This window comes from Pleurodeles waltl, chromosome 12 (assembly GCF_031143425.1).
Source record: "Pleurodeles waltl isolate 20211129_DDA chromosome 12, aPleWal1.hap1.20221129, whole genome shotgun sequence".
In the NCBI taxonomy this organism is placed as follows: Eukaryota; Metazoa; Chordata; class Amphibia; order Caudata; family Salamandridae; genus Pleurodeles; species Pleurodeles waltl.
The window spans coordinates 497503678-498657110 of record NC_090451.1 but is presented as its reverse complement, the minus strand read 5'-3'; the positions used below and the strand labels follow the sequence as shown (position 1 = coordinate 498657110).

Below are 1153433 nucleotides of genomic sequence, written 5' to 3'. Positions count from 1 at the left end.
GGCACACACCCACCCAACAGCCATCCACCTCACGACAGCCTCCAGCGCATGCACCTGCACCCAAACTCACCAAATGTACACCTCCTACAACCACAACCTCTTCCTCCACTCCCAAACCCCCTCCAGCTACCCATCCCAGTGTGTCACAAAAACTTCTCCTGTCCAGCCTTGACCTTTTTCCCACCCTGTCCATCTCATAGGTCCCGAAGTAGCACCTCAGCCACAACATCTCCGGGACCAGTGGTGCCTGTTGTCACAGGTATGTGGAGTGCACCGGCCACCAGGACAGCCAGTGTGGCACGGAGCCACAGCACAGCCAGTCCCCCCCCTGTGAAGCATCAGAAGTTGGCCAGTGCCCGGCGGGAGAGGGGGAAGACTCCAGCCACCCAAGCCGCTCCCAGGGGTCCCGGTGTGAGTGTGGACTCAGCTGTGACACCTCCCAAGGTGGGGAAGGGCCACAAGAAACCCGGCAAGTCTGGGAAGAGCAGCACGGCGGAGAAGACAGCCATCATCCCCGCTGCCCAGGAGGGCCCCGCCATCCCCATCCCAGCTGCCCAGGAGGGCCCCGCCAGCCCCAGCCCAGCTGCCCAGGAGGGCCGCACCAGCCCCAGCCCAGCTGCCCAGGAGGGCACCGCCAGCACAAGATCTGCTGGGCCATGAAGGACCGCCAGCACAAGACCCGCTGGGCCATGAAGGACCGCCAACTCAAGCACCGCTGAACAGGGCAACACCAACTCAAGCACTGCTGAACAGGGCACCGCCAAATCAAGCACCGCTAGCCCATGAGTGGCAAGGGCACTGACACAACTTAGACCGTCACGGGGTGAGTGATGCACTCTGGGCACCAGTCCCCTCCAGAACCAGTGGAGACATGCATCCACTACCTCAGTCCTTCACAGGATGAAGCACTCTGGGCACCAACCCCCTCCAGAACCAGTGGAGACATGCATCCACTACCTCTGTCCTTCACAGGATGAAGCACTCTGGGCACCAGTCCCCCTCCAGACCCAGTGGGGACTGTTATCTACTTGAGAGACTGTGGCTTTGCACTCCCCAGGATATGGCAGTGGGTAAGCCACCCACTGTAGAGACTTCAGAAACTGTGGCTTTGCACTCCCCAGGACATGGCAGTGGGCAAGCCACCCACTGTAGAGACTTGAGAGACTGTGGCTTTGCACTCCCCAGGATATGGCAGTGGACAACCCACCCACTGTAGAGACTTGAGAGACTGTGGCTTTGCACTCCCCAGGATTGAACAGTGGGCATTGAGCCCCCTCGTGGATCTGGCGTCGTGCACTCATCCGGCAGAGGTGCCCCCCTTTCCCTTCCCCCTGAGGTGCCTGTTGTTTTACTATCTGATGCCCCTGCAGTGTTCTCTCTGTTTTGATCTTGTATCGAGTGTGGGCCTCACCCATGCAGTTTGGGCCCAGTGGTCCACGGACTATAAATGGTGCAATACCTGGTCTACTATTCTTGGTGTATATTTTGTTAATAGTGTAAATATGTATATTTTTGCGTGCTGGATTTTAATATATTACAATGGTTACACTCATTTCCTTTTGTCTTCGCATTCTTCCGGGGGTGTTGGGGGGTGTAACTATAATGTATAGATATGTATGAGTGAGTGTGTTGTAGTGGGTGAGGGTGGGGGTGTTGCGTGTTGCGTGTCCCTGTTTTTTGCCTCCCCTGTGTCGTAGGTGCAGTACTCACTGTGCTCTTCGCCACCGGCGTTCGTGCTCCTGGTACAGGAGCAGGAAGACTATCGCAGGTAGGATTTGGAGTTCCGGATCCATGGTGTCCTCGTTTCTCGTGGAGTGTGTAGAGGTGAGTGTTTTCCCTTCGAAATTCCTGTTTCCGCCGTGTTTTTATCCGCAGTGAATCCGCCCCGGAAAAGGTGGTGGATTGGCCTGTCATAATAGTGTGGGCGGTACATTGTCTCCCGCCTGTCTGTTGGTGGTGACCGCCGCAGTGTTTGTTTGTACCGCCGTGGTGGTCTGAGTGTTAAAGTGGGGGTCTTTGTTGGCGGTTTCCGCCACAGTCGTAATTGCAAAATATTTTCCACCGGCCTGATGGCAGTCTTACCGCCGCTTTAACACTGTCCGCCAGGGTTGTAATGACCACCTAAGTGCCAATGACAGTCAATAGTCGCAGTAGACTGGGACCTAGGTGCAATTTGAGGCTGATTTCGATGGAGCACAAGTCAGATACACCAACCAGGTTCATCCGGGTCAAAAATGTTACCTTCTGACTAAGGCCTGTAAACACCCAATCCTCCACAAGAATACACTTCTAAAGCCCCCAAAACCATAGGAGAGCCACTAAGAGACTCAGATGGTGTCAGACAGAGGCCAACAGCATAGTCCAGTACAGATCCAATTGCCACTGTTCAGCTGGGTACTTCCAGGAAATGTCCTCTTACAGCTTGTTGTCTCCCTATAGCCACACGGGTAGTCAGTCATCTGACCCTTGGAATCCACTTCTTTGTCCTGGGTAAAAGTGGGAGCACTTCCTCTCAGACCACAAACAGCATGTCCAGTACCCTTCTGATCTTGGGAAGGTCCAGGGAGAGTTACGAAGTGGATGCCTGGAGGTGCCACAAATATGTCTGGCAATGGCTTGTGGATGAGACTAACTCCTGGGCACATCCTAACCAATGAGGTAAAAGTTGCAGGAATCAACGCTACCCACTTTGGGCTGGGATGTGTTGGGAGTTTACTATGGTAATCCTAATGTCCTCCCACATTTAACATCAAAATTAAATTTTGTATTGCCCACAATAAACCTGGAGACCTAGGACAAAAGTAGTCATTCATCAACCAGACTGTGGATCCACAATAATTGGCGAGGCACCCTGTTCTCTTCCCTTTCAGGTATGCCCCAAGGGATATATGTAAACCCAGAGACAGAATTCTAGAAGGACAAAAGCAGACACCTTCAGCAATCAGACAGTGGATCCATAAGAATTGTCTTGGAACCTTGATCTCTACCCTTTCAAATATTCCACAAGTATTACATGTGAACCCAGGAGACCTATAATGCAGTATTAGACACTCGAGCAGGATTTGACACAGTAGTGTCAAAAAAGATGCCTACAGCCTAATCAGAGGAGTCATCTCTGTCCGTTCAGGTCAGCTTATTGTTTTCTCCTGGGAGGCATTTCACACCTATTCACACTTATTCGTGGCTGAATATTAGCTGGGAGAAACTAGAGATGAAATGCAAATTAGCCTCTAGGAACTTCAGACAGGGAAAAGCTAACTTTCAAAAAGCATTTTTTTCTTAATATAAATATTAATATCAGCCTTCTCAATTGAATCGGAATGTAATTGCTATTACAAATAGTTGTTTATTTTTCTGTCTGGACTCATTCGCAAGATACAGTATTAGCATTTTAATCTGAACCCTGGTTTTCTACATATACTACTTTTAAATACCATGCACCCTGCCTTGTAGTCTACAAGGCCTGCACAGGGATGGCTTATTAGTATTTAAAAAGGGAGATTTTTACCTGTCAAACCTGTTTATTTTGACAGGTTGAATTGCTGTTTTACACTGCTACCATCAGGGTACAGGGGTTGGCCTGAAGCCATGGTTTCACTGCCAATGTAGCAATTGGCACAATAAGTGCTGGAGTACACTAGTGTCATTTAACTTCCAGGCCCTGGATACACTTTGTACAGTATACTAGAGACTTATAGGCAAGTTAAATAGGAATAAGCCTGTTCAAACATTTCAAAAGGGGGAGAACAAGCACTTTAGTACAGGTAAGCAGCGATAAATTTCACGGCGTTATAAAGCAAGCAAAAATATAGAGTCCAGCACAAAGTGAAAAATCTAGGGTGAACACCCAGAAAAGGGGGATTCCCTACATTCCATAATGCATTATTACTTTAGACATTATTGTTAGAGGATTCACATCATTTTAAATGTTTCTACATTATTCATTAGGGTGTTTCTCTGTGCATCATGTGTTTGGATGGCAGTACTTCATCCAGGTACAGCATAACTCTGAGAGGCATAAAAAGTCATCTGAACTGCAAAAGATTGCTACACCTTGGCACAGGTTTGGGGGGAACCAGTGTAGTGTGTTGTTGGAGGTACCTGTAGTGCTCCATGCCCATCATGTTGACTGAGGCACCCGTGTCTATGAGTGCTCTTACCTGGGACCCCACCACTTCGATTACACAGGTTGGCTGAGGTCTCCGGTGTCGCTTTAGGTCATTTGTAAATGAGAAAGACTTCTTCCTCATCAGACAATGAGTCTTTGGGGGTGTACTTTAATGCATAATGGGCTATCTCTGGTGATTGTGGTCCTTCCAACCACAGTTGTTTCATTGCTCTTGTGAGGGCACGTCTCCCTCTCGCCCCTCTCTCTCAGGTGCCTCCTCTACAGACAGTGGCGAAGTGGTTCATCTTCCCGCAGTTGGAGCATATCCGTCCTTGTGCTGGGCAGTCTTTCAGGACATATACTTCTCACCCACATTACTTGCAGTGCACCCCTTGCTTCCCAGAGATGTATGCACTGGGTCTTCCTTTTGTATTTTGTGCCTGTAACGCGTTGGTGTGTTCCATCTTTACAGTGCGGGCCTTCTCAGGTGCTTGTGCTATCGCCATATCCATCTCAATGGCCCTGGCAGGTGAGAGGTCATGTAACCATGCCATTATCAGGATGTCATCCAAGCTAATGTTCAGCTTCCTCAAGATGAGGCCCCTAGGTGTTTTGTTACAACACCCTTGGATAATCTGCTCTCTTATTTCTTTGGGCTTCTCATTTGCTGTGCTCCTGATGGCAAGTTCTCTGAGTCATGCATAAAACTGATCAATTGATTCACTCGCTCTCTGGCACACTTGGTGGAGTTTGAATAGCTTAAAGTTTGGAATCAGTTGTGGGTCGAAATGAGCATCAAGTGCCCTCAAAGCAGTACTGTAGCCATCTATTGCACTGGTGTTATGGAGGTGTCTGAAGAGTTTGTATCTTGTTTTCCCCAATGTGTAAGAGAAGCAACCTTTTCACGTCTCTGTCTTGTACACCAGTGGCAATGAAATAGTCCTCTAGCCTCCCAACCCATTTGTTCGAACAAGGGGATGCTGGGCGGGGTCCATAAGTTTGCTGAATGGTAAAAGTGCCCCTACAATAGTATGCTGTTGTAGGAGGTGCTTTGGGGTTGCTGTTGGTGCTGGGTCATCCACCATGTCTGACGGGGCTTGAGATGCTCCTGAGGTGTACTAGTGGCATGATTTGTTATTCTCTGTTGGTCACACAGCTGTCTTGGTGGTCTATGCCCATCATTTTCAGGGCCTCCCTTGTCACCTACCTAACTTCACCGGGTGAACACCAGTAAGTCTCCAAGGCTGTGCTGTTGCTTGGATTGAGAGTTATAGAAAACATGTGGAGCACCACGCAGGATAGCGCCAGACTGTTCACTGGGGGACACCATGCTGTACCGGGCCTCGATGGTGTGCAGGGGCAACCAGGCAGTGAGCTGTGTGGGGATGTGTACCGGGCGTAGCAGGCAGGACAGCCCAGAGGCGGTGTGAACACTGAAGGGGTGCATGCTGCAGCTGAGGCACCAGTCAGGGTGGCAGGATGGATGTGGATTTGCTGGGGCTGGCACACGGCTGCTCCAATATATAGGCTGTGGGGGCAGGGCCCCAGGGCCAGCTGCAGAGTCAGTCACTAGGCCGCAGGGAAGGCAGACACGATAACCCACTTTGATGCAGCAGCACACCGGCTGTGTTGCAGGGCGCAGCTTGTCAGATCGGGTCCGATGGGAGGTAGGCACTGCTGATGTGGTAGTGCCTGAGGGGGCGAATGCAGGGCAGTGTGTGCGGAACTCCAGGCTCACAGCTTTTGCTCAAGCTGGAGCGGACAGCACTCAGGGTCGCTGATTTCCTCCGAGGTGAGATGCATGCCAGAAGACCCTTGTGGCCAATGTGGTGACCTGGCTTAGAGAGGTCATTCTTAAGCCAATACAATTGTATGGCACTGGCAGTGCAGCATAACTTACGAGACACACAGTCCAGAATATAGTGCAGGTGGAAGAACCCATGCAGTCCTTCCCTCATTTACTTATAGCCTCTGGCCACGCCTGGCAGGAGGATGTACTAGGCGCGTATCCGGGGACGAGGACTAGACAAGAGGTCACGCCGCCAAGAGCTGCGTGGTTCATTACAGAGATCACACCTGAATATGGCTTGTGATTTTTGTGGGTATCCAAGATAAATAAAAACGCTTTGGAGTGTTTTTATTGTTTTATTGTGCAAAAGTTACTCTTAAGAATACATTAGAGTGACTCCCCAGGCTCTTCACCCTTCTTAATGCATATGAGGCATCAAGTTCCTTGGGCTGGACGGCATGAAGAAACTCAATAGTGTACTCATGCAGTATGAACACATGGTAGTAGGTATTAGGCCATTAAAGCACGAGTGTACACGAGTAGCCTCTTTCTTCATGCTGCAAAGCATACACAGGAGCACGAGGTTATAGATGTATTGGATTCCGTGTTTAAAGTTTATACCTGAAACAAGGGGTGTGGGACACTTTAGCTCTTCCGATAGAGATTTAGAAAGCAAGGAGTTGCAAAGTCTATAGTGTTGCCACGTGTGTAACAGATACAAACCCCTTAAATGCGGTACAGGAGAGAGCAGATTTTAAATCCCTGCTCAAGTTTTGAGGCGTCAAGAACTGGGCTTCTTGCAAACCTCTCAGGTAATAAACGATTGCAAGAACCACCAGGCCTGCTAGCCGAGGTCTTCCTCCTGCCGCCATTCCAAACTCACCAAACTGAAAGCAGGTAAAAAAAAAAAAGAGTAAAGTGAAGAGACAGCTTCCTGGAGGCGGGGAGGAAACAGCAGCAGCTGCTCCCCCACCTGGCTGTGAGCAGCCCTCCGCCTATCAGGTGGGAGGCCCCGGGCGTGGCCCGCCCCGCCTCCCGCCTCCACCTCCGCACAGGGCCCGGCTCAGGCCGTATTGATTGACAGGCGGGGTGGGGCCGGGCCCAGGTGAGTGTAATCTGAGGCGGCGCAGGGAGGAGAGGGGGGACAGACACCCAGAAAGGCGCCGAGGCCCGGCCGCTGTGATGTCAGCTCGCTGAATTCAGCACACTACAGCACAGGTAGAGCCGGGCACCTCCTCACCTGAGCTGGGACTGCACCCCTCGCGTTGCAGAGAAAGCTTCTTTCTCTCTTTTTATTACCCCCTTCCCTCTGATATTGTTGTGTTCCTGGCTCTCATTTGTTTCTTCTCTGTTTTTGGATCACTTGGAGCGAAGGTGTTTTATTTTTTTATTGTTCTTTTTTTTTTTTTCTTTTTTTCACCTGTGCTTCTGATTTGTAGTTGTTTTCCCCCCTCTTCTGTGGTCATGACGGCTTCGCACAGTGACTCTCTGGTGGTGTTGTTTGGGGCAACCGCTGGTGCAAGTGGGGCTAAACTGGGTGCGGATGAGAGGGAATTAATTCTCTTGGTGTGGCAAGTTGTGGATCTTCACAGCAAGCAGGTATGGCTCTTTACAAATTAAAACATACAACAATGACCCCCTCCCCCTTTAGCTTGTGTTGTTACTCTTCCACATACGTATCAGCAATCACAATGCATTATTTACTAGCATCTGTGGCCGGAAAGATTTGCACAGGTTCATTTACTCCAAAGAATGTTTCTTTCACAAGGGGGTCGGCGCCTGAGAATTGATTACGAAATGTAAGCCCGTTCTCGGAGTGTTTGGGGACCACTAACCTACCCGTGAACCTAAATGTAGCCAGTTATCTTGCTGTATTGTGTTGCCCACATGTTCATAAGTTAAACCCTTTCTAAAGGGGGTCTTATTGTGGACAACACTGTTTATTCGTTTGTAATGCATTATTTGCCTTAATGTTTGAAGATCGCTTTTGACAAGAAAGTATTTTACCTTTTTTAACGCTGTGCATGGATTCATGAATTTAATGCTGGTTTCTTAATTTTTCTGAGTCGTCGTAATACTTCGAACAATATGTCACTTTACATCTTTGTTTCGGCCTTGCTGACAGCTTTTTTTTCTTTCACTGTTTTATATTTTAATTTGCATCTTACTTTGTGGTGTGTTGGTGGCTTTGGTCCCTTAAGTACATGTAGGGTAACGCAGTAGCAACGTTTTGTTTGCTTAACCATCAGTATAGCTGGTTAACTTGTAAAAACACATCCACGGAAACTTCCATAGTACGGAGCATGCAGTCCTTGATGTAACAATCTGCTGCGCACCTTTTCTACGGGTTAAGAGGTAATATGATGGTGTGTGAAGGCGTAAATAATATCCCTGGATATTAAAAGCACTGTTGCACTATCCTATTTAATACAAACGTGTTTACTACCACCTCAGCAAAGACCAATCTGAAATAAGATATTGTGTCCTTTTGTGAAACATGACAAATCCTTTGGAGAAATGAAACTGTTGCCTTTCCATGCATGTTTTGTTTTTAAATGGAGAAAATAAATACCTGTTCTGAGCGTTAACTATTTCTCAATTCGTCACTTTCATTCAATCTGCGTATTTTAGACGGGCATATTGCACAAGGCTCTGGTGAAGGCTGACAATTTGGAGCTGACTGAACAGTGCAGGGAGGAGACTGGCCTAACCCCCGAGGGACTGAGCAATGCTGAGCCCCTGGACAGAGTACTGCAGCAGGTGAGCATCTACCATCCCCCATGGAGGGGCGGAGGGGACTATCTGTTTTTCTCTGTTTGTAATTTAAAGGCAGTACTGAAGAGTCATCCCAGACAGCGCTAGGTGACTTTATTTTGATTAATTCATTTTATAGTCACCCAGTGACCAGTTTTTGCTTTGTTGGTAGGTTTTGCTTGTAGGGCGCGAGAGGGTGTTGTGTAGTGATGTACAAGGGTGTTGAGAAATATACCTGCAATAGTTAAATGTTATCATTGCCATACTTGTGGAGCAGTGATTTGTTCCTTTCTTTTAATTGGCTTATTCATCGCGGTTGCCTCTGCAACGATTGCCAAATCTTGCAGTTTTTTTTTGCACGCAAACTGTGCCATTTTTTTTTCTTCTTAATTTCCTTGTATTTTCTGGTTACTCTTTTACGTTTAAACTGTCACTCAGTTACATACTCCGAGATTCTGCTCGGTAAACCTACTTTTGGAAGTTGTGCTGTCCTTTATCAGTGTTTACTAGGGCTGTAAATCTTTGTTATGGGGTTAGGTGATTTTTGTTGTTGGATTTGTGGATAATTATGTTGATGAATAACTGAAGCACGGACAGGCCCATAAGCTGTGTCTTTAGCACTCACTAGCTTTTGCCATATATTCGAGCCATGTTTACATCTACAAAATTGATTTATATGTAGTTTAATACCATTTGGTGCATATCAAAGCCATGCACAGTGTTTTAAGACGGCAAGTACTGTCTGGTGCTCAGTACATGCACTTCTTTAAATTGGAATGGATTGTATAGCACTTCTTAGCTCTGCTCTAATGCTTTTAATTGTAGAATACAGGCACTTCTCAGCAGCAAACAGGCACTGTGGGCAAATGGCTTTGAACTTTTATTTATGCCCATTCCAAGCACTCCATATGCGGAGGGCCACTGAAATTATACGATTGTACAGCCATGGTGCTTTCACATAATTATGGGGTTGCCACATAATCCATCATCAACTGTATAATCTTAAAAGTTTAACAAATTTACTAGCTCAAAAGTTACTAAAACACAGTGCCTCTTGTTGCGGTGCAGTGATATCAAGGTCCTTTGTAAAGGTCTACTGGCCATTTTCTGTTGCTTATTGCTATAGATGGGTGCTAAACTGGAACCAATAAGGTGCAAACTATACCGGAACCGTGTTAACGTGTATAGATGATGAAATAGTTTACCTTTTCTTGCCACGTAATTGTCAACCCTTTCCTGCTGACTAATTCTAGCTGGCCTACCTTTGCGTGATGTCTAAATTTGATCTTTGTGTGTTTTTTAAAGATCTGCCCTCTTAATTCTTGGAAAGGTTACTCCAAGGGTGTTTCTGAACTTACTTTGGTGGGGTGGACTGATATTTTGACTCCCATTTCGCCCACATTGAGGCAATCATAAGCCCAATGATAACTATGTCTCTATTTTTTAAAAGTACTTAAGTTTGGATTTTGGTGAAAAATTCCTCTTAATTTACTGCTTGCAACTAGTCTGAAGTTGTTTAATTCAGTTGATTACATGGTAAACCTCTGTAGAATACCGTGCCTCTTGTCAGTACGCATGGACACAAGTTTATTAATGGAAAAAATGATCTTTCTTTGTTTTATCAAGGAAAGGAAGCATTGTATGGTCTAAGATGTAGTGTATTTGAGTATATGCATCCTCCCAGCTAAGTCTTTCAATATTTTCCTAATGCATATACTTCGTCTCTTCCTGTTTCTTATGCTGATTTTGCAAGCTAAGGTATTGTCCCAAAAAACACTAATTATGAGCCTTTCTTGAAACTGCCACCTCTTTCCGGTTCATGAGAGCAAATGGTGTACTTTACTTTTTGTGGTAAAATAATACATATTTGGTTTCAAGACTACATCTTAAAGTGTGTATAGTGCTGTGAGTCCCTATTAATGGCATGCGGTGTGTTTATATAAATCTTCTAAATGGTAAGCCATTGAACACTATCCAGGTGCTATCATATTAGAGAAGCATTTGATTGTGGAGTTTTGGGGCTTAGTGCTTTAACGCTATTCCCTTCCACCACTCTGGCTGCCAACTCCATATCTCCCTTCCCATAATCCTACTCGGCATGTAGATTGCCAGTCTGGAAGCAGTCCCTGGGCTTGTTAATATTCTGTATACCACTCTGTAGGTATTATTGTAATTGGTAGTCCACTTATCCTCTCAATATGTTGGTCCTAAATTGCAATTGTTGTGCCTCCTCTCTCTCCGGGTTTAATATGGCCCTTGTTAACTTCTTGCTTTTATTGGGGACTAGTGTGAAAGATAGTGGCACCAATCGAGGGCTGTACAGCACTTGAGCAATAGTTATGTACATCTTTTCCGTAGCACATTACTCACAATTAAGCATCCTTTTACAGAGCCCTAGTTCAGGAGGGCTGTTTGGAGATTTATAGCCCCTCAAAAAATGCCTTTTCTGATAAATAGTTGGGTACAGGTGCTTTCGGTCTGGCATGGAGATGTCTGTTGGATTTCACCAGGAGTTTTTACATACACCGACAAAAAAACACATACAGACTCTCTCCCTCTCGGTTTTGAAAGTCTTCAAACATTTTGGTTAGTTTACAAAATATTGTGTTTTCTCTCACTTGGTACCTCACCAATCTGCATTTGCCCCCACCAACATTATATGCTAGCACCCCCCCCGCCCCAATTACTGACCAAGCTACAGCTCTGTCCTGTTAATATTTGTTTTTATGGTTTTGTGTTCTGGTCTGTGTAAACTAAATCTCAATACACAGAGAGTGCCTCCCCTCTGAGGCCATGTTTTGGTTCCAGACATATTCCACACCTGTGCTGGTTGCATAGCAGTAGATAATGTGTGACTCGGACTTGGTTATTCCATTGGGGAAAATCCAGTGTAAACTGCAAAGGTGGCAGTGGTAATGGTGTATGAAACAGTAGCTCAAGAGACATTGTGACACTGTCGAGGGAGACACGTTAGACCTGCAGTAGTGTCACATCCACTGGCCAACTCACTACTGCATTGTCAAGGTATGCATATATTTTCCCACTTCAACATCTGCCTACCTAGTCTTAACTTCCAATATAGTGCATTGTTCGATGCAATATGATTATGCTATACACCACGTGATCTGATGGGCATAGGCTCTCTCTGGTGCCACCTGCAACAACTTGTCCAGCTGGTTATGTTGTTCAAGTCATCTTTAGCTATTATGTACGTGGCAAGCGCGGATCAGGAACACAACTTCTGCTCTGTTTCCACACCTGTTTAGTCTGCTTCAGTCGCCGAGTTGAGACCATCCGCCACACTTCTGTGGCATCCATTTGGCATAAATTGTAGTATAGTGGCAGTGTCAGCCTGTTTAGGTGAGAGGTCCTTGAACAGAACACGTCTTGAATTGAAATGCTTTACTGTGCCAGATTAGAAAAGCGTCATACCACCAAACGAGGACAGGGCTGTCTCACCCACACCTCTTACTTTGAATCACTGTAGGTGTGTCTGAGCATTTTGGACTCTGGGGCTAGCAGGGCCTGTAGAACTGGTTTCTGTTTTCCTTACTTGTGACACGCACACACCACATGTCCTACTCTTGGCAGAGGCGGCCTGACGTTTACACGGTTGTTAGGTGGAAAGCGGACTTAGTGGGATTTGTGGTTCTGGACTGAAGTAAGGGCTTCGTGTAGCTGGTGTGTGAAGTGTGAGCACCATAGGTTGTGATCATTAGCATTGGTGTGGCCCCTGGAGCTCGCTGAACGGCTTCCTGCAGTTTCACAATACTGGCTGGCTACGGTTTGTAGCTGCATCAGGGCTGTGGGACAAAGAGCACCTGCAGGTTTGGTCTTGTCCCAGATTCTCCAGCCACGGCATCTGACTTTAACGCAATAGATAATGTTTACTTGGGAGCAGGCATGCTTTAACTGCAGTACCTTGTTATGTAGAGGCTGCATCCTATCGGCGATGTGCACCGCCGATGTTTATAACCTAGCATAAAGGGGGCAATCTTTTCTGTAGTATAGCGAGCTATGAGGTGGATCCTAGATTCCAGGTAGAAAAAAAACCTCAAACGCTGTGGCCTGGAATGTGTACTAAAGTCCTATCGCAAAAGTCAACAAGAGCTGAATGTGTGCTTATTTCTTGCTGCAAAGTAATGTATTTGATTTTGTAACACCTGGGTTTCTTCTGCGACACAGCGCAAAATATTTTTTGCACATAATGTTATAGGTGTGGTTGCAGATTGCATTTATCTTGGAATTCATTTTTTTTTTTTTAATACCTGGAACTGGCTGACTAGAAAGTGGTTAGAAGGATAGGGTCACCAGATTTTGAGAAGCAATAACCGGGGACAGGTGAGCTAAAAAAGTAGGACTAAAGCCTTTAGTCTCACTTTTGTATCTAGCTTGTCCTCCTCTGTTTTTTTTACAGAGACTTGTATATGTGTGTGTAAAGGCTATAATTACATTCTAGTTAGGTTCTGAATTTACACCTTCAAAAACATAGAGAGTCATCTGTTCTAGTTAAAGTAACTATAACTTGTGCCCCTGCATTCAGTTTTCACATCAGTAATTTTATTGCAAATGTTGCAGTGGTAATATCAGTGATGCCATGGAAGATCAAACAGATATGTACCAGGGCACCCCATGAGAGTCCAAAAACTATGATAAGTCGTAGTCTAAGGTGTCCATAGTGCGTTGTGCAGGCAGGCATATGCTCGATTGACACTACTCGCTTTGTGCAGGATATTGGAAACTGCCAGAATTCGTATAATTGGCTCAGTACTTATACGTTGGCCTCGAAAGTCATTCTGACGAAACACGTGTCGGTTGTTATGTTATTGGACTGGCTGTTGCTTTGATTGGATTCACATGATATTGGATGAACAAAATCCTTCTGACGTACTACACACTCTTGTCATGCTTTGAGTGATTCAGTACATCAAGGATTGGACTTTTTGGACTCTCATGGTGTGCCCTAGTACATATCTGTTTGACTGATGCTGTTGTTCTCAACCAACACGATTGCACCTGAAGTGGTTGGGTGCGGTACCGGTTTGGCACCCCTGGCAGAACTACTCCTAAAGATTTAACATTCTTCTCACATGCATACATAGGAGGTGCGAACTATTAGCATAGCTACTATTCTATTAGTATTATATGCCATGGAAGATGTTGTGAATGATTTATCGTTAAGTAACATTAAATTACCTTGCATTAATCCGCCCCCCCCCCCCCCCCCTTTAAATATGCATCCAACCTTGGGTCCTGCACTGCCTCTTGTCGTGCACAGAAGGAGTTTGCCAAAGCAAATTTTTATTTGTTATTTTTTTTCCCTTCAATGTGGAATTTCAGACAAAGCACCCTTGCTTTGCCTTGGATAAGCCCAATAAATTGGGATGTATCTTCCTTTTTAGAGAAGAGGAGCTTCAACTGGGGCACCTGCTTTGTTTATATTTCTAAGTGCTTGTCATTGAGGTTTAATTTCTGTGGCATGAACATTGGTGGCAGAATGTATACTCTTCTGCTTATTTATCCAATGATAGTCCATAGCTTTGCCCAAAATTATCAACCCAACTGGATGACTTTCTACAGGCTAATTTGTAAGTACTATCTTATTGGGTGAATGTATAGTGAACATTCTGCACCACCAGTGGGCAAAGGGCCATGAGGTAATGCCGGTGTGAGTGTGTGGGGTTATTTTTTATTTTGTTTAATATTTGAAGTGCGCAGGGAGATCCTGAATTTGCTCGCCGTCTCATTACTTCTGCATACTGCAAGTAGGAGCAATTGTTTCATCTGTTTTACTGCCCGCTTGACAGTAGGCAGGAAACAGATTAAAAAGTCTACTCCCAGCAGCAGTTTTTCTGCTCCTGTCTGCTGGGAGTGGACTTAGTTTGCTTGGCAGGAGCTGTTAAAGCTCCCGCCAAGTGAAAGCCAACCACTATGTCCTGAGGGGGCACCTTGGGACATAGGGTGGCGGGCCCCAGGGCCATTCATGGCTCCAGGAGGGGGAGCCGCATGGCCAACTGGCTGCTGTCATCTGAGCTCTGAAAGACAGTCACTTTATTTTCAAATGATCTGGAGCAATGGTTTTTAACCTTTTGACTGCAGTGGACACCCAGTGAATCAGTACTGAAGCCCCCGCCTATGCAATTTCTATGATTTACACACAAATACAGAAACAAGATTTGTTTACACAAACTATGGAGTATTTTGTTTAATTTACAAACACAATTCTTCTAATGTGAAACATTATTAGGAAACTTGGAGAATTTCAAAATGCACTATTTTTGTTTTCCCCGTAAAAGGTGATGCAAAATACTAGACTCTAGCATCTTTCAATTTTTTAATCCATTTTTGTAGGCATATACAAGTGTTCTTTCAGTTGAGGTAGTCGAATAGTTATGGCCATTCCTTTTGAAAACTTTAGCTTTTTGCTTTTTATGTGCATTTATACATAAATTAATCTGCTGCTATTAAATTTTATTAGTGGGGTTTATGGCCCTCACCAAGTTAAGACCACTGATCTGGAGCAAATTATATTATCTTGTCGTAAGTCCGTGTTGCTTAACCATGCACATAACAGTGGACACCATAGTTTAAAAAAAAAAAAAAGAAACATTTAAAAGGGAAGATTGTCAGCCCTCCGTTGAGAGCCCCTTACCCCCAAAAGTATCACCCTGTTCTTAGGTTATGGTGAATTCTGTGTCACAAACATATGTGTGAAACTATTTACAATTGGAAAGGAGGGTGTAATGGAAGATTTAGACACCAGCTGTGTTACTACTTTACTCCTTGTCTGGCCTATTTGCCATGTGGTGTGAACATCAGTTTGCCGAAGTAAAACAGTTGTGAACTTTCCTTGGGTCCTGTGTCGGCTTGATGCACACTAAAATGAATGCTCCTCAGCAGGATTCTCCAGACACATAGTATATTGCCATGGTATCTTCTTTCCGTATCTATGAAGTGAGTGTTTGCATGTTTTTATTGTACAACTAATAGATGTCCCCCAGTAACATGACTTGTCACCTTTTGGTAGTAGTAGAAACATTTGCACACTTCACTGTGGAGGCTGATATTTGCTAAGGAGGAGCAGTAAGGAATATTAATTTAAGGTATTTTTAAACTAGCTGCCAATCAAAGTGAAACTTGTAACACTTTGCAAACAAATACACATTTGTTTGCTGTGCAATAAAATGAGAAATTGCGAATTAGTAACCTATGGGGAAGAACAGTTCCTTGCTCAAAGAATAGTAAAACTGAACATTCACGTTTTCCATGACCAAGGATTCTAATTCCTGGGTGAAGCGTTACACGACCAAGGCAACAGACTCGAAGACCAGCCCATTCAGCACAAAGTCAGCTAGGAAAATTGGGATTTAATTGGGTGTGCTTGGCTTTCCTTCTGTTTTGGACATTCTGTTGTCACAGCTGCATAAGCGTGGCAAACACTACATGGGGGGTGGGGGGGTGGGAATATGAATTTCTACAACAACTGGCAAATCAATGGTTGTGCGTGGCTGAGAAGCTGCCTCCTTTTGTGGGTGTGGATGAGCTCCTCTTGGCAGCCCTGCATTGCTGAGAAGCTGCCTCAGTTTGTGGGTATGGATGAGCTCCTCTTGGCAGCCCTGCAGGGACTAAACACCACATCTGCTAACTTACCGAAACACTGCACATTGACACACCAACTCCCAGGTTTAAGCATCCCCTTAAAACAAAAGGTAGCCTTTGCTATCACGTGGTCCTTTGCCACTTAACACTGAATTACATTGAAGGAACCCTTCTTTTCATTCTCTCCAGCATCCATGGGTTTGCTTCTGGTACTGCTAAGCTCACTGCAGCTTCCTCTCATCTCTAATTTGCAATGCCACCATACATTAGGACTCCTTATTGGGGTGTGTCTGTCTGAGCAGGGCGCCCTCCATGGTGCACTGATATTCACGAGGGCCTTTAAGCAGGTGCTATTATCTTTGAAGCTTGGGACTAAAGGATGGGTGTACACAAACTTTCCAATGAGGAACGAACACTCCCTTTTTAGTTTTTCAAACAAGTGATCTTTTGAACTGAGGGACCCACCTAGGTGTGCGGTGCACTACCTTTTTCTTTAGTGCTAAATATGCTAAAACATTCTTTAGCTGACCTGAATGGGATATGGCTCCTCTGTAGCGTAAAGGTTTACCGCCCCATGCTCTCATTTAAAAGGGCTCACTGTCCATTTGGGTGTTTGTTGTCATTAAAATGTAGTAAGGTTATAATGTAGTGTACGGATGACAACCACTTGTTTTAACAGTATTTTTCAGCCACCTAGTCAGTGGAACCTACTTTTGGTATGTTTTGAAGCACTAGTCTGGTTGGCAGTCCAATTCATTCCTGTTAGAAGATGGATTATTCACAATCCGTTGACTGTGACATTGGTATCAAAAACATCTGTTCTTAAAACCCTGCGTAGAAACCCAAGAATGTGTGTCACAAGTATACGAATATCTTGTATTTAAAGAAATTGTTTCCTTACAACTGTTTAAATGTCTTAGGCAAACATGCCAACATGCTCGGCTTTGCCTTGTAAGGGTTTAATATAGACGGTGTGGTGCTACGCTCTGTGCTGCTGGCTAGGTGAAGAGGCTGGTAGGAGACTTTTGCAATGAGCCGCCAGGATCCAGTCTAGTTGACCAGTTGTTCTGTTGGTCCCTGGAAGGAATTTCACCAGATCCTCTGGCCAGTGGCTATAAAATAAAGGTGAGGAGATCACACTTGGTTTTTCGTTCCAATTATACTTCTGTGTGTGTGTTTGTGTGTGCATGTGTTAGCTGTTTGCACCACTAGCATGCTTCAGCCCTAACATTGCTTTGGCTGCCACAATGGCGATCAGGGTCTTTGCCCATGTGCCTCACTGCTATAGTGTGCGCTCACTGAGCGCAGTAGTAAAGAACCCTATGTGCCTCGCCTGTGCCACCTTCTTGCAAGATGCCAGGAGGGTCCTGATCCTGCCAGGACTGCCCCAGACTCACCACTTGCCCCAGCCTCTTCACCTGCCTGTGCATCTGTACTGCGGCTGGTGAGATGCCTTATGCACTCCTGGTGCTTCCTGCCAGGCCTCCCAGCTGAAGTGGAGCCTTAAGACCCACCGCAGAGCACAGGCCTTGCCCCAAGGGCTTACAGAGAACACTGCGTGCAATGCGCACGCACCAGCCCGGCCCCGCCTGCCTCACCTGATCTGATGGCAGGGAAACGCTGACTGCCCAGCATTCAGCACTGGCAAGAAACACTCACCTGAAAGGGGGTGACAAAAACAAAGGGGGTAAAATACTTAATGCAGAAGAAAACAGCTGCTATAAACATTGTAGTGCCACAGAAGTATTCCTGACCTCACCCCAAAGCAATTGAGTGAACTGAATGCTACCGTCTCTTACAGGCCTTGCTGACTCTGCCATGCCGAGCGCGTTTGTGTGCCTGCTCACCCACCGACTACACAATATTAAAGTGCTCACCCTTGGAGCCTGTGTACAGCAAAGCACCCTCAAATTGGTCCCTGCAGTCCCAGGTAGGGTGAAGGAGACAACAGCAAGGAGGTGGACAGGAACACTGTGGTGTACTGAAACCCACGTGCTAACCGGCCATGTGCATGTCCCATGCCACATCCACCACGGCGGATGACCAACCAACTGCAGCAGCCTCTGCACAATTTCCACAATAGCACACCATGGTAGGGGCATTGCCACCGTTCAACGAGCTAGCTGACCCAGCAACAGCCCTCCGCAATGGAAAATCTGGATTGGAAGACTAGAAAACTACATTGTCACCTGAGAATGAGATGGGGCTGTTGCGGTCTCTTGGCAGAGATGAAATCTACAAACTTTTCAGGCACCTTCCCAACACCGGTGCAGAAGACTACTATAGTGCAAAAGTAAGACAGCTCAGTGCTCACTTCGACCTGCAACTAAACTCTGACTTGCTGAGATTTAAACTCTGCCATGTGCGCCAACGAGTGGGAGAATCAATAGACCAATTCTATGCACAGCTGAGAGAGCTAGTCCGGATGTGTACGGCGGAGGTCTAGCCCAAAGAAATAGGAGTACAAATCATCCAGGGCTGTCGCAACAAGACTCTTGGAGGCCTCATCCTGAGGGTCCCCCAAACATCAGCCTAGATGACATCCTTATATTGACCAGATCACACAACTTCTCGATAGCCAGAGCGACTGAGATGGATTATGCCATAACTCAAGTCCCAGAAAAAGGCCCTGCCATAAAGATGGAACTGACTGATGCAGTGCAAACACAATATACCAAAAGCAGACTGACGACAATCCCCATTGAAACAAGGGCTGCGCTGCATGTACTGTGGGCTAGAAGAACAAGCCCCAAAGACTGCTCCGTACAAGTGTGGCAGTGGTCAAAATGTGAAAAAAATGAACCATTTTGTGATTGTCTGCCGGGAAGATGCCAGAGGAAGAGGCACGAGGGAAGCACACAATCACCAGAATTGTAAAGGTACATATCGCTGGAAGACCCTGAACAAGATCAGAAGGTGTCTAGGTGAAAGTGCACACCCGAGGACTAATCACCTGATGAGGAGGAGGGATCCCTCATTTCGTTCACAAATTACCTGGAAAGGCACCAAAGACCTCAGCTGACCTGTGTTGTCAATTGCAGGGTCCCGGGTGAAAGCGCTATTGACACCAGCACCTAGTCTGTGATTGGTGTCCAATGAAATCGCTGCCTCCAACTTGGCCCTCCAATAGTGCAATCCAGCTTCAAGATATTTACATTTGGGAGCCACACACCTCTGCTGCTGAAAGGGCAAATGTTGGTAGACATTAGATTATACGAGGCCACTTTCCACATTGTGAATAAGAAGCAGATGCACTGCTCAGCAGCCACCTGGCCGAGGATTTTGGACTGGTGTCATTTGCGTAAAGTGTGAGAGCTTTCTGAATTGATGATTTGCTACAACAATTCCAGGTATCCCAGGCTACTGAAGAATTCCAGAAGGCTTCACCTATCAAGTGAAATATTAACATCTGTGAAGCCCACCGCTTTGCAATACAGGTGCATCCTTCTTCAACTCCGTCGACTGGTAGAACAAGACAAGCTGAAAGACCAAGGCATGATGGAGAAAGCAACATGACCCACACCAGGGTTGTCTCCCAAGGTAATTGTGGAAAAGCCAAAACAGCCAGGGAAAATATGCCTATATATAGACATGCATCTCCCCAACCAGGTGATCAAGCGGGAAAGATATATAACGTGATCAGAGATGACACAATTGCTGACCTGAACAGCTCCCAAAGGTTTTCCAAATTTGACTTAAATGCTGGATACCATCAGTTATGCCTAGCTGAGGAGAGTAGATACATTCCCACCTTCTCAATGCATATAAGGTTCAAAATGTACAAGCGACTGATTTTTGGCATCTCATCTGCAGCCGATGTATTCTAGGGTGCCAATCTGGAAAACTCTCTGGATTACCAGGCGTCATGAATGTGAATGACTACATCCTCATTCATTCCACAGCTGCTGAGGAGCACCTTTTGGCATCAACAAGCCAAGCTCTGACACCTTGCGGAGCACAGCTGAACCCTCACAAAGAGTAATGCTTTTTTTCCAAATATGCATCGAGATTTGGACTATTTCTTTCAGCCAGGAAGGAGTGCAGGTTGGCTCTCAAAAGTCCCAGGCGATCAAGCGAGCTTCAGCACCAAAGACTGTGAGTGAGGTGCACAGCTTCCTGGGAATGGCCACCTATTGTTGATTCATACCGAACCCAGCCACCCTTGAAGAACCCCTCTGATATCTCACAACGGTATATGCTCCCTGGCTGTAGGGCCACAGAGAAAAGTAGTTCCAAGCCCTCAAAGAAGCGCTATTGAGTAAAACACGAAGTGTGTACTGTGACCCCAAGAAGAGAACAGAGCTCACAGTGAACAGCAGCCCTATAGGCCTTGGAGTCATCCTCAGGAGATTGAGCTTGGCAAAAGGGCCCCACTTGCATTCGCAAGCAAGGTGCTAATACGGACTGAAAAGCGTTATGCGCAGATTGAGTGGGAATCCCTGGCGATCAGATGGGCTGTGGACACTCCACCCTTACCTCTGTGGGAAGCCATTTAGAGTAGTCACCAAACATGAGCCCTTGGTCCCTCCGTTTAGGAGCACAGCACTTCACCCCCGCCATGCATACAACAATGGGCTATTCATCTACAACACTTCGCTTGGAGGTGATATACTGACCTGGTACCAAAAACCCAGCGGACTTCATGTTGCAGTACATGCCACACCAAACAGGGGATCACTCATCCACTGATACATGCAAACTCTGGTACAAGGTGCCTGCCCAAAGATGCTCTAGCTGAAAGAAATCTCCTACTGAACAGTCGCTGATACAGTACTAGCAAAAGTGAAGATGGTCCTGTCTGGTGAGTCCTGGGAAGGATTCCTTCAAGATGCCAATAACGGGACAGGCCCAGACAGAGGTGCTTGCTAAACTCTGGAGATTCTGCCACGAACTTGGCATTACCCAAGATCCTCTAATACTGAGAGGTCACTGATTGGTAATCACGGCCTGTCTTCCAATGACGGGGGACCATGCTAGCCCACGGGGGACTCTAGGGCTTGGCGAAGATTAGGTCATGCCTGCACGACAAAGTAGGGTTTCCCCCACCTTGAGGACGTGGTGGATGACTACATGAGACAATGCCCAGCCTGCAAAATGACCAGTACACTCAAAGCTTCTGCACCCATCATAACCAAAGAACTGTGTGATACACCCTGGTCCAAGGTGAGCCTAGACTTTAGGAGCTTCCCAGATGGAAGATTCACCATGGTGATGGTAGACAGATACTCTACCCATTTGTGGAGATAATAGAATCCACCACTTTAACAAATGTGGCACCGGTATTGGAAAAGATATTTGGAAAGTTTTGGATTCCTTGAAGAAATCAAGACTGACAATGGACCACCGTTTAAAGGGATGGCATTCAAAGAGTTATTGGAATGACTTGGAATAAAGCATTGATGTATCACCTCACAAGGGCCACAAGCAAATGGTGAAGTTGAGCGCTTCATGCACACTCTAAGTAGGACCCTCTGGATTGCCACACTGGAAGCTATTGACCCTGAACTGAGTTTGCTACAGTTTTTGAGAGAACTCGGAGAAACACCACACTGCAGCACCCATCAGGCCCTGTGGTCGCTCATGTTGAACTGAGTGAGACGTTACACCATACCCACTTGCCTCAGAGGGGTGCCTCCGCCTTAGAATCCTGAGGAGACAAAACAATGCATAGGCTAGCAGGAGTTGACTTGCGACAACACAGCAACTAAACCCTGGGGACCAGGTTATCATCAGAGACAGAAGACCGGGATAGAAATTCCAGACACCTTTCAGGGCCTGGAGTGTTGATGGTTCTTTCTGTGGCCAGTACGATGAGCACTGCAAAGAAAGAAATCAAGCAGGTGACCCGGAACATATTGTGTTTACGTAAAGTCCCAGTCGCAGATGTTCCAGAAGACCACTCTAGGCCGGAGGGCAACAACTGGGATCTGCCTCCTAAGGAACAAGGACCAAATGTCCATGAATCTAGAAGACCAGCACTCGAGCAAAGCAGTGGAGCCTAGAGAGCTGACCATGACCAAGAAGTACAGGACGCTCACTGCCCTCCTCCTCTGCAGCAGGGACTCTAGCCAAATCCACAGCCAAAAGGAGACTCTGGACTTGGTGTGCCTTTTGGCTGGATGAAGGTTTAAAACCAATTTGGGGAGGGATGTAATGAGCCACCAGGCTCCCGTCTGGTTGACTACTTGTTTTGTTGGTCCCCAGAAGGAGTTTCATAACCTACTCTGGCTAGAGGCTATAAAATAAAGGTGAGAAGATCACACGTGGTCTTTCGTCGAGACAGACAGACTGTTTTCTACATTAGATAGAGCATGTGGTTTCTTAGCCTTCCGCTCGCCTCATGCCTCCGAGATGTCAAGCTCGTCGCTTGATACCGCCCAGAGCAAGTGACAGTGGAGCTGCCTCTAGTCTGACGTGTTATTCAGAGTATGTCTCTTTTGGTGTTGTGAACAGTGACTGATCCTTCCCAGGCCCTAGGAAGGCTCCATTTTGTTTGTCGCATCAATACCTATAGTTCTTTTAGTAAATATACATCCTGTGTGTGTTTTTTTTTTTTTTTTTTTTTTTTTTTTTTTTTTTAAGCTTTGTTTGGATTGAGATTCATTTTAGCTTGAACATTAAGCGCTTCGGTGTTTTTAGTGAGTAAGGTTTTGTTATGAAAAGTTGTATGAAGCTTTATGTCCCAACTTTCGGTAACTTAGCTCATATGTACCAGTTGCCTTTTGGCATAGCATGTCCCCTTTGGCTTTACTTATTTGTTGCATTTCACAAAATATTTGCAATATTGTGTGTGACCACCAAGGGTTTTTATTAACTAAGTGGCTCTTTTATTTATGGGATCTATGATTGGTTATTGAAGTTCGCCGGAGAATTTTAGTACCTCATTTTCTGGCTGCGGGTTAGCTTTTGACCCTCCTGAACATGAATTTTATGTTTGTATATTTTAAACAATCTACCAAAGGGCGCCTGTGTCTGCCGTGTGGCAGAAACTCTAAGAATTCGAGGTACACGGTTCACGTCTTTGACTGTGCTCTAAAGTGTGCCACAGTTTCTCATGCAGCCCGTTTGTTATTCCGCGCGAGGCCGCTGTTTATCGCGGGTTCTTTTAACCCCTGTTTATGTCCAAACAGTTGAACCAGCCGGGTGAAGCCAGTATGTTATTATATGGTCAAATTACCCGCCTCACCTGCTTCGCAATGTCAGATAAGCGAGCAGGGAAACAATGTAGATCGCTGAGGGGGCAGAAACGTGGCATAACCAGCGGAGTCCCCCATGCAGATGGAGCGGCCCGGAGGGGGAGGGGCGCATTCCTTTCTTCCACCTGTGCGGCTGCTTTCCAGCGCGTGCGTTGCCTCTGTTTTCAGTCCGAACCATCACTACAGAAACAGAAAACTGAAAACAACACTTCTTTGAATGCACGATGCGCAACCTTCATGTTAATACTCCGGTCAATCCATGAGAGTTGGCTAAGGCAGCTTTTCACCTTTGAGGTACAAAGTGAATCCTTGCTGCAGGGCCTTGCGAGTGTCCTTGTTTCACTGATGGGCTACCCCCCCCCCTCCTCCCCCCCCCCCCCCCAACAAAGCAATGCCTGCCTTATTATTTGACCCAGTCTTTGTTTCAGCCCTAAGTCGCAGAATTATTTTCTCGCACTACAAACAGCAGGAGACTGTGCGGTAGTCCCTCTACCCCCTTTTAGGGCATGGCTCTTGTCTTCATCCCCCCCCCCCCCCCCCCCCCCCATTTATCTCCAGCACCCATTTATGTGGACTGTAGCTTATTTTTCATAATCGGACATTTATTTAGAGCATCAGAGAGAGAGAGAAAGAAAACTGGGGAAACACTGAAGGAAATGAGAAAAAAAGTGAGGCGAAGTGTAAGGTGGTGTGGGGTAAAAAGAGGAAAACAAAGCAGGCCATGGTTAAGATCTTTTGGTTACGCTGGATTATTCAAGTGTAAATTTTTTCATTTCACGTTCAGTGCTTGTTTAGCTAAATTGTCATTATGCCACGTTGCAGAATTTGCAGTCCGTTTCAGGTAAAAGATCTGCCGTGTGAGTGTGGGTGCAACATGCTCGAACAAAGCCACCGTGGATGTTTGGTGGCTTTTTTTTTTTTTTTTTTATGAATTGCGTACTAATGGACAAGAGGCTGTATTCTCGCTAAAATAAAGTGCTAAATGCCAGATTTGTATTTTGCATAACTTCACGATTGTTTTTAAATTTCATTTATTAAAAGGAAAGCACGCAGTTTTCACCCCCACACCCCCTAGAACCTAGGCAGCTTTTGTATTTGGCGCTCGGGAGCGTAGCTAACCATTGGCGCAGCAGTGCACCGTGGCCCAGGGCCCCTTAGATGACCCTTGACCCTCCAATAGTAGCTATACTTAACTACTCTAACATCAGTCAGTGGGTTTGGTCCTTGCCCCAGGGCCCATGGCATTCTTGCTATTCTATTGCTGGCAACCCAGGCAGTTGGCAGAGCCGGTGGCAGGCACCGCTTCACTTTGTTTTTTAATCTTTATTTAAAAGTCAGTAGAACACTACCACAACTGTAGCACCGAATAAGGTGAGGGTACTTGCAGATCTTTTCTTGGAAAACTTATACATCAAAAAATCACTTTTACGATTCGGGGAAGAGTAGCATGAGGTTGCAGTGGCATGTTCTGCGTTTCCGTGTTATAAGTAGTGTGCTCTTATGCAGATGTTTCTTTATGTTCTTATTGTTAAGCACCTTTTCAATAATGTGTCTCCAACACAGTTCTGAAGTGGGTGAAATCAACATTTTTAAAACTTTTGAAAAAATAGCAAAATGTGAGGGGGAAAAAGTTGAATAAGTAAACAAGATGTATTAGTTATAGAGTCAAAAACTCGTCTGTTTTGAAAGCAGGAGCATTGTTTCTCACTAAGGAGTAGGGCCAGCACACCTTTAAAAAAAAAAAAAAAAAAAAAAAAAAGTGAAATTAAAGCAATCTTGAGTACGTTTGAGGAAATTATCACTTGTATTTGTAACAGTGCTTTTTAAACTCCCAGTTAGCTGATATTTGATGAATTTGGGGTGGCAATTTTAATATTTTGTTTCTGTAGGATTAGTGGGTGAAGTGATCGAGGTGCCAATTTTGAATAGCCAGCCCACTGAAGTTTTAAGTAAATGAGCTGTCATTTATTTAAGAAGATAATGGGCGAAGACAAACTGATGTGATATTACAAGATGTCACCTGCTTTTTAGCATAGAATTTCTCAACCTAGTGCTGCTTACTGATTTGTTTGAGTACTCTGAATATAGTATTTCCTTTCATTCTAGGGCATAGGCACTTAAGCACGAAGGGCATGAATGATGTAAGCAGAGGTGTAGGTTCCAGATGTTTACTACAGTAAAAAAAATATTTAAGTATGGGAGTGAATGGGGAAGGGCTGAAAACCCAAGGTCAAATGCGAGAATGGGAGGTTCCCCAAATAGTCAATCGCCATTATATGACTGTTCATGCACTCTCTGGCCAATGGTGATAAGCAAGCCATTGAGGAAAAGACCTCCAAAAACCTCATAAACTGAAGGTAAATAGTTTAAAGATTTAAAATAGTGTAACATGGCTGGGGCATGGGGTATAAAGAGTGTAACCAAAAATGCTGCACTGATTTTCACCAAAGGGTCTAATAATACCGTCGAAGAAGGAGTTCCATCATGCGTGCTAACACTTGTCTCATTACAGACCTCCGTGTCTTAGCCGCAATGCAATGCAGTCTCGGCAGAGAGGATTTTAAAAATGTTTTTTTCCTTTTTTATTCAGCTTTAGAGATCCATAATACGGACCATGAACCCAGAATGTACTTTCTAGGGAGAGTAGAACATCAGTTTTTGTTTTTTTTGTTTTTTTTGTTTTTGTTTTTTAAACAAATATATGCCTATATACCTTTTTATGGTTACGTATTTTCATAAATCTATTTTATAGATTGTGTTTTGCACTCAATACAGTGTTTTGTTTTTTTCTGAGATGTAGGGCCGTAATCTCTGTTGCTGTCGGAAATATTTTTTAGTAGCTGCACAGACTGCTGAAAAAAGCTAGGAATACTATGACTGCTAATGTCTGGATCGGATTGAAATGCTATACCCAATATAGAGATTATCTGTCCTTTATGGTGATATCAGAACCTGTTTTATTCAGGAATTTTGAGCAAAGGAGTTGCTGCGTGTTCTGGATTGTTCCCAGTTCCAGGAACAGGATTTCAAGAGAACTGGTAATTCCTGTCTATCCTTTGCTTTAGATCATTCAGTTTGCTTCGGGAGCTATACCACAGTTCTAAAAAACAAATTGTGCTTAACAGGGCACACCTTTTTTAGAGGGAGAGGTTGCTGCACCCTGCATGCCAATTCTCAGCAGATCACTGCAGTACCCTTTCAATTACTTGGCAAGCAATACTTTTTTTTTTTTTTTTTTTTTCAGTGTCCTGTGGTACATGTCTTAGGGTGGTGTTGCTTGTTTCATCATAATGTTCCTTATGATTTTAGGAACTGCCTACAAGTTAATGAGGCCCCACCCATTTGTACATGTTGTGGCTTATTTAGTAAGAAAGCTTTGATTATAGCATTACTCAGCAAACCTGCAGTGACTACATAAGCACAGATCTGAAGGGCGAGAGCCTCTGTAAATAGTTTTATTATTTTGGGACACGATTTGAAGTGGTTGTGTAGTCTTAATATGCGTTTACATCCTGGCGTTGCTTGTTGGAAGTCAAGGATCTTCACCGTTGCTGAAGTGCAGGGAAGTGTAACCACTTACTAACTGGAGATGACCATTCCCTTGAAATGCCTTTAGAAAGGATTAGACCTCAACAAATGTGTCAATGCTTTGAATTCTCTATTTTGGGACGCAAGGTGCCATCTAGGGGGCTCCAAAATAGTGAGGTTCAAGGACATTTTCTTTCTCTTTTCTATTATGACTCCATTATAAACGGCTCTCCAAAAGTTAATACAAGCAATTTTTGAATCACTTGAATGAGATGGCTGCATAGATATATATTTTTTTTGGGGGGTGATGTGTATGGATATTTATTACACTCACAATGACCACATCGAATTCTTCATTGGTTAATATTGATATATCATTTTTTGCAAGCCATAAAATGGGACAGCTGCTGCAGAAAACGCAAGCCCTTTTTCAAGTCTAACAGGCCAGATAATTATGCATTAGGCTATACTGTTCTTCATATTCAGAATTCAGTAGTACAACTCCTTGTCCTCTAGTGTCTTGAATATTTGATTGATGCCACAGTGCACCAAAAACTGAGGCATGTTTAGAATTTAATTATTTTGCCCTTGATTGCTCAAGTTCTATTGCTCTAGACTGCATCTCCATGGAATTTAAACCTGATTATGAAAAGACTAACGTAGCACTGTTTATGAAGCAGCAAAGAGTGCTTAATTAGTGAGAATATAAAGATGGGAATTTAAATCCTGAGTGTATAAGCATGAAATAATTTAAACCTGATCAATGATCCTCTTAATATAACAAAGACCCAACTATCAGATGATACTGCTGCACAGATACTTGATATAGTTCTTCATGTTTACAGAGCTTTACTTAAACATCACAAGTGGCCAGGCCGTGGCCATGCTCTTTTCTTAAAAGAAGCCTTCACAGTTACCCTTTTCCTGCTTCCTCAAGATCTTGTCTGTGGGATGATGCAGATTCATTTGAATATAACTTGCTCACGCTTTCTTTTTACTAAAGCTTTCCTCTTAGTACTTATCTCTGCCACTGAGTCACTAGTTAATCTAATTGTCAAGCTAACCATTCTCATCCTCCTCCTTGAGTTTTTAACATTAGGGATGACACATAAACAAACATTGCAGTTACTAGACTGCTGTATGTCCTGTCCCATTTAAATCACTATTGGGCTGTTATATGATCCACTTCTAAGAATGGTTAGGGGTGCAGGTACTCTTCATCCTTAAATATAGACTTTCAGGTTGCTCTCTCTCGTTCCTCCTCAAAGCTCCAGGATTGTAATAAAGCGCCTTAAGCTCATGATAATCATTTTGGCTTTGTAGGGGAAGAGCTTGTCCTAGACAACCAGTTAGTTTGTAAATGCAAACTGCTCTGAAGCCTCAGGGGTGTATTGCCTTGTCAGAGCTCAGCCAGCTGATTTGTACTATATTACATATGTTAGTTCCTGGGCAACTAACTCATATTCATCCCTAAAGAACATGTCCAATCACGTTCACCATTGCTAGCTAGCCTAAAATTCATGCTTTGAAAAAGAAATGGAATGTACATATAATCTAGTAGCCTTTAACCCTCCATCTTAAAACATTTGTCATGTGGCTAGCCCGGTCGAGCGGGATAGACTGGCTGTGGCTGTAACCTTCACTGTAATTTTTGCTGAAGTGACATGCTGTCAGGGTGATGTTTGTTCTCTGGAATTCCAGCAGTTAACACTTTTGTAGATAGATGAAAGGTCTGTTAAAAGCGGATCCCAGACTACTGGGTGATCCACTTCTCAACACATTTTAACTCTTTTAAACCATAAAGTGACCCTATCATTTGCAGCTTTGTAATTTCTCCTTAATTACGGCATTACAGCTCTTGTCAACTCAATCTGAGGGAGGTAAGCTCTGCAGATTTCAAAGAGCCTGTGGCGACATTTACTGCCATTTATTTAATTCATCCTATCTAGCACAAAGAGGAAGAAATTGCCTAGCTGCAGGAATACATAGTCACCTCACCATCTTCATTCCCATCAGGCATTTTAAGCCTAGGTGAGGTGCAGAATCTGTCCTTATCGTCCTGAGGTGGCTTGCAGACATAGGTGATATGATGGCAGTGGTCATTTTAAATTCAACCATAGCCTTTGATGCAATTAATCATATGATCTTTTAAAATGTCTATTCAGGCTTTGGAATCTGAACACAGCCTTCATGGAAGCACAATACCTTAAGGACTGCTATCATAGTTGCTCTGAAAGAAATTCCCCTCCAAATTGAATTCTCTCTTGGGTTAAACAAAGTCTCTACCTTAACTGTAATTCTTCTTTACCAGTTGAAAAACCGTATCAGATCTTGTGATGTTCCACTGGGCATTTTGGTAGATTAGACTGAGTAATTCTTTGAATACAAAAGCTTAGAATTTACACTGTGGTGTTCTAGCTTTTCAAAAGTTGATGGGCAGGAATCTCTTGAAACAAAATCGAACTATAACTGTGTTTCTGCTTTTTGATATATTGTAAGATCATTCCATCAAGCTGAAGTTAGCTTGGGTGTCTGCATAGAACCTTCTAGAGAGGTTGTGAACCCAGTTATTATGAGATCAAACTTGTTAGTGGGGGGTCTGATCTTTTAAATGATTAGTAAATATTTCCCCATTGCATGCTTTTCCTTTGAGAGTTGAAGCTGTCCTAGCTTTTGCGCCATCTGGGCAATACTATTGAAGTGATCTTTAAGTAGGTTTATCCGAATATGTGCAACCATGCTTTGTATAAGGATGATTATGGTATTCCTCATTAAGCACATTTCACTGGTGCATTTATTGTTGCTTTTGTTTGCTGTCCACAAAATATTCAAGTTCTGCAGTTAGTACATGGAACATATGTTGGGTTTGGCCCACCTACATGTAAATTAATTTATTTGACCTGATCAGCCTACCAGACCCCTTTCCTCAACTGGCCACTTGCTCCTGGAATTAGCTGCTTATGTTTAGAATGGCCAGTAGCATTTTTGATTTCTGTGCAAGCATCTATACCAAAGTGATTAGATGTTAATGTTCAAACTTTTTAAAATGCATTTTAATATAGCACTTCTGCTGTTCAGCAAATCGATGAGTAACACTTGTCCCATTTCCTATTTTAATTATGCTTGCTGGATGTTTATCAAAATCCATGTATGGAGTCATCAATTTGTTACACCAGTCCTTTCCTATAAAACGTAAACTTGTCAAGTTGTTTTAAAAGATATGTCAAAAATCTTAGATTTCCTCTGGAAATTGAAAATGTAGATCTTGAAGAAAGCAGTCTCTTAGAGTGTTCTGGCTTTCATGACCATGTAAACGTTTAGCACCATGCTACCAAGGTCCAGTTAATTTCATTTGCACCTGAACAAGAAATGGAGACTTTCACTGCCTAGAGTGACGACTCTTGTAAGGAACAGCGTGAATATATTTTGGTTTCAGAAAGTATAGCTAACTTAATAAGCATCACTGATTACTTTGAGGCTGGTAGTCTGGTTAATAGAGTTTCACTTTGTGGCTTGAACTTGATGCGGGTATGTTTGCTGTGGTTGGCTTTTTGTTATCTTTTTTCATTCTTTAAATAACACCTATGGTGACATTCAAAAGCATAGGTTGAAAAAGATAGTCACATCTCTTCAAAAATCCCCCATAATGATTGAAATGCGTTTAGGACACAAGCAAATATATACAGTCTGGATTTGACAAATTAAGGAGTTTTAAAGGAAATTGAAGTACATGACTACAAGGTAGACAAGAGACAGAATAAAGAATGCTACAATTAAAATCTATCAATATGAATAAATATTGTAGATTCAAATGTTTGGATATAAATTGAGCACCTTTTAAATTGAATTAAATATGGATTAGTATTGCATAATTTAATTAAAGCAGAACACTGAGTGCATGTTCAGTGATTTGAAAAGTGCCCCGCAGCTGAATAGACTATGCCATGCCTCTCTTAAAAAAAAAAAAAGAGAATCCTGCACGGCACATGATTTGAAACATGGAGTCCTGTTGCAGAAGCAGATTTGTTTTTGATCTTCGCTAATGCTGGTAGAAAAAAATAACAGGCAACAGTGCTGACAAACTCCAACTTGCTTGAAACGTCGGGGTGTATTGAGAAATACTTACTTTACCATATCACTTGGTTGTGGATTCTTGCCCTTGTATAAAGTATTGCCACAACAAAATATAAACATTCCTAAATTATTATTTTTTGGAGTCCTGTCTGCCATCCCAAAAATGTCAAGTGGGTGGACACTCTTCCTTAGTCTTTGTAAAATACAGGGAATATTTTCCAGTTCTGTCCAGTTAGCATTTCGGATGAATGCTTCTTCAGTCGCTGCTGTCTCCATCAGAAAGATTGAGATCACTATACAAAATACCCCAGGTGAACTTTTTGGATAGTGAAAATAAAGGTGTAGTATCATAACTACCCTGCTCCTGTTTTCCCCATGAATTGATCTGGATGTCTCTTGTGATTAGGGAACCTCTTCTCGTACCTTCAGGTTATGCAACAATCAAGTGGCATGTGAACATAGTCTTCAGGACCAGTATTTTCACTGAGTTGGGTAATAAAACTTACATTGAGGCATTTTATTGAAGAGACGTTGTACAGGGCTTCTGCCATCCTAGGCATCTCCTGTTTATGTGGTTTGGGGATAATGCTTATAGTCTCAATTTCCTGAAATGAGATCCAAAATCTAAAGTATTTATCTGGCAAATTAATATTTATTAAAGACTTACCAAACAGTCACAAACATTGATTTAAGCATAGGCAAGGTCTAACCCTGTGTGTTTTGGTTTTTTTTTTCCCATTGGTATCTGTGGCACTGGTATTTCTACCTCCAGTTTTGTGGTCACAACATTAGGAACAAAGTAAGCCAGGCACCAGGAACCCAGTTTACTATTTTTTTTTGGTGTTCATATTGATTTCCGCTGACTATATTATAGCAAATATTAGGATGTTGATGGATTACTTGTGGGAGGGGATATGGAGTGGAATTACCTTGTAATATTATTGGCAGATAAGTGTCGCGTGGGCTCTCATTATCCTAAATGAGACTACTGGATTTCTAGGCAGCAGGATCGGTAACTGTGTGGGAGACTGAGTCTGACCCACGTGTAAAGAACTGTCACCCTAAATCCGGTTCTTGCTCCGGCTAACTAGCATTGCCTCATTTCTCCCAAAGGGAAGAGATGATTGGGCAGCCGAGCGCATGACATCTTTGGAACTTCTCAGGGAAGTCGTGGTCACTCAGATCCAAACCAACTCTAACATTTTCAATATGATCTCATATACAAATGACAAAGGCAGTATAAGTTTTATATAATGTTTTAATAAAATGACTGTATTTTAGATATTAAGGCGTGAGCCGCAATAACCAGAACAATACAACACAGTAGGATTGAAATAGTCACCAGGAGAGTAAAACATAAGAACAAGGCTATCATAATGCCTAATAGTTTCTACTCTTCCTCTGCTTGCTCTATTTAGAGCACAGCATGTTAAGCTTCTAGCTTGCCTATCTGTATCACTGGGGTGACATCAGCCCTCATACCTGAGCAAAGGCCTGTGATCTTGGTTCAGAATCTGCAATGAGGCAGTCAGCATCTAGTTGTGGTTCCCTGGTCGGAATCTCCCCCTCTCGTGTATTGGGACAAGGAAGTTATTTTATAACTAACATGTCAGCGTGATCACAAAATGTCCCTACGCAGGAATGCCCAGTCTAAACTCCTACCACGTCTATCGGCAATGTACCAGACTGTATCCTTGACTGAAGCACAGAGTGAGCAAGAATGTGTTATTGAGAACTCCAGTGCTGAAGTTAGGCTAAACAGTGTGATATGAATAAAAAACAAAAACGTAGAACTGGCTATTTGAAAAATAACAGTACGAAACCCAATAAAAAAAGCATTTAGAGCAAAGTGCACAGAGGCTCTAACCTGCAAGCAAATGAATAAAAATACATCCAGGGCAAAGTGCACGAAGGCCTAATGCCTGAAGCTACCGCGCAAAGTATACGGAAAACCAACCACACTACAAAAGTATGAGCGATGTCACTTCCATTTCCACTCGCCCTGGCATTTTAGTGAATCTCCGTCAATTTAAGCAACACGTGGGGTAAGAATTTCCCTCTGGACTGATCTTTGTTTCCCTGATGACTTGATCCCCTTTTCCAAACCCATGCTCCTAAAGACCATCTGTTTGTAAGTGTTCCACCAACATGTTAAACTGGTCAGCTGAAATGCTGTGGAAGAAAATCTGTTCCAACGCTCATTTACTTCTGAATAAATTGGATGAGTATTAGACCACCTCAAAGATGTATTCAAACCTTCAGTTTCTTTCCTTAGAATAGTTTTGGTCAGTGGCAACAGAGGGCACTAATTGGTTGACATAGGTGTGGCCTGGAAGGCTGTATTTTTCAATTCTGTCATAGGCTGTTGGATTACTGAGATGTTTACTACTTCATAGATGCTGATGGTAGTGAGTTCATAGCCACTAGTGCCAATCAGCTGTTAATTGAGTCTTCTGGTGCAAATAGATGTGTGATCCATTTTGGATGGATTTGTTTACCCTGACTTGGATTTGTAATGGGACCAGTGCACTGCAGTCACTTTCCCAACACCTGACTCTACAGGTCGGTGTAAACATTCTCGAGGGAAAAGTCTGAGCCTGTCCATAAACTCTTAGGCAGGGTCTGAGATCACAGTAACATTGACTCAGAAGACCATTAACTCGTCCACTGGGATCAAGAAATATTGATATGCACACTAAACTAAATACAAGAGCCACTAATTGCACTCAGACTTATTGAAATATCTCATACCTATGCAAAAAGTATGTAACTTAATTTATTAATAGAATAGTTATGTCACAGTGGAGACAAGGTAATTCTCGCACCCCATCCCTTTAACTCTTTGACTAAAGGAAATATCACAAGAAACCAATGTGTTTAGACTGCCCTAACCAAACATCTTCTGATGTTAAGATTAATGTATTTCATTTAGATACTTTTCATGTATTTTTTTTTTTTTTTCATCAAGCATATGAGTTGTAGCTTTTTGGTTTTGCTACTAGAAGTCCGATTGGACTGACTTGGTTAGGTGACATTACCATATTTATGGAGCACTAAGCAGGCCTTCACGATCAAGAGACCTGGGTTATGCATACTATGTGATTTTTGGATGCTATAAACGTTTTCATAACACAATTGCGGGAAATATTTTATCTGCTAAAACTGCATTGAGAAAATAACCTATTTTAATTGCATCCTAGTACTTTGTTTATTTAATGTTTTTGTTTTAAAAACAACTTTTGTGATGGGGTACATTTGAGCAGTGGCAAGATCTTTATTAAAGAGGTTTACTACCACAATTCTATTGAGATCTAGATCTCCCAATGGTTACCTAGGCAATTAAAATTGAATAGTTTTTTTTAACAAAGGCTGTGTAGAACCCTGTGCTGCCCTGTATCTCCTAAAGGTTCCTTTTCTGCAGCCTCGGTCCGTGGAGCGCTTAATTTGATTTCTTGTAAGTAGTTTGGATTGTTTTTATTTTTAATATATATGTCCTAGAACTTGTAGCATTGTCTGGGGTATAGCTGTGGGGGGTGGCGCGGGTGTTTGAGGTGTTACACTACCCTAATAAATACACTACTAGTATATGGTAAGGTCCCACTATTAGAATACGTTTTTAGGGCATCCAATTGTATTGAGTTCAGTAAAGTTCATGAAGAAGGGCTGCGAGAAAGAATGTTTTCTTCCCAATTCAAGTTTTATTGTTGGAAGGTACCCTAATAAATGTATTTTCTACTAAATAGTTGGGTGCATGTGCTTGCAGTCAGGTATACTGAGGTGTCTGTCGGATTTCACCAGGATTTTGTTTTACACACACAGACAAAAAAGCACTATGTTTTGACAGTCTTCAAAAACGTTACTTATTTTGCAAATTACTGTTTTCTCTCAGTACTCCTACCAATCCGCATTTCTCTCACTTTCCACTGCCTCCTAAGCCCCTCGCATCCGCCCTGCTTGTTGTATAATGCATGTTAACATTCTATGCCAGCGTGATTGTTGGGAAATCTGAAGCTCAAAGCCCCAATCCTACTGACCAAGCAATGACCCTGAGCGTTGTTTGTCCTATTTTAAATTCGGAGCACACATACCTTGACTGGGTGAGCAATTCGCTTATTGAGTTGGAGACACTTCAGAGCTTCGTTTCATTTAAAAATGTCCCTTCGCTCTGCGAGATGTTTTGGGCGTGATGCACGGTGGAGAGCTGGGATTGGCACATTGTCTGCGGGAAAGGGAGATGCTAAACGTGAATTATCTTAAGCACTTTGCAGTACACGTGCACCTCCGAAGACCCCATTGTAGCCACCCCTGTTCTTGAAGTCAAGCAGTTTGTAGTGAACTGCAATGCGGACTGCTTCTGCGAGTGATTAACTGCCCCGGTGCTCGCTAGCAAGACAGACCAGTAGATCCAGGCGGCTGTGGACTGGCGTCGGGATGGTTGTGCAGGTAATTGAGGGTGGGGAGGGGATTATGCCTGTCAGAGTTCGTGGCCCTAGGGTTACTTACTGAGTGCAGATAAACTGTACTATGCTGTGCTTATTGGATTGGAAAGTCAGATTCTGCTTTTGTTCATCTAGTGGAACCGCGTGGTTGTAGTGGTACAGTGTGGCTTGTTATACAAATACATTTCCGATTAGATATTTTGTACGTTCCTTTTTCATTAAAATTGGCGTTTTTTATACTTTTTTTGTGTAAGCATTTTATCATTTTTGCTTTGGTGCTCTAAAAGTGACTGATTAAAACCCCTGCCTAAATTATTCACGCTGGGGTCGTTTGCCTCCTTTCCCAGCATTCCAAGGGAGAGAGCGGTGGGTGCATGTTTCCCCTCTTTGATGACCTTGCAACCATGGAGATAGGAAAAAAACACGCCAGACCAAACGTTGAATGCGGGAAAGAGTAAACGATTGATCAAAAATGCACTTTTTTGACAAAGCTGCTCCATTTTGTGAGCTCTCTGTCGTGTGAGTTAAGATTAGTGTGTTGTGCACGTGTCCCTGCCGCCCCCGTTGCACTTGCCGCTTCCAAACGTAGTTTTGGTTTTGTCGAGGAACACTTGAACCAGCGCCGCCTCCCTTCCCTCCCCCTGTGATTGCTTCTGCCAGGCTGTCTCCACTCGCACGGCAAACAATGAAACTGTTGAGTAAACACGGCCCTGCCGTGCGTTCGAATCAATAGAGGCAATGCTAAAGATCACAGTTCTGATGACCGCTTGTCCTTGGAGAAGGAGGGGGACATTTTAGCAATTTCAACTAGCCATCGCGGTAGAGTGTAATGCGAAAGAGAATACACGTGCCTCTTTCTGTGGCAGGCTTTGCTTTGCTTTTAAAGGTCTGTAGCTCATAGTTGGGCCTTGACGCGTTTAAGTGGTGTCCACCAGTTTGTGATTCTACAGGGGCCAGATTTGAGATAGTTAAATTGCACTAGCTGTGCACCAAAAATTACCTAGGGGAACCATATTTTATTTTTATTTAGTGCCATCGATGTTGGTTTGACAAACATTTAATGTAGCCCCTTTCCTGGGCGTTCGTGTCTGTTTGACATTTCATCTTGATTCAGCCAGAAGGCTGCATTTATTTCTCTTGCTTGGGCTGTTAAGACATTTATGTGAACAGGTGAAGTTGACCTTACAGAGAATATACACGTCTTCGCTAAATGGATGTATGGCAACCTTTCCAATCCCCGTTCCACATTGACCCACATCTAAAGCATCCATCCCATAGCATAACAGTTTAGTTAATTAACTCCGTGTTTTGAACTACATGCTCTACAGCCTCACGTGGTCCTGATTCGCTCTGATTCTTCTTGGGTGTCCTAAGCGGTGCAGAAGAGACAACTCCTTGAAGTTTTATGTGCATAGCCTTATTGCATCGCTAAGTCTGTGTGTGCCTCACCGATCATTTTTGGAAATCTCTTAACAGGGCTTGTTCCTACCATGACTGAAGTATTAGGTGGAACTTTGTGTCAGAATTACCTGGCAGGCGGCTGTAGGCACACAGTGGTTAAGACCAGGTCAGTGGAGACTATATGAAGAATTCTGTGGTGTACCCGAAGAACTCTGCTTGATCACCCAGTGGCCTTTTTAAGAAGAATTTTTAGAATTAGAATAAAAAAAATAAAATAAAAAAAAAATATATATATATCTCTATCTCTATCTCTATCTCTATCTCTATCTCTATCTCTATCTCTATCTCTATCTCTATCTCTATCTCTATCTCTATCTCTATCTCTATCTCTATCTCTATCTCTATCTCTATCTCTATCTCTATCTCTATCTCTATCTCTATCTCTATCTCTATCTCTATCTCTATCTCTATCTCTATCTCTATCTCTATCTCTATCTCTATCTCTATCTCTATCTCTATCTCTATCTCTATCTCTATCTCTATCTCGAGTAGAAAGAAGGTTTTGGATAGTTAACGGATCGGAAAGAATAAACCAAGAGTACAGCACATAGCGGAAGATGTTGGGTTGTTGAACTACTAGTCTGTATTTTCTAGATAATGCTGAGGAAGTGAGACCGGCTGAAGAAAGCTTTGTACTTCATTTTGTACAGCTACCAGGCTTAAAATGAACCTAGCGAGAGTCACTGAATTTTTGTTTCAAAGGTGCCAAGCAATAGCAAGAAAAAAAAATCTGCTTGAAAATGCTGTATGTTAAAGTCAAAGCTATGCTTCCCGTTCAGTTTGTAAAACCATTAAGCAGAGAGAGGTGTTGTATGTGGTCACTAAGCATTCAAGTAACTTTGCAGGTATTGTCTGATCTTTTGCCCCTTGTAGAGTGTCCGTTTTGTTCCTGTAATTAAGTTATGTGTTTATCAGTATCTTTATCTATAAACATCACACAGTGGCATTCCTCTTACAGCTAAATGAATGTCTTCTTGTGTATGGACTACCAATACATGCCCCCTACAATATTCACCACACAATAATTCCATACGTATGGCTGTATTACATAATTGTGGCACTGACTGGTGTTAATCTGGAGAGCTGCAATATGCCAGTAATGGTATGTTTAAATGTAATTACTGCCCACGGGTATGAGAAAGCCTTTTAATGTGTTTTACAGTTTCCTTTTCATAATGCTCAGCTAAATACTGGCAGGAGCTCCCGCCAATCTATGGACCTAAACTACCCATATAAAGTCTAGGTTTCTTTTCATTTATTTCAGTGTTCTGCGCTCAGGTTTATTCTGCTCATCTCTGGGATCATGAATTTCTTTTTGTAACTGCTTGGCTTCGGTTGGACTTCAACAGAAGCATGTGGGTGATTGCTTAATAACTTTAGAGACGAGACTTCTAAAGATTGAGCTTGGCTTCTTACTTTAGGTCCAGATTAATTTCAAACTGGCCCCTGAGCCTGTATTGTGAAGTATGGCCTGTGTGAAATCTACCAGGGGAGTGGCTGGCATTAACAGGCAGTTGCAGTTCTTGGCAGAACGGCAGTACGTTCACGGTGTGTGATGAAACCTGTGTTCAGAGGGACTTTCCGCTTGGCTAGCAGATTTGAAATGGCAAATAAGCAGATGCATCTGGCACTTGCTAAGAGACTATAATGTGCCTTTTCTGATTTTTTTGATGCCACTTCTTGTTCACTTGACAATGAATTGCAAAAAGGTGATCAGTGCAACTTATTAGCCAGGTGAGCCCTATTCTACAATCTTGTCTCTTTGTGGAGGGGGATTTCAAGTTGGAATTTGTTTTTATTGCACCCAGTCACCACTGACCTTTCCTGCAACCCTTATAATTGACCAAGCTTTGTGCTTGCAGCTGACTAAAGAATTTGAATCTATTATTTGCTTATACTTTTAGCTGCCAAGTCCCACCTATGGCTCAGGGAGTTTACCTCTGCCACAGCCCAATGTCGCAGTACAGAACTAAGGTGCGGCTTAAACACATAGTTGAATACTTGTCCACTTATCTCTTTAGCGACTTACTCGCATGTTTCTAAGCAAAGACCAAAACTACAGCCTACATTAGGCGACTACCATACCTTCGCTGAACATGCAGGCTGCCCAAGGCTGCAATTACTGTCCAAGACCAGGTGTGCCCCATCAAAATGTCCTTGAAGCTCATGTGAACCTGTCAAAGTTTATGCACATCTTTAAATTCACTGGCGTTTATGAATTTTATCCTTCTCCAAAAAAAAATCTGAACCTTTTATCTGCTACTAAAACAGCTTATTTATTGTTCACATACGCTGCAGCGGAAATGTTTGAGTTACTTATTAAATATTGGTTGTGGAGAAGACTTGCATTACTTAAAACCAAAAAAATGCAGGGATGGACCTAGGATTTAGAGCTTCTTATTCTTCATTGACTGTACCCTTGCCTTGTACAGATCCACTTAAAAACTTTGTTTTCTTCAAGTTTAATGTGTCCTGTGTGGCACGCCATTTTATTTATTATCTGCAGGCCAAAATGGGTAAAGGTTTTAGTGAGGCTCAGTTTGTTATGTAATGGAGTAGGTATGTGCATTAAAACCTATAACAGTGCATGGAGGTCCATCAATACAGAAGCATTCTGAGGGAAATTTCTTCCCTCTCTCATCTTGATATAGACTTAAGATGGTATTCAGAAGTCCTTACATTGTTCACTGTTTTTACAGTTGCCCTGATCCCCTGTTTTCTTTAACCAATTTCACAGTTTAGATTTTATTTTTTGTTACTATTACTTCTGCTTTCATTCCTTCACTAAGAAAAAATGTTTATCGCTTTGTGGAGTGTCATTTCAGGGCCTGCTGATAGGACTCCACAAAGCAAGCTTTTTAGTTTATATTTGGAGTAATGTTTTTTTTTATTTTTTATATAATGTTTAATGTCAGTTATTGCCGTTTTCCATGCACGGGAAAAGGTCTCTGCTGCATCATTTAGTGGATTTCACATGTTCACCAATTAGTAACTGCATATGTCAACCACTATACGGTTCAGTGTTTTTACCATTTTTGACGACAAAGTCTTGCTGAATGTTTCCTTGCACTTAGTCATTTAAACTATCACATGACTGGCTGTGCTAATATGTTTAGGATTATTCAAATGCAGTTTTTTAAAGAGTTGTAAGTAACTTGCGAACCACAGCTCGTTTTCAGATTAACGCCCACTGTGCATCACAGTATCTTATTGCTCTGATTTATTATAGCCTTTACAGGCCCTGAAACCAGTCTCACAACGTTATGTGTCCAATACACGATTGTTCAAATTTGAAGTCTTCCTCTGTGGAACCTGTATGATGCAAGATGCTCCTTCAATGAAGTAGACGTCACTGCACACTTGCTATTGACAAGTGCCTAGCTTGTTCACACACAGCACACCACATTGATTTTTCCATAGTGATTTCAGAGCATTTTCTCAATGGCCCCCAATCAAAGTTGTGCTCTTGTGAGTCTTTCCTTTGACCTTCATAGCTCATCATTTCAATTCTAATTTTTCTACTATGTTTCTATTCCCTGGGGACTATACTGAATAGTTTTTGAACACTGCTGCCGACTAGGGGAAGCCGCCTTAGGTGAACAGTAGTGAATTAGTGAAGTGTCCAAAAATCTGTTGAAGGCAGTTGTACTCCTTACAGTACAATATATTGACATGGGCTTGTGGGGTACACCGACTTACTTGAACCAATTTGGAGGAGAGTTGAATGTGATGAATTATAAAGTGAAATTGGAATTTAGAGGGTGCTAGTTTTTCATCTAGAAAAGTGAATCCATTCAAAAGTCTGTTTTAGTTTCTAAGGGGGATTCCAGGATGTAGAGCAGCGTTTTAAAGAAAGTTTGAGATGGGTGCAATCTGATCCATCTTGGTCTGGGTGTTTTGTGGACAAGAAAGAGCAGATTGAATGGATAAAACAAGTGAAGCTCACAATCTCTTAGAGACCAGGGTTGCTTCTAATTTGTCTAACCATAGGAAATGGCAAATTAAAATACCCTGGGCTCCTTTGCACAAACCTAATATTACTGCTGTAGCCTGAATTAACAATTTTACTATTAAAAAATAAACTATGATTTCATACATGCATCATATGAAAAATTCATGATGTCCTGGGGACTTGATGCTGCAATTCTAAAGGCAAGATAACTAGGAAAAAAACAAAACACACACACACATGGGAATTCTTGAAGGACTGTATTCTGTTCAGCAAGGGACAACTGTTCTCCATAAAATTTTGATCTTATTTGGCTTTTATTATGGGTTAAATTGGGCTTTCAGCAGGGATACCATAGTACAAAGACATATTGTATACAGTGTATATTGATATCTGTAATAACAAATATGTTAGAACACGTCTCTTGTTTCACACAAATGAAAGCCATACTGCAGTAAGGTACCCTGGTTTGCTAGATGGAATGGTCGATCGCCACAGTGTAAGGGAGTTACTTAGTATGCCAATTGTTATGTGGCAGCTCCGGGTGATATTTTTGTTACAGTTTATGTTGCAAGAAAACAGAGGCAGTGACAGCCTAAGTATGAGCCTTAGTGAATAGTGTTAATGCAGTAGCAATCGACCAAATCTTAACAATGGAGATTTGGCAACATCTTTGCCATGTGTGTAATTGATAAATTTGAAACTTGTGTTCTAGCCTAAAAAGAAATCCCTTATATCTGTTTGGTAAATAGGATCTCAACACTATTATGATTAACTGCAAATTAGTGTAGGGGGGGTAATACTGGAGTAAATGGTACTTACAGCATTATGGTGACCTGAGTAAGGATTGCAGTGACAACATGGGAGAGGCTGATATGTAAGCAGCGTAGTTATGTTGAAACATTCAGTTCATGTTTTAACCGTCGGTGAAAAACCTTGGCCTCTGTCAGTCTTGGATAGAAATAGTTTGACAGAGTAAACCTGAGGTTCAAGAATAAAATATACAGAACGATGCAAGAGAAATAACAAAGTAACCAGCCTCAAAAATAGTGGAACCTGGCGAGGATGGGGACAAACCAGTTAACTTCCCTGCTCACTTTCAAGATGAATGTTAATATCGGGCAGCAGTAAACCCAAACCTTTCCATATGCAACGCAACCTCGAAGTATTCCTGAATCTGTCGCACCCGCGATTAAGTGACACTCCGTGCACTAGTTGTAAAAACATTTCACTCACTGTTAAAACTAAAAAAATAATAATAAAAATCCACAACTTAATATGAGACCGCTTTGAATTTCTCTAGCTGTATTGGTTATTCAACTGATACCGGATGTAGGATTGTTCAGTTTCAGAATTTATATTTCATTAGCATGACCATACACTACCTGGACATAAGAGTAAATTATCATTGGTCCAGATATACTCCATGCTGACAAATCTAAGCCCCTTGGTGAAAAAAAAAAAAAATATATATATATATATATATATATATATATATATATATATATATATATATATATATAATGTGCATTTCTAAGAGCAAAATCGTATGTTTCATTTTGGCACAGTGAGAAATGGTTTGAATCGAATCGAAGTGTTGAGATGGATTTGAATAACTTGAGCCTACGTTCTGAAACTTAATGTGTTGCAAGGAGACTGAGAATGCCGTTCAAGATGTATGATTTTCTTAATACACGTACTCGTTTGAGATCAGCGTCTTTCAGTTATAGCTCTGATATATCAATACAACCCAACTTCACCCGATTTCCTGGAGAATAATATTTGAGGTCCTGGGAACTCTGGGCCTGACAGTTTCCTGGAGTGGGTGCATACTGATTTTTCTTACACCTCTTGGTTACGTGATGCTGTATGCACTTTCTCTTTTGCAGAATTTCTTTAAGTGGTGTTTTTAATCCTCCTGATAAGATGTTGCCATGAACAAATTCATTAACCCTGTCTATTGAGCAGTTTCTGAATGACACTTCTGTTTCAGTGTCTCTCCCTTCTTAGCACAGTCTACTTTGTACATATTTTTTGTGTGCACTGTTCTAAAAATAAATTTTTCAATGTGCTTCTTTGATCGGGAACAAAGTAGTTGGCGTTTTAGGAAGAATTCACTCTGTTCTGATGTGTTTGCGCCAACTGCTTCAAATTTCACAACACTGCCCCTGCAATATCCTATTTTTGTGCTAGGGTGTATGAAATTAGGATTAAGTGCGCATATAGAATTTTAGAGACTGATACTCGTGCATCTTAATTTTCTCGTTTCCCCTTCCGTATATCAAAACTAGATCAGTTCATGTTGACTTGGTAATGCCTTCTCTCTGAGAAGCAACTATAATTTTATTTATTGGTGTACTCTAGCGGCATACGGGGGAGTCTGCTGATTTGACACACTTCACACTTGTTTGAACTCAAACACTATGATTCTCACAAAGAAAATCCTGATTAGACGGGTGTGCATAATGTCATGCCCTCTGTGGGTCTCTGTAATGCAGGTTTTTTTTTTCAGTACACAAGAACCAGGAAGTAGTATCGTGGATATATTTTGGCAGTGTCTTAATGACAGCAGGTGCTGCAATATTCTCCACAGTCTGATTACAGGGTTTAAGACAATTATGTTGTCTTAATTGCATTAGAATCAAACTGAGCAACTGGAACCACAAGTCTACTTCATTTGTGTAATGCACTGCAACACAGCAGGCACTGGGAATGCCAGGGTTATTTTTGTTTCTGTAGTTGAACTTTTTAATCTGTGCTTCATTTGTGACTCCACTTGTTCAGGAAGGTCCGCATTTTGAATCCCTAACACACTGTGCTCCTTCAGCAAATACTCATTTTACCCAAGACATCGCCTGGTTTAAATATTCAGAGTAAAATAAGCGATGTGCTGTATCTTGCTCTATTTTGACACTTGGTACCTTACCCATCTAAACCAAGTAGATGTTTATGCATTATATTTCAGTCTAGTGCCTCATGATCCTTGAATTTTAAACCAAATTTTGCAATATGAAACTCGCGATGCGAAGCAAATATGTAGTTTTTCATATCAGGAAACCTTTCTTGCCCCCCAACTACTGGTGGTAATTCTAAGGGGAGCATTATTTGACTGGATCAAATGCTTCTGTGTGTGGCATCCTTGGTTGAGTGCCCTTGCGCCTGATTGGGCACCCACCTAAGAGCCTCTGAACTTACCATGTTTTCCTTTCATAGGGCTGTTCATCCTCCCTCCAGCATGCAACTCTTGGCATGATGTTTTGACTGAACATGCCCTGTCCTCTGAATGAAAACGTCCCACTCTTTTGGCTACAGTCTGTCTTCTTCCAGCTAATCAAGCTAATGTTGAATTCCAACTCGAGCTACCTAATCCTTTCACTTGGTTTACGGGCCTCGCAACCCAGTCAACATCGACATTGCATTTAGACTTAGAGATTAGACCAGACCCATTAAGTGAATCACTTAAAGCCTACATGCAGGTTACGATGGGGGTTCCATCTAAGTTATGATCCTTCTCTAAGCAAACCAATCGGGCATGAACTTGATTTGGGGGTGGCTGTCTATCTTTTTGTGGGAGAAAGCATGCCTCCCGCCCTCTGTCGCCTCCACCCAGCTCTGCTTCAGCATTCGGTCTGGGCTGCAAGGAGCTGAATTCCCCCTTCCAGAATGAGGATGTCACTGGACATGTAAGTCCTCTTGCAAAGGAACTTGATTAGCTGCTTCTCAGACTGAGTTTCCATAAAGTACTTTTGGGTTGAGCCAGTCCTGGTTTGTGCATTTTAATCAAACAATTCAGTATCATTTAGTTTGTGTAATGCAAAAGTCTGTCACTTGGATGAAATCATTTAAGGTGACCTGCTTATCAAATGGTACCGGGAATGTTCTGAGAAATAATTTTACAATTGATTTTTTCAAGTTGGTGTGTCCGCAAGATCTAGCAAATCATCAGCCCAGCGCTTGGATGGCATTCACTCTGTAACCAGCTCACTGGTCATGGAAATAACTTAATTTGAAGTATTTAACATAATTATGAATGTTTTACTTTATGAAGCGCCACTGTAAGGCACGCTTAGCTCTAAAATTAAAGACATGAAAGTGTTTGTTTTTGGGTCTGACCCATCACGCAGCCCATGAAACTGATTAAAGGACTATTACACTATTGTACCTTTAGCACGAAATGTGGTAAAAGCTGTTTAATGCACCATAATTCTGCATGCCTGTTTGCTAGAGAAAAATTGCCTGACAACAGCTGGCCTTTCTTAAAATAGGAGGTTGAGAAAAAGGTATTGATACGATTATTTTGTGCAATGTTCTAGATTCAGTTGGTGAAATTCTATAAAAAATAGTTATTAAAATCCACAATGCCTGAAGTGCCCCTTCTGCTGGTTAGCTGATGAGTAGGTCCCTGCTGGCTCCCAACCAAGCCTGCTGTTTTCAACATGCTCTGCTCCTCCTGCTTGAGAAACCATAACCCTGCTCAGCCAGTTTTTCCAGCTGCTTATTACTCAATATAGTTTCCCAGAATTAGCGAAACATTTAGGTTACTTTGGATGGCAATTTTTTTACAGATTAATTTACTGATGGTGAAAGGTGTCGCTTTCTCCTTTCAGTTTACATCTTTATATATGTGCAAGGCAGACCATTATTTTTATTACAGATATAAGCGGTTTGTTTTATGGTAATTATTTGTATAATAATAATGCCCAGTATTTGGGAGTCAGCCAGAGAAGCGTTTTCACAATCTTTGTAGGCACAATGACCGTAAATCTCTATGCAAGCTTCTGTTTTCCACTAACCAGAACACCGAGATTCCTGTGATGGAATGTTGCCTTTCTAAACCTCCTTGACCCTGAGCAGACATGGGCAGACTGTCTAGACTTAGCTCAAAGGTGGTGATTTGGGTTTGAGTGGAGGTAGTGGACAAAATAACTGACAGCTGCAATAGAAATGTGGCCAACTAACTAAGTTTGGGTAAAAAAAAAAAAAAGCAATGCTGTAATAGCTCCAAATATATGCACAGTAAATAGATAAATCAACGAGTGAAAAGTAATCATGTTAGAGAATAATTCACTGACCAGATTAATAGCAAGGACAGCCCCTGATATTAACGTTGTACTGCTTGTGTTCACTGAATGATAGCAGCGAAACTTTGCGCAATCACCTGACAAAATAGTGGTATTCAAGCTATCTGTTTGCAAACATGTTACTCCAAAGTGGAGAATAATACTCCACCTGCCACAAACAGTTAATTTGCTGTTTTGCAAACTCTGATTCACCATTCCAATGATTGCAAAGGCCTTCGAGCAACTGAAAGAGAAACCCTGTGACAGTGACAGCAATAAAACTTTAACAATAATGTTTGAAATAAGACGTTGTAGTGAAGTATTCTGGAAGATCATCCTAACGTCTGGTTTAGGGGCAGGTGGCATCGGCCGCTGGTGGGGATCAGGTGATCTGGGGCCTGGTTCCCAATGTGTGGTCTGGGGACCCCTGGAGTGTGGGGGGGGCTCCACAATGTGCAAATAAAGTGTATCCAAATAAAGTGGCTAAATGTACAATTGAAAATGTTAAAACATACTGTGAATGTCAAGAAATTGGAGGCTAAAAATGTGCATCCTCAGATTGATTTGTGGGAGCAGTGCAGGTGCATTAAACAGAATCTAGCATGGACTGTGTGTGGCTTAAACTGAATTTAGAAAAACTCCAACCTTCCGATTACATTTTTAAAAACATTTTTTATTTATATTTGAAAATTAATGTGTTTGTATGTGTTTGAAATGCTTGTTTCTGGTATTTTGTGTGTATTGTTTTGTGGTTCAAATCATAGACCATGTTTAAATCGGGTTACTCGGCTTAGAGTATTGGTTTTTTAAATTTATTTTAATATGCGGTTCGGTAAATTGACCCAAAGGTAACAGAGCACTTACTTCCTATGCTTCTGTCCTTCCATGTACAAAGTAAACAATGGGAGCAGGTGCTTTCATGATTTGGGTTAATAATGTCTTTGCTATACTTTATGTGGCATCCAGAATATAGTTATGAGATTGTATAGAAGATCTATCCTACTCTCCATTTTCTGTATTTGCCAGGCTCTTGCTTCCTTTATTCCTCCAGTAGTAGGAGCTTCACAGGAAGTTTCTGATCGTAGTCCGACAAGTTTGTGTAATGCGTTGTGCTCCATATTTTCCCTCTGCCTGATTACTTACTATGTGCCTACCTTTCCAGTCACCCATGAGCAACTGGATAAATATGCAGTGCGTTTCAGTGTACAGCCCTGGTCCTCAAGATCAAAATAAATCACTTGTTTAATAAGGAATATTAAATTGAGCTTGGCTTATCCGTAAACAACTTGTCTAAGAGTTTCTATAGGCAAGCTATTTGCGCATGAATGAATCATGCATTTAATTATAATGTTAAATAGGCTGTGTATATTATCAGCTATGTGTGCACTCTTATCGGTACAGGACAAAATAATGAAATTGAAAATGAAGTTACCTTGAGCAGGTAAATGCTTCTGAAATTGTCACCTAGCAGTACGCAACTGTAGATAATTTTAGGTAACATAATTAGTCCTCAAGATCTCACTTTATGGGATAGCTAGGGCCCTAAACGTGTCACCGTAGGGGCACACTTGAGCAGTTGCTTTAGTAAATGCATTATATTCTTGTGAACTGCAATTTAATGCTTCTGTTCTTTGAGGATTTTAGTTTGCATGATGTAAAAATAATCCGAAATAGGTGATATTGTTACACTTGGAATTGTCTACCACTCACCTTTACAACCCTACTGACTAACATCACAGTGTATATCATTACGTTTTCTTTTCACGAAAGTGAATGTTAATGATGACATTAAGTGTGCATTTCACTTCTTTTAAAGTGCAAAGCTCACCAACTTAGACACTTTTTGCTATCTATTCTATCTAGGCGTATAATAGTATATGGTGGAGCAGTTAATACTGTCTTATCAAAGTGTCTGTGTCCTTAAATTTTGATTTTTTTCATTTATTTTATACCATGCATGGTGTAAATTGTCCTCCGAAAAGCGTTTGGATGGCTCTTACCTATAATATAAAAAAAAAAGGATGCATGTTGGAATAGCAAGCTACCATGCAAGTCTTTTTTTTTTAATTTTTATTAGAGCGTAGCCTATTCACCGTAAGTGAAGAGTAACTGAGTTCTACCAGGTGATAAATGTTAATGCCATGCCCTACAAGTTCAGACCCAAAATTGCAGAGGTGAAAGAGGAGATTGATTGATTTTTTTTGTTTTGTGTCCTCTTGAAACCCAGGTCTATAGAGATGATGGAAGACTTGAAATATGTTTCTCATTTTCTTTTGTGAAGTATGAATTTTGTATTCAGGATCTTGTGATCATAAAAGGTTTGCATGACGTTCCTGAATGTAAAGCGCTTTATTTAATTTTATTCCCTGTTGATACAATGAGAATTTGTCCAATATAGACCATTTTCATAAAAATTCTAAATACAGAATGACTCCGATTTTGCCACACAAACATTAGGGGATGGCATGGACTCCATCTGATCTCTAGCCCGTGATTCACAGTACATTTCTAACATGTACGCTAGATGCTTTAAAACTTGTCATGTGCCCCACATGTTTTAAAACCATGCTTTTCAGTATCATGTACCTTTCTTGGGAATCCTATTTTTAATTTGTTTTAAAGCTTCCAGTTTGTGTGGCATTTTTGTCCGTTTATTTTTTATTTTTTTATATATTTTTTCCTTTCTTTATAGAGGAGTGTTTGCACCGGTTTGGCATTGATGTGCTTTAGAGAGAACAGAGTTGCATAGACCAAAGTAATAGTGCAAAAGGACATGTGTCTATGTTGCTTTACCTGACGCTATACAGAGAAAATAAAAACATAATAGCATATTGATGCAACTGGGGTCGTGGGGAAGAGTAGAAATTGGAGTGGAGTTAGCAGGAGGAAGAGAGTTTAGGAATGTGGTGAAACATACTGTTAAATACCGTACACATAAGAGGCATGTACTTATAGTCCTAGATATGTCAATCACCTTTAGAACCGTCCATAACAGTACTTTCTAAACTAATGTCTTTAGCATAGAGGTTGAGATGAGAAACTGATATGACAAGAGAAAATGGTTAGGAAATTTAGAGTTATACAGTTTATCTACGAAACGCACTATACAGATTTTATTTTATGTTGACAGTGATTTGAGACCAGATCAAAATGCGTGTTTTGGAGGGGCAGACGTAGGGAGCTCAGGGAAACTTATATTGTCTAGTAGCAAAATTTTGTGGCAAAGGCAAATTGCACTTGAATTGGACTAGTAAATGAAGTCTACATATTCGCTAAATCAGTTTGTTCCATTTCCAGTTTACAGGTGCTTTGTAATGGTTGTAATATTAGTAAAAGTTGTGGTTTCTAGGAGTACTACTGGATTTGGGAACAGTTTTCGTTGCCTTGCACATCTGTATTAATTGTGGTATACAAAATAACAAGTGAAAGCTGAGATTTCATTAAGGCGATATACCCAGTGAATACATGCACATATGTTCGCTGGCACTGGCTATCGTTTTAATACACATCTGTGTATTTCAGGGGCAGCTCCTTCATGAGGGCGGAGGAGTACCCCTCCCCTCCCCCCACCCCACCAGCAGCAACAGCTGCAAAACCTTTCCAAGTTAGGGCTGTGTCAAAAGGGATGCCAAGGTAGTTAAAGTTTGTGACTTTATTTATTGTAACCTTGTCCCACTACACGGGACCTAGATTTTGTCCTCTTTGGGCCCATAATCATCGTAAGGGACTTCGCAAAATTAACCTTAGGATCTAGATCCCTTCCCCATAAAGGTGATAAACAATTCCAAAAATCTCTTCACACCACTTGCCGTTTGAGCTACGAGTACAGCCTCATCCGCATAAAGATGACGTGGTATCCAACGCCCCCCACCTTCGGAAGATCTATACCGTTAGTAGAAAGATATGAACCCAGCTCGTTGCTATACAATAAAAATAGAAAGAGGGCCAATCTGTACCTTGGTCGTTACTCCTCTTTCCCCCCCCCCCCCCCCCCCTCAAAAAAAAAAAAAGTAATAATTGGGTCAGTACTCTCTACCTTCTAACCATAACAGATTGTAATGCTGGTACTTTAATAAATCCTCCTCATATCAATGAAGGCTGCCTCCACCCCCATAAAGGCCAACATTGTTCACAGTTTAACCTGGTTTATGCTATCAAATGGAGGGGGAGAGGTCCATAAACCCTAAATGCAAAGTGTCCTCCCGGCACTGACCTATATTCCCACCAGGAGTGTTAAATTCAAGCATTGGTCCACACTACCTACTCCACTAGGGTAAGGATATTTTGATAATCTGCCCATGCTTATAAACGTGTTAGCAAGACTTGCCCCAAAATGTTAACTGTGGCGTCCAAACGGGAAATCCTGTTTAGAAGAGGCTGGATCCACTTTTTTCCCCTTTTTAAAAATGGGCAGTACCACAGCCCCCTGCCAAGAGCCGGGCAAAGAGCCAGACATTGCCGCACGGAGCATATTCATGATCCATATTGGTCTTTAAAAGATCCTTGGAGACCACATCTGGGCCGGACACTTTATTGGAAGTTGATTTTTGGATGGCAGACGTTACCTCCCTATGTTCTACAGAAGTAGTTAGCACCACTCTGAACTATGATCAATACTGGTAGACTCTGGAGTATCCATGTCAGTCACACTCAGGATTTCCTTGCCGAAAAGGTTTTGTATAATGTGCCTCCCATAATTCTGCTGGAATGAAGCATTAAACTCCTGTCGACTTCTGATCACTAAAGAACTGGTGGTTAATGATTTTCCAAAAAACGGGCCTGGTCCCTTGTTTTCATAGTCCTCTCCAGATCTTCCCAGGCAGATTTCTGCATCTGCTTTCTGTACTGCCAAGGTGTCTTTATGCACATTCCTGTCCTGCCTAACCGACCCCTTAGCCCTTGAGACTGCCCTGAGGGCTCTGGGTAACTCTTGGTTTGCCATCCTACAAGCCTTTTCAAACCAGGCACAGTAATCCGTATCTACCTTCTGCTTCTTCACCCTCAGTAACTTTGACGACTTGCAACGAATAAAAGAGAACCCCCTGATAATTAAATGCGGGTCAGCCTCCGGATTAAGGCAGATAGCCATAGCCAATTATTCGCCCGTACCAGATCCTTTAAGAAATCCCCAACTGTTACTTTTCCCATTTCATTTTTTTATACCCCCATTACCTGGAACGGTCAGTATGCTCTCTGATCTTTCTTGGCCTCTGTCATGAACTACTTCCAATAACAATTCAAGAGCTCCATGGTCACTCATACAATATGTCATGATAGCAAACCTTTTCACTCGTGGGGTTAATTCCACCGAAAAAATGTGGTCAATGGTACTGGGTCTGCCATGGCTATGAAAGGTTGGAGGTATCGAACAAGAGTTGAAGTAAAGATCCAAAACACATGCTAAGTGATATTTAATGAGCAGCTTATTTATGGTCTCCCCATACAAGATTTGCAGAAAATGTGTAATCGAGTTGCCCTCTGGGTTAGTCAGCCCGTATGCAGCTAAGTTACAAAATGTGCATAACTTTAGATTAAAACCCCCTGCCCATAATAACATGCATCAATGGTTTAATTTGGCCAAGACCTTTTCCAGCACACCATCCACATCTTATACCACCTCCTATAGTGTATGGTCAAAAATGTTATAATAGTTATTTAAAAAAAACAAATTCTCAACCTTTAGTTGACAACTGCAGCATATAAAACCCACTAGAGGCAAAAAGGTGTGATACTAAAACGCAAGACAGACTGACAGATCAAGATACCTAGCCCACCTTTTGGGCATTCCATAACCAATGGAACAGCAGGGGAACAATAGGAATGGACTGGAGCAACTGCCCAGGTTTCCCGTAATAAAATTACTTCCTATGTATTTAAAAATGCAGTCCACTCTGGATTATCACATTTCGACCTTGCACCTGCAGTGTTTCATGATACAACACTCCTATCAGTCCCTGACACCCTCATCTTCCCCAAACAGGGCTTACCCTCTGCAGTGAGAAGGACCGAACTCTGCCTCACGCCCTCGACCACTAACCTCCCCTTTATCATTTCTGGGCTGTCTCCCAGACCTATGCTGACAATCAACACTATCCAGGTCTGTGACTGGTGCAAATCAATTATAAGTAGTAAAACAAGGCACCCGAAACTGCTCTTCCCCCTGACATTGTTCTTATTTGGAAATGACTGTGGTAAAGCCAGTGATTATAGAAAGACACTAATGGATGCACCTAGATGTCACTGACAGATTCTTGTGTATGCAAGAGGCAGTTTAATAATACTACTGCTACATTTGGGGAGTTTAAATTTACCACCACACAGTCTTAATCCAGACTATGCTGGGCATGTCCTAATTTTATTTTTTTCCTGTACCCTTATCACAAGGATAATGTCCCCTTATAGGCCTGCCCCAAATATTTCCTTATGCACTGGACACATTTTTGATTTTTAAATCTGTTCCTCTTTTCCGAAGACAAGGTAGGCAGTTCTCAAAACTATATCATATGGGGTGCAGGCCAGGGGCAAATGTAGATGGTTCTTTAAGAAGCCATCTGCATCCTCAAACCTCTAACTTTCTATGTGGGAACCCCCAGCACTTGTGTTTTTTTTTTTTTTTTTTTAAAGCCTATATCGCTGTTTCCTAGAGGCATACCATTAATCGAGGGCTCATTTCCAACCTTCTGATTAACTCAGTTTTCTCTGTCAGTTGGGGGTGGGGATGGGAATAACACTAGTACAGGTTGATGATAAGAATACACAATTTGTTTTGAAGGAGCAGTCCTAGTGCCTGATTTTCCCACAAGCCGCTCCAAACCACCACCGAAGTTTCAAGTTCAGTTTTCAATCCAAACTATTTAAAGACATCCATGCACCACTTTTCAAAAGAAGTGCTGTGTATGTTTCCCCCCACCCCCCCGGGGCTGTACACCACCAACCAAGTCCACATGCTGACTCAGAATATGATACCAGTTTCCCATGGAGGACTGCTGGGGAGGTAAAGGCTTCCTCTTCTTTCCTATGGAACTCTCATGGATCTCCTTCTTCCTTTTGGTGGGGTGTGCGTTTGTAGCAACCATCTTGATAACCTCAGTCTGTGCATCAACAACAAAAGGGTTTCCAGCTCTTCTGCCACAATTATGGGGCTTCTTTGGGGGCTTCTCTGATCTCAAGAGCCTGCTGTGAGGGGCTTACAGCTGGATTACTTGAATTTACAGCTCCAGATGACCACCCCATGACTTTCATTGAACTTTGTCAATTTGATCTTCCACTAAGTCAGCTCTGTATTTATAGCCCTCCACTACAGAAGTAAGTTAAGTGGTAATGGTTGAAGTTACCTGGGTGTCTTTAGCAGTGTCCTCTTTTCCCAGTCCTGTCTTGCACTTTCCCATGGCTGTTTACCAAAAAGCAAAAACAAGACCTAAACAGGACCAAACCAGGGGGCCACAAAAAATAAAAACTTAACCAAGAAGGGTGGCACAGCCTTCTGAGGGGCACAGACCGTCCCGCTCTTGGCCCGGGCACGCACCCAGGTGCATCCCACGCAGCGGGTTAGATGTGCTGGCTTTAAGCGACTCTAGGCGCAAGTTCTACAGCAAGGGGTCCCTCCTGCCACAATGCTGACTAGCGGTTGTAGTTGAGGTTCTCCTGGGTCCACTATCAAGGCATCCTGCACAGCTGTGTAGATGTGCTGGCTTTGAGAACCTGTGTGTGAGTTCTACAGCAAGGCGCCCCTCCTGCTGCAGTGCCAACTGGGGGTTGTAGTTGAGCCCCCCACACCCAGTCTGCTATCCAGATCATAGAATATCTTCCTGTAGATATTGTTTTTTTTTTTCTTCAAGTTCAACTCTGGTTGTCTGGTCCTGTGTTATGAAGGACAAATTTGCTATTTAAAATTCAAATTTCATGTAACTTATTGTCTTGGTTTATAATCGAATGATGTTTCGAAAATTAGGTCAGTCTGTGTTGCCATAAAGAAGATATTTGGAGTTTTTCTCTGGCAGTAAGCTTCATAACACCAGATATTTCCAAAACTATCTGAATTCATTTGATTGGCCGCATTTTTTTTTTTTTCATTGTTTTAACGCTAGCTTTTTAGTGGACAGCACACCAAATGAGACATGCAACTGCAACATTCTAAAATCTACGCATTGCAGGGAGTGATGAGTTGGCAGAGTATGCCACAGACTGCAAAGTGGCTAGTATGGCTTCCTGGACTGCAAAGCTATAGAGCTATTGGAGAAACACTGTACCGGTAGAGTGAAAAGTCGGGATCGTTTTGGACCTCCCTCTCTTGGGCACTAATGTACAATTCTTCATTATTCGTACAAGAAGTACAAGTTCAGAGGGGTTCTCAAATTGTCCTGTTGAAAAGTGGTTTTGTTAACCACTCGTTCTGGTAAAATCACAATAAGTGTACTGCTGAAAATATAGGATTCTTCCCTTAGAATGGGATATATGTTCATTGCTGACCTGTGCAAATTGTGGTCCAAAAGAATCTGCATCTCTCAAACAAATGTTTCAACTTAAGTAGACTTTGTGCAACTGTGACAAGATGTGCATGTGGGAAGGTAGCCATTTTTCAAAGCTGCAGCCAACATTTCCTACTAAAGCTACTATGAATTTATGTAGTTGTTTTACACTGCGTTACACGGTTACCTTGCCATTATCTTTGTGGCTAAATCGGCAAAGTGAATTTGAGAAGCTTGATAAAGTTCCCTAACTGGAGGAGGCTCCTCATCTAGCGTTCTTTCCTCACTACTTAATTTAGGTACCTTCTAGTCTTCAGAGGCTTTGTACTCTAAGGGTTCTGCCTCTATGCTTCTGTTTTAAAAAAAAAAAAAAAAAATTTTTAAGTCTGGTTGTTTAATCCAGTTCGATTGTTGAACAGAGGGCTCTGATCAGGATGTACTATTGCGATTTTCTGTGGTCAGCGAACATCTTTGCTGGTTTATTAAACCTTGAATTTAATCCATGTTTCTGTCCATAGCCACAAGATTTCCTTCAAGGCATGATTCACCTAGGTTTGTTTCTGGAAGGTGAAACAAAGGCTAGATAACTGATTCTGCAGTCTGTGTAGTTTGCCCAATAGTTTCTTGGGAACACCAGTGCAGTTCTACCTTATGTCTTAACTAAAGCATTTGAAGAATTTTGCAATGCCTAGAAAGCTGATGATTGGCTCATTTAACCAATGAGTAGATTAAATGTTGTTTTTTAGGGGGGGGAAAGGTACAAGACCTACATCAAAAATGGGGCTGTCATTCTTTTTGTGAAATGTTTGGAACGTTGAAATCGACTACCAAGCAATTATAAGAGGTTTAAGAAAGGGTCATATGTTATAATGGGCAGCCTTTGGCCTAGCTTTTTTTTTCTCTCTCTCTCTGGCATTTGAGTAAACTCATACAATTCTTCTTTGACCCAGTTTGCCTGGGTTAAAATGAATCCTCCAATATCTGGCTTTCTGGAGAAGTACATTCATAAACTAAAGTTTGCATTTGGGGGAAGAGTCCCCATCATTGGGGCTGCTTCATAAACCCTTATTGCTTTTTTTTTTTAATGTAATACACACACCCACCCCTGTCAATTAAGGCTGTGTGTGTGTGTGTGTGTGTGTGTGTGTGTATAGATATATATATATATATTTTTATATATATAGATATATATATATATAGTGAATGATCTTGATTTATGTCTTATTGCCTGGATAAAAGTTTCCAGACTTTGATGTACTTATTTTGTATCTGTTTCTGGCATTGGTAGTTAATACTTTTATAAGCCCAGGTGGCATTTAGTAATCAAGGCATTGCCAAACTGACATTTTGCTTACTTGGATTCAGTCCTATCTCTTCCGCAATCTTGGGGCACAAATATTCAAGGTTAAATTGAATGGGATCCATCTAAACACAAATATCCAACCCACTTGGTGACAGAGTAGTGGCTGTATACTGCATACACTGTTGAAGATAATCTTGAAGGCAGTTATTTTCAGTGCACCCTGCATGCAAAACCAAAAGGTTCACATTGTTATGCAGCTCTAGACCCTCATGTACGTTCATTACATCATAAAACAGCAGTCTCCTAATACCAAGAAAATGCAGGTAACCACCTTCCTTATAAATTTGCTGATGAACAGTTGTAGATGTTACAAGTCTTCTAAGCATTGCATTGTGAAATACATGGCTCAGCATTTCTCGCTCACTTAACTTCATCTTTCTTTGCTTTTTAGTTTCATCAGTTGGTACTGAATGACCTAGAAGCACTCGGTGGAAGTTCTTTCACACTTTGCACCGATGGGCAGTTACTCATTCGACAGGTTTTCCACCCTGAAGCCTCAAAAAAGGTATGAGAACAGCAGCAATCATAAAAAGGAAGTTTGTCCTGGATGTATATGAAAACATTGACCAAGCCAATTGCTCTTGTAGACAAAACCTATTGGGTTTGTTTTTGTTTTGTTTTGTTTTACATTGTGTAGAGAAGGCCAATAGCTCTTATCTTGTGGGCAAAACCTATTGGCATTGCCAATGCAAGTTTATCATTATCTGGGCCATGCCCCCTGAAATCTATGCCCTTGCTCTTACCCTAAGCGAATACGGGAAATGCATGTACACTCTTTATTGAAATATAAACATAACAAAATATTATGCGTGTTAATGGGAAGATAATCCAGTATAGGTGAAAGTCATGTATACAGGCAAACTTGAATATGCACAAAATATTAAAGTGGCACTCTTTTTGTAGTTCACACCACACTGTATTTCCCCCTGCTGTTGGCAAGGGCATTGAGAGCTTTCTTGTTTAATTCACGTGAATTGAAATCTTTGAATATGGACATTGACTCACATGTTATGTTGATAGCTACTCGCCACACAGTTTAACCTGCCTTCAAATGTTAATCTGAAAAATCTGTCCAGGGGGGCGGGGAGGGTCTAGTCTGTTGATACGTCTTTTCTATTTAGAAAACATCTGTAGTAAAAATCCTTGCTTGCAGAGAAGCAGTAAGCACAGTTAACTCTGACTAAAGAATGTGCAGCCAGCTCTAGGAGGTAAGTATGTAACACTTTGCCTCTCCAGAGTTTGCAGCTGTGTACAGCTCGGACGTGTGGAAACAATGGGGTGCTGCAGCGTGGCCAGTTTAGTTTCACTTAGAATGTTTTTAGCACCTGTGAATTGAAGTTCTCTGCAATAGGACAGCTCCACAAAGCATGGCCAAATATCCCATTATGTATATTTCTAATCTGCTGATTGATAGACTACAGACATTTACCCATTTACCATTAGTAGAATTCGGATTAATTAAAAAAATAATATATATATATATAAAGAGAAAGGTATGATGTTATCAAGTGTCTCACTTGAAAAATGTATACACATCTGCAGCAAGATAACACCCATTGCTATGTAAGCGCATATGAAACTGTCCGCTTTTGAAACTGAAAAATATAACTCCTGTAACACAGCTGGGAGGAGTGTACTGAACTGAGAGAGCAACAAGGGGCAAAGGAGCACATGGGCAAAAGCAAGCAGTATCGATGTGGATGGGATAGAAAAGCAGCGTGGAGCTCGATGGTGAGAGTGTAAAGGGGCCCAGAAGTGCAGTGTTTGAAACAGACTGAGCCCTGGGGTAGTGGGAGAGAAGCATACAAGTACTCTCATGGAATGCCTCAAAAAAAGGAAAAAAAGTATCTAGAAAGGAAGCATTAACGGAAGAGTACAAGGATGCAGTCAGAGAGCTGGTAATATGCTGTGCTCCACCGGAGGAACAAAAACATGCAGCATGGTCTAAAAAATAAAGCCAGCCAATAGAAACCAAGCAAATGTGAGCAACCAAACACCAAGACAATAAAAAGCAATTATCAGAATGCATTCCTAGGTCAACTTTCAGGATGTCCCCAATATGTCTATGCAACAAGACATCTGTGCTATCTTATAGCCTTAGACCTAAAAAAAGACATGGCTGAACACTGACGCCCTGGAATGAGCACCTAAAGAACAGTCTTGGATGCTCCCTCAAAGAACAAACCACCTGTTTGAGACAAAAAATGAACATTCTACTCTGCAGAAAACCAGGACTCATGATCATATAACCCCAAAGCTACATGGGATCTCACTAGCTAGTTATGCCAAATGAGTGCCAATTGGTCTATTCAGAATTGATCCTTAGATTTTCTTGCGTCAGTCAGCCACTGCTATGTAACCTCCTCCGGATTCATATCCACTGATATTTTGCTACTGAAAATTAGTTTGAGCAGAAAATGGAAATAAACTAAGCTCAGCTGAGGTTGGAGTTTGGACTCATTAAACAAACTTAGGCAAGGGGCATTTATCAAGCTCTGTTATAAATTAAAATTTGCTGCCTCCGAAACACTGAGTTATCACCTGTGGGATGAAATTGCCAATAGCAATACCATACCCTTTTGCCCGTTCTAGTAATATTGTGTGTGTGTGTGTGTGTGTGTCCATGTCGATAGAGTAGGGAAAAAGTCTCTGCGTGGCTCTCTGCTTCTCAGACATTCCAGGTAATTGACCTGCTCATTATATGAAGCAGAGTTCTGTCATAATATTTCTGGTGTAAAATTTTACATTGGAGAAGCCTCAGCCTCGATTTTTACCACCACTTCCTGTGGGAACATTAGTGGAGTGTCCCAGTCCAGATCATTTAATTCACCCACTTCAGTCACCCACCTGTTTCTAAGTTTCAGGAGTGTGTCAGGAATATTGTCATTAATGGTTTTGTAAACTGCGCTAATTATTTTTTTCCTCCATTATTTCCTCCATCAGAAGTCTACTCTCTAGTGGTGAGTGTTCTGTAAGAGCTGTGGGAATATTTTCAGCTCTCTAGACATGAGTGATTTGCAAGTATTTATAGCGTGTTTCACTAAGTTGGAAATCTCTCCGGAGGGATAAAAAAGGCATCTGGGTTCCCACTTCAAGTAGGTCCCCCACCTTTTGATATGCCAATACGGTCCCAGGCCTCAAGTCTTCCGTTTCCCAATTTCCTTAAGGAGCCCTCCGATCCACAGTGGGGTTTCCTGAGTGACCCTGCATGCCCATCAGACATTTAGTGGTCTTATCCCGTGCCTCTATAGCTCCTAGAGAGACTGGAAGCAGGTTTCTTGTTCCCTTCCCTCCATCGAGGTAATGATGTATGGGCGTACCTGAAATTGTGTGCGATACAATCCATAAGTGGGATGGTCTCCATCTAGGTGGCTCCATTCACTTATTGCAATGATGTAGGAGGCTAAATAGTAGGCCCAGAGATTTGGGAGGGCTATCCCACAATTGTAGGAATGGGGCTGTAATGTATGCAAGGCTATCCTAGGGTGGGCACTACTCCACAAGTAGTTCTGAAGTATATCATCAATTTAGACATATGTTGTCCGGAATTTTATAGTAGGTGTTTTGTAGAGCATATAGGAGTTTCAAAAGGGTGATCATTTTGAATAGCTCTGCCCTAAGTAGATGGTAAGTGGGAGCATTGTCCAACGGTCGGCATCTGTATGGAAGTCTGCCAGTACTTGCCTAACATTGTCAATGGATTTTCCTTGCAAGTGTGGCATATATCCCCAAATACTGAAATCCCTCTTACACCACCTGTAGTTCCCCAGGGGCGCCTGCCTGGTTATGAAAAGCACTGGCGGGGTATAGGACTGATTTATTCCAGTTTATCGTATAGCCAGAGTAAGCCCCATATCGCACAAAGACTTGCAAGACATAAGAAGTGATAACTCTGGGTTGGTCAAATACCGGAGGATGTCATCTGTGTTAAAGGATATTTTTTCTTCTGAAATTGTGGACCCATGTACCTGAAATCCTTTGTCTGGGTGTGATCACACCAAACATGCAAGTGGTTACAGTTCAAGGTGCACAGGAGAGAAGGCTGGACAGCCCTGCCAGGTTCTCTTCCTGATAGGAAACTCTGCAGATGGTATACCGTTGACTTAGCCCCCACTATGGGCTCATTATAAAGCAAATTAAACCAGGATAGGAACTGCGGACCAGTGCGGCAGTGCAAACAAAACATTTCCTCCCCGTCTTACCTCCCCCACCCCCCCTACACATATACATGCACTTGTCAAATGTAGGCAGATACGTCACAGGACCAGGCCCGAGAGGTCGGTAGCCCAACCCTCCCTTACCCCACTAAGAAAAATATCAACAAGGTATAGTAAGTTGCAAAATCGCTCTCACACACTCCACACTCTAGCCGCTAAGCCAATCCAGGAGATGGTTGAGGTCCTACGTTATGTCTCTATACTCGCAGTTCATTCTCAGCACTCAATTCCCGCTTTCTCTTTTGGCAAGTGGTTCAAACACAAGATGCACTTACACAATCAATAATATGCAAGAAGGTGGTGGGGGGGAGGAGAGAAGGTGCACATGGGTGAGCCCATTTGCACTGTCCTTGACATGCCAAACAGTGGGCCTCCTCCGCTCTGCCTGACGCCCAGCCATCATAATCATCGTACCCCATCAGACCCTCCAAGCATAAGGCAACTCTAAGAGGGTCAGATTATTTGATATATTTCAGTTCCAATATTCTGTATGTTTGCTTGGAGTGCCATCCCATTCTCCATCTGACGATATGAGGCAAGTTTTCAAGATCTTCATGCCCATGTTGTAACTTCTCCTGTCTCACCACTACATCGTCTGAGTCGGAGGAGTGCTCAGCCAGTAAGTCTCTCACGTCCATCCTTTCTCTCGACCTGGTTCTACTATGTTGTGATTTATTCAATTACTTACATTTTGAAGTCCAAAGCTTGGGCTTGGCTCCAGGGTCTGCTCCTCCCAATGGCCTTCGCAGGAGCTCGCCCAAGAGACGGAGGGTCAGTCTCTCCTCTATCCATTTCCAGGCCTCCACTGGAGGTTCAAAGAAGTGTCCTCCTGTAAAAGAAAATTACTTTGAGTTTGGCAGGGAAAAGTTGCATATACTGAATGTGCATTGACCGAAGCTTGGCCTTGACTGCGTCGAAGAAGTGTCTCTTTTTGCACTTCTGTAGAGTAGTCCGGAAACAACATAATGGTGGAGTCTTATTTGAGAGTTCCAAGCTGTCTCGCTTGCCTCAAAATCACATTGCGGTCATGAAAGTTTAAAAAAAAAAAAAAGGCAACTAGTAGGCACCCAGTATTATTGGCTTAGATGCCAATGCTCTGAGCACACTCAATGACAAAGCAAGTAGAGCAGTTGTTTGGGCTGAATGTGTCTCGGATCCAACGTTCTAAGAAGGCAAATACGTTGTTGCCCTCCACTCCCTGCAGAAATCCCATTAAGATTATTGCGCCTTGCGTGGTTTTCTGCATCAACTCTCCATAGCAAGTCTTTTTCTCCTGTGAATTCTTATCCTTGTCTAAGGATATTGAAGATCATTTACATGGAAGATTTTTATGGTTCTTGCAATGAATGAGCCTTGAAAAATTGCGAAAACTAAACGAATTGGGCACATAGTGGTCATATTTGGTCTTTAGGTCAATCAGTTTTAACTATGTTTATATGGCTGCGCGAGCATCTTGGAAATAAAATGAAGTAGATGTAAGAGGAATGCAGGGAACTTCAGTGCAGCAGGAGCCTGTAAACCAGCATGTGCGTGGGGAGCGGCCCGCATGTCAAGTATGTGGCAAATGGTTGCTATCATTGATGTGTAGGTAACATCACAATGTCCTCCAGATTTGTAGTTGTATTTTAACAATATATTTCCAGATGTTTGTGGACCCCACTTGGAGAGGGCTGGATGGCAAGGACGGCTGGGAAGTCACGGACTACCTTGGATAAATGTGGTGCTTACTAAAGGGCCGTGCCCACTGACCCGTAAAGCTAGGTGACCTCTTCCAAGTTGTACAGTTCCTCTTGGATACGTTGACAAGCCTTGGGTGTGGACTACAGCTAGCATTTCTTCATACTTTGCAACATTCCAGGTAATCAGAGCATTATCCGGTTTAGGCTTGCCCGCCCTTACTGTCCTTCTTTCACCTTCGTTAAACGAAGGGATTTGTGACAGTTACCTTTAGAAAATGAAAATCTATCTTATTTCCTTCTTTCTCATAATTCATTGACTCTGATTGTTTGCAGGCCTAGTAGGACGCAGTAACCTCTTTTAAATGTGATGCCACTGTGCTGGTGGCGTGTGTTTCGGATGTAACATTGTATCCTTGCAATAAGTGAAGTCCAAGATGCTAACATAACGCCCATTGCACATCTGGCTCAAGGGCATTACTGCAGTGTTCATTTAATACTGCACTGCAATTCTGAGGGCCCATGCTGCGTGCTGCTTGTGCGGTGCTGCTGTGACGGGGTGGCGTAACACCATGTTTAATTCAGCCATTCCTGCGTCTGCATCGCATGTTTGTGCAGTCTGGTAAAGGGCGGAGCCCTTGTCTTCAGGACACCTTGCATTTGTTCTTTGCCGAAACTCTTCCCTGCATTCCCGGCTCTTGGCAGCGCAATCGGGAGGGGTGGTGTCGGGTGCGGCTGCCTTAATGTATTCTCGATTACATTCCAATATATAGTTTTCCAAATTACGGATATTTAGGCAACTGCCAGTGTGTCGTAATTAGGTAAAATAGCATTTGAAAGCAAACATTGCATTAAAGCACATTCCGCTGCTGAAAGTACTATGAAAATCCCGTACATATGCTCAATTTCAACACCATATTTCCTGGAGCAGTTCAGGATTGAAATGAAACATGGAACTTGATACGGTCTGAAGGACCACACAGCACAACCCTGTTACGTATCCTAATGTAGCACAGGACACGTAACAAAATGTAGCAGTGTCTGTCCTGTGAGCGCTTTACAGCTGACAAATACTGTTGAGCAACAGTCGCACTGCTTTCTGGATACTATACAGCACCCCAGGCCTCTAAACCTCGGCCTAGGCCCTGTCCTTTTTTTGTTTATTTTGTTTAGTAAATCTAATTAGAAAGCGGCAGTGGCCGTGCGCTCTCTCCCTGCTTGTTTGCTTGTACTATATTTTTTATATTCTGTTTACTGTTTATTAAAACACGAACTGAAAGCAAAACAGCCAAGAATGTTGTACATTAATGTTTTGTTATGCTTTTAAAACAAAGTTTTGTCAACAAGACTCCTATGTTAATGTCATTATAAGATGCCAGAGTTAAGATTTTTGGTTGAGGAACATGGATTGAGACAATATTGTTTTCTGGAGTAGGTGGTTCAAACCTTAAGACAAAAATTCAAATTCTCCTATTGTTCGCTCTGGTGAAATGGTGTGGGTTTTCTTTTTTTTCTTTTTTCTTTTTTTTTTTCTTCTTTTTTTGTTTTGTTGTTTTTTTAAAATATGTTTTGTTAGCCTTTGTGCAGCCTGAGCATCATAGAGCCACACAGGGCAACCACTTGCCGAGCGCTTCCTTCAGCAGTTTACAGAATGGTCAGGAATTGGATGTAGAGCTTCAGCAATACAGCAGAAAGAAATCAGCAAGCAGAAAACAATTGGTGCTGCACAATGTGTGGGGTTCTCCCATGTGTTCCTCCATGACACAATAGGGGAGAAACGGTGACTTATAGAAATTGAACAGTCCTTGGGGTTTGGGGGTGGTGGGGAGTGCAACAGGGTATGTACACTATCTTCCACCCATCAAAACCCACTTCATGTGGGAGCTCATCTAGCCTCAGTGTCCAATTCAGTATTCGAACCAGCCATGCGAGGTGTGTCTCCCGTACCTGCTATCCTGGACTGGGGTGGGGGGAGTAAAGAAAGAAAGCTAGCCATCAGATTAACCTCTGACAGGCTATTCAGCATATCCCCCCACATTTCCAGATTCCGATTAGCATTCTCATCTACGCGCACCCCTCTTAACCATCTTTTCTTCCACGACCCACCACTGCACATCAGCTAGCCATCTGCCACCAGTCGGGGGCATTGGCTGTGTCCAGTGTATGGCCACCCTCCTCTTCGGCATCACAAGACCCAATAGAACAAATCTGTGGCTTATTCTGGCCCCTCATTTAGTTGTTTGGGTCAAACCTTGCTGTATAGGCCAAGCCCCCCGCCTCTCCGGGTGAAACTATTGTTGTATTTACACAGGACTGAGAATGTTTCCAATCCGGGCAGCCTAATCGATGCTTTCACATGATACTCCTCTGCTCAAGTGCTAAAGCTGCAAGGTTCGATTTTAATACCTGGGATCGCTTGTAACGCTTCAGCTTCCGGTTACCCGAAGGCACCCAGTGTCTGAGTGCCAGGACACTGTCCACACACTGCTGCCCGCTGGCAGAGGGAAGTGGGAAGATGCTGCGACTAGTCATTTTGCATAGTACCTTTCGCACCAGAGACGACACGGTGTGCCGGGCTATGATTTTGAATTTACCGTTTTCATTTTTAAAGAGCTTTGAGGATCACACCATGAAATCGATATTTTCTTGCAGAAATGATTAGTACTCCTACTGTGATCATTCTGTTCTCCAGTTTTGATAATAAACTTTAACAAATCTTTTTGGTAAAGTATGTCTTAGTATTTATGTATGCTTTCTTTATTTGTAGCCTTCAACCGATTTCAAAATCCCTTTCTACAACACAAAATATTGATTGTCATTTAGAATAAGGAGTGTTTCTATATGTACCCATTTTCGTATATGTAAGGTTCAAAGGCACTTTTTCAGAAAACCAGTCGTCTCCAGAGCCAAACTTGGCACTAGCTCTCACGTCATACAATTGGACGGGGAACTCTGAATTCTTAATTACATGGCAAATGTGTTGCCTTCTCTAATTCTGGCGTTTTTCCTTCCAGAATGTCCAGTTGCCAGAATGCTTTTTTTCATTTTTCGACCTTCGGAAGGAGTTTAAGGAATGCTGTCCAACTGCAGCCGCCGTAAAGGATCAAACCATCAAATCGATGGCAGAATGTATCCTTGTATACCTTGCATCATCCAGCATGGGGTTAGCACTGGGGAGCAACAGTGTTCTTTAAGAAGTGTTTGTTGTTGCAACAGAAAATTAATATCATATTTAGATTTAGTACCTAAAGATTTGACCAACCAAATCATTTTGGCTTGGTTGTTTGTGTGGATGTTTTTACCACTACCATTTTGCAATTTTCTGCCTCTGGTTTGTTGCCGTGGCCCACCTTCTCGACAGTATTGCATTTCCTTCAGGATTCCCTTCTGTTTTATTTAGAACTGTGTGGTAACCAGAAAATAGCAGTTTCGAGATCGCTTGCAGGGCATAATGCACCTAATGAACAGCATAATAGGCCTGTCCACTGAGTGACTCTGGCTCCTTGGCATGTTCCAAGTTTAGCTACTAGGTAGTGGAGAGTGTCATTCCCGAGTCCAGCTGCATCGTTTTGGTGTTTTGGGAGTGTTGTGATGGGTAGGTGTGTAGTGTCTGGCCTTGGTGGACTGTTTTTCACTTGAAAACGTTATTGATGCCCAGCTTATTTTGCACCAGAGAGACTAGGCTCTTGCTCAGCGGTATCCTTTGCACTGGTGCAGTGCTGATGTTAATTAGTTTACTCTCCTTTGTGGCGGATCCAGTCTTAACTGTGCGTGGGCTATGCATTTATTCTTGGTTCTACATCCTGAACACCCATGTTGATTCATGATACCTTTTTTTTTTTTTTTTTTTTTTTTTTCATTTTCTTGAGACGTGCTTATGACTTATCAAAGTGAGCCATGGTGGAGTTACCGTCTGTGGTAGAAGCAGCCCCCTCCTGTTAGCACCCAGATTTGTTTGCTTATGTCATAACTAGTATCAAGAATGGCAAGGAAAATTACCACCTTTTTGCATTATAGCAATACATTCTGCAGGGTCTGTGAAAACTGCATGGTCCTAAAGATTGTTGATGATGATTACCCCGAAAGTAGTAGTTTGTGGCATCATGCCTGTGTGTTGTTGATGTGGCAGGGGCTGACACTGGTGTGTGGCTGGTATCTTGTCACGAGAAGCGAAATGCAATTTGTTGGTGAAAAACCATGTGCAGCGTGTACTGACCCCAGCTAATTAGTTTTGCAGACTGCTAGGGTGATCCTCTTTATGCAAAGTGAAATGTACAGACGTGCAGTTTGAAATGCTGTACCAAGTAAATGTAAATATCTGTTCTCATCCACAGTATAAGGCCACCGCCTCCTGGCATAGCATTCATTACAGGGGACAGAACTTGATGTATAAACTAGTAAGCACCAGGGCCCAAGGAATTCCCTAAGTAGCTCACGGCCAAAGCTATGAGAATTGTGGATGCAGAATTCAAAAACTGCCTGGTCTCACCTCGTGCCTTCTTAATCCACCGCCGCACACTTCCCTGCCCCTTGAACTCACTCCTGCAGAATTTTTTTTCCATCCCTACCTCCTCCTTTTGTCACGGTTTCTCCCTGTGTTTTCTCTCTCCTGCTTTAGGTGACCCACCCCAACCCCTCAAATTAATGCAACTACCTTCTCACTTTAAGCACTGACCGGGAACATTTGGATGAAGTTATTCTGGCGTAGCTGCAGCTGCCCCTGCTTCTGGTATATGATGTGTACTTGCCTCCCCGTGCCACCCTCTCCCCGTACAACTCCTAATACAATGCAATTATGCAAAACCTTTGTATCTGGTTCAAGAATTCTTTAAGTGTTTTTGGCAAGTTTCCTTTACCAACTTCTAAGTTCTCGAAATTTCCAGTGACGACACAGACAATGACTTTGGTGTGTGGGAGGTCACGACGATGGTGAATACAGTTTTAGCTCTGATTTCGTGGCCTTATGGTAAGTGAAATAGTTTTTTAGATCTGTCCTCTTTTCAACAGCTTTGATAGTATAATAGTATGAAAATGTTATCTACGGAACAGTATGGATGTGGGAACTTGTTAAACTCTTGATTGCAGTTGGTAGTGGACTATAAAACATCCTTTAAATCTTCGCTTATTTAATGTATAATGTAATGTGCTAGAAATGGTGTTCCGTATCGTGATTGTTCTTGAAAACATTTGCATTGCACTGAAAAAGCTTTGAATTGAATAAAGACCTAAGCAGAATGTCATTGCAATGCTGGTTGCTCCCCGCCAGCCCCCCACACACACTTTTTAGAAAGTCCCATCAAAAACGACCATTGATAGTGCGTTCAAGGTTCTTGGTTCAGTTAGTCCTTCCTCAGTTTTCTTTGGATGCTTAAGTGTCTTTATAGTATTCTCTTCACACATGAATACACAAATGGTCTCTACCTTGGTATTTTTTTCAATTAATCTTTCTTGGTGACTTCAGTGCTCACAGGAAGTTGCAGTGCAAATGTTGCTCATTAGCTTTTCTGAGCTTATACCTCCTGTTTGCTTATAACCCTACACTGGTCCTTTCAAGATTGTTCTAGCTTAAGTTGTAGCATAGACCGGGCTACACATAGCTAGACAGGGCTCCATTTTCCAAGCATCTTATTCCAAGCATATTGACCACTACCAACTTTGCCATTAAGAGCCGTGCAGCTCTCCTCTACTCAGAATAAAACAGACCACAACATTTGATTCTCTTTAACAACGAGGGCACCTCACATTGCATCTCATCCTCCAGTTGTTCATGGTTATTACTTCCTGAAACGTTTCCTGGCCGGCATGCCTTCTAACCTACTTTGAAAGACCTGACCGTCAGGTAGTGGATGCCTGAAATGGAGCTTCATGAATGGCCACTTTCTTCGAGCTTGGCAGAGTTACTCTCCCCGCCCCCCCCCCCCCCACCCTTTTTTGAAGATCTTTTGAATTGTGCTTGCCTCCAAAACAGTACATTAGGTCAAAGATTCCTCTAAAATGCCATAGTCTGGCCAGCGTGGTCAGTGAGAGCTCTATGCCAGGCCTCTTGTGGGTTGTCCTTTATAGTGCTTCCGTTCTGATTTGAATTAAATTTTCTTTTGCAGATCATGAATTTGTTGGCCCTGAAACTGTGAAATACAAATATGAAACTGGGCCGTGGTAAGTTACCATGACATTGAGACTTGCCCCAGTGTTGGTTTTAGTTATGGAGGTACGCTCTTGACTTTAATCGCGGGAGGTGCATGATCTCAAGATAACTCTGCATATTCCAGTGGTGTGAAGTACAGTTTTCCCAGGCCTAGCGGTGATGGGTGTGGATACAGTGTCTTACATCCCTCTCCAGTATTGTAACCTTAAATTACTCCTGTTTCCCAAGAATCAACAACTGCTCATGCATGGATTTTTTTTTATGTTGCCTTAAGTGTATTTAGTGGGTTGCTTCGTACTGAGTGAAGTAAAAACTAAATAATATGACTCACTTGGTACAGGGGAAGCTCAAGTAAGTCATTAGTTGGCCGTTCTGAAGCGCTTATTTAAGACTGGCTTCTAGATATATATATTTTAATTTGTTTTCCTTCCAGTTGCCAACTCTTTCATCTTAGTAAAATTTCGGCCTTATGGTTTGACAGAGGTTTCTTTGCATAGTGACCCCTGCAATGGAGCACGTTTTTACATTGTTTTGGTAAAATAGGATGAATGTTTCAATTGCAATTCATGGAATTAATTATCTGGAGCAAGGCATTCTCTTTCAAGCGCTAGTAAATGAAATTGGTAATATGCGATGGGTCTAGGGTTTTCTTCACTATGTTTATTGTGCACTCTTACACAACATGATCCTATATTGCTTTTGTCAATCAGTTTTAGGTCTGTGGAATGCTAAGCCAGTCAAGCATGATTTATGATTTGGTGGGCCCTTTAGGCCGCAGGTTGAACAATGTTTTGATGCGCACCCATTTTAAATGTATGCTTAATTAGGTAGTTGAACGTTCCCTACAGGCCACAGAAACCGGGTTCTGTGACTCTGTTCCTCTCCACTTTTCACTGTCACTCCACTGTGGATAGAAGGCTCCAGATCAAACCTAGGAACAGGAAAGATGTGGGAACCGATTAACTAAATAAAAGGAGTGGTGGTGCAACCCTGTTACTTGTAAGGCTACATCATTTCAGTTCTTAATATTTTTTTACATATCAATGCAGAAAGAATGGAAACTATAGACATGTAAGTTTTAGTCTTTAGGTATGTAATAAACTTTTGGAATCTTCTTTTTGAATAAACCTTAATTTGGCTACTCCCTACCTGAAATATTTCATGCAGTAGTATCTAGTTGAATAGAATTGTTTTGAACACGTAGGGCATGACCATCCGCATATCAATAAGTAAACTGTTCGGCAAAATAATCCTGCGGCTCTTAAGGTATGCCGTGTAGAGTCTGCTGCACCCTCCCCTGCAAAGCCCCCCCAGCACCTCTCCACACAGTCTCCATCCGGAAGATTCTTTAAGTGTGAACAGTTCCTAATTTACTTAGCTTTTAGTGGGATATGGAGAAGGTTAGTTATGGTGAGTTTTCACAACCTTTCTTTGTCTTGTTTTAAACAAACATTGGCGACTGTAAAGCCCCTTTGGTTTCCTTGGAATTAGCAGCGTAAAGTAACTACAGTTTACGTCGCTGATTGAAGGGCCTAGACTCTGCTGCTTGGATTCCTTCATGGACACTTGAGGGCTTCACCTCGCTCCTCAGTGACTTTTCAAAGCATGTGGACTGGGACTGTGTCCACTTGGCCAGTGTCAATAACTAGCCACAAGGCTCGAAGGTGTCCGTGTTTAATGCAGCTGCGCTGCCGTCATAATCCCCTCTTTACCGAGGGCTGATGAGGAGGCGCAAACACGAACTACACTCCAATGTAAACAAATCACTTTTAAAGAGAAAAAAAACACTTCTCTAGCGGAGCTGAAGGAGGGTGTTTAGGGATAGCTTAGATAAGGGGATGCTCCGTTTTAAGTCTATTGGTTTTCACTTCAGGAAACGGATGTTTAAACCGATTTCTTATTGTTTTCCCTGCCCATCTAACCATGTGTGGACAGCTCGCCTAAGCCTCGTCTGCAGTCTATTGGTTACACCAGAGAAACATGGCAGATCTATTTTGCTGTGTTTTGCTTCTTGTCTAATGCAGAATGAAAAGGATGCTTTCCTGTCCATAAAAGATGTTTTTACAGCAAGTCCAATATAAAGAGGATAAATTGTGGAACCATTGCTAAACTTAGGCACATTTGTTTTGCTTATAAATTAATCTACAGATCAATTTGAGCAAATAGCGCATCCCAAGAAAAACCTTCAAAATATAGCAAATTGATACTTGGTATTTTTTCCTACTTTTATAATAAAATGGAACAGATTTGTATCTCCAGGTGAGTAAAACCCTTCATTTAAAAAGTGAAGAAACCTCGGTTTCTCGATTTTCTTATTACAGAAACAGCAAAATAGTGTGCTATCTTTCGCTGGGTTGCCTGCAGCAAATATAGTTTCATCACTCCCTTTAACACATACAGCAAACATGGAGCAAGGGGGCGTTCACAATTTCTACCATATAATCTTGGCTCCTTTGTGAGTGATGGTTTTGTATGCGTGTCTCGGATGTATCCACTAATAGCTCCGGGGTGGCTTTGTAGTTAATGGTTAGCACTAAGGGTTTTTTACGGTCACCAATTCTACAGGTCCCCGCACTATTTTGCACATGTTTAGCACCATGTAGCCTTGAATGTTGGGATATTTTCATATACCATCAGATGGAGTTAAGCCCTTCCATCCAAGGTTTTCAGACTAGCTTACGCTTCTTTATGAAAACGAGCAATCCACTCTTTCCACCTGAGATATGCCCTGCAACAGCCATATCTGTTTTGCTTCCTTGGCTGAACTGATGGACGTAATTTTAGAGCACCTTAGGTTGGTGCCTACAATAAAACCAATGGGTTCCGTAAAAGAGAAAATTAGGCACAACATACTAATAAATATTTATTGTTTTGCAGAGTGCTGTACTTAAAACCTGTTGTTATTACGTAATTTAGTGGTGTTAAATGTATTGACCTTGGAAGGGTACAAACCTGGGTTCACCTCACCCTTATTCAATTTGAAGGGCCAATAGATTGGTAGGTTTTGGAGTTCCTGAGGATGACTTTGGATTTTCACTGCAGTTATAGACTAGACTAAGACTGGAGTAGAATTTGGAGGTGAACATTGATGCGAACCATTGTAAAGCAACAGGCCAGTCTCAAACTTGGAGTACGAATGCGCGATGGAGCAAAGCGGCTTACACAGCCATGGTATTGGTGCAACACATGTTTGTGTATTCAATGTTTTAGAACTAGCCAAGTAGTAATTGATTAAATGTTTTGTTTACACTTGCAGTAGTAAATCTGAAGTGGTGGACGGTGAAACGGTCATACGAGCGCGAGGTTTACCGTGGCAGTCCTCGGACCAGGACATTGCACGCTTCTTTAAAGGCCTCAACATTGCCAAGTAAGACTACCTATGGCGAGATAGACTCGTTCACCTCCATTTTGCTGATATGGTAGTACCGTGTATTTAGCATAATGCTGAATGCAGGTGCCTTTCTTGGCAGTGAAGAAAGGAACCTTTTGTTAAGGCTTTACAGCACATCAGTCAAACACTAACTTTCACTTTAATTCCCCAAAACACCTTTTCAGGCAGTCTGAAAGCTTTGATATAGACTGAACAACGCGAAAACATTTGTAAGAACTTTATTATTGTGGCACAAAAGCACAATATAGGTGACTTTAAAAGAGTGCACACAGTCTTGTTCATTGAATTCCACACATATGGACATTTGGGTAGCGAGAATGGGCCATAGATTTAAACCAGGGACATGGCAATATCTGTACTTGGAGTTTACTGTGTGGATGGCTGTGAAAAGCTCCCACCCTCCCCTTTCTTTTAGCTGGCAGTCTTGACTACTTAAAACCTTAATTTTATGTATTTTGCTCGATTCATACAATTTTACTTGAGTATTGTTCCCATATGATTATCCCCCATCATCTGTGCAACATGCATAGGGCTTCTGGCGACATTGAAAATAATGTTTATGTATATGGTGCATATGGTTACCATTGGACAGTTTGGTAATTCTTTAGCACCTTTGTTTAGGCAATGACTCCTGAAATAATGAAATACTGTTAGAAAATATATGCAAGTTAAAGAGGCTCCGTTGATATAAAAAACATACATTGCACAACTTTGCGGAAGTTGTCTATTGTGTACCAGTTCCCTAGGAGCATACCTGTTTTTGTGTATATATTCAGTACAATAATGCAACTACCGGGTTCAAACCCCCTAAGTTATCCTTTGAAATTTGCTGTGTAAGTAAACTCTTATAGCTGGTCCCATAGTGTGTGTAAAGGCATTGGTTGCACATAATGAAAAACCTAACATTTTTGTTAACACTGTGTTGCAGAGGTGGTGTGGCGTTGTGTTTGAATGCTCAGGGAAGGAGGAACGGTGAAGCTCTTGTGCGATTCGTCAATGCAGAACAGAGAAATCTGGCACTAGAAAGAAACAAGCATCACATGGGGAGCCGATACATTGAGGTACGTTTGTAGCAGTGCAGTCAACAGGGCAGTAATCAAGGTGTGCGTGGGGATTGAGGAAGATGGTGGGAGGTGGTTTGTTTTGTTGACTCGTATGGTTAGAGGAAGGCAGAGGGGGCTGTTTGACGAGTAATGGGGCCTACAGCTGTATTGTGGTACAGTTGAATTCTCGTAATTGACTGAAGAGGGCAATGATGTAACCAAACATGATGGCTGTTTTGTCATTTAAGGTTCTAACCAGACGTCTTCTACCACATCTCCTAAAGTTTAGAAACCTGAGTGTTCCCTCAGCATGAGGTGGTACATTCAGAGTTTAGCTTCTGGATGTTGATTAATGCTCTTTTTTTGTTAGAATTAGTTTAATGTTCATGAGTTTGACGCAACAAGTGTTTTATAACTGGAGTAATATTCTTTGTTTGGTATTTTCAAAAGCAATGGTGTTGAGCATAGATCCAGGAGGGCGATATAAATGCCGGATTTTTAGGATATTTGCATACAGAAAATATTAGTATATGGTTTTTCCTAAGAAGTTGTCTCGAGTCTGGTCTTTCTGGGTCTGTCAAACAGCTGTGATCTAAATGCATACCTGGATGAAACATGACTCTTTGAAAACATGATATCAGCATATTCTGCGATGTTGCAAAGCTTGGTTAAAACAAATCCAGTCTTTTTGTTTATTGAGCCAAGAGTACAAATGCATGAACCATTCAATTTTAGGCCAAAATGTTATGCATCACTCACTTCAATTCAGTTATGCATTTTGGTTTAGGTGTACACAACAACCAAATACACTTTGACATTTTGGTTTCATGGTTTCATTTTGCTAGCAGATGCAATATCCGGAGATGTGATACATTTTAGGCATAATTATCTATAAGACGTGGAATACATACTGATTCCTATGTTTTCAAGTAATGATTGGTTCCCGGCAGCATGTAAACTAGAAGTGCTAGATGTAGACACTTCAAGGGACCCTGGTAACCAACAGTAATTGTGATGATGCTGATAAGAAAAATTGACTTCTCGTTCATCCATTTCAGTCTTTATTCTTGCTGGCGCTTGTGCTTTTTAGCATGTTTAGCAAAATATCCATTGGAGATGTGGTGAGGAAGCTGATGGTTCTTGAGTCCTGCTTCCAAGGCCGCCAGTGAAGTAACTGCCTGTGTGAAGGGGAAAAGCATTCCAGGGGAAGGATGCGGGGAGGTGTAACAAACTTAAAACTGCATTGTGGGTACTAAGGTAGGGAAGTTGTTCAAGTGGAGGGAATGTTAATAAGGGATGGTTGGTCCTTTGATCGTTTTGAAAAGGCTAATGAACTAGTGAGATAAACTGGCAGGCTACTTATCGAGAAGATGCAAGTCTTGGATGCAGAGTAGTTGGACTAGAGCTTCAGTGGTCATGGTGTTGAAAGTGATTGGATGCATATGGCTGTCAAAGTTAATGTGTTTTTCTGACCAAGATGGGGAAGGATGGTCACAGCTCAACAATATACGGGAGGGGATGTTCTCACTTATTTGTAGATGAAAAGGTACTTTAGTGTTTTGGTGGAGCACTGCATAAGACAATACAATGACATCTTGTGAGGCAATGGAAAGAGAAGATACCTGGCTTTTTATTTTTGGTATGCGTTGCTTTGGGCGTGGACACTTTTGCACATGCCCTCAAGAAAAAAGTGGCACATTCTGCCCATCCACTGTAGGGGAAAGTAATGCAAGTAAAGGCTGCCTAAAATACCTCTTATTCCAGTTATCTACTCATTCCAAGAACTGCTGTGTCTTTATTACCTCTTGTCTGAATTTCTAATTAAAATAACCTCAAGACCTTTATAGAGCGGAGCCTGAATGGCATTGGAACTATTTAGTGGTTGATGAGGTTTGGGACTGGAGATAGGGAGGGGGCTGGAAGTGTTGCATCATTGTTTAACATATTTACTTCCCCTGACCTTTATAGGTTTACAAAGCAACTGGCGAAGAGTTTTTAAAAATTGCTGGAGGTGAGTAGTGCACACTTCATCACAAGATTTGCTTTGTGCTGCAGAGTAATGAATATGTAATGTTGTATACTATGTACATTTCCTGGTCCTAAAGTGTCATGAGTTTTTTTTTTTTTTTTTTTTTTTTTTTTTAAACCTATTACCAGGTTGAAGACAAATAGACTGACTGGGTAATATTATTTGTTAGCACTCCTTATTTAGGCAGCTTTTAGGTGCTATGTGATCAGAAACTGAAATTACCTTACATTGAATCTGTAGTAAAGGGAGGCATGATTGGTGCAGTCTATGGTTGTTTTTATCTTGTAGACCAGCTCTGTTAAACTTATAGTTGGTGTGAGGTGTCTGACTTGTTAAAGACAATTTGATTATCAAAGTGACAACACCAAGCTAGCTGGAAGAGTGTGTGGGAGAAAAAGGAGTCATTGGTAGAATCAATAACCCAGAATGCTGACTTTTTTCCTAGGGGTAGGGCAGGGACACTGTCAGTTCAAGACCACTACAATTACTGTTTTCCAATATGAGCCCAATATTTGGTTTGATGCTCCTTGACACGTCATTAATAATACTGTGTGTTCACACTTAAGACGAATGTTGATGCAGGGGCATTTGGGCACAATACGTATTAGCAGTACAGTTGTAAAATTGGGAGAGATTGTACATTTGACTTACATGAGCTCCAAAACTGGTATTCAAGTGATTCAGAATACCTGGCTTGTGGAGAGGCAGAAGAGGGCGGGCCGTTAAAAGATTACAAGTCTAATTTCCTGTCTCCTATGAGAAACTACACCTTGATATAGAGTATAAACATGAATTACATTAAAAACCAAGTCGATTGCATTTGAAGCACGGTTACATAGGAGGAAAGCCTTTGTAATACATAGCAAGACTAGTTTGTTATTGAAAATTAAGTCATGGATTGTTGATGTCCTTTGTCACCAACTGTGCATTGATCAGCCTACACTTTGGAAGAACTCGTCTACAACAGTTATTGTTCTTGGAGGGAAATTGAGATGATATAATGTGCAGCTGGTGAGGAAAGACACAGTCTGACAAAGTTTCAGGTCCCCCAGGTGTCTGGTGGCTATGATGATTGAGGAGATTTGTAATTCGCTTAATGTAACACTGAATGCCAGTCTCTGATGCATTGACAATTTCTCTGTTGTGTTTTTTTTTTTTTTTTTTTTTTTTTTTTTTTAAGGCACCTCTAATGAAGTTGCCCAGTTCTTATCAAAAGAAAATCAGGTCATCATCCGGATGAGAGGCCTCCCCTTCACTGCCACTCCTGAGGATGTGTTGGGATTTTTGGGCACTGAGTGTCCTGTTACAGGGGGGAAAGAAGGACTTCTTTTTGTCAAATACCCAGATGGTAGACCAACTGGTGATGCGTTTGTGTTATTTTCCTGTGAAGAATATGCACAGCAAGCACTTAAAAAGCACAAAGAGATCCTTGGGAAACGTTACATAGAACTCTTCCGGAGCACAGCGGCAGAAGTTCAGCAGGTGACTATTTTACTATGTCGTAATGTTATTTTCACTGGTATATTACACTCCTGCATTGTTTGTGTTCATGTGGGTCACCTCTGGCACTAGACCATACCTTCTAATTGAAATAAACTTTTTTAGAGGTTTTTTGTAGCCCATTGTATCTGCACATACTGGCATTAAATGTCTGCTGCAGAGGTACTGCCCTTGCCGAAAGTCACGGGCCAGTAATGAGTGGGCATTAAAAGCAGGAATTTCAGACACAGTGTAAATAAAGCTATTACAATAGCTCATTTAGTGCATGGAGATTGCTTCCAAAATCTCCCAGTTTCCTAGGAACGTCTGTTCACACTTTATGGCTTTAGGCACCTCTCCTTCACTCCCACACTGATCGAAGGCAGTGTGTCCTGCTGCCCTCCTTATTGCCAAACTCTATTCTCAAACCGCACTACTCTTGGCACTGTGTGCACCGATCACACACCTCCCTGCAATATCCAAACAGCGTTCACAGGCGTTTGCCTGGCCGCTTAGTACTTCCCTTTCACACTCCACATCAGAGTACAGCTGCATCCCTCCGTACAGTACCACGCCGACCCTCTAAGCCCTCTGCTTGTTCCTTGAACACTTCCCCAACCATCCAGTTAGCCTCCCCACTCTCCTACAGTACTGCCTGGTTCTGCCCCCCCCCCCCCCCACCACCCAAAAAAATATGACTGATCTATTTTATGCTAAAGGTTCATCATGCATTCACTATGAAGAAAGAATCTTGTACAACTTTTAAGGACCCTGTCGCCATTATTCAATACTCACCCTACAGTGCGTGTTGAAGTATTCCTTTGTACGATGGATGATACTTTGACACTAGTATCCACTCACTCCGTATACTAGCTACAAATATGGGCATCTTCGACTTTATAAGTTCTCTGCATGTTCATGCATATTGGTCAGGAGCTGAGAAAGAGGCTGTTCTTCGTGTGAATCCACGCAGAATTGCTCATAAAAGTTAACCTAGCCAAAAAGATTTTGTCCAGGTTTCCTAGTTTTAACTATTGAAAACGAAGTAGTGGAAAGTGAATCATAGGTCTGGTTTGAAGATTAAAATTCTATCAATGCCTTTCCATTTAAGCTTCATTTTCGGCATACCCTTTAAGCTTAAAATCAAACTGAAGAGCTTTGGATAGAAATTTCTAACTTCCACATTTAAAGCATTTGACTTGCGTGACAACTATCAGTTCTAATAGATAAGTATGATTTTTTTCAGCAAGTATCCATCAATTTTCTAATGTTTTTATCAACAGGTACTTAACCGATATTTGTCAACACCATTAATCCCCACTCTGCCTGCCCCTCTCATCCCAATGATCCCCCAACATTATCCTATTGCATCTGGCACCGTACGAGACTGTATACGGCTTCGAGGGCTTCCTTACACTGCAGCCATTGATGATATTTTGGAGTTTATGGGAGATTCTACTGTCGATATCAAGCCACATGGAGTTCACATGGTTCTCAATCAACAGGTAATGAATCTTTTTGGTATTCGACGAGCACCTCTAGAACAACCTGCTCATCTACTTGGGGTTTAATTCTAATTACAGTACACACCGACATGAAGTCTGTAATAAATCTTTAGGTTGTCAGTAGGAAGTAGCCTTTCTAAAACAACTGCTTGAGTTTCCATAAAGGCTGCCTTGAGCTGGGATGATATGTTTTTGTGAAGGCTTGCATAGATGTTTCCCAAGTTCACACATGTATTACTTTCTTAATTCATTAAAGTTATTTATTTCCAAACTATCCTTCTGGCCCAAGGGTATTTGCTATGGCCTGCACTGAAGGACGTGCAGGTTTACTTCGGTATTGACACACAGCACTTATTTTAAGTCCTTGCTCACAGCATTAGCGCTGTCATAATCTGAATTTTCATGAGAAGACCGTGAATCCTGGTGAAATTGTCATACAGTATCACACTCAAGTGTTCTCTTCACCACGTGGCGAGTCTGATTATCTCAGGCGTGTCTTAAATTACAGTTACTCTATTGCTGTCTAATACACAATGTACCCAACTACGTATAAAATTAACTCCTTAGACAAAGAATTATCTCTTGGAATGTTCGCGCAGCACTGTATAAACAATCATTCCGTCTCTCAAATCCACAGTACAACAAAGCTATGCAATTGATTTCCATTTAAATTAATATTCTTCAGTGGAAGTCTTTAATCTGGCACTTATCATTTACTCATGGACATATGTTGAACACTCAGAGCCTTGATCACTTCTTAAGCTGTGTGCTGACCAAACCTTCTTTGTGGAATTACTTTTGAATGATTAAATTGCTGTTCATGATCCCTTAAATCCTATTCTAAAATGCGGAGTGATTCTCTTCCAGCATTAATGTCTGCACTAGGTTGTAGTCAGTTTTGTGAAATGAGCTGCAAATATCATACATTGTATTTTACAATTAGATGGTCCAACTAAATATTGAACTATTCTGACTCAGGGGCGACCATCAGGAGATGCATTTATTCAGATGAAATCGGCAGACCGTGCATTCATTGTGGCACAGAAATGCCACAAGAAAATGATGAAGGATCGCTATGTGGAAGTGTTCCAGTGCTCAGGAGAGGAGATGAATTTTGTTTTAATGGGTGGCACTTTAAATCGTAGTGGTTTATCCCCACCGCCATGTAAGTTACCATGTAAGTCTGCAATTCTTCTGCTCTTTGCTGCTAAAGGCTATGTGGTAGGTGCTACAGCTTCGTGACTCTCACTTTTCATCTTTGGGATTGCCATGATCATTAATAATCTATCTCAAAGCTGCGGTTGGGAGCTTTCTTTTTGGGTGATGAGCAGTGTGACTGATGTCTTATGAGTGGGTTGCTTGATATTGGGTAATGGCTGGCAAAGCCTTGTCCTGTTATTTGTATTTGACATGAACGGATCCTCTTGTGCTGTGCAGTAGTTTCCATTAGCAAAATCTCAGTTTGAGATAATGATTTTTTTGGGAGGAAATTTAATTCTGCAGCTTGCCCGCAAACCTCATTTCAGTCTTACCTGAGCATTGCCGGACTGCATTCTTTGGTGGTGGTAAGCGTTTTACAAAGAAGCACCCACAATACACTGACCAAATAGGATAGCTTTGCTGAGCATTATCTGTACTGTATCATACTCTCAACGTGTAATAATAATAATATAGTCTTCTGTTCAATTATCAGAACACTTAGCCTGTGATTGTCTTTTTTGCTGGGCATCTTCATCATTATTTAAAATAGTTAATTGTGATGCAGTGCATTTAGAAGAGTTTACAGAAGTTTCCATAAACGTTTTAAAGCAAAAAATATAAATGCCTGCATCATCAGACCATTAGAATTTGCTTTTTAGGATACATTCCTAATATCCAGCACTGCAGGCCAGTAGTATAGAGTTTACAACAGATGGTTATGAGGTCCTTCAAATTATTGATTTGAACTCCACAGATAATGATCAGTAAGTCTATTTCTTGCTTGAAATTCTGCAGTAAATCTTGCTTTATAGGAGCATTGAACTTTTTTTGCATTGAGTTTTGTTTTTTTATTGGGACAGTGGTAGTGTTATCTTAGGTCTTGGCCCTTAACCTTTAAAATAAAGGCTATTTCTTTTATGTCTCTAGTCCTTTTCAGCCAAGCACATTCATAGTAGCATTTTGTTTTTTAAGCATTTCTATAACAAAATTAGTACTTGTAAGAGCGTAGGTGTTACTTTGTGCAGATATATACAAATAGTAAAGAGCTTAAGCCTTCTGAATGAAGGTGACTCACTATTCAAAAGGTTGTGGTCAATTTCGTTTTTCACTCCAACCTTTGTCACACAAAGATAGCATTTTACATTTGACATAACCAGTATGAGTTGACTTCAATTCTGAGCTCATCTGGGAACATCAGAGATTTTCTTTGTTTTGGATAATTTGTGGCAGCCTAAGTTTGTGGAAATGTAGTTTCCATGTATGGGTTTTCCTGGATCAGGTCTGGACTATCTTTATTCCTTTATCATGTCCAACGAAAGTAAAACACGTGTCACACATTGACCTTTTCAAGTTAGGAGCGGATGGTGTTTTGCCAGCCTGCTCGGAATGTATTACTTAGAATGGTATTAGCTTAGATCATGATCTAGCATGTCATGGGTATTGTTTACAACTCCATATGTCTAAAACTCCACTAGAGAACAGAATTTAGTATATTGCTTATGCATTTTTTATGTCTTCAACTGTAAATTAGTTCCCTTTTAAACTGGTGCTATTACATAGTTCCTGCTTTTATTCTAAATGTTTTAGGTATAAGATAGTGCTGCTTGCTGCAGCCCTGGTTCATGAAGATTTGTGGCTAGGTCTGATTGACTCTTACATTATCAAGAGTAAACCACACGTACTGAAGGAAAAGCGTGTGTGAACCTGGCTATGCTGTATAATGCGGTTGCAGCATATGGTATATAGCTAATGCTATTGAAGATTATTAGATTTATATGTACAAGTTAAAATACATATCCAGGCTCGCCCATATGTTTGTAGGGATACTTTGGTAACAAAAGTGATAGATGTGAAAGAGGTTTAAAGGGGAATGTTGGAAGTGGAAATGACAAAACTGTATTGTTTGTGTTGAAGTATTAGGCCATGAAACCCTTTGGATATGACCAGCTAGCAGATGATGTGCGCCATGGACTAAAGTAGCAATCTAGGTAGTTCTGCAGTAGAGGTAATAAAATCATGTTAGAAAAACACCTTCATATTGACAGGTAGGAGCACACGTGGCCAAATTATCACAATTTCCCCAGGATTAGAGTAGGTGCTTGTGCCGGTTTTGTATTGGAGGAAGGACCTCAGCTGTTTCTTATTGCTGCTGAAATATCTGTTAACTCCATAGTGGCAAGCGAGCATGCCATCATCTCCTTTTGGATATGGTAGAAAGAAAGTAAAGGAATAGTCTTACCTGTGCATATTCTCCATATAATTGAAGCATGCACAGAACTTGCATGAAAGGAAAAAGCCTTGGATTTGTTAAATGTTTACCACCTGAGAATTTGCAGTTTTACCCCTCTTTCCTGAGTGCTGTTTGAAAAGAATACGTCAAAAAGCTCTGTGGAATAAGATCACCCTTTACAGTTACCACAAAGGCTACTGGGTGTTTGTGTGGTTTTGTGTGTTTTGTCTCTATTTATTTATAAAAATATATATAATATCAAATCCCTTTCAGGGTTAGAGTGACGCATAAATTATGCAAAAAAGAGAATAGAGAACTCTGGGTGGTTCCCAAGTTTAGGTGGAGAGCAGCTGTAGTGAGGAGCACTGTGCAACACTCTAGATTTGCTCACCTCAAATGTCTGTTTATCTAGCAAAGTTTTTAAGCATTGGATCAGCACAGTATCAACCTTGCCAAGCTGTAAAATGACAAAAGCCATTTACCACTCCAGGCACAGTATTACAGCTTTGGACTGGTAAAATACCATCCAAGCCAACCTGGAATGAGCAAAAGCAGCCCCTGACACGTGTTTCGCTCTCATTGGAGCTCATCAGAGAGGCTTAGCTTTGTGACACAAAAATGATTCACTCACTCACTCACTCACTCACACACACTCTCACTCACACACTCACTCACTCACACTCACTCACACTCACTCACACTCTCACTCACACACACTCTCACTCACTCACACTCTCACTCACTCACACTCTCACTCACTCACACACACTCTCACTCTCACACACTCTCACTCTCACACACACTCACTCACACACACTCACACTCTCACTCACTCTCACACTCTCACACACTCTCACTCACTCTCACACTCTCACACACACTCACTCACACACACACACTCACTCACACACACACACTCACACACACACACACTCTCACTCACACTCACTCACACACACACTCTCACTCACACACACTCTCACACACACTCTCACTCACACTCTCACTCACACACACTCACTCTCACTCACTCTTACTCACTCACACACTCTCACTCTCACTCACACACTCTCACTCACACACTCTCACTCACACACTCACTCACACACTCTCTCACACACTCTCACTCACACACTCTCACTCTCACTCACACTCTCACTCACTCACACTCTCACACACTCTCACTCACACACACACTCACACACACACTCACACTCACACACACACTCACACACACACTCACACTCACACACACACACTCACTCACACTCACACACACACTCTCACTCACACACTCACTCACTCACACACACACTCACACACACACACTCTCACTCACACACACACACTCTCACTCACACACACTCTCACTCACACACACTCTCACTCACACTCTCACTCACACACACACTCACACTCACTCACACACACACTCACTCACACACACACTCACTCACTCACACACACACACTCTCACTCACACACACACTCTCACTCACACACACACACACTCTCACTCACACACACTCTCACTCACACTCTCACTCACACACACTCTCACTCTTACTCACACTCACTCTTACTCACACTCACTCTTACTCACTCTCTCACTCTCACTCTCACTCACACACTCTCACTCACACACTCTCACTCACACACTCTCACTCACACACTCTCACTCACACACTCTCACTCACACACTCTCACTCACACACTCTCACTCACACACTCTCACTCACACACTCTCACACTCTCACTCTCACACTCTCACTCTCACACTCTCACACTCTCACTCTCACACTCTCACTCTCACACTCTCACTCACACTCACACACTCTCACTCACACACTCTCACTCACACACTCTCACTCACACACTCTCACTCACACACTCTCACTCACACACTCTCACTCACACACTCTCACTCACACTCTCACTCACACTCTCTCACACTCTCTCACACACTCTCACACACTCTCACACACTCTCACACACTCTCACACACTCTCACACACTCTCACACACTCTCACACACTCTCACACACTCTCACACACTCTCACACACTCACACACACTCTCACTCACACACTCTCACTCACACACTCACACTCACTCACACTCACACTCACACTCTCACACTCTCTTACTCACTCTCACACACACTCTCTTACTCACTCACACACACTCTCTTACTCACTCTCACACACACTCTCTTACTCACACACACTCTCTTACTCACTCTCACACACACTCTCTTACTCACTCTCACACACACTCTCTTACTCACTCTCACACACACTCTCTTACTCACTCTCACACACACTCTCTTACTCACTCTCACACACACTCTCTTACTCACTCTCACACACACTCTCTTACTCACTCTCACACACACTCTCTTACTCACTCTCACACACACTCTCTTACTCACTCTCACACACACTCTCTTACTCACTCTCACACACACTCTCTTACTCACTCTCACACACACTCTCTTACTCACACTCTCTTACTCACACTCTCTTACTCACACTCTCTCACACACTCACTCTCTCACACACTCACTCTCACACACACTCACTCTCACACACACTCACTCTCACACACACTCACTCTCACACACACTCACTCTCACACACACTCACTCTCACACACACTCACTCTCACACACACACTCACTCTCACACACACACTCACTCTCACACACACACTCACTCTCACACACACACTCACTCTCACACACACACTCACTCTCACACACACACTCACTCTCACACACACACTCACTCTCACACACACACTCACTCTCACACACACTCACTCTCACACACACTCACTCTCACACACACTCACTCTCACACACACTCACTCTCACACACACTCACTCTCACACACACTCACTCTCACACACACTCACTCTCACACACACTCACTCTCACACACACTCACTCTCACACACACTCACTCTCACACACACTCACTCACACGGATTTGTTTAGTGAAAGCATTTTGTTAGTTGGAAGTGAGCCTGTTAATAAAATATACATTGGGTAAACAGCAATGGAGGTAGATTGAGGGGGATAGACTTTGACTCAACAGACATTCTTTCACTTCCTTGAAAGCTTTGGCCAGGTGGTTGTCTGTAAAGCTACAGATGCCAAGTAAAACCTGTTAAAGCCTCTGGATATTTGTGTGTATGCTGATAAAATTACTTCAGTCCTGATGGCAATACAGCTGTAGTGTATGATCTGCTTTATAATGCAGTGATGCATTAGGTTTACTAGAGAACATACTAGGTAAGGTATGTAATCAATTGGTAGCAGATATTTTCCTTCCTGCACACCTAAATGGAACTCGGAAATTGATCTAATGAAAGTTTCTCTGATCCTTCTAGGTCTTTCTCCACCAGGCTATGCCGCCTTTCAAGCAGCAACAGCAGTTATCCCAGCAGATGCAGCAGCACTTTACCAGACTCCTGCCCTGTTTGCTGCTGCACGGGGTGCATATGCCTCAGTTGCAGCCCCACAAGCAGTTGCCTATTATCCTGCACAAGCAACTCAGCTTTATATGAATTATACAGCTTACTACCCGAGGTATTGCAATGTGCTCCGGTTTCTTTTTAAACACTTTGTGCCCAAGATAAAGAAGCTTTGTAAATCCCTCCTTGTTTTGTCTGTTTTGTCTCTCTGCCTCTTTTTTTTGTCTTGTCTTTTTTCTTTCTTTGGGTCATTTTGTGCAATACAAAGAGCACTCACAGTTGCAGCAGCAAAAGAAGCAGTTTTTTTTATGGCAGGAGGGAGGCAATGTACAGACCGTTTCTGTGGTTTTGGTGGTGCAGTCATAACACATTTAAATCACAGTACATTAAATAAAGAAATGTGTCATATTAGAAATAAAACTATTTTTTACTCCATCACTGCTTTGCAAGTGCTGATAAAAAAACATTGCAACCAACCCTGAAATGCCATTCAGCAGCCAGTAACCGAAGAAGAATGAAGTCTATAGCCAGACCTAAAAAAGGAATGACCACACATCTTCTATTTTCCAACTGTTTTTTTTTTTGTTTTGTATTTTGTTTTAGTTCTTAGAAACAACGCTTCCAAATGTTATATTTTGCTTTACACATACAATCCACATAGGAACGCATTCATGTTGCCTTTGCTGCTTTAAGAATAAATTTTTATTTTATAGTTTTTTTTCCGCCAGCCCTTGTTCCCCCTGTCTTTAACCTGGTGAGGTGTATTAAGATAAAACAGCCAAGACTTGAAAGGAATGCAGTGTACCACATTGGTGGGTATATGCGCAGGTACTAGTTTCAAAGGGACCAGAAGTCTGTTCAAAACACAAGTACATGTTGCTGTGATCTGTTAGTGATCAATTTGTGAAAGTTAAGACAAAAGCAGAGAAGTCGTTCCTTCACCTCCTTTTTTTTTTTTTTTTTTTTTTTTTTTTAGGTCCCATGTAAACAAGACCTTCAGTTTTGGAATACTAATTTGGGCTAGCAATTTTTAAACATTGTTGCTTTGGTCAGCCCGCATCAGCCTTTGCTTTAAGACACTCATGTACACCTTTAATCAGTCAGGCGCATTTTTCTCCCATTCATGCTGATAGCTGGCTGGTACATGCAATATTTCAGCTCCTGTAAAGGTCTCATTTGCACCACACAAGCAGCCAAAGCTGGCAGGGGCAATTTGATGATTGTAGAAGCCATTTGTGAAGGTGTCTTTCATTAAACCAACACATTCTGCATGTCAGCCAAATGGTTACTTGAAGGATGAGCTATAAAAGTATGAACATAGTACGTAAATACAATATAATACTTGTCTGGACTTATTTTTCAAGAAAACCACGTTTGTGGGTGCAAAACTACAGCAAAAACACAAAACATATTATAAGAAGATGAGACAAACATGACATGTCGCTTGCAATGTGGCTTTAGCTTGGTTTAGCTGGGAAAGCTAGCTTTCAATGATGGTTTCCCTGACGTTTTTTTTTCTTTTTTTTTTTTTCATTTTTTTTTCATTATGGCAAAGATTTCAGACTAGGGATTGTAAATTTATATTTTTATTTAGTGCGGCCCGTCCTGGGCATCCCCTCTCACTGGGTTTCTGCCCGACTGCTGGCACATTGCTTAATAAAGATTTGGGTTAAGGGTAATGACAGTCACTTAAACTGTGAAAAAAACATTTAGCAAGCCTGTTCCTTCTGAGTGCAGGTTCCTCTTTTATTTCTTTCACCTTGCAGGCCTGATATTTCTGGTCTCGAGGACAAGTATCTGCCTTAGGGAAAGTGGGTTATGTTCAAAGTGAGCTGCAACAAGCTGGTCCTCTGGAGGAGACAGGATCCTCTGAAAACTTATTGTAGTGGAAGAAGGCAAGATCTTCTTGTGATCACCTTGGGCCTGATGGAAAGGAAATGAGTCAGACCACCCCTGCAAGCCTGTGCACAATCATACAGCAATTCTAACTGAGAACTCTAGATGCAGGTGTGAACTGTTTGTCACTTTTGAAGACTTGTTAGGAGTCCATATACTGTAGCATCAGAAACCCTTGGACACTTGTCTGCATATTTTGAGCATTCTCCAGAGCTCTTTGGTGGAAACCGTTTTATGGTAATTTCTGTTGGCCGGTTCATGTTTAAGCAAAAACACACTTCATTATCATTCCTGTTTCCAAAATGTAAACCAAGGACTCCCAGAAGATGCCAGACCTCGGTAGTGTGTGCTGCTTGCTATTTCATAATAGCAAATTGCTACTGGCAGGAGTATTAGTGTAGAAGAAGGGTATCTTGTCTGCATAACCATTAAATGAAAGATCTCGCTGATGAGGATGGAAATAAATGTGGTTAAAAGATGACAAAATGATTAATCAATAAGTTAATCATCTTTACCACGGTTTATGATGGAGCAGTGAAAATGTCTCTCTAACCCAAAACCATTTCTTTATTTGTAGCCCTCCGGTATCGCCAACCACAATGGGATACATTGCAGCCCCTACAGCATCTCTTGCTGCTGCCGCCTCCGCATCGCACACACAAATGATGCCCCAGCCAGGTGCCTTAGTTCGTATGCAGGGCTTGCCCTATAACACAGGGATGAAAGAAATTCTCAGCTTTTTCCAAGGATATCAGGTGAGTGTTTGTTCCTTGGTTTTCACCATACTGTGTGATTTAGATAACGTACGAGCACTTGGGCTTTAGTTGTTAAGATTAGTGACATTATATGGTGGTTAAGTGCTGGAGCTGCATCACTTGTGGTGGCAGCCATTCTTAATTTGATAAAGCCTAAGGTCACCCATAGGTAGACGTAATGAAAACTGAGTTTCCTGCCCACTAAGCGATGTGACTGTGGTGCGCTGAATTATTTGTATAGATAGATCATATCTTACTAATTAACGTTGCAATGAATTGATTATACTTTTGAAGTTTTTTTTAATGGATTTATTTAATCCCAAATTGATATACACTTTTCCTCTAGATAGTCTCCCAACACCCAGCACAACATCCTCTTCTCTGTTTTTCTATAGCTGGGTTTGCACTACATAATACCTACATGGTACAGTTGAACATAGTAATCAGAATTATCGTGAAGACCACTGCGGCTACTCCAAATTAATGCTCCTGTTAGAGGACTAAAGTCTTTTGCCGCTCACTAGTTTGTTGGAAAGTAACACACCTATATGCGTTTGCTCTTCTCGAATAAAAAGGAGCATCTCCTCTTTTTAAGACATTTCTTTGACATGGTAAAAAGGGAAAAATATTGAATGTTGGCATTTAGTTGTTTGGAGTACATGTAGGCGAAGCATCCAGTTCCTAAAAACTTCTAACACCTTTTCTTTTTTCCTCCTTCATGCTATCAGCCCAGATTTGCAGAACAAAGGCGAGGCTGTTTCAAATTGTCAAGTATAGAAAAATCAGCACCATAAGTGGTGCTTCCAGTGGATTTACGGAATACATTCTGTACACTACAGCTTTGCCATGTTACTCTTCTCAACCATTTTAATTACTAAGTGAGCAGAAGGCAGCTGAAATTGCTGTTGAACATAGGAACATCACTTTGGTCGTCCATACAAGCAGTAGCGCACTCCTTAGCTGTTGAAGTTAATACTAAAGCAAAGCTTTTGATTTTATAAAGCACTTAAAGTGGATTCTACTAATTAAATAAACCACCCAGAGCAACACCTTTTGTGAATTAAGAAGCATAGACTCCGTTATCCCCTTAGTGTGGTTGACCGGTTTGAAGTCTAGTTGAGCACCAGTATTGCATTCCCAGTCCCCAAATCACTACTCCCAAGGGGATTTTTTTCAGTGAAAACCTGTTTTATCAACCCCTACGTCGTCCATGATGTTTTCAGAAAGTTTGCTGAATATTGAAGGGCTTACCTTCATTTTCCCTTTTGATTTCTCTTGTATCCTCACATTTTGTGTACAAGTGGGGTTTGTTCTCAGTGTCCCATAAGTACAACCACTGACTTTGGCCCTTTTGTTAGGGGAAGTGTTTAGTAACAGTTTGTGATTGTGGTGCCCATCCACCCCAGAAAGTGAATCATTTAATGAAGCATTCTCTTGAGCTACAGTGCTCTGGAAGCTGGGGTAGGCCCATTTCCTGATCAGACCGCATTAGCAGAATAAAGTTGTACCGTCAAAAGCGTTATAAAAAGAGTCCGAACACATTTGTGTTTAAAGTGGAGAACTTAAGCCAAACACAGTGAAACGTTGCGTAGTAGATACATTTTGTGAAAGAGCTAATAACATTGTTGCATGTTTGGGAAAGCTGGTTCACCACACACTTTTTTTTTTTTTTAATTTATTTTTTTAACCAAACGCTGTAAATACCAAATGTCATGAGTCAACTTGCATGTCACTGTGTTGTAGAAACAAGGAACATTCCCACACCACGCCTCTTCAACTTCTCCTTAAAGATTTACCCTCTTTCACATCGCAGAAGAATCTATGTTCCATGGCACAGGCAGAGATGGGTAAATGTTCATATAAGGTGCCTTCAGTTACACTGGAATGCTCATTAAGGTTTGTCCTGTTGCAAGAGAGGACCACTATGTGCCTATCTTTCCAAAGATTTCATACATGCACGCTCCAGTGTTGAACTAAGAGGAGTGTAGTCGTGTGGCTTGCGTTCTTAATTCAGAGTGCAGTCAGTGCCAGTGTCCACATCACAATAAGAGGCAAACTCCAGCATTGTTTCCTACTTGAAGATAAATCCAATAGCCCAAATTAGTATTTTCACTGGCCAGCACTTCAAGCTGTAACAACTGGCTTACCTGTAAAGCACTGCGCTCTTGTGATACTGTGAGAAAGTGTCACAATTCTTCTCTAGATGTGCGGGGAGAGCTTTTTCTACTGTCGATGTGGTGCACGTTTTGTGTTTGTAAACCTGATTGTTTCTGTTGGGTGAGATTTAACCTAATCTCTGGGTTTCCTAGTGTCTACTTTATTTACTGCTGCTTCTGAGGATTTCTTGAGAGCTGCTTCTTTCTTTCGAATGTCATTCTGTGCTGGCCTTTCCATGGCCTTGTATGGCCAGAATTCGAGTCAATCCTTTTATTGTCATCTATGTGGTAAGTTTTTTCTATAGGTTGGGACAGTGTTGTGCGACAGGTTGAACTTCATCAGTCATTTGATTAATCCTGTTCACTTGCTGACAGTTGTGGTTTAAGTAGCTGGTGCCTTTCAAGTGGTTCAGTCCTGCAAGCATGCACACTTCTAATCAGTAAACAAATGAACCCAATTTCCCTGATATTAGATAGTCCAGGGTACACTCCTTTTGATTAGTTGGAGATCAAATAAATGTATACCCCAGTCTTTAACGAGTGAAACGACACACTTCGCTTCCAAAAATACCAGAAACCTGTTTAAATCAACACTATTTGTCCCCAAAATATGGTGCACTTGTGCTTCTGGCCGTTTAAAAATATTTATATACATTGGTAAAATGAAAGGAAAGTAAGAATGCCTGACCTACTAGATTTAGTAAATGACCCTTTCTTCCTCTTTTTCTATGAGACATTTTTGTTGAGCTAAATTTTGATGTAGAATTTTAAGCTCTTTGATTCCAATTAATGTGGTGTCAGGGGTGGGGGGGTAGATTGTCATTTATACTACCATCAGTGCCTCAGTCACTGTTTTAGTAATATTAATCTATTTTAAAAAGATATCGTAGTTGTAGGAGGCTGGACTGGCTTGTAGTGAGTACCAAGGGGTACTTACACCTTGCACCAGGCCAAGGTATCCCTTATTAGTGTATAGGGGTGTCTAGCAGCTTAGGCTGATAGAAAGGGTAGCTTAGCAGATCAGCTTAGGCTGAACTAGGAGACGAGTGAAGCTCCTACAGTACCACTAGTGCCACTTGCACAATATCATAAGAAAACACAATACACAGATATACTAAAAATAAAGGTACTTTATTTTTATGACAATATGCCAAAGTATCTCAGTGAGTACCCTCAGTATGAGGATAGCAAATATACACAAGATATATGTACACAAGACCAAAAATATGCAGTATAGCAATAGAAAACAGTGCAAACAATGTATAGTTACAAAAGGATGCAATGGGAGCACATAGGGATAGGGGCAACACAAACCATATACTCCAAAAGTGGAATGCGAACCACGAATGGACCCCAAACCTATGTGACCTTGTAGAGGGTCGCTGGGACTGTAAGGAAACAGTGAGGGTTAGAAAAATAGCCCACCCCAAGACCCTAAAAGTGAGTGCAAAGTGCACTGAAGTTCCCCAAAGAGCACAGAAGTCGTGATAGGGGAATTCTGCAGGAAAGACCAACACCAGCAATGCAACAACGATGGATTTCCAGACTAGAGTACCTGTGGAACAAGGGGATCAAGTCGAGAGTGGGCAGATGCCCAGGAAATGCCAGCTGTGGGTGCAAAGAAGCTGCTACTAGGAGGTCGAAGCTGAGGATTCTGCAGGAACGACAAGGGCTAGAAACTTCCCCTTTGGAGGATAGATGTCTCACGTCGTGAAAAGTCGTGCAGAAGTGTTTTCCCGCCGAAAGACCGCAAACAAGCCTTGCTAGCTGCAAGTTCACGGTTTAGGGTTTTTGGATGCTGCTGTGGCCCAGGAGGGACCAGGATGTCACCAATTGCGTGAGGGGACAGAGGGGGCGTCCAGCAAGACAAGGAGCCCTCTCAGAAGCAGGCAGCACCCACAGAAGTGCTGGAACAGGCACTACGAAGTGGCGTGAATTGGTGCTCACCCGAAGTTGCACAAGAGAGTCCCACACCACCGGAGGACAACTCAGGTCGTGCAATGCAGGTTAGAGTACCGTGGCCCCAGGCTTGGCTGTGCACAAAGGAAATCCTGGAAAAGTGCACAGGAGCCTGAGTAGCTGCAAAAGACGCGGTTCCCAGCAATTCAGTCTGGCGTGGGGAGGCAAGGACTTACCTCCACCAAACTTGGACTGAAGAGTCACTGGACTGTGGGAGTCACTTGGACAGAGTTGCTGAGTTCAAGGGACCTCGCTCGTCATGCTGAGAGGAGACCCAGAGGACCGGTGATGCAGTTCTTTGGTGCCTGCGGTTGCATGGGGAAGATTCCGTCGACCCACGGGAGATTTCTTCGGAGCTTCTAGTGCAGAGCGGAGGCAGACTACCCCCACAGCATGCACCACCAGGAAAACAGTCGAAGGCGGCAGGATCAGCGCTACAGTGTCGCAGTAGTCGTCTTTGCTACTTTGTTGCACTTTTGCAGGCTTCCAGCACGGTCAGCAGTCGATTCCTTGGCAGAAGGTGAAGAGAGAGATGCAGAGGAACTCTGATGAGCTCTTGCATTTGTTATCTAAGGAATTCCCCAAAGCAGAAACCCTAAATAGCCAGAAAAGAAGGTTTGGATACTTAGGAGAGAGGATAGGCTAGCAACACCTGAAGGAGCCTATCAGAAGGAGTCTCTGACGTCACCTGCTGGCCCTGGCCACTCAGAGCAGTCCAGTGTGCCAGCAGCACCTCTGTTTCCAAGATGGCAGAGGTCTGGAGCACACTGGGGAGCTCTGGGCACCCCCCAGGGGAGGTGCAGGTCAGGGGAGTGGTCACTCCCCTTTCCTTTGTCCAGTTTCGCACCAGAGCAGGGCTGAGGGGTCCCTGAACCGGTGTAGACTGGCTTATGCAGAAATGGGCACCATCTGTGCCCATGAAAGCATTTCCAGAGGCTGGGGGAGGCTACTCCTCCCCTGCCTTATCACCTTTTTCCAAAGGGAGAGGGTGTAACACCCTCTCTCTGAGGAAGTCCTTTGTTCTGCCTTCCTGGGCCATGCCTGGCTGGACCCCAGGAGGGCAGAAACCTGTCTGAGGGGTTGGCAGCAGCTGCAGTGAAACCCCTGAAAAGGCAGTTTGGCAGTACCCGGGTCTGTGCTAGAGACCCGTGGGATCATGGGATTGTGCAAACAATGCCAGGGTGGCATAGAGGGGACAATTCCATGATCATAGACATGTTACATGGCCATATTCGGAGTTACCATTGTGAAGCTACACATAGGTAGTGACCTATGTGTAGTGCACGCGTGTAATGGTGTCCCCGCACTCACAAAGTCCGGGGAATTTGCCCTGAACAATGTGGGGGCACCTTGGCTAGTGCCAGGGTGCCCACACACTAAGTAACTTAGCACCCAACCTTTACCAGGTACAGGTTAGACATATAGGTGACTTATAAGTTACTTAAGTGCAGTGGTAAATGGCTGTGAAATAATGTGGACGTTATTTCACTCAGGCTGCAGTGGCAGGCCTGTGTAAGAATTGTCAGATCTCCCTATGGGTGGCAAAAGAAATGCTGCAGCCCATGGGGATCTCCTGGAACCCCAATACCCTGGGTACCTCAGTACCATATACTAGGGAATTATAAGGGTGTTCCAGTATGCCAATGTGAATTGGTGAAATTGGTCACTAGCCCGTTAGTGACAATTTGGAAAGAAATGAGAGCGCATAACCACTGAGGTTCTGGATAGCAGAGCCTCAGTGAAACAGTTAGTCATAACACAGGTAACACATACAGGGCACACTTATGATCACTGGGGACCTGGCTGGCAGGGTCCCAGTGACACATACAACTAAAACAACATATATACAGTGAAATATGGGGGTAACATGCCAGGCAAGATGGTACTTTCCTACAGTAGTTAAAAAAAAAAAAAAAAAATACCTCTAGTGCGACACTGGCTTCCCAAAGCATTTTTTGGGATGCAGTGTGCTCTTTGTCGAGGAAGAGAGCATTGTTTTCTAGCTAAATCTCATTAACTTAGAGTTGAGATTTAGGGTTTGTTGGCAGATGATTACACCTGCAGTGGCCTTTTCCTCAATATTTGACAGTATGCTCTTCTTGGAAAACTAAGTTCATTAGTCTTATCTGATACCTGGAAAAAATCATTTACAATTTGGCTCATAGGTCAGCATTTCTTGTGTGCTTATGTCATTTGTATGGAGCATACTAATCAGTTTTTAGTTTCTTGGCCACTTTGTGTGTCTTCTCTTGTCAACATTCTCACCCATTAACCATATAGACAAATGCAGTCAGGGAAAACAGTTCGAGGCATCCTTGTCGACAATAAGCACATACACCCCTAAATCTGCTCAGGCAGATGCATGCACAAAGACCACACGGGTTGAATAAAGTAAAATGAATGTATGGATGTATTAGTGGAGTGACAGGATTCATGGACACTTCATCTTCATCCCCCTGCAACAAAAATATAATTCAAGGTTGGGGAATGAGTGAAGTATCAATTTATTGCATACACTAAAACCTGGCCTCTTTGGGGAAAATCCCTTTGCATCCGTGATGGAATAATTCTGTCACCAAGCCCAGCTAATATTAGCCTTTTATGGAACGGTCAGCCCTAAGAATCAACAGTCTGCTTGCTAGTTCTGTCTTTAGTTTACTCATACATATGAATCGGGGCAGTGGAGTTCTGAGAGTTCGCTAGTTCTGAAATATCTTAAACTTGGAGGGGATACCAGACAACTCCATGCCGTGAACCGCATATCTTCAGAGCTGACCTGACAACTCTCAAATTAGAAGTTAGTCCAGTTTGTTCACTTTAAGAGATGGAAGACAAAAAACAAGAATGCACTCGTTTGTTCAATGAAGGTTGGTGTTTGCCTGTATTCTGGGATTTTGGAGTCCTGGATGCAATGCACAAAAGTGAATTTGTTTTTTTGATGAAAATGAAAATAAGCACATTTTCTACATAGACCATTCACAATAACCTAGTTGAAAAAGTACCCTCAGTAAAATAGTTAATCTTCTTCACTCAAACATTTCTCTTGACTTTACATTGTCATGGCCCAGTTTCCATAGATTAAGGTATTTTATGGGATATGTACATAAATGAGAAGTGGAAAAGCGTTGAAATTGGGGGACGACTTTAGTCGAATGAAAATGGATATATTTTTCATGCGCACAACAAAAATAGATGCCTGTTTAATCACAGGTAAAGAGCTAATCGCACCCTTCTACAGTAGATTCTACTTCTTTAGTCGTGTCTCAGAGGCTACGTAGTCACCGCCCCCCCTCTTCGCCCCCCCCCCCCCCCCCCTGCTTGTACATGAAATAGATTTGCCATGTATAGCGCTACATCATAAAGCCAAAACATGGGGAGACCAGGAAACAAATTCATGCTCTTTTAGTGTTTTGATATTTTTCCTGTATTTTATGCTAACACATCCTAATCATTAGGGATGGTTTAGCAGTAATACTCACATTTCAGTCTGCTGTGTATGGGATTAATCCTAGCTCGTCTCGGATGTACAGTGAAATAAATCTTTCTTCAAAGTTTCTTATTGAACAGAACTGTAGAAATAGTCAGTCGTGAAGGTAGAATGAAATTGACTACTGTTCCGTGAGAATTCACGTGGTAGTATAAATAATGGGTTTTATGTCGAGCATTTATTTTTTAAGTTCTAAACTATGCAATCGACATTGATGCCCTCTTGAGTTGCTTGCACGTTTCATCAGTGTTGGTGAAGAAAACACTTGGTGCATCTTATCACAACAAGCCTCATTCAGGGTAAAACAACTTTACTAATTTGAATTAAAAACAAAAAACTAATTGCTGCAACAAGTTACCGATTTTTAATTTCCCTCATTATGTAAAAAACACGATTTTGTGATTAATTGGAGTGAATTGGAAGAGTGGGTTTTGATAAGCAGGCCTCTTTCTACGACTCCCTTTTCAACTTGCCTTAGTCAAAATAGATTGAGCTACAGGTACCGAGCTTTTAGAGTTAGCCTTCCTGCCCCTTGTGGTGAATTTAGCTTCATTTCTGCTAAACTAATAGTGTTTGTTTTTTTATTTTTTATTTTTAGTTCCAACTAGGTTTGTTTGCAGCATGCACATTTCTCGTTATACAGCAAAACGCTGGTCAAAGCATCGTGGCCTGATATCTAGAGTATGTTTGTGTTGATCTTCCACTTATTGAACTGGCGGAGTGCACATTGCAAAATAGTTCCACCAATTTACACTGGTCACAGCAATTGTCTCCCTGGGACCATGCTCCTTTTCTGCTGTTTATATTTGAAAGACGGGACTCCTGGTTATGTTGAATTAAGTCTCACCTCATTCTTTTGTACAGTAAAATAAACTTCTTTCCCTTCAACATTGGGCCAATGGTGCATAAAGCTGCGGTGAGGCAGTATCCTTTGTTAACTAACAGTTAACACAGATTCATTCAGAATTTTTGGTTCTATTCGTGCTCCATCTAAGCCAATGAATTTGCTGTTCTCCAAGAGCAGTCTGTAAATTTGGAGTTGAATGTATAATGGAGACGGTCAGCGGCTTGAACTCTTAGCTTTCTTTGAGTTCTAGGATAATAAAGTCAGCTCATCCTAGAGTTCACAGTATGTACAACTGTTGCCGCTTCTCTTCCTCAGCCCTACTGTTCCCTGTAGGCAAGTTGAAACATTTGGACTATTTAAATGCTGTCATTTCCTTTGTTCTTTTGTTTCATTTGCCCTGAAATCCTTTTTAGAATTCGACTATCTTCATTAGCATAACCAGAGGTATGACTATTTGTCTTCTGTAAGCTTTCCATCTGAATTATCAAGCAAAACCTTGCTTTGTGGATGCTTGTAGGCCACAATTTCAATAGTATAGGCTAAACGAAGGTCCCATATCAAAGGTCATTTTGCTAAAAAAAAAAAAAAGTCAGGACTGCATTAAAGGGGCTCCTAATAATTTGGGGCACGTGGTCACCCCAATTGAAATAGGATCTTTGAACCTATTGTACGTGACCTGGTGTGACCATGATGATTTGGGATTTAATTTCTTCAGTTGTCCCAGTTATGATGTGTATTTAAGGGTGCTCAACGATTAATGATTTGCTGACACTTTGTGATTGGAGGAGCTTACTCTGTGCTGGATGACTGGGACATATTTCATTAACTGTATAACAACTAATTGTCTTAACCATTAAACTGGCAGAGATCGTTACACAGAAGAACCACTTAAAGATAAATGGCACATTCACCTATGAGCATGCCCTTAAAATGAGGGATCTACCACGGCTTTCGGCACCCTAATTCACTCCTGGTGCTTTATCCTAAAATAAGAAGCCCAACCACGTTAGTAGTGTTCTGTAGTATGCGCAGCGACTTGAACTGAATGTGTCAATGAACAGGAAAACTGCAGGTTTGCTAAAATGGACCCATGCGGACAGTCATTGCAGCCACTGAATAAAATACTGAGGTAGATCTGTGTTAGTCTATTACAAAAGTCCCACTGTTAGAAACCGAGTAAAGGGAACACCCTAGATCTGTGACTCAAAGAAAGGGTGGTCTTTGGGAAATCCACAAATGATAACAGCAGAATTTGTAAACTTCTACAATCTGTACCCATTAAGCAGTCATCCTTCACAGGAAATTCTTGTAAAAGGAATGACTTTGATCTTGTTGAGATGTCAAAGTGGTGCATATCTCATCACAATCCCACTAGTTCCCGAAATAAAATAAATACCAAACTGATCAGGTCCTCTTTTCTGGTTGTTTAGTTAAATATACCTCCTACCTCGGCACAGTTGCGCAGCCACATCCAGATACATACCCCAGAATACTGGGTGAAGGGTTGAACAGCCCACCTTTTCTTTGGAAGTAAGATGATGTGGGAGGGTAGTGCTCTATAGTTATATCCAGAGTTACAAGAGAATTTAGCAGGAATTTCACCTTCCCTTATTGCTGTAGAATGTGATCACGAACTGCTTGGAGATGCTATGAGGCTATGTATTATTTAAAGAATGTCTTCCAGTGTGATACCTTGTAGTGCCCCAAGACATCTCATTATGTTGAATATTCATTATTTAATTCCCTTTTTGTTGCAAGATTGCTAATTGTTTGTATATACTGTTTCGTGATCCTCAAACTCCATATTTCATTGCTTTTGTTATTCACTGTAAATCTTACATTCTACCTGTACTTCTCGTTTTCGTTGTCAGTCTTGATGCCGTGTATCTGTTACACGTTGGCTTATGCTTGTTTGAGTGTTTCTCGCATCTGCATTTAGGCCTCTAAAGATGCATGTCTATTTTAACCAACATAGCTAATTGTCAGGTCCATTTCACGTGCCCACTGCACTTTGTTGGAACGTCTCTGTAGCAGCTACTTTGTGCAGACTGCTTCTTCTGTCTTTTGCTAATTAATTCCTGGTTTCTTGTTAGCCGAGCATGATTTTGTTCCTGTATGGCATAAGTTTTCTGTGTCTCTATACTGTAGATGTACCTTTTTTTAGATCAACATCTCGGAGAACATTGGTCTAACCAGAACTATTGCTATTGTACATGGACATGGGTAAGGACCTGCCCCTATCAATCATTGGCTGTTTCGGACAATCCTCTTTCAGCCACTGACTTGACTTTTTCAATCATGCATCATGCATGTCTTGGCTCAGCCCAAATGAGTATTGTCTCCAATAATGCTACTGGCTGTTTTGTACATTTTTATACCTCCAATGCAGTGCTTGCTTTATAATGCACTAGGAACTATTATACATCTGAAAAATACACCGAACCATCACACTTTATGTTGAATACTTTCTAGTGTATGTATTGTATCGCAGTCGCTCCAGCTTGTCCTACAAATTATGCAAGACTTGATGGATACCAACTCTTTAAAATGTAGTCCTCAAAATGTAACACCTCCTCGTAATCCAGAAACCAAACCAACCCCCATCGAGCCTTTGCATTGTTAAACAGTGGCTTCCCTCTCTTACCCGCTGGTTCCTTCGAATCCCAGGGTTTTTTATTTGACTGCTCACTCTGTCAATGCCTGTTACCAAGGTAGCCCAATCTGCAAATTATTATCCTCTCCAACGAAAATGAATGAAGATTTCTTTACCCAGTGATCAACTTAAGACTGCTGCTAAAGTTCTGATTTACCACTAGGGTTAACATTAGCAACTCCATCCTTGCCATCTAGTTTTCTGCTCATAAAAGCCATTCTGTAATCCACAGCTCGTTTAATATCGGAGAAAAACAGGTTTAATCTCCTCTTCCCTGTCCTCAGAAATTTACACTGTTTTCCTCTTGAAACCTGGATCAAATTTAAAAGCTGCTGTCTCACTTTTAAAGCTCTTGTCCTGGGTGGACTACGCTACCTTGCTGACCTTAAAATCTTTGCTGGATCGAGACTATCTAAGAGCAAGAACTCCCTCCTCCTGGAGATACTAAATCTATGGAGTTCTCTTGTGCTAAACGTTTTCTGGCTCTGCTGTTGCCTCCAGTGTTTTCGGTCTACACCATCTAGTCCACAGTCTTACAAGTTTTCCAAGAAGCTATGATGAATCATCTATTTAAAATTCATCTGTGAGAAAATAGAACTGTCTAAATTCCTCCTACCTGTTGCTGTAATTGCGTACTTTGCTGACCCTCCTCTTCCCTTGGCATGTGCTTGTGCTGTTATTTCTGGTGCTCTATTTTCTGTTGCGTGCGCTTGACTTGTAACCTCTCATTACCACTTTCTACTCTTCCTTCCCCTTATTTTTCACCGCTTATCCTTCATTCCTGCTCCTCCCTTTTGTTCTCCCCTTTCTCAAACTTTCCCATCTTTCCCCTGTTACGTCCTATTGCCTGCCCTCCAACTCTCAATGCCCTGTTCCTTTTTACTACCACTCCTCCTAACTTTGTTATAATTGCTTCATTCCATATACTCGTCACCTTCTCACCACCCGATGTTTACATACCCTCTGCTCTTCTTTCACATACCACTTACTCCCCTCCTCCCCCTTTTTCATAGCTCATTTATTTTCGGGATCATTGATGTTCTGTTAATTGAAACGCTTGCATTGTTTATCTGAACTGTTCCTTGTAAAGCACTCTAATATCTTGGTTTATAGTAGTGCTAAAAAATACCTGTAAAAAATAAAGTATGCACAGTATCTATTCTTTCCCAAGTACCACCAATAAGACACCAACATTACCACCACAAATAGCTCTTCAGTACCACCACTGCAGCAGCCCACTACTATGAATACCACCAGTGCCATCACCACCACAATACTACTACCAGCACTATAACCATCGCCACCAGCACAATACTAACTTGTCCTTTGATACTTCACCACAAATACCATCACTGCAATACCAACACTGCGGCCAAATCTGCCATTTGCAAGAAAGTCACAAGAACAACCAAGTAATATCATCAATGCCACCAGAAAATATGCCATATTGCTGCCAGTACTGTGACAGCCAGACACCACTATCATCATGACTATACCACCACCACCAGTAAGACACCATAAAAAAACACTATGAATAGAAAGCATTGGAAACGCCATTAGAGATGCTTTAATATACCATTGTATGGAAACCTCATTTCTGCACGTCTGTGTTTGCATACACTGCCATATTAAAATCGGACCTATTGTGTTGACCATAGCTTTGGTTCTACAGTTAGTTTTAAGATTGACATTTGGCACACTCATCATTGTTAAGTATGACGAAGAGCGATCAAAGAAGAAATGTAAACTCTTAATCCCATTATTCCGATGCTGATCATCCTCCTATCAATCCAATTTTCTGTCTACCTCAGTGACAAGCTGCATGAACTCCTTAAATGCAGAGAATGTAGATGGGCACGTAGACTGTGAAATTAACTGAAAGGGATCGCTTTCCCTCACAGGTTACTTATTATAGTAAGTGTCTGTCTTCAGAGTATAGACTGTGGCATTGAATAAGCAGACCGAATTAATTCTGATCACTGGTTTACAGCCCTACATTCTACCTATGATGATTGCCTCTTATGGTAACCCAAATTACAATGTCACTTTTGGCTTCGTTTTTTTCTGTGCTTTCTAGGGTGTACTCAACTTGCACCTCTCAATGAGACCCCTCCCTGAGTTACCCTGCTGCAAAAGAATCCACTGATTAAACTGTGCACTGTTTAAGATATGTGCTGCAACAAAAAAACACCTATTTATTTTCTGTGTACACATTTCAAGGGCAGGTCTGGTAGCTGATTACTCGTATTTGCACAGCAGTGCTGCTCCACCAAATGATTACTGGGTATAGATTAGCTGGAAGGTACTGAAACAATTTTTAATTCTCGTGACTTGGTGGCTGGGGCTGCTGTTTTGCCTTGTTCTGGTTGATGGTAGTCTAGCAAAGTTTTCATTTGTTGGGATTGTGGTTTGTTGGAGCTTGGGACTGATGTTGCCATGGTGGAAGGTATTAAACACTCCAGCTTATTTGTAACTTTTTCACGTCAGGTGGCTTTATTTTGTAGCTGTCATGTTCAAGAAACTGGCAGGAGACCGCATTTCTTTCCATGCTCTGGTTCGTAGGAATGTGTTTGTTCGATGACATAAGTGCTGAGGCGTCCTTAGCACAGAGATCCCCTAGCCAGGCCCCCACACACTAAATAATTATGTAAAGACACAAGTGAAGGAGAAGTACACAAGTAAATGACTGAGACCCCACCAATTAGTTTGGAGAAAGTTATGTTGCAGGTTAATTTGGTGCAGTAATGGGTTGATTTACTGGCGATCCAAGGGCAGCCAGTGATATGACCTAACCTGGCAAGCCCCCAGTTGCTCAGGCTTACAGCTGCCCATGGGAATAACGGGGTGCCACCGCTTTTCTCCCAGGGGCATGCCATAAGGACTCCAGGGGTGTTGGCTTGAAGCCCCCTCTAGGCTAGTTTTTGTGTTTGCACAAAAGTCCTTTGGGTTGCCCTGTAACTCCACCTGCAACGCAGAACAAGAAAAATAAAAAATCATAACACTTGTATTATAACGGAAACAACCAAATAGTACGGGGAAGAGGTGGGGCGGGTTTCGCTGTGGATGCCTGTCAATAGAAGGGGACCCTTGGGGCAAAGGGGCTAATAAGGGGGCTCCCACCCCGGAAGTGATTCACTGGGGAGCCCGCCTCCCAGGTGCACAACACTCCGCCCCTGGTCTTCCCCCACCCTGCGGTGGCTGCACCGATAGGAGGAGTGTATGGGCTGGCAGAGGAATGCTGTGCTAAGGCACCGCCACCCATACTGTCGCCTTGCGTGTGGCGCGGGCAGTGTCATTTACTCTCCAAGGCTACTAAACTGTTGTGTTTTTTTTTTTTTTTTAAATTAGCTTCAGTGTATTTTGCGACTGGAGTAACTGAGACCTTTGACAACAGCCACTGTGTGTTTAAGTGAGTGCTGCCTTTTGCCACAGTTCACCACACAAAGCTTTAGACACTGCAGTTTGTTTGAAAATTATTACCTTGCTGCACCCTTGCTTCAAATCTTTGCACCCAGGGCTTGCCCTGCTATAAAGGACCACAGGAAAACACCATGTAGGGCAAAAGGAAATGGGACATCTGCTTGTCTGGATAGACTGAGAAATTGCTAGTACATCACTCCTGAAAGCAGAACTGAGCGTTGGACGTGAATATTGCCCTATTATCAGCAGTTAAAGTCGGCTTTCAAAGCATTCTTATTAACTGAGCCTGTCTCCGCACACTCTAAGGGGGTGTTTACTGTTTTATAAAAAAAAAATTGAGGTTTGGATTGTTTGAATTATCTAAGCCAGTGTCAAATAGTGAGCCGCAATAAGGTCCATTTTGCTCTTCCTGTTCTGGGACAGAGAACCAGCCATGTGCAAATCCGTCTTAGTCCTGCTCAAGTAGGAAAAGTCACCCAGAACTGCTAGACCAAGTGCCTTCTGAAAGGGAACAGGATCAACCCCAGTCCTAGACACTCTCCTGAATATTAGGGGCTTTGTGTAAATACCTGCAATACTTAAAGCTTTTAAGTCAATATATCTGAAACAATGACCTGGAAAGTCTGTTTGGCCCATTAAAAAAAAATAAAAAGTTGTATGCTAAATGTGGTGTTCAGTTTCATCTAAATTGTTCAATGTCATGTCCAGAGTAGAATCCAATCCTTTCTTCATGTTTTATGAGGTTATGGGGAAAATGTAGCTCAAGCTATGCTCCAATGTAGCACTGCATTGTCACGTACTTAAATTAATGCTGCATGAGCAAAATGTGATAATTTGTAGCCATAACTGGACCATATGGGTCATGTACAGTGACAAGTTGGCATTTTGTGCCATGCTGTAGCATATGTTCCCAAAGATACTCGTTCGATTTTTCAGTTTAGTTTTTTCCCAATTAGTTAACTTGGACATAACTCCATTTCTGTAATAGAACTTGCCAATAAAATTGGACAGTTGTCTTTCTTAAGTAGGCGCATTAAACTTTAAATGTTCCCCCATGCATGCTTCCAAACAAAATTTCGAAAGTAGCACACATCAACTTACTAATGAAATGTATTCACCTGCATGTAGGTGTTCCTGAATCTAAAGCAACTGTGCTAAGGCATCAGAAGCTTGGAAAGCCGTGGCTGACTTCCCTGCGTCTTTACATCAGGCACTGTCACTGAACCTCTAAGCACCACTAAGAAATCTGTTTAATATCAAAGTTCAAGAAAAGGAAATGGTGGTTTGCATTAATATTTACGACCTAACTTTAGAATCTTGATTGTGTTCAATATACGGATTATTTTCAGGGTTCACACACACAATTGTGCTACTAACAAACAGGGCTGGCTTTAGCGCAGTCTTTTTTTGGTGCCCCCACCCCATGGCAACCTCCCCGGCAAATGTTCCCCTCATCTCTCCATAGCCCACCTCGAACATAGATTAATTTGTTTTAAAGCGCTTGTAAAGGCTGGCTTAACTAATCCACTCCCCAATCCAGATAAAATATAGTTCTGTTCTTTGCAGCAGGCACTTTACTCCTCTGTGCTACTTTATGGCGAGCCAAAACTGTTGCTAGACAAAACTCCGATCGATCTCACTCTCTAGCAGGAACATTAATCACAAAAGGTATCTTGACATTTTATTTTTTTCCTGAAAGCTGGTTGCACAAAGGAACTTTTAAGCAGATGCGTTTAAATTGCAAGTTTCCTAAATTTATTGCTAAACACAGCACCCCCCTGAGGTTAGCGCCCCCAGTCCATGCCAGCACCCAGTGCAGCCGCACTGCTAGCACTTCCCTAAAGCCGGCCATGCTAACAAATCTGCAGGACAGCTGCATGCAGAAGCACAGCATTTCAACACCTTGCACTTGTTTTTGTCAGTATTTGAGGTTTTCCGCCTGAAAGCAGTACTCCCTGCAATTGACAGAGTATAATGAAACATCGGTTCACAAAACACGTTATCATTCTTAAACTCAGTTTTTGATCACTGTTTAATCTATTAAATACAAAGGTAGGGCTTAAGTCTGATTGCTTTTACCACATTCTCTTAATCCCCCTTGCCCATGCATCCACTGCATTGTTCTAGCTTTCTTCTACCACCATATGTTGTGGGTGTTCTCTTCAGTACTGCAGCAGCATTCCATTTTGTGCACTGGAACCCATAATATAATTTGTGATGCAGAATCCTTCTGCCAGTATTATATTGATATTCTAAAATCCCTTGTACAAATGTAGCACCCAAGGTAGCTTTGGAGCTTAACAAATGAATGTGCTTCGTCTCCTGCCAGTTTCTGTCCCATGGATGAGTAATATTTGCTGTGTTTGCCCGCGCAGTGCGCTACACCATGCCAGAAGTTTCTTTTGCTGATTCTTGTATGTCGCACTTGTACTGTAGTATGCACCTGATGACTACAATGGCCTCATTCAGATGAACGATCAAGCAAGGAGTGTGTTGCAAGCACCGAAAGAGTGGGTCTGTTTGTAACTGTTTATAACTCACAAGAAGGTAAGCAGGAACTCACTGAAACCAGACCCTCTGCTGGTGGTCGGGAAGACACTAGGCTTTTCACTGCTTTGTGGAAACTTTGGGTGTGGATTGAATTTTTCCTAACAACTTTCTGTCTTCTTATGGGTTCTGCTTTAAGTGGTCAGCCTATATATATTTTTGCCTTACTAACTGGGGTCAATGGTGGTTCCTTTTATCCTGATCAGTAATTGTGGATGCTTCATTGACTATAATTGGTGAAGGTTGATTAATTACTTTCTTTGCAAACCACTTGATACCTATCTAAAACTGGTAGTAGGGAACCTTCTTTTAACCTGCTTTATGTGATGGTCTGTCTAAAATTCTAATTTCTGTTTGCACTTTTCTTTGTTATGATCAAGCCTCTAACTGCATAATCATAAGTGCTGCAGCATGTTATTATAATCCATTAATTGTGTTTCACTATGTTGTATTTCCCAATTGTTGTACCTCTAATTATATATTTCCATATGATGGGGTCCTAGATGACCATCTAATACATAATTCCTGATCTGTTTTGGTAATATTTGATTTTTCAGTGTTTTTAATCCTACATGTTTGTTAAATCCTTTGTTTACTGTAAGAAATTGGGTTACTGGTTGAAGGGAGGTAAGTAGCAACCACACTCCTTTGCAGGGTTTTTAAAATGTTCATATAAATCTTTACTTTTAAGATGATTTTTAATTTAGTTTATTAAACTTGAATTTATATTCATTTTTTAGTTGTTTTTATAAACTCAATTTACACACACGTCTTGCCTGCAAAGTTGTAATGTAAAGGTACTCCTAATGTAGCGGCTGTGATGTAATGACGCCTGATATATTTTATATTGACCTGCGATTTAATGACCTGCAAGCAGTTCTTCAAAACTGAGTCCAAGAATATTCTCAACTTCTGGGAAACCATGCAGTCAGAAATCAAGTCACTGGCTTTTTCTTCCTCCTGTCCTACTTGTATGCTATTGATGCACTGGAAACATATGACCTCCTAATCAAGAGGGTGAACTAAGTAATGAATCAGTCCAATACTGTCTCACGCTTCCTCAGAGATTATAGATTAACAATTCAGAAACTACAGAATCCAACTAACTGCAAAGGCAGCCTGATAGTTTGATTTTTATTTCAAAGCAATTGAGTGTTTATAGGTAGGGGCACTGGCAGCTCACATTTTGAAAGGGCCATCAAGAATCATTCTTTTATATCCTCAAAACTACCCAGACCTCATCTAAGTATCTCATTGACTTCACTTTTGGAGTCAACACCTTAGAATTGTGGCCTTCAAATTCTTGTTCTCCATCTAGATAACTTAGAGGTGGTGGAAAATGGGGCAGTGTGATATAGACTATTCAAGGTTTAAGAACTTGAAGTGTGAAAGGCCGTAGCACTTTCCAAATGTACTCCTTCCAGTAACCTCAGCCGTATTTTAATAATGGTGTTATGTACTGTGAAACCTATGCCAGATTATGATTCTAGGTTCCTCTTTCCATTCAATTAGGTTGTGCTGTGTAATGTTTAGAAGTGGGTTGTATTGGACTGCGTCCAGTGAGGTTAGATTTCACTGCTGTATTTGGTGATGACATATGCTGGACCAACCAGGGCCAACCATATTTTACGGGTCTTTGTTTAATTAATGTATATGAATGTGTGGGGTGAAAGGCATTAGCGGGGCTTCATTCTTATGGGGTATTCTGTTGTACAGTGATCCAATTTGTGTGGCTGTTAAAGTTTGAGGCACCATTTGGCCATTATTTTGACGGTCTGAAATGTGATGTAGGTGTGGGGAATTGAAACTGGTTACCTCTGGATAGATAGATTCCTTGGCTATTGATGAGCCCATGCGGTAATGAAATATTAGCCTGGCTTATAGGTCGGAGACATTTTAGTGCATTAAGGTGAGGGGTTGTCTAAAAGGTCTTGGTCTAGGGGGAAGTGCAACTCTAGCTTGTCATAAATGTGCTGATTGAGATAACAACTCAAGTATATTGTTTGGAATCTTTGTGTTTCAAGGATGTGCTTTCATGCAATATGTGGAATGCAAGATATAAAACAAACGACTTTTAAATCCTGATCCTCATTTAAAATGTCCCTGTAACTATGCTTTTTACAGAAAAGCTGGGGAGGGTGGGAGCAGCACCATGTGAGCGATGAGTAGGAGGGGTGGAGAAAGCAAGAAAGTATATCTACCCTCGTGGATTGCGGACTAAAACAATAGTTGCCTAAATCTGAGCTGTGAACTCAATTAGTCAGTCAAAAAGATCGTAAAGAGGCTATTCCCCAGGGGAAGGCAAGCCTTTGAATAAGAAGCAAGCAATTGAGAGACAAAGCTAAGCAGTGGACATACTATAAGCCCACTGCAAGTTCCCAGTAGGTTTTATGAAACCAGACCGTTTTCACTGTCTAGGTCTAAAAACTGGGAGTTAGGCAACTAAAATTATTTTGCTAGTTGGACAAAAGACTTCTATGGTTTCAAAAGCCCATCTTTGTCTTCACGAATCAGTCTTGTTTTCTATAGGAATTTTAACGCTCTAGCTGCCAAAGCCATAATCTCAGACAGATTTGTGCCAATACATTCATCTTTCAAGTTGCTAATTTTGGATTTTAAGTACTGAACTGACACTTCAAACACGCTTACCGATTTTATTTAGCTTAACCACTTAATTTTCCACCTTGACTTTTTATATTATTTCTTCTGCAGCTTCGCACCGATTCCATCCTCGTTCTCTACAACTTCAGTGGCCGCCCAAGTGAAGCTTTGGTGGCCTTTCCCAGCGTGGAGATGGCTAAGAAAGCTGTGTCTGAAAAACACAGCCAGCTGATTGGAGGAAAGAACATTGACCTTTCTCTGGTCTAATTTTAAGGCTAAAACGACTATAACGGAGAGCACTGTGCCTTGAAAAGAACATCATGCGGTAACCGCTACTCGGATGAAATTGCATCTTGAAACGGACCATGAACTCCTTGGGAAGGCGGGTCACTTCCCCTCTCTCTCCCCCCTCTCTCCCCCCCCCCCCCCCCCCCCCCCCCCCCCCGCACGCTACAGATGGAAGATCGTGCCACACTTCTGCGCAGTTCCGAAACCCCATGCAAGTGGTTTGTTTACCACCGGTCTGTTCTCGAACCGCTAGACCTAACATACGAAGCAGCCGTAACCGCACTTCAAATATGTACATCAAAAAAGTACAAATGAATTGTTGCTTGAGCATGTGTGCAGTTGTGGGAGTGTAACGTGAGTGAATTATTTTGCTTGATATATTTATGAGGGTGCGTGCAACAAGTTTAAGTTCTGTGGATGCAATAGAAACGAAACTACTACGGCGAGCAGCGAGACAAAAATGTGTCAGAAGTGGCCGTGATCTGACACGTCAAGTTCGAACCGAGATCCTCATCCCCAGCAATTGTATGCCTACAAATTGTGTGGCCAAATGGTGTCCAGGAAAAACGTACAGCTCCTTGTAAAGCGGGTGGGAGTTAAATGCTGCAGAAACGTAATCCGAAAAGCCATATATCTGTTTTTCTTTTGCCCATTTACTGCCAAAAATAACCGCATGAATTCAGATAGCACATAAACGTCGAGTACTACTAAGTTATATATTTTTTTATTTAAGCGTATTAGCTTTCCGATAGTAATGCAGATTTTCTCTAGTTTATGTGCATGCAATTTGTTTACATCTTTAAACTTTATTTGTATATTACAAAGGAAAGAAATGAATTTAAATCCCTAGTGCATGTTATATTTTCTATTTTTACGTGTACATATATACATAAGCTAAACACATTAGTTTTGTCATGTAGCATATGTAATACTGTGTTAAAGACTTCTGCTGTTGCGCGCTAAATGATTTCTTTCTTTTTTTTTTTTTTTACTGTGCTTTGATTAAAACTTAAGTGCAATATCAGCAGAAAACGATGTAAAGACTTGTTTCAACGTATGGATGCCTGTGTATATTGATCCATTTCGGCTCGTGTACATTTTTTGAGTAGAACATTAAACAAATATATATGCTTTGTTCTATTAAAAAGCCTATTAATAAAAAATACCTAGGAATTTACCTATTAAATGTCATGGTTTTGAAAATTGCTATCAAGTCACCGAAGGCTCCCTCGCACAATATAAGCATTGCAATGCAAATAGTTGAGTAGTGAAAACTGTAGTGAGTGGGATTCCTGAGTTCTGTACACTATGGCCTATCCTTAGTGTTGCTACTCCTAAATCCTCAAATGATGATCCAGAGAACAACACTCAAGTGTATTAGTAAAGCTTAACCTTCCACTGGAAACAAGTGCAAACTCGTGAGGGAAAAGGTAAAGCACATTTGAGAGCATAAGGAGGCTAGTGATAGGCGAGTCCAATAAATCAAAGCTCACTATGGTGAAGATGGAAGACTGGCTTGAGAGAGCCTTGAAGGTGACACTTGTTGCTGGAAGAAAGCAGACTATTCTGGGTGGGTGTTTCAGCATGTTGGTGTTTTCTTGTGGGAGGGTCTTTGGTGTGCAACTCTAGAAAGGGGACAATAGCAAAGTTGAGGATGTTGAATTATAACTATAGCAGCCAACTTTAGAACTGGGGAACCAGGTTCAACACTCTGCATCAGGTCAACTTCCTCAGATTCTGGGCAAATCACATAATCTCCGCATGTCTTTAAAAAAAAAAAAAAAAAAAAAAAAGACCCTGTTTGTGACTGGTACTCCTGTAAAGCACTCCATTAACTTCAGCTTGAGTTCACACTAGATAACACTGCAATAAAAAATAGACCGTGGCAGTGATTGTGTGTAAAGCTAAATGGAATTGTCATTGTTGATCTAGGGACACAATGTTGAAAATGGATTACTGAATTAAATGGTTTATTGGGGGTATAAAGAAGAAATATGAGATCGGAGAAGAGGGAGGTACAGTAGTGAATATAAGGGTTAGTTGCAGTTGATGCCGGATAAAGTTATGCCTTCTTGGCACATTCATTAAAAAAAACTTAAGGTTTTTAGGTGTAACATATGTTCATGTGACAAGTGATATTTTGAATATAAAAGTCCACAACCAAAACGTAAAGGCGAATTATAGAAGCTTTGTGCATCAAATAAAACAGGATCCAGCATAGGGAAAGGGAAAAGATAAACAACCAGAAAAAGTGCTCCCAAAAATTACCACTGGGGTGGTTTTTAAGATAAGGTTGTTTCGAAAGTAGTGTCCAAGAGGAGAGTTGGTGGGGTTGGGGGCAAAGGTGCAACCCAAGGCAACATGCCTATCAGTCGTTCATCCAATCTTCATCTCCCAGGTGAGGACTAGGACCTTGAGAGAGTCAGCCAAGGAGAGCAGGTAATGCCTGCCCTGATATTGGGTACCGTACTTCATTAGGAATATAACGCATCTAATCATGACCGAGGAGGTTGTCTACGTGTGGGTGCAATCTGTTGACCAAGATCTTGCTCAGCACATTATAATGTACATTGAAGATAGATAATGGTCTATAAGATGGCACTAGTTAGTCGACCTTGTCCTTCTGCAGGAGGGGGAACACTAAGGCCTTATGCAGCGTCAACAGGAGATGGCCAGTAGCCTTAGCCAGGTCAGCCTAGTCAGTATACAAGGAGAAAAATGTTTGGAAAAGACAATTGGGTAAAACCCATTCATGAAGTGTCGCCTGATCAAAGATAATTGTTTTTTTTTTATTTCATTACGTGTGCATTTCCTTCCTGGAACACTGAAGTAATATCATGAACATAACACGACCTGTTGACAAATGAGTGAGGTTCCCAATTGGCTATTCATCAGCAATGCAGATCACAAGGCATTTTCCAATAGTAGAACATCGCGACATTTAACAGATTGCTTAAGATTAAATACAATGAGTTGATATTCCAATCATTACATTTCTATTTATTTATAAGGGTATAGTAGCATGTAATTGCCAAGAAAGGCAAGGTTTTCCTTGTGAGTTGAGACTATTCAAAACCTTGTAATAAGATGAACAATGTTACATCTTTTACTCCTGGTTCTTTGTATAGAATTTAAACAATAAGGCTAGACAGGAACTAGATCTCTGGATTTAGTTCTACTGGAAATGGACTGGCAGTGGAAACTGCATCCAAAGTGCGCAATTTCCAGTGCCTTGAAAACGTATTACATAACAAAGATCGCCTGGGCTGTCCTTGTTCCTTTTTTTTTTTTTTTTTTTTTTTTTTTTAAAGATTCTAAGGTTTGTTTTCCAATGTGGACAATGAGTTCAGAGTGAAATACACTCTTAGAATTTTACACCCGGATCGTTGCATGATACGTAAAATAGCTATATTTTAAATCACTCTTTCATACATTTTGGCAGCTTCCCTTGCTAGACTAAATATTTTTGTAAAAACACCATAGATGAAAGTGTAACCAAGTCTCATTTAGTCCTGGCCGCATATTGTAGTATTTCAAGAAAATAATTTACAACTGAAATCTCATCAAGGGGGTAGTCAGTGTCTCGCACAATTGAGGCCAAAGGATATTTGAGACCTAGAATTCTTTTTTTTTGGGCGAGTGAACATGAAATCCCTTTTGGCAAATTGTTGGTGACCTTCATCTTTGCACAAATTCAAAATGCATGATCTTCTAGAACTGTAACCTGTGTAAAAAGTACCATTACCCAGGAATGTGTCACTCTTGGATGCCCCTAAATACTCTTACCACTTCAAAACTGCTAGGATGATTTTTGGCATGGTGCTAAAGGTGTGGGTAAGATCTCGAGGTGTAGCAAAATAAAACCATTGTAGTTGTATTGTCTCTCAGGAACCCAACCTCTCGAGGAGAAACATGCAGTGTAAAGCATATCGGACCCTTTCATTTACCATGTGTGCGCACCTAATATCCCCTATAAACAAATAGCACTCCACACGTAGTGAAACATTGTATTGTTTGTATTTAAAAATGTTCATATCTTTTTATGCCTAGAAATGGCACCAGATTTTCATAATTTCAATTATAAAAACGAGTCGTCGAATTCACAATTTGTTGGTTCTTTCAAAATGATGCATTTTCTCCAATTTCCATACAATGAGCATCAGTGTTCCCATTGGTCAGGACCTTCCACCCCAGTGGTATCAGAAAGGTGTAAGATCCAGACTGCATACTTGTTGAAATAGTATATGTCCCCATAATTATCCACACTGAAATATGGACAAGTCATGCAGACAAATGTAGGCTTGTAATTCTGTAAGGAGATTTTAAGTTTCCCGTTCGCCACCAAAGTAAGAGTAGGTCACCAACACGGAGACATGTTATTTTCCTAAAAAATATATTCTGGTTTGTAGCATTTAGGTAAGGCACTGTGGAAGCCTTGATGATGAAAGTAAAGTAGTTCACTCACAAGGAACACAACAAGATAGTTCAGGAGCAGTAGACAACTAATACAGAATATCAGGAGTGTTCCTGAACATCTGGCCACATTCCAAAAAAGATAACATTAAACAAGTTAAGTAGGTGAAATGAGTATACATAATTAGAATGTACTAAACAGAACTAAAAATGTGTAGTATGCACACGTTTCTTTCAGACAGACTCCCTCCTCAAATGACAAAACTATGACATAAGTCAGTAAACCGTACAGGCAAATTGCCTGTACAATGACTACAAGATGAAATGTTACTTGTAACTTTCCAGTTATTGGTAGTCCTACCCAGGAGACTGAGAATTGTTGGAAGACTCAGCTGAAGCAATTAAGGGACACCATTGAAGCTGGTGAAGGAGCCAACATTGAAGAAGCTTGAAAAACGTTACTCACATTATTTGATTGGTCTCTTTAAGCTGATATTGTTTTATCGTTAATATACATATGTAGGCAACATAGTCATTAGAATAACAATCAATATGAACACTTCCAGAATTTGAGCACCCGATGGCCTCTACTCGTTTTTAAGTAATTGTACAACCCTGCTCGTATTCCACCAGCTATTCCCTTGCAGCAAACTGATGCTTTAATAACTCGAATTACTTGTGTAGGCTCATTGACTTTTTACTCACCTTTCACAACTCTAAAACGTTGTTTTCCCTCATCAGTACCCAGCCACCAATGTCCTTTTTTTCCCCCCTTGGTATCGGTACAAGTTTTTTTTTCCTTATCTAGTTTCTCTTGCAGTCACCGGCACAACTTTCCATCAAGCATTTTGTTGTTACTTTCCATGCTTGTTCCTCAAGTTGACTTTAGTTATCCTGGTACGTGTTTAGTTTTCAGTTATCTTCCCCTTAATATTTTAAAAGGAGTGATACCTGTCACAGAATGTGGTTGCTTTGGGTTTTGACATCTAGAACATAGTGGAGCCTGAATACATGTATTCAGTAAGCGATTTGCTTGTTCCACCAGACCATATGAAGCTCTGAGGCAAAATGTAGGTGCTTCACATAATGCATACCTAAAAAGTTATGGATCTCATTGGAACACGAATGTGTACAATTGCTTGGATCTAGACATGTTGGCGAGTCCTCAATCATAAAGACATGTTCTGAAAACTCAATCGTATTTCTCGTCCTAGTTGATCACAAAAGAAAAAACATTTTGAGGAATAATAAACGAATAAATCAAATTTCGTTAGGGAGTAAATTAAAAGGACCCCCCCCCCCCCCCAAAACAATTAATGCTAATTTCTCCCATGAGGCATTTGAAAGTGGCACTGGAAATGTTTTTTTTTCTTGAGTTTTCTAGTGTTTGTCTGATTTAAGACACTTGGGACACATTGACCGTGCTACTCACTTGAGCCTACTTAGTTGGCCACCAATAAAATTAGTGTTAGATAATGTGTGTGCACGCACGCATGCACCCCCCCCCCCCCCCACGCCCCCACACCCACACCCCCACACCCACCTATCTATCACTATCACCTAGTGGCAGTCGTCACTAGGTAGTTCTAGTTAGGACCAAGTTTGTATAGAGAGAGCGTTTTTTGCTAATACTGTGGTAAAATTCATAAAATGTTCAAGAAAATACGATGCTCGCTTCAGCTGCTGTCTAGAAAGTTTTTGGGTGATCTGTAAAGCAATGGCTTCGAAAAGGGGGTCCAAAACATGTTTTTCCCCCAATCATTTCTCCATAGGGATTTTGAACAGGGATAGTGCCAAAACCATTGGAAGGAATTACACTAGATTTGACATAAAGGTAGTTCTTGGTCCAGAAAGAGCCCTTTTTGTTAATTGTTGTAAGTCTGTTCAGTAGTTTTTGAGCAATTATAGGAAATCCAAATTTGTGTGTATAGGGACGCAAAGGATTCGTGACCCCTCCCAATCTTATGCTGAGATCTGATTGACTGACAACACCAACATGAAGTGTTGTCAGCCTTGTTAGGACTCTGCTTCAGCAGAGTTCCACAAAAAACATAAAAAATTAAATCAAAATAAAGGGACAAGAGTATGGACACCCTGCCCCTGTAGATCTGGTGCTCGGGTCACAAAGGGACACCCCCAGGACCAAAACGTTTGCCGCAGGATCATGACTGGATTGCAAATCCATGGCAAACATTTTTCAAAACGAAGTTCAGGCTCCATGCGTTTTTTTTTTTTTTAAGCCCCTGGGTAGGCCAAGTCCTGGGGGCAATGTTTATATGTAATTGGGATAGGGCGCCCTGCCCTCCCCAATGTAGCCCCGGGGACCACCAACTCCCCGGGGCAAAATGTTGTATTTGTGTGGGAGAGGCCTACCAGCCTCTGCCACAGCCCTGGGGACCACCACCTCCCAGGGGCATATATCAAAAAGTGTGCAGGGAGCCACGTGGCCCCACCGCAGCCTTAGGGGCCACCACCTTTCCAGGACATTCATCATATTCTGTGTAGGGGGCCCCTGGGGATCACCGCCTCCCAGAGGCATATGTCAAAATGTGTGCGGGGAGCCACAAGGGCCCACTGCAGGCCCAGGGGTCCCCACCTTCCCAGGGCATTCATATTCTGTGTAGGGGCCCTGGGGCCCCAGGGATCACCACCTCCCCGGTGCTATAATAAAGTTTAGGGGGTCCGTTTCGGACCCCCAGGGCCAGCTCCAGCTATGTCAGTTTGACCACCCACAGGGCATAGCTGTTTGCTGTGGCTTGGCTGCAGCTTTGACAGCTGCAGCCAAGTCAAAGCAAACAGTCTCCTTTCTGACAGCAGGACCTGTCAAACAGAAAGCAAAGTTTTCATCTCTGTTCCTTGCATACAGATATGAATGCAGGGAACAGAGATGAAAGCATTGCTCCAGCAAGCATGGAGCTGCTACTTAAAGCAGCTCCTTGGTTGCTGGAGCAATGGCACTGTGTGGGAGGCCTTGAGGCTCCCTCTGCAGTCCCAGATAGCCTGTAAAGGGCATAGGTTAAAATAGATTAAAAAATAAATCAGCACAAACTGTGTGGGGGACCTGAAGGCTACCCCAGTGGTCCCAGATAGCCTATAAAGGGCTATAAAAGAATAGCTCAAGTGTGACGGGGACAGACCTTCACACTGAGCGTTGAGGGTTTAAGTCCCAGTGTATGCCTGGTCATTTCCCCTTTTTTTTTTTTTTTTTTTTTTTTTGTGGAAGTATTTAAGGCTCATACTGAAAGGCTCATTTTGAAAGGTGATCTTACTCTTTTTAAATGACAAATTTTTCTTTTCAAATTGTGCAGAAATCACATTTTGAGCATATCATACATCAAAATCTAAAAAAATATATTTTCCTCTCCCTTTCAATCTTTCTCCCACTCACACACCCACCCACACTCATGCACCCACTCAAACCCTCATGCACCCACTCACAGATCCCACTCAGCCTCTCACACCCACTGACAGACCCACTGACACACTTGTGCACCCACTAAAACACTGTGTGCAGTCTCCTACCCAAACACCCACTCTCACCCTAGGAAACACCCTCTCACACCTAGCACCCAATTCCCACTGTGCACAGCCAAACGGTCATACACAGCGTCTGGTTGGGTGGCTCGAGGGGGCGTTCTTGCGGGCAACCTCCGCTGCGCACGGGCGAAGGAGGTTGGCCTGGCAGTAGTTGGATTAACATATAGAAATGACAATTCTTATACGTAAAATAAAAAAAAACAAATTCACTGAATAAAAAAGTTACAGGGATCTTATAGTTATGAAATATTTTTTTTTTAAAAAGATGGAGATTCATTAAAAACCCACAAGTTACAGGGACACCATACTTAGGCTCACATTTTAAATATACAAAACCATAGAAATTCACCAGTTATAGTTACCTTAAGTAACTGTAACTTGTGCCGTAAGGAAACTATAACTTGCACCCTTTCCATACACTGCTAATTACCCCACAAATTATGGCACTCATGACATCTTTGATAATTTCAATGTAATATTTGCAGTAAAAATGTTGACGAAAAATCTGTGCATGGCTAGGGCTGGTGGATTGGTCCGAAAGTAATAACATTGTCATGCTCAACCAGACAGGATTTAGGAAAGTGGTGGGGATGACAGCTAATATACCTGTGACGACTTTTCTTTGAGAGCAATGTCGACGGCTGAGGAAGAATCTTTATTTAGCATTTATTGACTTTAAAGACTCATTTGACCAAGTTAATGGGCAATCGCTTTGGAGTTAGTTAAAGCTATGGGGGCTCCTGGATCCTTTTCTAAAGGCGATACTACTTTGTTCAGATATATGGGTCCAGGTGAAAATTGGTGACTGTATAAAACTCTTAAGGAAAATTACCACATATTCTGGCTTGAAACAAGGGTGTGAGTGCTAGCACCACATCTATTTAATCTTTTTATAGTAGGTCTTTCTCCAATTTTGAATAATGTGAACTCAAACCCGCCATGCCTGGGATCCCTTTCTGTTACTCACTTGTTCTATGCTGACAATCTAGTGCTGTTTAGCCATACAAAGGTAGGCTTGCAACGGTCTCTTAATTTATTTTCTGCCTACATAACCTCAAACCAACAGGAGATCAATGTGGCTAAACTTATCACTAGAAATTGCCATACTATAAATACCTGGTTATATACCTGAATGCCTGGGGCTCATTTGCACGGCAGAAACATTACAACAAGAATAAGACACCATCACTGATTCTTGCTTTCTCAACCCTTGTCAGGCAGCTAGATGGTCCATCTTTTCACACGCTGTTAACAGAAATTTCTTTGAAGCTACTACCAACACTGACTTATGCTGTATTGCGAGGAATGGCTCGTATGCTGCTTTAGTGGACAAAATCCAGCTGAGGGTTTATAGGTGTTTTTAATCTGCCTTGTTCAACCTTGCCAGCACAGCTTCGACTAGAATTAGGGCTAACATGGCAAGACTTGACAATAAAAGCTGCTGCGGTTAAAACATGGTATAAAATCAATCGACATGGCAATCAACTAAATATGGCCCTTTGGAAAGTGCTTCAGAATGACCAAAAGTCTGCCTGTAGCAAGTGCTTGCAGCTGGCCATTAATCAACTGGGTCTGCAAGAATTGTGGGGTGTTTGCCCGGAGTATTGTTCCTTCAAAAAGGGTGTGCACAAGGCGGAAAAATGTTTATCGTTCCTTGAAGATATATTCAAATTTAGTGCTCGTTGACATGCATGTATGCTAATAAACCAATATACTAATCTGTCTCCAGCATCTTACCTTTCTATGCCATTTTCTGCACTTTAAAGAAGCTGCGGTTAGGTAGTATTCCAACAAGGCCTAATAACCCATCTTGGAGAAATCCCATTTCAGCGTCTTGCAGACACTGTGGCTGGCACAAGGAAGGTCCGATTCATATTGTCTGTATCTGCCGTAGTGTGCAACAACTTTGTACATTTTTAAAAACGAGTTTGAAAGATCGAGCCATGCGGACCCGCAGAGCGGTTATTATAGCATGTCTAAATCCACAGGACCCGCAGCTAATCTGCAAATTTGTGAGATTCAAGACCTTGGTTTCATCATAACAGAGCTGAAGGTAGATAAAAAAAAAAAAAGAAGGAAAATATGTTAATCATTTTCTTAAGTACAGGTCCATAACACTGTAGGCAGTGTGTGTATTTAGAGTATCAAACTCACTTGGGAAATCAAATGTTTAATAATTTAAATCAAATGGTTTGTTATGCCCCCAGGACATCGCTGTTTGCTCTGACGTGGCGAGAGCTTTTACTGCTCCCACCAAGTCAGAGCTAACACTCTGGTCCCAGCAAGCGAGAGCTGTCAAACAGCTCTCACTTGCTGGGAGTGGAGGTTTCCTCTGTTTCCCTGCCCACAGAAATGCAGGTAGGGAAATGGAGGAAAGAATTGCTCTCGCAGACAGGGAGATGCATCTTTAGCAGCTCACTGTCTGTGACAGCAGGAGGTGGGGAGCCATTTGGGACTGAGGGGGCCTTGAGGCTCCCCCTGTGGTCCCATTGTACACTCGATGCCTTCTCGGGTACCCAGGAAAGATGGCAGAGCCCTGGGAAATGGGGTACCCCAAGGCGGAGATCAGCCAGGGAAGGCCGGCCAAGTGGCCCCCCCCCCCCCCCCCCCCCCAAAATAGAAAAAAAAGGTAGAACGCCGGGCACCAGGGGATAGAGTCTCTGGAGCTGAAATTGGCTGGGGGAGGAGAGTAACATTTAATAAACAAAATGACACCTAAATGACAAAAATCCAATAAGGGGAACCAGAGATACATTTAAAAAAAAAAATGTTTAAGTATAAATAGCCTCAAGAAGCTCAAGTGCTAATGATGGTCAACAGATGTTAGACTGGGACCTAGATGTAGTTTGAAGCTTGCTGCGATGAAGCACCGGTCAGGTACACCAACCAGGTTTGTCCTGGTCAAAGATTTTACCTCCTGACTTTAAGTCCCAATCCACCACAGAAGTATACTTCGAAAGACCCTGAGGGCCCCAGGGGAAGCACTTGATGACTCACAGGTTGTTAGGCAGAGGCCAACAGCCGGGACCACTTCAGGTGCAGTTGGCAATATTCAGGTGGGCAGTTGCTGGAAAGGCCTCTTGCACCTTGAGCAGGAGGTCAACCGTCTGACCCTTGGAGTCCACTTGTCCAGGTGCAGTCATTTAGGGCTCCTCTTAGGTCACATACAGCTGGTTCAGTCCTCTTTTGTTTTTCCTCAGGCCCTGCTGTCTTCTGAAATGGATGTGGCACATTTATGCTGGGCATGAGTTAGTGCATTGCAATGACTCATGGGCACACCCTTACCAATGGGGTAAACGTTCCCAGGATCAACCCCACTCACTCTAGGCATTTTCAAGGTGGCAAAAGCCATGGCTACAAAATCTTGGGCTCTGAGGGTGGGGTCTTTGCATGGTGATTGTACCATGGTAAACCTAGTGTCCCTGGACATAACAACACCAAAATTCGGATTGAAGTAGCCACTATAACCCCCAATAAAGCTTACGACCCGGTAAGGCAAAAGTAGGGTTTTTTAAGTAACTAAACAGCGACCTATTGTTTCCTTCCTTTTAAGTGCACCCCAAGTGTTGTATGTTAACTCAACGGACCTTTCAAACAGGATTTGCTTCTATGTCCAAAAGTAGGCTTGCAGCCCCCACCCATCTGATGAGCTCAAAAGAGTCCTCCCTGCACATTCAAGTTGACCGGTCAATGGCAGTGACCTATTGTGTAACCCTTTGTGAGGTATTTCACTCCTATTCATATACCTCCTGGCTGGGAGGAGTTTAAGAGCAAATCCAAGTTGGCCTGCACGACATGGAGGTAACCTGCTAAAAGTGACTTTTCCTTAATATTTATAGAAAATCCAAGTTCACAATTGAATTTTAAGAGCTATTAAAATATCAGTATAATTGTTTCTAGCTATTCCCATCCTGAGATATATTATTAAGATTTTAATCTGTACTCTGTTTGACATAGGACAGCCAGGTCTGCCACAGTGAAAAATTGCTTTGAGGTGCTATTCACCGCAAGGGCTTCTAGAAGGGTTTCTAGATGCCCCACTTTTAAATATCATGAACCCTGCCTGTGGGCTACAAGGCCTATGTAGGAGTTAATATTTAAGATGGATATGATTTTGACCTGTTAAGTGTTTATTTTGGCAGTCGAATTGCAGTTTTAACGCTGCTAGTAAGGCTACACTTGAAGGCCTGAAGCCATGTATTACACAGTCTCTGTATTGGATGGCACAATAGGGGCTGCAGTCCACTAGTGACATTTAACATCTATGCCCTGGGCACACTTTGAACCATATACTAAGGACTTATGGGTAAACTAAATATGCAGATTGGGAGTATACAAATTTCATCATGTTGAAAGGCGGGGCACAGGCAATGTTCCACTGGTAAAGTGCACAGAGTCCTACAGCCAGCAAAAAAGTTAAATAAAACATCAGGTATACACCTCACAAAAGATGATCTTTTTCTACAAGAACAAATTCCCGCACACTATTGAACCACATCAAATGATGCCACCACACTTTCCTGGTCATCTATGTCTTCTGAGCCCATAATATCAATGAAAGGCATTCTAGGAAGGCTGTAATACGGACAAACATCTCACCAAAGTGGCTGACATTTTCCCAGTTCATTACCACTGAGGTGATTGACTCGTGATCAGTGTGCATATCAAAACCGGATCCCCAATTGTTGATTTTAAAATTTTGTACTGCCCATACACAAACGAAAACCTCTCCCCAATTGTGCCAAAACTCATTTCTAGATCTTTAATTGTTCAAGAAGGGAACACAACTGTGCATTCTGTCACTTTACCCATTGCCCTAATACCGCATCTAAACCTAGCTCAATGGTGTCAACACTTATGATACACTTGCTCCCAGAAATGAGAGAACTTAAGGCTGGAGCCTATAGTACCGGTGTTCTTAACTTGTTCAAAAGCTTCAGTAATTTGAGAAGATCTTTCAAATTTAGACCCTTTCTAAATAGTTGGACTCTCAATGCATGCCCTGGAACTAAAAATGCATAATATTTACACAACTACCCATGCATAATATTTACATAATCCTAAAAAGGATTGAAGGGCATTTTATGGTGGAGGAGGAGCTTTCTGAATTAAGATTCCAGTACTTTGTTCTAATCCCCTCTGAGGAGGTCCCAAATAATCCACGTCCTGCACAGTATACACTTTTATGGTCGGACTGTCATACCTCTTTCCTTCAATATACATAAACCTGCTCTTGCTCAAGTATGTGTCCTTCAGGATTTTTTTTTGTAAAAATGTGAATGTCGTTCTGAAATGCTTGTACATTTTCTGAAGTGCTACGTAATGGTCTATTGTTTTCTGAAACGTGCCGGCTGCCAGGGTTGACCAGTATATTTTTCTTTCAGGCTCAAAGGCCGAACCATAGTCTTAAATCCCAAAGATGTTTCCCCATCAAAACTACTAGGGAGACTTACTCAGAAGAGTCTTTGGGTTCAAATATGCACTCAGAAAATACGTTATCAAGATGCTGATGGACACTTAATGGTTCTGGCCTAATCTTATGCAGTAAAGGTATGGTGTTTTTCTTCAGTTTTGTGCAGTGCTCAAATTCCTTAACATTTCCATCACAGTTCTTAAAAATCTCTTGAAGTTTGGCGATGACTTGCTGACCTACTTTATCTACACACAGTTCTGATAATTCTCCCATGACTATGGGATTGTCTTAGCAAGACTGGGCTTGCAGTTAAAACCTGTTAAGTGTTTCCAACTCAGTAAGTAATCCTTTAATGACGAACACTAATTTTAAGAAAATCATCCTTTCTAAACACTCTAAGGAGATAATAAGGTAGCCTAACATATCCATATTATTCTCAGCGGAAGGTTTTGTATTTATTCTATACAGCTTCTTATCCTTGGGCCACTTGTTATTCTTTCAGATGAAACATCTTATAAGAGGTGCACCTGCGTATGCCATCACAGTTACACGATGCCAATCAGTACTTCACGTAAGGGGCCTTTTACCTTCCTTTCACTCACAACTCCCACCCTAGCGTCAACTGTTATAATTACATTGTTAAGCCTAGCCTCAATTTTGAACAAGAACATTGCCAATTTTTGTTCTTCCACTGTATGCTTCAGGAAGAGTTTAGAAATTTCCTATTTTTCTAAAAGTGTTGCACCACAGTTAGACATGTAGGGCTGTTCCCTACATGAGTCTTAGACCCATACCTATAGCAACCTATTGCAGATTTTCTGTGTGTCTGTAGTGTCTACAGTTCAGATTACACACGGTTTCATCAACAACAGTATTCCGTGGTGATAAGCCCTCTTGACCATCTGTGACTTTGGATAACATTGTTAACCTTTCAATGCTCCTGGCAACATCCAGAATTTCTAGCAGACTTGGGTTTCCACAAGTTAAGCATTTCTTGAGTCACTTTAGAAAGGAATTAAAAATTAATCTCTTCTCAAAATCACATGAAGCTGATAGTCCTTGCAAAGCTGCTACATATTCTTCCATGCTTTTGTTACTGTTCTGTTCGTGCCTTAAGAATATATGCCTCAAGTAATGCACTTTGTTGTTCTGACAATTGTCTTAACACCCTCTCCTTTGCTTTACTGAACTCATCCCATACGACAAAGTGCCCTGAAGTTAAATGGTCAAACATTTGACACCCTGCATGACCCAAAATAACTATAAAGTAATGCTCTTTTCCTTTGTGAATTGAATGAATCAGATTTCATTGCATTGATGGCCACCAAGTAGTTTTCAAATATACATAAACCTTGCCTCCATTTAGATTGCAAATTATACTTTTTTTTTTATATAAAGACATGAAGGGGGTACATAACTTGTGGTATTCATGCCATGGAAACTAATATCAAACAGACAAGATTGAAAATTACTGATGTAAAAATAAACCCCAAATATAATCTTGCGTTCAGTATAGAAGTGAATTGCGGTCACTCAAATGAAAAGTGGAAGGGAAATGCTGTTAGCTTTTTGCTTTAAAATGAGCTTTGTCAACAACGTTGTTCACAAACCCATCAAAAGCCCAACCTGTGCTGGTGGTTAAAATCAATAACTTACTTCTTACAATGCGGTAACTTTAGAAAAACTTTGGTGGTTCAGGTCTGAAATTACTTCTCTGTGAAATTCTTAGTTTTGCCCAGTCCAAGATGGCTGCCGGTCAGTGACCCCACACGCACACGTGTAGAATGCCAGGAGACGTCAGGGCTGCTGGGAACTCCTTCCTCCATGATTTAGAATCCTCACATATGTGAGGAGGACAAATGGAGTATGGCGCCTGTTTACCCTAACGCTTGCATGCACCAATTGCTGAAAGGCTAAGTCTCTCTTAATGGCTAAAACCTATCTTTTTTGCAGTTTTTTTTTAAGCAGATTCACCATGGATCTCAAAAGGGAGCATGTTGCTTGAAGTCACTGAGAGTTCTGTATTTCGTGTTAAGTAGATATCTTCATGCTGATCCGGCAAACCAATTGAACTATGTAGGTGGGTTTTGGGGTTCCTAAAAGTGCTGCTCGCCGATATGTAGCCAGGAGATAAGGCACTGCAGAAGCCTTGACAGTAAAACGTTGCTTTATTAAGTAAAGTAGTATACCCACAACAAGGAACATGACCGGATAGTTTAGGAGCAGTCTGGCAACTGACTAATACAGAATGCCTGTACTCCACAACTCCTGGCTGCGTTCCAAGGAGGATAACATTTAATGTGATAAGTAGGTGAAATGAATTAACCTAACTAGAATTCATTATAAGATACTTACAAATGTCTGAATGAAGCAACAGAGGTGTGCCTAGTACATGCTTTTCCTAGAAAAGACAATCATGCAGTGGGATAGCCTTCTGGTTCACAGCAGGCGCACTTCTTGTAGCGTAATGAGAATAAAGTCCGTGTCTCAGCTGTACATCAGTTGACTTGGGTTCAATGAAATCTGGTAGTGCACCACTTGAACAAGAAATTCTGTAAATGTATACACGAAACCAATGTGATCGCAGGCCATGCTAGCCTAGCACAAATCCAAGTGAGCCCCATGTGTTTAAAGAAAGCACACCCCCATATAGCCGATTAAGTGCTGACTTGAAAACAATTCTACCCTGCATGAGTTCAGACTAAATGTTTATGCATCATTTGGCTCCTTGCCTTCAACTTTCTCAGTGGAACGTTGGAACCTGTTGTGTTACAGTTATAAAGTTCATTACATTCAAAAGCATTACCGTTGCTGAATACCTCTTACATATGTGGTGCAGATGGAACAATGATAGGCGCGCTCCATATTTTCCTCTTTACGCTGGTGCTTGCTGGCTTCCGAGGCAGTTGCGGATTACAGAGTGTGTTTTAGTTGTGGTGTGATCTAATGGCTTTGTGGCAGTAACACTTCCGACTTTGAAGAACTAGCCATGTAGTCTGATGTATTCCAGTCTATTGGCCTTACATTTTGCAGAACAGGCAATGACATCCGGTCTTGACTTTTGTAGCAATTACTGGTTTATGCTCTGAATTGGCGAGCCCAGAGAGCCCCAGTCTCGTGGTGTGATTTAGGAGCAAGGTCACTAGCCTCGGTTAAGTGGCCATCAGCAAATGCGAGGTAGTGCAGGAAAAGTGATTTATATGGTTCTCTCTGGCAAATCCTGCAACGAGGTCAAGGTCGGATTGAACATAACAGTTTGTGGCCCTGGCCAGCCAAGGTTGTATGTTTTACTCCTAAATAGAATCTGGTAAGGCATATAGTTTAGCAGTATACCTTTGCAAATTATTAAATGCTCTTGGGTGCTTCTATAGTCTTCTTTTTTAGCCATGATATGCAGTACATTCACAGTGGAGCATATTTGACCTCTCTTTGGCGCCATTTGATTGTGGTTTGAATGGATCGGAGAAGTACTCACACTGTGGTCGGGGTAATGGTGCTGGCAAGCAGGAGGAGACAATTCAGGAAAAATTGACAAAACCTCTAAATCTGTCTTGCAACTTCAGGACAGAGACTATAGTTTGCATAGGTGAGAGTTTGGTGACAGAAAATTGATGGAGCAACGGGTTGAATTTCAATGGACGGGCTTGAATTTCAATGGACTGGCCCAAGGCCAGCTCTTGTGAGCAACTCTCAACAACCGTATTTCAGAAGTGATGTTATACAAACCAAACAAAATCAGCAACCCACAATGCTAGCAAATTGTAATCCAAAGAAACCGGAACGCTTACCTGCCCTGAAAAGATTAAACTTACTGCAGAGTCTTGTCCAGCTCTCAAGTGCCCTGTCCTCAAAGAAGCCTGTCGCCATAACCTGAACAGGAACCTGAGTTTAGTATGCCCCACCAGGCTTATAATATTAAAAAGATAAGGAACCTAACAGTGCATGCAGGTCCAACTAAATCTAACTAATAACTTTTGTTCTCGAAAAACAGCTGAACTTCCATGTGCCCATCAACATAGTAATTGGAGCTTAACTGAAGTTCAGATTGCTCTGAGGTATCAAACAGTTCATCCCTGAAACTTACTTAAAGCATTTGGACAAGACATTAGTCTTGTCAAGACTAAACTACAGAAACACCATACTAGTAGTGATTCAAAGAAAACACATAGCTCCCATTAAAGTATCTATGTAGCTGACAGGAGAGTTACAGGAGCAAGCAATTTTCATCATATTTCATTTTTCCTCATAACATTGAATTTGCTTCCCATGAAAGCAATAATATATTTTTTAAACTTGCCTTACCTATAAGGCAGTTCATAAGGGCACGACAATCTACTTGTTAGACTTCATATCTCAGGTGATCAACGGCAGGTGAGAAGCTCGGATAACCTTTTACACGAGGTCCCAGGTATGAAAAAATCCAAAACAATCAAGCAATCTTTCACTCTAGGAGCCCCTAAGCAAGGGAACCATCAAATTTGTACAGTCATACAAATCGTTAAAAAAGGAAATGAAAACTCTTATTCAGACATCTCCAAATATGAAGCAAAAGTCTTCTATAACTCTTGCTTTGGGGCATCATGTCTGACTATGTAAGTAACCTGACTTGATGCTCACTAATTGCACTTGAGTAACCTTGATCCAGAAGCTGTTGAGTCCATTTAGAAGCCACCATAGGCAGAGAAAGCATGATCCCTGTGCTGGCCAGACTTTGTATATTTCCTAATGTTTATATCCAGCCTACTGTATATTCTGTGACAGAATGCGCAGTTAACTCTTATACCATGGCATTGTTACCCCTGCCCAAGCTCTTTGGAGGTGCCCTGAGTATATTCCAAATCCCTCCGATTTATAAAGTGGTCTAACTCCTATGATTCTAATGTGTGCTACACAAAATGGCTACATAAATGTTGATTAAGATGTGGGGTAACAGAAGGAGGTAGCTGTAGAAAAAGGGGAAAACATATTAGGAATTGTGCATGGCCTAGGAGCATAAAAGATTGGAGACAAGAGCTCTTGGTAAATCAACCTAATATAAAGAGAGAAAGACAACAGCTGATAAGTGTAAGAAATTGGTTTATTGCTAAAGGGGGGGGGGGGAGGGAGGGGTGGAAAAACCCACTCAGGAAATAACACCTTGTAAGGGTGAACCCCAAAGTCACTAAATTTGTGTGTGCTTAACCCTATGGTAGCTTGGCACAGAAGCTTAAGCTTAACATAGAAGCAAGTTGAGAGGTATTTATGCAGCTCATAAATAGAACTAAAGTAAAAACATAACTGAAGAAAAATTTCAAAAAATTTTGAAAAATAGAGTAAATTGTACTTAATAAAAATAAACCAAAACAAATTAAATCCAAACAGTAGAACTCGAGGTATATATTATTAAAAGATCAAAGCACTTTCTGTGCGTTTCCGATTCAGCAATACTGGGTCGAAGTCAAAAGTTAAGGCAGACTGCGACGGAGTTTGATTCGGAAACAAGGAGTGAATTCTGCCTAGTCCCAGCTTACCTCCGGACTTAGAACAATTTTTGAAGAAAAGTTCATGAGCAGTTAGAGTTCAGCGTGGCAAGGCAACAGGTGGTATCTGAGGTGGAGGCATCTTCATGGTGGAGTTGTTGAATAAAGCTACAGTGAAATTTTACCTTCGGACTTAGTCAACTTTTAAGAAGTCAAAAATCTCCTGCGGGACAAAGCTGCAAGCTGTAGCTAAAGTGGGCTCCACAATGCTGAATACGTTCACTGAGAGGTCCATGTATCGGGAGCTTCTGTGAAGTCAGGCCAATTGGGTATGCACCTCAGATGGATTGCTGGGTGGAGGCCTGCCAACCAGCTGTTCGAGTCACTTCTGTCTTAGAATTGTTTTTAGATGGAGAAAAGGTTACCATTATTAAAGGTGATAACCTGGATACCTCTAGGTACCTTTAATTTATCTGGACCCTGCTTTATTTAAGAACTCCCTCCACTCTTTCGATTTGGAGGTTGTCTACCCTTCTGGTACCATCCTTACTAGGGTGGGGAGAGGTTTTCTATGCTGAAACATGCTACATAATGTGGGTGAGTTTTTTTTTTCTTCCAAAAGAGTAGTCTTCTTTCTTCCTAGTCAGATTTTCTGAAAAGCCCAAAGAGGGAAGTGATTGAGGGGCTAATAATACCCCAGCATAGCTACTACACTGTATTGTGTTCTTGCTAGGCCTGGGTAGAACTCGCCGAGTTTCACAGTGGAATTCCGTGGAGTTACCTAAAAACTATGCGAGATTCTGCAGAGTTTTGCGAGTGGCAGAATTTTGGTATATCGTGCTGTTTGCACTGATTTTTAGTGGAGAGCTTTTCCTGTGCTGTAAAATCAGTGTGCATGGCACCACACTGCGTGCCAGGGGTTGCTGCTTCTTCCTTCCGCTCGAGTAGATTTTCAACTCAAGTGGCAGTTTTCTCACCTAGAGTGCCAGATTTCTCACGGCGAGTGCTAGTGACCTGCCATGACTGCCTGCATTGAGAAATTGTGCCAGAAGTCGACCTATTGCTCAATTTTCCTGCTCATCAACTTAACGTTGGTGGGCTGCACGCGAGAAAATCTCCACCTCATGCCCGTTGGCAGAGTTTTTCTGGAACTCCGCACTCCAGGTGGAGTGTAGGGGGGCAAAACTCTACGGACTCTGCCGGCAGAGTGGTGTTTACCTGCGACCCCTAGGTTTTGCACATATAGGGATTGCAGAGGACCGCCTAAGTGAGAATGCTAAGAGTAATAGACTATTATACTATGAATAGGTTCCCTAGTTACCAATTATCTCTCCAACAACAAGTATTACAATAGATGCCAGATTCCAAGTTGGTAGATACCCTGAGGTAGTTACGAGGATGTTTTTAAATATGTAGTTTTTTGCTGCCTACCCTTTCTGTAGGTATGCCATTGCATGCATCCACTTGTGCCATCTGTGGCAATAGTAAGATTGCCCACACCTACCCATATAGACAATTACAACCAATACCTGTTCCTCTGGGGCCCTGGTATACAATTTTGATTGATGTTGTAGAAATGTTAAAATGTAGGGTTAACTGTTGTTTTAGTCATCAAAGACCATCTCTCTAAAATGTGACCAATGCACCATTACTGAGCATGTCATCATTTTACAAAGGGGAAAACTTCATTATCTCTGAAATAGTTTGCTTATACAGAACACCCAAAATTTCTCAAAGATGAGAATCCGGTTTCACTTCATGATTCTGGTTCTTCTCTGCACATTTTTGAAAGTTGATGTGAAATTGCCTAGTAACTATCACGTACAAACTGGTAGCCAAATGGAACAACTAGATCATTTCTCAGAAGAATTATTATGTTGTTTTGGCTTATGGGGTGTCAACAGTATTGAGAATGGAGTTCTGTGGTAAGAGTATGCCTACCTCATGTAAGCACATGCTTCATTAAATATGTCACCATTGTTCGTGCTTCATGGGTATCACCCAGTTTTTCTGTCTGCGTGGGTATCGCCCTAATGTCATGCCATTAGATTTGATTAAATCCATGCTGTTGCCCTCCGTGTGAGAACATCATGGCCTCAGACCAATTATGACACCTTAGACTAATTAAGCAAGAGGCCCTTCAACACCCTTGTTAGAGCTGCCATCATTGGCATGATCTCCCCTAACTTTTCCACCTCCCATGTTGCTTCCGTGGACTGGCCTCTGTTTTTTGCTGTTTTGTTTGCTCTGGACACTTTAACACTGCTGACCAGTGCTAAAGTGTAAAGGTTCACTGTATAAATAATATATGTACATTGGCTTATCCATGATTGGCATATCTGATTTACTAGTAAGTCCTTAGTAAAGTGCACTAGAAATGCACAGGGCCTGTAAATCAAATGCTACTAGTGGGCCTGCAGCACTGGTTGTGCCACCCACATTAGTAGCCCTGTAAACATGGCTCAGACCTGCCGCTGCAGTGTCTGTGTGTGCAGTCCTAAACTGCCAATTCAACTTGGCAAGTGTGCCCACTTACCAGGCCTAATCCTTCCCTTTTTATACATCTAAGGCACCCCTAAGGTAGGCCCTAGTTAGCCCCATGGGCAGGGTGCAGTGTATGTTAAAGGTTGGACATGTACTTGTGTGTTTTACATGCCCTGACAGTGAAATACTGCAGACTTTGTTTTTCACTGTTGCAACGCCTATCTCCCTCATAGGTTAACGTGGGGGCTTAAATCACAGGTTCCCTTTGGGAGCAGATAGAAATTTGGAGTTTAGGGTCTCTGAACTCACAATTTAAAAATACATCTTTTAGTGAAGTTGGTTTTTAGATTGTGTGTTTGAAAATGGCACTTTTAGAAAGTAGGCATGTTCTTGCTTAAACCATTCTGTGACTCTGCCTGTTTATGGATTCCCTGTCTGGGTCAGTTGGACAGTTGGGCTGTTTGCAACTCTCCTCTAGACAGTGACACAAAGGGAGCTGGGGTTTAGCCTGCATATCCTGATGGGCCATTTGTTCTGAGGGGAGGGGAGCAGTGGTCACTTACACCTGACAGGGCTGTGCCTGCCCTTACACAAAGCAGTCTCCAACCTCTGTTGTCTGGGGCCTGGCCTGGGCAAGGCAGGATCTTGAAAACAACAGAGACTTCTCTTTGAAATAGGCCTACTTCAAAGTCAGAAAGGGGTATGAGAAGAGCACCCAAAACCCCTGATAAGCAGATTACTTCTGGAGCCTAGAAGAACCTCTGCCAAGGAGGAGAGCTGGAGAAGGAGTACTGCCCGTTTGCCTGTGCTTTGCCGGGTTGGCCTGCAGTAGCTTCTTCTGCCTGAGAGAGGACAAAGACTGACTTTTGTGTGACTTCCCACTTGTGAAGAATCTCCAAGGGCTTGAACTGAGCTTTCCTCCTGTTGAAGTCTCGGGGACATCAAAGATTTCTCTCTGCTAGCACCTGGACTTTCTGCTGAGAGTCCTGCTGTGACAAGTGGTGCCCTGACCTGTCTTTGGGCCTTTGAAAGGTGAATCTGGTGGAAAAGGACAGAAATCCACGCAAAGACCACAGTGCGGGGAAATGTTCGACGCACCACCTAGCCCACAGCTGATAAATGACAAGCTGCCGGCCTCGCGGCTAAAATAGACGCTCCACCTGCATCTCGGCTGGGAGATCGATGCAATGTGGCAGGAGAAATGGCACACCACACCCAAAGCGGGTCCTCGCGCAGTGCGGTTTCCTGACACTGTGCAACCGGATTTCAATGCAACATCGCAGGGTGCAGAAAATCAACGCAAAGCCTACCTGGACCCGAAGTGTCCCATCCGGGATCCACGTATCGCTCTCTTGCGGGAGAGAAGAAACAACCCACGCCGACCCGAAAGGAGGAGGAATGACACACGGTCTTGCTTGCGATTGAGAAATCAACGCATCACTGGCCTTTTTCGATGCTCACTCGCCCATGCGGCTTCATTTTTGGCGCTACCCAGGCACTTTTGTGCAATAATATTCTCACTGTTTTCTAAGGATTAAGACTGATTCTTTTCAAAATTCATAACTTGACTTGTGTATGTTGGGTTTTTGTCGTTTTGGTCTTGTTTTGTTTATATAAATATTACCTATTTTTCTAAACCTGTGTTCGGTTATTTTGTAGTGTTTTCACTGGGTTACTGTTTGTGTTGGTACAAATACTTTACACATTGCTTGTGAAGTTAAGCCTGCCTGCTCATGCCAAGCTAGCAAGGCGGTGAACGGGGGTTAACTGAGGGTGATTCCCCTTTCCCCTGACTAAGTGAGGGTCCTTGCTTGGACAGGGGGAACCTGACTGCCAACCAAAGACCCCATTTCTAACATTGGTGATCAGTGGGTGGGATTGGACTTGTAATTGTGCTTGACATATAGTGATTGGGTGTACACTACTGTTTTCAGTGCAGACCATTATGTGACCACATACTACTTGTTTTTGTGATTTTAGTTTTTTTTCTATTTTTTTGGATTTTTTTCCCTACTTCCATATTTGGTGGTAATCCTTTATTGATTTTTGGAACTTCATTTGCAAACTTATTTTTCTGCCTTTGGAACTTTGCACTTTTCACTCTACATCATGTCTCAATCTTGAGATGCATCAGCTGGCGCTGCTTTTGATTTAGAGAAACAGGAGAGCTATACAGTTGCTCAGTTGAGGCAGGTCTGCAAAAATCTTGCTTCTCCCATCTACCAGGAAGGAGGAGCTGCGGAAGGCACTCAGGACCTGGGTAACAGCCAAGGAAGCCGAGGGGCACACAGATGGGGAAGAGGAGGATGAGGAGGAGGAAGAGCAATCCATCCACAATGGTGTAGAGGGTGAGCCTGTTATTTCCAGGGAGAGGGTCTCCAGGGCAGATAGCAGTATGTCATCCAAGGGTCGGACTCCTGAAGAGTTGCAGGACAGACAGGCAGAGAGGGCTCACCAGTTGGAGCTGGAGAAAATGAGGATGACCATAGAAGAGAAATCGTTGTTGTTGGCTTATGAGCTCAGCTTGATGGAGCTGGATCAGAGGAGCCAATCTTGTAGGGATGGTGGCAGAAAATGACACGGTGTAGCCTGAGAGGACGGTGTACATTTCTAAGGACCTTGTGAAGGATTACAAAAGGAAAGGGAGGAGGACATATTCTTGTGGTTCAAGGGATAGGAGTCTGCTCTCCATATGAACCTGGTCCCTGAAGCTCATTGGGGGGTGGGTCTGTGGAAGCACTTCGCGGTAGAGGGAAGGAATACTCTGACATCGTTAGTGGATCCCCAGGGGCTCACTTATCCTATCATGAAGGACACCCTGATCATAAGGTATGGTCTCACCCCTGATCAGTATAAGGATAAGTTTAGGTCCTATAAGAAAGAGGAATCCCAAAAATGGTTCGAGTGTGCTGATTCTTTTTGCAGGTCACTGGATGGTTGGGTGAAGGGCAGTATGGTGATAACATATGAGGGGCTTTAGAATTTGATTGCTTGGGACCACTTATACAGTTTGTTTTCCAGAACTGCACCAGCACCTAAATGACCGCAAGCTGACTGACCCCAGGAAGCTTGCACAGGAATCGGACCATTGGGAGAACACCAGGGTCCAAAAGAGGTATGGGGGAGACCATGCCAAGGGTGTGCATGGTCCCCATCAGAAAAAGTGTGTGGAGGGTAAGGGTAAACAGAGGGAGTTCTATAAAGGGCCCCAACCTAGTTACCAGGGTAAAAAATCCCTGCCCCCAGTAGAAAAGAAACCATGGGTCTCTACAGGGAAAACTGCAAGGAAGGGTTCCCGCAAGAGCTTTGCATGTGATCTGGAGGGTCACATGAGGGGGGACCCCAAATGTCCCAATTTGACACTGGCACCCACTGGTGCTCAGTCACAGGGTTTGGCCAGTGTAGCACTTGGGGAGGTATTGGCTCCAGGTGAGTGAGAGCCAGCTGTAATGACCCTTGTCTAGGGGACAGTGAGATCGTCCAGAGGACCCTCGTGCCTGAAAACACTAAAAAGTATAGGTGGTGGGTGACCATCAATGGACAGAGGGTGGAAGCTCTGAGAGAGACAGGAGCCAGTGTGACCAGAGTGAGGAGTCACCTGGTGTCTGAAGAGCAGATAGATCCCCGTGTACTTCACCAAGTAGTTCCATTGGAGCGCCTGTGCAGAGTGGCGCAAGTTCCCTTTGAATGGGGGGGTCCAGGTTCCTTGAAGGTAGCTGTGAGTCCAACCATGCCTGTAGATTGTTTGATTGGCAATGACCTGGAGGATTCCCCTTGGCAGGAGGTGGAACGCAGGTCACACTTGGAAACGTTGGGTCTGCCTGGGTGGGTGTGTGTGTCTACCCGGTCTATGGCAGCCTGTCAGGGTGATCAGGAGACCCTGGAGCCTGAAAGATTGTCCCAGATGTCTGCCAGAAGAAGGAAGGGCAAGGGGTGCAGGAAACCGGCCCCAGAGGTTCCCATGGTCCAGAAGGAGGCTGAACCTGAGGGGAGGCCCTGGAGCCTACAGGGGAACAGGTGGCTGAACAGGGCGAGGTCCCTGCACTGTCACAGTGGCAGCAGGAAGGGGGCCCACCAGGGAAGCATTCTGTGAGGCACAGAAAGTATGCCCTACTCTGAAGAGTTTTTGGAGGCAGCCTGCAGACCAGACGTCTGGCAAGAAGCCTGGATCACATTTTATTTACTGGGAGGATGGCCTCCTATATAGTGAGCCTAAAGGTCCTGAGCCTGGGTCAGCCCATGTGCTGGTGGTACCCCAGAGCTTGAGAGCCTTCCTACTGGGTCTGGCTCATGATGTGCCTTTAGCTGGTCATTTGGGGAAGGACAAGACCTTTGCATGGCTTGTCACCCACTTTTACTGGCCCCTAATGTGCAGGCACTCGGATGCTCATTGTAAGTCTTGCCCAACTTGTCAGGCAAGTGGCAAGAGTGGGGGGAAATGCAAGGCACCCCTCCAGCCTTTCCCTGTGGTTAGTAACCCCTTTGAAGGGGTTGGTATTGACATTGTGGGGCCTCTGGATCCCAAGACAGCCATGGGCAACAGGTTTACCCTGGTCTTGGTGGACCATGCCACCCAGTACCCAGAAGCCATTCCTTTGAGATCGATCACTGTCCCTGTGGTGGGCTGTGCATTGATGGTTTTTTTTACCCGCATGGGGTTCCCCAAGGAAGTGGTGTCTGATAGGTGTACTAACTTCATGTCAAATTATATGAAATCTCTGTAGAAGGAGTGTGGAGTAGCTTACAAGTTCACCACTCCTTACCACCCCCAAAGCAATGGTCTGGTTGAGAGGTTCAACCACACCTTGAAGGGCATGATTATGGGCCTTCCAGAGCCCTGGAGGTGTAAGTGGGATGTCCTCTTGCCATGCCTTCTGTTTGCCTACAGGAAAGTGCCTCAAAAAGGGCTTGGCTTTAGTCCTTTTGAGCTGTTGTTTGGCCACCCTGTTAGGGGATCTTTGAGTCTGATAAAGGAAGCTTTGGAGAAAGTCCCTAGTAAACTCCCCCAGGATGAAAAACCAGACTGCCCTCTTCAGGAGTCTCGCACAAGAGAACCTGGAAGCCAGCCAGGAAGACATGAAACACTGGTATGACCAGAATGCCACTCTGGTCAAGTTTCAACCTGGTCAGAAAGTGTTGGTGATGGCGCCAGTGGACCCTAGGGCACTCCAGGACAAGTGGACTTGGCCATTTGAGGTGGTGGAGCGCAAGAGTGAAGTCACCTACCTGATGGACTTGTGGACTCCCAGGAACCCTTTGAGGGTTCTGCATGTGAACCGGCTCAAGCCACACTTTGAGCAGACGGCATTGTCCATATGTTAGAAATGGGGTCTTTGGTTGGCAGTCAGGTTACCCCCTGTCCAATCAAGGACCCTCACTCTAGTCAGAATAAGTCACACACAATCCAAATTATCCTGTGCCCACCGTCTGGTAGCTTGGCACTGAGCAGTCAGGCTTAACTTAGCAGGAAATGTGTAAAGTATTTGTGCAATAAATCATGCAATAAGACAGTGTAACATCACAAACATACACCACACAGGTTTAGAAAAATATATAATATTTATCTGATTAATTGCAGGTCAAAAACGATCAAGATTTGATAAGTACATGTTGAAATATCACTTTAGAAATTGATAAAGAGTCTTTAGTTCTTAAAAAGCAATAAGTATCTCTTGCAAAGTACCTGGTTTGTGTCTAAACTATCCACAAGGGGCCGAAGAGGAGGAGATGCGCGCTGAAAACGGTGAGGTGTGCGTCAGTTTCTCCAGGCGCACACAGGCGCTGCATCGATATTTTTCACACAGACAGGGCCTTGCGTCAATTTCCGGCGTGTGGACTTGGATCCTCTTTGGGTTGGGGGTATTTGGATGCCCCAGGGATGATGCAGAGAAATCTTGGGCATGCAGGACGAAGTCACAGGAGCTGTGTCGATGTGGTGTGCGATGCAGGGAATCATCTGTCGCTTGGCAGGCGCTACGTCAATTCTTCTTTAACCTCTTGGGTGCCTTGGACGAGATGATCTCGTCCAAGGCTACAGTTCCCCTGTGCCTTGGACGAGATCATCTCGTCCTAGGCACAGGGGAACTTGGGGGCGCGCTAGCGCGCCCCCCGTGCACCCCCCCTCCCCCCCAGGCGGGGATGGAAGGGGAAGACCTTCCCCTTCCACCCCCGCCCCCCCCCACGGCAATCCGATGACGTCGCACAGCGCGCTGACGTCATCTAGTGTTGCCGGGCGCGCTGGAAGCCATTTGCTTCCAGCGCGTCTACCGAGGAGGACGCAAAAAGTAAGTCCTCTTCGTTTTTGGGGGTCGGGGTGGTGGAAACAGACACGGGGGGAAAGGAAAGGGTTTTTCCTTTCCCCCGGTGCCTGTTTTCATTAGATTCCTGCTCCACGATCGCGGGCAGAGCCCGCGATCGTGGAGCAGGAATCTCCACTAGCCACCAGGGATTTACTGTTTTCAATATTTTGGGGGCGACCCCTTGGGCAAGGGTTGCCCCCCCGGTCGCAATTATTTTTAGTATTTCGCCCCCCCTGGGGGCAGATCCGCCGTTTTTTCGGCGGATCTGCCCCCAGGGGGGGGCGAAAACCACTAGACACCAGGGATAGTGTTATTTTGCCATTATTTTGGGGGCGACCCCTTGGGCAAGGGTCGCCCCCCCCCCCGGGGGCAATTTTTTTTTGTATTTCGCCCCCCCCCTGGGGGCAGATCCGCCGATTTTTCGGCGGATCTGCCCCCGGGGGGGGGGGCGAAAACCACTAGACACCAGGGAAAATTTATTATATTGATTATTTGGGGGGCCTTGGGCAAGGGTCGCCCTCCCCCGGGGGCATTTTTTTATTGTATTTCGCCCCCCCCCTGGGGGCAGATCTGCCTATTTTTCGGTGGATCTGCCCCCAGGGGGGGGCGAAAACCACTAGACACCAGGGATATAGTATTTTATGTTTATTTTGGGGACGACCCCCTTGGGCAAGGGTCGCCCCACCCCGGGGGCAATTTTTTTTTGTATTTCGCCCCCCCCTGGGGCAGATCCGCCGAATTTTCGGCAGATCTTCCCCCGGGGGGGGGGGGGGCGAAAACCACTAGACACCAGGGATTTTATATTTTGTGTATATTTTGGGGGCGACCCCTTGGGCCAGGGTGGCCCCCCCGGGGAATTTTTATTTGTATTTAGCCCCCCCCCCCGGGGGGCAGATCCGCTGATTTTTTGGCGGATCTGCCCCCGAGGGGGGTTGAAAACCACTAGACACCAGGGATTTATTTTGATTGTAAAGTTTTTTTGGGGGGGCGACCCTTTGAGCAAGGGGCGTCCCACTGGGGGACACATTTTTTAGTATTTGCCCCCCCCTCCCCCCCCCCGGGGGCAGATTGCCAATTTTTGGGCTGATCTGCCGCCGGGGGGGGGGGGGGGGGGGGGCGGGGGGGCAAAATCCACTAGACACCAGGGATTTTGTTTTTGTTGTTTATTTTGGGGGCAACCCCTTGGGCAAGGGTCTCTCCCCTGGGGAGTTTTTTTTTTCTGTTTCGGCCCCCCCGATGGCAGACCAGTCATTTTTTGGACGATCTGGCCCCGGGGGGGTGGAAGCACACTAGGCGCCAGGGATTGTGTGGTGTGTGTGTAATTTTGTAGGCCCATCTGCCCCCAAGGAGGGCAGAAACCACCAATACGGCAGGGATTTTTTTGTTTTGTGCTGGGGGTGCCCCCTTTGGGAAGGGTTGCCCCCTAAAAGGGGGCACAGAGGTGTTGCCCATTTCGGCTAATTTTTTTACGCCCATCTACCCCCGAGGGGGGGCAGGATCCACTTAGGTACCAGGGACAACTTCTAAGTTCTTGGTGGTGGGGTGTTTGTCAACTGGCAAAGTATTTGTATTTGTGATTATAACAATTTATTTCTTCTTTTTCTTCTAGTTCAACGCTTTTGCTTCCTTTGCTGTGGATCTTAGCGGTTTTGGCAGTAGTTGTCCAGTGGTTTGCATAGCTGCATGTTTTAGGTAAGTGAAAGCAATTTACTCCAAAGGAGTATTGTTGACATGCATGAATGACATGTTTGTAGGTGGTGTACTAAATGCAGTATTGTGTGTTTGACATTGTCCTTAGATTTGAGCACAGTGATGTTTGTGTTGTCATATGTCTAATTTGCTTTTTTCTTTTTAGTGGGATATCATTGGTGATTGCTGTGTCTGTGCAGAGTAGTTGCTTGGTGAGTAGCTATTTCAGGCAACTGAGTGGTATAGTTTTTTGTAGTACATAACTCTTTGTGATAAAGCTACACTTTGTTTATTACTTATTTTAGTGCTAGTTGTTGTTGGCAATCCATTTGTTGTTAGGATCATGGCTAGCCGCAAAGTGACCGCTCAGCAGGTTGTTCGCATGCTCTTTGAGTCGTCTTCAGACCATGATTACGACACTGACTCTGCATCTGAGGCAGAGGTGGAAGCAGGAGATTCTGGAAGTGAGTTTTCTGTCCAAGAGTATTCTTCTGATGAGGAAGCTACTCTCAGTGCAGATGAAGGGCCTGAGTTAGAGGAGGACATTGATGTGCCAAGAGTGCAGCAGCCTGGGGCTGAAGGGTTTCCCATTAGAAGACCTGACACCTGGATTGCCCCAAACATGGAGCAGCCACAGTTACCTGCATTTACTAGTCTCCCAGGGTGTAGAGTTAATACGGAAAACCTTCTGCCTGTCCATTTCTTTCACTTGTTTATGGACGATGTATTTTTGGAAGAGATTGTGGAGCAGACAAATGTGTATGCAGAGCAATATTTGCGGGACAACGCTGCCAGACTTAAGCCTCAGTCTAGAGCTACTCATTGGGTTCCCACATATCTGGAAGAGATGAAAAGGTTTTTAGGTTTGTCTTTTTTGATGGGGTTGATCAGGAGGCCGTCACTGGCTTCTTATTGGTCTACTAGTCCCTTGATGGCAACTGCTATATTTCCTGCAACTATGACACGTAATCGGTATTTGCTTCTTCTTCGTATGCTGCATTTTGTAGACAATGCTTTAGCCTTGCCACGAGATCACCCTGATTGTGACCGCCTTTTTAAGATTAGGCCTGTCCTTGATCATTTTGTGGATCGGTTTTCAGAGGTCTATGTTCCAGGCAAAGAGATAAGTGTGGACGAGTCTTTGGTCCTTTTCAAGGGGCGTTTAGTTTTTAAGCAGTACATCCCTAGTAAGAGGGCACGGTATGGGATTAAATTGTATCTGCTGTCAGAAAGCAGTACAGGATATGTTTATAATTTCCGGGTCTACACTGGTAGGGATTCCAGTATTGACCCTCCTGGTTGTCCGGCCACTTTTGGAGTTAGTGAAAAAATTGTGTGGGAACTTGCTAGACGGCTGTTTAACAAAGGTCACCATTTGAACGTAGATAATTTCTACACTGGAGTGCAGTTGTTCAAGGAGTTGTTTAGGGTGGACACTGTTGCTTGTGGCACAATCCGTTCTAACCGCAAAGGCTATCCAAGGGAGCTTGTCTGTAAAAAACTTGAGAGGGGACAGTGCAGTGCCTTGCGGAATAATGAGCTGTTAGCTATGAAATTTTCAGACAGGAGGGATGTGTACATGCTATCGACCATCCATGATGAGAGTACTTCCCCTGTGGCTGTTTGGGGTCAGGTTGCGGAAGTGCGCAAACCTGCGTGCATTTTGGACTACAATAGGCACATGGGTGGTGTTGATAGAGTAGATCAGAGGTTGGAACCTTACACTGCTCTTCGTAAGTCGTATGTGTGGTATAAAAAGTTGGCCCTACATTTATTTCATTTGGCAACTTTTAATGCCTTTATTGTATACAAGGATTGTTCACCTGAGTCAAGGATGACTTTTGTTAAATTTCAGGAGTCGGTGATAGAAAGCCTTATTGTGGTGGAACCGGCAAGAATTCCTAGAGTAGAAGTGGTGGAGGATGTGGCTAGATTGAAAGATCGGCACTTTCCAGATCACATTCCTCCCACTCCCAAAAAAGACATGCCCACAAAGAAATGTAGAGTATGTGCCCGGAGATCAATCCGGAGGGAGAGCCGGATGTACTGCCCCGAATGCCCTTCAAAGCCTGGGCTGTGTGTGCCCAGCTGTTTTAGAAGTTACCACACAAGGAAAAACTTTTGGGAAATACCGTGAGAGTAAGCTGTCTGTTTTATATTTTCATATGTTTCACGGTTGGCATCTGTCGTGTATTTAGTTTGAGGTTTTGTGTTTGTAGTTTTGTGCCTATTTTATAATTAGTAGTTTATTTGTTGTTTATAAATAAAAAAAAGTGATTGCGGTGTGCGTGGGGTGGCGCTTGGCTGGCGGTGTGCGTGGGGTGGCGCTTGGCTGGCGGTGTGCGTGGGGTGGCGCTTGGCTGGCGGTGTGCATGGGGTGGCGCTTGGCTGGCGGTGTGCGTGGGGTGGCGCTTGGCTGGCGGTGTGCGTGGGGTGGCGCTTGGCTGGCGGTGTGCGTGGGGTGGCGCTTGGCTGGCGGTGTGCGTGGGGTGGCGCTTGGCTGGCGGTGCCAGCCAAACGGCAGTCCACACTCTCATCAGCTGGTGTGATTCTTGTATCAGGCATGTGGCGTATGTAAGTGATGGGCCCTTGAGTGGCGCGGTCTGTCGATGTGAGTGTTGTAATGTGCTGGGCCCGTGGCTGGCGGTGTGAATGGTCTTGTGCGTGTCATGTATGAAAGGTGTGTGAATGGACTGTAAAGCGGTTGGTGCCTTGTCGCGGCTTTACAGCTCACGAGCTGTGAGTCATTGGTTCACTTTTTTGCCTTTCAGTTATTAGCAGTGCATTTCATTTTTGTGAAATCTCTTGTTAATAAAATTTGATCCACTGAACCATCACTCACCCTCGTGCCAAATCCAACCAGTATGTGTTGTAAAAAATGACAAAACCTGCTCCGCTGTAATCAGGCGTCGCAGCACACCTGTGACACGCTAGGTGCCTCGGGTGGGACCCCGATGATGAAGCATGCCACCAACTTGGTTTGTGGGTGAGGGGTCTTCTTCACATAACCTAAGTGTGTTTCTTTTCACTATTTTAGTGTTTGGCACATCACGGACGTATGTGCACACATCAAAATGATATATTGCAAAAATACCTATCCCTTCTATCTCTTCAGGTTTTGGGCCTTATTCTGTTGCAGGCACCTGGCCCACCCACACAAGTGAGGTATCATTTTTATCGGGAGACTTGGGGGAATGCTGGGTGGAAGGAAATTTGTGGCTCCTCTCAGATTCCAGAACTTTCTGCCACAGAAATGAGAGGAAAAAGTGTTTTTTTGGCCAAATTTTGAGGTTTGCAAAGGATTCTGGGTAACAGAACCTGGTCCGAGCCCCGCAAGTCACCCCTCCTTGGATTCCCCTCGGTCTCTAGTTTTCAGAAATGCACAGGTTTGGTAGGTTTCCCTAGGTGCCGGCTGAGCTACAGGCCAAAATCCACAGGGAGGCACTGTTTTCTTCAAAAATTTTGGTTGTGTCCACGTTGCGCTTTGGGGCGTTTCCTGTCGCGGGCGCTAGGCCTACCCACGCAAGTGAGGTATCATTTTTATCGGGAGACGTGGGGGAACGCTGGGTGGAAGGAAATTTGTGGCTCCTCTCAGATTCCAGAACTTTCTGCCACAGAAATGTGAGGAACATGTGTTTTTTTAGCCAAATTTTGAGGTTTGCAAAGGATTCTGGGTAACAGAACCTGGTCCGAGCCACACAAGTCACCCCTCCTTGGATTCCCCTAGGTCTCTAGTTTTCAGAAATGCACAGGGTTGGTAGGTTTCCCTAGGTGGCGGCTGAGCTAGAGGCCAAAATCTACAGGTAGTCACTTTGCTAAAAACAGCTCTGTTTTCTGTGATGTGTCCACGTTGTGTTTTGGGGCATATCCTGTCGCGGGCGCTAGGCCTACCCACACAAGTGAGGTATCATTTTTATCGGGAGACGTGGGGGAACGCTGGGTGGAAGGAAATTTGTGGCTCCTCTCAGATTCCAGAACTTTCTGCCACAGAAATGTGAGGAACATGTGTTTTTTTAGCCAAATTTTGAGGTTTGCAAAGGATTCTGGGTAACAGAACCTGGTCCGAGCCACACAAGTCACCCCTCCTTGGATTCCCCTAGGTCTCTAGTTTTCAGAAATGCACAGGTTTGGTAGGTTTCCCTAGGTGGCGGCTGAGCTAGAGGCCAAAATCTACAGGTAGTCACTTTGCTAAAAACAGCTCTGTTTTCTGTGATGTGTCCACGTTGTGTTTTGGGGCATATCCTGTCGCGGGCGCTAGGCCTACCCACACAAGTGAGGTATCATTTTTATCGGGAGACGTGGGGGAACGCTGAGTGGAAGGAAATTTGTGGCTCCTCTCAGATTCCAGAACTTTCTGCCACAGAAATGTGAGGAACATGTGTTTTTTTAGCCAAATTTTGAGGTTTGCAAAGGATTCTGGGTAACAGAACCTGGTCCGAGCCACACAAGTCACCCCTCCTTGGATTCCCCTAGGTCTCTAGTTTTCAGAAATGCACAGGGTTGGTAGGTTTCCCTAGGTGGCGGCTGAGCTAGAGGCCAAAATCTACAGGTAGTCACTTTGCTAAAAACAGCTCTGTTTTCTGTGATGTGTCCACGTTGTGTTTTGGGGCATATCCTGTCGCGGGCGCTAGGCCTACCCACACAAGTGAGGTATCATTTTTATCGGGAGACGTGGGGGAACGCTGGGTGGAAGGAAATGTGTGGCTCCTCTCAGATTCCAGAACTTTCTGCCACAGAAATGTGAGGAACATGTGTTTTTTTAGCCAAATTTAGAGGTTTGCAAAGGATTCTGGGTAACAGAACCTGGTCCGAGCCACACAAGTCACCCCTCCTTGGATTCCCCTAGGTCTCTAGTTTTCAGAAATGCACAGGTTTGGTAGGTTTCCCTAGGTGGCGGCTGAGCTAGAGGCCAAAATCTACAGGTAGTCACTTTGCTAAAAACAGCTCTGTTTTCTGTGATGTGTCCACGTTGTGTTTTGGGGCATATCCTGTCGCGGGCGCTAGGCCTACCCACACAAGTGAGGTATCATTTTTATCGGGAGACGTGGGGGAACGCTGAGTGGAAGGAAATTTGTGGCTCCTCTCAGATTCCAGAACTTTCTGCCACAGAAATGTGAGGAACGTGTTTTTTTAGCCAAATTTTGAGGTTTGCAAAGGATTCTGGGTAACAGAACCTGGTCCGAGCCACACAAGTCACCCCTCCTTGGATTCCCCTAGGTCTCTAGTTTTCAGAAATGCACAGGTTTGGTAGGTTTCCTTAGGTGGCGGCTGAGCTAAAGGCCAAAATCTACAGGTAGTCACTTTGCTAAAAACAGCTCTGTTTTCTGTGATATGTCCACGTTGTGTTTTGGGGCATATCCTGTTGCGGGCGCTAGGCCTACCCACACAAGTGAGGTATCATTTTTATCGGGAGACGTGGGGGAACGCTGGGTGGAAGGAAATTTGTGTCTCCTCCCAGATTCCAGAACTTTCTGCCACAGAAATGTGAGGAACATGTGTTTTTTTAGCCAAATTTTGAGGTTTGCAAAGGATTCTGGGTAACAGAACCTGGTCCGAGCCACACAAGTCACCCCTCCTTGGATTCCCCTAGGTCTCTAGTTTTCAGAAATGCATAGGTTTGGTAGGTTTCCCTAGGTGGCGGCTGAGCTAGAGGCCAAAATCTACAGGTAGTCACTTTGCTAAAAACAGCTCTGTTTTCTGTGATATGTCCACGTTGTGTTTTGGGGCATATCCTGCCGCGGGCGCTAGGCCTACCCACACAAGTGAGGTATCATTTTTATCGGGAGACGTGGGGGAACGCTGGGTGGAAGGAAATTTGTGGCTCCTCTCAGATTCCAGAACTTTCTGCCACAGAAATGTGAGGAACATGTGTTTTTTTAGCCAAATTTTGAGGTTTGCAAAGGATTCTGGGTAACAGAACCTGGTCCGAGCCACACAAGTCACCCCTCCTTGGATTCCCCTAGGTCTCTAGTTTTCAGAAATGCATAGGTTTGGTAGGTTTCCCTAGGTGGCGGCTGAGCTAGAGGCCAAAATCTACAGGTAGTCACTTTGCTAAAAACAGCTCTGTTTTCTGTGATATGTCCACGTTGTGTTTTGGGGCATATCCTGTCGCGGGCGCTAGGCCTACCCACACAAGTGAGGTATCATTTTTATCGGGAGACGTGGGGGAACGCTGGGTGGAAGGAAATTTGTGGCTCCTCTCAGATTCCAGAACTTTCTGCCACAGAAATGTGAGGAACATGTGTTTTTTTAGCCAAATTTTAAGGTTTGCAAAGGATTCTGGGTAACCGAACCTGGTCCGAGCCACACAAGTCACCCCTCCTTGGATTCCCCTAGGTCTCTAGTTTTCAGAAATGCACAGGTTTGGTAGGTTTCCCTAGGTGGCGGCTGAGCTAGAGGCCAAAATCTACAGGTAGTCACTTTGCTAAAAACAGCTCTGTTTTCTGTGATGTGTCCACATTGTGTTTTGGGGCATATCCTGTCGCGGGCGCTAGGCCTACCCACACAAGTGAGGTATCATTTTTATTGGGAGACGTGGGGGAATGCTGGGTGGAAGGAAATTTGTGGCTCCTCTCAGATTCCAGAACTTTCTGCCACAGAAATGTGAGGAACATGTGTTTTTTTAGCCAAATTTTGAGGTTTGCAAAGGATTCTGGGTAACAGAACCTGGTCCGAGCCACACAAGTCACCCCTCCTTGGATTCCCCTAGGTCTCTAGTTTTCAGAAATGCACAGATTTGGTAGGTTTCCCTAGGTGGCGGCTGAGCTAGAGGCCAAAATCTACAGGTAGTCACTTTGCTAAAAACAGCTCTGTTTTCTGTGATGTGTCCACGTTGTGTTTTGGGGCATATCCTGTCGCGGGCGCTAGGCCTACCCACACAAGTGAGGTATCATTTTTATCAGGAGACTTGGGGGAACATAGAATAGCAAAACAAGTGTTATTGCCCCTTGTCTTTCTCTACATTTATTCCTTCCAAATATAGGGGTGTGTGTAAAAAAGACATCTATTTGAGAAATTCCATGTAATTCACGTGCTACTATGGTCACCCCGGAATTCAGAGATGTGCAAATAACCACTGCTCCTCAACACCTTATCTTGTGCTCTTTTTGGAAATGCAAAGGTTTTCTTGATAGCTATTTTTTACTCCTTATATTTCAGCAAATGAATTACTGTATACCCGGTATAGAATGAAAACGCACTGCAGGGTGCAGCTCATTTATTGGCTCTGGGTTCCTCGGGTTCTTGATGAACCTACAAACCCTATATATCCCCGCAACCAGAGGAGTCCAGCAGACGTAACGGTATATTGCTTTCGATAATCTGACATTGCAGGGAAAAGATACAGAGTAAAAAGTAGAGAAAAATTGATGTTTTTTTCACCTCAATTTCAATATTTTTCTTTTTCAGCTGTTATTTTCTGTAGGAAACCCTTGTAGGATCTACACAAATGACCCCTTGCTGAATTCAGAATTTTGTCTACTTTTCAGAAATGTTTAGGTTTCTGGGATCCAGCATTGGTTTCATGACCATTCCTGTCACTGACTGGAAGGAGGCTGAAAGCACAAAAAATTGCACAAATGGGGTATGCCCCAGTAAAATGCCAAAATTGTGTTGAAAAAATGGGTTTTCTGATTCAAGTCTGCCTGTTCCTGAAAGCTGGGAAGCTGCTGAGTTTAGCACCGCAAACCCTTTGTTGATGCCATTTTCAGGGGAAAAACCACAAGCCTTCTTCTGCAGCCCCTTTTTCCAATTTTTTTAAAAAAAAACGAAATTTTCACTGTATTTTGCCCAATTTCTTGGCCTCCTTCAGGGGAACCCACAAAGTCTGGGTACCTTTAGAATCCCTAGGATGTTGGAAAAAAAGGACGCAAATTTGGCTTGGTTAGCTTATGTGGACAAAAAGTTATGAGGGCCTAAGCGCGAACTTCCCCAAATAGGCAAAAAAAGGCCTGGCACAGGAGGGGGAAAAGGCCTGGCAGCGAAGGGGTTAAAGGAAGTCGGGCTGCATCGTTCCAGCCCGGCTATGCTTCGATTCAGTGGGCCGTGCATTGAAGTTCCAGTTGCAACACTGGTGCTGCGTTGATCTCAACTCTGGGAGCCAGGCTGCATTGTTCCGGTTCGGCGTGTGGTGATTTTCTCACTGCTATCCAGGCTGTGTGTCGTTTCTGGCAAGCTGTGTTTCGAAATTTAATCGCACAAGGAGCTCTTTGGAGAGAAGACGTCTTTTTTGCCCTGAGACTTCAGAAAACAGGAGGCAAGCTCAATCCAAGCCCTTGGAGAGCACTTCTCAGCAGAGCCATTAGGGCAGCAGGGCATCAGCAAGGCAGCAGACCTTTTCAGCAAAGCAGTCAGGTGAGTCCTTTGGGCTGCCAGACAGCTTCTCTTGGCAGATTGAAGGTTCTGGTTCAGAGTTTCTTCCTGAGTGGTATCTTGTCCAGAAGTGTCTGAGTTGGTAGGGTCAGAGGCCCGGTTTAAATACCCAAATGTGCCTTTGAAGTGGGGGAGACTTTAAAGAGTGGCATAGAAGTGCACAAGGTCCCCTTTGAGTTCCATCCTGTCTGCCAGGGTCCCAGTAGGGGGTGTGGCGGTCCATTGTGTGAGGGCAGGCCACTGTCCTTTGACATGCAAGTGTCAGGCCCTTCACCCTCCAGCCCAGGAAGACCCATTCAGTATGCAGGTGTTACTGAGCATCCTGTGTTTGAAGTTGTCTGAGTGGGATGCACAAAGGAGCTGTCAACTAACCCAGCCAGATGTGGATTGTAAGGCACAGAAGGATTTAAGTGCAGAGAAATGCTCACTTTCTAAAAGTGGCATTTCTTAAACAGTAATATTAAATCCAACTTCACCAGTCATCGGGATTTTGTATTGCCATTCTGGCCATACTAAATATGACCTGGTTACTCCTTTCAGATCAGAATCTACCACTCACAGTATAGGAGGGTAGCACCAATGTTAGCCTATTGAAGGAACAGGTTTCACAGTAGTGGAAAAACAAATTTAGGAGTTTTACACTACCAGGACATATAAATTACACAGGTGCATGTCCTGCCTTTTACCTACATAGCACCCTGTCCTATGGGTTACCTAGGGCATACCTTAGAGGTGACCTTTATGTAGAAAAAGGGGAGTTTAAGGCTTGGCAAGTACTATTAAATGCCAAGTCAGAGTGGCAGTGAAACTACACACACAGGCCTTGCAATGGCAGGCCTGATGCATGGTTAAGGGGTTTCTTATGTGGGTGGCACAATCAGTGCTGCAGGCCCAGTAGTAGTGCTTAATCTACAGGTCCTACGCACCTGTAGTGCACTTTACTGGGGTCTTACAAGTAGATTAAATAAGCCCACTCTAAGGCTGTCAGGTCTAACACCATGCTCCTAGCAACAGATGATGGGGTGGAGGAAGAGAGTGAGCCTCTTCCTGACCTCCTGTCTGCTGGAGAAAAGGATGGGTCTGTGGAGGGAGTGAACCTCCCCCCTGACCCCAGAGCAGCAGAGGGACCGTCGCCAGGTGTTGGTGTCACTTTGCCTCCCCGTTCTCCCTGGTTCCAGGGGTCACCCATTTGTGTTCACATGATGTGGACACTGGGGACAGTCCTCCTGTTAAACAGAAAGTTTACAGAGTGATTGGCAGAGTTAGGGCTAACATTAAAGATGAAGCTTCTAAAATGTTAGTGTTGGGGGTTATTGAGTTTTCCAGCAGCCCTTTGGCCAGCCCTGTGGTTTTAGTCCCAAAGCCTGCTGCTACTCCAGAACTCAGGTTCTGTGTGGATTACCGGGGACTCAATGCAGTTACCAAGCACCCCATCCCCCGAGCTGATGAGCTCCTTGACTGGTTGGGAGCTGCCAAATACCTAAGTATGTTTAATCTTACCTCTGGGTATTGGCAGATTGCTTTAACTTAGGGGGCTAAGGAGAGGTCAGCATTCTCCACACTAGATGTGCACTACCAGTTTAGGGTGATGCCCTTTGGAATGAAGAATGCCCCTGCCACCTTTCAGAGGTTAGTCAACCAGGTGTTGGCTGGACTGGATGATGTCAGTGCTGCCTATCTGGATGACTGTTGTATTCAGTTCCACATGGGAGGAACACTTGCAACACCTCTGCAATGTGTTGGAGGCCCTGAAGAAGGCAGTCCTCACTATTAAGGCAAGCTAGTGCCAAATAGGGCAGGGTTCTGTGGTGTACTTGGTACTCAAAGGTGAGGAGTGGCCAGGTGCCACCCCTATAGCCAAGAATTGAAACCATTCCTGCTTGGGAGCCTCCCGAGACCTAGACTGAGGTGAGAACCTTTTTAGGTCTCACTAGATACAATAGGAGGTTTGTCAAGGGCTATGGCACAACTGTTGCTCCCTTGACTGAGTTAACTTCATAAAAGCAGCCCAGAAATGTGATCTGGACTGAGTTTTGCCAGACAGCTTTTGATGCACTGAAGGCTTCCATGTGCACAGGACCTGTGCTGAAGGCACCTGACTATTCCAAGGAACTTGTTGCACAAACCGACACTGCAGGGCATAATATTGGAGCAGTACTCACACAGCTTAATGAAGAGGGGCTGGATCAACCTGTATCCTTCATTAGCAGGAGGTTACTACCCAGGAAACGAAGGTGGAATGCAATTGAGCGTGAAGCTTTTGCTGTGGTCTGGGCACTGATGAAGCTAAGACCCTACTTGTTTGGGACTTACTTCAGGATTCAGACAGACCACCGGCCCCTCTGATGGTTAATGCAGATGAGGGGTGAAAATCCCAAAATTTTTAGGTGGTCCATCTCCCTACAGGGAATTGACTTTACGGTGGAACACTGCCCTGGCACCGACCACACCATTGCTGATGGTCTGTCCAGATTCTTCAGCCTTAGTGATGAGAAATTCCATGAGGTTGGGTAGTTGCTCCACGCTTTCAGCTGCGGGGGAGGGATGACATGTGTTAGACTTGGCATCATTGGCATGTTCTCCCCTAACTTTTTGCCTGTACTTCTCAGGTTGCTTCAGTGTGCTGGAATCTGTTTTTGCTGTTTTGTTTATTTTGGACACTTTACCACTGCTGACCAGTGCTAAAGTGTAAGTGTTCACTGTATAAATTATATATGTACATTGGCCTATCCATGATTGGCATATTTGATTTACTAGTAAGTCCCTAGTAAAGTGCCCTAGAAGTGCCCAGGGCCTGTAAATCAAATGCTACTAGTGGGCCCGCAGCACTGGTTGTTCCACGCACGTTAGTAGCCCTGCAAACACGGCTCAGACCTGCCACTGCAGTGCCTGTGTGTGCAGTTTTAAACTGCCAATTCAACTTGGCAAGTGTGCCAACTTGCGAGGCCTAAACCTTCCCTTTTTATATATGTAAGGCACCCCTAAGGTAGGCCCTAGATAGGCCCATGGGCAGTGTGCAGTGTATGTTAAAGGTGGGACATGTACTTATGTGTTACATGTCCTGACAGTGCCACAAGTCCCCAAGCAGCGCGGTTTCCTGACACAGTGCGACTGGATTTCAAAGCAACATCACTGCACATGGAAAATCAATGCAAAGCCTTCCTTGACCCAAGGTGCCCATCCGGGATCGACGCATCACACTCTTGCGGGAGAGAAAAAATGACGCACACCGACCCGACCGGAGGAGGAACGACACACGGTCTTGCTTGTGAGTGAAAAATCGACGCATCAAGGCTGGCCTTTTTCAACGCACACTCACCTGTGTGGCTTTATTTTTGGCGCTACCCAGATACTTTTCTGAAATAACAGCATTCTCACTGTTTTCTAAGTATTAAGACTCTGATACTTTTTAAAATTCATAACTTGACTTGTGTATGTTGGATGTTTGTCATTTTGGTCTTGTTTTGTTTAGATAAATATTACCTATTTTTCGAAACCTGTTGGGTCATTTTGTAGTGTTTTCACTGTTACTGTGTGTGTTGGTACAAATACTTTACACATTGCTTCTGAAGTTAAGCCTGCTTGCTTGTGCGGGGTGAGCGGGGATTAACTGATGGTGATTCTCCTTTACCCTAACTAGAGTGAGAGTCCATTCTTGGACAGGGGGTAACCTGACTGCCAACCAAAGACCCAATTTCTAACACCCTCATCAGTCTAAAGTAATGTGCAAGATATATGCCAATTAAAACTGTACCTTTACATCACAATATGTGGTAGGTGATTGAGTTTTGTTGTGGTTGTGATAAATGACCCAATTATTGCCTGGCCTTGAGAATGTGTGCTTTTTTTGACCAAATAGCAGTAAAATGCCTGTGCTTCTTCCTGAAGCATGGTATACGTTGAAAATTCCTGTTTTGGCCTATTTAACTTCCCTATAAGTTAATACTAAATAGTGCATAAATGCTCCTATGGCATGGAAAGTTAAATGTTATACATGGTGGGCTCCACTGTGTATTTACACTACAAAATCTATAACAAAATTATAGATCTGCTTGGTGTGCCACTGTGTTCTGGCTCTGCTGCAGTTTAAATGCAATGCTGTGACACATAACAGGGGATAGTGCATTTGACGTGTAAAAGCCTCTTCTTGTATATCTGTGTTACCCCTAATGTGTGCTGTGCCTTGTAAGTCCTTAGGATATTGTGCCAATATATAATAATAATAATAATAATGAGATACTATGGTGCTCTGTATCCAGGTGGTGATACTGTGTACAAGCAGACACTACACAGTTTATCTTAACATAAAGGTTCTGCTGATGAGGGATGTGGCTTGGCCATCCTGCAAATGGCCGCCACTGGGTGAGGCTTTGCCAGGCAGGAGCACTAATCCGCTGGGAATCTACGTGGGTCGACCTCCCGGGGCATCGCATTGGTGGGCATCTAGGGGACAGACTCCTGCGGTGCAGTAAACCGCTTTGACGGGCCGGCTTGGAGGCGGAGAGGACCGCAGGGTGGACCGCGCAGCTGGCGATGGGGCCTTGCAGCCTGCAGAGGATCAGAGAAAAGACGCTGGATCTTCTTTTGGGCCAGTGGTGGTGAGAAGCGGGACAAAGGCTACGGCCTGCCCCTCCTGCCCTCTGGGTGCCGGTGACAGAGGTCCCCCCCGGAGGAGGCCACTGCAGAGGAACCTGCTCCTAGAGGAGGGTGACGAGGATCACAGTGACGGCCCTGGCTGGTGGAGGTGCGGTGGCTGGATATCCTCGGCTGGTGTGCGATCTGGCCGCTGCTGCAACCAGTGCCTGGAGTTTGAAGGCTGTTGCTGGGCCTGCTGGCCAGAGTAAGTGGAGAGCCACGTACAGAACGGGGGCGCTTCCCTGGGGGGTGTTATCCCCTATTGACCCGCTCAGTGCTGCTATAATGGAGTGGAGACCTCGATGGCCTGGGATAAGAGGCAACCTTTGAGGTGGGGCTGGTGGATGAGGGCAGTTCTGGAGACCCGGCACCCTGACTTATGTCTTGGCGATCCTTGAGGTGAACAAACATCTGGTCACGTGACCTGCATGGCCTGCGGCTAGTGGCCTTTTGGTCAGGAGGTGCCTGGCCTGGAACTTCATTTCAGCTTGAGGGGGCTTGTGGCTGGACTGCGTTTCTGCACCCTGCATCTGCCCGGTGGGGCAATCCCGCTAGGGGTTTCACCTGGTCACGATGGGAAAGTCGGACCTGAAACAGGCGAGGTTGACTTTTGAGGGCACGAAAAGAGGTAGCCAGGCTGGGTGAATGTTGGAGGAGCTTCCCCCGGAGGATGATACTCAGCTGCCATCTGTTAAAGCTATGTTCCTGGACCTAAAAAAACAGCATGGCGGCTACAGACACTAAGCTGGACCACTTGACTGATCGCATGGACTGCATGAAGGACAGGGTGGATGATCATGATACTCGCTTGGAGCAGGCGGAAACTAGAATTTCAGATCTGGAAGATGGATGCAGCCGGCAGGGTGAAAGAATGCTTCAAATGGAAAAGTTCCTGGAAGTCATCCTGAACAAGAATGAGGACCTTGAAGCCAAATTCAGAAACAACACAATAAACATCCTAGGCCTTCCGGGATCGACCTCCATGGGGCGTATGGAGGACTATATAGAGGCGATGCTCAAGTCGATCTTTCCTTGCGAGCTCTCCCCGGTTCTGGTGGTGGAGCGAGCACACTTGTCGCTGGGCCCGAGGCCGCCACCTGGGTCCCAGACGAGGCCCATTATCACGCATCTGCTCGATGACAGAGACACGGTCTTGCGTTTGGCTCGCGAACACCGCACACTCATCTATGACAATAATGAAATCAGTCTTTTCCCAGATTACACCCGCGAGGTGCAAACAGCACACCGTGCGTTTCTCCCGAACAAGCTTATCTTGAGCCATACGGAGGCTAAATTTTCCCTCATCTACCCGGCTAAGCTGCGTGTTCAGCACAACGGCAAACTAAATTTTTTCTCTGACCCAAAGCTTGCTGCAAAATTTGCCAAAGGCATTCCTAAGAGGTCGGTCCCTGCGTCCTTGCATTTACCGGAGGATGCAGAGAATCACTTAAGCGATAATGACTAAAACCAGACCTACAGGGGGTGCAGTTATGTGTTCGGATGACGTCCCGAGAACTTGTGGGCCTGCCGATGATTGACCTCTGGGAGTTTCCTGACATGCTGTGTATTGGACTTCCTGATGGCTCTGCCCACCCACCCAAGCCGGGTGGGAAGACTGTTGGCCTAGTCAGCGCCCCAGCGGCTGAGTCCCAATGATTTACTCATGGTTTTGAGTTGGGATATGTTTATGGGTTGGGGCGGTGGGGCTGCTAGGCCTAATTGGGGGGCCAAATATGTAGCGACTGTTGCTCGAGTTGATGATTTGGTTTGTTTCTCTTTCCCCTTTGACATTCCCTTTCTGCAGCTTGTGTCTTTAAGTGTAATGGGATGGGGTTCAGAGCAGTTCTGTAGATTAATGCAATGGCTCATATAAATGCTACGCTGGTAAGGTGCCTGACATGGATTGTTCGAGGGCTGAATGATGGGCGTAAAATGTGACTGCTGTCCGCATATATGCAGCGTCATGCGGTTGATGTTTGTATGCTGCAGGAGACCTATCTGACTGAGTCTACGAAGTCCAGGGTTAGAGCTGGCTGCATTGGAGTGTGTAATATAGCTGTGTATTCGAATTACACCTAGGGGGTTGCTATCCTGCTCAGAAAGGAATTGCAATGGAGCACTGATAAAGTGCTTACGGACCCGCATGGTCGCTATGTTATGATGCGAGGAACATTACAGGATAGGCTGTTCTGTCTGTTTATGGACCCAATGCTGACAATCCTGATTTTTTTTTGGGGGGGGGAGGGGAAGTGTGGCGCTTGATGAACTCCTTGGGCACTGGGTCTCTGCTGTGGGGAGGGGATTTTAATGTGGTGCTAGACTTTGAGGTTGATCGAGAGAGCCGAGCCATGCCACAGCATGTGGCGGCTGCGAGGGCTTTTTTCTTCGGTTATGGATGAGGGTGCTCTTGTGGACCTGTGGAGGGCCAGGCTTGGTGCGCAGAAGGAGGGCACATACGTTAACTCTGTGCATAACAGCTGGTCCCGCATCAATAGATGGCTTGGTACTAGAGATGTAGAGCTGTGGACAGAATCAATTGATCATATGCCCCATACTCTGTCTGACCATTCACCAGTTATGTTGTAATTACTGATCGCTGGTGCCCCTTGCAGCACGTTCTCATGGGGGTTGCTGTATGGGGTGTTAAGAGATCAGGCCTTCAGGGAGGAGGTACGTGTAGCTATAGTGGAGTATTTCTCTATTAATCAGGTGACGCTTTCCTCTGCGGACACTTTGTGGGAGGCCTTCAAGGTCGTGATACGTGGGATCTGTCTTGCCAAACAACATGGTGTGCTGAGGGCGTTAAGATGTGAATTGGTGATCCTGGAGGCATAGCTTGCTGGCCTGGAGAAACCACTGGCTACCGATTGGTCCAGTGGTCTCTTGGCTGAAATAAGAGAAACGATGTTGCAAAATGAGTAGGCGGCACTTCGGGAGGTCTGTTTCTTTGGGAAAGAAGCGCTGAGGTATGAGGAGGGCGAGAGGGCTGGTAAGATGCTGGCTGCAATGCTTCGTAGGCCATGGGCGGGAAATTATATTGTAGAGTTGACTGACCCGGCTGGAGGGCGTCCTACCGGAACTGAGGAGGTCAAGCGTACCATGACTGACTTTTATTCTGATTTGTATGCCGAGGAGGTGAGACCGCACTTTGAGTCTCATACGGAGTACCTTGAGGACATCAGCCTACTTAGGCTTGAGAACTCGCATAGGCAGTTTCTAGATGCTCCTTTTTCGGTGGAAGATGTAGTCCAGGCTATACGTAGCTTGCCGGGCGACAGAGCCCTGGGGCTAGATGGCCTGTCACTTGCTTTCTATAAGGAATATGCAGATATTTTGGCGCTGCACCTCCTTGAGGTATTTGCGGAGGCACTTGAATGCGGAATTCTTCCGGTCTCACTGCGGGAGGCACTCATTGTGACCATTTTGAAACCCAGAAATGACCCTGCAGTTGTGACTCGTATAGGCCACTCTCATTAATAAATATAGACAACAAAATCCTGGTGAAACTAAAAGCGTCCCTGTTGCAGCCCTTGCTCCCTTCTTTGGCCCTCCCGGGTCAGTCTGGCTTTGTGCCTGGCTGCTCGACTTTGTACATCCTCCGCACCTTTTTCGCAGTATCTCGAATGGTCGGTCCTGAGGAGTGCGTGGCGGCAGTGTTCCTGGTCACCAGTAAAGCCTTTGATTCCCGTGCATCGTCGGATTTGTTTGGCCTGTTGGCCAGAGTGGGGCTGAGTCCTAGATTCATTCAATTAATTTGACTGTTATACATGAAACCGACTGCCAGATTGAGAATCAACGGGATGCTGTTGGATCCCTTCCCGATTGCTAGGGGAACTCGACAAGGGTACCCCCTCTCACCGCTGCTTTTTGCAATGGCGATGGAGCTGCTTGCAGCATGTTTGAGACAACTCCATAATTACAGGGGTTTGGCGTTCAGACAGCATCCAATACTGGTATCTATGTATGCGGAAGATGATGCGCTTTATGTCCGTGACCCACAGCTACACCTTGATACGCTGATTGATGAGATAGTTCAGTTTGGTTGGATTTTATGGATCACGATTAACTGGTTGAAGTCAGTGGTGCTTCCCTTGTCGGCTGCAACGACGCAGTGTCACTCCAGATATCCCCTTGGCTGGGCAGAAGGGCCAGTACGGTATTTGGGAATTTGGCTCAGTAAAGAAGTTGACGAGCTATGGTCAGCCAATTATGGCAAGGCCATTATGTGGCTGGAAAACAAGGTGGCACTCTGGTGTTCGTTGCCACTCTTGCTGACTGGTCTCATAACAATCGCAAAGATGGTGATTCTGCCCAAATTCTTCTATCTGTTTGTTAATATACCACTTGTCTTCACAACCAGTTTCTTGAAGAGACTTAAGTCCTTGCTTGTGGCTCTCGCCAGAGCGGGTGGGCAACCCAGAATCTCATGGGAGGCTCTGATCCTCCCATGTGAGTGGGGTGGGCTGGCGACCCCAGATCTGGAACTTTACTATCATTGCGTACATGCCCACTTTGCACACTTTTGGCTGCACCCAATCCGATACTTATCGCACCTGGCCCCTGAGTACGATTCGGTTTGGCCTGATAGGTTTTCTGGGGTGATTGGTGGACCACCCAAGCCTAGGACGCGTAGGGTGGACATGGTGGCATGCACGGCATGGGCCTGGATGGCGTTGTTGAGGCGTACTGGGGTGTGGGAGTCCTTTGCGCCTTCAATGCCAGTGCGGGATGTTACAGGACTGCCGATGTCAGAGGATGGTCAATTTTGCAAGTGCCTCCGTGAGATAAATATGGCTACCCTGGGGTCTTGGTTTCCGGGGAGAATGTTTGTCCCCTCGGAGACCGCGCTGTGTGATGCGCATGATGCAGCGTATACCGTCTATTCTTTCTCAGGGTGAGGGCTATGCTGCGTGCGCGTTACTCCTGCGATGCGTCCGGTGTGTCAAGCACTGGAGCTAATGCATAAAGTGTCATCCCCGCGTAGGCTCATTAGAGGATTATATGTTTGCATGCAGACCTGTAGCCCCTGTGGGGTCTAAGGCTAGGCTATATTGGGAGGCGGAAATAGGTGAGATCCTTTCAGATGAGGAGTGGTGGTATTGTTGCGCGCGGATGCGGGAGCTCTCCCCCAATTACAGACTGCGACTTATTCATTTGAACCTTTTGCATAGTCTATATTATACGCCTATCAGACTAAGAAGAATGGATGTTAGAGCTCATGCTAGTTGTGCGTGGTGTCTGGTGCCCAAGGCGAACTTCCTGCACCTTGCAAGGGAATGTGGGGCGCTGCGGGGTTACTGTTCAGAGGTGATGCAGGCGATTGACGAGATGGGTGGATTTGCGGTGCTGCACACCCCTAAGACTGCTCTCCTGGGATATGTAGTGGAGATTCCCTCAGACTGCTGGAAACTAGTAGGGCTATTGCTACTGCTGGCTAAGCGTAGGGTGGCGCTGTGCTGGGGGAGGAAAAGGATACCCTGATGCAATAAGTGGTTGAAGGATGCTGCATACTGCCAGGAACAACTAATGGTATATTGGGAGCTAATGCCCAAGAATTCCCGACCGCGCGATATATGGGACCCTCATGATCTTTTATTGAGTCCCGAGCATGAGGTGTCAGGGTGCAGTTAAATGCCAACATTGCATATGTAATAGTCGCCCCCCTCCACCAACCCACCTAACCCCCTTAGAGATGATGTGAGATTGCTCCTCCCTAACCAGGAGAAATTATAGCTGCATGAACCCCCTTCCCCTTTCTTCTCCCCCTTACTTTTTTTCTCCCTTTTGTTATGTTTTGTTTTTGACATTTAGTTGTTCCCTGTTATAGCTGTTATACGTATCACTGAGCTGAGTTCTCACATTGATTGATCTGCTGATATGACTGCCTGTAGGGTTCAGATATGAGACTCATTAATTTTCTATGTCAATAATGCTCTGTTACGTCTTGCTGGGCTATAATTTGTCTGGTTGTATTTACTAATAAATGCAATAAATAACATTTAAAAAAAAATGCATGGATGCATACATAGAGGACAGTTATTTCAGAGGTCAAACAATGTGCTGAACATGGATGGTCATGAGATAGGCACTTAAAAGGGGAATTATGTAGTTTTGCTCAAGTTGCTTCCAAACTTTATTTGAAGCTGAAATGGTTCAAAGACAGTTTGTTTACACCACCAGAGACAGTGAAAAATAAAATAATTCATATTGTGAAAACAAAAAAAAAGTTGTGCTGGTGAACATGATAGAAGATTGAATGAAGACCTAAACAGGTTGCAGAAGTGTGGGCTGACGTTGAAACCTGAAAAATGCTAATTTAATGTAGCACAAATTGAATATTTAGGTCACATGCTCACAGGAACAGGAATTCGACCAAAAATCAGTTGGGTAATGCCATCAAAGATCTACCACCTCCTCAAAACAAAATAAAATAAAAAAATTCTGGGTGAGGCTGCATTCTATAATTAATTTGTTCCCAGATTTGCAGAGAGATCTATAAACATGAGTTGTTGCTTAGGAAGGGTCAAAAACGTGTTTGGTGCAAATTGTGTGAAGAAGAATTAGTGAACATAAAAATAGTCTAGAAGACGCAGTGGAGTTAGGTAGCTTTGATATCAATGATGAAACAAATTTGATAACTCATGCTAGTTCAAAAAGGCTGGAGGGCTGTCTTGATGCAGAAGTCTGGTGGTCAAAGCAGGACAATTCTATTTATCTCGAAGTTTGAGAAGAGCTGAACTTACTCAGTGGTCGAGAAAAAGGCTTTGGGTGTATATTGGACTGTGAGAAAGCTCAAGAAGTTCCTATGGAGACATATGTTTAAGATCATGACAGATCATTAACCTCTTAAAGAGATCTTTTCACATAAAGACATTGATTTGGTGTCACATCACATCTGTAAAATGATAGCAGCACTACACAATTTCTAGATTATAGTGTCTTATGTGCCTGGGGCAAGTAATATACAAACAGATTGTTTTTTGAGAACGTGTGACACTCAAGTGGTTAGTGAAGATGTTGATTATTATTTTTCTGGTGAAGACTTGATGAAGAGGTGAAGGTCTGTTTAGTTATCTGATGGTGTGATTGAGGAATCATAGTGGAAGAAGGAACTTGTAGATGACACTGTGTTGCAAAAACTTATGGAGATGGTTTTGGGAAGTTCGAGTACAACATACAAAAGTGACCAGGAAGTTCAGGGTTACTGGCAAGTAAAGAGCGAGTTAGCAGTGGTAAACGGATTGTTGATGAGGGACAGTAAATTGGTTCTGCCACAGAAGTGAAGGAAAATGCTGGTTGATTATGCACATGCCAGCCATATGGGCATATCTAAGACCAAGGAAAGGGTCAAAGTAAATTATTGGTGGCCGCCAAGAGATTTGTTGATTGAAAGGGGGTTAAAGATTGTTTGTAATGTGTGAGATGTGTCAAGATACTGAAATGCAGGAATCAGCCCATGGTAGTGAGAGAAGAAGCGTCCGGACCTTGGGTAGACATTGTCTTGGATATATTAGGTCCAATCAAAATGACATCATGTGACAGGATTGTAATTGTTTGTATTGACATGTATTTTAGGTGGCCTGAGATTACATTTGTAAACTCAGTAGAGATGAATGTGATTATTGGAGGAACTTTTTAAGAGGGAAAGTTACCCTTCCTCTATACTCATTGACAATGGTGTTCAACTTACCTCTGAGGTGGTAGAAACATTTTTGAGAAATAGAGTGATAAGAAATCAGTGCTGTAACACTCTGAATCAAATGGTGTTGAGTGCTTCATCAAAGTGCTCAGGGAAAGCTTTTAACAGTCTCTGACAGGTGGGGCGGCATGGGAAAATGAGATGAGGAAATAAGTGAGAGAATATAGCCTTACGCCACATTCTATCAATGGTTCTCTCCTTTTCAGTTGTTCAAAAGAAGTGTCCGTAGTTGTGAGTTATCTCCTGGCTGGGTGAATGACAGAAGGAAAGAAGTGGAAGAACAGGTAGGAAATTTTGAGGGGTGGTATCAGAGAGAACAGTTGAGGAAAGAGTGAAGTAAGGAACTCTGATAGGAGGAAAGCTGTGAAAGAAACTCCTATGTAAATGTGAAATTGGATAAAAATCAGGACTCCACAGAAGGATGGTAGAGCTTCAAAATGTAGTCAAAGCTTCAAAGTGTTGAAATCATTAAAAATGCTGTGAAAACAAGTTATCACAGGATTTGGAATCTCAACAGGGTTGCTAAATATTATCAAGTGGAACAGGAGTCAGAGGCTGAGACAGGGGAAGGACATGAAGATCCATTAAAGGCTGTAGAAAAGAGACTACAAAGAGATAGGAAAATACCTGCATAGTTCTAAGATAGTATTTTAGATGTGCGTCATTCTCATAACTAATGCTCTTGTTTATTTTTTCTCTTTCTTCCATTTTGTAAATGTCACTGTTTATGTGTGTATATATATATATATATATATATATATATATATATATATATATATACATATATATATATATGTATATATATGTGTGTCCAAAGTTATAAGTAGACTTAATGCCTTTGTTAAAATGTTCAGTTTTGGAGATTGTATTGGGTGAGGGAGGTTATGTGGTGTTCTGTATCTAGGTGATGATGCTGTGTTCTGGAATAACACACAACAGCATCAGAGTCAGAGGAAGACTGCCTATCTATAAACTGATGACACTTAGGTGGACATATATACACTTATACATACACATTTACATTAATACCAGACATGTGGAACAAATAATACATACAATGTCTAAAAAACATGTGCCCTACTCCAACGCTTTATAGGAATTAATGTAAATGTGTATGTATAAGTGTATATATGTCCACCTAAGTGTCATCAGTTTATAGATAGCCAGTCTTCCTCTGACTCTGATGCTGTTGTGTATTATTAAATGAAATAAATAAGGGAAAATAGCTTTACCCCTTTGAACCAAGAGTCAATATTGGTTCCGTGCAATAATTATTGAACTTGTCCCTTTCCTGCTAAATTTTCAGTGAGTATTGTTAAGTTGGTATCCTAAGCAGGTGAGGGTTATAGGATACTCCCCCCTTTTTCGGCCAGTGTTCTGGAATAACAGCAACATCTCTGCAATTTAAGGGATAGCAGTCATGTGAAGAATGGGGAACAGACGTGTTTCTGTCAGCCGGTGTGGTCGGGGCCTTTTCAGCAAGATAAAGGCTACAATTTGTAATGACTACTGGTTCTGGAGTACATTCTTACAGGTTTACTATATATTGGGCCTCGTGCACACTCACTTTGAAATAAAACCCAAAAGCTATCTCACTGTGTTTTTTGCTAGACTTTTCCCTGATCAGGTCTGCACTGGATTACAAATGTTCCTATCTCCTCTTGAGGAAGTGGTAGAACGATATTTCAAAGTTATTTCCTACTTAATTTTTAAATTCTGATTTAATGGTGAAATGGGTGTTTTATCATTTGAGTGTAAAAATAGCTTTTTAAAAATGTACATTAGGCTCCCTAAGTAGGTACTGGCTGGAAACCAGTTCTGCTATTCATGACTTCTCCAGAGCTCAAATACACACCCTTGGCTGGGAGAGTTAACAATTCTGGGTAAGAAGACAATAACCTACCTCTGAGTCCAGAAAGAGTGAACTGGTGTTAGTTATTGGACGCATAGTAGAGATTACCTATCTGGGAACTGACAGGGACAGTTGGCAGAAAAAAGGGCAACTTTAGCACTAATACATTTGACTTGGAGACAGCAAGGAGAACTTACCCCAATCATTCTGAGGACCATCCCTGACAGACAATCTCTGGTCACGGCAGGGGAGATATTTAGTTTTGACCCTGTCAAGTGGGAGGAAAGCTTATCTAAATAGGGGAGTATCTAAGTAGCTGAAGACAGAACTGCATGGTAGCATATGGTCACATCCACCTTAAAACAGACTTATTGGTCATTTTACAGCAAGACAAGAGAACGTGCTACAAAAGGAGATGGGTAGACTGCAAGAAAATAGTTAGAATAGGGTTGAAGAATTTCTTCAATTTCTAGCTAGTCCAAATCTGGCACCTCAACCTCCTCAGAACATTTCTTGACCTGGAAGAAGACTTGCTTAAGGATTTCTGAATCCTGCTGCACCCAGGGTATGGAACTGCTCTCCAAGGGTCAAGTGGCTGGTCTCCTGTTTTCTTGCTTTAAAGATATAAAAAGCAGAATGACTTCAAGCTCCGAGTGCCCAGCAGACCTCAGAGAATGGGACTCGGCAGGAGTCCTCGCTGTAGAATGACCTGGTTCCTATTTTCTTGCCCCACTGAGCTGGGTACTGCAGGATTGAACAGGCAGAACTTTTCACCACCTTGAAAAACGTCAAACGTAGTAATTTATTTTTCACCTCTGGCGGACTGGGACATGGTGCGGTGGCTTGCCCAGGGAATTCACAGCCGTAGCAGCCAAGAAACCCAGGTTTGTCCTGCTCATAGCTTGTTGCCATGCCGAAAACTGGTTCAGTGGGACCATGCAGCAAAGGTATCTAGCTTTGTGCAACCCTACCCAGCTACATCTTTCAGTCTTGCCCTGCTGGAGGCTTTTGACTTTGAAAATAGTGACTAAATTCAAATGTAAAACCTTGCACTGAGGTGGGAAGACAAATCTATCCAAGTCATGAGCAAACAATGCATCTACCGAATGACATGCCTGGTGTATCTAGCATCGGTTCCATAGTGATCAGGTTGAAATCACACCTAGGACCAGGTCTATCATGAACAGTGATTTTTGGTTTGACTGAAGTTTTACTTTTTTTGGTGATTTTCCCTTAAAATTTGCTAATTCATATCTTGGGTTCCTCCTCGGCTGTTTCAATGATCTTGTTGTCTTTATGCTCATTCTCTTTTCTTCTAGTGTTTTTTTACATTGGTTTTAGAATTTTGTGTTCTTTACTTTAAAAGTCTCAGCACTTCTTGAACGTAATACATAATTCTCTGGGCATTACATGCTGCTTGTGTTACAGTTACTATGGGTTAAGCAAATAATCTCTTACAACTGTGCTTTGACCTAATCAAAGTGTATTTGTTAAGGTCAAAGAGGTACTCCCTTGCCAATTTAGTGACCTCATTGCTGAAAGTTGTCAGCTCAACATGTGCAAGTCAAAGGCCCTTACAATTAGCTCTGATGTTTGAGGGCCCTTCACCATAGACAAACTGTAAATCAGTTTGTCATGAAACTGTCTGTAAACAAGTAAATACATCCAGTGTGCCACATCACTCTTGAAACTCTACTTCCCACAAACTCATTACAAAGATGTATTGTATTGTATTCGGTGAGGGAGGTGTTGTGGTGTTCTGTGTCCAGCTGATGGTGCTGTGTTCTGGAATAACAGCAAAATCCCTGGAATGTAGGGCATAGCAGTCAGGTGAAAACTGGCGAACAGACGTGTTTCTGTCTGCTAGCGTGGTCAGGGCCTTTTCAGCAAGATACCTAAATAAAGACTACAGTTTGTAACGACTACGGGTTCCGGAGTGAATTCTTACAGGTTTACTATATATTGGGCCTCATGCACGCTCACTTTAAAATAAAACCCAAAAGCTATTTCATGGTATTCTTTGCTAGACTTTTCCCTGATCAGGTCTACACTGGATTAACAAATGTTCCTATCTCGTCTTGGGGAAGTGGTAGAAAAATAATTCTAAGTTATTTCCTATTTAATTTTAAAAATCTGATTTAATACAAAGCGGAAATGAGAACTATGAAAAGACATCACTGCTCCACATGTTCAGTGAATGCGGTCTACCCTTTGAAGAAACTACACAAGATTTTGTCAGAGTTTAAAACCTGGAACTCAATGAAACAGAGACTCTGCAATCTCAAGCTTTGTGCAACGCATTGTCCAAGTTGCTCATATTAAAAATTGAAATAATAAAGAACTACCTGAGTGACAAAACAGCTGCCATTTCATAGCCTCACCAAAAATCTTGAAAGATCTTTAAAGATCTTGCGGCTAGGAGCATAAAAAAATAAGTCCTTGGAACATTCACCTTTCCCATCTGAGATGAAGACCTCCTACATCAGTCCATTTAAAAAAAAAGAATGTTGACCCATCCAACCCAGCAAACTACAGATCACTTTCAAAAGGCTGGTTCCTGCGCACGGCTATTTCCTGGGAAACCACCAGCTGTTGGATCAACAATCTGGATTCGAACCAAGCAGAAGCACAGATTCAGCCATCATATCGGTATGGGACTTAGTGTGTAGAAAAATAGGGTTACTGCACTACTGCTGCTGGTCTTATTACCAGCTTTCAACTTGGATCAACACCCAGATGTTATTACTTAGACTTCATCATCTTGATATGTGCGAGAATGCTCTAAAGTAGACTGTCTCTTTTGTGAGGAAAGGAAAAGACTGGTATGCCTGATGGTTTTTATACAACTTCCCCTTACGCAGCAGCATCCAACAGAGATCTTTAATTTCGCCTCTTCAAGATAACTTTTACTTAATCCCCTCTCCATGATCTAAAAAAAAAAAAAATCCTTCAACCACATATGGTACAAATGTGCTGATGACAGACACATCATTCTAAAATTGGGAATTCTGGAAGACCTCTACACATCATGATTGATTATTGCCTCTGTGTCTTAGAAGCTTGGGTGATAAATAACTAACTAAAACGTTACAATATTGCTAAAATCTGTGAAACGTGACTAGCTCAGAAAAAACACTCTCTTTCCCCCCTGCATTTGCTGATTAGGACTAGAAAATCACTCACCCCTTTCCATTTGGGCACCACTTGATGATATTGACTATATAAGTGACTTTCAAAGGCAAAGAACAAACCTAACTCTAGCCCTAAAACAGCGACAGGCAACACATTACCCCAGGGGGTGAAACACTTGTTTTGCTATTGTAACTCGCTAGAATTTGTATAAATATATCCTATATATCTGACAACGTGAATTAGTTTGAATAAAGGATACTATCACAACAACTAGCATATGCGTTATCAGTATGATCCAGGAAGGCCACAATCCATTCCTCACTAAACAGAATTCTCCTTTTTCGTGGCCTCCAGTTTGTTGGCAGAAGCTACTACTTTGAGAAGTGCTGCTCTTGTCCTGAACTTTTGTCCCTTTTCCCTTGCTGATAGGCCTGTCCCAGCCAGGTCAGTGGGACAAATGGCTACTTCTCTGGTGATCAGACCTCTTTCTACTAGCCTGTGAAGCCTGAAAGTAATGTTCATTAGGCGATTGATACCTCTTGGTGGCTTTAATGTATTAGCTATCACTTAAATCACATCTCTAATAAACCCCATTCACGATGGAATTTATGTTTATGTAGAGACAAACCACTTTAATGGTACCTCTTTATATAAATTTATGTTAAATGAAGTGAAAGTGAAATCCCTCCAAGAACAAACTAGAATGTAAAATCTAAACAGTAAGACAACACAATGAAATTATAAAACCAGGGCCACTGATTTAAGCACTATTTACCGATTGTGATCGCTTGTGAGTCAGGAACAATGGAACACTTCTTGAAAACAAGAAACATAACTTTGACATTGTGCAACTACTGTAAAACGGTATGATGTTTCACACAATGTTGGCAAATACCGTTCGACATCCCTACCAGATTGAGAACAATACGCTGTGAAATGAAGGATTGTGATACTTCAGCCAAAAGCCTTTACTTTGTCATAGGTTTGTAAATCCTACTACTAGTGTCCTGATGATCAGGTACGCTGACAAGCTAAATCAAAAGCAATACAGTGGCAAATATAACCGTAAGATTTAGGAAACCCTGCAAATGGGAAACAAGAGTCTCAGACTTTGGAAATAGATTTGAGCTTGTCAATAGTCCCTCAAAATGACAATATATTATGATCGCGCTTCTAAACTGGGAGATTAGATAGTGATGGTGGGTTACCAGACGCTGACACAGGGATATGGTGGATGAGCCCACGGGACTACTTGGATCATTCTTGATTGGGTAGCTTGCAGGCCAACCAGGTGCTGGCCCTCTGCAAACAAAAAAGGGTCATATACACATAAAACAACAAAAGGTGTTGTTGGGGGCGATCACGAGGGAGGGTTATTACTCACCTCACCTATGCCTATAGCAGTAGTTCCTTGAGGAAACTCCCCTCTGATGTCTGGTGAGTGGTAATAGACAGCTTCTAGATGCTGTATCTGTGTTGCTGGGCTTCTTGCGTTGACTGGGTGAGTCTATGCAGTCATGGGCAGCAGCAGGTGGGGTCAGGAAAGTTTAGGCAGGTTTCTATCCAAGAGGACATGGGTGGCATTCTACTTTATGTTTTGGATGCTCCAGTAGCAGAACCCACAATGGGCTGCCTCGAAGAAGATGCTTAGTCTTCTGGATGTAACTCCTGGCAATGTGAGTCTTAAAATTTAAGGTTCAAGTCGTTAACCAACCTGGTTGGGGCAGTGAATTCCTCCTTATGTGGCTTCTGGCAGGATCATGGCAGAACGCTTTATCCTCTTCGCGGAATGCAATGTGATGGATGCATTTTTTATGCCTCTGGCTATATGCAACCTCCACAAACGACATTCTTTTGTGAGCAGCAATCATTCTCTATTTTGCCTAACCATCCGCACAAAAATAAAGATGTTTGCGATATAGTAAGAATAATGCCAACAGCTAGCACACAGCTATTGATCACAAAATATTTCTTAAGCCTTAGTTTCTCATGTTCGCAGACATTGTTGCCAAACAAAATCACATAATGTTCACAAATATTTGGTACAATACAAAAAAATAGACTTGAGGGAGCAACTTTCTGCTTTAGGCCTCTGGACAAAATATGCAGAGTGTAATCAATAGACATCAACTCTTGGTGCTGCTAGAACATCTCACGCACCTCGTAGTTATTACCACCAGCCAGGAACAATCTCAGGGTGCACTAAGGATGTCCATGGGAAACATCAGATTTGCACTAGCGGGATCCCTCTGGACCAGGAGCATGCAAACTCTTGCCAAAAGTAAACATACAGCTGACCTCGGAGGGACAAATTAAGGAAATGGTGGCATTGTTACAGCTACACATATGGCCATAACCTTCCTTTTCTTAGCATCCCTAAATTAGACCAAACCAGTGAACCCCTCTTAAGTGGAACAGTACTGCTCCCCTAATTATGTGACGTTTGCTTATCTTTAAAGGAGCATCCCCATTCTCATGGAAAGTCCTGGCTAACGCCCATTCATTTGGACCCATGTACGGTGTTTGCTTATTTTTTTCAGCTTTATGCCTTTTTTCAACATTATTAGAGGTCATTGCCTCTCTTTAGCCAAACGTTTAGCTGTAGAACGCAAGAGCTCCTCCCTTGGTTACTACCTCTGTCAGTTGCTACCCCGAATTTGGTGTTATTTCAGCTTCCAGTCTTGCTGATTGTTCTGTGGTTTATAAACCTGTTTGATTTGTTTTGAGGTTTTGTCTGCAGGATGCATTTGCTGCTATCATTTACAACGTTCAACCAACAGTGGGCAGCTGACTTCACCTGATGCTTAGCTTTGGTTTATCTTGAATGCGTGGAAGGCAGAGTAATCAATCGGCACCCATTAAAATGCCTGCTGTGTTTATTAAAGTCATGGTCATGCTGAGAGACTAAATAACTGTTGAGGAGGAAATTTGCTTAGCTCGACATTTCCAGTTTTTTTCCTCGGATAAAACCCACTACTTGCATGTATTGTACAACTTAAGATGATTTTTGTTTTTGGAAGCCATTGCTCTTACAGCAGTAACACTGCACAGACATCTGCTGTAGTCAGGTACATATATATATACCTCATACAAGGAAGTGTGACCACACAATCAGATGTCCGTAAGACAACAAAGAAAGCTGACCACCTAGGTCAATTAGGGTCTGGCACAACGTTATATCCTTCCAAGACTGATGAAATTAGTACATTTGTGTTGTGCTACATAGAGGGTATTATTGATAGCTGCAGTATTATAAACCATAAAGCCAACATCAATATCGGTCATGCAGACCTGCCTTGCCTGGCTGTAAGACTCTCTGGTAAGATTTTGCTACTAAGACTTCATTTTGGTAGTTCCTGTAGCTACCATAAGTGATCAGCGATCATACAAGCAGCACTAAGACATTGTCTAGCACACATTCAAGAAATGAATTTGTTGGTCCTGAGACTTCTTAACAGGAGGCAAGCTCAGTCCAAGTCTTCGGAGATCACTTGTAGGGGAAGGCAAAGTCCTTCCAGTAGAATCAGGGAGCAGCAGACAGCAGGGCAACAAGCAAGAGAGCAGTCCCTCCAGAAAAGCAGTTCAGATGAGTCTTTTGGGCTGCACGGCAGTCTTTCTGACAGAGTCCAGTTGTAGGTCCAGGAGAGTCTGATTTTAGGGTGTCACAGACCCAGTATCTATACCCAAATGTGCCTTTGAAGTGGAGGAGACTTCAAAGAGTGGTTTTGAAGTGCCCCATTTCCCTTTTCAACCTAGTCGTGTCTGTCAGGAGATCTGTGGGAGTTATCAGTCCTTTGTTTCAGGCCAGGCCACTAACCTTTGAAGTGTAAGTGAGAGCCCCTCCATCCTTCCTGCCCAGAAAGACTCATCAGTATGCAGGTGAATGCAGATGCAGCTGAGTGTCCTGTGTTTATGGCTGTCTTGGCGATATGAACAACGGAAGCTGTCAGCCAGCACGGACCCGACGTGGATTGGAGAAATGCTGTGAGGCACAGAGAGCAGTAAGTGCAGAGAAATGCGTACTTTCTACAAGTGGCATTTCTAAAATAGTAATGTTTAATCCAATTTCACATGTGAACAGGATTTCTCACTACCATTCCAACCATACCAAACATGACAATGCAACTCCTTTCAGATCAGAAATCACCACTTAAAAGTATGTAAGGGAATTCCCAGTGCTGGCCTATGAGAGTGTTGCGTAGGCTCTCATTATCCTAATGAGACTACTGGATTTTTTGGGCGGCAAGATCATTTACAGTGTGGGGGACTAAGTCTGACCCATGGCAAAGGGCCCTTGTCACCCCAAATCCGGGTTTAAGCTCCGGCTAACTAGCAGTGCCTTATCTTTCCCAAAGGGAAGAGACAATTGGGCAGCTGAGCGCATGACATCTTAGTGCTTCCCAAGGAAGTCGTGGTCACTCAGGTCACAACCAGTTCTCTCATACACAGTGCGGTCTCATATATAAATGACAAAGGCAGTTTGAGTTTTAAAGATTGGTTTAATAAAACGACTGCATTTTAGATAACAAAGCGTGAGCCGCAATAACCAGAACCATACAACACAGTAGGATTGAAATAGTAACGAGGAGAGTGAAACATAAGAATAATGCTATCATAGTGCAACTAGGTAACGTTCTCTCTCTAAGTTATATTTTGAGCACAGCATGTTAAGCTCTTAGCCTGCCTTTCAGGTTCCCCCCGGGAGGACATCAACTCTCATACCTGAGCAAAAGCCTGTGATCCGGATCAGCATCTGCAACAGGGCATTCAGCATCTAGTTGTGGGTTCCTGGTCGGAATCTCCCTCTTACGTGTACCAGGACTAGAAAGGGTTTTTATAACTAACACGCCGGTGTTCTAAGAAATGTCCCTGTGGCAGGCTGAACGGTATAAACCAGACGGAGATTAGATAATAGGGTAAGTAATGGTTTATTTCTATATATTACTTTCTTTGTTCATGTGTTTGAATAAAGTTCAGTTTGTTTATGGTGTAACCCGGTTAATGTCTCTTCTTTAACTCGGTCGTTCTTCTTTCTCGTTTCCTCCTCGGTCAGGGTGTTCTGGGAACTTGGAGAGGCTCCAGGGAGGTACCGGCAAGAAAACAGAAGAATGCCACGGTAAGTATAAAGGTGTTTTCTGGGGTTTTCTCTTTTAAGAGGGAATAGGGAATGGGTAAGCAGGGAAATAGAAAGTGTGTGCGTACACCTGTGTACTGTTTTAAACCCAAACAATGGCTGTGATTCAGGTAAGTAACTCACTGTGAGCCCAGAGAAGTTAGGATAGTCAGTCCTTAGAGGGACTGTGCCCTTCCTTTACCCCTTTCCCCTCTCACCCATCCCCAGTTCCCTTCCCCGGTGGGTTTTTGGAATTTCTTTCCCTTGTCCCTAGGAGGGACCGTACCTTTGTGAGCCACGACCCTCCAGGGTCGTGGCTGGGCTCCTTAGTCCGGATCTCCGGTGTTTCTGCCTCTGTGGTCTCGTTCTCCACCTCTTTGTGGCTGCTCGGTTCGTGCTTTGCTGTCTCCTGCTGTTCTGCAGTGTCTCCGTCTTCCGTCCTCCTCTCGCCGCCCACACACCCCTCCTCGCTGCGTCCAGCCTCTTTATGGCGTCCCGCGGTCTCTTTGAGATCGAGCGTTTCCCTGGAAACAGGGAAACGCAGCCGTGCCGTGGTGAGCGTTCCCATGGTAACATGGGAACGCGGAAATGACGTATCGGGTTCACCCGATACAGAGTCTCCTGCCGCTGCCGGTGCCGTGATCGGGGTTGCCCGATCACATACCCCATCCTAAGAACGGTCCTGCTCGAGGACCGGAGTAGGGCAAGGAAACCTGGATAAATAATCCGCAGGACCCTGCTGTGCTCCAGGGACTTGACAAACCTGGAAGGAAAAAGGCTGAAGTTCAAGAAACCATCGCAGAATCCTCGAGTTGGAATCCTTATGTGAGGCAAGCCAGGTAAGGGGAGCATGATCAGTATACAGTAGAAAAGGTCGACCCAGGAGATAATATTGCAAGGTCTCTACTGCCCATTTAATGGCCAAACACTCTTTCTCAATGGTGGGGTAATGACATTCCCGGGGAAGCAGTTTCCGGCTGATAAACACAATCGGGTGATCCCTACCATCCAAGTCCGGTTGTGCGAGCACTGCCCCAAGGCCCACATTAGAAGCATCCGCGTACAGATGAAAAGGTTTAGAGAAATCAGGACATTGCAAAACCGGTTCTGAGGTAAGGGAGGATTTCAACCGGTCAAAACTATGGGGGTTATTCGAACTTTGGAGGAGGTGTTAATCTGTCCCAAAAGTGACGGAAAAGTGACGGATTTACCACCAGCCGTATTACGAGTCCATTATATCCTATGGAACTCGTAATACGGCTGGTGGTATATCCGTCACTTTTCCGTCACTTTTGGGACGGATTACCACTCCTCCAAAGTTAGAATAACCCCCTATGTCTTTGACTGTCAGAAAAAGGAACCAATTTGTTGGTGTGTCTTTTGGATAATAGATCTGTAAGGGAGGCCGCAACAGTGGAATAACCTGGTATAAATCTACGGTAGTAACCCACTAGCCCAAGAAAAGAACGCAAATCTTTTTTCGTTTTTGGGGTTGGTGCGTTTTGAATTGCTTCAACTTTAGTCATTTGAGGTTTTAATGTACCACTGCCTATCTTATAGCCGAGATATGATATGTCCGTCTTCCCTAAGATGCATTTCTTAGGATTAGCCGTCAACCCTGCTTCTGTGAGAGCGGTCAAAATTTGGTGGAGATGGTGCAGATGGTCTAGCCAAGTATTGCTAAAGATGACGACATCATCAAGATAAGCGGCAGAGAATGAATGGAAGGGTTTTAACAATCTATCCATCAACCTCTGAAAGGTTGCCGGGGCTCCATGAAGACCAAAAGGTAGCACTGTGAATTGATATAAACCAGATTGAGTAGAGAAGGCTGTTTTCTCCTTGTCTTCGGGGAAAAGGGGTATCTGCCAGTATCCTTTCGTGAGGTCCAATGTAGACATATACCTAGCTGTTCCTAGCTTCTCGAGAACATCATCCACCCGGGGAATAGGATAAGAGTCAAACATAGAGATTGCATTGAGTTGGCGGAAGTCAATACAAAAACGAACTGTTCCGTCAGGTTTGGGGACCAGAACTACAGGAGAGCACCAGGGACTGACAGAAGGCTCAATTACCCCTAAGTGTATCATCTTTTCTATTTCGTCTTCTATGATATGTTTCCTAGCCTCGGGAATACAATAAGGCCGTAATCGAATAGTCTGTCCTGTTGGTGTTCTTATTCTATGATAGATCAGGGACGTTCTGCCAGGTATGTCTGAAAACACCCCTGGGTACTGGGTTAACAGAGCGTATAACTGATCCTTCTCTGACTTTGTCAGTGAAGTGTTGACAACGGGCATATTTGCCTCTTGTTGATTCCCAGAGGGAAACAGCTCTATCTCTACTTCCTTAATGGGAGATACAAGACCACTCACTGCTACCCTCTCGCTAACCCCCTCTTCTGCTTCCCATTTCTTGAGGAGATTCACATGATAAATTTGTTTTTTTTTGGGGTTGACACTTAACTCGATGAGACAGGTAACAGGGGAGATTGCTCGAATAACCCTATATGGCCCCTGCCATCAGGCTAATAAATTTTGATCAGACGTGGGTCTCATGATCAATACTTGGTCATTAGGGAGGAATGTACGCAGTTTACTCCCCCTATCATAATATTGTTTTTGCGACTCTTGGGCCTTTTCCATATGTTGTCGCACATTCTCCCATAAGTCTTGTAAATGTGATTTAAGCTTCTGAACGTATTCTAACAATGGTCGCCCTTCCACTTCTTCTTCTTCCTCCCATGTCTCGACGGCCATATCTAAAAGGGAACGGGGTTGCCTCCCAAAGACCAGTTCCAACGGACTATGGGGGTTATTCTAACTTTGGAGGAGTGTTAATCCGTCCCAAAAGTGACGGTAAAGTGACGGATATACCACCAGCCGTATTACGAGTTCCATAGGATATAATGGACTCGTAATACGGCTGGTGGTAAATCCGTCACTTTTCCGTCACTTTTGGGACGGATTAACACCTCCTCCAAAGTTAGAATAACCCCCTATGTCCTGTTGAGGACTGTTCGTGTGTTCGAATGGCATATAACACTAAGGGCAGTTTCTGGTCCCAATCCCTCCCTGTCTCGTCGACTATTTTCTTCAATAGTGTTTTAATAGTCCGATTGTATCGTTCCACGAGTCTGTCTGTCTGTGGATGATAAACTGAAGTTTTAATCTGGTTGATGCCGAGTACTTTGCAGATCTGCTTCATAAGGTTGGACATGAAGGGTGTACCCTGGTCAGTAAGAATCTCTCGGGGAAACCCTGTCCGAGTGAATACCATTATCATTGCCTGTGCTACTGTTTTAGTCGTCATGCTGGCAAGAGGAATGGCTTCGGGATACCTGGTTGCATAGTCAACTATCACTAGTATATAAGTATGTCCCTTAGTTGAGGGAAGTAAGGGTCCAATTAGATCCATCCCCACCCTACTAAACGGGATATCGATGATGGGAAGAGGTAAGAGAGGTGCTTTCCGGGGCCGGCCTGGTTCGGTGAGTTGACACCTAGGGCATTGTGAGCAATATTTCCTAATGTGGGCAAAAACTCCTGGCCAGTAGAATCTTCGGAGGAGATATTCCTCGGTTTTGTCTCTGCCAAAATGGCCCCCACCCGGTTGATTGTGGGCTAGGAAAAGTACTTGGTCTCTATATGTCTCCGGGACTACTAATTGGTATTTGCGTTCCCCTGCCCTGGTAGTGGTCACCCTATACAAAAGGTTTCGTTGTACAAAAAAATAGGGACCCACCTCGTCAGTTTCTTCAGTTTTTGCTGTTCTCCAAGCAGGAATGAGGGTAGGGTCCTCCCTCTGATGATGGCGGAAACTGATGGGTGTTCTATAATTCTCGGCTATAACTCTTATGGGTTGAGTGGGTTCTTTAACCTCTCAAAACTGCGCCTTGCCTTCTTTTTTTTTCCCGACGGGAAAGTTTCCTACGATATGGGGGACAGTCAATTTCGCTATAAGAAAAAGGAGCCTCGGTCCACCATTCGAAGCTCTCCTTTTGGGTACCATTTAAGAGTTGCTGAAAGTGCACGTAGTCTGTCCCAACAATACATTCTTCAATTAGTTGTTCCATAACACCCATGGGAAGAAAGTCTCTATAATTTCCCCACTCTAACTCTACTGTGGAAAGGGGATATTGCGCCTCATCGCCGTGTATACAGCAAATAGTAACTCTTTGGCAGGTGTTTTCATCCACCGGGTCTATTAGATCTTGTCGTATGACCGATTGACTACAACCCGAGTCTATGAGGGCATAGAGGAGGTGACCATTGATTCTTAAAGTCTGTTTAAATTTGGTGTCCCCTTTTCCTGTACATAAGACCCTGCGTCGCGTTACTTCTATTTCCATAGGTTCCGCCCCCTCTGTTTTCCTGGGACACATGCGAGCTATATGTCCCCATTCTCCGCAGTTAAAACATTGGGGTCCGGGTATTGGATGACCCTCCCCTGGTTTATGTGTAAATGGGTCTTCTACAGGATATCTCTGTGTGGGCCTTGCTGGAGGGGTAATGGGTTTGGGATTGGGCCGGGGTGATATTGATCTCACGTCCGTGGATCTGTGATATGCACAGGCCAAGTCTATAGCCATGTCTGTATCCACATTGGGATGCTGTCTTATCCAATTTTTTGTACCTGTTGGTAAGAGTCCAAGTATTGTTCGAGGATGATTGTCTTGATAACATCCTCTCGGTTAGTTCCTATAGGACCCAGCCATTTGAGCGCCAAATCCTTAACCCTAAAATAAAAGGTTCGGGGGACCTCATTCTGTCCACATTTGACTTTACGGAACCTTACTCTATAGTGCTCGGTGTCGTGACCTACCCGTTCCAAAATGCTCTTTTTTATGTCTTTATAGGATGTAGTTCCGTCAGGATTGGCCGCCTGATAAGCTGCCTGTATAAGTCCGGTGAGTAAAGGAGCGATGTATTGTCCCCATCTCTCTTCGGGCCACTGAGCTGAAGAAGCGACCCGCTCGAAGTTAGGAAAGAACGAATCCGGATCTTCCCCTTCCTGATATCGTTGTAGAACTGAACTGGGGACATTAGGGTGCACTTTAATAGCAGCTATGGTCTCAGTTAACTTTTTCATGGCTGTCTCATGAACCAGCTGATTGTTTGCCAATATGGTGGCTTGGCTCTTTAGGGCGGACTGTAAAGCTTCCCTATCTTCTTTGGCCTCGCGCTGGTGAGCTTCCCAGACCAGCTGAAAATGACGCTGGCCTTCCGCCAGCTGTTTGATCATGTCCTCTAGGCTAGGATGTTCACTCATGGTTATACCGTTCCTCAGCCGCCGTGGGAGGATCCCACTTCTGACACCACTGTGGCAGGCTGAACGGTATAAAGCAGACGGAGATTAGATAATAGGGTAAGTAATGGTTTATTTCTATATATTACTTTCTTTGTTCATGTGTTTTAATAAAGTTCAGTTTGTTTATGGCGTAACCCGGTTAATGTCTCTTCTTTAACTCGGTCGTTCTTCTTTCTCGTTTCCTCCTCGGTCAGGGTGTTCTGGGAACTTGGAGAGGCTCCAGGGAGGTACCGGCAAGAAAACAGAAGAATGCCACGGTAAGTATAAAGGTGTTTTCTGGGGTTTTCTCTTTTAAGAGGGAATAGGGAATGGGTAAGCAGGGAAATAGAAAGTGTGTGCGTACACCCGTGTACTGTTTTAAACCCAAACAATGGCTGTGATTCAGGTAAGTAACTCACGTGCGCCCAGAGAAGTTAGGATAGTCAGTCCTTAGAGAGACTGTGCCCTTCCTTTACCCCTTTCCCCTCTCACCCCTCCCCAGTTCCCTTCCCCGGTGGGTTTTTGGAATTTCTTTCCCTTGTCCCTAGGAGGGACCGTACCTTTGTGAGCCACGACCCTCCTGGGTCGTGGCTGGGCTCCTTAGTCCGGATCTCCGGTGTTTCTGCCTCCGTGGTCTCGTTCTCCACCTCTCTGTGGCTGCTCGGTTCGTGCTTTGCTGTCTCCTGCTGTTCTGCGGTGTCTCCGTCTTCCGTCCTCCTCTCGCCGCACACACACCCCTCCTCGCTGCGTCCGGCCTCTTTATGGCGTCCCGCGGTCTCTTTGAGATCGAGCGTTTCCCTGGAAACAGGGAAACGCAGCCGTGCCGTGGTGAGCGTTCCCATGGTAACATGGGAACGCGGAAATGACGTATCGGTTTCACCCGATACAGAGTCTCCTGCCGCTGCCGTGATCGGGGTTGCCCGATCACAGTCCCTATGTAAGAATGTGTACTTTCTACAAACCCTAAACTTCTACAGCGTCTATCGGCAATGTACCAGACTGTATCCTTGACTGAAGCACAGCGCGAGCAATAATGTATTGTTTGAGAACTTCAGTGCTGAAGTAAGCTAAACAGTGTGATAGAAGAAAATAAAACAAGACCGTGAAACTGGTTATTGTAAAATAACAGTGGGAGGATAAATAAAATGCATCTAGAGCAAAGTGCACAGAGGCCTAATACTTTAAGCAAACGCGCAGAAAGCCACATTAAAAATGGCTACACTACACCCTCCCCTTGTCGGTAGAAAGTGGTTTAAGGCAAAGCTAAAAGTACCCTAAGCTAAAACATGATTAAAAACCTACAGAATTTCAACAAGTCAAGAGGACATCAAAGCACACTAATCCTCAATTTAAAAATAAGCATGTGGCTGAATGCCGAATTCATATAACAGGGTCAATTTAGACCAGATTAAATTCAAACATTGGTCATGGAAAGCAGGAGATTCTCCACTTCGGCAGGTGACAAAACCGGAAAATCCACGCCAAAGACTATCAAGGAGCAGGTGTGTTCCAAAGCCCCAGTGTCAACCAGGGCGGCATCCCGTACAGAGCCTGTGAACGAGTTAATATCAACTTCCTCCAGGAAGGGTATCTCGTAATCAGCCTCACGAAGCAAACGCAGCCGCAGCGCGCATGTCTGGAAATGAGCCCTCATCGGGAACATCAACAGATCAGCATCAACCACTGGGGGGCGTTGCTGTGAGAGACAGACGTCCAGTGCATGTTCCAAATCGCACCAACGGCACCGAAACACGGGCTGCACACAATCCAAAAACGGTCTGAATGACAGAGACCAGTCACACTCCAAATGTCCCAGGAGTATTGCTCCAAAGTGCTGCATCATGCGTTCACGACACAACTGCGCTGATGGAAGCGCCCACATTCGTCCTTGTTGCGGCGGGACAGTCATTGCAGAAAAACAACAGCAACAGCAAAATGCCGGCTAATAAGGCCAAAGTTATAGGAAATCCCCCAAAAATGCTTCCGAAAATTGAATGAATAGCCGAAGGTATTAAACCAAATATAGAAGAGAAGGTGTGAACGAAACCAACACCAATGGCTTTGAAAAAATGTGCTAATCCAGCCGTGCTGGACGCATTAAATATACGTCCCACGAGTTCGCCAAAGTGGCTCAGAAAGTTGGTATTTAACAGGGACTGTATTTCCGCTGGTGACCTTGCCACCTGAAGTGCGTAGGTCTCGCGTGCAGATGTAGGGGCCACATGCTTCTGAAACAATAAAGCCTTTAGTCTACTTAACTTGTCGAAATTCACCTTGGAAGTACCAATGTGAGGCCAGATATCTGCTACCTCCCTTAATTTATTGGGGGGAAACAACACACTCCCGCAGCAAGTAACGACCTTAGTGACCAAAACAATGTAAACTATTCCGGCCCGCATGCCACAACAGTCTTCACTATTGAGAAGGACATAGCTGCCGTTTGAAAGCACCTGGAATGTTTGTTTAATCAAGGGGACCGGAACTCCCTTCAGATAGCAAGCCAAGTTCGCAACCGAGGCATTACATGCCCCATGCAAGGACAGCTGCTTACAAATCATCGAATGGCTGACTGAAGTCTCTCATTAAATATATGTCCCACGAGTTCACCAAAGTGGCTCGGAAAGTTGGTATTTAACAGGGACTGTATTTCCGCTGGTAACGCTTGCTCTTTCATGCCATTGAGGCATTTGTACAAGAAGGGAAGCTCCCACACCTCATGGATATAACTATCTCCCAACTTCTCATATCTGCCTACCGGAACATGGTTCAAACAGGAAGTGAACTGTAACGTAGAAATGGTCAGATTAATAACCCCGTGTATCAACCACTCTGCAGAGGGGATCTCGGCCACGGTAAAAGGCAATCTTTCTAATTTTTCAATGTTGAGCATGAAATAAGTCGCCCCCTTCTTAGCCATTAGTAGTTGTTGTTGCGTTAAATTAAAGGAAAAAAAGATCTCCCTGGCACTGATGTGCTGCCACAGAACGCGACCCACCTTCGATGTCTGAAGTGTCCAACCCAACTGCATAATGGACCTGGTCTGACTTTGTCCATGATATAAAGAAGACATATCAGATCGTATTATGTCTATCGCAGAAGAAACAATGTTGTTAATGGTATATATTTGGTCGGACAAGGTGTGAATTCCATTATCCACAACAGCTAATGCCTTTTTCAAATTTTCCTGATCTATCTGCCTTAACCCGGCTGCAGCCTCCTGCTGGGAAAGTTTCCATATTTCATTGTATACTTCATACAAGAAACGCTTCCTATGTGGTGTCTTTGGGCCTGACAAAAAATCTTGTAAGTCAGTGTTATTAGACAGGACAGTGAGATGTGTCTTAACTGCATCTAGCGAGGATGATTTTAACCATTGTTGGCACAATTTCCCCACACTATACTGTATGTAGTAATTATTTCAGCATGTTCTGGTGATATATAGCGAGGGTCTGACCTACTCGTCCGGAAACCCCCCGAGGAGGTGACAAAACGTTGATGACGCCCGTTGGTGTCTATGGGCCACAATAACCACCCGCCCGGACGTGTCAACGAAGTGTTAAATGTACCATTCTGGACCCAGTCTGTAAGCTCACTAAAAGTGGCATTTATGTATTTCTGCCAGTTATTAATTTTTGCAGGGACAGGTATACTAGGCATATTCAATTCTCTGATTGTTGCTAAGCCTAAACAGCTAGTCTGTTGTACTGTTTCATTTAAAAAAAATTATTTGGACGGGAATGAGACATGCTCTAAACAATGTTTCTCTACCCTTTGTCTGCCAATGTTTTGTTCCCCAAACACTTTTCAAATCAACATTATTTGACCATTATTCATAAACTTCAATTGATAGTCTGGAAACAAAAGAATCTGACTATATGAATTTCGTATTAGTCATCAACATTTGTTTATCTTTAGACGGAGTTAAACTAAAATATTATGACTTAGCATTCATTTGTGATGCCCAGAAAAATACGTAAATTTGTCAGAATGAGTTTTGGAACTCCCTTGCGGGGGAGTTGGGCAATGCTCCCATTGCGTATAGTCAAATATCATTTTTGGACTACTTGCTTTATGTATAAAATGGTGCCCATAATAATTATAGCAAAACATGTCACCATAATTGTCTTTAAACTGGTAAACATCTTCATTTTTATAGACAGTATAATATTGTAATTCAGTCATCATGGAATCAACTGTCTTCACATCCCAATCGTCAGATACAATGCCTGGTATTACTATATCATTCATAGATAACTTTAGGACATACGGTATTTGAATTATCTCAGTGGGACCGTATATATCAAACTTTATTTTATCCCACACAATTCCATCCGGAATCGGTACTGCAGAAATGTTCACAAAGGACAAGTCTCTTCGAACCCTATCTGATGAAAAATGTAGCTTCAACACCTCCTCCACCTGTTCAACCGCTGATCTCTCAGGAAGAAAATGACCATGTATCAACAGAAAAAATGTAATGACAAACCCTAACCAAAGAAAAAATGCTAGCATAGTCAACAAGAGCCACAGATAGTTCCGTGGAAAAACAAAATACGTATCTTTAAGTCAACACATCAGCTTACGTGGACCTGATAGGTCAGAAGTCGAAGAGGCAAACGAGTCCGATATACCATCATTGTTGGCAAAGTAACCAGAGGCAGTTCGTGCAAAAAGTGTCGCCGTATTCAATGGAGGAGTTGGTGTTTCTCGCGGTGGTACACTGTAGATAGCACCATCCGTCACTTCAGTAGTCATGGTGACTTGATCAAATGTTTCTAAGTTATTTATTGTCAGTGGAACTAATGCGAGACCATCATCCACCCTCCCCAAGCTCGGAGAGGCAACAGTGTTGGTATAGATAACTTGAAGCGGAACATCTTCCCCAGTAGTGAGAGGGATTCGGGAACTACTGGACGTTCCTCTTGGTCTGCTATGTAGAATCGGCCACATGTTGTAACTTGACATTGTCAATGGAAACAAAGCGATTTTCTTTGGCACCCGGCAACGGGGGTAGAATAACAGTTCTCGTTCCGTGTATCCCCAACACAGGGACTGGTGCTCGATAAGAAGGGCCAAATTATTTTTTTACTGCGACCTTTTCACGCACAAGATAACCAACCCTGGGAATCCAGCCAGTAGGTGCTACTGGCACATCCTTAATTCCTATGGAGGCAGCACTTTTAGAAGAGTTATCTTCACGGAACTGCTGTGATTCCTGCAAAACAGTTACACGATCATTTATGTCAAAAGGCGTTTTCGCCACCTCCACACCAGGACCATCAAGATCCGGAACAATCATTTGTGTTCCGAACAGGCACTCATATGAAGTACAACCCCCCAGGGACCTTCTAGGCAGGTTATTTAGTGCTCTCTGAACTCCATACAGATGGGTTAGCCAATTACGACCCGTACCTAAGACTCTGGCTGTTAAGGATTGCTTTAAATCGCAGTTTAATCACTCCACAACAGAATTTCCCTTGGGATGAAATGGAGACGAGTACTGGAGCTACTAAGTCATGGTGTCCCTGAATGCCCTTGAGGCAAAAGCAGGGCCATGGTCCGAATGGAATGCCGCAACTGCATATGTACCGACAGACTCGCAAATCTTTAATAACAGTCCGAGTGTCAGCCGAGCGATGTGGCCACACCCACACAAATCTGGAACAAGAATCAACAGCTACTAGTATATATTTGTATGCACTATCTGGTGTTAGTGGACCGCAATGATCCAAGTACACACATTGTAATGGCCTGTTGGATATTAAGAGGGGTGTCTGTGGCGGGCGCTTAGCTGTTGAAACTTTAATTTGTTGACAGATGTCACAACAAAGGACATACTGCTTAGTCTCTTTATAGAGACCAGGCCACCAGTAACGGGCCTGCAATAGCGAAATTGTAGCGGCCAGGCCCGCATGTGCAGATGCCACTCCCTCATGCGCTGCTTTAATCAATTGTGATCTTACATTCTTATTGGGGATGTTGCATACTCCTATGCTATGGATTTTAACTTCAGCGTTCAGCATACTTCCCATGAAGTATTGATATTTATTAGGAAATCCTTTAGGATAAGGCGTGCCATCAACCGTAGCCTTAATGGCAGCCATAATCTCTGTCTGGTTTGGAACTCGAACGAGTCACTGCAGCTACAGTGACAACCGCCACTGCCAACTTTACGGCTTCATCAGCCAAAGCATTCCCAGCAACGTGTATTCAAACGCGCTGGTGTCCAAGTGTATGTACAACATGGACTTTGGGTAGCGTCTCTTTCAGGTCTGCTACCTTCCCCCACAGTAGTCTGTGTTTTATGGTGTTGCCTTTTGAATCTCCGAACCCATTCAAGCGCCAGTAATGTAGGTATTCCTTAAAAGACTGGACGCAATAATACGAATCACAAACAATCAGTGTAAACTGCGTCGGATCTGTATGTTCTAATGCCATCAGTAGAGCTTTTAGCTCAGCCAATTGTGCCGTACAATCCCCTAAGGTCTGTGTATAAGTATGTTGGGGGCAGAATTTCTCCCCTTCCATATGGCCGCTCACTACTGCACATGCAGCCAAATATTGGTGTTTTGTTCCAACCGCCGGTTGCGCAGAGCCGTTGGTGTACATGACTACTTGATATTGATCAATAGGCAACGTGTCAGCGGGAACTGGATATTTAACTTCATATTGCAGAAATTCCTGAGTTTGTAACTTTGGGTCAAAAATGTAATCTACATCAGTGGCTGTTAAAGACGTAGCCCATTGTATCCATCGCGGGTGCAGTGCTTTTGCGTTCGGAACGCTAGCTTTTGTAACAGCCTCGAGGGCCGGAATAGGGGAAACAACAATAATGCGTTTTCCCTGGGCAAGAGGTCTTTCTTTAATAACAGCTATCTGCACAGCAGTGAGAATCTTCTCTGTGGGTGCAAATCGTTGTTCAGCAGCCGAATACAAGTGGAACTTGTATCCAATCGGGACTGTCTCACCTTCATTAAATGTGACATACGTAAACCCAATGGCCCCAGCTATCACCCTGATGACCAAATGCATCTTATTGTCCCGTGTATGTAAATGTTTTGCAGCTAGTAGATCTGCTTACAACTCCCGAAGAGTATGTGTATGTTCAATTGTCCAGAATTTGCTTGAAAAGTCAGGACGGATTAATTCATATAAAGGTTTAATGCGTGTAGCATAATTAGGAATGTATGTTCTGCCAAAATTTAGAAAGCCCAACAATGATTGGAGTTTCTTAATCATATTAGGTGGTTGCAATTGTGCACACTTTTCTAAGAATTGGGGCGCTAGGCTCTTACCTTCACTCGACAGCTCGTATCCCAGGAATATGACGCTGAGGAAGACAATTTTAGATTTTTTAAAGTTAAATTTGTAGCCAAGTTTGGCAAACCCTACAACAATGCGGGCTACTCGTCTTAAATGTTGTAGCAACTCGTCATCCATGAGATATATATCATATACATATGACAATGCTTCAGGGTCTAACTCGTGTAAAATTGCTGAAACACGAGCCGCAAACAGTCCCGGGCTGTTCTTATACCCCTGAGGCAAACAACTGAATTTTTTCTGGGAGCCTAACGTGCTAAAGCTTCTCAAATCCCTGCTTTTGGGTGCTATATTCTGGCAAAGGAATCCATTTGAGATGTCTAAAGTCGTTTTATATTTTTTCCGCACAATGTTGTTCATCAGTGCGGCGCTATGTGAATTTTGTATAGCATATGTACGTGTATGTCCATTCAAATGTCTGTAGTCTAAGACTATTCTATATGAATGGTCCGGTTTAGCTACAGGGAATAAGGGATTATTCATCGGTGAGACACAGGGTTCAATCATCCCCTGGTATTCCAGTTGTGTAAGTATTTCCCTCACCGGTGCCCTTGCTTCATGTTTTATGGGATATTGCGGTTGTGGCTGAGGTTCACCTTTAATCGGAATTACATGATATGGAGAATCCCTATCCCACCCTACGTGATTTCTATATAAGGCGGGTGCTTGTGCTAGAGCCCATTTGATGCAATAGGACTCTGCGAGTTCCCCTGGAACAAGGGGCGAAAGTGAAGGTTTAATAACCTCCTCCCCAACTGGGCAGGTGCGGACAAAGTCAGGCGGCCAATCTTGTTCAGCAAGCAAAATGTCATATATCTTAACTACACGATCCCAAAAGATTGCGTGTATAGTGCGTTCAATGTCTCCTTCCAATTGTAAAGCCACTGTGTACACCGTATCGGGTTCAGAGACACGCATATCTGCTGTTTCAACTTGTTTGAAGTCATCAGTTGCTTTCACCTCCAGATGCTCTTGAAGATTCCGGCGAACTATTGTGACCTCTGCCGCGCTGTCTAGCAGTGCTAGTGCCCATGTCTTGTTCTTCAAGAGAACTCTCTTCCTGAGTGGCATGTCTAACTGAGACTGCCGCCACCTTTTTCTTTTTAAACTGTTGTTTTGGTTGCATCGGTTTCTCTTCCTTCTTGACAGAAACCTCCAAAGAGCGTTGTGATTCCTGTCTCGGTTTCACGTACTCTGTTCTCCACTCTGACCGCCCACCTCTCTCATTTCTCTTTTCCGATCAGTCCTGAAAGGAACGATATTGGCGTGTATCAGTATATTGATATCTATCAGGCGTTTTTATATTATCCCTATTTCAGAGATTATACCTCTTCTGCGGGGTCTCCGTACGTGGAGATTCTCCCCTTTCTTTTTTAGGTGTCTATTGTTTTTGATCCCAGCGCTTCTTATTACCCTCAGGTTGCTGTTTAGCATTTTCTTTACTAATTTTTCCCTGAAATTTAATTTTTTGTGTTTTAGCCCCTAGGCTATCGCGACCGATACTGGAATATGTTTCCGCTATTATTTTTGGAAGTTCCCGCTCCTGATCTTGTTGCGGGACGTCACGAAGACGCATACGCACTGCAAGTGCAACTGCTTCCCCTTTACGATTACTTAGGATTATTGAAGAAACCGTGGCAAAGTTGCCCATCAGTTGCATTCCTAAATCTAAGGCCGGGGCAGCCCCGTATTCATCCTGAATTTGTTTAAGCACTTCCGGTAGGTTGGCCAATGTCGGTGTACCGTGTGCCGTTGTATATAGCGTGGCAAACACCGTGCCCCATGTATTACAATGTTCCACTGTGGGAACCATTCCAAATGGCAAACACATAGTTAGTATTCTATGTTTGTCCTGAGGTCCCTTATGGGGAAATACCGCCTCCAGCGTATTTATTTTTTGTGCCAGCCAAAATGGAGTCTCCTCCTGTTTTGCTGGAACTTTACCCATAATAGAGTGTACAGTCACTGGGTTTATACCTGGTGTTACTGCATGTGGTTTTGCTGGAGCAGCATGCGCTGGGTTTGTATTTAGTGTCTGCATCACAAATTGTACTAAGCGTCTATATGTAGCCGTTAAGTCTGTATATAAACGTCGAACTTTAGCCAACGCCATATTTGCAACCACAAGATGTGGTATATATGTGGCCAATAAAGGACAGGTTGGTCCATCATTACTTAGTGCACCTAACCTTACTGGTAATATTGTATGGGGTAGGGCGCCATCAAGCCCATTATTATGTTCTTGATAAGATAGAGGTATCTCTAGGTATGCGTACGCCCTGTACTGTCCAGGCGTGTTCGCAACCATATATGTATGAAATGTATTTGTGTTCCTATCAACTGCTGGAAATGTGACCCAAGAGTAAAAAAGTTATTTTCTATAGGCTGCATGGGCGGCCACCACAAACGTGACTGGACCACCCTGGATCGTAAGACCATGCGCAAGCAAATGTGCTGTGAGCGGTTGTCTCATGTTAAGAGCTATTTGTATTACCTGGGGATTCGCCATTAGAAAAAAAGCAAGAGTTCAGAGAAGGCACACCAAGACGGGGTCTTTCTTTTTAAGGTTCAAGCTTGAACAACCATCCGCTGTAATTAGGGTTACCTATACCGCAGTGGTGGAAGTCCTCAGTGCCACGGACGTCTCCGCTAAAGAAACTGAGGGATCATTATATTATATGAGACCGAGAGAAACTGGTGGACCTGAAAATGAGAGCCAGACCAAACGTTGGCGGCGCCATGTCGCGTAGGCTCTCATTATCCTAATGAGACTACTGGATTTTTTGGGCGGCAAGATCGTTCACAGTGTGGGGGACTAAGTCTGATCCACGGAGAAGGAACCTTGTCACCCCAAATCCGGGTTTAAGCTCCGGCTAACTGGCAGTGCCTTATCTTTCCCAAAGGGAATAGACAATTGGGCAGCCGAGCTCATGACATCTTAGTGCTTCCCAGGGAAGTCGTGGTCACTCAGGTCACAACCAGTTCTCCCATACACAGTGAGGTCTCATATATAAATGACAAAGGCAGTTTGAGTTTTAAAGATTGGTTTAATAAAACGACTGCATTTTAGATAACAAAGCGTGAGCCGCAATAACCAGAACCATACAACACAGTAGGATTGAAATAGTAATGAGGAGAGTGAAACATAAGAATAATGCTATCATAGTGCAACTAGGTTACGTTCTCTCTCTAAGTTATATTTTGAGCACAGCATGTTAAGCTCTAAGCCTGCCTTTCAGGTTCCCCCGGGAGGACATCAACCCTCATACCTGAGCAAAAGCCTGTGATCTGGATCGGCATCTGCAACAGGGCAGTCAGCATCTAGTTGTGGGTTCCTGGTCGGAATCTCCCTCTTACGTGTACTGGGACTAGAAAGTGTTTTTATAACTAACACACCGGTGTTCTAAGAAACGTTCCTACGTAAGAATGTGTACTTTCTACGAACCCTAAAGACTAAACTTCTACCACGTCTATCGGCAATGTACCAGACTGTATCCTTGACTGAAGCACAGAGCGAGCAAGAATGTATTGTTTGAGAACTTCAGCACTGAGGTAAGCTAAACAGTGTGATAGAAGAAAATAAAACAAGACCGTGAAAATGGTTATTGTAAAATAACAGTGTGAGGCTAAATAAAATGCATCTAGGGCAAAGTGCACAGAGGCCTAATACTTTAAGCAAACGCGCAGAAAGCTACATTCAAAATGGCTACACTACAAGAGGAGCAGGCTTCACAATAGTGAAAAATGACTTTGGGTGTTTTTCATTACCAGGACATGTAAAACTTACAAGTACATGTCTTACCTTTTACTTCTATGGCACCCTGCCCCATGGGTTACCTAGAGCATACCTTAGGGTGGGTACTTATTTGTAATAAAAGGGGAATTTAAGACTTTGCAAGTAGTTTTAAATGCCAAGTTAAAGTGGCAGTGAAACTGCACACACAGGCCTTGCAATGGCAGCCTGGGAAATGGTTAAGGGCTACTTATGTGGATGGCATAATCTGCGCTGCAAGCCACCTAGTAGCATTTATTTTCCAGGCTCTGGGCACATGTAATGCACTGCACAAGGATCTTATAGGTAAATTAAATATGCAAATTGGGTAGAAGCCAATGTTACAGTGTATAGGGGAGACAGAAGAAGCACATTAGCGCCGGTCAGCAGTGATAAAGTGCACAGAGTCCTAAAGCCAGCAAAAACGTGATCAGAAAAATAGAGGGACACAGGCAAAAAGTTGGGGGAAGACCACCCAAGGCTGTCTGGTCTAACACCTTCATATCCACCTTTCCCCTTACACCTGCCTCAGCCTCCTATCTTTTTTCACTGAATCCACCCTTCTTCTCCCACACCGTCGCTCCATGTTCTTTTTCGCCTCTGCTATTCCTACACTTTTCCCTTCTATAAGTGAAACTACCACTCATTTCCCTGCTGCACACTTTATTCCCCCTCCCTTTCCAAGCCTCTTTATTCTCTTGCTGGATCTGACCATCTTACATTGACCTTCTTCCTATACTACTCATTCTTTCGAAGCCTTTAACCTCCTCTTGCAGTCTGCTCATCCAACATCCACTTCTGTCCTTCCTTTCTCCCTGCTAACCTATAACATATATGGGTGGTTCTGCCCCTTTATAGTCACCTCTCACCCTTGTCTCTCTCTCTCTGTCTACTCCCTTACATTCTCTTGCTTTTTCTGCCTCTCACATTCACCCCACTTATGCATGCACTACCCTTCACTTCTCACCTTTAGACCAGGATCTTCTATCCCTGACTTTGCCTCATTCACCTCTCCCCTTCCACCCTACACACGCCTCCCCTTTCACACTGATTGTGTCCCTCTTGCACCCACCTCTCCCCTCTATGCTCTACTCTTCACCTCATTTCTCCTGCAGCGTCTTACCATATCCTGAGGATTCTGCCACACCTACATCCATCTCTCCCCCTCTCCCCCTCTTCCTTTGTCCTTCCTCGTACTAGTTCTCACCTAACATCCACCTCTATTCACAATACTGTAAACCTCACACCCTCTCTCTCCCAGCCTCTGACCTTTCTCACTAATTCTTCCCCTCTTACATCTATCCTCTATGCTACTCACCTTTCTAACTTCTCTCACCATTCCTTCGCTTTCTCCTCCTAAGTTGCTTCTGGCTCTTCTCCTTTCTTGCTGATTCTGCCCCTCCTACATGCACCTCTTGCTTCCCTGCAGCGCTCTTCGCCTATGATCTCCCCCCTCACTCTTTCCTCCCTTCGCTCATTCTAACCCCTTTACTTTCACCTCACCTCTCCACTCCATTCTCTGCTCGTCTCCTCCCACTCCCCTTAACCAGGTGAGCAATGTCCATAGATCTACGTGCTCAGTCTTTCCTTTGGGGTGAGCCTTTCAGCTTTCCATTCGGAGGGAGGGGGCGCTATTGACACTTATGGGCTCTTTAACTACCCATCAAATCACTGTTATCCTGCGAATGCAGCAAAGCGAGAGAGAAAACGGGAGAGGAAGAGAGGCCAGCAGGGGAACCACATTTAACAAAAAAAGGAAAATACTTGAACAGAGAGTTAAACTTGTTCAGCTGAAAATGGCTTCAGACGGGGACTGCAGTACTTTCGATACAAGAGGGTTACTGGCTGCCAACCCCAGCCTAATCTGTGGCACAGGACCGAGCGAGGAAAAGAGGATGTTGGGGGGGGGGGGGGAAGAGGGAGGGGGGTGAAGCTCTTCCAGTCCGATGGGCATTGCATGCCTGCGTGCCCAAACCCCTCCTCTTAAACCCGCGGCTGCTGCAATTAAACGTGTGAACACGGAATCCTGAGGTGGCGTAATCTTGAAGCCATCTCGGGCCTCTTCAATTTATGTAAAGCCACTCCCTACCCCTTCAGCTCACTCTTGCAGCTTTCTACTTTCTCTCTTTGTGACGTTTTTTCATTTTTCTCTTCCTCCGTCTTCCCCATATGTGTCTTTTGCTCGCAGCACATGCTTGAGGCAGAAGAATAAGCCCAGGCCCTCAATAATAAGTGCCACAGCACCAGAAACAACAAGCACAAATTAAGCACTAATGCCTGACACCCTTGATCATACAGAAGAAGATATATTATTTCTACGAATATCCATACGCTGTGCTCCTCTTGCCACTCCTTTCACCTTAATGTTGATCCTAGTCGTGCTTTTCTTTTTAGTCCAGTGAATGATGTTCTAAATGTATGTTTACATATTAATAAAGTGCTGCAAATTGACACAAATTAGTCTCCGAGAGCTTTAGGGGTGGGCGGTGGGACAATGTGTGTGTGTGAGTGGCGGGGGGCATGTGGGATAACAGGTTTAAGTATGGGGCAGAGGGAGCGCAGATCATTAGCAACAACATGATGCAGAATGCCTGTCATTGTCCAATAAACCAAGGTGTAAAATGTAAGTCTTAGTAGTGACAAATATATTATTTTGGACCTGGATTAGAGGTCCTGGCCAGGTTAAGGCATCCGGTTAGCTGGACAATTTAATTACGTTTATTAGCATTTGGGAAATACAACCCAAGTTATACTACAGAGTTTCATGAACCAATGAAATACAAGTTTCATCACCAAACACATTTAAATTACACACATATAAATAAAGGTGTGTTGAAAAATAAAAATTAGGAGCAATTTAAAAGATTACAAAAGATGGACCTCAAGTTAAAATCGTTGTCAAAGCCAGTAGGTGTCTGCGTTAAAAGGCTGAGCTATTCACTTCTACCGTGTATTTTTCCATGGTCAATAAAAAAAAATCTAGGATTCGCGCTAAGAATTTTTCAATTCTATTAAGGACACGGAGGCGAGGATTATGCTTCTCTTTCCATGCTTTATTTTAACAGCAGCCAATGAAAATCATGGAAAGTAAAAACTACATGACCCAACATAAGTCATATCACGTGCTAAACCATAGAGGAGGAAGCCTATAAAGTGTTGCATCACACCCAGCCACTCCTCTTTCTTTGTCCAAAATTCGCAACAGAAAAGTCAAAGTCTTAACATAAACTTGTAAACGAAAATCCTGAAAACAGATGAACTGGCATCCCACTTGACTGGAAGAAGAACGATATCGTGGCAGTCCGCACTACTTCTCATCATTTCCTAGAAAAAATGAAAAAATCCAGGCCATAAAAACTGAATAACATAAGAAATACTTATATCAACTATTCAATAGGGAGGGATAGCACTGCAGTACAGTAATTTGCACAAAATCAATAAAAATAACATGAAACTCTACAATCATATATATGTATACAGTGCGGTGGGATAATCCTCGCCTCTGTGTCCTTAATAGAATGGAAAAATTCTTAGCGCAAATGCTAGAATGTTTTTTATTCTATGTCAGGACCGGAGGCTCAGATTATGCTTGTTCAAAGCTGATTCACCACTACAGACGCTATATCAACAATAGGTTTATAATAAAACGTTTTAAAAGTTGAAGGCGAAGACCAATCTGCTGCCTTTAAAATGTCCTCCAAGCGAGAACCCAAATCTAAAGACTTCGATGCCATAGCCCCTATGGCCGAATGCGCACCAAACTTAGAAACATCAATACCTGCTTCACTCAGCAACCAACGCATCCATCTAGCGAGCGTGGCTGAGGAAACAGGATGATATGGTTTAACTAAGGAAATTAGTAATTGACCCCCATATCAGAACGAAATTCTTCTGTACTCACCTCGTAAGCTTTAAGACATTGCACCACACAAAGCTTGGGATTGTCTACAAAACAGGGGTAAAACACTGACTTCAGATTGCATTTAGTTCTACGCGAAACGGAGAAAGAGACCCCTTCAGGAGAAAACACTCTCCCAGCCAAATCGAGTGCTCTAACATCTGAAACTCTCTTACAAGATATCAAACACAACAACATGGTGAGTTTAGCTGATAACTGTTTCCTAGACAAAAATCTATTAGCAGGCCAGGATTCTAAAAATCGAAGGACAACATTAACATCCCAAAGGGACGAATAACCGGGACGAGGGGGATTAGCTAACCTGATACCCCTCATTAATTTACACACAATAGGAGACTCACCGATGGGTTTACCCTCCACTGGTAGATGGCCTGCTGAAATGGCGGATCTATAATTATTAATAGAACGGTAAGCTCAACCTGACGCTGCTAGGGAGGAAAGGAAATTCAAGACCAGACAGCTACCTGCTGAAAAAGGATTTGCACTCCTAGAACTACACCAAGCACTCCATCGCTTCCACGCCGAAGCATATCTCTTGTGAGTACTGGAGGACCAGGAACCCGCAATGAAGTCGGAAGACTCTTGCGAAAGTCCTGGGATGACCCATCTTTCCCTGAAAGACGCCATGCCATCAGGGATAGCTTGCCTAACAGGATCAATGGATGCGATAAGCCCCGAGGGTCCTGGAGAAGATTCTCCCGGAAGGGAAGAAGGATCGGATGATCGCAACTCAGTTCCATTGCTACCGGAAACCAAGCTTGAGATCTCCAAAGGGGCATCACCAGAACTAACTCCGCTTGCTGGCGTTTGACATGGGCCAAAACCCTGGGAATCATTAGGAAGGGAGGAAATGCATAACTCAGTTCCTGAGACCAGTCCTGAAGAAACGCATCCGTCCTTGATGCCTCCGGATCTGGCCTCCAACCGAAAAAACTTTTCATCTGCCGATTGAGGCGAGATGCAAACAGATCGATCGAGAAGGGACCCCACTTCGCAGAGAGAGTTTGGAAAACTCTGGGATGCAACCTCCAATCGCTGAAGTCTCTCAGGTGACGAGAGTTCCAATCGGCCACTAAGTTGCTGGCCCCGGGAAGGTATTCCGCCATCACGGAAATTCTGTGCTGAAGGCAAAAGTGCCAGAATTCCTTGGCTATCTCCGCCAGAATGCGGGAACGAGTTACCCCCAACTTGTTGACATATCTCACTGCCGAGATATTGTCCATGCGAAGTAGAATACAACAATTAGTTTTGATGGGAGAAAGACTCTTGATTGCAAAAGAGCCTGCTAGGAGTTCCAAACAATTTATGTGGAGACTCAACTCCGAGTTGGACCATCTGCCTCCCGTGGACACTGATCCGCACCGGGCTCCCCAGCCCCACCGACTGGCGTCGGACTCTATCACTACATCCGGGAGAGAGCTGAATATGGCTCTGCCGTTCCAGGCTTCCATATGATCGAGCCACCAATGCATCTCTGCACGGGCCTCCTCTGACAGGGGAATTTGATCTCCATAACGAAGTCCCTTCTGAAGATGAGAAATCTTCAATCGTTGAAGGGCTCGGTAATGCAAGGGACCCGGGAAAATCGCCTGAATCGAAGAAGAAAGCAGGCCAACTATACGAGCAATCGCTCTCAAGGAAACAGTCTGTTTGGATAATAGACACTTCAATTCTCTCTTGATTGAACGGATCTTCCCGGAAGGAAGAATCAGAAGAGACTGCAACGAGTCTATCTGGAATCCCAGAAAATCTATCCAATGAGAGGGGGCTAGACTGGATTTTTTGGCATTGATTATGAAACCAATACTCTGGAGCAGAGACACTGACCATTCGAGGTGATTTAACAGAAGGTCCCGATCTTGGGCCATGACTAGGATGTCGTCTAGGTATACGATTAACCTGACCCCTTGGGATCGAAGGAATTCCACTACTAGATGCATAACTTTTGTGAAACACCAAGAGGCGGAGGACAGACCAAAGGGGAGCACCTTGTACTCGTAATATTCGGTCCCCCAACAAAACTGAAGGAACCTCCGATGTGAAGGAAAAATAGGAATGGTCAAGTAAGCGTCCTTTAGATCTAAGCAGACTAACCAGTCTCCCTCTTGGAGAACATCTCTCAGTAAATGGATACCTTCCATTTTGAAATGACGATATAGCCAAAAAACGTTGAAGTCTTTTAAGTTTAGAACTAGGCGCGAGCCGTCACCCTTCTTGTCGACCAGAAATACTGGGCTGACAAAACCTGGCGGATGATGGGGAGCTCTGATAATGGCGCCCTTCTTGAGCAGAGCTGAAATTTCTGCGGATATAAGACTGTGTTCTTGAAGGGAAAAATATCCCTGCCTGGCAAGGCATATCTAATAAGGGGACTCGTACAACTCTAGCTTGAACCCCTGCACGGTCTCTAGGACCCAAGCATCTGAAGAAATTAGACGCCAATTGTAAAGAAATGGCTCCCTGTTGCAGTTACCCCCCACTTTTTGCCTGATACTGATGCTGACTTGACTGAGAAGTGTGCTGGGACCCTGCTAACCAGGCCCCAGCACCAGTGTTCTTTCACCTAAAATGTACCATTGTTTCCACAATTGGCACAACCCTGGCACCTAGGTAAGTCCCTTGTAACTGGTACCCCTGGTACCAAGGGCCCTGATGCCAGGGAAGGTCTCTAAGGGCTGCAGCATGTCTTATGCCACCCTAGGGACCCCTCACTCAGCACAGACACACTGCTTGCCAGCTTGTGTGTGCTGGTGGGGAGAAAATGACTAAGTCGACATGGCACTCCCCTCAGGGTGCCATGCCAACCTCCCACTGCCTGTGGCATAGGTAAGTCACCCCTCTAGTAGGCCTTACAGCCCTAAGGCAGGGTGCACTATACCACAGGTGAGGGCATATGTGCATGAGCACTATGCCCCTACAGTGTCTAAGCAAAACCTTAGACATTGTAAGTGCAGGGTAGCCATAAGAGTATATGGGCTGGGAGTCTGTCAAAAACGAACTCCACAGCTCCATAATGGCTACACTGAATACTGGGAAGTTTAGTATCAAACATCTCAGAATAATAAACCCACACTGATGCCAGTGTTGGATTTATTAAAAAATGCACACAGAGAGCATCTTAGAGATGCCCCCTGTATTTTACCCAATTGTTCAGTGTAGGCTGACTGGTTCCAGCAGCCTGCCACACTAGAGACATGTTGCTGGCCCCATGGGGAGAGTGCCTTTGTCACTCTGAGGCCAGTAACAAAGCCTGCACTGGGTGGAGATGCTAACACCTCCCCCAGGCAGGAGCTGTCACACCTGGCGGTGAGCCTCAAAGGCTCACCCCTTTGTGCCAGCACCGCAGGACACTCCAGCTAGTGGAGTTGCCCGCCCCTTCCGGCCACGGCCCCCACTTTTGGCGGCAAGGCCGGAGAAAATAATGAGAAAAACAAGGAGGAGTCACTGGCCAGTCAGGACAGCCCCTAAGGTGTCCTGAGCTGAAGTGACTCTAACTTTTAGAAATCCTCCATCTTGCAGATGGAGCATTCCCCAATAGGATTAGGGATGTGACCCCCTCCCCTTGGGAGGAGGCACAAAGAGGGTGTACCCACCCTCAGGGCTAGTAGCCATTGGCTGCTAACCCCCCAGACCTAAACACGCCCTTAAATTTAGTATTTAAGGGCTCCCCTGAACCTAAGAATTTAGATTCCTGCAACTTACCTGAAGAAGACTGCTGAGCTGAAAAACCCCTGCAGAGGAAGAACAGAAGACACCAACTGCTTTGGCCCCAGTCCTAACGGCCTATCTCCTGCCTTCCAAAGAACCCTGCTCCAGCGACGCTTTCCAAGGGACCAGCGACCTCTGAATCCTCTGAGGACTGCCCCGCTTCAAGAAAGACTAGAAACTCCCGAGGACAGCGGCACTGCTCCAAAAGAACTGCAACTTTGTTTCAAGTAGCAGATTTAAAGACCCCTGCAACTCCCCGCAAGAAGCGTGAGACTTGCAACACTGCACCCGGCGACCCCGACTCGACTGGTGGAGAACAACCAACTCAGGGAGGACCCTCCGGCGACTCTACGACTGTGAGTAACCAAAGTTGTCCCCCCTGAGCCCCCACAGCGACGCCTGCAGAGGGAATCCCCAGGCTCCCCCTGACCGCGACTGTCTGAACTCCATTTCCCGATGGCTGGAAAAGACCCTGCACCCGCAGCCCCCAGCCCCTAAAGAAACGGAACTTCTGTGCAGGAGTGACCCCCAGGAGGCCCTCTCCCTTGCCCAGGTGGTGGCTACCCCGAGGAGCCCCCCCCTTGCCTGCCTGCATCGCTGAAGAGACCCCTTGGTCTCCCATTGAAAACTAAAGGAAACCCGACGCTTGTTTGCACACTGCACCCGGCCGCCCCCGCGCTGCTGAGGGTGTACTTTCTGTGTGGACTTGTGTCCCCCCCGGTGCCCTACAAAACCCCCCTGGTCTGCCCTCCGAAGACGCGGGTACTTACCTGCTGGTAGACTGGAACCGGGGCACCCCCTTCTCTCCATTATAGCCTATGTGTTTTGGGCACCTCTTTGACCTTTGCACCTGACCGGCCCTGAGCTGCTGGTGTGATAACTTTGGGGTTGCTCTGAACCCCCAACGGTGGGCTACCTTGGACCAAAAACTGAAACCCGTAAGTGACTTACTTACCTGTGAAAACTAACAAAAACTTACCTCCCCCAGGAACTGAAAATTGCACTGTGTCCACTCTTAAAACAGCTTATTGTGTTTTATGTAAAAAGTATACATGCTAATGTAATGATTTAAAGTTCCTGAAGTACTTACCTGCAATACCTTTCAAATGAGATATTACATGTAGAATTTGAACCTGTGGTTCTTAAAATAAACTAAGAAAATATATTTTTCTATAACAAAACCTACTGGCTGGATTTGTCTCTGAGTGTGTGTTCCTCATTTATTGCCTGTGTGTATGTACAACAAATGCTTAACACTACTCCTTTGATAAGCCTACTGCTCGACCACACTACCACAAAATAGAGCATTAGTATTATCTCTTTTTGCCACTATCTTACCTCTAAGGGGAACCCTTGGACTCTGTGCATACTATTCCTTACTTTGAAATAGTGCATACAGAGCCAACTTCCTACATTGGTGGATCAGCGGTGGGGTACAAGACTTTGCATTTGCTGGACTACTCAGCCAATACCTGATCACACGACAAATTCCAAAAAATTGTCATTAGAAATTGATTTTTGCAATTTGAGCTATTTTTCTAAATTCTTAAAAGACCTGCTAGGGCCTTGTGTTAGATCCTGTTTAGCATTTCTTTTAGAGTTTAAAAGTTTGGTAAAACTTTGAATTAGATCCTAGAACTAGTTTTAGTTTCTTAAAAAGTATTCCAACTTTTAGAAGCATAATGTCTAGTGCAGAGATGAATGTGGTGGAACTCGACACCACACCTTACCTCCATCTTAAGATGAGGGAGCTAAGGTCACTCTGTAAAATAAAGAAAATAGTAATGGGCCCCAGACCTTCCAAACTACAGCTCCAGGAGCTGTTGGCAGAGTTTGAAAAGGCCAACCCCTCTGAGGATGGCAACTCAGAGGATGATGATAGTGACTTGGAGGGTGATTCCCCCCTACCAGTCCTATCTAGGGAGGACAGGGCCTCTCAAGCCCTGACTCCACAAATAATAGTCAGAGATGCTGGTTCCCTCACAGGAGGGACCAACAACGCTGAAATCACTGAGGATAACTCCAGTGAAGAGGACATCCAGTTAGCCAGGATGGCCAAAAGATTGGCTTTGGAAAGACAGATCCTAGCCATAGAAAGGGAAAGACAAGAGATGGGCCTAGGACCCATCAATGGTGGCAGCAACATAAATAGGGTCAGAGATTCTCCTGACATGTTGAAAATCCCTAAAGGGATTGTAACTAAATATGAAGATGGTGATGACATCACCAAATGGTTCACAGCTTTTGAGAGGGCTTGTGTAACCAGAAAAGTGAACAAATCTCACTGGGGTGCTCTCCTTTGGGAAATGTTCACTGGAAAGGTAGGGATAGACTCCTCACACTCTCTGGAAATGATGCAGAATCTTATGACCTCATGAAGGGAACCCTGATTGAGGGCTTTGGATTCTCCACTGAGGAGTATAGAATTAGATTCAGGGGGGCTCAAAAATCCTCGAGCCAGACCTGGGTTGATTTTGTAGACTACTCGGTGAAAACACTGGATGGTTGGGTAACTGGAAATGAAGTGCATGACTATGTTGGGCTTTATAATTTGTTTATGAAAGAACACATTTTAAGTAACTGCTTCAATGAAAAGTTGCATCAGTATCTGGTAGACCTAGGTCCAATTTCTCCCCAAGAATTGGGAAAGAAGGCAGACCACTGGGTCAAGACTAGGGTAACCAAAACTTCCACTGGGGGTGACCAAAAGAAAGGGGTTACAAAACCTCCTCAGGAGAAAGTGGGTGACACTAGAAACAAAGAAAAAGAGTCCTCTGTAGGCCCCCAAAAACCAGACCAGGTGGGTGGGCCCCAAGACACAACCCAAACCAAAGGTGGGTACCAGGGTAAGAACTGGGATGCCACTAAGGCATGGTGCCATAACTGTAAACAGACAGGGCACCACACCAAGGACACTTCTTGTCCCAAAAACAAACCCCCTAGCAAAATCCCAGGGGTGACCAGTGTAGCCATTGGGGATGACTCCTCAGATGAGGAGGTCTTCATAGCCTTCAACTGGAAAAAGGGCCCAACAGGTGAGTTGGAGATTCCAGAGGGAAGTAGACACTTCCACCACCTACTGGTGAATGGAATCCCAGCCACTGCCCTGAGAGACACTTGTGCCAGTCACACTATTGTGCATGACAGGCTGGTGTTCTCAAACCAGTACATACCAGGTGAGACTGCCAGAGTAAGAGTTAGCCCAGACAGGGTCACTGATATGCCTGTGGCTTTTGTGCCCATAGAAGTGGGTGGGACTTTTAGCTGGAGAAGGGTGGTAGTCAGTACAGACCTCCCCCTTGATTGTCTCCTTGGAAATGACTACCCAGAGGTTAGTCAGAGCCCAAGAGAGGAACTGGTCCAGTGCCAGTCCTCTCCCAAGGATTCTGGAGTTCCTGCCTCTGCAGTAAATGCAAGTAGGCCCCAGAAGAAAAAGAAAAGGAAACAGAGTAGGAAAGGTGGACAACCTTTAGCCAAGGTTCCAGCAAGCCAAGGAGATTCTGCTCCAGTAGGAGAGAACTCCAAAAGTGGCTCTGATAAAGTCCAACCTGACCCACAAGAAGTCCTGGCTAGTCAGGCAACTGTTAAGTCTGAGTGGGTGGCTCCTCAGCTAACAGAAGAAAGAGTGGAAGAAGGGTGTTTACTACAAGATGTGGTAACCCCCCACTCTAATACAGCAGACAGGCACCCTGAACCCAAAGAAGCCTGTAACTTAGCCCCTTCCCTTGTAGGTGAAGAGCTAAAGGTGTGGACAGCTGTCAGTGGACTCTGCTGGGTGTTAGCCTTTATGGCTGCACTATCCTTGGCATGGTGGTCAGACCCAATGCCAAATAGCAAGTTAGGCCCCCTGACCCTGTTGGTCATGGTGGGGTTACTCCAGCTCTGGGTAACCTCTTTGGGTAAGCTAGGGGTGACCCTGGCTAAGATAAGATTAGCAGAGGTGGATACCTCTAACCCCAAAATAGAGAGAATGGGTGGAGACATAAAAAGCACAGACAAGAGGCAATTCAGACTAGGTCCTATTACTGTGGAAGTGGGTCAGTTCCCCAGAGGGAATGACCTGAACAGGAGGATGTAAGGCAGAGTAGGCCCTGCAACAAACCAGCCTATTTCCTCTACTCTTCCTCGCCTGACAGACTAGGAAGACTCTTCCAGCTTTGGCTGAGTCTCCTGGCCTGTAGGCTGGGGGGGGCTTGTGTAAAGAAATGGCTCCCTGTTGCAGTTACCCCCCACTTTTTGCCTGATACTGATGCTGACTTGACTGAGAAGTGTGCTGGGACCCTGCTAACCAGGCCCAAGCACCAGTGTTCTTTCACCTAAAATGTACCATTGTTTCCACAATTGGCACAACCCTGGCACCTAGGTAAGTCCCTTGTAACTGGTACCCCTGGTACCAAGGGCCCTGATGCCAGGGAAGGTCTCTAAGGGCTGCAGCATGTCTTATGCCACCCTAGGGACCCCTCACTCAGCACAGACACACTGCTTGCCAGCTTGTGTGTGCTGGTGGGGAGAAAATGACTAAGTCGACATGGCACTCCCCTCAGGGTGCCATGCCAACCTCCCACTGCCTGTGGCATAGGTAAGTCACCCCTCTAGTAGGCCTTACAGCCCTAAGGCAGGGTGCACTATACCACAGGTGAGGGCATATGTGCATGAGCACTATGCCCCTACAGTGTCTAAGCAAAACCTTAGACATTGTAAGTGCAGGGTAGCCATAAGAGTATATGGGCTGGGAGTCTGTCAAAAACGAACTCCACAGCTCCATAATGGCTACACTGAATTCTGGGAAGTTTAGTATCAAACTTCTCAGAATAATAAACCCACACTGATGCCAGTGTTGGATTTATTAAAAAATGCACACAGAGAGCATCTTAGAGATGCCCCCTGTATTTTACCCAATTGTTCAGTGTAGGCTGACTGGTTCCAGCAGCCTGCCACACTAGAGACATGTTGCTGGCCCCATGGGGAGAGTGCCTTTGTCACTCTGAGGCCAGTAACAAAGCCTGCACTGGGTGGAGATGCTAACACCTCCCCCAGGCAGGAGCTGTCACACCTGGCGGTGAGCCTCAAAGGCTCACCCCTTTGTGCCAGCACCGCAGGACACTCCAGCTAGTGGAGTTGCCCGCCCCTCCGGCCACGGCCCCCACTTTTGGCGGCAAGGCCGGAGAAAATAATGAGAAAAACAAGGAGGAGTCACTGGCCAGTCAGGACAGCCCCTAAGGTGTCCTGAGCTGAAGTGACTCTAACTTTTAGAAATCCTCCATCTTGCAGATGGAGCATTCCCCAATAGGATTAGGGATGTGACCCCCTCCCCTTGGGAGGAGGCACAAAGAGGGTGTACCCACCCTCAGGGCTAGTAGCCATTGGCTGCTAACCCCCCAGACCTAAACACACCCTTAAATTTAGTATTTAAGGGCTCCCCTGAACCTAAGAATTTAGATTCCTGCAACTTACCTGAAGAAGAAGACTTCTGAGCTGAAAAACCCCTTCAGAGGAAGAACAGAAGACACCAACTGCTTTGGCCCCAGTCCTACCGGCCTGTCTCCTGCCTTCCAAAGAACCCTGCTCCAGCGACGCTTTCCAAGGGACCAGCGACCTCTGAATCCTCTGAGGACTGCCCCGCTTCAAGAAAGACTAGAAACTTCCGAGGACAGCGGCACTGCTCCAAAAGAACTGCAACTTTGTTTCAAGTAGCAGATTTAAAGACCCCTGCAACTCCCCGCAAGAAGCGTGAGACTTGCAACACTGCACCCGGCGACCCCGACTCGACTGGTGGAGAACAACCAACTCAGGGAGGACCCTCCGGCGACTCTACGACTGTGAGTAACCAAAGTTGTCCCCCCTGAGCCCCCACAGCGACGCCTGCAGAGGGAATCCCCAGGCTCCCCCTGACCGCGACTGTCTGAACTCCATTTCCCGACGGCTGGAAAAGACCCTGCACCCGCAGCCCCCAGCCCCTAAAGAAACGGAACTTCTGTGCAGGAGTGACCCCCAGGAGGCCCTCTCCCTTGCCCAGGTGGTGGCTACCCCGAGGAGCCCCCCCCTTGCCTGCCTGCATCGCTGAAGAGACCCCTTGGTCTCCCATTGAAAACTAAAGGAAACCCGACGCTTGTTTGCACACTGCACCCGGCCGCCCCCGCGCTGCTGAGGGTGTACTTTCTGTGTGGACTTGTGTCCCCCCGGTGCCCTACAAAACCCCCCTGGTCTGCTCTCCGAAGACGCGGGTACTTACCTGCTGGTAGACTGGAACCGGGGCACCCCCTTCTCTCCATTATAGCCTATGTGTTTTGGGCACCTCTTTGACCTTTGCACCTGACCGGCCCTGAGCTGCTGGTGTGATAACTTTGGGGTTGCTCTGAACCCCCAACGGTGGGCTACCTTGGACCAAAAACTGAAACCCGTAAGTGACTTACTTACCTGTGAAAACTAACAAAAACTTACCTCCCCCAGGAACTGAAAATTGCACTGTGTCCACTCTTAAAACAGCTTATTGTGTTTTATGTAAAAAGTATACATGCTAATGTAATGATTTAAAGTTCCTGAAGTACTTACCTGCAATACCTTTCAAATGAGATATTACATGTAGAATTTGAACCTGTGGTTCTTAAAATAAACTAAGAAAATATATTTTTCTATAACAAAACCTATTGGCTGGATTTGTCTCTGAGTGTGTGTTCCTCATTTATTGCCTGTGTGTATGTACAACAAATGCTTAACACTACTCCTTTGATAAGCCTACTGCTCGACCACACTACCACAAAATAGAGCATTAGTATTATCTCTTTTTGCCACTATCTTACCTCTAAGGGGAACCCTTGGACTCTGTGCATACTATTCCTTACTTTGAAATAGTGCATACAGAGCCAACTTCCTACACCAATTCTCCAAAAACTTCTGAGTTCTGCCCCCCAAAATCACTTCTGAACTCAAGACCAAGCTCACCTGTGGCTCCCAACTCTTGGGAGAAAGATTGTTGTCCCTTGGATCTCCCTCTGTGGAATCTGCCTCGACCGTACCTAGGTCTTGAAGGGTAGAAGGTAGACGAGGAGGAGTCATAGCTCTGATAATCCCCTCTTCCTTGTTGGAAGGAACCACGATGGGGGCCTTGTTGATTGAAACGGCCGAAGGCACGCCCTCTGTAGCGTCCGGCACCTCGAAAAAGTGGACGTAGCACTCTCCGGATGGATCCTTGTGCCTTGTCCAGACTGGCGTAGGTGGATACGAACTTAGAAAGTTCCTTCATGAATGGCGAGCCAAAAAGTAAACCCTGGGCCACGGGGCCTGATTCTGATGCAGCGAGGTCCGCCAGTTTGGGATCCAGCTTCATCAAAACCGATCTGCGTCGCTCAGATGAGATGGCGCAATTAGCATTGCCTAAGAAACATAGAGCTCTCTGAGCCCAGCCTACCAGAATATCTGGGTTAATAGGATCACCCGATTCCTTGGCTTGAAAGGCTAATTTGAGGATCTTAGTAAGAGGTCCGGAAATGTCTAAAAGTTTATCTTGGCATCCACGCCAGGCGCGATCGATACCCTTCTTCGGATCCTTAGCGGATTTTTTGAGGAAAGTTACTAGGGTAGGATCCAACTCTGGAGTCTCGGTAACCTTGGATGGAAAGTCAGGTCTAGGACACTCAGACCTTAATCTAGAACTAATATCTTTATCAAATCCATGTCTAATATGGGCTTCTACATAATCCTCCACCTCAGGGTGCGGTAACCATAGAGAAGATCTGGGATGCACGATGTCCTCTGGTTTGAAAGTCAACACCTTAGGGGTAGGAACCTCCTGGTGGTGAGCTTTCTTCTTGCGTTTACGAGGAGGCGCGTCCTCATGCTCGGAGAAAGGCTCAGAGGAAGAAGACGAAGAGGCTGGAACAGCCACACCCTTCTTTTGTGAGCCTGCATTGTAATCATGCTCTCTTGCCATATTCCTTATAAGGGATTGGAAATCCGCAGCATGCGGGTTAGAAAATTGTTTTTCAGGCTGCGGGTTTGCCGCAAAGGAAGGATCTCCCATAGAAGAGGCGCTCACTGGAGCTGCCCAAGCCTGTTGATCGACCAAGCCCAAGAGATGATGTTTGATGGGCTGAATGGCCTGAGCCAAGGCCTGATTAACTGAGTGACGCACCCCTGAGTCTAGAGCATACACTAAGTCCTGGTCAAACGAGCCAGCAGTATCATCCATATAGTACAATTCTTCGGCCTGGTCATCATAGCCAGCCATACTGAGACCCAGCAGAGGTGAGCTCCAGAGGAGCAGTAAAATTAATAAAATAATAAATCAGGGCAATAAACACAAAATTACATTTTTTAAGATGTGGAGGGAGCTGCCCTGAAAGGGTTAATACCCTTAAGCCAGGCCCAGCCTGAGTCAGAATTATTTCAACCCCAGTGTCCAAGCACGAGGACGAGGGTCTTAAAAGCATTGAAAAACGCTTTGATTTCAAGAGGCAGAGCTTCTAAAATGTCCATGTGACGAGGAGGTTAATGGCGCAGGAGCGCTAGATACACACAAGGCAGCGCCTCAATAAACGCCCTCTTGAAGAAAAGGGAAAATTCCTAAGACGTGCTCCGGTACGAGCGCTTGATTCAGACCCCCCCGGGGGAGAGTAAACAAGAAAAGGAGCGCTCCGAGCGAGCGCGAAGACACACCCAGTTAGAACGCTCTGACCGAGCGTTAAGAAAATAATCAGCCCGGGAGGGAAAAGCGAAATGCGGCCAGGGAGGAAGGCTTCACTCGTGCGTCTGAATGCACACGCGGTGAAGCGGGGAGAAAGAAACTAGCATAGACCCATAAAACGCGCTCACGCTGAGCGCGGGTCATAAAACTTGAGAGGAGAGAAAGGAAAGAAAAACCTCACCGGCATAGAAAAAGACTGCGCGGAAGCGTGAGGCTTCACTCCCATGCTCCCACTCCACTTGATGGCAAAGTGTTCCAAAGGACGCTTATAAGGAGTGGAAAAGCCCGCTCCAACACATTTAAGTATATCCACAATAGAAAAAATAAATCACACTTATCTGGCTGCGAAGCAGCAAAGAAAGAGGAGTGGCTGGGTGTGATGCAACACTTTATAGGCTTCCTCCTCTATGGTTTAGCACGTGATATGACTCATGTTGGGTCATGTAGTTTTTACTTTCCATGATTTTCATTGGCTGCTGTTAAAATAAAGCATGGAAAGAGAAGCATAATCTGAGCCTCCGGTCCTGACATAGAATCACACGCAAACACGTCACGAACTTCTTCTTCCCACGTGCAAATAGAAAGCCGGTAACACTGCGATGGGTTTTCCATTAAAAATGAAAACATTCAAAGATGGCAACCAATGTGTTTGCATGCTTCATTACTCAAGCGCACGTTTCGATCACGACTCCTGTGCAAGTGGGCCTCACAGTGAATGCATGCTCACTCATGATAACACACAGTCCTTTACTATTATAGTGGGTGTCAATTTTAGAAATGTAAAGTAACATTAAAAAAAAAAGTGAAAAACAAGTGCATGCCAGTACAAGAAAAAACACAACCGAGCAGTACCTTAGCACTGCAGCTGCCATGCCCTCTTTAAAAAAAAAACTCGGTGGGAAAATAGATAAATAAAAATAAAAAAATACAATATTTCGAATGAGTGGGGGGTTGGAAGCGAAAAGAGAGCGCCCGCGGAGGAGAGAGGAACAGGCAGAGAAAAAAAAAGAAACACGTGAGAACTGAAAAGACAGTTATGCATATCACGCCCTTGGATCCAGGCAAACTCTTCCTTTACCTGCACAGCCTTAAACAGTTCATTGACTCGGTCACAATGTCACAACTATCAATGGTTCCACGAAAAGATGGTCGATTGGCAAACTGGAAATCGTGCGCCAAATTTGAGAGGTACCATTTAAGGACTGCAGGGGCACCTGAGGTTTAGTGTGGCGTGAAATCATAAGTGCGCTTATTTCGTCTCTTCAATAGGCATGGTGTTAGTAATAAGAGCTGACAGCAGCCAAATTTTGTGTAAGTCCTAATGTTTTCCTTTCACAAAAGCCTTCCGCATTTCACAGATTAACTCCGTCCTTTACGATTGTAGGCTTCTTTTTGGTCGCTTTTTACTGCTTTCCTTATTAGAGTGCTGATCAACAAGTGTTCCAAAGTTTGTCCACAGGATGGTGCTCGACGCCAATTTATGTAAGACTAAAATATGTTTCATACTTGTCTATTTAAATACAACATCTGCTTTCAACTATGATCAGATCTAGGGTGACCATCTGGTATGCAGGCAAATTCTGTACAGTGACTGTAAAAATTCAGGACAGAGTCAAAACTAAAAACAAAAGGTCAAATTTATGGACAGATCTGAGTAGGTCAAGCAATAATATAAATGTAAATAAAGTGTCAACTGACACAAATAGAAGACAACGTTGGCTTATTAGCTTTGGTATGTAATATGCAAAGCACTACTGAGCAAATATTCATGTGTTACTTGGCTTATTTGAACACAGAAAAAGTAGCAAATGTGCGCAGTAAGCAAAAGTTGACAGTCACCATAAAGGACAGCTGTCACAAGCATCTGACCCCTTATAAATTATAGCACTAGAAGCAATGCTCTGTACATAGACACTGACTTCCAGCTCATAGGCAACATTACTGTTACCTCTTGATACTACAAAGAGGGAGAGCAATGGAGAGGAAGTGGTTAGAGTTTTTCTGTTATTGTTTCTGACAAAACTACTGGGTATTTCCGCCAATCTCCTCTCAATGCTACTTATTGTACCCATGCCTCCACCACCCTAGAAGTGTCACAGTCTCCGTTGGTAGCTTCAAGGTATTGCACAAAAACAAAAATCCAAAGTGTAGCATAATAAAATATAAATAAGGACTGGAAAAATGCCAATAGGTTTGACACCTACACTTGAGTGCTGTTAATGTATGTGGCAGTTTATAACAAATAAAAGAATTGGGTACGACCAAACAACTTTATTCGGCTCTACACCTAGATACGACTATCTGACTTTCGGCTTATCAGGGCCGTCCATTCTCTCCAGGATCACCTTTGGAGATTGTCTACACCATTAATACAAGAGAAAATACTAGTTACAGCTTTTTGAAGATTATCACTTACTTGCCCTATCGTGGGTTGCTCGACATTTCCTAACTGACCGGACGGTCTAGCCTTGATGAAGTCACCTGAGTGACGAAACACGTGTTGGCTGTATTTCGGAGAACTCACTATCTGTTTTGGGGCAGACTGCACCTTGAAATAAAGACACTTTCCTCAACGAACTTGGGACATTTATTCATTCTACATTCGATTTCATGTTCTCCCAGGGATACATATCCTGTTTACTTTGATTATATTGCTTAGTGGTGTGCTGTGGTAATCTTTTGTTCAACAAATAAAAGAGGATTGCCCTGCTACTGAGAGGATCCCATGCTTGCCAGGTGCTCTCCTGACAAAGGAAGCCCAGGGAGCACAATGCGTGTCTGAAGGCCCCCAGTGCTTTGAATCCACCACTGGAATTTCTCACAGAACCTTCTTGTATCTTTGTGGTTTGCTGTAGCTTCTTAATAAAATAGTGTGTAAACCAGAACAGTTCACCTCTGCCTACTCATGATACAGGCTCAGCAGAAAGGTTAACAATACATTGTTAAACAGGTGGACAGTTTAATCAAACTTTTGTTCATATTGAGGTTCTCGGAGGTAACCATGCTGCTCAAATGCCACCTCTTCTTCCACATGCTAAATGCACCACACAACTTGCAATGCAGATTTTTGCTGCCAACTCCAACATCCTGTATGCAAACCTGTGACCTCGACTGAATATCAGCCTTCCTGGAAAGACCATGGAATGTCATGGCCAAGCCCCCAGGAGTAGGTTGGTTGTGGGTGGAGCCTTCAGTGGTGCTATAGGTCAGTAATCCGGTAGACATCAACCCCCTACGTTCAGTCATGGGAGCCCCTCTCCTTTTGTGGACTTTGCAGGATCCATGTGCCTGGGCGATCCCTGGTATCTTTCACACCCTAATTAACAACAGTTTGTTTTCCTCTGGGGCTCACACATCCTTATTTGAATACAGGACTTTCTAACGCCACTACCCAACCATGGACTCTTCATGGATACCCATACTCTTTCAAAAGGACACTTGTATCATTCCTCAGTGGCACTCACACTTGACTTTGGTAGGTAAAGGTAACAGACCTGGTGGAGACTTAGTGGATGGTGGCAGACCGAAATTAAATATAAGGCTCAGCTAGTAACAGACATTGACACTCAACCGCAAAGCTTCTGGTGGAATGGTCCTGCCAACTTGCCCAAATTTGGGGTTTGACTAGATCAGAGATGAGGGCAATGTGTCCCTCTATGCACGCAATGTACTTTTTTACCTGCAATATCCTGCCTTGTCTGTCCACAAGCCCTTCAAATGTTACACACATGCAGCAAATCTTTGGGCTTCATTGTTAATACGGCCAAATCAGTTGTCTGCCCAATCAAGGAAGCTACAGCGGTGATGCACTGGACCTCTGGCCTTAAGGTGGGACCAATGGTTTTACATGCACTGAGGACAGAGTGGCAGGGAAACCTGGATCTACTGCTGGACAGTCTCCTGCAAGACTACTTATAATGGTCCCATTCTGGCTATCCTTGATGGGACGAGCCCCCATAATCAAAACTGTGCCGCTCCTTCCAATGTGGTACCAACTACACAATTATCCCCAATGCTTTGCCATAACTTCTTTACATGACTCAGTGCCATGTTGAGGCTATTCATAATACGGGGTTGGACATGAGTAAATGCATGAAGTCCCCATATGAGTTTAACTTGGATATAGTTGACATGCTGTCGTACCATTCCTCCCAAATGGTGTTTTTCAAGTGCCTGGATAAGCAGCCCACACTTCGGAACCCAGTGGTGGTTCACAGACTATTCACAAACTATGCACCTTTTATAAGGGTGCAACCATTCAGTCTCTCACCACTGACTTGCAAGAAAATGTGGGTGTAGAATAATACACTGCCAGCCATTAAACGGGATAGAGATCTCATAAGTGAAACTCTCCTGTGGAAGTCGACTATACAGGCCACGGACTGCCCTCAATCACCAGAAAATATGTGACTCATGCAGATCAATGCTCAGGTTGAGACATGCAGCGTGATCGTGCAAGGATTAGGGGTTTGGTAAACTAGTGTATTTTTCACATAATGCAAAATTTTTGAAAAATGACAATGAAATGGCAATTTATCATTGAGTGCTATATTCTAACATGAAATGTGCCCTTCCATGCATTTTGGATGCACGGACGCATTTCATGCTAAATAAAAAAATAGCACCAAAAACACTTGTCCTGCAAATAACAGCCTTTTGTGTTCTGGTCATTCGCCATTGGTCCCATGCTACAATGCAGTGTGACCTGGTGTAATGGTGTAACTTCGAGAATTTCATTTTTTTTGGCCACACCTGTCAGATATTTTGAACCCCACGAAGGTAACTTCAACCCCTGTCGGGTACCACTATCACCTAGAAAATCTTGATCCTTTAAATGTTACTCATTATCCTTGCCCTTGGTCCCACCTCTAGCCCCCACCTCCTCGCCCCCCCTCCCTGGCTATAGCTCAATTTGATGAACACCTGCAGTTTTTTCCTATTTAAACCACTGACATACCTAACTATAAAGTCACTTTATTTTTTGAAACATGCCTTTTTATTGAGTTTTTTCCAAATAGTTCTACAACTCAGCAATGACATTTACATGCATACAGTGGCAGTGGATGTGTACAGTATCAACAATAAAGTCAAGGGGTTCCACCACCCCCCATGCAAGCTGAGATGTCGTGTCAGGTTGGGGGGGCGGGGGGGTGGAGACCAAACGGAGTGCATGGGAGGTGGGGGAGTACACGAAGGGGACAAATGTTGCAGCTGCAAAATCTGAAGTATAAAGTGGGTATGCCCTAGCAGAGGTAGAGGGGCATAGGGAGGTGCAACAGAAGTAAACATCAGTCCTCAAGCAGATAATGTATCAGAATCTGAGGAGGGCCCTGACTGAGGATCGAGTAATTTAGAGTAAGGCCTCCCAGTCCGAAGCAGTGGGTGCCAGCATATGACTCACACGTCCTCCTTATACAGCCTCAGCATTCACCTATCTGATGAACAGTGCCAACCACTGTGCTAAGGTCGGCGAAATGGGAGGCTCTCAGTAGGATAAGGCGACTTTCTTTGGCAATATAAGAGCTAAATTGAGGACAAGGGTGGCAAACCTTACAATTTTGTGTTCTGGGGTAAATGCCCAACGCGCCCACCTCCCAGGTGGAAAGATTCAGGATGCCTGAAAATGGAGCAAACCCTTTGATGATGGACAAGAGAGTGGAGGGCTGAAAGCACCTGAGCGAAGGTGATGGATACATTCTAAGGCAAATGGAGGAGAGTATATTAGGAGACAGACCTGATAAAGAGTACAAGAGTAAAGATAGAGTAGAGAGTACCTGAGTGGGTATGGTGAAGAGAATATAAGGGAATAAAGGAAAGAAGTTCAAACCATCCATAGCTCTATATTCATAACAGGAAATAAATCAAAGACTATCATAATGGAAAGTTTAAAAAACACACAACTAGATAAGCTAATTAAGCCTGACATTGGATAATTTGAGTAGGACAAGCCAGGAGAATTGAAACAAAAGAAAAGTAGCTGTTGCACCTTAAAGACAGGATGGTTCAAATACTTTTTATAACTGTTTTACCAAAGTTGCAGAACAAACTACCTCGCTTTCTTGTATGTCTGTCCTTTCAATGATGGAAGGGCAGCGCTCCCAGTGAAGCACAGTCACTACCAGTCACATCAGTGAAATCCCATTATTAAATAAAGTTTGTTATTCTCAGATAACTCTAGGCAAATGCACACATATTATTAAATACCACATTGTGTGAAACGATTGAACAGACTTATACATGGTCTGTAGAGAAAACTACATATACAGCTTAGAAGAGTTTTGGCTGCCTTCATCAGTAGACCACACACTTAGTATGCACTGATGGCTGGTATTTTTCACTTCTAAATTATGGAAGTATAACATGTTTTGTTGTTTTTTAACTGTGAATTCACTCCATTTAAACACTGCGAGTAGAAACCTTAGTGAGCACTTTAAATGTACACAGGTAAAGCAGCAAGCCACACCGGCTTAGAAAGCTCTCAGCTTCAGAATACCAAGGTAACAGGGAGAACTGGGGAAGTAAGCACACGGTATGAGCGGGTCCAAGCCCAAATAAGCTTCACTTTTAGTGATACCACTGCCAAACAAAATGAAGCCCAAATGCAGACAATAGGACAGATGTTCCCCCACCCAGTATTGTAGGATTCCATGGGACCCCCTGCAAGCAAGTAAAATGGCCCCTTTGAATGCTGCTTGGGTAATAAATGAACCAAATACCAGAGTTCAGTGGGCCCTAGTGTAGCTGCGTGTGCTGTACCAATGGTAGCTATGCCACTGCCAGCAGTGGTTAAGGCCTACACTGGTCACTAAAATTATCCTGTGCATGCAGTAAGCTGTAGCTAGTTGATTTGGGAAGGTCCGCAGCTTCAACAATGCCAAATAGGTGTTAGAGAAGCCTGATAGAAACATTACTCCTGCCAAGAACATTGCTGCTAAGAGGCCCTTTATCACTCCCCTAATGAGGCCACCGATGAGGGCTTTCCCACTGCTTCCTCACCTTGACCCTTCCACACTGCCATAATTCATGAGTAAAACCTCAGCACTGCAGGTGCCTTTACCTTTAACAGCTGTTAATATAATTCTTTTGCTGAGTGGAGTGCATGCTCCCAGGGAGATGCTTAGCACTGGGTGAATGAGGCTCACACTTTATAGGGAACTTAAACACACGAGCACAGTATTATTTTCACTGGCATTGGTCCCGCCACATTTCTGAGGTAACTGGGCAATGTGCTGCTCCATGCCAGGTTTGTTCTTTGAATTATGAGACTTGTAGTCTTGTTTAGTCCATTATAAAGCAGGACTACAAGTCCCACAATTCAAAGAAAAAAAATGGATTGGCGCAAAACATCACTCATGGACCTGGAAAAGTTAGCAGCAATGATGCCAGACCATTAAAAAATGTCCAATGCCTGACAAACTCAGTTCCCCAGTACAGCCAGAGACTCACATTATGTGATGGAGGATTGATGTGTGCACCACTTAGAAGAAGGTACAGGTGCTGCAGCAATCTGGTCCTGGGTTCTGGGGTTCTTGAAGACTTCGGATGATCAGAGGGTCTTGATGAAGCTGGGACTCCCGAGATGCTGAATAAATGGTCAAGTCCTGCAGGAATCGTTACTCAAAGAAGATGGTCCTGCTCGCTGGGTCCTCAATCTGACTGGCACTGGTGGCAAACCTGTTTCTAGCAGGTGCTCTCCTCTGCCTGTTGGTCGTTGGACTGCGCTGACTCTTTGTTTCCCATCCTGCTGTGCAGGCAAAGATGAAAGGAAGCCAAAGTGTTTTTTTTCTTTTTAAAGGCCACTCCTTACTTCCTGCCACACAGCTACCTGGCGGGTGATGTCACATACTCCTGTGTAACAAAGAAATTCCGGTGCTTTTGGGGGGAAAAAAGAAGTGCCAGTACTCCGGACCTTTGAGTGATGTAATGGTCAGGTGTTGATATGGAATTAAAAACTAACATTTAAAAACAAAAAAAAGATGGAATTCACCAGTTATATTTTACTGAGCTAAATAAAACGTCCTCCCCCACCATGCACTGCTTATGACTTCCCATTTCATCACTCATGGCATGATACCTTAAGTAAATATCTTGTTACCATAGCTAACTATAACGTCACTGTAACCTTTTATCATATTCAAACTTTAACATACACCAAATCCCCTTGGGCAACTTACACTCAATGCCCCCTCTGCGCCGAGCCTTTGGCTGTGCTTGCTGGGGTGTTAACCATAGTGCCTGGCCTCTGGCTATGCCCTGCGCCCAACATTTCTGCAGCACCCACTGCACATAGCCTTCAACCTATAGCCACCCCTGCACCAACACCACCATCTCCATCCAACCAGACACTGGGCATGGCCTTTAATTGTGCACAGCGGGGGCTGGCCAAGCTGCAGGCTGCCCCCTGCATACATGATGGTTATCTGTGCACAGCAGGAGGGTGACCTTGAGCCAGGTTCAGCACACAGCCACCTACAGATGGTGAACTGCCACTGTGAATGGCCTTTGGCTGTGCACAGTAGTGGTTTGGGGTTCTGCGTCACACTGCCTGCAGGTGCCACACCGCTTGCTGTGCACAGCCTTTGGCTACCTACTGCATCCAACTCCCAATGTGCCCCCAACCTCTCAGGAGGAACCAAGCCATGTTTTCTGCTTTTTTGTTCTTTAAAAAAAAAATCTGGTCCCACAGTACTGCCACGGCATCCCCCCATGATAGCTTCCACCCATGGTACTGTGGTACAGTGAAGCTTCCCAGAGAAAGCAGGTACAATGCTGCAGTGCCATGATGTGGAAACATTATAGCGGCTCTGTTGGTACCTCACAAGAGGTACAACTGTCCAGATATACCTAATTTTTTAACCCTTTCAAGCCCATTCTGAGCACCTCTTTAAATGCTAATTTCTTGAAAACGGCTCATCCATTTGACACTGAATCACAAAAAGGAAGATTTCTGAATAAACGTCAAATTTTTGTCAAATTTGATGTAATTCCTTTCAGCCATGTTTCCTGTATCAAATAGCAAACTTTCCTATGAGAATTAACACGTAAATCAATGTTTTGGTGCCATCCTTTTTTCTTGGAACCTGCCTGGGAGATCGGTGCAAAACTGTCCATGAAGGAGCCAAGGCAGATGAAGTGTTTTTTGGAAAGGTTTGTGCAAATTCATCAAACAGCACCAAAGTTATTAACTACCAGTCTGTGGCTTGCATCTCCAGTGTGTTGGTGCTCCTGATGTCTCAGGGTTTCTTGGTATCCATATTTCTTAGAAACTAGCTCCAAGAAATATGCTTGTACAGTGCAGGAGCACTCAGTTCTAGTTTATTGTAAGGACAGCCAGAGTGGTAATATGCACACTAGCACAATAAAATAATGTTTGCATTAAGAACTTTTCCGGGTGTTCCTGCAATGTATTGGCTTGTTTTTTCGATAGCCATTTTCTAAGAAATATATATCTATGTCTATCTCTCGCTATTTCTCTCTCCCTTCCAACATGGTTAAGTGTTCTTATTGAATGTTTGCCAGTAGTTTCAAAACTGGCATTTCACCGAAAATAGTTCTAACCATTAATTATTTTATATGTATGTAAGTCTCCTAACACTCTCTCTGTCAGTGGGAGTGCTGTTGTCCAATCTATTACTTTTACTAATACTATTTACTATTTATACTTATTTGCAATTTTGCCAATCATTTCAAAACTTGTAATTCACAGAAAAAAGTATTATCTGTGATTTATTTCCCATAATTCACAGTGCTAAATTAATTTGCTGTTTATTTAGCTTCCCTGAGTAAATAAAAAAGTGAAACCCAGCATTTCATCTTTATTTCACTGCAAGCAAAACCCATGTTTTCGCAGTGATGGTGCTGCCTCTAGGTTATTAATCAAACAAACACAAATGATGGACGAAATGCAGAACCAATTAAACATTCACCACCAGTCACAGATCTGGCATTAATTCAACAATTCCTTTGCTCACCATGCCACTCCAGTTTGGCCCTAGCCATATGCAAATCAGTCTTGACCTTGTTCCCCATGGGAACAGTCCAGCCTGAACTGCCGGGCAAGGTCAGGGCAACAAAGGCAAACAAACACAAATGATGGACTAAATGCAGCAACTGCGGACTATCACCCTTTATCAGCAGGGTATGCGCTGGAAATGTGATCCTCACTATAACTACTCAATGATGACCATGGGAAAAAAGTTAGAGTCCTGACCTCTGCAGGGCATCCTGGGATCTTGGCCAAATCACTTAATCAGCCTGTGCACAAACAAAAAAACAAAACAGTGCAATGTTATCTGGTGCTGACGGAAAGCACTCTAATGCCTTTAGATCAAGTTTGCGCTATATAAAACTGCAAAAAAATAAAAAATATAACGTTTTTACAGATTTCCATATTCCCTTAACTGTAGTGAGCTAACAACTGTGTTGCTTTCACTGCAGGTTCTATATTACTAGTATCCTAACATTTACATGCCGACACATTTGTAGTTCAGTCCTTCTCCTACCTTTCTCAGTCCTCCACTTGACCTAAACTCACTATGACCCACCTTGTTTTCTCCATCCTTATTCTAATGATTCCCAATAATTCTATGTTTTTGGTGAAGCCCTCAGAGATTACCGAGCTTTGAGTTCACAATCCAATTCATTCAGTTAATTACTTGTTTTTATATAGTGCTTAATACCACACTTGGATACTTTCTAAGTGCTGTAAGTAACAAAAATTGGTATTATTCAATATCTGGCTCTAAGTTTACCAGAATTTCTCATTTGTGAGCATCTAGCATTTAGCTCTCTGAGCAATCCTGTTGGCTGATTCAGTGAATTATAGTAATAATTCACCACATTTAAATCAATTGGATGAAAGTCTTAATTATCATTAGTGTCAATGACACTCCAACTATGACAGCCTTTTATTACCCAGCTAGCTTGAGATGACAAGGGGATTTTTCTAGCATGCATTAGTGCACACATTGCCTTTGTTAACCACAGGTAAAAGTTCTAGTTTTCAAATGGTTATAGAATCAATCAATCAGCATTTTTAAAGTGCAGCTTATCACCCATGTGGTCTCAAGGCGCCAGCTGGAGGACGCGGGTCAGTCCAAGTGTCAGGTCTTAAGGTCCTTCCTGAACTGAGCCAGCGATGGGGACTGCCTGAGGTGGAATGGCCTTGTGTTCCAGGTCTGCATGGTGAGGTAAGAGAATGATTTTCCTCCAGCCATGCTCTTCCAGATCCTGGGGATGGTAGCGAGGACCAGTTGTGCTGAGCGAAGCTGCTGGAGGGGGTGTAGTAGGAGAGATGGTGGTTGAGGTAGGCAGGTTCGACGTTGTGGAGGGCTTGTAAGCAGGTGTTTGAAGGTGATGCGTTTGTTGACTGGGAGCTAGTGTAGGTCTCTCCAGTGGACGGAGATGTGGCTGTGGCGGGATATGTTCCAGATCAGTCTGGCCACTGCGCTCTGTATTCTCTGGTCTTGCTTTCTAGTTTTTTGTTGATTCTGGTATAGAGTGCTGTGCCGCAGTCAAGTTTTCTGCTGACAAGTGCCTGGGTGACTTTTCTCCTTGTGTCGATGAGGATCCACTTGAAGATCTTCGGGAGCAGGTAAAGGGTGTGAAAGCATGATAAGGAGACAGTGTTGACTTGGCGGGACATAGACAGTGATGAGTCAAGAATGATCCCGAGGTTGCGGGCGCGGTGGGTCGGAGGTGGGGCAGTTCCGAGGCTACTGGGCCACCAGGAGTCATCTCATGCGGACGTAGCGGGCCCCAGGGTGAGGATTTCCGCATTGTCCAAGTTGAGTTTGAGGCAGCTGTCCCTCATCCAGTCGGCAACTGCCTTCATTCCATTGTGAAATTTATTTTTGGCTGTTGGTTGCCTGTTGGTTCTTCGTGAAGGGGAGAATGAGCTGTCATCGGCATATGAGACGATGTTGAGCCAGTGTTGTCTGATGATCTCGGCGAGCTGGGTCATGTAGATGTTGTAGAGGGTGGGGCTGAGGGAGGAGCTCTGGGGAACTCTGCATTTCGTTTCTGTCGGCTTCGAGGTGAAGGTGAGAGCCTGACTCTCTGGGTCGGCCAGTTATGAAGGAGCGGATCCACTCCAGGGCTTTTCCACGGATGCCGTTGTCTTGTAGTCTAGTGCACAGGGTGGTGTGGGAAATGGTGTTGAATGTGTTGGAGAGGTCGAGGAGGAAGAGGGCAGCTGTCTCGCTGCGGTCCAGTAGGGCATGGATGTCATCTGAGGCAGCTAGGAGTGCTGTTTTGGTGCTGTGGTTCCCCTGAATCCAGATTCAGAGAGGTCAAGGATGTGTTTGGCTTCGATGAGGTCAGTGAGCTGCGTGTTGAATGCCTTTTCAATTACCTTGGCTGGATAAAGGAGCAGTGAGATAGGTCTGTAGTATTTCAGCTCTGTTTGGTCTGACAAAGGTTTCTTCAAGGGGAGCTTTATCTCTGCGTGGTTCCAGGTGTCTGGGAAGGTGGCGGTTTTGATGGAGCAGTTGATGGTACGGCATAGCTTGGGAGTGATGATGGTGCTGGCTTGATTAAAGATGTGGTGGGGGCATGGGTCAGAGGGTACCCCGGAGGGGGTGGTATTCATGATTTTGAGGGTGTCTTCTGGGGTGAGGAGGGTCCAGTGCTCCATGATAGGTTGGTGAAGAGCGCCTGTGGTGGCGCTGGTGGGTGAGAGGCAGTCCTTTTCTTGCGAATCCTTTGTAGATGTCATGAAGTTTGTGGTGGAAGATCGTAGCAAGGCTGTCACAGAGGTCTTGGGAGGGTGGGATGTCTGTGGTGTCTGTGTCAGGTTTTACGAATTCCTTCACTTTGGTGAAAAGTTATTTGCTGTTGTGTGCGTTGATGCTGAGGCTCTCCTGAATGGCTGAAGTCCTAGTCAATCTGTTGAGCCGGTGGTGTGATGTGATGGCATATTTGAAGACTTTGTGGTCTGTTGCGTTCTTACTGCTTCTCCACTTTCTCTTGAGTCACCTGCATGCGCTCTTGGATTCTTGGAGGTTGAGGGAGAACCAGCTAGGTCTCCTGTGGTGATGATTGCTAGTGGGTTTCCTTAGGTGGGCTATGGTGTTGGCGTAGTCGGTGATCCATTGGTGGAGGTTGTGGGCTGAGGCGTTGGTGTCCGCAGTATCTGGTGGAGGGGAGTGGGGGAGCGAGGTGGTGAGCTGGGCTTTGGTGACCTTCATCCAATTCCTGCGCGGGTGTCAGTGGGCTTGGTGCTGTTCGACTGTCTTGTTGAAGGAGAAGTGGATGCAGTGGTGGCCGGTCCAATGGAGTTCAGAGGTGTGTGAGAAGGAGATGTGGTTTCCGGCGGAGAACACAGTGTCGATGGTGTATCCTGCTGAGTGCGTGGGGAGGTTGAGCAGTTGCTTGAGTCAGAGTGTGGTGAGGTTTTCCATGAGGGTAGAAATGTTCTGGTTGCAGTGGTTGTCGAGGTGAAAGTTGAGGTCGCCAACTCAACTTTTACCTCGACATTGTGCCATGCCATTGTGGTGATGTCATGGGGGATAATAAAGTCGACCAGTGCTTTGCTGAAGGGTGGGTGGGGTCTGGATGGGTCTGTAGGTGAGCGTTCCGTGGAGGGTGGTGTTAGGATTCATCTGGATCTGAAAGTGAAAGTGTTCAGAGATGGGGTCTGGATATCAATGCTGGATGATGGGGTCTGGATATCAATGCTGGATGTGAGGCAGAGTATTTTTTTGTGAACGATGGCAACACCTCCTTCAGGTTGGTTGACGGAGTCTTGATGTATGATCTTGTAGCCATCATGGATGGCAGTGGCGATGTCCGGAGCTGAGGAGGTGGTGATTCAGGTCTCCATGAAGAAGGCGATGTTGGGGGTGATGGAATCAAGGAGGTCCCAATCTTCTATTGAGTGCTTGATGGGAGCGAGTGTTGAGTAATATACATCTGAGGTGTCTGGGAGGTCCAGCGGAGGGGGGGGGTGTTTAGGGTGCAAGGACAGGTGAAGGCGCATTTGCGGCAGGAGAATGGGCCTTGGGTGTCTTTGGGCGAGACACAGTGGCAGGTGGTTGAGCCTCCAGCGTTGAGGGCGTGTAGGGTCTTGTCTTTGTATCGGTGGATGGAGCGGGAGCCAGGCTCCATGTCACTAGGCGTGGTCTAGGCACAGACGGGAGCAGATAGGCTTGCCTTTGGTACGCCAGTGGCACGGCCATACAGCGGCCACCATAAAAAATGGGAGGGAGGTGGGAGGGTGGAAAACACAGCACTGGGAGGGGGGCGGGGCCACAGGGGCAGCAGTGGCAGGGGAGGCATGGGGAACAGAAAACAGAGGAAAAAAAGGCAAAAAAGCAAAAATGAGTTATAAACAGAAAGAAAGGCAACAGAGCAAAAAAGGCAGAAAAAGGGCACAGAAAAGGCAGGAGGCAGCAGAGAGAGAGAGGCAGTAGGCAACCGCTAGGCCACCAGGGTTGAGGCCCAGTTGGGAGCCTGCGGGCGGAGGAGGGCCTCGAATACAACGAGCCAGGAAGGCTCAGAGGGTGAAAGACAGCAGTAACAGGTGGAGCTGCATGGGGAGAGCAATGCTAATGCTGACCAGAGGTCAGTAAAGTCGCACCTATCACTGAGCAGTGGCCTCCATTAAGAAGGGGAGGGAGATGGAGGGGGTCGCTCAGCTGGGAGGCGGGAGGGTGGGAAACACGGCCCTGGAAGGGGGCGGGGCCACAGGGGCAACAGCGGCAAGGAAAACGCGGGGGAAAGAGAACAGAGGAAAAAAGGCAAAAAATCTAAAAGGAGTTAAAAACCAGAAAGAATGGCACCAGAGCAAAAATGGCAGAAGAGGGGTACAGAAAAGGCAGAAGGCAGCAGAGAGACAGAAGGTAACCACTAGTCCACCAGGGATGAGGCACAAGAGGGAGCCTGTGGGTGGAGGAGGGCCTCAAACACAATAAGCCAGGTCAGAGGGTGAAAGGCAGCAGCTTTAACAGGTGGAGCTGCAGGGGGAGCGATGCTAACTCTGACCAGAGGTCAGTGAAGTCGTAGGCCTGATGGCATGGAGTCATTTGGTGACATAACCCTAATTTCAATATATCCTTTTGTTTCTTGGCTTGACCTTTGATCCTCACATTTCTCTTTACCTCGTGCAGTTTGAAAACTGTCACGGTTAACTATGCCTAGCTGTAAAATGGATTCCTCAGTTGAAAGAATTGTGTCCAATTTTACATTTTACCCTTTACCTGTGAAAGTGTGAATGGGATTTGGAAGCGTGTTAAAAGAATTAGATAATGTTGCTGATTTATTTTTTATATTATCGTCCTTCCTTCTTTGCTCTGCTCCGAAGAAGGTTGAGCACAGATTACTTAAAGCGTTTTATCAGAATATGTCTTATTTTTGAATATTTATGTTCTGTGTTTAGGCTACCATCCTCCCCAATAAGAACAGTACCTTGTATTAAAAAAAACAGGGAAAACCACGTTGTGCCTTTGTGAGAACTATTCTAGTTGTTCTAAAACTCTGTGATCTGGAATATAGCTGGTTCCCTTTAGTATCCAGCTGCGAGTGCAAATATGATCAATACAGAACCTTGGTACATTGTGGATGGTAATGCTGTGCAATTGACTTTCATTTTCGCTGGTGGTGTAAATGTATAATGCAGGTCCTTTTCTATCTCACATTTTCACTTGTATGGAATAATGGCACCACCTTGTGCAGACTTTGTGTATTATATACAGACATGCCCTTTGAACTTACGTTCAATACAGCACTTTAGAACTGCTTGTTTAGAATCAGTCATGTTGCCCCATCAAACGTTATTCCTCTGTAGACCAAAACATGTTTTTATTTATAATACCTGTATGTTGTTTACTAATTCATTAATATTGGTTGTAGGGCACTTAATGAACACGATTAACTCAGGGTGTGTACACACATGTGTAAACCCAGAAACAAATCATTGAAATGGCCATCACACTTTCTAAATCATAAATCTAGCATTAGAAGGAAGACAAAAGCTAGAAGAAGTGAAGCACCCAAGGCAATCAGAGGTGGGAAGGGATTAAGCTGAGATGTAGAGAGGGGTTTGCCAAATTGGAACAGCTACGTTTTTTTGTATGCAAGGGAAGGGATATTATTTAAAACACAACCTGGGAGATATCAAGGTGAGGATAGATCCAATGTTGGCAGACAGGTAGTTTCAAATTGTAGTTGTTTACACAGAGCATCGGTGGTCTTCCATCATATAGACGAGATCATTGGGTCTGTCCCTGATAATGTGGCCTAGCAGAGGAGTCTAGTTCATTTTTTAAGGCTTTATCAGGTTGCGGAAATATAGAGGTTATGCCCAGGAAATTCACATTTTTTAAACAAAGCAGCTGCCCTATTCATATTAGCAATGAGGTCAAAAGCTGTTGTGGAAATCAGTCCACCTTTGGGCGACATGTTTAGTTGTTTGCTAAAAGTCAGTTGTGAAATAATTTTTGAGCACAGAATTTGAAGGAATTCACAAAGTCTCCGCCGGGAATATAGGAGTGAATACCTCCTTTTCTGCAAACTTTAGAGATTAACATTTATTTGGACTAGATAAGAGTATGCATGGGAACATGGGAAAACAGTTCTTGCATTAAGAAACATGAAACTATGGGCTTCCCTCGTTGATGGTTGTTGTGGCTTGTAAGGAGATTTCAATTGACTTTTTAGTTGAATGAGAGTACGTGGTGAGAATCATAGACATTCTTATACACTTTAATGACGAATTGCAAATCCTCAATACGTTCCAGTCATCACAAGAAGTTGATTGGAGCAGGGCTTTCATTAACCTATTTGTCAAACACTAGCATTTACATCCAAGACTAGAAGCAATGTCAAAGGATGCACTACATTTTTCAGCAGCAAACCATTTGGCAGCAGCTTTCAGCTACTTGAGCCTATGCATGGCCAGAGATCACAAGGAAAGCAACGAGCCTGAATCTAGTTGAACAATAATTGGAGTCTAAGCAGTATCACAAAAAGAGAGCAGGGATGATGGATAAGAAGTAGGGATGATGGATGTAAAGTAGGGATGATGGATGATGGATGAGAAGGAAGGATGATGGATGAGAAGTAGGGATAATGGAAGAGAAGCAGGGATGATGGAAAAGAAGTCAGGATGATGGAAAAGAAGTAGGGATGATGTACGATGGATAAGAAGCAGGGATGATGGAAGAGAAGTAGGCATGATGTATGATGGATGAGAAGTAGGGATGATGGATGAGAAGTAGGGATGATGGAAGAGAAGCAGGGATGATGGATGAGACGTAGGGATGATGTATGATGGATAAGAAGTAGGGATGATGGATGAGAAGTAGGGATGATGTATGATGGATGAGAAGTAGGGATGATGGATGAGAAGTAGGAATGATGAAAAAGAAGCAGGGATGATGGATGCGAAGTAGGGATGATGTATGATGGATGAGAAGTAGGGATGATGGATGAGAAGTAGGGATGATGGAAGAGATGCAGGGATGATGGATGAGAAGTAGGGATGATGTGTGATGGATGAGCAGTAGGGATGATGGATGAGCATCAGGGATGAGAAGCAGGCATGAGAACTAGGGATGAGGAGTGAGGAATGAGGATGTCCTAAAATGGATGCCGCACAAATAAGATCTGTTACATCTCCACAAAAACAGGTTTCTTCAGGATTGACACATTACTGAAATATTTCTCTTAGTATATCCTCAAAGGTTATAGAAGTTTGGTGTTTTTAGACACTGTATGCAGAGGAGGGCAAAGGAAGGTTGTATTGTATTAATGTTCTTATATTACTTTCCATTCCCATATGAGACCTAAAGTGCTTCTTTGGTGGTCTAATTCCATAATTTATATAGTGCTTCGTTTCCCTAGAAAATTCATAAAGTGCTCTGATTTGTATTTAGTTCCTGTACACTTCAAATGTCCACCAGCCAAAATACCTTGTTCTTGAGCTCATTTACTCAGCACCAAGTTTTGCCGTATGGGCCTGCTTGCTGCCGCGCAAGGCCTCAGGCCTCAGGTAAGGAGGGGAGGCCTCCAGTGTGTACATCGAACGGCCTCTGTTGTGGGAAGGGAGGAGCGGGGAGTGTGCGCAGTGTTGCTGCTCCTCGTGGGCAGCATGCAGAGGAAGTCTCAGCGTGTCCAGCCCGATGATCAGTTGGGAAGAGGCTTGAGCGACGTATAGGCAGTACAGCCTTGCATTGCGTCTTCGAGTAGGGAGGCCCCGCACCCCCATGGGTGGGTGGGAGCCTCACGTAGCTCGCGTATGGAGGCTTGGGGAGGGGTTGGATAATGTGAGGCGCGTTAAGGATGGAAGGGATGGGATGGGGAATCGAGGGCTTGAGCTTGCCCCTCAGGGATAACGCAGGGAGGGATAGCGCAGAGGTAGAACGGCTGGTGCAGGGAGCAACAAGGAGGTTATGGGTGGGGATATGGGGTGTTGGGAGGAGATGATGGATGCGGAGGTGGAAGGAGGGGGTATGGTAAATGAAACCATGACTTGGGATAAACCATGTCCTTGCGCTGGCCGACCACATTAGAGTGGAGTGATGAGGAAGGAGAGGGGGAAGAAGGGAAGCAGGATAAAATAGGTGAGAAAGGGGATGGAGTGAAAAAGGGACATCTAGTGGTCAGGCCCCCATTAAAGGTATATGGCAGGAAGGTTATGGGGCAGCATGTGGGCTAGATTTGTGGGAGGGTGATGGTGATGGCTTGGAGGGTCCCCATAGAGTGGGAGAGGATGGGGGATAAGTCAGAGAGTGTGGGGGAGGGGGAGGGTGGGGTCAAATGGGGTTAGGAGTTCAGAAGTAGATCAAGGAAGGGATGGTGCCAGCACATCGGAGCTGTTCTATTATTGGGAGGCAGAGACGGGTGAGAGGAGATGTGACCTAGGTGGGCCAAGTAGGGCTCGGTGACCCTGGGAAGAAAAGAAGGCGGGCCATGAGCAGCAATCCGGTTATCGTCACTAGAGAAGGGGGGAACCCGGTCGGGGCAAGCTAAGGATGCCTTTTTGCACTGTGCGATGGTAGGGGTAGTGCACCCACCGGCATCACGGCACCATAGGAGCAGCGTCCTGGTCCTATGGAGTGGCATATAGGGCTTGATACAGTCCCTCGACACAAACCACTGGAGAAAATCGCATGGCAGCAAATCAGCAGTCAGGAGGAGGCACCAGGGGCGGAGGCGCCTGGTGAGTATGGTCTGGCTAGTATGGAGACAACCTGGTTGGACTTTGATGAGGAGAGTGTGGAGGAGGGAGAGATCAAGGGAGACGAAGAAGGAGGAGGGGAGCAGAGATGGTGGGGGAGGGGCAAGGGGGCCACAATAAGTCTGTAGTTCAGTTGTTGCAGGCACCTGTTGCGCCGGTGAGGCCCGGAAAGGAGCGGACAGTGAAGGAAAGGACCCAGCTGGCTATGCGGAAGGCACTGGAGCGGCTGCCGACATTGACGCCAGGTAAGGATGCAAATGCGGTGAATGACATGGTGTCGGTAGCGATTGAGGCCAAGGAATTTGGTGGTGGCAGGGAGGCCTGCTTGCTAAAAGGAGTATACGTGACAGACGTAGGATTGTCCGCAGACTATGGGGGTAGAGGGGGTGACAAAAAAGTAGTGACTTGGGCAGACCAGGGTGCCAAGGTGGGGGGATAGGTTACACAAAGGCGATGGAGACTGTGGAGGTGGGGGGCCACGGACAGCAAGGAGAAAAAGGGAAAGAAGATACCTTACATGGGCACCCCTAAGCCACCAGGGGCCCATCTTATGTTAGCTACAAAGGAAAAAATACGGAAGGGAGAGTACTTAGAAATGCTCAAACTGCTGCATAGGGAGGTGAGGCTGAAGAAGGGGTCGAAGGAGGAGGAGTACGAGCTGGCAAAGTGCTCCAAAGTTCCTGTTACAATCGAGAACTGGACGGCAGCATTTATGATTTTTGCTCTCATCTACTGCAAGTGTTAGCCAGAGAGATCGGTTGTGCTGTTTAAATACATGGATATAATCCAGAAAGTGCAGCTGAATTTTGGGGGCTATGCATGGGTGCAGTATGATAAGGAGTTTTGGGAGCGCATGGCAGCAGACCCCGAGGTTCAGTGGGGGAAGACTGACTCGGACTTCTGGCAGCATACCAATGGCCCAACTAGGTTTGGAAAGACCATCTTTACAGCCAGCGGGCTCCCTTTTACATATCGGCCCTTTCAAGACCACCCCACCCGGGGAGGCCTTGGGGGCAGCAGAAAAAGGACATGCAGGAGCATAAGGAACCAGAACAGCCCAAAATGGGACATGTTGGGACTTTAACAAAGGAATTTGCACTCTGGAATATTGTAAATTTAGGCATGAGTGCTTTAAATGTGCACGATGACACTTACTGGTCCACTGCTATGGGAACAATGCCCCTCAACAAGCACAGCAAGACAAGGGCAGGCACAGTTTAGTGGAGGAGCTCAACAGGGAACGCAGCCAACGGCAAAGGGGCGAGGGGGACAACGGCCTGTGGAAAAAGGCTCCTACTCCAGTTAACTTGGAAATGTTGAGTTTTTAGCTGGCACATTATAACAAAATGGGTGACGCAGAGTTGGTGAGGGAGGGGTTTACTTGGGGGGGTCAGGTTGGGGTACACAGGACCAAGGGAGCAACGGTGGGTGGGGATCTTAAGATCGGAGAGGGGCCAAGAGGAGGTGGTGAGGCAAAAGTTGCTGAAAGAGGTAGCAGAAGGACGCATGGTAGGCCTTTTTTCAGTCTGGCTGATGCAAAACCTGATTGTGTCACCTTTCGGTGAGGTGCCTAAAAAGAGGTGGGACAGTTCCAGCTCATACAACATCTACTGTAGCCGGAAGGCACATCAGTGAATTACTTTACTCTGGAGGAATTGATGAGTATCATATGCCTCTGTGGATGTGGCCATTGAGATGGTGGAGGCATTGGGTTCACAAGCACTAATGGCAAATACGGTGGCAAATACGGTTAATATGTCAGCGTTTAATTGTTGCCGGTTCATTCACAGGATTTTGAGCTTTTAGGCATTCAGTTTGGCGGAGAATGGTAAGTGGACAAAGTCATTGCCAATTGGGTTGGTCTATTTCTTGCTCCCTGTTGGATCGCTTTAGCACGTTTCTACAATGGGCTATTTGTGAGGGTCACAGGTCACAAAGCGGTGACCCATTATCTTGATGATTTCTTCTTTGCTGCGCCCGCAGGTTCTGGGCATTGTGCAGAGATTTTGGGCCAATTCATGAGTCTCGTGGGGGACCTGAGTGTGCCCATGGCCCCTGAGAAGACAATGGGACCCAGCACAGTGTTATCCTTTTTGGGGATTGAGCTGGACTCAAAGGCCATGATGGCCAGCTTTCCTGAAGACAAAAGGACTGCTATGCTTGCAGCGGTGTCTGAGATGCTGCATACGCACAAGGTGATGGTTAGAGACATAAAGGTTTTACTGGGTCGTCTCAATTTTGCTTGTAGAGTGGTGAGTACAGGGAGGACTTTTTGTAGATGACTGGGACTGGCTGGAAACAAGTTACCTCACCACCATGTGAGGTTGACAGCAGGTACAAAAGAGGACTTGTGCAAGTGGTGTATCTTTTTGCAGTTCTTCAATGGAATCTCTTTGCAGTCGTGGCAGGAGTGTGAGTGGGATGTGCAAATCTTTTCAGATGCGACAGGCGCAACAGGCTTGGGCATCTACTGGCAAGGACCATGGTGTTCTGGAGAGTGGCCAGTTGAGTGGAAGCAAGAGGGAAGAGCATAGCCTCCTTGGAGCTGTTTCCTCTGGTAGTGGCAATCTGTGTGTGTGAAGCCTCTGGAGCGCAAAAAAAGTGGTTTCAGGGTGAATAGGCAGTTGGCGAGGGATCCACAGGTGCTGCAGCCATTAAGGATATTTGCCTTGGGTTACTTGCACCATAATATTTCCTTCAGGGCAAGACATGTGCTGGACATAAACAATGACATTGTTGATGCTTTGTCTTGTTCACAATGGGAGAGGTTCCATGGGCCGGTCACAGATGAGGAACTGGTCAGTACAGAGATGCCAGAGGTGCTATGGAGCACAGACACCAGAGGATGCTTCTCTTGGTGGTGAATTCTTTGGTGCCTTCCACGAGGTGGGCATATGCGCTGGCATGGCAGGAATGCTTGAGCTCTGGGGCAGTGAAAAAGGTGGCAGCTGGGGAGCGGGTAGAGGATGTAGCGCAGTTCATTATGGACTTGATTGGGAGGGGACAGTTGAGGGTAACCATTGTGGGTAAGTTGGCAGGGATTGCTTTTGTAGGGAAGGAATTATGGGGATATCTACCATCGGCGGACAAGGTAGGACAGAGAATTCTGGAAGGATGGGCCAGAGAGGTTGGTCATAAGGGGGTAGCCATTAGGCAGATTACTCTAGGCCTGTTAAAAGAGCTACTGATGACCCCCCGCACAATATGCGTCTGGGAGGGGGAGGCACTGCTGTTTGGGACATTGATGTCTTGGATGTTTTTCAGAGCTTCCAGGGTCTCAGAGCTTTTGGGGGAAGGGCATCCAGCGGGTATAGCCTGGCAAGATGTGCATGCAGGCCAAAAAGGACTGAGTGTCTTCCTGTATAGTTCCAAAACGGATCAGGCCAGGGCAGGCTCATCAGTATTGAGAAGGGACCCAGTAAAAGGGATATGCCCCTGGTGCTTAGGCAAGCAGTTGAGGGATCAGAGTAAGGACCGTCCGGGAAGAGTTTTTCAATATAGGGATGGGAGGAAGGTAGCATCCTTCCAGTTACTTGCATTCATGAGGAAGTGCCTGACGGTCCTGGGCCGCAACGCGGCATTGTTTGGTACGCACTCCTTCAGAATAGGAATGGCTACGGAGGCCAGCAGGCAAGGGTTGGGTAGGTCAGCAGTTATGGGTTTGGGGTACTGGAAGTCTGATTGCTACCAGAGGTATGTGCGCAGCGGGGGGAGGTGATGAGTTCTGGGGAAAGTGTGTTTTTTCTTCGCAAGTGTCGTTCCTGGTCCCGATGCGAGCTGCATCTTGCTTTGGGTAGTGCGATATTCATTTATAAAGTGGGCACAGTGACAGACGAGGAAGACCAACAGTGGAGGAAACTTGGGAATGGACTGGGAGAGTTATCAAGTGCTTTGGGAGGGAAAAGGGAGGGATGAGATGGCAGGAATTGTTGTTGGTGCTGGAAAGTCTAAAATCTAGGGACACATGCCCAGACCTGCTGTTACTACATTTAGGGGAAAGTGATTTAGTGGATCAAACAGGCCTTGACGGGATGAAAGCCATGAAGAGAGATTTACTGGAGATTCAAAGGCAGTGGAGGGGTTGCCATGTGATATGAATGGTGTTTGTCCTGCGGAGGTCATGGAGGGGAGCTAAGAAACCGGGGCTATAGAGTGTACATGCAGGAAATTTAACAAGCAGATGAGGGGCATTTGTGCAGAAGCAGGAATCACTTGATTGAATGCATGTGGATCTGAGGTACGAAGATGTGGAGTTTTTTTGGGGGTGGGTTGCCCTTGTCCTTCATGGGCATGGAACTGTACTTGTTGCACATACGGGAAAAGGTGAAAGATCTCTTACATTAGGCCTAAGCATGAGGGTGGGAAGTCTAGTGAGCTCCCTTTTTCAGGTGGCAGAGGCAGGGTGAGTTCACATGGCATACAAATAGGTATGGATAGTGAACCTGGCAGTACACATTAAGAACAAAAGGGGGTGGACAACAGCAGGCCAGGACAAGACAGGAAGTAAAACGTTGCATTAAGAGTTATGCTAGTTGCAAGTTAATTTGTTATGTTGCATCAGAAGGCTATTAATGATAGGAAACAGTTTCAACAGGGAGTAAACAGTCTGAACAGTTTAAGGAGTACTAGATGGCAAGGTTAAGCTTAAAGGGCAGGGGGAAGGTACAGTAGGGGAGGAGGGGGAATTTGGTTTGGTGACTGGCTGTATAGTGAGGTATTTCGTTTTATAAGGCAAAGGTCAGTATTTTGAATTGTAAGTGCACCTATTTTCCAATAAAGCGGCCTTTTTCACACACAAGTAAGTGTCAGTGTTGGTAATGCCCCCTCTTTCCCAATTGGGTTTTGAGGTGGATTGCCGACAGGAGGGAGGTCTCCCCCCCCCCCCACGGGAAGTTTGGGGAAGTGGTGCAGTCCGAGACTACAGTGGGCCGGTTAAGCAATTTTTTTGGGCTACAGGTAGCCCGGTATATTAGGGCGCCATTTTAGGTGCAGGGCACCATTTTGGGGGAGGTGACACAGTGGTTGGCAGTTAGCGGTAACATTTTCCCCATCCTAAAAGAAAAGGCTTTGGCATGGGTCTGAATTGAGAAGAGTTTTCTCTTTAGGCCAGTTTCAATGGGTTATGGGTGCACAAGGGTGACTTTGATTTAAGGTTGTCACTTGGAGCAGGCGGAGGGAGGGCGAGTTCACATGGAATACAAATAGGTACAGATAGATCACCTATCAGTACACATTGAGAACAAATGTGGGTGGACAACAGCAGGCCAGGACAAGACAGGAAGTAAAACATTGCAGAGTTATGCTAGTTGCAAGTTCATTTGTTATGCTGCATCAGAAGGCTGTTAATGATTGAAAACAGTTTCAACGGGGAGTAAACAGTCTTAACAGTTTAAGGAGTACTAGATGGCAAGGTTAAGCTTAAAGGGTGGGGGGTAGGGGAAGGGGGTGAGTTTGGTTAGGTGACTGGCTGTATAGTGAGGCATTTAGTTTTGTACAGCAAAGGCCAGGGTTTTGAATTGTAAGTGCACCTGTTTTCCAATAAAGGGGCCTTTTTCACACACAAGTGTGTATATATATATATATATATAGATATATATATTTTTTTTCTTTTTTCCTTTTTTTTCTGAAATACTTATTGCCTAATGTGTTTTTTTAAATTTTGTAATTCTATCAAGTACTGACTTTTTTTAACTACCTGCTTGATTATGCTCGGTACATTTTTTATTGGTTAGCCCCTAAAAATAAAGGTTTTCAATCATGATATCTCATAATTAGGTTTGTTTTCTTACCTATTTTATGCACACATTTTAACAGTAACTTTCACTGTGGAGTGATCTAGTGAAGTTCTTTCATTATACATGAATGTGGACACGAGCAAATGTGCTTACCACGGTGCCAGCCCTTGTCACACTCTTCAGGGCAACCTTCTCATACACCTGTCTAGTTGTGTCAGAAAAAATATATATTATATTCTGAACACGGTTTGAGATCTGCTTCATGAGCTTTACACACATTATTTTTATGGTTCGGAGCATTAACACCATTTTTATAAATATGAAAACATATAACATACATAATAATAAATAGTTTGGTTGGATTAAATGTATAAGGAATAATTGATTAATAGCGGTAAACGTGAAGATCATGAATTGCACATTTTGTGGAAAATTGCACATTTAGGAGTACTGAGTTATGAATTTGCATATTTACACTTTAATTGGGTAAAGTATAGCTATTTATATACTTAACGTTACCAGGCACAGATGGGAATCAAAGGTTTAAAATGAGAGGGTTAGTTGCTTCACTTTGTGCTAAAAGCAGGGCCACTGGAATTATTTGGTGGGGGGAGACAAATTATGCGGCAAGAAAAGGCAAATATAATGACGCATAAAGCAGCACATTCTGTGATATTTATCATTATTTTTTTTCAGTTTTACACTTGTTGACACTATCTGGGCATAGGTTGTACCTAATTGGTACCAGTTTAACACCGACATATAGCAATAAACAGTAGAAAGGCGTCCCGTCAAACTTTGCAAAGCGCCTTCCTGTACGGAGCAACATGTGTTTCTGCGTTGTAGTATCTTTTGACTGTTTAAAAAGGAACAATTTTGTGTGCTAAAATCTACAGATTATGCAGGAGACTAGGAGTTATGTGGCAAATGCAGCAAATCCAGAATCATGCAAAAAAAAGCCACTGCCGCACAATCGCATGATTTCAGTGCCCCTGATTAAAAGGGAGGAGTTGGGTTTTGAGGGTGGGTTCGATGGCCAGAGAGAGGGCATGGACTGCAACATGTGGGGAGGAGTATTCTAATGCAGGGGAGGGACCCGTTAGAGAAAGGCTCAGAAACCGATGTGGCTCATGATTGTTCAGAGACAGTGTGGAGGTGGTTGGATGTAGAATGCAGTGACTTGGCAGAGATGAATCAGATGAGTATGTAGAAGCTATGACGATTAGGGAACCTGCCATGAATTTTCTTTTAGATCACACTTAGGAATTTATGGAGAGAGTGATATGTGGCTGATAGTCATTCGCCTTGACATTCGCACTGGGCTGAGGGGTTTTAACAGGAAAATTGGAAAGTGTTATGATGGCAGACTTTATGACTTTTTTCTTAAGAGGCGCAAGGGAGTGTTGTAAGAAAGGATGTGTTGATGTCCCAGCCTATATTCAACAATGTTATTGATTGATGATCTTGTGTGGAAAGGGGGAGAGGGTGAATTTTATGGGTTCTTCATAACTGGAACATGACTACAGATGAGACAATGGTGATGACAGATTCAAGCTAAGTCATGCTGTCCAAAATCACACAGTTTTCTGGTAATAGCAGATGGGGAAAGCATGCCAGAAGGAGAAGAACTCAGACAGGCGCAGAGACAGAGGCTGATGATGCATGCATTAGATGACTTCTGATTTGGAAGCATGCAGATAGGGAGACCTAAGTGTTATCCAGTATTAGATAGAAGTAAGGTAGTCTGAGTTTCCATACTGGAGATCAGCAGTGAGCATAGGGAAAGACAAGGAGATTTGAGCGTGTTTGGCATCGAGGTGGTTGCTTATGCTGAAAGATTGGGTGATACCGAAGAGGTGGGGAGAGTGAAATTGCGGGAATCCAGGATAGGGAAGAATGTCTATAGTTGTATGCGTGTAGGGCGGGAGATGAACCCCATTGCACAATGAAGACACCATCAGCTAAGTGGTACAGTAAAGCAGTGAGTAAGAAGCTAGGTTTCCCAAGCATTGAGATGGTAGTGAGCACAGGAGTGTATGCCACTCTGCTGAATGTCATGAAAGGTTGAGAAGGACAATGGAACAGGGGTGATTGTGTGGCCCGAGGTATTGAAGTTACTAACATAAGTGCAGTGTCAGTGGAGCAAGGTGCCCAGAACACAGATCGAAGGAGATTTAGTACATTTTGGGGGAGACATCTGGTGACTCGGTCAATGGCAAGGAGTCCAAGGGGTTTAAAGGCAAAAGGTAAAATGGAAATTTGGTTAAGGTTGTTAAGGGAAGAGTGACAATCATAGATTTCTTGATTAGGAAGATTAGACTTGGTGAGGAAAGTGAATAGGGAATTGTTTCAAAGTTTAATATGGCAGGATAGAACCAGTAGGAAAAGGCCCACTCCCAGCAAATACACCTAACAAGTGGAATTCATCAGATGTACAAATTGTCCTGGTATTTAAAAATCAAGCATAAAAAATGGGACGAAACCTCAGGTAAAGCAGGTGCAAATACTAAAACTACTGTGCAGTTGGATTTATTGTTTTTTTTTGCATGTGGTTATTACCAGTGTTCGTTGTGGGATTTTCAGTCATTGCAATATTACCATTTACTCTAATTAAGCAGGAAAAATAGAGTTGTAAAGTAATTCAACTACCGCACATAGGTACTAATTTCCCTCAGCTCTAAATGAGTGTGTTGACGTCATGAAGGATTATTTTTTAAACCCATGACGGTCTTGCAGAGCTCTCACGTTGCCGGTGCCTGCATAACTCATCTGGTGCATGATTTTTTTGTTATTCTGGGATTTGTAGTGCCTTTCCTATAATGAGATCAACTGTACTACAAATCCCAAAATGGAAAGAAACAAGCCCGCCAGGATGAGCTAGTGATGCATTGTACTTGGATACTTGAGAGCTCTGGTATTTTTCCTGTCTGGGTGTCCCTAGCGTGGGACAGGATCAGGCTCATAAGAGGACACAGCCACCATTAAATGATACATGGCCCTCGTGTTCATAACTGATACTTATTTTTTTTTATTGATGCCAAACCCACTAATTTACGATACATTACTGCGGTTTGTAATACAAGGTACATGTAAGTAGTTGATCATGTGATCTATCTGAAATAAATTACGCATGCTTTTTTTCAGAATGGAAATTAGATCCGAAAGATGAACGTTTTTTTTTTTTTAAATTACCTTTCTGGTTATTTTCAAATGTATGTCAGTGGCAGCTGCGGAAAGGGGGACAAAACAAAACACTTTTGTTGAAACACGGCACTTTATTGTAAAGAGAGAATTGGGCACATATTTTCTAAGTCTGTCTTTCGTACAACAGGCCATTAAAAAAACATTCAATGGCAATGTACAGCAAAATCACCATCGAAAGATATTCTTGGAAAGAGAAACATGATGACTTGCATGGATTTCTTCAAGATGACAGATGTATTTTTAACGCTAGGGAAATCAATGCTTGTAATCTAAGCCCTCAGCAATTGTGCTTACAAACTGAAGGCCTGGGAGCATGGAGCTGCCATGTGCAGTCTAGTGTATCAGGTGCTTCAGAGCCCCTAGTGCAGGGCCCAGGCGTCTTATCCACCAGGCGGTTCCCCAGTGGGCTGGAGCCCTTGGAGGCCTCTCCTTGTACCTCTGTTACCTTCCACAGATCCCCACCGTAAATTACAGCTACGGAGAGACTTCAACAGTGAGGGAAAGTGAGGGAGGGTGGAGGTAGGGAGAAAGCGATCAGAGCTGGAAAAGAGAACAAGCATTTTCAATGCACTAGGGTCTCCCATTTGTCGGAGTTACAGCTGTTCACAGTTGTAAACTCCCAACTGGATTTTTCTTGCATGAAAAGGAAAAACCGTGCGATCGCGCTGCTACAGTTCACACGCAAAAGTGCAATTATGAACGTAACCGGCAAAAGTGCAATTAACTGTGTAACAAGGTTGATAGTATGCGAAGCGCTCGACTTCTGCCCAGCGAGATCGCTCTGCGAAAATAAAGAAAAAGTAGTCCACAAACCCACCGAGCCTCGCATGTTTTCTGTACTTGGTCGCTGCGCTCGAGGAGGGCTAACTACCGGAAAAGGCATGACGTATGCGTGCCTTCCACTAATCAAAAGAAGCGGATTCTAACAGGCAAGCCAACTTGCCAATGAAAGACACTGACATGACGTCGACGAGGCTCCGAACCCTTTTCTAATACCTAAAGCATCTCGCTAGCGATACGCATGCGCAAGCGCATGCGACGCAGGCTCGACCCTAAAAAGGACAGAGAGTGGATGGATGGATGGATGTAAAGAGAGAGATTGTACCAGGAGACAAATGTAGGGGGCTGGTTTGGGCATTTTTCCAGGTCGGCTTTTGCTTTGCCAGTCCAGCCCCGGTTGCTTGTGAATGAAATGGATGTATACTGTAAAGCTCTAACCTAGCTACATAGCAAAGCAGAGTTAATGTAAGCATAGTGAGGTGCACCCTAGATGAGTGGACATCAGTAGAGGGGAATAGAGCAGGAGGCATATGGAGGGGATGCTTAATTTGTTAAAAAGGATATAGGTGCAGGAGTCCAATGCCAGTGTTGCTGAATATCAAGATTGCATAGTCTTGATTCCACCCTATGCTTCTTTGTTCCACCTCCGGACACATCCTTTCTCTTTTTCAGTCTCTTGCAGGTTCTTTTTCATCCCCAACATTTTATTTTTGTCACTATGCCTCAATCTCTCTCTTTGTCATTTTCCATTTTATTTCTATGTGTCTACTGCCCTTGGTCAAAGTCTAATGATGAAAAATAGGTGTCATTCACCAAAAATGAGTGATGGTGCACACCAGCGGCACTAATGCTGCACACTATGCTGGCTGGAAGGTGACTGGTTTCACTAACATGAGTGGAGAGGCTAAGAAAGACTAAGAGAATGAGTGTTCAATGTTGGCTGTGGAATGCAGTGAGACTACCAGACTCTTCATTGGGGTCACAATGCAGCAATGTGTTTTAAGAGATGATTCAGTTTATTTGGGAAAAGTTAAAAGACTAAAGCCTGTTTGATCCGGGTTGGGTACAGTACCTGATTTCCCTAACATGGGGGGAGGGCCTGTCTTCTTTTCTTCTTGCTGCACCTTCTGGTGTCAAGCCCGGAGATGCTGCTGCTCTGAGATTTGCATGAACCACTAGAAGTATGACTCTTGTATCCCAGGTATGGTTGGGCATTAGAGTTGACTGTCTTCTAGATAACACATCAGGTTTTGACAGAGGGAGCCGTTGGAGTTCTCTGTGGGTAAGTATGATTCTGGCCACTAATTATGTCTGCATAAACAATTAACTCCATCTTTTGTTTCTAGTTAGGGGGCTCATAATAGCTTAAGTTACTTTGCAATACCTGTCTCCTTTTTTATTTCACTCTATGGAAAACTTGTGTCTCATATCAGGGAGTCTGAAGCCTAAGAGCGTAAGATTTTCTTGTATAACACATATTTCACATACAATCAGGTAACATAAAACAACTAATAAAACTTCCAGCAAAGCTTCTTAAGTGATCCCAACTCTCGGGCCAATTAGTTATCTGTCCAGGAACCCATGATATCTACATATTGAACGACCCAAAGTTGTCTGTCTGCCTTCTCAGAAAAAGTGCTTCGAGATATAAGCAATGGTGTGACATTAACCTTGAGGCCTACTGTCCAAGAGCTCATGCACCCTTCCTTGACTGTACAGAAAGGAGAAGAACATACAGCAAAAGGAGATCAAACTGAAACTGTAACCCCAGCCGAAAAGGTGATTTAGAATATTCAGGGCCAGTCAGTTGAATGAAACACATAAAGGGTGATGGGAAGAATCCTTGCAAATAATCTAACAACTGGCAGTCACTTGTGGTAGACTTCCTAATCCTTGTGCCCAAGAGTATGCCCAGACATGGGTCCCGTGCACACTGTGTCACTGGAATTAATCTGCAACTGACTAAACAGACAAAAATCAGTAGAATCTGGTCTTGGGTTGCTTGTGTTTTGATACAGAGAGGACCTGGCTTGGCATTTTAGGTCGGACTGTTCCTTTTGCAGCAGGATCAAGTCTGATTTGTACATGGCTGCATCTAATCAAAGGTGGTGTGGTGGGCAAAAAAAGTGATGGGTTGAAATGCTACCACAAATGACTGCCATTGGTTAGACAATTTGTTAGCATTCCTCCCATCACCTTTTGAGTGTTTAATGAAACACCACAGGTGGCAAAGGATATGCCCCCAACATGGGTCTTATACTCACTGTGCCTTTGGAACCAAGCTGCACCCAATCAAGCAGGTCAGATAGGCCAAAACCAGTCTTGGGTTGCTTGTGTTCCAGTTCAAAGAGGACCTTTCTTGGTAGTTCAGGCATGGCTGTTCCTACTGGAGCAGAACCAAAGCTGATTTGCAGATGTCTGCATTGAATCTGAGGTGGCGTGGTGGGCAGAATAATTGTGGTTTGGAATGCTACCCCAAGTGAATGGCAGTGATTACATTATTTACAAGCATTCCTCACTTCACCTTTAATGCATTTGATAAGTCAATTGAGTGCATGGGGCCACCTCAATCAGGGGTGCCCCGCTTATGGCGATGGCGCCATACCAGGGAGAGTGGGGGTTGGGGAGTGGCAGGCTCCCCGGACCCCACCCTGTTACAAAGTTACAGCCGATTGGCTGTGGTGATGCCGCAGCCCCGGATGCACTGTTTGTGCTTCCAGGGTCGCGCACAAGAATGACGTCACGGGCCGGCCTTGAAAAGGCCGCCCCTGTCGGTGAGTGCGTCTCTTGCTCGCGCTTGTCAACTGGACCAGGGCCCCAGCGACCCCCCCAGAAGACCCCCACCTTTTTTCTTTCAGTGTCTGTCTCTCTTTGTTACAGGTGCGGCAGGACGTGCGTGGCAAAATGAGCGTGGCAAAATGAGCGCGAGCTGCCCAGCACCCCTCACAGGGAGCCGTATGGATTTGAGCTGAACTCACCTGACCCGAGTTGACCTTGGTGGCGGCTCCTGTGGGGTTCCTGGGCTGCTGGGTGAGCGCCTGCGAGCCAATTTTGTGTGGGGAGCACTGGTGGCCCTGATTTCTGCTAAGTAGGGCGGGGCCCACCAAATAAATCCAGTTTAGCATCGGGGGGCTTTGAAGTTAGGCGTTTTTACCCTGAGGGGGGATTTTAGGGGAAATAATGTGTTGTTCTTTTTATGGAGTGTTTTACAGAGACCTGTTTAGTGTTGTTCAGTCTATAACTGGTTCTGTGAGGAATTGCCTCTTGTTGTTTTGCGGCATGGCAGCAAAATGGTCACGCACGGAGATGCTTCTAGAGGCCTTAATGCTTAAGATGGATCCTATGGACCAGGCCATAGCATCCTTGAAGGCACAGCCATCTTCTTCAGGGAGGGCGTGTGTTCAGGCGGATAGGCTCGGGCGAGTGGGAGTACCACCTAGGGAGGTGTTTCCCCAGCTCCAAAGAGGGTGTGCGGGCAGAGGAAAGGAAAAGGGGCTAGTGAAAGGCAAGCAGAGGCCACCCTGAGCAGGTTCTAGACTGTGTCAATCTACCATTGAGGCAGTCTGGGGTTAGTGCATCCCAGGTTGTGGGTGCGGGGCAACCCTGGAGTGGTGGTATGGGTCAGGTGACAGCTCAAACCGCGACCACGAGCGTTGTGCTCGGACCGGTGGGCACAGTCGCGGGTAGCGACACAGGTGCATCTAGTGATGGAGAGACCAGTCAGCGGGATTTTATGGGACATTTGCCATTGGTGTTGCCATGGCTGCCTACCACTGCTAGCGGGCCCATTGTCGGGGGCTAGTGAGGGAGACGTTATGGAGCAGGCTTGATGTTTGGTTTCCCAGTTAGGTACCGCAAAAGGTGGCCATGGGTCCCAGTAAAAAGGGCCAGGGTCAAGCAGTAGTGGTGGGGGGGGCGCAGGGTGCTAGTTCCTTGTCCTTAACCCTGCAGGGGGGGCCAGGTGACTCCTTCTACAGCATCTGTGGTACAACAGGTTACTCCTGCATCAGGCGTGTCCACACAACAGTCAGTTAATACCCCAGCAGTGGTGACCTCTACAGCAACATCTTCTCTGGCCTGGGGAACCACAAGTTCAGGTACTGGTCACTCTTCTCCCCTTACGGACTTGGGGGATATATGCTCTGAGCATGAACAGTCGGGTCTACATGTACCAGTAGAGGTGTAGGAGAAGATCTGGAAGGGGGCTTACATTGATATTTTTGATTTACTGGTCGACAAAGCTGATAAGGAGGAAGTGAAGCGTTGTAAAGAGTGTGTGCATTCAAGAGAGTATGGGCATGGGCCTTAGAGGAGGGGAAGGTTGAGGAGTCTTTGCCCAACTGGGTGAGAGCCTTCTCCATTTACCAGGCCATTTTAGCAGAACGTTTCAGTGACTTGGGTGCCCAGTTAGCCTGCTATCAGAACAAGATTGTGGGAGCGTAATAAGGAATTCAGGAGAATCAAGGCAAATAAACCTTCATTGGGTTGGGATCAGATACACATAATCACTTGGTTGCGATACACAAATCGCACTCAGGGGCCTGGTCACCATTCCTTTCGTGGGACTACAGGGATGGGCTCAGGCGCCGCAGGGGGGTTGGGGCCAAGAATGGGGCTTGCTGTGACTTCAACTGGTGCACTTGCTCCCAGTCCCCCAGTACCTAATGTTTCCAGCACTGCTGTTCCTTTTGTGGCCAGGCCTCCCACCCTGAAGTCAAGTGTTTCAAGAAATCACGGGATAAGGGTGCCAAAAAACAAGACTGACGATTCGGTGGGCAAGGGTCAAACTGTTTCCTTTTTTGTTAAGGCTTTGTCTCCCGTTAATCTATTGGCTATGGTCACTTGGCTTAACGCTTACCCCAATCAGGCAGCTGCGCAGGTGTTGTATTTGAGCTTTAAAGATGGTTTCAGAATACCAGCTCAAGACTATGTGGGTTCGCCCCATTGCACGAATCCGCTGTCTCTGAGGTCCAACCCCGGGGTGGCAGGGGCAAAAGTTCAAAAGGAACTGGGACTGGGGCAGGTAGCGGGACCTTTTGAAGAAATTCCCATGCAGGGTTTTGTCTCTTCTCCTGTAGGGGTGGTCCCCAAGAAAGAACATGGGGAGTTCAGATTGATTCACAATTTGTCGGCTCCAAAGGGGCAATCGGTAAATGAGGCCATTGATGGGCATTGTGTTCTGTTAGGTATGCTTCTCTGGAGCAGGCAGTTCAAATGCTGCAGGAGCTGGGGCCTGGGGCTTTGATGGCAAAATCTGACATTGAATCCACAATTCAGTTGTTGCTGGTGCATCCCAACGACTTCCATCTATTGTGTTTCCAGTGGGAAGGAAGGTATTACTTTGATAGGTGTATGCCTATAGGCTGCTCTGTGCCATGTTCCTGTTTCGAGAAGTTTCGTACCTTTCTGGAGTGGGTGTTTAGGGACAAGACACGACACAGATGGGTTCTGCACTACTTAGATGATTTCCTTTTCCTGGGTCCTGCTGGATCTAATCAATGTGCTGGTGCGTTGGAGGTTTTTAAAAAACTCATGAGGGAATTCGGGGTTCCGCTAATGGAAGAGAAGACAGTGGGGCCCTGTTCTACAATTGAACTCTTGGGGATAGAGTTGGATTCAGTGGCAGGTGTGTCTAGATTACCTTGGGAGAAGGTGGTGTCTTTCTCACATGCTTTGCGGTCTTGTTTGAGGGCGCAGAAAGTGGCACTTCATCAGTTACAGTGCTTTGTGGGGCAGCTCAACTTCGCGCTGCGAATCATACCCATGGGGTGCTTCTTTTCTTGGTCTATTGCTCAGGCCATGTCAGGGCTGAAGGTCAAGCATCATCACACCAGGCTTTCCAACGAAGTCAAACAGGATATGAGGATGTGGGCGACCTTTCTACATGACTTTAATGGGACGGTAGTGTGGCCGAGTCCGCCTTGATCCAACGAGGAATTGGACCTTTTCACAGATGTGGCAGGCAGCAAAGGCTTTGGGGCTACATTTGGTAAGGCCTGGTGCGCTCAGCGATGGCCCTTGCACTGGGTCCAGGAGGTCCTCGTAGCTAACATTGGTTTCTTGGAACTATTCTTAATTCTAGTGGCTTTATCAATTTGGCCAGAGGAATTTCAGAAACAGTCTGTGATTTTCTGGTCAGATAATGTCAGTAGTCAAGTGCTTTAACCAGCAGGCAGCCAGGTGCAAGATGATCCTAAGGCTGCTAAAAGAGATAGTGTTACTGTGTTTAAGGTTGAATGTGACCTTCGGATCTAAGCACGTTCCTGGTGTTTTGAATAATGCTGCTGACACTGTCCCGTTTTAAGATGCAGGTTTTCAGGTCCAACCTCCTGGGAGCGGAGGAGTTCCCAACGCCCTTTCCATAGCATCTGTGGCAGATTGGTGCCAAGGAATACCGGACCCTGTGGCAGCCAGCTTTGCACCCAGAACACAGAAGGCTTATCAGGGAGCATTTGCAGCATATGTTAATTGGTGGGGTGGGGTGGTATCGTCCGCCTGTTTTGATCCATCTTCAGTCTTGCATTTTTAGAGTTTTTGAGGCCAGAGGGGAAGTCAGTTGCATGCGCCAGGCATCACTCTGCTGCTCTTTCTTTCTTTGTGAAACTGTGGGGGGTGCCCAATGGTACGAAATCATTTATAGTTAGAAGGGCCCTTAAGGGCTAGCAGCGCATTGAGGGCTCTAAGCCAGACTCAAGGCGGCCCATAGATGTGGCAAAGTTGGGGGCCTTGCTAGTCGTTTTAGATCACATTTGTACTTCTCCTTGGAAGGTCGCCTTATTTAAGTCAGCCTTTACCCTGGCCGATTATGGGGCTTTCAGGTTAGCTGGTTGCGCAAAATAAGGGGGACACCTCTGGGGGACTGCAGTTGGCAGATATTCATTGGCCAGAGGAATCTGGGTGTTTGGTGAGCAATGTCCCCCGCTCAAAGATAGATCAAGATGGGAGGGAGGACCACATCCTACTGCATAGAGTCCCGGGTAGCATGTGTTGTTCTATACGTAACTTGGAGGTCATCTTCCTAGCACAGTGTACACCGGGGGATATAGGTGCGATTTTGGTACATGCAGACGGCACGCCACTTACAAGGTACCAATTCTCACAGGTGCTAAAGCGCTCTCTTTTGGCAGTGGGTTTTGATGCCTCTGACTTTGGCACTCACTCCTTTAGGATAGGGGCGCCACAGCGGCAGTGGCAATGGGGTTCCCTGGAGCAGCAGTTAGGAGAATTGGGAGGCGGTCCTCGGATTGCTACAAGTGATATGTGAGATTGCATATGCTGTGAGTTCATGTCCTTGACGCCTTGTTTTCTCTGTACTCTCTGTAGACGCCCGTGACAAGTGGTTGATGGTCCTGAAGTCTCCGGTGCACGCAGGAGTTTTTAGGGTCACCAAAGTGTGGGTAATTGGACACTCATGTCCGACGAGCAGGTGAACTATATATAAGGAGTGCCTTTGCATCATTCGCATCAAACACTGGTTTCCTATCTCTTTTTTTGGCCAAGGCGGGCTGTGGCTCACTTAATGAAGGACATTTCTGTATTCAATGCTGCCCTCAGGCTACTCGTCGCTGGACATCATAGTTCTGCACCTTGGGGGTAATGATCTGGTTTCACTAGGGCGGCGGCGGCGGCTGTTTGAGCTGGTAATATCAGAATTTGGATGTTTGGCGAAAAAATTCCCCCAGGCGTGACTTGCTTGGTTGGATACGATCCCTCGTAGTCTGTGGAAGAGCGGGCTCTCAGTTAAAGCCCTCAATGACTCAGTGAAGAGAATCAATAGCAAACTGGCCACGTTTTTTCGGACTCCAAGGTTGGCTGTGGTCTCACATGGCTGCATTATAGGAGAGGGTTTTTTCTTGCAGGACGGAGTCCATCTTTCGCGAGTCGGTTATGAAATGTTTTTGGAGAATTTATTCACCTGGCTATGTCATCGTACTTGACCTCTTCTGGGGGGAGGCCACATCGTTGGTGAACAATGTGGGCCTGTGGCGGTGTGAGATCATGATGGGAATACAAATGGGGACCTTTTATAACAGGAACTGGGTGGCAAGCTAATTGGACCCTCCAAGGGGTGCTGGCTGGGAAGTGAGGACGACATATATGGGTGCGGGGTTGCGAGTAGTCGCTGGCATCTGGCCCTTAGGGCCAACCACCCGCGCATGCGCAAAAGGTCTGAAGCAAGCACTGGCCCTTGGGGGGTGGAGTCTGAGGGTGGCAGGGCACCCGAGGTAGGTATCCTGGCAGGCAGGTGGACCCCCTCCACAGTAATACAGTTTAAGAAGGGATGAGAACACCTTGATAGAGATCCTACCCCTGGGATTCATAGCATGAGGAGGGGCAGGAATTGGGGGTACTAGAAAAACAGTCATGATCTCATTCACAACCACCAACATTGGGTACGCAGGAACTAACTGTTTTTAGTCAATGTCAGGAAGGTGGATGCATTAGCGTACTTTGTTAAGGCTAGGCATCCATTGAAAAACTCTGTAAATACTTTGTGAATATGATTGTGGTTACTGTGTATAATTTTGAGGATTATGATTAACAATGTCCTGTCAACAATAAAATACGGACGGGGGTTTACGACCCCTAACCCCAAAAGAAGTGTGTCTGAATCTTAAAAGTAGGCTGGGGGGGTCAGTGTTGGTTGGTGGTAGCAGGCCTCAGCGATACCTGGTCAAATGCTCAGGGCCACCCCAATCAGGGGGGCCCATTTTGGTGACGGCGCCGGGCCGGGGATAGTGGTGGTGGGGGTCGGGGAGCAGCAGGCTCCACAGCCCCTACCCTGTTATAAAGTTACAGATGATTGGCTGTGGTGATGCCGCGGCCCCGGATGCACTCTTTGTGCTTTGGGGGTCGCACACATGAATGACGTCATGGGGCTGGCCTTGAAAAGGCAGGCGTGGTCGGTGAGCGTGTCTCTTGCTCGCCGCCCAGACCAGGGCCCCAGCGACCCCCAGAAGAAATACCCACCCGCCTCCCTCCGTTCTTGGGCATCAGTTTCTACTGAAATAGTTTTTTTCGACAGCTAAATTAGAATGCTCCAAACGTGCAATTGTCGTCTGTGTGCTAACACCTAGTTTCTTCTCAGGTGACTTGATTCGCGATGGAATTGGCCAGGTGTGGATTGTCGTATTTTATGTGTAAGGGTAGGCGGGGTGACATCATGACAGGGAATACAAATGGGTACATTTTATTACAGGAACTGGGTGGCAAGCTAATTGGACCCTCTAAGAGGTGCTGGCTGGGAAGTGAGGACGACATACAGGGGCGCAGGGTTGTGAGCAGTCGCTGGCATCTGGCCCTTAGGGCCAACAACCTGCGCATGCGCAGAAGGTCTGAAGCAAGCATTGGCCCTTGGGGGGTGGAGTCTGAGGGTGGCGGGATGCCCGAGGTAGGTATTCTAGTGGGCAGGTGGGCCCCCTCCACAGTAATACAGTTTGGGAAGAGATGGGAACACCCTGATGGAGAACCTACCCCTGGGATTCACAGCGTGAGGAGGGGCAGGGATTAGGGGTACTAGAAAAACAGTCATGATCTCATTCACAACCACCAACATTGGGTACTCAGGAACGAACTGTTGTTTAGTCAGTGTCAGGAATGTGGATGTATTAGCGTACTCTGTTAAGGCCATACTTTGTGAATATGATTGTGGTTACTGTGTACAGTATAATGATGAGGATTATGATTAACAATGTCTTGTCAACAATAAAATACGGCTGGGGTTTACGACCCCTAACAAAAAGAGAAGTGTGTCTGAGTTTTAAAAGTAGGCTTGGGGGTGAGTGGTGGTTGGTGGTGGGAGGCTTCGGCGATACCCGGCCATATGGCCAACTGTAGCCCTCACCCATGAACCAGTTAATGTTAAATTGTGCCCAGTGGTCTTCTACCTACACAGCAATACTCAATGGGCGCCCACCATCTGCCCGGTATTTTCACACACAAACTGCAAACATACACAAGCTCACATGTATCCTCCACCAGTGATGTCTCCTTATCACTGGGATTTCACCAGGTAGTGAATAGCACCTAAAATGAACATACTGGCGAAGAGAGAAAGCACTTTCTGCAGAAACCAGAGGAACAAAAGTCTGTGACTGACGTCCTGTATGCTCATTCCTAATGGAAAATGTTTGTTTCGAAAATCACTACTTGGGGAGAGATGGAGAGTATGCAGTGCCTGTCTACACCCCCACTCCCCCATACACACACACACACACACACACACACACACACACACACAGCCCCCAGGTCGTTAGCAACGCCTCTTTCATGTTGCCTCCGCTTTATGATTCATAATAGTTTGCAAAACTCCTTTGTGAGCTAGCAAGACTTGTCCGAAAACACGTTTCTAAACAGCAAAATAATATTTTACAGTTGCAATTACAGTGTTTTTGCGAATCACAGGCTCTGTAACCCTTTGTACGGTAGGCTATCTTGGCGCTATTTATGCCATACACTGTCTTTAGAAATTGAATCCTAGTGCAGTCACGTGTCTACATCAGACTCAGTATTCAGAACAGCTCTTATGTATATATGGTTTGTAGATGTTCAGCAGAGGAGGCAGCGCCTCCTCCCCATCCGTGTTCCCTTTCTCTCGATAAAATCCTGTAATTTGCTGCTTCTGTCATTGCCAATTGTACTGGATTGCATGAGTCACTGAGCCATGTCTCTGTTCAAAAATGAAATCAGGAACTGACTCAGACGTGCAGTGTTTGGACTGCATGAGTACTTATAGGCAGCAGCTGAGAAGTGACTCTTGCTTGCCTTACAATGTGGCACTTCACTCGGACAGCCTTCCATTGGTTGATTCAGACCACAAAGTGCTGGCCTCATAACATCTCATATATAGCCATATTCTGACGTCTGAGGTTCTGTGTTAACAAACTCTCCAAGTAAGGATCTGGGGTTACAGAAGCAAATTAGCTCACACTTGAGACCTATTTAATCTCTGTGAGAGAAAAGTACGGCCAATACTTAATTTGTAAAGTAACATTCAGTACAGAGGCCAAAAACATAACATTTTTGTAGGAGACCTTTGACGCTTTGCTGAATGTCGGGGTTGCCTAATACAATGGATGGCTAATCTTGATTCCACTTCTTGCCTCAAAATTCCACTACCCTCAAACTACCCTGCACTTCCTGTCTCGTTATTTCATGTTACAGTTTTTTCTCATTTCCACTTTCTTTTCCTTTTGTCAGTTTTTTATAGTCTTTCTTATCCATATTTCTCCATATTCTGTCATTCCCTCCTTTGCTCTGGATCAAAGTCTGATGTCAAAATGAGCCCTAGCCTCCAAAAATGGTTGACGGTACCAGCCATATGAGAAATGTTTGCGTGGCCCAGGACATCATATGGGAGCGGCAGGGCTTAATTTGTAAATTGAAACGTGCAGGTGCTCAAAGCCCTCCTCTTAAACACGCGGCTGCTGCAATTAAATGTGCGAACACGTAATTCTGAGGCAGCGTCATCCTGAAGCCATCTCAGGCCTCCTTAATCCCTTTACAGGCACTCCCTGCGCCTCCAGCTCACTCTTGCAGCTTTCCACTTTCTCCCATTGTGACGTGTTTTCGTTTTTCCCATATGTCTCTTTTGCTCGCAGTAAATGCATGAGTCAGAAAAATAAGCTCTGGCCCTCAAAAATAAGTGACGGTCCTCTGCACCGGAAAAAACAAGCACAAAATAAGCACTGGGAGCGGGGCCCTTCATAGGAGAACCTGTTTTAAAGTTTAGAAATATGTCCTGTGGAGAAATTAAAAACAGGACACAACAACAGCTGGTGCTATCTAGTGGAACTAGCCGTGGTAGCTACCTCGTCATTAATATAGACAACAGCTTTGTTTTTAAAATCTATATGAATAAATGTATTTGAGCACGAGTGTGGGTCCGTCATAAAGCACGGGGTTGAGTAAGAATTACCCCTCTGCCAATGATTCTTAGGATCTCGCTGGTTCCCAACGCCTGCAACCAGTGGCACAAAATAAGCCCCGAAAACAGGAGACCTCAAAGAATTACTGACTTTGGCTCTGCTGTACAGTGCAGGAAGACAGCAATGCTTCTTAGAGGTCTACGAAGCTGGCTCACATCTCAACTCTTAGAAATTGTGTTTGTGTTTAAACTCCTGTTCCACTTGGGTTTCTGGTTTGAGTGCTGCATATTTAGTTGGATTGAATGGAAAACGTTCCCTGCATATAAACTGTATTTTCAGGTGACATGAACATATAAATGAATAAACCATCTATCAGACAGAGAGATGGAAAGGTGGATGGATGGGTAGACATGTATAACTTAGATCTTCAAACCAAAGTGATTCAGAATGGCAGAAGTGGGTGCACAGAAAAATAAACAAATTTACGTGGAATACGTTCCACAGCCTGGATTATTGGATTGGCCAGCATCTGCATCCATTTGAACAGCAGATGTTTCAAGAGATATGGAATCATGGTAAAATGTGTTTTATGTAGCTACTACAACAAGTAACAGGCATTGCTATTACCCAATGCAATGGCACTTAAATAGGCGATCCCAGCACAACAACAGACTTGAGATGGCTTTACCGGGATCAGACAGTGAACCCAAATGAAACACATGAAGTCAGAAGTGCACACTTTATTTGCTGGCATATCCTGCTAACTTACGTTTGGTTGTGTGAGTAAAATGACGTGATGAGTGAGATGCGGCAGAGAATCTGCACATTTTTGGAGACTAACTATTAGTGGTCCCACATTTAGCTGTGGTATTCTGGACCACTAGATTTTAACATTCAAAGAGTTGTGTATTTTACCTGTTCTTAGCCACACCCTTGCCAGGGTCAAGCATTGAACATCCTTTGTAGCCATTTCTATCAATCACAATCAGTGCTTTAAATGGGAACAAATAAGTGCAGGAACTCATCAATCTGATCCAGGGGGTGGGGCAATTTGTGTGGCTCGAGGCAGGACATGATTATATAAAGACACTTCTGACATCTGTCAGATTTTCAATTGCCCTTGCATTACACTTTGTTAATAGTCTCAAATTTCCTGTATATGCAAATTCTCTCTGCACATGTGGCACAAAGCATAGAAAGACAATACCCTGTCTCCAGCTATGACCCTCTCAAACGTGTAAGCAGCCTGTTGCATAGAACACGAAGACATGCACACACAAAGCACTCCTCACATTTTCTACAAAATACCTCCAGAGAATGTCCTGATTCTCTCTGTCGCTTTCCTAATCTCACACAAAAGCAGACATTCATTAACACAAAAGGCTCACAGCAGGATTGAAAACCTTGGGGCTTATTTACAAGCCCCTTGCACCTCCTGTGCGTCACTTTTTATAAGGGGAAAAAGTGACGCATCTGTGGCGCAAGATACTTGTAAATAAGCCCCCCTTTTTCAATACAGCAATCCCATGGCTTTCTTCTTTTCGACTCTGGGCTGGCAACCTGGACCTCCACTGTGTGCACAACTTAGCACTTGTGATTTTCAGCATTGGACCTGGTTCTCTTTATCACAGCGGTATACTGAGATTCCAGCAAGTGGACACCCTAACATAATGCACATGAGCCGCTGTTTAATAATTCAGCAGCAGCTCAGCACAGGACTACATTGGCATTTTGGCTGTCAGAGTGGATTTCAGACAGGCTCCACTCTGACAGTCTCATCCTTAGCAAAAGTAGTACCACTGAGCCTACCAGTCGTGAGCACCGGTACTCTCCTTGGCAGTGAAAAAGTACCGGTACTCAGGAGGCTAAAAATAAAGTACCTGTGAGGACCTGCCTGTTAAAAGTGCGGACCACAATACAGACCTCTGAGCTGTAGCCATTGTGTGCACTAGCAAGGCCTGGCACAAAAGAGCTTTAGCTCTTTGCTCATAGATCCGTTGGCAAGATGTCTGTTCCTATGACCACAGTACTTATCAGTGCTAGTGTCACATAGGCTCTCATTATCCTAATGAGACTACCGGATTTGGGTGGCAGAGTCACTTGTATTGGGGGGACTGAGTCTTATCCCGCACCATGTGACACCTGTCGGCCTAATCCGGGTTTTGTTCCGGCTAACGAGCAGTGCCTCACCTCCACTCAAAAGCAGGGATGATTGGGCAACCGGGCGCATGACATAAATGACTCCTCAGGGAAATCGTGGTCACTTAGATCTCATCCGTTTCTCTCAGTTACATTAGTCTCACGTATGCAAGGACAATCAGAGGCAGAGTACAGTTCAATAAGGTTTTATGGAAGTAACTGCATCTTAGATAATAAAGCTTGTATTGCAAAAACTAGGACGATGAAGCACAATAAGATTAAGATTGTGACAATGAGAGTAAAACACAAAGATAACGCTACCATAGTGTTACTAAGATTGTCATGGATAGTTCCTACCTAGGCTATGTTGGAGCACAGCATGTAGCTCTAATTCTGCCCTTTAGGTTTCCCCTGGGAAGACATCATCCCTCATACCTGAGGAAGAGGCCTGTAGTCTACATAAGCAGCTACAGCGAAGCAATCAGCATACAGTCGTGGTCATCTGACTTAATTCTCCCTCTAACGTACATGGGTCAAAGAAGGGTTTTTATAATAAAACAGCTGATGTTTCAAGAAAGGATCCCCACGTAAGAGTGTGTATGTTTCTGTGAACACTGGAGACAAAGTGTACCACTTTTGCCAGCAACCTATCTTACTACAGCCTTGAAAAAAGCACAGAGTGAAAGTAATGTCTTGTATAAGAACGCAGTGCTGACCTAGGCGAAGAACAGCTAGATAGAGAAAGTAAAACAAGACCGCAAATGTGGCTATTGTTAACATAATATAACAAAACTGAATAAAAGATATCTAGGCTAAAGTGCACAGCGGCAGGCCTAGTGTGCTATAATAACGTGTATAAAACTATAGCTAAAATGGCTACACAGCACCCTCCCCTTGCTGGTTCAAAGGTGGTTCAAAGCCTAATTATATATAGAAAAGCCACTAAAATTCATACTAAGGCACATCTGTGGGAATGTCAATAATGAGAAGTTAAAAGACACCTGAGCATGTATTAGAAGGAAAATTTTAAATGTGAATTGTGGCGTCAAGAAAAACCGAATTTCAAAAGTCAGAGTCATTTTTAAAATCGCCAATTGAATCCGGTATCGAAGACAGGAAATCTTCCACTTCAGCAGGTGATAAAATAGGAAGTTCATTGCCACGGAAAACCAAGGATCATTCATGTTCCGAAGCCTGGGCTCCAGCCAAGGCAGCCGCATTCCCTGGTGTGCCCAACAGTGAATCTAGAGCTGCTTGATCCACAAAGGGCAACTCATAGACAGCTTCCCATAGCAAACGCACCCTCAACGCGCATGTCTGTTAATGAGCCCTCAGTGAGAACATCAACAGATCAGTGTCCAATGAAAGCAAGCGCTGCATAGAAAGACAAACTTTCAGTTCACATTCCATAGGGCACCAGAGGCACCGAAACACGGGCTGCACACAATGCAAAACCAGTCAGAATGACAGAGACCAGTCGCACTCCAATCACTCCAGGAGTGATGCTCCAAAGTACATCATGCATTCACTACACAGCTGCGCTGATGGAAGCGCTTTCAGTCCTCCTAGTTGCAACGGGACAGTCATTGTGCATAAAAAGTAGCAATAGCAAGATGACACCCATTATAGGCAAAGTTATCAGAAATCCCATGAAAATACTGGAGAATATTGAGTGTATGCTTGAAGGTATTAAGCCAAATATAGAGGAGAAGGTGTGAATGAAACCAGAACCCACAGCCTTAAAGAAATTTGCGATTCCAGTGGTACTGGGCACATTAAATATCCGTCCATGAGTTCACTAAAGTGTCTCGGAAAGTTAGTACTTAAACGGGACTGTATCTCTGCAGATGACCTCGCAACCTGAGGCGCATAGGTCTCATGTGCAGATGTAAGTGCCACATGTTTTTGAAACAATAAAGTATTGAGTCTGCTCAACTTGTCAAAATTCACATTTGAAGTAGTAATATGGAGCCAAATCTCAGCTACTTCCCTCTGTCATGTAGGAGGAAAAAGTAAATTCCCACAGCATGTAACAATTTTGGAGAACAAAACAACATAAACTATTCCTGCTCGCATCCCACAACAGCTCTCAGTATTAAGGAGCACGCAGCTGCCATTCGAGAGCACCTGGAATGCAGGTCTAATCAAGGGGACTGGGACTCCCTTTAGATAACAAGCTAAGTTCGCTGCTGAAGCCTGGCACTCCCTGTGCAAGGACAGCTGTTTACAAACCATTGAATGGCTGACAGAAGTCTTGCATTCACTACTGCTAAGAAAGACCTCTTTCATGCCACTGAGACATTTGTACGAGAAGGGTAGCTCCCACACCTCGTGGATGTAACTATCTCCTGGCTTTTCGTATCTGCCCATTGGAATGTGTTTTAAGCAGGATGTCAACTGAAGTGTTGAAATAGGCAGATTGATGACCCCGTATATTAACCACTCAGCAGATGGTATTTCAGCCACAGTAAAAGACAACTTTTCTAATTTTTCAATATTTAACATGACATAAGTCGCTTCTTTTTTTGCCATTAGTTGTTGTTGTCATGTTAAATTAAATGTGGAAAATATGTCCCTCGCGCTGACGTGTTGCCAGGGACCACAACCTGCCTTCAGTGTTTGTAGTATCCAACTTAACTGCATAATGGATCTTAATTGACTCTGTCCATGGTGTAAAGAGGACGTCGCTTAGTACTATGGGGGTTATTCTAACTTTGGAGGAGTGTTAATCCGTCCCAAAAGTGACGGTAAAGTGACGGATATACCACCAGCCGTATTACGAGTTCCATAGGATATAATGGACTCGTAATACGGCTGGTGGTAAATCCGTCACTTTTCCGTCACTTTTGGGACGGATTAACACCTCCTCCAAAGTTAGAATAACCCCCTATGTCTATTGCAGAAGAAACAATGTTGTTTAATGTGTATATTCGGTCAGACAGGGTATTAATCCCATTATTTACAACAGCTAATGCCTTCTTTAGGTTTTCCTGATCTATTTGCCCTAACCGGGCAGCAGCTTCTTGTTTAGAAAGCTTCCAAATTTCAATATAGAGTGCATATAAGAAGCGCTTTCTGCATTGTTTTCTGGAGCCTAACAGGAAATCCTGTAAGTCAGTATTATTAGACAGGAGACTGAGGTGTTCTCTAACAGCATCTATTGAGGAACTCTTCAACCATTGCTGGCATAGTTTCCCTACACTGTATGTTGTTACTAAAACCGCATGTTCAGATGACACATAGCGAGGGTCAGGCCTACTTGTTCGAAAACCACAGTGGAGTTTACAAAATGTTTATGTCACCCATTGGTATCTATTGGCCACAATAACCACCCACCAGGACGTGAAAGTGAAGCATTAAACATGCTGTTTTGGCCCCATTCTTCGAGCTGATCTTCAGTTGCATTAATATACTTTTGCCATTTCTAAAATTTTGCAGCGACAAGAATACTGGGCACATTGAACTCCTTAATTTTCGCTAAGTCTAAACAACTTGTCTGCTGTACAGTTTCATTTAAAAATATCATTTGAATTGAACAGGTATGAGGCATGATCTAAATAAAGCTTCCTTTTTGCCAATTTTGTGTTCCCCACACACTATTTAAGTCTTAGCCTTCTATAGCCAACCGGGAAACAAAGGATTCCGAATAAGTGAATTTTGTACCTGTCAACAATATATGTACATTTTCCATGAATGGCAACTTGAAATAAGATGACTCAGCATTTTTAACATTGTGCCCAGAAAAATATGCACATTTTCCAGAATATATTTTAGGGCTTCCATGTGGAGGAGTTGGACAATGTTCACATTGTGTGTAATTAAAGATAGTTTTCAGGGTACTTGCTCTGTGAATGAAATGGTGTTCATAATAATTATAGCAGAACATGTCACCATAATTCTCTTTGGATTGATAAACATCCTCACTTTCAAATACAGTAAAATACTGCAACTCAGTCATCATAGAATCAACTGTTTTCACATCTCAGTCATCAGAAACGACTCTTAGTATTATAACATTGTTCATAGAAAGTTTAAACACATATGGTATTTGAATGACCTCCGTCAGACCGTATATGTCAAATGTGACTCTATCCCAAACAATCACATCAGGAATTGGTATAGCAGAAATGTTCACGAAAGACAGTCTCTGCGGACTTTGTGAGAAGAAAAATGGGGTTTTAGGACCTCATCCACCAGTTCAACTGTTGATCATTCAGGAAGGTAAATGGCCATGTATTAGTAGAAAGAAAGTAATAACAAAGCCAATCCAAAGGAGGAAAGCTAATACAGTCAAGTAAAGCCACAGATAGTTCCATGGGAAAATAAAGTAATTTGTTTTAAGCCTATTTATCAGCTTACATGTTTTTGGCAATTCAGATACAGAAAAGGCAAATGAGTCTGAAAAGGTGTCAGTGATGTTAGTAAAGTATCCAGAAGCAGTTCGTGCAAAAACTGGAGCTGTATTTGAAGGAGGAGAACTGGTAGGAATCTTGCGTGGTGGTTCACTGTAAATGACGCCATCCGTTTGTGTAGAGGCCGAGTCGAATCGATCAGCAATTTCCGTGTTGCTTGTTGCAATAGATGTTAGTGGAACTAATGCAAGATCATTTTCCACCCTCCCCAAGTTTGGAGAGGTGTCAGCGTTGCTGCTCAAAACTTGTGGAGGGACATCTTGACCAGTAGTGAGAGGGATTTGTGAACTACTGGTTGTTCCTCTTGGTCTGCTTCGCAGGATCAGCCACATGGTGTAACTTGACATTGTCAATGGAGACAAAGCGGTTTTCTTTAGAACCAGGCAGTGGTGCTAGAATAACAGTTCTGGTACTGTGTATTCCCAGGACTGGAACTGGTGCACGATAGGAAGGACCTCCTTTTTCACTGCAACTTTTTCATGTACTAGATCCCCAACATTTGGAATCCAGCTGGTAAATGTTATTGGTACATCCTTAATTCCTAAGGAGGCAGCACTGGCAGAAGCTTTGCCATCATGGAACTGTTGTAATTCCTGCAAGACAGTGACACGTTCATTTATGTCAAAAGGTGTTTCTGCCGACTCTACGCCAGGACCATCAAGATTTGGAACATACATTTGAGTTCCAAACAGGCACTCGTATGAAGTATGACCCCCCAGGCACCTTCTAGGCAGATTATTAAGTGTTCTCTGGACTCCATACAGGTGATTAAGCCAACTACAACCCGTACCTAATACTCTGGCTGTTAAGGATTGCTTTAAACCTCAGTTTCGTCGCTCCCCAACACTATTTCCCTATGAATGAAATGGAGACGAGTAATGGAGTTGGACCCCTAACAAAGCTGGGGTATCCCTGAATGCCCTTGAGACAAAAGCAGGGCCCTGGTCTGAGTGGAAAGCCACCACTGCATATGTGCCAATAAAGACTTGCAAATCTTTAATAACAGTCCGAGCATCAGCCGAGTGTTGTCTTCACACCCATAGTAATCTAGAGCAGGAGTCCACAGCGACTAAGATGTATTTGTATACAGTGTCAGGAGCCAGGGGACCACAATGGTCCAAGTACACACATTGTAGTGGTTTGTTTGAAATTTTAAGGGGTGTCTGCGGTGGGCGTTTGACGGTGCACCCCTTAATTTGTTGGCAGAAATCACAACAAAGGCCATTTTGCTTGGTCTGTTGGTATAGACCTGGCCACTAATAACGAGCGTGCATTAATGATATTGTAGTTGCCACACCTGCATGGGCTGAAGCAACTCCCTCATGCGCTGCTTTGATCAGCTCTGGTCTTAGGTCTTTATTGGGAATTACTCGAACCCCCAAGCCTGGTATTTTTACTTCTTCGTCTAAGAAGCGTCCCATCCGGTAGGAATATTTAATGGGATATCCTTTAGGTAAAGGTGCGCCGTCATCCGAACCTTGCACGGCAGCCAGTATTTCATTGTCCAGTTTCATTCTAGAATGAGTTACTGCAGCAACAGAAGCTGTAGCTACTGCTGATTTGGCTGCTCCATCAGCCAGTGTATTTCCAGCAACATGTATTCCAACGCGCTGGTGTCCAAGTGTATGTACAACATGGACGTTTGGTAGCGTTTCCTTCAGATCCACTACTTTCCCCCACAGTAGTCTGTGTTTGATGGTGTTACTTTTGGAATCTCTGAACCCATTCTGGTGCCAATAGTGCAGATATTCATTAAAGTACTGGACACAATAGTATGAATCACAGACAATCAGTGTTAGCTGGTCAGGATCCTTGTGTTCTAGTGCCATCACTAGAGCCTTTAGCTCTGCTAGTTGTGCAGTGCAATCCCCTAGGGTTTGCATAAAGGTATGTTGTGGATACAATTTACTACCCTGCATATTGCCACTTACGATTTCGCAAGCAGCGGAGTATTGATGCTTCAAGCCTATTACAGGTTGTGCTGAGCCATCGGTGTACATGACTCTTTGATATTGATCAATAGGCAATGTATTTCCCGGAACTGGGTATTCTAGTTCATATTGCAAAAATTCTTGAGTTTGTAACTTTGGGTCAAAAATATAGTAAAGATCAGTGGCTGTCAGAGACGTTGCCCATTGGATCCAACGTGAATGTAATGCTTTAGGGTTTGAAATGCTGACTTTGGTAACAGCCTCAAGGGCTGGGAATGGAGATACAACAATAATGCGTTTCCCCTGGGCTAATGGTCTTTCTTTAATGACAGCCATCTGAACAGCAGTGAGAATGTTCTCAGTTGGAGCAAAATGTTGTTCTGCTGTGGAGTACAAATGTGATTTGTATGCAATCGGGACTGTCTCACCCTCATTGAATGTGACATAGGCGAAACCAATGGCACCAGCAATTACTCTGATGACCAGATGTTTTTTATTGTCCCTTGTGTGTAAATGTTGTGCTGCAAGCATGTCTTGTTGCAATGCTCTGAGAATGCGTTTGTGTTCAACTGTCCAGAATTTACTGGAAAAGCCAGGACGTATGAAGTCATATAAGGGTTTTATGCGTGATCTGGAATGTATGTCTTGCCAAAATTGAGAAAACCCAATAGGGATTGGAGTTTTTTAATGGTGTTTGGAGGTTGTAACTGTGCGCATTTTTCTAAGAATTGTGGCGCTGGGCTCTTTCCTTCACTCGATAATTCGGATCCCAAAAACAGGACACTAAGGAAGGCTATTTTTGTTTCTTTAAGTTTAATTTATAGCCGAATTTGGAAATCCTACAACAATGCGGGCTACCCGTCTTAGATGTTGCAGTAATTCATAGTCTTTAAGGTAGCTATCATCTACATAGGACAATGCTTCAGGGTCAATGTCGTGCAATATTGAAGTTACACAAGAAGTGAACAGTCCTGTGCTGTTCTTGTACCCCTGTGGTAAACAACAGATTTTTTTCTGGAAGCCTAGTGCACTGAAACTTGTTAAGTCTCTACTCTCAGGCGCTATATTTTGGCAGAAGTAGCCATTGGAAATATCCAATGTTGTTTTGTATTTTTTTTGTGCACTATGTTGTTCATAAGTGCTGTTCTATGAGAGTTTTGTTTAGTATATGTGTGTGTAGTGTATGACTGTTTAAGTGTCTGTAGTCTAAGACTATTCTGTATGAATAGTCTGGTTTAGCTACAGGGAATAGAGGATTATTCATTGGTGAGACACAGGGTTCGATTTTACCCTGGTACTCTAGTTGTGTGAGGATTTCCCTCACATGTGCTTTAGCATCATGTCTTATTGGGTACTAGGGTTGAGGTTGGGGTTGATTTTTAATTGGAATTACATGATGGGGGAATCTTTATCCCACCCTACGTGGTTGCGTTATAACACGAGTGCCTGCGCCAATGCCCAATCAATGGCGTAGGATTCTGCAAGATCATCGGAACAAGAGGTGAGAAAGAAGGTTTGATAACCTCTTCCCCATATGGGCAGGTACAGACAGATTCAGGTGGCCAATCCTTTTCGGCCAGTAAAATATCATAAATGTCAACGACGCAATCCCAAAAGATTGCGTCAATTGTGCGTTCAATGTCTCCTTCTAACTGTATCATTACTTTTTGCACTCTGTCAGGCACGCGTGGAGACACGCATGTCCGCAGTTTCAACTAGTAAGAAGTCATCAATTGCTTTCACCTCCAGATGCTTTTGAAGATTCTGGCATACTATTGTGACCTCTGCTGTGCTGTTTAGAAGAGCTAACGCCCACGTCTTGTTCTTCAATAGAGCCCTCTTCTTGAGTGGCATGACGAATCGCAACTGCTGCCACTTTTTTCTTTTTAAATTGGGTTTTGTGCTGGGGAAGTTTCTCTTCTTTTCTTAACAGAAACTTCGGTATAGCGTTGTGATTCCTGTCTCGGTTTTACGTACTCACTTCTTTACTCTGGCCGCCCACCTTTCTCACTGCGTTTTTCCGGTGAGTCCTGAAAGGAACGAGATTGGTGTGTATAAGTATATTGATATCTGTCAGGCGTTCTTATATTATCTCAATTTCTGAGATTATATCGATTTTGTGGGGTCTCCAAATGCGGAGATTCTCCCCTTTCTTTTTTAGATGTTTGTTGTTTTTTATCCCAGCGTTTTTTAGAACCCTCAGGTGCTTGCTTGGTAGAATCTTTATTAGATTTACCCTGAAACTGTGGTTTTGTGGATGTGGCCCCCAGACTATCTCGACCAATACTAGAGTAGATCTCCGCGATAATCTTTGGCAGCTCACGTTCTTGATCCTATGGAGGAACGTGTCGGAGCCGCATACACACTGCTAGTGCAACTGATTCCCCTTTAAGGTTACCTAATATAATTGAAGATACAATGGCAAAATTGCCCATAAGTTGCATCCCCAAGTCCAGGGCCGGGGAAGCCCCTTGCTCATCTTGAATTTGTTTTAGCACTTCTGGAAGATTGGAAAGTGTTGGTGTACCGTGTGCGGTAGTATAGAGTGTGGCAAATACCGTGCCCCAAGTATTGCAGTTATCTACTGTGGGAACCATCCCAAATGGCAAGAACATAGTTAATATTCTATGCTTGTCCTGAGGTCCCATATGGCGAAATACTGCTTCCAGTGCATTTATTTTTTGAGCTATCCAAAAGGAATCTCTTCCCATTTGGCGGGTACCTTACCAATAATCGAATGTACAGTCTCAGGATTAATGCCTGGCATTGCTGCATGTACTTGCACCGGGGCAGCATGTGCTGGGTTTGTATTTAATGTTTGCATTACAAACTGTGCTAACCGTGTATATTTTCGTAAGCTTAGTATATAAGCGGTGGACCTCAGCTACCGTCAGGTTGCTGCATCAGGGAGTGGCGTATATGTGGCCAATAGAGGCCAGGTAGGACCATCATTACTTAGAGGACCTAACCTAACGTGTAGGATTGTATGTGGTAGGGTGCTCTCAAGCCAATTATTATGGTCTTGATAAGATAGAGGTATTTCTAAATATGCATATGCTCTATATTGTGCAGGTATATTTGCAAATGTATAGTGGTGAAATGTATTTGCGTTCCCATCAGCTGCTGGAAATGTGACCAAGGAATAGAAAGTTTCTGTTCTATAGGCTGGATGAGTCTCAACAACAAATGTAATGGGACACCCCTGGGCCGTTAGGCCATGTGCCAGTAAATATGTGGTAAGGGGTGGTCGCATATTGACTGCAATTGCTGCCCATTGCGGGTTTGCCATAGTGAATGGTAAATTTTGTTCAGAGATAACCACACCAAATGGGGATTATCCTTTTAGGGTTCAAGTTTGAACAACCTACAGAACTAAATGAGCCAGGAGTCACATTTTTTACTAGGGGAGCTACGGCCATCTCGTCTTTTTGAGCATCTGGGGCTGCTACACCAGCTCTAGCCCATTTCTGCACATCAATCGTCCTTTTACAAGTGCAAGGGGTCTGTTTATTTTCAACGTATTGCAATATTCTTTCTTTTGCTAGTTGTCATTCCTAGATATATATCTACATGCTTGCCTGTTGTTTTTAGATGTGCAGAAACCAAACAAGCCACCCTTGATGCCCCCAAGGTATATTTCCGCTATTCGAGTAGGTAGTAAATTAGTCTGGTGCAAATAATTAAATTATGTACGTTCAAAACCCTGATTTCTAGAACCTCTTTTAATATATTCAAGGGCAGGAGACCACGTCCTTTCTCCAATTGTCTCTCCCCCTTGACATTTGAGTGTGCAGATACCTGGGTGAAAGGCAGGGGCAAGGTCACTGTGTAAAATGGTCACTATGGGCTTCATTTATCTGTTAGTGAAAAGGGTAGTCCATGGCAGTGGTAATGGGGTATCCTTTCCACCAACCTGAAGGTCCGCCACACTCTAAATGAGTTCGTAGAGGGCAAAAACGACTCCATCCCTGCCACTTATACACACTACGAAATACAAGAGGTGTCAGCTGGTGCAGTTAATATCTCTAAATATGGCAGGTGGAGTAGCCTCACCATGGCAGAGTCTCCACCATAGAGACAGTAATTACTTTAACTGCCAACAGTTAAATCAGCCCATATGTGCCTAATGCTGCCATATATCAGGATTTTAGACATCACTTTTATCTTCTGTCTCCATTTAAGTTCGGCTGCCTTCATCAATGCATTATATGTAATAAACTGACCGATTTCTGGCCCATATATCTCCATCAACCCCTCAAAGAGGTAAAATGTGCCATTTACATACAGGTCTCCTACACATTGCATGCCTGCTTCCTGACATAGTTGCTTTTCTTGCATATGAGATAAGATTGAAATTTGGGTAAGCAAAAGCGAAGCATCTCAGGTGCGTAGGCCCTCTCAGTCTTCTTTTGCTATAGGACCCTCTGCCAACAATATCCACATGCCCAGAATGCCCTCAGGTAATCCTACAGTGATCCATCATTTCCAAATTAAATACTAGGGGCCTCATTATGTGGTTGCGGTCGGACTGCCAGACCGTCATGCTGGCAGTCTTTCAGACCACCCTACTACGTGTGATACATACAGGACTACCGACTGGCAACCAAAAAAGCCAAGACCATCAGCGGCGCAGGAGCCTGGAAATAGATGGTCCGACTCACAATGCCGTCAGCACCGCAACCAACCACCAACCTTATTACAAGCACACAGTCACTGTGGCGGTCCCCCATGGTGGTCAGCCAATGGCGGTCCAAACCACAGCGGTTCGCCACCAGCAAAGCAACACACAACTGCGCATTGGATACACAGCTAACACACATTGCCATACTGGACACATCTGCAAAGAACACTATAAAACACACCACTTCACAGACCACAATCCTTTGCATTTTCAATGCAAAACACAGAAGCCAGAACACTTTTTGTCAACAGAGTCCATATAATAGGCACCCCTTTTTTCACCATACTATTGAACACCATGCCCACACCTTTGCCATTCACATCCTTTTGCACTTCCCCTGTTTAGTAAGTCACTGTCATCCTTTCTTTTGTTCCACCATGCCACTTTCCAAAAATCCAATCTTTTCAGATGAGTTAAGAGTCATGGTGGATGAAATCATAAGAGTAGAGCCACTATTGTTTGGAGCACAAGTCCAGCATTCTACTCTCAGTAGGAAAATGGAAATGTGGGACAGGATCGTTGACAGAGTGAATGCTGTAGCCACCACCCTGCACACAATGGAGGACATCAGGAAGAGGTGGAACGACCTCAGGGGCATGGTCCATTCCCTGGTCTCCTGGCACCAGCTGCGGGCAAAGAAGACTGGTGGTGGCCCTCTGAATACCCCATTACATCTCTTTCCCTGGGAGGAGAAGGTGTTGGCCATCCTGCATCCTGAGGGCTTGACAGGAATACCAGGGGAGTGGAGTCTGGTAAGTCACAACAAAATAAGTCACAGAAATGCTATTTCATGCATTTTCATAGCTCACCTTTTGCCTCCTTCACTGTTACTCCACTCACCTGCCCAGAGTTCACCTGTCCAAAGACCTCTATTTAGCAACTCCCAATTGAAGTGTACTCACCTGGGGAGATGATTCATGTGTATAGTATGTGTAATACAGGGACTGACATGACTGCAACTCCCAGCAGGCACCGTTTGTATAACTCCAAACACCAGACCAGGGGTCACTTGTTCAAATATCCCTGTTTGTTACCTATCAATTCAAGCATACACACCTGGGGAGATAACATTTGTCAAGTGTGTTTAGTAAGGGGACTGACTTGGCTACAACTCCCAGGAGGCACTGTTCCTGTAACTACAAACACTAATACAGATGTCACATGCTACACTACATCTATTAGTGAATTCTCAATTGAAGTGTATTCACCTGAGGGGGGAATATTTGTCATGTGTGTGTAGTAGAGAGAGTAAACTGACTGCAACTCACAGGAGGCCTTGTTACTGTAACTCCAACCACCAGCACAGTGATCACTTGCCCCAATACATCTGTTTCGCAATCACCAATTAAAGTGGACTCACCTGGGATTATAACATTTTTTTATAGTGTTTGTAGTAGAGAGAGTGACATGACTGGAACTCCCAGCAGGCATGGTTTTCAGCAACTCCAAATACCAGCACAGTGGTCACTTGTCCTAATACCCTTGTTTGGTAACCCACAAAGGAAGTGTACTCACCTGGGAGAATAACATTAGTCAAGTGTGTGACATAGTGGGAATAACCTGACTGAAACTCCCAAGAGGCACTGTTTATCTGACTCCAAACACCAGACCAGTGTTAACTTGTATAAAGACCCCTGTTTGTTAAATCTTAATGTATGTTTATTCAGCTGGAAGGATACCATTTGTCAAATGTGGGAAGTAGAGGGAGTGACATGATTACTAAGGCCATGTGTCTGTAAATCCAACCACCAGACCAGTTTTCTCTTGTCCAGAAACCATTGCTTGGTAACTCTCAATTGAAGTGTACTCGCCTGGAACGTTAACATTTGTATAGTGTATGTAGTAGTGAGAGTGACATGACTGCAAATCCCAGGAGGCTCTGTTACTATCACTCCAACCACTAGTCCAATGTTCTCTTCTCCAAATATAATTGTTTGGTAACTCACAAATGAAGTGTACCCACCTGGGAGGATAACATTTGTCAGGTTTGTGAAGTAGAGGGAGTGACATGACTGATAAGGCCAGGAGGCTCTGTTTCTGTAACTCCAAACACAAGCCCAAATACCCCTGTTTGTTAACTCTCAATTGAAGATTACTCACCTGAGAGGATAACATTTTTATAGTGGTGGGAAGTAGAGGGAGTGACCTGAATGCGAAGCCCAGTAGGTCCTGGCTCTCTAAGCCCAACCACAAGCTCAGTGTTCACGTGCCCAAATCCATCTATTAGTGAACTGTCAAATGTCAAATGACGTTTACTCACCTGGGAGGATAACATTTGTCAAGTATGTGTAGTAGACAGAGTGACATGACTGCAACTCCCAGGAGGCACTTTTTCTCTCTAACTCCAAACACCAGACTAGAGGTCACTTGTCCACATACCCTTGCTTGCTAACTCTCAATTGAAGATTACTCACCTGGGAGTGACCAAGATACAGATCATGCTCTACTCAGAGATGTGTCTGGCTACCTAGCTCCATCTTGACTCGCTAATCCAAGATAAAACTATTGAGGTCAGTAAGGACAGCTTTCTCAGTGTACAAAACAATTATCCCTAAGGACAGTGTACAAAGCAATGATCCCTAAGGCCTCAAGATGCAGAACCAGAATTGGCAGCAGACACATTCACACTGCACTGACCACATGATGACTCCAGTCACATACTTCTCGGTCTGCCTGCATCACAATCAGCTAGGCCTCAAAATGGCCAAAGCCATATCTTGCATAGCCACTGTTTTGCCTGCGCTGGTGGCAAGATGTAATTCTCAGCCCATATTCCCAAGTGCTAATTATCTGCACACTTCAGCAGCTGCTTCAGTCAACATGATCTAGCATGCTCCACAAATGTCATGTCAGTGCAACCAATTCCATGGGAACTTGCCACAATTGGATTAACTTCAACTTAACTTTGCACAAGTTCTATGCTTATTGTAACACTAAACTTTTGGAAGTAGATGCCACAATACAACCAATAACATTGTCTATTTCACATCAACAGGTCGAGCTGCCACTGGGCACACACAGGCCACAGAAGAGACTGTCTCTACCCCACTGGACAAATCCCTTAATGAAGAAGACACTCCTGGATGTCTGGACGTGGAACACGGTTCTGGCCTATCAGGGCAACCAGGTCACACACCAACATTGAGTCTCACTATGAGCACATCAACACCTCCCAGCCCAGTTCCCTCAACATCACAGGCATCCATTCGCAATCCAACCTATGTACCGAGCACAGTGTCTACCATCTCGTGCCCCCCAGTCCTGGATCCTAAGTTGCAGTGTAACACTTTGGACAATGAAGTTCCAGGACCCAGTTGGAGAAGGCACTCTGTGGTAAGGGCACAGGCCTGTGGGGGTAGGGTGCATGGGAGGGATACTGTGAGCCAGAGGTGTGAGGTCGCTGTGCCTGCTCTTGGCCAGGACATCATCAGCCATGTTTTGGGGGTCTATCGGGAGTCCAAAGGCGTGATGGACCAGGGCCTGCCTGAACTCCGGAAAATCAAGCACCTACAGAGGGACACAGATAGGGATATGTGAGAAAAGATGTGGGGCAACAAATCTGACATAGCCTCCCTAACAGGGGTGGTGAGGGACATTCACACAGCCCTGAGCAGGACTTTTCAAATCCAATCTTCCCCTTCATTTGGCTCATCAAGATCAGGCCCAACAACATCGGTGCCAGCCACTGGGAGGGAGGCCATGCCAGAGGAAAAGCCAGACCTAGAAACCTCTGCCTCTGTAGCAGCAGACCCCCACCCCCGATGCAAGCAGGGACATCCAGCAAAGAATCCAGGAGGTGCACAGGGCAAGACACCCACCACTACCAGCAAATGGCCTCTTCCTAAAGGACCGCCATTGTGTGCCACACATTTACTCTGTTGACTAATCCTCAACCACCTTCCAGTTCCAATGGGAGGAGTACTCTGGACCTTAGACTCCTAATGGTGTGGCATCTACTCCAACGTTTTCATTCACCACGATAGACCTCTTCACTTTACATTTTTGTTCCTTTCTGTCCAAAATGTATTTCCTGCATTAGCATTGTGATAAATTCACCCATTGGAAACTCAGTGTCTGCTTGCTGAATTTCCACATTTTGCAATATAGAGATGTAAGACCATGTGACCCATATGATGAAGACACTCGCTACTTGTGCAAGGAGAGATATGTCACAGGTACACATTGCCCTGCTCAGGATTACAACCATTACACACCAACACATTAGTAAAAGTGTCTTGTCACACCAAAGGTTTTGTTCCAGTGTACCGCACATAGGCTTTTCTTTATATGTCTGGACTTCTAGAAACAAGAATGTGTGACTCATACTGAGTCAAAATATATATTCCAAGGTACAGCCCCCTAGACCGCAGAAAGAAGGGATTCTCTACAGACATTGTCCTGTAGAGTCGGCAAACATTAAAGTGGGTGATGTCACCAGCTTGAGCCTTATCACATTCCACACCAAAGTAATCCAACAACTCATAATCAAAGGTACAGACAGATGGCAGTACAACAGTTCCTGATCACAGGGCCATCATAATTCAGTTACCCTGCATCTGGTGGTATGGCACAAACAAATTTCAGTGTAGTGGCACAGGCACTGTGGCCTGCAATGATGAAACACTTCTATAGCTACATACAGGTCAGAGGAAAAGTGTTTAGCTAATGTGAAAGTAAAATGACTTGCTCGCAATCTATGACTACATATTTCATGCCCACATGATGACACTCATGATGCAATCAGGCCACCACAGCACACAAAAACAAGACCAGTGGGCACTCCTGACCTTCCACTCAAACACTGTGCAAGCTGTCTTGGCACAGGTCTCATACATCCAAACTCTGTGACCTATGTTACCTGGAACAATCCATGTCCACTTTGTATGTCAGAACAGCATCAGATGCCTGGCAATGTCACTACTCTGAAATGCCTACATGAGGATGTTGTGGTGAAGGCACCTGTGCAAATACAAAACAAGGAGTATTGGCTTGAAAACATACCTATTAAACAAATCACATAGCAAGCATCTCGAAAAAAAATGTAATTGCTCGGAAACGGACACAAACAAAGCAACATCATGGGGATGGGTCAAAAACAATCCCATCAAGCAGTCTTTGACTGAATATTTCAGAGTATCAGCTCCCTGGCTGTTTCTAAAACAATAATCTCCACACATTCTCACAACTATAGTTCATTATATAGTCACAGTCATTACATGACATGACTTACTTACACTCATAAAAAGTAGCTGTTGATAAGATTTTCCTGCAAGTCAGCTCCTTCCTCTTCACCACTTTCATCCTCACTTGGCACATAAGGAGTCTCACTCGGTGGCACTGCGGGCTTCCCCTCCTCTGGGATGTATGGGATATTCCTCTGTAGGGCGATATTGTGGAGCATGCAGCATGCCACAGTAATCTGAGACACTTTTCCAGGTGAGTAGAGGAGGACTCCATCAGTCTTGACCAGACAGCTAAATCTGGCCCTCAGGAGCCCAAAAGCCTTCGCCACTACCCGATGTGTTCTTCCATGGGCATCATTGAAGCAGACTTCCCCTGGCATAGCTGGATTAGTGGCGTCAACAACCAAGGACAGTTTGGATATGCAGAGTCTCCTATTAAGGAATGGGACATATGTGCAACAATGAGTCACTCAATTCATGATTGTAGCACCTGACATTGCACATACACAATCAGGACAGATGTGACTTACCAACCAGCCAGGCCCTCTCTGGGTACAGTTAAGACATCAGCTGGGGTATGGTGCTCTTCTGCGTTATGAAGGAATCATGGACTGGGGGCGTGGCTAGCCTGGCCAAGATGGCGGACGTGTAAATCTCAGCTCCGTCCGGGCCTCTAATTTGTCCTTCTAACGTGCCCCACCTAGGGTCGGAGGTGGAGACCACGGACCGGGCAAGCGTAGCGGACCTGGACGCGGTGACTGGGGGCTGACTCCTGGCCTTCAGGGGCAACCAGAGCGGTGTTCGCACCTTGAGGAAAGCCAGCGCTGCCGGAGCTCCTGGCCCAGAGACAGCATGACTGCGAGTCGGAGACGGAACAACACCTGGGCCCGAGTGCCCGATTTGGGAACGAGGCAGGCGGTGTTCGCTGAGTGCGGCGACAGATGACGTGACTTGTAGGTGCTGGCTTCCGACTGGCTGAGGGACGTCGCAGGAGAGCGATAAGAGCTGGGGGAGGCCCCGGCTGCCCTGGTCTCCTGCAGAAATAAGGCGGAGCTGATGGCCCTTGCTGAGGGACGGGGGGGCATGCCTGGAACGGCACCAATTTAGAGCACGACACTTGGCTGGCCTCGCAAGGGGAGCGGATGGAGCCGATTCAACTGTAGAGTAGACTCGGAGCGAGAGGGAAGTCACCAGGCCCCACAGGAGGAACTTGGATCGAGTAGCGGCCTAGTGAGGTAGGAGGCAACAGGAGTAGCAGGGGTAATGGTGGTGTGGCTCTGGATGCCCCCTTGCTGACTCGAACGGTGCGAATGGAGTGGCGGACGCCTCGAAACCACTCGGGGCAACAGGCTTGGCCCTGCAGGACTGACATGCAACACATTACAGAGCCCCTTAGCGCACTGGCTCAGCAGACCGGATGACCTCAAAGGGCCGGCCTAGGGGCAATCGCAAGCCTGCAAAAATACGGAAGGCCCACACAAGAGGAACATGGCGGATACTGTTCAGCCCCATATACAAGCCACACTAGACAAAATCTTGGGGGCAATAGAAGACACCAAGACCACCCTCCAACCTGACATTGGCCAAGTGTCAGTAGAGAAGGGCTTACTAAGGGTGGACTATCAAAAGGTGGCAGAGAGGGTCCAGGAGACCGAGAACGTACTGGCAGAACTTACCCCAACGCAAGGGAAACTCCCGCCCATAGTCCTAGAGCTGACAGACCGGATCCATCGGCTGGAACGACGAGTGGAGGAGGCAGAAGGACGCAGCCGGAGGAACAATTTGAGAATTATTGAGCTCCCCGAGGGCTCAGAGGGCACGGACATGGTGTCCTTCTTGGAGGGGTGGATGCGTTCCGAAGTGGCTTACCCCCTTCATTGCTTTGGAGAGAGTGCATCGGATGCCTTTGAGGCCCCTGGCACCGGGGAGGCCTCCAAGGGTGTGGTTGTGGCTAAGCTGCTGCACTATATGGACAGAGACATACTCCTGCGAAGGGCAAGGGAGTCCGGACCCTTTAAGGTGGCAAACGGAGAGGTGACTCTATTCCCGGACTTCACAATGGAGGTACAGAACAGACGAGCCTCCTACATTGCAGTTAAAAGAGCACTTCGGGAAGAGGGCCTCCATTACTCCCTTCTGTCCCCGGCCCGATTGAGGGTGATATCCGAGGGCCAAACCATCTTTCTTCAATCCTCAGACGAGGCTTGGGAATGTCTGGAGTCTCGTACAACCGAAGGGGGCTCCCGAGCCAAACCGGTCCACATGAGTCGCCGGGCGTAGAGGACCAAGAAGGCAGCACAGCAAACATAGTCTGAAAGTGGTGCCAACCCTGGCACAGAAGGAATCAGTGAAGAGAGCAGCCCTGGAGGCTGTGGCGTCAATGAGGGGTGAGGACCCTCCAGCAGAGGCAAGTGAGAGGGACTCGGACCATGCCCTCCATAGTCGGCGGTGGGCTCGAGCTGTTCTGGGGAGGCCCCCAGGGTGACGCCTCAGACTGCTGAAGAATTGGGTTGAAATGGCCTTCCTAATCTGGCCCGGAGGTGAGGATGATGACCTAGAAGTGAGGCACGGTCGACCACGGACCCCCACAAATTTGTTTCTCGGCCACCAAGTTGTGAATGGCGAGAACACAGAAGGACTTGTTCTTTTGGTTGTGCTATTGCACCATTAATTGGGCGACCTACAGTTGGAGAGGTGCCCTGGGGACGGGGAGTTGGGAACTGCAGTTAAATGTTATTGGACATGCGCAAGGGGCTGAGATTTCTTTGTCAGGCGTGGTCACTGATGCTTGGGGAGACGGGGAGTGGGAATGGGAGGCCGGGCCATTGGTAGGGCTGAAACCTAGCTCGGACACTGCTATGCTAGAATGGCAGACTACAACTTGATGACTTGGAATATCTGAGGAATGGGGTCACTGACCAAAAGGCATAGAATCCTGTTGTACTTGAAAAGAAGGGGAGTGCATGTGGCGTTACTGCAGGAGACCCACCTTACCTCTAAAGAAGTAGACAGGCTTAAGCGCAGGTGGAGAGGTCAAGTGTTTGCCACCACGTATTCTGCATTTGCATGGGGTGCACTTCTTTGGATCAGGGTGGGGTCCCATTTGAGGTATCAACGTCAGATGTAGACCAGGAGGGTAGGTATGTGATAGTGGAAGGCAGATTACATGGGAGACCAGTGGTGCTGAATAGTATCTACACCCCTGATCAGGACCAGATCCCTTTTATGCAGCGGATCTCGGGCCATCTTACCAGACAACGAGGGGAGAGCTGATGATCGGAGGGGACTTTAATGGCATGCTAGACACAGAGTTAGACCGCTCCCTTCCCCTGCTGGTGGGTGAAATATTGCATAAAATAGCTAAGGGCCTGTGTGATTGGATGCAGTGCTGGGGCCTGGAGGATGTATGGGGGAACCAGCACCCCAGAGCTAGGGATTACTCCCACTATTCAGGTCTCCACCAGGTGCACACCAGAATCGACAGGGTGGCGTGCACTGGGAACAGAGTCCACGAAATAATACACTCTGAATACTTAGGCCGTAACCTCTCCAACCACAATCCACTACTCCTAACGTGGCAGCGTGCGGATACAAGACCACCTATCCCAACGTTGAGATTGGGGCCAGCTGCCCTAGATGACCCAGCATATAGAGAAGCGCTTCGGTCCTATCTCGTGGACCATATCGCAATCAATAAGGGGTCCACTACATCTAGACGGGTGGAATGGGAGACCCTTAAGGTTGCTACCAGAGGCTTTTGCATGGGGCAGACAGTGGGGATAATACGGACCCTGGAGCAAGAGCTCATCAAGCTGGAAAAGGTTATTCATGACGGAGAGAGGGAGGGGGGGCTCCGATCCGACAGCGCGACACAGACTAACTGAGGCGACAAAATCACATGCTCTGGTCGAGGAACAGTTACGGTATCATAGCTCGCAGAGGTACTTGGCTTTCATCCATGCAGAAGAGGGCAGGTCGGGCAGAATGCTGGCATGGTTGGTAAGACCTAAGGGGGATGGCACACCCATAATGAACGTGCGTGACATAGGGGGGACAGGAAACATAGCCCAGATGATATAAATAACGCCTTTATGACTTACTACACCCTCCTTTATAAACAGCCTGAAACGACCTTGCCAGAGACGCTGAGCGATCGCTTGGAGTCACTGCTGCTTAAAACATTGGCCTTAGAGGACAGAGAACCCCTGTGTGGGCAAGTAAGTTTGGAAGAAGAAGCCCAGGACGCCATGTCACAGTTGTCGGCAGGCAAGACGCCAGGCACGGATGGACTGCCTATGGAATTTTATAAGAAGTATTTTCGAGCGCGCTGGCGCCCATGTTAGTTGAATTATATGCGGAAGCACTCCAGAGTGGTGCTCTGCCTGAATCCATGAGGGAGGCATTAGAAGTCCCACTGCCCAAATCTGAGTCCAGGGAGGCGTCGGTGGCAGACTTCCGGCCACTCTCGATGCTAAACTGTGACTTTAAAATATTGAGCAAGATCCTGGCTAATCGGCTACTTCAGCATATTTCTAGCTTAATACACGACAACCAAAACAGGTTCATACCGGCACGTAATACATCACTCAACCTTCGGCGTATGTTTTCGCTGCTGCACATGCCGAAGGAAGAGAGCCTGCTGGGGGCAGTGTTCTTATTGGTAGACTTCGAGAAGGCATTTGACTCGGTGCGGTGGGACTATCTGAGAATGGTGATGCTTCGGATGGGCTTGGGTGCGAGCTGGGTGAGGTGGGTTGACCTACTATACTGTAGACCGATGGCGAGGGTAAAGACGGGCCAGACAATATCAGCAGCTAATCCCATATTTAGATGTACTAGGCAGGGCTGCCCACTGTCCCCACTGCTGTTTGCCCTTGCCATTGAACCGCTGGCAGCATGGTTCCGAAAGGAGGGTAGGGGCAGAGGAGTGAAGTGGGGGCCAACGGAACATATCATCTCCCTTTATGCGGATGATATACTCATATACCTACGAGATGGGGAAACTGGACTGTCTTGGGTGTTTGAGCTCCTAGAGGAATTTGGCGGCCAGTCTGGCCTTAAGCTGAATAGAAGTAAGACATATGTCTTTCTGTGGATGGTGGGGGCGCCGCGGCCCCTCGCTTGCCCAGCGGACATTGTGTGGGCTCTGCGCACCTTTAAATACCTGGGCATTCAGCTGTTCCATGATCTGAGGGACCTCTGGGAGGGTAACCTCGGTAAGGCGCTCCGATCCTTGCGGGCATCGGTGGGATTCGGGCGCTCCCTTAAACTCTCCACGATGGCTAGAATATCTTTGGTTAAAATGATTATGCTGCCCGTCTCCTGTACTACTTCACTGACCTCCCAGTTATTATCCCACTGAGCTGGTTTAAAGAACTGAATATGGTACTCCAAGAGCTCATCTGGGATGAGGGTCGTAGGCGAACTGGACTGCCCACTCTTGGCCGCCCCGTGCCTGAGGGAGGTCTGGGAGCCCCTGATTTCGAGCTCTATTATTTTTCGTGCCAATTTCAGTGGCTCGCTAAATGGTGCGAGGGGTAGTGTGGTTTGGACAGAGTAACTGTTAGTGGCGAAGTGGGTCGAGACTCAATAAAAGCACGAATGCTAAGCCTTACGATAGTGATACCAGAGAAAAATGTCTTAATGTTGGTGGCTTTCTCCTGCTGGAAGAAATGTTTGTGGCGCACAGGAACAACGGTGGCATACTCCCCGGCGATACCACTGGTGTCAATGCCCCGGGGAACTGCAGATCGGCCTGTGCTGAGATCCCAAATTGGTGTCTTGGTCGGAACTGGAGTGGAATCCCTGGGTGACTTCTTCCGTGATGGGGTGATGCGAACCTTTGTAAATATGACAGAGGAGAAGGGAGTACCAAGAGGGAAATTTCTACAATACCAAACCCTGACCTATTATATACGAGAACTCTGGGGTACAGTAAATGCGGAGCCGGAACCTCACGGGATCCTTCACCTCTTACTAACAATGGGTGGAGAAGCCCACCTCATAACTAACTTATATAGGGCACAGCTGGAGGGCACTTTGGAACCTCTCCAGACTCCTAGGGCTAAGTGGGAGGGCACGCTGTGTAGAGACCTGACAGACAAGGAGTGGCGGAGGGTTCTTGCATTCCCGCGGCGAGTATCACGAAACACCCGACTTAGATACATACAATACAATTACGTTCATAAAAACGTATCTCACCCCACATAGGCTACAGGTAATATACGGGGGCGACCCAAGGGAATGCCTCAAATGTGGCGCGCTGGGTGCCGATCTAGACCACATGGTGTGGCATTGCCACGAGATCCGGAGGTGTTGGCGGGAGGTACTGGATGACTTGGGGGGGTACGCTGGAGACAGGCCTGGAGCTGGACCCATCTCTCTGCTTACTGGGCCTGAGCTCGGAGCCAGCCTCTAAGAGGGTTAGCAGCAGGTTTCAGGACCTGGCGGTGGCGCACTTCAAGCACTGCATTCCCATGCATTGGAAGTCGCCCAGGAGCCCTCGGATGGGGGACTGGAGATATGACGTGACAACATGGGCGCGGGCTGAGCTGAAGGCGCTGAGGCAGGAGGAGGCGCGTGGTATTCGTCAACGTCCCATTGCCCCGCTTTGGATGGCGCTATTAGATACGTGGGAAGAACAGATATGAGACCCAGGGACTAACACGAAGAACCAAGAGGGGAGTGAGGACATAACGAGGATGGACACTGGTACGGGGGACAGAAGTGCACTGCAGGGGCAGCCCGAGGTGACTGAGAGCGAACCTAGGAACAGAGAATGAGAGAGAGCATGGCACTTAGGGAGCTGGGGCGCTGTGATCCAGAAGAGTAATAAGCTGAGTTGCAGGGAAGGGTAGCTTGCAGTGCAGCTGGCAGAGTGGAGTCGTGGGGGTACGGTAGTGTGATAAGGCATGTAGTGCCTCCCTCATCCTGAACCCCACGTCAGAGTTAGGTAGCCCAAGTAGCGCATTGGTTATGGTTATAGGTTATTAGGGTAATGGACATGCTAGAATGTTAATCCTGTGATAATGACATCTATGTACGATCAAATAATAAAATGTCAGTAAATACAGTTTTTAAAAACACAAAGAAAAAATGAAGAAATCATGGACTAAACCCGGATTATGGGTACAGACATGTGAAATGTAGAGATCCGCCACACAGACAAATTCCACATTGATGGAATGGAAGTTCTTTCTGTAACAATAAACTTGTTCATTGGCATGCTATAGCACCAAGCCAACATGTGTGCCATCAATGGCCCCCACCGCATGTGGGAGGCGGGCAAAACCATAAAAGTCAGGCTTCACATTGGCTAAATCCTCCCGTCAGGGAAACCTGATATAGCTTTCAAGTTGTTTCAACATTGCAGAGAGGACATTCTTCAACACCAGACTGAACATAGGTTGGGACATACCAGCAGATAGTGTCACTGTATGTTGGAAGGAGCCTATGGATAAGAAGTGCAGTACTGACATGACTTGAAATTGGTGGTATGTTGGATAACTAATAACTAGCATCAGATCTGGCTCCAAATGATGACATAAGTCCACTATTGTTTGCCTATCCAAGCAGTAGTCATGATAATGTGGTGCTGCTCCATGGTCTGAAGGTCTGGCAGTGAACGGTAGGCAGGAGGTCGTCCCATCCTCCCTCTCCCTGGGGACAAGACATGACAAGACATGATTTGTAACATTAGTCAGTGTGCCCACAGGAACATATATGATGCATGACAATGATATCATGCAACAAAGCATTCTGACTGTATGGACATGGCACCAAGTACATATCCCGGCTGCCAACTACACAAGGGTCACATATTACCCCCATGGTTTTCAACACGTTTCTACAACATGGATTTAGACCAAACTCAAAGATGTGCAATACAATTGCCCCTTGAAATGTGACTGTATATTCCGACCCCCTATATGACTGTTGGCGGTGGTGGACTGTCACCACTGTTAAATGCCATCTGTGCCCTGCAACACAGTACAATGGTGGTTGAGTATAAAGACCTACATGACTTGACAGGATAAGGATGTTTGTGAGGTAACAAAACATGTTTTGTAGGTGTGATGCAGTGAATAAAGCCCAAAACAGCATTTCAGGCCACCAAAATGGATGCCTGACCTATTTAACTGGACTTTAGGAACTACCTGCAACCACCGGCGGAAGTCGTCATGGCAGTTTCAACTGCAGTGTACACAGCCATTGGCTAATGTTGTTGCCAGTGGTGGTCGCAGCCCAATGGTAGTGTCCGCCGGCGGAGACGACCGCATAAGTGGAGAACGTAACCGCCATGTTGTGCAGATTCACTCACTTGACCCCTGACACTGCTGACAGCAACACCTCCACAACCTGAGCTGCTGTGTGCTGCTTCTGGGACCAATCATGCCACATCCAGCAGGTGATAGGGCCCCTGCCTTCTCCTCAGAGGAGCTAGAGAAGCTTGTTAGTGAGATTGTACCCCTGTATGGCCAGCTCTATGGCTCACCAGAGGAGCAGGTAAGTACCTCATGTGCACAGTCTTCTCTGTACTTCATCCTTTTACTTCTCACTGTCTATGTGCCAGTTAGATGTCTTGTGTGCCTGTTGTTATAGTCTGTGTGGCATCAATCAAATGTACAGGTATTGGTGGCCAGTACCATATGTTAAGTTTGGTCACATTGGCCCTCATTCCAAGTCTGGCAGGCAGCGGTAGCCGCCCGCCAGGCGGGAACCGCCATTTGGCCGCTATGCGGCCAAAAGACCGCTGCCGGCATTTCAACCTTCCCGCTGGGCCGGCGGGCGCTAACCATGTTAGCGCTGGCCGGCCCAGCGGGAAGGAGGCCTGCAACACAGAAGCCGGCTCTGAATGGAGCCGGCGGTGTTGCGGCCGTGCGACGGGTGCAGTTGCACCCGTCGCGCTTTTCACTGTCTGCTAGGCAGACAGTGAAAAGCCGGCCGGGGCCCTGTTCGGGGGCCCCTGCACTGCCCATGCCAGTGGCATGGGCGGTGCAGGGACCCCCAGGGGCCCCAAAACACCCGTTACCGCCAGCCTCTTCCTGGCGGTGACAACCGCCAGAAACAGGCTGGCGGTAAGGGGGTCAGAATCCCCATGGCAGCGCTGCTTGCAGCGCTGCCATGGCGGATTCGCCCAGCCGGGGCTAAAACGGCGGGAAACCGCCGGCCCCGGTTTTCTGACCGCAGCTTTACCGCCGCGGTCAGAATGGGCTATGAAGCACCGCCAGCCTGTTGGCGGTGCTTCCGTCATGACCGCCAGGGTCAGAATGACCGCCATTGTGTTTTGTGATGTTTTGGGGGGCCTAGATCCTTCTTGTGTTGGCTGCACTTAAGTAGGTCAAGGAGATATTTCTGCCATCCAATGACATCTCTTTCTCCATGATTGTTGTAAATGTTGGACAACATGTATGTGCATGACAGCATGAGCTGTGTATGCATCTTGTATGAGTCATTTGACACTCGTGAGCAATGTGTATAGTGAAACAGATCTTTAAACCCACATCTTGCCTTTCCAAACTGTTGTGTGGAAGGCAAATCATGACTCTCTCTGACCTTCAGGTTGACACTCAAGCCATACCAAATTGCTGATGGGCACATGATGTACTGTCACACGTGGAAGTGATGGAAATGGAGTATCATGTAGGTTCTGTCTGCTCAGTCTACAGAGACCAGGGTCTGTCAAATGAATTTCTCAGTATGGGCCCTAGTCCAGGCTGTGGGAGAGTCACTATGGCTATGCAACTGGGGCCCTATGCCTACTCCCTGCACACCAGCAGATCCTGTCATGTGGACAATATGATGCTCTAGTGGCAAAACCTGCCCTGGATGCCTCAGTCCTTTGGCTATATTAGGAATGGGTACAGAGGTAAATCATTAAACTAGTCCATATGTGCATTTTGCATCATTGTCACAGTTTATCTTTGACTCATAACATGTCCCTCACTTCCACAATTCTGTTGTCACTTTCACACAGGTCATATTTGTCCTGTACAGGCGTATTGCACAAATGAAAGTCCCACAGTGCAGTGTGTTGATTGCTGTGAAGTCATAATATGTGAGTCAATAACTTGGGCACATAGCAGAAATTGTACAATGCATGCCTTTGAACGTTGGATGCCATCTCTGTAGAAGAGACACATATGTCCAAAGGATGGGTTTGTGACACAGGTACATACCACAGAACCCACCCCCTGAAGTGTCAGGAGTCTGTATTTGATAGGCCACATGCCCACACATGGACAAGGAATACACTTTCTGTACTCACCATGCCAGCTCCTTGATTGTTACTCAGGTGTAAAGGTGATGTTTGTACAGTGGCAGTTGCCTGGTGGGAATGTATGCAGTGAGGCAATCTCACAGCGTGTAAATGTGCTGGTCCATTCAGGCCTAAGGAGTTTATCCTTCAGAAGCCACATAGGTGTGTAGTGTTTGATTGTGGCTCACATCACAGTACATGTTGCTAGAGCATGGGCTACCTGAAGTCAGTAACTTTGCTTAGTCATTGTAGGTCCTTAGCAGGGTAGTGGGTTGGTCTGCAGGTGGAAATACATATATCTGTAGTCATGTCCCTGTACTTACTTGCTTGTGTGTTTCACACATGTGGAGTTTTAACAAATTGAAAACACCTATCTTGGTATTTCTGACATGTTTGTGACTCAACCATTTGTGTCAAAACTTGTGAATGTAATCTCATCATTTTTCTTTTGCAACCATGCAGGAAAACACCGATCATACGAAGGAGCTATGGAAAGCCATCTCCCGGAAGGTGCAGACCCTGAGAGTCTGCAGCCGGCAGAGCACCCACTGTCAGAAGATGTGGGAGGACCTAAGGTGCTGGGCCCAGAAGATCACTGAGGTCCAGCTGGGGCTGTCCTCCCAACGTGGAAGGGGTGCATGTAAGACCATGCCCCCCACAATGGCCTGCATTCTTGCGGTGACCTACCCACAGCTGGATGGATGTTTGATGCCAGCACAGCAGCCACAAGGGGGTAAGTAAAGGCCATCATACATGTGACAGTGCACACATTTTTTGGGGATGCAGCTATAGATCAAAACCTTCCCTTGGCAAGTGGGGAATATCCATTGACATGATTTATGTGTCATCGCTGTTGTCAACATTCCTTGTGCCTACATGTGTCCCTTTCTCTTTTGAAAATCATTTGTAAGCTGCTGTTTCATACATGGTCTACCTGTGTTGATGGAATAATTTCTGTATTCCCTCACATAGTGGCCTGGAGGATGAGGGAAGTGCCATGGGGGAGACCGGATCTACATCCTTGTCATTATCGGATTCTTCCTTCAGTGGCCACTCCCTAGTGGTGGACACATCGGGATGTACTCCGAACCATCTTTGACCACCAGCCCAAGTTCTATTGCCACCGGCCCTGTTGCTCCCCATCCAGTTGGCTGTGCCAGCTCACCCAAGAGGGTGGGCATCTCCTTTGAAGCAGACACCTCCGCCCCAGCCCCTGTTACCCCTGTTGCCCTGAGTGAGGAGGCAATTGACCTCCTAAGAAGTATCTCTAGGTGCCAGACTGCCATTGTGGATGCTATCCAAGGGTTAACCAGACAGCATCAGCAGAGGAGTGCATTCCTAGAAGGCATTCATAGTGCCATGTCTGGCCTACAGAGATCTTTTCAGGCTCTGGCCTCTTCACTGGCGGCAGCCAGTCACCCCACACCTTTCAACCCCCCACCTCCCTCTTCCCAATCCAAATCTCCCATTCCCCTACCTATCCCAAGGAAACAGACAGATCCACACACCCACCTCAACACACAAGAGCAGCACACATAAACACAAACACCACAAGACACACCAGCATGCAAGCACTCAACATGCACCCACACACACACAACATCAGATACTACTACCCCAGTCACTTCCACCACCACCACCACTGGCCCACCCAACACTTCAAGCATACCCACAGACACCACCACAACAGGCAGTGACACACCCACCACACCCGACCCCAACAGACACACAGTCATCCAACACATCCACAATACCTGCAGACACCGTCCCAACAGACACACACACATCCACCACTGCAAGCATATCTGCAGACACCACCCCAACAGACACACACACATCCACCACTCCAGCACCTCAACCTCCCAGCCCCCAAGACATGCAAATGCCCACACTGACACACACAACAGACACCACCCAACCATAAGCATACCTCACACATGCACACACCCAAGACATCCACACCGACACAGCAGACAACCACTTCCTCAACCTCCAAATCCCCACCTCCTTCTGATGACCGTCCCTGTGTTCCTAAGGAAGTTCTTTTTTTACCTTGCCCTTTCCTCTGTTCCCTCCACCCCTGTCCCAAACCCAAGAGGCCCGACCTACATCCCAATTCATCCCTTCCACCACCAAGTCTTCCCCTGTCCCACCTGCCCCCGCAAGCACCCATACCCCTCAAAGAAGCCCACCCCTCAAAGAAGCAGTCCACTCCTTCCACACCCGTCCATCCCAAATCCAACCCCCCACACCCCTAAGGATGATCCTTGGGGTGCCTGCCTGCCCATTCAATGCCCCTGCCTGTGGTGGTTCCCTGGGAGTAAAGGAGTCAAGTGTGAGCAATTCCTTGAGGGCAACAACTCTCTGGATACCTCTCCGTCTGGATTCCGCAGCAAACACAGCAGAGGAGCAGAGACAGCTCTTGCAGCCACCGATGACATCCACACACTCCTCGACCGTGGACAAATCGCAGCACTCATACTCCTCGACCTCTCAGCAGCCTTCGACACAATCTCCCACAGCACCTTATGCATCAGACTGTATGACGCAAGAATCTGTGTAAAAGCCTTGTAATGGATCCACTCTTCCTTACCCGAAGAACACATAAGGTCAGGCTCCCACCCTTCTTATCCAAACCAACATAAGTCAGCTGCAAAGTACCTCAAGGATCCTCTCGGAGCCCAACGCTCTTCAACATATACATGGCTCTGCTGGCTGCCATGGTCAGAGACCACAAAATGGTCATTGTGCCATACGCCAATGACACACAACTCATAATATCCGTCACTGAAGACCTGGTCAAAGCTAAAAGGAACTTTCACACCGGGATGAAAGCCGTCGCTGCCTGTATGAGGGAGAGCTGCCTCAAGCTCAACTCAGACAAGACCGAGGTCATCATCTTTGGAAACTCCACCTCCTATGTGGATGACTCCTGGTGGCCCACATCGCTCAGCACACCACCTACTCCAACTGACCATGCCCACAACCTAGGAATTATCCTCGACTCCTCCCTATCTATGACCGACAGGTAAATGCAGTCACCACTTCCTGATGGCACACCTTCCCCCAACTCTGCAAAATCTTCAAACGGATCTGGGTTGACTGCCGCAAAATAATCACCCACGCCCTAGTCACTAGCAAGCTGAACTACGCACTCTACACCGGCACCACAACAAAGAACATCAGGAAATTACAACTCATCCAAAACGCCGCTGCAAAACGGATCCTGATCCTCCCCTGCCAAGAATACATCTCCCAAAACCTGAGGACCCTCCAATGTCTCCCAGTAGAGAAGCAAATCAACTTCAAACTACTCACCCACACCTACAAGGCCCTGCACAACATCGGACAGGCCTACCTGAACCATTGCGTTTCCTTCCATAACCCCGCCAGACCCATCCGCCTCACCTAGCATGGGCTAGCTACAATCCCAAGCATCCGAAAAACCACAGCCGGAGGAAGATCTTTTGCATACCTCACAGCTAAGAGCTGGAACAACCTGCCCACGCACCTCAGACAAAGCCCATCTCTCACCATCTTCAGGAAGAACCTAAAAACATGGCTGTTCGAATGAGGCCTAGACCCACTACCAGCGCCTTGAGACCCTCACAGCTGAGTAGTTGTGCTTTACAGAACTAACTGATTGATTGATTGATAGATTGAACAATGGAATATTGACTGGCCAATGGCCATTGCTCATTTTCATATTGTTCAAAATAAACCCAAACAGTTGATTTTTTGGGTCTACATTTGTCCTGCAATTCAATTTCTACTTTATGTTGTTCCTGAGTAACTTGTGTTGTCTGCCTAATGTTGTGTGTGTTTCAGCCTGCTTGCTGATCCATTTGCTGTTGTTTGCAATATCTGACTTTGTGGGGCAGTGCCGGTGTCACCCAAGACAAAGGTAGCTGTTGGCTGTATGGATATGTGCAATTGGGGCGTCATTGCATTGTGTTCTCTTTGGTATAGTAAGTATTTAATCTTGTGTTATCCAATGTACGCATGTATGGTGTTAGACTTATGCCCCTGATATGCATTGTAGAATAATCTAATGTGTGGCAGCTTCAGTTTTTTTGTGCAGACATGGAGTGTGTTCAGTTGTGCTACCTTTGTTTGCATTTGTCCATTTAACTGTGTGTACCTTGCAGGTACGTCATGTAGATGTATACCCCATACAGTTGGAGTTGTATTTGCTTTGTTGATTTGCACTTCCACATTCTGCAGATAGACATGTACTTGACTCTAGTATTATTTGTCCCTGAGATGCCCAGTGGGCCAGTTGCTGTGCAAATGTTTAAGGGGCATGTGAAAAGTTGATATGTGGCCAGTGCAGCATCCTTCCCTGAGTGCTCCTGATGCCCCCTTCCTTATTGTGCAGGTATTGTTGGCATAGTGAGCTTGGGATATTTGTCTCTCTGACTATTGTGAATCCCAATGTCCTCCCATTGTGTTGCAATGTGGGTGAGGTGTGTGTCCATTGGAGGGATGGTTGATGGGAGTGGTGTTTGTGTTTCATGACACATCCATACATATGTGTGTTGAATGTGACAGCAAGTTCATGGCATGTGTGCAATGTGGGTGTGTCAGTTGTATTTGTAGACGTGATGCTGCTGTGTTGGGCGACACAATGTTGTTTATACTTCACTGTCCCTGTGTCTGAGATGAGCAGGTGTGTGTTTTTGTGTACTGTTGTGGTGCAGTGTGAGTGACCTGCCACAAGGGAGCATTTTGTGACAGTGAACATGTCCTTCTTTGTGAATGTTTCCAAACCGGGACACAATGACACATGTACTTGGTGCCCGTAGCATGACTCCCATATCATGTAGATGATGGCATGATGATCTGGTGTTGAGTGTAATGACACAGGTTGGTGTGTGTACTTACAGTGGGTTGCGTCCACCTCAGCATGGATTTTGGGCTTCTTCGATGACCAATAGCAGTGGCAGGATATGTGCGATGGGCTCCATGGCAGCACTGGACATGTAAGACTACCTGCAGGTGAGTGTCTCCCTTTATACTCCCCGGTTCAGCCTGCTGAGACGTGCGCTGCCTGGTGGCAAAACCGCAGCAGTCTTTGCTCCACTGGCCCACATGACTCATAATACAGTGGTCCAACCCGACGGTGGTCGGACCATCACCGCTGCCATGGCAGACAACAGACCGCCAAATGCGTAATGAGGCCCTAAGTATTAAATGTCCCTTTGCAGCAGTTATGAATGCCATGATATCTAAATCCAATTCGTCTCCCAACCATCTCATTACCCACTGGAGTTGGATTGCTATATCCCGATCAAGAGGTCTCACAATTTCCCCAATTGATTCACAGTTGTAGGTTCTACCCCTGACCAAGTAAGAGAGAAGCATGTTCAGATCTTTCAAGAAATCTGTCTTAATTATAATGGTCAGATTCAGGAAATGCTACAAAAGTCTAGGCGAAATTTGCATGTTCGCTAACGCCACTCTCTTCATAGATATCTGAACTTCTCTGATTCCCACTTGAACTGATCAAGCATTCCTGATGCAGCATCCGTTTCAGCCTTGACACTAATAGGAAATACGCAGGAGTTTGCATAGTGTACCTAGAACTCTGAGATTGCAGCAAACACATCTAATTCTGACATAATCAGAGATAGCCCTTCTGCCTGGTCCATCATAAACAGCAGAGCATCATCTGCAGTCAAAAAGATAGCATTTAATCAATTAGGTAATTGTATGCCCTAACCTTGTCCACTTCTCCTCAAAGTACATGCCAGGGGTACACTGCCAGCACAAACAGCAGTGGTGATAGAGTGCATCCCTGTCTTGTTCATCTACCTATAATTCACAGTGCCAATATTATCTGCCCCATTTGGACTCTGGCCAGCGAATGCGAATATAGCAAACCAACACATCCCCTAATCCCTCTACCAAATCCCATTGTCTTCAGATCTTCAAATAAGTATGGCCTTAACAACAAATCGAGTGCCTTCTCTGTATTGAGTGATGCATCCGCAGCCTATTTGCACATGTAAACTGTTATATAAGTTTCAATTGAGTGGAAGCCCATTCTGATCATGATGGACTAGTTTTAAATCACAAGTGTTAATTTATTTGCCTTCTCGAAAGCTCGTCCAGACCTGGGCACGGCATTAGGACCATGCCTGGAAGCAGTGGCTACATGGATGGCGGGTAGTAAAATGAAGCTTAACAACGAAAAAACAGAGGTGATGTACTTTGGGAATAATAGACCCCTAGCTATGTCCAGCAATCTAGATGGAGCCTCCACTCTGCCTCCTCCCAAAAGCCTTATGAAAAGCTTGGGCTTCTGGTTGGATCCCCTATTATCAATGGCACAACATGCCAATAGAATAGCAGGAACCTCATTTGCCCTGCTTAGGATGCTTAGAAAGGTTCTAACAATATTACCTTTTTTGGCTAGAAGATTGGTCATCCAGGCGGTGATAGGCTCGCGAATTGACTATGGCAACGCCTTGTTTATAGGATCTCCTAAATTTGTTATCCAAAGACTGCAAAGAGTACAGAATGCTGCGGCACGCCTACTTTTAAACATCCCCAAACAATACTCTATAAGGGCAGGAATCGTCTCCTTACACTGGCTTCCGGTTGCAGAGAGAATTCAGTTTAAGGCCCTTTGTCATATTCACAGGGCCATCTTTAATAAGGGTCCTGAAATGCTTAAAACACTGGCACAAATCTATGTTCCAGCTAGGCCACTCAGATCCTCATCAGCTAACCTGATCAAGGTACCGTCGGCTAGGAAGGCAAGATGGGGAGGAAGATCACTGGCATATCAAGGTGCTGTGCTGTGGAACAACCTGCCTTTCAGTATAAGATCTAATGCTCAAGAAACTTCCTTTAGGAAGGACCTGAAAACATGGTTATTTAAAATCTAAATTCTTCAACGAATAGAAATAGTTTCATCTTTGCGATGGCATTTGAAGCGCTACGAGGCCTTTTGGCAGTTAGGCGCTATATAAATACGCATAACATAACATAACATAACATAATCTTCTTGAGAACTTTAGATTTAGGGGCTTCTTATGAGGCTAGCGGTCATGAGACCACCAGCCTCGCAGCGACGGTCAGACCACCTCACTCCAGGCAGTCCGACTGCCACATTACAACCCTGGTGGTTGGACCACCAGGGGACCACTGTCCCCACCAGGAACATGGTTCCTGACGGTGGTCTGAGTTGTGGTCACACACTGCATGGCTGCACTCAGCACTGCCATGCTGATTACAACTCAACTTTATACCAGCCTTTTCATGGTGGGGACCCCGCATGAAAAGGTTGGCAGATAGCAGTGCAGGGTGCCATGGGGGGGCCCCTGCATTTCCCATGTCATTGCATGGGCAGTGCAGGAATCCCCCTGCCCAGCATTCTGAGGATGCTGGTGTGCTACAGTATTGGTCTCCAGTGGAGACCAATACCATAGCACTGTTCCCACCGGTCAGCCTGGCAGGAAAGTTGTAATACGACCGTGGGGGGGCGCCACCAGCATGGTGGCAATGTCGTCCCTGCGAGTTTGGAGGTCGAACGGCCAAACCCATAATGAGGCCCCTAATGTTTAAGAAGGACAAAGGTATAATTGAACGTACATCTAGGGGATCCCTACTTTGTTTTGGCAAGACCATCATTAGTGTCTATCTTATTGACTGTGGCAGCATTCCTGTCACCAAAGTCTCTTTGTATGTTCCCAAAAGTCTAGGAGTGACCCTATACCAAAAGGTCTTATAAACTTCAGATGAAAAGTAATCATGGCCTGGTGGTTTACTGTTAGCTAATTGGTCTATCATGTGTTTCACTTCTTCAAAGGTCAAGGATACTTTTAGGTCCGGAGTCTCCACTAGTGTCAACCACATCTAAAGGGATGGCTTCAAGGTAAGCAGTTATTCTCTCTACAGCAATCTCAGGATGCACTGTGAAGTTTCATGTGGTACTTAGGGAATGTGCCATTAATTGCTATCTGAGAATTCATAATGACCCCAGTTTCATGTTGTATTGTGCATGTAGGTTTCCTCGAGGTGTGCCCTCCAACAAATCATGCCAGTAACCTCCAAACCTTTTCTCCCTTGTTATGCTGTCTTGCCACATATTCTTTATAATTTACCCCCTGTAAACACCCCACCATATTGTTTCCTGGCTTCAACCAGCAACTGCAGATGGTCCTATCCTGAAGCCATCTTAATGTTTATTTCTTTTATTTTTGGTTGCACATCTTTGAGTTCTTTGAGTAATGTCAGCTCTGCACCATATGTTATTTGAATAAATAACCCCTGCAGCACCACCTTCAACGCGTTCCATTTGACTGCCCTGTTAGTTGCTGTTCCAGCATTCTCTGTAAAATTATGATTCAGGGGCTCACCAATATTGGCCCTGAAAAGTGATTCATGGAGTGTTTCCACCTGTGATCATTATGTTGGCACTGCATTAAGGGTCCTGCCCCAGCCTAATGTCAACATAAGAGGCCTGTCATCTGCCTTAGTATGAACAATGTATGCAATATCGCTAACCTTGGATTCCATTCTTCTATCTGCCAAGAACATATTCAATCTGGTGTGAATTTTACGCATTGCTGAATATTATGCGCACGCCAGGGTATTCGGGTGAAACTCACCCCACAATTCAACAAGCTGCCATTGCTGTGACCATGCCTTAAATGTTTGTGACAATCCCTTACTTATGGAGCCCTTTAAGATGAGATGGACCTAACTTTCTCAGGGTCCTTGACAACATTTACGTTTCTATGATGAGTGCCCAAAGTAACCGGGTAAATATATTGTGTCACATGAATATTGAGGCAGTAATATTGTGCCTATCAAAATATAGTTAAACAGAACGTCTAATTATTTATCTAAATATCTATTGTTTTTTGGCATATCATATTGTTTTAAAAATATTGCTGTATTTCATATAGCTTACTATAATATACTTGTAATAAATATATTTTGTATTAATTTAATATACATTAGTAAATCCATTTGAACTGCTAGTATTGCTAGTATAAATTGTTATTTATTTTTAATAATACAGTAGCTGGAATTTGGGTTTGTATGGCAATAGGGTGGGAATTAAAATGATTTGTAATTAATGTACAATTATTGCTAATTGCTTTCATTGACAAATAAATATTTGAGTATTCATTATGAAATGTTTTATTTGTTTAATTATTTTATTTGTTTAGGTTTCATTTATTAATTTTAATTCTAATACTTAAATTCATGTGAGTAATTTATATTGTAGTAGTCAGTGGGTTTCTACAGGATCAGTCAATTAAATTGTAAATAATTTAATTTATATGCTCATTATTGTCTTATTGTAAATTACATATTTATTTTATTAATATGTCTGATAATTTTGGTGTTATTTTACTTAAGTTTCATTTGAATATTATAATGTGCATTTTCATTTTTATAATACTGTTTGCAATTCATATTAATTCATATGTTAGTAGTGAGTTGTTGGGTTCGTAGGGGTATAGGGTGGGAAGTTATTTATAATATGTTTTTATTAATTATTAATCATTGTATTGTATTCATAATTAATAATGTGTTTGTTTTATTTGCCTGTTTATTATGTAAATGCTGCACTTGATTTAATGCATAGCTTAAATTACTATCACATGTTTATAAATTTAAATGTTCTTTGTTTAATGTATGTAATATTTCAATTAGATACTTCTTACTTAATGTTTTTGGGTGCTTGTGTTTTTGGACTTTAGGGAGTGAAGTGTATTTAATCTTAAATAGAATTTTCTTATTTTCTGTTTTATCTTATTTTTTAGAGTTTATATTTAATGCATCTGTATATAAAATGTTTAAAAAGGTATTGTTGTTAGGTATTTCAATGCTTCCTCTAAAATATTTATGAATTCAAACAATATATATACCTATTATGAAGTTCAACATACATTGCAGTGAGAATAGTAAAAATAACCCCTCCAAAGCCCACCACTTTCCCTACTGTTGTTCACAATTGAGTGATAATGGTAATTCTAACCCTCCCAAAGGCTGTCAGAGTCACCAGATCCTCGGGGTCTGTGCACGTTCCCAACACTTCCACCACAAGACAGCTCCAATACTTTGATTAGATTTATCACAGAGTCTAAGAGAGTCCAAGTGGGGAAAAGGGGATTAGGACGGGAACAGCTGGGAAGGAGACCTGTAGAATGCAAAAGGTTAAAACACAACATCAAAATTACATCTCATGAAATCAGTACCATGCTACAACTCTAAGCTTCGTCTTTTCCGAAAAACATGAACAACCCTAGAATAATCCTAAAACTGACTAGGCTTTAGATGACCGAATACCTGAGGAGGAAACAGGAAAAGTTAAATAGGACTTTCAGATTCAAGTACTTTCTTTAGCATGAGAATCAGGAAACACTCTGAGCAATTTCTAAACAACCATATGAATCTCCTTTTAGGAATACATATCAGGAACACACAGAATTACATCTAGAACTCTGGTATTGTGTTGTGTTCATCTCAGAAAAAACATTGGGAAGTAAATTGCGCACACTGCAGATTTTTATATGAGTATTAAACACCATAAAGGTTTGTGCACCATGAAATCACACAACGTAGATTCAAGGAATAAATCACGCGACGTGTCAACTTGAAATGCTACCAAGAAAATGTCTTAGAATGGTAGCGCACAGTAACTTACATTATTTATACACGAGGAAAGAATTGCGCGTCTTGCCGATTCAAATGCCACCATACAAAAGCCAAGAAATGGTGGCGCACAATGTATAACATGAAAAAACACTCAAGGAAAGAATCGTGCGTGTTGCCGATTCGAATGCCACCATGTAAATGCCAAAAAATGGTAGCGCACAATGAACAGCATGAATTACACACGAGAAGTGAATCGCGCGTTTCACCGATTCGAATGCCACCATGTAAATGTCAAGAAAAGGTAGCGCGCAATGAACAACAAAGTTAAATGCTCATGAAACGAGTTGCACGTCTTGCCAACTCGTAAAACGTCATGTAAATGTCAAGAAATATCAGCGCGCAATGAACAATAATGTAATAACGAAGTCAAATCTTTATGGAATAAATTGCGCGTCCTCCCTATTTGCAAACCACCATACAAATGCCAAAAAATGGCAGCGCACAAGTAATCTGTTATTCATTTAAGAATTAAAATCAAGAATATGAAGATTCTCAATTACAGTGTTGGGAAATGTCCAAACACCGTCTTACCGCCTGGAAACAGTGACCACCAATGAGAGATGAGTGCAGAAGACTGGAAAATCCAAATAGGCCGCCGGGACAGGAGCTCAGGAAGAAGCTGCTGCTCTGCACCGGGACCTCTGAATAGTGAGCACTGGAAGTTGGGCTGACTCTCTTTTATAGAGTCTTGGCCCAGCCTAGAACCACACCCAGGCATGTTGCAGGGAAAGTCTCCAGAAGGCCCTGGAAAGGGACCACACCCTAACACACTCTGAATGTCTGCAGCAACACATTGTAAATGTACAGTATTTATACGCAACTTAACAATGAATCTCTTGGATGGAATTCTGCAATGCAAAAGGTTAAACAATAACATATCATCACAATGCATAAATTACTTTATCTTGCGAGTGTTGGGTTTTTGCATTCTAGATGCCCGTAGAGCGCGCACTGTCCTGGTGTTGACAAAGGCAAGCATTTCCCCTACTGTTGCTTAGACAGGATTGGAAATAGTAAACCTAGCCCCACTGAAGTCCAATGATTTTTCTACAGTTGCTTAGAATGAAGTGAGAATAGTAAATCTAACCCCCCTGAATTCCCTACTGCTGCCTAGACTGGAGCGGGAATAGTAAATCTAACACTTGTAGAGTCCCACGTTTTCTCTAGTTTCTTAGACTGGACTGGGAATAGTAAACTAACCTTTCCAATCTCCATCGATTTCACTAGTGTAGGTTAGAGCAGATTTATATTATTTTTAAAATATTTTGTTTTCTTAAATATTTATAATATTTTTACAAGAACCTTTTTTTATTTTATTCTTTTATATTTATTATATTTAATATGTTACTAAAATTAATAATTTTTATATACCTTTTAAAAGTATTTTGTATTTCTGTCCATGTTATTTTTGCATTTTAAAAATGGTTAAACATAATATACATGTATATATTATTTTTATATTTAGCGTACAGTCTAAGAAGGACCAGTCGGTCCGAGAGATGCTAACTAGATCGCACCCGTCGCAGAGCAGACAGGCTGAGGCCGCAGTTTCGACGCAGGGGCCTGACCAGCTAGGCGAAATAGAGGCTGATGGGGAGGCCCCAGTTACAAAGAGTTTCCTTACCTCTTTGTTCGATTCGTTGCAGGTAGATCTGCAGGAGCTTCGAAGAGAAATCTCCCAGGAAGTGCGAGACCTGCATTCTGATATTACCTCTCGGGGGGAAAGAGTGTCCAGCATAGATAACAATGAGATCTCCAGAGGGGAGGAAGTCAAGCAACTCCAGCAGGAGATACTCTGCGTGAGCATCAGGAACAGCTGCATATCGTGACTGAAGACCTAGAAAATCGCTCTAGGCACCATAACATACGCATCAGGGTGGTTCCGCAGGGGGCTGAGGGAGATGACGTTAGAGAGTTTGCTACGGCTCTGTTTCATTCCCTCCTGTCTCCGGAGAGCCCAGCGGAGATGCTTCTGGATCGGGTCCATAGAGCAAGCCGGGTGGGGGGTGCCGGGGCACGCCGCTCTGATATTTTAGCGAGTGTCCATAATTTTCTGGTTAAAGAAGCTATACTCCAGAAGGCGCGGAACCTGCCGCAGATTCAGTTCCGGGAGCACAACCTGCAGCTTTATCAGGACCACCCTGTGTTGACATTGCAGAGGCGCAGAGAGTTTAAGCCTATCACAGATCACCTCCGGGCTGCCTCCACGTCCTATACCTGGGGTTATCCCTTTAGACTGGTGTTCCGATGGGGTGATCAGCTGAGACAAGTGAAGACGCTTCAGGAGGCTCGTCAGGTGCTGGGGCTGGAAGAGTCAGAGCAGCGGACCGGATCCCGCGGTGGGGGCCCGGCTGAGTGCCGACAGGGATGGCGGCGCAAGGAGAAGAAGCGGAGGCCGTCGCGGCCGTCGTCCAGAGAGCGAGCACGGGAGAGACAGGCAGTTTTGAATAGTGTCGCCGCTGGTGCTGGCCCATAGGCCCTGATGGTTGCTGCTGGTGAGGGGAGGTGCTCGTGGGCCGCCCGGCAGAGGTTAAGTGGACTGGAATGGGGCAGAGCCTAGGTGGCAGGGCTTCCGGGACTCAGGAGTGAGCCCGGCGGTGTATCCCCGACTTCGGCTTGGAGCTCTTCCTCGATGTGGACGTTTCACAGAGGACTAGATAGTTGGTTGATCTGCACCTGTTGTGCCTTTTTGGCTTGTTATATTGTACCCCCTCTACAGGACATCAGTTATTTGCTGGAGATTAATATGGGATCCCCTGTCTGCCTTAACCGGGGCTGCCCCCGTGCTTGGCTTCACAGTGGGGCTGGGCTATCATGGCTCCTCATCCCCCTCCATGGGTTTGAGTTTTAAATGTACTAGCCTTAATGTTCGAGGCCTTAATCATCCTTCGAAGAGGCTGGCGGTTCTGTCCTTCTTGGAGCACTCCGGGAGTCAGGTCTGTTTGTTACAGAAAACACATTTGCTGGCTGCGGATACCTATCGCATGCGCTCTAGGTGGTTTCCCCAGCAGTACTGGTCCTCCGCTTCCACGAAGCAGGGTGGTGTGGCGATCTTGTTTTCGAGGTCCTTCTATGAGGAGGTTGTTGCTAAGATCCATTAGGTCAAGGGTAGATATCTGGCTCTGAAAATTCGCATAGGCTCCTTTCACTTCACACTCGCCAATATATACGCACCCAACACTCAACAAGAGAGTTTCATTAAGCAGGTGCTCTCCCACACGTTTACAGCCTCGGATAGGGCCTTACTCGTGGGTGGGGACTTCATCATTGTTCTGGACAACGATTTAGATAGACCTGGGCATAGGTATGGGCAGACTGGGGCTCTAACCTCGGCAGGGCTGCAATGGCTAGCTGATTGTGATTTGGAGGATGTCTGTCTGCGAGACTACTCGTTTTACTCGGCAGCGTCTAAAACCTATACGTGCATAGATTATTTCCTGGCAACCTCGGAGTTCCACGCACGGGTTCAGGAGACCTCGATTGAGCCGAGGGCCCTGGCGGATCATGCCCCCATAACTGTGGCAGCTCGCGCGGTTACCGGTCCCGCTCGGGGTCCTGGATGGCGCTTTCGGGACATGATGCTGCAGTCTCTGGAGGTGGCGGACTCTTTACGCAGTTCGATCAGGAGCTATCTTGAACAGAATGATACTGGAATGATTAGCATAGGAACTTTGTGGGAGGGTCTTAAAGTGGTCCTGCGCGGGGAGGTGATCTCCCTCTCGGCTAGAGAAAACAAGTCCCGGAGGGATAAGCAAGAGGCCCTGGAGCGGAGAGTAACGGCACTGGAGCGTTCCCATAGGCATACGGGAGCTCCCAGAGTCTGGAGGGAACTGGAGAAGATACGCTTGCAATTGAAGCGATTGGACTGGGATAGGGTGGGGTTTGCTTTGGTGCGCCTTAAGCACAAGTACTGTGTTGGGGACGATAGATGTGGGAGGCTCCTGGCTCAGAAGTTGAGGGCCCAGAGGCAAGCTACAGTGGTGCGGATGGTGCGTAACTCCTCACGGGGGAGGCGCGCACGGATGTGCAGATCGCTGAGGCCTTAGCTGATTTCTACCGGGAACTTTATATGGAAGACCCAGCTTTTGACTGCAGCCCTTCCTCCTACCTTTCTGATTGTGCAATCACGCCACTTAGGGAGCAGGATGCAGCTCTCCTCGATGAGCCTATTCAGTTGGATGAGGTGATATCGGCGATCTCGCGCTTAAAGGGTGGGATGTCACCTGGCCCGGACGGTTTTACTCCGCTTTTCTATAAAACGTTCTGTTCGGAGCTCGCCCTAGTACTTACCCGGCTGTTCAATTCTTTCACAGAGACTAAAACTCTTGTTCCTAATATGCTTGACGTTGTTATCACAGTCATCCTCAAGCCTGGGATGAACCCGGAGGACTGTGGAACTTACCGGCCCATTTCGCTCCTTAATATCGATGCCAAGCTGTTTACAGGCGTATTATCACAGCATCTGAACTCGTACATCCCCGGGCTCGTTAACCCGGATCAGGCGGGTTTCATACCCCACCAACAGTGTGGAGATAATACGAAGCGGATTTTACATCTGATAGATAAAACACATAGGTCTCATAGGGAGGCACTCCTTCTTACTATCGATGCAGAAAAGGCATTCGACAGAGTGCATTGGCCGTACCTCTTCTGGGTGCTGGAGTTTTTTGGTATGGGGCCGATGCTCCTGACCTGGATCAGGTGTGTTTACAGCAGCCCTAGTGCGGTAGTACGCGTTAACGGAACTGTCTCATTGCCGTTCCCCATAGGAAGAGGAACGAGGCAGGGGTGCCCCCTTTCTCTGCTTCGTTTTGCCCTTTATATGGCACCCTTGGCACAAAGGCTTCGAGCTGCCCCTCATATTACGGGCATTAAGTTTGGGGGTGACCACCACCTTATTAGTCTGTACGCAGATGATGTGATTCTCACGCTAGCCGAGCCCATGGTTTCGCTTCCAGTGCTCGTGGACGCTCTGGATGCATTTGGCGTGGTCTCTTGGTTCAGAGTGAACGTGCAGAAGTCGCAGTTCTTGAATCTGTCGGTTCAATCGGATCACGAGGCAGAGCTGCGCTCTAGATTTCCTTTTATATGGGCGTCCTCGCACATCCCGTATCTGGGCATTGTTCTAGCAAAGACAGCTGCAAAGAAAACCAGAATGAATTACACAGCCCTCTCCAGGGAGATACTCAGGTACTTAGAGACATGGAGGAAGCATAAACTATTGTGGTTCAGTAGGATTGCTGCAATTAAAATTACTATCTTGCTGCATATGCTCTGTCTGTTTCAGACGCTTCCTCTCACTCCACCACCTAACACTCTAGCTACAATTCAGGCGGCGATCTTGAAATTTATCTGGGACCGGAGGCCCGCGTGGATATCCCGTCACACTCTATATCGCCCCAAGTTGGAGGGGGGGGTTGGTGGTGCCCTGTCTGTTAAAATATTACCAGGCTGCACAGCTACGTTTTATGGTGGAGTGGAGCGGCCCGTTGACGGAAAAGCATTGGTGTTTTATGGATCAAGCGGTGGCTGGGTCCCATGTCAGGAGGGAGCTTTGGTTACGGCGTCGACACAGAGCGGCGGGTCTCTACTCCTCTCCAATCACGGGCGCGACCCTTGGGGTGTGGGATGCGGTGGCGCTCAGATGCGGCTTGACGACTTTCCCCTCCCCCATGACACCGATCTGCGCGAACCGAGAGTTTGCTCCCGGCCTGAGTTCAGAGGGCTTTCAGCGTCTACATGCTAAGGGATGCAGAAGGGTGGGGTGCCTATTTGATAAAGATGGTATTATTCCCTTTGACCAGCTCCCGGAGACTTACGGCTTAACGGAAGCAGATAGATTGTCTTACTATCAGGTCCGGCATTGGGTGCTGCAGCCCACAGTTAAGCCCCTAGTTGCTAGAACACTTACACCATTTGAGAAGTGGCTCGCAGGGAAGAAAGATGATAAGCGGTTTGTATCAGAAATTTATGCAGATCTTCGCAGGGCCACACCCTTTGCCAAGACGGAGGGGCAGAAGCACTGGGAGAGGGAGATGTAAAGAGAATTGATGGAGGAGGAGTGGAAGGGAATCTATTTCAGGGCGCATCACACGGCTCACCACATCCCAGGGGTTGAAACGGCCTATAAGATCACTACGTCTTGGTACTAAACCCCTGCGAGCAATTGTGAGTGGGACTCCAAAAGGTCTGGGCTATACCGGAGGGGTTGTGGGAATACGGGCACGCTCATTCACCTGCTGTGGCACTGCCCGAAGCTGACGAGATACTAGAATTGCATTTTGGATGAAATAGATAGAGTATTTTCCACAGAAATCCCAAGGATCCCGACTTACACCATTTTGGGTTTATCTAACCCTCTCACCTTTCCCCTTCGCTCTTTGAGGGGTCGTCAGATTGCCCTGGCCCTCAATGCGGCACATATGGTGATTCTGAGATTGTGGGGCACAGGCGGGGTCCTGAGCTATACCTCTTGGCTTTACAAGCTCTGGTATATTCTGGCAATGGAGAAACTAACTTTAGCGGCTAGTCAGAGGGCAGATCAAAATATCTGAGCTGTGGAGCCCCTTTATTCAGATTCTATCCGCTGAATTTAATGAAGGATGGATTATAGCTGAGCATTGCCATGAGGGGGTATGTTGCTTTATTTGTTAATGTTGTATGTGATCTTTCCTTCTGTTCTTTATTTTTTTTTCTGGCGGGACGTCGGCTTCTGCTGGCTCCCGTTCTGGTTCATGGTTTATTGATGCTGGGGGGACCGGAATGTTTTTAGCTGTGGCTGTACAGCCTTTTCATTGGAGCTAATTCCTGGGGCTCGTTGATGGAAGATGTTATACGCTGCCGGCCCGAGAGGTTGTAGGCGCACAGCTGTGTAATGTGTTTCTTGCATCCTAAACTAATAATAAATAGATTTGATCCATAAAAATGCTTCCACCTGCTCAAAGCAGATTCTTCATCTGTTTCCCAGCCCGCTGTGATGCAAGCAGGGAAACAGATGAAAAAATTGCTCCAGCATCTAGGTAGCAGCGTTTTTGGCGTTTTACGCTCCGTGCAAACACCCTTGACCCTCCTCCATGTTATTTACTAATTATAGGTGTTCTATGTAGAGGTACAAAGGTTTTTAGCTCATGACTGAAGAATCAATGTGTTTTGGCTGTGTCACATAGCCTTGCTCACGATACACACACACATCTATACATATATATAAAAATATATATATATATATATATATACATATATATATATTACTCAGTGGCTGTAGTTATAGTTAGGTCAGCATTTCCACAGAAAATGCCTTTTTTGTTTTGCTAATAGCTTTGGCACCGTTTGACCAATCTCCACAAACATTTCCCAAAAATGTATTGCTTTTGCGTAGTTTGTGTATGGACAGTTTCAGGGTGATCTGTCAAACTGGGTAGAGAAACAAGGGTAGATGCAAAATGCAAAATCCCCATGCATTTTCCATAGACTTTTTAAAGAACAAATAATGCAAAAACTGCTCATCGAAATAACATCAAATTTGACAGGAAGCTAGATCTTGGTCCAGAAAATTTGCTTTTTGTGATTTGGTGTAAATCCGTTCAGTAGTTTTAGAGAAATTAAGCTCCAAAATTATTCCTATGTCTGGACGTTTGGGTTCGAGGGACTCTCGCAAGAGTTCTCGAACCCAATTTTAAAAAGAGGGTTCTGTTTAGCCCAGGAAGCTTTATTCCCCTTGGGCCAATTTGCTCCCATAGGAGACATGCTCCAGCGGGAACAAGCGCTCTGATTGGCTGCCAGCAACATGAAGATAAACTTTGCTGGCAGCCATTACAGGGCTCAAGGACCTTTGTCCCCTAACCTGAAAATATATATTTTTTTAAATATGCACATTTATTGCTTTTGCATAGTTTGTGCATGGAATGTTTTAGGGTGATGTATCAAGCTGGGACTAGAAAAAAAGGGGACCAAAACCACAAAATCCCCATGCATTTTCCATACTCTTTTTAAAGAAGAACTAATGCAAAAACTGCTAAATAACATGACATCAAATTTGGCAGGACACTAGATCTTGGTCCAGAAAGTGTGTTTTTTGTGATTTTAGTATAAATCAGTTCAGTAGTTTTAGAGATATTAAGCTACACAAATATTTGTATATCTGGATGGTTAGGTTCAAGGGACACTCGCAAGAGTGTCTCGAATGCAATTTTAAAAAAAGCATTCTGTTTGACCCAGACATCTTTATTTCCTTGGGCCAATTCACTCCCATAGGAGACATGCTCCAGCAGGAAAACGCAGTCTGATTGGCTGCAAGCAACATGAAGAAAAAATAATGTTGCTGGCAGCCATTACAGGACTCAACGACCTTTGTCCCCTGTTCTGAAAATATACATATTTTTTTAAAAATATGTAAGGAGGCAGGGTAGGACTGCCCTAACCCCTAGGCCTTGGATGAAGGGGGGAGGTGTCCATGAGGACCCCACCAGCATTAAAAAGTAAAACAATCAGTCTTTTTCATAATCAAATGGTAAACACACAAGATCGCAACAAAAAAAGAAGAAAATGATGGGCCACCATTGCTTAAAACAGGATCTGTGGACAGGGTGTGAGTGGGGCCCCCTCCTCAACCGCTCTCACCGCAGGGATGGGGGACCACATGTCCTGAGGATCCCCTTCCGGCCCAAACACTTTAGTGAAGGGGAGAGGGGCACACAGTCCCCCCGCCCCAAGCCTTGCAAGGTCCCAGGGACCCATCCACCACAGCCAGCTCACAGACTATGTCCTGGGGAGACCATCCTGCGGATACAATTGTACATATGTTTACTCCCTCCTGGCAGGAGCATTATTAAATCTCCTCCCAGGTGGGAGCAAAAATGCCTTTCTGGCCTTCAGATGTAAAAACAGCAAGGTGAAGGATGGAATAATTGAAATAATCTCAGCCACTGGCAATCGCTCGGGTCACATGTAAATCCATCATTTATTTTGCCCACCATGCCACCCCAGTTTGGACCCAGCCATATGCAAATCAGTCTTGACCCTAATCCTCATGGGTGCAGTCCAACCATAACTACAAGAACTACTAGGCCAGGTCTTCTTTGGCCTGGAAACAAGCATCCTAACTTGAATGCAGTGGCGCATTGACCCAGGGATCCAAGTCTGCGTCAGAGCATGGGCAGAGAAGGTATATATTTTCACACATTGATATTGCTCCCGCCAGGAAAGAGCATCCGGGCGGGAACAATGCTGGATCCCACAGCGTGCGTGCAGTTGACTGGGGACCACGAAGGCCCTGGGGCTCCTCTGCTTTACCCAACAATATGTTTTGTGGGTACCCCAGGTGGGCACCAAGACACCGCCATAGACTGTAAAAGGTCCTCAGGCATGGTGTCCCTGTGTCCTCTTAAGCCTCAGGGAGGGGGGCTGCCCACCCCTTCCCCTATTATTAGTGGTTGACCATGGGGGATGGGTCCCTGTGGCCCATTTGAGCTTGGTGGAGGCACATGCCCCTCCTCCAAAAATAACTGGTTTTGGTCTCCTGGGAAAAGGGGCCCTGGGATCTCATAAGGCTTGTGGAGGAGGCCACGTGCCACCCTCCCTTTTTAGTATTCTTTATCCCCCAGGGAAGGGGACCCTGGACCCATTCAAGCTGGGAAGTGGAGCCACACGCCCCCTCCCCTAAAATAACTGATCTTGGTCCCAGATGATTGGGTCCCCAGGGCCTCTTCAGGCTTGGGGAGAGAGCCACGTACCCTCACCTCGCCAAAGTTAATTTACGGCTTGGGGATCCCTGTGGTGTATTCCCAATATAAATATGTTTGGCACTGGGGAATGAGGTCCCTGGGGCCTCCTAATGCTTGAGGAGGGGGCCTAGACTCTACCCTCCCCTCCCGGGGGACTAAGGCCCTCATTATGAACACAGCGGTGCCAACAGACGTGCAGTCTGAATGCCAAATAATGAACCAACTGAAACACAGGCATCCTGAAAACCACTCACCGCCAGCAGAGGGGTGCCGACAATGATGGCGGAGCCCGCCCACAGGCCGACGGAAAGGCCCTACCCGCCCATCAAATAATGAAGCACAAGACCGCCTTCAGTTCTGGGGCGGGAACCACCGCCACACAAAGCCAGGCAGAAACGAACCAAATATAAGGAAACACTCACCGGAGGCTCACACAACACACCGAAGCAGACATGAAGAGAGAGTTGCAGATCATGCCAGCTCTGCTCCTTGCCATATACCTCCATGACCGAGACCGCCGCCGCTGCTGCCGACAGTAAGTACCGCAACCTATTAAACAAGGGAAGAAAGGGCACAGTTACATACCCACCCACTCTACCCAGCCTGCAACGCTCCCACAAGCCTTCATAGCAGCACAAGCCATACACCCCACAGCAAGAGGTACTTACCTGACACAAGGCAAATCCAACCTGCCCAAAGTATATACATGTGCCCAACACCCCCAAACAATGAAACGAGAGACCACGGATCCAGAGTGTGCCTCAAACAACACAGGCCACACATTAATCTTTATTCTGCTCACAGAGCAACAGGAGTGCATAGAAGGCCAATGGCCAGTCCATAGTGCAAGACGTCTGATGGGCCACAATGGCCCCAACTTGACTCCCACAAGTGCAACAGTACTCCACCTCATAAGGGCAACAATGGGGCATCCAGGCACCTCAGGGAACAGGGGCAGGAGGTGGGGTGGAAATTTACAAATGGGGGGCTTAGATTTCCGTTTGGAAGGTGGAGAGGGTTTGCCCTTGGAAGGTGGGGGAGTGGGCTTGGACTGGGGGTGACAGATGGACCTGGTGCAGCATGTGGCTTCTTCTCTCTATGGGAAGGGCAGACAGGGGCGGGCTGTGACATGGGAGGAGTGGACAGGGCAAGGAGGTGAGCACATTTAGGGATGAAACGGGGTGGGACAGTCGGTTGAAATAGGTCAACACATGATAGGAAAAGTTTCTTAGGTGCAATTGGGGTGGACCTGGAGGAAGGTGTGGGAGTGGAGGTAGAGGGAGTGGTCGTGACAGGTGTAGGTGTGCGTGATGTGGCTGCAGGTGACTGGACAGTATGCTGAGGTGTGCAGGATGTGTGATGGGTGTGTGTTTTGGTGCGTTAGAGTGTCTTGGGAGGAGGGGGGGTGGACACAGTGGGACAAGATAGGATGCCAGTGTAAATGGATGTTGTCTGGGTGTCTGCAAGTCTGGTGAGTGTGCTGCATGTGTCAACTAAAGTCGTTGTGGTGAGTGCAGGTGTGGTGTCTGGGGTGCATGAATGGATGTGTGCTATGTGCTGGCTGCACGAACAGGGTCAGCAACATTGAATGAGGGTGCAGTGCCTGTGGGTGTGCATGTACAGGAGACAGACAGTGAGGCGGAAGAGGTAGACACACAGGGGGAAGTGGATGTTGGTGTGTGTGCATGTGTATGCTGGCTGTGTGTATGCTTGTTTTAGGAGGTGTGGTGCTTGTGTTTTGAAGTGTGCTTCTTGTGTGTTGAGGTGTGTGCCTTCGTGTCAGAATGTGTGCTTTGGACGGGTGAAGGAAGGGGTAGAGGTGGTTGGAGGGGGGACAGAATGACCAGGGACATTGGCTGCCGTCCAAGAGGAGGCCAGACCCTGAAAAGATCTCTGTAGGCCAGACATGGCACCGTGAATGCCATCCAGATAGGCATTGGTCTGCTGCACCTCTGATGCTAGCCCCTGGATGGCATTGACGATGGTTGTCTGCTCTACAGAGATGGTTCCCAGGAGGTCAATAGCCTCCTCCGTGAGGGCAGCAGGGCTGACTGGGGCAGGGGAAGAGGTGCCTGGGGCGAAGGAGACACCCACCATTCTGGGTGAGCGGGCACGGGCAACTCGGTGGGGAGCAACTGGGAGGGCGGTGATGGTATTGGGGGGTGGCGGAAGATGACACAGTAGGGATGGGCCCACTAGGGTCCGCCACCGCCAGGGAGCTCCCATTGGAGGAGGTATCGGAGCCACTACCTCCAGTGGTAGTTGCCTCCTCCGTGCTACTCCCCTCGCCCTTCAACCCACTGGTCCCCTTGGCATCAGATGACTCTGCCTCCAAGGATCAGTGGGCCGCTGCCTCCCCACTCGCCGGTGCCTCAGCTCCCTCGCCAGATGATGCTGATGTGCACAGACAACACAACAGAACAGGGTTGGGGAGACAAAACAGGAGAGACACTTGTAAATAGCTGGATGGAGGTACATTAGGGGTTCACACATACACCCACCCAGAAAACCTTCCACCAGGCAGCACCTACCGCTATTCACATGGCTATGCCCCTGACTAGTGGCCAGAACCCTGCTCTACAGCCATTCCCCAACTAACTTAAGGACCTGACGTACTGCAGACTTGACCCAAACACCCCTACTCCCCACAGGGGCCATTATGTAGATGGACATCAGTCATAATCCCTGCCATTAGACAGCATACATATGAATGCACACACACACATCCATCAAGTGGCCAAAATATGGTATATGTACTCACCCCCTTGTGACTGCTGTGCAGCCTTCCAGCGCCTCTCCAGGTCCGGGTACGCCACCGCCAGGATGCGTTGCATAAGGGGGGTCAGTGCCCGATGGGCACCCTTTCTTCGTTGGGAGGACTTCCCCAGCTGGGCCTTGCAGATCTTCCTCGCCCAGCACCGCAGGTCCTCCCGCCTCTTCCTGCAGTGGGTGCTCTGCCGGTTGTAGACCCCCAGGGTCCGCGCTTCCTTGGCAATGGCATGCCAAAGTCCCCTCTTCTGGTGGGTGCTCACCTATAAGGGACACACAGAAAAGTAACACTGAGGTCAGACACTGGCCAATCATATACAGCTGGCTATACGTCCACTATGGGATGGACATTTCAAACAGCCTAACAGCACACACACACGCAGCATGTCAGGAACCCCGGACCATACAGTGTCACAAGTGCTCACGTATGCAACCAACACCCACCACTACACATAGACATGCCCCCAATCCTCCTACTCACCTGTACCTATGGCCGACCGTAGAGCTTGGCGTACAGGAGCAGGACCCCGTCCATAAGCTTCTCCAATTCCTCTTTGGTGAAGGCCAGGGCCCTTTCCTCTGCAACACGTGCCATTTCCATGACAAGAGGCAGGACACAGTAGTACACTCAGTGGAGTACCTGCATGCACGAGATCAGGGAGCCAAGTGAAGTTGGGGTGATGAGTTCGCGTACGCACCGCGGCGGTGTGCACAGTCACCTCCAGCGGCGATCATGATACACTAAGAATGCCCATTGACAACCATGTTAACAAATTAATTTGCGCACGGCGGTAAACACCGTCTCACGCTATTATGTCAACTGCTAGCGGGATAAGGTCACTTCCATCTCAACACTTCTGGATTACAGGGGGCAAACATTTTGGCCTTAACTACGCAGTTGTAAAACCCTCATCAGCACAATGCAGGCCCTATTTTCCCCTAAACACCCACAGGCATGTAACAATATACATAACCTCACCTGACCAGTCCTGATATATTATTGTGGTCATGTTGCTGTAATGTCACACACACTAAGCATTTGTGTCGTCAACAATCATGCCAGCAGTGCTGAATAAAAAACAATGTGTGCAGATGTATGTGTGTTCCTCACACGTGTTTTAAACACCTCCTAGGTACAGACCCTCGGGGGGAGGGAGGGCCCCATTGGTGTACAGACCACTTGTTGATTTGCGGACCATGGTGGAGCGTCACATCATTATCAATTACAGACTCACTCGTGCAGCTATTCATGAACTTTGTGCATAACTAGATCCAGCACTGAGCCCGGCAAATCGGAATCAGCATGCCATCCCTACTGAAGTGCAGGTGCTCTCTGCACTCCATTTCCTGGCCCTGGCTCATTTCAAGTGACAGTGGGCATGGGTGCAGGTTTTTCACAGTCAATGTTTAGCCTTATACTGTCCAGATTCCTGAATGCATTTGTACGACACCTACAGTCCTATGTGAGGTTTCCCCAAAGTGCTGACCTCCCTGCCATCAAGTCGGACTTCTGTGCCTTTGCCAACATACCCCATGTGATAGGTGCCATCAATGGCACCCACATAGCTAACATCCCCCCAAGAGTCAGTGAACAGGTGGACAGAAACAGGAAGAACTTTCATTCCATGAACATTCAATTGGTGTGTAATGTAGACCAGTACATCTCACATGTGAATGCCATGTTCCCTGGTTCAGTCCATGATTCCTTTGTGCTGAGGAACAGTAGTGTGCCACACCAGATGGAACAACTACAAGAGGACAGAGGGTGGATCATAGATAGGTGTTTTTGACACTTATTGCCACATAGCAGACAGCCAGGCTGTCTGCCTCTGAGGGTTGTCAATGACAGTCCTGTTTTGCACCTTTTTCTAGGTGATTCTGGCTATCTCAACTTGCATTGGCTCCTGACACTAGTGAGGAATCCTGGAACAGATGCAGAGAGGAATTACAATGAGGCCCATGGATGTACTAGGAGGGTGATAGAGTGCACAATAGGACTCCTGAAGGCTAGATTTCGTTGCCTACATATCTTTGGCAGTTCCCTGGCCCATAGGCCTGAAAAGGTGTGTATACTAGTGGTGGCCTGCTGCATGCTGCACAACGTGGCTGTGAGAACTTCTATCCCCCTCTAGGAGGAGGAGGGTGCTGTATATCCAGACCAGCTTCCTCAGAGAGGGGATGAGAGTGATGGTGATGATGAGGAGGGGGGAAGATGTAAATACCAGAAGCCAACTGATACAACTCTACTTCCAGTAACTTTGTGGGACAATTGAATGTGATTGCTGTCTGTACATCATACTGTCAGTGTGCTTTGTGATCTAGGGGGGTGTTGGGTCAATACTCATTGCCACTGTGACCAAGTCTGCATAGGAAAGATTACAATATAGCATATTAGTTCAACACATCTGTAGGCACAACAACATGTAATGCGTGTGGTGCATTTCCTGCTACTCAGATAATAATAAAAGAGTTATCATACAGTTGCATCCATACTTCACTTTGTTTAAACTTAATGACAGGGGACATTGTAACAGGTGAAAAGGTATTTTATTTGGTGCAGGAATTAAATTGTGCAGATTACAGTGATGGGAGTGGGCTACTGGTGGTTGTACAATATGAAAACATGGTCGCACCATTGTTGGCAGTAGTGGTAGGTCCATCAATGCTTACAAGAGTTTGTTGTAGTTTTCACACGGTTTGGTCGTTGATTCAGTGGACACTTGGAGGACTGTTTTTGCCAGAGTCACTTCTTTGAACGGGCCTTGGTCTTGGCAGGTGTTCCTGTGCCATATCTGGGCCTGAAGGGCCGTTTGGGCGCCTGGTGTTGGCCGGTACAGGTTGAGATGGATGTCTCCTGTGTGTCCTGAGAGGGTGATACATATGCAGTTGCTGCTGATTCTGTTGTTGTCCGATCTGTATCCTGGCCTATAGTAGGGGCTTCCTGGTCTGTGTGGGCCTCAGGCTGTGTTGGGACAAGGTGCAGCAGCGCACCTGCTATGCTGGCCATTGTGGCATTGTGCAGTTTCCACTGCTCCGTGGCCTCTTGGTGGTGTGCTAGCTGCATCCTTTGACTCTGATACTATCTGGGCCAATCTGTCCTGGGTATGGTGATATGCTCCAAGGACCTCAGAGATCACGTCCTGGGCTGCAGCATCCATACTGGGGCCCCCGGGCCACTGATGCCCTCCCACTGGGCCTAGCCCCCTGTGCCTGTGTCCCCTGCACAGGTCTGGCGGTACCACTTGTACTGGGGCCATCCTCCTCCTGCCTGTTGGTAGGGGGTGACTGTGGCCTCTGTACTTGTGTTTCACCAGTCAGTGGCCTGGATACGCAGGTGTGGGGACGGTTGCCCTGGGCTGATGTTGTTGGCTGGGTGGTAGGGATGTCAGTGGTATCCTGAGTGGGGCTGCTGGATGGTGACAGTTCAGGACTGTGTGAGGGGCCAGGGTGATTGTCAGTGTCCAGGGTTCCATCCCCAGTGTCCTGGGGGGTACCTCTGTCTCCCTGTGGGGCACTGCCACTCCTCGTCCTGTCCGGCAGGGTGGCATGGGTGGTGGTGCCTGTTTTAGAGGAATGGACATATCTGCAGGGTGACTGGATGTAGTGATTGTGGCCTGGGTGGGGTTGTGGTCCTGGTGGTAGTTGGAGGGGTGAGGTGGTGCATGCATTCCAGGTGTGATGGATATGGGGTAATTGTAGATGACTTACCCAAATCCATTCCTCCAGTGAGTCCAGTGAGTCCCTCGAGTCCCTCAGGGTGCTGGGTAGGAACTATGTTACAAAAACTACAATGCCCCTGTAGGAGACCACGTTACCAACAAAAACATTTCTTCACAATAGCAAGCAGCATGGGTATTTAATCAATTAGAAAACTTACTTTATTATTATATATACAAGCAATAAAAATCTAAATTACATAAAAATCACATTAGAGGAACGTAACAGGGCAGAGTGCAAGGCATGAAACATTGTATCTCATTTACATTTGGAGCACAATACTTGCCAGTATCAAGTCTACACCATCTATTTTTTAAACCATCTTTATTAGCATTTTCAACCTACACTTTACTCCTTTACTATCACAAGACAGATGGAAAAACAGCTCAGACTAGATAATATTGCCTATATAATTCCTGCCATCATGTTGCGCCAATGTTACTCATTCAAGAGTTACATGCCTTTAAGATGTCATGGCAAACAGGGAACAGTGAAATAAACAATAACCCAAGCCTGCAGTTATCATGTTCTGTATATCGCTTGAGGGTGGGAATATCCCATCCAACCTGTGATTCATGAGCCCCATACGTACATTTCCTTTGCTAATTTTTATTTGTCTTCTCCTCTATTCAAGCCCATTCCTCGTATTCACACTGCGGTCCTCCACCTCCCTCCCTGCCCCACACCACCAGACTTGAGTCATTCCTTGGTGGGGAAGGTGAAGCCCAGTATGTCCTAACCTTCTGTGGATGCCTGCAGTTAATCTAATAGTCCTTCCCAATCCGCTGCTCTGGGTCAGTTATCCCGCCTCTGCCTTGAGCGTTCCTGCGCCCCAGCGATCTATCCCAGGCAGCACCATGGCATCAGTGTACGAGTCATCAGCATTGCCAAATTAATGACGCGTGTAATCGCAACTCGGTCCGCCAACTTCTGTACAGTCCGAGCAGGCAACTGGCCATAGCGTGGAGATCAGTACAACCTGTGAGGTCTGTAAACGCTAACCACAGGATGTTGGTCATATGGCAATTCCAAAACAAGTGTGCCATATCTGCCTCGGGCTCCAAATATTGTGGGCAATTTGTTGAGGATCCAGGAAAGAGTCTGTGAAGTCTTGCTAGTGTGACATAAGCTTTATGCAAAATGTTGTGTTGAATGTACTGAAATCTGGTGTTACGGAGGAGCATTCTAGCCCATTCTTTCTGCATCAGCTCTTGGCCTATATAGCGTCCTATTAGGCTCTATGTAGTGTTAGTGGGGGTACCGTGTATGCTGTGAATAAGTTTGGGCCAGCCATGTTATCAAGTGGCAGCCAGCCCCCACATTGTGTATGGTGTTTATGGTGTGTCCTAGTGGGTGCAACAGGTTCTTTGATCTGCCATAGGCACCCAGGTTCAGCCATTAGTCCCCCATATGCCAAAAAGTGTCTCACCGAAAGCTCTGTGTCAGCATATATTCGGTCGAACGGTATCAGGGTGCCCTCCCGCAATCAGACCCCCAGCGTTTTCACTCCGGCCTGCTCCCACAATGCTCTTCTGGCAGCCCCAATCTGCTTTCTGAATGGCAGGATCTGTCTTAGCTAGGGCTTGGGTGTCCATCATTAGTTGTAACCTCCTCTGGTAACACTAGAAGGCCTTGCGCAGCAGGTTATTGGCCTGTCAAGGGATCATTCCCTCTGGGAAAAAGGCCTCACTCACAAGTCGCTGCGCCTGGGCAGTCGGAGTCAGTCCTAGTTCTTCCAGGTATCTACCCACTAGCCAGCAGGCAGGCCACTGAAGTTATGCAGCCAAATAATAATGCTTGAAAGTTTGAGCACCTAGATCTTTTTCCACTGGGAGCTGAATTTTGGTTAATGCTATGTGCTACCTCCTCTTTTTCCATACGAAGCCTTCCAGTATTGCATGTAATGCGCGAAAGGTGCTTCAGGGGACTGTCACCAGTAGATTATGGAAAAAGTATAAAAGTCGGGGAAGTATCACCATTTTTGTCAGTGCCATCCTTCCCTGTACTGATAGTGGTAGTGTGCACCAGAATGCAATCTGTGGGCGGAGTGCCTGAATGGCCTTAGTGATGGTACTGTCCAGCAGTTTGCAAGTTGTGTGGTAAATATTAATACCCAGATATCTAAATGTGTGCAATTCCCAACAGAGGGGGTGCTGCTTTGGACAATCTGGAAGAATTGAATTGACCAATTCATTCCCAGTCCTGAGTCAGTGTGAAATTCCAACAGTATGGTTGTTGCAGGGTCTAGTCAAGTCTTTATGTTGCACATATAAATTAATACGTCATTGGCATATAATGAGACCGCGTGTACATAGTGCTCAAGTGATATCTCCCAGGTTTGGCCTTCCCATCGAAGCCTATGTGCTAACGGTTTCATCACCAAGGTGAACAAAATCAGAGACAGTGGGCATCCTTGGCATATGCCTCTACTGACATGCAAGGAAGCTGAAATACAGCTACCTATCACAACCTGTGCCTTGGGCTCCGTGTACAGGAGTCAGATTAGTCTGAGAAGTCTCCGTTCTCTGCCCATGGCTGTCAAGGTTGCAAGCAAGTATTCCCAATTGACAATGTCAAACACTTTCTCTAGGTCTACGATCACAAACGCTGAGAAGGGCCATCTAGCAGGCACATGTTTAAGCACTCGGTAAAGCCTTTGGATATTGAGGGTGGTGGAGCAACCTGGTATAAACCCATTTTGGTCAGGGTTCACCAGTTAGGGGAGATGCCCTAATAGCTTTATCGCAAGGATCTTGCTCAATAGCTTATAATATGTCACTAGCATGGAAAGGACCCAGTAAGATGTCGGTTCCAAGGGATCTCTTCCTGATTTGGGAAGTGAGACCAGTAGCACCTCTCCATGTGTTGGAGGTAGCTGTCCGGCTAAAGTCCAGTGTTATACACCTCCAATAATTTGGGGATCAGTGGGGTTTCATATGTCTTATAGAACTCAACAAATAATCTGCCCAGCCCCAGGGTCTTACATGTTGCATCTCTACGAATGGCTCCTTGATCTCTTGTTCTGTGATGGGCATATTGAGTTCCTCCTGCTCTAATATGTACTATGGTGGGCAGTGTGACTGCACCGAGAAATCCATTGATCGGGCTTGGTGGTCTAATGAGAGAGGGATCATAGAGCGAACCGTAGTGGGTGGTGAACGCTACATGTATTTCTACTTGGTTAGGGGCCAGCTGTGTGGCTGGTATGGGGTGACATGTACAGCGCCCCTCGATAACCATGCTAATAGGCAGCCTGGTTTATCACCATTCGCATGTGTCCTGACTTAGCAGGCTCTGTAATCAAGACAGCACAATGACTCAATAAGGGTGTTTAGGGTGTGTTTCTGAGCAGAATAAGAACCCATGGCACTTTCAGGGGCTCCCAGTGAGGCCTCCAACTTAAAAAAATCATGATGCAGAGAGGCTCTCTCTCCCACCCCCAAATGAATACAATGGCCACGTATCACCACCTTCACGGTCTCCCATTCTGTCAGTCTAGTGTCAGCCATGCCCCAATTATCCATGAAATAGTGCAACAGTGTGGTGCTAGTTAGCTCACGGAATGCTGAGTCCTCTAGTGCAGAAGCACTCTGGGGAGTAGAGTGCCCCATGTCACGTGGAGTAACAATGGGTTATCGTCCAATAATTTGCTTCCTAGGTATTCATCGACTGTGACTCGTAAGTTTATGGCTGGGTGACAGATACTATGGTCCAGTTTCACATGTAAGTCATGTGGTAGTGAGTAATAGTAATGATTCTTAGTGCGTGGGTACATCACATACCAACTGTCCACTGAGGACCAGTGTGCTAGCCATTAGGTCAAGTGTGTCACCGCTGCTATCACCGGAGAGGTGGGCGGTGGGGATGTGAGCTGTCTAGGTCTATATATTGAGTACGCAATTAAAATCTCCTCCTATTACCCATGGTATGTGTGCCCACCTGGTCAGTAGGATGGATAGGTTCATCCAGAACACTTGTTGTGCTATGTTTGGTGCATTGATGCACCCTAATAAAAAGAGTGTTCCGTCCAACTGTCCCTCTACAAAGACATATCTCCTCCATGGGTCTATTACTATCACTGTGCTCTTAAAGGGAACCATGAGTTTCACCCATATGAGGGCTTTCCAGGCACATCCCAAGTATGTTGTGTTGTAACACTGACCCCACCAACGTTTTTGTGGGCACATATTCTCCCCTTTAGACGTGTGTTTCTTGGAGAAATGCTATCTGGGCATCCTTGCATTTAAGGTATTGTAGCACTTCATGCCTTTTACGGGTAGTGTCCATGCCTCTAACGATCCAGGTGACAATGTTTTTTCTGGTCATCCTAACTGTGTTCTGTGGTGGGGTGTAAGAGGCTGAGGAACTTAGGACACACCCACTAGGTGTGGTGGAGAAGGGTGAGCAATGTGTGGGGCTGACAACAATCGTAGTTCAAGGCTCAGCCAGTAACCAAGAACAAAAAACCTAACTCCCTTACCCAGGGTGGCAGAGCAACATCTAGCCACCCAAACAAAGAACAAGCAATCCAGAGTGGAGGGACCTCCAATCCATGCACTGCGACACATAGCATCTCACCTGGAGTGTGGGGAGGCAGCCAGCCTTCTGCAGCTAACTTGTGCAAAGCTGGTCAGCATCACACCCCTAATCATAACTGAAAAATGGAAGGGAATGAGGGGGAAATACTGTTTCCAACACTGTTTTTATGAGGATAGCAGGAGTCATCCAGGCCGGCCCACACCACCTTTGCTCCCCAGGTGCTGCTTGGCCGCCATCTACTCTAGTGGGGTTGGAATGGGGAAGGAAGAGCCCCACCTATCCTACCTTAATCATGAGGCATTAAGTACTGTCACGTTTAAATGTTTCTGATGTCTCCCCAAGTAGAAATTCGGATTATATCATCTGCTGTCTGCAGTATGACCGTTGGTTCATTTACTGAGACATCTCTGTTGTCCAATACAATGGAGCTCGCCTCCGACTGTGTCTCCTCATGGATTCACACTGGTGAGGATTGTCTATCCAGCCAGATGTTGTTTGCTGTAGATAGCACCTGCATCTGTTCCTCATGTGCCTGTTTAGGAGTATAGGCTCAGTAATGGTCACAATTTTGCCACTTGTCCCCATTGCCCCACTTCTTTGGCACTCTGTCAGGAGATTACTGATTAAATCTTCCACAGGAGAAGGTGCCTTTTACCCAACTCCCTCTAACAGATGTGTGCTCAGACTTTACTGATTATCTGAACCCTACATCTGCTAGGGGGAAAGGGGAATCGGAATAGAAAAAGATAGACCGCATTCAGATCCAGTTCCAGCCTGTGTTTCCCACTTGAAGATAGGATATTCAGTGTGTGCTTCTGTAGCCTGCACCTTTCTTCTTATTGGGATTTCTTTAAAAGAAGGACCTGCAGTCGGGTGATAAGAGCATAGATAAGTACATTCTTACTTCGCATTCAACTGTTCAGCCATTCACATTCACCCAATTTTATCGTTCTCCTAACCTGGATCTTTTGAGAGACTAGCCACTCGCTAAGAGAACAATGTGAACTTAATATCTTCTTTTCTCCAGGAGTCAGAGGTATCCAGGTTTCTCTGGAGAACAGTTCAAATGTTCACAAATATACAATCTACTACTGTCTTTTACAGGAAATGAAAACTCCTTCTCAAGATTCAGTGTTCTCAATCACAGTCTCTAGGTATTAGTCTGAGCACTGAGGTTTGTCTCTAAGACTGGTAAGTCTGCAAGGTGAAGAGTTTTTGGATATATATGTACATATATATATATTGTCAAGTCTGGAAATCTTACAAAAGGATTCCTTACTGCAGTTGCTTGAAGTTCTCTTAAGCCAAAACGAATTCTCCTCAGAAAGCCGATAGCCAGTTGTTGGAAGAAGGAAGAAATTCAGCTTCTCTGGAAGGGAAAAAGTAGCTTGTGTGCACAACATAACAAGAAAAATCATTAATTCCTCAAACTGGAAGAATTCTCTATGAAACGAAGCACCTCAGGAACACTGCTGACAGTTGAAGTGCACAGCTCCCAGAGACAAACAGCTGGAGGGAAGCTTCAGCATGAGACTAAGCTAGAAACACTAGAGTGCAGATCTCACAAAGTTTGCAGCCACCATCTTGAGTGGCAGTTAAACCTGAAGGAGCTAGTTCTAAGAACAGCCTCCGCAAGAGCCACCGGGAGCGAGGACGCCACTGAAACCAATGTGGGTACAAGGAAAAGGGGAATCATTTTTGCTGAGGGAAGAACTTAACAACACTGGCAATAGTTTTCCTGACACACACTCAGTGGTCATGTTTGTGCATACGGTGAGGTAGACACTGATGACTCGTACCAGCGTCGTTCCACCCAGTCCCTGCCATCGGCGGGTTCTGTAATGAAGTAGCTGGAACAATTTACCATCACTTTCAGTTTGGCCAGGAATAATAATGAGTATGTGAGGCTGACCGATCTTAGTTTTTTCTTCACACCTTAGGAAGAGGCTCTGCGCCATTGCACTGCTCATGTGTAATCCAGAACAATATATATTCGGGCATTGTTGTGTGTAAGGGGGTTCCTGACCCATGACGCTTTTAATATGGCCTCTTTGTCTCTGTAATTCATTAGTCGTGCTATAACTGGTCTCAGTGATGCACACGTCAGTGAGTGCTTGCTGGTACTCAATGTGCCCATTCAACTAGATAGTTAGGCGAAAGTCAGATGGGTAATACTTTAAGCGCCAGCCATGTTTCAAAGAATGCCACTAGAGCTGTGCCCTCTGCTCCCTCCTGGAAGCCTACAATCTGGATAATATTGCAGTGTGATCTCCCCTCTGAGTCTTCCGCCCTGCTCTACAGCTCTTGTACCTTCACAGGTACGTCTTTGAGCTTGTCTTCGAGCTCAGTCACCATTGACTGGAGCACGCCAGTGTGCTCTCAGTTTCGAAGACCCATGTGGTGAGCTTTCTTTGGACATCCCGGAGCAGGTTGAACTCCACCGTCACAGCATCTACCCTGCCTCTGAGGTCTTGTCTGGTGTCTGCGATTGTTGCCAGGATCTGATCCAGCTTTGCATCTGTGGGAGCCAAGCTTGTAGTGGTTTGGGAGTCTCCGGTTCTGTCATGATCAAGACTTCCAGTGCCTGAGCGTTGCACCATACAAATGCTTCTGGGAAGTCCCATTTCAGGGCCGATGTAGCTTCTGATGTGTTCTGAAGCATGCTGCGGGTTGAAGGGAGGGGGAAGGAGAACCTCCAGTCTTCAATACACCACACCAGTGTTTTTCGTTTAAATAGTACTAGAGCCCTTCACCAGGGCGGCACAAGCAGTCCAGGCAGCAGGGATGTATGTGTGTCAATCGCAGCGCCTGGTCGGCGTCACATATCTCCAAGTCAGATGTCAGGTCTGTCCTGTTTTTCGGGTCACTCTAGTGTGGTTTATTCTTCCCTTATCCACAGCCAGGCAAAGTGCTGCTCTGTGATCCGGTCCCGTAGAGGGCTCTGGGCATTTTCATTGGGGAAGAGGGCCTTCCTGTGGTGTCGCTTATGCAGCTGTAGAGTTACTGCTATCTATAGTCCTTGATTCCTCTGATTCATCAGTTGTTCTTTATCTTAATGGGACCCACCTCACCCTGACTGATGGAGCAATCCATGCCGATTCGCAGGGGGAATGAGCAGTCCTCAGCACTTATGGATAGGGGGAAGGTAGGAGCTACTCCTAGGGTGCAAACATAAGGCACTCTCCAATGAGACATAGCATCCTTACATAGGAGCTTGGACGAGCGTTGAGCAGGTGAGGTGCCTACAAGGGCTGAGTGTCACTCCCATGCCTCCCCAGGTGGTGCATTCACTCTCTCATCCCCCTCGCCCATTCTCGCTTCCAGCCAGAATCAGACATGGTCTCAGGCCTGTCATGGCTTTGCCCAGCCCTATATGTAATGTCCAATGGGGGGGGGCCTCCTGCTGCACCACGTCTCTCTTCCCAGTATCAACAGCAGTATGAGCTGTGGCCCAGATGACTTTGTTGGTGGCTCCTGCTTAATTCTGCTACTCAGGAGCCATGCTATCCAGTGTCTTGCCACCAATGGGCCCGGTCCTGGCCCAGATCTTTGCCTACTCTATCTCTCAGCCGACTCAAGAGAGGACGTTGCATGTCCCTTCGTGCAGCTGCCCGTGTCAAACTCTTTTGCTGGCTGGAAGGGTGGGAGGGAAGTCTCCTGTAGCACACTGCTAGGCTTCGACTTTGGCAGCAGTATTCATCATGTGCCACCTCTGCTTACCTGACTTTTTGGCTCCTGCCCAGCACGGGTGCCCCTCTACCAGATGGGCATGAGGAATGTCATTCCTTGGGCCTCTCTCTTGTGCGACCGTTTTGGCTCAGAGATGCAGGCCAGCGAGCAAATGGGGTAGGATCGTGGGTCATTGGAGTGGAGCTGCTGTAGCACGTCTGCCATCTTGCATCACTGGCCACAGCCCCTCAGCCTATGCCATTTAATGAGCCATCCAAGATAGTGCTCTTGCCACCATAGGCACTGGAAGTATGAGGCGTGGGAAAATAGCCATGTTGAAGTTCATAAGGTGAAAGAGCGATAAAGATGCCTTTACATTTTATTTTTATCTTGTCACATTTTCTCTATCCTCAAAGACAGAGGGCAAATGTCAGGCTATGACTTCTGAAAAATTGTTATTTATTCTTTTAACATGGAGGTTAGTGTTTACTTGTTTTTCTCTGACTGCAGAGTAAGAGCATTTTATAGAGATGCGCTATGTGACAATCTTGCTGAGGTACAAGGAGTGTTCCTCCACAATGGCTCCTTCACAATGACAAAGGAGCATCAACCCCCTGGCTATGCTAGGAGCTGAAAGATAAAACAATATTTAACTATTGTTTTATCTTTCAGCTCCTGGCTCAGCCAGCAGCATGTTCAGGGAGGGGTGGGGCTGGGTCATGGAAGGGGAGAGGGGAGGGGGAGGAGGAGAGAGTGTGCTCCTAAGTTTGCCCGGCAGTCTCAGGCCGTCCAAACACACATGAGCACTTAGGTTTCTCCAGCTCGGCTGGAGAAACTGCACAGACGCCAGTGTTGTGTCTGAGTGGCAGTCTAAGCCACTCAGGCCACTCCTGATGTTGCTTTCATGCTAGCTTTAGCATGAAAGCAGCGCCAGGATTGATGGGGAGCCTGTGCTGATGTCCCAGTGAATGCTGTGACTCCAGGAGAAGAGGAGCGACGAGCAAGGCGGCAGGAGACAGCAGGAGACGGCAGCAATAGGAAAAGTTACGTTTAAAAAAGGAAAAATGTCATGCCCCTCCCCTTGAGATTTGCAGCAGTTGCTGTCGAAGGAGTGTGGAAAGAAAGGCTTTAAAATTTCAGTTTGTTTCTAACTCACAACATTTAAATACCTGTAAAATAAATGTGCAATGTTAGCAGTTAGGAAAGCACAAATGAGGAAAAAAGTTTGTAATTCTGAAGTGTGATGGAAACAAAGATTGTACTAAATTCGAAACAAATCAAGACACTTTAGTTGGTGATGTGTAAATGGTAAGTAAATATGTTCTGAAAATTGCTGCTCACACATTATAGTTTGTTCACTCTGTGGTTTTGTCAGTAAAACTGCATGTCAGTGCTAATTTTGTGGCCGTTTCAGTGGAAAATGCCCTGTCTGGAAATAATGGTGCACACCGGCACCATGCTTTAGTAATATATTTGCAGCTGTGTGTTCCAACATGCACTACGAGCTACATACTACACTTTTACAACTCCTGCTGCATTGAAATGGTTCGTTTGCTATACTTATTCTTCATGTGACGCTTGGATTCTCACAATCTGTATAATAAACATTGATAGCTGCAGCCCTACTCTGAAAATTGTTCCAGTTCCACTGCCTGCCACCACTGGCGGTCCCATTAACACTCTTCAGTTGCCATGGCATCATCTCTTATCTCTCAATCTCAGTTCCCACCCCCATGTATCCCACAACCATTCTACCTGCATGATGCCATATATACTTGCTATTCACTCAAGCAACCTCATCTGCAGTCATAGGTGTGACCTGTTTGGCTCACCATCATGGCCCCAGAGTTGGAGTTTTCCTCATTACCTGTAGTGCTAGAGCCAGTGTTTAACATCAACCCTAACACACTCCTATATTTAGACTAGTTTCAGTCTCTCTTGCTTGTTCCTTTGTAAGTTATTCTTAAATTTCTTGTTTGTGTGTAAATTTATACCCATAAATTGGTTTGTTTGTCTATCACCAACATAAAGCCCACTTTCCTCCATCCAGTTCCATACCTGTGTGTGGTTGATAAAACATGTGTTTAGTAGGAAAAGTAATGGCGTACTATAAGATGAGTCGTTTCAATATCTTGTTTCACTTTTGGGAACCAACGCTTTTTGTATGACTGGGGTGTAATCAGGGATTCATAAATCTTGTGTTCTTCCAGTTGCCAAGAGCCACTTTTCTAGCCTCAAGCAGTATGCAGTCTTGGTCTTGAAACATGAGGATCCTAGCAACCTTGGTCTAGGTGACACTCCTAGTGGTAATTGCTGCCCTGGAACTCTTTGTGCCCTTTCCACAGTCAAGTTTTTGAGGGATTACCAGCATATACTCAATGCAACTAAGAGAATTTTAATAATGAAAGTAAAAATAAGATATCTGCACCATTTGAGGGTCCATAAAACTCCATGGTGTTTTTTTTTAAAACTCTGAGTATCTAAAGTTTGGCTCGAATAATTATGGCTGTTTTTCTACGGATAGCCACTGCTAACAACATTAGGGGGGTTGCTATGTTTGTTAATATCCATGATAACCCAGAACATGGAAGCATTTATCCTCTGAAATCTACATCATTCACAAACTGTGTGCCAAAAAGTGGACATGTAAGTATATAACTGGGGTATTAGACTTTTTTCATGCCATTGGCTAATGGGTGTATTTAACATGGCACAGTTGAATTATGGTGTGTGTCACATGGACAATTTCAGTTTTTTCACTTTCTTTTGTTTTAAAAAAAACTAAGTTATGAATGCGATTTTTGTCAGTGAATGTCATGAGTCTTTTTCTGGTGTACCAAATTCACCTGTCATGCATCCATTCTGCACTATGCATGTTCTTCAGCCAGACCCTACGCCCAACAGTGTACAAGGGGTTGGTCAAAGGTGCATCCTAGCCTTGCACTAAGCTTAATTTACTTACTGTCTGTCAAATTTCATGTAGATTCATAAAACAGTGTGAAAGATTAATGTATTAAACTTTTATGTCCCATGTGTCTTTGCCCCCTGACAGATCTGCTCAAAACCTGACATGAATGATAGAAAGCTAAACCTGCCACATGCCAACCAAATTATATGCAAATTCATCAAATGGTGCCATATTTATTAGCAAATTAACATATTGACCACCCCCCTTAAATCTTCACTCCACTCAGCCCATTTGATGGACTGACATGAAATTGAGTAAACCAAAAGTGTAAAAACCTGCTAAGTCTATGCTAAACTTCATCAAACAGTGCCAAAGTTGGTAGTCAATCAAAAATGTTTTGACCCTTACCTTTTAACTTTTCTCCTATTGTACAAAACCTGAAATACCTGCACTCGGGGTAACTTGCTTACAGCCTGCCACACTTGATGCAGGTTCATAAAACAGTGCTACACGCACATGCAAATTTAAAATGTACTGCCTTCAAACTCTTGATGCAGTGACAAAAATATTGACATATCAATGGAAAACCAACCCTTCCATACTTCTGCCAAATGTTCATGCAGATTCATTGCACAGAGCCAAATGTATTCACAATGAACACTTTTTTGCACCCATCTTTTTAACTGGGCCCTCTTGATGGAGCTGCGCAGATATGAAAGAACGAGAGTAATGTCAGTATAAATGATCGTCGGATTAAAACGGACCCATTAAAGTGCTAGCCCTGTGCGGGGTTCGCAGTTAAAATTGCCGTGATGTTTACTTTGCCAGAATTACCAGGTCTGAGAAAGAATACACCTGTCATTAAACTTCAGCAGGTCAAACCTGCCAGAATGTAACAACGTGAATAACCTCGATGTTAAACAACACATGCAGATGTTGGTGTGATACACACCAAAATCCACGTTACTACCCAAAATGTCTGCAGAGGAAAACGTTAACACATGTGATAAATTCCGAACATATGTGTTGAATTTCATGGGATGCAATAGTAGTATCAAAAAATCTTTATTCGGTTCTGAAACCATGAAAGCACACAATACAGTATATTATATCCAAAATAACATCACAATCAGTGAAATCATTACATATGCAAGCAGGTCTGCATATATAAAAAGAAAGAAAGCACAGTTTGCCAACTCCAAGATCAAGTCCAAACATGTTAGGGTCATACATGTGGAGGGCATGCCAATATCAGGGATGACAGAGCAATAGCAGCAGAATATTAAGTGCAGAAATACTGTTACAGTTTCTATCAATACAGTGACCCAGTTCAAGATCCATAGCTTATGGCTCCGAAAATAAGTGCTTTCAAAGACAAGAGTGGCAAGTTAAAGAGAAAGCAATAAGCGCAGTTTAAAGTGACAATGTAAAACATGGTATAAGGTTGCAGTACAGCCAATGTCCAGATCATATCATTCAGGTTCCACGGCAGATACGAACAGAAATGGACCAAAAAAAAGGACATTCGCTAGTAAAAGACAGTGACGAAAGCCTCACTCATCAGGGTAACACAATGACAACAATAGGATACAATACATCTGTCGTCACTCCTTAATCAGGTTGGTAGTATTCACAATCAGTGAGAAGTGAGCCTTCTTTTAACGATTTACTTGAAGACCGCTCGCCATGGAAAGTCATAGATTATAGTTATTGTTATTATTATTTCTCAAGTTCTTTGCGCAGTCGTACAAAGGCTGCGATGAACCTATGTACTGTATGTGATACTAATTCAGTTTGTAATAGCTGGAAATACAGTAGATGGTCTGCATAATCTAATGTTGAAGATTCTATGCATTGGGACCAATATGGTTTTTCCAAGGTCCCTGTGTAAGTCAGAGAAAAAAATGAAATGTAGCTGCAATTGAGTCCCTTTGAATCACATGGGAAAATTGCAAGGTCTTTGTCACAGTAAGCCTTTGATGTATAGAAGACCAGTAAGTGGCCATGTTAAGGCAAAATCTTACTAAGTAATATCTCTGTGAGCTAGTAATGGTAATAAAAAAAGGGGTGTACACGGATGGTCATTCACAATGCATCATAGGCCCTCATCATCCGGCTCCTCTCGATTACTTGCCATAAGGGCCAGCAATTAATTTTTAACAAGTGCTTTAGTATGTCTTTCTAGGGTCTCTAAGTTGTCGTAAAAATCGTGCCTGCCAATTGAGTACTGCTTCCTCTTCACGTGTTGTAGCCACTGAATAAACTGCATATGGCTGGGTCTAAACTGGGGTGCGTGGTGGGCAACAAAACGAAGGATTAAACCCAGATCTTTGTGACTGGGGGTGAATGTTTGTATTGTTCAGCATTCAATCCATCATCTGTTCTTTTTGCTGTAGCCACTGAATATGACACTCCTTGGCCAGGCAGTCTGTGATCACTGCTTTGTTAGGTGTTGCTTCCGGTTACCACCAGGTATCCATAATAGTGTAGGAGCTATCTTAATGATGTCCCCCAAGTGTTTTAGGCCTAACTCACCATGGCATATGGGTCACTCCCAGGTAAACGTAGGAGTTAGCACAAAAAAGTGTTTTCACCAGTTTGTAGATGTGTCGAGTTGCAAAGTACCCAGACACCAGAACCATATGAAGGAGCCGAGATACATCTGGCTTTATATATGTTGAGTATTGCCACGAGAGGGCTAGATCTCAGTTTCCTTGCGAACTTAAATAAAGATGCCCTGGTCTGCTCAAAGTGTGTACATCTCACTTTTATGAGATGTTTCCATGTGCACTTACTGTCACACAGAATGCCTATATAGGTGAAGATCAATGTTGTCTGTAATGTAGTGTGCTTATCTCAAATGCTCTTACCTCGATCTTAGGTCAACTACATATCATCATATATGATTGATTGGTTTGTTTGTAACCCAAAACTATCTATGTACTCCTAAACCTGTCCAGCAATCCTTGTAATTCAACCCCACTTCTGGACATGAATACACAATCATCAGAATACATAAGGACTGGCAAACTTCTTGTTCCAGCCATAAGGGGATCGATCTCCACCTACCTCTGGAACGTTTCTAGATCATTGATGTAGAGGTTGAACAGAAATAAGGCAAGTACACAACTGTGCCTGACACCCCGCCCGATCTTAATGGGGGGGTGCATTCTCCATTGAGCCTGTTATCTCACGCTGCCCACTATGTAGTTTACATAGGATATCTAATATCCTTGGTTCAGCACCCATAGCCAGCATTTTGGACCATAGTCTACCTTTATCAACATTATCAAAAGCTGAGGATAGGTCCATGAAAGCAAGATAGAAGCACCCTTTCTTAATCTGAACAAATTTGCTGATCATGGGGTAAAGGTTGAGGTACTGGTCTATGGTCCCCAGCCCACGCCTGAACCCTTTTTCAACGGGTGTTAAAATACCCTCCTCCACCGCCCAAGTCTCAAGGTAGTCCAACAGAAAGCTGCCCATCACTTTTGCCATGGAATCAATAAGCGATATCGAGCGGCAGCAGCGGTGATTCTCTTTTTTGAAAATCGGGGCTATTATAGTGTTTGACCAGGACTTGGGGGAAGGTGGAGGCAGACAATTGCACTATTCAGGATGTTGCCTAGAAATGGGGCCCAAAGGTCAATACAGTTTTGGAAGTGGTCAATAGGGACTCCATCTGGCCCCAGTGCTTCATTGCTAGGGCACCGTCTCACTGGGAAGGTAGCTTCTATAGTGAGAACATCAGGTGTTTGCCATTTCCTAAAATGGGAATGGTGTCCTCTACATAGTTATCCACATTCCCTAAGAGTTTGGGTTCAAATACCTTAGTAAAATGTGTCACTCATGTGGAACACTGAATGGATATGTCAGTAATGATGTTGTGTCACTGGCAAGGTAAGGCAAGTTCACCACTTTGCAAAACAAGACAAGGCGGATCATTGGTGCACATGCCTTCTCAAGCTGTTTCCATGCTTCCATTCTTATTATTTCTTTCCTTTCCCTTATTGTTACTTTATAATGGCGTCTACAGTGTTGTACCTTCTCCGGGTTCTCTTCTTCAGGGCATTGTTTAAAAGGCTGTGTGCTTTTGAGCATGTTCTATCAAACCACTTCTTCAGCCTTGCAATGTAAAGTGTCAGGGGGTTCTGTTAGCAATTCCGAGGCACACTGACAATTCCAGGAAATGCCTCCAGATGACTTATGGGTTGGCATCACTATCAAGACATGCCATGAGCTGCGCTTCATGCTATCTCCCACCAGACTTCTTACCATTACCCCTGAGTCAATATTCGTCCACCTACTGCGGAAGTCCCTGTTTCTTGTATATTCGAGTTGGGGGTTGTGTGGGTAGGTTGTGTCCCAGTGATAAATGTAAGGCTATGGGATTGTGATCACTTACATCACAGTGGAGGATGGAGAAATGAGTTTGTTTTTTTCCACAGCTCTTCTGATAACGCAATGAAGGAGACCAAACTACCCTTTCTCGTCCCATTGAATTACCCTAAACTGGAGATTGCCTTCTCTGTCAGGTCGACGGAGAGTATAAAGCTCTGTCTCACCAACATTTTGTTTAGCACCTAGCCACAAGGACTGTGGTCAAAATGCGAATGATCGATTATATCTTTGCCTCTCAATCTACAGGCAACGTTGCTGGAAATAATACAGAGTCCACAGTTAAAGTCCCCTCCTCACATTACGGAAGCAAGCTTATGGCATGGCTTAAGGCATAGTCAAGTGAGTCCATTAATGCTGATTTTCTACAATTAAAATTATTGTGACAGAAGTTAATCGGAAATTGGTTGGTTGCGAAGGAAAAGTTAAACAAATTATCGGAAATGGAGGAAGTGTAAATAGGTTTTAACTACATTATATGGCAATGCAACATTGATTAGATTAAAAAGGCCACCACTATTGTGGTGATGTTTAGATGGCATAGTTGGCATCGTCACTGAGTAATTCCCATGAGTGTGCTCACTGTTGCATAACCAGGTTTCCTGCAAACAGATAATCTGATGGTCATTAATCACGTTAACCAATTCGGCGTCTGAAAATGTATCTGTGATTCCTGCAGTGTTTCAAAAGAGGACGTCAGAGGCAGACATAGTTGAGACAAGGCATATGCCATTAGTAGAAATGGCCTCTGATGCTTGCCGAGGTAACCGGGTGGCACGTTGAAAGTGGACTTGGGTTGGGGTCCGTGAACAGTGGCCCAATATAAACTGTGTCTGATGGCAAAATAATGCTGAGAACATGGGCGTGAAATCTAAAACCAGACCTATCATCAGCAACGTCCGTGGGCCTCCATTTTGCTCCGAGCTCCCCAGTGTTAGTTGTTTCCAATAATAGAACAGTGCTAGGGTCATTGGCTTTAGGCCTAGGCCCAGGCTTCTCAGCGCCAGTGCCCATGTGCCTCCATTTTGCTCCATGCTGCCCTGGCTCAACTGGGAGGTCAGCCTATGTAATATGCCACTGCCCAGAATTAATCCTGTACATACAATCACAGTTGCCCAGTCAATCGACATCTGCTAAGGCAGAGAAACGATTATATGTTGGAATAGTGAATGGCAGGGCCTGTGGCCTTGATACTGATTTTTTTATAGGTGGTTCAAAAAATTCATTGTTGGGCAAGGCGACTGGATTGGACCTATAGATGTAGCCCAGAGGCACCGCTTGGATGGTGTATTTAGTATGGGTCAGTCTAGATAGGCTGTGCAGTAAAAGGCCGGTCAATTGTGCATCATGAAAGTTGGTGACACTATAGCCTCCATGTTCCCTCTTCATGCTGTTGCCTACCCATGAGACGCTTCGCACCATGATAATACTTTGAAAGGTGGTGTTGCTGTTAAAATTCCCCAGCGATGTGCACAGGTAATTTGTAACCTTTTTTTTGTTAGACTCGTCTTCAATTTGTCCTGGCTGTAGCACCGGCACATTGTTTAGTATGATCACTAGAGTTGCCTCGGGGGGACTGTAAGATCACAGGTTGTTTGGTGGCAGAAGGCGCGCTAAGATTCCTAGTGGATAATTGATCAGGTAGCAGCCGGGTAACGTCTGGCAGCAAAGGAGATGTAAGACTTTGGTCATGCAGCTATGTAGTGGCTGGTCAAGGACCGTCTCATTAGATACCCCGTAGGGGCCTCTTCTCGTAACAGTGGGCTCTGTGAAGTTTGATAATTGATGCTCGTGTCCCCGGCACACATTTCTTTCACTTCCCGTATGCTCAGCTGGCTTTGAGAGTTGCCCCTTCAAGTCCCTTCAAGGCTCTGAACCTACCGGGCTGAGCAGCTTCGTGAGAGCGTTCTTCATATGTTTTAAGTAAAGCAGAGTGGGGTCACCCTTATCTACATCATGTATCCATTGTGTCCAGTGCTTGAAATAAATAAATACAAGTGCCGGTACTCTGCAACAGAGTGCCTGCTTGTTCCTGAGAAGTGCTGGTACTCTCCAATTAAAAGTATTATGTTTTTCTTGAGAAGTGCAGGTACTCTCCCTCTCCAAATAAAAAAGTGCCGGTACTCTGTACCGGACAGTACCGGCCCATTTAAAGCACTGATTGTGTCCCCTTATCTGTCCCTGGGGGCATTGAGCCCCTCTAGCGTTATTGGCTGTTTGATTGAGGCATCTTGTGGCCAAAGAGGGTTTCCTTGTGCTAACTTTTGTCTGACGTACAATGCCCTTTTGTGTTTTTTGATTGATGGTGACTCAAGATCCTTCTTGTTATGTGTCTCACTCTCTGCTGCTATTTCCTAGCCCCATTTGTATAGGCATGATTCTTCCATTCCCTGACCACTGCCTTCTATAGTGGCCCCCTAGGAGTTTACTAGGCTGACGCTGTCACCGGTGGGCATATTCCCCGGTGGGTCTCTGGTCGTGGCCAGAGGTTAATGCTTTCTTGGTAGCCCTCAGTCTTTCTTCCACTTTTTAAGTTTCAGTATTAATAGCGCCCACACCATCCTTCAAGAAGCTAGTGATAGTGCTTGTAAGTAAACAATCCTTATTTAGCGCTAGTCATGCTTGGAGTTGTCGATTTCCTCTTACCCATGATAGGTTGGTGTCTTCATTGGTGTGAACAGCAAGGCAGGCTACATAGCAAGGAAGGCTACATAGCACAATGATGCCTCCTACTGCTGAAGCAGTCTGTTGCTATAGTTGTTAGCGCGTCAGACCTTAATAAGTATACTTACAAGGGGATGCAAATAGGTCGATGAACCTTTTGACTCGCAATTAAGAAGTTCTTACCATAGCTCCAGTACATAATCAATAATCAATACACAATAATCAACAATCATTAGTATTCAATGAAATCAATAATCAATGGAGTGAGTAATTATCACGCACCATGACCTTTCAGTCATGAATAACCACACCTTTAGTAAAAGTTTAGAATGTTTATTTCCCTATATTAACAATGCTAAGGTCATGTAGATTAATCTAAAAATCAAATGAAACACATACAAAAACAGCACTGGTTATCCGAAGCGGCGGAAGAAATGCAGTCTAATTACGGCTTGAACCACAACACATTCTAGAGTTACAGTGCAAATCAATAGCGGAGTCAGCTGCGTTAATGAAATTATATACAATACATGTAGTTAAGCAGAGAAACCCATCAACCATTTGTCTTTTCCGTCATAAGTCAGCATCCTCAACTAACATCAGATTAGCATCAGCATGTTGGGCTTCATGCAAAACAATTTAGTAACACAAATTTGGAAAAACATCTAGCTATGGTTCTATCAAGACAGCTCAGTAGGGACCTAGAAAGAAAAAGCAAAAATGCATAATAATCACATTTCAATGTATACCTATCCTCGGTATGGGTCAGCAAAGCAGAATCAGTCTTCGTCCTCAGGTCATCAGTCGATCAGCAAGGATCAGGCTCTCGGTCAGATATGAGCCCTACCCCAATGAGCTCCTTTATCTCTGTAGTCTCTCAAAATCTGAATAAGTCTGAATAATTCTGAAGTCTTTTCCCTCTGCGGCGTTGTTATATCAAAGTCACCTAAACTATCCTCTAATTCTCTATTGGTCAGTTAATCGTATGTTCATACTTTGTCCAATAATATTTCTATACCAAATCTATGAATTCTAATATTTCACCATTCACATGCAGTTGATTGGTACACTTTAAGATTGTTCTCATCATCCAGCTTGTCAGGTAACAATATTGTTGCAGCTTCCACGCCAGTCAGTATCTTCATTGTTCTTGTCCTGGGAAAGTCAGTCTCACACATATTACACATAAAATGTTACATCAGCAGGAACATCATCTTCTAACAGTCGGTCCTCACGAAAAGCTTCTGTTAAGCACTTTTAACAAGACAATGGACATTTCACAGTTTAATTCACTTGGTCAGCATTTTTATTAAACGCTAAGAAATAAAGCTTCTTTGTGAGGCCTGGCAAAATATGCCAAGACACTTGCTAAGTTAAGGCCTACAATTAATAAAGTTAAAGCATACTTCATAACCCTTAATATGACATATTACTGCATTAATCTATTATCTTTTCAACATTTCATATGTATAAATCATTATTTAGTACATTTCGTGAACCCTGGTGGCCATTCTTCAAGGTCACATTTTCAAATGCGTGCATTATTTTCTACTTTATTTCATTTTCTACCTAAACTCATTATTCAAAATACATAAACACTCATTAATAAACTTTATTAAAGACACATGCGCTAGCATAGTCTCCCCAGTAGCTGCCTGGTCACAGTTTTGGCAGAAGCACAACTGAGTCCACTAGCATGCTGCACCCCTTTGCTCAGGTGGAAAACCCATTGGAGGACTGTAATGTAGCAAAAGAGGAGGGGTGGATTATGCTAGTTCATATCGACAGAATTCCGTGATCTTTAGATGGAGTTCGAAACCCCTCCTCAACACCTAATAAGCTTGGCAGCGTAGTCCAATCCCTATGGGATGCCGTAGGGAGAGTAAAGGCAGGGGTGGAAAAGAAAGTGCTACGCAGCCTACAAGAGTCTAAAGGCCCGCATGCACCCAACAGACCCTTTACCGGAATTGGTCATGCAGGTAGGTCTTTCCCAGCAGACAGTCAATAAACATTAAGTGGATTTACCAGCATAATCTGGGTTGTTGTAGATGATCTTACCAAACAAATGGCAGCAGAAGCCGCAAAAATGAAGGGGCCATCCCGGCACCTCCTGGCGAGAACGGGTGCAGGATGGGCCCACCCTTGGGCTGGGCTTTGCCCCCACGCTTCCCACGCCGCAGGTCAAGAGAATGTGCTACATAGCGCTGCTGGACACAAACAACATACAGCAAGTGTAAGAAGCTGCAGGGGCCTCCTCCTGGCCCTAAAGAGTTATGGGAGACATAGTTGTCCCCTGGTACTGATGGCATCCCATGCCGCAGGTCAAGAGAATGAATGCACTAAATAGCGCCACTGGCCACAAACAACAGGTGGCAGGTGCAGTGAGCTGCAGGGGCCTCCTCTTGGCCCTGGAGAATTATGGGAAATGTAGTCACCCCTTGGTGATGATGGTGTCCCCATAACTATTGCATCTGACGTGGGCCACTTGTAATCTGGCCGTAAGTGCCAGCCAAATTTCATACATACCCATCAAATTGTGCAAAAGTTATAAGCAAATCAACAAATGCCTTTTCAACTGACAAGATATACAACAATGTTAACTCCTTCAAGCTCTTGATGAAATACACAGAATCCTTGTAGTGCGCATAGCATGCTCCTTTAGGGTTATGTAAAAGTGCGTAAATCCTCAATTTTTTTAGTAGCCTGGATATTTGCACACATATTGCTTGTGCTTAGTTTATTCATGCACTGGACAATAATGTAGATCAATTCCAAAAATGTAAATTTAGACTGTATTATTGGATGCACCCTGAATGTTACATTTCATGTCTTATCCTAAACCTTTGCGCAAAGCTCACCCCCATTTTATACGTTCCTTGTTTTGCAGTCTGACATTTTTCTCATACAGTTACAATATGTAAATATATTAAACATTGAAGCATGTTTTGTTTGGACTATTCTTTCATATGTTTAAACCTGATGTACAAAATATTTGCACCAACTGTTTTTTAAAATCAAAATCAAAATCATAATTGTACTTGTTCTTTAGTCTTTAACATTTTTGTATTTTATATTTAAGTTTAAATAATTCATATACCCGTTTTACTCATAGTACATCATATGAATGAATACACGCCGTCTCACGTGTTAAGCAGTTAGACATTGGTCAACTCCCCTCCTCTCCTCCCTCAGTTTTACAATACCCCCCTAGACAACCGAACTGCCACATCATTGTCTTTTGCAGTACCAAATTGTCTATAGTTTCAGATTATTACAAGTTTTGTGTCTTTTGATCTGCCATTTCCATTTGATTTTCCCTTAAAGTTATGCAGTGGATAAACAGCTTTGGATGGCATCTCCAATATCATTACAGAAGTGCATTCAGAAAGTTCCGCTCCTATGAAGGTTTTAATAGATTCCTAAAGCGCCCTCCACCTTGAGGCTGTTTTCAGACAGGACCATTACATATATGTGGGAGAACCCAATTCTCCACATTACATCAGGCAGGTGTCTGACATCTTATTGCCAAAGGTGTGTAGCCATGTGGGTGTTTATAACCACCTGTGTAATATTTTATTGAACAGATCCTTGCTAGACAAAGTTGCTCTATGTAGAATGTGTTTCCAATGATCTTCCCCTAGAGCTATTTTTAATTATTTCTCCAATTTTCTCAAATGATAATCATATCAGGACCATCGAGTGTGTTGTGATCCTGGCCGGCACACCCAGTAACGCACCTGTAGGTACCAAAACGTCTCTTTCTCTCCAAGGGCAAATATGTTCTTCATCTCGGGGAAGCATTTAATGGCCCCCTGATCAAACATTTCTCTTACAATTACACAACCACTTTGGCTCCTGGCCCAGAATGCTTTCCATTCCATCCTTTGAGAGAAGTCTGTGTTTCCCAGAAGCGGGGTGAAATGTGATGGACAGGAGGATAGTCTCCCCTGCTGATCCCCAAACACGGGGGACATATATAGACACCAATATTGCCTGCTCTTTGATATCCATGTGACCTCCCTTAGTGATCTGTCCTTTATGACGTGATCAATGTACCCCACTTTTTGCAACTTTACATGTCTGCCCCAGTGCACAGCAGGCCAAGGCTCTTGCAGCAATTGGGTCTTTCAAGTACCAAGGGCCTGACCTACAGCCCCTCAGGTCAGTTCCCCCCTAAGTGGGACGAAAGTGGGGTCATCAGCTGTGGCGGGCACAGTGGTTGCCAATCAAGTGCTCAACGCTCTCTTGATTCCTGTGAATGTTTATGTATTTTACGTTTAAACCAAACAATGCAAAATCAACCGATGCGATAGATTGACTTAGTGTCTTATAGTTGTGAGTGGTCTTTTAAATTTTATAAAAAACACAAATGAAAGTAAGCATTTTTAATTAAAACACTATACTTGATCGGTGACCTCACTTGCCCTGCTGTGTTCACGCCGTAAAATCATAATCAATTTGTTGTTGAAGTCAGTGCTAATTAAATTCATAATTAATAATGAATAATTATCATTCTTTACTAAGAAATCCAGACAAAACCAATCCGTTTTAATATCTGTGTTTTTTAAAACCAAAAACTGACTCCCAGTCAGGATTACCAGGCTTATTGCTGTGGAGCTTGACAGTAGGTAGAGTTATGCAAAGAGATGAGGTTTCCTAATTCAGCTTAAATAGAACTAGGGGCCTCTCATGATGGACTGTAGTAGCCAGCACAGAGCCGGGCGCCTGTTTTTATGCGCCTGCAGTGTGTTAATTCATTCAACCTGATGTTTCTCTTGAGATAGTACATTATTTTAAACAGCACACCTCAGAAACAGAAAGTTTCAATCTTAGCTCACAGTTTACAGGGCGTATGTGATGTCTAAATATAAATCATTAACTCAGAAAAATATTGGTTTACTTGAATTTACTTTACACACTGCAGACACATAAAAACAGGAGCTCGTCTCTGCTCTGAGTCAGCAAAGCCCATTATGATAGGACCCTGGAAGTGTGCATGTACTACAAAGCTTATGTGTCCACGTGGGCGTATTGCTGTAGCATAGATAGCTACTTGTGGTACTAAAACCCTCCAGGCATTCAGATTAGAATGTGTAATTATTTGTTAAATAATGAAGAAATGTACAACCTACATCTTATTTTATCACGCAACACAAAAATATGGATAAAAACAACAATATAAGCAAAAATATATATGCACAGGTAGACAGAAATGTCGAGAAAATACTCCATATACCATGGACAAGAGACACAATTTTAATCCATAGAGACATAGATTGAAGTGCCAAAGTCAGAAGGGGAGCCAGCCATCAACTCCTTCCATATCCAACGCCCCCCCCTCCAAATGGCCTGTGGGTTCCCAGAACCTACTATCCTGTGGTGCATCCGAGATAAACCTCACTTCAGAGAAAGCGACTCATGTGAAAATGTGTTTCTTTCGAGTAATGTCCCAACCTTATTTCCATTTCCTCCGTGTCTTTTCATGCTTGTTGTTTCCTTGTTGCTTCGAAATTGAATGTTCGGCATCTGCACAGCTTTTGTGTTTTTTTAACGATAATCTTGAAAATTAGAAGATCTTTATATTCAAGTTTTGGGCCCATTCCCAGAATTTTTACAGCCTCGTAAACATTAAATAATGATCATAGCAGTTAGCAAGTATTGTTTGCAATCACACTGCTTACAGATATGTTCCCCACATTACACAAAGCAATTTAATTACTGTGTGATCTCAAAATGCTGAACGATCATTAGAAAAACAATACTGCACCCGGAAAGAACCGTGCACAATATAAAGCACTGCCATTAGTACGATGTAGATCAGTGTATGAAAATTAAATATGTTTACTTCCTGGAACCGGCCTGCTTGACAATCCTCAAAGGCTATGGAAAGAGTTCTTGCACATCATCTTATCTCCTCTGGTCAGATTTATGAGTATTCTAATTAGAAAAACTATAAGGCCAGAAATGGAGTTCGATATTAAAAATAAACTTAGTGAGACTGTTAAAAACGTGTCCATGCTGAACTTAGCTATCATTGGGGTGGACTTTGACAGGCGTCTTGGTCTATGTTATATTAATTGCCATTTGTACAAAGCAAATATCTCTACCATTAATGTGGTTTTGCAGGGCTGTGGCCTTGTCCTGTATCTGCAAGTAGGGCAGGCCTGCGTTGGTCAGCTATTGGGTGTAAGCAAATAAATTCGGCACCCTGAATTACAGTAAAAATTCACAGTTTAACCTCTTTTCAATGAAATGCGAGCTTTGAAAATGTCATATGTTTGAGTTTGAATTTACTATTCATATAAAAAAACTATAAAAATGTAATCAATTAGTGCTGGATATAATATTTACAAATATTAATAATGTCGTGCAATATAAAATGTTTATATTTTAGTAATTTTAAAAATACTCTACCAACAGTATTTTTTTAAAAGTTCATTTTACTTTCATTTAAATTCAGTTTTTTAACTTATATTGACTACCCATCCCTGCTCCCATAAAAACACTGACTACCCCAAACAGCAATCCATCCTTTAAGCCTAATGTTCCTTTAGCACCCCTAAACACTACCCATCCCTGACTCAAAAAGGTGATATCATACGGCATACATAGATGCAAGTCTCGAAGTGGTTACTAAATATGTGGCCAAAACTGCAGCTTCTGCTGTTACGTTAGGTGAGATTAAACCTACAATTTGTAAACCTTGAGTGCTTCTAAATTTGATCCACTGGGGAAACTTGCTATACATCTTGATATTGGAACCAACTGCAAAAGGAAAGTCGGTATCCTTGCTCACTACCATTTGGGGTGCATGTAGAGAATATGTATGATGCATGATGCCAAAGACTCATATATGGTTATGGGTCCATTCCATCATTTTCACCCACTTTGCCACTACAGACAGAAACCAGCTATATGCAATCGGCCTTGACCCTACTCCAAAGGTTACAGTTCAGCCTGAACTGCCACGACAGGGCCCTTCTGGACAGAGTCACAGGCTAACCATTACCAGTTTTGGAGTTCTGGCCTACTTAGATCTCATCAGTGTGGTATAGCTTGAGTACTGTGGGATAATTCATAACGAGTTCAAGATTATCGCAGCCATTGCACCTCTATGGGTTTTAAGTGCCTAAGATCTGGCTAAATTCTGAAGCAACAGGAGCTGAATTGTAACCGCTATTCAATCTGGGCAATTCAATGTATAAAGGTAAAATGTTTCAACAAAGTAGCATTCATGAAGAGTTTGAGTTATTGCAGGAAAAATGTGACCTGGAACTGCTTGAGAATGTTCTCTGAAGTTAATTAATAACACGATTGTAGCAAAGCAAGTACCACGTAGAATTTAATATGACAAATTGATTATATAAATCAAGCTATATGCAAAGAATTATTTACAATAGGAAAGGGGCGCAGTGAAAAGTGACAATGCTGTGCAGTAAAAAACACCAAAAAATTACCATGCGATGGGTATCTTATAACCGGTGCTAGATGAAGTTCAAAATATGTAAGGAAGACCTTGCAGGAGTCCCCAAACTGAAAGTGTCCATTAATTAATATATTTCCTGGTCTCTGTAGCCAGAATGGTCGATGACATTTTGACCCCTGGATTAATTTAGGGTCATTATGAGGTTAAGAGAAATAAACGCAGAGCGAAATGTTCTAGAAAGCAAAGGTCAGCCAATTAATGTAGGTAAGTTTATTAAAATTATTAAAAACAATTAAAAGGGAGACGACAGGGACTTACTGGCACCCCCATGACACTGTGTGCATTCTCAGCAGTCTGTCGCCAGGCTGGGCCACTGTCCCCTGGCTTTGACTTGGTCCCATCTGCTGCCCACAACTTTTCCAGGCATCAGACAAGTTCTTTGGCCATCATGGGAGTGCCAAATGGACAAGGCATCACCACACTGCCATTCCCAATGGATTTCTAAGACTGGGAGTGATTAAACCAACTTTCACAGTACTCTCAGCTCGTTCAACCTCCTTTTATTTCCTAGATAGTCAACAACCCACCCCGGCTGTATGTTGCTTGGTCTATTGATGCTCGCTACCCAAAACTCCATCCAGTCCTTGCAGTCCCAGCAGCTTTCATAAAAAATGTGATCTGAGGTCCACCACCACTTTCAGTGTGTCTAGGTACATCAGCATATATTTCACGTAGAGTCACCACTAACTTTTATTCACCTCAATAGACAACCTCTGCTGTTGTTGAACTGAATGTGTGTTCTCTGGGAGCTCATTAAGTGGCTGTGTAGTTTGTAAACGTCATTAAGTGGGTGTTCTGAAATAACTTTAGCCCAGCCTGCTGTGTCACCTGGAGTACAGGGTCTCAGTTTCTGTAGTTTAGTAATCTAGCTATGATGGACTTGTGAGGTGGCGGAGGGGCCGATGAAGTATATACTTGTTCTACTGTGGAGAACTTGATTTGGCCCTTTGACACCAACGTTTGGGGAAGACAGTACTCGATGTAAAGTTCAGTGTTGAGGCCTTTTGCCAGTACAGGCATTCCCACCACCTAAATGTTGCGCCCAGACTGGCCTTGGGTATCTTCAGGTTAGAAACCATGTACCTTATGAAACTCTGGAAGGCCCTCGCCGGTTTGTTCATGTATCCACATCAAGTTCTAGTGTCACCAGGGAGATTTTTGTCCCACTCTCCAAAGTCAGAGTGCCTGTGTGAATCTCAAAAGTGTCCACTTTGCCTTCTAGGGCAGTCCTTGTGCCCTGTAGGATCTGGTCGACTCCAACTAGGGCAGTATTGATGAATGCACACCCTACCATAGGCACCCACAGCACAGGTGTACACTGTGGCAGGAACCTTGATGGACACCACTATCCAACAGCACCAAACTCGTCACTCAGGTTCTTTAAAAAACGACACCTATACTACCAAGCTCCCATACAGTACGGGTTAGAAAATAGCTGAATACTGTGACATAGGATCAAAGTCATTGTGCTATCAAGTTACACCACTGCCCCCCATAAAACAATCTGCATTGCAATGACCAGTGAGTACCATTCTGTATGCTAAAAGGTCTGGGATGCAGTTCAGTGTCCCCACCACTACTCAACATTCATGTGGTGTACCAACTAGTACTCGGTTTATTATGTGGAGGGATCCTTCTACTAATGTTTTTTTTATCTACTAGCCACTGCAACCTGGCGGTTAAACCAGCTCTACCGCCACTTTTTTTTGGGCCAGGCAAACAGCTTCACCCAAGCCTCCTCACACTACCACTCTGGAAATGACAAGAGCTGCCCAGCCACCATATATGCCCTGATTGTGTGTGGGGGGGGGGGAGCTGCAGCTCCTGTGTCTGCAAGCTGTTGGTTTGCCTCTTTCATCACCTCAAAAGGGTCCATGGGGCACAACAGCGGCCGCCAGTGCTCACAGCTACGGAGGGTCAGAGGCATGGCTCCTTGGCTGCTTTCACTCCCGCCTAGCACTTAAAATGGAAACCAATAACTGTGGGAACTCTAAAATAGGGACACTGCAGAAGATGGGTGGAAGGGGGCAGAGTCAGGCATGGCAGAGTCAGAATGTATGCATTCAGTAGAAGGCAGCCAAACGTCTAATGCCGGCAAGTACATATGCATTATTATTATTATAAACTTTGCTCCAAAAGAAATTGACAATTAAAGAGGCAATATTAAAGTTGTATTGGCACATTTTATTTGTCACATATACAACACATTTTACAAACGACAACACTTTATTTAACATAAATATTCATACCAGACATAAATAATCATGAATATAGATGCAAACAACGAAACATGGGCTCATCTCTCCGCAGATTAACTGCCTCACTGTACTTCTAATCCTCTGCTCCTTCTGGATATTTCATGTGAAACAGTTACCTGGCCAAGCCCAGAGACAACCAATTGAGAAAAGGAATTAATTGCCTGTGAACTATGCAGCTGTGGAGTGCCCAGCCCAGCACAGATTGATGGGAAAGTCATTATCTGTCAATATTAGCATTTTTAGTTAACAATGCAGCGCAACACTACGAAGAGGAGGACAATAGCCTCATCAAACCACTGCAGGAAGACGCAGGGCAAGGTCCACACACTGCATGTGAGAGGTTGCCACGTGTGCCGAACACAGCCTGTCAGAACGGGAATGCTGCACGTTCCCACAACATTCCCGCACTGCTCCTTCCACTATGCAAAAGGAGGCGGGGCACACTCCCACATGGGAAATTTGGTCTCATGCCTGGGAGCTTCTAAGAGGTGCCGGGGTCCCCCTTGGTCACTGCTATTTCGTCTTGGTCTTTTTCTGATCTTGCTGGCCAGGTCTTTCATTATCATGGATAGATCTGGCGGCTTCCTGGAGCCACATGTGGGGCTTAGGAAAGGCCAACGCCAGGGTCGGAATGGGGAACCAAAGCTGCCCACGCAAAAATGCTCAAACCACCCCCAGTCCCTTCATCTCCTCCTGCAATTTATTTATTGTCATCCATCCCTTCTCTCTCTCCTTCTCTCCTCTCTCTCTAATCACTTTAAATTTACCCCCCCTTTAAGCCACCCCGTGCCTGCTGCAAATAGCGCAAGTGAGCTGGGAAAAGTGGCAGAGGCACCAGGCAAGGTGGCCACCTGGCAATAAGGCAAATTCTGGACAGGACTGTAACAAATTCAGGACAAAGGGTCAAAATTCAGGACAAAAATTTAGGACAAATGGTCAAAATTCGGGACAAAATTTCAAGAATAAACGTCACTTTTACAGACACACACATGAGAGGCCATGCCTCACTATGTTGTCAGTGCATTTATTTACTCTTTTGAACATAGCACTGTTTATTCACTGTGGTCTTTTTGTGATTGCCTCCTGGTATGCTACATTTAGGTGTCACATTCCATCCTTGTTCATTAGCGTAGGCCAATCACCAAGGCCTTATGAAGGCTTAATGCACTGCTCATTGTTTCCTACTGACCTTTTACGAATCACCATCCAGAGTTATCATGCATAGCTTTCTCTTGCCTTGCTAGAACCTGTAAACTCACTAACATGAAGAAACCATGAGCTCCTGCACTACCTTTGCTAAGCCTTCCCATTCGCACAGGGTGGCTGTGCTCAGAGCAACTCCATCAGTGGCATGCGGCAGGTATCTTAAAATTGGGAATTTGTTTTTGGACTGCGAGCTACTAAATTTCCAAACCCTTGTGGAAGACTACCATCTTTACTCAGGTCAACTCCTTACTTACAACCACCTTAAATAATCACTAAATGCCCTATTTCATATCTACCACCTAGCACTAACCCTTCAAGAGGTGTGCCAGATGCTCTACACCATAGGAACTGGTGGCAAACTGATAGAATGGGTGTACAGACCTTTCCTGCAACATGGAAACCACTCCAGGTCTTCTCGTCATACTACCTGGGTGATTGATTTGCCCAAGATACAGACTGGGCTAAAATACTGGACTTTCCAAACAAAGTATCACACGGCAGTCACTTTAAATACATTCATAGTGCATCCTTGGGAAGGAATTCCGCCTGTTGCTTGCCATTGGCCTTGTTGTTTGTAACTCACATTTTGTTGCTTTCAATTTGCTGGCTTTATTTGTTTTAGGCTATGCAGCTTGAGTTCGCTCATTCCCTTGCCCAAACCTTATTTGCAGTATCCTTCCGAGTGCTCTCTTTCTGTAAACAGGCCTGTAAATCTTGTTCTTATCTCGTCACATTTGCTGTGCATTCAAAGAACAAAGTTAAATGTCAGGCTCTGTCTTCCGTGGGAACTTAGGGCCATATGTACGAACACATTTTCCCATAGACACAAAATGGGTAAAACCCTTTGCTACATCTGGCCCTTAGTGTTTACTTTTCTTTCTCTGGCTTCAAAGTGAGAGGATTTATGTGACATTCTTGCTGGATACTGGGGTAGGGAAAGAGTTTTTTTTCTATCACATGACAACATTTAAATAAAGTTCAGAATTAGGAGAACAAATGAAGCACATTTTTGTTAATTCTGAACTATGCTGGAAATAAAAACCTTTATATGATTAAAACAAATCATTGCATTAGGTGATGCAATTTCCACACATCATCGTCTGTGCACTGCATAGTTTGATTTGAAAAAGTGTATCTCTGTGCAATGTAATGGTCATTTCAATCAAAAATGTATTGTCTGTAATGCAGTGTGCTACCACACCATGCATACTCAACTCCACTCTGCTCTGCACCACTCCACACCACTGCATCCTACTCTGCATCACTCTAATTTACACCACTCGATGCCACTGCATTGTGTGACACTGCACTCTTCTCCACTCTGAACCGATCCACTCTATGCCACTGCACTCTATGCTACTTCACACTACGCCTCTCTACTCTACTCTGTACCACTCTAATTCATGCCACTTTATGCCTCTTTACACCACTGCACTCTGCGCCTCTGCACGCTATACCACTCCAGCCTAGGAAACACCAATCTAGTCCACACGACTCCACTCAATGCCAGTCAGCAACACTGCACTGTTCGCCACTGCACTCTATGCTAAAACACTCTATGCTAGTGCACCTTACTCTGTAACACTCAACTCTATACCCCTGTAGTCTACATCAATACACTGCACATCACTCTAATCTACTCTATGCCACAGCACTCTACACCAATTTACTCTATATCATTACACACTATGCCACTCTATGTAACTCCATTCTACCCTGCACCTCTCCACTCTAAGCCACTTCACTCTACTGTGAAACAATCTACTTTACACTACTTCACTCTGTGCCACTGCATTCTATGCCACTGCACTCTACCCTGCACCTCTCCACTCTATGCAACTGCACTCTACTCTGAAACAATCTATTCTACACCACTCCACTCTACGCCACTCTGACCACTTAACTCTAGTTCAATGCACTTTACACCACTGCACCCTGACACTCTACTTTGCAACACTGCACTGGCTGCCACTATACTCTACACCACTCTACTCTGTACTACTACATTCTGCACCAATAAACTCTATTCCACTGCACTTTATGCCACTCTACTCTGCCCCATGCCATTGTATGCCATTGCACTCTACGCCAACTGCACTGTATGGCACTGCCCTTTACTCTGCACCACTGTACTCTATGCCACTACTCTCTGTGCCACTCTGCTCCACTCTACATCACTGCACTGACACTCTACTCTGCAACATTGCACTCTCCGCTGCTGTACTGTACACCAATCTACTCTGTACTACTGCATTCTACATCACTCTATGTGCACTCTATGCCACTCTACTCTGCATCACTCCACTCTACGCAACTGCACTCTACAGCACTATACTCTACTCTGCATTGCACCACTCTACACTACGCCACTGGACGCTCTGCCACACGACTCTACTCTGCACTCTATGCCACTGCACCACTCTACACTACTGCACTCTCTACCACTCTATTGTATGCCACTCTACACCACTGCACTCTATGACACTCTACTCTGTCCCATGCCACTCCATGCCACTGCACTCTAAACCACTGCACTCTACGCCAATGCACTCTAAACAACTGCACTGTACCCCATTGCACTGTGCTCTACACCACTGCGCTCTACGCCACTGCACCTATGCCACTCTACTCCACTCCACACCACTATGCCACTAACATTTAGCCATGCTGAACAGCAGCCACTCTGGTGTATAACATGGCTAAAATACAATGGCAAAGCCAATAACTCTTACGTAGACAAGACCTATTGGCTTTGCCAATGCTTGTTAGTACTATGAGGTACCGAGGCCCCTGAAAGAACTTTAAATGTGTAAGTCCTTATTTTAAACATGCAGTCAATGCCTCGTCAGGGGTAGTAAGCGCTATATAAATACAATTACATCATAATATAGGCTGCTACAAAATGCGCAAATACAGTTCGGTTAAATTTAAAAAAGTGCTTCTCAAATACACATTTGAATAATATACAGTTTATACCTAGTACTAACATTTTTTATAACACTCCATTAAAACCACACACTCCACAGCTCACCTTGGAACATCATTACAGTACCTCTCTAAAATAAAATATCTTTGCCATCAGAAAGCTTCAAGTGACTCCTTTTATTAAAGTCAATGCAGGTTTTCAAGCCCCTTTGCATTTGCAGATTTACCAGTTACCCACATTTGCATTTAAGGGAGGAGGCACCCTGACAAGAAGGCCTTTTCTTATCTGTTTGCCCCTCCCTCCCTCAAAGCAGAAGAGACTCCCTGCCTTTCAGTCCAGCTGAGGAAACTCAGCTGCCTGTAATTTCGCCCTGCCTCCTTTGTCCTTTAGGTCAGTGTTCCCCAACCCCCAGGCCGCGGACCGGTGCCGGTCCGTGGATCAAACGGCACCGGGCCGCCCCACTGTGGCGGGCGGTAAATGTTTGATAATTTTTCCGTGGCCCGCTTGTCACACAATGGGACAAGCGGGCCACGGAAAAATTATCAAACATTTACCGGTACGCGGGGATAAAAAGGTTGGACAACACTGCTTTAGGTGACAGGCTAAAATTACGGACAAATGCTGTCAGTTAAGCCTTTCGTCACAGACAATGGACGGCAGGGCGAAATTACGGGCAGTCCGTGAAAATTAAGGACGGGTGGTGACCCTAACCAGGAGCGCCCACTGCCCTAACATCCGGCCTCCAGAGACTCATCAGGAAAAGGCCTGTTCATCCCCAGCTAGCCCTCACCTGGAGCATTTGATGTCCTTCCTTTGTGTTCTTTTTTTCGACATTTAACGGTCATTGGTTTGGTCGTCAGTATGGGCCATGCCACCACGGAATGATTGACAAGAGCTAGCGCTGTTAGGCCTCAGATAGGACCAAGCGCTTGTAAGACAGTGAAAAAAAGAGGGCATTTTGTGTGCTGTAATTAAAGATTCATCTGAACGCGGACCCAGATGGCTTAGGAAGATAGCCACGTTGTGGAGGAGGTCTTGGCAATATGTGCACAGGCCTCAATGCTGTGGTGTATGTGGAGGCATGATCCTCACAGCTCTGGATCCAGACCCCTCGCATGCCCCCACTCCCCCGCCTGTCAGAACAGTGATAGTCTCGGTGCCTTCGATGATTGAGGGTCGCCCATTAACAAGGCACGTTGTTTTTGCCACGCTATTGTCGTGCTTGTTAAGTGATTAGCTCCCTTTAAACGCCGATTTTGTTTGAGAAAAGGAAAACTGTGAACATGTTTCCTGCCAAGATCGTTTCAACGCTGCTATTCTGTTCACATAAAAAGCTGTTGCTATCGCTCTGCAATGCCAGAAAGCGTCTGGCAAAAATATTCTCCTAAATGCTGTTTAAATAATTAATATTTCCATTTGTTTTTTTGAACGAGAAACCCAAAATATATGAATATCAATTTTCATTTTGTTAGTTTCACTTATTGGTATACAACAATTCAATATGTCAACATTCCAGCATAGACCATATCACTTGATTCCTGACGGTAAATAGCTCTAACCTGCCTACGGAACCTTCTAAGGCAGGCAGATTTTTTGAACCCTCAACTTGTGTTTGGTTCCCCTGCTTCCATCACTTTGGTTTTGGGTCATTGCAGCTCAGACCACTATTGTGAGAAAGTGTTGTTTTTTTAACAAAAGGTGTCTATGGGTCATTGTCCTCATATACAAGACCTTTGTGGGGCGTCTTCTGGCTAAAAACTAATTGATGGAGGGGAGGTTTCCCACAGTGGTTCTCCTTGAGAGAGCATGCGCATTGGCTGAAGGATATGCGGGTTGATTACCTCAGATCGCTATAACAAAGCAGGTTGATGGGAGACAGTGACCAAGGAGGAAGCAGCTGCTGTAAGTTGAAGTTGAGAACACAAATGACATATAGCTCTCAGGAGCTTCCACGATTCCTTGTTTTTCTCTACTGAAGGAGGTTATGCAGGTCTAATCACAACTAAGTAAGGGTTGCCCTGGATTTACTCAGTTCTACTCAGGGAGAGGACCTTCATCTACTGTACCTCATAGATCGTATTTCCACACGAAGGAACTTCATGATGATGAAAGGATGGCCTCAGATACTAGTCCCTCATGAATGCCTTAGGGATTTACTGCTCCTGGGCAAATGTGTGAGAGGATTTCAGACCTGACTCCTGAGTACATCAGGTTGGATAGTTAAAAGTGAAAGCATGAAAGAAGTGAGGTATTGAATTTGTGCGTGTTTGAACCCCTCCTAGGTGTTCCTCAAGGATCCTTCTGGGATGCTAGAGTGAATTTGCTGTCATAGTTCCTCCTTTTCTTCACTTGCTCTGAGAAATGGAGCCTTCCCGCAATGCACGGGGTGTACTGATCACTTGGTACCTTCCTCAGAGTGATGTGATGACCAATTTATTTAAAGTCTTTTGTGTTCTTCACTCACATATCCTCCAACAAGATTACCAAAGGCAGCAATCATGTATTCCCTGTTTTTCAATACACACCGTATAAGAAGGTGAGATGTGTTTGATTGTGATTGCATGATGTGCACATGTAAGGCACAATGAAGCAGGATTATTTATTATATGTGCTTTTATCATGACTTGTAGATGGGGCTGCAATAACCAGGTTTCATGTTGCCTAATAGCTATGATTTCTCAGTTATACATGGCATTGTTTGTAGTGGATTACTATTATAAAAACACTCACTTTTTAAAATTGGAATGTAATATTGTGATTACATGTATATTTTGCTTTCTAGTCCTGATGAGGCATTGAAGCATTTTGCAGTGAGCAGCACGCCACTCAGGAATGGGTTATTGTTGAGTATATTGATATATCTTGTGTTCTCAAGGAGCAGGGAGCGCGTCATGGATGGACATTGCTGTAGTGTGAAGAGCATGCCAGGAATTGTGGGCTGTCATCAGTGTAGCGTGAAGAGCAGGCCAGGCTTCAGGGGCGATCTCTGCTGAAGTTTCACTTTGGCAGTCACTGTTGGTTGTCGTTGCTGTAGCGTGGAGTGCAGATCTCAAATTGTCAGTTATCACTGGTGGTCGTTGTGGCACAGAGAGCTGGCTGTACTGGACTTCCACAGCCTAGGGTCCAGGACATGGTGTGGCACCTATTGGAGATCAGAAACTCACTCCAACAGAGGCCAGCAGGTCTCAGGCAGGTCAGATTGGCAGTTACAGGGAGGCCCCTGGAGCTTGTTATGTACCTGTAGCTCACACAGGAGGTCAACCAGCTGACCCTTGGAGTCACTCAGGTTAGCGTGTGATGAAGGTAAGCCATCCAGTCTTCCTTCTCAGTCAGCAAAGCAATCTTCAGCAGGAAGACAGTCCTCTGGTAGCAGGGCAGTCCTTCTATAATGTCCACAAGTCCAGGAGTGGTATGATGAGTAGCTCTGGAGGTCCACCATTCATACCTTGTGCCATCTTTTGTGTGGGGGACACCCTGTCCTACTATCTATCTGATTCTAGAAACTTCTTGCCCTTCTCCTGTCAAGGTTCCAGACTGTCTGGGTGTGACAAAAGGCAGGTGAGCCTGTTGTCATATTTCTTTGTGTGGGTAGGAAGCATCGCAGTTGAAGTGTAAGTTGGGCTGGATACAGCCTCTGCCAGGCATCCTGTCAGGATGGCCCATCCTGTGCCAACCAAAGTCCCCTATTTGTTACTGTATGGAAACAATACACAAACCTCAACAGTAAAGCCTTTTATAGTCATGTGATCCAGGGCACTGTCAGAAGGCATAAATGTTTACAATAAGAAATTCACAACTTTCTAAAAGTATCACTTTCAGAATTGTGACTTAAAATCCAACTTTACTATCAAAGAAGATTTAAAATTACAATTCATTTGAACGTAAACAGCATATCTCTATCTGTTTGCAGTCCAAAGTTATCACCAATTGAATGTTATAAGGTAACCCAGTGTTAGTCAGTGGGAAAGGCAGGCATTACGCTATGTTAGGTGTTTTTCACTGCTAGAACATGTAAAACGTAAACACACATGTCTTACATTTAAAATACCATGCACCCTGCCATATAAGCCATTAGCCTTGAGCCTTGAGGGCTTACCTTAGGAGTGCCCTGTATGTATTTAATAGGAAACAAGGTTTAGGCCTGGCAAAAGCTTGATTTTGCCAGGTCAAAATGATGGTTTAAAGGTTCACTACAGGATGCAGTGGCAGGCCTGAGGCATGTTTTAAAAGGCTTCTTTAGTGAGTAGCACAATGAGTGTTGCAGGCCCACCAGTAGAATTAATTTTTAGGCCTTGGGTACATGTAGCACCATAAACTGGGGACCTACAAGTAAAATATTTGCACCAATCAGGTAGATATCAATTGTATCATGGTTTAGGGAGACAGCATAAGCACTTTACCTTTACCATAGATTAGCAGGGAAAAGGTGCATAGAGTCCTATTGCCAAAATAAAGGTTCTGGAACAGGTTGACCCTTCTAAAAGGGCCAGGACCAACAATTGTTATGAAGTGCCAATGTATTCAAAGATTAATAAATAAATTAAGGCTCAGGAGGAATATTCATTTGTTCTAAAGAAATGGGTTTATATAACTAACATCACAAAATCCAACAGTAACTTGCATAATATTGTTAAGTATTTATTATATTGACTGGAGCATTAAGTGAAAATTTTATATTTAACTCATACTTGAGCAAATGAATACCATAAATCATCACCAAGAAACTGATCACCCCAAAAACTAACATTTCAGCACTAATTTTACTGGTGGGTTTAATACATGCACATTATTCCAAACAGGTTTAAATACAATATTATTGTTTTCTGACGCTCTACCTCATACATAAGAAACAAATAATACACACATATTTTTCAGGATGGGATTAGGAATAGAAGACATTTTTTAGATAAATGTAAGAACTCCCTGAAATCAAAGGAGTATTTTCTTACCTACCCCAAACAGGAGATTCATAATCAAGTGGTTCTTTTATCTAATACCAAATTTGTATTAGTGAGAACGTTGAATGGTTTAAAGGAAAAATGGGAAAGGTCAAACTGCCTTCCTATTTGGGTTACTTTGGCCCATATTTATACTTTTTTAGCGTCACATTTGTGTCATTTTTTTGACGCAAAAACAACGCAAATGTGGCGCTAAAAAAGTATAAATATGGGCCTTTATTCTGAAACAACAATTTCTCTATTTTAATGTTTTCTATTATTTTACATATTTATATTTTGTATTAGTTATAAACCTTACACAAAAAATGTTTTTTTTAAATAAAAATTAAGGTATGTTTACAGAGAGCATCAACAATGAATATCAAATTGTTAGGTTGTTCATCATCAAGAGATTCTAATTGACTCCATTATGAGAAATAAAATGGAGAACTCTTACTGACTGGGAGAACCAAAAACACCCATGCATTTAGTTTTTCTATATTTCATTTAGTAAATATTATAATTACTTTTAAGATGTGTTTAGCAAATGTTTCTTTAAGGGAAGTACTTTTGATTCATTCATATTGAGTTTAGAACCAGAGATCAAAGGCATATTATTAACTTCCTGAAAGATGGCTGGTATAATATTTTTTAGATTATTAATGTATAAAAGAACATTATCCTCCTTAACAGAACATTTTATTTAATCTTTTCCAAAGCAAAATCCATCAGTACCAGAATTGTTTTGAATTCTTAAAGGGGCTACAAAGAGAGAATATAAACAAGAGGTGAAACAGGACGTCCCTATAAACTTTAATTTAATGTGAACATTTTACTCATAAAAATTGAGGCCGTAGAATTATGATAGAAATATCATACTCATAAGCCTACAGACGCTCCCATGTCATTTCAAATCTGAGTCATGCTAAAATTATTTCTTAGCTTATAAATTCAAAGCAGCAAAAAGGGTCTTGTGTGCAAGAGCAGATATACTACTAAAATTAAAGAATATCCATTCACTGTCTGAGCTAACCAGCATTTTTCAAAAACAGATTGTTTATTCTTAGTTTGAGTATAAATGACTCAAGAAGTAATGCTATTTTTAGCAATCATTTTGCCATCATTTTTAATTAGGGATAATGAGCAATATGTTATGCAAAAAGAGGTATATAACTAATAATGTGGGAGCTGCAATGCTTGAAACATGAGCATAGAAAACAGAAAAGAAAACATTAATTTCAAGAGCTTCCCTTTTTTTTTACAGAGACCAAGTACATACAAAACTTCTTAAGTATTTTCTAAGGAGGAAAGATCTAGGGAATCCTATGGATTTCTTAGACATCTAGGGATATAATGAACAATCTCACCTGAGTAGGATTTAACTCTGGGGTATATCACAGTGTAAGACTTAGGAAAATAATCATCAATTACACAATAAACCACTCTAAAAATAGCATTCAATAGTATATAGCCAAAGACTTACAATTTCATTTTTCTGCCACAAAACTTTACATTAGTTTGGCCGAATTCATAAAATGCTGCTTTAGTAGTAAACTTGTCAAACTACATTTTAGCTTTAATATGTTTTATCAAAAAAGCAAGAGAAGAGAAAAGTCCTGATTTAGATGTTGGCGGTAACGGTCCAGCAGTCGATTTTCCATCAGAATTTCAGTCCACCTACTAGGTGGGCTGCCCACTCTATTTAGATGTTTGCGGTTCCATAGACGAAAGACTACTGATGAACCACCACCATGAATAACCACCCCTGTCAAGGGTGCCGTAGGCAAAAGCGACAGGCGGCAGGACTCCAGCCACTTTTACAGTTGAGCCAATCACACAGTGCCTTCCTTCTAAAGCAACTGTGGCAGTTAAACCTCCACACTTGAGTTGGTGGACTGGAAGGTAACAGAAGATAAGTAACAGTATTCCCTGCCATCCTCAGAATTTTCACTATACATTAGCACTGGACTCGAGCCTGCTTAACAAATACTTGCAAGCAATAGTAAGATTACATGCAATGCATGTGTGTGTAATAGCGTAGTTAGAAAAATGTTTAAAAATGCCCATCGCGATATTAGTAATACCCATCAATCTGGTACTAATTGCCTTCATGGCAATGGACACCTACACAAAAAGTCACAGCAATCCCAAATCGAAATGTGTTCATACAGCTGTATGCAATAAGTTCACCTAAACTACAATATCATATACATAAAGAGTATACCCAATAGGAACTACTCAAATCCATGATAATGTAGCAATTGCACTACAAAAGGCTACCAGTAGGTTTACACAGAATGTGCAACCAATCTTACTTCTAAACTGCAGACATGTCAGAGATGTATGAAGGTCAAATGTTCCCTTGTTTTGTGCAATGCATGACAAACATTAGATGCCATTTAAGTGTAAAGTGTTATGGTCCCTGTGTAATGAATATGTGCATATTATTGACGGATCAGGTTAAAATAAACACATGCATTCCTCACTCACAATAACAGAAACATGTATAATTTTGGTGTAAGTGTCCAGTAACATGATGAATGTTTTCACCAAAATTAACATGTCCATCAGAAATGTACAACACAAATTTATGCATCCTAAAGAAATATCTAAAATATACAACCTCTGCTTGTCACTGTAACAAATGAGAATAAGTGCATGGCACACACATTAGCAGAAATAACATCATGAGCAAACAATTAGTAACAATTCCAATTTTGTCCAACAAAACAAACAGTACAGGCTGTAGGCCATAAAGTCCAAAGTCTGGGTTGCATGCCCATAAATTGTCTCCTATGTGCACTGCCAAAATAAACCTCCTCTGGAAGGGGCATCTATGGGGCAGAGAACAGGCACCTCAATTATGTTTCTTGGGGGGGTTCCTTGGGTTTGGGAGGGATGGGTTTTGATCTGGGAGGGGAGGGTTTGGAACTGGGAGGGATGGGTTTTGATTTGGGAAGGGTGGGTTTTGATGTGGGAGGGGTGGGTTTGGCTTTGGAAGTGGTGAGTTGCGATGTGGAAAGGGTGAGATGGGGTGTTAAAGGAGTACCAACACGTTTGGGTGGGGTGGTCTTTCATTTGGGAGGTGTGGTCTGGGATAAGGAAGGGCCCAGTGATTTGGTGTGTGTTTTTTACTGGGTGTCTGTTGTGTGGGTGAGTGTGGACGTTTGTGTACAGTATGTGTGTGTGTGTGGATGTGTCTACTGTGGAGCTGCTGTGTGTGGTTGTGGTGCCTGGGGATGAGCGTTGCATGTTTGTGTCATGGTGGGTGTGGTATTTCTGGCTATAGTGGTGGTGGGTATGGGTGGTTGTGTTGTGGTGGGTGTGGTACCTGCGGGTGTGTGGCTGTGTTTCTTGCTGTGTTTGTGTTTATGTGGGTATGTGCTGCTTGTGTGTACTTGAGTGGATGCATGTAAAGGAATGGTTATGCTCTGGAGAGGCCTGGAAAGAGGAATTTGTGATGGGGAAGGGGTTGAAGTTGGGGCACGAGGTTGGGAATCTGCTGTCAATCGGTCAATGATGATGCCATACCTTGGAATGACCACTGTAGGCCAGACATGACATAGTGAATGCCACCAAGGTAAGCTAGAATCTGGGTCACCTGACCATTGAGCCCTTGGATGGCATTAAGTGGTGCAGTCTGGCTTACTGCGATAGTCCACACTAAATCAATAGCCTCCTCCTTCTGCACAGCCTAGGAGACAGGGGAAAGGGGGGAGTAGCCTGCAGCAAAGATGGCACCACCCCTTTTAGGGGAGCAGCTAATGCCAACTGGGAGGGGAGCAGGATGGAGGGTAGAGATTGAAACCTGGGTGCTGGACGACAATCTAGATGGAATAGCCACACTAGGGTCTATCACCACTAGGTACTGGCTATCTGTGGAGGCCTTTGAAAATAATGTGTCTCCATGCCAGTCCCCTCACCTTTCGTGGCACTGGGTTCCTCGGTGTCAGCAGTGTCTGCACCTTGACCAAAGTGCACAGCTTCCTCCCCGCTGATGTGGCCATTGTCACCTTTATCTTGCCCAGATGATGCTTTAAAGACATCTACAACAGTTTGGGGATACCTGGATAAATAGATATGAACTTTGCTCAGAAAACATTTGCCAAGTCTACATATTAAACCAGCTCAAACTTGCCTTCTTAATCCTCAGTATCTCACGCCTGCAGGGAAGAATTCCACAAATCATTTGCTCATAGTCTAGAAATGCCCCATGGTAGTTCCCATACCACGTATGCCTTTTGTCTCTTATCCACTTTTAATTATCTGCATGAAAAATGGCCTTGACAGCATTAGTAAATTCATAGGCCTGGATACACTCCTAAGCTACTTCAGTACAGAGCAAAACCATTTCCACATATCCAAAATAGACATGTTTTCGGCCTGAAATTGACTCAAAAAGATTGGATACACTAACATCTGTGTAATGGAACCTTCCATCCCCAATTGTCCTTTTAAGTATCACAATTCTGACCATCATTGCTTTTTCGCCTGGAGATAACTAAGGACACTTAAGTGTAATTTGGGGTACAGGTAACTATGCACCAATGTGGACACATTCCTGTCTGTTTCAATCAATACATTCTGGCAAGAAAATTCATGTTGGTTGGCACATACTGGCTTACATGTACTTTTGGGAAGGACTGAGGTTTCATGACAATCTGCTAGTGTCTGCATGAATTGAATCGGATTTTGCTAATGAAACATATTTCTAACATATTTCAGATAAGGATTGATGCCATTGTACATATTTCCAGTCCTTTTTGTGCAGATGCTCATGGTCATATTTCCATTGTACCAACTTACAAATGTAAAGTCTGAAACATGAACTGTCTCATAAGTGCTTACTATGTCATGTCAGCAGGATTAGGGCCTACATTACCTGCTTACATTTCTGATGAAGCCTCACACCTGACCCAATCCTCAAATGGGGCATGTTTGACACAAATGTCCCCATTATCATAGAGAAAATGGAGGCACCCTTTTTTTGCCTACAGCCATTTGTTTGCCAAAACAGTACTTGGTTTGTGTTGAGGAATCTAGTGACAACCTTTAGCACAAAACAATACACCAAGCACAGCATAAGACACCATCTGAAAAATTTACACCGCCAGAAATCCTTGTCTGCGTTGGATGTGTGTCAACCGTCATGTTGATTCCAAACAACATTGCTATATATATAAAAAAAGGTTAAACAACAAGATTAGCTACATACAATAGCTCACCCCCCATTGATCCTGCTGTTGTGTCCTCAACTGCCCCTCAAGCTCTGGGTAGGCCACCTCAAGGATGTGGGCCATTATGGGGGCCATGTGTGGCGCATGTACTTGCCTCGCTGGGAGGCCTGGCTGAGCTGGACTTCTGCTGACCTCCTGGTCCAGCATCCGAGGTTCTCCCACCTCTTCCTGCAATGCAGGCTGTACCGCTTAAAGACCCCCAGGGTCTGCACCTTATTTGTAATGGCCTTCTACAAATCCCTCTTCTGATGGGTTTTGACATGTATGAATGAGAACAAAATACAACAAAAATGGTTTGAGTGATTTTGTTTGTCTGTAGTTCAGTGAGACAATTTTGTTGCATCTCTCACATACATTCCCAGAACAGTCAGTACAGATTATTTACAAACATTTCAAAGTTCCTAAGAGACACTTATTTGCAGTGATCTGTGGGGTAGCCTCAACACTTTCTTTCTCCTCATGTTACCAATCCAAGACACAAACATCATCTAAGCCAGGGATAGGAAACTTTTCATGTAGTGAGACCCTCTCCAGATTAGTCCAACTCATTGTGAGCTACTAAAGGCTTAACAACCTGTACATTATTTGCACAACCACATACACAATTACATTTTCTTCACGGCTAACCTTCTAAGAGTTAGATACTATGGCTTTTATCACATACAGTGACTAAGAGCAGTATGTGAGGGCTGCTATGTGTCAGTGAGAGTATGGTTTTGGGTGATGTATGAACAAGTATGTGTTGTAATGGGACAGACTTGTATGGCTAATTGCGAGCCTGGGTCATTTAGTCTAGCAACACTGGAAATACATTTCCAGATATATATTGCACCATGAAATGTTTAAAACATGAAGATACTCCTATTCAAAACATGGGCTGTACATTCACTTGACAGAACAGCATCAGACAACTCCACAACTTTGAAGATTTTACTTGGACTTTACATTTCTCTCAATTCAGCCTGGGCTGTATGTTTCTACTTAAACTAATGGTACAGTGCCTCCCGGCCACTGGAAGTATGGTGCCTACAGTATGTCTAATTAAACCTGTAATTGTGAGTAAAATGCACTGAAAACTAAGCTAATTCTTTTGTGTGATGTTTCATTTCAATGCACAGACACTGCTATCATCCGCAAACAACACACTGTACCCAGTGTCAGGCGCCATCGCACGCATAATGTGGCGGACCCTTTAAGGTGGGCTGCTTGTCATCAGCCTCTGCCCTCTTCTTTGTACTCATCTGTGTTAAAGACTCCATCCTCATGTTTCCTGGTGTCTTCAAACCAGAGCGCTTGGAGTCTTTTGGGCGGTGGTTCCTCCAGCAATCAATGATTTCTGGTAACATTTTCTAAGTTTACTGAAAACAAGGAGAAATACTTATCTAAAGGAATTCTGCTAAAAAGGACAGGTGAAATCAACCATTTTTTTCTTTCTTTTATTGCTTTCACTAATGGAAAAAAAATACATTTATTATTTTTCAGCAGCATTGTTTGACATGATCAGAGACTTGTATTAAGGTGGTATATTAATATGTGGATATGACATTAATTTTCACTGAAGTGACTCTTAGCTAGATAAATATGGTGTAATATGATTTCAGGAGATAAAAACTGATGAATCCTAAGAACCATTATTTGAACCTTGATCACTGGTAAAGGGACTGATGTTAATCATCTAGATTAAAAAGGCCTATACACTTAGGTAGATGTTAGTGCGAACAGCCATTGTACACTTGTAGGTGTGATCAGTATCTGTGGAATTAACTGCTCTGAGTTTTTGTTCTAGAATTACTGTATAGCGAAGTTCAGCCTACAGTATCCAGCACCTAAACCAAGGAGAAGGGACATTAGGTAATCAGACTTGGGTTACATAAAATTGGGGAAGAAATCTATGTGAGAGTTATACGTACTAAAAGTTGTTTTTGTGAATTCTTTTTAGAAAACTAAACAGCCACTCGACAATACAGGGTGGAATTCTGGTTGGGTCCTGGTCAAGGTTTTCCCTCCGTCCTGATAGGTCAGGCAGATCTCCATTTGGGGGTCCACTTGGTTTACAGGGAAGTTGGGAACTATCTTCGTGTCCATTTCACTCTTGCGGAAAGGTACAAGCCTTGCACCCAGCTAAATCACTAAGGTCGCTACACTCCAATCACAATACTTCATTCATGAATAAAAAAGGACCAACTAGCCTATGGACAAAGAGGGAATAAGTGACCTTGGCAAACATTTCCCATTCAAACATGTACCTGTTTCTCTGGGTTCTCATGCAGCTGGCTCCCTGGTGAGGAGCTCCAACTCCTCAGGGGAGAAGGCAGGGGCCCTGTTACTGGTCCTGTCCAGCATCCTGGCTCCCAGAGGTAGACAACAGCAGCAAAAAATGAGGTCCTATTGACTACAGTGTTAGGAAGCAAGTGAGCCTTTGAGCTTTTTGTCATTATGCTGGGTACAAGTACATGGTGTACATGATCCAAGATGGAGAAAGGACACAGCCATTGGCTTTCATGCGTAGCTGCCACACGTTAGCCTATGGCAGGTTCCCTCCTAGAATGTTCCACCTACTACACTGTCAACTTCTGCAGACGACTGTCGGATAGATATTGTCCTGATGGCAAGAAAAGGCACCCGCCATTTTACGACGTGTACCTGTGTATTTTTAAATTGTTTGTGGGTCACCAGCACTCAAAATGGTGACTACTTTGCATACATATCTCAGAGATCTGCCGAAGCACGCGTTGGAATGTCAAACTCTGCCCGTTTTCACTAACCCGATCTTCTATACTAACTGTGGCATTTATGCCTGAAGAATTCTGTACTTTATATGATGTGCCTTGAGAAAGCCCTGGCGTACTCGCAGTGTGGGGCGAAACACGTGTTGGCTGCAACTTCGCTGAACCTTGAAACTGAACTTCTGGAACATATCATTTCTTCTCAGCCTGAAACATCATTGTTTTCATTTCTTTGGAACACACCATTTTCCTTTAATCAAAACGTGCCAATTGAGAGGCTGAAATTCTGTTGAACTTTGAAATTCAAACACTTCAAAATAAAAGTGTGCTGAACTGGACTTAAGTGACTTAATGTATATATTTTCTTCTCAATTATAAGATACTTTAATTGTGGGATCTTACCAATTAGTAATATATCTCAGATACCTGCAACCCTGTATTTGGCAAGATATGACACTTACAGTGAACCGTTTTTGTTTGACATCTATAGGGCTGCTGTGTATGTAATACTTCAGTTGACTGTAATGTACTTTTTCATATTAAAAATGGAAAAAATAATGTGCAAATAATATATTTCAAATGTATTATTCACACATTATTTGTAAAAAATTAAGACGTAAAAAATATAAATTTGCAGTAGCAAAGATGTTAGAAAATTATGGTAACATATATGACACAAGAAGATTGCTAATCTAACCTAAATCTCAGATGTGTGAGTTTGCGAAAGTGTTGTGTGACAATTTTTATTGATAGTTATTTTTCCCTACATGCGGACATATGAACCCAGAGATGGGTAGGAGAAGGTGTCCCCGAGTCTTCCGCCCATTTCCAGACCTTGTCACTATGAAGGAAAGGGACATAATCAAAAAGTTCAGAATAAATAAGAAAACTATACTGGATTTGTGTCAGCAGCTGGAGCCTGATCTCATGCTACAGAATAGGAATACAACCGCAATAACACCAATAGTGAAACTCATGGCAGTACTTCACTTTGTGGCCACTCTCTCTTTTCAGTACACTGTGGCATTATTTGGAGGCATGTACAGCCAACCTTCAGCGTTGTGTTATAGGAAGTCCTTGCTTCAATGATTATACACATCAACAACTTCATCCAGTATCGATGAGTTTAGGATTTGGCAAATGTGAAGTGAGAATTTTATGATTTGGGAGGCCTACCAAATGCGGTTGGAGAAATTGCTGACACACATATTGCCTTTGTGCCACCACACACCAAGGAACAGGTCTACCGCAATCGAAAGAACTTCCACTCCATCAATGTGTAAGTTGTCTGCTTACCTGATTTATACATGTCAAGAGTGTGTGCCCACTTTCCTGGGTCTTCACATGATTCCTTTGTCCCACAAAACAGCATCATACCTCTGCAAACGTCACAACTTGAATCTGAGAAAGCCTGGCTTGTTGGTAAGTACAATAAGACTTGAGGATCATTTGCTTTAATTCTGGTTTAGGAATGTAAATGGCCTGATATGATTTTAATCTATCAATTTATTACTGTTCTGTAGGCCACTCAGCGTTTTCTCACTCTCCATGGTTGTTGGGACACTGAGTAATCCAACAATGCCAGGGGAAGTCCGCTTCAATGACGCCCATGGAAGAACGTGGAGGCCAGTGGAGCAGGCATTTTGGCTCCTGGCGGCCAGATTCAGGTGTCTGGACAAGATTTGTGGATCCCTCCTCTACTCACCCGATAAGGTGTGCCATGCATATTGTGTCATCCACTGTCAGAACAACTTGTGACATAGGGACCTTAACAGTCTGCAATGGCAATATGGTAGGGATGATCAGTTCAGGAAATTCCAAGGCAAAGAAGTTTGTGGATCCGAATTTCCCTACATTGACTACTGTGTTTATTGACATAGATTAACTTTGCTTGTGCTAAGTATATGTGTCCTCCTAACTTATCATTCAAGTCATATTGCACATGTGAAATCATAATTTTCCCTTGTTATTCAGTTTCGGGGTCCTTCACCATGTCATTTTCATTTGAACATTTCAAAGTTGTGACATTTGCAGTGATATGTTGCTGTTGGAAAGTACAAAGGGTACATTGGTTGATCCTGGGACAGGATGGACAGATTTATGGAGACAACATGCACTGTTATTGAATGGGAGTTCTTGTGATTGTATCAAACCTGTTTTCTGTGGGATGTTCTCACCAGGGCAATATCTGCTGCTTAACTTGATCTAACCTCCTGTGTATGTCATGCAATAGCATACCTGCCGACCTTCAAATTGGCTAAATCTTCAAATTGTGTTCAATGTAGGAAGCTAGTTGATGTGACTCCTCATAGTTGAAAAAACATTTTAGCACACCACTGAATGGTGGTGGTGACACTGCATCAGATACTGCTACAGTGTCCTGAAATGGTAATGTGGCTTCAAACTTTGTTACAGCCATGATGTAGATTATTGGTGTTATTGATGTAGGATTCCTATTGTGAGGGCAGGATGTCTTGCTCCAGCTGAGATCATGCACCAATAATAGTTTGCCTATTTCACTTGATTTCATGAAATATTCCCTTTCTTCCAGGATGTCAAGGTTCTGGATTGTCAACTTCTAAATGGCAAAGACTGATTGGCTTCTGCATGGTTTGTGAAATGCATATTTGATTGTGTTACAAACTTGTTACCTAGAAATGTATTACACCAGTACTTTCAGATTTCATTGTTTCTTTCTCCATCTTTTTTAACATGAGAAAAGCTGCCACCTTGCCAGCACCCAACGAGGACTCGGAGTCCCGGGATCCCTACTGGCTGCTGGGGGCGGACCATACTCACGGGCGCTCATAGCGCGCCGCGCATCCTGCACATTGTTGAATCGCTGCCACCTTGCCTGCACACAACGGGGACTCGGAGTCCCAGGATCCCTACCGGCTGCTGGGGGTGGACCATACTCATGGGCGCTCATAGTGCGCCGCGCATCCCACAGCGTTGTTGAATCGCTGCCACCTTGCCTGCACACAATGGGGACTCGGAGTCCCAGGATCCCTACCGGCTGCTGGGGGCGGACCATACTCGCGGGCGCTCATAGCGCATCCCGTCTGCACCCGTCAGAGACCGTCAAGAGGCCGGGCTGGGCAATCCCTTGTGGCTCTGAGGTAGGAGTCATTCCTGATACATATTGAAATAATCTTAATGTGATTTGTCATACATCTGCTTCTTTGTAGCCTCAAGCCACCCCATCTTCTGTATTAGATATACCTATGGCTAAATTATCACAGAGGAAGATTAATGTTAAACCTTGTAGTTTGTCACCTTTAGGGATGATGCCCGCAACCCAGGAGAATCTAACCGCAAAGCTTCTGACATGGAATTTGGCAGGAATTCGCAACAAATTAGAGGATCCAGATTGGGGGGAGTTCATCGATAAATTTGACATTTGCTTGTTTCCAGGAAACTTGGTCAACCACCAATGTTTTTAGACAGGGGTTTAATTCATTCTGCAAAGAAGTTAGACCATCTTTAGCGGGGAGAGCGGCAGGGGGGCTTGTCATATGGACAAGGAACTCAGATCTGGGCAAGATCAAAGAAATCCCAGTAGACTCAGAGGACATTCTGGCCATATCTATTCAACAAAAGCGAGGTTCTTTCTTGTTGTGCGTTAATGTTTATAATAGACAAGGTCCCTTGAATCACCTGTCCAAAACTATCCAGATGTTGAATGCTTTGGTGTCAGATTATATAACATCGCATTTTATTTTTGTGGCAGGGGATTTAAATGCAACACTTGAACCGAACCTGACATTTTCTGAGATTACGCAGCTAGAAGATGCATCATGGGACATTCCCTCCTTTTCTTCCTTGAAGAAACAGCCTAAATCAAGTAGTAGGGCTCTGCAGATTATAGACCTTATGATAACGCATGGCCTTCGCGCAGGAAATGGACGTTTTCCTTCAGATTCTCCTGCTAAATCTACGTTTTTTATAAGGTCTTATAGCAATATACTTGACTACGTGGTTATTGATGTGAGGATATGGCACATGGTCAAAGATATTTGTGTAGGGAAACAATACAATAGTGATCATGCTCCAATTTTAGTCACATATGATGGGCTTATTGCCAAAAGACTAGATAGGAAAATTACCAATTAAACTATTCTACCCTTAGTAGTCTCCTCAACTAAGCGTGCCTTGAAATGGGATTGTTTTAAAAATTCAAGGAAATTGTGGGGGACCATGCTTAACTTAGTATCAACTAATCAACTAGTGGAGGATATTTGTTTATTTTCCCCCAATGAGGTCTTGTCCTTGCATACTGATCTCTTTTCTACCTTGAAGGATCTCTTTTTTAGAACCGTCAGAGGTAACAAGTATCCAGCGGCTGGATCTTGTCACAAGTGGTTTGGCAAGGCATGTAAGGAATCTAAGAGTAGTCTGATAAAGGCAATCAAATCTAAGGATAGACTTTTGATAAAAAGTGCCAGGTGTGAGTATGCAGTAGCAATAAAGGCAAGTAAAAACGACTGGGAGGTAGAGTTATGGCAGGACCTGTTAACAGCAGCTAAGGAGAAGCACTCGTTTATTTTCTTTGGTGGCTTCCGATGGGTGAAATGAAAATCCTAGACCAGATTGTCACATCTCACCGGAATGTTGGGTGGCCCATTTCACAAAATTGTATGATGCTGAAACAAATAACAGTGTGGTAACTGGACCCGACCCTCCTCCCATTAATAGCCTGACCCCGTTTACAATAAATGAAACTATGATGGCCATCATGGCCCAAAAACCTGGAAAAGCCCCCGGCCTATATGGCATTCCTGCTGATTTATGTAGATCTGACATAGATATGTGAGACCATTATGTTAATAACTTATCAAATGCCGTTTTGGCCAGTGGAAATTTTCCCCGTTCTTGGAAGGGTGCAATTATTGTACCTATTTACAAAAAGGGGAATAGGTCCAGTGAATTATAGGCCAATTAGCCTTTTGGACAATCTCCCTAAAAAGTTTTGTTACCAGGTTTTGTTAAGAATCAAAGAATGGTTAGAAGAGTCTCAAGTACTCAGTGACCTCCAAGCAGGCTTAAGGCAGAAAATTAGCACAATTGATCAGATATTTAGGTTCCTCACGATCAAGTGGAAGATTGTAGATCTGGATGGAGAGAACCTTTTTGTGGCCTTTGTGGATCTCAAATCTGCATTTGATCTGGTTTCGCGCCACAAATTGTGGGAGGTATTGAATGGAGTCAGTTTTCCGAGCCCCTTACTAAACTTGATCAAAAGCTTATATACTGAGACCTTCGCAAAAATTTGATGGGTAGTAAACGGGGAGGTAACAAGTGAGATTCCAATCAAAAGAGGGGTGAGACAGGGATGTGTGTTAGCTCCTACATTGTTTTTAATTGTATTCAATACATGCATCCCTTACCTACTGGCCTGTGACAAAGATGCACCAAAACTAGATGGGGTCAAGGTTCCATGTTTACTTTTTGCAGATGATACTTTGTTATTATCCAAAACTGCCTTACCAACTTGCTCGCAAGGTTTACGTCCTTTTGCAAGGACTACGGCCTCGAAGTCAACACCACAAAAACTAAATATATGATTTTTGGTGACAAAAAACGGAAAATAAGGAAGACGATTTCACTGGATGGGGAGGTACTAGAGAGAGTGGCCGATTTTGATTATCTGGGAGTCAGATTAGAGGACACGCATAAATGGCAGGTCCATCTATTTAAGGCATACATGAGACTGAAACAGAATTTGGGGGGTTTGGGGATTTGCTAATAGATTTTCTAGATTTGCAATTTCCCCCGCAATGAGAAATATATAAAACACAAGTAAGAGGGGGTGCTTTGTATGGAGCAGAGCTATGGGGGCATGGCAACTTGAGGGACCTAGAGTTTGCCAAAAATTCCTTTGTAAAGGCTTTGCTCAGAATACCGATCAGTTCCCCTACGCTGTCAATTCGGATGGACCTAAATTTAGACTCCATTGTTCATATAGCTGCCTTAAGACCAATATTGTATTGGGTCAGGATTCGGTTCACGGATATTTTTTGCCCTTATAGAATATGGCTGAATGCTTTGCTCAGTACATATATAACAAGGAAAATTCTATGGTGCAATTATGTCGAAAATGGCCTGACCAATTTAGGGCTGGCCCATTTTTGGACAGACCCTTATGACCTTCCAAAAATGCGGCGCAATTTGTTAAGGATGCATACTGGCTAAAATTGGTAAATTAGCTGAGGTGCCTTCGCTTAGTTTGACAGATAGACTTTTATCAATCAAATGTCATTATGAATTTGAAAACTACTTGGACCAAATCCTTTCCCCCCGAGCACGTGCACTTTATATCAGGTTCAGGCTGGGATCGTTACCATTACGCACTTTCACTTGTAGGTGGTCCCAACAGGATTTTTAACACGATCTATGCCCAACGGGCTGTGGGTCACCTGAATGTATTGCACATGTGTTATTTCATTGTACCGCATATGCCAAGCAGCGGATCCAATGGATTATACCTCTTTGCAAATCCATGGGCATTAACAATCGTTGTTTAGCCCTTAGGATTTGTAAAACGAATACTCATAGTGTCGTGGTATGTACGTTGGCTAGATTTTTAGACGCAATTTGGCACATAAGAGCTAAATGCTTAGTGGGGCATCCTAATGCATTTCATTGAAATATGTTTAAGCATGTAGATAAAAACGTATATCCCACTCTTATAGGGAACACTTGATATTAATCTTAAAGTTGTAACATTGTGCTCTTAAATTTCCTTCTTTGTATTTTAAATTTACTGGCCGAACGCTTTTATATTTTAGCTTTTTAAATTGATGGATTTTATTATGATTATTTCTTAGAACTTTGTATTCTGTACTCGTATTGTTCCTTTTAGAATATTTATGGATAGAGTGCTTGATATTATGGTTCTTATTTATTTTTATGTGTATATTGTAAGATGCGCTTTTATGGTATGTTTATTACCGAAATAAAGCTAACGAATGAACGAACATGAGAAACACATTACCAAGCTGGTATCTATTATTTGTTTTAATATTATATTGTTGAAAGATTTAAAAAATGATGGTGTACAGAAGACACAAAAAAGGAATTACCACAATAAATACACCATTCTTTTACTTTGCTTTATGTGCATTTATTTTGATAAAAAAAGAGAGTGCAATAGCTTTGAAACAAGAAACAAAAAAGTACAGTAATAAAAAGTGAAAGTCCATCATGGTGGATGAAACTATATTTGTTGAGCACAAATTGTTTGGAGTCTAGTGTACAAAATACATCTCTCCTCAGAAAAGGAAAATGTGTCCCTGTAATAGTTCACAGAGTGAATGGTAGACACATATTGGGGAAAATTAGGTTTGTCTTCTCTTGGCGGTGGTGATGGAGGTCTTGCCATCGTCTCCTGGTGGTCCAGATGAACACCCCCTCCTGGGGCTTTGGGTTTCTGGAATCTTGGGGCCCCTCCAAACATTTTGCATAGGCAGGAAGTTAGCTAGTGGTGCATCTGCTGCAGTGGCACTTGGGCCCGGACATGGAAGGAACCCAATGTGACTAGCAGATCCACCTAGTCAGATCAGAAGATTTTTAGCTAGGGCCTGCGTGAGACCTGTCTCGATCTGTTTTTCTTTTCCATGAAAAGGCAGGGGGTGGGGAGCAAGGAGCATAGCTACAAATAATGCAGCAGGTGCAGTCGCACCAGGTCACAGGGTCCTTGGGGGGCCTCTGAAATCCAGCTATCACTGTATATTAGTATATAAGGCAACAAGCAAAGCTCCCATTTTTCTTCCTAGTATCAAGGCCAATAGCACCCTTTCTGCACCACTAGTGGGGTGCTTTGGCTATAGTCACTGAGAGCGAAGCGGGCCACATGCAGGCACTAACATTCGTGCGTGCAGCACAGCTGACATGCAAAGTAGGGGTGCCCGGGTGCTGCAGCACCCTCAAAAAAATCATGCTGGGAATCCAAGGGTGAATGAGCAATAAAGATGCCTTTAAACATAGGGACATATTTATTGGAAAGTGGCTCAGTGCAGCGCAGCTAGTCACCTTGTTGAGCTGCACTTTGTCACTGGGAAAGGACAGGAATGCACTGTATTTAAGGCATATTGTGCATTCCCGACTTTTCCCCCGTGCAGGCGCAGAATGGGCTGCCTAGCACCAATGCAGGCACTCCTGCACCATGGTGCAAGGGTGTCTGCATTGCATGCAGGATTGTTTTTGTGCAGGAAAAGACACCTTCCTGCACAAAAACTCTAGGACACACTTTTCTCCTTACATCTTTCTGAAATCCTCTATCTGCATATTTCACACCTATTTTGTTCCTCTTCTGCAACCCCTTTTCATTTTCTCTATGTGTACCTATTTCCTTCCATCTCCTTCAATTTGCTGGACAAACATTCCTATAAATGCACTTTATTTTCTTTCACTTTTATATTGTCAATATTTCAACAGCTCTGTACTTCTGCATACACCCACAATCACAAATGGCACACGTTACCATTACTCTGTGTGCTCTGTAGAAGGGCCAAGGATCAGATAAGGAGGTATTCTGTACACATTTATGAGCCACTGACAGGCTCTACGAGAACCTCACACCGCCTTCAGCCTCAACCCCCGAGTTCTCAATCGTGGCTCATTAAAAACACCCACCCACATATTGAAATCTCAAATACCTAGAGATGAAGGAGTGAAAAATACATGCAATAGAAGATTGATATGCTGCAAACTACAGAAAAACAACTTCCTAAAAAAAACAAATACTCTTAAAGAAGTTAACTAAGACGAGAAATTTAACCGAAACAGGAGTTACCCCGTTGACATGTATTACTTTAATGTGTTTTACTTTCTTGAGATATAGTTGTTGAGAATTCAACCATTGTTTTCCGTGTAAGGAACAGCATCATAGGGATCTTAAGGGGCCAGTTTCAAAGTCATTTTTTAATTGCTGTCCTCTAGGTCAGATGAGACTTAGAGGGACCCAGCCCACTTTAAATTCGGCGATAGTAAAACACGCGTTCTCCCATCAATGCAGGTTCGTCTTGAAAAGTAAAGGCTAAGGCACATGTACACAATAAAATAAATGTTGATGTTTTTCATAAAACTCTATGGCATCTCACTAGCAATATTGATGCCATACAGAAGTAAATATGGTACCATCTTCTCCGCCTGTGAAAAACGCACTCATCTGCTGCTAATGAACTTGTTCTTCAGGGAAGCACACCAAATGAGAAAACCCAGAAAAATAAATATGATCAGGGATGCATGGGCTGGTCCAGGTGTTTCAATGGTCTCATAAAGGAGTCATTGGATCCAACCCATTGCCCCCATATATGTGCATACATTTACAGCCATTACCCATACGGCCTATGATTTCATCAAAGTGGCTCAGTGCCACGTTACAATAAGTATGACAGACCTCCGGCTTCCAGGGCAGTGTTGCGTGCTCCAGATGTACTCACCACCCAAACGAACAAAAGCATCACCCTCTTCAAAACCACAGTGAAGAGTGAACTTTCCTAGCAGGAATTGAATACCTCTGATTTCTTATTTTTTAACTCAACCTTTGCCTAAGGATATCACATCACTTTACACGAGCCCCAGATTACATTACACATTTTAAGGCACAGAGAGATTAAGGGGCATATTTATACTCCCTCTGCGCTGATTGTGCGTCAAAATTGTTGATGCACAATCAGCGCAAACGTTGCCCCGTATTTAAACTTTGACGCCCGAGCCCGCGGACGACAAAATCCCGCCGTGTGCGTCATTTTTTGGATGTGGCAACCCGCCTTGCGTTAATTATATGCAAGGTAGGCGTTCCCTTCCAAAAAATGGCTTAAAGGGCCATGCGTCGTATTTATGCTTTCGGGCAAAAATGACGCACGGCCGGGAGGCGGAGCCAGAAAATGACGCACAGCATCAAAAATTAACACCTGGGTCAGGGCAGGCGTTAAAATGGGGCAAACACACCTGTATTTAATCAGAACACACAGAACAAACAGCAGAGCAGCAGAGCAGCAACAGGGAGCCATGGAGGTGATTCTAATCCAGCATGCACGCAGACGCAGAGCCCAGCAGCAACAACAGCAGCTACAACAACACCATCAGGGACCCCAAAGGCAGCGCAGAAGGCAGGAGAGGATATTCCGCCCAAGAACAACCCTTCAGGGCCTCAGGGAACACAACATCATACAGAGGTACCGGTTGAACTGGCAGGCCATTCAGCAGCTGCTGCGAAACATTGAACAGCAGTTGGCCCCCACTTTGGTGACACCCCGCACCATCCCAACAGAAACAAAGCTGCTTGCCGTACTTCATATGCTGGCAAGTGGCTCTTTTCAAGCAACTGGTGCCCTGGTTGGCGGAATATCACAACCATCATTCTCCGCCTTTTTGCCCAAAGTACTGGACGCCATCATTCGACTGACACCCGCCACATCTGCTTCCCTAACACACTGCAGAAGCAGCAGGAAACTAAACAGGGGTTCTACCTCATTAGTGGCTTCCCACACGTCCTTGGTGCAATCGACTGCACACATGTACGCCTTGTGCCACCTGCTGCAACTGAACACCTCTACGGCAACAGGAAGCACACACATTCCATCAACGTGCAAGCCATAGTCGATCACCAAGGATTGATCACCAACATCGTGGCTAAATATCCTGGGAGTGTACATGACTCATACATCTTCCGTCACTGCACCATCAATGAACACTTCCAGGATGGACGGTATGGCAATGGACTACTTGTTGGTAAGTACAAAAACCTACTTATTTACACACTGCACAGCAACCCTCTAGGACACACAACACATACACAACAGCAACATGTCGACAGAAACACACTGAGGTCGTTACATCGCTAGCCATGTTTCTTAAGTCACCATTGAACCTGTCACACATCGGAATTTACTGTACAGCCTAATGTGAAGGCGTCAATGAGTGTGGTTGCCTAAATGTCACCTTGCAAATTGTAAGTGTCCCAATGACCTTTACATTAATACATTGCCTAAGTCTAAAGGTATGGGATGTTCAGGGTACTTTCATATGAACGTGTTAACAACACTTTCAATTTTAACGGTGCATGGAACTATCATCTCACCCCCAGTGAAGACACACGGACACCTGCATCACAAGTCACAATGCTAGGGAGGGCACACTGTACTGCAAATCCCAAAACATACTGCTGACAAACGGTTAGCAGACAAACACTTGTTCAGCCAAGGAAACAACACAATGCAGATGGTATAGCCTACAAGCATAGGATGTCACATTAGTACACAAAAGAGTCACAGACAACACAAGACAACTACTGCCATTAAAGGTCTTTTCAATAGTGCCATCTACATCAACATGATCCCATTCATTTTCTCTTGCAGCTGATCAGGGGTATGGCATCAAGCCATGGATTATGACACCATTTGGCAACCCGAGTACAGCTGCAGAGCGTGCATACAACGAGGCCCATAGGAGGACACGCAGCATTGTCGAGCGGACCTTCGGCATCCTCAAGTCAAGGTTCCGCTGCCTCAACATCACTGGTGGTAGCCTCCTATATTCCCCCGAGATGGTCTGTAGGATCATCCTCACACGTGCAGTATTGTACAACATTTGTATCAGAAGAAACATTCCCCTCCTGGAACCAGAGCCACACATGCCTGAAAAGGAGGAAGAGGAGGATGCTGACCTGCAACAGGAGGGGGAACTACAGAACACAGCTGCTGGTATACGCAGGCGGCAGCAGATTGTAAATAATTTCTTCTGACTATGATCACCTTCACCACTTTAGTTAACAAATTTAAATAAACACCTATTATAATCACCATATCATGGTCTGGCTATTCCTTTTTACACACCTTCATCTCTACTTATCAGAATAAGAGTGTTGCCTCATGGAGCATTGCTGAGATACTGAATAGGACACGGAACATCCCAGAGCTTATGTGATGCCTAACATACAATGGTCACATACACACACACTCTTAATGACAAATATCATGTACATATCTCCTTTGAAGGCCAATAGCAGACAGTAGGCACATTTCAGTTATCTACTGCACAGTTGATATGTCACATTACCCAGAGACAATTTTGTTGTGTAAGTGCTATTTATTGAAAAGTGCTGTAGTGCTATGTGTACATTGTCCATGACTGTGAGTCCATTATAGTGATATCTTCCATTGTGATCCAACACAAGGGTTTACCTAAATACTTTTGTCATGCTGGGGTTGCTGTTTCAGACAGTGCAGAGAGACAGACTTAGCCAATGAGTAGGAGAGAGACAATTACTGGGCTGGGTAACAAGATATACAGTGGTTAGCAGAACAGTGCTTGAGTACAGTTGCTGTAAGACTGTCATGTTTCAAAACGCAGGACTTTGGTAATAGTTGGCCATGTGTCAGGGACTAGTGCTTCCGGGTCATTTTCCTTGTGAATGTGATCTGTTCCATGTCTTCTTCTTCTGATGTGTGTGTTGCCTGCTTTGTCCTTGTTGTTGTTGGTTGTGAAGGGGCAACACACACCTCAGTGTTGGGCGACGTGGAGTCAGACATCCCGGTCGATGCTCCCTGTGAAGGTCTTAAGGGCAGTACTGCTGCAAGGAGGGCCTGCTGGTTCTTGAGAATAGCAGCCACATCACAATGGTAGGCAGCCTGGTCGGCCCTGAGGGGTTCAATGTTGCATTCGTACACACGGTGACAGGATTGCTGTTGTAGGTGTTGGGTCAACTGTATTACAGCTGTGCTGATTTCCTTCTGGGTTTTCTGAAGTTCCTGCAAGATAGATGTTAGGGCTTGCATAGCTGCTGCCTGATCTGCAGATGACATCATGCACGAACGCACCCCCTCCAGGCTGGCTGCCATATTTTGCATCCCCCCGCACCTCCTTGGCCAGCTCCCGCTGTACTCCAACTACAGTTCTCTCAAAGCTGGTGCCAGTGTCGTCTGAGTCCTCAGCTGTATTGGAGCTGGCAGGTCTTACAATTGGGGTGGTGGGTGGATCCTCTGCGATGGCTGTTGTTCTGTGCTCCTCCTTGTGACTGAAGGTGGGGTCTGGAGGGTTTCAAGGGCCTTTTGGATAGTCTCCTGGGGAATGTTTATCGGCTCGTCATCCATGTCATCAGGGAAATCTGGGACAGGCATATCGGCAGGAGATCCATCTTCCTCTGCAATGTAACAGGGTACAATTAGTGTGTCTGTGTTGTGACAATTTTGACGTGACGTGCCTGCCTTTTGATGAATTCACTTTGTGATCTTGTTTTGTATTAATATCTGTAGTCCTTCAGATGGGCATTGTTTCAGGCCTATGGCCCACCTGTGTGTCACATGTATGTTATTGAGTTATCAGACTTGTCAGCCTCATCGCCTCTAGGTGTTGCTTTATGCCAAATAGAGAATTGCCACCTTCTTTTCCTACTCAACCCTCCGTGTATATCCATTCTCATGGTGAGACCTTTCACTGGCTGTGGGTGTTCTGATGGCCCTGGCAGCACACCTAACTATCAGGACCTGCCCCGATCCCTGATTGTTCACATCGACTTAAATGTAATTGACATGTTGCATATCCTATGCATGGCAATGTTATGATCTGATATGGATGTTGACATTGTTAATGGGTCCTGCTGATGTTGGGTAATGTGTGTTACATTGGATTGCCCTGATAGTCGTATCAGTGTCCTATTTCGTCCTGTGCAGGTGTATTTCAGTGACCAGTTACATGTGTCCCCTCCTCAATGCTGTTGTCTGAGCAGTATGACATTTGGGATGTTGCCTTGTTACCCAGGCACAGGATGGACCCTGACATATGCAGCATGGGTGTGTCCTTAGTGCTGTGTCGCTCCTATTGTTGTTTACTTTGGCTGATGTTTGTGACAACTATGGGCATTGACATTTGAGTGTACTGGGGCCTTTGTCTTGTTTCAGGAGATTGTTGCAGATTTCATCCTCACCCCCTAATTTAGGTATGTATGTTCCATGGGGAGGTTACTTCCATTGGCTACTTGAGCTGCACACAGATCAGAAGTGGTATTGGCAACTGTTGTCGCAGTTACATTGCAGTTGTCGGTTTGGCTAGAGGATTGCTAATAGGTCCCTAGTTAATGTAGGAGGTATGTTGGCTGACGAGTGCCAGGATGTCAGTTTGACGTAGTGGCCTTCCCTCCTGTTGTGGCTTTCCTTTTGCTCCATTGTTGGCATGACAGCATGCCCCATGGGACTGTTGTTGGTGTTGTGTAATGGTGTGCCCCAGGTCTTCTCAGAACGGGCCATGCCCCCCTGCCGTGCCCCTTTACCCATGCCACTCCATGTATATGATGACTTACATGCAATGTGTAGTAGGTATTTCCCCCCACCCGGTTGCAGTTGACATTAGTGCATTTCAATTCCCCATGCGACTTACCCTGCATGTGCGTTGCGTCCTGGTAGTCTGCGCTGTCCTGTCGTTGAATCCTTGTGACGATCTCCTCAGGGATGACGGCTGCGACCATCTCCTCCATGTGGTCCAGGGCCTCCTGGTGTGCTGGACTCCCACCTCCAGTCTGCAGTGCTGCCTTCCTGTTCCTGGCCATCTTTTCCTTGGTCCTGCGTTTGCAGTCATGCCAGCGTTTCTTGCACTCAATGACTGTTCTGCGTACTTCTGCCACACTGTTAATCTTGTCGACAATTTGTTTCCATATAGTCTCTCTCCTACTGATTGGCAACTTTGATGTGACAAACAGTTGGTGCTGGTGTTCCGTCACCTCTTTAACCAGAATTTCCTGCTCCTCTGCACTGAAGCAACACTTTCTTTTCTTCTTAAAAGTGTCCTGGTTCTTGTGTGGGTCCTCCTGGCTGGTTCCTGGTCTGCTGTCATCTTCCTGGGGTCTGTAGTGGCATCTGGGATCCATTTTGGCTCTCCTCTGGTGAAATGGCTGTGTTCGCTGTGTTTTTTTATGCTATTGCGTCAAACAAACGGCGCATATCCGGTTTGCGGTGTCGTAAATCGATCCACAGTCATTTCCGCCGCGTTAACGTCGTTTTCCTTTACGTCGCTTTCCTTTGCCGCGGTGTGCGTCAAAAATAATGACTCCCACCTGTTGTTTGCGCCGCTGTGCATCAAAGTATAAATATGACACCTGCACGGCGCACCAAAATGGCGTTAGCCGGCGGTAATATTTTTGACGCAAAACTGCGCCGGCGCAGTTTTGCGTCAAAAAGTATAAATATGGGCCTAAGTGGTTTGCCTAGAACACAGGCTTTTGACCCAGGTAGGGTCTCAAACCTACTTCCTCAGTTCCAATGTCGGCCACTCTGGCAGAAGCATGCAAATAGAGCTAACGCTACCTCAGCAATAGTGAATAACTGGCAAGCAAAGGCACACGTGAGACACACTGTGGTGGCGACACCTAAATCTGGCTAGTGCATACGAGGTTACACATTGCTTGATATTGCTTCTGCCAATAGACCTACTTGTAGTCTCAGCTATGATGTGTCTCAAGTTACCAGTGGCAATTTACTTTCACTTGAACGTAGCGTATTGCCCAGTGCTTAATTTGTAAATAAGCAAATTGGTTGCTTGGTTGGTGCCCATTTCAAACACGCAGCTTCTGCAAATAAATGTGCGAGCACGGAATACTGAAGCAGAGTAATCCTGAAGCCATCTCTGGCCCCTTTAATCCATTTACAGCCACTCCTTGCCCCTTCAGCTCACTCTTGCAGGTTTCTCCGTCTGTGATGCTTTTTTAGTTTTTCTCTTCCTCCGTCTTTCCCATATGTGTCTTTTGCTAGCAGTAAATGCATGATGCAGAAAAATAATTGCCAGCCCACAAAAATAAGTGCTGGTGTCCCACACCGGAAACAACCGGCTCAAATTAAGCCCTGGTATTGCCTCAATGTACATACAACATTCGCTTGTTCTTACTTTCACAAACTCTATCTGTAGCTGGTCTTTAGAGGGCAGAGGAATGGATACACCAGCGGAATGACTGTTTTGGTGAAGAACTAAATTAGATCCAAGGGTAATAGCCACTGTTCTGCTCTGCAGTGGTAAAGAAGTCACGCGATTTGTGAGAAAATAAGAGAGTTGGCTTAAGGGGAGACATGTGTAATGCTGGTGCTACAGTAAAGCAGTACCACACGGAGACGTAGGGCGGCACCAGCAAAGGGAAACCACATTGACTCTAGATCGATCAAATATGTCCTATAGGCAGAGGAGTGGTAGAATGCCACTTGGCCTAGGGCTCCAAACTTCCTTGCATAGTTATCTCCATGGAGCACTCATATAAAATCCATTACCTAGGGAACTCATCTGATTTCAGGTGAAAGAAGCCATTAGACAAAGGATGGTAGAGTACCTGACCTAACCTTGCTGGGGTACCTCAGTTGGAAACAGTAGTGGGCTCTACTATTTCTTAATTGGAAAGTACTAAAATAGATCCTTCTTCTTTTCTTCTGATTGCAAAGTTTCAGCTGTTTATTTAGTTTAGTGTTTTTGTTGAGTGCCAGGTCACTTTAAGACACCTACAGAACACTGTCGTGCAGGGTTATGTGTTTGCGAGCCAAAGAGGACGTCCAAGAATAGCTACAGTTTAATCAGTTGCGAGGTACTAGCTCACGTGTGTTACATGTAAGGAGTTTTCTAGACAACAGAAACGCGTTTACATAGGCTACATGCAGGGCCATTTGAATTATGTGGCAGTGGAGGACCAAATTATGCGTCAGCCTTGCTAAATTATGTGTCAATAAAAGGCAAATGTATAAGGAAGCACATTTTCTCAAGATATAGCTTCATTATTTTGCTGTTTTTGTACGTTAATACTGCCTGGGCAAAGGTTTCGTCGCATTGGCACCAATTTAACCCACAAACAAAGACATCCTTAGCAAAGCACCTTCTACAGCGCTGCCAAACGCTTTGGTGAGATTTTGTAATTTTCTGTCTGTTTCAGCTAGAAACTTTTTTTGTTAAAATCTGCAGATTGTGCAGCATATGCTGAATTATGTGGCAAATGCGGCAACATCCTAAATATGTGAAAAATGCTACGGAGTATTTGAAATGCAATTGCTGATCTCTGCTCCCTTAATGGAGACAAAGAGACCAAATTTTGCCCAATTTGATCACATTTGACTGATTATCAGAGGCTGATCGGTAACTTTTACATTTTTGGGCCTCTTGTTGAGCCATGCATAGCAAGGATCTACCATTTAGGAATAAGCGGAAAGGCTACACCTGTGCACCTGATTTGAGGACTCTCCAGCAACATCTTGTTTCCCAGCGGAGCAAGTAATGAAATTCAAAGTGCTGGGGCCACTGTATTAATGAATATTTTATTGATAGTTAATTAAAGCCACAAATGTATATATGAAAACAGCATTTGAAATTAAATTAAATGTGTGCAGATGACCGCGGGCCTTAAATTAACAGAAGTTAATTGTAACCAGCACGTATTAGTCCTTTAGGGTAGATCTTGCCGATATTTCAGCCTATTCATTATGCCTTCCATCAGTTTCACAAAGCCGCTCAATAAACGGCCATCTGAAAAGCAAAATCAAGTGCTGAGTGTATCTTTACAGGTTCAGAGATATAAAACTAAGAAGGGCTGGAACTAAAAAGTTCTTGCATTTATTAAGAAAAGCTGGACAGCAGCATTTGGTGTGCAGAACGTTTGTAACAGCAGAATCTGCAGTGAGACCTCTGTCTCCTGTGTTTCCATGAGTGAGATCTCTCTCAGATCAAACAGTCCAAAACAGAGGCGAAGGTTTTGTATTTTTAAAGTCCATAGAATAGCAAAGTGATGCTAAACCTGAGACTGCATTGAGACATTGCTATGCTGTTTACTTTTGATCTGAGATTGATATGATTTTTCATGATTTTCAAACATTGGTATGAGAGATCTTGGTCCCATAATTGCTGCATATTAAATTGTGTGACAAAAGATTCACTGTGGTATGCCAGAGTGTTTTGCTTGCTAACCTGAGCGAGTTAAATTTCTGCCTGGGGATGCCTTTGAATGACATTTGGACCGCATGTTTTAATTTAAAGCACTTTGAGCTACAGATTGTTCCTGTAGATTAAATTCCAGGCAGATTTGCAGATTTACCCATGATTCATTGATAGGGAATAATGGAAGATGAATCTATAGGGGCTATATAGTATTTTATTCAGCTACACAAAATGATGATGGATGGAGTTCTGAAACTCCTCAAACACTCACCCCCAGTCACAGATCTGGGTTTAATCCATTGTTATTTTCCTCACCATGCCACCCCAGTTTGGACCCAGCCATATACAAATCAGCCTTGGACCTGCTCCCCATGGTGACAGTCCAGCCTGAACTGCCAGGCCAGGTCTTCCCTGGACCAGAAACAAAGCATCCTGGGACCGGTTTCAGGGTATCACCCCTCATCATCCATGCTAGTTTGAATCCAGTGGCACAGTGAGCAAGGGGCCCACGTTTGGGAAAGCCCTGGCCACTTACGGTGACTTCAGCTACTCAAAAGGATGATGGGCAGAGTGCTGAAACATTTCAACCACTCACCCCCAGTCACAGATCTGGGGGTGAGAGTTTGAAAAGTTTCAACATTTCGTCCATCATTTATTTTGTGATGTTCCTATGTGCACCCTAAGTGGCCAAGGTATGCCCAGACGTGGGTCCCTTGCTTGCTGCGCCAATGGATTCAATTTTGCTTCAGATTTGGAAGACATGCAACAACTACCAACTTGCTGTTATAGTAATTAACTATCAGTCTATTAACACAGCTGTGTACCATAATTAATCACTTTTGCAGAGACGATCCAACCACCTAATGTTAGACCTGACATCCCTGGTGTCATTTCCCCCAAAATGTTTTGCCTTCACTTCTGTTTTGCTGAATTCAAATTTGTTGGCTCTAGTACTTTGTGCATCTTACCACTGCTAACGAGTGCTAAAATGGTTGTGCTCACTTCTGCAAGCATGGTAAATTGTCTTACACCCAATTGGTGTATTTAATTTACTTGTAAGTACCTAGTAAAGTGGCATACCATGTATCCACAGCTGGTAACGGAAATGCTACTACTGGTCCTGCGGCACATATTGTGGCACGCGCTTAAGTAGAACTTTAAAACCTGTCTCAGGCCTGCCATTGCAGCCTGTGTGTGCAGTTTCAAACTTTCATTTCAGTTCAACTTGGTAAAATAATCTTTTAGCCATGCCTAAAACTTCCTTTTTAATATATGTAAATCATCCCTAGTGTAGGCCCTAAACAGTTTATAGGGCAGAGTGCATTGTGTTTAAAAAGTTGGCCATGTACTTTTAAGTTTTAAATGTCCTCTCAAAGTCATTTTTACTATTGCAAGACCTAACTCTTCCAAATGATAACATTGGGTTACCTAATTACATTTAATAAGTGATAACTTTTGTTTGGGAGCAGGTGGGAATGCTGCCATGTTTGGTGTTTGAGGAATTGCAATGTAAAACCATTTTTAATGGTAAAATAGGATTTTAAGTCACAGTTCTGAAAATCACTATTTCAGAAAGTTGGATTTTTCTTATCCTAGCTATTTGTTGCCTGCAACCTGTTTCCTGGGTCACATGGATAGGTGTGATTAGGAAGCTGGCCTTTGTGTATTCCTCCCAGACAACTACACAATAAATGGTCTGGGTGTTGACAGGATGGACCATCCTGACTTGATGGAAAGGGCATGGCTTTCACATGTCACTCTTGCATTTCAAAGACACTGCCTCAGCTCACACATCAAGGACATTACATTAGCCTATTGTGCTTCCAGACAGACTGCGACCACGGCAGGGAGGCAGGGAGTTCCAGAAACCTTTGTAAGGGGAAGTCTCCAGGAGTTTCTCCCACTTCAAAGTTGGCACCAGGTATAGAAAGGGGACCCTCTGACTCACTCTTCAGTACGCTTCTAGATCAGTGGATACTACAGAAGGACTGGCCTGCTGCCAGTGGACTGCCCTGCTGCTTGAGGCCTGCCCTACTGTCTGAAAAGGAAGACTGAACCTGCACCCTTCATCCAAGGCTGAAGCAACTCCAAGGGTCAGCTGTCTGTCCTCCTGGTCTGACATATAGGAACACAACAAGCTCCAGCAGCCTCTCTGCAACTGCCCAGCTGGCCTGCTGCACTGGACCTGCATGGACCTGCAACTGGGTTTGCCTGAGCCCTGCCGGTCTCTGCTGGAGTGAATTTGTTATCCCCAAGAGGTGCCCCTCAGGTCCTGAACCCTTGGTGTGGCATTAATTTAGCTCCTCATAGACTAAGAGGAGAAATCCTGAAGTTGTGGGATCTTCACAATGGTGAATGAGCCCGTTTGCTCCAAGATCTTGCCTCACACGCCACCTACCAACGTGACGCTCTGGTGAACCTGACTCTTTGTGCTTCCACAAACCCCAGTAATGACCAGCAACTCAAGATCTGCACTTCACTCTACAGCATCGACTGCCCACAGTGACCGCCAACATGAAGCTCCACCAACAACCATCCACAACCCCTGACAGGATCACCACACTACAGCAACGACCATCTGCAATGCCTGGCCTGCTCTTCATAGTACAGGGACGGCTATCTGCATTGCTCGTCCTGCTCCTCGCAGCCTCCTCTACAGCAAATGGAACTCTTTGCAGCAGACTTTAAGAAGTTAAATTTCAGCGGGATTAACATGATCCCTGGATCTGGCCCGTGCTCCATCGCAGTCGGCCTAAATTTGTGACTTTCACTTGGTCTTGCTCGACCAGATAACTGTAAGTGAAGCTTTGTGCTTTTAGGCTCTATACTTACATTTAATCTTTTAAATTGCATATCTTCGGGTCTAGTAAATAGATTTTTGTCATTTTGGTGTCAAATAATTTTCTAAATTCTACTCTATTTTTTCAGTTGTGTTGTGTTTTCACATCATTACTGTTTGAGTGCTGTATTGATACACATTGTTTTTATGATAAGCCTGAATGTTTTTGTGTCAAGCTACCAGAGAGTAAAGCACAGATAAATTTAGTGACTGTTGTGGTTCACCCTGATAGGACTGCTATTACTTGAGAAGGGCTCACATACCCCATCAATGAACAACCCGATTTCTCACACTAATGTAATCTGACACGCTTATACAGCTGGTTGGAATCTCAAATTCAGAAACACAAGACACACCAGCCTACCCATGTAGAGAAGATAGAAACACAAAGGAAAAAACCACAAGAGTTTAAGGTGCTCATCACTAAAAATTCTTTAGATCTTTACCTGAGGATACTACCCATCTTAGCATGATTCATAAATCCCCTTGTTCAATTATACTTTCCCATCTTAACCAGTATTCAGTGGGACCTCCCAACTCTTCATGTGTTGGTTGGAACCCCTGACCTGCTTGACACTTCATGAAGTCTCAACCTGCTGATGGTGTTTCAAGGGAGCTTTTGACATATTGCCTTTAGTCCATCATCAGACGTATTGAGTGATTATGAGTCAGTTAAGTTGAATTCATAAGTAAATAAATCTAGGACCTGTACTAGGTTTGCCTCTGGTCTGACCACTGATTTGTGGAATCCTCTTCTCTGCCCATAAGATACTAAGAGAAGCAGCTATCTTTAAAAAAATACATAAATATCTATGTTTAATTAATGTCACTCCCCTATAGCTGGTCTTTACGTGGTTCTCTTTATCAGCATCAAGTACCCCCTACAAGGTGTACCAGCGCCAAACAAAAACAGTAAGCCCAAGAAAGAACATGGTATAGGCACACTTGTGGTTTCAAACCCCTATGGGTTTCTTCATTTTAATTAACATATTGAATGTGTTTAAATACTTACCCCATGTATGATGACCTTCATGGTATAGTTGAGCTTGCCAAAATGTTTTGTGATGTTGGGGATTTCACTGCGTCATTTCCTATGCCTGGTTTCCGATGTGCAGCAATTCTGCTGCATTTCTAGCTTTGCATTGTGCTACTATACAAAACATGACGCAGCGCTAAACTCATAAATACCACTGCATTACGGTTGTGTTGGATTTTGCAGGGGAAGACCTACACTGCATATATTAATTCCGGTACGACGCAGTTGGATTTAGTGCAGATTTTGCCCCAAGCAAAACTTTTAAAATGGCACATTTTTGCAGACACATTGGGCCTGATTTATGAAAAGTTGTCGCTGCCTTTGCGTCATTACTAATATAATCACATTTTTTTACACAAAACCAGCGCAAACTTACAAAATATAATTATATTTTGTAAGTTTGCGCCTGTTTTGCATCAAAAAAATGACACAAATGCGGCGCTGACTTTTCATAAATCAGGCCCATTGTGTTTTAAATATGACTTACTGCTTGTGCCGGTCTTGCATCAAACTACGTAACGCAAGGCCGGTGCAAGACACTCATAAATATGCTCCTCAGTGTAGGAAACTGGATTGTTACGCAATGTAGGAGAGAGACCACAGTCTCGAACTGAACTGTGGCGATAAACCACAGAATGAAAACAACCTTGCTCCTAACAAGCCCTCAGACAGATAGGTTTCTGTGAGTAATCTTGAGCTTACACTCAGATACTTGGCACAAGCAGAATACCCCTCCTCAGGAAAAAAAGATGTGGGTGAGATGTGAACAGCAATGTCAAAGCAATCATACAGTTAAAAAATAAGCAATTCAGAACATTTCCAAACCAATTTAGTTAAAAAGAATAAAATGTACTGATAAAAGATTAAGTACATTTGATACAAAGATAAAGTCTAATAAAAAAAAGTATATTTGAAATCATTTTGAATCAAAAGGGAGGTTTTGTAAGTAAGATTAACAATAACAGTATTTAAGCTGTGATGCTGACAAATAACTGCTAAGGGGCACAGTGCTTTACTTTAAAGCAATGAAATAAAACAGTGCCCCTTCCAGGGATTCCCTTTAAAAGAAAATATTTTTAGTAGTGCCTAAAACAGATACTCATTTGTTTTAAAAAGTAGCTGATGAAAAAACAAATCTTTAGCCCTTGTTCTTCAGACAACCAATCTGCGGTTCCCAAGAAAAGTTCCGTACTTTTTCTCAGGTGTTCTAAAAGTCTGTAAACGTCTAGGAAAGTTTTATTGCACACCGGCCCAAGTGTTCAAGATGCAAAAAGGCTTCTCACATCTTCCACCAATGTCCAGTTGCCATCGGTTTGCTTGTTTTCTCCCAGAAAGACAAAGGTTTTCGAGTCAGCAGGATCGTCCATATTGTTGGAATTTGGGAGAAATGTTCCTTGGAAGTAGTCTCTTTCTGGGCAGAAAAAGACAATTTTTTTCTCATCAGTCAGCAAAGGGCTAGCTTTGCCTAGCCCTTAGAATGACCTTTCAGCTCCAGAGATTCAACTAGAGACCCCTTTACACAGACGTACATAAGGTAGTCTTCCCTCTACTCAGTTGTGTTCAGTTGTATCCTTTGAGAGAGGTTGCAGCAGTTGTTAATGGATAAACACAGCTGTAATCTGTGAGGCATAGGCTGAGCTGAGAAATTAGTCTTCAAAGATGCTATCAGACTTCAACATATGAATTGTAGTGCTGGTAAGGAATAAAGAAACACAAAAGATTGAGGTGACATTTGGAAAATAATTTATAAACATAAACACTGTAATTTCCAATAAAATATTGGGTGTGTGTTATAAGGGAAGTCATTGAAGGGTATGTAACATATACACAGATTTAAAACCAAAACAATGTTCCCAGAGTCTCTGCTGGTGTTTTCCGAACCATAAATGGGAGGCTGGGGCCTCTGACAAAAGTACATTTGAACTTTGAAGTTTGTCCCAAGCAAAATACACCCAAATACACCAAAATGGGAGTTAGTCACAAGTGATGTTTGAGATGAATTTGACAGGCTTGAACAGGATTATTAGGAGTCCACAGTAGTTGTCATGTGAACAAGCTCCAGGCAGAAGAAGATGCCAGTGGAGGTCAGCTCTATAAGTACACTCATCAGAACCATGCAGTTGATTTCTCCTAGTTGGTTCACTGTGTCTGGAGGGTCTGTTGCAGATCACTTTAGCTGGTGGTTCTGTCAAAATGGAACCCAATGGCTGTTCCAAGGAGTGTGATCACTTGGGCAAGAGCTAACTTTGAAGAATCTTTGTAGTAATAGGCCATGATGGGCCCAAGAAGAATCAAAGTGTCAGTGTCCACTGGTCGGTATTTGAAATGTCTCATAGAGTTATTTGTATGGTTGTTTTCCCACCACACAGCTTTTCCTGACTTTGAAACCCACAGATCCTGGTACAGTTGTGAGAGTTCCCATACTTACATAATCCAGATATTGAGGAGCCAATGGTGCTTTCTGTGGTAAAATCCCTACGCCATTTCTCCTGGTACACGTTGGGAAAAATTCTTCTAAAGGATGGGCTCAGTAGCAATCTCTGCCCTAATGAAAAATAAATCTAAAATGAGGGTACCTCTTAATCTCCCAGTGATGGGGAAGAGAGGTCATGTACTAAAGTGCAGATGCTAGGACACACTGGTTTGTATGACTGACCAGGGAAGCAGAGCCCTAATAAGATGCAAACAACCAAGCACATAGGTGGATGATTTGTTTGGACTCAGAAACGATTATGTGCATGTGCTGGTTATGGGAAGTATTTTAAAGACTGGGATGGATTTGCTTCTTATGGTGTTTACTGGAGAGAAAATATTTTTGGGGGAGACACAAGTATGTGGAATACCTACAATGGTATTCCAATTGTTGTAATAACTGGAGTCCTCTGAATGTGACTAAATAATTGGAGTGAAGTGGGGGTTGAGGTCTGGAGAACGCATTCCATAGGTGTTGCCTGTACAGGTATCATAGCTGCCTGGTAACCTTCATGCAGGAGCTTGGGTGAATGGCCGCGATGCTGCTTTGCTGGTGTAGCTCACTGCAGCGTTTGTTAGGGAGTTTCTCTGGTTTTAACCTTTCTCCTATGCTAGTTCTCATGTTAGGCCATGGCATCAATGTTAAATGTATGCAGTCACATTGATCAGCTGATTGGATGCCTTTATTGTGCACTTCAGTGATATGCTGATTAAATAGTGACATTGAGTATTTATCAATATATAAAAATTCGTGATTTCATTGGTGCTGATGTTTAAGCAAGCCCATACTCCTTATTTTATTATACTTGGTCATGTTGACTCATCTTAAAAAACTCTATTATACTTTTGCCCGACATTTACGACACTGGTACAGTGCAGTACATTTTATGTGGGAAGCTTCTGATAATAGTTGTTTGCAAACGAAGGCTTTTTGTGTCAATGAAGATATTTGTGTATTAAGTGTTTTGATTTTAGGTCTAGACAGGGGTAGCTTTTGCTACCTGTCAGAGCTTATATAATCAGAAACAACAGAATTACAAAGCAGTATAGAGAGGGTGGATGAGGTTCCACACCTTTGCTGATCTTCACCGGTATGTGATTGGGCAGCAGTTTTATTAGACCTCTGTGAACAGGGGTGTAGATTCAAGGGATTGGTTGGAATGTTACAAACCCCAATAAATGTATTTTTTGATAAATAGTTGGATATGGTGAGGTGTCTGTTGGATTTCACCTTGGATTATTGCATTTGCACATACAGAAGCACACACACTCTCCCTCTCTGTTTTGAAATTCCTCAAAGATGCTGGTTATTTTACAAAATATTCTCAAACTTAATCCACATTCTCCTCCCTTTCCACTGCCTCTGAAGCTTCTCTCATGCGTCCTGCCTGTGGTGTAATTATTTTAACATTATATGCCAGCGTGATTGTTGGAAAACTCCCCCTCAAGCTTCCTGACCAAGCTATGCCCGTTTATGAAGTAGATCTATTGCTCATAAATTACAGAGGTTTTGGTAATGCAGATGGTATCAACAGCAGTAAAAAGGATCTTTGTTTGGTGTGAGTCCCATAACAAATTGAGCAGGAAGTTGTTTTTTACATTGCAAACCTTCTGACAATTATAATTGGAAGTGGTTTTATGGTTTTACCCTATTTCTCAGATACCCACTGAAGCCAGATGTAATAACACAGTGGCTACAGCATGGGCAGGGGGTGTGATGTGTGTTGCAGTAAAGAAACAAAGAGCTGAGCCGCTGTGGTGTCTCTCCCCAAGTGGTGTTCACATTATGTATTAATTTTGCAGCTGCTGGGCTTTCTCTGGAGCTTCCGCCCACCCATCCCTCAGGGCAAGGCCAGCAGTAGGTGACCTGTGCTGATTTATCTAGTGCACAAGCATTGCGTTTTCAGTCTTTTCATGGGTATGCAGTGGCGCAGCACAGGTCCCCGCATCCCGTGGTGCGGGGGCTTCTGAGCTCCAGGGGGGCCCGTCAGCGCTGTACCCTCGCCAGAGAGTTCACGACTGAGTTTGAAGTGGGGCCCTTCCACATACTTTGCAGGGGGGCCCCCTCAAGTTTGGTTACACCACTATGGGTACGTCTTCTTAGGCAAATGCCTAGTGTAGTGACCAGTCGTGGCTCGCTTCGCTCTAAAGGAACGAGGCAGGTGCAGCGCAGGGGGCCTAAAATATAATAAAATTAAATATAAAAAAACTAAAACAACGCTTACCTTTTTGACGGTGTTCCGCACCGAGCTCCTCTTCCCTGCTGGCTGCACGCAGGCACAGGCTCCCATCCTGCCCTGCTGTCAATCCTGACACTGCTCAGAGCACCGTCGGGATTGCCTGGGAGCGCCCTAAATGGGCACGCCCATGCAGACTGGGAGCCTGTGCAGTCTCTCTCCAGCCCGGCAACTGTGTTGCTGGGGTGGAGAGAGCCTACCGCACATGTGTGTTTGGCCGGCCTGAGACAGTCGGCCAAACATACATGTGCAGTGAGGGGGAGTGTTCAGCACTCCCCCTCACAGCTCCTCATCCTAGATGCCCCGCCCCTTTCACAACGAGGGGATAATAAACATAGTAATTACTATACCCTCATTGTGAAAGTTTAGCAGCTTCTGCTGCTGGCGGGGTGAGTGGGACGCTCCTCCGCCCGAACAGAGGAGCCGGCCCTGGTAATGACCCTACCTGGTGGGGAAGTAGCTGATCCATTAAGCTCACTGCACAGTCCATGAAGGGCATAGCAGTACTGGAGGGGCTACAGAATTGATGCGCTCGGACCGCAGTCACCCAGGTAGGTCAGCTATTCATGTGAGGCCGGAGGCTACATCCAGGGAGAGTGTCTGTGCGCATTAAGGAATTCTTGGGGACGGGGATGAGAATCCATTCAATAATGTAACAGGTGCTTGCTGAAACTAGTAAATTACTGTGAGGGGATGGTGGGCGGGATGCCTTCCTATGATAATTGGGCAAGGGTTCTTGAAAGTAAATAAGTGGCCAGCCTGGGTCACCAATGCCCGCCCCCAACCCCTGTAGGGCTCATTAAGGGAAGCAGATTATTAAGGCTCACATCCAGAGGAAAAGAATTCCATTTAAGAATGATTGCCACAGCATTTCAAGACTACAATTCGCCCTTCATAAAATAAGTACACAATGTGACTTTACTCACGGACTACATGAAAACATGAGTGGAACTGTTAAAACCCATATGGAGGAAAAACAAAACTCTCTAAATACCAACAATACTCTTTCACCCCCACACTCAAAGGATTATTACATCCTCACTACTAGCAGATTTGCACCACTGACAGCACTGCCACGCTCATCTGGGTAGCATTCACACACTTCCAGAAACACCCACACTCCTCAAACTAGCAATAGCACCCACATCCCTCACAAAGTGGCAGTCTGGAACTACTGCATTCACTCACACACCCCTCACACACTAGCAGTCTCTCAGTAGTGACCGTACGCCCACACCCCTCACAGGCATAAAGTCATGCAGGTACAGCAAAATTCATGCACTCCACATACACCTCTCACAGGCACACAACACAGGATGCACTCACAAACGACTCCGGTACTAGCAGTCGCACACTACTGACAGCACTGACTCGAGCCTTACACATTTTCAGCAAGCCAGTAGGTCCAGCTGATAACTTAGGCCCATATTAATACTTTTTTAGCGCAGCATTTGCATAATTTTTTGACGCTTTGTAAGTTTGCGTCGCATTTGCGTCAAAAAATGATGCAAGTGCGGCGCTAAAAAAGTATAAATACGGGCCTTAGTGTTTCTACATAGATGTGTGAGTTTGTGTACATGATACTGTAGATGGTGAATGTAAGAATGAATCAAAGTGTGACTTAATAAATGCAAGAGTGAAAGAAGAAATTATTAAATGCACTGATGTTGAGTGACTGAGTGTAGAAACTATGGATCAGTGGCCGCATGGATGGAAGGAACAGTCATCTTTCAAATGTAAGTCAAACCTATTGCCATTGCAAAATTGTACTGTTTATGCATGCCATAAGATTTTATAACTAAATATAGGATTTTTAATTTAGGGGATTGTTGATGAGGGAGGTCTGAAAAGTATTACCTCAGTATGTCGAAATTAACACTTCTAAAGATTTTGTTCCTAATTTATTACTTGTAAAAAAAACTGCTTTGAAAAAACAAACAATTCTCAAAGTGTTCTCTCAATGCATTTTAAGTGAGGCAAATATAGACGGCCTTCTTTTACTTGGGACACTAAAAGCAGCAATGTAAAATGCTGTTAAATGTCAATTGTACAGAAATGTGATAAATGCTAAATATTTTAAAACCAGCTCTTCAGTACCTGCCATGGTTCACAATGTAATTGGTAGCTTACTCCGGTGTTGCTTTCCAGTTACTCTCACAGAGGTGCACTCGGCGCAATTCAAGTATCTGTAAGGAAATAATGCAAGCTTTAGTTGTGTTTGCGTTGCCTTAAGTGAAATCCGCAGGTGCGTTTTTACTTAGGATGTTTTCTTTATGTTCGTATGTCACTTGGTTATCTATTTGGCAGCCTAACAGGGCTGTTTGTTTGTTCTCCTCACATGGAAAGAAACATTATGTTGTCATATTTTTTATGTCTAAAAACTACAATGATTTCTTTAATATTGTGTGATATTTTGTGAGCTGGAGACTTACCCCTGAGAATACATTTGGTTAATTATTTTAGGTCTCTGAAATGTCACTCAGCAGGGCTTCTGGCCTAGTCTGTGCATGGCAATAATGGCAGCTACCAGCTGCATTTCAGCCATTTTATCATATTTTCTGTGCTATTTACAACAGTTTGTTTGGTTTATGTTACAGCAGCTGTTTCATTTTTGGTTGCGATGATGTGTTATAAAATTATTTTTAACATTATTTCTTCGAAAAGATTAAATGAAATTGCAGCTTCCATTTCATGCGGTTTAATTGAACAGTCTACATATTTAAGTGACACTAATAGAAGTGTTGTAATAGAACAGATGCCATTTCGAAGGAAAAGTTTCGAATGAATGAACACTGTTCATCTAACACAAAGAGCTGAGGGCCTGATTTAGATGTTGGCGGTCTTACTGCCAAACCGCGGCAGAGGAGGCCCTGAAAAGACCGTCACGTTGGTGGCCTTCCACCTGCTGTATTTAGATGTATTGCAGCTAAGCCAAAGACGGCCACGATGGAGTGTACTCCGTCAAGTCAGCAGCATCCCACAGTGGACGGTGGACTCCAATACCGATGATTAGCACCTCAGCAGGAAGACACCTCGACTACCTGTGCACCAAGAGTCAGCACACCCATCCTGTGCCCTCTAGTCCTGGCTCCTGTTGAGCCACCAAGAACCTGTGCAACAGGTTAGCCAGTGACCTGTGGTTTGGGGGACATCTCAAGGGCACAGACCAGTGGGGGTAGGAGTCATGGCAGGAAATTGGTGGGCCAGCCAAGGGGGGTTAATACGTTTTTTGTGAGCCAGACCACCCAAGACCAAGTCTTGGGATCAGTCCTATGGTCGCAAGGCATTATGGGCCAGGTCCTAACTGAGATCCGGTACCTGAATCAGTGGAAGAGGGAGAACAATGTGGAGCTCCAGAACACCAATTCCACTTTGGGCTCCTTGACTGGGGTGATGTATGACATTCACAGCCCATGCGCAGGGCTTTTCCAAGTCCATCTGCCTCGTCTGTGATCCCTCAACATTAAGGAAAACTACAACTCTGTCAGCCACAAACAGGAAAGCCCTGCCACAGTAGGAGCCTAAGCCTCCCACGCCAGACCCCGGTCCCTCTACCCCTATCTCCCCAGAGGGGACATTCACCTAGACCAGCAACAGAGGATGGCAAGACCAACATCACCACCTCCAAGAGATGCCAAACCTAATCTCCCCCTGTGTGTCTACCATTCACATGTGGGCTGTTACATGGACACATTTACCTTTTTCTGAGGACTGTAGTATTTTGGACATTGGACTCCAAAATGTCATCGGCTTCCATCCACTATGACAGACTCTCTTTTGTTGAAAACTAATTATTTGATTTATGTAACACTTATGTTTGTTTCTACACAAATAAATGTAATGGGCACTGAGAACAAGACTTGTTTGATTATTTGTGGCCTTTCCATTGCTATGTCCATATACCAACATCATGTTGGGAACACTATGTACAGTCATTTTGCAGAAACAATTCCAATTAAAAAGAGAGGGAAAGTGTCAAACATATATTCAAAGAAAACAAACTCTACTGAGATTGTATGTGGAACATACAAAGTTTGAAAACAAGCCCTTGTAGAAATGGAGTCTGGGTAACAAAAGTCAGTCCTAACCCCAGTGTCTGTCCAATCAGGTATATAGGCTACACTACCTTTATACCATGGAAGAAAGGGGTTATTCAATGGGAACAGATTAAATAGGCAAACTATCACTAATTCATGACCTTAGTTGGAGCCATACATCCTGCCCTCACAACAAGAATCCTAGATCAATAACACCAGTAGTCCACTTCATGGCGGTGACAACATTTGAGGCCACATGACCAGAACAGGACAATGTGGCAGTATCTGGTCCAATTACATATTCACTATTCAGTGCTGTGCCACCAAAAAGTCCTATCACCAATGATGAACCACAGAAACAACTACCTCTACCGTCCAGAAATTGAAGATGTAGCAATTGTGAAAGGAGAACAGTATGCTGGGGCTTTACATACACATGTGGTTTGAGCAACTCAAGGGGCACATTTTGCCTTGATGGCAGCATCACACAGAAAACAGGTCAGATACAATCTTCTGAACTTCCATGCCATCAGAGTGCACGTTGTCTGTGGAAAAGGTTTTTCAATCCCAAGTGGGTGTCTCTCCCCCCAGGATCAACACACGTTCACTTTGTACTTCCAAACGGCAACATATCACTGCAAATGTCACAACGGTGAAATGTCCAAATGAAGATGACATGGTGAAGGACCCTGAAACAGAATATCAATGGAAAATCAGTTTTAACACATAGAATATGTAACTCAATTGATAAGTCATGAGGACACACATGCTTAGCATAACCACTTTTCAACCACTTAAATTACCACATAACCTAATGTGGAGAAACACTGATCTACTAGCATCTTTGCCTTGGCCCTTCCTGCATTGGACATTCCTAAAAACATACCATAGCAGACAGATATGTACCCTAGGGACCAAGTTGTACTGATACTGTAGCATAAACCTTCTAAATGTAATCTTACACCCAAGTGAAGAAGTGGGCAATCACATCTTGACCTAAGTCAACTCCTTCTATTTCACCACTGTCATCTTCATAGGACATTTCAACTTCCTCACCCGAAGGCTCATCACAGTCACCCTCTGTAAGGAAATGCCTCCTTGGCATGGTTACCCCCTGACTTTTTGCCTTTGCTGATGCTATGTTTTGAATTGAAAGTGTGCTGAGGCCTGCTAACCAGGCCCCAGCACCAGTGTTCTTTCCCTAACCTGTACTTTTGATTCCACAATTGGCACACCCTGGCATCCAGATAAGTCCCTTGTAACTGGTACCTCTGGTACCAAGGGCCCTGATGCCAGGGAAGGTCTCTAAGGGCTGCAGCATGTATTATGCCACCCTAAGAGACCCCTCACTCAGCACAGACACACTGCTTACCAGCTTGTGTGTGCTAGTGAGAACAAAATGAGTAAGTCGACATGGCACTCCCCTCAGGGTGCCATGCCAGCCTCTCACTGCCTATGCAGTATAGGTAAGACACCCCTCTAGCAGGCCTTACAGCCCTAAGGCAGGGTGCACTATACCATAGGTGAGGGTACCAGTGCATGAGCACTGTGCCCCTACAGTGTCTAAGCAAAACCTTAGACATTGTAAGTGCAGGGTAGCCATAAGAGTATATGGTCTGGGAGTCTGTTTTACACGGACTCCACAGCACCATAATGGCTACACTGAAAACTGGGAAGTTTGGTATCAAACTTCTCAGCACAATAAATGCACACTGATGCCAGTGTACATTTTATTGTAAAATACACCACAGAGGGCACCTTAGAGGTGCCCCCTGAAACTTAACCGACTATCTGTGTAGGCTGACTGGTTCCAGCAGCCTGCCACACTAGAGACATGTTTCTGGCCCCATGGGGAGAGTGCCTTTGTCACTCTGAGGCCAGTAACAAAGCCTGCACTGGGTGGAGATGCTAACACCTCCCCCAGGCAGGAGCTGTAACACCTCAAAGGCTCACCCCTTTGTCACAGCCCCGCAGGACACTCCAGCTAGTGGAGTTGCCCGCCCCCTCCGGCCCCCACTTTTGGCGGCAAGGCCGGAGAAAATAATGAGAATAACAAGGAGGAGTCACTGGCCAGTCAGGACAGCCCCTAAGGTGTCCTGAGCTGAGGTGACTCTAACTTTTAGAAATCCTCCATCTTGCAGATGGAGGATTCCCCCAATAGGATTAGGGATGTGACCCCCTCCCCTTGGGAGGAGGCACAAAGAGGGTGTACCCACCCTCAGGGCTAGTAGCCATTGGCTACTAACCCCCCAGACCTAAAGACGCCCTTAAATTTAGTATTTAAGGGCTTCCCTGAACCTAAAGATTTAGATTCCTGCAACTACAAGAAGAAGGACTGCCGAGCTGAAAGACCCCTGCAGAGGAAGACCAGAAGACACCAACTGCCTTGGCCCCAGACTTACCGGCCTGTCTCCTGCCTTCCAAAGAACCTGCTCCAGCGACGCTTTCCAAGGGACCAGCGACCTCTGAATCCTCTGAGGACTGCCCTGCTTCGAAAAAGACAAGAAACTCCCGAGGACAGCGGCACTGCTCCAAAAGAACTGCAACTTTGTTACAAGGAGCAGATTTAAAGACCCCTGCAATTCCCCGCAAGAAGCGTGAGACTTGCAACACTGCACCCGGCGACCCCGACTCGACTGGTGGAGAACAACCAACTCAGGGAGGACCCTCCGGCGACTCTACGACTGTGAGTAACCAAAGTTGTCCCCCCTGAGCACCCAAAGCGACGCCTGCAGAGGGAATCCCCAGGCTCCCCCTGACCGCGACTGTCTGAACTCCATTTCCCGACGGCTGGAAAAGGCCCTGCACCCGCAGCCCCCAGCCCCTAAAGAAACGGAACTTCTGTGCAGGAGTGACCCCCAGGAGGCCCTCTCCCTTGCCCAGGTGGTGGCTACCCCGAGGAGCCCCCCCCCCCTTGCCTGCCTGCATCGCTGAAGAGACCCCTTGGTCTCCCATTGAAACCTGAAGGAAACCCGACGCGTGTTTGCACACTGCACCCGGCCCCCCCCGCGCTGCTGAGGGTGTACTTTCTGTGCTACTTTGTGTCCCCCCCGGTGCCCTACAAAACCCCCCTGGTCTGCCCTCCGAAGACGCGGGTACTTACCTGCTGGCAGACTGGAACCGGGGCACCCCCTTCTCTCCATTATAGCCTATGTGTTTTGGGCACCTCTTTGACCTTTGCACCTGACCGGCCCTGAGCTGCTGGTGTGATAACTTTGGGGTTGCTCTGAACCCCCAACGGTGGGCTACCTTGGACCAAAAACTGAGAACTGTAAGTGACTTACTTACCTGTGAAAACTAACAATAACTTACCTCCCCCAGGAACTGTGAAAATTGCACTGTGTCCACTTTTAAAACAGCTTATTGTGTTTTATGACAAAAGTATTCATGCTAATGTAATGATTCAAAGTTCCTAGAGTACTTACCTGCAATACCTTCCAAACAAGCTATTACATGTGAAATTTGAACCTGTGGTTCTTAAAATAAACTAAGAAAATATATTTTTCTATAACAAAACCTATTGGCTGGATTTGTCTCTGAGTGTGTGTACCTCATTTATTGTCTATGTGTATGTACAACAAATGCTTAACACTACTCCTTGGATAAGCCTACTGCTCGACCACACTACCACAAAATAGAGCATTAGTATTATCTCTTTTTACCACTATTTTACCTCTAAGGGGAACCCTTGGACTCTGTGCATGTTATTCCTTACTTTGAAATAGCACATACAGAGCCAACTTCCTACACCCTCTTCTTCAATTATTGGGATGTCTCTCCTCAGGGTGATGTTATGGAGATTGCAGCAGGCAACCGTGAATTGGTACACCTTATCGGGTGAGTAGAGGAAGGCTACACCGGTCTTGTTCAGGCACCTAAACCTTGCCATTAGAAGCCTGAAGGCCTGCTCCACTGGCCTCGGTGTGCTTCCATGGCCCTCATTGAAGCGGGCTTCCCCTGGTGTTGTTGCGTTCCTCATCGGTGCCAATAACCACAGTCTGTTAGGATACACTGCGTCTCCTACACAGAAGAAACACATCAACAGATTACTATCAGACCAAACCATTGACCCTTCCTAAACTAGGATTCAGAGAAAATATCTACAACTCATGTTGTACTTACCAACATGCCAGGCCCTCTCTGGTCCAAGTTGTGACATCTGCTTAGGTATATTGCTGTTCCTTAGTATAAATGAATCATGTGTTGACCCAGGGAAGAGGGCGCACACACATGTAATATATGTCTGGCAGGCAGACAACATGCACATTGATGGAATTAAAGTTCTTCCAATTGTGGTAGATCTGTTCTCTGTTGTGTGGTGGCAACAGGACAATATGCATGCCATCTATTGCTCCAACTAGTTGTGGTATTCCACCCAAAGCATAAAATTCTCCCTTCACAGTGGCTAAATCTGGTGGACGTGGAAATTGGATGTAGCTATTCATGTTCTTAATCAGGGAAGCAAGGACTTCTTGTAGCACACCACTGAAAGTTGGCTAGAGCATGCCCCCAGATACTGCCACAGTGTAATGAAAGGTGCCAGTGGCTACAAAATGCAGTACTGCCATGAGTTTGACTATTGGTGTTATGGCTGTTGGATTAATTTTGTGAGGCAGGAGATCAGGGTCTAACTGCTGGCACAAATCCAGTACAGTTTGCCTATTTAGTCTATATAGCTTGATAACATCCCTTTCCACCATAGTGGCAAGTTCTGGAATGGGCCAGAACACCTGGAGCTGTTGCTCCCTACCCATGTCTGGGTTCAGGCGTCTCTATGTATGGAAAAGAAAATGTCATATGAAATGGTCATACCATACTTTTAATGTCAAAGCACATCTGACTACTAGATAACAGTAAACATTTCAAGAAGTGATACATCTGCACACTGACATCAAATATATGGCCCACTCTTTTGTAAATTGTACACATTTAATGATTTTTCATCATTATGTACAAATAATACATTTGACCTGTATTATTTGCACCTGTATCTTTTTTTGTTTTTGTTTTTTACATACCCTCAAGGGGGTAGCACTACCCCTGTGGCACTTTCTTTGACAAACACAGTCAGGGTGCACATTTTTACGTGGCATATCTTGCACAGAAAAGTGCCATTCATATCTGACTGCTAGAAATGCACTAGCCCCATATTGAGTGCTGGTGACATATATACAATTGTAAAATGTGCATTTAAACACCCTAAAATAGCAGCTGCCTGACTTTGCTGTCAGGCCATTGCATAGCCTACGGACGTCAGTGGACGTTGACCGCGTAGTAGGTGGGAACCTCCACGACAGTCCAGCCCATAGGCTAACGTGTATGAAGGCTACTCACAAAGGCCAATGGCTGTGTCCGTTTCCATTACAGATTGCATCCACTGTGTACTTGTGAGTCACGTTGTGTAAAAAAAATCACTTGCCTCCTAACACTGCAGCCATCATGACCGCCTCGATTTTTGCTGCTGTAACCAACCTCTGGGAGCCAGGATGCCAGGCAACGCAGGTGATAGGGCCACTGCCTTCTCCTCTGAGGAGCTGGAGCTCCTTACCAGGGAGGTTCTGTCCCTGGACAGCCAATTCTGTGGGACCCCATAGAACAGGTACATGCCTGAATGGGGAATGTCTGACTGAGTAAACCCTTCCTTGATGGTTCAAATGATATTTGCTTCCCTTTTAGTAATTTAGGTGTTGTGCTTTGAGCTGGCAGAATGCCATATCTGGGACAGATTTTTGTGACCAATGTATGAATGTTCTGTGCATGACAGTGTTAAGCCACCTGACAGTAGAAGCTGGAATTTGTGACTGTGTATCACACACATCCTATTTCCTGACACAAACTGCAGGCCACTGACTGACAATGGCCAGTAGACAGTGTACTAGTGTATGACCTGGTACATACAACTGGTTTGAAATATTTGGGGGCCTGGAGTTGTCTGATGCTGTACTGTCCATGAGAGTCCAGCTCATATTGTCGATCATTTAGCTCTGTATAATTTCAACCTGTCATGAAGCCACATATAGTTAGACTTATTTTAGGTGCAGCAAGTTTAAACGACAGTGGCTCATCATCATCCATCCCAGTATGTCCCATTAGAATCCACACATGTCTAAACAACCCAAAAATCCCTGCTCTCGTTGACACATAGCAACCCTCCTCTGTTGCCCTCAGTCAGTGTGTGTGATGTAGACCATGGGTTCTGACTCTTGGGAGTTTAGGCAGGAAGCCAATGTAGGATGTGAGTATGATTATGTGCAAGATTGTACAGGTGGTTTGTCCTTCAGTGGCTCACAATGATTGTGAATGATAATAGGTGGCTCTCACAACAGAATTGGTTGCATCGTTCTGGCCAAGACGATGTTCTACGCCTGAGTAGGTAACATGAGGATCTAGCAAGTATTGATGGTATACATGAGATCACTGCAAATCAGTATTTCCACTCTACGCGTGACTGTTTTTTGGCAAAAGAAATTACAACTATTTTGTAAATGTACGTGTTTAATGAGAATATATGATGTCATTGCAGTACTGCTCGAAGTGACACTGGATTGCCTTTTCCTGTTCTTTTATATCATCTATACAGGTCAACACCGATCTAAAGTGGGATATCTGAAAGGACATTGTGAAGTAGGTGCAAACCTTGGGGGTCCACAAACGGCAGAGCCTGCACTGTCAGAAGAGGTGGGAGGACCTGCTTCGGGCAACTAGAAATTCTGCTGAAAGCCAAGTCAGTCAGTCCTCCCAGCGATCCAGACACGTGTGCCACACCCTAATGATCTGCATCCTTGTGGTGGCTTACCCAGAGCTGGGTGGGCAGTTGGGGGCCCAACAGCAGCAACTAGGGGGTAATTGTTTTGATATATTCTTGTGCCTTAACCTTTCTACTTTCCAGCCATGGTTTATGTCAGAAACTGCAAGGAAGGTACCCATCCAAAGCCCATGATGATTTCTGGAGATGTAAGTTGGTCAGACTGTGTCTGATGCTGTGTGCGTTGTGTTTCTTTGTGCAGTCTTATGCCACTAGATTCCTCCTTCCAAGGCAATTATTGTTGTGGGCAGACATATGGCTGCATGCACACAAGAGAAAGTCAGCATTTACACAATGACATGAGTAAGAGTTTACATAAATGTGCCCCAGCTCATGATTGGGTTAGATGTGGTGGTATGTCACACATGCATGTAGTGGATGTAGGCTTCTTCACTGGTGACTGTGACAAACTGCACAATTGTGAAGCAGCTGATAATCCTGACTTGACATTGCTAAGTTGGTACAATGACAATGTGAGAATGTGCACCTGCACTGACAGTTTTGATATTCTGTGTACAATTACATCCTTCCTTACCTGACACATGTTTGACAGCAGTTTCCCCTGCAAAATTACAATATTTTGGGCCTGAGTTAGATCCCAGGGGTGGGATTACTCAGTCACAAACATGAATGATATCCCGTCTGCCATATTACGATCTCCACAGAATATTATATCCGGCATGTTTGTGACAGAGTATTCCCTGCCACCAAGATCTAAATCAGGCCCTTTGTGTTGACAGTATCTGGTGTGCCAGAGTCCTTAGCCCATCACAATTGTGCATGTAAGTAAGTCTGTGAATGACAACATGAATTTGTTTACACAAATGTCCTGTAAGGAACACACAGGAATGTGTCCACATTGGTGAGAGATTTGTGCATTCCACAGTCAACATTTTGGTGTCCTTAGTCCTGCCCAGAGGGTAATTTGGTGATGGTGTGCAATGTGATCTTGAAAGGGACATTTGCATGTGGCAGGCTACATAACATCAGTGTTGTGGTGTCTAATTTTGGGCAGGCAAATTCCTTCCAAAATCTTAGCCTTTGGGAGAAGGGAACCAATATTACCTCTGTACTGCAGTGGTTCAGAGATGTTGCCAGGCCTATGTGTTCACTCATGCTGTTGGAACCCTTTGTTATGTAGTGAACTACAAGTGTGTAAGTAACAAAGGCATACATGATAGGGGAGCAGAGATGGAGGATAGCTGAACTTGTGGCAAATGTTGTGTGATGAACACTTATATCCAATTGTGTTCTCATAGATACACTGTAACTGTTGTATCTGATTTCTCAGCGCTAACTGGGCAAGCAAAGGTGACAGCAGCCACATCGGTGGGGATGAAGCTGGCCACTGGGGATCGGATACTGAGACCACCGACCCGAAGGACACACTGGCACATAGGGTAAGGGGATTGGACAGGAGGTCACGAGTAACTCAACACCTTCCTTGGAGACCTCCAAAGAAGACCGAATCCTAGTTGTGGAGGACTGTGGAGAGACTGTGACATCTACATATTCATCAGCTCCCCGCATTCCCAGCTCCACCCTCCCTCTTGCTCCCCCTCACTTGGCCGTAGTCTCCCCCCTAAAAGAGGCGGCGTCACATTTGCTGAAGGCACCTCTGCCCCTGCCCCGGTGTCCCAGGCTGCACCTACTGAGGAGACCGTCGATCTATTAAGAACGATCGCTGTAGGCCAGACCGCACTATTGAATGCCATCAAGGGTCTGGCTGGCCAGAACACCCAGATGGTGGCTTACCTGGGTGGCATTCACAGTGCTCTGTCTAGCCTACAGCAGTCATTCCAGGGTCTGGCCTCCTCTTTGGCCACAGCCTCCCATCCTCCCCATGCCTCATGCCACAAACCCACCTCTTCCACATCCCAAATGCCTCAACCCAGCCTTGTCCAAAGCAAACACAAACATATGCATGCACCAACAACAACATCGACATGCAGCACAATCCAACACAAACACGGCAAGAAACATAAGCACAGACACATGTAGCCACAACACACATCACCACCACTACAGTCACACCCCCAGTCACTACACCTACCACATCAATCACACACCCCCCAGACATGACACCCCCACTAACTCAACACCTACAGACACAGACACCTCCAGCACACCCCCAGTCATTGCACCCACCACATCCCCAACACACACCACAGACACAGAACCAATCATCACAGCCACCATCATAGATGCATGCACCAGCACACCCACAGACACCAGAGCAACACACTCCAAGGCAACAGCAGACACATACACACACACACATACTCAACACAAATGCCCACACCCACCCACCCATCCATCAGACCAACAGTAAGAAAACACAAACTTACAGGTTCACCACATCACCAGACCCTCATGCACCCCACCTTCAACCAACACATGCATAATAGACATGTCCACTCCCTCTACCTCCAAACCCAACTCAGTCTAGAACACGCTGCCCATTTTCCTAAGGAGAGCTTGCCCCCCCTAACCCTCTGTGCCCTGCCTGCATCTTCTGAGTGACCCCCGGGTCCCTCCATTGATTTCTATACAAAACCTGACACCTTGTTTGCACACTGCACCCGGCCGCCCCTATGCCGCTGAGGGTGTATTTTGTGTCCCTGTTTGGGACCCCCCAGTGTTCTACAAAACCCCCCTGTTTTTTTCCCAGAGGATGCAGGTACTTACCTGCTAGCAGACCGGAGCACCCCTACTCTCCATAGGCGTCTATGTTATTTGGGCCCCTCTTTGACCTCTGCACTTAACCGGCCCTGTGTTGCTGGTGCTGGGTGTTTGGGGTTGACTTGAACCCACAACAGTGGGCTGCCTATGTCCTGGAGACTGAACTTGTAAGTGCTTTAATTACCTCAAAACCTAACCTGTACTTACCTCCCCAGCAACTGTTGAATTTTGCAGTGTCCACTTTTAAAATAGCTTATTGCCATTTTATGCCAAACTGTGTACATTACTGTTTTGATTCAAAGTTCTATCTATATCAATACAAAGTACCTTATATTTAATGTACTTATTTGCAATTTGAATCTTGTGGTTCTAAAATAAATTAAGAAAAGAATATTTTTCCATATAAAAACCTATTGGCCTGGAGTTAAGTCAGTGAGTGTGTGTTCTCATTTATTGCCTGTGGGTGTACAACAAATGCTTAATACTGACCTCTGATAAGCCTAACTGCTTGGCCACACTACCACAAATAGAGCATTAGTATTTTCTATTATTGCCTCTGTCAAGCCTCTTGGGGAACCCCTGGCCGCTGTGCACTCTATCTCTCACTTTTAGATAGTATATACAGAGCCAGCTTCCTACAGATAATATTTATTATTACTACTCCACTCTGCAACAGTAAAGAAAGTAGCTCAACTCAAGCCATAACATATTTTAATAACTCCATTAATTCACCAAAACTGTTAAAATAAAAATTATACATATACATTTAAAAAAAGCATTTTTTTATAATTATTAAAAATTAACATGAAGAAATAAAAGTTATACATTGATTATTTAATTACATTCTCACACTCAAGTACAAAAAACCTAGCAGCCAAAAAATAAAATAAAATTAAACTAAAAAATATAACTAAATTAATAATCAATAAAATAATCATTAATATATGAATAGGTAATTGTTAATTATTACTTTAAAAACTTCCCACCCTTTTTCAAACACAAACCAGCAACTAATATATATCATAAAAAATATGTTTCTTAAACAATTTAAATAATTATAAACCAATTTAGTATGTTAAAAATAAAAATTAATTGTTAATTATTACTTAACTTCCCACCACATACCCCAGCAACCCACACCTAATATATAACTTAAAAATATAATATTTACTGAATGTACTTAATTATCAATTAAATAATTAAGAAGTTAATAATTAATTTATAATGAATAATTCATCAATTAATAATACATTAACTTCCCATCCTATACCGCTACAAACCCAACAACCCACACCTAAAATGTAATTTTAAAAATAATAATGACACAATTTACATAATGATCAATTAAACAATTATTAATGAAGTCATAATTAATATATATTCAATTAATAATTAACATCCCACCCTATACCCCTACAACCCCAGCAACCCGAACCTAAAATAAAATTAATAAATATTAAATACACAATCTACATAAATTATTTATCAATTAAATAATTAATTGAAAATTAATAATTAACTGATAATTACATATTAATAAATGATTAATTAAATGGCTTCCAACCCTATACCCCTACAAACCTAACCTGGACCTAAAATATCACTTAAAATGTATAATTACACAATTTACAAAATGATCAATGAAATTAATAATTAATTAACAATTATTTAATAATGAATTAGCAACCCATTAATAATTAACTTACTGTACTATACCCCTACAAACCCAACAACCCAAACCTAAAATATATTTTAAAATGATAAGTTCACAATTACCATAATTGATGAAGAAAATAATTAATATTATTAAAAATTAATTAATTAATTATACTTATTTTACTTTCCACCCAGTACCCCTGCAAACCTCACAACCTGCTATGACATTAAAAATAACATAAAACTACAAACTATATTTAAAATTAATAATGATACAAACAATATATATCCTATACAATTAAAATATTAGCTAAAAAACATACCGATATTTAAAAAATATATTATTTACAACTATATCATTTAAAACGATATTAACAGATATTATTGAAAACGCTATTAACAACACAGATAATAATGAAAGCAATATTACTGAAAAAAATCTATATTCTTGTCAACGATATTTCTGCATCACAATATTTCTCGGTCAGAATATTAAAAGCTTGATATATATGTAGCCCAATATTTCTAATCCAATATTTTGGCAAACGCCGGTTTTAACTAAGGGTTAACTGTAAATAGTCCAAAATGTAAACAGGAAAACCATATGTGGCACGCAGGTACATCCACCTTGACGAAGTAAGTGGGTTGGGCAGGGGACAACACAAAGGGACTATTTCGCAAACACCCCCATTCAGGGCCCAAATCAGCCAGTGAGTGGGGTGTGCAAAATGTATTAACACCAAGTAAGGTGAAAGGGATTTGGATACAAATTCGGTGTTTTTTACTGTCTCTCATACTTGTTACAATAGTTATTCATCTTACGGGCCAGTATCATTGCCTGTAAAATCGTGGGGATGGGGGGGTGCATTTCTGCTAATCCGCTATACGGGGTGAGATGGACTTGAAAGTAATACTTTCCCCGTTTGTAATGACTGGCATGCACTATATGAGCCATTATGGTTGTCAAAAAAGGAGCAAAAACATGCAATAAGACTGATGTCTATAAAAAGGGAATACCGCCATACAAAACAGCCGTAGGCTAATTACATGTGCTGGCTCAATGTCATCCAGGGCTGATACAGTTTGTACCATAAAACTATTCTTGGTTTCACAATATATTCTCCTCCTACCCCTTGTCTTGTTCTTGGTCCCCAGTGTGTGACTACAGGGGAATGCCTCCATGCTTTGACCAGTAGAGTATTGAACCACCCCAAATCTAGGGTAAACCCATGTAGTACATATATGTATGAGAATATACATGTAAGCATGTCTATAAGTAAAGTGCGTTTAACAGTTGCTTTGCAGTGACTTTTAGCACATTAGTCATGATTTCACCAAGTTTGATTCAAAGGGATTTGAATTGTGTGCTCTGCTGTTTTTATCGAAAAGTCAAGAATATACTGCATTTTTCCGCACATCTGGGTGAGCGTGCACTCTGAGCAATGTCACATTTTGATATCTCCCTCTGTTGTATATCTGCTTTCACAGGTGATGGCGCATTTCAGGTACGCTCTAAACAAGGTTGACAAATGTTTTTACCATAAAAAGGTGTAAGAGTGGTTAACATCACAATTAATTAGTATTTAATTTATAGTATCACCAGTTTGGCCACACAATTAAAACCCAAATTGGAAATAAAGTTTAAGGGTTGTAGTACAAATTAATACTGAAGTTAATGTAAACAAACCTCAGAAAGAAATGCAGTCTTATTAACATCAAGCAAACTAAACACTCAATGACTCCTATACAAAGCAGCAATAACAACACTTGGGGATCCGTAAATAGGCATTGTTCAATCCGTTAGTGCAAACTGAAATCATCTAAATAGCTAACTAAAGCAATGGAAATCCCTCAAAGACAGCAAGTCACCAATTGACATGTGCTGGGTTACCAGACATGGAGACAAAAAGTAAGGAGGAAATAAAGGACAAAAAGAAGTTGAAAAAATGACATCTGGAGCAAAATAAAGCATAGTTTGGCAAAAAGTAGGTAAAAAGAGAAGGTGTCAGCATCTCAGAAGCTCAGTCAAGAGTCTTGTCATGGGTCAAAGTAAATTTAAGTCCTCTCAGCGAGCATTTGGGAAAGTGTGGAGCAAGGGTTGTTGTATAGCTATTTTGCCATGTTTTAGACATGTTGTTTTAGCTTACTAGGCCTGCCGCTGTGTACTTTAGTCCAGATAAATTTTATTCAGCATTGCTTTATTTTTCTAGCAATAGCCACATTTGCGGTGCTGTTTTATTTTCTTTATCTAATTATACTTTCACCTAGGAAAGCATCACGTTCTTAGTAGGACATTTATTTCACTGTGTGCTTTCTCCAAGGCTACAGTCAGATAGGGTTGCCGACAAATGTGGTATGCTGTGCCTCCCACATTCACAGAAAAACACACACTCATACGTGGGGACCACTTCTTAGAATGTCATCTGTTTTATTATAAAAACACCCCTTTGTCCCAAACACATTAGAGGGAGATTCCAGCAAGATGACCACGACTGTATGCTGATTTCTGATTGCTTTGCTGCAGCTACTTGCTTAGACGGCTGGACCCGAATCCACATGGGGACGATGTCTCTCTAGACTACAGGCTTCTTCACCCAGGTATGAGGGATGATGTAACCCCAGGGGGGAACCTGAAGGGCAGATTAGGCTTTTTACGCTGTGCTCAAACATAGTGAAGGTAGGAGAAAAATATTTATCGCTCCTAATGACATTATGGTAGGACTGTTGTTGTGTTTTACTCACCTGCTTGCTTTTATTGTGTTTTATCATCCTAGTTATTGCAATCAAAGGTGCAGATACTTCAATAAATCCTTATTGAACTATATTCTGCGTCTGTTGTCTCTGCCTATATGAGACTTTCGGTAACTGAGAGAAAGGAATGGGCTCTGATCGACCACGATTCCCCTGAGAAGTCTTCCTTGTTATGCGCCTGGTTGCCACAATCATCTCAGCCAGAGATGAGGCGCTGCTAGTTAGCCGGAGAACCTGGATTAGGCCGACAGGCGTCATGTGGTGTGGAATCATACTTAGTACCCACATTCCATGTGATCCTGTCTCCCAAATTTAGTAGCCTCATTAGCATAATGAGAACCTACGTGACATGTCGCCGCCAACGTTTGGTCAAGCACTAATATTCAGATCCTCCTGAGTATCTCTGTCTCATTTAAGGCTAAAGACACCTCTACACTATATACGGAGATATCTGTTGTATTGAGGATTTCCTCCTCAGCTAAATAGGTAGTACCTATCTTGAGCTGTAGGTTGTTCAAGCTTGAACCTTAAAAGGAGCAATCCCCACTTGGTATCCTTATCTCTGACCATACATCTACCATTAAAATGGCGAACCCACAACGGGTAGCAATTGCAGTAAATATGCAACCTCCCCTTAGAGTACATTTATTGGCTAATGGCCTATTGGCCGAGGGGGGTCCAGTCACATTTGTTGTTGAATCTCATCCAGCCTATAAACCAGACATTTTTTACTCTTGGGTCACTTTTCCAGCAGTAGATGGGAACACAAATAAATATCACCAGTACACACCTGCAAACATTCAGCACAATACCTTTATCTTATCAAGACCATAATAAATGGCCTGATGGCACCCTACCACATACAATATTACATGCTAGGTTAGGTCCTCTGTGCATTGATGGCCTGACCTGACCTTTATTGGCCACATATACACCACACCCTAATGCAGCAACCTTAGTGGTAGCTGAGGTTCGCCGCCTATATATAGAGCTCAAGACAATATACAGACTGTTAGTACAGTTTGTTATGCAAACATTAAATACCAATCCAGCACATGTTGCCGCAGTGCAACAACATGCAGTTACGCCAGGCATTAACCCTGCGACTGTACATTAGATCATGGGTAAGATACCCACCAAGCGAGAGGAAATTCAGTTTTTGGTTAGCTTAAAAAATAAATGCACTGGAAGCAGTTTTTCCACATACGGGGCAGCCTGGCCCTGCATTTGGGGATGCAATTAATGGGCAATTTTGCCACAGTATCTTCAATCATATTAAGTAACCTTAAAGGGGAAGCAGTTGCACTAGCAGTGCGCATGTAGCTCCGGGACGTTCCTGTACAGGATAAGAACCTGAGCTACAAAAGATTATCGCAGAGACCTATTCTAGTATTGGTTGAGATAGTGTGGGGGCCAGACCAATTAAACCACAATTTCAAGGCAGATCTAATAAAGATACTACCAAGCAAGTGCCTGACGGTTTAAAAAAACACTGGGATAAAAAACAACAAACACTTAAAAAAGAAAGGGGAGAATCTCAGCACGTGGAGACCCCACAAAACATGTATATAGAAATAGGGATAATATAAAAACACCTGACAGATATCAATATACTGATTCACGCCAATCTCGTTCCTTTCAGGACTCAATGGAAAAAAGCAGTGATAGAGGTAGGCGGTCAGAGCAGCGAACTGAGTATGTGAAACCATGAAAGGACTCAAAACGCTTGTCTGAAGTTTCAGTTAAAAAAGAAGAGAAACTTCCCCAGCAAAACCCTCAATTAAAAAAGAAAAAGGTGGCAGCAATTACAATCCGACATGCCACTCAAGAAGAGGGCTTTACTGAAGAACAGGAAGTGGGCACTGGCACTGCTCGACAGTGTAGCATAGGTCACAATACTTCACGATGATCTTCTACAGCATCTGGAGGTGATAGCAACTAGTGACTTCTTACACGTTGAGACTGCAGGCATGAATGTCTCCACACCCGATAGGGTGTACAGAGTAACTATTCAATTAGAAGGAGACACTGAACGTAGGATAGACACCATTGTTTGGGACTGCATTGTTTCTATTTATGATATTTTGCTGGCTGAAAAAGATTGGATGCTAGAATTCATCCACAATCTCCCTTATGGAGAGGATGTGATTGAAAAATCCCTCTCGCCCCTTGTTCCCAGAAAGCTCGTTGAAATGCATGCCATTGATTGGGCAGTGGCATAGACACCTGCGTTATACTGCAATCACATAGGATGGGACAAAGATTCCCCCTACCACGTAATACCAATAAAATCCCAACCGCAACCTCGATACCCAATAAAATATGATGCAAAAGCACCTGTGAGGGAAATCCTCAACCAATTGGAGTACCAGGACGTCATTGAACCCTCTGACTCATCCATGAATAATCCATTATTTCCAGTCGCTAAACCTGACCATTCATATAGAACAGTCTTAGACTATAGACATTTAAACAGTCACACAAAAACAATTGCCATACAAAATGCACACAGCACTTATGAACAATATAGTGTATCCAACGGAGTTTTCTACCAAAACATAGCGCCTTAATGTAGGGACTTAACAAGTTTTAGCACCCTTGGCTCTTGGAAAAAATCTGCAGATTCCCACAGGGGTACAAGAACAGCCCAAGACTGTTCTCAGCTCGTGTAACATCTATTCTACACAACACTGACCGTGAGGCTTTGTCATATGTGGATGACATTCATCTCACAGACGACGACCTCGTCGTCGTCTGTGAGGTGAATGTCATCCACGTATGACAACATTAAGACGGGTAGCCCACATTGTTGTAGGATTTGCTGAAATTGACTATAAATTCAATTTAAAAAAATCAAAAATAGCCTTCCTTAGTGTCCTGTTTTTGTGATATGAACTGTTGGATGAAGGTAGGAGCCTTGCACCCCAATTGTTAGAAAAATGCACGCAACTACAACTTCCAAACACAATAACAAAGCTCCAGTCAGTGTTGGGATTTTTAAATTTTGGCAGAACATATATTCAAGATTATACACAACACATTAAACCATAGTACAACTTAGAAAGTCTTGACTTTACCAGCAAATTTTGGACAGTCAAACATACACGCATTCTAAAAGCTTTGCAAAAAGACATGCTTGGAGCAAAACACTTGCATACAAGTGACAATAAAAAACATTTGGTCATCAGAGTAATTGCTGGTGCCATTGGTTTCACCTATGTGACACCTATGTGACATTCAATGAGGGTGAGACGTTCCAACCGCATACAAATCATACTTATTCTCCACAGCTGAACAACGCTTTTCTTCCACTGAGAAAATCCTCATTGTTGTCAAGGTGGCGGTCCTTAAAGAGAGATCACTTGCCCAGGGGAAGCACATTATTGTCGTATCCCTTATTCCAGCCCTTGAGACTGTTACCAAAGAGAGCAGTCCAAACGCTAAAGAATTACATCCACGTTGGATCCAATGGGCATCGTATCTGATAGCCACTGATGTTGATTATGTTTTTGACTCCAAATTACATACCCAAGAATTCTTACAATATGAACTTGAATACCCAGTTCCAGCAAATACATTGCCTATTGAACAATATAATACACTGATGGTTCAGCCCAACCAGCAATGGGAACAAAACATTAATACTCCGCTGCTTGCGCAGTCGTGAGTGGTTACATGAAGGATGGCAAGTTCTATTCACAAAATACTTACACGCAGACTCCAGGAGATTGCACTGCACAACTTGCAGAGCTCAAGGCTCTAGTGATGGCACTGGAACATACGGATCAGGAGCAGATGACATTGATTGTCTGTGATTCGTACTATTGTGTCCATTCCTTCAATGAATATCTACATTACTGGTGTCAATATGGGTTCAGAGATTTAAAACGCAATACCGTTGAACACAGACTACTGTGGGGGAAAGTAGCAGAGCTGAAAGAAACACAACCTAATGTCTATGTTGTGCATACACTTGGGCATCAGCTTGTTGGAATACACGTTGGAGGCAACACTTTTACTGATAAGGAGCCTAATTATCAGTAGCCCTGGCTTCTGTTGCTGCAGTAATTCGTTCTAAGCTGAAAGTGGATGATGAAACACTGGCAGCCGTGAAAGCTTCGGCTGACGGCACGCCTTCACCTAAAGGGTATCCTGTTAAATATTCCTACCGGATGGCAGGCATGTTTGGCGCACAACTAACAATACCAGGTGTGGGAGTTTGAGTATTTCCCAATAAAGACCCAAGACCTGAATTAATAAAAGCAGCGCATGAGGGAGTTGCTTCTGTTCATGCTGGTGTGGCAGCTACAATTTCAATATTACAATCACGCTATTGGCGACCAGGTCTCTACAAATAGACCAAGCAGTATGTCTTTTGTTGTAACATCTGCCAGCAAATAAAAGGCTTCACCGTGAAAGGCCCACTGCAGACACCACTCCTAATTTCCAACAAATCTTTACAATTTGTGTACTTGGGCCATTGTGGTCTCCTGACCCCAGATAGTGCATACAAATACATTCTAACCACTGTTGACTCATGTTCCAGATTTCTATGGGTTTGGCCACAACGATCAGCTGACGCTCGAACTGTTATTAAAGATTTGCAAGTCTTTATTGGCCCATATGCTGTTGCTGCTTTCCACTCGGACAGGGGCCCTGCTTTTGCCTCACGGGCTTACAGGGACACCATGGCTTCGTTAGGGGTCCAACTGCATTACTCGTCTCCATTTAATCCCAAGGGAAATAGTGTCATGGAGCGATGAAACCAAGATTTAAAGCAATCCTTAACAGCTAGAGTATTAGGCACATGTTGTAGTTGGCCTACACACCTATATGGAGTCCATATTGCACTTAACAATCTGCCCAGAAGGTCCCTGGGGGGCGTTCATCATACAAATGCCTCTTTGGAACTCAAATGTATGTTCCAGATCTTGATGGTCCTGGCGCGGAGGAGGCAGATACACCCTTTGACATAAATGAACGTGTCACTGTCTTGCAGGACTTACAACAGTTCAGTGATGACAACACATCTGCCAATGCTGCCTCTTTTGGAACTAGGGTTGTACCAGTAACATCTACTGGCTGGATTCCTAAACTTGGGGATCTAGTGCATGAAAAGATTCCTGTGAAAAATGAGTTTGGTCCTTCTTATTGTGTACTTGTTCCAGTCCTGGGAATACACTGTACCAGAACTGTGATTCTACCACTGCTGCCTGGCTCTAAAGAAAATCGCTTTGTTTCTATCGACAATGTCAAGTTACACCATGTAGCTGATCCTGCACAGCAGACCTAGAGGACTCTTGGGTAGTGCCCAAATCCCTCCCACTACAGTCCAGGACGTTCCCCTGCAAGTCTTCAACAGCAACGTTGACACCTCACCAAGCTTGGGGAGGGTGGAGAATTAGCTTTCATTCGTTCCACTAACAACTACTTCTATAATTAGTAATGATGATAATTAGCAATTTCTTTCAAATTCTACATAAACAGATGTCATAGTTTACTATGAACCACAGAGGGAGTCTTCTGCAAGTAATCCTCTTAAAAACACAGCTCCAGTTTTTGCACGAAAAGATTCTGGTTATTTTGTTGACCTTAATGACACTTCCAGTGACTCGTCTGCTCTACTGCAACAGAACTGTCAAGAGAACGTAAGCTGGTACATTGCTTAAAATTAACTATTTCACTTGTCCATTAATTTATCTATGGCTCTTATTGACTGTACTTGCCTTCCTCCTGTGGATTGAGTTTGTTATTATTTTCTTTCTTCTTATGCATGGTCACTTCCTTCCTAAACGCTCTACAGTTGAACTGGTGGATGAGGTCCTAAAACCACATTTTTCATCACACAAAATTCACAGAGACTTGTCCCTAGTGAACATTACAGCCATACCAATTCCTGATGGGATTGTTTGGGATAAAGTATTATTCGACATTTATGGGCCTACCGAGGTCATTCAAACACCATATGTATTCAAACTCTCTATGACTGATGTAATCACACCGGAGTGGTTTCTGATGATTGGGATGTGAAAGCTGTTGATGCTATGATATTACAGTATCATACAGTATTTGAAAATGAAGATGTGTAACAGTTTAAAGGAAATTATGGTGATATGTTCTGTTATAATTACTATGGACATTAATTTATTCACAGAGCAAGTACCGCAAAGACTATTTTTAAATACACACAATGGGAACACTGCCAGACTCCACCAGTAGGCAGCTATAAAACGTATCCTGAAAAATGTGCATAGTTTTCTGGGCACAATGTTAAGAATGCTGAGTCATATTGTTTTAAATTGCCAGAAATGGAAAGTCAACATGTTTTATTGACAGATACAAAGTAAATTTATTCTGATTCATTGTCTCCCTATTGGCTATAGAAGGCTATGAGTACTGGTTGAAGTCAATTGACTTGAAAAGTGTGTGGGGAACAAAAATTTGGCAAATAAGAAGAAAAGAAGCTTTATTTAGAGCATGCGTGATTCCTGTCCAAATGATATTTTTAAATGAAACAGTACAACAAACAAGATGTTTAGACTTAGCAAACATTAAGGAATTGAATGTGCCCAGTATTCAAGCACCTGTTACATCTCACAAATGGCAAAAGTGCATAAATGCGTCTAGATCATCTCAATGAATGGGTCCAGAACGGTACATTTAACACATCATTTTCGTGTCCTGGTGGGTGGTTATTGTGGCCTGTAGACACCAATGGGCGCCGTATGCGTTTTGTTAACTCCTCGGGGGCTTTTAGAATGAATAATCGCTAGGTGTCCACAGATCACTCTGGTATAGTGACAACATAAAGTGTAGGGAAACTATGCCAGCAATGGCTGAAGGGTTTTTCGCTCGATGCTATCAAAGAACATCTTAGTGGCCTGTCCAATTACACAGATTTACAGGTTTTCCTGTTAGGCCCCAGAAGACAACGGAATGAACTATGGAAGCTTTCCCAGCAAGAAGCGGCCCCCTGGTTAAGGTAAATAAATCAGGAAAATTTACAGAAAGAATTAGCCGTTGTAGATAATGGGATTTACACCTTGTTTGACCGAATATATACCTTAAATAATATTGTATCCTCTGCAATAGATATAGAACAGGGTGATGTATCATTTTTATAACATGGACAAAGTCAGCTAAGATCCATTATACAGTTAGGTTGGACGTTACAGACACTAAAAGCAGGTCCCGTTCCCTGGCAACACCTCAGCACAAGGGAGATTTTTTCAACATTTAATTTAACGCAACAACAACAAACAATGGCTAAGAAAGAAGCAACATATGTCATGTTGAATATTGAAAAGTTAGAAAAGTTGCCTTTTATTGTGGCTGAAATACCATCTGCTGAATGGCTAATACATGGTGTTATAAATCTCCACATTTCATCACTTCAATTTACATCCTGTTTGAAACACATTCCAGTGGGCAGATATGAAAGGTTGGGAGATAGTTACATACTCGAGGTGTGGGGGCTTCCTTTGTCGTACAAATGTTTCAATGGCATGAAAGAGGTATTTCTTAGTGGTAGTGAATGCAAGACTTCTGTGAGTAATTTGATGGTTTGTAAACAGCTGTCCTTCCATGGGGCGTGTAATGCCTCAGCGGCAAATTTGGCTTGTTAACTGAAGGGAGTCCCAGTCTCCTTGATTAGACCTGCGTTCCATGTGCTCTCAAATGGCAGCTATATGCTCCTTAACAGTGAGAGCTGTTGTGGAATGCTAGCCGGAATATCTTATGTCGTTTCCGTCTCCCCAATTGTTACGTGTTGCAGGAATGTACTTTTTCCCCCTACGCAGCTTCAAGGAGTAGCAGACGTTTGGCCTCATATTAATACTTCTGTTGTGAATTTTGACAAGTTGAGCAGACTAAAGGCTTTATTGTTTCAAAAACATGTGGCGCTTACAGCTGCACGCGAGACCTATGTGCTTCACGTTGCAAGGTCATTGGCGGAGATTCAGTTCCTTCTAAGTATAAACTTTCCGAGACACTTTGGTGAGCTCGTAGGACGAATATTTAGTGCGTTCAGTACTGCTGGAATTGCCCACTTTTTTATGGCTGTTGGTTCTGGTTTTGTTCACACCTTCTCCTCTATATTCGGTTTAATACCTTCAGCCATACATTCAATATTTTCTTGGGATTTACAATTACCTTTGCTATAATAGGTGTCATTTTGCTTTTCCTACTTTTTCTGCGCAATGGCTGTCCCGTCACAGCAAGGAGTACTGAAAGTGCTACCGCCAGCACAACTGTGTTGCGATCGCATGATGCCGTATTTTGGAGCACCGCTCCTGGAACAACTGGAGTGTGACTGGTCTTTGTCATTCCGAGCAGTTTTGGATTGTGTGCAGCCAGTGTTTTGATGCCTCTGGTGCCTCTTTGAATATGCACTGAAAGTCTGTCTTTCTGCGCAGTGCTTGCTTTCATTGAACGCTGATCTGTTGATGTTCTCGATGAGGGCTCATTATCAGACATGCGCATTGAGGGTGCGATTGCTTCGGGAAGCCGTTTATGAGTTGCCTTTTGTGGATTTCACGAATCTTAACTCTATGGTGGACATGGCACAGAATGCTGCTGCCTCAGCTGGAGCTCAGGCTTTTTAACACAAGTGCTCTGTGACTTTCCTTGGATATGATCTGGATATTTTACCACCTGCCAAAGTAGAACGTCTCCTGGCTTCAATTGTCCCGAATGTAACTGGCGATTTCCAAAGTGACACTGATTATTGAATTTGTTTTTTTTTCATTACTTGTTCAAATTGTCCTTTTCCTGCCTCTGTGTCTCTTAACTTGTGATTAAATATTTTTATTAGATTGCTTTTAAACCACCTTTGACCAGCAAGGGGGCAGTGTTGTATAGCTATTTTAGCCATGTTTTAGACACGCTGTTTTAGCTTACTAGGCCTGCCACTGTGCACTTTAATCCAGTTACATTTTATTCAGCATTGCTTTATTTTTCTAGCAATAGCCCCATTTGCAGTGCTGTTTTTTTTCTTTATCTCATTGTACTTTCGCCTAGGAAAGCATCACATTCCTAGTAGGACATTTATTTCACTTTGTGCTTTCTCCAAGGCTACAATCAGATAGGGTTGCCGACAAACGTGGTATGCTGTGTCTCCAACATTCACAGAAAAACACACACTCACTTAGAATGTCATCTGTTTTATTATAAAAACACCCTTTTGTCCCGGAAAGGTTAGAGGGAGATTCCAGCCAGATGACCCCGATTGTATGCTGGTTGTTTTGCTGCAGCTACTTGCTTAGACAGCCGGACCCCTGATCCACATGGGGACAGTGTCTCTCTAGACTACAGGCTTCTTCCTCCAGGTATGAGGGATGATGTACCCAAAGGGCAGATTAGGCTTATTACGCTGTGCTCAAACATAGTGTAGGTAGGAGAAATATATATATCGCTCCTAGTGACAGAATGGTAGAACCTTTCTTGTGTTTTACTCTATTAGTCACCTGCTTGTTTTTATTGTGTTTTATCATCCTAGTTATTGCAATACATGCCCTTTTATCTAAGATGCAGCTACTTCGGGTAGTGGCAGGTCTGGAGCGCTCAGTTCCTTTTTGGAATAGGTTGCCCCTCTCGGTTATGGGTCGGGCATCAGTAGCGAAGATGGTGTTTTTACCCCAGTGCCTTTATCTGGTACAGAACTCCTTGTACCCGCTGCCTGTTCGGCTTTTCCGACGCCTGGATAGCCTGTTGATTTCCCTAGTATGGGCAGGCGGGCGAAGCAGGGTGGCACTGTCTGTGCTGCTGAATGACCTAGATGTGGGGGGGCTGGCGATCCCCAACACCAGACATTATTATTATGCAGCGCAGCTACAATGTGCAGCGAAATGGTTGTCAGAGGTTGATAATTGGGAAAAGAGATTTTATGCTGGTGTGCGCGATGGGCAATCTTTGGCACACATTCTCATGTCTGGGGGCAGATCAGACCCCGCTGCACCTTATCTGGTGAGGACTACTGCCGGATTTGGGAACAGGTGGTGAAGCGGGTGCTCCGGTGGGCTCCCTTTGATAGGGAATTAAGAATATGGGATCTGTCTCCATTTCGGGATATGGCAAGGACAATGTCGATGGAGGCCTGGCGATTGGGTGGTTGTGAGGTGGCCGGTGATATGTACCCTAATGGTGAATTTCTCTCATTTTCTGAGGCTCAGGATTTGTTTGAGGTGGGCCCTGGCCAGTTTCTGCAATATGCAAATCTTGAGAGTGTAACCCGGGAGATTTGGGATGGCTTCCCGTTAGCTACCAGGGACTCCTCGATTTTGAATGGTCTTCTTAATTGGGGCGAGGATATGCACTTGATTGCTTGATTTTACAGGGCAGTACAGGAGGATCAACCAGCCGTGATTAGCGCAGGATGTAAGCGTGGGAAACTGATTTGGGGCTACCTACTGAGGATGCTGACTGGGATGCGGCCTTATCATTTGTTCGAATGGTCTCATGTAATCATAGGTTTAAATTGCTGCTTTTACACTTTGTGCACAGGACATACATCACTCCTAGGAAACTAAATAAAATAGACCCAGGTAGAGGGGCTAGTTGTCCTCGATGAGGTTAGCTTGGTGCCTCTTTTCTACATATGGCATGGTCCTGTAGAGCTGTACATGTTTTCTGGCAGGAGGTGATGGCGGTGATCACTGAGGTCACTGAGCCTGAATTGGAGTTCACTCTGTTGTCGTGTCTCCTGGGTGTGGTGCGCAGGCGGCGGGGTAGAGGGATTGTCTACAGGATGGTACAGTTGGCTTTAGTATTAGCCAAGCGTAGAGTTGCGATCAGATGGATGAGTGCGCGGACCCCTGCGGTCACTGACTGGTTGCGGGATCTACTGGAGTGGGGGGCAGCGGAGGAGCAACACATGCGCATGACATGTAGTGATAAGAGGGCGCTTGCTGATGTGGCTGCTTGGAGTGCATTTCTAGAAGGGTTCACTGATGAGGGGGACGTCTGCTCTATGAGCAGCAACATGGTGCTGGGGGACAGGGAAACACACTCTTCCTCTTAGTACTTGTGACGATCAAATGTGGGGTTTATCTATCTTGACTTGTTTATGTTATTAACGGTCTGGTCTCATTAAGTTGTAGGGCTGATTCTTGGGATTGCAGACCGGATGGGGGGTGTGGTGATGTCTTCACCGATGATGCAATGCTGTGTGCGCCCCTTTGGGTATCATTATATGTCTGTGATCTTACTCTGCTGAACCTGCACTGTGTTGATTTTTATGTTGATCTGTTATCTTTCATTTGGAAAATAAAAACAGATTAAAAAAAAAGATGCAGCTACTTCAATAAATCCCTACTGAAGTATATTCTGCCTCTGTTGCCTTTGCCTATATGAAACTTTTGGTAACTGAGAGAAAGGAATGGGATCTGATCAACCACGATTCCTCTGAGGAGTCTTCCTTGTCATGCGCCCGGTTTCCACAATCATCTTGGCCAGAGATGAGGTGCCGCTAGTTAGCCGGAGAACCCGGATTAGGCCGACAGGCGTCATGTGGTATGGAATCATACTTAGTACCCACAATCCATGTTATCCTTTCTCCCAAATCCAATAGCCTCATTAGCATAGTGAGAACCTACGCGACAGGGTAAAAAGGTCTGCACTCCTCAAAGTCCAGGGGATCTCCGCCTATCCAGCTAACTGATAATGATAATTTAAAGTTCAAAGTGAATGATGATTTGTCCGTTGGTATTGCCATAAAGATCGGAAGATTTATTTGTCAAATCACTTCATATCATACAACAGGCATCTGAAACATGGCTTGAACTTCCAAAGATCATCCTGGGAACTTATCTGTCTTTGGTGTCCTGTACAACTTTGCAAAATACTAAATATAGCTAGTCTTCATATTCTTTGCTTCTCCATGTACCGGCTTCAAGGTTAATTTCTCAGGCTTTGTCTGACTAAAACAATAGCACATCTATGTCCAAACTAATAGCTCATGTGAACTCCATCTGGAAAGAAGTGACACAATAGCAAAAAAGAACATTTATTTTCCCACATTCTGTGAAGCTGGGACCCAGCAGGCCTGAACACGACTAAACTAAAGTAAAACCAAAATGGCACACTTTATTCATGTTAAGTAAACACATGTGTTTCAATTATAAAATCATCCTTAATAAATCTTGTCTCACTCCATATTATAATAAATTTTAAACGTGAAATAACTTGTTAATACATATCATTAAATATGGTGGGGAAACTACAAATTTTCAACATTAGCCTATAACGTTTAATGCACAATGATTATGAAAATCATTATTGTTTAAATTATAACTATTCTCTAACTTTGTAAGGAAACATGAAATCAAATTAAATAATTGCATTTCAATCTATAATATACCACACACATTTAAATCCTAGTCTACAGTGTATGCACCTTACTATATACTTTTAAGTGCACAACTTTACAATTGGCTTGTCATCAATTCACACAATATAATGTCAACATATAGATCAACATATAGATCAACATTGTGACGTCAAAGGTAGCACCCAAATCTCAGATGCACCACTGGTTATTTTTTGCAGAAGAAATCTACAAAGGTGGGAGCGGTAGGTCTCATTTGATCATATGGAATGTATGAGTAGCTATGCACGGACCAGGGTAGCCTGACGAAGGCTAGAGAATCGCAAGGGCTTTAAAGAACAGTCAAAATATACTGGGGTAACTAAGTGGATTGGTGAGTCATCAGTTGTCACCTTACACCCCATATTTGTTTTTCATCATATGAGGTAAGGTACTAATAATAAGGAAAATACTCTGGGTATACTGCAAAATATTTTTACTTTGCCCTTGGATCCCTGCAGCTATTTAATATCTGCTTTATTTAAGAACTCCTAACAGTGGTTGAGTCCGCCATGGTGGTATTCACTGACCATGGTGTAGAAAATCGCCAATGATGAAGTGAGCCACGAAAAGCTGTGGGTAAAGTGATTTCTCAAAATCTTTTTTGACTTAGGTAGAGCACAACCCCCCACATATCAGTATTTAGGAACCTGGCCATTCTTTGTGCTTTCATCAATAGTCCATCCTGACCTGCCCGGTGAGGGCCAAGGTTTTATGTGGGCCAGGTCCCTTTGAGTCTCTGTCTCAATAGTAATTAAAAACGGACGTTGTAAAAGGTCTCCCTCAGGCCCAATATCATTGTCCTTAACTTTATTGCCAAAACACTGCTTGTTTTCTGAACAAAAAAATGTTAAAATAATCCATGTCAACTATTTAGTAACTGCTTATATTTCACATTGGGCCTAATCTCACATTCCCTCAGAGAGTTAGCTGTTTCCAGGATGATGTGTGATAGAAAGCTTAGAGTGGAATCAAAATACTAGTTGGGTGGCACACTAAAAATGAAGTCTATGGACCTCATTACGAGTTTGGCAGTCCGACTGCCAACAGGCTGGCAGAATTATAACATCGGCAGTGATGCATACAGAATACCACCAAAGCACCGGCAGTACGGTCAGATCGCTGCGGTTGATTGGAGCCATCGCCAGTCTGCCAGAGACCATGTTTTCATTGGACTCATTATGAGGTTGCACACCGCCAACATTCCCGCTGCGGTCAGACGGAAACTAACAGTATAAAAGGAGACACTCACCAGAGCCGCCATGGAACTACAACTGGATGTCACCCCACTGCTCCTGTTCGCAGAAGGGCAACAGGATAATCGCCGACGGGGAGGACAACACCTGTAAATACACACTATCACCTGTCACATTTGTAAAATCTATAAATTTGAACTGTTACATAACATACCATAGGGAGGAGGGGTGCGAGGGCTATACTCGCATGTAATAGTACAGTGACACACACATTCACATACAGCAACAAATACACCCAACCATAAACAGCACACACACAGCAGCTAGCACACACACCTGACGTCAATGACATACACTTATGCACAGCAACACAGCTGAGGCCCAGCCTCACAAATTCACATACAACATACGAACTCATGTCAAAAACACCACAACCGCACAAGTATAAACACATGTCAAACACTCACAACCGACACGGGACAGGGACTCCACGCATATATGACACAATATACAACCATCTGTGATGAAACACACTATTCCAACATCATACAACCTATCTATTGACATACACATCAAACACACACAAACAGCAGCCTGAACTTATTATGCCATGCACAATACATGCAGACTCAAACAGTCTAAACACACAAAGCCACACAGCACTACAACATACACATATCAACACTAACACAACACACACCCTATCCCTTGGGGTTAATAGCACTGCACACAACCTCACAGACTGTCCGGACAATACTGAAAGTATCAAGCAGCACACACACACAAATACTGCCGTACAACCAATGTCAGCCAGGAACAACTCAAACCTAGGAAAGGAAATGCAGGACAAAGATATAAACAGAAAACCAACAACTGGTTGGTTTAATTTTATATAAAGTAATAGTATCTAATAAGATTGTCCAAGGCCACAGGCCAGTTCTTTGCAGGTAAAAACAGCACAAAAGGCACTAAATGGTGCCCCTACTTGACTCCTGACTGCCATGTAACCTCCACAGGTAGGGGCATCAAGGGGGCATGCAGGCACCTCAGGGATTCTTGGGGGATAATGGGAGAGGGGGGGTGTGGGGCTTAGGCTTGGGAGGGAGGGTTTAGGCTTTGGCTTGGGAGGGGGTTGGATCTTTTGGGAGGGGTGGACTTCTTTTTGGCAGGGGAGGGGCATGGGTGCTGGCAGCGAGATAGGAGCGGCGTTGGAGGTGGAAGGGATTGCCTTGGGGAGGGAAACAGACCTTTTAGGGGTTTAACAGAGGAAGGAGTTTGGAAAAGGTCAAACTCGGCAAGGAAGGTTTTTTTGGACACACAGGGACTGTCATCGGAAGGGGGTTTGGGTGCGGAGGGTTACGGAGTGGTTGTCTGACATCTCGGTGTGGATGTCTTGGGGGCGTGTTTGTGTGAGGTGTGCTTGTGGATGGTGGGTTTCTGTTGGGTGGGAGAGTGAGGGTGTTTATGTGTCTTGGGCTGAGGGGGTGACGGTGCTGGGGGATGCCGTAGAGGGTGGGTGGCTGTCTGCTAGGGTGGTGACTGCAGGTATGGTGGATGTGCTACATGTAGGTGTGTCAGTGGTTGTGGTGTCTGCGGTATGGTGATTGTGGTGGATGTCTGAGGGTCTGCTGGGGTGCTGCCTGTGGGTAGGATAGGTGTGGTGGCTGGATCAGTGATTGTTGGCGTGGTGTTTGCAGGTGTACCAGGTGTTGTGTCTGTGATTCTGGGGGCGGTGGGGGTGTCAGGGCAGGTTGTGACTGTTGCTGTGTCTGCAGGTGGATGTTGTCTGTGTGCGTGCCGGTGGTGTGTCTTGTGGTGCTTATGTTTGTCTGCGCTACCCTTGGATTTTGAGGTGGATGCATGCCTGTCTGTTTGTGTGCTTTGGCTGGGTCGGGGAAGGGGGCATTCGGACTGGGAAGAGGAAGGTGGAGAGGGGACGGCAGACAAGGGGTGACTGGCTGCCATCAGGGTGGAGGCCAGAGCCTGAAATAATCTCTGTAGGCCAGCCAGTGCACCGTGAATGCCCTCCAGGAATGCATTGCTCTGTTAGATTTGAGTTGCCAATCCTTGGATTCACGATGGTCGATTGACCCACAGAGGTCGACCTCAGGAGGTCAATAGCCTCCTCACTGAGGGCAGCAGAGCTAACTGGGGCTGGGGCAAAGGTGCTATTTTTTATCATATTTTGCCCCCCCCCTGGGGGCAGATCGGACGTTTTTTCGGCCGATCTGCTCCCAGGGGGGGGGGGGGGGGGTCAAAAACCACTAGACACCAGGGATTTTATTTTCTCTATGATTTTTTGGGGAGCGACCCCTTGGGCAAGGGTTGCTCCCCTTGGGGGCCATAAATAATCCTTTTTCGCCCCCCCGGGGGCAGATCGGCCATTTTTTCGGCCGATCTGCCCCCGGGGGAGTCGAAAACCACTAGACCAACAGGGATTTCATTATGCTTATGATTTTTGGGGAGCGACCCCTTGGGCAAGGGTCGCTCCCCTTGGGGGCCATAAATAATCCTATTTCGCCCACCCCCGGGGGCAGGTCGGCCGTTTTTTCGGCCGATCTGCCCCCGGAGCGGGGGGTCAAAAACCACTAGACCACCAGGGATTATGTTTACCTTATGTTTTTGGGCAGCGACCCCTTAGGTAAGGGTCGCTGTCCAGGGGGCAATCATTGTTTATATGTTTCAGCCCCCCTTGGGGCTAGATCTGCCAAGTTTTTGGCTGATCTCGCCCCCGGGGGGGTCGAAACCCACTAAGCGCCAGGGATTGTGTGGTGTGTGTCTGTGTTTTGTGTGTTTGGGGGCACCTCTTGGGCAAGGGTCGCCCCCCCCAAAGGGGGGAAAATTAGTATTGGCCATTTCAGCCCCCCCTTGGGGGCAGATGGGCCTATTTTTTTAGGCCCATCTGCCCCCAAGGAGGGCAGAAACCACCAATACGCCAGGGATTTTTTTTTTGTTACCCTTCTTTTTGTTTTGTGCTGGGGTGCCCCCTTTGGCAAGGGTCGCCCCTTAAAAGGGGCACAGAGCTGTTGGCCATTTCTGCCCCCCTTGGGGGCAGATCGTCCAATTCTTTTTACTCACATCTGCCCCCAAGGGGGGCAGAATCCACTTAGGCACCAGGGATCTCTTGTGTGGGTGTGTTTTGTGTGGGTGGGAGGGCGGCCCCTTTGGCAAGGGTCACCCCCCAAATGGGGCACGTTACTGATGGCCATTTCTGCCCACCTTGGAGATAGATAAGCCTATTTTTTTTTAGGCCCATCTGCCCCCAAGTGAGGCTGAAGGCACCAAGATGTCAGAGATTTTTTTTTTCGTTCCCTTTGTTTTTTTGTGTGCTGGGGGTGCCCCCTTTGACAAGGGTCACCCCCCCCCCAAAGGGGGCACAGAGCTGTTGGCCATTTCTGCCCCCCTTGGGGGCAGATTCGCCTATTTTTTTAGGTCCATATGCCCCCAAGGGGGGCAGAATCCACTTAGGCACCAGGGATCTTGTGTGTGTGTGTGTTTTGTGTGGGTGGGGGGGTGGCCCCTTTGGAAAGCATCACTCCCCAAAGGGGGGCACATTACTGATTACCATTTCTGTTCCCCTTGGGGGCAGATCAGGCTATTTTTTTAGGCCTATCTGCCACCAAGAGGGCAGAAGCCACCAAGACGTGAGGGGAATTTTCCTTTTTTCTTTGCTCCCCTAAGTTTTTTCTGTGCTGGGGGCACCCCCGTTAGCCCCCTTTGGCAGGGATCACCCCCCCTAAACAGGGTACAGAGCTGCTGGCCATTTCTGCCCCCTTGGGGGCAGATCAGCCTATTTATTTTGGGCCCATCTGCCCCCAAGGGGGGCAGAAGCCATTTAGGCACCAGGGACAATTTCTAAGTTCTTGGTGGCGGGGTGTTTGTCAACTGGTGAAGTATTTGTATTTATTTCTTCTTTTTGTTCTAGTTCAAAGCTTTTGCTTCCTTTGCTGTGGATCCTTGCGGTTTTGGCAATAGTTGTCCTGCGGTTTGCATAGTTGCATGTTTTAGTTAAGTGAAAGCAATTTACTCCAAAGGAGTATTGTTGACATGCATGAATGACATGTTTGTAGGTGGTGTACTAAATGTAGTATTGTGTGTGAAATTGTCCTTAGATTTGGGCACAATTATATTTGTGTTGTCATATGTCTAATTTGCTTTTTTCTTTTTTCTTTTTAGTGGGATATCATTGGTGATTGCTGTGTCTGTGCAGAGTAGTTGCTGGTGAATAGCTTTTTCAGGCAAGTGAGTGGTATAGTTTTTTAGTACATAACTCTTTGTGATAAAGCTACACTTTGTTTATTACTTATTTTAGTGCTGGTGGTTGTTGGCAATCCATTTGTCATTAGTGAGGATCATGGCTAGCCACAGAGTGCCTGCTCAGCAGGTTGTTGGCATGCTTTTTGAGTAGTCTTCAGACCATGATTGTGAGACTGACTCTGCATCTGAGGCAGAGGAGGAAGTGAGAGATTCCGGCAGTGAGTTTTCTGTCCGAGAGGATTCTTCTGATGAGGAAGCCACTCTTAGTGCAGATGAAGGGCCTGTTTTAGAGGAGGACATTGATGTGCCAAGAGTGCAGCAGCCTGGGGCTGAAGGGTTTCCCATTAGAAGACCTGACACCTGGATTGCCCCAAACATGGAGCAGCCACAGTTACCTGCATTTACTGGTCTCCCAGGGTGTAGAATCAATACGGAAAACTTTTTGCCTGTCAATTTCTTTCACTTGTTTATGGACAATGTATTTTTGGAAGAGATTGTGGAGCAGACTAATGTGTATGTGAGCAATATTTGAGGGACAATGCTGCCAGACTTAGGCCTCAGTCTAGAACTACTCAGTGGGTTCCCACATATCTGGAAGAGATGAAAAGGTTTTTAGGTTTGACTTTTTTGATGGGGTTGATAAGGAAGCCGTCACTGGCTTCTTATTGGTCTACTAGTCCCTTGTTGGCAACACTTATATTTCCTGCAACTATGACTTGTAATCGCTATTTGCTTCTTCTTCGTATGCTGCATTTTGTAGACAATGCTTTAGACTTGCCATGAGATCACCCTGATTGTGACGTCTTTTTAAGATTAGGCCTGTCCTTGATTATTTTGTAGATCGGTTTTCAGAGGTCTATGTTCCAGGCAAAGAGATAAGTGTGGACGAGTCTTTGGTCCTTTTCAAGGGGCGTTTAGTTTTTAAGCAGTACATTCCTAGTAAGAGGGCATGGTATGGGATTAAATTGTACATGCTGTCAGAAAGCAGTACAGGATACGTGTATAGTTTCCGGGTCTACACTGGTAGGGATTCCAGTATTGACCCTCCTGGTTGCCCGGCCACTTTTGGAGTTAGCGAAAAAAGTGTGTGGGAACTTGGTAGACGACTGTTTAACAAAGGTCACCATTTGTACGTAGATAATTTCTACAATGGAGTGCAGTTGTTCAAGGAGTTGTTTAGAGTGGACACTGTTGCTTTTGGCACAGTCCGTTCTAACCAGAAAGGCTATCCAAGGGAGCTTGTCTGTAAACAACTTGAGAGGGGACAGTGCAGTGCCTTGCGGAATAATGAGCTGCTAGCTCTGAAATTTTCAGACAGGAGGGATGTGTACATGCTATCTACCATCCATGATGAGAGTACTTCCCCTGTGACTGTTTGGGGTCAGGTTGCCGAAGCGTGCAAACCTGCGTGCATTTTGGACTACAATAGGCACATGGGTGGTGTTGATAGAGTAGATCAGAGGTTGGAACCTTACACTGCTCTGCGTAAGTCTTACGTGTTGTACAAAAAGTTGGCCCTACATTTATTTTATTTGGCAACTTTTAATGCCTTTATTGTGTTCAAGGATTGTTCACCTGAGTCAAGGATGACATTTGTTAAATTTCAGGAGTCAGTGATAGAGAGCCTTATTGTGGTGGAACAGGCAAGAGTTACTAGAGTAGCAGTGGTGGAGGATGTGGCTAGATTGAAAGATCGCCACTTTCCAGATCACATTCCTCCCACTCCCAAGAAAGACTTACCCACTAAGAAATGTAGAGTATGTGCCCGAAGAGGTATCCGGAGGGAGAGCCGGATGTACTGCCCCGATTGCCCTTCAAAGCTTGGGCTGTGTGTGCCCGGCTGTTTCAGAAATTACCACAGAAAGATAAATTTTGAGGAAATACCGTGAGCGTAAACTGCCTATTTTATATTTTCGTATGTTCAGTTTCACGGTTGGCATTACTGTCATGTATTTAGTTAGAGCTTTTGTGTTTGTAGTTTTGTACTTATTTTATAATTAGTTTCTTTGTTGTTTATAAATGGAAAAAGTGATGGTGGTGTGCGTGGGGTGGCGCTTGGCTGGCGGTGTGTGTGTGGTGGCACTTGGCTTGCAGTGTGCTTGGGGTGGCGCTTGGCTGGCAGTGTGCGTGGGGTGGCGCTTGGCTGGCGGTGTGCTTGGGGTGGCGCTTGGCTGGCGGTGTGTGTGAGGTGGCACTTGGCTGACGGTGTTCTTGGGGTGGCGCTTGGCTGGCAGTGTGTGTGGGGTGGCACTTGGCTGGCCGTGTGCGTGGGGTGGCGCTTGGCTGGCGATGTGCTTGGGCTGGCGCTTGGTTGGCAGTGTACATGGGATGGCACTTGGCTGGCAGTGTGCGTGGGGTGGCGCTTGGCTGGCGGTGTGCTTGGGGTGGTGCTTGGCTGGCGGTGTGCTGGGGTGGCACTTGGCTGGCCGTGTGCGTGGGGTGGCGCTTGGCTAGTAGTGTGCGTGGGGTGGCGCTTGGCGGTGTGCGTGGGATGGCACTTGGCTGGCAGTGTGTGAGGGGTGACGCTTGGCTGACGGTGTGCTTGGGGTGGCGCTTGGCTGGCGGTGCCAGCCAAACATCAGTCCACACACTCCCATCAGCTAGTGTGACTGCTGTATCAGGTATGTGGGCGTATGTAAGTGATGGGCTCTTGAGTGGCGCTGTCTGTCGATGCGAGTGTTGTAATGTGCTGGGCCCGTGGCTGGCGGCGTGAATGGTCTTGTGCATGTCATGTATGAAAGGTGTGTGAATGGACTGTAAAACGGTTGGTGCCTTGACGCGGCTTTACAGCTCACGAGCTGTGAGTCATTGGTTCAGTTTTTTGGCCTTTCAGTTATTAACAGTGCATTTCACTTTTGTGAAATCTCTTGTTAATAACATTTGATCTACTGAACCATCGCTCACCCTCGTGCCAAATCCAACCAGTATGTGTGGTACAAATGACAAAACCTGCTCCACTATAATCAGGCGTCCCAGCACACTTGTGACACGCTAGGTGTCTCAGGTGGGACCCCGATGATGAAGCGTGCCACCAACTTGGTTGGTGGGTGAGGGGTCTTTTTCACATAACCTAAGTGCATTTCTTTTCACAATTTTAGTGTTTGGAACATCACGGACATACGTGTACACATCAAAATGATATATTGTAAAACTGCCTGTGTTTGGGGGGGATGGGGCACCTATGCTTTTGGTTGTGGGTGTGGCCTTCATCTAGGGAAACCTACCAAACCCAGACATTTTTTTAAACTAGACACCCCAAAGAGTCCAGGGAGGTGTGGCTTGCGTGGATCCCCCAACATTTTCTTACCCAGACTCCTCTGCAAACCTCACAATTTGCTTAAAAAATAATATTTTCCTGACTTTTCTTAGTAGGATCACCGCTCCTGCACAAAATTCCTACTCCCCAGCGTTCCCCTCAGTCTTCCAAATAAAATGACACCTCACTTGTGTGGGTCCCCAAAGCAGAGTCAGCCTAAAGATGTATAAAAGAAGAATATGTCCTTATCAACTTGCTGTGCTATCCCCTCTATCTCTACAAGTTTTTGGCCTTATTCTGTTGCAGGCACCAGGTCCACCCTCACAAGTGAGGTATAATTTTTATCAGGAGACTTGGGGGTACGCTGGGTGGAAGGAAATTTGTGGCTCCTCTCAGATTCCAGAACTCTCTGTCACCGAAATATGAGGAAAAAGTGTTTTTTTAGCCAACTTTTGAGGTTTGCAAAGGATTCTGGGTAACAGAACCTGGTGAGAGCCCCACACGTCACCCCGTTTTGGATTCCCCTAGGTCTCTAGTTTTCAAAAATGCACAGGTTTGGTAAGTTTCCCTAGGTGCCGGATGAGCTAGAGGCCAATAACCACAGATAGGCACTTTGCAAAAAACACCTCTGTTTTCTTTGAGAAAATGTGATGTGTTCACTTTGTGTTTTGGGGCATTTCCTGTTGCAGGCACTAGGCCTACCCACACAAGTGAGGTACCATTTTTATTGGGAGACTTGGGGGAATGCTGGGTGGAAGGAAATATGTAGCTCCTCTCAGATTCCAGAATGTTCTGCCACCGCAATGTGAGGAAAAAGTGTTTGTTTAGCCAAATTTTGAGGTTTGCAAAGGATTCTGAGTAACAGAACCTGGTGAGAGCCCCACAAGTCACCCTGTCTTGGATTCCCCTAGGTCTCTAGTTTTCAAAAATGCACAGGTTTGGTAGGTCTCCCTAGGTGCCGGCTGAGCTAGAGGCCAAAATCCACAGGTAGGCACTTTGCAAAAAAACACCTCTGTTTTCTGTGGAAAAATATGATGTGTCCACGTTGTGCTTTGGGGCATTTCCTGTTGCGGGCACTAGGCCTACCCACACAAGTGAGGTACCATTTTTATCAGGAGACTTGGGGGAACATAAAATAGCAAAACAAGTGTTATTGCCCCTTGTCTTTCTCTACATTTTTTCCTTCCAAATATAAGACAGTGTGTAAAAAAGACATCTATTTAAGAAATGCCCTGTAATTCACATGCTAGTATGGGCACCCCAGAATTCAGAGATGTGCAAATAACCACTGCTCCTCAACATCTTGTCTTCTGCTCATTTTGGAAATACAAAGGTTTTCTTGATACCTATTTTTGCCTCTTTATATTTCAGCAAATAAATTGCTGTATACCCGGTATAGAATGAAAACCCACTGCCGGGTGCAGCTCATTTATTGGCTCTGGGTACCTAGGGTTCTTGATGAACCTACATGCCTTATAAATCCCCGCAACCAGAAGAGTCCAGCAGATGTAAAGGTATATTCCTTTCAAAAATCTGACATCGCAGGAAAAAGTTACAGAGTAAAACGTAGAGAAAAGTTGCTGTTTTTTTCACCTCAATTTCAATATTTGTTTATTTCAGTTGTGATTTTCTGTAGGAAACTCTTGTAGGATCTAAACAAATCACCCATTGATTGCTGAATTCAGAATTTTGTCTACTTTTCAGAAATGTTTAGGTTTCTGGGATCCAGCATTGGTTTCACGTCCATTTCTGTCACTGACTTGAAGGAGGCTGAAAGCACAACAAATCGTAAAAATGGGGTATGCCCCAGTAAAATGCCAAAATATGTGTTGGAAAATTGAGTTTTCTGATTCAAGTCTGCTTGTTCCTGAAAGCTGGGAAGCTGGTGATTGTAGCACCACAAACCCTTTGTTAATGCCATTTTCAGGGGAAAAACCACAAGCCTTCTTCTGCAGCACTTTTTCCCATTTAAAAAAAAAAACGAATTTTTCACTGTATTTTGGCTAATTTCTTGGCCTCTTTCAGGGGAACCCACAAAGTCTGGGTATATCTAGAATCCCTAGAATGTTGGAAAACAAGGACGCAAATTTAGCGAGGGTAGCTTATGTGGACAAAAAGTTATGAGGGCCTAAGTGCGCCCTGCCCCAAGTAGCCAAAAAAGGCCTGGCACCTGAGGGAGAAAAGGCCTGGCAGCGAAGGGGTTAAGGACACAATCAGAAACACTTCCCCATTAGCCTTTTCTTAGTATAACAAAGTATAGTTGGGCTAATGAAATATTTGTGCACATGGTGCACTTAACTGCTCCTCTGGTGCACCACAGAGCTGTTCATACAGGGTTAGGACCTCCTCCACCAGCTTATTCAGCTCCTTAGGTGAGAAGGCAGGGGGTCCTCTCGCCTACAGGACGTGGCATGATTGCTCCCAGAGGTAGTTCACAGTAGCTCAAGTCGTGGAGGTCTTGCTGTCAGCAGTATCAGGTGCAAAGTGAGAGATAAAGTATGAAATCGCGGTCGCGTCTGCAACATAAGACACCGTCACCGCTGGCAGACATCGCCATTGGCCCAAGACCACCAAAGGCAGCAATGTGTTCCAATGGCAATATTCACCACTGTAGTATCCACTATTGCCATGATGACTTCAGCCGGCAGACATAGATCATTTCCTAATGTCCAATACAGTAGGTCAGGCTGCTGCCATTTTAATGTCCTTATTTGGTCGGAAAAGTTAAAGATGCATCACAAGGTCAGAAACATATCTAAGCCATAGTTTTCAGTGCTGGCTTTGAGCAACCATATTTTTAAAATCCGATTTAATGGGCATGTAGTAATATTGACGATATATGAGTAATGTATCATTAGTGGCATAGTCTACACCCTCATGGCAACTGGATAGATGGTATTAGTGTCTATCATATCTGAAACATGGTAAAAATATAATTAACACTGAGACTTTCAGTGACATGCGTATCCATTTCCTACACAAGATTGAGGTAGGGGGAGGAGATTGCAGCTATAAGCCATTATTTTCCTAGGTATTTCTATTGTATCATGCATTAACTATTACATATGGAAAGTCCAAGCATCATGTGTGACATATGTATTTTCACATTTACAACTGACAAAATGACTGATAGACACATCTTCTTATATTTCTTCATCTAGTTACCCTGGAATGAGAAGAGTCAGACAACCTCCAATGTATCATCCACTAGCAGAACTGTAGACCATGGAGGATTGACATGTCATCCAGATCTATCGCCTGGACAGGCAGACAATCATGGGTCTCTGTCGTTAGTTAGAGCCAGAAATTTTGCCTGCCATTCAACACCCAAATAGCATTCCACCCATTGTACAACTCATGTCAGTGGGGCACTTCCTGGCCACCGACTCCTTTCAGAATACTGTGGCCCTAACTGCAGGGATGTTGTAGCCTATGTTCATTTTGGTCTTGAAGGATGTCCTCTAAGCATTGTTGAAACACCTGAACAGCTACGTTTGATTTCCACAAAGTGAAGATTTGGCCCATGTGAAGGCTGATTTTTATGCTTTGGCACACATGCCACATGTGGTGGGAGCCATTGATGCTACCCATGTAGCATTGGTTTCCCCAAATGGCAATGAACAGGTGTATCAGAACAGTAAGAACATCCACTCCATAAATGTCCAAGTAGTCTGTTTGGCGGACCTCTACGTTTCCCAAGTATGTACAAAGTACCCGGGTTCACTTCATGATGCCTTCATCATGGGGAACAGCAATATCCCACTGCTGATGACACGACAATACACAGAAAGGGTCTGGCTGGTTGGTAAGTCATATATGTGACGTGTGACAGTATCTTATGTCTGTTGCCAATTGTAAGTATGTCAAAGATTTATGTTTGCACACATGTAACTATTCATTACAGGGGATTTGGCTACCCAAACCGTCTCTGGTTGTTGACTCCGGTGAGGTACCTAAACAAGCATGGGGAAGTTTGCTTCAATGAGGCCGACGGAAGAACAAGGCGTGTTGTGGAGCAGACTTTTGGGATCCTAAAGGCTATATTTTGTTACATTCATATTTTTGTTGAACCCCCCCCTTTACTCATCCGCCAAAGTGCGTCAAATCATTGTTGCCTGCTTCATTCTTCACAACCTCACCCCAAGACGTCAGATTCCATATATACCAGATGAGGGGGAGCCAGCAGTTCCAGCAGGAGAGAATGCAGAAATGCCAACTGAGGATGACTGTGATGAGGATGAAGGTGGAGACATCCAGGCAGATCTCATAAATCAGTACTTCAACTGACTGCATGTGTTGTTCTGTAAAATACTTGACTCAGTGGGTTATTGGGGGGCTTAGAGATTTTTGAGAAGGGTCTTTGTATGACCATCAAACAGCTAATTAGTTGCTTAACAGTACCTAGCTCAGGTGTGCATGCAAAATTGTACTTGGAGTTGTGCCTATCGTTATGATCTCCTTTGTTAATGATTGTCACACTGCACAATCAATATTACTATTATATTTGGGACATGTCTTTACAGGTCTTCATTGCCATTACCTGCCTATAACGTTTGTATTCCATTTTTACTTTGCAGATTTCTTCACAAGGTCATCATCATGTGGTCAGTTCTGAATTGTGTCACAGGTAAGTGGGATTTGCAGGTCTGACCTGTGAAATGAACATGGAGATATCCAGCTACTGTATGGCATCATTTTGGTGGTATATGAGTTCCATGCCCAGACTGTCAGGACAGTGGGGTGGTAGTATACTCTTCCACACTTAAGACGTGTGTGCCATGTTATCTGGGTCCAATAGTATCAAATGTGTGGCCTTGTGTCTCCGAAATATTATCCTGTGCAATCCATAACCTCAACCTTCTCATTGGTTTCATGATGATACTATGTAATGTGTATGTAGCTGTCACTTTGTTTCCTCACTGCAGGCCACTGTGCATGTGTGTCAAGACTGACATAGGTGAGTAACATGCCTACAGATACCTGACAATGGTAAGCGGAAGGTTCAATTACTGGGGACAGTTGCACTGACCTCTATCTGTATTAAGGGGTATGGCCATTTGGAAGGAATGGTATGGGTATGAGATCCGCTGGCCCACACCATCCCTCCCAAGCGCCCTACCCCCGCGTGCCTGTGACCTTGGCACAGTTTGCCCACTCCCACTGGTGCCAGGACCTTTATTGTCAGGGTTTTGTAGTGGTGACTCAGGTACCTGTACTGGGGGCACATTATGGTTGTAGCTGTCCTTGGAACACAGGTCTGGGGTGAATGGTTGCTTTGGATATAGAAGCAACAGGGCTGGGAGGGGTCGATATAGGCAGGGTGAGTTTGACAGTTGTAGATTGACCACGTATCCCAGATGTGCCAAAGTCGCTCTCAATGTCCTCACATCCAGGGGTGTTTTCCTCAACAAGGACTTCATCGGGGGGAGGGTGTGGCTGTCTCGGGTGTCCTCTCCATGGTCACAATGGGTAGGTGACCTGATGAAGAAGTGGGACAGACAGTTACAGATTGGAATGCAACATGAGGTATCAAACATTGACAGGTAGATATGCTTTGAGCCACGTATAGAAAGGCTTTGCTTGAGTCCCTGATATGACAGTGACACCTGCTTACAAATCCGGGGTACGGCTATATGGAATACATGTAATTCCTATATCATACACCTTGCTATAGGATACCAGATTAGCTTGACAGTTGGATGTCTGTTCATAGACTCTTATTGTGTCTGCAGTGTAGCTTTATATTGTTCATGTCACCTCCCAGTTAGCAGTAGTTTAGTATTGAATCACCAGAGAGCTACAGAATGTATAGTGGAAACTTACCTGTCCATCAGCTTAGGGGTAACCATTCTACCTGGCCACATATATCAGGTTACACCTAGTACAGCACACTGCAAATATGTGTGTTCCCACCAGGTGAGTATCTTTTAATGGGTGATGAGACGTAAAAGGGCCATTTTAGCGGAGGACACAGCTGTAGCCCTGTGTTAGTGGTATTGTACTGACAGATGCCCATAGCATTGCTGTCATTGCCCTAGACTGAAAAATTGTGGATCATTCAGGTGGGTCTAGTTGATTGTGTAGTTGACATGCAAGGCTATTTTCATTATGGTACCATGTTCTGGTTTGCTTAATGCTAGAATGGTACCTGCTGGGAGTTGTAGGGCTGGTAGTCCCTGTACTACCCACCCCATACACAGACACTGTGCCCCCCAGGTGAGCTTAGTTGACATGTGGTATGCCAGAGAGTAGTAAATGGTCAGTTGGACAAAGGGGTGGTGAGTGTGTTGGGTGCTAAAATGTCAAAAGGTGATCAGTGAGCATGTAAGACAGGGCTTTAGGGTAACATTTTCTGTGTTGTGACTTACCAGACTCTACTGACCCAGTATTGCTGTCAAGCCTTCAGGAAGCAAGATGTCCAAGACCTTCTCCTTCTATGATGTGAAAGTTGGGGAGGAGGTGGGGGCCCACCATCAGTCTTGAGGACTGCCAGATGGTGCTTGGTGGCCATGGAACGTGCCTTCCTCCTGAGGTCGTTCCACCTCTTCCTGATGTCCTCCCTTGTGAATGGACAGATGTCTACAGAATTTACCCTGTCGACTATTTTTGCCACATCTAAATTTTCCTGGCAATAGAGGTTTGTTGGACTTGGGCTCCAAATAGATGTGACTCTACTCTGATTATTTCGTCCATCATGACCCTCAACTCATCTTCTGTGAAGCTGGGATGTTTTTGTGGAGACATGGTAGTGGTGGATGACACGATAAGGTAAAAAAAAATGGGTGATGGGGTGTGGGTGCTTTGTTGTGAGTGGGTGATGGGTGGTGTCTGATGTGTGGCAAAAGAATTGTGTTCTATGTATGATGTGCAGGTGTGGGATGAGTGGCATTTGGACTGCTGAGGTGTGCCTATTCTATGGTTCCTATTTTCTGTGTGCGGCCTGTATATTGCTGTGTGTGGCGTTTTTGATGAAAAAGATTGTGGGGTGTGTCTAACAGTGCAGTTTGTAGGTGTGTCAGGTGTCATGTGGTGTAGTATATTACTGTGTAGACCGCTGACTACCACGGTTTGCACCGCCATTCGTTTACGGCCATGGGAGAGCCGCAATTGTGATTTGTGAGTCAAAATTGCTTTGTAGAATTTATGACGGGCTTGCGGTGCTGGAACTGCCTATTTCCCGCCCTCAAGAGTCCTGGCGGTGTTGGTATTCTGGCTGGGTTTAGGCGGTCCTGCCTGTGTAACTTGTAATACAGCATTCTGTACGAATGCTAATATGGCGGTCTTTTGGCGGCTGCCACCGCAGCAGTCTTACTGTCAGACCACCAAACTCATAATGAGGCCCTATATGTTTAATCCAGGTCCTCAATTAGATAGGCCACCCACTTTTTAGAGACGCCCTCCCCTTTTTTCATCCCACTTAAAGCCCCCTCGAGAACAGACCACAAACACCACGGTCAGGGTTGGAGCTACATCGTCCCTATCTGAAAGCACTGCTTTCCGAAGAACACTCACCCATGCCTGTAATCTTCCTGTCTGTTTCCAGCACATCAAAGGCAACGAGGCTGTGAGAGATGGCTAATACCAAAGCACAGGCACAGCATGACTTACACATGAACGTTGCCTCACAAGATGCACCTGGCAGAGAAACAGTACAGGCGACATACAGTGTGGATCATATCTTAACCTTAGCCACACTCCCACAGACATGCATGCTGGCTCGTCCTGAGGGCCTGACATGTTATTCACAGGACCTTCTGACACCGGCTAATGGTTGACCTGTACCCAACATGTGATGCTCAGTGACAAACTGGTTTGCTGGGTTGGTGTGCTTGTTATACGTTCCAGTCAGTTGCACTCCTGAGGCATGCATGTTGGCTGGTTGGTTTCGTAGGTCAGGTGTCACAGTTCTGTTCCATGCACCTGGTATGTTAACAGAATCCCTCTGACAGATTACTACCACCTGTATCTGTCATGTCACAAAAGGCACGAGCCACTAGCATAACAAAGGCCCCCGCGGTGCGAGGGCCCCTTGAGCTCCAGGGGCCCCCTTTAGCATGGCACCTGGCCTGAGTGAGTCCGGAGCCGCCCCCCCCCAGTTTCGTTACGCCACTGCCACGAGCCGAGATACACGTGTTTGCACGGTGCTCATGCTTGGTATGGTCAAGGGAGTCACACTTTCAGACACACGTACGTTGGCTCCTCCAGTGTACTTGCCATGTCCTGGTCACTGCGACTTGCAGGATTGTTGGTCCAATGTCCTTGACGTATGGTGGTCACTGAGACTTGCAGGATTGCTGGTTCCGTGCACTTGGCATGCTGTAGCCATGCCTGCGCCAACGGCTCAGTCACACTGGACCCCGCATCTGCCCCACCCTGCCATGCGGGACCCCAAGACTGGCTGAGCACATCGCCTGCGCCGCTGACCCTCGATTGAGACATTTCATACTCCGCTCTCGAGCCCACTCGCCGCCTGTCCCGGCGGCTCCGCGAGACGCAGCCCCCGTTTCCACTCCCATCCGGATGGGGGAGGAGGAGCCGAGCCCCGTCCTGCCCCCGGAGCCTGGCACCCGGTGCATCTGAGGAAGTGGAGGCGCAGCAGAGCCTGGGAGCCGCGCCCGCTCCCCGTACTGCCCAGGGCATTAGCCAGAGGAGCGAGGACTGAACACACCCTCAAGGAGGAAGCACGGAGCACAGGAGAGGCGGACGCCCTGCGCCGACCTAGGAGGTGAGCGCAAACCGCGCACATCATTGTGCACACAGCGGACCCCGACAGCTCTCCAGCAGGAGGAAGGGGCGCAGAGGGCAGTACCAGGCGCACTCCGCCAAGAGGTAGGACTCGCACAGGTGGCAACAAGTCTGTTCCTTCAGACATGCTTTTGTTTACAAAGTGCCCCGCGGTTTGGGGGTTCTTACATCCTCCCAATCAGTCGAAAACACGCAGCTTTTAGCTGTCAATGGTTCAACTTGGCGGAAGCGCGTTTTTTTCTTTATGGACGTATATAACAGGGCACATAGTGCGACTTCTACCCTGAGATCCGAGGAGGCGGGTGTGACAATCGCGCATCTGACGGCACAGTCACTCATGTGGACGTACACAGTCTGTACCCGCATGGTGGGTGAAGCCTGGAGATGCCATGCGCTTGGCAGAACAGAGTTTGAGATGAACGTTGTCGGTATTCTTGCAGCTGTCGTTCGCTGTATTTGAACCCGCAGCACCCAGTGGCACGCACTGGGCTGTGTTTACATGCCATGTGTCCAGGGGGCGTGGGCAGGAGGTGACAGACAGACAGCAGGCTGGGAGTCCCACAGTCTGCGTTCACAGGGGAGGGTTCGGCGCTGTCATGGTTGCCTGAGAGAGTTTCATTTTCTGGTGTGTAGCGCCTGAGAAACGCAGCGCGGCTCGTTGTTAAAGGCGAAAAAGGATTGAATGTTAGTTGCAAGGTAATATCATGACATTTCTTATTCTGTTTCCTGTACTCCCACTTTCCCCTTTCGTACAAGAAACAACCCGAAAAACAAGGAGAAAGTTGATTTTCGCCAATGGGACACCGTAAACTATTATTTATTTGAACGTTGATAGGCCCTGCCAGTGCAACAAAGAATTGTGTTCAGCTGTGTGAGCTAATTTAGCGATGTCAATTGCTTGAAGCCCAGAGAAATCAACTGGCACCCAGTTTAACATTCGCCTTGAAATGAATGTATCAGCCAGGTTGGATGGTGGGGAGCGTAAAGGGTTACTAGTTTGGATTGCGGTCAACTGCCCCCATACCACGAGAGTGAAGTTTAGCCATTCATTTGGTTTTTTTAAAATTCAAACGACATTAAGCATGCTGGGACTTGTAGTTTCATTTCCCAACATGACTAGAATGGGTCATGGGTCATTGGTCATTTAAATGAAGATCCACATTTCCCAAAATGTTTAGTAGAGTAGGCTGAAACATCGGGACTAGAAATTATCCACGTGACGTTGTGCCAGTTGTCACACCTGGACCCCCCGCTTTTACTCATTACTCGTACATTTGGAAACATGAAAGGAAAAAAAAACTCCGCAGTGCCACGCCTCTCGTGTACACAGTTCTCTTTCTGTCACGCAGGAGATCCTCTGTCAATCACGTCCTGCCCTGCCTCAGGAGGGCCCCTAATTTCCTTGACGCTGTGTGTGATCTGAGGTAGCGCCTCCTCTGCACGCCTTTTACGCTTGTATCCATTGCAGTTCATGAGAAAAACGAAGAAATGTTCCAAACCAAAGGCCATTTGAATAGCGTTTGCGATGGCGGTTGCGAACAAAAACGAGAAAGAGTGAACTAGTCCAGGGATTGAGTTTGGGGTTTGCCACCTGTCATGGTTTTCGAGAAACAGTCCCACAATTTGCAAACATGTTCCCCTTTAGTTTCATTTTATCTTCTCTTACTCACAAAATATCTCTAACCACAGGACAGCTCCACCTCGTGTTACACTGGAATTGCTATATTGCCATTGAATCCAATACTTTTACTATATTGACGAGTGTAAATAATTCTAGGTCATTTTTCGTGCTCCTTATTGTAACAGATTTACAACAAAGGACTATTTTGAGGTGGGGGCAGGGTCATATCTATCAACAGGGGAGCAGGCTCAGTGGCACCGGGGCACAGGGGGTCACTCTATCTGTGCTGACTGGTTTTGTTAGGGTTGAGGGTCTCCCTTTGCTTGCCTTCAGTAGTTCCCATGTGAAATCTGTTAAATCACTGGGAATTACCTGAGGTATTTTATCAGAAATGCTTGTACTCCGAGGCCTGATCTTTAAACCTTTAAATCCCGACCCGCGTGCACGAGACGAATGATCGCCTTTGATGGTGGAAAATCATCCTCAGTGTATTTCTCTTGTTATTGGGGCTGGTCTCTCCTACATCTCAAAACCAAAATGGAAACTGATGTCCTCACGCCTTACCCTTTCCTAAGCGTGGTGATAATGTTTTCAAGCCCCAGCCTAGAGGGCAATTTGTTATGCTTATTTATAGTTCATCGTAACCGTGTAAATAAAATCACTACAAGGTAAGTCTCATATTACCCGAACACACTTATTAAATATCTCCAAAATCGATCACAGAATGGCTCGCCAGCATTTAATAGAACTTCAAACAAACCACGGTCCTTAATTAATAATAATTTAAGGAATAATAAATAAACCTGATCTCTAAGGTAGTGCTTTCAAAGCCCATATTTGAATATGTAATGTTTTGAATCTTAACTACACTTCTCCCTGCAGCGTTCAAGAGCCCCTGGTGGTGCTGCCTAGAGGCCTGGGCACTGTATATTCATTCTTTCCCAGACAAGTGAGCTCACCTCTTCTACAATCCCGGGTCTTGTGTTGACGGTGGGACTGCCGACCGCTGCGCAAAGCCTTGGCCGTCCCAGCCCCAGCCCCACCCTCGGTCCAGGTCGTGGACTGAAAGGCCATATTGTCCTGCAGCTTTAACACGTGCTTCCAGTCAACAGACAGTCATCCATGGCCGTGGCATTTTGTGCTCAGGGCTCCTAGAATCTGGTGCATGTTGTCAATGGCTGTCCGCAGCCTTCCTCACTGTTAAATGCGTTCGGTGGTGATAATATTTTGGTACCAATGCAAAATGCATGTGTCTCCAATTCTCCCTCCTGCCAACTACGCCAGCTCAAGGCCAGAAATATACATAAAATGTCAAATTGGACAACGGTGTGCATTAAGAAGAAAGACTACATTATAAGATCTACCATAAAGGAACCCCAATGGCTGTTCAAATTTGCCAATATACCTGTATATCTTTATTTGTATGATTAATAAAAAAAATACAACATTCTCTTATTCTGCATACTAAAAACATCAGAGAAATGACTTGCATGGGCCACAGTGTTTAGAAGCTGCACTTGAAATCACCGGAATTTCTCACCACAAATTCAGTTAGAAGCAGAAATGTCTGTTGCAGTGCATGGCATGAAATATGAAGCAAACTAGAGCCCCGTCCATCTGGGGCATTTTAGAAATGGGGTCTCTAGTTGGCAGAGGTATACACCCTTGTCCAAGTAGGGACCACAATCGTAGTCGGAGTAAGTCACACACAGTCCAAATTATCCTGTGCTCACCCTCTGGTAGCTTGGCACTGAGCAGTCAGGCTTAACTTAGAAGGCAATGTGTAAAGCATTTGTGTAATAAATCATACAGTAACACAGTGAGAACACCACAAAAATACACCACACATGATTAGAAAAATAGATAATATTTATCTAGTTAAAATAAGGTCAAAACGATAAAGATTCAATAAGCACAAGTTGAAATATCTCTTTTGCAAGTTTTAAAAGAGTCTTAAATCTTAGAAATCAACATTTTTCTCTTGATTACACAAAGATCCTGGTTTGCGTAAAAATAACATGCACGGAGACCGCAGAGGAGAAGATGCGTGAACAAATAAGGTGTGCATCAGATTTTCTTTTGCAGCACAGACCTTGCATCGTTTCTTTCTACACTGCAAGGGGCTTGCATCGTTTTTGCATGCAGTCTTGGTTCCTCACTGCAATGCAGGGATCTTTTTGACTCCCAGCGATGATGGGGGGAAATCCTGGGCATGGTGGAATCCGGGAGGGCGATGTGGCACATTTTCTGTTGCAAGGCAGGCGCTGCGTCAATTTTCCATTCAGGGAATTGGCTGCCACATTCTGGTTCAGCTGTGCGTTGATCCGGTAGGGTGGTTCGCCGGATTTTCTGGTGCAAAGTAGGCACTGCACCGAATTTCCACTCGGAAAGTCGGGCTGTGTCATTCCGGTTCGGCTTTGCAGCGATTTCTCGGTCGCAAGGCAGGCTGTGCACCGTTTCCAGCGAGCTGTTCGTTGATGTTTGGCGCACAAGGAGTTTTCCGAAGAGATAAAGTATTTTTGGCCCTGAGACTTCAGAAAACAGGAGGTAAGTTCAATCCAAGCCCTTGGAGAGCACATTTCAGCAAAGTCAGAGGTCAGGAGGGCAACAGCAGGGCAGCACTCCTTCTCAGCAAAGCAGTCCAGATGAGTCCTTTGGGCAGCCAGGCAGGTCCTTTTGACAGGTTACAGGTTTAGGTCCAGAAGTGTCTGAGTTGGTGGGGTCAGAGACCCAGTTTGTATACCTAAAAAATCCTTTGAAGTGGGGGAGACTTCAAAGAGTAGTTTTGAAGTGCACAGGTTCCCCTTTCAGTACAGGTCTGTCTGGCAGGGTCCCAGTAGGGGGTTTGGCAGTCCATTGTGTGAGAGCAAGTCACTAGCCTTTGAAATTTAAGTGTTGGGCCCTCCACCCTTCCAGCCCAGGAAGACCCATTCAGTATGCAGATGAGTGCAGGTGTGACTGAGTGTCCTGGGTTTGTGGTTGTCTGTGTGAAATGCACAAGGAAGCTGTCAACCAGCCCAGTCCAGACATTGATTGGAGACAGGCTGTAAGGCACAGATGTTTTTTAAGTGCAGAGAAATGCTCGCTTTTTAAAAGTTATTTTGAAAAAATGGGACAACCCAGTACCCTGGGACCTGGGTAAGTGAATAATACAACAAAAAATGTTTTGGTCCCTCTGGGGGAAGGATATGAATTAACCTCCACGACAGTGGTTGTACCATAAAGAACTTTCTGTACCGATGAGGTTTGTGAGTAATATATCACATTCATTAGAAACTTAAATTCAACAGTTTAAAGTAAAGTAATCGAGGTGCTCCTAATGCTAGCCTATGAAAGGAGCAGGCCTCACTGTAGAGGAAAACAAATTTAGGAGTTTTCCACTACCAGGACATATAAAACATGTGTACATGTCCTATCTTTTACCTACATAGCGCCCTGCCCTATGGGTTAGTTAGGTCCTACCTGAGGGGTGACGTATATGTTGACAAAGGGGCGTTTAGGGCTTGGAAAGTACTTTTACATGCCAAGTCGAAGTGGCAGTGAACTGCACACACAGGTCTTGCAATGGCAGGCCGAGACATGGTTAAGGGGCTACTTATGTGGGTGTCACAATCAGTGCTGCAGGTCCACTAGTAGCATTCAATTTACAGGCCCTGGGCACATGTAGTGCTGTTTACTAGGGACTTACAAGTATATCAAATACACCAACTGGGAATGAACCAATGCTACCATGTTTAAGGGAGCGAGCATACGCACTTTAGCACTGGTTAGCAGTGGTAGAGTGTGCAGAGTCCTAAAACCAGCAAAAACAGTGTCAGAAAAGTGGAGGGTGGCAGGCAAGAAGTTGCGGGATGACCACCCTAAGGCTGTCCGGTCTAACAGGGCGTGTTCAACCAGGCACTCACTTTGTGGAAAAGGGAGGTGGGCAGCCGGGAAGTGTCTTCTAAATGCATTAGGCCAGGTGGGCTATATTGTTCAGAGTTCTCTTAAACACCTGCTTAAATGTAATGACTCTTCCTGTCAGTATGGGATGTTCAGCGGAGAGACAGGCAATTACCACAGGCCTGCAGGAGCGAATGCCCAAAGTAAAGAATTATGGTTTTAAAAGAACAGGGTGTGGCAAATGTATTAATGTGCACATCTGTTTTCTTGCAGAATAGGCAGCGCTTACATAGGTATTTTAAACTTTCTCTTTTATGTGCAGGTTGCCGCTCCAAAATTGGTAGCCCCCAAGCCCAAATAGAATGAACAAACTGAAAACCATAAAACTGCACGTCCGTTTCTCACAATTCATCATCCAACATATGCCTACACACTGTGTCCCCTAACACAATAACCGCATCTCGGTGGCCATCATACACAACATGGAAACACTTCCGACATAGGATTAAAACAAAACAATTCTTCTGACCACACACCCTACATGGTGTAGCATGCTACACAAGTAGGTAAATGCATCAGCGCTCCATTTAGGTGCATTCAGCACTATGTAAATCCTGTAATTCAAAACCAAAATAAAATCATTTAAAAAAAAAGTTTTTTTACAAGTTAAATTATGCTTTTAGTAATATTGTCAATCTTTTTGTCATGGCCTCTCCTGTTAACTTCAGAGTGCCCCATTCACAGTGCTATTAGACCAGGTCCATGTTTAGCCAAACTTCAGCTCTCACAGATTCAGCAATCAAGATCAAAGGCGAGGTTTGTTGTGGGTGTTGTTTTAATGAACAATGGTATCATCTTGTGTTGTATAATTAATGCCAAATTTTGGCACATCAGACAAGTGAGATAAGGAAACAAGAAATGGTTTGAACAGGATCACACAGTTTGGTCAAGTGAGCAGTCAGCGACGTGAACTCCAACATTTGCAGGCCTTTTAATCTACAGCATCCCCAGCTAGCCTGTCCTCCTTGTAAACCTCCTGGGGAAGATCCAGGCAGGTGGAAATCAGAAAACGAGGGGGCATACAACTACTCAAATTCTAAAGCCAGTGGCACTGATGTGCGGGTTTTTTGGTAGACATGGTATCATGCTTTATTTAGACACAGATGTGATGGATACTGACAACTCCACAGTTGTCAGTTTGGTTTTAAAGGAAGAGAAAACCTTTAGGGTAGACCTTTTTCTACCTAGGCTGCGAGCCAGAAAAGTCCCAAGCTCTTGGCATGGTTGTTCTATTTTAGGCTTCAGTCCCAGCCTCCTTGAGCGAAAAAAAGCTGCAGATTCTGATATTTTTAAACCAAATAGCCTGACCCGAGTATGTGAAAGAGCTCACAGGGCCTGCCCTGACTAAAGCTGCAAACACCAGACTGAGCTGGCATGATGTGGGTCACACCTCTTCCCGCCAGAGATGACATTCTGACGTCACGCCACGCCTGCTTGGGGTTTCTTTAACTTTCAGCAGAACAGGCTGAGTACCAATACGGTGTGGATGTCAAGCAAGTGAAACCGGGCTTGACCTGAAGTTTGTGGTTTAGCACCCCCCCCCACTAACTTGCGAAACACGCTCCTGACAGCTGTAAAAAAGTCCAACCCTAGATCTGGCCAGGAACCAACTTCATTTTAAATCCAGTTATTTAAAACTCTATGATAACGGTTTTCGGGACCAGAGCGTGTCTTTACGTAAGATGTGAAATGCCTGGAGGTTTTATTACGTACGAATACAATGATTTGAAGTGGCATTAGCTCCATTATGTCGACATATGATTAAAAAGTTAAGACTCCCTGGCAGCAACTTTCAAAAGTTGCCCCTGGTGCTTAACTGCTGCGTCAGAGGTGCAATGCCGGCAGCTGTGTCACAAGATGGTGAAAACGACTAGTGCTGGAACACTAGTGTGTGCCTCCCCTAATTTCCTCTCCCGCTTCTCCTTGTGCGCGACAGTTCTTCTCTCATTGGACAGCAAGCAGTTCATACGTCAGTGCATACGTCAACATACTGAGAAATAAGCCCGATGGGCTTCATATTAACCATCACGTGAGCCTTTGTCCTTTTGCTCTTCCTGCACACCCACACCTTTCTTCTTGCTATGGTTTAACTGTTTAACCATTACCGCGTTGACAGCATTGGGATTCCACGAGAATTTGGCAAGTGTTTTAAACAGTTTATCAGCAAACATGTTAAGGCCATAGCCACGGACACAATGAAAAATATTAAATTGCTTGAGCCGCATTTCAACCAGTGAATTTCACAAAAGTTTACCCCAGTTACTTTAACACGTAGAAAAAAATCATAGCGGATAGTGTATCATTTCGCGTTTATATGTTTGCTGACTTATTTCCAGACGCCTCCCTCCAGCCATGTTGCAACATTGAGGACAGATTAAAGGACACAGTGAGTCAACAGTTTCCCTAGCAGACCCATAAAGAGATTTATACGTATGGTAAACGGTCGGTAACAGAGCATGACTGCAAAGGCACCTAGCAAAACACGTGCCTTTTCCGGTTCACACCAACAGTGCACGAACGTTCTTCACCAAAATTATGGAAATTGCAAACAATCGGAGGACACTGGCCTTTTGAAGTGAGCCAACCAAACCCTTCGGTTTTGAGTCCTCCGGCGGTGGGGGAGCGGCGGGGGGAGACAAGCTATTTTCCAAGTTCAACTTGCAGATTTTTTGGGGAATATAACTTTCCAGTTAGCATTTTAGTGAAAAAAACAGTTGGCTTTGTTTATTTTCGAAAGCAAGTGGGGCCCTTGCAACAGATATTGCTTTCTCGGCACGATTGTCTTTACAAATGTGGTAATCCCCTCACCACAAGGTACACACGTTCCCCAGAAACACTCATTTTGCAACAGTTGCATTTATCTATCCACCAGAGACATTTGTGTGCACAACAAACATATAATGTGTCCTATGTAAACACTGAACGGACAAGAGAAATAGCCTTGAGCTGCAAGAGAAACACTGGACAAATAAACAATGGGCTACAGCAGAAATAATGCCACCTTGAAAGTCGCTGAAGATGAAATGACGCCCACCTGCAAGGGCAATACTCAGTATCTCGAGAAAAGTATTGTTCATTATTGATGACACCAGTACGAAATCCTGTGCCCTGACAAACCACAAATAATGTGCCTTTGTATTTAGTCGTAATGCACATCACGAATACTGTGCGTGGGCCGAGAAGCTGCTCAGTAAAGATGGTGACCCATGTAAATTGCACTAAGACTGATAATGACATCACTTTTGTAAATACTGTACAAGTACAATAATGCCCCAGAATAAAGTGCTGGGTCTAAAATGTCTAAATACTGAGATGGTGGTCTATTACCTTCACATCAGTGTTTAATTTGAGCCAGTAGTTGCAGGTGGGGTCCAATGGTGCTCATGTTTGGGGACTGGCACCTATTTTTCCTCATCAGACTTTGACTCGGAGCAAGAGAGAGAAAAGCACACAAGAGGTAAGTAAAGAGGGAGAGGAATAAGGAATTACAGTTATAAGGGGAGAAACCAGGAACTCGCAAGAGTGAGATGAAGGAACAGGGGGTGACGTGGTGGATTAAAGAGGCCAGAGGTAGAATCAAGACTTCGCAGCCTTGGTATTCTAAGCAAAACTTTGGGTCCCGGTTGTGAGAAAGTAGCCTCTTTCTAGCCTTGTTACCCCCACTTTTGGCCTGTTTGTGAGTATATGTCAGGGTGTTTTCACTATCTCACTGGGATCCTGCTAGCCAGGGCCCAGTGCTCATAGTGAAAACCCTATGTTTTCAGTATGTTTGTTATGTGTCACTGGGACCCTGCTAGCCAGGACCCCAGTGCTCATAAGTTTGTGGCCTATATGTATGTGTTCCCTGTGTGATGCCTAACTGTCTCACTGAGGCTCTGCTAAACAGAACCTCAGTGGTTATGCTCTCGCTGCTTTACAAATTGTCACTAACAGGCTAGTGACCAATTTTACCAATTCACATTGGCATACTGGAACACCTTTATAATTCCCTAGTATATGGTACTGAGGTACCCAGGGTATTGGGGTTCCAGGAGATCCCTATGGGCTGCAGCATTTCTTTTGCCACCCATAGGGAGATCTGACTATTCTTACACAGGCCTGCCAGTGCAGCCTGAGTGAAATAACGTCCACATTATTTCACAGCCATTTACCACTGCACTTAAGTAACTTATAAGTCACCTATATGACTAACCTTCACCTGGTGAAGGTTGGGTGCTGAGTTACTTAGTGTGTGGGCACCCTGGCACTAGCCAAGGTGCCCCCACATTGTTCAGGGCAAATTCCCCGGACTTTGTGAGTGCGGGGACACCATTTCACACGTGCACTATACATAGGTCACTACCTATGTATAGCGTCACAATGGTAACTCCGAACCTGGCCATGTAACATGTCTAAGATCATGGAATTGTCCCCCCAATGCCATTCTGGTATTGGGGAGGCAATTCCATGATCCCCCGAGTCTCTAGCACAGACCCGGGTACTGCCAAACTGCCTTTCCCGGGGTTTCACTGCAGCTGCTGCTGCTGCCAACCCCTCAGACAGGTTTCTGCCCTCCTTGGGTCCAGCCAGGCCTGGCCCAGGAAGACAGAACAAAGGACTTCCTCAGAGAGAGGGTATTACACCCTTTCCCTTTGGAAAAAGGTGTCAGGGCTGGGGAGGAGTAGCCTCCCCCAGCCTCTGGAAATGCTTTGATGGGCACAGATGGTGCCCATCTCTGCATAAGCCAGTCTACACCGGTTCAGGGATCCCCCAGCCCTGCTCTGGCACGAAACTGGACAAAGGAAAGGGGAGTGACCACTCCCCTGACCTGCACCTCCCAGGGGAGGTGCCCAGGGCTCCTCCAGCGTGCCCCAGACCTCTGCCATCTTGGATTCAGAGGTGTGCTGGCACACTGGACTGCTCTGAGTGGCCAGGGCCAGCAGGTGACGTCAGAGACTCCCTCTGATAGGATCTTACCTGTGTTACTAGCCTATCCTCCTTCCTAGGTAGCCAAACCTCCTTTTCTGGCTATTTAGGTCTCTGCTTTGAGGAATTCTTCAGATACCGAATGCAAGAGCTCACCAGAGTTCCTCTGCACTTCTCTCTTCACCTTCTGCCAAAGGATCGACCTCTGACTTTTCAGGACGCCTGCAAAGATGACTACTGCAACCTTGTATCGCTTCATCCTGCTGGCTTTCTCGCCTGTTTCCTGGTGGTGCATGCTCTGGGGGTAGCCTGCCTCCTTCTTGCACCAGGAGCTCTGAAGAAATCTCCCGTGGGTCGATGGAATCTTCCCCCTGCAACCTCAGGCAACAAAAGACTGCATCACCGGTCCTCTGGGTCCCCTCTCAGCACGACGAGCGTGGTCCCTGGAACTCAGCAACTCTGTCCAAGTGACTCCCACAGTCCAGTGACTCTTCAGTCCAAGTTTGGTGGAGGTAAGTCCTTGCCTCCCCACGCTAGACTGCATTGCTGTGTACCTCGTGATTTGCAGCTGCTCCGGCTCCTGTGCACTCTTCCAGGATTTCCTTCATGCACAGCCAAGCCTGGGTCCCCGACACTCTAACCTGCAGTGCACAACCTTCTGAGTTGTCCTCCGGCGTCGTGGGACTCCCTTTTCTGACTTCAGGTGGACTCCGGTTCAGTCCTCTTCCAAGTGCCTGTTCCGGTACTTCTGCGGGTGCTGCCTGCTTGTGTGAGGGCTCCCTGACTTGCTGGGCGCCCCCTCTGTCTCCTCATCCAAGTGGCGACATCCTGGTCCCTCCTGGGCCACAGCAGCATCCAAAAACCCTAACCGCGACCCTTGCAGCTAGCAAGGCTTTTTTGCAGTCTTTCTGCGTGGAAACACCTTTGCAAGCTCCTTCACGACGTGGGACATCCATCCTCCAAAGGGGAAGTTTCTAGCCCTCTTCGTTCTTGCATAATCTACAGCTTCTGCGATCCAGTGGCAGCTCCTTTGCACCCCCAGCTGGCATTTCCTGGGCATCTGCCCCATCTCGACATTGTCGCGACTCTTGGACTTGGTCCCCTTGTTTCACAGGTACTCAGGTCCGGAAATCCACTGTTGTTGCTTTGCTGGTGTTGGTCTTCCTTGCAGAAACCACCTATCACGACTTCTGTGCTCTCTGGGGGTTATAGGTGCACTTTATACCTACTTTTCAGGATCTTGGGGTGGGCTATTTTTCTAACCCTCACTGTTTTCTTACAGTCCCAGCGACCCTCTACAAGCTCACATAGGTTTGGAGTACATTCGTGGTTCGCATTCCACTTTTGGAGTATATGGTTTGTGTTGCCCCTATACCTATGTGCTCCTATTGCAATCTACTGTAACTTTACATTGCTTCCATTACTTCCTTTTGCCATTACTGCATATTTTTGGTATTGTGTACATATTTCTTGTGTATATGTGGCATCCTCATATTGAGGGTACTCACTGAGATACTTTTGGCATATTGTCATAAAAAGAAAGTAACTTTATTTTTAGTATATCTGTGTATTGTGTTTTCTTATGATATTGTGCATATGACACCAGTGGTATAGTAGGAGCTTTGCATGTCTCCTAGCTCAGCCTAAGCTGCTCTGCTATAGCTACCTTCTATCAGCCTAAGCTGCTAGAAACCCCTCTTCTACACTAATAAGGGATAACTGGACCTGGCACAGAGTCTAAGTACCCCATGGTACCCACTACAAGCCAGGCCAGCCTCCTACACCAGTACATATTATTTCACAAATTAAGCACTGCCTAACTCTATAATATCAAGAACATTATTCCTCTATATAGTTCTAGAGAATTGCATCCCTGTTACTGTGCATTGGGAATCCTGACTTTCTACTATGCAAGAAAAACCTGGTCCATATCTGTGTCTAAAGAATCATGACCATTGATAGCAGCAGAAAAATGCTACTCAGGTATCATTGTAGAGGGACCATGGACCCCAGGCATAAATATATTTATTTACTTTTCTAGGTTTATAAAGTGGTGACTATCACTTTTAGGATACTTCTGAGCACTAAGAAATGACTTTATACTTATCATGTGGTGCTGAACATTTGGAAGTCCACCTTCTTGGTTAGCATGCTAGGGTCTTTACAGATCCCCCCACACAAGGAGTGGGTTGTTAAAAGGTTAGTTCAACAGGAGCATGGCAGAAACAGTGGGCATTTCTGTGTGGCAAGAAAATAGTATATGTTTAGTAATAACTTGCTTACTTTGCAGAGCATTCAGTCCTATAACTGTCTAGGAATCCTTAGGACATTTGGAGGATGTTGTCTCGAAAAATTTAGCAGATGAGATGTTGATTCTCTTGGGATATGATGGGCCCTTGGGTGTATCATCGGAGAGCACAGTGGAGGAGATATCTACGGGTTGCAAATAAGCATAACTTTGAAGTGACTATAGAAAAAAATAGTTGAGCAAGACAATTTCCACTCAGAAGGTTGTATCACTTCATACAGATACCGCTCATCTCGCAATCTTTTTGATTAATTTCGCATTGATACCCCGTCGTCTCACAGTCTTTTTAATTCAGTTCGTACTGATACCCCTCATCCCACAATCTGTTTAATTCAGATTTCCACAATCTGTTTAATTCAGTTTTAGTTTGTGACCACCATATGCTCATGTAATCTTGAGCAATCCCCTCTATTTGGGATTTCCATTATTCTTTATATAATGAAAACAACGACCCGATCTACAGGAGTAACACATTTATTCTAATATAGAAACATCCTTTGATACACGGACCAACACAAATTTCATAGCTGTAGAGAGCCTCAAAACTATTTTAGACTGTATTACATTTTTCATTGTAAAAACACAATGATGCAGTTCACGCTGGCACTCCTGAGTATGTCAAGTAGTACTAAAGGAGAACTAATTCACTTGCTCATAAATTACTTTAATGAGTTGACCGGAAATGCCAAACTCCCTCATAGTAAAAGTGCTAAGCGGGTAGAGAGCTGTCTATTTGTACTGTTGTATATTATTATTCCCACTTTAGGTGTTCTGTGGACAGTTCAAAGTGGTATTCACTAGTATGTAAAGTAGTACTACAGGAGCACAGTACTTATTTATAGATGACTTTTGTGAATTGACCCCAAATGTCGAAACCCCCCCCCAGTAAAATTGCAAGTATACAGTCTTGTCTATGTGCATTGATTTTACAACATAATTTACTCTTTAGATGTTTTGCACCCAATTCACAAAGGCATTTAACAGTATGTAAAGCAGTACTACATAAGTACTACTTCATTTAGTTCAAAATCCTTTTGTGAATGGGCTGCAACATTTTCCTCATTAGGAAACTCTCTGGCGTGCTTCACGAACATATGTCAATGATGTGCTCTCAATCAACATTATCTATGTTGTTCACAAGGAATCTATTCCCGGAACAATAGAGTAATGGGAGCATTCCACCAGATAACCCACTGACTGCTTTTTTTACTCCCAGTAATTAATCAAATACCCCCAAACAAGAATATAGAGAATAACAAATGCACAGAACAGTTCCACCTAGAGCAGTCTACAAATATTCCCAAATCCTTGACATCAGCATTTCTGAACTACAAGGACAATGCAGACTGTTCGTCCTGCCTGATTCGAAGAAGAGTTTTCCAATAAAAAAAACAGAGTACAGCATCAGTTACAAGAACTACGTATTCATTTTGAAAAATACAACAGTTTAGTTTTTTACATGCTAAAAATTGCCCCATTAAGAATGGATATTACATTTTTAGTATCTAAGAAAGCATTTTGCTCTCACCTTCCAAATCTAGTGAGTAAAACATGTCTACTTGTAAATCATACTGAAGAGTCAGTGGATACATTTTTTGGGTTTCTTTCGAGGAAAAACAGGTACATGTTTGTAAAAACATTGATGAATATGTTGTAGGGTTGAAAAGGAGTGTACTTGGGAGAGAGGTAAATCAGAGTCTGTTTATCAAGACCAGGACTTAATTTGTACAATAAACATTTACATAAATAAAAACATGAATGCAGTGGGTAAGAGAGTGCTGGTAAGAGAGTGCAAAGGTGACAGGAGGGCTGTTGGATCTGGGGTGCTAAGGCCAAGTAGGCAGAAGTCCAGGAAGTGAGAGGTGAAGTTGAACATGGGAGAAGAAATGGCAAGGTGAGGGGTATCATACATCTGCATACAGAAAACTTGGCAGCTAAGAATTTTCCAGACCTTGTGTTACAGATCTGCAGCGGTGGTGTACGCCAAGGAATCTAGCACTCCTGTTTAGATTTGGGCCTCTAGTGCGTAGTGCGAGCTGGTGAGCATGCGTCACAAGTCCACCTCCTTGTAGTGCGCCACACATCATGACTAGTCACTGGTGCTACATAACTCACTACCTGTACTTTGTGCTATTAATCTCATGCTGACTACCGAAGGAGTACAGACCTGGAACCTGCTCTTTTCTGTGCTGGAATAGGCAGGGGTACAGATTTGCTCTGTTTGTACATGGCACAGGACCCACTTAACTCACCAAAGAGCCCCATCTGAAAAGGTTCAGTCAATGCCAACAAGAGGAATGGACAGGCATGGACCAGACTAAGATTATGTTGGGATAGGAGAGTAATATCTTCAAGTAGAGCAATACCTGTAGTTCATGCGTGCATGACCCACTAAGCTGACTTCATCGGCCAATGGGAGACAGCTGGTCATGAGGAAGTTTCTCTTTTGTTTTATGTCATTGCCTTGAGACTAAATCATGGCAGTGATCACTCCAATCAAACTAGTTGCTTAAAAATAATAAGTAAATATTGATTCAGGTTGGCCCTGGGCACATTGCAAGTTGCAACCCAGCACTTTAAGTCCCAGTAAACCATGTGTGATGTCATACATTTTGCATGTGACATAACTGCCTTGACTAAGACAGGCAGGGAACCATCAGATCTCCTCAGTAAATCATCGGGGCTGCTACCTACAGAACAGTTGCAAACGGATAAATCCCTAATAAAGAAGACAAGTGTTAGTGGAGGCCACTGACAGTCACTGGCACAAATTAAACACTACCCATGGCAGTGGACCTGGTTGGGAAAGGAGCATTATAAAGCAGCGAAAACAGAAAATAAGTGAAGGAAAGAAAGGCATGGAGAACTTTCATCATGGACTTTTTTTGCATGAGATGACTAAGAAACACATAACCAGAGACAAATTTGAAACATTCACTCTTTGTGCCTCCACTCAGCAGCCAGGCAACCCTCAACACCTGTGATTCCCAAACTACTTTTTTGAACTATGTGTCACTTTTTAGCACAGCAAACGTTCATGGCCCACATACCTTTAATGGACATGTGGGGTGATTTTTTAATGTAACTAAAGCATCACTAGGTAATGCACTGTCATTTACAGACAGCACATTTTCCATTGAAATGGCCACTAAATTTTCACAGACATACAGTTATACTGCTAAAACTACATTACACAAAAATGATAATGTCCCTCATTAGGAATCTGGCGATCACTGGACCGCCAGACTCGCGGATGGCAGTCAGACGGCTGCCAATGCGGTGGTCCGAGCGCCATATTTCAGCCCCGGTGGTCGGGCCGTGGTGGGACCACCAGGTCCGCCAGGATCAGAGATCCCGGGAGTCTGGCAGTAGGTGGCAGTCCTAACCTGCCAAGGCAGCACTGCAAGCAGCGCTGCCATGAGGATTACAACCTTGTTTTCTGCCAGCTGTATCATGGTGGTAGCACCTCCATGAAAAGGCTGGCAGAGAACGGGTGCTCAGGTTTCCACCCGCTGACATAGCTGGAAACACTTAATGGGCCCGGCGGGGAGGTAGCCACTAGGGCGGCAACCTCCCTGTTGAAAGTTCGGTGGTCGGTGTAAACCATCTGCCGAAATCATAATCAGGCTCAATGTGTCAAAATGATGTTTCTGTGAATATTTATAATTTGTGCATTACCATTGAAAGTGGCTTTATTTGTTTTGCTCCTATTAAAATCTCAGTTTCCACCACACTTCAGAATTACAAAAAAAGTACTTAATTTTTGCGTTCCTAACTGCTGAATGTATACAGTTGCAAAACACATGATATCCTAAAGTTGGCATATAATTCACTTTGAAAAATCTTAATTTTGCAGTAAGAGAAAGAAAAGTAAACACCAATCCCATGTTAGAGGAAAAAGTAGCAGTTTGTCAGAAGACATAGCCTGACCACAAAGAATTTACGGGCATTTCAATTTATTGCTTGGACTTTTGGGACCTACCAAAAATCGTCTGTGAGCCATCAGTGGGTCACGACCCACGGTTTGGGAAGCACTGCTCTAAAGACTTATAGATTTTTTTTAATTTGTGAGAATTGAAACTGTGTGTCTTGTCCTGTCTCCAAGGATGAGTGGGTAAGAGGCACTGTGACCTAGTACTTCCTGAATATTTTACTTCAATTCAAGGAGGTAGAAATTGAAGCCATTTCTATAGACCAACATGTTGTAAAGTGCTCTATTTAGGCAGTTGGAGGTAGAGAGGACTTAAGTGTATCATATGGTATGGCTGTGCAGCATTACCATGGAATATTCTGGCAAAAACTGTCTTGGGTCCATTCAGGCTTGTATGAACAACCTTAAGTTCAACCCTGTGTAGCTATGGCTTTCGAGCAGTAAGACTTGCACAAAGGAATTTAATGTAAAACATTTATATAACAGTACCAAACAACGAAACAAGAAAGCCACACAATACGAAAGAAACGCAACACCAATATGTAAAAATAGATTATATTTTTATGAAGTTTTAAAGTCCCCGAGGAGCAAAATCCATCAGAGGGTTCAGGAGATATGAATTTTCTAATATTTTGATGTCAACCGCAAACAAGCATTGATCAGCTAAAAGTTTGGGAACTTTTCAAGTGGTTTATAAAAGTAAGCTTGGCTACTCCAGCTTGGAAGGTATTTTGGCCGGGGGGGGGTGTCAATGGGGTAGATTTGGATAGTTACCTGGCCACCAAAATTTACAGTACGACCGCCATAGACTTTAATGGAGTAGTCCTCTTGCCATGAATACAGGATGAAAAAATGCTCAAAGATGCTCAAGTTGCTGTGCGGTCGGCTGGGTGCTCTATGGTGATTCCTTAGTCCACGGGTGATGTGAGGCAACTTTGGTCACAGAAGTCAGGGTCCCACAAAGTCCTCTTTGAGGCTGTAGAAGACCGACTGGGGTATGGGTCTGCTGACAAAGCAATTGGAATGAAATCCTTTTCTGGAGGCTAGTGTCCCTTTTGGGTGACCAATCTGGACTCTGATAGCACTCCCAGTTCTGTCTGACTCAGGTGCAACTTTTGGTCATCAAGGATCGATCTCTTGGGGCACCAGCGGAAGTCAGCAGCGAGTTTGTGGAAGTGGCTACCAACTTGCCTGTTTGGGCTTCTTCAGCTCTTTTGTCCCTGCAGCTAGCTCCATGGGACCAGCCAACTGACCTTTGAAGCCCCTGCTTTGGTCTGAGGTAAGGGCAGGACTTTTCCCCATGCAAGCAACCACAGGCACAGACCGAACTTTGCTAGCCCAAAGTGCAGCAGGAAGAGTCCGGCATACAGTGCAGCCTCTCTTTGTAAAATCCAGGGGTCAGCAGGGCAGTCCTTCTTCGGTCCCTGTTCCAGTTCTGGTGAGATGTGAGGTTCATTGTACTAGGGTGCCATATTTATCCCAGGAAAGTGCCCGGGGTGGGAGGGGGGAGGAGGAGCATGCGGTCACTAGTCAGTGGGCTACCAGGTCCCCTCCCCTCTGGTGATGACCTTCTGTCAATATGTGGCACCTAATAATCCCAGAGTGCACTATTCTGCCTACTCCCAAGATTTTGGCACCCTCCCCCAGCTGTTAGGAGCTTGGTAGCCCACCTTAGAGGTGTGGCTAACTGGCTAAATGCCCACAGGAAAACTGGTTTGGGTACTGGTCTTCCCTGTTAGTCTCCAGTCTGTCTACCTAAACAAAGGGCAGCCCCTTGGGAGTGAGATTGCCCACCAAAGGCAGCTTCCCCTTTGAAGCTCACCTTTTGGGCGAACACCCAAAGTGTCTTCCTGCGAAGGAGAGGTAACACCTCACCCTGCAGCAAGCTGCTATTGTTCCAAAGCATGGCAGTCATTCAGACTACTCCCCAGGCATGCAGAGATCAGTTTGTTGGCCAGTGCCTGATAGAGGCTGCTGGCCTAGACTGGGTCACAAAGTGGCAACTTTCTAAAAGTTGCATTACTGTAAGAGTGAGATTAAGTTCCACCTGGGAACAGGCTGGGTTCAGTGCCATGATTAATATGATACCTTACAGTACCCAGTTAGATAGAAGTTAGCCAGACTAGGGTGCCAGCCAGTACCCTGTATTAGCCAATAGGGCTACTAACTTTTCTGCAGCAAAATGACAATTTGGAAGTGTTGCTGCTAAAAACATATATAAAAACCACATGTTCTACTTACAAATATATGGCTCTCTGCCATAGAGCTCTACAAGCCTTCTTTAAGAGAGATTTAGATATATTGTTAAGGGAAGTGGTGGCTTTGCCATTAGCTTGAATGGTGAAATGTGACCACTGCTCTTCCAGTTTGCAGTGGCAGGCTGGGAGCCATTTTGTACTTTGTCACACACAGGGTGGCACAATCAGTGCTGCAGCCCTCGGTTAACACTCTGCCTTATATGCCCTTGATACCCTGGGTACCATGTACTAGGGACTTATAAGTAAGTCAGTACTTGCCAATTGGAGATAGCCAATATGACATACATTTTGTTAAAGGTAGAACGCTGGCACTGAGGTTAGTAGGCCTCTGTGCACTCTGAGTCAAATAACAGCAACATCAGTCCAAAGATTTGGAGGTGAACATAAAAAATATGCTTTTTTTTACAGTGGGGGTTTGAGACGAAGGTCTGATATGATAAATAAAATGCATAGATTGAAAATATGTATTTCTAGCGGAAAACCCTCATAGGTCCCTCTGTGAGGGGCCATCCACGTATGATGTCTCCGGTGGACCTATGGTGGCTCACAAACCTATCCACCGATTATTTTTGTTGTGGGCTGCATTACTTCAAAGCAGCATCATATTCCACTGTTGCTAGTAGTACAAAACATTCATAATATGCATGACTTGACTGTGGATTCTGCATTCAAGGCAATAAAGCTTATTACTACTTTCTTGAAGTATTGTTAAAACAACATTTTTGTGATTTGTGCTCTAATTAAAAAAATGCCATGCGATCATATTTAGGTGGTATGTAAAAGCATACATATTGCACGGTCCAGATATAATAACAATTAAGGTAAGAGATTATCCTCTACTGTAAAATGTATATATTTTTGTCATTTGTTCACTATATTTGCTAGTGCAGTAGTCCGTGTAATTTAATGTGTTCAGGAAGACTTGTAGAGAGGAGTGGCGGATGAGACAGTAAGGGCTAGCCAACTGTGATGTGTTACAAACGTTGATATTAAAAATGAAGATCCTGATTTTGATTTTGGGTCACTTTCTTATACTAGTTGCGCCAAGCAGACCAATTTGATGATCATGAGGTTTAGAAGTGCGATGTGCATAGAAAACCCAGTGCCAATGTTTAAGTAGTACATGCGGATACACCTTTCACCATCATTATAGGTTATGTTTAAGCAAAGACTGTGGGGGCAGAGCTCAAGTTGGACACATTTTATTTCTCATGAAGTGCACGTTTTGAGAAAATAATAGCATATACAAATAAATGCATTTTGAGTAAGCAGGTTTATTCTGAATGAAAACAGACCATATTTAGCTAGATTGTCAGCATAGTTGATTATCTCGGAACATGACTAATTTAAGAAATCCAATTGCTTTTCTGGATGCACTTACATAGCACTCTTTCTGTAGGTTCTCATTTTTTCTGTTTTCATCCCAATGGTTTGTACTTGGTGAACTGGTCGACTCAGATTAATATAAATTAGTTTTTCTTGTAGTATTATTGAATCAAGAAAGGAACTAATGTGCACTGGAGCACGTCTGTGATGTTCTGCCCACATCCGTATTAATGGTTTATTAACTGATGATTTATTTTAGCTTAAGTAATGTTTCGGATTGGTTCTTATGCGATTGATGAAACATTCCATGGAGTTTGACCCAAAAGGAAAGATAAGGGCAGCTACCCTGGGCCGTCACAAGGAGAGAGCAGCCTGGTCTCTTTGTCCCAGGTCCCGCAATCTTTGGGCGCCCTGCGTTCCTGTTACAGCATCTATCTACGTAATTAAAAAAACAAATGCCTGGCCTATTCCTTCTCTGAGGAAGTTAACGCAGACGCACCACTAGGTGGCGACAAACACTGCATTTTCCACTTCGCCCACCTGCTTGCTTCCTTAATTACGAGCTGCGATTCTGATGGGAAACTAATGGACCCCGCAAACATTTTTGGGGCCCTTCCCCTCACAATCTTCTGACATAGCTCCAGCTACCAAAACAGCTGCAGAGATCAGTGACACAACCATTGAATTCGCAAAGTAATACTGTTAACTCTATGTATGAAGGCCCCCTAATTACAAGCAGCACCTGGTTGCGCAGCAACGAGATACTAATCTCAGAGTTCAAAGGTCTTGCGGGTCCTGATGAGAATATTTAGTACTGACTTTTCCATGCATCTCACACTGGAATTGCGCCGTTGGCCAGGCAGGAGACCCACCACTGTTCTGTTATTGTTTGTAACTTGGTATGTTGTTTTTCGTGTCATTGGTCTGTATTTTCTCACGCACCATCTGCCATTTGGTTTGATTCATTCAGTTGGCAATCGTCAACTCGAATTGAGCTCAACTATGTAGCGCCCCAATTCCGAATAATAAGGGTCCGATAGTTACCTTTCTCCCCAAATACGGCCCTGGCGCCTGGGTCAGAGGACGTAAGCCCCATTATGTCTTACTCCTTACTGGGCCCATTACTGCGTTAATCTTTGTTCCGCTCATGGGAAAAGCATGAATCATGCTTGTATAGTATGAATCCGAATGCCTATTTACATCTCTTATTCACCCAAATCACACGCTTGCCATGGCAACCCCTGCATCGCATTGTGCATTTTCCGCAGCCGAGATAAAGAGTACGCGCGCGCCGACGGGAAACAAGCGCACGCTCGCTTTACGCCTTCCACGCACTCCTGGGGATAAGCAGCAAAATTACTTTCAATGGACTTCTTTTGATGTCTTTTTTTGTCTGCGGTCCCTTAAGATGTCTTTTCTTAAAACATTCGCAGGCACGTATTTTCAGAGAAAGGAAGAAAAGTAAATTCTTAAACAGTGTTTTCGTTCACCTGTTTCCAATCTGAAATCATACAGAAGAAACGCTGAGGAAACGATTTTCCAAGAAGTGCATCATGGTTTTGCAGTGAAAGTTCTTACGTGCTTTTCATGTGAAGCGAGCAGTCCTTTTCTTTACTTTGATGTATAGGGGGATTAAACCCTATGTGTGCGAGATACATCCGCCCATGCAAACACACGATTTTTTTCCTTCTCTGCACTTCTTTTTGAGATGTTAGAGGGTGTGTGCCCTGTATTTTTGCTCAAACCATCTGACCAAAGATTATAGGGACATTTTAGTTAGGATGGCATTTCTCCGACACAAACCATAAAAATTCAGCAGTTATAGTTAAAACTTATAGTTATACTTATGGTAAGAAATTATAACACCAGGGGCGGAGCTTAGTCAGTAAGATTGGGTGGGTGTGAGCTTTGGTCACGGTTGCACTTAATGTTAAAATACATTATAGGAGAAGCAGGGCATATGAGAGGGGCTAAAGGGGCAGTGGAAAGGGAGAGCAATGCAAATTGGCAGGGATAGGAATTCAGAGGAAATGCATTATTTTGTGAAATGACCAAGATTGTTTAAGCTTTTCCAAAGAGAGAAGGGGAGAGTGTGTGTGTGTTTTGTCTGCGTGTGTAAAAATTAATGGTGAAATCTGATAGACAACTCACCATACCCAAGTGTGGCACTGTTTGATGAATCTTCACAAAATTTTAAAAACTAGTTTTCCACTCACTTCAGCTGCTGTCTTGGAAGTTTTGCAGTGAATTGTCAAAAGGGGCTGAGAAAAAAGGAGGGTCCCAAAATGCATTTTTCCCATGCAGTTTCCGTAGGAATTGTTAAACACCACAACAGCCTGAACCACTGGACGGAATTACACCAAATTTGGCAGAAAGTTAGCTCTTGGTCCAGAAAGTACCCTTTTTGTGATTTGGTGTACATTTATTCAGTAACTTCAGAGAAAACCAAATTTGTATATCTAGAGATCCGGAGGCTCCACAGATCTCTGAGATCTCATACTGAGATCTGATTGGCTGGCAACAATTCAAGCAGGATGAGTTGGCAGCCATTTTGGGACCCGGACTCAGCTGAGTCCCAAAAAAAAGTTAAAGAAAAGGGGGCAGGGTAGGAATACCCTGATCCCCTAACCCCAGTACTGGAGTCCCCCAAGTAACCCGCCAGGACAAAAAAGTATATCATTTTTTGTTCACAGAATATCAGTGAAAAATCTAGAAAATAAACTACGACTGTCTCCTGCACTTGTATATATTTAACCCCTGGGTTTGCCAGGTCCTGGGGGTATTCAGGGTTTTTAAAAAAAGGAGGAGGCACACAGGGCCCCCTTCCTTAGGTTTTTTGGAGCCCCGGGGACCACCACCTCCACAGGGCTTTATAAACATATTGGAATAGGCCACACAGACTGCCCCTTCATGGCCTCTTTTGCCCTCCTGGGAGCACACTTCACCAGGGCTTGATTGGTTATATGGAGGGGGCCAAGCTGACCCCTCTCTTGTGGCTCGTTAGAGCCCGGGGACCACCACCTCCCAGGGCTTAATTTGAATATTGTAGGGGGGGCTGCGTGGATCTCCAGGCCATGGGGACCACCACTTCCCTGGGGCCTGTCATCACACTGTGTGAGGGGGGCCGCATGGTCCCCTTTTGGGCCATATATACGGCCCTGGGAACAACCACCTCCCTGGGGCCAGCCCTCGCAAACCCAAGGAGGGGGGCCCTCCTGGAGCCATTAGTGGCCCTGGAGACCACCATCCCCCAGGACTGGCTCATGCTATCTCCCAAGGTGCCCACCTTTGGGAGATAGCAGTGCGCTTTTGCTTGAGAGGAGCCTTGACAGCACCTGCCAAGAGAGAGCAAACACTAACTCTGCTCCCAGCAAGTAGGAGCAGGAAAACTGCTCCTGCTCGCTGGGAGCGGAGCTTTCATCTGATTCCCTGCACGTTGTCATATGGGCAGGGAAACAGATGAAAGGATTGCTCCTGCTCACAGGGAGCTGCATTTCTTGCAGCTCCCTGCATGTGGGAGCAATGCTGGCTCCCGCAGGAGGCAGAAAGCCGGTTGGGACTGAGGGGACATTCAGGCTTCCTCTGTGGTCCTCAGCAATGCACACTGGGTGCCCTGGGTAGGCCCGGGCACCCTTGTACAAGTGACCAGGCTTCCAGGGATGGAGTCCCTGAGGCCAAAATCATCCCTGGGAGGATGCTGCGCAGCCCCTCTACCCCTTTTATTAATTGGCTGTGTATTGGGACAGTGGGGTCCCCGGGGTCAAAGTCGGCCAGGGAGGAGGCCACATGGCTTCTTCTCCCCTGCTTTTTTAATAACTATCTGGGTCCTGGGGAAATGTGGGCCCAAATTGGGCAGGGAGGACCTATGGGGGGTTGGCAGTTTATGGAGGGTTAGCTGCAGGGCCCGGCTGCAGACCCGGCCCCGCAGGGGTGGTAAAATTAACATAAAGTAGTTAAATATACTTAACGTTAAAAAAACATATAAATTGACTGAAAAAACGGTTACGGGGACGCTATAGTTAGGAAATTGAATTTTTAAAAAACATTAGAAATTCACTTAAAAAAAGGTTGCAGGGACATTATAAATAGGTTTGCATTTTACTCGCACAAAACAATAGCAATTCAGCAGTTATAGTTATCTCAGGTAACTATTGCTCATGCCCTAAGGTAATTATAACCCATGCCCTCACCATGCACTGCTAATTACCCAACATATTAATATCACTCATTACATCTTTTATGACATCATTGATGAAATCTCTGCAACCTTTACTGTTAAATTATTGATGAGAAAACTGTGCATGTGTAGTGCTTCTGCTCTTATCTCGTTTTCAGCACTTACATAACATATCAAGAATGCACTTCTGAGTTCAAAGAAGACTTTTATTGTTGTTAATTCTTCCCCAACCGCAATTTCGTAACTGACGGATTAGTAGATTTCAAGCACACGTTCAATGAAAACAAAATATATCAGTTTGCAATATGCACAGCAGGTTATATTTATAAGATATTGAATGCAAAGCAAAACAAATACTTCACCGTGTGAGAAACTATTTACAGCTTCATCTTTCTAGAGTCTGCAAGCTGATGACTCCTTGTCAGCTGCGAGAAAGAGATTTATCTACCCACACGGGATGCTGGCAACTGGCGCCTAGTTCCAGCACGAAGTCAGGCAGATTCGAATCTGATTCTCTGAAGCCTGTGACATCCGTTACAAAGGTGTGCCCCCTCCTCTCAGACTCGGGAAAACTACGCAAGCCTTTGGAGACTGGCCAGATATCCTAGCCTGCTCCTCTTCCCAAGCTCAAGCGGAGAGAAAAACACCCAGTGTACCCTCTCTTATCAGGTCTAGTCTACTGTGAGAAGAAAACATCTTAGTTCATCTTGTGCAAAAACACAGCTTGGAAAAATACAGCTTGGATTCTCAACTGCAATGTCTAACTTCACGTTAAAGGCAATAGGCAGCTAACCTAGATATCAAATGCAATGTCTAGTGTCATGTCAAAGCCAATAGGCAGAATACAGAATGTAATGACTAATGCAATGTCAAAGCCAATAGGCGGCGAAACTGGATACAGAAAGTAATGGCTAATGCCATGTCAAAGCCAATAGGCGGCTCAACTGAACAAAACATACAATGTGCTACTGGTGAACATTGAGCAACTAATATGCGCAGTAGTGAAACACAAAGTCATTGGTCAAACATGATCAATAGTATCACATTCCATCCTTTGACCAATGAATTTCTGTTTCACATATCTCTTGTTTCAAACAAAAACAAAAAAACAAAAAACATTAGCACAAAAAAACATTATCAGCAAGTCAGATTTGAATGATCAAAACAATCCCTGTAAAGCAATGAAAGTGAATTAACACATTGATCTCATAACCTTTCACATCAGATACGTCTACACAGAAAAGACTGAATGAGATTATAGTGTCTCTAATTCAACAGTGTTAGCAATTTGATGTGGCATGAGTTCTACTCATGTAAAGGTGCACGGTCCACCTGAAAGGTTTGATGGAAGGTAAGCAAAAGTCAGAGTTCCATACGAGAAGAAAAAAAACACAGCTTAGTTCCAGTATAAGAATGCAATCAAACAAGTTGAACTTGAACTGAAGGCGCAATTTGCGCAAAATGGATCCATGGTGCTGGCACTTTACTCAGCCAGGTTCAGGTTGGGGGTTCGGTCCCTTCCCCGACCCCACACGCACACACCCGAAGGGGGACCACACAGCACACTCAGGGACAGTGGCGATACGTGGTAGGATCTGCAAAAGAAACAAGTATGACTTTTCTTGCAAATAACATTTTTCATTTAAACTGCACCCTTCCTCTTTCTTTCCCTGTTTTATAATCAGCAGGACGTTTTTGGGGCCCTTTGTTATATTTTCTGCAGATTCTGGAGGATTACTTAGGTCTTCAACCCACACCTCAGCACAGAGGTTTTTATCTGCTGCGCCACAGCTTCCCTTTTCTTTCATTGTCAGAAGGGCTGGGGCAGACTCATTCTTTACCAAACCTCCATTCACTGCATTTTTGTCAAGTTGGGCCATTCTGTCTCCAATTTGTTTGAATGAATCAGATTCTTTTCTAGGTATCAGCATAATTTCGATTTTTCCTTGGTAATTTGCAGCAATCACTCTCCCTAAAACCTGATCAATTTGCCATTTCTGTTCTGGTAACTTTCCTCTCCCCAACTGCTCTGTGACTGCTTGCATGACAGATTGCTTTTGTGCGTGCTGCACAGTTTTTATCAAATCTAGGGGAATGGGCATCTCTCTCATCTCTGCCCACCTGTAAGTGTCTTTTTCTCTCAGCTGTTCACATTTCTGGGGCACCCACTTAGCCATCCCCACTAAGGCAGAATTCTGGGTGTACACTTCTCTCTCTGAATTTTTCTCTTTAACATCTGCAAGGTAATTGAACCAGTTAGGTGCAAGCCATGTGGAAAACCAAACAGCTAAAACATTAGCAATGAACCAAGAATCAGCGTAAAAATGACACATCTCACGTAGCTCTTGCTTTAAAATCTGGCACACATTGTACAACGCTGTTCCTTCTCCTGTGCCATAAAACAACATTTCAGTCAATGAATCATTAGTAAAACAAACATGCTTTTTATCTTCAGTGGACACGAATTCAAATGGTGCACACAATTTCACTAGTGACTCTTTTACCTGTGGTACTCTAGCCCTGTCTTGCAAGTACCAGATCCATTGTATGATTCTAGCTAGGGGCACTCTTTTCTTTCCCTGTTCATGATTTACATGTACATCAGTGTTTACACTCAATTTCACTGCGCAGAAATCTAAAGTCTGCATTATTTCATTTGCCAAATCACAAGCGCGCAGCTGCATATTATTTTTCACAGTGACCATATACAAAAGTGTTAGGATTTCACTCAAATGAGGGCTATTCTGTTTCCAAAAATCAAACAAGCTAATGAAACTCGGTGTCTCTTGCTTAATACAAACAGTAAACAACCCTAAAATCTTTCTTTTTACTTCATTCTGCAACGGTAACTCGTAAATCACATTCTGAGCTCTGTCGTTCTCATCCGTGTTATCAGTTAAGGAATGCGCTTTCACTGCCAAAAACCCTGGCTCACACAAAGGCTCAGGGCAGCTCGAAGCTGTCTTAACCCCCTCATTACTGGAATGGGAAAAGAAAGATTCTTCTAAAACAGCATTTTTATAACTTTCAGCATTATCTTGAATTAATGTATTCTGGCTAATTTGCTCACGTAAATTCTCATTTTCATGTTCCAACTGCCTACATTTCTCCTGCATTTCTCTGTAAGCAGATAAAGGTATCCAAACCTTTCGGTCATCATTGCTTCCAAAAGGCACATTTTCTAAATATGCTTCATCACAAAAAAGAATATTTCTCAAAGCACTATCAGGCAGTTTAGCTACACATGCATTTTCAAACATGGTCTGCCGTGCTTCTGTAATTCTCCAAACAACAGAAATCAATTCACAGTTTTTCATAGCACCATCGGGCAGTTTAGCTACACATGCATTTTCAAACATGGTCTGCCGTGCTTCTGTGATTCTCCAAACAGAAAACAATTTCTGTAATTCTCCAAACAACAAAAACAATCACACTTTTAAAGTGTGCACGTAGAAATCTACTAATTCGTCAAACCCCTTAACCACCTCTTAACGACCCCTTAACGGCCCTACTCCTGGTACCAAATGTAGTGCTTCTGCTCTTATCTCGTTTTCAGCACTTACATAACATATCAAGAATGCACTTCTGAGTTCAAAGAAGCCTTTTATTGTTGTTAATTCTTCCCCAACCGCAATTTCGTAACTGACGGATTAGTAGATTTCAAGCACACGTTCAATGAAAACAAAATATATCAGTTTGCAATATACACAGCAGGTTATATTTATAAGATATTGAATGCAAAGCAAAACAAATACTTCACCGTGTGAGAAACTATTTACAGCTTCATCTTTCTAGGGTCTGCAAGCTGATGACTCCTTGTCAGCTGCGAGAAAGAGATTTATCTACCCACACCGGATGCTGGCAACTGGCGCCTAGTTCCAGCACGAAGTCAGGCAGATTCGAATCTGATTCTCTGAAGCCTATGACATCCGTTACAAAGGTGTGCCCCCTCCTCTCAGACTCGGGAAAACTACGCAAGCCTTTGGAGACTGGCCAGATCTCCTAGACTGCTCCTCTTCCCAAGCTCAAGCGGAGAGAAAAACACCCAGTGTACCCTCTCTTATCAGGTCTAGTCTACTGTGAGAAGAAAACATCTTGGTTCATCTTGTGCAAAAACACAGCTTGGAAAAATACAGCTTGGATTCTCAACTGCAATGTCTAACTTCACGTTAAAGGCAATAGGCAGCTAACCTAGATATCAAATGCAAGGTCTAGTGTCATGTCAAAGCCAATAGGCAGAATACAGAATGTAATGACTAATGCAATGTCAAAGCCAATAGGCGGTGAAACTGGATACAGAAAGTAATGGCTTATGCCATGTCAAAGCCAATAGGCGGCTCAACTGAACAAAACATACAATGTGCTACTGGTGAACATTGAGCAACTAATATGCGCAGTAGTGAAACACAAAGTCATTGGTCAAACATGATCAATAGTATCACAGCATGGCAGGGGCATGAATATATATATCATCTAGGTACATGGATGTGGAGTTAAGAATAGTAAATCTATAGATCCCTCTGTGCACTTACCATTCAATATTTTGTAACTAAAAATTGTGGCCATGATATTCTTGTGCCCGCTATCCAAGAATATAGTCAGGTTGGGTAGTGTAGTTTGGGCAGTACAGCATAATCACAAATGCTGTGCAAGGGGTCCCTCACACTCTGAATCTCTGTGCCATGTCACACGCTGCACTGAAATAACTTTATAGCTTACTGTTGAGAGCAATACTGTTTGTTAAATGTACTCCAGCCGATTTATAAGCCTCTTGCCACTGGTGCGGGCTTACAATGGGGAAAATAAGGGGGGAGCCTTTAACAACCACCACAGCCAGATATAGCAGGGTTGAAAACAACATAAACTAGCCTTTAGTCGATTGGCACCAAAGTTGGAGCACTGGTAGACAAAATGAACAAAGGTATCGTTGTTTCCAAACACATTTCCAAATGTGATTTTTAATAAAAAGTAATAACTCGCATTTTGTCCACTTTGGTCTAGAAAATGTCAACCGAAGTCCCATTCTCATGTTACCACATTAGTATGACTATTACTCTATTAATATAGAAACTTACTGAAGTGTTTAGTGCAAGAACCGCAACAAGGTGGAGCTTCATGCGTTCCCAGCAAAGATTACTTGTACCTGACTTCGGAAACTTAGCCAGGGAGAGAACCCTCTCTGTAGCCATCTTTACTGCACAGGTCATGTGACATTGCATTTTCAAAAGGTGCCATCGCCCAGGTCCCACAAAGTTGCTGCTGATTGAGGTGACACTCATCATTGGTGAGTCTTTAACCTGGAAAGGTGTGTCAGTCAGATGCTAGATAATCCTTAAACAAGCCAAGCTCTGTGCCTATCAGTTAGAAACATTTTGAAGATCTTATGTTGTTGTCAAAAAAGAAGCACTGTTTTGCTGACTGTGTCCTCGCTGCACTGATGACCATTTCCAGCATTGGGAAAGGGATCTAACTAGTCCCGGAGCAGTTGCACTCCCTGCATTGGGTCAGTTTTGCAGTTATGCGACCATATGCCAGAAATAAATATTGTCACACCCCTTATCTGTGGTCTCCACCTTTTTCAATGTAATGGGAAGCAGAAGAATTTGTCAAGCAAACACACGAGGGCTGGCGGTGAGATGCACAGAGCAAAACCTCTTGAAGCCATCAGATGTGGCCGCGAATCCTGTGCCCAGAACATCAGTTGGAGCTAACCATCGGGTAATTCAGCTGGTGGAACTAGGTACATGTTGTGCTGTTACATGTCATCTGTAGTCAGAGCCAGAGGAATGTCTAAGCTTGGGATCCCTGACATTTTGTGTAAAGATCTGTGTGTTTCAAAATCAGACAAGAACTTGGCAAAAACAGGTGTTCATGATTTAAGTCCAGCAAGAATTGTGTTGTGATTATGCAAAAAGTAGCACCCCTCCTAGCTTCTGGCATTGCATGCTTCCGCAAGGAACATTTTCTTCACATTAAGGACCACAACCCACTGTTATCTGGGGTATGGAAGCAACTTCAGAAAGTGACTGTGACAAACACACGCTGAAGAGGTTTCTGCTCTCAAGAACATGATCTGCCAACGGATTTATTCAGCAACTCTGTGTCCAGTTATACCTTTGGAATGTCTTTCCTCTCTCTGCTTGCAACACTCCCTTCACCATTACCAGTCATCAACAAAGGCTTCCATTGAGTAGAACGGATGCTAAAGAAATTGCTTCTGACATAACCTGTGATGAGCTTCCTCTTGAGTTACTTTTGCTTCAGACTTTCTTCTATATTCCAAGGCCTCTGTTTTCACTGGGCCCAATCCCTACTTTTGAAATTTCATTTTCTCTATTTTCACCATAAACCTCTATGTCAAATTTAGTTATTATAATCTACTAATTGTATGGAGTGCCTCATTGATACCTCAAGCTTTTAATCCCCCTAGCTCGATATCAACTTTCTTCATTCATTTTCCCCTGCCATTTATTCTCAAAGTCAAACTTTAGCTCTGCTCGATCGTAAGCCAATGATATTTCAGTAGGGCTTTCACCTACCTCTAGCTGCAGACTGGTCAAACTGGACTTTTTTTTTCCTGCACCATGCATCTTATTTAGGGGCTTCTAAGCGTGCTGTGTAAAATAAACATATTTATTGTATAATCATATAAATTATATAGTTATACAATCAAAATGTAAGGTTCTGTGTTCAACTCCTAAAATTCTGTGTAAATCTAAGAATACTTCAGCCCTCATGTTGAATTTCATATTCTTGCTCCTGATGCTCTGTTGTGATGGAGCTGTGCTCTGCTATCAGTCCATGCTGACAACACTCCCCCCCCCGAAGCAGTTTGCTACATAGAAGGTAGGAGATGCTTTGAGGGAAATTGATGTGATGGCAGGTCTGCAGTACCGTGCATGGTAGATCTATCCTCATTGAGGCTATTCCTGAAATGGGACCTCAAAGTGGCAATCCGTGATCAGGAGTAATCTCGTTATTGTCTCCTGCACGCTACATTTCAGGAGTTTTATGGTTTTGAACCAGCATGTGCTACAAGGTAGTCCCAGACAGAAAGAGCATCAGTCCAGTGGTCGTGGTGGAACAACCCTAAATAATGCAGCTCCTTCAGTGCCTTTTCCATTTGTATCAGTTCTGCGAAAAGGGTGTTTCTGCTAACAGAGCAGGTGGCATCTCTTACATGGCAAACACTGCATTCTCCGACACTCTAAATGAGGCAGGAGAACAAAGAGGAGGTTAGTAGGGGCACCCCCCTCTTTTTTCCAGATGTCCCATTACAACTGTCCTTTAAAAGAGACCCTCAGTAAGATTCATAAAGCTCGGTCTTTGACTTATAGAGTTCTGCGTCCGAGTCTTAAGAATTTGCTGTAAGGTGTAGAGTTCCATGGATAAACCTTAGCTTTCTATCGACAAGTCCTGAATCTTTCTCAAGGGCAGACAGTTTGTCGAAATGCTGTTGTTTTCAGATGATGATGATGATGATTATTACTGTTGTAGTTGTTGTTATTACTACTACTACTAATATAGAGCTCTGCAAACCTTTTTTCATTGAAGCATACCTGATAGTATCATTTTGATTATACTTAGTTTTAAGAAATGTTTGTGTTACTAATACTACTGCAGTGTCATGAGAGCATGATTACTGCACTAAAACTGAACAAACAGATGTTCACAAAACGTTGTCTGCACGAAAATGTATTGGTGTTAACATTACTCTAATCGGAGCTCTAAAGTATGCTGACTTTCTGCATTACCTTCTCTCTGCAATCAATCAATCAATCATAGCATTTGTAAAGCGCACTACTCACCCTTGAGGGTCTCAAGGCGCTGGGGGGGGGGGGGGAGTGCTGCTACTTCGAACAGCCAGAGGAACACTGCATTTTGTAGTTCTATAGAAATCTCAAAGATTTCTCATTCATGCATTCAGTCTTAATTTACACCCCGAAATAATTGTTGAAATTTGTGCACACTGTTTTAAATTTAAGTTATAGGGGAATTTTGGTAGCTGGTGTTGCATTTACCTCAAAGGGGAAGATTTAATGGTGAACTTTATATCCATTGAAGCATTTTTTTTTTTAAATGGGAGTTTTTCCAATTGTTACTTAAAAGTAATACTTTTTGGAATTACTAAAAATATTAATGCCTCATTACGAGGCCTATGGACTTGGGCCTGTTGCGCCTACCCTATCCTTGTGCCCCTCGCTAAACTTAATTCCAGAGATTCCAGTAACTTTGGGGGGGACACAGTCAAAGGGATTTCCGACCCCATTGGAATTATATTCCCATGCATAAATAGGGCCCAAATTGTATTATTTATTGTGTACCTCTATCAGTTTCAAGGCATTTCTAGGGTATTCTACATTTTCCATAGTAATCATAAAAATAGAGGATGTGCATGAATCATTCTATAATGCATTTCAACACTAATTATTATTATGTTCTTGTACTCAATCATTATTTTGATTTTTTTACATCCATTAAAGTAGGACTGTTGAGTTGTAGTCCTTATACACAAGCAGAAAAAATCCCAGTAAAGGTTAATTTGTCACTGCCTTTTATATTTCTTATGTGGCAACAACTGGACCACATCAGCAAAGGGGAGCATTTAAATACACTTGTTACTAGAACAATTTGTGGAAATGGTTCTTTAGTCCATCTCTACATCAGAGTATATTTGAGACTGGAATCACATTATGCATGCTTTGCTTAGCACTCCTGTTACCACCGGTTACTCACTGTTGATAACAGTGACAATAAGCTGTAAATGAGGGAACAACCAGGGGCGGCCCCTCTACCTTGGCCGAGGGGCATTGCCCCACTGCTAAAAGGAAGCAGAAAAATAAAATGATAAGAAATTATTATCATTTTATTTTTCAGCTGAGTCTAGTGTGGGCGGGGCTATCATCCTCCACGTTAGCAGGTAGGAGGAGTAGTTGTGCACTCTAGGTGCGCATGTCAGTTTGGCCGGCTGTCTGAGGCCGGCCAGATGGACATGCTCACTCAGAACTCTCTATCCAAGCTGTATTTCACAGCAAGGTGGGGACCAAGCGCAGGCTCCCACTTCCTCCCTGAACGACATTTCAGCCCGCTCAGGCCAATCCCTGCACTTCTCTCATACTCTGTAACAGCATGGGAGAAGCGTCTGGATTGGGTGGGTGGGGGAGCAAGACAAGCACCGAGGCAGCGGAGGCGAGGAGGCAGGTAAGTGTCATTTTTACATTTTTTAATTACCCCCCCTCTCCCTGCTCCATGCGCTACCCCATCAACCATTCCTGGCAGCCCCCGCCAATGGGAACAACAGGTGTGAAAACATTGCACATTGTTCCCAATTTTTCCTCGATTGGTATGTCCAGGTGAAACAACACTCTGAGCACACTGGGGAAAATAATGAGTATCTGTCTAATTTTCCGCCCACTTGAGCGCTAAATGACCCTGCAAATGCATGTGTTTTGGCAGCGTGGCCTCTGCAGGAAACCAAGTTTATTTGTATTGCAACACCAGTTCCAACACAAATGATATGGATGGAAATGAAGGAGCCACGCACATTTTTTTCCTTCGCTCAGCAGTGTCCTAAGAACGCCTCTGTGTTAGTCTCGTGTGCTGCAAAGGCTAGTATAACACTTCATCGTTTTAAGGGCATTACTAGGCAAAGCGCGGGCAACTGTGATAGAGCGGAAGGCGTAAAATGGAACAAACCTGGTGTGTTTATGGAGCGGCTCCAAATGCTTAAGCTGAAAAGGAAATTCAAGCACACCATGTGCCTTATATCAATAAGGGGTTGATTTAGTTCGGAGACAATACTTGGCACGGTGGGTTTAAATTCACCCAGGGGCGGGAGTTGGTACAATGCTGGCAGGGCCTTCTTGTGAAAGAGGAAAAACACAGCAGTTATGAGTAAGAAAACTAATTACACGGAGACAATTCGCAACAGGAAATAAAGCAGAAATGCCACCACTAAACGTCCATTTTTTTACCGTAATTTTGTTGTGACATCTTTTTGATCTCATGTGCAAATACCATGCTTCTGTTGTTAATGTTTATTTGAAGTGACATTCGTTACACGTTTATTTTGTAACGTTATTTCATCTAATATTTCAATGGTTAGCCTGTTGACTACAGCTTTATTCTAGTCACATACCATACAATAACAAGCACTGGCAAAGCCATCAGGTCTCGCCTTTGTGGGATCTAATCTATTGTTTTGTTTTAAATGGAGTGGAATTTCTTTATTTTTTTCTTTTTTTAAATTCAGTCGTGCTGCTGTGCAATATGTCTAAAAAAACACTGAAAAAGCCGACAGATATCACATAGGCGAGACCTACTGGCTTTGCAAATGCTTGTTTTTTAATTAAAAAAAAAAGCTCCACAATCGACAGCGCATGTGCTGTCTCAGGTGAGACGTAAAAACTATGATGACTGCAGTGTCAACGTCTAATAGAGTTACAAGGACCACGTTTTAGTACACAATTCTGAAACGTTCTACAGCTGTTTTTCCAGTCCCACAGGACCCCTACCTGTATTTCTTTCTAACAGCACCATAAAGCCCATCACCAAAGAGAAGAGGCAGGGATGCTCGCTGGCACACCATGGTGCTTTGGCGTACTCGCGAGAAACACCATAAGAAGGCAAGTCATAGCTGAGTTGTGACATTACAAACGGTTCCAAAAAGAAGCATTGTTCCTGTGTCTGCTTGAACTCCATGATGGACACATGCTACGTTTTACCCCCGCCCTCCAAATAACTGTATCTTCATGCAATGCCTTCGCCTTGTACACATGGTTACCCTTTGAAGAAAAGGCGTAAATCGCACAACACTGTGGATAAGAAAATCACAGCGGAGGGTTGACTTTGCAAACAAATCTTTATATAGCAAAAATGACGGAAGAACGAACACCGATCACTAAACATCCTTGAGAAACCGCGTTTGACCTACACACTTCGTATCACAGTAAGGTTTTTTTTTCAAACATCGCCTTTCAGTTCCATCTCTTGCTGCTTGAAGTGGAGGCAGTGCACTCCGTGCTTTTCACACCCAAGGATTTCCCCTAGAAGCTGATTGAAAGTGCTTGCTGAAAGCTCTCAGTGTGGTAATGAATGAAGGTTAAGGCTGTTTACGATGTTAGTTTGATTCTGTCAAGAGCAGTGTCACAGCGGCTCAACACTACCATCATGGCACGTACTGAGCCTATTAACCCATGTTCAGTACAGAACACCGATTAAAAATAAAATCAGCATAGCCCACGAGACGAGTGTAACACATAGCACATAGCCTAGTAGGGGGATGAGGGAGGTAGGAGGGCGTGCATGAGGGTGAGTCTGTCAGGATGGCCTGGCCTTTCACTGTTCTGGAGTTAATGGGTGATAACGAGATGTATTCTTACAGCACCACGAAAGGTATAGTGGGGCAGCAAGCGACTAATTTAACAATTGTGTGTACCATCTGTTATATCTCAAAAATTATAAATGTACATCCCCGGTAAGCATATTAGTTAAGAAAAAAAACAATTGCCTTTTCAGGTTATTGTAACAGCTACAAGGTCCACCTCACCCATTTGGACACCCTTTAGAGCAATACTTATTTGTATTTGCCAAAGGAGACGGATCCTGGTTTTCTTCCCTGCCTTTTGGATAACGTTCTTTAACATTATTTCCATTGGAGAAGCACTGCTGTGCCCTGATGAGCCTGTCTTACTTTCCTGTGAACGCTGAACAGATGTTAACAGCCAGAGGTGTGAAATCCAGCTACTGGTGAAGATTTGCAGCTGTGATCAAACCATAGCAGCCCCTAAGCAGTTGACTTATTTATTGATAAGTGGCCTGCCTGCTCCCAGACCTTTGGAATGCCTTTGTGTAGCGCCTATGAGGAGCACAGCCCAGCAGAGTCTCACGGTCTGGACAGACTCTGAATGGAAAACAGAAAGCACAATGTGCTGTGCAACATGTGCTGTTTGTGTGCGGATTGGCTCACAAAGCAAAAGATACAGAAAATGCTGGATACAAGATTTGAGTCTCAGCATTGGCTCAAGTCGCAACCTCCTCTTACCTAGAAAGCCTTCTTGTGCCTGGTGGCTGAAGTGCATTAACCAGAACACCAGTCGCCCCCAGAATCCCTGCATGAGTGATGAAGGAAGTGCACAGCTCACCAAAAAAAGTATATGGCCCCGCCAAGGGCACATATCACTCTTCCCACATCCCCCAGGTACACTGTGTCTACAAACAAAACAGCCCATGTCCATGTTGAAGTCACGGACCAGCTGAGGAGACAGACTTTTACCTCCCAGATAGCCATCATCTGTTGCTGTGAGGATTACGATCCTAAACAGGTGAAGTGCGAGCCACCTGCACCCTCCTCCCTTCCCAGCATCCCTCGACACCTGGCTACAGACACCAGACTAAGGTTTCACTCAAGCAACGCAAGTGGAAACCAGTGGGAGCTGGTACTGGGCAGCCAGCGTGTCCTTTAGTGCTTTTATACACAGGAAGAAGTAAAACAATTGCAGGGAAGCTGAGATTAAAAACCAATCCTATGTCTGCAGCGTGCACAACTTAATCAAGTCTACCTGATATTTCATTTCAGAGAAAGACAAAAAGCATTAAAAAAAAAAGAGGCCACAAAACACAAAGAATCTAAAAACATATTTTGTTCTGAAAGGGCGGTCTATGCAATTTCACGAAGCTTTCACAGCAAAGACTTACTAAGCAAAATGGGTAAATTTTTTGGTAAAAAAGCACATAATATTCTAAAACTCTGTCAACACGGGAAAGCCTTGATAAACAAAGAAAAGCACATTATAAACAAAATCGCTTTGAAAACATCTCCCAAAAGCTTCAGCAAGATGACATAGCAAAAAATGGGACCTCCCAAAACACAGACACTCTACTCCCCCAAAAATAAATAGTGTGCATACACAAAGGAAAAATACAATAAGGTTAAAGGATACCAGGAATAGGTCACTACTCCATGGGACGGAGCTAAACACACGAAGGAGGGACACGTAACAAAGCAAAACCGACGTAATTATTACCAAATCAAAAGCGATTGGTGGTCTGTATTCTCACAGCATGTCTCGAAGGGACAGCACTTGCGCTGCCTAGGTGAGACTTAATAAAAAAGGAATGTTGTGAGAAGTTTACATGCACTCCCGCAGTTTGTTTTATTTTCTCATCCAGCTTGATCTTAGACTCCACAGGGAAGCCAGTTTATAACTCGGATTTCAGTACCATTAATCAGACGTTCAAATGTGTCTATCCAAGTTTCGTTTAAATTAATTTAACGTTTTATTTTGAGACACAACAGCTGATGATAGTTCGTTCCAGCTATTCAGGACTGTTAACTATGAAAATATATTTCAAATGTTAATCCCAAAGCCACCTTTTCCTCACACTTCTAGTTGCATAGTGGTAAAATAATTTTACCATGGACAAAAATGTTAAAAAAAAAAAACTGAAAAAAGGACTGGTCTCCAAAGTTATTCTTAGGAGCCCCTGCAGCACTGACAATTGCTGGGCTTGCTAAATACCAAGCTACCCTAGTCTTGAGTCCCACCTCAAACTTTTTTCTTCCATTATGCTACAATTTTGTCTCTTGAATTTCCTCTTGCAGGTTCTCTTTCTCATTTTGTCACAGTCTTCCCACGTTTCTTACCCTCTTTCTTTCTTTTTCTGCCTTCCTCTCTCTTGCACTACTTCAAAGCCTGATGATGAAAACTGAGTTCCGGCTCACAAAACTGAGTGCCACCACCTGCAACCATCAACACAAATAAAGGTCTACGATTGAATTGTGTGTTCCCTTTAGTGTTTTGAGTGTTTTGTCACATCTTTTCTAACCGCTAGATAATAATTGCATAGTTACTTCCTCTTTACATCATAGGACCTACAATCTGAAAGATGTACCATTTAGTAGTTCAGATATGCCTTTATCCTATTGGAGATGTGGATTGCAGTATTGTACATAATCCTGTTTTTAACACTTAGCCACAATGTTTTTCTCTTGTCCCCCACACAATCCAATCAGACTGTTTCCTATTGTTAGGTCATGTTGCATAAAACTCTATTTGACTTTTTGCAGTGGTGAGTTGGCTTAATAGCAATAGAGCACTTTACAACAGAACCAGACTACGTTGCACACTTTTTTGTTTTGGGGCATGGGGAGATTAAGTGATTTACCCAAAACCTCAGGATGTTGAGCCAAGGCTCGGATTCGAATCTGCTTCCCTAGATTTCAAGTCGGCAGCTCTAAACACTATTTCACATGTCCGAATTAGTGGCCGTAAGATATAACTCCAAAGTTGTACTGCTCCTCAGAGTGTCTGTTGCATAACTATTTGGAGTTCAGGTTGGTTATAGTGAGCTGTAATCGTGGTCTTCCAAACTACTCTGCAACACTTCTTAAAATGGCACCTTATTTTTTACACTTTCTCTGTGATAGCATCCCAAGGACAGATGGTGGAATCATTCACAATCAAGTAAACCTTGCTACCGAGCTGCTCTTCTGTTTAAATATTTATTTGATCTTATTGTTTTTTTACATAGAGCAGCGAGCCCTAAATTGTAGTTAACTGTGCGCATTAGGCCATAGTTTAAGTGGTAGGGTGCAAAGTTTTCAGAAGCAGGGAAAAACATTTACAAACAATAATATAAACAGCAGTATGCGCATGGCACTTGTGAATAAATTGAAGGACACTGTAACTTCGAACATACCTTATGGCATACAACATGTCACTCCATTTTACTCAGTGTAGGCTCTGGGTGCCAGAATTATTTAATTCCAGTCCAGCAGGCACTTCTCAACCTTCTCAGACTGTATCCAGCCATAACGATGTTAGGCAAGTTTACTGTGGGTGGTGGCATTTAATGCTAAACAGAAGTAAAAGTAGATCATATCCATTGTTTTTTGTATTGATGTATTTTTGTGGTTACTTGAGCAAAAACAAAGTTAGGTCTGTCTGGCATGACATTCTCCTTTTCAATCTAACTGCCGTAATCAACAATAGTGAAGTTACGCCAAAAAGTTTTATTCTGTTGATTACTCAAGTAGCTTAGATAAATTATATTCCCTAAGAATGCAAAATAAAATCTAGGCCTGTATATAGTCACAGCAGTTATTTTCCTGTTCACATATTTACATTTCTGAAGTATTTCTGCATGCACAGTCACATGCAACCACCTTTATTCCTTTGTAGTTGCTGGCATCCTGACTAACAAATTCTGTACAAATTCTTGACATAAGCATTAACCACTAATCAGCGGTAGAGTCATATACTCCTTTAGAACATAAAGGTAAAACTCTACTTAAAAATTACTACAGGACACCTTTTCTTTTCCTCAAGTAATTATAGATTTTAGGATATCCCTTATATAGAACCTAAAGAGACCACACCTATGGGTAATTTGATCTGTCTATGCCTTTTTAAGAACTTCTGAGATGTTATTGCTCCCCTCTGTCCAGACACATGTGGCAGGCTTTTAAGAGACGAGTGCCAAATATATTCCACAGGGGACATTCGGCATTACCCAGAAAAGCATCCCTTCAATCTTCAGATCCTAATAACTGTAAACAAATTCCTAACTGTCTTCTCAAAACTTTTCGAATTAACATTGTGTCAAAACTTGAAACAACGATTAACTCATTCACGCTCTATGATCAGCTACAATCTATATTACACACAGATCATGAAATTGAGACAAGGTTGCCCCTTGCTTTGGGTCAAACCCTTTAGATTTAACTGGTGATTATGTCACAACACTATGGGCCAGAGTGCAGATTTTCACAAGTTGCATTATGGACACTTGGATACCTTTTGTCCAGATTGTGGATTATTTGACTATTTGATCAAGATTGTTTGGTTTGTTCTGTTTTTTTTCTACTTCTATTATTATCAAAAGGCTAACTTTACCAATAGGGCAGTACTATATGATAGGTCTGATGTTGAGTTCCTCTGGCCTCATTCCATTACCAGATCAACATTCTGCCTTATAATGCTTCCTAAGGCAATTTATTGAAGAATGAGCTCTGGCTTCTTTGAGATTAGGGGTTCATAAATGGAGGTCTGTTTTGTTGCTCAAAACATGTAACTCATCAAAATACCCTCCAGAAGAATCTCTTCATCTTTAAACAAAGCATAAAGGCCAGTAGCAAAACCAACAGTATAAAGAATTTTCTTTTTTCAGAAATCACTTTTTACCCCAAATGAGGAATGCAGGTGATATATGCTGGTTGCACCTACATCCAATTTGCATGGTGTTTTATCTGCTTTAACCCAATGCAGTATTACTCAGCAAAGCGTGTTGCCAAAACAGAAACTTACTCTTAGACTATGTTAATTAGCTCCTTGGGTTTCCAAGAACCCAGCACCCTCTCCACACAGTTATCACAGTTTTACTAGCAAAATAAGTAAATAGGAGGATACTTCGGTCCAGTTCAAGGGATTTTTGCTGCCTTCTAATAACTGCTCAGAGGACTGTAAGATCCTATGTTTTGTCTACGAGAGCATTAGTAGTTACAGGGTTTGAAAGAGTTGTACAGTGATCATCAAGCAACCTTCTGATTATGCCAGGAGTCTCTTATGTTGTGCAGTGATGTTTCAGAGTGCTAGTACCATGCGTCGAGAAAATGCACTGGCTGAACACTGAAATAAATCAAATAGCTTTACACAAGGAACTGAGCACCAGTCATTTGTAGTTTTGAATGGTTTTTAATTGCCATTTACAAGACGGTGGCCTGGTGGTTGTGGGACTGAGGTATACACAGTGGTTGCTCCTCCGCTAGGGCAAAGGAGCATCGCCCCCTTCCCGTCAGCAGCGAACGCTGAAAAACCTTTAACAAGGACTATGCTTATTATCCTTTCCTTGTTAAAGGCGGGGCATGTGGAGTGACGAGTAGTGCTCATGTATGTTTGGCCGGCCGTCTCAGGCAGCTTCAGGATTGGCTGCAGGGCAGGCTGGGAGCTTGTGTCTGCAGCATCCGGATGACGAAGTGGAGAGGAGCGGCCCACCCCACCCCCCTGTGAACCCCACAAGCCGCAACTGGGTGTACATTTGTTCACAGAGAATCAGATTCACAGGTTATAAATCCTTTTGATTTTATCCATAGTTCTATCAGTTGTAGTAATCCGCTCCATTCCATTTTCTCCACAATACTGATTATATCCAATCCTAAGGTGATACTTTGGGGCACCTACTCGAAAAGCATATTGCATAAGTCAGAATAAGCTTTGGCAAAGCTGATAGGCTTGGTGTTATTAAAGTGTGTGCATGCAACATACAGATCACTTCCGCTAGAAACTCCTATTTTCCTAAACTTCATCATACATGCAGGCATCTAGTCACAAAGCTCAAAATACATATGTTCTCTTACATTAGAGTGATTTGTATAGTGGGTGCCTGCCATTACATTGTCATTGCAACCCTTTTGGGGTTCTGGTACCTCCAAATCTGATTTTGAAGATTCCCTCGTATCCGGCAGTTTGATTTCTTGTTATCGGAGCTGAATCATCAGTAATGTAGATATGGTTCACGTGTTGTTTCGGTGTGCAGAATTCAGTCATATGTGTTATAACGGGTGGTAGTGACTGATGTGGCTGGAGGTTTTTGCCAAATTGGATAAGTGGATATGAGACGATCATTATGCTTTTGCCTAGAGAGATGTATGTGCATCACAGATCTGTAAATATGATGTCCGGTTGAGGATCCATAGTATCCCTTTAAAAGCAAACTGTGGGTGCTGGGTTTAGTGTGTTTTATGGTGTTGTGGAATTGAAGGCATTTTTGTGAAAGTTTCAAGATTGGTAAATTCAAACTCTGTGGAATCTCTGAACCTTTATGAATGTATGGACAGTGATTTGTTCTGTATCATCTGTGGGACATTATGTTTGGTTCTGAGTGACTTGTGCTGTTGTAAGTATGGTGAAATTCTTCTTTTTGGCATACCAGTGCTGTGCTGCATGTACGTATGTTTGTGCATTCTGTTGCAGTGTGTGTGTGCGTGTTTATTATGGTTATAGCATTCGTGAGCTCCGTGATACGAACTATTTGGGATCTTTCAAATACAATCTGTTGGATGTAGTATGCTGTTTCTAAATGGATGTGGCTGAGAGCAGAGTGATATCCAACTGTACGTTATTTCAGTGTTGATGGATGTGCAAACGTGTGTTTGTGTCTTGAGGTTTGTTTAAATAAACATTTGATTGTTTTAGTACAAAATGCATGGATGCTTGTGAGCATCTCTGAATCTTGTACAGGTTTGACAGCTACAGTTAGGGATAATTCAGGTGTAAAGAAACGGAAGCAATGGAAAACCATTTAGTTCTGACCAAAAATATGAACATGTTAAAATGCTGGGATAAGGAAAACAGATTATTTGAAACAGTAACTTTACAATAGGACCTAGGGCCACAACGCGGCTTGTCTATTTTATGCTACATCAAGTTGAAACTCAAGATTGTAGGAGGCAGAAGAGAAAGGGGCCACACATGCATAGGTGCTGGTATTTACAAGGCCTCCAGATGCCCAGTATGGTGATATGGGGCGTTGGGCACCATGTTTATTTAAGCCTTTAAGCTTTTAAGCAGGTTAAGAGATAGGAATAAACGGCCCCTTTATCTGCATCCTTGTTTAATTGGTGTGACCCTTTTCTTTCAAAGTTTCATCACTTATGGAGGATTTCCTTTGTACGAAAGACGCAAGCTGTAGTGTTTAGGTCTCAGCTACAGACAGTTTGTCTGTTTGCCGGACCTGTTGTTTCCTACCCATTACATATGCACATAGAGGGATTAGGTTCAGCCCCTTGCTCATGATTGGATGGCCTTGTTTTCTATCTCACTTCCCATCTCCTGATTTGATGGGTTTCCTCCCTGTGCTTGTGTTGCTCCACTCAGGAGCATTATGGTCCTACAGTTTTTTGATAAATTGACCCTCACTTTCTCTTCCTGCTGCCATATCCCTTTTCCTAGTGACCCTCTCCTTTTCCCCACCCCGCCCGGTGTCCTCTTGCCCTTCCAGCATCCTCTCTTGCACCTCAGATCCCCTCCCTAATTTTTGTCCCCTTATCAAATATCAGCGAGGAGCCAACGTAAAATGGTTTATAGGCCTTTTCAAGATGCCGTTTCACACATGTCCAGATGACATTCAGTAGCTTTCCATTTTGTTTTCTGTTTTTCCTAAATCTCATTTAAAGACGGCTGCTGTGTCCGTGCATGCATCCACAGTGCCCGCTTTGAACAGGATTATTGAAAATGAAATTAGATGCTTTCAGACATGGTTGCACATCCACAGTGAACATTTCTAAAGGGATTTGTAAAAGTACAATATATTCTTTTTGTTTTTAACATTCACAGATGCCTGCCATGGATGAACATGCGTCTGTGGCGACAGTCTTTAAATACATATTATTTCTATAAATCCCGATCAAAGACAGCCAATATAGATTTGCACACATTCACGGTGGCCACGTACCACAAAACAAAAAGCATTGGCAAAGCCAACAAGTTTCACGGCTGAGACCTTTTGGCTTTATTCATGCTTGTTTTCTCTTTTTGTGGAATATACTGACCCATGCTCTGCTTAATAGGAACCCTTAATTCATTGTTATTAAGAGGCCCTAACTTCTCATGTCCAGCTCTTGGGTCTAGCAGATAAGAAATGTTTTATGGGTCTTGAAATAAAAGAGGAAGGGGCACTCAATATTTAGGTGTTTTCTTCATGGTTTCATTAGGAACAGGGGTGATTAGTCTTGGTACCCTTGAAAACTGTTTCGGTACTGAAATATAGCAATTACCAGCCAACCATTTCAATGGTTATATGTTGCTTTATTGTGTGCCACCACATGGCACTGTCTGGGAGGATAACTACTCCCCCCCCCCCCATCTCTTTTTAGGTATGGCTTGCTAGAAACCTGTTTGCTATAACTATTGTTATAATTTCTTTAAAAAATACGTAGTGGGCTTTGGCTCCGTTTACAAGATTTTGCTCTCTAACTTCTCCCGTTGCCTATTTGGAGTATTATTCCGCCTTATAAGAAGTGTTTTCTTTGGAATGCATAAAGGACTATTTGACTTCTAAAAACTATCCTCCACAGTCACACTTTTTTTCACATTCCATTCTTTATCTCATGCGTGAAAGGGATATAGAAAGCAATCCTTTTATGTTTTTTTGTTCAGCATTGGCAAACCAATCGGGCTGGTTTAATGTGCCGAACAGCTTACATTCATGCCAAGCATGCTAACAGAATTTATGAATTATTATGTTTAGATGCATTGAAGACCTATTTGATTGCCAATGCATGTTTACAATTTAAATACAATTTTCCCATTTTTAATTACATAGCCCTTACCCATGGCAATTGTTGTTCTTGCTTCCTTTTGACAATGTGACGTCACACGAGGTAGTGGAAGTGATGTCGTGGTCAGGTGATGTAGTTGATGTATATCGTATACGTCCATATTCGCTTTGGTGTAAAAACTCAAATTCCTTGCAGACATCGCTGCCTTCTAAGCTATTACTGCACCACAATACGAGACCATGGAATGAGCAGTGTGCACCATGGCAACCCCTGAATTGCACTGGCGAGGCCTGACATCTCCGAACCACCACTTGTGCAAAGCATCACTAAATGAAGACACTGAGCCACACCGGCCCTTTGTGTCTTTCATTTCGCTTCAATTTCACGTTACCGTAAAGCGCCCTATCTTATAATTGCACGGCATGTTTCAGTCAGATCTCATTTTTGATTTAATATTTGCCCCATTTTGTGATCTGATGAGATAAAGAGCATGACATATGCTGAGGTATTGTATGTATCTCATCAGTCAGACTTCCATGCAAATAGCCCGCGCCGCTGCTCTTCCCGACTCAAATTATTTAAAAACTCCAAATCATTTTCAATTCTGTTTCATTCTTTGCTTAGTCTTCCTGTTGCTTGTGATCTGACTGTGGTGGTTGATATGTTTTCCACGTCTCCAGCTTAATGGGAAATAGAGCGCCGACAGTTCATCTCTCCTGCAGTTTTATTGGTGCTATCATTTGGAAAACATGTAATTGGAAGGGTGTAAGCCACCCCCTCTGGAGCAAGACGAAAGGTTAGCATGCGGTACGGCTGGCTATATAGAGAGGCAAGATGTGCTGATGACCTAAACTACGAGTTGGGTTGGGTTGGGTGGGGGGGGGGAGGGGGGTTTGAAATCGTGTGGGTTATTACCGTGATAACTAAATACGATTAAGCTGGACCGAAGTATTTACTGTTTGGGGTGAATAATTACAATTCAGAGTACTTCCAAGAAAATAAGCAAATACATGTGAAATTTGTGTGCTCCTCAACAAAATCTGAATGTAACGAAATATACCATGCGTTTTCACACCGCAAATGTAAACAGATAGGATTTGCCGCAATTTATTTTCAGAAAACTGTGTGGAGAAATGCAGTGTTTTCGACCTATGGTACAATACCGATCCGTGGGCAAACGGGGGTTTTGTGCATTGTTGGAATTTAGCGCTACATTCAGAGTCGGGAGTCTAGATGTTTGAATAGAATTATAGGACATTTCTAATGCTCTATTGGGAAAGCCATATGAAACATCAAGTGATAAGAATTACTAAAATAGTCGCTCAAATAGATCGCTCTGCACCAGAACCTCCTTGACAACCATTATTGGAAAGTTTCTTATTACAACTGCTAGCCTTATAACTGCCAAACCTCACCAGTCTGAGATCCTTATGTCGTTGGTTACCTTGCCACGTGGCTCCGGATTCAGCCTGGTAGAAACCATTGATGCCTCAATTATTGTGGGAGCAGGGGCCCTCACTCCACCTAAGGCTTTTCCTTTGTCCACCATTCACTGTACAGCCTTTACCCTTTCCTCATTCCTCCTGAACAGGATGATGCATGTCCCCCTGGGACCTATGATCTACTTCCATATGGCCATCCTTAACTCTGCATGCAGACTTGGAGCTTAGGGGTGATGATTGTGGGTTCTGTCTCCTCCATGAGCAGGGTTGCCGAAACATTTGGTTTGTCTGAATGGGATACTGGCCCTGATGTGCCCAATTACACCACTTATGCTCTTCCATCTCCTCACTCTAGTCACCTGAGCTGGATGCACCCATGCACCCTCATCGGTGGTAGCTCCAAGGTCATCGTAGTGTGTTACTACAGAGAATAAATTAACCCTTTCTGGGTCCTATTGGGTTTCTGTCGTGTATCTGGAGACAGGGAGATTGATGACAATGGCAGGATGGCCGCACAATCAACAGTGGTTCTTATGGACAACAGGGAACCGTATAGGCTTTTGCTGATGGGTGGGTAGGACAACTGCACACCTAGCAGTGAGGGATATGGTATAGGAGGACACTAGTTAGGTGGGGGCCTATTTCAAGGGACAGGGGCAGCTTTAGGGCCGGTGGCGCCCTGTGTAGCAGTCTTTTTTGGTGCCCCGTACCCCATGACCAACTCCTCTGATTCCCTCACAACCACACGGCATATGTCCCCTTCAACTCTCCATAACCCCCTTTCACATACATTCATTTGTTTCAAAGCTTGTAAAGGCTGGCTTTACTAATCCACTCAGCTATCCACATAAAGTATATTTCTGTTCTTTGCAGTAGGCATATAAACCAAGTCAAAGCTGCCGCTGGATTAAACTCCCCTCTCTCTCCCTAGCAGGAACATTAATCACAAGAGGTATCTTGACATTTTAATTGCTTCCTGAAGGTTGGATGCACAATTAACTTTTCAGCAGGTCCTTTTAAATCGCAAGTTTCTAAGTTATGGCTAAACAAAGTGTCCCCCGAGTTCAGTGCCCCCAATCCAGATCAGCACCCGGTGCGGCCGCACTACTCGCACCGCCCTAAAGCCAGCCCTGTCAGGAGTTAGAGGGTGACTGGGTCAGAGAAAGCCATGGAGCAGGTTTATATTGAGCTCTAGGACAATTTGGGACCAAAGTGTAGAAAATCACTGTCACCGATATCCATGATGGAGGTGGGGAAGAGTGTAGCACTGAGATTTGAGGAGATTAACCCATCTCCAGATGTATAAATGTCATGGTTGGCATGTGGGTAGAGGTAATGAGAGGTATTTGGGAAGGAACTTCATCATGGATACTATGGGACAGTGCGCCTGCTTTTTGCAGTGGTATGATCAAACCATAATGGTGGAGGAACTCCTGGTCTCTATAAGGATTGGAATGGTGGACACACAAGAGTCAGTGGGTGGCTATAGGGTGGCCAGTGGATGGGTGGTCTGGGCAAAACCTTGGCAGTATCAAGACTGAGCACCAAACTGCCTGAGTGGAGGAAATAGATTACTCAAATACATTGGGAAATGTTTGTACAAGCAAGAGTAACAATGGAAGGGAAGCCACTGTGGCTATCTTCCTGAAAACATAACTCACCTGGAGCACGAACTGTACCAGAAGGTGCCTAGGGGCACACAGATAGCAACAGCACCATGTACCAACAGAACAGAGAGTCATCCTGATGCTAGCTAGGCTTGATATGGCTCCAGGCGTTCACCCTCCCAACTGCATGCCAGCCTGAGTCAACTAGTGAGGGGGCCTGGGTACATAGCAAGAGGAAGGAGAAAGAAGGGGGCAGGGTCATGGAAGAGTAGAAGCAGCAGGAACAGCTGGGAGCCAGCAGTCAATATACATGACAGCATTAAGGGAGAACCAATGCAGCTATAGAGCTGTGCAGTAATCCACAGTAACTTTGGACTCTGGTAGCTTGAAGGAGAGAGAGGCATTGGGACCTCAGCACAGAGGCCAAAATTCACTGGGGATCTGTCTCCTTATTGTGAGAGGGAGGAACCTTCAAAGCCATGCAGGGATGGCAGCAACTTACAAAACACATTACTGCTTCCTCTAATACAAGGACAGGATTGGAACAGTAAGCGGTAGTCGGGTGTCAGAGGTTAACAACTGCTCTCCACAGTGGCACTCAGGACATTCAAGTACATCATGGTCACAACAGCAGAGTTAAATGGGAAATCCTCCGGAATCCCATCAGAGCCAGACATAGAGTAGGAGGAAGCGGGTGCTGCGATCTCAAAGAATGAGTATACTAAACAGCGATGGGTGGAATGCTTGAATTAACCTCAGCCACTGGTAATTCCTCTGTACCGAATCCCAATCCATCATTATTCTGCCCACCATGCCACCTCAGTTTGAACCTAGCTGTTTTTAAATCCGTCTCTTCACCCTGCTCCCGTCAGAACAGTCCTTCCCGATCTGGCAAGTCAGGTCCTCCCTGAAGTGGAGCACAAGCAACCCAGGACCATTTCCCCTAGTTATGGGCTCATCAGCTGGGTACAGCTTGGTTCCAGTGACGCAGTGTGCACGGAATCCATGTCTGGTCATACCTGTCTCTCTTAGGGTGAAACAATAAGTATACAAAACAGTGATGGATGGACTGCTTGAATTAATCCCAACCACTGTTAATCACTCTGGGCTGCAGTGGCTGAGATTAATTTAAGCATTCCATCCATCACCTTGTTGTTTTTGCATTTGTCACTTTAAGTGGACCGGTTATGCTCAGACATAGGTCCCAGGCTCACTGTGCCACTGGAACCTAGCTATACCTGGCTGAAGAGGCCTAACTGGGGCAAAACCAGTCCTAGGTTGCTTGTATTCCAGTTCAGGGAGGATCTGGCCTAGCAGTTCAGGCTGGACTGTTCCCATATGGAGCATGGTCAAGACTGATTTGCATATGGCAGGGTCCAAACTGAGGTGGCATGGTGGGCAAAAAAAGATGGATCAGGATGCGGCTCGAGCGATTGCCAGTGGCTGAAATTAATTCAAGCATTCCACCCATCACCTTGTTGTTTTTACACTTGCTGCCCTAAGTGCACCGGGTATGCCCAGATGTGGGTCCTGGGCTCACTGTGCCACTGGAACCAGGTTATACCTGTATGAAGAACCCTAACTAGGATGAAAACAGTCCTCTATTGCTTGTGTTCCAGTTCACGGAGAACCTAGCCTGGCAGTTCTGGCTGGACTATTCTTAGAAGGAGCTGGGTCAACACTGTTTTGTATATGGTTGGGTCCAAACTGAGGTGGCATGGTGGGCATAAAAAGATGGATTGGGATGTGGACCGAGTGATTGCCATGAGCTGAGATTAATTTATGCATTCCACCCATCACCTTGTTGTTTTTGCATTTGCTGCCCTAAGTTGGCGGGTTATACCCAAGCGTCGGTCCTGGGCTCATGTTGCAACTGGATCCAAGCTATACCTGGCTGAAGAGCCTGAGCTAAGGCGAAACCGGTCCTAGATTGTTTGAGTTCTGGTTCAGGGAGGAGCTGGCCTGGCAGTTCCGCCTGGACTGTTCCCACAAGGAGCAGGTTCAACACTGATTTGTATATGGCTGGGTCCAAACTGAGGTGGCATGGTGGGCAAAAAAGATAGATTGGGCTGCGGCCCAAGTTATTGCCAGTGGCTGAGATTAATTCAGCACTCCATCCATCACCTTGTTGGTTTGGGGATCTCAAAGAAGGCAGGGGGGCAGCACAGGGACCCAAGGCCTCTACCAGCAAAAACAAAAGACAACTGTCACATGGTACCAGTATTAGGTCTCTTGTGGTTGTGTCCGGATATCACCCTGAATGATGTTATTTGTGTGTCTGCGTTTCACAATGTCAAATGACATGTATGTGAATATTCAATTTCAATGGTTTCTCCATTTCCATGTCCACATCAGTATCAGTTTTCCACCCTTAGTAGATCTGATCCTGGACTCACTGTTTTAAGTTCTGTGTACCCACATGTCAACACTAATGTGCCCATGTCAATACTTGCACCTTCAAACCACACATGAGTGGGGGCCATGGCCATGTTGTGGGATCAGCCTTTGGTACAGTACTTGGACAGTTGTCACAAACCTATTCAAGGCATCCTGAGATGCTTGACATGCGGCGACCACCTATTGTTTCAGTGCAATTGAAGCTGTGAAGTTTTACTGGGTGCCCGTAGCAAAGACTCAATCCATCTGTTCTTTCCTCCCTTAAGAGCACCTGTGGTGTGCCAGCTGACACAACAGTAATGTTTGACACACTTGAATTAAACGTGTTATATGCATGTGCTCTTTCTTCATGTGAAAGTGCCATTCCACCTACTGGAGGTACTATGCCAGGTCACTAGCCCATCCACTTGTACTTACAGGTTCAGGGCCTAGAAGAGAGATTCAGTCACTACTGATTTATCCTGCACCAGGGGCCGAATACCACCGAAATCCCTCTGCAGGAATTTCTCGTCATCCCTGTCCTTTGATATCCCCTGCCCAGATTGCTTAATCTCACTATGCCATGCATCCTTCTTGAGGACGGCAAGTGGGACCTCCTTTTACTAAGATTGTTACCTGACAAACCTGCAATAACATTCACATTTTCCTTTTCATCAACATCAAATTCTCAGTGTGTCTTACTTTTGGCAACTGCCATTGATTTTCTTTCTACATTTGTTGATATAAATTGACAAATCAGCACTTTTCTTGTACATGATTTACTTTAGAATCTTGGTAGATTAATATGACTTTGATAACATTAAGTACTTGTTACGTATTATGAAGCAAAGACAAGAGTATAAGAATTTTGTTATCACTTTTTATATAAAAAAAAGGGTTCACTTTAAGACCATAGTAACACATCTAACCTCAGCCAAACACAACACTTTTGAGACTGTCAAAGGATTTTTTGAAGCTGAATTTCTCTCCACTGAATCCTTAGCCCCAGCATCCTTAAAGCAATACAGGACCTAGAGGTCTGCTCCTCCTATCATAGAGTGGAACACTAAAGGCACAAGGGTCAAGCCGGCAGGCCAGCAGACATTGAGTCTAAGATTGTAGGTTGTCAGAAGGCACACTGTAATCTTGAAAGGGAAATCACAGGAAGCAGGAGAGAGAAAGCAATCAGAGCTGTGTCATATCAGCGAGCAAGAGAGAAGCCATTAGCAAACATGTGCTTGACTTGTGTTTGTTCTTTAACCTAAGTGGGGGCACATGTGAATCACTTAGAAAGACCTGAAAGCAGGACAATCTGTGGAAGAACTAGAGAGCTCCAGATGAATGCTTCGGAAGCTTGCCAGTGCGTAGCTCTGATAGTCCCTGAAGTGTGCCACATATTTTACCTAATTCTTCCTTTAATCTATTATACACCCCTTATGATCGCCTTAATATTATTGTTAAATTATTGAATTTATTTTTGATCGCTCAATTGCCTGATAGGTGTGGTGGCAATGACACTTAACAGTACTGCATCCCTCTTCATCAATTACGAGTAAACTGTGAGGTTTTAGGTGACTTTCCAAACTGACCGAGGTCTGCAGTCCTTCAGAGAAATAGGCAGGCTGTTCCATTAAAGTGTGGCTTGAACTGAGCAGCTCTGCCCCTAGCTATAAAGTCTGAATTTGAGAAAATCACCGCCAATAGAAGGCAGCACCAGATTGGACAACTGAATACCCCACACCTGAAAAATATACACACACCTGTTCACTGCACTATAATACACCCCCCTTCTTACCCACACAAACCCTTGCGAATATCACCACGAGCCAGAGATCTACGATCCACAAACCACTGCATATTGAGCAATAATTCACACATTGCACACACTCCCACAACAAACATCGGCCCGCACTGCACCTCACACGCATAGCATGCACCCCCACAACATGTCACGCCACAAGCACCCACGCTTCACCGACAATGAGTTGTGGGTCATGGTGGACGAGCTCGTCAGAGTCGAGCCACAACTGATGGGAGAACAAGTGCAGCAAACATCAATGACCAGGAAAACCGAGCTATGCCAGAGGATCGTCGGCAGGGTGAGCGCAGTCAGCAGCTACCCACGCACAAGGGAGGACATCAGAAAGAGGTGGAACGACCTCAGGGGGAAGGTCCATTCCATGGCATCCCGGCACAACATTGCCCTCAACAAAACTGGTGGTGGTCCCCCGCCTCCTCCCCTTGACCTGACAACCTGGGAGGAGAAGGTCTTGGACATCATGCATCCTGATTGCCTGACAGGAATCATTGGAGGGATTGATACTGGTTAGGAACCTACACCCCCCTGAGCACTAACCACTCTAGTCCTGCATGCCTCCCAAGTACTTACCACTCCCCATCATATCACAAACCACAAGAATGCACCCCTCACTATCACCCCACCTTCCTACTCTGCATGCCACACCACCCCTCTCCCACCATCCACCCACCCACCCCGCACAGTGCACACTAAACCATCACTATCTCCTCAACTACCTCTCCCACAATCCATCACTAGGCATTCCGGATCCGAGTCACATTCACACCTCATAATGGTGCACCTGAATGGACATTCATCCCACAGCCCACCCAGACTGCTAGCCAACACCACCTCAGTACTAATGCCAATTACAGCAATGTCAAACAGCAAACCCACAACTATAATTGATATAACAAGCATAGCCCAAAGGCCACTCACCATGCAGTGTCAGCATTGCTGCAAATGTCATTGCCATCCCTGGGTAACGATTGCACCCAATGCAAGCGGCACACCATGACACTACAACAACATTTTCACGTAATAACTATCACCCTTTCCATCCACAGCTAACCCTGCTACTGCCATCCAGCTGCCAAGGTCAGAAAGCCTTCCCCAGGATGAAGGCCCCAGTGGATGTCTGGAGGACGATGAAATGCCTGGACCATTTGGGGCGACTGGCCAGTCCACCGCCAGAAGCCCCAACATAGACACCCCGGACTCACCCTCCCGTGTGGCTACAACACCACAGCTTGCCCCTCCTCCCCAAACCTGTGCCTTAGGGACCATTCAATTAGAGGTGTGCCCCACAGTACAGGGGCCTGAGTCAAGGGTACCCGCCCCAGACAATGAAGACCTTGGTGCTACTGGGAGTGGGCACACTGTGCCAGGGGCACAGGCAGAGGGGGCCAGGGCTAGTGATAGGGGATCTGTGATCTAAGGGAGGGGGAGCAACAACTTCAGACTGGCCAAGAGGCCCTCAACCAGGTCCTGGGTGCATACCACCAAACCCAGGACACCATGGCCCAGATCCTTACTACCCTGCAGGAAACCTAGAGGCTACAGAGGGAGAACCATCATGAGGCCATGCAGCGGTGGCAGACCCACAATGCCACCATGGCCACCATAGCAGGGGTGCTGATGGAACTTACCACCTTCCAGCGTCAGTCCACCTCCCACCAGCAGGCCCCTACCATAAGCCAGATCACATCTGAGACCTCTACATCAGCCGCAACCATTAGAATAGAGGCCCTGCCACATGATATGCAGGACACCAGCATCCCTTCCCCTGTAGCTGAGGAGCCCCCACGCAAGCGAGGATGTCCAACCAGACATCCAGCCTCCACTGATGCCAAGACCATGACCACCACCAGGAAGTGAGCCACTTCAGAACATACCCCCTTGTGTGTCACAGCGACACCCTGTTGACTGTCCACTGTCATAACACCTTTTTCACATGACCATCATACTGGAGAATGACTCTCCACAGGTGGGCTAAGTACTCTGATGATCCCACTCGCCATGACCCCACTCATCAGCCCTTGCACTTGTATTATAAAAATAAACACCTTTGAGCACAGTTTCTGTCTGCATCTTTATCTACCATGAGTGCAAAATATACAGCCATCTCATATGTAACAGGAAGACCATTGACCTACCAATTTATGTGGCAGTGCCAGAAGAGGAAGTAAACATTTACAAGTTCTGTAATACAGTTAACAGCACCACATCTAAAGTAATGGGTTCACCCTATACCCACATTGAACACACAACCCTGGTAGCAGCCCTGCACACTGCAAACATTGCTACTGGTTACATAGCATGGCTCTGACACATACCTATATGTCAGTGGAAATATTGTTGTATCAGCTCTGCTCTGGAATCAGCTGCATCCTCTTCATCATCCTCCTCATCACTCCACATTTCCCTTTCATCAGCCACTGGCACATTTGCACCCTCCTCAGCATCCAGTAATGGGATGTGACGTCTGACAGCCAAATTGTGCAACATGCAGCACGCTACAATGATCTGGCACACTTTTGCTGGTCTGTAAAGTAGGGCCCCTCCATTAAGGTGCAGGCACCTGAAAATGGCTTTCAGCACTCCAAAGGTGCGTTCGATTACCCGTCGGGTCCTACCATGGGCCATTATTGAAATGGTATTCTGTTGCTGTAGTTGGATGCCTGAGAGGTGTCAGTAGCCACAGCAGGTTGGGATAACCAGAGTCACCTGTGTGCACAGAGGTAATAGGCATATTGAAAACTGTAGGTAAATCTGGAAGGTGGTGTAGAGTGTGCAGAATACAGAGGCACACATTTGACATGATACATATCGAGCCAGGCACAATCCCTTTGCAGTGGTGCCATCAGGTGTGGGATATTGCTGTTCCGCAGTATGTAGGCATCATGCACTGACCCTGGGCAGTCACTTGAGTGATGTAGAGGTCTGCGAGACATACCACCTGAACATTGGTTGAGTAGAAGTTTTTACAGTTCCTAAACACCTGTTCACTCCTCCTGGGTGGCACCAGGGCAATGTGGGTCCCATCAATAGCCCTGATCACATGTGGCACATGCGCTACAGCTTAGAAGGCTGCTTTCACAGTGGGCAGATCATCACGTTAGGGGAACCTGATATTGTTGCCAATATGTTTTAGTAGGGCACATAGGACGTTCTTCAAGACGTTACTGAACATGGGCTGGGACATTCTGGCAGCCCAGCCCACTGTTATTTAGAAGGATCCTGAGGCAAGGAAGTGGAGGACTGCCAACACCTGTACTGTGGGTGTGATGACATTGGGATGATGAATACCAGGCTGCAGATCCAGCTCCAAAAGCCTCACACGATCCATGACGGTCTGATGGTTGAGCCGATAGAACTGGATGACGTGCCTCTCTTCAAGGGTGGCAAGATTTACCAGGGGCCTGTGGACCGAAGCATTCCTCACCATCATTCTTGCACCGTACCTGGGAATAGGAGGGAGTGGCAATCATTATGTGCATAAAGGACTGTGTGGACACAGCGGAGCTGTGCACAGGTCACTATTAAACATCTACGACGCACCTCATAAACCTCCTCTGTACACATTGTAGAAGTAAATTGGCAGCCGCCGTCCTGCATGCACAGGACAGATGGAAGTGAGCAAATTCCGCATGTGTAAGTCATCATGGCGGTTGCAACCGCTGTGCAACTTCTCATTGGTTAACATGGTTGCCTACGGGATACAGGAGCCAATGGCGATCACCGCCGGCGGTGACAGTGATGTCCATTGCGGCCGTGAACGCCATTTCATGTGCTCATGTTCAGTTGACTCCTGGCACTGCTGTGTTCTGCCACTGGTAGCCAAGATGCCACATGCTGCAGGGGATAGGGCCCCAGTCTTCTCACAGGAGGAACTTGAGAAGCTTGTGGAGGGTGTCCTACCCCTGTATGTCCAGTTGTATGCGGCACCAGGGAAGCAGATGAGTGCACTTTGATTGTACTGTCTGAGTGGTACAAATGTCGATGGGGGCCTTGGGATGAGGATGAGTTACTTGTGGAAGGACCTGGCTGTGAGGACAACTGGAAGGTTGAAATGTGCGTATGTTCAGGGGATGTGTTGTGTCTAATACAGTTCCTAAGATGCCACGCTACATGACAATCTCCTTTTCTCTGCAGGCTTTCCGTGCATTGCATGAATTTGAGGGATCCCAGGCCCTGAAGAATGCCCCTAGACCTTCTGTGGCTCGTTGGAGAGGGCAGAAACATGTTGGCCATTAACTTTTAGATAGGTGACCCAGTGAGTCCTTACTCTCACAGAGGTGTCCCATCCCTGATCTTAATCACACCAGCAGACACCACTATTAAAGTGTACTTTCACACAGGTGACTGTCTAGGTGTTTTTATATTTACCCTAGTTAAGCTGGATCCCACATTTTCCAGACAGTGAAAATTTACTCACTCCCTCCTGTTCTTTTAACGGTGAGGTTGAGTCCGCCCAGGTGGCACTGCCTACCTGGGTGGGGCTAGGTGGTCAAATGATGAAGCATGACACTGTATAGTGTGTGAGATCACCTAGTCCATAAAGGTAACACCCCCAAATCACTACACGACCCTCCACAGCACTTAACACAATCATCTCATTAAGTGAGTTTAAGGAGCACCAGGGAATCTTCCCTTGCATACAGCTCCTTATTATAAGTGAACCCCATACTCTTTTGTGTTTCTAGTTCTCTATGTAGGGAGAAAGTATGGGTTGATTCCTTCTGGTCTGTTCTATTTGTTCTCTCCCTGACTCTGTACGTGTTATGATAGGATTTTGTACAACGCCACTATTTCATCTGACAGCAAAAGGAATACGTAAAATAGAATCGCCTATTTAATACTCTAATTTTCCGAATACACCCTACCCGTCTTTTTCATCAGTTAGAACTGGCTATTTAAGATAACTTATGGAATGTTGGCAGCTTCGAAAACACCTTAAAAAGGACATGCTAAAACTGTTTGAAAAACTAAAATGCTGGAGGCATTCTTTGGTAGTTGTTTGTAAAAGTGAAGAGCGAGAGTCATGTGGAGTAATGTAGGCCCTACTGTAAACTACAGATGTGAAACCACCCGAGGGCTAACATAATTTCCCTGAGGTATCAAGTATGCTTTTGACCCCCAAATTTTGTGTCTGTTAAAAGCAAATGTATGCCATTTTCCATGTTCTCTTCATATTTTTAGGATTTTGTGTGGGCAGTGCCTATGTTAAATGGGAGCAAGCACAATTTGCCTCAGTGTGCAAATGGCTCTACTGCCAAAGCAAACGAAATCATGGAGTGCCCCTATTCCAGCTTTATTGCATGGGTCTAAAAATCCTGTTACTTAAGGTAATACACATTGGCAATGACCAGTTGGTCTGGCTCTGGCAAACGTCCACCTTCGCTTGCAAACGCATGTATTATGAAAAAGTGTTGGGGAAACATTATAAAAAGAAATCAGTGCCTCAGCAGCGCATGCACACAATTCTTGCCACTGAAATGCCTTCGTTTTCAAGTGAGTTTGTCAATGTGATCAGCCAAATTGTCTTCACTCCGAGCAAGGCTGAAGTGGATGAAATGGGCTGACCCCTTGCCCCATGTTCTATGCTGTGATGAGCAACATGTAAATGACACTTGAACAGACCAGCCAATGGAGAGGGCTGACCGACAGTCCCTATATGAATTTTTATGAGTGTTTGGGGAAAACGTGGCTGGCGAAACATCTTAAGTGGCCTCTAGGCCAGACCTAAAAATGCAAAGCACTTGCAAATATTGAGGATAATGTTTTTGGTTTTTAATACCTTTATGTTTTCGTCACCTCAACTTGCAATGTATGAAGTCGAGCGGTCCAATTAACTCCTTCCTCCCATCGTGAAGATTGAGGATAATGCTAACATATATTATGTGACCCATATAAAAGGTAAATTGTTTCCAGCCTCTAATAAAGAGAAAGATTGGGGCAAAGATTAACGTGCTTTTTTTTTTTAAACCTCTCAAATATAACAATATTTCCTTCGTCGTACATTTCATATCACACCGAATTATAGTCTGCCATTATTCAAACATATTTATAGTGTGTGAGGAGATAGTAACACCTCCTCCAAACTTGTTACTAGATAAAAGTTCACCACCTGCTGTAAGAAATAAACTTAAAAGACCAGAGAGCCTAAAAAAAGAGATGGGCATGAAGTGCAACGTGTAAATATTAACCCAAAAATGGCAATATATAGCAGGATGTTTATTTTTTGTAGAAGAATGAGGTGGCTTGTACATTTTATTATTTAGTTTTTTTAAAAAAAACTACCAATACAGTAAAATTGTTTGTCTATGTAATAACATTTTTTTGACGTGGCTGTATATGGCCTCATTGCAAGTTGCCTTGTAATGTTGTGGTAATACATAGCCTGGTATTACCACTCAATTTACTGTAACTACAAGTATTCTACCTGGAATTGGGAATAAAATGGTTTCCATATTTCTGGACCCTATACCACACGTCTTTTCTAGGCTTGGGCAGAGTTCGAGCAGCTTTGCTACGCGGAACTCCGCGAAGTGCCGAAAAAACTTTGTTACTTTACACAGAGTTCCGCGAGTGAGGATTTTCTCCCGTGCTGTAAAATTAGTGCAAACAGCATCACGCGAAGCGCCAGAGAGTGCTAACTTCTTTCTGCTGCTCGAGTAATTCTTTTGTTCGCGTGCCATCTTCCATAACACATGTGGCCGCTTTCTTAACGTGAGCGGTCGCGACCAGCCGCGACCACCCACGTTCAGAAATCTTGCTCACACTCGCCAACTTAGTGCTTTCTTTCACTCGCCAACTTAAGGTTCGCGAGCTGTGCAAGATTCAAAACTCTGTACGGAGTAGGGAAAACTCTGCGAACTCCGCCGGCAGAGCAGAATGCTTTGCCCACCACTAATCTTTCCGTTTATTCAGGGCCCTTTTCTGCTCACAAAATCCACATGCACTAAGCCAGTGGAATTTGTGACTGGAAAAGTAAGTAGTAAGACATGTGTAGTGACAATGCATTCAGTGATACCATCTGGTAGAACCACCCCTTACGATACCTGAAATTGTGCAGAATGGCATTACCTCTGAACATCGGTGCTCAACATTTTGTGCAAGTGCAGCACCAAGGCTAATATTGCACAGCGCATAGTGCATACACAGTAAAAACAATTTTAAAGAGGTTGGCAGTTTTGTGCCTATCAAGGGCATGGTTACTTTGGCTGTAGCTGTGCTGCTCCAAAAAACATTGGTCAATTATTGTAGCGGCTACACTTCAATACTTGAAAAACGAAAGAATCAACATGAACAGTAGGTCCCCAAGTGACAACAGCTAAAGGACGCTGATGTAGAATATAATGTAAATGAGAAAGGTGTCAGAACTTGGATATTCACTAATTCATCCACCTGCACATTCCTCTGAGTGACTTAAGCACCTGCTCCTAGCATTTTCTGTAGCCCATACCATGCCTTACCTAACTGTACATGCTCTATGAGTGATGAATCTGCATCTGTCCTATGGGGAGTGGAAGATTGCACTTGATGCCTTTTATGAAAGAGGGACGCTTGCTTTGTTACTGCCATGGAAAAAAACTGTTCTGTGAATTAGCAAAGATAATGGTGAATGCTTGTGCTGCTGTCCCAGGTATAGCTGTCCTTTTGAAGGAGGAAAGCTTGCACCCTTTCTTCCCAAGGTCTACCTGTTCCATGAAGAAGGGGATTTACTTTGCTGTTGTCCCATGTTATGAAAAAAACAAAAATATTTTGAATGCACTCAAATAGCATGCCTTGTGAACCAGGGGCTGTTTCACAATATTTGATGTGAGGTACTTTCAGTGCAGAGGAAGGCTTCTGACCCTGTAGGGGAAATATTTGAACACTGAAACATGTTGACATAAAAGAGAAGCAGGGTTCTTTGTTAGACACTCCTGTTTTTAATCTAATAGTAATGTGACACCACCAAAAATGTTTTACCTTCCCCAGACACAATTTTAATCTAGGCTGCTAAAGCGAAAAGATGAATGTCGGCATAAGGGACATAACCTCACCCAAACTAGGGAGCCCATACAGCAAAGTAATCCTCTTGGATGCTTCCCGGTGCTAGATGTGGAACCCACTCATGAAGCACACCACTCTATGTAAGTGAGGGCTCATCATCCTTTATGAATGTATTATAATTCCATAATTAGTTTCACTGTTTCTTGGAAGAGTTGTGTATTTATTGTTTGTCTGTTTACAGAGAGAGTACAACAGTCCTTTAACTCCTCTTTCTCGCTCTTTAATGCGTTAGCTACTGCCAGTGCTGGTTTTAATGCATGGTATGAAAGAAAGAGCGAATCCTCACAAAATAGGTGAGAACAGTGTACTTTTGACTTTATGTGTAAAACACGCAGTTTCGAAATGAAGTAGATGACTTTGTAAATTTTAAAAAACATTTGGCTGCATGTCATGTAGAACACTTTCGAGCAGTTCTAGGATTTTAAGCCCATGATGAAACTGTTAAAAGCCGCACAAGCCCCACAATGCAACATGCTGGTGACTGAAAGGCCAGGAATGGCTGATGGTATTATGGGGGTCATTCTGACCCCGGCGGTCTCAGACCGCCGGGGCCAGGGTCGGCTGGAGCACCGCCGACAGACCGGCGGTGCCCCGCAGGGCATTCTGACCGCGGCGGTTCGGCCGCGGTCAGACTAGGAAAACCAGCGGTCTCCCGCCGGTTTTCCGCTGCGCTCCGCCGCCATGGGGATTCTGACACCCCCTACCGCCATCCTGTTCCTGGTGGGTCTCCTGCCAGGAACAGGATGGCGGTAGGGGGTGCCGCGGGGCCCCCGTAAGAGGGCCCCACAAAGTATTTCAGTGTCTTCATTGCAGACACTGAAATACGCGACGGGTGCTACTGCACCCGTCGCACCTTCCCACTACGCCGGCTCAATTCTGAGCCGGCGTCCTCGTGGGAAGGTTGATTTGCCCTGGGCTGGCGGGCGGCCTTTTGGCGGTCGCCCGCCAGCCCAGGGCAAATCCCAAAATACCCTCAGCGGTCTTACGACCGCGGAGCGGTATTTTGGTGGGGGAAGTCTGGCGGGCGGCCTCCGCCGCCCGCCGGACTTAGAATCACCCCCTATATGTCTTAGTGCAACTGGCAGACTTGTGAAATGCAAGGTAGAATGAGATCTTTCCTTCTGCCCTCTTTCATGTAGGCAGTCACAGGTTGAAAAGCCCAGTGGGTCAGAGGGCAGAGACAGCCTTTCAAATGGTAATGTGAGCATATCAATGCTAATGGGCTAACATTAGCATTACTTGAAAAGCTGGCATGCTATAGACAACTTTAATGTGAGCAAAAAAAGTTAGAAATGGCCCAGAAAACACGTAGAAAGACAAAACAAAGGGTGGGTCCCCTCTTCCAGACCACATCCTCGGCCTAGAGGTCAGTGAGATTTGGTTGGAGCGCCTACAGCACTGCTGTGATGCACCCAGCTTTGAACAGGTGCAGCACATGCTGCAGGTGCTTCCCCATTTGAGCCACCAAGCCACCACTGTCTCTGAAAACCATGACTACATTTTCTGCTGATGTTAACTATTGCCCTTCAAGAAAGTATTCATTTCCTGCTGATTACAAGCCCTGACATGGGGAGTACATCACTTTGACCCATTATTGGCTTGGTCTGTGCTGGCGGGAAGAGGTTTGAGGTGATGGAAATGCTCCAGGTGGGAAAAGGTACTTTGTTAGGCAAACGCAATGTGAGGTCCATGGATCAACATGACATTCTCACCCAGATGAAACAGTTCTCTCAGGGCAAATTTCTCATGCAGATCTTGCTCACATCGAAGATATTTGTGCTACTGACAATCCATGAAATCTCCTTCCCCGGATGCGTCCATTGGCCTTCAGAGTGTTCTTCAGGATTTGCTCTGTATCTCTCTGCAAAGACGCAAACATAAAATGAGTTACTTCTGAACCCACTCCTCTGCTTTGCTCTCTAGAATTTTCAGAGACCAAGTCCCCTTTTCCCTACTTCCCCACTGCCCAGCTGTGCTCTGAACCTCTATCTTTTACCCCTTTTCTTAGCATAGTCTTACCTCCATCTCCACATCCATACTTTTCCTGCTTATTTATATCCCCAGGACCAGGAAGTGCTCTGAAGTGTCCAAAATATGACGCTGAGGCGATACAAAAGAACAAAAAAATATAAAAGGCACCCTAGCATAAATACTGTGCAAACCAATGTTGCACTGGAGCTGTACGGCAGTAAAGGACTGAATTAATCTGGCAGGGTTAACTAACATGTGGTACAAGAAGAAGCAAATTCCTTGGCTAAATGCATCACATTTTATGGCAGCGTTATCGGTCGTTCTGTTTCTCAGTGATGCTAATGGACTACCAACGCTCTGTCAAGCGCAAAGTGTTCTAAAGAAAGGAAAAGGTGTGCACATTCATCAGATCCGCCAACAAATAACATGCTATCTTACATTTTATCAATATTGACCCTTCTGACTCCCACAGTAAAATTGTTTGTGTAAAGCATTTAACCTGCCATTTATCAGAAAAGAAACGAACAAGAGCACACACGTGAACTGCAGTTTAGAGTTGCTCTTCAGTTTGATGTTACCGTGTCTACACTGTGTGTCTAAGAGCAGTTCTTTCTATTAAAACGATGCTTCCAAACATGTAATATGTGAATATAAATCCATGAGTTGGGTTAACTGTCTCTTAAATACAAGATCTGACACCTACTATTGGGAGGTGCAATGGTTGGGATGGATCTGTGCTATGAATACCCTCTGCCTCTATCTATTTTTTTCTTTGAGAACAATCTTGAGGGAAATTAATTTGCACAAATAATGAAGCAAAACATTTTTGGGAAAAAGGAGTCACTAGTCCCACTTTATTTAATTAAGATGAAGTAGGTCTGTATTTCTTTCATGCTGCAAACAAAAGCCCATTCGCAGCCACCCTATAGGGACATTAATACTTTCTGGGCAAAAGACTCAACTCATTCGTCACAATTAAGACCTCAATCAGTCAATCAGCAACTGAACTGTCAAAGGTTAACTTCAGCAGAATATCTGCCACTACACTCCACCACCCGTGGAACATTCCTTATTACCACTGGATCGGTTTGTACTAGAAAGAAGAAAAGCAGAGGACAGTATATCCGTCAAGTGCAGGAAATCCGTTAACTACACAGAAAGGTCACCGCTGCACAGTCACACTTTTTCAAAGGCCGTGGTTACAACTTACAGAGATTTATACCTCAATGACTGTGGGAAGTCAGAACACGGCAGCATCACACGTCGCTCCCCCTCCTCAGCACCACCCTCCCCAACCCCAGACCCAGATCTGGTTCCCAGCAAAATACCCAGCTTCAGCTCAATGATCTTTAAGTGCTCACAAAAAGGATTAAGTTTAGAATCTAATTAAGCGCTGAGCTTGGTGCTGAGAAGTTCAGCTATGTCTGCCCCACCACGGCGATCAACATCATGGGGTGCTTGCGAGCCGAGTGAGACTGGTGAAAATAGTGGAAGAGCGCTCTTCCTGGCACAGCCTAGACTTCACAGGTCTCTTCCTTCACTTCACCGTTGGAGCAGGTCATGGAGAAGAAAGAGTATCCTTTGGACTGTCCTGCAGCGAATTGGGATGGGGTGATGTCATGACTGGCTGACTAGGCTTATGTTCCAGAGTGTTTGGAAAGAATTCTCAGAGTACTACAAATCTTTTCTATACAGCTCCCTTCTTCAGGGCCTGGAAGAGTGAACAGAGGGTGTACATCCTGTCGCTTGCCGTCTCCCAGCTACCCTATGAGGTGAACAAAGTGGTGGCACACCTCAGCACCCAACACCAACAGTTGGGTGGGACCAGAGAAAAAAAAAGTGAATGACAAGGGCCAGACACAACAACAAAGCAGCAGGCGCGATGTCGGCGGTGACATCAGGGGATGGTAGCAGGCCAGCTGGATTACTAGCATTGTCTGAGTCTGTAACGCTCACCTGCTGACTAATTACCAGTAGCGTGCCAACCAACGGTGGACTACATAGGTGGTTTGGCGATTTGGTGCCTGGTGATCTCCTGACCATGGCAATCACAACTTTGCTGCTACCGTTGATGAGGGGGCAGGTATGAGTGCAGCATCGAGTGGCGTCAAAGGAGGAGAGACCGATCTGTGGTGGTCCTGCAGCTTCCACCAGTGAGTACTCCTTATGTCATTAGATTAAAGTCCGTACCTTCAATTTACCCATTCAAAGAGGGAGGAATGGTGGAACTTAAAACACAATGTTGTGCATTTGTTAAAATCAAACTTGAGGAGGAAAACATATGTTTGAGGAGATCCTGTATGCGAGAAGGGTGGACTGAGTGGGATACGATCATAAGCATTCAAAAGAGGACTGTGTTGTGATCAACTTAAAAAAATTCTGAAGTTGTGAGAAACCAGTTAAATTGCTTGCATTATTTCTCTAGACTGCATGGTCGAATGTAGATTTTCCTAGTTTTAATGGCGGAAAGTCTTAATTTTATTAAAGACACGCAGGCAAGTATTATGCGTTTCTTTTCTTGCTTTATTAAACAGAAGCAAGAGAACAGAAAAACTACAAATCCCAGAGGTGAAGAGGAAACGAGCCAATGGGAAATAAAGAGTAGTTCAGACAACAACAGCCAATCAGGGTACACGTACAGTATTATTACGTCACATGACTGCGAATAGCCCTCTTTTCTTGCTGCTCGCAGCCAAGTTAAGTACCTTTTTATTTTCTTTCCACTGGTATTTTCATATTTACATTGTGTGTTACTGTAAGTATTTCAATTTATTTCCATTGCGCTACCGCCCTGTTTACCTAATGTCATATTTTCATTATGCTTTACTGACAGTCGGCAAGTTCCCACATGTTTATTTTTCTTGCTCTTTGCTTCGCGCGAGCGCTCGGCTTCACTAACGGTTTCAACTGTTCCTCAAGCTGTGGGCGCCATTTTAGCCCGTGCTTCAGGAACGTTGAATTTCATGCCGTCACACCCGTATTAATTCCTATTCACTCACCGCATATTTTTCCGGCTCGGGATTACCAGTAGCATTTTTCCACTTTCGCTTTCGCTTTATCCTGTTTTGACCCCGCCCAGAGGCAGAGTTTTGGGGTTCCTCAAAGAATTTAACCCTGTCTTTTCAGGTTCCTTTTTTACTTTGTTGCATTTGTTATAGTTCATTTGTTTTAGCATGGAATCTGGCAGCTCTTCCTCTATTCAGGTTGATCCTGAGGAAGCGTCTGTAATAAAACAAGACATTAATGTTTTCATTCAGAATTCTGTTCAGGAGGCAGTGAACAGTTCTATACAAAAGTTATCAAAAAATTTAGAATCATCAGTTTTAAAAATGTTTAACAAGACGATTTGAGCCCAGTCTGCGGGGGAATACAGACAGTGCCTTTCTCCTAGGTTCCAATCAAAAAATTGGTGCTAAAGGTTTGTGAGGCTCCCTCACTTATGGCAGAGGACGCGGTTCCTCACAGGACTCCTTCTAAAGAGAATAAAAATCAAGACAATTTAAAATCGTCTCAAAAGAGTAAATCCAAGACCAAACATCTTATGTCTCCTATGGTTATTACTTCAATTCAGGATACTGATGATGATATGCCTGATGTGGACTCAAAACGCATAATAGGAGCCTCCGGTCTTGTCATAAAATTAAGACCCACCCACTGGGATTTTTCTACTGACCAAAAGTTCTGATCTAGGCCTCATTCCCCAACCCAGGACCATATGTTTGATGTATAGTTAACAATTTGCTTTCCCCATTGGATTCCCTGACAAGCATAGATTGTCTTTCCGCACCATAATCATGGGCTGGCTCCAACATCCCATTTAAGTTACCCCGGGGCTGTGAGTCCACTTTCTCTTACATTCCCCATTGACATTTTAAGGCTAGAGGCCACATCCTGTGCTGTAAATCCTATAATCCCTGTTCCACCCTGTCATGCTTGTGGCAAACAGAGGCATAAAATTATATCCTAGAACTTTGCAGGTGCTCAATCTAAGATAAATAATCCAGATTGGATTAGTCTAATTTCTGACCTTGTAATTAATCAGGCAACCTGGTTAGTAGAGAACTTCGTAGTTGACAGTCTTACACATTATGCTCACTGATGATTTTATCTCTATTTGGGAGGGCAAAGGGTGGCCAGGCTCTGCTTATTTCGGTTTAAGCATTCTTTGCAAAGTTCGAGGTTATTAGTACCTCGAAATGGTGGCAAATACTTTTATTTTGTAACAGTCATATATTGTTTCCTATTAGCTTTTACTATGATATATTTGATTGTAGGACCACATCAATGGTGGAGCAACTTGAGGATTTCATCACATATTTTAGTGAATCCTGGATTATTTATACTCCCATTATCTGGGCAGCAGATTTTAATAAATCTCCTTTGTTAAATAATCCACTGGTTTGTGGCCTATCCCTGGGAGACGAGAATATCACCCATTTCGACCATTCCGCCTATGTTGACACGTTGAATAAATTGATTTTAAAATATAGTGTGGTATATGCACAGGACATAGGTGCTTCACACAACCTCCATATGCCAACTTTTCATGAGAACGGGGTTCCCAGTAGAGTAGATTTGATCTTGTTAGCAAAAAGTTCACTTCCTTTGTTCTCAGAGTTAAAAATTCAAACAATGTGTGTTAGTGTCCACAACCCACTTGTTTTAAAATTGAACCTATATTTATTCAGGGCTGACAAGAGGGCAGATGCAGGCCCAAACCATCCAAATAATAATGAAAGATTAAGGGCCTAATTTCGATCCTAATGGAGGGAATTGTCTCAAAAGTGACTGATATCTCGTCCACTGTATCACAATCCGCATGGGCTATAATGTGATCATAATACAGCGGACAAGATATCCATTGCATTTGTGACGGAGTAACCCATCTTCCAATATCTAAATCGGGCCCTAATTGTTAAATCGAACCTGCAACATTTCTTCATGATGTAATTAAATCTTGTGCTTCTGATTTCTGTGTATGTTTGGCTTCAAACAAGGATCCATGCTCTATTTTAAATTCTTTTAATACTTTGTGCAAGACTATCGCAGATAAACTTGTGTGAAAAAAGTAGCCAGGAGTTGCCCCTTAGTGTAGATGGTATAATAAGGCTAGTTCTTCCGCTTCTGTCTTAAAAATGCAAGGTCCAGGTGTTCGAAGGAAGTGAAGTCTGCCCCTCATGCTTACAAACTAGCGTTAGAATCTCAAAAGGATGAATTCAGACACAAAGCATGGGAGGTTCTTTAAGCTTCTGGGGCGGCACGGGATAGTAAGAGATTTTTCGGGTGCTTGTGAACAGGCACTTACCCTGAAACCATGAGACACTGAAATGTGGGACACATATCAGTGGCAATAGGTGGGAGGACCATTTAAGAAAGATCTTTCACCCTGGCAAATGTTCAGAGGAGGGTGGTAACTGAGGAGGGTACTTTTTCCTCAGAAACCAGAGCTGCTTTTTCTCTGTCCCACTCTATTAATACTGACAAGGTTTCCCAGGCATTAATAAGAGCGCGTGAGTAAGGCTGAACGAGATCTTTAGATCTGAATTTGAGCTCTGGGGGCCACTAGTGATATTGTACTTCAAGCTATCATTAAAGGACTGCTACCAGATTCTTGGAAAGAGGCCATCATTGTCTCGATCTTTAAAAAGGAAGACAGACAGCAACCTTCCTGTTATCGCCCCATTTCTTTGCTCAACTGTACTTCAGAAATATTAGGATGGGTATTATTTTCCATACTGGAAGCTTGGGCTGTGGAGAACAACATCCTTTCGGATGTTCAATTTGGCTTCTGTCATGGTGTGTGGACAGTTGAACAGTGTCTTAATCTCTCCCTTATTAAAGGGAAGTATGCTAAGGCTAAGAGAGGTGCCATTCACATGGCTTTTATAGACCTCTCCTGTGCCTTCGAAACTGCCAACCAAACAAAACTATCTTGCATGCTGAGGTATTTGTGGGTTGAACAGGCTTTGGTTAATCTTCATTGTCACCTCCACTGGGATACCTTTATCAGAATATGATTTAGTCAAGATGAAAATGCACCTTCCATATCAGCTCATTTTGGGTGTACGTCAAGGGTGTATTCGGGCCCCTTATGTTTTTTTTTTGTTGCTTTACATGAACCGCCTAGAGCCCTTTTTAGCTTTCAATGAAAAGGATATGCCTCAAATTGCAACACATGCATTTCCAGTCCTTCTATATGCAGACAATGTTGTGCTCGTTGCAAAAACAGCAAAAGGGTTACAAATATTGTTGGACCTCTTCTTCCATTTCATGAAAAACATTGACCTTACTGTTAACATGTCAGAATCCTTTACCATGGCCTGTCGTCCTCTAAAGTCTAAAACCAATATATATGATTTGGGGAGTCAAGATTGACAGACTAAAGTACTTTAGTAATTTGTGTATTCATTTTGATGAGGATTTGCTGAGGGAACATCTACCAATTCTGAGTTGTTTGCAGTTTAAAAGCTCAATCAAGGCAATGTTTAGGTTTGCTTGGTCATAAGATGGTGAGGGAACTTACATGTATTTATAAATCAAAATGTCTATCAGTTGCTTTATAAGAAGCTTAGGTCTGGGTTTATTAAAAACCCACAGCTCTACAGATGGTTGAAAACCATGTTTTGCTCATCCTCTTGGACGTACATAAGAGCACCCAGAACGTCATCAGTCATGAGGAAATTGGGCTGAACCACCTTGAGGACTTAGTTTGTTTTGCCCTGCTGCATTTCTAGCATACAATCTGGCTTTGTCCGGAAGCCCAATTTTCAAAGTCACTGATCACTGATGTGCTAACTCTTTATCATATGGCCAATATCCAATCAGTGGTGCATCTCAAACAAACTTTTACTGAAATGGGCATCCTAGAATATTAAAATTCCCCTGTATTGCTTGAGCCTGTGTTTAAGAAGGCTTTAAAAGAACTTTACTTTTGCTATAGAAATTATCGACAGAGAGAGATAGTACAATTTATACAAACTGTTATGACACATTCTGCTCTCTGTACTTTTAATGGTATTGTACACTATTTTACGCTCGTTACAAATAGACAGTGCTGACTCTATCTAAGCTCTCTTAGATTAAATACCTTCATTTTCTGTTAGCCTTTCCTGTTCAGGGTACCTGGTTTGAACAACTTCCTATATGCCCTTGCAGTTATCGCAGCATCAAAGCCTTAGTCACTTTATGCTTTACTGCACCTTTTCCACATATCCTGTCTGCACTTTTTAGTATCCTGTCTAGCTGCTGCTGAGATTAGACATTACCGTGCTGCTTTTCTCTTTTTACAACAATTAGCAAGGCCTCTAGTATGTTTTTCAGTTTTACATTTTATTAGAGTTGCTTTCAGCATTAGGAAACAGTATGGCTTATGACAGAATTCCTATGAACTTTGATGATCTATTGTTTCAGTGGATTGTTCGTATTTATGTTACCTGCAACGATGGAATTATAGGGACCTATTGTACTTTATTGTAGTGGTGTACAAGTGTTGAGTGGATTGTTTTTAATTGTGCATTAATTTTATTGTTTTCTGGCGTAGTTGCTGAATAAAGAATTCTGATTGATTGATTTCTGGAAGTCACTATGAAACTATATTACCTTGTGTAGGATCTGGTTTAATCAAGCTTCCTAGCTGACCCTTACTTTAAAGGCACTTTAAGGAGGCTTTGCAGTGTCCAAGGTTCTGTAAGTTCATCTCTACTGAAACTACAATAAGAGATAAAATTTGAATATTTCAGTGTTTGAAGGCAAACATGTTTTCTTTGATTACAAGAAATCAAATCTTCTGATGACTTGAAGTCCAATACATGAATGGTTCCATTATAGTATGAGAGAATTCCATCTAGTCATATATTACTAATGCTGATTCAGCCATCAGACATTAACTACAAAATTATGTAGAAAAAATATATACTTGATGTGTTAACCCATGTATGATGAATTCATTCTCTCAAAAAGGCATACTCATTTAATTGTATATCTTTCATAGCATAGCAATTTTAATCATTCTGTACTTTTAATGACATAATTGAAAATGAACATGACAATTAAAAAACTCTTCTTTCTTTAGCAATGTCGGTTTTTAGACCTTTTTGAACTGTCCTTAAATGTACATTAAATGGTGTGGGTGCTGCAGACTTCTAGGAATAACAATGGTTCTTTCGGAATACTCATTCCATGGTAATAATAATTTGCGGCCTCATTAACGGTCTGTCAGCACAAATTAATTGTTAAAAAGAAGAAAGTAAGAACTCACAGAACTGAGCATGGATAATGTGGTCTATTTATAACTCTGCCATTGAAATGCTCTGTATTTGCACCCAATAACTAATTTTCCTTGTGAGTTGTTATTAATTGTCATTTTTTCAGAATCACAACTCCCGTTCATGAGCTGTTATATGTTGTTATTTTTCACAAATCACATCTGCCTCATGTACTTGTTGGGAGCTCTTTGTTTTTATGCTGCTATTCTCAAATTCTTTGGTATTCGTATTCTTGAATTTTGAATTTATTTTTTGTTCTACAATTATTTTCTGGGGGTATACAGTTGACAATGCCGAAAAATGTAATGCATAGAATGAGTATCACTGTTATATCTTACTGCATAAACTACCCAGGCTCTCAGGATTGCCCCATTCAGAGTTGCTGATCTAAAGGAAGGCAACTGGCATATTTTCTGTTAATTAGAATTTACATGATAATGTTAATGAACACTGCCTGCCACAAGTCATACCACCTTAGTGACGGGACAGTGCCAGGTGGTAAGGTACTGTTGTTTACTTTTGTTTACTATTGTTTTATCCTTAAGTTTGTAAGTAACTGGAGCACCTCTGGTGGTGTCAAGCTTTGGAATATCCCTTCTTCCCTATGTCATACGTACACACTGTCTAATTTCAAATGCAAATTTAAGCATCCAATCTGTCTGCTGTGTTTTAAGAAATTATGGTTTTTCCCAGAGGTGTTAAATTGTCTTATTTATATAGTTTCTGTCTAGTTTTCATCGTGTGTTAATTTATCTTATTTTATCCTGTATTGTTGTTTGAGGCCTGGGACCTTGAAGCCTTGTGTTTTTCGAGTAAACGTACAAGATATCAAATAAAATCGCACCGCAGTTTGTCTGAGGGCAGCCTCTATCATTTAAAGATACTAAAGAACACACATTGGGGATAAGAAACCTTGATTACGTGGTATCTGTTTCTAATTGAACAAATACACACAGCTGCTTTCATTTGCTTGAAAATCTTCCATCCCACGCACGTAGTCCCATCTATGCACTGAGCTCCAGATTGAAAGTACAGAGTTTGGCTTTTGTCAGCATATGAAAAGCAGCCATGCATTCTGGACTAGTAGAAGTCTAGGGAAAAGCACAATCAAGTATGACAGATTGCACAAGAACCATTCTGATATTCACTGGCATAAAATCACCACAATAACTAACAGAGAGAAATATATATAGTTAGACCTGACAGCCTTAAGGTGGTCACCCGCCACTTTTTGCCTCCCCCCTCCACTTTTTGACTCTGTTTTGCTGGTTTTAGGACTCTGCACACTTTACCACTGCTAACCAGTGCTAAAGTGCATATGCTCTCTCCTTTAAAACATGGTAACATTAGTTCATACCGAATTGACATATCTGATCTACTTGTAAGTCCGTAGCAGAGTGCACTACATGTGCCCTGGGCCTGTAGATGGAATGCTACTAGTGGGCCTGCAGCACTGGTTGTGCCACCCACGTAAGTATCCCCTGCCACTTCGACTTGGCATTTAAAAGTACTTGCCAAACCTTAAACTCCCCTTTTATTTTTACATATAAGTCACCCCTAAGGTAGGCCTAGGTAACCCTGTGTTGTGTAGGTAAAAGGCAGGGCATTTATCTGATTGTTTTATATGTCCTGGTAGTGGAACACTCCTAAATTTGTTCTCCCACTGCTGTGAGGTCTGCTTCTTTCAGAGGCTAACATTAGGGCTACCCTCATAAACTGTTTGAGTGGTAGATTCTGAGGAGAAAGGTCATATTTAGTATGGCCAGAATGGTAATACAAAATCTTGCTGACCGGTGATGTTGGATTTTATATTACTATTTTAGAAATGCTACTTTTAGAAAGTGAGCATTTCTATGCACTTAAATCCTTCTGTGCCTTACAGCCTGTCTCCAACCCACATCTGGGCTGGGCTGGTTGACAGCTCCCTTGTGCATTTCACCCAGACAACCACAAACACAGGATGCTCAGTCACACCTGCACACAGCTGCATACTGAATGGGTCTTCCTGGTCTGGATGGTTGGAGGGCCTGACACTTACATTTCAAAGGACAGTGGTCTTCCCTCACACAATGGACTGCCAAACCCCCTACTGGGACCCTGGCAGACAGGGTTGTACTGAAAGGGGGAGCTTGTGCACTTCAAAACCACTCTCTGAAGCCTTCCCCACTTCAAAGGCAGTGTTGGGTATATAAACTGGGTCCCTGACCCTACCAACTTAGACACTTCTTGCGATAGACACTCTGCACCAGAACCTGCAACCTGCCAAGAGAAGCTGCCTGGCTGCCCAAAGGACTCACCTGGACTGCTTTGCTGTAAAGGATTGCTACCTTGCTGTTGCCCTGCTGCCTTGCTGTCCTCTGGCTCTGCAGAGAAGTCCTCTCAAGGGCTTGGACTGAGCTTGCCTCCTGTTTCCTGAAGTCACAAGGCCAAAAAAAAAGACTTCATCTCTACAAAGAAACTCCTTCTATGGTGAAAATCGACTCAGAGCCTGCTGGAATCGACACACAGCCGGTCCAGTGGTGAGAAAATCACTACATCTCTGAACCGGAACGACGCAGCCCGGCTCCCTGAGTGGAGATCGACGCAGCACCTGCATTGGGACCAGAATTGTGATGTACAGCCCCCCGGATCGACACATCACCGAGCCGGAACAACGCAGCCCGACTTCCTGCAAGAGGAATCGACGCAGCACCAGCCGTGCAGCAGAAATTCTGCTGCATCACCGACCGGATTGACACAACAGCTGTGACTTCGCCCCACACACCCTGGATTTTCACACATCGTCCCTGGACGTCAAAAGACCCTGCATCGTAAAGAGGATTCAAGCCTGCGCGCCAGAAAGCGACGCAAAGGCCTTGCCGCATGGATAAGAATTGACGCAGCGTCTGTGTGCACCCAAAGACCGACGTACACCTACCTTTTTCCACGCATCTCCGCTGCGGTCCTAGTGGGTGTAATTGTGGCGCAAACCAGGTACTTTGTGCTTGCAAGAGACCATTGTTGTTTTTAAGAACTACAGACTCTTCTTATCATTATAAAAAGTAATATTTCAACTTGTGATTATCAAATCTTGATCATTTTGACCTTAAATCTGTGTGGTGTCTTTCTGTGGTGTTCTCACTGTGTTATTGCATGATTTATTGCACAAATACTTTACACATTACCTTCTAAGTTAAGCCTGACTGCTCAGCGCCAAGCTACAAGAGGGTTTGGGCACAAGATAATTTGGATTGTGTGACTTACCCTGACTTGGATTGTGATCCCTATTTGGTCAAAGGTGCATACCTCTGCGAACTAGAGACCCCATTTCTAACAAATATATATATATATATATATATATATATATATATATATATCTTATAAATAAATAAAAATGATATAAATGTATTCTCTTGTAAGCTTTACTCTGTCTTCCTATCACCCTATGTCTCGATCAATCTACCCTCAATCTCCACTCTGACTCATCCCAAACCCATTCTACTACTTTCATCTCCAAAATAACCCTGCCTAAGCACTTCCCTCCTCAACCGCATCTAGCTCACCCCAAACCTCAGTTTACTACCATGATCTCCCAAACAACCCTACTAAATTCTCCCTCATTTACCTCACCTTAGACTAATACCCAAAACCCTTCCTGCTACTCTGATTTCCCTAACTCTTTCCACAGGCTCTTTCCTCCTCCATCTCTCCTTTACCCATGCTAAGCCTCATCCTATTACTATAAGCTCCCAATTAACACATGAGGATTCTTCCCTCCTCTATCCCTCCATTACTTTAGTCAATCCAACAAACAAACTCACATATCCTCTGCTCAAATTAACTCATAGTAATACTAATACTTTGCTCATATTTCCCTGCACTAATCCACCACTAATTCCTCTTGGGTTCCGGAGTAGGGTGCTACTCACCAAAAAGCGGTTTGATGCCTCGTAAGGGATAGTAAGCGCTATATATAAATACAATTACAATTACAAAACACACAGAATACCTATGGACAAGTCCCATTGTACTTCTGGAAAAGCACTTGTACCTATTATACCAGCGCAGCAATGTGTGTGCTGATAAACTTCCCCTTTTCACAATACCAGGCTCTCTTTCAGTTCTTCACAGGATGATGTAACTTTACATAACATTACATAACATAACATAACACAGCACAACATAGTACAATATCAGTCACAAGAAAAGAATACAGTAATCATTGGACTTGATGACAGCACTAGAAGTGATGTCACTTAATTTGAAAAAAAGAACTATGGCCCTCATTACAACATTGGCGGTAAGTGCAGCTTACCGCCATGCTGACTTCCACCAACATACCGTGACCGCGGCAGTGTACCGCTACCTGTATTATGACCCACACATAGAAATCCACCACTATACAGAAACACACACAAGTCCGCCAGCCCAAAGGTCAGTGATAAAATGGCGGTACCAAAACCCACACCGTTACACCAACAGAAATACGCCCACAGCATCATGACGAATCCCCGCAGCGGACATTCAACCGCCGTAAACCATTGGTGGTACAGACCGCTGCGCTCCAAAATAAACACACACTAACAAAACAACACCAGATTGGACAATTCAAACTACACACACACCTGACACACATACACACACCACACCTACACCACTATAAAACACACACACGCTACCCACAACCCTTTACGACCCAAAGATTTTGGCAAGTGAGAGAGAGACAAGCCAGGAGCACCCACTGAATCTGAGCCACAAAACACCATCACCCATACACCATCCACGCACCTCACAGCACACACACAAACACATCAACCCACACACCCTCACACATGCCACTCAAACTACACCCATGGCACCACAAAGACACCCCAGGTTCTCAGAGGAGGAGCTAAGGGTCCTGGTGGAGGAAATCATCCGGGTAGAGCCACAGCTATTTGGATCACAGGTGCAGCATCCATCTATTGCAAGGAAGATGGAGCTGTGGCGGAGAGTCATGGACAGGGTCAACACTGTGGGACAGCACCCAAGAACAAGGGATGACATCAGGAAGAGGTGGAATGACCTACGGGGGAAGGTACGTTCCGTGGTAGCAAGACACCAGATAGCAGTACAGAGGACTGGCGGTGGACCCCCACCTCCTCCCCCACAACTAACAACATGGGAGGAGCAAGTCTTGGCGATCATGCATCCTGACGACCTGGCAGGAGTAGCAAGAAGACTGGACTCTGGTAAGTCAAATCTTTTCTACTATATCCCCCACCCTACCTGCATGCCATCACAAACAACAACCCCTACCCTCACTCCTATCACCCCACCACCTCACAAATACCCCACCATCACATCCCACCCATCCCAATACCAAGCCCTGCATGCAACACCAATGCATGGACCCAATTCACAGACCTGCATGGACATCCATCACCACAGCATGCACACTAGTGACAATCACTTAGCCAAACCAAGCACAACTCACACAAGCCAAAGCTGCCTTGCTATTAACAACCATAGAGAGAAACATATCCATGCACAAGTTGGCACATGCAGATACAATAACATTTCATTTACATCCCCACAGGACCCCCACTCAACGTCACTGGAGAGGAGGTGCCAGCCACATCCAGTCCCCCCCCGAAGAGGCCCACAGTGATGACAGCAGCTCTGCACGCCTGGATCACGATGACCAACCTGGCCCATCAGGGACCTCTGGACAGTCGGTGACCCAGGCACAGTCCCAGCCCACTACAGAGTCTCCCACCTCAGGAAACACCAGCACAGCACCCACCCAGCGGGCCCATCCTTCTGTCCCCAGGACACATCAATCAGCAGTGTGTCCACCACTACAGGGACCCCAGGCAACCCCACAAACACAGGACGATCGGGGACCTGGGGTCAGTGGCAGTGGGCACACGGTTCAGGGGACAGAGGCACAGGACAACAGGGAAGCTGGGAGGACTGCTGTGCGACAGGGGTAGGACAGGCCCAGGGAACCGACTCTCCACGAGGCACTCACAAACATCCTAGGAGCATACCACCATTCCCAGGAGACCGTGGGCCAGATACTGGCCAAGCTGCAGGAGACCCAGCGGCTGCAGGAGGGACAGTACCTGGGGATCAGGGAGGACCTGAGGGACGTCCACACCACCCTGGTCACCACTGCAGGGGTGCTGGCAGACATGGCCAACACCATGAGGGAGGCAGTGGCACACCAACGGGCCCCTGACACTAGCCAAACTGAATAACAGACCTCCACCTCCGCCGACGCTAGTGGACAGGAGGCCCGCCACAGGACCAACAGGCCACCAGCATCCCACCCCCTGCAAAAGGAGAACCACCCACCAAACGGTTCCTGCGATCCAGGCAGAAGCCAGAGAACATTGGCAAGACCCCCACCAGGAAATAAGACTCTCCTGGTTGTCACCCTTCTGTCCCACTCTGTCACCCTGCCCACCTTGAACTGCAATTGCTCCCCTTCCTATGCCCCCTTGGACAATGCACATGTGATACAAAGAGAATGGACTCTACCCTGGACTTTCCTCCATCAGCAACCCAGCCCATTGCAATACCCCCTACACTTATTATCACAGAAATAAACACTCTTGAAACAAAATCAAATATGGAGTCTGTCAATTGTTTGACAAATGTATTAGTTTCACAAACTGTAAACATTGTGATTCAAATGTACAGTTATATTTACATAGGTATGACCTGTAGTGGGCAGCAGTAAACACACCAGGTGCCAGAGTGGGGCACAGAGATCTGAAAAAAGAGATGCCAAAGGCTACAGTAAGTGGCCATAGAAATAGGGAAATCAGGCTGCCATGTTCAATGTCAAACACAAAACTGCAATGGAAAGTTAAGTTACAGTGTCTTATCTGTGTGTCACTGGAAGTACTGTTGAATCAGTGTAGTTCTGTTGTCCATATCATATTCTTCCTCTGCCTCCTCTTCATCACTGTCCGCAGGCTTCACCGCTGCCACACGACCATCCCCAGGCTCATCCTCCTGCAGAAAAGGCACCTGGCGTCTCAAGGTCAGGTTGTGCAATATGCAACAATGATCTGGCACACCTTCTTGGGTGAGTAGTACAAGGATCCACCTGTCAGATGGAGGCACCGGAATCTGGACTTCAGAAGGCCAAAGGTTCTCTCAATGATCCTCCTTTTTCGCCCGTGTGCCTCATTGCAACGTTCCTCTGCCCTTGTCCTGGCATTCCTCACTGGGGTCAGTAGCCATGAGAGGTTGGGGTAACCAGAGTCACCTGCAAATATCCTAGGGATACCTGTTAGCCACACACTCACCCTTAGGACCAACCCCACACCCATATACCTACATCAACTGGGTGGGGACCATGGGCTCACCTATTAGCCACACCCGGTGCCTCTGGAGTTGAGACATCACATATGGGATGCTGCTATTCCTCAAGATAAAGGCATCATGCACAGAGCAAGGATACTTGACATTGACATGGGAGATGTACTGGTCCGCTAGACACACCATCTGCACATTCAGAGAGTGAAAGCTTTTCCTATTTCTGAACACTTGTTCATTTCTCCAGGGGGACACAAATGCAATATGTGTACCCTCAATGGCACCAATGATGTTGGGTATATGTCTCATTGCATAGATGTCAGCCTTCACTGTGGCCAAATCCTCCACTTGGGGGAATATGATGTAGCCGCGCATGTGTTTCAGCAGGGCAGACAACACTCTGGTCAGCACGTTTGAGAACCTAGGCTGTGACATCCCTGATGCCAAGGCCACTGTCGCTTGGAAAGAACCACTTGCCAGGAAATGGAGCACTGACAGGACCTGCACTAGAGAGGGGATACCTGTGGGGTGGCGGATAGCTGAAATCAAGTTTGGCTCCAATTGGGCACACAGTTCTTGGATTGTGGCCCTATCAAGTCTGTAGGTCAGGATAATGTGCCTGTCCTCCATTGTCGGCAGGTCCACCACGGGTCTGTACACAGGGGAATGTTCCCATCTCCTATTCATCCTCAGTGGTTGAACTCTAGGGTGAAAAACGGTGAGCAGAAGGTCATATTCACACATATGTCAAAATAAATATGCAATTTTTCCTTTACAGAAACAGTATGTGAACTCGTAAGTCAGTTGATGTGCCAATGTCTGCTGTGACTCAGTTAGGTGCCATGTCCTGTGCCCCCCTGAAATGGCGGCTGCCTGACCTGTGAGGAGAGACAAGTGGATGTGAGGTAATTCCGCTGGCATTGTGCCGCGCAGCATTGCATTGGTTATCATTGGGCCCTATGGGTTCCAGGAGTCAATGGCGATGTACGCCAGTGGTGATGGTACGCACCGCCGCAGACGTGACCGCCATTTTCTATCTGTGCACTCACTTGCTACTTGACCTTCAACAGGAGAGGACCTACACTGCAAGTGCTGCTGTGACCTGTGTCTGGAAGCGACAATGGCTCGAGTGTCTGGGGAGAAGGCCCCTGCCTTCACTTCCGAGGAGTTGGAGAGACTGGTGGGTGGGGTTCTACCCCAGTGCACTTTACTCTATGGTCCTCCAGACAAACAGGTGAGTACACTGTGAGCATGATGCGTGGGCCATGAATGTATGGATTGCTGTGTGTGTAAGCCCCGTGTAGGGGGGGTCTGAGAGGTCCTGGGCAGAGTGCTGCATATATGGTGGGCAATGTATGTGCGTAAGTGGATGGTGGGGATATGGTGGGCCATGAGTATAACAGTCCAGACGGTATGACTAATACCTTTTCTGCTGTTTTTTTCCTGCAGGTCAGCGCCCATCAGAAAAAGGGTATTTGGCGTGCCATCGCCAAGGAGGTGCAGACTCTGGGGGTCTTTGACAGGCAGAGCACCCGCTGCCACAAACGGTGGGAGGACCTGCGCTGCTGAGCAAGGAAGATGGCGGAGGCCCAGCTAGGACTGGCCTCCCAACGAGGAAGGGGTGCCCGTCGTACCCTGACCCCCCTGATGTTGTTCATCCTGGTGGTGGCCTGCAGCAGCAGCTCCAGTGGGCAGCCGTCTGAGACTGCAGGTGAAGGCCTGGAGGCTACCACCACCACTGCCAGCACCGCCACAGGCAGCGCAGCTGGCATCCACTGAGCAGTCGTCACCGCTGGTGTGCAGTGTGTAGTGGTGAATACATGGGCTGCAGTGCGTCCTGGCCCCTGCAACACCTGTCGGTGTGACACACAGGTGAGAGACTGTGACCTTGCCCCATCCAGCACACTGGGCACAAGGCCCCCTCGAGAACCAGTGGAAGAAGCCATCCACTCACCACATCCTTGCCAGGATGAAGCAGACTGTGCACAAGGCCCCTTCCAGAACCAGTGGAAGAAGGCATCCACTCACCGCATCCTTGCCAGGATGAAGCATACTGGGCCCAAGGCCCCCTCCAGAACCAGTGGAAGAAGGTATCCACTCAGCCCCTCCTTGCCAAGATGAAGCACACTGGGCCCAAGCCCCCCTCCAGAACCAGTGGAAGAAAGCATCCATTTGAGAGACTGTGGCCTTGCAATCCCCAGGACCAAGCAGTGGGCAAACCACCCACTTGAGAGACTGTGGCCTTGCACTCCTCAGGACCAAGCAGTGGGCAAACCACCCACTTGAGAAACTGTGGCCTTGCACTCCCCAGGACCAATCAGTGGGCAAACCACCCAATTTGAGAGACTGTGGCTTTGCACTCCCCAGGACCAAGCAGTGGGCATGGAGCCCCCTCCAGGCCAGTGGCGTTGTACCATCTTCCGGCTGAGGTGCCCCCCCATTTCCCCCTCCCCCTGAGGTGCCTGTGTGTTTTTTCGACCTGATGCCCCTGCAGTGTTCTCTCTGTACTGAGGCAGGAGTCAAGTGTGGCCTTGGCCTATGTGTTTTGGCCCAGTGGCCACGGACATTTTGGAGTGGGCATTGTCCCTCCTTTTCTATATATTGTATTTTTGTACATACTGTTTATTGCTTTAAGAACGTATTTCTCAAAATTTCTAATATTACACTAATTTTACTCCATTCCTTTTGTCCTTGCGTTATTCCTGGGGGTTACGGGGTGTATATGTAATATTGTTGCATGTGTTTGTGTGTATGGTGTTGGGGGTGGGGGGTTTGCGTGTTTCGTGTGTGTGTGTCACTCTCTTTTTCCTCCCCCCCCTCCCTCCCTTGTGTGCTAGGTGCAGTACTCACCGTGGTCGTCTTCGCCGGCGTTGGTGTTCCTGATGTATGAGAAGGTAGACCATCATGGGGAACACCTGCAGTTCGGGCTCCATGGCGTTGTGGTTCTTTCTTGAGTGTCGAGAGGTGAGTTGTTTCCCTCCAGAGTACTGTTTCCGCCATGCTTTTGATTGCGTTGGTACCGCCCCGTAAAAGGTGGCAGATAGGCGTGTTGTAATAGGGTGGGCGGTACATTGTCTTCTGCCTGGCTGTTGGCAGTTACCGCTGCGGTGTTTGTTGCTACCGCCGTAGCTGTCGGTGTGCTAAAGTGGCTGTTTGTGTTGGCAGTTTCTGCCTTGGTCATGATTCCAATTTTTTTACCGCCGGCCTGTTGGTGGTATTACCACCGCTTTATTACTGACCGCCAGGGTTGTAATGATGGCCTATACTGTATGTTCAAACTTAATTACATAAAAAAGTTAGTAAATCTAAAAGAAATTAGCTTGCTTTATTTCCCATTTATATATTTATATGGGTGCTTCTTAGCTATGCTGGCCAAGATATGCCATTGGCTGAGCTTTTATATACCCTAGGTACAGCCATCATGTAAATGATACTCACATTCAACACATGTCCAACTACAGGCTTGAATTCCAAGGTACAACTATAACATGGATAGGCACAAGCTTAAATGTCAAGCAAAACCTCAAATGCCCTTCCACATCCAAATGCCCTTGCACACCCTCAACTATTTGCAGCTTCAGTGCTCCAGAAAGAACCATCAAAACAGCCCTCCTGTGCTCCAGTCAGGACTCTAATGCACAGGAAAAGTTTGACTTGCCAAGATCAACTCCACTGCTCCTTGCACAGCTCAAAATGCTCACTCATGGTCTTGTAGTGGCAGAGCTTCAAATGTTCAGTCGCAGATATCAGATGACCAGGCTTAAGCTCATAGGCTAAGGGGTGAGGCCCATTATTGGCCTCCTCTGACTGCAACTCTACAGACAAAATCTCATAATTAACATTAAGAAGGAACGTCAGTCCTACCAGCTCACATGGTGCAACCATGTGACACACAATATCGACTCCCTTCACACAGTCACATGGTTAGGAGCCAATATCACACAGTGGCAGGGAAAATGAGCTGGAAACCAATATACATAGTGGTCTTCAGCTCATTTTCAGAGGCTTTTAACTGCCAACGTCCATCAATGGGAGTTTAAACACCCCAGGGCATCGGCAGCAGCCCCAGCAAGGTTTTTTTTTGCTATTGTTTTTTTAAGAGGATGGGGTTTGGGACTGGGGTTGCGGTAAAAGTGCCTCTTAGGTGCGTCTTGGCACGAGGCCACTCCCCTCCAAGGCCCCACCCCCTCCTCAGACTGCGAGATTTTTTGTGAAGTTGGCAGGTCTGTAGTGTCACTAGAAGAGCAAGTGAGAGCAAGGAAAAACAAAAGATGGAAGAATAGAAAAGCGAATGAAGAAAGGAGTATTGAATAGAAGAAAGGGTGAAGGGAAGGAAGGAGGGATGAGTTAGTGGATGAATGAGTGGGTGGATAAATGTGTGCGTAGATTGATGAATGGGTGAAAGGATGAGTGATTAGATATGTGAATTGGCAGCTGAAAGGATGGCCCAGTTGGGTGGGTGGATGGATGTGAATTAATGGATTGGTGGATGCACAGGTGAAAGCATGGTAGAATGGATAGATGAGTGAGTGAGTGAAAGGTTGAGCAAATGGATGTCAGAGTGGACGGATGAATGAAAGGATGGCAGAGTGGCTAGATGGTAGAGTGGATGGAAGGATGACGATGATGGATGACAGGGTAAATGGATAAATGGATGAATGGCAGAGTGGATGGATTACAAGATGGATGGATGGCAGAGTGAATGGATGGATGGTTTGGTGTATGGCAGCGTGGATGGAGTGATGGAATGGGGAAAGATTGAATGATGCATCAAAAAATGAATGAATGTAAGAATCTAAATGTGTATTTGTGGATATCAGCCGGTGAATGGAAGGGTGAAAGGATGAATGTATAGATGTCTGGATGGAAGAGACAGGGGAGCTTTTCTAGGGAGGGATCAGCTCACTTGCATCGCTTGCTTTGTGCCACCAGAGCTTTAATTTCAAGATGCCTGTTCGGGGGTGAGGGGTACTTTAATTTTCTGGCTACTCCCAAGGGCAAACGTTTACATTAAAAAACAACTTCTTGTGCTGTGCACCGCGTTTGCAATTACAAATGGTAAAACTTTTATCAGATCCTGTAATTGCTGGGTGCAGTGAAGACCTCATCTTTTTAAATCAAGACATTTTGGTGAATCAAGTCTGTCAAAATGTAACGGTGGAAAAATACTAGTAAATGCCAGTTCAGTAAGCACCAAAATCTACAAGTTATTCCCATTTCGCAGGTTTTCTCACATAAAAGTCTGTTTATTGCTTCCTATAAATTCCAATCTCCTGTATCAGTTTTTATTACGTGCATCTATAGAAAGAAAGAAAGAAAGAAAGAAAGAAAGAAAGAAAGAAAGAAAGAAAGAAAGAAAGAAAGAAAGAATTATTGTTTGTCATGAAAATGTTTGAATTCACTCCACACAAATTCCTGCTTACATCACTGACTGAGCTCAGTGTGATAGTTATTTCATGAGCGCACTCAAGGTAAAATAGTCTGAAAGATGTTGCATCTTTTTAAGGCCCAATTTCTTTAATCCCAAAGTGCCTCCTTTTGAGAAAAATGCAAAATGAATGTGAGCTACGCCACCCTATTGTGCGGGACTATTTCTAAATTGAAAGTTTGGCCTCTAAATGCCATGTAATACAGTTTGGAGTAAACCGGAAACCGACATGCTAAGTAAATGTGGCACATTACAAGAACTGCGTACATGTACGCTTGTTTCTCTGTCAGTACAGCAATTTGTTCTACATAATTTGTTTTATTCAGAGACGTATAAAAGGCAGTGTTTATAAAATTATGTCCACAGCCGGATTGGGACCCCAAAGCAGCCCTGGCAACTTTTTCTGACCAGCACGTTGGGGGGGGGGGGGGAGGTGGTATCTTTGCACGCAAAATTAAGTCTCAAAACTGTGCGTGCAAAGGTTCCGCGCACTTTTAAGACCTCATAAGGGCTGTACAAGCGCGAGCTGGCTGCTTCTTTTGCGGGCCGAGTTCGCAACACTGCTGCAAACCCGGCCCCCAGTCCCAAAAACGCCCCCCTCCCTCCCAGCCCACCCTGATGATGTCGTTGTGCTTCCGTGCAATACAAAATTGTTATTTCATTGGTGAAAGTTTCGAGAGGGATCTGGAAAGGTTTTCTCTTTCTTAGAAAGTCGATCTTTTACGTAGAAGAGTAGAATCCCTTTGTATCAGGGTGTTCAATAATGCCTTAAATTGTATTCATAATGTATTTTGGAATGCATTATATTTCACAGACTTTGCCCTTTTTGCCGCATAATTTAGCCAACTTTGCTGCATAATTTGGTCCTCCATTTGCACATTATTCTAGTGGCCCTGGATAGATCTCAATGAGCACCAGCTCTGATCCCTCTGCACCTTCACCTTCTTTGTGAGTGTAAATAGGTGCCTGTAGGTGTACTGGTCTGTGCACAGAGGAGACCCTGTATTTTTTAAATCCATACATCACAATTTTATTAATAGTGTTCCACTTTTTGCCCCAAATAAAAGATCATCAATATGGCAGAGCGAAAAAAAAAAACATGTGTAATTACGTGAAGTCTGCTTGCATTTATTTAGCAAATTAGACGCAGTGCAATATTGCTCTGCAGAGCAGCAGCACGTCCTCGCTAGTAAGAACATCTAATTCCGACCCCCTTTCTATTTGTAAGCCTTTCAAAAGATTTCTACCTACATTGTTTCAAATGAGTGCATTTGATATAAACCTGCAATTTAAAGATTAACAAGTGCTCCACTTTCTAATGAGAAGAATGGACAAGCATTGGCAAAGCCAATAGGTTTTGCTCTTGTTTTGTCTAACTAAGTGAATCCCAGAATATCAGAAAAATATTGTAATAATGTTTGTTTTAAATTTGATAAACCGTTTAATCAAATTTAAAACAAACATTCTTATAACATTTTGTCTAATATTTGTAATCCAGATAGATAGAAACAAGAAACAAAGGCGAAACCTTTTGGCATGACAGCATGCACAAAGACAAAAGAAGACAGCAATGAAGAAAGAAGACAGGAAAAAAGAAAACAGCAGTGAAGGAAGAAGATAGAAGACGGCATGCGGTAAAGAAGAAAGAAGACAGACAACGGCATGCAGAAAGAAAAAAAAGTACTTTCAGCATCATTGCCAGAGAGGAAGGACACTGGCCAGTGTCAAGTGGGAAGTGACCAGAAGGAGTACTTGGTCCAGAGGCAACCCGATGGCAAGAACAGTGAAGAAGACAACAGGATGTGCAGCAGGACGATGTGCAGATGACGTGCTGGCCAATCAGAAGCATGTAAATCAGAGCGACGTTGGACTAAGCCAATGGTAAGTTCAGATACAAGAGACTAGTTCTAAGCCCCTTTTAAGGTTTTTTAATCAATAATAGATTTGGCAAGCAGGCGAAACCTAAGAAAGACCTTGAGGTAATCATTTTTTGAATCCGGCTTAGAATGCTAAACATGAGAATGAGGCTTCATAAGTCAAGGCGAGAAGGCAGTTAGTAAATACGCATAGCGTTGACTATTACGTGGTTTTAAAGCAATGTTTTGTGTAATGTCACAACACACAAATATTGGGTGACACTGGCAGCTGTATAACATGTGAAGTTATGTCATAATTAAGGGTTGTTTTATGTAGCACAAACACCACTTCAAGCAGGTTTCAGAACACTGCACAGAGCATCCCAAATAAAATGTTGCAATGCAGATCGAACTAACTTGAATCACATTGTGTGGTTGGCTATTGTTAATTTAAATCATCAGTAAGATGGCCATCAATTGGTTCCCTTTGGGGAAAAAAACATATATGCACTTTTTTGTGACAGGAGGCATGCATTCTGCAAACCAAGCAGACGACATTGACGTATAAATGCAGGGTCGCCAAAGTTTTCTCAGGAGCCTGCTGCCTGTACTGCCAAAAGCCAGGGTTGCTTCATAGTAAGGATGCTTGGCCTGGATTTCACCTCATGCTTCTTTCTACTACTACCCCAAGCCTCCTGTCTGTCTCTTTCTTGCGGGTACTTTATCATCTCTCTTCTTTTGTCACTGCTTTCATATTTTTCCCTTCTCCTCTCCCCCTTTTCTACCTTACTCTCTCTATCTGGATCAAAATCGAACGATGAAATCTAAGTCGCAATCCCCCAAAATGAGTGCCAGTGACCACCACAAAAAGCAGTGAGGAATGATGTCCTGCTGTCCAGCCAATCATCCCACAGTTCCAAATGACAGAACAGAAGACAGTTTCTGCCAGCAGCATTCGTTAATCCAAACCTAAAAAAAATGGGGCCCAAAATGAGTGTAATAACTGAGGAAATAAAATGCTACCCAGAGATTCCTGTACACGGGTTCAAAAGGTCTCCTGCTTCTGAAAAGCAGCTAATGGCACACAGCAACATTTACAACATGATCGATGCTGTGGTTCCAAAATGCAAGCAAATGTGCTGTAGCAGACATTTATCTGGCTAATGTCAACGTTAGGTCAAGCGTGTCACTTTCTCTTGTTAGCTCTGATTTCTAGTAATTGTTTTTGGGCGATAAACATCGTAACAAGCATTAATTACCCTGTTTCTCGTGCAGATTTCTTTTCGAGTGAAAAGATCGTGATTTTAACCCCTCGCATAGTTGTCAAAGCACAACAAGAAAATTCATCCTTTAATTTTACCTGATTTGCTTTTTAATTTTTGATTGGAACATATCTGTTTATCACCATTGTGTGCGTACCTATGAATCGTATTAACTTGTTAGGGAGCAAACTGTATCACATCTACTGCATACACTTTTAATTCATCACTACTTAGGAGTTAGATTCATCACTAGTTTTAAAGCCTGACAACGAATCCGCGACTATGTTCAAGACTTTCTTTGTGCTGGTGGTTACTGGTGGTGGTCATCGACCTTCATTGTGGAGAATGAAGATATTTTTTATCATCAGACTTTGACTCGGAACAAGAGAAAAAAATGCATAAAAAGGTGAACGAGGAAAATAGTGACAAAGGGAGGAAGCAAGGGTGAAAAGAGCCTGAGAGGGTGAGATAAAGGCACAGGAAGCACAGGGAGGTGGAAGAAAGAGTTTGAGGTAGAATCAAGACTAGGCAGCTTTGGTATTTGGAAACCCTGGCCTTCCGCAGTAACAGATGTGGGCTCATAATAAAAAATGTGGTGCCTTGCATTTTTTATTTTACAAACTAATGAGGACATCTCTCACTTTGTCTCTCATTATGTTATGATGAGGATGCTGTGGTCCAAGCTGTGCCGCCTGTCTTAGATCTTGCCCCTGTGTTTTTAAGCTGTTGGTTTGAAAGAGCTGAAGGATCCGGCTGTGCAAACAGCAGTTGTCTTCAGTAATTGGCTGGGAGGGGGCCCTTGATCTAGGCAACGCGCCTTTGCTGGGCGCCCAGCAAGCCTTGCAGACGTCTTCTTCAGAAATGCATCTTTCTGTGGTTTTGAAGGTTGTGCCACCTTAATGAAGTCACGTTTGAGACATTTTTTCCCATGTCACCAAAGTCTGTTAGTTTTGTGAATGCGCTTTTTATTCTCCTGTTTACAAGAATGAAATTAGTATGCATGTGAAATATCACTTTTGCTGTTGTAAAAGAGTACTACTGTGTTTCAGAAGACCTCAGATAAATTATTTGTGTAACTTGCACAGTTCAACATATACAACCTGTACAGTGAACAGAAGAAAACAACTAAAACCTTTTTATAAAATGTTATTTTGATAACATAATCTTTGAAGTTTTATCTGAGCTATTGTTGCCCCATTCTCTGATGCTTGCAACAGTTGGTCTAGAGTTAACAACCCTGGTACATGAAGTTGATCATTTAGTGCTCTGGAGTGAGACTCTTCCTCAAAGTCCTACATTTATAAGGAGAGACCTCACCCCAGAGACAGTCAATCTACTTCCCCCTTTACTGTAAAATAATTGCTTTTTATTTTTCCATTGCTTCCTCCATTACCATGAATTGTCTCATTTAGATGAAGTATTCCTGTCTGTTTGACAAGCGTCATACATAGAAGTCTGTGAATAACGAAACGGCGCAGAAGGGAATGTTCCAAGCACTGATGCATGTGAAATAATGGAAGAGTGAAAACTGAGGAGTCACATTGAAGTAAACCAAATCATGGACAACTAATTTTGAGGACAGACAATTTTATGAGTATACAACAAAAAAACATAGAAGAAATATTTTAAAGGAAAGATACATTTTAAGAAAAATACAAAATTACATTAAATTTGGGTGGAGGTTATGAATAGTGAGGGTTTTTTGAGTTCAAGGATGTTAAGGGGCTATGAGGGTTTTTTAGAGGTCAGGGGTGGGTGGAGTTCATGTGTAGAAAGAGGTTTTTTTAGAGTTCAGGGATGGGTGGAGTTTAGGGGTGGTCAGGGTTGTATAGTGACCATGAATGGGTGGAGTTTATGGAGGGGAAAGGATTTTCATGGTTCATGGGTGAGTGTTGTGGGGCTTTAGGGGACAGGGATGGTTGGAGTTTAGGGATAGAAAGGGGTTTTAGGGTTCAGGAATAGGTGAAGTCTGTGGGTGATAAGGGGCTCTTACAAGTCTGGGATGGATGGTGTTTGGGTGGATAGAATGTTTCGAGATCTACAATGGGTGTTGTATTGAGGTGATGAGGGTGTTTTAAGGGTCAGTGATGGGTGGTGTTTAAGGGTGGTGAGGATTTTTTAAGGTTTAAAGATAGATGGAGTTTAGGAGCGGAGATTGTTTTAAGGGTGCAGGCGATAGGTGGGGTTTAGGAATAGAAAGGGATTTTTAGTGTTCAAGAATGGGTGAAGTTTGGGAGTAGTGAGGGACTTATAAGATTCAGAGATGGGTGTAATTTAGTGGTAAAAAAGAGCTTTTAGGATTCATAGGTGAATAAAGTTTAGGGTCAGGGTTGGGTGGACTTTAGGCATGATGAATAATTTTTAGCATTCAGAGTTGGGTGGAAAGTGGGGTAGAAATGGCTTTTAGGGTTCAGGGGTGGGTCGAGTTTAGGAGTCAGGATGGAGGGAATTTAGGCAATGTGAGGTGTTCTAGGCAGCAAAGATGGATGGTATTCAGACATGAGGGGACAGGGATGGATGGTGTTTAGTGGCGGTGAGGGGGTCAGCAAAATAAAATCTTCCATAAGAATTGATTGATGGTGTAAAAGATATAAATCTTAAGTAATGTCCCCTGACGTAAAGCACTAAAATAAATACCTCTGATAAAAATATTTCTGAAAGTAAGTCATGCAGCCGTTGCATTAAAAGCTCAAAAAAATGCACACAAAAGCCAATTCTGTAAAAAGACATTCTGTGAATTGGTTTCTATGAAATTGCAAATGCCATTTATCCTGCACATTTACATTAACCAGTTTAGATGAAATGGTTTCTCACTAATGGTCATCCATTAAATCATTTTTCATGAAATCACACACCACCCAGAATTACAGATAATCTTCCTTATTCTCTTTTTTTATTTGTACTTTTCATAATCTCCCCTTCCTCTGACCCTTACTACAGTCTATAACTCTATTTTTCCTGAAAAAAAAACCTCATACGTTTCTCGAACTAACAAGTTGGTCCCTTACATTATGCACGTTTATGTAAATACAGTCAGCTGCAAAATGCTTAACCGTCGTGTAGATTATGACTTGTACCTAGTATATTTGGCTTTTACAGATCTCATTATGATGGCATTACAATCCTCTGTAATTGTTGCATAGATTATTATTTACTTTAGTAATATATGAAGCTCTGATTTTATACCATGCCATTATAGCTGGACCCTTCCATGCGCTATTCTTGCTGTTTATCTACCCACATTATGCCAGCAGAGTGTGCAAACTGTCAGTGTCGGTCCATCCTATATTACCACCTCCTATAATTGCTACCTCATGCATTGTAGCATGTGAGTAATTTGTTGCTTTTATTAGTCTTTTTTTGTCCGCCTACTCTATGTATTGTTGCCCATACATTAAATTTCTATGTTGTTGTACCCCAATCTATTAGTTACATGACACTAGACCACATATTCTAATTGTCTTGATCTCTTCCTCAGTATTGAAGTAGCAGCCATATTTTTAAAACTAAAACCCCTAGAAATAGTTTTCCTATAGCTCTGGAATAAATGTAGTGACATTTCCTGGAACAGGATTATTGTGTTACTCTCCATATCCTGAAGTCCATTTTTTTAGTTATCCTACATAATAATGGTTCCAATTGCACATTTGTAGACTTTTACATCGCATATTCTTCCTTTCATGATCTATCTTGTCCTATGCCTATACTTAGTTAAATCCGAGGAGCTCCTAAAGTGCCCTTGAGTTGAATCATGTAAAGTAATGTAAATAATGTAAAGTCGCATAATGGTCTTTAAAACAGTTAGACTGAACTCTCAAGTTACAAATGTGTATCAGTGCTAATGGATAAATTGTGGTTTGTAACCAAGCTCTACATTCTCAATGTACCTTAGTTATTCACTGTTATTAAAAACTAGGTCTTTTATTGTTCTTTTAAGCTCTTATTGCATTTAAAGCAACTATATTTTTCTGTTTTCATAGTTGGAATAGACATAGAACATATTTTATATTTATTTCATAAATTGTAATTCAACATGGTAGGTTGTACAAAATTACTTTTGAGACTAAACATGTACTCCCTCTGTGATAGTGCTGTGGCAGTTTCTATTGTACACTTAAACTTCATTAAATGTTTATATAGTTTAACCAGACCTCATTACAGAGTACGGAGTTCACCAACATTAAATGGTGCTAAGTTTGGGAATGATGTGTAGCCGGCTAGAACTGGCCAAGTTGCCTCCTCATTGCTAAGAGGACCTAGTCTTACATTTTGAAGTAGATGGGGGTGGATGCCTTGGACCAAGTTATGATGTTCCTGAAAAGTTAATGCTATTACTAGTTTATGATAAGGCCTGTACTGATTAGTTATTGCGGCCTCGTGTATGTATGAAATGCCTGTGTCTAAGAACTGCTCAGGAGACCTATTAAATAAGAACCTGACCCAGAACTTTGGTGGGGCATGTTATACAGTTCCTATGAATTAAGTAGGACTGTGTATCAGGTCAACATAAACTTCAAAAAATAGGGACTCAGTCCATCTATACCAGTAGGGAATGTGGACACAATGTAATTAACCCATTCGGGGTCCAGTAGTTTCCTACCCATCCCAGCCAAGTTCCAAGACATAATAAGAAGTTCAGCACTATTTCCCAGGTCTCTAGGCTCAGGGCACTGAGTTTCCCCACAATCCGCAAACTCATCAAGCGCCCCAGTTCTACCCACAGGTCCCAGAATAGAAGTTGTTGTATTGAGATCACAGGTTAGTCAATCAATATCTGATATTAAGTGTGAATTTTTTGCTGCCAAGGTCAAGCCACCCTTGTGATTAGTATCAGACTTCCCACCAGTTAAATCTCCGCAGTTTATAGACAGACTAGCGGAAGGCGGAGAAGACTTAAGTCTAATACCAACCCCACTAGGCTTCCTAAGATAGCAGGTACGCAGTTCAAAATTAATAAGATCATCCACTAAGAGCCTGTCCGCAAAACAAATAGAAATATAATCAAATTTAGAGGCAGGCTGACGATGTCTACCCACCTCTAAGATGTCAGCTCGAATAACAGAAAGACAATTTCGCTGGACTCTCAACCAGTAGATAACCTTATTTAACAAGGAGACATGAGTTTCCACAGAACCCAGGGGCAGCTTAGGTATATAAACCATAAATAAGGTACCTCCTTTATTCCCTAGGCTACCCAGGTGTGACACACCGTCAGGTGGCTTAGTACAATAAGTTGGAGAGGGGCTACACCAGCCAACATCCAGAGACCAACCACCCGCCCCAGAGTCCCCAGTATGATCAACAGATTTAATGTTACCGTATCTATCAGACCCGGTTAAGTTCCAACCCTTGGTACCAATGGCGCACTTGTGCCTAATGGCCTCGAGAGGGGCCAGTGGACCTTCAGTATGGGAAACAGATGGGCATATGGGAAGGGGAGTGGAACCAGGCTGTGAGTGTTGGTTACCTACTAAAGTTCCGAGTGCAGATGAGGTTGAAACAGTAGGTGTGCCCCCTACCTTTTAAAGTATATGGGGGAGGGTGACTTGGACCAAGTTATGATGTTTCTGAAAAGTTAATGCTATTTCTAGTTTATGATAAGGCCTGTACTGATTAGTTATTGCGGCCTCGTGTATATATGAAATGTCTGTGTTCTTGCGTCTGCTGCAGGAAAATAGACCCAGCAATAAACTTCTCATTCATATGTTTTGGGTGCATCAGCCACGAAGGTAATATCGCCACCAGTAAGAGGGAGTCCCTGTGCCAATAAATGTGCTGTAAAAGCATGTCTACAATTAATAGGAATGTTAATTGTGTTTGCTATTTTAATGAATGGGGTTCATAGAGGAAACATTTTAGTGGGGTAATCCTTTTAAAGGTTTAAGCTTGAGCAACCCACAGACAAAAAATAGGGGTTTCTTATTGAATTGAGGAGGATTAACCTCTAACGCTATGGACATCTCTGTATAAAAGTGACCTTGAGCACATGTAAGAACTACTCAGGAGACCCATTAAATAAGTACCTGACCCAGAGCTTTGGTGGGGCATGCAATACAGTTCCTATGAATTAAGTAGGACTGTGTATCAGGTCAACATAAACTTCAAGATATAGAGACTCAGTCCATCTATACCTGTAGGGAATGTTGACACAATTCCTAGCTAGTTCGCAGTGCCCCATCTGAACCCCCAAACTTAAAAGAGTACCAGATAGTATCTGCAACCTTGAGCATTACTACTCTGACTCCCAAGGAAATCGAGGAAACAGATCTACCCTTTCATTGTTTGTTTTCATGCCCAAGGTGACACACAAGAAAAATATGAAAATGGCTTTTCAATAATTTATTGAAATAGTTGTATTATTGTATACAAAGCATGAGTTGCTATTATTACGCAGATGAAACACAGCACAGGAACCAGCATTATAAGAATGATGAAAAAGATAATTCAACAGTGATAATGTTACTACGTTGTCACACTCCTATCTGCTATTACCCACACTATCGAGAGAATAATAGGCGTACCCTCTGCTAGATCCATTGGGATAGCCTAACCCTGTAACCTGGGTAAGATGTACCAGGAAGCTGGTCTGATGTAGAATAGTCTGTCATCCTTTGAGGATGCGGGTCAGGGTCAGCAGGCCTGCATCTCGGTCACAGTGCACTTCATTACAAGATAATTTCAGCAGAAGTGCTCCTCTGCCAAATGTAGCATAGAGGCAGTGCATATAAAAAAGCACTATTCATCTTACACTGTGTCAGAAGTGCAGAGCTGATGCAATGATTTTTCTGTAGCGCCAGAGCTGTCTCCAACAGTCAGTCATGGTAGAAGAGCATTGCGTTCTGTGTGTCGATCCTTGGGCGGGGTGTACAGACTGCATGGCAACAACGTTTACTAGAACTAAGCTGCAGGTACTGTTCATCAAAATACAGTATAGCATAAGTGTAAAAACAAGTTAAAAGACACCATCAGAAAAAAGATGCAAAGCTAAAATGTGCAATATAAAATGGAGACTCAATGCAGGCCCTAACATGCTTCACCTCACCAATCTCCCCCTTGTGTTGAAACGTGTACTGCATTGAGTATCTGGAAACAAATCTGGTTTAGTTTGTGTTGGTTCTGGTTCCAGTGCAAGAGTTTTCAGGTTCTCAATGCATATGTTTTAAAAAGTGAACTATGGCTTTTCAATTGTTTTTTCTGACATACTGCCTCACAGACGCTTTATAAGTTAAGGGCATTTGATGGAATCACAAATCATATGCTGCCTAATTAAATGGTTTTCTCAGTAGCAAAATTGTCTAAATGTAGTCATTATTAACTCACAAGTAAAGTTACACTGAATTCCGCCTGCTTGTTACTGAACTTAAAGAAGCGTGTTGGAACCTCGGTGCACTAGCACTGGAGACTGACATGAGTAGAGGAAAGATTTGTTTTTACTCGTTTTATTATAGTTTTGTTTGTAACAAAGGTCTCTGAAACCTAATGGATCACTTTAGTGACCCCTACAACCATATAGTGTCTCCCTAACTGACCTGTTAGCCCAAGAGCCCCTCACTAAGCTGAAGTGTGATTTAGTTGGTATGCTGGTGACAAATGACAGTGAAGATTCTACCTTCGTGATAAACCCTAATATGCAATTAACAATAGTTTGCACCTATCATAACGCAAAACAGTAATGGCCATTTAAATCTATAAACACAGTAAAACGTCAAGGTCCAATTTCTCGATTCAGTTGAAATGCGATAATGTCACAACGTAGAATAGGCCCATGATCTCACAGCCAAATTCTACCTTTCTGAAGCTAGGTATATCAGACCACTCCTCACGACAGAAATGGGTTAGAATGGCAGAGCCATGAATGATACAGAAAAAAGGTAATTTAGCAGATTATCTCTGAGGTAGTACACACTGTAAACCTCCATACAAGAAGTATGGTGTTGGCTAGAGAGAAACCTCCTAGTTCCCATCGCATTCAAACTCCAACAAATAACCACTTCCACAAACCCAAAATAGAGCAACACAAGCTGTTTTTCGAAGATGCACTCAGGATTTGGAATGCTGTCAGCAACTAGGAGCCACAGCCAAAGACTGGTTTAAGTTACAGATTGCGAAGGATTGAAACGCCTACGCTTGAACACAATCGCCAGAATTCCATGGCTCGTCAAAAGAACAACACGAGATACAACCTAACTTGCTGGTAAATGGAACTCCAATCAGAGGCAAACAATTGCGAGATCGCTATTTCTCTGCAGGCCAGATTAGGTGAAACAGAAAGAAGAGTAGATGTTTTGAAGGCAAGAGTTCTCATTTACCATTACCATGACAGAAATAACTTTCCTTGAAGTGCAACATTGTTGCACCACCCGTGAACTCGGAAGTCCCTTCCACTAACGAAAAACTAGAATGTATCATAAAACAGATTTTACTTCCCACTTCACCCAGAAGTAGAGACACGCTTCGCTTTACAAGAATACTTGATAAGAATGTCGTATAAGTGGGTTTTTCTTACCCTTCTGAAACTGGTGTAAATAACTAAGCATCTGTTTCATGAAAGTTAGGTATACAGGTCTGTCCATTGGACATCCTAAAAAGTAAACATGTTCTTTGACCTGGGAGGTCAGGAAGGAAGAGCAAACACAAAAGACAATTACCTGCTCTACATAGAAGCATTTTGTCTCCTTTGGGTTGAGTATGTGAGATGGCCGCAATATTACCATTCTAAGGAGTCGTTATTGGCACAGAAAGGCCAGTAATGCTCTGGGTGGGTTTGATTGCAGGCAAAAGCAAACCTTAGAAGGCATAAAAGTGGCAAAAATATATCTTCATGTAGTTGGAAACTTGGGTTATGTAAGACCTGCGGAATGAAGGACACATCTCATGAAGGCGCATTCTCCTATGATGCTCGTAACTGCACAGTAGATAAACTGCTAGAGCCTCCTCCCAGGAGCAGCCTTGTGAGATTTTCCAGAGCACATGCATAGCATCCCACTGCCCCAGATATAAAACAAGGAAGTCCTTCAGAGACCTGTCTTGGTAATGGTAAGTGGGTCACAAGACTCAGCTGGATTCCTTTGACCTTGTACCTGTGAAGGTCCCTAGAGGCAATTACAGACCACCAGCATAGCTAACACGCCTTAAGCCCTGAGTGCATAGGAACATTTCCCAAGAAGAACCTTAGGCGTGTAGGCCTTACCACTCAACCTGCAACCCATCAGAGAAAGACAATGGAGCATCCAAGCCTAGAGTGCTGTAGGTGGAAGAGGCAGTGGATTTAGGTGCGTAAACAAAAGCCCCCCTCCGACCCAGAAACACAGCTGTTGTGACCAAGGATGCTACAGAAGGAAGAGTTAACAAGAACTACTGCTACTTTTTTTAAAAATCTTTCCTCCAATTGGTTCATTGCCATCCTATACACATTTGCTAGTCTTTAATGGAAGGGAAATCTCACTCAGTTCCTTGCCCAACAGTCATTGAAGGTAATCCATATTGAGGAAGGGAGGGAGCAGCCAAACAAGGGAATGCCTTGGGGCTACCACAAAAAACGCCAGTCCATCTATAGGCCTACTTTCCACCTCTGCAATTCCCATGTTTTAAAGCTGTTTTTCTATTTAACGCTGACTTAATGAAATAAAATCGTTAAAAATCAGGAAAAAAACACTAACTAACTCTACTAATAATGGACTGTCAACAGGATTCCACCAGTGTTTGGTCAGGATTCATGGGAATGCAGTGTAAAGGATGAGGAGTAAATCAGTTCTTCCATGTTAAATCTGCTAGGTTAAACAGATGAACACGCTGCGTTATGAGGCTGTAGTTTGACTCTGGGATGAAGGCTCCCCTAAGTGAAGTGAGGATTGTGAAGAAGAAGGGGGTGATTATTAATCACTGTGTATATCCTTTCTGTAAATATGTTATCAGTAACACTCTACCCATATTTGTTAATCCGCTGGCAACAGCTGCTTAACAAAGAGGAACTACCCAGCTCGATAAGGAGGATAAACAGTGAAAGGGTTTGTTGAGTTAATATAAAAACAACATAAAATATAGATTCCCACGACATTGCGTAAAAGAAAGCAGTAACGTCATGCAGTGTTTCGTTGTGTGTTAAATTCCTTTACGTGTTAAGAAAAATAGTCATTACAAATAAAATGACGTTAGGATAATTATTGTAAAAGTGATATCTCCCAACCTCTTTTTACTGTATGGGCTAAAGTCAGATTTTCCGAATAACTAATAATGAAATACAATTTAAACACGAGGGCCTGGGCACGTTAACTTTTTTTGCGTTTGAGGTGGAGGTCTTTTGGAGAAGTTATTTTTCTTTCCAATGTTATTCTTATGTAAAGGGGCATCATTTCGCCTAAGCAATAGGGTTAGGTAATGTCACCCTCTGGTTCTATAACATGGAGGAAGTGAAAACAAACAACCCTTGACCCAGCAGGAGTTTTTTAAACAACCCTTATTAAAATCTTGACTCTGGTAAGAAACATAAACAACCAGCTACTAAACTATAAGAGGCACAAAGTGCCATTAATTGCAAAGATCAGTATTCAGATTTGTTAAACCAAAGGTGTAGAAACACGGTTCTTGGGGCTTACAAGCCACAGCACAGAGGTAGAAACTGCTAACGCTGTCTTACCTCTGAAGTCTACCCCTAAATGATGTCTATGCATATTTTAAAGAAATAATATGATTGGTGTTTATCATTTTAACTAATTTGTTTTATGTAAATTGGGAAGGTGAGCCGTACAAGAGGTACCAGGGAACTCCAGGATGTCTTATAAACATGATCCTAGTGTATTTTAGTATCTGTCCATTCATCTATGTGTGGAGACAAGCCCTGCAGAGTATTGCACAGCCATCTGCCATCCTACGTACAAACGACAGCAAGCATTGGTGGAGCCTATATGCATAATTATGGTCCCCTTGATTCTGCATCTTTGTACTTAGCCTGAGGTAGCAGTCCTGGTCTTTATCTCGGTCAGGTTAGCAGAGCAAAACAAGCACCCTTTATCTAGCATATATAACCTGGATATGAGTACTGAGGCACTCCTGTCTGCGTAATGGTATATGACGGACAACACATTTCTTCTGTCCTTTGCATCTCCTGGTGGACGGGCTGAGCCTTGACTTCTGCCAGCCCAACTACGGTCCTTAATACATTTATGGGTGGGCATCTGATGGATGCTCTCTAGATGGGATTCATGATAAAACAGCTTCCTCTCCAGCTTATTGGACTGGAGTCTGACCCATTAAGGAGCTAAGACATATATGAACGGTCTGCCTTCAATCAGTATATGGCCAATCCAGTACTTAACATCTGAAAGTGACACCCTGAGTTTATTGCTCATTCTCGGTTTCACATCCAGACAAAAACCGAGGCTAGGTACTTCTGTATCCATATAAAACAAGATTCTTGAGTGATGCCTAGTGGATAGTATAGAAATGCATAAAGGCCGTCTTACTGTCGAATCTTCAAGAAAAAACTGGATAAGTAGTGTCCTGCCAGAGCACTCAGCTCAGGTAGTCAAGGACTCTTGAGGGTGCGTAAAAGGGTAGCTAAGGCGATGTCATGGAAAGGAGAAAGAAGACTCTTTATGATTGGCTCATGGATATGAAATGCCTCACCGTCTGAGATAAAAAAATAACTTACCTTACTGAGCTTCAAGAAAGAGGCGGAACTTTCCCTCCTTGTAGCCTTTTCAACACCCTGTTTACTACGGGCTCACTCAGGTACGTTTCGTGCATGAAAGGTATTTTTGATAACAGATCAGGACATGTACAGAGAATTGAGTTTGTCGAGCACATTGCCTAAATAAATACATGTATGAATTAATTAGCTATTCAATGAATGCGTGGGATAATTCAAAAAGTATGATTTCGTCTTAAGATGCAGAAGACCCCATTGTAATTGACTGAATGTTCACATTCCTGAAGAGCTGAAATGCTGCCAAGAGGCCATTTGCTCAAGTTCTCTCAATACTCCTGCTTCAGTTACCTGTAGTTCCCTGTGTAATGTCTCGAATTACCTCAATAATCTTCTAAGTTGTATCTCTCTTTTATATACATAACCTAGATCCTCCTGTGAACTCATTAGCTATTACATTTATACGCCAACAGACATGCTTTTTTGGGTCCCTTAATAGACCCATTAATAGCACCTCGTATCAGTGGCACTATATGTTTAATATAACTGTACTAATATTCTTCAGTGGGGATGCTATACCTGTAATCAAACAGTTTCAGTATTTCTCATCATGGCTGACATACTCTTATGGAAAAGTGTACTACTTGTTCACAAAATTGTTCTACCGCTACTTGTGAAGGACCAGGGAGTCAATGTATACCTCTATGACTATTTCTGAGAGTGGGATTGCATAGTTTTAATATGAGAGTTTTCACAAGTTCCAGTAATGGTGCTTGTCTTCTCAGAGAGGCTGCCATAATCCTGCCAGCTAAAAATAGCCTCCCTGGATGAAAAGGCCGTGCAGTGGGCAGTTCCTGGAAACAGAACACTGTTTTTGGATAAATAGACTTCATGTTTTGGTATCTCCCAAACAGCCCTTTTCTGGATTAATGGGGCACTTTAGGGTTAAATCTCTAACTTCGGTCGGGCACCCCTGCTTCATCAATTGATGCTCTCCTTCATAAACGAGCCTCCTAGTTACGGCTAACCCTGCCACCTAATGCTGCATTTTGTTTCTTTCCTGGATTTATAAGCGCAGTATCATTTATTCTGTCCTTAACAGCTACCATTGGACTCAACACCTCATTTGGATATGATGAGGAGCTACACAGCTGGACTTGCTCGTGCCAGCAACATTTTCATGGTTTTATGTACCTGCAGTTAGAAAGTGAGAAAAATGAGTTTGCTGCTTCTTTGGGTTTCTATTACAAACTTCCCTTTAGGTACCATAATTGCTTACCTTGAAATAAAGAAACATTGCCATTTACAAGTCCACTGCCTCCCAGTAGATTATATTCTTATACCAAACCAACAATGCTTACTGGTGATCAGGATTGTTTTGTTGTTTCGTGTTTACTTCCTACCATGACTCTTACAAATACTTATTTTTTGTTCTACTTTCCATCAAGCACTCTAAAATCCACATCTAAGCTTCTCTTCAGTTGCACATTCGAAGGAGAGTGAAATTACTGCAGGTAGAAGTTATTGAGGGGATATGTAAACGTGGGGAATGTATTTAAAAAGAGAAGAGAGTGAGAAGTGGGGAGAAGATGGAGAGATGCTGCTCTAGAACGAGATGTAGACATGTGAACATACAGTGGACACAGGGAGGGCAAACGGGAATAAGAATAAGATATGTACAGAAAGGGAGTGATGGAAAGAGGGATGATAAAATAGGTCAGAGCATGGGGCGAGAGTAGAAGAAAGAGACACAGAGAGTGAACTGAGAGTAAATGAAATGGGCGAGAGAGCACAGGAGAGAGGAGAAGGGAAAGAGAGGCAGACTCCCAGGGAAAGAGACAGCGATAAGAGGGTGAAACTGTGAAAGAGGCAGAGGGGATAGAGATTTATGAGATATAGAGAAAGAAAGAGGAAGCATTAAGAAGCAAATACGGAGAGCTAAAACAAGTGTCGGGACACACTTACAGTGACACCAGTTAATTTAGTGTAAAGGGTCATTTATTTAGGACAGGATTTACCAAAATACAACATATAACTTTTCAACATCTCTCCAAACCTTAAAGAACCCCAACTTTCCAATATTTATTTGCTCATCTTGTTTCTTCAAATCCGTTCTTCGTTTCCCCTCCCCTAGACACTCCCCTGTTCCTTTTTATGCCCTACTTCCTTCGTGCATCCCCCCCACTCTGCTCCTTCTCCTCCTTGTTTTTCCCCTTGGAAGGGTGGTCAAGCCCGCATCTGACTCTCCACCCTCCCCCATCTACTGCCTTAACCCTTCTACTTCACCTGCCCTAACTGACTCCTCACAACCCTTGTCTACCCGTCCTCATGACTGCCCGAGTCTCCCTTGTGCCCCTATTCTTCCTAAAAATTGCCGGGTGGGTGGGTGGCCAAATTCCGCCCCGTCAAACAGTCGGCGCGGAAAGAGGTAATTCCTTTCCCCCATCCCCCTTTTAACCCTTTCCTAAATCCCTCCCCCCTTACCTGACACCCAATCCTGTCTCCTTCCGTCACTTCCTATTCCCGAACGAGCCCGCGGAGACACTAGAGCGGTGCTCTCTTCTCCGCGGGCCCCTCCATCGGGACACACTTACAGTGACACCAGTCAATTTAGTGTAAAAGGTCAGTTATTTAGGACAGGATTTATCAAAATTCAACATATAACTTTTCAACATCTCTCCAAACCTTAAAGAACCCCAACTTTCCAATATTTCTTTGCTCATCTTGTTTCTTCAAATCCGTTCTTCGTTTCCCCTCCCCTAGACACTCCCCTATTCCTTTTTATGCCCTACTTCCTTCGTGCATCCCCCCCACTCTGCTCCTTCTCCTCCTTGTTTTTCCCCTTGGAAGGGTGGTCAAGCCCGCATCTGGCTCTCCAGCCTCCCCCATCTACTGCCAACCAGCAAAACCTGCTATGGCGTTTTGCTGCCCCACACGGGGACAACATTTCCTTGAACAGTTTTGTAATTTTTTTTTTAATATCTTTTATGCCTATTCCCTAACCCACAACTTTTCTCCCCATAACTCTTCTAACAGTAACCTCAAATCTGTCAAATAATATGCATTGTCCAACTGCGACAGGTGCACTCCGTCCGCTCTGAATAGTACCCCCTCTTCCTCTTTTATGTCCTCGTGCTTCAGGACCTTAATCCCCTGTGCCCAGCAAAATACCCTCATTGCCCTGTTCAATTTTTTCCGAGCCTGTTCCACTGCTGCGTGCTTAACCGCCCCTCTCCAAACTCTCCTGGGCACAAACTCTGTCCACACCAGACATGTACCCTGTAGGTTCAGCTTTAGCAGCTCCAGATCCCTCTGCATATGTTGCATCAGTGTCAGCCCTGATAGTTTCACCATGTCATTTTCACCTAGGTGAATCACCAACAAATCCGGGCACCCCCATACTGGCAAGTTAGCAGTGATAAATGGAAGCAGACTGCCCCACCTCATGCCGCTTTTTCCCCACCATACGACTTCATGGCGACTGCTGGGGAGTCCCAATGCTCTACCGTAAATTTGCTTCTCCGCAAACTTCGCCGCCCAGTGCATGAAGGAATGGCCAACCAGCCATGTCACCGTCTTGCCCTTCTGTGGTCCAGCCACACATCCTGTAATGGAAAAAACACTGTAAGGGCTGTTCCAAGACCACTTTACTCCTCCTAACGTGCTTCCAACTTCCCGCCCCCCCCCCCCTTTTCGCTGCCCCGCCTCATGGTCTCACATAACGCTCGCAGCATCTAGATCTCCATCTGCCTATGGCCTTTATCCTAGCCCAATCCCACCCCAAATGTGCCACTGCTGTCGCTGCCCCCAATTCTAAAGGAATGCGTACCAAAATCCATTGGTCTTTTTCCTATCCTTCTCAGCGCCATCCTCAACACTTGCAAGAGCTGGTAGCTTGTGAGCTTTTTACCTTCCTCGTGTACAAACACTCCCTTCTCCCCTGCTCCGCTTAACCTTTTTTTGAATGCCATCCATTCCACCACTGGGCATGCTGCAACATTCCCTCCCTTGTCCAGCCATACCCATTTCCCTTTCCCCAACTGATCCGTCTTCGATCGCCTAAGCCAAATGCCCAGCCTATCCCCGTGCATGCAAACCTCCCTGACCTTGACCCCTACCATCTTGCCTACCCCCAACAATTCGGACACCCAGAATGCCCCAAAAAACATCCACACCATACAAAGGCGAAACAATGCCAACTCGTACTCATCCCTACAGCACACTGGCAACACATGTAAGAGTCCAGAAGTACTTCAAAAGTGATGGGCTCCCTGGCTACTTTACCCGACTCAGCCCTAACCCTGCCCCAACCTTTTAACATTTTTCCCAACAAATCGTTACGTGCAGGATCAATGCCGAAGAAAAGTTTCCCGTAAACGGAAACTCTGCTGAATTTACCTCCAATTGTCGCTGGGGATAGGCCCTCCTTAATCAGAAACAGCACGAAACGCAGCGCGCGTGCCTTAAGCTCCTGCGGACCTTGGGACCAAAATCCACCTACACACAACTCAAAAGATTGAAAATCCAACCATGCAAGCCTGTAAGTCTGCCTTGTAGATACCGCTATGGACTCCTCCACCAGCCCCGTTATCATCAAGCCCCCCACTCCCAAATGTCTGCTGGGACCGCAGTCTTGTTCCATTCCGCTCCTGGGGCCAATTCGCGAAAATGTTGCCACTGTGAACGAGACAGGGAATCTGCAATCTCGTTATATATCCCAAGTATCTGTTCTGCTTTAAAAATAACATTTAACGATAAACAATGCAGCATAAAATGACGCAACAAGCGCAGTACCCTGAGATCCCTAGCTCTCTGTCTATTCACTAAGTCCACCACTGTCATGTTGTCCACCTGAAATAGTACCGTCCTGTTAGCTAACTCCTGCCCCCAGACCTCCAGCGCCACTAAAAGTGGAAAAAACTCCAGAAAGGCAATACTCCTCCCTTGTTGCAACCACTGTTGGGGCCATTTTTCCGCGCACCACCTCCCCTCCCAAAACAGGCCAAAACCAGAGGCCCCTGCTGCATCAGAAAAGATTTGAACTTGCCAAACTGTGTCAGAGTCGTTGAATAACATGGATACTCCGTTAAAATCTTTCAAGAATGCCTCCCACACCTTGATGTCCTCCCTCAAGGCCAACGAGATTCGTATCCTGTGATGCGGAAGCACAGCCCCTGACATGGCTAATCCCAGTCACCTACAAAACGTCCTTCCACCCCTCACAACCCTGCAGGCAAAATTAAGGTTGCCCAATAGCCTTTGAGCAGATCCATCTTGTGAAGTACCCGTACCGTGGCCAAGAATTCCAGCATCTCCCCCACTTTCCACTTCGGCAATCGAGCCACTAGAGCGTTGGCGTCCAGTTCTGTGCCCAACAAGGTTAATACCGTCAAAGGCCCTTCCGTTTTTTCCGGTGCCAATGGCACCCCTGTCCATTGAGCTAAGCCCTGAAAAACCTCCAAAGCCCGCCTACAAACCCCGGAACCAGCTGTCCCTACGAAAAGAAAATCGTCCAGATAGTGAGTCACTGACTGATGGTCACTTTGCTTCACAAAAACCCACTGTAGAAAAGTGCTAAAAGTTTCAAAAAGTGCGCACAAAATAGCACATCTCATAGGCAAAACCCTATCCACATAAATGGCCCCATCCAGCTGCATTCCCAGGAGGTCAAAATCCGCTGGGTGTATAGGCAGGAGCCTGAATGCTGACTGGATGTCACATTTTGCTATCTCCGCCCCTCGCCCACACCTTCTAACCAGCTGGATGGCATCGTCCACCGTGGCATATACCACCTTCTTGTCCTCTGGTGCGAGGAAGTCATTGATCGATGCCCCTTCCGGCCATGACAAGTGGTGAATCAGCCAGAATTCCCCCTCTGCTTTTTGGACACTACCCCCAGCGGTGATATCATAAGGTCCCTACTTGGCCAGTCGTAAAAGGGACCTACTATCCTCCCAAGTGAAACCTCTTTTGACAGTTTGTCTCGCACCACTTGCGGCTGTTCCTTTGCGGATCGCAAATTCTCCGCCCATCTCCTACACCGAGGACCTTGATATCCCAACCAAAAACTGTCTCTAAATCCCCACTCCAGCATTTTGGCCTTTTCTTGATCTGGGTAAATACTCAACCAGGGCAGCAGAGTCTCTAGCCTAATTGGCGTACGACCCCTTTGGTCCAGTAGCGTTTTGCGTGCCCCGACCTCTGGCCGCCCTCCATTGTTCCGCTGGACTGGTGAGGGAAAAGCATTGCGTGACTGGATGACGACCCCCGCACTTGGAGCAGTCATGTTTGAAACGGCACTGTTGCCGTGAACAGAAGCCTTTGTTGAAATTCCAACAAGCCCTTGTGGTGGGCACTGATGTCTTGTTACCCCCACCCTCCCCTCCCTGGGCGGGACGAGACTGAAAAGGCTTATAAACCACCGGCAAACCACTTGCCGTGTCTCTGGACGTAGAGGATTGAACCGATGCAATCCATTGCATCCATAGCTCCGGGTCTACATCCCCCCCAAGGCTTGTCAAGATTAACGCTCACTCTGGCACTAAATTCCTCATCGTAGCTAAGTCAAGCGAAACCTCCAAAATGCATCTGCGCTTTACGTATGATGTCCATATACTTGAAAAGCGCTATGGCTCTGTCCGAGTACTTTTCGCAATATATGCTCGCAAAAATCAAGAAAGCTGACGTCCAGTTGTCCTTTGTAATGGGTACCCTTGGCCTACGTGCTAACTCCCACTCCTCCTCTTTTGACCCCTCCTTTGCCTGAATGTCCCTGTGTAATAATTTAAAAACATCTACATACTCATGTTTCCAAATTTTTGTTTTGGTCTTGTCAGCCACGTGTGACCCCAGGGGCATTGCCACGCCCACATACGGGAGCCGTTTCCGCTGTCCCCCCCCCCCCCCTCCTTGTCTTCTGACCCCGCTATTTCACCTGCCTTCTGTGTGACCGTCTCTGAGTCCGTCGTGGTCGAGAGCTCTTTTCCCTTAACTGTGTCAACCTCCTTACTCGCCCCGACCGGAAGCAAGACTGACCCGTCCCCCACGCCAATGGATTTTCGCGTGCATGAGCCCTTGCCTGACAACCCCTCTCCCCAAACTGACCACCAGCCCCCTTTACCTTTTTCCATGGTCCTGACTGGCCTCGCCGCGCTCTTCATTAAGCGACCGCGCGCCACCGTGTGGCGCCCTCCAGACATCCCCTCCGCTGCCCCGGCATCCTGTAACACAAAAACAGAAGAATGGGTTGCGCCGCTCTTGCGCCCTCGCCCTTCCCCTGTGACACCGCTCACCTCTTCCTCCCGAAGCTCTCCTTTTTCATCATAGTCAAGCTCAATCTCATCATCTCCATCCCAATCACATCTCTTCTGCCCAAAGCCCTTGTTTTTTTTTGCAATTTCAGCTGCAGCTTCCTGACCCTCATGGCGCCAACCATCCGTGTGGTACCCCCGATCCCTCGATGTAGAGAAGGCCACGAAGACCCCTCTATAGCTTCCGACCAACGTGCTGGGGCCATGTTGCGCCCCATTGGCATTTGCTTCTTTTTCTGCTCGCCTCAGCTGCTGGCATTGATCTGCTTACACCCCCGTGACCGTGTGCGTTGCTGGGGCTTCCCGCGCCGGCCGCCCTCCGGCCGCACCAGCCTCCTGCCCCCCCTTGTGTCTACCTGCGGTACCCAAACCCAAGTCCCGGGTCCTGAGCTGGCTGGCAGCGGCCCCCTGGCATCGCCGCTTTCCCCCAACCTATTAGTCATCTCCAAATTGGCCCTGTGTTCCTCCCGGTCCCTACACAATTGAGCCCACCTGGCCTCTGTTTCCACGACGGCCCTGCGTTGTTCCCTGATCCTGGCCTCAAGATCCCAGGCCTCTGCGGGGTCCCAGACTCCTAAAACCGTGTTCCCCGTGGGGCTGGCATCCGCTGCCCCCTCCACCTCCTTTGCCTTAATGGGCTTGCCCGCCCTGGGCACTGCCTTTGGTTTGGATGCACCCCCCTGCTCTTAGCTGCGTATTTCCCCCGTTTTTTGGCCGGGGCCCTGGGGTCCCCGTCGGGGGCGGGTACCCCCCTCTGACAAGATAGATCCAATGGCACCCCAGAATTATTGGGGGCCGGCAGGGGCTGCTCCTCTGGCTCCATGCAAAAACCCAGGCCCACAGACCCCTGTTTCCCCATCTGTTCTAGGTGTGGCCCTCCGGACTCATTGGTAAGGGGCCCGGCCCCTGATGTCCCCTCACCCAAGTGGCCCCCCTCCCTTCCTCCGCTTGAACTAGGGGGCCTGGCGTGCCACGCGTTCGGTCCCCAGGGGTGCTAATATGATCTTGGGCCTCCTCCTCCGTCCTCCCCCCCTCCTCCCCAGCATATGAAATTGGCGAATTGCAAGCGGCAATGACAGCCTCTATCCGGCTCGACGCAGCGCGCATCGGCCGAGTCATCCCCACCCAGGCCTGGTCTAGGACCCCAGGTCTGAGCCGGTCCGAAAGGCCGGCTTCGCCGAGTACGCGTAGCGCGGCCTTCACCGCCTCGGCGTCATGGCTGGTTGCCATGGCGGTGCAGCGGTACAAGCCGCTTCTGCTTTCTTTTTTCCCCAGCCGCGCGGCTGGGGAAGCCTTGCTGCCCTTCCGCGCCCTGCGGCGTGCGCCGCAATCCCTTTTCCTTTCCTTTTTTTTTTTTTTTTTTTTTAACTATTCCCGTGCCCAAACAAACCTGCCGCCAGCTCCCGGCTCCTAACTTCTCCTCCCGCAGGGCCCGTAAAATTGCCCTCCTGCCGCTAAACTACCCCCCACCTTACTTGATGGCAGGACTTGCCTGCCCTGCCCGCTCCCCAATACCTGTTGTGCCACGTGGCCACGGGGCACACCCTCCGGCCTACGCCCTCCCAGGAACGACCAGATTCCGCCCCGTCAAACAGTCGGCGCAGAAAGAGGTCGTTCCTTTCCCCCACCCCCCTTTTAACCCTTTCCTAAATCCCTCCCCTCTTATCTGACACCCAATCCTGTCTCCTTCCGTCACTTCCTATTCCCGAACGAGCCCGCAGAGACACTAGAGCGGTGCTCTCTTCTCCGCGGGCCCCTCCGTTGCAAAGGTGAAAGAAGTTTTTAAGTGGAATTTAATGCTGATTGCTCGATGTGTTTTAAAATGTGTGTTTCAGCACTTGTTTTCTAAATATGCCTGAGGCTAGCGCACAACTATCTTCCTACAAAGTGGTAGTTTGGCCTTTCAAGGACTGACCAGCATTGCTTTTGGAAAATATCCTCATTTTTTACAAATATGTATTTTTCAGCTTTCTCAGCATCGCGTGGCAATATTATTACATTGGGACATGTAAGCGATGTTATGTAATCATTCATAGTGTAACAGAATGACATCATGCCTGCTTATCATCGAATCCGCAGTCTTTCTGGTAAAGGAAGCAAGTAAAACAAACGCTTTGAACAAACTTAACACAAGTGCTAACTGTGGAGTCTGCTGCTTTTGCAAGCGAGTCACATTGTTTGAGCCGGTAAGCAAGGGGCACTCAGTCAGGAGTATGAGGGCATGGAGGTCTGACACTCATGGAGGAAAGGGGACTAGGGCGATAAAACCATATCCAGAAATACAAAGTGAATGTCCTCAGACCCATCTGGAGGCATGGTAGGGCGAAGTCCCCAATATGTGTGGTTCCTTTGTACTTGCACTGGACTTCACTCCCATGTCAGTGTCAAGTCACCATCATATGTGTACTCAAGATCACTTGAGATGGGAGCAGGGTGTGCATCATGGTGTGAGTGTCGTTTTTCGCCTCTGCCTTGATAAGAGAGCATTCCCTGCCTGTGTTTGACCCTTCCCAGGTGTTCGGAGCCTGTTGAGTGTATTTTCTTCTGTGCGTGTCCATGTCAGGAGTGTGGCAACATAAAGCTCGAGGTCTGGGAGAGCAGACGCCTTCCACGACATCGCAGTCTGTCACTTGAATAGGACGAAAGGAAGGACTGTGAATCTGTGTAGGTGTTTGTTACCTTGTGCCTTTGGCCAGAGTCCCAGCAGGCAGGATTCAGGAGTGGGTGATAAGGGATGGTCCACCAGGTAAGCGACTACATCAGCGACCTAATGCCAAACCACCTTAATGATGAGCACTCCCATACCATGTGATAAAACTAGCGTACACTATTTCACGTAGAGGGATTTCGGGGTTTAGGGTCGGGAACATGCTTTGTATGCGCTAAGGAGAGTGTAGGCATATTGCAGATATTTGAACTGGGTAAACCGAAATATCGGATTACAGGACATGTCTTTCATCTGCCAGAGTGCCTTGTCCCAGGCCCTATCTGAGAGTGGCTGGAGCAGTACGTCATTCCATCTGGTGGTTGCCGCTGATGCGTGCCCCCATTGTGTGGAGTTAAGGGATGTGTAGAGCATGGTGCTCACAAGCTGTCTTAGGATAAGAGTACATGTAGGGTGGGAGAGAGGGAAGGATATGTGTCCCCGGTGTTCCATGTGGGAACCACTGCATGATGTATGGTGTGAATTGTCAGGAAGTTCCCAGCATCTATGACATAAGTATCCATCACATTCTGTAAGGGCATACTGACACTCTCATGGTAAAGCTCGCCTAATTGTTCAACTCCGGCCCCCCTCCAGGGACCCTAGTCATGGTATTGGTAGGTTCCAAATCTCTTTGTATAGGGAGAACGGAATGTGGAAAGTGGAAACCTCCACCACACACAAATCTGTGCCAGCACTTGCGAGCCACATCCATCTGTTACATCACCCCGTGGACAAGTGATGTTCAGTGCCATCAGCCAGGTACTAGTGCTTATGTTGCACAGGATCTCACAAACACCTGTGTATTAGGGCATGTAGGTACACGCAGCCAGGCCATTGTCCATTGTAATTGTGCTGCTGCTTAGTAGAGCTCAAAATTAAGTACTCCAAGTTCCCTTTCGGTCAAGGGGAGGTGGAGGTTGGTGAGAGCCACAGGTCGATGACCGTCCCTCCATATAAATTTGAGTGCTTTGCCATTCAGCTCACGAAAACAAGCTATTGGGCTGTACTATCAGGAGTGCAGCAAAAAAATAAAGCACGCGGGGACGGTCAACATTTTGGATATGGCCACACAGACCAGCAGAGACAGGGATAGTGAGAGCCAAAAGGGCAGGGAGCCACAAACAGATCCCATCCCCCTGTCCACAAGAGTTGGCCCCCTTTCATGACCCTTTCTGAGTGATATACCTGGATGCCCAAGTACTTGAAGGTGTCATAGCAGCACCGTAACTGAAGTTCCATGGAGGCAGTTCTGTGCAGGTCGGGGATTGGCAGAAGGCAAAACAGGCATGTTTGGACCAGTTCACTTTAAGAGCCTGATAGGTCCCCAACCTCATCCTGTAGTCACATTAAGCCTGTGAGGCATGCCCTTACATTGGAAGGAAGACTGAGGCATCGTCTACATATAAAGAAATGATGTGGTGTGTGCCCATCTCAGGGATCCCCCATTGGTGTGTGCATTGTCGCAGTTGGTGGGCCAGCAGCTCTATTGCCACAGAAAAGATCAGTGGGAAATGTTAGTAAAAGTATTGCGCCCAGGTATGAACCACAACTGGTTCACATGCACAAGTCTAGTGATTTTGTGGAGCAAGCTGTTCATAATCACCCAGCCTAGGATTTTGTAGTCAAAGTTCAGAAAAGATATGGGGTGATAGGAGCAGATGTCCAGCAAGTCCATGCCAGGCTTAGATAGGTCTACCACCAGGCCTCCCGTAGTGAGACTGAGAGCTGTTCTGCATTTCTGGCCTATGTAAGCATCTCCAGCAGGTGTTGAGTAGTGAGGGCAGAGAAAGCCACATAATAGTCTACCGGAGGTCTGTCTGAGCCTGGTGACTTGCCCCTAGCAATTTGAAAGATGGCTGCTTTTATTTCGTCTTGCTGTAGGGGTTGGACCCGCTGTAGTGGCTTGAGCTTGAGCTTGGGCAGTGGCAAGTTGTGTAGCAACCCCTGTGTGTGTCCCAGTGTTGGGGGGGTCTGTCTCTCTGTACAATACCTGGAAATACTCACAAAATGCGGTGGTATGGCCGTCAGGGATGTTATTATTGTGTCGTCATCTAATCTGATGGCTCCAATCGAGGTTTGTCACTGGTCTTACTTGAACAGCCATATCAACAGTGTTCCTAATTGGACCCCTCTGCATGTAGCATAGCCATGTGCTGCTTGTAGTTGTGTTTCCCCAAACACGCTTCAGTGTCCTTACACAGATGGTGCACTCATCGTAAGTGTTCAGGCATCACTGTCCACTTGGCCACTCCCATATCCAGGGGCTGGAGGTCCTTCTCAAGGGCCTTCAGTTCCTCCCATAGAAGATGAAGCACTCCCCAGGTGGTCATCAGGCAGTGGCCCCATACAATGACCTTGTATGCATCCCATTTTAGTGCACTGGACGTCTTAGAGCCTTTGTTATGCTCAAAGTAGTCTGAGATGCAATGCGTCAGATCTTCCCGAAATAGGGGATCAAGGAGTGCTTCTGCCTGTAACTTCCAGGTAGGAATCGTGGGACGTGGTCTTCCCCATCTCAAGGTGAGCTGCAGGGGGCAGTGACTGGATAAGCTGAGCGCTAGATGCCCTGCCTGAGGCACGTGCATCCCCAGGCGATCTGTGCAAAGGAAGAGGTCTATTCTTGTATGTATGTAGTGGACTGGGAAATAAAACAAGTATGCTTGATCTAACGGGTGCAGAAGCTGCCATGTATCATGCAGTCAGTGCTGAGTAAGCTGATTGTGGAAGTGTGTGATGCGGTCATAGGTGAAGCCACACAGAGGGGTAGACTGGTAAACCCTCACGTTTGGCCACAGTGTAAATCTTTCTCAGCAGTCCCAGATGATGTGTGTCCCGAAAGAGGACAGGAGTGAGTATGTCTGAATATCCTGACTGGTCAGAATTGAGTGCACATAGCGCCCCATCAAGATGCCTTCCCACTATCAAATATCGTCCTCCCCTGTCCTCTCTGTGGTTGTAGACCACTTAGGGATCTCCTGGTGCTATCCAAATGAGCACCACTTGGGCATATGCCGATACGGATGTGCCTTACAGTTGTTTCTTCATTTTGTGCAGACTTTGTGCAACTCTGCTAGTGTAAGGTGTGTTTCCTGCAGCACAGTGACATGCATGTAGCTGCATTTGAGATATGAGAGAGATGCATCTAATGTATGCTGTTGCACTTGGCAGGGTTGGCCATGCCATGCACATTCCGAATTAGGATGTTATATTGTGGGGTATAATCGCTAGTTATGGACACCGTTATGTGAGTAAGTAATGGCTATTACAGTTGGGAAAGAGGCACCCCATTAAATCTCATGTATGTAGTGATGGGCTGTGGGGAGAGTCAACCTATGCTGCGGATGATGCCATGTAAGTGTGTCTTCATGCACTGCCGACCCACCATTTGACTCCAGCATAGGAAAAACAATATGCCTAAATGCCTGCCCCCCAGGTCAGAGGACTTATACCTCCAACATATAACCAACAACTAATAAAGCAAAGAAAACAAAAGGGAACAATCCAGTACTCATTTGAGTTCACTTAGGTTGTGGTATTGCAGCTGGGCATGATCTCCTCATTCTGGGCCCATCCGAGATCAGGGCCCCCAACCTGACATCACAGACCAAAGTCTTGGTGGTGTAGTGGGACATAACTTCTTACACTCAAGGAGATGGGCAGCAACAGAGCAGATCTCGGTCTTAATGTGATTTTTGGGCCTTGGATGCTGCTTGTGGTTGTTGTATCTGAGCCAGTGTCCGGTAGTTGTTTGGAGCACAGTAGGGTGAAGGGATTCTTGCTCGGCTGGGATGCCTTCTCCAGTGCTTGCGCTCACTCCACTGCCACCTGGTCCTGAGTGGTTCACACTTGGATGTGATTGCGTTTGGGGCGCAGGACTATACAGATTCCCTCTATGTGGTTGTCCCTGCTGGTATGAACCATGCCATTTGCGTGGAGTCCATACAACCTTAGCTGTCGAGGAGCGATGGAAGTTCTTGCCACCTGTTACTCTGAGCTTCGCAGGATACAACGTGCGTAGCGGAGCTGTATTTCCCAGTTTCGGTGTTTTACTTTCATGTAGGAGCTTCTGAGCCATTGCACCTCAGCTGTGAAGTCCAGATATGCTGTTATTTCCACGTTCTCATAACACCACCGGCTCTTCATACGGAAACGCTTCACAATGAGATCACAGTCTCGATAATTAAGAAAGCGAGCTATGAGCAGTCTTCGTGGTGGTCCTGCCAGGGATGTGGAGCGCACACTCCATGGAGAACAGCTTCTGGACCTTATTCTCCAGTACGGTATTCACCAGAAGTTAAGGAAGACCTCAGGGTGGAGTGTTCTGCGCATTCCAGAAAGCCCGAGAAACAGATGTTATTGCACCGGGAGCGCCCCCTGACATCCTCTGCTCTGCGATGCAAAGAGGCCACTTCCTCTTTCATAGTAGCTAGACCAGTTTGTATTATGCATATTGTGTTGCCCATAGAGGTCAGCGTGGTTTCCATCTCGTCTACTGGATTCACTAGTTTGCAGTGATCTGCCTTGAGTAAGCTGACAACCAGAGAGACAGTGTCAATTTTTGCTTCCAATGATGTTTTGGTTACTAGGATGGCATGAAGGACCTTGTTGAATAGGGTTAACTGCTTAGCAAGAGTGGATTCCAGATTCTGTAGCGAATCCTTAGTTTGGTCAGCTGAGGGTGTGGATGGTGCCTGGCCATTGGCGTCTGCGGGTGAGGATTTGGCTGCTCTAGCTTTCCACATCAAAATGCCATGGAGTGGTGGAGCAGTAATTGGGTCCATGAGACGTCTGCTGCTGTAGCACCTTGAGTGGTCCTCACCTAGCCACTGGGTCAGAGGTAGTAGGCACAGTTCTTCACACTGGTTCCCAGCAAATGGGCAAAAAGATCTCTCCTCCAGCAGGACAACAGCGCAGGCAGGCTCCCAGGACAGCCGGTTGACATTGTCGGGCAGAGTGTCCCTGTTTGCCCACTCCAAAGGCTCCCCACACAGTGGGACATGGGGTGGGGGTCAAACCCCATCTTGGTGCCCCACGTCAAGTAAGTGAACATAGTTGTGCTTTGGTGGGTCTGCAGACTCTCCTCCCCCCTGGTGTGCTCAGAATCCAGGAAGGATGGCACTTAAGCGCATTGTGCCCTGAAGAAGTTCAGGGGGTGCCATGGGCAAATCACAGATGTGGGAAGGCACTCTCTCCTTACCCAAGTACTTTCAGTAGGATCCACGTGCGTACCCCTTAAGCACCTATCTCAGCATCCAGTGGAGGCGGCTACCCCACATGGGTTCCCTAGTGGAGACCTCATCAGCATCACACAGACTGGGTGCTCCATTGGGCCCCTCACCAGTTACGGGGGCACCGGTAGTGTTCATTAGGGGCAGCTTCACTCGCATTGGCCCCCAAGGCCCATTAACTGTCTGCAGGTGTCCCCTGGGGCTGCAATCTGAGCCCCTCAACACCTATGGGAGGCAACAGGAGTGTCTGGGGCACTGTCACTCTCGTGGCCCCCACGGCTTATTCACAGTCTATAGGTGACTCCAGGAGCTGCCATATTCAGTGTGCACCCTAGATGAAAGTTCAAATGCTCTGCTGAGCATTTCCCTTGGGTGCTTGCTCTGCTCGCCCCAGTGACTGGCTCCTACTGCTGGGGGTGCAGAGCGCCCTAATGCAGACAGCTGGGCCCGAGCACTGGCCAGCGGTTGACCACCACCTCTGGAAGGCACTTCGGGAAGCGATCAATAGGTGCTCCCCTGTTGCTATGCAGTCTCAGCACCCAGGCCTGAATGATGAGCAACTGGTGCAGGCCTCACATGCCGGCCTTGGCACTGGTTCCAAAATTTGGTTTCCAAAGGCAATCCCTCTTCCACCAGACTGCAATGTTCCCTAAAAGGGACATTTCTGCTGATGCACCACTTCTGCTGGTTGGGTGCTGCCGATTAGTCAGGATAGTATGTGGCCCAGCGTGGAGCTCAATTAAAGAGCATCTGATGTGGCTGCCATCATGGCTACGCCCCCTGGCAAATATTTTCATAATGGCACTCCACACAGATGTTTTCCCTTTAAATCTGTATTAGTCTTGTCGAGAATTGCTGGTATTATCATTAAAAAATACAGCATATATGTTGAAAAGTGTGACTTCTTTATGGATATGGATTTCTTGTGTACATTTAAAATTGGCAGGGTGCCAGCCTCTTCATACCATGGAGCCTGATTTTCAGCTGACCCTTTAAGAATGCTGCACACAAGGCCAACTTTTGGTAGTGCGACTGGTGCGGCCGCACTGGGTGCTGACCTGGGGAGGGGATACTGACCTCAGAGGTGGTGCTGTGATAACTCTTGTGATTAATGTTCCTGCTAGAGAGAGAGATAGAGTTTTATCTAGTGGCAGTTTTGACTCACTGAAAAGTAGCACAGAAGTTTAATATGCCTGCTACAAAGAATGTGTACTGTGCAGATCACAGATCTGTATTTTATGTCGATAACAGGGTGGATTACTGTTTTTGTCACAAGGAGTATTTTGTTGCTGCATTTCATAAGATACAATTCTAATATAGAACAGTGACTGCTACGAACTGTTATGCTGCATAAAATAGGTTAGGACGTTACGTTTTTTCCCCCCAGTCTTTGATCCTCTATTTCTAATGTTACTAAAGAGAGTTTGATTGGGTAGATATATATTCTTGTTAGTAAAGCCAGCCTTTACCAGTGCTTTAAAACAAATGAAATAAATGTGAGAGAGGAGCTATGAAGAGATGAGGGGCACTTTTGCCCGGTGGTAGTGTTGGAAACTGAGGAAGGGGTCATGGGGGGAGGGTGCCAAAAATTATTGTTACACTGGGCACCACCGGCGCTAAGTCCGACCCTGGCTACACAATACCCCTGCAAGTAATTATATTCAACTTCCAGTGCATAGAACAGGCTCACATGCTGCCCGCATTCATTATTCAAACAAGCATTTGCAATCCAACGGGTCTTGCATTGCGTCGAGTTAGAGCTATTAACGTTCTAAACTGTTAACTGGACTTTTCTTGCCACATTAAATGTAGAAGAAAAAAAACCTGCACGATTACGCTGCGAAATAAAGAGAAAAAGTAGTCCAGAAACCATACGGAAAACATGAGCCTCGTTTGTTTCCAGTAGTTTACCGGTGCTCTCGAGGAGGGCTAAACACCAGAAAAGGCATGATGTATGCATGCCTTTCACGAATGAAAACAAGCGGATTTTAAAAGGTAAGCCCACGAACCAATGAAAAAAACTGCCGTAACATGGGCGTGGTTAAAATGCCCCTAAAGAAAGATTAGAAGAGGGACGGAGCGCTTTGTGCTCGCCCCTAAAAATAAGCCAGGTCAAGTAGTGTTACCTTCCTAGTGAATGCCCCCATTAGAAGTCTACAGGGGTGTCCTCACATTGAAATTGAGGCGCATATCTGATATTCCGACTAGTTGGGTCCTCACCAGCAGCTAAATGGGAAGCACTATATAAGCAAAAGCAAACAGTGGACACCGCAGAGCAGGATTGTGGATACAAACCGTGAAACTACTAGCCACTAACAGAGGCTTACAGACAGGGCTTCATGCTGTTCAGCTACGACATCTGTGACTAGAGATGTAATGCTGCTGTTACTGGACCCATGCCTCCTAAACATATATTTCTGGCTGCGGCCATTTCTTGAACCAAAATCTTATGAAAACCGTATGTGCAGTTGAGATCGGACGATGCTGGGTAACATATGCATTTTGGTGCTGTCCAGTAGAATCTATTTTATACTGTGCTTCCTGGAGGCGAAATGTAAATCCGAACAAAACATGGCCATGTTTGATGGAATAAACTCCTAGTTCCTGTTGGTCAAGCTGAAGTTTAACTCTTCTATCTAGCTATAATAAGGTTTTTTTTTCTTATAGTATTTTGGTCTCTAATGGTCTCGGGGGACAGCAATTCTAGTTAGGGGTATGTGAACTCGTGTGATTTACTATATTGTAATTATGTGGAGTTACTGCAAAATTGCGAGAAATAATGCATATTTACACTTAATGCATCGTGCACTAAAAAAAAGTACCCCCAATTTCTGACCAGGAAAAAATCAACTCAAAAACGTAATTTCAAGTTGATTTCCCATTGCTCATATCAAAATATTGCCACTCCTGTCCAGATTTGTAGTTTAGCATTTAAAAATTACCGAACAGTACATTGTGCATTAAAATACCCCTCTAAATTTATGCGATGTAGCATAATGATTTAACCTTAGTATTTTTGCCTAACTTCATTAAACAAAATTACAAAAATGACACTATTTATGCTGGTGTAATACAGTTTCACCATGCCTATTTTTATGGGCGAGCACAAAGTGCTCAGTCCATTCTGTAATCTCTCTTTGGGCTTTAAACCACGCCCATGCCACGTCAGTCACTTACATTGGTTCGTGGGCTTGCCTTTTAAAATCCGCTTGCTTTCATTTATGAAAGGCATGCATACGTAATGCCTTTTCCTGTGTTTAGCCCACCTACACAGCACCGGTAAAGTACCAAAAACATACGAGGCTCGATGTTTTCAGCCTGGAGTTTGGACTACTTTATCTGTTTATTTTACACGCAGCACGATCGAGCTGCATTTTATATAGTGTGATCGCGCTGCTTTTTTTATTTTTTGCTTTACAATGCTAATAGCTTTAACTCAAACAAATGCGAGACCCCTTGCATTGAAAATGCTTGTTCAGGAGTTTTTTTCGGTCACATCAAGTGCACCAATGCACAACTTTATCTGTATCACGGGTAGGGAAGTCTTGTGGCACTAATACATGTCTCTGATTTTATCAGACTGTGCTTAATGTTGCTAGGATTAACTTTGTGGAGTGATTCCTATGTAAAAACAAGCACTGGCAAAGCCAGTAGGGCTTGACAATCTAAGAGCTATTGACGTTGTCAATGTCTTTTAGCCAAGTTTAGTAGCAGCATTGATGCTATACAGCATGACTGAAAGTCATAGAAAAAAAGTGATAGAACGCAGCAAGCGCTGGCTGCCTCATAGCACTAGTGTTTAATTTGAGAGTGCATGTCTTGTATAGATGGCACGTGCACTGTCTGGCCGAGACCTATAAGAAGGGGAAAGTGTCCACGGCAGAGCTGACCAGCTGGAAGCAAGCAACTGAAAGTGGCTTTGAAGCTATTCAATGGCAAGTAATGGGCGGCCTCCAAGCCCACCGACAGTAAACATGCCTCAAAGAGACAGCATATACCCAGCACCCCAGCATAGACAGATGACCTGCTTTATTCGCCTTCTTTCAAAATACTTTATTTGGTAGTAAAACCGTAAAAGCACATATGTCAACACAGACATTACAAACCAAAACTTAAAATTGACATACATATTAAGAAATACAAGCTTTATTAGATAAAGACATGGTTGACACTGCTAGGCAATTGGACATGGAGTATGCTTAAATTGAGGGGTCAGAGGGAGATTAGAACGTCACCCGGCGCGAGGCACTGTATTAGTAAACAGTAGCTGCAAGCTGACTGGGCTTCACGCTCAACACGCTTGAGGTCATTCAATTCTCTGGGAAATGGATGCATGTTCCAAAGATCCATCTAAATTATACAGATGTCTCAACAGAAAAGTACAAGTTGTGCGCCTCAAACCCCGACAAACGGTCAGAAGAAACAAGCAGAAATTTGCAGCAAGTCATTAAGGGCAACAGGCAGACATATGTGAGCAGTGGACATATGTAAGCGGCAAGATTATGCAACCAACAGTCACGCGCAGTATATTATTAGATGCAGCTGGAGGATACATGGAGCAAGCAGGCATTTGCTGCAAGGAGACTGAACAACAAGTAGAGACATGCAAACAGATGCGACAAGTGAGCACATGCAACAAGTGAAAAAGGTAACTTGTCTAGTGGTTTCATGGTAGGCACATTTCATAACGCTGCCAGTGTGGGCAAGCACTTAAAGCTCGGAGAATTGAATCCCTCAAGCACGTTCACACCAGCACACTTAGATCCCTCTTGTTCAGAGTGCTGTTACATGGGGCCATGGATGTAGTATTGGGTCCCAATTGTGATGAAGAGATCACAAGAGAGTAATGGAATAAAACTGAAAATAAAACCCAGCTGCAGTTTTATTACACTGCAAAGTGGGGGGGTGTGTCTGGGTGAGCGGCAATCAGACTGTACCAAAGACCACAAGGGGGAGGAAGTCCATGGCCTTGTTTTTTGATGTAAGATCGATTTCCTGGCAAATAAAGCAGCCCATTCGAATTTTAGGGCCATCTGGCTGGGGTTGGGATGGGGCAAGAGGCAGAAAGGCTACAGGAGAGGGAGTGAGTGAAAACACAAGCACTCCTGTGAAGTGCTGACACGCAAAGAACAAGAAAAAATGCGGACTGGGGGAGAGCAATTTCACAACACATGCAAGTGCTGTGGATGGAGCAGTGGGAGGGGGGAAAGAAATACCACATAGCCACTCACTCACGTCAGGAGCAGCGGAAGGGCAGTGATTACGTTTCTAGACAGAGCTGGTAAAAGCATGAGCACTGTGTTGAGTGCTGAAAAACAGAAAAAAGTAGGTCCTTAAATAGTCATAAAATGAGAGCAGTGGAGGGATACTAATACTTGGTTCATGCTCTCGGGGAGTGCGGAACACAAGAAGAGGCATGAAGCATCCATTACTTGGACAAACCCTGGAGAAAAATATGAGAGTGATGATGGAGACAGCAAATGGGAAGCCTATGGGTGGGCTGAAGCCCATACTGATTACGTCTTTTCGAGTCAGCACATGCACTGTCTTGCTGAGATCTAAAACAAGCATTTGCAATGCAACGGGTCTCGCATTTCTCCGAGTTAGAGCTATTAGTAGTTGTAAACTCCCATCCGGACTTTTCTTGCCACATTAAATGGAAAAAAAGAGCGCAATCGCGCTGCTACAGTTCACTTGTAGTGAAACTTATCGGCAAAAGTGCAAAAAGTGCAATCATCTACGTAACCATCAAAAGTGCAATTAACTATGGTCGATGTCATGCAAAGTGCTCGATTTCTGCCAAGCGAGATCGCACTGCGAAAAAAGATAAAAAGTATTCCACAAACCGGATGGAAAACAGCAAGCGTTGTATGTTTTCAGTACTTGGTTGATGCGCTCGAGGAGGGCTAACCACCGGAAGAGGCATGATTTATGCCTGCCTTCCAGTAATGAAAGCAAGCAGATTTTAAAAGGCAAGCCCAAGAAACAATGAAAGACACTGATGTGACCTGGTCGGGGCTCTGAGCCCTTTTCTAACTAGTAAAGCGTCTCGCAAGCGATACATACGCATGCGCAAGCGCATGCTTGCACAGGCTCGACCCTTAAACGAGTAAGCCCTGTAACTAGGCATGATTTGAAATTACGTAATCTCTCGTCTTCTCTCCTGTGACTTCCGGGGACTCACACCTATGGGTTAGCGGTGTGACCAGCAGAAATACTGATAAAATGGTGTCACAGTTGTGCTAAGCTATTGATTTTTGGCGGTTTCATTGTGATTTTGAGACACCAGAATGTGAGTCATGCATATGACCTCATTAGAGCGAGCGTTGGAATGTAGGATTACTTTACATTCATCTTTGGTATGGTTTTAAATAGGTTTATTACTGATCCGTGGAAACAGTGTGTGTTTATGGACTAAAATAGAAAGTTACGTTTTGATTGTGAGGAGTATTGTAATGTAAAAAGAACTTCACTTCATTAATAAATTCCAGTAGCTTTTTATGTATGAATGAGTGCCAACACCATGGCTTTCCTTAATGTACTTTTTGCCCAGCTTTTTGGGTAACAACACCTTTTAGAATTAATGCAAGCTTTCCCTTGCTAGCTTGTGGGCTGCCTTAGCCAATAAAAGCTCGTAATAAATTAGGTTATTTTGAAGTTATTTTGTTAGGTGTGCGTGTAGTTCGGGAATTTGTACTTAAGTTACGTATGTCACTCCATGTAGTGCCAAAAGGTGGAAAAGTCATAAAACTGGTCGCGCTTCAACAAGGCAGCAAAACGCATCTCAGAGAAGGAACAATTCTCATGCTGGCCTTGAAGTTGATGCACATGACCCTTTACCTAGTACTCAAATCGCCCACCCTTGTCACATAGCTGGGTAGGTTTGAAATCTTTCCTCAGACATACTTCAAGTGGCCCACTTCTTCTGTCGATTTTATTTGAATAAATTACTTGCAATTTTTTAGTTAATATTTGACTATTTATTTTCTCTTATAAATAGCTCCATTACAATGTATTTTGCCGTTTAAATGTTGTTTTTTTTTGTATCTTTGTAACCTTAAAGTGTTTTCTAAATGCTTTGCATTGTGGCAGAGTGGAGGCGTGACTCGCCAGAAAGAGCAGTTCATCACAGTGCACTTTTGAACAGATTACTTCAGAGGCTTTGTGGACACGTTCAAAGTGTTAACCTTTATGTATAGTGTGTTCATTATTGGGCTTTTGGGTTGTAAGGAGAATTAGTTTTTGACATGCTTTGTTAATAATTTAATTGTAATCATTTGTGAAACTAAATGAGTCTTGCCCATTCAGTGATCATAACTAGCAATATGCAGTAAGCAGAAGTCAATTAATGTATACTTCCTCAGTTGTAAATGAAAAAATAGAAACTAAACTATTCAATTCAGTTCAATTACTGCATGCCTGATCTATGATATAAAGTACTCATAGTTGAAATTAATAATTTTTTGTCCATTTAATGATCTTTAGTGGTCAGAATTGCAGGTAATTTGCTATATGCACACCTCATGATTTATAGCACTCACCACTGGAATACATTACTGTATGATATCCAGCCTCTTTTTTTTCCCTCCCCACTTACCATCCTATAGTTGTGACCTCAACCTGCACCCATTTCATCTTCTTCCTGTCCTTGCTCTAATAAGTTTGAGACCAGTCTTAGGTTGCTTGTGTTTCTGTTCAGGGAGGACCTGGCGTGACAGTTATAGCTGTATTGTTCCTACTAAAGCAGAGCCTTGACTAATTAACATATGACTTAGTCTAAACTGAGGGTGCATGATGTGCAAACTAATGATGGACTAGAATGCAGACCGAGTAATTACCAGTGACTCAGATTAATTCCAGCATTCCATCCATCACTTTTTGTTCACTTCAGTGAGACACCCTAAGTGCGACAGTATGCCTAAACCTGGGTCATGTGCTCGCGGTGTCACTGGAAACCAGCTTTGTCTAACTGATGAGCGCTGATCAGGGCAAAACTGGTCTTGGGTTGCTTGGGTTGCATTATAAAGAGGACAAGACCTACTAGTGCGGGCTGGACTGTTACTATTGAAGTAGGGACATGACTGATTCGCATATGGCTGGATCCAAGCTAAGGTGACATGTTGTGCAAAATAACAATGGACTGGGATACAACTCGAGTAATTGCCAGTGGTTGAGGTTACTTTAAGCATTTCATCCATCGCTTTTTTTGTATACTTCATTACGACTCTCTAAGTGGAATAGGAATGTCCAGATGTGAGTTTCGTACACATTGTACCACTGGAACCAAGCTGCAACCGATCAATAAGCTCTGATAAGGATGAAATTAGTCTTGGGTTGCTTGTGTTACATTTTAGGAAGAACCTGGCCTGCCAGTTTGGGCTCTACTATTCCTATCGGAGCAGGATCATGGACGGTTTGCTTATGGCAGGGTCCAAACTGAGGTGGCATGGTTTGCAAAATAATGATGGACTAGGATGTGGTTCGAGTAATTTCCAGTGGCTGAGACTAATTCAAGCAGCCCATCCAGCACTTTAATATATACTTCAGTGCAACACTTAAAGTAAGTCAGGTATACCCTGATGTGGGTCCTGTACACACTGTTCAACTGGAACAAAGGGCAAAACCAGTCTGGGGCTGCCTGTGTTCCATTTTAGGGTGGACCTTGCCTGGCAGTTTGGGCTGGACTGTTCCAATTGGAGCAGGCCCATGGACGATTTTCAAATGGATAGATCCAAACTGAGGTGGCATGATGTACAAAGTAATGATGGACTAAAATGCGCCCCCCAACTAATTACTAGTTGCTCAATTAGTTCAAGCAATCCATCCACCACTTTTTTGTATACTTCATTGCAACGCCCTAAACGGGTTGTTTGTGTTATGGTTCAGGGATGACCTGCCCTAGCAGTTCGAACTGGGCTGTTCCTCTTGAAGCAGGGTCACGATTGATTTGCATATAGCTGAGCCCAAACTGAGGTGACGTGGTGTGCAAGATAACAGTGGATTGGGATGCAGCCCTGAGTAATTACTAGTGGTGGATATTAATTCAAGTATTTCAGCCATCACTTTTATGTATACTTCACTACAAAATAGTAAAAGCAGAATAGATCACTGCAAAGGAAAATCCAGCCTTCCCTCTGCAAATCTGACTGTCTGTCAGCCTCGGAATCATTTGCTCCCTGGTCTCTGATGAAAGTCCATTAGCATCTTTGTCAGACACAGAACCAGCCAGGACAGAGCTAATAGGAGCCTGGAGGCCACACTCCCTCCTGTCAGTTTTGTTAAAGATAGGCAGTTCTGGGCAGGCATAAAACAACCTGGGGAGGTATGTTCCTCCAAAAGAGCCTGGGCAGAGATCGGACTAGTGTGAGTAGATTTAACCAGCGTGGTTTGATAGATAGCCAGCATGAGCAGACATAAAAGCAGCGTGGCCAGAAAGAGAACTAGCCTGGGCAAAAATACAACCGGTCTGGGCAAATGTAATCTGTACCTTACCAGAATGGCCATGCATATGCGTTCAGTTCATGGGAATGCAAAACTGCCCCTTCTCTGCCCCTTGGACACTTATTAGCGTTTGGCTTTGTGCTTTGCAGAAAACTGATATTGCTAAATTAATGAACTTGGGACTTAAGTCTGGTTTTGACACTAGAGGATGATGTGTCAGCTAGACGCACAGAGTATCAAGGTGGTCAGTGAAGAGGACAGGCAACTTTAACCCTGCATCTGCCGCAAAGCTGCAACACTGTCAAGAATGGTGATAGATAACTCTGTTTCTCAGAAAGGGGGAGTCACAGAATACAGAGGTACTATCTCTTCTGATCACATCTAGTGTGGCACTGCGGCCTCCCCAGTCGAGCATCCTAAACTCAACAGGCTCCTGATTAAGACCATGGTTCAAAACATTCTTCACATAAGTGCACACTACGTGCTCTGCCAGTCACCGCCCCTGACTCCAATCTGGCAGATGAAATGAGAGCTCCAACACCATGCTTACCAGTTCCTTGGTCTCTCTTCTGACAATGCTGGTCTGTGCCAAGCAAGTAGACATTTTTACATTTATTCGGTAGATGCTTATCAAAAACTTGCATAAAGATGCAATTCCTGTTATACAGTGCATGGAACAAGTTGCCACCAATAAATCATTCCAGCAGACGACCAACACTATACACCTTGATGCGGCGAGAAATGAATCCCATCATCATGACGGATACACCCCTTCACTAAGCACCATTAGAACATTGGAATGCTGGGGGCTCCATTGAAAACAATGGAGTGCTGCAGGCTTTTACTGGCCGGTAAAAGCCCGCAGCGCCAACATTCCAATGTTCGCTTTGTTCACAGCAGCAGCTGTGAACAAAGCCTCACGGAGCCGAGGGGATCTTAATCCACTCTGGCTCCGTGAATTTTTTTTTTTTTAATAGAACATTCTGCCCTGTGTGGCAGAATGTTCTAATAGCCTTAGAACCCGCCGTAGCGGGCTCTACCGGCTATTAAAGTCCCTCTCCCTTGTTAAAAAATGCCCTCGCCTTCGGCTCGGGCATTTAACTCGGGGAGCGGGCCTTTAATAGCCGGTAGAGCCCGCTACGGCGGGTTCTAAGGCTATAATATGCCACACTGCAGCCCTCATTTATGCTATCAGTAAAGCAGAATACACACAATAATTGCGCTAAAATATACTCAATGTGCTGTTTATTGTATACTATCATTAGTGAGCCGAAACATGACCACTGGTTGCACCATGATAACAATTAATGTGTTACCATGTTGTATTATTTCTTTCAAATACCATCGTTTTCTGGAACGGGCATCCTTTCCAATTGGATACCACTGGCCTTCAGGATCAGGAGCTCCCCAAGCTGGTCTTTGATGTGTTGGATAGAAGGTTGCTCAGATTAGAGAGGTGTGTGGCTGCCTCGGTCATTTGTTTTGTATCCGATTGCCAGGAGACACATCATTTGGGCTTCTTTTTGGTGATAAGCCCAAAAATCACTGCTTAAACCCATCGTTTTCAACATTTTATTCTTCTTGGTTGAGAACGGATCTCCTCTGCTTCTTGTATCAGTTCAGGCTAAATGGTGTTGTCAGCCCGGGTCTCACCTTTCTGCCCCCCCCCCCCCCACTTTTAGAGCCCACAAACTACCGCTGACACTTCTACACTGACCATGTGTAGCTTTTCCACGTTCATAAATGTTAGAGTTCCATAGTTTGCCTGCGAATTTGCCTTGGTAACACAATCGTTTCAGTGATCTTGGAAACATTAGGGAATTTCCTATACCGTATTGCTAATGGATTTCTGCATTCTTAATTATACAAGTTTAACATAACACATGCCAGGGTGACGTTTTTCTACCTTTTTTACTTTAACATTATTTCCCCACGTGGAGAAACCCCCACCAATTTTGGGAGTTCTTATTCCTCATTACCACCCTGTATAATAATAAATCATATAATTTCTTGGAGTGGAAATGCCCCAAGAAAATGTATGTAAACACCTACACGTTTTTGAATTTGTAAGGGTGTGAACATTTTTCAATGCATTGCTTCCCTGGAGTGACCGCTCCCAGCGGATGGGACGAGATTTATTCCCATGTAATATTACACTGCACTGGGGCAATATGACATTTGAATACATCGGTTTATGGGTGCAAAAGCACATTTTGTGGATTTCAAAGATTCATTTTCCCTCATAAATCAGTATGCGCATCTAAGACCTGGGGCACTTTTGATGTGTCCTAGAGACAGCTTTTCCTGTCTCACCAGCCACGTTTCCCGAAAAATAATAATAAAAATGTATACATGTATACTAGCACAACGGGGCATATGGCTAGCCCTCTTCATCTCTAGGTTTGTTCAAGTGTCAGGCACAGTTTGTTTCCACCCAACACAGTATACATCGTGAGGCAATGGGTCAGCCCTCTTTATCCACTGGATGCCATGGACTGTGAATGAAAGCATTTGGCGTGACTACATGCGGACAGCGGCGTGATCGAGGATGCTCTTCAGTGCTAAGGCTAGGTCACCCGGGCTGTTAGGTCACGCCTATATTCTCACTTTAAAAAAAAATATTTTTGCCAATTATTTCGCGTTTTTCGTATGTTTCGCCAAAAAAACCATCAAAAACACTACACCCATGCCAAGGCCAGACATTTCTTCTTTGCCAGTGATTGCTCACATTTGTTAGCAAGAATGGTAACCGACTGAAGAGAGGCAATTAGATCACTCACATTAGGACAACAAATATTAGAATAAGCAAACATATTCTGTAAAGTAAAATTACATGTTCGATGTTGTTTTTTATGTTCTTATCTTAATACTAACTGTGGCGCCTAGAAAACCTGAAAGGAAGTGTAATGCCAAGAATGATGCTTTTTATTTTTATTTCACATTCTATAATATATGCAATATTGTGCAACTGCCTTGTTCTTAGAAATAATTACAGCAACAGACGGGCTCCTGCTGAATGTGTTCTAATGCTTCAAAGTCCTGCCTGCACATGTGTCTTCACGTCTCGTGGGGCAGCAGATGAAGTTCGCACTGAAACACCACTACGGCGCCCATTAATATTTTGTGAAATATCGCACAGCATATCCGTCTTCAGGAACAAAATCAATGCGAAAACATTCACTGCCCTTTCATTGCCATGCGCTGGCGGCAGCATGGGGCAGTGCCTGGAGGCATGTCTATTTGCAGGCTCGTGCACCTAGTAAATTCACTGTCATTCCTCGTGCCTCATGAATTAATTCTGCGCACTTCTGTTAAAGAAGCTTGAAAGAAATGTAGTCATTATTTTTTAAACACAAACTGGATGCTTCACATGTGAAGGTGTGAAGTGCTGCTGGAGAGTGGCCTGTTTCATCCTTACAGAAATTCATGATTTCTGGTAGTCTTTAGGTCGAGCATGGCAGCGGGCAAGTGCTGTTTCTAGACATGTTGTAATCCACTGTGGGCTTGCACCACGCCCATTACTTTCATTCGTTCCTTGGCCTACCATTCAAAATGCCCCTGATTTCCTGGGAAAATGCTTTACGTTTGTCCCGCCTTGAGGCTGCTTTGTTACCACCTTGGAGACTGACCCTGTTAGATGTATTATTGCACAATTGGCCGTATACCTTAGTGTGGCGCACTATTTTTTTCTTTTGCCTCACCGGTTCGCGGTGCGTATCCGAATTATGTTTATTCCTCTTCCTTGTTTTGGGTATGCTGCTGTTTCTTTGTGGTGTCTGCGCACAAAGGCTGCAAGCTGGAGGGGGGGGTTCTTTTTTATTTATTAAATACATTTTTTTAAAGGTTCATATAGCGCAAACTTGATCGGAGAAGCGCTTTACATGAAAACATGAAGTTGTTTATAGCACAAACTCGATCGAAGAAGCGCTTTACATAACTACAAGAATTTTCATATAGCACAACCTCAATCTGAGGAGCGCTTTATATAAGTACCACTTACATACCAGTATAGCAGTTGAAAAAGTATACAAACCTCAGCATTTAAAACAGAAAAAAACACAGAAATCCTCATAGTGGCTCTCCCAGCACAGCAGGAGAGCCAGTAATACAATATTCACTGCACTCGGGAAGCTCGCGCCTTAATGCTTTGTAGGGTATTTCTTTTTAAAAGCATTCTGCCCATAACTCAACCTGTAGTGGTCCTACGCCAATAGAACCACCACCAAACTGTTCAGCATGGTGTGCTCTGTCTGTCGAGGTCATCTCTGGGTCCCCACACTAGGCTCCCACCTTTCAGTGTCTTTTTAGTTCTGTCGTGGCTCGAACTTTTTTTTTACAGCTGGGAGTAGTTTGTGTTTTAAGGGCCTTGTTTATAATAGTATTGCAGTAGGCCTGCTAGGCCTGAAAATGTGTAAGGCACTACGACCTCAATGGGTTATATATATGGTTATACTGCATTACTTTCTGCCATTCTGTTTTCATGTCGTTATGCTCTCTTGGGGCTGACTATGTTTCTTACAAATGCTATTTTTACTATGGAGTCCTCTAGGGGCTGTTCTGGGCATCACAGTCAAGATGCTTCAATAATTCACTGCACTTGGAAACTTACCCTATAATGCTTTGCAGGGCATTTCTTTTTAAAAACATTTTGGCCCATACCTCAGCCTGTAATAGTCCTGCGACAATGGGACCACCACCAAACCATTCAGCAGGGCACGCTCTTTCTGTCTAGGTCATCTCCGGGTGCCCACATTACGTTGGGGGGCCCAAAATAGTAACCTCTCCCGCCATTCAATGTCTTTTTAAGCTCTCTCATGGTTGGAACTTTTTTTTTTTTTTACAACTGGGGTAGTTTGTGTTTTAAGGGCTTATTTGTAATAGTATTGCAGTTGGCCTGCTTGACCTGAAAATATGTAAGGCGCTATGACCTCTAGGGCCTACATATATGGTTACACAACATTACTTCTGCCATTCTATTTTCATGTTGTTAAGCCCTCTAGGGGCTGACTATATGGGTACATGACTATGTTTCTTACAAATGCTTTTTTTTTATGGAGCCCTCTAGGGGCTGTTCTGACCATTACAGTCAAGAAACTACAATATTTGCTACACTTGGAAACTCGCCCCGTAATGCTTTGAGGGGCATTCCTTTTACAAAGCATTTTTGCCCATAACTCCCCGCACGACGTGCTCTTCCTGTCTAGGTCATCTGTAAGTCCCCACACTAGGTTTGGAGGGGCATCCCAAAATAATGATATAAAAAATATAATAAATAATGGCAATATTTAAATTTTTTGCCACAGATAGAGGAAGAAGGTAAATGGAAGTGCTTTAGTTATATGCAGGGCCACTGGAATTATGTGGCAGAGAGGACAAAATTATGCGGTAGAGTTGACCAGTTTATGTGGCAAGAAAAGTCTAGTTATGCATTTACAACACCAATAGCTCTAACTCAAGCAAATGCAAGACCTATTGCAGTGCAAATGATTGTTTTAAGAAGTAGCTTCTTAGTACTGTTTTTAAAATTAATTAGGGCAGCATTTTCGTTTTTAGATTATGTTTTCCATAGTGGATATTTTTCATGAACTGCCATAGCTAGTCACATTCTAAGACTCCTAGAGACATGCTGATATTAAAACTGAACCTTAGCTCGGGTCCTTCTTACGTCCCAGTCAGGATACATGTAAATGGCACACTATCCCCAATACCTTGCCTATCAGAAGGAGCTTTGCATTGTCGTTGCAGTTGAGACACAGTTATTTTAGAGTTCTAGCTTGAATTTTGACAAAGTCTACACTTAGCTCCATTCTAGTGTGTCCAACGTAGTCGACGTGGAATGTTTACAGGATTGTTTCAAAAGGAAGTTCCATAAAGTGGGGCTCAAAAGGAATTACACCAGGCCTTGACACTATTATCTTGTAAGGCTGGGTAAATACACTATAAATGTTTAATAGATCCCCTAAAGAGTGTACACATTTGACAATTAACAATTACTTAACTTTTTCAATACTCCTTGAATTGTAGTAATGGCAAATGTAACATGTGAAATCACAGGAAGCTTATTTAGACTGTAGATGTCAGAACTGAATCAGTGCAACCCTGTTTCTACCAATGAAAAGTGACAATTAGGTAATGTAAGTGTTGTGTCTGTTTGAATAATCCAAGTACATTTATTTATTGATATTATACATTCACGCTTACTCAAATGTGTCCCACAATTAAAGTTGGTAACAGCCCCAAAGATCATATACGTATCAATCAATTTTATTTTTTACATTTCATTTTTCTAGACGCAAACATTTCATAGTGAGTACTGATGCCAGTAAATTCCTTAAGGTTCACAAATTGGCCCTGGCTCAAAAAAGCCTTATCCATTAAGACTGACTTTGACGTTAGCCCTTTCTAACCTACTATCTATCACATTGCGATCTAGATTGTTGAAGACTGAATTATTGTTGGATGCAGTTAATGTATTCAGTGCCCCTTTAAAAAGTTTCCATAAATCTGGGAGAACTGTGGGATGTGCTCTACGGATTCTTTGCCACTTGTGCTGTGTTTCGCTGTAGAAAGCTGCATTCTCAGATAAGTAAGTCTAGTGTAACTGTACCACTCTGGATTATTTTCTTGCCCGCACTTTAGGGGTGATTTTCAAGGAAAATGACTTAGGGGAAATACAACAATCATTTGACTTAGCTGAGTCGCTGGCTGTGCTGTCTCCATAGACCGTTTTAAGGGATTAATCGGAAATTCCAAACAACTTCATTTCCTACAGACTCTGCAATTGTGTCAGTATTACCTTTCCTAAATAATCTCATAAATTAGTTAGACAACATCCAGTTCAAGAACAATGGCTCATCTGCCTAGTGGAAGAGGAATACCAGACATAGGGAAACTCAAACATCTGATCTGCACCATTTGAGCACTCTCCAGTCTACATTGTGTAACTCCACCAGTGCCCCCAGCACTCCTAGTGTGGGCTCCGACTGTGAAATCTCTGTGAAATGTAGAACTGTTATAAAGTCATGCATTAGCCCACTTTTTGAGCGTGTAGGTGGTCTAGAGAAGGAAGTTGCTAAACTAACCATATCTCAGATGGGTTTTACATCCAGTGAGGAGAGAACCTCATGCTCAGATCTCCATCCCCGAGGTAGTCATTTACATAGCCCTAGAGTATGCAGCCCTGCCCAAACCCAGGGGCGGCTCCTCTATAAGACTGGAGGAGCGTCGCCCTGCGCCAGCGGTGGCATTTGCAAAACCTTGCAAAGAAAAGGATAATAAACTATGTTTATTATCCTCTTCTTTGAAAGGGGCGGGGCCACTGGGGTGAGGTGCACTGAGGGGGAATGCACAGCACTCCCCCTCACTGCGCATGTATGTTTGGCCAGCCGGCTTGGGCCGGCCAGACACACATGCGCACAGGGCTTTCTTCAGCACAGCAGCTGTGTTGCTGGGCTACAGAGAGCCTGCATTGGGCGCTCCCAGCCAATCCTGACGCTGCTTTGAGCAGCATCAGGATTGGCCGCAGGGCAGACTGGGAGCCTGTGCCTGCATGCAGCGACAACACAGGAGAGAGGAGGTGAGCGCAGCAGAGGAGATACTTAAAAAAAAAAAAAATAATGAATACATTTTTATGTATTAAGTCTGCCTCCCCCGTGCGCCACCCCGCCTCCAGAAATCAGGATTCCCCGTGAGCCACGACTGCCCAAGCCTAATGTAGTTCCTGACAGGCTTCCTATTGGGAAAGGAGGGCACCATTCCAAAGGCGACCATGCAGGAACTTGGTTAAGTCTGTTCTCATTCAACATGAAAGAGGAATGAGTTAAGTGTTACCATCAATCCGCCACTTGATGCATGCCCATATGTGGCGGTCCTTAGTAATGTCTTACCTTTAAGACCTGGCATGATGGAAACAATCTCCCAAATAAAACAATAAGGTCTGCCACTGGCTTACTAGGCATGCAGACTTTAACATATCAGATTTTAATGCAGGTATACAGCCTTGGCCCATAATATTACTCACCAAGCCAGTTATCATTCTCAGCTAGGCCAGATATTAGCATTATGCCTCTTGTTTGTTTTACAGGCCCCCTTTTAAAGCCCCAGGACCTATTATGGAAACCCCCCTTTTCTGACAAAATAAGCCGGCAACCTGAAATGGTGAGATCAAGTAACTGCTTTTCTCCACTATTATGCCTGACTGAGATGGACTGACAAATGCAAACTCCATTAAACCTAAGGTTCTACACAGGAAGCCGGGTAGGCCCGATTTTGATGTTCCAAAGTCAACCAGGAGATCAAAGAATGAGGTTCAGTGCTTTGATCTGAAATGTTGGAATATTGCTGGCTTTGCTGCCAAAGTTTCAGATGCAGAATGGGGGGAATATACTGAAAAGTTCAATGTAATTATGTTTTAAGAAACATGGGCACTGAATGGTTTCATATGGGATGGATATCATAGTTTCTGTTTGCCTGCAGTTCTATCATTAGATGGTAGACTTTAGGCGAGTTGGCCATACTGTTTCGTACAACTTTGTTTCCTAAGGTGATTCTGATTAACTTCCATAATGCTGTTAACTAGAAGGAACAAGGTGGCAGTATTATTACCTTTTTTCAGGTTATTGGTATCCTGAAACAGAGATATTCTTCTTTACATAATTGTTTCAAAGTCATTTTAGGTGGAGATTTCCGTTCTAAGGTCGGAATGAGTACCATCGCCATGATCCTTTTCCCGTTATGGATTCAATTGCCCAGCAGCTGGGCATTGACACTAGAAGGGCAAGACTGGATAGAAAATTGGTTGAATGTGAGCTTAATATTTACATGGAAATTGTAAGGGGGTGGACATCCAAATCCCCACCTTTATAGGGTGGGGGGCAATGTAATTGATTGTAGTTTTATCTCACTGCCCCTGACTTCATTTGTTGTATCAGGGAGGCACTATGGAGAATTGTTTTAGTGAACATAACCCTAGTATTATATCTGTTAGGGGCCTGACCCAATGTAGAAGATCGTGAACTCTGACGATCCATTAATTAGACAGCATGATGACATAGCAACTGATATTCCAGCTGACAAATGGGTATTGTATTTTAAAACAATTAATGGCTTCAATTCCCAAGTAAATAACCATCGGGATGTCACTGCCTGTAGCAAACCTCTTGATATTTTGTTTAAATTGGAAGAGGTTATCTTGGCCATTACTCAAAGTCCTGACAACAAAGTCCCTGGACCGGATGTGGGTCTCTATAGACCTATATAAGGCTAGGCCGGAGTTTTGGGTGCCTTTAAGTGCTTATGTCTTTAGTTTAGATGTTCATGTAAAGCTTCTGAGTTCTTGGCACACAGTTATTATTGTGCCTGTCTACAAGCAAGGTAATAGACAAGATCCTGGGTGCTTCTGACTGATTTCTCTGCTGGACTCTACTGTCAGAATTGTTGGACGTGTCCTTTTGAGAATCGTGTTTTGGTTAGAGGCCTCTGGTATTGCGGCAGTAGTCCAGTATGATTTCTGATACGACCTTGGTAGTCTAGAGCAAGGCCTTAAACTAATGTTGCTACTTAAGAAATATACTGTGGCCCAAGGGGGGTGCTTTACCTATATATTGTGGACTCCAGCTTGGCCTTTGACAGAATCAATCAATCAATACTTTGGGCAATATCTTAAGGAGATAGGTTTGGACCATGGACTGATTGATTTCCATCAAGCCCTTTACCAGGACCAGTAAGCCTCAGTACGATAAAGCCTGGGAGAGTTCACCAATACTTTGAAGTTGGAATGGAGCGTGAGTCAAGGTTGCATGCTACTCCCACTTTTATTTGTATTATACATCAACTAGTTACACAGATATTTAGTGGCCATCATGACGAGGCTGTCGGTCAACAGACCGCCAGCCTCACAGCGGCGGTCTTATTGCCGCTGAGCCGGCTGTAAAGACTGCTGCATTTCAAGTCACAATGCCACCTGGCCCGCTGGTGTGGTCGCACTGTCGCAGCCGGTGGTGAGCCCCTCCAGGCCGGCGGCAGCCCTTGCGGAAAAAAGGAACACATCCAGGCACAACCACTTCCGTACTATGAAGGAAGGACTTTAATGGGGATTCAATACCATTGGAATTAAAGAAATGATTCAGTGCGGAAAAGGATTAACTGACCGGCTTCTCTTTTAATAATTTTTTGTCTGTTGAAGTGATAGGTGTGAGATTTATGTTCTCCATTTTCTTTTTCCAATGAGCACTTGATCTTTTTGCACTCTTTGACTGTCCTTCTTTTTCTGGTGGTTTGATAGGGGATTGATTTATTTAGAAATTGTACATAAGTATGGAATATATTTTTGAATATAAAATAAAGGAGATTTTTCATATAACTATGTATCTATGTTGCATGTAAATTAGATGTGATGTATATATTGTTGTTCCATGATGGGGCAATATAGTTTTGTAACTAGTCTTTTCCCAGCCCCCTTTTGGGTTCTTTTCTGGGTTACCCTCTGTGGTTTGTGACTTCTCTAGTTTCTGGCACAGAGCCCAGGGCCTGGTTTATGCACCTGCGGTTTGTAAAGTGACTTCATTTAACCTAATATTTCTGACTTAGTGCTTTATTTTCAGATAGTGCAGATAAAAAAACCGTGAGCAAGTTCTGCCTCTTTGTACTTCTGAGCTGTGCAATCTGAATATACAGCACCAACTCAGAGAAAAATTGGGATACAAAAATTCACTTTCATGATTGATGGCGAATAAAACAGGGGCCTCGGCGCTGCACCAGCAAAGCCTATTTTGACATGACCCCTGATTTCCTGAAGGGAATGTCTGTAGAATGTCCCCAAAGTCTGAGAGTTGTGTAATGGGTGAATGAGTCATTCGTAACAGGAGTTGGAGACATTCAGATTTTAGTGCTGCCTGCAATCAGGCATGCGAGCTCAGATTTATCCCAATTCATATCGCAATTCTGTATTTTCTGGCATATATCTGCCTTTCGCGTTCTGTCTTTGAGATAGTACTGCCCACCTTATAAATGAAAAGAAAAAAGAAAAATAAGTTTGTACGCAAGGTTCGTGTGCGCCCATTTAGTATGAAAAATTGCCGAGCAAGCCTTCTTAAATGTGCATTCATCCTAGCGTTCATAACAGCACTCACTAAATGCTGTTTTCCGTATGCAAGCATTCTTGTATTTTTAAATAATAATACCGCTGTAATTAAACAGAAATAACGAATTGTGCGAGGCTCGTCTTCGTTGTCGAGCTGCACAGGCGTTTGTGCGACCGAGTCGCATTCTTCAGGGTGGCGACGCTGCAGAACTCCACGGCGCTTACAAAGGGTCCCTTCAACGTTTTTTACAGCAAAGATTTGTTTGTGGTGGTTTTTTGGGTCCGTTTTAATTCACCTACAGAATTACAGAGACTTTATTATTCGACTTCTGAATGGCGGGATTTGTTCGGTAATCCCCCCTGTGTTTTTGCCTTTACCAAATGATAATTGCATTAGCACAGAGAACACATCTTGAATTGTGAAAGTGTTTATTCACTTAACACTGTTGCTCCACCCATTCTCCGGGCAGTGGAATAGGCTTTCTTTGTAGACAAGGGCTACTTGCCAAATAAACACACAGCCCAGAGCACCAGACGCCAGTAAATTGTTTGGAGCACGACATGAACACAGGATAGGAACACCTATTTGATGTAAAAAAAAATGCATCTTTGTCAGGATTGGCAATACATGACAGCTAGCTTTGCACCTCCATCGGCTGTGGTTTCTGCATTTCTTCTGAAATTCCGTAGTGCTGCCACAGAATTTGTCAAGTTACCGTTACTTCACATGTTATAGTGTGCGTCATACGTGGTCCCTGGATCAGAGGGAGTGAAACCCGTTGCACGCGTTTAGAGGCATTGAAGCAGCGAAGATAACGTGCCTCTGTCTGCTCCCCTGCAGGCAGGATATCCTGCTGACGAACACACCTCCTGACGACATCTGTGTATATGTTGGTCATAAGTTTGATTCTAAGCAGGGCCATCTCAGCACTCCATCCTTCACAGGCTGATAAATTAGGCACCCCTAAATTGGTAATGGTACCGCATGTTATTTTTAAATCCGTTGAAGGGTCGTCACAAATGCAGTATTACGTGGTTTTTTTTTACCCCGGAGTTCATATAATTTTACATCTACCAAGCCCATGTGGCATTTATGTGGCGTCCTTTATCTGTGCTTATCGGCTCATACTGGAGTTTTATATTCCACAGCCATAAGCAATTGCTGGCATCTTGAGGCCTGCTATTAATATACAATTAGTGGCATGCTTTCCTGTGGTAACATGCTGAAAAGAGAATGTTTACTGTCACTTTTGGCGCATGCGAGGAGACAGTCACATTCTTCAAGGCCATTCAGAAAGCAGCACATGGTGTGACAACATTTGCTGGGGGTCTGGTTGGTAGGAAGCCACAGGCAAGTCATTGTTAGTCAACTAGGGAGAGGTCTAAACACTCAGCATGAAACTGCTGTGCACCAAACATACTAAAAAGCAACATATTGCAAATAGAATAAACATTGCCAAAGCCTATAGGTCTGGCCTTTGCAAGTCTGCGATGTTCACGTGGAATAAGCATTTAGGTGTTAAAATGTTTTTTTTAAATAAGTAAATAAATTCCCCATCACAAAAATACTTTAAAAACGTGAAATACTTGCAGAGATTAGCCTACCAGCCCTGGCAATGTAGTGAACCTCTTTTTATGCAGATCTGCACATGCACACAAGAAAAAATGTAATCACTCACAGTGAAAACTGCCAGCCTCTGAAATGGGCTAATTGAGAAAGGGTCGCTTTTGACTTAGTAGCCCCCTACCTTTTACCTGGAAGTGATGTGGTTTCAATCTGCAAGTGCCCTGTGCCCCTGCTAAACAGGTTCCCCGGACTAGATCTCTTTCCCTAAAACTGTACTATGTATTGGCACTTCAGCCACCCTGGTAAGTCCCTAGTAAAAGGTACCCCTGGTACCTCGGGCATGAGTACTGAAGAGTGCACTCCAGAGCTGCAGGACCAATTGTGCCACTCTGAGAGGCCCCACACCAGCCTCATGCAGACTGACATTGCAAGTGAATGACAAGGTGTATTTAAAAGTTGCTGACTCGACATGGCACTCACCGAGTGCCCTGTCCACTAACACTGTATGCACTATAGGGAAGTCACCCCTCTGGCAGGCCTTACAGCCCTAACACAGGGTGCACTATAATGCATGTGAGGGCATATGTTTGCAAGAGCAAATATGCCCCTACTGTGTCTTTACAAAACCTTAAGACATAGTAAGTGTACAGGGAAGCCATAGCTATAGCAAATAATACATGTGCTGGACACTGGTCATTACCAGTTCTCCAGCTACATGGTGGCCTCTCTGAATACTGGGTTGTTTGGTATCAAACAACTCAAAATATTAAACCCACACTAATGCCAGTGTTGGGTTTATTAAAGCATGCACCCCGAGGGCACCTTACAGGTGTCCCCAGCAAAACCTAACAGCAGTGGCATGGTTGCTGACTGGTTCCTCTCAGCCTGCCACCACCAGGCACAAATCTGGACTCCTGGGGTGAGAGCCTCTGCTCTCAGGAGCCAGTTCACAAAGCCTTTCCTGGATGGAGGTGTTACACCTCCTCCTCCAGGCAGGGACCCAGGCCCAGCGGTTAGCTTCAAAGGCTTTACCCCCTTTGAAACCTTACCTCTGACTCTGCTGCTAGCAGCAGATGGCCACCTAATGTTTTTTCTCCCCACTTTGAGTAGGAAAGGTGGTGCAAAAACTTAGAATAGGAGGAGTGTCCCCCGCAGCCTGCACCAACAAACAGGTGTGGCAGGTGAGATAGCCACTTCATTTAATTTTTCTCCATCTTGGATGGCAGGAAAGTAGCCTATCAGGCTTAGGTATGTGACCCCTTCCCACAGGAAGTGGTCATATAGTGGGTGTAGCCACTCTAAGGTAGGTGGCCCATTGGCCACTACGGGTACTCCTCTTAACGGCCACTAAATGCAGTATTTAGTGGGCATCTCTAGATCATATTCGACGGACAAAAGAAGACTAGTGACAAAGAAGACCGAAGGTTCGAGAAGAGAAGACTTGCTGCAAAAAGAAACAGGCGCCAAACCCTGCCTGCTGCACCGAGGACTCGACAGTCACTGATGAAGGTTCGACTGCACACTGCCCGGATTCTAAGAAACCCCAGGAGACCTCTACCCTTCCGAAAATTGCCAAAAACCTCCCTCTGAGTGAAAGCATCACTCCCTGCACCCTGCAGGCAAGAAACCAGTGAAGTTCAGTTCACTGACCGGCCACTGGCCAACGAAACAGACACAGCAGCCTGACCAAATTTCACTTGACGAACCCTACTAGTGTGCCAAGTTTGGTGGCACTGCAACTTCCAGTGTCTGAGACGTGCCATAGCCCGGGGTACTTGACCCTCAAAGTCAGACACCCAGAAGAAAAGTCCACTCCAGACTCTCTGAGGACCAGAAGCAAGTCCCAGTCGAGAAACTTCAGGACACCCAAGAACCACCAGCCAAAGTGGCCTTGCTAACCTGCAAAGTAGCCTCAAAGTGACCTACACCTTGTTCAAAGGCCTCCCTGGCACACAACCCTTGGCTGTCCTATCTGCGCTGCACCCAGTCTTTCCAGCCCCTGCAATGGAAAAACAGTTGTGCTCTAAGGGTCCCTAACCCCTTATGACCTCTACACTCCAAGGGGACCAACCGGACTTACCTTTATGTCCACCTGTACTGTGTGTTTCCAAGTGGTCACCTTCTCTGTTTTGCACCAGCTCCAAGACTTTCAGCCGCTGCTCCTGCTTGAACCAGGAACCATCTAAACTTCTCCGGATGGCCCACAGGACATCTCCATGACATCGACGTAAAAGTAGAAGATTACACTTGTGAGAGCATTGCCTGATTTTATTTGCATTTTTAACGTTTTTCCCACTTATTCCTATGGTGTGTAATTACACATAAAAGACTCATTTTGGTAAAGTATGAAAAATCATAACTTAAAAAGTACTTACCTGATTTCGATGATCTTGGTCTTAAAAGTTTGATAAAAATCTGAAATTGTAAATTGGTCTCAAGTTATTCTTTTGAGTGTGTATCAACATATATTAATACTGTGTGTACAACAAATGTTTAGCAAATCTTCATGATAATTCTAACTGCTCGCCCACACTACCACAAAAACAGAGCATTAGGTGGTCTGCTTTTTACCTCTGGATACCAAGGTGGGTTACTTGGACTCTCTGCACAGTGCACATAATTTCTGTACACTATGTAGAGAGCCAGCCATGATGTATGCTACGGTGGGTAGAGAGAGAACGTGATTGACACTTGGACAGACCAATTAATAAAGAGGGCTGGTCAAACATCCCCTCATGTATAGCTATTTGTATGTATTTTTTAATAAGATTATTTTTTTAAAACATGAGTCTAACAAGAAAGCTGTATATGTTTTACGTATTTGGACAGATCCCAGGCAAAACATTTAAAAACAGATTTTGAAATATAGAGAGCCAGCACTAAAAAGTTGCTTGGTGTTGTCTGTTATCTAATAAAGTAATACCTGACCAAATAAGGACGGCATAGCTGCATCAATGGTTGACTTGTGGACATGATCTGGAAACAGTTTAGTCACACTGACGCATTCCTTATTCATGCTGCAGTAAATCTTGGAGACAAGTTATTTTCCTTTCTGGCCAGGAATTAGCCTGCAGAAGTGATCATTAGGGTTGTGCCATTGTCCTCCCTGCCTTATGTAACCTTTCACTCTTGCGCCAGTGCTGTACTAAATGAACATGTGCCTACCCAGTTACAAGTGGAAATATCATTGCTTTTCCTGCAGGTGGAAATTGCAGCTTGTAGGTACCATTTTTAGGATTTCATTATTAAGGTTTAATGGATTGTGAACTATTTCAGTTCAGCCGAGAGAGCATTGTACAGAATTTGTAATGAGTATATGAGATGTTAAAATATCAGTGCCATAGGCAAATGCACACTTTATTTATTTTCTGGCTGCTTCTATGCTCTGTGATGGTATTTCATATTTATTCAACTCGTAAAAATTTAGAGAATCACTCCCATTTAAGCTGCTGTTTGGAGTTCAGATATGAAGCTGTGTGAACCTAGCTAAAGACAGGGCAACGCTGTACAGGATCAAATCATGGACACAGTTAACCTGTGATGTGCGAGCAGCTGGTTTGTGGACTATTACTTCATCGTGATGTAGCATTGTTTGAAGAGGTGCGTCTTCAAGTCTTTCCTAAATTGGAGGAGGTTTGGGATGGTCCTGATGGATACAGGAATATTGTTCCAGATCCTGAGTTCATAAAAGGTAAGGACCTGTAGCCTTGTTTTTTACACTTGTTTCCAGTCTGATGGTGTGTTGGCTGTAGGTGAGCTGAGATGGTGAGCTTATCAGCCCAATAGTTTGGTATGAGGTCTTGATGGCTTTGTAAGGGATACAGCTGGTTTTGAACGATGAGGGCTGGCAAGGAATGCCAGAGGCGCTCCATGAGGAACTTGGGTCTCACTATCTCAAAAACACTGCTGAGATAACTTGACAAGATCTCTTTGGAAGCTCAATACACTTAATTACATTAACCCAGAAATGCTGCTCATGTAATTATATATCACCTCCACCGTCCCTAATTACAACCTATTTTTATCAGGATCTATGTGTTATCTACAGTGTAGAATGGGCAGACAAACCATTGCTGAACATACGGTGCTCAGTGTTCAGTGACATCTATACTAACTCGCATATTGAGCATAAAATATATTTCTGCTTATTGAACTTTCAATCACAATCAATCACAATATTTATTGAGTGCACTACGTACCCGTTATGGTTTCAAGGCGCTGAGTGCTGCTACTGGTCGAAGAGCCAGGTCTTGAGGAGTCTCCTGAAGGTGAGAAGGTCCTGGGTCTACCGCAGAGGGGTCGGGAGGGTGTTCCAGGTCTTGGCAGCGAGGTAGGAGAAGGATCTGCCGCCGGAGGACTTGCGTTGGAAGCGGGGAACGATGGCGAGGGCGAGGTTAGCGGAGCGGAGCTGGCGGGAGGGGACGTAGAAGTTGAGTCTGTTGTTCAGGTAGGCTGGTCCGGCGTTGTAGAGTGCATTGTGAGTGTGGGTGAGGAGCTTGAAGGTGATCCTCTTGTCCACGGGGAGCCAGTGGAGGTCTTTCAGGTGGTGGGAGATGTGGCATCGGCGGGGTACATCGAGGACCAGTCGGGCGGAGGCGTTTTGGATGCGTTGGAGGCGTCGGATGTCTTTTGCTGGGATGCCTGTGTAGAGTGCGTTGCCGTAGTCTAGTCTACTGCTGACGAGGGCCTGGATCACCGTTTTTCTGGTTTCCGTCGGGATCCATTTGTAGATTCTACGTAGCATGCGGAGGGTGTTGTAGCAGGAGGAGGAAACTGCGTTGACCTGTTTGGACATGGTGAGGGCGGAGTCGAGGACGAATCCCAGGTTGCGTGCGTGGTTGGCTGGCGTTGGAGGGGGTCCTAGCGTGGAGGGCCACCAGGAGTCGTCCCAGGCCGAGGGGGTGCGTCTGAGGATGAGGACCTCCGTCTTGTCTGAGTTCAGCTTCAGGCGGCTATTTCTCATCCACTCGGCGATGGACTTCATTCCCTCGTGGAGGTTGGCTTTGGCTTTTAGTTGCAAATATATCTACACTGGTCAAGTACTCTGCTTGAACACATTTATTTACATCCTTCTTTCTCATTCTATGGGTGAATCTTGTTTTTTTCTAAAATTACTTCTCTTCTAATGTTTTACTTCTTATGTTTTGTTCTTCATTTAACCTTTACTTTGTTTACTAACAATTTAGATATTTGCCCCTCTTGTCCCTGTTTTCCTTCCCCTGGTTTATTTTTTGTTGTTTTTTATTTTCTTTTTTTCCGCTTGGTTGTAAAGCCCTGTTGCTCCTATTTTCATTTTTCCTTCCCTTCTTTCAGCCTTTTCTTTTTTAGCTTGTTCCTCTGCGTTTTAGATTGGATTTTTAGTTTTTTAGTTTTTTATTTTCTTTCCCCCTGTTTTTGTTACTTGGTAAAACTCATGCTCTCTTCCAGTCTCCTCTTTCTTTTACTTTCATCTTTTTTCCGCAATATTCTCTATTTTTCTGATCTTTTTCAATAACATTTATTTATGGGTGGGCAGAACTCGCAGAGTTTCGTTCTTCAAAATTCTGCTGAGCAACAGAAAAACCCCATGGGTTTTCTGCAGAATTCAGCCAACTAGCGGAAAATCTGTAGATTGCTTTGCAATTTAGCATCGGTAGCATGAGCAGCGCTGGAAATCAGCATGAATGGCACCATGCATTGCGCAAGAACGTGCAGCCATTCAAGCTGATTTTGCTGCTGCTCGAGTAAAAAATCTACTCGAGCAGTAGCAAATCTACTAGAAGGGCAGCCCCCTGACTGCAACAACTCTGGAACGACACCAACTGCCCGCATTACAAAATCAGGCTTGGGAATGTCAAATCTCACTGGCGTTTTCTGGATCCACATTGAAGACAAATACTCCCATGCAGCAGTTGGCAAAATGTGGGCAGAAGTCTGTGTTAAAAAGTAACGCAGAGTGACCAAAATTCCTCAGGCGAAACAGAATATTTCACCCACCCCTCATTTTTTTCAAATTTTTTGACAATCTTTGTATTGAATTTATGACCATTTCAATTTTATTCTGGGAAATAACATTTTTAAAGTACAAAGTAAAGTTAATTTTTTGAGGTTTAACCCAATGTTTGCTCACATGTAAACTAGTTCATGTTGAAACTTCATTAACACTGTGCTGAGAACTTGTTTTGAGTGTACCGCTGCACATATAACTTCTAATGATATTAGTCAGCCCCATGGTTTGGCGAGAAAAGCAGGGGCGTAGCTTTGTCAGTAAAATTCGGTGGGGTTTGAGAGTCAGATTTTGCAACTATCATTTTGGCATATTATGATAAAATACATTACATGACAAGCAAGGTGCATAAGGGGGACAAAGGGGCAGTGTTAAGGGAGAGGAACTTGGAGTGGTAGGGGGTACTAAGTGAAAACTCAATATTTTATAAAATAACCAACATCGTTGAAGACTTTCAAACCAAAGAAAGGGAGAGAGTGTTTTTTTCTAAGTGTATGTAAAAATTTCTGGTGAATTTCGACAGAATTCTCACCATACCTGACTGAAAGCAACTGTACCCAACTCTTTACCCGAAAATACATTTATTGGGATAAGTGTTACACACCAAACATTGCCTCTGAAGCTACACCCTTGGACAAAAGAGTACTTGATTTTAACTGAACACCTTCCTTGTCACTGCAACCAATATGAGGGAAGCAGTAATAATTTGACTACGTCCACCCAGGATTTATTTTTAACACACACAATTGTTTTCCCCTCTGCACATTACCCTTTTTCCTACACTGATCAAAGAGTAGCACACCTGAGAATCATCTAAATACAGCACAATAACTCCCCAATAATCCAGTGGGTAGCACCTAGAACTTCTGAATCCATGTCAGGAGGGGCCCGGGGATGAATCATAAGTACAAACAAATCCAGGATTTGTGAAGTGTGACCATCTATTAGGTGGGTGAGGGCCTTCCTCCTGAAACCTTTACCCATTGGACCCCCTCCTAGAAATGATATGCGGTTGATTCTGTTGTGATTTTATGGCACTTAATTCCACAAGGCTACACCAAGTGCTATGGATCAGTGTGGGAATAGTAACAGTACGTGATTGCTATAACACATGATTATTAAAGACAATGGAGCAGCTGATGAGAGTTAGCTTTTGTACAAAAGTCCTACATCTGATTTATAGAGCACTGGTCAAGGAAATAAAGAAAGAGTGAAAATGGGAGAGGAAGAAACAAAAATGAATGAACTGCTGCAAACAATACTTAGATACTGATAGAGCAGACATTTAGTTACATTGCTTTATAAAGCCACACATTCAATTACTAGAAGAGGCGCAGTAGAGGCCCAAATGTGAAGCAGACTTAGGAAGGAACTAAGTGATAAAAAAATATTCAAATACATCCACAATTATCTAGAAATGCTACATTCAAATTAAGCCATGGAATTATACACACAGAACTTGTTTAACTCAAAATCTAAATAAAATCCACAAGAACTCAAACTTTTGTGTCCCAGATTCGGTCATCCGAACACCGACTTCTACCACATGGTAAGGAATTGTCCCACCATGAACAGCTGTTGGGAAGTTGTCACTAAGAATCTTGATGAAGCTCAAGAAACCAACAAACTACTCACCACCACAAAGCGCTTACTACCTTGTCTTAGGAAAACCACATAGCACTCCTGTGGCAAGCAAGAAGTATTAACAATTTTGAAACTACACCAATATGAACAATTAGAGACACACCAACCTGAGTCTTTAATTGATCAAAATCCAGGATGAACACATAATGGTGCAGGCAATGTATAAACATAAGTAAAAGGAGTAGAAATATAACCCTAAGCCCAGAGTAATCAATGTATATACCTATCAAAATGAACAGAACATATATGTTCATGGACACCAACCCAAAATCTAGAATTCTCTCCAGTAAACACTACATATATTTATTGAGTTAAAAATACAGCATGGACAAAATATTGTGTCAAGAACATCAAGGACAAAAATATTGTGAAGGTAAGTTCAATGGCTAAACAAAGTTTTACTATAATTAAATACTTATGTATATATATAAAATAAAATATGTAGATGTGGAATTAAGAATATTTTGCTTCTCAATATTTTTGACACAATATTTTGAATACATGATGTTTTTGTCAACTATATTCTATCAGACAACATTTCATAGTTATGTGAGCACGTTCAGAAACTGGAATCTGATATAACTGATTGCCAAACTTTAATGCATTGTATAATAAAGCTTGAGCCAACAATAACAACTGAATGAACCCAACTAAAATAGCAACTGAATTAACCCACACTCAACAGTCTATATTTCCCTATATAGAAACTTTGATTCAAAAAGTGCATGCCCATGATGGCATGTTAATGCTGTAAAGCGATTGGTGCCCAAAATAAATGAAAACTAGTTTTTCTGCAACTGTGTCTCACAAGTAGACTCTGCATCTCTTCCCTGCCTTTCTCCCCCTCCCCTCCCCCCCCCACCCTCCGATGTTATTCTGAAGCTCTTCTGAACACAACGGAAAGAAAAATAGCTCTTTGTCTTAAGTGCTGCTAAATGACGGAATCCCAGCATTTGTACTGGCACCCTACTTGCCTCCGGGTCCACCTCGCATCCAGCAGCATCTCTACTGAGGATGGACCACTGAAAATATTCCATCATCAGGAAGCTAAGACGTCCCTCACAATATCCCTGAGAGAGGCCTCAAGTAATTTTCAAGCTATGATTTACCCAAGGGGCTAGCTTTATGAATCATGTGATGAGGGCAACCTTCATATAACTGCTGCTCTGAATCTCAACTCCTTCTCTCCTTCAGGGGAGCGACCTTCGACCCCAGGGTAGGTCGCTCCCCTGTCCTCACAGCGCCACCAGATCCAGATCCCCTGTTCTGCCTTCTCTTTTGCCTGCATCGCTGACTGTGCCCCGAGTGTCTGTGTTGCCGTTTGTCTGCGTTCGCGCTCCCCTTTTTTTCCTTCTGTATCCCCGAGTGCCTGTGCTGTGTGATCGCGCTCCCCTTTTTTCCTTCTGTATCCCCGAGTGCCTGTGCTGTGTGATCGCGCTCCCCTTTTTTCCTTCTGTATCCCCGAGTGCCTGCATCTCCTGAGTGCCGCCCCCCTTGCCCTCCCGCCGTCTCCCCCTCGTTTTTCCTGCTTTCTGCGCCTTTTCGGCACTTTGTCATTTTTCTAGGCCTCCTCGCCTTCGGAGCCTTTTTCCCGCCGCATTTTGCCGCTTTTTTCCCCCTACCCGCCCTCCTCCCAGCTGACCCCGCCTCCCCGGCTACCCCTTAAATGGCGGCCGCTGCGAGGCAGTGGTAGCGACCCTCGACCCCAGGGTAGGTCGCTCCCCTGTCCTCACAGCGCCACCAGATCCAGATCCCCTGTTCTGCCTTCTCTTTTGCCTACATCGCTGACTGTGCCCCGAGTGTCTGTGTTGCCGTTTGTCTGCGTTCGCGCTCCCCTTTTTTTCCTTCTGTATCCCCGAGTGCCTGTGCTGTGTGATCGCGCTCCCCTTTTTTCCTTCTGTATCCACGAGTGCCTGTGCTGTGTGATCGCGCTCCCCTTTTTTCCTTCTGTATCCCCGAGTGCCTGCATCTTCTGAGTGCCGCCCCCCTTGCCCTCCCGCCGTCTCCCCCTCGTTTTTCCTGCTTTCTGCGCCTTTTCGGCACTTTGTCATTTTTCTAGGCCTCCTCGCCTTCGAAGCCTTTTTCCCGCCGCTTTTTGCCGCTTTTTTCCCCCTACCCCGCCCTCCTCCCGCCTCCCAGCTGACCCCGCCTCCCCGGCTACCCCTTAAATGGCGGCCGCTGCGAGGCCGAACCCCTGGCCCCCGCGCCCCCCGCCTGACCTACGACTCCGCCACCCTCGTCAACCTCAACCCCGGCCGCACTCCGGGCTGCTACCGCGCCCACCCCAAACGGATCCACGGACCCTTCACCTGCAGCAACTGTCACTTCACCTGCCTACGGACCAGCACCGCTCCCGCCAAGAACGACCCCCCCGGAAGCTATCTCCACTGCATCCTGGTCAACACCCGATCCCTCCACAGGCACGCCATCGAACTGTGGAACCTCCTCAACTCTACGAACCCGGACATCGCCTTCCTCACCGAGACCTGGATGAATCCCTCCTCGGCACCCGACATCGCCATAGCCATCCCCGACGGCTACAAAATCATCCGGAAAGACCGCACCAACCGCATCGGAGGAGGCATCGCCATCGGACACAAAAACTCCATCCGCATCTCAACCGACACCGACAACTCACTCCCCGACGCCGAACATCTCCACTTCACGATCCACAGCGACCCCAAGACCACCCTCAGAGGCACCCTCATGTACAGACCACCAGGACCCCGCACCAAGTTCAGCGAAGACATCGCAGATTTCGTCAACCCTCACGCACTCTCGTCCACTGACTACATCCTCCTAGGAGACCTCAACTTTCACCTGGAGAACCTCACCGACAACAACACCACGCCTTACTGGACAACCTCGCCAACCTGGGACTAAATCAGCTAGTCAACACCCCCACCCACTACGCCGGACACACGCTCGACCCCATCTTCTCCTCCAGCAAACACATCACCTTCAGCCACACCACCGAACTCACCTGGTCGGACCACAGCTGCGTCCACTTCATCTTCAAGAAGACCACTGTGCACCACCACACCCAGCAACCACCAAGAAGACACTGGAATCGTATCACCACGGATCAGCTCGCGTCAACCCTCTCCCAGAACCGACCCACCAGCACCACCGACCCAAACGAAGCCGCCAACAACCTCACCAACTGGATCTCCGACTGCGCCAACCTCCTGGCGCCCCTGAAAACTCAAGCCAGCACCAACAACCACAAGAAAAACTCCTGGTTCACCCCGACCTCAAGGACTCCAAGAAAGAATGCCGCGCCCGCGAGAAGACGTGGCGCCTCAACCAGACCGAAGAGAACATGTCAGCTCTCAAGGACGCCACCCGCCAACACCACCATCACCTCCGCGCCGCACGAAAAACAGCCTACCGGAACAGACTTGACAACAACGCCCACAACAGCAAGGAACTATTTGGCATCGTCAAAGAGCTCTCCAACCCGGACGCAGAGAACAACTCCATCCCTCCATCACAGGACCTCTGCGACTCCCTCGCGACCTTCTTCCACCACAAGATCACCGACATATACAACAGCTTCCCGACCACCGACGCGAACCCCCCCCGGAACCCGCTACCGACATCACCACCATCCTCACCTGGAGCCCAACCACCACCAAGGAGACCACCCACGTCATGAACTCGATCCACTCCGGATCCCCATCGGACCCCTGCCCGCACCACATCTACAACAAAGCCGACGACATCATCGCACCGCACCTCCGAGATGTCATCAACGCCTCCCTCACCACCGCCACCTTCCCGGAGAGCTGGAAACACGCAGAGCTCAACGCCCTCTTAAAGAAACCCACAGCAGACCCCACCGAACTCAAAAACTTCCGGCCCATCTCTCTCCTGCCGTTCCCCGCCAAAGTGATTGAGAAAATTGTCAACACTCAACTCACCAACGCCCTGGAAACCAACGACTCCCTCGACCCCACACAGTTCGGTTTCAGGACCAACCACAGCACCAAAACCGCCCTCATCGCAGCCACGGACGACATCAGAGCCCTGACCGACAAGGGTGAGACCGTGGCCCTCATACTCCTGGACCTCTCCGCAGCCTTCGACACGGTCTGCCACCGCACCCTGATACGACGCCTGAGCAACGCCGGCATCAGAGGCAAGGCCCTCGAATGGATCATCTCCTTCCTCTCCGGAAGGACTCAGAGAGTCCGCCTGCCCCCCTTCAGATCCACAGCCACGGAGATCATCTGCGGCGTACCTCAAGGATCCTCCCTCAGCCCCACTCTCTTCAACATCTACATGACCCCCCTGGCGAACATCGCACGCAAACACGGACTCGACCTAATATCATACGCCGACGACACCCAGCTCATCTTATCCCTCACAAACAACCCCACCTCAGCCAGGACCAGATTACATGAAGGAATGAAGGAAGTGGCGAACTGGATGACAGACAGCCGCCTGAAACTGAACGCCGACAAGACGGAGGTCCTCATCCTCGGCCCCACTCCCACCGCATGGGACGACTCCTGGTGGCCCCCCGCCCTAGGCAGCACTCCCCAACCCACCGACCACGCGCGCAACCTCGGCTTCATCCTGGACTCATCCCTCACCATGACCAGACAGGTGAACTCGGTGACCTCGGCATGCTTCAACACCCTCCGCAAGATCTTCCGCTGGATCCCCACCGACACCAGGAAGACCGTCACCCACGCCCTCGTCACCAGTCGCTTGGACTACGGGAACACCCTGTACGCGGGCATCACCACCAAGCTACTGAGGAAACTCCAACGGATCCAGAACGCTGCCGCAAGACTCATCCTGGACATCCCTCGCCACCACCACATCTCAGGACACCTGAAAAAACTCCATTGGCTCCCCGTCAACAAGAGGATCACCTTCCGACTCCTCACCCACGCACACAAAGCCCTTCACAACCTCGGACCCAAACTCATCAACAACCGCGTCTCCTTCTACACTCCTCCGCGCACTCTACGATACGCCGGACAGGCCCTGGCAGCCGTACCCCGCATCCGCAAAGCCACCGCAGGAGGAAGATCCTTCTCTTTCCTGGCAGCGAAGACCTGGAACTCTCTGCCCAGCCACCTTCGCGCCATACCTGAACACCTCTCCTTCAGAAGGCAGCTCAAGACCTGGCTCTTCGAGCACTGACCCCCCCCCGGCCCCCATCGCCTTGAGACCCTTTATGGGTGAGTAGCGCGCTTTATAAATGCGAATGATTGATTGATTGATTGATTCTCTAGTAAACTCATCACTATTATCTTTTTAGCCTGTTCCTCGGCACTAGCAAACATTCCCTTCACCACAGCACTAGCTCCAACTTTCCAGTGATGACAGATGCTTCATCTTTGGGTAGCATTGAAGCATTCTGCATAACATCACACGTGCAAACACCTGTTATACAGAGACATACACATTGGAAACCCCTGAGGAATGGAACTCTGAATCAGTAAACTAAATGTTACTTTAAATGCTGATTAAACCAAATAACACTAAAACACTAAGGCCTTCTTTATGAGGTGGTGATATTCCTGCACCAGCATCCACTGATTTAAGGTTTCTCCATGAAATGGGGAATAAGAGCACCATCTCTGAGAAACCGAGTCCCTCACTGTGAAATTTTGCCATTCTGGTGATAAAAACTGCTGAAATTTTCACCTGTTATGACCAGGCAGAAAATGTCTGCAGAAGAGCCGGTTGTGGGTGCGAGTGGTGGGTGTGAGATGGGTCTTCCTCAAAATGTTCTGCCTGAATGGAGGGAGCAATGTCTGCTCCCCCTGTGGTGCCACAGAGTGGAATGACGTCTCATACATGCTGTGTTGTACAGTGTTGGATACTGTAATAGAGCAGAGTAGAGTGTTGTACAATAGAGTGTACAGGCATATAGTTGAGTGCAAATTTGAACAGTGAAGTGTTTTGGAATAGAGAGGAGTAGAATTTAGTAGAGTAACGTAAAGTGTAGTAGAGCTTTGTAGAGTGGAGTTGCAAAGAGAGGAGGAGAGTACATTGGAGAAGCGTAGAGCGGAGTTGTATACAGTAGAATGGAATAAAGTGGAATAGCGTAGAGTGGAGAAAGATAGATTAGAGTGGCATACTGTGGAGTGGCATAGAGGGTAATAACATATAGAGTAGTAGCGTACGTTCGAGTGGCATAAAGAGTAATAGCATATAGTGTAGTAACGTACAGTGAAGTGGTTTAGACTGGAATGGTGTATTGTGTGGTGGGATAGAGTGTAATAGTGTACAGTCAAGTGGTGTACAGTGGAGTGGGCTGGAGTGGAACACCATACAATATAGGGCAAAGATTGAGGTTGCTTAGAGTGTAAAAGCATAGAATGGAGTGGCGTACAGTGGAGTAGCGTAGAGTACGGTGGACTGGTGTAGAGTAGAATAGCATAAAGTGGAGTGGCATACTGTGGAGTGGTGTAGACTGGAATAATGTACAGTGGAGTAGAGTAGATTGAAATAGCCTATAGTGAAGTGACATAGAGTGGAGTGGTGTCCGATGGGCTGTAGAGTGGAGTAGCATACAGTAGATTGGCATACAGTGGTATGGCATACAGTGGAATGGCATAAAATGGAATAGCATATAGCGGAGTGGCATACAGTGAGGTTGTGTATACTGAAGAGGTGTAGATTGGAGTGGTGTACACTGGAATGGCGTGGAGTGGCATACTGTGGAATATTGTAGAGTGGTGTACAGTAGAGTGACATAGACTGGAATAGTGTCTAGTGGAGTAACGTATAGTGCATTGGCATACAGTAAAGTGGTGTACATTGGAATGGTGTACATTGGAATGGGGTAAAGTGTAAGAGCATACAGTGGAGTGGCACACATTGGAGTGATGTCCAATGGAATAGCATAGAATGGAGTCGGGTAGAGTGGAGTGGCATACACTGGAGTACCGTACAGTATAGTAGCATACAGTGGAATAGCATGGAGTGGTACACAGTGTAGTGGCGTAGACTGGAATTGCATATACTGTAGTAGCATATAGCGTAGTAGCATACAGCGGAGTGAGGAATGCTGATGAGGCATAGAGTGGATTAACATACAGTGTAATAGCGTAGAGTGGAGTTATGTACCGTGTAACACTGTAGAGTGGATTGTTGTACAGTGGAGTGGCATAGAGTGTAATAGTGTATAGTGGAGTAGCATACAGTGGAGTGGTGCATAATGGAGTGGTATGGACTTGAGTGGTGTACAGTGGTGTGGGGTAGAGTGTAATAGCATTCAGTGGAGGGGTGTTTTTTGGAGTGGGGTTCAATCGAATAGCGTGTAATGAAGTGGCGTAGAGTGGAGTGCCATACATTGGAGTGATGTAGAGTGGAGTAGCGCACAGTGAGGTGGCTTACAATGAAATAGCATGCAGTGAAGTGTTGTGGAGTGGAGTAGCATACAGTGGAATAGAGCAGATTGGAGTGGCATACAGTAGAAAGGTGCAGAGTGGAATAGTGTATAGTGGAGTAGCATCCCGTGGAGTGGCATACAGTAGAGTGACGTAGACTAAAGTGTCTTACAGTGTTGTTATGTACAGTGTATGAGCATAAAGGTGAGTGCCATAGAGTGCAGTCTCATACTGTGGAGAGGCGTAGAGTGGAAAAACATATAGTGGAGTGGCTACAGTTGCATGGCATATGGATGTATGTGAAATTTAGAAGCATTGTAGTTTATGGTGTGTAGAGTAATGAAAAACAGTGAATTGCACTGCCTGGCATTTTTCCAGATTTACCAATCAACACTTAGCCATGGTGGCATTGCATTCCTTTGTAAATCTGACTTAAGTATTGCATTGCCCATGCAACACCATGAGTGACACAAGTGTACTACAATCCAGTAATATTCTCATTTTTTGGTTGAATGCAAACGGCGACTAGGTGCTGGCTATCTTTGGGCAAGTAATCCCCCCTATTCTTTGTTTAAATTAGATGTACAAAAGGTCTATTCAACTGTATTTGTAGCACTCAGATTGTTCCCTCCTCGTTCAACGGAGGCATGCCTGGGCAGTAATTGAATCCTTTAAGCCAGGTACGTCTTCTAGCTTTCTTTCCTGCTCCTATGGATTTTGGTTGAAAAAGTCCCTTATGGCCTATGGGATGGGCAATTGTTTTTTTTAAAACACCTACCCCAATGGCAGCTATCTCCTGGGGAAGGTGTGACATGCAGAGGCTGTAGTAATGCGGACAAAGCTATTGATCATGTGGTTTGTCTGTGCTCAGCTTTACTAATGGAGCGTAGATTTCTGCTTCAGAGCAAATGGAACGAACTGGGAATTTGCTCCTGTCGACAGGCTATTATCCAGTCTTTGGACCCAGCCAGCTCAATGCAAAATGTGTTATTGATTACATTTATTAAAATTGCACAATTAAAATTCAATGCAACTGCGAGCAATGGATAAGCATAATCTCAATTGTTTCCACGCTCTTGTCATACTGCCCGTTATTGGTCAGGTTGTGGAGTTACAACGGTATATGTTGGTATTTAGTGCAATCACTATTTAATGCACCATGCACTTTAGGGCCTGTGCCTCATGTATTATGTCTTTTATGTATTATGTGGGGTTCTTGGCTTGGTGGTTCGTTTTATCCTTATATCTCAGAATTGTTTTACATTTCCAGGCAGGAATGTCTTCTTTTATTATGTCATGCGTGTTTAAATCAAGGCGTGTTTATAGCATGAATTGATTGTATTGTATTTTCAATTGCTTTCTTGCTTTTTTTTGTTCATTTGTATTAAATTTCATTATCTGTACAATAAATTATTAATTCATTCCAGTAATACAGTTCGGCCTTAGTTATATTTTGGGCCATGGTATACTGTGATAACTTTGCAGTTTACAGTGGTACATGGCGATGACAAGCCAGTATATAATAGGGTAATGGCTATTTTTTGAGAATGAAAAGGCAGCCATATTGTTTTTACTACACTTTAGCTATGTTCAGTGTTAGGGACTTAGATATAGATAAGTAGTACGTCCTTACCTATTACCACTTCTTCAAAAGTGGCAGTAGGTAGGGAGATGTATTTATTGTTTTATATATTTCAAAATAAGTTTATGGCTGTGTGCCACTGCACTTTCACACAAATTTGTGAAATTCCGAGAAAGTACTGCAGTGAGTTACTACTAAGTTTAAATACCTTATAACTAAAAAAATACTTACCCTACTTAACTGCAGTACCCACAAAGCATCATCTCTACACTAAATTTCATTCAGCTGTTTTCACGCTACATCAAATACAGTAGTCTATTGTACTATAATACAATAGAAAATGCAATGGTAGAAAAGCACGTTTTGGCACCCCCTTCTCTCTCTGCACCCCCTTAACGATTCACCACAAAAGATTACTTCATCTGAAAATGTAGAAAATGCTATAGGTTATGAAACTTTTGTGGCGATTTGTCAAAGGGGTGGAAAGTTAGTGGAGAGGAAATATCCAAGGAATTCCTATCTTTGGGGATGCTAACTATAACTATGGAGGGGCAATTAGATTTAATGTGATTTATTTCTTTGTATCTATTGTATTTGTTATGTATTTGTTCATGTAGTACTTCTGAAACTTTACATATGCAGTTTAGTTTAGTTTAGTTTTTGGCTTCCATGCCACTTTTAGTAGGATTGCACTACATATGAAGCCCAAAATAAATGAAAACAAATCGTTGTTATAAAAATTATGATTATTGTTTTTTTTCCCTAATAACCAATTATCATGTCCTCCATATAGTAGTTTGTGTAGCTCACTGTTAGGTCACTTACCCATTTTGTTGTACAGGAGTACACAAGGAAGACAATTTTTGTTTGGCTTGTTGGGCACAGTTATATTTTGTGAGCCAGAGATCATGCAAAGAAAACATATGTAGATGAAGATGTATACTATTCATTACATGTTTGTTTACCAGTTTCTTTTAGGATGTGATCATAAATAGGTCGTTCATTGTAGTAAATCTGAAACTTTACACATGCAGTCTAGTTTCAGTGTAGTGAATCTGAAACCTTACACATGCAGTCTAGTTTATTTTTTTGCTTCCTTGCTACTTTTAGTAGTAGTGTGCTACACGTTATCTCTATGTTGAAAAACGTTATCACTTAACATTTACTTACTCTGCTTACCTGCAGTACCACACAGAATCATCTGTGCTCCCTGATATGTAATACTGCCAATTTTTTGTGCTCTGTGAAATACAAAAGTTAATGGAAAGTGCATTGGATTTGAAGCCCATTTTAGGACCGCCCTTTTTTCTTTCACCCACTTGACCAAACGCTGCAAAACTTTCAAATTTCTTCCTCCCAAAATAAAGCGGGGGCAGCAGGTATGTAAAGTTTCACGCACATTTGTCAAATTGGTGCAAAGTTATAAAGGGACAAAATCCAAAAAATCCCTACCTCTCGTCACTTTAACTATAACTGCAAAGTGGCTACCACCACTATGTAATATATATATATATATATATATATATATATATATATATATATATATACATATATTAGCAAACAAATTGGTCACAAAAGCGGCGCGCACTTACTGCTGGTGCAAGTGTAGGGGATTGACCACTCCCCTCGTTAAATGTCAAATCAAAAGAATCACTGCACTCCCAGGAGATTCATATCAACCCATTTAATGGTAATAATCGTCAGCATTTCAACCATTACCACCTACGCGTTTCAACTTCCGTCTTGATCACGGTGGTTTAACATGGATTGATTGCACCTGATTAATGATTTTTAACTTGAAGCATTGTGGGAGTTGTTGTCCATAATGTATATAACTATCAGCAATGGCATATTAATTCAGGCGGCAGCATCATACGATCAAAGATTTACAAGAGCATTTAACATCCTTATAGTTTTCCCCAATACTCCGTTGTTTTCAAAGTTCTTTCGAAAAAATGTTCTGTTTATAACATGTTTCCTTTCAGCTCAATGCTGCAGACACTGTTGTTGCCTTTCCAATGCTCGGTGTCTTATGTTCACTCTCCCACACCTGCCTGCTTTGGAATATTAAAAGTTCATGTAGATAAGCTCCCGGGCCTGTAACTTCTGTCTGTTTCACAGTGTACCGGCCGCATCGATGCCATAAGGGAAGAGTTTAAAAACGTTGCAGAATTTTCAACACGGCGCATTTGAAGCCACCAGCCATCAAGCTTATTTGAAATCTTCAAGTGTAAGAGTACACACACAAGGGATTAGTATCCCCCTTTCCATTCTTCACAACGTATTCGCTCTTCTCCAAATGGTCCCGGGCGCTGCCACTCGTAATTATAATAGCAAACAAATTGGTCACAAAAGCGGCGCGCACTTCCTGCTGGTGCAAGTGTAGGGGATTGACCACTCCCCTCGTTAAATGTCGATTCAAAAGAATCACTGCACTCCCAGGAGATTCATATCAACCCATTTAATGGTAATAATCGTCAGCATTTCAACCATTACCACCTACGCGTTTCAACTTCCGTCTTGATCACGGTGGTTTAACATGGATTGATTGCACCTGATTAATGATTTTTAACTTGAAGCATTGTGGGAGTTGTTGTCCATAATGTATATAACTATCAGCAATGGCATATTAATTCAGGCGGCAGCATCATACGATCAAAGATTTACAAGAGCATTTAACATCCTTATAGTTTTCCCCAATACTCCGTTGTTTTCAAAGTTCTTTCGAAAAAATGTTCTGTTTATAACATGTTTCCTTTCAGCTCAATGCTGCAGACACTGTTGTTGCCTTTCCAATGCTCGGTGTCTTATGTTCACTCTCCCACACCTGCCTGCTTTGGAATATTAAAAGTTCATGCAGATAAGCTCCCGGGCCTGTAACTTCTGTCTGTTTCACAGTGTACCGGCCGCATCGATGACATAAGGGAAGAGTTTAAAAACGTTGCAGAGTTTTCAACACAGCGCTTTTGAAGCCACCAGCCATCAAGCTTATTTGAAATCTTCAAGTGTAAGAGTACACACGCAAGGGATTAGTATCCCCCTTTCCATTCTTCACAACGTATTCGCTCTTCTCCAAATGGTCCCGGGCGCTGCCACTCGTAATTATAATAGCAAACAAATTGGTCACAAAAGCGGCGCGCACTTACTGCTGGTGCAAGTGTAGGGGATTGACCACTCCCCTCGTTAAATGTCAAATCAAAAGAATCACTGCACTCCCAGGAGATTCATATCAACCCATTTAATATATATATACATTAGAGAGAAAGTTGAATTGGGGGTCCATGATGAAATCGAGATGAAGATTCAAATGAGTAATGATGCCCGTCCCTCAAGCAATGATAAGAAATGGCAAAGCTTGATTTCTTGCTCTGCATATATGGCTTAGGCCGTGGTATTTTTCATGTGCATTTGTTATAACAAATTAAATGTAACCAATACCAGGGTGCAATGGGTTAATTTTATGCAACAAAGTGAAGTTACACTTAAGAGTCGTTATTGTAACCCTTCTTGAAGTAATTTTATATACCGTTTGTGAGCCAGTAAAAAGTGTTTCTATCAGGAGACTTTTGATACATTGGTGATAAACTTGAATTTGACCTTTGCACTATAGTAATAAATGTGTGATTGTGCCTTATTAGTACATTTGCTCTAAATATCATGTTACTGGGCCACAATGTTTGTCTCAAACCAGGCTCATTTACATTTTGCCTGGGACTCATAGTTAAATGTTTGTGTAATAATTTTTAAATATTTAATGTTGTGTACTTGAGGTAAATTCTGGGCTTGAATCAAGTCGGTCTATCGATGTATTTCCCTCGTTTCTCCACGTCTGTAAAAATGCTTCATTATCAGACATTATGCTTTGTAACATGTACAAATAGTATACATATTTTCTGCTACAGTAGCTATCAGGCCACATTTTAACTTCGACGTATAATTAGTCTAAAAAAAAGGAGTTGTGTTGACACACGCAATAATTACCTGCTAGGAGGTATGAAGAGTTTCCATTTAGTAGATTTTGGTCTCGTCTAATTACATGTGTGGTCGGGTCCTCTGTCTGTTTTCCATGATGTCAGGCGCAGTATTTAAAGCCACCTTCTGCTTATCACACGTAAAAGGAAGGTGATGCTCGGAGGTGAATCAGTCCGCAGCCCGCAGATCCTTCTTAGCTCCTAGATATTACTTCTTTTGCAACCGACCTGTAACACCGAACAGCAAACATGTGCTCCATTTTTGGGATGCAGAAGTCCATAGAAATCGAGGGTGAGTACTGAGCACGCCAAAATTCCAAGTCTCAGTTCTAAAGAACTTTGAATTAGTTAATAATAACTGCATTGAATGGCTGCGCATTGGAAGCTAGGTGAAGTGTGCTTACTTTATTAGTTGGAGACAATATGTGTGTTTGGAATATAAAATAAAACTGAGTTTTTGTCCACTTATTAAATACGTTAAATATTCATCAAGCCGTAAGAGTTGCTCCAAGTCACAGATATTTCTTTTAATCAAGAAGTCAGCTTGGTAAATTGCAATTTGTTTGTGGGATTTATTGTGACCGGTCTGTCTTCTTTGATCTTCAGTCCTATGTCTCAGTTTGATGTCTTGAGCAATAGAGTGTTTCTCTCTCCATGTTCCCCAGTGCTGACTTGCAACTTCTAAAGCGTGCTGAGGTTCTCTTCGTTATGGCTATTTATTTGCAGGAGACAGATGGATAAGTACTATATTTAATCACCAGGCACACAATCCATGTTTTCATGGACTTGCTGATTTGAAAGTGCTTTCTCAGTGCCATGAATTGAGGTACTAACGAATAAAGTTTTGTTACCCTACTATAGCATACAGTATATAAACACCAAGGGCCAAATCTTAAATTTGGCAGATGGGATACTCTGCTAAAACGTGCCAGATATCCCTTCTGCCATATTTAAAGTGCCATAGGCTATAATGTGCTTGCAATACAAAAGGCGGGATATTATCTGTCATTCTTTTGGCGTATCCTTGTGGCGTAGTATTCTATACGCCAAACTTTAAATAAAGCCCTTTATGGATTACTAACTAAATTGGAAAGAATACCAATTATAACATTGGATTGGCCATACTTCAGCAATATATTTTATATTTTGAACTACTTTTCATGTCTTTTCAGTCTAACTCTTCCAGAAGAGGTAAACTTGTGTAATAAACGTGTCATAGTTAGGTATCTGAGATGTACACTTTTTAAGTATTTGTTGTAGTGCAACTGATGTAAATTGAAAAAGTCAAGCCTAACTAAACAAAAGGCGAAGAACCTGATTTAGATTTTGGACAATGTTTTTGACAGATTTGCTAATTAATGTGATGTTAAACATGAAACAGATCATTGCAACATAGAAACATGATCCTTGAAGTGGGCATCATAGCTCTGATTCACCAAACCTAAGTCTACATTGGGCTTTGCAGTTCACGGTGAGTCATGCTGGGACATGCTTTGCAAAGAGAGGGCTTGATTTATAACAGTTCTCTGAGCCCAATTGTGGAAGATTTTTGAGACAGGACAGCAATGGAAAACATGCACTGGAAAACCAAAAAAAGGACGCAAGTCTGAATACTTCTTAATTTGTTTTAAATTTTGATTTGTATTTTGTGAAGCTGTGTAGCTGTTTGCATTCCCACTGCAAACCGCTTTAGCCACCTTGCTCAGAGAAAATTATAATTAATACGTCCTTGCGTCTTAGAGTGGGCCTCATGTTTGCACATGGTAGGATGGCTTAGGTATCTATTACATTAGTTGCTCCTGATTAAATGGCTTTGCTCCCCTTTCTTTTGTTTGTTCTACCTCTACAGAATTTAGATTTCACTCTTGTTTTGATTGGTTGAGTGAATACCTCCCCTCCTGACACAAGGGAACTATTCTTTTTTTTTTTTAGTCATCATGTTTGATTTAGCACTCTGTGGGAGTGCATGCTTTGCTCCTTTCTCTCTCACTCTCCCCTCTCTTCCCCTAGGTTGTCCTCCCTGATGGAGCATATTCTTGCATTCTTTCTCTCACTCACCACCTCTATGTCTCCCTCCCCATCCCAGGTCATCTTTTCTCCAGCCTTCTGAAACCAAGCCCTGCTGTCACTCTTTGTAGTGCTCTTTTCTTGTTCCCTCTCTCGTCCCCTGCCTTTGTGGCCCCTGCCCCACCATTCTCTGCCTTTCTCCTGTTGTTTGTTCCTACTAGCCTTACCAATATTTGGTGCTCTTAAAAGTGTACCGGCATTGGTAAAGCCAGTAGTGGTGGCCCACCATTGTAGAAAGTGCTTTCTCATTGTTTCAAGATGGTTGGCACTTTTTGTGACACAATGTGATGCAACATGGTGTGGCACAATTTGTTGGCCATTTTGGAAGTATAAAAATATTCGTCCAAGATAGCAGAATGTTATCTTTTAAGAAGTCTGCCACATTGTATCTTCACAGCATGTTGACCATATTGGAAGTATAGAAAATACTCCTCCAAGATGCTTGGCCACCCCTGTTGGCTTTGCCATAGCTGGATTACTTCAACAAATATTGGCAAAGTCAATAACGGCAAACAACAAGCATTGACAAAGCATGACCAATTGCCTTTGCTGGTGCTTTTTTTTTTATTTATTACTATAATTGTAAGCAAAAACAATGCCTAATTTGTAGTTGCAAGTTTTGGGGACCAGCCCTTACCTTTGGGAACCAGCACTTATTTTTCATCATCAGACTTTCACTCAGAGGAACACTGTGAAAAAGAGCGATATGATGTGAAAAAGAACATGTAAAATGAATTAAAGAGATAGGGAATACAAAGTGATGAAAGAAAGATGATTGAGGTCAAATCAAGACTGGGCTAGGCAACCTCAATTTTTGCATATCATGACATTCAGCGGTGTGTGAGAGATGTCTGTGCTTCAATAGATACTGAAGTTTTTTAAAGCAGCACCCTTATTTGCCAGGTTATTCGGTTTCAACATGTTTAACATGCCAGAAGAGCACAGGAAATGTTTCCTGGCTCCCTTCCTCATTGTTGTGGACCAAACAGAATAATTGCTATGCTTTACATTTGATTGACTAATTCCAGAGGCGATCTCAAGGGATGTTCCTCACTCAGATGGAAACCATACATATGTGAGTCAAACCTGTACAAAGCATTATAGCTGTCTTCTTTATGTCCTAAAGGACGGGCTTTGTGGTTGTGGCATAGAGTAAAGCCTTTTCTGATAGAACTTCTGACTTTATGACCACCCTTCCCTGAAAATTGGACCCCCTCTTCTTTCACTGTCACACCCCTCTCCTGGTCTGTTGCCTTAGTGGAATTCATGTCAAAAATGGTCTGCTGGCACTGCAGGAGCAAGTGAAGCAATGACGTTTCACAGGCTACACAAAAAAATATGCAGGAAAAGTTTGCATGCACAGTTGTATTCTATTACAAGAAAGCTCCATCTAGAGTTGTTCATTCCAAAATGAATATTTGTAAGCCTCCCCCATCAAAACATTAGATATCAGTATTTTTCAAGGCCTGAAAATATTGTACAAATTCTGCGAAAGACGCAGCCCACAAATGTGCTGGCAGTATGGAGAGCAGAGCTTCAAGGAAGGTGTGTTATATGTGGGCTGGTGGCCTTTTACAGGTTGTTTACCAGTCCACCAATGATCCACTAATTTCAAGCTTGAGCTACAGATATTTTATTTTCAAGAAACCTACAAAATCTCTTTATTAGACTTTGCATGCATTCTAAATTGCTGTAATGTACAAATTCATTCAATTTACGAGATATACAAGAAGAAAATTTGGCCATGCCTATAGAGGAAATATATCTCCTCTTCAAACAAAACCCTCAGAGAGGCAAAACAAGGTGGCATGTCATATTATGCTAAATCTAATATTATATAGGCCGAGAGTCTAGTTGTGTAGCCACAAAATGTCAGACTCCAACAAGTAAGTATCACACACTCTCTGCAGTAACAATTGTGACTAAGAATGCAGTGCTGGTGCAGTTGAGTGTAACAATTACAGCAGGATTGTAGCCTCAAAAGGTCAGGAAAGTATTAATGACTGGGATTCCTTGACCCTTAATCATCTGATCACACATCAGGTCCATGCACTAAGGTACTCCTCTCCATCGGAATAAACAATTTCAGATGTACGTGCTAAAAGTGTTTTTGTACCAAACCTACAGAGAAGATGGTGTTCCACTTTCAATATCACCTTGTATGATCCAGGCTAATCTTGGAGTTTACTGCAAGTGGGACATGCATGAAGCATAAGGAATTTGAGCTAGGGGGCATGGGATAAGTAAACATTGAAGCCAGTGCACTGTTGTATGCTTCAAAAACAGATTAATAGTCTGCATTGGTTAGCAATTTAAAAAGTATGTCTAAGACACAGATTGACATGCTCAACTGCAGGTATAGACACCGTGTCACCTAGAGGATAGATTTCTTCTGGAGCCGGCTCATCAATTAAACAAGAACTAATTGGTCTCCCCATTGACCCACTCCCTTGAACAGAGAGTTACATTATTATCACTCTGTCATTTATAATTTCCGACCTTCATTTCATCCTTTTACGTTTCTTGATTCTCAAAAACTCCCTTTCTACTCTTGAATCACAGCCTGATGCAGTCATTGTCCCTATTTAGTGAGCTAGTGTGGTGAAAATGGGCTGTTGCTAAAGCCATCTGTGGAAATGTGACAGGGGTGCACAACAGTGATGTGGCTTCACAATACTGGTTCAACAAACATAAAACAAAGCCGCTCTTTGAGTTTGGGTCACCATGTGCATATCACAATCTATGTTCCATGGCCACAGTCACACTTTACCACACAGGTCCACCAAGCACAGAGAACGTCCTTTCAATAAGTGTAGCGGGTAGTAAGGGTGAGAGTTGACCGCACTCAAAGGGAAAAGTACATAAATGTTGTGTAGTCAGATGAACAAAAAGTGGTGCACGTGATCATATGCCCTACTACCCTTAGGCAACAATAATGTGTAATATGAATACACAAATAATATATACGCAAACAGAGATCACAGCACACAGTATGCAAAGTAAAACAAAAAGGCGTTAGAATATTTAGTCATTGCAAGGTGAAAAATGAATGAAGAAGTCGAGCAACAACGATGTTCAAATCTTGTCTCCAGAGAAGAGTTCATTTATTCTGAACGAAGTGATATTCCATAGAACAGAGAGCATTTTTCCAAAACAGCCAACACGTGTTTCGTCACATCAGTGACTTTTTCAAGGCTGTAAGTAAACATACATATGTGTCCGATTTAAGCAAAAGAGATCAACATATTACATGATTAAATGTGACAAACAAATGATATTGTGTAGAAGAATCTGTACATAAGGGGTGACAAGATCAAGGAAGCTCAGCAAAGCTAACACATGTATCTAAGGACATGGCTGAAAGATTTGAAAGGAAACATAAACATCCATGTATACCAAGGTGCCCAAGACTAAAGACGTGCTAAGGAAACAGTGTAAACAGTGGAAACTGTCCCATTACCCCTAAATAGGATGGTGTGTGAGAGAAAGATGCCCAAATATGGTGACAAAGAGGGGGTTGTCACAAAGGTAGAGAGTTAAGAGTCAAAAAGAGTGTGAAGAAAGATCAGGTCTCTAATCTTACCCGAAAATGACAAAAAAGTTCCAGGCAGGTTAAGTCAGATACGACTCAGAAGTAATAAATAGTCCAAACGGTACTCAGTAATCTATGGATAGGGAGGTAAGTATAAACGTATACCTAGGTGAGTCATGTTGAGTAAAGCAAAGAGTTCCAAATTTACAGAAAAGGAATATGACGTAACCAAGAAGAAATTAAGCGTTAAGGTACCTCTTCAGTATCTTCGTCAGTCTGTGACATAAATAGTCCAAAAGGCATGTGAAGCTGTCAATCAATGAGAACCCCGGTAGGTCCAAACGTGTGTCTCTAAAGGAATAGTAGAATAAGCCAAAAAAGGGAATGCATAAATCTTGCTGTCTATTTCAATTGTCCCAGTTAAGTACCAATTTTAATAAGCCAGGGAAGTATATTGACATTTGGTTAGTTGAACCGGTTAAGGAGCAAATGTACGAGTCCCCCCAAAAAAAAAAAAAAAAAAGAGAGAGAATTTAAGTGTGACCATAAGGGGTAGCTGAATGTCTACCAGATAAATGCTAATGAGGTAACCTAAATAAAATTACGGTAAGAAAAGAAAAGAGGAAAAGGAAGTTTAATAAAAACGTAAAAGTGAAAAGAAACCGGAGTTTAACCTCCCTAGGAGGCAGTGAAAACAACAAACTAACCGTAAAGGGGCATCTACGCCCCTACTTCTAAACGGAGCAGTCTTGAGACGTTATCGGTATTATTAAATGTAATGGAATTAACAACGCGCCTGGCACCAAAGACAAGCGTACGTGGGTTTGGGAATCTGTGAGTTTGTTGCCGATTCAAGTTAAGCGGCGTCCTCACACTACAGAAAGATACCTCCGTATAATAGCAGATTAGAAGACGAATACGAGCGAAATGTTGACAAAGTAGGTCACACAACAGATGTCAATCAAGCGCCGTAATCGGTACGCATAGTCTAAGGTTCCCGCTCACCGTGAGTAAGTATGCTGCAGTCCGCCCGTGTGTCGGCGTATTCTCCTCTGTAGCTAGAGGTAGCAAAGTCAGTCTGTTTAAGTCATGTGCAGCTGTAGGCACGTGACTAGAAACGGGTATCGAAGTAGAGAAAGGACCAAGTCGTCACATCAGACAAAGGGATAGGCGAAGGATCGGTAAACTGGAGGAGCCATATTGTGTGTGGATACTAAGTCAGACAAAAGCAAGTCTAATGACTGATTAGAAAGGAGTAATTAAAGCACGTAAATGGAGTTACACGCGTTAATGAAAAGTGAAAAAAGGACACGGTCCCAGGCGGGCCGATTGTTCTAAGTATTAATCGAATATTTGAGCTGGAAAAAGTGCAAGAAGCAAACAAAAAAGGGAGAGAGGCAAGGGATAGAAAGCGGGGGAAGAACAGTAGCAAGAGTAAAGATATGAATAAATATTACACTTATGTGAAGAACGGACACGGTCCCAGACGGGCCGCTGTCCTAAGTATTTATCGAGTATTTAAGCTAAAAATAAGTGCAACAGACAAGCAAAAGGGGAGAGAGGAAAAAGGAAAGGGATAGACAAAGAGCGAGGAACAGTAGTAAATAGAGTAAAAATACAAATACATAAGTGGAACATATACAAGGTAATCCGTAATATGCTTTCGTGCAAAGTTAACAATCAAGTAAGAATCCATCTTTGTAGTATAATTGGAACATATACAAGGTAATCCGTGATATGCATTTGAGCAGAGTTAACAATCAAGTAAGAGTCCATCTTAGTAGTAACAATTGTTATAAAAAGGATTTGACAGGATTAGGGTAAACAACAGAGTATTATTAACAGGTATCCAAGTAAACATGATATGAGAAGAACGAATGGACATAAACAACAGAGTATTATTAACAGTATTATTAACAGGTATTCAAGTCAACATGATATAAGAAGAATAAATGGACAGAAAAAGGGGGAGAGGCACAATAATGCATATGAATGACAAATTGGATGTCATCGTGACTGTGTTAGTTGAGAAAGACATATAATTCCTTGTCCACATTAAGGCCCATCTCTACCGCTCTCAGTTTCAGGATCCATCTGGCCTCACATTTACGTAGGTCCAGAGTCCTATTGCCAAATCTTGGTGCAGTAGTGACATGTGAGATGCCAAAAAATCTTATGTTGCGAATATCACCCTCTCCATGTTCTCGATTGAAATGTATAGCAAGAGGGTAATGTAGATTCTGGTTTCTGATGGCCCTGATGTGTTCCTGTATGCGTTCTTTCAGGGGACGGATTGTACTGCCCACATATATTAAACCACAGACACAGATTATGCAGTACACCGTGTATTTGGTGTTGCAGTTAATAAATTGTCTAATGGGATGAATGACCCCAGTGTTGTACGAAAAAGTCAAGGTTTTATTGAGGGCCATTGCACATGAGATGCAGCAACCACATTTGTAAAAGCCTATAGGTGCGTTGAGTAACCAGGTATGTTGAGCAGTTCTGGTAGGCGGGGCCAGAAAGCTAGGGCATAAGCGATTTCTCAAAGTTTTCCCCCGACTATGTACAATGGATGGAGTCTTGTGAATTACAGTGGCTAGGTTGTCGTCCAAACGTAAAAGATGCCAGTGTTTTTTCAGGATCCGATAGATTGACATACTGGCAGGGCTAAATTTAGTGATAAAGGGGATAGCCTTCCTTTTGGTCACGTTAGTCTTCCTGTTATGACCTCTGATAAGCAATTGTTGTCGTTGTTTGGCAGTAATACGTTTGTTAGTCTTAGAAATCAATTCTGGAGAGTAGCCCCTGGCAATGAATCGTTGTGTAAGGTCATCAAGTTCTTGTGTGAAGATAGTGTCATCGCTACAGTTACGACGTAGACGCACCATCTCCCCATATGGAATGGCTTGGATTTGGGATCTGGGGTGAGCACTATGTGCATGAAGAATTGAATTGCAAGCTGTGGGTTTTCTGTATAGTCGGGATGATATTTTGTTTCCAGTGACAGATAGTAACAGATCAAGGAATTCGATCTGAAGTTTGTCACTCTTGTGGGTGAACTCTAGGTTGAAGTCATTAGTATTAAGGTGGTCTAGAAGTAGTTTAAGTTTATCAATGTCGCCTGTCCAGATTGTCAAAATGTCATCAATGTACCTGCCCCAGAAAAGGATATGTGAGGTAATGTCCTTTCAATAAGGTTCATGCGTGGTGCACCTAAATAGTAAATGCAGAACATGGACAATGTTCACACTGCTTATTTAGTAGACCATAGTGACATGCATGTCTGGCCACAATCTGATTGATGGCCATCTATGGTGTGATCAACTCGGGCATCTGCATATATCCGCAGGCAGTGTTTGTTTAATTAAGTTATTAAGGGCCAGATCTACGAAAGGATTTTACCCATTCTGTGTCTATGGGAAAAAGCTTTCGTACATATGGCCCTAAACACGGAATGTGGCTTAAGGCCATAGCCAATACTTTATGAAATCAGAAAGTAAGTAAAGCCACACCCTGCAACAGAACTCCATACTTACAATACAGTATCACCAAACATCACTTCAATTATAAGTGTCATATCCAAGAAATGGATGAAGATGTAGAAGCGCTTGCTCAACCGATAACATTCCTTTAAAGACATTAGAAAATACAAATGACTGAAAACTGGAACCCTTTCGAGGTTTTCAAATTAAAATTGTATTAATGAAGATTATAAGTATCTCACCTGTTATTAGATATGCAATCTTACCTCTGTGCTCCCTTTCACAGCTGTATATTAAGTAGAGAGGGTGGGCTATATCCAATATTTACACCTATGTTTTGAAATCTAACCAAGAATTATAAATTGAACTGTTGATACATGGTACTGATGATAATGGTATTTATAACTGTTCTGCACGCATAATTATTAGATTGTGCAATTTGCAAAACATGTCATTAAATTTTCCCCGCAAGTCTATTTTGTCTTGTTTTGTATTTCCTGGCACAATAGGCCATTTTAAATTAGACGTGATATGCTTCTTTTTAATGAAAAGTGAAGGAAATTGCTGCTGCTAGAGGAATGTATTACTTTCATATTCTCTGAAAGTTCTATCTGGTTTCTCCGGATTATGAATCCACATGCTTGGGTTACAAGATTTTACCACTGGAAGTCTTACTGATGGTGCAGTAAATCAGCTTCACCTATTGCATAATGCATAATGTTAATTTCTAGGGTGAATAAGCTTCCTACACGATATCATCCATGTCCATCATGATGAGCTTTGTGAAGTATTATGACTAGAGTAGAGACACTTTCATGATCTAGAAAGCTGTTCATTTCTCAGGCTTCAATTGCAGGACTTGCATTAGTTTCTCACTGTAGAACAAATCACCCTGAGATTCGTAGTGCTGTAAAGATTCACACCTACCTCAGTAATCTGCACTCAAATCCAGAGGCAGCTCCTATTCTCTTATAACTGGCAAAATGGGCCAAAGCACTGAATCCACTGAATCCTAATAATCTGCTCCTCAACTCTAGTGACCATTTGCTCACAGGTTTGACTCCTGCAGTCCAACTAAAATCACCCAGACAAGATCCTCCCCTCCCGCTCTATGTTGTCATGTTGCTTTATGCAGATTTGTTAGAGTGCACTCATCTAGCTAAGTGACATGTATCCAATGCTGGGGTTAATTGACTTTTTCAGGTATAGCTTCCAGCATATAGTAAGCCTTCATCAATCTAGGGGTCTGTTTTTAAAGTAGCAGAATGTGCTTCCTTGTGGATGTGGCTTCCAACAATCTGTAAGAATTATCCATCCTAGGCATCTGCATCACTTGTGGGAACAAAATAAATCGTATTAGCTGAGACTCAAGGGAATTAAACTAGATTAACCCATTAGCCATATCTTGGGATGTCACTAGGTGAATCCCATATTCCCACGTGGGACCAAGGATTCAGAAAAACTCAGCCAGCCTAGTGATCTAAAACTAATGCTGAGGGAGCACACCTTCTCAAGTGAAATTCCAAAAGTTAAGCAAGACTCACTAGCCCACAGATCTGTGCTGAATTTCTAATTGCTCCTCCATGCTTCTGCTCCTAGGATTGAGCAAAATTCAGCCAGTCCAGAGATCTGACCAAATACTAGGTGGATGCTAAAGAGGGGTTCACAGGATTCAGCAGAACTCACTCAGCCTAGTAATCTGTGCTAGTGTTGGGGGGATACTCCTTCTCATGTGTGGCTTCCAGAATCTCCCAGACAAGGGATGTATATGAATGATGGGATGTGCTTCATCTGACATAGGACTCCTGGAACTGGGATCTTCATCAAATCCCTGGAGAATTGTACTTTCCAGATTTGGTCCCTAGAATTTATGATGATTCCCCAGTTCCAGGGATCTATATCCAAATATGGAGAAAAGGCTTAATCAAAAGTGTGGCCACCTGATTTAGAGCTCCCTGCCACATGAAATCATGAACACACTTCAAAATCGCCACCATTGCCACAAACGACTTCCTTAATCTGTATGGCACTTCCCTGATTTAGCACTGATACCTATTAGCAATCCTTTAGTTTAAGTACGTTTTTTATATGCATGTATTGTAATGTTTAGCATAGTTTTCTTAAGTGGGCACACTACATGACAATATAGATGAGTGCACTGATCATGATATTCTGAGGTTGGGACTTGGTAGACCTGTTTGCTGGTACGATTTGCTCCTCACAGCAATACATTTACTCTTGCATGAAAATCAGATTTTTTCACAGCACCAGGCACGGTTGCCTCTGAGTACAATGGGGGCATCTGTCAGTGCCCCAAGCTCTTGGCAGACAGACATTTTGATCTCTGTTCCAAGTGACCGGGCAGCCAATTGCCCACGCGAGCAAATGGAAATGCTTTTTTACTTTCTCACTGAGTTAAAATGCCCAACATCTCTCCAGTGTTCATAACTCTGTTTTCTTTAAGCAGGTTTTTACATTATGTCTTAATGGTACGCGAGTTCGCAATCTGTGTGTTTAAATTATTTGTCAGTTCTTTCCAATCTCAACATGTTTTCTTTCAGTTGATTAACGAGTGCACACATATTGATGCACATTTGAATAGATCATTTGCAGAAGTTTTGTAATTATGCAAGCATGCAACCTGATTGCAATGTGTATGCATAAGACGATTTTGGTGAATAAATGTCCCTTTATGGCTACAGGTACTTTACCGGATGTTCAAGGATTATTGTTTTCCTGTTTTATCTGATTATTTCCACAATGTTTTGCTCCACCAGTCAATCGGTTAAGCACACATAATCCTCTGCAAATCAATAAATATTCCTGCAAATTGGTCCTGGAGGGAACTTGAATTTTTATGTTTTTCGTTTTCTTATGTATGAATATATATGCGAAATATTAGAATCAGAGAGCAACCTGATCACCATTGTGGTCGTGCGGCCTGGCATGTACTAACAGGGGTGGCTTTATAAATCCTGCTTCTTGTGGTTTTCCGTAACTATGGTAACTGTCGAAATGGGCTCTAACAGATAGGGCCATTGACAAGGCTGGGTTGTGATGAAGGTCAAAGGATGTTACAGTAAAATCATTAGAATTTTTGTCTAATGGAATAATAAGTTGAATACCATTAACCACTCCTCTACAAGACAGGATAAGAGCTCCTCTCTGGTCCCTCGCGCACAACAGCAAACCATTTCCCACATTGGTTCCCGGCAAGTATAGTACTTTTCCCACAAAGAGCCCCGTCCAGGGTGTAACTTGCTAACCATTGTTAATGTGCTTCGTGCCCCACACTGGGGTATGAAGCACTATGTAAATGCTAGTTCAGTACAAATACAATGTAGTCCATATTTCTGTTGGCAAAAGTGAAGTAGGTCATGGTCTTCTTTCTAAGATGGCAAGAGGACAGCATCATATTGTGGGCCATCTTTATGAGCTGCAGACTTTGGCGCCTAGGCTCTCGTATTGGAAAAAAGTGTATCTTGCTGCAGACCACTTGGTTGTCCACTGTAGCTGTCAATTTATAGCTCACTCTCATTATTCTGTATGATTTATCTTCCCAGAAAAAAAAGTAGCATTCCGTCCTTTCTGTATCTGTATGCTTCTCTGGTCTCTGCCCCCTTACTTTTCATGAACAAGAGGAAAGGGGTGGCAGGGAAGAAGGACACAGAAATAGAAGGTAAAGACAGGTTTTGAACTGTATTTCTTTATCCTTTTTAAAGTGCTTCCTACCTCTGTCAAAGCTGTGAAGTGCTTTAATTGACATCAGCTGACTGCGGCATCCTTTCAAATGCATAGAAGGGTGTGGGTTACATTGTGGCCTTTGTGGGACACATAGGGTTTACTAAATGAGGTTAAGAAACATGATTCTACGAACTTGTTGCTGCAATTTAGCATGAGTGGGTGCGGGAAAATGTGGAAAAGTTGTAGGACCGCAGTTGAGTACAAACCGCTTTCTTAGTCGTCGTCGTCAGTTTCGTAGTGATCAATGGATTGTGATTAGCCAGGTTTTCAGTGGTCTGTGAACAGGAATGTGGTTGTCAATTGCTATTCTCTAGGAGTCACTTTTCAAAGCATACCAGTCTGGGTGGAAAAAGAGCTCCGCCTAGTGAAAGGTTTTCTGAAGGAATTAATTGTTAGCAGTGCAGCCAACTCAGAATGGAGCCACACAGTTTGGAAGAAGGTCTAAAGTTTTTGTTGAAGAAAGAATGGTCCTGTGCTGTGGATGACTCTGGCTGTGATGAGCATAGCTTTAACTGTGAGATGTCTAGCCACAAGCAGCCAGTGTAAGTATTCGAGGGCTGATGAGATCTAATGCCAGGCATGTAGGCTAGAGAGTTGGGGAGGTGCTGCATTCTGGATAGTCTGGAGCCTGGGAAGTATATATAGAAGACGTCGAAAATACAGATCATTAGCACTGCACAGATATGAAAGCTCCAAGGCTGTGGTGGTGTGTACTCTTTGAGGGAGACTAAGGTAAGTGAGGATAAGGCAAACGGATTACAGTGTGTACAGTGATCCTTTGGTGACTCGATTTAATCATGCCACTAAGGAGCGGTTGGAGACAAACTCTTCACACGAGTCGAGGGGGTGGTTGTGGGTGAGTTCTTGTGGTCATAGGGTAAGGGTGTAATATCTGGTCTGCGTTCCATATGTGGGTATCTTAGTTATAGTTTTCATTGAGTTTATCTTAAGGCTGTGGGGTCTGGTGTGGTGAGATAGAGATTAAAAACAGCAAGGCAAAGATAGATGTAGAGTGAGAGACCTAAGATAGAGAGAAACAGGGTCAAAAGAGCTAGGTGAGGCACAGAGTGGAGCGAAGTAAAGAGACAAAAGGGGGAGTTATTAAGGGACTGTTGAGAAAGGAGGATCAGAGTAAAACAGAGGCAAAGTGAGGAAGAGAGAATTTAAATTGCATCTGAGAGGCGAGTTAAAGATAGGGCAGAGTAAGTTAGAGATACAGAGGTATGGAAAGGTGAGGTAAAGAGATGATTTGTAGAGGAGAGAAAAAGAGCGGTAGGGACAGAGTTCACAATATTAGAATCAATGGATCATCTCACCTCTCACTTTCGGGTTACCCCGGAGATAGTAATTCCCACCGGACACAATTCTTATGCTTGCATTAGTTTTACCTCTAAATTAGAATCTGAACTTAACTCAGTCATGTGTCTTTGATTCACACATAAGGACTGCATATGGAAGGGACTCCCTGGATGATGCGGGGCTAGGGGGCTCGGTACCTGTCCTTCACACCTGATGGCTCATGTGAGGCAATGCATGTTTAAGCAGGTGTTCCATGGGGACCAGATATTGCAGTACTTAAAGTCCTTAAACATTGACACCCCTGCTTTGGCCAACTTATGATTCAGAACCTCTCTGCAGCTAAAATGCGTACATACATCTGCGAGTAGACTCCTTCCAGATGCACCACTGCATTCAAAGAATCAAGTCTTGTGTTTACTTGGTAGGGCCTTTTAGTTCATGTATTGCTAAAATGATTTACCAAAAAGTGAGAGAATTCACACTTGCATATTGGTCTAGGGAAATATTTGAGAGAATAATAGTTAGAAATGCGTAACCTTAACTCTAACAAAAATTAAAATATATAAACTCCTTTGCTAACATCTTTCCCTCACCTTAACAGCAATAGGTGATATACAAAGGAACATAGAGATTTTACAACCCATATAAAGTTAGTCAAACCATCCTCCAAAATACATTTCAGAAGGGTTAGTTTCACAGTGGGCAGCATCTGTGGAAATTAGCCACACTTCATAATTTGTTGGAAAGGGCGGGTTCAATACATGATAGGAATCGAACTACAGATAGTTAGCTGTCTGTTGTCAAAGGCCTATTCTTTGCAATACATTACACATAGTATGGTCTTTGGGCCTGCTTTGTGCACATGAGTGGATGGTTTTCTTGTCTGTTTCAGTTCCATTCTCCCTATTTTATAGACTTCTTCCCTATTCTTGTGTGTGTCACATCCCTGGAGAATTTCCTCTTTACTGTGTTTCGGTTTGGTCAACTTCTTATCCTTCCACTATTGGCATGGGGAATAACTTTTATAGCAATTGTATAATTTTCCAGACTCTCTTCCAGGCCCTCTCCTACCACTTAACTATGGGCCTGAATTAGATTTCAGCACATTCTGTCCGATATAAATCCCGTTATTTCCCATGAGATATACATTTTTGCAGACGGGATATCCATCACCATTTTGATGGAGTAATCCATCCTCCGAAAACTAAATCAGGCCCAAAGTTTTATTTTCTATTTGCATGGGCCATTTAGCAGGAAATGGCAACCAGGTTTCTCTTTTTTGGGTATTTACTCACACCCAACTCAGTGTTCTATCATACCAGCCCTACACCCTTTTCCGCTTTTTGTTTTTATTTTATTGCTTTGGAGGGGCCCATCAGTCGCTCGCTAATACCGGGCTGCTTGCTTCCTTGTACTGTGTATCACCCCAAGCCCAATGTATGTTTTTAATGTGCCATTCAAAGACGAGCATCCACCGTCTTGAAATAATGCAAGAGTAAAGAAAAAAAAAAAAAAATCCCAAAATGTCTGTTGTACATGCATTCACATGCAGGCCAGCTATACTGCTACGATTTTTCTAGAACCATAAAAAAAAATTCAATATGGCCGCCAAACATTTATAGGCAAGTAATTGACTTGGGTGAAGAACAAAATTGAGTCAAATGGTCAGTTTGAGCTCTACCAGGAAGAAAGGAATGTAGCCTAGCAAGTGCCTGACTGTGGATGTCAGTGGAAGAGAAAGGAGTGGTAAGGATGTCATGAGAGACCATATCAAAGGCCACAGAGAGAAGATTAGGGTGACAGAGCCTCCCTGATCCAATTTGGTTGTAATGACACTCCATCTTTATCATGTCTAATCACAGAAGAAATAGCATTTTTCAAATACTTCACATATGTAGTTACTTTTTAAGGGAAAGGGAGACAAAGCAATTTGCTCAGAAAGGTTAAGTGGTAAAAGCAGGATTAGCACTGCGGTCTCCAGCTTTCAAGGTCAGCAGCTACTCTATCACCTCCAAAGTATATGCTAGAAATGTGCTTGAGATGCTTGAGTGCTGCTTCCGAATTCTCAGAGGGAGCTTTTCTTTTTTGTGTGCTCAGAACAGCATTCATTCATTTTATAGTCCTCCTTTATTACTTCATTAGGAGTTCACGTTAATCCAAATCAGTCACACTGAAATAACAAGAACCTTCTGACACTCTTCTGCCTAAGGGCCTTCCTACCAAGGCAAATCATGAGTCATGAGGCCCACTAGAAAAAGGTCTCTGTCTAAACAAATTCACTTCCACAGAAGGAGATTCCAAAGTCAACATTGTGTGCATTGAACACGAGTGAATGTTTTCAGGTACTCAGATATTTGTTTACCTCACCTTTAGAACAGAACACAGCACATCTAACCCAGCTCAGCTGTGCCTTAAATTATGCTTATGGGCAGTGCTTGAAATGGAAAAAATAAAGTGCAGGTACTCTGTGCTAGAGTACCTGCTTGTTTCTGAGAAGTGCTGGTACTCCCCAATTAAAAGTATTACGTTTTTCTTGAGATGTGCCGGTACTCTCCCGCTCAAAATGGAAAAGTGCCGGTACTCAGTACCGGACAGTACCGGTCCATTTAAAGCACTGCTCATGGGACCCCAAAAGATCTCAACTCTAACATAATCTGCTGCAGAGAGCATTAGACTGAACTTTGTACCTGCAAGCACCACAATTCAGACTTGCCATATCTTTGGGTGTCAAAATGCTGAAACTTCACTTTCCACAAAGTAACGACACACATGAACCTTCAACACAATGTGTTAGAAATATGTACAACACAACACAGAAATGCCATATAGTTAGGTGTTGATGTACTTGCAATAGCACTTAACACTAAATAACACATATTAACTTCCAACTCAGCAGAATAACCAGTACACCTTACAAACATCCATAAAGTTACAGATATGCCACCTAGATGGATATCAGCGTGCCTACAACATCATTCACCCTTAACTGACCACAAATCACCATACAACACTATACATCTAAACATAACTCTTTACACCCATCCTACATTTCCGGATAAGCAACCAGATGAACGTCAGGGCTCCTAAGCATCATCCCATCCCATTCCACAACCAAATGAAACCTACCTAGCAAGAGGAGAGTCAGAAAATCCAATTAATACATAAGCACCTTGTATAGACATCCTGCACACTCAGCAAACCTACAACACATCTAATTATGAGCAAAAAGTATCAGATATTGCTGCTCTGCCTACTACGTACTACAACTCATAAGTATATCATTGCATAAAATATCATTATTACATCATTTTCTATTTCTCCTTTCCATAACAGACGACAACCGACATCTTACAAGTTACTCCAAACTAAGCTGCCAAATAGCTGCCCTACAGAAAATCCAGGAAATCAAAAACACTTGAAAACTCAATTTATATGAAACCTTTGAGCTCATACATGTGCCTTATAGTGTTTTTTTAGAGATGGGCCTGGCCTTGTCTTAGTTCAGATCTGAATATTATGTGCTTTTTTTTCATTTGGTACAAAAAGCAAGGGATGGTCAGTGGTACAGGTCACATTTCATGTGACGACCGAAGTCATTGACTACACCTCTCAACTCCCTCCCAGTCTGTACATACCAAGGAATGTGGGTTGCGCTAGCCCATCCCCTTTGGTTCATTTGCATCCACAGGAGGAGTGGGGCGGTCGCTTGAGTTCCCAATGACCATGTGTCGTAGAAGGATAGCTGCTGACTATTAAAGAAAATGTCTTCGCCACATGACAAAATAAAAATAAAAAAGAGGTCATCTGACAAGTGTACAAATGAAAGAAGGAAGTGGCTAGTGGGAAACACCCTCTACATTACATTGGATGCCTCAACAGCGACCCTGGTGCCAAATCTTGTTAATACAACAAGATTTGAACGATATGAAAACACATTGTAAACCACGTTTTATCAACTAGTCATATTGCTAAGCTGGTGGAAAACAATGCCCATTAATAAGACTTACTAGAACATTCGATAAAGCCTCCATGTGCTAGTGAGAATCGGTTTCTCTGCCCGTGTGCTGTTGTGCAGTGTAATTTTCGTTCTCCATTCTGTGTCATTCTATTGCTCTAATTACACGGCAAACTTTCTGAAAACTCATGCAGGTACCTGCAAATGCACTCTTAAAATCATTCTTCACAGTCGAAAAACATTCCTCAAGTTATGAAATAAATCTCAAATATATTAGATGTTAATGTAATTACAGAATATTATTTGCCTATTAATTTTATTAAATTATAGGTTTTGAAAGCATTTTTGTGGATGGCGGCCCCTTTAGAAAATGCAGTAGTGTGTTGAAAGTACATCTGTTTATTTTGTATACACTGGCTTCAGTTCAAGGTCGCCTACTACAGTACACAGAACCAGCTACGTTTGTTAGAAATTACCCAGTGGCGGCTCCTCCGTTAGGGCAGAGGTGAGTCGCTGACCCCCCCACCCACCCAGCAGCAGAACCTGCAAAACTTTCACAACGAGGGAATAATAAACTATGTTATCCCCTCGTTGTGAAAGGGGTGGGGCATCTGGGGTGAGGAGCTGTGAGGTGGAGTGCTCATCACTCCCCTTCACTGCGCATGTATGTTTGGCCTGCCGGCCGGCTCAGGCCAGCCAAACACACATGCGGAGTAGGCTCTCTCCTGCCCGGCAACACAGTATCCTGCACAGGCTCCCAGTCTGCCTGGGAGCGCCCAGCCAGGGAGCTCCTAGCCAGTCCTGACGCTGTTTTGAGCAGTGTTAGGATTGGCCGCAGGGCAGGCTGGGAGCCTGTGTCTGCGTGCAGCCAGCAGGGAAGAGGAGCGCGGCGTGGAACCGCACTGAAAAGATAATTTTTTTAAAATTTAATTTAATTTAATTACATTTTAGGTGCTCCCCACACATTCAGGCCCTCATTATGAGTAACCTCAGCGATTAGTATGATACTTACTGTACCTGATAAAACCCAACTCTGCTTTATTGGGGGTGATAAATGCCACCCAATGAGGAGTTTTGGGGTATAACACGTGGATTCTGACGATTATCTCTCCACAGTCTGCATGTTTCCGTAAATATTGGACATTTTTACTCGAGTAAACATCAGCAGATTTGATCTTCCGATATTTATCACAAAACTCATTATTGTGATATGTGCGGTGACAGCAGTTACTGTACATATTACAGGTAATCTTTTCGCCCGTAATAAGGGCTTAGAAGTCACTTCTTTAGAATACTTCTCTACAATGTGTAAGAGATACAGAGATGCAATATAACAACAGGCTATAAAGCTATTATCATGATATCTGTGAAAAGTACTGTACTTTAGCAGATAATCTAAGTGTATTTTGAAGATCTCGGAGGTGTAGATACAAGTAAAGGTATTGGAAATATGTGGTTCTGGCCAACAGTAATGTCAAAAAAGTTTGTGCTGGTATATGATAAAATGATATTACTATTTCGGCAGCAAGCTTTTTTCTAAATAATTTTAATGTTACTGTGTTCTTATGCCATACAAATGCTACTACTATATTACAATGTTGACCTTATATTATAATGACTCCAAAGATGGGTTTAAACTCATTGCTTATTTTAACTTGTATTAAGGTATTTTCAATTGAAACAGCCTTTTGAAATGAGACGTGTATTAAATGAATGCAGTCACATCCCCCACACTACACCCAGACTAGTACCAAATGAGTGGGCCAATACTAGGAGGTTCGCATGTGGGGTGGTCCCTCAACAGCTGCTACCCTGGTCTCCGTGTCACTTACCGAGCTGCTGTGCTGCCCACATAGCACAACTGTTATACGTGGGTCTGAGAGCCATGTCTGACACTGGCCAACTGTTGTAGGATATTCTCAGGATGTTCCTTCTGCCTTGGCTTTTCTTTTTCCAGGTACATTGGAGCTGCAACCTGTGCTTCCTTGATTTACAGCTCAAGGCAGATTTGAGGTCTGCCTATGCCACACACGTGTTTTTATCTCCTGTTCCTCGGTTTCTTCATAGACACACATGCTGGGCATTGCTATTAACACCGAGCCTTGAATTTATCCGTTTGCAATTTACTCTCCAGGAATAATGATTTTATTTACGTAAGACCTTGTGCGTGCACAGCAGATCTTGGCAGAGACATGAGCACAGGCGTGTTTTGTGAAAACCGAGAGTGGAGAGTTCTCAGTGCCGAGGATGTGAACAGACTCCTTGCCTAGTGTTGCTGTTAGAAAATACTAGAACAAAAAAAATACACCAGACCTCTATTGTATGACAGTAACGCATTACGCCTCCCCTGACTATCACCGACAGAAACTACCTTGTGAGCAACAAAACAGCGTGTAACAATTGAAACAGCATGTAAAAAGTGTCACATAAAAACCTCTAGAAATATAATCACATCCCAGTATTGGGTCAGTTATTGTTCCCAGTTCTGAGTGTTCCACTTGGTACTGGCGAGTGATGCATGGAAAGGCTCTTTGTGACTGTTTAACCTCATGATATTCCTATTCGTGCAATGGTTTGGCCATGCAGTTTCAATTAGATCATACATGATAATTTAACAGTGACATATCAGTCACTCTCCCAGCTTTACTCAGGTGATATAAGTGCTCCATGAGCTAGATGTGCAAACCCTGTCCACAAGCCTTAGGTTTGTAATTTGCACACTAACAGGTTGGAGGGTGCAGGCATACTGTGTGAAACCACCTTGTGTACCAATTGGTCGCATTGCAAACTGTCCATCTGTAGGGGGTCACGGAATAACCTGCGATATGATTATTAAACAATGGAGATCGATTTTTGTGACCCCTTAATTGACTATTAGTGCAGGTAGCACTGCAGACATTCAACCCTGTGTTACCATTTGGAAATGTTATTAGGGTTGAGTGCAAAGCGCTCTGTCCCTGGTGTAATCTCTCCATGGGCTTTTAACCATGCCCATGTCACGCCCATCAGTTTGGTTGGTTTGTGGGCTTGCCTTTTAAATTTTTCTTGATTTAGTTAGTGAAAGGCATGCATACATCATGCCTTTTCCGGTGTTAAGCCCACCTCGAGCGCACCGGCCAACTACTCAAAACATACGAGGCGCCATGGTTTCGGTATGGCTTCTGGACTGCTTTTTCTCTTTATTTCGTAGGCAAAGTGATCTCGCTGGGCATTAGTCAAGCGCTGTGCATGACATCGACCCTGTTACATGGATATTTGTACTTTTGCCGGTTACATGGATAATTGCACTTTTGCCGATACATTTCACAGTGAGCGAACTTCTGTTTCCTTTTGTGTGTTTGCTTTGTGCTCGTGGCGGCCGTCTGCTTGCTTATGTGAAACTTTTACTTTTAATTTTCACTTTATGTGGCAAGAAAAGTCCGGTTAGGAGTTTACAACGCTAATAGCTTTAACTGGAGCAAACGAGAGACCTATTGCATTACAAATGCTTGCTTTTTAATTAGCTGTGTTCTTCAAGGGAACAGGTGCTGTTTCAAAAAAAGTTTCCTGTTTGGGAGGACATTGTAGCACAGAGCAGGCAGTGGTTCGCCTGAACATGCCTGCCTTGTCACCCCTCCCCTCACCCCACCTAAGGCTGCTCATATGGTTGCCAAAGAAGAGAGCTCCCCCTTTACAAATCAGTCACCACTTCCTTTAAAGAGTTGGTAACTTTTCTTGGGTTTGCAACTACAATTGTGGTCACAAACCATTGATACTTACCATTCTAAATTGAAATTAGAAGAGGAAGTCCTTTTCACACCTCTCCTAATCAAGAATCACAATAAACCGCAAAACATATATTTCAAATCAGAAAAGCCTTAGCATCTAGCTCTTTGTGAGTAACTGAATAAATGAATGAATTAAATAATTTTATAACTCATGCAACTACCTTGCTTTAGAGAAAACATCCACAGTGGAGTAGGTGTTGTATAGTTGAGTTTTGAGCTATTTACAAATTGTGTCTCAGAGACACATTTGAAATATACTAATGGAAATTCCATTATTTAAAGCCTTCAGCGTGGCTTATTAGGGATGGGAAAGCTATGTAGAAAAACCAATCCTAACCAAAACTTAACTTTAACTGAAGTTTTTCAGCAACTTTATTGGATTTTTGATCATACACTATATCCACATCCATGACATTACTCCATTCCCTGCTTCTCACGGCCAAAGTTGTTCTCAGTAACGGTAGGCGCACAGTCCCATGCCTTTGGCTATGTCCTGCGCCAGTTCTGCTATAGACATCTGTCCCCTACTGCACATGGCCTTTTGCCTTGTACACCGGGGATTGGTTGCATACCCTATGTCATGCGCTCAACTCACTTTTGTCAGCCATGAAGGTCCTAAGAGGTAAGGCTCTTTGCTTGAACTTTATTGTTGTTTCTCAATTTTCTGTTCTTTTTATATAAATTTTCTTGGGGGGGGGTGGATGGTAACAACTGTAGTGGGGGTTTTGTTATGGTTTTCCATATTTTAATTCCCAATTATTGGTTTCTGTTTTCTGGCACATAATTTGATTTTACATTCCATGCAGTACAGTGTGAAGGTTTGTAAATGCCGATTATCTTGCTAAAGTCGCTGCAACACTTCTCCCAGAATGTTTTGTGGTGTTTCTATATTCTCTGTTTCTTGTTCTTTCCTTCTGGCACCTCAAATACTCTGTCTCATGATTCGACTTGAGGTGTTGTCTCTAAGTCAAAGTGGCAAAGGAGCAGAAATTGCTCTGGCCCCTACTTAGCTTCTGGTTTCAATGTTTGCAGGTGACCCTCCTTGCATTCAGTATTGTCTCGCCCGAGGGGTGACTGATGCAGTAGATTGTCCTAGAATCTCTTTCTGAGGTCTTTCTGCCATGACTCGGACTTACTAAATAGCAGTCACTCAAATCACAACTCCTCAAATCTCCTGCTATTCTCAAAATGGTGTATGTTGGATGTTCCTCTTTTTACTATGGTTATTCACGTTTTAATGTGGTAGACGGATATATGAAGCTTCAGCCAATAAAAAGCTCGGAGTGCTCTTTAACTTGACAGAAAGCCTGTGGGTTTGACTAGAAGTCCAAGGACCTCAAAAGAAATCCTCCCCTTATTGTTAGTCTGTGGACTCAGGTTTGAATCCTCAGATCTGGCACATTTTTTGAATGTGTGGGTTCATGAATAGTGCACCTCCAAAAGCGCAATCTGACAGCTGCATACCCCTCAACCTCATATTTAATGATGGCATAATGCTGTTTAACCAGCTACCTAATTTGTGGATAATTTGCAAACTTAAATTTGATTTCATAGACTCAACACACAAAATGATTCCAGTAGTTCTGGTTTGGTATGTATTATGTGGACTATAGAAGGGGCCCCAACACAGACCTGTAAGATTCTAGTTTGAAGACTCTGTTGGGAGTCTGTGAATTAGGGCAGGAGACCCAATGTGAGCCCAAGTGTCCATACTGAGCTTGCCAATTTTGGAATGTGGAAGCAGGGGGGCCTCTGTCTGTGCGGGGTCACAACCACCAAGAGGAGTTTGCATACCCAATGACACAACCTTTTTTTATTGTTAAGTTTAGAAGGGGCCTTATGGTAGGTCACCCCATAGATGTCGGGAGTTGAGGTGTGAAAATTGTCCCTTGCAGAGAGCCAGTCACAGCTTTTAGGATTACAGCCCCAGGTCTGAGTCCACACACCCCAAATAGTAAATAAAAAATAATAATCTCCCTCATCCTTCATCCCATTTAGTTCCTTTATTTTTATGGTGTGACTTGACAGCGCAGCTGACTAGAGACAATTATGTGAGAATCACCAGGAGAGGGGCTTTTTCTGTGCTCACACGTTGGGAGCCAGAATTCCATGTTTTGAATTGGGCAGAAGTTTGTGCTTCCACAAAATGTGCTAGCCAGCCACACAGATGTCATCATTTTGTTTATTTTTCCAGTTGCCCGAGCCTGAACTTTCAGGGGCACACACATCATTGTAATAGTATTAAGGGTCTTAAATAACTAGATAATTTATGGTGCTTTTCTCTAACAGTAGCACAGATTGTAGGGGGGCAGTCATTACAGTACAAATACTCTGGCTTGACAGTGCATTCAAAACCTAGGCCTATTGGCATTGCCAGTACTTGTGTAAATTTTGGTACCCAAACTGTTTTCAAATCCAGGTTTGAGGACAGTCTGTGGACTAAAGATCATGATATCTCTACCTTTTTTAACTGTTATAAGCCCACCTGACACATAATTGTACTGCTAACTTCTCAAAAACAAAAGACGGATGTACACCAAGCCAAGCAAAGGCACTTTTTAAAGTAAAGTCCTAGTTTCATACCAGAGCGATTGATGTAAGGCTTTCCATGGGTACCATAGCAGAGAGCAAGGATTCCTATGGGATTAAAATGGGAAACAGTGCAGTGCTTTGTGATCCCTCTTTGATTCTCCAACCCGTTAATAAATGGCCATGAAACTTGGTATCCTAAACTGGATAAAGGATTTTTTGGAAAACCTTAATGGCAAAGTTATAAGCAAAACAAAAACATTCTTTGAGTAGGAAACTCTGGTTTCGTTTTTTGGGGAAAACACATGAGAATAATGAGGCAGCTAAAGCTCTCTATTCCAGACCCAAAGACACTGTTAGCACATGCATTAAAATGAACTGTTTTAATTAACATAGGCTCCTCGTAGATAGTGTTTTGTCATTTATGTTTTTCATGGACAAACATTGCTTACATGAACACAAATCAGCAATATAAACAGTTAATTATTTTTTGGGAAGGCAGCCATTGATTATCTGTCTGAGAGCAACTCTGGAGTAATGTGGACTTCAGAACTACAGCAACATGGCATGAACATGCAAGCGTAAAGATGCTCACAGATGAGCAAACTCTAGGGGAGAAATGGTAGCAAAAGTAAACAGTTATGCATTGACTGAGAAAGCTGCATTAATGCGAGCAGACATGTTCAGACACCCGTGCACAGACAGCCTTGCACATCAGGCAAGCCAGCTGGGTTATGTAGACAAAGATATCCACAGCAGCAATGTGCACTAACTCTGGATGACATATACACAGAGATGTTTTAAGGCACGGGCAAAGTGGGCATTTGTCCAGGGCACCTCACCTTTCAAGGACCACTAGTAAAGTATGGGGACAGTCAGACAAACCTCTATCTACTTTGTCACTCTATCTCACACTCTCTCCTTCTCAATGTCTGTCTTCCTCTGAATCTGTCCCTCTCTACCTCACCCCTCTACATTTCTGTCTACCTCTCTTTCTCTGCAGCCCCTGCATCCCCTGTCTCTTACTCTGTCATCCCTCTCACTAATTTGCTCACCCCTATTTAACTCTTTCTTATTCTTCTGTCTACCTTCTCCTAACATACCCCTCCATTCCTCTTTTGATCTTCCCTTGCTTTATGACTTTTGGGTCTTTGTCAATATCACATTTTCTACTTCATTTCTTTCCCTACCTCTCTGTCTTGATGTATGTCATCTCTCTCTTCCTCATCAATCACTAAATCCCCACACTTCTGTCTACCTCACCTCCTATCTACCCTTGACTACCTCTATATCACCTACCTCTACCACCCCATGCCCATCTTTCTCTGCCTCACCTATCTAGTTTCTGCCTCTCTCCCATCCTCATATCACTTCTTCTACCGCTCCATCTTTTTACCTCTCTATCTCTCCATCTCTGTATGTCTCCCCCTTCTAATTACTGCAGTTTAGTCTGCCTCACCTCTCTTTCAATACACCCTGGTCTGCCACCACCGGTCTCTCACAATATTACTTCTCTCCCCAACATTTTCTGTGCTCACATCTGCTTCCCAACTAATTACTTCCACTCTTTCTCACCTCTAACCACACTCTCTGCACTTTACTATTCTTTCCATCTCACCATCCTATGTCACTGCTCCATCAACTTAACCTCTCTCAGACTGATCTCTTTATCTCACCTCTGTCTCTTGATTCTTCATTACATCCAAACTCCTTAGTCTTCACAGCCAACTTCTTCAGTCATTTCTCCTCTTTCCTTTCTCATCTCACATCTTCCTCAGTGCCTCATCTCTCTAGATCCTACCTCTATCTTACTATCTAATCTCTCAATTTGCCTCAGCATTCCTTCACTAATTTGCTCCCCGTCTCCCAGTGGTGTAACAAAACTTTAGGCGCCCTCCACCCCGTGAAGTCTGTGGAGGGGGCCCCCTACCTCCTAGACCCTGTCAGGGGACTGTTTCCCGTGCACAATGTACTGTGCTGAGGGGACGCCCTGGAGCTTAGGGACCTCTGCACCGTGGGGACTGTGGCGTCCTTTGTTACACCACTGCCACCTCCCATTTCTGTTTACATTTGTTCATTCTGCCTCACCTCTCTACTTATCTAACTTCTTTCTGGCTATCTGCCTTTCTCTGTCATTAACTCCTCTAGCTCTCCATTTCCTCTCTGTATCTCCTTCATCCTCTGTACTTCTATTTTTATACACTTCTCTACATTACCTCTCTGCCTCTACCTCTCGTTATCTCACCACTATGTCTTTCCACAAGCTCTCTCTCTACTACACTATTGACCTCACCTGTTTCTCTACATTGCCTCTGTTGTCTGCACTGCACTTTTTTTCTCTTTACACATTAACTCGCTCTCTACCTTTCACCATACTCTTGCTTTCTTTCTTGTGCCTCACTACTCTCTTTGCCTGACTTGCCTTTCTATACCTCACTTGTCTTTCTATACCTCACCTTTTATTATGCCCCTACTCCACTTTAACATTCTCTCTTTCTCAGTTCCTTGAATCTCTCTAGTCCTTGATCACTTCTTCACCTGGATATCTCCACTATTTCTGCCTCTGCCTCTCTCCAACAGACTTCTTGATATATCCCTCCCCGCACTAAATGTCCTTCTCCGTATTGATATCTCTCTCTACCTCCCTCTAAAACCTTACCAATGAGTCCACTTATCTTTACCTACCGATGTCTATCTTCTTCCTGGTATTATCTTATTTATTTACCTTAGGTGTCTTCTTGTCTCATATATCTCACTACCTCATCTCTACTTTCCCTTCTCCCTCTATTTTACCTCTCTGTCTATACCTTTCTCTTTAGTTCTCTGTGCTTCTATTGCCCTCTCCATTTTTGGTACTAATCAGAGCTCGAAGTCACTATCTAGCCAAAGAATTGGACACATAGTAAAAGAAGAGGATGGGCAAGGCATGTGCAGTGAATTGAGGAGTATTGAGGTATTCCTTTGTGCAGTGCTCTGTTTTACCTGTTGCTGGTTGTGGAGGGAGTTTATTTGTGGATGAGGATATCTGACAATCAGAGCCTTAATTTCAAGTGCTATTGTACAGTGGTGTAATAAACACCCACTGACTCACTATTAGCATGTTATTCCTACAGTGGAAAGATCCGGCTGATTAGACATTGACTTCCTTGAACAGTATCGTTGCTGCAAGACAAAGAAATCTAGACCTAAAAGCAATAGGAAATTATTTTATCAGTATTTGAGCAAATGTTTGGTACGATTTGGGTGGTGGATATGGGGCAGGATAACCTATTGGCTGTTTTTTTATGATCCCATTTCTAAACATTTAACATACAATTCAACATTATTTGGCACAATTAGGACTTGAAGTAGCTGAAAATAACTAATAAACAAAGTAGTTCGTAACAGGTTACACATGCATTCAGCGGTAGGCTCATAAAAGCAAATAGGTGCAGGCAGTGACAATGCTGCAAACAAACACTGACACACAGTCAGAGTCAATCCCAGAAAACACATGGTGAGTCTTAAAAAAACCACAATGAAAGCTATTCACAGCCCCCTACAAAGAGCAAGGTCTGCCACCCACAGATCAGGACATAGACTTCAACATCCTAGTTTAGTGTAAAAGGCCATTTTTTAGGACAGGCTTGCTCATCATAATAACACATCAATGTAAATGAAACTTAACCAACAACATTTTATCTTTATCCTTGTAACTCCCCTTCTTCCATTCTCATTTCAATCCACCACTTATCCTTCACTCACCCAAATTCCACTTCCATTCCCACACATCCCCTTTTTCTTTTTATCCCCTGCCTGACTTGGGCGTCCCCCAGTGTGTCATCCTTCACCTGCTTCTTTTTCCCCACTGGAAGGGTGGGCACCTCACATCTGACTCTCCACCCTCACCATCTACTGCCCACATCAAGCAACCTGCCCTAAAACTGCCAATGAAAGTCCCCCCCATCCTATGTCATACGCTCTCACACCGGACCTATCCTTCTCTTCTTCTTACATGTAGTGTGGGAGGGTGGCCAACCTCTGTGCAGCGTGACTTGCTGGTGCCGAAGAGGCTGATCCTCCCGCCCCCCCCTTTGTACCCTCCCAAGAACCCTCCCATGCCCACTCCCCAGCCTATCCTCTCCCTGGCCATTTACATCCGGCCCGAGAGCTCCCATGAAGAGACTGGACTGCGTCCTGCTCTTCAAAGGGCCCTATCAGGACATAGACTCCGACACCCTTGTTTAGTTTAAAAGGCCATTTATTAGGACAGGCTTGCTCATCATAATAACATATCAATGTAACCGAAACGTAAATGACAACATTTTATCTTTAACCTTGTAACTCCCCTTCTTCCATCCTCATTTCATTCCACTACCTATCCTTCACTCACCCAAATTCTACATCCATTCCCACACATCCCCCTTTACTTTTTATCCCCTGCCTGACTCGGGCCTCCCCCAGTCTGTCATCCTTCACCTGCTTCTTTTTCCCCCTGGAAGGGTGGACAAGCCCACATCTGACTCTCCACCCTCCCCATCTACTGCCACTCAGCAAAACCCACTTGGCGTTTTGCTGCCCCACCAGGGAAACCACTGCAACACCTCATGCTTGTCCATCAACATCACTCCGTTAAGGTTTGTCACCCCACAAGTTAGTCAGCAAGAAACGCAACTCCATCATGTAATGTGCATTCCCCATTTCCGAGAGATGCACACTGTCATCCCTGAAAAAGACCTGCTCATCTTCTTTTAGCCCCTCATGTGTCAGTACTTTAATGTCATGAGCCCAACAGAAAACCCACATCACCCTATTCAGCTTCCTCTGAACCCTCTCAATAGCCCCATGTTTTTGTGCTCCACGCCATTTCCTCCGTGGCACAAATTCTGTTCACACTAAGCAGGTCCATTGCATGTTGCGCCTCAGCAGGACCAGATCTCGTTGCATGTGTTGCAGTAGGGTGAGCCCAGAGAGACGGACCAGGTCATTCTACCCAAGGTGTAATACATCAGGAAATCCCCACGTCAGCAAAATCTATATAATAAAAGGAAGCAAATTGCCCCACCTCATGCCGCTCTTTCCACACCACAGCACTTCATACCTGCTACTCGGGAGTCCCAAAGTTCGTCCATAGACCTGCTTCTCTGCATATTTAGCCGCCCAATGAATAAAAGAGTGTCCGACCAACCACGTGATGGCCTTATTTTTCTCCAGGCCACTAACGCTACTTTGAAAGAGAAACAAATAGCTTGTAAAACACAAACCCCTCCTCGGAAACCCACCGCTGACAACCTCTCACTACCCCCCAGACTTGCCTCTACCATTTCCCTCAACCAAATTAGGACCTTACATATCTCTCACAGCACTTTGATCGCCACCGTCCAATGCACCTGATCCTATCCCAATCCCACTCCAACCTGGCCCCTCAGTCGCTGCGCCAATTCTAAAGGAGTGAGTACCAAAGTTACCCCCCTGCCTACCCAGGCGTCTCAGAACCATTCTCAAAATAGACAACAACTGAAAAGCTGTAATCTTTGTGCCATTCTCATGACAAAACACACTTTCCCTTTGACTCCCCCTGCACTTCTTGAATGTGTCCCATTGCCGTACAGAGCATGCTTCCAACACTCCCCCTTGCTCCAACCATATCCACTTACCCTTACCCAATTGATCCATCTTTAAACGCATCAACCATATCCCCAGTCTCTGACCTTGACGTTGCACCTCACTTACCTTTAAACCACAAGCCTTCCCCACTCCCAGCAATTCAGACACACAAAATGCCCCAAAAAACATCCATATCATACACAAACGAAACAGGGCCACCTCGTCGGCATTCAAACAACAGACTGGCAACACGTGCAAGATCTCCAATAGTAACTCAAATGTAATAGCTTCACAAACAAAAACTGATCCAGTGCGGATCCTCCCCCAACCCTTCAGCATTTTTCCCAGAATGTCATTCCTCGATGGGTCCCAGCCAAAAAACAACTTCCCTTAAAGACACCCCTGCCAACTTGCCCCCAATTGTGGCTGGCGATAAACCCTTCCAAATCAGAAACACAACAAAACGCATCACCCGAGCCTCAAGCGTTCCTCGTCCCTAACTCCAAAACTGCCCCCTGCAAACTTCAAAATTCTGAAATTCCAACCATGCTAGGCGGTAACTCCTGAGGGTTGATTCTGCTAGCGACCTCTCCACCAGTCTCATGACCATCACGCCCCCTCTCCCAAATGTCTGCCGGGACCGCTGTCTTGTGCTCGTCTGCGCCGGGTGCCAACTGTCGGAAACGCTGCCACTGCAAACGAGAAAGGGAATCTGTAATGGAGTTGTTTACCCCTGGAATGTGCGCAGCCTTAAATATTATATTCAAAGTTAAACAACTCAACCTAAACCACCTCAGTAACCGTAGCACCCTAAGATCCCTCGCTCTCTGTCTGTTCACCAAATCAACCACCTTGAAGTTATCCACGTGAAACATCACTGTCCTGTTAGCCCATTCGTCTCCCCATACAGACAGCGCCACTAGCAGAGGAAAGAATTTCAAAAGGGCAATGCTCCTCCCTTGACTTAACCATTGGCCAGGCCATGTCTCTCCACACCAACGTCCATCCCAAAACAGTCCAAAACCAGCTGCTCCTCCTGCATCCGAACAAATCTGCACCTACCAAACAGTGTCTTCCTCCCAGAAAGACATTGAGACCCCATTAAACTGTGTCAAAAACAGGTCCCATACTCTAATGTCTTCACGAAGACCCGTGGTCAACCTAATCCTGTGATGTGGGAGGGATGCACCCGACATTGCCAAGCCCACCACTCTACATGCCAAATTAAGGAAACCCAGTAGTTGTGGAGCAATGCGTAGTTCAATCTTCTGCCTCAATCTGATCTCCCTCAAAACAGTACAATCTCTTCAACCTTTTCCGCCAGTAGGCGAGCTGTGAACTCCCTCGTGTCCAGTTCAATGCCCTAAAATGTTTACACACAACTAGGGCCCTCCGTTTTCTCCGGGGCTAAAGGTACCCCAAAATCCTGTGGCAACTGTTCAAAATGCCTCAGTGCCCTGCCACACGAGTCCGACTGTGCTGTCCCTACAAAGAGAAAATCATCCAGATAGTGTGACACCGTCTGATGTCCACTCACCTAAACAAAAATCCACTGCAAGAAGGTACTAAAAGCCTCATAGGCAGGACTCTGTCTACATATGCCCCCCCATCTGCATTCCTAGCAAAGAGAAATCATCTGGGTGAACAGGGATTAGCCAGAAAGCTGCCTTGATATCGCACTTGGCCAGCTCAGCACCTTTCCCACACCCCCGTATGAGCCGTATGGCATCATCCACCATGGCTTATACCACCCTTGTATCTTCCGGTGCGATGAAATCATTCACCGATGCCCCTTCAGGCCATTACAAGTGGTGTATCAGCCTAAAGTCCCCTCTGCTCTTTTTTGGAACCACTCCCAACGGTGAGACCATCAAGTCCTCCATGGGCCACTTGTAAATGGGGCCCAAAATCCTACCTTCTGCCACCTCCTTGTTAAATTTTGCCACCACCACCTCTGGCATGGCCTTAGCTGACTGCAAATTATCCGCCAATCTTCATGGACCCTGTTAACCCACCTGGAAACCCTCTCTGAAACCCCATTCCAATTTGAGTACCGTGCCCGTATCCGGGTACACGCGCAACCAATACAGTAACCCCTCCAACCTAATTGGAGTAGGTGCCCTTTGGCCCAGTAGCGCCTTGGGCCCCTCTGCCTCTGGTAGATCTCCACTGCTCGGCCGGACTGGCAAGTGAGAAACATTGCATGACTGGGTGTTTACCACCACATTTGGAACACTCATGTTTGAATTTACAGGGGCGCCTGAACCAAAACCTCTTGTTGAAATCCCAACAAGCTCCTGCGTTAGGTACCTGCCCCCTCGGAGGCATACCAGCCCCTCCCAGAGCTGGACGCTGCTGAAAAGGCTTGTATTCTACAGGGAGACCACTAGCTGTGTGGGTGGATGCCGCAGAATGCGAAGATGCCATCCACTGCATCCATAATTTCAAATCCACATCCCCCCATGGCTTCTCAGGGTTAATGCTAACTCTGGCTCTGAATTCCTCAACATAATTCAGCCATGCATAGCCCCCGAAGTGCAGTTGGGCTTTTCAAATAATGTCCATGTACTTAAACATGGCAATTGCCCTGCCTAGGTATTTTTTCACAGTTATTACTGGCGTAAATCAAGAAGGCAGAAGTCCAGTTGTCCTTAGTTATTGGAACCTGAGACTTCCATGCTAATTCCCACTCCTCTTCCTTAGAACCTTCCTTCACCTGAATATCCCTGTGCAAAAGTTTGAAAACATCCATATACTCATGCCTCCATATCCTCGCTTTTGTCTCGTCTGCTACATCTGACCCCATCGGCATAGCGAGTCCCATGTAAGGGAGTCTCTTCTTGTGCCCCCCCTTGTCCTCATCCTCCTTCTCCCCACCTACCACTGTATCTCCATCTCCGCTTTGCACCAGCAGCACCTTGTCTCGCATTTTAGGGTTACCAGTATTTAAAGAGCACAGTCATGCCATGTGCCCAGTCTCGTTGTGCTTCATACACACTACAGACACAGTAGATAATTTACACATTTAGCAATTCAGAATGAAATTAAATTGGGAGCAGATAGTATCACAGGATATACATGCAGTCAACTGCTGTTGGGTGCACAAAGCCCACATCTTGAAAAAACACGAGACTCATTCACCTCCAAGTGCACCCAGTCATAGATGGTAGTGTGACAATGCCCTATGTGTTATACGTTATGTAACCTTTGAGTTATGTGGCCATGTGACATTTGTGTTCTTCAGTTGGCAGTTTCATGACGTAGTAAATGTCGGGCTGCACAGCCAAGGTCTGCTACTCTGTAGCACCAGAACTTCATAACAGTAAATAACCAGCAGCACAAGCAAGGTCTCCTACTTTATGGCACAAAAGCCATACCTTTTAGAAAGGCACAATAATGTAACTCAAAGTATTAAAGTTCATGAAGAAGAAGATTAAGATGATTATGGAAGGCAAAGGTGGTAGCAGAATAAAAATGGGAGCAGGAGCATATAAGGTACACTTGACTTACTGTGGCCCACTACTTCTTCATCAAAGCTATCCTCTAGATATAATATGATTCATCTGCATTTGCTTGTTTTAGCATCTGAATTGCTGTTGAATGTGTTGTGCTGATTCTAATGTAATAAAGCTGATGTACTACTCTTCTCATTGCATAGTGGCCCATAAAAATTGATCAAAGGTTGGAGGAGTAAGGATTGTCTACAAAAAATAAGATGATTGGCAGCAGTGATAGTTTCTTTGTCATATACAGAGATTAGAGTCCAATTTGTTTGACACCATTTCCCTAGAATTCTTCCAGTTGTCTGTTATTTTGTCTATCGATTGTGCATATATTCATCCACGTACTTCTTTCTTTACTCAAGGAGATTTCTGTACGGTGGCATGGAGCATTACAATCACTTCAGAGTAGTGGGAGGCACACAGGGATGCCATACTAATGACAGATTGTTTCAGTGCTGATTAACAATAACAAGATCAATATGTTTCTTAGGCTGTCATTTTGGCACTGGCTACTTCATCTGTCCTTTCTTTTTTCTCTTATACTGCAGACTTGAAATAGGTTTTCAGATATATGTAGCACAAAACGTACTGGCTTTGTACCTGCAATGTTCAGTGAAGAATTCTAGCTATGTGCCTTCAGTCTGCTCAGCATATCTCATGTCCCTTTAAGATGTGGCCTAAATTGTTTAAAACATGAGTTCAGGGGTCCAAGTTTTTCTTAGGCGTTAGATACTGGTAATGCCGAAAACCATAGTTGCTGAACACCAAGTCTGCCTTGATTCCACCTCATGCGTCTTTCTTCCACCGCTGTACACTCCCTGTCTCTTCATCTTACTCTTACAGGCGGTGTGTTAGCCCCTTTGTTATTGTTTTTCCTAGTTTGTCCCTTTTCTACCTTTCTTGCTTTTGCTCTGAATCCTAAACCCATAATGAAAAATAAATCAGTATCCTAAAAAGTGTTGGCTCCAAACACTGGCATCTTCTGGTACAAATTAAGAACCACCTTAATATGAATTGAAAACTTAATACCATACTGCTGTGTTGCTTCTAGTCTCATTTGTTAATGTAGCATGAGATACTGATATGTCCTGAGCTAAAAATGTACCCATGGCAGTTCCCCAAGGGCGTTCTGATGCAAGGAATCTAACACAACAGATCAATATTTGCTGGGGGTTTTTCCAGATGGTCCCTTTCCCTCTAACAGTTTTATATTAGCCAAGTAAAGAGTTGTTTGGTTAACTTTACTGCTAAATACCTGAGAGCCTTTGCACTATTTTGTTGTTGTTTATGAAATCCTCCTATTTGAGAACCTACCCCATGAATTTGCCCCCCCTCCCTCAGATTGCACCTAATGTTTGCAGTGTATATTCGTTTTTCCTTCTTGCCTTCAGCACTTTAGCAGACATCAACCTCTATTCTTCACCTTAGAAAAGCACAGCTGTGGTAGTATAGGAGAGTGTATATAGATGTGGGTCTAGGCTTTCTCATGGGGAGGATATCAGACTTTATGGGCCTGATTACAACTTTGGAGGAAGGTGTTAATCCGTCCCAAATGTGACGGCTATACCACCAGCCGTATTACGAGTCCATTATATCCTATGGAACTCGTAATACGGCTGGTGGTATATCCGTCACATTTGGGACGGATTAACACCTCCTCCAAAGTTGTAATCAGGCCCTATGTCTTATCATAAGTGCCATAAAATGAAATGCACATGTAGCAGAAATAAAGGACGAGCCAGGTTCTACTTGCAGGGCACAAGCCAGAGGCACAACCCACATTTCCATAGTGAATGGTGTGGTGAGCGTGCTCTGCAGTCAGTAGAGGCTGCTTACCCACCACAGTCAGTACCGAAAACCTAAAGTTAAATATGCATACCTGTTCTTATAGGTGTGGTTGCAATTGTGACAGAAAAAGAATAGCCGATGAGGAGGCTAAGGCACTAAACTTGGCTGAAAGAGATGTAAGGAGGTGTTACTATCACTTACACAACTTCAGTCATGTAGGTTTATTAAAGAATCAAATGTGATGGAGTCAAGAGGTGCAAAAGAAGGCAGTACATGGTCTAGTGTTTAAACATCACTGAGTGGTAGCTTCTGTATTCCATGTATCCTCAGGGTGTGGTGCACTTGGTTAACTGCCAGCAAGACAGACTGAGCTGAGGTGTGTTGTCGGGGTTGTCAGGCTTATCAAATGGACTGCATCAGGGTTTGTGTGTCTGGCCTACGTGAACTGCTTCGCTCTTGGATTTTGTAGCAGGCAGTATCATTAAACGTGCCAGTCCCAGTGTCACAGTATTCCTCTTGAGTTGTGCTTTCTTGCTTTGGAGCTTCTCCGATGGATAAATTACCAAGGTAACATGCCTTGTATCTCAGTTTATCCAAGTTCTATGCCGGCTCACATGCCTGGCCCAATCCATCTGTTCTCCAAACATTTCCATCATGACCTCAGCCACTGGCCTTCTGTAGCACGTACATGGTGGCCCAGGTAATGAGCCAAGTGGCTCCATATACAAACCCAGCTTGATGACACTATCTCAGGTATGGAAATCTCATTTAAATGGATGGCATAACCCAGGACCTATGTGGCCCAAATTAAATCCTGTCTGTCATAAATAATAAGTAATACCACAAGTAGGAAAGCTGGCATTCTGGCTGAAAGTGGGCCTTCTGTGGCACGTTAGAGGTTTGCTAAGGTAAAACCTACACGGCGAGTCACATAAATGTGGTAATAACTGGTATAGAAGTGTCAGAATTTCTCTAACATGTTCTGCATGCCCAGTACCCCAGATGGTGTATCAGAAAACCTGAGTGGAACAACTGAATCATGGCAGACATAACTGAGATCATTTGGGGCACATTGTACAGCTTGCCTGAAATTCATGGCAGCCTGAGTGGCATTGGAGACATCAGTTGAGGTGTCACTTAGCACTCAGATACATAGTTATATCTAGTGTGATTCAGAGTTCAAAGTTTAAATGCTTACAATCCGTTTTCATTTCATCTTCAGAAGAATAAAAGACTACTACCATTTTCAACGAGAAGGATGGAAGGCTGACAATGTTGCTCATTTCATTGTATTCAGATTGGTGACTAGTTCTCAGTGTGAGGTGTATAAAGGTATATTTGTGTTTTCCACATTTTAATTGGTAATTTGCCTTAGACAAAGCCAAGCAGCAGTGGGCATGGTGTAATCCAGTTTACGTACTAGGATATGCCAGTTGCACACCATTTTGGCTTGCCTATAGGGATTCAATTTGTGATGTAACATTTGTAGAGAAATGTTGCATTGCAAGATGTCTCTTCACAAAAGGTTGCAAAATGACCTGCCTAATGATTAACAAATAGGCAGGTTGCAATTTAAAAATCTGTTTGATTGGTTGTGAATGCAATCATTTTGGCCTACCAGAGACAGCAGACCTTCATCCCTGCACGTGCGTTCTCAAATCGGACAGTTTATAAAGCAGCAATGCCCATTAAAGGGGCAGGTGCTCCTATCCCATTTGGGAAGGCATCATGAGGAGAATGCAGCATTCTCTTGGACCACTGTTTGCTACCCTTTGCCTGATACAATCGTCCTTGGTGAAGCAGATACACTCCCAACTCTGGTGTCACTACCCGATCAATGATTTCTGACAGCAACTGCTGTAACAAACAATTGATACAAGTAATTCTCAATAGCAATTATGGGGGGCATCTCTTTTGCACCTTCTCATAACTGTAATTTTTAATAAGTCACAGAACTCCTTTTGGGAGTCAGGCACACTTTTTGAGTCGAAAAATAGTTCAAGTACATTTCAAATCACTTTTTTGATGTTGAAAATCCGCTTTGTTTTCCAAACTGTAGGGTTTGTGTCTGCAAAAGATTTTAAGTCATTGGTCCCTAGAATACTTTTGTGTTTTTTTACTTTTTTCCACTGCATGCCCAACTGCATTTCAGTAATTCAGCGTGGCAGATTTCATACTTGACTCTCCTTGTGAATAATATTGCTTTGTGTGTGCAATTACAAGAGGGAGTTTTGTTCAGAATAGTTCAAGCTTAGTCTGAAATTTGTATGACTCCCTCAGATTCAAGCCACATTTGTGCTCAGTTTTCTCTGTAGATCTGAACAGGCTTAAAATGAGCAATGCAAAGTACATTATGAGAAAGAAGATAGAATTCAAAGTTCCACTTTATTTCTGAGGTGACACACTATTGGTGCCTCTGAGGTCCATCTGTACTAAAACATGGGGCCTCCAGGCTGTCAGCACGCTTCTCCAACCCTCATGTTTTCTTTGAGGTTGTATCCCTCCGCCACCACCCTTGGAGATCAATGTGACAATTCTTCATAATTGTACAACTTTTTACCCGTATCAATGTTAGTCAAAGGTTTCAAAGACATTAGTTACTCTTTAAGATGAATCATTATATCTATAGAAATTATGCAGCGCTAAATTTGTAAAAAAAAAAAAAAAGATCAAAAGAAATAATAAGTACAAAGGTCGATAGGTCTTCTTGAACCCTGTTACCAGCACATCTGAATGCCATGGTTGCTGAATATCTGAGCTGCATAGTTCTGATTCCACCTCATGCTCTTCCTTCCACCACCCTACACTTCTTGTTTCTTTCTCTCACTCTTGCTGATTATTTTTCATCCCTCTTTGTCCCTTTCCCACAGTTTTCCTATTTTTCACTTCTTCCTTTTCTGTTTTTGCTGCCTTTCTCTCTCGCTCCTAGCCAAAGTGTAACACGATGAACAGTGAGACCCGGTTTGTAGAATAAAGAGGTGCTTGGCTCAGCACAGAGCAAAACACTTGTTTCTTTTTCGTAAGCTGAACATTCTCTGAGTTAATGCATGAACTTTAGACACCACAAGTCTGATCAGACAGAAGTAATCTATGCTCACTGTTTCCAATCAGTGCTGTGTGCATTTCATGTACTAATTCTGAGAAATTCAGAGTTACATGTACTAACTTTAGACATGTCAAAAACAAACAAAAAAAAAACAGTCTCTCAGCTTTGCGCTGAGCCAGCGATGCTCTTTGTGATATGACCTAAGGTCCCTAAAGATAAGTGCCGGTGCCCAATACCTGGAAAAATTTGCACAAATTAAACATTACACTATGACTGTGGGAGATTACAGCCCGGATCTCCTACTTATGCTAATTGATAGCAAGCATGGGTCTGCAAATGCTTGTAGTTTGCCTAACACTTTAGACACTGCTAAGCTTCCAGCTTTGTATTTGTCTTTACACATTGCTCACTCATTCATCTGACCCTTCACAGTTTTGTGGCTAGTTTTTAGTTGTCCACACCTGCTGAGAGGTGGATCCAAGATTTACAAATTTCGCAAAGATGAATTTCCCTAGTTTACAACTGAGTTTCCTCCAACAATTCTAATCTGCAACTCTTCCATTAGAGGGCTGTTTCGTTCATTTGTTTAAGTGACACAAAAGTGATTCCCCACAGAATTGGATATTTCATTTAAATCTAAAAGGAAACATATACATAATTGCTAATAATCCAGTTCTTTTTTTTAGTGACGCAAAAGTGATTCCCCTGCAAATTGGGTATTTAATTGAAATCTAAAAAGTGAACATTTACATAATTGCCAATAATCCACTAGATAAAACAGATTACCAAATGAGTGCATTGCTGAAAACAAACATAATTAGCTTTAATTACCTAAATAAGATAATTAGTTTTCAGTTTAGTACGACCTTGAAAGGATATAGTAAGGTATCAAATCACCCAAGCATTTTAAATATTTTATAACTTTCAGAATAAGAGGATCAGTGTTTGTCTTATTGTAGAAGACATAATCCATCACTTCAAAATATATTGATTACATTGAGATAATATTGGAGTCAACTGACAGGACAGATTGTGGTACAGAATATTTAAGGGTCAAAATATTGTGACCAGAATAAGACTGGACAAAATATTGAAGAATTAAGTCCACAGAGGAAGGTATGGATGTATGGATTTATTATTCCTAACTCCACCTGTATGTACCTTGAAAATATATATATAAGTATATAGAGCCAAGGTACGTACATGTGGAGTTGGGTACTGGAAATCTATATAAATTTACCTTATGATATTTTGTCCCTCAGCATTCTGATTATGATATTGTGACGCCGGGAAATAGTGCATTCGACAATCCCGATCCACACTGGCAACACATGTACATTTTAGAAATGTATGCGAAAACCGTCTTAACTGTGGACTTTCTAAAATCTTGATTATTAGTAGGGAATCCTGTGTTTACAAATGTTCACCTATAAAGTTGTAAAAGTGCCGATCGGAAGTGGTAGATACTCTCACCCATAATTCATATTCAGTTTTCAGAAGATTAACAGTCTGGAATATTTATCCATGGTTGGATAAATAATATAATTGGCCTTTGTTTTTGTTCAGGCAAGTGTTCTTTACATGTTTCATCCTGAACCATTTGTTTATTTGCGAATAGGCCATTTGTCAACCATATGTACAAGAAATCTAGAATCCACTCCTTTAGATAACCTCTATCGGTGTCCTTCAACATTAACTGTTCAAGGCTCTATTTCCTGTAATGAATTGGCTAGCCATGTATCCTTCAAGATGGATTGGTTGTTCCTCTGCATTTAGGTTTTTTATATGAACAATGCTTGCATCTCAATAATGTGGCCCTAAACATTTGGAGATCATCATTTAACTTGTTGAACAATTAATTCAGTGCATCCGATTGTGTTGAACATTTGGTAGGAGCTTGAGAATTTAGGTCTAGGAAAGGAGATGCCAAGCTAGCATGCTTTGTTAATCACTATCTTTCACCATCCAAATTGAAGTTGGAGTTTCCACTCTTTTTTTAATCTTTGTTAGATTTGCTAGGATGCTTTCCAGTTGGTATTGGTGACTCAGTATCATAAGTATTACTATTTAATTTGTAGATGCTTAGTTAACCTGGGCTCACACCAGCTTGTTTTTATAATAGGCCATTTGTCTTTCCCTGATGAATCAATGCATTGTAGGAATAGATACAGATGATGTCTGTAGTGGTTGGCTGGGAACGTTCAAGCTTCTCTACATGGCTACCCACTTATGTTGGATGTTAAAAAGGACAGGAAGTTTGTTATAGAGTCAGAATGTTGCATCAATAAAAAAGAAGGATTTTCCGCATACAAAAACAAAAACATGATGAGTTGATGCTTAAATTAACCTCAGCCACTAGTGATTACTCATGCCACATTCTAGTTCATCAGTTTTAGGTACAGCCCAATCTGAACTGCCAAGTCAGGTCCCCTCTAGACAGAATTGCAAGCAACCCCTGAACAGTTTTGTCCTTGTTGAGCCTCCTCAGTCATGTGCTGTCCAAGTCCAATGTGATAGTGAACCTAAGACCAACATTAGGACATTCCTTTCATTTCCACTGTTTTTAGTTTTCAATAATTGTTGAACGGCAAAAAATACTAATCTAAAATGCTCATGCATCTCTTTGGAAACACGGATTCCAGCATGTAGTTCCCTAGAAACATTCATAGGTTAGTAAGTCGCACCCCCCTCCCTGAACTTATTGAAACCCACATAATCAATTATTCTGACATTTGATAGAGATACAATTTTACTATTACATTTGTGGCATAAAGGTTAGTATACAGTGACTTATAAACCTTCAATTAAAAGTCTAATAGAGAAATTAATACAAAATGTGAAAAAAGGTGCAGTTTCGAATGATGGTGGACAATTTGGCCTCCATTTGTATTTAACATTGTGTTTTGCCATGAAAGATATTGCACATTTATATTTGAGTGAATTACTGACATGAATTAATATTGAAAGTATTATTTTTAGTGGAACAGGAGAGATGAAGTATATCAAGAGTATTGAATGAACATGAATTAATCATACTTATATTGATTTATATGAATTTATTAACTTGAGTTACATGTGTGCAGAAAATTATATGCACATTTAAACAGTTTCCAATATGTTGTGAGTAATGTTTGCAATTAAATAATTTGCTTTGCATATTTGATTCCAATTGTAAGGTGTGCAAAAGGTTGTATACGTTTTAACTGTATTAATGTGTATTTGGGCTTTCATAGCTAGACTAAGCTTGAAGATTCATTTTTGCAACAGTAGAAGAACAATTACTTGTTTAATTCTGTTTCCCTCTGATGTGGTGCTGCTCTCTCCCTTCTCTTCAATCCCTATGACGCTTAGATGCCTCACAAAGATTTAAAATTATCTTTTCAAATTACCCCTTTACTTATGCTATTCAGTACTAATATGCCCAATCAATTTTGAACTGCTGACCTGGCATATGTGCAGCCCGTGTTCTGCACTGTCCTGATGCAGCTGTCTATTGATGCCACGAAATGGTGAACGCTCTGCTTGATTAAACTTTCCTGTCTGCTGTTCCATGAGGAGAGGTATACATTAAATGTAGTTTCTTGTTTCCTTTTCAGCTTAGAAAATTACACCAGTGTATTTTTATAGTGAGTTATCCTAGTTAGATGATGTTTCCAAAATATTTTTGCCTTTTCTTTTGTTTTGCCCTGCTGTGTTAGCCCGTTCCCACACATGCAAGTCCAAATTCGTATTAGAGATAAGGATGGTCCATCTCTGAAACTAATTGCTACTAATTGAATTTTGATAATTTACTGATGTTACCATCATCTGCTTTGAAATCTGAATTTATTGTGCACATTATAGTTTTGTTAATCTGTGTCATACTTTTGGAATCTTTAATGGTATTGATGTTCAGTAGACTTATTCTCTTTAGATGTTCTGGTCAGCCTATGGTTTTCATGTATGTTTATAACTTAGTTTTGCGGACCATTTATGTTAAATTAACTCTGTGGTTCTAATAAAGCTTTGAAACTTTATTCAGTTTGGAGTTTTTGGTCATGGTGTTTAAAATGTTTATGTATTGCACATTGTTGGTTTAAATTGAATGAATCCGTTTACCACACTCATCACTAAGTCCCAAGATCCATTCGACTTCTAGATGTGGAATAATTAATGGTGTCTCACCAGAGTGCTGGCGGTTTCTGAACCCGAGGCAGGAAAAAGACCTCCGTGGGCACTCCAGCACATTACTGAATCTTTTTTTCAGTTCACTCAAAATAAGCCTCCTAATGTCTTTAATTCCATAGTACATAAAGCATGTTTTAGCTCATTAATTAGGGTACCACCAATTAAAGACTATTATGGATGAAAAAATATATTCCCCATAATTTTCATATAAAACGTTTTATATTGTTATTTTATTAGCAAGTTTACCTATTCAAAAACGTATACTAGGGGCAAGGTACCAGAAGTACAAGGCTTTAAAATATCAAATCACAAAGTATAACATCACACTTAAGAGGTCTTAAATGTTTTTCTTTGCGTAAAGCACCAGCAAAACATTTAAGAATGTATTGTGGAAAATGTTATAACTACTGTGAATATGCCAGCAAACATGTTTTTAAAAGGATAAGTTTAGGAATAGAATGTATTGTATGCACTCAGCCCAAACAGTAATGGCCATTCCATCAGAAAACCACCAGGCCTGGTAGCCTAGAGATGCCCTTGCAATGTGTCTTGAAGCATTGTGAGAGCAGAGAACTAAGGGAAAGTGGGTCTGGATGCAAAACAATACATTATTTTTCAGAATTAGAATTAATAAAATACCTGCTTTATTTACACTGTCATTCATTCTCCCTTTCCTATTTCCTATTTCCTACATACAATGCTCCTGTTTTTACTATATTTATTTAGGTTTCTTTTTCCAGATACCCATAAGTTAGCTTTGTGTTTCACTTTGCTTTTACTTTTTCATTTTATTTGTAATATTCTTTATTTTTGTGTAACTAACTTAGCAGAAATACTAGGAAGTTGTGCCCGTCCAATACACTGAACTAAGCGTAAAACATAACAGATAATTTATGTCTTGGTCTCAGACAAAGGATTGCTGACTTGCAATAACATTTGTAAAAGGGGCAGGGACATTGTGTTCCTAATTTAGCGTATGTTGAGAGTGCATTAGTTCATAAACATATGATGAAAGTAGTAATTACTGAAAATGGGTAGCTAGTACTTTATCATTCTAATTAATGTTTATAAAAGTAGTGTCGTAGTACGTCTTGGTATATCATTATACCTGGGCAAAGATCTACTCTGGCTCACGCTGAGTTGCTTCCAGCATGAGGAAGCCTTGACACAGGCAACTCTTAGTAGCTGGAGATGAACCTCGTCATTCTCCCATTGGCAGTGCTTGATTAATAAAAATAAAATGGCCAAGTGGTATACAGCTTTTCATAGGAGCCCAGCATAGGTGATGCAAAATGCATATACAGTTGTGGTGTTTCTATAGCATGAACCTAGATAAAAGGCAACAGAGAACTATACCAGTTCGAAGGAAAGTTAAAGTCGGTGCTTAATATGAGAATGCTGGTGCTACCAACTCCCCGTCTCCAAAATTGAGTGCTGGTGCCCACCATTTCAGCCGCTGGCACAGATTGAGCCCTGGTCATAGGCATGTGTAACAATTTCTTTTAATTCTCACTGCAGTTTACGTGATCTATTCTGTAATTTGAAAATATTTGTATTATTAGTTTCAATGCAAAAACAATTTTATATATATATATATATATATATATATATATATATATATATATATATATATATATACACACACACATATATATTACTCTTGCTGCCTTTCATGTTTTCGTGAAAATTATTTATTCATGGGTTAGTATTGAGAGGTATAAGGTCAATACAATGTTTTCATTTGCCAGTGTACAGTTACTCTTTCTATTCCCCCACAAATAAAAATTGTGAAAAGGTGGCGATTTAAAGGCATTACCTGAATGCGCCACGGTGGAGTCACTTGCACATTTTGTGGAACGAAGCAGAAAATTGGTGTTGCAGCCTGCTGCTGGGGTTGCGCAACCCACATTCACACAGAGACAAGTGCAACTATTGAGTAGTCCAAAATCCTGCTCACCGTGTAACGCACAGGCCTACTGTGCATCCGCTCAGGATGGGATCCTCATCTTTGTGGATCACAAAAAGAAGGTGGACAAAGGTGATCTCCTTACTGTATTTATCTCTCCAGCACGCCATTTGAAAGGCTGATGATGATCTCTCCCCATTCTACTTCACATTCATTTACATTTTGGTGAGATCCCATTCAAGGCATGTTTCATTCAACCAGCCAGTTTCTGGCAGTTTTCTGTCAACATTGGGCAATCCAATGAATATGCAGTTGCAGGCTTGCGGCCAATATGTGTGTATCTCTTCATCGCACAGGTTACCTGAAGACATGACTTGTAATTTGGGTGTGAACTGTGCAGATTGCTTAACTATTTGAAAATATGATCCAGAGATTCAAAGTAAGTCTTGGACTGATGAAGCAGATCTATGTATTTAGAGGTTAATTGTGATTTCATGTAAGAATAAATAATAAAATACAAAAATAAATGATTCCTGGTAAAAGATATGCATATTTCCTGGTCATGGTGGCATTTCATTCATTCTTTCAAGAAGGGCTGCAGTATAATAGAACTGCAAAATATTTATTGATTTGGTATTCACCAACTTCTACCAACACCTTCATAGGAAGCTCTGCCGCTTTTGTAGCTTTAAGTGAGCATGCCAATCAAGTATTGAGCCTGGCTCTGGTCAAATGCCTAGCTCGATCATTGACCACGAGACTGGGTCATCAAGGAAGCATTTGCAAAGCCAGTGGGTCTTGCCTATAGAAGAACTATTGGCTCTGTAATGTGTTTTTGCCATGTTGTACCCCAGTGTGGCTGATGTTCAGCATGGCTAAAAGTTAGTAGCACGAGTGTCATAGTGGTGGAGGGGAGTATTGTTGTAGAGTGGATTTGTTGGGGTAGAGTTTCGTAGAGTGGAGTAGGGAGAGCAGAGTGTTGTAGAGTTGAGTAGAGGGGAGTAGAGTTCCGTGGTTCAATGGCAGAGAGTGTTTCAGAGTTCAGTGTCGTAGAGTGGTGTGGAATGGAATGAGGTGGAATAGGATGGAGTGGAGTGGATTGAGGTTGTCTGGAGAAATGGATTGGAGTAGAGTAGGGTGGATTGAATTAGGGTAGAGTGGGTGGATTGGCTGGAGTGAGTTGGATTGGAATGGGTAGCCTGGATGGGGTAGATTGGAGTGGGATGTGGTGGGTGGATTGAAATGGGATGAGGTGGATTGGATTGGGGTGAGGTGGATTGGATTGGGGTGGATTAGGATGGGGTGGGTTGGAGTGGGGTAGATTAGCTTGAATTGGGGTGGATGGATTGAACTGGAGTGATAAAACTGGGGTGGATTGGATTGGATTGGAGTGGGGTGAATTGGGGTGGAGTGGAGTGAATTGGGGTGAAGTGGAGTAGGGTGAGTTAGATTGGACTGGAGCAGGTGGATTTGACTGAACTGGAGTGGGTTGGATTAGACTGGACTGCAGGGGGATGGATTACATTGGAATGGAATGGGGTGGATTCGAGTGGGGTGGATTGCATTCATTGGATTGGATTGAGGTGGATTAGAGAGCAGTGGATTGGATCAGATTGTAGTGGATTTGATTGAAGTGGGGTGGGGTGGGCTGAGTGGATTTGATTGAGTGGGGCATACTGAACTGGGGTGGGGTGTATTGCATTCTGATAAAATGGGGTGGAGTGGAGTAGATTAGATTGGAGTGGACTGGGGAGGACTAGATTGCAGTGGGAAGGACTGGATTGCAGTGGGATGGATTGAAATGGGGTAGGGTGGACTGGAGTGGGCTGGATTGGATTGGATTGATTTGCAGTAGGATGGATTGGATTGGGGTGGGTTCAGTTGAGGTGGATTGGAGCGTGGTGGATTAGATGGGTGGTGCCCTTGAGTGGGGAGGAATGGAGTAGTGGGGTGTAGTAGAGTCGAATGGATTGGATTGCAGTAGGGCGGATTGGATTGGAGTGAGGTGGAATGGATTGTGTGGGGTGAGGTAGATTGTATTGGGGTAGGGTGGATGAGGGTAGGGTATACTGAGGTGGGGTGGACTGGAGTGGGGTGGGTGGATTGGATTAGGGTGAATTGGACTGGACTGCAGTTAGGTGGATTGGACTGGAATGAGGGGTGGATTGGAGTCTGGGGAATTGGACTGGTGTGGGGCAGATTGGATTGAAGTGGATCGGAATGGAGTGGGGTGAACTAAGGTGAATTGGATTGGAGTGGGATGGATTGGGTTGTGGTGGTTTGGAGTGGCACAGATTTGATTGGAATGGGGTGGAATGATTGAGTGGGGTGGATTGGACTGGAGAGGGTTGGATTGGTTTGGGGTGGACTGGACTGAAGTGGGTTGGATCATTGTGGGGTGAGTTTGATTGGTCTGGGTTGGATTGGACTGGAGTGGGGTGGAGTAGACTGCAGTGAGGTGGATGTGACTGGTGTGGGGTGGATTGAATTGGAGTGGGTTGGATTGGATTGGTGTGAGGTGCATTGGATTGGTGTGAGGTGGACTGGATTGGAGTGGGGTAGATTGGATTGGGCTGTATTGGATTGGAGTGGGTTGGGTTAAAGTGGCGTGAAATGGGATGGAGTGGGGGTGGATTGGATTGGGGTGTGGTGGATCGAATTGCAGATTGGAGTGGGCAGATTGGAGTGGGGAAGATTGAAGTGGAGCATATTGCTTTGGATTGGATTGGGGCAGATTGTTTTGGATTGCAATGGGGCAGATTGGAGGGGGGGTGTATTGTTTTGGATTGGAGTGATGCAGACTGTTTTGGTTTGGAGTCGGCCAGATTGTTTTGAATTGAAGTGGTGCAGATTGTTATGGACTGCAGTAGGGCAGACTGGAGTGCGATATATTGGTTTGGATTGGAGTGGTGCAGATTGTTTTGGTTTGGAGTGGGCCGGATTGTTTTCAATTGAACTGGGGCAAATTGTTTTGGACCGCAGTGGGGAAGACTGGAGTAGGATATATTGGTTTGGATTGGAGTGTGGCAGATTATATTGGTTTGGAACAGGGCAGATTGGAGTGTGTGCAGATTGTTTTGTATTGGAGTGGGATAGATTGCTTTGGATTGAAGTGGCCTGGATTGTAGTAGATTGGATTGGAGTGGGTTGGATAGGATTGGAATGAGGTGAGGTGAATTGAATTGGATTGAGGTGGGTTGGATTGGGGTGAGGTGGATTGGATTGAATTGGGGTAGACTGGATTGGGGTGGGGCATATTGGAGTGGTGCAATTTTTGGGGATTGGAGTGGAGTGGATTGTTTTGGAATGGAGTAGGGCAGATTGGAGTAGAGCAGATTGTTTTGGATTGGAGTAGCGTGGATTGTGCTGCATTGGATTAGAGTGGGGTGGATTGGCGTAGATTGGATTGGGGTGAGGTGGATTGGATTGGATTGGGGGAGATTGGATTGAGGTGGATTGGCATGGGGGTTGCGGTGGGAGGGTTGTTTTGGACTGGAGTGGGCAGATTGTTTTGGATTGGAGTAAAACAGATTAGAGTGGGGCACGTTTTTTTAGGTTTAGATTGGAGTGGGGCATATCACTTTGGATTGGCATGAGTCAGATTGGAGGGGGGAGCAGGTTGTTTGGGATTATAGTAGGGCAGATTGTTTGGGATTGGAGTGGGGCAGACTGGAGTGGGGCACATTGTTTTGGAATGAAGTGCGACAGATTGGAGTGGGGCAGATTGCTTTGGAGTAGTTTGGGACAGATTGGAGTGGAGCAGAGTATATTGCAATGGGGCAGATTGGAGCAGGGCAGATTGTTTTGGATTGAGTGAGGCTGATTGGAGTGGGGCAGTTTGTTTTGGATTGGAGTGGGGAAGATTGTTTAGGATTGGAGAGGGGCAGATTGGACTGGTGTACATTGTTTTGGGTTGGAGTGGGGCGGACTGGAGTTGGGCAGATTGTTTTGAATTGATGTGGGGAAGATTGTTTTAGATTGGAATGGGGCAGATTGTTTTGGATTGGAGCGGGTGGATTGTTTTTGACTGAGTGGGGCAGATTAATGTGGGGCAAATTGGATTGGGGCAGAATGGAGTGGGGCAGATTGTTCCAGATTGCAGTGGGGCAGACTAGACTGGGGCAGACTGTATTGGATTGGAGTGGGGCATATTGTTTTAGTTTGGAGTGGCAGGTTTTAGATTGGAGGGGGGATGGGTTGCAGTGGGGCCATCTGCTTTAGATTCTAGAGGAGTAGATTGTTCTTTATTGGAGTGGGGCAGATTGTTTTGGATTGAGTGAGGCAGATTGGGGTGGGGCATATGGTGAAGACTCAAGTGGGGCAAATGGAGCAGATTGGAGAGGGGCAGATTGTTTTTGATTGGAGTGGGACACATTGAGTGGGGAAGGTTGAAGCGGGCAAATTGCTTCGGATTACAGTGGGGCAGACTGTATGGACTGGAGTAGGGCAGACTGCAGTGGGGCAGACTGCAGTGGGGCTGATTGTTTTGGATTGGAGTGGGGCAGATTGTTTTGGAATGAGTGAGACAGGTTTGAGTGGGGCAGATTGTTTTGGAATGGAGCTAGGCAGACTGAAGTGTCGCAGATTGTTGTGGTTTGGAGTAGGGCAGATTGTTTTGGGTTGGAGTGGGGCAGACTGCTTTGGATTGGAGTGGGGCATATTAGAGTGGGGCAGATTGTTTTAGATTGTAATCGAGCAGATTGGAGTGGGGCAGATTGTTTTAGACTGGAGTTGGGCAGATTGCTTTGGATTGGCGCGAGGTAGAGAGGAGTGGGGCAGATTGTATGGGATTGCCGTGGGGCAGATTGTTTTGGATTGAAGTGGGGCACATTGTTTTTTATTGAAGTGGGGCAGATTGGAGTGGGGCAGATGGGGAAGATAGGAGTGGGGTGGATTGAGGGAATTGGAGTGGATTGGGCTAAGTGGTTTGGTTCAGAGTGGGGTGGATTGGAGTGGGGTGATTTGGCAAGGGAGTAGCTTGATCTGTAAGATTGGGGGTGGTGGGTTGAGCGTCAGATTTTCCGACAATCAGGCTGACATACGATGTTTAAATACATTGTAAGACAAGCATGGTGCATGAGAGGGACCCAAGGGGCGGTGAGTGGAAAGGGAGAGGTATGCAGATTGGTAGGACCACTAAGAGAGAAAACACAATATTTTGAGAACTGATATTCTGACTTACATCTCACAATGCCTGACTGAAACAACCTGCATCCAGCTGTTTAAGAGAAAATACATTTATTAGGAAGGTTATAACACCCCAAACACCTCCATTGAAGCTGTGCCACTTTGAAATGGATTGATCTGGGGCTCAATTGAATTGAGTGAGGTGGATAGGATTGAGTGGGGTGGATTGGTGTGGGGTGAGCTGGAGTGGCATGGCATGGATTGGAGTGGGGCAGATTGAGTTGGAGTGGAGTGGATTGGGGTATACTGCACAGTTATGTGTTAAAGCATAATTTCAGAAATGACACATAAAAAAGAAACAATGTTGTTGTGCAAAATTTAGAACAAGATTGTAGTCATGTTTTGAGAACAGCTCCCATGAGCAAAACAAAAGCTTGAGTGCAAAGTGAGAGAAGATGAGTTAACTATAGAAAATAAAACTTTGCAATTTGTTTGTCCTACTGGGTACATTTTTGCCAGTCATACACTTTCTGTTTGCAGGGCCCTAAAAGTTAAAAAGAAGTACCTCGATCAGATTGGGAGCAGCGGACTGGCACTAATTAAATTGAATCAATCAGTGAGTGCTTGGTCGCTGTCCCCCAGACGCAAACCAAAATTATGCTAGGCCTGCAATGACCAGTTACGAGGCTGTAAAGAAGCGTGCCACTCAAGCCAACAAATGGAAAACAACTGACAGGCTCCAAGCCCTTTTTAGATATCAACAGTCTTGCAAACGAGATACATGCGCTAGCACACACTCTCGCAGATTCAACCCTAAAAAGAGATAGGCAAGTATCGCAGGCTATCCCCTCCCTTTCCCCTCCCTAATGCCAGTTTAAAAACTTTTAAAATGCAAAGTGTGTGACAAATGAGTGCAAACCTTAAATCAAAAAGCATACTCCAACTCTGGGTTATCACCCACAGATATTTGTTTTTCTAATACATGACGTTTCCTTCCATGAGGTGGTGAGCTGCTCCTGAAGTCAGTCCCTTTGTTAGGTCAGAGGAAGCCAATGATATTAACATACAAATAGCATCCGCCCATCCCTTTGTACATTATTTTGTAGGGAACAGCTTGTGTGAGATTGATTTAACAGGGGATTGCGGTAGGTTGTAACACAGTGTATTATTTAAGTCCTGATATAACCCGTCCAAGAGCTCTGTCCTTTGGTGTTAAGTGTAATAGAGAAGAAGTTGTTAATCCAGTGGCTAGTTTGCATAGTGTGTAACCAGAAAACCTGGGTTCAAATGTCAGCTTTCTTGTTTGACTCAATAGATAGGGTGATCTTACGCAAATCACTTTACTTCTCTGTGTCTCATTTTATTTGATTTGATTTTTACATTTTGGAGTACTTTGAAGTAATTTAGGATATGCCCTTTGCAGAAATCTCTACTGTGCATGGATTAATATATTACAATGTTACCACATCCATATAAAAAATGCCGGTCTGATGTAATGGCCGCATGACAGGAGAATTGTCTTTTGGCTCTCTCAAGGAATTAACCAATTGTCATCATTGGGTAAGGACTGTCCACGAATTTTTCTAAGTATTCATTCAGAAACTTCCACTTTTAATAAATATCGATCACTGTAGTGATATAATCTTATGTACCTAACGGAAACACATCCAGATTTCCAAGTAATACACTTTATTGTTATTTAAAACCATTATCTGATTACACAACGTATGTTGCCCCAGTTACGCACTAAATATTAAGATACATGCCTTTGAGGTATTTTTTTCTCCAGATTTCCTTAAATGTATGACATACATGGAACAGTATTAATCCTCACTTTTAAATTAAGTTATGATGTTTTAAACATTAATGCATATCCTAATCGGGTACTTCAGCAGATGAGTGGAATGATTTGTTGTAATTTTGAAAACTTTTTTTTATAATTTGTAGGGACTACAGTTATATAGTTTGTATTTGGAGATGACATTATTTTGATTGCTAAACCCTTCAAATACTGTAATTATTAGTAGTTTGTGACTTTGTAGTATATCACTAAGGTGCTGCCTATTATTCTGAACTTGTATGGGAAAACTTAGGTTTTCAAAGGCTATAGCTGCTGTGTCTACTCTTCGAACAATGGAAGACAAATCATGAGTTACTATCAATTCCATTCTCTAATTGCAAGGCTTCTCTGTTGGCCAGATGCCCATTTACAGGTGTTCTGCCCCTAGTATCTTGATTCTCTGTGGCAGGCGACCATCTGTCTTCCCCTTCTGGTTTCCTCCTGTCACAATGGATGAGGGATTTTCTGCAAAAATCTGACCCAGAATCCTCTCTGCTGTAGAGTAAATATATGCTAATTTTCCTCAATGATAATAAACAAAACCTCTTCGTGCTCCCTGTTAAATGGTGGCACCTACCTGTGCTTAATGTGAGCAAGTGGTTCCAAGTGTGGGGAGGTGGGGGGGCACTAGCACTTATTTTTGGGGGTCCAGCACTTATTTTTCTTAACAGGTTTTTCGAGTTCAAGAGAGAGAAAAACAAATTGGAAAGATAGAGCAAGAGAAAGAAACAGCCTTGATATTTGGCGCACGGACATTTAACTGATCCAGCCGCGGACTTCTGATCAGAGCTCTTGGCATGGGCACTCTTTCTTTACAAGTTAAACACCTGCTTCTACCTTTTACTGCCTGTAATCTGCCAGCTCTTTCGTGAACAGGAAGTTAAGCACGTATCCTTATGTGACTGATTAGTTGAGAAATATCTAATACTAATGGTTCATGAATTAGATCACTGTTCTCAGAACCGCTGGAAAAAAATAAGTACACATTAAAATATTGGAAAATAAGATCATGGTCAAACAAAAACCTTAAAGGGAACAAGAACCACAAATGTATCAATTAAGTTTGCCTTGGGAACATATTTGAATTTAGGTGCACAAATGGCACCACAAGTGCAAATTCCCCTTTTGCATTTATACCGCTTAAATTAACCCTCCCCGGTGATTCACTCATACTTTATTTTACATTACAGTGTAATATTTTGTCAGAGTAAATTGTAAATCTACTCCAAACGTGGAAGTCTACCCACTGGAGCAGATGTCCACATTTTTTGTGAACAGGTCCCAAGATTCTAGCGACTTCGTAAAGTAAGAGCAAATGTCTGGAAAGATAATCAAGCAGTAATTTTCAGTGTCTTACTCTCAAAGCACAACTAGAACTCCTGTCATCTGGAAACAAAGCGAAGATGTATTGCCAATCTAATATCATGTTGATTAGTGTTAGTTTTCAGCAGGCCACAGTTATGGCCTGCAATACTAGATTACAAGATCAAGCTGTCCTCTACTGCCCATTACAAAGTCATTAATGAGATTGTAGATCACGCACATATGTGACAGCCAATGTTGAGCTTAGATGACAGAATACTCCAGGAAAAGAATCAGTGGTGCCTTTGGTTATCTAGCCTGACTTACGTTTCTGAAAATCTTGGAATTGTTTATTGATTTCTGCATTAATTTGCTCTTCAAATTTATCAAAACTGTTAAAGATTCAACTGTCCTATGAATTCAGAAGAAAGAATGACATTTTGTGGGTGTTGCTTGACAAACCAAACACATGATTAGTATAGAATAGACAAAAGAACTCCAGACCCATTCAGGCTTTCTCACTTTGGCCCGTCAATACCCATGCACTAACTTCTACCCCGTTTCTTTTCATTCTTTCCTATTCCCTTTGCCTTGCAGTAGGCCTTTACTCTTGCCTTTTATGCTCCCTTTTGTTGCCAATAGACTTAATTCACTCCTTTTTTTCCTCTTTCCTTTTTCTCGTCTTCCTCTTCTTCAGTCTCTCATGCAAGCGCTCTGATGTGTTGTAATCTATCCTGGGTTTTTAACCACGCCCATCATATGCCCATCACTATCACTCCTTCTTGAGCTTGCCTTTCAACAATCCTTTGTTATTTCGTAAATGCTTTACTTTTGTCCCTCTTCGGGGCAGTTCTGTTACCGCCTTGGCCGTCGACCCTGTTGCATGGATAATTGCACGTTTACCGATATGTTTGACTGCGAGTGAACTTTTTTCCTTTTGTGTCACTCTTTCGCGCTTTTTCAAAAGCCAACAGAAGATAAATGCACACATATGTATATATCTAAATGGAAATTATTTTCAGAGTTGGTAGGCATATTGAGAATCTGGCATGGCTCCTAACTACCCTTGTGATCCAATATTGAGCACCTCTGCTGTTGTCAATAGTAAGCTTTAGCGAGAGCAAATCCAACTGGGTATTGGTAAAAAAAACTCGAATTTTCTTAAAATTGTCTTTACAGTCACACAGATTCCCTCAAGCCAGTTGTTGCTAGGGAATTTGAGCGTGTAAATACTTGGCTTCAGTATATGACTTTTCAGATTCAAACATTGAGAAAGATATAACGCATTCCAGCTGTAGACACCTTCAGCCCCATGAAGAATTTAGAATGTAATCTATTTTGCATGGCATTTTTCCTGGTACAAAACATTCCATGAGTGACCAGTGTTCCTGCGTTAGGTACACAGCAGGAGAGATAGATCTGTACCGTGCCGCTTCACACAATAATTGAACAGGAGGAGGTGATTCATTAGCCCATCTGTGAGTAATGCAGCTTTCGGCTGTTGACATGAAATCTACTGGATTAGTCACATTTTAAGATCTCAACTAACAAATGAGAGCATATTCTTTATTGATTGATGATTGTGTCTAACAGTAAAAGAAATGTGCTATAAGGGCGGTAATATCTTCCTATTTCTAGCACGCTTAACGTCTTTACGTTCTCCATCCCACAGATTGCTTTGAACTGCTGCTTGCTGATTCGATGGCCTACACGCTAAGCCCGACGCTGGTGGGGCCAGCCGGTCCCCAGGAATGTGTCTGCAGGGTGGAACTCTCCGTTTCCTGTCAGAACCTTTTGGATCGGGATGTGGCATCCAAATCAGACCCCTTTTGTGTCTTATTTCTGGAAATTAATGGAAAGATGTGCGAGGTACGTGGGCCAGGATCATGTTACTGTTTTTTTCTATTCATTTATGAGAAAGCGATGTTACAATAATTACAATTCTTCTTTCCTCGTGAGTCAATATTTACTGTGCCTATACTCGTTTTGAGACAGAAAATAGAAAACTGTCTCTCTCATCAGTGTAAGTTTAAGAATAAGTGTTAAAAGTATGCACGTATTGGTATGTGATATTAGTAAAACATGTAGAAAGTATTGATCTTTATAGGTTCATTACAAGAAAACGAATAAATAATTGTTCAGGAAAAATGATTTTTATGTTTTAAATATTTACTGGTGGATTGATTTTATTTCTCTAGATGTGTTAATTGGTGCGTTGCTTTACAGCAACAAATTGGATCATATCGAAATGTCCTGGGAGGAAGTGGAGAGCAACTACTGACTCTATAAATCGTTAAGAAAAGTTCTCAAATGACAAGGGGACACAATTTTACATTTTTGCAGTAGGAGTCCTTAATGCAACACAGTGAAACATAGAGCACAGCCAAGGATGCCTCTTTATTTTCAAAGGGAGAGCACAGCTGTCTGCTTTATCAAAGACATATTTGTTACATAGAGCCCTCTGACTCAGTCTGTGCCTGGAAAACCTGCGCCTACACTCTGAGCACCACCGTGGTGAAAGGCAGGCAAGCTGTTTGAAGTTGTTGATCTGCCTTTCGCTGCTGGCAGAGGCCCAGCCTCAGTTTAAAAGGGTGGCAGAGATACCCAACAGGCAGCTTCAGAGATTGACTGCACCTTCCTTCATAGAGGCTACTTGGATGGACCTCGAGGCCCCCTCTTCCTTCCTTTCACAGGGCGCCCTTGCGGGGGTGCAAATACTGTGCGCCACCTTTGTGTTGGCACAGACAGTACTCACTGGACAGCTTTTTTGCCATTGTGCCTGCATTTGAGATGCAATGGCAGAGGGTTCCTTCATTTCCTGGGCTCACGTTCCCAGGTCAATGAGGAATTCACCCCTTACGATCCTGATGGTTTTACAGCAATGACCGCACAAGCATTTGGGGCCACTTCTGTAACACAAAAATACCCCTGGGGGGACTAACAATATGCGCACATGCCCATTGCAACCACAGGGCACTTCCTGTAACATGGCCCCAGGTATGAAATGTTGATCGTGTGTGAATGTGAAACATTAGATTCCTCAGTAAGATTCTGGCCCCCAGTTCATGAGATTAGGGGATAAGTAAGTTGTCAAGATACACGAACCCGGGGTTATAGTACCATAACTGGGACCTTTTTGTCACAAGTCCATGACCCTATACAAGAGAAAGACAAAAAAGGGAGAAAGGAGGAATAGATCAAACAAATGAAAGTAGAAAGCAGGGATGTGGAAAGAATAATCTGCAAGAGTAAAGAGGTGTAAAGTGTAGGGTAGTAGGAGAGAGTAGAAAAAAGAAGGATGAGGGAGTAGGCAGCATTGATGTGTGCTAACCCTGGTGATTGGCTGTGCCGGCGGCAGGCTTTTAAGAAATCTTTGGGCCCAATACTCTTTTTGTTTTTTAACGAATAAAGCCCTGTGTGCCTGCAGTGAGTAACTTACAATAATTCATAAGAAGAACCCTCTAAACTGAGCTGCCAGCTTCTGGGGTATTTGCTACTACTTACAGCCTCCAGTCTCTTGAATAATTCTCACTTCTGGTGGTTTATAGCTTTACACCTCCTTACCACCTTATTGTAAACCATCTGACCATCTGATTTTCTTTTGTTATTGAGTAGGTATTGTACTGATGTTGCACATATCTACCATGGGTCTGTCCTGGAGTATATTCCATTAGAGTATCATGTTTGCTGAGGTTCAAGCAGTGAACTGAGAGCACCACTGATAAAATGATAGAAAAATAAAGTAAAGTAATAAAGTAAATAAGATAAAGTTGTGGCAAGGTACCACCAGTGATTAAAAGCAGTGTGTGCACCTCATGCATGATTAAAAATAGTTAGATCCTTGGGCTTAGCTAACAGTTCTGGCATGGGTATTTTACATTACCCTCACTCAAAACCCTATGGCGTGCACGTCATGGCAACCCAATTAATCCATGATCTCAACAAGTGGAGACTTAAATGTTCAGGGAGAATCCATTTTGATATTTAAAGTTGATAAAAGGAGGATGCTTCCACATATTTTCCTTTGTTTCTCCCTCTTCTCTTATTGTGTAACAACACTTTTGAAATGCAGGCCTTCAAAGATTATTGGCTTAGTGACTTAGGCAGAATATTGATTTCACAGTCACAGGTCTTCCAACCCTGGAAAAAAAACCTTTGTGAAAGGGAAGGAGGGGCTACTTAGGGGGGTGGGGTTTTGAGCCTGTAAGCTCCTAAACAGCAGTGGAGGGCATTAATGGGGTGCGGCCTTCAAGAGGCTGTGCGGGTTTGAGTTCACACTGACTGATCAGCTACACTTAGTCATCCCAAAATCACAAAAAATTTACTCTTCTGATGCAGTCTTACATGTACTGGGGAGGTTCCAAAATGTATTTCAGTTGTGCAGAGCCTCTATACATATGCCGGAAACCTTGTCACTGTAAGGGTTTCCAGCTCACTTTCTTTTTACCTTGCGATATTTGATCTTCAACAAGTGATCATATGTAGAGAGACAATATTGTTTGATGCAGGTGGCACAACGTGAGCAGTTTTGGAACAACATGGTAAAAATGTAAAAATTAGCCACAAAACATACTACATTGACACATTCAGTCCTGAAGCACTGCACAGCTTACTGTTAAGTGCACCAAGATCTCAACCCACAGCTCCCCAGTAGTATGTTCCTCATGGTAGAGAAATACTTGTACAAGCGTGTGTTTATGCATTAAGCCTGCTGAGACCTGCACAGCCAATGAACCTATCTAATACATAGTGCCTACCATGTTCACCATCAGGGCAAGGCTTATGGTCCTCAAACATAATTTCTGACTGGCTGGTAAAGTCTGCCAAGACCCTTCTACTTCAATCAGTGTAAGAGTTATATGAGCAATGTGTGCATTCAGGGGGAATGACATGGATGTTTGTAAATATTTAGCTTGTTGATTTGGATTCATTGGGTGGATATGTTCCTATTTTGACTGTTCACTTTGTGGCTATTGATGGTAAAATTGACAAAGCACTAACAAAGGGTTGCTTGTTATTAACAAAGGCATTTTGGACTATGTAAAGTAATATCGCTGTGCCACTTTTTTATGTTCTTTACCTACCTTTGTGAATTGGCCCCAATACACCTAAAATGGAAATAAAATGGGAATATTCATGAAATATACATATACAATTAGTACAAATAGAAAATGCTGGCTTCGCTGCATTTGTACTATTAGGGAGTTGGACATTTTAGGGAAATTCACAAAGGCATGTAAGATTGTCAAAAAGATTACTCCCGTACAAGTGTAACCTCAAGTCATAGATGCTTTTGTGTATGGACCCCATAATGTACAAATTGTGTTTGAAGCGTTTCAATGATGATCCGTGTGTGGAATATGCATTCAGACAGTATTGCTTGATGTATTAATTCATCGCTCAAAGTAGCTATGGGCTGAAATAATCCTAACTCAGGGAAATGTAACACTTGCAGCTGCTAGTGGTAGTTCTCATGACCATCATCACACGGTCAGTAGTTGATCTACAGAAATGGTATATGCAGATTACCATGGTCTTTGGTGTGTTACATATGATTGCACATTTACTATGTAGCCTGAGGCAATTAGTGCTCGTCCTTAGTTTGACATGTTAATATTTTTGTTGTTCAATGTGGTGTACTCATGGTTTCATCAAACGTGTTAATACAGCAACCTCATCGAACATGTTAATACAGCACCCTGTCCTTTCACTACAAAGGATCTGTAATGTGTTGTTTTGCTTCTAATATTAGGCTGGTTATTTTATCACTTCATGCACTGTACCTTCCTGGTGTATTTGCCATTCCCTCTCACAATGGCTATTGTTATGGGACTGTCTGCCGGATTTACACAGTGTTATTCCTGTTTTTGTGCCAGGCAAACTTGGAACACCTTTCTTGATGTAATGCACCTCAGAAAAGATTATTAGTTATTACAAAGGTGTTTTCTCTCTATTAAGGTGTACATGGCATGTTACACTAAGATTAGCTACACACTAAAAATACCCCTTCTGAAGATCCTTCCAATTCACTTGAAGCCCATCAAAGTATCCAAGGCATGATTTAGCAAAAATATATTATTTAAATCGCATATTAACCCATAGGTGGTCCACATAGGTCCCTGAGCAGAACCATGGCACACTTTCAGGATATCTAGATGGTTCATTTACCTGCAGTAAATCCATATTGGCCTCATTTACATAGGCATTGTTTAACATAAAATCTGGCTGAGTGAGCTCTACTAGTTCTACTCCACCCCCCACTGTCAGGCGCTTTTTAAAAAGTAACTATGCATTAACTCTTTATGGAAAAATACACCAATATGTTATGATGTGCAGTGTGTTTGTGTAAGTCCCCAAAGTGGGTGCGGATTTCTCGTCAAAGGGCATTTATTATTAGGCTGAGCATTTTGACAGATACGCTGTACAGAAGAAAAGTTCCAGCACAGAAGAAAGTCACCTGTGATAGTGCCAACATAGATTAGAAGGTGTGCGACTGGGGAACATTTATTCAAATTTTAAACTGGCTCACATTGCAATCCCCATGTATGTTTTTCCTAAGTCTTGGAGAGTTGAAAAAACATTTTGAGAATACTTTGCTTCTCAGTCTTAATGTTTTCAATCCTAGCACTAAGGTGCCTCACGATGTAAGTTGCAATTTGTAAGTCCATCACTCATACATTGCTTGTCCCTCTAAGAAGTAATAATCTGAATTCCTTCAGTTGGTTTAACAAGGAATGCAGTGAGCAAACAGTAGACTACAAAGGGCCCTAAACAATAAGCCAAGATGACATTGTGATCTGTAGGACTGAATCTAAAATGGCATTGAAAGAAAGGAACTTGGCCTTAAAAGAAGAAACGTGGGAGAATGTTTTCACTTCTTGTAACACTAAGGATACCACTCACATCTGCAAAATTAAGTATCGGTTGATCGAGAGGTCTAGGTATGAACATCAAGGTAGAGAGGTTTGGGTGGAAAATTTTCAATCCATTTACCATCTTGAGGCAGACTCTGAGCACTCATTGGATAATCTCTCTCTAATCTTTCTCTTAGCCATTAACTTTGAGCTAGAAGAGGTTGACACCACGTCACCCAAAACCTCTCTGGTAGGGCACCTGGCACTGACAGGGTCCGAATAGATCTCTAGAAATCTAATATTGAATTTTGTGTGCCAGTTATCACTAAGGCCCTAAATTCAGCTATTAGGAACAAATTACCACTTTCCTTGCATACTACCACTATTTGTCCATTATTCAAAAAAGGAAATAGATGCCGCCATATGTTTATAATTTTAGATATGGGTTGGGAACCCAGGAACAGTGTCTTAATCTTCATTTGGTTAGTAAATACACAATAGCAAAGAGCGGCACACTATATCTACGATATATGAATCTCAGTAGGGCCTTTGACCGAGTTAATTGCTTAAAGATTCAGGGTATTTTAAACACCTAAGGCATGAAGCAAGCCCTGGTAGATTTTCTTTGCACTGTACATATCGGTGTTTCAGCTTCAGTGAGACATGGCATAGAGGAAAAATTAACTCACTCCTTCAAGTTAGAAAGAAGGGTCTGATATGGATGCGTGTCAGCACCCATCATGTTCATATTATAAACTAATAAATGTATTGATTTTAACTTTAAAAGGTATGGATATGGCTATGGTGCACTCAAACCTCATACAACCCTCATTGTATGCTGACAGCGCAATTTTAATCTCTCTGACCCAGAAGGCCACATTGACAACTTTGTTAGTTTCATAAATAACCTTGATCTAGAGACTAATTTTTCAAACACATTTAATGTGACATGTGGCTCCTACCTATGTAAGTCCTGAACAATATTTGTTAAGAGAAAGCCCATCGGGGGTTAATGCCCTCCCATATCTAGGATTTACTTTCGGATTCCTCAAGTTCTTGGACACATTGCATTTCCGCAAAGTGCTCAAAGTTTAACTGAAGTTTTATTTGACTTCGCACAGAGAGTCGGGGAAAAAACCTATCAAGGCTCTTTTCAAAATTTATAAAAGCAAATGCTTCCTAATCCAATTTATGGGGCAGCCATTTGCAGTGGGGAGTGGGGGGGGGGGTGATGGATTTGAATAGTGATGGGGGAGCAATTGAAGATGTGAGTTGAAGCCCACAAGCTTGCATAGCCAAAAATGAAAGGCAGGGCCTGAGCTAGAATTTCACGAAAATGTACAAGAAACAAGCCAAAAGATATCCTAGAGATAATAAATATTGAGTCCCTTTTCAAATTGCCCTACAGCCCCCCAAAGCATATACCGACATACTGGCACACAATTGGTTTCCTACATGTAATGTGTCGCTGATGTTTTACCACATCATTCATTCAACAATGAGACTAGTTGGGTTAGTGTACAAGTGAAACTAATGCTGATAGATAAAGATATACCCATACATGTCTCACTTTGGCCATTTGTGAGCAACCCTGGAAGGCTGGAATTCTGACTCTGCAATTCCAGGATTCAAACTCTTGAACTCCAGATCAGTGGTTCCCAAACCTTTGACTTCTGTGGACCCCCATTTTATCATTATTGGAGCCCGGGGACCCCCACTGAATCATTATTGGAATCCAAGGACCCCCCCACTGAGTCATTACTGAAAGCTGGGGACCTAATCTGTTAATATTATTGAATTTTCTAAGCAGTCGGGGACCCCCTGAGGAGGCCTCGCAGACCGCCAGGGGTCCCCAGACTACAGTTTGGGAACCACTGCTCCAGATCATTGCAAATGTCAGAGGCATGCACTATTTTGCTGTGCTGTGTTGCTCATTTGGCTTAAAAGTGTACTTCCCTAAAGAGTTATTTTACAGAGGTGACTCTAGGTTCACTTATCTTCAACATTTTGTATATAGCGCCTCTTCTAGCACCTCTGATTTGGGCTACAAGTGCACCTCTTAATATGGCACATAAAATTAAACTTTGTTTGAAATTGTAAATGAAAACGATTGTTATGCAACCCACCTCTGTTTTTCTGTGCAAAGATTTTAATTTAAAACAGTGTCTCTCTCTGTTTCCCTCAATAAGGTTGAAGGGTCCCCAAAATTGAAAGACAAAACTTCAAATTGTAGCTGATTAAATGCATCTGGAAACTTTAAATCTGGTAAAAGGATTAGACGGGTGACATACTTAACATGACAGTGATTTAGTGTGATTCACATTTTATGGCGTGGAGAAAGATTCCAATTCCTACGGACTCGTAGTTTACAGTACTTACTGCCGGTTTAAATTATTCAGTATACCTTCTAAAAATGTGCAAGAGCATAATAAAAGAGCCCAGAATACTTTTACTCAGAGAGAACAGATTGTGTTTACGGCAGAAGTCAGATATATGTACATACTCTCATATACAAATGTGTGTGTGTGTGTATGTGTGTACACACATACATACAAACACTCACCGTCAGGTGCGCACACATACAAACGCTATTCATTAGCAGACATACCGTACTGCCTAACACCAGGTTTCATTTTGGCTATTTTGAGTGAGTGAGGTGAACTGTAGAAGCCCCTACCTGACACATTTACAGTTCCATATTCCAAAGGGACAGTGGAGTCCCCTTTGTTGCTGTCATGATGATGCACTTTAAGTTGGACACAAACAATAGTTTTCACATAGAAGTGTAACATCATGTCAGCAGTTATTTGGAGATGGAGGCAAACTGGCGCCATGTGTTCCTGGGTCGATGCCATGACGCCCCTAGGGGGAGACGTCCCTGGCCATCTTGGGTTATAGCAATGTTAAAAGTTTCCAGTCAGAAGTAAAGCATTTTTGTAGGTGCCTCTTAGGACTCTCAGCAAGGAGCCCCATTATTTGCTACGTGAGGAATTGGGTTTGAGCTACTTGGAGGGCTACTTGGTATGGCTGTCTATTTGGTGTAATAAAATGGGCGTCATAAATAGACAAATCACTGAGTATTGTATAGTTTGTGATTACGGATATAGGATGCTTTTAACACATTGAAGGAATTGCTGATATTCTAAGTAGCCCTGGTTTGTGTAAAAACCCACAAACGGCAACCAGACAAGAAATGTGATAGGTAAAGGTTAGATATGGATTCCGTACTGCCTCAAACCTATGAAATGGAGAAATTGAAAAAAATATCTATTCAGGATTATGTAATTATCCTGACCACATCTGAGATTGAGCCATATTAATGTTTAGCAGTTGAGCCCCTGACGGAGATTACTTTTAACCATGTTTCATTTAGGAAGTATTTGTAATGATTTCATGTTTTCCACTGGAACAATTTGAGTCCTGCTCTAAAATAAAAGGCCCTTGCAATGAATTGACCCCCCAGACATAGTTGCATTTTGTCTTGTTTTGTAAATTTTATAAATATTTGACTTGCGTTTTTTTTCATTCTTGTTCTTAAAATGTATAGATTTCATAAATGCAAACCTGTACTTATTTTTTACGCAGATAGCACAACCCTATATTTGGTTCTGTAGGATGTTTTTAACGCAACAGTGAGTTACCATGAAATAATGTTTTTTAGGTCTTGCCTATGCGGCGCATGTGCTGTCTCTTCGAGAAATGCTGTATCTATTCTGTGGGCTTACAGCTGCCAATCGCTTTTGGTTTGTTTGTTCACGCGTTCTTTCCAAAAGCTTGCTTGTATGTGGGTAATCAGTGTTTTTTTTGTTCTTCGTTTTTATAGCTTTCTCCCTCCCATGGAGGAGTGGCCTATTACTTGTATCCTTTCACTTTTTGCAACTTCTGTTGGTGTCTGCACACTATTTTTTTCATTGCTTTCAGCTGAGCCTAGCCTGTGTTTTTCGCCAGCCAATGGTTTGGCAATTTGCTCTTTTGTTCCTTGTTCTTTTGTGTTACCATGAAGTGGCTACTGCGCCCCTTCATCCCCGCAGCTGTTTCTGCCCGTCTTTTGGGAATTTTCTTTTTCTGCTGTTTGTAAAGTGTTTCATTTGTTTTTTTAATTTTTGTTCCCATCAAGCTGCTACTGCGCCCCCATCTCATCCCTGTAGCAATCACTTCGAATCAAAGCCATATGGAGCCACTGATTACATAGGTCACCAGTCACTGTGGGACAAATGCTGTATATGAAAGACCCCAGAGGCGTTCATTTTTTTTCTTTTTTGTTACCATCAAACCATTACTGTACCCCCTCATCCCCGAAGCACTCACTTTGAATTAAATCCGTATGGAGCCACTGTGAGCTTATTTATATTGTCAGTTTGTGGTGAGAGAGAGTGACACTATAAGGTGTTTTCTAGAAGCCGGGACCTTTCCCCCTTTACCATCTGCCTGTTCCGTGGTGCAAATACACTGCTCAATTTCAATGTACTTTGGTAAAAGTGCTACTATATACGAAGCTCGAAACTTGTAGGGTCATCCGATTACACTCAACTAAACCAATGGGGAGCTGCTGAGAAGGTATCCCTAGCCTGGCTAGGTAGGCAAGGCCCACCAGCAAGCCACAACCACACCCCCTCCTTTCCACAGCACTCACTTCAAATCATATCCATATGGAGCCACCGTGCACTTGTTTACATTGTGAGTTTGTGGCATAAGAGTGACGCTATAATGTGTTTTGCCAAAGCTGGGTCACTCCCACTTTTGCCATCTGCCTGGTCTGGGGTGTGCCAGAAATCACTTCTGTCCCCTCTGTGTGTATAATGACCCCGTCTGCCAGCTGCTGATGCGTCTGTGTCACCCACACTGTCTCCTTCTCGGCTCACATGTGTCTGATGCATAACTGGTGTCAACATTTCACTTTCCAGACGGGGAAGGATGGACCACTCTGACTTCAGCACAAACTTTCCTGTATGGGGGCCGTTATATCATTGAATGACATAGCAATGCAGTGGCAAGTGCATCAACAGAAAGCATTGCCCAAACCAAATAGTCCCCTAACAATGGCAAGACCTATTTGCTTTGCCAATGCTTGTTTAAGTTGAAGAGTATTTAGTAACCCGGTTGAGTCAATACTTTTTTGCATCTGCCTCCTATTGTGATAATGACCTTATATGGATATTTTCACTATTGGCACATTAATCCTTATGGATATTGTGGAACCATATACTATGCAGTCCCGATACTGTACCCCTGACTTTTAATATGTGACTTGATATATTTCTATTCTTTGATGGTTAAAATGGATAATGGTTGTAATATTTACTGCTGTACTTCTATTATTATTTTGTTAACAATCAAATAAAGTGCATATAAGGAAGTATAGATTTACAAACTCCATCTGTATATGGCTCTAAGACATATGTACCACATATGTACATTTATTTTGAGCTAGGTATAGAAAATGTAGACTTACTGACTTGTTGACTTTTTTTTTTAAATATTTTGTATTCCATAATGTCTCCCATCTATTCTGAAGTCAGTATTCAAGGTGCACACCCATAACCGGTACGCACTCTGATATCAGTTGTGAGATGATATTATTTTTATACTGTCAGTGATTCTATATGTATTTTCATGAGCAGTGCATGATGGAATTAAGGTTGTTGAATTACCTGAACTGAGGAATTCCAGGCACTTAGTGATTTTGGACTGTAGCACAAATGTCTCATCATCTGGAGTTTTTCAAATGATTTCTGAGATTAGTTTTGATGCACTGTGATAAATCGTAGTTACAAATGTTCAAGAGCACACCCCTATCATCCATGGAGGGTGCAGGGTGCGCAGTTTCTTCACTGAAAACATGTTTCCTGTGGCGATAAAAGATAATTTAAAATGTGTAGTGTTCCTTTCTGTCAGCTACACTCCAGTGGACAGCTTGGAATATACAGATTACTTTGTATATTCTGGAGGAACTTTGTGATTCTATGAAAAATTGAAACCTGTGCAAACCCTAGGCAGAAATCTATTATGCCTAGAAGGCTTACTTTTCTACAAAACATTTGCCTACAATTGGTTCCTCTGCAAGATAAACATGAACTGCGATATAATACTATAGCCCATGTCTAGTGGATATGTTTGTTTAATATGGACTTTTCCCATGCACCTATGAGCCAAGGGATCCTTTTTTAGTGGATTTGTGTACTAAATATGAAATGGGGGGTGTGACCCATGTTTGCTGCCGATGTGGAAAAATTCGGTGTTACAGGTGTCCAAATGCAAGGAAAATGAAGCGTTGGCAGTTACACTTGCAAAAATATGTGTTGCACAACACGGCATCAGGACCGCATCTTTATTTCCAGCTATACTCCAAATGTCCATGTTTAAACTGTATGGCCCAGAATATTTTGTGTGAGCACTGTGAAAACATAATCATGTATTCCTATTGCTTGAATGTTAACGTACCCCTGCATATCACAACGTACATTGTTATATTTAAAAATCAAATGTGAATGCCATTTTTATACTAACTTGATGTGCACACTAGCTTCATCAGGGATGCTATGTTTCATGATTCTAGAAGGCTAGAAGCCATTTTATTTGAGATAGTACATTTGCACATTTCCTGCATCTCATAGTAGAACTTAGGCTCATTTTGGAAACTAATAAATTCATCAATGTTTTCATGTTTTTGTATTTCAAGGCCAGGTATATTTCCTGGCGGATGGCCTGTTATCCTGCTTCAGGGACCGACCACAAGATTTATCAATGACTGCCAATCAGGCGGTCATTTATAATGCATTGCCAGTAACCTCCTTCATGTCAGTCCTGTCAATGCAGTTTGGTTCGGAGTTCGCAGGACAGAGCCCTGCAGCAAACAGTTTTCTTTCTTTATTTTCAGAAAGAAAATCCTGAAAAAGGGTTTTCCTTTTGAAAGTAAATAAGACAATGTTTCCCTCGCAATGAGAGTCATCTGCCATGGCGAGGAGAGCATTTTTTAGTTTTCACTGCCCCATACGGCCGGGGTTTGTCCTGGCAGTGATGGGCAGTGAAAACTGACTGTAATTCCACTGATCTAAATTAGGTAGGCAGAATGATAGGTCCCCTTCCGACATTCCTTACTCCGCAGGGCCGAATGAGGGATTCTAATCACTGCAGACGCGGAGCACTCTCCATTGTGATTAAACTTGTGGTCCGCCTGCATATTAATTTGATGGCCTGGCCACAATCTTGATGGTTTATATACTCTGTTGCCATTGTGACGGAGTGTATATACCATCAAGATATGAATTGGCCCCTAGTTTCAATGTCATCTCACATTTTCTCCCTGCGAGGATCCCGCCACTTGCTCATAGGTTTTGCTAAAGTAACAAGCTTTCCCTTCTCTATTATTATCCTCTCTAAATATATTTTTTATTTCAATGCCTATCACTCCCCACATTAACAGACCTCAACTGCCTCCCCTTTCCAGCCTGGATCATCTGCAAGACCAGAGGCCTACCTTATTAGCCCTTAACAATAAGGCCCAAGCTTAAGCGGTTAACCAGTGAACCATGTCCAGTGAACAGCGCCAGACTAGTAGCTGGATATTCCCAGACTGGAAACAAAACATTGCGAGAAAGAAAAAAAACACAAAAGGAAAGCCTTCTCTGGTCCTGCTTCTAGGATTTGGAGCACTATACCTATCGATATCAGATCAGCACAAAGTTGTCTACAATTACAAAAAAGAAAGCTGAATACATTCTTCTTCAAGGAGCACAAACCCTAACCTGACAGCATACCCTTGATGTTCCCCGGTGATTGTATTTTCCTGAGAGCCATGTCCCCCGTTTATAGTTCTGGTACTTTTGAGCTAGGTTTGCACTCCTCAAATACCAGCACATACACATATGCTCATATCTCTGTCATTCTGCCTAACTCTCTTTCTATCACATTAAGGGGGTCATTACAACCCTGGCGGATGGCGGAGAACCGGCGGTAAGACCGCCAACAGGCTGGCGGTCTTACCTTGGTGTATTATGACCATGGTGGTTACTGCAATGGTCATCTGCCGGTTCTCCGTCCCGCCCGCCGGGCTGGAGACCTGGCTCTCCTGCCCGGCGGCCGTCAGTATACCGCCGGCAGTATTCGGACCTGGCTTACCGCTGTGGATTTCCAGCGGTTTGAACCACCATGAAATCCATGGCGGTAAGCACTATCAGTGCCAGGGAATTCCTTCCCTGGCACTGATAGGGGTCTCCCCCACCCCGACTCCCCTCCCCTACCCCCCCACCACCCCTGCCACCCCCCAAAGGTGGCAGGGCCCCCGTCCCCACCCCGACCAACAACATAACATTACTCACACACACCTGACACGCATGCAGGCACCACCAACACACACACTCACACACCCCGACATACATGCCTACATCCACACACACAGTCAGACACGCACACCCACATTCAAACATACACGCACACATCCATACAGACATACCCACAGACATACACGCACTCATTCCCATACACACAACACCCCCGCAGGCATACACGCACTCACACACCCCCTCTACATACACACACGCACACCCCCATGCACGCACACAACACACAACACCCCCCCACCTCCCTCCCCTAACAGACGATCAACTTACCTGGTCCGTCGATCCTCCGGGAGGGGACGGGATCCATGGGGGCTGCTCTGCCGACACCACAGCGTCAACAGAACACCGCCACGCCGAATCACAGGACGTGATTTGGTGGGCGGTGTTCTGTTGGCGTGGAGGTGGAGGTGGAGCAACCTCAACTTCCCCGCCGCCCGCAAGTATGGCTGTTGGCGGCTCTCCGTCGGAATAACGACAGAAAGCAGCCAACAGTCATAATACGCCGAGCGGCAAACCGCCTGCACAGGCGGTCTTCCGCACGGCGGTCCCTCGGCGGTCTTGCAAAAAGACCGCTGAGGTCGTAATGACCCCCTAAATCTCTTCCCTTGCTTATGTCTTTGTTCACCAGGCCCTATTTACTAAGGTAAATGTACATGTGCAGATTTACTCTTGCCCGTTGTTGTAAATCTCCAACTTCGTGCCATTTGCCATTTCTAAATATAGGCTTACATGTCATGACCCTGAGAGAGCCGGGGGTGGAGACACCTAAGAGTAAATTTACAAGTGCAAAGTAACTCCTAATGACTTTGCACATGTTGGCTGAGATCTCAGCCACTGTGGTGGCTCTCCCTATATGAAAAAATAGAAAAATTATTACGTTTATAATTCTTTGAAAAAATAAATATTTTGCTATAAAATATAAATGTTAAATAATTGAAAACATTTAATATTAACTTGGGACTAATAAAATATAATGTTCCAGCACATTAACATGTTAAATTATATCAAACAATTAATTTGACTATATGTGATGAATAATATTTCTTAAAGAATAATTTTAAAAGCTCTCACCCACAGTAACATTTTTATTTTATGTTTAATATAGGCATTTAACATGATTTCCTAGGGAGAGTTATTTTAGGTCCCTGCATCCATTATTCTCTATGTGAGCTTGTTGCATTGATTGTGAGTGGTCTTGTGTGGTGCTTGACTTATTGTTACTATTTTGTCACCGTCAGGTCTGTAGTAACTTTAGAAGTGTAGTTAGTGAACATCGGTGTGATTACTCTTTTGTGTATGGGTGTTTGTAGTAATCTGTCCCTTCCTAAACCCCTGATGTTTTGTAGTAAATCTTCCCAAATTTCCCAACACTTCTCCACCCACATTTAGTCATAAGTAGTAATCTTCCATGTGTTGAGATCTCCCCTAAAAAAGATAGGAGAGGTGGAAATTTCCACTCATAGGTTTGCCAATTGCATTTTGTAGTAAGTAGTACTTCTGTAGTACTAATCTATGCACTAAAAAATACTCTAGCCTGTGAATTGGATCCTCTCTGTTTTCCTCTCTCATTGTCTGTCTTTCTCTTTTCCTCTTTCCTGATGATTCTTTCCATCTCTACTCATTGCCCTCATTCGCTCACACTTTGCTAGACAGCAACCCTTGTAACACATCAGTACTTCCAGTACTCTGCACTCTCTTGCTTGCTCATCAAGAACTTGGAACTGGAGCAAAGTGGAGTGGTTTGAATCCCATGCATATAAATATTTTCTATACTGAGGATTTGGACCTCAGGCTTCATTACCAATTTGGACACAGCCTTTGTGTAAAGTGATGCTTCTTGCAACGCTTTAAAACCAATTTGGACACAGCCTTTGTATAAAGTGATGCTTCTCACAGCAGATGGAAAAGAGTATGGCTCCAGGCAATGAGTACACAAACATGGTTACAATTAAGTGTGAGTTATCTACAGCTGTCACCAGCCTTTTTGAACAGTGTTCAGGGACAGACAAGAGAGCAGACCTGTCCTAGAAACTGCAACTGCAAAGGACAGTTTTCAGGAGGAATTAATCACCATGCTGAGCTAACAAAGTCTTCATGGAATTTCTGAAGGCAGTCCTGTCTCCATCCTCTTCACTTCAGTGCCTTGATCTCCACCCTCCAGCCAAAGGAACACAGGCAGTAGACTCCCACAAAGTGGGGAAGCTGTCTTCAACCCAATCTTTTGTATTCCAAAACAGTGGCATCCAAAAAGAATCTCATTGGCTTCATTTCTCAGCATCACGCACACATACTACCATACAACACACATGCACTTGATTTGGACATGCAATGTCACAGCAATTTTCTGGGTTTCACATAACAACTGAACTTTACATGATAAGGTTCAGCGGACCATGCTCTTACTGACATCAAGAAAAAAAAAATCCAGTCAAATTATAACTCAGAAACACAGTACGCTGCCACCACACCTTATATGATTCACCCTGGACAGGGACACTAGTTCACTCTCTCAGTGAAACTACATTTGGTCCACCCCTTGAGGTCACATGCCAGGTCCTGGGCCTTGCATTGTCATGCAAAGGCCTAGGCCTCTTCACCCACGCTAGATTTGGATGACCAAAGGCCAAAATACAAGTCAGGAAAACAGTTTCACATGCAGTTCAGCACTCAGGGTAGAGGTATATGCCCATTTATCATGCAGGAGACACCACAGTTGAAACACCATCAGTTTTTTCGATTGTCATCTTTCTCATCTTTCTCACCCTCTTCCTCTCCTCATTTTGTTTAAATATCTCTGTATCTACCTGGTCTGTTTCCAGACTTCCCTCTTTCATCTGTTGTTGCATTTTCTTCCTTTGCAGGAATCAGTGCTCACCGAGGTCAATAAATCTTTGGACCCAGTGAGTAGTGTGGTAGAACCATCAATAAAATGTCAGTTTCACCCCAAACAATTTAAACACCAGGACCAATGTGGCCATGGAAGGAAAACTCCAATCAAAATAATGTTAAAGAATTTATTACAAACACACGTTCAAAGTCATGTAGACAATGGGCAAAACCAAATTGTAAAAGTATATAATCACAAAGGGTTGCCCACGTCGTCGTAATAGATTTAGATGAACTAACATTAATAAAACTAAGCATTCAAGAAGAAGAATGCATAACATCAACAAGATTGTCCGAGACACTGAGATAATACATTGCTCAGAAAATTAAAATTCTAATAATGCATTTAATATGTTTCAGTAAAACATACGTTAAATGCAAACTTATAAATTCAGCATTAATAATATTTCATTAATATGTGTAATACATTTCATTTAAACAAAAAGCTTTGTTACTGTGTTGCATTAAGGGCAACAGAGTATTACATTTCTCTCACGTTTGCACATATTTCAAACTCCATAATTTACTAATTACTAGAAATTCAATATTGTTTCTATATGCACTGTTAGTCTAGAGTCTGAATTACATTATAACATCAATTTTATCCTTCTAACAGGTGATTTAATTCAAATGCCACCTAAGTAGAACTCTGAAATACAAGTGCACATTTTAAAATGCATGTCCTTGCAGCTTTCTACATTTAGCCATTGAAACTACAATTAACATAAAACATAAACTGTTACATTTTGAGGACCTGGCTATGGGCCTGCAGTCCTTTGTGGTCTAAATGTGAGAGTAATTCCAGTCTGGTCAAGTCTTCTCTTGTGCAGTAAATTATAGTAAGTTTCAAAAGAGCTGAGTGATAGAATTTCCTGCAGGCCCACCATAAGGACAGGCCTCTGCTAGCTTAATGATACTAAACTGACATTGCCTCACTCATAGCAATGTATTCAAATTTAGGAGATCAGCAACATACATTCACTGCATGGTAATAGTGGGCTGGTTCATGAAAAGATGTTGCTTCTTATGCAGTATTATTCTTCGTTGATCCCTGTATAAAGTTGTAATTGATTACAAAGCGAGAGGTGATTACATTTGCACCTGTGTGCTGTACAGAATAGCTTATGGTGTAGCTTCAGACCTGCTTCTGCTTTTAACCAGGACCCGAGAATAATTTTAGCTGTAGTCCGCTATCAGAATTTGCCAAGTGACTTGTATTTTGCCTTGATGCCAGGCTCTTAGTCTGAGCTTGGAGACCAATTGTTTGACTGCTGGGAGTCAGAAAGAGGGTGTTCTACATTGAAATGAGTGGACCTGAGACTGTGTGCTTATGAATTAATAAGCTTCCTTAAGCTTGCCTGAGTCATAAAGAAATGTTCTCCTCACACAACTAACTCACTGCACAGTAAATTAGTGGGCTGCTCACTGCTTTTGTGGACCCTCACCAGATAATGACCACAGAAAGAGAACTTGTCCATTCCCTGACTGTTCGGCAGATGGTTCAGTGTGCCCGCATGTAGGTCCAGGTTTAGCGACAGGAACCCAGCAGGGTGTAAAGATGAGTGCATTGATTGTGTGCACCGAATATGTGTGGAAGCTCAGCACAAGCCTACATGGTGGTGGTGGCCTGGAGTGGAGCCAGCACCGTCAGCTACCCTGTCATACAGGGGCAGTTCTGTCTGCTGAGGCTGGTCTTAGAGAAAACTGTCCCCTGACCACCTGAGGAAAACTTGTAGTCCATCTTTTCCCACACTGGCCTCTGAACGCTCAGAGGATTGATGACCCAAGCACAGATCAGCCATGGGAGAACCGATGGGGGTATGGGTGTTCAGTTGAGCCTGGTCAGGGGCCCAGAGCCAGCCTTGATTAGGAGGCTGTAGGGCCAGCTTTACTGTTGTTATGCCCCCTGCAACCTGCATTGTGTCAAAACAGTCTGACAGTCAAGGTTCGGACTCGCTCATAAGGCAATCAGGCAGTGTCCCATGGGCTGGTCTGACAGAGCAGTGTGCGGGCCAGGTGGCTTGGTTCTTACTGCTGATTTCCCTGATATTACCACAGCATTACCTGAAGCAAACACAAATGCATGCAGTCTTTCATGCCCTGCAGAAAACAGCATGTCTGTATAATGTAAAAACTGCTGTGATCTGCAGACGTGGGGCACTTCTTTACCTATCAGGTTCACTAATAGAGGATACTTTTGTTGTGGTGGCCAGATCTATTTTTTCTCCCAGCCCAACCCTGCCAGTGCCGCAGCCCTAATATTGCATGGCGCAGCTAAAATAACTCCCTGGAGCCAGGGAGGGTGCAGGCAGCGGCCGCGGCCACACCCCTTTAAAAAACACCTCTATCCCACCAGGAGATTTTCTGATGCCTCTGATAGCCAATCAGGCTCTGGCTACAAGTAATAATCATCATGCATGGCATCCAATATACAAGTAAACACACTCCACCCTCAATGTACGATAAACTGAGCTGCTTGGAGCTTCCCACTTGCCCGTCCGGACACTTAAACCGCTCCGGAGCCTCTTTTAGGGGCATTAACCTTCATAAAGATGTCGCAGTACAAAAGTTGACCTGACAAAGACTGACTAGACCCTGTTTAGAACACCTTCCTCTTCACGTCTTTAGGCGCTAGGAAGAGGTATGGGGGAGGCTGAAACCTGGCTCCTAGAAGCAAAGCCTGAGCAGCACTTTCACAACCATTGTGTGGGAGCGCTGGAAGCAAAGAGCTTTTTCAGCTAGGAAACAGTACAATCTATCCAGCCAGCAGGAACGCTTATCGTCGCAGTTGGGCTAATTATCATGTATTTGGACTAAAGTGAATTCATGACTAAGTGCCTGAAATAGCGACCTTTAAATGTATGCAGGCTCCAGAGGGGCCCTGCTCGGCATGGCTTTTCTTTTCCTTCAATGTGGGGCTGTACTTATGTGAACATAACATATTCCAACCTTTACCTTTCTGAAAAAACATATTTGTGGTAGAAGGACTTGTAGGTTTCTTGGCAATACAAATTATAGTCTAAATTACTTAATAATTCTGTTCTCAAGGTTTCTGTGTGAAAGACCTTCGCTGTAAGATGCCACGGCGGGGCTGTGAAATGCGAACATGTGGGTCGTTTTATTGGACTATGTTATTTGATAAAGCAGTCTTTACAAAAGTTCTTCAGTAAACTTTATTTGGACTCTTAGGGCATTCAGAACGCTTTTTGGTCTGGACTAAACACAACTCTAAATGTTTGGACAGACTAATGTAAAAAAAACAAATACAAATACAGACATGTACTTAAATAGACTAAGGCGCGGGCACATTCCATTCCAGCCACTGGCTCACTTGCACTGTGTGTGCCAACATTTACATAAGCCCATATGTACATCCATGTAAAAGGGCTTCATTTCGGTGTCAGGGCTGCTGGGCTAATAGTTTACATTGCCAGTGTTTTTTTTCTGTCCGTTCTTTATTTTTTAGAATGCCACTCTTTTGTATTTAAACTACATGTTCAGGCTACAGTAATTCAAAACAATACTGCCTTTTCTTTGTGCTAATAAGAATCCTATTATACTGTGATGTGCACTAAAACTGAAAAGTATTTACATACTCGCCAGTTATGAATCACCTATGCTCTTCTATTACAGTATTGAAAGTGCATTTATAGCTTTCTAACCCTGATGGGGCCTTCGAGTGCTTTACAACTATATGCAGTGTCTACTTTATTTATTTTGCACCTAACATTTAACATTTTTACGACATGTACATGGTCGTCAAGTTTAGCGAGTGGCATGTTTTCTTTTTCCCCTCTTTTTATTTTTATGGCATATGCTTAATTTAAAAAAAAACATCGCACCTCTTTGGCAAGCCGAGGTCCAACCTTTGTTTTAGGCCAAGTTATTTGATCAAGCGGCCTTCACATTACTGAAGCGTTTTAAGCCGTTCTTCGCTAAGGTCTGTTGGACTGTGATAAGCTCGGGGTATTCTGGTGAACAACGAGGGTGTTTTCTGATCATGGCTCTGAATGTGAACGCTGTTCTACCTTGGACGAGTTAACAAAAAGGCGGTGTCTTAGAGTGAGCGCGTGCTGAATAACTGTGGAAATGTGTAAGGCCGGGAGTCGTGCATGCTTCATTTTGTTAGTAATGCAGGCGGGGCGTAGATCGCATTGGTGCAGCAGATGCAGTGGCACCGGGGCCCGGAGGCCTGAGCCCCCCCTTTATCCTGATTATTTCTGTATTTCAAAGTTTAAACATTGACGGGGTGAACATTTGGGCTTAGATTGCATTGGTGCAGCAGATGCAGTAGCACCGGGGCCTAGAGGCCCGCTGTATCCTGCTTATTTCTGTATTTCACAAGTTAAACACAGGCCTTGTGGGGGATATTTGGGCGTAGATTGCATTGGTGCAGCAGACGCAGTGGGGCCCAAAGGCCTGAGGGGGCCGCTGTATCCTGATTATTTCTGTTTTTTTCACAATTTAAACACAGACCCTTGGGTGGGCATTTGGGCGTAGTTTGCATTTGTGCATCAAATACCGTGGCACCGAGGCTCAGAACCCTTAGGGGCCCCCTGTATCCTGAGACTTTCTGTCATTCACAGTTTAAAAAGAGGCGGGGGAGCATTTGGGCGTAGATTGCATAGGTGCATCAGATGCAGTGGCACCGGGGCCCAGAGGCCTGAGGGGCCCGCTGTATCCTGATTATTTCTGTATTTCACGGTTTAAACACAAGCCGGGGGGGTGAGGGTGCATTTCAGGCTTCGCAGTAAGGACTATGGCACACTGGTACACCACTTAATGCAGAGAAAGGTAGTGAAGTGGCACAGTGTGAATAATGTGTGTATCAGTTTTGAAACACTTAGTAGCATATTTATACTAAATTTGGGCCAAATTTGCGTCATTTTTTAATGCAAATTCAGCGCAAACTTAACTCCATATTTATATTTTGACGCTAGACACGTCTAGCGTCATTGCGTCAATGAGATGCAAGATAGGCGTTCCCATCTAAAAAATTGTGCTAGCCCCATATTTATTCCCCGTTCTAAAATGAGGCACGGGTGGGAGCAGGGGCTCAATAATGGTGCAAAGCTTGTTTTGCACCATTATTTAATGCTTGGGTACGACCAGGCATTAGGGGAATTGTGGACCCATTTCCATGGTTGAACACTATGGAATGGGTCCACAGGTGCCCTCCTCGAGCCCCAGGAACACCCCCACCCACACCAGAGGGACGCCGTAGGATGGGAGACCCCATCCCAGGTAAGTAGGGTAAGTATAGGTAAGTATTTTACTTTTTAAATCTAAGTGCCATCGGGGGCCCAACTTGGGGTCCCCTTCATGGCACAGAGTGCAATGGCCATGCCCAGGGGACACTGGTACCCTATTCTGGCCACTGGGGTGGTGGACATGAGTCCTGTCATTTCTAAGACCAGAGTCATGTGGTATGGATGGTTTTGCGTCAGAAAATTACGCTAGGCTGGTTACAGGCATTTTTTTGTCTCTAAACAGCCTAACGTCATTTTTTAGTGCAAAAGCCCCTTCTCCCATTCCGCCACCCCCACCCGGCTAACCTCTTTTTTTTTACGCTAGCCTACTCTTTGCACCGGCTTGCGGCATTCCATAAATTAGATTAGGAGGTAAACCCAAATTAAAACGGACAAACTGGCCTTTGCAGTTACTTCGAAGAGAAGCCTTGTCAAATGTAATGTCTGGGTCCCATTATTAAGTAAATTAATTGTGGTATTGTTTTATTCTAAGTGTACAGAGGAACACTGGGGTTTTGTTTGTGCTCGAAAAGGTTTTTACATTTAAAAATATAGGCCCTGACTACAAATGCAAATTTCCATTTCTCTGAAAACCTTTGTTTGTGCTGCGATCGGAATTATAAATTGTGCAGCAAAAACTAAATCCCTGCATTTTCTCACAGGTAATTTTTTTGGGTTATATCTGCCATAAATTATCTGTGTAAAAATTTCCATTGAGTTCCAATACATGCTGAATTTGTCGTGAACCTACCAATTTCGCATGTTATTCCCTATTTTCACAGTGAAAACTCAGAATTTTACATTTTTACCCCACCTGGTAAATATCTCAGCCCACAGTGTTGGTATTTACAAGGTTCAGTGAATACTTCATTCCCATGAGCGTCACTCGTAATCAAGACCTAAATAATGAGTGTTGTCCCACGTGTCTTTACAACGTCATCATAAAGATATTGGCAATGAAGCCATGATAGAAATATACATTCAGGTACCATGTATTAATTTTCTTGTTCTTGTTCTTGTTTTTACTCTTATTCTTACTCTCATTCTCATTCTTGTTTTCGTTCTCATTCTTATTCTTGTTCTCGTGCTCCTTCTTGTTCTTGTTCTGGCGCTCCTTCTTATTCTTGTTCTCGCGCTCCTTCTTATTCTGGTTCTCGCGCTCCTTCTTATTCTTGTTCTCGCGCTCCTTCTTATTCTTGTTCTCGCGCTCCTTCTTATTCTTGTTCTCGCGCTCCCTCTTATTCTAACTTCTAACAGGTAAAGTCTGGATCAGAATGACTGAGTTCGATATTTGGGGGCACAACGTGCACAGTTTCTACGTTTCTATCACAGACAAGTGTCTTTGTGTCATCCTTCGATGGTATGTTTTGGGTATTGTGTTCAGGTCCTTCTCTGGGTTAGGTTACCTATCCCTAGTCACAGAGTTAAGGTTGTGTGAGTGTGTGTATGTACATTTGGGATCAAAAAGTTGTGGTTAGAGGGTCGATCATAATGTTGTCTTACTTGAGGGACTCTTTGCCTTTCTCATCGTGAGTAAGGTGGTGGATCATTGGAGCCTCCCACTGTGGGCTAGGGTGGTGAGCAGGATTGTCACCTGGAAGGCACAATACACAATATGTTATATGCAGGACATCTGCCTCCTGGTATAATTACATGCCAATTAATTAAGCTCTGTTATCTCGCAGACGGAAATTTTGTCTCTCTGTGAAGAGAACGGAAGCCTTTTTTCGAAAACAGATGGTCATATTTCCATCACTCCAAGTGCCACGCGCTTATCAAGAAATGCAAAAACACTTCGGAAATAAAAGCTTGACTTTTGGGGAGTGATCTGGAAGACAACAGCTTGAGCGTGATTGTTGCTGGGTGTTGATGGCGAAGGCTGGACTTGCACAACCCGCTGCATTTTAGGAAGGCATCTTTTCTACCGACTAATTTAATCGCTTAACCCTGGCCTTACATAGGTCTTGCAGTAAGGGTGACCGCCACAATTCAGATCTTTGTATCGTGCATGGTGGCTAGATTGAGTGTGCAATGATGACATACAGTTACTGTGCAGGTGGAGAGGATCTCTAGGCCCCGACACACAGTGTAACAAATCTGTACTCACCATACACATCCAGACATCCATACACGCGCACTTTGTCAATGGATAATCCCTTATTTGTGCAAAAGGGGCACATAGATTAAGAAAGTGCTTCTTGATTGTTTAACGCGTCATACCAGTGCAGACAACATAGCACTCTATAGTGCTCACAGCCATTTTGCATTATGTCACCAGATATATCCATACGTGGGTCTCGGGCCCACTGTGCTACTGGACTCAAACTGGCCTGGCTGATTGCAGTCCAGGGAGGACCTGGCCTGATGGTTCGTACTGGGCTGTTTCCCAGAGTAGCACAGTCAAGACTGATTTGCATATGGCTGGGTCCAAACTGAGGCGGCATGATGGGCACAAAAACTATGGATTTAGGCCCAGATCTTTGACTGTTGGTGAATTTTTGACATTGTTCAGTATTCAGCACATCATCTGTTCTTTTTGCATTTAAATTAGCATGGTCACCAATCTAGCATGGTCATCATACCCTGCAGGTTAATTTGCAGGATTACTAAAGTCTTGTCTAAAAAAAAAAACGCATCAGAATTCTCTGCAATCTGTACACTATATGCAGGTGTAGGTCGGGAATATCACATGTGGAATATTTATATTCTGCCTTCAATATTATGATGAACAAAACAACATTTTCATAACTGATACATTTTTCTTTGCTTATGTGCGACAGTTACATGTTTTCAGTGTGCCAGTGTGTGACATTTTGTTATCTTTTGTGTAACTCTTTATCGTGGGTTGAACTAAGTAGAGATGCCCAAGTAATGATATGCATTTCAGAAATTACAACCTCATCTGCAATAAGTGGCCCTTAGTACTTATTCTAGGTCAGTTAACAATGCCATGTTTCTCACATGATCGGCCCTCGTACATTATAGAATATTTGAGCCCGTTCATTATAAAGGCAAAAGTCAGGCGCAGACAGAGATCTTATGAGCAACTGACAGAATGCAAATTCTTTTTGACTAAAAAGCACATACGACCAAAGGTTTCGATCAAAAAAGACACAGGCAAAAAATGCCTCTAACCAGCCTAGCATCATTTTCGGATGCAAAACCATCCATACCACATGGCTCTTGTCTTAGAAATGACAGGAGTCATGCCCACCACCCCAATGGCCAGCATAGGGAACCAGTGTTGCCTGGGCACCCCATAGGCCTTTAGCAACAGCCCCTACAAACTCTGCATTATTTCTGAATGAGCGTTAAAAAAGAAAGATGTACACAATCCTCAGACCAGACGAATCTCAAATATGTATTATTTCTATTTAATTAACTAATTTTTGACAGCCCTCTCCCCATCCCTCTTCAACTTCCACCTAAAACCACTATGTGTGATCTTTACAACTCTAGGACTCTCTTCCACCTCTATGCCGATGATACAGAAATATACTTGAAAATCTCATCCCCAGAGGACGTTGCCTTGCTTTCAAATACACTCTCAATGATTCAAAACTGGATGTCTAACCACCATTTAAAACTCAATCCAGCTAAAACAGAGTTTCTTTCGATCTCACCTCAGAAATTAAAAACGCATGTAAAAGAATGGATGTCCAACCTTCACGCCTTCGTAGGCTGGACTGCCATTGTCACGAGTATCAGATGACTCGGAATCACCCTGGACAGTCATCTTAATCTCATCCACATAGCATCCATGGCCAAATGCACACAACATCAAGTTAGACAGCTTTGGGGTGTCAGACAAATGATTCCGATACAAGACCTCAAAACAGTGGTTCAGTTTCTCATTCTCTCTAGACTAGACTATGACATTGCCCTTCTCTCAGGCATTCCCAAAGTTCACATAGGCCCGCTGAGAGCAACACTACATGCTGCAGCATGCTTTGTTATAGGTCTCAAGAAATTTGACCACATTTCCCCCAACTCGCTAACCCTCCAGTGGCTCCCTATTGAAGCTCAGGCCCAATTCAAAATCACCTGCATCACCCACTGAGCGCTGCACTCCTTCTCACCCTCCTATATAAACGAGAAACTGTAAAACTCTAGAGCAAAGAGGGGTTCCTGAAACGCCCAGTCCCTGCTCCTGGAAACCTCTCAACTTCAGGCGAGAACGATACATAAATCAGTCTTTCTCTGGCAGCACCACTAGAATCTGGAACTCTCTGCTTCCCTCATTCCATCAAACCACCTGCCTAGCAGCCTTCAAAAAGGACCTCAAGCTCCTCCTATTTTATAGACATCTTGGTTAATTCACCCTCGACCAGACTTATTTACTCTCTCCAATGCTTCCTGATCTGCTTTGTTTAGCTGTTCATGTCCTCCGCCCTGTTGTTGTAACTGTCTCCTGTGGTAATTCCAGTATAATTGCATTGACGTAAATGTCTGAGTTCAATTACTATTAATGTAACCCAATGTAACTCTGTATTCTTTGTGCTGTAAAGTGCTCTGATTTCTTCGGGCTATGTCCGCGCCATATGAAATTGCAAATAAATAAATAAATGTGTATACTGTGGTGTATCTGACTCCAATGAAAGCACGGCCTGTATAATTCACTTGTACTACTAGGGGTTGAAACTTGATGATGTCTGCTGCCAATGCTGTTGTGGTAAGTCATGACAAGCAGGAGACCTACTGCTCCACATAACTGCCAAAATTAACCCTATCATGTGTGTCACATGTGTGGCACATCGAACAGTTATATCTTTTTTGACTCACATCATGGTGCATTCTGGTACTTTTAGGTTTTGTCTGTATATGGACTATTGATTAAACAGCCAAAACCTGCTAAAGATGTCATATGTGACAACTTAGGCCATGCTACTTAAATGTTCCTGAATTTTACATTAAGGACAGCAGAATTTGGGTGAAAGCAGAAGCAGCTGTAGCGCATATTAAAAATTAACTACTTTCAAAACTCAGAAAAGGGCACTGCTATAGGTTTTGTGGCAAGATGCTAGCAGATACAAATTACAACCCTCTTCAGCCCATTCCGAAACTATGAGAAGGAAGACTCAAGTTTAAGACCTCACCATAGCTCTGCTAAAGCCCCACAACTCAACCCAGGACAAGTACCAGGTCTCATACCTCACATCTTACCTGCTCAAATCACTTATAGTTCTGTACTGCAAATAGTTAACACATCTGCAAGTGCACCTCAATCTTGACCTGAAATTCACCAACTGTTCTAGAACTGACAGTAACACAGTATTGTCAGTACACATCAGCCCTGATCTACATCTCCTCCTATTCCTACAATGAAACCCACTGACAGCCTTACCAAAGTATCTCAGTTCTGACCCTGTCATTATTTTCTATTCATGAAGTAGGAATCCCACATTGCTCTGCTAGCGCACCCCATTCTTGTAACGCAGCACTACTTTGCATTCATGTTCCCATAACTTTTCAAGTGTTGCTCAATCCTTACCCACAACATCCCACCTATTCTTGTACAGAGGCATTCTTTTATATCTCCAGGACACCTTGGGCCCAAGCTGCCGCACCCCAGTTACTTCAGTAAACCATTCTTTCAGTGCACCTCACTCCAGACCACCAGCGTCCTTTCTGTTCCTGTAAATGGACTCACTCACTGCTCCACGTCACACTAACTATTCAACTATGGAGGCCTGTTTCCAGCTTTGACAGTGCACCTAAAAGACACAATTCAAGCGGGTAACTCCCGACTTTTCAAGCCAAAAATGGCTTTCCTATATCTGTCTCCCACATGAAATTGAAAACGATTAACAACTACTTACATACATGCACCTATCGACATTGGAGCATACTCAATTTTGATGACTTAGAAACACAACTAACAGCCAGCACAGATCTAGTTACAATTAATTCTGTTCCAGAACTTTATGAGTGGCTACAGGAAGCTTTTGATATCCTAATACCACTCAGAAAAACTAAACACGACAAAAGGTAACCAACACCTTGGAGAAACACAGAACTTAAAAAGATAAGCAACAAATCAGAAAGTTGCAGCGGACCTGGCGCAAAACAAACAACAGTCAAGACAAACTGCAGCTACACAAACTTAACAGGATATACAAATCATCAATCAATAAAGCTAAAAAAAGGTACTACTCAGACAGAATTCAAAATGCTAAATCTACAACCAAGGAATTTTATAAAATTCTCAATTAATTTTGAAAACCTACATGCATGGAAGGAAGTCTTTCCAATACTCAAGAATTCACAAACAAACTGGCAACTCATTACACAACCAAGGCAGACACATTGGACTCATATTTAAAACAGAAGAAAACCATCAACACCAACCCCTTTCCTAAAATACCCTCTAAGAATCAACCAACCCAGACTCTACAGTCCTTCAAACAAATATCCCAAGCTGAATTTATGGATTTGGTCAAAGCAAGCAGGCCTTCCGGTTGCCCTTCTGACCTTTGTCCACTACAAATCTTCAAGAACATTCTTTTATCTACTTCTGCTGCCACACCTGTAAGAAGAATCATCAACAACTCTTTAGCTACAGGAACTTTTCCTGTAGACCTGAAAAAGGCATACATATGACCGTTATTAAAGAAAACAAACCTAAACCCGCAGGACCCCAACAACTACAGACCAATCACAAATGAACCTTTCCTGGGCAAACTGATAGAAAGAGCAGCATTCGCCCAGATGTCACAATTCATTGAAGACAATTCTATACTTTCAGACTTCCAAACTGGATTCCGCCCAGGAAGAGGCACTGAATCGGCACTCATAGCAATCTGGGATGATCTTAAAAACACAGTCGACCGCAATGGAGTTGCTGCACTACTTCTCTTGGACCTCTCGGCTGCCTTTGATAGGGTTGACCATGCACCCTAATTCAAAGACTCCACAAAGCCGGCATAGAAGGGACTGCTCTCGACTGGATTACATCCTATCTTCAAAAAAGATCGAATATCATCTATTCTCCCCCCTTCTTGTCCAAACCCTACCTCACAAAAGCAGGGGTCCCCCAAGGATCAATCATCTCACCTTTGCTTTTCAACATCTACATGATATCATTACCAGAACTGATCAATGATTTTCATCTCACATGCTACACCTATGCAGATGACACACAATTACTACTTAAATTAGAATGCCCCAAAAACATTGAAAACTCAGAAATCTTCAGTTGCCTCAGAGCCGTTGATCAGTGGATGACCTGGAGCCATCTCAAACTAAATGCCTCCAAAACAGAAATACACCCATGTGGTGACTGGAAAAGTTATGACCCACTGTGCGCCTGGCCTGACTATCTCGGACCACCGCCTCAATTATCCAAGGAAGATAAAAACCTTGGAATGACCAGCTACTATCTCGCTTGTACTATCCAAACTGGATTATGCCAATTGCCTCTACCATGGATCATCTCTATCTATTATGAATAAACTACAACGTATTCAGAACTCCGCAGCAAGGCTATTATTGCATCTAAAGCCACAAGCCCACATCTCCCCTGCCTTGAGAGCACTACACTGGTTACCCGTTGCCAGAAGATGCACTTTTAAGCTGCTTTGTATCACCCACAAAGCTATACATGGAACAAGACCGCTTTTTATCAGAAACAAAATAACCAAATACATTCAACAAAGAAACCTCCGCGCAAGGTTGGCACCCTGCCTTAGAACACCACCATACAAGAAAAAGACTATAGGTGGTACATCCTTCTCCATTCAAGCAGCCAAACTATGGCATTCATCACCCCCAACTATAAGATCCACAACTACTCAAGAGTTGGCTCATTCCTTCATAACTACCATATTCAAACAACTATGGACTGCATATGCCTATGTTGATAAATATTTTTTTCTGATTATGTGTATATTCTAGTTATATATAGTTTTTTAGAAAATATGTATTGCTACTATGTCATAACAATAAACTACACACACACTCTTTAAACCTGTTTACCTAAGTATATTTACTCATGATACTCATGGTTTAAATATGTATATGTATGTACATATATGTGTGCATATGTGTGTGTATTCATGTGTGTACGTGTGTGTGTGTATATATATATATATATATATATATATATATATATATATAAAGAGAGAGAGAGAGAGATGTTATTCTATGCTTAACATGTTCATAGGTCATTGCATAACTCCTATATAAGTTGTTATACTAGATACTTATGAATCCCTTCTCTCATCTTATATTACACTTATCTATCACTTATCTATGTGTGTGTGTGTGTGTATGTGTATATATATATATATATATATATATATATATATATATGTATATATATATATATATATATACATGTGTGTATGTTATTCTATGCTTAACATGTTCATAGGTCAATGTATAACTCCTAGATAAGTTGTTATACTAGATACTTATAAATCCCTGCTCTCATCTTATATCACATTTATCTATCTACCCATCACCATATGTCATGTCTCTATCAATCTATCCTCCATTCCAACTCTGCCTCATCCCAAATCCATTCTACTACTTTCATCTCCTAAATAACTCTGCCTAAGCTCTTCCCTCCATTTCTACATCTAACTCACCAAACCTCATTTTACTACCATGATCTCCCAAACAACCCTAGTAAATTCTCCGTCATTTATCTTACCCTGCTACTGTGATTTTCCCTAACCCCTTCCACAGACTCTTCCCTCTTCCATCCTCCTTTACTCATCCCAAGCCTAAATCCTATTACCATAAACTCCCATTTAACACTTCTGGATTCTTTCCTCCTCCACCCCTCCATTACTCCAGTCAATCTAACTAACAAACTCTCATATCCGCGGCTCAAATTAACTCATAATAATACTAAAACTGTACTCATATTTCCCTATACTAATCCATCACTAATTCTTGTTGAGTTCCGGAGTAGCGTGCTACACGCAAAAAAGCGCTTTGACGCCTCATCAGGGGTAGTAAGCACTATATAAATACTATTACAATACAATACAATACAACAACAAAAATGCTTCCGGTGCTTGCTGTGCCCAGGCAATACACTTAACCACGCTCGGCGCTCATCGCAGTGGTTCCCCAAAAGAGAGTTGAAAGAAAAAAAAAACAGTCATGTGGCTATGAGCTTCTAGGTTTAAACTCAAAAGAAGGCACTGCCCCCACGTAGGCTCCGCTTGGACCAGCAATCACTTGCCTTCTTTTGTATTCCAGGTGATAGAGGGAACATGCCACACTTGATGGCTCAGGCGGCCTGGATTCCACTTTACTTTGCCGCACCCAACTGCTTCAGGGAACAAATGGTGATGAAAGTGGGACTGTGCGCGCGGGCGTACCAGGCAGGACCTGTTTGTCCATGATACCGCCACCTTCAGTCACATGGCTGCACACTCTGGAGGCCCCCTGCTGCTGTACCATCCCCTGACAATGTGGGTTTGCCAGACATTTCTGCCCGTCCCTTCTGGATTGCGTACAGACCGCGTACGCACTGAGGGGGTCATTCCGACCCTGGCGGCCGGCTGTTTGCTGGCGGGAACACCGCCAACAGGCTGGCGGTGACCCGCCAGCAAGTATGACCGTGGCGCAAAAGCCACGGCCATACCGCCGGCCCCTCCATTTTCCCGCCAGGTTTCCGCCTGGCGGTCATAATCCCCAGGGCAGCGGTGCAAGCACCGCTGCCCTGGGGATTATGAGCCCCCGACCGCCAGCCTGTCTGTGGCGGTAGACACCGCCATTGAAAGGCTGGCGGTAAGGGGACGCACGGGGCCCCTGGGTGCCCCTGCACTGCCCATGCACTTGGCATGGGCAGTGCAGGGGCCCCCAGGCGTAGCCCCATCGCGCATTTCACTGCCCGAATTTCAGGCAGTGAAATGCGCGACGGGTGCTACTGCACCCACTGCACATCAACATTGCCGCCAGCTCTATTACGAGCCGGCGACAATGTTGATGTGCCATTTCCGCTGGCCCAGCGGAAATGTCGGAATAGGGAGACATGAATACCGCCGGCAATGGCGGTATTCTGTCTCCCCCGGCGTCGGCGGTCTGGGAAAAAGACCGCCGAGGTCGGAATGACCACCTCAGTCTCAAGGCAGATCGTCAGGTGCCTGGAAGCCAGTACAGAAGCACCAGACTTACGTTCTGGGCACAGTGTCAGGTCACGGAGCGCACTCAAGTCAAGTAAAGCAGTGCATTTCTCATATACTGATTAAAATCGTGTGAAAACATAGTATACATGTCGGTAAATATTTAAACTGCTTTTAGTGTTATTAAATTGTGTCGATAATAACAGCCTCGCAGCTCTCTGATTTTAGAGACAGAGGCCGACCTTCACTCTTAGCAGCCCTCCCCCGAGTGTAGAGGATTCCATTTACAATTGTATATAGCCCGTACTCGACCCAAAGGCATTAGAGGACTTTATTTTCCCAGCCAGCTGCAGCACTGTGTGTGACTCAGGGATTTGGTAAATCCAAATTAAATTTAACGCTCTGATTATAAATGTTCCTCCTCAAAGGTTGGACTCTTGTGGCAGTTTTGACTGCCATGATGTACTAGCACAGAGGGTTAATATCCCTGCTGCAAACAATGTGTACCAATGTACATTTTCGTACAACTGGATTTTATAAGGTTGGATAGCTGTGTGAGTTGCTGCTTTTCTCACAGAAATCCTTTTGTTGTTTGTGAAACTTTTGACCTGGCGCTGAGGGGCAGAGGGTGCTTTAGCTTAAATAACATCGGTTTAAAACCACCTGACCAACGGTGGGGCTGAATTCCTTGTGTGTCCAGGAGGTTTTAGGCAACAATGTTAAGATAACTCTGCTCAATAATGTTCCAGTGGAGAGAGAGCAGCGTTTATTTTCCGGGCAGTTGTCACTCCTCATAAGGTAGCGCAGAGGGTTAATATGCCTGCTGCAGAGAGCAAGAACCACTCATATTCACAGAACTGCATTTTATGAGGATAGCTGTGAGTTACTGCTTTTGTCATAGAAATCCTTTTGTTACTTGTGGAACGTGCTGAGGGGGAGGAGGGTGCTTTGAATAAGTAACACATTTGTTTTGAAGTAGGATTAAATTCCAAGGGCACTAGGTGAGTGCCTTTCCATTTCTGGTGCTTTGCAGCAGTTTTAAGATCTTCTTAGAGCTTCTTTGTTCAAATGGGTGTCATTTCTGACATTTATATTTTTCCCTCGTCTCCATTGCTTGATTTTGCTCACAAGAAAATGTCACTCATGGTCATTGAAATGTCACTCATAATTACACTGAAATTATGAAAATGTCACACATAGCAGTCTGAAACCTTGGCAGCTATGGGTGAGCCAGGGGTAGCAAACACTACCCTGGCTCCCCCTAATAAGCATCCTTGCACAGTGCCTTTCCTGCCTGCACACACTCTGCGCTGTGTATGGAAGGGCCAGGTGTCCAGAAAAACAGCACAGCCCATTAAGGCCAGACAGAGTTGCATGATGTAAACAGGACCTCGCCTATCAACTCTTACTAGCATAGACTGCTGCACACAGTCTACTTTGTTTAATTTCCCCCAACTAGTCAAGATAGCCCAGCCACGTGCCTCACGTTTGCTTGGTAATTGTCAGTTCTTACGGGAATGTGGGGTTGTTGTTAAAAAGCGTTAGACTAATGTCAGATGCGTAGCATTTTACAGAGCTGCACGAGGTGCAGTATGCTCCTATTATTGGTTTTCAGACTTGTCTGTCGCAAAATGTGAGAACAGACTCCCAACGTCAGGTGCAACTTATGGCCCAATCGTCATCAGGCCTTATGTTTGCGTATAGATACCACAAGCCGCTCATAGCCTGAGAGGGTTCTATTGTTTCTTTTGAGTCCTGAGAGGACTGTATCATTTTATCTCGGCCCTGAGAAAGTTGTATAATTTATTTTTAAATCTAAGAGGGGTTTATCATTTCTTTTGGGCCCTGTGAGGTTTGTTTAATTTCGTTTGAAAACTTAGGGTGTGTTTTTAATTTCTTTTGAAACTTAAGAGAGTTTTATCATTTATTTTGGGCCCGAGAGGGTTGTTTGTTTACTTTAGGGCTCTAGTAGGGTTATATCATTTCCTTTTGTCCCCGAGAGGATTGTATCATTTCATTCAGGCCCCCGGGGCTTTATCATTTCTTATTGGCCCTGGCTGTGTCCTTGCTCATGATGACATTCAGGCCTTTTCAGTTGTTTCACTTGCTGAATCTAGAGTGAGCCAAAATGCCCGTGTGGAATAGTACAACGCCTTCTTTTAGTTCTTAATCTTATGGGAAATGTCAGTATTTGGGGAATTACAAACCTAATTTGGATTAATTTGTAGTTGAACCATATGTGTTCGAAGACAAGTATATATTTTGTCTGTTCATGAAGGGAAAAGCTCCTTCTACAAATAAAGCTGTTTCTGGTAGACTGCTCAGCTTGTTGTACCGATTTACTGTGTTAAGCACACCCTTCCTCTGAAACCACAATTTTCAATGAAATACTTGTTCAGTTCAGCTAGCTCTGGCTGCATAATGCTAAGCTTGTGGGTGACAACACCAGTGGCTCCTGTTTGATCCACCCCCTCTCTTGCCGGGAGTAGTGCGGCTTCCCGTTTGTGCAAAAGCGGAATTTACCAATACGTGATGGCTACACTAATAAAAAGAGTTAAGCCATGACACACATCCCTTCGTTTTCACACACCGGCTGTGCCTGTTAATTAGTGTTACTTTTTTAATTGTGATTTTATGCAGTGACACGTATTCCTGCAATAGGGCGAGGAGTTTTTCTCTGTTCTTTAAGCTGCATGTATGCTGGATAACAAGTCGATGCTGAACAAAGATTATTGCTGGACTCCTAACTCAGTTGCACACCTCATCAAGGGCCTTAACAAAGATGACATCACCCCCACTCTAATGGAACATCCCTTGTTCCCCTTGCATCACCTTCAAGGCCAGGGGCGGTGCTGCAAAGCTTCCATGATTGACATAGCCACCTCTCTGACTGCCAGGCTCACCACCTAAGGCGGCTCTTGGCACACCTGCAGTCAGGACATTATCAAACTGGAGACAAAGTGCAAGAAAGAAAAAACAAGGATTCTACAGGTCTTCTCCATCTGTGCACACAAGAGCTGGAATACTTCCTGAATGTAAGAAACAATAAAACATACTTTCAAAATGTGACCACTTGCCTTTCTTTTTCCCTATTTCACGTGCAAACTGTTTGACTGTGTACGTTTATCCGAGCCTGCATTTCGCAAGCAACGGGCCATTTGCATAGGGTCAATTGAAAAGTCCCCAAGGCTGTCGCTGTCCCCCCCCAGAAATGTATTGTCTCCTGCACCCTTGCTTTTATCCATTAGGCCACCACTACCCTTTTTCAATGAGGTAAGAGCTGATGACAGAGCTGCTTAAATATACTACGGTGTGATCCAGTGAATAGCCCCCTCCCCTCTCAGAAGCGATCTCCCCCTGCTGAGATTCACTCTCCGAAGGGCCAGACTGGAAAACCAAACCAGCCCTCGCAAACATGGCATATAAGCTCCACAATGCTGGAGGTTTGGCTCTAGAATGGGCCCATGAGGGCATTGTTGGGTCATTGCAGCCCGTCCTGCTCTGAAAGCATGCCCCGAGCATGCAACTTACCAGGGAAATGCCAGGGTGGCAGAATGGCCCGTCTGGTCCTGGCTTTCCGATTATATCTCTACCTTCAGCCGTGCACGGCACTCCGCTGCCTTTCATATAGGTTTGCACATTACACATAACATACGAATGGATACATACCGAGTTCCTAGAATGCAAGCTTCAAACCTGGAATTAATAGATGAAAATAGCAGCGCTTTGAAAAGGAAAAAAACGAAAAAGTACATTTTGTGAGAGAACCTCTTGTTACTAAAGGATTTAAGAAGGATGGCTAAATATAGACCTAATAAAGAATCTTTAAGATTTAATCAGATAAAAATGTAAGTCAGGAGGAGATGTAGCTCAGCTCTTAGAGCTGCTGAGTTTGAAACTGGTGAACCAGGTTCCTATCTGGAACTTGGCTCAACATCCTGTCATTCTGCGCAGAACAATTTGCGCTATATGAAACTGCAAAATAAAAATAAATATCTGAGCTCTGTAGGTAGTGATATTTTTTATTTGATTGGCAAAATGAGTATCCATTCAGGAGCAATGTAAAGGTCTATGTTATATTCGTTTGAGATCATTTTGGCTTTAATACAGATTAAACCACTTAAGCAGGGAAGCATAGAGTTGAACTAGTGCCAGGCCATGGGAACAAAATGTATTTTTAAATTCTTAAAGCTAGAAAGTCACTGAGAGTATTAGCTCTCTTCACTTCGTTTTCCAAAAGGAAATAAACGTTTCTGTTGTCTGCAAGGTTTGCCTTAGTGGAGGTGGAAAGTTTCCCCCCCAAAGTTATTCATAAACCATATTCCACAACTTAGTCAGTATAATCAATCAACCATGAATGTTTTATGTGTTAGCAGAGTCGCACATGAAATAACTGGTAACAGGCCATGGCCCTTCACAGGGCAAAATATATATTAACAGTGTTCTCTCTTCTCCGCAGTTGGTCACAAACCACATTTCGGTGTAGTGCCTATGTATTTAAGTTTAGTTGTATACAGCATTTAATATCCCCATACCTACCGACCCTGTGTGGTTTTAAAATACTTTTAAAAAGAGAGAGGATTAAAAGAGGAATGTCCCTGTGTGTGAAACAGTGGTTTTGTTTTCCACCCACCTGCATCAGACGCGGATTTCTTTTGTAACATTCCTTGCTTTGTTTGCTGTACAGGAGGCTGGCTAAATTGCACGCGTGTGACTCTATAATGTCTTGTATTTATTCTTAGGTTTATTTTTAATTATATATGTGAATATAGGTGCACAGGGTTTATACAACTTCCAGTTTAAAGGTAGTGCCTTTTAGTAACTTTTTCTTCTACCAACTAGAAATATTTGAATACAGCACATAAAATATAGTTTGTATGATTGGAACTTATTTCTGTGCAGTTACATTAAGGAGACCGATAAAGAGGTGGTTCTAATATTCCTGTCAATATCCTTACCAGGGCAAGCACTGGAATGGAATTTGCTTTAAAATAACTTGAGTTCTCTCTAAATGTATTGATACAGTTGTCCTAAGCTCTATTAACAACAGATTTCATACAGGCCATGAGCCAGGACCCCAAATTTAGGTCATTGGTACCACTCGATGGGATGGGTTCTAACCTATTTTAGTTTTTTTGTTGTTGCTAGGTATGGATGCCTGGAGATGAAAAATATGTAATATTAAGTTATCAGCCTTTTGTCTGATATTATTGGATTAGCAACCATAGATGAAAAAAATAAAGATTTTCATATTTTTGATAAATAGCATACATAATCATCATAATACGTGGACAAATAAATCTAATTCCACCAGACTGGTTAACCCCTTTGCTGCAAGGCCTTTCTCCCTCCTGTGCAAAGCCTTTTTTTGGCTATTTCGAGTACTTCACGTTTAGGCCCGCATAACTTTTTGTCCACTTAAGCTATCCACACCAAATTTGTGTCCTTTTTACCAATATCCTAGTGATTCTAAAGGTACCCAGAGTTTGTGGGTTCCCCTGGATGAGACCAAGAAATTAGCCAAAATACAGCTAAAATTTGTTTTTTTGGGGAAAAATAGGAAACAAGTGCTGCAGAAGAAAGCGTGTGATTTTTCCCCTGCAAATGGCATCAACAAAGTGTTTGCGCTGCTAAAATCACCATCTTCCCAGCTTTAAGGAACAGACAGACATGAATCAGAAAACAAACATTTTCAACACAGTTCTGGCATTTGACTGGGAATACCCCATTTTTACTATTTTTGTGCTTTCAGCTTCCTTCCAGTTAGTGACAGAAATGGGCGTTAGACCAATGGTGTATCTCGGACATCTAAACACTTCTGGAAAGTAGACAAAATTCGGAATTCAGCAAGAGGTCATTTGTGTAGAACCTTCACGGTTTTCCTACAGAAAGTAGCCGCTGAAATAAAATATTGAAATTGAGTTTAAAAAAACAGCCATTTCTGTCTCTGTTTTCTTCTGTAACTTTTTCCAGCTATGGCAGATTTTTGAAAGCAATATACCGTTACGTCTGCTGGACTCTTCTGGTTGTGGGGGTATATAGGGCTTGTAGGTTCATCAAGAACCCTAGGTACCCAGAGCCAATAAATGAGCGGCACCTTGCAATGGGTTTTCATTGTATACTGGGTATACAGCAAGTCATTTGGTACAATTTAAAGCATGAAAAATAGGTGTCAAGGAAACCTTTGTATTTCCAAAATGGGCACAAGATAAGGTGTTGAGAAGCAGTGATTATTTGCACATCTCTGAATTTGGGGGTCCCCGTACTAGCATGTGAATTACAGGGCATTTCTCAATAGACTTTTTTAAAATCTTCTCTGGTGTCTAGTGGGCTTTTTGTCCCCCTTGTGGGCAGATGAGCTTTACAAAAATAGGCCCAAAGGGCAGAAATGGCCATCAGTAATGAGCCCCCATCAGGAGTGACTCTTGCCCAAGGCTCGGTTCCGGCCCAAACAATACACACATGCACACACACCTATCCCTGGTGGCTAAGTGGTTTCTGCCCCCCATTGGGTGCAGATGGGCCTAATAAAGATAGTCAGATCTGCCCCCCTAGGGGGCAGAAATGGCCAACAGTAATGTGCCCCCATGGGGAGCGACCCATGCCCAAACAAAACACACACAGACTGATCCCTGGTGCGTAAGGGGGTTTCTGCTCCCCTTAGGGGGAGATGGGCCTAATAGAAATAGGCGGATCTGCTCCCAAGGGGGACAGAAATGAGCAACAGCAAGGTCCCCCATGGGGAGCGACCGTTGCCCAAGGGGGTCGCCCCCCAAACAAAACACACACACAACATTCCCTGGTGCCTAATTCGTTTTTGCCCCCCTTGGGGCAGATGGGCCTAATAAAAATAGGCCGATCTCCCCCCCAAGGGGGACAGAAATGGCATAAAATAATATGCCCCCATGGGGAACGGCCCTTGGTCAAGGGGCTGCTCCCCTATTTAAAAACAATCCCTGGTGTCTAGTGGTTTCTGCCTCCCTCCCTCTTTGGGGTAAGATTGGCCTAATAAAAGTAGGCCGATCTGCCCCCTAGGGGGTCAGAAATGGCGTAATGTGATATGCCCCCTAGGGGAGCGATCCTTGCCTAAGGGGCCGCTCCCCTTATGTAAAATTAAACAAAATAAAAATCCCCAGTGTGTAGTGGTTTCTGTCCCGCTTGGGACCAGATTGGCCTAATAACAATCTGCCGATCTGCCCCCAAGGGGGGGGAGCAATGGCCTAAAAAAATAGCTCCCCCTGGGGAGCGATCCTTGCCTAAGGGGCCGGTCCTCTGATGTAAATTAATGAAATAAAAATTATCCCTGGTGCCTAGAGGTTTCTGCCCCCCTTGAGGGCAGATGGGCCTAATTAAAATAGGCCAATCTGCACCCAAGGGGGACAGAAAGGGCCATAAAAAATGTATCCCTTGGGGAGTGACCCTTGCCTAAGGGTCTGCTCCCCTTATTGATAAATAAAAAATAAAAAAACTCCCCGGTGTCTAGTGGGCATTCAGGCAGCACGATCACTATGTGATCGTGCTGCAGGAATGCTCAGAGAGTCATGAAAAGAAAAGGAAAACCTTTCCTTTCCTTTTCCTGCTTCTCTGACCTTCCCCTTCATCCTTCAGAGGAGAAACTAATCAGTTTCTTCTCGGATGCACTGGAAGTCATGCTTGCAGCGCATCAGGGGCGACCTCTGATTAGGTCAGCGCGTCATCGCGAGCTGACATCATCAGATGCCCCAAGGATGGGGGGGTTGTTATCCCTGCCCAGGGGTGTGGTTGGGAGACCCACGGGGGGAGCGCTAGCACTCTCTTTGTGGTGCAATACCAGGATGTAATGGTCACCCCTGTGGCACAGGAGCACTGTGCCATAGGACGTAACCATTATGTCCATGGCACCAAAGGGGTTAAATTCAACATAATTTAAAAATAATTATGATTATTAATTGTAATAATAACAATATAGTCCTTTGAACAATACATTTCACTGTATTCCTCATGTATTGTTATAGATTATATGCATAATTTTCCCTTACAATTTCAGATAAGCCTGTTGGCTGCCCCTCCATCCAGTCCACTGCCAGTTGCTCTGCTCCCTCGTGTTTTTCCAATTTCCACCTTCTCCCATTTGGACTAAGTGTCTGTGGATCATTCAGAAGACATCTCTCTCTTATAGCGGCTTGATGATTTGCACATTCAGCATGTTTCTTCAGATAGTCCCTGCATGGTGGAAGTTGATGACTGTCAATCTCACCCTTATTTGTGAAGATTAGGTGATATCTCAAGTCATTCATGTGATGAACCAAAAATTTTGATGCATACAACAAGCACAAGATTTGCTCCAGTTTGTCCATTATTTCTTCAGAGAGATCCCATTCATCTCCGAGCTGCGAAAATGTTTCCTGTGTATGTCTGTTGGAAGACAGGATTTTGAATGCATATACTTTTCCTTTTCCCACATATGTGCTTTGTGTGTCACATCCGGTAAACTTATGAAAACCTATCATAGCTCGACAAACATCTTTACCAAGAGTTGAAGCTATTTTCCCAATGTCAAGGACCTGCATGCGTATTTTAGTACCACATTTCAGAAACAATATAGCCCTGATTCTGTCATGGAATCCAAAACACATAATAAACACATCAGTGTCATCTGAGCTTATCATTACTACCTCATAACCCTCATTAGCAGCAGGTGCAGCCTGCAACAGCGAACGACCATCTGCTTCTTTGTGTGTACTGTTGAGATCGGCACTTCGTGGATCCCTTCAGATGTGATTTTGTAGCGTTTACCTTCACAGTTAGCGAACAATATTTTATTCTCAAGTTTTACAAAATACCCCGCTTTCCTCTATTTGTTAACAAGAAATGCAATGAGAGTTGTTTTATTCCTTACATGGCTTATGAATTTCCTCCACTGTCTGACAACAGGGAAGGTGAGATGCTCTGTAACTGGTGCCCGAGTTCTTCACCTCTGAATGTCCTTTCACTGTTTTTAATAGACGTTTCACTGAATGTATCAAACACAACATGGATTCTTTAACTCCTAGTTCCTTCCTGCAAAGCCATAGACAAGACAGACATAGCCATATCACCAACATTTGATTCCTCTCATTTTACTCTCTCAACAAGAACCATATCATCAATCTGCGTGGCTGAGTTTCCAGGTATTTCTTCAGCAGGAGTATCATTTTTAAGCAAGTATGTTGCTAAAACAGCTTTGTTTATCTTTTGCAACAGACCTCAGGACTTGCTAAAGACCATGGTAAAGATCCTAAGTGATGAGAGAGTACATCCACCATTTGAAAGTTCCGATTCTATGCTGTCACAGTGATTTTACCAAATTGTGCTTTGTCTGCTTTTATGATGATTGTCCTGCCTTTGCTGTCCACTGCCTTCTTCTTCGACAAGTTAGTGAAAGTTTTTACTTTGTTCATTTTCATTGGGCCATAAAATTTCTTAATAGGTGGATTCTTCTCAAGTCAATCAAGATTGAAGTCTGTATAGCACTGTTCACCAATAATGTGAGCCTTTATTATGTCAGATTCTATGGGTCTGATTACAAGTTTGCCAGTCCTGTGACTGCCATGTTGGTGGTGGTGGTCCGACGGCCAACAGGCTGGCGGAGCAAGCCGCTGTTTTATGGATTTGGCAGTAGAACAAATAGAAGACCGCCAGTGCACTGCCACCACGACCAGGCAGCACAGACTACCACAGTCTTTCATAGGTATAAACAGACCGGCGGGGACTTTGCAGCCGGACCTATCACGAGGTTGCACACCACCAATGTGACCTCTGAGGTCCAACCACCACATACTAGAAGGCAGAAATGAGCAGTTTAAAGGTAGACACTCACCTGCAGACAGCAATACATGTCCGGAGCTGCCATGGAGCCATTCCAAAACACCATGCCGCTGCTCCTGCATGCCGAAAGACTATGGATTCAATGCTGACATGGACAACACCAACCGTAAGTACACAAACCTACCTGTATTAATAACATGTACATAATTTTCTTACTTTCATTTTGCAACCAAACACCCTATGAGGGGGGAGGGGACGGCAAGGCCAGCAGCAATACCTATCTTTCCAGACACACACTCCGCATACTGCAACTCAAACACACACACATTCACAACACTGCACACTAATGCCCCACATATACATACGGATACACAACACAGGAGGCCAGAAAGTGGTTTATGGACAGGTGGACACTGGGCTGTTGTGTGGTGTGACATTATAGGTGAGGAAATGTGATCAGTGAGTATTCATGCCAATCCATTTTGGTAAACAAATTTTGTTGGTGTGACTTATCTGACTCAACTTCCCCAGGTATTCCTGTCAAGCCCTCCAGATGCAGGATGGCCAAGACCTTCTCCTCCCATGATGTGAACTGTTGGAGAGGAGGTAGGGGACCACTGGTAGTCTTGTGGAATGCCAGCTGGTGGCTGGCGGACATGGAATGGACCATTTCCTCTTCCTGATGTTGTGCCTTGTGTGTGGCTAGCTGCCTACAGAGTTTACTCTGTCGACTACCCTTTGCCACATTTCCATTTACCTAGCGATAGTGGTCTGCTGGACTTGGGCTCCACCGATCTGTGGCTCTACTCTAATGATTTCATCCACCATGACCCTTAACTTGTCATCTGTGAAATGGTGATGTTTTTGTGGTGACATGGTGGTGGTTAAAGAGTGATCAGGAAAATAATTTGTAGGTGCTACGTGATGAAGGGGTGACGGGGTAAATAGTCTGATGAGGTGCAGATATGTGCGTTGGGGGTGTTGTGAGGACGTGTGATATGTGCTTTGTGTGAGATGGTTGGGTGCCTAATCTATGGTTTGGTTTGCTCTGATGTTGCTCTGTTTTCTGTGTTTTTCGTGGGAGATGCAAAGGATTGTGGTGTGTGGAAAGGTGTGCTTTATAGTGTGGTTGGTAGGTGTGTTGAGTGTGTGTCAGCTGTGCTGTTGTCTTATCTATCCAATTGGGTGTTGTGTGTTACTGTAGGGAGCGGCTACAGCCACATTTTGCACTGCCATTTTAAGACTGCTATGGCAAGACCGCCATTGTGATTTTCAACTTGTAATAGGTTTGTTGGTTGTTTGTTGGGCTGGCAGTTCCAGTGGTCGGACCACCTCTTTCCCACCCTCTAGAGTACTAGCAGTGTCAGGATTTTGGCTGTCTTTGGGCGGGCCTGGCTGTGTAACTTTTGGGGTCTGCTACCACAGTGGTCTAGCGGTCGACCGCCAAACTCATAATGTCCATGTCTTGAGATTCATTTTTTTGCTGTGGAGAAACTAATGAGATGATGTGTCCCAACAAATAGGTTTATCCGGCTGTATACCAGACTAACATCTCTCGTAACAGTATATTTGTCTTTTTCCATTCTTGACATATAGGTGTGCGCGAGTAAGATCTGATCTGTTGTTACAAACCATTTCCCTTATCTGGCCCAAAAAGGCGCTTCTGTCTTCACCGTCATATAGTATCATTTCACAGCACCCGCCTTGAGATTGAACCTTGTCGTACCACCGGAGTAAGTGTGTCTTTGTTGACAGTTATCTGTAACACTTGATCGATCGGAATTCATCCAGACAGATTAAAATCTGACAGTTGAACTGAAAAGCATCCGTTGATGAAGTTGTGGTGTATCTCTGGATGTTTCACTGCGAGTAATGTCATTTTGGCATACTATACAGGAAGATATGTAGCATAGTCCATCCTGTCATATGCATAATACTATGGGATTGTAGAGCGTATGGCTGTTGGGTCTAAATGCCAATTTCCTTCTCAAGCAGCACGCAGCAGAACCAGCAAGACATTTTCAACAATATCCACATACAACATGGAAAATGCAGAGAGATCTCCATTGTCATGACGATGATTGTTAGAAATGGGGTTTCTGGTTGGCTAGGGTATGCACCTCAGCCAGGCAGAACTTACCCACTCTAGTCAGGGCAAGGGAGTTACATGTCCAAGATAACCCCTGCTCACCCCCTTGGTAGCTTGGCACGAGTAGTCAGGCTAAACCCAGAGGCAATGTGTAAAGCGTTTGCACAACACACACAACACACGTGATGCAATATCCCCACCACAAAGGAAACACAACACCAGATTATATGAAAATATACTGTATTGTACACAAGGCAATTATCAGACCAAACCTCACATTTCAGTACTATCCTGCTACCTTAGCAGTTTTCAGAACGTTACACCTTAGTTACTCTGCAAATTAGCAGTAGTCACACATAACACACAGGTTACTCAGTATTCTGCAACATAAGCAGTAGTCAGGAAAACACGTTATTACATCACAGCACTTGTCATAAGAATATCATAAAATGCCCATAGTAGGAACATTAGAAAACATATGGCAAGTTATAAAAACATATTAGCAAGCATGTCCATAAAAGGAACATTTGCATACACATATGTAAAAACATCAAATGCAGGTAGGTAATATATGAATCAAACAAAAGTTTGTAGAAAGAACTTTGGATTGCAACTATATTGGTCCTTTAAACAGTACCTGGTTGGATGAAGGCACCTCCAGTGCCTAGAAGGCGAACAATGGGGCCCCCGGCGCTCCTATGCGCAAAACGGGGACCTCCCTTATACTCTGGGGTCAGAGGAGGGTGACATGCACCTCCTCTCTTTTATAGACAGGCCCCTCTGGGGACCGTGATTACTGGGGGCCCCCCAGGGCCTCAACCGGCCCTCACGAGGGGGGCCAAAGCCAGCAAAAACAACTTAGGGCAGGAGGCGGGCACCACGCACCCCCTCCGGTTTAATGACAGGCCCCTCCCGGGACCCGCGATCTCTGGGGGCCCCCCCAGGGCCTCCACTGGCCCTTCCACCAAGGGGGGGCCCACAATAATGCCCGTTTTACCTAACAGCAGAAAAGGAGCGTCCTGCTCCCAACGCAGAGGCCAGGGGGAAGAGGGCACTCCCCGCGCCTTCCCCTGGTCCTGCCGTGAAGCCACAAGAAGATCAGACCCCTCCTGGGGCACGAGCAGACACTCGCCTGCACCCGGCACCCGATGCGGTGCGCGAGTGTTCTTCCAGCTTCCCGTGCCGCTCCGGTGACCTTATTTAAAGGGGCACAATGCAGCAAGGAGCCTACGAGCTCCCAAGGCTCCATAAGCGCGCTGCAATCAGCGCTATGGCAGCCGCAACCACGGAGAAGCTCCCCTCGTGAAGAAATGGATGCAGGGGTCAGGGGCCACAGCACCCTGCCCCTGGGGAGCAGAATCTTAAGACAAGGTCCTCAGGTGGAGGGCCCAGCTACAGGCCAGCACAAGGGAAAGGCAGCAAGTGGCAAGTCCTTCACAGTGACCAGGCAGGTCACAGGTCAGCACAGCAGCATCAGTCCATGGCGGTTCCTGGTGAGTCCTTTCAGCCTTTGGTGTCCAGTTCCAAGATGATTCCAAGAGTCTCCAAATTGTGGGGAAAATTCCCCTGTACTTATAGTCAGTTCTTACAGTGTTTTACAACGATAGGGAGAGGAGGTTCCAGCCAGTTACAACTGGTTCTGGGAGTGCCCCCTCTCTCCTTTCAGCACAGGCTCCAAACATAAGTGGGGGGTTAACGACCCTATTGTGTGAGGCCAGGGCACAGTCTTTACAAATGCAGGTGTGCCCGCCTCTCCCTTCTCTCAGCCCAGGAAGACTATTCAGTATGCAGATGCACCTCTGTGACACCTCCACCCTCCCTGTGTACAGGCTGTCTGAAAAGTATGCACAAAGCCCCAACTGTCAATCTGCCCAGACGTGGATTGGAGTCAAGCTGCAAAACACCAGAGTCATAAGTACAGATAAATGTGCACTTTCTAGAAGTGGCATTTCTGTGATAGTAATAAAAAATACACCCACACCAGTAAGCAGTATTTATTATCACCATCACAACCATACCAAACACGCCTCCGCTACCCCTCATAAATCAGACAATACCCCTTACACATAAGGCAGGGCATTTCTAATGCAATCCTATGAGAAGGCAGCACTCACAGCAGTGAGACACCAAGTTAGGCTGTTTGTCACTACCAGCACAGGCCATGCAATATGGCACATGTCCTGCCTTTCTACATACATGGCACCCTGCCCATAAGGCTAGCTAGGGCATACCTTAGGGGTGGCTTACATGTAGTAAAAGGGGAGTCCTGGGCCTGGCAAGTAAGTTTAGGTGCCAGGTCCCTGTGGCAGAAAACTGCGCACACAGGCCCTGCACTAGCAGGCCTGAGACAGGTTTGAAAGTCTACTTCAGTGGGTGGGGCAAGCAGCGCTGCAGGCCCACTAGTAGTATTTAATTTACAGGCCCTGGGTATAGAGATACCACTGTACAAGGGGCTTATAGGTAAATTAAATATGCCAATTAGGTATAAGCCAATCATACCAACTTTAGATGGGAGAGCACCTGCACTTTAGCACTGGTCAGCAGTGATAAAGTGCTCAGAGTCCTAGAGCCAACAGCGAGAGGTCAGAAAAACCAGGAGGAAGGAGGCAAAAAGACTGGGGATGACCCTGCTTAAGGCAAAAAGTCCAACAATGATGTTCCAGGAATACATCCCAAAGTTGTTTTACTTAGGCAAAGGCAGCATTCTGCTAGAGGTCTTCTAATCTCTGTTGGTGTAGGTCTTTTGCAAAGTCATTAACATCCTCAGTGAAGGAGTAAACTTCCTGAATATTCTGTTCCTAATTCTTCTCCACTCAGGAAATAAATTCCAACCAAGCCAGTCTCAACACAGCTTCCTACAGCACTCAAAACTGCACAATTGTACATACAGCAGTCTAGTACTGATGATATTGATCCTTCTGCTTTCATGTCTGTTTCAATGCAAAGGTTGCGAAGGCCAGCATCTTGAAAGCATTTTCCAAGAATGGACATTACATTGCAAATGGTGTGAAGGTGCCCATTCAAAGAATGATTCTGTCATATGTTGCGTTATGCTGCCACATGATCTCTGTTGCTTTTGCGTAGAGAGCTTCATCCATGACTACTACAATTTTCGCCAAATGCATTGATTCCCTTATCAGCTCTGACTGTTTCAAAATTTCAGAAACAGTTGTCAACTCAGTTGCAAGGGCATTAATGGTGGGCAGGGTGCCAATGGAATCCTGTGATTCACTAACTAGGTCTCTAGTACTGATGTTAAATTCTGTCCAACTTGGTATTATCTCTCTGATGCTCCCTTTTTGTCTTATAACAACCCTGATTATGTTCTTATTTTGTGCAAGGTTCAATGGGGCAACACATTCCTCCATGACTTTGGTACTTGTCATCAATGACTGAGGCCTATTTACCAAAAACATACATTAACAATTCTACAGTATTTGTGGTGGTCAATATTCTTTGCCTTCGTTTCTCAATGCTGGGAGAGGAGTTCGATAAGATTGTGGTGCAAACAACTTGGGCTGCACAGCTATACCGTTGACTCATTGAGTTGTCCTCTTACTAGTAAGAGTCTCTTCCAGCCTATCAATGTTATCCCATGCTAAGTAGTGAAGCGATGAGGCTGAATGTCAACTGAAAGAAACAATTTGCTCATTTAAGGTAGCAGCAAGTTTCTGAAGACACAAGACAGTATTGTTTTCTTCCAGTTGTGAGTATGAAATCCCATGACCAAGACTGTTTAGAGGGTGAATGATTTCAACATTGCCTGTCAGCATTTCTATGGCGTATGGAAGCAGCGAATTCTTAGAGAGTTTCTGCTGGCCATTTGTGACTGTAATGCCCTTACTGAATGCATAAGTAAGGCGTCCCTTTTGGACGGCTTTGTGTTTTCTGGATCTCAAGTCAGAAGTCCTAATAGGAACCGTTTAAGGTAATCAGGCACTGTAAATTAATTTTATCAACATCTAATGGATGATATGGCCATGGTGTTGATGTCAAGTTTTTTTTAATCATTGTTGTCATGTGTGAATATGTTTGATCAGTGATCTTGTTCATGTATGTTGCCTTAACCGTTAAAACTGACAATTCTCTTTTCAAACTCTGGTTTTCTCTTACAATGTCCTGTGGTATGACACTTTCAGGCTGGGCCAATCATTTTCCTTGGTGGTCTGGGAATATGTGGAGGCTGTCACCAAACTCAGAGTCCAATTTTCTTCTAATGTGCTTCTAGGTTGATTTGTCTATTCCCTGAATTCCTCTACGTTTCATGGCGGTTTCAAGCTTTTCAGTGAGAGTCGTCACACGTATTACCTCTTTGTTAGGAATAATCACAGTTCTAATGTATTGAATAGTTTGGTTGCTTGTATCAACTGAAATCATTTTGTCGAAAACTAAAACTTCGTAATTCTGATGGGCCCAGTATTTATTTATTCTATATTTGCTGAAGGCAACACAGTTTCATTGGAAATTGGCACATGTTTAGTTTTGAAACCTGTGTGTTAAGTGCATGGTGGGACCCTTGACAGTTTTTCTTGGGCAACCTATTTAATCAAGCCAGAGAATCCTATAGTCAAATAATTTGCTTAACTCACTTTAAAAAGTTGGACATTGAATATCAGTTTCTTTGACTTCTTATGAAAAAACATCTGTTTTCGTTTGAGTGTGTTCAAGGTATGACCCCTAAATCAGTTCAAATCATAAACAAGTTTATTTGAGACAATGGGCCAGATGTAGCAAACGATTGTGACTCGCAAACGGGGCGAATCGCAATTTGCGACAGTGCAAAATCGGAAATGGGATGCAAAAAGCCCATTTCCGACTCGCAAAAAGCGATGGGACCCGTTTGCGAGTCGCATCCGGTGCGACCCCATTTTGCGACCCGCAAATTGCAAGTCGCAATTTGCGAGTCGCAACCCATATGCAATTGCAACTCGCAAATTGCGACTAGTCGCAAAAAGCCCAGTTTGCATGTCCCATTTACCACTAACTCAGAGCAGGTGGTAACCATTACCAAAGTATAAAAGGGGACCCAGAAGGCATCTCGGTTACTCAAGATGGCGGAGATATACCTCCAGCAGTGAGGAGGAGAGTCTACGCAGCCCAGCAGAGGAGGAGGAGGGGCCACAGACAGGAGAAGATATATAGAACCAGGCAGACTCTTTTTCAGCAAACTGAAGAGGAGATCTATGACAAATACCGCCTTAGCAGCGCAGCCATTCTAGAATTAATAGATTTACTGAAACCACAGCTAGAACACAAGACTCTGCGTGGCTGCGCCATCCCTACGCATGTGCAAGTACCATGCGCACTGCACCTCTTGGCCTCAGGGAGCTATCAGGGGGTCATTGCCGTGGCAGGTGGGGTATCCCAAAGTGCAGTGTCAAGGTTCCTCAGGGCATTCCTAGATGCCTTAGTCACGCACATGTCTCACTTCATATACTTACCAAGGAATGAGGCAGAAATTAACAGCACCAAGCTGGACTTTTACCGCATTGCCCACTTTCCTCATGTCATAGGGTGTGTAGATGGGACACACATTCAAATATGCCCCCCTGCTAATCTGGAACACATTTTCCGCAACAGGAAGTGTACCCACTCACTCAACATACAGGTTGTTTGTGATGCCCATTATGTCATCACGGACATCGTAGCTAAGTTTCCTGGCAATACCCATGACTCATACATTTTTAGGCATAGTGGGATACATCAACGCCTGGAACGTGGGGAATTTGGAGACGGTTACCTCCTAGGTAGAGCCACAGACACTTGCAGACATACACACAGGTCACTGTGCACGACTATCTGGACTTCCTAACAGTGTACTTTTGTGCCCAACAGGTGACAGTGCATATGCTCTCAGGCCTTGGATCATGACTCCGTTTTTAACACCCAGAACTGAATTAGAGAGGCAATACAACAGTGCGCATAAGAGGACCAGGAACCTATTCGAGCGCACCTTTGGACTGCTGAAGGCAAGATTCAGATGCCTCCACCGCAGTGGAGGCACCCTCCAATACACCCCCATTACCGCTTTCAAAATTGTGGTCGCATGCGCCATCCTCCACAACATAGCCACCCGACGTGGGCTACCTCTCACCCCTGCAGACCCAGATCCTGATGATGAAGAGCAAGAACAACCACATCGCCATCATGGGGATAGGAGTCTAGCTAATCAAGGCAGACTGAGACGGGACCACATTGCAACGCAATATTTTGGACAGTACGTGTCAACTCCCACCATACTCACCTATTAACCATTTGTTAAGTGGAACAAAAATAACTGTTTTATTAATGTCATGAAGAAACTATATACAAGTTGAAATTGTCCATGGGCAGGAAAATGCCAACCAGTCATGTGGCACATTAACGCCATGTGCCACATTAATCTGTCCTGGCTGTTATCTATGATCTCCTGCCCCTCCTGCCAGCCTGGCTGGTCCCTGCTGCGTCCATGGTGCTGTGCCTACCACTCCTCAGCACCCTACTGTCAGTGGCAGAGACACTGCTCACTGTAGAGCCCTCCTCCCAGGTGTATTTGTTAACTTCCTGGCTGTGATGTCATCATCATGTGCCAGGAAGTGTTTCCAGAGTGTTCTGGTATGCTTTCTGGAGTGTTCTGCTGCACCTGCAAGCAATTTTGAAGGTAATCGCAATTTGCGACACCCACTCGCTAATTGTGAGTTCGTTTTTTGCACACTCGCAAACTGCGGACTCGCACACAGCGTTGCGAGTCCGGCTGCGAGTCGCAAAATCGGATCGCTTTTTTTTCTGACATTCCAATTTGCGACTCGCATTTTGCGAGTCGCATCAACTCGCAAAATGCGAGTCGCAATTTTTATTTTTGCTACATGTGGCCCAATGTCCCTTAAAGTATACATTTCAAATCCATAAAACAACATATTGCAGTACTCTTTAAAATAGAAATATTAAAGCATCGCAAAATCTCTGAACAATTATGAATCACTTATCACAGGCATTACATCTTTCAAAACTATTCAAAATCTTGCCAATGTGCTAACTACATCCATGTGTTGCATATGAAACAAAAAAACTTGTGCTGCAGATTTTGCCCTTGCCATGTATTTAAAAAAAATCAGGTTTTAAAAATTTCCAACGTGCATTTAAAAAATGAAAAATCAGTCCAGCGCAATATCTAGGGTTGTTAAATGCATATATAATGCACAGCTACATAAACCTTCTGGATTTTTAAAAGATGCTTTTCCATCCAGTAGAGATTGCAACAGATGCAGACCAGCTCTAAACCGTAGGATTGCATTGTGCATTGCCTGACTAGGTACCTTGGGCAGATCAAAGAAAGAATGATTGGATTCCCAGACTTCACAAATGTCAACTACGTATCCCTTTTTCTGTAAGTAATCCCGATCTTTACTTTCCCAAACCTCCCTGATCTTTAATTAATTTGCCATATCAACCAACAATTTTTTTAACTCTTTGACCCAACCTAATTCACTTTTCCTTATTCCATCTTTGCATGAGGAGGCTACTTTTGGTTGCTCCAATAGCATTCATTTGTCCAAGAACTTCAGAGAACAGACCAAAGCTATTGTTTACCATTAATTTAATCCTGTTTCCTTCCTTATTGCCTGGACCATTGCACATTTTGGTAGTAAGAGCAAATTCTTTAGATAGTCTCTCCATCTTTGGCCAGCCCCGACACCCACTCAAACCCAGTATCTCCACCCCATATAAAAATTGTGGGAGAACCATACCCCTTTATGCAGCGAGGACTGGGTGTTGTGACGGAAGCCATAGTCCCTTGTTAAATTTTGTCAGTCAACCAATAGGCGAACAAGCTTTACATTTCAGCATACCTATTTGAAAACTCCAGGAGTGTGATTTAGTAAAAATAATCCCCAGATATTTATATTCTGATACTTCCTCAACTGGGGTCTTATCCCAATAAAACATTATTTTCCAACATTCTTTTTGTCAAATACAATAATTTTGGTCTTGTCAAAATGTGTTACCAGATCATTTTTTGTCAATAATACCTAAATTCCTCCAATTTCTTTTTGAGGCCAATTAGAGTGCTCTTAGGAGGCAGGAGATGCAAGAGCCTCCCATTTTTTGTGAAAATGACCCTGAAAACGGTAAGGTTTTGGGCAGATGTGCTAAGTACAATGCAAATAGTTTTGTGGCTATGCAAAGAGTTTTGTGGCTAGCACACATTCCTGGCGCAAACTATTTTCCATATTTATTTTCCTTGAGAGCCCCCACCTTTTATCCACTACTAACTCTTGCCCAGTTTTTAGTATGGAGTTCTCTGAAGATTCTCACTATGTATTCTGGAATTCCAGTGGTACTTACTTTTGCCGATAAGATTTAACTGTTTACTAAATGAAACGCTTATGTAAAATCAACAAAACAGACATAAATGTCTCTCCCCATTTCAAATAATTTGTGGGCAATCACCCAGAGGCTAAAATAATGATCAGTAGTGGAATGACCTCTTCAAAGCCCCTTGTTTTATTGTGATCAAATTTGGCTCTTCGCCTAAATCTTGGCCCTCACATCATAAGGCTAATAAGCCTATAATTTTTCAGGACCAATGGGTCACCCTTTTTATGTATGGGTCTAATAAAAGCCACTTTCCAATTCACGGGGTATACACCTGTAGCTATAAACGTTTATATGCATCAGAGAGGAACATTGTCCACCAATCCTGACTGGATTTTACCACCATTGACAGCAGATCATTAGGCCCTGAAGTTCAAGTGAGCCTGATTCTAGATATTTGTTTTTCTTGATGAGTTTGACAAAAGAGCCAAGATTTCAGTGACTACGGGCCTGCAATTTTGAGGTTTGAGGTCACTCTTTACCTTACGAAGGGTAGTTATGAACTCTATCTATAAATTGTCTGGTACCATATTGGCGTCACCTTCCCCAGTCCCCTAGATACCATATTTTACCAGTTTCCAGGATTATCGAACATCCTTCACTACAATATCCAACATCATTTCCTCCGTGTTATCCTTGTAACATATTGCCTACACAATACAACATAAACGACTCTCGAAATATCCTAACTAGACAAATGACCAACAATTTTATTGTATTACATAAACATTAAATGCCTCTCAGAATATTCCAAATGACCATTTTCGGCCATTGCCATGAGGACCGTACCATCCATAAGGAGGGAGATTGAAGAAGGCCTTATTCTGTTAAGGAACACTTGCACCCAGTTTCCATAATGTTGACACTATATCCCCCTTAATCCACAGAGTGTAGTGATGTGGGGCATATACAGGACTGCTTTCAATGTACAACTGAAGGTCCCTCCGGCATATCTATTAGCACAAACACAACCAATGGAATTATGTGACAATGGAGTACCACATTTTGTGGCAGGGTGGACTAAATTATGGAGTAAGAAATGGTAAATCATGGAACATAATGTAGCACCTTATTAGTAGAAGTTTAACACCTTTGCAGAGTAATTTGCAACTGAAAAGTGACAGGTTATAATTTGAAAAGAATATGCTATGCCATGGGATCATTTGTGACGCTTTAAGTAACTTTTCCATTATTTGAGCTACAAAAGTTTATTTTTAAATCTTTAAAATTGTTAATGTGAGAAAGGCCAAATTTTATTGAAGACACAGAGGTGAGTATTATGCTGATTTGCTTGCTGTTTAATTTGATCTAGCAGCCAGTTAGAGGCAAAAGAAGATAGTAAAATAAGCTCCATAAACTACACTACCCATAAATCCTTGTAGAGAAAACTAACAATACAGGCCACTCAGGTGAATAATTAGTAATCTATATATCCAAACTCTCTAAACGTCCCCAATTCCTCTTTATTGCTGCTGGTAGTCAGTTAACCGGCTGCACTGTAAACATAAACAGTAGGAAAGGCAGTATAACATGAGTATCCGGCATTGACATAAAATTGTGAAGCACATAATGGATTATACAGGGAGTGCAGAATTATTAGGCAAGTTGTATTTTTGAGGATTAATTTTATTATTGAACAACAACCATGTTCTCAATGAACCCAAAAAACACATTAATATCAAAGCTGAATATTTTTGGAAGTAGTTTTTAGTTTGTGTTTAGTTTTAGCTATGTTAGGGGGATATCTGTGTGTGCAGGTGACTATTACTGTGCATAATTATTAGGCAACTTAACAAAAAAAAAATATATACCCATTTCAATTATTTATTATTACCAGTGAAACCAATATAACATCTCAACATTCACAAATATACATTTCTGACATTCAAAAACAAAACAAAAACAAATCAGTGACCAATATAGCCACCTTTCTTTGCAAGGACACTCAAAAGCCTGCCATCCATGGATTCTGTCAGTGTTTTGATCTGTTCACCATCAACATTGCGTGCAGCAGCAACCACAGCCTCCCAGACACTGTTCAGAGAGGTGTACTGTTTTCCCTCCTTGTAAATCTCACATTTGATGATGGACCACAGGTTCTCAATGGGGTTCAGATCAGGTGAACAAGGAGGCCATGTCATTAGATTTCCTTCTTTTATACCCTTTCTTGCCAGCCACGCTGTGGAGTACTTGGACGCGTGTGATGGAGCATTGTCCTGCATGAAAATCATGTTTTTCTTGAAGGATGCAGACTTCTTCCTGTACCACTGCTTGAAGAAGGTGTCTTCCAGGAACTGGCAGTAGGACTGGGAGTTGAGCTTGACTCCATCCTCAACCCGAAAAGGCCCCACAAGCTCATCTTTGATGATACCAGCCCAAACCAGTACTCCACCTCCACCTTGCTGGCGTCTGAGTCGGACTGGAGCTCTCTGCCCTTTACCAATCCAGCCACGGGCCCATCCATCTGGCCCATCAAGACTCACTCTCATTTCATCAGTCCATAAAACCTTAGAAAAATCAGTCTTGAGATATTTATTGGCCCAGTCTTGACGTTTCAGCTTGTGTGTCTTGTTCAGTGGTGGTCGTCTTTCAGCCTTTCTTACCTTGGCCATGTCTCTGAGTATTGCACACCTTGTGCTTTTGGGCACTCCAGTGATGTTGCAGCTCTGAAATATGGCCAAACTGGTGGCAAGTGGCATCGTGGCAGCTGCACGCTTGACTTTTCTCAGTGCATGGGCAGTTATTTTGCGCCTTGGTTTTTCCACACGCTTCTTGCGACCCTGTTGACTATTTTGAATGAAACGCTTGATTGTTCGATGATCACGCTTCAGAAGCTTTGCAATTTTAAGAGTGCTGCATCCCTCTGCAAGATATCTCACTATTTTTGACTTTTCTGAGCCTGTCAAGTCCTTCTTTTGACCCATTTTGCCAAAGGAAAGGAAGTTGCCTAATAATTATGCACACCTGATATAGGGTGTTGATGTCATTAGACCACACCCCTTCTCATTACAGAGATGCACATCACCTAATATGCTTAATTAGTAGTAGGCTTTCGAGCCTATACAGCTTGGAGTAAGACAACATGCATAAAGAGGATGATGTGGTCAAAATACTAATTTGCCTAATAATTCTGCACTCCCTGTATGTGTAAGTGTGGTAAACCCATAAATTTGCATAAAACACCATAGACACAGGGTCACGTCATTCCGTGGCTCTGAGCATACTGTGTAGGTTTTAGCCCTTCCTGCAGTTACAAAAACAAGAGCTATTCTTCTCCGAATAGTTCGCTCATTAGTAAAATCGGATTTCTTACAGAAAGTGGGACGGTTGGGTTTTGATACATTTCGTAATATGTTACATTTTGTGATACCTACCTCACATAGGAATGTGTCATCGAAGTACTCAAAAAGTACAAACCTTTGCCATGAATCGGAAGGTTTTTGCATATTAATGTCGGTTTGAAACAGACTAGTCCACCCAGATGTTGAAAAGTGGTGCCTGTGGATTCCAGCCCAACCACTAGTATGAATTGAGCCTCTTAGCTCAATTTAAAAAACTCAGTTCCTCATCTAATTTAGCAATATTTTCTAAATCTGTACACCTGATAGGCACACATATCGCACTTGGTAAAATAACCAGCCAGGTAAGTATCCACACTGATGAAATGAAGTGTGAGAGCAGGTGAATATAAATAAACTGCATATACAGGATCATTTGCACACATTGTTCTTAGGCCAAATGTTCCACTACAGTGGTTACTAATCTGTGGTCCGGGGACCCCTGGGGGTCCGCGAAGCCTACTCAGGGGTTCCGCAACTGCTTAGAAAATTAAATATTAACATATTAGGTTTCCAGCTTTCAGTAATGATTAAGTGGGGGTGGTCCCCGATTACCAATAATGATTCTGTGGGGGTCCCCTGGTTCCAGTAATAAAGTGAGGGCCCACTGTTCTACTATGTATGTCATTCACTGACAGTGAGATGAGCATCTTTGCAGATGGAAAAAATGCAAGGTCAATTTAAAGTGAAAGTTATGTTTCACAACCAATCATTCATAGCTCACAGTGTTACTAGCGCACAGAATGCACATAGGTCTACATCCATGCCACAAATATACGTGTATTGTGGTACCGTTTATGTGTCTGTAAGTGTCTTTGAGAATGGGTCATCAGTAGGTGTGTATTCGTTTTTGTGTTTGGATGCGTTTTCACAAATTACTGGAACTTTTCGAACAGGACAGGTGATATGTGAAACTGGATGTGTGTACACGTGCATGGCTGTGTGTTCATGTGTGCACAGCACACTGTGACTACATGTAGATGTTCAAGTTTTCTGAGTTTGTGGAGCTCCCTGTATACAGTAAGTGGTCTCTGGATGTGGAGTTCGTTGTCCTTTTGTTACATTCCAACCTCCTACCTTTCATGCGAATGGGCCGGATTGGTAAGGGATCAGAGAAGGTGGATCAGCTTTAAAATATAAATCCAAGCACAAGTGTCACTCCACCCTCCAACGCCCAGCTAGCCTCGTTAACACAGATCTATTTTCCAAGGCTCGACCAAAAGGATGCACAATTCACTTTCAGAGCAAAACCCGAACACATGCTTTTTGTTTTTTCATTTATTCCTCTCTCATGCATTTTTCTGACAGTGCGTCCTGAGCTCACTTTGTAGGTTTGGCAGTTGAGCTATAAAACATACATATTTCTTAAAATGTGCATAGAGTGAGCTTTGGGTCTGGCCCTTCCAGCAGATGGCTTTCTTTGAAAAGTCTCTTTCAGCCATGGGCTTGATACTTTGTGTTTTTCCTCAGCCCGCTGGAGTTTTCATGTCTCACTTAATGTTATTGTCTTTTTTTGTAGTATCTCTCTGCCTCTAGTGTGTTGTTGCATGGAACTGCACGGGGGACTACTCTATACCTATGTCACTTTCTGTTGGCTCCTGCTGGCTCCCTCCCTTCATGCTCTACCCCCCCCAAAACCCTGCCTGCCACCTCGTCTGTTTCCTTACTTACGCCACTCCGTCTAACCATCCGTGTCCTCTCTCCCCCCGCTCACCACCAGCTTCTATCCCTCTTCTGCCCCTTACTTCTGCCCCAGTGGGCTTCTTCTTCCCATGCCCACCATCCTCTTGTATCTCCCTCCCACTCTTTCACCTTTCTGTGTGTGGGCCCCAACTAGCCACATACTATGGCTTCTTCATGGTATCTCACAATGACAGTCATATGTGAAACTACAGTAACAAAGTTCATCCCAGCAGATCGCCCCACCATCTCTCCCTCCGACTTGTGCCCGCTAAAACCCATAAACCTTAAACTAAAAATCTGTACCACCCCACCTGACACCATGCTTGCCTTTTGTTAGATCTGTTTGGACAGAGAGATGAACACATAGACTTTGCCATTTCAACTGCCTGCTTAATTCCCAGCTGTTTGATGAAAATACAAGTTCAACCTCAAAACTCATTCACGTGTCATGCAACACTGTAATTTCAATATGATTGTGTCTAGCACAGTGACTGTCATAATTTGTTTTCCTGCTTTAGCGTTGTTGTACCTGAAGCTAACTTTGATGCCCTTTGGTGTGTGTTTAGTTCAGATGCAATGAAGCTAGTATAGGGGGAAGAAATAGGGATGCATTCACTGTGCTGCAACTATGGATTCATTTCAAGTCCGAAGTCCTAAGAGCAAAAAAAAACACCTGAATTTGATATTGTTTATGTAGAACCCATTATGGGTTTGCTTAAAATGCTGATAAACATCTACTATAAATAGGCATGTTAACAATAATACTCGTGTTGTTTTCTGATCTGATAGTCTGTAACACTGCCACTCTGATGATCGGAAGCCTGTTATATAGTGTGATCTTTGGAAAGGCCGATGAACATTAATGTTTCTTCAACCATCTGGTAGAAACTCCATAATTCTGGGCCCTGCGCAAACGGGGACCACAGCATTACATGTAATCTTTAAAATGGTCAGTAGTTATGACCTTCCAAACACTGTGGTTAGGACTTTATATTCTGATCATTACCTCAATTGTGCTGCGACGGGTTTAGTAGTGGAGTTCCTCAGTGAGTGGCCAATTTGTGTTATCTGACAATGCTAATTACTTGGATTGGGGCCATTCTGTTGTTTTTTTTACACTTCCTGTAGCCCTAAATGGCTTTTTTCTGTGGATGTTTTAGAGTGGATTGTTTCCATTTGCAACACCTTTGTATGTTTTGATGTTGGCTTCTTGCCCTCAGACAATAGAAGCCCCGGTGAAACCCAAGCCATCAGTAGTTCCTGTGTGACAGGAAGCAAGATATTTGAATGCTCACAGTTGTAGCAACAGCACTTTGTGCGCATATATTATCAGTTAAATTATTATTACAGAAAAATGACCCTCTATCGCCGTCAAGGGTGCTAGCCAACTGTCACTCAAAAACATTATTAATTTTGCAGATGATACAAGCAATTAATGACTTAAACTAGCCAAACAAAGACATAGCTACTCCTATTGTAAAAAACATTTAAGTCCCTCGCCTCGATGTTAAGAGTTTAAAACATTCCTTGGTATGTTAAACAAGAGTACCAAATAACCGTATGCTCATACACCAATTACCTAAAGGGATTTAACTTTTCCAGTAAGTAAATGAATGTCCTGTCTGAAGGGAATTCACAAGTCCATGTGCTAAGTAACAAAACTGTACATCAATTAGTAGTAATCCATGAAACTACATGATAATATTGCTGTTTGCTTAATCACTCGTATGAAAACCACTTAGGTCTTTCACATTACACTCTCCAATGTCATTTGTTTTTTTCCTACTGCATTTCAGCGACATGCTGAAGGAGTTGGGTAAGCGTGTATGTCAATGGTGATCATTTTACAGCACTGTGTAGTCCTCAGCTGAGGGCTAGTCCAATGGTTAAAGACCCTCTCGCAATAACAGGTCCTGTAATTGTAGGTCCACGCTTCAGGCAAAAACCTGTAATGAGGGAGAAGAACTGTAACAAGGCATAGGCACTATAAGCTATTAAAACCTTCCACTCACAGACAGTAAAAGGTTATTGATTAAAGGAGGGAGAAATAGAAAGACAGGCATTGGAATGTTGGATCAGGTCTATAGCCGCATTACTGTCCCTCTGCCACTCCATTGCCTTCAAATTAGCTCCACGTATTCAGGTTTTCTTATAAGGAATCGATGGATAAAAGTAGGGTTTAAAATGGCCCCTCTGACTGCTGCTTGTCAAGGTATTTGTAGTAAAAGACTTTAAAGAAAACCTTTCATTATTTGCAGATAACAAACATCTGCAATATAAGAATACAACTCTAAAAGGAATTTAAAAAGTAAGGAATGATTTTAAAAATTGATAGGCTGGTTTGATCATATCCCACTAAGATTCTAAGGTGCCACATACAAAATCACGCAGGCAGGGTGTACAAACAATGGATCCATTTCTGATTAAAGGTGCAGTTTTAAAGGCCTCCAAACTGGGGATGAATTGTGTGGTTATACTAGATAATCACACTCAAGGTAGTAGTGTAAGTGCTCTCACAGTGCAAAGAACAGGAACATTATACTTTGACTTGTTATGCCTCTTTTCCATTCAGAATGTTCACCTGAGCATGTTGGTCATATATGTAAGCTAGCAGTTCCCACAATATCCTTTTACGATGCACTTGGGGCTACATATCCAGACAAAATTTATTTCATAGCAACCAAAATATGAGATTCATTTTAAAAACTACTGAGATTAAGTGAGGGATAGACCAGGGTGCATCTTGGCGCTGGTGAGCATGTGTCTAACACAGTAGCCTTTGTGACAAACTTTGATTTTATTATTGAGATTTATTCAAGCACTATTAGTAGGAAGCTGACTTTTGAGATATACTATCTCAAAGAGATAGTGTGCACAGAGTCCAAGAGTTCCCCTTAGTGGTTGATAGTGGAAACACTAGGTAATTCTAATGCTCTATTTTGTGGTAGTGTGGTCGAGCAGTAGGCTTATCAGAGGGTAGTGTTAAGCATTTGTTGTACACACACAGGCAATAAATGAGGAGCACACACTCAAAGATTTAACTCCAGGCTAATAGGTTTTTATATAGAAAAATATATTTTCTTAATTTATTTTCGAACCACAAGATTCAAATTTGAAGTAAGTACATAAAATGCAAGGTACTTCACACAGGTAAGAATAGAACTTTGATTTAAAACAGTATTACACTTCTCGGGCCAGCCACCGACTGGGCTATGATGATGGCCACCTGCTGGTCACTCCTGCACTGGTAGGTGGTTCCTCTCGGTCCTGAGGGCTGCGGGTGCAGTGCTTGGTCCGGGTTTCGGGTTCCTTTGTTACCAGACAGTCGTGGTCAGGGGGAGACTCTGGATCCTCTATGCAGGCGTCGCTGTGGGGGTGCAGGGAGGTCGACGCAGGGTGTCCACGTCGTTGGAGTCGTCTGGGGGTCCTCTCTGCGGTTTTGGTTGTCCTGAACTCGAGCCGGGGGCGTCAGGTGCAGAGTGTGAATACTCACACTTCTGGCGGGAAGTGAGAGTCTCTTTAAAGTTGCTTCTTTGTTGCAATTTTGTTGCTATTTCTGGACAGAGTCGCTGTCCTCTGGAGGTTCTTGCTCCTTTAGGTGCAGGTCAGTCCTCTGAGTCCTCAGAGGTCGCTGATCCCACTGGAAGCGTCGCTGTGCAGGTTCTTTGAGTCTGGAGACAGGCCAGTAGAGCTGGGGCAAGTCACTTGTCATCTCCGTCGTCTCTGCGGGGCTTTCCGGTCAGCAGTCCTTCTTGTTGTTGTAGGTTGCAGGAATCTGATTTCCTGGGTTCAGGGCCGCCCCTAAATACTGAATTTAGGGGTGTGTTTAGGTCTGGGGCAGTAGCCAATGTCTACTGCCCTGGAGGGTGGCTACACCCTCAGGGAGGGGGCACATCCTTATTCCTATGGGGGGAATCCTCCAAAACCAAGATGGAGGATTTCTTAAGGCAGGGGTCACCTCAGCTCAAGACACCTTAGGGGCTGTCCTGACTGGTGGGTGACTCCTCCTTGTTTTTCTTATTATCTCCTCCAGACTTGCCACCAAAAGTGGGGGCTGTGTATGGAGGGGCAGGCATCTCCATTAGCTGGAATGCCCTGGGGCATTGTAACACGAAGCCTGAGCCTTTGAGGCTCACTGCTAGCTGTTATAATTCCTGCAGGGGGAGGTGTGAAGCACCTCCACCCAGTTCAGGCTTTGTTTCTGGCCTCAGAGAGCACAAAGGCACTCACCTCAAGGGGTCAGAAACTCATCTCAGTGACAGGCTGGCACAGGCCAGTACGTCCTGCACTGAAGGATTGGATAAAATACAGGGGGCATCTCTAAGATACCCTCTGTGTGCATTTTGTAATAAATCCAGCACTGGCATCAGTGTGGGTTTATTATTCTGAGAAGTTTGATACCAAACTTCCCAGTATTCAGTGTAGCCATTATGGAACTGTGGAGTTCGTTGTTACAAACTCCCAGAACATATCCTTAATATGGCTACACTGTACTTACAATGTCTTAAGAATAGACTTAGACACTGTAGGGGCATATTGCTCATGCAGCTATGCCCTCACCTGTGGTATAGTGCACCCTGCCTAAGGGCCTTAAGGCCTGCTAGAGGGGTGACCTACCTATGCCACAAGCAGTATTTTGTGTGCATGGCATCCTGAGGGGAATGCCATGTCGACTTTGCCTTTTTCTCCCCACCAACACACACAATCTGCAATGGCAGTGTGCATGTGTTAGGTGAGGGGTCCCTTACGGTGGCACAACACATGCTGCAGCCCTTAGGGACCTTCCCTGGTCACAGGGCCCTTAGTACCACTGGTACCTTTTACAAGGGACTTATCTGTGTGCAAGGGGTGTGGAAACAATGGTACCTTTTTAGTGAAAGAACACTGGTGCTGGGACCTGATTAGCAGGGTCCCAGCACCCTTCTTAGTCAATTCAGCATCAATATCAGGCAAAAAGTGGGGAGTAACTGCAACATGGTGCCATTTTCCTATACTATTGCTATGTCCTTTCGATGGCAGAGAATTTATAGCACAAGTGAAATTTTTTGTGTAGATAAAATCCAAATTTTTGTGGCTTTTTGGTTTTCTTTTACCTAAACTGTCATCTAATGGATTATCTGTTAAACCACGCAAATTCTGTTAGTACTACTCAATCTCTTTATAGTACTTTTGCATTATGGTATGTTGTTGTTTACACACCAGGGATTCTTGGTGCTTATACACCAGGGGTTATACACTAGAGGGTATCGCTGCTTATATGAGAGAGGTTCTTGGTGCTACAGGAACATTACAGGAAGTTCTGTGTTTAAGAAGTTAGAGTACTTTAAGGAAAAGCACCGTTTTCAGGTGGCTTCTAAAGGATGTCGGAGTGCTGATGACAATGCAGATAATCAGTAAAGGAAGTCAATAGTTCGACCACTCAGGATGAGAAACTGCAGCCACCATTTCCGATTTTTCGAATAGTTGGTGGAATAGGAAGATTAGCTCCAGCAGACCTAAGGAAGCAGGACGGAACAAACCTTCAAGTTCTATTGTTTATGCATGAGCAACATTTCAGTGAAGAGAACATTTGCTTTACATTAATCATTTCTTTTGTAGGAAACCAATAAAGTTTAGGCAGCAGGATCAGGCGTGAGAAAATGTAATTCCTCCAGTAACAAGTCATGCTACCACATTCTGTATAGCATGTGGTTTAGGGAAAGATATGAGGGGAGTCGTTGATCCAGTAACACTCAAAATACTCAATATTTGTTTGTGGAGTTTAGGCCTCATGTACAAAGCCCTTTTGTGATCTCAAACCCTGCGATCTGCAAAATAACAAGTTTGCGACTGACAACGTGGGTTTTATTTTTATGTATAAAAACCCGTTTATGAGTCGAAAATTTCTTTGTAACTCATAAAAGGGGCTTTTGCAACCCTGACTCAGTGAAAATAGGAGGGGACGTGAGAGGGGATTCAAAGTCTTGTTTCAGTGTCGGAGAGGATTGTATCAATAGTTTATGACGACAATTGCGGCCACAAACTATTGATCAGATACCGACACCTTAAAAGAGGTAGTATCCGATTTGCAAAGAGAAGGGTGTCTCCTTTGACCCCCTTCCCCTTTGTGAGTCTTGGAAAAAGCTCATTGTCAGTGGTCTAGAGAACCACTGCACTGACTTTTATGGTGTGCCAAGTACGCTTAATCTACCCAGGAGTGTTGCAGGCTCACACACTTCAAGACAGTATTAGAAAATGCTGTCAATTTGTGGATTTCTAGAACAACTTCCTGACAGACCATTCAGAAAATGCAATTTCAGAAGATATATCAATTACCATAGAATTTATTTAACGTTATACTTTTACCGTCCTTTCATTTGTATTCCCTGACCTTTCTAAGCAGATTCTCAATCATATATCATGACTGAGCTAATCAGATCTTGTAACTCCCTACCGAAGTGCTGTTACAACACTTATAGGGACCTTACAAGTTGGTTAGGTGATATCTTATGCTAAACTTAAAGACTTTTGCATTTCAGACAGTGGTACTGATTAGCACTTCGATATCTGCATTTAATACATTTTTAGGACTACTATAATTCTGTCTCTGGTCATCAGTTGTCCATTTCTGAAGACATGGCACATTTTGCTACAACATTTATATGTCGGAAATATAAATTACATTTCCTCCAAAACTGCGTTATTTTAGTGAAACATGCTGCCGGGATGCACCTAACTTGTATGCATGATCCAATGAGAGCAATGTTCTCTTCCTTCTCCTGCCACCCACCAGTGACAAACGCGTGTAGAAATATGAGGGGCAGTGGATAGATGAGGGGAAAAGGGAATAGGACAAGAGAAAGACACAGGACTCAACCTTCTGCCTCCTGACCTGGCTGGTTAATGAGGTGTGCGGAATGTAGTAAATCACTACAAGGAAAAAGTTATAGCTTTTGTGTCTGGCTATTAAGGGAACTAAGCATAACTACATTTGTGAACTGATATATCCGAAATCTGTCTCTATTAAAGCAACTATGAACTTTGACATAGAACAGATTATTCCGAAAAACTAAACATATGTGCACTACGTATTTCACATCTACATTTGCGTTAATGTTCCTCTCTCTCTTTTGAACAACTACTTCAAGCACTGTCACGTCACTATTCCCGTGGAAGATGCCATGGGTCGTACTTGCCTTCTGTAAAACTAGAAAGAAACTAATTTTGTTAAAATCTTTTTGTGCTTTAATCGTAGCAAAGGATGTGCTTACTAAAACGATCATACCTTAAATAGGAAATGTATATACACATATGCAATGCTCCACTTGTCTTTAAAGTTCAGATAAATGTTCCAATAATAGTTCAAAGTTCGCTACATCACCAAAACGACTTACAACATTTTTCTGAAATCCTTTACTTAAGTGTGGCCTCGGTCTTGTTCAAGAGAATAGTTCAAGGTTTGTTTGCATCAACAACACAGATTCAGAATACTTCACTGTCAACAGGTCTCTGAGAATGAAATCTGGAATCATTGTAGCAACATTGTAGCATATTTACATGCAAAGGTCGCTGTAAACATCAGGAAAGCTATGTCTGACAATCCAAGATGGCCACCATATTTCTAGAAACATGCAAGAGGTAGTGGCCTGCTAGGAATTTTAGTTCAGCTGCGAGCATGCTATGGTGTAGCTCATCCTCGGTGCGCACTGTTCAGTCTAGACAGGGAGAGCTCTCCATGATGACCTCCAGCCTTTCCTTCACTGAAAGGCCTCCCAGCAGTACCGCCCCATGTGCACGGGCTAAGGAGAGTGGTAAGAACTTCCAGCTCTACTTTCTGACAAGCAAACACCTTTAGTTCTGATATATAAGCGTTTCTTGTTATTTTTTGTAGTAAATACGCATTTGCTTTCTAACCATCAATTAATCATTGCTTTCAATTACTCACATTTACTTTTGTCACTCATGTATAGGTTCTGCGCTCCATGCCCGTTTAACACATACTTATGCCGATGCCCACATTATAGCAACAGCTACCAATATTATGCTTGAGCCAGAATATTCCAAGGGTGAGTATCATCATACCATGAAAGACCACTTTTAGCGAGGAAGTATCACTACTATTCCAGAGCTTGAATTTTAATATGAATGGGTACCAATATTCCACAGATACCAGCTATAGGCCTGGAATTATGTCAGGGCCATTATTATACCATGGGTCGACACTGTGCATGGATGCCCACCGTATGCCAATCTTTACCACCATTAAGGAGGGGTCTGCAATACCTACTGAATGAACCATAATGTCATAGCGGCCCACATTGTGTCTAGAATTACCCCCAATATGAGAAATCTGCCTTTTTGTCTGCAGTGAGTTGCAGGAACACATTACAGCACGGATGCAAAATATATCCCAAGAATCACCTCCAATTTGCGATGCTTGCCTTTTCCCAGAGGTGGAAACCATTGTGCCATATATATCACTTTTAAGCCACATATCAACGCTGTGTCAAGGCCTGAAGCCGGCACACTCACAAACACATAAGAACTCGCAAATACACACCTCATGGGTCAGGCAGATATTCTCTCATATGCTTAAATGCACAAACATATGCCTACTTACACACACACACACACACCATTACAGACTTTCTTTTAACTTATTTTCCGCAAGCCAGCAGGATGGCTCCTGCTTCCACTCTGACACTTCACCCCATGCCACTGTCACCCTGAAAAACACTGAGGTCGACATTTCCAGCCAACAGTAAAGGCCTAGTCAAAGATTGAGGCATAGGTGCCTCCAGATTTGGCATTTGTCTTTGAGGGTTCAGCTGATGGCCTCCTTGTGGATGGAATCATGTATTATTAACTGTGGTGTTTCCCTGGAGAGTCACAGTGGGTTCTGAAACACCTGCCTGCTGCAGGACAAGGGAGTGAAAAAGGATGGACAGGTGGTAGGTGCTGGGCCTTTGACACATAGGACAGGGTCTCATATAGCTTGAGTCTCGTAATCTGTTGTCTGCAAATTGTGGACTTGGGTAATTAGTATCAGGATGTACCAGGCAACTCAAACCTGCATTATTTATGCAGTTTTAAAGGCCAGTAACCTGCCAACCCTTTGAGCAGAAAACAGATCATGCTGGACTATCAAGAGGTGGCCCTGCAGCAGATGCATTTCTGCTCCTTTGAGGCCTCCTTTGAGGCATTGCTTAGGGAGGTTAGTGGGAGCAACTTTGTGCATCAAATATTTTTACAGTGTTGAATGTAACGATGCATGTCACTGTAAAAGAAGGAAAAAACATTTCTTTGGGTTAACACAGTTTAGCAGTAGCTGTGCATATTGCAAACTGGAAGTTCAAGTGCCGTAAAATAAGTTCTTGTGTTTAGCAGAAGCCATCAGCTTAAATTAAGCACATTGGCGCAGAGCAAAATAAAAAATAACCCTACCCCAGCGCCAAAATCTCCCCAAGTAAAGGTGAGTCTTCTCTTGGGCTGTAACTCATGCCCTGGTGTGTAGCTTCCCATGTAGCAATGTTTGCATATTTGATCTTGTCTGTATACCTTGGCACACACAATCCTCATTTGGTGCGATGTGAGCACACAACATCACCAGCCTCTTTACCAAAGTGATGGAATAAGTTACTCTAAGACATACTCCAGGTTCCCTCTGGTCTTGCCTGGCTGTGCAGAGGTTCAGCACTTTGGTGGCCTAATTGCTGACAAGATTCAGAGCTCATTGAATGCACCACAGGCTCTTTTTGTGTGCGTTGTCCTTTTGGGCCCTCAATACCAGCTTGAGGACATCTGAAAGTGCCCCTAGGTGTTGCCCCAATCTTATTGACCTTTTACAGGTGCAGATGTTTCACCTTCATTATAACTGTGGAGATTATTTCATATTGTATCTAGACTCAACTGTCACACCACATCACAAGAGTTAATCCTTGATATTTTGACCAAACTGCCTTGAAAAGTCAAGAAGATTTGGAGGTCCAGCTTTCCCTCACAAACCTAGTTCCCAGAATCCAATAGGGTGCACATGCACCCTTCATACTGCTAGATGGTTTCATACAACTGTACAGATCAAGAGAAAAAAGCCTTTCAGAATAATAATCAGATATTTGTGCCGAATAAAAAGACAGTTTAGATTAGTACCTAGTTGAAACCACACATCAAGAGAGGAGAAATTGAAAAATATAAAAATGTGTCTGCTTTAGGCCTGGATACAGTAGGGATATGATGGAATACAATAGGTATACAGTTCCTAAGAAGGAAGAAGGGGAGGAGGAAGGGAAAAAAATCTGAGGAAGGGGGATCCAATTGCTCAGAAGCAACAGCGCTCGCACACCCAGGTGGGTGTCATGCTTCATCATCAGGTAGCTCTTCGCTGAGCCAGTATGACAAAGCCCAACAGGCCCCTCGAGGGGGCTCTTTGCCGGAGGTCTTTTTGAGCACGAGATGCCAATGTGAGGTGGAGGGCGGAGGTGCTTTAGATGTAGATTGGTGTAAGGTGAATTATGGATTTAAAATATCTAAGTTACACCCAATTAAATCTAATGGGTGGGTTCTCTTCTTGTGATTAAAAAGCAATGGATGACTGAATGTGGAAGTATTAGTGCCATTCAGCTCATAAAATAGTGTGTGTAAAGGTCGACATGTTTCTTACCTCAGTTGTCAAGATCTGGGCAATTATTCAGGCCGAAAAAATGAAACCTTATTTACTTGTGATGGGGAGAAGAGGTGTAGCCTTTGCAATAAGTACCCCTAATAAATTCATGAAGTAAGGATATCGACATTCCTAAAAGTGATTAATGGATTGCAAAAGGCAATCATATTTATCAATAGACTAAATGTAATTGCGATACATTTCCCCTGAGTAAAGGAGAATCAGGAGTACAATTTAGAATTATTTTACGAGGATAGTTTAGCGAGGACAAAGTGTAATCTTCAATTTATACTGAGGCTTATTCGCAAAAGACCACTGCCCATGCAGCTTGCTGTAACTTTTCCCCGTGTGGGAGAGGTGAAGTCAGATAAGCAAAATACCTTTGAATGACTTTCATGACTCCAGAAATACGCCAAAACAAACTGCTTGAAAACGTCTGCCCTTACTCACAGCGACAGGTAGCCCTCTTTATAACCATGAATTTAATTCTAGATTGTCAGTGTTTCTCCCAGGAGACTTGTCTTCATCATTTGTCAAAAATAACAAACAATGCACTCATCTGGACTAGATACATTACAGTGTGAGAAATCCCATTTCCTGCCATTAGCACAATCAAAGAAAAAAATGTCATCACTCATGCAATTAATTTAATGGAGCAATTTGTTGAAGCAGACCAACGCCCATCACCACGGTGCTGCAACTGTTAATTGATGCATTCAATCAGGAAGAGAAATATAACACCTTTGGTGGTAAACAGCAACAATCTGATGAGTACACTTTACTTACTGGAAAAAAAGTGTAACGAGAAAAGAGGAAATACATACCAGATGTAAGCATGTTGTAAAACATTTTTAACAAAATACTTGCTATATCTAAATACTGACAATGTAGAGGTTGTTGTGGGCTGGAGTCAAGTGATATAATTCATAGTATTTCTACAATAGAGGTCAAGAAGGTACACAAACTGTTGTCATAGGTGTAAAGGGACAGGTGTCAGCAGTCTACCCTTCTGTCGGAAGGACAATAGTCTAAAAAATACCTGTTGCAAATCCACAGTTCAGGTTGCAAATAAACAGTTTCCCCATTTGTAAAGAAATCACAGTTTTAAATTTCATCCTTAATGAAAAGGTACTGCTTTGCAATTTATTCTTCATATTATATAAATATGATATGATATATAATGACAATGACATAATGTAAATATGATATAAATATAATATATATAAATATGTGTTTCGCTCTGGAACAAGCAGACGTTTTCAAGACTTAAGCGGAAATAAAGGAATCTTGTAAGGCAGAATGTGGTTTGAAAGTGTTTCATCCATTGTAGTATTCATCAACTGCCAATATCTCCCCCCACTCCAAATTGAGGAGATTGCCTTTTGTAGACTTACTATTGTATTAGAGATGACTGATGACAATAGATGGTAACTTCACTTTTCAGACTTGTGGATGACATCTATGGAGTAAACATTAGTGGTGGTAATGTGATGCAACCTTATAAGGTGAAACGCTTCCAGTACTTATGCTAGGTGAGATCAGCCACAATATTACCCAGGGGAGATATTAGACTAAAGAGGGTACTTTTTTACTTACCTGTGTCTAACAGTAGAATGAAAAACTAAATTCATGGAGATTTGCCCTGCATAATCCTGGACTTCGGTTCCATCTAAGAATAAACTAAAATACCCTCGTCAGCCTTGATTAGCACAACAGAATAACAAGCATTGGCAAAGTGAATTGGTCTGGCCTTTCACAAAGCAACAGTACCTCAAGTAATTACTAGATGACCTTCTAAAGTCAGAAGAAACAGTGTGAAGTCTTTAACTATGCTGTAGCCCTCCAAAGCATACTAGATGTCTCTCTGAATTCAGAAGGAATGGCTTCAAAAGCCTTTCACAAAGCTGCAATAACACATATTGTTATTAAATATCCCTCCACAGTAAGATGCAACTGCTCAAATGTCCTTCACAGAGTTAGGGGGTGGCTTCAACATAAAAGTGTACACATCTACTTTTGCTACTCTAATATATATATATATTGATTTCAGTAAGATAAGTAAATTTGACAATGCTGGTATAAGCTGATGAATCAATATCACAATGTTCAATAAGTGTCAATTACTATGGAACATTTTTGAAGACAACCTAGTAAATTTAGGGACTTGCAGTCACTAGTTAAGTCAAGTGGCTTTAACCATATAGGGAAGGTTTTTTCAGTGGCACTATATTTATGTCCCTGTAAAATGGCCACTGCCTTATGCTCTAGGCTGTGATAGGAAAAAACGAAATTATATATATTCACTGAAAAAGACAAAGGTTATAGGGATGTTATAGTTAGGCTCACATTTAACTCGATCCCTGTAATGAAATCATGACATGGTCATTGACATCACTGATGACATCTCAAATGACATCATCCAGTGAGAGTATTCGGTTGTATAAATGTGTGAGCGGGAGTGGCTGAACTGGTGACTGGGTGCATGTTTGCTTGTATGGGTAAGGGTAAGTGACTGAGTGTGTTTGTGACTGTATCATAGTGAGTTAGTGGGTGAGTCAGTGCCTGTAGGGGTGAGTGAGTGGATGGATCACTAGGTTTTTGCATAAGTGTGTGGATGTGTCAGTACCTTTATGGGAGAATGAATGGATGTGTGAGTAGATGTATCGTCATCCACTGGGTGTATCAGAGTCTGCATTGGTTTATGAGGTGTATGAGTTGCTGCATGGGTGAGTGAGTGGTTGTATGGATGAGTTAGTGAGTGTGTTAGTGAATGTAGTGGTGAATGAGTGGGTGGGACAGTGACTGTATGGGTGCCTACGTGGGTGTATGAGTGACTGTATGGATAAGTGACAGGCTGTATCAGTGAGTGTATGGGAGAGTAAGTATGGTTGGTGTGTTAGTGTCTGCATGGGTGAGTGAGTGTGTGTGTCAGTGATTGTACAGGAGATGATTGATTGTGGTAGTTGTTGTACAGGTTAGTTACTTTGTGTGTGAGTGTCTGTATTGGGGAGTGTGTGGCTGTGTCTGTGACAATAGTGAAGTTTGTGGGTGTGTAACTACTTGTATGGGTGAGTGGCTATATTAGTGGATGTGTGGGTATGTTATTTGTTTTTGTGAGTGGCTCTACAGATGTTTGAGTTGTGTATGTGGTGGCTATATGGGTGTGTGAGTAGCTGTGTAAGTCTACGAATAGCTGACTTAGTAATGTATGGTGAGTGGGTCATTGTGTTAGTGGCTGTGTGAGTGCGTGTCTGTCATTATGTGTGTACGAATGAGTGTGTGTGGATGTACAATTGTTTGTATGAGGGTATGAGTGGGTGTCTGAGCTTTTTGTGGATGATATCATCAGTGATGTCATTTGAGATGTTATCAGTGATGTTGTTAGTGATGTCACTGACCATGTCATGACCAATGTATTATGTTAGGTCATAAGCAGTGCATTACAGGGGCACAATTTATAGTTAGCTGAGCTAACTATAACTGCAGAATGTCACTGGTGTTTTATGTGTGAAATGTGAGCCTAACTATAAAGTCCCTGTAACCTTTGTTTTTTTCAGTTAATTTCCTAGGTTTTTATAATTTTATTTCCCAATTATAATGTCCCTGTAACCTTTGTTTTTTCAGTGAATTTCAATGTTTTTTAAATTTTATTTCCTAAATATAAAATACCTGTAAACTTTGATGTTTTTTCAGTGAATTTTAATGGTTTTGTAAATGTTATTTCCTAACAATAGCATCCTTATAAGCTTTGTTTATTTCAGTGAATTTCATTTTTATTTTTTTACATTTTATTTCCTAACTTTAACTTGAATTGTGTTCTTTATTTTAGCGATGTTTTAGAGTGGTTGCAAAGTGTCCATATTAATATGATGTTTAAGTACATATATTACCTTAGTCTATGACTGCTTGTATGGCTGAGTTATGGACTTGCATGAGTGGTGTATGGGTGAATGACAGAGCGCATTAGTGTGTTTATGTGTGAATAAATTAGTGACTGTATGAGTGGTGTATGCATGAGTGAATGAGAGCATGTGTGTGTGTATGGGTTACTGAACAAGGTTAACAGTACGTAAGTGTGGATAGAGTGAGTAAGTGGTGTATGAATGAATGAGTGCATAAGTGGTGTACAGGTGTTTGACTAAGTTTGTGAGTGGCCCTACATGCAAGTGAGTTAGTGTATGACTGGTGTATGGGCGATTCACTGAGTGTATGAGTGTCTGTATGTGTGAGTGCATTAGTCACTTACAGGAGACTAAGTATATGAGTGTGTCTATAGGTGTATGAGTGGTTTATAGGTGAGTGAGTGTGTGTATGAGTGGTGTATGGCAAATTGAGTGAGTGTATGAGTGCATGTATTGAGTGAGAGTGCAAAAGTAGTGTGCGGGTGACAGTGAGTGTGTGAGTACATATATGGAAGACTGAGTGAGTGCATGCGTGGTGTATTGGTGAGTAAGTGAGTGCATGAGTGGCATGTGGGTGATTAAATGAATGCATCAGTACATAAATAGGTGAATCAATGAGTGCATGAGTGGTGTATGATTGAGTGAGTTTCTGTATGACTGGTGCTTGGGTGAGTGAATAAGTGGTGTATGGATGAGTGAGTTACTACAGGAATGGTGTATGGATGATTGTCTGTTGTTGAACAGATAAACTAATGCAAATTAGAGGTGATAGTAAAGCTGCACATTCATGCTCACTGTTATTAGGGTCAAAGTATGCTTAAGTTTTAGTTTGTTTGAATTAGCAGATAGGCTTCAACTGGTATTTACTGCATATGAGAATGACTGTAAAAGTTGCTAAGTATGTGTGATGCTATAGTATACATAGTTGCTTTGTATCTATTAAGTATCAATTATTTAAATGTCATTATATTTTATCTATTATTATTGTTTTTTTTTTAATTTGGTGGGATACATGGATCCATGGTGGCGGAAAACATATACGGACGTATTCTATGGTTTTTGTTACGATCACGTGATCGGGATGGGTCTGCAGATCTTGAACTGTGGATCTCACTATTTTTTCAATAAGATTAGTTCTAGTATAAACAGGTAACTGTTTTTTTTCTATTTGAGTCAGGGTGCACCTATATGTAAGTAGGTTTTACTTTTAAATATGTGATTTTGTCTGTTTTCTGGAACCACGGATCCACGAAGGGACAGCGGATCCAACCATTTTGATTGGCTGTATTTTGACCCTGCCCTATTACAGTGCCAGCCACACCCTACAGTAGTCATTTCTTGCTTCATCTCTGTGGAGAGAGCACTGAAATCCTGAGTAACTATTCCATTGAGTGTTTTTATCTTGAGTTTTTTAGAAGAAATTGCAATTACTCCATCAGTAGCACAAGAACCAGAAGATCCCACCATGGAGGAGGAGGAGAGAAGATCTTCAATAAAGAAGGAGAGTGAAGTGTGGAGATACTTTACCACTACTCCAGGTGAGAAGAAGGTGACAGCAAAATATGGCACTTGTACTATTTGTGGAAAGCAACTTTCACGAGGGACTTCACAAATAAGTATTCACATGGCACAAGTTCCATGTGGAACACCATAAGACCATCCATGAAAGGGTGTATAATAGGCTCCTGCATTAAAGGGAAGTAATAGAAGCTCCTTCTACTTCAAGCGCTGCTAAGGGGCAGGTTTCAGATACCACAATGGTACCATCTGTATCGCAGGATCTTGGAAGAACAGTGACATACTGTTCAAAATGTCGTGCTGCTTTGTGCCAAGGTCTCCTCTGTGGCTGAAATTTTCTGCTGCATTGGCAACCACTGTTGCTAGTTTTTTTCTTTATTTTAAAAGTTTGTTTTTATTTCTTGCATAATGAAGCACGTTGCTTCCTTCTTTGTTGGTATGCTCTTTCATTTTTTGAAAAAAAAACACAAAAAAGCTAAAAAAAAGAAAAGCTCAAGAAATTTTGGAAAAAAAATACAAAGGTACTTGTTAGAACCACTCCATTCCAGAGCTGTGTCTGTCTTTTTTGTCTTATGATAAGTATGATCATGTATGGTTCAGTAAATGCATGGATGTATAAGTGTATACATCAGTGCCTGTTTAGGTACGTCACTGTGTGCATAAATATGTTCCTGCATGCCTGAGTGTAGGCATTAATGTATATCTGGGTATGTTAGCAGATATGTGAGGGTGTGTTTGTGTGGATATGTCACTGTACGCATCAGTGTGTATCTGGGTGTGTGAGTATATGGACAAGTGTGTCTAGCTGTTTTATAGTATGTGTCACTGTTTGCCTGGATGTATCAGTGCATGAATGAGTGTTAACCTGGACGTGTCACTGTATGCATTGGTGTGTGTGTGGTTGTGCCGGTGGGTACATCAGTGTGTGCCTAGGTGTGTCAGTCTATGCATAAGTGTGAGCCTGTATGTGTCTGTGTCTTCTTGTATGAAATAGTGTATGGATGAGTGTTTACCTCGATGTGTCAGTGTGTGCATTAGCGTGGCTTGGTATATCAGTGAATGGGTGAATGTGTGCCTGGGTGTGTTAGTGTATGCATGAGTGTTTGCATGGGTATGTAAGTGTATCTATTAGTGTCTTTCTGGCTTTCTTAAAGTGTGCATCCGTGTCTGCCTGGGTGGTTTCATGTATGCATCGTGTGTGTGTGTCAGTGTGTGCTTGAGTATATCAGTCTATGGATGAGTGCCTATCTAACTGGGTATGTCAGTGTATGCATTATTGTGTCAGTGTGTGTATCAATATGTGCCTGGGTGTGTTAGTGTATTTGTCTGTGTGTGCCTGGATGTATCAGCATATGGATGAGTGTTTACTTGGATGTGCCTGCGTGTGGATTAGTGTATGCCTTGGTATATCAGTCTATGGGTGAATGTGTGCCTGGGTGTGTTAATATATGCATCAGTGTTTGCCTGGGTATGTCAGTGTATGCATCCGTGTCTGTATGGCTGTCTCAGTGTGTACAGCAGTGTGCCTGGGTGTGTTAGCAGTGTATGATTTGTGGTCAGCTTGGGTGTGTTAGTTTATGGATGAATGTGTGCTTGGGTGTATACGTGTATGCATCAGTGTGTCCCTATGTGTGTCACTGTGTGTATCAGCATGTGCCTGGGTGTGTCAGTGTATGCATCATTTTATACCTGTGTGTTTTAGTGTATACATCAGTGTGCGCCTGGGTATGCCAGTGTACACAAAAGTGTGTGCTTAGGTGTGTCAGTGTATGCATTGGTGTGTTCCTGGGTGTATCAGTGAATGCATCAGTGTATGCCTGGGGGTGTCAATGAATGCATCATTGTGTGCCTGATTGTGTTATTCTGTGCATCAGTGTGTTTCTTGGTGGGTCAGTGTATGCATCGGTGTGAACCTGGATGTGTTACGGTATGCATTAGTGTGTGCTGGCGTGTTTTACTGTATGAGTGACTGTTTGCTTGGGTGTGTTAGTGAACATATTCGTGTCTGACTGGGTGCATTAGTCCATACATTAGTGTGTGGGTGGGTGCATGAGTGTATGGATGAGGGTGTACCAGGCTGTCTTAATGTATGCATCAGTGTTTGTCTAGGTATGGCAGTGTATGCTTCAGTATCTCTCTGGGTATGTCCATACATGCCTGGGTATGTATGTGTATATACAAGTGTTTGCCTGGGTGTGTTAGTGCACGCATTACTCTTTGTGTGGGTGTGTCAGGGTATGTAAGAGTGTGTGCCTGGGTATGTTTTTGTATGTATCATTGCCTGTCTGGATATGTTAGTAGAGACGTCACAATATGCATGAGTGTGTCACTTCATATAGAAGTGTGTGTTTGGATATGTTAGTGTATGTATCAGTGTTTGGCTGGGAATGTCAGTATAGGCTTTAGTGTCTATCTGTGTGTGTAAGACTCTGTATTAGTATATGGCTGCATGTATCAGTGTATAGATTAGTGTGTCCCTGAGTGTATCAGGGTATATATATATGGGTGTGTGCCTGAGTGTGTTAGAGTATACATTACAGTTTGTTTGGGTGTATAAGTGTATGCATCTATGACTATCTGGGTGTGTCAGTGTCTGGATTAGTATGTGTCTGCATGTCTCAGTGTATAGATTAGTGTGTCCTTTTGTTTACTAGGGTACATGTCACTTTTTGTCTGGGTGTATCAGTGTGTACATAAGTGTTTGGCAGGGTGTGTTATTGTGTGCATCAGTGTATACCTAGGTGTGTTAATATATGCATTACTGTCTGCCTGGGTGTGATAGTCTATACATCAGTGTGTGTTTTGGTTCATGAGTGCATGGATGAGAGTATACCTGGCTATGTTAGTGTATGAACTAGTGTTTGCTTGAATGTATTAGAGTATGCTTCAGTGTCTCCCTCGTTGTGTCAGTGCATGTATGAATATATGCATGTGTGTGTCAGTGTATGTATTAGTATGTGCCTTGGTATGTTAGTGCATACATTAGTGTGTGTCTGGATGTGCAGTGTATACATAGATGTGTGCCTGGGTATGTTAGTGTATGTATCAGTGTGTGTGTGGGTATGTTAGCAGAGATGTCAGTATGTACATGGTGTGTCAGTTTATAGATAAGTGTGTGCATGGATATGTTAGTGTATGCATTGGTGTTTGCTATAGTATGTCAGTGTAAACTTCACTGTCTATCTGGGTGTGGAAGTCTCTGGAGCGTATATATCAGTATGTGTCTGGGTATGTCAGTGTATATTTTACTGTTAGTAAGTGTGTTTCTGTATGCATTAGTGGGTGTCTGGGTGTATCAGTGTATATAATATTTGTAATTCCTATACAGATATGTACAAATATTATTTACCCATTTGACATTCCCTTGCCTGCTGTTCTTAGCTTCTATAGTTTTGCACTATAAATAAAAGGTATATAGATACTCATCCTCGAACAGTGGGGGGAATAAAGCAGTTGTATGGACTGTAAAAAAAAAAAAAACATAACTACATAGCATGTTATTTGAAATTAACATCACTAAGTATGACACTCACTAGGGGGGTGGAGTCAAGATGGCGGCCGGAGCAGATGCTTGAATAGGAGCTCTGCCAGAGCCCCGAAAGAATATCCTGAAACAGACCCGGGCACGACCCGAGCCTCAGTGGAATCAAGCAGGAAGCTGAGCGGAGGTGTCGAGAGACACCCCACACCTCGAAAACAAAGGAGACGCTAAAAGCGACCCAACGGAGGATCGGCGGCCACGAGCCTGTAGGCCCCGGAGTCGGGCCTTGCCTGCGATGCACTGTGCTGCCGCTGAACGCAGCAGAGAAGCGTCCCGGATGAGCCGCGGAGGCTAAAACCAGCCCGACTTCCAAGACAGCGGTGAGCGGCGCCTGTGTGAGCGACGGATATGCTCGACGTGGCTCTGTGGAGGAGCGGCAACCGCGGACCTGTGAGTCCCGTCTGGGACGCGCGGTGCTGCCGCCGAGCGCGGCGGAGGCCGGGTCTTGCCCGACAATTAAGACAGGGGTGAGTGCACGCCAAAAGCGCCGGAGGGGATCGGAGAGCCGGAAGAGGGAACCGGAGCCGTAAATACACCGGGCGATTAAGGGAGAAGAGCGGCCTGACTGCTGGCCGTGACACACCACCAAGCCTCAAGAATAGCCCTCAGAAAGCGCAAAATAAGAGACGGCACAGACGGCAGTGCTGGTGGAGTTGAGGCGGAAGGGCCACGGGGACCCAGGTTACTTTTATGGCATTCTTGAAGCGGCGGCAGCAACAGTAGATGGTCAGCGAGCCAGCAGCAGTGCAGGGGGAACTCGCCCGACGACCCAGGCACCAGAGGAGGACCCGGGCCTGGGATTGACACCCACTGAAGACCCAATGCGAATGGGGTAAATGTTAGCCAAATAGAGATCGCCACCTCAAATCAAATAAAATAACTGACTGACACCATTCCCAGAACCTGGGCCCACGGGCTGCTCATGATACAGGGGAGCCTTACGACGCTGCTTCCCCAGAGGCCTGAGATACTCTGTGCGACTGCTGTGCATTGGAAGGGATTTGTACATGAGCGGTGTGCTGTGGCCCCACTGGAGAAGACTGAGAAGCAATCAGGGCCATAAGGATATGCGCCTAATCTCCTTCTTATTGGTACCGGAGTCCTCTGAAGCACTGCAATGATGGGTAAAACTAAGAACTCCAAAAGCACAGGGCCCAATTTGGATTACACCCTAAAGGAAGGAGGAGCATTGGAAACGTTGGCGCACTTAGATGCCACGCTTAAGTCACACTCCACTCAGTTTGATAAAGTTCTGCAGGCGATACTTGATACAAAAACGTCACTAGAATCGAGGATTGATGCAATAGCCACGGAGGTAAATTTACTTTGCGTAGATCATCGAAACCTGACGGACCGCGTAGAGGGAACTGAATCCTCAGTGGCAGCCATCCGTCCCACGGTGCAGGACTTGCAGACTCATATGGCGCAAGTAAAACTGGAGTTGATGGCTTTGCATAAACGAGTGGAGGACGCCAAGGGGAGGTCACGCCGCAATAACATTAGACTGGTGGGATTCCCCAAACAAGTGGAATTACCCAACACGGAACTATTCATAGAACAATGGCTGATCAACACTGTACTGGGCGAAACCCTTCCAAGTTCTTTTCTGTTGAAAGAGCCCACAGGGTCCCATGGAGACCCCTCCGGCCAGGTGCTCCTCCACGACCTATAATAGCTTGACTTTTAAACTTCCGAGACAGGGACCTGATTTTACAGCTATCCCGTTTTCACGGCCCGTGGCGCCATGAGAACGCAGAAATCTCAGCCTACCCAGATTTTACCGTAGAAGTAAACAACGCAACTCCTTTCTCAAGGTGAAACAACGACTCCGAGAACTGCACTATAAATATGCACTGTTATTTCCTGCGAAACTTCGAGTGATTGATGGCGAGGCAATGCGACTTTTCACTCGCCACGGAGTCATGTGACGCCTGTTGGGGCGAGCTCACAGGGCTCGGGTCGTGGAGTCATTGAAAAGATATGGGGCCCGAGGTGTGGACTCCCACCTGCAACATGGTACTTCCCGACCCCCCCCCCACCCCCATGAAGGCAGGAGATGCCATATGGTGTGCTTTCACCGAACGGATATGCCTATATAGCAGTTTTATACTTCCTAGAAGTTCGTTTGTGGGATTTTAGCATGATACTGGTTCCGGATCAAGCCTGGGCTCTGGGAGTTGTTATGTTTATGATTAATACAAGTAAATGCTTGGTGTTTGGAGGGGCCACAGTCGGAACAATTGTTGATGATCAAAAGGGAAGGGGCACAAGATGCATAGAACTGTCAACCTCGGTAACAATGACTGCTGAGTATACTATGCTGACTTGGAACATTCGAGGTATGGGAAATCCCATTAAGAGATCCAGAATATATTCCTATCTCAGGAGACGTCGGGTACATTTCGCCTGTTTACAAGAGACACTTTTGATACAGGGAGAACTAGTTAGGCTCGCCCGTCGCTGGAGAGGTCAGATATACGGCACCGCTTATTCCGCATATGCCAGAGGCACCTTAATCTGGATAGCCCCAGAGGTGCTGTTTAATTCAACTAAGATACACATTGATCGGGAAGATATGTTATGCTGGAAGGGCAATTAGATGGTCATCCCATCCTCCTGACCTCTATATTTGGTCCCAATACGACGCAAGGACCCTTCTTTAATGAGCTTTCCCCGTCCTTACTACAGGATCCAAACAGGCCTAGTTTATGGGGGGGAGATTTTAATTGTATCCAAAATACAGATCTGGACCGATCGACTCCCCCCTGCCGAACACTCCCGGCCTGCACGCTACTAAACACTTTCGCCAATGGACGCAAGCGATGCGGCTACATGATATCTGGCGTCTACACCATCCTGAGGATAGGGAATATTCTTACTATGCGCCAGGCTACCACATACACACGAGACTGGATTATATTTTTTGTGACCCACTTATGTGGCCCAATATCCATAGCTCTGAGTATTTGGGTAGAACCTTATCTGACCACAGCCCTTTGCAGGTGGTTTTTAAATGGGGCGACCTAGGCCTAAGATACCGACATGGAGACTCAGAGTGGAAGCCCTACAAGATGTGCTTTATAGAATACAATTAGGTACAGCTATTACGGAATACTTTCAACACAACGAGGGCTCGGTTGGCGACACTAGAGTGGAATGGGATGCAATGAAGGTGGTTGTACGAGGTCATTGTGTGACCTCCTCTTGGGGAGTGAGAACCGCCCTTACACGCACTGTATTGAACCTGTAGCAGGACATATGTCGGCTGGAGAAAACAGCCATAACTGATCCATCAGCACGACGGCTACTGTCACTACAGCGTAAGCAATATCGTGAGGAATTAGATAGGCTTGGGAAATTAGACTACAAAGAATATTTGACCCGACAACATAGGGAAAGGGACAAACCTGGTTGCATGTTAGCTTGGCTGTTGCTCTCGGAGGTGCCTCGAGTGGTACTAGGTGCGATTAGAAATGATAGGGGGTAAGTGGTTAATACTCAAGAGGTGATAAATGAGGCCTTTGTTCAATACTACAAAACTCTATACACGGCACAAACGACCCCCCCTCATATGACAATCACCCACCCCTACATGATCTGCCTCTCCCCACCCTTACACAACAGCAAAAGCAAGACTTAGAGCAGCCCATACAACTTGTTGAAGTGCAATTGACAATAAAACAAATGGCTAGAGGGAAGACCTCAGGCTTAGATGGGTTTGCCTATTGAATTTTACGCTACATATGAAACCCGCCTCGCACCTCGGCTGATGGCCCTATACGAGACATCATACCAGCGATGGGGACTCCCCACCTCGATGAACGAGGCCCTCATTGTAGTACTCCCTAAATCGGGCAAGGACCCTATGGAAGTGAGCTCCTATTGTCCCCTCTCTATGCTCAATCTTGTTTACAAAATCCTAAGTAAGATTCTGGCAAATAAGCTGCTTCCATCCCTAATACATCCCAATCAAAATGGATTTATACCGAATAGGGCCACATACCACAATACTCAGAGACTGTGCCATATCATTGATGCGGTTTCCAAGGGTATTGACGTCCCAGTGGCGGTATCATTGGATTTTCAAAAGGAGTTCGACACAATAGGCTGGCCTTATCTAATGTGGACGCTGAGACGCTTCGGACTAGGTCCCCAATTTTTACAATGGATACATCTGCTTTATACCACGCCCCAGGTTAGAGTCCGGATGGGCCACTATATATCGGACCCCTTCCCTATTCAAAGAGAGACAAGACAGGGTTGCTCGCTGTCCCCAGTACTTCTCGCTCTAGCCATGGAACCCCTTGCAGCGCACCTGTGGACGAAGGACAGTGAATGAGGTGTGTGGGTTGATGGCAGTTGGCATATCACATCACTATATGCCGATGACGTATTAATCTACCTGCGGGAACCCGCTGACACCTTAACCGGCCTATATAAGATATTAGATCAATTCAGTGAATTATCGGGCCTTCGAGTAAACTGGAGCAAATCCTGTGTGTTCCCCCTAAGAAAAACTAATGATACGCTGAACCAAATGCCCGCACAAGGACGACTAATATGGGTGACTGGGAGTTTTCGCTACTTGGGCATAGATGTACACCTGACTGAATCGGATTTAGTGGAGGGCAACTATAACAAAGTGCTGTCCTCTGTCCGCAGGTCATTACCCTTCTGGATGCGGTTACCCCTTTCCCCTATGGGCAGAGCAGTGAAAGCGAAAATGCTGGTACTCCCTAGATTTCTCCATTTATTCCTAGCGCTGCCAGTGTCGCCCGGACGGGCCTTCTTCAACACTATACGCAGCCTATTGAGAGCGCTTATTTGGGGTCCAGGACGTAAAAGAGTATCCCTAGATGTATTGTAATACCCAATGCTTGAAGGAGGTATGGCGATCCCCGATATGGAACGATATTATGCAGCAGCACAACTGCAGTGGGTAATGGCTTGGCTGGCAGGTGGACAATCAATAGAGGGGAACATGGTACGACATAAGTTGACGACAACCGGAGTACTGCGATGGTTTCTGGGGCGGACTGAATCTATAACCAACACAGGGCTGTTGATGCGCACGGGGCACACAACTTGGACCCGCTATATTCAACGAAGACGGTATCCAGTCCCCTATTAACCTAAACTCCCAATATGGGATATACCCCAGATATATGCTCTTAAGCAAGTATACGATTTTCACACATGGCAGGAGGGAGGGATGCTGCACATGGGTGATCTCTATGTTGAAGGACACTTGCGCTCCTTCATAGACTCTAGTACAACATTCCACCTAGACCCCGGACAGTTTCTCACACATGCGGCCCTTTGCGCTGTGGTGAAATAAATATGGCAATCTGGCCTCCTGGAGCCGACAACGCACTTGGGACTCCATTATATTTTAACACAAGGTCAGGTGAAAAAAGCAGTATCTAATCTATACATCCTATTAAGGGAAACCCCAGCTGTACCACATCCCCACAGCAAAGCACAATGGGACGGGGGATTGGGCATCGGTTGACAGACCAACAATGGAAAATGGCATTAGCCCAGGTGCGGCATGTCTCGCGAAATGCTAGACTAAAATTTACACATTTTAACTATGTCCACCAAACATACCTATCCCCACATAGACTTCACTGTATGTTCCCAGAAGCCACCTTGAGGTGACCGCGATGTGGACACGATGACGCCACCTTCCTACATATGACTTGGGAATGTCCTGAGATATTCAGTGCCTGGGGATGCATTATGCAACACATATCGGACATTATAAACAAATCCCTCGCACCAGACCCACTCCTTTATCTACTGGGGGTGACCAAGCGTAATAAACGATCCAAGTATTATATGAAGTTTGTTGATCTTGCCCAAACACTGTTTAAGCGCATGATCGCCATGGCTTGGAAGGCCATGCGCCCAGCAGATACACAAGCCTGGCTTTGGGTGGTGTTGCGTTGGACCACGGCAGAGGTACATGCATTAGAACGAGATAGGCAAGCACGGGGTGGAGAGGGAGGGGTAACATTTTGGGATACTTACCTAGCGAAACTGGAGAATAAAATAAGCACACAAAAGACTGGCAGTGAGACGACATCAGAACACCCCCATTGATTTGTTATCACGTGACCCACCCACACGAGCTCTTCCCCATAGACACTTTTTCCCTTAACCCTGACTCTCATCTGCTGAATATTGACAACACCTGTCTGACCCCATAGCAAGAGCAGCGATTGCTACGAATTCTCAGTATCACATTGCCCTACAAACGTATAACAAACTTACCCCACCTTTTGAAATGAGGACACAGAGCCTAAACTGCTCACCCCCGCCTCTTCCTCTTCCCCTCCGCCCCTGGTAACTAGGGGTTGGGGCCAGAGGTCGGAGAGCCATAATTAGACATAGATGAAGATCCCAACGTCTCCGCCTCATATACGCCAAGCAGGTTCTTTCTTTCTTTTTTTCTTCTTTCTTGTTAAAGTCATAATGTTTTTTCAGGTCTATTCCCACACAGCCCTACGCAGGGATTACTATCTGTTAGGTGTTATTAGATATCGGACAATATACCGTCATCTATCAGAAGCGCTAGTACATGAGGAGACTGGCTCAACTGGTGGTCATCATTACTTTAAAGGCCATGTATAGACACAATATATGTCCACTTACTCAATGACGGTTACACATGGGGATACCATTGCTACGATTCTTGTGATATTGCTGTTTTTGTCACAAATTGATATTTGTAACCAAGAAAACCTGATGTATGTTGATATCCTGGACATGCACTTGAATAACCTGTATTATTTGAAAACAAAATAAAAAGATTTAAAAAAAAAAAAAACAAGTATGACACTCAGTAGAAATATTTACCAAACTCCTTTATTTATACTTATTTATACTTGTTAAATAATATAAAGTATATTATAACTTTATAATATAATCAATGTGTATGAAACATAGTAGTCGTTAAAAAGGTGTACAAACTCATCACCCTTGCTAGGCCACATGAGGTCATAAAGTCCAGTAATCCATTGAAAAAGAGTAGATGTCAGTGTTGCTATTATTTTCATTAAATTTCAGATGTTCTAGAAACAGAAGTTCAGCAGTTTTTCTTTTAATCTTCTGTTGATGTTTATCCTAGTTGAAACTTACTGGTTTCTTTCTCCAGTTTAGTACTATATCTGTGATTTCCTTCTAAGAATAAGAACATTTGAAGATTTTGAATTCCTTGGGAAAATATCACCCTTGTTAGGCAGTATGATGTCGTATTGTGTTGAATTGAAAGTCCCAGAGATGTACTATTCCGTTTGTGCAGTAGTAATCCTTTTTATAACTTTGGTTCAACAAACAGAAGGTAAGAATTTGATAATTTATAGGGTAATGTCTGCTTAAATGTAAGTTTGCTATCATTCCATTCTGTCCATCCAGTTATATTTTTGATATTGATGGGATAGTGTCCAGATGAAACATTTATTCCTCCATGGAAAATAATGACTGTACATATATATGTTTTTCCAGAAATTGAGATTTGACCAGCTTTAAAATTTATTTGTAATTTGAGTTTCCAATTGACTTCCATCCGCTTTACATCGCTGTAACATTAAGAAGATATATTTATCAGCTTTTCTTACGATTAAATTTGATAGCAGATCTGGCTTGCATTGTGTGTATGTATTGTAAAACTGACAGTTTTACAAGGTGGTAAATGTATGTAGATAAAACTTTCCAAATGTATTTCTGTTTCTGAAGAAAAGGAACAACTGTCACAATTATACTCCCATGAATAACTTAGTCCAATTAGGTCATCAATAGGTATCATCTCTTCTTCTAAGATACCAAGTACAACCATAAGAAATTCCTGTGTATCTTCTTCACTGTGTTCGGAAAACTACACATCCAGTGCAGAAATCTGAAAGATCTCTAATAGATGGTGCAGAATATGTTTTTGTTTGATCACTGCACCATTGTTCTGGCAGGGCAGTGAGTGGAGAACAGAATATTTGATCCTTTTTTGTTTAATTTCATGAACCTGAGTTGCTAAAGGGAATAGTGCATTGAGAACTACATTGGCAGAGCAGTTGATTCCAGAGATATATACTGGTAGCCTGGTAGCCTACAAATTCATCATAATTTTCAGTCTTGTTTTTGTGCAATACTTTTTTCTTGACTTTTTTTTCTCAGGAAAGTCACTGTGATCCTTTAAAATCTTTTATTTTGGTAATATTATAGCATTTTGTAAACTGGTGTACTGTCCTAGATGAGGAGCTCATACGCTTCTCAAACGGTTATACTCAGTTACACAACTGGAATCAGCACTTACTCGTGCCATCAAACTCTATCAGATATAAACCAGGCAAAGTTCTAACCTGTGACAAGGCTAGATACCTTGTTCAAATACAGTGCTACCAATATTAATACATGCTGCATCTAAATTTAGACCTTAAAACTTGTGCTTTGTTACAGCATATGCTAGATATATTGGAAACTGCTTTTTGCAAACATACAAATCTTTTGCGAGTAGAAAAAGTGCAAACAACCTTGCTATTTGTTTTACATCTTCAGGATCATCAAATGTAATTGTTCGGTATTGAACCGCCGTTCCTGTTTGGATACAAAATGAAATCGATTATTTTTCCCTTAGCTCCAATAACCAATCCTTCTTCAACATGTAAATTGTGCCTCAAAATTACCCTAAAATTCTTACAAACACATAAACACTTTTCTAATCCTGCAGTTTTGGAAACAGACTTTTCCAAAGAGTTGAGTTTTGTTTGTAGTTTTACACTCAACAGTATTGTCACTCCTTGGTGTTCAATTTTATCAATCGATATTAATTCCAATATTTGTTCTTTCTCCAGTTGCAGTAATTCTAAATTGAAAGATGTATATTCTTTGAGAGTAGGCATTAGACACACAATAGATTTTCCTTGTTAAATGAATTCAAACATCGATAATGTTGCAGATGTTTTTGAAGAAAATATGTTCTTTATAAGTCAGGTTTCCAAGCAATGTTTCCATTCTTTTGATAGTATTCCTACCCTGATATCTTTCAGAATAAATCCACATTGCATATCAGATGCTTGATCCATGTTTGTAATTAGTTTTTTGTATTGGGAATTCAACCAAATGTTAACATTTCCAATACTTCCTAAAGAATCATGACTTTCTTCATGTAAGAGAGCTTTAAAGACAGGCTGAGTTGTAATAATTCACGAAAAATAATTACATGTTAACATCCAATAAGTACATCATATTCTGTCTTCAATATCTGTTGTATTCTTAAATGTACAACGGCGAGCATTAAGCTCGTGATCATGCTCACCTCATTGATGATTAAAATTTACAATTTGTTCTTGACTCTTGAAACTGTGTGACAAGCTTCTCCAGATAACTTTTGGCACTCCAGTTTAATATTGTGTTCAACAGGGAGCATAAGTAGATGATGTAAGGTAATTCCTTTGATATTGTGTGCAGCCAATCCAGTAGGGGCCATCACTACACATGATAACATGTAATCTGTAGTCTTTTGCAAATATGTGGCTAGAACTTGTATTAAAAACGTTTTACAGTGCTAGCTTGTCTGCCTACATACACAAGAGTTGGCTTAAAACTTGAACATTTACATTGATTCTTTACATGGAGGAATCCATGTTCTATTTATTCTTTAACTTCCATGGCTATTTCTTTACGCTCTTCATTGAGTTGTTCTACTAACTGTTCCAAGTCAACGTTTTATTCTCTTGCTTGTTACATTGCTTTTTCTACTTCACTCATCTCTGTAGCAGCTTCAGTGTCGAGTATTAGCTGTCCAAGGGGATCTTGACTGAGAAGCCTAGAACTCGGGCTGGCGTTGAGAGCTATCCTTTGCTGTCTCAATAGCAATTGCTTCCTTTTGTTTGTTTTCTTCATTTAACATTTTCAGGCAGTTCAGAAGTATTGGACACTCAGATGGACCTTTTATAGCATTAAAAGAGTCTTCATAGCAGTTATACTGTCAAATTAACTCTGTTTCAGAGCTTCAAGGTTTGAATAGCGGGAGAAGTGCTTATTAGAATAATAATGTTCTCCCAGCAGTTTGACAAGTGCTTTTTCTACGGTTTATAAAGGTACCTTTTTCATGCCAAACCAAACAACTGTTGCAATCAGTACACCATACTTCCTTTCATCAGTGTTTTCTGAAACATTATTTTTGTGCCTGTAATGCTGCAGAATTTTGTAAAGACACAGGTTTGCTAGATGTGGACTTCTTCCTGGATAGTAGGTATCCAGCATACCTGTGTTTCCAGTATCTGTACTCTCTGGATCAGACTCTGCTAAGTACTGAATTTTGGATAAGATTTCAGTGGATTTCTGTTTCACATGTTGGCAAGGTTTTGACTAACATAAACAAATCCTCTAGACTGTGAGAACAAACTAGCTGAACCCAACCTATCACAGCACTCAAATGAGCTTATCTCATGATGTGAGAGCATTTTCAAACAGAACTATATAATTTCTTTGATAGAGACTTTTCTGCAGAAATCTCCCTCCATGTTTCCTTCATATCTGTTTTTTAGAACAGCAATGCAATTGTCCATAACAAACTGGATGTCCATGTTTGCAGTCAATAATTTGAGGATGGCAGGATTATAATTGATAATATATTTGGAGGTCTCTGATCTTTTCAGATTATATGCATTTATGTTTGATTTTATTGTCAGTGTGTGCCTCACTGCAGATAAAAAAAGCTGTTCACTCTTCCTTTTCTAATGATAGGCCGTGGAAATCCAAAACGGCACCTTGTATAAACCTTTCCTTTACATCTGTATCTTCAGTACAATACTTGCCACATCAATGTGTTTGAAGGCATAGAACATGCCGCCGCAGTGTTTTGTTATTTCTCTCATCTGGAATACTACATGTAACATACTGTTTTATGAAAGACAGTACACATGCATCAGTTTCACATTTTGATGCATCCTTTATCCACAAGAGCAAGTGTATATGAGGAGCACCTCTTGCCGGGTATTTTTTTTTCCACACAAAATCTGTGGCTTCTCCAAGAGGAGGGTTTGCTTTATTGCATATAAAAATCATCATTGCTTGAATACTATGATTGAAATATCTACATACATTAGCAGGATCTGAAAAACAAAGTTCCCATGCTGTCTTCAAATGTATATTAGAGTTTGCTTCCTTTAGAAATTGTAGCAAATCATCCTATGCATACTCTGCGCAGCTAAGCATTACAAACCAAATAGGTGGGCCTAAGTTGCTGAGCATACGTTAAAGTTTTCCATAACGATGGTGCCAGTATTCATTAGTCCCACGTAAACATGCCATCAAATTAATTAAGTTGTACTCAAGATTTTTATCCTTAACTTGTATTGTATTACCAAACTCCTTTGCAGAAAGATTTTGCAGATTGACTCCTGTCTTAAGAATATGGTTCACAGCAGAAGTAAGTCCTGACAATTCACTCTCAAATAACAGATGGAATAAATAGTTTGTTGAAACCTTGCGTCCTCTAAATATAGTCTTGTTAACCTATATTCAGCTGCTGGTATTTGTATAGGTCTCTAATCATAATACCCACTTACTCCTGTGGGAAAAAGCTGTGGAGAACAGCGAGGCACTAACCTTTTTTTCCCTACACACTCATTGGAGCTCGTCTAGCTAGTTTAATTTTAAACAGATCAATAGCATCCCCAACAACATCTTTTGAATGTAGTGGATGAATAATATAGTGCTCACATATTTCTGCTTAATTCTGCTTATCCACTTTTTCTATTTGCCCACTTAATTGCAGTGCTTCATCATCAATACAACTTACCTCTCCAGTAATATCAACATGTTTGTAATAAACATTTTTTTTTAAGGTATGTTGTAGCTTTTTTACTTTCTTCACATCGACTAATTCTCGCCACATTTGTTTACTTTTAGTGGGTACTCGATTTACTAGAATTATGAGTGGTTCATCCACATCTTTTTCAACACCAACTGCCTCAACATTTTTTTTAGTCTAGAGGTAAATAAACAGCTCTTCCTTTAAGTCCTTTTTGTAGTTCGGTTGGTGGCAGTTTACCTGTTTTGGGCTCCATTTAAATAATTGCTTGAAATGGGTACACAGATTGTATTAGAATTGATTTATACACATCTAGTTGATCAAGTTCTTCTGGAATTAGAACCCATTCTAATCTATTATAAATTGCTCTAGCTGGCTTTATATCCTGCTCCAGTTATAACAACACTCACATATTGTTTCTTTTGTGTCTAAATTAAACCGTTGTTCTAGAAATAGATGTGCACCAAATTCATTCCACTCATCAATACTGTTTTCTTCAGTTTTAAAAAATAGAACTACATTATGAGTTTGTTTTTTGTAATAAGTACGGTGACAACAAACACATACGTACCCAAGTTTCTCAGAACACAAAGTATGGAATTTTTCTATCTCCTGTGTAAATCTTTCAGTACTTATTTATCTATCCACTTCTTCTACAGCTCTCAACACTTCCTCCTCATTTTCTCTATTATCTTCTTCAGGCCTAAAGAAACAGAGCTGAATATCTTCAGAAACTTTCTCAACCTCAGCCACACTTCCATGTAAGAGAGCTCTATTCAAATATCCTAAACATAAAGCTGGACTTTTTTCATAATAAAGTCTCCTAACTAGATTGCACATTTTTAAATGATGCACAGCTAATTTTCTAAAGTGGTGAAAAGTGCTTTTGCACACTTTCTTTGAAAGATATTCCAATGAATGACCTTGTAAGTTAGTGTATTTTTAACTTTGCATGGATCTAATTCTTTCGCATCTTGAAGCATGTTAACTTTCTATTTGAGACTCCTCCACGAAAATACTCTTAAATTTTTTTTCAATTTATCAATTGATTCCTGACAGACGGAACAAATGCTGCTTTTCTTCCATTTGTACACAGGACCTTGCTTACGCCTACCTTGTACTTCTTCAGCTGTCACTTATTCTACATTCCTATGAACTATCTATTCTTTTTCTATGGGATTACCATCCTTCACTTTATAGCAACGGCCACTTGTTTCAACTGCATGCACAAATGTGGTTTCTTGCAAGTAGCTGTCTTCATTAAAACAGTTATGTGCTAGATGTGTGCATCCATTCACCTTTAAAAACGTTTGTCAATAAGCCTTTTTCCTAATGTTTTTTACCTCATGCACACTACTGTTTTTTCTGCAGGCTTCCTTTTGTTCAGTATTGGGATAAAAACCATTCCTTTTCAAGACAAATGCTTTGTCCACTATACTCTCAATAAGTTGCTTCTGTTTAATTATAGCACTTCTCTTTTTCTACTTCTTCATCTTTTTCAGCAAATGTTGTATTACTCTAGTTCGAAACATTTTTACTCTTGTCTCCTTTTACTGTTTTTGTCTCCAAGCCAACTCCTGCCTTTCCTCATTACATTTTCTACTTTAACCAGCATGTAATCCTTCCTCTTAATCATTTAATTTACAACTCCTCTTTTTATTGGACAATTGTATTCAGTTTGCAATTTTCAACATATGTTTTTAGAAAGTTATTTGTGCTCTTACCAACTATTGTTTTTTTTCCTTGTTCACATTGGACGTAGAGAAATGATGGAGCTCACCTGACAGAGAAAGGCAACAAGGTGTTCCTACAGAACTTGAGAGTCTACACCCTGTTTCATGTGTAGTGATCACCTGCACATTATAAACACAAAGGCTCTTTTCTGAGCCATCTTTTTCAGCATACACATATTAATATATGTTTAAATATATATATATTTTTTTCTCATCTGGATCCTCAGATCTCGAAAACAAAAAAAAATAATTAGCATTTTCTTTCCAATAATTCCTAATGTGTCACCTTTATCCGAACCCCTCTGGTCAGGGAACTTCTACCCTTACCCCTTCATATGTAGTATTACCCACATTTCTGCCGTGGGACCCTTTCCTGCTCTAACAAAATAGCAGCCACAACTTTGCCTCTCAGGTCACAGCCACCCAAGACTATACGAATATCTGAGTGAGTGTGAGAGTGTGCATGAGAGTGTGTGACTTGATATGAGAGTGGCTGTAAGGGTATCTGTCTGGGTATGTGAGTGGGTGTAAGAGTGCCTAGGTGTGAGAGTTGGTGTGAGAGTGTCTGGGTGTGAGAGTGTCTGCCTTGGTGTGAGAGTGGGTGTGGGAGTATATGTCTTAGTGTGAGAGTGAGGGTGCGTGTGAAAGAGTGTCTCTGGGTATGAGAGTGGGGGTCAGGATCTCTGCCTGACTGCGAGAATGGGCATGAGTGTTGGGATGGGATGTGAGAGTGGATATGAGAGTGTCTGCCTGAGTGTGACAGTGTGTGTGGGAGAGTGTCTCTGAGTATGAGAGTGAGTGTAAGAGTGTCTGGGTGTGACAGGGTGTGTGAGAGGGTGTCTCTGTGTGTGAGACTGAGTGTGAGAGTGTGTGCATGGGTGTGAGAGTTTGTCTGGTTGTGAGTGTGTCTGGGTGTCAGGGTGTGTGTGAGAGGGTGTCTTTGAGTGTGAGAGTGACCGAGTGTGAGAGTGAGTGAGAGAGTGTCTGGCTGTGAAAGTGGAAGTGAGAGGGGGTGCCTTTTGGTGTAAGAGTAGGTGTCAGTGTTTGGTTGTGAGAGTGGGCGTGAGTGTGTCTGGGTGTGAGAGGGTGTCTCTGAGTGTGATAGTGAGTGTGAGAGTGCGTTTAAAAGGATGTCTCTGGGTATGAGAGTGGGGGTCAGGATCTCTGCCTGACTGTGAGAATGGGCATGAGTGTTGGGATGGGATGTGAGAGTGGATATGAGAGTGTCTGCCTGAGTGTGGCAGTGTGTGTGGGAGAGTGTCTCTGAGTATGAGAGTGAGTGTAAGAGTGTCTGGGTGTGACAGGGTGTGTGAGAGGGTGTCTGTGTGTGAGACTGAGTGTGGAAGTGTGTGCATGGGTGTGAGAGTTTGTCTGGTTTTGAGTGTGCCTGGGTGTCAGAGTGTGTGTGAGTCTTTGAGTGTGAGAGTGTCTGAGTGTGAGAGTGAGTGAGAGAGTGTCTGGCTGTGGAAGTGAGAAGGGGTGCCTTTTGGTGTAAGAGTGGGTGTCAGTGTTTGGTTGTGAGAGTGGGCGTGAGTGTGTCTGGGTGTGAGAGTGTGTGTGAGAGGGTATCTCTGAGTGTGATAGTGAGTGTGAGAGTATCTGACTGTGAGAGTGGGGGGAGAGGGTTCCTCTTGGTGTAAGAGTGGGTGTGAGAGTGTGTGTGAGTGTATGTCTGGGTATGAGAGTGTGTGAGAGGGTGTCTGAGTCTGAGAGTGCATGTGAGAGTGTGTGGGAGAGTGGGTGTGAGAGTGTGTCTAGGTGTGAGAGTAAGTGTGAGAGTGTCTGTGAGAGTGAGTGTGAAAAGGTGTCTCAGGGTGTGAAAGTGGGTGTAAGAGTGTCTGTCTGAGTGTGTGAGTGTGTGTGAGAAATTTCCCCGAGAGTGAGAATTGGTGTGAGAGCATCTGTCAGGGGCAAGTGGGTGTGAAAGTGTCTCTCTGGGTATGAGAGTGGGTCTAAAAGTATCTGGATGTGAGACTTGGTATGAGAGTTTCTCTGGGTATAAGACTGAATGTGGGAGTGTCTGTATGGGTGTGAAAGTATCTCTGGGTGGGGTAGTTTATGTGAGAGTGTGTCTGGGTGCGACAGTGTGTTTGAGAGAGTGTCTCTGAGTGTGAGAGTGAGTGTAAGAGTGTGTCTGGGTGTGAGGGAGTGTGCAGAGGGTGTGTCTGAGTGTGAGAGTGAGTGTGTTTGCCTGGGTGTGAGAGTGGGTGAGAGAGTGTTTGTCTGGGTGTGTGTATGTCTGGGTGTGAGAGTGTGTGTGAGATAGTGTCTCGCAGAGTGAGTGCATTTGAGAGTGTCTTTGTATGGGAAAGAGTGGGTGTGAGAATGTGTCTCTGGGTGTGAGTGTAAATGTGAGAGTGTCTGTGAGAGTGGGTGCGAGAGGGTGTCTCTAGGTGTGAGAGTGGGTGTAAGAGTGTCTGGGTGTGAGTTTGTATGAGAGATATCTTCAGTGTGCGAGTGGGTGTGAGAGTGGAAGTGAAATTATCTCTCAGGGTATGAGAGGGGGTGTAGTAGTATATGGATGTGAGAGTGGGTGTGGGTGTCTCTCTGGGTATGAGACTGGGTGTTAGTGTGTATGGGTGTGAGAGTATTTCTCTGGTGTGAGAGTGGATGTGAGAGGGTATGTATTGCTGTGAGAGTGGGTGTGAGAGTGTTTGTCTTAGTGTGAGAGAGGGTGTGACAGTGTATGTGTGTGAGAGCGAGTGTGAAAGTGTCTGTCTGGCTATGAGAGTGATTGTGACAGGGTATGTCTTGCTATGTCTTGCTAAGAGAGTGGGTGTGACAGTGTCTCCGTTTATGTGAGAGTGGGTGTGAGAGTGTATATCTGTATGCGAGAATAGATGTGAAATTGTCTCTCTTGGCCTCAGAGTGTCGATCTGGATGTGAGATTGGGTGTTACAGGGTATGTCTTGGTGTGAGAGTGGGTTTGAGAGTGTCTGCATGAATAAGTGTGTGCACTAAGATTTTTTTTTTTTTTTAACGTTTTCTGACATCCACAGATCCATCCGTGTGGCTCAGTGCAGCTCCACCGTTGTGTCAATTTGCAGCGGGATCCATGGATGCCAGAAAATGTAAAAAAAATATAAAATCTTTGTGCACACACTTAAGCATTGTTCAAACCAGTAAGTGTTGGCAGCCATCTTGGGACTTGGCTTGAGCAGAGCCCCAGAAAAAAAGTAAAAATAAAATAAAAGGGGCCAGGGTAGAGACACCCTGACCACTTAGCACTGGTTAATTTTTTTTAATTATTTTTTTGCCGCAAGTTTGTGAATTCACAAATGTGCAGCAAAACAAAGGGAAAAAAAAAAACGCTTTAAAAAAGCCAAAATTTAGGTCCCCGGGTGGGCCAAGTCCCGGGAGCATAAAAAAAGTTAGTGTGGGGGCCTCCTGGCCCTCCCAAAGCACAGAGGGCCACCTCCTCCCTGGAGCTTGTAGTTTTCTTATATGCGGCGAGGCCCATGGCCCCCCACTGCCCTGGGGACAGCCACCTCCCCAGGGATTTCAATTTAGTAAATATAGGGGGCCCATGGTCCCCTTGAACCCTGGAGACCACCACCCCAGGGGCTATGTCCTGATGGATGGGAGCTGTGGGCCCCCCTCATGGAACCTCAGATGGCCCAGGGGACCGCCACCCCCCAGGGTTTGCTCCTGCTATGCAGACATAGCTGTTTGCTGTGGCTTGGCTGCAGCCAAGCCACAGCAAACACTTCAGGTTTTGACAACGGGACCTTTAAAGCAGGTCCCGCTGTAAAAATCTGAAGTTTCATCGCTGTCCTCTGCACGCGTGCCGGGGACAGAGATGGAATGCTTCAATAAGCATGGAGCTCTCTGTGCTTGCTGAAGCATTAGCACTGCAGGGGAAGCCATAGGGCTTCCCCCGCAGTGCCAGGTAGCTCCTAAGGGCTTTGTATTTAAAACAAAAAAAAATAAGGGAGCGTGGGAGGAGCCCTTGAGGGCTCCGTAGTGGTTCCACATAGCTTGTAAAGGATGTTTTTATTTTTAATTAATTAAAAAAATATATAGGGCCCGCTGGGGAGAGCCCTTAAGGCTTTCGATTATTTTTTATATTATGTTTTACATAAATAATATGAAAGCCCATAAAGAGCTAAAAAAAAAAGATTAAAAAAAATAAACCCCTATAGCTCAGTGTTAAGGTTGCAGACCTTCACACCGAGCTATGGGGGTTCGAGTCCAGCAGGCCTCATTTCTATTTATTTATTTTTTAAATAACAAAAATTATTACATTTTTTTAAAAAACAAATACATTTTTTTGTATCCTTAAAAACTCTATCTCTTACCCTCTCACTTTCTTTCTCTCTCTATCTTTCAATCAATTTTCCCACTCAACACACACACGCAGACGCTTACGCACCCACTCACAGTCCCACTCACTCACGCACCCACTCACAGACCCATTCAGACACAGTCACTTACAGACCCACTCAGACCCTCATGCACCCACTCACAGTTACACACTCACAAACCCACTCAGACATTCACACACCCACTGACAACCTGATGCACCCACTCACAGACCTGCACACATACTGATGCACCCACTAAAACACTGATGTACGCACTCTCACACCAAGACAGACACTCTGGCAGCCACTCTTACCCCCAGCTACAGCCTCTCACACCTATTTGCACACCCACAGATGCTGGGGCTAATTTCCGCCGTGCATGTGCAAAGGGCCGTGCACAACATCAGGTTGGGTGACCATGTCATGAGTGATGTAATATGTGTGGTCATAAGTAGTGCATTACTGGAGCACAATTTATAGTTAGCTTAGGGAACTATAAGTTGCTGAATTTCTGCAGATTTGGTCGAGTACATTCAGAACCTAATTATAACATCCATGTAACCTTAGGTTTTTTCAGTGACTATATATATATATATATATATATAAATATATTCCATATATACACACACATATACATGTATACATTTACACACATATGTGTATGTATGTATGTGCATATATGTGTGTGTGTTTTCAACCAATTCCTCAACTAGAGGTCTCTCTCGTTGTTAAAAGGTGTCCCTAGTCACATGCAAAAGCATTACATTTCTTGCATCAATCATAGTTCCACTAGATGTTTCTAGGGGCCAGATGTAGCAAAGTTGGAAATTGCGACTTGCAATTTGCGAGTCGGAGCGACTCGCAAATTGCCAGTCGCAATTTCCAATGCAGAACGGTGTCTCGTCTGCGAGTCGCTATGGGGTCGCAAAGACCCACCTCATTAATATTAATGAGGTGGGTCGCAAATTGCGGCCCCATAGCGACTATAGGCACTCGCTAACATGGAGGCCGGCTGTAGTCAGCAGACCTCCATGTTCGTGACTGCTTTTCAATAAAACAGTTTTTTTTTTTAAGTGTAGCCCGTTTTCCTTAAAGGAAAACGAGCTGCACTTAAAAAAAAAAAACTAAACCTTTAGTTTAGGTATTTTTTCAGGGGAGGTAGTGGTCCCTTGGACCACTACCTACCCTGAAAAAATAATTTGTGGTCCATTCACAAAGGGGAAGGGGTCCCATGGGGACCCCTTCCAATTTGCGAGTGGGTTACCATCCACTTGAAGTGCATGGTAACTGCGACACCATTGCGGTCACAAATGGTATTTCATACCACTCCGAATCGCAAATAGGAAGGGAACACCCCTTCCTATTTGCGATTCTGAAATGCATATTGCGAGTCGGTCCCGACTCGCAATATGCATTTCTGCATGGCAAAGAGGCATTTGCGCCTCGCAAACAGCGATTTTCGCAGTTTGCGACGCGCAAATCCTTTGCTACATCTGGCCCTAGGTGTCTTCCCAATTCAACTGCACAAGCACTGACATTTTTCAGGAAGCTGCAGTTCCAAAAGTCTTTACTAGGTGTCCTCACAAGTTAAACACAAAAGCATTGGTATTCTTTCATGAAGCTGCAATTCTGCTAGTGGTTTCTAGATGCCCCTCACAATTCAAATACAAAAGCATTGATATCCTTAAAAGAAGTCACAATTCCACTTGTTGTTGTTGAAGGTCCGCTCGAGTCAGATGCAGTCGCTTCAAAAGACTTGGAACAAGCTGAGGGGGTGTGGCTTTCATATATATATTTGCATACACACCTTTGCTATTTGAATAATGGGTGCTTGTTTTCCATTGGTTACATTATTTGCCAAAGTTGACTGTTATTAATGAGTCAAAATTACAGATATCAATGAATTTCTATCACAGAAAGTAATTACACCTATGTAAACATAGGAGCTTTTATTCACTGGTAAGTAAAAGTGAGTTTAGGTGGGTGTTATTTATGCTTTAGCAGCTGAAGCCCTCAATACTTTGTGTACTGTCACAGTGCTGTTGGGAATCAGTGTTCGGGATTCTATCACAGCTGAATGACCACTAACACTCCAATAGGGGAGAAAACCTGGGTGGGGGGTGACTTTAAACAAGGAATCTACATCTATACTCTAGGTACTCAAATGACTTGTGGTCATTTTCTGCAGGATACATAAACATACATAAATATACCAGAGGTGATTCATAGTGTGAAATCAACACTGTGGTTTACCATAAGTTTCTTGAGGGTAATGGAAATAGTTGGTGAAACCTTATAATGCTTAGTGATTATCAGTCATATGGAAGTGCACATCTATCAAGTTATGTTCTTGGAGAACTACTTTTCAAGTGTATTTCTACCTGTGCAAGGGCAGTATACCATATATCAGAGTGAAAGCGGCCAATGTCTGGTGTGGGCTGGTCTGATAATCTACACCTTCTGCTGGGATGAGAAGGACTATAATTTGAGTGGGGTGCCAACAGACCAATGGTGAAAGAGCGTTAGTTGGAAGCCCCTATACATGTATGTAGTTTGTATTATTTTGTTTTAGAAAACACAATGCTGGCAACACAGCTAAAGCTTTCTTTAGGCCATAGCTAAACAATTGTGTGCTACAGAATAAAGATAGCCGAGTCTAGAATTGACCTAGCATGCTGATTTAAGGAGGCTGATGTGTTGCCTAAATAGCTTACAGAGCTTACAATCCTTTCTATTGTAGAGTCGAAACACGTAAGGATGTAGCATCTGATATCACTAATAATCCTCCTTGCATGGTATACAACCAGTACACTTAAACATTATGTATTCTTAAGTTGCTCTTGTGTTTTTGACATTTATATAGTACATAGTCAGACATTAGTATGGCAGTGAAGCACTTTTAGTAATCTGGGGCTATGTCATAGTGTTGTGCAGTAGTTTCTAGTAAACTTTCAGAGTGGTGAAGCATAATTCAGAGACCAAAGAATACCACATGAGTGAGCAAAGAAAGGTCATCATACTATTGAATGACATTTTAGATTGATGCTACCCTGGAGAGCAGTTTCAAAACAGAGGCCAACATAGTGCATTTACTGAACAGTTTTCAAATAAATTGAGCCACGTGTTTTGCAGGTGAGTGTCAAAGGAAACTAATGACGTGCTCCGATTCTTCAATGTGGAGTCACACAACTTCAGTTTACTCCAACGATATATGAGAATTTAACTCACCAGGCAACTTTTAAAAATGAGAGCAAGGCTTGCTTTTTAGCATAATTTCTGGTACAATTCTTTAAAATTTTAATATAAAGGAACTTTAAAAACCTGGGTATAAAAAATTACTTTATCTGTTATTACTACCCCAAACGTCGCCCTTCACTTCTCCATTCCACCTTTTCATTTTCACGTTCTCTCCGTTCCAGGTATATTTTCAGTTATTTAAAATGGTTGAACATCCTTCCAGTAAAGTATATTTCAGCAGTGGATTCTCCTCCAGATTTAAGAACACCATGAGAAATTAGAGAACTTTCCAGTAACACACTACACTAGATCCGAGCTTAAACAGTAGAGCTACTACTCTAATGACAGTGGCATTAGAGATTAGACATTAATAATAGATCACAGACAGCACAACGTGCTGATAATGTCATAAAAATATGTTGATTGAGATTATGTAGTAGCCTTGGTTGCAAATGCCATAGTCCAGAATTAATTATCAAGCAACATCGAATTTAAATATATTTTGGATAAGCGTTTCTGCAAATTCTACTTTTCATTTTCTGGAACTTCTCGTCATTTAATTATTTACATGTTTTTCAGTTGTGGCAAACAAACATATTTCAAGGCAAACATCACCTTGTCGTTATCTGGAAATAGACATATTGTTTCTTCAAATCCTATCCTTTCATTGTTTAAAAAAAACATTTTTCCTCGAATTACCAGCTGGAAATTTTCTGAAAAATGTTAGATTTTCATTTTATACAAATCCTCACTTTTTTCTCCAGTTGCCAACTTTTCATTTTTCGTAAACTACACAACTGGCCCCAAAATATCAACGTTTTATTGTGGTAAACATTCAATTTTGGCTTCTAAATATCAGCCTGTGATTTACATCAACTGCTCACATTTTTACTGGCTTACTTAAGAAGTATACTGCCTCTTGAGTCCATTACACCAGAAAATGCTAGAGATGCCCAGCATTGGGCAGGTATGTGCAGCAGATGTCAGGAATGCCCGAGTGTTAAGTGAAGCCTCTGTGGATGTAATTATGAGAACTGCTGGAAATTCAGTCCTCAAAACCAGTCAATACACATCTGTTGTAATTACACAGTTTAAAAGGCGTACGCAGGTGTTACCACTTTTGTATGAGCAGGATTTGTACGTTATTTTCCTCCCTATGTACAAGTTGGGAGGGGGGCTGTTAAAAGAGCAAACACCCAATCTGCAATCGTTTTATTTCATTTTAATTTCATATGGAATACGAATACCTCAAAATGATGTTCTAATATACTTTCAATATCCGACACCTTGGCACAATATCAAAGGATGGGCAGCTAAATGAGAGGATAGATGTCCTGCTAGTGCATAGTCGAGTGGAAGGCAGGTGAAGTCAAACAAGGATGATCTAAAGAAGAAATTATCGCATTATTGACTTTCAGATGCAACAAAAACTGGACAACACATTGTACCAAAGGGACTTCCTAAAAATGCAAAGGTCAACTAATGATCCCCAAGGGCCAAAGAATATTAAAGGGCACCCGAAAAGTCCAGCATTTGCCATCATTCAGTTTATTCTTTTGAAGCAGCAGTGATGTGCCATGTGAGAGGAAAGAGAGATGATAAACAAATCTGGACACAGATTTAAAAAAAGGGAGGACATTTGTGTGAGAATAAAGCTACTGTGCACGTGGGTGCTGATTGTGGCTTTTTGGAAAATAATTTGAAAGCCTAACTGCGGAAGGGTGAACAGATACATGGTGTTTGGGTGACAGGGAAGTCAAGTAGGGTCAGACCATCCTTTTACAAATTTCAAAAATAGCAATATGCAGTTTCCTGTTAAATCAAATCCCCCTAAAATTCTGAATTGAAAGTTCAATATAAATTTTTGTGCAAGAGGAACAAACTTTTTTTTTGTATATAACTCTGTTTTTATTGAGTTTAAAAAAACATGATCAACAAGAAAAATACAGTGCAGTGCTGGTTATTGTGAGACATGGCAGTATCATTATGTCAGAGTACCAGAGGACATCATTAACATGAATCCAAGCCAGGGAACGATAGAAACCACAGCAGCAGAATTTCTCTCATACACCCACTCCCCCGCTTAGGATCCACATGAGACCAGTCATTACACTTATTGTATAAAACAGAGACATGACCTCACCATAGTTCACCTATCAAATTGGTTCAAGGCGTACTCCCACAGCCCTCATCATCCATGCTTCCTGCAGAACTTAATTCCTCCACTCCAGTGAACCGTTCCAATAGTGCACCCCAAGCCACCACATCTGTTAGTGCCCCCTCATCACTGCGTGTCAGGTGCATATGCTGTTCCTCAGCCGCACCCCATTCCATTAAATCTCGAATCCAACAGGGGATTGAAGGACTCCGGGCACTCATCCAGCCAATAGCTACCCAGCGCCTGGCCAGCACCAGCGCTAACTGCGTGAGCTCATATGAGATACTCCGGCCCGTGGTCTCCGCACTACCCCCAAAAGGCATGTCATTGGCATTTCTTCCAGCCCGAATCCCGTAACCTCCTCAACTCTCCCTACCACTTCCTGCCAGAAGTTATGCACCGCCCTGCAGGTCCAACTCAAGCGCAGGAAGGAAGCACCAAGAGCGCCACACCTGGAACACCCCACCCTTCGTCCTGGGTCGATCTTGTTTAGTCGGCTAGGTGTGAAGTATGTCCTGTGCACAGCTTAAACCAACTGTTGCCTGACACTGTGCGCACCAACGAGAACGCCAGTTCCCAGTTAGCTTCCTCTATGTGGTTCCCCCAGTTCCTGCTCCCACGCGCCACACTTATCGCATCTGGCTGATCATCCCGGAGGGCTTTGTAGTACCAGGTGATCAAGTGAGTCGCCTCGCCTCGCCTCAATTAATCAGTCCATTCAGCACCGCCGAGGCCTGCGAGGCCACCGGAAAACAACACTAAATCTCACGAGCCACACTCTACATTTTCGCATATTGCAAGAACTGCCCGGGGCCCAGACCAAACGAATCCCAAGCAACAGTGAAGGAAATGAACTCACCACTGGGGTATAAATCTCCTGCCACTTCACAGTTTCCCAACCTCCAACCCTCCATAGACATCAGACTGTCCATGTCCCTAAAGGGTGCTAAGTCCCATATCCTCAATTCTCTGTCAAATGGGGCTCGTCGTAGCACAGTCTTAATGGCCTGCTCCCATATCCAGGCATTGGTCTTTACCAAATAGGGGACAGCTAATTCAGACCAACCACCCAACATCAATAGATGCACCAACATCCATCTGCCCAGCATTCCTGCAAACAATCTCTTCTCCCAGTTGTCTGACTCCGTATTCCACTGTGCAGCGTGTTGCAGGTGTGCTGCGTAATGATAATACGGCAAATAGGGGACGGCTGATTCAGACCAACCACCTGACATCAATAGATGCACCAACATCCGTCCGCCCAGCATTCCTGCAAACAATCTCTTCTCACAGTTGTCTGACTCCGTCATCCACTTTGAAGCGTGTTGCAGGTGTGCAGGGTAATAATAATAACTAATACTGAGAATCGCCAATCCTCCCCCCTCATGGCCCTTTGTAACACAGGCAATGCCACCTTACTACGTCGCCCGGCCTACGCCAATGAGATCATCAAGCTCTCCAGACGGCAGAAGAGCCGAGCAGACAGCGTGGACAGGGAGTTCTGAACCAAGTAGCACCGCAGCACGAACACCATCTTTGCTACCGCCACCCTCCCCATTCCAGAAAGAGGTAATCTGTTCCAAAACTAGACCGAACGCTCCAGGCCGGTAACTACTCAATCTTATTGATCAGCTCAGCATATGGGAATGCAAGAACAGAATAGACCAGTGGTTCACAAACTTCATAGACCCATGACCCACTTTTTAGACACAAACTTTCACGACTCCCCTAGTTAACGGACATGAGGCAGGGGATTTCTTTTACTGTTACTAAAGCATTGTGTGGTAGCCCACTTTCATTTACAGACATTGCATTTTCCATTGAAATGGACACTACATTTTCTCAGACATACAGTTTTACTCATAGAACTATATTGCACACAAATGATAATGTGTGGAAACGCTTCCATGCTTTCGTAACTGCTTGGGTATTTGCATTTTGTTGTGTGTTACAAAAAAAACGACACCCTATAGCCTTTTCCTTCACACACCTGTCTACCAGTGATATTGTCACGTAATTCACTTTTCTTTCTCTGACAGCAAAGTGAGAGGAGTTGGTCAACACAATTCCCCCTATTATTAAAAGCTGTCAGAAGACTTAGCCTGACATTTGACCTCTGTCTTTAAAGCATAGAAATTGTCTTGGCAATCCACCAAAAATCAGACCGGGACCCTAGGTTTCGGAAACACTGGGCTATACAAAGCTGGATTGATGACCCTTGCTATTGTATGCTACGCTCTGCGAATGTTAAGTGTCAATTTGCTAAGACTCAGCACTAGCGGTGGTCCTAGAAATATTAGAGGATCCATGTTCATGACCCGCTAATAAGCGAAGCACTTACAAAGCTGTATTTCGTCATCTTTAGATTCATGGTATTTCAAGAGCTACTGGTGTCCACAATATAAATATTGAGCTCTGGACTCTATCTGTCAGAAAGTGCCTGTAGACGGACTTTCGAATATTAAAAAGTGTGTGCAGTTCTTTACCAAGTTTCTATGAAAACATTCCATGTTTCAAACTGAATTAATGTTTGATTTATAGAAAAATTATTTTAGAAAAAAGTATATGGTAATTTTTTTTATGTTATTGGGTTAAAATCCGTACAGCTGTTAAGGACAAACAGTGAAACCACTTGATAACTAGTTTTGCTTCAGTATGGTTGCATTTCTCTTTTTCTCACAGTAATGTTGTTTTATTGATGTAAAATGGTAAACTGTGACACAAAGTTGAGATTTTTTCAGAATAAGATTTTATTTGAAACAATGATATGAGTATAAAATAGACATTTCTTTATTACTATCATGTCCTAGTTTAAAAAAACAAAAACATAACGCGCAAAATAATACTCCTGGTCACATCCATAAAAGGCACCCTTATTTCTTGTGACCATTAGTAAGGAAGAATCACCCAGTAATGTCTAGATTAGGAGCAATGGCTCAATTTGATTTTGAAGAAAGATATGAGTAACAAGGACTGATAGAAGAGCCAACTACTAAGAGGAACCTTGATCGAAAGAAGACTTAATAGCAAGCAAAAATGAATATTCCTGCATAACCTATCTACATTAACGTGTGGAGTATATCCAACATAGTCACTGACCCAAATATATTCGGATTCAGATATATATATTTTTTTATGAATAACATGCTCTTTTAGCATTTTTAAAACATACCTTTCATTATTTGTACATTCATTATATCCTTATACTTCATAGATCACGATTAACATTAAATTAATTAGTCAACCAGACAATACAGTACAAAAGTAAAATCATTGCTATATAGCCATAAGTAGAAAAACTTACCACCCCACTTGAATCATCATCACTCTTTATGAACTACATTCATCCATACTTGTAACACACACTCACACAGGAATCCTAGTAAGGAGTTTGTTTGATACAGTTTTGCTCAATACAGAGACCACTTTTCATGTAGTCTTCTGTTGAACTGGGGTTTCCATACGGTATGATCGAAAGAAAACAAACATGAGGGTGTTGCAGGCCACTGCTGAAGAAAAGAAAGGGAAACAAAAATATCCAAAAAAACAATAAACATAAATAAATTGTTTCCTGAGGAAAATGCATTATCTGGAATCCGCCATGGGAAGGTTGAGAGGGATTTTATATTCACCTTGTCGATAATAAAATCTTATATTTGCTTTACATGACTGCTAGGAAAACCTCCATTTGTGATAAGACAAAGAAGTGGTACAATATGCAAGTTTAAAGCCATTCCAGGACTTCTTTAGAAATGTGATCTGCTTGGTTGAAGTAGGAAGTCTTGAAGATGGCTATACTGGATCATTCTACAGCTCTCAATGTACTCTTCAATCTCAAGCCAGCACAGAAGGCTTTTGGTATCATAGTGCCTCCCATAGAGTGGGACAAAAAGTAAGTCCTCTTGATCCTAGCAGAGGCTATCACCTCCCAAACCCAGCAAGCCAGGGTCACAAAAGAGACTATGTTGTAATGGTTCCTGGAGAAGATCAGAGGCTGTTCGGATTAACGGATCCTGATGGGAGAAGTCCTAACAAGGTATTCTGTAAGACAAGTGACAGTGCGCAGGGCAGAAAATAGGAGTAAAGCATCTTACTTGCGGCCATCCTGGCTCAAGGTGAGATCTAAAAAATGTGCCCCTTTACAACTTTCTGTAAGGGACCAGACAGACCAGTGACTAGAATTTAAAAAGAAGGCCCTTTAGAGAGAGAAGAGAATTAGGAAAAGCCCTGGAAGGAAAGATTAGGGCCAGAGATATGCTGAAGTCGGAGTATTGGGGAAGAGGTGGTTTCTCGAGATCATTAGAAAGTATATTAATGATGGAAGAGGACTTTCAGAGTGGAAGAGGACTTTCAGAGTGCTAGGTGTGCAGAGACCAGTAAGACATACATGCTGATTGTTCTGTGAGACAATTCTTTAGCAAAAAGGTGTGAAAAGAAGTTCATGCAGGACATAGGAGAAGTTATACTATACACCTGCGTAGCCAAGCTGACACAGCAGACATATAGGTATCTCTGGTTTCTGGAAGTTAGGACTTGTCAACCAAGCCCTCAAAAATTGCCTATTGCAAGGATTTCCAAGGATCTCCAACCAAGCAGTACCAGATGGTCTAGAATGAAAAGGTCGGGGAAGGACCTTGTGGGTTCAGAAGGTGCCTTGAAAAAAGGAAGAAGGTGAAGAAAGTCTGTCTCCACCTCCAAGAAATACAGAGTGATGCTTGGGAATGCCAATCTGGAGCAACAAGAATGATCCTGTAGGTAAAAGGTCTCATGAAGATGGGAACCCTCAGAAGGGGCGGGGAGTTGAGCAAAGGTTAAAGTGGAGCCTCTGAATATGGAGGCCAGCTTACAAATATCTGCAGCTGGCAGTTTACACAGACACAAAGAGGATCAAATCCAGGGGGAGGCCTAGGTCAGTGGCCTAAAAAAACATTATGGTCCAGTTTCTAGATGCTCGTGACTTTGAGGTAACAGGAGTACCAATGTTCATATGGGTTGTACTCCATGATGTTCAAAAAAGTGTTGGAGAAACAGTGCTCTCAAAGATTTCTGGCGTGATATGCAAGTGGTTTCAATTTGTGCCCTTAGCTTTTTCACATATCCTATTATCAACAATTAGTCCACTAGGATGAGGATGTAACCATCCATGTTTTACTTGACCAGACCCTTTATGTGAAGAATGCAGGCAATTACATCCTGTGCATTAATGTGAAGGCAACATTCTGTGAAGGACCGGGTGCCTGCCTGTTGGATAAGTCCTCCAAGTTGGCTTCCCAGACGGACCTGGTGAAATCCAGCTAGATGATCACCCCTGGAGTATTTCCAAAGTTGACCTTGCTGTCAAGACCTCCCTGTTGCATCACAATTTAAAAGGCTTGGATTGAGATGCTTGTGCTAAGGAGATGAAATTTGAATAGCCTTCTCTGCTTGCAGTAACTTGGTGAGGCATCATTGGGCAGGGGATAGGTCATCACCAAAACGTCAGTAAGGGCTTCTGCCTTTTCAAATATGAATGGATAAATAAACACATTTCTTGTCCGGCCGGACCATATAATCACTGAGGATAAAAATAGCCCACAAAAGATGGTGGCTGCCCTTTTTTAGGTGTTAATTGACCACGTAGTGGTTAAGGGAATTAAGACTTATGTTTAGTCTAAGTCCTTCTACATTTTACATTATCAGGAAAAAACAAACTTAAAATACCTCCTTGCAGGTGGGTGGATAGGGCAGCACATTTCCGAGACCATCAGTTCCACTAAAGCAGATTCTGCTTGGAAGAAACAATACATTTCAAATTGTTTTTTATTTTTGGTTGCCTTCCTGATTTGCAGAGTTTACCAGGTGGCCGAATGAAACATAACCCCTTGTTGTTCATTAGAGAAAATATAAAGCGAAATGCTCTATTTTATATGTTGTCAATCATGAATGTCTTTATTTAAGATTTTTTTTTACTTTTAGGGATGACCCTAATGTAATTAATCAAACCAAACAACCTATGTGTCTTATGCAGTCTCATTTGTTATCCTAATCTAACAGGATCCAGATTAGATGAAGTGCTTTGAGGCAAATAATTTTGGTATTGCTTATCTTTCTTGTTACAGGAGATACATTGATTTCCAATGCTTGAAGTTAGATAAGTATCAAAATATAAAGTGAGTCACATTGGTGGATTGAGCAATATGGTACACCAGCTGCATACCAAATCACCTCAAGTTTCAAGGAATTGGCCCCCTTAAGCCACCAAGAGGCATACATAAAAAATGTAGGGTTTCAGTTGCCCATTTTGTGAAGGGTTTGTCCCATAGAACCTCATGTCCACCACTATAACCTCTGCACAAAAACAGCCCTTGCTATAATCAGGGAATGATAGACTAGCAAGCTAGACAAGTACTTACACAAGTACAAATTGTTCTGATTTTAGAATTAGTTGTAATCCATTAAGTCCATGAATGGCTTCTTATTCCACTGTCGATATTCCAAAGCTACAGAGATCACCTGAGTGTGTATGATAACATCTGATTAAAACACAACCGGCAGAAAAGTCTCGGCAGCCTTAGTACTACTGGTTCTACTAGTTAGGCACAAAGAGTTTCATATAGTTGATCACCCATTCATACAATATAGCCTTAGAACCCGCCGTAGCGGGCTCTACCGGCTATTAAAGGCCCGCTCCCGCGTTAAATGCCCGAGCCGAAGGCGAGGGCATTTAACAAGGGAAATGGCCTTTAATAGCTGGTAGAGCCCGCTACGGCGGGTTCTAAGGCTATTAGAACATTCTGCCACTCAGGACAGAATGTTCTATTTAAAAAAACAAATTTCTCACGGAGCCCGAGGGGATTAAAATCCCCTCGGGCTCCGTGAGGCTTTGTTCACAGCTGCTGCTGTGAACAAAGCAAACATTGGAATGTTGGCGCTGCGGGCTTTTACCGGCCAGTAAAAGCCCGCAGCACTCCATTGTTTTCCATGGAGCTTCCAGCATTCCAATGTTCTGATATGCTGTATATTATTTCTGGAATTAGAAACTCGATCTTCCATTGTCTTTTATTTTCCCTCCTATTCTTGCTCTACACCCCTAGGCTGGTCTCATTTCAATTAAGTAGTTCTCCTGTAATCTATTGAAAGGTTAGCATTGTCTCTCTACCTTACTATAATTGCTAAACAATCAATAACTAGCTTCATGAAGAATGGTGGGAGAGGGCACAACCAACAAGTGCCTTGAAATATTTACACTTTCTCTGAAAGTACACCATTAAGCTATATTTTTGTCAAAGTGTCAGGCCATAAAGCAGAAAATTAATGATTAAGATGATACAAAGCTGGATGTTCTGAAACCATAGTTAAGATTTGACGAATTTCTCTAATGAAATGTCTGCTCAGCGCAAACCCCAACTGCTCATCAAGAAATGTCAACCAAACCTTTGGTAGTGTTTGCTGCTCTTTCTTCTTCCTTCATGATGCACTTTAATAACATTTACATTTTTAAAAAGAATGTGCATTTTAGTGTTTTATGCTTAGAAAAGTTATCTTCTTCTGTCCTCATCCTATGATAGAGGTGTGTGGTTCCTGCTGAACACCATAAGGAAAGATCACTGGGCCAGAGAGGAATTGGTTACTTATTGATTGTTGTTCCCTGTACCATTTGACAAGTGGCCTGAACAGCTTGTTGCCAGTGCCATGTATGCAATAAGGATGTTGTGCATAAGGGTGTCAAATGATGTGAACTGATCAAGGAGCATTCATATAGCTTAAAAGCTCGCATTGGTCTTGGCAATAATTAAATCCCAAACAGCTAGAACTTTTTCTGTCACATGGCATCATTTGGACTCTGTGGCACTGGTTGAAGGTTTGGTACATTTCCAGGAAATGTTGAAGCTAGGAAAAAGTGTAGATAGTCATGGATGAAGTGCAGATGGGCATTGCATGTGTTTGTTGAGAAGGGAGTGACAATAAAATGTTGAAAGTAGTTGTAAAAGGAACAAAAGTGGAGGCATTGATGAGATCTGCACACTTTCTGGCCAGTGACTCAAAGTGTTCGTGTGAACCTGGGAGAGGTACAGGCACATTTATGAGGGATTTGGCCTGTTCATCCAAGACTGGGACAACCAGAAAGGCAACAGTGGCAAGGAGCTGCAGAATTTTATGTATGTAAAGCATTTTGTCCATGAAGAAATTATGTAGGCTACCATATAGTTCATTGGATGCCAATGGAGCAGAAGTGACGCTGTCAAGGTGGGGGAATGTTTCAACAGAAGCAAAGAGGTTGCTTTGTTTGTTTATAAGATGGCACATCATAGAGGTCTTTTAGATTGCCACCTCAATTCTACGTGACCAGAAGTTTATTATCTGACTGTAGTTAGGGGTGAAGGCTCCCCATTAGCACACTTAAAACTGAAAGAAAGCTTGGAGAACAGGAAGCTTAATACAGTCTAATTTGTAGCTCCATTCTTAAAACTTTATGTGCGCTTTAGGGGAACATAGATGATCAAAAAACCATCCGCACATACAGAAGCCTTGCTTATTTGAAAGGCTCAGGAGCAGAAGGCATTTTCTCCCACAGATGGAAATTGCTGTATTGTGTGTATTTCACTTTCAAGGGCTCCTAGGGGAGTCCTTCTTAGCCCATTTACTACCAAGGTGTACGTCCGCAGTCACTGAAAAAGCAGCTTCTGATATTTTAGAATTAAATACTATAAGGAACTGGGTGTGAATATATCTTGTTTTATATATAGGACCTCCATATAGCAATTACAGTTATAAAGCACAAAAAAAAGTTATTATTATTAATATTTTGCCTATAACGGCTAAGGTTTTTTCACTACACAGAGGAGGCAAAGATATGCTGCATTTGAAACTTGGATATTCTTAGAATATGTGACTTTTTAGACCTATGACAAGATAAATACTTTATTTTTGGAAATTATTTTGTAAATGTCACTGAACAGCGCCTAGGACACCGTGATTATATTTTTGTTGAATGCAACTATAAATTGCCAGGGGCTTCATATTAGGAGGTGGATCTTTAGGAAGTTATTTGTGGTAACTTGCCTTCTGCAAATGTCAGACAACAAGAAATAGGCTTTATGTAATAACTGTGCACACATTTTACATTTGTTTAAGGAACTGAAATCATGCCATTCTCAGATGTCTTTTTTTATTTATGGAGAGGTTTTTTAGTATAAATTGCTGAAAACATGCAGAATTAACTGTATATCCTACAGCCATATATCTTGTTTATTAAATAAAGTCAAACACAAATAGTCAATATGTAGGGCTACCACGTAAAGTGAATACTTTAAGAAATACAGCAAAGCAGCAGTCATTTATTGTGTGTGTGTGGGGGGGGGGGTGGTTGTTGTGTGTGCCCCAAGTTACAAATGTCTACCTATGTGACCCTTATATTTTGATGTCTATATTTGTAATATAAACATGCATAATAGGTATCCTATTTAATATAGTCTGATAAAATCATTTGGAGATTGGTGACATTTACAAATCACTCTGCCTTCTGCTTTATTTCTTTAAAATTTAACCACACAGTTTCAGCTAATGGCTTTACCACCATGTACAGTCTTTCTTGCACTGTAAACACTTTACACTGCAATAAAAATCACAAACATAAACACTAAAAATAAGTAAATGTGAAGGTAAAAATGGTATGCTGCCAGAAAAGGAGATTTTCCTAGATTGTAGTTTATGTCTTGTTTAAAGGCTCTGCTCTGGTTGACTGAGGCGAGGTCTCAGCAGGCAGAACCTATCACTGCTGTCGGGGGTGGGTGATTACACTCACTGTGTAACCTGCATTTACCCGTGGGTAGCTTGGCACAGAGCAGTCAGGCCTATCACAGAGGTAATGTGTAAAGCATTGGCATAGCACGACCACACAATAACTACACAGAGCATCACAAACTAGACTTCACACGAGGTGTATGTAAATAAAGTTTATATTCAACAAACACATGAATTAGTACCACATGAACATCATGTAAATCTGGGCATAAACCACATTCTGAAATATCACTAATAATGCAAGGCCCAACAGTGTTAATATGAAACTAGAAGTATGTACATATGAGAAAAATATTACTTTCTCTCCCTGCACCCACATGAAGTACTACCGCATTGGCAGCACAAGACCCACCTCAACGCTTGCCCAAATTCATTGTTAAACGTTTGTAGGATGCATCCTGGTTCCCAACAATAGCAGCAATGTATACATACAGAGACTTTAGCACTTTTGAAATAGCTCAGTGGCCTAGGCGGTACCAGTAAACGTCAATGTCAACCACAATAGTAAACAATGTGCATGGCAATGTTGCCGTGTGATGAAATCAAGCCCAGACACCCACTTCCACACACTCACTGTGCACTGCTATGCAGTGCCATGGACGTTAGCCAAGCTCGCCTACACACACTAGCAGACACTCACTTCCAGCACCCTAATGCAGTGCTCTGACAACCGGCAGGTGAGGTGTAAATGAGCTCACAGACCCCTCCTGGACCCAAACCTTCCTCCACCCCCCCAGACCAATACCCGCCCTTCTTCAAAACTAGGAATGGAGGAACACTTCCCCGGAGACTCTGTTGATCGTGGCTACACTTAGTCAAGATCCTGGGGAAAAGGTATGGGGGAAGAAGGAGAGAATGGCTGATCAGGCAACAGTTTGCAAATGGAAGTTTGGTCCTCACTCCGGAAGTTCACCCAGGGGTCTCCACACTGGCCTTCTGACTCAGTCTTCGGTCTGCAATGCACAGGGGTAGGGTAGCCGTGGGACACGCTGTTCAGAGTGGAGTCCCAGCAAAGCCAGACACTCCAGTTCACAGATAGTTACCAATTCGGCACCTCCCAGAAAAGGAGGCCCCACGTCTAGGGTGCGTTGACTTAGTCTGCCCCACGCATCCTGGTTGCACACAAAGAATTTACCAAATTCCATGCCCTCCTGGTATGAGCACAAGATCTGGTGTGTGATGACCTGAGTCACACTAAATACTTCTGAACAAAGACACAAAGGCCCTCATTCTGACCCTGGCGGTCTTTGACCGCCAGGGCGGGGGACCGCGGGAGCACCGCCGACAGGCCGGCGGTGCTCCAATGGGGATTCCGACCGCGGCGGTAAAGCCGCGGTCGGACCGGCACCACTGGCGGGGTCTCGCCAGTGTACCGCGGCCCCATTGAATCCTCCGCGGCGGCGCAGCTTGCTGCACCACCGCGGGGATTCCGACCCCCACTACCGCCATCCAGATCCCGGCGGTCGGACCGCCGAGATCCGGATGGCGGTAGGGGGGGTCGCGGGGCCCCTGGGGGCCCCTGCAGTGCCCATGCCACTGGCATGGGCATTGCAGGGGCCCCTGTAAGAGGGCCCCTACATGTATTTCACTGTCTGCTGCGCAGACAGTGAAATACGCGACGGGTGCAACTGCACCCGTCGCACAGCTTCCACTCCGCCGGCTCGATTCCGAGCCGGCTTCATCGTGGAAGCCTCTTTCCCGCTGGGCTGGCTGGCGGTCTGAAGGCGACCGCCCGCCAGCCCAGCGGGAAAGTCAGAATTACCGCCGCGGTCTTTCGACCGCGGAACGGTAACCTGACGGCGGGACTTTGGCGGGCGGCCTCCGCCGCCCGCCAAGGTCAGAATGAGGGCCAAAGTGCTCAGTGCAGGGCCTCCCTTGGGTGAGGCCCAACTTCTGGTGTGCGATGACTTGAGTCACACCAGACAATTCCGTTTATACACGACAAGTTACCAAGGCAGTGTCTCCCGAAACTAGGCACAACTGGTGCTCAATGACTTGAGTCACACCAGACAATCCCACTACACGAAAAGTAACCACTGCCGTGCCTCCCTGGAATGAAGCACAGCGTCTGGTGCGCGATGACTTGAGTTGCACCAGACAATCCTGATGCACCCAAAAAGTTACCACAGCAGTGCCTTCCTTGAAGGAGACACCACGTCTGGTGCGCGATGACTTGAGTTGCAACAGCCATGTCTGAACACACAATCAGGTCCCGTTCCACACCTCCCTGGAATGTGTTACAACATCTGGTGCGCCATAACTGGAGCCGCACCCGCCAAATTCGCTTCACACACACACAGGCACCAGTTCAGCAATACTGCACGAGGTAGAATGCAACACTGCTCCGAGTACACCCCCACCTCCGAGGGTCACAACCAGTGACACGGACACCGCATGCATTCAGCGTGCAGTCAGCGGTCGCACGAGAGAAATGCAGCATGCTTGATAACAGTGAGCATGCGAGGTCCCGCAACTAGTAATCCGTTCACTACCAACCAAACGCTTATGCGTGACATGGTCCCACAATGAAGGGCCACACTCCTTTAATGTGGGCTGTACTTGGCAGGTCCCACTCCAGGCAAATCGGGTCTCCAGCTCATATACTTAGTTCCACGCTCATGCTGCTGCTACCAGGTGGAATGCAGCAAATGACGTAGCTGCATAGGAGGGCAGAGCTCTCCAAATTACATGTAGGTCCTTCTCGGGAGGTCTTTGATGACCCTGAAACCTCCACACAGAACAGAGGGCATACCAACAACCCCTTGGAGAGCACACTTCAGAGTGTCACACTGCAGCAAGCATTGTGCTCAGCCAGCCACAATGCTGGAAGGGTGCGCAATCCCTACCCAGGACAGTAAATACGCCTGTGCACCAGAGATTCCCCTGGCAGTGTGCATGATGCAGTACAGGGACTCTGTCCTGTGCTCCTGCAAATGTATCTCTAATTTGCTGAAGTGTGGTCCCCCTAGTTATACTGAAGTAGGCCTTTGAAGTTGGGAGTGGTTCAAAGGGTTGAACCACAGCTGTCTCCCCTAAATTTCAGTCCAGTCTGTCATCAGGCCCTGGAATGTAGATCTTTATCTTTAGTGGGGCCATGTTCTGGCTTCGAGAGGCCAAGTGTCAAAACCTCTCCCTCCAATCTATCCAGCCAGGCACTCAGATGGCAGAGGTCTGCTGTTTTGGTTCTCCAAGTTTAATATCTGTCACTGGGGAATGAAAAAATGTGTCAACCTCACCTCAGTGAAATGAAGCTTGAATTAAAAAGGCACCCAAAAGGGATTTTAGAACATGGATTCCCACTTTTTTTGAAGTGGTATTTCCAAATTATTACTGACAAAACCACCTTTGCCATTGGAAAGGGTTCGTCATTGGGAATCTAGTGATAATAAACATGATGAGGCTGCTCCATTGTAATCCACTGTTGCAGACAGGAGTAATTATAAACTTTCCCTCATATTAACCTATGGGCAGAGCAGCTCGCAGTGGCAGTGAAAAAACACATGGGCACTCGTCACTCCATGGGCACATGTGCCCTGGTGCACGCACAAGCCTGCAGGGGCAGGCTGGACACAAGCTTTGAGAGCACCCCAAGGGTGCAAGTGAGCCCATACAGGTCTTCTTTGTCAGGCTCAGTATATATATATAAAAACCCTAAAGTGGAAAGGTGCACATACTGGCAAGTTGTGTCAGGCTCAGTATACGTAGGAAAACACCAACATGCAAGGGTACACATATAGGCAAGCCATGCCAGGCACGTTATATACATGAAAACATAAATGTACAAGTGTGCACATGAAGGCAAGCCATGCTAGGCTGCATATATACATGAACACACCACTGTGTCTATGTGCACATGTAGGCAAGCAATGCCCGGCTCAGTATATGCATGAAATCAGCAGTGTACAAGTGTTCACATACTGGTAGTGCCCCTTCCTAACTTATGTAGGGAGGGCGCTGGCACACGTTCACACTGTACTTCCAGTGGGAAAGTGTATTTGGTCCTAAGGCCACTCCGACAGGATTAGCAAAAGCTCAAGGAAGAGCCAATCTCCTTGGGGGGAAACCCATGTGGGGGGTTCTCCCCTCCCAGGGCATGAAACATCGTTGTGTACCTGCCAAGCCTTCTGTCTACCACCTGCTCCGCACTCGGGGGTGATCCATGGGTAGCAGAAGGTTTACTCAGGGCTGTTCCCAATGGGGGAGATGCCACCCTGAGCATGTGCGCACCTGTGCCTTTTCAGGCCTGCACTACAAGGCCTATTACATGGTGGTCAGGCTACTCTAGTGGGAGGCACACTCAGTGCAACGTCCCACTAGTGGCCATGGCTGTACCTGCCCCTGGTATGTGATGTACCTTTTTACAGGGCACACCTGCGTACGGCATCTCAACCAATCATTTAAGCACCTCTTCCTGATATGAGTGGAAAGGGCTCACGCACTTTCCTTCTGTAGTACAGGGGGAAAATGCCCAGAGTCCTAAGGCCACGCACAGAGAGTCAGCAAAAACTTGTAAGAAAAAAGCAAAACGTTTCAGGGAAATTCCCTAAGAAGGGCCATGTCCAACAGTCTCTTTTAGTTGTCTTGCCGGACAAGTAAGCTAAAAAATGTGTACATTATAATACATTATCACCATAGAGAAAGGGGGTTTGGTTCAGCCCTATTTTTCTAGTTGTGCTTTTTGCAGGTCTGTCAGACGTTGGTGCAGCCCAATGAATCCAGACATACAGCTTGGGAATATGAGAGACCCCCTTAGCTATTAGCTGTCTTGGTAGTGCTACAGGCCCGACCTCCTCAAGGGGAAAAAAGAAAGGCTAGGCAGTTCCTTAGTGGGAGTCCCCACAGAGATCACACCAAATTCTGTGATTGGAAGAGAAAAGTGGGTAGTCGAAGGACAGAGGGAAACATCCTATCACAGATGAGGGACTGGGCAAAGGAGAATTGCCTTTGAGTCTGGACTAATCAACCTGCTACTTCTGCAACCCCAGGGAACACACTTACAAAAAGTAGATGACCACCCAGTATGCCTGATTAACTGATGGTGAATGAAGCATGGCCACCATAAGTGGATGGCCACCTAGTATCCCTGGTTGACCGAAAGTGAATGAAGCACTGCTACCCAAAGTGGGTGACATCTAGGTATTCCTGACTGACTAAAAATAAATGAAGCACACAAAACCAGAAGATGACCTCCCAGTATGGCTCATGACTAGTGGTGAACGAGCACGGCTTCCATAAGCCAACAGTATGCTTTATTGAGAGTAAATGAAGCACGGCTACCTGAAGTGTACGGCCACAGGGTATGCTGAATTACTTGACAACTAACAAAGCTCAACTACCTGAAGTGGCCACACAGTGGGAGTGAATGACAGAGGGTACCAAAAGTGCAGTGGCGGCTGCCAGTGAACAGGTGTGGCAGGGCGGGGCAGGGGTGTAAAAAAATAAAAATAAAAAAAACACCTATCTCTTTCCTCCGGAGACACTTTCACGTCTCCTCCATCCTCCTCCTGGCAGCACACAGACTCCGAGCCAATCACAACGCTGCTGTCACCAGCATGACAGCAGCGCCCTGATTGGTGTTAGTGCCCTCCTTTGCTGCTCACAGAGGGAGTTAGCACCTTGTGCACTTTCTCCTCCCGGCTATTCAATACAGCCGGGTGGAGAAATGCAAAGTGCTCATGTCTGTTTGGCCGGTCAAACACGACCTGCCAAAAAAGACCTATGCACCTATTGTGCACATAAAAATCCCCCTCCAGCCCCGTTCTGCCCCAGCACTCAGGAAAAATAAAATGATAATAACGCTTTGTTATTATAATTTTATTTTTCCTTCCCCTTCTGCCTGTAAGCAGCAGGGCGATGCTCCTCCACCTTAGCGGAAGAACCTCCCCTGCAAAAGTGGGCAACCACTTGCAACAAGCAGATAGGGAAAGGCCCTGATGGGAAGGCTCACCCACTTAAAGGCGTAAAGAAGAATTGGTAATTAATGTTCTATGAAGTGTGGTTAAAACTATTACTTGGAATACAAAGCACAACGTGAATTTATGGAAGATCGCTTGTAACGTCTTATAATTGGGGCCCTGGTGGGCAACTGGGTTTGGGTACCACTACTATTACTACTATGTGACTTGTTTTTCCTTTTTGCTCACGCAATTGCCATTCGTTTATGGAGTGCCACTCACATCAAGTGAGAGTCTTTGACCTATGCACTGGAGGATATAATGTAATTGGTCAGTAGTTGTGTGTCCTTGCCTCTGTGCTGCTGGACTGTTTTCATTGGTTGTGTGGCAAAGCAGAAAGTGTACTCATTCTGTACTATGTTGTTTTCTGAAAGCAGTAATTCTATTCAAAGCTAAACTATTTCAAGCTTATTGCCTACTTATTTTTGTTTCTGACTGTAATGCCAGTGCTTTTTATTTCGGTTTTTACATGAGAAATAAACAAAGTTACCAGCAGTTATTCACTTGCAACACAATGACTTTTATCTTCTTTGAAATGCATGGACCAAAGCCTGTCCACAATGCTTCCTGCAGAGAGCAACACAAACAGAATACTAGAAATGGGTGTTTTAAAGGGCTGACTCCAGTATTCCATGTACTGTAGACATTGATGTAGTGCTTTGCTGATGAGAAGTCACCTCCTCCAGGGGGCTTGGTGCCATGCCAAGGCAGGTGACTTACTTCATTTCATCTTGTAGTGTCTACTATAATATTGTATTGTTCATGTGTTGCTTTCAAGAAACATGTCTTCACATGTAAATAACAACACCTGTACATAGATCACATTCACCAGCTGGTGTATGTACATCAGTGCTTTGTTGTCATGTAGCTGCCCACAAGCTATGTGCCATAGCAGGACAGGCGCCCTAATTAATTTTAGCTAGTAGTGTGTGTTATAATTGCTGCTGACAGTGTGTGCTATGTTTTTATTTTTTATATTCCTGTACATTTGCTTTGGATATAATATTATAACATTAGTGTGATACTAGTAAGCCCAGTTACTTTGGGTGCTCATATAACAGAGGCATGTACAGTACTACTACAGCAATCAACGTTCTGACATTAAATAGCATATTGGTTTTTCCAATGTTTGTTATGTTTTTATTTTCTTGTTTTCCATACATAAAAACTCGCTATCTAGTCTAATCGGGAGGTGCCAAGTGCACTTTTTTGGTCTTTATTTTCTCATTTTTTAGGAAGCACTACTTTGACTATAGTGGGTTTCACCTGTGTACAAAGGCCTGCATAAGATGAAATATTAACAGTGGCCAAGGTGGATCATTGGGCTGTGTTGTTAAGATCAGAAAGCTACTGTTGGATAGTATAAAGTTTGATTCATATGCTTTCAGCAAAGGCTGGCAGCTAAAATAGGTTGCCTTTTTATACTGGATTTCACCATCACAACACCATGGGGCGTATTTAGAAACTCCATCAAAAATGTGAAGAGGATCCCCATCCTTTATACCCTAAATAAGACCTTCTGTCTCTTTTCTTTCAAATGTGGGTCCCTGAAAAGAGACTTATTCTCTTTTACACAGAATAGTAGGGCCTTCGGGGACACCGTTACCTCGCAGTTCACCAGCATACACAAATCTTGTGTCCCCTATGGCAACTTCTCTTATGCCTTTCAAATCTTCACAATCTGCATCAACGGAGAACTAACTATAGAAGTAAAAGATGAAAGCTTCAAACTCTTCCATATTATGTCCCAAGACCTCAACAGTATCACAAACAACTTTATTCCTATGTCAATAAATCTGCGCCCCTAAGTCAACAAATCCCTGCCCGAAGTTACGGATGATACTCAATATTATATCTGTGTTAGAGTGGAAGACGGCATTGGGTACAATGTCTGTGGCTAACCAATTAATGCCATACCTTTTAAAGGGGAAAAGGAGTGTACGTAATTTGTAGCCGCTCATCCCCTATTGTTAAGAGTCTGCTGGTGGCCCTTTTATATAAATAAAAAATTGACATTGTTGTGGACACTATTATGATCATGACCAAGTATCACCAGGTGTGAACAACTTCTTATATTCATCTTTACAAGTTTCCTACATTTGTTCAGGTCATCAATAGTTTGACTGTCATTGAAAGCAAAGAGATCACATCTCAGAGCCTTGTATGTCCTTGCACTGTCTTCTAGTAATGTAAAAATTACATTCAGAATCACATGTTTGGCGCAATAAGGCCTCCATTCTATGCCCGCTTAGCATTTAGAGTCAAAGGTTTTCCAACTTAAAGCCTCATATCAACTAGCCTAAATCTCAAACTCGCTCCTACTATATATATGGTTGGTCGTATGTTTATAGATGTTTTAATGCAAGTTACAAAAACAGCTGTTTTATCCTTGATTAGCAGCACATATTAACAGTGCCTTGAGACCCTAATGGGTGAGTTGTTGTGCTATACAAGCAATGGTTTATTGACTGATTGAACATTGCCTAGAAAACACATCTGTACTAAAGTAACTTATACATATACTAGTACTCATTGAACTATAGTCTAGTCTTTTTTTAAATTTGTGATGCATGTTGATTGAACTTCCCTGTTCCATTATTGCCTACCAGCTCCCTTGCTATGCTGCTTCCATTAGTTTGTTCCCAAATGGGTTTTGAAAGAATTGTTGTCCCTTGGGTTTTGCTATGTTTTATGCCTTCAGGTTTGACTTGTCTAGATTTCTAAAGCTCTGATTTCGTAACGTTCAGTTTATCTACATTATTTTGTGAAAACCTTGTGCTGTAGCTCTCTTAAGTTTGCCTTATCTTGGGCATAACCTTTCTACATTAAATCTACGAAGGAATGATTTTTGCTATGCATTAGTTTAATTTGCAATGCCTGTATTTCAGCTGTCTCCATAAGGTATTCTCTGTAGAATAATGTTGTTTTTATCATCATTAGGAATTGATAAAGCACCACCTTTAGTAGTCACACTTCATTGACCGGCTGCTTACATCCTTAGATAAATATGGGTCAGCGTTTAGAAATCTGGGGTTACATGTCCCATTATTATACCATTGTTAGTCTGAATCACAAAACAAATTGATGATCTCACAGATGAGGGGGCTGACAGATGATTGTGAATTCACTTCTGGACTAAAAGTAAAATGTGGTAAATTTGTAGTATATTCACATAAGTAGTTATATGATTAGCAACTTTACTTGGCTCCAATTAAAGCACGCATCGAGGTCATTTATGTTCAAATTTCATCATTGAATTTGAAATAACATATAAGGAATTCTTGCGAGCAACAAACAAAAATATATGGAATACTATTTTTATGCTTGTTCCTCTTTGTATTATAGACATATTCATATAAACTTTATGCATTTGACTTGTATCTCTTCAGTTGTATCATGTCTAAGAATTATGATATAGCAAGACTTAACATTAGAGGAAGGAGGGAAAGAGAAAGAGGGAGAAAAGGTATAGGGAGAAAATAAAGATGGCAAGAGGAAAGGAAAAGTATAAAAGACTAAGAGTAAAATGTCAAATCGGACAAATGCCCTGCATCTCCAGTACTCTGTAGGATCCGGTATATCTGAATCCACAAGCTTTGCTTCACCCTAGGACCACTGTGATCATTAGTGTTCCCCTGTCGAATATATTCATCATGTTTAAACCAAATTTGGTCTGTATTCTTTGGTTCTTTATTAAGTATGAAATAAATTATTAAACAAATTACCACAGTTCTGTATATGATAGATTCACACCGCCAAGTGTGAGGCAATACGTTTGCATAGTTTTTCTAGTTTCACCTAACTGAATTTACACAGCAGTTGCCAATAAATCCGATATCTTCATTTCAGTTGTTCTTAGGGAGATGCTATCCGATTAAGCTTACACAGTAAATAGGACCATATTTCTTTGAACCTTAGTAACTTCCAAATATTAGATTTATTTCAGACATAACTTGAAACCAATGTTGCCCCAATTGTCTGTATACCAGCTAATGAATTGAGGTGATGTCCTCTTCACCACAATGTCAGTATTTCCCTGAATCCCCTAGGCTACATCTAAACATTTTATAAGGGGTCCTAGGACTATTGTTTATAAGATGATTTCTAAGTTATCTACACATAGTTAAAACATTTGCCTGACCTGCAAATTAAATAACTTTTACCGTGTTCATTGTTGATATGATTAACAATGTATCTTCCCTCATGAGGGTGTTCTTTTTAATTATTATTGCAGCTGATCTACCTTAGGCCGCAGTAGGGCTGCTATATATGGGAGAAATATAGAGTTGCTTCTTAAATTTGCTTTGAAGTTGGGTAATAAACATATTAGAGAACTAATTGCTGTGTATAAGTCCAAGTGTCTTTCTGTCATCATTTATGGGGCAGAATTACAAAGCCTGCCAGAGTACTACATTATACAAAAAAAATGAAAATTGATTTTTTGAGACACTTGCTTTCAGCCCCTGACTGTACTTCTAATCATCTAGGTCATACAGAATACGGGCAGGATTACATAAGTGAAATCATCAGACTTCTCCCTGCTTTATTGTGGTTGTCAATTTGGTCTAATACTCAAAACAGTCTTACACGCCAAGTATTGGAAGACTGTTTATGCCTAGATTTGTCAAACTAATCTCTTGGCTGTTATATATAGAAGAGGTAAATCGCAGCTTAGGTATGCCTGATCTGTTTAAGTACCTGTAGGAAAGTACCATCTTGCCTGGCATGTTACCCCCATTTTTCACTGTATATATGTTGTTTTAGTTGTATGTGTCACTGGGACCCTGGTAACCCAGGGCCCCAGTGCTCATAAGTGTGCCTGAATGTGTTACCTGTGTAGTGACTAACTGTCTCACTGAGGCTCTGCTAACCAGAACCTCAGTGGTTATGCTCTCTCATTTCTTTCCAAATTGTCACTAACAGGCTAGTGACCATTTTTACCAATTTACATTGGCTTACTGGAACACCCTTATAATTCCCTAGTATATGGTACTGAGGTACCCAGGGTATTGGGGTTCCAGGAGATCCCTATGGGCTGCAGCATTTCTTTTGCCACCCATAGGGAGCTCTGACAATTCTTACACAGGCCTGCCACTGCAGCCTGAGTGAAATAACGTCCACGTTATTTCACAGCCATTTTACACTGCACTTAAGTAACTTATAAGTCACCTATATGTCTAACCTTTACCAGGTAAAGGTTAGGTGCAAAGTTACTTAGTGTGAGGGCACCCTGGCACTAGCCAAGGTGCCCCCACATTGTTCAGAGCCAATTCCCTGAACTTTGTGAGTGCGGGGACACCATTACACGCGTGCACTACATATAGGTCACTACCTATATGTAGCTTCACCATGGTAACTCCGAATATGGCCATGTAACATGTCTATGATCATGGAATTGCCCCCTCTATGCCATCCTGGCATTGTTGGTACAATTCCATGATCCCAGTGGTCTGTAGCACAGACCCTGGTACTGCCAAACTGCCCTTCCTGGGGTTTCACTGCAGCTGCTGCTGCTGCCAACCCCTCAGACAGGCATCTGCCCTCCTGGGGCCCAGCCAGGCCTGGCCCAGGATGGCAGAACAAAGAACTTCCTCTGAGAGAGGGTGTGACACCCTCTCCCTTTGGAAAATGGTGTGAAGGCAGGGGAGGAGTAGCCTCCCCCAGCCTCTGGAAATGCTTTCTTGGGCACAGATGTGCCCAATTCTGCATAAGCCAGTCTACACCGGTTCAGGGACCCCTTAGCCCCTGCTCTGGCGCGAAACTGGACAAAGGAAAGGGGAGTGACCACTCCCCTGACCTGCACCTCCCCTGGGAGGTGTCCAGAGCTCCTCCAGTGTGCTCCAGACCTCTGCCATCTTGGAAACAGAGGTGCTGCTGGCACACTGGACTGCTCTGAGTGGCCAGTGCCACCAGGTGACGTCAGAGACTCCTGCTGATAGGCTCCTTCAGGTGTTAGTAGCCTATCCTCTCTCCTAAGTAGCCAAACCCTCTTTTCTGGCTATTTAGGGTCTCTGTCTCTGGGGAAACTTTAGATAACGAATGCAAGAGCTCATCCGAGTTCCTCTGCATCTCTCTCTTCACCTTCTGATAAGGAAACGACCGCTGACCGCGCTGGAAGCCTGCAAACCTGCAACATAGTAGCAAAGACGACTACTGCAACTCTGTAACGCTGATCCTGCCGCCTTCTCGACTGTTTTCCTGCTTGTGCATGCTGTGGGGGTAGCCTGCCTCCTCTCTGCACCAGAAGCTCCGAAGAAATCTCCTGTGGGTCGACGGAATCTTCCCCCTGCAACCGCAGGCACCAAAAAGCTGCATTACCGGTCCCTTGGGTCTCCTCTCAGCACGACGAGCGAGGTCCCTCGAATCCAGCGACTCTGTCCAAGTGACCCCCACAGTCCAGTGACTCTTCAGCCCAAGTTTGGTGGAGGTAAGTCCTTGCCTCACCTCGCTGGGCTGCATTGCTGGGAACCGCGACTTTGCAGCTACTCCGGCCCCTGTGCACTTCCGGCGGAAATCCTTTGTGCACAGCCAAGCCTGGGTCCACGGCACTCTAACCTGCATTGCACGACTTTCTAAGTTGGTCTCCGGCGACGTGGGACTCCTTTGTGCAACTTCGGCGAGCACCGTTTCACGCATCCTCGTAGTGCCTGTTTCTGGCACTTCTCCGGGTGCTACCTGCTTCAGTGAGGGCTCTTTGTCTTGCTCGACGTCCCCTCTCTCTTCAGGTCCAATTTGCGACCTCCTGGTCCCTCCTGGGCCCCAGCAGCGTCCAAAAACGCCAAACGCACGATTTGCGCCTAGCAAGGCTTGTTGGCGTCCTTTCGGCGGGAAAACACTTCTGCACGACTCTCCAAGGCGAGAGGGATCTGTCCACCAAAGGGGAAGTCTCTAGCCCTTTTCGTTCTTGCAGAAACCTCAGCTTCTTCTGTCCAGTAGAAGCTTCTTTGCACCCGCAGCTGGCATTTCCTGGGCATCTGCCCATCTCCGACTTGCTTGTGACTTTTGGACTTGGTCCCCTTGTTCCACAGGTACCCTAGATTGGAAATCCACAGTTGTTGCATTGCTGGTTTGTGTCTTTCCTGCATTATTCCTCTAACACGACTACTTTGTCCTTAGGGGCACTTTAGTGCACTTTGCACTCACTTTTCAGGGTCTTGGGGAGGGTTATTTTTCTAACTCTCACTATTTTCTAATAGTCCCAGCGACCCTCTACAAGGTCACATAGGTTTGGGGTCCATTCGTGGTTCGCATTCCACTTTTGGAGTATATGGTTTGTGTTGCCCCTATCCCTATGTTTCCCCATTGCATCCTATTGTAACTATACATTGTTTGCACTGTTTTCTAAGACTATACTGCATATTTTTGCTATTGTGTATATATATCTTGTGTATATTTCCTATCCTCTCACTGAGGGTACACTCTAAGATACTTTGGCATATTGTCATAAAAATATAGTACCTTTATTTTTAGTATAACTGTGTATTGTGTTTTCTTATGATATTGTGCATATGACACTAAGTGGTACTGTAGTAGCTTCACACGTCTCCTAGTTCAGCCTAAGCTGCTCTGCTAAGCTACCATTATCTATCAGCCTAAGCTGCTAGACACCCTATACACTAATAAGGGATAACTGGGCCTGGTGCAAGGTGCAAGTACCCCTTGGTACTCACTACAAGCCAGTCCAGTCTCCTACATTGGTTGTGCACCACTCTTGTCATTGTACTTTTCATAAGAGAAAAATATACAAAACAAGGTCAGTGTATATACACATAGCCAAAAAGTTTTGCATTTCCTCTTTTTCACTCTTTTCTAAGTGCTGAAAAGTACTCCTAAACTTTCAAAAAGTTCTTAAAAGTTTAAAAAGTTTTTTCTGTCTTTCCAAAAAGTTCTGAAAACTTTTTTCTCTTTTTCTATCACTTTAACTCTCTCTAAAAAATGTCTGGCACAGGCCAAAGTGTTGCTCTGTCCAAACTTGCATATGACAACCTTAGCTGGAAAAGAGCAAGGAGTCTCTGTATAGAGAGAGGTTTGAGTGTAGGGAAGAATCCTTCCTTGGAACTGTTACTTAACATGCTTAGAGAACAGGATAAGGCCATAGGTGCCCCATCTGTTGAAAAAGTACCTAATAGTTCCCAATCTGATTCAGGGACTCCCCCAGGAAAAGATTCAGGAAAGAAACTTCCTAGCCTGCCCATTACTAGACAATCTAGCATAGATGGTAATGATGATGAGCCACACCAGATAAATAGTGTTGTCTCACATCATAGCAAAAGCATTTATTCTCACCATACTGGTAGTAATGTTTCTGTAAACCAAGCTGTTAGGGTGGCTTCTGTAAGGGACAGGTCTCCTTCTGTTCATTCCCATCATAGCTCTGTTTCTAGAAATGTCCCTCCCACCAACCCTGATGACAGAATGTTAGAGAGGGAACTCAATAAGTTGAGGGTGGAACAAACCAGACTGAAGCTTAAAAAGCAACAGCTGGATTTGGATAGACAGTCTTTTGAATTAGAGAAGGAAAGACAGAAGTTGGGTTTAGATACCCATGGTGGCAGCAACAGTATTCCCCATAGTCATCCTGCAAAAGAGCATGATTCCAGGAATCTGCACAAGATAGTTCCCCCTTATAAGGAGGGGGATGACATTAACAAGTGGTTTGCTGCACTTGAGAGGGCCTGTGCTGTACAGGATGTCCCTCAAAGGCAGTGGGCTGCTATCCTATGGCTATCATTTAGTGGAAAAGGTAGGGATAGGCTCCTTACTGTGAAAGAAAATGATGCTAATAATTTCCAAGTTCTTAAGAATGCACTCCTGGATGGTTATGGCTTAACCACTGAACAGTACAGGATAAAGATCAGAGAGACCAAAAAGGAGTCTTCACAAGACTGGGTTGATTTCATTGACCAGGCAGTGAAGGCCTTGGAGGGGTGGTTACATGGCAGTAAAGTTACTGATTATGACAGCCTGTATAACTTAATCCTGAGAGAGCATATTCTTAATAATTGTGTGTCTGATTTGTTGCACCAGTACTTGGTGGACTCTGATCTGACCTCTCCCCAAGAATTGGGAAAGAAGGCAGACAAATGGGTCAGAACAAGAGTGAACAGAAAAGTTCATACAGGGGGTGACAAAGATGGCAACAAAAAGAAGGATGGTAAGTCTTCTGACAAGGGTGGGGACAAATCTAAAAATGAGTCTTCATCAGGCCCACAAAAACACTCTGGTGGGGGGGGTGGGTCCAAATCCTCCTTTAATCAGAACAAGGAAAAGAAACCATGGTGCTATTTATGTAAAATAAAAGGCCATTGGACAACAGATCCCAGTTGTCCAAAGAAAGGCACCACAGCTCCTACCACTACAACCCCTACTGCTACACCTAGTGTCCCTACTAATAGCAGTGGTGGTGGGAGCAAACCTACTAATAGCCAATCCAAGGGAGTAGCTGGGCTCACTTTTGGTAATTTAGTTGGGGTTGGTCTAATTAGGGAGACCACAGAGGCTACTTTAGTCTCTGAAGGGGCTATTGATTTAGCCACTTTGGTTGCTTGCCCCCATAACTTGGAGAAGTACAAGCAACTAACCCTAATAAATGGTGTTGAGGTCCAGGCCTACAGGGACACAGGTGCCAGTGTCACAATGGTGATTGAGAAACTGGTGCACCCTGAACAACACATACTTGGACACCAGTACCAAGTAACCGATGCTCACAACATAACACAAAGCCACCCCATGGCTGTTGTAAATCTCAACTGGGGGGGGGGTAACTGGTCCAAAGAAAGTTGTGGTAGCTTCAGATTTACCTGTAGACTGTCTATTAGGGAATGATTTGGAGACATCAGCTTGGTCAGATGTGGAGTTGGAGGCCCATGCAGCAATGCTGGGCATCCCAGGGCATATTTTTGCTTTGACAAGGGCTCAGGCCAAAAAGCAAAAAGGACAGGGAAGCTTGGATCCTGGAACAATGGACCAAGTGCTCCCTAAAGCTAGGGCTAGTAGAAGCAAACCACTTCCTACTATCCCTCCCTCTACAGTGGATTCTAATTCTGAGGAAGAAGAATTCCCTCCCTGTGCAGAACCTACACCAGAGGAGCTGGAAGCAGACACTGCTGAGCTTTTTGGTGAAGGGGGGCCTGCCAGAGAGGAGCTGAGTGTGGCACAGCAAACCTGTCCCACATTAGAGGGTCTCAGACAGCAAGCTGTCAAACAGGCTAATGGGGATGTCAGTGACTCTCACAGAGTTTACTGGGAGGACAACCTCTTGTACACTGAGCATAGGGATCCTAAACCTGGAGCTGCCAGGAGATTAGTGATTCCTCAGGAGTACAGAAAGTTCCTCCTAACACTGGCACATAACATTCCCTTAGCTGGGCATCTAGGACAAATGAAAACTTGGGACAGGCTTGTTCCCCTGTTTCATTGGCCTAGGATGTCTGAGGACACAAAGGAATTTTGTAAGTCCTGTGAAACCTGTCAAGCCAGTGGCAAAACAGGTGGCACCCCAAAGGCACCCCTTATCCCACTGCCTGTGGTTGGGGTTCCCTTTGAAAGGGTAGGGGTTGACATAGTTGGCCCCCTTGACCCTCCTACTGCTTCAGGCAATAGGTTTATCTTAGTGGTAGTGGACCATGCCACAAGATATCCTGAAGCAATTCCTTTAAGGACCACTACAGCTCCTGCAGTGGCAAAGGCCCTCCTGGGAATATTTTCCAGGGTGGGCTTCCCAAAGGAAGTAGTATCAGGCAGGGGAAGCAATTTCATGTCTGCATACTTAAAGGCCATGTGGAAGGAGTGTGGTGTAACATACAAGTTCACAACACCCTATCATCCACAAACAAATGGACTGGTGGAGAGATTTAATAAAACTCTCAAAGGCATGATTATGGGTCTCCCTGAAAAACTCCGCAGGAGATGGGATATCCTTCTACCATGCCTCCTTTTTGCCTACAGGGAGGTACCCCAGAAAGGAGTGGGCTTCAGCCCCTTTGAACTTCTTTTTGGACACCCTGTTAGGGGTCCACTCACACTTGTAAAGGAGGGTTGGGAACAACCTTTAAAAGCTCCTAAGCAGGATATTGTGGATTATGTACTTGGCCTCAGATCAAGGATGGCTGAGTACATGAAAAAGGCCAGTAAAAACCTTCAGGCCAGCCAAGAGCTCCAGAAGCAATGGCATGATCAGAAGGCTGTTTTGGTTCAGTACCAACCAGGGCAGAAAGTGTGGGTCTTGGAGCCTGTGGCCCCAAGAGCACTCCAAGATAAATGGAGTGGACCCCACACAATTGTTGAAAAGAAGGGTGAAGTCACCTACTTGGTTGACTTAGGCACTGCCAGGAGTCCCCTTAGGGTGCTCCATGTCAACCGCCTGAAACCCTACTATGACAGGGCTGATCTCACCCTGCTCATGGCAACAGATGAGGGACAGGAAGAAGACAGTGATCCTCTACCTGATCTCTTCTCTTCCACAGATCAAGATGCTCTTGTGGAAGGTGTAGTTTTGGCTGATTGTCTTACTGCTGAGCAGAAAGACAATTGCATAAATCTCCTAGGACAATTTTCAGAACTCTTCTCTACTGTGCCAGGCACCACTTCTTGGTGTGAGCACACTATAGATACTGGAGACAGTTTACCTGTCAAAAGTAAGATCTATAGGCAGCCTGACCATGTCAGGGACTGCATAAAGCAAGAAGTTCAGAAAATGTTGGAACTAGGAGTGGTTGAGCACTCTGACAGTCCATGGGCTTCTCCTGTGGTACTGGTACCAAAACCCAATTCTAAAGATGGAAAGAAAGAAATGCGGTTTTGTGTAGACTATAGTGGTCTCAACTTGGTAACCAAAACTGATGCTCACCCTATACCCAGGGCAGATGAGCTTATAGATACACTGGCATCTGCCAAGTATCTAAGCACTTTTGATTTGACTGCAGGGTATTGGCAGATCAAATTATCAGAAGATGCTAAACCTAAGACTGCATTTTCTACCATTGGAGGACATTACCAGTTTACTGTAATGCCTTTTGGTTTGAAAAATGCACCTGTCACTTTTCAGAGGTTGGTGAACACAGTCCTGCAAGGGCTGGAAGCTTTCAGTGCAGCATATTTGGACGATATAGCTGTCTTTAGCTCCAGCTGGGATGATCACCTGGTCCACCTATGGAAAGTTTTGGAGGCCCTGCAAAAGGCAGGCCTCACTATCAAGGCTTCAAAGTGCCAGATAGGGCAGGGTAAGGTGGTTTATCTGGGACACCTTGTTGGTGGGGAACGGATTGCACCACTTCAGGGGAAAATCCAAACTATTATTGATTGGGTTCCCCCTACCACTCAGACTCAGGTGAGAGCCTTCCTAGGCCTCACTGGGTATTACAGGAGGTTCATTAAGAACTATGGCTCCATTGCAGCCCCTCTTAATGACCTCAAATCCAAGAAAATGCCTAAAAAGGTATTATGGACAGCAAACTGTCAGAAAGCTTTTGAGGAGCTGAAGCAGGCCCTGTGCTCTGCACCTGTCCTGAAAAGCCCTTGTTACTCTAAAAAATTCTATGTCCAAACTGATGCATCTGAATTAGGAGTAGGGGCAGTCCTATCACAACTTAATTCTGAGGGCCAGGATCAACCTGTTGCTTTTATTAGTAGGAGGTTGACCCCTAGAGAAAAGCGTTGGTCTGCCATTGAGAGGGAGGACTTTGCTGTGGTCTGGGCTCTGAAGAAGTTGAGGCCATACCTGTTTGGCACTCACTTCATTGTTCAGACAGACCACAAACCTCTACTTTGGCTAAAACAAATGAAAGGTGAAAATCCTAAATTATTGAGGTGGTCCATATCCCTACAGGGAATGGACTATACAGTGGAACATAGACCTGGGAGTAGCCACTCCAATGCAGATGGACTCTCCAGATATTTCCACTTAGACAATGAAGACTCATCAGGTCATGGCTAGTCTTATTGTCCTTCGTTTGGGGGGGGGGTTGTGTAGGAAAGTACCATCTTGCCTGGCATGTTACCCCCATTTTTCACTGTATATATGTTGTTTTAGTTGTATGTGTCACTGGGACCCTGGTAACCCAGGGCCCCAGTGCTCATAAGTGTGCCTGAATGTGTTACCTGTGTAGTGACTAACTGTCTCACTGAGGCTCTGCTAACCAGAACCTCAGTGGTTATGCTCTCTCATTTCTTTCCAAATTGTCACTAACAGGCTAGTGACCATTTTTACCAATTTACATTGGCTTACTGGAACACCCTTATAATTCCCTAGTATATGGTACTGAGGTACCCAGGGTATTGGGGTTCCAGGAGATCCCTATGGGCTGCAGCATTTCTTTTGCCACCCATAGGGAGCTCTGACAATTCTTACACAGGCCTGCCACTGCAGCCTGAGTGAAATAACGTCCACGTTATTTCACAGCCATTTTACACTGCACTTAAGTAACTTATAAGTCACCTATATGTCTAACCTTTACCTGGTAAAGGTTAGGTGCAAAGTTACTTAGTGTGAGGGCACCCTGGCACTAGCCAAGGTGCCCCCACATTGTTCAGAGCCAATTCCCTGAACTTTGTGAGTGCGGGGACACCATTACACGCGTGCACTACATATAGGTCACTACCTATATGTAGCTTCACCATGGTAACTCCGAATATGGCCATGTAACATGTCTATGATCATGGAATTGCCCCCTCTATGCCATCCTGGCATTGTTGGTACAATTCCATGATCCCAGTGGTCTGTAGCACAGACCCTGGTACTGCCAAACTGCCCTTCCTGGGGTTTCACTGCAGCTGCTGCTGCTGCCAACCCCTCAGACAGGCATCTGCCCTCCTGGGGTCCAGCCAGGCCTGGCCCAGGATGGCAGAACAAAGAACTTCCTCTGAGAGAGGGTGTGACACCCTCTCCCTTTGGAAAATGGTGTGAAGGCAGGGGAAGAGTAGCCTCCCCCAGCCTCTGGAAATGCTTTCTTGGGCACAGATGTGCCCAATTCTGCATAAGCCAGTCTACACCGGTTCAGGGACCCCTTAGCCCCTGCTCTGGCGCGAAACTGGACAAAGGAAAGGGGAGTGACCACTCCCCTGACCTGCACCTCCCCTGGGAGGTGTCCAGAGCTCCTCCAGTGTGCTCCAGACCTCTGCCATCTTGGAAACAGAGGTGCTGCTGGCACACTGGACTGCTCTGAGTGGCCAGTGCCACCAGGTGACGTCAGAGACTCCTGCTGATAGGCTCCTTCAGGTGTTAGTAGCCTATCCTCTCTCCTAAGTAGCCAAACCCTCTTTTCTGGCTATTTAGGGTCTCTGTCTCTGGGGAAACCTTAGATAACGAATGCAAGAGCTCATCCGAGTTCCTCTGCATCTCTCTCTTCACCTTCTGATAAGGAAACGACCGCTGACCGCGCTGGAAGCCTGCAAACCTGCAACATAGTAGCAAAGACGACTACTGCAACTCTGTAACGCTGATCCTGCCGCCTTCTCGACTGTTTTCCTGCTTGTGCATGCTGTGGGGGTAGCCTGCCTCCTCTCTGCACCAGAAGCTCCGAAGAAATCTCCCGTGGGTCGACGGAATCTTCCCCCTGCAACCGCAGGCACCAAAAAGCTGCATTACCGGTCCCTTGGGTCTCCTCTCAGCACGACGAGCGAGGACCCTCGAATCCAGCGACTCTGTCCAAGTGACCCGCACAGTCCAGTGACTCTTCAGCCCAAGTTTGGTGGAGGTAAGTCCTTGCCTTACCTCGCTGGGCTGCATTGCTGGGAACCGCAACTTTGCAGCTACTCCGGCCCCTGTGCACTTCTGGCGGAAATCCTTTGTGCACAGCCAAGCCTGGGTCCACGGCACTCTAACCTGCATTGCACGACTTTCTAAGTTGGTCTCCGGCGACGTGGGACTCCTTTGTGCAACTTCGGCGAGCACCGTTTCATGCATCCTCGTAGTGCCTGTTTCTGGCACTTCTCCGGGTGCTACCTGCTTCAGTGAGGGCTCTTTGTCTTGCTCGACGTCCCCTCTCTCTTCAGGTCCAATTTGCGACCTCCTGGTCCCTCCTGGGCCCCAGCAGCGTCCAAAAACGCCAAACGCACGATTTGCGCCTAGCAAGGCTTGTTGGCATCCTTTCGGCGGGAAAACACTTCTGCACGACTCTCCAAGGCGAGAGGGATCCGTCCACCAAAGGGGAAGTCTCTAGCCCTTTTCGTTCTTGCAGAAACCTCAGATTCTTCTGTCCAGTAGAAGCTTCTTTGCACCCGCAGCTGGCATTTCCTGGGCATCTGCCCATCTCCGACTTGCTTGTGACTTTTGGACTTGGTCCCCTTGTTCCACAGGTACCCTAGATTGGAAATCCACAGTTGTTGCATTGCTGGTTTGTGTCTTTCCTGCATTATTCCTCTAACACGACTACTTTGTCCTTAGGGGCACTTTAGTGCACTTTGCACTCACTTTTCAGGGTCTTGGGGAGGGTTATTTTTCTAACTCTCACTATTTTCTAATAGTCCCAGCGACCCTCTACAAGGTCACATAGGTTTGGGGTCCATTCGTGGTTCGCATTCCACTTTTGGAGTATATGGTTTGTGTTGCCCCTATCCCTATGTTTCCCCATTGCATCCTATTGTAACTATACATTGTTTGCACTGTTTTCTAAGACTATACTGCATATTTTTGCTATTGTGTATATATATCTTGTGTATATTTCCTATCCTCTCACTGAGGGTACACTCTAAGATACTTTGGCATATTGTCATAAAAATAAAGTACCTTTATTTTTAGTATAACTGTGTATTGTGTTTTCTTATGATATTGTGCATATGACACTAAGTGGTACTGTAGTAGCTTCACACGTCTCCTAGTTCAGCCTAAGCTGCTCTGCTAAGCTACCATTATCTATCAGCCTAAGCTGCTAGACACCCTATACACTAATAAGGGATAACTGGGCCTGGTGCAAGGTGCAAGTACCCCTTGGTACTCACTACAAGCCAGTCCAGCCTCCTACAGTACCCTATTGGTTTGCTCACTTCTTTTAAGTATGTTTTAAAAGAAAAATATTTGGACTCATGTCGATCTTTGAGAATGTGTAAGCAAATTAGAAAGGTTTCTGTGGACAATTAGATTCCGCATTCTATTAGCCCACTGACACTCGTATCTTGTTCGGGTTTTAATTAGCTATCACAGGTATCTGCTAACATGCCTGATATTTAACACTGTGCACTTTATGGTGGCTTTTCCCTCCTAGATCTCATATCATGTGATTTTACCACCTTGTTTTTGTGACTATCAATCTACTCAATCAACATCGCACTTTTTTTTTGGTGTAAATGTATGTATTTTTTATATGTTGTGTTCTACTGCCTGAAAGATGTTAACCTCAGGCAATGTAAGGAAGCTGTGATTCATATACAGTCCTTAGAATCAACTTACATATGTTGGGGCTGTGGTGAAATACTTACAGTGTGCTATCAATTTAAAGGAAAACACTTAGATATTTTTTGTTGTTTTATTATGTCTTGTTTGAATTTACTGATATTGAGTTGTATTCATGCAGTTTATGACTATTATTTAATTTGTTGTTTAATGTGTTTTTATTGTACTTTTATACTTGATAGATAAACACAGAATAAAGTAATTTTGTTTTTCACTTGACTAACAATGTATTCAATTTACATGTACTAGCTTTACCTATTGATATATTCAGTTCCTCAAGTTCCATATAGATCTTTGACACTAAATATGGTTTCCCTGAAATTATGATAAACATTATGTTAGGGTTTCTTTGGACAACCTGAGCTTTTTCATATGCTTTTTGGTCTTAGGGATGCAAACAATTAATATCAGTATTTATTGTATAAATAATAGTGGATTTTTGTCATCCATCAGGTCTCTAATTATATCCATACCTGCATCCCTCCAGATTTTCCTATCTTATAATTCATTTTTAATTTGTATTCGCCTATTGTTCCTCAGGGGCATGTTAAATGTTGTGATAATATTCTTCTTCTTTTTAGGGTCTATTGTTGTCAGTAATCCTAATGTGTCTATCTTTATTTGGGACATTGCTTATTTAAGTGTTTTTTCCAGAGTTGATATGAAAGAACCTGTGCTCAGTAAGTCCTTTTCTATCTGAAGTCAGTGGGGTTCAAGTAGCAGTTCTGTTTCCGATCTAAGACAATAGGCAGCGTTTCATTGCCTTTTGATAATGATTAAAATCTGTGAGACACACACACCCTTTTTCTATCTATACAAAATGTTGATCACTATGAGCCAAAATGATTGAAATTCTCTACCAGTGAGGTGTCAGTATATTATCATTGTTGTTTTGTTTTACAAAGACTGCCTTCTACTTGGGAAGTCTTATGTTCCTTCACAAATAGAATAATCACTATATGAATCAGCCTTTTCCTGCCAGGACTGCCTGTCAACTGCATAGCTCAAATGCCGTGGTATGGACACAGTCAACAACATCCTAACTAAAGTCACCCAAGATGTAGTTTATGACTGATTCAGTTTTTCCCTCTGGGGGAAAATGTATCTGAAAAGCAGTAAGGATATTGATTTATCAATACATGGCTAGACTCATTGCAGATCTCTCCAGGATTTTAACTGGATAGAATTGGTTTGTAATAGGTTGATGGTGGAATCACCAGAGTCTGAAGATAATTCTCTATAAGCACTAGTGCATGTTTCAGCTCCAAAAGGGCAATAGAAAAGAATTGAAAGAAATTGGGTTAGTCCTTGAGGGAGTGGAAGCCACACTCTTGCAACAACCACAATCCTTGTCAGGTTGAACCACCATATCATTAAACTAAGATTGCCTCAAAGCAGTCAGGCTTAACTTAGAGGCAATGTGTAAAGTATTTATGAAGCAGACAAACAATAATAAAGTGAAAAAAACAACACAAATAATATCCCAAACCAATTTAGAAAAAAGGCATTTTAATAAACAAAACGAGACCGGAATGATAAAAATCCAGTCTTTAGAACCAGACATATTTGATTTTAGGGTTTTCAGTGAAAATAGCTCCTAAAAGCACAAAGCGTCACTCTTGGTCATCTGGTCATGCTAGACCGGAGGAAAGTCACAAGTTGAGACCGACCGCAATGGTCCGTGGGTGATATACTGAGACCAGGTTAGTCCTGCTAAAAAGTTACCGTCAAAGTATGGCGTGAAGCGTGCCATTCTCATTGGAGGAGCCCACGAGGAGCAGGCTGTCGGGGGAAACAGCCTTAACAACATGGCTCGAACCGCGCTATGCATTTACAACGTGGCCTGAACCACTAATGCTTCTTACAACACTTTCCTTAACCACGCAAGTCATTACAATGATGTGCCTTAGGGAAAGCGTTGTTGGACTGATGTTGGACTTTGAGTCTGAAACTTTACCTACTTTGGCGCAGACTGGAATTGGAAGAGTAAATTATGCTATTCCAAAGTCCAGCGATTTACCCAGGGCAAGTCATTGTAATGACTTGTGTGGTCAAGAAATGTGTTGTAGAAACACATGCGTGGTTTGGGACGCTTTGTTAAGGCAGGCGTGGTAAATGCCTGTGTTGTTCCGACTTACAACCGGCTGTCGGGCATCACAAATGGTCTTTGCCGTACCACAAAACGTTTGTCAAGCATTGCAGACAGTCCTTACTGTAGCTCCACAATGGCTGTTATCTCAGGCTGTCGTTGTTGTAGCTCAAAGTGAAGGTCTTGCATTTCAGGTCACCGGTGGTGATCGCTGTTAACGTGAAGAGCAAGCAGGTCGTTGCTTTGCACTGGTGGTTATCATAGAGGGCAGAGTCTTGACACAAATGGCACTTTCTCATCACAAGGAGCCCAAACTTCAGCATTTTCGCCTGTTCTTCCCGACTAGCACACTCTGATGCCAGCCAAGAGTCCAGGACCTGGAGAGGCACCTCTTGGAGATCAGGGGTTCACTCCAGTGTAGGTCAGCAGGGCTCAGACAGGTCCAGTTGCAGATTCAGGTAAGCCCAGCTGCAGCAGGTCAGCTAGGCAGTTGCAGGGAGGCTTCTGAATCTTGGTGTGTTCCTGTAGTTCAGGCAGGAGGTCATCCATTTGAGACATGTTTTAAAGTGCTACTTTAGGGGGTGACACAAGGAGTGCTGCAGGCCCACTAGTAGCATCCAATTTACAGGCCCTGGGTGCATGTAGTACCTTTTACGAAGGTCTTACAAGGAACCATAATGTGTCAGTTAGATGTGGGCCAATTTTACCATGTTGTAGGGAGTAAGCACAAGCACTTTACCACTGATTAGCAAGGAAAAAGTGCACTGAGTCCTAATGCCAACAAAAACAGGTTCAGCAACAGAAGGCAGACATTCTGGAATAGACCCTGCGAAAAGCACCAGGTCCAACAGGAATTATTTATTATAGATGGTAACAGTTAACTTGTATAACATTCCTGATGCACAAAGTGGCTGTGTACAACTCAGGGTGAGCAACCTCACCTCTTCCAAAGTATTGTCTTATTCTTCTCTGTGCAAATGGGCAGATTGTAGTGAGGTAGAAATAACCAGTCTCTTTAATATAAATGGGACAAAAATTGTCTTTTCACTTCATTGTGAATGGTAGTAAATGCTGGGACTGAGGCCCACATGGAACTGCAAATCTTAATCCCAGTATTTCCATTTGCAATGTTTTAGCACTGTGACTCTGTCTCCCAAAGGAACGGGGCCCATGATGCCACAAAAAGAGGCGCATTGTAAAAGAACATGCAGAAATCCATGAGATTGTTGCTTGCTCCTCCCATTGTCTAGAGCATGAGTACTCCCAAACTTTTTCTCGGGGGCCAAAATTGCAGTATGGTTCGCGGCCGAGGGCTGCACTGAAGTGACAGAGAGTGTGGGGGGGCGGGGCTTACAGGGGGCACAACCACCCCACTATACGATAATGGCCGCCGTACGTAAACATAGAGGAGGGCCGCGGGAGCATGCGCAAAGTAGCCACTATTGCGCATGCTCCCGCAGCCCTCTTCTATGTTAATGTATGCCGGCCATTATCATATGGCGTTTGTCCGACGTGTCCTTGGGCCGCCAAGGTAGGTCCGTAGGGCCACTGGCGGCCCGCGGGCCGTACTTTGAGTACCACGGGTCTAGAGTCACCACACGCACAGGGATAGCAGTCAGATATTGACAGCTTGCACCTTTCATTGGTTTGCAGGATTGGACTGGCCTATAGGGCAGTCCGGTACTGGCAGACAAGTGTGTGGCACGTTGTTTTGGCTGTGTATGGCCCTCTTTAAAGGCCTGGTGAGCCTTTATTTCTGTTCATTTTCCTGATATTAAAACAAACATTGCCATACCAAGCTCAAATCCACGTGGTCGTCCATGCCTCACAAAACAGTGTCTTTACAAGATTAAAACTGCCCCAATTTGCAAACACGGGATCCTTTTTAATTTAGCTATTTCATATTGCCGCACACTTTTATGGGGCCACTTTTATTTTGGTGTCCAGGTCTATTTTCTGTCCCAGTCTGTCCTTGCTGGTTAGCGCTTTCCCTTGGCAGTCCTTGTCATTCCATGCTTTTCTGTCCCAAATGATTTGTTAATTCCATTGCTCATTCCACTGTACATGGCAAGGGGGAAGAAATGCCCATTTTAGGTTGAGATAGGCAGCACAGAAGCGCTAACTACAACCTGTTTAAGCTACATCTGTGGGATTTCACTACGCCCATCACTTTCATTCGTTACCTGGCCTGCCTTCCAAAATTCCCTTGATTTCGTTGGAAAATGCTTCACGTTTGTCCCACCTTTAGGCTGTTTTGTTACCGCGTTGGAGACTGACCCTGTTACATGGATGGGCGCACGATTGGCAAAAAACTTTAGTTTGGCGCACTATTTGTTTCTTTTGCCTTGCCGCTTCGTGCTGCGTGGCCGTTTGTTCCTCTTCCTTGTTTGTTGTTCCTAGTTTTAACAATAGAAGACACATTCATAAATGTTAAAAGTCACACTGGTGATGTGACCAGTTGGTTGATATCAGAAGATCTCCATTTATATTTTGGCTCCCCTTTGACACACCATGTGAGCTTCGTCTAATAAACCCGATTTTACTAGTTGCTTTTTTACACTTCTGAAGTGGGAGTGCTTCAAAGTTCCTTGAAAAAGGCGGGTGCAGGTGCTTTGTACACAGTTTCTGAAGAACGTTGCAGAGACAGAATAGGTTTTATACATCAGGCAGACAGCTTCACACGCAGTAGACAGTGTCCCACCTCTGCTCAGCTAATAAAAGGTAATGCTGCTGCTGGCATTTGTATGGCGCTCAGCATCTTCGCTACGGCATTGTAGAACAATCCCTATCTGGGCGCCCTTTCAACCAGACCTTGGAGTGCCATCAAACAACTGTGTCTGTTTCCTGGTGTTTCTTTGTTCAATCCACAGATGCTAACAGAATACATTAAACCACGACGAGGGAGACATGTATGATTCAGAGTACAGTGTTCTAAAACCCCTGGTTACAAATATTGGTTTTTAAACGCCTAAAGTTGTATATACCATGTATTACTCGCACTGAGCCTATTCTATGCACTTGAAATGTGCTCAGATATCTGAACTGAGGCACAGAAAGTGATCTGCCCAGAATCATGAGACTGTTGAAGCCAGGAAGCCAAGATCAGAAGGCAGGGCTTCTAGTTTCTTAGTGAGAAACTTAACCACATGACTGCATCTCTGCCATTGATGAGCGGCTAGCATTCTGGATCAGTGCCTTGGTTAGCTAATCCTTTGCCAAGTAATATTACCTGTTTTATACTGTATTGCCACATTTGTATAGTGCTTCATACCCCTGTAGATGCTTTAAGGCACTTTAGTAGTCGTCGGCTAAGAGGCCCCCTGTTAGGTTTGCACATAATTTAGCTAGTGTTGGGGGTCGTGCTTGAGCTTCTCGGAGATGCTCCTATCAGGGTCCAGCAAACTCGTATCTCTCCTTATGCATGAAATTATCTCAGAAAGGGGCACGACAGGCACGCTTACTGATACATAAGCATCTTCTTGTTTCCTATAGCTCACAAAGTCAGAGGAATCGTTTCAAGGCACATTTATCACAATTACAATGAGTGTAGAAGGACCCAGAACTGAAACAGTTCATATTATCACGTTAGGGTCGATTTATAAGATATTAAAACGTCCTATTTACATGGGAGGAGTTGTTCTGAAGGTTCTGCTGGTGCCATGTTTCATCGCATTTCCACTGGCTGTAGTGACTGCTGATGATGTTTTTATTCTGGCTGTATCAGTGCAATGTAGTCAGCAGTAAGTGGCGCTTCACATCGCAGACCTCTTAATGGCACTAAATCCCTGGGACCCTGTCATGATGGGCCACATTGGTTCAGCCCTGAGTCCAGCGCTTGTTTTGTATGTGCCTGCAGTATGTAAAGTGAATTCATATAAACAACAGCATCCTTTTCATCAGCACAGCTCAGAAACTGGAAGAGACCTTACTCAAAGAAATATAAGGCTAAATTAAAAAATAATTCCACTGTATGTGCTTTAGTTATGTGCAGGGCCACTAGAATTATGTGGCAGGAAAAGACCAAATTATAAGGCAGGGGTGACCAATTTATGTGGCAAGAAATTATGAATTTACAATGGCAATAGCTCTAACTCAAGCAAATGCGAGACTTATTGCGTTGCAAATGCTTGTTTTTCTTCCGCCTTACTCTTATGACTCTCAGGGTTGGCAGTGTGGATATCGCAATACATAATGACAATTGCAAATAAAAGCGCTCTTCTTTGTATTGCAAATTGAGACTTTGCATTATCATAGTTAGGTCCGTGAATGCAAAGTTCTTTGGAGCCTTCAAGCGCATATTTGAAAAATGCGTGGCGATAAAGCCTGAGCTCTAATTTGTTTTATTGAACTTTACGAATTATTCATCTGATAGTGATGAACAAAACTGTTTAGCAAATGTTTGGGTGACTAGTCATTCTTAAAATCAGAGATTGATTTGAGATATTTAATATTTTAACTTTAAAATTACAAAGTAGGCAGTCATTCAAAGCTCAGATTGACTATATAGTATTAAAGGCAATAGGATTGAATCCCTAAAATAATAAACTCAGGTCTATCAGTGATTGGGTATACCAGTACACCTCTTACCATATTAAAATGTTCCAGTACTGTTGTGGTTTTTGCTGTCCCGCTGTCTGTTTAATGAAGGGCCAGTTTCATCAAGAATGTTGATTTGCTATATTAACATTGTGTACTGTGGTTTGTAGTCTGCATATATAGTTTTGATGTTTTCAGCTGTCAAAAGTTCTAAAGTTCTTATGTTTCAATGGCTGTATTTTTATTGAATAATATGTTTGTATATTGTGTATTCCGATTAAATGCAATCAGTCTTTAGCTCATATCACTATCAGCAATCTGGAGCAGAGCCTCTATGTCTATAGAACATTGGAAAATATCATCTGCACGTGGTACTTCCTTTGTTGTACACACTTAAAGCTTCAAGACCACTTTACATTGGACCTGTTAAATTTGCTACATTTTGTGCTAATGTGCTAAATCCAAATGGTTCAAATAAATGCATTTGTAAAAAGTCCTACACCACTGCTATGGTCTTGACAAGACTGAGTTAAATGCATAGAACCTGTATGGAAGCTTTTGTATTTTTCAACCCCCATCAGTTCTTTAGTTGTCAGCTGCTCTAATTATCAAGTGTAACAGATGCACAGAGCAGTACCTGATCTGCTCGTATCTTATGCTTCTGGCCTTTAGACTGGGTCAGTGTGCTGACCAAAGATGAAGGAAAACTTGCATTGGATTTCCGGTCTTGTAAGATAATTTGCATTACCTCTTGTTTGCACCCATTGAGCTTAAAGAAGCTCTGCAATCCAAAAGCACCAATAGTGAATAGCCTTAAGTATAGGTTTTTATTGATTTGTCTTTAAAGCGACCTGCATTTATAATAGTTTTTTTCCGGTCTGTGAGTGGCACTGATTGTTTGTGGTTGATAGAAAAGACAAAAGGAGTGTGTCATGAGTGATGCTGCATAGGCGGACTGGGAAATAATTGGTCTTATTTATTTTAGGACAAGTTGGTGAGGACTTCCATGCTTATGACGAAATGGTACACCACACTGTGCACACTTTGACATTTTTCTTCTGCAGTATAGCAAGTCTAGTAGTAGCCAAACCCACCACAGCCTTTACGTGATAGGTGGAAGCCATATACCCACTGGCAAGTTTTCTGCCTCAAAGCGGAATGGATGGGAAGGGAAGGACCAGCTTAACTGGGCTACCTGGTATGTTGTATTGGGTTTTACTGATTAAATGCTCTCCATAAGTGAATGTGGCGACTGTAGGAAGAAAACGGTGGGGCCCCAAACCCATGCATATCCTGATCATGTGCACCTGATGACTGAATTGTTGCTACAACTTCAGAGTGGTGGGATTTGTCAAAGGAAGATGGCACATAGAAATAACTGAAACAGGAGACTTCATATGGCAAGAAATATATCGCTGGCAATATGCCATTGAAGCGTTCAAGCATGTTTGCGATTACGAGTTTTCTGACAATATAGAGGGATGGGCACATTTGTCTCTCACCCTTGCATGGCCTAATTTCGCAATAACTGGAGTAGCTGTGGCATCCCTTTCAGATTGCTACTCTTAGCCGGCAGTAAACAATATGCATAAATGAGAAGACAAGAGGGCTAGCTAGGGATGATCCAGGCTTATAAAATCCCGGTGATTGCCACCAGTGGGCTAGACTTTTGCAAGCATTCTCTTTACAGACGTTTGAGTTTGAATGTAACGGCCTCAGTGGAGCTGGTATGCTTGGAGTTGAGTTGAGCGCTGGCTTGATCATAAGATCCAAGCTGCAGGTCCATCATGGATTAGAGCAGTCTTGGATTTCATGTCTTCCCATTTGAAGGGTGGATGCCTTGGTTGTTTGGGCTGCACTGCTCTAATTGGAGTGGGACCAATGATAATTTGCAAACAGCTGCTCCCTCATTGGAGTCTTATAGTGGTCAACAAGCAATAAATATGTGGCCCAAGCAATCGCCATGGTCTTAGACTTTTGCCTTTTGTTTTTCAGAGTGATGCCATATGTGTTATGAAAATACTCTGTGTGGGTCCCAAGCATGCATGATCAAAGCTCAGAGCTGTACCTCAATGATGAGGCTCAAAAAAGCCGAAAACAGTCTGTAGCTGCATTTGTTGTTGTTCACAGTGGATGTGAGATGGCAGTTTGGAGTGGACTCTTCCTATTGGAGCCTAATCAGTGCTTATTTACATATGTCTACTGTCTGTCTGGCATGGCATAGCGGGCACAAGGATGAAGGGCTTGAATGCAGCCTGAACAATTGTCAGTAGCTTAGACTTTTACAAGCATTCCATCCATCATATTTCATATTTCAGTGTGCCGTCCTAAGTCAACTGGTATTCCCAGATGTGGGTCCTGTTTTACTATGCCATAGGATTCAAGCTGCACCTCACTGATGAGACATGATAAGATCCCCCTGGTCTCGGGATGCGTGTGTTCACATTGAGAGGAGGCAAAGGAAAGCAGTTTGGACAAGAATGCTCCTGTTGGAGCAGAACCAAGGCTTTATTGCACATGGTTGATCAGTGTTTAAAGTTGATCAGTGCTATACAAATGGTGAACTGACATGTGGCCCAGAGTTTTCCAGTGGCTTAGACTTTTGCAAGCATTCCACTTATCGACTTTCGTACACTACATAAAATCCTAACCCTGCCTACAACCCAGTGCCTACCTGTGCCCTCACCAGGCCCTAGACAACGCTCTGAAAAGTGCCCCTTTCTGAAAGAGATGTACAAAAAGAAACTACTCAAATGGGTAGAATCCCAGTCATACAGAATGAAGTGCCCTTTTTCCCAGTAAGCACCCAAAGTACTGGCTCTGGCCCATGGTGCAGAATAAGACCAGCCCACCATTATTATCATACCACAGCCTCTTTTGTGATTGGGGCACAAGGTTCATTGAAAAGTACTATGCCGGTGAGTGGCGCCGACGTCCTTGTTCAGCCCTGCCAAGTGCCACGCACCTGTGCTTAGACTTATGCATAATAATAAAATTACCACATTACCACTAGGTTTCCTATTTGCATGCAATGTGCTGATCAAGAGTTGCGTCTTATGAAATTCAACTTTCAGTGCTGGCCCAAGCCTCTGATTTTCAGTTTCACTCAAGCCTAACCCTTGCTGGCAGAAACAAAACAATCGGGAGCGTTGTTAAATCACTGCAATGATAGTTCAGTTAGCCCCCGTTGCGGACTAGTTGGCACAGAAGCAGAGCACTCCTTCATGGCAATGGGAACGCATGGGACTGACTGGAGTTTGCTGCTAAGCACAGCCCACAGCAGTCATGCTTATGCCTCCTCTTAGCAGGCACATATGCCTGCTTGTTCTTTCCTTAGACACTAAGGGGGTTATTCTAACTTTGGAGGAGTGTTAATCCGTCCCAAAAGTGACGGTAAAGTGACGGATATACCACCAGCCGTATTACGAGTTCCATAGGATATAATGTACTCGTAATACGGCTGGTGGTAAATCCGTCACTTTTCCGTCACTTTTGGGACGGATTAACACCTCCTCCAAAGTTAGAATAACCCCCTAAGAAGTGTCCAGACCATTGGAGTCCTACATTCAGGTGGCCTAAAGCTGTGCAGACTAGCAGAGCATGCATGAAAGCTGCAAGACTTTCCTCTGCTGGATGTCTGCTCTGACGAGGAGCCTCATGCACTGCAGCCGAGCCAACACCCTAAACCTGTGAAGCTAGCCCAGTAGAGACAAATGCAAGCTGTAGTGACATCAGCACACAACTGTTAAGCCCGGCACAGCGGAACATATCAAAAAAGGGGGCTGGACCACTTGTGGTCAGTCCCACAGTGTTAATATTAGTGTATGCCTCGTTATTGAATTGGCTCCACACATTCTATGCCCAGGCATCATAGCCTCCAGAATTCCCCCTCCTTACCAGTCTAAATTGGCGACGAGGATGGGATCCCTGAACGGACTCAACGGGACACTGATATTATTAAAAGCTGCCACCTCAGGGAGCAGAGAAGCCAAATGTCTGAGAATTCTCGAACCAGATTGAGACAGAGCCAACTGGTGAAGGCTTCGGTGCACCGCACCCGAAATAGAGAAATTTGAAGCGGAGAAGACCACAAGCACATGTTGAGGTGAGCTCTGGGGCAGCCAGAGTGCCGATCTCATGGAGAGTTCTTGCAGAGAGTAGATAAAACATATATATATATTGATATAACAGAACAAGCACTAAGAAAAAGTTAATGCCAAAAGAAAGAAAGAATTAATAGAAAAGAGAAGATAATCACAGTTGTATTTCTAGCGCACACTCCCATTGTTAACGCTACCAGCCACACTAAAGACAAGCACAGTGGGCAAGCTACCACATCCCCCACATGACAGCGCAACGCACTGCACCCTCATCGCAGGGGTAGAGAAAGATGCAGCAGCATGGGTGAGAATGAGCAGGAATTTGATTTTTTATTTTTTTATTTTTTTAACTATTTTCTGAGGAAGTTGAGGTTTACACTTCCTCCTTAAGGGACCATTGTTTCCTTTATTAGAGATTACCTCAATGGCATAGAAAAATGGAGGAGAGGCCACGAGGAATGAGGGAGTAAGAGTAAAGGTTTATAAGTAGTGTGGTGAACAGAGAGTGCCTCATGGTGATGAACAAGAGTGCAGTGATGTATGCAAGAATGGAGAAAAGATTACTTGGCAGTGCTGCACACAGCTTACATGAGCAGGAATGGAGCAGAAAGTATCTCAGTGGGGGTAGGGAACTGAGAATATAAGGGGACTGGAGGAGAGATTGCTGGACAATGGGGTGAACAGAGATTAGTTGAGCATGGATATAGATGGAGTAGAGTGCACAAGGAGCAGGCAAGAGGGAGGAGTGCAGGAGCGGTGTGATAGACAAAGAGAACCTGACTGATGGATTATACACATATGTAGTGAGACAGGATGCCACGAAGACAGAAATGTTTGTTATAAACATAAAATGTACTAAGTGCACTTATAGAGCACTTAGTTATGTTGATACTGCTGAATATCTCTAATTAACCCTAAACCATAGACCCTGTAGTTCAACTCAGTTTATGATAAAGTGTCACTCAAGGTGTCACACAAAAGACATGGAAATGCCACTCACAATCACACTGCAAACATGGGAGTATCACACATAAGCAAATTGGAAATGTGGCACCACAGAATGTTGGTTTGAAGCTGGCAGATCATCACCTTATGTCAGTGGTCTCCAAACTTCTTAATGCCGCGCCCCCCCAGTTGAAAAATAAAAATCTCTGGGCCCCCCTCAGAATTTTTCACAAATATTTTATAAGGATGGCAATGTTTAAATATGTCCAGACCTATTTAAACATTACAGTTAGGTGCTGTTATCTTTTTAAAAATGCAATAACATGCTTTTGTTTAAAACAAAGGCCTGATATCGGTAGAATGCTTCTTTTGGCCAGGGTTTGGCGCCCCCCCTGGGAGCACTTGAGGCCCCCCTAGGGGGGCCCGCCCCATAGTTTGAAGACCTCTGCCTTATGTAGAAGTAGATATACTATTTTGATACACTATTTTGACATCGCTGTACTTTTATCTTAAGGTTTTAAAGTGATATTTGGAATTTTCAGTGTTTTTATTTGCAAAGATCTTTGGCACCCTGTGGCAGTGGTTATAATACAGAGAGCATCCAAATGCACTGCAGGCTGTTGAGCATACAATTTCCTCAATATTTGCATGCCTTTTCTGATAAAGGCTGTGGCTTACAAACACTTTGAGACAGCTTGAATCGGCTTTTACAATTCTCACAATGTGCAAAAATGCTTACTTATTTAGCTGAATCACAGTAACAAAGTGCTACAAACGGCAATAAAAAAAAGTGTATTTTCTTGTAGGCTGCTGCAGCGAGTGTGACCTCAGATTACTTTCCAATATTCACCAGTTGTGGTCTCTATTTTTAAACCTTATAATGTTCTCAGCAATTACAGTATCCTTAAATAAATCAGTCTTTCTACAGCGAAGACATTTCTACAGCAAAGACATGCCTGAACCTCTAGGGTCCAGAGGCCCCCAAGCAGCCCATACTCCCCCCACCAGAAATACACAGACCGACAAACTTTACTCGTTGGAAGTGGTTTTTACTATCAAAAACATTTAAAAAAACATCTTATAACTTTCTATAGCAAACTAATAATAACAAGTGTAAAAAGATTATTCATTCCATCAACATTTTCATATTTACATGTCATGAGAGTTTAGTGACCATAAATCAAATCCGACAGGATCCCTTCCCGTCCTGAACCACCATTGGACCACACAGGTGACCCATATCTCACCTGTATCCATAGGAGGGGTGGTTACCCTGACTACACCGTACCTTGTCCTTATGTTTCGGGTTCCGCCCCCCCCTCCAAACACCAATCAGACTCAGGGTTTATCGGGGCGGCCAAGAGCTGGAGCCCCGTGTTCCCCCCAGTGATCTGAGCTCTCTTACCCCCTGATCTGGTGTGTACAACCGCTGGTTGGCTCAGAACTTCAGGATCCTATCCCATGTGTCCTCCTGGGGGCCCAACCTTGGGGCCCCCCATCAGTTGTTTCTAGTCACATTTATATCTCAAATTCCGCCACAAGGGCGACCAGGGCTCAAAAGGTCCTTCGCCCTCCCCACCTAAAAACACACTGCGAGCAAAACCCCACATGTCACGAATAAATTGATTGGTCCCCGCCTCGGAAAGATGCACCTGGTCCCTGTGAAACATGTGGGAGTCCTTTAAGAGTTTGTGGGGGATGTTCCATAGGCGCCCCGGGCCCGGGCAAAGCTTGGCCATCTCGGCATTAAGCCGGCGAACTGAAACATTGATAGTCCTTGACCTGATCCCTGTGCCCCATTTTTTCCGCGGCACCATGTGCGACCAAGCAATTGCGTTTGGAAATTGCTTCGCCATCTTAGTGATTTCCATGAATACAGTTTCCCTTAGTGCCTTGCGGCCTAATCGCACAAAGTCATTGCCGCCTAAGTGAATAATGATAAGATCCAGGGACTGCAGCCCCCCACATCCTTTCGCCATATTGACCAAATGCTGAAGTTGCGTGATGCCTACACCACCAATTCCACACCAGCGGAACGCCACACCTTGCACCATCGTCGGATTCGACTCACAGAGCTGTTGCATCGGGTACGCCGCCCGTCGAACAAAGCAATGCCCCAGGACCCAAACTATACGTTGAGACATTTTACTGAAAAGAAAAAAGCGTGAGAGCTCATATATTAGCATCAGTGCCGCCGTTATACCAGATCGGCCCTGATGTACCGCTTGTAACATTCTGATGACCACCGCCCGATGCTTTCTACTGCGGTGGCCGGTAGGCCAGCAGCCGCCGCCAGCGTGGCTGCCCCTATTCTAAATGAATGGGAGGAGTATCCTTTTTGATCCATCCCAATTGCCTTTAGGGCCAACTTGAAGACCTCAGAGAACTGGTAGCGCGATAGGCAGTCCCCGTTAGGGTGTATGAACAAGGCAGGAGAGCTCGCTGTAGGGCGGACCGTGGGGTAACTATTCATTTGCGACACCGGGCATAAAGGGGAACCGGGCGCTGCCTAGAGTGTGATGCGTGCTCCTTTTTTAATCTGGTCTGTCTTTGATTTGCGCAACACTATAGAAAGGGTCACTGTGCTGACTGTCATGTCGCCCCACTGTAACCCCCCAGTGTGGTCGCCCCTGGAGGAGCCCACCAATTTGCTGATGCGGAAAGCCCTGTAAAAAGCCACCATGAGTGCTGCGGCAAATAAAGCCGACTCAGCCGGTGAAGAACAGATGACGGGGAGTGCACTCAAGAGGCTCTCAATCAGGGGCGCGGCGACGGGGCGCCTGGCATCTGAGTTAACCCGGGCCACCCTAGCCCAGCCCTCAAGCGTCCGCTTTATAATAAAGGTATTCAAGGGTCCCTCCAGTTTTCTGATCCTTGCAAAGAAACGTATCGCCGCCAGGTAAGCCTTTCCGCAAGACACAGGGCGCCCCTGGATTTTTAGATGCTGCAGGAAAGCGCAAACCGCGGACTCAGTAAAAATTTCTAAAATATGCTGCGTCTGCAAGAACAGTCTGTAATGGTAAAAATCATTCTCATAGGCTCTCTTAGTGCGTGGTGCCAGAGATGTTGCTACTAAGTCTGGGAGGGCGGGGCACCAATGCTCCACAGAAATTCGGGGAACTCCATCTTCTTCATCGCCTGGAGGTAATACCGCAGAAAATCCTGCATTAATGAGCGAGACAGAGCGTCAGCTGGTTTGTTATGAACCCCCGGCACGTGTTTAGCTCTGAAAGTAATGTTGTGTTGCAGACAAGTCAAAATCAGGTGCTTTAACAGGCGAAGGACCAGGGGGCAAGAAGCCCCTTGGCGGTTAATAAATTCCATTACCGCCATGTTGTCAGACCAAAAGATTACAACCGTGTTCTTCAATTCTTCTTCCCAGATATTTACAGCTACAACAATAGGGAATAGTTCCAAAAAGGCTATGTTCTTGGTCCAACCCCTGCTACCCCAATCTTCTGGCCAATCCACCCTGCACCACAAGGGGCCCAGTATAGCGCCAAAACCTACGCTACCTGCAGAATCTGTGTACAGGCCCAGAGTGGGCCTGGAAATTGCCTTGTCTGGCCAAATGACTGCTCCATTAAACTTATGCAGAAAAAGATCCCACAACCTTAAGTCCTCCCTAACCTCCACAGACAACCGGGTGTGGTGGTGTTTCTCTGTCAGCCCGGTCATTGAACGAGCTATTGATCTAGAGAAGGGGCGGGCCATGGGAATGATCCTTAGTGCAAAATTCAGCTGACCAACTAATACCTGAAGCTGGTGAAGGGTCACTTTCTTCTGAGACAACATTTTTTGTATGGACCCTTTGAAAGCTAGCAACTTATCCTGAGGCAAGCGACACTCGCCAGCCACAGAATCGATTTCAATCCCTAGGAAAGTGATGCAAGTAGAAGTGCCGACTGTTTTTTCTGGCGCCAAAGGACCCCGAATTCCTCAAATATAGCGATCAACGCCCGAAGAGCCCACCCGCATTTGTCAGAACTAGGAGGACCCAGGACTAGGAAGTCATCCAAGTAATGAATGACCTTGCGGTGACCAGTACGAAGATAAAAAAACCATTGAAGAAAGGTGCTGAATTGTTAAAAATAACTGCAAGATATACTACAACCCATGGGCATGCATTGATCATAGTAGTATTCACCCCGGAATTGAAAACCCAACAGGTGATAATCGTCGGGGTGAACAGGAAGCAGTAAGGAATGCTGACTCAATGCCGGTTTTTGCTCACCACGCCCCATGGCCTAATGTCCTGACTTTTTCTACCGCGTTGTCCACTGATACATAGTGGACCGAGCAAAGTTGAGGATCAATGGCATCGTTCACCGATGGACCCCTAGGGGCCGACAAGTTGTGAATCAGACTGAACTGCCCTGGTTCCTTCTTAGGAACCACTCCCAAAGGGGAACACACAAAGCCTGCTAAAGGCAGACTTTTGAAGGGGCCTACAAGTCTGCCCAGGGCCCGTTCTTTAGCCAGCTTCCTGGCTACCACCAAAGAGTTCTGAGATGCGGAGATTAAGTTCTTACAGTGATTCACTGGTGTGAAATTAGAAGTAGGTATCATGAAACCAAAGGAAAAACCGTTAAGAAGTACCAATGCGGAAGCCAAAGGCGGGTAGGCCTGCAACCACGGGCGCAACGCGTACAGTCTAATAGGGGAAGGCAGGGGTCGATCAATTTGATGGTTTACTAGGATCCCTGCCCCTCTCTTTTGACTTCTTAATACATTTAAATTCTGGGTGGGAGGGGTGCCCGCAAAAGGAACAGTTATGCCTGAACTTACATGAGCCAGCGGGACGTGAACACACCTTCCTGTTGAACGCCCAGCATGACCCCTTCTTATCACCTGGCACTTGTGTCCGAAAGGGCTGCCTCCCAGAGACTTTGTTATTGACGCATTCCAGCCACACGTTAACCTCCGTTTGATCCCAGCCAATGGATGGGTCCTCTACCTTAGCCCAATGAAAATCTCTGTCATATTCCAACCAAGCAGACCCCCCATAGGTGTGCTGGGCCTTCAGTATCTTATTTGCGTAATAAATCAAAGAGGTGCCCAATTCTGTTTTTTTCTCCAACAGAATTGACATGAATACGTTAAAGCGAAATAACCAATTTGTAATGCTCTCTTCTATTTTAGGCTTCCTCTCAGCATAAAAGGATGACCTAGGTTCTTTTTCTTTCGTCTCAACTTCCCTCCTTTTTGCCCTTATTAATGAAAAGATGTCCACGAATTCCCCCTTCCATATCTTTTCTTTAACCTCTCTACTAACATGAGCTGCTAGCTTACCTGGTTTGGATAGTAACGCATCTGTCGTCCCTTCCTTTGTATGGTTATCCTGACCATGAGCCTTGCTGGAACTAGGCAAGACGTTTTGCACTATGGGGGATGATGCGAGGACGGCGCCTGGTGTCTGGGTGACACTCGGGCTATTAACTGAAGCTTGCAGAGAATTTGAGGTATGCGCCGCCACCAATGCCTCCACCTGGCGCTTTGAATCATGTAGTGAATTCTGCAAGGAGTCACTTGACCCCTATGGTGTTGTAGGCGGCGGTGTGTTGGAAGTTGGGGGATTAATACTGGCTAACAGCCTGGATACCTCCAGTAACGCCAGCCTGGAAGGATCCTGCGTTTGCGCCTGCTGTTCGGGAACCCGCGCAGGGGGTGGCACAGATGGTGCAGACGGAACTAACCCTGGTAAAGGAGTAGGTGGTGCCCCTGACGGTGATGTAGGGGCCAAAGCGGACAGGGACTTACGTATATCAGCCAAGACCCCTTCTATGCCCATACCCGGTGATGAAGTGGCCGGAGGCGTTGGGGGGCTGCGGAGGGGGCAGGAGGTTCAGGTCGGGCCATCTGTGCTGGCTGGCTAACCGCCGTGGAGGGCGCCTGATTAAGGGAGGCTGGGCTGGGTGTTTTTCCCTTCGTACTGCGCTTAACCGGTGGAAAAGCAGCGCTGGGCGCAACATGGGACCGCTTTGGGCGGGGGCACCTATCCCTACTAACATACTTTTCAGGGGACCCATTGACCTCTATTGCATCATCGCTCCCCAATTTCTCTAAAACCAATCTTAACAGCTGGGACAATTCGGGGTCCCTCCCTTTGCCCTTTGGGGTGCTAGCCTTTTTTGTTGGCATGATGACTGAAAAACAAGCAACTACCCTGAGGCTGAAATTGAGGAAGGAACTTTTTTTTATTTTTTATATAGTGTTAACGATGACCCTCTAAACAAGATGAATACAAACACAGTTAACCACTCTAACAAGAAGTTAACACTTTTATAAGTACTCAACTCAGCCCAGGCCAGTCAGTGAGAAAGCCAATTATCATATCAACAATTTAATTTAAAACATCATGCACAACACAGGCAGGTGTGATAACGCGACTAGCATGTAGCAAAATACATTTCACGGGCTCTAAAAAACTGGAAAGACAATAATAACGACCCCAGCTGTGCTGAAGTTCCTTATTTTTAAAGAACAGCGTGGCACACAAACATAAAATCAACTGGCCCTGCACGTGTTCCGCAATGTGTTAAACAATGCAAAAGTACTTTTGGGGGCGTTGGCTGGATTCGCACCCCTATACGGGGCTAGCCCACTGCCCCAAAGGCACAAATTAATTTACTGCCAACTCAAAAGTTAGCACTCTTTGCCGAACAAATTATTTAAGGGCATCAAGTAGGATGATAACCGCTGCAAACAAATCATCCAGTTGCCTCAAAATTACCTGCCCCGCCACCTGGATAACAAACAAGCAGTGCGTACCTATCCTACGCTGCTGCGAGTATGCGTGCGCCCGTGACCGGACGCTAAGGGACGGAGGGCACTACCACCCCGACCCACGCAGGCAATGATTCACCAAGCTGCGTGTGCCTGACAATGCCTACCCAGCACGCGGCATGAAACAGGCTGGAGCGCAGATGTAAGCGCCCATGTCAATTTGCACACAGCGCACAGTTGAACAACAACGGCCAAATCGCCTGCGCAAAGCCAAAAGCTAACACAGCGTGCGGCCTAGACCACTGATGTTGAGGGGAGGGGTTCGCCAGCTGCCGGATAAATTCGGCAAATACTTACAATTTCCCCACGTGCAGACAGTCGCCCATGGAAACGGCGCGGCAAGCGGATTCCGACTCCTCCAATTCTGTCAACGAATTCCCAGCAGCCGGCAGTAAAGTCAATCGCAGGCCCCCACGTGGATCCGGCCACCGCAACAGGTAAAGAAGGGCTAGCCTTCTTGGGGGGGCTCTTAAATAGCCCCCCACCGGATTGCAGTGGCCGGATTCGGCCAGGAGCCAACATCGAGCCAACGCCTCGTCCCCCACTGTACTTCTGCCCCAACGCCTCGCGAGGTGCAGGGCGGAAGTCCGGGCAGTACTGTGCACCTTCCGGTGCAGGGAAGCAAAGGGGGAGTGACCCCTGGGCCTCGGAGGCTCCGACCCGTAACGGGCCACCCCCCCCCACTTTGGTGAGGGCGCTTTACCCAATGAGTCGTGTATACTGAAAAGGGACTGTTCAGCGAGGGGAGACTAATATTACCCGTAGCAGAGAAGAAAGGGTTAGACTAGTAGAACCTAGGTTCATGCAACAAATTTTAGGACTAATATTATCAACAGTAATTGACTGCAGTATTGTAGGTGAAATGAGCAACAAACCCAACAGATCACTAAAACTCGCATTTTCCTAGTGGTTGTTGAACTTTCCAAAGACCTGTCGCTCATTCAGATGAGGAATGCATTAGTGCTTCCAAATCAATTAATTAAAAACCCTTAAATGATATTATGAAATTTAACTACGAAGGTTGAAGTATAGATGTGAAGAGAGCTCAGTTGGTAATCTATCAAGGTGAAGAAATGCCAACCCAGCAGAGGAACTCTGCTCTTCTTAAAATAAGAAGACTCTATGGTAAGGCTAGGTGCACATGGTTTATGACAAGCAGCTGTCTGATTGACCTACTCTTACCAATGCTTTAAAACATACATAAAGGGACACAGCCAAGAAGGCGGACTGATAAGGCGGACAATCGTGCCTCTCCGTCTTCTCATTTGGGGTATCCCTCTCCTGCTGCCCCTATGGGGTGACACTAGCACGGCCACAGCACTTCTAGCATCCAGGACACACCCCGCCAGCTTGGCTCCAGAGGACAGATCGCGTGGTCTGCAGATCTGTGCCAACTAAAGATGGCAGCGCCCTCGGACCGCTAGGGAGGCCGCGGGTGGCAGCGGTCTGGGCAGGTTCGCACCCTGTCAGGGGGCTCCGGTGAGAGATGCGTGCTCCCGGCCAGAGAGGCGGTTGAAGCGCAAGAAGTGGCGCGGGAGGAGAAGGAGCGAGCGGGCCCCGCGCTGGGACCTGGAGGCAGAAGAGGACTGAGACGCGACCAGCCTGCCAGCTCGGAGGAAAGGAGCAGCAGGCTGAGGTGCCTCAGGACCGGCAGAGAAGAGGAGGCCCTTGGTCCGGGCCCTCGGCACCCCACCGCCCGAGCCGCATCCAGAGCGGCTTGGGGCGAGTATAGAAGGGGAAAGCTGGCACGGAAGGCGGGGGTACGTGCGCTGTAGGGCCCGGGCCCGCCCTGCTGAGACACACCAAGGAGTGACCGGAGTAGCGAAGTGGTGCGCCCAGGCCTGAGTGGGATGTCAGTAGTAGCATTAGGACTGGCTGAGCCTGGCCGGTAACGGGGACCACCTGCTTCACAGGTAGGTGGAGACAGCGAGTGGCAGCCCCGTGGACAGTGACGGAGGGCACTTGGTCCCCTAACCCACCACAACGCAGCGGGGCACACGAGGGCCTAGGGGAAGTGGCTGGAGGCTCCTGCCTGTGCGGAGGGTGGCCTGGGAGAGCCTGCGTCCGCACCGACCCCCTGCCTGAGAAGGACTGGGAAGTGGGAGCCCCCCCTGACGAGTGGCCGGATGCTGGGGTCCCCGGGCCCACCCCGGAGAACAGAGCTGGAGAGAGACAGGTGAGGCCAATGGGGAGCGAAGGACTGGAGGGGGTGCCCGGGTGATGCTGAGCATGCGTGGTTGGCACAGTCCGGGAGCCGGACGGGACACTGGATTGAGCCACGTGGGAGAGGCTTGGCACGATCTTCACACAGAAGAGAGGAGGGCGGAGCCTAACAGGGCAAAAAAACAGGGTGAAGAGCAATGGCTGCCATACGTCCCAAAAAGGATAGCTCCGTCAAGGACATGTTGACCAAGCAGGCAGCTGGCAAAACGGAAGCAGACAACCATGGGTCAGGAAAGCCAAGAGAGGAGGAGACAGATGAGGACACGGGGGCACCCATCACAAGGTGCTTTCTTGAGGGTCTCTTTGCATCGCTTATGGATGACATACAGGCGGTGAAGAGGGACCTATCACAGGACCAGAAAGTGGTGCACCGGGATTTGGAGGAGGCAGGCAAGAGAGCGGCTACTCTGGAAGAGCATGAAAATGCCAGAGGCGAGGAGATCGAGCAGCTGCAACAAGAAATAATTTGTCTACAGAACCAGCAAATCAAACTCCAGGTGCACGCAGAGGATCTGGAGAACCGGTCGAGGTGGAACAACATCCGCATCCGGAGAGCACCAACCGGGTCCAAGGAGGAGGACATACTGGCCTACGAGCAGGCCCTCTTTCACCAAATTTTGGGGGAGTCCTCTGAAAGAGAGGTTTGCATAGACAGGGTCCACAGGTTGGGCCCGTTGAGGCCATCTCATGTACCACCGGCAGATATCCTGGCCTGTGTCCACGACTTCCCCCTGAAGGAATGCATACTTCGTATGGCGAGGGAGCAACATCTCCTGAAATTCCAGGGCCACACACTGCTCCTATATCAGGACCTGGCTGCGACCACCCTCCAGAAACTGAGAGACTTTCGACCAATCACCTCCCACCCTAGAGATAAGAGTCACCTACTCCAGGGTTCACCCAAGATGCAACGCAGAAACAGGAGACACGTATGCTGGCAGACTGAATCACATGGAAGTACAAAGCCGGACCGAGAGACTATGGCATCAGAAAGAAGAGCAGTCCTGGAGTCCCTTAACGGGGACAGGAAGAAGGCAGATAAGGACAAGGGGTAAGGGCTATGGGCCTGAAAGATAAGTAGCCGCATAAGGTGGGGGAGGGGGGCAGGGGAGTGCCCAATGAACAACAGACTGCCTAGGGTGCAAACTCCTTGGACTGGGGCTCACCCTCTGGACTATGCTGGGCTCCCCGGCTCCCCCTGCTGTTTGACTATGTTGTTTAAATGTATTTGGTTTATGGGAGTGGTGGGTGCGCGACATTCATATGCAGTTACAGTAGCCACGAGACCCATGTCCAGACTGAGGCTCACCTGCACCAGGGAGGAAATAACAGGGCTCACTTGGGGATGCACTGGTTGACGAAACTCCACTCACACTTCCCACATGCTTGTTGAAATTGTCACACTCAATGTCGAGAAGTTGAATAACTCAATCAATCGCAGAGCGGTCCTTTCATATCTAGAACACATGTGAGCAGACTTATGTCTCCTACCGGAGACCCGCCTAGTCTCTGTGGACCAGAATAGAATGCGGTCCAGATCTTTTCCTACACAACACTTCACCACATGCGCTCCTGGTATTGCGCTCTTTTCTGGTTAGGGTGGGTGACAAGATTGTCAAAACATGGGGACGATTGCTGGGCTATAGAATATACATTGGGGGGACCAAAGTGGTGTTAGCATCTATTTACTCTCCCAATGAGGGTCAGGAAGGGTTAATTCTTAGGGCTCTCACGGAGATCATGACTACACATGAGAGGCAGGTGCTCATAGAGGACAATTTCAATATAGTTTTACACAAGGAATGGGACAGATCCGCTTCAAGATATGGTGGGACCGGGGCTATGCCTGCAAGAGGGTTGGAGAGGCTGAAGGAGTGGGGGCTTCAGGACCTCTGGAGGGGCAGGCACTGTATCACTAGAGACTACACCTTGTATTCCCATGCACCCAAGACCTACGCCCGCATCAACTTTTTCTTGGGGTTTAAGGAAATTGCACAGATGGTGGGTGACATGGATATTGAGCCCTGTACTCTGTCGGACAACACAACGGTAGTCCTTACTCTCAAAGCCCCCTTGGGGCCGATGGTCCTCGCCCATGGCGAATGTGGTCCACACTCCTGATAAGGCCGGAGGGGGTCACCCAGATTACGAAAGCCCTCACTACCTACCTAGAATTTAATGACACTGTTGACACTCCGATATCCCGACTGTGGGTCACGCTAAAGGCGTAATTAGAGGGTAACTTATAGCGATATCGGCATCGGATAATAAAACTAGATGCGAGAAAAGGGCACACCTACATCAGTGGGTGACGGAGCTCAAGAGGATACATTAGACGACGGGGGCCCCAAGGGTTTGGACGCAACTCAGTGCAGGTAGGACGCAATTGGCGGGGCTCGACATAGATAGGGCGGAATACGCAGCTCTCCAACTCCGGCATTCCTGCTATGTGGGCGGCAACAGATGCGGCCGCCTTTTGGCTGCCAGGCTTAGGGCTCAGCGGCAATGCGCGACATTTGCAGCGATTAGGCACCCGTGGAGACCAGTGTTAACGAGCGATACTCAGATCGCCTCGGCCTTTCATAGGTTCTGTCAGGCCCTTTACTCACCCCAACAGGCTGACCTGGGCACCTCACTTCAATATCTCGAGCGGGCCCATATGACTAAACTGACGCCCATGGAGGTGGACCCATTTGAGGCCCCCTATTAGGCTAAAGGAGGTTATCTCTGCAACAGCTCGATTGGAGGCCTCAAAATCTCTGGGAACAGACGGTTTCCACGGCTCCTTCTGCAAAACATTCTGTAGGAGCCTGGCACCGATTCTAACCTGACTCTTTAACAACATTATGGGCCCTAGGGAAATGCCATCATCTCTGCTGGATGCAGCCATAGTGGTAATCCCAAAGCCCGGGAAGGACCCCACTGAGTGTGGTTTCTACAGACCCATATCATTGCTAAACGTTGACCTCAAGCTGCTTATGGGTATCTGTAGACGGGTGTCGTCCATCTCGTCTACGGATTCTTCGGAATGGCGCCGGTCGCGCACCTCGTCCGATCCCTTTCCGCGTCTCCAGGGAGACGCGTGGAGGCGGGACGATACATTGGCACCGGATTTCCGGGTCGCCGATAACATCAAAAGGACGGACTTCGCGGAGGAGGAGGGACGACCCGGAAGAGGATGGAGCGAGGAGCGGACGCGCCGAGGGAGAAACGCCGAGACCGAGCAAGACGAGGAGGAGGCAACCCACCTGGAAAACAGAGCCAGAAAGGAAAACGGAGAAGGAGACAAGCCCCGCCACGACCCAGGAGGGTCGTGGCTCTTCAAGGTACGGTCCCTGTTGAAGGGACAGCGGGATAAGGGAAATAAAATACGCAAGGGTATAAAGGGAGGGGTAGAAGAGAAGAGAAACACCGAGGAGGGAACAGGGAAAGAGGGCAGGTTGGGCTGAGCACCAGGAAGCTGGGTGACACATTTATCGTAAAACCTCCCTGCCACCAGCCTCACAGGGATACCCTCCCCCCCCCTCATATACCTGCACAACCTAACACACCAACCCCAGTGTTTTTCCTTCACCCTCCCGCTCGCTTACTAACCCAAGGGGACAACCCCCTACCACGCCACTTACCTGGTCATGTCTTCTTGTTTTCCGAGACCCTGCAAGAAAGAGAGAAGAGAGACGTAACCAGAAGACCACCACAACCCAGGACAAGCAGAACATTATGGACCATTAAAACAGCAAGACCTTTACAGAAGCAATTCCAATAAAAAGGACATGTATAGAAGAACACTATATTAATACCCTAGTTTAATATATCACAACTCAAACAAAAAATCCCCTTCGGGAACTAACTTATAAGACGAGTCAGAGTCCTTTGTAAAGCCGAGCCTTCCACAGTGGTGTCAGAAGTGGGATATAATCCCCAGGCGGTACAGAAGATTCGATATCATGGGAGAGAAACCCACATTAGAGGACATGATAAAACAATTGGCGGAGGGCCAACGCCACCTACAATTGGTATGGGAGGCACACCAGAGGGAGGCCAAAGAAGATCGAGAGGCCCTCCACGCCGCTCTGAAACGCCAAGCCACCATAATGGCTAATAACCAGCTGGTGCACGAAACCGCCCTTCAGAAATTGACAGACACCATTGCAGCCAGCAAGGTGCACCCTAACGTTCCCAGTTCGGTGCTACAAAAATATCAGGAAGGTGAGGATCCTGACTCATTCTTTACAAACTTTGAAAGAGTGGCCTCTTCAGCTCAATGGCCTGAAGACCGATGGGGTCAATATATCACCCCCCTCTTGACGGGTACCCTCCAAACCGCCTATCAGGCTGTGAACCCCGGTGGCACTACCCCCTATACAGACATTAAGAAGAGTATTCTAGAGAGAGTGGGTCACGACACTGAATACTATCGGATGAGGTTCCGAAAAGTAAAGTGGGGACAGAACGAAGATCCACGTACATTTTATTTCAGGGTCAAGGACTTAGGTCTGAAGTGGTTGGGGCCACTAGGGACCAACCGCGAAGACGTCATCAAAGCCATCATCTTGGAGCAATACCTAGACTCCCTTCCCGGGAGTACCCGCAACTGGAATCGACAGCACCCTAAGATAGATACCGAACTGGCAGTCGACCTGGCCTGTGCCTACCACCGGTCTGTGGATATTAAGAGCCAAGCTTCTAGACCCATAAACAAAACACCCATAGGACCCATCCAGTATACACCCCGACGAGCCCTTGAGGAACCTGGTCCCTCCCGGAGTGGGGAGCGGAGCCCCATGCAACAACCACAATGCTTCAGTTGTGGTGAATGGGGTCACATAGCAAGAGGATGTCCAAAAAAACACGACGGGGTTGAACCTATGGAAATAGGAGTCACTCGGGGTAGGGTCTTGTGTATTGGAAAGGGGGATAACACATTCAAACACACCCTAAGGTTAAATGGGCAGCCAGTAGAGGCCTTGATTGACTCCGGGTGTAGCCAGTAGGTAATACGCAGAGACATAGTAAAACCTGTAAGTCCGACTCCAAACCAGTGGGTTACGATATGTTGTATCCATGGAGACAGGGCCAACTACCCCCTGGAGCTGGTAGAAATAGAATGGGGAGCATACCGTGATTTCCTTCCCATAGGCTTAATGGACAACTTAATAGAAGAATGCGTTATTGGCACCGATTACTGTAGATTTACTGAACTCTTAGATCAAACACGAAAGTCCGAGCCTACCACTGATTGGTGGTTGGACGCCCCATTTGCTACCACACTCATTGATGGTACCCCAGAACGGAGGAAACTAACCCGAAAGGAAAAGAGAGAAGAAAAACTAAAATATACCATAGACAAGACAAAAGGGTTCCCAGAAAAAACGGTAGCCAGCCTCGACAGTGCCCCAGTTTCTTTTAGAGTTAGCCAACGAGAGGACCCCACCCTTGTGCATGCTTGGAGGAATGCCAAAAGTGACTCTACCGGGGAGGTAGGTCCACACTTCATAGTCCATAAGAACCTATTATATAGAGTTACTATGACGGTAAACGGGGAAAAGAAGCAACTAGTGGTGCCAGAGGCTTACCGGTCTCAGGTGTTATTCCTAGCCCATAACCAACCAGGTGGTGGCCATTATGGCTGAGAAAAAAACGAAGAATACTTATTGAGACGTTTTTATTGGCCCGGAGTCTATGCACACATCCAAAAGTATTGTACACAATGTCCTAGATGTCAGTTAGTTGAACCAGGAGCAGTGAGGAGAGCCCCTCTACATCCCCTACCTATTATAGACACTCCCTTTAGACACGTGGGAATGGATCTGATCGGTCCTCTTTTACCGTCTTCTAAGGGTCATACACATATCCTCGTTCTTGTAGACTATGCTAGCAGATATCCTGAGGCGATCCCTCTTACCAGCACCACCACAAAAGCAGTCGCACAAGCCATGATAACATTTTTTTATTGTGTAGGTTTCCCTCAAGAAATCCTCACTGATCAAGGCACTCCCTTTGTATCAGGTCTCATGAAACAGATTTGTAAAACACTGAGAATTTCCCAAATAAAAACTGCAGTATACCACCCACAGACAGATGGTTTAGTGGAACGATATAATCGCACCATTAAAACACTACTGCGGAAAATAGTAGATGGTTCGGGAAAAGGCTGGGACCAGAAACTACCCCTGGTCCTTTACGCAATACTGTCGCATGAACAGTCCTCCACTGGGCATAGTCCGTTCGAACTGGTATTCGGGAGACAACCCCGTAACTTACTTGACATGGCAGCAGAAATGTGGGAGGAAGAGAATAATGAATAAAAACCTCTACTGGAATATATCCACAAGTTAAAAACACAACTACAAACAGTTTGGGAAGATGTGCGATATCATTTAGAAAAAGCTCAAGAGACCCAAAAGACCTATTATGAGCAGAGCGCCAAATTACGGGTTCTCCAACCCAATGACCAAGTACTAATAATGCGACCCACATTTGAACATAAACTACTGGCTAAATGGCAAGGTCCTTACCGGGTAATAAAATCAGTCTCGCCCGTCACTTATCTTATTGAAATAAACGACCAACCAAAACGGACCCAAATCTATCACATTAATCTGTTAAAAAAGTGGGAAAACCCTGAGAATACCAATAACCTCCCTGCTATTGGCTGCCTAGTAACACCAACCATTGGGTTAGGTCTTAACCTATATCCCACGCCAAAAACAGAGAAAAAAACAAGTCCTTGTATCAATGAGTCTCTTTCCAAGACAGAAAAAAGCCAATTATCTGAGTTGATACAACAGAACTTCGAGTTTTTCTCAGAGATTCCCGGCCGGACATCTCTGGTTCAACACCATATTAGAACACCGGAGGGCCAGACCATACGCTTACAACCCTACCGGATTCCCGAAGCAAGGAAAAACATTATCGAAGAACAAAATAACGAAAATGTTATCTTTAAAAGTTATTGAACCCTCCACCAGCCCTTGGTGCTCCCCAGTTGTTCTGGTTCCAAAACCGGATGGATCCATCCGGTTTTGCATTGACTTCAGGAAACTTAATGATATATCTCTATTCGACACATATCCTATCCCCCGGGTAGACGAGGTACTAGAAAAGATAGGGGGAGCCCGCTTTATGTCTACCATTGATCTAACGAAAGGCTATTGGCAGATCCCCTTGGCCCCGAATGACAAAGAGAAGACGGCCTTTGCAACCCCGTCTGGTCTGTACCATTTCACTGTTCTTCCCTTTGGACTTCACGGAGCACCTGCTACATTTCAACGCTTAATGGACCGGCTCATACGACCGTTCCAAGCGTTCACAGCCGCATATCTCGACGACATTGTCGTCTTTAGCAATTCATGGCCAGAACACCTACAACACCTAGAAAAAGTGTTTTATACGTTAGCGAGGGACCGCCTCACAGCCAATCCCAAGAAATGTGTACTAGGACAAACCCAAATTGCCTATCTCGGATACGTCATTGGTAAGGGGGTCCTACATCCACAGAAAGATAAGGTTGAGGCTATCAAACAGATACCTATTCCCAGAACCAAGAAAGAACTCCGTTCTTTTTTAGGGTTGGTAGGATATTATCGCAGATTCATTCCACAGTATTCCACCATTACGGCCCCCCTCACCGACTTTTTGAAGAAACAGTACCCCACCACCCTTCCCCCTTTTTCAACCTCTCAGCTTAAGGGGTTCCAATTACTCAAAGATTCCCTTACGACAAAACCAGTTTTGAGGTGTCTGGATTTTTCCAAACCCTTCCACCTCTACATCGACGCTTCCAACGTCGGTCTTGGGGCTGTCCTAGCCCAACCCGACTAACTGGGTCATGACCATCCTATCGCATACATTAGTCGCAAGCTCCTCCCGAGAGAAGTTCACTACCCTACTATCGATAAGGAATGCCTGGCCATAAAATGGGCCATTGAATGTTTACAGTATAATCTCCTGGGCCGACCTTTTGTCCTCTACACTGATCATGCCCCTTTGACCTGGTTGGCCTCCCATAAGGATTCTGATTCCAGAGTTTTACGCTGGTTTCTTGAGCTCCAGCCTTTTACCTTTCAGGTCCGCCACATTCCCGGAACCCGACAATGCCCCGCTGATTTTCTCTCCTGCTGTCCGGACTCTACGGTCCTCTACCAGTCCCGTTCTTGGGATGGGGAGTGTAGAAGGGTGTCGTCCACCTTGTCTACAGATTCTTCAGAATGGCGCCGGTCACGCACCTCGTCCGATCCCGTTCCGCGTCTCCAGGGAGACGCGTGAAGGCGGGACGATACATCGGCACCGGATTTCCGGGTCGCCGATAACATCAAAAGGACGGACTTCGCGGAGGAGGAGGGACGACCCGGAAGAGGAAGGAGCGAGGAGCGGACGCGCCGAGGGAGAAATGCCGAGACCGAGCAAGATGAGGAGGAGGCAACCCGCCTGGAAAACGGAGCCAGAAAGGAAAACGGAGAAGGAGACAAGCCCCGCCACGACCCAGGAGGGTCGTGGCTCTTCAAGGTACGGTCCCTGTTGAAGGGACAGCAGGATAAGGGAAATAAAATACGCGAGGGTATAAAGGGAGGGGTAGAAGAGAAGAGAAACACCGGGGAGGGAACAGGGAAAGAGGGCAGTTTGGGCTGTGCACCAGGAAGCTGGGTGACACACTTATCGTAAAACCTCCCTGCCACCAGCCTCAGAGGGATACCCTCCCCCCCCTCATATACCTGCACAACCTAACACACCAACCCCAGTGTTTTTCCTTAACCCTCCCGCTCGCTTACTAACTCAAGGGGACATCCCCCTACCACGCCACTTACCTGGTCATGTCTTCTTGTTTTCCGAGACCCTGCAAGAAAGAGAGAAGAGAGACGTAACCAGAAGACCACCACAACCCAGGACAAGCAGAACATAACGGACCATTAAAACAGCAAGACCTTTACAGAAGCAATTCCAATAAAAAGGACACGTATAGAAGAACACTATATTAATACCCTAGTTTAATATATCACAACTCAAATAAAAAATCCCCTTTGGGAACTAACTTATAAGACGAGTCAGAGTCCTTTGTACCGCCGAGCCTTCCACAGTATCCTTGCTGCCTGCCTGAACCAGCTGATGCCCGAATTGGTAGGTCCCGATCGGACGGGTTTCATCCCGAACCGACAATGTGGATTCGACACCAAGCGGCTACTGCATACATTAGACAAGGCACAGCGAGCAGGGCAGTAACTGATGTTGCTCAGTATAGACGGCAAGAAGGTGTTTGATCGAGTCCATTGGCTGCATCTCCACACTACGCTTGAGCACTTTGGCCTTGGGCCTCAGTTCCGGACCTGGATCGCGAGTGCCTATAGCCAACTGAGGGCCTCGGTTAGAGTTAACGGGGTGATATCCACTCCCTTCTCGGTGGGTGACGGGACGCATCAGGGGTGCCCACCGTCCCCCCCTACTCTTTGCTCTATATATGGAGCCATTTGTGCAGAGGGTGAGGGACAACTTGGAAATCACAGGGGTTGTATTTTGTGGAGAAGAGTATACCATTGCACTTTACGCAGACGATGTGGTGGTGACACTCAACAACCCGTTAAAGGCTCTCCGGCCTTCCTGGAAGAGGTGGAGGCTTTTGGGACGGTGTCAGGTTTCCAGGTCAACCTTTCAAATTCCCATGCACTCAGTCTAATGCTCCCGAGGGAGACGGTGAGCAAATTAGCACAGCACTATCCCTTCCGGTGGCAGGAGGACTCCATTCCATATCTGGGCATCCAGATAGCTAGAACAGTATCAGAATCAGCAACGAAGAACTACCAGCTCCTCGTGAAAGGTGTTAAGGCTGACCTGGCAAAATGGAGACACCATCCCATCTCGTGGATTGATAGAATAGCTACCATTAAAAAGTTGGTCCTCGCCAGGACACTTTTTCTATGTCAGGCACTACCGGCCGAGCCTCATCCCGGCACCTTAGAGGCGCTGCAGGGCAAAATCAATCGCTTTGTATGGGGGGTAAGAAACCTAAAATGGCTAGCCTCCTGGCGTGTCGATCCCCGCGCAAGGGAAGCCTGGGAATTTCAGATGTCTGGCAATATTACAAGGCTACACAGCTAAGGTACCTTGTGGAATGGTCCAGACCAGAGTCGAACAAGCGCTGGCTGTTCATGGACCGCGCAGTAGCGGGCGCTTCCCTGTGGAGGATCCCATTCCTACCGTGCCGCTTTTGGCCTTGGGGACTGTATTCGTACCCTGTCACCAGAGCCACTAAGAGGGTGTGGGACCAAAAGGCCCGATCAAGCAACTTGACCTCATTCCCCTCCCCCGACACCTATTGTAGGGAACTCAGATTTCTCCCCGGGCCTGGACTATAGTGCCTACCGCACCTGGACGGCCCCCCACTGCTGCTCCATTGGACATTTATTTGATGATGAAGTAATAATCTCTTTCGAAACCTTTAGAAGGTCCCAGTCTCTCCCAGAAACAGGGAGAATGCGTTACCTCCAGATCCGCCACCGGGTATCGTACCTCTCAATCAGGCATGCCGACCCCTCCCACAATATGAAAGATGGCTGCTGACCAAGAAGTCAGACAAACACATAGTTTTGGAGCTCTACGATTTGTTCCAGCTGGAAGTCCAGATCCCTAAAATCCTGAGTCAAGCTTGTTGCGAGACAGAACTGGGAATATCCATGACAACGGGGGACTGGGAGGCGATCTACTATAGGGCACATCCACAGCATGTTGCGCAACCAGCACAGACTGTAGTGAAGGTAGCTACTTACTGGTATCTCACCCCGGCCCGACTCCACCAAATGGACCGCTCTTGATCACCTCTTTGCTGGAAGGGATGCAATGGCCTACGTATTTTGACCAAAAACAACAGAAGGTGGACGGAATGTAGAGCAAATCAAACATTTACCCCCAGTCACAGATCTGGGTGTATTCCATCAGTTTTTTTGGTTGCCATGCCATTCCAGTTTGGACCCAGCCAAATGCAAATCAGCCTTGACCCTGTTCCCCACGGGAACATTCCAGCCCAAACTTCCAGGCCAGGTCTTCCCTGGACCAGAAACAAGCATCCCTTGGACCGGTTTCAGGCCAGCCTAGCTTGAATCTGGTGGCATAGCAAGCACAGGACCCACGTCTGGGCATACCCTTCCCACTTGGGGTGACAAATGCAAAAACAACAGATGATGGCCGGAATGTAGAGCAAATCAAACATTCACCCCCAGTCACAGATCTGGGTTTAATCCATCAGTTTGTTTGCTTGCCATGCCATTCTAGTTTGGACCTAGCCATATGCAAATCAGTCTTGACCCTGTTCCCCATGGGCCCGAACGGGTATTTTGACCCACATCTTATGGGAATGTCCGAGGCTCACCACATACTGGGATGAATCCTACACGACATTGACCTCCACATGAACACTCAACTTCCACGCTTCCCAGCATACATCATACTAGGCCTCCCAAACCCCCTGACATTTCCCTTCAAATCCATGCGGGCTGACAGATCAATCTTGCATTGGGGCAGCCCTTCAAAATATACTGTCTCTCTGGTGAACACCTCAGACCCCGACACAGCTGGGATGGCTACACAGGGTTTGGTCGATCCTGGGGATGGAAAAACTCACTCTATCCCTTACATCACAGGGGGACTCTTATAGGAAGTTATGGCACTCTTTCTTGTCCTTGCTCTTTGGGGAATTCAGAGAATTGACATACCCTAGATATCTGCGACTTCTCCACCTACAAGAAAAGGAGATGCGGACGGGTGTGTAGACGTGCTGGAGATCCCATTCTTGGTCCTGCAGCCGTGACTAAAGCTAGCGCACCCAGGGGGGAGGGGAGGGTGGAGGTGGTCACGGGGGAAGCTTGTTGCCTTTTAGTCCCTGGGGACTGTTGGGTGCTGCTACAACCTCTGAGTTCTGTTTTTTTTATTTGTCCTCTTTTTCCATACTGAAAACCCACAATAAAGAAATTTGAACAATAAAACATACATAAAGTGGGCTTTGGCTTCATCAAGAGATGAATTGCCATCTCACCTCGTATTGTTGGTGTAGGGACTACTTTATATCTCAAAAGAACACTGAATCATCACACATTATATTCGTAATGTCATACCTACATTGTGTTCAGATAATAATCTTTTTTTGTTTTGTTTTTCAATGCAAAAGTCTTTTGATTGTTTTCGTCAGGGCTCACATTTTGCCTAATTGAACAGTTCTTATAAACTATCATTGAAAAGTGAATGAGTCTAGCTATAAGATGCAAATGCAGGCATGTAAAATTATGTTTGCAGTCTCTCACACATCAAACCAAGGCCTATTATCTTTGTCAAAGCGTTTTTGAACAGTGGCTGTTTACAACTGAGCTCAAGTTACTTTCTTTGTTGTGTACCCACTTCTAAAATAGAGTAACCTAAAATTGTGTAATTAAATACACGTTTGGCTCAAAACATTATACTGTGCATTAATAATTTATTTTGGTGTGGTTAGTTAATTGGGTTAAAAAACATTCAAAAATGTCTTTGCACATAGATTTATTGATCAGATACTGCTAGATCTGGAGGTATAACTAGTATTTGTAATACAATATTGTCAATGGGTACAGCTGATTCAAAATGATCTAACATTTTACTGACAGCCGAAGAAAATTAATTAGAGATTGTTATATTAGTGCATTGAGTCAGATCGATAGCACACTTTACCCACATTAGCAGATATTCAGTCACTTTTGAACCTTACGCTTATTACAGGGACATCTGTTTAATATTGCCTCATATTCTCAATTATAGACTATTTTGACAGCAATCATTTTCCTTAGAGGTTCCAACTATAAAGTGTATGTGGCTGAGCACATACAATTATTGAATGATTTGCGCTGTGACAAATTGAGTGGGATTTCTACGATTTGCATACAGTCTTTTGAGGATTTTTTTTTTTTTTAAATAAATGAGAGTATCATAGTTTGTAGAAATGGAGCAAAATCATCAGTGGTTTCCCCTCTCTATATAATTAGTCTAAGATAGTGGGTAATTTATTAAGTGGACTGTCTGTTAAAGCTCAAAAGCATACGGCTAACATTGTTAACTCAGAAAAACATCATGTTTTGAATCCTTGATTTGACTTGTTAGGGACTGAGAAGCTGAGGAAATGAGCTTGAATTTGCAGGGCTGTTTTATATGGATCTCTAATTCAATTATTTTCTCCCAGTGAAATGAAAAGAACAATTACAATACAGAACAGAATTGTGCATAAAATTTAGGTTAATTTAATACTGGCCTTTTTAAGATGAGGGGCAGTGCCAATCTATTTGATTGAATTTATTTGCAGTATCAGCTGAATACTCTTTCTGTAGCACTAATTTTAAATATAATTAAACACAGTAAGTACTCATTCTCACAAGTTTAGACAAATTGCAATGGCTGTAAATTGGCCATTTACAAATCCCCACCCACATATCTTGCCACACGACACAAGAACCTTGAAAAAATTGACTTGTTCATTGCTAGGTACCAGGGCCTAGATATCATAGAATTTGAGAAGACCAAGGAATCAATAACTTCGGATTTGTTAGGTATCTATGCCATCTTTACCCAAATATAAAGCACAATACGTGGGACAGAAACCATGTAGGTGATGACTAAATATTTTATCCTAGACCACATGGGCATATTGGAGATCAGTTGTGACATATTCTTAGAACTCTTGTCATTTGTGATATTTGTGGTGCAATCAGAGTAAAAGTCTCATAGTGGAACAATGTTAGTGCTGATTTCTACAAGGGACTTTTTTGATTTGTTAGACCTTCAAAGGCTAAACATTCATAAGGATTACGGGGCTAGGAGAGTACACCATTCATTGATAGACAGGGCTATTGTCAGTTCTGAACTGTTCATATGAGACTTAGGCACACCACCTGCAAAGCAGAGGGCAGCGCTCAGGGTGCCATAGACTGAATTTCAACCCGTTTAGCCCCAAGGACAGCCCCGGAGGAGAAACAGAGAATTGTCTTATAGATGCATACCAGATTTATTTATGCACAGAAATAAGACTGCAGAAATAAGTTTACTGCACCAAACTCTGAAGTATTGGATATGTGTCCTTATAAATGTCTCCGCAACTTATAGCTTTTTAGACAATATTGTGTGCTCTGAGATGAATCATCTAGCCAAATTAAAAAAAAAGTCAATCCTTCAAATCCCTTCACACAGGTGAGCATTGCCTTGTGTATTTCATGCAAATGGAGCTGGTATTGAAGCATTCCACAGAGCGTATGTCAGATCAGCGTTGTCAATCACCCAGGCATACAAAGTTGGCTATCAAAGAACCCTTTCAATACATGATCTTTACCTAAGTGGGTATCCCAAAGACTAAGGGTCAGTCCTTAACTGCTAGTCACAGCTAAATATGATTATTCTACATTTGTTGACACTGAAAATATTTTAACCCATCAAATTGATATTATTCACAAACAGCTTATAGGAGTTTTGCTTTTATGATTAGTGGGCAAAACTGATTTAGCCTTTTAATAAAAACGCCCATATTAGATTTTTTACTAATAGCCAAATTTCTCATTTTATACAGCTGGACAGGAGATTACACAGGAATGAACACTGGCTTCTCCACATTGTTGAGGGGAATAACGCCAAGCAAGAATCCTGCATGTTGCAAATCCAACTTCATCATATAAAGCACAACATTATTACTTTAGCATTAATTTAGATACATCAAAAGTGTTCCCTCTAAAAGTATATACCACTCAAACAAATAATGACCTCCTGGTCTTGATGGTTTCTAGAAATGGAATGCTTTAGTTGAGACTAAAACATGAAAAATGCCTATTCACTTTTTCAGCATTTTAATAAAAGGATTGTAATATGGAGCCAGTTCTGCATTAAACATGTGTTTATTTATCACTAGTTTTAATTATGTAGTGCCTGTTATAATGATTTGCATTACTTATACAATACATTTTGATTTGATTTCAATTAAACATACACTACACAACATCATCCCAAATATTCCAATGAAAACTCAACTGTGCATTTAATGAAGAAAGTCAAGATTGTGCTAAAGGTTTACACTACTGCATATACTGCACTACACAGACGTAAGCTTCACTGCACTCAACACTATGAGATAGCAAATGTATCTGCCTAGGTATTTACAGTGCCCGTATGCCCATACATACATGGGCTCTAAGGTATGAATGGCTGACAGCATTGCTAATGCTGTTGGAAGGGAGGTGGAGGAGTGCTGCTAAAGGAGGGAATATTGGGAAGACGCTTACAATGCATGCTAGCTCAATTAGAACACTGGGCATGTAGGTAAGCAACATCCCTGGACAGATCTTTAGGACCATGGGTCGGACTTCTTAACATCACACCAGACAGTGGTATAAGGAATTTACTGAACACCACAGAGTATTGGTAGTGTACCTTCAGGAATGTGAAAACGCTAACACACAGACCACACCCCAACAACAATGAGAGTAGCAAAACATGCATCCATTATATCTGCATACTCACAAGAAGGGCCACCACCTTAGACACCTCTGCAATGACTGCCCATGGCAGAGTAGCAGCACAAAAACCACCTGCAGAGCCTCAAACTATAATATCACGACATAGACTGTTGACTAATCGGTACAATGCTCGTAAGATTAGACAGTACATTTATACAAGGAGTATAAACATACAAACGGTTTGAGGTATAGAATGTTGGGACTTAATTCTGCACAGGAGTACCCTCTTTTCTGGCCAGTGCATCAATGTTTTATATTCAAAACAGTACCAAAGTGCCCTTAAAAAAATAGTATGTTTTTTTATATAAAAATCTGAATGACAAAAAGAAACTTACTGCATGAAACAATGTAAGTGTAGCAAGTTATTGCCTCACTCTACATATGGAGTGTCATAAGTGAACAAATTAAGCAAAATATAATTAGAAGAGACTTTTGTGTAAGGCTGGTAGAAGTCTTTAGTTTCTCCACTGACCCTGGAGTGATACATTGCTTTAAATTAAATGAGTTTTCCAATTCTAGATCAACTGAGTTTTAAAATGAAATGATGTGATTTTCTTAAAGTAAAAATGCCTAATGATTAAATGTCATTATAAATTGTACCTATTACTTTCTAATATGATAGCCTAAACAAATGGAAAAATAACAAGAAGGCAATCTGTTTCTGTCCACGAGGGTATGATGCACTTCTAGCATAGAGAATGAAAACCCCCTCACCTCTGCATACGGATGTGTCAAACATATGGTTCTGGAAACATTCTATGTATATTTCATGTACATTTCTTTGATTTACCCACAGTATCTATTTCATAATTTTTAACAACAGAAGAAACTATTTACTCCCCAGTAGATCCTAAAAATTTGCTTTAAAAATATGTCTTAAATGAGCACACCAAAGGAGCATTTAGAAAAATGCACTACATACGATAAGTGCTTCAAAAGAACTGCATAGTACTGTCCAGTGCAATTTTGAATAGGTCATACAAATGTAAGTACTTATTGGAATGAAACCGTACTTTTTAACGGCAAAACCTAAGTGTTATCTATCATGTTCCTGTTATTCAGCATTATATAGAGAATAAATGTTCTTTATCAAAACAATTTTGTTTTTAGGTGACTTTGTGGTGAACGAACTGGAGGATCCTCATTGTTCATTTACTTTATAAATATCATGTCACATTCAAAATCAAAGGAAGTGAACCACAAATAGATCAAATTTGTTTTCTAAAAACAATTAGTTTTATGATCGTCTGCTGTCAATTATAATAACATTGCTATGTAGCATTTCCATTTATTGCAGTGGGTCACATTACCAAAGACTTCAGAAATTCTGCATAGTGTTACTTTGAAATCCATAATGTTCCTTTCCTATCCACTCTGTATTCAAATATACCAATGAATATCTGTTTACCAACTATTTCAAACAGATTCTTGAGAATGGGGCAATTTCTTTTATTGGCACTTGACAGATTATATACCAAAACATATATATTATTGATGTTCTATGGCCATCAATCAAAGTTCAATTGTTATAATTGCATTTGTTCTTTGGCATACGAAGAACTATTCAAAACAACTTTGAAAGCCTTTTAAATTAATATAGAACATAAATATTTACATATTAAATATGTTATTTTTTTATATTTGAACATTTAGAAAATATTTGTTTTACTAAAGCTTAGAAATTGTGCCCAGAAAATTGCATAATGTCTTTATTGAAAACATTCTATTTTTCTCTTACAGATTGACAGGACAGAAACAACCGTTAATAATCTCAACCCTGTATTTGCCAAGAAATTCATCATCAATTATCACTTTGAAGAAGTACAGAAATTAAAATTTGCTATGTTTGATCAAGATAAGTCAAGTACACAGTTATATGAGCATGATTTTCTTGGGGAATTCTGCTGTACACTTGGATCGGTGAGTCTTCTCTCTGAAATGTTAAAATATGTAAAGTACTGTAATTTTATGAAAGTTGTTACTGGGGAAAAATGGAAGTCTTTTAAAAAATGTAGGTATCTATTGTTTACTTAGTGGCAGTAACCTTTTTCTGATGTCATTTTGCAAATGTAACAAAACTGAATGTTCGCTTGAAATATATGTTCAATACTGAAATGAAGCATATTGTATTTTTACCTAGCCTTTTTAAAATGGATACTTTGTTTCAGACTCCGTTCTCCACTTCCTCTCTTCAAAACGGGTGATCATCAGAAAAGAGTACATTTTGATGTCCTTCTAATAGTAGAATTATGACTGGAGCTACACATATAACTACTACTGATATTAATACTACACCTATCATCACTCCTTCATGCACTTATACTACTACCACAAATGTAATTATATGTACTTCTACTGTTATTGCTACTACTGGTACAACAACTGGTCCTACTGCTAATAATGCTTCTACAGTATGCACTCCTACTCTGACAAGTAGTGTTCAAAGTCCTACCAGCATCATCACTAATACAATATTACTGCTGTGTCCAGTGCTTTAACAGATACTAAAACTACTGTGATGACACTGCTACTTCTAAAAGTAAAAATCTAAATCACTTTTTGACTGAAAAACATCTCCTCTTGCACCTGTTATACTTCTACTCCTGATATTGTTGCCTTGGCTCCTAGCAGTAACATCCTCAATGGTCTCCTTCATTTATATATATTAGTTGTGGGCGATAGGGCCTTGCCCCTAAATATCTGAAATTTAAAGTTATAATAGCAGGTCATCCCTATTATATAAAAATATGTCAGGAAACTTTTAAGACTGTGTCATCGTTCAAGCATTTGGGATTCCTCTTTAATAGGATATTCACATAGATGAGTTGAAAGAACATTGACTACACATTCACCCTTTGGGTATTAAGTCTTAAATCCAAATAATAAAGCAATGGGTGATGCACTAACTCACTGTAAGAAAAACAAAGTTATTGGTGCCAAATGAGAATTTGGGGAAAATCAGGAGTGTGGTGCTCTACAAATAAGTGACAATAATTGGCCAAAGCTGTCAAAGATATGCACCTCCACCTGTTTTTATAAAGCATAGCTAAATTGAGGTGGATTTTGTCCCGGACCTGGGGCTAGCCTCACTTTTTTACTCGGTCAATTTGTGGACCAACCCACTACAAAGATTGTTTTGTACAGCAGCCCTAAAATGTATAATTTCTTGTGACCAATAGTAAAAAAGTACATAACCAGAATACATAAGTGAGAACTTACCGAACTGGGGCTGAATACTTTTGGGGAGAACCCACATTGAGCAAAAAGACATCATTTGTAATAAATAAATTTAGATAATTTCCCATCAAGCAACTGATGAGGTGAATAAGACATTGAGTGAAAACAAAAGTGACTAGAGAGCAGTGAATTATTGGATTTAGAATACAGTCATTCACACTAATGACTCTATATGAGCCTTGCATAACATATAGAATTATAGATAGGTGACAGTGAAATACTGGGATGTTTTTCACCAATGGGCTCTGCGTAACAAGAATGAAGCTTGAGTTGTCTATGATGTCAGTCAGAACCCTAGGTGAAAAACATCCTTGTAATAAGCTTTTTAACCATCTATAATTTTATGTTTTCTGTGCCCCCCCCCCCCCCAAATCATCTGCCTTTGCTTTCAACTGCTACTCAGGGTCAGAGGAGTATTGAGGAGCCAGACATAACATGATCTCTCTTCCCTGATCCAAATGTGAAAAAATACCTTACCTGCCGTCCTTAACCAACCACTATCATCTTCTCTGCCTTCGTTCCCTCTCTTACTGCTGTGCTTTCTGATTTCAGTCAAGCAGCGCTGCACTAAAAGGCCCTCAGAAAGCCTTTTCAGCTGGACCTGGAAGGCCTTTATGACATGGCAACAGTAGGTAATGAGTTACTGTGCTATAGCAGCAGTGTGATACCAGATTTAGAATCTGGTGTAAACAATAGAGGCTTCATATGGAGGCTATGTGTAACATAAATATAAATCACAGTGACTATCCACCTAAGCTAGAGGGAGCAAGGCATTATGGATTGGATAGAGATTTTACTGAATCTCAGTCCCTGATTGGTACTAGATAATACTTTCTTGTCATCAGCCAAATACTCCAACCTATTCCAAGGGTACTGTAATACATAGATAAACAAGAGTGCAGCAAGAACATGGGCATAGAAGACATTGTGGAACTGCAGTCCCATTTTGTGTTACATATTAGAACATTAGAGATAGCAACAAAGTCAAATGTCAATATCAAACAATTTAGTGCATGGGAAAAATCATCAGGGAATGCCTGATTCACAAATATACTGCACTGCCTTACTCGCAAAATACACCTGGCTTGTGCCTGGAATTCAGCACTATGTTAGGAGAACTACACCAGTAGGTTCACACCTGTTTGCAGCAAAATCTTCGTGAATCTTACCCAAAATCTTTTGCCCATAGTAGTATTTCTGCTCTGTTTTTGATGAACTAAATACTTCCCAGTGCTTAATTTGGGTTATGAGTGTTTGTCACTGGTAATTATTTTAAACACCGCCATTTATTTATGAGTGTACACCACATGGTGGTGCTCTCAGCTTATTTGTTTGGCACAGCACACGTATCTAGCAAGTGAGTGTATTACAAAATAATAAAACTTGCACATCCAGGCCACCCCTACAGCTGGGGTGACCTGCAATAGTCAAAATGTCACACTTGTTAAAATGGAATGGTTGGTAGGTAATGCTAGCATTGCCATTTGACAGCAGTGGCAGGTGTTGTGAGTGGTGGTAGCTAGAGTGGACTACTTTAGGCACTGGCACTTACATTTTTTAAAATAAAGCACTAATAGTTCCCTTTTGTAGAGGAAGACTGTAGCAGTATGCTACAGATAGTTGCAACTTTGATTTTACATCATTGGTGTTAAATGTTGTTGTTGCTTTCAAAGTATTTTTTAGTAGAAAGAACAGTTTTGCAAAAACTAACCATATCTCATTGTTCACTTTCACTGATCGGTCATTGCTTAACGTATGATTTGCCTGATCATGTGGAGACACGGCTCTCATTCACCTCCTGCAAAGTAAATACAAGTTGAATTGTGACTCTACCTTTATTTCCTTACATTTCAAAATCTAAAACATAAACTGGCTAGGAATATCAGTTGTGCAGTGCATTTCAAAGAAAAGGAGTGATTGAGTCTTGAACTTTTCAAATATGTGTAGTGTAAATTTTGCTGCAGTTTTTGCCACCAGAAAAACTGCACTAAGACTCTTTTGTGGGCCATTCTCAACATTTCATTTGAATTCTTTACAAGATGTGTAACTCACTGCTAAAGTACCTTTAGAGGTAGCCAAATTGCATCATACTAGTTGTAACAGAAATTCATCAGTTTGTGGAGAAGTCCAAAAACAGAATCAGAATTTATTAGCAAAAATTCCCCCATCAAACTAGCTCGCTGGTGGAGGAACTTCTGCAGTGGAATTCTTCTCCAGATTTATCATTTCTTCCACATATCAGAGGATTTTCCATTACCACCCACCACCTCCATATCAGATTATGGGGGTTAGTACAACTTTGGAGGAGGTGTTAATCCGTCCCAAATGTGACGGATATACCACCAGCCGTATTATGAGTTCCATAGGATATAATGGACTCGTAATACGGCTGGTGGTATATCCGTCACTTTACCGTCACTTTTGGGACGGATTAACACCTCCTGCAAAGTTGTAATAACCCCGTATGTGTTTTTTATAGAGTACACTATGATGGTCACCAATCATAACTAACTGGTATATTTATATCAGTAAGCAACAACTACAAAGCCTGGTGACCTAATGAAAGGCAAGTCGGTATTCTAAAAAAAAGAAAATGGAAGCCAAGCAAGGGCAAATGGCAACCCCTTTTCATGCTGGTCCAGTTTAAGGATTCATTTATTGATGGATACCAGTGCAGCCATTCAATACAACATTAGGAAAACAATTGAAACCATAGTCATTTTCTATTTAATCTATAATATGTTTATATGTATTTTTGATACAGAATGATTTTCTACCAAGACCACCACTGGAAGGCATTGGTGTCTTTTTTACAGTAATTTTATAATGGTGTAGTGTGTAAAGCACAGAGTGCTTTCAACACCACAGAAAACTATTTAGGTCATTAAAAAAATCTAACAGAAAATAAACATTTAAAATGTGAGCTGTGTCTGAGGCTTAAATACTCAAAACCTCACATAACGTGTCATAGCTCACAGTTGGCCACCATATTGCTCTTGAGTTATCATTTTTATGTATTATGTGCTGTTGCCAAATATATGTTTCATTTTTTGTGGTCAACAGTAAGTTATATTGCGTGTCTGTGTGTTCTAAAACATACCTGGGGAATTTCACTGAGTTTGTGCATTTAAAACTCAAGTTTCTAAGGGTAGTTTTTAAATGAATTTCATTGGGTTTGCCAAGATTTACATATTTTTCTAACCCCCGCTGTGCATGGCCAAAGGTATGGGCACAGGGCCTGGCCTTCTAGTGAAGCCTGCACCCCACTGTGGCTACTGTTCACTGGAGATGGACGCACTGTATGGCTTGGGACCTGACCCTGCACCCTACCTCCTGCCTTCCATACAAAGTGAGGCACATTTTAGGTTGAGCCTAGGTAGCGCACATGCACTGTGTGGAAGACCTGTTGTATTGAATAAACAACTTTGCTCCCGCCTGCTGCTTACCATTGGTTTAGTCCAGTGTCACTCTTCTTTGCTGCCTCCTAAGTGGTTCACGCAGTGATACATCACTTCCGTTTTTTGCAGAGGAACACCCCTCAACTTCAGTTTCCTTCCGCTTGCATTCTTCATCTGTTTTTGGGGCAAAGTAGTTTTTTTGTAATTGTTGCAGCGCCGCACACCGCACCTTATCTTTAAGTATTGCGGCTGTGTTTTTCATTCTTTCTTTTTAATTACTTGAAACACACTTTAACTCTCAGTGCGGTGCCCATTTCATGATCGCCAAGCTTTATCTTTTACTTTCCTGCTCGTTTTGTTAAGTACTTGGAACTTACCTTAGCTCTCAGCGTGGCACCCATTTCACTAGGGCTGCGCTTTCTCTTGAATTTTCCTGCTTGTTTTCTTAATTATTACTTATTAGCTATTGGTAATCTTACCATGCTGTACATTTCCATGCTAACGACAATATGAAGCTGGGGTTTGCCTAACTCTGCCATGGCCAGACCTTGGGGTGTGGTCACTCCCCTGGTGAAGACCAGAACATGCATTTTATGTAGATTTATTTATTTTCTTAATTTTTTTTATATATCGTGAACTCGCCGCCAAGGTACTCTGGCACTTTCATGAGCACCAGTTACTTTACACCAAGATATATACTTTTTTTATCTATGGGGACATTAAGGGGGTCATTACGACCCTGGCGGCCGGCGGTAAGCTGGCGGTAACACCGCCAACAGGCTGGCGGTGTTCAGCCAGCTATTATGACCGTAGCGCAATAGCCACGGCCATACCACCGGCCCCTCCACTATACCGCCAGGCTTCCGCCTGGCGGTCATAATCCCTAGGGCAGCGGTGCAAGCACCGCTGCCATGGGGATTATGAGTCCCCGACCGCCAGCCTGTCCGTGGCGGTAAACACCGCCATGGAAAGGCTGGCGGTAAGGGGACTTGGGGTGCCCCTGGGGGCCCCTGCACTGCCCATGCACTTGGCATGGGCAGTGCAGGGGCCCCCAGACATAGCCCTGTCGCGCATTTCACTGCCCGAAGAAATGCGCGACGGGTGCTACTGCACCCGCTGCACATCAGCATTGCCGCCGGCTCTATTATGAGCCAGCAGCAATGTTGATGTGACTTTTCCGCTGGGCCAGCGGACGGTAACACTGTTACTGTCCGCTGGCCCAGCGGAAAAGTCATAATAGGGAGCCAGGAATACCGCCGGCAATGGCGGTATTCTGGCTCCCGCAGCCTCAGCGGTCTTTTTGAAAGACCGCCGAGGTTGTAATGAGGCCCTAAGTGATTCGCCCAGAAAAACAGGATGTTCTTCCGACGCCACCACTCGAACCCGCTCCATAGTCTGCAGTTTCAGCCCTTGCGCCACATCCTTCCCCGTGAAACGTTTGATAATAAAAAATATCTGATATTTCATTGATGAAGCTTGCCTGTATTAACAATAAAAGATATAAACATTGTGTTAACATGTGCTTGCTTTGTTTTCTGACCTTGTTTGCTCGTTTCTAATGCACTCTGGTCCACATTATCAGAACATCACTCTGCCTCATTTTGTAGTGAACTCCAGTTATATTACATGATTACATTTTCTTTTATAATTGGCACAGGCACATTAGGGAATTTGCTGAAAAATACAGTATTTTAAACATATACTAACATTGTACTCTGTTCCAAAGTTTGAAAAAATTGGCAGCTCGGGCCTGTCACATACATGTTATTTATTCTCTCCCGCCTTCACAAGTGCGTGCTTCATCCCTAGCCTTACGGAAAAAGAGCAACAACAGTTGTTTAAATTAAAATTTGAATACTTTACAATAAACTTCATCTTGGGCTTAGCGGACCACTGCATATTTGATATTTCCAGCTCTGCAGGCCAATCAAAAGCAGCGGATTCTCTAAGTAATTTTTTTTTCTTGGCCAGTCTACCCCATATTATCAGTTCAGTCGAAGTATTATTGCATCATCAAATATTTTTACTTCAGATTATTGCCTTTCACAAAATACTGATCAACCATAATACGTATTTAACTACAGTTAATGTGTTTCCAATAATAACACAGAATTTATTACATGGAATTTATTCTGCTTTAGTATGAAACCATTTCTTTGTATGTTGATTTACTGCTAAAGCTTTACATTGGTTTCTTTCTGTGTTATGGGGATAATTTTCACAGGATTTATATAGCGTGAACTCAATCCCAAGGTGTTGGAGCGGTTTACCTGAGCACCAGTTACGTTACACAAGGACATATACAATTTTGATAGGCACAGAATTGATTGAATGATTTGCCCAGAATCACCAGTTGTTCAGCCGACACCAGGACTTGAACCTGGTTCCCTAGCTTTAAACAAACACTGGACATGAATCTTTTATTGTTGTTTTAAAATCATGCTTATTTTAGAGATCATTCAGTTTACTTTGTGTTAATATTATCGGCCAGGTGATACATTCGTACTGAAGGCTTCCCCGCTACTAATACAAAGTAGGGGTCTAAAAGGCGCACATTAAACCTTGTAAGCCAACAGTTTTGTCACATTTGCAGTTGGTGAATAGGGGTGGAACAGGAGGTTGAGTCAGCAATTCTTTGGCAGACAGTCGATTTTAAGCACATTGTATTGTAAAGTGGTCACACCTCTGTCTAGATCTTTGGTGGGTGTTACAGCATGAAGATAGCCCTACTATTACCAGATTCACTAATTAAAGGCTGTCTCTAGTTATCTATTGGCTTTCTTGTATGCACCAGTGATTTACATTTTATGAAGCATTTTATGAAGTGCAAAATTAAAAAAATGGACAAAAGCAATCAAAATGATTTTTATGCAAAAGTTAATTGGTTTCCAATAAAAACGCTAAATGTATTACTTGGACTTTTTTCAGCGACAGCATGATACCATTTATTTTTATGGTGCCTTGTTAGTAAACCCTCATATTGGTTTCTATGTTTCAGAGATACATTTTTAAAATTTTTACATAGTGCGAACTTGACACCAAGGTATTGTAGCGATTTACATGAGCACTCATTAGGTTGCTCAATGACACATTCATTTTTGGTAGGTATGGGGACATTAAATGATTTGCACAGAATCACAAGATGCTGAGCTGATGCTGAAACTTGAACCTGGTTCCCCAGCTACAAAGTTGGCAGCTTCAGTCGTTGCGTCACATCCTTTACTCTGAACCACAGAAGCTCCTTGTTTCCATTTCTTATTATGTCATTTTGTGCTACATGGAACTCTGTGCACAGTTTGTAGTGTTATTGTTTGCTCCATAATCCAGCATTACTTTCAGGCAAAAAAAACACTAACAACGAAAGCGAACTTCTCGCTGTTAGTTTTACATTCTGCTTATTTTATACAAAATTCACATTTTAGGGTTAGCAAGCCTTTCACTTTATAAAAGTAACATTGTATTCTCTACAGCTCACACCAATATCTATTCACCATGCCACATAATTCTACTACACAAATGCACTCTACAACACACAATTCCACACCTCACAAATAAACAACTAACAATTCCAGTACAACACACATAGTTCTACTACACTCCACATACATCCACTACACTACAAAACAAAACATATAGGTAAAAAACATTATCATTTACAATGCCAGTAGCTCTAACTCTGACAAATGCGAGACTGATTGCTTTGGAAATGCTTGTTTGAAATTTGGCTTTGCTTGTGCTATTTTTAGACTGCCTGAAACTTGGATGGCCTCAGTATGGTACTTACATGGCATATTTCAGCACAGTGTCCTTATAGATATCAGCAGTTACTACTGTATGCATGTTAATATTATGACTGATATCTAACAATCGTGTAGCTCATGATGGGGAGAGGGGAACTTCCTGGCTCATGTGCAGTGAAAGTCATAGCATTTATATGAACGCTAACAGCTGGCATGATTGCAATACCGTGCTGAATATGAGTATAAAGTGGTGGCTAAATTAACTGACTTTAATAGCATGTTCTATGTGTCAATTTCACGACTCACTAAGAGATTACAGCCCTTTATGCATGCTGATTTACTCATTTTGTAATTTTTAAAGGTTTGCTGAGTTATGCATGCACACAGCCTACCGATGCAGTTATCTAGGCATTACCTCTTCTGCATTCCTGTGAGTTGCACCTATACTCTCCTGAGTGGCCTGTCGAGATTGATAACCTTGGCTGCTGTGTGAGGTACACGTATGATAATTAGGGGTGGGTGAAATCCAAATGCAGAAGGTGAAATGTGGGAATTTCTTTGACCTGCTCCCTGCTCCGTGAGCAGAAAAAAAGACTGTGAGGCGAGGGGGCTGGGGAGTGTATTTACCGTAGCGCTAACTCCGATAAGGTAAGTAGATTGCCCAGCTTCTCACAGTGCACTTCAAAGAAACTTGCTGAGTAGACATTTCTGTGAGCAGCACGTACATGCAAGGATCTCGCAACAATCACATTCCAGATCCCCTGTTGGGGTATGTCCTATGAAGAACACTTTCATCGGTGGCAACTGCAAATAAATGTAACTATCATTTAATTAGTTAGATTTACTGGTCCAGGACTGTGCTGGGAGGCTCAACAATTCCTCGTTTCTTGCAGCCTGCAATGCCCTGACTGAGGAATTATTTTGCAGTGCATTCCTCTTCATTCCTCACGTTATCCAGTCAGCTGGGAGGCAGGTGCAGAAACGGGGGAAATTGTCCACAGTTTGACATCTGCTTTCTCTTATGGGAGGAAATACCTTTTGCCAATCTTACTCAGAGCTCAGACAGTACTCCCTGTTTCTGTGAGTATCGGCTGCTGATCCTCGGTTACACCAGTGTGGACCTGCTCAATACATGCTGTGACCTAGGGCAACTCTGTTCATTTGCAGCACCAAAAAGCTTCTTATACTGACCACAATGTAATCCAACACTCCCGGAATGCCACGCTCTCTTCAAGGTTTGGTATAAATGAACCTTTTATTAAGTTTGTATGGAGACTGTAAACAGTTCACTCTCTGTTTCAATCTATGGGTTTAATGCATTTTGGTTTGTTTTTTTTGCATTTAAACGTATTGCATTTTAATTAAAAAGCGTTCACTCAACCGCGCTAGCCATTGTTGCTTTATATCAGATTCTATAAATACCTCTTCCGGGTTTCACGTTTATCACATGCTCTGTATCAACAGAAGCCTTTCCTGTTCTCGTGCTCGAGTCATTTTCAAGCACTTCGATGGTTTTACGTGGTGGATTTAGGATAAGGGAAGAGCGGTGGTCTTATGCGGTCACTGGTATTATTCTATCATTTTGTTTCCGCTTCACCCTAGCCTGCCTGGAATTATTGCCTACATGTCTACTTTTATGTTTTTAAGATATATATATATTTAAGCGTGTTTGAACGTGAACAGGGCACAACAGATTTTTACTAGGACTTCCAAACAGTGATGTCGGCATTACTGCATCTTTGAGACTGGAAGATTTAGTACATCTCTCGCTCTCGGTGCACGTAGAGTGCAATCATCAAAACATTCTTGTCAAAAATGGATACATCTTTCAACCAAGTTATTGAAAAACCATACCTCAACTTTACCTTTACTTTGACAATTTTCATGGACTGGCCACTAATGGTTGATAATCATTAAAGGTTGCCTATGCTACTTTGAAAATAAAAATCACAACATTTATGTATTTAAGTGTCTTTTTGCTTGCAATCCTTCTTGCAGCTACCCGAGGTCTAGACTGCTATGGTAAAAATAGTTGCTAACTTGTCCCGTTGCCCACAGTGATGCGTAAAGGTCAAAGCTAGTTTGAGGCTTGATACTTTTTGACGTATTTTATTTCCGAACGCTGTGTACAAAGCTGTGTTGTTCCAACAAGAAACGTTCGTAGGACTGTATCTTTCAACGCAAAACACATTTTCTATTACCACCCTGATTCAAACCCCGATGTGGGGGAGTACTTGTAGGATGTTAAGTTACTGGTTGAGGGGATGAAAACATACTCAAGCAGCAACCACAATTTCTGTGAGGATGAAGTCACAAGAAAACCCTATGAACCTGTGCTTAAGCCTCTGTTACCTTGGCTCAAAACAGTCTGGCTTAACTTAAAAGAGATTTGTAAAGTATTTATGCATCACTTAAAACAGTAATAAAGTGAAAATACAACACAAGAAACATACCACACTAATTTGAAAAGCAGAATAAAAATGGATGCATTATTCGAAACCATAATGACAAAACTCCTATCAGCAGAACCAAATATATGCAATTTTAAAGATTTAAGTAAAAATAGTGTCTAAAAGCACAAAGCGCCAACTGTGGTTATCTGGTCACATCAGACTGGGACAAAGTCACAAGTTCAGGCCGCCCACAATGGGGTACGAGCCAGTTACAGGGACCTCTCTAAGCTAGTTGACAAAGTACCTTAAATTCCTCTTGCACAGCATTACGAGGTCCCACATGGAGGATGCATCATGGAGTGATGGTTCTGACGAGCTGTCGGCTGCATTGCGGGGTCCTGCATTGAAGATGTGTCACACATTTTGTTTAGGTTATTAAAAACACTAAATATTTGGTTCAGTGCAAATTAAAACCACCCTCCCTGTCTTGCTATTGTTTGCTGCAGGAGATCTTGGGTCACCAGATTAACATTGACAAATCCATTGTCCACTTTAGCCAGCCCTACTTACTCCCAGTGCTGTCATTCCTGGTAACATAACATCTACAGGCATTTTTGTATGCACACTGGGTACTGAGGAAAATGTAAGTAGTTTTGTAAGGTGCTTACTACGGGCACTCAAGGTCCAAGAGCATCAATTTTGCGTTACAAACTGGTTGTATTTTGGATGCGGGGTAACTAAATATACCTAAAATTTGATCGAAGAAATAATGATCAAACACAGTGTGTCTTAGTTTATACAGCCAAAGGATAAGGGTTAAACAAAATTAACATGATAATAATACTGCAGATTCGCCACTGCCGGCCCTCCATCCCCCAATTCTCCTTGCTCAGTTGACGTTTCTCCATTCTAATCTATGGGGACTGTTGTTTGAAATAAAAAAGCTATAAGGGCCACTATATCCTTAAAAAACAGTCCAGGGACCCCAATCGGTAATACAGTGAACTGAAAAGGAACTAATGGAGGTTTATTAATTTTAATAGTTTTGGATTTGACAATTATCGAGATGGGCAATTGGCCCCAACTCCTTAAGAAGATCTGAACTTTGGAAAATGTAACCCACATAAGTCATCTAACCCTTCCGAAAACCAAATTCCCAGATATTTATTAGGACGATTATTATGGATCACAGCTAGATTGCTAGGGACAGTCCCTGGAAGAGAACTCAATATTAAAAGCTTAGTTTTTGATTTATTAACCTCTTCGGTGCAGGCGCTGGCAACCGGCCAATGCCCGCACTGCCTCCCTCATGCGGGTCACGACCAGTGGCCGACACCAGAGTGGGGGTTAAAAAATCCTTGGGTGCATTGCACCTGAGGATTTTTTTTATTTAAGAAAACCCTCTCCCCCACCCCACCATCTGCCCCTTTGTGATGCGAGCACACCGTGAGGCGCGCTGTGGCTGCTTCCTGCTCCGGTGGGGAAAACGGGCCCAAATGGGCCTCCCCAACATTCGGGAAGGCCTCATTTAAAAGGGGAGATTCTCCCCTTTCAAACAAGTCCTTCCTGAACTGGTTTCTCGAGGGCCAGGATACCCCACTAGACACCAGGGATTTCACTTGGGGGGATAGGCCCCCTCTGAAAAGGTTTTTGTTTTTTAAAAAGGTAGGTTTACCCCTGGGGAGGCGCGATAGTATACAGCTATTAAAAAAATATTTAGATCTCTCTCTCTCTATATATATATATATATATATATATATAGATATATATATAGTGATCACTTTTGTTAACGCATGTGTGGTTTCCCTGGGGCCTGCGATAGGCCCCCAGGAAAACCACACCGACATATAAAAGTGATCTCTTTATGTGTATGTGTGTGTATATATATATTTATTTATATATATATATATATATATATATATTTCCCCACAATTGGTCCACTCTAGGCGGGCTCAATTTGTTGGTGCCCACTTCAGGGAAGGACCGTTTCCCCGTATATAAATTCACACAATTTTGACACCAAGTCAAACGCGGCACTCACAGGATTCTTGGAATTACTTCTTTAATCTTCAAACCACACCAGCACCAACGTGTTTCAACCAACAAGATCAAGGAAAATTTTTTCGGAAGACTTGGGGGAATGCTGGGTGGAAGGACATTTGTGGCTCCTCTCAGATTCCAGAACTTTCCATCACCAAAATGTGAGGAAAAAGTGTTTTTTTGCCAAAGTTTGAGGTTTGCAGAGGATTCTGGGTAACAGAACCTGGTGAGAGCCCCACAAGTCACCCCATTCTGAATTCCCCTAGATGTGTAGTTTTTAAAAATGTATAGGTTTGCTAGGATTCCCCAGGTGCCAGCTGAGCTAGAGGCCAAAGACCACAGCTAGGCACTGTGCAAAAAACAGGTTCGTTTTCCTTGGGAAAATGTGATGTGTTCATGTTGTGTTTTGGGGCATTTCCTGTCGCGGGCACTAGGCTTACACACACAAGTGAGATACCATTTCTATCGGGAGACTTGGGGGAATTCTGGGTGGAAGGAAGTTTGTGGCTCCTCTCAGATTCCAGAACTTTGCAGCACCGAAATCTGAGGGAAATGTGTTTGTTTAGCTGAATTTTGCAAAGGATTCTGGGTAACAGAACCTGGTGAGAGCCCCACAAGTCACCCCATTCTGAATTCCCCTAGGTGTCTAGTTTCCAAAAATATACAGGTTTGCTAGGATTCCCTAGGTGCCGGCTGAGCTAGAGGCCAAAATCCACAGCCAGGAACTTTGCAAAAAATACGTCAGTTTTCATTGGAAAAATGTGATGTGTCCACATTGTGTTTTGGGGCATTTCCTGTCGCGGGCACTAGGCTTACCCACACAAGTGAGGTACCAGTTTTATCAGGAGACTTGGGGTAATGCTGGGTGGAAGGAAGTTTACGGCCCCTCTCAGAGTCCAGAACTTTGCTGCACCGAAATCTGAGGGAAAAGTGTTTTTTTTGCCAGATTTTAAGGTTTGCAAAGATTCTGGGTAACAGAACCTGGTGAGATCCCCACAAGTCACCCCATCCTGGATTCCCCTAGGGGTCTAGCTTTCAAACATGCACAGGTTTGGTAGGTTTCTGTAGGTGCCGGCTGAGCTAGAGGCCAAAATCAACAGCTAGGCACTTTCCAAAAAACATGTGAGATTTCAATGTAAAAATGTGATGTGTCCATGTTGCGTTACCTGTTGTGGGTATTAGGCCTACCCACGCAAGTGAGTACCATTTTTATCGGGATTCTCAGGAGAACACAGAATAGCAGAACAAGTGTTATTGCCCCTTTCTTTCACCACATTTTTTCCTTCCAAATGTAAGACAGTGTGTAAAAAAAGACATCTTTTTGAGAAATGCCCTGTAAATCACATGCTTGTATGGGGACCCAGGAATTCAGAGATGCGCAAATAACCACTGCTTCTCAACACCGTATCTTGTGCACATTTTTGAAATACAAAGTTTTCCTTGGTACCTATTTTTCACTTATTATATTTCACCAAGTGAATTTCTGTTCACCGGGTATACATTGAAAACCCTTTGCAAGGTGCAGCTCCTTTATTGACTCTGGGTACCTAGGGTTCTTGATGAACCTACAAACCTTATATATCCCCACAACCAGAAGGGTCCAGCAGACATAACAGTATATTAATTTTGAAAATATGACATTGAAGGAAAATGTTACAGAGTTAAACGTGGAGATGGCGAAAAATGGCTGTTTTTTTACCTCAGTTGTTTTTTATTTCAGCTTTTATTTTCTGTAGGAAAACCTTGTAGGATCCACACAAATTACCTCTTGCTGAATTCAGAATTTTGTCTCCTTTTCAGAAATGTTTAGCTGTCTGAAATCCAACATTGGTTTTACACCCATTTCTGTCACTAACTGGAAGGAGGCTAAAAACACAAAAAATAATAAAAATGGGGAATTTCCCAGCAAAATGCCAAAATTGTGTTGAAAAATTTGGTTTTCTGATTTAAGTCTGCCTGTTCCTGAAAGCTGGATTAATGGTGATTTTATCAACGCAAACCCTTTGTGGATTCCATTTTCAGGGAAAAAACACATGCTTTCTTCTGCAGCCCTTTTTTCCAATTTTTCTGAAAAAAAAAACACAATTGTAACTATATTTTGGCTAATTTCTTGGTCTCCCCGGGGGAACCCACAAACTCTGGGTGACTTTAGAGTCCCTAGAATGTTGGGGAAAAAAGGACACAAATTTGGCATGGATAGCTTATGTGGACAAAAGGTTATGAAGGCCCAAGTGCGAACTACCCCAAATAGCCAAAAATGGGCACGGGGGGGAGATGCCCAACAGCTAATGGGTTAACTTTATATCCTCCTATTTTTAAAAAACGTGTTTATTATTTGAAACAAGAGAGGGCCTTAGAGGATGTATACCAAAAGAACCAAAATGTTTAGGTTTTAGTACACCTGGAGCTATTGCCTCTATCTCTGGGGAAGTTCTAATAGCTAGTGCCAGCAGCTCAATATAGATAGCAAAAAATAGAGGTAACTAAGGGCACCCTTGTCTAGTACCACAAGAGATTCACAATGTTTTCATGCTTTTCCCACTAATTATAATTGAAGCATTTGCTCCTTTATAAAGTTGTCTTAGGGTGTTTATTAACTGTCTCAGAAGCCCCACTTTTTCTAATATCTCAAACAGGAAGGAACATAGAACCACATCTAAAGCTTTTTCTGCAATAAAGGCTGTTGGTAATTTGTTAGCTGATACATAGTCCGTAGTTTGCCATATTGTACATGCTTAATGGAATCAGTATTCATGTTTTAAAAGGCAGGGTTATGCTTCTATGCTTGAAGGATTTTGGAATAATGTATTGCATGGTAGATAACTTAAGTATTTCTATGATGTATTGAACTAAAGTGTTCCTCCAGATTTAGCCATCTGATCAGAACCCATGGCATCATATAACACTTACTAGAAAGCATACACATTCACATACACTCACACATAACCATATATGGATAAAAAGAGGGGCTTTTAGACAGGGAGTGGCCACATTGGTAAAATTGACTTTGGCACTAGCTGGCAGGGTTAATCATCAGCGTTAGTATAAGCCCATATCATTTCATGGATAGACTGGCAGTCACCTGCTAAATGTGCAACCCTTCGGCTTTTCCAATGCTTGTTAATGCAAGATATTATACAAGGGACAGATGGAAAATTGGAAGTTTTGATTTTCTCTGAGGCTTCAATGACCTGCTGTGAGTAGATCAATGGAGAGAATCTGGAATATGTAAAGGTTTAAATGGTTAAGGTATTTGTCATGGGGATCCTGAAAGGTAGCTTGTATTTTCCAATCGTAGGAGCTGATTTGGAGTTTGGCAGGCAGGCAGGTTACTCTGTCTTATTTCAAGTTCATTACATAATGCACTTCCAATAAGGAGGACACTAAGAGCCTGATTTAGATCCTGGCAGAAGATTACTCCATCACAAACGTGATGGATATCCCATCTGCCATATTACGATCTCCATAGGATACTATGGGATTGTAATGCGGCCGACAGGATATCTGTCACTTTTGTGATGGAGTAAATCCCTCCGCCAGGATCTAAATCAGGGCCTATCTTAGTTGTTTGTGATGGAGTATCTGTTCACCAAAAGCTAAATTATTCCCTTAGTCTCAAAGCAGTTGAGGAGGTTTTTGCACAACACTGGCAAACATGGTAATGCACTTTTGGTGGAGTAAGGTTTAATGATTTTTCATAAGATGTTTAAGTGCTCTCTAGATTGGTTAGGCCTGCGAAATGCTCATTGCTTAGTAAGCTTTTCTGTTTCCTTGTTCAACTGAGTGATATCCATGCATATATTTTTCATTAGAGTTTGTTACTTGTACTGATGGTACTTTCCCATTCATTTGTGAATCCAAATGTGTTTAGCTTGTGCCTTTCAAAGTTAAATTTATTGTTTTCTTCTATAGGAAAGTAAAGTATTATGCAGCGATGCTGGTTAGACTTCACCATGTAATACTTTCACAATATCCCAAAGATAGTCCTTTGGCTTCTCAATAATGAATCCTTTGTAGTGTGCAAAAGAGCAGTCAGGCTTTACTAGAGGAACGTGTGTTAAGCGTTTCTGAGTAACATCATGGACGATAAATAAATGATGCGACTGGTAAGAAAACCGGCACCAATGTATAAAACTAAAGAAGATTTTTAGATAAATTTAGACACCCAAAGTAAAGTAAATCAGATAAGTATAACCGGAGTTATGGATTTTAGAGTTCAAATAAATCAGTATATTCACCTGTCAAACTTTATCACTGCAGTCAATAGGGCACATCACTAGTGACACTCGCACTAGGGGGGAATTTCAGAAGAACCAACTAGTAGTTAAGGTTGTGCGGGTCCCAGATCAAGTTGCGACCATCGTACCAATTTTACCTGGCTCGAAGGGCCCAGGTGCAGAGGTGCCATGGATGTCCTTCGTGCTGAACGCAGGAGCTGCGGGTGCTGAAATGGTACTTGTGACACTCAGTCACTTGCAGGTCGCATTTATGGGAGCCCACAGGGGGTTAAGTGTTTGTGGGCCCCTGGACCAGAAATCACCAGGCAGAACAGCATCTCAGGTGCAGAGGTGTGCTTGGCAATCCTTGGTGTTAAACGGTAGCCGTAGTTGCTACTTTTACCATTGTGACAGTGCAGGCTAGGAAACGGATGCAAAAACACGAAAGCAGAACCACTGGTGATGTTGGATGCAGGTGTTGTAGAGTGCCTTCGGGTTGCAGCTCCAAGTAAAGATGGTGATGACCAGACTGGCCACCAACAAGCCATGTCAGTGGGAAGGCGGAGGAGAAGCTATTTCCCCTTCCGGAGTGCCAGTGGAAAACGGTAGCCAGCTTAAATGTAAAGGAGAGCTGAACTACTCTTCTCACAATGCACAGCATCACCTGTCTTTGGTGATCCCTCAGAGGGCCAGGTGACCAGTACTTCTTCAGTTCTGGTATGTGCTTTTTTCCGTCAGTGGGCAGGGGACTAGTGCCACTAGTCCAAAGGAGTCTCCTCTTGCCTTTGACTCACAAAGGGTTCTTTCTTGCTAGGGAATCAGTCTTTGGTCCAAGGCGAGCCACAGTCAAGTAGTTCCAGGAAGGTTGCTGAAGTTTCAAAGTATCACGCCTTTAGTTAGTGAAGATTCCTTTTGTCTCCTATGCGAGTCTCCTCTTGTCCTATCGTCACAAATTGCTACAGAAATGGGGTTCTCCTGCCAGGGGAGCCCCTTAAATACTAGATTTAGGGGTGTTAGGGGAGTAGCTGCATGTAGGCAATGGGCTACTAGCCTCAGTTGCTTATGTGCCCCTGAGGTAACCACAACCAATGGACTATGGCACCTTTCCTACCCAGAGCCCTCAATTTTGCCACTTTTCAGGTTGGCAGAAGTCTTCCTCGGCTGTACAGACCAGGCTGCCCACTGTAGATGTATGGCTCGCCTCCTGGGGGTGTACACCTCCTTACTAACTAATTATCCTCCCTACCCAGGTGTCCGGGACAGAGGGATGGCTTTGTCTACCAAAGGGAGACAACCTGCTTGCGTATCAGAAGTGGTGTTCCCCTTTGAAGCTCACTGCATTGATGTGCCACTTCATTAGCCTTCCTAGGAGGGAGGTGTGACTTCCTTTCCATCCAGGCCTTGTCCTGACTCCTGATAATGTTCACACTACTGACCAGGGGGCCAGAATCCTCTCTTGGTGGCAGCAGCTGCGAGCTGGCTGCCAGAGCACAGGAAAACTGGGGAAACTCAGTGGGCAAAGCCTAATGTTGCTCTCTGGGTCCATGCCACATCGCACTCGACATGAGATTCATGTCAGGGGTGAGAAGGCATGTTGTGTAATACCAAACATGCCCCATTTAGGTGATACTATAATGGAGCTGATGACCTCTGGTTTGCCCCAGTGGTAGCCCATATTATCTTATGGATGGTTGTTCACTTTTATTAGCCTTTAATGGGAAAGGCCACTATAGGGATATATAAGCTCACACTTATATGCACAGACCTTTAATATAAAGCACCCTACCTTCTGGGCTCAGGAGGCCTTCCTTAGGGGTGACTGACATACATTAAAGATAGTGCTTGGACTGCACCACACATGGTGTGGGCACAGTTGTGTTTGAACAGTTTGCACTGCTCTTGCAGTCTGTAATGGCAGGCCTGCTGTCATTAGTTTACTTGGGTCACCCACGGTTGGCACAACCGGGCTTTAGGCCCTGGTGACCTCTTTAACACTCATGTTGGGTACCACTGGTACCATATACTAGGGACTTATCAGGGGTTGCCAATTGGGGATGCCAATTCACATTTACCAGTTTAAGTAGAGAGTACTGACACTGAGGCCTGGTTAGAAGGCTCTGGTGCACTTTCTGAGTCATAATCAACACCATCTAGGGCAAATGTTGTGGGAATGACCATCCTAAAAGGGCACTTTCATACAGCTTTGTGAGTAGGTTTAAGGTTCTTAGCCTTAAAAGGGCAAGTGCATTTAGGGAGTTGGAAAACACTGATTTCACCAGATGCTCTGTGTCTGAGTAAGGAGGAAGGGCTTGTGGAGTATAACACATGGAGCATTTACTGCAAGATTTTCTTAAGTGTCTGTGGGGGATAAGAATCATTGATAAAGGGCCTTTGAGTCTATGGGGTGTACTGAAGCACAGTGTGGAGAATGTAATTAGAGAGTGATCCAACCATGATGAAGTTTGAAGTAGTTTTAAGCCACCCTTGCCATTGTTGAACATAAGAACAAATTAATAGCTGATAATATAATTTGAACCCTTTAGCAGTTGGTGGAACCTTATACTATTCACATTATTGATAACTTCTAAAGATTGTTATTTTGTTTGTCAGCCCTTAGGTAGAGGTCTCCCACTTGGGCCATGGATTTCCGCTGTGAGTGCGGACGTAAAGATACTACTCATAAATGCCCTTTGTGAATTCCCAAAGTCATAAACTTAGACGTTTAGTCTACGTTTAGACCAAACATCTAAGTTTACCTTTGTTAATCGGACCCCAAGTATCTTGATTGCCTATCAGAGTACACTCTGAAACATAAGGAAGTTATACTCCAGGATCGCTGCCGCCATTGCATGTCTGGGGAGTCCAATGGCTCTCTGTGACATAGTGTAACTTCACTCTTAGTGTCTTTCTTGTAGTGCAAGTATTGCAGAGGCAAAGGCTCACTTCAAGAGCACCTACTCTGTGCACACCCCGAACCTCCTCTGTAATGGAAGACTCAAACATCTAGAAAGTTTGGACGTGCATTTCTTCGTAACTGTCCAGTACATACAGGTGAGTGCGAGCCTTAGATCATGACAGTAGCACATCAAACACTGTGGTGGCACTGGTAGCAAACAGGTTACATCAACACCATACATAGGGCACACTTGAGCTTCATTTGTGTCTTTTGTATGTCATACACCGGAATAGACATTTGATCAGACCTATCATGAATAGTGCAAGGTTACATTTGTTTTGGATGCTTTTATGAGGAGTTGCCAATCTTGGTCTTCCTTCAGGTTGTTAATTTTATTGTTCTGCATGGGTTTAATAAAGCTGACATTCTGGGTATGGTGGCTGTTGAATGAGATGTTGATGTGTTCTTGAGGTTTGCTGGCCTTTTGAGATGACCGGACAAGCTAGTCTAACTGATAAAAGGTCCAAGTTAGTATGCTACAGGTATTTCAAACCTTTTTAACTGCGTCTCTTAGTGGGACATCTAAAAATTATGAATTTTGCATTTTATTTTATGCTGTGTACATAAAATGATATGGACTGAAGAGCCTGTCTATCCTTTCCTTACCACGTCAATGTTATTGTAAGAATTTGGGTTGTTGATTGTGCGGGTGCGGGGAGGGGGCGGGGAGAAACGCTACTCAAACAACAACCACAAACCTCATCAAGGTGAAACACCAAAAGCCACTAAAGTAACCTGTGCTTAATCCTCTTGTAGTTTGGCACAAATTGCAGCTGTATAAATACAGCACTTAAACAGTATTAAAGTGAAAACACAACACAAGAAAAATTCCACACCAAGTTAAAGCAATAGAGTAAAATGTAATAAATTATTTGTCATTAAATCAACAACAGAACAAAACAGTTGAACCAAAAATATACTATTACGAAGATTTAGGGTAACTGCAACACCTAAACACCCAAGGCACCACTCAAAGTTATCTGGCCTTGCGTGATGGGGTGAGAGTCACAAATTCAGGCCGACCCGATGAAGCACAATTTAGAAAGAAGGACAAGCTTAGTCCCACTGAAAAAGTTACCTTCTCAAAGTCTGGCATGAAGAGTCCTGTTCACATGGAGGAGGCTGTGAGGAGCAGGTTGATCGTCACAGCTGATCGTCTCTGTAGCTCTAAGAATAGGACAGACATTATGGACATTTGTCACTGTAGCGCAACAATCCTGACTATCAATCAATCAGGATTTGTAGAGTGCACTAATCTCCCACAAGAGTATACAAGCACTAAAATTCAAGCTGCTCGGGAGTCATCAGTTGAAAAGCCAGGTCTTGAGTCCCCTTGTGAACTCCTGAAGAGAGGGTGAACTATGGAGATGGAGGGAGATGCTGTTCTAGGATTTTGCAGTGAGGTAGGAGAAGGAGAATACTCCACAGTTTCCTCAGTGGATGCGGGGGGTCTGAGCAAGGCAGAGGGAGGCAGATTGCATGAGTCTGGAGGGTTGGTGGAAGCTTAGGCAGTGGTTGATGTATGCTGGTCATTGGTAGTGCAGACCCTTTTAGAAGTGAGTCAAAATCTTGAGTTGGCATCTCTTGTGGACGGGGAGCCAGTGGAGTTTCTTCAGGTTAGTGGTCATGTGGTCCATTTGGGGAGGTTGAGGATTAGTCTGGCTGCTGAGTTCTGAATGGTCTGCAGTCTCTTTTGGATGTGTGAGGTAATTCCTGCATACCATGTGTTGCCACATTTCAAGCAGCTGGTGACGAGGGCTTGAGTGGCAGTGCATCTGTTAGAGACTGGGAGCCATGTGAAGATCTTTTGGAGCATGCACAGGGTGAGGAAGCAGGCAGAGGAGACTGCGTTGATCTGGTTTTTCATGGTGAGTTTCTTGTCCAAGATGATGCTGAGGTCCCAGGTGTGGTCCTTAGAGGTGGGAGAGGGTCCCGTTTTGGACACCAGGAGTCATTCCACAGTGAGGAGGTGTTTTCAGAGATCAGTACCTCTGTCTTGTCTGTGTTGAGCTTGAGGTGGTTTTCTTGCATCCAGTCGGCAACGAGGGTCATGCACAGGTTGAAGTTGGCCATCGTGATGGAACAGTAGGGAGAGGATGAGCTGGGTGTTATCTGCATAGGAGGTAATGTTCAGTCCGTGGTTTCTGATGAAGTTGGCCAACGGCGTCAAGGAGGGGTTGAACAGAATGAGGCTGAGGGATGAACCTTGAGGGATGCCGCAGATAATGTTCTTGGGCTCCGAGGTAAAAGGTGGGAGGCAGACTCTATGTGTTCTTCCTGTGTGGAAGAATGCGATCCATTTGAGGGTGTCCTTTTGGATTCAGATCTGATAACGTGTGGTGGGACACAGTGCCGAAGGCTGCTGAGAGGTTGAGGAGGATCAGGGCATCCGCTTCTCCCTGGTCTAAGAGGGTTCTGATGTAATCAGTGGCTGCAATCAGCACAGTTTCAGTTCTGTGGTTCATGCGGAATCCAGATTGGGATTTCTCCAGAAGATCGTTGTTCTCGAGGTATTCTGTGAGTTGGTGGTTGATGGCCTTTTTTGAGGACTTTGTCAGGAAAGGGAAGATGGGCCGGTAGTTTTTGAGCTTCTTGTAGGGTCAGCGGGTGGTTTCTAGAGGAGGGGTTTGACTTTAGCATATTTTCACTCATCTGGAAAGGTGCCCGAGGTGATGCATGTGTTAAAGATGGCTATGAGGTTGTTGCTGATGGCGTCGTTCCCCAGGTTGAACATATGGTGTGGTCGGGGTCTATGGGAGTTCCTGAGTAGACAGAGTGCATGATGGCTCTGTGTGCTGAGCTGGTCCCAAGCAGTGATCCATTGGTTGGGGGTGGACTGTTTGGGGGCTCGGAGGCTGAGGATGTCAGCAGCAGCAGAATGGGGTTTGAAAATGTTGTAGATAGTGGAGTTCTTGACATGGAAGAAGTCTGCAAGGATGTTGGAAAGTTCTTGGGAGGGAGTGATGATGTTTCCTGTTGCTGCGGGTTGGAAAACTCCTTGATGATGCTGAAGAGTTCTTTGCTGTGGTTAGAGTTGACTTTGAGGCAATCAGGCTGATACAAAAAAGCATAGATAATGAATGCAGAAAGCGGGGCACAGAAAAAAGTGCAGAAAGCAGAATACAAATGAAGGAATGCAGAAAACAGGGCACATTCAGTGAATGCAGAAAGCAGAGTACAGATAAATAATGTAGTACTTCACTTCAAGAGCATGGTTCGGGAAGCAGCAGCAGGAGCGACACACAGCAAGTGGGAGCTGGCTCGAGGACCTGCTCCTGTCAGGCTTCGCAGACAGTCATTGATGGAGGTTCGCATTGGCGGCCACTGCGGACTGTCAATACTGTAGCGCAAAGTGCAGATCTCACTGTGCCGGTCATCACTGGTAATCACTGTAGGACAAAGAGCCGGGTTCACCAAAGCTTTGCTTCGGCGGGCAGCAAGATCTTGGCACAAATAGGCACAGTTGTGAAGAGCCCAAAATGTCAGGATTTCGCTTTTTCTTCCAGAAGGATCTTAAATGATACTAGCCATGGCCTAGGAAGGGAGCTGGCCTGACCCCTGGAGTCACTTCAGCCCTGCATGAAGGGAGCAGGTCCAGTCTTTCTTCTCAGACAGCAGAGCTGGCCTCAAGCAGCAGGGCAGCCCGTTTGTAGCAGGGCAGTCTTTCTTCTGTAGTACCTGGTGCAATCGTTGAAGAGGGAGAAACGTCTATACTTCCCTCCACATCTGGTTCTGGAGTTTCCTTCCTTCTCCTGCCATGGTTTCAGGATGTCTGGAGTCACAAAAAGATAGAGAGAAGTTCTTTGTCTATGTGCTGAGTCAGCTCCTTTGAAGTGCATGTGACATCCCTGCCCCGCCCATCTGGCCTGGATGATCCATCCTGTCAACACCCAATCCTCGTTTTGTGATACTGTCTGGGAGGAATATACAAAGGCCAATTCAACCTAGTTATGTGACTCAAGATACAGACTGCAGGGACCTTATGGTCAGGACAAGAAACTGCCAACTTTTTAACAGTTCAGTAACAAAATGGAGAATAAACCCTATACTCCCAAGGAACAAGGGAATACAAGCCATTGTTATCACAAGTGTTCCAAGGGCAATCATTTACAAGGAACTAACAGATAGGTAGGTCCAAAGGATTCCTACTGGCTAAGAATGAAAAAGTATGAAAATATGAAAATAATGATTCCAATTTAATGATTAGATTAATCAAATTTATAATCCTCATATGACAATTCCAAAAAGTGATAAGGAGCTACATGTGACAGAGCATTACAAAGTGAATTTAAGGGAAGTTATGTGCGTAAATATATACAGTGCACAAAACACAGATTGAGAGCTCAACCAAAAGAGCAAGTTGCAAAAGCACAGTATGTAATATATTGTTACAACATGGTTTTTGGACAGGGTCCTTTTAATGAGGAACATTCGATGGGCTTGAAAATCAAATTTCTCCCACTCTGAGATTTCTTACCAATAGTCAGTGGCTTCACTAGTTGTCCAACAGCTAATCAACATCATGGACCCCCCACCCACCCCTTATGCTGCCTTGCTCCAATTTCCTACAATATTCATTAGGTATGTTACAATTTGTGATCACCATGTGATTGGCTGCAATTACAAGTATGGTGGCTGGAAAGGGACAGCAGACCACATTCCCTATGGTAGCATTCCAAAATTGAACAATTGTTTTTAACAAAAGGAAGCAGCCACTGATCTTTGAAGGAACCAGTGCTGTTTTTATTTAAAAAAATGTTTTCCATTTTGGAAAACCTCAGGTGAAGAAGGCAATGGTGTCCTGGACCACTGTCTGCTCCCCCGACCTAAGGCTGTGAACATAATTCCAGAAGGGGATTGGGTCTTAACGTGATCCCTTCTCCTTTGCAATTCAGTTGCTGCCTTAATTCAGAGATCACTAACTTATCAATGTGGATTCAAAATGTGGTCATAAGCCCTGAGTCACATGCCTAGGAGTAATACTTAACAATGGTCTTTTTGAAAAGGAATGTATGGTTCTTCAAGGAGAAGATACTGGAGAATGAACTATTACAGGCATATATTAATTCCAGCATGCTGGGTGGGAAATAGAATTTGATTTGAAGATTAAAACAAGAGCAAGTGTTAGCTCTTATACAAGTCTTTCAGTTCAGCCAAAAGAGTGGACACAGTCTAGAGGATGGGACTCGGAAGACCCTTATCTGGATGTTTGAACGAGTGCCTGGTGATAGATTTATAATGCATTTAAAGCACTCTGCTAGGAAACATTATTAAAGTAAATGCTATATTTGGCAGATGATTTGCCGAACAAATTGTATAAGACAAAAAAGCAGACTGCAGCCTCCACCTCGCCAACATTTTTCTCTTTTTAAGGCCTGTAACCACAGATAAACCTAACAAATTTAAATTTTTTACCCGAACATGTTTCTGCTGAAAGCAAACTAAATCTCAGTGTGAAACTCTGCAAAAGCCCAGATCCATGCATGTCATATCGTACAATATGTAATCCCCATTATTTCCACACCCCTGAAGTTGCCAGGACATCAGCTATTGGTACTTCCTAGGAGGGGTGGGGGGGGGGGAGGGTAGAGAAAATACATGGTTTTTAGCATTCCACTTGAATAAGGGGCTGAGTATAGACACCCAAGAAGTACTGACCAGGGGGAAATTAGTAAGGCTGTACATTACTGGAAAAGCTGATGGAGGAATGAAGGTGGGATCCAGGTGCATGATTCAGAAAATGCAGCTGTGTTGGAGAGTGGGCTGAGAATGATATTTATACATTGCAGGAGTTGCAGATAAAGTGGATTGTTAATTGTGCTTCCCATTCGGTACATTTAATGTAATTCTGAAGTGTGTGGTCTCTGTGTAAAAGTGCCAGATTGTACATCAGAGATAGGTTGAAGTGGGTATTTATGTGGGCAGAAGTGTCAGGTTGTACAGAAAATGTGATGCAGTTGTGGGTGGGTCTGTCAATGGAGTTGTCTGGTGTAGATAAAATGAGACACAGAAAAGAATATTACTGACCTTCACTGGTTCTTCCTCAATTATGTATTGTTTAGATTTAAAACCTCCCCCTTTCACTTCAAATACCGTTCTGCCAGTCAGTATCATTGATGATTTAGGAACACTTCATATAAAACATGTGTAGCCCTTCTCTTTCATTAAACCCAATTATGTCCAAACTTCCTACTTCCCTGGGAGACGCCTGACAATGCCAAACACCTGGCGGGCGTCGGGTTTGTGTGATATGGCTTCTTCTGAAGCAGAGAATGAGTCACGGCCTGCTGAACAATCAGACTAGTTAACACATCCCTATGCATCCCGAGAGATGGGGGAGGAGGGCTCTACCTGGGAAGGTTTGGTGGGCAGACAACAATACATGTGTAATGGGCTGTATGCTTTTATGGGGTTGACTATTACTTGATATACCTTTTTAGCTATGACGAAGATATAATGGATCTGGATCTTCCACAGATGTTTCTGCTATATTAAACAAACTGGTAAGAAGCAGAGGAAAATGGGCGCAGTGTAATGAAAATCATACCAAACCTATAAATAGAAAAGGAAAGCAGCAGTGAGTGAGAATCATAGGTCACTTGCAATTCAGACTAGCAAATATTCAGTTCAAGCACCAAAGAATTTATGGAAGAATAGTGTCTATTGATTTTCCGAAAGGCCATGGGTTTGGGTGAGTGCAGCATGCATTTAGGGTGTCCTAAATTGTTTTTGCATTCCCTAGAAAGGACTGTCTTGAAGGTTCATCTTGCTTTTAATGAAATGTAGGCATTTCCAATTTAAGACCCTGATTTAGAAGTGAAGAGTAACTGAAAATCCTAAGATTTTTGGAAAAAAGTGTTAAATCTAGAGGAAACCTACCAGTACATTTTCCCTACCTATTGTGACAGCACGGTTGAGGAAATTTCACTGATAGGTTTGTCTCCAGATTTCACACTTGCTTGATACCTCACAGCATACTCCATTATCATCCTATTCTAATTACGATGAGGGAACTGTGTCATACAGTATACAAGTCAGGCATGAGGTCTTGTGGGTGTGCACAGCTCTTTATGTCTTGCTGGATAATTTGAAGTTTATTCAAGTTTAGTTTCCAGGGCAAGTGAGTGAAGTTCCCTGAGTATTGGGGTAACGTCATCATAATTGCAAGTGCTGATAGACTGACAGGCTTAGAGCCAGGTCACATTTAGATCAACCAAGTTGAACTGAATAATGTCCTAATTTCAATAATCTATGTAGCCATATGTTGAGCTTTTGTGGCTGATCAAAAGTTATTAAGGGAGAAAATGCACAGATTTTTTTATGAGGTGTTCTTGCAGCTTGCATATTCCATAATTTGTGGGACATGACTATTTATTTTTAGATGAGTGTACGGAATGCTTCATGAGGAAGATACATGACTTAGATCCTGATCTCTGATTTGGATGCAATTTGTGTTGTTAGGAGTAAGTATTCTTTTTTGTTGTAGTTGGTCAGAAGAATGTTCTGGCGCATCTACAATTGGTTGTTTAAGAGAAGGTTAGCTTCAGGAGCTGAAGTTCTTAAGTTTACATAGTACAGATGAATATTGGTAGATAGTGATACAAATGTTCTCCTCTAGGATTCCCAGCAGTTCCATGTAAAGCTGGAGAGTAATGGAGCTAGAACAGATAACAAGACAATGTTACTTTAAATTCTCCTGAGTTCTGGATTAGTGCACCCTATCCTGAGAAATTGGTCCAACCAGTATGATTCTTCTTTTTAAAGGCCATGCATGACTTTAAGGTATGTACAAGTGTTTCATAATCAATTGTACTAAAACCACAAAGAGACCCAGCATGAAAAAGTGAGAGATTCTGCTGTTCATTTTCTGAAAGGCTTCACTTTTAGGTTACATTGTGATTTCTAATTTACATCTAGTTGAAGGTTTGATTGAAAGAGGGTAACAATGTTCTCCTCTTGAATGCATTGGTGTTAATGGTGACACATTTCTCAGTGGCTTCCCCTTTAAAAGTGTTTCAGTTACAAGTTGGCTAACATGTCAAGGTTTGTTGTTTTGATGATGATTAGCGGGTTCACTCTGCCAATGTGGAGCAATCACTAAAGGATTTTTGTATTAAGAGTTTACTGCGTTATGCTAGGTATTGCTCAGGGGTTTGAAGGAGGACAAGGAAATAAAACCTGAATTTTCTGTTGTGTTTGATGCTTTTAATGATTTTCCCTTGTTTGTTTTTTGGGAACTGGGTGAGAATTCTGACTAGTCACTCCCAAATGAAGCAGGCAGGAAATTATGTCTTGGTTGTCTGGTGTGTCGAGCCTTGATCCTTGGAGAAGAAATGAATGACTTGGATGTATTTGCTAATGGTGGACTTGCATTTGCTGGTGGTGTTAATGAATTAACCAATTCATTAACTTAGTTTAGGTGTGTAATATTGGTCTTGAGATTATGAATGTGAGAATTAGTCAATTGCCTTGAATAAAACAGACCAAAGTTGATTTGTTCCAAAGAAGCCAACATTGTATTAAAATATTTTTAAAAAAAGAAAATATAAAACACGTTTTAATTCGGAGCTATTGTAAACAATATCTGATATATGGAGTCTGGTTGGTGCCCTTTCTATTGAAGAAGAGAAGCAAAGAGGTTTCACCTTATCCCTGGAAAATTTCCCTCTCTTATTCAACATTTATTTAGATGTCTATCTCAGGGCAACACACTCGAGGCAGATCATGAGAGGGGCAAAGGACTTTTATTGTGCTTTATGTGGATGCAAGAAATCCAAACTGCTCCATTTTCTTTGTCAAGGAGAGTATTAGACAATGGTGAATAGTGCTCTCTCTGGATCAGAAATGCTTTCTTGAATGTGTTCTGTCTAAGTTGTGGGGAAAACAAGTACTCACCTACTTAAATTCCTTAAATTATAATCACCGTTGAGCAGCCATAATTCGTTTTAAAAAAAAAAGAGAATTATTGCAAGGTGATTGCTCTAAAGAGGGATGAACCCAGAGATTTATAATAACATTATCACGCAGTTCATTGTAGGAGGGTGGTTGAATCTGCCAAACTAACTCAAATGCTGCTACTTTGCCACATTGAGGAACTAAACACATTAGCACTTTGGAGTAAATTAGGTTCCCCTCTTAGATCTGAGGGGCAAATGACTAATAACGTTTTTAATGCTTATATGTATTTACTTATTTAACTAGGAGCAAGATTACTGCAACTAAAACTACTATACTGTATCATGCTGTATAAAGACAATTCCATTTGTCTGCAGGTTTTTAATGTTGTTTTAGAGTCATAATAGATAATGACAAAGCAAAGGCGACAACTATACAAATAAGGGGAATGCTACATATTATCCATATTTACAGTTGGTCAAAAAATATGTTTGTGGTCAGAATTGGCAAGTGCATCAGAGCTTTTGGGAGAGTTATCAGTCAGCTGGACAGAGAGTCTAGGTAGGCAAGATGAGCGTTCGGATCAGGAGAGGGTTCCGAATGGGTTGATGATGAGAAATGAGATGGGGAACATACAATGCAGTATCCTGAGAGAGATAGAGAGGAGGGGCGGTGTGCACTGCCAGACGTGTAGAATAAGGAGGTTGTCCTGAGGTCTGTGTTTGACAGACACATAATGGTGATAGTATGTGATTGATAAATGTAATATGTGACAAAATGTAGGAGGCTGGCCTGGTTTGTAGTGAGTACCAAAGGTACTTACACCTTATACCAGGTCCAGTTATCCTTATTAGTGAAATGTAGTCAGTGTCTAGAACCCAGGCTGTCTAGAGGTAGCAGTAGGCAGAGCAGCTGAGGCTGAACTAGGACACATGCAAAGCTCTTGCAATACCACTGTAGTCGCACAGTACTTACACACATGAAAGACAATACTCAGTGTTACAAAAATAAAGGTACTTTATTTTATTCACACAATGCCAAAAATACGTTGTAGGCTATACTCCCTTAGGAGGTAAGTAAATCACACAATATATACACTAGTAACCAGAAACAGGTAAGTACACAGTAGGAAAATAGTGCAAATAGTGAAAAACTCCATAGGTTGCAATGAGCCGAGGGGGAACACAAACCATATACTAAAATAGTGGAATGCAAAGTCGGTTTCCCACCTAGGCAAGTGTAGTGTGTAGCGGGGTGCTGGGAGTGTAAGACAACACTGAAGGTAAGTAAAATACCCCACCCCAGAGCCCAGGAAAGCAGGAGTAAAACACAGCAAGTTTCCTCAAAACACACTATAAGTCATGATAGAATATAATGCAAGACCCAGACGTGACTGCAAGACACCAACAATGGATTCCTGGACATGAAGACCTGTGGAAGAAGGGGACTAAGTCCAAGAAACACTGACGAATCCAGGGAGAACAGGAGCCCCTGCTTACCTGGATGAAGGTGAAAAAGTTGAACCACCGGTGAAAAGACAAAATCAGTATTGCATCAAAGAAGACAGATGCAGGTTCCTGGTTGGTGCAGAAGATGTCCCATGCCGGACGGATAAATGCAGTCTGGTTTGCGTCACTGGATTCCACCAACAAGCCTTGGCACCTACTAAGCTTGCGGTTAGCAGCAAATGGCGCTGCCCGGGACCAGGAGGGACCTGGGGCCTCTACCCAGGAGGGGAAGACAGAAGGGGCTCTCAGCAACTCAGAGAGCCCTCATAAGACCAGACAGCATGCACAGGAGTCCCACAGCATGGGCACAAAGGAGAGGTGCAAATGGACGCCCAAGCAGCATGACACAAAGGATTTCCAAACCGCCGGAGAATCACTCAGGAAGCTGTGCCTTCCAGGATGGAGTGCTGGGGGCCTAAGCTGTGCTGTCCTCTAAAAACGTAGTGGAAGGTCGCACACAAGCCTTAACAACTGCAAGTCATGCGGTTCACGGGAGTACTGTCTTGCGTGGGGAGGCAAGCTCTTACCTCCACCAAAGTTTGACAGCTGGACAGTGGGACTGCTGAAGTCACTTTAGTCCACCACCCGTGTTGCTGGATCCATGCCTGTCGTCTGGAGAGGGGGTCCAAGCCACCGGTCGTCGCTGCAGAGAGGTGTCTGCTGAAGCAGGGAAGTGACTCCATCACTCCACAGGAGATTTATTCGGTTCTTCTGGTGCAGGCTGAAGACAGGCAGTCCTCTGAGGATGCACGACCTGGAAACTGTTACAGTTGCTGGCAGGAGCTGAAGTTACAAGGTTGCAGAAGTCATCTTTGCTTCTTTGTTGCAGTTTTGTATAGTTCCTGGAGCAGTCAGCGATTTATCCGTCGGTAGAAGATGAAGTAAAGGATGCAGAGGATTCCTGCTCGAGTCTTGCAATCCGAATCTGAAGAAACACCCAGAGGAGAGACCCTAAATAGCCCAGAGAGGAGGATTGGTCACCTAACCAGTAAGCACCTATCAGGAGGGGTCTCTGATGTCACCTGCTGGCACTGGCCACTATGATGCTTCCTGAGTTCCCTGACCATCCTGAAAACAAGATGGCAGAGCCCAGGGACACTCTGGAGGAGCTCTGAGCACCACCCCTGGGGTGGTGATGGACAGGAGAGTGGTCACTCCCCTTTCCTTTGTCCAGTTTCGCACCAGAGCAGGGACTGGGGGTCTCTGAACCGGTGTAGACTGGATTATGCAAGGAGGACACCATCTGTGCCCTTCAGAGCATTTACAGAGGCTCTTGGAGGATAACCCTCCCATGACTGTAACACCTATTTCCAAAGGGAGAGAGTGTAACACCCCTCTCCTAAAGGAAGTGCATTGTTCTCCCTTCCTGGGATTGAGCTGCTGAAGCCCCAGGAGGGCAGAAGCCTGTCTGTGAGGTGGCAGCAGCTGGGGCTGCAGTGAAAACCTCAGAAGACTGGTAAGGCACTACAGGGGGGCCATGGTGGAGCCCCCAGTGTGCATGGGATTGTGCCACCAATACTGGAATTAGTATTGGGGTACAATTCCCAGTTGTTAGACACCTTACATGACCATATTCAGAGCTACCATTGTGCAGCTCCATGTATCTATTGACCTATATGTAGTGCACACTTATAATGGTGTCCCCGCACTCGCAAAGTCCGGGAAAATGGGCCTGGACAACGTGAGGGCACCTCTGCTAGTGCAGTGGTGCCCTCACACACAGGTACTATGCACATAGCCTTCAGGGTCTGAAGGCTAGACATGTAGGTGACTTCTACGTAACCTGGTGCAGTGAAAATGGCTGTGAAATAGTGCTTACACTATTTCACTCAGGCTGCAATGGCAGTCCTAAAGAAGTGTTTGTATGAGCTCCTTATGGATGGCAAAAGAAATGCTGCATACCATAAGGATGTCCTGGAACCCCAATGCCCTGGGTACCTAGGTACCATATACTAGGGACTTATAAGGGGGGGGTCCAGTAAACCAGTTTGGAGTGGAATACTGGGTTACCAGTATGCAAGTACAAGTTTGGAATCGGAGAGAGCATAAGCACTGGAGTTCTGGTTAGCAGGACTCCAGTGACATAGGTAAGCATACTGACAAAAACATTGAAACAGACTGACAAGTAGCCCACAACCTATGAGCACTGGGGTCCTGACTAGCAGGATCCTAGTGACACAGTAAAAACACACTGACAGACAGGCCAAAATTGGGGCTACTTTCTCACACAAAGTTAAATCACCTGTCTTGTGGGGCTCAGGAATTATGAGGGAGTTCTTCAAGAGGGCTATCTCAGTTGCACAATAGTCATAGATTTAAGTGCCAAATTAAAGCCATCCCTTATGTAAGAAATCCTTTAGAATGTCCTCAATGTATCAATCAAGTCTTACTTATAGAGCGCGGCTAATCACCTCCGGGGGTAGCCAGGCACTGTGCTACAGGTATCAGTCAAAGAGCTAGATCTTGAGTCCCTTCCTGAAGTGATTCAGTGAGGGTTCAGTGTGGAGGTGTAGTGGGAAGGTGCTCTAGGCTTTGGCGGCGAGGTGGGAGATGGGGCTTCCTCTGGAGCGGCTGCAGCGGATGTGTGATGGCTGAGCAAGGGCAAGGTGTGTGGAGCGGAGGTTTCTAGTCAGTTGGTGAATGGTCAGGCAGTGGTTCATGAAGGCTGGTCCTCGGTTGTGGAGGGCTTTGTAGGCATGCGTAAGGAGCTTGAAATGGCATCTCTTCTGGACAGGGAGCTAGTGGAGGTCTTTTAGGTGCTGGGGGATGTGTGTTCTCTTGGAGAGGTTGAGGATCAGTCTGGCTGCTGCATTCTGTGTTGTCTGGAGTCTTTTTGCATGAGTTCGGTAGTGGTGCCAGTAAAGAGTGTTTTGCCGTAGTCAAGCAGGCTGGTGACGAGGGCCTGCATCACAGTTTTTCTTGTGCTGATGGGGAGCCATCTGAAGATTTTGCAGAAGTTGCAGATTGTGTGGAAGCAATCTAAGGAGACGTTGACCTGACATTTCATGGAGAGTTCACTGTCCAGGATGATGCTGAGGATGTGGGTGTGGTCTTTTGGCCTGGGGGTAGGTCCAAGCTATGCTGGCCATCAGGAGTGATTTCAAAGGGTGGTGTGTCTGCCGAAGATCAGAACTTCCATTTGATCTGTGTTGGGTTTCAGGCAGTTGTCTTTGATCCATACCGCGATGCTCCTCATGCAGTTGTGGAAGTTGGCCTTCGTCAATGTGAGGTCCGCTGAGAGTGAGAGAATGACCTGTGTGTTGTCTGCATAGGAGATGATGTTGATGTAGTGGGATCTGACAATGTCTGCAAATGGTGTGATGTAGATGGTGAAGAGGGTTGGGCTGAGGGATGAGCCTTGGGGTACTCTGCAGAAGGTGTGCTTGGGTTGCGAGGTAAAGGGAGGGAGGCAGACTCTCTGGTGTATTCCATGAGGAAAGATGCCATCCATCTGAGCACATCGTCAGTGATTCCAATCCAGCACAGTCGATTGATGAGTGTGTGTTGGAAGACAGTGCTGAAGGCTGCAGAGAGGTCCAGGAAGATGAGGGTGGGTGATCCTCCTCTGTCAAGTAGGGCTCGGATGTCATCTGTTGCAGCAATCAGGGCTCTCTAAGTGCTGTTATTGGTTCTGACGCCCGATTGGGATGGGTCTGGCAGTTTGTTTCTTTCCAGATGATTGGTGAGTTGGAGGTTGATGGCCTTCTCAAGGAGTTTGGCAGGGAATGGGAGGAGGGAGATGGGACAGTAGTTCGGAAGCCCGCTCAGGTCAGCCAAAGGTTTCTTCAGGAGGGGTCTCACTTCCGTGTGTTTCCATACATCGGGAAAGGTGGCTGTAGTTATGGAGGATTTGGGGATGGCGGTGAACTGGTGGCTGATCTATTTGCTTCCGAGGTTGAAGAGTTGATGGGGCATGGATCGGTGGGTGCTCCTGAGTGGATGGACTTCATCAGGGTGGGTTTTGTTGGTGTGCTTAGTTATTCCCACGCGGTGAGTGGGTGGTTGTTAGTTGTGTTTGATGGGTTGCTAAAGAGGTCAGAGGGTTGTGGATCGAAGTTTCTGTAAATGGTTGATATCTTGTTCTGTAAGTGGTCGGCAAGGGCTTCGCAGACGGGCAGGTGAATTCTGTGAAGATGGTGAAAACTACCTTGGTTTGGTTGGAGCTGGTCTTGATCTGGTCTGTCATGGCTCCTTTTTTGTGGCTTTGAGCTGGCAGTGGTAATAATTGAGGGCTGATGTATAGGCAGCTCATTCGGTGTTGTTTCTGCTGGTTTGCCAACTTCTTTCCAGTTGTTTACACTTGAATTTTGATGCGCTGAGATCTGGCCTGTACCAGCTGGCTTGTTTGGTGGGTTTGAGCGTTTTAGCTGGTTTGGTGGGGAAGACTTGGTTGGCCGCACTGGTGATCCAGGCGTTAACATTCTCTAGTTTCTGGTCCTGGTTGGTGGTTATGTTGGGCTGAGTAGTGCTGAGGGCATCAGACCATTGCTGCTGAGTTACTTTGGTCCAGTTGCGGTAGGGAGAGCTGTGTTAGTTGGGGGTGGTGCACGGTGGACCAGTGAGGGTGAAGTGTACAATGGAGTGGTCCGTCCATCTGAGTTCCGAGGTGTGGCTTTATCTGATTCTATTGCTGGACATTAAGATGGGGTCTAGCATGTCTCCTGCTTTGTGTGTGGGGTCGGTGACTATCTGCTTGAGGACAACATTGTCTAGTCTTTCCGGGAGATCAGTGGTGTGGGTATCAGTTGAGTCATCCAGGTGGAAGTTGGGGACTCCCAGAAAGATGTAGGGTTTGGATTCTATGGTGAGTGGGATGTTGAATTTGGGAATGGGGTCGCTGAGGCCAGTTTGTGATCCTGGTGGTCTGTCTGCGAGGGTGCCTTTTGTGGTTTCGGCATATGTGTGAAGCTGGAAATTCATGTGTTACATAATTGGTATGGTGTCGTCATTAGTGATGGTGCAGATTGGTCTTGCCTTGTGTTTTGAATATGGAATGCTTGTCATTCTTTGAAGTGACTTAGGCCAGTGGTTCTTAACCTGTGGTCAGAGAACCCCTAGTGGTCTGCTACGCCTACTCAGGGGGTCAGCAACTGTTTTACAAAATGAAATAATATTACATTAAAATTAATAAAGTACATACAAATGAGGATGCAAAGTTTAACTTTTGAAAATATTTTCCATATTTGACTGCAAATTTTACAAAGTATTTCAATAGTTGAGTATATGTTTGGTGTATACTTGCTTTTGTATTTTTGTGAATTTTTTTGAGGTTCAACTCATAGAAATTGCTTAGGCCGGGGGTCCTCAACTTCGAATAATGATCCAGTGGGGGGCTTCACTTAAGTCAAAAGGTTAAGAACCGCTGGCCTACATGGTGTGTAGCACTATATAAAACATGAAAATACATAAATAAATAACTCAATAGCTCCTTACATGACCTTTAGTAAGAAGCCATCCAGGGTTGCCTTGCCTTAGAACCAGGGTTGGCTTTTTTCCAGATGTTGTATCATGAAGTGAATCTTACGTTATTTTAGACACTATACTACATGTGTTCCTTATAAAAGGACTGTGAACCTTAATGGGAGTGATAACACTTTACTGAATGCAGGAAATGTGCAGTAGCAAGACAAACACACGACCTGTGAAATAATCTGCATTATAGCAGTACACGATTTCTGCAGTGGCTGGACACATTCACACCATTTCAATCAAAGGCACTGCTACAAGTGAAGAGGATTTTGCTGCATGAGAAGATTGTGTTTTGCAGCTATGTTCGTGTAACAAGCAAGCACAGTTTGGGATTGAACCTATGTGCTCCGTCGCCTGCATTTTGGTTTTCATTAAATCGCTTAATTGTTGGCATGGTTGGAAGCAACTGAAAACATAAATGTTAATCTGAAATGTTCAATCGCTAGCCAGCGACTACTACTAATACACAATTCTAATTCGTGGTACATTTTTGTTGTCAAAAAAGACAGTAAGACGTATTAATTTTCAACAGTTATTTTGGCAAGAGGTGAGGTGTTTACATTTTTTCAGATGCTGTTAAGAAAGAAATCTGTTTTTTGTTATTTACCAGATTGTTTCAAGCAAGAAGATAGCGCGACCCCTTATTTTAGGAAATGGCAAGCCAGCAGGAAAGGGAACAATTCAGGTAAGGCGATTCTTTTCCTTTTCTATTTTTTTTTTTTTTTTTTACAAAATATGTCACTTTTCAGCGTTAATTGAGCATCAAACTGAGATAAATGGCTGATTAGGCTGCCGATTATCAGCATTTTGTTTGTAGTTAAAGGACAGAGAACTAACATAGCAACAGGTTACTTAGCAACAGTAACCCTGTCTCAACGCAGACCCCTCCTCTACAAAAACATATTGTCAGAACATTCAGGCGCATGTAAAAGGCTTTTAGTTAAAGTACAATTTACTGCCATAAAAATGCTGAATGTCATTCATAAGAGCTTCCCAGGAGATGACAGAAGAAACCTGGAGGGTGCTGGGAAGGCGAAGGAGCAGTGTTGTAATGTGCGTGCATATGTGAGTTAGTGTATCCATGTGTTTGAGCGTGTGTTTATTTTTGTGTGTATGTGTGTTTCCTCACACACTTGTGTGAATACCATATATGAGCATTTGTTAAGCCTGCATTGACAGAAATACATAATTGTGCTACAACGAATAGACTTATGGCTTGATTACCACCTTGGCGGAGGAGATTACTCAGTCACAATTGTGACGGATATCACGCTCGCCGTATTACAAGTTCCATTATATCCTATGGGACTTGTAATATGGTGGACGGGATATCCGTCACGTTTGTGACGGAGTAATCCCCTCCTCCAAAATCGTAATCGGGCCCAATGTCTACAATTAGTCATACTATGTTATAAAAGGTGCTTTTTGACAGATGTTCTTGGTTAAGGACCCACCAATGAATGCTTCCAATGCAAGAGCGCCTAGCGGTAGAAATAACTTAAGAGGTGATGAACTCAGGAAGAAGATGATCGTGGAGGTAGTGAAGCAATCAGTCTTGCTGTGAAAAAAACTCCAATAGATAGAGACAGTTGTGAACCAGGCAGTCTCCTAAATTTGTTATGCTTTGCTGTTCGTAGCAGTAAAGCTGCCTATCTGCAACTGAGAGTCTCATCTTGAGAGGGCATAGACTAGCAACGCTATGAGATTTTTGATTTAAAGGACTTCTTCCAAAAACGTGTGAATATAGTCCTCTGGCGTGATTAAGTCTACCAGAAATGAAAACACTGGCTAAAGTATTTTGGTGAGCTGTGAGTGGAAAGGGAAACGATTTTCGAGAAGATAAATTTGATGAAAGCAAGACGAAGTAGAGTTATTTTGGGCAATCAGAGTAAACAAGTCATTAAATTTGAGTTCTGATGTGTACCCATGCAAGTGTGTGTCCAAGGCTGGCTAGTCTTCCGTCTGGGGCTAACCTGACCAAAAATTTCTGAGACTGCAGACACTACAATCTTTAGGCAAACAAAATGGATCCTGCGCAATAAAACAATCACCTTTTAATATTCTGTGCATATAGAACAAGGGTTTCCATTCCAATCTAGTGCCAAGCTTCAGCTGTATGTAAGAATGTCATAGAAGCAATCATATATCACCTACTGTAAATAAATTAAACACAATTTATGGAAATAAGGTAGCTATTTCTCCTTACTCTCTTGGCTTACACCTTGAAACTTGGGCCTCAATCTTTCATACGCCTAAAAAAAGGAAGACCCACCGGCCTCATGCTTAGACTCCTGTTTTAACAGAAATTGGAAAGAAGTGAGAAGGAGTGGGAAAGGGAAACAATGAGAAAGTAAATATCGACAGAGTGTACGCCTACCATTCAAGAGGGTCCCAATTGTTTTATCTTTGAAGGCCTGGTGCTTTAGGAGGACTCAAAATTGCTTTCACTTCTGGCTTCCACAGCATATAGAAAGGAAAGAAAAAGGGAGCGAGAGATGGGGAAGGGAAATATGAGAGAGTAGAAACATGCAGGGTATATTGGGACCAACTGGGCTGTGCCTCAAGCTATTAAAAAGAAGAAAATTCTTGCCAATGCTAAAACTCTTAAGGCCTTATTTACAAGCCCCTAGCACCACACTGCGCCACCGAAGTGTCATTTTTTTGCCAGTCCGGTGGCGCAGTGTGCCGGCCCATATTTACAAGTCCATGCAAAGCCATCTTGTGTAGCTTTTCATGGCCTTGTAAATCTGGCCCCTTCCATGCATAACTCTGCTGAAGGGGCATTAGATGGGTATTGTTGTGGGTGTATCTGGGTGGAGTGTGTGGAATCTGACGCAATCTGTAGCACACATAGAAAACGAAAAATACCATTAATGATGGTTTATGTGCATGAAGGTGTTCCTTTCTGCACATAAACATTCATACCTGCAACGCGGATACCCTTGCACCATGGCACAACGGTGCCTGCATTGGCGCTAGGCAGCAGTTTGCGCTCCAGCGCAGAGGAAAGTACAAGGATGCTAAGTATTTCTGTAAATATGATGCATCACTGCCCTTTCAAAATGTCGCAGCGCAGTGCTGCAAGCTGTGCAGTGCCACCTCTGTAAATGAGCCTCCTGGTTTCTACAGCAGTTTGAAACAATCAGTGCTCTACAGCACACCATTTCAGTGCAGTACCCAATTACAAGTATCCTGTGGAAAAGTATAATTAGGTACATGAAAGAAAGTGAGAGAGAGAGGGACAGAAAGAGACAGATAAGGAGGACAAAAGAGTATGGAAACATACAATCTACATAGGCACAGGGTAGCTTATGGGTAACTGGCCTGCCTTTGTACAGATTTGACGAACAGCCTCCACCCAAGCAGAGCTGCCATGGTACCAGCCATAGCACAATGGTAACCCTAAAACAATTTTGTTCAGAGGCCCCCTGAGCAAAATATTTTGAAGTCTGCCCCCCACCCTTTCATTTACTGTAAGGTAAGGAATTGGGACGCCTGGTCGTGGCAGAGTTGGAGAAAAAGGGGTTTATGGGATCATTTCACGGGTACCTTTCCCTTTGTACATAAACCAATACAAACTTGACCCCCTCATCCAGCCCCTCCCTCCTCTGAATCATCTCTCTGAGATCCGAAGCTTCACTGGTGTAGCAAGGGTGACCCAGACCCTAATGCTGTCAAAGGGGGAGAATAGCCCCACTCAACGTTTGAATAGTAAAACAGAATACATCGGTGCACAGCGGACCTCTCAGAGCCTCTCAGCCTCTCTCTGAGGCCCAAACAATTTTTACATTTTTGTCACTTCCCCCACCCCTTGGACCAATGCCTTGAGGCCTTAAGGAACACTGATCCAGCAATGGTGCCTTGGGCCTAGTGTTAGCAAGGAAAAAGTGCCCATATTTGTCTTTTGTGTAGTAAAGGAGACGAAAATGGGGTGCTTTGGGCCCCTCTTATGCCTGAAACTTGGTGTCACTGAACCTAAAGAACAAATGATAGCTGGAGCCCTCGATGTCTCATCCGCCTTAAAAAAAAATACATTAAGAAAACAACCCAAGTGTCACACCCTCCTCTTCCCCAGTTCTCTGAGGCTCACACACGCTGTCTCCCCTTCCTCTTCAACCTTCACTGATCCTTTGAAGAAAGCAATGGGACATTTCTCCAAGACTTAGGAGTACGGACCTTCTGCTTCTGAATGAAAGCCAACCAGCTTCTCCAACCTCTGCTCACTCCCTTTCAACTGCCCTTAACATATGTAAGTGAAGACAGTCAAAAGGCAGTGCTGGCTTTAGAGCTGTGTGACTGCTGCAGCAATACCTGGCAACAGCTCTGGACACTGAGCTGTATATCTTATGGGGTTAAACGCACCTGATGCCGCAATCTTCAGGGAATAATAAAACTGTCAATATACTCTGGTGGTTACTTAACCTGCTGGTGAGGCCTGAGTTTTGTCTAGTGACAGTTTTGTCTCATCATAAAATAGTACAGGAGGTTAATGTGCCTGCTGCACAGCACGCGTAACATGCAGATCACAGAATTGTATTTTAGATATTTGCAATTCGTAAGTTACATCCTTTTGATATAGCAAAGTGAGCTATGAACTAGCATTAAGGAGCTGCATGCAAAGTTCAAGACATAGGTTTGGAACCTCATGTTTTTCCACAGTCTTTCATTATCCTAAGGTTGCTAAAAGGGTTTTGTGCGTAGAATAATTCTTAAAGCCAACCCCAACCACTGCGTTACATTTTAAATCCTGAGTGTGTGTTTCTCCAGTTCAAGCACTGCCTATCAGTATGGGTGACATGTGACTCCTACACTTTGTAGTCCTCATTATCTTATGTACCATTTTCTATACAGTGAGTTACACCCTTGTATAATTAATTTTCTCTATATAATGTTGGCGTGATATAAAGTGCTCTGACACCCTACATTGGTATGAGTAGCACTATAAAAGACATTAAATACATGAGAGAGTAGAGCTATGGAGAGGGGTATGGGGCCACGTTTGAGGGCGGTAGTGAGTCGATTGGAGAAGGGGGGCATTGGGGACACCAACAAAGATTGTTGCACCGGGCACAGCCCCTGCTAAAACTGTCCCTATCTAGAAGTGCATAGAAGTAGCAAAGCGCACATCCAAGCCATCTTTATTTACGAGCATCAGCGGACTGCCCATTCGATGGACCTTGGTCCACTAAATTATGCAACAGAGGACGACCAAATTATGTGCCAGAGTTGGATAAATTATGTGGAAGGAAAAGGCAAACTATACAGCAGTTTGTGATACTATTAGCTAATTGTTTGTCATTATCACACATGCTGGTACTGGGTGAGAGTTCTACCGCATTAGTGCCACTATACCACCTAATTACAGGAATAAGCAACTGAAAGGTGACCAGTCAACCCTTGCAAATAGCCTTCCACTGTGCTGCAATACATTTTGCTTATTTGTAACTTTTGATCTGTTTGAGCTAGAAACAATGTATTCTGTGCTAAAAAATCTCCAAACGTTGCAGTACATGATGGATTATTTGACAAACACTGCAAATCTATATTATGCCAAAAACACATAATTTCAATGGTCCTGCCTAAAGTTATAGTGCTTGATGTGTAAAATTGTACCTATAGAGTACCCATAGAAGAACGGTCTTGACATTTTATTAGAATCTTTTATTACTTTTATGAATGATCTTAACTTAAAAGTTAATCACTTGATATCCTATTTTATGATTAGCTGCCCTAAAAACACCAGGTACAAAAACTATGTGATAGACGGGACCACAGTTGCTAACATTAAAAACTTTATTTAGGTGTCTCTGTTGATTCTAATTTAAAGTCAGGGAACCTATTAAATCAAAGAGCACAGAATTTTTCAAGGGCTACAGAAGCAATATTTTGGTTTGCATAAAATCTTGGCCATAAGCCGATCAAAGAAATGATCCAGCTTTACAAAAGCAATTGTCTTTCGGTGAGTTCCTGTTTTAAGCCTGGGAACCTGCAAACTCTAGAAAATAGATTCTTACTTAGGTTGCCGTCTGTCTCCAAGATGAACTGCGAGTTACGTCATGGACTCAGAATTAGGCATCCCTTATATTGAGGAAACCGTCAGAATAGCACCTTTACTTCTTTGACTAAAGATTTGGTACACTCCTGAGGCCAATTTTTCACATTTGATGCTCAAGGACTGTATTACCTTAGATGACATGGACAAGATTCCCTAGTCATCTTATGTCAAGCCAGAATTTTCATAATTGGGGATCTCAAATATTTTGCTATTCCCTTTACATAATTGATGAAAATTCCAAAACCTACATTAAAAACCTGTTTTTAAACACAGACATAAACTTTGGATCACCTTTAATAAATGGATACTGTTATGATAAATTCTCTGATTTCGACAACTGCAGGGCTGGAGCCATACCTAGCTGGGATGTCTAATACAGAACACAGATTTTATCTTAGCCATCTCAGATAATGCACAGTGCACTTTTTACTAGCTTTCCCCCAGCAATTAACCTGGTTTTCTATCTTACCTACTTGTCCTTGCGACAATATGTCACCTCAGTCCACAGTACATTTTATGCTTTTTTTGTAGGCTGTACAGCTTACACACAAGACAATTTTTGCACCCAATTCTGCGTTCAGGAAACACTACTTCCTACAGATTAGGTTTGTGGTTTCCTCAGCGTTTAGAGTCATATTCTATTTGCTGTGCAGTCAGTTGCGGCTGCCGCATAACTCAAGGGGAGGGGTAGGGGACAAGACGAGGTGAAAATACATTTCAAAAAGTCAAATGCACTTAGCGCAATGCCTCCGTCCCTGCAGCCTCATTCATCGCTACTGCTGGGACACCAGCACATTCTCCCCATGCAATCCTGGCGCTATTTTGATGCTTTACCTAGCAGAAAAGCAGTGCTGGGATTGGTCTGAGTGGTTCAAATTGCCGCTCAGACATAGCCCTGGGGTCCGTGCAGTTTCTCCAGCGCGGCTGTTGAAACACAGCCGGGCTGAAGAAACCTAAGTGCGCATGTGTGTTTGGCCAGCCTGAGACGGCCGGGCAAACACACATGTGCACTTAGTGCACTCTCTCCTCCTCCCCCTTCCACCTCTCGTGGCCCAGCCCCGCCCCTCCCTGCTGGCTGAGCCCACAGCAGAAAAATAAAACAGCTATTGTTTTTTTTTTCCTGCTGCTGGCTCAGCCAGCAGGGCGACGCTCCTTCGCCATAGTGAAGGAGTTGCTCCTGTGTGCAGTGATTAGTTTTATACGGTAGGCATTAACAACTAGGAACAATTATGCTTCCCGGGGTTAAACAAAGTACTGCTGTAAATGAGGTCTTTTGGTATTTGTACTATATGGATTACTATGATGATGTTTTTCCTTTGACTTTTTATTGTTTTTAAATTGCATGTATTAACGTATCAATCCTTTTTCAAAGATGATTTTTTTTTACTATGATGTAGGCGTGCAAATTAATTATATAACGTTTTATTACAGTTTTGTAAATTGATGATGTGCACTTCGATGGCAATAGCCTAATAGAGAATTAAACGGGAATTTGAGTACCCATTGGAATTTAAATCTGTGAACTATAAATTATACCTTAGTGCTTGCAATCGGGTAATCGGAACCCTGGTGGCGATCTGTTAGGCAAGGTTTATTAGTTTTAATCAAAGACTCTTGAATTTTGTAGAGGAAAACAGACTAAAGTGAATGTTTTTGCTTAGAAGCCTCTTATAGGCCTATTAACTAAGTTGTTTAAGCTCAAAGTTACACCTAGTAAAAGTCGTTATGAACAGATAAGTGTATTATGCATGACGGAGAGCTGAGAAGATGTGTAATGTAGGCACATCTGTGAGACTTATGATGGAATAGTGAGACACATTTCACACAAGTTAGACACACACACACACACACATATAAGTGTAGAATTCAGTTTTGAAAAATGAGAGCTGTCTTGGATGGAGGCAGGGGAATAAAATGCTAATTTGTTTAGTGACCACAAATTGGTAACATATTGAATTAAGTACTGGCAAAGATGTAGGAATGCGCCTCACTTCTCCAAACTACTGTGAGCATCTTGTTTATTTCCAATGAATCTGCAGCATGTGGTGCAGAGAAAGTGAACCAGTACTTACAGAATTTGTGTAGGAAGGAGTGATAATTAGTCAACTTGATTACCTTTTTAAAAAGTACTATATAAAATATAAATTAAATTCCTTAAACTCCCAGACTATATTGAAAGACATGCACGTTACGTACAGTACTGTATGCCTTTGTAAGGTTACAGAACAAGAAGGATCCCATATAGACGAAGAGCAAAACTGTTCTTGTGAGCAAATCAGGATTTGTGTTTGATAGTGTCCCAAAGTAACACAAAGTTATACTATGCACTGCTTTGTGTTACGTTGCATCAGGGGCGCATCCCATGAGTGGTATATAGGCATTCCCATGCAACTACCAATGGGTTTTGACACAAATCCCTATCTACAAATATTTGTAGAAAAGGATTGACATTAAAATCTTTTACCCTTTCAAGGTAGTCACTATGAGGAAAAATGTTTTTATTTCTCCTAGTTTTTTCTACATTGTATACAATATACATGCAAAGCAGGAAAAGTGTTAAAGGATACCTTTGGTCCCTTCCAGTACAAAAACTATTTGTTTTAGAAAGTACAGTCCGCTTTTACTAAGGCGCCAGAGTGTTTGCGTTGGCTCGTGTCAACCTACAGTGCGCCAGCGCAGGTAGAGAGGAAAACAGTGCCACATGTTAGAAGATACGGCACTGTTCTACTTTCTCCCTTTCACTTAGTGCAGCAACATTCATTCAGGGCTGGACTGGTCGTAGCGGGCATCGGACATTTCTCCGGGAGGCTGGTATGGTGGCGACCGGTTTTGCAGCTGTGGGTCTGGTTTTCTTACTGGGGGCCGGTTTTGCAGCGGTGCTGCAATGTAGGCCGCCAGTAACAAAAGCAGCAGTGCTTCACACTTGCACCCCAATCTCCCCCCAGCCTGGTCCAACAAAATTGCCAGGGCTGCTTTGAGTTCCCAGCCCGGCCCTGCTTTAGTTAATGTACTGCACTGCGTGAATGTTTCATAATTCTGGGCCCCTAGGTTTACGCTGAAGGAAACCAGCAAAGCAGTAAGCAGAGGCCTTTGTTTCATTCACCACATCTCTCACTCATACCTGTACTTTCTAGTGCTTTGTTTCTTCCTGTCTTTGTATCATACTGTCTTGCTTTTTTCGACTTTTTTAAATCTCTGTTGCTTCATTTATGTCTCTCTTAGATTATCTATCTATCTATCTATCTATCTATCTATCTATCTATCTATCTATCTATCTATCTATCTATCTATCTATCTATCTATCTATCTATCTATCTATCTGACTATCTATCCATGTTACTGTAAAAATGATAGCACCTCCTTTTCTTTGCGTGAACTCTTCACCTGTCTGAACACCTGCTTCACTTATGGTTCTTGCCTCTGTGCGAGGTTGCAGTGGTGTTGTGCGACCCCCAGTGGCTCTTTTGGAGAAAGCTCAGCAGTCCCTATCTGTTCCGTTTTAACATCGCGGGCTTTATTTTATCTCGTTTCTAATTGAATCTTGATAATAGCAACATTTCTATGTCCTTCAATATCCGCATGCTGGTGATGAACCATTCAGTCCACAATTGGTGTGATGCTGTAGTCACAGAATACTCTTGCCACAAGTTTTAGGAGGGTGGTGTGCAGATATATGTGGCTTAACTTGAGTGCAAAACACAGGGCGATATGCAGATGTTGTGATTGTGTTTATATAGCGTTTACTACCCCTGACGAGGCGATGAAGATAACTTGACTACAAACACAATCACTCATGCTCACTGTCCTGAACTTTCTGAAAGGTTGGTTACTTTTTGTGACTGTTATACAGCTGTGTGCTACACACCCCAAGCTAGTTCCGTTGTCTTAGTTTTGTGCAGCTGTATGAAAATTCATTGCAGATATTTTACACCAGGAGTTTCTTTTACAAGAGGAAGCATAACTTTCACATTTAACTGCAGAGCCACTAGAGGTTGTAGCAACACCGTGATCAGAGCTAAAATGATTTCGACTTTAAGTAGAATCCTTTCCTGCGCTGGACTTGGTCTGGTGCTAGGCACTCTTCTCGGGCTCGCAGTTGCGTTTACTTCCAACTCAGTCCAGTCACAAATCTTCATTGAGCATCAAGAGCACCGCCCTACAGAAGATGTTTACCATTTCAGAAAGGGAGGTCTTTAGCCTTGTTTGAAAGCACTACAAAAAGTGAGATTGCGTCTGTGGTACAAAGAAACAATTAACAAACCCATAGACGCTGCCTCATGTGTTTTCTCAGAGAAGAGCCTTAATTCGTTTTCAATGTACCAGCAGAAGTGATGGAGAGAGGAAAAAAGAATAAGCAATCCTTGGAACTTGGTACCAGTACAATGGTGGCCAATGCCACATTTTTAGACTAGATAGCATATGGTTATTTGTTACATGTGAAACCCACCCCACCCAAGCACCAGAAGTCTGCATTCTCAGGATGTGCCCAGTTATCGTTTTTTGCCCCTGTGAATGGGTTATTACAATAGGCTAAATCAGTTCAAATAATTGTCCTAGCAACTGTAGACATATCATGTTCTTATAGGAATTGATTAGCAATGAATGAAGAATTTGGTTGAAAACTGACAGCTGCCGTAGATTGGTAGAAGTTGGATTCAAAATCATTTTGAATTTGAACGTGTTTATGACAGAAATCTTTCATAACCAACTACTCATGCATTTGTGAGATTGATAAAAAAAGATTCCACTGAGATCAAACAAATGTTATTAAAATGAAATTCATGTCCCAATAACTGATGGATGATTAGAAATGTGGAAATCATCTTGGAACACATGATTACACCAAATTGGAGTCTCTGGTATATAAAGTGTATTTTAGGACCTCCTGATGTTGAGCCAGCAACTGCACAGTGATCTTGTTATATAGCTATGTTAGCCATGGTTTTATACACGTTATTTTAGCTAACTAGGCCTGCACTGTGCACTTTAGCCCAGTTATATTTTATTTAACAAGCCACATTTGCGGTGTTTGATTTATTTTCCTCTATCTAGTTGTTCTTTGCCTAGGACAGCACTACGTTCTTAGCAACACATTTATTTCACTCTGTGCTTTCCACAAGGCTGCAGGAAGATAGGATTGCCAGCAAACGTGGTACACTTTGTCTCCAATATTCATAGAAACATAAACACACTTACCTGGGGATCTTTCTTAGAATATCAGCTGTTTTATTATAAAAACACATCTTTGTCCTACACATGTTAGAGGGAGATGACCATGACTGCATGGTGACCACTGATTGCTTTGCCTCAGCTGTTGGCTTAGACTGCTGAATCCCTGGTCCATATGAGAACGTTGTCTTCTTAGACTACAGGCCTCCTTGTTCAGGTATGAAGGATGATGTCTTTCCAGGGGGGAAACCTGACTGGTGAATTAAAACTTAACACGCTGTGCTCCAAGAAAGCATAGGTAGGAGATAGATATAGCTATATCTATATAACCCTTAGTGACAGTTTGGTAGGACTATTTTTGTGTTTTACTCTCCTTGTCACAATTTTGCTTGTATTGTGCTTTTTTGTCCTAGTTATTGCAATACATGCCCTAGTATCCAAGATGCAGTTACTTCAATAAAATCTTATTGAACTATAATCTGCCTCTGTTGACTTTGCATGTTTGAGACTAATGTAACTGAGAGAAAAGGATGAGATCTGATTGACCATGATTTCCCTGAGGAGTCATGTATGTCATGCCCCCGGTTGCCATAACCATTCCTGCTCTAGGGTAGAGATGAGGTACTGCTAGTTAGCCGGAAAACCCGGATAAGGCCGACTGGTGTCATATGGTGTGGGATTAGACTTAGTTCCCCACAATTCAGGTAATTCTGCCACCCAAATCCAGTAGCCTCATTAGGACCTACGCGACAATCTAATTATTTTTAAGCAGATATTCTTAAAGACTTGTCTAAGTAACATTTTTAGTCAAGAATCTTGTACTTGGTAATGTGCACTTTTTCAGTTTGGAAAATCTTCCTAAAATTGTGTCTGGCAAAGTGGAATGGACATTTGCAGATTTTGAAGTCTGGAAAGACTGAGTCACATGTTCACATTACTTTTCATCATTTGCTGTGCAAACAATGGGTGCCTTTATTGTTATTATTTTTTTAAAACACACATCTAAAACATTCAAATTATTTAGCAGAATGCACCAATAAAACAGATGTTTTTGACACAACTACCAGGTGACAATGATTAATTAGTAACCCCCAGCCCCATAAATCACCTCCCTAAATGTAGGACAATACCCTAGAGCATATGACAATAGACTTGTCTGGATTTACAAAAAATCACAGAAAGTTTTTGTCTTGTATTCTAGTTTTGAGTTTCTTGATCTTCATAAATAGTAAGGTATAGCACGTGGCATACATTTTTTTAGGGTAGGGCCTTGATGGAGGGGGAACCACTTGTAGTGACCAGGGGCATCACTCCCTAATTCCTCCTAGTAGAGAATGGCTGCTTTTTTAAATCATACCACATATTTTTCGAGAGTGAAACAGCATGGAGAGATTGTCTCGGCTTACGCTGCCAAAAGCCTTTGAGTCATTAATTTCATATCTCTTTGTTTCACTCCTTATGAGTGCCATTGTGTTTCGATATTGGGTATTATGAGATATACCTTGAGGGTGCTCTCCGCAATTACTGTAATTCTGCATCTCATTCACCTCATAAATATTTATGTTCCCATTGAGTTTAACCCAAAGATTTTGCATACTTGGAGCAGGCACAGTCACCCTGTGAAACAAACCAGATCTGTGGTAACCATGTGGGTGGTTCTGAACAGGCTGATAACCCCTGCTACCAACCCCGTGAGAATTACAAAGGCACTCACAATGAGGCTCTTGATGATATAATCTACTGCAGCAAGAACATTAGGACCACGCTTTGTTCATAAAACAGTAACTTCAGTGTTGTTTAGAACGTATCTTCCTAGAATAAAACCATACTGAACTCAAGGTATGACAGCTGGAAGAAACAATGTAATCTACTCACTAATATTTTAGAGAATGTTTTTGAGACAGAGTTGAAAATTGATATTTTGAGGAAGTATGTACAGAAAGATAGATCTTGCCATCTTGCTGAATTGGCTCAATGTCTTGAACATCTAGGAGACGTTATCTAGTATTGTTTTATAGTATTTAGCTGGTACGTCACCACTAGAGAGTTTTGTTTAGAAAAAAAACTGAATCATTGCTGACTACATTGTGCATTAGACATATGTATAAGCTTCGCCAAATAACTGAGGACAAAACAGAAAGTCAGAAAGTCAAGAAAATATGATTTCAGAGAGTATCAGCACAGTGTTAAGTGTACAATTCCCTCCTTGATGAACGTCTAGTTAGAGTTTCAAGTCTGAACCAGCTACACTTTCTGGAATACATCTTTGTCTTTGTACATCTGATTATGTTTGTGGCTACGGGGTAAGAAAATTCGTCTTATCATTAAATATCATATTTCAGCATCATGACATCCCCTGTTTAATTCCCTACAGAAATCTGACGGGCATGTGCACTTCCTCCATGTCTGTTACATTCCATTTGTAACTACGTTATCACACAGCATATTTTTCAGTGAAACTACAAGAGATATTTCAGCACAGATTGTTGTTGTATTTTTATTCACCCGGGATGTGTGGTGTGAACTGTGCTACGAAATTTGAAATATCATCTGTTCTATACCTATAGAAATGTTAGAATGTAGGAAAAAAAAAAACGTTGTCAACTTCCTGTTCGAGGTAGGCACGGTTGATGTAAAACAGGCAACACAGTTGTGCTGCGGTAGTACTATCAAACTGTATTACTTGACTTTTAGTTTCTCTTTTTTTCCAGATAGCGGCGCAAGAGCTGTCAGATAACAGAGTAATAACCCTAAGCATGGCTGGTCGAAAACTGGATAAAAAGGTTAGTTGTCAGTTTATTGTCTGCACACAGGTGTTTCTGAGAAGTAGTGGCGTGTCTCTGTACCTTTAACAACAGGCAGTACGTTTTGCTTCTGGGACATCAGGGCCCCGATTACATAAGGCCGGATTGGGTGAGGCATTTACCACTACCCTGTGGTATGTTCTGAGTGAGGTAAAATTATTTTTAGGTCGAGCGAGCAAGAGCTCTGGCCTGTTGTAATCTATCTGTGGGCTTTTAACCACGCCCACCTCACACCCATCACTGTCACTCGTTCATGGGCTTGCCTTTCAAAAATCCTTTGTTATCATTGGTAAATGCTTTACGTTTGTCCCTCCTTGGGGCAGTTTTGTTACCCCCTTGGCCATAGACCCTGTTACATGGATAATTGCATGTTTGCCGATACGTATGACTCCAAGCAAACTTATTTTTCTTGCTGTGTCTTTCCTTTGTGCCCATGCTCATCGCGGCCGTGGCACTTTGAATTGACTCACTTACGTCAACTGTTTTACTTTTCATTTTCAATTTATGTGGCAAGAAAAGTACAGTTAGGAATTTACAACGCTTATAGCTCTAACTCGTGCAAACGCAAGACCCATTTCATTGTAAATGCTTGTTTCATTTGGAAATGAGGTACCACGTTTTGAATTTGAATTTAAAGCACCACATTCTGCATGTTTTACATTGTTCCTGTGCCTTTTCTGTGATAAATGATAGGATTAACATGCTGAAATATATCAGGGGAACTCAGTGGGGGGAGGTTGATAATTATCACCTAGAATCAGGGCCTAAAGCGTCAATATTTTCATTTGATCGATTCCTGAGACCTTCAAAAAACAATGTAAGGTATTGTTCAACTGCAAAAGAGTGAAGTTTAAAATGAAAAAAAGCACTCAGTACCAAAGCAATGAGTCCCACCCTTCACCTTAATAGACCTCATGTTGATTCTTTGAAAAATGCAATAAGAAAATGGCAGGACGTGTGGGCTTTGTGGGCTTCAGTCAATGTCTTTAAGAATGTTTCCTGCTTTTCTATTGTATGTGGGCTGTCCATCAAGTCCATTGGATTTCGTGGAAGGTTAGACTGCTCTATGTGTGTTTCCTTGAGGTATTTGTGATGGTGCCTCACTCAGCCTTTGGTTGAACTGCATCTGCAACATGACATAGCATGTAACTGAGAGTCAGGGGTGTATCCCTTGTAGAGTAGCTGGTAGTGGGGCTCCTATTGCAAGCGCGCCTGGTCCTTAGTAAGTAAACTTACAAGAGGACGCATATAGGCCGATGAACCTTTTGGATCACATGGAGTATCCTAGCCATGTAGTGACTAATGTCATCAATAATCAATATAATCAATCAATAACCACTAAGAGAATCATTAGTTGTTAGACAAGTATAACAAACATTTCATGAATAACCATGACTCAATAAAGCGTTTAACAATTTTTATTTCCCTAATAATTACAATTCTAATGCATACGGTTAACTCAATCTTTATTCAATCACGTAAGAATTAGTTTATTAGTGACCACCAATAACACAATCTAATCAGAACTTAAGAAAACATGTGCTCAAAAGCTTCAGCATAAGCCAACAAAGATGAATATATCGACATTAATAGCAGAGTTCAGCAATCAGCTCTTCAATCATTTGTCACTGTCAACGTCACCCAAAAGGACCCTACTTAACCCAGATTAGCATCAGCATTTGGGACTTCATGCAAAAAACAATTTAGAAAACACCTAGCTAGAAGAAAAAAACTATAAAACAGCGCAGTTGGTACCTAGAAGAAAAGGCACAAGATAATCAGTCACATTGTCATAGCTACCTATCAACAAAATGGATCAGCAACAAAGTCAGTCTTCAGGTCATCAATCGATTGCATCTCGCATCTCCCTCAATTCTGAAGTTTTAGCCTCTTGTTATGACTTTTTATTAGAGTTTTTCAGTCCATCCCCCTAATTCCTAATTGGTCAATTAGTCCTCCGTATGTGACGTTACCCAATACATTTTATTCTACATATCTATGAGCTCTAGTATTTCGTCTTTCTCAATTCATTGATTGGTACGCTGTACGATGTCCTCATCATCTGGCTCTTCAGGTATCGAAAATGTTGCATCTTCCTCTTCAGTCAGTGTCTCTATTGTTTGAGTCCTGGGAAAGTACATCTCGTCTACTCTACACATAATTGTAGCAATTTGATTCCATCATCTCCTGTCCGTCGGTACATTGCAGGAAATTCTAGCTAAGCACACAGTTCACTGTCAGTTCAGATGCACCAGTAGCTTCTCTACAGTGCGCTAGAAATTCAGCTTCTGCGTGAGGCCTGGCAAAACTAGGCCACAACTTCGGCTAAGTTAGCTTCTATGATATAATGTAAAACATAGGTTATACATCTCATTATGGCACATTACTACATTATTGTTATACATTTTTCATTATTTCACGTATTTTTAATCATATTAGTATAAATTTGTATAAGTGGCTACCACTCCCCGTGGGCACATTTTCAACGTGCACATTATTTTCTCTACAATTAATTTCTCTATGAACTTTTGTTAATCAAACACATAAACATTCATTAATAATTTCTAATTAGCATATCTGCTTCAACACTATCATAACAAAAAAGTTTGATCTACATCTCCCGACCATCTATAAATTCCCAATAAATTCAATGAAGGATCACTGGACACTTTTTTATATCTGTGTAAGACTTGCATCTATTAGAAGGCGAATTTGTTGCCTATGTATATAAAACTAGATCTGATTAAGATGTGCATATCAGATAAATAGGATCAAAACATACCACCATATCTGAATTTCGTATGCCATGTTAGAGACAAATTAATTGGATAATAATAAAATAAACATTACTGTAATGGACCCAAATAAGACCAAATTTAAAGGCACTATATTTGTTTACAAGTGCCTGAAATCAGTCTGTCCCACTGCGGTTTCAGGAAAGGGTCAGTCCATTTTCCTTTTTTTTAGACTCAAGCAAATATTCCTGTGTGACTTCAGCCTCTCTCAGCTTTTAAAAGCAGACTCCTCAGCATTATACTTGGACAAGTATATTGTTGTAATTGGGAGCTAGTGTGTGTTCTTCTCTGTATTTTTTTTGCTGGCAAGACACGTTTGATTTAGTTTTTTTTTAAATTAGGACCAGGGTGCTGGTGCTTTAGCCTCCCGTAAAGACACAGTGGTAGTTACCTTTGTATGCTCTTTTGTTTTACTTAGTTGTCTTTCTTCACAAAATAGAGCTGGACACTCAGATGCTTCTTAGAAATACAATGAAAACATTGCCCTTCATCAAAAGTATCTGCTTTTCTATATTTTGATCTGCATGTTTACCACTTACATTGCAAGTATCACCTTCTGATGCTTTTTTATAACACTGATTTTGAGGGCACAGCGTAGATCTGCCAAAGTGGCCTCTTCTGGAGACGGAACCAGCTTCAATATTGTTGTAGCCTTAGATGTTGTTTCACTGTCAGATTTTCTTTCTAGTACAGTTGGAGCAACACACACAAAGTTGCCAAGCTATTACCAAGCTAACTTTCTCACACAAAAACCCAGACCAAATGGCTTTATCATTTGCATGATTCTTCTGCATCACCCCTGCAAAATGCTCCACATGAGAGTGTGGCAACCACTTTTATCTTGAATGGTGCTCCTGTATGATCAATTTCGTCAGTGACATGAAATAAAACAACTGATGTTAGCATGGTATTTAGTAGTGCAAAGTGTTTTCAAGGGTACCTGCGCAGGAAGAATGCAGTGTACGTAATGTGGGAACAGAATACTGTATAATTTAATACCTTTGGAAAAAGAGTTTTGGAGTTATTTTTAAACTTGCAAAAGAAGAACTGCAGGGAGTTGCTATTTTATTTCCCTTTATTGGAAATTTCCCCTTAAGCAACTTAGCTAGTTATAGTCTGTATTGCTTTATTTATTCAGGACAATATGAATCATGAAAGATTTGAAAAGTAAGTGCATGGTTACAGTTGAAGAGACAGAGTGTGCCTGTTTAGGAGGAAAGGGAGATGTGAGGCACATTACCTCCTAACCCCTTCTTTGTCCAATCCTTACATTAATGAGGAGGTGTGTGCCCCTCGTACTCCAGAAACCTTATTAACTTTATAACACCAATATTTTTTATCCATCGCCATTTTATGCTCTCTCCTTCACCTGGGCAGACTTATATTTTGTGCCCTCCTTTCTCCCCCCCCCCCCCCCCTCCCAATTTAAGAGCTTTTTCTTATAGGTCACTGCTCTGTCTTTGTCCAGACATCCTTCTTAAAGCAGGTTTTGCCATTCAGAGGGTATGGGAAGTTATTTTGCCTGTTTTCCTTTCTGCAGTTATAGAGTCTCAATCATGCTTAACATCTCTTGGATGTAGTTAGGGCAACAAGTATAACTGTCAGTCACTCCAGGCTATTCCTCCACACTGAGGATATTATTTGGCAACTTTCAGGCCATCAGGGATGGTTTAAAGTCATCAATAGCCACCTGAGGTCCAAATAGGATTGGAGAGTCCAGACCATTACCATTCTGCCTTAAAGGTGGTCAGTGCAGTGCAGAGTAGCTTCACGTGAGGCGGTTGCCTGCAAGAGCTGCAAGTAGAGGTGCATCAGTGGCCACTCTTCATAAGGCTGCTGCCTTGGTCAATCCTATCTACCTTTACATCATAATACTGGCTGGATGTGGGTGGGGCATGGATTTCTATACCAATGAGGTCTCCTCAGTGTTGCAGATTTGAACAATTGGTCCTTCTACCCTGTGTGCATTTTGGTTATATATCTCTGTATTCAGCCTAAGGTGCAGTGTGTTTTCATTTCCTCTTGTAATGCTTGAGATAAAATCATGCAACTAGGAGAACAGCCTAATTTTTGTAGAGATTGGCACGAAAAGAAGGTTGATGAGGTAATGCTTGAATTGCTTAACCATACTATGTGTCACTCAGAATCTCACTTGTCCCTGTGTATTCACTCTGTGTTCCCCACATAACGGGGCATCGTGTTTGACCACTGACAGTGCTTGGTAAGGTATTTAGAGGGGTTAGGGGTAGGGCCATTCATAATAGGCCTACAGAGAAAAAACAAAGGCTCTAGAATACTGATTAGGGAAATTACTTATGTGTTATAGGGAATGAGCTACCTAGTGCCATGCTTAGAAGGTGACACACCTAGTTTATGAGTGGATTTGGGTGGAGAAGGGGGACTCTGAGTAATGAAGATTACCAGTAAGTAACACAAAATTTCCCAGACCTCAGGAAAGAAAGTGGAGCTCTGGAGAAGGGCAGGACCAAGCCAGTGCTTAATTTGTAAATGAAAAGGTGCCGGTGCTAAAAGCCCTCCTACTAAACACGCGGCTGCTGCAATTAAAAGTGCGAGCACATAATACTGAGGCAGAGTAATCCTGAAGTCACCTCGGGCCTCTTCAATCCATTAACAGCCACTCCCCGGCCCTTCAGCTCACTCCGGCAGCTTCCTGCTTTTCCCCTTTCTGATTCTTCTTCTTTTTTCTCTTCCTCCGTCTTTCCCACGTGTCTTTTGCTCAGAGTAAATGCCTAAGACACAAAACTAAGCACCGGCCCTCAGAAATAAGTGCCGGTGCTCAGCACCTGAAACAACAAGTACAAATTAAGCACTGGTTCCACTGTGGCTTAGGTGCTATGCTAGAGCAGCTGTAGGCGCTATGCTAGTGCAGCTGTAGGCGCATCAGAGACAGATGCAAACCCAAGCCTCCTCATTTCATCTGTATCTGTTTGACTGTGGGTGTATAAGAGGAGGTCGTGTCTCAGTCTCTACAGTGAGCTGAGGCTAAGTGGACCTGAGCCCTTTGGAAACTCTGAATATTATGGAATTGTACAGCTATATTTTTATCAGACATGGGGTGCATGGAATTACTACAATTACAGTTTTATTAACTTATTGCCTTCACTTTGCCAAACTTAAAACCCTGATGAAGGTTTTGATATTTAGTTTACTAATAGCCAGAGGGCCAAATGCACTACGATTAGAACATAAGGGACACTGTGCTAGTAAAATATTTCATTTTCCTAACCAATTTTTTTGAATGAGCATTGTTTTGTTTATTGAACTTTAACCAAAAAATGGCACTTCAAGCAGAGAACTCAGCGAGTTTTGCCTGTTACTACATTATTAATTTTGAAGCACCTGCCCGATCACTGGTTTTTATTTTGGGCGTTATCTTAAACTTATGACCTCGTGTTATGAGCCTTTCGCAATCTTGTAACTTTCTGCTTCATTTGTTAAAGAAGCATGTTTTCCATCTTGACTGAGTATCTTTGAACAGGAAAGGTCACTAGGAACCCTGTGCTAGTCGGGATACACAAGTTCTTTCCTAAAAGTGGCAGCACAATGGCTATGTCTTACACTCAGTTTTTTGGCTTTCCATTTCAGCCACACCTTTATTTAAGGAGTGGCTGCAACCAGATTTGGCAGTTTTCTTCTAGTGATTCTTTAGCTCTTCCATGATTTTCATGCTTCATACTTTCAGCCTCCATTTATTTAATAGATTGTGTCTAGTAGCTGATTTACCAACATGGGCACCTGGGTTTGAACAATGAGTTTGTTGCTTCACTGACATCATGTGATTCTTGGGAAATTGCTTAATCTTCCTGCACCCAAAATTGTAAAATTTGTGAAACTTAATTCAGTGTTATTGTGTGAAAGTTGAAATGCTTCATTCAAATCTGTTACATTTCCACTTAATGTACACAATATTATTTAATCTCTTACCCAAAAATATAAGCAACAATATATACATTATTATTCTTTGTTCTTCCTTGTTTCTTCTTGCTTTGACTTTTATATTTTTGTAAAACATTCAAGTCCCTGTTTTGTAGTATGTGTTTGTTAGAAACTGGGTCTCTAGTTGGCAGTGATATGCACCCTGTCCACGTAGGAACCACAATCCTTATCAGGGTAAGTCAGATGCACACCCTAAAGTAACCTGTGCTCATCCTCCTGTAGCTTAGCACAGAGCACTCAGGCTTCATTTAAGAGGCAATGTGCAAAGTATTTGTGCAACACTTAATTACAGTAACACAGTGAAGGACACCACAAAAAGACTCCACACCAGTTTGGAAAAATTGAAAATATTTATCTGGGTAAAACAAGACCAAAATGAAAAATATCCAATCAGTAGAAGTTGATATATGAATTTTTAAAGAATGAATTAAAAATAGTGCTTAGAAGTCACTCGTTGTCAAAAGGTTACTTGATGTTGCAAGGGACTGGTGCAAAGCCAAAGGTCAGGCCAACCGCAATGAACGGTGGGCCTGCTGCAGAACCCATGCAGGATCCGCCGTAACAGCACCTTGGATGGAGCAACCGTTGACACTGAGGAGTGAAGGTGGTGCATCAGTATTTTCAACACAGTCCGGTCACTGTGTTGTTGTCAAGCCTCGCATTTGGGTCCATGTCGGCATCGAACTCTGTTAAGATAAAAGTGGTGCGTCATCATCATTTCACACACAGGTCAATGCATCTGTTTGTTGCAGAAAACAGCTGAAGAACCCACTTCTGTGGCCCAGGATTGGAGAGGGGCAATTCAGGCCAGGGTAGGAGTCACAAATGGCAGAGTCCAGCAGCACCAGGAGAGATTCAGGCAGTCTTTGATGTCCCGGGGACTGCAGGAGAACAGGGGGCAAGTCAACAAGCCATTCAGGAATCTTGGGTTCAAGTATCTAGAGAACAGGTCCAGTCCATCTCACTCCAGGCAGGAAGCAGTAGGGAAACACAGCAATGCAGTTAGCAGAGTGGCAGTCCCTCCCGGCAGCACAGCATCCTTCCTCCTTGCAGAATGTCCTTGGTTCCAGTAGAGTTCTACATTGGTGGGTTTTGGGTCCAGTATGTATACCTAGTTGAGTGTTTGAAGTGGGTGAGACTTCAAAGAGAGACCTTTACAGTGCACAAGGTCTCTGTCTTTCTTTCCCATTCTCCAGACACTCTACAGGGGGTTATGCAGCCCTTCGTGTGAGGATAGCACAGTCCTATTCAGGTGTGTCAGCACCTCTGTCCCATCTATCCCAGGAAGCCCCATCAGCCTGGTGACGGACCATCAGGATGCATATGTCACACCAAAGCTCCCTTTGTGTGTGACTGTCTAGAAGGAATGCACAAAGCCCAGCTGTCATCCACCCCAGACGTGTATTCAGAGACAGGCAGAGGCACAGAATGGTTAAAGTAAGAAAATGCCAACTTTTGAACAGTGGCATTTTCAGACTTACAATTTAAAATCTGACTTCACCATTAGTTGTGATTTTAAGTTGTCAGTCCAGAGACACCAAACTCCAAACTTTTATCTTTTCCCAATTGGAAGTTACACTTTAGGGTTGTTTCAAGGTAACCCCAATGTTAACCTAAGGGAGAGATAGACCTTGCAATAGTGAAAAATGAATTCAGCAATTTTCACTACCAGGAATTGTTAAACTTTAAAGTACATGTCTAACAATTTTAAATACACTGTGCCCTGCCATTGGGGCTAACTAGGGCCATTCATAGGGGTGACATATGTAATAACATGGACAGTTTGGGCCTGGCATGTGGGGGCATTGGCCAGGTCGAGATGGCAATTTAAAACTGCACAGACAGGCTCTGCAGTGGCAGGCCTGGGGCATGTTTGAAGGGCTATTGTAGTGGGTTGCACAATCAGTGTTATAGGGTAACTAGTAGCATTTATCTTACAGGCCCAGGGAACTTGCAATGCATTTTACTAGGGACTTACAGGTGAATTAAGTATGCTAATTTTGGATAAGCCAATGTTACCATGTTTAGAGTACAGAGCACCTGCATGTTATCACTAGTCAGCAGTGATAAAGTGTTCAGAATCCTAAAGCCAGCAAAAATGAAGCCAGGTAAACAGGAGGTCAGAGGGCAAAAAGTTAGGGAAAACTATGCCAAGGATTCCAGCTCTAACAGTATTGTATGAATATGATAAAATAAATGTTCATTCTTGTCCTGCGCTGAATCAAAAGGCCATGAGCCAGGTTAAATCTTACTTCAGTTTCTTCGTCAATCTCTAACCAACTGAAAATCCCAGAACAAATGGCTGTACAGACACTGTGAGAGCCTTCACACCTCCAGCACGTAGAGTTCCTTTTATTCTGAACCTGTCATTCTCACTGGAGTCCAGTACATACGATGAACATGTTCAATTAATGTAGGTAGATCTTATGTTGGCACAACTTATTTTAAGTTCCCAATAGCCCTCCCAACCACAGACATCTACAAAGAAATCGAATTATTTCTACTGCTTAGATGTATTCTTTGAATGTCTCACAAAAAAAACTGGGGGATTTCTTTATACACTATTGAAGGTTTGTGAACTTTCTGATCTTGTGACAAGAGAATTCTAAGTAGCCTCAGTGCTCCTAAGGAAAACATAATTTTCTCCCCTTCTTGACTTTGCAGGATTACTGTCAATAATATATGTTCAGTAACTTTCTTTCCTTAATAGGCTAATAAAATATCTAGGGAAGTTTACAATACATAATAATGGGGCTGTTGGATAAAGCATAAAGGCCGTAGACAGTGCAGGATGGTTAGTAGATGCCATGGTGAACAGGCAGAACAGAGCACAATAAATAGTTAAACAAAGACAGACAAAATGCAAGTCCATTCTTCCAGTGGCTGGGGAGGGGGACTTTGATGGCTTTCTTCTCCACTCCGAGTGTGTGGCACAACCTAAAAAAAAAAATATGCTTACATAATATTTGGATGGTTGACAAGAATCTCCAAAAAAGGTACAGGTACTATTTATCTAAGCTATATAAAGTGGTTTCTCTTACTTTCTTGGCTCATTATCGTGGTCATTTTGTGCGATGGGGTCTTGATACCAAAGTGCTAGCTGGAAGGATCATGGTCAAAAACGTCCTTAAGAGGGGTCATTGGGTCCATGCCTACAAGTTATGAAGATTCTACTTTGGATCAGTAACTTCTGTGACTGTCGTTGTGAGCTGTGATGAAGGTTCAAAGGCTTTAAACATCTACATTATCCAGGTTTCTGAAGACTTCTTCAAAATGTAGCTTTTCTGAGAGGTGATGAAAAGAAAGCCATAACTTTACTTATGACATCAAGACACTGCCAACCCATTTTATATTATAGGATTGTTATTTCTACTACTAATTTCTGATGTCTTTTGTTTGCGTTTTCTATTTAGTTTTAGCAATTTGTTATAACAAAGGTGTGGCCAGCTAAAGTTGAAGATTGATAGGCAATCTTTACCTTAGCAGAAGCAGAATTAAAATTTGTAGGTGACGGACATTCAAGTTGGCCAATCTGCGAGGGCCAATCTGTGAGCGGGAACGAGGCAGACACTTAAAGTTGATGGGAGGTTGGTGACTATCAGAATAGTGGGATTAGTAGTTGAAAGCCAATGCACATTATCCTGCATCTAGGTATCATTAATAAAGTTAACTGCAAATCCAAGACCTTTGTTAGGTGGAGATTATTTTCTACCTTCATCTACCTCGGAGTTGCGTTATGATCTTGAGTGTCTCCCTTAGGAATACCTTTATAATTAATTGAAAACAAATTTGTAAATGAGACTGTGTTTCTTCACAAAGTTTCTTTTGCGAATGTACTTGGAAATCAGTTGATAATCAAAGTATATATTTAATGATGGATTCTGCAGAAACGGATGAAATGAAGGCCTTCTGTTTATAAAGAGTGAAATAATGGTGATTTCAAAACCTGCATGACAACGTGAGATTTATAGTATTTTTCTTATCCATTTTATTTTGTGTATCAATTTACAGGATCTGTTTGGAAAGTCAGATCCATTTCTGGAGTTCTACAAACAGGGGGATGATGGCAAATGGATGCTAGTGCACAGAACAGAGGTATGGATTTTACATATGGCTCTTGTGATCTTTTAAGAAACGATTTTACAAACGTTATTGAATGAAAAATAGTTTAGAACTTTCCAGGTCACCTAAGACAAATCGTATGAACAATTGACGTAACTTTCAATTTAGTGTATACATGTTAAAAACAATATTATAAACCGGAGGTCCAAGACACAATCGTGGACACATATTTAAGGAAGAAGCTACTCCTCACAGATGTGTGAGTGCAGATTTCCAAGATGCTAAGCCCTATCATGATCCAGATCTGCATGCATGAAGAAGGTCATGCTGGAAGCTTCTTTACTAGCCAGCCAGTTTTAGTCTGCCTCTCATGAGCACTAAATGAGGGCCTCCACATGCACTTTAACAGTCATTGTCTCACTTGAGATGTGGGTGGAGGGGCAAGAACCTGTTACCTGAGAAGATCACTCAGCTCTCTACCCACATGGGTCATGTAGTTTACTCCTATACCTAAGGTAGGCATTCAGGAAAATATTTAGGGAATATTTCATTTCTTATGATAATTTGTAGATATAAATGAAATTCTCTACAGGGACCTTTATGGCCCACATCAGCATTCATATACCATGTTTCACAATATGAGAAGAGGACCGATGTATCCCTATTGCTTTGTTACATCTCCTGCACGATTTCAGTGTTGGATCAAGAGTCACATAGGGGAAAAGAAGCAGGGAAGAGTACAGAGCCTGTTGCAACTCTGTACGAATAAAGGAAATTCTTGCTTCTATACTGCCCACAATGTAAGGCGCACTGGCATCATGGACATCATTTAGTGGTCCCCCCACTTAGTAACTGATACCCCTCTTTTACCATGTGGTACCCCTTGACACTGCCCGTGCTATCACTAGTATCAGGACCACTACTTCAGGAACAGAAAGTAAACAGGGCTCTGATAGTCCTATTTACTTTCTGTAGTTTCTACCGCTACCCTTCTCTTGGCACCTGAGACAAAAAATAGAGGGTAGTTGAGGGGTAAGTCTGGGAGAGTCGATTAGCCATGTGATGTCATCAGCAGTCAAACGGAGTATGATGTCATGTCCTCTGCACTGACATTTTGGGCGAACCCCCCCGCACAATTACGGTGCATGAATTTTGTCATAGACCGGCTGCTGAGCGCAAAAATCTAATTGCACACTTTCAGCACATTTACTGTGTACATTTAACCTTTCTGAATGTGTCCATGAACAAGGTGCAATTATGTTTTCAAATCTACACCCCCGTATTGTTATTACCAGTGATGACATTCAATTGTGGAGGTACAGAATGTGAGACAGACTCAAACTTTTCTTGACAGAGCAAAAAGCGGCATATTACACTAGACCTTTTCTCCTCTATATATCACCATCTGTACCACTATTCTGAGTTTAGGGTAAGCTCTACCAACCATCCATCTCCTTCAACGTGCTAGCCATACTGTTCTGGTGATATGTAACCTTTGTAGAATTCTTTATGACATGGAAATTTATTTGGCGAAAATACTGAGATCAATAATCCTGACTATTTGTTTTGAGCTGCATCCCGGAAGTTATTCAAATCTGAAATTAGGGATAAACACATTAACATTTTTACGATTTACTGCCTACTCATATGTTTTGCAAAAACTTCTATTACATGTGCACCAATATCCCCTTGTACCCAAGGTTACCTGATCTTGCACACTTATTGATGGTTGTTTAATCAAATGAAGACTTTTGACAAAATAGTTGACATAAAAAGGCTGGTGTATTCGACACATGATAGTAATGTTTTTCCTTTTTCCCTAATCTCTTCCTGTGTAAATTCTGCCTGGGAATGAAAGATGCAAAAGTATATGTGAACAGACTACTGTTCATGCCTAATTGACTCTACCCATTCTGAAGCTAAGGCTGTTCGTTAAGAGTTTAATGTCAGTTTAGTCTACTGACCTCTAAGCCATGTTGATAGACAAGCCTGTTTATAATTTGTGATGTCTGTGAGTCTAACCCAGTTAAAAAAGAGACGTGGCTAAACACATGTGAAAAAATACTTTTATATATCTTTAAGGCTAAACATAAGCCACAGGGTAGAAAAACATCAGTGTTAAGAGAGGGAATTGTCATTATCTTCGTACGAAATGACATGTAGGATAAAATGTAGTACAGACATTTACTAATGCTTGTGTGGGGTGAGCTGGATTCGCATCATTTGTAAGGGAGCCTATAAACTCAATGTAAGATTTAAAGCTGAGCTTTTGAGAAATGCACTTAGCATGGAAACTGTGGACGTTCCAAGCGCTAGAAAATAAGATTTGGCTTTTGAATTATACTCAAACATTGTGTGGCAGGAACCACCGCAAAACTTCAGAAACGTCTTCAGCGCATACAGAATGCTTCTGCACGCCTCATCCTCGACGCACCCCGCCATAGCCACATCTCCGCCCACCTGAAACACCTGCACTGGCTACCCGTCAACAAAAGGATCACCTTCAGGCTCCTCACCCACGCACACAAAGCCCTCCACAACAAAGGCCCCGAATACCTCAACAGCCGCCTCGCCTTCTACACGCCCACCCGTCAACTTCGCTCTACCAGCCTCGCCCTCGCCGCCGTCTCTCGCATCCGCCGAACCAACGCTGGAGGGAAATCCTTCTCCTACCTGGCAGCCAAGACGTGGAATTCCCTCCCTACCCACCTCAGGACTACCCAGGACCACCTCGCCTTCAGGAAGCGCCTCAAGACCTGGCTGTTCGAGCAGCAGTGACCCCCCCCCCCCCCCCCTAGCGCCTTGAGACCCCAAGGGTGAGTAGAGCGCTCTATAAATACCATGATTGATTGATTGATTGATTTTAAGTAGTTTTAAATACCGAGCCAACAAAATAATACTGTGATTATTTCTACACTGTCTACAATATAACATTGGAATATTCTAAATTTTCCAAATTCACTTTTACTGACATGTCAAAATAATACGAGAATCTTCATTTACTAACATATACAATTATACGCAAAACAAACAACATATAATATATAGATAACTGGATGATTCAAAACTCCATGCAACAAAAGCATACAATTATCTTTTCTCAAAGAGACAGAATGCTTTCTAAAGGCATCCATTCAAAATGACTAAACAAATACTATAACTGTTTCCTAGTATGTTTTCGTTAGAGGAAGCTGTAATTGATTAAACCTCTCTATGAAGCTCTCTTTCGAAGTGATTATTTCCATTGATAACTGCCTTTGTTCTAACTTAGCCTGTACTTTTTGAACCTGTTTGGCATTTGTCCCTCGCTCCCTTTATGACTTATAGTGCCTCCTGAACTATATATTTAGGCTGCCCTTTTGCAGTGTGTGGTAGTGGGTGATACAGATGATGAGAAAATAGGCTTTTTGAAAGTTTCACCCAGCTGTTTGCCCAGTTTTGGACTATTAGCTGCTGATTTTCGACTTTGAGAGTGCACTGAAGCCTGCTGTCCAGACGTCAGTAACAGTGTTATTCCCATTTTCAAAATGGTATGTTTAATTGGGTATCCCGAAATTGGCAGGTCCTGACTTACTTATAAGTCCTTAGTATATGTACCCAGGTATCCAGGCCATGTAAGGCTGGATGTCCACACCAGAGCTGCAGCAGTGGCTGTGCCACTCTGTGAGCGACAAACTGAAAACATGACTTTGAGCTGCGATTGCAGACAGAAGAGGATGCGTATGCACTGCACACATGACTTTACCATTACCATTAATGACAAAGTACTCTAGTCCCTTAACTATATATACATAAGTCTCCTCTAAGGCAGGCCGATGAGGTCCTGTGTCAAGGAGCTGTATATTGTTAAGATAGACATATTTGTATTATGTCTATACAGCAAGCCCTAAAGTTTCGGTATGTTCTGAAGACACTTAAGTAGCCTTATAAAGTGATTGCAGGGTTAACCTAACTATGCCTTGTAAAGTATCAAATTAAAGGGGACATTGAATGCGACTCAGTGGTGCAGTCGACATTTATGTCAAATTTAATGCTGGTCACTTTTGCAAAAATAGCCATACTTTGACCCAGCTAGTCCAGTGACTTTACAGAGGCACTGGGACTGAGGCAGGTTTCTGCCCACCTAGGGAGATGTATGAATTACCCCCAGGCCAGGAACAAAGGGATACAGGATGGGCTGCAAAGGGAGTTAGCCCAAAAAGCATGAATTAAAGGTGATGCTGCCTTTGAACGGCCACTGTGACAGCACTCCCTCTCAGGACTGCTTCTGTTTACCCTAGATAGGGTAGAGCAAGGGCCAATGAAAGGAAAACTGGTTCCAGAAGCAATTTTCCATGGACGTGCATCCAGTGGTAACCCCACCCCCAGGATTCAGCTACCAAGGTCCTCACACTCAAGGAGGCCTTCAGCCTTGTTGTTTTTGGCATACAAGATGCACTCAGGAATAGCCAGATGCCACACATCACCAGAACTTTGTCACCTGATAGGATGGGACCTACTAGCCCATTGTCCATGTTGTCTACTTAGGACAATTTACTGGGATATAATGGGCATTCCTGGCACCTGAGAATTCATTACGCCCTGGACTTGGAAGAAGGACAAAAATAAGACCACTTTGCACCCATTTAAAGCGCACAAAAAGAGGCTGCAATGGCGAAGCAACTGCACCTGCTGTACTTTGCACTAGCGGAGTTTAGACCTTGTTCTGCGTGTCTGGCTTGGGGAAAAGCTGTTTCCCGGACCCAGTCCGAAGCACAGACTCCAAGGGTCAGTTGGCTGGCCTCTCAGAACAGCACTGGGGACATCAAAGTTGAAAGAGCCCAAGACGCACTTCTGGCAGCCATCACAGATGTTTTGCTGCTACCTATTGGTGATAGCCAGAAGTTGCACCTGAGTCTGCAGGACCCGTGAGTGTTGGTTGTGACTAGATTCATCCACCCCAAGAGACAGTAGACCCCACCAAACAATTGCACTGTGACAGCTGAGTTGTAAGAAGGAACAGTCTGCATCATCAGCCCTTTGACCCCTGCATCGAGGACTATGTGGGACCCTAAGATCTGTCACTGGAGTTGCCCCCACTCACCTGTGGACCGAGGACTCAACCAAACTTCATCACCATGGACTGCACAGCATCTGGAGCATCCATTGGACATCTTTAGGCCTGCATCCCTCAGCATCAGGACCACTCGACAGAAGTCAATGGTGTTTCTCCTTAGAATTTAGAACTCACTCCGAAAATGCTCTGGTGGCCAGGTAACTGTCCAAAGATTCCTTTTAAGACTCCTAAACCTCCATCCTTCCGGATTTTATCACCTATCCCAGGTCAGAGATGCCAAACGCAGTGTTACAAACTTTTACCAACGTTTACAAACTTTTCAAAAGTTTTCAAAGTTTTGACTCGACAATGCTTGTTTGCGGGTGATGTCAAATCTTTTAAATGCTGTAAAAATCTCTTGAACCCTACAATGGATGCGGGTCATCAAGAACTCTAAAAATCCATACTAATATGTTCTATCTTATAAATTGCTGTCATGTCTCTTTCTGGTTTGGTGACTTTCTTATTCTGTTGTTTGGTGCTGTTAAATGCTTTACACATTGTTCCTTTGCTAAGCATTGCAGTTCTGTACCATACCTACCAAATGGTTGAACTGAAGATTAAGTAAATAACTACGAGTGGATCCAAGAAGATAAATGTGAGTGTACTGCAAGATAAGCCCCCAACCCTATCATATAGTACACCCCATTTCCTAGACATATGCTGTATTGATTCATTTTGGCTTGGTTTCTGGAAGAGACATTGCCATTAGCCTTTTCTTGATTGGTGAACTACTTGTGCATGACATGCCAGTGTGCACTTTAAGAAATATGGTAGCCATGTTTCCAGCACTCTGTCCATTGCCTGCCATCACACATGGCTGATGCAAGCCCACTTTAGCTGCTTAGACGTGCATGGGGCCACCTGCTTGTGGCTGGTCCTGAAGCCCTGCTGGTCCATTGGTATGTTTCAGTACTTTCTGCATTACAACTATAAAGGGTCTTAGAGTTTCTTGTACTCACCCTGTCTCTGTCTCTGAAATAAGTTTAGATTTGCAAAACTGCTGGAAACTTCACTCCTTCAGGAGTCCTAACACTACATGATTTGAACGTCTAGTGTGTGCACAGAGTGTATGTGGGTTGCATAACAGTTCAAATCTCTTTTCTTCTCTTTGTGACATGCTGAAAACTGCACTTTACAGTGGAAGTCAGGCGATCCTTTTTGTCACATTGTGTTCTAAATAATCTATTACTAGGATATTTAAAGGACAACGTTCAAGTGGCAAGATTATTCTGTGGAAGTCAGAAGCCGCGCCAGATGATATTGTCTGGAATTGATGGATAGAGACAGCTCCTTTCTGTTTCTGCCCAGCGTTCTCTGTCCAGTTCCCAGTATGAACTTGTTTACATCACATCATAGATCGTGAGTTCACTTACGTTCTACTTGCAGCTAGAAAGCCACATTGGCGCATCTCAGCATAACAAATACTTCAACATTTCTTAGATCTGGAAAGAGGTCACATTCCTGAGCCTCCACAATGTCCTAATAAACACATTCAGAGCATCTGCTTACTTTGTACAGGAAGACAATTGTAATCTGTTTGCCTGATGCAAGGGTTTATCAGTGGACCTCATAAATACAGCCCATCCTTTTGATTCATTGAGCAATTAAAAGTCATGCTTTAATCGTTTATTGAATATATGAACACTTAGCAAAGAATCGGTTTTCCTTGCATATTCGGCATGTTAAACATTTGCAATGTGCACATGGAGACACTGATGGAGAATGAACAATGTATCTGGCAGTTTTACCTAAATGTGCAATGTTTATGTTGTCCAAATTCTAATTATGAAAACTCCCCCTTCATATTCTTTTTGGCCGTAGTACATTGTATTCTTGATTTCAGTTAATGATGGGATATTTTGTTAATCGCTTCCATTCTTACTGATTATCAAGAGTCTAGGTTTTAAATATTTGTGGAAGTTATATTGCCACCCAGTGCCACTCTTGATCCACAATAACGAGAGAAAAGTGCTTTAGGTGATGTCCCGCAGTTCATAGTGCACTGAACATGTTTTTTGGATCCAATCCAAAACTTTATATAAGCAAGAATATTAATCTTAAACTGGATTGGATAAAGAGATCTTATTTTCTGGTTTTGAGTTTTTTGTTTTGTTTTATGATCAATTCAACAACTTCATCTGACATTAATCAAGTGTATAATGTTACCTGACACAAATATGGCGTCAACTTATTTAATGCATCAAAATAGCAAGTTCATTTCTTTAGCATGACAGCTCTTGTATCTAAGAAACTTCACTTTTCATTAGTCTCTTGGCCAAAAGATGCTAATGGCCAAAGGAGGCAAAAACAAAACAAAACTGGGCTTAATATTTGCAGAGTCTCTGACCATGACATCTCAAATAATCAGATAAAGAACACATTCTTTGCCCATCCCTCATGACCAAAGTTTGTAATTAAAATGGTCTCTGATCATTTCCAAGTCTTAGTAGTAGATCACTTGTTAATTCATAACTCAGTTATGCAAATATTTTATATTTAGGGACAAGAAAGGAAACATGGGTAAACTCAAAGGAGTCTAGAACACTAGTGTCAGACTGGTAAATTGGCTTTGGAAAAGAGATGATAGGTCAAAGGCTTCATTGGCTCTTAGTAGATTTGACAGTAATATTTAAGTTCATGTTCAATAGAATGCAGTGCATGGCACTCATACATGTTCAAGATGAGATCCAGACCAATAAAACGTCTAGATCAGCAGTACTTAACCCCTGGTGGTCCACAACACCAACTACTGTGGTCCATGACTGTTTAGAAAATAAAGTTATGTTAACAGATTAATAAGACATAAATAAAGAAGAAACATGTAACATTTAAAATTGTGAAACGTTCTGTAAATGTGAAGGAATTTTAACTTGGAGGCTGAAATTTAAGTGCATCAAAACAGATAATGTGTGGCCTCAATTGAAATTATAAAAGCTCCAACCACCGCTGTTAAAATTAAAATGTAGCTTTTTATATTTGTTTGTGAATTGAATGAAACAGTTCAACATTTTTTGTATTTGTCTGATGAATTTGTATTTCCTTATTTGTGTGCATTGTTTTGCAGTTCAAATCATTATAATTGCTTATGCCAGGATCCTTAGATTAAAATAAGGACTCAGTGCTGGGTCCGGGGGGTCGAATGATTCAGTGTGGGTCCCCGTATTCTAGTAATGATTAGGTAGAGGCCCACAGAAGTCAAAATGTTAATAACTACCTCTCTAGATTCCTTCTATCTCAGACCAGCACCTCAATAAGCAAAATAATTCAAGTTATCCATATCTCATTTCCAAGTATCCATGTTATCATTGCCTTTTAGATATAGATATCAGTCTCTGGAATTAAACTTTATGTGGCCAACTCCCCTGCACAAAGTCAGATCACTTATTAATGTTCTCACATTCAAAAATGCACACACTGTAGAGCTGATTTACAAAAGTGGAGTACATTATGTGAAATGTAGATTACATCATCATCAGGCCCTATGTTAAGCCTCAGACTACAGTTAATCTGAACAGTCAAGACATGGAGGCAGAACATAAGAATGTCTTAGGTTTGAAATGGAGATCAATGGTATTCACATAAGAGACAAAGAGACACATATGTCAGTGGCATAGAATGAAAAGATGTGTAACATATGCCAAGAGTAACTTTCACCAATGGCAAAATTAGGGAAATTGAGCTTGAAAAAGATAAAAACAATGAAATATTTTTCTCTGATCTTGAAATATTTTCCACAACGTAACTTCTTCTTTCCACCCACCCTGAGAAAATGGGGTTAAATCCAGTTTCCTCAAAAGTGGCCAGACACACTTACTCCACTAATTTACACTTTTAACTAATCAATGGCTGAGGTGACCAGGCATGTGTTACAAAACCTTTATAAATGTTGTTAAGTTAAGAGCTTGGTGGTGTGTCCCAATATGCAAACAATACCAACTATCTAATGCCATTACATACCCAAGATCACACCCAACACCACTCTTAAACAGTGGGTATGTATGCTTGAAGAACTTCACTGTGACAGACTACTTACATTGTAATGCATCATTTGTCCTTGGGAATGCAGTTTCACAAAATTTTTGCTGCTTATCTTATGCATGAGTGTATAAAATGCACATGTATAGGGTGCATAGTGTGTGCACTACTGAGTATCTTATGTATGTATGTGGATGATATATACACTTATGTTGTGGATGCTCGTGTCAGTTCATACTATGACATTTGCATGACTATGTATGTTGTGCCTGGAGTTAATTTTTCATGTTTTCTCAGGGAGTGTACTTGTTTGGTTGTTTTGGGGCTGTATGCTTATGTATGACATCGGTTTTGAGTACCGGTGCATACGTGGCCTTAGATTTGATTAGCAAGCATGCTTGGAAATTTGATGCAGCTTATTTTATCGACTTGAATGTGGTCCCAGCTTGTGGAACTGAATTTAAAATTTCTGTTGCACAGCCCACAAGTCATGTGTGGTATTTATTGATAGTTTGATTGCTTTGGTCTGAATATTTAACATTGAATTATTTTGGGCTGTATGGAACTGGGACGACACAAATTACCAAACGTTCATAAAATAAACATTTTAGTACAATCATTTTGAGACATTTCAAACAAACATACAACATTTGTGAATCACAAAAATAAAGGAACAAGAGTAAGTTAGAGTGTTTTCAGACATAGACTGATAAGTCTCAATTTCTTGTAAATAAATCAGTCACTGTGAGTCTTGTAGGCAAACCACAATTAACATACCAAGTGGCAGACCCAGTCCTATGGTGTGCTACATATGTGCTAGATATTTTGTCCGTTACCTCAGTATTTAGCCTAAAAGTATTAATTGTGTGATTATTTTTTTTTCTTTCCTCAGGTGATCAAATATACACTAGATCCAGTGTGGAAACCGTTCACTGTGCCATTAGTGTCCCTATGTGATGGAGACATAGACAAAGTTATAAAGGTAATGTTACATGGTTGGGCTCTTCAGTAAGTACCAGTGATGTTGGACTGGTTATGATATGTGCATATCGGTTATTACAAAAATGTAATTTTGGACTTTTACACTAGAGTAAATACATGTAGTAATGGTGTTGACTTTCTTGCATTAGAGTTATAAAAATAAATTACATCCACTACTTTATATCAGTGCGCACATTTGTCCTTAGAGTGTGTTATACAGTGAAATCCTCGTTAGGGAACACAACAGATGTGGAAACCAGAACATGAACAAAGCGCAATCACAGGCCACACGTTTGTTTTCCTTGATCATTTGCCTTGCGCGTTTTACTGTACCACGGTGGTTCATTTATATTTGTACAATAGAAAAGAGAATGGAAAAATTAGTCCTCCTTGCTGGATCCTTTTGGGCGGCTAGTTACCGCTGCTAGAATTATACAAATGGCGATCAGGCTTTTACTTGCTGCCACTCAAAAAAGGGATCCAAAAATACTGAATAGAGTGTGAGTGCAGAAGAGGAGGAGATCAAGTAACAGTGAGGAACTGCACTATGCAAAGGACAACTGTGCAGCATGAGATAGACCTGCAAGGGATGTCAAGAGTGACAGAAGGAGGTCCTCCTTCATAGAATGATGGTAAATTCATGGGCCTGACTTCAGCATGAGCTATGAAGGTGATCAATAACCGGTTTTCCAATGTACACAAAATGTGTAAAAGTGAGACAAAATGCTGAACTAAAATTGAAGTGTGGTATGTGGTGTTGCAGAAGGCAAGGTGTAGGCAGACTGAAATTACATGGTGGCTTTTGTTGTCAGTAGCTTCACAATGTAAAAGTAGTAATGAAAAGAAAGAAAAACAGAACCCCCTTACTCAAGACTTTAATAACTGAGAACGATGGAATATAGAATAGAGACAGATGTGACCAGCACTAGTTCAAAAGAACCAGACCCAGGCCTGATTTTAAGCTGTCCGTGTTATGTAAATGAAAATGCGAATTATTTGAATTGTCGGTGATCTTTCTGAAAATCTGGTGTTGACATTCGTGTACCAATGTTGGACACCCCTAGAATAAATAGACTACCAGATACCTTTTGGACGATAAATATAAATTAGGGATTGCTTAATACATTTATAAAATATCTTTTCACCCATGAGACCCTAGATGCCAGAAGAAAGGCATGCATTTGAGTGAGAGGGATTACATAAACTCACTTGAAGGGCAGTTTTGATCAGGAGGTCCACTCGCCACTTCATTATCTTTTCTAAGTCCCATAGACAGCCGGGTGCAAACTCTTTGAGTGGATTGTACATGCCTAACATAGTGTTTTATTCAACCGGAATCAGATTTTAACGCCTCCGTAGCATTCGCATCAATCACAGGTCTTTCTCCCAACTCTTTAAACACTCAATGGACCGGCACAGTTACACACAATCTTTGTTGCCATGGTAATAATAATATGGTTTATTTGATATACCACCTATTCCTCGTGCCTCTGAACCTTCATATTGCTCCTTTTTTATCAGTTTTTGGTTTTCACAGTATACTTCTTACTAATATTTGTAATTGAATTCTGACTTTTTTGTGACAATGGCTATTTGTTGCCGCCATCGAAAGATGCTTTTTGGTAATACCAAGGTAGACAGCAGCGTATGTAGTAAAAATATGTCAACTACAATGAACACGCCTTGTTTCCTCCCTATGAAACAGCTCAGCCGTCCTCATGTTAGTGTGCTTCCTTCCTTAAAATATAATCATACACACAGATGATAACATTTAAATGGGAAGCGCTATCAGTAAAACCTCACTTGTGTTATATATTGTGTCTTTTTAAGACTGTTTTACTAAAAACCAAGTGACATATTTAATAAGAGGGATAGATTCATAGAGATTTTCAATAACATTAAACAATATACATGGTATATTCTTAGTTCTAGTAAATTTGAAATCTATTGAAATCCTTTCCAAACAGATTGCTTCCTTCGATGGTGACTGCATAGTTCCTGTAGTGGCCTTCAGCATAGAAGCATTTTAAATTTGAATATATGTGTATGAGATATTTTTAGAAATCATTTTTTGAGAAATATGAAGTCTAACAATGTGCCTTATTAACAAAGATCAAACTGGAAAGCTGGAGGCTTGCCCAAGTAGATTACTCCACCTTTTGGAGCAAATGTCAGTCTTTCATGATATACACAATGGAACAAAGAAGAACTCATGCTTCTCGCTAATTTCTACCACTGCTCACATGTTTTGAATTGGGGCATTTCAAAGTATCGCAAGGTGGGATTTCTGTACCTTTTTCTCCTGCAGGGAAATTGTTTTTCTCACGGGGAAACTACTTCCTGAACACCTTCATGAAATATGGAGTGTTCCCTTCCCGTTGCACCCTAGTAATATACTTACTCCTTGCCTTGGTAAATTTTAATGTTATTGCACGTGAAAAACTACCTGACGATTTCCGTGTTTGTGTGTGTTCACCTGCTCTTGCAGGTATATCCACAAACGTGAATATCCTGCCTCATCTCCTTAAGTATACAAACACAGGAATTCCATCAGACTGGCAGAATTTCTGCATTCACAAGTGCTATTTGCTAAGCTAAATTTACACCAATCTTACATTTTCTTCGCACAGAACGTATGAGATCGAGGCCTTACTATTATGGTTTTCATAAGTCTGTATGTCATAATCACAACTCTTTCAAGCCCACAAATGTATTAATCATAAGTAGAATGTTTTCAGAAATAACATGTTCATTGTTTATCTTCAAATATTCGTGAATCAACTACATACAAAACAATCAAATAACTTTCAAGCAAAAAAATCACTCAAAAGAAAAAAACACGATCCATTCTGAACACAAAAGCCCCCACCAACACAATCCTAATAAAGAACCAGTTTAGTTCATAGATTAAAAACAAGACCCCTATAGATGAGGGTGACAATCTTGTAGTGTTCATTTAAACTATTCTATTTAATCATTTAATGGATATGTATTTTTTTACCCTTTGCTTTTTTTTTAATTATAAGAATTGTAACTCGTGAACAGAAATATTCCGTTGCAAATATCATGACCTTGTTCTGGTCCCTTTAAAGTCAGACAGCCCATTTCACAAAGCTGTTTGCCTACCTGAGTGACCCCCAGGCAAGCAAATAACATACTTTATGAGTGCAACTTCACATTAGTGAGTCAAGAATCTTGAATTTGTACTCGTAAAAGGCTTTACTCAGTCACTGATTTTAAGTGTAGCTGCTTCCAAGAACGGACACCTGCAGAAGGTAACATCCGCAAACTCCCAATTTTATACTTTTCCCACAAACCATCTCCAGGTAGCTTTCAACCCTGAAGTCAGTTGACAATTTACTTCTGTGAAGGGCAGAAGAGAATGTGAAAAAGGAGTGTGCACCTCAATAATTGGTGATGAAGTACATATACAGGTTTGTCCATGAGAAAAAAGTCCATGTGGAGAAACAAAAAAAACACTGCAAATAACTTTATTGTTTTTGTCCTCATTCACCTCAGGCTCCAGATCAGTTTTGAGCCATCTTTATTGGCACTCTCTCTTATGCAAAGACATATCCTGACCAGGGAGGCCTTACCTTTTTCACCAATCCCCATTTAAGGCGCCACAGTAGTATTGCAGATGAGAGCGCAGGAAGAAGGTGTAATAATTGGACAGGAGAAAAAAAACATTAAAAAACAGTCTATCATCCATGTTTTATATTTGTTGCTTTACCAGGGTGGTTTCTGAGCCACTCGGCCAAAGGTATCCAAAATCTTCGTGCTCTAGAAGCTCCACTGGCCATGTCAGTATTCATAGCGTAGCTGAGTGCTCCTATCTATTCTGTGTGTAAAGGGGGTGCTTCTCCTGTCCAATTTCGACATATCTCCCTTCTGGCTAACAATATAGCGTAAAACAGTAATCCCTGTTTATCACTGCTCAGTTCCCTAGACCCTTCCATTATACCAAAGATGATTGACAGGAGGCTTATGTTAATCTCCACCCTCCCAACGTCCGAAAGCGTCGTACTCACTTTCTGCTAAAATATGTATATTGCCGGACACTCCATGAACATATGAATATCAGTTGCATTTTCTAAGCCACACTTAGTACACATGACTACTTCCCCATTCCTCTTTTTTTTAAAGCTTATACGGTGACAGATATGCTCTATTGATAGCAAAAAGTTGGTTTCTTCTTAATGGGGCGGGTTTTACCACAGCAAAAAGAGTACGCATAGACATTATCCACCACCCCTGAAGTTTCTCCCTCGGTAAGCAGCCTCCCCAAAAATCTTGCGCCAGCATAAAGTCTCCATCTACTTATTCTAGGATTTCCCAATACCAAGTAGACACTTCCTTTATGGCAGGGGGGCTCCGCATTATTTTCTCTTCCAGATGATTCAACAGTCCTATCTTCACACGACTTCTCTGTGACCACCTTTCAACTGGAAATATTAGAACCTTGATAATTTTCCTTCAGTGTTCTCATATAGTTAATCCCAAGAAACTAGGGGCCACATGTACGAAGGTTTTCGCACGTTGCAAACAGCGAATCAGGCTGTTTGCGACATGCAAAATGCACTTCCCCATGTACAAACCCAGTTTTGTGATTCTGTAAACTTTTTACTGTATGCGAATGCGGTCGCAAAACAATCGTAGTTAGCACCAGTGTCACACTGGTGCTAACCCATTCGCAAATGGGATTGGGTCCCCATGGGACCCCTGCCCCTTTGTGAAGGTCACTGAAAACATTTGTTTTCCTGTCAGGAAAACGGGCTGCATTTAAAAAAAATAAAAAAAACTGCTTTATTTAAAAGCAGTCACAGACATGGTGGTCTGCTGTCTCAGGAATGCCACCATCCCTGTGAGGGACGCCATTCCCAAGGGGGTGGTAAATTGTGACTTACCTCATGAATAATCATGAGGTGGGCATTTGCGACCCCCTTGCGAATTGCTATTAGTGTCAATGACACTATACTACATTCGGATTTGCGACTCGCAAATTGCGAGTCGCAAATCTGAACTTTGATACATGTAGCCCTAGGTCACCATCTCTCAAGAGATCCCCTCTCCCCCAAAACTCTACCCCTTCCTTCCTGATTGGGATAGCCAATTTGTCACAAAGACACTCCAGAGTACCTGGAGAATCCCAGATAGGTGCCCAATGACTGTAGTACTCTGCTTTTATTACTCGCCTCATACTATAACACACTTTTAACATATCTTGCAATACTTTCAGCTTCACTTTTTGGGAGAATTTTGGATTTCTGACTTTAACCAAGAAATATACCCCTGCACCTTTTATATCTCTTAGCATAGCCTTAAACATGATCCCTGTCTCTGAAGGATCCGGCGAGACAAAAAGCATCCTCGCATTCTAAGCTGGAAATGCCAAGCATAGTATTGTAGATCTGGTAGTGTATGACCCCCCCTTCGCTCTCCTTCTGTGCAGCCTTTTCCAGGACATCCTGGGCCCTTTACAAGCCTATATAAACGAGTTGATTGCTTGTTGCAACTTCTCTATCAGCATCTTCTTCATTTGTAATGGAATTGTATTAAAAAAGAAACTCACTTTAGGTAGGATCACCATCTTAACCAGGCTTACTCTTCCCAGAATTGTCAAGGAGAGGTGTCCCCACCAACGCGCATCAATTTGCTGCAGTTTGGCAAAACATTTTTCATATTCACCACAGGGATCTGCTTGCTATCCTGCACAATCTTTAGACCCAAATATCTCTTTTCATTTTTAGTTTGCAATCCATCCTTCCTCTGATTCCAGACAGTGACATCTGTGTTCCCTGCATTTACATGGAACCTGACAATTTCCAAAATGCAATTGCAAAATCCAGCACAACTGGGAGGGCTGTTTGAACATCCGACGAATACACCATAAGGTCATTCGCGTGGAGGGAAAATTTTTTCTCCCATCCACAACAACTAAAGGGGGAAATCAACGGGTCATGCTTTAGTCTCCTGGAAAAAAGGTTTGATATAAATATTCAACAATATTGGAGATAGTAGACACACCTGCCTTGTGCCTCTGGTTATTTTAAAGGGGACAGTTAGGCACCCATTGACCAGTACTCCTGCGGATGGAGCCTGATAGATCTGCTTAATCATCCTACAAAACTTTTCACCCAGATTATACTGTTTTAGTATTGTGCACAAATAGACCCAGTTGACTCTATCAAAAGCCTTCATGGCATCCAACGTAATGACCGCAAGGGGTGCGTCATACGTTGTGCCAAATCGATAGCCTCAAGTTAAAAGTTAATTCATGAAGGTGTCTACCCTTAATGAAACCCTTCTGGTCCTGATGCAGGAGTCCTGCCGCCACCCCGCTTAACCTATCCGCCAATACCTTTGCAATGATTTTATAATCAATATTCAAGAGAGATATTGGTCTATATGACTCACAACATGATGTTTTTTTTTCCTGGGATCAGAATCAGAGTAATAATTGCATCGTTCCAAGATGCTGGCACTTGCACCCCTTCATCAAATATTTCTGGAGACAGAGCTGCCATAGCAGGAACTACAGATTCCCCCAATAATTTATACAGCTCCACCAGGATGTAGTTTGGCCCTGCAGCTTTACCCCTCTTGCTTAATCTTAGAACTGCCCTTATTTCTCCCTGTGAATTATTTTTATTTAAGTGAGCCTGCTCTTTATACAGTAAACTGTGTATGACATCTTCCCCCAACCACTCCCTCACCTCTTCCTCTGCTACTGTCTTCTCCTCTGTATAAAGCTCAGAAACAAATTCTGCAAGGCCTTCTTAACATCAGCACTACTTGTCCACTTCTCTCCTAGTTGCCCATAAGTGATCTCTCTGATGGTATTTCGAACTTGCTCTGTCTTAGATTTCCATGCCAGCAACTTCCCTGCTCTCTCTCCTTATTCAAAACTGGCCAGCTTGCTTGCTTGCCAGCTCCTTCTCAGTCTGGCTTGCAGTACTTCATCAAGCTGGAACCTCAGTTGACTCAATCTTTCCTCGAGCTTTCCTTCCACCTCTGCTCCACCTCTTATTAGTCTATTGCATTATAGCATTTCTGCTTCTACAAAGCTTACTTCTGCCCTATACTTCTTATTTCTAAAGCTTGTAAGACTAATAATTTTACCTCTTATATATGCTTTAAAACAATCCCAAACCACATTAATATGGGCTGATCCCAGATTGACTTAAAAAAATTATTCTGTCTCCTTATGCAGTTGCAATACTATGTCATTATCTAGCAACACCGACTGTTCTAAAGTCCACCTCCTCACTTCCTCTTTGGAGAGTAGTTTTATTGTTAACACCTCTGCATGGCCCAATAGATGGGCTGGACAATATAATATGTCAACAACTGCCTCAACCAATGTCTGGTCCACAAGAAAATAATCTATCCTTGAAGCATGCCCATACTGTTTATTATTAAATGAGAAAGCCAACTGTCTTCTTACTCTGTCTCCAAATATCACACAGACCCAAATCATTTGTCATCTTTTTAAGATATGCCTGTCACTTGGGCATACCTACTGATTTGCATCTCACTGAAATGTCCAATTTACTGTCCAAAATCACAAACAAATCACCCACCATTATTACTGGGTCCAGAAAATCCAGTAAGCAAAGAAATACTTTACTCAAAGGGCAACACCATACATAGTGATCCTGGCTAATGTTCCACCTGTGGTTGACCAACAACGGGAAACATGGATAGCCTTGAGGAATAAGTCCTTCAATTGGATAGGATCACGTTTGGATCCCGGAATGGTGGTGCTCCTTTTTGATGATATAAAAATGGTCAGGAGAATTAAGTGGATAGGTAGTAGTCAGAAAGCACTGGAGGGAGATTGTGTGGTTCTCTCGTTTAAATCTCCAGAACTAGTGGAGAGAATCATTTGTGAACTTGGGACAAGGCAGGTTACTCATCAAGGTATTCTGTTATTACCCTTGGGGTTCTTTTATCAAAGTTTTGTGGGGCATATTTTTAATAATGCACGACCATCGCCTAAAATAGTCCTACCCAGCCCTGACCCTATTCTTTCTTGTAACAGATTTCAACCCCTTTCAACACTAGAAGATCTAGATTGACTCAGCACGGGAAAGAAAGAGACACCTTATGTGATAGCACTGGAAATGAATATAGAAGGGGGGCAGTTAAGGCAGAGAGATCCACCTTCGACATTAACTTATACAACTTACAGTAGCATACCCCCTGACTACAAATAATGCACAGCGACAGAACCAGCCGAAATTGGAAATAGCCCTACTCTACTGGAATGTGGCAGGTCTAAGCAACAAGCTTAGCAATGTGCTCTGGATGATTTTTATTGAAGATTTTTCTTTTTTATGCTTTCAGGAAACTTGGCTTGTAAATCCTCTCCATATAAATGGATATAAAACATACCATACACCAGCAGTACACACCGGACATGGTAGGCCTAAAGGAGGTTTATGCACATATATTTCCAATAGGCTTCCCCTATCAAATTTAAATATGCAGATCTCGAGGGTACATTACCAAATGATTGGGAGTGACCTGGATCAGAAGACCCAGCTAGTGATCATTAATTTTTATAACAACGCACCACCGGGAGAGGTTCCCATTATTTTAACACAGATGGGAGAGGAGTTAGAGAGAATCTGCACAAAATCTAGACAGGAAAGCCTCATCATATGGGGCGGAGACTTTAATGTTCATCTCTGTAAAGAAACCTCGGAGAAGGTGTGTGGCTGGGATGAGGAAGACATCGGTCTGAGGCCTCATTTTATACATAATACGCAAGGTGATGCGATGAATATATTGGCGCATAAATTCAATTTGGCCTTTGTAAATGACATTTATTTTGATGACCCACAGTTCAAACCAACTTTTAATGGAAGGGGTGCGGATACAGTGATTGATTATGTTCTAACGTCTATTCACTTCGCACAATGCCTTACCAACTATACACTCCATGATATTGCGATGAGTGACCATTTCCCTCAGAGCTTAAAGGTCTCATTAACTTCCTCTATACTGGCACAGGAGGATAAAGCTGTGTTGGTAAATAATATTGAATTAGCCTTGCGTAATGGATACTCATTGCGATGGTCGCAAATAGAGCCAAAGGATCTATTGAAACAGTTAATCTGTGATTACAACCAAGCCTTGGCAGATTGCCTTAGCGATGACATAGATCCAGAAAAATGCCTAAGCACTTTTTCGGCGATAGCGCAAGGTGTGAAAGAAGCTCTTATCAATAAAATGGGAAAGGCAGGACAAAGAAGAAAAACGGGTTGGTTTGACTATGACTGCGTAAAAGCACATAAGAGATTAAAAAAGGCCTTAAGTGCCTCAACAAGATACTTGAATGAGATACGTACACGGAGGCAGAAATATAAGGCGGCCATCAAAAAAAGGAAATCCACATTGAAAGAAAATACCTGGTAAACCTTACACAAAGCTAGTTCTACAAAAGATAACATCCTCTTTTGAAAAACAATAAACACCCCCGTGTTAGGGGACAGACATGCTCCCAGAATGGAAATTGCAATAATAGAAGACGATTGGATTGATTATTTCTCCAAGATATATAGCCAGGCCAGCGACATAGAACCAATAGATTCTTTAACGAGCCTCACCATCCAGAAAAATCCACGTATGATTATAACACCTCAGTTTAGCTTGGAGGAAGTAGTAGAAGCCATAAACCTAAGTAAAGCAGGGGAAAGCTCCGGGCCCTGATGGTGTCCCGGTAGACTTATATAACGCAAACATACAAGTATGGGGCCCGTTACTGACGCAGGTACTGAGGGCTTGTTGTATGCAAGGACCACCACCATTGTGGTTAGATTCTATCATTGTCCCTATATATAAAAAAGGCGACCGCCTCAACCCAGCTTGCTATAGACCTATCTCTCTACTTGATATATCAGCTAAAATAGCTGGGAGAGTCATCTTGAATAGATTGCAATCCTGGGCTGAGGAAAATAATATCTTAACTGAATTACAGTATGGTTTCCACACAGGAATAGGTACGGTGGAACAAGGATTGAATTTAAACATTATAATTGGGAAATATACAAAGATCAAGAAGGGCAATTTGCATTTGGCCTTTATAGATCTATCTTCAGCATTCGACTGCGTAGTACATGAGAAATTATGGGACATTCTAAGTAGTAAAGGGGTCGAACCGACAATAATACAGTTCATACGGGAACTGTATTCAGGGTGTAGAGCGAGGGTGAGATACGGGATAAGAGGAGAATGTACTAGGCCTTTTGGTGTACATAGAGGAGTATGTCAAGGCTGTGTATTAGCCCCATTCTTGTTCTCAATATATATAAACAACTTAGAACGAGAACTAATAAGCAATTGTAAAGATCTCCCTCAAATAGGTCATTGCCCGATTCCGGCCTTACTTTATGCAGACGACGCTGTACTTAGGGTCCGGACTCCATTAGCCCTCCAAAAACGTCTAACAACCTGCATAACATTAATGACAGACCTGGGCCTTACTGTTAACTGCTCGAAAACTTTTAGAATGAACTGTGGCAGGAAATCGAGTAAGATCTATGATATCACCACACAAGGTGGAAAGATTGATACAACCCCAACATTTTCTTATCTGGGCATAATGTTCCATAAACAAGGCTCCTGGGTACACTGTGTGAAAACTAAGAAACTACAGATCATGAAAACAATGGCGGCCCTGAAGATTTTCTCAAAAAGGTTAGGGGTGATTACCCCTCAGAATATGGTAAAAGTTTATAGAGCCAAATGCATCCTGTCTGCCATGTACGGATCAGGCATCTGGGGATATACCAACTGTAACCTGACCCAAACGGTGGAAAATGACTTTTTGCAACACTTGTAAATGGTACTAAACGGCACCTCATTATTCATTAGCCATGCTGAACTAGGGGTCCCCTTCCAAGTCGACCTAATAAGGATACAGCCATTATTATTATAGCAGAAAATTTGGACTTCAGAATACACTGGCCTAAATAAGGCAGTTTTCCAGGATTGAATGGCATCAGCTTATTCTTTAAGGGTCCCATGGTTGAGGTATATTATGACTATTTTTGGAAACATGGGCCATAAAGAATTCTACGCAAACCCAGAATTACTGGAGAGACTGACTAGGAAGGAGTTGAGGTCCCTGCCCTTGAAGCACTTAGAAGACCAGAGGTGAGCAGTAGAGTCAAAAAAACATAGCGTTATGTCTAATCAACTAATCCTGTCCACGGAGCGATGCAGCCTTACCTGGTAAATGTGGTAAAACCTCGACATCGTTTTGTGCTCACGAGACTAAGGCTAGACACGTTTCATCACTTAGTAACTTTTCCGACTATGAATGACTGGAGGGCATGTCCTTGTGACACAAAGGCAGTACAAAGTACGATACATGTGGTCTTTTTCTGTAAATTTTACGAGAAACAGAGAAAGCGCCTGCTAATGCCTTTTTTAAGATCCACTAATATGCGACAGTGCCGCACCGCGTACATTAATTTACAGATCTACCTTCCATTGAAATATGTGGAATTTTAGCAAACTTTTTATGTTCCATAATAGTAAGAAAGTCTCTGGGCGGATTGGTATCAAGATAACTAGGCTATTTAAATACTCATGACTTGATTAATCAATATGATACTGCATTTTTAATCCCCTGTATTTATTGCTATATTTAAATATGTCTTTTATATGTAAGACTCGTTTTTATGTGTTGCTTTTATGACTTGCGGGAAAGTCGAATAAAGTTATATCTATCTATCTATCTATCTATCTATCTATCTATCTATCTATCTATCTATCTATCTATCTATCTATCTATCTACTCAAAGGGTCAATATCATCACAATTTGGACCATAAAATCCAACTGCAGTAAACACTGTGTTGAATAATTTGAGTTTAGCTCTGACCCACCTCTCTGATTTGTCAGATATCTCTTATCTGCTGTTTCATTAAAATAACTATGCCCTTAGTATAGAAATTATGATATGTACATACACAGAATTGGACCCATGTTTGAGTCTTAAACAATTCCATACATTCTGTTCTGGATAAATGAGTTTCCTGCAGGATTATTACATGAGCTGGAGCATCTCTCAAATACTGCAGGATCCTTTCTCTCCTTCCTCTGGTACGCAACCCATTTGCATTCCATGACATAATCTTAATCACGCTGTCATCTGCCCCCTGATCTTTGACAACAATATCCATTCGCCCAACCACACCTAGCCCAACTTCGAACTATAAGAAGAATGAGGATTTTTATGTTTTTTCCCACATGCTCCCCATCCCCAATCACTTCTGAGACCCTCACCTCCCCCCCTTGGAGAACCCATCCCTGCACCTGCTAGGGCTGAATGTTAGCCCGATTATAGAGCGCCTCTAGGAAACCCGACCTAAAGAAGGAACAGACCTTCAACCTTCCATCTTCACCCTTCCAGACTTTTCCCCTTGATATCACCTCGCAACTCGCCTGCTGCTCTATGATCTCTCAAATTATACATTTTATTATTGTACATAACTTGGAGTAAGGCTGGAAATTTGAGTTGCACAGAGACGCCCAATTTTTTTAACTCTTCCAGACGTCTCCCAGCTCCAACTGTTTGTTTATAGTTGTTCTGAACAGATCTGATCTGATCTCAGAAGAGAAACCCTTTCCTTTCAGTGACTTTATTTTTAATGCCTTAACCAGGATCTTCTCCTTTAAAGCATATGTCTGAAAATTCAACACAATTTTTCTTGGTCTTTTTTTACTAGGGTCTCTCCTAAAAGGATCTCTATGAACCGTCTGAAAATCTGTTGTTATAATCTGCACAGTCTCCTCTATCTGCACTGCATCCTTGATCAGACTGGCCACATAAGCCTTTAAATAGTCCCCCTCTACCCCTTCTGGGACGTTTAGAATTCTCAGATTATTTCTTCTTGCAGAATTTTCCAGGCGTTCTAAATTGTCCTGTATTTCTTGTTCCCTATTCTTCAACAGCCGTATTTCCTCTTCATTTTTCCATAGATCCTCTTTCACAACTTCCACTGTTTCTTCTAGAACCTTGATTCTTGTAACCAACAAATCCAACTTCTTTTCAAGGGTTTTGCAAGTTTCTCTAATTTCCCCTTGATTTACTTCGGAGACTGCAAAGCGTTTTTTCATTTTATCCGACAATGCCAAGATCATCGACTCCAGGGGGATGTTTGGGTAAGCAAGACCCATAATGGACTCCGGGGAAACCTGCATGGATCCCTGCTGCTCTATCTGACTGAGAGTAATCCCTCTTGAGGCATCTACCTTGGAGCCAGTTAGTGGACTGTCAGAGGCCACCCCACTCTCATCTTCATATCCAGTCTCTGCAATCCTCACAGTCTGGGCCGTCCTCCCTACTCCTCCGTTCATCGCCACTTCTGTATCGTTGTCTATAATATACAAGGGGGAAACCTCCTTTTTCACTTCCTCTTCAACTATATTTCAGGGCCAGCTAAACACACTTATTGATGGAAGGACCCTAAAATAGGACATTAGCGAAGGAGTTATTTTAGGTTTACCAGTAGGGATAGGGGCAATCCTTTTTCCTGTTTTATCTAACTTATTCGGTAGATATTTATTGCCTTCACTAATCCTCAGATTTTCCATCAACCCTCTCTCCAGAAGTTCACTGAACAAAGTCAAAGGAAAAATGTATGTTATAGTTAGGTGTTGAAATACGATAGATAAATAATGTTTAAAACAAAATAAAAACTGAAATTCACCTGTTATAATTTACTGAGCTAACGAATACGATAGAAAATGAGTGTTTAAAACAAAATAAAAACTGAAATTCACCAGTTATAATTTACTAAACTAACTACAACTTGTGCCCACACCATGCACAGGTGTAAATAAGTTAGTCATAGGCCGGCCCCACAACAAGGCCTGGATGCTCAGTGCCTTTATTTCTGCACATCAGGGGTTGGCCACCCCATGGTTTGGGAGATGACCATGCCATTTGGCCAACTCCTGACATCCAGCAGAGATATACATCTAGTATCCATGACCCCCCACTCATTAAATATTGGCATTCAGGAAAAATAAATAGTTATATGTATTACCAAGAAAAGCTGGTAGTATAAAGTACCCTTTTGTGTTGTGTTTTCTGTCTTTTTCTTTTTATCAAAATGTTTGTTGAAAACAACCTTAAAAATAACTCGGTAGGATCAAAACATTTTGAAAAAGGAACAGCAGTTTAAGATGGAAAGTCTTCACTGTGACTATCCACTAACTCTCAGAATTGATAATATTATTTTCCCCATACCAGAGATAGGTTTGGTACTGAGTACAATATAGTGCCAGTGGTTTCATTCAAAGATCAATTTCCTGATGATGTTCTCCACAATTTTGTTTTTAACAGTTTGTTGCACCTTCAGACAGAAGATCTTCATGGCCAGTCCTGACCCTCATCTTGCATTGTTTCTTCCCTACTTTCCTTTTATACTCACAGCTGTGCTTGCCCTTCAATAGCCCGGTTGCTGATGTCCCAAATGGATCCTGGAGTGTATGTCCTTGACTAACCACTTGCCGCCAAAGTTTGCAAGTCATTTTCCAAGCACTGACTTTTTCTGTTAGGTGGATAGGTAAAGAATTTCCCTCTATCATACTCCTTGGTGGTTCCTAGTTCAGAAGAACATTCCTCAATATTGATGACATCACCAAATGTATCTAGTTGTGGCATTGTGGTTTGGGAAGTACCCACATTGCTGTGTCCTGATGGCAGTTTCCCTTGCGCAGCAGTTGCAACCATGATATTGGGAAAGTAGATAATGAGTACTTGTAGCCTCCCCTCTTCAGGACAGACCACTCAAAATGTACAAAGGAAAGGTCACTTTTCTAAGAAACAAACAATATTTGTCGAACTGGTAGTATATGCATGGTCATAATCAATGAGATCTTCACTTTTTTATTTGTTTTTAGGGAGTACAAACTCTAACCAAGGTCAATCGACACCATTTCCCCGGAAAAATTAAGTCTAACTCTCGCTGTAGTAAAAGTATGCATGCTGAGAACATAATTAGAATAGGTCTTTGGACTTTTTTATACTGATGTAGTACAAAAGTATTTTGTAAACATTAATTTGACTTGAGGTACTTTCTAAGCACTTACTCAAGATACAAACAAAATGTTGCCATGACGTATGAGCCATTTTTCTTTGTGTAGTGTACACATACTCTTCTGGTAGGCCAGGGGTTTAGTATCAAAGTCCTGCCCTAAATACTCCTTGGAGTGCAGTTTGACTTCCAGTTATGAGCCCAAAGACATTCAGCAGAGTCCTGGATGTTTTCATAAATATCAATACATTTATTTTGCATTATAATACATGGTTAAGTGATGCCTAGGTTGCAATTGGTTTTCACAATGCACATTATAGTGAACTGAGGAGCAAAAAGCAGGTCTATGGACTGCCTGTGTGCATCTGCGGAACATTTTGCAACTTTGAAGGGGGAAGTATAGGTTTCAGTAGTTAAAAGTTTATATATCCTTGTATCTGAAAATGGTACATTTTGGTTAAAAAAAAAGTCCATTCATTTGGGCACTGAAATCATTTTGTGTAAAGCAGGAGACCTAGACACTACTTCACTTTGTGTTGATGAAACACCATGATGGGCACTAGTGATGAGGAAAGTGCTGGACTGGCATGTAGCTCTGCAACTGAAGAACATGGTGGCAAATATTATGCCACGTGCACAGGAGAAACTTTTCAGAAAAGAGAAAAAAACAACTTTCTGGGAGTTGTTCAAACATCCCCATGGGAGAAATAAATGGTGACAATGTTCCGAACAGGGAACACATACTTTCTGCTTTGTTACACTTCTACTAAGAAAAGGCACATCACAGCAAAACTATAACAAACATTGGCATAGCCAATAGGTCTCACCGATGGCTTTGCCAATATGTTTTAGCTATGTTGTAATCTAGTGTGGTTGCTATCCACTATGTCTAAATGTTATTGGTGTAAAGGGGTTTGGAGTGAAGTGTTCTAAAGTGTGTGTCCTGAAATTTAGGGAATCAAATCCTAGTGCATTTTCCTTTATGTACCGTTCAGTCCCACTGTAACCAACATCATGAAGTGTCTTAAATTCCAAAGTGATGCCATGCATCCAATAATACCAACAGGAAATGTGCATCTTTCTCAGGCAGTCGAATGTACTTTAAGGAATAATGTTTAGCTCAAGCTCTGACTGCAGGTCTGACCTCGGAGAGTGCAGGATGTGCAGGCAGCAGATCTGTTTCCAGTTGAGATTGACAGCCATGCCTCTGTCCACAGTCTGTAAGGTGCCTGCTTCTTGCAAGACTCTGGCTGAAAAATACAAAGTGGCATTTAAGGTGTCAAGGAACGCAGTCACCTAAAGGTCTATACTGTCTAACATGACACCACACCTTCAAGGGAAAGAGTTATAAATAGTGGTACGAAGTCAGAGATAGCACAAACTTTCATGTATTCCAGCAGATGCCACACAGTTTATTTTCCTCCAAGATATGAGCGCTCCAGGTAAGAATACAAGACTTTTCCAGGATCCTTTTCAACTTAAAGTGCAAGGCAAACATGTACCCATGACTATAAACTAAGTTGCCGCCAATGATGAAAGGTAATTCACTTTTTGGTGAAGCCATTCATACCAGAGTCCAATACTCAGTTGAGGGAGCTACTTGTACCAGAAATCATATAGAGCACATAGGCATCCAGCAAATCAAAATCTATCCAGTCGGACATGTTGAAACGAAGAGCAGGAAGCCACAAAGTAACTGGGCCTGAGACTTTTGCCCTTACACATGGCCCATAAAACAACTGTTAAGTGTACATAAATGTGCAACACCAACTGATAAAGGCCGTTCACCTTGCCGGAGCTTACAGACCTCCAGAAGGAGCAGAAAGGCAGATCCAAAAATATCCCCTAGTTAGTGAGCCAAGTGTGAATTTTGTACAAAAGCGGCAACAAACAGAAGCCTAAGTGTATTCTATTGGCAAAGCTGGGGAAATTACCTCCAATAGAGATGGAAAAAACTATCAACAGTCCCTGCAAAGTGTCCCAGTTTGCTGCGCGCAAATCACTTGCTTATTGTGCAGAGCAGGGCTTTCTGAACTACGCACCAGGGAGGAATTCTACAGGTGGCTGGCCAAATCCATGGAGCTCCAACAAAACTTTAGATGTGCTTTTAGGAATGATATAGTTGCAGCGAGGGATCACAGATGAGTAGTAACCATCTGACTGTGTTAGTCCTGCTATTACTACCTAGGCTGAACTATGTTACATGTCAGACGCACATACCGTGATCCTGTCAAGCATGTCTGTTAGGACTGTTTATTAATGATTTGTAACATGCTAACTATACCAGGACTTATCACCTACTGAATGGAGCCCGCACTTCTTCAATTCTTGAATGCTGCTTTTGAAAATAAAATACTGCTGCCAACCATCAGAATCTTAGCCATTCAATAGACAGCTTGTCCTGTCCAGTGCTTAATTTGTGTTGGTGGTTTCTGGTGCTGGGCATCAACACTTATTTTTTAGAGCTGGCACTTATTTTTCTGCCTCAAGAATTTACTGTGAGCAAAAGACACATATTGGAAAGATGGAGGAAGAGAAAAACGAAAAAGCATCACAAAGGAGAAAGCAGAAAGCTGCAGGAGTGAGCTGAAGGGGCAGGGAGTGTCAGTAACTGGATTAAAGAGACCTGAGATGACTTCAGGATTACCTTAGTATTCTGTGCTCGCACATTCAATTGCAGCAGCCGTGGTTTCAGAAGAGAGTTTTGGGCACTGGTATGTTTTTATTTACAAATTAAGCTCTGGTCCAGGGGTGTAGCTCGGTCTGTAAGTCTGAGGGGGTGTGACCTTCAGATTTACGACAATCACTCTGGCATATCATGTTAATCATTATATGAGAAGCGGCGCTTGAAGGTGGTTAATGGGCCAGTGGAAAGGGGTGGGAGCTCGAGTTATGAGAGGGTACTTAAAACACAGTATTTTGTAAAATATAACCATGTTTTAAGACCTTCCAAATAGAGACGAGTGTGTGTGTGTTTTTGTCTGAGTATTTAAAAATCCCAGGTGAAGTCCAACAGACACCTTACTGTACCCGACGGATAGCTCCTGTACCCAACTATTTGTTAAATAATCCATGTTTAGGGGAGTGTTACCGCCAAACACCCCCGAAGCTTCGTCCCTGAGCTTGTGAGATTAGCATCCAAAGAAACTACCTCCCTGCAGGTTTGACAGGATGAAAGCTTACAAAGCCTGGATATGTTTTAAAGGAACATGCAAGACTCCACCTGACCAGCAGTCCTGCAGACGGACCTGAAGACTTAAAAGTAGAAGTCAGTTCCAAAGTAACTCTGTATTTGTTTACGTGTAGGCCAGATCTAAAAATGGGAAAGTATGTTTTGGCCAACAGAACACAAAAAACACACATCTTCAATTGAGCAATTGATTGAAAAACCACAAAACCTCAGTACAAATAAACCAGGTTTTGTAATTCCCTGTCTTAGAAAACATACAGTTCATAACAACAAAACATCAAGAACATTTGGCAGTCTTACAGGAATGTTCACCATGTGTATTCATAAAGAGTTGATTTAAAATGGGCGTACAGTATATATTTTTTTTTCTAAAAACATCACAGTTGTATGCAATTTATGCAAAAAGGCACACAACTTTATATCTTAGATTTATTTATCCAAATTGACCTGCAACCAAAGAATGGGTCTTTTTTGCTCTTGGGCTATTTGTAAAATTGCTGATAAAATAGCTGTGGCAGCCCCATATGTTTTCACCATCACATGCCTAACCTCCTGATGATCCGACCTGTCGCAGACAAGGTGCATTAATGTGCAGTTTATGTCATCAGCGTCAGCAATTATGTAAATAATGTTTGTGATGGAAAGTGTTCCAGGTCCTGTGTTTTTAATCTTTCAATATAAACCTCCCATCAAACAACTACAAATCGTATTAAACTGTGATGCTGTTATATATTTTGAAAATCTTTACATTGTGTTTTTACAGGGCAGGCCATTAAAACACTTTACCCTAAGAGGATACAGATAGGATTGTGAGCATACAGTGGTGTGTTTGCTCCATGACCTACTTATGATGCACCACAGTATTTGCAAAATCTGACATGAGGAAGACTGCATGAGGTGTGTTATGTCACTTTCAAGAGGTGACTACTCACGGATCTATAAAAACAGCATCATTTTTGACGAGTTGGATCAGTAACTAAAAAGAAACTAAAATGCCCTTATATTTTTTAAGTAAGGCGGAGGGCAGAGGAAGCCGACGCAGAGGGTGCAAGTGGGGCGAAGCAACGAAGGGTGCTGGGAAGTAATGGGGAGAAGCACATGGGCAAGCGCTACATAGAGTGGCGAGTGACAGCAACGCGAGGGGAGAGAAGTACAAGGCAACGTCGATGCCACCAACACCAGGCATCTGACCAGGCTTCGACATCAATGTGAAAGAGAGTGTGACACCATAACATGAGAACAGATCAACCAGAGCCCGTACAATCATGGGCATGGTAACTTGAGGGGAACAAGCATGCCAACCATTCCAGCTATTTTGGAAGAGCCTGGAAAGCAAAACTCTTGCGCAACCACAGTTCTCCACGAAACTGATCCAAATGGAAACTCGAGCCCTCTTTAAATATCTTTTCTGAATGCTGAACATGGTGCAATCAGTCCACATATAGTGTAAACTGGGGTCAAAGTACGAGAGGTGCACAATGTACACCTGGGACTGAAATGCCTTTCAAAGGTCAAAGCATTTAAGTATTATTTGCTGACAAGGCCAAAGATGCGTCCAATATAAAGAGGCCTCAACAATGCAACCACATGAAACAGCATCGCAACATAGCCATCCCCTATTTCATGCGTCTTAAACAGCATACAAGCTGCCAAGGAAAGCTTAAAATACGAAGAACCCGAGTGTTTTTGGGCTCCATCACACAACATTCAAACATGCCAATTTCATTTTTTAAGGATAATAAACATGTTTGGAACATTTTTGGTCGCACAGGCCCTTGAAGCAGCTGCAGGAACCAGGGTGCAAGCTATTTGAACCTTTATCCTTCCGGGTGAGAGCCAGTCCCTAACCAGGGGCCACGTGTGGTGATGATTATCTGATGTGCTAAACACAGAGTTAACATCGGTGTGCCAACTGGACATCATGCTGGGTATTGTAAGAAGACATGACTGTAATGTTAGTACAACCCGAAACCCGTCTGCGATCTGTGTGTTACCCCCGAAGTGCTCACACTGTGAACTAACAGTCTGCAACGTTGCCGTAATAGCAGCAGGCATCATCCCATGGCGAAGCCGTCTACCACAGCCCCAGTGAAACAACAGTCACAAAACTATCCTCCCGGACTGCCCGCTTTCAAAGACGCACTTTGTGCATTTTCCCAGGCCTAGTCAAAACAATTATGAAAAAAAACAGAAGGAGCTGCCAACCAAACATGTTTAACCGCACAAAAACAATGAATGTCGCATCATCTTCAAGTATAGAGCCTTGCTGCTAGATTTTTACTTTGTAACCTGTTAGAACCTGTGCCAGAAACCCACAAATAGAAGGTTTGAGGCTGTCAGAACTGAAGATCTGCAAAAAACGTGTACTTCAAAACCCACTGTGTTACCACACTGTTTCCTTTCGACCAGAGGCGTGCAGAAGTACACACACAGTTCCTCTGTGTACCTCCAAAGGCCAGAGGAATCTGCACGCTAATAAAGTGCCTCTCCAGCACTGCACTCACACCGCGGCACGGCAGACAATAGGACGAACACGGGCAAGCGCAACTAAGGTGGGGGCTAGGCAACAAAAAGCAACGTATGGGGAGAGAACTACCAGAGAGAGACGGGGAGGAGGGGGGGGGGGGCACAACAGGAAGGGGGTGGGCAACAAAAGCAACATGAGATGAGAAGTACAGGAGGTGGGCCGCTCTCAAGCACAGAGAGTAATGAACATAAAATATGTCGTTTACCTTACGGATCGGAGTTGGGTCCATAGAATAACAAGTGTTGGTTGCATGTGTGGTTTTTTTTTTAACATGAAGCTTGCGGCAATTGCGAGGGTGATTTGGCTGGGATTGATGAGATTAGTGGGGAGGAGGGGAATGGGGCGATGGAGGAGGAAGTTAGTGAAAATGAAAACAAGCCTTTGCAACTCAACGGTTCTCCCGTTTGCTCGAGTTAGAGCTATTAGAGTTGTAAAATCCTCACTAGACTTTTCTTGCCACATAAATTGACAGAAAAAAAGAACGCAATCACTCTATGTAAATCCCAGCGCAATCACGCTCAAATTGAAAAAAAAAAAACGAGCACGATTGTGCTATGTAAAACCCAGCGCAATCGTGCTGCGTGGAAAATAAAAAGATAAAGTTGTGCAGAAACCAGGCTGAAAACATGGACCCTTGTGTGTTTTCAGTAGTTGGCTGATGCGCTGGAGGAGGGGTAAACACCAGAAAAGGCATGACGTATGCATGCCTTTCACTAATGCAATCAAGGGGATTTTAAAAGGCAAGCTCACAAACCAATGAAAGTGATAGGTGTGACATGGGCTTGGTTAAAAGGCCAAAGAGAAATTACAACAGGGATGGAGCGCTTGTGCGCACACCTCTAAAAAGAGAACTCTGCAGAAGGATGATCTGTCCTTGTGTAATGCAATAGGTGCTTGTTTAAAATGTTCCAATATGCTTGGCCACTTCTCAGAGAATGAATGATCTAATATGGCCATATGCAGAAAGGGGTCAAGCAGACGTCGCCCTTGTTTAAAACATGCAAGTGTGCTTATAAATGAGTAGTTATTGCAGATGGCAGCTGCTGTCATTGCAGTCCTTAGCACTCAAGATGCGAGCACATAAGTCTCCACTGCACAAGGGAGAGCCCCTGAACAGAGGAACTGGCTTTTATAATGTCCACTGCATCACAGATGGGACATGCCACCTTTCGGATGTTTAATTTAGGAGGGAAGATTACATTCCGTGCCAAATTGCCACAGGTGGTAAAGACACCTCCTCCGCCCAAATGCCTGGTATCTGGCTCCTGGTTTCCTCAAAGTATCCGATCTCCACCTGAGGGCAAGTGGGGGCCATTGAGACCAAACTGGGAGACAGGAAATCCTGCACAGCAGCTATTGATGGTGCTCGCATTGTAAAAGCTGGGGAAGGACGTCCTGATTTCCGATCCTAAGTCCTCGTGCAGGGGTAGCTCACAGTAGCAAAACAAGCATGACAAGAGAAGACAAACTACTGCCAGCTTACACAAATAAAATAAGCTGAAGATCGAATTTATCCACTTTCTTCTGGATATTTTTTCCCTTCCTTTCGCTGTGTAGATAAAAAAAAGCAGCAGCAGTCGGTACTTTAGAAGGAGGGAGGCAGAAGCCTGATTACACAGAAAGACAGATCTAAAGTGAGGTGCTGGGAGGTCACGGAGCATGCTCCGTACAGCGATGTCCGGCTGTCCAAAGAAAATTAAAAAGAAAATCAGGCAGAATTAAAGCGTGCGGCTTGTAGGTAAAAGATGCACGACTGAAACTTGAAGCGCAGCAGTCGTGAAGCAGGCACCAGGCCTTAAAATTAAAAGCTATGCCGCTTTCAAAATCACACACTACCTCAAGAATTGTAGCTCTGTTTAAAGAAAGTCAGAGCGCAGAGCACTGAAAAGATCCTAAAATGCAAGCAGCTACAGCGCTGAAACTGAACACAGAGAAACACTAGCACAAGCAGGAAACCAAGAAACAAAGTGTCCCCCAAAGAACATATAAACACAACAAAACAGAATGATACAGTACTTGGTCCCTGCTCCTTGGGAGGAATGAAAAAGAAAAAAGAGGGACAAAATATTCTGAGAAGGTGCTGCAGGAAAACACACTGAGCTAGCTTTACATATTTGTAGAGTAGCTAAATAATGCATGAGCTGTGAAAAAACATCCGGTTTAAAGAATAAAACCTCAAAATTGGTTCTTAGAAGCTCGACAAGCATGAAGAATTTTCACAAGTACCTTATTTTGTAAATACATTTTATATTTTAAAGTGAACAATAAATCTATATTTTATTGTTTTAAGTGATATCATTTTCAAACAGCACCTAAGTTATTAAATATCCTAAAAAGCCATTGTTATGGTACGCGCAATGAAAACAAAACTACAGTTGTGACTCTGTATATAAGTATGTTTAATATATCTAGCTAGATAATATATATGCATAATTGTACATATGTTACATTAGTCAGCCACAACCACTCTGTCGTATTGACAAATCTGCAAGAAATTTGGCACTCGCCTGGGGATTTAGCACAATTTAAGCAGTGTGGCAATTGGCTGGTTTTTTTGTTCATCCATTAGGGTATGTTACAAAGAGGGTGACAAGAAAGTTGTTTCCCTTTAATCTCTTTTTAAAAACTCTGTCTGCAACTGTAGCAAAAACTGCTGAGTGTGATTATAATAAACTTGACATGGAACTAGAATTTTACTCTGCATATGCCTTTTTATTTTGTTTAAACCTATTCAGTAGTTTTAGAGATATTAGAGATAGTTGTCTTAAAAATGTGTCTTGACTGATTAATCAGCTAGGGAATGTTGCATATATTGTGCGTTAATTCACAGACAGCTTATGATCCTAGGTCCACTGAAGATTTACAAACATAACATTTAGAAAAATAAGTCCCATTGGATGAAGGAATATTTTATCCTGTCCCCAAACCTTGGGACTGGCAGCAACTGAAACTTTTGGGGGTCATTTATAGGATGACAGAAACCAAAGCCAGCGTCCTGAAGTTAAGTGTCAGGGAGTATGGGGACAGGGACAACATGTCCTGACTCTAAGGATGATGTGGGAGCACCCAGAGGACAGATACAGCCCCCCTCGACATGAAAAGGCACTATTTTTGATGTAGAGTTAGACTTGGTTCAAGGTTCACAAATTATTCTAAATCCATTTTATGTTATGAATTCTGAAATAAATTAAAAAATTAAATTTTACAGTATAACTATGCATGGACAAGGACTGTGAGCAGTATGAACATATATAGATAAATTTAGCCTAAATGATTCAAATGCATACTTGTAGTACATACTACTGTCTGGTAAAGCAGTCAGCTTCCATTGCTGCTCCACTCACACACAAACAGAGGTAAAGTGGACAGGGCAGCTAATGAATCTTCACCATTTTAATGCACACTATTCAACATCCGTGTTTGATGGCCAAAAGAAAATGCATTTCTGTTTTTACTTGCAGTAATGTAGCCAAGTCAGTATCTCAAGAACCGCACCACTAATTGAAGCACTTCTAAAGTAGCGCTGTCAATAAAATGCTGCTGACCATTTTTTTGTAACATAAGATGGAGTGTTTTGGTAACTGTTTCAAGGCTGGGGGTATGTGCTTGTCTTCAATATGGGCTGAATGTGGGTGGGCAGATTTTGGGATATGTTGTAAAAGTTGGGGGTCATGATAAGCACTACATTATTAGGAAAATTACGGGATGCACCCTTTTTTTTCCTAGAATCCACATAGTCTAACAATGTATTTCCTCAGTGCTCTCGTGAGATAGTGTCTGGCTGGAAGTGACTATGGCACAAAGGATGCATGCTTGAAACTTGATATGGAGAGTGGTTCTAAGGTGCCCATTAGTACTGAAACATGAAAGCAAGTGTGAATCATGGAAAATACCATAGAAAAGGACTGAGATTACAAGGTGTGTGTTAAATCGAGCAATTCCGATATTTTACATCAGAGTATTTATCTACTGCCTACGTTTTTATGTGGCTTTTAGATGGTGGGCCCCTTGAATTGCCTTAGTTTGTCATAGAACTCTTTGCTCCACGTAGGTCTAACTCAATGAATAATAGTTTTCTTTCTTTAAAGATGGATGTACAGAGATATTCAAATTTTTTCAGGTACGCATTGTTTCTCAATTAAAAGTTCCTATAGTGTTCACACAAAGGGAGCCTATTTTAATTTTGATGAATAAACCTCATGTTCTCCCCTTTCAGGTTCAGTGTTATGATTATGATAATGACGGAGGGCATGACTTCATCGGGGAGTTCCAGACCTGCGTACTTAAGCTGTGTGAAGCACAAGATGGCAGATCAGTAAGTCTCCTAATAAAGTTAATAACAGAGTAATTGTAACATAATATAAGATTATGTCCGTTTTTTGCTAGTCACCGACAAATGTGCATGCTTTCTGCACCAGGTGTAGTGTCATGTACATTTATACATGTATATATGTAAGGTTTGGTTTTATGATAATGAAAACCTAAGAAAGCCTAACCATAATTCATAAAGAGAGTGGTCGCAATATTGAAGGAATGAGCTACGCTAATAATGAACCAGTGATCAGAATGCAATCCCACATGCTTGATATTTTGGAGGGTTGGTATGGTGATGTGTTGCTCAACAGAGCTAAGTTAGTCCTCCTTATGAATAAATTCCTGATGGCGTTGATTATCATCAAGCTTGTGTGTAGGTCAATTCACAGACAATTGACTCTATGACAACCAAATGCAAACATGACAAGCAGAAGAAAGTTGAGCCTGTATTCGGAAGAATGTATAGATTTTTCGCTACAAAATATTTTATTGTTGGGTTTATGCAATGTTAACCTATAGGTATGTAGGCCTTGATGTATTGAAGTGGGGTCACTAAGCAGTTATGGTTTTTGACAGAATAGTCTAATCACAGATTCTTCACCTTTAGAATATTCCCCTGGCGCCAGACTGAATATGGAAACGTTTCATAGCAGTACTTCCGTGCACCTTTGTATGGGCTTCGTTGCTCCTTTGAAGGTGACAGAGCAGAGCCAATATAAGTGATATCCCTGTGCACCACCATCAGGTCTTTTATTTTTGCTCCTTTAAACACGGATCCAGAGAGGTACTCTCACTTTTGTCATCTAGTGTACAAGGGAACAATGCCCCCCCCCCTAAAAATACATGCTTCAAGCTATGTTGTGACTGTAGCAAATAGATGTTGTTTAATGACCTGCAGGAGGTGTGTCTTCGGTGCTTGGACTTGGGGCACAGCTCTAAGTCATGCAGTGACTGCGCCCTCATGCACCCAAAGGCAATCCAGGACTGCAAAGCAACACTGTATGTCGCCGAACACATGAAGAAGTCAGGGACTTCATGTAAGTCCTGTTTCCGCTCCCATGGCCTCCCCCAGGAAAAGTGTTCTTTGCAGGCTAAGACCTTCCGTAATTGAAGACCAAGCAGAAACATCAGAAAGTGAGGTGGGAGTCTACCTGTTTCAGGCACTCTCTATCAAAATAGAAGTCAAGAGGGTGCAAGGTGCCAATGGATCTCACCCCCAATCTCTAGTAAAGGAGCCAAACCCACAATTGATCCCACTGCATTTGAGATTTTTAGCAAGCACCTGCTGCAGGCCCCATGGATTCACAGGGGTCCTCAGTTGAGTTACTCCTAGTGGATCCATCCTTGGTGCCGTCTGAAATACTTGGGCCCATCAAAGGTTCAGCACTGACTCCCGTGCAGACTTCCACCTTGGCTTGGAGACCCACATTGATCCCTCTTTCATCACTGCCAGTTCTAATGCCAGAGAAGAATTCAGTACAAATTCCGATGTCTGACCCAGAACTGCTGTTGGCTGGACCCCGACTGAGGTCATACTCCAAATCCGCTATAACGTTCCTGGATGCGATTCAACCTGAGTCTGATCCTTTGCTTCTACTACTGCCGTCAGAGAGTCCATTGCCTTTCTGGTTCCAACTCTCACCAGAGATGGCTACTACTCATCGATAATGATGGTGGGGATTGGGTTGATTTACTTCACCATTATGAAGATGGTAGTCTTTAAATAGACCTACAAGAGGCCAGTGGGCTTGATATTTCCCTTATACAGGATTGAATGCACTTCTTTGGCCCATAATGGAAGAGAGGGCATACGATTCTGTGTGATTTAAAATGCATTTGTGGTCCTAGACTGGTGACCTGTCATTCTTGGAGTGGTATTCCCCTAAATGTTTTCCCTTTACCCCTCCTGTTTTCTACATTTTGTTTTTGCTGGCATTAGGAATCTGTGCACTTTACCACTGCTATACCAGTGTTATAGTGCTTCTTCCCCCTCCATAAAACACGGTACCGTTACCTTACACCTGATTGGCATATTTAATTTACATATAAGTCCCTAATACGTGGTACTGCATATACTCAGGGCCTGTAAATTAAATGATACTAGTGGGCCTGCAGCACTCACTGTGCCACCCACCAAAGTAGCACTTTAAACATGTCTCAGGCCTGCCATTGCAGCCTGTGTATAGTTTTATACTACCAATTCGACTTGGTAAAACAAACCTTTTGCCAGGCCTAAATCTTCCTTTTTAATACATATAGGTGACCCCTAAGGTAGTCCCTAAACAGTCCACAGGACAGGGTGCAGTGCTTTTAAAAAGTAGCAAGTTATTTTTTTTAGGTTTTACATTTCCTGGTACTGGAAATCTCCTAAATTCATTTTTCACTACTGTAAAGCCTATCTCTCCCATTGGGAAGCATCGGGCTACCAATTACATTTAATAAGTATTAACGTTTGACTGGGAAGAGATAGGAATGACTATTTGGAGAAAATTGAATTGTAATTTAAAATCCTTCTTAATGGTAAAGTTGGATTTTAAGTTACAATTCTGAAAATACCACTTTTAGAAATTTGGTATTTTCTTTTCCCACCCATTTTGTGCCTAATACCTGTTTCCTGGGTCACATGACTGTGAATAGCCAGGCAGTTGGCCTTTGTGCATTCCTCTTAGACAGTGAGACAAGGAGGACTAGGAGCTGATAGGGTGGGCCATCCTGCATGATGTTGGGGATGGAACTGTTCTCTGCTCCATTTACGTTTCAAATGGCTGCCTGCAACATACTCACAAAGGACCCTGATACTAGTCTTTGTCACTCCAAATGTCTTGGAGCCTTGACAGAGGACTGGAGGAACTTTCCAGACCCAGATTTGGGGTATCCAGGATGTCACCCTCACTTCAAAGGCTGCACTCCAGAGGACTGGCCTGCTGACCTGAGGCCTGCCTTGTTCCTCAGAGGACTGGCCTACTGCTACTACAGAACTGTCCTGCCGCTTCAGGCCAGCCTTGTTCTCCAGAGGGCTGTCCTGCTGCTTGAAGCCTGCCTGGCTACTTGAAGGAAAGAGGACCATCTCCTTGAACGCAGGACTGCCAGAGTGACTCCAAGGGCTAGTTGGTCGACTTCCTTTGTGAGCTACAGGGACATCACAAGCTGTAAGGGACCTTAATTCCTGAACTTGGCCACTCCCTGGTGTGGGTCCTAACCCTCAAGTGGTGCCATCCATGTCCTAGCTCCTTGGAAGGGGTGTTACAGGAGCGGCTCCTGCCTAACCCTAAAAGTTGAGATTTAGATGAAATTGTTCAAAAAAATGCCAGGCAACCAACAGAAGACTGGGACCTACTTGCCAGTCGACCTACCCAAGCTGCATCACTGGCCAGGCTTTGCAGTAGCACCCGTTACATTCTTCTCTGCTGCAGCACATCCTGTTCAGAGAGATCTTGGAGCAATGGTATCTGACCTCCTGGAGCCCTCTTCGGGTACAGCTTGCACCTTCATCTCACTGGAGGTTTTTGACTTCCAGTAAGTTGTCCAAAGGTAGCAATCTTCACTGGGCTTGTGGGCGACATGCTCTTCATCAGTGACAACGGGCTTTTTGGGCTACAAAAAACAGATTGTCCCATTCAGCGCTTTTCCCCCACTGTCATTGATGGCTTACCCTAGACTTCTTCCAGCAGAACCCCAACGACAATGATGCCACTACAGATACAGCCTACTGCCTTGCCCTGCTGAACTCTACATTCTCCTGGACTATTGACTCAAATTGTAAGTCTAAAGGTAACTTGAGACCGGGCACAGTCCACCTCGTGTATTTGACCCATGTTCCATCGCAGTCGGCCGTAACTTGTGACTTTTCCCCACTCTTCCATGACCAGATACCCTCGGTTGGTTATTTGATTGTTCAGGAGCTAAATTTCACTAATAATTTTTAAAATTCATAACTCTGGTTCTACTGGTTGGATTGTGTTTGTTTTGGTGTCATATTATTCATTCAAATTGTCTCTATGATTCTACATTGGTTTGGGATTTTTCTTGTGTTTTCACTTTATTACTGTTTGTGTGCTGTTTAAATACTTAACACATTGCTTCTAAGTTAAGCCTGTTTGCTTTTGTGATACATTACCAAAGGATAAGCACAGGTTAATTTAGCGACTTTTGTGGCTCACCCTCACAAGGATTGTGGTTATTTTCAGCATACTCAACCAAAAACCCAATTTCTTACATGGACCTACAACTGCCTTCAGTTGAAGTCAAAACACATACTTTTACAGATGTTTTGCAAACAGGGCCAGCCTAATCTGAGCCCTTGATTTCTGTTCAATGAAGCCCTTACTGACACCTTAAGGGGCACTCGGTCGATGCCCAGTTCTAATCCACTTCTCTCCTATAAACCTTTCTGCTTGTGCTTTTCCTGCCCTGAGTTCGGAAGAAGATCAGGAACAATCAGGCCCAAATCATCCCAGTAGCTTGAACATGTGCAATCTACACCTCCATGCATGGAGACTGAGCAGCAGCAGTTGATTGAGTTTGAGCTACCACCTGAGGCTGTGGACGTCATCCTTGCTGCTAACCTTCTGTCTGCAAATTCCATTTATGCTGGGCATTAGGACAAATGGACAGTTGTGGAGTTCACAAGACAGATCCTTTACAAGCCAAACCGCTGGATGTTCTTCCGTTCATTTTGTGCTTGCCCCAGCAAAGCCTTTCAATGGGTATTATTAAAGGTTATTTGTTGTCCATACCTGTTTTCATTTGCCAGACCAGCCGTCCTTGTTTAATTGACTTTTGATGTGGTTTATTAAAAGTTTAACACACGTTCTCTCCTAAACTTTTTGTGATGCCACAGTGGGACCTCAACTTGTACATTTCTCATGTGTACTCCAATCAAGCTGATACGTAGATGCTTGTTGCATCTTCTGAACTTGAAAATTGCCTTCCTTATTGGAATCACTACAACACGTTGCATGAGTGAAATGCAGGCTCTACCCATACAACTGCCATACACCACAGTTTTTTTCCAATAAACTGGTGCTGAGAACTCGTATGGCCTCGGGCCGAACATTATGACTCCTTTCCACATTGCAGTGTACAAAAAAGTGACGGATGGAATGCTTTAATTATTTATAGCTCAACAGTCGGGTATAGCTTGGTTCCAGTGCACAGTGTGCTCTGGACCAATGTCTGGGCGTATCTGGCTCACTTATGGCATCACGTTGAAGAATACAAAAAAGTGATGGATGGAATGCTTGACTTAATCCCAGCCACTGATAATTACTTGTCCTGCATCCAATCGTTATTTAGCCCACCATATCACCTGACTTTGGACCCACCCATGTGCAAATCAGTCTTTCCACATTATGCAATCTTTAAAAAAAAAGCTTTAGGCTTTTACATCAGCCATATCACCGATGGATGATCCATTTTTTGCAGGGTTTGAAGAAAGGAAATGCTGTGCAGAAAAGAACTCTGTCGAGGTGCAGAGTCCTCTGCATTATGAGACACACTGACCAAAAAGTAGCCCCTGGAAGATCTGAGAGAATTTATTCCACCAGGGCTAAGACTGCCACTAGTGGGTTGGCACACAGAGTGCTTGCCTGAACATCTCTCAGGCTGTGACATGGGTGTTAGTGCACACTTTCACAGAGCACTACTGCCTTGACAACTAGGTCCTTCAGGACCCACATTTCGTCCATTCAGTACAGCAAAACCTTCTTATCTGACACTCATTCCACAAATCCTCCAGCTTTAGGTGGTACTGGTTTGATATCTATTCTAGGATTCTGTTGTTATAAGTATTTGTTAGAAAAACAAGTTTCCTCATTGTTATCCCACCTGTGCAATGGTCTCTCTTTACCATCTAAAAATATCCCAAATTATCAATCTGACACTGGTACCAGCAATTGTTTTGTGTTCAGTTAGAAGTGGGTTCTTTGGTTGGCAGTCAGGTTATCCCCTGTCCAAGCAAGGACCCTCACTTTAGTCAGGCCAAAGGAGAAGCACACCTGATTAACCCCCCCCTCGCCCCCCATGGTAGCTTGGCACGAGCATAAAGGCTTAACTCAGAAGAAATATGTAAATAATTTGTACCAAAACACACAGTAATACAGTGAAACACTACAAAATAGACACCACACCAGTTTAGGAAAATAAGTAATATTTATCTAAATCAAACAAGACCAAAATTACAAAAATCCAATATACACAAGACATGAATTTTCAAACAAATTAGAGTCCTACTCTGTAGAAAGCAATGGAAACGTTGATTTTCCACAAAGTACCTGGTTTGCATCAAAAATAAAGCCGCACCGGCGAGCGTGTGTCAGAAAAGTCAGCGATGCATCGATTCCGTACTCCCAGTGGAGGCCATGTTGGGTAGGCGATGCGTCATTTTTCTCCCTCGCAAGAAAGCGATGCGTCGATCTCCGAATGGGGCACCTCAGATCCACGCAGGTTCAAGATGACTTTGGCGCCCAGGGACGATGTGTGTGAATTCTGCTCGCATGGTGTTGGGAAATGGTGCTGCCTGGGGTTTGCGTCGTTATCAGCATCCGCAAGTGGGTGATGCGTCGTTCCTCCAGCTGAGATGCGTCAATCTCCCAGCTGCGATGCAGGTGGAGTGTCGATTTCAGCTGCAAAGCAGGTGGTGCGTAGTTTATCAGCCACGTTGCCGATGGTGTGTCGGAAATTTCCCTGCAAGGTGAAAAATGCGTGGATTTCAGCCCTTATTCTGCCAACTTCACCTTTCAAGGGCCCAGGTACTAGATGGGGCACCACTTGGCAGGGCAGCATTCTCAGCAGAAAGTCAAGGTGCTGGCAGAGGAAGTCTTTGATGGTTCTGAGACTTCAAACCAGGAGGCAAGCTTAGTTCAAGCCCTTGGAGATTTTTCTCAAGCAGGAATGCACAGCAAAATCCAGTCTTTGTCCCTTTTCACAGGCAGAAGCAGCAACTGCAGGATATCCCAACAAAGCACAGTCACAGGTAGGAGCAGCACTTCTCCTCAGCTCTTTAGCTGTTCTCCTTGGCAGATGTTCCTCTTGAATCCAGAAGTGATCTAAAAGTCTGGGGTTTTGGGTCCACTACTTATACCCCTTTCCACCTTTGAAGTAGGCAGACTTCAAAGGAAAGTCTCTGTTTACAGGATCCTGCCTTGCCCAGGCTAGGCCCCAGACACACAACGGGGGGGTTGGAAACTGCATTGCGTGAGGGCAGGCACAGCCCATTCAGGTGTAAGTGACCACTCCTTCCTCCACTGCAGCCCAGATGGCTCATCAGCCCAACTGTCAGTCTGGCCCGACAGGGAATCCACATACAGGCAGAGTCACAGAATGGCTTAAGCAAGATAATGCCCACTTTATAAAAGTGGCATTTTCAAACTAACAATCTAAAAACCAATTTCACTAAAAGATGAATTTTTAGATTATGAGTTTAGAGACCCCATACTCCATTTTCCTGTCTGCTCTCAAAGGGGAATCTGAACTTTAATAATATTTAGAGGCAGCCCCCCATGTTAACCTATGAGATAGATATGCCTTGCAACAGTGCAACCCGAATTTGCCAGTATTTCACTGTTAGGACATATAAAACACATGTACATGTCCCACCTTTAACATACACTGCACCCTGCCCATGGTGCTACCGAGGGCCTACCTTAGGGGTGCTTTACATGTATAAAAAGGGAAGGTTTAGGCTTGGCAAGTGGGTACACTTGCCAAGTCGAATTGGCAGTGCAAGACTGCACACCCAGACACTGCAGGGGCAGGTCTGAGACAGGTTTACAGGGCTAGGCATGTGGGTGGCACAATCAATACTGCACGCCCACTAATAGCATTTAATTTACAGGCCCTGGGCACCACTAGTGCACTTTACTGAGGCTACTGGTAAATCAAATATGCCAAACATCGAAAAGCCAGTTACACATACAATTTCAAATAGGGAGCACTTGGCCTTTAGCATTGGTCAGCATCATCACTGCAATATCATCACAGCATTGGTCAGCAGTGGTAAAGTGCCCCGAGTCCATCACACAGAAGCAACCTGGGAAGCAGAGGCAAAAAGTTAGGGGAGACCATGCCAGGGGAATGCAAGGTCTAACATGTTCCATGTCTGAGGGTGCGGCGCTCAGGGGTGGGGCTTATTTGGGTCTCCGTCACTTCTGGGGCTGAAAGAAGCACATGTAGAGCCACACAGTACCTGCAGGAGCACTGTATGGAAAGTTTCTGGTTTTAGTTGGCACTAGGGGAATATTCTAAAGGTGTGGAATCTGTGGTTAGATAGAGTATCCACCAGAAAGAGTGTTATCAAAGGCAAGTAATTTTATCTTTTGCACACTAATTACTTTACAACCCCACCTGCAATCTGTTTCATACAAAATGCATGTATACAGGGAGTTGCAGAAACTACAGTATTATTAATATTTATGAGACAGCATAAATCCATCACTGATTTAGTACTACTCTTCTAATGTTGACATTTTATTTGGAGAACAGCCTATTCCTTAAGTTGATAAGAGTTGTTTTTCCATACAAAATTTCAGTGAATGGCTCTAGGGAGAGTACGCAGTGGTCTTATGGGTCGCTGTCTGCTCCCTACATGGGAGCAATGACCATCACAAGAGGGAGGTTGTCCCTTGGGAACAGTTTAGACTTTGCAAATGCCTGACACTCTTTCAGTAGATGGTGATAGATCAGTGGTTTGTTACCACAGTCATGGTTTCACACTATTCATACCCTACATAGCGAAATGCAAAATTGAGATAGACACTCAATACACTCCAGTTTTGCTTTTCAGTTTAGGTTGTAAAATGACCTTTTTAAGGCACAAAAAACATTTCTGATCCGCAATGTGCTTTTTATACATTACAACAGTTGTGTCGTTGCAAAGCCTGTGATTGTGCTAATCACAAACTGTGTGAAAGCAAAATTGGGTCAGAAGGCTTTATTGAAAACGTATTTGTACCTGTGAATTGGGCTGTAGAAGCTGTAATAATACAAACCGAATTCTTCTTGAAATAATACTTGTGTAGTAGTTAAAAATAGATACTTAAATGAATTGTTAAAGAGAGTTTTTATGGATGTATCCCATTACTGCTTGGTGTGAAATGACTGGATCTTGAAGTACAAGCATGGGTTTACACTGAGTAATAAAATGCATTGTGAGTATAATATGTAAGAATTATTTGGTCCAGTGGGGGGGTTGATTTTTGGTATGCATTTATCCTCACCCAGTCATGAGACCACCTGTAGTTTAAATTCGCTGAACATTATTTTACTCTTTCTTGAATGGGGACTACATGTGGCATCATTCTTATGATTATTTGATTTAAATCAACTAAGCAACAAACAACTATGAATACTTTTTCTAGAACATCATGGATTTGATTAAAACGTCTCTAGGTTTTCAAACTTTTGTTACTGAAGTACAAAAGATACATTTTAATTGCAATTCTGCCCTTGTGACACATTTCTTCTGGATAGCTGCATTCCATCCACCAACATGATAGCGGTCTGGCAGAAGATGTATTGGATATGAGGGCGTGCGTGACTTGCCATGTTACCCTCAGCTTAATAGATATCGTGCATATCTGATGTAATTAATATGCTGCTGTGTGTTACAGGGCATGTTATTCTTAGCTTAGTTGATACTGTGCATATCTGATGTACTGGATATGATGGTGTGTTTGTGACCTGCCATGTTACCCTTAGCTTGGTTCAGGGGGTCTCCAGCCTTTTCTAGAGCTACTTATGATAAATGAAATTCATCCTGAGCTACTAATCTTGTGAATGTTGTAATCTATCAGACAAAATTACGTTAGTGGCAACCACTAGCAAGATTACTAGCAGTGGTCACCTCAGTTCGTCAGGAATGGTTGAAAGCACTAATGTTTAGAAGACTTTGTTACTCTGGAATGTCTCTTGGTGGGTAATAAATAACAGCCATAGCTGCAATGTCCCCAGCACACAAGTAATAATAGTAATAAGTTTCCCACGTGCCTCATGATTTATCACTGAAAAGTCAGCTTTAAATATATTTTAAAAATTATGTATTTTTTCTCCAAACAGCAGCTAATGAGTTTCTGAAAATGCACATATTTTGTCTTTAGTATTGGTATACATATATTAATTCTAACAACCAATACCTACTAATGTAGTAGGCTTGACTGCACACAGGAGAACTACTTATAGGTAGTCGGAGAGCTACCAGTAGCTCACAAACTACTCATGGGCAAAGCCTGCCTTAGTTGCTATAATGCAAATTTCATTTGTGTCTAGCATTTCCTGTTACTATTGGTTTTTATACAGTTATACTTTTCAGGTGTAGAATTTGTGCCAGCCAGTGACCATGTGCCATGGCAGTAACAACATTGCTCCGATTATTCTACAACTCATGTCTCTTGTGGCCAATATCTACTTTTATCAAATATGCATTAAAGTAGTTCTCTCCCTCCCTCCCTCTCTCTCTCGATCAGTTTATCTTTCTCAGACCACCAGTAAACATGCTTTTCATGGCACCAGCCCTCTCGCTTTTTCCCTTCAGTACAATATATGTCATTGCCTTGAAAAAGATCAACCGCATTGGATAGCACAAATTATTGTTTAAGGAAAGCCTCATGTGTCTTAAAATCCGTTTGAAGTACAACGTTAATAAATAAGGCCGCCCAGACCTATCAGATCACAGTATTCAGGGAGCGAGCCGCCTCTTAAAACGTCAGGAACACAACTGATTGGCTTTATGTTAGGAGCTGTTTCTTTGAAAGAGACAGTTGTAACAGAGTATATCAAATGGCAAACGTGTTTCAAACTATTTAAGTACAATTTTGTTTATTTATGGAGATGTTTGGTCTAGAGCTACAATGTTTCCTCACAGACATATCTTGATACATCTGGAGCAGTGGTTCCCAACCTGTGGTCTGGGGACCCCTGGGGTTTGGCGAAGCCTCCTCAGGGGGTCCGCCTGCTTAGATTTTTTTTTTTTTTAAATAACAGATTAATAAAGGGTATATGAATAAAGTGGTACTGTACAATTGAAAATGTTAAAACATACTGTAAATGTCAAGGAATTTAAATTGGAGGCAAAAAAATTAATTAGTATCCTCAGATTGATTTGTGGGAGAAGTGCAGGTGCATCAAACAGAATATAGTAGGGGCGATGTGTGGATTCAATTGAATTGATAAATGCGCCAACCTTCCGATTAAAATTAAAGTTTATATTTTTTTAATTTATATTTGTTTGCAAATTAAATTAAATGTGTTATCATTCACGTATGCCATTGATGAGTGCTTGTTTCTGTATTTTTGTGTATTTTGTGTTTCAAATCATCGACAATGTTTAGGCCGGTGTCCCAGGCGTGGGGGTCCCCAGGTTTCATGGGCAACAATGTGGGAGTCCACAGAAGTCAAAAGCTTGGGAACCACTGATCTAGAGTTTTTGATAACAGCATGTGAGGTTGTCTGAGTGGTGAGGCATCAAGGAACCCAGGTGCCCCTCGTTGAGTTACAAATGTGTCTATTTACATTACTGACAGTCTCAACCATAATTCATTTAATAACGCATTTAGGAGAGTGGTGAGGGGAACCATACGTTCCATGATGTGCCTGACGTTTATGCTTAAAGGCTAGGGGAAAAGATGCAAGCAATAAAGAATAGGAAAAGAGAAAGAGGGGGCATAGAGCTAAGTAGAGAGGAAAATAGGGAGACAGGTGATAGACAACGGAGAGGCAGCACAAGTAGATGGCAAAGAAAGCGGGCAAGAGATTGATGGAGAAGGTGAAATAAAAACAGTGAGAGTTAATGAGGAAATGCCAGACATACACAAACAGAGAATGGCAGCATTTTCTGACAGGCACATAGGCTGGATGATCAAACAGACTGACGTAAACTACATGGACCGTTTTCAAAAGCAGGGGTTCATTTATTGTAACTGCCCAGTACCTCGATATAGCCCATTAACGGCAGCCATTTTACTCTTTTTAGATGTAGACCCGCAGTAATAGGGACTAGCCAGTGTTCAGGGTCCCTTTCTTTGGCAGCGCGAAGATGACGGGGACGTCTCTGATGATTACTGGAGGGGGTGGGGAGCAACCCGTTCATCTCCCTGTAATTGCATGACCTGTTAGCAGTTGTACTGACCAGCAGAATCTCGGCTAAACCAATTACTGCATTTTTTACGCTGCATGCAGTTACGCTCGGGTAGTAATAAGGCCTTATTCGAAGCTTAAAGCAGCACATCAGTGTACACAATATGCTGTATTTTCATTTAAAAGAATTTTAGTTATTGCACGCAAGATTTGGTTTCCATTTGAAATAAAAACAGTTTTTTTTAGTAATGTGTTGGCTGCTTGTATGCTTATGCGACACCCTAAGTTATTTCAGAGGCCTATGTCTAGCTTGAATGTGGACAAACCTCCCCCTCCACTCATTTGTACACCGTCTGTGGATATAGTAAAACTATTCACGCAAGAATTATCTGCAAGGAAATAAAAGCAAAAAAGCACAGGAGAGAAATCAATGAAAGGTCGGCCATCTTTGGTGAGGGAGGATGTCTCCATCAACTAATAATTAACAGACCGGTGAACCGTTTGTTCTCATAGAATGTATGATCATTCCATCCTGTGGTATATGCTTTATGTCGCTATGTTATTTTCTATTATGCAATAATGGAACTGTCCCTTCGAAGCAATTTATGTTATACCGTTTTTACACAAACTGCTCTAATGGAGTTTTGAAAATTTTCCGATGTGAAACTTCATGGTAAATATTCTTCTGAAAACTGCACTTTGCATAATATAAAGCACACAGATATATTGTTTACACTCTATAGAATTGCATATCATATAATTGAAAGACTAAGCGAGACCGAATACCTTAACTACACTTATAAATTCCTGTAATAAAGGATGCATAAACATCCTGTGAAAAAAAAAAATCTGTTGGGTATCTTGTATTTTGTATTATCCGTTGCAACAACACTGGGGTGGAAATAACATTTCTGCCAGGCATTGGTTAAGTTTATGCACCTGCTTAATACCTGTGAGCTAAATAACGGAGACTGATATGCACAAATTGCGTTTGGATCCATTTTGCACATTATTGCCCTCGTATACTAGTTTCTATGAGCAAAATTACCTTCAGCTAAGATCTGGTGTTATGCACAAATAAAGGAATGGGCGTACTGTGGGCTTATGCCCTAGTCTGTGCAGTTGTTCGAGTAGGCGTAAATACCCTTTATGCTTGTGTTCAGCACTTGCACTACGGTTTAAATGACCCGTACTTGTTCCCTGAAAATACCGATACCATATTTAGAGAAACCATAATTTTAGAAGAAACATAAATTTAGGTGTACATGTATGTTTTCTCATTTTACTTTTAGAAATGTACTTTGCTTTTACAAATGTATATGTTTAAAGTGACTAGTCAGTATACTTAGCTCGTTTCCTGAAACATTATATATGCTACATTAAATACAAGGGAAAAGTTTCAATTTTTTTTAAAGATTGAGTTGCATATTACAGAGTGAGTGTGCATTATATGTTCTAATATATGTTGAGGCATGTTGTACAGCAGTATAGACACTCTGGCTGAGGCAAACACGTGAAGCATTCTCTGAATTTCCTGACACATTTACCACTCCTGTGATTCTAATGCCTTAGTTACCACCATTGCTATAATTTAAGAGCAAAGCAATGCCAGGATTTAGTGCAAAAAACAATACAGCCCAGCATGACCAAAAGTGACCAACGCTGCAGTCACAATGAAAGAGACAGAAGCGCACCTGGTATTAAATATTAAACTTTTGGGAATGTTTGATTGTTTCTTTTGCAAACAGATTGACTCGCTGCTCTGTCGGCTGAGAGGCCCAGAGTGTGTGTGTGTATAACAAGAACAGGGCAACATAAGAAATTTTCTTAAGTACGGTGCCTACAGAATATCTTCCTGTTATTACTCCCCTTTCTTTCACCACCATTCACTTTCTGTGTCTTTAGCCCACTCTGGCATATTTTTTTCTTCATCTCTGCTTTCCGCATTTGTTACTGTTTCCTATTGCTAGTGCGCCTGGTCCTTAGTAAGTAAATTTACAGGGGGACGCGTATAGGTCGGTGAAGCTTTTGATTTGCGTGGAGTATCCTAGCTAGGTTGATGGCAGTCACACTAATAATACGCAACTCAATAAACAATAGTCATCAACATGAATGAATCAGAAACAATAACACCCCATGACCCTTTGGTCATGAATAACCACAACTCACTATGTGTTTTAGTAGTTTTATTCCCTAATAGTTACAATACTAATTCATGAAAATAAATTCAACATTATTCACATCAGCAATTAGTAGTAATTCATTAGAAGGTGCCACAAACATAGTCTAATCAAAACTTGCATCAGAGTACATTCTAAAGCAGTAGCACAGGTCAATAATTGAATCAGGAATGAATAAGTCAACATTAGTAGCAGAGTTCAGCAAATCAGTTTGTCAATCCTTTGTCTCTGTGTTTGTCAATGTCATAAGGTCGGAACCTCACCTAACCCAGATTAGCATCAGCATGTCGGACTTCATGCGAAAACCGTTTAGAACATGATTTTGGAAAATATCTAGCTAAGAGGGAAACTATTAAACAGAGCAGTTGGTACCTAGAAAGAAAAGGCACAAAAGTTAATTCAGTCACATTGTCATATCTAACTATCCTCGTTATGGATCAACAACAAGTCAGTCTTCATCCTCAGTTCATCTATCGATCAGCAAAACATCAGGCTCTCAAGAGCATGAGCCCAATGACAGATTCTCAAATCGCCTTGACATCTCACCCCATCTGCCTCATATGCTAATCCATCTCAGGTCGCATCTCATCATCTGAAGTTTTCCCTCTTTGTCACGGCATTGTATCAAAGTCTCCCAGACTATCCCCCAATTCCTAATTGGTCAATTAATCACCAGTTATGACTCTGTTCAATTACATATTTACTCCAAATCTATAAATGTTAATATTGTACAGTTCTCAGATTGTTGATTGGTTCACTTTGCGATGTCGTCATTATCCGGCTCGTCAGGTATAAACAATGTTGCATCTTCATCTCCAGTCAGTGTCTCTATTGTTCTAGTCCTGGGAAAGTACGCTATGAGCACTTTGCACAGTAGTTAATACATTCTGGTTTCCATTGTCTCCTGTCTGTTGGTTCATGCAGAGGTTTTAGCTAGACAATTTTTATCAAACAATGAGCAGTTCATGGTTAGTCTGATTTGTCAGCATTTTTCATTTTAACGTTAATATTCAGCTTTTGCACCAGGCCTAGCAAAACTAGGCCACAACTTTGGCTAAGTTAAGCTCTACAAAATAATGCAAAACACAAGTTATATGTCTCAATATGACATACTACTACGTTATTTCTATACGCTTTTCTAAATTTCATATATGCTGTTCATTTTATTTGTACATTCGTGAATCTTGGTGATCGTGCTCCAAGGGCACATTTTCAAATGTGCAAATTATTTTTCCACGTTAATCATTTTCTACATTTTTCATTATTCAAAATACATAAACATTCATTAATACATTTTTAATTAATACATTTTGCTCTAACACTATTTTTCTGTTGTTCCCTTCATCTCCATTTTCTGCCTTTCTCTCTAACTTACTTTGCGTCAAGTCTGATAATGAAGAGTCCTGGGTCAGATGTATCAAAGGGTTTTACTCTTTCTGTGTCTATATGGAAATGTGTTGATATATAAGGGCCCAGGTCTCCAAATGTGTGTAGTTGCAGGCCACTAGCAACCCCTGTCACAACCCACTATAGAGAAAGTGTATCCTGACAGAAGTAGGACCACAAAGTGCAATGAATCCACCAGAGTAGAGGAAGAAAGCACTGATCAGAACCCTTTGGGTGGGGCTTCAGACAGGCCTGTGGACTCTGATATCCTTGTGGGACCAGTGCTTTTCAGGATGGAAGCCCTGGGGAAAGGTGAGTGTTTGTCCCTACTGGTGAACAAGCAGAGTGGAACAAGGATGGGCCAAATAAATACAATAATATTTACTCAGGCGCAAGAGGATGTCAACATAAGGCACACCATCAATTTATAGTCCTTAAAGATATTTTGAAACATTGCATAGAACAGGCTAGATTGTTGCTAAACTATACCCAAGTGTGTCCAGAGGTCTTACTAGTCACAGATGTCGAGCAACAGTGATTCAGTTCAATCAGGGCACACAGAACCCCCGTAGGAAGCATACATTCACTTTGGTTGCAGCTTCTAACACACAAAACATTTAGGCCCTCATTCCGACCCAGGCGGTTTCAAACCGCCAGGGTGGAGGACCGCGGGAGCACCGCCGACAGGCCGGCGGTGCTCCAATGGGCATTCCGACCGCGGCGGTAAAGCCGCGGTCGGACCGGCAACACTGGCGGTCTCCCGCCAGTGTACCGCCGCCCATTGGAATCCTCCAAGGCGGCGCAGCTAGCTGTGCCGCCGAGGGGATTCCGACCCCCCCTACCGCCATCCAGTTCCCGGCGGTTCTCTCGCCGGGAACCGGATGGCGGTAGGGGGGGGTCGCGGGGCCCCTGGGGGCCCCTGCAGTGCCCATGCCACTGGCATGGGCACTGCAGGGGCCCCCGTAAGAGGGCCCCTAAATGTATTTCACTGTCTGCTTCGCAGACAGTGAAATACGCGACGGGTGCAACTGCACCCGTCGCACAGCTTCCACTCCGCCGGCTCGATTCCGAGCCGGCTTCATCGTTGAAGCCTCTTTCCCGCTGGGCTGGCGGGCGGCCTGAAGGCGGCCGCCCGCCAGCCCAGCGGGAAAGTCAGAATCACCGCTGCGGTCTTTCGACCGCGGAACGGTATTCTGGCGGCCCCCGACAGGCCGGCGGCGTCCGCCGCCGGCCAATGTCGGAATGAGGGCCTTAATGTATAAAGTACTGGTCAATACTGGTTTACCAAGGCACACCACAGTAGTCCATAAAGTCAATTTCTTAGTGCACTGTATCAAAGTTCCAAATACGCGTCTGTATACAGTAGACATTTTTATTAATCCTAATTCTGAACTATGCATGCATTTTTTATGACAGAAAGAACATAAATCACAACCTAATGTAAATCTGACCTGTTAAATCAGAAAGCTAGTTGACAGAAAGCTGACAACTTAAAGAAATTAATTTTGTTGATTTCGAATTTGGACAATCTAAATGCATGTATTTTTCATTTGTGAGTGTCAAACTATTTTATGGTGCCAAAGCTTCTCTTACTGATTTATATAAATATGACAAATGTTTTTTTTTGCCTTAGTATGTTAGGAAATAGTTGAAAATCATTACTAAATATTATAAGGAGTAGAAGGGGTTCGGTACTGCTAGAACTCCTCGCACTCTAGATAATTATCTTAGCTATTTAACTTGAATGAGAAAGCTATTATTGTGTCCTAAAAGTAATCTTTTCATTGGGCGACCGCTGCATAAGAATCATTTGCGACTGTCCTGACTGATATGATAAAGCAGAAAATACATCTCAAAAGGGCAGAACCTCGCCCTTGAGTTTAAATGTTTATTGCAATTATTTTTCAAACTGTAATTGGCTTGAAAAGCAATGGTGCCTGTATGAAGAGCAAAAAATATGTTTTGCATTTTCAAATATTTTCAGAGATCGGTTTGTGTAACTTCACTGACTAGCAATGATTAGTGGTAATTTGGCATTGGTGTTAAATGTGGCATATGGTAGTGAAACTTGAATCATCAGTGGCGCATTCTTTTGGCACGATTTTATATTCTGTAAATCGAGAGAGAGAGCATATGAGGGCAGTGTGCACAACAAAACAATATAGTTCCTTGTCTAACACTTAGAGACTGCCAGCCCTAGAAATCTGACTGTGGTTGACACAAACATTGGCACTGCCAATAGGTCGGTCTTATAAATGAAAGTGCATCCTCTGTTATTGATGGGTTTATGTACTCAGTAAGCCATTACACACAACTTGTGACTCATCCTTTCACCTCATAAATCTATTTATCCACCCTTTCTCTCATCCTTGCATTCACCCACTTACATAAGCACAATAAAACACACACAAAAACTCAGGAACATCTGAAGATATAGTAAAAGAATAGACGTAGAAAAAAGAAGCCATGATGCTGCCTAGACATAGGCTTGCAATAGTAATTTCAGTTAAACGAAGAAGTGGGAGGTCGTATTACAATGGAATTGTGCAGTTGTTTAAGTTCCATTGTCATGTTTAGAACCAACGTGTTAGCCATCTTGGAATGGTAAAACAATGATATGCTACAGACATTAATATTCTATGATAGTTCTCTCATTTAGATGCAGTGGCCCTGCTGAATGCAGTGCACTGCAGATGAAATGAGCAGCAAGCAAACTGCCTGTTAGCACTGTCTGGGGAGCTGAAAATATTCTAAACAATACAAATGAAAAGAGTGGGAAAAACAAATCAAAGAGGACCTATATGAGATAAAAAATGGAAAAATAAAAGACTGGCCCACTAGCCCCAGCACTCAGGCACACTCATTTTTATGCAGATTGGCACTTGTGATCAGACAAATGCTGTCACTTACAGGGCATGAACCAATGGCTGAATTAATTAAACCTGCTGTCCCATATTGTAAATGATACAATGATACTCATACAGACCAATGGCAGAAGAGAGCTGACCCCCCCAAAACCCTCTTTATGTCTATATTTGGGTTGTCAAATGTTTGTAAAATACCTCCTAAGAAACCCTGACAAAGAGTATAATATTCAAATATCATATCCCCACGGTTTGAGTGGGTTTCGACATCAAAACTGTTACCTACTGCAGTAATCTGTAGGTTTCCATGTAAGCAAGGTATGCCTAATGGCTATGTCATAACATTTCATAATAAACAGATGAATCCCATGGAATCTGACAGAACGTTTCCCAATGAACCAGTAAGGCCAATAGCATTTACCATTGGCTTGATACCACAGCCAACACAGGCCTACTGAACTACACACTGTCGACCATCATGAATACAGTTAAAAACATGACAAAACTTCTGTTGGGAAAAACAACATACGATCTCTCTCAAAAGGGCTTAGCAAGGATTATCACGGTATAGATCTATGTGGGGAAACCAATATCGAAACCATTAGCTATATGATAATCTGCAAGAGTCTGTGTAAGAAAATACCTCTCAGCAGTCTTTAATAAAAAGTAATACCAATCCACTCTTGCATGAAAATTGACTTTAACTTATACTTTTCACAATAAATATGTGAGGCCTTGAGCCTCCTTCATAACTTTTCATAACTATCAGCTTTAAAGTCTTGATCATTCAGTGCTCACATTGCTAGATCTAATACCTGTCTGAAAAATACCCGGACTAGCCATGGTTATAGTTGTTAAAGTTAAATTGTTATATACTGTTGAACACTGTATAATGTTATACCACAAAGGACTGGATGATCCCAGGAAAATCATGATTGCAGACGCTACAGTGAGAGGCAGCCCTTGGTGCGCCACCAGTTCTTACAAAGTCATGGCATTGCACCTGATAAGGGAACCTTTATAGTTAAGACATGCTAAGGCGGAATGTGAGACTTATTATGTATTAAGTATAGGTTGGCCCCTTAAATTGGTTGTCATTTCAGTTATGCAATCTGAGTCTTTTACTTATGTAATGACTCACTGCGATGTTGAACTCTATTACTGGTACTGTGAAAATGCAAATAAAAACAAGTTTAAAAAAAATGTCTTGATCATTGGCTTGCCACTATAACCAACTCATCTCTGCTGTACTCACAATAGGGTTTCTCACTAGGTACAAAGTGGGAGCACACAACATCTCCTCGGAGACTTAAACTTCCACCTCGAGAATACCAATGACAACAACACCGCCACCCTGCTCGACAAACTCTCCAACCTCAGCCTCAAACAGCTTGTCATGATACCAACCCACTCCGCAAGACACACTCTTGACCATATTTTCTCCACCAGCGATCACATCTCTTTTAGCCACACCACCGAACTCCACTGGACAGACCACCGCTGCATCCACTTCTCCTTCAAGAAACCCACAACACACCACCACCCACAACGGATCCCCCACCGCAGTTGGAACAAGGTCACAGAAGATCAACTTATCGCGACCCTCTCCCAGAACCCGCCCATCGACACTGATGCCCAAGACCTCTGCGACTCCGTATCCTCCTACTTCCAACGCAAGATTGCTGACATCCACGACAGCTTCAGCACCCAAACCCCCCGGCACCCACCAACACCACAGATTCACCTCCGTCCAACCTCCTGCTCTCCTGGACCCCCGTCAACGACAACAACACCATCGAAATCATGAACACCATCCACTCTGGCTCTCCATCTGACCACTGCCCTCACCACATCCTCAACAAAGCAAGCTCCGTCATCGCACCCCAACTACGAAAGATCATCAACAGCGCCCCTCTGAGTCCGCCACCTTCCCGGAGAGCTGAAAACACACTGAGATCAACACCCTCCTCAAAAAACCCAAGGCGGACCCAAAGGACCTCAAGAACTTCCGGTTTATCTCCCTGCTCCCCTTGCCGGCAAAAGTCATTGAGACAGACAACTAACCCGCTTCCTAGAGGAGAACCGTACCCTGGACGCTTCCCAATCAGGATTCCGCAGCAACCACAGCACCGAAACCGCCCTCATCGCTGCCACCGACGACATCAGAACCATACTGGACAGCGGCGAAACCGCAGCCCTCATCCTCCTGGACCTCTTGGCAGCATTTGACACCGTCTGCCACCACACCCTATGCTCACGCCTCAACAATGCTGGAATCCGCGACAGAGCCCTGGACTGGGTCACCTCCTTTCTCACCGGCAGAACCCAGAGAGGCCGCCTCCCCCCATTCTGCTCGGAGGCCACCAAAATCATCAGCGGCGTACCCCAGGGTGCGTCCCTCAGCCCGACCCTCTTCAACGTCTACATGGCCCCACTCGCTAACATCGCCCCCACAACCTCAACATCATCTCATACCCCAATGACACCCAGCTGATCCTCCCCCTCACCAAGGACTCCGCCAAGACCTACCTCCACGACGGAATGAAGGCCATCGCCGAATGGATGAAGAGCAGCTGCCTCAAACTCAATTTGGACAAGACAGAAGTCCTTATCTTCGGCTCCACCCCTCCGCATGGGATGACTCCTGGTGGCCTGCCACTCTCGTAACCTCTCTGACTCCCACCGACCACGCACACAACCTAAGATTCATCTTGGACCCCTCAATATCCATGACCCAGCAAGTCAACGCCATCTCCTTCCCCTGTTTCAGCACCCTCTGCATGCTCCGAAAGATCTACAAATGGATTCCCACTGAAAACAGTCACCCAAGCCCTCGTAAGCAGCAAACTGGACTACGGCAAAGCCCTCAATGCAGGAACCACAGCCAAACTCCAGAAGAGACTGCAACGCCTCCAGAACGCCTCCGCATGCCTCATCCTGGACATCCACTGCCACATCACAGACCACCTGAAAAACCTGAACTGGCTCCCAGTCGACAAGATAATCACCTTCAAACTCCTCACCCACGCTCACAAAGCACAGCTGTTAGACCTGACAGCCCTAACTTTTTGCATGCCTCCATCCACTTTTTGGACACTGTTTTTGCTGGTTTTTAGACTCTGCGCACTTTACCACTGCTAACCAGTGCTAAAGTACATATGCTCTCTCCCTTTAAACATGGTAACATTGGATCATACCCAATTGGACTATTTAATTTACTTATAAGTCCCTAGTACTATGCACTGTATGTGCTGAGGGCCTGTAGATTAAATGCTACTAGTGGGCCTGCAGAACTGGTTGTGCCACCTACTTAGGTAGCCCCTTAACATTGTCTCAGGCCTGCCATTGCAAGAACTGTGTGTGTCCACTTCGGCATGGCATTTAAAAGTACTTGCCAACCCTAAAACTCCCCTTTTTCTACATATAAGTCACCCCTAAGGTGTGCCCTAGGGGACCCTTTGAGTAGGGTGCTGTGTGGGTAAAAGGCAGGACATGTACCTGTGTAGTTTACATGTCCTGGTAGTGTAAAACTCCTAAATTCGTTTTTACACTACCGTGGGGCCTGCTCCCTTCATAGTCTAACATTGGGGCTGCCCTCATACATTTTTGGAGTGGTAGCTGCTGATCTGAAAGGAGTAGGAAGGTCATATTTAGTATGGCCAGAATGGTAATACATAATCCTGATGACTGGTGAAGTTGGATTTAATATTACTATTTTAGAAATGGCACTTTGATAAAATCTTTCTGTGCCTTACAATCCACGTCTGGCTGGGTTTAGTTGACAGCTCCTTGTGCATTGACTCAAACACACCCCAAACACAGGATACTCAGCCTCACTTGCATACATCTGCATTTTGAATGGGTCTTCCTAGGCTGGAAGGGTGGAAGGCCCGCTCTCACACAAAGGACTGCCACACCCCCTACTGGGACCCTGGCAGACAGGATTGAACTAAAAGGGAACATGGTGCACGTCTTAGCCACTCTTTGAAGTCTCCCCCACTTCAAAGGCACATTTGGGTATAAAAACAGGGCCTCCCAGACACTTCCTGGAGAAGAAATTGTAACCAGAACCTGCATCCTGCCAAGAAGAACTGCCTGGCTGCCCAAAGGACTCACCTGATTGCTTTCTGTGAAGGACTGCTGTCTTGCTGTTGCCCCGCTGCCTTGCTGCTCCCTGGCTGTGGTGAAGAAGTGCTTTCCAAGGGCTTGGATAGAGCTTGTCTCCTGTTCCCTGAAGTCTCAGGACCAAAAAGACTTCTCTCTTTCAACTGGACTACTTGTGCGGCGAAAATTCGACGCACAGCTTGCCAAAAACGACACACAGCATGTCCCGCAGTGAGAGATTCACCGCACTCCGAACTGGAACGACGCCGCTTGACTTCGCAAGGAAAAGATCGACGCGGCGCCTGCAGTGCGACCGGAACTTCGACGCACAGCCCACCAGATCGACACACAGCCTACCTGAGATGATGCAACCCAACTTCCAGAGGAGAAATCGATGCAGCGTCTGCTGTGCGGGAGAAATTTCCCCGCACCGCCCACCGGAATGACGCAGAGCTTGTCACAAGCCCAGGATTCCACGCACAGACCCCAGGGCGTCTGAAAACCCCGCAACCCGAAGAGGATCCACGACCGAGCGCCGGAAATCGACGCACAGCCATCCCTGCGTGGACACTAAACAACGCATTGACCGTGTGCGGCCCGAGAAATCGACACAGACCACTTTGTTTCCCTGCTTCTCCTCCTCTGCGGCCCTTTGCGTAGATTTTTCACGCAAACCAGGTACTTTGTGCTTGAAAGAGACTTTGGGGGTCATTACGACATTGGCGGGCGGCTACCGCCGCCCGCCAGGCAGTAACCGCCGTGTGGCCACCAATGCGGCCGCACTGATGCGGCCCCCATTATGACATTCCCGCTGGGCCGGCGGGGATGAGGCTGCAACATAGGAGCCGGCTCCTAATGGAGCCGGCGGTGTTGCGGCCGTGCGACGGGTGCAGTTGCACCCGTCGCGCTTTTCACTGTCTGCTATGCAGACAGTGAAAAGCTGTCCGGGGCCCTGTTAGGGGGCCCCTGCACTGCCCATGCCATTGGCATGGGCAGTGCAGGGGCCCCAGGACACCCCTTACCGCCAGCCTCTTCCTGGCAGTGCAAACCGCCAGAAACAGGCTGGCGGTAGGGGTGTCATAATCCCCAGGGCAGCGCTGCCCTGGCGGATTATCACCGCTGGGGCTAAAACTGCGGGAAACCGCCGGCACCGGCGGTGCGACCGCGGCGCTTCCGCCGCGGTCGTAATAGGGCTGGAAGCACCGCCAGCCTGTTGGCGGTGCGTCCGTCCTTTTAGCCCTGGCGGTCTCGGACCGCCAGGGTCAAAATGACCCCCTTTGTTTGCTTTTAAAAGACTTAAGACACTTTATATCACTTTTCAGTGATATCTTTACATTTTCTTATTGCATCTTTTGATCGTTCTGACCTGCAAATATCCAGATAAATATTATATATTTTTCTAAACACTGTGTGGTGTATTTTTGTGGTGCTATATTTTGTTATTGTATGATTTATTGCACAAATACTTTACACATTGCCTTCTAAGTTAAGCCTGGCTGCTCAGTGCCAAGCTACCAGAGAGTGGGCACCGGATAATTTGGATTGTGTGTGACTTACCCTGACTAGAGTGAGAGTCCTTGCTTGGACAGGGGATAACCTGACTGCCAACCAAAGACCCCATTTCTAACAACTGCACAACACCGGACCAGAATACCTCAACAAATTTTCCTTCTACACCCCAACACGACATCTCCGCTCCGCTGACCTCGCCCTCGCAAACGTTCCACGCGTCCGCAGAACTACAACCGGCGGTAGATCATTTTCACACCTCACTGCCAAAACGTGGAACACTCTTCCCACCCACCTGCGCCAGACTAAAGACCTCCTTACCTTCAGGAAACTTCTCAAGACCTGGCTGTTCGAGCAGTAGCAGTACCTCCCCCCAGCTTCCCCTCCTCCCCTCCTCAGCGCCTTGAGACCCTCATGGGTGAGTAGCACGCTTTACAAATCCCTGATTAATTGATTGATTGATATACCCAATCAAATACTCTACTCAAAGAAACCAGCAAGTGGTCAGAGCCTAAAAACCACTCTCAGAAGTACCTCTGAAAGCTCTTTTCTTCTGTTGATCACGAGGTCTAGTGACAGCTGTGTTGTCAAACCACACCTAAAATGTGGAAATATACCCCTCTCATCTCCCCCCCACTCTACTTCAGAAACAATAAACCAAACCTAATCTCATATTTGAGTGTGAAGGTGCCAAACAGGGCTTTGCCTTGACAATGGATGTTCTGCCTAGGTCGGAGCCAAGTGCACTGAACTTCAATTCAGGTAGAAAATACACAGGGACCTCCAGCTTCAGTCCAAGTGGGTGTGATATGTTATACCAACGTTCAACTCTTATTTGGGATTCCCTTCTTTAGACAACTGTCATCAAAGGTGTTGCCCATTACCCACAACTACTTTGGGGAGTATTATACTGTCCATCACTGGACCACAGTATTGAACTTATCATGAATGTGGAGATTTGTGGATAGATGCAATACTATCAATGCAGGCCTCCTGATCAGAAGAGCCAGAAAATCCCTTATCAGCGGCTTTCAGCGGCCCCCGATTGCAATGCACAGTCACAATAACAGGGAGCATTCTCAGTTAAAGACTGCGTGCATGATCTGCAGAATTCTACTTGGTAAAGTGCTAGATTGTTTGATTATGTTGTTGTACCAATACCCACTGCCTATGGTCATCATTCTCCAACCTGCTGCCATGTAACTGGCTGAGCAAAAAATACTTTCAGTGAGATTTACCTATATTCAATTCTCAACCATTTGAAACTCCATCCCTACACACCTCAGATTTGAAGTAAACTTCCTAAATCGACAAATGTCTGCTAGACCATCTGGTAAAGCTTGTACATGGCCCACCTTAATCACACTGATCCACCTTTATGAACAGAACCTCTCTCCATTGAAGTTGAAACACCCTGAAGGGCCACGAGTGTATCAGAAGAACCACCAATAAATAAACAAAATTGACAGCTCATTTATCCTATTACACCAGACTCCTGCTGATATATCGCCTGGTGTCAGTCCTCTCTGCCTTCTAAAGAAAATTTGCTGTTAATTACTTTATGTCAGTATGGGGTGCAATGAGTTATTTCAGTAAAACAATGTTTCTCAATTGTATGTGTAGTAGCCACCATATGACATCTATCTCAATGCCTCATAATCTACAGATGTAGTGGCACCCTTAACGACCTCATGTTCATACATGTTTGCTAAAACATAGTTACAGCAAGAGTTATTGGTGCTTGTCCAAAAACATTAATACAGAAGCCCCATAGCGTTTAAAATCATGTATTTGTCCCACCCAGCTGTGTGAGAAATAATGTTCCTGCTCACATCTGAATATGAGCATGTTTTGTGATGAGTTTAAAGCCTGTAACATAGGTAATGGTATGTCCAATGCTCATTTCTGTGACAGAATTTAATCTATGATTTTGTCAATAACAGACCAATACTTTGTTTGGTGCCTTTTTGATTTGGTGTTGTAATTATGAATTCCTTAGACTTTGATTGCTGCTTGACTTGTCGTCACACTGCAACTGTAAATTTGTGTACTGAAAAAAAACTATAAATAAATAGATTAGCAAATACTCATCAATAACCCCCAATTCTTAGGACCATTTATGAATGCAAACAATTACAAGCAAGGCCTCTTGTTACAATGATAAAGGTATAGAAATTATAATATTATGCTTTTAGTCAAAAAGTGGGGAGGAGAGAACAGAAAAATATGGCAATAGTTGTGACTGTTCTTATTAGACAGAAGTCTTATGGTGTGTACTTTATTTTTTAAATAAAAATAACTCAAAATGTGTCAAGTGTGGACACACATTCTTTCAAACCTAATACTTACATAATTGTGTATATTTAAAATGGAATGTGTGGTAAAGTCTAACAATCTGTCATCTTACTTTGTACATCTCTTTCACTATAGCTTCCATGCTTCTTCGTTTTTTTGGTTAGCTTAATTTATTGGGGAATAAAAAATTAAAACTGTTTACATTATATACTATTGAATTGCATAGTATTAATTTGCTTTAAAAAATTATTTCAAATATTTCACAACAAAAGAGCTTAACTTATACAAAACTACTCTTCATTCTGCATCCTATAAGAAGAAAGGGAATAGATTTAAGGAGCAAGGGATTGTGAGGGAATGCAGGGTGTATGGTCAGGAACAGTTTAAAACATTCTTGCTAGGTCCACCCAGGAGGTAAATAATTCATATTATAATCCCTCCCTTACTGATGCAAACCAGATTTCTTCAAACATCTGCCTAATGTGTTCTATTCCTAATAAGGGCAGGGATGTAGCTTCAAGGGCGTGTTTGGGGTGCTACAGCCCCCTAATACATTTATTTTGTAATAAATAGTTGGGTACAGGTGCTTTCAGTGGGTTCTGGTGCGGTGTCTGTTGGATTTCACCAGGAATTTTTAAACACAGACAAAAACGCACACACACTGTCTCCCTCTCACTGTAAAGAAAGACTTCGAAAATGTTGATTATTTCACAAAATACTGTGCCTTCTCTCACTTCGTACCCCTACTAATCCACATTCCTCTCCCTTTCCGCTGCCCCTTAAGCCCCTCTCATGGTGCCCTGCTTGTCCTATTATGTATTTTAACATTATGTGTCAGTCTGATTGTTGGGAGATCTGAACCTCAGGCCCCTCCCTGCAAATCTTACTGACTAAGCTATGCCCCTGAATTAGGGGTTACCTAGCAGGATGCCTTCTTGCCAAATTAGTGCAATGAAGAAAAGTGACTTCTTGTTTGCAGGCAAAAAACTGCTCCCTGTGGTTTGTCATGAGGTGTAATAAAACATTCTATTAATCTACGTTTCTTAAAATGCTAATATAAAAATGTATTTTTTCATAAACGTCAACTAAATAAATTCTTTAATGTCTGGATAGGAGCGGTTATCTCATATATGAGATGTCTACAAATAAATGTGTTACTTATATCTGTATAACCTATTGAGTATAATCTCATTTATGCATGCCAGAAAATTCATAGGAACTCTTAAAGCTACAAAGAAAATAGTCAACACATATTTTTTCAAGGTTAAATACTTCAACTTTACCCTGATTACAATTAAATTAGGATGCTTTTATTCAGAAACCTAAAGATAATACATAATTCTCACTTCTTTGATAAAATAATTCATTCCTCAAATATGTTGCCATTAATTTCAAAAGCCCAAGCAACTAGCCATCCAGTCCTAAAATACAATGCTTTTTGCAAAATGCTGCCACATACTGCAAGAATCATTGCAAAGTACTTTGATAAAAAGTCTTTATGCTAGAGGAATGGATTATTGTATATATCTCAATTAAAATGTTATTTCGTACTGAAGAAGGCTTGCCGAATGGTGAGCAGGAACCAATTGATGATTTTTTTTTTTTTACTTTACTTTATTCGGTGCAAAAAGACCATAAAAGACATAAAATAAATAAATAACATACAAATTTCACAATCATAAAAATTTCTAAAAACGTTATTAATACATTTTCCGAACACCATAAGCAGCATATATAAAATTTAACACAGCCTGGATTATGTCCATATTTCCCAGATCATGTAAGTGGGAGTAAGCAAGCTGGCTAGTTCTAATACTGTTAGACTGAAATAGTGGACGTAAAAACCTTTTTCTTGGAGCAGCATATAAAGTGCAAAAAAGCATAAAGTGTAATGTACTCTGAGATGTCTTTCCATCGCAACAACAAGGGGGAAGGTTCTTAAACCAGGTTCCAGCAACTGGAAATGCTACCAGATAGTGTAAAGTATTTAGACGTAGTCTTGTAAGTAAAAACCTTTGTCGCTCATGATTAATAGTGGTCAGATACAACTTTGGTTGAAGTTGTTGTATCTCATAGCTCGTCCCTGGTCTCATTGTATTAGAGGCTGGGTCCATGTCCTGATTTTTCTGCCAGAATATGTCAATTAATGATTTATTCAACAAGCATCTTGAAGTATAAAATACATTGAACTTTCAACGCATATTGCTCAGCGGAATCATGCTACGTTGTCAAATCAAGGACTATACTGTTTGTGCCAAAAAATAGCAGTGTTCCATTTCCCCTTTCTCTACACTAATGAGGGTTATCTAACACCCACTGCTCAACTGTCTGCTTTTTCTCGCCCCTCTCATTTTCCTAGAAATCACATTGCACATAAAATGTGCCAGATTTTACATTACCATACATAATTTAAGCATTATGCATTAAAAAATAGGATACCATTATTTAACTTCATTTTACCTCCTTTCCCTACATTATTAACAAAACTGATTTTCACAATATAATATTCATAAATGGGAAATGTGTTGATAAGGCTATTAACTTAGTATGAAATTATTTCAATTCTAATGTGGAGACCTGATGTGACTCCATACATTGGAAATTTCCTGCTGCAGAAGCACTATGCCCAAAGTCACCAACAGGCAGATGGGGCTTTAATAGTACAAGTGCATCATCATACAAATAGTACAAAAAACACTCACAATGCTTGTGTCAAATACAAATTTGGTGATACAGTTCCAGAGATTTTGGAAGAAACTTTGCCCTCATTTAGACCAGCATTGGCACTATTCTAGACCTGCTTGTGCACCCGGGATCCAAAGTTATGTAAAAAAAGGCTCCAGAAATCCCCATGTTGGATCATAGAGGGGTCCAGAAAGGGAACCTTCCAGTAAAAGAACATCACATGGCCATACTGGTCCTGCTCAGACATATCCACAAACTGACTGAATGGAATTCTGGGTGGAAATCACCACAAAGTTATAAAAACATTCCATTGTCCAATTATCTAGTGGTGACCAGAAGTGCTTTGTGTTATCCCTCTCCAGCTAAGTCATACTGCCCTGTCAATGAATCACCCTTTCCACAAGGTCGGAAGAGATTTAGAGGTATCTGTTCTCTTCAATAGACCAACTGTTAATATCACGTCTTCTTCCCACATAGCAGCATGCAAATTATTATATATTTGATCAAATATCTCCTCTAGTACATTGTGAGGAGTTTGCAAGCCACAGAGCTATTCTATGACCATTATGCAGCAAAGAGGACAAAAGGTAGTGTTCCTTTGTAAGGTGACTTGCAATTTACTTCCTTACACTGTACATCAGAGTACTTTATTCCTTACAATACATGATCACATCCTCACCCTTCCAACAACTCACCTAAATTCTTGGTGTGTTGCTCTTTCATATGAAAGTAACAGGATGTTTGCAGTCATGAAGAATAAAAGTAGCACAAAATTAAACAAACCAAGAAGCAGTCAGATGATTAAAAAAATTTAAAATATATATTGGAACCCATATACTGCAATTCGGATAAAAAACCCTGAAGCTCAGAATGTGTAGAAACACCACAAGTCAAATTAACTAAAACACTATACCCCAGAATGTGTAGAAAGATGCAGAGATATTCTGTATTTCCTATAATTCTCTAAAGTGTGCACTAAATAAACATTTTGCCCTAAATATCCGCTTCCTAATGACTACTGTTCATCTAGAAAAACGGACCAGAAGAAAGAAAAAAACAGGCATTGTATTTGTTGTTAAACTGCAGTTTCAGGGATGCTTAGTGACCTGCCTTTTCCCTCAGCTGCTGACACTGTCAGCATTTATTATGACGTCAGAAGTCAGATGTACAGTTGAGCAGCTACATCATTTCTTTATGACAGGTGACTAGACATGTCTCAAGTCTCATGTAATAAAGAAATTAAAGACCACTTTTATACAGGGATTGCACGCTTCCAAGTATTATAACAATATTGTTTTAAGGGGACTTCATGCCTTCATTTTTAGCATTAAACCTCTTTCTCTCCAATGTTGGTTAGCGTTTTGGTGACTGATAACCAACCTTTTTTTCCCACATTGCAACCTATTTTATACTGACAGAAAACGTCAGAATTGGGGTCTCTGGTTAGCAGTCAGTTCGCACTCTGTACAAGCAGGGACACTCACTCTAGTCAGGATAAGGAAGATACACACCTAGAATAACCCCTGCTCACCTCCTTGGTAGCTTGGCACAAGCAGTCAGGCTTATCTCAGAGGCAATATGTAAAGTATTAGTACAAACGCACACATTAGCACAGTGAAAACACCACTAAATCACTCAACACTAGAAAAATAGCCAATATTTATCTGAGTAAAACTAGACCAAAACAACAAAAATCCAACATACACAAGAAAACTTATGATTTTTTCAAATATTAAACTTCAATATAGTGCTTACCAACGCAAATGCTTCAATTTGGTGTTATCATTGCATTGTGACGGAGTCGTCCCCAACAATCCAGCGCCAATGGCGCCGGTCACAGGGTCACACAGACCCCCAGTTACAGTACCTTTTGAAAGTGTGGAAAAAAGCTGGTGCACGGAGTCGGCGAGGCGTCGCTGGATCATATGTGGTGTTGGTTTAATGCTGTGGAGCAGGGGAGGTGAAGTGGCCTTGGTATGAAGCTTCAGTTCTTTGCTGCAGAGCAGTGGAGATGAGGCAGCAGCGGTGCAAAGCGTTGGTTCCTTATGCTCCGGAGTGGTCGATGTCTGGCGAGTCAAGATGCGGTGGGGCGGCCTCACTGGTTCACGTTCAAGCCACGGGGCTGCAGGCGCAACAATGGAGTCCAGTGTCACGTAACATGGCACCTAGGACTCATGAAGATGCAGGACATCAGCGGGGCTGCGGTGGCGTCAGGCCTGCAATGTCAGCCATGGTCATCGCACTCCAGCGGGGACCACGGCTTTGGTTGCAGGGAACGTCACAGGGTCAGACACCGGTGTCAGTCCGGGCATCGTCCGCCGTTGGTGCATTTAGGTTTGTTTGTTTTTTAACCAGCTTTAACTCCCAAGGACCAAGAAACTGGAATAGGCACCACCTGGCGAGTTAGGGTCCACATCAAGTGAACCCAGAATCTGGTAGGTGAAGTCTTTGCTGTCTCTGAGACTTCTTAACAGAAGGCAAGCTCAGTCCAAGCCCTTGGAGAACCTTCACAAGCAGGATATACACAGCAAAGTCCAGTCTTTGTCCCCTCTAAGGCAGAAGCAGCAACTACCGGCCAACCCAGCAAAGCACACACAGCATGGGGGCAGTACTCCTCCTCCAGCGCTTCTCCTTGGCAGACGTTCCTCTTGATCCAGAAGTCTTCTAAAGGTTCTGGAGATTTGGTTCAACTACTTATACCTATTTCTGCCTTTATAGTAGGCAAACTTCAAAGGAAGATCTCAGTTGTTGACAAGATCCTGATTTGCCCAGGCCTGGCCCCAGACACACACCAGTGGGTTAGGAACTGCATTGTGTGAGAACGGGCCCAGCCCTTTCAGGTGCAGGTGTCAGCTCCCCCTTCCCCTTTCTAACCTAGGAGACTCATCGGGATATGCAGGCTACAACCTAGCTCCCTTTGTGTCACTGTCTAGAGGGAATTCACAAACAGTCCAACTGTCAGTCTGACCCAAATGTGGATTCCACAAGCAGGCAGAGGCACAGAATGGTTAAGCAAGAAAATGCCCACTTTCTAAAATTGGCATTTTCAAACTGACAATCTAAAAACCAACTTTACCAACAGATGTATTTTTAGATTGTGAGTTCAGAGACCACAAACTCCACATCCCTATGTGCTCCCAATGGGAAACTGCACTTAAAAGATATTTAAAGGCAGTCCCCATTTTAACCTATGGGAGAGATAGGCCTTGCAATAGTGAAAAACAAATTTGGCAGTATTTCACTATTAGGACATGTAAAGCACACCAGTACATGTCCTACCTTTTAAGTACCTTGCTCATGGGGCTACTTAGGGCCTACCTTAGGAGTGACTTATATGTAATAAAAGGGAAAGTTTGGGCCTGGCAAGTGGGTACACTTGCTAGGTCTATTGGACAGTTTACAACTGCACACACAGACACTGCAGTGGCAGGTCTGAGCCATGTTTACAGAGCTACTCATGTGGGTGGCACAATCAGTGCTACAGGCCCACTAGTAGCATTTGATGTACAGGCCCTCTGCACCTCTAGTGCACTTTACTAGGGACTTATTAGTGAATAAAACATGCCAATCATGGAAAATCCAATTACAAATACAGTTTACACAGAGAGACCTTGCACTTTAGCACTGGTCAGCAGAGTACCAAAACCAGCAAAACGGATTCCAGCACACAGCCAAAAATACAGGAAGCAGAAGCAAAAAGGCAGGGGAAACCACACCAAGAATGCCAGGTGTATCAGAAACAGTGCATCATCAGCATCAAAAACATAGCAAAAATAAAGGAAGGTTCACTCGTAGTCTTGCTTGAGAATACTTGCAAGGGTTTGTTTCATCACACTTCACAATTACAAAGCAATGTGCTTAATTGTTGCTTTCCTAACTACTGATATATTCAGAAATATGTGTACAGTTCATTTACAGGTATTTAAACTTTGTTGTATGTTACAACAATGACATCCTACAGTCTTTCATTTCATACTCCCTTCACCCCAGCAAGATTATCACATAATTTACTATAAAAGCTCCTTTCACTGTCCAGTCAAGGAAAGAAAAGTAAACACCAACTCCCTTGATAAAGGAATAAGCAGCAATTTGTCAGAAGACATAATCTGACATTTGACCTCTGTCTTTGAAGCATAGCAAATGTGACAAGATGAATACAAAATGTAAAGGCATTTTTATTTATTGCTCTTTCGCAACCCACCAGGTATCAGCTGGTGACCCACCAGTGAGGCATGACCCACAGTTTAGGAAACACTGATGTAAAGCCATTCATGTGATCCTCAAGGATGTGAATCATATAATTAAAGACTGTCTGGTACACTTTTTGCAAAGATTCTGATTATATAAAAATTATGAATCTTTACCTGACAGGAAATTGCAGTTACACAAAATTCAAGAGAAGGAATAGCAGCTGTAATTCATAGAAATAATTGTATGTCCTATGGCTTATGGTGGTGATTAGAGTGAAAATTAAAGAGTTTATACATAAAATTCCAAACAATAACTGCCACCTATCTGCTGCATAAAATCCTTCCCTGCTCCCCAGATTAAGGAGTTATGTATTCTGACCACCTTGGATCCCTAACTTTAAACTGACCTTCCTTCCCAACCTCTGCGAGGAACATTTCATGCTAGATTCTGACACTTCTTGAAAACCTACCTCTTACTGGCTTGATCTACGGTGCTATATTTTCATTTTTTAAATGGATTCTATGAAGTCTACCATACATTAGTTATCACTAACTCAACTAAAACCAATAAATGAAATCGAATAAAAAGGCTTGAGGATGCACCAAAAAGCAAACTCTGTTCAAGATAGAATTACTTTTGAGTCAGTATACATAGATTTATTAAATCACAGATTGCATGTGGATTACGTTCTCCGCATATTGTAGAAATGCAAAGAATCAATAACATTTCAATAAATATGATATTCTCTTCCAAAGTTGGTACAGCGAATCATGTTGTATTACTTCAATATAAATACAATCCTTTAGGGCAGGTACAGGCAACACCTGCTTGCGGCCAGTGCCGCTTTCTCAAGCCTGTAAAGAAAAAAACAAACTAAACCAACTAAGTGATCAGGTAGATAATTAAATGACATGGTAAAATCACCAACACACAATAAAGAATCAGCACAAGTTAAAATAGTTCTAATGGTGTTCTACTCATTCAGTAACAGAAAAAAGGATTCCTGATCAGTCAAATGGCAAAAAGAAATTCTTTCAACATTGTCCATCAAATAGCACACATTGAACAGCTAGTTTCAAACAACAACTGAGCATCCGCGTCACCAAGCAACAGTCAAAAATATTCCAACAGTATTATGCTAGGCAATTGTTCCACCAGAAGACTGACATTGTGATACAGCTTAAAGAAGTAGGAGAGAAAAGAGAAAGCATTATTTCAAAGAAACAATTCAATACAAAACTTACCTCAGTTTGAATACGCTATTTGAGTAGCAAATTTTTTTAAAGTATAACGGACGATTTCTCTGTTGCATCTTTTGGAAAGAGGTTGTGATAATAGTTAATACACACTATAATACACACTATAATAATATTTACTTTACTGTATGTACTTGCACGTCATACGGAAAAATATCAAAAGATGTGTCCAGGTGCAAGGTAACCATATATTGCAGGTGAGCAAACATATATTATCTTCAGTAATGACGGTTTCAAGTGTTAATTGACTATCTTACTGAAAAAGGTTGGACTTAGAGGTGACTGACTTGTAAGCCTGGCAGAATTCACTGAGGGTTGATCAGCAAATGTGTGTTTATGTGAAAAAATCCAGGTAACTTCTATGTCAAACGGGCCCAAAATGATGCCACAAACTTGAATTAGAAAGCCTGCTCTGAATTAAACATTTTTAAAACTTTAAAAAGATCGCAACAGTTTGTCTATTGTTTTACGAGCTGTAGGGGAGAATATGTCCCACGTTTCATAGCGCTATTTATTTTAAGCACTACAGGAAAGGGCAGGGGCTCACAAGGCACGGCAGCAATTACAAATAAACTTATCATTAAGTTCTATATACGTAGCAGGAAAACTACTCATTTATATTGTGTATATGCCAAAGAAGTCATGCAGAGCGGGACAGCTCCTTCTCTCCCTTATTTAAGAACACCTCTTAAATGATTTAGAATTCAACGCCAGTTCCTTATTTCCATATCAGAGTCACTCTTATGTGACTATATTCATTCCTGTTGGTCAGTGCATTTTAAGGTGTGTGAGGAGTGTAATCCTTGTAAAGGTAGACAGGCTTCCATGGGTTCAGGTGTGTTTTTAAACCATCAACCGAGTCAGGCCATCAGATATAAATTAACAGAAAGTTTTCAAGGAAGATGACTGACTTATATTGTACATGTTTTTTTTCACAGGTAGAAGTGGAATGCATAAATCCAAAAAAACAGAAGAAAAAAAGGAATTATAAAAATTCGGGGATTATTATAGTGAAATCGTGTAGGGTAAGTTACAGATCTCCACTCTGTTGCAATACTATTTGTTGAGAAATAGAAACACCTTTTAAACTGTATCTTAATGTTTGAACTAGCCTGTGCTAATTATTCATCACTATTTCTGCATTAAAATTGAGTGTGCTTATGTGATCTGTAGGAATGCTAATTATGAAGTGCAGTGTCCCTATGATGTACATGTGGAGCACTTAGTGCTGGATCAGCATGTAAAGAGACACATTTCACTCTTTTACTAAGCAGAAAGTCATTATGCACACATATGACTTCAAGGATGTAGTCTTCCTTAAATTAATGCAATACTTAGGTAATCCTAATGCTTCCCTGCAACTATTATCAATTCCCTTTGGATTTTTTATTTATTTAGAAAGTTTTCCAGAGCCCCAAGTTGTTGGAGCGCTTTAAACAGTAGGTTAACATACAGTAGTACTATACAGTAAGTCAGTAGATGGCAGTAATATGCTCAACTGCCAACAGTGTGGCACTGATATGGATGTAAATTCAACACAAAAAGCATTGTGGGGACAAGGTGTCCTGTCCTGAGTGACAAAAACCATCTATTTGATGAAAGGACTTGTTTAGAATATCCCATACTGGAAAAGACTCGTTTTATAATTTCCCACTGAGTTTTAGGTATCCAAGAGACCTTCTGATTGTGATGCTTTCACAGGGCAGAAAGGTTACTATGGGAAGAAGTTGCTCATCTGTTTTGGGTGTCCCTAGTGGCCATAGGCTGTGATGGTCTCATGAGGTAAGGAATTTATAGGTGAATCTTATCATCTGTTTTTGGTATCCGGGTGACCAGCCACCCAGGATGATCTCATAGGGATGGAGGTTTAAAGTGGAAAGAAGTTCCAGATTCTTGGGGCTGCTCTGGAAAGGGATGCTACTTTTCTTGAATCTGAGAGTTTCAAGTAGCAGAGAGTGGGTACTGTTTAGGGAGTAGTTTCCTCCTCCTATAGTGAGACTACATTCTGGGTATTTATGTCTGAGGAAATGTACAGCTTTGGCTACCATTAGCATTCTTCTAGCTTATGTGGGGGCAATTAGAGATAAAAGAGAGGGTGTAATGTGATTGGAGTGTCTTGCACTGGTTGCTAGTCTTTCGGCTGTGTTGAGGACTGCCTTAAGCAGAGCCAGGTGAGATATGGTGTACCTATGAGCACAGCAATATCATAGTCTAGTCTGGATAGAGCCAAGGGGTTGCACTGTATTTTTTAAAATCTGGTAGAGGAATAAACAGTTTGATCCTCTTGCTGAGACCGAATTAGAAGAGAGCACTGCATGTGGCTGCATTGATATGGGTTTTCATGTTCAGGTTGCTGTCACAGGTGATTCTCATGGATATAGTGGAATCTATTATTACAGAGTTGCGATTGAGGGTATCCAGACTGATTAGCCATTCTGGGATCTGTGGGTGAGGGAGAGATGAGGCAGAATTCCATCTTCATGAATTTCAGTTTGAGGAGTTTAAGGGCTAGCCAGATTGAACTTGAGCCAGAACAGTAGATCGATGTATGATGTTATTTAAGGGGATTATTTTCAAGTACATCTGCATGTCGTCTGCGTATATGTGGCATGTCAGGTTAAAGTGATGGAGAGTCTCACTTAGTATTCCCATGTGCAGTTAGAGAGTATGGGGAGAGGGTGGATCTTTGGGGAAGCCCTAGCCCACCAAGGCTTGATTTCATATAAAGACCATTAAGGGCTGTGATCCTTTATTACAATTTGTGCTACTGGTGTTAACATTTTCTAGATCTGATCCTTATATTTGGAGGGAATAGGTAATAGGTTACTAGAAGAAGACCAACTTGTGTTCACAGTTCATGCGTGTTTTTTTCTTATCTTTGTTGCTCATGGGTTTTAACTAAAATCTTTTCTTTATTACACAAGATCATCCCCTTAAGTAATCTTCATCAGCTTTCTTCCTCCATTTTAGGCACCACAATTTAAAAGTTTCTGAAGAAGGGTAAATGGTAGGGCAAAAGCATAAATCATGTCTTCATTCAGACTCTAAAGATTATAGAAATATTGCTCTATAGAAGAACTAATTTGGGGCTTGATTACGACACATTTTTGACTGATGCTATATAATACCCTTGCTGGTAAGTCGAGGCCTACTTACTCAAACACTTTTTACCACTTTATTATGAAAATAGGACTCTGGAGGTAGTAATGTGTGACCGGAATGTTTGTACACGTATGTTGAGTAGTATTATGTATTGGTGTGCAGTGTTCTGTTTTTTATACAGCTGTGTTTTTGTGCTCTATTATTTCAGTGTGATTTTGTTGTGTTGTGCTGCAGTTGGGTTGTATTCTGCTTTGCTGTGAAGTGTCCTTTAATGTTTCAATTGTGTTATGTTGCATTCTGTATACTATGATATGTTATTTACTGTAGCTATGTCGACAAATGCAGCTACATTTTCAGCCAAAAGCAACACATGCCTTGATTGTTCCCGTGGCAAGCAACCATTTACCACTGTCTATGTTGAAAAATTTGCGATGCTCTTGCTCTTCAACTACTTAAGACATCAGTAAGCCTAAAACTGTGTCAGAGACTGAGTCTTAACTTAGCGCTTCCAGTGCTCATTTTCTATGATCTATCCCCTGATCTCAATATCAGTCTGCTGCTCAACCTATTTATATTTTTTCAGTTCTGTTCTTTAGTCATCATTTTAACATCAGACACTGAACTAGCCACAGAAATGACAGAAACTAAAATTGTGTCTGAAATTTATAAAAATGAAGCAATGAAACAAGCAAAATCAACAGGGATGCTCTGCTTGAACCTATGATAAACTTAAACAAGCATTTGTAATGCAATGGGTCTCGCATTTGTTCGACTTAGAACTATTAACGTTATAAAGTCCTAACCGGACTGTTCTTGCCACATAAATTGAAAATGAAAAGTAATACAGTTTTACATAAGCAAGCCAATTTAAAGTGCCATGCCATGAGCATGAGCATGAGCGTGGAGGAGCACACAAAAGGAAACAGAAGTTCGCTCCCAGTCAAACGTATCAGCAGTTATGCAATTATCTATGTATCAAGGTCAGTGTCATGCAAAGCGCTCGACCACTGCCCAGCGAGATCGTGCTGCATAGGAAATAAAAATAAAAAGTATTCCAGAAGCCATGTGGAAAACATGGAGCCTCGTATGTCTTCAGTAGTTTACCGGTGCTCTCGAGGAGGGCTAAATATCAGAAAAGACATGACGTATGCATGCCTTTCACAAACGAATTTTAAAAAGCAAGCCCACAAACCGACAAAACTGATGGGCGTGACATGGGCGTGGTTAAAAGCCAACAGAGCGATTGCAACAGGGGCCAGAGCGCTTGCATGCTCGACCCTAAAATGGCAATTACTTTGTATCATTACTTTTTCAACCTTTCAAATCAGGTAAAAAGAATAATCTATAATAACATGTTCCATGTCTGTTTCTTGCAGCACTCTCTTCCAACTCATTGTTTACCCCACTTTCTGGAGGATGCTCTGCTTAGCCATTTGCATACACAACAGCACTTCTTCGACACTCCAGCACTTATCTTCTCCTAGTCACACCTATAAGCTTCCCCAAGCATTCTGATTGCTGTAGTCCTGTTATTTCACAGTTCCATATTGTTCAAGTTTAGAGAGGGTCTCTCTGACACAGTGATTGTGCAATCCTTCAGATTTTTCCATTTTTATACTCTAAATACTGCTCAGAAATGTATTTCAGGCTTGAAGATGCTGGCCATGCTACTCCAGTAGTGAATTTTGTTTCAACTACCAGCCGGGAAGCAAGATGCTAGCCATGAGCTCAGACAACTCTTCATGTTAAAACACAGTGTTATGTTATGGTAGCACACTTCTTCAACTGCTTACTTGCCTGTGGTTTCACACATCCACTCAGGACTGATTTTCCAGCCTGATAAATGACTGTCATTTCCTTGGTATCACTTCGAGGTGACCTGCTTCAAAGTTGCTGTGAACACTGATTGCATTTTTTCAAAGTTTTCAGTTTTTTTCCTCTTTGGCTTTTCCTTCGGTACCTCCCCCATTAATTCTTCCATGTCAAGGCTCCGATGTGGTTGCAATTGTGCATCAATTGTCCCATTTCCAAGAACTCATTTCTAGCTTTGCCAAAATGGCTCTATTGCCACTTTAAACCCCCTGTTCTCCCTGCCCCCACCCGGATCCTTCATGCTGCCCAGTATCTAGTCTGTCTCCTGTACCTTGCTGCACTATCGAAAATGTTTCCTATAAATCCTTCTTGGGTTTTTATTTACCTCACGCAGTATCTCCATGTAGATTTTCTTTTCCTCCCAGAGAAACTTTACTTGTACTTATCACTTTTTTAATTTATTAACCCGTTTATTCTTGGATTGCACATGAGGTCATATAGGCATATACAACATTGTTTCAAGTTTATCACACTCCTTTAGTTAGTTAATTATACCTTTTGCAGTGGTGTCGTTGTGAGCCTGGCAGCCAGCTGCCCCTGCTCTTTCCTGCATACTGTTCTACCTCTGGGGGGGGCGCCAGTGCCTCTCTACCTCTCTGCCCTCCCCACTTTCTTGTGACCACCGCCTCCCGGGCTTCTTTGTTGCTACTTGGAACTGGACGAATGCGTTTAAAAAGAATGTCTAGAACATTTATTACAGAAATTGAAATTTTGAAAGGACCGCATTATGAGAGGCCTGGTGGAGGATGAGGGATTTATGGGTCCGACAAAAACTGATGCGCTGGAGTTCAGTATTTATTGGGTCTGATGAATAACTGCTACCAAAACGTTTCCCCTTTCCAGTCCAAGATCCACATGTACCTGGCATTCATTTATTGGGCGTATCCCCCCCATACATTTCAGCAGATTTGACCTGCCAAATTGACTGGGGTAAATTGCGGCCATGTGGTAATTACTGCTAAACCTGTGGTTCTGATCCCAGTACAAACATGTTTGCGTGGGGATGTGAAACAACGCGTGACTCGGATGTTGAGCGGGCCTAAGTATTCATTCTGATCTATTGGGGTAATACATCCCACAGCATTCCAGCAACATGTACGCATAGCTGCCAAGTTTTCAGTTTGCTCATGTGTGACATTTCCAGTTACTTATGTGTGACATTTTAAGGCCATATGTGTGTGATTTTGAGTGACACTTAATACTCAATTGAATGAAACAGTTATAACCATGACATAAGATAAATAGAGGGAGACTCTCGCTTTGCTCATTAAAATGGTTTACAAATTGCTTAAAAATAGATCACAGAGCAAAGGGATGTTCTGTGAAAAGCAAGAACAAACTGAACAGCTGTCATCCAAGGACTCTCCCATCATGCACCCTACGCATGAGAACATAAACACACATGCACACACAAATACACACCGACAGGATTTGAAATACTGCAAACTGTTCTGTTTAGTCTTGAAAGATGCAGGTCCTGTAAACATAATTTTCATTAAGAAAACCTCTATAATCTAGTCCTTTTATACTTTTAGCGTGGTCATGTCCAAAAGCGAAACACTACCTAAATACGATAAATAACAATGAACAAGTTTCCAGACTGTTGAAGAAAGTGGAGTCCCTTAATCACGTTTGACCTTTTTGTGAAAAATGTACGTGTACAAGACCAGAATCTTTGAATGATATACTGAGCACGCTCGGGCAGAAAACGTAGGAGCCTCAGTGGACGGAGGTTGTCGAAAACCATCAGACTGCGGCTGCTCGCGCACAGGAGCCTCAGGGCTAGGTTCACTTCAGCTGCTATCATTAGGTGGCAATTAGCAGCACTCCTGTTTTGTGCTTTAACACAAGCAACTGGGTTGGAACAGGCCTGGCAAAAGATGCTGTACCCGCCTGAGGCTTGGACCGGTCCTGAGGCTGTTTGTTTTTAAAAATGTGTGAAGCTGGATCCACAAAGCTGGGAGTACCACATAGGGGCCACAGCTTAAATGGTTTAGAGGAAAGCACAAATGAACACATTTATTTACGGGCCCAGGTCGTCACCTAGCAACTAGTCATCACTCCTCAACCTGGGCCACAGCTCATAATTGCTTTGGGTAGCAGGGTGCTGCTGTCCAAATTATTCCTCAACAAAGTAATGCTAGCTGCTAGTAGTGTCTAGTCGGGCTACTGGGAGCTGGCTTAATAAGCGTGACTATGCATTTTAGTGCGGTGATGCAGACATCAGCGTTAAAAATGCGCTAGTCTGACTCATGATGCATAGTACTTGGTAGGGCTAATGTACTCCAGGCAGCGAAGAAAGTGGGTTTCTGCACTCTGGGAAGGCTATGTGAGCTAATGGGCTGCATGATTGGCAGCTGTAGGCATTACAAATTCTATAAAATACAATAACCCCTATTCTCCCAGTAATTTATGTTTCCATTCTGGTTTTCCTCCCTTCTATCATTTATTTGTTATGTTTCTCCAATGAGTCCTGGGCCTCTGCACTGGTAGGTGGATTTAAATGTTAAATAGAATTTAAGCAAGAACACTTAATTGTAGATCAGTGCATTAGATAAACATCACTACAATAATATGTTGTTTTTCGAAGAAAAAAAATAGGCCCCCAAATATTTAGTCAAGGATCACTTGAAAGCTCTGAAGTTAGTGGGGAATTCGTACTATGTAGGGGACAGTACACCGAGGGCCTAATTTGCAGAGCTTCATCCATCTGACTTTCTCCAGGAAATTCAGTATGAAGTAGTTGAGTCTACTAGCAGAATAATATTTTTGACTTGGGACCAAGGCGCACCTTCAAATCCATGTCAGAAGTGCATATGCCTGCTGAATACTAATTGAGATTTACTCAGATATTCTTTAATTTGAAGTAATATTTGGGAACAAAAACATTATAAAAATTAGTATCATAGAAAAGCATTGAATTAATTATTGGGTCTGTTTCCAACTCTGTACTAAGTTGCAAGGATTGAAAATCATTTAAGTTTAAGGTTTTCAAGTTGCACTTGTTGATGCCCGAATCACTGTGCTATAACTAAAATAATGAAATCTGGTCCCAAATTTATAACTGTTTGGCATTTTCTGCCCCTTCAATCAGTCGAGGGATTCTGCAACAGGGTGAATGTCATGAAAATACTTCCAGTGAAGTCAGCAGAAATAACCAGTGCTTACAAGTCATTTGAGCAGTTTGGCACATACTTAAGAACAGATTTAGGAATTTTTAACACAACACAGCAGCCGTATTTGTAGCGCTGGATTCTGCAAGTAGGAAAACACTGCTGCTCCGATCTTCCCCTGTGTGGCTGCTCTTCTCTTACAGACTTCTTTGGGGGGCGCACAGCCTTGCTTACTGAGAGTGTACTGCCTAGCTAAGTATTTGTATAAGCACAAAGAGATCAGACTGCCACTGTCATGAGGCCCACCTGGGGCCCACTTTAGTACTCAGTCCTAGCTTAGTTTTACATTTTATATTTTAGAAATTTTAGGCCTGCATCTCTTTTAGCAATGACATTTTACACACTTTATGCTTGCATGAAATTATTCTGAGAATACACTCTACATGCTACTTGTTTTTAGTAAGCCTTTCTTAAAATGTAATCTGTACACTCTGTTCAATGCTAGGAACATAGAACAACATATCCTGATACTTGCCAGTCCATTAGAGACAACTCCTGAACACTAGACATATCATCACACTAGAGCTGCGCCTCTAACTCAGTGTGATTTTGATTATATAAACAGTGCACTGCCCTACAGGGTTCAGAGGAGTACTCCGGACGAGATTGTCCTGGACCAAATCCTGTGTTCAATGTGCATCTCTTCTGATGCTGATCTCCCAAATCCTGTGTTCAATGTGCATCTCTTCTGATGCTGATCTCCCATCTTGCAGAGAAGGATTGCCAACCCCACTCTAAACCGGCTCACTCGCTAAGCTCTCCAGGTGTGGGGGATCTTAGGCTGTCATCCCAGATTGGGCAGAGGATACACCATCTATGCTCTCATAGTATAGGTAGTGATAGGTCAGAAGATATAGAGATAAGATTGCCGTGGTTAGGTTATTTTTTTTTTTCACCATGTTGGTACTACTAGTTTCAATGCTTTGTTTTATCTTCCTAATAACCGCAGCTCATCCTCTTTATGCAAGAATTCACTTAGCTAAATGAATATTTGAAAATCGTCATGCATATCTTTCTTGTGTTTACCATGGACATGTATGAGTAAATAACGAAAAGTGTGAGATCTGTTTCCAGAACTTCCTTGGCAGTCAGTGTCATGTTTGAGGTTGGCGAAATCATCTGTTACCCTTGGAAGGTTGGAGGTTCAGGTGCGGCACTGTGAGCTAGCTAGGAATTGGGTTGACAGTTTGTGGTGGTATAGATGGACTCAGTCCTCACATCCAGAAGTTATGTTGTCCTAATATGCAGTTCTTCCTTTTGGTGGCAACATGTAAACTAGATCCTAAATCTAGGATAGTTTATTGGGAAACCCTTCCTGGTTAAGGATAAAGGTCCTTACCAGCTTGATGGGTGGCATGCTTCATCATTGGGCCCCCTCTTGGCATCTCTCCTAAGTAGTAGATGCAAGCTACTACACTTCAAAGTATAGCAGAGGTTAGGGCAATAATATTTAGTAGTAAAACTATGCCACTCATCTAGTCTGGGAAGTTGTGAGGGTGTGTAGCAGGAAAAGGTGTATGTGAGGAAAGAAAAAAAAAAAAAAAACTACCTTCTCAGTAGGAAATCAAATTAAATGAGTCCCATAATGGCAGTGGGGAATAGTTCTACCTATGCCTTAAGGTCGACATTTTTCTACTGTTATCATTCCTAAATAAGGTGCCCGTGGCATTCATCAGGACTCTAGGCACCCTCTCTGCTTACGGAGATCTGTGTAAAGTGCAATAAAAAGGAATTTTACCCGCATTGGAAGGGGTTTGTCAGATGTCAGTCAACCACCTCAGTAATGTTAACCATAGGCCAGTTCGAGTGCTTTGTTTTTCTTCTTTCCCAAAAGTGGAGAGTATATGACATGGACCTGTTGTGTCTCGGCCAAGGTTTTCTCGCAGGTCCTAACTGTGAAAGATGACCAATCTGAGCTATATACAATCCAGTTTCAAAGAAGAAGCCAAACCAAGCACTAGCATTAAAATAGACAGTTAGTAGGCTCAAGTACGCCTTGGTAGAGACCAGTGCTTAATTTGTAAATAAAAAGGTGCTGGTGCCCAAAGCCCTCCTCAAACACGCGGCTGCTGCAATTAAATGTGTGAACACGGGATACTCAGGCAACGTAATCCTGAAGCCATCTCGGGCCTCTTCAATCCATATAAAGCCACTCCCTGCTCCTTAACCTCACTCTTGCAGCTTTCTATTTTCTCTCTTTGTGACACCTTTTCGTTTTCCCCTTCATCCGTCTTTCCCATGTGTGTCTTTTGCTGGCAGCAAATGCTTGAGGCAGAAGAATAAGCCCCGGCCCTCAAAAATAAGTGCCAGTGCTCAGCACCAGAAACAACATCACAAATTAAGCACTGGTAGAGGCACAACAGTTCTGAGCAACATACTCTCCGGGTTAGCATGAATTATTTCAATAAAGGGTAGGTCTTCCAAACAACACTGGTGTCTATTAGGTTGAGTGTAGTAGTGTATACCAAAAAGGTATTTTTAGTTAAACATGAAAAAACACAATTTTAAAGATGTGTGCAAGCATCCACACACATATTTCTACTCTACACAAAAATAACATATTGGGCTGCACCACTTGTTTTCACTATAAGGAATGTTTATTTCCAAATATGAGTTCCTGGAAATGAAGAAAAACACCTATTAAAGTGTAATGTGTATAAATAGGAATGTTGAGTAGTTTGCTTACAGGCATGGCATATCAGGCATTCACCATAGCTGCAATGATTAGTTTACAGAACCAACCCCCTAGTTACAGTACAATAGTCAATAGTGCACCGATGTTTATTCCTTTGTACTGTCTTTCTTCTGTTTTTTCTACTATTGTATACCTAATGAAACAGCAGGAAAAGAAATAGGCTTGTTCTTCAGCATGGTTACATATTGTATTAGGTAATAATTGTCTTCTAGAAATGAAAACAATGTTACACTATTGAATCAAGGGACTGATTCAAGTAGGAAGGAACAAGTATAGATGTATTTAGAGTGTTCAGTGGTGTGCTGTGAGAATTCAGTTCTTGAAAATGTAATTTTTTGTTTCCTTAGATTGCAAGAGACTACTCCTTCTTGGACTACATCCTCGGAGGATGCCAGCTAATGTTTACTGTAAGTAAAATTTCAATTTGATGTTCTTCAGATAAAGTTTAATTGATGTGTTACTGTACCAACTTTTCTAGACAAGGTAAATGTACAAATGTGGCTTGCCACAAAAAGGTTTACTATGTCACTGGTCCTTGAGGTTTCTTATTTCCTATTTTATTTCGTTCGGTACAACAATCTACACAATGGATTTATACCAATATCCCTAGGTATAATATTTTAAAATGTAATGAGCAGAAACTGTTTTCTATGAAGCCTAATTATAAAAGAATATGAATCAGTGTAACTGTTTAGCTTGGTACCCTGTACGAATGTCCTGTTTGTAACCGTTTTTCACATTTTCTTTTCATCTGCAATGAGTACTTGTATAGAACACAAGTTTTCACATTATAGATGTGTTTAAATTAATAACATTCGACGTCTTTTAACCAGACCTAGTAATATTTGTGCCATGAGTTGTTTCGCTTTACTATTATTTATCCAAAAATAAACATACCTAATATATATATATACAGAGGATATTATGTTCAGCCGGCTTCAACTATTGGTCAGTTATATTGGCATTCACATTTTGCGTCCATCCACCACAGCATATTGCATGGGACAGTTGATCATCTCACTTTTCCCGTTGACCCCCCTTCACTTTGAGTGACTGTTCAAAGCCTGGGCACGTTGTTCTCATGCACCTAAAATAGTCCCTTTCTCGTCAGTGACAAAGAAGGTTAAAATAACCTTTTTTATGGTATTAGTAGTTTATATTAAATTTAAATACCACCTATTCTTTTGCCTGCAATCAGGGAGCCCAGTTAAATTATGATTTACTTTCTAGCTCTGTGTTGTTGTAAGGTCTTTCAGAGATATTGTAACATTGTAGCTGCCTGCGATTAAAGTGCTTGGCAAGGACGCAAATTGTTCTGGTTTCCAATACAAATATTGACAATGGTAAACGTATGCCAGAACTGAAAGTCTTGTTATTTCAAAAGCATCACTAGTAAAACAGCCACATATGTAGAACTGATATTGCCAGCTTGTGGTGACCATGTTTAGGTGGCACATGCTTGCAATAAAATAATAAATAAAAAATGTACCTTCGTATTAGCTTGCCAAATTGCCAAGGCAAGGCTTTTCCAGTGTTTGATATATATATGTATATATATATATATATATATATATATATATGTGTGTGTGTTTGTGTATATATACATATTCACATACATCTGTATATAAATACACACACATACATATATACACCATGTTTTCTGAAAGTTTAACGATGATTTCTCTTAAGAGGTCATAAACATGCAATTGTGTCCAAAGTTAATTTGCCTGTACGAGATAACATAATTTAATGAGTTTCATATAACCTTAAACTAATCTGAAAAATATATTAGGTGACTGGGCTGAATATAACAATTTACCACTTTCAAGTATGCTGTTTTTTTGATCTTCTAATCAAATTGTGAAAATCTACAAACAAATTAATTTTGGATAAGAAGGCATAATGTGAAGTTCATGTACGTTAAAGAGCAATATTTGTTGCCCTGTGCAAATTGTGTGTTTAGGTATTTGGGAATTAAGACTCCAGTAATTACAAAAATGTAATGTTAAGTGTCATAGTTCATTGGTGAAACACTGAAGATGTGGCATGGGCATGAAGCATATATTGGCACTAAAGGTATGGTAAATGCAGCATTTACATTGATGGCATCATTTACATGCCACTCATGGTTACACTGAAGAATAAAGCAATTTATTGAAGCAATCCTATACTATGGTGCCTCCAAGGCCTCTTTTCATTTTGAACATAGGCACATTTTGATGGAAAATAAGCAATAAAATGGAGCGAGAGAAAGAACGAAGGATCATGTGACCACAGGAGAGACAGTGGGGGTCATTCCGACCCTGGCGGCCAGCGATATGTGGCGGTGTTCCGCCAGCAATTCTGACCGTGGCGGTAAAGCCACGGTCATACCGCCGGCCCCTCCACTTTCCCGCCAGGCTTCCGCCTGGCGGGCATAATCCCCAGGGCAGCGGTGCAAGCACCGCTGCCCTGGGGATTATGAGTCCCCGACCGCCAGCCTGTCCGTGGCGGTAATCACCGCCATTGAAAGGCTGGCAGGAAGGGGACTGGGGGTGCCCCTGGGCATTGCAGGGGCCCCCAGGCATAGCCCCAACGCTGTTACCGTCCGCTGGCCCAGCGGAAATGTCGGAATAGGGAGGCATGAATACCGCCGGCAATGGCGGTATTCTGTCTCCCCCGGCCTCGGCGGTCTGGAGAAAAGACCGCCGAGGTCGGAATGACCACCAGTGTGTGTGTTTAGTCGTATGCCAAACAAAAAAGTAATATCTGCAAATATTCAGCATGACACAAGATAAAATAAAAAAGACCGACAAAGTAGTTTACTTTTTTGGATTGGAACCACTTCACACTGTACTAATTGACTGTGAAGGCACAATGTGAATTTTAATTCTCACTTTGTTTTTAAACCTTTCGTGAATATATATAGTTGAACTTAAAATTATGTAGACATTGTTAGAATTAAGGTTCCTCATAGGTGTGAACCTGCCAATCAGAAAATAAAAGGACTAATCAATCAAATTAAATATATAGAGGTAACGGGCAAGGGCTCATCACTAAAATATAATAGGCATATGCCAGAAACAGGCTGACACCAGGAAAAATTGTAGGTTATACATTTTAGTGTATGGGTAATGTGCATGCATGAATGAAAATCCATAGTAAGATTAGAAAATGGCTAGCCTAGGCTTGTGTCAGAAGACAAGGAAATGTAATGCAGATTCGATTTTTACCCACAAACAAGCAATTTTGTACATTCACAAATATCAAGTAACTGTCTTCCTAGAATTATGAAGAGAGGCCATGAATCTGAAAAATGTTAAAGGGTAAAATACCACAATTAAATTGACAAAATTACACATTATTCCTAACTCTACATGTGACTGAAATCCATTGCATGCTTTAGCACATTACTTTTCACAGCATGGGTGCACATATCCCTTTTATGTGAATAATATCCCTGTATGAGCATAAATGAAGATATGCATATATTAGTCTTTAGTTTTAACTAAATATATGTCAAACAAATCAGGTGTATGCATAGAAACAAGGTTGTCTGATAATCCATAATTGTTTAAAGGTCAACCTTTATACTTTCACCTCATTGTCAAGATACTGAGATCGGATATGGTATATATTAAGTTAGTAGGTTCCTCAGACTATGGCAGACTATTTTCTGTGGTTAGAAGATCTAACAGTGCACGCCCAATCCCTCTTCCCATAACATTTAGTTCCAGGTGACTTCAATATCTGGACAGAATCAACATGCAAGTCCACTGAAGAAAACATTTGAACTACCTTGCCTCATTAGGACTTTCAATTTGTAAACACCCCAAACCCACAAAGTGGGCAGTGTCTTTAGGTCTTTTACTCACATCCTCCAAATTCTTAGAGATCTTCTCGGTATATGATTTACCAGGTCACTTTCAGGTTAACCTTAATATCCTTGATGCACATAGAAATGTGTCCAACAGATTGACGGTACTTGATATAAATAGTAGGCATTAACTCCCATATAAGTTAACAGCACATTTATGGGTACAACACAAAAGTCAAAATTAATGAAAGCCCACAATAATGCTGGCAGCATGCTACAAGCTTTCAATACAACTGTACATGAGATATTTAACAAGATAACCCTTTAGAAACCAAACAAATAAAAGTTAAACACCTCACCAACCCATGGTTCATGAAGGTTTATAGAGAAGAAAAAAATATAGAAAAAAATTGAAAGAACGTGGAGGAAAACGTACACAATTCGCCTAAACTGATCTGTAAGTGACAGATTCGCCAACATAACCACTTGATCAGTAAAGCCTAAAAAAGTATTATTCTTGCAAATTCTCTCAGGCCAAAAATAATTCCCAGGAACTATTCAAAATAGTTTACTCACTATTCAACCCCTTCATCACCAGCAGCGATATCACTCTAACACAAATACTCGTAGTCATACTATCTCACTATTTTTAGGATAAAATAAAGAAAGATAAGAGACAACATTAATAACAATGTATTATGTAGAACCAGTAAGCTGCCTGACTTTGTTAGCCTCTTTAAACAAAGTTAGTGCACACCTCAATGTTTCCTCAATCTTGAAGGTGCCACAAACTCATCATATTCAGTAAACATTAAGGTTTGTCCTTGGCATCTGCCTATCCCATCGCCTTAAAACATCCTGCACCACTATTCCTCACATGATTTGCCAAACTATAAGAAGGCAAGGTCCCTTTAAATATTAAAAAAGTAAATTATAAGACCTAGTCTAAAACAAAAAAAAACAATCTAGGCACAGAAGACTCCACATATTATAGGCTAATATCCCTTTTTCCATAATTAGTTAAACACTGTCACTAGACATTATTTCTATGTTTAACAATACAACATTTTGGCTACCACCCAGGCAGGGTCCATCTTGGCCTCGGATGTGAATCTGGTTTAACTTCTGTTATTAATGACCTAAAGATGTTTGCAGATGACAGAAGTTTAAAAATAGTCATGCTCCTTGACTTATCCAGCACATTTGATACTACTGAACATCTGATCAGATAAGATTGTGCCTCTCTACATTAAAATGGATCTATGGGACACATCCCAATGGCCTCCTCAATGCTTAAACTGTCCCAGTCCTGCCTTCTTGGTACGAAAATTTAGCAGTTGTGCTGGACTCTGACCTGGAACTAGAGAAAAACACATTTCCACCCACTGTCTCTAAATTTGTTTTCACTAGCTCTGTGCCCTATTTTTTGTCATGATGTTCTTTTGCTTTCCTCAAAAGTTGCCTGAACTATGACAGATCTGCTTGTTCAGGCCTTCCCCAAAAATCTATATAATGCCTTTGGAAAATCCAAAATTACCTAGTCAGATTAATTGTTTGTCCCAAACAACTTGATTGAGTCTCTAGCTACATCTTCTAAATACATTGACTTCTGGTGAACATTTTTTCAAATTATCTTATAAAAACGTTTTCCTGGCACTGCATCTATTTTTTATGGTTTCATTTAAAAAGCACGTCTCTGTGAGAAATCTCATATCTTAAAGTAAACCTTTTTTTGTAATCCCCTGCTGCAAGTACAAAAAAGGCTGTGAGCATTCAGGATACACGGGGCACTCTGTGGAATTCAATTCCAATGTAGATTCTCACTGAATCATAGCTGATGAACATTAGAAAAGATTTAAAACCCTGCATTTTCGCTAAATAACGTCTGCATCATAGTCTTCTCTGTATGTTAGGTAGTACCAAGACAATCCCTAAGTGGTGGTGTTCTAAGTCGTCCAATGTGTGGAGAGTGATTCAGAACATTGTATCAGACATTGTATGAACTCAACATGCAATAGGGGTTTGCGATCGAAAAATAGTGCACATGGTCACTCACTCCATCTAATTGGACTCTTACCTCACTTCAGTGCCATCAAGTTCTGTTTTTTTTACGGTCAAGCTCTCTGAAGTAACTGAAGGGCAGCACCTTATAACTATAATAAGTAAATAAATATTGTTGTCTCTTGAGATACAAAGAAAAGGTCTCAATTTTCTTGTCGAAAGGCATTGCACTCTTTAATGGTACTGACTTATCATGTTTGAAGCAGATCACGCACAGTGGGGGTTTGACTCTCAAATCTTTTATGTGTTTCTTTTAAGGTCTCTGTACTACTCTGTATTGCAAGCATAACAAATGTTGCACTTATAAACTACCTACGTCATTTTTGTTTCAATGCAGGTTGGAATTGACTTTACAGCATCAAATGGTAACCCACGGGATTCCTCTTCGTTGCACTATATCAATCCTTTGGGAATGAATGAATATTTGTCAGCCATTTGGGCAGTTGGACAAATAATACAGGACTATGACTCGTAAGTAGATACTGCATAGCATGCCTGGATGGTTATATACTTATTGATCTAGCAAAGCAATGATAATACGCTAGTTGCTATATTAAGGAGATCCCACTAAAGTATTTTAGTGTTCCAGGTTGGTTAAGAGATGAGTTAAGAGACATACTACTGGACTCATTTCTCCATAAATGTCTTTTCACTGTCAATTATTTTCGCCCCAATTACCAGAGGAAAAGAGGCATAGTTGCAAGTATGAGATACAAGCAGCCCACATTTCCACCTTATATGGAAGTATTGCCGCACAGCATAGAGGTTGCTGATTTGGAAATGGTATGTTCATGTTTTGGAAATAGTGAGCACAGGTGCTGCTGGTACCCATCCAACATATGGGTTCTGATAGTGACTGTGCTGGAATGGAGTTGGCTATATACCACACCCGGTAATTACTAATTCCTTGGACTGAAGTATTTACTAGGTCTGGTGAATGCCTCAGATTCTGTGTTTTGTACGTGGAAGTGAGGCATAACATGTAGACTCATATTTACTGCAATAAACTCCACACAATGTTCCTTTATGCCACATCATTTGTCCAATAAATTTGGGCAGGTTTGGTCTGCCAAAAACTAAGGTGAAACGTATAGGGGGTTGGTCATTACTGAATGACTAAGAACTACAAACTCTCATTTGCTCATGGATTACAATTTAATAACAACGCATAATCAGTAATTAAGGGGTAGAAAAACAAAAATATATGGCTTGGCAAAGTAGGCAATCAGCTATGACTCTTGCTGCCTTCCCCAGCAGCAGACTCTGTGTTAGAAATTGGGTCTCTAGTTGGCAGAGGTTTGCACCCTGTCCAAGCAGGGAACACAATCCTAGTCCGGGTAAGTCAAATACACACCCTAAATTAACTTGTGCTCACAACCTGGTAGCTTGGCACATAGCAGTAAAGCTTAACTTAGGAGGCAATGTGTAAAGTAGTTGTGCAATGCTTAATTACAGGAACACAGTGAGAGACACCACAAAAATACTCAATAGTTCAGAAAAATCGAGAATAATTATCTGAGTAAACCAAGATCAAAACAACAACAATGCAATCAGTAGAAGTCAAGATATGAGTTTTTAAAGATTAAATGCAAAAATAGTGCTTAGAAGTTTATAGCGGTCAACAGGTTACTTGAGGTCATGAGGGCTGTGATGGAAGGTTGGCCGGCTACAGAACCTATGCAAGGTCACTGAACAGTTCCTTTGTTGGAGCAAAGTGTTGACAGTGAGGACATGATGCGTCAATATATAAACTTGGGCGATGCATTGGATTTTAAAGATTGTAGCTGCAGAACCCATTTTGAGGCCCAGAACTGGAAGGGAGCACCGCAACCAAGGGTAGAACTCAAAGATGGCAGAGTCCAGCAGCACCAAAAGAGTTGCACACAGGCAGGAGAGGCACAGCCCTATTCAGGAATAAGTGAGGAAGTGCTAAGCTCCCCCCCCTATTAAGCCAGTTAATGGCCCATGAGCCTGGTGATGGGCCATCAGGATGCAAATGTCACACCCAAGCTCCTTTTGTGTGTGACTGTCTAGAGGGAGTGCACAAAGCCCAGCTGTCAACAACCCCAGTCCTGTATTCAGAGACAGGCAGAGGCAAATGGTAAAAGTAAGAAAATGCCAACTTTTTAAAAGTGGCATTTTCAGACTTACAATTTAAAATGCAACTTCACCATATGAAGTAATCTTAAACCATGAGTCCGGAGACACCAAACTCCATATTAGTATTTTTCCCATTGAAAATTACACTTACAAGATGTTTTAAGGCAACCACAGTGCTATCCCTATGGGAATTTAGACCTTGCAGTAGTGAAAAAAACAAACTTAAGAGTTTTTCACTATCTGGGCCTGTTAAATTAAAAATTACAGGTCCAACTTTTTAAATACACTGCATCTTGCTGTTGGGGCCAACTAGGGCCTACCTTAGGGATGCCTTACATGTAATAAAAAGAAAGGTTTGGGCCTGGGCAAGTGGGGACACTTGCCAGGTCAAAATGGCAGTTTAAAACTGCGCACACAGGCTCTGCAGTGGCAGGCCTGAGACATGTTTGAAAGGCTACTATAGTGGATGGCACAATCAGTGCTGCATGTCCACTAGTAGCACTTAATTTACCGGCCTTAGGCACATACAGTGCACTTTACTAGAGACGTACAAGAAAATTACTATGCCAATTGTGGATAAGCCAATGTTGCCCTGTAAAGGAGAAGAGATCACATGCACTTTAGCACTGTTTAGCAATGGTAAAGTGAACCGAATGCTAAAACCAACAAAAACAGGGTCAGAAAAAGAGAAAGACCCTGCAGAAAGAGTCTTTCCAACACCCTGCCTTCCACTTTCCCCAGTACCTAACCTGCACCTGTTCATGAAATGCATATGGTGAAAATAACCAGACAGAAGTATATTTATGTTAACCCCTACGGTGCCTTGGACGAGGTGATCTCGTTCAAGGCACCGGTTCCCGGGTGCCTTGGACGAGATCACCTCGTCCTGCACCCGGGAACTGGGGGGTAGCGCTAAGCTCCCCCCATGTGCTCCCCACCCCCCCCCCAAGGCAGGGATGGAAGGGAAAGCCCTACCCCTTCCTCCCCGAGCCCCCCTCACTCCCCCCCCTCCTCCCATCGCATTTCTCTTTCGATCACTTGGTGGGACACCAGGTTTTTATTTTTTTTAAATTGCCATAAGGGAGCGACTCCTTGGGCGAGGGTCGCTCCCGGGGGGGGGGGGGGGGGGCATTTTTTTGGAAGGCCTTTTCTGCCCAAACCTCTAGGCACCAGGGATAAAAAAAAGAAGTTTTGTTTTGTTTTGTTTTTTTGGAGGTGGGGAGCGACCCCTTAGGCAAGGGTCGCTCCCCTAGGGGGCAAATTATACTTAGGCCATTTCTGCCACCCTTGGGGGCAGCTTGGCCTATTTTTATGAGGTCAATCTGCCCCCAAGGGGGATAGAAACCACTAGACACCAGGGAGTTTTTTTTTATTTTTATTTACATGAATTTCACGGAAGCGGAGCGACCCCTTAGGCAAGGGTCGCTCCCCTGGGGGGAAAATTTATTTTAGGTCATTTTTGCCCCCCTGGGGGGCAGATCAGCCTATTTTGATTAGGCCGATCTGCCCCCAAGGGGGACAGAAACCACTAGGCACCCGGGATTTTTGTTTTTGTTTTACAGATGGGGAGCGACCCCATGGACAAGGGTCGCTCCCCTGGAGGGGAGAATTGTATTTAGGCTATTTCTGCCCCCTGGGGGCAGATCGGACGATTTTTGCTACGCCAATCTACCCCCAAAGGGGGCAGAATCCACTAGGCACCGGGGTTTTTAATTTTTTGCACCAATGTCACGCAGGGGGAGCGACACCCCGTAGATAAGGGTCGCTCCCAGGGAGGGGGGGTTGGGGGGAGGGGCAAATTTATTTTAGGCCATTTCTGCCCCCCGGGGGCAGATCGGCCTATTGTTATTAGGCCGATCTGCCCCCAGGGGGCTGAAACCTCTAGGCGCCAGGGCAATTTTTTTTTGTGTGTTTTTTTTTTTTGTTTGTTTGTATTTTTAGAGATGGGGAGAGACCCATTAGGCAAGAGTCGCTCCCCTGGGGGGAAAATTGTATTTAGACCATTTCTGCCCCCCTTGGGGGCAGATCGGCCGATTTTAGGTCAAACTGCCCCCAAGGGGGCAGAAACCACTAGGCACCGGGGAGTTTTTTTTTTGCACCAATGTCACGCAAGGGGAGCGACCCCATAGGCAAGGGTCGCTCCCGGGGGGAGGGTTGGGGGGCAAATTTATTTTAGGCCGATCTGCCCCTGGGGGGGGGGCAGAAACCTCTAGGCGCCAGGGCAATTTTTTTTTTGTGTTCTTTTTTTGTTTTTTTAGAGATGGGGAACAACCCATTAGGCAAGGGTCGCTCCCCTGGGGGGCAAATTGTATTTAGACCATTTCTGCCCCCCTTGGGGACAGATCGGCCGATTTTAGGTCAATCTGCCCCAAGGGGGCAGAAACCACTAGGCACCGGGGATTTTTTTTTTGCGCCAATGTCACGCAAGGGGAGCGACCCCGTAGGCAAGGGTCGCTCCCAGGAGAGGGGTTGGGCGGGTGGGGGGACAAATTTATTTTAGGCCATTTGTGCCCCCCCCTGGGGCTGGCTGAGATGAGGCCAAAATTCACAGGTAGGCACTTTTCAAAAAACACCTCTGTTTGCTGTGAAAAAATGTGATGTGTCCACGTTGTGTTTTGGGCCATTTCCTTTTGTGGCTCCTCTCAGATTCCAGAACTTTCTGTCACCGAAATTCCCCTAGGTCTCTAGTTTTAAAAAATGCACAGGTTTGGTAGGTTTCCCTAGGTGCCGGCTGAGCTAGAGGCCAAAATCTACAGGTAGGCACCTTGCAAAAAACACCTCTGTTTTCTGTCAAAAATTGTGATGTGTCCACGTTGTGTTTTGGGGCATTTCCTGTCGTGGGCGCTAGGCCTACCCACACAAGTGAGGTATCATTTTTATCAGGAGACTTGGGGGAACGCTGGATGGAAGGAAATTTGTGGCTCCTCTCAGATTCCAGAACTTTCTGTCACCGAAATTTGAGGAAAATGTGTTTTTTTTAGCCAAATTTTGAGGTTTGCAATGGATTCTGGGTAACAGAACCTGGTCAGAGCCCCACAAGTCACCCCATCCTGGATTCCCCTAGGTCTCTAGTTTTCAAAAATGCAAAGGTTTGGTAGGTTTCCCTAGGTGCCGGCTGAGCTAGAGGCCAAAATCTACAGGTAGGCACTTTGCAAAAAACACCTCTGCTTTCTGTCAGAAATTATGATGTGTCCACGTTGTGTTTTGGGGCATTTCCTATCGCGGGCGCAAGGCCAACCCACACAAATGAGGTATCATTTTTATCGGGAGACTTGGGGGAATGCTGGGTGGTAGGAAATTTGTGGCTCTTCTAAGATTCCAGAACTTTCTGTCACCGAAATGTGAGGAAAACTTGTTTTTTTAGCTAAATTTTGAGGTTTGCAAAGGATTCTGGGTAACAGAACCTGGTCAGAGCCCCACAAGTTACCCCATCTTAGATTCCCCTAGGTCTCTAGTTTTCAAAAATGCACAGGATGGTAGGTTTCCCTAGGTGCCGGCTGAGCTAGAGGCCAAAATCTACAGGTAGGCACTTTGCAAAAAACACCTCTGTTTTCTGTCAAAAAATGTGATGTGTCCACATTGTGTTTTGGGGTATTTCCTGTTGCGGGCGCTAGGCCTACCCACACAAGTGAGGTATAATTTTTATCAGGAGACTTGGGGGAACATAGAAAAGCAAAACAAGTGTTATTGCCCCTTGTCTTTCTCTACATTTTTTCCTTCCAAATATAAGAGAGTGTGTAAAAAAGACGTCAATTTGAGAAATGCCCTGTAATTCACATGCTAGTATGGTCACCCCGGAATTCAGAGATGTGCAAATAACCACTGCTCCTCAACACCTTATCTTGTGCCCTTTTTGGAAATACATAGGTTTTCTTGATAGCTATTTTTCACTCTTTATATTTCAGCAAATTAATTGCTGTATACCCGGTATAGAATGAAAACCCACTGCAGGTTGCAGCTCATTTATTGGGTCTGGGTACCTAGGGTTCTTGGTGAACCTACAAGCCCTATATATCCCCGCAACCAGAAGAGTCCAGCAGACGTAACGGTATATTGCTTTCAAAAATCTGACATTGCAGGAAAAAGTTAGAGTAAAACGTAGAGAAAAATTGCTGTTTTTTTCATCTCAATTTCAATATTTTCCTTTTTCATTTGTTATTTACTATAGGAAACCCTTGTAGGATCTACACAAATTACCCCTTGCTGAATTTAGAATTTTGGCTACTTTTCAGAAATGTTTAGGTTTCTGGGATCCAGCATAGGTTTCACATCCATTTCTGTCTCTGACTGGAAGGAGGCTGAAAGCACAAACATTTTTAAAAATGGGGTATGTCCCAGTAAAATGCCAAATTTGTGTTGAAAAATTGGGTTTTCTGATTCAAGTCTGCCTGTTCCTGAAAGCTGGGAAGCTAGTGATTTTAGCACTGCAAACCCTTTGTTGATGCCATTTTCAGGAAAAAACCACAAGCCTTCTTCTGCAGCCACTTTTTCCCATTTTTTGAAAAAAAAACAAATTTTCACTGTATTTTGGCTAATTTCTTGGCCTCCTTCAGGGGAACCCACAAAGTCTGGGTACCTCTAGAATCCCTAGGATGTTGGAAAAAAGGATGCAAATTTGGCTTGGCTAGCTTATGTGGACAAAACGTTATGAGGGCCTAAGCGCAAACTGCCCCTAATAGCCAAAAAAAGGCCTGGCACAGGAGGGGGAAAAAGCCTGGCAGCGACGGGGTTTTGGGAAGCTACGCATGGGAGGTGTAATCTACGCACAAACAAGTGCCCTTAATAAATTGAGCTAGTGGAAGTTGTTTTTTTCAGCATGCACCCACAATCCATGCACAAACCAAAAAAAGATCTACATATTAGTTCCATGGTTTATGCATGCTACAACGATCACCTCATTATTATCTGTCCATCCTCATGATCAATGTGCTGAAGTCACACTAGACTCCTTTGCAGAGGCTCCCTTCCATCATAGCCAACCGGGATACGGTGTGTTTTAGGGCTTTCTTTCTGGATCAACAAGCCAAGGACATTCAGGCTATGATCCTGAGGTTTCAGTCCCGGCCCGGGGTCTCAGTGAGAGTCGCTTTGAGGGTTCTTTGCACTTTGGTCTACTGCATTCTGCTGGTTGACCATGCCAGATGGCTCTGCAATGAGATCTGAAGTCTGAGTGGACCCAGCACCAAGGAGAGGCCTTAGATTTGATCCAGGTTTCAGTAGAGACTGCAAGAGATCTGCATTGGTGGTTGCTTGACCACAGCTGTACCAGCATCAGACCCCTCTTTCTAGCCCACCCAAAGCTGAGAGTGGAAACAGATGAATCACTGCTGGGTAGGGGAGATTATCTTGGAGAGGTAAAGATCAGAGAACTCTCCGACAGAGACTTGTTCCGACTTCAACCAGTTGGGGCCATTCGCTTGGCAGTGAAAGCCTTCTACTGTCCATCAAGCTTATACATTGATTGTACTAAAGAACATCGGGTGAACAGTTAGCTCTTTGTGGGTTTCTCTGGGGCACAGAAAGTCAAGGCAGTGCAGAAATGAACTTTGTCAAGGTGGATAGTTCTCTCCATTAAGACCTGTAAAGCATTAGCCAAGAAGCCTCCAGAGCCATTGAGGGCCCATTGCACCAGGGCTAAAACTGGTACTACCACATTGGCACACAGAGTGAATGTCCTGGATATTTGTGAGGCTGCTAGTTGGGCATCAGTGCATAAGTCAACAAAGCACTATGGCCTTGACAGCCAGGTCTGGCAGGAAGGCCATTTGAGCCGTTTGGTCCTGCTAGACTTTTCAGCTTGAGACCTTCCACATTCCTACCATTGGGGGAGATACTTCTTTGTTATGTATATTAATGCTTAGATTCTGCAGTTAAAAGTAACCCATCAGAAGATAACACGTCTCTTTTCTTCGATAATGCTCTTCTTGTGGATATCCTATCTAGCTGCAGATGCCTCACTGCCTTTCAGACTCCCTGTTCTCTGGAATTGACTCTTTTCCATCAAAAAGGTCCCAAATTATAGATCTGCAAACTGGCACAAATAATCAGTAATATTGAACTCCATGTCTGAGGGCACCAACAGTGTAAAGAAAGAAAGTGACATCAATGGGTTCAGTGGTAGTTATATGTGGCTCAAGTAGTCATGTCTGGGGTGAAGCAAAGTTGTCACAGAGCTGCACAGCACCACCTAGCAGTATGCAGGGGCCATGTTGAAAAATCTTCCAAGTCCAATCTGGCACATCTAGATATTCTAATGGTGAGGTATCAGGTCTTAGATGGAGTACCCACCAAGAACCTTAACAAGGCTAGGTAACTTGGTCTTATGGGAGCTGAGGCCATGCACTCATACACGCAGCTGTGCACCAGTCTTAGGGGAACCACAAGGAAGGAGCATCATAATGTTTCTGCAATAATATTGCTTTGCCAAACTCTAAATCAGTCCCCCAGTGCACTCTGATACAGGTTCCTTCCACAGAAGGTATTAACTTATTTATATTTGATGGAGAAGTGTCCAGTCAGAACTGAGGGCTAGATGTATCAAGATGTGATGCAATGCAATCCAGCAAGACAACTTGTTGATCTGCAATGCGTCAGATACAGATGGCAAGAAAGCTCCATATTTATGAACATATGGCACATTCCTGCTCTCTCTCTGCGCTGCTGTCGCTTGTGGCTGCCAAGCACCAATGCAGGCACCCTTGCGACATGGTGCAAGGGTGCCTGTGTTACATAAACAGTCCTTAGGAGCATTCAGAATTGAGGAGAAATAAAAATATTTCTTCTAATTGCGCCTCTCCTGAGAAGGCGTAGCATTTTGACGCATTCCCAGGTTTTCTAGTGTTAGTAAATCTGTGAATGCGCCAAAAATACATGGGTGAATGCATGGGAACACATGCTAATACAATGCAGCAACTTGCATAGCCTTGCAGTACTCCAGATATACTATGCCAGGAAGGGCCACGCAAGGTGGTGCTGTGAGGTATAGTAAATCTTACTTAGGGCTTGTGTTGCTCTTTAGTCACCTTGAGTGGCTCTATGTCTGGTAGTAAATCTACTGTAACGTGAGGCAGTGCATGTCACTTAATAGGTCTGACCCAGCATGTATATAATGGAAAGTTAATTGCAGAAGGATTGGGCAAAATGTTGCAGCAAAACCAGAACCACAAAACTTTGTTGTTTTTTTAGCTTGCAGAACGATAAAAGGGTTGCCCTTCAGACACAAAAATAATAAGTCCATCACAGTTGCTTTTATGGGCACCTTTGGGCTAAGCAACGTATTTACCTTGAAGATAATTGCATTAAGGTAAGGACACCGTCATCCTGTGGTCAGTGCCCTTAAAAGCAACATACTCAGCAGGAGAGCCTGTGTGCAGTGTACGCCTGCTGGAATGCTGAGGTCCTCTCAACATTCCTGCAGACAGGCAACACCACACAGCTGCTCTCTTACTGGGAAAGTTGTCATCCAGGGTGTTGTCAATGGGAATTGCATTGCCTCATTGCATTTGCCATTAAGGTAACTGTATTGCCAGGCTTCTGACAGTGCTTGTCCATTTCTGTGTTCCTCGGTTCTCAGTACCAGAACCAACAACCACATCTGCTGTACAGCATTTTGCCTGCATTACCTTTTTTATCAGTGATAGGAGGTTGTGAACCAGATAAAAAATGAATGAAGTTGCCTTACACCTTCCATCTGTTTTTTAAAGATAGACAAAAATCGCCCAGCCCTAATGCGTGCCGAGCAGTTGGATAGCAAAGTACCATTAACTAAATCAACATATCAACATACAAACAACATACTTAAGATAATTGTATAGTTTGTTTGGTACCCTTCAAAGGAAAATTATCTTATTCCAATGACAAACAGAACTGTGAATCCATTCATTTGAGTGCATCACAAGCAGACGTGTGGAATTCCTATAGCCCTATGCCCAGGATATATTGTTTGGGGTCAATTACATCATGTTTTCATGTTTATGTTGTCCTTTGGACAGGGAGGCCCCAAATCCTGCAGCACAAACTCTTAGGCTTCCAGTTTACAGGGGAGGGAACTGTCTGCATTTTAGGTAATTTTTGTTTCCATATGTTAATGCTGTATGAACTTGTACTTATGGTTCATTAATGCCAAGACTTCATTAGGGTGAGCACTCTAAATAAAGGTTTTAAAGTCACACTGCACTACTGACAGTGGTTCCAGTAAAAAAATGTGTACACATGTTTGAAAAGTTTACCAATTATGAGGCTACATATAATGCTCCCAGAATGCTCTCTGATTAGATGCAAATGTTTGCAGAAGCTTGTAAGCAAGATAGATGATTCTTTGCTTTCAAGATAAAATGTTCAGAAAAAAGTGCAAGTAGGGAAAAATGTGTTACTATACAGTATTACTTTAAAATGTTATGTACTAGTTCTTTGAGGCATCATTTAACAAAATGTGTTGATGCATAGAGGACCTCAGCATTCCAGAAGGCATACATAGTCTTCTATGCTGATGAAACCCAACGGATCCTCTCCCTGTCTGAGGACTCTGCGCAAGCCAAGAGGAATTTCCACAACAGGATTGGAGCAATGGCCACCTGGATGGAGGCCAGCTGCCTCAAGCTCAACTTGGACAAGACAGAGATCTTCATGATACACTCCACCCCTTCTGCCTGGTGGTTCACCGCACTGGGTAACGCCCCCTCCCCCAAAGGCCATGTGCGCAACTTGGGCATCATCCTAGACTCCACTCTATCGATTACCTGCCAAGTTAATTCAGTCTCCTCATCCAACTTCCACACCCTCCGTATCCTGCGGAAGATCTTCAAGTGGATTCCTTCTGACACAAGAAAGACAGTCACCCACGCACTCATCACCAGCAAACTGGACTACGGCAATGCACTATATGCCGACATTACCAGGAAACTTAAATCAAGACTACAACAAGTCCAAAATACAACAGTCGGACTCGTCCTGGACACCCCCCCACCCCGACACGGCCGAATCTCCTCCCACCTCAGAGACCTACACTGGCTCCCAGTCAACAAGCGCATCACATGCAAACTCCTGATCCACACCTTCAAGGCACTGCAGAACATAAGACAAGCATACCTCAACCACTGCCTCACCTTCTAAGTCCCCAACAGACGTCTCTGTTCCTCCTAGCTCGCCCTAGCAGCCGTCCCGAAGATTCGGAAAAGTACAGCAGGAGGCAGATCCTTCTCCTACTTAGTAGCCAGGACATGCAACACACTTCCCCTCAAGCTCAGGCAGACCGCATCCCTGAAGCAGTTCAGGAAGGTCCTCAAGACCTGGCTCTTCGACTAAGCATCACGCCTTCTTTCAGTGTCTTGAGACCTTTATGGGTGATTAGCCGTGCTTTACAAATCATTGATTGATTAATTGATTGATGCATGCTAGTATTTCAAGAAATGTTTATAATGGAAAACTGGTGTATCCATTTGCAACAAGATTATGTGAAACATGAAAATTAACAAGCATTGGCAAATCCAACCAATCTCACATTGGTTGTCGATCTTTTGGTTGTGTCAAAGCGTGTCTTGTTTTGACATGGCATTTGTAACACTTAATTGTTGTGGGAGCTGCTCGGCCCTCACCACTGTAACAAACTGGCAAAAAAGCAAAACAAGGTATATGTTTATGGTATGTCCTTCCATTAGTGGCTTTCATGAATTCACTCAAATTTACAGAAGTAGACCAGGAAATCATACTCCTAGAAAATAGTTGCCGCCTGTATTTTAGCACGAGCAAATATGCATGTGTAGATTTTCACATTCAATAATCTCTTGAGAGTTTACAAGTTCACTTTCCTTCCAAGCACTTCTCCCAACCCTGGAAGAACTTCCGCCCTTGTCCGGAGTAAATTTCCATCCTTTCTCAGTATGGGAAAAGATTACAGAAGAGCTGGTGTAAATCCTTAAACAATGCAAATTATTTGATTTGCACAGACTCAAAGGCATTCCAGCTCTGGAACAATTACTTACTGCTTGCTCCAGCCCCAGTATATAGATCTGCAGCAAGGTGGCAAAATAAGTAAATTGCTATATTAGGACTTTAAATTGCTATTATTGAAGCCCTGCTATAGTACTAGCCATGGCATAATCAGAGAGGCTCTTATCAGAGCTCTTACATAATGAGATTGTTGGCATAATTTGTTGCTGCACTACATGACACCTAAGAGACAAGTAGATTTTTTTTACAGGAAAACTAGATTAAGGAGCAACCCATCATGGACAAGTAGATATTTTATTAAATTCCACACCCCTGACAAGTCTATTGATTTGCTGAATTTACCACTGGTACTTTGAGAAGAAATCTGTAACGTCATTGGAAGCATATTTATTGATCCCTTGCTCAAAGATGTAAAAGAACATATGTTTATAGTTTAGACTGGTTGTTCTTCCTCTGGGCAGTCAGAGAAGCTCATGGTAAGGTACCTTAGTAAATGGAAAGCACAATTGTAACAACCATACTATTGAAACTCTGAAGCACCTGTACTGTGTTTTCCCTCCCCATGCAGAAAATAGGTGTAGATGGCTCAATTCCATTTTATCGAAGCATAAAGTACAGGCTACAACTTCAGCATGGTCTTTGTGCACTCATTTTTTTCTTTCTTGCAAGCTGTGGCTGTCCAATTGCTTTGGGAAGAAATCAATTGGAATCTTTAAGATATACCTTGGTAAGGTGAAGATTTATGAAATATCTGCTGCTAATGATGTCCCATGAGTGTTTGTCTGAACCATACAGAATAATTATGTTGTCTGCAAAACCTTTATCTTTCCTGCTCTAAAACGTGCACTGTGCATAATACATAATGTACATGAATTAATTAAATCAACCAAGAAATATGTAAATGTCACTGAATTCTGTATGAAATTATATGCTATTGGTACAGGGCACATCGAATGTGAAGTTTGATATGACATGAAAGTGAAGTGTGACATGACATGAAAGTGTGATATGACATTATATGAAAGTGAAGTGTGATAAGAAATATTTAATGATATGACATGACAGTGCAGTGTGATATGACATGATATAGTTACATTAATTATACCTTCTACAGACCTAATTTATTAAAGGTTACTTCTGTTTAAAAAAAAATTGTTTTAGGGCCATATACAGAGGCATTTCCAACACTGGAGCCTAAAGCGGTTTTAGCGTTGCAAGGTTTTTCCTCAGGATGGCTGATGTGATCGAACAGCTCGTATTTCATTGGAAGACCCATCCTATTCAGGGCTGAACTTTAGAAGCCCTGTCCAACTTGTTTTTTCCATAAAGTGTTTCCTCATGCGCCACATGAAAATATTATCGATGTCCCCTGTGTATTTGGAGAAAACATCTAGAGCATCAGACATATTGATCGGTCATTCTCCCTCGCCTGATCCCCAGAAAAGAGTCTTTTGGGCATGTCTATGAAAAACTAAAAGAATGAATGCCATCATGTTGCTTTTTAAAGGCTTGGTGGTCTACCAACATTGAACAGTTTTGATCCTGTTGTGCAAGCATAAGCATTTTCTGAAAAAAGGTTTTCTGTTTTCCCACCAGAGAAATGAGATTATAGGTGGTAAGCCATATGGGGCCTACAATGCCATTGTGGTTTGGCAGACCATCTACCCTTCTCTAAATGAGGTTGTACGTTGTTTATATTGAATGTCCTAATAATGGCTATATGTGCCCTGAATTAAATGGAAACATGTTTTTGAAGAGATAACCTATGAGTTTTCACATTTGTTACATAATATTTTTCAAACCAATCATAAAATTACAACCAGTAAGCAAGTCCTTTCATATTGTTATTAGCTTCAGGATTCGAATTTCTTTGACCCAAATCTCCAAGTTGAAACATCAGCTTTCAGCACATTTTATTTTGTAGTGAATGCTATAAGATAGTTTCTCAGAGTGACCTAGGAAGAGGTAAATGTATTAACAGCGTTCCACTGACATAATGCAACAAAATTATAGAGGTTAGTTAAGCACCAATACATTGCTTTTCACCTTTATGACATGCTAGAAGGTAGATTTTCTTAATATTACTGTAAAGTCAATAAAGTAAATTTAAAACATCAAAATGAGATTGAACCCTTACAACCCATTAGTGTTGAATCAATCTGTTTCTTGGACGTAGATGACAGGAGAAAGTGGGCAATGCACATAACACAAAACCTGATAAGAGAGATAATCTATAGCATAATAATAGGTTACACTGAGAATCACCTAAATATTATTGTCTCTCCTGCAACTCATAAGGAAGAAAACTATTAATTGAGAAAGTAACAAATTTGAAACTGAACCGATAAATATGCTGAACAAATTCAGAAAATGGGACTGCCTGAAGACATGTTAATGTGAGCCTCATATTGGATGTGAAATGTCATTGGATAATATTTGATAGACAAATGAGAAGAACAAGGAATAGAAATTGCAGTTTCATTCTAAATATTCAAGTAAGAGTCTGAGAATCAAAAATATATCAGTACACTTGGAAATGGATGGTAATAAACAATGAGCTTAGACAGGCCTTTATCCGAAGGCCATTATTTGCATACTGCAGTAATTTGAGGCACATGATCTTGATGGAAGACAGAAATGTAATAAACAACATTAAAGATGACTGACTAAAAAGATGAAAGGGGATTTTCTTTGTCGGCATTGTGTGAATTGCACAACTGTTTTAAAAAGGTGAATTTCTACATTCGGATACTGGTACTGCATATATTACATACACTGTTTATGTGGTCTTGGATAAATTGGGTAAACCAGTTTATAGTAAACATACATTGTAAGAACACAAGAGCAAGTTCGACTCAATTACCAAAACATAAATGTTGCTGTTTTTTGTTTTAACCAAGTTAATCACAACTTACATCAAATTATGTTTACAAATCTGACTACAATCAGACTGTGATAAATGGTTGGCACAAAGAGAAACCTCTAGGATTAAGAAATTCTAAACCTTGCAAATTAAATGATCATAAAGATTGCATTTCTTCTCCTAAATAAGCTTTACTACAGTGAAACCAGAGGAAATACTTTGAACTGATCTGAAAAATCAAAAGATCTTGGGAACATTTGTTTATAGACCCAAGATATGGGAAATATATGGTCATCCACCACGAAAAGCAGAGCAGATGTGATGATGGCATGCTGTGAACTGCAGGGTCCTTGAGCAGAATATCAAGTTTGACATTTGTATGGGATAAGCAATGTGGGTACATTATCAAAAGTGCCTTAACTACAAACTAAACTGCAAACTGTGTTAACATTTTTTTCATTAGCTTGCAGGTAAATAGTTACAGTGAGGTTAATTAAACATTTTTCTGAAGAATATCTATTAAAGCCCCAAATGTATTGAGTTCTGCATTATAGTTTTCATTGGAAGGTAAGAGGAGTAGAGCAAACCATATATCCAATTAATTAATGGAAAGCAAAATAAATATATAATATCTTCGAATAAGTAATGAATAACTTAAATTGATTTGTAGAATGAGTGAAATTGTGTTTGAATAATTACAGATGGATCATGTGTATTAGTGCAGTTTGGCCTGGTGGCATAATTAATATTCATTCAAAAAGGAAGTACTCCCTGTTCTGCCAAAGTATGTAGGAGTATTTTTTATTTGTGATTATTTATTAGTTTTGTTTCAGTCTACAAAACGTCAGAATTGTCTTCACCCAGTATAAAATCAAAACAGTCTACTTCTAATTCAGAAGCACAATACATTATTAACCTAACATTTGATACCCGTTGTTTAATAAATAATTTAATTAATAAGCTTTCTCCTCAGAATGATATTATTGTGATACAGGGGCATAAATATTTAAGGGCCTGTTGCTAAGTTGCTTTCCCATTAGAAATACTTCATAAACAAACAATAGATGTTTGTGCCAATGGGCAAATAGTGTTAACATGTGGGAGTATGCCCTACAAGAAAACATTTCCATTTACTTGTGTTACAACTGAAATACAATTTACTGTACATTTAGAATTCCTGTGTCCAATAATAAAACAGCATCATATTTGATGACATCATATGAGGCTGCTATGATATACCAGCTAACTCCCACTATATATATTGGGTACAGCTCTAATATGCCAGGGTGGTAAGCAATAATCCAGAGTGGTGCTCAGTAAGTGAGGAATGAACAGTATACCGTGGCTGTTGTTCATTGATACAAGTATAATCACCAGTATCTCATCTTGCTGAAATTGGCATTGTGCTGTTAGTCTGCATCTCCAGCTCACGTTCTGAGAGGCCTACTGAAGTCAACAATTGTGGTGAGGGACCAGAGAACTTTGTGGGATACTCCAAGACAACTTTAGCACTCAAAAGAGAGACCAGTCATTCTCCTCTTCTGCATACTTCACCCCTACTACTGCCACCATCACATTCTGTTTTGGGTCAATGGCCATGGGGTAGCAGTCTTGCCATTAAATACATCATTGGTGCCACTGTTGTCAGTGGATGACTGCTTAGGTAAGTAAACTTAGTACAATGTGCAGACTGTTTGTTTCATCGACTGATTGACTTGATGCTCCTGTACACACTACAAAACACCTGTCTTGGCATTAACATGCCATACTGCCTGAGATTCTTCCAATAGCAGACATAGATCTGATGTATGTATGTGACTCAAATAGACCAATCCTAGCTACTGTCTGGTACAATGGGAGGTTTACAGTCCGTAGTCTAGAATAGGGCGGAGATGGGTGAGGTAGAGTAGGAATACAGTATCAAGGGTTTGGTTCATAGTTGAAAGGGTATAGGGGTGAGGCTTACAATGAGTGTGTGGCAGTGAAATCGATGGCAGTGGAAGTAGGGACTAGGGTCAAGTAGGGTGCAGTTTTGGGCATGGGATTCCTTATGGGGTGGTTTGTCTTCCTGCTAAGTGCCCTGTAACATGCTGGTGTTTGAAGGAGTAGGTTTCTATCTCTCTTACTGAAATAGAAAAGGACGCAAGCCAGGTTAATCTGGACTAGAGTGGCATTACAGATCCTAGTTTAGCTGGAGATCTGCTAGTATCTGGTCTTCATGAATTCTGCTACTCATTCGAGTCATATGGCTCTCGGGTGGATAGGCAGCAGAGGCAATCTCTGTTGAGGTTGGAAATTGGCAGAGTCTTGCCAACAGTTCTGAAGATTTCTCCTAATAGATAGGGTGTCACTGTACGAAGAGGGGCACATTAATGCCAATCCCTTTTTGTCAATGCCATACCACTGTAAAATCTCTTGGATCTAACACTTCTGATGATGAGGAGTAAAACCATAGGAATTCAGCTTTGAGTGCTATTTTTGTACATATCATTCATTGCAGCCATTGACAATGAACACTTATTCCGCATTAATGATGTTCAGTTTTGTGGTAGATCTCAAACATCCAAACTTGTATCAGAGAAAGGCAATTGCTCAGGCTGTTAATGTTGTAGCCAAATTCATATTTGCGTATAGAATTGTTATTTGCAAACTGGTTGATCCTGTGTTTCCTTATTGGCCAAGTGCTCTATCTAAAATTATAAGTTAATTTGGGAAAGGACGTCTGAAGGGGAATGCCCCCAGAGCTAGACACAGGCTTGGGCCTGGAGGAACTCATCTGGACCAATTTAATGTGTTCTCTAGATATCCATTGAACCATTGCAAGCCAAAAATCATTCAAGATGATTGTGCTTAATGGTAATGAAGGCTGCAGAACGGTGAAGCAGGATGAGGGATCATGAATCTGTAGGGCACCATCAAGCACTTGACTGCCAGGTTCGGTACTTCAGGAGACTTAGAATCTGTCCTATTTTCAGAGCATCTGTGAAGTAACCCTTGGTGAGAGATGCTTTGTCAATATTAAGAATAGATATCAGAGAGTCACATTAGATTAGTTTGATTATAGATGATGGAATGACATTATCTTCATAGGCACAAGCAGCCAGCAATAGGACCAAATCCAATTCTCTAGGAATATATCATCATGATCATGAATCTGTATTTCAGGTTAGCTGTTCAATTAAAATGTTATATCATACATAAGGTATAAAGGAAAGCGTATAGACTCAAAAACTGCACATGGTGTATATGGGGCCAAGATAAAAAGTATTAGCTGCTGCATTTAGGTCACAACAAGAACACAATTATCTTCATCTTTTGACCACTTGTATCCGAATAGCTTCTAGAAGGCACAAAACACGTCAAAATGAGCAAGGATCTTTTGTGATGCGTTGTGGGGAAGTCTCAAATAAATTCTAAATAAAGATTTTGAGACCAAGTGGGGGCAACATCTAAGCTTGAGATAACGGCTTCAAAAACCCTCAAGGTGCATACTAACCTGTAATGACTCAATGGACCATTAAAACTTAGCTTGCAAATAATAAGACTCCACCATAACAGAAATTAGCCTGGCAACTTTGTGTAGTCTATGGCACAGATAAAAGCCTTTTTAGTGAATTCTAGGACTAGAGTATCTCTCAGTTGTGATAACTATGTTATCTCATCCCTGTTTACATAGTCCTGCCTTAAATTATGTGAACCACAAGAGCTTTTGGGCACCAGCCAGAGAGTAGATTCCTATGATATACTCCTGAAGAGTTCCTGGGTGAGGGTTGAATGATAACTATATACAAAAGAAGAAAGGTTTCTAGGCTGCAGTCACCGCTAGTTGGTGGTGATCTAATTGCATCCTCAAAGCAATCATCCGAGGACTGAGTATTATTTGCAAATTATAGAACTATAAGACTCACAAAAAGAAATCTATGCACTATTGAAAAGATAGGAGTAATCTAGCTAGATCATCAACCGGAGGGGAGTTGAAGGATAGCTGCCACTTGGTATTTCTGTGAGGGGGGATCACTAAGGTGATATAGGGTGTGTGTCTTCTTCAAATTGGATCCTGTGAATCTTATTTTGAAATTAGTGATTGAGTGACTGTTAGTTTTGGAGCGAGTGAGTATTGTGACACATGCTTTACAGAGTGCTTGATTGCCTTGAGAAGCTCTCTGCTTCCTGTGAAGGACTAGGAAATAGTAGTGTTGGGACAGGAAGCTTTGGCCTCTGTAATGAACTGCAAAATGGTGTTGCTGAGGGCTTGAAAGGTTATCAGGTTATCTTGCAACAGTGCTCTCCGCCAATTTTTCTCTTGGCATTGGACATTTGATCTTGACTAATTTGTTGTCGCATAAAGTGAATTGCTTAATCTTCATAAACGGGTGTTAGTGAGTTTTAGACGCCTTCTGTCACTGGAAGCATAGCTGAAGTGGTGGTGGCTGATCTCAGTCCTGTCTCTATGTTGAAGTGGAATGCAAGTAATATTCTTCATGGAGATGCACACACGGTTTAAAGAGTTCGGTTTGGTGAGGTCCGTCATGGTCTTAGTGAATGCATCTCCTGAGAAGCTTAAGTAGTCAGGCAAGAAGTTTATGTCCCTAACTGAAACTTTAGTAATAAAGTCAGCTGTCTAAGCATTGGAGACGAGTGGAAATTGGTGGATGGCAGAGGAGTTGTCATTTATTGGTCTGTCTGACTGATGGTGGAGATTGGCAGAAAAGAACAAATTATTTAAAGGTTTGTTGATGCTGAAGTGTGCATAGCCATAATTATGGATTAATAACCACATTTCCTATGCTTGTTCAGTTTGACCAGTTCATGTGCTGTAGTCCAGTGTGATCTGCATATCCAGAAGTGAAAGTATTTGTTGTTTGGGGTGAAAAAGGTTTCTGTAAGAAACAGTTCATCTCACCATATCTTATAGAGGCATAGTTTGCAGAGTGAACATCAATCAGAATCACATGAAAAACATGTTTAGATTGATTGCTGCAAGATGGTGAGTGAGATTTTGATGAGCTAGTGTAGGTTAGGTAAATGCGGTTGGTGTGCAGAATCTAACATTTGTATCTGCTTGAGATGGTGTATCCGGAGATGGAGAGGATGAGCATGGTGTAATTACAATGAGCTTTGATGCATGCGTTGTTGCATGTGGTGTAGGGATTCTGGATATAAAACCCTTCCCAGGTCCTTCCTGATCCAAACACTTTACATCCTTGTTTTTATCTACCCGTTGCTTTATATTCCCCAAGTGTGCCTACATTTAAGCTTTAGGTTTAAGGTGGAATGCTATTGCTTGATTGAGATTGAAAATGTTCCTTGTGTGTGCTCAGCTCCCAGTTTAGGAGGCATAATGCAGCAGTAAGCCTTTCCTAAAATTTTCATAACGTTAGCCCCTTAGAGACTTGAGGGTGGCTCTTCTGAAAGCTTAGAGCATCAGACACAGAGGTACAAGAATTGCTAGGGAGGGGTAACCCTTGGTGCCCCCCATATATGAAAGTTTACATTCCTATTAGTGGTCTTCTTGGAAATGAGCTTTCACGGGCCAACAGCCTACATCACTGGGAGTGGTGGAGTCTGAGATGACATCATTTGAGCCAACTGGAGTACAAGGTGTAAGTAACTAGATTATTTTTTGAGGAGGGTGGAAGCCCCACTCAGGCAACAGCCACAGTCCTCGTCAGGGTGAACCACAAACGTCACTAAATTACTTTGGGCTGAACCCTCTGGTAGCTTGGTACTGAAGCACTCAGGCTTAGCATAGAGGCAATGCATAAGGTATTTATGCAGAACACAAACAGTAGAAAATTTAAAACACAACACAAGAAAAATCCCAAACCAAATTAGACGTCCTGGAATAAATAATGAATAAAATGACACTAAAACAAATAAATCCAATAAGTAGAACCACATTTATGAATTTTTAAAGTTTCTAGTGCCAATATAGAAGCACCACCCCCTGCGATCCAGTTACCCAAGACCAGGTCAGTCAAAAGTTAAGGCTGACTACAATGTAGTGTGGGTTAGATACAAGGGGTGAATTGGGCCCATCTTAGCTTAAATTCAGACTTGGAAGGAATGTTGCAGAAAATTCCCTGAGAAGGTAAAGTTCAGTGGGGCAAGGTAGTAAACAGTCTGCGGAGGAGGCATTTTTATCGGGGAGCTGCTGGACAAGGTTGTGATGAAGAATTTTACATTTGGACTTTGTTAGAAGACTAAAATCTCCTGTTGGACACACTTGCAGGCTGTAACCAACAAGGACTCTGTGAGGCCGAACACCTTCACTGAGAAATCCCACTGAATAGGATTCATTAACGAGGAGAAAGAAATAGTGAGTGCTACTACTAACTCAGGCCGACTGGCAATGTATCTTGGGCAGATCGGTTGGTAGGTAGCTCCCCGTCTTCTCTCGGTTCTCAGGGAACTTTGTGTGAAAACATTTCCAAGCTTCAGGTTTTTAGAGAATTCTACCAACACCATTATCATGGGTCAGTGACCCGAGGGGCACACCTTTGGGGGCTAGGTCTTGATCCAGTATGGACCAGGTGCAAGGTTCAAGGCCACAGAAGCTTGTTAAGTCCCTGTAGCTCACACAGGAGGCCAGCCAACTAGCCCTTTGAGACACTTTGTGTGGTCCAGGGTTCATGGAGATGGCCCAGTTCTCCTTCTCGCAGCAAGGCAGTCCTCGGGGGCTCTGAAGTCTTTCACAGGGTAAGGAGTTTACTGAAGAGTTATACTGAGCATCCTATATTTATAGCCTTTGAAGTGGCTTGACATCCTGGGCTACCCACACCTGGTTCTGGAAAGCTCTTCCCATCTCCTGCCAAAGCTCCAAGAAGTCTATGTGACAAAAGGCTGGTATCAGGTTCCTTTGATTTTGCTGGAGGCAGGCCCTTTGAAGTGTAAGTGGGACAGGACAGCTCCGCCTCCAGCCAACCTGGCTGGATGGCCCATCCTGCCTACACTCAGTTCTGTTTATGTCATTGTGTGGCAGGAATACATAAAACCCAACAACAGAGTCGTTCATAGTCATGTGACCCAGAGCACTGGAAAAAGGCACAAATGGGAAGAACAAGAAAATAACTTTCAAAAAGAGGCATTTTCAGAATTGTGACTAAAAATCTGACGTTACCATTAAAGAGGATTTTAAATAATTAATTTGAGGCTAAATGTGATATTTCTACCTGTTTAAACGTTAGCAATTATTAAATGCGATAAGGTAACCCAATCTTATCCAAGGGAGAAGTAGGTCTTAAAGTGGTGAAAAATAAATGTAGGAGTTTTTCTACTACCGGGACTTGTAAAATTTACACCCACATGTCCTACTTTTAAATGCAATGCACCCTGCCCTACAGCCTTTACAACCTACCTCAGAGGTGAAATATGTATTAAAAAGGAAGGTTTAAACCTGCAAAATGTTTATTTCAACAAGGTGATGGATGTGATGCTGAATTAATCTCAGCCACTGGCAATTGCTTGGGCCGCATCATAATCAATCGTTATTTTTGCCCACCATGCCACCCCAGTTTACATTTGCCGCCCTCAGTATGCTGTGAAAGCCAAGATATGGCTCCCGTGCTTGCTATGCCACCAGATTCAAGCTAGCCTGGCTGATGAGGAGTGATACCCCCAAACTGGTCCCAGAATGCTTGTTGCCGGGCCAGGGAGGACCTGGCCTGGCAGTTCGAGTTGGACTGTTCCCGTGGGGAGCAGGGTCAATACTGATTTACATGTGGCTGGGTCCAAACTGGCGGTGGTATGGTGGGCAAAAAAACAATGGATTCAGGCCTTGATCTGTGACTGGGGATGAATGTTTGGCATTGTTCAGCATTTTGTCCATCATCTGTTCTTTTTGAAAATGTTTATTTTGCCAGGTTGAATTGGCAGTTTAAAACTGCACTACTGTTTGCAATGGCAGACCTGAGGCATGTTTTAAAACGTTACGTCAGTGTGTGTCACAACAAGTGTTGCAGGCCCACTATTAGCATTGACTTCAAAGGCGCTGGGTACATGTAGAACCATTTTACTAAGGAGTTACAAATAAACTAAATGTTCCAATCAGGTGTTGGACAATTTTACGAGGAGAGGAGAGGAGAGAGAGAAAGAGAGAAAGAAAAAGAAAAGAAACAAGCCCTTGGTCAATTGCACAGAGTCCTAATGCCAACAAAAATAAATTCAGAAAACAGGAGGAATGAAGACATAAAAAGGTTTGGGGGAAGGCCATACCGAGGATGTCAGGTCTAACACAAGGTTGCAAAAGTTTTGATATGAAATGCCCCAAACCTAAGTAATGCATCTTTGGTGACAGATAGATCAGGTAGCATTTATATACTGTTTTCTGTTTCCATTCTTATACTGTTTTCTACCTTTACAAAGTGCTTAGATCCATATTGGGTTCAATATTTTTGTGGAAAATTACTTTTATTTAAACAACGCTCAATACACAGTGGATATATAGTCAGAGATGCATCAATACAGCTATAGACATGTTGAGTGCAGTAGAAGACAATAAATGAAAGACATTCACGTCTGTCTGGTGTGGGAATATCTGAAAGGTTTGCCATTTTGTTCAGCCAAATGTTATCATATTGGGTTCTTGGTCTCTGACTGTATGATATTTTGTATGTGTGTGTCTGTGTAAGCACCTAGCTATATGAGGGTGCCTGAGGTTCAAAGCTGTGCTCCAAACATGTACAGGAAGTTCATAGCTACCAAGCATGATGTATTGTTCAGATTTGTGAGAAAAGACACAGTTGGGCATGCTGTATTAACTGTGATGTGTGAGGCTGTATTTTTCATTTATGTGAAATAGGATGGCCAGGTTTTAATTTCTCTCTGAAATCCAAGCAAGTAGTCAGTTTCTCCTATTATATCAAGTATTGAGTACGAGTACCTAACTGCCTGACCAGAGAAAGAGCTCCCTCCAATTCTAGAATGTTTGAAGTAACAAATGGTCCTATGTGGGGCAATCCAGAGTGAAGTGGTATTGTTTGCTGGTGAGTGCTAGGTTTAATGTGAATGGAGAGATATCCAGTGTTACAGCTCAATGTGCAGTGTGCATTTCTTTAAAGATGGTACATAAAGCCACTTGCAGCCAGTGTAAGGATTAATTGGCTAGTGAAATTTGAGTTTACATCAGTAGATTGAGGGTCTGTCTACGTGCAGTGCTGCTGATTCTATGTAATTTGCAAAGTAGGAAAAGAGGTGATCTGAATAATGTCCATTGGGGTAGTCGATATGAGGCATCTTTTTGATGTTGGCTTTATGGATTCTGGAGTGTAATGAAGTGAAAATATTCTAGGGTGCAATGAAGGGAAAGTATGTTTGTATTTTAGTAAGATTTCTTCCAGTGTCTCTAGGATTATTTGTTTAAAGAGAAAACAACTAGGTCATCTTGAGATGGAACTCTCCAATTGAAGCTGAGAGAGCATAACTTGGCTGTGCCATTATGTTTCTTAAAAAGTGAAGAAAAGGAGTGATTATTTTCCTATGCAATGTATGCAAATGGCTTTCCATATAATGTGGTGCACTGAAATGCATACAAGTAAAGTGCACATATGAATGTAACTTTCCATGTAAACTACATTTAATCATCGTTTTGCAAGAATGTTTTTTATAGTGTTTAAGAACGTTATTTTTATAATCATTTTCAATCAATGCAGACTTTATTTCGGCACTGAGCCATAAAAGTACATGACACAATAAAATCACACACTTTGACGTAAGATAATAAATAAATACAGAATTAAAAACAAATAATTAGCTGTCCAGACACAACATAATCAGTTAATAACATTAGGATTAAAACAACACAGCCCAACCAAAGATAAATTATATTCATTGGTGTTAGTTACAATCCGGTTACATTTAAAACAAATCTGTGGCCTACCCTAGTACTAACACTAGAAAGTATAATTTATGTGATGTATCACAGTCAGTTGTGGCTGACTCCTTCACCTACTATATCCCGAGCACCGCATGCCTTTGACCTTAATCTCCACATGCCTACTAAGAATCTAGTCAGGACATACACTAATAGCTTACTTGAGTTGGTTCTCAAAGTCCTAAGGGCTGCCTGATGCTCCCCAATATCAAAATTCCTACAAGGTGGGACAAGCCAGCTCTTCCTGCTGGTCATATATGTTATACAGTCTCTAAAGGAGCCCTACATGTTAAACAGCAGGTATCACTGTCCCTACACACACCAGACCAGCTAACAGTAACCGCATGGAGAGGCAGAGTTCCATAACAAATCTGCAGGTAAAGACGCCTGGCCAGTGGAGGCTCAGTCTCATCTAGCCAGCCCTCCTTCATAAAGGAGTCCTTGATAAGGAGAAATTAATTGGTTAGACAACCATAGTTTGTCTGTGGATGAAGTGACAGATGTCTACAAGACCAAAAGGTGCGTTTAATAGTGGACTTCGAGACCGACCCTCCGGCGCCTGGGGAAGCTCAAAAGTGAGACATCCCCAGCTCCTGCAAAGAGACCATCACAAATCATATCCAGGGAATTCCACTCTTGCCAGCTAAGGATAAGATATCCTAATCATTTTATATGCGGCATGAGAAATGTGTGGAAATTATTAAAACTAAAGTTTATTCATATTTACTTTAGCTTGGCCAAAGTGAAGGCCCAAATTATTTTTGTGTGTTCTAAACTTGAATGTGAAAGCTTGCTTTATTGCATATTTTGCTTAAGCTGCAGGTGTCATGGTACAAGCATTGGGATTAATAAGGAGCCTATTTTGCGTGAGAGGTGAGGGAGCCTGAGAGAAGTGTTACAAGGATGGAAGACGTATCCTGAGCTGGCAGCTATAATTCTTCTGAAATTTCTGAGTGTGAGGGTGCACCATGGCTGTACGGAAAAGACTTAAAAGCGATGCAAACATCAATTAAAAACATGTGATATGTAACTTTGTTTTTCAGTGGAAAAGTTTGACGATTATGTTAGCCCCATGGAAGAATCAAGATTTAGGTATGGTTTAGTTAGCAGTAGTTTCAGATCCTTCTGAGGTACAGACCTCATACTTTATTTTTTATAAAAAGCTTCCTGCTACTCACCTCACTTGACAGAAACTCCTACTGAAGTTCTGTTATGCTGACCTTTTCTCATGAAATCCCTTTCAAAATTAGAATAGTTATGAATCTCGATTCAATAGTTAGGCAGGAGAACTTGATTTTGGATTTTAAGCATGAAACGCTTTTTTCTGATTTTCTGCATCATTGCTGTTGGAATATTGGTTCTACACATGCTGATTAAATTCAATGTTGTGCAACGCTTTAATTCTCCTTTAGTGATTTTGTATGTTTATACTATGGTTTTGAGACTTATTTATGTAAGTTTGATTTTGAGTCTGTAATAAAACTCTTTGAAACTTTAATTTGGTGTCCAGATTCAATGTGTGGCTGATTGAGTTACAATGTGATTAATCTGAAAGGTTTTATTTATGGCTCCTCGCCCGGCCTTCTAATTGTATTTTTTTTTTTTTTTGGCACCCCAGGCGACCTCAGCCCCTGGAACTTCATCTGGCCATTCGCCCAGCTGAAATAATAATTTAGGGGGGAGCAGCGGCCACCCTCCCCAAGCCAAATTCAGCCCCAGGGGCTCCATCCCCAAGGGTCCAGCCTAATTAATTAATATTTTTTGGGTGGAGGGGTCTAAGCGGCCATCTAATTTTTTTAAAACAAATTTGGCACTCCAGGTTGATCTCAGCCCTGGGGATCCTATCCCCCAGGACCTAGCTAAAATAATTAATTATTTTTTGAGGGGGTAGTGGGGCCTAGCAACCCCCCCCCTGCCCCCCCAACCCCAGGCCGATCTCAGCCCTGGGGAAACCATCCTCCAGGGCCCAAATAACTTTTTACATATTTATTAAAAAAGGAATGGGGCCACGCAGCCAGGTAAAAATGAAATAACTTTTTTTTGTTGCTCTTGAAGGTCCCTCTAAGACCCTATACCAGACCTAAAGGGTCAGGGTGACTCTCCCATGGCCCCTTGTCTTTTTTGTTTACTTTTTTTGTATGACTTGGCTGAAACTGAGTCCCAAGATAGCTGCCAAAATTTCCTGGCTGAAGTGTTGGTCCGCCAATCAAAGTTGTGCATTTCCCTGCATGAGCTCGTCATTATTTGTAAAGCCACAGATATACAAATTTGGATTTCTTAAAATTTCTCAAAACATTCTGAACCAATTCACACCAAATAAGCAGAAGCGTAATCTGTGTACCGAAAGCTAGTTTTCGGTTAAATTTGTTGGGATTCCTTCCAGTAGTTCGGGCTGTAGTTGTATCTAATTGTCATATGGGAATTAACATGGGAAGTACAACTTTTGTTACTCCCCCCACCATCTTTTTGTCGCCCCCACTTGTCGGATCACCCAGAAACTTTCCGTGTGGAACAAGAATAACTGTGGCACTTTTTTTGGGAAAGTTCCGTGAAAATTCATCAAATGGTGCCAAAGATATAGGTAAGTCAAAAAAACACTTTTGCTTAGAAACATGGTCCTAAGTACAAATACCTAATGGTGACTGCCAGTAGGTCATATATATATATGTATATATATATATATCAAACAACTTCCTGCTCTCAGCTGACTGCAACCGCCAATCGAAATCAGTGCTTGGTTTTTCAGGTGCAGAATCCATAAACATCCACACAGCTGTCCTTCCAAACCCTTATTGGAAGAAGTCACCGGCACTCCAGATTTCTGCAATCCAATATCGTTATTTGCTTCATAAAATTGTAAGCATCATTCAAGGCTGATGCGTTTCGACCGTGTCGATCTTCATCATAGCCCATAAATACGGATTATATGAAAAATATATATGTTCGATGGCATGTGTAGCTGCAGATACACATGCTGTGCATATATTTTGCCATCTAGTATTTGGCCCGGAGTGTTACAAGTTGTTTTTCTTCGAAGAAGTATTTTCTTGAGTCACTGGATAGAGTGACTCCTCCATTCGGTAATAGTGCACATGGGCATCAACTCCTTTGTTAGATTGTTTTCTTTCTGCTGTCGGGTTCGGACGTGTTTCCTCTCGCTCCGAGACTTTTGATTCAGAAACTTTATATTAACTTTATTCTACCGTCGTTATTGTTTCAATCGCGTTTCCATCTGCATTCGAGCCGATAGTACCGTCAGGAACAAGAAAACGCCCTTTCTGGTGCTTGCGCACTACTTGAGCCTGTTCAGGCCTACCACATCATAACCTGATGGATGGGACTCCATTCCAGTTCTGTCCTCGATGCCACGTGAAATTCCCTTATACTGATCAGCATGTGGTATGTAATCTTTGCCTCTCACCAGAACATTGAGAAAAAGGTTGTAAAGCCTGTCCGTCGTTCCGGTCGAAAAAGACACTGAGTGACCGGAAAGCAAGAAGACTCATGATGGCATCGAAGTATACCCAGTCCATCCAAACCTTAGAGGAAGAGCAGGCACAGACGGCTGTTTCAATTCAGGACACTGACTCCGAAGCAGACTCTGATGGAGACAGCCAACCGATTACTGGTTCGGCGCTGAAAAAGGCCAAGTCACCCCATCAACAGGCCGCGCCTGTTTCGGTGCCGGAGTCGAGCAAACACATTAAAAGCTCCACCTCCGAGCCGAGCCGATCCGACGCCCATACTCTTCCACACTCTACAGAGTCAAAAATTCAACGTCCGGCTTCGGAGCCAAAATCAAAGACAGTATCTTCTGGACCGAAAAAAGTACGATTTTGGAGCCAAAAAAATCCTTCTATACAGAAGAGGCAGGACTTTCGAGCCGTTTAAAACACAGTTCAAAGACAATCTCTGAACAATCCTCCAAAGGCATTAAAACATCTGAATATCATTCTGAGGACTCTGATATCCAGCCAATTTTGGAGGTTATGGACACTAGACAAAGAAAGATACATATCCATAAGGAGACATGGAAGATTATTGCTTCACCTCCTCCACAGACCAAGAGGAAGCTGGCGTTTCAAGATTCTCTTGACACTGCTCCACCACCAGCAAAAATATTGAAAAGAAAGGAGAAGCCATCACCTTTTCAGCTTTCTCCACCACATTCGCACAGCTTTCTTTCTCTGCACCACCTACTACCCCACCACCATTGCCCTCACCAACACATTCTCACACCTACTCACATGGAGATACAGTGGACCCCTGGGGATAAATGACCCAGGTTCCATACCATTAAATGACCCAGACCTCTATCCGTACAAACCTTCACCACTAGAGGATAATACGGTTTACATTCAGGTCATTTCTAGGGCAGATGCATGCTGAACCATTGGAGGATTTTCTTTTTAACACATTGTCCTCCACTCACTCACGCTACCAGTGTTTACCAATGCTGCCTGGTATGCTTAGACATGCTGAAGTCATATTTAAGGAACCTGTCAAGGCTAGGGTTTTAACCCCAAGAATAGATCAAAAATATAAGCCTGCGCCAACCGATCCAGTTTACATCACACAAGAGGTACCACCAGACTCTATTGCAGTTAGTGCTGCAAGGAAAAGAGCCAGTAGCCAGTTTTCAGGGGATACTCCTTTCCCTGACAAGTAAAGTAGAAAGTTTGATGCGGCTGGTAAAAGGGTAGCTACACAAGCAGCTAACCAATGGTGTATTGCCAATTCCCAAGCCCTGTTAGCAAGGTTTGACAGGGCACACTGGGATGAAATGCAAGAATTCTTGCAATATTTGCCTAAAGAGCATCAGAAAAGAGCGCAACAAATTGTTGAAGAGGGACAAGCAATCACTGATAATCAAATTAGATCTGCCCTCGATGCAGCTGATACTGCAGCTAGAAGTCTCAACACTAGCATAACAATTCGTAGACATGCATGGCTAAGATCCTCCGGGTTTAAACCTGAAATACAGCAGGCAGTGCCTAACATGCCTTTTGATAAGGAACATCTATTCAGACCTGAAGTTGACACGACTATAGAAAGGACTCCGACACTGCAAAAGCCATGGGAGCCCTATATACCACACCTCAGCGGGGTTCCTTTTGCAAACAGTAGTTTAGGGGAGGTTTCAAACCCCAAACTACAGAGGCTTCCACCTCAAAGCCTATACAAACCCAGCAGTATTGTCCAAGAGGATCATTTAGAGGCTCTTACAGAGGCCAACACTTTAGAGCCAGAGGAATATTTAATACTTCAATCAGTCAATCAATCAGGAATTTGTAAAGCCCACTACTCACCCGTGAGGGTCTCAAGGCGCTGTGAGGGTCTCAAAGAGTGTCACCATTCCCCCAAAACAATGACGTCCTCAACATCCCACAATCCCCACACATCTCCTGTGGGCGGGAGACTGCAACAATTCCACTCTCACTGGCAAAATATCATCACAGATCAGTGGGTACTTTCAATTATCTGCAATAGTTACTGCCTAGAACTCATTTCTACTCCACCAAACATTCCCTCTCAGAGACTCTCCCCAGAACACAATGTTATGCTAAAACAAGAGGTACAATCTTTATTACTAAAAGGAGCAGTAGAAACAGTTCCAATATCACAACAGGGAACAGGAGTATATTCACTATATTTCCTGATACCAAAAAAGGATGGTACTCTCAGACCCATTCTAGATCTCTATATCTATATATCCTGTCAGAACACTTTCAGATGGTTACTCTACAGGATGTAATTCCCCTACTACAAAAACAAGACTACATGACTGCCTTGGATCTAATAGATGCTTACTTTCATATTCCCATAAATCCAGCTCATCGCGAATACCTAAGAGTTGTAATAGATGGCAAACATTACCAGTTCAACGTACTTCCCTTAGGCATAACAACAGCTCCAAGGGTTTTCACAAAATGTCTAGCTGTAGTAGCAGCTCACCTCAGAAGACAATACATACATGTCTTTCCTTATCTAGACGAATGGCTAATAAAATCAAGCAATATTATACAGTGCCAACAACACACTCAATGCACTAGCTACCCTATACACATTAGGGTTCACAATCAATTACCAGAAATCTCATCTTCAACCATCGCAGGTTCAACCTTACCTAGGTGCGATTCTCAATACTCAAAAAGCATTAGCCTACCCAAATCCACAAAGCATACAGGCTTTTCAAAACATCATATCACAGATACAGCCCAATCAAACTTACACAGTAAGATTTATCATGAAACTGTTGGGAATGATGGCATTATGCATAGCAAAAGTACTGCATGCACGTCTAGACATGAGACCACTGCAACAGTGTCTCTCACAACAGTGGTCTCAAGCACAGGGTCAATTACAGGATCTAGTGTTGCTAGACCGCCAAACTCACAAATCTGTACAATGGTGGAATCACAACAACTTAATAAAAGGGCAGTCATTTCAAGACCCTGTGCCTCAGACCATAACAACAACAGATGCGTCAGTGACAGGTTTAGGAGCTCATCTCAACAACCTAACCATAGAAGGGGAATGGTATTCAACGCAATTAACTTACCACATAAACTATGTAGAATTGTTAGCTGTGTTTCTCGCCCTAAAATCTTTTCAACCTCTCCTCAGGCACAAAACAGTCTTAATAAAGACAGACATTATGACAACAATGTATTATCTGAAGAAACAGGGAGGAACACATTTATCTCAGTTGTCCCTTCTAGCCCAAACAATTTGGAAATGGGCGATTCACAATCACATTTTCCTGCTAGCGGAATACATCCCAGGGATACACAACCAGCTAGCAGACCTACTAAGCAGGACGCAGCGACAAATACACAAATAGGAAGTTTACTCACAGGTACTTCAACAGTACTTTCAAATGTGGGGAACACCAGACATAGACCTTTCTCAACATGCGAAAAACGCAGAATTCCAAAACTTTGCATCTAGACACCCACACTCTCTGTCCAAGGGCAATGCTCTATGGATCAACTGGTCAGGGATATTTGCTTACGCTTTTCCCCCTCTCCGGTTAATTCCATTTCTGGTCAACAAACTGTGTCACACCTCTCTCACCATGATACTCATAGCTCCCACGAGGGCACGACAGCACTGGTACACAACACTCCTAGATCTCTCAGTAGTACCCCATTGCAAACTTCCAAACAGACCGGATCTGTTAACACAGAACAAAGGTCAAATCAGGCATCCTAATCCCAGTGTCCTCAACCTAGCGATTTGGCTCCTGAAGTCATAGAATTTGGATATTTACACCTTTCATTAAAATGTATGGAAGTTCTAAAACAAGCACCCAAACCTACAACTAGGCAATGCTATGCTAACAAGTGGAAACGGTTTGTTTACTACTGTCAGCCCCAAAATATAGACCCCCTTAAAGCATCAATACAGGATATTGCATGCTACCTGCTTCATTTACAAAAAAGCAAATTTAGCTTTTTCCTCGATTAAAATGAATCTTTCTGCTATATGAGCATACTTACAAACCATACAACATACTTCTCTCTTCAGAGTCCCTGTCATAAAAGCCTTTATGGAAGGACTTAAGCGTATTAGTCCACCAAGAAACCCACCAGCTCCTGCATGGAATCTCAATATTGTGCTCACAATGGGACCACAATTCGAGCCCATGCATTCATGTGATATTCAATTTCTCACTTGGAAAGTTGCTTTCTTAATAACAATTACTTCATTAAGAAGAGTGAGTGGAATACAAGCATTCACTCAGGAGGAACCATTTTTCCAAGTACACAAACATAAAGTTGTACTTAGGACAAATCCAAAATTCTTGCCAAAAGTAGTTTCTCCTGTTCACATTAATCAATCACTGGAATTGCCAGTCTTCTTCCCACAGCCAGACTCAACTGCAGAAAGAGCTCTAATGTATTATGTTGATAGAGCAAAAGAGTTTAGGAAAACTAAACATCTTCGTCTAGCTTTCCAACAGCCACATAAAGGAAATCCTATCTCTAAACAAGGATTAGCTAGATGGATTGTAAGATATATTCAAACATGTTACATTAAAACAAAAAGACAACTTTTGATAACTCCTAAAGCACATTCTACTAGGAAAAATGAGCTTCCATGGCATTTTTAGGAAACATACCAATGGCAGACATATGCAAAGCTGCTACATGGTCCACACTAAATACAGTCACAACACATTACTGTGTGGATGTAGTCTCAAAGCAACAGGCCAATGTTGGTCAAGCTGTACTTAAAACACTATTTCAAATGACTTCAACCCTTACAGGCTAGCCACCACTTTCTTGGGAGGATTGACTGCTTTTTAGTCTATGCACAGCATGTGTATCTGCAGCTACACATGCCATCGAACAGAAAATTTCACTTACCCAGTGTACATCTGTGGCATATAGTGCTGCAGATTCACATGCACCCTTCCTCCACCCCGGAAGCCTGTAGTCGTTGCAGTATTTATTTGTACATATGTGTATATATATATATATACATATTACATTTGTATGGACATCTTATTTACTTATTACATTTGGTTGGACATTTACATTCTTCCACTCTATCACTCCTTCCTATACCCTTCAGTGGGAAAACAATCTTATAAAGGAGTCGATGCCCATGCATACTATTACCGAGAGGAGGAGTCACTCGATCCTGTGACTCGAGAAAATACTTATTTGAAGAAAAACAACTTGTAACACTCCGGGCCCAACACTAGATGATGGAATATATGCACAGCATGTGAATCTGCAGCACTACATGCGACGAACAGATGTACTCTGGGTAAGTGACATTTTATATATATATAATATATATATAGAGAGGGAGAGATAGGTAGATAGATAGATAGATCTCTATATATATAAATAAATATATGGTTATAGATATATATGTTTTTAATGTTAATTGTTCCTCCCAAAAAGTTTGGAATTATCCACTTGGAATGGCGATCCTGCCATTGGTAATATAGTTTTGAATATTGGCAAAAAGAAAGCTATGTGCCCAAATAAGCCAATGGATGATTCAAAGAACCTTACTGTGGATTATTTTCTCGCCCGTTCCACTTGGGTAATTACAAAGGAAATTGATCAGGCAGAATGGGGGCAGCCAGTGTACTTAGCTGAGTCATCATCTGTTCAGCCATCTACAGAGGGATTCCGCTAACAATCCTGCTTCTCAGCCGCCAGTAGCTCCTTCTCTATCCCCTATGGACCTGTCCATTATTATCAGACTTGATTGCCCCTCGCAACTCGCCTCCTCAACATGACAATATCCAGCCCTTGGGCAGTAGGCCTCCAGCTAACAAGAAGAGAAACCCAAGGTAAGGGGAAAACCAGTTGCAGACATTTGACTCACATCATATGAGTGCCACTCAGCCAGTACTGTGCAACCCTTCAAACACCACTAGCGGTTTTAGTCGGGGCTCTTATTGGGATACTTTATTTGTAAAATTAAGAATTGTGATTGAATCCTGTGTTAACCTATTAATTGAGCATATATGTGCATTAGAGAAGGAAGTTATCACACTAACTACATCACGGATGGGTGCCATGTGTGCAAAGGGGTGGTCCCCTTCATCCTCTGTTCTTTCCCGAGAGGGGAGTCACTATTGTAACTACAACAATGGTGTCTCCCACCTAAGCTGAATTCTGTGCAGGCCCCCCTTCTGGACAGGGGTGAGGGGTAGTATTAGTGACAAGTATGTGAACAGAGGAGAGAGTCAAGCATGAATTTACCAAACACCCATATGTTGTTATTCTTTATGGTATCCCGGCGCTGAGGTCAGGCATGCCTGAGACAACCTCTTAATGAAACATAAGTTCTGCCATTGGCTTAGCAGGTATGCTAATTTCAACATGGCTGATTTTGATGACATTATAATTTATGTAAGAGGGTTGTGGTGTGTTACCTCTACTAGGAAGATTTCTTATGGGGATTGTGTGATAAATAATTGGCAGGAATCCAGACTTGGTCTGCAACATTCTTTTTCAATGTATGCACGGTCCTCAGCAGGGGTCCGACTTTGAAGTCTTCCTGCTTGTGTTATTTGCCACCCTGTTCCAGGTTATTGATATCCTCTAAAAGAGATGCTCTTTGGTTCATAACTGCCTCAGAAATATTTTAGGAGGAGATCTTAACTCTAACATTGGCTTGAGTAGTACCTGTTTATAACCCTTTTCATCTTAAGTATGTGATTATCCATCAGGAACACCTATTGTTCAAACCAGCTTTATGTGAGGATCTTGTGGATTCTTTTATTATTTTAGAGGAAAATATTAAAATACTTCTTTTGATTCCTTCTATTCGAATGCACAATCTGGACCCAAGGTGGTTTAATAGTACCTGTAGGGCTGCTAATAAACACTGAAGGACTCCTCTTAACAAAGAGCCTTGGAACAGGGTTGTCGTTTCTCTGTTAAGGGCTGAATACCAACAGGCAGTTCAAGTAATAAAGAGGGCCATTAAAAAGGATGCCTGAAACAAATTAATCAATGCCTTTGTAGCAAGGGGTATTGTGGTTTGTGGAAGATTGTGAATTCTGACAATCTGTGGTCCAAATTCCCATGCTTCTACACATTGGGAGGTTATTGGTTATAGTAAAACTCTTACTCTCTTGTTCAAACTAAAGGACATTATTTGGCCATCGCTCAAAGTCCTGGCAATAAAGACCTGGGCCCAGATGGGGTCCAGATGGACCTACATAAGTCTAGACTGGAGTTCTTGGTGCCTGCCATTATTAATGTCCTAAATGTTGCTGCTTATTCTAAGCCATCGAGCTCATGGCACACAGCTGTTACTGTGCCTATTTTTAAGAAGAGCAGTAGACAAGACCCCGGGTGATACCGCCCAATTTATTTATTGGACTCCATTGCCTTTAACATATAGTCCTTCAGAGAATCATGTCTTGGAAGAAAGCTTCAGGCATTATAGCACTTTTTCAGTATAGCTTTAGAGAGGGCCTGAATATGCAAGAGTAAGTCCTTAACCCAAAATTATTAATTCATAAATACACCTTGGCAAATCTAGGGAGGGATAATTTGCCCATCATTTATGGCCCTCGGTTCACCTTTTCATCGGGTTAACCGATCAATGCTTCGGGCTATACTGGAGGATATAGGCATGGATTAGAACCAATTGACTGTCTTCGAGCCCTTCACCAACACATCAATGCCTCTCTATGTTACGGACCTTAGGGTAATGCACTAAAGTTTTTGAGTTGGAATGGAGAGTGAGGCAGGGTTGCATGCATACCCCCAAACCTATTGTTAATTAATATTTTAACAGGCCACATGTATATTTAATGTCCCATGGTAGAAAACTTCCAAAGGTAAAATATTTACCAGAAGCAGCCTTAGTAAATGCAGATGATGCAGCCTTAAGTTCCCAGACCCTCTCAGGTCTTAAAAAACATATTCATAATTTTGTAACATTTATGGATGGCCTCAATTTAGAAGTCAGCTTTACCAAAATCAATTATATAGTTGGGAACAGTCCATCAAAAATCAAACCTATTTTTGTCAAGAGAAGTCGCTTAGAAAGGTACTATAGTTTTTCATATCTGGGTATTACTTTTGATTCCTGGTTTAATTGTGGCCCCTGTTTGCACACTAGTGCCAGCAGATATTCATAGGCAACGGGGACACTTTAATTTTGCTAAAAGAGTTGGATCCAACCCCATTCCAGCTATGTTAGTGATATATACGCACAAGTTTATCCCTGTTTTGACTTGTGGGGCCCCTGTTTGGGGTTATTGTCCAGCTGATTGTCTCCAGGTAGAGGACAACAGATTCTGTAGGAAACTTTTAGGGCTACTTTACAGTAGTCCCCATTTCTTCATCCATGAAGAACCTGGACTAAAATATGTTTTGATGACATCAAGTATGGCACTGTTATTGTTATAGTTATCAGTATGGACAAATAAGAAAGCCAGTTTTTACAGAGATTGTCATAGAAGGATGTTTGAACTTTGTATTTGGTTATAAGATACCCTGGCTCAACTACCCTTTACAGCTGACCACTGAGCTAGGAAGACCAGACCTGATCTTCATACCTGAACAATTTGCCACCAGAGATAACAAATGGCCAAAGAAATGCTACTGGGAAAGGAGGGTGATGGGAGGATAAAGTGTAGAATTGCTGAAACCTTCTGTTGAGGATTATGTTATTATTTACTCTTCCCCTCCTGCGAGCCCTACTTACACTGGGAGAGCAATGTTAGGGAGAGAAATCTCCTAATGAGATTCTGTTGTGGCAGCATAAGGATGTTTTTATCATTTCCCCAGGTACACTATCAATCTGTGATGTCAACAGTTTTAACTTGTGCTTGCGCTGAAACTTTAATGGAAACTGTGTTGCGTTTGCTACATGTAGTATTCTTTATGGTCATTATGGACCTTTTACTATGCGTTACTTTATTCCAGCCTTGAAATTGTATGATTTCTACCAGTGAAGATCAGAAGTTTATTTCTTACAGCCCCCATTGTATTTGTTTAAAATGCCGTTGGTTGTTTTTGAAGGCTGTTGTCATTGAACAATTTTGCTATTCAGATCCTACATTTAATTTGTGATGACTACTTACTATTGAATTTTCCTGTTTTCATAGGATTCTATTAACATAGAATGCCATTTACTCTCTCATGTTCCTCCACAAGGAATTAGCTTTGCAATGAGGTTTAAAGTCTGTGGTTTGCTACTGAAAACCTATCATATCTAAAGTTTATATTTCATTTGTAATGTCAATTTATTGTTTTTTTCTTGTTGTGAGCTTAGATTTTTAACATATGTATTTATTTACTGTGCTTTTCGGACTAACTCTGATTAGCCTAACAAAGTTTAAATTGACTTGACGGGTCTAGAATTCAAAATATTTGTAACAGGGTGGATTTTCAGATATGCTCACTATTATATAATGCTTTCTCATTCTCTATTGATGAAAACATTTTGTGCACTTAAATTGCCCCTTTAGGTTGTTTTTCCATAACAAACATTTACAAAACGTAATTATTAAATAACTATGTTTGATACTTTTTTATTTTATAAACCAAACTTATCAGTTATCCCACTATCTTTTCATGTTTCCACCCAAGCTGTTAAGTTGCTTCTACTACTATACATTATGTTTCTTGTTGAGGTGTTATTGCTGCTCTCATTAGATGAATAAATAAACTCAGTATGAATTGTTTCTAATGTACAGTTTTATTGGTTAACATGGGAGAAAAATATACAATGCCAGAAGTTGTACATGTAATGATGAAAGATAGTGTTTATAAACGTTATTCGCTGTCAGGTGATTTACAAACATGACAAATCCTGGCAACAAAGCCTTTGCCTTCCATCTGTCTAAGGTCAGTAAATTGTGGACCATAATTAGGTATTAGCAATGTCTGTTATTTAGAACACATCACAGTGAAAGAAATTATGATACAAATCTGAATTGTCTCCGTATACGACCACAAATCATATGAAAATGTTGTCTTTTTGTCCTTTGCTAATTCAAAGTATCCTTTTCAGATGCCATCTCATTACAGTATCTTGTAGGCCACATACATTTGTGAAATTAGCCAGATATTTACTTGATGCACAGATTAACCTAAATGAGCATCCTTGAAACTGAGAATACTGCCTTAACATTGAGTCTAGATACCAAGGGCACAATTTAAATTCTCATGGATTGGGATGTTGGCTCAGATTGACCGTCCCTAGTTTAACAATAAATTGGGTATCACTGGCAGTTATTGAAAGGTGATCATATGTGTATTTTCCTGTTTCTTTTCAGAGACAAAATGTTTCCTGCTTTGGGATTTGGTGCACAATTACCACCCGACTGGAAGGTAAACAATTGACTGTAATTGTCTGAGTTACGCTTATTAGTTATTCTACCCTCAGTCCGCTACCTATGTTTCTATATTATAATTGTGGGTTTTGCAATAAACAATTACACAATAAATTAATTATCTTGCTGATGACGGAAACAGATAGATTATTGTTAAATGTCAGATATAAAGGTAGTGCCTGTCAGGTAAGCCATGTGGCTAAGTGATAGTTTTGTGCACATTCGTTCAAGAAGCTCAAATGTGAGTGTTTAATTGAAACATGAATAGCTGTTGTTTCAGAAAATGTATTTAATTGTACTATTACAGTTGAAAACAAAACATGAAGCAAACATGAAGTTAACCAGTGACTTTGAAAATGAGATGAAAACTAAACCTCTGTTTTACTAATAACAGGTTATGAATCTTTTGGATTATGTAGCATGTATGTAGGTAAGGGATTATCAAGAATAATGGAGTTGGTACTATAATCAGTGCTTTCTTCCACTTCACAGACTCTTTAATTTGGCTCTCGCATTTTCAGAAAATTATCTAATTGGCTCAATCCCAATGATTTTTAGTGTTTTACAAAATCAGTGTGTCTGGGCGTGTTCTTTAAGATTATAAGGCCAAATGCTTAACATCAAAAATCCAAACAAAACTGGAGGTATTCGATATTGTATATTGGACTAATAAACGGTATGCTATTATGGAAATCTTTTTAAATCACATAGATTACTTTTAAGATGCCGGTAAACACAACGTTCGGCTGGAAAGTAAGATGAATTGGACAACAAAAAATGTTTACAGACAGATAATGTGTACCTAGTTCAATAGTATGAAGACAAACACATGCATGGTAAACGCATACAGCTTTGCCAAAATACCTGCATGCATTCCAGAGGGAGCATGTGCTTCAACACCAGTAACTAAGACAATTAATTTAGTTGGTTCAATCATGTTTGAAGAAAAATAATATTTCTTACACTAAGCAAATGAAAGCGTGGAGAAGTCCTGTTCAGCAAGAAATACAGGTAGAGGTTTCCCATAATGCATTATTTTCCCAAAAGAGCTGAATGTATGTACCAATCACACACGTCATAAACAAAACCACTGTGTTACTTTTATTCTGTTATACCAGCACGCAACAAGTACTCGGAATCAAAAGCCTCCTGCAATGTATGCTGGCAAACCGTTAGTGGCAAAAAACAAATATTACATTTTGTTAATAAACACATTTAGTTGTGATTCCTATGCTACCTTAGGTCAGTCCAGTGTGGAAGTTTATTCCAAAACAAGTCGTTTGTCTGATCAATGCTGTAGTTTATAGTGGAAAAAAATATGGGTTTAAATATCTCTACAGGCATAGCTTTATAAAGAGTATGCTTATAGAGTTTGTATATCCATTTCTGTATATCTAAAAGTCTTTGTAGTGATTTATGGGTAAGGTGAAGAAAATGCTTAATTTGCCTATCACACGATCGATATACAGCACAGATTGTGGTCTTAGGCTCAGTCCATACCAGTCCCATACAGAAGAAACTATGAAGTGATGTTTTTGCAGGAAAGTATGAGGAGGCCATACAGAAGAGGTACTGCTTGGACTGGAAGAGCAGTCTTCAAGAGTGTAGCATTGTGGTAGGCTGATCTGCCCCCAAGGGGGGCAGAAATGGGCTATAATAAATTTGCCCCACACTGGAATGACCCTTTCCTAATAGGTCTCTCCCCTTGTGTGAAATTGGCACAAAAAAATAAAAATCCCTGGTGTCTAGAGGTTTCAGCCCCCCATTGGGGGCAGATTGGCCTCATAAAAATAGGCCGATCTGCCCCCAATGGGGGCAGAAATGGCCTAAAAAGATTTTTCCCCCAGGGGAGCAACCCTTGCCTAAGGGGTCGCTCCCCACGTCTATAAAACATTTTTTTTTTTTTTTTAAACAATGATCACTGGTGCCTAGAGGTTTTTGCCCCGCCTGGGGGCAGATCGGCCTATAAAAGCCTAAAAATAAACTGCCCCCCTCCTCCCCGGGGAGCGGCCCTTGCCCAAGGGACCGCACCCCTTATTTAATATTAAAAAAATAAAAAAAATCCCTGCTGTCTAGTGGGTATTTCTGCTGCCCGATCGCGACACGATCGGGCAGCAGAAATGCAGAGAGAGACATGCCTCTCTTGCCCCCTCCACGTGATCGGATAGAAGGGCAAGCCTCTGATGACATCAGAGCATCACAGGGGAGTCCGGGGGTGGAAGGGGAAGTGATTCCCCTTCCATCCCTGCTCAGGAGAGGGGATGCCAGGCCCTCAGGGTGAGTGCTAGTGCTCCCCCTGCAGGCCCATAGCAGGACGAGCTTGTCTCGTCCTCGGCACCGGGCTACCGTGGACGAGGGCAAGACCAGCTCGTCCAAGGCACCAAAGGGGTTAAATATTCCTGAGGGGGGAGAAGGAGAAGATATCAAGGGCTATGTTATTTCCCTAATCAGAGATTTTATTCCTAAACTAGCTCACCTTAATTTGGAAGAAGACATCCAAAGAATTAATTGAGACCCTTTTAAGAGAAATGTTGGAAGGAAAGCCACCAGGAAAATATTAATAAACTTTAGAACATATTCTATCAAAGAGAAAATTCTTTCAGAAGCCCTTGAAGTGGGCAGCTTTTCAAAAGTGGATTGTTCTTTTCGTATACAATCTGACGTGTCAAGGGTAACGTTGGACAGGCAATGGGAGCTGGGGAAATACGTGCAGGAACTTAGGTCTTTGGGCGCAACAGTCCAGATGAGGTTTCCAGCCGCTTTGCGAATTATGTGGAATAACAAGATGCATAATATTAGGGATCCTAATGAAGTCCATGCTTTTGTAGAACAGATTAAGGCATTGTGTTAGATGATGCTTGAGGTGTCCAGAGGAGAGCTCAAATGCAGGCAATTTCATGTCTCTCCCACAGGTAGACTGGATGGTTCCCCTGGGAGAGGGGTGTGGTTGGGGGGTTTCAAAAGAGCCATGGGTATTTGTTTGCAGTAGGTGTGGGATCATGTGGGAAAAAAGGAAGAAGAAAATACAACTGTCCTCAGACATTCTATATTAAGGTTAGGCAGGGGCTCATTGGGCTTCTCTTTTTTTCTTTTTAGATAATGATTAGACATGAGTTAGTCGAGCTGAAGACTCCCTCTTAGAACGTTAATGGCCTCAGGGTTAAGAGGATGAGGAGGAAGATTTTTGAATTCTTTAAACTAATTGAAGAAGAGGTGGTTATTCTTCAGGAGACCCATTTATTATGGGAGGAGTGGGAAGAAATTCTTAAGCAAATTAATTGGGTGGGTTATAGTGTAAGTGCCAATCAGTTGTGTGCAGTTAAAGGTATAGCAATCCTCATAAAATATCTATGAAGGCAATGGAGGGCAATGCAATACCAGACTCAAAAGGAAGATGGTTGATTGTGGAAGTAGGGCTGTATGGGCTATGGTTTACAATAGCATGATACTACGGTCCTAATATAGATGATCCAGCACCCTTCCAGGCTTTATACAATTGTTTATTAATAGCTAAATATCCAATCCTATTGGGAGGAGATTCTAATGTATTGTTAGATCATGTCTTGAATAAGTCTACTCTGAGAGGTACTGTTAATTCACCTAAAACAAGATTTTTCTGTGAAGCAGGCAATGGTAGATTTTGGCCTAGTAGATATTTGGCGTTGGAAAGGGGGAGGAGGCCCTAGATTTATGTTTTATAAGATGTATGGTCATCGATCTAGGATAGATTTTTTTCCTAGTGCACAGAAGTTTATGTGGAAAAGTTAATTATGTGGGGCATGCTCTGACCCATCTTTCTGACCACTCAGTGGTAAAGCTACACCTTGGTTTCAACATTCAGCCCTCTAATCCTAAGTGGACAGTAAATCTGGCTTTATTCTCGGACAAGTCGATTGTTGAAGGTTTAAAGCACTGGTTCCCAACCTGTGGTCCGGGGACCCCTGAGGGTCTGCGAAGCTCCACAGGGGGTCCGCGACTGCTTAGAAACATAAATATTAACATATTAGGTCCCCAGCTTCCAGTAAGGACTCAGTGGGAGGGTCCCCGGATTCCAATAATGATCCAGTGGGGGTCCCCTGGTTCCAGTAATGAAAATGTGGGGATCCACAGAAGTCAAAAGGTTGGGAACCACCGGTTCAAAGCATGACACCAAAGATGTTTTTTTTTCCATGAACCATGGATCCGCCACTTTACAGGTTGTGTGGCATGCTTGCAAGGCATATATTAGTGGCAGACTAATTAATGTGGCTGCCTATAAGCATAGGGAAGAGACAGAGCAGTTGAAGAGTCTTGAGTTTGTTATATCCACTTTACATGAATCAATGCATGGCACTTATCAGTTGGTGGACAAACATCAGTTTGGGTTGCTTGGAAGTCCAACTGGAGAAGGCCAGAACAGACCTGGAGTTATTTCTACATAATAAATACAGGAGAAGTTGGGACAGCAGTCGATATGCACACTATGAATATGGGGAAGGCTGCAGTAAGCTTTTAGCTTGGAAAACCAAGACAGACCGTACAAGGAACTATATTACATTGATAAGATCTGAGGTCACAGGTTGTCTCTGTACAGAGGAATTAGAGATAGAAGAAGCCTTTACCTCTTTTTTTCGATCTCTTTACGCAGAGGATTTAGCGGTCCCAGAGGAACAGATTAGGGGTTTCTTGAAAGGTATCCACCTTCCTGGTTTGGATGAGATTGCACGGCAGCAGCTGGAGAGAAAGATAAAGTAAAAAGCGGTGTATGAAGCAATAAAGAGTTTGAAGAAGGGAAAAGCATCTGGTCCAGATAATCTCCCAAATGAACTATATAAGACTTAGAGATGAGTTAGTTCCAATCATGCTGGATCTGTTTAATTATGTTTTTTTTTAAGGTGTGGAAGCGCCAATATTATGGGATGAAGCCACAATCTGCCTGATTCTAAAACCTAGGAAATATCCAGCACAGTGTACATCATGTAGACCAATCTTGTTATTGAATTCTGATTACAAACTTTATACATGGATTTTATCTAAAAGGCTTGAGAGAGCGGCTGGTAGTTTGGTGCATGAGGATCAGAAGGGTTTCATCAAAGGAAGACAGCTTTACAAACTTACACATCACATATTGGGCACAATGGACTTGGCGCTCCAGGAGGGGGCTCCATTAGCAGTTCTTACTTTGATGCGGCCAAAGCTTTTGATCGGGTCAATTGGTTCTTTTTGCAGATCGCCATGGAAATTTATAACCTTGGGGAAAATCTTATTAGGGCAATAAAGGCCCTGTATAAGTTCCCAACAGCTAGAATATTGATTAATGATAAGTTGTCACAAAAGGTTAGGATCGAGCGAGGGACTCGCCAGGGTTGTCCACTATCCCCGCTTCTTTTTGATTTGTATATTGAGCCATTGGCTTTAATGATTAGAGAGAATAGCAACATTCTTCCTTTTCAAAGTAATGGTTGGGAAAACAAAGTTGTGCTATATGCCGACGATCTAATGATGTACACTAGAGGTGTGGTTGGCTCTCTTCTTAGTATTACATTTTAATTAGAGGAATTCAGTAGGATGTCGGGCTACTCTGTAAACCAGGAGAAAATGGAAATTATGTGTTGGAATGTTGCTTATAATGGCCCACTGGTTAAGCAAGAGATAAGATACCTGGGGGTTCAGATAACGGCCAATTTAGAGGCTGTTGCAAAGGTGCATTTTGATAGAGTTTGGGCAGAGACTAAAAAACTCCTCAAGACATGGGCTAACCTTCCTTTATCCCCAATAGGAAAGTCTAACACCTTAAAGATGATTATTCTCCCAAAGCTTACCTTTTTGTTCAATGCAATTCCATTGACGTTTGAGGCGTGTTGGTTTAAAAACTTCCAGGGAGACCTAACCTCGTTCGTATGGGCATCTAAGGGAGTCCATATTGCATGGAAAAAGTTATGCAGAAAGAAAGAGTATCGGGATTGCAACACCAGATTTTTATTAATAATATCTTGCCTTTCAAGATCAGTTAAAAAAAATGTGAGGATTCTCTTAAAGGATAGATCTAATTACACCTCCCTGTGGAAGGCAATGTCTCATCATCTTTTGAAGGCGGGTGACTATTTTCTATATATATTTGGCCATCCGAAATACTTCAAGAATGTTCGCTTGAAGATTCTTAAAGATGCATGAAGGATTTGGCTATAGGTCCGAGGTGCCTTAGGGATAGTTTATTATAGTAGTTTGGCCCCCATTTGAGATTCACCGGGTACCCCTGAATGTCTTTTAGATAAGTTATCACTCCCTTTAAGGGTCAATGGGGTTGTAAAATGGGGCCAAATTAAAGAGGACCTTAATCTGATACCTTGGCCCATATTTTCGGAACAAGCAGGAAATATGATTTCTAAGTTTAAGTATTACCAGTTGGCAAGTTGGGCTAATACCCTTCAGAAAGAAGGAACTGGGAAGAGCATATTGGGAGGAGAAATTATTACAGAAAGCCATCCATAAATAGGTTGCTTGGTGGTATCAGCGAATGAAGATTCGTCTCTTCCGGAGATGAAGTGGGGGAAGGACTTCCCAGCTTTAGATATTGTTAGTCTCTGGGAAACATCATGGTCTACACTTTGGTCTACTGTTAAATCTGCTTCTATGAAGAAAAATCATTTGTTTACATTACATAGGGTGTACTGGTCACCAGTAAAATTGACAGCCTTAGGTAAGAAGAAAAAAATCTGTCCTTGTTGTGGAGATGAGAGGGCGAATGATCTTCATATGTTTTGGCAGTGCCAGAAGTTTAGGGATTTTTGGGGATCCATTGAGGACGTACTCAAGGAAGTAATAAGTTCAGAAGTGGAGGTAAGCCTTCCAATGATAATTTTTGGGATGTCTAACGGAGAGACTCAGGGCAAGAAGCTTTCCATGCTTTAAGGGCACTTGTTTGTGGTGATGCTTATGGGCTGGTGAGAAATTTGTTTAAAATGGGTCTTTTCGTCATCCCCCCACTCTTCAGGAATGGGTGACATTGAATAATCGCCTGGGAGGTATGGAACACATCAGTCCTCCTAGTAAAAGAGATGAATTTTGATATTTTTGGGAGAATGGTTGTCAAGCAATAAATCTTCCAGGGATACGTGGGCCCTCCTGAAAGAGTCTGATGATTAAGTTCCCCTTTATCCACAAGGTTATGTCTGGGCACGAATGTTTCCTTCGGTGTTCAATAATTGCCATTGGTTTTATGTGGAGAGAGGGGGGGTGGTGCGCGTCAAAAGGTGGAGACCCGTTGATATTGTGGGGTCTCTTCCCAGTGATGCATACCCATGGCTCCTCCTGCCGGAGTAGAATATTATGAGGACAAAAAAAAAATCAGAAGTCTATCTAGGAGAAAACTTGGCAATTCAAAGTACAGGGCATTAGCAATTTCATGGCAGGAGGTGATAATTGATAAGGTAATGGTTTTCCTGGCTGAAATGGGCAAATAAGGAAGAATTTTTCAGCTGACCCTCAGTATCATAAACATTTTGAAGCAAGTGTGGTAATGTGGGTGGCAAAAGACAGGTCAGTATTAAAAAGTACACATACATTTCTGGCATAGGTGACCGGGGAAGGTAAAATCCCAAATAGCTCTGCCTGCCGATTAAGCCCTGATTTAGAATTATCAGTGCCATAGAAGAGAATTTCTGTCTTTTCTGCTTTGTTTAAAAAAAACTGGATGTAATCCATTTCCAGATGTCCAACATGCAGTTGGAAAACCAAATCTGTGTTTCTTCCAGGTTTTCAGTGATGGAAACTGTTATCTGAGTATTGTCAGCATACACCATACCCCTGAAACTGTGTGATCCAATCAGATTCCACGGGGGCCATATATACATTAAGTACTTTAAATAGCATAGGACTTAGCAACAATCCCTGGTGGTCCTCACAAGGAAAGCAGACATTCTTAGAGATGTAAGGTGGAATACTGCCACAGTTGGTTCTGTCACTCAAGAAAGACTTGATCCATTACAATGCTTTGCCCAATACTCTAATGTTTACAACTTCTGCAGTAATATGGGATGAGTGACTATATTAAAGGGCACTCATAAGTCCAGTAGGACCAAGACATTAGCACCACCTTGGTCAGAAATGCCTCCTACGTCCCCCATTACGTCCAGAAGGGTTATCTCTCTATTATGAAATGGACAAAAGCCAGACTGAGCCTCATCTAATAGCTTATTCATCACTAGGAAGGTGGTAATTTGATTGTTAATTTAGCTTTCCTGGATCTTAGTGATGATCTGTAGCAGGTAGGTTGGCCTATAGTTGGTCAAGATGGCTGTATATAGAGATGTTTTTTAGGCAGAGTTGTTATAGATGCATGTTTTAAGTTGGAAGGTGCATGCGGAGGCTAAAGATTTATTGCATATGTTCATTATCCATGGTACCACTAGCTCCTTCGCCATAAGCATAAACACAAGGAGGGCAAGGATCAATTGGTGAGCCTAATTTTATGTATCTCATCAGACAGTTAACCTTATTTAGTTCCAATGGTAAAAATTCCATCAAGGGGGCCTTACTATCAACTATAGCTGCTACAGATTACTTTAAAAGACTGCAGGAAATGCTGTAAAGGTCACAAGACTGCCATATTTTTAGGACTTTATCCATGAAGAAAATTGCCAAGTGTCACATAGCTGTTGGCTGTGTCTAATAGTGTTTGAAAGAACCTTAGGCAAGAAAAAGCTTTTAAGAATGGAAAAAAATCTCTGAATAGATTTTAAACTTCTGAAATCCTTGTAGAATAGCACTTAAGGTAAGCTGAGTGAAAGGGGTGGGAGCATTTCTTGATAGCGCCATGATAAACATCCTTTGTTCCTGCATTACACTCCAGTCTCCATAGATTTTCAAGGCACTTACAATGCCGTTTAGAGATTCTGAGCTCCTCAGTGTACCACGGAGTCAATGGTTCAGACCTATGAGATTTTATAATCTCAAAGGGAGCAATTTTATCCAGTGAGCAAGTCAATGAATTGTTTCATTCTTGAACCTCTTCACACAAAGATGTAGAGTCATGTAGTAAGGTAAACAGTAGGGCAGATGCAAAATTTGCCTTATTGACCTTATGCAAAAGTCCAAGAAACCTGTTTGGCCTTTTATGAAAAGAGAATTAGAACTAGAAAGATCAAAATACTAAATGGAACCTATAGAAGAGAAGCTGAATTAATTCCAAGGCAAAGAGTGGAAAAATGCAATCAAGGATATGGCCTTCTCTATAAGTTGGTGAATAACAACTTGTTTTAAGCCTAATACTTCTAGTGCCTTAATAACTGATAGAGTATCATTATCTTTTTTATTATAAATGAGAAAATCTCACTCTATAATTAGACAATTTTAAAATTGCAAGAGGCAAATATTCCATCAGGTTAGTTACAAAGTGATTTTTAACTTTTGCGGTCTATAAAGAAAAATACCTGTAAGAGTGAAAGTATCTTGTGCTTTCAGAGTGAGTGTTAGACCTGGCATCATTGGCGTGGTTTCTCCTGTCTTTTTGCCTCTGCTTCCTGTATTTTGACTGTGTGCCGGACTTAATTTTTGCAGATTTTTGGTACTCTGGGTACTTTACCACAGCTGATCAGTGCCAAAGTGCAAGTGCTCCCTGTGTAAATTGTGATTATGATTGGTTATCCCTGATTGGCATATTTGATATACTAGTAAGTCCCTAGTAAAGTGCTCTAGAGGTGTCCAGGGCCTATAAATGAAATGCTACTATTGGGCTTGCAGCATTGATTGTGCCACTCACATGAGTAGTCCTGTAAACATGTTTCAGACATGCCACTGGAGTGTATGTATTTGCAGTTTTGCACTGCCAATCCGACCTGGCTACCTTCAACTTTTACTACATGTAAGTCACCCCTAAGGTAGGCCCCAGGTAGCCCCATGGGCAGGGTGCAGTGTATTTAGAAGGTAGGACATGTACTGGTGTGTTTTACATGCCCTGATAGTGAAATACTTCACACATTCGGTTTTCACTATTGGTTTGCCTATCTCTCCCACAGGTTAACACGGGGATTGCCTTTAAATATCTTTCAAGTGCAGTTTCCCATTGGGAGCAGATAGAGATTTTTAGTTGGGGTCTTTGAACTCACAATTTAAACATACATCTTTTGGTAAAGTTGTTTTTTAGATTGTATGTTTGAAAAAGCCAATTGTAGAAAGTGGGCATGTTCTTGCTTAACCATTCTGTACCTCTGCTTGGCTGCTACATACACGTCTGGGTCAGACTGACAGTTGGGCTGTTTGTGAATTCACTCTAGACAGTGACACCAAGGGAACTGGGGTGCTTCCTGCATATCCTGATGAGTCTTCCTAGACTTGAGTGGGATGGAGGAGCTCACACCTGCACTTGAAAGGGATGTTTCTGTCCTCACACAGTACAGTCTCCAACCCCCTAGAGTGTGTGTGGGGCAGGGCAAAGAAGAGGAGGGTTCTTGTGCAATACAAATACTTTCCTTTGAAGTTTGCCTACTTCAAAGGCAGAAATGAGTATAAGTATTAGACTGCTGATCCCACAACTTTAGAACACTTCTGAATCAAGAGAAACCTCTGCCAAGGAGAAGAGATGAAGAGCTGTGAGGAAGTGTACTGCCCCTTTGCTGTGTGTGTTTTGCTGGGTTGGCCTGCAGTTGCTGCTTTTGCCCTACAGAGGACAAAGACTGGGCTTTGCTGGGTATCCTACTTGTGAAGATTCTCCAAGAACTTGGACTGAGCTCTCCTCCTGTTAGGAAGTCTCAGGGACATCAAAGACTTAATCTGCCAGTACCTGGGCTATATTGCTGAGACCCCCTGACTTGCCAAGTGGAGCCGCATCCAGTCACTGGGCCCCTGGAAGGAGAAGCTGGCTGAACCAGAGTGAAAATCCACTCAACGGAGCTGAGCAGCAGAAAAATAGACACAGCGCCTGCATCGCGGCTGAAAAATAGACACAGTGCCGGTGAAATCAACACAGATTCATCGCTGCCGTGCGTCCGGATTTTCTATGCATCATCCCTGGGTGTCAAATCGTCATCATCATTGCACGGAAGTCAACGCTTCGCTTACCCAGCAGAGAAAGAATCAATGCACAGCCTCACTTGCAAGTAAGGAATCAACACATCGCTTGCTTTTCCAACGCACGCTCCTCTATGTGGCTTTATTTATGACGCATACCAGAGACTTTGTGTTAAAACAACACATCCCTTGATTTCTATGGATTAAGACTCCTTTTACTTTCAAAATTGATGTCTTTTCTAGTGGATTTGGATTTTTGTCATTTTGTTCTTGCTTGATTCAGATAAATATTGGCTATTTTTCTAAACTGGTGTGGAGTCATTTTATGGTGTTTTCACTGTGTTACTGTGTGTGTTTGGTCAAATGCTTTACCCTGCCTCTGAGATAAGCCTGACTGCTTGTGCCAAGCTATCAAAGGGGTGAGCAGGGGTAATCTGAGCTGTTTATCTCCTCTACCCTGAGTAGAGTGAGGGTCCCTACTTGGGCAGGGTGTAAACTGACTGCCAACTAGAGACCCCCATTTCTAACATTGGTGAACAGTGGTGAGGATAGAACTTGTATTTGTACTTGACATACAGTGAATGGTGTACACTACTGTTTTATTGCAGACCATTACAGAACCACATACTGTTTTTCTCTTGGATTTTTTACTGTTCTTTTTTATCTGTTTTGGGATCTTTCTGTATTTTGAAGCTTTGCGCCTTTGTTGAGCCTTATCCACCAACATATCTCAGTCAGGGGAGCCATCAGCAGTTGCTACAGAAGTGGTGTTAAAGCTGGAGAAATTGGAGGGTTATGCAGTAGTCCAGCTAAAGCAGTTTTGTAAGGAGTTCAAATGTCCAATCAAAAGCTCCACCAAGAAGGAGGAGCTGCAAAAGGCGCTGAGGCCCTAGCTGGCAGCAAAAGAGACTGGGAAGCACATAGCAGAGGAGACTATTGCTGCGGATGAGGAGGTGCAGAGCATGCATGGTGATTTGGTGGATACCCTGGACATGCCTGGAGGGAGGGCCTCCAGGGCATGCAGCAGTGTTTCTTCTAAAGGACTGGCCCAGAGGAACTGAGGGACAGACACGCAGAGGGAAGGCATAATTTGGAGCTTGAGCAGCTCAAGCTGGAATTGGCTTAAATGGATAGAGTAGCAAAAGCAAAGAAATGGCACTGGCCAGGGAGAAGACAAAAATGTTGTTAGCTCATGAGCTGAGCATGAAGGAGCTGGATCTGAAGGACAGGTCCAGCGCAAATGGTGGCAGCAGTACCACACTGCAATCTGAAAGCAGGGTGCAAATTCCCAAAGATCGAGTGAAGGATTTTAAGAGGGAGGATGACATATCATTGTGGTTCAAGGGGTATGAGTCAGCTCTTCACATGAACATGGTCCCTTAGGTACGCTGGGGCACAGGTCTGTGGAAGCACTTTGAGGCAGAGGGGAGGGACACCTTGACAGCCCTAGGGGATCCTCAGGGACTCACCTACTCTACCATGAAGGACACCCTACTCACTAGGTATGGTCTCACTCCAGAGCAGTACAAGGAAAAGTTTAGGTCTTACAAGAAGGGGGATTGTCAAACTTGATTGGAATGTGTTGATTCTTTTTGCAGAGCCTGAATGGGTGGGTGAAGGGCAGCAAGGTAACAACTTATGAGGGGCTGTACAATTTGATTGCATGGGAGCACTTGTAAAATATGTGTTTTTCAGAGCTGTGCCAACACTTGATTGGCAGCAAGCGGACTGACTCCAGAAAGCTTGGCCAGGAATCTGACCGTTGGGAGAATACCAGGGTCCAAAAGAGGTTTGGGTAGACTCAGCCAAGGTGGGCAGGGTCCCCCATCAGAAGAAGTTGGGGGGGGGGCAAGGGTAAACGGGGGGAGTTCTCTAAAGGACCCAAACTAGATCCCAGGGTAAGAATGCTCATCCCCCAGGTGAGAAGAAGCCTTGGTTCTCTACAGTGAAACCTGCAGAGAAGGGTCCCCACAAGTGTTATCCATGTGATCAGGAGGGTCACATGCGGACACTGGCACCCACTGGTGCACAGTCACAGGGTTTGGCCAGTATAGTGCTTTGGGAGGAGTTGGTTCCAGGAGAAGGGTGGGAGCCAACTGAGATGACTCTTGTCTCACTAGGGGGACAGTGAGATGGTCCAGAAGACCCTCGTGCCCGAGAACACTAAGAAGTGCAGACAGTGGGTGACCATCGATGGACAGAGGGAGGAGGCTCTGAGAAATACTGGAGCCAGTGTGACTTCTGTCAGGTATCACCTGGTGTCTGAAGAGCAGGTGGTACCCAATGTGCTTCACCAAGTACTTGACAGACTGTTGGAAAATGGGTTATTGGTAAGGGCAGGTATGTACCTACACTTAGCAATAGGCCACTAACCTCCACTTAGGTCCAGTTAGGTCTCTGTAAATTAAACCCAGCTCAACCTTTGGTAGCTTGGCAACGAGCGACAAGGCTTAACTTGGGAGACAAAGTGTAAAGCATTCAAATATCACAAAACAGCAATTAAATAAAACACAGGAAACAGTTCAAAAATCCAAAATCAATTTATGAAAATAGATTATATTTTTATCTTTAAAATGACACCAAAACAAATAAAATCGGATAAGGGGAGTTGGTGCAGGGGACTCTGGATAGCAACTTTTCACCTGTAGCAAACAGGGAGTCCCTCCTTGAACCAGTTGAAGGCAAAGTCCTTCTTGTGGTGAAGCCCAAGTGTGCAGCTGGTGCAGTCCTTCGGAGTGCAGGGTCCAGGTGCAGGCCTGGGGTCCAGCAGGGCAGTCCTTCTTCTTCTGTGGTTCTTCCTTGTTGGAATCTGATGGGGATCTGAGGTGTGGGTGCAGGTCTGCCAGTTTTATCCTTGCTCCTGGGTGAAAAACAGGGGAGTCCTGGTTCTCCAATCAGGTGCAGGGTCCTTCCCCCTGTGATGATCACTTCCTGGGTCCTTTGAAGACCAGTTTGGCAGCCCTCCCCCTTCCTGCCTCACCATCTGCTGAGGGGAGATCCCCTCCCACAGGCACAATCTCTTTGTGTGAAGCCAGGCCACTTCACACCTTATCAAGGCAGCCTGGCCAGGCTGCCAGAGGCTGGCCAATCAGAGCACAGCAGCAAAAACTCTGCAGGGCTGAAGTTGGCAAAATTTTAGGTAAAGTTTAAAACTCTTTACCTGAACAAGTTAAATTAAATCCAACAACTGGAAGTTGTTGGATTTAGTATAACAATTAATTTGATACCAAACTCTTGGTATCTGTAATTTAAGGGAACTTTTAAAATTAAAATAAAGTCTCCCCATTCTAGCCTATGGAGGCTATTCACTACAATGAGGGAAAAACTAATTTGGCTGTGTTACCTCACCAGGGTTTATAAAACTATTTTTATATGGTCCCTGCTTGTAGTTACATGGCACCCAGCCCTAGGGGCACATAGGGCACCCCTTAGTGGTGACTTATGTAAAAATAAGGTAGTTTAAGACTTTGGAAATACTTTTAATTCCAAAGTCGAATTTGCATGCAACTTTAATTTAAAAGCAGCCAGCAAGGTGGCCTGCCTTTAAAATGACACTGGGCACCTCAGCACCTCAGCAGTGCACCTATGGGGCACTACCTATGCTGGGGTCCCTAAACCTCCATGCCCTACCATATACTAGGGACTTATAGGTAGGTTAACTTTGCCAATTATAATTAGCCTAATTTGCATATCCACTTTACACAGCGCACTGGCCCTCGGACTGGTAAGCAGTACCCAGGGCACAGCCAAGAGTCAGTAACCACCAGTACCTGTCCAAAAAGTGTGGGGGTGACCAGGGCAAAAAGGAGGACTTTCCTACACAGACATTCACAGTTAGCAACAGGGGGAACCGTTATGAATGGTAGATGTCAGAGAGATTTTATAAATAAGAGCTATGCTCCTCCCCCACAACCCTTCCTACCCCATACCCCCTTTAAAATCGTGATTGGCTCTTTTAAAGCAGTTACCTCACATATTGCAAGAACAATTCTGGGTGTCAGTAAGGGATTTAACCAAGTTCCAACAGAAATAAAATGTCAGGTTTGTACTCAATTAAAATATCCCAAATTTCACTGTGGTGCTTTGCCATCACTCTAGTACTCAGCCGGTACCAATGTAGCTCTCTTATCTTATTACAGTCACAATTTTCAACTAACATGGGTAAAGTAGTTGTATTAACTCTCTGTATGTTTCCCATTGTGAACCCGCAGTAAGGGCAGTTGAGTCATTACGCTTTACTTTCAAAAGAAATTAGATCGACCTTACAATTTTTATTTTTACTATTTAATCCATGCTGCTCACATGCAGATTAAGTGTACCTGAAATCTGTAGTGAAAAAAAACTGGAGAACTGGAGCTTGTCACTATCTAGGCGTGGATAGGCACAGACAAGCTAGCCCCTGTAAAGTCAAAGTCACATCAGTGGCAAGCATGCTGCATAGAAGCTCAGCGGCCTTGTATTTATGATCGCTCATATCCTTTCACATGCTCTGACATCAAACAACTAGACCGTAAAGAGATAATCTTTGTGCAGGCAGCAGGCACAATTTAAAGTGAAACCTATTCTCAGGAATTAGAGCGGCTTGGTTAGGGAAAACCCAGAGAATGCAGTATGTAGAGGGTGTTACTTTCAAACACTTAGAGGTCCCACAAAACTGAGAACAAGAGATCCACAAAAATAATGTCTCCCGGAAGCGATGTTATCTTGTTAAAATAATGGCAAGTGAGACGAAAACAAGCAGAGGAGCAGTAATTAATCAATAATGTCAAGGCAGAATGAGGTTGTTGCAAAGTGCTTTCAACAAGTTCAGTTTTTTCTGTCAATGTCTTTGTGTGTAGATCTGGAGATAGGTATTACGTTTTCTGATCAATTTCTAAAAAAAAACATCTTTCCAGTTGCAAGGGAATATGGTGCCTTCTAAAGCTGCAGGCTTTATACCTTGTAGGGACTGTGACAAACAAATGTCTGTGATAGATCCTGACAAGGTGTTTCTCTAGTGTTTAGTATCTGCCTATGACTCCAAGTTGTGCAAGGAGTGTGCTCTGATGCAGCAAAAGATGACTCAGGACCGCAAAGCCAAGTTGTATGTTCCCACGAGAATTCATGGACATAAACCTGTTCCCACTCTCGGAGCCAGTCTTGCGACTGGTTGTCATCGGGATCCAAGTATTTGAGTAAGCCAAAATCCCAAAAGAAATGCAAGAAGTGCAAGCGGACTTTGTCCCAGCCTCACCACTCCCCAAGTCACAAGAACATCAAAAGCCCTGTAGTTTCACTCCCTGTCCCCGACTGAGGAGCTGATTTCGCAGCTTATTCCAATGCACCCTGAATTTCCAATGCCACAACAGAGCAAGGCATTTATGGAGGCCATTAATCCATTTTAGAAATGGGGTTTGTAGTTGGCAGTGGTTTGCACCCTGTCCAAGTAGGGACCCTCACTCTAGTCAGGGTAAGGGAGTCACACAACTAGGCTAACCCCTGCTCACCCCCTTGGTAGCTTGGCTCAAGCTGTTAGGCTTATCTCAGATGCAATGTGTAAAGTATTTGTACACATGCACAGTAACACAGTGAAAACATCACAAAGGTACTCCACACCAGTTTTAAAAAATAGACAATATTTATCTGAATAAAACAAGACCAAAATGACAACAATTCGTCATACACGAGAAAACATATGAATTTTCAAGGATAAAATCTTAGTATGGTGCTTAGAAACACAATAGTTCCAACTGGGGCTATCACTGCATCTTGACAGTGGCACTTCCAACAGTCTGATGCCACTCATGAGGGAGTATGGGCCGATCATGGGGTCGCACGAACCCCTAAGTACAGAACCTTGGAAAACAATGAAGAAACAAAGATAATGCAAGGAGTCGGGGAGGCAAGGCGCTGCTGGAGCTGAAGTATTGTCAGTTCCTTACTACTACCGGGGAGGTGAGGAGTCGGTTCCTTACTGCTAGGCAGAGGAGGTGATGCATTGGTTCCTTATGGTTGCAGGAGAGGTGATGCGTGTCGGTTGCGCGGCGTCAGTTTCTTACAACAAGGCGGGGTTGATGAATCTAGCCGGTCAAGATGCGAGGCATCAACTTTTCAGTGACGCGATCATACCACTGGGCCACAGATGCTGCGGCGGAGTAGGGGAGCACAGACATTGGTGACACAACACTCAGGACTCATGCTGTGTCAGGATCCTACAGAAGGTCCCTGTTGAAAAAACTCTAATGGCCAGTGTTGTGTCAACCAAAATCAAAAGTAGGAAACAAAGCTGGAAAACAAACAAATAACTGGAAACTGAACTGACAGCGCTGGAAACTCAAGAGGGCTGCCAGATTAGTTTTCTCTGCAGCACACCAGTTGTTCTCTCCTCCAAGCACAAATGGAATGTGAAGTGCACACTAGCTAAGGAATGTGCACTTTACTGAATACTTTCCTCAGAGAGCAGCCTTTTCCAGAGTCTCCATCAGGAAAGCTAGTTAAGGTAGAGGCGTCGTGTTTTTTAGCATCATTTTAGTATCTCGAGTTTGGAATTCTTGTGTCAGCAGACAGAACTAGGAAGGTAAACATTTAATTTTTCATTCAGTCACAAAGGTCTTTCCACTGTGTTTTTCAATGCCTTCCTTTTTCTTTTACGAGAATTATTGTACCTCGAGTAGTTAGTGCTAGACAGTCTTAACCATTATTTTCCACGGAAACAAGACATGTCTTATCAGAAAGAGAATTTCTATTAAATGGAACATTTACTCCTTCATTGCATTTCAGTGAACTGGTTTGACCTTGAATTTAACAATTACTCTCAACTTAACAGTTCCTTTTAAGATTCAGGTCAGCAGTTTTCAAAAATAAAGAAAAGGAAATTAAAACTACAGAATACAAACCATACTTATCTGTGAAGCTTAAGGTATGTCTTTTCCCTTGGGTGGTGTTCTTCCTGGACCTGTCAAGTACCTCATATAAGAAAAAGACAATTAATGAATGTTTTATATATACATACATATGTATAGGAAAATAAAACTAGTGAGCAAGTTATGAACAATTCTAAGTAAAAAGCAAAGGAGTGGAACAAGAAGGTTATGAATACTGTCAGAAGTACAATTATCTACTTAAAAAAAAAAAAAAACTTCTAATTCTCATATACAAAGTCATACAACATTAGACGAGTAGCAATAACCATGGTCATATTGGGTATGTAAACATTGTAGAGTGGTTTATAAAAAAGTTTAATTAGTAAAAAAAGGCAATGAATGTGATAAATGCCTTCTTCTTTTGCAGATCCTAAACTACACAATTAGAAAAACATATTAGCGGTATAACACGCTCTACACATAGAAGATAGAAATTACACAGCAGAGAAGGAACCAGTAACTACAAGGCTGTCTCTTCTTATTTTCCCAATCCAGTTTCCCCCTTAGAGCGATTCTGTTGTTCAGTTTAATTTGAGAACAGATAGGTTTTTAGGAATGGAATTGGGATAGTCATCACGTCTGCTCCTGTGCAAGAAATTGGTAAGAGCCTTCTGACATAGTGAAGTGCCCACATTGTTAACTTGCACCTGAGCAGAATGGCAGAAGGATTAGACTTTAAAAATCCAGGAGAAATCTTGGAATGTATCCAAAAGGAGTTAATGACAGCGAGGGAAGATAACAAAACCTTGAAACAAGAGATAGTACTCTCCAGAAGAGAAACCCCTGAGTTAACAGAAAGGGTAAATGGGATAATGTCAGGGTCTAGTTCCTAACTCCTTCACCAGAAGCTCATAGTTTAACTGCAAGCTCCACATCACACACACCCAATTGTCGTAGTTTGGACTCTTGCTCTGGGCAAGACTGCTAGTTGAAGGATGACAGTACTTATGTTTGTGGGTTACTGTGCCTATCCTACAACAAGTTGCAACTGTAGTCCGAACCCTTCCGGCTCACTAGCAGTACCTCACTAACAACCCAAACAGTTAAAGGTGATTTGTGGCAGCCATTACGCATGGACTCAGAAGTATGACATCTCAGGGAGTGTCCTGATTAAACAGAGATTACCCCTATCTCACAGATATATGATGTCTCAACCAAACACAGGCAATAACGAAGATGCAGTAATGTTTCAATAGTTTTTATTTGATACAATATGGTAAATCGTATGGGCTGCAAAGAAACAGTGCAAGAGATAGAATTGTTAAGACGAGGGTCATGACTATGAAGACCCCCACCATCTTGTATTAGCATAGAAAGTCATGAAGTGTATCATATGTCCGTTTACCCTATCATAATAGGCCTAACCTTCTACCTAGAGGAGAGCTGGGTAGGTTAAACCTAATCTGCCAATGCCATGTCCCTGGAAGGAGCCTCCAACCCTGGTTACCTTGAATGAGGTCTCGAGCTCAGACTTCGGAAGAACACGAAGTGCGGGTCAGCTTCAAGGCGATGTGCAGCATCGATAGCAGCGATAGTATCTGGTCGGAATCCCTCTGTTTATCTGTCTAAAGTGTGATGTATTTATACAGATCTACTCGGACCCCTGGCGTAGGTTGTTCCAAAACAATAGATAACGCTGCATGCTTGGGATGGTAATTTCTAATGAGAGCACCTATAGTTTGTTTGTCTTTGTTGCATTAGTTGACGCCTCAGCGCGGTGACACTGATAACATAACTCTAAACAAAAGAGCCTAAATATAAACAAGGCAGTCATCTTAAAAGAATTAATTAAATAAATGGTCTAAGACAGAGCAAGCTAAGTAGGTTAAAAGTCACTAGGTGACGGGGGCACGAGTCTGCAAGCCAAATGCTAAGCTAACTCCCATTATCCCATTAAAACAAACTAGGGTTCACTACACAATCAAGTCATTCACTCCTTATCTCCTGTTATACACTTAGCACCCCCAGAGCGCTTTAGTGGAAACCCTCAGAAGGCTCAAACTTTTAAAACGCAATGTTCCCTGCACGTTATGTGTCGTTCAACGATTTTCCCAAATGCACAGTCTTGAGTAGCTTTTATTTTGTCATATGTCAGTGTCGACGCAGCATCTTGGTCCATGCCCTTGGTGACTAGAGATGACCCAATCTTATACATCTTTGAGGAATTCAAGAAAGAGTTTCTCTGAATTTTCGACAGAAGAAAGGCCTCACACACAATTGATAATGAGCTACTAGAGTTAAAGCAAGGAAATCGAGAGCTAGTAGCCTATCTGGCCCAATTTATTAAAGTGGTAGTGGAAACAGGGTGGCAAGAAAATAAAAAAGCAGCAGTCTTTTACCGAGGTCTAAAGGATGAATTAAAAGATCCATTAACACAAATACCCAATAAACCAACAGAAATCTCAGCATTAGTGGATTTGGTAAGGGAGATACATTTTCGGCTGAATAAGAGGAGAAAAGAAACGAGAATTCTGTTCCTGTGTACCAAGATTTGATGTAATAAAAACGGAAAATACAAAAATTGCAGAAACCTCAATGCGGAGGCAATGCAAATAGGCACAATCGGAGGTCCACTATTTAAAGAAGAAAAGGACCAAGAATAATCTGCTCCTATACTGTGGAGAAAGTAGGAATTTTGTAGGAGCCTGCCCAAAGAAGCCTCAGTTACTGTTGAAGGAAAACTGACAGCACCACCAGTAAGAGGAGTTGGACTGGTGAGTGCAGATCAGGAAACAACTCCAAGAAACCATCAGTTAGCAAACACATTGCAGGCATTGTCACCTCATCTAGTTCTTTCAGTGACATTAGAGTTTCAACACATTGTTCTAAAAGGGATATCTGTAATGATAGATTCTGGAGCAACTGGCAATTTTTGTGACCTGAAATTTACAGATCGAATTGGATTGATGGCCATAAGGAAAACCAGGAGCGAATCAGCCTGAGCTGTGGATGGCACCAATCTTTCTTCCGGACCAATTGTAAGCCACACTGACCCAGTTAAATTGTTATCTCAGGAAGGAAATCAAGGAGTAATTCAATTTAATTTAATTGATGCACCACAAGTTTAACTTATTCTAGGACTTCCATGGTTAACAGAGCATAACCTCACAATTGACTGGAGTGCTAGAACATTAGTGATGATCTCAGAAAATTGTCGAGAAAATAGTTTCAGAAGGTGTCAATCTCAACAAGAGTTAAGTGCAGCAACCTTCCCTTTTTTCTGTGCCAGAAATATTGTAGTTTAGTGCTAGACAGTCTTAACCATTAATTTCCCAGGAAACAAGACATGTCTAGTCAGAAAGATAGTTTCTATTCAGTGGAAGATGTATTCCATTATTGCATTTCAGTGAACTGGTTTGACCTTCAATTTAACAATTACTCTCAGTTTAACAGTGGGCTTTAAGATTCAGTTCATCAAAAAGTCAGCAGTTTGCAAAAATAAAGAGAAGGAAATGAAAACTACAGATTACAAACCATACTTATCTGTGAAGCTCAAGTTATCATCATTTTCCTTGGGTGTTGTTCTTTCTGGAACTGGCAAGTACCTCATATAAGAAAAAGACAATTAATTAATGTTTTATATATATATATATATATGTTCGATGGCATGTGTAGCTGCAGATTCACATGATGTGCACATCCCGCCATCTGGTGTTGGGCTCGGAGTGTTACAAGTTGTTTTTCTTCGAAAAAGTCTTTTCGAGTCACGAGACCGAGGGACTCCTCCCATTTCGACTCCATTGCGCATGGGCGTCGACTCCATCTTAGATTGTTTTTTTTTCCGCCATCGGGTTTGGACGTGTTCCTTTTCGCTCCGTGTTTCGGGTCGGAAAGTTAGTTAGAATCTCGGACAAATCGTCGGTATTGTTTGCGTTCGGTATTGGGTTAGTTACAACAGATCGACACCGAATTAAGAAGAGCTCCGGTGGCCCTTCAGGGTTTTCTTCCATCCCCGTCGGGCCTGGTCGGCCCGGCCACGTGTTTACTCAAGGCTGATGGAACGGACCCCATTCCGCTTCTGTCCAAAATGCCATAACAAGTATCCATATACAGATCAACATCTGGTCTGTAACTTGTGTTTGTCACCAGAACACAAGGAGGATACTTGTGAGGCCTGTCGAGCATTTCGGTCCAGGAAGACACTCAGGGACCAAAGAGCAAGAAGACTGCAAATGGCGTCGGCGCCGACAGGACAAGGGCGTTTCGAAGAGGAGGAAGAAACATTCTCCACCCAGGAGTCGGACTCTGAGGAGATCGATCCCGAGGAAACGCCGAAAACTGTGAGTAAGACGTCGAAAACAAAAACTCACGAGAAAAGCGCTAAAGCCCAGGGGACGCCACCGCCAACAGGCCATGGCTTAACCCGAAAAGTAGGTGACCGTTCATCGGCACCGAAAAAGGGCGAGCTGGTGTCGAAGTCATCCGACTCCGGTCGAGATACCGGCACACAGCAATCTCGGGCCCGAGATAGTGGCTCAGAGAAGATTCGGCACCGAGACACCGGCACCGAAACGGGTCGGCACCGAGAGAGCACGACGCCGAAAGTAAAAAAAGGTTTTGTCGGAGCCGAAAAAAGCAGCCGAAAAGGTTTCGGTACCGAAATATCCGGCCTCAGAACCGAAAACAAGTTCCTACACTGAGGAACAAGGACTGTCCACACAAATGAAGACACATAGATTTGGACAGAAATTACAGGCAATAGAGCCAGATCACACACAAAGACGGCTCTTTATTCAAAAAGATACAGGGAAGATCAGCACTCTTCCTCCAGTCAAAATGAAACGCAAGCTTGCCTTCCAAGACAAAGACAAACAGCCACACGCAAAGGTGGCTAAACAAGTAACACCACCACCATCCCCACATCACTCTCCGCAACCATCACCGCTAGCCACTCCACCAATGATGCAATCCCCAACTCATACAGGAATGAGTCAAGATGACCCTGACGCATGGGACCTTTATGACGCACCAGTGTCAGACAATAGTCCAGAATGCTATCCAGCTAAACCATCGCCACCAGAGGATAGTACAGGCTACGCACAAGTGGTGTCAAGAGCAGCTGCATTTCATAATGTCAGCCTTCATTCAGAGCCCATTGAAGACGACTTTCTTTTTAATACACTGTCGTCCACACACAACCAATATCAGAGTCTTCCTATGCTACCCGGAATGCTAAAACACTCCAAACAAGTGTTTGAGGAGCCTGTTAAAGGGAGAGCCATTACTCCAAGAGTAGATAAAAAATATAAACCGCCACCAACAGACCCAGTGTACATTACACAACAGCTAACACCAGACTCTGTTGTAGTGGGAGCAGCGTGCAAAAGAGCCAACTCTCATACTTCAGGAGATGCACCACCTCCAGATAAAGAAAGTCGAAAATTCGATGCTGCAGGCAAAAGGGTGGCGGCACAGGCAGCAAACCAGTGGCGTATTGCAAATTCGCAAGCTTTGCTAGCCAGATATGATAGGGCCCATTGGGATGAGATGCAACACCTTATTGAACATTTACCCAAGGAGTTCCAAAAGAGAGCGCAGCAAGTAGTAGAAGAAGGACAGGGTATCTCAAATAATCAGATACGGTCAGCAATGGATGCTGCAGACACAGCTGCTAGAACTGTCAACTCAGCTGTAACAATAAGGAGACATGCATGGCTGCGTACATCAGGATTTAAACCAGAGATACAGCAAGCTGTGCTGAATATGCCATTCAACGGACAGCAGTTGTTTGGGCCGGAGGTGGACACTACGATCGAAAAACTTAAAAAAGACACTGACACGGCCAAAGCCATGGGCGCACTCTACTCCCCACAGAGCAGAGGCACATTTCGAAAAACACAATTTCGAGGGGGGTTTCGAGGGCAAACCACAGAAGCCACAGCCTCACAAACAAAGCCCACTTACCAGAGCCAGTATCAGCGGGGAGGTTTTCGGGGACAATATAGAGGGGGACAATTTCAAAGGAACAGAGGAAAGTTCCAAAGTCCCAAAACTCCTCCAAACAAACAGTGACTTCAAGGTCACAAATCCCCAACACATAACACCTGTGGGGGGGAGACTAACCAAGTTTTACAAACATTGGGAGGAAATAACAACAGACACTTGGGTCTTAGCAATTATCCAGCATGGTTATTGCATAGAATTTATCAAATTCCCTCCAAACATTCCACCGAAAACATACAATATGTCAAAACAACATATAAATCTTCTAGGACTAGAAGTTCAAGCATTGCTCCAAAAAGAAGCAATAGAGTTAGTACCAAAACAAGAACTAAACACAGGAGTTTACTCACTGTACTTTCTGATACCCAAAAAAGACAAGACTCTAAGACCCATACTAGATCTCAGATTAGTAAATACATACATCAAATCAGACCATTTTCACATGGTTACATTACAAGAAATAATCCCACTGCTCAAACAACAAGACTACATGACAACACTGGATCTAAAGGATGCATATTTCCATATACCAATACATCCTTCACACAAGAAGTACCTAAGGTTTGTATTCCAAGGGATACATTACCAATTCAAAGTGTTGCCATTCGGAATAACAACTGCGCCAAGAGTTTTTACAAAATGTCTAGCAGTAGTAGCTGCACATATCAGAAGGCAGCAAATACATGTGTTCCCGTACCTAGACGATTTGTTAATCAAAACCAACACGCAAAAACAGTGTTCACAACACACAAATTACGTCATACAAACCCTACACAAACTAGGTTTCTCAATCAATTACTCAAAGTCACACCTTCTGCCGTGTCAAACACAGCAATACCTAGGAGCAACAATCAACACAGTAAAAGGAATTGCCACTCCAAGTCCTCAAAGAGTCCAAACATTCCAAAATGTCATACAAGCCATGTATCCAAACCAAAAGATACAGGTCAAATTAGTAATGAAACTCCTAGGCATGATATCCTCATGCAAAGCCATTGTCCCAAACGCAAGGTTGCACATGCGGCCCTTACAACAGTGCCTAGCATCACAGTGGTCACAGGCACAGGGTCAACTTCTAGATCTGGTGTTGATAGACCGCCAAACATACATCTCGCTTCAATGGTGGAACAGTATAAATTTAAACCAAGGGCGGCCTTTTCAAGACCCAGTGCCACAATGCGTAATAACAACAGATGCATCCATGACAGGGTGGGGAGCACACCTCAATCAGCACAGCATCCAAGGACAATGGGACATTCACCAAAAACAGTTTCATATAAACCACTTAGAACTGTTAGCGGTATTCCTAGCTCTGAAAGCATTTCAACCCATAATAACCCACAAATACACTCTTGTCAAAACAGACAACATGACAACAATGTATTACCTAAACAAACAGGGAGGAACACACTCGACACAGTTGTGTCTCCTAACACAAAAAATATGGCATTGGGCGATTCACAACCACATTCGCCTAATAGCACAATTTATTCTAGGGATTCAGAATCAGTTAGCAGACAATCTCTCTCGGGATCACCAACAGATCCACGAATGGGAAATTCACCCCCAAATACTGAACACTTACTTCAGAATGTGGGGAACGCCACAAATAGATCTATTTGCAACAAAAGAAAACTCAAAATGCCAAAACTTCGCATCCAGGTACCCACAACATCAGTCTCAGGGCAATGCACTATGGATGAACTGGTCAGGGATATTTGCGTACGCTTTTCCCCCTCTCCCACTTCTTCCATATCTAGTAAACAAGTTGAGTCAAAACAAACTCAAACTCATACTAATAGCACCAACATGGGCAAGGCAACCTTGGTACACAACACTACTAGACCTTTCAGTAGTACCTCATATCAAACTGCCAAACAGACCAGATCTGTTAACACAACACAAACAACAGATCAGACATCCAAATCCAGCATCGCTGAATCTAGCAATTTGGCTCCTGAAATCCTAGAATTCGGGCACTTAGACCTCACACAGGAATGTTTGGAGGTCATAAAACAGGCTAGAAAACCTACCACTATACACTGTTATACAAATAAGTGAAAAAGATTTGTTTATTACTGCCATAATAATCAAATTCAACCTTTACACGCATCTGCAAAAGAAATAGTAGGATACTTACTACATTTGCAAAAATATAACCTAGCTTTCTCTTCCATTAAAATACATCTTACGGCAATTTCTGCTTACCTACAAATTACGCACTCAATTTCATTGTTTAGGATACCAGTCATAAAGGCGTTTATGGAAGGCCTGAAGAGAATTATACCACCAAGAACACCACCAGTTCCTTCATGGAACCTCAACATTGTCCTAACACGACTCATGGGTCCACCTTTTGAGCCCATGCACTCTTGTGAAATGCAATACTTAACGTGGAAAGTTGCATTTTTAATTGCCATCACATCTCTAAGAAGAGTGAGTGAAATTCAAGCATTTACCATTCAAGAACCATTTATTCAAATACACAAAAATAAAGTTGTTCTACGGACCAATCCTAAATTTTTACCAAAAGTAATCTCACTGTTCCACTTAAATCAAACGGTAGAATTACCAGTGTTCTTCCCACAGCCAGATTCTGTAGCCGAAGGAGCACTACATACATTACCTCGAATCTAAACAGGGTCCCTGAGCTAGATACAGAGAGTAACACACAGGGAAGCAATACTATGAGTATAACGTAGTTTACTCTCCATTAACATAGCAAACATAGGAATGGAAATCTTAAATTCAAATATACAACATACAATATATTTCAATTTAGATATTTATTATAGCTAATTAAACATTCAGTTCGCACATAATATAATCAACATAGAATCAACCCCCAAAAAATATATAATACAACCCCCTACCCTAAATGAAACATACATATATGAAAACATAAATAACATAACAGTAAATACGCAAAAATAAACAAATAACACAGAACCAACAAAATCACAAAATAGTATACATACAAAATTACAACCGCCTCATACATGAGAGGATATTTAAACAGCACAATAAAGTTACTGCTTTGATGCTCCAATTATGCGTTGTAGTTTGGATTGTATAAAATTCAACATAACAGCCAATTCTAGGTTATAATTTCCTGATTCAAATTCTCGTGTTACAGGCCTGATGGTAGCCAATCCTGGTCAGGGCTTCAAATTTGCCAATTTCAAACACTTCATGCCAATGTTCAAGACATGCCAATTTACAAGCTGACGCGCGTTTCGGTGAGTGAAGAAAAATATAAATACACCTTCATCAGGACTTTATGATTCAGTATAATTGGCATACGTACATCTTGTAACCTGCCTTAGATATGAAAGAACTTAGATATCCCTTACAGGCTGGATTAAACACTCTCCAACTTCAAATTTGTAGTCCAAAATGAAGGACTAACACATGGATATAGCTAAATGAAGCTATGCTTTCTCACTCTGAGAGGATATTTAAACAGCACAATAAAGTTACTGCTTTGATGCTACAATTATGCGTTGTAGTTTGGATTGTATAAAATTCAACATAACAGCCAATTCTAGGTTATAATTTCCTGATTCAAATTCTCGTGTTACAGGCCTGATGGTAGCCAATCCTGGTCAGGGCTTCAAATTTGCCAATTTCAAACACTTCATGCCAATGTTCAAGACATGCCAATTTACAAGCCAGTTATACGTTATACTCATAGCACTACATACATTAGACATCAAAAGAGCACTAATGTACTACATCGACAGAACAAAACTAATTTGAAAGACAAAACAACTATTTATCGCCTTTCAAAAACCTCATACAGGAAATCCAATTTCAAAACAAGGCATTGCTAGATGGATAGTTAAGTGCATTCAAACCTGCTATCTTAAAGCTAAAAGAGAACTGCCTATTACACCAAAGGCACACTCAACCAGAAAGAAAGGTGCTACCATGGCCTTTCTAGGAAATATTCCAATGAATGAAATATGTAAGGCAGCAACATGGTCTACGCCTCATACATTTACCAAGCACTACTGTGTAGATGTGCTAACTGCACAACAAGCAACAGTAGGTCAAGCTGTATTAAGAACATTATTTCAAACTACTTCAACTCCTACAGGCTGAACCACCGCTTTTGGGGAGATAACTGCTTATTAGTCTATGCACAGCATGTGTATCTGCAGCTACACATGCCATCGAACGGAAAATTTCACTTACCCAGTGTACATCTGTTCGTGGCATTAGTCGCTGCAGATTCACATGCACCCACCCGCCTCCCCAGGAGCCTGTAGCCGTTTAGAAGTAGATCTTAAACACTTGTACATTTGGAAATATATTACTTGAAACTTCATTATGTACATACGCATTCACTCCATTGCATGGGCACTATTACTAGCATATACAACTCCTACCTCACCCTCTGCGGGGAAAACAATCTAAGATGGAGTCGACGCCCATGCGCAATGGAGTCGAAATGGGAGGAGTCCCTCGTCTCGTGACTCGAAAAGACTTCTTCGAAGACAAACAACTTGTAACACTCCGAGCTCAACACCAGATGGCGGGATGTGCACAGCATGTGAATCTGCAGCGACTAATGCCACGAACAGATGTACACTGGGTAAGTGACATTTTCCATACATATATATATATATATATATATATATACACACACACACACACACACACATATACATATACATAAAAAAGGAAAATAAAACCAGTTGGCAAGTTATGAACAATTCTAAGTAAAAAGCAAAGGAGTGGAACAAGGGGGTCATAAATACTATCAGAAGTACAATTATCTCCTTTTTAAAAAGAACATCTAATTTCTCATATATAAAGTCATACACACATTAGAAGAGGAGCAATAGCCTGAGTCATATTGGGTTTGTAAAAAATGTAAAGTGGTTTAAAAAAGAAAAAGAAGTTTAATTAGCAAAATGGGCATTGAGTGTGATAATATTTTTTTTCTTTTGCAGATCCTAAACTCCACAATAAGAAAAGCAAGTTAGCGGTATAACAGGCTCTACACATAGAAGATAGAAATTATACAGGAGAGAAGGAACCAGTGACTACAAGGCTGTCGCTTCTTATCTTCCCAATCCCATTTCCCCTCTTACAGCGCTTCTCTTGTTCAGTTTAATTTGAGAACTTTAGGAAGGGAATTGGGAATAGTCTTTGCATCTGCTCCTGTCAAGCAATTGGTAAGAGCCCTCTGACACGCTGTGGTCAGATTTTGGCGGCACTATGGTGCGTCGGGCCTGTGTTGCCGGTCGTTGCATTCTGCGGGCACCACAGCTCCGGTACAGGCAACAGCACAGAGTCAGAGAGTGGCGCTGGTTCCGGAGTCCAAGGGCCCAGGAAGAGGAGTTGGTACCACTTGGCAAGTACAACAAAGCAACTGGCAGTCCCTCGTACAGCATCCAGCTCTTCTTCCTGACAGAATCTCCTCAGTACTTGTGTGATGTCCTTGGTTTTGTGCCAACATGCCCTATGCCTCTGGAATTGGCTGAATTATCAGGACACCTCCCTGATTTTACAACACCTCACAGAATCTTTAAACACCACTGTGGACAAACTCAGCCAGTGACGCCTAGGAGCTCATGAATGGCATCCACACCCGGAGGTGGCAAGGCAGCAATGGGGAGAGCCCTGCTTGATTTCATCTTCACATCCAGTAAAGTATAAGTGTAGTGTGAACACTTTTGTGCATTTGAGTATCCAAGAAGGCTGTATCTCTAAGATGCATTCTGCCTGGGGTGGTGCATGGGACTCATGTATGCCTTTCTGTCCCAAACTCTTTTTCCCAACGTTCTGAAGAAGCTCAATAGTCTCTGGGCCCAAATCATCCTGGTGGCTCTGCATATGACTAGGAGAGTGTGGTACCCAGAACTTTTGGACATGAGCATCTGTCCACGGAGCAGTCTGCTGCTTCTGATGGATCTTCTGTTGCAGAGCAGCAGGGCAGGGTCTTTCACCCAGGTCTGTGCAATTTACACCTCCATGCATGGAGACTGAGTGAAGAGAATTGACTGCTTTCAATCTGCCTAACCGAAGTAGTGGATGTCATCCTAATGGCAATGCGTTCATCTTCAAAATCTGTTTACACTAGACACTGGGACAAGTTTGTGGCTTGGTATATCACCTATAAGATGGACCCATTGCAAGCTAAACTGTTGGATGTGTTAATGTTTGTTTTTGTCTTTAGCATATTAAGTATTTGATGGGGCAGGGTTAAATCTTATTTGTCAACCCATTGAGCCTTTTTGCGATAACAGGAAGAACAATCCTTGTTCAAATCATCTGTTGTGATGCGTTTTCTCAAAAGTTTGGGCTACATCTTTCCTCCTAAACTATTTGTGATGCCACAGTGAGCACTTAATTTGGTCCAAACTTTCCTTATTTGTACCCCTTTGAGCAGCTGCACATACTCTGAAGACGGCTGAATACCTCAGCATGTTGCTAAAGTCAGCTTCAAGCTCTGTCAGTCCAGCCACCCTACTCCACTTTCTTTCCACAGTAATTGGTGCTGAGCAATCAGGCAGCCTTTCTCCTGTTAGTTGTGTCTTCCTTTCATGCCAGCGAGTCCATCACTCTCCTGACATTTATTGCCCCACCTCACCCATCAAGGGAGCAGACACTCTGTTAGCGCGCCTGGTCCTTAGTAAGTAAACTTTCAAGGGGACGCCTATAGGTCGATGAACCTTTTGGATCGCATGGAATATCCTAATCATGTAGCGATCACTGGCATTAATAATTAGCAAACCCAAGTAACACTATTTTAATGAGACCAACCAAAACCATATGTTCATGAATAACCACAACTCATAAACGCGTTTAGCAACTTTTATTTCCTTATTTGGTTACAATACTGAGTCATTGAGTTAGATAAAACTTTATTCAATCAGCTCAGCATTAGTTCATTAATGAACATCCATAACATAATTGAATCAAAATGTAAGAAACATATGTTCAAATGCTTCAACGTAAGACAGTAAATGAATACAAACCATCAATAGCAGAGTTAAGCAAATAGTTTGTCAATCATTTGTCACTGTCAACGTCACCCCTATGAAGCCTACCTAACCAAGATTAGCATTAGCATGTGGGGCTTCGAGGAAAACTATAAAACAGCGCAGTTGGTACCTAGAATAAAAGGCACAAATTAGTCAGTCACGTTATAATAGCTACCTATCCACAGAATGGATCAGCAACAGTCAGTCTTCGTCTTCAGGTCATCAATAGATCAGCGTCGCATCAGGCTTTCAAGAGTATGAGCCAAATGACAGAATCTCGAACAGCGTCTCCTGACGTCACCAATTCTCCCCTCGCATCTGAAGTTTTAGCCCCTTGTCATGACTTTTTATTAGGGTCTCCCAGTCCATCCCCATAATTCCCAATGGGTCAGTCAGTCAGCAGATATGACTTTAGCCTATAACATTAATTTACCAAATCTATAAATTTTAATACCAGTCCTTTCTCAGCACGTGGATTGGTCCACTATACGGTGTCCTCATCATCCGGCTCTTCAGGTATCAAAATTGGTGCATGTTCCTCTTTAGTCAGTGCTTCCATTGTTCAAGTCCTGGGAAAGTACATTTAGCCTGCTCCACACATAATTGTATCAAATTGTCTTCTTCATCTGCTGTCCGTCGGTACATTGCAGAAAATTCTAGCTAAGCAACCTTTACATCGGGTAGTTCAGGGTCAGACCATGCATTTGCTTCTCTACAGCGCGTTAGTATTTCAGCCCTTCTTGAGAGGACTGGAAAAAGGCTAGGCCTTATCCTCGGCTAAGTTCACTCTACAAATCAATATAAATCATAGGTTATACATTTCGATATGACATATTACTACATTATTCTTATACATTTTTATTATTTCACACAATCTCAGTTGTATCAGTATCATTTTGTATAAGTGGCTGACACGCCCTGTGGGCACATTTTCAAACGTGCACATTATTTTTCTATGATTAATTTCTCTACAAGTTTTTCATTAGTCAAACACATAAACATTAATTAATAATTTTCTAATTAGCATATTTGCGCCAGCAACTCCATTGTTTGGGTCCCAAAAAAGCACTCAGCTTTTACATTGATATCACCAAAGACTATCTGCTGGATGTTCAGCTCTTTGGGGGTTACTCTGGGGCAAAGAAGAGCAAAACAGTGCAGAAATTAACGTTGCCAGATGGACTGTCCTCTGTTTTAAGATCTCTTATGTGATGTCAAAAAGCAGACTCCAGAACAGTTGAGGACTCATTCAACCAGGGCCAAGGCTACAACCACTGCATTAGCATGTGGAGTGCCTCTCCTGGATATTTGTCATGCTGCATCGTGGGCATCACTGCAATATTGCCTAAGCACTACTGCCCTGAAAGTCAGTCCATTTCACAGACCCACCACCTGGGAGAGGTACTAATTTGTTATCTGTTCCACGGATGATGAATCATTGGTTAGAAGTATCCACCAGAAGAAAACGTTACCTGTGGTAATGCTCTTTCTGGCAGATACTCGTATCCAATCACAGGTTCCTCATTGTCCTCCCACCTTCTTCTTCTCTGGAACAACCTTTTTTCATTAAAAGGTCCAAAATTAGAAATCTGCACACTGTAATGAACAATTAATATTCCGGCTCTTTGTTCGAGGGCACAGACAATGTCAAGAAAGAAGCTGGTGTCAGCTCGCTTTGGTAGTGCCTAAGTGTGGCTCCAGTCACCTTCAGGGTGCAGTGGAGTCACGTCGAGTCTCACAATGCCATGTACTGGTGTGTTGGGGCGATGCTGAAAAATCTTCTGGAACCAGTCTGGTGCCTTAGAAAAGTCAAAGCATAAAGAATTTGCTGTTAGAGTATCCGCCAGAAAGAACATCATCAAAGGTAACATGTTTTCTCTATTTCTTCCCTGAGCAGGTGACAATGAGTTATTTATACTGCATATGATCTACCAGTAACTTGTTTCTGTATTTACAAGGGCACAGTAAAGGGAAATGGTTATAGAAATACAGTATAAGAAAACATGTAGTGATTGAAGTCTTAAGTTGCATGCGTCCACCCTGTGCATTTTTTGCCACTGATTTGTACCATGAGTGAAGAAGTATGACCAGGACACATATTTATCACAAATGGGTGCCTCATGAAATCAGTTTGCCCAAAAGACCAGTTGAAATTATCTGCGAATACTCAAGGGTGCTCAGATCTAATGCTTCACGTTTTCTCCGAGTATGTGCTCGCAATTAGTGCTTCTCCTGTGAGCATTTGGAAAGACATGTGTCCTACAAATGCTCTGCTGGTGCAGATTGCTGCTATTTTGGCCTGGTCAGCGGTGCCTAATTTGCATTTTTAAGCACAGGTTAATGATTAGTGTGTCTTCTCTGAGCATGTGGTAATGAGCTGTTTCTATCACATATGCTCTTTTAGTGTGTTAATTTTGGTCGTTGGCATAGCAAAAGGAAGTAGCAGAAGAAATACATTGTCAGCTAACATGCACTGCTTAGTGTCTCTGCTATAAAGATCCCGTTTGGTTCACAATCGAAAGGCACCAAAGCGCATAAGCAGATTAGTGGTGTTTTACTGGAGTGGTTTGTTTATATTCATGCCGAGCATACACCTGTGAGTAGGCACAGATGAGTGTCACACTGGAGAGGTTCCTTTTAGTTCCTTGAGCTTTTTAATTGTTTATTTTTGCTAATTCGTAGGTCCTATGTAGGCCACATGCAGACTTAGCTCTTGCCGTAAACAAAAACACACACTGGCAACGCCTGATTGGTAATTGGTGGCCGGTGAATAGCCGATTTGAGTTGGTACCATATACATTTGTGCTTATTTTATCGACCTCAGCATGATGTAGTCGGGTCTAAATTCCAGGAGTCAGTGCATTAGTCCACGGAGGCAGCACATCTGGCGTAAAAAATATGGGCGTGGGAGTGATTTTAGAATGGGTGTGAGTGACGCATAAAGGGATGAATAGGTGGCGCATGGGTGATTGTGCTGCAATGGCATGAGTGGAGAACAGCGTGCTGCCCCCAAGATAACTGTGGCACCCATGCACTCAACCATCGCACTACCCATTCATCCATCCACCTGTTTCTTCAGGCAGGCATCTATCCATATATTCCGTCACCCATTCATCCGTCCATGCACTCAGTCATCCACGCACCCAATCACTCGCCCATCCATTCATCTACAATTTCACTCATTTTCGCTTTCACCCACTTAAACACGCAGGTAAAAACACCGCTCAATGAAGAAGCACTTTCATGGAAATAAAAGCCAGACCTATTGGGTTTGCCAGTGATTGTTTATTTCTTCCGAAATAATATCACTTGTTCTGCCCATCTCTCCCCTGAACAGTTAAGTTCCTAACTGGGGAAGAGGAAGATTACTTTTATGTTAAAACGTTGTGGTCGCTGTTTTTCGGTTTTGAAACTATATCACCGTCTGGACACATTCATAAGCTTTTATAATGGAACATGTTGCAAAAAAAGAATGACATTAACATAAAAAACTCTATAAATTGCCCATTAAGGTAAATGGATTTTATTTAATGACTGTCTGCATTTCTGCGTTTAGCTTTCAAGCAAAGTAGTTAATGCAAATTTTCAGTTACAAATTGTAGTGACATCTTTTTCTCAGCACAAAACTGTAAGAAGAGGTTTCCTAAAGCATTACACATCTTCTGCTTACTTCGGAGTGCTGTGTATGTGCAGGTGTCCAAGGGTCTGTGCGTTATGAGAGGTAATAAATCCAATCGAGCAAGTGTACGGCCATTGTCCAGTATGCTCCTGCCGCAATCTTATTTTCAATTCTTCTAGACGGTTGTAGGCACCCTAGAATAGTTAACCTTTCAGGATCTTACTGAACTGAATAGAGCTCAGTCCTGTACTTATTCTTGCGTTTGAGGCTTTCTACATATGATACTCGGAAAGTCAGAATTCTGCATTACCCCTGTTTCAGTATTCGGTTAGTGATCAGATGACTGGAGACCAGAGTGACCTTAAAGGGATCTAATGGAGACTTGTCCGCAGGCACTCCTCTCTTTAGTAGCCCTCCTCCCTGTGAAGAGCTCTGAATGTCCTCCTTACATCCATCAAGAGACTGTGGAGCACTTTCTGGGCTGATTTAATGTAGGCGCACTTCCTCCATTTCAGCCATATTGTGGCTACTCGTATATACATTTTATGATTTTCAACAAAGTTTTTGCTGAACAGGGTTCAGATACCTAATAACATTATACAATGGTACAAACAATGTGATTCATACAACTTTTTAAATTATGAGTACTTCAGCATCAGTTCCACTTAAATATCTAGGAGTAACACATGCTGACGGAAAAAGAAAAAAAACTTTGGGAAATGGATATTTGGACTTGCATCCCTGTAACGATGAAGTATAACATGGGACAAGGTTTAAGGGGCTGCCATCCTTATTAATAAGTCACTACTTACCACCCTTGGAACCCCTTTATGACTCTCCTTATCTGCCTTAGAGTACATTCGTATCACAGCTCCTTTTAATACATATACTCTGGCTGGACATCACTTAAGTGGCTCACTTAGTCACTTTTCAAATTCTTGGCCAACTTCGCCTTTATCTCCATACATCGTCTAGCTCTGTTTGTATACAGAAAGTAATCATTACTGAGTAGGGATGGACATGTCTTTATGACCAGGTCTTTAGATGAATTCTGAAAGCATTTAAGAAAACTGCGAAAATTGCACTTTCCTTGCACACCTTTCTCCACCATCCACCAATATGGAGAAAATAATAAGCAGGCAAGTGTTTTTTGTGAAGAACATTTAAACTGCAACCAATGCCATTGGTGCACTAATTAAACACTCTCCTGAACTCAGTCTATAGTGGTTGTTAACCTGACATCTTTGGTGTGGTAGTCCCCTAAAATTTTGTCTTCAGACCTCCTGCTTTTGCTGACTTCATTTTTGCTGGTCTTATGACTCTGTACACTTTTCCACTGCTAACCGGTGCTAAATTGTGAGTGCTCTCTCCTTAAAACATAAGATTGGCTTATCCCCATCTGGCATATTTCATTTAGTTGTAAGTCCCTGGTAAAGGGACATTGTCTGTGCCTAGGGCCTGTAAATTAAATGCTACTAGTGGGCTTGCAGCACTGATTGTGCCCTCCACTTAAGTAGTACTTTTAAATCTATTCCAGGCCTGTCATTTCTGCCTTTGTGTGTGCAGTTGTAAACGGCCATTTGGACCTGGCAAAAGAAACCTTTTGCAAGGCCCAAACTTTCTTTTTTTAATACTTATAAGTCACTCCTAAGGTAGGCCCTATGCCGCCGCTAAGGGCAGGGTGCAGTGTATTTCAAAAAGTTGGATCTGCACATTTAAGTTTTACATGCCCTGGTAGTGAAAAACTCTTGAATTTGTTTTTCACTACTGCAAAGCCTATCTCTACTATGGGATAACATTGGAATTACCTTTTACATTTTATAAGTGTAATTTCCAAATTGGAACTGTTAAATCATTCATGTTTGGTGTCCCTGGAATCACAATTTAAAATCCTAAATTTTGATGAAGTTGAATTTTAAATTACAATTCTGAAAATGCCAATTTTAGAAAGTTGGCATTTTCTTGTCTTAGCCATTTGGTGTCTGTAGCCTGTCTCTGGGTGACATGAGTGGGTCTGGGTAACAATTGGGCTTTGGGCATTTCTCCTAGAAAGCCACACACAATGGGGAGCTTAGGTATGACTTGATTGTCCATCACTGGCAGGATGGTAGGGACGAGCTGGAGCCAGCCCCACTTAAACTTGAATAGCCTGTTTCCTGTCTCCACAGAAAGAGCTGCATACACCCTGTAGTTAGTCTGGAACCAGGGCCAGGAAGGCAGGGCACCTATGCACTTCAAAGGCATGCCTCTCTGAGTTTCTCCCCACTTCAAATGTGCAACTGGGTATATATACTGGACCTCAGACACCACCACTTCAGTACACTTCTGGTCCTGTGGACACATTGCCAGGAAGAAGGACTGTTGTGCTTTTGAGAGGACTACCACTCTGTTGGACTGCTGTGCTGAAGGAACGGCTGTCCTGCTATTCTGACCTGCTGCCCTCCTGCCTGGGTGAGAAGAACTTGACCTGCATCTCTTGATCCGAGAACCAAGAGTGACTCCAAGAGCTAGTTAGCTTGCCTCCTGATCTGAAGCCTTGGGGACACAGCAGTCTTTAAAAAACCTTGCATATGCACCTGGACTCTGCCATCTGTGAGTCTGCCCTGCCAAGTGGTGCCACCCCAGTCCTGGACCCTTAGAATTGGGCTTAACGTGCTCTGCTAGACTCTGTGGATCAAGTGGAACTGACGCATCTCCTCTGCAGCGTGGCGCAAACCTAAGCATAATCGATGCATCTCTCTGCTGCTGTTTGGATTGCACCCATTGCAAAGCCCTGCATCACTGCCCCAGTCTATTGGTACTGCTGCTGTGCAACACATCCTCAGTGCATGCCCTTGCATCCCTCATCGATGGAAGCCTTGACAATGCCGCCGAAATCTGCATCGCAGCTTCAGAGCTCTTCCGAAGTGACACATTGCCCCGACTGCATGCGGCATCTTTGACGCTTGACTTAACACTGCAAGCCCAATCAACGGGATCCTTAAAAATGATATAGGCCTTCACATCGCAATCTTACCTCATCTCAGAACCGACACATCTCTTTGGCTGCAAGCCACATCTTCGGCGTGGAACCTCGGAACTTCCCACTAACCAGGATTAAAGTTACTTTGCTTAGCGGGCCCGACTGAGTCCCTGTAGACAGCCCCCACTCCATTGGGGTATGCCTCAACTTGTGGCTTTGTCCCAGTCTGGTGCAACCAAATATCCATGGTTGGCACTTTGTGCTCTTTGGTGCTATTTTCACTAAAATCTTTACAAATTCATAACTCCGGTTCTATTGATTGGATTCTCGTCATTTTTATCTTGTTTTATTTACTACATTTTACTCTATTCCTCTAACATGGTGTGGGATCCTTTTGTGTGGTGCTCTCCTTCTACTACTGTTTGAAGTATTGCACAAATACTTTACACATTGCCTCTAAGTTGAGCCTCACTGTTCTGTGCCAAGCTGCCAGAGGGTTGACCACAGGTTAATTTAGGGTTTGCTTGTGCCTCATCCTGACAAGGATTATGGTTGCTCATTGACCACGGCTCATACCCTAGTCAACCCTCAACCCACATTCTTACAGTGGTTAACCTTGCAACCTGCTCCACAAACGAGAAGAAATAACACAATATGCCACAATAACCACTGACTGGAGCATTCTCCTTCAAATTGAAAAATGGTTGACAGTTCTAGCCATTAGCCTTTGCATGGCTTTAGAGAGTGATAGGTCACTATATTGCATGCAATATATCACATGGCAAAAATATTGTATCCACTACATCAATCAACCACAACATTGTAAAGTATGTACGTAATTGCTATTCTTAATACACATACCTCCCAATGTAAATATGGGTGGAGTAAATATATACTTATCTTACAATGAAATGGTTACAAACTTGATATTGTGTCATGCAAACATTTGTCGATGGTGTTTTTGATGAGATTCATATTTGTTTTTTAAGATAAATATGTTAATAACACTGGAATCCATAAACGACAATTTGATGTATTTAATGTGTGAATTTCTTTAGTATTGTTGGCCTTTGTCTCTTTGCAAAGATGATGTTTGACCAAAATCTGATTTCACTCTTTCTTTTTCTAGGTATCCCATGAATTTGCCATAAATTTCAATCCTACCAACCCTTTTTGTTCAGGTAGGTTACCTTGCTTGTATTTATAAAACATATGGCTCTAATTTCTATGAGACTATTGTGAGGTGAGATATGTTGTAGGCTTGAAATTCTTTATTCATGTAAAATGTATTACAACATTGTACAGTAAAGCTAATGCAGTGAAATGTTTCAGTACAAAATCGATGTAACAAACAAGTAAAGATTAGTGGTTGCGCATTCAATTGATAAAATGTATTTGGTGGTCTACCAATAAAATACCATAAATGATAAACAGAAAATATATATATATGCAGACTGCACAATTTGCCCTCCCCCAAACCCCCACTCCACTAAGGAAGGTATATTATATTTTTTCCTTGAGTCTTGCTGATCTAACAGTAAGTACAATTAGGAACATTGATAGCATTGGCCATTAATAAAAACATATTTGTGGCTGTTGAATAAATCAGAACTCTTTTAAAGTGACTGTGTATATAGATAATCTTTAATTTAAACATCACAATTTGTATTCAAGAGAGTAATACATTGAATAGCATCAGGTCCTCATTCAGAGTATTTGCATAACTCCAGGGGGGTCCCATCTGAATGATGAGATCTGCAGGAACACCATAGATCATAGTATTTCATCAGTCAAAGACTCCAGGCAAACTACTGAGTAAAAACATATACAGAAGCACAGATTCCTGGATCTTACACCACAATCCAATAATCTGGAGTTTTTTATTCCTCTACCGCTAGACGTGCCAGCAATTTCAGAGGTAAGCGGGAATACAGGACAGAAAATCATCCAACCTGTAATGGACCCCACACTGGGAAACTACCTAAAGTGATAGAATCTAGCTATGATAATTTTGCATCCTCATTCTTTTCTCCTTTCACGCAGCCACAACCCAGTCATATGATGTGCAATTAAGTTATTTTAGTTTTCTATAGGTTCAGGTGTTATTGTATACATGGGTGTTTTCTGCATGTGTTATGTCATTGTTATAATCATAGATAAATGCCACGGATGGCCACTGTTAGAAATGGGGTCTTTGTTTAACAGTTAGGTTACCCCCTGTTCTAGCAAGGACCCTCATTCTAGTAAGGGTAAAAGAGAATCACCCTCAGCTAACCCCTGCTTACCCCTTGGTAGCTTGGCAGAGCAGTAGGCTTAACTTCAGAGTTCTAGGTGTAAATTATTTGTACCAGCACACTCAGTAACTTAATGAAAACACTACAAAATGACACAACACCAGTTTAGAAAACTAGGAAATATTTATCTAAACAAAACAAGACCAAAACAACAATAATCCGACATACACAAGTCAAGTAATGAATTTTTAAAGATTAAACTCAAAAATAGCGCTTAGAAACACAAAATGCTTCGATGAGGTGTTAATAAGGCATTGTGACGGAGTCGTTCCCAACAATCCGACACCAGCGGCGCTGGACACGGAGTCGCATAGACCCCCAAGTACAGTACCTTTGGTGAAGAGTGAAAACAAGCCGATGCGCGAAGTCGGGGATCGTGACGGATCCACGCACTTCGAGCGGCGTCGGTCACGACGTGGTGCGGCGACTTCCACAGAGTCACGGACTTCGGCAGGGCTGCAGCGATGTCAGGCCTGCGAAGGTCGTCGTGTTCCAGCGTGGATCCCGGAGTCGGTTGCAGGCGGCGTAACCGGATTCAGCAGCGGCGTCGGTCCGAAGTTGTCAGGAGTCGATTTCCTTGAATTTCCACCAGCTTTCTTTTCAAGGGCCCAGGGACTGGATAGGGCACCACTTGTCAGAGCAGGTGTCTCTCCAGAGACTCCAGGTACTGGCAGAGAGAAGTCTTTGCTGTCCCTGAGACTTCAAACATCAGGAGGCAAGCTCTAAATCAAGCCCTTGGAGATTTCTTCACAAGATGGAAGGCACACAAAGTCCAGTCTTTGCCCTCTTACTCTGGCAGAAGCAGCAACTGCAGAATAGCTCCACAAAGCACAGTCACAGGCAGGGCAGTACTTCTCCTCAGCTCTTCTCCAGGCAGAGGTCCCTCTTGATGTCCAGAAGTGATCTAAAGTCTGTGGTTTTGGGTGCCCTTCTTATACCCAATTTCTCCTTTGAAGTAGGCCTACTTTAAAGTAATGTCTCTTTTGAATGTGAAATCCTGCCTTTCCCAGGCCAGGCCCCAGACACTCACCAGGGGGTTGGAGACTGCATTGTGTGAGGACAGTCACAGCCCTTTCAGGTATAAGTGACCACTCCTCCCCTCCCTATTAGCACAGACGGCTTGGCTCATCAGGAAATGCAGACTACACCCTACCTCCCTTTGTGTCACTGTCTAGTGTGAGGTGCAACCAGCCCAACTGTCAAACTGACCCAGACAGGGAATCCACAAACAGGCAGAGTCACAGAAATGGTATAAGCAAGAAAATGCACACTTTCTAAAAGAGGCATTTTCAAACACGCAATCTTAAAGTAAACTTTACTAAAATATGTATTTTTAAATTGTGAGCTCAGAGACCCCAAACTCCACATGTCCATCTGCTCCCAAAGGGAATCTACACTTTAATCAGATTTAAAGGTAGCCCCCATGTTAACCTATGAGGGGGAACGGCCTTGCAACAGTGAAAAACGAAATTAGCAATATTTCACTGTCAGGACATATAAAACACATTACTGTATGTCCCATCTTAACCATACACTGCACCCTGCCCTTGGGGCTACCTAGGGCCTACCTTAGGGGTGCCTTACATCTAAAAAAAGGGAAGGTTTAGGCCTGGCAAGTGGGTACACTTGCAGAGTCGAATTTACAGTTAAAAGTGCACACACAGACACTGCAATGGCAGGTCTGAGACATGATTGCAGAACTACCTATGTGGGTGGCACAACCAGTGCTGCAGGCTCACTAGTAGCATGTGATTTACAGGCCCTGGCACCTCTACTGCACTTTACTAGGGACTTAGTAGTAAAGCAAATATGCCAATCATGGATAAACCAATTGCATACAATGTTACCCAGAGAGCATATGCACTTTAGCACTGGTTAGCAGTGGTAAAGTGCTCAGAGTTCAAAAGCCAACAGCAACAGGTCAGAAAAAAATAGGAGACAGGAGGCAAAAAGATTGGGGATGCCCCTGCATAAGCAAAAAAGTCCAACAGCCACCAAAATATTTTAGAAATATCTACATGCCACACAAAGACCCATACATAAATACACAGACATTCAACAAACGCCCATGAATTTTCTCAGCTGGGCATCCAATGTTGACAGGGTAGCACTATTTAAAACTGCCATATTTTATAATGAAGACCATGTTAATCAGCACAATATGTCTGCTAAAAGAGGCTTTTGTAGAAAGCTAATTAATTGCTCACTGGCAAGCAACCATTCTGTAAATGATCTAAATTTCCATTTTTGAAATGAAATCTTTGCCATTGATGGAAGTGCTCATGAATGTACAGACATTTAAGAGATCATCATCAATTCAAGAGATATAGAATGAGGATGATATATTATCTTTCCATATGTCCTTCAATAGCCTCCTAAAGTACTTCAGGTTGCTAATACTGTAATCTGATGACACCTTGAAATCACTTATTTGGTGTTGAAACGTCAAACCTTCCCAATTTTGGACTGCGTTCATAATACCCCTCAATATGGTATTTAGAAGGAAAGTGGACAGTAGATACCCCTCAGTGACCCCTGACAAAAATACGGCAGCCACACAATGTTTTCTCCCATGTGCCTGCCCTCTTTCGCTGGGTTGCACATGTATATCACCTGAGCACTGTGCCTTCACATATTGATTCCAGGCACCATTCTCAGCTCTAAACCGTGAGAAGTGCAAATTCAAATTTCACATTGAAGACTTTTTATTTGTGTTTTTCTGTGGTTAATGCCTTCATGTGAAATGTATTCCTTTGGACAACAATGTATGTGTTCTTTAACAGTTGACATCTTTAAAACGTTCCCAAAGAAACCATGTCTTCTTCGTCCTACTCTTAGTCAGCTACATCACATCAGACCTCTTCTAGTGTATTCTCATGCTAGTGTATTCTCATGCCTGATTTCTGGCTGAACTCCATCATTACCTATTGCCAGGATAACCTCTGGATTTTTAACATATACTAGTATATTTATTGTGTATTCAAACATGTATTTTGCCCTTAGAACCTGATGTCCTTATGAAAATGTTCTTTCCTCAGTGTGCATGGTGGAGGATTCATTGCAACCACAAACAGAAGCAGTGACAGAAAATAGTCTTATCTAGTCCTACAGTTTAGCACACATTTCCAATGTTACTGTGTTCGTTCATAGCCATGATATTGGCTACGACGACAAAAATAGATTAAAACGTGTAAATATGCCTCACTGCTGTTCTTTCCAGAACTACAAACAAATATGGGTATTCCATTGCTTCGAATGCCCTCTCTGCATCAGACTCTGCTACTTTAGCTAGATTCAACTGAAAAACTGCAAATACCTTTCTCAGGCTATTGGATGTGACTGCCCTAGCAAAACAACACCCTGGCATGGCAAAATCAAGCTTGGCCTCAGTGAGAGCAGCCCATGGCCAGCACTGTGCCTAAGATATTGCTATCAAAGATTATCAAAGTGTTGGCTCAGTGTGAACTACAAGAGCCGTCCGCCTCAGGGGCGGCTCCTCCATTAGGGCGGGGGAGCATCGCCCCTCCCGCCCACCAGAAGTGGCAGCTGCAAATCCTTTAAAAGAAAAGGATAATAAACTTTGTTTATTATCCTTTTCTTTTAAAGGGGCGGGGTCACGGAGTGATGAGCATTGAGGGTGATTGCTCAGCACTTCGCGTCACTGCGCATGTATGTTTGGCCGGCTGCCTCTGGCTAGCCAAATACACATGCGCAGTAGGCTCTCTCCAGACCTGCAACACAGTTGCCGGGCTAGAGAGAGCCTGCACATGCTCCCACTCTGCCTGGGAGCGCCCTGGCTGGGCGCTCCTAGCCAATCCTGAAGCTGGTTTGAGCAGCCTCAGGATTGGTCGTAGGGCAGGCTGGGAGCTTGTGCCTGCAGCCTGGAGTGACGAGGGACAGAGGGGTGGCGCGCGGCAGAGGAGGTAAGTGTTTTTGTTTTTATTTTTTTAGCTAGATTCAACTGAAGAACTGCAAATACCTTTCTCAGGCTATTGGATGTGACTGCCTTAGCAAAACAACACCCTGGCATGGCAAAATCAAGATTGGCCTCAGTGAGAGCAGCCTATGGCCAGCACTGTGCCTGAGATATTGCTATCAAAGTGTTGGCTCAGTGTGAACTACAAGAGCCCTCCGCCTCAGGGGCGGCTCCTCCATTAGGGCGGGGGAGCGTCGCCCCTCCCGCCCACCAGAAGTGGCAGCTGCAAATCCTTTAAAAGAAAAGGATAATAAACTTTGTTTATTATCCTTTTCTTTTAAAGGGGCGGGGTCACGGAGTGATGAGTATTGAGGGGGAGTGCTCAGCACTTCCCGTCACTGCGCATGTATGTTTGGCCGGCTGTCTCGGGCTAGCCAAACACACATGCGCAGTAGGCTCTCTCCAGACCTGCAATGCAGTTGCTGGGCTAGAGAGAGCCTGCACAGGCTCCCACTCTGCCTGGGAGCACCCTGTCTGGGCGCTCCTAGCCAATCCTAAAGCTGCTTTGAGCAGCCTCAGGAATGGTCGCAGGGCACGCTGGGAGCTTGTGCCTTCAGCCTGGAGTGATGAGGGACAGAGGAGTGGCGCGCGCCGGAGGAAGTAAGTGTTTTTGTTTTTATTTTATTTTATTTACACCCCCACTACCCGCGTGTGCAGGGGTCTTGCCCCTCTTAAGTAACAAATCACTCATTTACTTCTGTTATTGCAAGAGGGACATTCTGTTGTTCCCTGCAATAACTTTCCTATCCAAAGCAGATCCGCCATGTCTAGAAATTGTTTAATCTGGTTTATTGGTCTACTCGTTTGGGCAATGTATAATGTTCAGTGGTCATCCACAAATACTTCATTAACACCACCATAACTCATTATCAGTGCAACTCTCGGGGTGTTAACTTTAGCATGCCCAAGACTCTCCATATCCCTGTACCCTGTGGCTGCTCCTGGCTGATCAAGCATGCAAACTCATGTTTGGCTCTTGATTTCTGTGTCCCCTCACTGGATCACTATCGGGGGACCCAGGCCTAAGTAATAGCTACAATATGAACCTCAAAAAATACATAAAACTATAAAAACAAATATACATCAAACAAACAAAAAAATATAAAACATTCGAAATTTTAATTTTAACAGGAAAGTTGAATTTCAAATTGTGGCTTTTTTTCTAAAAGACAAAGCAATAAACTAGCACTTAGGATGCCACTTTGGCTTTTTTTGCTCCTAATGCATCCTTTCTTTTAGCCAGCGCATACTAGTGCTTCAGTTGAGGCCTCCAGTCGACTTACGGCAGTGAAAAGCACGACGAGTGGTGTCGCACTCGACGCACCGCCACATTGCCGTCGGCTCAATTATGAGCCAGCATCTACGTTAAGGCCTTGTTCCCTCCTAGGCCGGCGTGTAGAAACGCTGTTTCCACCTGCCGGCCCAGTGGGGAACACGAAATAGGGCCAGCGGGCGGAAGACCGGTGTGGCGGTCTTCTGTGCAAATGAGTTTGGCGGGCAACGCCTAATGAGGGCCTATATGTCAAAAGTTCTTGGTATGTAGAACCACAAAGTCACGATTTAAAGCTTACCACACCTACCAAGCTGTCTACAAAAAAAAATAATATGTGACCTGCATGTTACACGTTGAGGGTAGCAGCAGGCACATTAACCCTTTAAGCTACTTTATTAGTAAAAAATTTGACTACCTAGAAAGAACACATATCTGTTCAGCAAGTGCATTAGTCACCATATCTATCTTACTATTAAAATTATTTTTTATTATTAGCAGGAATTCATGGAAAAGGAGGATGCCGGGTGGGCGTTGGAGGGGGGAGTGCCAACAAAGATTATCTACCTGGGGTCACCATGGCTAGGGCCGTCCCTGCGGTCTCTGCCTTCTCTCCCTGCAGTCTTGGCTGCTTTTCTCTTGCATAAATTGTATGCTTGTTTAAAATATGCGTGTGGTGCTGTAAAGGGTGTTTTTTCTGCACAAAGAGACACAGCATCCATATCTTTATCGTGCTAATTAGCGCTAAGCCGTTCAGCTTTTCCTGAACAGGTCGGATATACTCGGATGGGGCAGGGCCCCTAGCTGGTCTGGAGGCAGGAGAGGGAAACCTCTCTCAACTTCCTGTGGAAATGCCTGATCACCAGGCCTCCCCATACTAAACACACTTTCACATGATTTATGGGGGAGGAGTGTTAGTGCGTCAGATCTTAATAAGTGAACTTACAAGGAGATGCGAATAGGTCAATTAACCTTTTGACTCGCATTTAAGATGTTCCCACCATAGCTCCAGTACATGCAGATCAATAATCAATAACCAAGCAATAACATAAATAACCAATGATAATCAATAACATATATAATTGAAGTCAGTAATTATCACACACCATGAATAACCGCACCTTTTAGTAAAAGTTAGAATATTTATTTCCCTATATTAACAATGCTAATGTCACATAAGATAATCTCGAAATCAAATGATAAACATACAGAAACAACACTGGCTGCCCAAAGCGGTGAAAGAAACGTAATCTAATCAAAGCTTGAACAATTGCACACTCTAAGGTTACGGTGCAAATTAATGACGAGAACAGTTGCGCAAACGATATCACATACGTTTATATTCAGCAAAGGAAAGACATTGACTATTGCTCCCTATAGCGAATTTTCATTTGTGAGGATCCTTATCTAACACCATATTAGCATTAGCATGTTGGTCTTCATGCAAAACAATTTAGTCAACACAAATTTGGAAAACATCTAACTATGGCTCTATCAAAATAGTGTGGTTGGTACCTAGAAAGAAAAAGCAAATATAAAACGCATGGATAACAGTATACCTCTCCTCAGTTGGATCGGGCAGCTAAGATAGTCTTCGTCATCAGGACATCAGTTTGGTCAGCAAGTCATCAAGGTTCAGCATCAAAGTTCAGAAAACGCAAAGTCTTTAAGCAATTTAAAGAATAGAGGTAAACCCTCAAGAAGAAAGGGGAAAATGGCGAATGACAAGTCGCAATGACAGATTCTTCTTCGTACAGTCCGGCTAAGTTAGATTTCCTAAAACTACTTCCCAACATCCTATTGGTCAAGGGAATCACATGTTCACACTTTATCCAATAAAACGAAAACTTCAAATCTATATGTTCAATGGCATCTGTCGCTGTAGATACGCATGTTTTGCAATAGCTCGCCATCTGGTGTTGGGCCGGAGTGTTACAAGTTGTTTTTCTTCGAAGAAGTCTTTCGAGTCACGGGTCCGAGTGACTCCTCCTTTTGTCTCCATTGCGCATGGGCGTCGACTCCATCTTCGATTGTTTTTTTTCCGCCATCGGGTTCGGACGTGTTCCTGTCGCTCCGAGTTTCGGAACGGAAAATTAGCTAATTTCGGAAGATTTTCGTCGGTATTGTTGCGTTCGGGATCGGCGTACTTAGATTCAACACCGCATCGAAGATCGAAGAGCTCCGGTGCCCTTCGGGGTAGTTTTTCGATCCCCCGTCGGGGCCTGGTCGGCCCGACCGCGTGCTGAAGAACGCCGATGGAACAGACCCCGTTCCGTTTCTGCCCCAAATGCCACAATAAATACCCCTATACAGACCAACACTTGGTCTGTAACCTGTGCCTGTCACCTGAGCACAGTGAAGACACCTGTGAGGCCTGTCGTGCGTTCCGGTCCCGAAAGACACTCCGAGACCGTCGAGCCAGAAGACTTCAGATGGCGTCCGCGCCGACAGCCCACCGAGAGTTCGAGGAGCAGGAAGAGGAAGGTACCTTCTCGATCCAAGAATCGGACTCCGAAGGATTCGACGATACACAAACCGTGAGTAAGACGTCGAAAACCACACAGAGGAAAATTTACAAGGCCCAGGGGACGCCACTGCCATCAGGCCATGGCTCCACCCATAAATTCGGTGACCGACCGTCGGCACCGAAAAAGGCCCAAACAGTGCCGAGATCGTCCGACTCCGGTCGAGACACCGGCACGCAGCCTTCTCGGGACCGAGAAAGTGCTGGAGACAAGCCTCGACACCGAGATGCCGGTGTGGACACGGCTCGACGCCGAGACAGCGGCACCGAAGAAGATCGACGCCGAGAGGTTTCGGCCCCGAAAAAGAAAAAAGTCACCTCGGAGCTGAAAAAACACACAGACAGGGTTTCGGTGCCGAAACAAACTGCAAGCGACCCAGCTTCAGGCTCTTATACAGAAGAGCACTCGCTAACCTCCCAAATGCAAAAGCATAGGTTTGAGGAAGAGCTACAATCAACTGATGTGGACCATACGCAAAAGCGTATCTTCATACAGCAGGGGACAGGAAAAATAAGCACCCTTCCCCCCATTAGAAGAAAGAGAAGGTTGGAGTTCCAAACTGAACAGACACCACAACCAAAAGTGGTGAAAAGAGTTACCCCACCACCCTCTCCTCCGCCCGTGATTAACGTCTCACCAGCACGAACTCCATCACACTCCCCAGCTCACACCACCATAAGCCAGGACGACCAAGATCAAGACGCATGGGACCTATACGACGCCCCAGTGTCAGATAACAGTCCGGAGGCATACCCTACGAAGCCATCTCCACCAGAAGACAGCACCGCGTATTCTCAAGTGGTGGCTAGAGCAGCACAATTTCACAACGTAAGCCTCCACTCAGAACAGGTCGAGGATGATTTTTTATTCAACACACTCTCCTCCACCCACAGCTCATACCAAAGCCTGCCTATGCTCCCTGGTATGCTCCGGCACGCGAAAGAAATCTTTAAGGAGCCGGTCAAAAGTAGGGCAATCACACCAAGGGTGGAAAAAAAGTATAAGGCGCCTCCTACAGACCCGGTTTTCATCACTACACAGCTGCCACCAGACTCTGTCGTTGTAGGAGCAGCTAGGAAAAGGGCCAACTCTCACACATCTGGAGATGCACTACCCCCAGATAAAGAAAGCCGCAAGTTCGATGCAGCTGGTAAAAGAGTCGCAGCACAAGCTGCAAACCAGTGGCGCATCGCGAACTCCCAGGCACTACTTGCACGCTATGACAGAGCCCACTGGGACGAGATGCAACATCTCATTGAACATCTGCCCAAGGACTTACAAAATAGGGCAAAACAAGTGGTTGAGGAGGGACAGACCATTTCCAACAACCAGATCCGCTCCTCCATGGACGCTGCAGATACAGCTGCACGGACAATTAATACATCTGTAACTATCAGAAGGCATGCATGGCTCCGAACGTCTGGATTTAAACCAGAGATTCAACAAGCAGTTCTCAATATGCCTTTTAATGAAAAAGAACTGTTCGGTCCAGAAGTGGACACAGCGATTGAGAAACTCAAAAAAGATACGGACACTGCCAAAGCCATGGGCGCACTCTACTCCCCGCAGAGCAGAGGGAATTACAACACATTCCGTAAAACACCCTTTCGAGGGGGGTTTTGGGGTCAGAGCACACAAGCCAGCACCTCACAAGCAACACCGTCCAGTTACCAGGGACAGTATAGAGGAGGTTTTAGGGGACAATATAGAGGAGGGCAATTCCCTAGAAATAGAGGAAGATTTCAGAGCCCCAAAACCCCTACTACTAAACAGTGACTCACATGTCACTCACCCCCTCCACACAACACCAGTGGGGGGAAGAATAAGTCATTATTACAAAGCATGGGAGGAAATCACTACAGACACTTGGGTTCTAGCAATTATCCAACATGGTTATTGCATAGAATTTCTACAATTCCCTCCAAACATACCACCAAAAGCACAAAATTTGACAACACACCATTCCAATCTCCTGGAAATAGAAGTGCAGGCACTATTGCAAAAGAATGCAATCGAATTAGTGCCAAACACACAAATAAACACAGGAGTTTACTCACTGTACTTTCTGATACCAAAGAAGGACAAAACGCTGAGACCAATCCTAGACCTCAGAGTAGTGAACACTTTCATCAAATCAGACCACTTTCACATGGTCACACTACAAGAAGTATTGCCATTGCTAAAACTACACGACTACATGGCAACTTTAGACCTCAAGGATGCTTATTTCCATATACCAATACACCCATCGCACAGGAAATACCTAAGGTTTGTATTCAAGGGAATACATTACCAATTCAAGGTACTGCCTTTCGGATTAACAACCGCACCAAGAGTCTTTACCAAATGTCTAGCGGTAGTCGCTGCACACATAAGAAGGCAGCAAATACATGTGTTCCCATATCTAGACGACTGGCTAATCAAGGCCCATTCGTTAATACAGTGCTCAAATCACACAAATCATATCATACAAACCCTCTTCAAACTAGGGTTCACCGTCAATTTCACAAAATCCAAAATTCTGCCGCGCAAGGTACAACAATACCTGGGAGCCATAAAAGACACATCAAAAGGAGTAGCCACTCCAAGTCCACAAAGAATTCGAAATTTCAACACCATCATACAACGCATGTATCCAACACAAAGGATACACGCAAAGATGGTACTACAACTCCTAGGCATGATGTCTTCATGCATAGCCATTGTCCCAAACGCAAGACTGCACATGAGGCCCTTACAACAGTGCCTAGCATCACAATGGTCGCAAGCACAGGGTCACCTTCTAGATCTGGTGTTAATAGACCGCCAAACTTACCTCTCGCTTCTGTGGTGGAAAAACATAAATTTAAACAAAGGGCGGCCTTTCCAAGACCCAGTGCCACAATACGTAATAACAACAGATGCTTCCATGACAGGGTGGGGAGCACACCTCGATCAACACAGCATACAAGGACAATGGAACATACATCAAACAAAACTGCATATAAATCACCTAGAACTTCTAGCAGTTTTTCAAGCACTAAAAGCTTTCCAACCAATAATAGTTCACAAATACATCCTCGTCAAAACAGACAACATGACAACAATGTATTATCTAAACAAGCAAGGGGGGACGCACTCCACGCAGTTAAGCCTGCTAGCACAAAAGATTTGGCGTTGGGCAATTCACAACCAAATTCGCCTAATAGCACAATTTATACCAGGGATCCAAAATCAACTCGCAGACAATCTCTCTCGAGATCACCAACAGGTCCACGAATGGGAAATTCACCCCCAAATTCTGAACACTTATTTCAAACTCTGGGGAACACCTCAGATAGACTTGTTTGCGACAAGGGAGAACGCAAAATGCCAAAACTTCGCATCCAGATACCCACACAAACAGTCCCAAGGCAATGCCCTATGGATGAACTGGTCAGGGATATTTGCTTACGCTTTTCCTCCTCTCCCTCTCCTTCCTTACCTAGTAAACAAACGCAGTCAAAACAAACTCAAACTCATATTGATAGCACCAACTTGGGCAAGGCAACCCTGGTACACAACGCTGCTAGACCTATCAGTAGTACCCTGCATCAAATTGCCCAACAGGCCAGATCTGTTGACACAGCACAACCAAAAGATCAGACACCCAGATCCAGCATCGCTGAATCTAGCAATCTGGCTCCTGAAATCCTAGAATTTGGGCACTTACAACTTACCCAAGAATGTATGGAAGTCATAAAACAAGCCAGAAGGCCATCCACCAGGCACTGCTATGCAAGTAAATGGAAGAGGTTTGTTTGCTACTGCCATATTAATCAAATACAACCATTACACACAACTCCAGAACATGTAGTGGGTTACTTGCTTCACTTACAAAAATCTAACCTGGCTTTCTCTTCCATTAAAATACACCTTGCAGCAATATCTGCATACCTGCAGACTACCTATTCAACTTCCCTATATAAGATACCAGTCATTAAAGCATTCATGGAGGGCCTTAGGAGAATTATACCACCAAGAACACCACCTGTTCCTTCATGGAACCTAAATGTTGTCCTAACTAGACTTATGGGTCCACCTTTTGAACCCATGCACTCCTGCGACATACAGTTCCTAACCTGGAAGGTGGCATTTCTCATCGCCATTACTTCCCTAAGAAGAGTAAGCGAGATTCAGGCGTTTACAATACAGGAACCTTTTATACAACTACACAAGAAAAAGGTCGTCCTAAGGACCAATCCTAAATTTTTGCCAAAGGTTATTTCACCGTTCCATCTAAATCAAACAGTGGAACTTCCAGTGTTCTTTCCACAGCCAGATACCGTAGCTGAAAGGGCACTACATACATTAGATGTTAAAAGAGCATTGATGTATTACATTGACAGAACAAAAAACATCAGAAAGACTAAACAACTATTTATTGCATTTCAAAAACCTCATGCAGGAAACCCAATATCAAAACAAGGTATAGCCAGATGGATAGTTAAATGCATCCAAATCTGCTACCTTAAAGCTAAACGACAGCTGCCCATTACACCAAGGGCACACTCAACCAGAAAGAAGGGTGCTACCATGGCCTTTCTAGGAAACATCCCAATGCAAGAAATATGTAAGGCAGCCACATGGTCTACGCCTCACACATTCACCAAGCACTACTGTGTAGACGTGTTATCCGCACAACAAGCCACAGTAGGTCAAGCCGTATTAAGAACATTATTTCAGACTACTTCCACTCCTACAGGCTGATCCACCGCTTTTGGGGAGATAACTGCTTACTAGTCTATGCAAAACATGCGTATCTACAGCGACAGATGCCATCGAACTGAAAATGTCACTTACCCAGTGTACATCTGTTCGTGGCATCAGTCGCAGTAGATTCGCATGTGCCCACCCGCCTCCCCGGGAGCCTGTAGCAGTTTGGAAGTTACCTTCAATTATTTATATATGTATCATCTCAACCTTAAATAGGTGCATACTTAGTCACTCCATTGCATGGGCACTATTACTACAATTCAACTCCTACCTCACCCTCTGCGGGGAAAAACAATCGAAGATGGAGTCGACGCCCATGCGCAATGGAGACAAAAGGAGGAGTCACTCGGTCCCGTGACTCGAAAGACTTCTTCGAAGAAAAACAACTTGTAACACTCCGGCCCAACACCAGATGGCGAGCTATTGCAAAACATGCGAATCTACTGCGACTGATGCCACGAACAGATGTACACTGGGTAAGTGACATTTTCATTCTACTAGTACATGGTTCACATGTCGATGATTGGCTTCTTTTGTCCCGTTCTCATCATCCGGCTCGTCAGTTAACAATATTGTTGCAGCTTATACTCCAGTCAGTGCCTCTATTGTTCTCCTCCTGAGAAAGTCAGTCCTACACACACTACACTTATACTGTTACATTTTACAAGAACAGCATCTTCTAGCAAGCGGTTCTCATGAGAAAGACTTTTAGCTAGGAGCACATTTGGACAGTATAGTGCAACATTACAATTTTAATTCTCTAAGTAGACATTTTATTAACGCCTAAGAAATAAAGCTTGACATGAGGCTGTGCAACTAGCCCAAGACCTCCGCTAAGTTAAGGCCTACAATTAATAAAGCTAATATATAATACATAACCCTCAATATGACATAATACTACATTCATCAAACATAAGCTCCATATTTCATATTAATAAGCCATTAATAAGTACACTTCGTGACCATTGGCGGCCACTCACGTGGACATATTTCCAAATGCGTGCATTATTTTTGTCTCTATTAATACATTTTCTACGCAAATCCATTACTCAGAATACATGAATATTCATTAATATTTTTATTAGAACACCTGCGTTGGCCGGAGCGTCACGGGAGCTCAGACACATGATACTTCTCTCAGGAGTTACAGGAGTAATCATCATGATGCTGATATCGCGAGAGCAGACCGTGACGCAGACGTACAAACTATTCTCAATACGTAAATGGCACCAATGGCTTCTCGAGGGACGTGCATGAAGATGGAGCCTTTTTGATAATCAGGACCCTGTGATTCATTACTTTCATGTGGTACCCAGAACGTCGCAGACAAGATTAATGGCAGATTCAGGCTTTTCATGTTGATTTAATGGACATCCAGTGACGGTCGACTTAGTGAAATATGCATCTTTGTTCTTATGTGAATTGTCTTCTTAACTGCCGAAAAAGACCGCGTATGTGAATAGGCGTGCTGTAAATTTCATGAAGAGTACACAGTATGCATTCATTTTCACACATGCCATGTTTTAGCTCTCTCGCTGCCTCTTGCTCAGGTGAACCTCGCAATGAACACTGTACGGATTTGAAAGTGAGACTAGAATATTTCTAAGAAAGAGATGACCATTTCCTCCATCTCCTAAAGGATTTGAATTAATTTCCCTTCCCTAGGAGGAAGGCAAATTATACCTGTTTCATAACCTTGCTGGCTTGAGTTCTTGGCCTGGTCCCTAATTCCCAGGTGTTTATTGTAATTAGCACAGTGTAGAGTAAAGAAGAGTCATTAAAGTCTCTGCATGATGAATGCAGTAGTTTTTTTTTTTTTTGCTAACGTGTCGAACCGTTTCATCAGTGATGTCAAATTATTTTTAAGTCTGCCGACTGCCCTGGAGACAGATTAGCAATATCGTCGGTCTCATGTAATAAAATGTCATACATTAAAAAATACATACATATATATATATATATATATATATATACATAGAAAGGCTTTGGTTCAGCCTTCTTCAGCCATTGGTTTCACCAACTGTCATTCACTGTTCCTGCCACCACAACATGCAGCATGGGCAGGCACACTTCAGCCACTAGCGCTCTTGTTCTGCAAGCGAAGGCATTTTACCTGATCGCATGAACACATTTGCTAAAAAAAGAAGTGCATGTTAGTGCCAGGGGAAAATCTTTACTTTGCCAACGTTCTTTCCTTTATATTCTTTATGCTTTCTTTTATTTTCAAGTCTTCAAGGTGTGTGTAAACTATGTCTTCAGGTTGCACTAATTCAAAATAAATAGAACGATTTCTTTGGTCTAGACAGGCTTCTGCAAAGTCGGTTCTGGAGAGCCGGGTCCATGCCAGATTTTTAGCATATCCACATTTAGTAACAAGATGTTTCACAATTCTATATTTCTCTAAATGTGGATATGCTAAAAATCTGGCATGGACCCGGCTCTCCAGGACCGACTTTGCAGAACCCCGGTCTAGGAAGAATCAATTTTCTCGTGATGTACATTAAACTAAAAAAGGGGTTTGTTTACCTGTTGTAAGTGCAACCAACTGCTAGGTAGCACCTGTGCAGTTCTTATAAAATTATAGGTGACAGTTATTATTATTTTTTTTCAATCCAAGACTTGAATTGCAGGCATATGGCAACCACATTTAAGCACTGGCATGTATTTTTCATCTTTTTACTTTTGTTCCATATCACTGGGGAAAAACGCATTGCATCAGGATTGCTAAAACCAGCAAAGCTTTACCAATGATTGTTGCTTCTAAGGTTCATGGAATATTTGTGGTTTTTATTTTACTTGTGGTACTTACACAGGATAGAATTTGCGCAGATGGGATCGGAGTTAGCAAAGGCCTTGGATAGCACAGAATGCTGCGCTGAATTGTGCAGATTATCAAGGCATCGAGAGACGTTTACATGAACACAGAAATAATTGTTCTGACATTTCTCCTACATCCAGACTTTTTATTACAAAACTGGTCTAACGTTTAGAACTTCACAAACATTGCCAAGTGCTAAAAAGGAGAAATTGGGTGAAACACACTAAAGGTTAATTCTTGTAAAAGAAAAACCCAGTAAAAAATGACTAATGAATGGTCGGGAAAAGAAGTTTTTTTGTGGGAAAAGTCTTGTGCTAAAAACTTTTTAATTTTGTTTTGTGTAAGTATTTTCCCATGAAACCTCTTCCACTGGCAAAGCTGGGCAAATTATCTAAATATGCCATCTGTATGGAGTTAAAATGATGCATACTTTGCATTGTTTGTTCATTAGTATGAACAAACCTAAGTTATTGCAACACCAGTCATTACAATGCAACCATTAGATTGGGAGTCACTACTTTTACGAAGCGAGACATCTATATATAATTATATGTATAATTATGTATCATTAGAGGTGAGCAGATTTAGGATGTTGGTGGTGTTGTAGTGTGTTCCATACAAAGGAGCTGCTCTCCACCTAAAACCTGGGAACTACCCAAGGTTCCCTCTTTCCTTTTTTGCATAATTTATGAAGCACTCTAAGCCTGAAAAGGCATTGTTGTGACTTACACTGGGTGCAGCCTTGTGTTTAAACAAAGCTTAGCTCCATTGATGAGCTCAAATAAGAACAAACACGTGATTAGGACTGCTTTTATTCATTTCAGGTGTGCTTGGGTGGTATTTTACCAATTCAAAGCTGAATATCTGTGCCCAAAAAAAAACAAAAAGGTTTTGACATTTTTCAGCCCGTGCAGATGGCACTTGCTAATCTTATATTTAAAGACTACGATGCCAAAATGCAAAAGGTTTGTCACTTTTGTTCTACAGAGTAGTGGCACTGTGCTTAAAAACTCTGCTAGAGACACAGACATTTGAGGTGAGCATGTTTAGGGCATTGGTGGTGTTATGGAGTGTTCCATACAAAGGAGCTGCTCTCCACCTAAAACATGGGAACTACCCAAGACTCGCTGGTTACTGTTTTTTGCATAATGTGGCTCTCTAATCCTGAAAGGGCATTGTTTTGACTTCCTTGTGTTTTGACAAAGCTGTGCACCACTGGGGTGAATTTCACCAAATTTGGCAGAAAGGTAGCTTTTGGTCCACAGATCACGCTTTCACTTATTTGGTGTAAATCCATACAGTAGTTTTTGCTATATTAAAGGAAAATCAAATTTGTATATCTGGGCAGGCCCTAAGCACATTTCCCATGGTGAGATCTGATTGGGTGTCAGCACTGAAACCAGAAAGTGATGGTAGCCATCTTGGGAGCAATATATGTGTAGCACCCCATTGAAATGCATTGTAATGAATGGCAGGTTTTGTGGGTCAAAAAAAGGAGAATGTATAAATGTACAATATAAATCATTTGTTGATGGTACCATACTAATTTTAGGAATTGTGGTGTGTTCTAAGGTGATTTTACCCTGCTGGGAGTTTATGAATCATGTTTGAGAGAAGACAGTTTTCTCATGATTTCCCCATAGAGGTTATGTAAGGTGCTCCAGAAGCTAAAATGAGAGCATATTTTCAATAAATTCACACTATCTTTCTCAGCAATATGAGAATGAAGTCGGACATTCTCAGTAAAACATGTACCTTCAACAGGAGCAGCTGGTCAGGTGAGTGGCTTGAGTTCTACTGCAGCCTCTCAGAGTGTTCTAAAGAACAACTAGAGCACTAGCAGTCTTACTTATGACAAAAGTGTGGCACACCTGAAGCTATCTTGATAGAATTAAACTGCTAAAACTAGTGAAACATAAAACATTTCATTTAGAAAGAAACAAAATGAGAGGGTTCATTTTGTTATAGAAACTAAGGTTAGTGCTGTTTAAAGAAAAATGAGCATGTTTTAAGTGAGATCTCAAATATCATTCTCTTCTATTTCATTAAGATGCTCTGACATGAGGACTGAAACATGCACTTTCAACATGAGTAGCAGACTGCCAGTTAACTCCCTGATGATCAGCAGCTTACAGTGTTCTAATGAGCAACTACATTGCTAACATTTATGACAAACGTATGGCACATCTGAATGCCATCTTCATGGAATCGAAGAGGAAAACTGAAAGCATTTTCTACTGAGGATACTGCAGCAAATAAGGAAATTAGGGAGCTATAACTCGTGCCATAAGGTAACTAGAACTCGTGCTCTGAACATGCACTGCTAATTACCCCAGATAATACATCACTCGTGGCATCTTCTTTGGCATCATTGATAATATTGTAACATTTGGAGTAAAATCATTGATGAGAACACTGTGCAGGGCGAGGGCTCAAGTTATAGTTACCTAAGGGCACGAGTTATATTTACTTAAATAACTCTAAGTATAACGGGTGAATGTCTATGGTTTTGTGAGTGTAAAATCTGAACCTAACTATAACGTCCATGTAGCCTTTGTTTTTTTAGTGAATTTCTTAGGTTTTTTAATTCTATTTTCTTACTCTAACGTCACTGTAACCTTTGTTTTTTCCAGTGAATATATACATATATATATAAATAACATCAAAGAACATATGGGGGGCCCCACAAACCCCACCTCCTTGGAGCTACATTCAAAAACAATATTTGGGACTCCCTGGGGTCCACCACTTTCATGGGATACCTTAAAATTATTTATAGGGGGACAGGAAGGACTCCCCCAAGCCCCGAGGACCACCACTTCCCCGGGGTAAAATACTTTTTCTAAAAGTGGAGGAGGGCCATATGACCCCCTTCCTCCCTAGCCCTAGTTTGGCCCCATGGATCCCATCCCCTGGGGTCCGGCCACCTGTCACTGGGTGCCCAGGGCACCAAATGTAAGGTTATGGAGACTACGGTAGAAACCTCAAGGCCACCCCCCCCCCACCCCCCGGTACCAGCCATCTCCAGTCTCCTGCAGGAGTCGGCATTGCTCCAGCACGCAGGGAACTGCGAGAAATGCAGTTCTCTGCATGCAAGAGCAATACTGTTCTCTGTCCCTGCCTGTATGTCTGCGGGTAGGGAAAGAGATGAAATCTCTGATTTCAGCAAGCAGGAACATTTTGACAGCTCCTGCTTGCTGAAAGTGGAGTGTTTGCTTTTGCTTGGAGGGAGCTGTCACAGCTCCCCCCAAGCAAATGCAAACAGATACCTCCCGAGGGTGAGCACCTTGGGAGGTAGCAGGAGACGGCCCTGGGTTGTGGCAGTCCCCAGGGCCATGTTTGGCTCCAAGAGGGTGGCCACGTGGCCCCCTTCCATGTTTTGCCCTGTGGAGTAGCTGGCCCCGGGGTCCGCGTGGACCCTTTCTGTCAAACATTTGTAGCCCTGGAGTGGCAGTCCCTGGGGCCCACAGGGGTCTTTAGGACCCCGTTTAGTTTTTAATATATGTTGCCGGAGGGAAGTGGTGATCCTGGGGCGCTAGGGGTTCTGCAGGATGCTCCCATATGATTGTAAAATATGTTATCCCAGGAAGGAGGAGGTCCCCGGGGCGTGGGAGGGCCACACGCCCCCACATTCTATCTAAAAATAGCCCAGGGGAAATGGGGTCACCAGGGAGGGGGTTCGCTGGACACCCCTATTACATTTTTTAAATATCTAGCCCTGGGGAGGTGTTGGTCCTTGGGGCACAGGGGGGTCCACAGGACCCCACCTAATGGTTATAAAATATGTAGCCCCCGGGAGGTGGTGGCCCCTGGGGTGCAGGGGGCCCTGCAGCCCTCTGCATTCTTTCTAAACATAGCCCCAGGGAGATGGCGGTTCCTGGGGCACAGGGGGGTCCACAGGACCCCACCTTATGGTTATAAAATATGTAGCCCCGGGGAGGTGGTGGTCCCTGGGGTGCAGGGGGCCCTGCAGCCCTCTGCATTCTTTCTAAACATAGCCCCAGGGAGATGGTGGTCTCTGGGGCCCGGGGAGTCTGCTGGACCCCATTACATTTTTTCATTTCTAGCCCTGGGGAGGTCATGGTCCCGGGGAACGTGAGTTGTGTGGCCCCCTGCAAATTTTGTAATCATAGCCCCGGGGGTGGTGGGTCCTAGAGCTGCTAAAAGCCAGAGGAGGGAGTGGGACTGTGCACACCCCCTCCTAGTTTCGTCCTGCAAATGCCACCAGGATCTGGCCCACCTGGCGGCTAATTAATAAGTGCAGGGACCTGTGTTTTTTTTTGTTGTTTTTTTTTTTAATTCTCGTCAGATCCACTGATTCAGAGGTGGATTTCACTGAGAATTTTTTTTAAATGCTTTTTTTAGCCTTGGGGGTTGAGGGGGTACCAGGGGGAAACCTGGACTAAGGCTAGGGGCTTAGAGTAAATGTACCCTGCTGCTTTTTCCTCTTTTTTTATACTTCTTTTTGGGACTCGGCTGAAGTCAAGGCCGAAAATGGCTTCCAACACTTCTTGTTTAAAGTGTCATCAGCCAGTCAGATCTCAGCATGAGGTCTCCCTGGATCCGCAGCTCTAGATAAACAGATTTATTTTCCCTTTAATATCTCAAAAACTACTGAACAGATTTACACCAAATGAAAAGAAGGGTGAGCTGTGCGTGGAAAGCTACCTTTTTGCCAAATTTGGTGTCATTCCACCCAGCGGGTCGGGCTGCAGGCATGTCTGAAGAGTCTATGTAAATTAGCATGGCAGTGGAATGCAAACTGATAAGGTTATGTGAGCACGTCAATCCTTATTAAGTAAACTTACAAGGGAGATGTGTAAAGGCCAATGGACATTTTGACTGCGCTTTGAGTATTTCCCACCATGAACCCCGTACCTATACAGATAAATAACAACAACAATCAATGATATCAAAAATCAATAGAAATCAGTAATTTCCACACTCAACATGAGCCTCTCGGCCATGAATAACCACACCTTTATATAAAAGTTAGAATGTTGATTTCCCTATATTAACAATGCTAATGTCATGTAACGTAGTCTCAAAATCAAATGATAAACATAAAGAAACAAGACTGGCTGATGAAAGCAGCAAAAGAATTGCAATCTAATTAAGGCTTGAGGTACTACACATTCAAGGGTTACAGTACAAATTAATAGCAAGAATAACTGCACAAACAAAATAATATACATTTAGATTCAGCAAAGAAAAGACATCAACTGTTATATGTAGGGAACTTCATCAGTGAGAACCCTGACTAACCTCGAAATTAGAATAGTATGTTTGGACTTCATGCAAAACAATTTAGTCAACACAAATTTGGAAACACATCTAACAATGGCTCTATCAAAATAGCAGTTGGTATCTAGAAACAAAAGCAAATAGACATAACAATCAGTAACATCGTCTTATACTTTGCCTCAGTATGGTTCACCAAGCTGTGACAGTCTTCGTCAATTGGACATCAGTTCGGTCAGCAAGACATCAGGATTCAGCATCAAAGTTAAAAAAAAGCAAAGTCTCTTCATGCAGATCGGAAAGGATAGCCAAATACTCAAGTCAGTTAAGAATATCACAGAATGGCCTCGCAGGACCATTAGGAAGAAAATAGCTAAATGGCCCCTCTCCTCTCGGTACAGTCCGGCTAAGTTAGATTTCCTCATTGGTCAAAGAATCGCACGCTTATACTTAGTGCAATGAAAATCAAACCCCAAATCTACAATTTTACTTCTACATGTTTCACATGTCGATGATTTGCTCCTCTTCTCCTGCTCTCTTCATTGCGCTCCTCAGGTATCAATATTGTTGCAGCTTATACTCCAGTCAGTGCGTCCATTGTCCTCTTCTGGGAAGGTCAGTCTTAAACATACTACTATATACAATGTTTCTCTAGCTAGTGCAGCATCTTCTAGCAAGTAGTTTCTCAGGAGAATGAACTTCAGCTACGAGCACATGGTCAGCACAGTGGAAAATCACAATTTAAGCAGCCAATTTATAAAACGCCTAAGAAAATGCAGCTTGACATGAGGCCATGCAAGTAGGCCAAGACCTCACTAAGTTAAAGTCTATGATTAATAAAGCTAATGCATAATGCATAACCTTTAATATGGCATATTACTACATTAATCAAACATAAGCTTAACATTTTACATTAAGAAGCCATTAATAAGTACACTTTGTGAACATTGACGGCCACTCTGGTGGCCGCACCTGGTGGGCGCACCTTCAAATGCGTGCATTACTTTTCTCTAAGTTAATACATTTTCTATGCAGATCCAACACTCAAAATACATGAATATTCACTAATAAATTCAGTGTTAACAGTTACTAAATAAGAGAAAACACAATATTTTGTAAAATAACCAACAGATTTGAAGTCTTTCACAACAGAGGGAGTGTGTGTGTGCATTTATGTCTGTTTTATTTAAAAATCCCTGGTGTAATCCGACAGACACTTCACCATGTCCCGTACCCAACTATTTATCCAAAAATACATTTATTAGGTGGACGTAATACCCCAAACACTTCCCCTGAAGCTACCCCCGATTCTAAAGTTATGGTCATAACTTTATTTTACATTTCACACTCCACCTTCACATTACTATTTCACCCACCTATGTACACAGTATTACTGATAACTTACATTTTAAATTAAAACACCACCTGGAAATTATTGCAAGTCATGCAGCTTCATACACAGTGTCCTCACCTCACTCTTCATACTATCTAAAGTATAATTCATGCCTTTTTTAATGCACTGGTTATAGCCTTGCCTATGACATTACTTATACCATGTGAAGACATAGCTTTCATAACAACACGTATGACATCTCAGTTGAGATGATTTTTAGAACACAGTGCATGGTAGAGTTGTGAGTTATACTTTGCTTTACTTTAAAGGCAACAAGGACCCATCCCCTGAGGATGGCTCAAGAACTGTGTCCCACACTTCTTTTAGGGGAAAAAATAGGATGGACCAGGGCAGGGTGCCTATTGTTTTTGGTGGAGGAGGTACATAGTCCCTTTGAGGCCCTGATGATCCCATCCCCCAGGGCCAAGGTCGAGCATGAAGGGAGGGGGGTGCATGGGTCCGGTGCACGGCTCCCTTCCCAGAGCCTTATTAGGCCACATGGAGCCCATCCCCTAGGGTCAAAATGCATAAAAAGAGGGGGGCCATGCGGCCTCCTTCCCGAAACCTCTAAAGGCCCCAGGAATCCCATCTCCAAGGGCTGTCGCAGCTACTCTATCCCAGAGAACCTACCTCCACAACAGGATAGTTTCCCTGACCACATTGATGTGGACAGGGAAACATATGTTTTCTCACGTTTGTCAAGACCATTTTTAAATCTCCCTCTAGGTGGGAGCCAAAAATGCCTTTGTTGTCTGCAGGAGGGTAAGCAGGGAAGGCAAGTCTGCTCCCACCAGGTGGGAGATTTTAACATGCTCCCTAAGGTTGGGTGCAGACTTCTGTTTCCCTGCTTAAACACCTGAGGGTAGGAAAAGAGACATTGCTCCTGCCGAGAGAGAGCATGCTAAGACAGCTGCTCCCTCCAAACAGGATCAGTGCTGGCTCCGGTATTATGGAGGGAGGTGGCTGGAGCTGTGAGGGTTCCCCCCACACCCGTATGTGGTGCAGCAGGGCACCCACCTATAATTTAGAGAGCCCTCAGGTATGAGACCCCTGGAGCCACAGCAGGCTCAGGCTGGGGGTCCACATGCCCATCCTCCACTTCATAATAACATGCAGCCCCAGGGCCTAATAAGGCTCGGTTAGTTGAGCCACACAGCCACCCTCCCCTTTATGACTTTCGGCCCCGGGTAATAGGGTCCATGCTGATTGACGGCCAACTCTAAGCTGTGGATGCCAAAGGCCATGTGCAGCATGGGGTTGGCTACCTGTGGAGGTGATAGGCGAAGGCATTGATTGACGGGGTTTCCTTTACATAAGATAACTAACCCTAGAAATTCATTGATAAAACCACGGTTAAAGTAACGTTAGAGTTAGGTGAGAATTTCAGTGACAATGTAATGTTTTAAACATACAAGACCACAGGAAGTACCAAGTTATAACTAGCTCCGATACCTATTACTGATGCTGTAAGGTAACTATAAATCACGCCCTCTCTATGCACTGCTAATTACCCCACATTTTACATCACTCATGATATCCCCTATGACATCATTGATAATATCAGTGCAACATTTGCAATTACATTATTGATGAGAAAACTGTGCATGGGGGGGCTCAAGTTATAGTTACCATAGGGCTTAAGTTATCCCTCACATGTCACCCACCATCAAGGTGCCTATTTTATCTCATTTCTCCCCTGAGTGCACCCACATCCTTTAAATTAGAACTGTCCCACAATAGAGTCTCTTTAGTGAGGACCTCTGTGAGAACCTAGATTGCTGATTGAGGAGGGCTGAAACCCTGCTCAAGCAACAACCAGAATCCTCATCAGAGTGAACCACAAAAAGTCACTAAATGTACCTGTGCTTAACCTTCTGGTAGCTTGGCTCATAAGCAGTTAGGCTTACCTTAAGGTAATGTGAAAAGTATTTATGCAGCACTTAAACAGTAATAAAGTGAAAACACGACACAAGAAAAACCCTTACACCAATTTAGAAAAGTAGAGTACATTTTAATAAATTATTTGACACCAAAACAACAAAACATTCCAAATAGTAAAACTGGAGATACAAAACTTTAAAGGTTCAGGTAAAAATAGTGCTTAAAGCAAAGAATGCTAACTGTGGTTATCTGGTCTGCCTGACCGGGACAAAGTTACTAGTTCAGGCACTAGTTCATGCCAACAGTGATGAAACACGGGCCAGATACAGGGACCATGTAGGCAACATGGGGTCCTGCGTTAACATGCATCATGCAGCAGAGGTTCAGATGTGGGGACCTGCGTCAGGCTACATCGGTTCTGATAAGGAGCTGCGAGGGCTGTGACGGAAGGTCTGACTCGAGTTGCATCACGCTGCATCGGTTCCAGTGAGGAGCTGCATGGGCTGCGATGCAAGGCCGGAGTCATATTGTGTTGCACTGGCTCCTATGAGGTGCTGCAGGGTTTGCGTTAGGTTTTGTCTTTTCTTAATGGGGACCACAGCTGGGCTGGCAGAGCACCTTTATCCCCACTTCCAAGGGTCCAGGAATGGACCACTTTCTTTTGGGGGGTTTTCACAGCAGGCAGAGCCCTGGTGAAGAGTTCAAGGGGGTGGAGCTTGTTGTGTACTTGTAGCTCAGAACAGGAGGCCAGCCAACTATCCCTTAAAGTCATTCTGGTAGTCCTGCATTCAAGGTATAGTTCCAGTCCCCTCTTTCTCAGGTAGCAGAGCAGTTGGGCACTCCTTCTTGCATCACAGCAGAAGAGCAGAAAGACAGTCTTTCTTCTGAGTCTTCCAGGATCTGAAGATTGGATCTCAGAGTCCCCTTTTTATACCTGGTGCCTATTTTGAAGTGGGAGAAGCTTTTGCCCCCCCCCCCACCTCCACACACACACAGAGCTGTCTGTAAATTTCAGCCAACCTGCCATGGTCCCTGTCTGTTTAGGAGCACAATAGGCTAGCGTGAAGTGCTCTGATGGTGAGCTGGGCCAGCACCCTTTAAGTGCATGTGTGGTAGCTTCAACACCCACCCCCATTATGTCAGGATGGCTCATCCTGCCAAAACAAATACTCTATAATGTCCTACTATCTGGAAGGAATGTACAAAGGCCAACTACACAAGGATACAAGCTGCAGGCCCTAAATGGTTAGGACAAGAAATGGCAACTTTCTAAAAGTAATCAAAAAGCAACAGGTCTACTCTGGGTTTCATTTATCAACATGAGCAATACCAATGGTAGACCGTCTGTAAATACAATCATATAAAGCATAATTAGTAACAACAATATTTCAAGACCTGAGTGTAGTACAATAATCCTTTATGTATAGAAATCATTGTGAAATTTAAAATCAGAACACTGTATAAAAGGATCTACTGAAGGCAACAATGGCTTACTGTGAAATAAAGTGAACACAGTGTAGATGGGTGCAGTCATAAAAATGAACATAATGATGGGCAGTAGGCAATAAAGGGGTCTGTTGAAGGGCTAATACAATGAATGGCTAGCGTAGTGATGGAAGAATCCACCAACTTCTTGTCTGCTCCTAGGTGATCAATCTTAAGGTAAAAATGTATTTATGCTCTCAACTGTCAGTGGTGTTTCGACCCTTAAGTTGCAGGGTCATCTGCAGGACAAAATCAAGGCTCATCCTTTGGATGCACTGTAAGAGAGTCACTCTCACACTCCCTGGATTTCCCCAGGACATGATTATGGAGAGATTAATTCTCTTGCATCCCTGAAAAGACCTTTTTATGGCCATCACAATCATTTTTTGGCACTGCAAAACCCTAGTAAAATATCCAAGCCACCCTGTAATGAATAAAAGCAACCGCAGGAATGTGCTTTGCTCTTATTAGACCTCTTCAGAGAGGTATGACTTTGTCCAGTACAGAAGAGCAACTAGTATATGTCAAAACAATACCTCTCAGGGTTAGTGTGCAGCAAAGCCTGTAAGCTAAGTTGTCTAGGATGTTTTTTTACCAATCCAAAGCTGTAATACTGTGCCTGGAGTGGTAAAATGCTTTTTTCGTCTTGCCATGGATCACACTAGCTAATCCTATGCTTGAAGACTTTGCTGAAAAATGTCAAAAGACTTTGTTCCTTTCTAGCTCGGTGTGGATGGCACTGCACTAATCCTGTGCTTAAAAGCTTTTCTAGAAAGCAGACATTTGAAGTCAACAGGTTCAGAGTGCGCTGGTGTTTTAAGGTGCTCTATATTCTGTATTGGAGCTGCTCTCCACCAAAACTTTGGACGTACCCGAAGTTCCCTGCTCCATTTTTTTGCATAGTTGTCACTCTAAGACTGAAAGGGAAAATGTATTGTTTTGATATATATATATATATATATATATATATATATATATATATATATATATATATATATATATATATATATATATAATTTATTTTTTTTAAACAGCTAATTACAACTGTGACGCTGCACTCCAGGAGAGTTATTATACTTTTTTAATTGCAGTCATATAAATCACCAACCATCACCACCGACGCGTTTCAACCTACTGGTCTTGTTCACGGTGTCTAAGTGTTTTTTCAATGTCTATTATTTATAGTCTCTTACCTATTACCCAAACTAGTGCATTCTGGAACATGTTTGACTTTAAAAACGAATTCTTCAAATCAAAGGATACCACAGCTCACAGTCTTCCAAAGATTGAAGTATAAACTCACATCTATGCAAAAATCTACAGAAAGCATGTCCACATTTAAAGGTCTGTAAACGGAACAAGACCAGTAGGTCGAAATGCGTCGGTGGTGATGGTTGGTGATTTATATGACTGCAATTAAAAAAGTATAATAACTCTCCTGGAGTGCAGCGTCACAGTTGTTATCAGCTGTTTTTTTTTTTAACATATTCTGGAGGAAAGGTCCATTCCTCATGATTGCACCAATATTGAATGCGCGCCATAATGAGGACCGTCTTGTTTTAATATATACATATTTATATTTTCATGGTCAGGGCAAAGCAAGTGTCTTTTTTTCTCAGCATTTCCACCATGAAAAGTTATCTGTAAAAATTGATGGAGGTGTTTGCATCCTTGCTTTTTCGAGCTGAATATCTCTTGTAGTGACTGTGATGTCTGCTCCTGAGACCAGAGATCGTGTTCTCCCTTTTAAAAATTACAAGTATGAAAAATGGCCTAGAAGCCCGCCCTTTGGGCCCACCCCATATATATTAGTGGTATGCAACATTTTCCTGCCATTTTCCAAGGATGATGGACAGCTTACTAAAAGAACCTCCCAAGCACGTTTCCAGCCAATTTTGGAATATGACAAAATCTCAACCAAACAAAGAAACACTTCATGAGTGGCGTTGGGTGGTTATAGGGGGTAGGCCCCTGCACACAATCCCTGCCGTGCATAGCCAGCGACTGTGTGTGGTGCGGGGTTTAATGGTTATAGGGAGTTGGTTGCAGGGCCTAGCCGCAGGCCGTAATGTAAAGTAATTAAAATGACTTAACATTAAAAAAAAATTGAAATTCACTGAAAAAGCAAAGGTTACAGGGATGTTCTAGTTAGGAAATATGATTTCAAAATACATAGAAAACTTAGAAATTCACTTAAAAACCAAAGGTTACAGGAATATTACAGCAAGGTTCTGAATTTACTCACACAAAATCATAGAAATTCAGCAGTTATAGTTAGTTATTTAAAGTAAATATAACTCGTGCCCTAAGGTAACTATAACTCGCACCTAAGCCATGCACTGCTAAATACCCCACATATTACATCACTCATTGCATCTATGACATAATTGATAATAACGCAACACATGCAGTAAAATTCTTGATGAGAATACTGTGCATAGCGAGGGCACGAGTTATAGTTACCTTAGGGCATGAGTTAAAGTTACTTAAAATAACTCTACCTATAACTGCTGAATTTCTATTGTTTTGTGGTTTGTGTGAGTAAATCCAGAACCTAACTATAACGTCCCTTTAACCTTTGTTTTTTTCAGTGTTTTTTTTTTTTAAGTAATATATAATTATCGTATGTTAATACAAACACCACCGCACACGGCGTTTGGTCATAGCACCAGGAGGCTCCTTGCATCCAACCCCATGTTGAGCACAGCCTTTGGCCCTGCACAGCAGGATTTTAGTGTGTGAGCAAATGTATTTTTTTTGTGTGCTTTGGATCTGCAGATCCATCGCAAAGTTACACTGGTGGTCACACTGAGCACCACAGAGGATCCGCAAATCCTTGCGTAGGCAAAAGCAAAAAACATTTGGAGCAATTTCTTGCCCATGTGTCCTATGATACCTGTATCCTGATCCCTTATGTGTTTTTACACTTTATTTTTCCCTCCCCCGGCCCGAATGATAAACAAAATGTCAGCCACAACTTTCCTGTCAGGTTGCGTCCAGCCAATCATCAGACCCGTGGGTGGATCCGCATCCTTAGATAGCTATTTATTTATTCCTTTAAGAACTCCGTAACTACTGAACAGATTTGCACCAAATAACAAAAAATAGATCTTTCTGGACCAAGATCATCTAGCTTGCTGCCAAATTAGGCGTAAATCTGTTCAGCAGTTCGGGCTGTAGTCGTGTTCCAGAAATGCAAAATCCCCATATACATTGCATAGGGAAAAAGTGTTTTGGGACCCCCCTCTTTTTCTCAGCTTCCCCTTGATGAATAACATTGAATCTTTCCAGACAGCAGCTGAACTAACTAGTGTACTAGTTTTGAAAATTTCGTCACAATTTGTCAAATGGTACTAATAATAATAATAATTACGTTATTTCGGTAAAAACCATAAAAGCATACATAGATATATATGCAGGAATACATTGATAAAACAGTCCAGATAGAGTGAATGCCCACTTGTAATTGTTATGGCGACGTAAAGAAGATATGTGTTATTCAGAGCTTGTTAAAATAAAATCTTTCAAATACATTTACAGGCAAATAAAACGTATATATATTTAAAAGCATATTGCCCAAGCCTGAGTCGTCAGTCCCTTGATAGCTTGCTAGAAATGTGCAGTGATGCTTTCTTCAATCATATTACAAACGGATGGCCCAGAGGCTTCCCAGAGGTATACAGTATACCAAATTGGTGCAGTCCGGCTGCACAATGTATTATTCGGATCTAGAAATGAATTTACAGAGAAATGCACCAGATGCACATTAAAATGTGGTAGAACTCAAATGAGTCCTCAACTATCCTGGCCAAAATCACCAGACCCATGTTAAGTGATATCTGCAACTTGGTTACATACCTCTATAGACACGAAGGCCCTCATCATGACTCTGGTGGTCCTAGAACCCCAGACTCGCAGTGGCAGTCGGACTGCCGCCAATGCGGCGGTCCAACCTCCACATTATGACCGTGGTGAATGCACCACGGTCGGACTGCCAGCACCACCACTTTTTCAAAGACAAATGGCCTGGCTGTGCCAATGATCTTAATCCGCCAGGGCAGCGCTACAAGTCCCTTCTCTACCGGCTTTTACATGGCGGTTGCACTGCCATGTAAAAGCTGGCAGAGATGGGGTGCCGGGGGCCCCATGGGGACCCATGCACTTAGCATGGGCAGTGCAGGCCCAGTTGCGCTTTTCACTGTCTGCCTAGCAGACAGTGAAAAGCACGATGGGTGCTGTTGCACCAGACGCACTGCAACATTGCCGCCAACCCGATTACAAGCCGGCATCAATGTTGTGGGCTGTTTCCCGCTGGGTCAGAAGCTAACTCCTAAAAGGGGCTCCGGAGGGATGCCGCATAGGCAGTAACCCGACCGTGGGAGTTTGGCGGGAGAGCTTTTCTGTCCCACCAAACTCATAATCAGGGCATAAGAGTGCAATAGGTACAATCAATTAATTAAGAGTTCAGTTCGGGCAACCTCCTCCGTCTCATATACCATGTATGCTCTAGGTATTTGGCTACTGCAAATACTATCACAGCCTTTGTTTCATAGTTGAGGATTCTCAAGACCTCCCAATAATGCTGAATGCTCATAAGCTTACAGACCACAATTATCCATTTTCTGCGTGGCTGTGCATACTGGGGACAAAAAAAGAAGAAAATGAACTTCAGTTTCTTTTTCTAGTGGGAAAAGTGGCAGAACATTGAGGAATCTTGCTTATCTCATTTGGCCGTTACGGGTCTTAGGGGTAAGAACTCATATCTAAACTAGAGATACAGCCCTTTAACAGTGGATGGATAGATTTAATCTATAAAGGCCTTATAATCTGGAGAGCGTTTAACATTTAGGAATTGCCCTGTCAGATTCCCATTATCATAATTTAGCCAAATCTGTTCCAGGCTGTAATTCCAATAAGCCGTTTTCACTTTCTGCCTGGCTCCCTTAGCGGCCACTGCTGGCGAGTTCCATAGGTCAGTCATCTTCAGCTTCTCCCACTGCATCTTGACATTTTGTAACCATGACGTAGCTACCTGTGAATCACAGGAGATCAGATCACTGAGGGAGTCCCTATATGGTGCCAGCTCCTCATTTGAGCACAGCCTTACCCAGTACAATAGGGGTTTCAAACCACCACCAAGTTAATAGGGTTAAATGCTAGATCCAACCTCATTGGGACTAGAGGTGTACCCTTGCCTATCTTAAATATGCCTCTTATTAAATTGTTCTCAGCTACTAAAAGGGCTGAGGTGTCAGCAAATCCCCATATTTGGGCCCCGAAAGTAGCTGCCGTTAAAGCTGCAGCATTATAGACCTTGAGGACCGGAGACACCTTCCCCCGCCCAGTACCTTCTGTTTCCTGCTAATCAGGTAGGCTGTTTGCTTAAGAAGATTTTAACTCTTCTCTATTTGGTAGGACCAGGTCATTCTGTCAGCAAGCCGGACCCCCAAATAGTCAAAATGGTTAACCTGTTCAATTGTGGAGCTGTCAATACCCATTCTTTCCGTGAACATTTTGTGGGAGTTAATGCCCATACATTTTGTTTACAGACGGTTGATTTCGACTCCCCTCACCTTACAAAAGGCCACAAAGGAATCCAGCTCTGCCTAAAGTCCCATAGGGGTTTTGGATGTGTGCAAGGTATCCTCCGCAAACATTAGTATCGGGAGTGGAGTTCCAGATAGCTTGGGGAAGTCATGCATACATTGAGAGAGCCATTTAACTGCCCCATTTGTGTAAAGGCTGAATAGTGTTGGAGCCAATACACAGCCTTGCTTTACTCCCCGGTGAATTGGAATCTTATCCATTAGATCACTAGCCAAATTCCACCTCACATTTGCAAATGTGTTTGTATGGTGAGCTCTTAAAATCCATAGTAAATCACGTGGTACCCCATGAACTTTGAGTACCTTCCACAAAATGTCCCTGGGGACTAAGTCAAATGCCGACCTCAGGTCTATAAAGGCAACATACAAGTGGTATCTCTTCAAGGTAATATACTTCCAACATAGCATCTTAAACCAGAAGAACTGATTAAGGTTACTAATGTTGCACCTAAATCCGGCCTGGACATCTTCAAGAATGTGATTATCTGTGACACAAATTTGAAGCTTTGCCAGTACCTGCCTACAGAATATTTTTTGGGCATTATCCAGCTAGCTAGTTGATCTATAGTTAGAGGGTAAGTCCCTTCTCCCTTTTTTGTATATTGGGACAATAACTGCTCCAAGAAACGTGGGCGGAATTTCTTCGCCCTTCATAATGGCATTGCTAAGAGCATTGAGATGGGGAGTCCACACCGCAGGATGAGGTAGGAAGAGGTCACTCAGAATGCACCAAGGGGCCGAAAGTATTAGCAAAACACAAATGCTTTGTCTTTGGAAAAAATTGTTCCTAATTATATCTACCCACTACTATTCGCAGTAGGTGTGTGTGTAAATATATACATATACACCCACATATTACACAGGGCTATCTCCGCTGCGTATTTATAGTTAGATCAGATATTTTGAGGAACAGACGTTTTGTTTTCCTAATATTTTTAGCACCATTTGACAAATCTTCACAAACCTTTCATCCACCTCAGCTCCTTCCTGGAAAGTTTCAGGCTGATCCATCAAGTGGAGGCCAAGACAAAAGTGGGGGCCTAAAACGTTCACTTCTCATGTTAATTCCAAAAGGAAAGGTTTAAAATAGCTATAAAAAATGCCAAAATGGAATTGCACCAAATTTGGCAGTGAGTAAGAACTTTAGTCAGAAAACATGTATGTGTGTAAGGTAGATTTGTAGAGCGCAGCTTGTCATCCTTGAGAATATCTAGGTGTTTTTGCTTTTCATTATTTGGTGTAAATCCATTCAGCTGTTTTCAATAAATAATCACCTTTTTACTGTTGCTCAGGCAATGTTAGATATGTCTGGACTGTTTGTGTGCAGAACATGTCCTTGCAGGCCTCGAAAAATCTACCGCCCAGCCCCTATGACAAGTCAGATTTCATCAAGTTAAGCTATTTTTAGGGCCTATTGGTCCATTCCGGCAGTGAACTGGAGCTGGAAATGAACATGGGTTCTGTGTATTTAGAAAGTGAATGATCAATAAAGATGCTTTCAAATTTTGTTTTTATCTTGACACATTTGCTGTCTGTTCAAGGACAGAGGTCAAATGTCAGCTTAGTTCTTTTTTATAAATTGCTGCTTATCTTATCCTGGAGATTAGTGTTTACTTTTTTTCTCTGACTGCAGTTAATGAACTTTGTAAAGTAAGCTGTCTGAAAATTGATATGCAAAAAAGGCTGCAGGATATTTTTTTTTTAACACACAACATTTATACGAACAGTACAAATATTTTGAAATGTATCAGGAATTAGGCAAAGCACTTTTTTGTAATTCAAAGGTTTTGTGGAAACAAAGATTTATATAGGAACAAAACAAATCAGAACACTATTTGGTGATGTGCAAAGGATAAATATTTGCAGAAGCTCGATTTCCATACATTATTGATTGTACACTATATAGTTTTGTCAGTATGTCAGAGGAAAATTGTGTGCCATTTCCATGGAAACTGTGCTAACTGCAAATAACAGTGTGCTGCCACTTCATGCTTTAGTTATATATTTATTAAAAGTGAGATTTTCTAAACTGAACTGAGAAACATTCCTGCCTTGGCCAGTGCTGTTAATGAACTAAATTGCAAGTCATGGGTCAGGTGTATCCTTTATGTGCCTATAGTTCTATTATATATAGAGCAAATGTTTAATTAATTAAATCAAAAGAGTTTTTGTACAGCAGACATGCTGAATTTGATTATTTGAGGGTGCTGTTGCTGGAGTGCTGAGGCCCGGACAATTTCTACTCTCCTGTTGTGGGCTCAACAACCACCAGCGCTCAGTGAGACACCAACACTTTATTTCGCCTTTTGAGGTCGACTGAATCTTTGGACTTAGCGTAGTCAGAATCATTCAATAACAGATCACTGATATTATATCACAAACCATACCACACACCATAACAATGTAAACCTTAAATCAAACTCCAAACCAAATAACATTTCAAAGCTTTATTACAATCCCAGAATCAATGTCATTTAAATGGTGTGCAAAACTAAATTATAAACATACATGAAAACTACAGCTGACCAAAACGTCTGAAAAGATTCAACCTACTAAACATCAATACAGTTAGACACTCCAAAAGAATAATATAGATTATCAACAATACAATATGCACATGATTATTAACATTCAAAGCAGATGATGGTGACATCAGTAAATCATCAAATTACAATTTTAACAATTCATTTCAGAGCTGGGCCATTCCTAACACTAGCCACAATCGGGAGTTGCATGTGTGGGAACTGGCTAACACATGCGGGCAAAAGCAAAATTAAAAGAAGACAAAAATAATTTGGAAAACATCTAAATAGTGCAAATAACTCTAAAGCATATGCTTGTGTAAGTGACTAAGCTAAAAAGGAAACAAGAAACCACATTTAGTTATATCTCTTCTCATGGGACAGCAGACAGGATGATTCCACAGGAAAGGTCTTCTCCCAACGTCAGTTGACAGCAGCATCAGGATGGTGCAGAACACGAGCTGCGCGTGCAGATCAACGGTTAAGAATTGGTTAGCCGTATTGGTACTGAACCACGTAACAGAATAGGGCAGTTAAGACTATGATGAGGGACTCATCATGAGACTCAGAGAATAGGAGTGTGAGAGCAGGCTTAAACAAGAATAGACAAACTCCAACAGAGTTCTAAACAGTACCAAGCAATGGAGAAGACTGACTTCAGTTCTAAAGTTCTTCACTAATTAGAAGTATGCATGATCTATTCATTGGTCCTTCAGGTGGGCACACTCTGGGTGTTGATTTCAGCATCCAATGGTAAGCGTTGGCACCACCAAGTATGCAACTTTCAGCAGTCTTCTTAGCAATCGTCCATTGCTTATACTGTGCGGACATGAAATTCCATCAAAATATCCCATTTTCTAATAATTTGTTACTTGCAGTTCCTTTCTCTCAACCCACAATAAACTAAATTCATTTCACATGAAAACTGTGAGCTTCCTGTTCTGTGCAACAGCTGGAACAAAGTGTTACATTATTATATCTGAAACATGTATCTTGCCTACAACATACCAGGACATTCTACAATACATTAGCAGCCTAAGGGAAATAATTAATGGTCAAAGGGGACAAAACAGACCAGTGATTTTCCATTCCTGCTTGCAAAATAATACTTCAGGCCTAGTCAAGCCAAGGAAGCCGTAATACATATGAATACATTAATAAACCAATTGTGCACCTTACAATTCTTGTATACAAAGCAAATTATTTAATTGCAAACATTCTTCATAACGTTAGAACTAATTTAAACGTGCATCTATTTTTCTGCATATATGTAATTTATAATATAATTAATTTAAACAAATATAAGTATGATTAATTCAAATTCTTTTTAACACTTCAGTTGTTAATCTTCATATTCATAAAACATTCCTTACATTGCTTCAATTTAATACTGTAATAAAATGCATACTCTCATGTCACAACGTGGTGCACAATACAATGGGGGGCCACATGGCTCACAAAAATTAAAACGTGCACATTTTACAATTCATGTTATTCTCTGTTAGGCTTTTAAATGCAGGTTAATTCTTCACTATATGCTAACTTCTATGCCACTAATTAAATAAAACCTCATCTCTCTCACTGCCATGACTGATAACAAAGAAAATGCCAGCTCAGTGAAATACAATTTTTGCTCAGGATCACATAATTTGAGACCAGTTTATGGGTCAAGTGCATTACAGTTAGGTTGAATAGATTATTTAAGACACAAGACTTGTTGGTCTGGTAACACTTTTACGATTTTTCGAGGCCTGACTTATGGAATAGTCACTGCCATATTCAGAATTCTCTGCTAGGCATGAGGAGATCTTTATGCTCTTAACAGTGGCTCCTCTGAAGGCACTGCAGCTTTGCTGCACAGCCACCATGTGGAAACGTGTTTAATTTTTCATAAACAAACTCCCAAAGTATAGTTGTTTGTTTGAAAAGAAAAAAATAAATAAACCTAACACAATAGGCATTTTCTAACATGGTTGGGGATCATTTTATTTATTTGCTATTCAGGCCCACCAGTATTTTCCTGTGGTCCCAAACACAAAAAAGGTATTTTGTAACGTCCCCCCTTAATAGGGCGGACAGTCTGAGGTGTTTATACCGATACAGCTCAATGTCTGTAGGACCATCAGTCTATGGTTTCCAACAGCAGAGCATCTGCCTGAAGAATATGATGGGTCACCCAAAGCCCATCTCGAACCAGGAGTTTTCAGGAAAGGTAATCCACTCCTTTTGGGATGCAGGACCCTGTCCATCGAACTGTAAATAAGACTGTTTCTTTTTCGGACTAAATTTGCCATTTGTGTCATTATTCATTTTCACATTTTATGAGTCCTTTCTCTAAAGATTGTGCTGCAAAACAGTGAAGGCACCCACTAACTTTTAAAAGTGTGATGTAATGTGTTTTTATGTTTAGGTGTTGAAGGTATTGTACAAGCATACTCAGCATGCTTGCCGCATGTTCGCTTTTACGGACCAACAAACTTCTCCCCAATCATTAATCACGTAGCTCGGTTTGCTGCCCAGGCAATTCAACAGGAGGCTGCAGCAGTAAGTTGAAAAAATGTAATCCACTGTTTTGATGTATACAAATCATGTTTCATTTATGATTCTCCAGTATGTTATTTTCATTAATCAATCTGTAAAACAAGTTCTTTAGTCAATAAAGGGCAATAATGTTTGGTACTGCAATGGAGTATGTGCGTAACTTGGAATCCAGATTTGCAGGAGTACCTTTATTTAGGCATTAATGATCATCAGTCCATTCATTACCATTGGATATTTGACTGTTTCTTAACCAGTCTGTCTGTGGCTGTAGAAAAAGGAGAAGGTCTTTTTGCCTAGACGAGCTCCCAAGGCCTCTGTCACATTTATTACACATGCCATAAGGACACACTTGTATTATCCTTCATTGCCTCCAACGCTTACTTCTCATTTTGGTTCTCTTCGAGGAAAGCATCAAAGTTGAGGGGCAGAATGGAATAGAGATCCAGAATGCTAAACCAAATTATAAACTTGTTCTCAGGTCATTAACTGGCAATGAGAAAATAATATATTTGTTCTCTAGTGTACAACACCTTCAGAATTGAAAAGTACAAAGGGGTCTTGCCTGTTTGAACCTGAGAAACAGCAAACACTACAAATGCCTTTGTTTCAATGTAGTATGTGTAGTGTAGCTAAACAATTCTACCTTAACCATACACTACTCCACAGGATTAATTTGACCTTGAAGCAAAGTAATGTTTTGGAGCACCTAGTAAAATCAGGTGCCGAAACATGCTTGACATTTTTTACTTAGAGTGGTTTGTCTAACTTGAATCCTCTTTTTTGTCTAGGTCCTAATCAGCCCTATACTGCAGTACTGCGTAGTCCTTAGTCATTTTATGCCTCTACCAGTAAGACTCCATTCTCCTGGATCTTGCCTTTTGGGGTTTCTGTACCTTTTAAGCTTCTTTCTCCACACTATACTCTCTCAGGAGACACCTGTTGATTCCATGTATGTCTGTATTCCTGTTAAGCAGTAAAGTCACTACAGGAAGGAATAGATCTGGCAGGCCAAACTTCTAGCCCTGGATAAAACCTCATTACACATGCCTGTGAAGAAGAACAAAGTCTAGGCCCAAAGGTAGCCAGAATGTGAAGCAAAGTGGCACGCTTTGCACTCCTTCTTTTAATTACTTTTCCTCTGTGCTATATGACTTTACAAAAATAATTTTAATTTTAGTGTTAATAGATGTGTTAGGTATACACTTGAAATAAAATTCCTCACTTTTCCATACATATTTGATATTGCATTTGTTGATTCAATCACTTGCAAGATACGCTGTGTTCTAGTGGTATTGCATGTAACTAGAGGTGGGTGAGCCAACATATAAACAGGGAACGCCAAGCCAAGGGTCTGGCTTGGATGTTCTAGCCTGTGCATGAGCCCTGCCTTGAAAATGTTTGCTATGTAAATCATACAACAAACATCATGTAAAATATGAGAAAGCCTCTTCAAAATTCAATAACTTGTATAAGCCCTGACCTTATTATGTCACATTATAGCACTCCACGACTTCTTATTAAAAGTGATAGTTCACTAATGGTTAATTTGTAAAATCTAAGAGGCAAGACAATTGTCATGTAAACCGTGTACATGGCCAAGATTATTATAGAGCAACATCACAGCCTATTAAATCACACACAAGAGGCTTTTGTACATCTGGTACACTGAACTCGCATATTTGAAAGTGTTTTCCTACACTTTTAGTGAAATAAAATATTTGCATAATATTACACAATTCAGTTGATGAAGTTGTGATTTATTCAGGTTTTTTCGTTTCACTTTGTACAAATCATCCAGTAAATGTCTATCTATTTGACTTTCCGTATGTTAAGGGTTTGTTCTTACCTCTAAATGCCTTTTTCTGCAGTTCTTATATACTACAAACTCGACCTGAAGGTATTGGAGTGATTTCCATGAGCACCAGCTACATTACACAACGCCTCCATTCACTGTTTACAGGCATGGGTGATTAAGTGATTTGCTCAGAATCACTAGATATTAAGCTGACACCGAGACTCGAACCTGATACCACTTTTCTGAAGTTGACTGCTTTGGCCGTAGCACCACATCCAGGCACAAGGAAGGAGGTAGACAGATGCAGCATTAAAGCTCAGTTTGATATGGGCTTGAGTTTCCAACAGGACCTCAAGCTGAGTCAAAGCTAGGCTTCAGGCTCAAACCTGGCTCATCCTTTCAGTGGCTTACCCATCTCATGTAACTAGCAGTTGCCATCAATCTAGGTCTAAAAAAGGAACAAAGCAACCTACCATTTTGTGACAAATAAAGAACCAGATTTAAAGCCTCATTTCCTTCCTAATGCCCTGAATTAGCTGTTAACTGTTGCAACTCACCCTTCCCCACTACATGAAATCCAAACTCCACAACTTAGAGAGGAGAGAAACACTAGAGGCAAATCAAGCAGTCTCCTACCAAGCTCCAAGTATATGGAGCTAACTCTCTGAGTATTTAAGACTCAACCCACATCTTGTAGCACTTCCCTAGCTTTTAAAAACATACCTTTGTGGGGGCCAGCAAGGGAATCGAATAATAGACTAGACATGTGGCCTGATATCTCATTCCAATATATCTGCCAGCAGCCTGCCCTGGGAACTCCTTGATGTTGAGAAGTTGTTCCAGGGAGCTGAGGAGGACAGAGAAACCCTGTAGTGCACAGAGAAAAAATGCCCAGGATTGAGGAGACTGAGGCAGTTGATAGAGCAGCAGCCATCTTGAAACCAGGAGGTGCCCAAAAGAGAAGAAGGCTGTGAGACTGGACCAGTGAGTGATGAGAAAAGGGCATCTCATGAGGTGGGTCATACAAAGCAACCTGCAGGAAGCTGACAATACCGGGCCCTTGAACGTACAAGGCAGTGGCTGTCCTGGATGTGGGTCCCCTTGGGTCTGGAGGGACAAGGAGGTGCAGCCCAGAAGAGGTTTGATGGGGACACGATTGAAAGAGCCTGAAGATGACATAGAGGCAGTAGCAGTGACTAGCATGTGCCCCATGAAGCAGGGTCCCAAGACAACTCAGCAGGAGCAGTGGATCTTGGCACAGGCCGGGGGAGACCTGCCACAGCCCTGAGTAGCTGGACAAGGTCAGATCCAAGCATGATGAGGAAGACACCTCGTAGGCCAAAAGGGGTGGGCTGGTTTGGGGCTGGTGTGGCAGAATGACAGTCCTCTTGCCAATGCCTAGTATGCTGGGCGATAATATTGATTCGAGGAGCAACCAAGATAACTCAACACACCATAGCTTAGTACTGCCGGAATTAAATAGCAAAGCTGGGAGGGAACTAAGGCAGATCCATCAGCCCCACCATTCGAGCTGAGAGAAGTGGATCACTACGTAGGTCATAAGGTCATAGAGAGCAGGTATGGATTCATCACAACAATGGCCATCCTAGACACCAACACTGTACAGTAGGAAAGGTTACCCACTCATGCTGAAACAGATGCCCAAATTGCAGAGATGATAGACACCAAATTCTTTCCTAATACAGTGCCTGTAGTTGGTAAAAACTCTACAGGGTCTACACTGGAGTGCTGTCAGGACCTGTCATGATCAACGCATAGCTGAGGGTAACTTGTGACCACCACAACAGAAAGCAATCTGAAAAGATTAGTGGGATTGAGCTCTTCACATAGAGCTTTGACTACCCTTTGCAACATGGCTGACTGTGGAAGTCACAGAGATGCCTCATCAAAGAAATATTGGTGAACAAGAACTCTAAACAAGAAAGGTTGATAAAAGGCTTCTGTCTACTGCCAGGTCTACCCCAGAGGGGGAGTCAGGCATAGCCCCAGGGGTTGCCATCGCTGGGAGTTCCTGCCACAGGGTCCTTAGGGAGACAAGAGGAAGTGAGCATGATCCAGAGTGATATCAAAAAGACCTGGAGGACAGTATGCAGGACATAACAGATTTGGGTACCAGAGTCAACAATCTCCAACATAATTTGGATGAAAGAGCCAAAGAGATCAACCATGCTGGCACCAGGATACTAGCCCTACAGGACAAACATGCTGATCTCGCTCTCAAGGAGAAGGACCTCGAGAATACATCCAGGCAGAACAACATTAGAACTAGATGTTCAGAATCACTCAAAAGATCTGCGGATATGTTCACAGAATAAACCCAGGAGGTCAGTACAGAGAAGCGCAACCAGATGTCTTCACACATGTCAATTTCTTTGATAAAAAAAGAGATAATGTCCCTCGTTAATCCTTTTGGCCACATCATCTTAGAAAAGCACAAACTGGCTTTTTCTAAATGCTTAGCAACAACTACACTACAACGCCGGCAAGACATGAAGAAGATCACAAATCACCTTTTCAGGTCCTATATATCATACTAAGGTGGCCATCCATTTCAACTAATACTTGTGTGGAACAGGCAGACATACTATGCTAAATCTGCCCAGGTGGTCCAATTAGTTCTGGACCCTTCAGAAAGAGCTACACAGGAAGGTGATGCTCCTAGAGGGGCATCCAAGAGAGATCCAAGTTGTCAATGGCACACAGCGAAGAAGGATTGAAAAGGGTTGTCTCTCCCTCAAGGAGTGATCGAGAAGGCAAAACAAGTAGCCTGTAGACAGGTGAAGATGAATGCAAATGACCATAGTCAATTAGGAATTATGAACCATGTGGCTCACCACTCTACAATATATTATGTTTGTTTTTGGTTCTTCAGTTCAAGGGCGGGTGGAAAGGGGAGGGTGGTTGGTCAGATCATTTCATAATGCAAGCCTTGGAGGTGGCGTAGTGATCTATCCTGCAGAACGGATGTTGGGATTGACATTGGGAGGACTAGACATGGACGCTTATTAAGACCTATGGTTAAACTAGTGATTCTTAATGTTAAGGGGATTAACTTTTTGGCCAAAAAATTGGCTATTTTGAATCACATGAAGAGCACTGGTGCAGATCTCTGCCTTTTGCAGAAAACCCACCTTCTGGCAAACGATTGCCATAGAATGTTTTTTAGGTTCTTCCCCAGACATTTTGTTTCAGCAGCAGATGTGAAGAGGAGTGGAGTAGCTGTCTTATACCGCCGATCATTTGAAGTGGTAGTAATTGAGGTTTACTCAGATAAGACATGTAGAACCATTGGGTCTTGTTTTAGAGCTATGAGCAAAGATGTATGTCATAACTAACATATATGGCCCAAATGCATATCATGAAGGAGGTGCTCAAGGTGTCAATTTCCACTGGGATGGAGCACATGCAAGCGGTATGGTAGTACAGGGGAAATTTAACATTGTAACATAGTAAAGGATAATGCAACTGACCGAGCACACCCATACTATGTTGGTGGAGACTCCATCTCTAAACAACTCATGGTGTTCCTCTGGGATATTGGGCTGGTAGATGGGTTGAGAGATATGCAGAAAAAACAATAAAGACTAAACATTCCACTCCTCAGCCCATAAAACATACACATGCTTAGACAACTTCCTGGTTGGGTCTCGACTGAGAGGGGCACTAACAAACACAGAAATAGGACCCATCATGATCACACTAAGCATGTATTGCCAACCCAGCAAACACTTGAGCTAGTATCTTAGCGAATAAGTACTACATGACAATGATGTTAGTCAGAGATAGGAGAGGAAATAGTGAGGTTCTTTCAGGAAAATGGTACACCAAAGATCTCATCCTCCAGTCTCAGAGATTCACTTAAAGCTTACATTCATGGTCTCCTTATCATGGTAACACTGAGTTATAAAAAATCAAGAACCAGCACAAGACTTGCCTTTGAGTTCTCACTAACTTAGGCTGAAGAGGAACACAAGAAAGCAGTCACAAACAAGCTCTGGTGTAGGATGGTGGCACTTAGAAACTCGTGCAGAGTACTAGACTAAGACACAGGAGAATATGCCCTGGTCTGCATTAAACTAAAATACTACACTTCAGCCAATGAAGTGTGAAGACCCTTAGCACCTAGAGTGGGTGCTGATAGAGTTCAAAACATACCTATCAGCTCTTAAGACATTGTCTTTGGTATGTAGTTGTTGATAAAAGGTAAGGAAAGAGTACACAATGGCCTCATCGTCAAAGATCAGGTATCCCTGGCTGTTGCATTCCAATTCCTCAAGAACATCTCACTCCCTCGGAACTGGTAGGAACTACAGAAAAAGGACCTGGTAGAATATACTAGATTTCAATTAAGGTCATTTGTGGGCTCACTTGTCTTCCTAGCAACCTTTTACAAGTTATTCTGCTGTAAGACTTCACCAGTCCGTGTACAGCTTTTAAAAAATGTTAGAGACACAAGAACACTAACTGACACAATGTGTGAGGTGGCAGTAATTATACCAAAGCTGTGTAAAGACCCGGCTCTATGTACCTCCTACAGACCTATAACCACCTAAATATTGATGTAAAACTCCTCACATTGAGATTCTAATGGCAAAGCTGGTGCCTCACCTCCCAGAGTCAATCAGTGCACACCTGTCCGGGTCTATTCCGGGTCGATAATGTGGGGACTATACAAAAAAAACTGCTCCATATCCTTAAGAACGCTGGAAAAAAATTACATCATGTTTTTTTTAAACTCTTGTTGGAAACTGAAAAGGCAGTGACAAGGTCAACTGGACTTACATGGCATGGGTGCTGTGATGCAGAAATTGGAACTGGCATCTCGCTTGTTTGGATGGGTCATGGTAAGCTACTGGAAGCCAAGAGCCAGAGTAAGAGTAAACAGAACTACTTCGCCACCTAACATAAAAGAGAGGGGCACCAGAAAACAATGGCTGTATCACCACTCTTTTTTGCGCTCACACTTGAGCCCTTTGCAAACACAGTTAGGGAGGACATCAGGGGAGTTTGTATTGGTAAAGATGCTCTTAAATTGGCCATGTTCGCAGACCACGTTATGCTTTCTTTGACAGATCCTATGATTTCAGTGCCTCTGGTACAGGAGGAACTGCATTTATTTCAGGCTCTTGACAATTTAAAAAAAATCTCAGTAAATCGGAGGTGCTCTTGATCCATTCCCTGCCACAAGAAGTGAAGCAACTTCACAAATAATACCAAATTCCTTAAGACTCTGATTACATAAAGTATCTGGGTGTACTAATACGTTATACTACCAGTCAAGTTGTGACTTTGAACTAGGCTAACCTCATCAAAGATATACAACAAGATATCTAGTGATGGAATATGAAGCAATTGACCTGGCTAGATAGAACTGCTGTGGTAATTTATACAATAAATTATTTATTTATTTCAAACAATTGCCCTTTCGGTCCCCACAGTTGTCAAGCAACTCCAGGAGTTGATAAACTCCTACATGGGGCAGTAAAAAAGCCCCAAGCTTTGCCAACAAGAAGATGATCCAATAGCACCTAACAGCACAGGGTGGACTAGCAATCCTACAAATCACATCCTATTTCCAGGCCATCAAACGACGGTCCTCATTATGAGGCCGCGGTCGGACCGTCAATGGACCACCATCCCCGCCAGGAACATGCTTCCCAAAGGGCTGACGGCGGTCGGACTCGTGATCAGCCACGGCAGTGCTGAGATCAGTTTTTGTAGAAAAATCATTGTATGTCAAATCTATTGTAAGTAATAATTAGTATGTAATTTATTGTAATGTGTTTGATTCTATATGTTTATTATTTTTTATTTGTGTTTTAGTAGGATAATTTATTAGTTATGTAATTGTTGAATTTTTATTTTTTAGTTGTATTAATGTATATAACTAATATTGAGTTTTTAGGGGATAAGGGTGGGGAGATTTTTTTAAATATATTTCATAGTAAAGTTTGTTAATTATTCTAATGATATGCAAATTAATGTTTTACAATTTTTAAATTTATTTATTTACATTAATATATTAAATAAATGTCATTTTAAAAATACAAATATACTAATGATAATAAAGCATATTTTTAATAAATATTTAAAAACATTAAATTATAAAAAATTGAAAACATAGAAATATATAAATATTTATTTCCATAAAGTAACAATATAATTTGATTTTTTTAAATAAAAGATTTACATTTTATAAGTTTTGTGAAAATACATTTGAATATTACAAATATTTTTAAAATGTTTGTATTAAAATTATAATGATATTTTTATACATATGTTATAATTTTTTCAATAAATCAATGGTTAAGTATAGTTTTACGATTGATAGTTTGGGGTTATGGTTGTATTTTTTTATTTATTTATGGTTTAAATTTAGGAATGGTAGTAACAATTTAAAATCATTTGAATTAATAATAGCCAACAAATATATTTTTACATGTTAATGTTTGAATATATATGTTTGTAGTTTTGGTTAATGCATTTTTAGATTACAGTTTAATTTTTTAATAGTTCAAAATTGTGTGTGAGCATGGAGTACTGATTGTGAATATAAAATGTTTAATTTGTAATACCTTGTTTAAAATGTTTTAGATTGTAGTACTAATAGTAAATTTCACCCCTTCAGCATCCAACACCTAGTGCAAATAGCCTTAGACTGGAGTGGGAATATCTCCTCTTTAGTGTCCAACACCTTCTCCCAAGTGTTATAGGTTCGAGTGGGAATAATAAATGACACTCTTTTTTGTCCAACACACTCTCCAAATTGGTTTAGAATGGAGTGGGAATAGTATTTGTCAGTGGTTCCCAACCTTTTGACATTTATGTGGACCCCCACTTTATCTTTACTGGAGCCCAGGGACCCCCACTGAGTCATTACTTGAACCCAGGGACCCAGGTCTAAATATTGGCAATGATTTGAACCACAAAGCAATACACAAAACAAACAGAAACAAGCATTCCATCAAACACACAGAAAAAATTAACACATTTTATTTAATTTGCAAACAAATAAAATAAGAAAAATACAAAATTAAATTTTAATAGGAAGGTTACAGCTTTTCTAAATTCACTTGAAGCCACATGTTGTCCATACTCCATTCTGTTTGATGTTCCTGCACTGCTCCCACAAATTAATCTGAGGATATTAACTTAATTTTTAGTGTCCATTTCAAATTCCTTGACGTTTACATTACATTTTAAATTTCTCAGTTGTACATTTGGCCATTTTATTTATTTACATTTATTATTCTGTTAATATTAGTTAATTTTCTAAGAAGTCATGGACTTCCTGAGGAGGCTTTGTGGACCCCCAGTGGTCCCCGGACCATAGGTTGGGAACCACTGGTATATGTCACCCCTTTAGTGTCCAACACTTTGTCCAAGTTGGTTTAGGTTGGAGAGGGAATAGTAAATGTCACAGCATTTAATACAGACTTCTAGCTGCAGATTCCTTATCTTTGAACTCTCCTCAGGTGTCAGACTGGAACGGGAAGATTTTAGTGAGCAGTACCCCTGGGCACCATTAGGTGGAGTCAGTCGGTTTCGCATCCATCGTCAGAGCCTGATATGACGTTGGGGTTCCTATAGATGTGCCACCCCGGCGCGCTGACCTCAGTTCTATTCTTCCCACGCCAGTAAGCGCTGATCTGAAGAGCGCTACCCCTCAATCAATTTTTCACAGACTTTTTTTGACTTTTTATTGACTCTTTTTTTGAGTTTCATCTCTTGGTGTCCTCTAGAAAGACCAGCTTCAAGCCCTGTGGATCCTGTCATTTGGCGAGATCCGTGACCGATCAGCATCTCATGTGTCTTTGGTACCTGGAACGTGACCACGACCCAATGTCATGCTTTAAGTTCTGTACCATGCATCCAAAGGCTTTGGGGGAGAAGTCCCAAAACCTGATGGGAGCCCGGCGCTCAACTTCGTGCAAGTTGAGATCTTGGTTGGGAGGAACGTCTCAGGATTAGCCGCAGAGTCCTCCATCATCGTCATCCCACTCCAAGTCCTCAGGGTGATGGGGTAAGTCGAGGCACAAAAAGAAATCCAAGAAGTGGAAGCATTCTTCGACTTCTCCTCGTCCATTGGCTGACATGATGAGGGAGCATTGATGATCTAGGGCTCGTTCTGCGAACCTGTGCCTGGGCTGACTCCACACCTCCCTGAGTTTCTGGGAGCAACCCCTGCCCAACTCTGTGACTTTTATGAGGCCATGCGCCTCATTTCTGGGTAGCCAGATACCACTGGAATGCCTTTGGGGGTTCCCCAGAGTCAGGTCAGGTCCCTTCGGTTTCCACGCCGGTGGCATCAGCCTTGGCACAAAGGGGCACCCAAGGATCCACTCCTGGATCCAGACCGGCATCGGTCATACCACCTCGGCCTTCCTTGACGCTTATCCCGACTGTGACACTCCAGGCGCAATACATGCCGACGAGCAGTGCAATCGCCATTGTGATCCCTGACTCTGACCCAGAGCCGGATGGGCATTGTATGATGCACACTCCAATGCTGGTAGCAGCCTTGCCTCCTAAATCTGATCCTGAGCCCTTTTACTATGGATAAGGCTTTGGGGATGAAAGGGAGGGATCAATGGACCCTTTAGAATTCCAGCCCCATGAAGCAATGGACTTATGTGAAGACTTGGGTGAGGCCAGCGAACTGGATACTTTTCTAAATACTCGCATGCTTTCTCCCCCTACCATGACTACGGAGGAGGGAGCTTCCTATGAGATGGTGGTGAGGAACGTACCTGGCCCTGGAACTTTAGCTACTTTCGGTGACCATCAAGACTAATCTCTTGACAGAGGCGCTGCAACCGGGAGCTTCCACCTCAGAACCCCTGCTTCACTTCAATGAGGCCCTCACTGACGTCCTACTGAGTACCTGGTCCAAACTCAGCACAGGGGCTCCTGTGAACATGAGGATTGCCAGCCTCCATTGCACCGCAGCTAGGGTCCCAAGTTTCTTGACACAACACCCCACCCCTGAGAGATTGGTGGTTCAAGCCTCTGCCTCCAAGGGCACTTTCCTTTCTGCTTCCCCGGATAAGGAATACAAAAGGCTGGACTCACTTGGGAAGAAGTTGTTTTCCTTCCCAGTTTGCGTTCCCTTCTGCTTCCCAAGATAAGGAATCCAAAAGGTTGGGAAGAAAATGTTTTCTTCTGCCAGCCTTTCATTGTGGTCCCTAAAAACTGCGTGCCTTTTGGGCCAATATTCCCACATGTGTGGGATATGGTTGCACACGTGCTGCCACAGGTTCCGGAGGCGGCCCGGGCTGTACTCTCTCAGGCTGTTGCTGATGGGAAAGATGTGGTAAAATTCACAATTCATTGTGAACTGGACATAACTGACTTGATAGGCAGAGCAGTTTCTTAGACAGTCGTCCTGAGGTAGCACGCCTGGTTGTAGACATCTGGCTTTTCAGGGGATGTCCAAGCTTCCTTGATGGACATGTTCTTTATGGTACCCGTCTTTTTTGGAGACGAGGCAGACTCGGCACTCAAGCACTTCAAGGATTCTTGCTCTACGGCCAGGTCCTTGGGTCTTGCAGCAGCCCCTCGTCCCCCCAGTCTGCCTTTCATTGCTATGGAAGGGGCTGTCAACTGTGTCCATTCCTGGCCAGCCACTGTGCCATGCATGCTGTGCAGCCCCTGCTTGGCCAAGAGTGCAGGCTCCGCTGACCTCGTTGATCAGGTAGCCAGCGGTCTCAACAGTCTGCCCCACCCACCTTAGCAGTATCTAAACCTTCCTAGTCTGACTCTTCCCCCACCATGGGCTAGCTGGTGGCAGGATTCACCAAAACCTGCTCCTCTGGCAATTCATCACATCAGATATGTGGGTTTTGCAGGAAGCCTGAAAGGGCTACTCCTTGCCATTCAAGACTACCCCTCTACCCAAGCCACTGTCCTACTATCGGAAGAGGGAGGATCATTTGTCTCTTTTCCATGAGGAAGTTACAGCTCTCTTAGCCCAGGGAGCCATAGAGAGGTTTCTGTGCCAGAAGTAAGCTGTGGTTGCTATTCCTGCTTCTTTCTGGTCCCCAAGAAGGACAAGGGTCTCCACCCTATCCTAGACCTTTGAGCCCTCAATCTGTTCCTCAAGAAGGAGAAGTTCAAGATGCTCACTCTGGCTCAGGTTCTATCTGTCCTGGACCCAGGAAACTGGATGGTAGCGTTGGACTTGCAGAATGCCTATTTCCATATTTCGGTCCTGCCTGCCCATAGACGTTATTTGAGATCCACAGTAAACCACGTGCACTTTCAGTTTACTATGCTCCCTTTCGGGCATTCACTAAGGTGATGGTGGTGGGTGCAGCTCATCTGCGGATATCAGGGGTTTCAGTTTTCCCCTGTCTTGATGACTGATTGCTGAAGGCGGGCTTGCCCCAAACTGTTGTCTCCCACCCTCAGACTATGGCAGACCTCTTGCATTTACTGTGGTTAATTATAAATGTGCCGACGTAACACCTGACTCCCTCTCAGATGCTCCCTTTCATCAAAGCTCTTCTGTATACAGTGCAGTTTCGGGCTTATCCTCCTGAACGGCAAGTTCAAGATATTTAAGCTATAATACCGATGTTTCAGTCCCTGGGCTGGATTTCGGTGTGAATGACTCTGAGTCTGCTGGACCTGCTGGGCTTAATCCTGCTGGTAACACATTCCAGATGGCATATTCAGGCTCTGCAGTGGGATCTGAAGTTCCAGTGGGTGCAGCGTCAGGGGAATCTCTTACAAAGTCCAGATCTCAAAGGGAACCACAAGAGATCTGCAGTGGTGGGTAACAAACCCCAATTGGGTCAGAGGCAGATTCCTCTCTCTTCTCCATCCAGATCTGACAGTAGTGACAGATGTGTCAACCCAGGGATGGGGCAGCCAACTGGGAGAGGTGGAGATCAGAGGCATCTGGTCTCCAGCTGAAAGCAGACTCCACATCAACCTGTTGGAGCTGCATGCGATCTGGCTGCCATTTAAAGCCTTTCTTCCCTCTTTCAAGGGAAAGACGGTGCAGGAGTTCATGGACCACCGCCATATGGTACTGCAACAAAAAGGGTGGGAGTGGGGTTGTGGACCCTTTTTCTAGAGGTTCTGCGCCTCTGGATGCGGCTGGAGCAGCCAGGTATATTCCAGAGTGGACAAACTTAGCCAGAAATGCCTAGCGGATCAGGAATGGCAACTCCATCCAGAGGTGGTCTAAGGTCTCTTTCAGCACTGGGGAGAGCCTTGGCTAGATCTGTTTACCTCTGCCAAGAACGTGCAATGTCAGCAGTTTTGCCCATTGGAGTTTTCCAGGTGGCAATCGCTCAGTGACGCTTTTCCTCTCAAGTGGAACTCAGGCCTCCTATACACCTTTCTGCAAATGCCACTTCTGCCCAGAGTTCTCAAGAAAATCAAGAATGACCAGGCCAGGTAATCCTTGTGGCTCTGGACTGGGCATGGACAGTCTGGTATTCCGAGCTCCGGAGCATGTCCATCGATCCTCCAATCGGACTGCACCTTCAGGAGGATCTTCTGCTGCAACAGCAAGGGCGGGTTCTGCACCCAAATCTGTCCACTCTCTGCCTTCTTATGTGGAGATTGAACTGTCATGCAGTTGGTGAAGTTGGTCTTTGTGTTTGTGGTGTCTTCGGAGAGGTGAGTTGAGACAGGATACAATTTTGAGTCCGTGGTGTTTGATGATGCTGGCCAGAGATCCCATATAAGTGTTGAAGAGGGTGGGGCTGAGCTGGGATCTGTGGGGTACTCCATAGATGATTTCCTTGGGCTTGGAGGTGAAGGGTGAAAGGCAGACTTTTTGCGTTCTTCCATTGAGTAAAGGGGCAAATCTTCTGATAGCGGCTCCTTCGATGTCTATGTTTTGCAGCATTGTGATGAGTATGTATTAGGACACCATACCTAAGGCTGCCAAGAGGTCTAGAACGATCAGGGCTCGGATGTCATCAGTAGCCACAAAAAGGGCTGTCTTGGTGCTGTGGCTGCTGCGGAGTCTGGATTGGAAGTAATTGAGTAGTTCAGTTCCAGTCATGAGGAGAGTTGTTGGTTGATGCCTTTTCTAACACTTTGACCAGGAATGGGAGCAGGGAGATTGGTCAGCAGTTGTTCAGTTCACTGGGGTCTACCAATAGTTTCTTTAGTGGGATATTGACGTTTGCATATTTCCAATGTTCAGGGAAGGTGGCCATGACAAGAGAGGTGTTAAACAAGGTGGTGAGCATGTGGCTGATTCTGGTTTCACCTAGGTCGGAGGTGAGATGTGGTGAGGGCATGAATCCGTTGGGGCATCTGAGAGGACTGAGTTCATGATGGAGACAGTGTCTTGTGGGGCCAGTTGGTTACATTTGATTAGTCGGATGTCTGTAGTAGTAGCAGGGCTGTTGTGTTGTTGAAGTCGGTGTCCTTGTGCTGGGGTTTGAAGTTCCTGTAGATGTTGGCGCTCTTGTTATGGAAGAAGTTTTCAAGGATGTTGCAGAGTTCTTGTGATGGTGTAATGTTGTTTCTTGTAGCTGAAGGGCTTGAGAATTCTTTGAAGATGTTGAAGAGTTAATTGCTGTTACTGGAGCGTAATTAGGTGTTTGCAGCTAAGGCCTTTTTCTTCGATTTGCTCAACTGTCAGTGTTAGAGGTTGAGGGCTGTCCTAAAGGGAGTCTTGTGGGTTTTGTCACTGCTGGTGCGCTATCTCCTTTCTAGTTTTTCTACAGTGTTGTTTAGCCATTCTGACGTCTTCAGAGTACCAACTAGCCTGCTTGATGAACCTTTTGTGGGTGTTTTTACTATAAGGAGCGACTTTGTCAGCACAGTTGGTGATCAGATTGTTTTATTTGCTGACATTCTGGTCTAGGTTGTTAAAGGAGATGTGATGGGTGGTGTTGAGGGCATTGATACATGAGTCCTTTCAGACTTTGCTCCAGCTGCAGTGGGAAGCGCTGGGCATGCTGCGGGCGGAGGTCTGCTGGCTGGTGATGTTGAAGTAGATGATGGAGTGGTCAGTCCAAGTGGGTAATATGGTGTGGCTGTACCTGATGCGGTCAGTGTAGGTGAAGATGAGGTGTGGCATGTGGTGTGAGTGGGGTCTTGGCCGAGTTGGGTGGATCCAATGTTGTTCATGATGTCGAGGAGGTTGGTGGTGTTGATGTCATTGTGGTCATTGAGATAGAAGTTGAGTTTGCCAAAGAAAATGTAGTTGTTGGAGTCTATGGTGAGGGATGCGATTAAGTCGGCAATGAAGTTACAGAAGGCTGGACTAGGCCCTGGAGGATGGTAGGGGTGTGCCCCAAAAGTGATTGTGAAGTCTGTTTGGAGTCGGAAGTTTGAGGTGTTCCATTGCTGGGATGATGTAATTTGAGGCGGGGCACTCATTGGAATCCCTGTGTATGGTGGCAGTCCCTCCGCCTGGCTTATTGAGGCGGTTGCTGTGGGTGATCTTGTATCCTTCGAATATTGCGGTGGCGATGTGAGGTGCGGAAGTGGGGTTAGCCAGTTGTCAATGAGGAAGAGGACGTTGGGTGTGAGGGAGGAGATGAGGTCTCAAATCTCAGTGGTGTGTAAGCATGTGTTGAGAAGGGTAATTGCGATTTGGTGTTTTTGTTCAGATGATGCATATGATGTGTTCCGGGTCGGGCTGGTTGGTAGGCCGGTGGGTGCAGGTGAAAATGTGGCAACAGTATGCAAAAGGAGGCAAAAGTAATCGGAAAAATTATGCAAAGGTTTCAGAAAAAGGTGGCACAAGTAGCAGGAAAAAGGTGGCAAAGGTAGCAGAAAAAAGGAGACAAAAGTACCACAAAAAGAGGCAAAATATAAAAAAATATGGGGCAAAAGTAGCTGAAAAAAGGAGACCAGGTAATCAGAAAAAGGAGGCAAACGTAGCAGAAAAGGGTGGCAAAGTGTGGCAAAACAAGTGAGCAGAAGAAGGTGGCCAAAAAAGAAAAAGCTTGACAACAGGAGGTGGGAACAGAGGAGTGAAGAGGAGCCGAGGAGGAGAGAGACCAGACGTTGCTGTTACATCAGAATGATGGGTCCAAAAGAACCCTGACTGATCGGAGAACCAGTCTCAAGTGGGGAGCCTGAGTCCGAGACTGGAGTAGTAATAGAATTTTTTACCTCTTTAATGTCCCACGCTTTCTTCAAATTGGTATAGATTGGAGTGGGAATAGCAAATGACAACCTTTCAGTGTTCAACACTTTCTCAAAAATAGTATATGTCGGAGTGTGATGATTTAATTTTAGAATTTTAGTCTGAAATCCTTTGTTTTAATTTTATTTGTATGTAGTAGAAATAGTTTGTATGGTTTCATTAGTGCTGCTGGCGTTTAGAAATATAATAAAAAAATAGTCAATTGTAAGCAATAATATTAATTTCAATTTTTTTTAGATTAAAAACATTGATCACATTTTATTTATGTTTTCAAAGTTTAGTTAATGTTTACTTTTACATTTTTAAACATTTATTTCATCTTAAAAATAAGCATTTAAATATTTTCAATTCTTTTTTATTATTGAATAAATATGTAAATTATATTTAAATACTATTTTACGTTGTGCATTTTCCACTTTTATGTTTCATTTTTTAGCATGTTTAAAGTGTTATATATAAATTTTTTCAACATCATTTTAACATAAGTTTTTCCAATATACAATTAAATAATTGTATATATTTTATATTTAAATGACTAGTTTTTAAACATTTTTAACAAAAAAATTCCGCATGATTTACATGTTTAATAATTTTCTTTTTACATTTTTTCATAAATTATTGGACATTTTTACATTATTTCCTATTCATTTCTATGGTGAGATAGTCTTTTTTAGGTTTATTTAGCGGCCTTTTATTTTAACTCCAAACTTATACATTCGAATCTATTAGTATTATTTGTAGCCTGTTTTCCCAGGACTAGTTTGTGGTAAGGTGTTGCAGTTCGCCAGACCAGGTAAGTCCTTTTTTTTAAGGGTTTTGAGGGTATAAGGGTTTTTAGGGGGACGCTTAGAAGTTAATTATTGTGTTGTTCATCATTTTTTTATGTATTCAGATGTATTATTAGTAGTGTTTTTCAATAGCTGATAGTTTGGGGTTTTCGTACACTATTTTAGTAATATATCATTTTTTGTTAAATTGTGTTGTGCTACTTATATCTTGATGATTAAGTGTGATGATTCAGTGGCTGATTACGAGTTTAGTGATCAGACAAGCCGATGCCAACTTCGCAGAGCGGAGACTCCCCCGGGCCCATTTTGAGGTTTCAACTGGACTGACTGGCCGAAACCTCTAAAATCAGAGTGTTCTGCCAGTTAGCCCAGCGGAAACCGTGCGGTGGCATTGGCCTCGGCTCCTCATGGAGCCAAGGCCAGTGCCATCGCACAGAGGGGACCTCCAGCACCCTCAGAATGCACACTGTCTGCACAGCAGACAGTGCGCCATCCAAGGGTGCTGTGCAGGGAGGGGCCTGCACTGCCCACAATATGCTTGTCCCCCTGCACTGTGTTTCCACCAGCGTCCCCGCCATGGAAAGGCTGGTGGAAACAGGACGTGTGATCTGCGTGACGGCCCTCAACTCAGCACTGCCATGGCTGACCACGACTCTGCACCCTTCACACAGCCGGGAACCATGTTCCTGCCATGGATTCCGGTCCAACCTCCAGGGTCATAATGTGCCAATCGGACCGCCTGGAGTGAGGTGGTTTGACTATCACCGAGAGTCTGCCGGTCCTTGGACCGTCAGACTCGTAATGAGGCCCTTAGTGTGAAGTATGTGTTTTTGGGAGTGTAATGTGTTTTGAGGCTGGGTTTTCCTATTTAATTTACAGGCTTTTGTCTAAGAACGTTATATGTGGGCTTTGGGAGTTTCTGTTTTTTTTAAAGGAAATCAATTTGGTTTAAAATAAGCCAATGCTTTTTTACTTTGCTATCATTTTATTCGAGTTTCCTGGAGTGTTTCTGTTGTTTTAAACATTTTTTATTTATTTTTTATGGATCCTAGATACTTTGGATTGCATCAAGGCATCTCTATTGGATTTGTTTTGTTTTTGCATTTTTTTTTTGTGGGGGGGTGGATTACTATATCGGACTACTTGGATACAGAGGAAGATCTGCAACTACAGGATAGTAAGTTTTCTTTTTTTTTTTTTTTTGCAGTGGAAAAAGTGGTATTTTCTTGTTTGTGGTAAATATGTGACTGCTATTAGGAATTGTGTGGTTTATGCATTGTAATTATTTTATCTGAGGGATTACCTTTTTTTTTCTTGGTTGGTTGGTGACACATTTGTTTCTCAAAATGTGTATATCATTTTATTATCTCAGTCTTGATTAACACTGGTATTTTTGTATTTTTATTATGATGTAATGACATTTATTATTCATAAAAGCAAATTATTTGGCATGTTGGTTTAGATCTTATGATGTCATTTTTAACTAATCTACTTTGTTATTTATGAAGAGTTTGACTTTAAATTGTAACATGTCGTACATTCTTTTGGTTTCTTTGCTAAGTTTAGGCGCAATTTAGCTAACAAATTCGTCCATTCAGAGTTGTTGGTAGCTTTTTTCTTTTTGTAATGCTTCTTTAAATTTATAGAGTGTAGGTTGGGGTCTGCCTAGTGTGTATTGGAAGGCATTGTGCCATCCTTCCACTGCATGTTTGTTTTGACTTCCTATGTAAAGGTGCTGTCATAGACATTTCACAGTGGTATTTGGAATTTGAGTTAGCATCTGTGTCCATCGCGATGTAGTGTGCCAACCCAAGTGTCTTTGAAATACTCCATTAGGCTACTTAGTTTGTCTTCACTTTGTTGGCAGAAAGGGCTTTCGATCAGTAAACTGAAGTGGGTAGCTACCTGTGTGACAGGGACATAGGCCAGTGCCATCATTTTTTTATTTCAAAGGGAAATTGTAGAATATTCTACATTTAGTGCAGATTGTTGGAGGTATTTCTATATGCTTTGATTGAAATGATAGTAACTGTGTGGGGGTACATTTTTGAAATTGTTTGAATCATGGCTTACTCAAAGTTTATGATTATTTTTTGGGGGATAGCCATTATTTATTTTATGTTTAATGTGGTTTAAGAGTTTGTAGTAAGTGCTGCTTTGTTTATTTGGTAGTAGGACATATATAAACTGGATGTTTATGTTTTGATGTTCACCATGTATAGTCCATATTTGAGTGAATGGTTTGGGACACATTTTGAAGGTGTCATCCATGCTTGACTATGGTTTAGTTTTAGTAAGGTATGTGCTGTGAAGAATGTTAGGATTTGTTTCTCATTGTTTAGGTTGTTATGTAAAAAGAAAGGTTCCACATTATGTGTCATTGTTAGATCTTCAGGCATTTCTATGTCTTGGTATCTTCTAGGGGCAGGATGAGTATCACAGGTGGGTTTTTAGTTCATGCAGTCAAAGTTTCAAAGTAGCTATAGGTAGTAGTTGACCTGTGATGTGTTTGGGGACTTTAGGCAGTATATTTTTGAGGATTGTTGATGTGAGTTCCTAGGATCTTGTGCATATGTCTCTCTTATATCCTGCAATTCCACATTACTTTTTTTCTGTTAAATGTGGGGGGTGGTTGTGCTCTCTTACATGAATTACAACATCATCTTTTGTATTTGCCATCCCATTGCATTAGAATAATATATGGTAAATGTCCCATTTATATTTTCTTCTGAGCACTTTCTTGGCTGTAGGTATAGCCCATGTGATTTAGTAACTGCTTTCCTTTCTGCAATGGTATGTATTTTACTGCCTCTGTCATAGTATCTGAAAGTAGTGTAATAGTATAAATATGTACAATATTTCAAAGTGTGTACATTCATTATTTACATATAAATGTATGCAACTACTTACATTTTGTATACTAAAATGTATTTTCTGTGTAAATGTTTCCAATTGCTTTGCAGCTTTTCCAATGGGAGAGTTCTAATAGGTAGCCGATGTTTTTTTTTTCCGTTGCATGAAAAAAGTCACTTTTTTTCCAAATGTTAATTTGTTGGTAGTTTATAGAGTTTGAGGTCATTAGGTTTACTTTAACTATATATTTTGTTTCATTTATGTATACTTACTTTCTTATATCTTTTTTTGCTGGTTTGTAATAGGTGTTTTTTTCTGGCAGTTTATCATTTTTCCAAGTTGTATTTTTTTTGTTTTAGGACATCTATGTAAAGAGATAGAAGTTGGAGAAGGTTTAATTAATTATTTGCTTTTTTATATTTATAAGTTTACTAACAAATGTTTCAGGGCCTCATTAAGAGTGTGGCGATTCGAGGACTGCCACACTTGCGGTGACAGTCAGACCCGCCTCACTCCCGACGGTCCAACCGCCACATTACAATCCTAGCAGGGAGACCCGTCAGGAACATGGCTCCCAAAGGGGTGATGGCGGTCAGAGTTGAACTCAGCCACAGCGGTGCTGAACTCAGATTACAACTCGGCTTTCCGTCAGCCTTTCCATTGTAGGGACCCCACCCTGCAGTGCCCATGCCATAGAACTACCTAAACAAGTAAATAAAATGTATATTTAAACTAGGGGCCTGATTACGAGTTTGGAGGTCGGATGAACCGACCACCAAAATCGCAGGGGAGGACACTACCATTGTACAAGTGGCATCCCCCTAAAGCACATTACAAAGTTTCTGACAGGCTGGCCGGTGGTAACATTGTATTATGTTCTTCAGTGGTGCTGAGCAGGAGGGCCCCCCATGGACATGGGAAGTGCAGGGGTCCCCCTGCCCGACATCAACAGAATGCACACTGTCTGCTTTGCAGACGGTGCACATTCCCATAGTGTTGGTGTGCTACAGTATTGGCTCAACTCCATTAAAGGAGCCAAGACCAATATCGTAACACTGTTCACACCAGTCAGCCTGGTAGGAACGAATAATACAATGTTCCCGCCGGTCAGTCTGGTGGGAACATTGTAATACTTTTCAGAGGACGCCACCAGTAGGGCGGTGGCATCCCCCTTGTGAGTTTGGCGGTCGGTTTGACCAACCGCCAAGCTTGTAATCAGGCCCTTAGTTTAAAGATACATTTTACTTACTTGTTTAGGTAGTTCCCAAGCTTTAGATATTATTTTTTTAATGGTCTTGTCTAAGAATCTGGCAGAATTTATTTGTGTTGCACTGTTTTCATTCTTGAAGTATTTAGGTGCTTAAATTAGTATGCCTTTTATATTGTTGATTTAATTGTATGCCTGATTTTTATGGTTGAAGTTGTTTATACTTTTATTTTACTGGTTGGTTTAGTTTTAGTTTGAATTTTTGTTATCACTTCTCCTATGGTAAATGCTAAATTAGGTTTTATTTATAATATATGACATGTAGATTGATAGTTTTGAATATAAATGTATTTATATAGCTCCAGACCAACATGTAGTCAAAGACACAGGGGGGGCGTGGCCTGTGGCCAATGGAGTAGCACGAGTAGAGCGAAGCTCCCAGTGGCCTCTCGACATTAGAGGATATCCTGAGTTCCCGGCCGATCCGGACCCAGCCTGGAGTGCTGGTTCCCAGTGCAGATACAATCTGCGTCCCTCCGCAGTCCCAGTGGCTGGATCTGCCCTATCAGGCCCACGCGGATCAGCGAGGACTGCGACTACGGTACAAATTGGAAGCCCAGGGAAGATATGGAGGAGGACGTTGAGAGCGATGAAGGCGTTCGGGTACAAAGCACAAGCTGCCCAGCTGCTCGACACACCCGAGAGTGAGAGAGGGGACTCAGCAGCTGGATCGGCAGCTCCCACCACTCCTGTCTCCACTCCCCGCCCCTCGGGCCACTCGGCCCCCTCCAACCGCCTCGGGCAGCTCCTTCCCTCAGCTGCGGTCCGTCCTCATGTCTGCTTCGGTGGGGGGGGGGGGGGGGGGGGGAGGGCAGGAAGAGACCGCCCGGCAGTGCAATGCTACCGAAGTAAAACACTGAAGCCAATCCCAGAACCCCAGCTCCTTGGACATACAGGGGCTGAGAGGAGTTGCGGAGTGTGCAGAGTGGCGGGATAGGTCTGACGCGCTCTCCTGTGGTGCAGTGAACCAAGGCAGCTGCCAGAACGTGCAAAAGTACAGCAACAACCAGAGAAGTCCTCCCCCCTCCCCCCCGAAAGAACAATACTGAAATAAGAGCGACCCGTGCGGCCATCAGAACACAACGGTTACCAACCAGTGTGAACAATGGGCAAGTTGAAAAAGAGAGAAGGCACAGGACTGGGGTGCGATGGCGCCGACAGGCAGTTCCGAATCGAGACTTGCCTCCAGAAACAACCCTCAACACCATTCTCCAGGCTATAGCCGCATCCCGGAAAGCCCTGGAGCTGAAAATAGATACGATCGCCATTGACCTGAACCTCCTAAGGGACGATCATCATCGCCTATCAGACAGAGTCTCTGCAAACGAAAGGTCCCTGGAACAACTTACCCAACTAGCAGCAGCTGAATACAACCTTGTCTGAAATGTAAGCGTTCATCAAAACCTTGGAGACACGAGTGAAAGATGCAGAAAACAGGGCACGAAGACGCAATCTGCGACTGGTGGGTCTCCCAGAAAAAGTAGAAGAGAACGCAGCAAATATGACGGCATTCCTAGAGCAATGGATATGCAAGGAAGTGGCTCCTGAAGAACTCTCTCCACACTTTGTGATTGAGCCCATAGAGTGTCATCCCTGGCCCCCGCCGCTAGGTGCAAAACCCCGGCTGGTGGTCGACAAGCTGCTCCACTTTAAAGACTGGGATCACATCCTCACTCAGGCCAGATTGAGAGAAAAGATAAAGATGTGCGACCACCGCATAATGATATTCCCAGACTTCATGAGAGACACTCCGGGACAAATAGAATCATTTGCTGAAACCAAGAAACAGCTGGGTAATTCAGTATGCTATGCTGTTCCTAGCCAAACTACGGGTCACTACCAACAACAAGGTACTTTTTTTCACATCCGCTCAACAGGTGTGGGAATGGCTGGATTTAACTTTCCCAGCTCTGGCGAAGGCACCGAGAAACCACCAAGACTCACGTGAGAGGCCAAGAAAGAAACCCAAACGACCAACCAAGGCTGTGGCGGCGCCATGAACACAGGCATTGTGTGAGATGCAGGAGACAGTGGACATAGCGGCGTCCCTTAATAGACAGGGACCGGGATCGTCCCACCCTTCACACATCCTGTCAGACCTTGATTCATTGTCTGGCAGTGCCTCTGTTTCATCCCAGGACACATCTGACCTTCCACCGAAAGTAACCCCTTGCACATCAGACTGAGATAATATAGCGGTGTCCTGTTCTAAGCTACATTGGTTCATCAGCCCACCTCGGAAGGGTGGGAGAGGGCTGCCCAATACTCCAGGCAACACCTCTGAACCAAAAGAGTCATTACCAATGCTTAAGTGTGAAAGACCATGAGGTGTCTTACACTATGGAAGGAGTGGGCTGCCACATCAGTTCTCAGTTGAAAGTTTGGATGGGAATGGTTGTGATGCCGGTCCTGGGGAAGGGGAGTTGGGCTGTTTGGTTACCTGTTTTGTTATTCACATGTTCAAACACAGGGGGTGTATCTCCTCTAACACATCCATTGCTATACAATTGTGCGTCATCGAAGACTTCCAGACGTAGGTCAGAGGGGCGGAGGGACACATATTCGTCAATTGAGAACACCACATGGGGCACCCCCTAACTTACAATTTCCTGACGTGGAACATCAGGGTATTGAACAGCCTGGCTAAACTCTATAAGGTCTACTCCTAACTCAAGAGATGAGGTATACATATAGCTGTAATCCAGGAAACACATCTTACAGGTCCAGAGATCAAGGCTATAGCCAAGAGATGGTGTGGGCAGATATATGGTACAACATATTCAGCATTCACCAGAGGAGTCCTCCTATGGATTCGGCCCGGGGTCCCCTTCCAAAAGACGAATGAAACAAAAGACCAAGTGAGCTGCTATATATTGATCTCTGGAAGGTTAGAGGGTAGAGACATCACGATGGGGGGGGGGGGTTCGCGCACATAACCATGAACAGAGATCCTTTTTGATATCACTTTTGCATACAGTAGGGCCACAGATCACAAAGGCAACGATTATCAGGGGAGACTTCAATTGTGTCTCTAACACGGAGCTTGACAGATTCTAACGCCTGCTGCTGCAATTCCCTACACATCAATCGGCCAAGGCATTCACAGATTGGCAACAACACTGGGGCTTCACATCCCAGGGAACGGGATTACTCCTTTTATTTAAGCCCACCTGATCTCCATGTCCGATTGGACGTTTTCTTGGCATCACCCGAAGTCAGCAGCATGGCCCACTCTGCAGAATACCTCTGCCGCATGGTTTCAGATCATAATCCTTTATTGCTTACTTTAGCATGGCACAGAGAGCACCTTCGAATGCTGGATTGGTGGCTCAAAGTGGAAACACTAGAAGGTGGAGCCTTCTGGCAGTCGAGTGGCAAGACGATTCAGACTTATTTTGAGAACAATGAGGGAATTGCGTCCTCTCGCGCAGGGGAATGGGAGGCCTTCAAAACGGTGGTCAGGAGTCAGTGCATGACTAGGGTAATGGAGGTTAAGAAGACCCTTGAGAAGGAAATTGGGGACAGTGAAGGTAGACTCAGAGCACTGGAACAGAAGAGACCAGGTGCTCCAGAACTATCCCCCTTAATTACAGAGGCTGAGGAAAAAGGTTGCGTTAGCAATCGAACAACTGAGATGTTTTGATCATAACAATTATACGACCCAAATGCATGCAGAGGCGGACAAAGCGGGTGCTCTACTGGCATGTCTCTTGATCCCTCCCCGCCAGCACTCACTAGTGATGGAGATTGAGGATGAAAGGGGGGCTCAGCTATTCAGGGGAGTGGAAATAAATGCCAGATTTACAGATTATTATTCCTTGCTATATGCTTCTCCAGCGGAGGACATATCTCAGGCTCAGCTGAGAACCCTGGATAAACTTCAACTTCCCCAGCTAGAAGAAGCAGACCATCAGGCATTAGGAGATGCAATTTCCCCTTATAAATTAGTTCAGTGGTGAAGGCAATGGTAGGGGCAAAGTGTTGGGGCAGGTGAAATTTTACAATGCGTATAATGAGTTACTAGCTCCTCAACTTAGTGCACTCTATTCGGAGGTGTTGAAGATGGGAACACTGCGGGTCCACAAACAAAACCGTAGTTAAACCACTCTTAAAGCTCGGGCACCCTGCTACAGATATGCTATCATACCGCTCCTTTATCCATGCGAACATGGATTACAAAATATTAAGTAAGACCCTAGGTGAGTGCCTTCTACCGTATGTGACCAGGTGGATTCATACGGATCAGACCAGATTCATTCCTCGCCGTAGTGCGGCAATTTCCATTAGACGCTTAATCTCCGTCCTTCAACATCAGTCCCCAGACTTGCAGAAAGCAGTGGTTATAGAGGTTGACGTAGAGAAAGCCTTCGATAGTCTCAGATGGGACTACTTATACCAAATGATGATGCTGATGGGCTTAGGACAGAGTTTTATCAAGTTGACGAAATTACTGTACACGAATCCGACGGCCCCTGTCCGGACAGGTCGCACAATATGAGAACCTTATGCGGTGTGCAGGGGGACCAGACAAGGTTGCCCTCTCTCACCCCTATTATTTGCCATTGCAATAGAGCCTCTGGCGCAAGCTGCGTGAATGGGTGGCTGCTTCAGGGGGTTAAGCATTGAGGGTCAAACTCACAGAATAGCGCTATATGCAGATGATATGGTGCTCTTCTTACACAATGCAGAAAGAGAATTGAGCGTTGCGATGGAGCTGCTTGGGAAGTTCGGTGACCTCTCTGGGCTACGTATTAGCTGGCAGAAATCCCATATCGTCATGCTGTGGAAAGGCGCCTCTCGGGTGGGGAACACGCATGGACTCATATGAGTGGCCTCCACCTTTCGTTACCTGGGAGTACAAATATACCACAAATATACCACAAGCCCGAGTCTCTACTAGAGGGCAATGTGGGTTGGGCGATTCAGAAATTAAAAGCGGATTCCTGTTCGGTAAAAATGCTTCCACTGTCGGTGGCAAGGCGAATTACACTGATTAAAATGGTTGCCCTGCCGAGATTCACATACTATTTTACAACTTTACCACCAATTCTGGCTCGCTCTATTTCGGGAGATTAACTCCATAATGATCGGCTTCATCTGGGGTTTGGGCAGATGAAGAGTGGCCGTGACTAAACTCCAGCGGGCCACCGACGAGGGGGAGATGGCAGCGCCCGATGTGGAACTCTATTATCTGGCGTGCCAGTTACAATGGCTTGCACGGGAGATGCACACGGCAACACCACTTCTAGGAGTGGAGCATCAAATGAAGAATTCTGGAAATGGCCTGCTTCGGATCCTGTTAAACCCCAGAGGGCGACACCCTATGCGCTCACCGGACACGTACACACTTTGCAATTGTTGGCTACGCAGTTTACAGCTCACTAGAACCGCCTAGCCTTATGCACCTGAAATACCCATTACTGGCCTCTCCACACTCCCAGGAAGCCAGGCTCTAGTGGGAATATCGCGACTTGCAGAGTACAATATCTCCAAAGTGGGGGATCTGTATGGAAATGGGGAGCTCTTGTCTTTTGAAGCCCTTATGGACAATTTCGACCTCGCCCAGGGCTGTTTCTAATATACAGATTACTGTTAACCATCATCCAATGACATTAGAAACAAGGGGGGGTGGAATCACCTACACATGCGGGATGTCAAGCAATATGCACTATTGGTGGAGAGGTGAAGGCCATATCCACTTTATATAAAGTGATGAGAAAAGACACATTGCTCTCACTGGACACTTTAAGACTAGCATGGGCAGGAGACATTGGGACACCTATAGATGAGAATCAGTGGACCAGAATCACATACTGTGTCTAGAAATGCTTGCTTCAAACTGATTAGTTTCTATGTGTTCCATAGGGCATATCTCACGCCCAAAAAGATAGCTACAATGTTTGAAGCAGCGAATGGTGGGTGTTCCCGTTGCACTGAGCAGGAGGAAGGCCTCGCACATATGTTGTGGGGGTGCCCACAAATTAAGCACTGTTGGGAGGGAGTGTTCCAAAACATTGCAGAGGTGGCGGAGCAGAGACTGCCTGTCTCGCCAATAGTGGCTCTAGTGGGAGAATTTACCCGGCCGAATGCCAAAAAGGTCAAAAATAAATACATACACCTAGCCTCACTTCTAGCGAAGAGAGAAATCACCCTACATTGGAAGAATCAAGGGGGCCCACACCTGGGTAAATGGAGGGGTACACTGTTAAGATGGGCGGAAGCGGAGGGAAGGACCTCCCATTTGGAAGCAGCGAGGGGCTCAGCCTAACAGAGACGGCTAGAACCTGGGACCATCTGATAGACTGCCTAAAACAGCCAGAATCTGGATCACTGAACTCATCCACAACATCAGCAGGGCTCAACGAAGAAGGGGATCAAGGACAAAATTAAACTGCCAAATTTGACACCTGATTCCACACCACGGTGACTGAAGTTTTAAAACTTTGGCAATGGGGATGTTTAGAAGGAGCAGAAACAGATGGGGGGGGGGGTAGAATCATCACAAAGTCACTTGTGTGCGTTTTGTTAAAAATGCCAATAAAAATATGTTACAAAAAATGTATTTATATATATATACATATATATATATATTTATTAACATTTAGGTTGTTGTCTCAATGTTTGTAGTTAATTGTAACTTTTTGGGGGTGGCATAGTTATGATTTAGGCATATAACTTAATGGAGTGAATGATAAATATTTTGGTGATGGAATATATTTATATGTAATGTAAACATGTGTATAAGAAGAAATTTAGGTTTATTTCAAATTATTGTTTTACGTTAAAAAGTGTAGTTATTAATGCCAACTTAACTATTTTGGTGATATTATTATTATTGTAGTTGGTATTGTGTGAATACAAATTTTTGACTTATCATATATTTATTAAAAGGTTACAATATTTTTGTTTCCGATATTTGTGTTTCTGATATAAGTAAATATTGATATTTTTAACAACATTTGTGTTCTTGATATTTGTGGTTTTACTAGTTAAGTATAAGAAGTTAATATTTTTGTTTAGCGATGTTTAGTTTCCAATATTTTTGTGTTTCAATTCTGTACGCAGCTATATTATGTCAGTGATCATTATGTTTTATGTAGTGGTTCAACCTGTTGACATTAAGAGAAAGTTTAGTAAGTGATGCTTTGTGTGCCATATCTGCATCACACATGTATATTTCTAAGATTGCTGCGAGTCACCATGCAGAACCAACACTGCACCCTGTATATCCAACAATACCACCTGCAAATTGTAGATCTGAGTGAGTTGGGCGAGGGTGGTAGACAGCATGTGCGGACTAAGGAAGAGTCTACGTTTACGAAGTAAAAGGGGAAAGAAGTTACTTGGTCAGTATGGCTGATAGGCAACTAATATACTATGTTTACTACTGTGTTGATCGTTGATAAGTTCAGTTGATCTGTGGGATTTCTCAGACACCCTACCCTATGTATTATCAGTGAATATAAAGGGGGCTGTCACAGTCCTTCAGAGTACCCCAACTACCAATTATCTAAAGTAAACTAAACTACATTTTGGTTGGAAGGACTGGATGTGCTCCTGTGCCCCTCATATCCTATCCAGTAGATTACAAAACATGCTATACATTTCGAACATTGAGGGTGATTTTCCTAAAACATTCTGAACTGTAAGGACAATGCTATGTCATAGGGCTGTCAATAGGTTTGCTGTGTCTCTGACCTAGAGAGGCCCATAGGGCAGGACGTGAAGGTGGAAGAGCAAAAAGAAGGCGGCGAGGCAGTATACAAAAATACTAAAAATGATGTCTGCCGCTCCCTCCCAAAAATGACTGATATCCTATCCAGTCACAGTCCACAGTAAATCCAGATGCAGGTGGGCATTCATCCTTTGAAGATGTGGAGTGGAAGCCAGATCAGTAAGTGAGGTATGTGATGGTTGATTGTATTCTGCATGGCCTTACACCTCAAGTTGTGACTGAGGACCACGATTTGTCTCTATCCCTGAAACAAGCGCCTTCACCATTTCTGTGTCAGGCCACCCATTTGCTAGTTACCAACGCCTCCCGGAATGTAGTGTGCCAATGTTTATTATTTTGACTCAATTCCATTGCAATGGGCTATGGTTTTCTCCTGTGCTGAGTTTCTGTACTGTCATAATGTGATGGTGACTGTATATGCAATACTGTTAAAGGCCTTCTGCTTTTTTTAAATTCCTTATGGTATCCATTAATTGTTAAGAGCATCTTGGCAGGTTCCAAGAGGCTGAATCCTATGCCCAGTGTATGAAGGGTGTGCTTTAGTGCCAGGATTTTGTTTTTCAAATTCATCTTTTGTAGCCTTCTGCTATTACAGATGCTATCTGGTCCATAATAAATAAGTGGTCAAAACAGTTTCTGGGTGACAGGTATGATTGGCATGCCTGGGCTTGGCACAAAAACCTGTAATGGATGGTTTAGGAGGACTGGAGGATTGACAAGATGATCTTGGTTATATTCTGTGTGTTCTTTGAAATACAAGTGGCATGTCAATGGTTAATTTAGACAGTTCTGACAGGAATGTAGAGAGAAAAGCCTGTATGTTTTCCTTTTCCGGCTCTTCTGCAATGCCTGAGAATCTTACTTTATTCTTGCAGCTTCTGTCTTCCATGTCCATGGTCCTTCGACATAGTGGCCACAATTTCTGACCAATGCTGGGATTGTTATACAGTTCATTCAGTTTTCACATTCAGCGATATCAAGAGGCAATTGAAAGGTGGCCTGGTCTGATCACAATGATTTGGCCTATGTTTTCGACTACTCCGAACCTGCGGCTGCTAGTCCAAAATTTCCCCAGGGGTCTTTTCAGTACAATCACTTGAGAGATGAGGGGGAGTGAAGCGGGCTGACCCACCATCTGGGGTTGAGGTGAACGGTGGAAACAGCAATCCTTGTTCTGGCAATCCCCCTGTTTTACTTACTGCTCTCTCTGCCTCACAGATCTGCTCATGGCCTCTCATGTGCTGCTGATCAGTTTTTTTTCTCTGTACTGCAGCTCTGCCTCGGACAATGGGAATGTCAAAACTTTCTTGGGGTGGTACATATCTGCTATTTTCTGTACTTGATGACTTCTGAGACAGCTGCAAGTGATGGGGAAGGGCAGAGCTAGAGATTTAGCCTGCTATCTTGAGTGCCCAGTAGTTCTGCTTTGTAGCATACAATACTGCCATTATCGTGACCTTGGAGCGCTGTTGGAGTTTGGACAATTTTAGGCCTTGATTATGAGGATACTGTTACAAACCAGAGTACGAATACTGATTGTTTGAGCTGGATCATCTGTAGTGTGGTTGTAATAAATGTGCACCTTCTCTGAATGTGTTCAGTTGTATGTAAATTGTAAAGATTAAGTGCCCTTACTAACAGGACGTTCCTCATTGATACAGTTAATACATATGTGGCTACAACCAATATAAAGGAGTCTATCAACTATTAACACTGAATGCCTTTTTACATTAAAGGGTATATATTTTGGCTATGTGAATTTATTTTGTTTAGTTTTACGGGTGTAGAATGTAGCTCAGCTCAATCCAGAATCCTTCTTAATGATGTAGGAAATATGAGCAAGAGAAGGAATCTTTAAGAGGGGGCAGCATTGTGTATTGATGTTCAAATCAGTGTTCAAAAGTAAGCAGTTGCAACTATGATCTAATGTCTACATCAGGTACCTTTTGGGGCTTTTAGGCAAGTCATGGCTAATTTAGAAAAAGGACTATTACTGTAAATGACAGTACCAGTTTGACCACAATGTAGATTAAGGGTCTCATTACGAGTTTGGTGGTCGGTCTGCCAGACCGCCATGTTGGCAGTCCTGAAAAGACCATCATATTGGCAGTCTTTCAGACCACCCTGTTACAAGTTAGACAGGCAGGACCTCCAACCAAAAAAGTCAGACTGGCAGTGGCGTGGAGACCCGGAAATAGGTGATCAACCTCCAGTGCCGACAGCACCGTGTCCAACCACTGACCGTATTACAAGTCCAAAGTCACAGTGGCAGACACCCATGGCAGTTCAAACCACAATGGTTCATGGTCAACAAACTAATACAAAACAGTACATTGGGTGGATTTGAAAACCACATTGCTACCACATTGCCACTCTGGACACACCTGCAAAGGACACTATGAAACACTCCCCTTCACATACCACAATTGTTTGCTTTTACACTGCAACACACTGAAGCCAGAGTGAATTATTTACTAAACAGCACAAATATTCAGCACCATTTTTTTTCCACACCGTCTCTTTTTATACCCAGCATACACTTTTGTTGAACAATATCCTTTTACACCTCCTCTCTTTAGTAAGTACTGTCTCATTCCTTTTTTTTCCCATTTTCTACCATGCCACGTTCCAAAAATCCATGTTTTTCTGAGAAAGAGTTGAGAGTCATGTTGGATGAAATCATGAGTAGAGCCACAATCATTTGGAACACAGTCCAGTACACTCCTCTCAGAAGGAAAATAGAAATGTGGGACACAGTTGTCGACAGAGTGAATGCTGTAGGCACCACCCTGTGCACAAAGGAGGACAATAGGAAGAGGTGGAACGACCTCAGGGAAAAAGTCTGTTCCTTGGTCTCCAGGCACCAGCTGCATGCCAAGAAGACTGGCGGTGGCCCTCTCACTCCCCCCATTACAACTCTATCCCTAGGAGAAGAAGATATTGGCCATCCTGGATCCTGAGGGCTTGACAGGAATACCTGAGGGAGTGGAGTTTGTTAAGTCACAACACTAAAAATGGCACCAAAATACTATGTAATGCATGCCCATAGCTTACCTTTTGCCACTGTTATGTCACTCCACTCACCATCCTAGTGTTCCCCTGTCCAAAGACCCCTGTTTAGCAATGTAAAATTGAAGTGTACTCGTCTGGGGGGATAACATTTTATAGAGTGTGTAGTACATGGACTGACATGACTACAACTCCCATCAGGTACTGTTACTATTACCCAAACCACCATCCCCGTGTTTCCTTCACCAAATACCCTTGTTTGTTAACTCCCAATTGAAGTGTACTCATCTGGGGGGATAACATTTGTATAGTGTGTGTAGTACAGGGACTGACACCTACAACTCCCAGCAAGCAATGTTACTGTTACCCAAACCACCAGCCCAGTGTTTCCTTCACCAAATACCCTTGTTTGGTAACTCCCATTTGAAGTGTACTCACCTGGAAGGATAATATTTTTGAAGTGTGTGTTACAGAGACTGACATGACTACAACTCTGTGTTATAATGACTCCAACCACCAGCACATTGTCCTCTTCTCCATATATTCCTGTTTTTGAACTCACAATTGAACTCACAATTGAGGTGTACTCACATGGGAGGATACCATGGGCTAACTGTTGAGAAGTAGAGAGAGTGACAAGACTGTAAAGCCCAATAGCCCCTGTTTCTCCAAAAACGAAACACCAGCTCAGTGTTCATTTGTCCAGATACATCTGTTAGCGAACTTTCAAATGACGTTTACTCACCTAGGAGGATACTATTTGCCAAGTGTGTGCAGTAGAGAGAGTGACATGACTGTTTCTGTAACTCCAAACACTAGACCAGTATTCACTTGTCAACTCACAAATTAAGTGTATTAATCTGGGGGGAGCAACATATGGGTGGTGTATATTGTAAAGGGACTGGCATGAATGCAAATCCCTGGAGGCTTTGATACTATCACCCCAACCACCAGCATAGTGTCCTCTTCTCAAAATATCCATGTTTGGTAACTCCCAAATTAAGTTTAATCACCTGGGGTGATGCCATATGTATAGTGTGTGCAGTAGAGGGAGTGACATGACTGCAACTCCCAGGAGACACTGTTTCCATAACACTCAGCATAATGTTCCCCTGTCCAAATACCCCTGTTCCTCAACTCACAAATTAAGTTTACTCATAGGGGTGAGGGGGTGACATTGGTCAAGTGTGTGAAGTATATAGAATAACATGACTGCATCTCACGGGAGGCACTGTTTCTCTGACTCCAAATACCAGAACAGTGTACATTAGATCAAAGAGCCCTGTTTGGCAAATCACAAAGTAAGTTTAATCAGATGTTAGGATACCATTTGTAATGTGTGTGTAGTAGAGGGAGTGACCTGACTGCTAAGGCCAGGAGGCTCTGTATCCCTCACTCCAAACACAAGCCCAGGGTCCACATGCCCAAATAGCCATGACTGTGAAATCCCAATCAAAGTCTACTCCCCTGAGAGGATACCATATGGAGAATGGGGGGAAGTAGAGGGTGTGACCAGAATGCAAAGCCCAATTGGCCCTGTTTACCTAACTCCAACAAAAAAGCTTGTTTCACTTGCCCAAACCCATCCAGTATAGTACTCTCTAATGAACTCCACACACCTGGGAGGGTGAAAATTGTCAAATGTATACAGTAGAGACTGTGACATGGTATGACAGTTCCTCACACATCCACCTCAACACACAAGAGCAGCACACACAGACACAAGCATCACACACCACACTGGCATGCAACCAAACACCAGACACCTACAAACACAATAATATTCACCACTTCCCAAGACACCCCCGCATTACACACACAACATCTAGCATACCCACAGGTACCACACCAACAAGTCAGTGACAAACCCACCCCACCCCACCCCATAGACACCACGCCAACGGACACCCAGACATCTACCACAAGCACCATACCTGCAGACACCACCCAGACAGACACATCCAGCATACCCACAGTCACCACCCCCAATAGACACACATCCACCACTCCATCCCCCAGCACCTCCACTGGGCACAGTGATGTGCATTGCCCAGTGACAATGGACTGGCCAATGGTCATGGACATTTTGGAGTTCATATCAATTAACCCAAATAGTAGTTTTTGTTAGCTACACATTTGTCCTGAAATTCCTTTTCTACCTTTATGTTGTTCCTGAGTAACCTTTGTTGTGTGCCTACAGTTGTGTGTGTTTCAGCCTGCTTGCTGATCTGTTTGCTGTTGTTTGCAGTATTAATGTTTTGTGGGCAGTGCTGGTGTCCCCCAAGACAAGAGTATAAGTTGAATGTATGGATATGTGGGTGTAAATGCAATGGTGGTGTCATGGTACTGTGTGCTGTATGTTATGGTACGCATTTCATCAGTGTTGTCCACTGTGAGCATATACAGTGTTAGACTTGTCCCCCTGATATAGATTGTGTATTCATCTGATGTGTGTCAGTTTGAGTTTTGTTTGTGCAGACACGGAATGTGTGCAATTGTGCTACCTTTGTTTGCATTGGGTTGTGCATGTGTTCATTTAGTAGTGTGTACCTTGCAGCTTCTTCATGTAGAGGTATGTCCCAGGCAGTTGGAGTTGTATGTGCTTTGATGACTTGCACTTCCACATTGTGCAGATAGGCATGTCATTTGTGTCTAGTATTATTTGTCCCAGAGATACCTGAAGGGTCAGTTACTGTGCAATAGTTGTTTTATGGGCAGTTGCAAGGTGATTTGTCTCTCTGTGTATTGTGCATCCTGTTGTCCTTCCCATATGTTGCAATGCATATGATGTGTGGGTCCATTGCAGGGCTGTTTACTGGGAATGTTGTTTGTGTTCCATGCCACATCCATACATATGTGTGTTGAATGTGACAACAGTTCATGCATGTGAGGAATTTGAGTTGTGTTTGTAATGTTGGTGTGTTATTGGTTTTGTGTGAGACAATGTTGTGTACACTGCACTGTCCCGGTGTCTGAGATAAGTGGACGTGTGTTTTTGTGTAGTGTTGCAGTGCATTGTGAGTGACCTACCCAAAGGGGGCATGTTGTGACTGTGAATATGTCTTTCACTTTGTATAATTCTGAGCTGGGACACAATGACGTATACTTGGTGCCCGTCACATGACCCCCCCCCCCCCCATATCATGTGGACGATGGCACAACGATCTGTGGGTATTGTTAATGAGACAGGTAGGTGTGTGTACTTACGGTCAGTTGCGCCCACGGCGGCGTTGATTTTGTGCACCTTTGACGATCAGCAGCAGTGGCAGGACATGTGTTATGGGCTCCATGGCAGCACCAGACGTGTAAGGCTGCCTGCAGGTGAGTGTCTCCTTTTATAGTCCCTGTTTCCACCTGCTAGGACATTGTGGTTGGACTGCCACGGTCACATTGGTGGTGTGCAACCTCATAATATGCCCGGCAGCAAAACTGTCTCTGTTTGTGCTGCCTCGTGACTGTGGCAGTCTGTGCTCCCTGGTGATGCCGGCGGGACTGCAGCGGTCTTTGCTCCAGAGGCCACCATGACTCGTAATCAGGTGGCTCAATCACCAACCCAACGGCGGTTGGACCACCAACACCACCATGGTGGTCATCAGATCGCCAAACAAATAATGAGGACCTAAGTGATGTGGTGTAATGTTCACTTTTGCTTTAGCAATATTATAAGGGGGATGCACGCCCAGGTTATTATTGACCAGAGCGAAGCCAAACGACCTGACATGAAGACTGAATATTGCAAAATTGCTATTTTACATTGTACCCTAAACATGAGGGGTGAAATCCACAAAATTGTTTGTCAAATGATGTGCTTTTATGGTACAGTTTTAGTAATAATGATCTGTTCATTTGAAATGCATTGTGCAAACGCTTGTTTTAACAAAAACAAAAAGGCAGACAGAATGTGTCATAAAAGATTTTAGTCACAATATAAATCCTTTATTGGTGGTACTATACTAATTTTAGGAATTATGGTGTGTTGTACTTTAATTTAACCGTGTGATAAATGCTAGTCCTCTGCTATTATTTAATTCAGCATTATAAGAGATTAAGCATCTATAAGAGAAAATGGTTTTCCCACTTATTTTCTCATTTGAAGATATGGATAATGGCCCAGAACCTAAAAAAGGACACATTCCCTTTTAATTCCACGAATATCTTTCTCATCCATTTGAGGAAAAATGTCTGGCATGTGAAATAAACCATGACCTTTTAACAGCAGCATCTTTCTCGTGGTTGGTTCGCCAGTGTTCTAGTACAGAGGACTAAAAGCAACTAAAATGCTGACATTGTTTATTCAAGACAAAAACAAGGCACCCCTGGGCACCGTGTTCCTCTAAAGGGAGCTGATATATTGAAAGATTTTCCCACGAAGGCTTAAGTAAATTAGTTTTGAGGGTTTAATGCAGATTTAAAATAAGCTTCTTAAAATGTGAGGTTTAATGCAGATATGAAAGAGGCTGATTTAAAATGTGAGGTTTTTTTTGTAATTTATGGCATAATATGTTTAAAAGGGCTATGGATAGCAATATCTGTTCCCTAGGCTATGCAGCCTCTGCCACTTAATACAATCCAAAATTTAAAATAGCGCCATTTTAGGGCACAAAGTTTATTTTAATGTAATCCTTAAATGAACGGGGTAGATTTTGATAAGAGACACACAAAGCCACTGCAGATACAGCTTATATTGAAAGTGAATGATTTGTGCTCCTATAGTTAGTTCCTCCAGTATGAGTTGCTGATCGGACATTTCATTTCACTTTTTACTTTTTCCACTTCCTTACGTCAGTAGTTGCATCGGCCTGCATATATTTTCACAAACTTCAAAATAACATTTATTTTGCGATACATACATTTTTTGTTCTTAAAAAATCCAGTTTCTGTCCATTATAAATTACTGCATTAAAAGGTAATTATTTAAAACATTGTAAAATGAGTACTATGAATCAGACAGTATAGATACAGGGGTTTTAAAACATAGTGGAAACTGCAGTTGACTATTTAGTTTTCACAGACTGGAAACTCTGTTCATAAATAATGCAAACATGGAAGGTTAGTTTTTGGAGAATCGTTTATTTGAGTAATAATTTGTAGCAGCAAATATGAGGACCATTTTCATGTCCATATTCAGCTTTCTGCACTGGAAAGGGATTCTAAAGCTGTCATTTCCAGAAGCATGTCTCCCAGTTTGGGGACATTCTCATAGCTAGGTGAAAACTCCAGCTGTTTATTACATCTTTGTGATCCTCACATGCAACTATTAGAAGAAGGTCTAGTGATATGTGGGTTGACACTGTAATGATTCTTGTCTCAGGGAATGCGCTGTATCTGCCCAGGAGGGAAGCCCAGGACAATCCTAACTTGCGCCAGGAGGCGCGGCCAGAAGGGGAGGAGCTGACCCAATGCGCTAAAAGCGCCACTCTTCCACCGCGGCACAGGACGTGCTGTAGCTGCCCAGGAGGGAAGCCCAGGACAATCCTACCTTGCTCTAGGAGGCGCGGCCAGAAGGGGAGGAGCTGACCCAACACGCTAAAAGTACTGCTCCTCCACCACAGCGTGGGATCGCGCTGTAGCTGCCCAGGAGGGAAGCCCAGGACAATCCTACCTTGCACCAGGAGGCGCGGCCAGAAGGGGAGGAGCCGACCCAATGCGCTGAAAGCGCCTCTCCTCCACCACGGCATGGGACGCGGTGTAGCTGCCCAGGACAATCCTACCTTGTGCCAGGAGACACGGCCAGAAGGGGAGGAGCCGAGCCAACGCGCTAAAAGCGCCGCTCTTCCACTGCGACACAGGACGCGCTGTAGCTGCCCAGGTGGGAAGCCCAGAACAATCCTACCTTGCACTAGGAGGCGCAGGCAGAAGAATAGGAGCCGAGCCAACGCGCTAAAAGCGCCGCTCTTCCACCGCGGCACGGGACGCGCTGTAGCTGCCCAGGAGGGAAGCCCAGGACAATCCTTCCTTGCACCAGGAGGCGCAGCCAGAAGGGGAGGAGCTGGCCCAATGCGCTGAAAGTGCCGCTCCTCCACCGTGGCGCGGGACGCGCTGTAGCTGCACAGGACAACCCTACCTTGCGCCAGGAGGTGCGGCCAGAAGGGGTGGACCCAACCTAATGCCCTGAAAGCGCCGCTCCTCCACAGCAGTGTGGGAAGTGCTGTAGCTGTCCAGGAGGAAAGCCCAGGACAATCCTACCTTGCGCCAGGAGGCGCGGCCAGAGGGAGTGGAGCCGACCCAACCCGCTGAAAGCACCGCTCCTCCACCGCGGCACAGGATGTGCCGTAGCTGCCCAGGAGGGAAGCCCAGGACAATCCTACCTTGCACCAGGAGGCGCAGACAGAATGGGAGGAGCCGGCCCAATGCGCTGAAAGTGCCGCTCCTCCACCGCGGCATGGGATGCGGTGTAGCTGCCCAGGACAACCCTACCTTGCGCCAGGAGGCGCGGTCAGAAGGGGTGGAGCCAACCCAATGCCCTGAAAGCGCCTCTCCTCCACAGCAGTGTGGGACGTGCTGTAGCTGCCCAGGAGGGAAGCCCAGGACAATCCTACCTTGCACCAGGAGGTGCTGCCAGAGGGAGCAGAGCCGACCCAACACGCTGAAATCACTGCTCCTCCACCACGGCGTGGGATGCGCTGTAGCTGCCGAGGAGGGAAGCCCAGGAGGTGCGGCCAGAAGGGGAGGAGTCGACCCAATGCACTGAAAGCGCTGCTCTACCACCGCGGCATGGGACACGCTGTAGCTGCCCCGGGGGGAAGCCCAGGACAATCCTACCTTGCACTACGAGGCGTGGCCAGAAGGGGAGGAGCTGACCCAACACGCTAAAAGTACCACTCCTCCACCACGGCGCGGGATCGCGCTGTAGCTGCCCAGGAGGGAAGCCCAGGACAATCCTATCTTGCACCAGGGGGCGCGGCCAGAAGGGGAGGAGCCGACCCAACGCGCTGAAAGCGCCGCTCCTACACCACGGCATGGGAAGCGCTGTAGCTGCCTAGGTGGGAAGCCCAGGACAATCCTACCTTGCACTAGGAGGCGCAGCCAGAAGGTTAGGAGCTGACCCAACACGCTGAAAGCACTGCTCCTTCACCGCGGCACGGGACACGCTGCAGCTGCCCAGGAGGGAAGCCCAGGACAATCCTACTGTGCACCAGGAGGCGCAGCCAGAAGGGGAGGAGCCGGGCCAACGCGCTGAAAGTGCCGCTACTCCACCGCGGTGCGGGCGCGCTATAGCTGTCCAGGACAACCCTACATTGCACCAGGAGGTGCGGCCAGAAGAGGTGGAGCCAACCCAATGCCCTGAAAGTGCCGCTCCTCCACAGCAGTGTGGGACGTGCTGTAGCTGCCCAGGGGGAAAGCCCAGGACAATCCTACCTTGCACCAGGAGGCACGGCCAGAGGGAGCGGAGCCGAACCGACGAACTGAAAGCATTGCTCTTCCACCGTGGTTCGGGATGCACTGTAGCTGCCGAGGAGGGAAGCCCAGGACAATCCCACCTTGCGTCAGTAGGCGCGGCCAGAAGGGGAGGAGCCGACCCAATATGTTGAAAGTGCCGCTCCTCCACCGTGGCACGGGACGCGCTGTAGCTGCCCAGGAGGGAAGGCCAGGACAATCCTACCTTGCGCCAGGGGGCGTGGCCAGAAGGGGAGGAGCAGACCCAATGTGCTGAAAGTGCCACTTCGTGCCGTGCCGTTGCCGAAGCCTGGGCCAAGGGCAGGCCGGTCCACATCTGTCAGCGCCAGACAGGGCTGGGCCCTCCCGCTTGGTTTTTCAACAGTAGTCCTTCCACACTGGTGAGTTGCTGCCAATCAAAACAACTCCTAAGTTCTTGGCCTTGCTCATTGCCCCTGCCCCTGTACACCAAGGTGGATACAAAGAAGCTCTTAATACTAGGCACCGAGAGAAGAAATGGAAAAAAGGAAAGCGAGTGGCAAACAAAACACGCTGGGAGGGATTAGAAAGCTTCCCAGACATTCTGCTGAGAACTGTACTATGGATCAAATAGACAAGCTTATTGAGGAAGTGGAAAGTCTGTTAGCCCCAAAAACTAAAATACTTGGGAAGAGGGGGGCTGAAGCACCAATAAAAGACATTAAGGGGGTCATTACAACCCTGGCGGACGGTGTTAAAGCGGCGGTAAGACTGCCAACAGGCCGGTGGTAAACAAATTGGAATTACGACCATGGCGGAAACCGCCAACAAAGACAGCCTCTTTAACACTCCGACCGCCACGGCGGTACAAACAAACAGCTTGGCGGTCACCGCCAACAGACAGGCGGGAGACAATGTACCGCCCACACTATTATAACAGGCCAATCCGCCACCTTTTCCGGGGCGGATTCACCGCGGATAAAAACACGGCGGAAACAGGAATTCCAAAGGTAAAACGCTCACCTCTACACACCCCACGAGGAACGAGGACACCATGGAACCGGAACTCCAAATTCTACCTGCGAAAGTCTTCCTGCTCCTCTACCAAGAGCATGAACGCCGGAGGCGAAGACCACAGTGAGTACTGCACCTATGACACAGGGGCGGGGGGAGGCAAAAAACAGGGACACACACACGCAACACTTCCACCCCCACCCACACCCACTACAACACACACACTAATGCATATCAATACATCACAATTACACCCCCCAAGCCCCCTGGAAGAATGCAAAGACAAAAGGAAATGAGTGTAACCATTGTAATCTATTAAAATCCAGTACTCAAAAATATATATACACTATAAACAAATATATACACCAATAATACAAGTCCAGGTATTGCACCATTTATAGTCCGTGGACCACTGGCCCCAAAATGCAAAACAGAGAGAACACTGCAGGGGCATCAGATAGAAATACAACAGGCACCTCAGGGGGAAGGGAAGGGAAGGGGGGCACCTCAGCCGGATGAGTGCACGACACCAGATCCACGAGGGGGCTCAATGCCCACTGTTCAATCCTGGGGCGTGCAAAGCCACAGTCCCTCAAGTCTCTACAGTGGGTGGTTGGCCCACTGTTCAATCCTGGGGAGGGCAAAGCCACAGTCTCTCAAGTCTCTACAGTGGGTGGGTTGCCCACTGTTCAATCCTGTGGAGTGCAAAGCCACAGTCTCTCAAGTCTCTACAGTGGGTGGTTTGCCCACTGTTCGATCCTCGGGAGTGCAAAGCCACAGTCTCTCAAGTCTCTACAGTGGGTGGGTTGCCCACTGTTTAATCCTGGGGAGTGCAAAGCCACAGTCTCTCAAGTCTCTACAGTGGGTGGGTTGCCCACTGTTCAATCCTGGAGAGTGCAAAGCCACAGTCTCTCAAGTCTCTACAGTGGATGGTTTGCCCACTGCTTTATCCTGGGGAGTGCAAAGCCCCAGTCTCTCAAGTGGATAACAGTCTCCACTGGTTCTGGAGGGGGACTGGTGCCCAGAGTGCTTCATCCTGTGAAGGACAGAGGTAGTGGATGGATGTCTCCACTGGTTCTGGAGGGGGACTGGTGCCCAGAGTATTTCATCCTGTGAAGGACAGAGGTAGTGGATGGATCTCTCCACTGGTTCTGGAGGGGGACTGGTGCCCAGATTGCTTCATCCTGTGAAGGACAGAGGTAGTGGATGGATCTCTCCACTGGTTCTGGAGGGGAACTGGGGCCCAAAGTGCATCACTCACCTCGTGACGGACCCAGTTGCGTCAGTGCCCCTGCCGCTCATGGGCTAGCGGTGCTTGAGACGGCAGTGCCCTGTTTAGCGGTGCTTGATTTGGCGGTGCCCTGTTCATCGGTGCTTGAGACGGCGGTGCCCTGTTCAGCGGTGCTTGATTTGGTCGTGCCCTGTTCAGCGGTGCTTGAGTCTTTTGGACACACTGGGACGGGTAGCTGGAGGGGGTTTGGGAGTGGAGGAAGAGGTGGTGGTAGTAGGAGGTGTACGTTTGGTGACTTTGGGAGCAGGTGCATGCGCTGGAGGCTGTCGTGAGGTGGATGGCTGTTGGGTGGGTGTGTGCCTGCGTTTGTGTATCTTGGGAGGGGGCGTCACAGACACACTGTGAGAGGACACAGGGCACGTGTGAATGGTAGTGGGGGTGGTGACTGCACGTGAGCTGGGTGTGCTGGTGAGGGACGTAGTGGCTGTAGAGGTAGTGCATGCAGGTGTGAGTGTAGAGACTATGAGGGAGGAGGGATACGACGAGGAGGGGGACACAGTGGAGGCAGTGGATGTTGATGTGTCTGCATGTGTTTGTGATGTGCGTACCATCACCACCAGCGTACATCGTCATTGGCTCCTGGGACCCATAGGGTCCAATGTTAACCAATGCAGCATTGCGCCGCGGTCTCCGACCGCCTACCGCGACGGTGTACAACGCCAGCGCAGTTAGCTCACATCCCATTGTCCCACTTTAGAGGTCAGGCAGCTGCCATTTCAGGGGCCCGCATGGCCTCATTTTCAACTGCGTCACACATACCTAGGCCTAGTCTCAACACACATACAGGCCACCTTTTGTGTATGATTGGTGTTCTGTGTAAACTGTGTGTACGTACCTCTGAGTTGTTTGACTCTGTGGTCGCTGTTGTCCTTCATAGGCACCATCCGCTGGGAAATGTGAGGAGATGGCGGCATCCTCCGGTGTACTGACCGTTAGTGGACCTGTTGACAATGGAGGAGCGACATTTGATAATCACCTACAGGTTTGACCGTGCCACAATCCAGGAACTGTGTACCCAGTTGGAGCCAGACCTGATGTCAGCAATCCGCCATCCCACAGGAATCCCCCCTCAAGTGCAGGTGCTGTCAGTGCTCCATTTCCTTGCAAGTGGCTCTTCTCAAACAACTGTGGCCATGGCATCAGGGATGTCCCAGCCCATGTTTTCCAACGTATTGTCCAGAGTGTTGTCTGCCCTTCTGAAACACATGCGGAGCTACATCGTTTTCCTTCAGGTGGAGGATTTGCCTACAGTGAAAGGTGATTTCTATGCCCTGGGACATATCCCCAACATCATAGGTACCAATAATGGGACCCATGTGGCTTTGGTCCCCCCCCCCACAGGAGTGAACAGGTGTACAGAAACCGGAAGAGTTATCATTCTATGAATGTACAGATGGTATGTTTGGCAGACCAGTACATCTACCATGTGAATGCCATGTTCCCTGGCTCAGTGCATGACACCTACATCCAACAGAATAGCAGCATCCCTTATGTGATGGGTCAACTCCAGAGGTACTGTGTGTGGCTATTAGTTGAGCCCCTGGAAGCAAGACAGTGGGGATTGTTGTCTGGGGTTATCCCTACAGGTTAGTGTGTGTCTAACAGTTGTCCCTCGCCATTTGCAGGTGACTCTGGGTACCCCATCCTGTCATGGCTACTGACCCCAGTGAGGAATCCCAGGACCAGGGCAGAGGAACGCTACAATGAGGCCCATGGGCGAACTAGGAGGGTGATCGAGCGGACCTTCGGCCTCCTGAAGGCCAGGTTCAGGTGCCTCCACATGACAGGTGGATCCCTATTCTACTCACCAAAGAAGGTGTGCCAGATCATCGTGGCCTGCTGTATGCTTCACAACTTGGCTTTGCGAAAACAGGTGCCTTTTCTGCAGGAGGATGGTCCAGACGGCGGTGTTGTGGCAGCTGTGGAGCCTGTGGACAGTGATGAGGATGAAGCAGAGGAAGAAGACATGCAGAACAGGGATCAGTGATCTAGCAATATTTCCAGTGAAACACAGGTGAGAATACAAACCTGCCTACTACATGTACTTTAACACTACTACATCTCTACTGTCTGTCGTTTTCACCCAGTGTATGGTCACTGAGTTGTCACTTTCCCTTACGGTTTCACAGATGTGGGTCCCACTGTGTGTCATCAGCTTAAATTCCTCATGAACTAGAGCTGTGTGACATAGGTATGTTGACATTACTATTTCAAAAACATTTTGTCACTGTAATTGCAAATACACTATTTCAAAATCACAGACAGACTCCAGATCATTTTGTGCTTTAGGTGTGTTTATTTAAATGCAAAATATTGGAGGGGGAAGTTAAATGGTGAGGGGTGATGGCGGAGGAGTGTCCATGACAGAGTCCAGTCTATTAGTCTCACAGGTGCATTGCCCATATGGGCATAGGAAGTGGTGCTGGGGCAGTTTAATTATGGACAGGGTGACAAAGTGGGACAGTAGGATGACAATCAGGGTGGTCTCATTTCTTGGCGGGGGTCTTGGCATCGTTCTCTGTCTTGTTCCTGGATCTCAGGGACCGTTTGCGGGGTGGTTCTCCGTCTGCAGGGGGTGAGGTGCTGGTGTGGTGGTCCTGTGGCGGGGCATCCTGTCCACTTGCGCCAGCGGAGGTGGTGGGCAATTCATCGTCCATGCTTGTGTCAGGGGCCCCTTGTAGTGCCACAGTGTCCCTCCTGGTGTTGAGTACTTCCTTCAGCACCCCTACGATGGTGCCCAGGGTGGAGCTGATGGTTCTGAGTTCCTCCCTGAAGCCTAAATACTGTTCCTCCTGCATGCGCTGGGTCTCCTGAAACTTGGCCAGTACCGTTGCCATCGTCTCCTGGGAGTGGTGGTATGCTCCCATGATGGAGGAGAGGGCCTCGTGGAGAGTGGGTTCCCTTGGCCTGTCCGCCCCCTGTCGCACGGCAGCCCTCCCAGTTGTTCCCCTGTGTTCCTGGGCCTCCGTCCCCTGGATCGTGTGCCCACTGCCCTCAGGTCCCTGTTGTTGTTGGGGTGGTGGGTTTTCCTGGGTTCCCTGTAGTGGTGGACACACAGCTGATTGACGTGTCCTGGGGACGGAGGTATGGGCCTGCTGGGTGGGTGCTGTGCTGGTGTTTCCAGAGGGGGGAAGGTCTGTGGTGGCCTGTGCCTGTGTGAGGGGAACCGACTGTCCAGAGGTCCCCCGATGGTCCGGGCTGGTCATCTAGATCCAGTTGGACAGAGCTGCTGTCATCACTGTGGGCCTCTTCTGTGGGTGGAGTGGACATGTCTGGACCCTCCTGTCTGGTGACGTTGGGTAGGGGTCCTGCAGGGGTGGAAAGGCATGATTATTGCATCTGTCTGTGCCATGGTGTGCAATGGGTGGGTGACCGTGTACCCCAGTGATGGCATTCCTGTATGGGAGCTTGTGTGGTGATGGTTTAGGGGGGTGTATGGCTATGTGCAGTGTGCATGCTTTGGTGATGTGTGTCCATGCTTTGTTGCTGCATGCAGGACTTGGTGTTGGGATGGGTGGTTTGTGATATTGGTACATTTGTGAGGAGTTGGTGTGATGGGGGTGAGGGTGGGGGTATGTGATAGCATGCAGGTAGGGTAGGGGATGTAATAGTAAAGCTTTGACTTACCAGCGTCCATTCCTCCAGCTACTCCTGCGAGGCCCTCAGGATGCAGATTCGCCAAGACCTGCTCCTCCCATGTTGTTAGTTGTGGGGGAGGAGGTGGGGGTCCGCCGCCAGTACGCTCAACCGCCAGGTGGTGTCGAGACCACGGAACGCACCTTCCCCCGTAGGTCGTTCAACCTTTTCCTGATGTCCTCCCGATTTCTTGGGTGTTGTCCCACTGCGTTGACCCTGTCCACTATTCTTCGCCATAGCTCCATCTTCCTAGCAATGGAGGTGTGCTGCACCTGTGCTCCGAATAGCTGTGGCTCTACCCGGATGATTTCCTCCACCATGACCCTTAGCTCCTCCTCCAAGAACCTGTGGTGTCTTTGCCGTGCCATGAGGTGGTATAGGTGATGTGTGGGGTGGAGTGTGTGGTGATAAGTGTGGTGATATGTAGTGGTGTGTTATGTGAGGTGCGTGGAAGTTGTGTGGGTGATGGTGTTGTGTGCCTGTGGATGCTAGTGTTGTTGATGGTGGTGTCTCTCTCTGGCCTTCGCTCATGATTTGTGGTCGTAAGGGTTTGTGGGTGATGTGGGTGTGTGTTTTATATTGTAATGGGTGTGTGGGAGTGGTGTGTGTATGTGTATCAGGTGTGTGTAATTTGAATTGTCCAATGTGGCTGTGTTTTGTAAGAGTGTGTGTATTTTGAGCGCGGCGGTGTGTACCGCCAATGGAATACCGCGGTTGAAATACCGCCGCATGGATTCGTGTGTCGTGATAGTGTGGGCGTATTTCTGTTGGCGCGACGGTGGAGGTTTTGTTTTCGCCAGTTTATCACTGACCTTTGGTGTGGCGGACTTGTGTGGGTGTCTGAGCTTTGGCGGATTCCGAGGTGTGGGTCATAATAGCTGTGGCGGAATTCCGCAGCCGCGGCGGTGTGTTGGCGGTCTTCTGCACGGCGGTAAGCTGCTTTTACCGCCAATGTTGCAATGAGGGCCTAAGTGTTTGTTTTTTAAATCGAGCCGAGAGACCCAGGTCGTCATGGCCAAAAAGGGGAATCAGCCAGAGGGCACTTCCCCTGCAACCTTTGTATCCTCTACTGACAATGCTCAGGAGAGGCCATTAATGCAAATAGAACCTATTACATAGTGCCCCAATTGTTTTGCATTACTTGCAGATTTGAGGATTGCAAAATTATCCAAACGGAGGAGACTCATAACCAAGTGGATAAATTGGGGGACAACTGTATTAGGGTCCAATTAACCCATTAGAGGGGAGAAATGGCGAATTTATAAGATTATATGAATACCCTGGGTAAGATGCTGCATGAGAAATTGGATGGTATAACTGCTATAATTGAGAAGTTAAAAAAAACCGCAGCCAGTATCAGATCCTGTGCAGCCACTTTGCAACCCCAACCTAGTAAAATTCATGCCCCTGTTGGGAGTAGGGAAGAGCGTGTAAACATGTCACCAATAGGAGATCTTGGGGACTACCATCTGAAGGGGTGTGTAGCCTCAGTTGTAGCCGCAACAAGATCAAGTGGCCCCAAACCAGCATTGGAGGATGGGCAAGTCCCTAAACATAAAACCGAGTGGCTGGCCTCTAGTAATCAAGACACAACAAGGAAATCTTCCCAGACTCATAATGGTGGAAGACAGTATGATCTGTACCTGACGAATGTCCCTAAGTTAACCCAGGGCAATAATGAATCTCGGGACTCACTTATAAATAAAGTAACTCATTAGATCAGGAAAACAAGGGAATGTAGATCAATAATAAGAGAAGATATAAGGCATGCTAAGAGATTCTTAGGAGTAGATCCAGGGTTGGACTCCATAGGCTTGAAGTTAGCCAATCCACATAAGGAGCTGAAGTGGGGGTTGGGGCAGGAAGGGTATGATGACGACTCAATAAAGTTTTTATCTTTGAATGTAGCGGGCCTAAGATCAAAATCAAGTGACCCAGAATGGTGCAATTTTATAGACCAGCACCAAGTTGTCCTTCTCCATGAAACATGGGCAGCACAAGTAGTGCACAGAACAGGGTACCTGACGTTCCAGAAGCTCGCTCTTCCCTCTTCATCAGGGAGAGCTTCAGGAGGTTTGGTAATTTGGTTAAAGCAAGACTCATTCCCAAAGGTAAGCGAGATATATAGCACTAATAGAAATATTCTGGCTGTAGAACTAAGCGTTAAGAAACAAATGGGGTGTACCCGTATAGTTATCGTAAACATCTATATCAGACCTGCGTCATTAAGTACAGAAACTTTTATGCTGATCTATCTTTCAGATTTGCTGATCCAGTTGCCCGGGGTTGCCCAGGGTATTGCAATACCCAACTAAGCTCTAATGAAGACCATTTACAATTAAGAAATCAGTATGTAGAATCTATAGATAGATCAGGCCCAGTGCAGATAGTGACTTGGCACATTGTGGGAGTGGCAGCTCAGCTAGGGAATTTAACAGTCAATGCAGGGATAAGGCAGGTCAATGGGCATACAAAGTCAGAAACACCGGCTGCATCCACATACAAAAAAGGCACCTTTGTGAGTCATCTTGATTATATCTTTGTAGATCATTTGCTTTGGCCATCTCTTAGCGACATGGTAGTGATCCCTAGGGCTGACAGTGATCATCAAGCCCTTTGTGCAGTTTACAGCTTCCCTATTTAGAAGTAGTAGTTTGTCCTCATGGACGATGTGTAACAATGTAAAGACGACCAATGATAATAAGAACGTCAGGTGGGCAGCGGTGGCAAATGATATGAAGGTCCAGGCTGCAATTTATCATAACGTCAAAGAGAGTCTATCTCCCCCGATGTCTACTGCCCCTCTATTAGTAGGGTTTGTGCAGTTTCACTGTTGTTTGATGAATCGATTGAGGCCCCTCTTTGTGGTAGTAAGAAGAAGAGGGGGGATACGGGTAGACCATTGAGGTGGTTCACTAGCTCCTGTCGCCAGGTAAAGTCCCAGCTGTTGAGAGCACTGCAAAAAGTTAATAATTCCGAGATAAGAGTGGTGAGGAAGCTATATAAAAAGACATTAATCGAGGCTAAAAATGAGTGGGAGAATACCAAATGGGAAACCCTAGTTGATTACCTTCGTAACGGAGATATTAAATTATTCTGGAAGATAGTGGCAAAGAGGAAAGATACTCAAAAAGATGAGTGACCCATCAATCCAGCCTGAAAGATGGGTGTCCCATTTTGAGGACCTTTAAAGAGTAAGACCCAGTAGCAAAAATGTACTTCTTCCTACACCACTGGAGAATAGTATTGCCTTCAATTCATTTGTCACCAAACCAGGCTGTTAGGCTTTGATTTGGCTTTTTTCACCTTGAAGGAAACCGCCTTGGCTCTTCAATCATTGCATAAAGGAGAGGCACCGGGCCCAGACGGCATATCAGGTGATCTTTATTTATCACGCCCTGAAATTTGGACGCTGTACCTAAACACTCTAAGCAATGCTATTCGGAGGGGAGGTGATCTCCCTCCAATGTGGCGGGGAGCAACATGAGTCCCAATTTATACAAAAGGGGGCTAGGGACTCCCCAGGTAATTTTAGACCGATAAGTCTAATTGATATTAGTCAAAAGGTATTCTGTAAACAGGTCCTGGCTAGGTTGCATTCTTGGATCAATGACTACTCGATCTTTTCAGATCTCCAGGCTGGCTTTAGGAAGGGGGTCAGCACAATAGACCAAGTCCTCAGATTTAAACTTCTATTTTGGAAGTATCTAACGTTAAAAAGGGACCTTTTGTATGTCGCCTTCATTGATTTAAGGGTGGCATTCAAACTAGTTCCACGAGAGCTCCTATGGGGCGTCCTGGAATCTTATGACATAGACAGTGAACTGTTAAGGCTGATAAAACACCTTCACGAGAGAATTTATGCATGGGTCAGGTGGACCCAGGGAGGCGATCTGACATCCCCAATTACTATTGCTAGAGGGGTTAGACAGGGGTGTTTCTTGGCCCCCACCCTGTTTAGACTCTGTACCAATGGTGCAGTAGACCAACTAGCTTGGTGCAATCATGAAGCTCCCAAGCTAACAGGAGTACCTGTTCCAATTCTCATGTTTGCAGATGATACTTTATTGATATCAAAAACACCAGTGGGACTCCAGAATTAACTAGAAGCATTCACAACATTTTGCGAGTAGAGGGGCCTTGAAATTAATTCAGATAAAACTAAGTTTATGGCCTAAAACCTGCTTAAGACATTCAGGGGGAAAATGACTATTGGGGGTCTACCTATTGAACAGGTTAGCCGATATGATGACCTGGGGATAAGATTATCTGACAATCTCTCACGGTCAGCGCAAATCAAGAAGAGTGCTGTTTCCCTTCAGCAGCGGTCAGTGGTGATCGGATGAAAATTTTTAAATTCTATGGGAGGGCAAATTTCGCTAGCTATTATGGTATATAAAGCTTCTGCAGCAACAGCTGCAACTTATGGCGCTGAACTTTGGGGGTATTGCATCTCTCAAACATTGACCATGGTTGAAACAAATTTCTACGTTCCTTGCTATATTTACCAGCAAGCACGCTACTTATTCCTCTTCGATTTGATCAAGCACTTAACCAGATCCATAAAGTAATTGCCTTGCGACCACTCATATACTGGGTGCGTCTCTGGTCTTCTGAGTATCTGGCCTCTTACCAAGCAGCCGTATCTGAGTTATTAACACTTGCTAGGGTGGTACTAATCCCCTGGTTTCAACACATTAGATATTTGTGTCGGTGGATCAAAATGGAGGAGGTATGGGGATCCCCAGTTTATTACAAGGGATGTGATCTCACGTATAAAGCGATGCTACTGGGAGATAGTTTTGGTCCAGACATGGTGTAAGCCAGATACCAGGTAGTAGAACGGACCAATTTTTAAATCATAAAGCGCACCAAAGTTTGAATATTATATGGACAATATACAACCCGCCCAGATCAAAAGCCTTTTTATTAAATTTAGATTGGGGATCTTGCCACTGAACTCATTTACCATGGGCTGGAACAAATGTAACTGTGTGTCTGGTTTTTGTTATCACTGTCCGATGCAAGTCGAGACCTTGGCCCACTTTGTATTTTTCTGCCAAAGATATTCAACACCTAGGAGGACTTGGATCATCCCCTTATGCAGGCTGTTTGGTGTAAGGACTCACCGGGAATCACTTCGTATATTGGCAAGTGACTCCAGGGAAAAGGTTGTGTTTTCTGTAATTAGATACCTACAATGTGCCTGGTCTGCGAGATCCAGGGGGGTTTTGTACTTGGCTGGTGTGTAAACTTTTATAGTGACACCCGGCTGGAACTGTGACTTATTGGAGCCTGTGGATGATACCAGGCAGTAATGGACTCATTAGAGAGACTGCCAGCGAGGTCATATTTATTTAGTGATATCATGGATTTTGATTTTAATGATGTTTTATGTTCTTTTATATATGCTTTTTATGAATAATATGCATTTATTGGTTTGTTATTGCTTTTATGGTTTTCAGCTGAAATAAAGCTAAATTATTATTATTATTACTATGATTCTCCTTGGTAGATTGGACTTGTTAGGAGCCAAACGTAATGCAACATTTTGGTAGTGTACAGCTGTCTGATTTACAGTACACAACAAGTTATCCAAGCATACTCTTGTTAGCTGGTAGAGCATCCATTGTTTATGGAATATTTCTTGCTTAAAACAAATATATTTTTAAGAAGTACTCAACAAGCACAGAAACATGCCCTATGCATACATAATCCACTGCCTCCTTACTCTCACGGTCCTTAAGAAAGATGCTACATTATGCAGTTTGCACAATCTGCTATGGAACTTTCTGACTATGAATGTTCACATTACTCTTATTTGTTGCAGCAATATTTCATCCTCTTAATCATCACAGATGGTGTAATCAGTGACATGGATGAAACAAGGCACGCTATCGTACAAGCCTCGAAACTGCCAATGTCAATAATTATAGTTGGAGTGGGCAATGCAGACTTTGCAGCAATGGAGTTTCTTGATGGAGACAATCGAATACTCAGGTCTTACACAGGAGAAGAAGCAGCACGAGACATTGTGCAGTTTGTACCATTTCGTGAATTTAGGAATGTAAGTGAATTTGTTCTGTAATACATTTAAAATGTAATTAACATTTTTGACTAACACCTTTCACAGTGTTGAAAATGACCCAAGGACTGGCTAAGCATCATCATCACTACATTTCTGCACTGTATATTTTTTGCAATAAATTGATGTGATTTTTCTCTAGTAATAATATGCCCAGCCCGTTTCTCCCATACAATGTGTTCACCATTTAGATGTTATGAACATCCCAATTTGTGATAGAATGAAATATGAAATCATATTTACATTGATTTATATCTTTTGGATGCATGATGGACTTATTTTCAGGCTGTTTCCGGTGGCCATGAAGCTAACAACTGGGCAACAACTGTGTTGGTTGAGTTGATTTCCCACTGGTCTCCATCCTACTCTGGCTCTGGAAATTGGACCCAGTACACCCTTCTGCGCATAAGTCTCAGGGTAGCGAATTTGAGCACTCACAGTCTGCTCGGGTCAGAAAACCAACCCAATGCTTATCTTTTAGTTAAAAGAAAGTACTTTAATCTCACCAAAAAATTAAAATAATACACAGATCAATTTGGTTCTCAGTTACAGAGTATGTTCTTAATTGCTATCTTCAGTGAGGTACTGCACTCCTTTTGTTACCCTTTTCATTCAGTTGGAGCTTCCATAAGGTTGCTGCCCTTGGTGTATAGCGCGGGTAGAAACACTGATTAAACCCAAGAGATTCAGTCATATTACCCTACTGTCTAAAAGCGAAAACCAGTTCAAATAGATTTTACCAATTTGAGTTGACCTGACAAGTCTTAAATTTGTATGGCACAATTATCTTCACTCCCAAGCTCTCGTTCCTTTCAGTTAAACTTTGCATTTAATTGCTCACTGTAGGTGCAGTTCCAATGGTATGGGTGGGTGCTTTCAGCTGTCCTACTCCCATGGAGACAGCTCTTGTAACTGTGGGAGCCTCATTCTGAACTGGGTGGAATCAGCCAGGCAGACTCGCACTGTGGCATGCATCTTTAACTGTAGCAGCCTCTTCTGGCTAGATGAGGACAAGCTCTTGGATGCAGCAGGTGTGTTGTTCTCCCAGCCAATCTTCAGCAGGTTGGTGTATTATGTAGTTATGGCATCAGGGTGATCAAGGCAACTGCATCAACAGGGAAAAGGGTAATCTGACTGCAGTGTCAGCAATGGCAGTACACATTTCTCAGGCTCACAGCAGAACGCTGAATAACACAGTGATGTCTGGCACTTAAGAGTCTTGCCACAGTTGACAACAAGAACTACTCTAGCAGACAGAGCAACTCCTTCACAACGCTGGGTACTCCTTGCTTCACTTCCTTTTGGTAGTTCAGTTCCTATAGGCATTTCTCATGCAAAGACCAACCTCAGCATTTTCTCTTGCACCTCTTTGAGACTAGCTGTGATGCAGACACCAGCAGTCCTTTGTGCACTCTGCAAAGCACTCTCTTCTTTGGTCAAGAAGAACTCTGAACTGGAATGAATTGTGGATGCCACTTTCATACTTATCTTCCAGAAGGAGATGGATTCACTGTCTAAGGCTTCATAACTGGCTTGGGATGTTCTCTTTCAAATATCATTTTGAGGAAGCGCTCCAGACCCAGATTTAATGCAGAGTGGGGCTTCTCACAGCAGCCAGCAATGGTCTATGAATGTAAGAAAGCTTCCTATTCCATTGATGTGGCCAAACTATGATACTGTACCCCTTGAAAGAAACCTTCTCAGCCACGCTCCAGTCATGAAATTCAATGGTCGCCTGAAAATACCCTTTCACTTTGTCTAACCTCCATAACCACCTTGCTGTATATCCATCTTCTGTAATTTCACTCACTCCTTCCAATGTCTCACAAACACAACGTCCAGAGTGTTAGACATGAGCTAAATCGAAAGTCATTTTAATCCTTTCCCTTCTAATTGTGCCTAGTCAGACAGATTATCATCTTCCTTATTCATAAGATGCAAGACTATTTCATCACATCTCTCCTATACATCTCACACAAAACATTTTGCCTCTCTTTCTTGGACCACACTCCTGCAACATTTCATTTAGTGACATCTATTGCCACATGTATTTCAAGGGCTTTTATTGCAATACAATCTTTACGACATACCATGCACCCAAAGTGTCTACAATGGAAACATTGTCCTTTAAATCTATCTTCCTCCCCGCGGGAAGGCTACCAAACTTTGGTCCTGCGGCAGTCACACTTATTTTTATAAAATAGCTTTTTTAATTTCATCCATACACAACATCATGTGGTCCACCCTTTCAGTACCAAACATATACAATTCTTCTTGAACCTTTTCCCAATTACAATGAAGACTTGAACTCTGATATACTTAGCTATCAGTGCCCAAATTCCAAGCTGCAGTTGGTTTTCTTAGAGAGATTACAAATTCTTCCACTATTTCTCCATCATTTAGGCTCCTCTGTCCAAAATGATACCTTCTTAGCATTGTTCTAGCACAGGAAGATAAAGTGTATCCAGGTTAAAGCACATATCATATGCTTGTAACCCTTGTTCAGTTTCCTGTTCCAACTCTGGCAGATTTCATAAAACGTCTCTCAGCACCCAAGCAGTACAATAGCAATCCGTTTTTTTTCTGCTTCCAAAAAATGAATCCCTCAAACTTCCAACTTGCCTCATCTCAAAGGCGGCTCCAAGGATGACTCGAGAAGAAAGGTGTTGGAGTCATGTTCTACATTGTGTTTTCCAGAACTATACCAATACGCCCAAAAAACAAACTTTTAAGAGACACATGTCTACAGTGAACCCTGAAAAAGTCTTTCAGGAAGGCAAAAGTAGGAGAAACATCCAAAATTGTTGAACTGGAGAATATTGCTGTTACTAAGAGCTACGGCATCTTCTCCACTATTTAATTTCTATACGTATATATGAACACATAAAGAGATAGATAGACAGACAGATAGATATTCATTTTCGGCCAATATTCTATTTGTCACTGCAGACCTTGTTGGGTGGATTCTCTGTTGTTTGAGAGTGGATTCTGAGCTTAAAATTAAATTTCAAAAAGGACTTTACAAGCACTCCAATTGACTGCGCACAATGTCAGTTAATTTCAACACACTGAAATGTGCAAACTGACAAGTTTCGACTAAAAGCCTTGGTGTGTGTCTCTCTCTCTCTCCTCTCTCCTCCAACCCCCCCCCCCCCCCAGCCAGGTCCTGCGGCCATCCCCCACTGCACACGGCACAGAGTTGGGTGGTTTTAGGGGTTGGCCATAGGGCCTGACCACAGGCCAGGCTCTACCATCAACCCGCTGCGCACATTCAAAGGCCATGCGCGGCGGTGGTTGGACTAGCGTATAGTAGTGAAAATTACTTTACGTTATAAAACCATAGAAATTCACTGAAAAAAAAACAAAGTTTCAGGGACGTTATAGTAAGGATTATATTTTAAATGTGCAAAATCATAGTAATTCAGCTGTTAGTTATTTCAAGTATCAACTCGTGCCCTAAGGTAACTGTAACCCACGCCCTCCCCCTGCACTGCTAATTAACCCAGATATTACAGCGCTCAGAGCATATTTCATAACATCATTGATAATATATCTGTCACATTTGTTGTAAAATCATTCATAAAAAAAACTGTGCATGGCGGCGTGCGAGGCATACTTACCTTAGGGCACGAGTTACTTGAAATAGATGCCACCAGCAAGAGGATTGGTAGTACCTTTAAAGTGGGCTGGGCTGGCATTAACTAGCTTAATCAAACTTCCAATAAACTGTGTAAGACAGTCCGCTCACAGTCAAGGACATGCTCCGTATTTGTTGCTGCAGAAGCTAAATTTGGTACAAATGGTATAGAACTGCCCACCATACAGAAAACTACATGCTCCTTTGAGGTCACTCCAGAGATGAATTAATTCGGTCTGTTTGGTCACCCAGTGTGGAAAAAATAGTGAAGTAGATTTACTGGGTTAGCGATGTCGCTAAAGACTGGGTGTGATCAATGGGGCACCTGCAGAACCATCTTTCATATTATTCAACTCATTAAAAACAGGAAAGAACCACCACATAATGATATGTAATGTATTAAGTATAGAGCATAGCAGATCACTAAATAGGACTGGGATTATTAGCTAGAAGATTTAGGATGCAGCCTCCTCATCTTATGCTGAACTTGCTCATAAAACTGTTGCAAATAAATTGACATCACCTAACAGTAGTATATATGTACCTTATGATTGGAGTGGTTATTGTTATGAACTGATATGTGTACGTCAAATCTCTACATCCAAACCAATATATTAGATAAATTGATACTCTGAGAAAAAGAGTAACATAATGTTTTCCTGGTCTTGGAGACAATGCCATTCTTAATTGTGGTAATCTTAAATAATAAAAATATCTGTGAAAAAAAGGGGAAGGGCTTGGCCATTTAAAGGTGGGCAAAGTAAGAGAGTAAATTCTGCCTGAAAAGAATGCTGGAAGTACCTGCCTGGAAGTCTTCTGACAGTGCAATTTAATTGGAATGTCTACTGTGGGAGATTTAGGGGTTAGGATCACTGGAAATCACATAAGGATGGATTTTGAGCTATATCAATCACAATTCTGCAGCACACACAGAAAGAGGAAAGTGCCTCCTTGGATTGTTTTTGTGCAGGAAGATATCTCTTCCACACACAAAACAATCCTGCTGACAATGCAGACATGCTTGCACCACTGTGCAAGGGTACCTGTCTGGGGGCTAGGCAGCAATTTGTGTGCCAGCGCATTTATCTTGTAAATACAGTTACTTTCAGCCCTTGCCTTGTGGCGCAGCAAGGTCACGGGGCTTGTAAGTATGCCCCTATATATGGTTATATCACAAGTACAAAACGCGTTTATTAACAAAAAAACACTGGGTGGATTTTGGTGCTGTTAGAACAAGAACCACATAACAGTGTTGTAATGGGGGGAACTACCTATCCATCACTACTAAGCATCTTTTTTTAACCTTTGTTGGTGCCTCTCATAACCTGCCAAAATGAAAAAAGGAAAAACAGGACATCCTTGTTGGTGTTTCTAGACGCACTACTGCCTACCTGCTAGAGAATGTTATAAGAACTATAGAGATATTTCAATCAATCTTGTTGATAACGGCTACCTACTAGGTGGAGGAAGTTTCTTCTGGAGAAGTACAGAAGTTTGAAGGAGGTCTAGCTACTGACTGGATCTCCAGTTCCTATTTAACTGGTATGCTGCTGGGGAAGTTAAAAACTCTTCTGATAGCCTGCTTTACCTAATACCTTTTTGTGGGACATTCACATGATTGGCAGGACAATTAGCCATTAGTCATCAATTCCAGAAGGCCCCTTTGAAGCAGGAGCATCCGTTCAACCGAGATGACCCCTTGTTTTATAAGTGCATCCCCTTGTCCCAGTTAGCATTTCTTTTCAAACAAAATCTTTTCACTGTGTCCTTCTACCAAACCAAACCTCAGGGGGCCCAAGCCGGGTACAACTGGCACTTCTCTCTCATCCTTGAGCTAAAAAAGACAAAAAAACAATTGCACTCAAAAGTGAAAATCTACATAGGTACCAACTGCTACCTCCAAGATGGCCAGGAGTGCTTAGGTGATGGGCTCAGTTGGCCCACAAGCCCCGCTTTGAGTTCTTTCCATCGGATTGCCGGCAAAAACAGTAGCGCAAGCATGATGTTAGGCATTCCTGGACTCCTGCCTGGATATACCACGGGCTATTCCTGCATCACTTCTTTTTTTCTCCAAAATTGCTTTTAAAAGGAAAGGTAGAAATTTTGTAGTGGAGCAGCTGTCATTTTCAGTCAATATTGTGCATTTCGCTTGGACCTGTTTGGATATTTTTTTTAAGTATTATTTACTAAGATTGTTACTATAAGGAGAGCAATAAAAAAAATAGCACATGGCATCACTAAAACAAAAACCAGAATTAAATAACAAATAAATACAACAGGGGCCTGGAACAGATACCCACGAAAATAGATTAGCCCACACCCCACAAAACCACCCTATGCTTTAAAGCCTCGGTCTTTAAGAATAGCAGCCTTATTAGAAAGGGTGACTACTTTTCTGAAACTTGGGGGCGGGGATAGGTGTACCCAAACTTGCGATGCAGAGCCGGGCTACGATAATCGTAATCAAGACCACAGAGGTGATTCATGAGTTGATATCTTGCTTGTGACCCAAAATAATATCCCTTACCGACCAATTGATAGGACACTGCAGGTGAAAAGACCGCAGCTGCGCAACACCTAACAAAAAGGGTCGAAGTGAGGAATATTCAACAAACATGTGAACAAGATTAGCAGCATACTGATCACACTTGGGGCAATGAGTTTTATAATTTAGATGATTATTAGTCCATTTACAAATTATATCAGGGCTATGGTATAACATACACAATGTACAAAACTTTTGCAACACAATAGTTAATAACATCGAATTCAGCTTAGATCTCATCCGCTGAAACATCTTGACCAAGCTTAGCACCCCACTTAGTAGCCAAAGTGAATCAATCATCGGGCCGGTCGATCATCATGAGCTGAGCCGATACAAGACCCTGATCGAAGATTGACAGTTTGGCTTGTAAAGGTAAGTTAAGATGTCATGACCCCCATTAACGACCATAGAAATCAAATTACGATTAAAGAAATAACAGATTTGTAGATACATAAAAGAGGAATGCTGGGGAATACCGTACCATACTTGCAGTGTCGAGAAAGAACATACCCCACTTGGGTCAAACAGCTGCCTGACAGTCAAAACACCACACCTCGCCCGTTTTAAAGAAACCAAATCCTGAAAGATGGACAGGAAGATAGATTGCCCAATGCCACATCCAGACCGCATCCCTGATTATCTTAAAATGGAATAGTTAGGGTCGCTGCAGTGGCTCAGAGCATAACCATAGTCGGGCCCTAAAGCTAGTTGATACTTGATCTAAAAGCCATCAGGTTCATGCTATGTAAGAATACTTTTGAGGTGCGAGCCAAAAGCCGCTCAGCTGTACAGCTTGAAATCCGGGAGAGAAAGCCTGCCTTGATTTGGTGAAGGTTTAGAATATGGCATTGCCCGTCTAGCCTTACGATAACCCTGGATAAAGCTACTTATACCCCATTCCAGGCGCTGAAAAAAATGATCAGGATCCTGCAGTGGAATAGCTCAGAAAAGATAGATAAAATTTGTGTAAGATATTCATCTTGACGTTATTGCACCGCCCGAGGATGCTAATTGGGAGACAATTCCAGGTACGCATTTTCGCTATTACAGATTTGAGGAGAGGTTCATAATTCAAGGTAATGATTTGCTCCACATTAGCACTAAGCTTAACCTCAAGGTACATGGCAGAGCTGGCTAAGCCCAATAAAGGGGAGCTAGGCTGACAATTATAGATGACCTGCGTTTTTGACAAGCTTAGTTTGTATCCGGAGGCTGCCCCAGATCGTTCCACTTGCATTGCAACCTGTTCCATCATTCGCACCGGATTTGTAGAATAAATCGCAGTGTCATTGTACTATGCACTAACTTTCAGCTCAACGCCATTAAGTACTACAGGAGGGATCTAGCAGTTGCGTTGGAGTTACCACACAAAGGGTTCGATATACAGTGCAAAAAGCAGAGGAGAGACCGGCTTCCCTGCTGAGTACCCTGAGAGATGCTAAAAAGAGGGGAGGAGTGCATGTCAATGAGTCGAACCATTGACCGCTGGTAGAGAGACTTCACCAGATCAATAAACTGATCACAGACCCGCATGCAGAAAGCACCGACCAACGAAAGGGCTAAGACACTCTGCCAAAAGCCATCTCTGCGGCCAACAGAATGATACCAAGCCGAGTGCAGGTGTTCCTAGCCACGTCAAATAAAGCCACAGCAGCATTTGTATGATGCGTCATGGCCAGGGACAAAGCCATGTTGTTGCGGCGAAACTAAGGTATGAATCAGAGGTGCAATACTGGCAGCCAAGACTTTTGCAAAAATCTTAGCATCTGAATTGATACGTGAGATTGGCCGATAGGATCCCCTATCTTCTGATGGTTTCTCCTCCTTAAGGAAAACAACTATATCAGTGAAGTTCAATGAAGCAGGGACCACAGATCCCCTCTCTATACTGGCATCCAATAACTGAAATAGAGGAAGTAGATTATGTAAGAAAATTTAGCAAAATTTCAGAGAAATTGCATCCTCCCCAGAGGCCTTTCCTGTCAGTAAAGCCCTGATAGACTTTTCGATCTCAAGGGTGGTGGACCTCTTTGAACATTTTTGGATAGTTTTCCACTGGAATTTCTATCAAGATATTTTCATGTATATGTTGTCAATGTTTTTCCTTTTTGCTTACCGTCTGAACCTTTAATTCATTTGTCTTAATGTGTCTTTTTACTTAAACATGTATGGACACTTGCAGTCTTCATTTCTTTAACTGTATAATCATTTTCTTTTGTTCCCTGACTCAGTTTCACAGAGACTTTTCTCCCTTTCTCTTTCCACTTCCATCACACTATCTCTATTTCTCACTACCAGGAAATTCCCTGCACAGTTCCAGTTTTTGCTTTGCATGGTGGGCCACAGGAGATAGATATTCAGTTGCACTTTGTATTTGGATGTAATATTCTTCGTTGTTACATGAGCTTTCAAATACATGTCTGTCTTCGTTCTTCCTCAGAAGGGGTTTGAGGGCATAAAACACATGTAGACCACAATGGGGTGATGCCCTGTGGCACTGGATTTTCACAGAACCGATCAATATTCAGTGCTAGAAAACTTTCCCACACATGTGGGAAGAATTGCATTGAAGAGAGAAGGGACAGGACATGGCAGTGAGAACCTGGGGGCCAAACATGGTGTGACTTGCTTCATTTCTCATAGGCCTCAAATGTAGTCACATGTTGCTTGTGGTCGCAAACAATTACAATGTTTACCTCTGGGCAGATTTAGGTTCTCATTACGAAACCTGGCGGTCTCATGTCCACCAGGTTCGCGGATGGCGGTCGGACCACTGCCAATGCGGTGGTGTGAGTGCCATATCACGACTGGGGTGGTTGTGCTGCCATCGGACCGCCAGCACCACCAGGATTAGTCGTCCCGGCAGTCGTGGCAGTCCTAATCCACCAGGGCAGCACTGCAAGCAACGCTACCCTTGGGATTACGACTTCATTCTCCACCAGCAATTTCATAGTGGTAGCACCGCCATGAAAATGATGGTGGAGAATGGGTGCAGGGGGAGGGGCCCCCTGACCAGCACCCTGAGCTCTACAACATTGCCGCTGGCTCGATTACGAGCCAGAGACAAAGCTGTTGGGTGTTTCTCGCTAGGTAGGCAGGCAGAAACTCAAGTTTCCACCTGCCGGCCTAGCAGGAAGGAAACTCGTAATGGGCATGGAGGGGAAGTAGCCATATTGGCAGCAAGCTCCCATCGGAATTTCAGCAGCCGGCTCAAACTGTCCGTCGAAATCGTAATGAGACCCTTATTGTCTTCACACCTCTAACCAGTAATTTCTCCATTATTTACTGAAATCCCTATCGGAGCTATTGATGATAAAGGACTGAAATTGCCTCATCTTTTCTCTTTCGCAGGCACCAAAAGAAACCTTGTCCAAAGCTGTGTTGGCAGAACTACCCCAACAAGTCGTCCAGTATTTTAAGCACCAGAATCTGCCTCCTATCAACTCGGAGTCTGCGTAGTCATCAAGTCCTTTAATTCTGCATGTTTAAAAACTTCATTAAGTTGTTTACGAAAAGTGCATGTTTCACATGCGTTTTTATTTTTTATTTTTTTAAACAGAACATAGTCCATTTTGGAGGCATACTAATGGCTTTCTTTTTCCATAACAATGAAAGCAGAACAGGCCCCTGTCCAAAGTCACTTTTCAGTATTGAATGTAATTTATATAATTTTAATGTAACTAAAAACATTTTTACTATTGAAAATTTCTGTACTAAAGCATTTTAAATGATTAATATATATGTTCTGTAAAATGACCAGTAGTGCACATTGTGTTGTGTATATACAGGAGTGACCAGCAGTATCGGAGGACACCAGCACTGACAGTAGAACTAAGGACTAGTAAAACCTGTTTTGTGGTGGCAGCAATTACACCAGCCGGTAATGCCCAATTGTAAACCCTCTCATTCTGTATGTTAATTTTTATACAGTGTACGTTATTATATTTGTTATACTCAGGTTAATAAATAAATGCCAACATTTGAGAAAGAAATTTTTTTATCTATCAACTTTTATCGACCAACAATGCCAATTTAAGAGAAATTACTCAACTGTAGTAGGTATCATTGGGCCACAGCTTCCCTTCTGTTACTAATTAGATTCTAATTACATCACATTAATGAAGACCCCAACACTGTGATTTGTGAGTTAAAGAAATCGGGATGCCGGGGTTGCTTAACATTGAATTGCATGGCAGGAGGCATATTTTTGTTGTTTAGGTCTCCACATCGCTGCAGGAATGCGGCGTGTTGCACGAATCTTAGTGGGTATCCGTGTTTCTCCAAGGAAGGACGGAAGGCCAACAATCTACATTCCCAGGCCGCATGTTTGTCTGTCCACAGGGCCATGCGCATCACTTACAGTGCTCATTCCTCACCCCTCGGAGTGAAGCAACAGTATGAAATGTATCTTGCACATAGAGCATGTGTGAAAAGTGTGTTAGAAGATCTTCAACTGGTGAAAAAATGCGTGTGAGTCTCAAACTAGTGAAGCCAAATGAGGCCCAAAAATTACATTTATTTAAAACGGCTAACTAATAAATGCACATCCAGTCATTTATCAAACCGAATTTGGCATGTCAAAAACACGGTTTACTCCCTCATACAATGCATGTTACAATGATCTAGCAAAAAAAAAAAAACTCTCCTAATAGTCCCAGCATTTCTTCAGTTCGATTTTATGTCGTTGCCAAAATGTAATCCTTACATCCTGGTTTTGGTGAGATACCGTTTTAAACAAATGCACAAGAAAAATACCACGGCATAAACCAGATACCCATAACTTAATAGGGTAATTACAACCGTTGTTGAGAGAGGAAATTAACTGCAAAAGCCGCTGAACTGAATTACACTAAATTTAACATTAAGATAGATATGTACTCAAAATCCTGCCTTTTCTTTACAGGGGCGGTTTCACTTATAGGGGCGCCCCTCTGAAATTCCTACACATTCACATAAAAATATTAAATAGATTGATTTGTTTAGAGAAACAATCTTATTTCAAATTTTTTACTTAATGTTGCATTCCTCAAGAGAGTTAGCTGTTTCATTATGCTGTGTTTCTATGCATTGTATTACTCTTGTATAGTGCATACTTTGACTTGTCACAGGTGTTTATGAGGGGCTTCAACTGAGAGCACTGGTGCTGAGGCTGAAGGCAAAGCAAAGTGCCTGACAGTGGGTTGGGCTCTGAAGAGCACATAGAACAATGGTCATGTATTCAAGGTGCAAATGAAATTCAGGGTACATGTGCATGAGGGGGTGTGTAGCGGTCACAATATTTAGAAGGCAAAAGGAAATAAAGTGCTTAAATGTGAATGAGTGCAGTGTGTGTTTGGGTTGGTAAAATGATGAAGATGCGAGGGAGGGCATTTAGGGGAGAGGGAAAAGCGGGTGCTGAAGAGGAAAGAGAGGAGGCTGAAAATGTGCAGATAAATGAAATGTGAAGAGAAAAAGGGCATACATATCTAACATAAAGCACACGTAACTGAAGGCCGTACTCCTTCCAGAGGCCTCAATAATATTTAATTCAGTCTCACAATTTCAGAATTGAAACAGTTCCAATGTTAATTATTTATAACTAATCATTGTTGTTACTCATTTATCTTAAAGGACTAACAACCATTGACAAAGCCAATATTACTGACAGGTTTTAGGTGTGTGTCATTTTTTGTGTTATGTTTCTGGATGCAATAACATCTCAGAGAGAAACCAAAATACAGGCTGGGTGGCACACTATGGGAATCACAGAAATGTATTTTACATGTTCCCTATTGGAGAGCCCCCACTTTTTCATCCCACTTATGGAGCTGTCTGCACATTTTTCTGTATGATTGATTGCAGCCAGCAACTGTGGGTTCTTCCTGATGCCTGGTCAGAGCATTTTCTTCCAATGTTGATGCTGCATGCAGTGAAAGACACTGGGCAAGCCACATTTTAAAGGCCTGAAGTTGTCTCACTGTACAGTTTGCTCATTTAAGTAACTGTTGAACGTCTTAATGCAGCAAGATATGGGGTAGTTTTCAATGCGTTTAGTATTTCAAGACTATGGTGGTCATTACAACCCTGGCAGATGGTGTTAAAGCGGCGGTAAAACCGCCAACAGGCCGGCGGTAACAAATGTGGAATTACAACCATGGCGGAAACCGCCAACAAAGACAGCCACTTTAACACTCAGACCGCCACGGCGGTACAAACAAACAGCGCAGCGGTCACCACCAACAGACAGGCGGAGGACAAAGTACCGCCCACAGTATCACAACCTACCAATCCGCCACCTTTTCCTGGGCGGATTCACCGCGGAAAAAAACACGGCGGAAACAGGACTTCGAAGGGAAAACGCTCACCTCTACACACCCCATGAGGAATCCGGACGCCATGGAACCAGAGCTGCAGATCCTGCCAGCCCTTATCTTCTTGCTCCTCTACCAGGAGCACAAACACCGGCGGCGAAGACAACGGTGAGTACTGCACCTACGACACAAGGGAGGGGGGAGGGAAAAAACAGGGACACACACATGCAACACCCCCACCCACAACAACACACACACTAATACAGCATGATACATTATAGTTACACCCCCCAACCCCCTCGGAAGAATGCAAAGACAACAGGAAAAGAGTGTAACCATTGTAATATATTAAAATCAAGTACACAGAAATATATATATAAACACTATAAACAAAATATACACCAAGAATAGTAGTCCAGGTAGTGATCCAATGAAGTCCGTGGAACACTGGGCCCACACGGTATGGGTGAGGCCCACACAAGATCCCTGACCATGACAGAGAGAACACTGCAGGGGCATCATAGAGCAAGAAAACAGGCACCTCAGGGGGAGGGAAAGGGGGGGCACCTCAGCTGGTTGAGTGCACAACGCCAAATCCACGAGAGGGCCACATGCCCACTGTTCCATCCTGGGGAGTGCAAAGCCACAGTCTCTCAAGTCTCTACAGTGGGTGGGTTGCCCACTGCTTTATCCTGGGGAGTGCAAAGCCAGTCTCACAAGTCTTTTCAGTGGGTGGGTTGCCCACTGCTTTATCCTTGGGAGTGCAAAGCCACAGTCTCACAAGTCTTTTCAGTGGGTGGGTTGCCCACTGCTTTATCCTGGGGAGTGCAAAGCCACAGTCTCTCAAGTCTTTTCAGTGGGTGGGTTGCCCACTGCTTTATCCTGGGGAGTGCAAAGCCACAGTCTCTCAAGTCTTTTCAGTGGGTGGTTTGCCCACTGCTTTAACCTGGGGAGTGCAAAGCCACAGTCTCTCAAGTGGATAACAGTCTCCACTGGTTCTGGAGGGGGTTGGTGCCCAGAGTGCTTCATCCTGCTAAGGACAGAGGTAGTGGATGTATTTCTCCACTGGTTCTGGAGGGGGCATGGTGCCCAGAGCGCTTCATCCTACTAAGGACAGAGGTAGTGGATGTCTTTCTCCACTGGTTCTGGAGGGGGCTTTGTGCCCAGAGTGCTTAATCCTGCTAAGGACTGAGGTAGTGGATGCCTTTCTCCACTGGTTCTGGAGGGGGCATGGTGCCCAGAGTGATTCATCCTGCTAAGGACAGAGGTAGTGGATGTCTTTCTCCACTGGTTCTGGAGGGGGCATGGTGCCCAGAGCGCTTCATCCTGCTAAGGACAGAGGTAGTGGATGTCTTTCTCCACTGGTTCTGGAGGGGGCTTTGTGCCCAGAGTGCTTCATCCTGCTGAGGTCTGAGGTAGTGGATGCCTTTCTCCACTGGTTCTGGAGGGGGCATGGTGCCCAGAGTGATTCATCCTGCTGAGGACTGTGTTAGTGGATGCCTTTCTCCTCTGGTTCTGGAGGGGGCATGGTGCCCAGAGCGATTCATCCTGCTAAGGACAGAGGTAGTGGATGCCTTTCTCCACTGGTTCTGGAGGGGGCATGGTGCCCAGAGGGCTTCATCCTGCTAAGGACAGAGGTAGTGGATGCCTTTCTCCACTGGCTCTGGAGGGGGCATGGTGCCCAGAGTGCTTCATCCTGCTAAGGACAGAGATAGTGGATGTCTTTCTCCACTGGTTCTGGAGGGGGCATGGTGCCCAGAGTGATTCTCCCTGCTCGTGGCGGCCTCAGTAGCATCAGTGTCCTTGGCGCTCATGGGCCAGCAGTGCTTGTGGCAGCAGTGCCCTGTTCAACGGTGCCCTATTCAGCTGTGTCAGTTGCTGGCAGTCCTTCATGGCCCAGTGGGGCTGGTGCTGGCGGTCCTCTCTGGCCCAGCGGGGCTGGTGCTGGCGGTCCCTCTGGCCCAGCGGGGCTGGTGCTGGTAGTCCTCTCTGGCCCAGCGGGGCTGGTGCTGGCGGTGGCCTCTTGGGCAGCAGGGCAGGTGCTGGCGGTGGCCTCTTGGGCAGCAGGGCAGGTGCTGGCCTCTTGGGCTGTGGGGATGATGGCGGTGGGCACCTGTGCAGCGGGGATGATGGCGGTGGGCACCGGGGATGATGGCGGTGGGCACCTGGGCCACGGGGATGATGGCGGTGGGCACCTGGGCTGCGGGGATGATGACGCCGTGCTGCTCTTCCCAGACTTGCTGACCTTCTTGTGCCCCTCGCAGCTGACTCCACACTCCCACCTGTACCCCTGGGAGCGGCTTTGGTGGCTGGAGTCTTGCCCCTCTCCCGCCGGGCACTGGCCAACTTTAGATGCTTCGCAGGTGGGGGACTGTCCGTGCTGTGGCTCCGTGCCACACTGGCTGCCCTGGTGGCTGGTGCACTCCAGATTCCGGTGACTACAGGCACCACTGGTCCCGGAGATGTTGTGGCTGAGGTGCTAGGTTGGGACCTGGAGAGTCGGGCCCTAGGAGGCGGGCGGGGTGGGGGAGGTGTGGGAAAGAGGTCAAGGTTGGACAGGAAACGTTTTTGGGAGACACTGGGACAGGTAGCTGGAGGGGGGTTGGGAGTGGAGGAAGAGGTTGTTGTTGTAGCAGGTGTTGGTTTGGTGACTTTGGGTGAAGGTGCATGCGCTGGAGGCTGTCGTGAGGTGGATGGCTGTTGGGTGGGTGTGCGCCTGCGTTTGTGTATCTTGGGAGGTGGTGTCACAGACACACTGGGAGAGGACACAGAGGATGTGTGAATGGTAGTGGGGGTGGTGACTGCATGTGAGTGGGGTGTGGTGGTGGGTGTGCCTGTGATGGAAGTAGTGGCTTTTGATGTAGTGCATGCAGGTGTGAGTGTAGATGAGACTGGTAGGGAGGAGGGAGACGAGGAGGAGCGGGACACAGTGGAGGCAGTGGATGTTGGTGTGTCTGCATGTGTGTGATGCTTGCGTGAGTGCCTGTGGGATGTGTGGTGCTTATGTTTGCCAGAGCTTCCCTGGTGTGTTGACGTGTGTGCATGCTGGTCTGAAGGTGTGCTTGGGATAGGCTGAGGTACAGGGGATTGGGTCTGGGTGGAGGAAGTTGGAGGGGGAGGCTAGACACAGGGACAATGGCTGCCATCAGTGCCAAGGCCTGAGTCTGAAAAGCTCGCTGAAGGGCCGCCTGACCAGAATGAATGCCCTCCAGGAATGCAATGGTTTGTTGCAACTGCCTTTCTACACCCTGGATGGCATTCAAAATGGTAGACTGCCCAACAGTGAGGGACCTGAGAAGGTCAATGGCCTCCTCACTGAGGGCAGCAGGGGTGACTGGGGCAGGGCCTGAGGTGCCTGGGGCGAAGGTGATTCCCACCCTCCTGGGTGAGCGGGCACGGGGCAAAGGCTGAGGGGGTGCTGGTGGGGGGGGTGGCGGCTGTACCTGTAGATGCAGGGGCACAGATGTTGCCGCCACCACAAGGGAGCTCCCATCAGAGGATGAGTCCGTGTCACTGGTGTCAGCTCCTGTCCCTGCCGTGGAGCTCCCCTCGCCCTCCGTCCCACTGGTGTACTCCGACTCTGTTGTCTCGCCCTCCAGGGCCATGTGGGATGCAGCTCCCTCCTGCTCCGTTGCCACTGCTCCATCGCCTGATGATGCTAATGCACACAAGAACAGGGAGAACACAAAAATGGGGACGACAACAGAAGAAAGGCATGTTGAGTGCATGCATTACCGCTACAGTTGGCGGACACGACAGACACAGAAGCCCCCTGCACTATGCCGTGCACTTGGCCTCCACTGCCCAATCCCTGGGACATGGCCTACAAGGCTATGGACGACATCTGCACATGTTGATCTCACAGGAGCCTGACTAGGTGTACTTGGCACTGTACACAGGTGGGTTGGGGTGCCACAGGCTCTGCCAGCACAAGGGGACCTTGCCTCCTAAACTCGCCCTGGCCTAGGGAAACCCACAGCCCACCTCCCCCACCCAGACACCTCCACTGCACGCAAAATCATCAGAATGAGAGTGTACCCACCCCCTTGTGGCTGCTGTGATGCCCCCAAGCGTCCATCCAACTCCTGGGATGCCACTGCCAGGATCCTGAACATCAGGGGGGTCATGGTGCGATGGGCACCCCTCCCATGTTGGGAGGGCATCCCCAGCTGGGCCTCCGCCGTCTTCTTGCTACAGCGGTGAATGCCCTCCCATCTTTTCCGGCAATGGGTGCTCCGTCTGTGGTAGACCCCCAGGGTCCGGACGTCCTTGGTGATGGCACGCCAAATATATTTTTTCTGGTGGGCACTGACCTACATGAATTGTACAGGGGGAAAAGAAAAGTTATTACCAACTGCAACGTCACAGTCATCAGCCACCATCCCTACCCTTGCCATGGTGCACATGCACTCACCGTCGTTTCATGCACGCCTCAATCTCCCCCCCATCTTTCATCCACCCCACTCCACACAGGCATAGCCCATACAGCATGCTCCCAGTGTATTTACCTGTTTGTCTGGAGGACCGTAGAGTAGCGTGTACTGGGGCAGGACCCCATCCACGAGTTTCTCCAACTCCTCCGATGTGAAGGCAGGGGCCCTTTCCCCAGTCGCACGAGCCATTGTCTCTTCCAGACCGAGGTCACAGCAGCACTTGCAGTGTAGGTCCTCTCCTGTCGAAGATCAGGTATTGAGTGATTTAACAGATAGAAAATGGTGGTCATGTCCGCGGCGGGGGCGGACCATCACCGCCGGCGTACATTGTCATTGGCTCCTGGGACCCATAGGGTCCAATGTTAACCAATGCAGGATTGCGCCACGGTCTTCAACCGCCTACCGCAATGGTGTACAACGCCAGCGCAGTTATCTCACATCCCATTGTCCCACTTTACAGGTCAGGCAGCTGCCATTTCAGGGGCCCACATGGCTTAATTTTTAACTGCGTCACACATACCTAGGCCTAGCCTCAACACACATACAGGCCAAATATCGGATTATGATTCGTGTTCGGTGTAAGCTGTGTTTACGTATCTCTGAGTTGTTTGACTCTGTGCTCGCTGTTGTCCTTCATAGGCACCGTCCGCTGCGACATGTGAGGAGATGGCGGCATCCTCCGGTGTACAGACCGCTGGTAGACCTGTCGACAATGGAGGAAAGACATGTGGTCATCACCTACAGGCTTGACCGTGCCACAATCCAGGAACTGTGTGCCAAGTTGGAGCCAGACCTGATGTCAGCTATCCGCCATCCCACAGGAATCCCCCCTCAAGAGCAGGTGCTGTCAGTACTCCATTTCCTTGCAAGTGGATCATTTCAAACAACAGTGGCCATAGCATCAGGGATGTCCCAGCCTATGTTTTTCCAACGTGTTGTCCAGAGTGTTGTCTGCCCTGCTGAAACACATGCGGAGCTACATTGTTTTCCCTCAGGTGGAGGATTTGCCTACAGTGAAAGGAGACTTCTGTGCCCTGGGACATATCCCCAACATCATAGGTGCCATTGATGGGACACATGTGGCTTTGCCCCCCGCCCCACAGGAGCGAACAGGTGTCCAGAAACCGTAAGAGTTATCATTCCATGAAAGTGCAGATGGTGTGTTTGGCAGACCAGTACATCTCCCATGTGAATGCCAAGTTCCCTGGCTCAGTGCATGATACTTACATCCTGTGGAATAGCAGCATCCCTTATGTGATGGGTTACCTCCAGAGGCACCGTGTGTGGCTATTAGGTGAGCACTTGGAAGCAAGTCAGTGGGAATGGTTGTCTGGGTCTGGGGATATCACTCCAGGTTAGTGTGTGTCTAACAGTTGTCCCTCGCCATTTGCAGGGGACTCTGGTTAACCCAACCTGTCATGGCTACTGACCCCAGTGAGGAATCCCAGGACAAGGGCAGAGGAACGCTACAATGAGGCCCATGGGCGAACACAGCAGATAATAGAGCTGACCTTCGGCCTCCTGAAGGCCAGGTTCAGGTGTCTCCATATGACAGGTGGATCCCTATTCTACTCACCTAAGAAGGTGTGCCAGATCATCGTGGCCTGCTATATGCTTCACAACTTAGCTTTGCGACAACAGGTGCCTTTTCTGCAGGAGGATGGTCCAGATGGCGGTGTTGTTGCAGCTGTGGAGCCTGTGGACAGTGAAGATGAGGAAGCAGAAGAAGAGGACATGGACAACAGGAACTCAGTGATCCTGCAATATTTCCAGTGAGACACAGGTAAGAATACAAACCTGCCTACTACATGTACTTTAACACTACTACATCTCTACTGTCTGTCGTTTTCACCCAGTGTATGGTCACTGAGTTGTCACTTTCCCTTACGATTTCACAGATGTGGGTCCCATTGTGTGACATCTGCTTTGATTCCTCATGGACTGGAGCTGTGTGACATAGGTATGTTGACATTACAATTGTAAGAGCATTTTGCCACAGTAATTGCTAATACACTATTCCGAAATCACAGACTGACTCCAGATTGTTTTGTGCTTCAAGAGTGTTTATTTAAGTGCTCAATATTGGAGGGGGTTGCAAAATGGTGAGGGTTGATGGTGGAGGACTGTCCATGGCAGAGTCCAGGCTATTAGTCTCACAGGTGCATTGCCCAAATGGGCATAGGAAGTGGAGCTGGGGCAGTTTAAGGATGGACAGGGTGACAAAGTGGGACACAGGGATGACATTCAGGGTGGTCTCATGTCTTGGCGGGGGTCTTGGCATCGTTCTCTGTCTTTGTCCTGGATCTCAGGGACCGTTTGCGAGGTGGTTCACCCTCTGCAGGGGGTGGGGTGCTGGTGTGGTGGTCCTGCGGCGGTGCCTCCTGTCCACTAGCGCCGGCGGAGGTGGTGGGCAGTTCATCGTCCATGCCAGTGTCAGGGGCCCCTTGTAGTGCCACAGTTTCCCGCCTGGTGTTGAGTACTTCCTTCAGCACCCCTACGATGGTGCCCCGGGAGGAATTGATGGTTCTGAGTTTGTCCCTGAAGCCCAAATACTGTTCCTCCTGCAGGCGCTGAGTCTCCTGAAACTTAGCCAGTACAGCTGCCATCGTCTCCTGGGAGTGGTGGTAGGCTCCCATGATGGAGGAGAGGGCCTCGTGGAGAGTGGGTTCCCTGGGCCTGTCCCTCCCCCTGTCGCACAGCAGCCCTCCCAGTTCCCCTGTGTTCCTGGGCCTCCGTTCCCTGGACCTTGTGCCCACTACCACTGCCCCCAGGTCCCTGTTGTTGTTGGGGTGGTGGGTTAGCCTGGGTTCCCTGTTGTGGTGGACGCACTGCTGCTTGACGTGTCCTGGGGACAGAGGTATGGGCCCGCTGGGTGGGTGCTGTGCTGTTGTTTCCAGAGGAGGGAAGCTCTGTGGTGGCCTGTGACTGTGTGAGGGGAACCGACTGTCCTGAGGTCCCCGATGGGCCGGGCTGGTCATCTAGATCCAGTTGGACAGAGCTGCTGTCATCACTGTGGGCCTCTTCTGTTGGTGATGTGGACATGTGTGGACCCTCCTGTTGGGTACGGGTCCTGCAGGGGTATAAAAGGATGTTTATTACATATGTGTGTGCCATGGTGTTCAATGGGTGGGTGTCCGTGTACCCCAGTGCTTACATTCCTGTGTAGGACCTTGTGTGATGATGGTTTAGGGGGGTGTATGGGTATGTGCAGTGGCCATGCTTTGGTGATGGGTGTCCATGCTTTGTTGTTGCATGCAGGGCTTGGTGTTGGGATGTGTGGGTTGTGATAGTGGAACATTTGTAGGAGTGATGGGGGTGAGGGTGAGGGTGGGGGTATGTGATGGCATGCAGATATTGTGGGGGATGTAATAGTTAAGATTTGACTTACCAGAGTCCATTCCTCCCTCGACTCCTGCGAGGCCCTCAGAACGCAGAATCACCAAGACCTGCTCCTCCCATGTTGTTAGTTGTGGGGGAGGAGGTGGGGACCTGCAGCCAGTCCGCTGAACCGTGATGTGGTGTCTTGAGACCACGGAACGCACCTTCCCCCGTAGGTCATTCCACCTCTTCCTGATGTCATCCCGATTTCTTGGGTGCTGTCCCACTGTGTTTACCCTGTCCACGATTCTTCGCCATAGTTCCATCTTCCTTGCAATGGAGGTGTGCTGCACCTGTGATCCGAATAGCTGTGGCTCTACCCGGAGGATTTCCTCCACCATGACCCTGAGCTCCTCCTCCGAGAACCTGGGGTGTCTTTGCCGTGATATGGGGTGGTGTGGGTGATGTGTGGGGTGGTGTGTGTGGTGATAGGTGGGGTGATATTTAGTGGTGTGTTATGTGAGGTGCGTGGAAGTTCTGTGGGTGATGGTATTGTGTGCCTGTGGATGCTTGTTAGTTGTTTGTGGTGTCTCTCTCTGGCCTTCGTTCGTGATTTTTGGTCGTAGGGATTTGTGGGTGATGTGGGTGTGTGTTTTATATGTATTGAGTGTGTGGGAGTGGTGTGGGTATGTGTATCAGGTGTGTGTATTTCGATTTGTCCAATGTGGATGTGTTTTGTAAGAGTGTGTGTATTTTGAGCGCGGCGGTGTGTACCGCCAATGGAATACCGCGGTTGAAAGACCGCGCGTGGATTCGTGTGTCGTGATAGTGTGGGCGTATTTCTGTTGGCGTGATGGTGGAGGATTTGTTTTCGCCAGTTTATCACTGACCTTTGGTGTGGCGGACCTGTGTGGGTGTCTGAATTTTGGCGGATTCCGAGCAGTGGGTCATAATGGCCGTGGCGGGATTCCGCGGCGGTGTGTTGGCGGTCTTCTGCACAGAGGTAAGCGGCTTTTACCGCCAATGTTGTAATGAGGGCCTATATGTTCCCACTGCTTTTTAAACCTTGCTTTCTCACTAAACTCATTTGCTTTCAAATGCACCATTTGTCAATCTTTTTTCATTTTTTTCTCGGGAGGAGGACCCCATATTTGTGCATTTAGCTTGCTGTCTACATAAAAGTCATACCCAACTTTTACGAGACACCACTTTCAAATGTCACTAGCCACCACTGCTTGGGTTGGTGTAAATCTGTTCAGTAGATTTTGAAATATTTGTTCTACAAACACATTTTGGATGGGCTTTGGAGTTATGACGGGTTCACAATTTGTGGGTGGCTTATGGATCGTAAATTAGAACAATTACCAAAGCCAATATGGAAAGGGAGCATTTTCCCAATGCTGGAGGCAATCTCATTTCTTTAGCTGCAAAAACATTTTTGTTTTGTGCCCATTTTAGAAAGCAAGCCACCAATGTGTGTGCCCTAAAACACAGTGAAACGTGGCCACTGCATAGAGAATGTTGGGATGGTGCAGGAAAAGCCCGAAATTTTTCTGACATGATTCTTGTGTAGGTATATAAATATTTTGAAAATACCAATTTCTTTTTTTTTTTGCAGATCCTGAAAGAAAATGAAAAAGCAATTCACAGTGCAACTATTCATGACAAAGAGCATGTGCCACATGCAATATCGACCTGACGCACTGTGTTGAGGACTTAAAAAAGGGGAGGGGTTGTAAAAAGCTATGTTGCTCACTTTAATTGCCATAGGACTGTGTGCCCTCTGATGCAGAAAAAAACACGAACCCAATAACACCAAACTTTGCATTAAAGTAGATTTTTACTCTAGAAAAAGTGTTTGCTACTTTGCCTGTAAATTAATTTAGTATTTTTTTTAAAGTAAAATATAAATAATTATGGTGGGATAGAAAGAGTTTAATGATAGAAATGTCTGGACTGTTAACCCGCAGATGGCCGCATCCATGGTTTTATGGACTTCCCTAGACCAAAAAGTGAAAACATGTGTAATTCTGATTGGACAAGGGAACTTTTTCCTGAGATCATTTCAGGACCGCAAACACCAAATTGGGTTTGCATATCCAAAGCTCTCAGACTGAATGGCTGTGACTTCAGAAAAGGTTCTGAAATTTTGGCTAGAAGCATAATCCATATCCCTCACTGCAAATGCAATGCTTATGACCTCACAATATTTATGCCAGTAAGAACATCTAAAAGCACAATATAATTATCAATACATATTCAATATAATATTACTACGTTGATAGTTGTTGATAGTGCCAGATTTATCAATCTTTCACACAACGCAATGCAGCAAGGCAGGTTGTTGTGCTGTGTGAAAGGGAGAGGGCAGGAATGGGTAATATTTGCCACTATACGGTGCATTCCTACTTTCTGTCTGAACTGGGTCACAATATGCTGCCTACCATCAAAGCAAGCACCCTTGTACCACAGTGGCTGCATTGCAAGTAGGATTATTTTTGTGCAGGAAGGGCCACTATCTTGCAAAAAACAAGTTTTAAAGGCATTTTCCTATTTCTAATTGTGTTGCATAATGCAGCACACGTAGAAAGAGAAAACAACAAGGAGAAATAAAGATATTTCTCCTTGTTGTGCCTCCCTTGGGAAGGCGTAGTATTCTGACGCATTCCCAGTCTTGGCAAATCTGAGACTGCTCCTAAATCCATGGGTGAATGTGTGGGAACACAGTCCAGAGTAATGAAAGGCAGCGACTAGCACTGCCTTGTGTTACTGCAGATTTACTAAGCAATGCAGGCCTTGCACGGTGGCCTTGCGTTGCAGGATAAATCTGACTTTAGTACTGTGTTGGTCTTGCGACACCTTGCATGAGGCATGAGCAATGCATTACTATGATAAATCCGAACCTTTACCTCTTCTTTAAGATTATTTACAACATTTATAATTGCATCTGTCACATGAAAGAGCTAGGTCCAGAGGATAGCACAAGCTGTGTAGGTTATGTTTTGTATGTCGTTGAGAAATTATGGATTGTGGTATCAACCACAACTTTCAAATATGTGTTTATGTTTTAATTTGCAACCATACTCCATTTTAATAGTGTTATTTTCTGCAAAAAATATGTAGATAGTTAGATAGATAGTTACTGTATAAGATATTCCAATATTGCAATGCAGGAGGTCTGGCGACATCATAAAACAAGCAGTCAAAGGTTGAGTGGTTTGCAAAAGTCACATCAACCCTGAAATTGCAGCATGGGGTCATATTACACATGGTACCATTTATGTATTTTTTATAGATCATGTTTATTTTCAGGGTAGTGACCTCGAAAAACTATGACAATAATACTGCCAGGGAATGTGCCACAAAATTTGCATTTTTAGCTGCATACTTTGGTTCTGAATGCCACCGAATTCAGGTCGCCCTGATAATGTTAAAGCTTTGCTGAGTGTTTTTGAGGGCTCTCGTTATGATGATGATGAAATCCGTATTTCACAAGCAACTATGAAATATTATACATATTTCACAACTGTCTGTGATATATGGATTTTATACAACTGCAGTGCGTGTAGTAAAAGCACCAAAACATGATGTAAAAATCTACTGTAACCAACTAGGTCCAGAATGGTACCATAGGTCTGAACAAGGACTAATATGTATGCAGGTGCTAGATGTGCTGCACGAATGCAGGGGTTGAATATAATTTAAATAATTAGGTGGCACAATTGAGCAAAAAAGGACCACCTTATAAGGATCACAATTTTATTACATGTGATTTTCATGAAGAGAACTCTCGGAATACTAGTCATGCAATATGTGTGCCACTGACGCTACAGGATCTGTTTGTGTTCTTGAAGACACAGAATGCTGTTTTACAGACAACCTTTACCAAAAAGACACATGCATATGCATTAGGAAGAAAAAGTACAAATACGTTTCAGAAACATATTTTACAGTATCAGAAAAGTCAGCTTAAGATGACTGGGGAGTGCTGCGATAACAGAATGTCATAGACAGGAGGCCTCTGTTGTTTTTCAAAATTCTGAGGAGGATCCTTGGAAAATGTAGACCAGCAGTAACCTCTGTTGATAGAGAAACTATTTCTGCACTTAAAAAACTGTGAATTTTGAAAAGTAAAAGTCAAAAATGAATTTTGAAAAGTAAAAGTAAAGACTACTGAACTAAACACCTCATCACATCACACTACACCAGCAGCAGGTGCTCTGAGCCTCACAGAGACCCTTATTGCATCCACAGCATGGAAACAACATCAAAGATCTGTGATGGGAGAGTTGCGGGGATCCCTGACAATCCAGTGGAAGTAACAGTCCTGGGAGCAGACTCTCTCCAGACTCAGTAAGTAGTGCTCAAAACGGCTTGAGCAGAAACCCCAGCCCCGAAGGCAGAGAGGGTCACCATATGCTGGGAGTTGCACAGAGACTCCTCAACCTGCAAAGGTAAGTGTGGAGACGTTGTCCCAGGGTAAGAATCAGAGGGTTCAGGTCATGAAGCCACAGCAGCTAAAGTGGAAAGCTGAGGAGTGCAATCATCTGGAGTCAGGGAGACTGTGCAGGAGCAAGGGGAATAATATTCATGCAAGAGTCACCTGGAGTTTAAATGACAATGAGGCACGCTTGACTAATGTCTGTAGATATACAAATTAGGCTATTAACTGCAGGTGCGGCTATATGTAATATTATGGTAGACAATACTCTGTAGCTCTGAGATGACTTGGGAAACAGCCTGGTCATTGACAACACTGCTGAAGATGGTTGTTAGAAATTGGTAGATGGTTGATTGGGGTGTGAACACTGGTCAAGCAGCAGCCACAGTCTCTTGCAGAATAAGCCACAAAAAGTCACTAAATTAATCTGTGATTAACCCTGGATAGTTTGGCACAAAAAGCAGACAGGCTTATTTTAGAGGCGATTTGTAAAGTATTTACGCAGCACACAAGCAGTAATAAAGTGAAAACACACGCAAAAAAAAAAATCCCAATTCAGAAAAAGAGAGTAAATTGTAATAAATTATTTGATACTAAAATAACAAATATCCAATCAGCAGAACCAGAGTAATAAAATGCCAACGTTTTTAGTAAAAACGAGTGCACAAAAGATCAAAGCACCAACCGTGGACATCTAGTCATGCACGACCCGGTCAAAGTTGAAAAATATGGCCGACCACGGTGGAGTAAGGTTTGGATACAAGAACTGGATTTGACCCAGTCTGCTCTTTCCTCAGACTTAAAAAAGTTTCTGAAGAAAATTGTCTGAGAACGTAAAGTTCAGCATGGCAATGCTGCAGGCGGTGTCTGAACAGGGAGCATTGTTGCCGGATAGCTTTGGGTCAAAGCTGTGGTGAAGATTTCCATGTTCAGCCTTAGTCTCTGGAAATCTCCAGTGGGATGAGGTAGAGGGCTGTAACTGAAGACAATTCCATGAGGTCAAATACCCCTTTGTCGAAGGACTGCTGAAATTGATTTGTTGCTGCACAGAAGAACATAGTGGGAGAAACCACAATGTCAATCCAATGGGCGATGCACAACAGGTGAGCAACTTGGCCCCAGTCTCCCTCCTGGTTCTCAGAGCAGTTTTAGCTAAAAATGTTTCAAGTCCTCACTTTTGGATTTTAGCTATCTGGGCACCTTTAGCACAACTTCCAAGGCTCCAGGACTGGAGGAGCACACTGATGGGTTAGGACTCATTCAGGCTGGTGCAAGTTCAAGATGGAGGAAGTCTTTTGTATCCCTGTGGCTCTGAACAGGAGGACAGAAAACTAACCCTTGTGAGTCAGTTTGGGGGTGCTAGGACAGTTGAAGACCCAGTCCCCAGGCAGCAAGTAGCAGAGCAGCAGGATAATCAGTGCAACAGTCCAGCAGAGTGGGAGTCCTTCCAGCAGCGCAGCACTCCTTGCTGGAAGAGTATCCACAGGTCCAGAAATATACTTAAGAGTTGGTGTCTGAGGTCCTACTTTTATACCCTGATGCCCTGGATCCGGAAAGTAGGAGAAGGTTCTAGACTGTGGCTTTGAAGTGCATGGAATTTCCTGTCTCACCTGATCCAAGCTGGCTGCAGTGACAATATGGTGTCATTAGGCCCTTTGTGTGAAGGCAGAGCACAGGCTATTCAGTTGCAAGTGGGGCTGTGTATGTAAATCTTGTGAGTTGCCTAAACCTCCATACATGTGTGTTACACAGCTAATTTGTAAGGATTTGTTAACTACTAGTGCATTCAGACACCCTAAAGTCTAAGTACAAGACATTATCTGCCACCTCATACATTTGAAGAAAGCAGGATTTACATACACTTCCATCTGTTTACATTTAGCGATAGTTGCAGCACAATTCAAAACAGAGAGCATTCCTCCCTCTTTAAAATTGCTATGGCTAAGGCCTTCATGGAGTGCCTCATGTGAGTCATACCTCAGAAAATGCCTCTAGCCCATGTTTAGAACTTGAATAGGGTTCTCACACAGCTTATGAGTCGATCTTTTGAGCCCTTTGTTTCCTGTGACATTCATCTCTCGTCTTGAAAATGGCTATTTTAGTAGGCTGACCAGAATTTTAAAGCTAAAAACTGAGACATTTCACAAAAATAGAAGAAGGACTACACTTTTACTTCAACCGAGCAGATAGAATGACAGCACTCATCAGCACAGAATTACAGAAGAGGCACTAAGGGGCAGATTCAAGAACCCCTAGTGCCTCCTTGCGCCTCATTAGTGTCATTTTCTTTCTGCTAATGTGGCCCAAAGAGGCCAATATTGCTGCGCCATATTTACAAAGTTGCGCAATGCATGCATTATGCCACTTTGTAACCCTTTGAGCTACATTAGGCCTGCGCCAGGCATAATGTATGCAAAGGGGGCATCCCTTTGAGACCGTCAGACTCGTAATAGAGCCCTTAGTGTTTGTCTCAGAAAACTGACCTCAGTGCACTTACTAATGTGCTCTGCATTCTTATTTGCAGCTCCTCATAATTCTGGTGTGAAGTGCCTCCGAGTTTAGAGCAGACATTGTTTAAATAACAAAACACCAACCTTATGACATTTGACAAGAGACGTACAAAAACAACTGTAGTTAGTCTGAAGAAAAGAGTTGTCCCCTACGAACACAAAACAAAGCAACGGCATTGTGTTCCAGTGTCTGTCCCTGAAAATAACTGCATAGGCTACAGAACAACAATGTCTGACTAAAGAATTTTGGTGCATGACATTTTGTCGAATTAATGAAAATACGTAGACACCACCATCGTCAAAATATGCTAACCCAAGAGGGAACATTTAAAGGAAGCAATAAAATGTAATCCCCAGAGTCTAGTTTTTGGGATCAACAAGATGTCTATTTTCAAATGCATAGACCCCACAAAAGAATGGCACCCTACTGAGTGACTTACATGGTACAGAAATGTGATTTTCAAAGTCTGATAACATAGCATAATATGCACCCGCTTACGTGAAGCCCTCCGTTCGAACTGCAGAAGCACAAGAAATTATCTAGTTCTATAGATATGTGTGCTTCATATTTTTTGTTATATATTATATTTATTATGACAAAGCTTGATACAATAACCTTGGTCATCATCTTTTATCATGTGTAGGACTATGCTAAAAGTAATAGAATTATTTACAATATTCAACAAATGTAAGACATTCTAGGGTGGATCCATCCAGGAGGAACATGTGGTCTTATATTTAGTGAAGAATGTGCCAAATTTGCCAGTTGGCAGAGGTATGAAATGGGAATGGCCGCAGGGATATAGTGGGGATTTAGGGCCAGATGTATCATACAACCGATTTGCGATTCTCAAATAGCGATTTTTAAGAAATCGCTATTTCAGAAATGCAAAAAGGTAATAGCGATTTCTTAAAAATCGCAAATGCTATTACCGAAACGCAAATAGAGAATCTGTCCCCATATGCACCTATGGGCCTGTTGGCCCATATCTGTGAATTTTTTGCATTTCCAAAATTGCAATTTCTTAACGAGAAATCGCAAGTTTGGAAATGTAAAACCCCAGGGTGCTGGGGGCCTAAGGCCCCCTCTGCTGCACCCCAAAAAATATTTTGGGATATGTAAGGTGCACACATGCCAAAAGAGCATGTGTGCTGCTTTACATGTACATTTTAAAAATGCATTTTAAATGCATTTTTTATTTTTGCACATGGTTACCACCAGGTTCAACCTGGTGGTAAATAGCGATTCCTAAATGCCCAAATCACATTTAGGAATGGCTTCATACATGTGCTAAGAAATCGCAAATAAGGAATCTTATTTGCGATTTCTTATTTAGAGAGTCGCAATTTGCGACTCTCAAAACAGGTTCGCAATTTTAAGGAATCGCTATTTTTGCGATTCCTTAAAATTGCGTTCAGAATGTCTTTCATACATTCTGAACTGGCTTTTTGCATTCGCAAACGGGCATTCACACCATTTGCGAATGTAAAAAACCTTGATACATCTGGCCCTTAGAGCTGTGAAGGATTAGTTGAGCAATATGTTTCAGATACTAGTTTAAGACAAAGCATGAGGTAATGATTTAGGAAAAAGCACCCATGTTGATGCAAATCTTTTGCATGGGGTTATAAGATATGTGTAGCTAAAGTTATAAAATTGGCAACCAACCATGAAGAGTTAGCTCCACTTAAGGTTTGCTTGTGAAAATTTCAAGAAAGCAGTAGATACTTTTCAATGGACATGTTGCAGATTGATAGAAACTGGAATGCCTTAAATATGTATCTTTATCTTCAAGTAAGTGCAAGTTCCCTCAGCTCCAATCAAGAGCCAGCTTCTTTTTCTGAGATTTTATAAGGCAGGATTGACCACTTCAAAAAGCTTTGGCCCAGATTTTCAAAGGTTTAGCATCGGGTTAGCGTTACTTATGTAACACTAAACCAACGCTAAACTTTTTTGGGGATTCATAAACCAACGCAAATTTGTATTTGCGTTAGTTTATGTGGCACGAAATGCTGCTTTGCATTACTTTTTGTCAAGGGGGTGTTACATTGGTGGTACCTGGGCGCACCCATGCTACCACTGATGCTTTGCAATGCTATACCATATTCTTAAACATTAATAGAAAAGGTTTAGCGCCAAAAAATAACGCAGCTGAAAAGCAGGTATTAAACAAAGAATTTTTTTCATTTCTCCATGGTTTTCCGACTTTGCATGTGCGCAGTACTGTACAGCACACATACAAAGTAGGAAAAGCATTTCCACTTGTCTAGACATAGTATTTTGAACAGGAAGGATACACTTCCTGTACAAAACCTACGCTAGACACACACGCCCTAGCCCTATGGCCCTAAGGTGTGTGCGTGGCACACAGCAGATGAAATCAGCACTGGCACGAGAGGAGGAGAGTGTGATTTCTATGTGAATATGGAGCTCTCCTGCTCCCTACCTGTCACACAATGCGGCACAGCATCTTTGGGTGCTCAGATGGGTTTTGGTCTGACAATCTTAAGCAGAAGGGATGGATCACAGACAAAGCTCATCAATGCATAAAAATTGATTAATGGGAATTGACTGCCATCATAGAAGGATGTGGTAGTTCTATAAGGAGATCACTCAAGATTTGATAATGTATTTCCAGAACCATCACTTTATGCATCATCACACCAACCTCACACAATGATATTTTGTTACAGTGAACTGGGATTTTGAGGGCAGCTGAAAGACGTTATTGTGAAAGGGGTAGAGTGGTGCACTGACCAGATTTCATGGAATGGTTTGTAGGAAATCCTAGCAGCACACATAAATGTGAGATCATGTGTAATACAAAGCTGGTGGGAGAATCAAATTACATGATATAGCATGCTAGCTGATTATTTGTATGATGGTGATGATTTAGGATAGGTGAGTTTGTTACATCATCAGTATTGCACATGTGTATGGTACGCATACAAAAGGTTTGGAGCAGAGCTTTTTGAGGTAGAGAAATATTTGATGATGACAACACCAACCTCCGAGGAGCTTTCCCTCTTGATATGCAGAAGGCTGAATACTTGTGTGACTAGTTCATCAAGGAGTTGTTGCCGACATCAGCTTGGATATGGCAGAATAGGTCAAGGTTCACAGAAAGAATCACCTCTAATGGCTGCATATTTTGCTGCAGTTCGTAAATTTATAAGTTGAGGAGCAGTGAAGTTGTGTTTGGCAAGCAGGCAATGCTGATATAATATTGAAGTATAGGACCAAAGGCAAGGCTTTATTTTATAACCTGAGATATGAGCAGTTGATAGAGGGAAGTAGATGATCAATAATGGAGGCTTGTGATAGAAATGGAGAGACTGGTTGGGATATAGACATTGTCAATGTGTGTCAATAGGTCTCCCTTGAGGAGTTTTTGATCTGATGTGCTTGTAATCCTCTGTCTTTGCTCCCTGTTCCAATGTCCTCTGCTGCTGTGTTTGCCTGCTTGGATCACTAATGGCTTTTCTAACTTTTAAACAGGTGGGGGGGTTTTCTGGATTTTTTTCTTTTCTGGCAGTCTCTCTGGAATATGCTAGATTTTGAGTCTGAAAGTCACTTTCACATCCTCACTTGAGGTGCTGGTTGGAGCCACCCTGTCCCAGAGCCAGACAGGAGAATAACAGCACTTCACATTGCAGCAGATGAGTGAAATTTGTGACGAGATTCCCTCTTGGTCCAACACAAGAAGACAGAGATCGCTGCTGTTTTCACTGCTTGGTCATTGCAACTCAGAGGTTGCTCACTCCACAGAGAGCCAAGGGACAGGTAACCCCTGGTGGCATTTGAATCTGTCATGGAGTTTTTCTCAGTGTTCTCTAGCGAGCAATCACACAATACCAATGCAATGAAAGAGATTTCTTTAAAGATCTATGAGCTATGCATTTCATCGCAGAGACTTCATTGTTTTTGCATCTTTAGTTATTAGCTATCCTGAAGATTTTATTTGGCTCTCATCCTGAAACATAAATAGAAGGTGTTATTGCCTCAATACTCAGTTTGAACCAAAAGGCCCCACCACACAGAACAATAAAAGGTGGTTCTAACACCATATCCTAGAGGCAAAGGGGGATCTAGTGACATACTGCACTAGACCTAAGGTGGACTTATACAGTCCTCCAAGGAGATAGGGCAATGGGTGCATGCCCTGCTGGGGATAACAGGGAGTTTGAACTCTTTACATGCAACACTGTCACGCTGCAATTAAGATTGGGCAGATAAAGGTCAGCTGGTCTATCTAGAAAGGCTGTAACTTACACTGTGTAGCCGACATGCTCAAAGATAGGAAGGTCAAATCCTTCCTGTAACTGCAACGAGACTGACCTCTCAGCTACTCAACATCTGGAGGTACACACAATTGATGGTGGGCTTACGAGCGTAATTTGGGAGGGCACCATACTTTTTAACACCATCTCCCATTCAAAGATATATCTACAAATGGAAATACTTTGGGGGTACCATCTCGGGGCTGTACTCCTTTTTGACCATGCCTTTTCTCTGGAAACATCACATGGACTGCGACAGTGGTGGGGAAACCACCTTGAAACCACATTCAAAGGTGAAGACTGGGAGAGCTGCTTGAAGATCACAACTGAGTCTTGAGGGAGGTGAGGTTGAAGTATAGTTACTTCAAGATTCTACATCAATGTTATTGGACCCCAGAGAAACACCACCCATCCAGACTGAGTCTGCATTCTAGATGCTGCTGATGTGCATCTCTTGTGGGAATATGCTTTGGTGTCAGTATATTAACAACAGCTTTAGGGCAAAGTAGAATTAGATACATCACTTGAGTTTCAAACTAGGATTACACTCTTACATGAATTTCCTACACTTCCTTAGAAAAACAACGTGAAGCACCTGAGTACAGACGTAAAGAGAATGGTTCGAAGAGATGCATGATGCCGCATGCTTTTAAAGTTTAAACCATAAACCCAATGATAATCTGCCAAAATTTGAGATAATCTGGGGACGCTTTTTGACACACTTGGAAGTTTAATGGATTGAGGGTGGTGTTGTCATGGGGAGCTGCCCTGCTGAATGTGCGTATTTCAAGTGAGTGTTGAGAGGGGGACTCTATTGTACTGTGTAGTACCTTCGGTACCCAACAAGATATGTAAGAGATGGCCAATAATTATGTCTACCACCATGGCTGTGATGAATGACAGTATAATAGAATAACAATAAAAACAATGATTAAAAAAATACAAAAGGCATTTCTGCAGTCAATCATTTCCTTACACCCAAGAAAGAATACCTGACGAGCAAAAAAGGCAAATCCACACAGAAGGAGAAAATCATCTCATTTAGACAGCTATCTGCATAATCCAGCTCAGAGCTGTGCGTTTCATCGCAGCGATTTATCGTAGTTTCTGAATATTTAGGAGGCACAATGAGAAAGAGAGAGCATCTAAATTCATCAGGTAGGTGAGGCAGCACCAGTAAGTGATTTTTCCATTTGTTTAATGTATTATTATTGTTATAAACACAGATATTGTTAAGATCAACTCAACATAAATAACACCAATGTGTTCATTAAATCCAGTAGGATCCTCTGCAGAGTTTATTTAAAAAAACTTCAAAGTCATGTAGCTGTGTCAAAGAATACTTCAAGTCACAGTAAAACAATATCATAAGTCTTCCGAGTGTAAATAAAGAACATTCTTCTAGAAACAGTAACAAGTAAAGCAATACTAACTGTTTAAAGGGAACACACAACTCACCCCCACAACAGGAAATACAAACGAAAGCTTACGGATGTGGCTAAATGGTTTAGCCGTTCAACCCTAAAACTCAATGGGGAGAAAAAAGAGCTCCTGATTCTAAGTAGCCCCTTTCCAAATATGATAACTGTGGGATGGCCTAATTACGTATGCGCCCTGCCAACACCAAAGCCAGAGGTAAAAAGTCTAGGTGTTTAGCTGGACAAAGTCTTGACCATGAACACTCAAGCAACAAAAGTGGCTGCTATCTGCTTTGGAACATTGAGAGACCTTAGGAAAATTATATACCTTCACCTGTCACTGTCCAAAAGACTAGCAGTTCAAGCACTCATTCTGGCATGACAGGAGTATGGAAATGCGCTATATTTGGGTGCTCCCAAATCAACAGTTGACAAATTACAAGTGGTGCAGAATGCTGCTGCCTATCTTCTATGTAACATCTCTAAATTTCACTCCACCTGACAAGCTCTAAAGCTGCTACACTGGCTGCTGGTTCCTCAGAGAATTAATTTTAAATCTCTATGCATTGCTCGCAGATCACTCACCAGACAGGTCCCAGGACTTGGAATGCATAGATCACTCCTTATATCCCCTCAAGACGCGTGCGTTCTTCCAATGCCTGCTTAGCTATGGTTCCGCCAATCCAGAGAGTGAGAAGAGGCGGACGATCTTTCCGGTACAATGTTTCCAAGCTATGGAATTCTATGCCTACTACCTTGCAGACTGCTAGATTATAATTGCCATCTCACAAACAGCTAAAGACTTGGCTGTTCGTGCAATCTTGTTGATCGCCTGGCTCTGATGGCAGATGTTTAACATCGTTACCACTGTGTAATGTGTAGTACACTATAGCGCTGGGATGCACAAGGGTATCTATTCACCCTGTAAGTGCCTAATACAATACAATACAATGCCCAAATATAACCTCTAGTGCAGCTGCAGTCTACTCTGTTGCTCCGTTCTTCCCTTCTATATTCGCTGAATAAAGAAACATGCTTGTAAATAAGTCAAATAAAACAAGATAAGCTGAAAAGGGGCAATAACAAGAGAAATCAAAAACATATATGGTTTCTTGCTCTGCAACATTCAACCGCAGTACAACCTACTATCCGATTCTTTAGAGCAATGCTTTCTGCTAGCCATCCTTTAAAATGTGGGGTCCCACAGGGCTCTTCCCTAAGCCGCACATTATTTAACCTATATGCACTCCCCCTAACTGAGATAGTGCGAGCACATGGCCTTTCACTAGTATCCTACACAGATGAAACTCAAATTGTCGTATCTCTTATTCCAGAAACACGGAAAACCTCTAACCAACTGAATGCCTGTTTAAAATAGGTTACATATTGCAAGACTGCAAGTAGCCTAAAATTAAACAGTGGTAAGACAAACGTAATAGTCGTCGGAAATAATACCTCACATTGGCTAGAACTCTTGTGGCCAGAGAACCTTGGTAAGCATCTTACCCCCATTCCAGCAGTTAAAAGCCTAGGCTTTTGGATCGACAATAGACATTCCATGGAAATACAAGCCAGGAAACTTGCTGGTAGCTTATTCGGAATTTTGAGAACTCTGACAAAACCGCTGTGCTGGCTACCGCTCTCCATGAGGAGAATGGTTGTGCAAGGACTAGTGAATTCACACCTAGACTATGGAAATTCCCTTTATTTAGGAAGTCCTAAATCTGTGATAAAAAGGCTGCAAGTTGTGCAGAACGCCGCAGCCCGGATCCTTCTGAAAATAAGCACCAATCAGTGGCACTGACTTCCAGTGCAGAAAATAATCTACTTTAAGGCACTTTGCTTTGCCCATCATGCTATGAATGGGAGAGGCCCACAGTAAATACAGCAACTGCTCAACCCCTATATTCCCAGAAGGTCTCTGCGGTCCAGGAATATAAAGTTTCTGACAGTTCCCAGGTTAAAAAAGGCAAGAAGAGGGGTGCCACTTTTGCCTACTTCGCTTTCAAACTCTGGAACCACCTCCCTCTTGATCTCAGACAGAACTAATCACAAAAATGTAAACTATCTTTTTTTTAAGTCCCCAACCTGGAAGCACACACAAGTTATCTGGCAGTTGTATTGTCTTCAGGGCTTTGAGGCCTGTTAGTTAGCTATGCACTATACACATTCTCCAGAATGGAATGGAATAGAATAGAGAAACAAAAGGTACTTTTTCTTGATACCAACTTGTTTCCCTTTTCTCTTCTCCAGCAACAGTTTATTCTCAAGGGCGAGGGAACGTTGTTCCCCCACACCCATTGCAAGCTGCGCAGGCAAAAATAAAATGACAATAAAAAGATTTCATTGTCATTTTATTTCTACTGGTGCAGTGCGTACTACAGCACCAGCCCGAGCCCATAGACATGCTAAGCATGTCCACAGAAGTTGGGCTGACTGAATGCTCCAAAGTGAACATGTCACTTTGGCGGCTGTTTTGCGCCGACTAAAGTGACATGCGCACTTTGAAGCTCTCTAATGAGCTGTCTTAAGACAAATGGGTGGAGATCAAGAACAGGCCTCCAGGACCTGAAGGAGCATCCAGCCAGCCCACTCCATCCAATCCAGGCGCTTCTCTCATGCTGGCTAACAGCCTAAGAGCAGTGGCTGGATTGTTTAGGGAAGCTCTTCCTTTACAGCAGAGACAGCAGAAGAACAAAAGGGGGACAAGCAGCCTGTGGGCAAGAGCCGTTTTATTTCATTTTATTTCAAACAAGGAATGCGTGTAAGTGTGTAATGCATGTACGTGTAGTGGTTGTGTTTTATTTTGTAGTTAGTGGTATATTTGTATTTGGGCTTTTGGAGGGAGGGGTGGTTTACTTTCAATTTTGAAGGGAGGGAATGTTTTATTTTTGTATTTTGGGCTGTGGTGGGACACTTCACTCACCCCACCACTTTCAAGGGATACCAGTAGCCCCTGCTGTTCCCAAAGTGAACTACACAGATTTGAAGGAAAGAAGGTCTCCTGGTTCATCCATGAAGGATTTTGGTCAGACTTGTTAACATCACCTAACCATGGGATTCCTCCCATCTACCAAGAGACCTTTACATCCTATCTAACACCCACTCAGTTTTATATAGAATTTTATTATCCCTCTTAAGACTTTTAGAAAAAAGGTTCACACATGTTCACTTGCTCGATACACTATTAGCTACCATGAAAGTTTTATTTGTATCTCATCTTGAAACTAAGACAGAAGGTGTTATTACCTCAACTTATACCAACAGAGCAAGCAAGGATATAGAGACCCAGATTGAGGTCAGTGCACTGATTACACTCAGTTTGAACACTACCGAATAGTCTCTACCACACAGGACATGAAAAGATAATCCCTTTGAGCAAAGAAAGAATACAAAACTAATGCTCACAAGAAAAAGAATGCTGACAAGCAAAAACAAAAAAGCAAACCCACTCAGGAGAAAATCTTCTCACAGTGGCACTATTTTCTTCACTTTCCACACTGATTATGCAAACTACAGTCAAGATACTCAAAGTAAATTTACCCAGTAAAGAAATCGACACAGATCCAAGAAATGTATTTCCAGGGAATCAACTGAAAAAAGTAAATGTGTTACAAAATACAATGTGGCAAAAAAGAAACGTAATATATGAGTTTAGAACTCTCTTTGCTATAAAAGTCACAATTTGTCAGGATTAAAAATGTCTCAGACACCAATATCAGAAAGAGAGGTACCAGTAATGACAACCAATATAATGATGAATCTAATTCAACAGTAAGAGATTCCTCATTCCTAGAAACCCAAGGTCTCTTTAAATACATAGGCACAAGTTTTTGTGAGTAATGCTTCTATAAGGGGCGGTTCCTTCCATTGGAAGGAGCATCACCCCACTGGCTGAGGCATAAGCAGAAAAATAAACATAAAACTATTACTATTGTTTTATTTTTCTGCTTCTTGCACAGCCAGCAGTGCAGGGAGTGGTGGGGATGGGCCACGGGAGATGGGAGGGGGGAGGATGGGAGAGTACACCTGAATGTTCATGTGTCTTTGGTCGGCCGTCTGAGGTCAGCCAAACACACATGTGCACTTAGGTTTCTCCAGCCCAGATGTGTATAACAGCCGAGTTGCAGAAACTGCACAGACCCCAGGGCTGTGTCTGAGCGACAGTGAGTGCCTCATGCTGGTGTACCACGAGTGAATGCTGGAACACCGGAATCAGAAGAGCGCGAGGCGGCAGGAACAGAGGCAAGGTAAATGCTTTTGATTTATTTTTTACCTCGTTTCTGCCCCTCCCCCTTGAGTTATGCGGCGCCCGCCGCTGGCTTCTATCTCTCCACGAAGGTCTACAGCCACATGACAGCTAAAAAGGATACAGAGTCCATCTTCAGGTAGCAAACTCTGTTTCAGGAAAGTAGCCAAAATCATTACTAAAATAAATACATAAATTTGTATTTGATTTTTTTGGAACTTTATCTCAAACCAACCACGTACTTAAATTGATTTCGATCGATGGATGTGTTTAATGCTACTCCATCGCTGAGATCATTATATACTAAAGAAATAGGTGGTATCCTTCATGCCCAGGGTTACCTTTTATGACTGAGGCGATCATTAACGTGATTCCTTCAAACCAAGACTCCTTCCACATGATGGGGATCGATGTAACCTCATCCACAAACTGAACACAGGCTACACACACTTCACTTGGAAATTAAAGGCAATGGGTCCAACTACTGTGGCATCGTAAAAAAATGATCCTAACTCAAAGGCCACACTATCGAATTTAACAGTACACCTTACAGGGACTGTCAGTAAGGTACACGACCCCGTAAGAAATAAGATGACTGCTTGAAAAGTAGAAATTACAGCTGTGAGTGGTTGCCAGAAATTTGAAGGACTGTAAAACAAACAAAAAAATACTCAGGCTTAAAATACCTAGAAAAGCCTTACTTGGAGGGGAAATTGATTTATCTATAACCTGACTGCAAGTAACGTGGTCTTAGATTCCTGATTTCATCCAAGTTATTATACTTTTAATAAATACGCATCTTCAGCTGCCCATGGTCGTCCATGAGGTGGACTTGATATATTCTTAAAATATAAACTGATAAGGAACTACGTTCTCATATCCACAAAACCTAGTCACTTGTAATGCCTTAAATTAATGGTTCTGGTCTCCGGGCACACTCAGTACAGACAAATATAATTGCTTAACATATATATTCCCTTAGCCCATTCAATAACTTTGGCTGATCGGAGATAAAGACTGAGATTTTGGGATTAATGTATAAAGGAAAAAATGTCAAATTATTGTTAGCAGTGATTTTTATTAAAATAATTCCTATATGACTTACAAATAATTAGAAGTTGAGGTTTGCTTTAATAGCTTGTGGAATCTCCAAAACAAAAAATGGCTAACCAATAGCTGATAAGAAAGGGAAAAATGTACTAAGTAATATTACAGACCTGGGCTGTGCAGTGATTGATGCTAGAACAAAAATTGGAGTATTGGCCATGTCAACCCATAAAACATTATAGGGTGGTACGGTGTGCAATTATGTTTTGGCTCAGACAGCCTTTTTCACATCTTATTGATAGGACTATTTTTCACCCAGACCAAAGTGATCATAACTTAGTGGTATTACCATTGTCTAATCTGATCAGGAAGTCCTATGCTAGACAAAGTATAATGGGGAAATTGTGGCCAGCCAACATCATTTTCAAACTGAAGTCTGATCTACTGTCAATAAAATTAATGATTGATGCGTTTTTGGATGCTGATATATTGAAAAATCTGGGTAAAATTATTAACTCCATAGTTAAGAATATGGCTGTGCACTGACAAAGTCAAGTGGACAATGACTCTACTTAAAAGTAACATGGAGAGACAACATCTTAGAGCTTTAAGTAAATAATTTCATGAGATATATATGGCTTTTAATATCTATGGACCTATCTCATATGTCCTATGAGAAGAAAATTAACTAATCGTACTTGTACTAGGATTTAATTCAAACAGCTGTCTCCTCTCACAATATTAGCTATTTCTGTAGAGTAGTAGCTTGAATTTCAAGCTTTCTAACTCAAAGGATGGCAATGTTGATCATGTAGTATAAATGGGTGCAGTATTTAAATGGTCTTTATGCAAGAAATTATGGGGGTCATTACAACCCTGGTGGTCGGTGTTAAAGCGGTGGTAAAACCGCCAACAGGCCGGCGGTAAAAAATATGGAATCATGACCGTGGCGGAAACCGCCAACATAGACAGCCACTTTAACACTCCGACCGCCACGGCGGTACAAACACTGCGGTGGTAACTGCCAACAGACAGGCGGAAGACAATGTACCGCCCACAGTATTACAACAGTCCAATTCACCACCTTTTCCGGGGCAGATTCATCACGAACAAAAACATGGCGGAAACAAGACTTGGAAGGGAAAACGCTCACCTCTACTCACCCCACGAGGAACCAGGACGCCATGGAACCGGAACTCCAGATACTCCCTGCCTTTGTCTTCCTGCTCCTCTACCAGGAGCACGAACGCGGGCAGCGAAGACCACAGTGAGTACTGCACCTACGACACAGGGGAGGGGGGAGGGAAAAAAGTGACACACACGCAAAATCTCCATCCCCACCCTCACCTGCGACAACACACACACTAATACATCATGATACATTACAGTTACACTCCCCAGACCCCCAGAAGAATGCAAAGACAAAAGGAAATGATTTGAATGTTTGTAATCTATTAAAATCCAGTACTCAAATATATATATATATATATATGTACACTATAAACAAAGATATACAGCAAGAATACAAGTCCAAGGTATTCACCATTAAAGTCCGTGGACCACTGGGCCAAAAATGCATGGGCGAGGCCCACACAAGATACCCGATCAAAACGGAGAGAACACTGCTGGGGCATCAGATCGAAATACAACAGGCACCTCAGCCGGATGAGTGCACAACACCAGATCCACGAGTGGGCTCCATGTCCATTGAAGTATCCTAGGGAGTGCAAAGACACAGTCTCACAAGTCTCTCCATTGGGTAGTTTGCCCACTGTTTTATCCTGGGGAGTGCAAAGCTACAGTCTCACAAGTCTCTCCAGTGGGTGGTTTGCCCACTGCTTTATCCTGGGGAGTGCAAAGCCGCAGTCACACAAGTCTCTCAAGTGGGTGGTTTGCCCACTGATTTATCCTGGGGAGTGCAAAGCCACAGTCTCTCAAGTGGATAACAGCCTCCACTGGTTCTGGAGGGGGCTTGGTGCCCAGAGTGCTTCATCCTGCCAAGGACTGAGGTAGTGGATGTGATACTCCACTGGTTCTGGAGGGTGCTTGGTGCCGGAGTGCTTCATTCTGCCAAGGACTGAGGTATTGGATGTGAGTGCAAAGCCACAGTCTCTCAAGTCTCTCAAGTGGGTGGTTTGCCCACTGATTTATCCTGGGGAGTGAAAAGCCACAGTCTCTCAAGTGGATAACAGTATCCACTGGTTCTGGAGGGGGCTTGGTGCCCAGAGTGCTTCATCCTGCCAAGGACTGAGGTAGTGGATGTGATACTCCACTGGTTCTGGAGGGGGCTTGGTGCCCAGAGTGCTTCATTTTGCTCGTGGCGGCCCCAGTAGCATCGGAGATTTTGGCGCTCATTGGCCTGCGGTGCTGGTGGTGGCGGTGTCCTGTGAAGTGGTGCTTGTGGCAGCGGTGTCCTTGGCAGCGGTGCTGGTGGCGGCGGTGTCCTGTGAAGTGGTGCTGGTGGCGGTGGAGTCCTGTGAAGTGGTGCTTGTGGCAGCGGTGTCCTTGGCAGCGTTGCTGGTGGTGGCGGTGTCCTTGGCAGCGTTGCTGGTGGTGGCGGTGTCCTTGGCAGCAGTGCTTGTGGCGGCGGTGTCCTTTGCAGCAGTGCTGGTGGCGCCGGTGTCCATAGTCTGGCTCCTTGGCACACTGGCTGCCCTGCTGCTTGGCGCACTCCAGAAGCCGGTTACTGCTGGCACCACTGTTCCCGCTAATGTTGTGGCTGAGGTGCTGGGTTAGGACCTGGAAAGGCGTCCCCTAGGGGACTGAAGGGGTGGGGGAGGTGAGGGGAAGAGGTCAAGGTTGGACAGGAAACATTTTTTGGACACACTGGGACGGGTAGATGGAGGGGGTTTGGGATTGGAGGAAGAGGTAGTGGTTGTAGGAGGTGTACATTTGCTGACATTGGGTGAAGGTGCATGGGCTGGAGGCTGTTGTGAGGTGGATGGCTGTTGGGGTGGGTGTGTGGCTGCGTTTTTGTACCTTGGGAGGTGGGCTCACAGACACACTGGGAGAGGACACAGGGGATGTGTGAATGGTAGTGGGGGTAGTGAGTGCACATGAGCGGGGTGTGGTGATGGGTGTGCTGGTGATGGATGTAGTGGCTGAAGATGTAGTGCATGCAGGTGTGAGTGGAGATGAGACAGGGAGGGAGGAGGGAGACGTGGAGGAGGGGGACACAGTGGAGGCAGTGGATGTTGGTATGTGTGCATGGGTATGATGCTTGTGTGAGTGCCTGTGGGATGTGTGGTGCTTATGTTTGCCAGAGCTTCCCTTGTGTGTTGAGGTGTGTGCATGCTGGTCTGATGGTGTGCTTGGGATAGGCCGAAGTACAGGGGTTTGGGTCTGGGTAGAGGAAGTTGGAGGGGGGAGGCTGGACACAGGGACAATGGCTGCCATCAGTACTGAGGCCAGAGTCTGAAAAGCTCGCCAATGGGCTGTCTGACCAGAGTGAATGCCCTCCAGGTATGCATTGGTCTATTGCAACTGCCTCTCTACACCCTGGATGGCATTCAAAATGGTAGACTGCCCAACAGTGAGGGACCTGAGGAGGTCAATGGCCTCCTCACTGAGGGCAGCAGGGCTGACTGGGGCAAGGGCTGAGGTGCCTGTGGCGAAGGAGATGCCCACCCTTCTGGCTGAGCGGCCACAGGGCACACGCTGAGGGGCTGGTGGGAGGGTGGAGCTGGGAGGGGGGGTGGCGGATGTACCTGTAGATGCGGTGGGCACAGAGGGGCCCGCCACCGCAAGGGAGCTCCCATCAGAGGAGGAGTCAATGTCGCTGGTCTCAGTTCCTGTCCCCGCCGTGGAGCTCCCCTCGCCCTCCGACCCACTGATGGCTTCAGACTCCGCTGTGTCGCCCTCCAGGGCCATGTGGGATGCAGCTCCCTCCTGCTCCGGTGCCACTGCTCCTCTGCCTGATGATGCTAATGAACACAGGCACAGGGAGACCACAAAAAGGGGGGGGGGAGGGCCGAAGAAAGACATGTTGAGTGCATGCAATACCGCTACCGTTGGCGGACACTACAGACACAGAAGCCCCCTGCGCTACGCCATGCACTTTGAGTTCCCTTATTAATCACAGGGACAAGGGGGGACAAGGCCTATGCACGATTGCTGCACACATGGAAGTTACAGGAGCCAGACTAGGTGTAGTTGGCTCTGAACACAGGTGGGGTGGGGTGCCACATGGCCTGCCTTACGACAGGACCTTGCCTACTAAACTCGCCCTGGCCTAGGGGAACTCACAGCCCACCTCCCCCACCCAGACACCTCCTCTGCGCGCAGAATCAGCTGAATGAGAGTGTACTCACCCCCTTGTGGCTGCTGTGATGCCCTCAAGCGCCCATCCAACTCCGGATACACCACCGCCAGGATCCGGAACATCAAGGGGGTCATGGTGCGACGGGCACCCCTCCCACGTTGGGAGGCCATCCCCAGCTGGGCCTCCGCCGTCTTCTTGACCAGCGGCGAATGTCCTCCCATCTTTTCCGGCAGTGGGTGCTCCGTCTGTGGTAGACCCCCAGGGTCCGGACTTCCTTGGTGATGGCACGCCAAATATCCTTCTTCTGGTGGGCACTCATCTACAGGAATAGTACAGGGGAAAAGGAGAAGATATAACCGTCCGCACCGTCAGAATCATTGGCCTGCATCTCTACCCTTGCCATGACGCACATGCATTCACCGTCGTTTCATGCACGCCTCATTCCCCCCCCCCCCATCTTCCATCAGCACCACTCCACACAGGCATTGCCCATTCGGCATGCTCACAGTGTACTTACCTGTTTGTCTGGAGGACCGTAGAGTAGTGTGTACTGGGGGAGGACCCTATCCACTAGTTTCTCCAACTCCTCCATGCTGAAGGCAGGGGCCCTTTCCCCAGACACACGAGCCATTGTCTCTTCCAGACTGAGGTCACAGCAGCACTTGCAGTGTAGGTCCTCTCCTGTCGAAGATCAGATATTAAGTGAGTGAACAGAGAGAAAATGGTGGTGACGTCCGCAGCCGTGCATACCGTCACTGCCGGCGTACATCGTCATTGGCTCCTCGGACCCATAGGGTCCAATGTTAACCAATGCAAGATTGCGCCGCGGTCTTCGACCGCCTACCGCAACGGTGTACAACACCACCGCAGTTACCTCATATCCCCTTGTCCCACATTACAGGTCAGACAGACGCTATTTCAGGGGGCCACATAGCATTAATTTTAAATGGTTCACACATATCTAGGCCTTGCATACAAACTAATACAGGCACATAGCGGTTTGAAAAAATTGAGGAATAAAGTTGTGTTTACGTACCTCAGTGTTGGTTGACTCTCTGCTTGCTGTTCTCCTCCATAGAGCACGTCTGCTGGGGCAGGTGAGGAGGTGGCGGCATCCTCCGGTGTACAGACCGCTGGTGGACCTGTCGACAATGGAGGAGTGACATGTAATAGTCACCTACAGACTTGATTGTGCCACAGTCCTGGAACTGTGTGCCCAGTTGGAGCCAGACCTAATGTTAGCTATCCGCCATCCCACAGGAATTCCCCCTGTAGTGGAGGTGCTGTCAGTACTCCATTTCCTGGCAAGTGGGTCTTTTCAAACTACAGTGGCCATAGCATCAGGGATGTCCCAGCCTATGTTCTCCAACGTGTGGTCCAGAGTGTTGTCTGCCCTGCTGAAACACATGTGCAGCTACATTGTTTTCCCTCAGGTGGAGGATTTGCCAACAGTGAAAGGTGACTTCTATGCCCTGGGACATATCCCCAACATCATAGGTGCCACTGATGGGACACATGTGGCCTTGGTACCCCCCGCAGGAGTGAACAGGTGTACAGAAACCGGAAGAGTTACCATTCAATGAATGTGCAGATGGTATGTTTGGCCGACCAGTACATCTCCCATGTGAATGCCAAGTTTCCTGGCTCAGTGCATGACGCTTACATTTTGAGGAATAGCAGCATCCCTTATGTGATGGGGCAACTCCAGAGACACCGTGTGTGGGTACTAGGTGAGGACATGGGGCCTATACAGTGTGAATAGGTGTCTGGGTCTGGGGATGTTAGAGTTAGTGTGTGTCTAACAGATTTCCCTGGACATTTGCAGGTGACTCTGGCTACCCCAACCTGTCATGGCTACTGACCCCAGTGAGGAATCCCAGGACAAGGGCAGAGGAACGCTACAATGAGGCCCATGGGCGAACTAGGAGGGTTATAGAGAGGACCTTTGGCCTCCTGAAGGCCAGGTTCAGGTGCCTCCATATAACAGGTGGTTCCCTATTCTACTCACCAAAGAAGGTGTGCCAGATCATCGTGGCCTGCTGTGTGCCTCACAACTTGGCTTTGCGACAACAGGTGCCTTTTCTGCAGGAGGATGGTCCAGATGGAGGTGTTGTGGCAGCTGTGGAGCCTGTGGACAGTGAAGAAGAGGAAGCAGAAGAAGAGGACATCGCCAACAGAAACACGGCGATTCATAAATACTTCCAGTGAGACACAGGTAAGAAGACATCACTGCCTGCGACATCTGATATAATTGTTCGACCTCTCATCTGTCTGTCGCTTTCAACCAGTGTATGGACCCTGAGTTGTCAATTTCCCTTTCAATTTCACAGATGTGGGTCCCACTGTGTGACATCTGCTTTGTTTCCGCATGGACTAGAGCTGTGTGACATAGGTATGTTGGCAATACAATGGATATAGCATTTTTACATAGTTATTGCAAATACACATTTTCGAAAGCACAGACAAACTCCAGATTGTTTTGTGCTTTAAGGGTGTTTATTTAAGTGCTAAATATTGGGGGGTGATGTAAAATGGTCAGGGGTGATGGTGGAGGAATGTCCATGGCAGAGTCCAGTCTATTAGTCTCACAGGTGCATTGTCCAAAGGGGCATGGGAAGTGGAGCTGGGGCAGTTTAAGGATGGACAGGGTGACAAAGTTGGACAGAAGGATGATAATCAGGGTGGTCTCATTTCTTGGTGGGTGTCTTGGCATTGTTCTCTGTCTTTGTCCTGGATCTCAGGGACCACTTGCGAGAATGTTCTCCATCTGCAGGGGGTAGAGTGCTGGTGTTGTGGTCCTGTGGTGGTGCCTCCTTTCTACTAGTGCCGGCGGAGGTGGTGGGCAGTTCATCGTCCAGGCTAGTGTCAGGGGCCCCTTGTTGTGCCACAGTGTCCCTCCTGGTGTTGACAAGTTCTTTCAGCACCCCTACAATGGTGCCCAGGGTGGTGTTGATGGATTTGAGTTCCTCCCTGAACCCCAAATACTGTTCCTCCTGCAGCCGCTGGGTCTCCTGAAACTTGGCCAGTACCATTGCCATCGTCTCCTGGGAATGGTGGTAGGCTCCCATGATGTTGGAGAGGGCCTTGTGGAGAGTGGGTTCCCTGGGCCTGTCCTCCCCCTGTCGCACAGCAGCCCTCCCAGTTCCCCTGTGTTCCTGGGCCTCTGTCCCTTGAACCGTGTGCCCACTACCACTGCCCCCAGATCCCTGGTGTTGTTGGATTGGTGGGTTAGCCTGGGTTCCCTGTAGCGGTGGACACACTGCTGCTTGACGTGTCCTGGGGACAGAGGTATGGGCCCGCTGGGTGGGTGCTGTGCTGGTGTTTCCAGAGGGGGGAAGCTCTGTTGTGGCTTGTGCCAGTGTGAGGGGAGCTGACTGTCCCGAGGTCCCAGATGGGCCGGGCTGGTCATCTAGATCCAGTTGGACAGAGCTGCTGTCATCACTGTGGGCCTCTTCTGTGGGTGGAGTGGACATGTCTGTCCGGTGACGTTGGGTAGGGGTCCTGCAGGGGTGTAAAGGCATGATTATTGCATCTGTGTGTGCCATGGTGTGCAATGGGTG

At 43.7% G+C, this 1153433-nt stretch overlaps 2 protein-coding genes across 6 annotated transcripts; both read left to right on the top strand.

Moving 5' to 3' along the window:
• The first annotated feature begins 7008 nt into the window (after nucleotides 1–7008).
• Nucleotides 7009–106776, top strand: ESRP2 (epithelial splicing regulatory protein 2). 3 transcript variants are annotated; one of them, XM_069217226.1, is made up of 17 exons: nucleotides 7009–7115; nucleotides 7337–7496; nucleotides 8529–8657; nucleotides 56180–56293; nucleotides 64696–64810; nucleotides 66549–66647; nucleotides 67783–67837; nucleotides 71083–71193; nucleotides 72146–72278; nucleotides 74229–74271; nucleotides 75470–75771; nucleotides 77052–77273; nucleotides 78252–78450; nucleotides 84098–84296; nucleotides 86655–86832; nucleotides 103791–103901; nucleotides 106614–106776. In XM_069217226.1, exons 2-16 carry the CDS (start codon nucleotides 7362–7364, stop codon nucleotides 103878–103880), a joined length of 2124 nt encoding a protein of 707 aa, XP_069073327.1. In that variant the 5' UTR covers nucleotides 7009–7115; nucleotides 7337–7361; the 3' UTR covers nucleotides 103881–103901; nucleotides 106614–106776. The 3 variants fall into 3 exon arrangements, with proteins under 3 accessions (XP_069073327.1, XP_069073328.1, XP_069073329.1); XM_069217227.1 differs by having other exon boundaries at nucleotides 7023–7496; nucleotides 78252–78438; XM_069217228.1 differs by lacking the exons at nucleotides 7009–7115; nucleotides 7337–7496; nucleotides 8529–8657 and adding an exon at nucleotides 35465–35491.
• A 307779-nt stretch (nucleotides 106777–414555) lies between these two features.
• Nucleotides 414556–1117617, top strand: CPNE2 (copine 2). 3 transcript variants are annotated; one of them, XM_069217223.1, is made up of 16 exons: nucleotides 414556–415097; nucleotides 624945–625141; nucleotides 794827–795006; nucleotides 831550–831624; nucleotides 844875–844946; nucleotides 855731–855814; nucleotides 865747–865836; nucleotides 890827–890925; nucleotides 926402–926488; nucleotides 936653–936712; nucleotides 942500–942633; nucleotides 980716–980770; nucleotides 1019309–1019360; nucleotides 1056335–1056468; nucleotides 1107189–1107425; nucleotides 1116977–1117617. In XM_069217223.1, exons 2-16 carry the CDS (start codon nucleotides 624974–624976, stop codon nucleotides 1117082–1117084), a joined length of 1635 nt encoding a protein of 544 aa, XP_069073324.1. In that variant the 5' UTR covers nucleotides 414556–415097; nucleotides 624945–624973; the 3' UTR covers nucleotides 1117085–1117617. The 3 variants fall into 3 exon arrangements, with proteins under 3 accessions (XP_069073324.1, XP_069073325.1, XP_069073326.1); XM_069217224.1 differs by having other exon boundaries at nucleotides 414843–414993; XM_069217225.1 differs by lacking the exon at nucleotides 414556–415097 and adding an exon at nucleotides 415600–415709.
• Nucleotides 1117618–1153433: the final 35816 nt, after the last annotated feature.

Bases quoted from the DNA above. Each gene is read 5' to 3' on its own strand.
- ESRP2 (XM_069217226.1), top strand. From the start codon at position 7,362: ATGACGGCTTCGCACAGTGACTCTCTGGTGGTGTTGTTTGGGGCAACC. The intron at 67,838-71,082 runs GTAAGTTACCAT...TTACACTTGCAG, and splicing joins AAATATGAAACTGGGCCGTG to TAGTAAATCTGAAGTGGTGG. The intron at 74,272-75,469 runs GTGAGTAGTGCA...TTTTTTTTTAAG, and splicing joins GTTTTTAAAAATTGCTGGAG to GCACCTCTAATGAAGTTGCC.
- CPNE2 (XM_069217223.1), top strand. From the start codon at position 624,974: ATGGCCTACACGCTAAGCCCGACGCTGGTGGGGCCAGCCGGTCCCCAG. The intron at 844,947-855,730 runs GTTAGTTGTCAG...ATCAATTTACAG, and splicing joins GTCGAAAACTGGATAAAAAG to GATCTGTTTGGAAAGTCAGA. The intron at 942,634-980,715 runs GTAAGTAGATAC...GTTTCTTTTCAG, and splicing joins ATAATACAGGACTATGACTC to AGACAAAATGTTTCCTGCTT.